General features: G+C 43.8%; 3 protein-coding genes across 7 annotated transcripts; 1 reads left to right on the forward strand and 2 right to left on the reverse strand.

The window, feature by feature from the left end:
* Positions 1-22,492: 22,492 nt before the first annotated feature.
* On the reverse strand, positions 22,493-286,562 carry VWA3B (von Willebrand factor A domain containing 3B; the record flags this gene model as incomplete). Its single annotated transcript, XM_082245271.1, has 34 exons — positions 286,382-286,562; positions 248,713-248,801; positions 248,165-248,415; positions 237,948-238,104; positions 230,510-230,679; positions 229,977-230,062; positions 224,415-224,525; positions 218,667-218,860; positions 217,617-217,771; positions 209,084-209,222; positions 207,660-207,791; positions 196,765-196,863; positions 191,922-192,104; positions 189,776-189,906; positions 183,174-183,310; positions 178,095-178,232; positions 168,328-168,385; positions 168,080-168,236; positions 148,751-148,869; positions 135,925-135,975; positions 133,910-134,099; positions 126,729-126,849; positions 122,162-122,286; positions 120,372-120,506; positions 120,121-120,218; positions 102,390-102,562; positions 84,472-84,566; positions 80,427-80,586; positions 47,959-48,045; positions 41,852-41,973; positions 32,712-32,804; positions 32,025-32,190; positions 26,100-26,334; positions 22,493-22,691 (listed from the first exon to the last, which is right to left on the reverse strand). Exons 1-34 carry the CDS (start codon positions 286,506-286,508, stop codon positions 22,493-22,495), a joined length of 4,683 nt encoding a protein of 1,560 aa, XP_082101397.1. The 5' UTR covers positions 286,509-286,562.
* Positions 286,563-357,841: 71,279 nt separating this feature from the next.
* On the forward strand, positions 357,842-841,231 carry TMEM131 (transmembrane protein 131). Of its 3 annotated transcripts, XM_082245264.1 has the most exons (41): positions 357,842-358,242; positions 432,006-432,067; positions 445,159-445,199; positions 522,356-522,424; positions 576,821-576,944; positions 579,113-579,229; positions 612,844-612,966; positions 617,009-617,089; positions 617,613-617,763; positions 617,842-617,898; positions 626,359-626,420; positions 658,657-658,765; positions 659,997-660,105; positions 661,800-661,953; positions 662,048-662,218; positions 663,144-663,254; positions 676,091-676,225; positions 678,280-678,384; positions 679,416-679,502; positions 680,471-680,623; positions 683,900-683,975; positions 714,402-714,516; positions 716,722-716,860; positions 733,634-733,743; positions 742,444-742,510; positions 755,541-755,692; positions 758,504-758,646; positions 761,008-761,194; positions 761,866-762,051; positions 773,995-774,153; positions 774,828-775,417; positions 790,577-790,752; positions 804,511-804,641; positions 805,113-805,237; positions 805,382-805,540; positions 826,926-827,088; positions 829,654-829,772; positions 829,875-829,974; positions 830,423-830,514; positions 833,090-833,250; positions 840,219-841,231. In XM_082245264.1, exons 1-41 carry the CDS (start codon positions 358,113-358,115, stop codon positions 840,510-840,512), a joined length of 5,595 nt encoding a protein of 1,864 aa, XP_082101390.1. In that variant the 5' UTR covers positions 357,842-358,112; the 3' UTR covers positions 840,513-841,231. The 3 variants fall into 3 exon arrangements, with proteins under 3 accessions (XP_082101390.1, XP_082101388.1, XP_082101389.1); XM_082245262.1 differs by lacking the exons at positions 830,423-830,514; positions 833,090-833,250; positions 840,219-841,231 and having other exon boundaries at positions 826,929-827,088; positions 829,875-830,087; XM_082245263.1 differs by lacking the exons at positions 805,382-805,540; positions 830,423-830,514; positions 833,090-833,250; positions 840,219-841,231 and having other exon boundaries at positions 829,875-830,088.
* Positions 841,232-868,343: 27,112 nt separating this feature from the next.
* LOC309545864 (inosine-uridine preferring nucleoside hydrolase-like) lies at positions 868,344-920,222 on the reverse strand. Of its 3 annotated transcripts, none has more exons than XM_082245268.1 (7): positions 920,122-920,222; positions 919,695-919,814; positions 904,929-905,122; positions 897,592-897,771; positions 891,497-891,608; positions 869,137-869,273; positions 868,344-868,666 (listed from the first exon to the last, which is right to left on the reverse strand). In XM_082245268.1, exons 3-7 carry the CDS (start codon positions 905,109-905,111, stop codon positions 868,358-868,360), a joined length of 921 nt encoding a protein of 306 aa, XP_082101394.1. In that variant the 5' UTR covers positions 905,112-905,122; positions 919,695-919,814; positions 920,122-920,222; the 3' UTR covers positions 868,344-868,357. The 3 variants fall into 3 exon arrangements, with proteins under 3 accessions (XP_082101394.1, XP_082101395.1, XP_082101396.1); XM_082245269.1 differs by having other exon boundaries at positions 920,118-920,145; XM_082245270.1 differs by lacking the exons at positions 904,929-905,122; positions 919,695-919,814; positions 920,122-920,222 and adding an exon at positions 899,550-899,679.
* Positions 920,223-1,153,433: the final 233,211 nt, after the last annotated feature.

Here is a 1,153,433-nt window from a genome sequence, read left to right on the forward strand (position 1 = left end):
TCAGCATTGCCCCCAATTGCAGAGCGCCAGCCTCAGCATTGCCCCCAATTGCAGAGCGCCAGCCACAACATTGCCCCCAATTGCAGAGCGCCAGCCACAACATTGCCCCCAATTGCAGAGCGCCAGCCACAGCATTGCCCCCAATTGCAGAGCGCCAGCCACAGCATTGCCCCCAATTGCAGAGTGCCAGCCACAGCATTGCCCAATGATTGCAGAGTGCCAGCCACAGCATTGCCCCCAATTGCAGAGCGCCAGCCACAACATTGCCCCCAACTGCAGAGTGCCAGCCACAACATTGCCCCCAATTGCAGAGTGCCAGCCACAGCATTGCCCAATAATTTCAGAGTGCCAGCCACAACATTGCCCCCAATTGCAGAGCGCCAGCCTCAGCATTGCCCCCAATTGCAGAGTGCCAGCCACAGCATTGCCCCCAATTGCAGAGTGCCAGCCACAGCATTGCCCCCAATTGCAGAGCGCCAGCCACAACATTGCCCCCAATTGCAGAGCGCCAGCCACAGCATTGCCCCCAATTGCAGAGCGCCAGCCACAACATTGCCCCCAACTGCAGAGTGCCAGCCACAGCATTGCCCCCAATTGCAGAGCGCCAGCGATCCCCCCCCCCCGCGAGACCCATGCACTTACCTCACGGACGGTCTCGCAGTCGGCTCCCCGCGTCTCCAAGTCCTCCCGCGGCGCCTCCTCCTCGTCCAATGGCACGGTGTTTGCCTTTCGGCCAATCAGGAAGCGGGAGGACCCGCTCCCTGATTGGCCAGGAGGAGGATCATGTGACAATAGCGAATTCTCATTCGCTATTGGCACAGAATGGGCGGGTCGGGCCGCACTGCTCCGCCCCCCGGCTGCCACATCTGCCCGAGCGCGGGACATTCAATTGTCCTGCGTAGACGCGCAGAGGGATTCAGCCGGTTCTGCGAACTTGCAGAAAGTTAGCAACCGATTCTATGGAACCGGTGCGAACCGGCTGAATCCCACCACTGCATCCGACCTTACTGAGTTTGAGAAGATTTGCAAAGAAGAATGGCAGAAAATCCCCCAATCCAGGTATGTAAAGCTTCTCACATCATACCCTAAAAGACTCAAAGCTGTAATTGGTTCCAAATGTGCTTTAACAAAGTACTGAGTACACGGTCTAAATACTTAAAGTGTTACTAAATCCACAACAGTTAAATCAGTCTGTGTATGCAGTAAAGCATGCTTGATATACTCACTGTAAAAACCTAAAGGGTTAATCATCTACATTATGTATAAAGGCTGTTTGATCCTGTATGCACAGATCCTTCTCATCTTCCATTGACCAGAATATGTCCGGATAGTACAGAGCCTTTGGAGTCCAGCTGCACATGCTCTGTTTGGTGTGTATAGCTGGAGATTTTTTTTTCTCTGGAGGATGCATGTGATCAGCACAGGACCAATCAGCACTGTCCAGAAAGAGGATCAGGGGTCCTGGATCCTGATAGAACAGCTCAGTGCAGTATGAAAACTCCTCCTACAAGCTTTACAAGAAACTGATAGAGGTAACAGGATTACTATATACTGTTGATGAAAAAAGGGTATTTAGCAGTTTATATTTACTAAAATAATTGCATTTCCATGTTCTGTGTACTGTGGGAGACCGGATTTAGTGAATGCAGGCTCCTGGGTTTAGTAACACTTTAAGTACATGTGATATTTCAGTTTTTTATTTTTAATACATTTACAGAAATTTAAACAACTGTAGTATCAGGCTGCAACATGACAACATTGAAAAAAGTGAAGGAGGTCTGAATACTTTATGAATGCACTATATATATATACATTGCTGTTAAAAAGTATTTTCCCCCTTTTTTTAATTTTCTATTTTTTTGCATTTTTGTCCCACTTACATGATTCAGATCATCCAACGTATTTTAATATTATACAAAGATAACCCAAGTAAATCCAAAATGTAGTTTTTAAATTATTCCAATTTGAATGATTTATTTTATTAAAGGAAAAAAGTTGTCCACTCCTGCCTGGCCCTATGTGACAAAGGAATTGCCCCCCTTGCTAAATCATGAATGAACTGTGATTAACCACATTTTTGGAGTTTCATTTTACTTAACACACCCAGGTCTGATTACTACCAGACCTGTTGAATGAAGAAATCACTTAAATAGAAGTTGTTTGACAAAGTGAGACACGCTAAGGCCTCTTTCACACTTTTTCCTGAGACTTGGGACTGCAAAATCACATGACAAGTCATACTCCATGATTTCCAAGGAGTACTGTTCATATCTGTGTGACTTCAAGTCGCAGTGACTTCAAAGTAGTCCCTGCACTACTTTGGTCCGACTTTGATGTGTTTTGAGGCCCATAGACTTACAAGATTACATAGGCATTGCTTCAAGTCCAGTCAAAATCGCGTCAAAAGTTGCGACAAAATCGCACGCCATTTAGGTCGTACAATTGTGCAGGGGGCCTAAAAGATCTCAAAAAGCAACACATCATGCCACAATCTAAAGTAATTGAAGAACAGATGAGAAACAAAGTAATTGACATGGACCAGTCTGGTAAGGGTTACAAAGCCATTTCTAAGGCTGTGAGACTCCATTTAACCACTGTGAGCCATTATCAACAAATGGCGAAGACTTGGGGTAGTGAACCTTCCCAGGAGTGGCCAGTCTACTAAAATTACTCCAAGAGCACAAGAGGTCATAAAAGAACCCAGGACAACATCTAAAGAAATTGTTTAACCAGTTAAGGTCAGCGTTCATAATTCAACAATAAGAAAGACCATGGGCAAAAATGGCATCCATGGGTGAGTTCCAAAGCAAAACCCACTGCTGACCAAAAAGAACACAAAGGCTCGTCTCACATTTGCCAAAAAAACATCTTGATTATTCCCAAATTTTTGGGCAAATATTCTGTGGACTGATGAAACAAAAGTTGAACTTTTTGGAAGGTGTGTGTCCCGTTACATCTGGCATAAAACAAACACATTTCATAAAAAGAACATTATACCAACAGTCAAACATGGTGGTGTAGTGGTCTGGGGCTGCTTTGCAGCTTCAGGACCTGGACGACTTGCCAATTGATGAAACCATGAATTCTGCACTCTACCAGAAATGACTAAAGGAGAATGTATGGCCATCAGTTCGTGACCTCAAGCTTAAGTGCACTTGGGTTATTCAGCAGGACAATTTTCAGAAACACAACAGTAAGTCCACCTCTGAATGGCTCAAAAAAAAAAAATGAAGGTTTCAGAGTGGCCCAGTCAAAGTTTGGACTTAAATCCAATCTAGATGCTGTGGCATGACCTTAAACAGGCTGCTCCTGCTCGAAACCCTCCAATATGGCTGAATTAAAACAATTTTATCGGACTGTGGAAACCTCACATTGGACCTCATGCAACTTGGATCCTGTGCCTCTCCACTCTTCCTCCAGACTCTGGGACCTTGATTTCCAAATGAAATGCAACATTTTCCACAGTCCGTGATGATTTGGGAAGCCATGTCATCTACTGGTGTTGGTCCACTGTGTTTTATCAAATCCAATGTCAGCGCAGCCCTTTACCAGGAAATTCTAGAGCACTTCATGTTTCCCTCTGCTGACCAGCTTTAGGAAGATGCTGATTTAATTTTTCAGCAGGTCTTGTCACCTGCCCACACTGCCAAAAGTACCAATACCTGGTTTAATGAACATGGTATCACTGTGCTTGATTGGCCAACAAACTTGCCCTAAGCCCCATAGAGAATCTGTGGGGTATTGTCAAGAGGAAGATGAGAGACACCAGACCCAACAATGCAGATGAGCTGAAAGCCACTATCAAAGAAACCTGGGCTTCCGTAACACCTCAGCGGTTTTACAGGCTGCTCACCTCCAGGGATAGGCACGGACCAAGGCTGTGGCGGACATTTTCCAGACTACAGACCTTAGTAAAGGACACCAAGGTACATTTCAAATTAAAACCATCAAAAAATATTCTGTCTACTCTCTGGCCTAGTTCTACAATTACAAATAAGTTTAAAATAACATTTATATACAAACTGCTTGTGGTATACTGTTATAAACGGTTTAAAATATTTTCAAAATTCTTACCTTATATTTTTCTGTTGTATTGAGTCGCAGCAGCAGCATCAAAGTCCTTTGTAGACATGGATGAAGTAGGAATACACAAACATGCATCAACACGACAGTCCCCAGGTCTCCCGTAGATCCCCCTTTAGTGCAGGCTAGGGCAGGTACCCAGTAGATCCCCCCTTTAGCCCAGGCAGGTCCCCCATAGATCCCCCTTTAGTGCAGGCCAGGGCAGGTCTCCCTTAGATCCCCTTTGGTGCAGGCAAGGGCAGGTCCCCCATAGATCCCCCTTTAGAGCAGGCAGGTCCCCATAGATCCCGCATTAATACAGGTAGGTCCCCCATAGATCCCCTTTAGAGCAGGCCTGACCAGGGTGAGGGTCCCTCATATTTATACATCCCTCTTTAGAGCAGGTAAGGGAGGCAGGTCCCCCATAGATCCCCCTTTAGAGCAGGCCAGGGTGAGGGTGCCCCATAATTATACATCCCCCTTTAGAGCAGGCAAGGGCAGGCAGGTCCCCCTTAGATCCCCCTTTATAGAAGACAAGGGCAGGCAGGTCCACCATCCCCCATAGATCCCCTTTAGTGCAGGCAATGGCAGGCAGGTCCCCCATAGATCCTCCTTTAGAGCAGGCCTAGGCCAGGATGAGGGTCCCCCATATTTATACATCCCCCTTTGGGGGACCCTCACCCTGGCCTGCTCTAAAGGGGATCTGTGGGGGACCTGGGTGGCTGACCTGCCTGCTCTAAAGGGGGATTTATAAATATGGAGGACCCTCACCCTCGCCTAGGCCTGCTCTAAAGGGGGATCTAGGGGGGCCTGGGATGGCTGACCTGCCTGCTCTAAGGGGGATTTATAAATATGGGGGACCCTCACCCTGGCCTAGGCCTGCTCTAAAGGGGAATCTAGGGGGACCCCCCTAGATCCCCCTTTAGAGCAGGCCTAGGCTAGGGTGAGGGTCCCCCCATATTTATAAATCCCCCTTTAGAGCAGGCAAGGGCAGGCAGGTCAGCCATCCCAGGTCCCCCATAGATCCCCCTTAGAGCAGGCCTAGCAGGGTTCCCTTCCCAGACCTCCAGTCCAGTGAGTCCACCACAACCTACCGTTACCGTCCTCCTTTTCTTCTCCCGGTTAGTCAGACAGTCCCTCCCCCAGCCAGCCAGGGCCCAGAGTCAGTCACAGAGAGAGAGATCACTGCGCAGCTGCGCACGCAGGTCTCTCTCCAGTCTCCACCACCACTCCACTTTGTGGGCGGTGCCAAGAGGTAGAGCCAAGCGAGAGGCGGGAGCGGACAATCCGAGGGAGACCTGAGGCTCCGCCCCGAGCGTTCGTATCGCATCGGGGATTGATCTCAGATTCTTCTTGGCAGATGGGCAGAGTGAGACTTGCGGCGCGGCGGACACTGCAAGGACCGCTCACGGACACTAGTGTCCGTGTGCAGACACCTTGCCGACCCCTGCTCACCTCCATGCCATGCCACATTGATGCAGTAATTCATGCAAAAGGAGCCCTGACCAAGTATTGAGTGCATACTATACTGTACATGGACATACTTTTCAGTAGGTCAACTTTTCTGTATTAAAAATCCTTTTTTTATTGGTCTTATGTAATATTCAAATTTTCTGAGATACTGAAGTTTGGGTTTTCACTAGCTGTAAGCCATAATCATCTAAATTAAAATAAAGAAATGCTTGAAATATATCTCTCTGTGTGTAACGCATCTATATAAAATATATGAGTTTAACTTTTTGAATTGAATTGCTGAAATAAATTAACTTTTTAATGATATTCTAATTTTATTAGTTGCACCTGTATGTCATTAGAGTGTGGAAAAAAAAGCCACATAAGCACAATGCAGGTAGCATTTGGCTGAGATTAGAACTGATGACGCTTCTACTGCCAGGCAGGAGTGCTAACCACTAAGCCACTGTGCTGTAAATGTATCAGAGCATAATAAAAAAAAAACATTTAAATAAATCAAGTCAAACTTAAAAAAAACAGCATTCAAATATATTTATTATTAAGAATGTATATTTTTAAATGAGGAAGGTCAAGCAGTAAATACACAGTAAAGTACCCACCCAGTAGGAAAAAAGGCCTAAACAATGTAAACTAATGCAGCCACTATGTTTTTCCTTTGGGTTTAGATACGGTTGAAGTAAAAACCATATGATATCTGATCAGTGGACCCACTAATGTAGACAGCTTAATATACATACAAATCCTTTTTCTTGTAAAAAAGCTGAGTTTGGCTCTGACTATTCTTATGCCTTGTACACACGCAACGATTATCGTCCGACTTTTGTCCAGAGTGTGGTTTTGTTGGTTGGAATGTGCCTAGACTGCACACGAATTTTCTCGGCCAACAAAAATCTACTTCAGAAGTGATGTCATGTGCTGGTTTACTTTCCGTGTGTTTTTTCTTCTCTGAGCATGCCCAGTCTTGCTCATCAGATTTTTGTCTGCCGAAATCTGTACTGACTGACGGAAAATTGGCCGTTGTGTTGACGGCCAAGAAAAATTTAATAGCCTGCACACCAGATTTTTTTCGGCCGAAAAGTCGGAGTCGGTTGTCGGAAGCATCATACTAACAAGCCGAAAATCGGCCGATCGGACGTTGGCCGAAAATTCCCGGCCAATAATCGATGCGTGTGTGCGAGGCATAAGTCCTTTAATGTGATTGATAGCCTGATAAACCATTAGTAGCACAATGGAGGTGACAAGAAGGGAACTAAGTTCACCTTTCGAAGAAGTGGAGATTTGCATATAACTTTAGTTGCCCATATCCCTGGACGTACTGATGATTGACAAGTAGTAGTTGATTGTATGCTCAGTTTGAATTGCCAAGGCTTAAAATAAACATATTTTAAGTTGAAACTGGTTATATGTGTTTCCATAATTTTTGTAGTCCATGCACAGTAAAAGATTTATTGTTGTTAGTTTTTTGGCTACTTCATGCACATAAACTTTGGACAGCATATAATAGGTGAACATTTCACAAACAGTAAGTTTGCTTATTTATGTAAGGATCCTGCAGTTTCAATGTTTTTGGGATATAATTAATAGTTCAAGGATTGTCTTTACTTGCTGGGAAATAATCTTTAAACTTTTAATTGTACGAATACTTCCTAAGTGCAAAGCCACTGTTATCTTTGTTAGCCAAATAAACTTCTATTGGATGTCAGTCTGAAATTGGTTTCAGTAGTACGGTCCAGTACAGTAGTTCAGTAGCAAACAGAAGATATACTTCTGGCTAACAAAGACACTTTGTGGTGCCTATGGTTGTGCAGACCATTTACTTTTAAAATGATTAAAATGATTGAAAAAACCTCACAAGAATACAGTATTTAGGAAGTATGGGAGTACTATTGTCAACTTCCCCTTCCAAAATACTAGTAACCATGTTATTATGCTAGTATAATGGCTTTAGGCTTTTGAATCACTGACCTAGAATAAGTATACAGACTAATATGACTTTGTGAATGATGGTTCAAGGTCAATGATTATTAGGTTTCATTCACAGGTACATATAGACCTGTATATCCATGTGGAAGTTTGAGTTTATGCGCTGGGCAATGACAAATGGCCCATGCAGCCAACCTGTCAAAGGCAATGATACACTGGGAGATGCAATAATTGTACGCATTTTAATTCATATTCCAGCATTGACATCTGTACAGGAACAGATGCACAGCCTTGGAAGCAGATTTTTTTACGTCCAGAGCTGTGCATTGTCCTTGCACAGATGTAAACACTGGCATGTGCATTAAAATCCATACAGCTGCTTGTCCTCCAGCATGTCATTTAAAAGAATGGATACTGAAAGTTTGACATAGATAAAAATATGTCACAATGAGCTTCTCATACAGACACAAGATTGCCATACAGATTTTATAGCAATTTGTTGTGTTACTGCCTAATTGAAGATAGGGACTGTCAGTATGTTAACTATAACACCATATGTAGTGATAGAAGAACTGAAATTTGTGAAAGATATGGCTCTATAGCAATAGGTTCAAATGTAATCTACAGTAGTTTTAGCCTTATTCTTCATAATCACTCTATCTGCCTACCAAGCAAAGTGATTGGTTCAGTGACTTCCTTGTGAAAGCTAGATAATGAAATAATTACTATGCAGTAAAAATATATAATCTATGGGACAGAATTACATTGGTACTGCTTCCACAGTATACAATAAACTCATGTTCAGATGCTATTGTAAACTTTCCTTTTTTTTTAAATCAATAACAAAGTGCAGGAATAAAAAATATATATTTGTAAATCTCCATTTTGGTAAAAAAAAAATGAAGTATCTCCACTTTGGTCTTTAAGAAAACTCTAGGAGTATAGCGAAACTGTTATCCTGGTTAGAATAAAATGCATTCTTGTATCTTGGTCATGGGGTTATCCTCCTTTTTTCAGACTTTTTATATACAGTACATCAGCCTACTAAAGTTAAGAAAAACATCAGCCAGTGTCATCTTGCAGGAGTGCAACGTGCACCTAATTTGTAGTCATCCTTAATTTCACTACTTTGAAATGAAGGTAGGTGAAATAGAGTATGCCCACTGTATCTCATGACTGTTTTGTTAATGCTGCTTCCAGCATAACGCGTTCATGACATTGTATCACTAAGACAATGAATATTAAATTAATTAATTATTGTATCATTCAAGGATTTTTTTTTGTGCTATATATTTTTTTTGCTTGACTAGATCTTCCAATGTGTCTGTAAACATAAAGGGGGTGACAGGTAGCATTATTTGAATGTCATGCTAGTGTCGCCATTTAGCACAGTTCTTCCTGGAGCCCCATCTAAATCCTGATTGAAAACCTGTGTTGTATCCCCTGTAAATCTATGCCATTTTTAGGTAATTCCATACTGTTTATACAAAACAGTATTTGTACATACGTTCCCTAAATTATATAATATCAATGTGTATTTGTATACCTCAATTCACTCTTGTAAATGTGGCTGGGGAAAATTATTTTTATTCTTTTGATTACTAGTCATAGATGTACTGGGAAAAGGTTTTGGACGCATTCATAATGAATGATGTATGTCATGAGCTGTGGAAAAAAAACATATTTAATGATCAGATTTTTTTAAACTCCATAAAATCCTTTTCTTGAAGTTAGTTGAAGGACACAGAAGAATAGCAATTCTTAGATATTTTGGGCAGGCAAAAGCAGTTTAACTTACCTTATAGTTGAATCCCAGAAAAATAAATGCTTAGGGGACCAGACAAAGCAGTTTTATTTACCTGATTCTTTGCTTCCGCAGGCTTCCCCATACTGCTAGACCAATCCCTGCAGTTTCTTTTCCCCTGCATGCTAGCTGTCTAAAGTCCTCTGACATCATCAAGAACAATGCAGATTGATTCTGCCTTACAAGCAGAGGATGGGGTAACTAAAACTGCTTGTCATGTCCCCTAGATTAATCGATCAGGGAAACCAATCGACCAGGGAAAGAAAGGTAGAACAGACAAGGCTTGTGTGAAACACCCTTAACCCTTGCCTTTAAGGAAAGAATAGTTGGAAAAACAAGGTATGCCTAAATGAAAAGATCAACCATTAAACAGCCAAAAGCCTAGTGGAACCCCCATAACCTTTGAATTCAGGGTGGGGGAGGATGGATAGGCATATTCAAAATAAAATTAACCTGTAAACATCCGCAGGCTTAAATGGAACACTCCTAGACTTCAGGCTTCTAATGAAACGATGAAGCTGAGAGATAGGGACTCTTTCAAAAGATAATGTATACAAGACTTTTAACAAAAATATAAATGGATAAAGATTAAGAATAATGATTGGGATTAAAAAAGGGTAGAGGCCCCAAATTCTTTTTTAAAATATAGGGTAAGGAGCACCGCAGCACCCATATAAAAGAGTTTTTTAACTGCAAACTTTTACCACATGCCCAAAGGTGTGTCAGGGATGTGATAACCACAGTTTAGACTGCTTGGCCATTTGGTAAACACAAGATTCTATGAATTGTATAAAGGAGCATTGTATTCTGCAAAATTATTTTTTATCAGTAGGAACTAGAAGGAAATTCCACGTGGGGGCACCTTGAATAAGTAGCCTCAATAAGAAGAGCTTTTGGATCTTCCCTGAAGATTTTCAGAGTTACATTATGCCACTGAGGGAAACTCTGTAGCTGGGTGACATGGAGTCCTGTCTGCTGTCCTTATAAGAAGTACACAACTAATAAAATAATATTTCCTTGTGAGAAAGGAGACACCCCTCTGTTTTAAGTGTAGGACAACAGATGCAAGGATCTGACAGTAATAAGGTGGGAAAACAGTGTGGACATATAATACTGTCTTAACACTACAGAAAGAGGGTTAGTCTTCCACTTAGTTGCAAGATGAGTACAAACATTTTTCTGAAGGAGAAAACTTTTGCAGCCTTCGGATTAGGATCTAGAAATTGACTGAAAAGGAAAATCTCAAACATGGGAAACTGACCAGTGACTATGACGATGAACTAGACTCCAAGAGTGGGTGAATAGATCTGTAAGGAAAATCTCCACAGGAAAAGAAAAAAGGAATTTAGGATAAATCCACCTAGATCAGATTTCAGCTAAAAGTTAGTGGAATTGATTAACTAAAAAGATCAGCTTTTTACATTGTCCAAATTTCTACAGTCTTCCACCAGGAGGAGAATGGAAAGTATTGTGAAAACAAATGTGAAGGTGGGAAGTCTGAGAAAAGAAGTAATTCTATAATTTCACCTTTACATAAGTGGGAAGAAATCGCCTATACACAAGAGAGGAGGTGAAATTATTTTTGGCTGAGCAGAGACAAAAACGGGAAACTGACACTTTGGTGAAGGTCTTTAGGGCATTCCACATATAGGAAGCTAAAAGAATAACTTGGTACTAAGGTGGACAATTCTATGAATGCCATTAATAGGGTGTAATCTAGAGTACTCAGAAGAGTCAGGCTCTCACAGGCTAAGAGAGCAGTGGGAACTCATCTCTATTAAACCACCAAATCACAAAATCCCTCCTTAGAGGATAGAACCTAAGAAAAGTAAAGCCCCTTACTTGAAAAGTTAGGTTTCATGCAGAGGACTGGATAGATGACTGAGAGGACTTTCGGCTCTGAGATTTGTGGTTTGAGTGGCAGACTGTGATTGCTACTGTAATAGTAGACAAAGAATAGGGCCCCTCCACACCATCCCTTAATCTTCTGTGTTGAGGCAGGTACACATTCCGAGCACTAGAGTAATCAGAAATAATTATGTCAAGGGTAGAACCAAAAAGGAACTACCCTTAAAAGGTAAGTAGATCAAATGTTGTGGGGTTTTTTTGTGCATCTTTGGCATGCCAGGCACAAACCAATCATTCACACTAGATATCAGTTTGGAGGCTTGCAAAAGACAATCACAGTTCAACCACAGGGCTCCAGACAATTGATCCGAAAGCTCCAGGTCATGAGGGTTTAACCCTGAGATTGAGCTGTCTCATTTAAGAGAGTTGATGAATACTGAAAGCGATTCACTTATGTGAATCACTACCAATGAAAGATGGAAACTGTTATACCAGATGACTCAAACTGAGGCCTAAGTAGGGAACCTAACTCATAGTCAGTGTAATCCCTAACGGTAAAACATAATCTGCCTGTTTGATAATATGTTTGTTAATGTGAGTTACTGGAACATCTACAGTGGATAAAGGCTCCTTAACATTGTCAGATGGAAGCCATGACTCCACAGATCCAGAGTGTTCTACAGCTAACACAATACATAAAGGTCTGGAAAGCATCACAAGCAGAGCACAGTGCCCGAGGGTCACTTGTGAAGTCAACCTTTAATCTTCAGTCTAGTAGGGTTTGTGTATGGACTTCAAAGCTTTGCTGAGTATACAGGCCCGATAGCTGCTAGGTAGAGACTAGATCAAGCAGTGTCTTTAAAGTTTTCACTGAAATCACTGAATAAAAAAAATCCATGGCACACGGAGTACCTTGTTTGAATAATAATATACAGGTGATGCGAACAGCACCCGGCTCTTTTGTAGGTGCAAGCAATCAGGCCCTCCCACAGGCCACATGAATAAAAAAGTCTGGGATTGCTGCACTCAAATTTATTGAAAAATAGAAAAAATATATACAAATATACAAAAATAGAAAGAATCCATATCATCATTGATATGGAACTTTTCTATTTTTGTATATTTGTATATATGTTTTCTATTTTTTAATAAATTTGAGTGCAGCAATCTCATACTTTTTTCTTGTTTGAATAATAATAAGAAATAAGAAGAAAAAGTAAAAATAAAAAAGTATCGAGTACAGTTATAGAATATAGTTTGAAAAAGCATCAAATCCTAGGACAACAACAAAAAACTGATGTGGGTTTATGGGGACTAGTACATAGTGTATTTTAGGACACAGGATCTTAGTTTTAGATGGCTGGGTTATGCAGTTACACTGATTTGATCTGCCATTGGCAAACTAAGCTGTAACAACAGCCCCAGCCTAAGCCTTGCCACTCCCAGCAAGCTTCCGTCTAGTATCAAGCAATAATTATATAAATAAGTAAAATATTCTATTTTTTTAAAACTTCTCAAAAAGTTGCTTCTACTCCAACAATGTAAACAGTTCCTTACCAGCACTAACATTTCTCCCTGGCTTCCTCCAGGTTCCAGGTCTTCGACCATCTTGCTTGGCTGGCCAGCGAAAGACATAACTCTTCCACACGCAAGTGGGACTGTATTCGTTCTGGTACCAAGAATATACACTAATCTGTGCACATACACTGAGTGACACATTCCAAAGAACATTTCGAACAGGCAGGTAAGAAATCTAGCATTTCTCTTCGGTGATAAAGAGCCTGCCTGTTCACAGTTTTTAATGTGTTCATTTAAATTCAGATTTAACTGCACATTACATTAAAGCACACAAAATCTTAGTCTTAGACAACTGAACACACAACTAATTATGTTCCATCTTCAGGCATGGTTCACACTACTGCAATGTGATTTTGACTTGATTTGAAGTGCAAATATGTAGTGCGACTTTGCTTAGCTAGTTGCATTTTGGATGTGGTTTGCATATTCTATGGGACCAAATCGAACTGTAAATCACACCAACGCAGCAAAGGACCCTTTCCAAAATTGCATCGTAGCTGAGCCGAACAGGCAAGTAAATGTTATTTTCATTGTCATTGACCCAAGCTGCATCAGTGTGAGGCCTTAAATAAATAACAAAAGGATCTTTTTTTTCTTGGTATGTAAAGCATTCTGAGGCCATTCTTTCTTATGTAGCTTAATAAACGAGACCAAGTTATTTTATAATTTGTTTATCAGAGGTGCTAATACAGATCATATTTTCATATAATACCACAACTCTCCTCTGGATTTGAGTGTCAAGACACAGAGGGCCTAAGAGGACCACTGGCCAGCAGGAGCAGTTGAGGTGTAAGACATGTTCAGGTCACCCTGATCTCATAGTGTTCCCTTTTCCTCTTGAAAGATATACTGAGCAAGTGAGTATGTGAAATAAGTGCCATGTGGTATACAGTAGCGAAAAAGTCATGAGCAGGCACTTAGGACTTCTGTTCAGCACGCACAAAAAAAGAATACGTAAACATAGAGCTGCAGGTTAATAGCCATTTTTTTTGCATCAGAGCTTCTACAAGGTCATATGTGACCTTGTACAAGCTAACCATGTGAAATAATGTGTGGCAGAAGTGACTCCAGCTTCCTTTTGTGTGATGGGCTTTTTATTGCTCTTACTGTAAAGTTGACTTGAAATCTCCATTGTACTCTTTGCTAATGCCTGTGCTGTAATCTTGTCTTGCCCATCCAAAAGTTTGAATATTTATACGTGCATATGGAGAATAGAGCAGCCCCGTTTACTAGATGTGTTTAAAGGCTCAAAGATCCACAAAGGTGGATTTAAAAAACTGATCTTAAAATTATGAATTTAATGTTCAAATCTGATACAGTTGACATAAAAAAGAGACAGGAAGAGAGCTATTTAAAACAGTGAAAACCACTATGTTTCCTCCACACTGTGATCATTCATTCATAGAATGCGTGAAGCCTGCAGTGTTCTCCAAAGTGTTCTTTGCATAATACTACAGAGAACACCTTATCATAGAAGGCACCTTTGACAGGTCATGTAACCAGGCTCTTCTTCTCCAGGCACTTTTTTCCCCCATCCATTAAAATGAAGGGCATACTGTAAAGCACACTGTTGTTCTTTTACCTGTGCCCGAGTATTTTATTTTTAAAGCAGCAGTATGGCTGCAGTAGCACATTTCATTTGCTTTATAAATCAACCCCTGAAATAATGTACGTTATTGAGAAACTTTATCATTAGTTCTTACATGAAAAAAATGTTTTTTCATTGCATCTCATAATAATAGTTGCCTGTCTGTGTTTAATTTTTATGCTTTTGTAGAAAATGGAAGTTATATCAAATGTCGGTATACCTTACAGTATCTCTATACTTATTCCAGGAAAACACTTCAGCCAAAGCATTAGCATAACAGCCAGGGAATAAACATTTTCAGAAAGAGAGGTCAGCAAAGTCAGCCCACATTTTTCTCTCGCAACAGCTGTACTTTAGTATTTTGTTCCCTATCTGTCTTTGCAGTTGTTGAATGACAGGCTGCTTAAAAAGGAAGAGAAACCTAGGACACATGACTAAGGTAGATCATTGGCACAGACAAGACATTTACAAGCCACACTTTACTGCACTTTAACCACTTCAGCTCTGGAAGATTTACCCCCCTCCATGACCAGGCCATTTTTTGCGATACGGTCTGCGTTTCTTTAACTGACTATTGTGCGGTCATGCTGTACACAAATAAAATGTATGTCCTTTTCTTCTCACAAAAAGAGCTTTCTTTTGGTGGTGTAAATAAATTTGCACCATGTGTGGCCAGTCTAAGGCACAGATCAATGACAAAAGATCATCTTTACTTCATCACTTTTTTCACTGTATAGCCCAATGTTTGCCCCAGGCACAGGACAGAGAATAACAGCTTTTAGCCTGGATCAGGGCCGCTGTTAGAAATCATGGGACCCGGTACAGCCTATCTGAAGGGCCCCCCCAGGCGCCGCAACCACCACCCCGTCCCTCCCCCCCCAGGAGCCATCACCACCACCCCACCCCCACCCTCAGGAGCTGCCAGCATCACCCTGCCTCTCCCCCAATGTGAAAACGTCAAAACTATATTTTCACAAAAAATGCATGAAAATCATTATTAGTGTACACAAACATTCCGTCATACATAAAAAAAACATAAATTCCATCTTCAAGCCAAAATGGTCCCCAAACAATAATGCACATATTCCACCAACTCCCAGTTCCAATATTCCCTCCCAGCACAAATCTTTGCCCCCACCCCCCAATCCCACCCTCAGCTCAAATCCAACCTTAATCCCCCCTCCTAGCACACATCTCCTTTCTTCTTAAACTTTTTATCCTAGAACAATTCTTCTCCCCCAAATCCCTCCAATCCCTACTATTAGCTCAAAATCACCCACCCCCTCCTTTCACAAAATCCCCCCATATCCCCCCCCAGCACAAATCTTCTTTCTTCAATCCCCCTCCTAGGACAAATTCCCACAAATATCTCCTCCATTCCCTCTAAATAGCCATTCCCAGCACATATTCTCCCACCTTACCCAAATCCCCCCCAGCACTAATCTCCCACCACCTCCTAGCTCAAGCATCCCCTCTCATGGTTCAACCCCCCCTCAAACCCTCCTCCTACCACATATTACCCCCCCCCCCCATTCTTCCTTCTACCACATATCCCCCCCAATCCCTCTTTCTAGAACATATTCCCCCCTCCCCAAATCTCCATTATATTTTCCAACACAGCTAGCCCCCCACCCCCCCTTCCCTCAACTTAAAGGGGGAAGCCACTAAAAGCCAGGAGGAGGTGCACTGTGTTGTGCTATCCCTCCTGTCAGAAGAGCATTCATCTATACAACACATGAGACAGGATTGCTCTTACTGTGGATCACACTGTACTTACACAAGGCCCCCTATCTCCTCCAAGAGCTGCTCACCTCCCGGTAGCAGGAATTGTGGATAGGGGACGGCAATCAAACTGTGTGTGTGCAGACTTGAATGCGATCTACAGTAAGAGCGATCCTGCCTCTTGTGTCATATAAATGAACGCTCTTCTCACAGGAGGGAGAGCAAAACACAGCACACCTCCTCCTGGTTCTTCCCTACAGGAGGACCGGTGGTCCCCCCCTATCAGTGGCCCTGGCCTGGATGCCCTGAGGCTAATGCTGGCCCTACAACTCTAGAATTTAGTTTGAACATTCAGGTAAAAATATATAAAAATCTCTTCCTCAACCATTCAGTGATGCCTTCATGGACTCAACTAATTTCAAATAACTTTTTGTTCAAATACCGTGTAAAAATCTTTATTTTCGTAGAAAGATGTTGGTGTGCATGGTTGCACCTGACCTTCAGACCCTTCTACCTCTTATATTATCTATTTAGGAACCATTCATTCGTGCAAACCTTGATTTGTACAGGAACAAACAGCTTTCTTACTAAAGAGAGTTCTACTTCCAGATTAACTATGACAAGAGCACTCGCATAAGACTAGTTATGATTTTTCTCAGCTAAATTCTAATTCAACAATTAGAAATTAATTTGTTTCCATTAAATTTTCAAAAAAATTTTGACCCTTGTTCTTTGATTTTTTTTTCACTTGCTGTGGTCGAAACTGCTGAATCTTCCCATTTGACATCAACTAAACATTCTAAAAAATAAAAATTCGAGCAAACTATAGGTGTAAGGCCAGTTTAAGAGTAGGATTGCCTATTTCTGGCTCTGGTTAGGCTGGGAATAAAGGATTGTTTTTTTTTTTGACTGTAGCAATGCTGCACCACCTTTGGAGTTGGGGATGGCATAGCAATTCTATTACAAATGCAGAACCTGGTAAAAGTGGAAATAATTTTTTTCTTAAACAAACAAATCCATTTCCTTGAACAAAAATATTAAATCCAAAATTAGGAAATCGATGCTGTGGGTCCAAATGCTAAAGGCTATGTTTTTAAATGTAAAACAAAATTAGATTTTATTAGAACAATTATACTTACTCTCATTACTTTCAAAGTAAGAACTACTCTTGGAAAAAAAAAAAGATTTATAAAAATATATGTATCATTTATTAGAGAGAATTCCAATGCATGTGTCTTAAAATATGGTTGAAAAATGGGCAACTACGTTTTAAAAATATGATCAAGTTCTCTTCAAGGCACTATATGGAAATATCTCTAGTCTATAGAGCTGAACTATCTTTGGTAAATGTTTAATGCAGCTATGTAGAATATGTTTTACATAAAGAACACTGCTCCATTTCTTGGGTGCTAGAGAGAGGGTTGCATTGCACATGTGTCTTTAGGAAGAACTGTAATATTTGCATGGGAGATGATTATAGCATATTAGAAACAAACGCATTTTTATATACATAATGTATTATTTTTTAAGAAAAACAATATTTTCAAAACAGGCAGACATTAGCATATAGATTATCATATACTAATATTGTAATATTTTGTAAAGCAGAAGTAGTTTTTCTTGTACAACACTGGCTTTAAAAACAGGTAACCCAAAGCTGAATACTGTCATTAAGGGGCCTTTCACACAGTGATCCATTGAAATAAACACTGTAAAAATGCATATGTGTTTTTGATGCATTTGTGCTGCGTTTTTGATGCATCTTTGGTGCATTTTGCCTGACTCCAATCATCACCTGCGAAACCTGGACATTTTATTCAAAAAGCGCACCAAAAACGCAACCACAGTGAGTTTTTGATATGTTTTCTATTCATTTCAATGGGAGGTCCATTTTTGGTGTGCTTTTTCAACATGCACAGAAAATGCAGCATGTGGGATTTTTTAAAACACATTGCACCCATTGGTGAAGCGTTCTAAAGGATTTAAAGGGAGACATTTTCATGCATTTTTGTTTACGCTTTTTTAAATACAAAAACGGATCAAAAACAAACTAGTGTGAAAGGGCCCTAATGTGTCCAGCACCTTGCTGAGGAGCTCTCTCCTCCAAAATTCATCCTTTGCCATGGCCGTGATATACTTTGCTCTGCCTTCTGTTAATCATGTCCAGTGGCGGCTGGTCAATGTGGGGCGCAGGGGCGCCGCTCCAAGGCAAAACACTGCTGCTATGGAGAGGGTGGGAATTTTGCTGTCATGTGCCTTGTTTTGTTTAGCTTGATTGGCGGCCCTTTAGATTGTGCTCGGGGCGCAGAGCTCTGCACCCCGAACGCTCCCACCTGCGATTCTGCGTCCTGTGATTGGTGGATGTCAGACGTCATAGGGGCGGTGCTTGGGCGTCACTCAGTAGAGCCATTCCACTCAGTGTCTCTGCTGAGGATGGACCAGAGAGGACAACAAGCAAGCCAGCCAGGAGGAGGAGGGTGGCAGCTTTCCTGGGCCGGACTCAAGTTCAACACTCTGCAAACACAAAAAGGTGAGTGCCTGACACTGGGCACTCTACATTGAAGGGGGCATGCTGTGGTCACTTTACATTGAAGGGGGCACGCTGTGGCCACTCTACATTGATGGGGGTATGCTGTGGTCACTCTACATTGATGGGGGCACGCTGTGGTCACTCTACATTGATGTGGGCACGCTGTGGTCACTCTACATTGAAGGGGGCACGCTGTGGTCACTCTACATTGAAGGGGGCATGCTGTGGTCTCTCTATATTGAAGGGGGTACGCTGTGGTCACTCTACATTGAAGGGGGCACGCTGTGGTCACTCTACATTGATGGGGGCACACTGTGGGTACTTTACATTGATGGGGGCATGCTGTGGTCACTCTACATTGATGGGGGCACTGGTCACTCTGCATTGATGAGGGCACACTGTACCTTGATTACTGAAGGCCCCTTTTCACACTTATATGACCTCAAAGTCACGCGTTTTTTTGCCTCGAAGCAATGCCTATTACATTTTTCTGTTTGTGCCCCCCCAAACATTTTGAGCACCAGCCACCACTGATCATGTCACTGCTTCTGCAATGGTGTTACAGTCCCGCTCCATAGGAATATAGGTGACATGATTCATCAAAGCTAGAAATATTTCATGTATTTTTTAAAGAGTTTTTTCTAGAAAATGTTTCCTGGGTTTTTTAAAGCTAAAGTTAAACCTGCTTATATTTTGCCTTCTCTGGTTTCTTCCTCCCTCCTCCATTTACATAGTAATTACATTTTTAAATAAAAACTTTCTGTTTTCATTACATATCTAATTTAGACCCAGTAACACCATCAGTGGGTCTCTGTGATGCAATGCAGAGGTTGGCAGGGTGATGTACATAGCTTCCTTAAAATATCACAACACCCTACCTCAGGACTCCTCTTGAGGAGCTCTTAGCCCTGGTGCAAGCAGTGAGCTGGCTGTTGGGAAGATTTACGCAAATATTAAAAGGCCTTGATGGGTGGGTGGAGGAACAAGTATTCCAAGTAATGCCCATAGTTGATGTTGCGCATCCATGATTGAAAGAACTGGAATCCAATGAATGGAAAGGTTGGGTCCTTCAGCCAGGAAATGAGGAAGGCTCTATCCAACTTGCTGCAGCATCTAATGCACAGTGTGAGAAGCTCACAGCGTGCATTGAAACCAGAGTAAGCAATGTCAGCACAGGAATGGAGCCAGTACAACTGTGCAAGACTAAAGGTAAGGCTGAAGTTCAGCTTTGAAGCATGACATTTTTCTCTTTTGGGTGTTAAGATGGTGCTTTAGTTTTTAGCCTACAAGTAACAAGTAAAAGGCTTGCAGTACATAGTCTGGTATGATAAAGTAGATGAATACAATAATGGGTCAAAAACAATCTGTTTAAGATAATTTTATAAATCGTAACATGTATTTGATTTATCCCTGCTAGGGATATATTGTGATATATCAGTATGCATTAAAAATGAAATATTTTATGCTTTATTTGTAATACAATTTTTTATTATTGCTGCTATTATATTTATTTTAAAAAGGTATTCCCATCAGTAACACGCCAGGAGCCTGCCTTACCTACTATAATGAATGCCATTATAATTACTGATGTCACAGGCAACCATGGGAAGATAGCTTCATACTGTTTTTTTTCTGTTTCCCTGCTTTAAAAATGCCTTTAAAAAATGATTTTAAAAGAATGAAGTAAAGTGGGTTAGGACACATTTTTTTGTGTTTATATACAGCAGCTTATATTTTTTTTCTAGGGTCCTAGTGTGGGTGCATTAAGATAATGTATTTTAAGGTATTTAACCTGCTATAACAAATATATAAATGGGAAGCCGAGGTGTGGCCCCAGATGTTCAAACCAAAGGAAATTATGTAATATAGGGGGAACCTAGGGCCATAGAAGGCAGATATTGTAACTCCACTCAGTTTCATAGGGTCCAATACTCCATTAAAAAAAAAAAAAAATCTTTATTTAGGCATTGTGCAAGTACAAAGGCTGTTCCAGAACAGTAGTACCAGGCATTGAAAGACATCAACAATATATATGACTGACATAGGCGAATGGGCTCACACATGAACAATGTTCTTCCCAATACTGTTTAGCAATTAACATGCCAAGTAACATTTAAACAGAAATACACTAAGACACCGTACCCCACAAGTAACAAGGGTATGGCATAGATACCTTATGAAAATAACAAATGAGACCCAGTACTTTAATTCTGGAACTGAAGCTAAGGATGATGTCATTAAGTTGTACAATTTATATGTTTTAACATTAGAAATGTCTTCATTCCCTCAATTGGCAGGAAAGCAAGGAGTAATACCAAAACAAGGCTCAGTAATTTGAGGTCTCGAAGCTAAATGGGAACACTGATTTTACATGTGTTTTTTCCCCCATGTTTCAGACAGTGATTAAATATATAATTTATAATTATGGTAATTTGTTTTTGTATTTTTATACCATTTACATTTTGTACTGCATTTTTTTAAGTGTTATGTTGTTTCTGTTGTAGAATGTACACAAGCATGACCATCATATTGATTTCTCAGTGCCTGCGGTCCTGAAGAAGCGTTGAATTCCTGTGAAACGCATTGACCTGAGTTTTTATACACTACTGGGCGTTGTAATAGTTCCATTTTCAATGATTTGTATTGAAAATTTTACAAAATGCACATAGAAATCAGTTCAGAATAACAACGAGCAGTGGTAAATCAGTATCAAACAACAGCCAACACGGCCCTAGGAGACCAACACGGTAACAAAGTAAAGGTCTATACATAAGGTACCATGAGAGGCCGGCGTTTCTTTATTTTTGTCATTAGTTTTAGGCTAATATTGTGTACATTTCTTTGTCACTTTTTTTTATTTAATTAATAATAAAAACGTATTGTTTTATATATATAGCGTTGAACTGGATATTTATAAGGGTTACCACTGGGTGTCCATAAAGTCCCTTCTATAGTACATTATTTCCTTTGGCTTGCCCTTTAAAAACCATTGCATGGTTGATTAAGTTTATGTTAGAATATATTTTTATTTGATAAATTAATAAAAATGACATTTAATTAAAAGTGAAAACATAATTACACACTAATACATTCCCACCATGATTGGACCCAGTGACCATAAAAGGTTATAAGAATACATATATATATAATTTTACATGTTTATGTTTTGAAACTGACCACAAATCATCAAGCAATACGGACAGCAGAGATAATTAGCATGTGCAATTTCTGCTTTGCACATGCAAATGATGAAATATGAACAAATTGTGATGCTAGAACATACATATGGCTACTGCAGATTTTATTAAAAATTAAATATCAATTTTAAAATGGTTCTTATCATAAGATCCTCTTTCTGAGTAAAAATAATTGTATTTAACATTTTTATTAAATCTAAAGTGACATCTTTCTTGCCTAAAGTGTCCTTGTCACTAAACTGTCATACCATTAAAAAGATAGCAGTAAAAAGAGGAGACATAATACTTACCTTTTTGGCAGCCCATGTCTTAAAATACTTTGGTGAAGCTGCGCCCTAGCCACAGCAAGTATTCGGCAGGTTGAATGGGTAAAATAAATGGTTCCCCCACTCCACGCAGTGGGTTCTCCTGTTGGCTCGTATGTCCTGTAGCGGTGTACAAGGTGGTAGAAGGAACCACCACATGTGGCAGGTATACACACAACCAAAAGTGTTGAATACCTGGGATGGCTAAGGAGCAGCATTGCAGGTGCATTTCAAGACCTGGGCAGCTGGAAAAGTAGGTAACGTACTTCCTTCTTTAAGCAGGTTTTTTTCTCGGTGTTTTCAGTGTTTAGTCACAGGGTCACTTTAGGCAAGTATTTTGTGACTTGTTCTAGTAAACTATGTAGTTTGTAGTGTTCTATACATAAAATATAGTAAGAGAGCTCTATAAAACCTAACCTATAAAAAAATGAAACGTCTTGTGTATCGCTGATTTGTAATCATTCATCTTACAGCTTTTCTGTTTGACCCAACTGATGATACTGTGAAAGAGGAGATATCTGATACTGAATCTTCATTATCTGAGGATATATAGTGTTTATCTAAATCTTGTTTTTGCTTGCACTGCTGGTAGAATTGCAAAGCACTGTTATATTTCTTCTCAGAAAGGCCAAAGCAGTGATAAGATTCTATATTGTGACACCTGGAAAATAAATATATATATATATCAGTAGGAGGAAGTTGTTTTGTTAAAAATAACATATAGAGGCTTTTGGTAAATTACATTTTTGGTTAATACATTTATAAACTATTTGATAAAAAATATTTTAATGATCTGTATACAATTCTTAATTTACAAACATACATTTAATACATGATGCTTTTATGCCATAGTGTATGCTGGGATTTTAAAAAGAAAGCCCAACACTAGCTCTGCTCCTGTAGACTGTAACCATACATGGGACACCACCCCTACTGCAAGAAGAAGGGGTTTGTACCAAACTCACACCAGCCACCCGCTTGCTGATATGTTTATATAGCAACTGGAAGATTCTTAGCTTGAAAGTAACAATCATAAGCTGGGTATACACGTGTCATTTTTTTTTTTTGAACCAGGCGGTTGAATGAAAAAAAACTGACAGATCCCCGCATCAACCCAAATGATGAGTTATGCGGGGATCTCCCTCATGTCAGGCTATTGTAATCGGACAAGGAGGAATCCCCCCCCCCCCCACCAGAATACACACAGATCTGTGCTTGAAGCTACTGGCTGCAGGCGATGAACGAATGCAGGTTTTCCAGCATGACCGTTTGACAGAAGCCAGAAGTTAGACCAGCTTCTATTGAAGCTGAACCAGCCAAGTACACCCTGCTTAAATAGGAAGTAAACCCTCCTCTGTAACTTTACCTATAGGTAAGCCTATGATAAGGCTTACCTATAGGTACTGTAAATATCTCCAAAACATGCACCGTTTAGGAGATATTTACCTTACATGCAGCTAGTGATGTCACTGGCACATGCGCTCTGAAGGAACGGCCGCTGGTGCCGTTCCTTCAGAGTCCCGGCTCACCGCAGCTCCGGCCAATCAGATGGCCGGATGCCACGATCCCGGAAGACGGGCGACTGAAAATGTCGCCTGTCATAGAAGTGAGCGGGCAGCACGGCAGGGGCTCGTTCTAAGGTAAGCATTGCATAATGAGCTAGTATGCGATGCATATTAGCTCATTATGTGTTTCTCTTTCAGCGTGAAAAAAAAAAAAAAATTGAGTTTACAACCTCTTTAAAGTGGTTGTAAACTCAAATACCCAAAACTGATTTATCCTCCATGCTTTTACTATTTTACCAGTGCGATGTGTACATGTTTTTTTGTAATCATAAATATCTGTGCTCTGATTGATGATCACCTGTCCTCCCTCCTCTCTGCATCTCATTCTAAGGGAGCCAAGTGGGAGGGGCTGAGATTCCCTGCTCTCCCACGATTGGTACACTGAAACATTGTACCTTCAGGGGGAGAAGCAGCTTCAGAGAAACAGTACAGCCAATGAAGGCTGGAGGAGAGGAGAGGGGCGGGGAGGCAGGGGTGGTGAGGATATCATAACCTCACTGCACACATTGCACACATTGAAGCTGACAGGGAGAGAGGGAGGGGCAGTGGGGGAGATGCAGACATGCATAGGGGAAAGCTGCAATGACGGAGGCATCCATGATAAATGTGGTCAGCTCACAGAGGGAAAGTCAGGACCAGGCAGGATCAACCAAGTACTGTAGAAGACACAATGGGACAAATGACAATGCAAAAAGAACTATGCTATAGCTTGTGCCTGAAAGGGACAGGAGCATGATTTTTTTTTTGGGGGGGGGGGGGTTACAACCACTCTAAGATCTCTTTTTCTCAATGTAAACATAATTTTACAATGTAAAAATGTAGGCACCGCGCTTCTTCAGATGACCATAGACATTAGAGAGCCATGGTTTTGCAAACACTATCTGGCTGGCCTTCGACAGCCCCTCTGTCACCAGGTTTTTACACAAAGTGGAACTAAACCCTTCTTTTCTTCAGTCAAGGAAGCTACCATCTTAGCCTCTGTTAGGAATTGCTGTGGTGCTGCACATGTAATCAGCTATGACTGAAGGCATTTGATGGCTTGATAGTTTGGCTGACAGCTATCATGACCACATTAGTAACTGTAACAGTTATCATTAACAAACTGCCTTGATTGTAACTGTTTTGGAAAAAAGTTAAATTGGTGGGTTTAGTTCTGCTTTAAATCTGGATGTTTAGCTGTACTGAAGGTTTGTATTTATTGTTATGGAGAGGATGAGCAACAAGATTTCCAAACTTGTCTAAAGTTGGCCATACATGGATCAAAATTCAGCCAGGTCTTCTATCAATCAACTTGTGTACACCCAGCCTGTCCAAAACAATCAGTCCCGCCAGCTATAGCTGCCAACACTGATCATTGGATTCTGACGGTGGGGAAGGCTCCACACTGTCAGAATACATTACCACAGAGGGAAGGATTCCCCATCCAGATTGAATGTGTGGAGGGGGGAATGGGATCATTTTTTTTTTGTTCAACCCGATAGTTCAATTAAAAAAAAAAAAAGATCAATGTATGAGCTATTTCACTGACATTTTCTAGAGAGCAGACAACCAATGAATGTCTGTCTTGCCTCAGAAATCCAGCCATCTTATTTGAATGGTCACCTTTTCTCCAGTGACACATAAAAATCAGCTAAAATAAAAATTGTAAAAAGCAAAGACCTAATGTCTAGGGGTACATTACAGTAGAACTATAACAAGAACTTACACTACATCACTGGGATTTATTAAACACTTATTTTCATGTATTGGGGAAAATAAGGCGTGGAGAACACATATCAAGCCTATAGTTTTAAGGGCCAGTTCTCACTTCAATTTCTGTGTTCTGGAAGTGTTTCTGATGTGTGTTTTTGATGCGTTCTGGTGTGTGTTCTAGTGTGTGTTTTTCCCCTCTTTTTTTCTTTATCTAAATTGAGGACATATGCGTTCCAGAGTGTTTTTGATGTGTTTTTGTAGATGCGTGCCAAACAGAAAAAATGCATGTTCTATTTTTGCTGACTGCACTGCACTGCACTTCACTAGTGTGAACTAGAGCCACTGGAATCCATGTTAGACACTGTCCATGCCCATGCAGAATAAAAATGTAGCATCTGGTATAAACCATCCCTATAAGTGTCTATTATTCAAGGGATTTTTCACTGTATACTTTTTTTTAACCTTAATGCAGATGACACTTATAGGAGATTGCAGATACTATTGAGGCACATTTATATAGAAACTGAACACTTTTATAATTACTAGGATGAGTACTCTGTGATCAGGATTGACCAATATGAGGCTACAGACATCCACCAACTATACCAGAATACCACATAATAAAAAGGTAAATTTCCATACTCCTCTTTTCTGTGTGCCATCCTGTTTATACAGAAAACTCACACAATTCTTTAAAGAAAATAAAACTACAGTACACTGAATATGTTTATATACTGTACTAAGTAATGCTTAGCAATTATAATATAAATAAAACTTATACAACCTATATAAACTAATATATAAAAACTTACATTTTTCCATCACAAAAGCAAATCTGCAGCTTTGCTCCATTAACGCCAGTAATGACACCGGGAAGGAATGTGAGCGTAGATGGATTGGCCAAAGTCAGCACATGGTCACCGACACTGAGAATGTGTGGCCGGCTGAACTTCCCAAAAATCCACTCTATGTCTTGAGTGGTTGTTTTGCCATCTGACCATGAAATAACATACTTATGCCCGTCATCGGTATGCTTCAGTACTTCAGCTGAAATCATATACAGTTGTTATTAATAAGTGTGTTCACCTCCATTGTCCATGATCCTCAAACAATTTTAGGATTTACAGCCACCAATGAATTAAGTAGGTTTACTTATTGAGATTTATATGTGTTTACCAAAATGCTGGTCTATATGGGGCACAGGTAATAATGAAAACAAATACTTGCATCAGATGATTAGATGCCTTTTTAGAAACATCACTTTTATTCAAAAAGAAGTTCACCATTATTGATGCATCATTAATGAAAACCAGACTAAGAATGGAACATTGCTTTTCCCACACTGGCACTCAATCAGGGGACCATCAAAGAATACAATTTGACTAATTATACCTTAATCCAAAGATAATAAATATTGTTCTTTTACATTATTATAGCAAATTAAACATTTCCATATATGTTAAATCATTGCTTAGTTGACGCTACAGTGTAAATCGGGATTAAAGATCTTCAGAGAAACCTATCTGGCATCCACCTAACAACTGTACTTTTAATTTCTCCATCAGCCCATCCCCCACAGTCATTACCTCTGGTATCTCTTGACCCTCCCTCTTAGACTGTAAGCTCTAATGAGCAGGGCCCTCTGATTCCTACTGTATTAAAGTGTATTGTATTTGTACTGTCTACCCTCAAGTTGTAAAGCGTTACGTAAACTGTCGGTGCTATAAATCCTATATAATAATAATAGAGCAGCAGGTGCATTGCTCAGTTAGAGTTTTCTGAAAGCCTATATTTATACACTTTTCAATGACAATTAATAAGTATGTCCTAAACAAATAGATCTAGTAAAGCATCTACCAATGTGGTCTTCCAATACAGACAGGGGTTAATAGTAGCACATGAAACCCTGTAAATGGACAGAAGATGTAATCAGGCGTCCGGATATTTAAGTACACACTAATCAGCTGTGGGAACAGCTTTTAAATGATTAAATGATACAGATGGTTCTTATTGGCGGACATCTACAGTAGTGTCATCTGCCCCAGTAATTATCCAATGAATTAGTAACATACAGAAAAACATAAATATATTAATTTTCCTACTAGATGTAGAATTTTGCAATGTCACGTAAAAGTAACTTGTACCAAGAAAGTATGAGAGCTGCCATTGTTGACCCCTCCTTCAGAAAATACTAGTTTCCTCTAACTTTAAGTAGGCTTCACAATTCAATTGTTATAACAATAGAACAATAGGAAGCTGTTATAAAAAAGGATTTTGAAAATACTGTATAACTATTCACATTTGTGAAATAAAACTGTTTATAACATTTTCACTTAGATTGTAAACCTCAGACATAAAATATGAAGAAAGCATATCTCTCTAAAGTGTGTACTTGTCTCAATTAAACATGAAACACTTCTGACAAGTTTTCCTGAGACCAAGAGAAAAATGGTGACAGAGGAGGGAGCTCCAGCTGATTGACAGCCTAAGATCTTTTCTTGTGTGTTGTGTGTAGGGGGGGTGCCCCTTTCCTCCAATCAGCTTTCAGAGCTCTCCTCACTGAGCTCGGCAGACTGTAACTTCAGCTCTCCGACCCTTTTTTATGAACTCTCAGAAAAGGCTTTAAAATTCAGCACTTTGAATGAATATAGAGAAGAAAAGGCTGTAGGTAGACAGCTTTAACTTATGTAGGAGGCAAACCACTTCACTGGGTAAATAACACAAAATAATGACATATGGTACTGTGAAAAAGTTTTAGGCAGGTGTGAAGAAATTCTGTAAAGTAAGAACCCTTTAAAAAATACTGTATATACTTTCATTATTTATTTTTATCAATTTACAAAATGCAAAGTGAGCAGACAGAAGAAACATCTGTCTCAAATCAATATTTGGTGTGACAACCCTTTGGCTTCAAACCAGCATCAATTCTTACACTTGCACACAGTCAGGGATTTTGTATGATTACAGTCAGGTATATGATTCACCAATCATACCAAGCAGTGGCTAATGACCATCAATATGTAGGCTGAAATACAGTCATTAACTGAAACAGAAACAGCTGTATAGGATAAGGAACAGCCAAACTCTGCTGCCAAAGTGGAAGACCTGTGGAAGACCGTTTCATGTCACAGGTCATACACCATGGATACTACATTAGCAAGGTCTCACCCAGGCAAGGATTTCAAAGAACACTATGGTTTCAAAATTTGCTGTTCAAACTCTTTTGAAGAAGCACAAAGAAACAGGCAACGCTGAGGACCGTAGACACAGTGGTTGGCCAAAGAAACTTAATTCAGCAGATGGAGGACACATCATGCTTACTTCCCTTCAACACTGGAAGATGTCCAACAGTGGTGGAAACCAGTGGTACCCAGGTACACCGATCTACTGTCTGGAGGAGTCTGGCCAGATGTCACCTTCATGGAAGAACTGGGGCTAGAAAGTCATACCTTTGATATGGAAATAGGGCTAAGCGACTCAACTAAACATGAAATCATAGGAACTGCAGAAAAATGGCAGTAGGTGCTCTGGACTGATGAGTCAAAATGTTAAATATTTGGCTGTATCAGGAGGCAGCTTGTTCACCAGTTATTCTGCAGCAGGACAACGACCCCAAACACACAGCCAATGTCATTAAGAACTATCTTCAGCGTAAAGAAGAACAAGGAGTCCTGGAAGTGATAGTTTGGCCCCCATAGGGCCCTGATCTCAACATCATCCAGTCTGTCTGTGATTACATGCAGAGGCATAAGGATCTGAGGCAGCCTACAGCCACAAAAGATCAGTGGTTAATTCTCCAAGATGTATGGTACAACCTACCTACCAAATTCCTTAAAAAACGATGCACCTAGAAGAATTGACTTGATTTAGATTTATGTTCTGTTCATCTACTTTCCATTTTGCTAATTTATAAAAATAAACTTACACCTCTATTTAAGAAAGTATTCTTAATTTACATTTTCCACGCCTACCTAAAACTTTTGCGAAGTACTGTATGTCAATATACAGTATATTGACTTCTGCACAGTAGTGTAGGTACAAACTATGAGGGTGACTATATTTTCAACAATATGAATAGCAGCATCTTATGGGTCTTTTTTTGTACTTACTGCTTTATGCTGCATTTCTTATGGGGTTTTTTATATACTTTGTGCTACTATATCTTATTGCTATATGATTATTTGTACTAAAATCAATAAAAACCTATTTTAGAAAAGAAAAAAAAAAATTAGTTCTCTGGTGTCATACTAATCCAATGCTTTTACTTTTACTTTCTTGAATTGCAGACTTCCTCCAGATCAGTTTATCAAAAGCCAGGCAACTGAATTTACATATGAGGTCAGCAGTGCCTGTCTCCATGCCTAAAGATTTCCTTTAAAAGTAAAATCGACATTAATGTGAAGTAATCAATCACTTTCCTGGATAATCATCTATATATCTCAAGTATCAGCAGGGACAAAATTAAACAATGAAGTAATGTTCCATCTATGTATTGTGGAAATGTTTAAAAGTGGGGGCTGCAGAAACCAGTATATAGGGGGGGGGGGGCAAAGTTTATATTAACCAGCCAGTGGCTAGGGCACATCTTATTTGTAACTACATTGAGATGAAATTCAATATTTTATTCATGACATGTCATAAGAAAAGGCCCTCCTTAAGGATCATGTAAGACTCAAAATAAATAGTACAGAAGTACAGCCAAAACTAGAGGAGTTTAGAAGCTGTGGAGTTTAGAGGCAGATAAAAAAAATAACTTAGGCATTCAGGAGAGGAGCTTTTCAGCATAAAAAAATGCCTGACGTATCTAAATGCAGGTAAATGCGTGCAAACGCATCTAAATGCACATTAATGCTAGGCGCTTTTAGCTCTTGAGCATTTTTTCATTTGAATAAATTAATATTCTGGCCAATTAAATGAATAAACGCCCAAGTGCTTGATGAAATCTAAACGTGGTTGGAAAATGTGGCTTCCCAGATAGCAAGAATAGCAAATTTGTGGTAGTGTTGAATTGTAAGTCTGTTAACTTGCTAAACATTTTCACTGGCAAGTTATACACTTGCAGAGCACTTGAAGCACAATTTATAGTTGACACTTTTCCAATTTGTAGCAAATTTGTGTGGCAAGTCTCTAGCAAGAGCAAAGTTGTAGTGGTGAGTCTACAGCAAGAGCTCCGCAAGTCACAGTGACCCCTGTGGTGGGATGACTATTGCACAACATAACTGAACCAGAACTTGCAGCAGACATGCAGAATGTTTGCACAGAGAGTTGATCTGAAGTCATGCAATGCTGACTTGCTGCAATTGTGCAACAAACTTGTGATGCCTTGCAAGTCTAGCAATAGCTTAGCAAGTCATTTTTAAACTTGCAGCACAATTGCTTGCTAACTGGGTTAGGAGTATTTTTGCAGCTGCTTTTCTCTTGCCAACAGAAAAAAATATTTAGAAGAGCCCCAGTGTGCATGCGGCCTTAACCACTTGCTGACTGCCCCACAACTATTTACGGCGGCAGTCAGCCCCTCACAGGCAAAGTGACGTAGGGCTACGTCGCTAGCCTTTGAGGCTCTAGGGGGCGAGCGCGCGCCGCCGGAGGCGCGCTCCCGCCCCCGCTCGCTCCCTAACAGGACCCGATGTCTGCCGGTCACTCGTGATCGTCCTGTACAGATGGAGAAAGGCAGGCGGCTAATGTAAACAAAGCCGCCTGTCATTCTCCCCTGTGTAAGTGCAGAGATCATACGGTCCTGCTATGTAGGATCGTATATCTCTGCAGTTACACAAACAGCCACATCCCATAACAGTTAGAAGCACGCCCCTAGGGACACACTTAACCCCTCCTTCTCCAATAAAGTTAACCCCTTCCTTGCCAGTGTCATTTTTACAGTAACAGTGCATATGTATAGCACTGATTACTGTAGTAATGTCACTGGTACCCCCAAAAGTGTCAAAAATGTCAGTCAGGGGTCCGATCTGTCCGCCGCAATGTCGCAGTCCCGCAAAAAAAATCGCAGTTTGCCGCCATTACTCGTTAAAAAAAAAACTATAAAAATGAATAAAAGCGATAACTTTTGCGCAAACCAATCAAAATACGCTTATTGCGATTTTTTTTACCAAACATATGTAGCAGAAAAAAAAAATTGGCCTAAAATGTTAAAAAATGTTGATTTTTAAATTTTTTTGGGGGGGAATTTCATATAAAAAAATGTGAAAAATATTGATATTTTTGCTTAATTAAAATTAAAAGTTATTGTTTAAAATTGTCGCTCTTTTTTTGTTTATAGCGCATGATCAAAAAATCGCACAGGCGAGCAAATACCACCAAAAGAAAGCTCTGTTTGTGGGAAAAAAAGGATGTCAATTTCATTTGGGTATAGCGTTGCACGACCGCGCAATTGTTTGTTAAAGTCACGCAGTGCCAAATCGCAAAATAGGGCCTGGTCAGGAAGAGGGTAAAATCTTCCGGGGCTTAAGTGGTTAATTAATGTGTGATGAAACATCTATTATCACATAAAACAGATACTACAGTACACCCACTTACCAATGAACTAACACACATTCTAATACCACAACTGGTTAAAGACACACACATAGGTAATTATAGAAAACAGAGGGAGTTTCTTCACCAAATAAAAATAACAGACAAATACTAATGTGGACCCTGTTCATTAAAGTCACCAACCTAAGCTTAGATATTCCTGTTTAGAACATGGCCTAATATTTATCAATCATAAATATTTGTCTTACCTAAATGAAACGTGCCAGTCTCGTCATTCCTGGCAACGACTGGCTGCCCAACCCATCGCCCTTGGCATTGCAAGATGTATGCAGTAGTACGCTCATACTTGTCAGGACTTATCAGGTAAACTTGTTCTCTTGGAGCGATTTCTTCACTATCATCATAGTATTGTATCTAATAATAACATAAGTATTAAACGACATTTAATTTTAAAATACAGTTTTATTGAGGACAAAAATAAACAAAAAAAAACTTTCACCCTTACTTAACCACATACATTATAAAAGCTTTAGTGAACATATTGGCAGAGTTTCATCCAGTAATTCTGTGTAGGTATATAAACATACTATTGTAGCACACTTCGTTGGTGATAAAAATAATTGAGAGGTTGTGTCTTTACTATATTTACATGCTTTAGTTCAAGTAATGTACTAGTGTAATTGGTAACATATGTATGCTTGCATTTGGACTCTTGCCCTGTTAGTTGTCACTTTTGTAGAAAGTTGGAATATTTGGTTTTGTCTCTACAAGCATATCATGCAGGCAGCTTTCTGCATTCTGTTTAAAAGGAGTAAGCTGCAAAATATTTGTATGTCATAGGAATAAAATTGTTGCACATTATGAGAACTTTTGAACCTGTTTGTAATAAAGCCCATTGTGGTGAAAAGAGTGCATGGTGTCACTTTTGGCCTTACCGCCACTTTAAGATCAGAAGTACATCTCACAATAACTCCCGGACAGTAGCTTTCAGGAAGCAAAGGGTGTGGTCCAATCACATGGTCACCTTCCTATAAGTACAATGAAATTTAGGTAGGTTACATTTTACAATGTATTAGTAATGCCATTATATGTGATAATAATTCAATGCCAATAGAAAAAAAAATGTGAAATGTAATACATGATTGTTTGGAGTAAGTTTATGTTTCCATTGATAGTAGGCAATGTTTACAAAATCCTGCCAGCTCAAGAATACCTATACAAACTTGAGGACATTTTCTGGGGAATTGCAAGTCTAGTTAATTTAATGTGAAGAGAAACATACACATATTGTCAAAGGTATTGGGATGCCTGTCTTTACATGCACATGAACTTTAATGGCATCCCAGTCTTAGTCTGTAGGGTTCAAAATTGAGTTGGCCCACACTGTGCAGATTCAACTCTTCTGGGAAGGCTGTCCACAAGGTTTAGGAATGTGTCTATTGAAATGTTTGACCATTCTTCTAGAAGCGCATTTGTGAGGCCAGGCACTTATGTTGGACAAGAAGGCCTGGCTCGCAGTCTCTGCTCTAATTCATCCCAAAGGTGTTCTATCAGGTTGAGGTCAGGACTCTGTGCAGACCAGTTAGGTTCCTCCACCCCAAACTCACTCATCTATGTCTTTATGGACCTTGCTTTGTGCACTGGTGCGCAGTCATGTTGGAACAGGAAGGGGCCATACCCAAACTGTTCCCACAAAGTTTGGAGCAAGAAACTGTCCAAAATGTCTTGGTATGCTGACCCCTTAAGAGTTCCCTTCACTGGAACTAAGGGCCAAGCCCAACCCCTGAAAAACAACCCCACAACATAGGCCCTACTCCACCAAGTGATTTGGTCTCTGGTTCTAAAAAAAATACCAGAGCATGACTTGGCCAACTAGATTTATAACTCAAGGAAATGATCCCTCAATAATTTACTACAGAGGTTCTTTTCACAAAATTGTTATGTGAACATGCTGAAAACAAATGTGATCAAAAAATTTGAATAAAGTGCAAAAATAATCTGCAAAAATTGTCAATTTGAAAAACAAAAGAATAATTTCATCATTTCTTTAGCAGATCTACTGGCGCATCAGTCAAAATGTTAACTTCCATTACTTAAAATGTTAACTCTCATAGTGTACTTTAGTTTGTGTCTTTTTTGTAATATGCTTGACTCTATGGCTGTGCAACTTTATGTTACTTTCACTGTATCACTATCAATATTTTGTAAAATTGACGGACATTCATTCATAAAATGAAAACGAATACAGGTAATTGCAACAGATACACTATATAATATTTTGCTGTTTTACTGTAAGATTACTAATGATTGCTTATTGAATTGTTGCACCCTTCCCTGTAAGCTTTATCATTTGAGCACATTGTTTCTTTTATTCCGTGATATATGTCCTGATGTACTGTATGCAGGCTTATACTGCCTTACAATTGTGCAAGGAAATCCACCTTTAGGTCCCAAGTTTGTGGGGCAAAAATAGAAATAAAACCAACGAGTGGGGGTCATGCTGCGATTGATAGCTCCCTAGGCTGCCAATTACACAGCCTGGCCTGCTCTCTGTGATCGCAGCCCACCCACTTATGTAATGAAAGGCCTACTTGGTGTCACTGCTTCCATTGCTGGGAGAAAGTGAAGTCTTTTGCCTACCCTCCTCTATACCGCTTGCTGCAGACTGCAACTTCTGTGAACCAAGATCTCGTACAAAATGTTTGTATGAAATTTGTCAAAAAGAGGAGATACTAATAGAGTGGAGCATTGCTGTCATTCAGCTTATATAAAGAACTGTAGGATGTATCAAACCAGGTATTTCTTGAATTACACAAACAAAGCTTTCTGTGAGTGAAGAAAAGATTGTGCTCATTTAACAGGGCAAATTATATTGAGGTGGCCCAGCCAAATGCAATGTGTTTGTAATAAAAGATCTGACCCCTGCATAAGGTGTAAGGTATGGCTTAGGTTACATATTCCTGACTGATGCATTCTGTAAACTGGGCTGTAAGAGACTTTCAGATGGACCCAAACAGGCGTTGGCGCGCATGCCCAGGCACATTAGTGTGTGCACAGGAAGAAATGTGCCTGTGCGCATGCGCGAATGTGCGCATTCGCACACACGCGCACGCATTGGCACCAAACGGCCTATTTAAACTGAGCAGTGACAGGAGCACATTGCTGAGTGGTCTTTCAGCTTGTTCCTGTTTACTTGTGCCCTGACCTGCTTCTGGTTTACCTGTGCTGACTCGGCTTGTCTGACTCTCCTTTGGATTCCTGCCTGCCTACCTGTGACCCCTGGCCTGTGATTGACCTTGCTCCTGCCATATGCCTTTGTAACTCGCTGCCAAATTGTGTACCAACTTCAGCTATCCTGACACTGCTTCCGTCTCATGTTCCTGTACCCGCGCTGCCTGGCTGTTGACGACTCCTTGGCTTGTGCTACGCTCCTGACTGCTCATCCAGCATCACAGAGTTCCAGTTCCAGGTGCTCATCCGGTGATCCACTGCTATTGGTCCCCTGCCAAAGCGCAGCCAGTGCCACCTGCTATACTGGCCCTTGTGCCACTCTGTGCCCCACACCGCCTATCATCTCAACCAGGGGTGTTGGACAGGAGGTGCAAGAGAAGAACCCTCTACAGCTCGATCTCCACCAGGTACGTGAGCTGTCCATTTCAAACTTCAAAAGTGTTTATTGTCTCGGTTGCTGGTTGATAAGTAGTCACCAAATGTTTTAAAGAAGGTAGCCTCACAAAAAAAAAAAAAGCATATGTAATAAAAGGATTTTTCAAAATATTAGGTCCTAATGCTTTTAAGTGTCTCTTGTAGGTATGTAATTACAGAGTATTTTGTGGGTACAAGGGCAGTGTCTAACATGTGCAGTAAGTACTGTGAGAAGGCTCAGACTCTCTTTAACTATGGCTCTCTAAACCATGCCTAGTATACAATCTTTTATAGCCAGGCCCAATGTTTACTGTGGCATGTATAGCACACCAGGCAGTTAGCGCTTATACTCTCCATATCTGACTCTTTGTACGCTATGCACAAAAGCATTCCTGACTCTTTTACATAATAAAATTTAAGTACAGATACTAATACTGCAATATACTTCACAGTCTCTTTTATCTGCATTACAATGGTGTATAGTTACCAGCCTGCAATTTATTGAAAAATACTAAAATATGCATTATACAACAGTTTAAATCTCTTCCATCAAGGATGCTTTTAGTCCATTATTCTAAACACTGACACAAGAGATGCAAGGTAACATTAAAAGTCCCTACAGAGTGGAAAATGGCTGAATCATTATCCCAAATGTTCCTGTTATCACAAAGAAAATTATTTAAAATTCCACTGATGGATTTTTTAGGTATTTTTCTTTTACTTTACAAGGATATTATATAGAGAGCATTGCAAGATGGATTGACATTATAACTTTACATAAAACAAATGGTAAAAAGGTGAAAAATAAGTCTAAAATATACACCGGAAGGTACACATAATTTTATATATACACATAACAAAGTAAGCTGATTCCAAGTCAATGAAGAATTTGGATGCTTCATGGATTCAGGTTATTGGCAACTCATAGATAGGAGTACAAATCAGCTAATAGGATCAGCTATGGAGTATATGGAGGTCGCAGTAAGGATTCTGGTCCTCTAGTGTACAAGCATGTGCAGGGGACTATTAGGTTGGGGGGGGGTGCCTGTTAGTGGAGGGCTGAAGATGGGTGACTGTCAGTGTGGGCACCTAGCTATTAGGAAGGGTGAAGGTGAGTGGTTGTGTGTGTGTGTGTGTGGGGGCGGGGGGGGGGGGGTCGCAGATATAATGGTAATACCCTTTATTTAAAAATAAAAGATTAGGAACACTTTTCAATAATTTAAAGCCATGTATGGTATAAAATCACTGACTGTTTTGCCAGTTTTATTGTTTACAGCCAAACATGTTTTTGAATTTTAGCAGTGATTTGCTTCCACCTCCACAATGTTTGATTCTTTGATTCTTCAATGAATATTTTTTTTAAAGCCTTTCACCATTATTCCTGTAAAAGGGTATGGCCAATGGGTCTTCAATCAGCCCAATGAGGAGCATCTGATGTCAGTGACATATAAGTGTAGAAAGGAAATAGCTGTAAAAGGGTCTAATTTACAAGAGCAGTGGGACATACATACAGTGGGTATAAAAAAATAAATAAATAAATTTGTTGCTTTGCAACCTGAAATTAGGACAGACACATTTCTTGTTTTATCCAGCTGTATTTACTAGTGCAGCTTATAACATCCAAGTGAAAAATATAACAGCAACATGTCAGACAAAATGGAAACAAAAAACAAAAAAAAAAAAACCGAACCACTGAGTTGGAAAAAGGATCACCCCCTTATGTCAGTATCTTGTTGGACCACGTTTTGCTTTAATTACAGCCTTTAGTCTGTTGGGATATGTTTCTACTACCTTTGCACATCTAGACTTTGCAATATTTGCCCACTCTTCTTTGAAAAACTGCTCAAGTTCAGTTAAATTTGATGGTGACCGTTTGTAGACTGCAGTCTTCAAGTCATTCCACAGATTTTCAATGGGGTTTAAAGTGATACTACAGTCTCAGTTTTAGTTTTTAGTTAAAAATAACAAATATGTCATACTTACCTGCCCTGTGAAGTGGATTGGCACAGAGCAGCCCAGATCCTCCTCTTCTCGGGTCCCTTACCAGTGCTCCTGGCTCCTCCCTCCTGTTAAGTGCCCCTATAGCAGGCAGCTTGCTATGGGGGCACCCGAGCTGGGCCACAGCTCCCTGTGCTCATCCAGACATGGAGCCATGGCTCGTCCCCGCCAGCTTTCTCTGCTCATTGGCTGACTGACTTTGATTGACAGCAGTGGGAGCAAATGGCACCACACTGCTGTCTCAGCCAATGAGGAGGAGAGGAGGAGTCCCAGGCAGCCGGACACATCTGCAACATCACTGGATCTAAATGGACTTAAAATATTAGAGGGGCTGAGGGGTGCTGCTGCACACAGAAGGATTTCTATCTTAATACACAGAATGTATTATGATAAAAATTCTTCTGCCTTTACAACCACTTTAAGTCTGGGCCGACTAGGCCATGCAAGGACATTCACCTTTTTCTCCTTCAAGCACAGTGTGGTTATTATTGCGTGCTTTGGGCTATTGTCATGTTGGAAGGTAAACCTTCTTCCCATTGACAACTTTCTGGCAGAGGGCAGCAGATTTTTCTCAAAAATTTGATGGAATTTTCTCCCATCCATTTTTCTTCTATTCTGACAAGTGCTCCAGTTAGTTGTCAAGCTGCTGCAGAGAAACACCCCCATAACAGGGTATTACCACCGCAATGCTTTACTGTAGGAATTATGTTATTCAGATTGTGAGCTGTGATGGATTTCCTCCAGACATATCATTTTGTGTGGAGGCCAAATAATTCAATTTTAGTCTCATCTGACCACCTTAAATGCACCGTGGAGATTCTGAGGCCACATGGAAAAAGGTGTTATGGTCAGATGAGACTAAAATTTAATTATTTGACCTGAACACCAAACGATATGTCTGGTGGAAATCCAATACAGCTCACTTGCCTGCACCAATTCCACTTCCAGATACACTGTGTAGTAGCCTGTAGACTCTGTTTCCCTACACCTTACTTCCTGACATGCACTATGTAGACTCTCCGAACATTTTGCCTTTCCCCTCCTAGCTTTCTAACAAGTTCCATGCAGATTGTCTGTGGACTCTGCTACTTTCTCATTTATTCTTCTCATTAAAGAAGAAGTTTCACCAGAACTTAAAATATGTGTTTGATGCCCCAGGGAACCAAGTGCCTGTAGCCCTTTGTACCATTCAGATATATGCTGTGGTTGAAATATCTGTTTGTGCTGACTATAGCTACACCCCAGGCTGAAGCCCAATATATGGGTGTTCCTATGAGGTAGGTGCAGCCAGCACTCTGAACACTGTCCCCATGCTCGTACATGTCTGGCGCAGGTGCAATGACAAGGGTCTGCTAAGAGAAAGGGAAAATGTATACTTCTGGTTTGCTTTTAGCTTTAGTGTAAAACAAAGCTATACTGAGGTCAGTAGTACAGATCAATGAAACCGTAACATGCACAACTACAGGGCAATGGGATTTTCCTAATCTGGTCACTAGCAGTGGTGACAGCTCAGTTTGCAGCAGGTGGTGAGAAGATAAAGGGATACAGTGGAAGCCGGTACTCTGAGGTAAAGCTTGCATCTGATTTTCAGCAAGTTCTCTAGGATCCAGGCTTGCAGTAATAAGAGTTCCCCTGCACTCATGACAGCAAAGGATCAGTCAGCACTGGAGGGGCTGTGTGATTAATCTACCGCCAGTGCTGACTGATCGCTGTGAGCTGCATTTACTATTCTCATTCATGTATTTCATGTTGATCCCTCCCCTTGCGGTGCATGAGTGGCATCATTCAGGACAGTAGTTGGAGGGGTCAACACAGAATACATGAAGAGCCTAAGTAAATGCTTATGCATTCCATGCTTACCCCCTCCCCTTACCCGCTGCCAGTGTATAGGTAATGAGCGCTATCAATCAGCGCTCATTACAGATTTGTATCCCTGTGAGCAGCGTGGTTGAACAGCAGTGCGGGTATGGAGGCCCGCTGTCTGACCATGCAGCTCAGCATCAACACCATGTAGAAACACAGGACAAAGTGCTACAGGCACTTTGTGCCCTGGGAAACATGATTATGAGACCATGCAGGAGTTCTGGAGTCAGGAAGTCATCTTCCCTACCTGTCTTTGCTGCATTTGCTATAGGAGTGTTATTCAGTATATATCACCTTACATATGATGTATAGCAAATATAGAATCGTTTATTGCATATATATTCAACTTTTGTTTTCATGTTAAAAATCAAAATATGATGTACAACATGTTCACTATTTTGCTTACTACAATAAACCTTTACTGTAGAAAGGGAATCCTTTCCACAGGAAGTTAAACTTCTGTGCTAACAGGAAGTCCTCTTTGTATAGCTATATTTTGTTTAGATTTTTTTCAGCACATACAGTATATATAAAATATGTTGTTTTTTTTTTTTTAGATTTGTAGCTTCTCTCACAAAGTCCTAGTTTTTATCGTACATTTTAATTGCTTTTCATGTTTTTGAATGTCTTTGAAAAATAAATACAACACACATGCCAACACAACACATATTAACCTTGACAGCACAAATAGGTAATCACAGAATTTCCTGAGATCTGGTATATTCTCTGTACAAAGAAAGATGAAAATATATATAAAGAGAGAAAGAGAGAGTGAGAGAGAGAACAGAGATATGTAGACAATTACTTTTCTCTCTCTCTACAAAAACTATGCCACACTTGCAGGCAATACTGTGACTCTATTTGTATATATGCTGCAAAAAGCTTAAATCCTTTTTCAAGGACATTCACAAGACTAAGCAATTATGACACAAGTAATCTTAAAAGGAGTATGGCCTTTCCGAGAACAAAAGTATCTCAGCAAGAAATGTGCTGAACACTCACAGCACTTGTGCTCACAATCTATAGATTTGTACTTCGTTCATCTTTTCATTAAAGACTGCATAAATCCAGTCAATTATATTAGGTTACTGCTTAAATTGTCACTTAATTTACCATTACATGTTTGTATAAAAGTGTAACTAAAGGCACTTTCAAAGAGGTATTTCGATCAGGTGGCCAATCAAGAGGCCAAAAACCTGGCACCCATGGAAAAACCAGGGAGAAGATGACGTCCTGACGAAGCGTGCGTCACGCACGCGAAACGCGTTGACGTCACACGCTGGCCCCGCACAACCCGGAAGAGCCACCAATGCGCTCCAACTCATACTCACGGCGCGGAAGTTCAGTCTCAAACCTGGAACACGCCGTCCCCACGAGGTTGGCTGGAGCCGCAGCTAGATGCCGGGCCCTTACCAAGACGCTACCCAGAAAAAACGAGCAGAAGGCTACCTGATTTAAACGCCTTAAATGAACGGTGAGCATAAAATCATACATTGATAGGGGGATAGAGAAAAGGCCATGACCACCAAGCTGTCTATGGACACTCAGGTGATACCTGCTAATTAACGGAAGGCCAGTATTTGGCCCATGGTTAAATTCATTTCCATGAGATACAGCCTAGTAATGGTGTGAGCCCGCGCAGAAAATCCTTTGTACTGCGTCTCTCCCCTGCTCCCGCACCTTGCAATTTCTGAAAATATAAGTGACTTTCTGCTCCAGAGGAACGTCTGTTGGCTCGACAATGTTGCCCCATTTACAAGAGGAACTGTATAACACCTCCTAAATAACAAATTTGCCCCCGATCATAACGGGATTGGCTCTATGTACTTCAATTCAGTTTACTTGGTCTGCAGATATTCCTTTAGACACCGCCTCCCTCATGGGAAAATTCTAAATTTATCAGCATCCGCAATTTTGATGTGAGAGTTTAGTCTGCTATTAAGTACACTGCTGAAATTTAATAGTGAATTGTATAGTCCATGACTGAACTTCTTGATTATATAATGATAGCCGTATAGTGCTGAGTTGCTAAAATGGTAATATGTAAGAAGGTCATGATCCCTTGCTATCTGGTGGTACATTTTCAGTTTATTATTACATCTTGATCAAGTTTATATTGTGGCATGATTAACCTATGGATCCCTGAGCTCACCGCATCAACAAACTCCGTAAGGAGTGCATGCGGCTTGCCAAGGTTCCCATTGGTTTGATCTTCCGGAGTATGTGTGAGGCCGGCCTTGTGTGAGTGTGTCGTTGTTTTTATGTGTCATATATGTCTTCTGTTGCTATCTTTGAGCCTGTTGACATTTGTAATGTACTCCCCATAATGGGGCTATTTTAGATCATGTCTCAATTTTGATCCTTAATAAAGTTTTTCACTTTTTCACTGAGTTGGTTTGAGCATCCCTTTCTTGCAGCCGTTCCAAGGGGTTGTCTATGGCCCCTTAAATTGTATTTTGTACAGAAGATGACAGTGACCAGTGAAGGACTTAAATTCTGCATTGATGGAAAGAGGAGGTGAGTATTTCTTTCAGTTTAATTCCACTTTGAGTGTTATTTTGATGTTTACCTTTATCTCCTTTGTGTAGTCATCAGAATCACTCAGTATTTCTTCCCTCTGTATCCTTGCCACCTCTCCAGAGGTTCTCTGGACAAAATAGGTGAGATCTCCACAGTCATGGATAACAAATCCTGAAATAAACCATGGGCAAAAAACAAAAGAATTTTTGGTTTGTCTATAAAATATTTTCCTAAAATACAATACAGGACACAGGAATAGTCATAGATGACTGGATTATATGCTGCTACCTCCAGGTGATTGGAAACTGGCAAACAGAACTGTCAGGACCCCATATAACCCCTCTCACCAACAACAATCCTCAGGCCCCGTTGACACCTGGGCCTCTTTTCACACAATGTGATTTGCCAACAATTGTGGCAAAACTGCACTGCATTTTAGGTGGCATTGAACATAATGGCACCCGAACCTACAGTTTGCGATTGTAGTGCGTTTAGAGATTGCGGGCAGAATCGCAACCATTCTGTTTTATTTCCAAAATGTTCAGGTGTGAACAGGGCCTCAGCTTTTTTTGCAATCAATAAAACAGTAACAGAGGCAGAGGGCAGTGTCCCGTGTCTATTACTGTACTCCAAGAAACAGATTTACAGTTAGTTAGAAATCTTTTATTCCTGATCGTACAGTACATAGTGCATAGTCTTAGATAACTTCAGACATCCAAAAGCAGTGACAGACAGTTGCTTGTAGCTCCTTATGTATGAAGCATAGGCAGAGACTCTATTGTTCACCTTACAACAAGAAAGGGTGGAACAGGATGTAAGTAATAGACCTGACAAATCCACCATTCTATGGTGGAATGAGGAGCAGGATGACCTCTGTGAGAGCCTTCTGGAAGGACAAAGAGAGAATCTATAAGTTTATATGAGATCATAGCTGATAGATTAACATGTACAGCAATAACCCCATTCAAGTAATGATGAAAGATCTCCCTGGGATGCTTAGGAGTTGACGGGGGAAGGCAGGATGATGTCCTGGTTAAGGTAAAAAGGAGTAGACCACCTTAAGAAGAAATTAAATCTTCGGTCCCATCTCGGGGGGAGCTATATAAGCTTGTACAAAAACCTTCACCAAGGAGTGAGAGTCTTGAGGGTACTCAGGGCCAGATACTGATCTAAACATGACTGGAGAAAAGCCAGGATCCCACAAAGTATTTTCTAGTATGAAAGTTTATCTGCCCTCAGAATTTACATTTTAACACATCCTCCTCCATTCCCTGTAGTAGGGCAGGAGTGAAGATAGAACAAGAAGGAGAAACTGTAGTGTGCCTCTTAAGACCCCTTTGGCCCAGCATTTCCCACAAGATGGTGAGCTTCCCCAAAAAATCCAACAAAGTGACAAATATTTTCACTGTGAAAAAGAAAGATCCACCAAATCGTTAACAAAATGTGTGCTCAGAGGCACCATTTCCCCAAGAGTTGTGCCACTTGTGTAAAATGGCAGTCCAGAGAGCAGAAAATATAGCTGTCTCAGTCTGAAAATCGCATATGATCTAGTCCCGTTACAGAGAGGGGCAGCACTGAGTTGAAGCTGTGAGTAAGCCTGACCCACAAGCAGGCACAGCCATAGGCACAGAGCTGCGTAACAGGAGAAAAACAGTTATAATGTCTGACAGGCTACAACAAAAAATGGCACCGCAGAGGCTTCCCTCCTTCTCTCATTTTGAATTTTGTTAAGTAACAAAGACTAGCTCCAACATAAAAAATGGAGTAAAAAAAAAAAAAAAAAACGAAAAGCAAGATAGGCATTGCTTGAAACACAAAGAAGTAGATTTAAAGGAACAGGTCCTTCCTCACCAACCGGAAGAATAATACGGCTGTAATATTTAGGGGAGGGAATGGGGCACCCCCATTCATTTGCTTTGAATACCCCAGAAAGGGATCTTCAGGGAATGCAACTGCCCTGGACCAGTATAGTATCCTGCAGCTAATTCAATGCACTGCACAATGTGCCAAGGAGGAGTGCCTAATGCAGGTTCCAGTGCTCTGAGCAGCTGTGCTGGTTTGTAGCCAGGTTGCACCATTAAAGGATAAGTTCACGTTTGAAAAATGTTACATGTTTCACCCGTATTTTATGGTGGAACATATATAACATGTTCCATATTCTGTCACCCTCTCTTCCCTAACCCACGTGTGACAGCAGGCAAGGGTCCTGCACCCACTGTCACTTTTTAAAAATAGTACAGTGCGGCTGTTTGGAGCTCCCCTCACATAGCCAAGCCATTCATTCAAAGATTCCTGTACATGAATAAACTACAAGTACCATCTTCCACCGCTGTAGACGGACTTGTAGTTTTAATGGACTGCAGGGGCGCTGATGTCCACTGATATGTCCTACAGAGGTACAGGCTGAAAGCTGGAGGAAATGTCTGCAGGAGCCCATATTGCACCCCTGATCTACTGATTGTGGGTGCAGTGCTTTCCTGACTCTTGCAGGAAAAAATTATAAATGCAAATTTTTTTCTAGCAAAACTTAAGAACACTAGCAAAAAACTGAGAATTAGCGTGAGTGGGAGGGGTTATGTAGGGGGCCTGACAGTTCTGTTTCCAGTGACCAATCACCTAGAGGTAGAAACATATAACCAAATCATCTGCAACTTTGCCTATGTCCTGTACCGTACAATAAAAAAAAATATTTTAGTTTTCTAAAGCTACCCATTGACATTAAAGCAGAATGTTTATGGGTCTTGTAGACACCTAAAGAAAAATATGGTATTACCCAAAAAGTACAACAGGCCAAAAGATGCACCCAAAGGTATCCAACAAAAAATTGGATTTTTGTCTTACCCTACAATACTTTTCTCTGAAGTTCATTGACGGACACAGTCTCTGTTCTTCACAACAGTAGGGTTATACTGCCCCCTAGAGGAGTAGGACACTAGGCAGAAAAAAAGTTCTGGCTACGCCTATGGGCAGTCCCAAGGGGTATACCCTCTCTCTCTGCTATAGAATGTCAGTTTTGTATCAAAGCAGTGTCAGAGAAAACAATACCAACACAACTCAAAATAGAGGGGCGGGTACTGCGTCCATCAATGAACTTCAGAGAAAAGGATTTTACGGTAAGACAAAAATCCAATTTATCTTTATTGTTCACTGACGGGCACAGTCTCTGTTCTTCATAACAGTAGGGACGTCCCAAAGCATTTTTTTAAAACATGACGGGTGGGAACAGCAGAAAATAATTCCCCAAGGCGGAACCACAGCCAACCAGGCAACATAGAGCTCATGAGAACAACAAGATGAGACCCACCTGACAAAAACATTAACCACCCTCAAGGGAGACTGAAAACACCCTTAAACAGCAGCCTGCAAAACTTTGCGGATATAGGAGGCATCTGCAGATGCCAGTACATCCACCTTATAAAACTTTGTAAAGGTATGAACAGACAACCAGGTAGCCACCTTGCAAACCTAAACCACAGATGCCTGATGGCAAAAAGCCCAGGAAGCACTAAGCACCTGAGTAGAATGAGCCTTAACAGGGAAAGGTGGAACCTGACCCTTAAATGAATAAGCCTGCACAACCGTCTGTCTGATCCATCTGGAAATAGTCACAGCAGATGCAGGTAGCCCCTTCTTTAGTCCATCTGTGAGTACAAAGAGCGAATCCGACTTCTGAAAAGATTCAGTGGTCGCCAAGTACACCCTGATTGCCCGAACCACATCCAAAGTATGTAGTGCAAATTCCTTGGGATGTTAAGGCTTAGGACACAAGGAGGGCAACACAATGTCCTAATTTAAGTGGAAACTGGAAACCACCTTCGGAAGGAAGGACGGATCTGGACGAAGCATCACTTTATCCCTGTAAACCACCAGATAGGGAGAACGACAGGACAAGGCCGCTAGGTTCCAACACCGTGCGCCCAGAAGTAATAGCCGCCAAGAAGGCCACCTTCTGGGATAAGGTAAGCAGGGAAATCTCCTGAATATTTTCAAAGGGAGGTTTCTGGAAAACTGACAGCACCAAAGTAAGATCCTAAAGTGGCAACGGAGGTCGCACCGGCGGTGCCAAGTGTCGCACCCCCCTGGATAAAGTTACGCACTAGGGAATGGGTGGCTAATGGCCTTTGGAAGAAAATTGCCAAGGCCGAAACCAGACCCTTGATAGTACTCAAGGCCAATTTTTGATCAACTCCCTGTTGAAGGAAAGCCAAGATCCAAGCCACCGAGTAAGAGTGAATGGGGAACCCCAAGAGACTCACACCATGCAATATACGACTTCCACGTACGATGATAGATCTTTCTAGAAGTTGCTTTTCCCACTTTAAGCAAAGTGGGAATCACTGAAGCAGACAATCCCCTGTCTTTCAGGACCTGATTTTCAACAGCCAAGCTATCAAAGCCAGAGACTGTAAAACAGGATGGAAGATTGACCCTTGAGACAGTAGATCCTCCCTGAGAGGAAGTCTCCAGGGAACGTCTGTGACTAGCCTGACCAGGTCGGCGTACCAAGCTCAGTGAGGCCAATCCGGAGCCACAAGGATGACCCGAATCCCTTCCGCCTCGATCCTGCGGAGAAGTTTTGGCAGTACTCGAGAGGGGGAAAGGCATACATCAGCTGTTACTAACCCCACTGAGCCACCAGTGCGTCTGTTGCATCTGCCAGAGGGTCCCGAGAGTGGGCCACAAAACTCTGCACTTTCCTGTTGATCCACGATGCCAACAGATCTACTTCTGGAGTGCTCCGACGAAAGCACAGCTGCTTTCGTCTTGATCCAAAGTCTGTCGACTGAGGTAATCCGCCTGCCAATTTTCCAATCCTGGAATGTGAACAGCGGAGAGATGCCTGCCACCTCCAAGGCCAAAAGGACACTTCTGGTGCCCCCTTGGTGATTGACATAAGCCACGGCCATGGCATTGTCCAATTAAATGCGCACTAGACAGCCCTGAAGGTACTCCGTCCAGTGGACTAGGCAAAGCCTGATCGTTCTCATCTCTAGAACATTGATCGGTAACCTGGATTCTTCCAGGGACAAGACCCCTTGAGCAGAAAGCTTGCCGAGAACACCTCACCCGGACAGACTGGCATCTGTGGTGATCACAGTCCAATATAGGGGGAGGAAACATTTTCCTTGTTTGAGCGTTGGGGAGCGAAGCCACCATATCAGGGACCCCCTGGTCACCTGGCTCAGCTGGATCTGGTTGTCCAGGGAATTTGGATCTTTGTTCCATTTGAGAAGAATTTCCTTCTAGAGGATTCTCGTGTGGAATTGAGCGAAAGGGACTTCCTCGAAGGACGACACCATTAGTCCCAGAACTCTCATACAAGTCCGAAGGGGCGACCATTTGCTGGATAGCAATAGCTGAATCGCAGTCTGGAGCTTTTGAAGTTTGTCCAGAGGAAGAAACACCCTGGCTGAGGATGAATGCAAAGTCAGGCCCAGATAGTCCAGTCTCATGGAAAGAACCAGGGATGACTTCTGAAGGTTCAGAATCCACCCAAACTCCTCCAGAGTTCTCATGGTGATCTCTAAGTTTGTCACCAGCACTGTGGGAGACTCTGCACGGAGAAGCAGATCGTCCAGGTAACCCAGGACCGATATCCCCCGCTGGCATAACAAAGCCAAGACTGGAGCCAACACCTTTGTGAAGACCCGAGGAGCAGAGGCGAGACCAAAGGGGTAATGCCACAAACTGATAATGATCCTCTCCCACGGAAAAACAGAGAAACCGTTGATGTCCTGCACATATCGGGATGTGAAGGTAGGCATCTTTGATGTCTATGGAAGCCAAGAAATCCCCCTGGTGTAGGGAAGCTACCACCGTGCAAACGGATTCCATCTTGAATTTTTAAACTCGCACGAAGCAATTCAATGCCTTTACTCCTGTAGAGGTTAGTATAACCCTACTGTTAGGAAGAACAGAGATTGAGTCCGTCAATGAACAATAGAGAAATCTGTGTATCTAATACTTTTGAAACCGGATGCTTTCAACCAGGATAAATGAATCAGGTTCTTACACAATTTTACATAGTTTAGTGTGGGAAATGTACATAATACCTTTAAAATACAACCTTTACATTCAATCTAAGCTAAGATGATAAACATGCATTGAAAAACATTCATTTTAAACTATATTCCAGACAAAGGTTTATGTTCCTACCTTCTTCATACCATCCGTTATGAGAGCAGACAGACAGCACCTTTTGTCCAGGAACAACTGGCTGCATAGCATTGACATCTGGGTTCACTGGGGAAATTGATATGAGTATAAGAGTTAAGAGGTATTACAAATAAAACAACTAAATATACATCAGTTTATTTTATGGTTGCAGAACTGTTCTATATAGTTTCTTTTCTCTGCATATTTAAAAAGCTATATGTGACTATATCAGCTTGGAAATTCTACAAATGATTTGGTTTCCTGTAAATCTTTTCATTTGGGAACCTGCACAAGGTATATTATGTGATATGCACTGTCTGATGTTGGTTGTTGAAATATGACCCTGGTATGTAATATACATTATAAATATATGCCATATGAGAAAAAGCGAGTTTTGAGGCGCTGTATCTAAAAGTGCTGAGTGCTGAATAAATGAATCCCTCAATAAGATAAATAAATTGATTCGATAGACACATATAAATATAAAAAGAAACCATCAATTCATAAAGTGCACAAATGCATACAAAGTGCATATGGAAGGCCTAAGTGCTGTAGCAAATATGAACTTGAATATTTAAAAATCAATAAATGAATAAAAAAGATATAGCAGAAAGTCCATCAATTCATTTAGTGCATAAATATATCCTAGTATACACTATATACTAGTGTGGTGAAATTTCCTTAATATTGGATATATTTATGCACTAAATGAATTGATGGACTTTCTGCTATATCTTTTTTATTAATTTATTGATTTTTAAATATTCAAGTTCATATTTGCTACAGCACTTAGCACTTCCATTTGCACTTTGTATGCATTTGTGCACTTCATGAATTGATGGTTTCTTTTTACATTTATATGTGTCTATCGAATCAATATATTTATTTTATTTAACCACTTTAAGACCGGAAGGATTTGCCCCCTAATGACCAGGCCCTATTTTGCGATTCGGCATTGCGTTATTTTAACAGACAATTGCGCGGTCGTGCGACGCTGTACCCAAATAAAATTGATGTCCTTTTTTTCCCACAAATAGAGCTTTCTTTTGGTGATCACCTGTATGATTTTTATTTTTTTGCGCTATAAACAAAAAAAGAGCGACAATTTTGAAAAAAAATATATATATTTTTCACATTCTGCTATATGACATTCTCAAAAAAAAATTTTAAAATCAAAAATGTTTAACATTTTAGGTCTATATGTTTTCTGCTACATATTTTTGGTAAAAAAATTGCAGTAAGTGTATTTTGATTGGTTTGCGCAAAAGTTATCGTGTCTACTAACTACGGGAAAGATTTATGTAATTTTTATTGTTTTTTTTTACTAGTAATGGCGGCGATCTGCAATTTTTTGCTGGACTGCGACATTGTGGCAGACAGATTGGACCCCTAACTGACATTTTGGACATTTTTGGGGGTACAAGTGACATTACTACAGTAATCAGTGATAAAAATATACACTGTTACTGTAATAATGACACTTGTAGGGAATGGGTTAACCCTATGGGTGATCAATGGGTTAAATGTGAGCCTAGGGGAGTGATTCTAGCTTTGGGGGGCGTGGCTTGTGAAATGACCATAGAGACATGTGATCCTATATAGAATTTTCAGGGAGAAGAACAGCCTGCTGTGTTTACAACAGCCGACCGTCCTTCTCTCTCAGGGAGAGCGATCACAGGTGTCAGGCGGCAATCGGAGCCGCCTGACCCGTGCATTGGCTTCCCCGCTGCCGAGTGGGGGGCGGGATTAATTTATTCAGCACTTTCTGGTACAGCGCCTCAAAACTCTCTTTTTCTCATATGGTTTTTGAAATTTTTTTTTTTTCAAAATTGATTGCAGCCGTACACACTTATTATATTTAAATCACAATTTATACATTTGGGAGGTGCCATTTCTTACTTTTCTATATATAAATATATGCCAACTGTATAATGTTTGCTGTATAATACTTGCATATCGCAACAAAAACCCTTAAAAGAATATATATGTATTCATCAGTTTCTAATCTGTTTGGGTTTCTGGGGACAGTACATTTTTCAGTCCTTAACTATCAATAACATATACTGATTAGTTAAACAGTATAATAACAGCAATATACCTAAAAGATCCATAAACAGAAAAAATGAAATTAAGTGAAACTCATCATTTATGGCCCCTTAAACACGGGCTTTCCAATCAGGTCGGCCTGTCAGTTTTTCAGGCGGACCTGATCATATACTCCATGCACCCCTAAGAGGCAGCAGATGTCAGCATGTCCGCTGACACCCGCTGATATCTGATCTGATCCTGTCCTAAAAATCCAGATGGATGGTCACCCTATTTTCCATCCGTCTGGAGGATCGGATCGGATGAAAATGGACAGGTGGTCTGTTTTCATCCGATCTCCCCATAGAGGAGAGCGGGGATCTGACAGGTCCATTTTAGGACAGTGAGCTGAGACAGACCTGTCATCCACCTGCTCAGTGGGGATCGGTTGATCGATCCCCCGCTGAGAAAACTGGAGTCCGTTGGGCAGAAAGCCCGTGTGAAAGGACCCTATGTCTGTTTTTAAATATGTTTAAAAGTTTTTACATTCATTTATTATATATAGTGTGTGCTCATTTTACTAGTTATATAAAACCTTTGTTTTACAAATAAACACTTAATACAAAGAGCCCCATGACACCAAGAATTATGAGAATTATGAGAACTTTTTAATTTCAGACTCTCTGGAGGGGAAGATTTATTAAAGAGGAAGTAAAGTCACTCAGAAAAAACGAGAAAAAAAAAACCCTGTAAAAGAAAGGCATAATGAGCTAGTATGCATCGCATACTAGCTCATTATGAAGTACTTACCTTAAAACGAAGCCCCTGCCGTGCCGCCCCCTCAGCGACAGGATGGCCGACATGTCTGGCCATCCTGCTTCCGGGTTCGCGTCCTCCGGCCATCCGATTGGCCGGAGGAGCGATTACGTTCACGGCATAGGACTCTGAAGGAACGGCACGGGTAGCCATTCCTTCAGAGCGCATGCGCTGATGACATCATCGGCAGTATGCACTGTAAATATCTCCTAAACGGTGCATGTTTAGGAGATATTTATAGCACCTATAGGTAAGCCTTAATATAGGCTTACCTATAGGTAAAAGTTTGTGAAGTGGGTTTACAACCTCTTTAAAATGGGAGCACTCAGAAATTGGTGCAGCTGTGCATGGTAGCCAATCAGCTTCTAATTTCAGCTTGTGAACAGGTAGACAGGGATTTGGTGGGGGATTATGAATCGCTGCTGTAACTTATTAATCAGGTGTGTAAAATTCAGCTTGAGCTTTTTCACAGAGCAGTTAACAATAGTATAAAAAGCATGTAAGAATAATCCCAGGCTGCAACTGGCTAACTAAAACTGAGAATACAAAAAATGGAGAAAAAGGAAAAAAAAGGCCTCTAAACCAATTTCAAGAACTTACACAGTTGGTAAAGTTGAATAAAGACACCAGTCCATCCAGTTTAACCAGTGTGTGTAAGAATTTACTGTATATCTTTACCACATCCCCTGCATATTGTGTTTATTAGAATGCCCTTAAAGTTTTTTAATCATTGACACTACCTGCTGACACCACCAATTGTGGAAAGGAGTTCCAAATCACTAATCTCTTTAACAGTAAAAAAAAAAAAAAAATCCCTACACAGTTTAAGGTTAAATTGTTTCCCGTCCATCTTCATTGAGTGGCCACATGTCTTCTTAGGAGACCTGAGACTGAATAATTTTTCTCCCTATGCTAGAATTACTATTCAGAGATTTGTATATTCCGATCATGTCTCCTCTTAAAAATATCTTCTCCAGGGAAAATAAGCTTAATATGTGTATCCATTCCTTATAACTGAGACCTCCAGCTCCCTTATTAGCTTTGTAGCCCTTCTCTGGTCTCTCTCCAGTTCCAGCACATCCTTCCTGAGGACTGGTGACCAAAAATGAATGGCATACTCAAGATGCAGTCAGACCAGAGTTTTGTAAAAAGGTAGAATTATAGTTTTATCTTTTGAGTAAATATCCTTTTTATTACATGCTAACAGTCTACTGACCTTACTTGCTGCAGCTTGGCATTGCATGCTATTGCTGAGTCTATCATCTACTAGGACCCCCAGGTCCTTTTCCATTCTCGATTCCCCCAGAAGTTCTCCCACTAGCATGTAACTGCATTCATATTTTTAGCCCCCAAGTGCATTACTTTTTCCTACATTGAACCTCATTTGCCATGTAAAAAGTGAGGAGAAGACTATATTTAACATAAATGTTTTCTCTTTGTCACTTGTAACCAACTTCCTCTGACAATCCTTTATGGGGACAATATGCTCTGACTTTGACTTTTTACTATTAATATATTTTTTAAAAAATGTGTTTCTTTTTACTCTCCTCAGCTTTGTGTCTCTTGTGGTCTATTTTCACTGCTCTGATCACGCTCTTACATTTCTTATTACATTCTTTGTAGTGTTGGAATGCTGACAGTGTGCCCTTGGCCTTATATTTTCTAAAAACAGTTTTTTCTCTAATATACCTTTTTATGCTCAAATTTATTCCACCCAGGTTTAACCTTAGTTCTTTTATAATTGTTGTCTATTGGAATGCACTGGCTAATGCCATTATTTACATAGTTATATAGTTAGTAAGGTTGAATAAATACAGTACACCAGCCCATTAAGTTCAATCTGTGTTTTAATATTTATTTATATATTTATTTCTAATATATTTATTTCTAATATTTTTTTTAAACTATTGACTTTACTGCTTGTGGAAGGGAGTTCCACATCCTTACTGCTCTGACAGTAAAGTACCCTCTAGTTCTTTAATATTTTCTTGAAGCACTCCCACTTTTACCCAGTGTTTTTCTTTTCAGAATATCTTCCCATTTAATGTCATGCAATATGGAGCTCAGTTTAGCAACTTTGGTTCTTTTGAAATTTAAGGTTCTTGTCCTACCCTCGAGTCTTTTTTACTATGATTTCACGGTGAATATGCGTGATTGCTGTTTCTCAAGTTATCCCTTACTTTAACATCCGCAACCAGAGCCCTCAGTAGAAATAGACTAACGACCAAAGCTTTATTGATTACTACTGTTACATACAAGTATATTATATAGAAAATGTTTTTAAACTCAAAGGCAACGAGCAGTTAGTTTTTTTTTTTCAAACCATTTATTGTACATATTAAAAGCACAGCACAAACACACACACACACATATCTTACCCCATAAAAGCCTTTATAACAAAGAACCTCTTTCCAATAATATAAAACCTCCTCTCCCTAGTTTTCAAAAATTACACAGAAAAATAGCATAGATACCATTTTTATAACCCACTAATTGTGGGTATTCCTAAACAAGAAAGGATGTTACAGTGAGAAACCAAAATATAATTGGACCTCTTTCTAGAATGCAGCTTCAAAAAGGTGCCAATTTCTTATGTTGCCATGAGCTTTCATTTTCAAATTTTATTAGATTTGAAAATAGGGATGCTGATCCTGGTGTGTGTGCACTGGGTATTAGGTTTTGAGTCAGCAATATGTAAAAGTTCGGTTTAGGATGAGTGATTGTGGGTTTTAACACTAACTAACTTCACTATGATACCTTATTGGTCATGTACCAATACCAAGTGCAGCTACCTTTGCAGTGCGATTTGAGCCTATTAGTTTTGTATGGGCTCAAATCACACTGCAAAGGTAGCTGCACTTGGTATTGGTACATGACCAAAAGTATCGGTACTCATACTCGACGGTAGAAAAACGGTATTGGTGCAACCTTACAACATACACACACAATTAGGTTTATGACTGATGTAGAGGAGACATACTTTGATTTCTCAGAGTCTTAATTAGTTATGTTCTGGATAGTGCTATGGGTAGGATAAAGCCTCCAGTTTCAGCTGTATACAGGCCTTTATATATGCAAGCTGACAGATGTAGGTCACTCTCTTGCCTGCTCTCTTTGCTGTGGGGGTCTGCTGTTGGGTGAAAGGACTGAATGCTGACAGAACAATAAAAATGTACAATTGCTGCCTGTTTTGTAGGGACACCTAGTTATTAAAGTGTTACTAAACCTGCAACCGTACAATCAGTGTGTATATGCAGTAAAGCAAGCTTGTTATACTCACTGTGGAACCTAAGGGGTTAATCCTCTGCACTGTGTATAAAGGCTGTGTCATCCTGTCTCTCTGATCCTCCTCTTCTTTTACTGACTTCAACCCATCTTGTGATAGAACAGAGCATTAGGAGTCAGGCTGCACATGCTCAGTTTGGTGTGTATTGCTAGAGAGTTTTTCTTTTTTCTTGGACGAGTGCATGTGATCAGCACAGAGCCAATAAGCACTGCACAGACAGAGGATCAGGGGAGAATGAAAACTCCTTCTACAAGCTTTACTAGGAACTGATAGAAGTCACAAGACTACTATATACAACTATATACTACTGATGAGGGAAGGTATTTAGCAGTGTATATTTACTAAAATAATCGCATTTCCATGTTCTGTGTACTGTAGGAGACTAGATATAGTAAATGCAGGTCCTGGGATTAGTAACACTTTAAGGAACTAAACTGAGCTTAGTTAATGGCTCAAAGAAGCAGACATTTTTGTTTGTTTTATGCTATGGACTTAAAGTAAAGAGCATTAAAACTGTTTCGTGTCTTACTGAATAAAAGTACAGGACAAACCTACTTGGATTGTCCCTGTGTGTCCATATTTTGTGAATGGTTTACCACTGCCAACACCATTTGAGCATGCCCCCCTTACAACGTATTGCTCAGATATGGTCAGCACCTTAGAAAGACACACACACACACATATATTGCGGAATAATATACAAGAGCCTGAAATACAGTTCATATTGGCAATGCTAACCAGCCAAGGGGGGACCACTTAACTGCCCAACAGGTGGAACAGCTGACTGTAAGCCACCAAGCCTCCTTAGAGTGATAAGAGCAAGTGAATCAATCTATAGCAGCAGATACAGGCTCTGTTAGAGAGGCAGATGAGGGCACCTAAGCACGCATTTGCTTTAAAGACAATTAACACAATGTTTAAATTTAGGTCTGCACTAATCATTTAGAATGATTTTTTATGGCCAAATGAGACGATTTTAAGATATATCGGAGATATAGGATTTTGCCCCTTTATTTCTTTTAACAGCTATAAACAAACTGCTGTAAGTACTGCTGCAAGAAATTTCCATTGAAAGGCTATATTTTCCCCTGGCACTCTGATGTTTTAACATCATTTAACTCTACATGACTGTACAAGCAATCTTGAGAACAGGGCCGGCCTTAGGTGTTCAGGCGCCCTGTGCGAGCTAATCCTGTGGCGCCCCCCCCCCCCCATCTTCACCCCTCGCCCCCTGGTCACCTAAATATATAAGTTTTATTACAGAGTATATCCAATATTCAGTTTGGCGACACACTCTAATTAATCCTCCTCAAAAAGCCAGGGACTTTATGAGGTGCATGTGAAACAGGCAAAAATAAATAAATAATGCAGCGCCAAAGTGCAAAAAATGACTACAGTGTACAAACGGTGATGGAATAAAAATATGAACTCACATAAAAAAAATTCCTCAATACCGTGACTGTATGCATCAAAATACAGTGCATTAGATGTGTACCACAAATATTAAAGAAATCTCAATACACAAATATATCATATAATGTGCTAAAAAAACTGGGTGCTCCAAACAAAAAGTCCACAATAAACTTTTTCTTCTTCCACATGTGAAACAGGCACCTCCATCCCTATTCTAGACAATGAAGGGGAGGATATAAGGGACTTAACATAAGACAAATAACAAAGGAGTAAAATACAATAAAATAATTAATAAAAATAATATGTTTATTACAATATAATTGCATTGGTAATGGCAATTATATACATGCATACATTACACTACATACATACATACATTACATGCAAGCATACATTACATACATGCATACATTACATTACATACATGTATACATTACATACATGTATACATTATATACATGTATACATTATATACATGTATGTAACTGCCATTACCAATGCAATTAGTAAACATATTATTTTAATGTATTTTTCTTCTTTTTTTTCCCCTTATATCCTCCCCTTCATTATCAACACAAAATAAAAAGTATTTAGCCTAATTCCTCTTAAAAACTGGACAGGGCTCAGTGACACTTACCTTTCTGTGACTTCTGTGGACGGTGGCTCTCTTTGCATTTAAAAATGGCGCCTCCCGGCGCTTAGACGCCACTGCGCATGCGCCGTCTGCCCGAGAATAGCCGAGCGTGTTCGGGTTTTCCCGAGCAGCGGCGCCTGCGCAGTGTGCCTTTCGGGAGCCGTCAGCAGCCATTTTTTTTTCAGTTGCCGATGCGGCGATGCCTTCACCCAGTCCCAGGGCAGGGGGACCTGGCAGCGCCTGCTGGTGTGATTCGTTTGGATCCGACTCCACTGATGTGATTCATGTAACTAATTGCGACTCACAGTCTGCGAGCTGTGATGGCCGCACGGCGCCCCTGTTGCCCATGGCGCCCCGTGCGGCCGCACAGCTCGCACACCCCAAAGGCCGGCCCTGCTTGAGAACACGGGCAAGGCAATTATCTCTCCCCAGTGGTGAAGATAAGTGTGATAGTACTGGCAATTTCTGTTGTTCTCTGGCACAAAATGTTCACTTAATGGTAAAAACAAATAGCCAATATATACAATTCGGAACATTGACACATTTCCTATCCACTCTAAACAGTTATCAAACTCTGTGCAATATTGTCTACAAGATGAACAATATACAATTATTGCAAAAACACATTTCTGCATTTAAATTTGGGAAAGAAAGAATTGACAAAAAAGTACCAGTCAACGACCACAGTATAAGATAAACAATACAACCTGGTAGTGTTGTATTACATTTTTAATGATATAGTTTACATTGTCTAAACTGATTAGCAAACTGCCAGTAAACTGGCGGGTTATTTTATGCTGCAATTTTATTTTTTTTGTGAGCTGCATACCTGCCCTTCAGATACCAAATCAGATTTTAGAAGGTGTGTGTGTGTATATAGATCGCCTGCAGGACCAGATTACATTGTAATCAATGACTGCTTTCATCTACCAAACAGAATACAAGAAACAGAAACACATAAAAATGTGCATATTTATTTTTGAAGCTATGTGTGTAAACCCCTTAGCATTCCCTTAGATACTGGATGAAACTTCATCATGAACAGCTATTTCATTTGGACACAACTGTTGTCCAAATAAGCCTTTTATCACCTAAAAGGAGGAATAAAATGTCAATTTTTTTTATTCTGCTTAACGACACACTATTATTTTAATATCATAAAATTCACACATTGCTCTGCAGTCCATGGCCCCTTTTCAAGGTTAGATTAGATCCTGGTTAGTAGTGTAGGTCTTTGCTATTACAAATTCAACATAGTGAAATTCAACCTAAATTAATTTTTCATTATGCCCCAATTATGCTGGGACATGGTCCCAAAAGACCCAGTACTCTATTGGGAAATAGACAAAACAGTATTAGGAGGCAGATGTTTTGGCATATTCTATAGCTCTAAGATGCAAGATTCAAACTGAATATATGCATGCATTTCAAAGCACATACTGCCTGCTTATTCCACAAAAACAACATGATCTACCAGAATTGAACCTCCTGGTTACACTTTAAATGTACAGTTAATGTGACATTTTACAAAATATGATAACCAAATTAAATCTTACCAAGATACTAAGTTTTCCAGATTCAGCAATAAACCTGGTAGTTCGATGTCTAATCTGGGGAAGGACCAATAACAGTCCCATGTAATGTCTATTAAAGACATACAGTAGATGGCAATATAAAACTTAAACCTTCAGCAGCAGCTGCTGTGTTCTCAGGCTAATGCCAAAGTTTATAGGCTGCCCAGTTAACTGATCATGAAAAGGAAAGAAGTTCTTGAAATGCATCTCACTCCTCTCTATCTTGGAGAAAGACATTTCCTTCCTAAGTCTAGTCTCTTCTACAAACTTCAAAATGCACTAACAAACACATAGGTGTGAAGGTAGGGTAAATGCTGATATCAGACCCAGATGGTATGTCCACTGAGTTTTATGGATGGTCTGACAGATCCACCTACACTCTTATACAACTTATCTTATACAACTATCTTTTGGCCATAGAACATTTAGCCATTTCTTCTCTATCCTCAAACCCTTTATCAATTCATAGCCATGACAATTGCCTATTCTGAAATAAAATCAGTTTTATTTGCAGATGATCTCCTGCTTTTCTTGTCTAATCCTAAATCCACATATATCAAATCTCAAAATTCACATCAAACACTTCAACTAATTCTCAAGGTAAATTACTTAAAGAATGAAATGATTTTTCTCAGCAAACACCAAAGGATGATGGATCATGGTTAAAGCAATTCAGTATAAAACAAACAACACACCACTTCATCTATTTTGAAATCCACATAACAAGAAATACTCTCAAAATCTATGGTTTACATTTCACCACAATTATAGCTATGATTGTGACAGAACTTTGTTCTTGAATGAATCTGCCTATCTTTTTTATGGGATGCTGTCATCTGATTAGAATGATGAGTTTTGCTAAACTTTTTTATTCACTACACAACCTAACTTTTCTCCTCCTCCATTCAGGTTTTAACAAAATAAAATAAGACTTTTTCTACGTTTATCTGGAAAACCAAATACCCACAATAGCCAGACACAAATCACATTGACCTAAACATCAATTAGGCGTTAATTTCCCTAATCTCTGTATATATAGCCTTGCTTGCTTTTGCAATATCATTTATCCTTTAGCCTGATACACATGGGCCGAATATCGGCTGGTATTGGTCGGTTCAACAGAAACCATCCAACATTTGGCCCGTGTGTGCATCAGCCTGTGCAAAAGGAGCCAGCCGAACGGCTGGCTTCTATTGAACGGGCATGCTAGAAAACCAGCATTCGATCGGCATCCGATCAGCACTGACAGCCAATGGCTGCGAGTGCTGACCGGGATGTTCTGGGGGTTGTCCCCCCGTGAGATTGCATAGTTAGTACAGCGAGCTGCTCCTGAGCTCCTTTACCAAGCTTAACACAACATTTTAGACTGAATCTGAGAAAAACAGTGTACCCTTGGACTAGGAGGTCTATTTCTCTCAATTTTCCACTTTCTACCATCTGTAATGGAACAAGACATTCTCTTGAAATACACTATGACTGCATAAAGAAAAAACAGCAAAATGCTGTACATACCTGGAACTCTTAATCCATGTTTCCGACTAGAACACCTCCATATTCCCTACATAGCAAAGACAGTTTATACCTCCTGGGTATACCTCCTGGGAATCTCAGCCCATCAAAAGTGTACAAGTAGACAATAAGCTAATTCCTTTCTCCCTGCTAACAATTAAATATGCTCTTCCTGCTAACCATATCCTATATTACACTCAAGTAAAACGCCTTCTAAACACATTGGTGAGCCAATAAGCAATTAGTAAAGCCCCTCACACACATCCCTCTATGAAAAATCAATTTCCTGGATATTCCCATTTATTAGAGAAATCTCAAATGAAAGACAACCTTTGGAGTTGGAGTAAGTTCTAATTCCTGGAATAGAATCTGTGGAATAACCAAAAAGTGGAAAGAAGAATTATTATGTAATCCTAGTCCACTTCATGATTCAGGGGTGCCTCTACTGCTGAACAAAAAAAAATATTTACCCCCACCTCTCTTAGCAATACACACTTTCCTCCATAATATTTAATCTAGATAATTTCTAGATGAGTTTTTTTGTTTAAAAACTTGTGGGACATGGAGGAAAATAGCATGGTCAATGTTTCACTGATTTTCCACAGAAAAACATTTAAATCCTACGAAAGCCTATAATTTAAAAAAAAATCACCAAGGAAATGGTTCAAAGTTCAAAAAAGATGAACAGTCATTTTCATAAGTTCATTTTTAACGAGATATAATCAACAAGTGCAGTTGTCTCTAATCCCTTAACTAACATGTACATTATTAAGTTGCATTCCAATCAGGATGTATGCAACACAATGTTCTGTCAGGACAAGCTTGATTCCACATGAATTACCTCTACGTGTACCTGGTTAAATGTTAAACAGTTTAAATGACAATGTTTAAATTAAATTTTCTTTCCTAATTTATGATGGTCAGGATTATTAAGTAAATGTGAAGCTTTAGGCTTCTTCCATATGGTGATCTTTATTTACTTCACATTGAAACAAAACTATTGTTTACAGAGCTCAGTAATCTCCATAGTGTAATTCAGTTTTATTGTGTGTGATTTGTATGTTTTAAATCTTTTTAACAATAAAACGGAATTACACTATGGAGATTTTTCTACCTCTTTATGTGAGCATTAACCTGTCATCCTATTAAGAGAAGTAGAGGAGCTGGAGAAACGGCATCTGGGCATCCCCCATTAATGGGTGTATATACATTCATAATCTGTGCAGGAGCTGGAGAAACAACATCTGAGCATTCATGTGTGATAGGCGCATTTACTCTCATAATTTAGTGAATGAGGGCACAAAAGGGGAGCACGGGACCTTATTACACATAAGAAGATTTGGAGCACTGATTGCACTTTGAAGAAAGCACTATTGCACTTTGTTGGGAGGACTTTGATGATTTTTTGCACAACTGAATTTTATGAACTAATATTTTTTTTTATGATTTATGGTGTATATGTATGAATTGTATAATTTAAGGCAACAGCGCTGGGAATCTGCATATATATCATTTAAGGGACCACACACCTTTATTTTTTACCAGCAGCAGCCTATGCACTAGTTTGTAGCACTTTATTGCTATTATTATTTAACTTCTTCCCATCCAGCCACTGTACATATACGGCCAGGTGGGCCTTTCGTCGTTCTGAGTGGACATTCAGAAACATTCCCCAGAACGAGCGCCCGTGCGTGGCACCGAGGCCGCGTTGCCGCACAATCCAGTGATCGCTGGGATCACAGGACACACCCAAGACGGGATCGAGATATGGGCGCTGTGATTGGCCCTCCCAATCACGTGACGGCTGTGTCCAATCACAGCCTTCACAGTGTGAACAGAGACATGTGTCTCTGTGACAGTTCTCCTTGCAGAGCTCAGTGAGAACTCAGTGCGGGGGGGGGGGGGGGGATCTGCACACAGAGCTATCATAGATCCCCCCACACACTGTACATCAAGCACCACTGTTCCTGTCCCCATACACATCTGTCACAGCCCCCCATAAAAATTTGTACCAGTGCACAAGACTCTGTCAGTGTCCCATCATGTCTGTACCAGTGCACAAAACATCTGTCATAGTCCCCCATCACATCTGTACCAGTGCACAAGGCATCTGTCAGTGTCCCATCACATCTGTACCAGTGCACAAAACATCTGTCAGTCCCCCATCACATCTGTACCAGTGCACAAAACATCTGTTAGTGTCCCATCACATCTGTACCAGTTCACAAAACATCTGTCAGTCCCCCATCACATCTGTAACAGTGCACAAAACATCTGTCAGTGTCCCATCACAGCTGTAACAGTGCACAAAACATCTGTCAGTGACCCATCACATCTGTACCAGTGCACAAAACATCTGTCAGTCCCACATCACATCTGTACCAGTGCACAAAACATCTGCAATAGTGTACCATTGTGACATCAACATCTGTCAGTGTCCACTGGTGGCCGATTAACATCTGTCATAGTGTACAAAAACATCTGTTAGTGTAGCAGTGTCCCTCCAATAAATAAAAAAAAACATTTAAAGCGCCCCCATCCCCGTGCTAAGGTGAACGCACACGTTGGTCCCGTACCCATAAGTAAATGGCGATTGCACTCCCCATGACTGTAAACTTCAGAGTGAGAGCAATAATTCTAGCACCAGACCTCCTGTGTAACTCTAAACTGGTAACCAAAAAAAATTTGAAGCCTCGCCTATGGAGATTTTCAAATACCGAAGTTTGGCGCCATTTCACGAGCATGCGCAATTTTAATGTGTGATATGTTTGGTATCTGATTACCCGGCGCAACACCATATTTTATATTTTACCAAAAATGTGTGTATTATATTGTCTCTATGTGCAATAAAATTCAATAAAATGTATTTATGCATTAGCGTGTAAAATTGCGTTACATAAAAACTGCTGCGCAACTACTGTGACATAAAAATTTGCAAAACCCACCATTTTATTCTCTAGGGCCTCTGCTACAAAAATATATATTGTTTGGGGGTCTAAGTCATTTTCTAGCAAAAAGAACAGATTTTTACTTGTAAACAAAAAGTGTCAGAAAAAAATCTGGTCTTAAAGTTGATAATGGCTGAAGATGTTCCTTGGATGCTGCACTTCTCTATGAGGCCAGGCTGTAAACAAAGTCTCACACGTGTGGTATTGCAATACTCAGGACAAGTAGCAGAATGTGTTTTGGGGTGTAGTTGCAAGTATGTCTATGCTGTGGGTGAGAAATAACTTGTTAATATGAAATTTTCCAAAACATTGTGAGAAAAAAACGACAATTTAAAAAAAAAACTTGTTATGCCTCTTACTAAATACGAAATAAAAAGGAGGTAGTTTGGGGAATATTTGTACTGTCTTGACATGTTAGGGCCTCAAGAAATGAGATATGCTGTCAGTACATTAGGTGTGATCAATTTTCAATGATTGGTACTATAGCTTGTGGACTTTCACACAGACCAAATAATACATTTGTAGCGCAAAAAAATAAAAATCCCAGTGGTGATTAAACACCACCAAAAGAAAGCTCTATTTTTGTGAAAAAATGATAAAAATTTCATATGGGTACAGTACTGCATGACTGAGTAATTTTCATTCAAACTGTGACAGCGCTGAAAGCTGAAAATTGGCCTGGGTAGGAAGGGGGTGAAAGTACCCAGTATTGAGGTGGTTAATAGACACTTTTTTCTACCTTAGCGCAGTCATACAAATATAGGTTTAATACATTTTTGCTAATGATATAGGTTTTTCCTTTTGGTCTGCTAAATGTATTATTAAAAGTGTTTTGTTATAAATACCTGTAATAATTTAAATAAATAAATCTCAGGTACATAAGTGCAAAATATATACGTGTTGATCCTGTAAAAAATTCTGAGCTGTCTTGTGCGTTGTGCTGGGTACACACGGGAAGTTTTTTCCGTTCAACCCAGCAGGCTGAACAAAAAAAAAACATATGACTACCAGGAAAATGGGACTTTATATATACTTCCCAGAGTGATTTTATAACACTTTATTTGATGTGTAACCAATATTGAAAAATTGTTAAAACTAGTTAGCCATCCAATGTTATTATTCATATGGCCTTGAGATCTGCTTAAGAGGGTCGACGTGTTTTGTGGGAAACCCTGCTTATTAGGACCTCTGATCTCAGTGCAAGGATACTCAGATTGTACTCATAAGGGAATATGGTACGCTATCTTGAACACATGCCGGGCTGTCTGGCGTGACATCTTTGAATTTTCAGAGCAGCATCCCAGACCCTAGACAGCACAGTTTAAACAATGCTTCTCCCTGGGTCCAAATGTGTTTTTGATAAATGAAACTAGTTGTTTTAGATATATACAAACCCCTTGTTGGATGTGAAGAATTAATGTTTTTTTTGTACGGCAGCTGTATAGCAATATTTCTCTTAGGAGTACAATCTGGGTATCCTTGTACTGAGATCCGGTTTCCTGAAGAAGCTGGGTTTCCCGCGAAAAGCATCAACCCTCTAAAGCGGCTCTCAAGGCCATATGAATAACAACTTTGGATGGCTAACTTATACATATGGTTGTAATTTTTTTGTAATATGTGTTACACATCAAATAAAGTGTTAAAATGTTTTATAAATTAGTATATCATCTATATATATATATATATATATACCTCCCAGAATGTAATATAAATAAAGTCCCATTTTCTGGTAGTTTGTTATATGTATTATAGAAGGGATGATACCTCCTAAGGTATAAGAAAGCTTTGAACACTCTGTCCCCACACACAATATAAAAAAAAAAACATACAGATCACCATACTAACACTTCCCTGCTGAGCTAATGTGTTCTAAAAGGGGGACTACCCCCCCCCGTACCAAAAGACAGTGAGCCGCGCACACAGCCATTGGCCCATTGGCTGCAAGCACTGATTGGATGCTGGTTTTCCAGCATTCTCATGAGGCTGGCTTCTATCAGACGAAAAGCTGTACACACGGGCTGAAGTCAGCTGGTAACTGCCGAACTGACCGTTTTCGACCTATTTTTAGCCCGTGGGTACCTCACATTATACATACTTGATGTGTTATCTCAAAGAATCTGATTAACCCTACCAGTTCTTATCTTGGGACTACTAGTCTTTATGTTATGTACAATAAACTAGCGGTATGTCTGCATAGTTTAGCAAAATACAACTGGGAGGACGGAGAACAGTTCACAAAAATGTTGTGTTGTCAACCCACTAGGAAACTTATGAGCTGAGTGCATTTCTGGCATATCAACCTTTTTGTACTTGCATGGTCAGACATGTGCTTGTATTGTACTCAATACATCTTTTTAAACTCTGATAACACTTTCAGGGCTCATTTACACTAGTAGTTAGAGAGAGGCTGTAAAATCCCATGGTTGAGACATGTTTTTACCAGGGGTGTACACATGCTACGGAAACAATGTTTTGCGGCTGTGGCAGGGATTATATTCTCTATCACACTTGGTGGGCACTACTGCCCTTCGAATGCAACCAATCCAAGTGATACAGTTAACAGTGAATGACTGCACACTGATGCAATAGAAAATCCGATCACTTTATTGATACCTCAGTCTTTCAAACATCACGATTATTTCGGAAAGAAAGGGTAGTTACCATGGTATGAGTAAGTGGTCTTTGCGCGAAAACCCTTAAATTACCATTTTTACTTTTAATCCTTCCTACTATATTAAAAACAAAATAGAAACATTTTAGCTTTACATACATTTTAATGGTAATTTCCTAAAAAGTAAGAGGTAAAATCTGGTAGCTAAGGACAACATACATTCCATTCCCTAAGACTTTATGCATTAGTCCAATTTAGGCAAAACCAAGACAATAACTTCACATGAGAAAGGCTTGACATTTCCTTTCCCTTGAATCTTATTCCTTATTGCCGGACAAATGCTAGTAGAGACTTAGACAGCCTGTTCTCTGACACGTGGACTTCGCACTGCAAAGAGTGTCAACAGAATGTCATCTCTGATCTTTCATCTCTTACAAGAGCCAATCACTTTCTGTAACCACTGGCAAATCCTGCAAAATCCACTGGACAATCTGTTAATCACAGGTTTAAGTCATACTTAGCATATGTCACTATGCCAGGACACACTTGTGAACACGTTAGCAAAGCAAGTCTGTGTACTAAATACAACTAGCAACTGTCCTACTTGTATAGTAAAAGAGACATGTAAAAGATTTAATGCTATAATCGTGGATTTCTGCACAAAATGCAGCCTGATAAATAATTTTTTTTCTTTTTTTTCTAAGAGAAGAAATACAACCAATGGCTTTGAAGATTCAAAAAATGTGCACTTCAATTGATTCTAAAATTCTTTTAATTTACAGTAACAAGTAAAATATCTAATAAATAATACCCTATCATGTGTAACAGATCTAGAGACTAAGAAAACTGGTATTGACTTTTCTGCAGCAACATTAGGGATTAGTTTTCGTAACAGGGCTACAACTAATCTCTGACGTCTTGAAAAAGCTCAACGAGAAGTGGTAAAGCAGCTGCCACAAGGAAAAGATGTTCTACAGACATGAAAAAATACAATTAAAAAGCATTGTTGATTCTTGTAGCGTCTAAATGTTTTCTCATGTTATTATTACGTAAAAACACTTTGACAAAAAATAATATTTAAAGGGAAATTCCTGTCGTGTTTTGGTTTGTCTTCTTTTATAAATGGTTTGATAATAATGGTTTATATAATTTTATAATTTTTTGTATTATATAAAAAATAAACATGTATTCGAATTTAAACATGTGACACTGGGCCTGCATTGTATTAAAAGACCAGTATTGACTTTATTCAGTTTGAGAGGCTATGTTCATCCAAACGCATACCTACTTTGACCTAAATACTGTTGATTAATTTTTTGTTTTAAGCAAAGATTTTTTTTTTCATCACAAAAAAAAAAAATCTTGTAGCAATGGATTCAGGTAAATTTTTGTAGCACAGACGCTACTAAGACTTCAGCAACTAAGACCTGCATATGGCTCCACCTGCTGTCTGCAAGTGGTAATCAGAAATTTGCATGCATTGTTTCATATGTATCTGATAAATAAAAAAAAATCTATAAGAGAACATAACATAAAAAAATTAATTATATATATATATATTAAGAGCTTAGGGACAAGGTTAACACTTTTCTAAATAATATTAATAAAGGGTGTGGGCGCTACCTCTATATGTTGATCTATGAGATATGATTTGTTAGTGTATGATGCTATATCTGTTATAGATATGTATTATTGGTGTGACATATGATAAATATATATAAACCACACTTATGCATACACAGCATACAATAATATAACCGTAAAGTGTAAAGTGCTCTCGTGCTCTGTGCCCCAATGGTATGATAAATAAATAAATAAATAAATATGTGATATCAAACCTATGGGATAGTGAATTACTCCTATAATTAATAACAATTCAAAAGAAATAAAGTGCTGCAGTGTTATCTGTAAAACATTGGTGATAAATAAATTAAATAAATAAATAGATAAATAGATAAGTTCTCCAGATCAAATATATATCCAAAGTCCCAATATTATGTGCTGAAATGTGCAGTCAGCCACGTTACTCTTTGAAGGTGCTATAGGTGCTATAGTGCCAAACAATTCAAAAAAGAATCCAAAAAAATATCACTAATAAATAAGTGCTATCAGTTTGTGGTCCTTTTGGTGCTTGTGGTATTCCCAAGTATATAAGAAGCCTAGAGAAAGGTAGGTGAGGCGGTGGTTCTATGCTCTTACTTGGCTGTGCTCAGTGCGGTGATGCAGTGGCCCTATTAGAATTGCACTCACTGCAATGCTTTCCCCTATTTTCCTATTTGCGCGGGATTACCACATCATTATAACTTTTTAAAATAAGGTTTTAATAATGAAAAGGTCAACGTTGGTGCAAATAAAATATTTACAGAAAAAAAGGTGTTTCAAAGAAATAGACACATAATACAGTAATTAGAAAAATAAGGTAGAATTGAGGAGAAAGAATACTTGCAGTCAATGTCCTGGGTGTTATCAGAGTTTAGTCGATGAGCCAGGTGTGATCGGTTCTCAAACTTGATAGATGTTCCTTCTTTGATTTTACCATGAGAACTCATCACTGGTTAGGGGTCTCCCTTTTTCTCTGGGATCAAAGGGGTGTTGACAGATGCCCCTGACCAATTTAAATGGAGTGGCAATGGGCTGTCCTGGGGGGTTATGATCATATCAAGTCCCTCCTCTTTGGACAGTTTTATACCACTATTCATATCTTAAAATATGTATTGGTTACGTTCTTTAAACTGATAGTTTATCATTCAGCATGTAATTTCGCATCCAGGGATACCGAACACAGAATATCTCAGATAAACTTGTCACCCAGGGAAAATCTGGCAGCTATCTTCCCTCCTATATGTGATAGGGTGGTCATGCATGGTCTTAATTCGTTCAGTATGACATTTCTCATCCAAATATATACTTATTGTTATTGTGTCATGTTCCTATCTGCGTTTATGGATCGTGTGTGTATTTGTTAAGTTTTGAATTGGCAGAGCTCTCTGATTGCTATTTATGATCCCCATTAGTTCTGAATATCCTTAATGGATTTGGTCACAGTTTTGTCTTTTGAAGTGTAAAACCTATGCATTCCATGAATTAAAGGAGGTGGGGAGGGGGAGAATATCGCTGCGTGTATAACTGTTTTGCAAGACTGTCATGGCTGACCTATAATGACTGAACAACATGGCCACTTGTTACCGCGTGTCCAGTTCGGGATATCATTAGAGGCGCCTGCACCCGAAGCCGATGCACAAATCACCTTGGGGTGCCGACATCGCTGGAATCCTGGACAGGTAAGTGTCCTTTTATTAAAATTTAGCAGCTACAGCAGCCCTCAAAATTTACACTCGCCTGCTCGCATTTGGCGAGTGTGAATATGAGGACTGCGAGTATGGACAGGGCTGCGATGTCCCGGGATGTATATCCAGCCGTGCACAGGCTGGCAGCACAGGCATTTCAGCCACCTGGGATCGCCCCTCCTCAACTCTCTCCTGTTAGACATCTAAAAAATGGAGAGGTGCAGGTCTTAAGGTAGACCAAAGTGAGCGGGCTCAACCCCTCTTGGTCCACCCTCAGTGAGCACAGATGCCTGATCTCTGTGGCTGCAGGAGAATGGTAACTATGATGACAGTGTGCTGTGACTGGACGCAGTATATGTTTGTGCTTAAGGGGGTTGGAGGCATTGAATGGGGGTTCTATACAAAATGTGTGCTGGGAGGAAAGGGGGGGCTAGAGCATAGATGTGCTGGATGGGGGGGGGGAGTTATTTTGAGGAATAGGTATAAGGATTTAAAAAAAAAATAAAGGATTGGGGTGGGGGGGTAGAATTGGAAGTATAGGTCTGAAACATTCTCATTTCAACCCCCCCCCCATCTATTATACCTATGCCTCCAATTCCACTGCATTGATGGGCACTGGGGAAGCTGCATTGATGGGCACTGGGGAAGCTGCATTGATGGGCACTGGTGAGGCGGCATTGGTGGGCACTGGGGAGGCTGCATTGGTGGGCACTGGTGAGGCTGCATTGATGGGCACTGGTGAGGCTGCATTGATGGGCACTGGTGAGGCTGCATTGGTGGGCACTGGTGAGGCGGCATTGGTGGGCACTGGTGAGGCTGCATTGGTGGGCACTGGTGAGGCTGCAATGGTGGGCACTGGTGAGGTTGCATTGATGGGCACTGTTGAGGCTGCATTGATGGGCACTGGTGAGGCTGCATTGATGGGCATTGGTGAGGCTGCATTGATGGGCACTGGCGAGGCTGCATTGATTGACACTGGTGAGACTGAATTAATGGGCACTGATCAGGCTGCATTGATGGGCACTGATGGAGTGGCACTAATGGGCACTGATAAGCTGCACTGAGATGCTGCCCTGATGGGCACCGATGATGCTGTACTGATGGACACTGATACATTTTTGTTAATATTTAGTTTTGTAACTTAATTCTGCATAAAACATTTAAGAGTGCAATTTCATGAGATAATTTATGAGGGTGTGTGTAGGGGTGGGGCAGGGTAGGGGTTGGGGTGGGAAGGGGTAGGGGTTGGGTGGGGCAAGTAGTGGCGAGTAACTCTTAAGGCCTGGCGAGTAGCTCAGGACTTGACATTTTGAGCCCTGAGCTACAGTATTTGTAGCTGCTGACTTTTAATCTTTTTTGTACAGGCTAGACTTTAATCACTCCACCCTTCCTCCCCTGCCACATTTGACAAATCATTTTTTTTTGGGGGGGCGGGAGTGGGTACCTAGTTTTGACAGGTACCCACTCCCACTTTCAACTAGACTATTTAAACAGGTCCCAGAAGACTGCCGAACTATTCAGGAGGGCAACGAGCAACCGGCTGTAAAGCAGCAAACAGTCCCACCCAGGTGCCCACAGTTGAGAGCAGAGAGCAGACGGAGTGAAGGGTCTGCTCGGGTGAGCACATCGCTGGGTTCTGGGACAGGTGAGTGTGTGTTTATTAAAAGTCAGCAAAAACTGTGGCTGCTAACTTTTAATAAAAACAAAAACGACTGAAGCTCCTCTTTAAGGCCTAATGCACACGTGGCGTTAGAAAAAACGTGCGTCAAAGTTAGTTCTGACGTCGGAAAAAGCAGCTGTAAAAACGTGCTTTCAGTAGCTTTTTCCATTGGCGTTATTGCACGTTTTGCCACGTTGCTTTTAGCAGTGCTTTTTTTCTGCCTCCATTCAAAATCAATGGTTCCCTATGGGAGCCTAATGATTTGAATGGAAGTCGCACCGCAAGTCGGATCCGACTTGTGGGGCGACTTGCGCTGTGAGAATCTTGAGGGGGAACTCCACGCAAAAATGGGAAAAAACAGCGTGGGGGTCCCCCCCAAAATCCATACCAGACCCTTATCCGAGCATGCAGCCCGGCAGGCCAGGAAAGGGGAGGGGACGAGCGAGCAGCCCCACCCCCCCTGGACCACACCAGGCCACATGCCCTCAACATAGGGGGGTGTTGGTGCTTTGGGGCAGGGGGGGCTCTGCACCCCCCACCTCAAAGCACCTTGCCTCCATGTTGATGAGGACAAGGGCCTCATCCCCATAACCCTGGCCGGTGGTTGTGGGGGTCTGCGGGCAGGGGGCTCATCGGAATCTGGAAGCCCCCTTTAACAAGGGGGGCCCCCCAGATCCCGGACCCCCTCCCTATGTGAATGGGTATGGGGTACACTGTACCCCTACCCATTCACCCCATAAAAGGCAGTGTATGTAAATAACGACAGGAGACATTTTGGAAAGTTTATTAAAAATCTTCATCTGTTCTTGTGCTCTGGTCTTCTCCCTCTCCTGGTCTTCTTGCTCTTTTGCTGTCCGCTCTTCTGCTCTTTTGCCCTCTGCTCTTCTTCTTCTTCCTCTCCGCTCTTCTGCTGTCCAATCTTCTGCTCTTTTGCTGTCCGCTCTTCTGCTCTTTTGCTCTTGGCTCTTCTCTTCTTCTTCCTTCGGTCCTCCTCCGACAATGTCTCCGGTGATTATGCCGGTCTCTGGTCTATGCAGCTTGTTATATAGCCATTAGGGGCGTGGCCGCTCGGTGACGTAATCGGGAGACCCCACCCCCTTATGGCACAGATGACGTCGTCTGTGACATGAGGGGGTGGGGCCTCCCAATGACGTCATCGGGGGCCACGCCCACAATGGCTATATAACAAGCTGCAGAGACCGGCATAATCACCGGAGACATCGTCGGAGGAGGACCGGAGGAAGAAGAAGAGAAGAGCCAAGAGCAAAAGAGCAGAAGAGCGGACAACAAAAGAGCAGAAGATTGGACAGCAGAAGACCGGAGAGGAAGAAGAAGAAGAAGAGCCGAGGGCAAAAGAGCAGAAGAGCGGACAGCAAAAGAGCAAGAAGACCAGGAGAGGGAGAAGACCAGAGCAGAGAAGAACAGATGAAGATTTTTAATAAACTTTCCAAAACAACTCCTGTCGTTATTTACATACACTGCCTTTTATGGGGTGGATGGGTAGGGGTACAGTGTACCCCATACCCATTCACATAGGGAGGGGGTCCGGGATCTGTGGGGCCCCCCTTGTTAAAGGGGGCTTCCAGATTCCGATGAGCCCCCTGCCCGCAGACCCCCACAACCACCGGCTAGGGTTGTGGGTATGAGGCCCTTGTCCTCATCAACATGGGGGCAAGGTGCTTTGAGGTGGGGGGTGCAGAGCCCCCCCTGCCCCAAAGCACCAACACCCCCCCCATGTTGAGGGCATGTGGCCTGGTGTGGTCCAGGGGGGGTGGGGCCGCTCGCTCGTCCCCTCCCCTTTCCTGGCCTGCCGGGCTGCATGCTTGGATAAGGGTCTGGTATGGATTTTGGGGGGGACCCCACACCATTTTCTCGGCGTGGGGCTACCCTCAAATTCCATACCAGACCCCAAGGGCCTGGTTTGGAACCTGGGGGGGGCCCCCACGCCGTTTTTTCCCATTTTGGAGTGGAGTTCGCCCTCAAGATTCTCACAGCGCAAGTCGCCCCGCAAGTCGGATCCGACTTGCGGTGCAACTTCCATTCAAATCAATAGGCTCCCATAGGGAACCATTGATTTTGAATGGAAGAAAAAAAAACATATAATGTGGCTTAACGCACGTTAAGCAACGTTATAGCAACGTTATTCAGCCTTTAGCAGCGTCAGGCGTTTTTAACGCTCTAACGCTGGTCCTCAGAACGCGCAGGTCGTGGGTTCTTGTTGCAGCTTAAAAACGCCTAGGCCACTTACAGCTCAAAAACGTCTGTGTGTGCATGAGGCCATAGAATAACATGGAGGTGCGTTTTTAGGCTGCAAATAGAAAACGCCTGACGCTACTTACAGCGGCGTTAAAAACGCCCCGTGTGCATGGGGCCTAAATGTCTTAAAGTGGCTGTAAACCTCAGACATGAAATATAAACAAAGTATATCCCTCTATAGTGTGTACTTGTCTCAATTAGAAGCACTAAGTGTAATTTCTGTCTGCTGCTTTGTTCCTCTGCTATCAGCATGAATCACTTTTGCCAATTTTTCCTGACACCAGGAGAAAAATGGTGACAGAGGAGGGAACTCCCGCTGATTGACAGCCTCAACTCTGTTCCTGTGTGCTGTGTGAAGGGGGGGGGGGGTGAGTCCCTTCCCTCTAATCAGCTCTCAGGGCTCTCACTGAATAATTTCAGCTCTCCGCCCCCCTTTTGTCTGAGCTCTCAGACAAGCTTATAAATTCAGCATTTTGAACGGCTGTAGGGGAGAGAAGACTGCAGATCGACAGATACAACTTATATAGGAGGATTTGTTTCATCTTCGTGTATCATCTGAGGATAATCCCTTCCCTGGGTATATGTGAGGGTTTACAACCACTTTAACCACTTAAGCCCCAGCCCTATTTCGGACACTTTTTGTTTACAAGTTAAAATCAGTATTTTTTCCTAGAAAACTACTTAGAACCCCCAAACATGATATATATTTTTTTAGCAAAGACTCTGGAGAATAAAATGTCGGTCATTGCAATATTTTTTGTCATGTGGTATTTGCGCAGCGGTCTTTAAAACGCCATTTCACTGCATTTAAAAAAAACTAAACAGAAAAGTTAGCACATTTTGTTGTATATTGTGAAAGATGATGTCAGGCCGAGTAAATAGATACCCAACATGTTATGGTTTAAAATTGCGCACACCCGTGGAAGGGTGACAAACTACGGTCAATAGAAATCTCAATAGGCGACGCTTTAAAAATTTTTAACGGTTACCAGTTTAGAGTTAGAGTGTAGCTCTTTTTTAATTATTGCTCACGCTCTGGCGATCGCGGCAATACCTCACATGTGTGGTTTGAACAGTGATTTCATTCGCGGCTCGACTTCCGTATACGTTTTCTTTCATGTGCGAGCTAACGTTTTTTTTTCCCTATTTATTTATTTTTTTAACTTTATTACAGGTTTTTTAAAAAAAAAAAATCTGATCACTTTTATTGCTGTCACAAGCAATGTAAACATCCCTTGTGACACCAATATGCAGTGACAGGTACTCTTTATGGAGGGATCGAGGGTCTAAAAGACCCTAGACCCCTTCACTACACTTTCATGTATGCAAAACACCGAAATTGGCATTTTTGCATACAGCCGTTTTTTAAATCTGCCGCCTTTGGCAGCAGAGTAAGCCAGAAGTGACGTCATGGACGCCGCCTCTGGGTTACGTCATCGGAGACCCGATCGAAGCCGCTTCCGGCTTAGATCGGGACTCCATCCAGCCGGCGGACGCGCCGGCTGGGTGCTCGGGTCTCCCGGTGGGACGGGAGGCCCGGGCAAAGTCACAGAAGGCAGCGGGAGGGGGGATGTCCCCTCCCGCTTACCCGGGTAACGATCGAGCGGTTCCCAAGCCGCATCGGCGGTTACCGACGGAAAGCCGACCATTGGCTCTAAACCACGGTACTGGGATGGTGCCTCTAGCTAGAGGCATCATCCCGGTATAACCCCGCAAAGTTTGCCGACGTATCCCTACGTCACTTTGCTGCAAGTGGTTAATGATGAACACTGTTCTGCACCTTGGTGTCTTGCAAGCATTTGATTTTAAAATCAATAAACATTTTTTATAACAAACATTACAAAATTTAGATTTTTGACAAAACCTGTCCTACTTTTTTTTTTTTTTTATCATTTTTGAATTTCTAGTTTAGTGAACACCAAATTCTGTATAATGACAAAATACAAGAAAACTCAAAAGCAGACTGGTCATTTGACTAAGCTCATACCAATCAAGATCTTGTGGAAAATAATTATTATGCCAGCAATAGATTAATCTTTACAGTAAAGATTTACTTGTAGCAAACAGAGTAAGTACATTCTCTTAAGAATTTTAAAAGTCTTTCACTGCTGCTAATGGTATTGGAATATGTAAATAAAGAGTTGCACTGATTACTCAGCTTGTTTAATTTCCATGAACACAAAAGTATATTCATAATCCTCTCTGTGCTATTATTTGATTTACTGCAATACAACATCTGGTGTTATAGGAATTATATGGGCACAGCATAAACGTTCATTCTATTAAACCAGCATTTTAATAAAAATACAAACAATAGTTATCTTTGACATTCCAATATAAGCTTATTTGTAAAATCGACTTTCATGTTCTGAGTTCTGCCTGTCTCCATGGTCTCTTTCCAAAACTTTCCACAACTTCCTTTACTTTTGGTTTCTAAAGACTACATATCACATGGCACCTTGCTGCCTGCAAGCAGTGATTCCTGTACTGACTCCGCCTCCTGAAACTCCTCCTCTCAGCACCTCTGTGGTTCAGAAGGCAGGCTATATAAAAATGTGTGAGGCAGCAGCCTACTCACAGGGTATATAGGCAGTGTGTATCACAGAGTTCCAAGAAGTAAATGTGTGGGGATCTTCATAAAGTAAGGTTACAAACTTCAAGATCATTCAGAATAATAGGAGAAGTCTAGAAATAATTGGAATAGGCTGTAGAAATAAATATATGATTTTACTTTTTGATCATAGACATCCCTTAATGGAAGACTTACTGACCAAACCTTTTCTGGAACTTTTTGTTTAGAAGTTTAAATTAGTATATTTTGCTAGAAAATAATTAGAACCCCCAAACATACAGTATCTCACAAAAAGTGAGTACACCCCTCATATTTTTGTAAATATTTTATTACTTTTTTTCATCTGACAACACTGAAGAATTGATACTTTGCTACAATGTAGTGAGTGTACAGCTTGTATAACAGTGTAAATTTGCTGTCTCCTCAAAATAACTCAACACGCAGCCATTATTGCCTAAACCGCTGGCAACAAAAGTGAGTACACCCCTAAGTGGAAATTTCCAAATTGGGCCCAAAGTGTCAATATTTTGTGTGGCCACCATTATTTTCCAGCACTGCCTTAACCCTCTTGGGAATGGAGTTTACCAGAGCTTCACAGGTTGCCATTGGAGTCCTCTTCCTCTCCTCCATGATGACATCACAGAGCTGGTGGATGTTAGAGACCTGGTTTGGTAGGTTTGGAGACATGCTTGGCCAGTCCATCACCTTTACTCTCAGCTTCTTTAGCATGGCAGTGGTAGTTTTGGAGGTGTGTTTGGGGTCGTTATCATGTTGGAATACTGCCCTGCAGCCCAGTCTCTGAAAGGAGGGGATCATGCTCTGCTTCAGTACGTCACAGTACATGTTGACATCCATGGTCCCATCAATGAACTGTAGCTTCCCAGTGCTGGCAGCACTCACGCAGCCCCAGACCATGACACTCCCACCACCATGCTTGATTCTAGGCAAGACACACTTGCTTTGTACCCCTCACCTGGTTGCCGCCACACACGCTCGACACCTTCTGAATCAAAATAAGTTTATCTTGATGATCTCATCAGACCGCAGGACATGGTTCCAGTAATCCATGTCCTTAGTCTGCTTGTCTTCAGAAAACTGTTTGCAGGCTTTCTTGTGCATCATCTTTAGAGGAGGCTTCCTTCTGGGACAACAGCCATGCAGACCAATTTGATGCAGTGTGCAGCGTATGGTCTGAGCACTGACAGGCTGACCCCCCCCCCCCCAAACCCTTCCACCTCTGCAGCAATACTGGCAGCACTCATACGTCTATTTCCCAAAGACAACCTCTGGATATGACGCTGAGTACATGCACACCACTTTTTTGGTCGACCATGGCGAGGCCTGTTCTGAGTGGAACCTGTCCTGTTAAACCACTGTATGGTCTTGGCCACCGTGCTGCAGCTCAGTTTCAGGGTCTTGGCAATCTTCTTATAGGCTGGGCCATCTTTATGAAGAGCAACAACTCTGCCATGAGGTGCCATGCTGAACTTCCAGTGACCAGTATGAGAGAGTGAGAGCGATAACACCAAATTTAACACACCTGCTCTCCATCCCCACCTGAGACCTTGTAACACTAACGAGTCGCATGACACGGGGGAGGATAAATGGCTAATTGTGCCCATTTGGACATTTTCACTTATGGGTATATTCACTTTTGTTGCCAGCGGTTTAGACTGAAAAGATATGTGCTGCCCTCTCATTCCTAACAAGATGCGTAATAAAGTGTAAAATCTGTGCAATATGATAAAGTGCTGGGTGCAAATCTGATTAACACCTATGTGAATCCTGAATTAATCAATAAATATACAATAGTAAAAAACAATATACAATATATATCTTTGACTGAATAAAGTGAATAAAGTGATTACATACAGTATAAGTAACCAGGTGCTTGCTGTGCTTTTCAATGAATAAATAACAAAATAAATAAATAAATAAATAAGTCCTTCAATAAATGATGCAGGGAATAAAATTGCGTTCTGTCTGGTCTGGTGGACGCTGCTCTAACTGTTTTATAACAGTGTAGCAAATTTACACTGTTATACAAGCTGTACACTCACTACTTTACATTGTAGCAAAGTGTAATTTCTTCAGTGTTGTCACATGAAAAGATATAATAAAATATTTACAAAAATGTGAGGGGTGTACAGTAATCCCCCGCTACATCGCGGTTCAGTTTTTGCGGTCCCGGTAATTCGCGGTTTTTTTTGTAATGTTATTTTACTATATAAATCATTAAAAATGAAATATTTTTGTGTTTTCCATAGCTCTTGCTATGTCTCTTAGTATCTTTTATGTGTTTAAATGAGTTTCTATTGTTTTAAAAGTGTGTTTAAAGACCTTAAAATGCTTCTACACGTACAGTGACAGTAAAAAAACATGCCTACAATGCATTTTAATAGGGTTTTTCTATTTCGCGGATTTTCACTTTTCGCGGCTGGGTCCGGAACGTAACCCCCGCAATGGAGGGGGGTTTACTGTACTCACTTTTGTGAGATACTGTATATATATATATGTATATATTTTTAGCAGAGACATTAGAGAATAAAATGGGGATCTTTGTAATATTTTATGTCAGACTGCACAGCAGTCTTTCAAATGCAATTGTTTTTGGAAAGTTTGAGTTTGTTTTGAGAGTTTGAAAAGAAAAAAACACTAAAGTTTGCCCAGTTTTTAATTGTAGAATGTGGAAGATGATGTTACGCCGAGTAAATAGATACCTAACATAATGGCAACAAACATTACGGTAGTAAAAAATCTCCATAGGCGACACTTTAAAAATGTTTACTGGTTACCGTTTTAAGACTCATGTACACTACAGCTTCTAAACTTGAGTTTAGGCGCTTTGGTGTTTTTTTTTTGCCAAAGTTCCTAAACTTAACTACATAAAAGCCAATGGGGTTGATTTACTAAAACTGGAGAGTGCAGAATCTGGTGCAGCTGTGTATGGTAGCCAATCAGCTTCTAACTTCAGCTTGTTCAATTAAGCTTTGATAATAAAACCTGGATTGGTTTCTTTGCAGAGCTGCAACAGATTTTTTACTCTCCAGTTTTAGTAAATTAACTCCTATGCGTCCATGTACACATAGGCTTTTACAAGAGTTTAGAAGCTGCTGTAGTTAGGGGAGTTTCAACCTCCCTCAACCACCCTCTCCTGAACGTGGAATAATCGCATTCAGGATAGGAATGTTGTGACCGCTGACCGCAAAACATAGCAAAATCGTGGTAAAATCACAGCACAATTTTGCCGAGTTTTGCATTTTCCCATGGCCGGGGGTCAACCTAGTCTGTGTGTATATGAGCTCTTAGAGTAACAGAAGAGGTCTTGTGCTAGAATTATTGCTCTCACTTAAATGAATTGTGGCAATACCGCATGTCTGTGATTGAACTTCGTTTACATATGCGGGCACATATGGTATGCATTCGCTTCTGTGCAAGAGCACAAAGGGGCAGGGTGCTTTACATTTTTTTTTCTTATTTATTTTAATTTTTATACTGTCCCTTAATTATTTTTTTTTATCTCTTTTATTCGTGTTACAAGTAATGTAAACATCCCTTGTAATATAAATAGGTATGACAGGTCTTCTTTATTGAGAGATCTGGGGTCAAAAAGATCCCAGATCTCTCATTTGCACTTAAAAACAATAATGTACTGTGGGCGGTTGGTAAGTGGTTAAGATAAAGAGGAAAAAGATAGATTCTGTTCCACAGCTTAATTACTTTGGGGTAACATGTTGTGTTTGGTGTTAAAACATTCAGTCTCTGTTAAAGAACAAGGTGATACATAAGCACATAATTTTAGAGTTTATGTATCACAAGGCAGGAAAATAGGTCACGTCTAGGTTTACATTTCCATCGCTGTGCTTGGCACTTCCTATCTACCAGCAGTAGTGTATGCCAGGAGAACCTAGTAGTGCAGATAAACCAATTATTCTCAGCGGTGGATCCTCTGTTGAGCTTAGCTCATCTGTGTAATTCCATTTATTGATAATCATGGAAAATACCATCTTTTCAAATCTATTCTTGCTCTTGTCCTCCAGCAGTTCTACATCCAATCACTAGCACAGTATAAAAAGAAGCTACATAAAACATACAGGGCAAACACAAATAAAATACATGAAAAAGCAACAATAAGCATTACCCCATAATAAATGACTGACGCTTTCATCATTCTGGGGGTAAACAGATGGACAAAAGAGGTTTTGCAATAGGTTGCTTACATGTTTTTTCTCTTGCATGTTGCCTTATTAGATATAGGGTACAAGAGCACAGCGGATATTACTATCTGATTTCTGTCATACTCTTAAGGGTCATGCGCCACACCCTCTGCATTCTATAGCCCATTTATAAAATGCTGGCACAATGTGGAGAATGGAGAATGCGGAGCCCTAGGGAGTTTTCTCTGATTAGCGCAGCAGAGAGAAGACTAAGACTGGAGGAGAGTGGGTCATGTGACTCACAGGTCACATGACAGGACTCTCCATTTGACCTTGTTTTTCCCCCTGATCCTAACATGGGGTATTTCTTTTAGTGCCAAGGTTTGAGCGTAGGCACTCATGATAATAAATCTAACCCAGCCTAGCACATCTCGCTGACTGCGCCCCAGATTTAGCTGCTCTCAAACCTACACTTTGTTAAAATAATTCCATTCTAGCCTGAATTTTCTAAGTCCCTGTGAAAGTAAGTGTAGCAACAGTTACTTCTTGTACTACTTCAGAGCATCTAACTGGCATAAGGGTTTTATTGATACATGTCCCCGAGGGCAGTACCCGGACCCCTATACCCCTTTTATGGCCAATTACTTGCATATACGCATTCAAAATCGGCCAAGCACCTTATCAACCAACTTACACTGCGCCCTGATTGAGCAAAGCTTTGCCCAATTAGGGCGCAGAATGCACTCTGCATTGCAGGGTGTTTATTGGGGCCAACACCCTGCAAATTCGGGTGTTCATCAAACAGCGAACAGGCAAATGTTCGGCCCAAACTCATACTCGGGCTGAACCGTTTGCACATCCCTAGACACTAAGATCAAGAACATGGGGACATGACCTTAAGCCAGCAGGAGGAAAGTTTAAAACCAATTTTAAAAAGTATTTTACCAAAAGAATGGTCAATGCTCAGAATAGACTTCCAGCAGAAGTAGTGAGTCAGTCAACGGTAAGTGAATGTAAATCTGCTTGGGGAAAACCGCTTTATAATTAGGGAAAAAGGTTAAAAAAGAGACAGACTTGATGGACCACTTGGTCTTTTTCTGCTACCACTTGTCTATGTTACTCCACAGCATAGGAGGGAGGTGTTGCTTGGTTTACAAAGAAGAACTGGGAAGGCTGGTAACACAGTTTGAGATTTAGGTTCCGTGCACAGGAAGTTACCAGCACCCTGGACTTCTGGCAACATCATAAATACTTTTCTGGACTTGAGGTAAATATACTTAGCCTGAAAAAAAGAAAACTAAAGCAGCTACCACATCTGAAGACTGGTGACTGCAAAATACTGCATTTTTGTTCTTAGGTTTTATTATACCTTATTCTTTTTAACTATACTGCAAGAAAAAAAACTATTACCTGCTGTGTGCTTGTGTCAGTAACCTGTATAGAATATTTACTAGAACAGCACTGGGTTTATTTCGGAAGGTAAACATGATATTGCATACATAGTCCATCTCTGGACTAACTAGAAAGCAGGTTACCCTCAGATCCCTGTACTTATCGGTAAATGCACTGCTTTATTGAGTAAGCATGTAAGATAACCTATCCAGGCCTACTGACTTCTTACATAAGATCTACTTTCTTACTTAACCCAAAAAAAAAAAAAAATCGATGGTGGCTTTCAGCGTTTTCAGAACAGGCAGCTCACATGAAAATGTACACTTACCATCCATTTCTTGTTTTGTGCTGCTAATGGGTATCAGAGTTTTCAGCTGCTCAAGAAGATCAATTTTCTGTTTTGTCAGGTCATTTTCTTCGTCTTTCAATGTATTTCTGCCTTGATGGGAATTTAGTTCTGTTAGCTCCTTAAGAAGCTGCTGTATTTCCTATTTAACACAAAGAAGTAAAAAAAGAAAATATTAAAACTCAGACTAGCTGAGTAGCTGTTTAACCCGTTACAGCATGGCCACTGCAGAACAGATTTCCGGTATCTGCTTTGTAGTAATAAAGATTAAAGAGTATTTTCAGAAAGCCAGGTATTGTACCATGTTTCTCAGAAAAGAATCATGCAAACATTAATCAAGCTTGCTACTATTATACATGACAGTGGGGCTGTAACTGGCTCTCCTATGTTATAAGGCAAAATGCATGTTCAACATAGGTGTGCACAGCCTACTGCAGGGGTGTCAAACTGGCAGCCCTCCAGCTGTTGCGTGCTGAACTACAAGTTGCATCATGCCTCTGCCTGTGGGAGTCATGCTTGTAACTGTCAGCCTTGCAATGCCTCATGGGACTTGTGGTTCTGCATCAGCTGGAGGGCTGCCAGTTTGACACCTTTGGCCTATTGTATTAGGGTGTGCACCCCAAAGCTCAAACATATATGTGTGTGTGCGTGTATATATATATAGTATACTGACAGTGTCAGCAGAGCAATGGACGATGGCATTATGGCAGAGATTGGTGTCAATAGTTTTTTATTATTGTATTACAATTTTTTTTAGGAGCCCCTTTAGGGTGCTTTGGTGAAATATCAGGGGGAATCTGCACCGCACAGGGTGATTCGGGAGTGCAAGCCTATGATGTTCAACAAAAAAACAATACAATCCCAAACCAAAGTCAGTTTACACATAAGGATACTGAACACATTGGATTTGATTTACTAAAACTGGAGAGTGCAAAATCTGGTGCAGCTGTTCATGGTGGCCAATCAGCTTCTAACTTCAGCTTGTTCAATTAACCACAAGTAAATAAAAAAAAAAAAAAGTTTTTTAGTTTATGTTATACAATTTTGTAAATAGATAAGTTTTTTCCTGCACTGATGAGCACTGATGAGGCCGCACTGACAGGCACTGATGAGGAGGCACTGATGGGGTGGCACTAATATGCGGCACTGATAGGCAGCACTGATTAGCAGCACTGATGCGCACTGATATGTGGCACTGATAGGTAGCACTGATATGCAGCATTGGTGGGCACTGATAGGCAGCACTGCTGGGCACTGATAGGCGGCATTGATGGGCACTGATAGGCGGCACTGATGGGCACTGATAGGTGGCACTGATGGGCACTGATAGGTGGCACTGATAGGCGGCACTGATGGACACTGGTGGGCGGCACTGATAGATAGCAATGATGGGGAGGGCACTGGCGGGTAGCACTGATGGGGAGAGCACTGGTGGGCTCCCTGAGACCTGATTGCATCCCTGGGGTCATGGGTGGGCATCCCTGGTGGTTCTAGTGTCACCCCCCCACAAGGGTCTGCACTGGTAATCAATGCTGTGATTACCAGTGCAGACCACCCCTGTCAGGAGAGCTGCAGATCGGCTCTCCTCTGCTCGTGCCTGTCAGGCACTAACTGAGGAAAGCCGATCAACGGCACTTTCTATTTACTATGTGATCAGCTGTGATTGGACACAGCTGGTCACATGGTAAAGAGCCTACGTCAGTAGGCTCTTTACCGAGAACGGAGATGCGGTGTGTCAGAGTGACACACCACAGCACCGATCGCTGCTCTGTGCGCCCCCTGCCGCCGTCACATGACATCCGGTCAGGATAATGTAACCACCTTCCTGCCGTCATTTGCCTATAAGGCGGGCGGGAAGTGGTTAAACTTTGACAAAAAAAAACAATAAAAAAAAAAACTGGAAGCTGATTGGTTTCTTTGCACAGCTTCACCAGATTTTGCACTCTCTCTATTTAGTAAATCAACCCCATTATTTTAGACATACAAGATGAAATATTAAAACCTCACTGGGTTGGGATGAAGGGATTTTCCTATATATGCTGATGGCAGTCACATCAGTGTGGAATAACATTACACAATATTTTTTCTGGTACATGGGGGGAATTTACTAAAACGTAAGCACACAGAATCTGGAGCAGCTGTGCATAGTAACCAATCAGCATTTACAGGTAGCTTCAGTTTATTCAGTTAAAGCTTAAGTTCAGTTCATTTTTTTAAATCACCATAAGGGATGGTATATGCATTGAATTTGAAGTTGCCATTGCGCTAGCGGCTGCTCTATTCAGCAAAATGTTCATTCCTTTGTCCACCCTACCCTCCACCCCCATACCCCTGCAGCACCGTGATCGTACGGTGCTGCTGGGTCAAATAAAAGCCACTGGACCTGTCACAAGCACTTGTCAAAAGTGATACCTATGCACCCCCTTTCTGCCCCCTCCTCCATTCACAGAAGCTGCACTACAGGAGCCCTCTATGGATGGAGGAGGCAGGCTTTTCATTCATCTGCCCATACTCCATTCATAGAGCACATTTTATTCTTTATCAATTTGATGAATGTCCACTTCATTAAACAGAGCCGCCACTAGCAAAAGGACACTTCTCATTCAATGTACTGTACCTTGTATGGATTTAAAAAGCAAAAAAAATAAAAAAAAACCTCTACTGTACCTAGGCTTTACGTTTTGAAAATGAGAGCTAAAAGCTGATTGGTTGCCACACACAGCTGCTCAAGCTTTAGTAAATTTCCCTTTAGTGTGTGTTTGGCCACAGACCCAAATCATTTTAACCCCTCTAGACCAGGGTCTAGAAAAGAAACCTTAAAGTGATTGTAAGGCTTTCATTTTTTTAAATTAAAATAATAAACATGTTATACTTACTGTACCTCTTCTATGCAGTGGTTTTGCAAAGAGCAGCCCCGATCCTCCTCTTTTTGGGTCCCACACTGGCGCTCCTGGCTCCTCCTATCTGTCAGGTGCCCCCACAGCAAGCAGCTTTGAGGGCACCCGAGCAGAGCCACTGCTCTGTGTATCCATTCACACATGGAGCAGTGGCTTGGCCCTGCCCCCTCTGTCTCTTGATTGGCTCCCGCTGCTGCCAATAGCCAATCAGGAGTGTGAGTCCCTGGAGAGGCAAGGCTCTTGTGGACATTGCTGGATAAAGAGGGGGCTCAGGTAAGTATTAGGGGGGCTGCTGCACACAGAAGGTTTTTTGCCTTCATGCATAGAATGCATAAAGGTAAAAAAGCTTGTGCCTTTACAACCACTTTAATGCCCACACCCAAGTTGGCAACTTGACATGTGTAAGTAAAATTTATCTGTAAATTTATTTTCGTCATTACCATGACCCACCACCAAGAAAACTGCAAAATAGATTTTTTTTGCTTGCACATGATTAAATGATGGATGTCAGCAGAGCTTAACCTTACTCACTAAGATAAAGAAAATTCAGTTACAAAGTGAAAATTCCCTTTGCACAGTGAACAGCCTACTTGCCTTTAGGCTGGGTTCACACTGGTGCGATGCGGGTACCACAGTGATTCACGTGCGGGTTACCCCATTGCATCGGACTCAAAGGTAGTTCACACTGCTCTCTGTGAATGGCTGCGGGTGTCAATATAAAGTTAATGACACCCCCAAATCGGTTCCCAGAACACAGTGCAAACTGTGGAATCGGATGGAATCAGAACGCATGAGTCTGAATACCCATGCGACCCGATTTCAGTGGGGACCAAAAAAAGGGTTCTGCACCATTTTGGCACGAATGTGATGCGATTTCAGCCATACAAACTGTATGGCTGAATTTGCATCGCACAGACATCGCATGTGATCTGCACAGCAATGCAGTGCGGATCACATCCGATGTCTGCAATCGCACCAGTGTGAACTTAGCCTTAGTAAATCAAGCCCTTTTCTCCACTAACATTTATACTGTGAAAGTATTGCTACATAAAACTGTCTTTAAAAAAAGATTTGTATCACACTTTTGTATATATCCATACAGTGCTAGGAAATTTTTTTATAGCTCTCACCTGTTGATTCTCTTTTTGCTCTTTTTGGTGCTGACTAATTTGCAATGCCAAATCTTCCAGTTTCTTGCTTGTGTTTTCACTTGGAAGAGTTCTGTCTGTAGGAAAAACTAGTGTTAGTGTGGATTATATTAGGGTAACTGGAAACATGAAGATACCTTCACAAATACAAACACAGTACATTCACCTCTTCCAGCCATATAAATGTAATCTCTTACCATATGATTTCAAATCTTGTCCAAACATTGGTAATCAATAGCTAATATTTTCCATCTCTGAGACACAAGTTTGGCTTTTTATTTATCTTTCTAGGAGACATATCAATGTACAATACAATATTGACTGAAGCAGTAAGTAGAAGTCTATTTTCTAGTAATTACAAATATTATCCAGAGAATGACTGATGTGAATAGCCTTTTATTATTTATTATTTTTATCAAATTATTATGAAATAGTGATTACTTTTATTACCTCATTTTAAAATAACAGAAAGTCTTTTGTCGGTCAAAGGCCAATGCCAGTTCAAACACTAGTCCCAGTAAATGGAAAATACTTATACTTCTTGTATTAGCTTCCGAATGCATGGATGGGCATCCCAAGTACAGTGCTATAATAAGGTGGGGACATTTCTTTTAGAGCATTTTCGCTTTCAAAGTGAATTTTTAATTAGTGAATGAGGAGAAAAAAATTGAAACTTCATTTTGCAAAGAATACCAATCATGTGCAAGAAAAATTTAATGAACGGAATTCTTGCTCGCAAATAATTGAATGGTCTACACAACTTCACCTTTTTAACAAAGGAAAGTGAAAGTTAAATTTGCAAAGACAAAAATATTTAGTGATATGAGCTGCACTGATGTCAGTCACCCAATTGTGTGCAGGCAGATAATTATTTTTTTTTAATTTTTCTTGCCTATAATTGGGTTTTCTTTTCAAAGTGAATTTTCATTTTTTTTTCACCGCATTGATTATGTAAATATTCCTTGGATTTTATCATCCAAGTTTTCAGGCCTCAAGGATGTGTTTTAAAAGCTGTTCCTACTCCATGATCCTCTTACTAGAATCAGGTACCATAGTTTAAGACTGGTAATGGCATCTCCAAACAGGTCAGATTATGCTGCACACAGACATGTTTTGAACTGAGGAACTATCCTCTGTGATCACAGTGTAACCCTGACATCTCATCTCATTTTCTGTTGTATCAAAGCCTTCTACTAATAATACAAGTCCCCGAAAAAAGAAAACTCAATTCAATGGATGTTCTTCAATAGTACAATGCAAGAGTGAAGACTATTTAAAACATTAATAAATGCTTTCCAAACTGGCAGCTTCTGATGAAGATAATGCCTCTAGAGAATCTGCTCAATCCAAATGAAATGAATTATGCAGCAGGCAGAAACAGCAATTGGAAGATAAAATAATGTTGAAACTGGAAGTGCCAGGCTGAATACTGGTTATCTGTTGTAAATATCGTTCATGCATATAATGTGGGTGCCTTTGCCACCACATTTTAACAAGGCAAAGTTCTGTGGCTGAAAAAAAAAACATTACTGTTGTGAACAGCAGCCAGTCAGAATTTACTTTCATTAGAAAAATGCAATTGGCTACTGTAGCAAAGTTCTCTTTAACCATACCTACTGCCTAAATGTAAACTATATGGGTGCAAAAAGATATCAATTGCAAACATGCAAATTTAATTATTCTTTTGAAGTGCTTAATATATATTCCATCAATTTTAACTATATACCAGCAATTTTTTCTGTTTACATCTAAGAATAATTCATGCATGTGTGACCCCTGTACCTACAGTCTTTTTTTTTTTTTTTTTTTTTAAGGGTAACTTTATTGAACATAAAAAAAAATTACAAAGTAACATATAGAGAGGAAAATAGAGCAGACAACGCTCAAATATCACTGTATGTAGTATACATTACTTCCTTCATTGTAAATTAATCAATAAGGAAGTAATAAATATACATCTTACATTTGATAACAGATGAAAAGAAAAAAAAGAGGTGGGATCAAGGTATTAAAACATTAGTATATTGAAATACTGTATCTTTAGTCAAAGGAGGGTGAAAGAGAAAGTTACAATTAGTCCTCATGGTTGTTTAATGACTTAAGTATTAGCCTGTATAGTGGGGTCCAAACTCAACCCTGGATTCCAAACTTTATGGAATTTACGGGGGCAACCTCTAGCCTTAAACGTTAATTTGTATAATGGGGAGCTTGATTAATAAGAGTAAGCCAAAAGGTTATAGTGTGGGGAGTTGTGGACTTCCATTGCATAATAATGGATTTTGTAGCATAAAACATAACTAAACGTATAAAGGAGTTGTGTATTTTTTAGAAAGAGATTCATCATCAATATATCCAAAGAGACACCTTAAAGGAATACAGATATTGGGTATTTGGGTAACAGAGCTAATAAAAGCAGTGACTTCCGACCAGAACGTTCTTATTGGTTCACATTCCCACATCATATGATAGAATGTGCCCTCTGCTAAAGAACATCTAGAGCACATGGGGGAGGGCATTCTGTGCAGAAAATAAAAGAAAACATGGAGTATAGTAAGCTCTATATAAAAATGTAGTCTGTATAACTTTATCTTTAGCTGAAGAAACCGCAGGGATCTGTATCGGAGAACTTCCTGCCAGATTTCTCTGTGAGATACGGTATATCTGAGAGCCATTTAAGTTCAATGTGATTAAGTCTGTCAGTTGTAGAATGTAACAGAGATGTATAATATGTAGATATTAGTTTGGAATGAGAAGGGTCAGTCAACAGTCGCTCTAAGGGGGAGACTTGTATAAAAATGTCACGGAGACCAAATTGCGTTGCAGCCGTATGTCGTAGTTTGAGATATCAAAAGCTGTGGTAGGGAGATTAAAGTCTTTACGAAATTCCACAAAGGAGCGGAAGGCATTTTTGACAAACAAGTGGTAGATTCGTTCCACTCCCTTTTTGAACCAAAATGCTCCATCCATCCTTTGATAGAACTCCTGCAGACACTGGTTATTCCACAATGGAGCATTAGGGGAGAATACAGCATCCGCACCTACAGGAGCAGTCTGGAGAGCTTAAAGTTCTGTAGTGTCATGGATAAGATACTTGTGCTATCCCTTCCCCTTGTGGATTGACGATGAAGCAAATTCTGTAAGGACTCACATGAAGTAAGGATGGCAGCTTCTAAGGCTGTGGCAGCATTATTGACTTCTGGGTAAAACCACCAGTGGGAGTGGGCCAGTTGGGAAGCAATATAATGGGGTTGCATATTAGGAAGTGCCAGGCCTCCTTCAAGAATAGGCAATTGCAGCATATCTTTGGCAATCCTAACAGCTTTGCCTCCCCAGATAAAAGAGGTAAGGGTGGAGTCAATCTCTTGGAATCCACGTTTAGGGATATATACCGGAGAATTACTCAGTGTAATGTAGAGTAAACGTGGCAGGAATATCATTTTAAAAATATTTATCTTGCCTAGTAGGGTCAGAGGTAGAGTGGACCAAGTCTTTAAGGTGCTTTTAAATCTATTAACGAGCGGGTCCAAGTTATTCTTTAGATATAAGGAGATAGGCTGTACTATAATACCTAAATAACAGAAGGTTATAACAACTTTTAATGGACACATTGGTGGTAGAGAGATTAAGGCATCTTAGTCTAACTGAAATAGGAGGGATTTTTCCCAGTTGACTCGGAATCCTGAGTAGTGACCAAAACCCCGGATGACACTTAGTAAATGAGCGAGGGAGGGTTGAGGGTCAGCTAAATATATGAGCATGTCATCCGCGTAGGGGGACACCTTTTCCTCCAGGTAACCAATCACTAGGCCAGTAACAAAGGAACATGATCTTATCAACTCGGCCAGAGGCTCTATCACCAGTGCAAAAAGCAGTGGCGACAGAGGACATCCCCTGCTTGATATACCAGAAATAGTTATTCACTCTGATTCTGGCCCTAGGTTTGTTGTATAGTAGATGAATCCCTTTGAGGAAAACAACACCAAAGCCAAACATTGCCACCTGTGCCTACAGTCTTAGTAAATGCTACGAATTACTTTACAATTAATCAGGAAAAAAATGTGACCATGTCGTATAAAATGAGTAATCATCATCTTCTCTCCATAAGCATTATATTGTTTATATTATAATTTTTATAAAAGACAAATCCAATTTTTTCAGTCTTTGTTAATGACATTTAATTATGTCATTACATTAGCATTTAAAAGAAACAAAATTCTTATGTATGTAGTACAGGTTGTGAAAGCTTTATCTTTTTACAAGAAAAATATCATATGCGTTATGATTATTGTAATTACACTCTATTTTCTTCACAGGATGTTATTTGTCTTCTCTTTTTCAAGAAGGACTACTTGGCAGAAAATGTATGTTTAGCCACACAAAGTCATTGAAACAGATAAGCTTGACAGCACTATTAAAAATGGTGGAGCCTGGGGAAAATGCAACTTGTCCAAGATAAATAGGACATATTATTTGTGGTAGGAAGTGATGAACAAAACACATTCATGAAAAATGTACTCTAGATTCAAAGCCTACATGTACACACATTTCAGGCAAAAATCGAAATGTTGAAATAAATACATAGGAGCTATTTACCTATATCTCCCAACTTTTTAAGATGGGAACAAGGAACATCTAGTAGCAAAAGTATGTAGGCATAGGACAACTCCCCCCCCATGACACGCCCCCTTAAAGGAGAGTTCTAGAAAAAAAATGATCAGTTAAACCCACAAGTGCTTTTTTTTACCACTACTATTCCTTTATTTTTGCTTTTAATATGTACAAATGCGGTAATTTACAAATTGGATAAAAGGTTTAGCCCTAGAAACACTTTTTGATAGATAGAAAGTGCATTTTATATACAACAATATAGATCAGACCAAAACGAGGGACAAAAAAGGAAGAAAGAGGGACAGAGGGACTTTGTTCCAAATCAGGGACAGTTGGGAGCTATGATTTACCTGCCATAGGATATAAGCATCTGTCCATTAAATCCAAAGATTTACACAGCCCTGCCACATAACATAGCCAGATGACCTGCTTTTTCTCTATTTAAGTTGAAGTTTAGGGGCATTGGTCCAGCTTGAATATGCTAACACTAAGATGACCTAATCAGTCTGCTGCTGCTTCTTCATTGTACAGTCACAGGTTAGTTGTGTTGCCGAAATAATCCATACGCATCCACAAATTATTCCCCTTGTAACCTACTTTTTAATAAATTGTTCCTTACTGTATTTTGTGCCTCCTTGTAACCAGGGGCGGATCCAGAGTCTAGTTTCGGGAGGGGCACTGCCAGAAAAAAAGGTGTTGCTTACAGAACTGTTTTTAACGTATCATACGGTCCTAACCTTGTTTAAAACAGTGACACATTTATTATTCCAGATTAGAATATTACATTACAAACAGCCAGGATATGTTTAACCACATATAACTTTATTATTACAAGGGTAATAATAACAGTGCGCTCCGAATTACATGCGATCTCTGTGATCGCAGAAATGTGAACCGGCTTAATGTGGGATGTGAGGTCTTTTTGACCCCAGATCTCACATCGAGGAGGACCTGTCCTGCTTATTTCTATTACAAGGGATGTTTACATTCCTTGTAATAAAGTGATCAAAAAAAATATTTTTAAAAGGGATAGTGTAAAAAAAAAAAGAAAATAAAATAAATAAGAAAAAAAAATGTAAGCATCCCGTCCCTCTAAGCTCGCGTGTAAAAGCGAACACATACGCTAGTCGCGTCCACATATGTAACCACACATGTGAGGTATCGCCGCGATCATTAGAGCGAGAGCAATAATTGAAGCCATAGACGTCCTCTGTAACTCTAAACTGGTAACCTGTAGACATTTTTAAACAACGCCTATGGGGATTTTTAAGTACAAAAGTTTGTTGCCATTCCGTGAGCGTGTGCAGTTTTGAAGCATGACATGTTGGGTATCTATTTACTCCGCGTTACATTATCTTTCACATTAGAGAAAAAAAAAATGGGCCAACTTTACAGTTTTCTTTTTTTTTTTTTATTCACATAAGTGTATTTTTTCCCAAAAAATTGCCTTTGTAAGACCGTTGCGCAAATACGATGTGACAAAAAAATTGCAACAATCTCCACTTTATTCTTTAGGGTGAGGGTCCTTTCACACGGCGCACCGTCCAAAGAGGTCCATTCTGCTCAGCAGGGGGATCAATCTGCCGATCCCCGCTGAGCAGGCGGATGGCAGGCAGAGTTGTCAGATCCCCGCTGTCCTCTATGGGGAGATCAGATGAGAACGGACCGCCTGTCCATTCTCATCTGATCCGCCAGACGGATGGAAAATAGGGTTTCCATCAGTTCGGATTTCAGGGACAGGATTGAATCGGATAGCAGCGGATGTCAGTGGAGATGTCTCTGCTGACATCCGCTGCCCAATAGGGATGCATGGAGCATCCGATCCGGTCTGCCTGAAAAACTGAAAGGAGGATCGGATCGCCCGTGTGAAAGGGGCCTTAGTCTCTGCAAAAAAAAAAAAAAAAAAGTTTTGGGGGTTCTAAGTAATTTTCTAGCAAAAAATACTGATTTTAACTTGTAAAGTGACAGAAATAGGCCTGTTCCTTAAGTGGTTAAAGCGGAGTTCCACCCATTTTAATTTGAGATGTACGTAATCCCCTTTAAAAATGCTTTTACCAATGCAAATTATTTTATGTTTCTTGTAAGGAAATACAGTTTTTTCTTCTTTATTCATCCGCACTGCCGGGTCCTGCTGCCTATAGGTGATTACGTCACTCGGCGATTCGCAAGGGCTCCTTGCATGTATCCCAGCAGCCCTTGTGAATCGCCTAGTGACGAAATCTTGCGTTATTTCCAGACCAGCACCAGTTATTCCCAGGGATATATTGCATTCAGTCCGCGCTCCGCCCCTGCATCCTGTAGAGCTCACTGAGAGGAGGCGGGGCGGAGCGCGGACTGAATGCAATACATCCCTGAGAACAGCTGGTGCCAGTCTGGAAATAACGCAAGATTTTGTCACTAGGCAATTCGCAAGGGCTGCTAAGATACATGATGCCGCTATCCCAGGAGCCCTTGCGAATCGCCGAATAACGTAATCACCTATAGGCAGCAGGACCCAGGAGTGCGGATTAATAAAGAAGAAAAACGGTATTTCCTTCCAAAAAAAAAATATGGTAAAAGCATTTTTAAAGGGGATTCAGTCAGTGCATCTCATTATAAATGGGTGGAAGTTGGAACTCTGCTTTAACATTAATGGCAAAGGGCAGGACACTTTTTTCTTTAATACATACATTAAATTGTACTCACTTTTGTACTAGTCGTCACTCTCTGTCACTGTGTCAGTCACTGTCACTGCTCAGGATCAGATTCTTCTCCTTGGTCGGTGCCTGGCTTGTAGAAGCTGCTGGAGCCTGGAGCCTCTGGAGGGAGGAAGTGGGTGGAGCCAGCACTCTAAAAGCGCGAGGAAGGAGGCTCCGCTGTGGATGCAGGGGCCTCGCTCTCCTCCTCCACTCCTCAGGACCGGTGACGTCACTGGTTGCTAGACGCCAATCGGCGCTAGCATAGCAACCAGTGCACTCACTGCTACCCCGGCTGCTGTATAGGTCAGCGGCGCTGCGGCGGGACTACAAGAGAAGCCTTTAGCTCCGCCGCGCCGCTGACCTGCTGGGGAGAAAGGTAGTTCGGAACTCGGCTGCGGGCGGCACTGTGTCTGGGACTCTGGGCTGGTGCGGACTGGAGACGGAGTAAGGTTGAAATATTATTTTCGGGGGGGGCAATTGGCCCGATGCCCCCCCCTGGATCCACCACTGCTTGTAACATCCTCTGCAGGCTCTTAAAACTCCACACCCCCCTTCCCGCCCCCACACCCCCATTTGTTTGAAATGAGCAGTGCGCATTTGTTTGCTGTCATACGCACTGCTCTATGTACACTACACATCCCATAGTCCATAGTTCCGAGTCCCTAGTCCATCTTGAGAGTGAAAAGGAGAGGATGGCTACAATCTTACCTACAGTGGGACCATGGAGAACGAATGTAACCACCCTCTAACAGAAAGATGAATCACAGAAAAAAAAAAAAGAGAATTAGGAGGCTGACAGCAATAGAAGTAACTTTTTTTAGTTAAGAATATACATTTGAATAAAATATATTTTTTAACCAAAGTTTAGTGTCACTTTAAAGCTGAAATTCAGGTATGGCTTTTTTGCATAGTTACATTGGTCCAGCTTGGACCATGTGCCATACCTAGCTGGTCCCTGTGTAAGCTGGAGATCATTGCAGTATACACTGCCAGTTGCTGGGTCCTTAGTGAACATAGGGGATCACTCATTCGACATAGGCACCATTCAGAGAACATTCTGCAATTATTCAATGAATGCAAAGCATCCTCTGATTGGATGAGGTGGAGAGGTAGGGCTGTGGCCTCACAATCTCCACCTTGTCCAGTCAGAGAATGCTTTTCATGGGATCCAGAAGCTAGCAGTGATTACTGAAAAAGCGTTGCATACTAGAATGATTTCCAGCTTTCACAGGGATCAACAATATAGCATATACTGACCATACTTATTCAAGTTCAGGCCAAGCTGAACCAATGTAACTATGAAAAAGCTATACCCAAACTTCAGCTTTAAGCAACAGAGCTAATCTGTGACTGAATAGTAAAGGAGCAACAGAAGACTGATGAGGTCATCTCACTGCTTGTTTTCCACCTGTTAGATTGTTCTTTGTCAGCAAATGCTCCAAGTCATAACTTAGAGGGCTAAGTATTCTTTCCCCACCATCCCTGTTACAGCCCTGGGTGCCTGAGCAGCCAATCAGCAAGTGGCAGCAATGTCACAAGGATAGAAAGAATGAGTCACACCCAGGATATATTATAATTTTTCTAAGCAGATGGGGAAAAAAGGGGAGGCGAGTATGTGCTACTTGTAGGGTCACAAAGTTTGCATTAGGATTAATTAGCTATACAATATTACATACCAGTTATAGTAATAATAGTAGTAGTGTGGGCACACAAATTTCAATTTCCATTAAATGTATTTTGTATATTTTATTCACTATTCATGACATCAGTCATACAAATGCCTATGCATTTATGCTTTTTTTCTTATACATATGCACTATAATACTGTGTACAGTCAGGTCCATAAATATTGAGACATCAACACAATTCTAATCTTTTTGGCTCCATACACCACCACAATGGATTTGAAATGAAACAAACAAGGTGTGCTTTAACTGAAGACTTTCGGCTTTAATGTGAGGGCATTTACATCCAAATCAGGTGAATGGTGTAGGAATTACAACAGTTTGTATATGTGCCTCCCACTTTTTAAGGGACCAAAAGTAATGGGACAATTGGCTGCTCAGCTGTTCCATGGCCAGGTGTGTGTTATTCCCTCACTATCCCATTTACAAGGAGCAGATAAAAGGTCCAGAGTTCATTTCAAGTGTGCTATTTGCATTTGGAATCTGTAGCTGTCAACTCTCAATATGAGATCAAAAGAGCTGTCACAATCAGTGAAGCAAGCCATCATTAGGCTGAACAAACAAAACAAACCCACCAGAGAGATAGCAAAAACATTAGGTGTGGCCAAATCAACTGTTTGGAACATCCTTAAAAAGAAAGAATGCACAGATGAGCTCAGCAACACCAAAAGACCCGGAAGACCACGGAAAAACACTGTGGTGGATGATCAAAGAAGTCTTTCCCTTCACAACAGTTGGCCAGATCAAGAACACTCTCCAGGAGGTAGGTGTATGTGTGTCAAAGTCAACAATCAAGAGAAGACTTCACCAGAGTGAATACAGAGGGTTCACCACAAGATGTAAACCATTGGTGAGCCTCAAAAACTGGAAGGCCAGATTAGAGTTTGCCAAATAACATCTAAAAAAGCCTTCACAGTTCTGGAACAACATCGTATGGACAGATGAGACCAAGATGAACTTGTACCAGAGTGATGGGAAGAGAAGAATATGGAGAAGGAAAGGAACTGATCATGATCCAAAGCATACCACCTCATCGGTGAAGCATGGTGGCGGTAGTGTCATGACGTGGGCATGTATGGCTGCCAATGGAACTGGTTCTCTTGTATTTATTAATGATGTGACTGCTGACAAAAGCAGCAGGATGAATTCTGAAGTGTTTCGGGCAATATTATCTGCTCATATTCAGCCAAATGCTTCAGAACTCATTGGACAGCGCTTCACAGTGCAGATGGACAATGATCTGAAGCATACTGCTAAAGCAACCAAAGAATTTTTTAAGGGGAAGAAGTGGAATGTTATGCAATGGCCAAGTCAATAACCTGACCTGAATCCGATTGAGCATCAAATGCCCCAAGAACAAGCAGGAACTGAAGACAGTTGCAGTAAAGGCCTTGCAGAGCATCACCAGGGATGAAACCCAGCGTCTGGTGATGTCTATGCATTGCAGACTTCAGGCTGTAATTGACTGCAAAGAATTTGCAACCAAGTATTAAAAAGAGAAAGTTTGATTTATGATTGTTAATCTGTCCCATTACTTTTGGTCCCTTAAAAAGTGGGAGGCACATATACAAACTGTTGTAATTCCTACACCGTTCATCTGATTTGGATGTAAATACCCTCAAATTAAAGCTGAAAGTCTGCAGCTAAAGCACATCTTGTTTGTTTCATGTCAAATCCATTGAGGTGGTGTATAGAGCCAAAAAGATTAAAAATTGTGTTGATGTCCCAATATTTATGGACCTGACTGTATGTTACCTTATATACAGGAAACAACATGCCAACCTGATTTTCTTGCAGGACTAATTGTGCCATGTATGGGGCTGAAGAACTAATGAAATATTACTGCATGTTCTATGTGCATAGGTTGTGAAAGCATTATGCAGAGACAGTAACATAGTACAGTGCATATTGCATCTATTCAATAGTGAGGGTCTATAACAAGAAACATCTATGACAATAGAACATGCTGTATGTATATAAATCCAAAGAGCCACATCTTTTTAGATTATATGTTCAAAAAGGATAGTGCCAGATCTACTTGGAACTGCGTTTAAAAAATTGTTGTATGCATGTTTAATATGAAAAGCACTGAGTAGAGCAATATAAAATACATTCCACAAGAACAAGTCCCTTTTAATTCCAAAGTAATTAGTATATTTAATGATGACAGCTGCTGCATTTCCAATTGAAACCTAGTAAGCCACAAAAACTGATCACTATGCATAAAATCCCTTACAACTGCAGCTTTGGTCCAGAGGTAGGAAATGTGCAAATTATACTAAGTTTGAACAGTAAAAATGGCAGCCCATATCAATTTATACCTTGCAAAAATAAGGTGCACATTGGCAGGATAGTCCACAGAGCAATACAATTATATTGTATTGTTCTGTTATCACTTTTACTGTATAAAAGTACAATTATTTCACTGTCAAAGTAACTTGACTTACAGCTGAATATATTTTGCATTCTTACATTGGGCCAGCTTGGCCCCATGTAAGTACCCATATGTGATACATTAATTGCCTCTATGGAATCTGTAAATCACTCTAGTAGCCGGGTGCTGTGTCGAATGGCTGCTCTTCAGCATGGTAACCACTTGGCATTGCCACAATTCTGCTAAACTGAACAAAGGGTGTGTTCCCTTACGCACATTAAACCATAGGTATTTAAAATATAACATTTATTCATTCCTATAAAACATTACCTGGACTGTGTATATTTATGTACAAAAAGGGAGGATAGGTTTATTAGTTGGCCAACAGTAAGCCAATGATTGAGTGCACAGTGATGAATAAAGAAGATAGATAAGAAAAGGGAGAAGTGAGAACGATTACTCTCTCCTATGGAGTATCAAATTTGACCTATCTAAACAAGATGGTCTATATAGATCTAGGTAGCCACATGCCACTAATCATATTAATCAAATCTATCAAAAAACCTGTGAAGCTCAACCTCTCTAGCTCATATCTCACTGTAGTTAATGTCTGTGTGTTCACTGTTCATAGAACTCTATATCTGTCTGACATTTGAAACCACAATTATTACCTGCCTGGTCTGAGTCTGAATTCTTGTGATTTCAAATGTCAGACAGATATAGAGTTCTATGAACAGTGAACACACAGACATTAACTACAGTGGATAGCTCTGCTTTAAGAGAAGATATATAAGATATGAGCTAGAGAGGTTGAGCCTCATAGGTTTTTTGATAGATTTGATTAGTATGATTAGTGGCATGTGGTTACCTAGATCTTTATAGACCATCTTGTTTAGATAGGTCAAATTTGATACTCCATAGGAGAGAGTAATCGTTCTCACTTCTCCCTTTTCTTATCTATCTTCTGTTTCGGTTGGATTATTCATCACTGTGCACTCAATCATTGGTATACTATTGGCCAACTAATAAACCCACCCTCTCTTTTTGTACATAAATATACACAGTCCAGATAATGTTTTATAGGAATGCATAAAAGTTATATTTTCAATGGTTTTAAGTGCATAAGGGAACGATCCCTTCGTTCAGCTTAGCTTCAGTGTATTGTCAGTTTGGTATTTTTTGTTAAATTTCAGGTATTATTCTGTGTTGATAGCCACAATTCAGAAACACCTTGCATTTGTCTCGATGCAAAGTGTTCTGTGATTGAATGAGGTGGAGATCATAACATTGCCGCCTTCCTCTCCACCTCATCCAATCAGAGAGTGCTTTGCATTCAGAAAAATTTGCTTACTATGCAGAAGGCCAACACTGTAGCAGTTTGGGCTTCAACAGTGATTTACAGCTCCCATCAGGGATCATTAATGCATACTTAAGCCTAGTACAAATGGACCGAATGTCTGGCAACATCGGCTAGTTCAATAAATACCGTGTGTATAGCAGCTGGTCCGACAGAAGCCGGCCGTTACATGCTGGAAAACCATCAGCCGAGAGTTCTAGTGGGGCGGAGGGTCCCCTTTTAGAACACAATAGCTCAGAAGGGGAGATCGTTGTACTAACATCAGATTGTTAGTACAGCGGCTCCAACCAGAGCGGACATGGTGTGTACTAGGCTTTACATTGTACCAAGCTGGCTCAGTGTAGGCATTCAAAAATATATCATCACTAAATTTAAAATTTAATTCCTAGTACCAGAATGTTGGTCTTTTAGCCTTTAGCAATTATATTCTGGTTAATATTAGCTTAGGAAAATTATCCAGTTCTATTTTAAATCTGATTATTGTTTTGCCATTACTACCGTATTTAGTAAAAACATTTACACAGATTAACCAATCTTGCTATAGTATAATAATAATCTCTAAACCACATGTGTCAAACACAAGGCCCATGGGCCGAATCTGGCCCTCCAGGCCATTTCATGTGGCCCTTGCACCTCTCCTGCAGCAGCCCTCCTCTGGTCCTCCTTCAGACCCTGTACTTTCTACTTTTTTCAGCAATGCCTCCAGCTTCTTCCCAGCAGCAGCACAAGGTAAGTGGGGTGCACTGTGATGTAAGGGAGGGTGGGGGGCTCAACTTCTGATGGTGGGGAGGCTCTTGACATCTCATGTAAGGGTAGGGGATGCTCTGGACATCCAGTCTTACTGATACAACTGGCCCTTTAAGGACCATCATAATGCTGATGCGGCCCGTAATTAAATTGAGTTTGACACCTCTGTTCTAAACTGATAAAAAAAATTCTTCTTTCTTCCATTTGCAATTTAAAATCCCCTTGCAAAGTGAACAGCCTATTTCCCTTTAGTAAATCAATCCTGATGTGTTTAGCACTGAACTGGTTTTGTCTTTGAGTTAAAATCTGTTAAAATGTTTGCGTTAAAAACGTAGCTTTTCCCCTTACTGATGCTGTAGTAGACACTAATCAAACAGCCTTAAACTAATGCCTGATACATGTAATTTTCCACGTGTATAGGGTCCCACTAGCTACCAACAGATATTATGTGATCACTGTCAAGTGCACAGTATGTGATTACTACATGATTTGGCTACACCTATGGTATTTATGAAGTGACAGCTAGTTCCAAAGACAACCTCAGAAAGGCTAGAAGGGCTCCTTTACACGCAATTTCTGCGTTCAGAGTGTGTGTGCATTTACATGCATTTGTAATACATTTGTGGCACGTTTGCAGTGCAGCTGTTGTGCTTTTTTAGGTATTATTTAGGATTTTTTTCCATTTCTATGCATTTTCGGAGAGTTCATGTAGGTTTACATACTTTCTGGTATGTGTGAATGCAAAAAAGTGCAGCGTGCTGTATGTTTTTTAAACACACATGAAAGCACTGCCATAGTGTAAACTAGGCTCATTGAAATACAGTTTTCTTGTTTAAGCACTGTACTTAAAAAAAAACTTGTTGGACTGCATCTGGCATAAATAAGCCCTAAGCTAGACTGTCTTTTCTTTTTAGCAGAACACCCACTGGACTAAGGGCAGCCGCAGTAGGCATAACAGTAAGCATAAGGTTTACTCTCAGTTTATAATGAAATGTATACACATAGTAGACCTGACTCAAGTATATACAGTATGATACATATGCTGTATATACATATTTTGTAAAGGTTTTTATTTTTAGAATTTTCCGTCATTAACAAAAGGTACAACACATTTAACCACGGGACACTGAATAGTACCAGTACCCTGTTAGGCTACGCAGAGCCCACATAATCATATTACTGTGAAGTGCTGCTTAGTTGCATAGACAAGTAGCATATGCATATAGTATTAATCGTGGTAGCATAAAAAGAAAACAAAAGACAAAAACACAGGTAGAGTATACATTCATACACACCACAAACACATTTATATATTTATTATAGTTCATTAAATTCTGGTAGAAGAAGTCTGTGTAAACCCTTAGGTCTTGACACAGGGAAAGAGATGCACACCGCTCAGGCAGTTGGAGCTTCACAGCCAGCTATGGGTGCAGGACCTCGGATCGCCACCGCAAATAGGATACAAGAGAAATGGCCGCACACCAAAACTATGGCTCACGATGAAAGGCTTTATTTAACAAGGATGCAAGATACAGCAAAATGGATGGTAGACAAGTTTCACACGACTCACAATGTGCTTGTTCACTACCAAGCGGCCATTTCTTTTGAACACTAAGGTCTTGATGTATTGGCAGTCATTCTAAAATATTTTTTATGTGTGGTACCACTCTAACTTCCCATATTCCTGAGTATTTTTTGACATTTTAAACAATAGTCTTTGTTTAGAAATTTCACAGCTTTCACATTTTCATATTAATACACCAAGAAAACTACAGCCATTACAAAGAAATCCAAGAACTTCCCTGTTTTTCGGTTGATGGCTTCATTTTATGTCTCCTCTGATGCATGCAATACATTAAGAATACACAAATATGTGACAGAAATAAGAGAGAAAACACATGTAAAATAAAATAATGTTAATAATATAACATCTCTTGTATTCGCCACTAAACGTCTATTCACAATGCTCATCACTCCACAGAACAAAGCCCTTTCTAAACTGTGCTAATGTTTGGATCATACACATAAAATACAGAAATATGAAGTGTGGCTTACTCAAAGAGATGGTTGCTATAACAATGTTATTTGAAAATCATAAATCCAAAGGTTTCTTTTTTTTAATTAAGTTATTTATCTAGAATATACACTGGGATAAATGGATCATGTTTCTTTTTAAAGTATCTAAATCAAAACCTTTTTTTTTAGATTGGATAGATAGGGTTAGCAGCCATATAAGTTCTTGAGTTCATGTGTTTCCAGTGATAGGTACTGTAAATGCTACAATATGTAAATTCATTTTAGATTCACCTCCTGTAGTAGTCCCGATGACCATTATCACTAGGACTAAAAGTTAAAGAAAATTTGAAAATTTGAGTTGCTACTGGAACAGGAGTCAAGGTGAAATCTTCCAATGGGAACACTGGTTGTGGTGACAGCTGTAAAGGAGGGATTTCCTTTAGTTTGGAGAGATTTTCTCTCACTTCCTTTTTTGTCTACAAAACAAGTGAGGGAAAATCTTCCTAATGGATCACAGACAGCAAAACAAAAAGTGACAGAAGTTTTAACCCTTCCCCACTCTATTTAAAACTAAAGAAAGTTTTGATTTTGAAGTGGTTTTAACGTCAGAACATTTTACCTTAATGTATTTCCCGCAATAAAGTAAAAAAAAGTCCCACTGATTTATTGTGTTTTTTTTTAAATGTATTAGTGTATTTTTTTTAAACAAGCGCTGCACAAATACCGTGTGACATAAAAAAATGCTGCCATTATATTCTCTAGGACAGTGGTTCTCAACTCCGGTCCTCGGGACCCACTAACAGGCCAGGTTTGCAAGATAACTAAATTACATCACAGGTGATCTCATTTGCTGCTCAGTGATTGCAGTATTCTAGTCTGCATCTCCCCAAGGTAATACTTAAAATCTGGCCTGTTATTGGGTCTTGAGGACCGGAGTTGAGAACCACTGCTCTAGGGCCTCTGCTAAAAAATATATTTATAATGTTTGGGGGTTCTAGGCAATTTTCTAGCAAAAAAATACAGATTTTTACTTGTAAACAAAAAGTCTCATGATAGGCCTAGTTATTAAAGTGGAGCTCCACCCAAAAGGGGAAGCTCTGCTTGTTTGCCTCCTTCCCCTCGGCTGCCACATTTGGCACCTTTCAGGGGGGAGGGGGAGTGGGTACCTGGTTTCCACCACGGCAAACTCAGCCAGGAGTTTGACTCCTCTCCTCCTTCCTCCGCCACTGGGCCATTTGCAAAGCGCAGCCCGCTTTGCGCATGCACAGTAGGGAATCGGCTGTAAAGCTGCAGGGCTTCACTGTTGGTTTCCCTTAGCTAAGATGGCAGTGGTAGCACCCAAGAGCCGACTGAAAAATGGGCTCGAGTGAAGGCATCGTTGGATTAATGGACAAATAAGAGTCCTAATATTAAAAGTCAGCAACTACAGCATGTGTAGCTGCTGACTTTTAATTTTATTTGAAGGAGCCTGGAGCTCCGCAGGACAGACTTAAGAAGGCTCACTCTGACATTGGTCAAAAAAACCTGCAGTGGCTTAAAGGTGCAGTGCCTTCTATTTTACATTGCAGGTTTTTTTTATTTGGGTTGTACACACTCTTCAATCTGAGTACAGGTGGTCCCCGGGTTACAAACATCTGACTTACAAATGATTCCTACTTACAAATGGAGGGAGACAACAGGAAGTGAGAAGAAATCTACCCCTAGGAAGGGAAATTCACTCCAGTTGTCATAGGGACAGAAAGTGAGGTGAAATCTTCTAAACAGGGATACTGACAGCAAAACAAATGGTACAGGGGTGTTAATTCTTCCCTATGCTATCCAAAAAACTTAAAAATGATTATTTTGCCTGGGGCTAAACCTAAAAAATGTACCTGTTCTGACTTACAAACAAATTCGACCTAAGAAAAAACCTACAGTCCCTATCTTGTTTGTAACCCGGGGACTGCCTGTACTGTGTAATCAACTGCAGCCTTTATTCAGATTTCTATATAAAAAAAAAATGCTGACAGATTTCACAGAGCTCCTTATATGTGGTTGGAATACTAGTTGTACTATGTAATCTTTGCTCTCTCCATCTGATGGAAAGTTATAACACCTTTTAAAATGAACCAGTGTGAATCTGACTGGTGGCTGTGAAAAAATACTTCACTGAAATGTTCATACTGTACACAAGAGATTCTGTATGACAGAAGCCTACAACTTTGAGTATAGAAACATATTTTACATATACATATATATTACAAATTACTAAAAAAACAAAGGTGGCCATATAACCAGGTCATGAATATAATGGAGTACATACACGGGTGCATTAAAGTAATAAATGGGTAAAAAAAAAGCCCTAATCAGATGGGTTGTGTTCTTAATTCGCACTTTTAGCCTTAATTTCCAGATCTGACTAAAATGCACTTTAAATATACGTATATTTTATGTACCTTTGATTGTGCTGTCAGCACTAGCAGAAGAGTCACTGTCATTGTCACCAGATGTTCTAGATTTCACATGCAAATTCAATGAACGCCGGCTTGCCCCTGACAAAGATCTGCTTTTCTTTTCTTCCTTTGGTGGCGCGGGTTTTTGGATGGGCGCAACAAGCTGGACACTTGGGCTGATATTCAAGGGTAGAAAACAAAGATAATCAATTTGTTAATCATTTTTTAACATCTGTTTAAAGTACATGTACACATCTGCCAAAGTAATTTGCTCTAGTCAATATTGTGTTCTTCATCTTGAAATTAGTTACACCATAGAAAATAAAAAAATAAAAAAAACATGAATATTTACACAGACAATAAAGCTGAGTTACAACTTATTCAGGAGTGAATACAATAAAAGCAATGATTTACGTCTAGTGTCTAATTGACTTAGGCTTTAGAGGGCTGCCAAACACTAACCACCTCCCACCCGCCGTATAGACATATGATGGCGGTAGGGGGCCTCTCTAGTTCTGGGACGACGTCATATGAATTTCACTGCGATCGCGTGCCCTTGGGGGCACACAGCGCGTCGATCAGCAGCACACTGTGTCCCTGGGTCACGCCACATCCACAATCTTGATAAAGAGCTGGTGATTTTGCACTCTCTAAAACTAGAGAGTGCAAAATCTGGTGCAGCTATGCAGAGAAACCAATCAACTTCCAGGTTTTGTTTTTTTCAAAGCTTAATTTGAACAAGCTGAAATGAGAAGCTGATTAGTTACCATGCACAATTGCACTGGATTTTGCTGTCTCCAATTTTATTAAATCAACACCTAATGTATTATACCCTAATTTGGATGACACAAGATGTTACAATCATTTGTTTACGGGGGTTACAGCTGTCCCCATTCATCGGGGCTGAAAAAAAAACGGACAAGATATGCAATGTGTGAGAAATTAAAAACATCATAGCTATTGATTGTTAATGGTACTATTAATCTACAGTCTAAATGGACAATGATAGTATAACATTTTTGTTAAACAATAAAACTGTAAAAACCTGTCCTGATGCACATACACAGATACAACCCAAAATAGAAATCAACAACAGGGAAAAGTCTAGTCAAATAAAATCATGGAGTTCATATGTATAAACTGTAAATGGTTTCACTGGCATTTTGAAATAGCAAAAATATACTATATATCAGAAGGATCTGTAAAATAAAAAAAACCACGCTGTAGATACTAGAAGTAACAATAACAATATATGGCAATCAAAATGTATAAGGGTATAAATTAAACACATCGAAGCTAAGAAAAAATGCAATCATATAAAAATGATAATAATAACATTAATACTAATATGTAAATATACCATGTTATAAAAAGAATATATCATATGTACAGGGAAGATCATTTGGATTTCAGTCATATTGCTAAAATTGCTAACGATGAACCTCAAAAAGGATCAATTGATTGCTTAACAAATGGGATAAATGGCTGCATTTGTAGTGAAATGTAAGCTATTGTCAGGACCTAGATGACCTGCAGGTGGCACTGTGGTTTCTGGAGCTGAACGTCGCAGTTTTGATCGCCACCAGGGGGTGTCTCAGCGGTTCCTACTAATTAGGCTCCACCTGATGCTGGCTGCTGGGAAGTTATATAACCCCTTCCCTTAATTTGCATCAGTGCTTCAGTGTTTTGCCTGTTAGCCATATACGTGCTTGCTGATCCCTGCCTTCTCCTGTACCTTGTATCCAGTACTGTGTAACCTGTATCCTCTTACCCTATCTCTTCTCCCATATTTCCCAGTCCTGGTCATGCCCTGTAGATTGTTGCTTTGGTTTTACTTCACTGTTATGTTTATTTTTCATTTTGTTTGCTTATGGTCTGTTGGTATTGGATTTGAGGACTGGTGTTGTGTACATTAATAAACTTTATTTTAATCTTAATCCGATTCCAGTTTTCCAAGTACAGCTACACAGAACTGGTCCTCCCTGCTGCCGCTGTATACCTACATTCAGTATCCCTTACAACTACACTATGCTAGTAATAGCTCTTCCATACGATGTATTTTTTTTCATTCTATTTTTTATATATTTTGTCAAGATATGTGGGAACAAAACAAGCCAAATAGGCATCAGGAAAAAACATGTTCTGGTTAACTAGCAAATGATATATATAATATAAGCTCAACTGTCATTTCTATACAAGGAAATATGTATTATCTAGGTCAAAATCACTATTTCAAAAAATTGTTGGTGTTAGGCACATTTTGTCAAAAACAATATAACTAGGGTTGAGCGAACACCTAGATGTCCGTGTTCGACGGGTTCGGCCGAACTTTAAAAAAAAGTCCGGGTCCGTGTCCCGGACTTTTACCGAACTTTTCCCGGACACCGAACCCCATTGAAGTCAATGGGGACCCGAACTTTAAGGCACTAAAATGGCTCTAAAACACCAAAGGAAAGGGCTAGAGTGCTGCAAATGGCAGCAAAACGTAATTAAGAGCATGGCAAGTGCTCTGCAAACAAATGTGGATAGGGAAATAACTTAAAACAACAAAAAAAAAACAGAAAAATAAAACAATGTTCTTCTTCATCTCTGAAGGACGAGGCCCATATGGAGTAGGAGGGAGGTTGAGGTGGTGGTGGATGTGGCGGTGACATAGGCGTGCGCACAGGGTGTGCTGGGTGTGCCTGGGCACACCCTAATCACCTAGGGCACATAGCATTGCCAGTGAGGAGATGGGAAAGATCTCCCTGGGACCTGCTCTGCTCTATTTCTCCTTGCCTACAGGTACATGGCCCCGATACATTACTCTCCCTGCTGGCAAACACATGCATGTGTATTTCAACTTTGGGGTGCACACCTTAATGCAATAGGCTGCGCACACCTATGGGCGGTGTAGGTGGAAGCGGCGGTGGAGGAGGACCAGGGCCGGATTAACAGCATCATGGGCTTGGTGCTGAGGATTTTGAAGGGCCTTAAGGGCCGTGCCTTGCCATGCACCCAGAGGAGGAAGGGTGCAGCCATGCATGCCTAATTCAACATGGGATGCTGTCTCTGAAGCCCATAAACACATCCATGCATCGCCAACTGTCCCTCCTTGTCCGGCCTTCACGCTGTGTGGGGAGGTTCTGAGGGTGCTGCCTGGGGAAGCGAGCATAGAAGCCAGACTTCTGTGTTTACAAGTGACAGAAGAGCGGTAACAGTGAATATGGCCAACCCGGGGCCTATATAAAAGGTAGGGGCCTGGAGCTGCAGCTCCAATAGCCCCTACATTAATCTGGCCCTGAGGAGGAGGACGAGGTAGCCAACACTGCTTCTTTTCAAAAATTTTAAATGAGGGTACACCCCAAAAGAGTGAGAAAGAGCAAAAATGGAACAATGGGTGGGTAAGGTCGGTATCCATTGCTATTCTGCATAAGGTACGGAAAAGTCCCGTGGGATCCATGCCTGGTTCATTTTAATGAACGTGAGCTTGTCCACATTGTCTCTGGACAGGCGGCTGCGCTTGTCTGTTATAACGCCCCCAGCCGTGCTAAATACCCGTTCAGATAATACACTGGCTGCAGGGCACGCCAGCACCTCCAAGGCGTAAAGGGCAAGCTCAAGCCATGTGCCCAATTTGGAGACCCAGAAGTTGAAGGGGGCAGACCCGTCATTCACTACATGTAGGCGTGTGCACACATACTGCTCCACCATGTTGGTAAAATGCTGCCTCCTGCTAAGACGTTCCATCTGAGCTGCTGGTGCTGCTGTTTGTTGTGGCGTGCTGACAAAGCTTTTCCACATTTCGGCCATGCTAACCCTGCCTTCTGAGGTGCTGGCGGTGCCCTGGTTGCGTTGGCGACCTCCTCCTCCTCCTCCTCTGCCTTGTGCTTCCACTGTGGCCCCGCTGTCAGATGGGAATGCCAGCAGCATGGCGTCTACCAGCGTGCGCTTGTACTCGCGCATCTTGCGATCGCGCTCCAGTGAGTGAATTAAGGACGGTACGTTGTCCTTGTAACGGGGATCCAGCAGCGTGGCCACCCAGTAATCAGCACAAGTTAGAATGTGGGCAACTCGGCGGTCGTTGTGGAGACACTGCAGCATGTAATCGCTCATGTGTGCCAGGCTGCCCAGAGGCAACGAAAGGCTGTCCTCTGTGGGAGGTGTATCGTCCGTGTCCTCTGTATCCCCCCAGCCACGCACCAGTGATGGCCATGAGCTGGCCTGGGTGCCACCCTGCTGTGAACATGGTTCCATCTCCTCCTCCAGCTCCTCCTCCTCCTCATCCTCCTCATCCTCCAGAACTGTGCCCCTGCTGGACAATTGCGTCCCTGGCGTTTGCGTGTGCAGGAACCCACCCTCGGAGCCCCTTGCGAATGACTGCCCTGAAAGCCTTGGAAATGTTACCTCTTCATCCTCCTCCTCCTCCTCATCCTGTGCCACATCCTCTTCCATCATCGCCCGAATTGTTTTTTCAAGGAGGCATAGAAGTGGGATAGTTAAGCTGAGAACGGCGTCATTGCCACTGGCCATGTTGGTGGAGTACTCAAAACAGCGCAACAAGGCACACAGGTCTCGCATGGAGGCCCAGTTAAATTAAATAGCGGAATAGAAAATATGATCCAAAAAAAGTGTATGTATATCACACGTACACAACCACACTGGGCCCCAATTACTATTGTTTGTACCCCTAAAAGGCTAGATGAGGAGTAGGGGGAGTATGGAACAGGCAGCACCCTCAAACCTTCAGAAGTATGAGATGAACCCCAACAACTTGGAAAGGTGGATCTCTCTCACACGTACCGACACAGACTATCCCGCAATTCAATTGATCCTCAAAGGTTTTTATTGAATAGCGGAATAGGAAATATGATCAAAAAAAGTGTATGTATCTCGCACGTACACAACCACACTAGGCCCCAATTACTATTGTTTGTACCCCTAAAAGGCTAGATGAGGAGTAGGGGGGGTATGGAACAGGCAGCACCCTCAAACCTTCAGAAGTATGAGATGAACCCCAACAACTTGGAAAGGTGGATCTCTCTCACACGTACCGACACAGACTATCCCCCAATTTAACTGATCCCCAAAGGTTTTTGATTAAATAGCGGAATAGAAAATATGATCCAAAAAAAGTGTATGTATATCACACGTACACAACCACACTAGGCCCCAATTACTATTGTTTGTACCCCTAAAAGGCTAGATGAGGAGTAGGGGGAGTATGGAACAGGCAGCACCCTCAAACCTTCAGAAGTATGAGATGAACCCCAACAACTTGGAAAGGTGGATCTCTCTCACCCGTACCGACACAGACTATCCCGCAATTCAATTGATCCTCAAAGGTTTTTATTGAATAGCGGAATAGGAAATATGATCAAAAAAAGTGTATGTATCTCGCACGTACACAACCACACTAGGCCCCAATTACTATTGTTTGTACCCCTAAAAGGCTAGATGAGGAGTAGGGGGGGTATGGAACAGGCAGCACCCTCAAACCTTCAGAAGTATGAGATGAACCCCAACAACTTGGAAAGGTGGATCTCTCTCACACGTACCGACACAGACTATCCCCCAATTTAACTGATCCCCAAAGGTTTTTGATTAAATAGCGGAATAGAAAATATGATCCCAAAAAAGTGTATGTATATCACACGTACACAACCACACTGGGCCCCAATTACTATTGTTTGTACCCCTAAAAGGCTAGATGAGGAGTAGGGGGAGTATGGAACAGGCAGCACCCTCAAACCTTCAGAAGTATGAGATGAACCCCAACAACTTGGAAAGGTGGATCTCTCTCACACGTACCAACACAGACTATCCCCCAATTTAACTGATCCCCAAAGGTTTTTGATTAAATAGCGGAATAGAAAATATGATCCCAAAAAAGTGTATGTATATCACACGTACACAACCACACTAGGCCCCAATTACTATTGTTTGTACCCCTAAAAGGCTAGGAGTAGGGGGAGTATGGAACAGGCAGCACCCTCAAACCTTCAGAAGTATGAGATGAACCCCAACAACTTGGAAAGGTGGATCTCTCTCACACGTACCAACACAGACTATCCCCCAATTTAACTGATCCCCAAAGGTTTTTGATTAAATAGCGGAATAGAAAATATGATCCCAAAAAAGTGTATGTATATCACACGTACACAACCACACTAGGCCCCAATTACTATTGTTTGTACCCCTAAAAGGCTAGGAGTAGGGGGAGTATGGAACAGGCAGCACCCTCAAACCTTCAGAAGTATGAGATGAACCCCAACAACTTGGAAAGGTGGATCTCTCTCACACGTACCAACACAGACTATCCCCCAATTTAACTGATCCCCAAAGGTTTTTGATTAAATAGCGGAATAGAAAATATGATCCCAAAAAAGTGTATGTATATCACACGTACACAACCACACTAGGCCCCAATTACTATTGTTTGTACCCCTAAAAGGCTAGGAGTAGGGGGAGTATGGAACAGGCAGCACCCTCAAACCTTCAGAAGTATGAGATGAACCCCAACAACTTGGAAAGGTGGATCTCTCTCACACGTACCAACACAGACTATCCCCCAATTTAACTGATCCCCAAAGGTTTTTGATTAAATAGCGGAATAGAAAATATGATCCCAAAAAAGTGTATGTATATCACACGTACACAACCACACTAGGCCCCAATTACTATTGTTTGTACCCCTAAAAGGCTAGGAGTAGGGGGAGTATGGAACAGGCAGCACCCTCAAACCTTCAGAAGTATGAGATGAACCCCAACAACTTGGAAAGGTGGATCTCTCTCACACGTACCAACACAGACTATCCCCCAATTTAACTGATCCCCAAAGGTTTTTGATTAAATAGCGGAATAGAAAATATGATCCCAAAAAAGTGTATGTATATCACACGTACACAACCACACTAGGCCCCAATTACTATTGTTTGTACCCCTAAAAGGCTAGGAGTAGGGGGAGTATGGAACAGGCAGCACCCTCAAACCTTCAGAAGTATGAGATGAACCCCAACAACTTGGAAAGGTGGATCTCTCTCACACGTACCAACACAGACTATCCCCCAATTTAACTGATCCCCAAAGGTTTTTGATTAAATAGCGGAATAGAAAATATGATCCCAAAAAAGTGTATGTATATCACACGTACACAACCACACTAGGCCCCAATTACTATTGTTTGTACCCCTAAAAGGCTAGGAGTAGGGGGGAGTATGGAACAGGCAGCACCCTCAAACCTTCAGAAGTATGAGATGAACCCCAACAACTTGGAAAGGTGGATCTCTCTCACACGTACCAACACAGACTATCCCCCAATTTAACTGATCCCCAAAGGTTTTTGATTAAATAGCGGAATAGAAAATATGATCCCAAAAAAGTGTATGTATATCACACGTACACAACCACACTAGGCCCCAATTACTATTGTTTGTACCCCTAAAAGGCTAGGAGTAGGGGGAGTATGGAACAGGCAGCACCCTCAAACCTTCAGAAGTATGAGATGAACCCCAACAACTTGGAAAGGTGGATCTCTCTCACACGTACCAACACAGACTATCCCCCAATTTAACTGATCCCCAAAGGTTTTTGATTAAATAGCGGAATAGAAAATATGATCCCAAAAAAGTGTATGTATATCACACGTACACAACCACACTAGGCCCCAATTACTATTGTTTGTACCCCTAAAAGGCTAGGAGTAGGGGGAGTATGGAACAGGCAGCACCCTCAAACCTTCAGAAGTATGAGATGAACCCCAACAACTTGGAAAGGTGGATCTCTCTCACACGTACCAACACAGACTATCCCCCAATTTAACTGATCCCCAAAGGTTTTTGATTAAATAGCGGAATAGAAAATATGATCCCAAAAAAGTGTATGTATATCACACGTACACAACCACACTAGGCCCCAATTACTATTGTTTGTACCCCTAAAAGGCTAGATGAGGAGTAGGGGGAGTATGGAACAGGCAGCACCCTCAAACCTTCAGAAGTATGAGATTGTGTTCACTGTACCCCACAAAGATTGAGTTCACTACACCCCACAATGATTGTGTTCACTGCACCCCACAAAGATTGTGTTCACTGCACCTCACAAAGATTGTGTTCACTGTACCCCCCAAAGATTGTGTTCACTGCACCCCACAAAGATTCTGTTCACTGTACCCCACAAAGATTGTGTTCACTGCACCCCAAAAAGATTGTGTTCACTGCACCCCAAAAAGGATGTTGTTCACTCCACCCCAAAAAGATTGTGTTCACTGCACCCCACAAAGATTGTGTTCACTGCACCCCAAAAAGATTGTGTTCACTGCACCCCAAAAATGATTTTGTTCACTGCACCCCAAAAAGGATTTTGTTCACTGCACCCCAAAAAGGATGTTGTTCACTCCACCCCAAAAAGATTGTGTTCACTGCACCCCAAAAAGATTGTGTTCACTGCACCCCACAAAGGATTTTGTTCACTGCACCCCAAAAAGATTGTGTTCACTGCACCCCAAAAAGGATGTTGTTCACTGCACCCCAAAAAGGATTTTGTTCACTGCACCCCAAAAAGATTGTGTTCACTGCACCCCACAAAGGATTTTGTTCACTGCACCCCACAAAGATTGTGTTCACTGCACACCAAAAAGGATTGTGTTCACTGCACCCCAAAAAGATTTTGTTCACTGCACCCCAAAAAGATTGTGTTCACTGCAGCCCAAAAAGATTGTGTTCACTGCAGCCCAAAAAGATTGTGTTCACTGCAGCCCAAAAAGATTGTGTTCACTGCAGCCCAAAAAGATTGTGTTCACTGCAGCTCACACACAGAAAAATGGATGTGGATCACTGACACCTGCCTATCTCCAATCCCACACCACACAGCAATATCGATTGTAGTTTGTAGAACACAGTTTCCCTAAAATTCAGCAGACTCTGTCCCTAACAGGATTGAGAAGAGATCGTAGATCAGGATTGAGTGCAGACCCCACCCCCCACACAGCAATATCGATTGTAGTTTGTAGAAGACACTGACCCTATAATTCAGCAGACTCTATCCCTAAAATGCCTACAACTCGCCCTGACTAAACACTCCGACCTGTCCCTCAATTCTATCCGGACACAAATGGTTTTTTCCTGCCTATCTTTCCCTAATCAGCAGCCAGCACGTTGATGTGTGCTCTGTCCCTGAATCTAAGCAGCATAATGACGCCGCTGCGGCTGCCTCGAACTTATAAAGACTTGGTCACATGCTTCAGACGGCCAATCACAGCTACTGAGACATTTGCAGGCATGGCTGGGATGGCTTAAGGCACACCAGTTAAACGATTGTTGATTGGCTGTTGAAAGCCCGCCATGAAAAGAGCGCCAAAGCATGCAAAACCCGGAAATAAAACGACCGAACACGGATTTTTACCCGAACATACAGTAAAGTGTCCGTGTCCGTGTTCGGGTACAAAAAATCCAATTATTCGGTACGAACACGAATAATACAGTCCGTGTTCGCTCAACACTAAATATAACTCAATGTGTTTCAATGTATGTAGAAGTTTGGCTTTTTTTTTTCCTTAATCATACTTACCTACATGGATGTAGCATCGGTGAGATGCTGCATCTGTCCCCGTCTGCTTCTATGATTGAGTACTGAGCGATCAAAGACCGCCAATCGCTCAGTTCTCAGTGCTCCTTGAGCAGAGAGCCGGTAACCATCAATAAGCGGCTCTCTGCCCCCCTTCCCCCCACTCACTGAAGCGCTGAGCTGTGGAAGGGGCAAGAGGGGCTGGCTCAGGCTTTTATGCTGAGAGGCTAAGCCTGGTGCTAGACAAGACTCCTAGGTCGACCCCGACCATATGGTCACGATCTTTCCCCAGCCTGGACCGGCTCTGTGATATTAGCTGACAGCGTGCTTCAGCCCACTGTCTGCTAAAAACGGGTCACAGGAGTGCATAACAAACTGTAGTCCTGTGATCAACAGGAGAAGTAGAGCCAAACAAACTTTGGCTGTACTTCTCCTTTAAGGCTAGTCCTGAATGATTTACAGTAACTAGCTTGATAAGAGTTTAAAAAAAATAAGGTTTAAAAAGATTAGGAATAAGGTATATAAAGAGGAGGAGAAGGGGGATAGGGAGAAAGAAAAAAGAGGAAAAAGTAGAAAAAAAGTGGAAGGGAAGGGATCTGGGTACTACCCTGTTTCCCCAAAAATAAGACAGTGTCTTATATTAAATGTTTGCTCCCAAAGATTTGCTAGGTCTTATTTTCAGGGGATGTCCTATTTTTCCCTGAAGAAGAATATGGTACACATTTATTGTTGAACAAAAAAAGTAAATGTATTAACTGTATACGGTACAGTAGTAGTTGTCATCACAAACCAGCAAATTACATCCTCCTGTGCAGTGGCAGCTGGTGCTCAAACTTTTTTTGGGGGGGGCGCAAACAGAAAAATGTAATAGGCATTGCTTTGCGGCAAAAAACGCTGTAAAAAATTGCGTGACTTTGAGGTCGCAAAATTGTGAGAGGGGCCTTCAGTAATTAAGGTATAGTGTGCCCCCTTTCAATGCAGAACAAGGGTCCCTAAGAAACTGCCGCACTGAGAACTTTACGGCCAAAGGAGGCATCAGCCGATGCCTGAACATCCACCTTATAGAATTTTGAGAAGGTGTGAACGGACGACCAAGTCGCCGCCTTACACACCTGGGCCACAGAAGCCTGATGACGGTAAGCCCAAGACGTACTCAAAGATCTGGTAGAGTGCGCCTTCACAGGGAAGGGGGGAACCTTCCCCTTCAAGACATAGGCTTGCTCAATGATCTGTCTGATCCATTTGGCGATGGTCGCAGCCGAAGCCGCCATGCCCTTCCGAGGTCCCTCAGGAAGGACAAAGAGGGAATCCGACTTGCGAAAAGATTTAGTGGACGACAGGTAAACCCTGATCGCCCGGACAACATCCAAGGAATGTAAGGCCACCTCCTTCGGATGCTTAGGCTTTGCGCAGAGCGAAGGCAAGACAATGTCTTCATTTAGGTGAAATTCCGAGATCCTTTTCGGAAGAAAAGATGGGTTAGGTCGCAGGACCACCTTATCCTTGTGGATCACCAGGTAGGGAGAGTTGCAGGACAAAGCCGCCAGCTCCGACACCCTGCGAGCCAAAGTGATCGCCACCAAAAAGGCAACCTTCTTGGACAACAGAGACAACGAGAGCTCCCTGATCTTTTCAAAGGGAGCCTGTTGTAACACGGACAGAACTAAGTTCAAGTCCCATGGAGGCAAAGGTTCCCTCCTAGGAGGGACCAAATGTCGCACCCCCTGAACAAAGGTGCTAACCAATGAATTAGACGCCACAGGGCGTTGAAAGAGAACGGCCAGTGCAGAAATCTGACCCTTAATCGTGGCCAACGCCAAACGCTGGTCCACTCCCGTTTGAAGGAAAGACAACACTCTCGGCACCAAGTATGAGCGAGGGGAATACCCCCTGGACTCACACCAAGCAAAATACGCTTTCCAAGTACGGTAGTAAATTTTCTCCGAAGAGGCTTTTCTAGCCTTGATCAAAGTGGGAATGACCTCAGGGGAGAGACCCCTATCCTTCAGGACCTGGCTTTCAACAGCCAGGCTGTTAAAGCCAGCGACTGTAAAGCAGGATGGAATATCGGCCCTTGAGACAGGAGGTCTTCTCGAAGCGGCAGACGCCACGGAGCGTCGACTGCCAGATTTACGAGGTCTGCATACCAAGACCAGCGAGGCCAGTCCGGTGCCACCAGAATCACTGTGTGCGGTTTCGAGGCTAACCTGCGAAGAAGCCTGGACAGTAGTTGAATCGGTGGAAAGGCATACATCAGACGATACTGATGCCAGGGCGCCACTAACGCGCGTCCTTGCCACGAACCTTTCCACCTTGTTGTTCAGACGAGACGCGAACAGGTCCACATCCGGGGGAACCCCACTTCGCGCACAACATCTGGAAGACATCCGGGTGAAGGGACCATTCTCCCTGGTCCAGGGTCTGGCGACTCAGATAATCCGCCTGCCAGTTCTCCACCCCCGGAATGTGAACTGCCGTTATCGCCGGGACGTGCGTCTTGGCCCAAGACAGAATGTCGGCTACTTCCCGAGCCGCTCGGGCACTCCTGGTGCCCCCTTGGAGGTTGATGTAGGCCACCGCGGTGGCATTGTCCGTCTGAACCCGAACTGGACGGCCCCGAAGCCGGTCCGTCCATCTCAGAAGGCAAAGCTTTATCGCCCTCAATTCCAGAATGTTTATTGGAAGTGAGGACTCCTGCCCCGACCAAGTTCCCTGGGCGGACAGAACGCCCAGAACACCACCCCAGCCCGACAGACTGGCATCCGTGGTGAGCACCGTCCACGATAATGGACGAAAAGACTTGCCCCCCGACACCGCCGGGGACTGGAGCCACCACAGAAGATACCTTCTGGTGTTGTGGCTCAACTAAATCCGCAGATCCAGGGATTGCGGCCGCCCGTCCCACTCGGCAAGAATCTCCGCTTGGAGACTCTGCGTGTGAAACTGGGCAAAGGGGATCGCCTCGAAGGCCGAGACCATCAAACCTAGACACCTCATGCACGTCCGGAGAGACGACTGTCGGTTGTCCCTGAGGGACCTGACCTCGTCCTGAAGAGTCCGAAGCTTGTCTTCCGGTAGGAAAACCTTCGCTTGGACAGAGTCCAGAATCATTCTCAGGTAGGGAAGACGAACCGAAGGACACAGAGTCGACTTCGGAATGTTTATGGTCCAACCGAACTCCTGCAGTGTCCGCATCGTGGTGGACAGGTCGGTCACCAGGCTCTGACTGGCGCTTGACCTTATCAGGATATCGTCCAGATACCCCAAGACAGCAATGCCCTGTGCTCGCAACAGGGCCAGAACCGGCGCCAGCACTTTGGTAAAAACCCGCGGAGCCGAAGCGAGACCGAAAGGTAACACCACGAATTGGTAGTGATCCTCCGCAATGGCGAATCGAAGGTACCTCTGGTGACCCTCGAAAATGGGGATGTGTAGGTACGCATCCTTCAGATCGATGGAGGCCATTAATTCCCCCGGACTCAGGGCAGCCACCACTGAGCGCAGGGATTCCATGCGGAACTTGCGAACCCGCACAAAGCGGTTCAGAGCTTTCAAGTCCAGAATCGGATGCACCTTGCCCTCCTTTCTGGGCACAGTGAACAGATTGGAGTAAAACCCCCGAAATCTGTCCCGATGAGGCACCGGGACCACCACCCCCTGGGCCCGCAGGTCCCGCACCGCCAGGTGCAGATCCCGCAAGCGCTCCGGAGACAGCTGAAGATTTGAGGGAAAAAATCTGCCCGCCGGCCGAGAGAGAAATTCGATCTTGTAACCAGATCGAACTATGTCCTGAACCCATCTGTCCCGAATGCGGGCCAGCCAAGGTTGTAGGAAACCGCGCAGACGTCCCCCCACCCCAGAAACGGGTGAGGGCGCACCTTCAGGCGGAAGTGGTATGGGAAGCTGAACCGGACTGGCCGGACTTCTGCTTCCCCGCCCACGGCTTCTTCTGGGAGCCTTGGCCTTTGAAGGGCTTGCCCTTGGACTGCGACTGAAAGGCACGAAAGGACCCCTGAGAGGGCCTAGACGAGGAATTCCGTTTACCACGGAAGGACTTATGCTTGTGGGACTGGGGCAGGAGAGTACTCTTGCCCCCCGTAACCCCTTTTATCAGGGTATCCAAAGCCTCGCCAAAAAGGCGAGATCCCGCGTAGGGAAAATCCGCCAGTGTCTTGCAAGAAGATTGGTCGACCGACCAATTCTTCAGCCAAATCAGACGACGGTTCAGTATCACCACGCTGGACAGGCGCGCAGCCAAGGGAGCTAAATTCAAGTCCGCATCACACAAGTACATGACACCCTGATGGATCTGGTCCACCATAGCCAACGTGGTAGGTGAAGCTGAATCAGCCACTAAGGTGCGCCTGAGCATCTTCGTCCAATCTGCAACAGCCTGTGCCGCCATAATGGAAGCAAAAATAGGCTTCAGCATAGAACCAGCCACCATATAGGCATGACGGGCAAGAGACTCCAATCTCCTGTCCGTGGGGTCCCGGAAAACCGGGGTATCCTCAGAAGGCACCGCAGTAGCCTTGTTCAAAATGGCCACCGCGTGATCCACCTGAGGCGCCACACACCAACGCTCGTCGGTGGAGGGCGCAAATGGATAAAGCAGTTTAAACTTATTTGGCACAGTAAAGGGCTTCTTTAAATTGCGCCACTGTTCATTAACCGTATGGTGAAATTCAGCAGGACAGGGAAAAACCTGCGCTGATTTGCGAGTCCTCTGCGTTCCAAAAGAGGACACCCTAGCAGGAGGAGTAGGCTCATCCTCCAGGTGCATGGTATCCTTTATGGAAGCAATCAGCTCATTCATGAGTGCAAGCTCTTCAGGCGAGCCAGGGGGAGAAACATCAACCCCCTCCACCTCTGCCTCCCCCTCGGACCCCAAAAGGTCCAAAGATGAGCGGGACCCCGAGAAGGGTACGCCAGCCACAGCAGCCACATCGCCCTCTGAATCAGAGGAAACGGACACCCTGGCCCTTTTTGCGGATCGTTCAGCCATCAGCACTTGCACCTGAGACACTAAGGAAGCCACTACAGCGGTCAGATCGGCCCCATCGGGGGGTGCAGCAGCCCCCTGGTCCCCCACCAGGGTGGGGGGAAACTTGCTATCCTGCGAATCCATGCCCCAGCACAGAAAAGTAATAAAGGTACTGGCCCTTTAATACCACGGCGAGCGCAGCCCACCGCACACTGCTGTATGCACCGACCCCGCAGGGATAGATAACACTGAGCAAGGAATGACAGGACAGAAAGGTAAAAACCTGGAGAGAGCACACCAGACTGCTGCCACCGATCGCTGTTCCCAGAGAAAGAGGAAGTGATGCAATGCTGGCTGACTGATATAGCCTATGAAGGCTCCGGCAAAATGGCCGCTCGGCTGGGGGAGAAGGCTACAGTAAAATGGCGCCGACATGTGCTCGGCCGAGCACCGCCCACTAAAATGGCGGCGAATGGCGCCAAAACACGGCGCTGCATAGGGACAGGGCCGGTCACAGTATTTAGGCAAAGAAAATGGCGGATCGCTGCAGCGACCGCCGCACACACACATGTCTGCACACAAAACTGCACCCAGAGCATAATTCACAGCAGAGCAGGATGGCCCCCCCTCGCAGCCCACAGGCAGTGCAGCCACACAGGGATCTGACAGGGAGCCCGCAGTTACACAGACATGGGGGGTACTACACAGCCACAGACTGACACCCACACAGAAGGTCCCCACACAGAAGGTGCTTACCGTACCAGATGGCGTGGGGAGCCGTCTCCAGCGGCAAACCGCTATCAAGGCAGACAGGGAGTGCCGCAGCCAGGACGCTTGTGGACCGCAGCCATGGCGTCCAGTGAGGTAGCCACCTCACAGGCAGCATCCCTGCAGCGAACAGGGATGGGTCGTTCAATGTGCCAGGGTAAAACCTAAGCTGAACGCTTGATGGCAGGCTGGGGATCCATCTGGCTCTCAGCCCTGGGATCCAGGGCGGCCAGTCCGAGACCCAGCTCCGCATGACGATTCTTCATTTGAAGATCCCTAAAATAAGGCTGACAAAATAACAGCTAGTAGAGAAAAAATACTTGAAATAAAATCAAATAAAGGGTAGAAGGCTGAGACTGAGCCCCAGCACAGGAAAGCCAGCTACTCCTAAGCTAGGCAAGATCAAACTGAGTTGGGAATGCTGGTGCAGGGAGGTATTGACTGAGGGGACAGCCCCTAGGGGTGTGTCTATGCTAAAAGCTTTTGTATTAACAATTCTTGTTGCCTAGCTACTCCTACGGAGCAAAGGTCAATACCCATTGGTGAGGACTTGGAAGGGGGCGGCGACTGTCGGAGGACGTAAGAGAAATTGGCAATTTATTCTGCTGCTCTGTTTGTCTCTTCGGTCTGGGTTGCAAACTCATTACTAAAGGTGGAAAATACTATCTTATCTTCCCCCATAATCTAACCCTTTTGAATAAAAGCTGAAGGAGTGGGAGGAGGTTGTGTATAAAGCAGAAGGCACAGAGGATGGGGCAGTAGCATGGTTCCATGAATGGTATAGGTGAGGTCATCATATTGTGTGCGAGATCTCTTCTTTGCTCTAGTCGTGTTACTACACCACTGCTTATTTTGCAAACATATATTGCTATTTTCAGTTCCACATAAAAGTCAGTTGGTAAATGAATACACTTAGAATGAACTTTCCTACTTTCAGCATGTGTTAGGGAATTTAAAAGAGTAATATTAAACCATTACGGTGCATCACTACAATGTCTTCCATGCCAACCAAAAGCCTCAAGCACTTTCCATTAATAAACACAGGGACTTGGTTGAAGTTAATTATAAGTCTTAATTAGACATTTACAAGAGTATTTTTTTAGTAGGTTATTTCACATTAAAATGTTCTAATGATGTTCCAAGCACAATTAAACAGCAAATATTATATTTATGTATCTTAACAAAACAGTATAAATCGATTTAATATTCCTAAATTGATGGCTTAGGAGCTGCTTTGATTTAACCTTATTTTGGTAACAACAGCTAAGTTCTATAACCTATAATGATCAATCAAAAATTAATACTTGCAGACATGATCTCATTTATTATTATTTTCTAGGGCTAGGGCTCTCCTGACACCACAATTTTAAAAACACTTTTTCAAATTTTACACTGAAGAAAGCAATGTTATTTTCATTGACCTGGGCTTATGATGATTTACTCTCAAAGTGCATTTATTCTTTAACAGGGTAGAATGTACACATGTATGTGAAATATTCCCTGGTGCTAGCACTTTTCATCTGCTTGGCAGGACATGTCAAAACATAGCTCTGATATGGAATATATGTATCAAAGAGCAATATACTGTACATGAAGGAGCTACAACTGAACCTCTCTGGATTTTCAGGGTTTTTTTATGGCAATCATCTCTCATAGATGACATTCTGGTTCTTCACAGTTCATCGCACTGTGGGTTAACCAGTCACAAAAAAACGGTCTTTGCATTACCGATGAGCACCCACAGTGGGACATCATATATATGTTCAGTGTGACTGAAGGAAACGGTAAGGAAAATAACAGAATAGAAAAAGGAAGAAGAAAATGGAAAAAAGTACCTGGTAGGGGAGATTATAAAAAGTAGCCAGGCCCAGGGAATTTAAAATGAGCAACTTCTATCAGGACTGGCAAATCCAATAATTTGCTTTTTTCCGTATGCTCTGAAATGTGTTTTTGCGTCTAGCCTAACTGAAATCTTGTAACTCCTGAATATATATTTTTTCTTCTGGTGAGTGATGTGTGCATTATACCGTTAAATGACTACATATCTGCAGTCAGCTCTTGTTTAACCACAGGAATAATTATTGGCTTTAAAAGGCCAAGCATCTAACAACCTTACCCTGCCTTCAGTTCCACATATTAGCACTCACAGGGAAACAAGCATTATCATATGTGCAGGTTATTATGGCAATTCTATTAAAATACTTTTTTGTACACAGTTGCATCAGTTTATGTTTGAAATCCCTGATTTTGTTTAAAATAACAGCTTTGTCACTACTTCAGACTTCTGCATATGCTGTGCAGAAGGTGAGAGTGGCTTTATTTGTTAACCTTTAAGCTGTCTATGTGTACTTTACTACTTCTGCTTTGTAACTAGCTCCATAAATTCTCAACGTTAATTTTTTTGGACTCTTTAAATTAATAGAAAAATAAAATACTTACATTGTATAATCAATCATTTGGGCTTTTCTGATATAGCTACAGGAAACAGCAAACTGAGACGGGCTTATTTTAAATAGCTCACTTCTTAAACAATGTCCCTAAAAAAAAAATTGGAAATATTAATAGTGTATCTCTCAGAAATGTATTTAAAATGAATTCATAAGCATGCACTTTATTAAAATCCATTAAAGTCCCAAATGTATGGTGTTATTAGTTAACAAAGTATGTATGACCTCTAAAAACGCACTTACTTTTCTGTTGTTGTAATAGAGAACTGTATACAGTTTATCCTCTGCTTCAGACCTTGGTGTTGCTATGACCACCGCAGGTAGATAGTAGCCACCTCCTCCTTTTGCCCCAGTTTTTGCAAAAACACAATCTCCAACCTATAATACACACACGCATTTCAAAAACTATATACATTATTACTGAGAAAAATATACATCTAGGGCACATTTATAAATCTTGTCACAAGGCAAAGCAATGCTAAACATGAGCAGTAAGATGCATCAAGAGACAGATTCATGACAAGGTTACAGTCTGATTCCTAAATTCCTCGTTTGGCTGCTCTAAAGTCCAAACTTGCAACTGCATTAATCCTGACCTGACTACTTTTGAATTAGTCTATTTAGACTGGAAATCTGTTGTACCTTCCGTAATAAATCTGTCTTTGGCTTTGCTACTGTCGCACTTGGCTGACCACGAATAAAGATGAACTGGTCTGTAAACCAGATAGATAAATAGATAGGTAGATAGATAGATATATAGAGGGATGGATAGAAGAGAGATAGGTAGATAGATATATAGAGGGATGGATAGAAGAGAGATAGATAGATAGATAGATAGATAGATAGATAGATAGATAGATAGATAGATAGATAGATAGATAGATAGATAGATAGATAGATAGATAGATAGATAGATAGATAGATAGATAGATAGATAGATAGATCTTGCAATATTATAGGAGCGGGTACCCGATTTTGACAGGTACCTGCTCCCACTTCCTCTTTCTCTTTCTAGGTGATTGGAGCGGAAGTTCTCCTCCCTCCCTCCTGCAGTCTTCTGGGACACATTACAGGTCCCAGAAGACTGCATCCACCATTTAGGATACACAGCAATACTTGTGTATGCACAGTGGGCACCTGGCTGTGAAGCCGCAAGCTGTCACCGCAGGGTGCCCATACTGAAGATGCTGGCCCCTAGGAAAGAAGTCAGCGGGTGAAACCGACTGGTGTGAGCACATCGCTGGATCATGGGACAGGTGAGTGGCTGTTTCTAAAAAAGTCAGCAGCTGCAGTTTTTGTAACTGCTGACTTTTATTTTTTTTAACAGGAGACTGAAACTCCTCTTTAAACTTCAAAAATGAAAGATAGAAGCTGATTGGTTGCTATGCACAGATGTCATAGGAGGCATGGTCCTGGTATCTGAAGATTGCATTGCTGACATTGTACCACGGAAAAGAGTGTCTGCTAAAGACTAACATTGTACCTAAAATATACAATCTACCTAATACTATCTGTGTACCTAAAGCATGCTAACCATACCTGGCAAGTATTACTCACCTGGGACTAACAGGTTACCCTGAACAGACTATCTATCTAGCACTGTATTTGCATATCGTCCATGCTCTACAGTTTGGACTTTTTATGTACATTGGTCTTACAGTCTTCCTAGCACTGACAATGTGACTGAAACCATGACACAGTAACCAAATCAAACCGTCTAAACATGATCATGAACCTGGAATATGCAGTGCGCTTGAAACATGATTTTTCTACCTGAAAGAAACAGTCTGCCTAACAATAATGGTACATCTGAAACATACTGCCCACCTAGGACTGATACTCTCCCTTAAAAACACTATCTATATAGTAGTAACACTGCACCTGACACATTTAACAAAGAAACCCACCCATGTCAAATAATTCAAAACTATATTGTTTGCATGGTAGCACCAAAATATCTAAACTTCTATTGCTTCAATACAAGGAAAAGCCTTTTTGTTTTCATAAAGATAAAAATGATAAAATAAGATAACCTTCAATGTTGGCCAAGGTAGGGCTCCACCTGTTTGTATTATAAATCTGATGGGAACAATCATATTTTCTCCTTGCACAAAATCCACAAGAGCACATTTGGAATTTATACTTCTCAACACTGTCCCTGTGAGGAAGAACATGCTTATTACACAAGAAGGAAAGTCAAAAGACACAAAAAAAAAGACATTCTTCTGTCAAGGATATATTGGTTGATGCAGCAACAATCCGGTTCATGGAAATACAATTTTTAGAAATACTGTACAGTATATGGAATATAGCGTGGCTGACTGATGGGATGAGTTGGTTTGCCAGTCTAGAGAAAATGTACTTGCTTGAAGCAGCCAATTATGTTTTTCTACTTCCAGTCAAACAAGAACATTTTACATTCAGTCTGACTTCAAGGACAAGGCCCGTCTGTCCATTGCCACTGGCCCTAATTGTAATACTGGCATCTTCTACACATGGCTGGCCCACTTCAAAAAGCAGTGTCTGACGGGTGCTTCATACAAGTCTTCCAATGCAGTTGGAAGAGTGCTGTTTTAAAATGTAACAAATACATTTAAATATGCATTGTACAGTTCCACTCTTTACAAGATCATAGAGAAATAAGCTGTTAGTTAATGTTTGGGTAACTGCATGACAGGTGGAAAATCTATTTGGCAGACTAATACTGTGACACCAAGGGGGTGATTTACTAAAGGCAAAAGTGCAGTTGCTCCAGATCTGAGAGGAACATGCAAGAAAAAAAAACAAAAAAAACAGCATTTTTGCTTGCATATGATTGGATGATAGAAATCAGTAGAGCTTCCCCTTATTTCAGAGCTTCCCCTCGGATGTAGCACAGTATATATGCCTTTAGCAAATCAACTTTCCTGTGTGTGAGAGTATAACAGATAATAGGGGAAATAATTTGGGGGATTGTTTGGGAAGCAGTGTGCTGAGACTGAAAAGTTGTTAGGCTGAAAATGTGGGGGTTGAATAGTTATGAGGCCTGAACACTTTCTGGGGGCTTAAAGTTGAAGTTTAGCTTAACCGCTTAAGGACCACCCCACGTACATATACTGCGCCAGGGCGGCCCTTTAGCGTAAAATCACGTACCTGTACATGATTTTTTTTCTTCCAAGTCTTGGGCTTGTGTGCGTATCATCGGCGACTGGACACAGCAGGAGCCAATCAGCAGGTTTGGCGGACCTGATGTCCACCAGGACCCACAGATCATTCCTGGGGCAGACAGAATGGCGGTCTGCCTATGTAAACAAGGAGAAGAAGACAGACATCTTGTGTTTCTGCTAAGCAGGAACACGGATCTCTGTCTTCTTACAGTACAAGCACCCCCACACACAGTTAGAAAGCACTCCCAGGGAACACATTTAAACCTTTGATTGCTCCTGATGTTAACCCCTTCCCTGCCAGTGTCATTAGTACAGTTACAGTGCATATTATTTAGCCAGATCACTGTATTAGTGTCACCGGTCCCCAAAAAAGTGTCAAAAGTGTCACTTAGTGTCTGATTTGTCCCTTGCAATTTCACAGTCCTGCTATAAGTCGCTGATCACCAGCATTACTAGTCAAAAAAAATCAATAAAAATTCCATAAAAATATCCCATAATTTGCAGACACTATAACTTTTGTGCAAACCAATCAATATACGTTTATTGGGATTTTATATTACCAAAAATATTAATATAATGCGAAAGTGCAGCGCTAAGGGTACCAATAATCACAAAAATTATGAAAAGAATAAATAGTGTCCAAATCAATGGGTACCAATATTCACAGAAAAAGAAAAATAGATAGTGTCCATATAGATAAAGTCCCACAAAAATGATATAGTGTAGGGTAAGGATCCACATGCAAGATATTCCAGGAAGGGAATTCTCGTGACACCAAAGATAAGTGAAGGAGGGGGACACCTCTGTGGTCAAATATAATAAGCAGCTTACCAAATTTCCGTGGCTGCTCAAATAAATGAGTCAGCCTCTCCCGGCTATTAATCAAACCAATATGGTCAGATGTATCGGTAAGTACTCCAAAGCTCCGTAATACTTTTCCAAAAAGGAGGAACCGCCTCTCAAGGTATGTGGTGAAATTAGTATAATTGAGGGATGTTAAACTTGGCACTCCTCAGTGAACTTTTAAGATGCTTTATTCTGGACCCTCAAGCAAAGAACTATATTCTTCTAAAATCAGAGGACCTGGAGCTGCTGGCGCCACTTTCACAAGATACCCTTCTACCGGGCTTGGAAACTTGACGAGGGACATTAATCAAACCATATTGGTTTGATTAATAGCCGGGAGAGGCTAACTCATTTATTTGAGCAGCCACGGAAATTTGGTAAGCTGCTTATTATATTTGACCACAGAGGTGTCCCCCTCCTTCACTTATCTTTGGTGTCACGAGAATTCCCTTTCTGGAATATCTTGCATGTGGATCCTTACCCTACACTATATCATTTTTGTGGGACTTCATCTATATGGACACTATCTATTTTTCTTTTTCTGTGAATATTGGTACCCATTGATTTGGACACTATTTATTCTTTTCATAATTTTTGTGATTATTGGTACCCTTAGCGCTGCACTTTCGCATTATATTGTTGGTTTGAGTCACTGTTAGTTGATTTTGTGCTGGCTGCTGTTATATTTGTTTTCTCTCACTCATCACATTAGCGCGGAAATCTCTACACATTTTTTTACATTACCAAAAATATGTAGCAGAATGGGTATGTTTTATAGCAGTAAGTAAAAAAGTGTAGTTTTTTTTTTCAAAATTGACTTTTTTGTATATAGCTTAAAAAATAAAAACTGCAGAGGTGATCAAATACCACCAAAGGAAAGCTCTATTTGTGGGAAAAAAAAGGACATCAATTTTATCAGGGTTAAGCGTCACACGACCATGGATTTGTCAGTTAAAATAACGCAGTGCCGTATCGCAAAAAATGGCCTGGTCATGAAGGGGTTAAAACCTTCCGGAGCTGAAGTGGTTAAAAAATGTCTCTTATATACCTGTGATGGTTAATGTCCCACGACGTGCAAGCAGCTTGATCCTTCAGAAATCTTCTGTGTATTAATGCTGGTCCTCTTCCTGGCACTGAACTCTGAAATCGGCTCTGTGATAGTTTATAGTTTTGGGTCTTCGAGCAGAACTGCAGTGAAAAAGCTCCAGATGAGGAGCCACCCACTTACTTCTCCCTTGTGCACTTAACGTTTTTTCATTGTAACACTGCAAATAACAGGATCTCTGAACTGGGGAGATAATCCTGTGATTCTTCAACTGTTCCCCATTCAGGGGTTATGTGAATGGTCTAAAATGAGAGGTTGAGTTGCTTTGTATGGCAATTGTAGGCCAGTGACAGTAAAAACATGCAATACTGCATAATAGTGCAATTTTCACTTTGCTATTACATATTATATACATGTTAAACACATGTTTTGCTTTCTTGCTTTTGCGTCCTTACAGACTATATTTAAAAAACATCCATGGCATATATATGTAGAAAAACAGGTTAAAAAGCCGCTTTGCAAGGCACCAGCTTGATGTTGACAGGACTGGGCTTTTTGGCCGAAACTGTGTGCATAGGTTCAGCAAGGGTTAAAAATATATATTAAGAAAACCCCCTATCTCCATCTCTCCTTTGACTTGGGGTGAATGTTCCAGTACAAAGACAGAAAGTTATTGCTCTCTCTACCTTTAACCCAAGGTGTTAAGAGTTGAGATAAGGGAGGGGTGCTTTGAGTTTTTTTTAGCAAAAGAACACCCACCCCAATGCTCACATCCACTCCTTAACTAGAAATGATTTGGAAATTGTAGTGCCTGCCACCACCAGGCTGGAGATTTGAGAAGTGTTGTACTAGTGGCAGCTCTGTTTCAAATGTAATTAATGTAAAGTGGAGTTCCACCCTCAAAATGAACTTTTCACCGTCCGCTTGTTTTAATTTACCTGAAAAACAATTGGATACTTAAATTATTTTTTTTTGATTCACTTACCTTGTTTTTAAAGAAAATATACTTACCTTCCTTCCTCTTCCTCCCTCTGCGGACACGGCCCGCACCGTCACTTCCCGCTTGCATTGACTAATGGGAGATGAGCGCCATCGATCCCAGGAGTCAATGCGCCTGCACCGGCGCTGCTTGCCACTTCCGGTGCAGGCGCATCATTCCCTGCTAAACAGCTTCTGGGCATGCCCAGAAGCTGTGAAGGGATGACGCGCCTGCATCGGAAGTGACGAGCAGGGCCAGTGCAGGGCATTCTGGGACTCCAACGTCACCAAAGAGGACATGGAAGAGGATGCTCTGGCTTCAGCTGCCCACACTTGAGATGGCAGCGCTGGACAAGACATTTTCAAGGTATTTCTTCTTACAGGTAAGTGAAACAGGGGATAGTACAGAAGCTATCATTGCTTAAATGCACTGGCCCTGACAGTCCCGGGAGTATTTTTATCTAAAAATGTTTTTTCAGGGTGGAACTCCGCTTTCACTACGAAGAATATACTACACATCTTGCATCTTGTAAAAATGTTGGGTTTTGTTTGGTAGGTAGACTGCTGTTGTATACACTCTAGTACCTGGATAATAAAACCCATCAACCTCAGACCTTGCAATGACTTTTTGACTTCTCAGTGCATCTATTCGTTGTCTTTTTGGTTTTTTCTCAGTCTTTCGCTTTTCAAGCTCTTCATTATTGGACTGCAGAGATAACAGAAGAATATTTTAACATGAATAGATTCATTTGTATAATATTCAAAACCATTTAATGCAAATCACATACAAAACTCCCTAGAGGAAAGTACACTACACCTTCATTTTAAAAGAAAGAACTCTAACATTAGACTTTGCATGGTAGAAATATGGCACTTGCCATTGCTGACGTGTTTTTAAAGGTAAATTTTCTAAGTAATATTATTCTCATCCTTTCTTCACAACTTAGTGGGTCACTGAACTAGACCAAACATGCCGAGGCATGCGCTTGAGTTCAGGGAGAGGGTGGCACGTAAGGAGCTGGAGCCTCTCCTGCACTATGCAGGACTAAGCTGCATACTACAAAGGAAGTGTGACAGCTGCCCACTCTGTACCAGGACCTCTGGGAGCTCCTAATAACAGAGCATAGCTGTAAAAGTGACACCAGAGCACCACTGATTACACTTTGTATGTAATCTGCTATACTGAGCTGTTAGCTTGACAGAAAATATTGTTAAAATAATAAGAAACCCACAACAGTAAAATCAGTCTGTATATGCAGTAAAGCATATATATGTATATGTATATGCAGTAATGCTTGTTATACTCACTGTGGAGGTTAATCCTGCCCATTGTATAAAAAGGCTGTTTGATCCTGTCTTCTCTGACCCTCCCCATCTTTTACTGTCCCCGATTCATCTCTTGATAGTACAGTGCCTTGAAAGCACTCTGCACATTCTCAGTTTGGTGTGTATTGCTAGAGAGTTTTATTTTTTTGTGGGGAGGGTGCATGTGATCAGCAAAGGGCCAATCAGAACTGTCCAGACAGAGGGCCAGGGGTCATGCAGCCTCATAGAACAGCCAGAGGAGAATAAAAACTCCTCCTACAAGCTTTAAGACTGCTATATAGTGCAGATGAGAAAAGGGATTTAGCAGTTTATATTTACTAAAATAGTTGCATTTCCATGTTCTGTGTACTGTGGGAGACCAGATATAGTGAATGCAGGCTCCTGGGTTTATATATATAGCATATATATAGATGAGTTTCACTTTTTGAATTGAATTACTTAAATAAATGTACTTTTTGATATTTATTTTTTTGAAATGCACCTGTATATGGATTTGGAATCCGCTTAGACTTTTTGTCAAAAAATGGTAACTGCACATGAAATATTTTCATTTTCCTTCATTTCATTCATTAGTTTATTGCAGCGTAAACATTAAAAAAAAATATATATACACAAAACAAAAAAAAAAGCCTTGTTCTTTTCTGTACCTAACTTTGTATTAGAAACATTATTCTGGTGTCAAAATGAAAGGGAAAATTGCATTAAATAAGCATTTGTTATCCACAGTAAGGGCCCTTTCACACAAACTTTCCGATCAGGTTCGTCTGTCAGTTTTTCAGGCGGACCGGATCGGATGCTCCATGTACCCCTATGGAGCAGCAGATGTCAGCGGTGACATATCCGTTGACACCCGATGCTATCTGATCTGATCCTGTCTGTGAAATCCAGATGAATAGAAACCCTATTTTCCATCCGTCTGGAGGACCGGATCGGATTAAAGCAGGCAAGCGGACCGTTTTCATCCGATCTCCCATAGATGAGAGCAGGGATTAGGCATGTCTGTCTCTGCAAAATAAGCACCCGCCTGCTCAGCGGGGATCAGCGGATCTATCCCCACTAAGCAGAATGGGGTCCGCCAGGCAGAAAGCCCGTGTGAGAGGACCCTAAGACTTGTTATTTGAAAGATATCATTAGTATTATTAAAGAAAGTGTATTTTTTTTGCCTCCCTCATATATATATACACATATACACTAGATTACCAAAAGTTTCAGGACCCCTGCCTTTACACACACACATAAACTTGAATTGCATCCCAATTTTAGTCTGTAGGGTTCAATATTGAATTGGCCCACCCTTTGCAGTTATTACAACTTCAACTCTTTTGGGAAGGCTGTCCACAAGGTTTAGGAGTGTGTCTATGGGAATGTTTGACCATTCTTCCAGAAGCGCATTTGTGAGGTCAGGCACTGATGTTGGAGAGAAGGCCTGGCTCGCATTCCCCGCACTAATTCATCCCCAAGGTGTTCTATCCGGTTGGGGTCAGGCCTTTGTGCAGGCCAGTCAAGTTCCTCCACCCCAAACTCGCTCATCCATGTCTTTATGGACCATGTTAATTTTCTCCTCGATGATGGCAAGAGGTCTACGCCCCGAGGCAGCAAAGCAAGCCCAAATCATGAACTTCACTCCACCATACTTCATCATTGGAATGATATTTTTGTTGGTAAGCTGTGCCTTTTTCGTGACATGCATAGTGCGGAGTATTCTTTCCGAACAATACAATGTTTGTTTCACAAAACATTTTTCCAGTAGTATTATGGTTTGCCAAGGTGCTCTTTGGCAATCTTCAGGAGTGCAGCAATTTTGTTTGGGAGCAGCAGCAGCTTCCACCATGGTGTTTTTCCATGGACACCCTGCCTGTTCAAAGACGTATGTATCGTTGACTCATGAACAGTGATGTCTTCAAGCCTTTCGCTGTTACTCTTGAGTTCTTCTTTACCTCGTTGAGGATTCTGTGTTGTGCCTTGAGAATCATCTTGGCTGTGCGCCCACTTCTTAGAAGAGTAGTCACAGTACTAAACTGTCTCCAATTATAGACAATTGGTCCAACTGTCAACTGATGGATGTCTAAACACGGATTGCTTAGTATTCCTTTCCAAACTTATGAAGATCATCTACTCTCAATCATATGTCTTTAGAGAACTCCTTTTTGCAAGGCATGGTTTATGTCAGCAGATGTTTCTTAAAGAAGCTCTAAACTAAACCTCAAACCAATTTCATTTATTGGACTCCAGGTGTGCAAGCTAATGTCTTCAATTAGCTTTCGCAGAAGTCATTAGTCTATGGGTTCCCTTACTTTTTCTTCCAGCGCTGTGAATGTTTAATGGGTGTGTTCAATGAAGACATGAGAAATTAAAATTGTTTGTGTGTTATCGGCTTAAAGAGAAGCTCCGGTCTGGGAAAAAAAAGTTAAAAGTCAGTAGCTACAAATATTGTAGCTGCTGACTTTTGATATAAGGACACTTACCTGTCCAGGGATCCCACGATGTCAGCACCCTAAACTGATTTGTCAATCATTTTCCGGTGCAGGCGCCGGCATTGTAAGTAAGGTTTCCTATTGCTCATGCGCGAGTCACGCTGCGCTTTCTAAATGGTACCGCTTTCTTCTGTGCGTGTCCCAGAAGGCAGTGGGGTGAAGGAGGAGATGCCAGAAATGCTTGGAGATCACTTCGGCAATCTTATATGGAAGTGGGAACAGGTACCTGTCAAAACCAAGCCCTTTTGGGTGGAGCTCAATTATTATTAACTCCAATTATTGTGAGTTAAGCCTGCTATACATGGATTAAAATGTAGCTGTTTTAGCAGGGACTGGACAAATTTCAATCCATGTATGGGCACACTGGTTGTACACATGTTATTCTATCAATAACTTGTAAACAGCCAGTCTGTTGGATTTTCTCATATGATTAGTGCCCCTGGCTATAGCAACACCAGCAATTTAACAACACTAATTATTGTGTTCTGCAGGCAGAGAAGGCTCTCCACCAGCAGAACACAATAGTGTTGCAGGAGGGATTCCCCCATCCACACTGGCTGTGTGGAATGGGGGAATCTAGCAATTTTCTTTTCTTCCACCTGTGATGGAAGGAAAGAAAATTGCATAATCTTTGGCCTTAGATAAGGATTAGATCACTTTATGGAAAATTACTGCAGAAAACCCGTTAATTTGGTCAGTTCAAATGGCCAGCTATATGTTAAATCTATGTATATACCGTATTTATAGGCATATAACACACACTTTTTCCTCCTGAAAATGGAGTGAAAAACATGCCTGCGTGTTATACGCTATTGAAAAAAAAACGCAATTGGGGGAGGGCGCTAGGCAGGGCCGATCCTGGGCAGGTGCACAGAGTGCGCCACGACCAGAGGCAGAGCGGTGCGGGCCGGGCCAAAGGGAGGGTGAGCGCCGCCAGATTACTCCTGCTTACCCGGCAGTTGATGTTATTCAAAGTCCCGCCTCCTATGATAGACAGCACAGTGGCCCAATGTGACGTCTATCACAGGCGCCGGTCCAGGAGGCGAATTTTCAGAGACCGCCGGGTAAGCGGGAGATTCCTGCTCTATGTAATCTCCCCTGTGTAATGGGTACTGGCGAGACTTCACTGATGGACACTGCACTGGTGAGGCTGCATTTATGGGCACTACACTGGTGAGGCTGCATTCGTGGGCACTGTTGGGGCTGCATTCATGGGCACTGTTGATGCTGCATTTATGGGCACTGGTGCAGCTGCATTTGATTAAAAAAAAAATTCTGAGTTCAAAGTTCTTTAATTCAAATTTAAGATTTCCTGAAACTTTCCTCTTAAAATTGAGGTGCATGTTATATGCCGATAAATATGGTAATACATTTTTATAGTAATTTCTGAATGTGCAATTGGAGCGCATTTTGTCAATATTAGTCTTCCACTAACACAGAAGGATTATTTTAAGTTTACTGGTTAATAATATTTCAGAACAAAGTTTTACTGAAAATGTTTATTTTCTTTTAATGACCTTAAACCTGATGTTCTTACTCTCTGTGATATTTTCAAGGTACATTTCACCAAACAAAGTACATTCATCAATACAAACAATGCAGCAGTTATTTAGAGCCACCAAGAACACTGAATGTGAATGGTAGTCATTTATCATATAGTTGGACAATGAGGAATGACCTTGAAATAAACCTGTAGGAATGACTGAAGTAACTGTCACCTGTACTTTGTAAGAAACAATAGAAAGAATTATTATCGTAATACACTGGAAGTACATATTTTTTTCCCTCTCAGAAGCGTAGGAAGCTTCTTAAAGTGCAAAAATATTTTTACAACTGCTAATAATATTTAAAAAATATCATAATAAATACGCATCAAAATAGAATGCACCAATTATTTATATAGTTCTCTAATGCCTCGTTTCCACTGAGCGGATCGGTTCGGGTCGGTTCGGTACGGTACGCTATTTTGAGTGTTTCCATTATGAAAGTGGCCCATACAACCGAACCAAACCGCACCATTCCTGGTCCTGCTTCAGATGTAGGGTCATAGGAAATGGTACGGTACGGTTAGGGCGGAGCTACTGGCATCACACGATAGAGTCCTCTGATTGGCGGACAGGAAACCATCAATGCTCATGTCAAATGAAAGAGCAAAACGAACACCTCATTTGGTGTAAACCCTGCATGGTCCCTGGTGGTCCGACTTGCAGTGGAAACGCTCACCTGAATAGACCGGACCATTCTAACCCTTCCAAACTGTACCGACCCGAACCGTTCCGCTCAGTGGAAACGAGGCATATGTTCCGGTGTTCCGTGAGAATTACCTACCCCGTGAGAAAAACCTACCCTCGTCACTTCCGGCCAGGAACAGCTGAGCAGCGCAGCAGTGCGCATGCTCACAGCCCCGGATACCTAATGGAACAGCTGAGGAGCTGACTAGTGCGCATGCGCACTAGTATGAAAAGATCACGGTGTACCGTGAAAAAAACCTACCCACGCGGCGGTTACATAAAACAGCTGTGCTGCAATACGAGTCATCTCCGTTCCTGTCCCTGTCACTTCCCTGATCTGGGCTAGTAAATATAAAAGCGGCTCTCGGCTCCGTCATTTATGTTTTCATACACCCGCCGCCGCTTTTATATTTACTTGCCGAGATCAGGGAAGTGACAGGGATAGGAGCGGAGATGACTCGTATTGCAGCACAGCTGTTTTAATGTAACCGCTGCATTACATACAGTGCCGTGCACCGGAAGTGACGAGGGGTAGGTTTTTCTCACGGGTAGGTAATTCTCACGGAACACCAGGTCATATTTCTGCGATGCGGAAACGCTGCGAATATACAGCGTGTTCCCGCATCGCATCCTCACCCCTGGCAGTTCACACTGCCATATGCGATACGCTGGGGGTGTCAATTAAAAGTTAATGACACCCCCAGATCAGATCGCATATCGCAGTGCAATCTGAAAGTTCACACAGAATCGGAACCCACTAGTGTGAACCACCATGAGATCCAATTCTGCTGCGGACCAAAAAAAGGGTCCTGTGCGAGTTGGGTGTGATTGCGGTGCGATTTCAGCCATACAAATTTTATGGCTGAATTTGCACCGCACAGAGATCGCATTTAATTTTAGGAGCAGAGCGCTCTGAATTACATGCGATCTCTGTGATCGCAGATATGTGAACCGGCACTAAACCAGGGGTCTCCAAACTATGGCCCTCCAGTTGTTAAGGAACTACAATCCCCAGCATGACTAGTCATGTCTGTGAATGTCAGAATTTTACAATGCCTCATGGGACGTGTAGTTCTGCCACACCTGGAGGGCGTAGTGTGGAGATCCTTGCTCTAAACATTAGTGAGCAGTTTTGAATCTGATTCAGTGAATTAAAATGTAATAACTGCGATCTGATCTGGCCAAAATGTCAGCAGCACATGACAATTTCCCCGTTTCTACATATTAGCAGGCTGCCTTAGCCAATCAGAGGAAACAGCAATTGGCCAAATTAGACTGTGTTCAGCTAGTCATTATTGTTGGATCTGAAAGCAAGTAAAGTCTACAGACTTGGAAAGATCAGTTTGTAAATGGATAGAAAACTGGCTAAAAGACAGAATTCAGAGAGTAGTGGTTAATGATTCTTACTCGGAATGGAACTTTAATAATTCATGAAATAGTGCTACTGCTTATGTTGGGGAGACTGATATTTATGAGACTGCAGCTGCAACACGGGCCAATCTGTCGTTGTCGCTACTGGACACATCCTTTACTTTTGAATCATATTTCTTCAGGATATTTTGCAAACATGTAGGGTAAGCTGAGAAAATATCCTGATCATTTTACCAATTTTACAATGATGTCTATTGTGATCTTTGATGACCTTAATGATGATTTTTTTATTTAGGTTTTAAAAAATATATATATATATTACTTAGTTTTTGCAGCACTACTTTTTGTAGACTTGTTATCTTACCTGTGCCTTTGAATTATTCCTGCTAGCCTCTTGCAGATCTGTGGCTTGCTGAAGATACGTTTTCCCAGCTAACATTTCATCTTCTAGCAGCATAACATCTTCAGCAGAAATAGGCCACCCAAGCCTATCTAGTGCCTGTAGCAGAGCCTCTTTATTTTCCAAGTATGATACTGGTACATCACTATCAAAACTAGCAGAAAGGTTAACTAGTAGTACACATTTTTTGCATTCATACAAATTAAGGTACAACATTCACTATACTTCATTAAAATAATTTATATTATCAGTTCTATGCTTGCTTTTGCTTTTTTTCTTCTACCACAGTCCAAAATTTCACATGTTGATTATTTAGCTTCTGAATTAAAAAAAAAGATATGTGTGTCTTTGACATTATAATAGGGATAAAATAAGTTTATAAAGTGTTATTATACTAATTAATGAAATAATTAATGAACTTGCACATCAATGTCAGTTGACTTTCCTGACCCTCCTGATCCCCTCTTATATCTGACCCTCAAAAGAACAACAGCTGCCATCACATCACACTGGATAGTCCAATATTTTGTTGCCCATAAGTAACATGGTGGGAACAGCTGCAGATGGCCTTCCAGAGAAATTCTGAATCTACAAGATTTTTTTAATTACTTCATAATATATATATATTTTTTTTAATTACTTCACGATATATATATATATATATATATATATATATATATATATGTATATATATATATATATATGTATATATATATATAGCATATACCGTATATACTCGAGTATAAGCCGAGTTTTTCAGCACATTTTTTTGTGCTGAAAATGTCCCCCTTGGCTTATACTCGAGTCAAGAAAAAAAAAAAAAATAAATAAAATGGCGCCGCCCGGCGCATACGTGCCACCGCGCATGCGCCGCCGCCGCTCGGGACAGGCCGGGAATAGCCGAAAGTATACGAGGGGTGGCGGCGCGTGCGCAATGACGTGTCGGCGCCAGGAGGCGCCATTTTTAAAATGAAGGCGCCTCTGGAACAGGTAAGTGAAACAGCTGCACTACCTGCCATTATGCAGGGCTGCGGGCATACTACAAGGGATGCAGTGCTGCTGGCATGGTCCACCTGTACCATGCCCACAGCACTGCATCTCCTGTAGTATGCCCAAAACCCCTGATCTTCTTGTTCCATGCCAGTCACCCTGCATTCTCCTGTACCATGCCAGTCACCCTGCATTCTCCTGTACCATGCCAGCCACCCTGCATTCTCCTGTACCATGCCAGTCACTCTGCATTCCCCTGTACCATGCCAGCCACCCTGCATTCTCCTGTACCATGCCAGTCACCCTGCATTCTCCTGTACCATGCCAGCCACCCTGCATTCTCCTGTACCATGCCAGTCACCCTGCATTCTCCTGTACCATGCCAGCCACCCTGCATTCTCCTGTACCATGCCAGTCACCCTGCATTCTCCTGTACCATGCCAGCCACCCTGCATTCTCCTGTACCATGCCAGTCACCCTGCATTCTCCTGTACCATGCCTGCCACCCTGCATTCTCCTGTACCATGCCAGTCACCCTGCATTCTCCTGTACCATGCCAGTCACCCTGCATTCTCCTGTACCATGCCCGCCGCCCTGCATTCTCACCCTAGGCTTATACTCGAGTCAATCATTTTTCCCATCTTTTTGTGGTAAAAGTAGGGGCCTCGGCTTATACTCGGGTCGGCTTATACTCGAGTATATACGGTATTATATATACTACTATAAGCTCTGTACTTAGGTAACTTGCAGTGGACGTTCTTTTTCACCTTCTGTTTGTTGAGACATAAGAAGACTCTATGACTAGCCATAGTGATTATTTTACAGAGTTTAGTTCCGTTTTGGTCATGCAGCAAAAAAAAAAAAAAAAGTACTAAGGGCAATGCTTCTAAATTTTCTTTTTTTCATCTTTATAAATAAATCTATGTGTTTAAGTGTAATCTTTATCTTGCTTCAGCCAAACAACCCCATGAAATAAAATTCATACTTACTTATCTCTCTCTTCCTGCGATAAAGCTCTCCACACAACTAAATTTAGGCGTCTGGTAACAGATACAAAAGATGGTTTAAGCAAACTTAAAGCAAACTTACATTGATTGGCATATTAAAATTAAACTAACAGATTTGGCAAACACTTAACTAAACACAGATGTCAGCACAGTATAGCTCTCCAAATTTATAAAAGCTTGGGAACATAAAGTTGAAATGTCTTTCTTAGAATAACAATGAGAACATTTTTTTCCTATGACAAAAAACTTTAACATAAATTCTGCCTATAAACTATAATCCCAATGGTAAAAAAAATTGTGGAGATATAGATTGTAATGAGAAACTATACACCACAAGGCCTCATACACACAAGGCATCTGAATACCAAAACTCCTGGCAGGAAGAAAGCTGCCTAAAAGCGCGTCTAAAGCCGCACATGCATTTAGACATGTTTAGGCGCATCAAACATCGATTCTATTAATTTATTCTGGCCACTGGAATGCATTAACACTCAAACATGCCTAAAAGTGTCTAGATTTTAGGAACATTTAGATGCCCAATTTTTCTGCTCTTTAGCTTTTCTCCTGAACATGCTTATGGTGGATTTTTTTCTTTCAGCCTGTAAATGCTTCTCTTCTAATACACCTGTAAATGCGGTGTTACTTTTACAGGCTGAAAAAAATGGAAAAGCCTTGTTTTTTTAAGCCCAGTGTGTATGAGGCATAAATGTTATCATTACTGCAAGATAAAACCTAGACTGGACTTTTAATAAGCCTTTTTTGTATTAAAAACGAAATCAGCACTCCTGTATGATCTGGCATGGATATTACATAATACCAAATACTAGTAATTACATAGGCAAGTGTATTGGGGATAACAAATTATTAACCACAAGATAGGAATATAATCACTAAATAAGAGTAGCTGAACATACACCAGTACAGGCTCACACATTCAGCCATATTAAAACTCAATAAACTAGTTAGAGACAAGCCAAAAACCCCAACTCCAAATGCACCAACATCACCTTCCGCCAACCACCACACCTTGAAATAGAAGCCCATGGAGTAAGGTAAGTTTTATTTGTGAAAAGCACCAGATCCTATAAAACCTCAAGGATACATACCCTAGGGGTAAGTGGAATAGGGTATCCCAACATTGTGTATGAATTTGTGGATCTGTACCCAGAAATTATACAGGACATACAGGAGAGCCCAAATCAAATCAAAAAAGGAGGCTCATGGCAGTTTACATTTAGGGTAATTAGTACAGGATGAGTCAGTAAACATTCTTTGTGGATTGAAGTACACTTGGTATATAATATAGGTTTCAATTTGATGCTCTATTGCACATAAAGACACCTTACTAGGGGCCTCTAGACAGTTTTCCCAGTCCTCCTCTTCCAAGTCAGTCAAATCTTGAGGCCAAGTTTCATAGGATTTCTGACTATCTGTAACTATCTAAATAGATTATATAAGCAATAGATCTCACACTCACCACTATTTAAAAAGTACTAAAAAGCTGCAGTAACAAAAGTCCTATTAAACTTTGCAGAAATAACATAAAATAACTGTATCGTGCTATATAAACCATTAATGTGTACCACAATTATTTCCTTGTGCTGAAGCTATGTGCCAAATATTCAGCAGTGAAAACAATTACCAACAAAAAATTCTAATTAAAAAAAAAAAAAAAAAAAGTCACGGTTAAAAACAAAATCTGTTAATTAGATCTTCCTTAGTGGTATACCAAGTCATTTGCTGTGATGACAAATAACATTAATAAACAAATATGTGCAACTTGTATTTCTGAAAATCGTGAAAAACTGTGATGGTAAAAATAAATAAAACCTATTAAATCAATCTTCCATGGTGATCAATCGTAAATCCATCCAAAAATGTGTATTCTCCACAGCCAGGAACCTCAGTGGACAAACATTCACCTCCTTCGATAAGATTATAAATTGCCTAATAGGCAGGATCCATTTAAATACCTGGAACAGGCTCTAAAAAGGGATTCACACTCTTTCTTTTCCAAACCTCCATCCTGAGGAAATGTTCAGCATTAACTCAAAAGAGAAAAAAAAAAGAAAGACTAGTGCTCTCTGTGTTTCTTAAAAACCCCAAATATTTATTAAAATCCTACTCATATTAAAACAATGCAACACACTCTTCGGTAAAGTGTAATGTAAGGAGCACAGACACTTGCACAACTCACCGCAATAGCTGAGTCCAATTGACAGCTCCTAATCTCATTAGCATAGCAGGGCTGCCACTAAACTGGGCTCTCTCCTCTACAATACTACCAAGGCTTGGTGCTCCGCCCTATGTGTTACAACATCAACTTAATCAGGGCCCTGATGAGGTCGCTGACATGGATTTGGACAGATTCACTGTTAGACCCGAATGGTATTTGGATTCGGCAAAGGTATCTACTGTGGCTTGCAAGAAGGCACTTGTATCTTCCCATTTTTAAACCATATCATCACCATAAAGACAAATGGCACTAAGACAAGCAATAAGGGAGAAAGAGGGCATCCCTGGTGGGTGCTTCAGGACAGGGAAAAGCTCTCAGACAACCAGCCATTAGTTGGTACACTTGAAGAACACCTGAAAAAAACTTAGTCAAAACCAAACCTACTATGTAGGGAGGCCCAAATGTAAGATCACTCAACCAAATTAAATGCTTTGTAAGCATCTGGAGCAGTGTTTCACAAGAGGTTCCCAGGGGTTCCACGGCGATCTATCTGTCAATCGCAAGCCGCTGACAGGTAGATTGCAACCCCACTGCTTACAATCACATCTGCTTGCAGAGCGGTCTGGTAAACAAAAAGTGTCTCTGCTCTTCCTGGCTGGCCCCTCCCGTCCCCTTCACGTCAATCCCAGGTGCTTGTATGTGATAGGATGGACAAGAGAGGAGGGGCTGGCCGGGAACAGTGCGCAAGAGTCAGGACTACCGCAGCTTCCCTGTGTACCTCTGCATAAAAAGGAAACCTCTGTGCTCCAATGTAAGAACGTGCCCTGTTCAAATGTAGGAATGTGCCCTGCCTCCATGTAATTGTGTGCTCTGTTCCCTTGTAAATATGTGCCCTGCTCCATGTAATCCTGTGCCTTGCTCCATGTAATCATGTGCCCTGCTCTCATGTAATCATGTGCCCTGCTCCCATGTAATTATGTGCCCTGCTCTCATGTAATCATGTGCCCTGCTTTCATGTAATCATTTGCCCAGCTCCCATGTAATCATGTGCCCTGCTCCCATGTAATTATGTGCCCTGCTCTCATGTAATCATGTGCCCTGCTCTCATGTAATTCTGTGCCCAGATCCCATGTAATCATGTGCCCAGCTCCCATGTAATCATGTGCCCTGCTCTCCTGTGCCCTGCTCTCATGTAATCCTGTGCCCTGCTCTTATGTAATCCTGTGCTCTGCTTTCATGTATTCCTGTGCCCTGCTCTCCTGTAATCATGTGCCCTGCTCTCATGTAACCATGTGTCCTGGTCTCATGTAGTACTGTGCCCTGCTCTCATGAAATCCTGTGCCCTGCTCTCATGTAATCCTGTGCCCTGCTCTCATGTAACCCTGTGCCCAGCTCCCATATAATCACGTGCCCTGCTCTCATGTAATCCTGTGCCCTGCTCTCATATAATTATGTGTCCAGCTCCCATGTAATCATGTGCCCTGCTCCCATGTAATCATGTGCCCTGCTCCCATGTAATCATGTGCCCTGCTCCCATGTAATCATGTGCCCTGGGTTTTATGGTCGCTGTGTATGATGGAAGTGATCACTAAAGCCACATTTATGGTAAAAACCTTAGCTAGGGATTTAAAATACATTGTCAAAAGTGATACGGGTCGAAAAGACTCGCAAAGTTGTGGGTCCTTGCCAGGCTTATGGATCAAAATAAACAGTTCCCTAAACATTGATCATGGCAATCTACCCAAAGCAGGTGAAGCAGTATGCAACTGTTATAGTTTAGAGGCTAAAAGTTCTATGTACACCTTATAAAATTCAAGTGGAAATTCTCCAGTCAAGTTTGCTTGAAAATGAACAAATTGTTGCCTTGATCTTGTCTATCACAACAGGGACATCTAATGAGTCATGGTGTGAAGGCGTGGGGTGGGGTGTCTAACAAATAGGCAACGGTGTCCGTCTTTGCAAAAGCAGTGGCACTAGTGTATATAGTATGATAGTAATCAGCAAAAGTAACATTTGTGTCAGAGTCGGTAGTAAAAAGTGAATCATCTGGCCTGCATATACAGTATCTCACAAAAGTGAGTACACCCCTCACATTTTTGTAAATATTTTATTACATCTTTTCATGTTGCCATTGGTTTAGACATTAATGACTGTGTGTTGAGTTATTTTGAGGGGACAGCAAATTTACACTGTTATACAAGCTGTACACTCACTACTTTACATTGTAGCAAAGTGTAATTTCTTCAGTGTTGTCAAATGAAAAGGTATAATAAAATATTTACAAAAATGTGAGGGGTGTACTCACTTTTGTGAGATACTGTAGATGAAATTGCAAAGGGAGAAAAACGTTTTTTAATAGGAAATGCCAGCATAAGGCTGGACATGTCTCCTTGCTCAAAAATGCAAATGTTTGTGCTGCCAAAGGGCCTCTTACCATGACTGTATGTTTCTATCAGAAGGGCCAAGTAAATAAACTGATTCTGCTTGTGCCCCAGGAGTCACTAGGGTGTGCATAGAGTTATGGGATTGATGTTTAATTTGAGAAAGTGTACTAAGTAGGATACCATCATATATTAAAGTAAAAAAAAAAGCAGACCATTGTGTGCATAAATCCAGTTATTTTTGGAGCTTTTGCCGGCAGAACACAATGATCAGTGTTGCTGGCTACAGCTGGTGGCATTATTCGTTCAGAAAAAAAACCCAGACAGGCTGGTTGTACTTAAGTCGTTTGATCAATACACGGATCAAACTTTGGGCAGTTCAGCAGGGGGAATCAAGCAAACTTCTTTCTTTCCACCCGTGGTGGAATGAAAGAAAACTGCATAGTTTATGACTTGTCTAAGGAGGTAGCAGGCTCCAATTAACTCCCACTAGTAAGAGACTTTTCTAATACAAGTCTGGGTGGGGAAAAAGGCAGTCGTAATTAGAGATAGTAAATTAGGTGTGGACAGGACCTGGTCAGTTCTTGAATGGCATTGATGTGAAGAAGCAAAACAAGAGTATTGCTTAGCCCCTAGGTGTAAACATTTCAAGAAGAACAAAAAATACATCCTGTTCTATATTTATCTCAAGAATATGGAAAATTAAAAATTTCATCCCTGAAAAGTTAAACAAGCCAACAGTTAACACAGTCAGGGGCTAACTCTGACTGTGAAAAAGGGGGGCGGGGGGGAGTTTGGTCCAACAGTCGTGGACCAGCCACAGGTAGAAAGCCATGCACACTGCTGAGCTATAATAACGTGGAACTGAACTTTCTTCAGGATTTGAGAGCTACAAACATAATATGATAGAAGTAGAAAGTTGTACAATGAGAGTCCACCTTCAGGAACGTTAAAATGGTAAAGACTGATGCATGATGGACAGTTCAATACAATGTGATGATTCAAGAAAGGTGATGTTCAGTAACTGAGGGGAATAGTATAAGCAACTAATTTGGTAGGGGACTGGGAAAAAGTTGATATCGGGAAGCAGAGTAAATCCGGGTAGCTGTTGTGGTAAAAGAATATAGCACAGGAGGTATGATACAGTTAATGGCAGCACCCAACTACCTCAAGGGACAGATTCATCGCAAGACTCAATTCATTGATGCATCTTTTCAGATGCCTGGAAGAAGATGGTTTTCTCTTATCTTTCTACACAAAGTTTAGCAGGGTAGACAATGACATAGGGGATAGTAAGGTCCTTAAGTTTCCACTTAACAGAGGTGAACTGGGTGCACTGTCCCGTGTGCACCCTTCGCAGCTTGCTGATGAACGTGCATAGCCAAGCTCCATGGCAAACGCATCCAAGAACTCGTAGCCTCCAACCAACGAGATTTTTAACTGTTCGAAAAAAGTCCACTGGTTGTGCTCGCTTTGTCTTCTAAGTGAGCCACAGACACAGTACACGGATATTGGCTGCTTCGCCTGTGCAATGTTGAAGAGCAATAATCATGTCTTGAAGCTGGTGGACATCTAATGTAAATGGTATCCTCCACGTGGCTAATGTGCGACTGAGTTTTCGATACCTGGGTTTGAAGGGTCTACATGTCATGCTGCAACAGGGAAACATCGATCTTCTCCTCCTCAATCATTACAGTTAGGCTGGTTTGACACGTTTCAATAGTGGTGGGTATTTTAGCTATGTCCTCGTGTTTAACCACCTGCAATGATTTAGGCTGCAGTTAGGCATCAGGTCCTGCAGTAGGCCCAAGGGCATCTGGGTCCTCTCACGGGAACCTGTACAGCAGGGACGGAATCCCTGGAGATTGTATCGGTGGTGCCATGTCATACAGGTGAAAGTCAGCAGTAGGTGAGTGGTCAGAAGTTGTAGAACTAGTGAGTAACAGTAATGCATAATTAACAACCTGGAGCTCTCAGAAGTGTGTCCCACTCCATTAGCACCCAGGTAAACCTCCCAACCACCCACCCACCCCCTTTTCCCCATAATTTTTGGCTAAATTTTAAAACTGTATAGTCTGACTGGTCTATTACAACTCCAGAAACATAACTTTCTGCTTACATCTATCTGAGGTTCACAATCAAGGACATTTTCAAATAGATATGTGTCATTGTAACATCCATGAGCTAAACTGTCTGGGTTTGGTCTCTCAATGCTTACACTAGCCACCATTCCAACATTCTTTACTTGCCCCATATTTTATATTTCCCTCTTTCTCTTCCATTCATCCTTATCTCCATAGGTGTGCGCAGCCTATTACATTAGGGTGTGCACCCCAAAGCACAAACACACATGCCTTTCTCTGCAGCCTCAGCTGCACTGGACAGTGAATGAGTGGGAAGTGCTCTGTGCTAAACGGCTTCCTGTTCATTCACAAACTGAGGCATAGTAAACTCAGTTTACTATGCTTCAGTTATGAATGAACACAGTGAGTGAATGTGTTCATTTAGAAAAGGATGGTGCTGATCAATTATATGTTTACTTAACCCTTCCACTGTTCGCCATTCTTAAACATCCCCAAAGCAGGGAGAGGAGGGAAGACAGCAGCACTGCAGGGGGAGGTGCAACATGTGGGGAATCCTGGCCAGGAGGGGAAATCAGCACCGCACGTAGTGATTAGGGTGTGCCCAGGCACACCCCCTGCGCACGCCTATGCTTATCTCCTTTCCTTCAAAACATCTTACTCTCTACTTTTTGGTTGCCTATGCCTTTCCATATGCCTTACTTCAGATAGCATTAGAATTAGTGCCACAGTCCAAAAGTGCACTGCACTTTCACCACATTCGTCCATGCAGGGACCTTATCTCTTTTTGCATTACTACAAAAATCCACTTTGTTTTTAAATCTACAAGGTCATTTTCTAATGTTTAAATTATCATGCACTGTTTTCACTCTAAATACTAAATTGTTCTGCATTATACATTTTTTAATAAAGAGTTAATAAAATAATACTGTTTCAAGGATATCCAATACAATTTGTATTCTATTTGCACCACTTCATCATCTCATCTTGTAGCCATGAAATTATCATCTACATAAAGAGATGAGAAAAGCACATCTCCCATCAGCCCTATTATTATTTCAGGGTCACATGGGAAAGGCTTTTGGAAATCACTAATATTTTACAGCAGTTTGCACAGTGCAATCTAAAGCTCTCTGGATGTGATATAAGCTCCACTTCTAATCCAATTTCATTAACATAATTAAACAAATGTCTGCTGCATGGAGCCTGCAAAACGTTACTGTCTTCTGCTAAAACAGTCTCTTAGGACAGGTGTTTAAAATACTTTATATGGTAACTTTACTTTCGTAGGGGAAAAAAATAACAATAAATAAATAAATAAATAAATAAATATATATATATATATATATATATATATATATATATATATATATATATATATCTCACAAAAGTGAGTACACCTCTCACATTTTTAAATATTTTATTATATCTTTTCATGTGACAACACCAAAGAAATTACACTTTGCTACAATGTAAATTAGTGAGTGTACAGATTGTATAACAGTGTACATTTGCTGTCCCCTCAAAATAGCTCAACGCACAGCCATTAATGTGTAAACGGTTGGCAACAAAAGTGATTGCACCCCTAAGTGGAAATGTCCAAATTGGGCCCGAAGTGTCAATATTTTGTGTGGCCACCATTATTTTCCAGCACTGCCTTAACCCTCTTGGGCATGGAGTTCACCAGAGCTTCAAAGGTTGCCACTGGAGTCCTCTTCCACTCCTCCAATGACGACATCACAGAGCTGGTGGATGTTAGAGACCTTGCGCTTCTCCACCTTCCATTTGAGGATGCCCCACAGATGCTCAATAGGGCTTAGTTCTGGAGACATGCTTGGTCAGTCCATCACCTTTACCCTCAGCTTCTTTAGCAAGGCAGTGGTCGTCTTGGAGGTGTGTTTGGGGTTGTTATGTTGAAATACTGCCCTGCGGCCCAATCTCCGAAGGGAGGGGATCATGCTCTGCCTTAGTATGTCACACTGCATGTTGGCATTCATGGTTCCCTCAATGAACTGTAGCTCCCCAGTGCCAGAAGCACTCATGCAGTCAGGGCTGCTGATAGAAATCGCGGGGCCCCATACAGTTTATCTGACAGGCCCCCCCCCCTTCAAGAAAATATTAAAGCTATAAAAAAAATACATTAAAATCATTATTAGCAGACACAAATACAACATAACTAACAGAATTCCTGTTAAATCTGAAAGATGAAACTGAGTTGATAAATAAATCTCTGTGTGTGGGGGAGGTGTTGGTGCTCATGCACATGGGTACTGTGGTCTGTACAGTGGGAATCAGTGGTTCATTTATGTGGATTGAGCCCCCTGGATCTGTATGAACACAGCTGCAGGTCCTAATTTGACAGGCGTGGGGGTGCAGGTGTACGGCCCAGACACAGACAGTGTGCATTTGGGGACCGCTCACCTCCACACCTGTCAAATAAGGGCCTGTGGCTGTGTTCGTACAGGCGCCGCATCCCCCTCGATTATGACTGGAGGCTCCAGCCCAACCCCCTCCTTCACACAGCCAGAGTACCTGTGTGAATGAGCCCCTAATTATATTTTTCTAACCTAAAAAAAAACAGATCTCTCCAGCGATGTGCTGTCACTACTAAGAGGGATTCCATATTCATCTGGTCTTCTCTCTGGTTTCTTGGGCTCCAGTCATTTGGCCAAACTGCGATAATGTAACTCACACGCATGCGCGCCAGTTTTATGGTCACAGCACGGCTCTCTCAATGGATGGTATGTCAGATGGTAAAAAACGTTGCATAGTTTAGGCAGTAGTCTGGGACCCCTTTCACACCTGTGCGACCTAAAAGTTGTGCGATTTTGCCCCGATTTTGACTGGACTTGAAGCAATGCCTATGTCTTTGGACCTCAAAATGCATTAAAATCATCCCAAAGTAGTGCAGGGACTACTTTGAAGTCGTTGCGACTTGAAGTCGTACAGATATGAACGTTGTTCATTGAAAATTAATGGAGTACGACTTGTCATGCAAAGTTGCACAAGTGTGAAAGGGGTCTGGGGGAGAGAAGTGGGAAGCCCAACTACATAAAGCACACTAAACTGCACTGGCACAAGATAACAGGCAGCTATGGAACCGGGGTAACAGTAAATTCTTCACCCCATGGGAATGCAGCTGAGTAGGGGGACAGAGCAATGGGGGAGAGAGATGAAAAAAATATACAGGCTGGGACAAGAAGTATAGGAAGAAGTGTAGTGAAAGAAACAAAGTTTTAGAAATAAACTCCTGAGCAGAGATAACAGAGCCAGGGCTGGGAGGGAGGGGCCCACACAGGGAGGGGGATTAGTGAGGGACAACTGTCTCTTTCTCAGGAGATAAAAGCTGGCAGCAGAGAGAAGGGGAGAAATCAGCTTTTAGTTGCTAGAGGAAGATTTTTGTAAATGCCGTTCATCATGAATCCCCCTCTCTGTGTGGGCCCCCCCTATGTGCTCGGGCCCCCTACAAGAGGACCTGTGGTCCCCCCCCTATCAGCGGCCCTGCATGCAGTCCCAGATAGCCTAGGCCATCTTTCTGTAGAACAACAATTCTTTTTTCAGATCCTCAGAGAGTTCTTTGCCATGAGGTGCCATGTTGAACTTCCAGTGACTAGTATGAGAGAGTGAGAGCGATAACACCAAATTTAACACACCTGCTCCCCATTCACACCTGAGTCCTTGTAACACTAACGAGTCACATGACAACGAGGAGGGAAAATGGCTAATTGGGCCCAATTTGGAAATTTTCACTTAGGGCTGTATTCACTTTTGTTGCCAGTGGTTTAGACATTAATGACTGTGTGTTATTTTGAGGGGACAGCAAACGTATACTGTTATACAAGCTGTACACTCACTACTTTACATTGTAGCAAAGTGTAATTTCTTCAGTTTTGTCACATGAAAAGATACAATAAAATATTTACAAAAATGTGAGGGGTGTACTCACTTCTGTGAGATACTGAATATTTAACATACAGTTAGGCATTTTTAAAACAAACATTTTACACAAATATAATACGAGCAAAAAACATTCATTCTTTCAGTATATCCAGGGACAACTAGCAGCTTTAAAATTATAATATCTTTCCTCTGCCTTTTCTTTATATGTAAAATGGGAACTTTGCTCAAAAACTCAGGTCAGTAGAAACATTTGTTTATATAGTATGTAGCCTGTCTGCAGTCTACACAAAGAACAAAGTCATCAGGGGTCCTACTATATGTGTATTCTGCTTTTCACAACTGGCTGTCTAGAATCTAATTAGGAATTAAGCCGCCCATACATGGATGGAAATTCAGCCAGTTATAGCTATCATTGTGTTCTGCTGGTCGGGAAGGTTCCCCGGTGGCAGAATACCATGGAGCTGCCGGAGGGATTCCCCCATCAACACTGACTTTGGTGATGGGGAAATCAAGCAATTTTCTTTCCTTCCACCACGGATGGAAGGAAAAAAAAAAATCAAACCATCTATTGGCTGCATTAACCTCCCTGGCGGTATGATTATGTCTGGAATTACATACCAAAAGCGGTACAATTCTTTTCATGGAAATTTGGCGTTATGCATTATAGGCCTACAATTCTTAGTAATTACTGACTTAAACCTGACCAAAACAAGACTCTAGTAGACATCCCAGATGTGATAAATTTGAAACACAAACGCATGAATTATAATCGAATCAATAATATTATTTTATTATTTAATATATAATATATATAATAAAATTATATTATTGATTAGATTATAATTCATGCATTATATATTATATATAGATATGTGTGTGTGTGTGTGTGTATATATATATATATATATATATATATATATATATATATATACACACACATATATATATATATATATATATAATATATAACGCATGAATTATAATTGAATCAATAATATAATTTTATATATATATATATATATATATATATATATATATGTGTGTGTGTGTGTGTGCATATTATATATATATATATATATATATATATATATATGCATATATATATATATATATATATATATATATATATATATATATATATATGCATATATATATATATGTATATATATATATATATATATATATATATGCATATATATATATATATATATATATATATATATATGCATATATATATATATATATATGCATATATATATATATATATATATATATATATATATATATATAATATAATATAAAGTGTGTTTTGTGTAATGTTTTTTTTTTTTTTTTTTTGAATTTCCCTCCCTAGTTCCGCTCCCATGCAGCATTGCTGCTGCAGGGAACGGAACTAGGAAGTGATCGTACCGACGGAGGGACGGAGGAGCGGTGGGACTCTCGGCTGGCGGTCACAGCAATGAGAGATCATCGCTGGATCGCCAGGATAAGGTAAGAGAACACCGCTGCGCTCTCTGCAATCCACCCCGAGCGTGACTCGGGGTTACCGCTCCTGCAATGAAAAATCAACCCCGAGTCATGCTCGGGATTACCGCTAAGGCGGTTAAGGATGGGCAGGTCTTACTGAAACCGGTGCAAAGTATGCCTTATTCTAGCAGTCTGTAGTCAGTTTATTTAGTAATCACATGAGGATAATACAAATAATAAATAAACATAAATGGTTGCTTAGGGGTTGATTTACTAAAAGCAAAACGGCTGTACACTTTACAAAGAAATTTGTTCTTAGTTAAGGGAATATGGTAAAAATTCCCTTTGCAAAGAATACCCAAATACATGCATACAAGAAAAGTAAAAAACAGTAATTTTACTTGCACATGATTGAACGAAGGAATTCAACGGAACTTCACCCAAGCTAAAGGTAAATTCCCTTGCCAAGCAAGCAGCCTTTTTGCCTTTGGCAAATCAGCCCCACAGAATTAAACAGGTATGTGGCACAGATGTGCTCCTTGTTCTCAGTCCTGGTCTGTAGACATGTTGCTGTCTACACCGTGCAGTGATGATGTGCAAAGTACAGTTATCCATAAAAAAATTAATTCAAATTAATCGTAATATATGAGTGCACTTTGCACACTCCTCTTAGCCTTATTAAACAAGTCAGCTAAACTGTGTTTGACTTCTGAGAAAGGGAGCCAGAAAGAAATTGTGTAAATGAATCCCAGTTGTTGTGCTGCGTTGTCTAGTAAAAAGAATACTTAAGATGCAAAATGTACCTTTCGTATGAGTTAATTGCCTGCTCAAGCTTCTCCTTGTACTCTGAGAGATTCACAGCTTGGGGATTAATTAATGTGATAAGTTTCCTGTTTCCACTTACATGAGCCAAGGGGAATACCTGAAACAATTAACATACATTACCATTAAAAGACATGTAATTGTATTCACGGTTTACCCAACATATCATACACTGCATGTATAGGTATTTTTTTCAGTGAAATAAGTCTGTTTAATTTCAATGAGACAGATCCACAGAGCCCACAATTAAAATGCTATGTAAAATATTCAGTAAGATTTTACAGTCAGACAGCACTAATATCCAACTGGCCTCATGGTAAGTTTGTATATCTATAAAAAAATATACAAAGTATATTCCTCGCGCCAAGGAAATAAATGGAATAAAGGTACTGATGCCTATGTGCCTAAAGTTGAATATAAATGGATAGATATGCAGCTGCTGTACAATAAAGAAATGCTGAAAGATGAATGGTTTTATGGGAAGACCAAATACAGCGCTTGCTAATAGATGACTAATAGATAGCGTTTTCCGTGGTTAGCGTTATCTATGGTAAGTATCAAGCATTGTGTATCAAAATTTTTTTATAAATAAATAAATATATATATAAATAATCAAAACCTCCTAGTAGGTAATTAAATTGGTGCCAAGTAGTGTATATGTGACTGGTGAATAAAACCATATATATATATATATATATATATATATATATATAAGGCAAGTACAATCAACAATAATAAAAAATAAATAATACATGAATATGAATAATAAATAGTCCAGAATAAAAGGTGACTTTAGTGCTCAAGAATTTTTATATAAAGTCCTTAGTGAAGTTGAGTCTTCAAATGTAGTAGTATTAGGTATGAGGACGTCACCGGAAGTGATGAAACGCGTCAGTTTGGACCGCATAGCGTCATCACGTCACATTTAGGTGGAACGCAAGCCGGAAGCCAGCCCGCCACTCTGTGAGGAGGACGAGCAGCCCGCACCGCTACACCACCAGTGATGTTTTAACCTTATCCTATGCAATATTTACCCGATTTATGGGAAATAAACTTTTTCATACCTAATACTACTACACTATTTGGAGCCTTCTTTCTCCTTTCATACCACACATTGGTCGATTACCCCGGAGCCTAAAGGAGCCATCAGCAGCCCATAGGACCATCAAAGGGTGAAATCTACTGAGCACAGGGGGCTTTCTAAGCGCGAATGGTTCTAATGCCATATGGCATATAGGGCCCACTAGATCTGGCAAGTGATCCAATCTACTTACGTACGTACGATGATACGGCCAATCACGCCTGAGCACTTTGCACCTTCGAATTTGAAGACTCACCTTCAATAAGGACTTTATTTAAAAATTCTTGAGCACTAAAGTCACCTTTTATTCTGGACTATTTATTATTCATATTCATTTATTATTTATTTTTTATTATTGTTGATTGTACTTGCCTTATATATATATGGTTTTATTCACCAGTCACATATGCACTACCTGGCACCTATTTAATTACCTACTAGGAGGTTTTGATTATTTATATATATATTTATTTATAATTTTTTTTGGATACACAATGCTTGATTGACACTATATACTTACCATAGAGATTGGTACGGATAACGCTATCCATTAGTCATCTATTAGCAAGTGCCGTATTTGGTCTTCCCATAAGACCATTCATCTTTCAAGTTTGTATATCTAACTGTGTGGTGCAATGCTGGAAGACACATAAGCACACAACACATAGTTGTTCACATGTCTATAGTAATAGAGTACACTCATTTTAAATCTTAAATTGTATAACATCAAATATTAGTGTATAAAAGAGGACCCAGTTACACAAGAGGCACTCCTGCCAGCAATCAGGCAAATACATATATATTTTTTAATCCATGGTGGTGCAAAAACCTAAAAACAGAAAAACAATGAAATGAACAAAAAACATGCATGTGAAACACACACTAAAATGTGCACTTTAAAGTTTACTTTAGTCCACCCCCTGAAGGGGTAGGACCTCTCCCTGATCCCCTAGGGTGCAAGGCTCATGACAAGGACATAAGGTACGACTAGTCTGCCGAGCCAGAAGTCCCGGCAAACCCCGTTCCTCTAAATCAGCCAAAGCCGACCATCGAATACTAGCTCTCCCGAAGACAGATTCCCCCAGGGACAGAGGAGGAAACAGCCTGAGGGCCATGCATCCTCCCCCTGGATGTCAGGGCAAGCCCGGGGACTCACACCCTCCATCCTAGTGAAAAAAACACACACACAAAAGTGAAAGGGTGACAAACAGTGGAGAAAAATAAATAAATAAGTGCAATGACCGGTGCTGGAGGCCTGGAAAAAATTGCCCTGGAGGCGCAGTGCAGAAAAAGTGTTTGGAGCTGTGACCATGGGCTGGTTCACATGTGTTACTAAGAGCATCCCTAGGGTGACCACTCCCATGGGGCACATACACCGTGGACTCTCTGCCATCCCAGCCTATGGCCAGACAAGGTGGGTCCACTAAAATCAGGAGGAACTGGGACCATCCAGTTTTACTGGGGTAATTACTCCTGTGCCCCGACAGCCTGCGGGCGCCCTGGTTTCTGTTCCAGCCAGTACTAGCCTTTAGAGCCCCCATGACACCAGCAGGGATACCATATAGCTAGCCATTCCAGCTCCATTAAAATCAGAATGACAGCATAGCACCTCTACTGGTCACTGATAAGAACAGATACTACACTTGATCTTAGCCAAAAGGCAATCAAGAAAATATAGTTATTCTGCTTGTAATTTATTTCAAAATGCAGTTCTTTACAGGTTTAAACTACATGTGTGACCACAGGTATGCACCACAGGTATGCAATGTCTGCATTATAGTGACTTCCTAGCAGTTTGTCACCTCTCCCTACAGCAGTTGTCAATACACTGACATGATGAATGCTCTGAGGTCCTCATTTATGGGATTGGATTGTTCAAAAGTCCACTTAGTGGTCCTTCTTAGCCATCTGGTTCGAAAGCAATACGGTGGATTATGATTTAAGAAAATAACCCCCAAATTCACACAAACCTTGTGAATTTTAAATCCACAGGATTTGCTGTGAATCCATGGTCATGACAAACTCAAACAATACGCCTAGTCATAAACCAAGATCTCTATAAGCCTTATATGTATTGTAGAAGATAATGAAATGAAACAATATAATATTTAAAGAAACTTCTGTGAGGAAGTTTGTAGCTGTCTCTAGTGTTTATGAAAGTCAGTACACAACTTTAAGCCTTCAAGGATTTTTTCCATTCAGTTAAATTCTATGGATCTGCTTAATTATTGCAATTAGTGGAGCTTAGCAGAACATCTGATACATTTTACTAAACAACCTTGTACTAATTGCCTAATATGGGGGAAGTGTCAACAAATATAAATACATAAAGTCATAAAACTTCTTTATAAAAAAAAAAGGTGCAAACTGAACTCTTACAGACAGCACCACTGAACTAATGTACAGTGCTTCAACTTTCATCTTGTGCCTTTGTTTCCAAAAATCCCACATGACAACTCCACCTTCTTTTATAACTTACCCAAATCATCCCAGTATACTAGCTCAATAGCTACAGCTGTATGAAAATCTTTAAAGAGGAAGTAAAGCCAGTGATTTTTCTTGTTCCCCTGAAAGGTAAAGGCATAATGTGCTAGTATGCATCACAAATTAGCACACTATGTGGCGCTAACCTCCAAACAAAGCCCTCGTCGTCCCCACTGGAGGCCATATCCATCTTCAACCTCCTTCCTTTGGGGTCTGCAGACTCCGGCTTTGCTACTGGCCAAAGCCGCGTGATGTCACGGCACAGGGCTCTAAAGAAACGGCACGGGCGCCCGTTCCTTCAGAGCACATGCGCTGATGAGGTCATCGGCACACTGCACAGTAAATATCTCCTAAACGGTGCAAGTTTAGGAGATATTTACAGTACCTATAGGTAAGCCTTATTATAGGCTTACCGAGAGGAACAACTGACAGAGGGGGTTTAACAACTACTTTAATCACTGACTTAAGCCCCGTACACACGCAACGATTATCGGCCGACCGATCATCCGTCTTTTGTCCAGAGTTGTGTTTTGTTGGTTGGAATGTGCCTAGACTGCACACGAATTTTCTCGGCCAACAAAATTCTACTTCAGAAGTGATGTCATGTGTTGGTTTGCTTTCTTTGTGTTCTTTGTTCACTGAGCATGCCCAGACTTGCTCATCAGATTTTTCCCTGTCGAAATCTGTACTGACTGCACAAAAATCGGCCGTTATGTTGACGTCCAACAAAAATTTTATAGTCTGCACACCAGATTTTTTTCGACCGAAAAGTCGGAGTTGCTTGTCGGAAGCATCATACTAACAAGCCGAAAATTGGCAGATCGGACGTTGGACGAAAATTCCCTGCCAATTTTCGACGCCTGTGTACGGGGCTTTAGTCAGGGAGCTTTAATTTGAAACCCAGGATATGATCACAGCCATATGAAATCTAGATTACTAGAACACAAACAAAAGAAAGGATGCACCAGCCGTGTGCATTGCTATAAAAGTGATTTATTCAAAAGCAAAATACCAAAATATTCACAAAAGTAAGTAAAATTAGGCACAACAATAATCCAATAAACCAGTAATAAATCACTTTTATGGTAATGCTAGAGGCTGGTGCACCCTTTCTTTTTGTTTTTGTTCTAGTAACTCTGCTTAACCACTTAAGCCCCGGAGGATTTGGCTGCTCAAAGACGAGGGCCTATTTTGTGATTCGGCACTGCGTGAATTTAACGGACAATTGCGCGGTCGCGCAAAGCTGTACCCAAATGAAATTGACGTCCTTTTCTTCCCACAAATAGAGCTTTCTTTTGGTGGTATTTGATCACCTCTGCGATTTCTACTTTTTGCGCTATAAACAAAAAAAGAGCGACTATGTTGAAAAAATAACAATATTTTTTACATTTTTTTTTTATATGAAATTCCCCCAAAAAATGTAAAAATCAAAATTTTTTAACATTTTAGGCCAATTTGTTTTCAGCTACATATTTTTGGTGAAAAAAATTGCAATAAGCGTATTTTGATTGGTTTGCGCAAAAGTTATTGTGTTAACTATCTACGGGAAAGCTTTATGTCATTTTTATTGTTGTTTTTTTAACTAGTAATGGCGGCGAACTGCGATTTTTTTTGCGGGACTGCGACATTGCGGCGGACAGATCCGACCCTTGACTGACATTTTTTACACTTTTGGGGGTACAAGTGACATTACTACAGTAATCAGTGCTATAAATATGCACTATTTCTGTAAAAATGACACTGGCAGGGAAGGGGTTAACTTTATTGGTAAACAGTGGGTTAAATGTATCCCTAGGGGCGTGATTCTAACTGTGGGGAGCGTGGCTAGTGATGTAACCACAGAGACATACGATCCTACATAGCAGGATCGTACAGTCTCTGCAGTTACATCAGGGAGAATGACAGACGGCTTTGTTTACATTAGCCGCCTGCCTTTCTCCCTCTCCAGCGGGAGATCGCGAGTGGCCGGCGGACATCGGAGCCGCCGGTCACTCGCGCGGGGATGTTAGTGAATGAGCGGGGGCAGGAGCGTGCCCCCGGCGGCGTGCGCTCGCCCCCTAGAGGCTCGTGGGCGAGCGACGTACCCCTACTTTGCTTTGCCCAGTAGGGGCTGACCGCCACAGTAAATAGTCATGCGCCGGTCGGCAAGTGGTTAAGGATCTTCCTTTTCACACATACGGTCCGTTTGTCCGTTTTTCATTCATCCGTTGACGGATGAAAAATGGACATCAATGCATCTCTATGTAAAAACGGATGACAACGGATGATCATCCGTTAACATCCGTTTTCATCCACTTCCATCAATGTCCATTTTTTGGAACGGATGAATGCCCTATTTTTCATCCGTCACAAAAACGGATCGGACGAAAAACAGATGTAAACGGACAAACGGTCCCTTTTTGCATTGGTAGTGGATGTAAAGAAAACGGATGAAAAACGAATGAAAAACGGATGAAAAAACGGATGAAAAACTGATACTTTTTGTCGTAACTGAACTGATGAACTGGACGGACCATATGTGTGAAAGGGGCCTAATACATTACTGGGCCTTGATGGAGGATCAGATTTTGGGACAACATTGTAAGAGTCATATCTTTTATGATTGACTGTATCACAAATGTGGGACTAGTTGTGCTTACTGTTCTTTAGCTCTGATGGTTTTGTATAGTTTTATATGCAATATATATGCTCAGAAAAGTGGAGTATCTAACTAAGAGGGAGATAGGGGTCAATCACTGCAATCCCTGCTACTACACCACTGTTTATAAAAGTGTATGCCACTGCATATATGAAATCCGGACCGGTAGCTGTTATCATGTTTAAAGGACTATGAATAAAATAATCCAGGCAACTAGAAATATTAGAAGGAGGTCAATCCCTGTACTTCTCCCAATACAGGTTTCCTTTAAAAATAAACAGTCATGACATTAGAATTTTAGTTTGTTTTAATTAAGATTTGTAAGCTTATAAAAATTGATGTTTTCTGCCTAAATACCTATGTACGATATATATATATATATATATATATATATATATATATATACAGTATCTCACAAAAGTGAGTACACCCCTCACATTTTTGTAAATATTTCATTATATCCTTTCATGTGCCAGCACTGAAGAAATTACACTTTGCTACAATGTAAAGTAGTGAGTGTACAGCTTGTATAACAGTGTAAATTTGCTGTCTCCTCAAAATAACTCAATACACAGCCATTGTCTAAACCGCTGGCAACAAAAGTGAGTACACCCCTAAGTGAAAATGTCCTAATGGGGCCCAAATAGCCATTTTCCCTCCCTGGTGTCATTTGACTCGTTAGTCTTACAAGGTCTAAGGTGTGAATGGGGAGCAGGTGTGTTAAATCTGGTGTTAGCACTCTCACTCTCTCATACTGGTCTCTGGAAGTTCAACGTGGCACCTCATGGCAAAGAACTCTCTGAGGATCTGAAAAAAAAAATTGTTGCTCTACAGAAAGATGACCTAGGCTATAAGAATATTGCCAAGACCCTGAAACTGAGCTGCAGCACAGTGGTTAAGACCATACAGAGGTTTAACAGGACAGGTTCCACTCAGAACAGGCCTCACCATGGTCGACCAAAGAAGTTGAGTGCATGTGCTACGCGTCATATCCAGAGGTTGTCTTTGGGTAATATACATATGAGTGCTGCCAGCATTGCTGCAGAAGTTGGAGGGGTGGGGGGGTCAGCCTGTCAGTGTTCAAACCATACGCCGGACACACAAACTTGTCTTTATAGCTGTCATCCCAGAAGGAAGCCTCTTCTAAAGATGATGCACAAGAAAGCCCACAAACAGTTTGCTGAAGACAAGCAGACTAAGGACATCGATTACAGGAACCGTGTCCTGTGGTCTGATGAGACCAAGATAAACTTATTTGGTTCAGATGGTGTCAAGCGTGTGGCGGCAACCAGGTGAGGAGTACAAAGACAAGTGTGTCTTGCCTACAGTCAAGCATGGTGGTGGGAGTGTCATGGTCTGGGGCTGCATGAGTGCTGTCGGCACTGGGGAACTACAGTTCACTGAGGGAACCATGAATGCCAACATGTACTGTAACATACTGAAGCAGAGCATGATCCCCTCCCTTCGGAGACTGGGCCGCAGGGCAGTATTCCAACATGATAACGACCCCAAACACACCTCCAAGACGACCACTGCCTTGCTAAAAAAGCTGAGGGTAAAGGTAATGGACTGGCCAAGCATGTCTCCAGACCTAAACCCTACTGAGCATTTGTGGGGCATCCTTAAACGGAAGGTGGAGAAGCGCAAGTTCTCTAACATCCACCAGCTCTGTGATGTCGTCATGGAGGAGTGGAAGAGGATTCCAGTGGCAACCTGTGAAGCTCTGGTGAACTCCATGCCCAAGAGGGTTAAGGCAGTGCTGGAAAATAATGGCGGCCACACAATATTGACACTTTTGGCCCAATTTAGACATTTTTACTTAGGGGTGTACTCATTTTTGTTGCCAGTAGTTTAGACATTAATGGCTGTGTGTTGAGTTATTTTGAGGGGACAGCAAACTGTTGTGACTAACCTAAACACGATACATTGCTTTTAAAAAAAATTCAAGAAGTGTAGTAACTAGAATCCATAGAATCCTAGTGCAAAACCTAACTAGAATCTCACATCTCACACACAGCCTTTGTTGGGTTTTGTTCAGCCGTTGACTTGTCTACTTTTTATTGGACAAGTACCATTTCTTTTCCAATGCCTTCTAAACAGTAGGCTTAACCAGTGGATGATGTAACAGATGTGAGAGAAAGTGAAGTGTTTTGATAATCTATAAAAAGGTTGAGCACAAGATTGATAAATACAGTAAAGTAAGGCGGGGGTATCATCACCTCAGGGGTGCAGGGGAAGTTGTGCCCTCAGCAGCTGTTTATAGCTCTATTAAAATAATATTTCAAGTTGCTGGGTGATGTTTTCTTATTTTGCTGTTCATATACTGTACATAATGTGGATTTTGGCAGTTTTACAAAAACTGATTGAAAAATACCATGTGCGACAGTGTGAGTGAATTAACCAAATGCCGTGTCCAGCACCCAGCACATGGCTTCTTGTAAGGCAATGAGTATTCTAATGAGGAGTATAATGAATTAATCTCCTGAAACAGATCAAGTAATGCACTCTTGTTATCAGGCTATTGAGAGCACACACTGGCTTAATGGTAATGAGGGGCTGCCATAGCAACTTAACATGGATAAAGGGATGTAATATGGAGGGAGGGAAGATTATAGCTGCTGTAATGTTGGCAGGAAACATTGCAGCTGTAATGTTGGCAGGAAAAATAACTTCAGCAGTTGCAGCATAACATGTCTTACCAAAAATAACAACCATAATGATAAAAATCATCTTTGCTTATGAATAACCATAATATTACATAATGCTACAACTCTAAATAGTCAATAGGAAGTTTTAACTTAAAGTAAAGTGGCAAACTACATTCTACAAAATACTTAAGTTTTCTTTCCTTAACCTCCCTGGCGGTATGATTGTTTCCGATTTTAGGTGCTGAAAGCGGTACAATTATTTTGCTAGTAATTCTTAAGGACGAGCAGCCCAAACCAACTATTTACATATGATTTTTTTTTACTGACTGTGCGTTCTTCTTTATAACATCTCGAGTATGATAAAGCTTGAAACACTAAATCATAAATGATAATATAATAAATAACTATAAATAAGTTAAAGTATATATATATATATATATATATATGTATGTGTGTGTATACATGTATATATCTATCTATATATATATATATATATATATATACAAATAAGCAAGTACAGTAAAACTGCAGGAAAGGGCACTGGGGGGCAAACTAATGTCAATTTATTTTGTAATGTAATCGGGCAGAAGATCCGGCCGCCGTATGCTGCAGGGACACATCGTGGGATCCTGGGGACAAGGTATGTAACCTCTACCAGGATCCAGCGATGCTCCCTGGCGGTACCCCTAGTGTGGCTCGGGGTTACCGCTAATGGCACTGGAATTTCACCCCGAGCCACACTCGGAATACCGCTAAGGAGGTTAACATAACATAAAAACATTTCTACACATCATGCAGTATGTAAATACAACAAGCTCCATCTTCACCCAGCATACATCAGTGCAGTGTATTGGTGTGAACTGGGCCTATTAGAAATAATGCATTTCAGCTTGTCATTGTGTTGTGTCTGCGTTGGGCAATGCAGCCCAACATATGTGGTGTGAATAGGCCTATGTTGTATTATGGCCTCATGTACACTGGACATTATCAAAACACCAGTAGAAAGCTATAGCTGTAGAATGCGTTTGTCAGATTTTTTTGCAGTAGCGTTTTTCAGCATTTTTTAGCTTTCTTCAGCTGTAGCGTTTTTTAGCAAAAATATATTCCCACAAAAGCTTATGGCTCAAAAACGCTGATAAACGCCGAAAAGCCATGTTTTTCAGCTTTTTTTGGAATTTTTCAACATTTTCAAGTTTTTATCAGAGTTAGAACATATTTACAGCTGAAAAACGCCTCTTAAAACTCACTAGTTCTGGGGGTTTTTTCCAGCCAGAAAATGCCCCTTGCAAAAAACTGCTGATAGTAGCCTATGTGTGCATGGACACATAGGATAACATGCTAGGGAGTTTACTGGCTGCAGAAAAAACGTCTGACACCAAAAACAGCAGCTGTAAAAATGTCCAGTGTGCATGAGACCTAAATGTAGAGAATTGTAGATTAGCCTTTGGCAACAAAGCAGATAAACTACTTCAATTACTCTTCCAAACAACTGTTAACATATCAGCCAAACAGAAAATGCAAGGTGCATGGATATAGCATGCATCTGGTCAAAATTACGAGGTTTGTATACCAATGCTAGAAGCCTTGCCAACAAGATGGGAGAGCTGAAGCTGCTGATGTATGAGGAGGACTTTGATTTTGTGGGGATTACAGAGACTTGGTTCAACAGCTCTCATGGTTGGCTGGCGACCATTCAGGGGTATTCCCTTTACCGAGATAGAGAAGGTAAAAAAGGGGGAGGGGTATGTCTGTAAATTAAGAACAGTGTACAGGTAAATATGAGGGATGCTATTAATAATGGAGCTATGGATGAGGTAGAATACCCATGGGTAGAACTTCAAAGGGAAGGCACTATGGGGAAAGTAATATTGGGCGTATGCTATAGGCCCCCCAACCAGAGGGAGGAGGGGGAGGCGGACCTCCTTTCACAGATTGGATTGGCAGCAAGGATGGGAAATGTCATTATAATGGGGGACTTTAACTATCCAGATATAGACTGGGCAGAAGGAACCGCGCATTCATCCAAGGCTCAGCAGTTCCTAAATGTTTTGCAGGACAATTTAATGGGTCAGATGGTAAACGCACCGACAAGAAACAATGCGGTACTAGACCTACTGATTACTAACAATACAGACCTGCTCACGGATATAGAAATACGGGGAAACTTAGGAAATAGTGACCATAGATCAATTAGTTTCGGTATTAATCATAGTAATAGGAAACACAAGGACACTGAATTTCAAAAGAGCCAATTTCCCAAAACTGCGCTCTTTGCTAGAAAATATCAAATGGGATAGAACCCTGGGAACAAAGAACATGGAGGAAAAATTAAAGTGCTTCAAGAGCATACTAAACAAAGGGATTGGTCAGTGCATTCCAAAGGGAAATACATTCAAAAGAGCAAAACTAAACCCTGGGTGGCTAAGCTCCAATATAAAAATGCATATTAATACTAAAGAAAAGGCCTTCAAAAAATACAAGGCTGAGGGGTCATTGGCAGCATTCAAGCATTACAAAGAGTGTAATAAGACATGTAAAGGCGAAATCAAGGCGGCTAAAACAGAACACGAGAGACATATAGCGGAAGACAGTAAAAAAAAACCCAAGAAATTCTTTAAGTATATAAATAGTAAGAAAGCAAGACCAGAACACACTGGCCCCATAAAATATGATGAAGGGAAGCTGGCCACAGAGGACAGAGAGAAGGCGAAAGTATTAAATATTGTGTCATATTTAACTAAATATGGTGTCAGCTGATTGCAATGAAGCCAACGTGGTCCCAATATTTAAAATAGGGCTGAGATATATCCCGGGTAACTATAGACCTGTCAGCCTAACATCTGTAGTCTGCAAGATTTTGGAGGGGATGTTAAGAGACTACATACAAGATTTTAGTAATGAAAACGGTATTATTAGTAGTAATCAGAAAGGATGCATGAAAAATCGTTCTTGCCAGACCAATCTATTAATCTTCTACGATGAAGTGAGTTGCCATCTAGATAAAGGAAGGCCTGTGGATGTGGTGTATCTGGACTTTGCAAAGGCATTTGACACAGTTCCCCACAAACGCTTACTGTACAAACTAAGGTACATAGGTATGGACCATAGGGTGAGTACCTGGATAGAGAACAGGCTCCAGGGGAGAGTCCAGAGGGTGGTGATAAATGGGGAGTACTCGGATTGGGCGGGTGTGGAAAGTGGGGTCCTGTCCTGGGACCAATCTTGTTTAATTTATTCATAAACGACCTAGAGGAGGGGATATCTAGCACAAGCTCGGTATTTGTGGATGATACTAAACTAAGCATGCCAATATCTTCTATGCAGAATGTGAAAACCTTAAAAGCAGACCTGAACAGAATAATGGGGTGGGCAACTACATGGCAGATGAGGTTTAATGTTGAAAAATGTAAAGTAATGCACTTGGGCGTCAGAAACACGAAAGCAACCTACTCACTAGAGGGGGAACCTCTGGGTGAATCTAAGATGGAAAAGGACCTGTGGGTACTAGTGGACAACAAGCTTGGCAGTGGCATGCAATGCCAAGCAGCTGCAAGCAAAGCCAACAAAATACTGGCATGTATAAAAAAAGGGGATTCACTCCAGAAATAAATAGATTATTCTCCCACTCTACAATACTCTGGTCCGGCCACATCTGGAGTATTCTGTCCAGTTCTGGGCACCGGTCCTCAGAAGGGATGTGCATGAGCTGGAGAGAGACCAGAGAAGGGCAAAAAAAATAATTAGGGGAATGGAGGACATCAGCTATGAGGAAAGACTACAAACACTGAACTTATTCTCTCTGGAGAAGAGACGCTTGAGGGGGGATATGATATCAATGTACAAATACTGTACTGGTGATGGCCCTTGCATAGGGAACAAACTATTCAGAAAAAAGGGAATACAATAAGACACATGGCCACTCACTAAAACTAGAAGAAAACAGTTTAACCTTAAAATACATAAAGGGTTCTTTACTGTCAGAACAGTAAGGAAGTGGAATTCTGTTCCACAAGCAGTGGTATAGCAGGGAGCATCGATTGTTTCAAAAACTATTAGATGGCCACCTTAAAGACCACAACATACAGGGGTATACAATGTACGGTTAACAGCAAACACACACACACATCATAGGTTGAACTGGATGGACTGATGTCTTTTTCAACCTCACAAACTATGTAACTATGTAAGGTTTTCAATCAGCTGGCAGACCTTTAGGACTCATGGTGCAGTAATCTGCGGCAATGTGCATTACACACGTTGGTGCAATATGATGCCATTCATTTTGAATAGCACCCAAATACACCTTGCAGGGGGGTGTACTTTGAAGCACAGCAGAACACACTAATGCTTATTGTGGTGGGGTTCACTGCAGAGAATGTTGCATGCTTGATTTTTGGTCCAATGTTGTGCTTTGGACAACCTATTGAAATAAATGGGCTTCCCAAACACAATGCATGTTAACATGCAACACAGTGCACACTAACACCCTTGCATTTACCACAACAAAACAGACCAGAATGGTGTGAATGGGCCTTTGGATTTGTATTGATCATGAAAGCACAATCAGTGTCTAGAACTGCAAAGCTAGCTACTGTATTGAGACAATATGGCTGTTCACATGTACATACTGTATATAATTACCAACTATATACAGAATTAAGATTTATTTTTCATGTTCAAAGGTTTTTATTGAGCGAAAACAGCAATTACAATATCAGTTAAGCTGTAAGGCTTTAATATGCAGGTAAAACAAAGCCTAAAAACATTGAAAATCCAATAGTGATAGAACACCGATTAGTATGGGAACTATGGTTTTTCAGTGCTTGATACACGAGGCAACAGGTATCATAGTATATAATCTCCAAATGTACAGAGCTAAAAAGTGAATCATAAAATGTACAGTAGAAATGACCTTAAGCAGTAATCAAACCATAAATTGAAAATGAAAATGACAAATTTACACTTGAATTCAGAATACAAGTGAATAAAATTATTTTATTCATGCTAATGTGCTTTACACAACAAACAGTATGTGACTGTGAATGCAAATGTGATGACTGACCACAATTGTGCAGGTCATACACAAAACAATCCGCTTTGGGTTGGCATTTTCAGTTAAAACTGGCAGTGAGGAGGTAACAAATCACCCTGTCACTGCCTGTCAAACAACTGCTATGATAGCCACACATCTTAAAGAACCCTTTCAGCCCCCTTCTTCCCTCAGAATCCCCTTAGGGCTGTTAAGTTCCATGCACCTTCAAATCCCAGCTCCCCTCCCCAACTTCATCCCACATAGATGATATAGATGCCAATCAGTTCTCAAAGTGACAGCAAAGCAGCAGCATTTTTTCCTTCCAGTGACACCACCAACGCAAAGACATTACCGTCGCAAGGACATTTTTTCCTTCCAGTGACACCACCAGCGCAAAGACATTACCGTCACAAGGACATTTTTTCCTTCCAGTGAAACCACCAACGCAAAGACATTACTGTCACAAGGACATGTTTTCCTTCCAGTGACACCACCAGCGCAAAGACATTACCATCACAAGGACATTTTTTCCTTCCAGTGACACCACCAACGCAAAGACATTACTGTCACAAGGACATTTTTTCCTTCCAGTGAAACCACCAACGCAAAGACATTACTGTCACAAGGACATGTTTTCCTTCAAGTGACACCACCAATGCAAAGACATTACCATCACAAGGACATTTTTTCCTTCCAGTGACACCACCAACGCAAAGACATTACCGTCACAAGGACATTTTTTCCTTCCAGTGACACCACCAATGCAAAGACATTACCATCACAAGGACATTTTTTTCCTTCCAGTGACACCCCCAATGCAGAGACACTTTTTCCTTTGTCATTGTTAGTCCCATATCTGTGCACAAATTTTAAATGCTTCAGTTTGCTGTGATGGTACTGCCACTGGTACTATTTAAGTTCATGTCACAAACATTATATACAGTACAAACATTATGCCATTATTAGCCCCGGAAGAGGGGTGGGGGTGGGGGGGAGGGACGCAGTATGCCATCCTCATCCTGGGCACTGGATGACCTTGTTCTGGCAATGCAGGTGGCTATAATTAATTACGTTTTTGGGGAAGAGTGGTAGTTGGTATTTAAAGGAGGAAGGCAAGATAGTCAGAATGCTAAGATGATATCGGTTGCAAGGGATTTCTTATATTACACTTACCTGTAGGTATATTACAAAGTGAAGAAAAGGAAGTTGAGAAGAGATTTTTTTTTTCTTTACTGCGCATAAATGTGAATTGGGAAAAAACATATTTACTTTTTATTTTATTTTATTTTTTCATTTTAATTTAATAACAAGAAAGTCACAATGCAGATGTTTCACATAGACAGTTTAGTATTGTGCAGGCAGTGCTAAATGTATTCAGTTTATTACTAAACAAATTCATATTTTTTTGCCCTTCTGATTCTGGAACTGGCATTTTCAGCATACAGCTATATTATTTTGAACAATTTAAAAGCTTTTTGTTGCTATTTGTTACCATTACATGCAATGATTATCACACAAAAATTGCTCTCATTACATAGTGACTGGGAGGTCTTTGTGTGTGCATCTAGCATTACTGATATGGGCCAGTAATACTAATATTCTATATAAATATTGTGCCGATATTACAAACAACAAGTGCACAGTAAATTCATTAAAAAAATATAATTATGGGAGATAAATAATCATCAAAGCTTGCAGCTGCTGTTTTTGATAAATTGTTTATAAAAAAAATGAACACCAGCATTGTGAACAGAACTATATTTGAGTTAAAGTGTCATTTTATAACGGTGGAAGAAAGAGATAAATGGAATTAGCTCTATGCTGCCCTGCAGTGGTGACAAATTAAGAGCACCCAACTCTGTATACTAGTACTCTGTAGCCAGAACAAATTTAACTTCTATCCATTTTTTTACGTACTCATTTTAAAATATAAATATTTTCCTACAATTGATGTACTGTTTTTTTTTTTTTTTTTTATTTTAACAATAAAATATCATATCTAGCAACACTGCAGGTTTTGGATTTCCCACAAAAGGACAATTAGGATTACGGACATAAAACAAATTATTCCGGATGGTTGCACTTCCAAAAATCCTCTTTATTGAAGATCATGTGACTGGTGGTTAACAGAAGGAGTCGGGGACAATGATGTAGATGCATATTGCGCAAATATTAGCGCTTAGTCATTACCTATTGGAACTAGCCACCACAATCACTTATATGAAAGTGGGGGGTGTCATGGCGCTCTTCCAATATCCCAAGGTGATACAAGGAATGTGGGTGGATGGGAGGGGGGGGGTTATGGGGCTGCGTGGGGGGTAACAAAGTTTGGTACTGTAGGGAAGCTATAGTCCGCGGCAGCCGGCTGAAGCGTGGAGAAGCCCTGAGAGATGCAAGAAAGGAGAGAGCGGCGCCAGCTTAGTATAGTACAAGTTTATTTAACACTGTTAAAATTGGTGACTCACTGTCCGAGGTTGGGTGAGACCGGTACACAAAGACTGTTAGGGTCATCCATCTTCCTCTTCCAGGATAGTGGTCATAGGAGAAGGTGGTGAGGTTCCAGAGGTATAGCCGAGCCGCTGTGGGGCTGCTAGTTGTCACTGGCCGCTGCGGAGCATGCACAACAGGGCTCCGGCTGCCGACTTCTGATCCCTGATGACATCACTTCCTGGCAGGAGAAAAATAGGGGTTGCACGCGTTCAGAGCATCCGTGCTCCTTCGCCTGACGAAGGAGCACGGATGCTCTGAACGCGTGCAACCCCTATTTTTCTCCTGCCAGGAAGTGATGTCATCAGGGATCAGAAGTCGGCAGCCGGAGCCCTGTTGTGCATGCTCCGCAGCGGCCAGTGACAACTAGCAGCCCCACAGCGGCTCGGCTATACCTCTGGAACCTCACCACCTTCTCCTATGACCACTATCCTGGAAGAGGAAGATGGATGACCCTAACAGTCTTTGTGTACCGGTCTCACCCAACCTCGGACAGTGAGTCACCAATTTTAACAGTGTTAAATAAACTTGTACTATACTAAGCTGGCGCCGCTCTCTCCTTTCTTACAATCACTTATATACAGCTCTAATGTGTCATTATTAGGTTACAGGTAAACAAACTAATTAAAAACAGTACTCAGCCATTATCAAAAAGAAAACCCGGTACATTCACTCACTAACACACTAGGACACACCTGTAAGAAGTCAGAATGAGTCTGAGTTTCTGTCCGAAATCAGCCATGTCTACATAATTCTTTCCCCAATAAAGAACATAGAGGAGCAGCTAAAATACTTAACCTAGGACACTAGTGAAGATAGTCACATGCTAATTATACTGTATGCTGTAGATACCAAGGTAATATTAATCCTCTTATGCCAAGGTAGAATCAATCCTCTTATCCCTCTATCCAACCTAATTTAGTGGGACAATCAAAATTTTCCTTTTGAAAAAGAATTGGTTTAATTTAAACATTGTCATTGCTGGCTGGATTAGGGTGGGGTTTGGGCAAATTTGGCTAGAGCACTTATTATTGTTTTTAGTTAAAGTCATATTTTATAGTACGTTTACATTTTTACAAGCTTGATTTACTTTAGTAAATGTATTGAATATTGCAGATTAGTTAATAAGGAGGGTGCTCAATGACACATTGGGGTTGATTTACTAAAACTGGACAGTACAAAATCTGGAGCAGCTCAGCAGGCCCGGACTGGGACAAAAAATAAGCCCGGGCATTTTAAACTGAGCAGCCCATTGTTTTTTTTTAAACCAACTTACAAATAATGACAATTACCGTTTTCTTGATGTCTTTTGTTATATTTAGCCTGCTTCAGTCACTGTAGATTATTAATCATTTGGAAATATGTAATTATATGATAATAAAATAATGAATGCAATATATATTTTTTATGATTTTTTTTTTACACTGTACCTTTAACTTTTTTTTTTCAACTTTATTGCTATTACAAGGGATGAACAACATCTCTTGTAATAGCATGACAAGTTCTCTTTATGGAGAGATCTGAGGTATATTAGACCCCAAATCTCTCCTCTGGTCTCCAATGCAGCAAATCAGACACAGATCAAACAAAGAACTGAAACAGGAAGTGACTAACTCCTCGTTGCTTTCTGTTTCTGACTCTCACTGTGTGCCTAGAACTGGATGCATCCTTACCGGGCTCTCCGATTGCATGGGAGAGCCCAGTAAAGGTGGCCAGAGGGGGGTGGGATCCCTTTCCGCTGCCTGTAGAAGTAATCCAATGGCTTGGTAGCCACCTGGATTACTTTTATCTTGTGCAGAATCACTGGTGCTAAAGAATGATATCTCGATCATTGCCATTTTTCTTTTTAATTTTGGTGTGGGGTTCCCCACCAGGATCCTCAGAGCACAAGCCACATATCATAAGTCGGATTAGTTAAGATGATGTTCCGACTTGGGTGCGACTTACATTCAAATCAATGGGCTGAAATCATGCCTAAGTTGGATCAAGATAGTGCAGGATCCTTTTCCAAAGTTGGACTGACACGAGTCGGACAAGTTAAGACGGCTCTCATAGGGAACCATGGATTTTGAAATGTCATGCTACTTGTGCTCTCCAAGTTGGAGTATATGTCGGACCAGTATGAACTGGCCCTTATTGCCAAAGCCTAATTGAACAAACTGAAGTTTGAAGATGATTGGCTACCATGCACAGCTGCATCAGATTTTGCACTCTTCAGTTTTTACTAAATCAACTCATGTGTCTTTCTTTTAAAGCCTGTCTCCAGGCAAATATCCCTTATTCCCCTTCCACCCTCCTCTTCTCTGCTAATTTGGCATGACATACAAATGCCCAAAATGCTCCAATCCCAAGTCTTCTGTTTTCATAAGGAGAGGTTGTTCATGTTACTGCCTGCGTGATATTCACACTTCCTATTGCTGTCCAGCGGTGGGGGTCCTCTCAGAATCCAGTAGAGGAGTGATGTCAATATGATGGGACTGTAGGGGTCCAGCCAGTGGCTGTACACCTGCAGCTCTGGATTAGATGCCCCCCACACTCTCAATTATTGCATCTTGCTTTACAAGGTAAGGAAAAAAAAAACATGCATAATCAGTTATACGGGAGAAGCATGGGGTTAATTTTTTGCCTGCAAATTGGCTTTATTAACTGAAAATCTATATCAGCCACGAAGTCTACTGTTTTTGTAAGATAGCCGACTCGCAAACTAATATTGTGAGAAGGAACAGAAAGCACAGTTATGTAGCACTGCAAAGCAGAACGCAAAGCCTGAATATTTATTCAGTATATAAATTATAAATAGAAACAAAAAAAAATTCATAACATAATTTTTGTCCAGCTGATTTATTTTATATCTAAAAAATTTAAAAGATTGTATATTTCCTTTAAATGTTGTAAAATTTTTCAAATGATGGTCATTATTTTGCACAAAAGTGCACTTACCTCATCAAACACTTTGGAAACGACATGCTTGTCAAGGACTGAAATATATTTAGAAGAGTGTGGAACAGTTGTTGGGGCCAAGGCGTCCATTATAGTGAGCCTTCTAGCAACCAGCCCATGTGTCCTCAGCCAGCGAGATGAAGAAATATCTAGGCCACTAAAATATAACATAATAATGTAACAATTCCTATCAATAATAATAATGACATAATGTAAAGTAATAAAAGTAAAGAAGTCTGAAGACTTACTTTTTAGGTTTTCTTTTAGGTTTTTTTTGCACGCTGTTGCTCTCTACAATGTTTAAATCTGTAAAGAAATAAAAACTATATTGTTTTATTTCAGCTACTGTCCGTGTCTAGCTGGTTAAAATCAGAGAAAAACAATTAAAAACATAGTGCATGTGACAGTTTTTCTTTATTATTTTAGATATTAATTGGTCATACATGTATGCCCCATTTAAAATAACTGCTTCTTTACAATTTATAATCAAATGTATTTCCACTTCTGAAGCCAAATTGGAAAAACACCTACTGTATGATTGTTGTATGTTCCTATTCACAAAGCATAACCTTAAAAATATTTACAAATCATTGCTTACCCCTTTTATTTTTTTGCTAAAATTGTTATTTAGCTCTTCTCTTTAATGTAATGTTTTTTTTTTTTTGTAGATTATTTATTTATTTATTTAGGTAGATAGTAAGGAAGTGCAAAATAACGATACAGTCATTATACCAGGACGATTGTTACAAATTGAAAACAGGCAAAAAAAAAAAAAACTGCCCCACGTTATATCTTCTCAGTAAACCCATATTAAATGTTACCAAAACTAAAGGTATGCACCATAGCCTCCCTGATGCCAACTAAATTTTTCATTGTGCATAATAGGAAAAGAGGGAGGAAAGGGGTGTAACAGTATAGAGAAAAATCTAGGAAGGGAAGAAAGAAAAAAGAGAGGTGTAAAGGATGGGGAATCAGGAAGGCAAGGGGAATGTAATAGGAGGACCAGAAACAGAAAGGGGGAATGGACAATATCTGGGCCCACAATGTTGACATGCAATGAAGGCATGGCACCAGTGGTGTATCATTCATGCGTGCAGGGTGTTCCCTGCACACGGGCCTGAGGGGGGGGGGGGGCGCTGTGACCCCCATACAGCACCCATGGTTTACAGTCGGGGTGATTTGTTCAGACCCCTGATATCTCACCAAAGCCCACCAGCAGGGCTGATAAAAAAAAAGAAATAAATCAATAAATATCAAAAAAATTAAATTGTAAAAAAAATGATAAAAATATATTATCATGTAAAAAACTACTGACACAATCCCCCTGCCCTAAAAAATATATAAATACATTGTAAAAAATATTTGAAAAATCAAATTGATAAAATTGTAAAAAATAGTGAAAATAAAAAATTCTGACAATCTCCACTGCTCTACTTACACCATCCACTGCCCTACTGACACCATCCACTGGCCCCCAAAAAGCATACTCCTCGTCTGCACATACTACCCACCTCCATACACTCCACACCCCTCTTCTGTACAAATTACCCACCGCCATACACTCCATACTCCTCTTCTGCACATACTACCCACCTCCATACACTCCATACTGAACTTCTGCACATACTACCCACCTCCATAAACTCCATACTCCTCGTCTGCACATACTACCCACCTCCATACACTCCACACCCCTCTTCTGTACATATTACCCACCTCCATACACTCCATACTCCTCTTCTGCACATACTACCCACCTCCATACACTCCATACTGATCTTCTGCACATACTACCCACCTCCATAAACTCCATACTCCTCGTCTGCACATACTACCCACCTCCATACACTCCACACCCCTCTTCTGTACATATTACCCACCTCCATACACTCCATACTCCTCTTCTGCACATACTACCCACCTCCATACACTCCATACTCCTCTTCTGCACATACTACCCACCTCTATAAACTCCATACTCCTCTTCTGTACATACTACCCACCTCCATACACTTCACACCCCTCTTCTGTCCATATTACCCACCTCCACACGCTCCATACTCCTCTTCTGCACATACTACCCACGTCCATACACTCCATACACCTTTTCTGCACATACTACCCACCTCCATACACTCCATACTCCTCTTTTGCATATAATACCCACCACCATACACTCCATATTCCTCTTCTGCACATACTACCCACCTCCATACACTCCATACTCCTCTTCTATACATATTACCCACCTCCATACACTCCATACTCCTCTTCTGCACATACTACCCACCTCCATACACTCCATACTCCTCTTCTGCATATACTACCCACCTCCATACACTCCACACCCCTCTTCTGTAAATATTACCCACCTCCATACACTCCATACTCTTCTTCTGCACATACTACCCACCTCCATACACTCTATATTCCTCTTCTGCACATACTATCCACCTCCATAAACTCCATGCTCCTCTTCTGCACATACTACCCACCTCCATACACTCCACACCCCTGTTCTGTACATATTACCCACCTCCATACACTCCATACTCCTCTTCTGCACATACTATTCACCTCCATACACTCCATACTCCTCTCTGCACATACTACCCACCTTCATACACTCCATACCCCTCTTCTGCACATACTACCCACCTCCATACACTCCATACTCCTCTTCTGCACATATTATCCACCTCCATACACGCCATACTCCTCTTCTGCACATACTACCCACCTCCATACACTCCATAATCCTCTCCTGCACATACTACCCACCACCATATACTCTATACTCCTCTTCTGCACATACTACCAACCTCCATACACTCCACACCCCTTTCCTGTACATACTACCCCCCTTCAAATTCCTCGCACTCCTCTCCTTCACATAATACCCACCACCATACAGTCTATATTCCTCTACTACATATACTACCCACAACCATACATTCCCATATTTCTCTTCTTCACATACTACCCACCTCCATACACTCCACACCACTCTCCTGTACATACTACCAACTTCCATACACTCCGCACTCCTCTCCTGCACATAATACCCACCTCCATACACTCCATACTCCTCTTCTGCACATAATACCCACCACCATACACTTCGCACCCCCTCTCTGCACATACTACCCACCACCATACACTCTTTACTCCTTTCCTGTACATACTACTCACCTCCATACGCTGCGCACTTCTCTCCTGCACATACTACCCACCACCGTACTTTCCGCACTGTACATTCCCTATTTAACATTACCACATTCTGCACTATGTAAGTCATCTCAGACTCTATTAAAACATACACCCTTTAGGCCACGTCCAATATTTAACGCAATTTAAGGCCCGGGACGCTTTTTTGTTTTTTTTTATCAATGCCTAGGACCCACTTTTTATCTTGCACACAGGCCCACTGATTTATTGATATGCCCCTGCATGGCACACCAACGTCACCAAATGACAAAATCTCCAAGTATTCTGAGGTAAAAATAAGGGTATTCCAGTAGAATATTAGAAGTAGAACTACTTCTTTTGGAAAGCATCTTCTTTCTCTTTAACAGTTGAATAAATATCCTCCATGTATGCATTGTTTTTGAGGGGGATAGAGAGTTTTGATTTCCCAAATTAACCCTGTCTGCACTGTGCTGGCAGTTCTTTAATATTTTGTGAGTACAGACAGTTCTGCACATCTAGTTTATGACTGATAAAGAAGATCTTCAGGCCTGGATAGTACATTGTATGCTAATAAACTTTAACCACTTGCCTACTGGGCACTTTCCCCCCCTTCCCATCCAGGCCAATTTTAAGTTCTCACGCTTTGAATGACAATTGCGCGGTCATGCTACACTGTACCCATATGAAATTTTTATCATTTTTTTCACACAAATAGAGCTTTCTTTTGGTGGTATTTAATCATCTCTGGGTTTTTTATTTTTTACAAAAAAAAAGAAAAAAGACAGAAAATTTTGAAAAAAAAAAGTGTTTTTCTTATTTTCTGCGAGTAAATTTTGAAAATAAATACATTTTTCTCCGTCACTGATGTGCGCTGATGAGGCGGCACTGATGGGCACTGATAGGCTGAACTGATGGGCACTGATGAGGTGGCACTTATGGGCACTGATGAGGTGGCACTTATGGGCACTGATGAGGTGGCACTTATGGGCACTGATGAGGTGGCACTGATGAGGAGGTACTAATATGCCGCACTGATGAGCACTGATAGGCGGCACTGATAGGCGGCACTGATGAGCACTGATAGGCGGCACTGATGAGCACTGATAGGTGGCACTGCTGGGCACTGAGAGGTGGTACTGCTGGGCACAGAGGTGGCACTGCTGGGCACTGAGAGGCAGCACTGACGGGCGGCACTGATGGGCACTGATAGGCGGCACTGATGGGCACTGGCGGGTGGCACTGATGGACACTGATGGGTGGCACTGATGGGTGGCACTGATGACCACTGATGGGCAGCACCATCAGTGCCCACACTCAGTGCCCATAGTGTTGCCAGTCAGTGCTCATCAGTGCCTAGATGATCAGGCACTGATGGGCACTGACTGGCAGCACTATGGGCACTGATTGTGGGCACTGATGGGGGGCACTGTGGGCACTGATGGTGGGCACATTGTTTTTTTTTTTACCTCTGTAGTAATCAGGGCACTGGTGATCGGTGCCCTGATTACATTCCACTGTGTCCCAGACGGCTGATCGGTTCTCCTCCTTCCTCACACTGCAGTCTCCGTGTGAGGGAGGAGCGCTGGCGATGAGAGATGATCTCATATGTTTACATATGAGATCATCTCTCATTGCATGGGCCGATCACGTGGTAAATGGCTGCTGTGATTGGCCATTTACCATGATCTGTGATTGGCTGTGTCCAAGGGACACGGCCAACACAGATTTTCCCCGATGCGCGCTCGCGGGAGCGCGTGGGGAGACTGTGTCTGGGAGGCCGTATAAAGAAAGCCTCCCGGAAATGTGAGTCCGCGCTGTAGCCGTCTATCGGCTATAGCGCGGATGGCAGGAGGTTAAAAAGTGTCCCTTACTTTGCCTATTATCTTTATATTCTAAAATATGCTGCCTATGGTGTCCTTTGTTTAAACATATCCAAAGAAACAACTAGAGAGGTATGAAATACATTTAAATGTTTTTAGGTATGCTGTGTGAATGGAAACATACAAACACATAACTCCCTACTTTTTGAAATGAGAATTAGGGACACCTATTAGCAAAAGTATGTAGGCATAGGACACACTTCCTGCAACACTCCACCTTAACTTCTCCATGCCTAAGCCTTTTTCTGACATTTGTTGGTTACAAGATAAAATTATTATTTCTTGCTAGAAAATTACTTAGAACCTCCAAATATTATTTTTATATATATATATATATATATATATATATATATATATATATATATATATATGTATTTTTTTTTTTTAGCAGAGACCCTAGAGAATAAAATGGTGATTGTTGCAATATTTTATGTCACACTGTATTTGCGCAGAATTAAAAAAAAACAGTAAAGTTAGCCCAATTTTTTTGTATAATGTGAAAGATGATGTTATATGGAGTAAATAGATGATACCTAACATGTCATGCTTTAAAATTGCACACACTCATGGAATGGTGACAAACTACGGTACTTTCCATAGGCCACGTTTTAAAAAAAAATTAACGGTTACCTGTTTAGAGATACAGAGGAGGTCTTGTGCTAGAATTATTGCTCTTGCTCTAACTACCATGGCGATACCTCACATGTGTGGTTTGAACACCGTGTACATATGTGGGCGCATCTTACATATGCCTTTGCTTCTGCGCGCGAGTACGGAGGGACTGGGCGCTTTCAATTTTAATTTTTTTTCTTTTCTTTATTTTATTTTTTTATTTTTAAGCCATCCCTTAACATTTTTTTTTTTTTTTTTAACTTTTATTGCTGTCACAAGGAATGTAACAATTTATGGAGGGATCTGGGGTCTAAAAGACAACAAATCCCTCCTCTGCACTTAAAAGCATTCAAAACGGCAAGTTTGGCTGTTTTGAATACTGAAATTTTTTAAAAAATCTGGTGCCTTTAGGGCTCTAGTAACAAGAAGTGGTGTCATGACATCGCTTCCGGGTTACTACACTGGAGACCTGATCAAAGCCAAATCCGGTCAGGTGGGAGACCCGGCCGAGCTGTGGAAGGCTTAGCCGCATCACTTGTTATTATAAGAAAGCCAACCATCAGCTCTAAACAAAGGTACTAGACCCACAGGTGCTTTTTTTACCACTACTATATGTTTATACTGGCTTTTTAAATTTACAAATGCAGCAATTCATAAATTGGATTAAACGTTTAGCACTGGTAAACACTTTTGAAAGCTAAAATTTTATATACAACTATCTAGATGAGACCAAAATGAGGGACAAAGGAGGAGGAAAGAGGGAGAGAGAAACCTTGTTCCAAGTCAGGGACAGTTTTTCGATATCAGGGACAGTTGGAAGTAGGGGGCGTTTATCAAATTTGACTGCTAATTTGGGTATTAGGAAAGTTCAGTTTTACAAGTAAATATTGCAGATGTCTGCATGTCACATGAGTGCAGAGGAGGGCAATCTCCTCTAGAAATCAATGCAGCAGTATTTCCAACTGAAGATTTGTCACGTGCTTATGTGATTACAAACTGATGATATGTTTATCAGCATGAAGAACGTATGCTGTAACTCACCACAGTACAAAACTCTGTACTGACATTGCAGTTTTTATTATGTCATGAAGCATGAATGGGCTTTTTTAATTAAACAGCAGTATAAGAGTAAATGGCAGTAATTGGTGTAACATCTTTACCTGGGGAAGTCAAATCATTTTAACGTTCAAGATTTTTATTGGTTTTCTTGACATAGTACATAGGACATAGTACATAGACATATAGTTAATAATATAAGGCACAATATACTTAAGGTAATACAGTTGTGCTCATACGTTTACATACCCTGGCAGAATTTATGATTCTTGGCCATTTTTCTGAGAATATGAATTATAACACAAAAACTTTTCTTTCACTCATGGTTAGTGTGTGGCTGAAGCCATTTATTATCAATCAACTGTGTTTACTCTTTTTAACTCATAATGACAACAGAAAATACCCAAATGGCCCTGATCAAAAGTTTACATACCCCAGTTCTTTATACCATGTATTGCCCACTTTAACATCAATGACAGCTGGAAGTCTTTTGAGGTATTTGTGGACGAGGCTGTTTATCTTTTCAGATGGTAAAGCAGCCCATTCTTCCTGGCAAAAAGCCTCCAGTTCCTGTAAATTATTGGGCTGTCTTGCATGAACTGCACGTTTGAGATCTCCCCAGAGGGGCTCAAGGATATTGAGGTCAGGAGACTGAGATGGCCACTCCAGAACCTTCAATTTATTCTGCTGTAGCCAATGACAGGTCGACTTGGCCTTGTGTTTAGGATCATTGTCATGCTGGAATGTCAAAGTATGTCCCATGTGCAGCTTCCGGGCTGATGAATGCAAAAAATGCCATCAATTCTGACCAAATTTCCTGTGCCTTTGTAGCTCCCACGTTCCCAAAACATCAGTGATCCACCTCCGTGTATCACAATGGGAATGGTGTACCTTTCATCATAGGCCTTGTTGACTCCTCTCCAAATGTAGCGTTTACGGTTGTGGCCAAAAAGCTCAATTTTGGTCTCATCACTCAAAATGACTTTGTGCCAGAAGGTTTGAGGCTGGTCTCTGTGCTGTTTGGCGTATTGTAAGCACGATACCTTGTGGCATTTGCTTAGTAGTGGCTTTCTTCTGGCGACTCAATCATGTAGCCCATCTTTCTTTAAGTGCCTCCTTATTGTGCATCTTGAAACAGCCACACCACATGTTTTCAGAGAGTCCTGTATTTCACCTTAAGATATTTGTGGGTTTTTCTTTGCATCCCGAACAATTTCCTGGCAGTTGTGGCTGAATTCCTATTTGGTCTACCTGACCGTGGTTTGGTTTCAATAGAACCCCTCATTTTCCACTTCTTGATTAGAGTTTGAACACTGCTGATTGGCATTCTCAATTCCTTGGATATCTTTTTAAATCCCTTTCCTGTTTTATACAGTTGAACTATCTTTTCCCGCAGATCCTTTGACAATTCTTTTGCTTTCCCCATGAGTCAGAATCCAGAAACGTCAGTGCAGCACTGGATGAAAGATGCAAGGGTCTGTCAGGAGTCCAGAAACTCATTGACCTTTTATACACACACACTAATTACAAGCAAACAGATCACAGGTGAGGATGGTTACCTTTAATAGCCATTCAAACCCCTTTGTGTCAACTTGTGTGCATGTTATCAGGCCAAAATCACCAAGGTATGTAACCTTTTGATCAGGGTAATTTAGGTAGTTTCTGTTGTCATGATTTAAAAAGAGTAAACGCAGTTGATTGATAATAAATGTCTTCAGCCAAAGACTAACCATGAGTGAAAGAAAAGTTTTTGTGTTATCATTCATATTCTCTGAAAAATTGCCATTAAATCATTCATTTTGCCAGGGTATGTAAACTTATGAGCACAACTGTAAATAAATAAAGGAGGAACATAAAAGTATAACTGACATTGAAATGTAACCCTAAAAAAAGAAAGTAGGGCTATAGCAGATTTGTTAACCAAATCAAAGAGTTAAACAAGATATTAAAAGGATCAGTACTGTATAGAGTATTAGTACTATAGTTTATCGTTTTTAACTTAGTATATTAAGTAACATTGGTATTAAATGCTAATCAACCGAATAACCGAATAGTGTTTTCAAAGATATTCAAAAATAAAGTAAATCAAAAAGATAAAGATAAGAAAGGAAGAAAGAAAGAAAGAACAAGAAAGAAAAAAGAAAAGAAAAAGCCAGCTAATTTTAAAAGGTTGATATAAGATGCTGCAAGTACAGACAAATACCTGTTCATCTTGCTAGTGCTGTGCTTCTAGGTCCTCTGCTCCTGGGCCACTTACATGGAAATCCCAAGCAGTTTTGCCAGTTATGCCCAATTCTCCTCCCAAACTACAAAGAACACCCCTCTTATGGTATGTTATGGAAATGAGAAGGGGGTGCTCTGTAATTATGGCAGGGCTGACAACACTGCTTGGGATCTTAGTGCAGTTAGCATTTAGGCTGATTTACCAAAGAAGTTAAATCTTCTCGCATTAAACTGGTTGTAAACGCCATTCATGAAAGTTGAACTAAGCACATATATCTGCAGTGTTTACTTATCTCTCTTCAAAGCTCTAAGTGTCGTTTCTCTCTGGAGCTTCATTCCTTTGTTATCAGCCTATCAGAGTCACTTTTGACAAGTTCTCCGACACATGAGATAACATAAGCTAACAATTTGTGTCGGGAGGGAGCTTACAGGGAGATTAGCAGGGAGGTTGTCTATTCAGAACACAACTCTGTGTGTTCCTTCGTTCCTCCGCCTGTGGAGGGGAGGGGGGGTCCCTTTCTTCCAAACAGCGCTCACACAGTGTAAGTGCAGTCTCCCCTCCGCCCTCTTCACTGTGCTGAGACAGATGAAGAAAGATTTTTAATATGATCTGCACTTCTGAAAGGGTATACAAAGGGGAAGACTGCACATATACAAGTAAAACTGATAGCAGGAGGATTTGTTTCATCTCTGTGTATTATCTGAGGCTGTTTACTTCACTACGTATATGTGAGGGTTTAAATTCTCTTTAAATTTTATGAATATGCACTTCCATTATCCAATTATGTAACAGAGTGTGCAGGTGTACTAATTTCATCTGCATATGCTGTGTAAAGATTCTGAATTTCTTGTTGTTTTGTCAGCTCAAATGGGAAGTTAGGTGCACACAGGATTTCTGGCAGATAAGCAGGTATTTTTCTTTACTTGTAGAGTATTAGAAAAGATGAAACAAGCATGTATTGAAGTGATGTACTGAGCTTTTTTATTTTACACAGACAAACACATTAAATAAAAGCTTTTCTGTTTTAGGGGTTGATTGGAACAATAGAATTTACCTTTTAGGACCGACATAGTTTTCTTGTCCTTAATGAGGAAAAGCTCTCTGGTTTCAGGAGGCCTATCCGGGTCTGCTGTACTCTCTGTCAGTGTCACACCGTGACTCAGAGCTCTCAGCACACTAGACTTCGTATGCTCTATAAGTGTTATCAAATGAGAAAAATACATTACATTAAAAATGATTTTTGACTGTATAGTAATTAAACCTCTGCTGTAATAAAACAAATCCATATCTGGTGAAAAAGTCATGTCACTTCGGAAAGTAAAAAAAAACACTATATGCACTCAGTGGCTAGAAAAATTTTAAGGGAGAGATTTACTCAGAATCTGGTTCAGCTTTGCATTGTAGCCAAAATATCTTCTAACTTCAGTTTGTTCAATTAAGCCTTGTCAATAAAAGCTGGAAGCTGATTGGTTTTTGTGCAGGGCTGCGCCAGATTTTGCATGCTCCAGTTTTAGTACATATCCTCCTGTTCAGGGCCTGTTCACAAATAAACGTGCATTGCCTTTCTATTGACACACATTTTTTGCACATTGATGTGTGTTTTAAGGCACACCTTTTTTTACGCAAATTTCAGAAAGCGGGGGAGAAAAATAGAGAGAGACATACATAAGAACATATTTGTTTTGTCTAGTGCAGTGTACTCCTGCAAATGCTCCAATACTAAAAGCAATACCTTCAGACTCGATTTACATATGCGCGGACCATTCCGATGCGATTTCGTTCAGCGGTTCAGGTGTGAATCCAATACAGACTATAATGTATAAGATTAGAAATTGCACCTGAACCGAACTGAAATCGCACTCTTTTTCAAATCGCTCTGTGCATATAAAGTGCATCCGGAAAGTATTCACAGCACTTCACTTTTTCTACATTTTGTTATGTTACAGCTTTATTCCAAAATTGAATAAATTATTTATTTTCTTCAACCTTTCCACAAACAATAACCCATGATAACAATGTGAAAGAAGTTAGTTTGAAATCTTTGCAAATTTATTAAAAATAAAAAATGAAGAAAATCACATGTACATAAGTATTCACAGCCTTTGCCATGACAGCTCATGTGTATCCTGTTTCCAGTGATCATCCTTGAGCTGTTTCTACAACTTGATTGGAGTCCACCTGTGGTAAATTCAGTTGATTGGACATGATTTGGAAAGGCACACACCTGTCTATATAAGGTCCCACAGTTAACAGTGCATTTCAGAGCGCAAACCAAGCCATAAAGTCTAAAAAATTGTGTGTAGACCTCCCAGACAGGAATGTATTGAGGCACAGATGGTACAGAAAATGTTATGCCGCATTGAAGGTCCCAAAGAGAACAGTGGTCTCCATCATCCGTAAATGGAAGAAGTTTGGAACCACCAGGATTCTTCCTAGAGCGAGCCGCCCTGCCAAACTGAGCAATCAGGGGAGAAGGGCCTTAGTCAGGTAGGTGACCAATAACCTAATGGTCACTCTGACAGAGCTCCAGCGTTTCCCTGTGGAGAGAGGAGAACCTTTTAGAAGGACAACCATCTCTGCAGCACTCCACCAATCAGGCCTGTATGGTAGAGTGGCCAGATGGCCACTCTTCAGTAAAAGGCACTTGATAGCCCGCCTGGAGTTTGCCAAAAGGCTTCTGAAGGACTCTCAGACCATGAGAAACAAAATTATCTGGTCTGATTAAACAAAGATTGAATTCTTTGGACTGAATGGCAAGCATTATGTCTGGAGGAAACCAGGCAACGCTCCTCTCCTGGCCAATACCATCCCTACAGTGAAGCATGGTGGTGGCAGCATCATGCAGTGGGGATGTTTTTCAGCAGAAGGACTGGGAGACAAGTCAGGATCATAGGAAAGATGAATGCAGCAATGTACAGAGACATTCTTGATGAAAACCTGCTCCAGAGCGCTCTGGAACTGAGAATGGGGCGAAGGTTCACCTTCCAACAGGACAATAAGCAAACAGCCAGGACCCTAAGCAAACAGCAAAGATAACAAAGGAGTGGCTACAGGACAACTCTGTGAATGTCCTTGGGTGCCCCAGCCAAAGCCCAGGTTTGAACCCAATGGAACATCTGTGAAGATATTGGAAAATGGCTGTGCACCGACGCTCCCCATCCAACCTGATGGAGATTTTGAGGTCCTGCAAAGAAGAATGGGAGAAACTGCCCAAAACAGGTGTGTAAAGCTTGTAGCATCATACTCAAAAAGAATTAAGGCTTTAATTGGTCCCAAAGGTGTTTCAACAAGGTATTAAGCAAAGGCTGTGAATACTTATGTACAGTACATGTAATTTTTTTCATTTTTTATTTTTAATAATAAATTGAATCCATTTTGGAATAAGGCTGTAACATAACAAAATGTGGAAAAAGTGAAGCACTGTGAATACTTCCCGGATACACTGTATGTGAACAGGCTGTAAAAATTCACTGAAATACACATGGAAACTGATGTGAAACTGATGTCTCTGCAAGTGAAATCTGTGCGGTTTTCCCATCAGTTTTTATGCATGTATGGTGTGAACGAGTCCTAAAAAAAACTGCCACGACACTAAAAATATCGATAATCGGTATCGGCAAGAAAAAAAATCGTTACTCTTACTCGGTCTTAAAAAAATTGGTATCAGTGCATCCCTATCTTCTACGCAATTGGAAGGGGTGGGCCCCTTCAGTGACGTCGGGAGGGGGGGCTGACTGTGGCTATAGCTGTGACCCCCCCCGGGTATTGTATTGTTTATATAAAATTATTAACCCCGAGTCCCAAGGCCTGGAGTGGGCTGGGAACTCGGGGACTACAAACCTCAGCAGTGTAACATCTATACAGCGCATCCAGTGATTGGGTGGGGCCCATATGCGAGGCTCCGTTCCTTCGTCCAGCGCATAGACAAACACCTGCTGGCCGGGGAGAAAGGTTGCAGGGGGCAAGACCCATTGTAACTACTGTATGTGCACCTACAGTGGTATATAATAAACCTGAATTATACACTGCTGTGGGTGCACATACAGTAGTTACAATTGGTCCCACCCCCCAGCCACCTTCCTCCCCAGCCAGCAATGTATACAGGGCGCCGACGCCGGCTATTTGTCTATGCATATCGGCTCCGCCCATCCCCGACATCAGTGCTTCAAATTGACAGCTCCAATCACTCTCATTGAGGCTTCCCCACAGCTTGCCCACCAATCCCTGGCTGTGCTGGATAGATGATACACTGCTGCATGTCCTGCTATAGGCTGCACTCATTTATGCTCCATCTGATGCCGCTATTTTTCCCTCGGCTCCTGTATGCTGCTAATCAAGATTTTAGGATAAGTGTGCTATATTTAACTAATTGGTGTCTTTGCAGTTTAACTAATTCATGAACCTTGCACTCTGTACAACGCATTCCTGAACTTCGCACTCTGTACAACACACTCCTGAACCTTGCACTCTGTACAATGCACTACTGAACCTTGTACCCTGTACAATGCACTCCTGAACCTTGCACCCTGGACAACGCACTCCTGAACCTTGCACCCTGTACAACGCACTATGGAGCCTTGCACTCTGTACAACGCATTCCTGAACCTTGCACTCTGTACAATGCATTCCTGAACCTTGCACTCTGTACAACGCATTCCTGAACCTTGTAGTCTGTACAACACACTCTTTATCCTTGCACTTTGTACGAAACGCACTTCTAAACTTTGCACCCTGTACAACTCATTCCTGAACCTTGCACTCTGTACAACGCATTCCTGAACATTTGCACACTTAGCGTAACGCACTCTTCCACAGTTAGTGCCAAACAATTTGTAATAGAAGCTTTTTATTCTGTGGGGGGGGGCTGTGTAATGTAAAGGGGTCCAGGGGTGTGGGAGGGGGGCTGTGTAATGTAAAGGGGTCCAGATAAGTGGTGGGGGCTATGTAATGGAAAAGGGGTCCTGAGGTGTGGGGGGGGTTGTGTAATGCAAAAGAAGTCCAGAGGTGCGGGGGGTGGCTGTGTAATGTAAAAGGGTCCAGGGGTGTGGGAGTGGGGCAGTGTAATGTAAAGGAGTCCAGAAGTGTGGAGGGGCCCTGTGTAATGTAAAGGGATCCAGAGGTGCGGGGGGGGGAGCTGTGTAATGTGAAGTGGTCCAGAGGTGTCGCCCCATCAAAATGCTCTAATTGGTGTTACAGTCATCTTTAATCCAGTGCCGAGCAAAGCTCCCTGGCGCTGATCTTTACGCCCCCTTCTGATTTCGGAAGGGGGCGTCGTGGGATCAAATTTACCTTTGGGCTGAAGCCCCTGGTCTTTTTCCTACCAAGCAACCCCCCTGGGCCCCTTCATTTCAAATAAATGAAGCAAAACAATTCCCATCTCTCCTTCCCTCTCTCGGTGAGTAGGGGCAAGTAGCTATTTATTTGGCTTAAACTTTGGCATGTTCATCCCAGACTAAGAGGCCAGTTTATGCAATGGATTGCTGTTGATATCATCCAAAAGTTTATTTTTTTCCCTTCATACTGCTATAAAGTTTATGTTCTTGCCATGATTCAGACCAGGAATGCACAGCTTTTTTATATTGTAGCCTCATGTATCAGTAAAAAATTTTTGGTTGATTTACTAAAAGCAAAAAGAATGTTCACTTTGCAATGGCAGTTGTACTCTGCAAGGTAATTATCATCAGAGCATAGTGAATGAGGTGAAGCTCTGCTGACTTCTATTGTCCAATTGAACAAGCAAAAATGCTTTTTTTAAATGTTCCTTGCATGTGATTACATATTCTGTGCAAAGGTAAGCTTCATCACATGCTCCATCACAAGCTCAGAGGAAAATGTCCTTGCGGAGTGACACTTCACTTTCAAAGTGAATTGTGTATTTGCCTTAAGTAAACCAACCCTTTTGAGTGAACGCCAATTCTCAGTTGTTTGGCACCCCTATTATGCATTTCTTAATAGACTCCAACTATTTGAGAACCATCCAAAAAAGTTGATTTTGACACTGAGGAAATAAACCAAGAAAGAGACTGTATACAAACCTAGAGGTTTGGTTCACAATATAATTTTACTCATTGAATATTTAGAAATCACGACACCATCTAATTTCTAAGATCATTTAGGAACGTAACAGCATTACCTGCATGTCTGATTTTCTTCCTGCAGCGTAGTCTAGGTGGACTTAAACTTCTTCTTTGTAATAATGGTGAGGACGTTTTGGATTCCCGAGCAGGTGGCAACATTGAAAAACTTTTCAGGCTTTGGGTTTCAAAAGGCCTACATAAAATAGGGAAAAAGGCAACGTAATAGATGACATTCTCATAATTCCCAACTGTCCCTGATTTCCAGGGACTGTCACAGATTTGGAGCAAAGTTCCTCTTTCATCCTCATTTGTCCCTCATTTTTGTCTTATCAATATAGTTGTATCTATAATGCACTTTTTATCCTTCAAATTGTGTTTCCCAGTGCTAAACCTTTGATCCAATTTCTAAATTGCAGCATTTGAAAATCTAAAAAACAGTATAAAGGAATAGTAGTGGTAAAAAAAAGCACTTGTAGGTTTCGCTAATCATTTATTTTTGTATAATTTTCCTTTAAGGGGTGTTTCAGGGGGTGTGTCCTATACCTACAAGCTTTTGCTAATACGTGTCCCTCATTCCCATCTCAAAAGCTTGGGAGGTATGCTTTCTGTTTGTGCACTACCTCAACAACAAGCAATTAGTTACATAGTTGGAAAAATATTATGGAGGACATGCACTAAAACTGGTGCACACAGAATCTGGTGCAGCTCTGCATAGCAACCAATCAGCTTCTAGGTTTTATTGTCAAAGATTTATCGAACAAGCTGAAGTTAGAAGTGGATTGGTAACTATGCACAGCTGCACCAGATTCGGTGTGCTCCAGTTTTAGTAAATCTCCCTCTCTGTGTCCTTAGTTCACCTTTCAAAAAAATAAAATAAAAATATCCTTACATGTTCAAAAACATAAGAAATGTTATAGCGCAACGTTTCTGAAATGCAATATAAAATTTGATATTTAGTCACCGCCAGACCAGCAGGAAATAGTGGATCTATTCCCAGATATATAAAATTGCAATTCTTTGCTGAAAGCGATCATAAGAAATTGATCTAACATCTGCCTGATACAAAGTGCAACCATTAGATACATAGCTGTTCTACATTCTAAAATCATCTACAGCTAATTTAGCTCAATGCCCCTTGTCTAAAACAGCTCTTCCTTTAATTAGATAATTACCAGTACCATACCGGCATCATTTTTTTTGCTTCTAATAAATGGCATAACAAATCACCATTGTACTGTAAGAGTCGGTTCACACTGAGGCGATCCGACTTCGGGGGGCGACCTGTGAAGTCGCATGCACCGCGACTTCGGCGCGACTTGCAGGGACTTCACATAATGGAAGTCTATGCAAGTCACTCCCAGGTCGCCCCAAAGTAGTACAGGACCCTTTTTCTAAGTCTGAGCGACTTGTGTCGCTCCTATTAGAACGGGTCCTGTACTACTCAATGGACCGCGACCGACCGCGACTTGTCAGGCTGACAAGTCGCCTGACAAGTCGCGCTAGTCTGAATGGGGTCTAAACCTTCTGCATGGTCAAGTTCAAAAACAGGCCTCTATTTTTAACTTCCTAGATTATATAGTATGCATATGCAAAAATGAATTACAACAAATAAATGGATTTAACATCTGATTTATTAGGAGTCTTTTTATGTGAGTTCATTCAATGTTTGCTGGCTTGTTTTACACACACAATAAGGCTTACATTTTAAAGCAATAAATAATACTAGAGTTTTAAAAAGCTACCAATTGTATTAGGGACTCTGCTGTTGAGCTAAACTTTTTAAAACATTTAAAAAACTGTTTTTAATACCTACCCTGGCTATTGGGTAATCCCACTATTCATGCATTTTATATTATAATATTATATTATGTGAGAACACCTCAAGGTTGGTAAGAACACCCAAAACTCAAAGTGGGAGTCAGAGTCAGAAATGATGGCAGAAAGGTCTCAATCTCTAAGAGATATTTAGGAAACCAGCAGGTGACATAGCCTACTAGACTTCACCTATTACTGAAAACAATTTTTTGGTGGACTACACCTTTAAAAAAACCATATTATTACATTCATTCTTCTTGATCCTGAGTCCATTTTTGTACACTAGGCCAGTGAAATTGTTAATCCTTTAAAGGGTTACCTTTCTAATCTAAGTTAGAATATTTATATTCTTTCTGTTATTTCACAATATTTTTCTCTTCAAAACATTAACCACTTGAGCTCCAGAAGGTTTTACCCCCTTCATGCGCTGCACTATTTTAACTGGCAATTGCGCAGCTATGAAACATTGTAAGCAAATTAAATTTGTATCATTTTTGTTCACACAAATAGAGATTAATTTTGATGCTATTTGTTAATCACTGGGTTTTATATTACTTGAGATATAAACGAAAAAAGGAGAAAATTTGAAAAAGAAAAATTCCGGTATTTTTTTATTTCTGTTATAAAATATATCTAATAAAAAAATCCAAGAATCTAACCTCTTCATAAATTTACACCAAAATGTAATCTGCTACATGTTTTTTGATAAACAAAATACCAATAGGTGTATAATAATTAATTTGTGTGAAAGTTATAGTATCTTTAAACTAGGGTTTATATACTTGAATTTATGCAGCTATGACACTATACTGGTATGGCGGTGTTTAGCAACATATAGTGGTGGGACTGTGATAGTGTGGTGGGCAATCTGATCAGTGCTAATACTGTACACTGTCACTGTACTAATGACCCTGGCTGGGAAGGGGTCAGGGGGGTACGTACAGGGGTCGCAATTGCGTCCCCGCCCCATTAACCAGGTGACCTGTGCGGCCCCCTGTACACCCGTATAGTAGGGGCGGCAGGGGTGGTATATAGAGGAATTATTATAAAGAAAAATTTTAAAGAAAAGCTGCGCTAAATTGAGGTGTTGAATATGAATCAAACTAACAATAAAAAACTGCAGGTGATATAATGATTGTTATCAACCAATGAACTTAAATAGTGAATGTACAAATTAATACATGATAAATGTCCCAATATGATAACGCTGAAGTGTTAAATGAATAGTATAAACAAATGTCCAAACAAACAGCAAAGATCCAGTGCAGGTTGCTGAGTGCAGGAAAAGGAATCCACCAACAATAATTGTGACTTCCTCCGCGGCGGTATGCGGTGGCGGAGCTTCCTTCCGATCATCTGCGAGCCCCGGCATCCGTCTCCGGCGACGTGACGCTCGCCGGGGGGTGGAACCAGCGGCAAATTCAAATGTAAAACACACCAAACACACTGATACCATTCAAAATAAAAAAAAATCACATTACATTGCCCCCCAGTGCCCTTTCCTGCAGTTTTACTGTACCTTTTATGAAAATATATATATATATATATACAGTATATATATATATATATATATATATATATATACACAGTATATATATATATATATATACATACATACATATATATATATATATATATATATATACACATGTATATATATATATATATATATATATACATAATTCTTGTTAATGAGCAGCCCAAACCAACTGTATACATTATATATATATATATATATATATATATATATATATATATATATATATATACGTATATGTATATATATATATAATATATGTATACATAATATATGTATACATATATATATATATATATATATATATAATAAATGTATACAGTTGGTTTGGGCTGCTCATTCACAAGCATTACATGCAAAATAATGGTACCGCTTTCAGCACCTAAAATCCAAAAGAATCATACCGCCAGGGAGGTTAAGGACACAGACCTCAAACTCCTTTCTCTGTCTTAAATGTGAAACATCAGAGGTCTGTTTAGACCCCTGATAGTTTACCAAAGCCCTCCAATAGGGCTCCTAAAAAAAAAAAAAATACTGACACCAGTGGTTCAGTGGTGGTAGAAGATCACACTTGCGATTGGGCCCTGGTGTTCTGCCACCATGGGGGAGCCTCGACTGGGGGTCAGGGGGGACGCTTCATAGTTTCTTTCACTGGAGCTCTGAAGGTACTTGTTATGCCTCTGGAAGGGGTTAACATCTAGGGGCAATCAAAGGGTTAACTGTGTGCCTAATAATGTATAATGTTTGTAATGTGTGCTGCTTTTACTTTACTATCTGTCTGTTTTTTTTCCTGCTTTGCGGGGGGGAAAAAACAGCTAGATCGCTGTTCACAATATATAGAGTTCTGTGTTTTTGTGTGTGATTGCCCACAGTCGATCAGCTGACTTTAGCCAAAATCATTTGTTGAAATCAGCTCCCAAATTTGCACATGCATGCGCATGTCCCAAACCTGGAAGAAAGGCCATGATGTACAGGTATGTCGCACGGCCTGAAGCTGCCATCAGCTCGCAGTAAAATTACTGTGGGCGGGCAACAAGCGGTTAAAGTAGATGTAAACCCTAACTGGATGACATTCAGTTTGCTAAAACACTGTGTATCAAAAACAATGGCTATATTTTTGCTGTATAAAATATTGCTTTTGTCTGTTTTTTTAACCTTTGTTGCATTTCCAACCTGTCTCCAACATGGCCTGCTTGTCAGTGCTCAGTACAGCTTTGCTGATGGTGACAACAATGCAGAATGCTGAGTTTAGTCACATTTGCATGCGTTTAGCGTGTCTAGCGAGATCCTGAATGCACAGAGTTCTGTTTATTCTAAATACAGCTAAGCTGCAAATACCTAAATCCAGGGAAATGCAGTGTGAATGGCACCTGTGAAAAATCATTACATTCAATTTATACAGTATGTGTTTAGAAATGTCCTCTACACACATATAAATGCAGGTTTGACAGTGTGAATTACGGTAGTCATACGGTTTCCATCTGAAGCGACGGTGTCAGTCTCCAACAGGAAAGCGATTGGTAGATAGCAACAAAGCGTTGTCATAATTGACTGAACAAAGAGTGACTATCATCATAGGTTCACTAAGTATTATTTTAATGAAGCTGTAGATGACTTTTCAGATTACACTAAAGTATATATGCGATTTCAGTGACATCTACTTTAAATTCACAAATATAAATATTGCATAAATATGAAGTTATGAATTTCTCTATCAAATAGTTATTCAGCTATACAGACTTTTTACCCTACTTAAAATATGTAAATGTCTCAGTTTTATTTATATTTTTTCACCTTTTTTTAACTTCCTGACATATATAAAGAAAGTTTTTCCGCCTTGATCTTATCTTTTCCTCTTACCTTTATCTCTACTCTGTCAGTTTTCATTTTTAGTTATACTTTTTCATAGACATCACATAGAACCTCAAAGTTAACAGCAGTAAGCAGCTAGAATTTTAAGGAGCAACAAGCAATAATTACTGTGAACTGACTTTTAGGGTCCATCCACTCCTGGTGCCCTGACATGCGTTTATCAATGCGTGTCAAAGCATATGCAATATACACAATATATAAATAGGGCTTTTTTTCAGCGGAAATACAGGGGAACACAGTTCCGGCAGCTCCAGAACTGAATGTATGTAATGGCAAGGGGTGCTGGGGTGTGCTACAGAGTCTTTGGATGCTGGCTGCTGGTCGACATCTGTGACGAAACGCGTCGGGCTCACGCCGTGCTGACATCACCGAATGTGCAGAGATCCCAGAAGGACGGGAGTAGAGTGTAGCCGGCCGGCATTTTATTCATGCTTGATGTTCTTATACTTCCTGACCAGGCCCTATTTTGCAATTTGACACTGCATTACTTTAACGGGCAATTGCGCGGTCGTACCCAAACTAAATTTACGTCCTTTTTTTTCCCACAAATAGAGCTTTCTTTTAGTGGTATATGATCACATGTGCAATTTTTATTTTTTGCGCTATAAACAAAAATGAGCGACAAGTTTGGAAAAAAAAAACAATATTTTTCACATTCTGCTATATGACATTCTTAAAAAAAAAAAAATGTTAAAATCAAATCTTTTTAGTATTTTAGTCCAATTTGTTTTCTGCTACATATTTTTGGTAAAAAAAATCGCAATAAACGTATTTTGATTGGTTTTGCGCAAAAGTTTTCGCGTCTACTAACTACAGGAAGGATTTATGTAATTTTTATTGTTTTTTTTTTTTTCACTAGCAATGGCAGTGATCTGCGATTTTTTGTGGGAATGCGACATTGCGGCGGACAGATCGGACCCCTAATTTACATTTTTGACACTTTTGGGGGGACCAGTGACATTACTACAGTAATCAGTGCTAAAAATATGCACTGTTACTGTAATAATGACACTGGCAGGGTAGAGGTTAATACTGGGGGTGCTCAAGGGGTTAAAGGTATGCCTAATGCTTACTGACTTGTGTATGTGTGTGTGGGGGGGGGGGGGGGTTAGAGATCTGTTCCTGCATGTCAGTGAGAATATCCGCCTGGAGACCTGGATAGGTGGATAAGTTTGCTCTGAATTTTAGAAATTAATTAAATAGCCTTTTTGGGGCTGTGGTGCTCATATACAGTGTAGTTTCACCTTAAAGCTCAACTACATCCAACACTTTTTATGTAGTTACAGCAGCCGTTTCTTTTTCTTTTGAAAAAGAATAAAGTCTTAAACCATATAAATATTGACCATAGAGTTGACCATTATAAACTCCTGCAGCAGTTTGGTGAGCATGTAAGTCACATTTCAATTATAGGAGCAAAAAGGGGGCACATATTACCTATGTGAATGATCCTTGGCTCCATTGTGGTACCAGTCTAACATCAAACATTCAACATGAAGTTTTTTGACCTTCTCCAGATTGGACCTCCCTTCATCAATCTCATTTATAAGGTGTTTTATGTCTTCACTCTGCATACCAAAATGGTTGTCAAGTAGAAGTAGGAATATTATGTTAGAACAAGCAATCAATCACAAAGCATGTATTAAAAGATATGTCTTTAACTATGGACAAAAAAAAAAGATATGTCTTTAAAGATGTATTAAGATGTATTTTCAATGTATTTTTAGAAATGCATTTTAAAAGAGATGTACATGTAATAATCTTCTGATATGGTTCGAAAGTCAATGTATGGTTCAAGAACCTTTCATATATCCTTTATAATTTGGTACATGGGGCAGCCATGATTACATATGCATGTGCAGCACCCTGATTTTTAGTACTACATCATTGTTTTGTTTTACTGTTCCTTTTCATAATGCAAGTCTATGATGTGCAGACAGAATGAAAACAAAATTGCCCCTTTTTTAATTCTGGATAATGCAGGGAAAGTTTAGAACTCCTGGCAGGTTTTTAATGTAGTCTGTCCCCTCTGTGGGGAGATTTACCCTCTCAATTTTTCCCGGTGACCGTTGTCACTGGACTAAAAGTGAGGGAAAGTTCAGAATTTTGGGTTGTCAAGGGGAATGGATAGAGACAAAATCCTCAATTGGGGGCACTTACTCCAGTGAGAGATGTCTAGAAAATTGGTTTTACCTTACTTTTCAGAGATTTCTTCTCCCCCTCCTGTTGTTTTCAAGACAGGAATTGAAGAAAAATCTCTTCAATGGGATTAAAAAAAAAAAAACTCAACAGGGGTTTTAACTATTTCCTATTCCTTAAAAAGCAAACACATCCTTTGGCTTTAGATACACAACGTACTGTAGGTTAGTTACAATAATAACCAAAATATGTACTATTGAAAGTACACTTTATTTCCCTTTTACAGCAATCAGTTGAGTTCATTTTCTCTTTACCTCAGCTAACATTTGGTGATCATATATAACCTGACACCATGCTTGGAATTACATTTGGGGAGTGGACATAGGAAAGGTAGAGTTCAGATCATTTGGCTGAAAGTTATTAGGTCGTCATATGCATAGACAGATTTTAAATTGTGTTCAGGTCCATTCCCCACCAACTGCTAATACCTGATATAAAGGAGTTAAATGAACACCCCTATGTGTACCTATTCAGCAAGGCAAAGTGCAGTGTGCAACCATGGTAACCAATTAACTCTGATTTCAGTATAATGAAAATCCATTTGGATGTATGGGTGACTGCACTTTGTACAATGCATTCGTCCTTCTCAATAAGCCCATATTACTCTTTACACTGCGTTAGTAAATAAGTCTAATATACTGCTGAGGTTCATTATAATTTTTGTTCATGTTTACAATGATGAAATCTCTGGTGCACAGTGACATTCTTGGGATAATTAATAATTTTCTTGTTTCTAACTTATTTCAGCCCATTGGTATTGACGTAGCTCTAGCTAAAAGACCAAATCTTTGCAAATTATACTGTTTGACCATTAGACTAGCCCCCAGGATGCTGAATCCTAGACAGTTTGCGGGTTATTTACTAAAACTGGAGAGTGCAAAATCTGGTGCAGCTCTGCAAAGAAACCAATCAGCTTCCAGGTTTTATTGTCAAAGCTCAATTGAGCAAGCTGAAGTTAGAGGCTGTTTAGCTACCATGCACAGCTGCATCAGATTCTGAGTGATTAAATTTTAGTAAATCTCCCCCGTTGTATAGGTAACCAACAGCAGTAAGTGGATGGGGACCACAGATATTCATATGTAATCAATATATGACCACTCATTCATTCAAAAGTAGTTACAGTCACCTAATACGCAATTACATTCAGCCATTATCAGCAATAATACTCAGACCTGCTCCTACAAATCAGGTCTCTGTCACATCATTTGGCCATGTTTCCTTAACATTCATTTCATGTTCATTACAGTCATATAGTGGTTGATGTATACATAAAAAAACTAACTCTGCACTCATTTTAATTCACATCTAATGCCCTGTCTGAAGTAGGAATCCATCAATGACATTGCTACAATTACCTATGTGCAATTTATATGCAGGAACCTACCACAAACGGTTGTGGAGCATCCGGATCTTTTAATTGACTCGTATAAGCGTGGAAACGGCCACTGGTCTTGCTGGAGAGCTCATGCAAGAAGCTATTAGCCTCGGTATCATCACAGTTAAATGAGATTGTATGGATAGGAATGAGTCTGAACAGGTTGATGTGTTCAAGAATTGTTTCTGTAGGCTAGAAATATAAAATGTAGACAATAAAGATATCAGAAGTTAGCATGTCTGTTATTTCATAATTCTTCATTAACCCCTGTTTAGTTAAAATTTTGAAACTTTAAACCTTTTTTTAACTACAGTGGATATAAAAAGTCTACACACCCCTGTTAAAATGTCAGGTTTCTGTAATGTAAAGAAATTAGACAAAGATAAATCGTTTCAGAACTTTTTCCATCTTTAATGTGGCCTATAAACTGTACAACTTAGTTAAACAACAAACTGTCTTTTAGGTGGAGGGAAGTAAAAATGGAAAAATGAAAACAATATGGTTGCATAAGTGCACACCCTTAAACCAACACTTTGATGAAGCTCCTTTTGATTTTTTTACAGCACTCAGTCTTTTTGGGTACGAGTCTATCAGCATGGCACAACTTGACTTGGCAAAATTTGACCACTCTTCTTTGCAAAAACACTCCAAATCTGTCAGATTGCGAAGGCATTTCCTGTGCACAGCCCTCTTCAGGTCAACCCACAGATTTTAAATCGGATTCAGGTCATGGCTCTGGCTGGGCCATTCAAAAATGTTATTCTTATTCTGGTGAAGCCATTCCTTGGTTGATTTGGATGTAGGCTTTGGTTCGTTGTGATGCTGAAAGATGAAGTTCCTCTTTGTGTTCAGCTTTTTAGCAGAAGCCTGAAAGTTTTGTGCCAATATTGAATGGTATTTGGAACTGTTCATAATTCCCTCTACCTTGACTAAGGCCCCTGTTCCAGGTGAAGAAAAACACCCCCAAAGTATGATGCTGCCACCACCATGCTTCACTGTGGTTATGTTGTTCTTTTGGTGATGTGCAGTGTTGTTTTTGTGCCAGACATATCTTTTGGAATTATGGCCAAAAAGTTCAACCTTGGTTTCATCACATCATAACACATTTTCCCACATGCTTTTAGGAGACTTCACATGTGTTTTTGCAAAATTTAGCCAGGCTTGAATGTTTTTCTTCATATGAAAAGGCTTCCATCTTGCCCAGTGTTGGGCATGTCCCTTAAAAAAAGTAATTAGTTATAGTCACTAGTTACTTCTCACAAAGTTACATCATTAAAAAAGTAACTAATTACCAGGGAAAGTAACTATTGCGTTAGGAATGCGTTGTACAGAGAGCAAGGTTTGGAATGCATTGTACGGGGTGCAAGGTTTAGGAATGCATTGTATGGGGTGCAAGGTTCAGGAATGCGTTGTACAGAGTGCAAGGTTCAGGAATGCGTTGTACGGGCAGCAAGGTTCAGGAATGCGTTGTATGGGGTGCAAGGTTCAGGAATGCGTTGCACGGAGTGCAAGGTTCAGGAATGTATTGTACGGGATACAGAACTTCTGTATTATTAATATTTTAGCCCGCTGGATGTGTATACAGTAAGCTTTGGCTACTTACAGAAGTAAAGCTGATCACACCCCTATGGAGGTAACCCAGGTATGTGATGATTTGTGATGACAGCTTGTCACCCATTCCTAGTAATGCAGACTCCCCTCTTCTATAGAAGTCCTATGGTAGATTGTCCTGTGTACTAGTCTAATCAATGTTCTCATGTGACCCCCCCCCCCATGACACACAGCCTCCAATGTGCACTGCTGACCATGGAATGATCGTTCACCACCCCCCACCCCCCTCTTACTGCGAAGAACCCCATAGACGGGGTGATGACCGCCATCCACAACAGGCTAGCTCTCTAGAAGTGGGCAGAGGCAGCGCTGCCAGCTTATGCCATGATGCCAGGACTGTGCACAGTTCCAACTGCTCTATGTAATACTCTATGTACCACGCTGAGTCAATCATGGCAAGCTGTGTATTCTATTAATGCATACAAAGCCTGCTCGGATTGGCAAAGGTTGTATAAGCCCACATCTCTGACTCAGCCAATCAGAGCAAGCTTTGTATGCATTAATAGAATACATCGCTTGCCGTGATTGGCTCAGCGCGGTACATAGAGTATTACAGCACAGGCATGTTCTGTAAGTACTGTATACACATCCAACGGGCTAAACTAGCTGAATAGTAATGACGCATTTTGCTGTTAGTAACAATAACGGCATTACTACCGGCGAAACAGTAATTTGTTTTATTACTAGTTACTGTAAAAAGTAACGCTGGTAGTAACACCATTTACTTATAACGCCATTATTCCCATCACTGGTCTTGCCACTCTACCCCATAGTCCAGACATATGAAGAATATGGGAGAATATGTCACATGTACCACACAGCCAGTACTTGTCAGATATTCCTGCAGCTCCTTTATTGTTGCTGCAGGCCTCTTGGCAGCCTCCCTGACCAGTTTTATTTTCATCTTTTCATCAATTTTGGAGGGACGTCCAGTTCTTGGTAATGTCACTGTTGTGCAATATTTTCTCCACTTGATGACTGTGTTCACTGTGTTCCATGGTATATCTAATGCCTTGAAAATTATTTTGTATCCTTCACCTGAATGATACCTTTTAACAATGAGATACCTCTGTTACTTTGGAAGCTCTCTGCGGACCATGGCTTTTGCTGTAGGATGCGACTAGAAAATGTCAGGAAAGACCTACTAGAACAGCTGAACTTTATTTGGGGTTAATCAGAGGCACTTTAAATGATGGCAGGTGTGACTCCTATTTAACAAGAGTTTGAATGTGATTGCTTAATTCTGAACACAGCTACATCCCCAGTTATAGGAGGGTGTGCACACTTATGCAACCACATTATTTTGATTTTCTATTTTTACCTCCCTTCTCTAAATGATTTTGGTTTGTTTATCAATTGAGTTGTACAGTTTATAGGTCACAATAAAGGTGGAAAAAGTTACATCACAGAAACCTGACATTTTAAAAGGGGTGTGTAGACTTTTTATATCTACTGTATATTGCACTATATTAACTACATGATTAGATATTTCCAAAACCTACTTTGTATCCTACAATTTTGGTAACTCATATTTATTAACTAAATGTTAGGAGAATAGCTCAAAGATTTTATTTACATAAGAGTGGTAGCAGCAGGTGGCAGTAATTGAGAAACTTTCTGTTAATATACACTACTCAAAAAGTTTACTTTGAAAACACATCAGATTTAAACGGGGAAAAATATCATGCTGAATATCTATACTGATATGGACTGGGTAATGTGTTAAGAACAAAAGGATGCCACATTGTTCTCTTCTACAGAAGGCTGAATTCAAAGTCACCCTGAAAATCAAAGTGAAAAAATGATGCAGCAGGCCAGTCCATTTTACTGAAATTTCATTGCAGCAACTCAAAATGGCAATTTGTATGGCCCCCACATGCTTGTATGCATGCCTGATATAACGTCAGGGAATGCTCCTACTGAGACAATGGATGGTGTCCTGGTGTATTTCCTGCCATATCTGGGCCAGGGCATCACCCGAGCTCCAGAAAAGACTGAGATGCAACCTGGCCTCTTCGGATGGACCAAAACATGTCCCAGAGGTGTTCTACTGGATTTAGGTCAGGCGAGCGTGGGGTCATTCAATGGTATCAATTCCTTCATCCTCCAAGAACTGGCTGCATACTCTCACCACATGAGGCTGGGCAATGTCATGCACCAGGAGGAACCTAGGACCCACTACACCAGCATAGGGTCTGATAATGGGTCCAAGGATTTCATCCCGATACCTAATGGCAGTCAGGGTGCCATTGTCTAGCTTGTAGAGTTCTTTGCGTCCCTCCATGGATGTTACAGGCAGCATACCATTCTCCATGGCTTCACCAGACCCTTTCACGTCTGTCACATGTGCTCAAGGTGAACCTGCTTTCATCTGCGAAAAGCACAGGGCGCCAGTGGCAGACCTGCCAATTCTGATGTTCAATGGCAAATGCCAATTGAGCTCCACAGTGCTGGGCAGTGAGCACAGGGCCCACTAGAGGACATCGGGCCCTTAGGCCACCTTTGTGAAGTCGGTTTTTGATTGTTTGGTGAGAGACATTCACACCGGTGGCCTGCTGGAGGTCATTTTGTAGGGCTCTGGCAGTGCTCATCTTGCTCCTCCTTGCACAAAGGAGCAGATACCGGTACTGATAATGGGTTAAGGACCTTCTACGGCCCTGTCCAGCTCTCCTAGAGTAACCGCTGTATCCTGGAATCTCCTCCATGCTCTTAAGACTGTGCTGGGAGACACAGCAAACCTTCTGGCAATGGCCCGTATTGATTTTCCATCCTGGAGGAATTGGACTGCCTGTGCAACCTCTAAAGGGTCCAGGCATTGCCTCAGGCTACCAGTAGTAGTGACACTGACACTAGCCAAATGCAAAACTAGTTCCTGTTTTGGAGGTTGTCTCATTGTTGCCCATTTAGTGCCCCAGTTGTTAATTTCATTAACACCAAAGCAAACTGATTAACAATCACCTTTGCTACTTAACTGAATAGATCAATATCCCAGGAGTTTACTTGACTTGATGTTATACTCTGAATAAAAAGTGTTCCTTTAATTTTTCTGAGCAGTGTATCTAGCTTCTGCACAGGTATACTTGATGTAGTTATAACCTTATAACCCTTATCATTCAATATTCAAAACAAAATGATTAGTCTTTGGCAGTGCTGCTTTAAGTTCACAGTATGTTGTGCCGTAAGACTTGGATGTTCAAGCTCTTGAATGGACGTATTATATTTCTCTTTATTCTCCCATTACCTGATCAGGACGTCCATCTGTAAGTAAATAAACTGCTTGGGTATTACTATCAGACAGAGCAAGCTTGAGAGCCTTCAGGGTATTTGTCGAGCTGCCAACCTTTTAAGACAAACAAAACTAAAATTAATATATACATTACTTTTGCAACAAAAATACAAAAAGTTTCGACTTTGCCAAAAGTTCAGTATGTAACACAAGATGTTGCACCACTCCAAGTGGAGTATGAGATCTTTTTCTGCTGTCACAGGAAGCCGGGTGCCAGCCTTAGGTCTGCGACCAGAAGTAAGCACATGACAAATAGACGACGACGGCACTTGCAGCTAAAAATCTTCACTTTATTCAGAATCTATTAAAAATCGAGGACACGACATACACACACATCTCCTAATGAACTCAGCAGATGCATTTCACACACCTGTGCTTAGTCATTGCTGAATGACTAAGCACAGGTGTGTGAAATACGTCTGCTGAGATCATTAGGAGATGTGTGTGTATGTCGTGTCCTCGATTTTTACTGGATTCTGAATAAAGTGAAGAGTTTTTAGCTGGAAGTGCCACCATCGTCTATTTGTCAAAAGTTCTGTATAGCACTCTTACTGACTATGCAGGGCCTATTGCTCTAAACCCCTATGTGGATCTCTGTTAGGTGAAATATTAGCTGAAAAGTGGTTTCAGAAGTTTTGAAACATCATTAACATGTATTAATTGTGTCTCTCACCAAGATAGGTCAACAATGTTTTTGCTTTTTGTTCTCCAAACCTTTTAAGGCCAATGCCTACTTTATATTGGAAATTTAAAAAAAAATTATAATAAGAATCTTAAAGCTGTTGAGCAGTAGTTTAATGTGGATACTCCCAGGTTTTGACAAATGGCTTACTATAAGGGGAACATTTTGGCATTAGGGTTTGATTTACTAGGTGAAGTGATATGAAGTGCATCTGTGTTGACTCCAAACAACCAACTGTGAAGAACAAGCTCTGTTGTCTTTCAGATTTACCTGCTTGGATGTTTAAAGTAAAGTCAGGTTTACTTCAAATATTTAAAAAAAACAGACTCAGCTCTCCTTTTATTCAGCACACTGTACACATTAATACTTGTGCTGCCACGTAGCTTTAACTGTCTAGCAGTTGTTTTTACATGTTATGTTATGCTATGTTATTGGTATCTTCCTTACACCCCTGCTGTTTCTGGCTAGTTGGTTGCTCCCACCTCCATTTTCCTGCTGTAACTCCCATTTTGTTTAGTGGTTATGAGGAGACTGCAGAGTGTGGAAGCTGTGTAACTTCATTGGAAATTTACCTATGGAAAAGCCTCTATGTTTATGCCTTTGCTAACTTGAAGCATAAAGAAGCATTGGAGAACACCTCTGGAGTCTTTATTCATTGAGTAAACTGTCTGTTAAAGCCATCATTCAACCTGCTGCACACACTTACAGACTGGGGGTCTACAAGAAGGTCACAGGTACAATCGATGCTGAGACAGAACAGTAAATTTCCATGAATCCATCACACAGTTATCTCTGCAGCTTCAGAAAGTAAATTTCCAAGAAGTACTTGAAGTAAATTTCCATGAAGAATCCATCACAGGTATCTCTGCAGCTTAAGAACAGTAAATTTCCATGGTAATATACAGCTTCAGAAAAGTAAATTTCCAAGAATCTGCAGCTTTAGAAACGTGAGTACCACACTTGCCTGTGTGTCACCAGAAGCATTACTCTGCATATGAAACCAGACACCTACCGAATGCTTCATTACTATTACAGCCTTCTGTACCAAGCTATCCAGTCTGAACTAGTTTTCAGCACTAGCCAACTATTGTAACAACAAATACCTCAGCCCAGCCTGCTTACTAACAGAAGTCACTACTTACAGAGCTGAGCTCTGGCAGATTTCTAACAAGACACCAAAACTACAGTACTTATTATGTCTGACAGAGATCTCACAGAATTACCTGCATTTAGTCAAGATAAAGCAGACTCCTTACTTCATTCTGCTCGTCCTGTCAGAGCCCCTCATCCATCCGTGAAGGCAAGGGAGGTTTATGAAGCAAGTAAGGAAGAAACATCTAGTAACCTGACTGCATTATGGGAAAAGACTTTAAGTTGTATAACAGCCACTAATGAAACTAGCAACAATTCTGAGCAATTGAACACTGCTCTCTCAAGGGTTAAGAAGGCATTTGAGAATTATAAAAGACTTTCTGAGAATATTATTCCCTATTGTCACATTCCAACATAGAGGAAGCTGCATTGGAATTAAAGGACTTTACTTCTAATGACCAGCAGAGGCATAGCATATATCTTGAAGCAAAGGCACAGATAGAAGGTAGATTGGCACAGCTACATGAAACTACATCCTGTAACTCTGCTTCTTCCAGACACTCAGGAAAATCTTCTAGGTCTGCCCGCTCATATCATAAATCTTCTTCTAAGTCATTGCGGTCCTGCTCTATAAGGTCAATACTGAGCGACCAAATACTCAAAGCTCGCCAAAAGGTTGCAGTAGCCCAGGTTCAAGCCGCCTGCTCTGAAAAAGAAGCAGCCATCAAGGCAGAAGCTAAATGCAAGGAAGCAGAAGCTAAATGCAAGGAAGCAGAAGCTAAATGCAAGGAAGCAGAAGCTAAACGCATTCAGGCAAGAATACAAGCAGAAACAGAGGCTCAGCTAGAAATTCTTCAGAAGAATAGAGAAAAGGAAGTAGCTTTAGCAGAGTTATCTGTCTTGGAACAAGCCCTATTGGAAGAAGAAGGAGCAGCTTGTACCAGCTTGGCTGCTTTTCAAGACCCTGTTGAAAGGACCCTACAGTTTGTCTTAACTCAGAACCACGACAATCCAGTCCCACCTACAGTTGGAGATTCTTCTCATAATCATCCAGCAAGTGGATCAGAAGGCAATGTGTCGCCAAAGCAAGCTGGTCAACTAGACACACCTACTAACAGACTACCGCACGTCACAAAATCAAGTGAATCAACCTACGCAGCTCATGTGCCACCACAACCCTATGTGCATAGAGATTACAAGGGCACAGCAGAAGACTACAGAATGAACTCTATACCCCCTTTGATACAGCTCTCTTTAACTTCAAATGCTCAGAGACCTTCAGACGACAGACCCTTACCTAGATTAAACCCATCTGCAACACCTTTCTCTCTACCTACCAGCCAACATCATATACCAACCATGGTCCAAGACGGCGCACCATCAGTACCCCCTGTGGCTATAAAAACTGAAAGCACTGACATTGCAGAGTTCAGCAAGTATATGATTCGACGAGAGTTGATTACAACTGGACTGTCTAGATTTGATGACCGCCCAGAGAACTACAGGAGTTGGAGATCTACATTTAAGGCGGTAACCAAGAACTTGGACATTGAACCTCAAGCAGAACTTGACTCACTTAGAAAGTGGTTGGGGCGTCAATCTTCAGAACAAGTCAAGAGACTTAAATCTGTCTACATTTATAACTTTAAAGCAGGCCTTGATGCTGCCTGGGAACGTCTAGAACAAGACTATGGGAGCCCCGAAGTCATTGAATCTGCCTTATTCCAGAGACTAAACGACTTTCCTAAAATCTCTGTTAAGGATCATAAGCTTAGAGAGTTAGGTGACCTCCTTCAAGAACTCGAAATTGCTAAGTTAGATCCTAGTTTACCAGGTCTTAGCTATTTAGACACTGCTCAGGGCGTAAATCCTATTGTAGCAAAGTTGCCTAGTTATCTTCAGGGAAAGTGCACTAGTGCAGTGGTTCTCAAATCCGGTCCTCGGGACCCACCAACAGGCCAGGTTTGCAAGATAACTAAATTACATCACAGGTGATCTCATTTGCTTCTCAGTGATTGCAGTATTCTAGTCTGCATCCCCCAAGGTAATACTTAAAATCTGGCCTGTTAGTGGGTCCCGAGGACCGGATTTGAGAACCACTGCACTAGTGTAGGATCAAAGTATAAGTATGAACATTATGTTTCCTTCCCTCCCTTTTCTTATTTCGCAGAGTTTGTGCGGAAGGTTGCAAGATCCAAGAATGACCCAAGCTTCTTCTATCCAGATACAACCACCATTCCTTTAAGTACTTCAAGGGGTATTGCCACCAACAGTAAATTCAAGGATTTAAGGCATCCTATTGCCGTGAGGAAGACCGCGATAGCATCCAACGTCTTAGCTACAGACATCAAAGCAAGCAATCTTAATCAACAGTGTCCTATTCAAAATGCGCCACACTTTCTCTCCAAATGTCGTGCATTTAAGGACAAGCCTATTGAAGAACGCAAGTCATTTCTCAAAGAGCATAATATCTGTTTTAAGTGTTGTGCATCCTCCGATCATTTAGCTAGAGACTGTAAGATCGCCATCAGATGTTCTCTCTGCAACAGTGCCAAACATGTGGACGCTCTTCATTCAGACCTGTTCATTACGAAACCTTCACCCGGCAGCAACCCCAAGACTACATCAGATGATGGCGGGGAGAGAACTGAGCAATATGCCGACCCCGTAACCACAAGATGTACAGAGGTATGTGGAGAAGGGCTTCATAGCAAGTCTTGTAGCAAGATATGTCTTGTTAAGGCCCGTACACACGTACCGATCGTCGGCATACAAACGTCGGTGGACGAAGGATCTGCCGATTGTACGCGTGTTAGTATGGTGCCTCCGACAGATGTCTGCGCACAATCCGCGGACAAAAGTCTTTCGTGCAAACATGAAAATATTTGTATGCCGACACCAGAACGGACGATTGTTCGCCTGTCAGTACACAATTCGGCCGACAGACCGCAGATTTGCAAGACTGGGCATGCTCAGAAAATAGAAAACACAGGGAAAGTTAACCATTACATGACATCACTTCTGCAGTCGGCGGACAAAATTCTTGTGCTGTCCTTGTGCTGTCTTTGCACTTTTCAGCAGACACCGACATCCCGGGGAGAAAAGAGGAACATTTGTAAGCCGACCATCGGTACGTGTGTACGGGGCTTAAGAGTTTTTCCTGAAGGATGTCCACAAAAATCCATAAAAATGTATGCCATACTCGATGATCAGAGCAATCGCTCATTGGACAGTACAGAATTCTTTGACCTATTCAACATTCAAGGAGAGACCTGGTCTTATACCTTGCAGACATGTGCAGGAAAGGTCAATACTTCTGGAAGAAGAGCCCATGGCTTCGTAGTTGCATCAGAATATGAGGACACAGAGTTTCCTCTTCCAACTCTAATCGAATGTGATCAGCTACCGAACAACAGAGAAGAAATCCCCACACCAGAGGTTGCACGTCATCACCCTCATTTGAGCCACATTGCTAACTACATTCCACCACTTAACAAGGATGTTAAGATTTTGATTCTACTAGGGAGAGACATTCCTAGAGTTCATAAAATAAGAGAGTTATGTAACGGTCCAGATGATGCTCCTCAGGCCCAGAAACTCGATCTTGGATGGGTGATAATAGGAGAAGTCTGCTTAGACCAATCTCACAAGCTCTTGGATGTAGCTTCCTACAAAACTAATGTTACCTGTCAATTGATGAAATGTCCATCGCACTATTATGTGAAGGAAAGACTTGATTTTAAGAACAAAGTTCCATATCAAGCACTCCAAAGCATTAACTGCAAGCTCACTTCTCAAAAGGACTTTGGTGATTCAGTGTACCAGACTACTTGTGATGACAACAAGATTGCCCCTTCAGTCGAAGACAAGGAGTTCATCAAGATTATGGATGAAGAGTTCTTCAAGGACAATTCCAACAGTTGGGTTGCTCCATTACCCTTCCGAGTACCAAGGCTTACTCTCCCTAACAATCGAGAACAAGCTTTAACCAGATTTGCTGCACTTAAGAAAACTCTCCGTAACAAACCTGAGAAGCAAGAGCACTTTCTAGCATTCATGCAGAAGATTTTAGTGCCAGCAGTTGTCCTCACACAAACCATTTGGTTCTCAGGACCCAAGTTTTTAATGGACCAGTCTTCTACAAACTCAGAAGAAGATATCGATTTCCACCTGGAGGATCCAGATACTGATCCGGAAATCCGGCCTGGAGTTCCAACATCTGCTCAAGAAGAAATTTGGAGGATGAAGATGACTCCACAGATATAGGGGATGGAGCTGATGAATGGATGCAGGCCAAGACTCTGGTTAAGCCTCCGGACCAGCTGGAACTCAGCGAGGCTGAACTTAAGGAGGAATTCACTCGTATCCTGACTGCAAACAACCCTCATGCCCCCCAGAACATTGTGAGGTACAGTTTTAAGGAACGGGCCTACAAACCCATTAGCATCGTGGACCAGCTGGCCGTACACTTCTCCCTGGATGGAAACATGTCACACAAAGACTCTGATGAAGCGCGGCGACAGGGGGCGAAGTTGGGATTCATTGAAGAGACTCAGACCAACGACTCCACAGAGCCGGGAGACAAAGTTACAGATGGGAAGTCTGACGCTCAGGCTAGTGAAGAATGGACAGAAGGTGAGGAAATACCACCCAGGAACAAGAAGGAGTGAAAACTGACCAACCAGTTCAATTATAGCGAGAGAGCGTCACAGAGCATTAACCAACCCCTGCGGGAGCGAGCTTCTCAGACAGAGCCACCTCCAAGGGCCACCTTCTCCGCCACTGCAAACCAGTGGAAATTCAACCCACCACACGCTTCACACATGGGCAGAGCATGGGAACGAATGATTGGGATGGCAAGGCGCATACTGGATTCTATGTTGCTTGATGTGAGTTCTTCACGTCTTACCCATGAAGTACTTACTACATTCCTTGCTGAGGTCGCAGCAATAATCAACTCAAGACCGCTGACAGCTGTATCCACAGACCCAGAATGTCCAACTGTTTTAACTCCAGCTGCATTATTGAGCCAGAAAATTGGACAGATCCCAGCGCCAAAGAGCATCTTTGATGAAAAGGACATATACAAACGTCAATGGAGATACGCTCAATACCTTGCAGATTGTTTCTGGGACAGATGGAGGAGGGAATACCTCACACTTCTCCAAGGATGTAAAAAGTGGCAAACCCAGAAGCCTAACTTAAAGGAAGGGGACCTGGTTCTTCTAAAAGATAAGCAAACCAATCGGATCCAGTGGCCAGTTGGAGTTATTACAAAGGCCATTGCTAGTGATGATGGAAAGGTCCGAAGTGTGGAAGTCAGGATTGTAAAGGACGGGAGCCCAAAAACCTTCCTGAGACCAGTCACTGAGACAGTCCTAACTATGCCTGCTTCCAAAAATTCTGATTCAGTGTTATGTGTAGGAGTCACTTAGACCTCTAGCATAGTTAGCTTAGAGGAGAGGGCTACATAGCATTCTACTGTATGCAATGTTAATTGTATGTTTATGGAAAATAATTGTGTAGTGGTATCTCACGATACCAGGCGGGGAGTGTGCTGCCACGCAGCTTTAACTGTCTAGCAGTTGTTTTTACATGTTATGTTATGCTATGTTATTGGTATCTTCCTTACACCCCTGCTGTTTCTGGCTAGTTGGTTGCTCCCACCTCCATTTTCCTGCTGTAACTCCCATTTTGTTTAGTGGTTATGAGGAGACTGCAGAGTGTGGAAGCTGTGTAACTTCAATGGAAATTTACCTATGGAAAAGCCTCTATGTTTATGCCTTTGCTAACTTGAAGCATAAAGAAGCATTGGAGAACACCTCTGGAGTCTTTATTCATTGAGTAAACTATCTGTTAAAGCCATCATTCAACCTGCTGCACACACTTACAGACTGGGGGTCTACAAGAAGGTCACAGGTACAATCGATGCTGAGACAGAACAATACTGAAGTACAATATAAGACCCAAGATGAAAAAAGCAGCACTATACAAAAATCATCTGCCATTAACTTATGACATTTTTTTCCTGAAAATGTCCTAACCATTTATTTTGTTCTGTAGATGTTAAACCTTGGCTTTATTACCAATAAGAAAAATTTGAAAAGAGTTCCTATGTTAGTATGTAAGATACTTGTAAAATTCTGATAATCTGCTGTCCTTCTGTAACTTTGAAAGCCTCAGAGAGAATACTAAGATATGATGGAGTACATTGGTTTAATATTCATAGCTTTTTGTTATTTTGCTTGTAGTATGCAGGTCAGGTAACTGGCGGCCTCTAAATATCAATGGATGAGCAAAGTGTTTTCTCTGTCATATTTTCAGAAAGATAATGTCCGCCTGACCAGTCTGCTTTCTATGTAGGGTTAAATGGACCACTGTTTCCAGCCTGCTAGAGAACACCTGTTTTGATGATTTTCTAAAACATTAAACATTGTTCCTTTGTATTTCAATATTAAATGCTTCTTTGGAGGATATACAAAAAAGATGAGGCCTGCACATCTAGGTATGTTGTTATGAAATTAAGTCTAAGGTTTATATACTCAACTCATGCAGAACTAGCACATAAAATACAGTAGTCTCTATATGTGCTACAAAAAACAAATCTCTAAAAAAAATTTTTAAAATTATGCATTAAAACATACAGAAAAAATTACTAGTAAAAGCCATGGTGTTGTATCAGTTCAACTGACCAGGCTTTGTATTGCTTGTTGCATGCATTTTGGGTATTTTATCATTCACATAATATTGTACATAGTATTATTAAATCAATGATTAAAGGGTCTTTTAGGATGTCTGGTGAATTGAGAGCCCATTTAGATGACAGAAAGAAATAGGGTTTTTACACTCACTGTAAAATCATTTCTTGGAATCTATTTCAGGATCCAGAAAGTCTTTCACAGTTGGGTTATACTGCCACTTACAGGAGGTTTGGACCCTGGTAAATGAAAAATATGGTAGGCCTACCCAGGATGACCCCTCCTCCTGCCAGCATGCATTGGTTAGCATGATTAGAAACACAGAGGGGTGGGACCAATGTCCCTCAATAGACTCCAAAAAAAAAAAAAGGATTTAATGATTAGTACTCTCATATATTGAGAGTCACAGGAAGTCTTTCACATTCGGGGCATCCAAAAGCAGCCAAAAAAAAAAACAAATGCCAGCAATGGTGAAACAGGATGGTAAATTGGTCCTTGAAACAGAAGAATGATCTGGTAGGGGCCATGGAGAGTCAGCCAGTATTTTTACCAGATCAGTGTACCATATACATATTTAGCAGTCAATAGCAATGAGGATTACTGGTACGCCCTCCAACTTGATCCTGAGTAGCAGATGAGAAAGACATTTCAGGGGAGGAAAGACATACAGTAGATGAGGATTTCCTGCCTTATGGAGTCACCATAGCATCTACCCACATTACAGAGGTTAGGACCAAAAGTAATACCCTATGGGTGCGAACAGAGAGAGGAATGTCTGTAATGTATTCAAATAGTTTCTGTATCACAGAGGGAACCAGATTCAGATCCTTCTGAGTCACAAGAGAATGAAGAGGAAGACTCACTATACCAAGTCTGAATCAAGAAGTGATACCACTGCCTGCACCAAAGCATCAGAGATGCAAGTTGTCCAAGTGTTAAGGTTAACAATGTTCATCTTCATGCAGAGGAAGGCTTTTCTAGGGATGGGAGATCTTGAGTGCCAGACCTTGCAGCCAGACTGGAAACCAGGCTTGGAAGGTATCGACAAGAAACTGGAGGTTTCTTACCATTCAGAGAGAGGGAGGACTTAGGCTTTTTCCACTGAGGAAGATGAATGCTCTTGCTGCCTGTAGCCTCCTAGATAAATGGTATCTAGAAACTAATTGAAGAGACATCCTTTGAAAAACATGCAGTACAAATGCTTCAAATACAAGAATGCCAAAGTCCAACACCTTAACCAAGGTGCCCACGCATGTGGGGAATCACACAACAGCAAAAAATGAGAGTTATTTGTCCAATCAATAGTGGATAGATCGCTTCACACAATCAACACAAGCTTTGCAGTTGACCAGAAGAGACTTTAAAACCAGATGCTCTGATTGTGGTAAGTTAAAATCAGTGTAGTTGGATACTCTATTCTCTAAGCCCAGAAAAATTTTATTGTAACATGCAACGGCTGTTCAACCATAATGTGTTGGACAAACAAAAGCTACCAAATAAATCAAAATTTTGGAAGCTGAGCAGACCAAAAACTGCTGTAAAACTATTGTGAGAGACTACAGCCATATCACTGAGCCACAAAGACCAGTTCTTGATTTATTAATGTATAGCATACAGTACACACAATTAAATGCATTCACTAGTGATCCTGCATGTTCATGTGCACATGCGATCTCCAGAATAAAGCTGCGTAGTCAATAGCTAGGAAGAAGGTGGATGGTGGAAAAATAAAAACTTCCGCTAGTAAGCCCAAGCAGTAATAAAAAGGAGGTTTTCCCCATTTGGCCAACTTGTAAAATACATAAAGTGTAAGCAAGGTTACAAACTAAAGGAGAAATTGTAACTTCTTTCCAAATGGCCATTCAGCTACAGTTGTTTCTGAAGCAAATATCCCCATTACCAAACAAAGTAAACCATAATACATCAAATGTCTTCTAGATACACATAGCAATGATTTAATATGCAAGGGACAAGAAAACTGCCCCAGCTCTGAACCAATAACAGCAAAAGGGCAACAGCAAAAAAACATGATGGTTGTGAGTAGGGTTTTCCTGTACTGGCCAACTTTTGTTTTGGTGCCAGTGTCCATTTTTTCTGTAGGTGACATTATATTCTGTCAATGTAAGAATTCCTGTGCCCTTCTGGTAAATTACTGAAAATGATAAAGCTTTATTTAAAAATGTCTTTAAGCATGTTAAAAAAAATATTTTTTGATATAATTACATTTTTACACAGTATCTGAAACAAAGTAGAGTTCATCTGTTTCCCTGTGTCTCTTTTCCTTACAGGGGAGGTCCAGAAGTTTCACCCCACTGTAGTACAAGTATTACAAGTTCTGAATGTGCAATTGAGACTATTCATAAAAAAATCTACATTACCTGCAATTCCTTAATCCAGTGAGAAGCTTCCTTCAGATGTTCTTCATTAACCTCTGCTAGCTTTGTTCTCCAAGCCTCTACTTTGGAATCAAACTTTACAAAGTTGAACATCTTTTTGTGTTTAAGTTGCTCCTGTTAGGAACAATTTACCAAGAATATAATTGTAAAATATGGAAGCGTTTTTAGCTATAGAGTAGGTAATTGATGTGAATTAAAAGGGTATATTTTTAAAGAAGAATTACAAATATGGATATTTTATCTATGGTTACATTGGTACACCTTGAACCAATGTAACTACTGTATGTATATACCGTATCTGGCCAATGCCCTCTGAACCTGGAAATCAATGAAGTAAACACTGCTACTCCAGTGAATCCTCAAATACTTCCAGGTCCTATGCAGAGTGGCTGGCCTGCTATATTATGAACACAGGAGGTTGGGCACTCTGTATGGGCACCAATAAGAGAATGCTTTGCATTTTCTGAATGAATGCAAAGCTTTCTCTGATTGAAGGTAGAGGCGGAGTGGTGATATTACAATCTCCACCTTGTCCAATCAGAGAATACTTTACATTATTTCATAAAAAGCAAAGCATTCTCTGAATGGCACCTGTGCTGAGCAGCCAACCTCCTGTGTTCAGACTACAACAGGCCAGTTGTATTCTCCAGCTATAGTATATACAAAGTTACATTGGTCCAAGCTGGACCAATGTAACTATGTAAAAATATACCATAGCTGGAATTCATCTTTAATACCTTGGCAGCAATTCAAAGCAAAAGTCTTAGACCACCAATTCCTACTGCCTGTCAATTACTAAATAAATTTTCCAGGTTTAATATACAAACTTTAAACACAGGCAAGTAAAGAAAAAAAAAGATTTTACATATAAAATGATCCTTTATTGTGCACAAAATCATATTTTAATATGCGAACCACTCCTGTGACATCAATCTGAACTATGGGTATAGGTCAATCAACTGTATCAGAAGGGTCTGCATCCTGAGTTTAGCTACAAGTATGGAGAGGTCAGGCCAAATTACTGACTTGAATATAGGCACATGAATGAGCCTACAAGTGTGGACATTTATACAAATGCCTCTATAAGTGTAGCCAATGTTACTGTTTATAAAGGGCATTCTTCGTTGAGTTTAGCCAATATACCGTTGTGAAGCTACCCAGCATTAGCAATGGGCTTGGGTGTGTTCGGATTGAGCCCACCAGGAAGCCGTCACCGCACACCACCAATCATAGGCAGTGAGGCATTTCCGACTGGCAGCTGCACATACACATGCTGCCTATGATTGGCGGTGTGCAGTGCCGACTTCCTGGCAGGCTCGATCTGAACACGCCCAAGCCCAACGCTACCCAGCATCTGTTTTTCTCCCATGTGCTTGTCTGTGATATTGATAGGCACTATGCTTTACCTGCATAAGCTGAAATATTTTTTCCTTCACCAAAAACAGCTTGTCCTTCATGGAATGGGAAGTGTCAATGAGAATATAGACTTGTTCCTCAAGTATAGTTCCAAACAGCTCTCTACTTCCTTTCTGAAGCCACTTTAGTCTAATAAAGAAAAATATGTAAAAACCCTTTGTGATAAAACAAAGTGGATTTACAGTGTACATCCTATAAGTATCTTTATATTGTTCCCTGACACCAAATGAGCCTACAGTCTAATGTCCCCTTCCTGATGAATCTCACACAAATACACACACAGATATGGCGCAGTCTTGATAGAAACTATTTCATTTACCAGTGCTGCTTTGCTTTCTTAGTGCAACTGCAGCACCCAGAGGAATTCCATGCAAAAATGGCATAACATATAAACCATGTCCCCGATGGGAAATTAATCTGAGGGAGTCACTGTCATGTAGGGCTGATATTCCGTTTTTTGATAGATGCTGAAGTGATAAACAACCTACGTTTTTTTTTTTTATTACTCATGAAAGGACAATGCACCTGCCACAGCCATTAAAAGTCTGATCCAACTTTTAGTGTGATATTTTTTCATTAAACAGAAGGAGTAGAATCATCCAAAGTTGGGCAGGAACACATAAACCTCCAAAGTGCAGACTTCTGGGAAAATCAGTAAGCCAATCACACAAAAAGGAAATGTCATATCTGGGAGTCGTGCTGTACATCATCTGTGTGCAGAACACCTCCAGGTAGCCATATTGCACTGAATTTTACAGAAAATGAGAACCCTGCATATTGAAAAGGAAAGGTAATTTTAATAATTACATTCTGACTTGTGTCACGATTGAATATGCTATATTATTTTTTTCCCATGAAAGTTGAGTTACCCTTTAAAGTGCTTGTAAACCCCAGGCATGACATATGAACAAAGCATATCCTTCTATAGTATGCTCTTGTCTCAATGTCTCAATCTGATTTCCGAAAGGCAAAAAGATGGTGCACTTTGAAGGTGCAGTTGCACTCTGCAAGTTGCAGTTGCCCCCGAGCTTAGTAAATGAGGTAAAGCTTCACTTTACAAAGAACAACCAATTGCATGCAAGGAAAAAAAAAACAGCATTTTTGCTTGCACATGATTGGACGATGGAAGCCAGCAGAGCTCTCTCTCAGTTACTAAGCTGTGAAGCAACTTCTCTTGCAGAGTGCAACTGCACTTTTAAAAGTGCATAGTAAATTTGACATCATTAGATCAACCCCTGAGTGTCATTTCTGTCTGCTGCTTCATTCATCTGCTATCAGCATGAATCGCTTCTGACAAGTTGTCCTGATGCCAAGAGAAAAAAGGTGACAGGGGAGGGACCTCCAGCTGATTCAGATATGTTCCTGTGTGCTGTGTGAAGGGGGTGTGTCTTTGTGTGAAGGGAATGTAACGTCAGCTCTCCACATCCTTTTTTATGAACTCTCAGACAAACTTTATAATTCAGCACTTTAAACAGATGTAGAGAAGAGAGGGCTACAGATAAACAGGTGCAACTTATGTAGTAGGATTTAATATCTGTGTATCACCTGAAGCCAGTCACTTCACTGGGTATATGTAAGGGTTTACAAGCACTCTAAAGTACTTTTTTCTGTTTGTTTTATAACAGTTTAGAAACAGCTTGTACTTGTTTAGATTGGAACGCTTTCAGTCAGCCAAGATCTGCTATCCATAAAACAGCTGAGAGTTAATTTAAACTGTTAGTAAATTAAGCCTGCGTTCACGCTAGTGTAGCACATATTTGTCACATATGCAGTGTCATTCATTGTTAATTGCTATCCAAATACATCAAACAACAAGCACCCTTTTGTGCAGGTGAGAACTGGTAACAAATGCAGAAAATGCACAGTTACAAAACACACAAAGCTAAAAAAGCTGCAAGCTGCAAAAAAGAAATGGGTTTTCCTACTTGCATAGCATGATGTGTAAAAAAGGTGTATATACGCAGCACCCGATGCTAAATGTGTGAATTGGGGATGTGTCAGGGCCTGCATTTGAACTTGGGACCTCTGCTGTGGCTGGAAATGCCTCTTCCCACTGATCTACCTGAGATGCTAGACAGTGCCATGTCTGATCCATTGGTCAACCCTGCCTTGTGCCTTGACTTCTGCTGAACCTTGAACTCTTTGCTCCTTCCAGGAACTTCTGGATTTAAGCCATGTCTCTGCACTTCCTGTTTGCCAGATTTTGCCTGATCCCAACCTGCAACTATCCGTTACTGACCTTTGGCTTGTTTACTGACTATGCTTCTGTTTGATCCTTACCTGCTATATCTGCTTTTGCACCCCGGCTTGCTCACTTTCTGGTGGGAAGATCCTGAGGACCATGACCTGGTAATAACACACAGCTAAGTCCATCTCCACCATCAGGAGCTCTGGTAAACACCTGTTAGTCAAATATTATGTGTACTTGCACGCTGTTATATTTAAATCAGTTCAAAAAATTGTATAAAATAGACAATAAAATGTTGAAATTTTTGTGGATCACTCACACCAAACACCCTCCTATAAATTGTGTGTACAGCATAAAAAACAAAACAAAATGGTGCCGCGCTCCTATGTGAAGATATAATGTGTTACTATCTCTTTAAGTAGTAATAATAAACACAAAAGAAAATAACACCATGTGAAAATGAATATATATACACATAACAAATTTATTCCTTTTTTTCTCCAGGAAAGCGGAACGTAGAGAGGGAAAACAGAGGAAAGGAAACAAGAACCTGGAGATATCTGTTAATTGGAACATCTTCATAGTGGTTACAGTCCCCAGTTTCAGTGGTGGATGGGTGGAAATGAGGAGGAAAAATGAAGGAGATGAGATAATAACTGGAGGTGTATATGCCATTAAAACATCCTTACAATCCCCCAAGAGGGGGAAAGGCGTATATATTGACTATTTGTTGGTCACAACCTTAAGGTGAGGCCATATCCGGTGGAGGAATTTCACAGATACGTGGTGTTGTTATTTTTGCACAAGTGGTGGCTTAAGGGTAAGGATCTCTACATACTGTTCACAAGTGGCTGGGAATCTGAATTTCATGCTACATATGAACTCCTCATGAAATGATTCATGTTTCTTATGAACTTGTTATGAGTTTTCTTTATCACATACAGTAAATATAATAATATAGTGCATTATAATAACAGGTTTTGTTACGTAAATATATTAATTTTAACATAGTGGTATTTTCTATTGTGTGTATTATTATAACTTAAAGAGAAAGTAACACATTATGACTTCATATAGGAGCACAGCGCCATTTTGTTTTTTTTTTTTTTATGCTGTACACCGGTTAGTGCTTAGACCCCACACCTCAGGTGAGCTTGCGTCATCCACCAGGATGACCTGCTTGTATACCTATCTCGCTGGTTGATGGAAGTTCCGCTACTGCTATAGCAACTGGTCTTTTTTTTTTTTTCACAATGTCTATACTGTAGCTACATAGGTGAAAAAAGGGATTGTTTTAAATAGCTTTAACTGCTTGTTCCAAATATGTTTATATAGAATTTATATATTATAATATTGTTTTCATAGTCTAGGCACAGGTTCATTTTAACCATAATAATAAACTACTGCGCTTGTAAGGGGTATTAATTCACATGTAAGCATAAAGCATTGTAATAAGCCTATATTGTATATATAGAAGTATTTTCAGTGGCATGAATTACAATTATGTTTTCCATTATCAAGAATGACAACATCTTACTGTTATTATTGCTATCTCTATATGCTGATTGTAGACAAAAAATGCAAACCGCCTGAATATGTTGGACAGTGTTGCCCTCCAGAGTATTTTCCTTGGTCCACCAAGCTCATAAGAGAAAGGGGTTGGCAAACTGTGCTTCTCAATAACCCCTGAGATATCAAACTGCAATCCAATGTCTATGGGAAATTTCAGCATACCAGTAGAACTAAGGAGTCAATTTCCTTCCTGCCCAAGTAATCTTTGCAGCATGACAGACACGTTTAAGCAGTACACTTTGGACCAACCGTTCTCAACCTTTCTGTTCCATTATAACCCTTAAAATAATTTTCTTGTCTCCAGGAACCACTTGTAAAATCAATTAATTGGGGGTCAGTGGTTAAAATGCCCCTTACCTTGGAGGCCAGTGGGAAGAATGCCCCCCTTTCTATGGTGGTTACAATTGCCAGCCTTACAGACAACTAAAAAGATCGTTAGTGTCATGCAATTAGTTTTGCCAAGACATGGTGGCTCTAGAACTATATATAAATCATAAAATGTGAGCAACTGTTCAAGTCCCCCTAGCCACCTCTGGTGATACCCTAAGGTCCCACGGGACCATAGTAAAGAATAACTGCTTTAGACTGTGCTCCATAAAATATAACAAAAGTCAAAACTTTTTTTTAATTTTGAAAATTAGGGATTAGAAAACCTGTCAAGTGTTTATTTTTTTTTTCCAACCTGTCAAGTGTTTATTGCTGTCTGTGCTATCCCCCATGATACGAAGATTCACCCTCCCTGTTTGTTCTGTTTCACCATGTAACCAGAACAGGAATAGAGGGGAAATCATCCAATGGGGACATTGTTTTATTGACCCTAGTGACAACTTTAGAGGGATTTCCTCACATTTTCTGTTGTGACTATGGCACAGGAATTGAAGGGAAATCCCCCAAATGGGACAAAAGATGGTAAAAAATAAATCTGACTGGGGTATAACCCTCTTTTACTCTATCCAAAATTAGAAAAAAACTTTTGCCTATAGTTCTACTTTATATTAAAAAAGAATAGCGCGCAAATGCAAAAGAAATAACTACCAAATCTGAAGACAATCCATAAATAAAAATGGGGGTTTGGTCCCACCATATGGCCATATCGTGCTCAAGCCCACTACTGCGTCAAAGTACCCCATTATCAGTGGGTCCTACACTATCCATGAAAAAGAGATGAATCCAGCCTTTCTAACCCTTGGAGATAATACTCCTTGCTGGGAAGGATGTGAAAATGCACTACAGGGGACTCCTCCTATATCCACTTGATGGTGGACACTGATTGAGTACAGGTGTGTGTGGGGGGGTGGGGAGGGTTGCTCAACCTCTATAGTCTGGTCAGACCGAATACATAATAAACAGGCAAAAAATTTGGGGGAGCATACCCATGTATTTCTAAAGCTGCTGCAGCTATGAACCAAAAGACATGTATATTAAAAAAGAATAGCGCGCAAATGCAAAAGAAATAACTACCAAATCTGAAGACTAGTTCTACTTTAAGAAAGGAGCAGATGTAAGAGCCCTGAAATGTTGCCTATTAGTGACTAACAATTGGCTCTATCTTACACATGTGATGTGTTGGAGATACCTAATCCCTGAGTAGGACATACTGGCCATACTATAAAGTCTGTGACCAGATTTATGGTGCCCTTACACTAGACGAAAAATCGTTCGAAAATCTGTAATTTGGACAGTTCGTTTGTTTTTCGGGCCAGTTAATGGGCATAAATCGATAATCGGTTGTAACAATATTTAGCCAAAAAAAACAAAGGAAAAGCTTGGAAAATGTCTGCCCAACGAACGATAAATTGAAAGCCTAATGTGTTTCTCGTCTGAACTATTTGCACTAGGCATATGTGACAAAACAAATGAAAAACTGATAATTCATGTCCTTTGAACGATTATCGATCAAAATTCGGTCGTTACATGATGGCAAAATAGTTTGCTCTCACGGATGATTGTTCCTTATTCGAAAATGAGTTTGAATGATTTTTCGTATAGTGTATGACCAGCATTAGTCAGGAGCAAGAATACATTGCACAAATTATAATCTAAGCTATTTAGAACTTCAAATTGATGGTTTTCTTACCCTTTTTTAATAGTTTTACATCAACACCGATGCAAGAAAAACTGGATTTTTGTCTTACCGTTAAATCCTTTTCTCTGAGGTTCACTGAGGGACAGACCATGGGCTTATGCTGCTCTCTATTCAGGAGTAGGACTAGGCGGATACCTTTTTGGTTATACCCCTGAGGCAGTCCCAGAGGGTATACCATCACTTCCTGCTATAGGACTTCAGTTTGTAACAAGCAGTGTCAGAACACATAATTCCACCCAACAGAGGGTCAGGTGCTGTGTCCGTCAGTGAACCTCATTGAAAAGGCTTTTACGGTAAGACAAAAATCCAGTTTTCTCTTTTGTTCACTGACGGACACAGCTCCATGTCTTCTAGACCATTGGGATGTCCCAAAGCAGTGTCAGCATGAGGGATGGGAAAAACACAGCAATACATAGAATTCCTAACAAGGCTAAACATAGCAAACCGGGTAAAAACAGGAGCTCAACCAGGAACAACTAGCACTCACCACCAGGAAAAAATTACACCATCAAGAAGCAGAAGCCCCTGCAACCGCAGCCTGCAAAACTTTGCGGCCAAACGCCACATCAGAACATGCAAGTATATCCACCTTATATAATTTTGTCAATGTGTGTACAGACGACCATGTAGCCGCCTTGCACACCTGAACGCCTGACACCTGATGACGGAAGGCTCAGGAGGCACTGAGCGCCGTCGTAGAATGTGCCTTAACAAGAAAAGGAGAAACCAGACCCTTAATAGAATAGGTCTGCACCACCATCTGCCTGATCAACTTGGAAATGGTTGAAGTAGAAGTGGCCTGCCCCTTACGAGGTCCATCAGTAAGAACAAACAAAGAATCAGATTTCTGAATCGGCTCAGTCACCGTCAGGTACACCCGAATCGCCCTGACCACATCCAAGGAATGTAAAGCAATTTCCTTAGCATGTTTCGGTTTAGGACATAAGGATGGTAACACAATATCTTTATTTAAATGAAACCCCAAGACAAACTTAGGAAGGAACGCCTGACAGGGTCGCAACACCACTTTGTCCCTATGAATCACCAGGTAAGGCGACCGACAGGACAACGCAGCCAACTCTGACACCCTACGTGCGGAAATAATAGCGACTAAAAAGGCCACTATGACAGAGTGAGCAGAGGAAGTTCTACAGTATTTTCAAAGGGAGGCTTTTAAAGCACGGACAGTACCAAATTGAGATTCCATCAGGGATAGCACTGGAGGAGCCAGATGGCGAACTCTCTGCTCAAAAGTGTGAACCAAGGACTTCGCCGCCAACGGCCTTTGGAAAAATATAGCCAAAGTGGAAATCTGGCCCTTGATGGTGCCCAGACCCAAACGTTGATATATACCCAGTTGTAGAAAATCCAACAGGCGAGACACAGCAAAGGAACGAAGAGAAACCCCCCCGAGACTCACACCAAGTAATGTACGCTTTCCAAACTCTATGATAAACCTTCCTAGAAGTAGATTTCCTAGCTTGTAACAGCGTAGGAATCACGGACTCCGACAACCCCCTGTCATTCAGCACCTGGCTTTCAATAGCCAAGCCATTAAAGCCAGCGACTGTAAAGCAAGATGAAAGATTGGTCCCTGAGATAGAAGATCTTCCCTGAGAGGATGTTTCCAAGGTACGTCTGCTACCAACCTTACCAGGCCTGCGTACCAAGACCGCCGAGGCCAGTCTAGAGCCACCAGAATGACTGGAATCCCTTCTACCTCGATTCTGTGTAGCAGTCTCGACAGAAGTTGTATAGGAGGAAAGGCATAAATCAGTTGATATTAACCCCAAGGAGCCACCAGGGCGTCTGTGTCGTCTGCCAGAGGATCCCGAGACCTTGACATGAACCTCTGCACCTTCCTGTTGAAACAAGAGGCCAACAGGTCCACATCGGGGGACCAGCACTGAAGGCATAATTAAAGAAACACCTCCGGGTGAAGAGACCATGTCGTGGCCAACCATGTGCGGAGCTAATAGTAGAGTCGCGCTAGCAGGCTAGACTGGGAAGACCGTAAGGATCTAGGATATCCAGTGCGTTGCCCAGTCCAGCTATTGATTGCAGTTCACACAGGAACAGTTTGATTGTAATTCACACAGGAACAGGTTGATTGTAGTACACACAGGAACAAAAATAATAAAGAAAAAAGTTAAAAAATGTATTTAAAAAGGAAAAAAATGCCAGGACCGCAGATCCCAGCAGAGAGCCAGGTCCTTACTCCTGACTAGGCAGAAAAAACTGAAGTCCTATAGTATGAAGTGATGGTATACCCCCTGGGACTGCCAAAACCAAAAAGGTTTCCGCCTAGTCCTACTCCTGAATAGAGAGCAGCATAAGCCCAATGGTCTAGAAGGCATGGAGCTGTGTCTGTCAGGGAACAAAAGAGAAAACTATTCTAAACAGCATATTATAAAAACCCATTCAGTTTCTAAAAAAAGCTTATACTTTCCCTTTGTTTTAATGTGTTGCATAGTGAAGTGTAATAACAATTTCCTAATCATTAAAAACACACACTTACACACCTGCTCTATCACATGTACACACACATGCTGTCAATAGATATAATTTAAGTCTATAAATACACACCTTCTCTATCACATGTACACACACATGCTGTCAATAGATATAATTTAAGTCTATAAATTAAAAAAATAGTAATAGAGATCTGTTATATCACCTTCTTTCCATCTTGTCTAGTGCAGTTTTAATTTTTTCTTCATACCATCTGTACTTCTCCTTACTGATATGCACATGCACCACAGAACCATCTTTCCAAAGTATATGGACAAACTGGTCACAGTACTTGGCATTTATCAGTTTCATGTTGTTTTCCTGTAGATTTGAATATAGAGGATTACTTACATAGACATACGTTATGTCCTATATTATATTGTCCACTATTATTTAATTTTTTACAGTATTATTTGCCTAAACTCACCTTTAAAGTACCCATTTCTAAGTGAACAAAGGGGTTGCTATTGCTAATTTATTTCTTAAAATTCAGAATTACTGATGCTGATTCCCTGGCTTTACAGAGTCTATAAAGAAAAATTGCAGCAGCTATACAGTTTAGGCACCTATAGGTACCTGCAAATGCATGCAGCAGCTTCAAATAGCCTGCAGAATCTCAAGCCATTCTTCTGAAGTGACTAGTGGTAAGCCCTGACACCCACCTTTTTAGTGTTTCCATAATGAAAATTCTGCAATGGTAGCTTCCATTTTCCTCTCAGAAAAGGTTTCCATTAATGGATGATGGTGGACCCTTTAGTGGGTAGTTCTAGCAACTGTACTATATTAACTGGTCCTGCTCTCCATATTGTGAAGGCCTATTCCTGCTGCAGCAAGGAAGTCTTTCCTTATGACATCCCGCCAGAATACACCAATCATCGCTTGCGGCCATTGGCTGCGAGTGCTGATCTGATGCCGGTCGGCTGCTAGTTTTCCAGCAAGCCCATTCAACAGAAGCCAAACGTTAGGCCGGCTTCTTTCAGACAGGCTGCTGTATACACTGGTGGAATGTCAGGCCTTTTTCTGTTGAACCGGCTGATACTGACCGATATTCGGCCCGTGTGTACAGGCCTTTAGAAAGAACCTCTTGCGAGGGCTAAATCAGGTGAACCTGAGAATCAAGGTACATAGATTCAACTATGGAGTCACCAGTGGATATAAGGGCCAGGTGTTAATGCAGCCTACTTGAATAAATTAAAGCTAAACTATTAACACTTACTGCATCTGTTTGCACAGACTCATCCTCTGGTTTGGTCTTAATATCCACAACACCATCACTATGGCGAAAGGCACAATCTGCTAGGGCATCATAAAAGAGGAGCTTCTGTGGCTTCAAGCCAAATTTTTTTAACCATTCTTCTGAGCTTACAATGTCCTCAGCAGCCTCTTCTGTTACAGGATAGTTGTTAGTATCTATATAAAACACAAAGAAATGATAGTCTGTGAAGAAAGGTTGCAATGCATCAAAACGAAAAAATACAATATGACAATACTATACTACTTGACTGGAATAATGTAATTGTTGCTGGAAACCCAATATTATATTACAAATTCATTTCCATAAAATTCTTCCTTTAGTTGCCTAATAACCATGTGATATTTGTCCAACTTTCTAAAATTAGGTTATTTAGACATAAAAATGTATACTGAAAAGGTAAATTAATTTTCTTTCTGAAATACCAAGTTACTAGATGCTTCCTTTTTTGTATTATGGTCACTATGGCAAAGCTATAGTTTTGGAATAATGATTGAAGAAATAACAAACCCAACCTGTGTGAATCTGTAAAATGTGTACAAAGCCCTTTGGAGACTGAGTGACCTCTACAGGTTGTCCAGTGTTAGATTACAACCTGTATCATGATGATAAAATTCTAGCCATACAATGGGTGAGGCTCAGTTCATACTAGCCTGACTCCAAAGTCGCGCGACTTTCTGTGCAACTTTGGAGTCCGACTTTGATACAACATTGATGTGACTTTCTACACTCTGTGGCATTGAAGTTGCATCAAAGTCCAAGCAAAGTAGTGTAGGAACCTTTTCCAAGATTAATCAGACTTGTGTAGTATCAGTTAAGACAGCTCTCATAGGGAAACATTGAATTTCACATGTCATCCGATCTGGGGTCTCACAAAGCGGATCCTATGTTGCATCAGTGTGAACCAAGCCTAAATGTGACTTTGTAACTCTAGCAGTGATTTTATTGTGTACTCTCATTGGGGGCATTGATAACGTGAATAATCTGTGTACCCAGTAAAGAAGATTTCTGTTGGACGTGCATGCTGGAAAATCAACAGCCGACTGGCTCTTGATCAGCGCTCTCACCCAATGGCTGAGAGTGCTGACTGGAGTGTTCGGATTTCTGTACTAACATCGCATTTTTAGTACAGCGGCCCTGACCAGAGTTAATGGTGTGTATCAGGCTTTAGGCCTTATTGACGCTGGCTTTTTTTTTTTCTTCCTCTAAATGTTAGCCTATGTGTCCATGCACATTATAGGCATTTACAGGCATTTAGAGGCAGGGGCATTTAGAGGCAGAAAAAAAACACTGACAGTGCATTCAGGAGCAGCAGCATTTTTTCAGAAAAGGTGCATTTAGTGCTTGAGCGTTAATTCATTTTAATGGCCAAATTAAATTATTTTTATGTCCAAATAAATTAATTAACTGCCAGGCGCTTGACAATGCCTGAATGCATTCACAAAAATCTGGCTTTAAGCACACTTTTTTGCTGCTTTTCTATTGCCATGGAAAAGGGGTTTAGGAGAACTGGGCAAACACTCAGTGTGCATGAGGCCTTACAGTGTTTAAACCGCTTAAAAAACAAAAAACCTGTTTAGAGTTTCACACTCTGAATCAAGCAAAATGTCATTCTTTTTTATAAATGGAAAACAATTGCTGGTGGGTTAAGTGCCTGGTCATATGACCTGTCAAAGTGATGTAACTGGCCTCTCTTCCTATTACTGAGTATTTTCTGTAGCATTATGTAGCGAACATTCTGATGTAAGCAATAGACTCCTATTTATAAATGAAATGCATAATGACGGCATGGTGTGGAGCAAAGTGGAGAGAGAAGAGTGTCAAGTGGAAAGAATACCGTGATTATATGGCCATCATCCCAAATTGTGCATACAAAACAAAAACATAGAGAAAAAAAGCGGGACTTTGAAAAAGGCCAAAAGGGGTTGTCTACGAATGAAGTACAATAGGTAGTAAAAACAACATTTTATTGGTCCACAAATTAAAATTGAACATGTACATTAAAAGATAAAGTGCTCCATATCAAGTGTGATACAGAAATACCACGTAGATGACCATGGTTACAAATGGAGTGCAGTCTAGCGGTCCCCGGTATGCCGACGCGTTTCGCACTTGGGGCTTCCTCAGGGCCAAAGAGACCGAAGGCAAGACCAGCATTCCATATTAGTTAGAGGCGGGTGAAGCAATATCCCTGGGCAGGTGCTGGTGTCACTATAGTAATGTATCTCAAAGCAGTTGTATCCAGAACAATAAGAGGGAAATAAGACAATACTTCTCCACTGAGCCGGAAGGTGTCAGGTATCCTAATCACCAGTCAACTTAAGTAATAGTAATAATTATCCAGCCCTCCAATTCAGCCTTATAGCATGCCACTCAAGTGGAGGGAGGGGTGGCAAATAATAGGAATCATTAGTGTTTACTGGAAGCAATAGCCTGAAATAGGTAAAGATCCAATCCTGGTTCCCAAACACTCACAGTCATATACTATGTGCCTTTCCCTTTACAAGTGTGTCCCCTTCATATCGCCTGCTCCAATGTCAAGTGGAGAGAGAAGATAGTAATATCCACACCAGTCATAAAGACTGTGGCTTAGAGCAGGATAGCCATCACAGACAACACACAGCCACTATTAGATCATGCTACTGACAGTCAGAAGCCCCCAAAATAAAAGATTTAACAGAACGGCCCTGTTTGTCAGTGCCATCCAGCTGAATCTATCTTGCTGCTACTCCTTCACAATCTGTGCATTTTTTAGTGGTGAAATAGTGTACTATAGGGTTGATTTTCTTAAACTGAAGATTGTGCAATCTGGTGCAGCTGTGCATGGTAGCCAATCATCTTTTAACTTCAGCTTGTCCAATTATGCTTTGACAAAAAAAAAAAAAAGGAAGATGATTGGTTTCTATGCAGAGCTGCACCAGATTTTGCACTCTCCAATTTTAGTAAATCAAGCCCTATGTATTTATCTATACATTTAGTTTGTGTTTCCTAAAGCTGACCATACACTAATAGATTAATTTAGTTCAACCTGAGGGCTGCACAGATTGCTCAATACGAAAAACTTTTTTTTTTTTTAAATTCGAGTAAGAAAGGGTTATAACCCCTGTCATTTTTTTTTTGCAACCTGTATCCCGTTGGGGAGATTTACTTTCACTTCCTGTCCCATAAGCAAAACAGGAAGTGAGAGGAAATCCCCACAAATTAAGGTAATCCCCTGGTCCCCATCAGGTCACCAGAAATAAGGTCCCCATTGGAAGATTTCTTCTCTATTACTTTTCTGGGAACAACCCACAATTTGGGATTTTCTTTTACTTTTACTTTTGATGATAATGGTAAACAGACAAATTGAGAGGGGGGATCTGCCCAACAGGGCACAGACACCAATAAAAAAAACCTGACAGGTGTTCTAATTCTGCTCCACTATTTCCAAAACTAAAAAAAAATAAAAAAGTTTTGCCTTTAGTTATACAGTAAAACCTTGGATTGCGAGCATAATTCGTTCTGGAAACATGCTTGTAATCCAAAGCAGTCTTATATCAAAGCGAATTTCCCCATAAAAAATAATAGAAACTCAGATGATTCGTTCCACAAGTCCTTCAGTTTATAGTCTATATACAAAGATTATAGCAATGTGATAAATTGTGTAACCATAAAATGTCCATCCACAATATGCAGCCTTCCCAAGGGGATTAGAAGCAAAATCTAGCAGAGCTACAGAATATAAGAGAGATGAGAGTGTAGCAATATGGTTACATTTAATAAAGGTTCAACATTTAGCAACTCACATGGTTGATGATTAAAATAGGCACACCTAGGTATGCAGGCATCCGGGGTAAAGCTGTCCACAGAGACCATCTTCTGAACCACCAGCTTTCACCACTGTCAGTCTGCAATCATAACTGGGAAGAATAGCCTGCAGTAGAGTGATCTGAAAGTGAGGCTTTGAATCACTCGTGGAGTGCAGCGGGGAAGGGATAATGAAGATGGCTGTGCAGAGGGTGGTCTATGTGGACAGCTTTACCCAAGATGCCTGCATACTTAGATGTGCCTATTTTAATCATCAACCATGTGAGTTGCTAAATATTGAACCTTCATTAAATGTAACCATATTGCTACACTTTAGAGGCTCCTCTCCTTTTTTTATACATGACGCTACTTGTATATCAAGACATCGCTTGTATATCAAGTCAAAATTTATTTAAAAAATGTGCTTGTCTTGCAAAGCGCTCTCAAACCAAGTTACTCTCAAACCAAGGTTTTACTGTACTTTAAAATTGTATGACCAGCTTACGTCTGTTTGGCTAAAATCAAACTGCTAGCAACAGAGTTGTATAAAGTACTCGAAACCCATACTTGAGTAAAAGTACAAGTGCTCGATCAAAAAGTGACTTGAGTAGAAGTACTAAACTATTCAACATTTTTTGTACTTAAGTATTGCAAGTAGTTTTTTTAAAAAATTTGCTACTCAACTACTGAAAGTAAAAGTACCAGTAGTTTTGAAAAAAAAATTGCTACTCGAGTACTAAAAGTAAAAGTACAAGTACTGTGTTATGTAGTTATTAAAGAAAGAAGTCAAAAGTTTGAACATCATATTGTTTTTTATTTCAAATGCAGCTTTTATTTATACATACAGTAGCTTTTATTTTTGTATGCGCTGATAATACACATGTTTTGAGCTTCATGAAACCTGCCATCTACTGTTCTGGCAGTTGTAATTTTTATAATAGTAACGAGTAACTATGCAGCACACAAAAAAAAATATCGGAGTAGAAGTATTGAAATCATTGAAAAAATGTAGTGAAGTAAAAGTGGAAGTAGGAGAAAAAAATTCTACTCTAGGAAAGTACAGATACCGCCTTTCGGTACTTAAGTACAGTAGTGAAGTAGTTCTACTTAGTTACTATACATCTCTGGCTAGCAATACAGTGAGAAAGTTTGCCCTGTTGCTCTTGGGTCAGGTATAGGTGTATCCACACAATGACAAACTGTCTTTTTTCATCCTCACAGCCTGCAGTCCTGGCATTGTTTGTAAAGTTATGACCTCTGATCTTGTTAGTGTTACACTAATGCCATATACCAATAGAATTTGGTTTGAAAATTTCTGGAATATTCCTTTTTCTAATAGGTAATGGGGTCAAATTGACATTCGTTTTTAACAGCAGTAAAAATATCAAAGGAGCAGGATAGTAAATTTTCTCTAACATAAGAAATTCTAACCGTAAATAAGGTTTTTGTTTGGGGAAAATTCCATTGATTTCAAAGTACTCTGGAACAAAGTTTGTAAAGTCTTTGATGGCATTATCGAATGTACTGATGTGATTTTTCGTATGAACATTTATACAAAAATCTATTAGTGTATAGCAGCTTTAAGCTATCCAAGCAAATGAGATAGGAGGTGGCAGGACAAAACAAATGGACTAGGGTGGTAAGCAGTAATAGGTGTTAATTTAAATTAAATTGTGTTTCCAAAGAAAAATGTAACCCTCATATTTGATTGGAGTTCCTACATTTGCATCAGGAGGGGGCAGACCTAATCTCAACTTTGGCAAAAGCCAAGATCCCATAAAAAGGCCCAGGCCTGGGATTAAGGCAGATCCATAGGATTGATCTGAATCTTAATACAAGTACTTGCACGCACCACATCAGCACTGCCGTTATTCTAAAAAGTTTTAGGTCATATTACTGTAACTTTAAAGAACAAGTCATACTTACCTTCTTCTGAATGATACAATTTTTGTAAAATATCCTGCAATTGCTTTACCGTGTCCTTTGCTTCCTCCATCTCCTTCACAATCAACTCTTCATCTTTCTTGAGATCAAACTCTACAGAGACATTAGTTAATCTTAAATTTCAATCAAGTTAAAAAAAATATTTAGGATGAACATAGCAAAAAAACTACTACACGACAAAATCTAAAAATACTGTATATGCCAACAGATAAACTGTGGACTTAAATATACAGGCGGTCCCCGGGTTACGAACACAATAGGGACTGTAGGTTTGTTCTTAAGTCGAATTTGTTTGTAAGTCAGAACATGTGCTTTTTTAAGTGTAACTCCAGCCCAAAAAAATCATAAGGATACAGACAGCAGTACAAACCTCATTGTGGCTCTAACCCCACACCATACAGTACTGTACTAGCCAAAACTAAAAGGCTAAAAGAGACCCAGAAGGATAGTTACATTCAACATAGCTAGAAGTACAAGTACAATACAGTGGTCCTGCTCCCAATACAGAGTAATGTAATCTCACTAGTTTCCAGACAGTTCCACCAGCGTCTGCCTGTGCAGTGGGATGCTTCTGGGCAGTGTGGGGCAATCAGTACATGTAGTACATGCAGCGTGCAATGTGGCCGGCACTAAGATGGATGCTATCCAGCACAGGAGCGAGAAGAAGCCGGAAGAAGCCAGCAGTGACGTCACGCGGGCGCCGCCACCGTTCGTAAGTAGGAGTCGTTCGTCACGCCCCCGTTCGTAAGTAGGAGTCGTTCGTCACGGGGCCCCATTCGTAAGTAGGAGTCGTTCGCAACTCGGATGTTCGTAAGTCGGGGACTGCCTGTATGCTGAAAAGTACATTTTTCAGTTTACAGATTTACTGATTACAAAATGGAGCTTGTAACCAGTTAGAGATAAAGCTTTCTTCATGTTGCTTACAGCATTACAGTCCACAAATAATTGGTTGCTACAATCTCTAACTTTTATACAGGATAAGGTTAGCCATTGCTGATGGTCATGCGTGGGGTTTGCCGTCATTTCTGAGGCTAAAGCCCCGTACACACGATCAGATTATCGAACGATCTGTCGTACGTTTTTTGTGGCATGCTAGTTTGATGTGGAAAGTGAAGAGGTTATTTTCATACGAATTTTCCTGTACGACAGAATTCTACTTCAGAAGTAAAGTCATGTGTTGGATTGCTTTGTATGTGTTCTTTCGTCTCTGAGCATGCCTAGTCTTGCTCTTAAGATTTTTTCCGTCGAAATCTGTACTAATGAGACTAAAATCGGACTTTGTATTACGGACAACAAAAATTTTATAGCCTGCACATCAGGATTTTGTCAGCCGAAAAGTCGGAGTTGCCTGTCGAAAGCACCATACTAACAATCCGAAAATCGGCAGATCGGTCGTCGGACGAAATTTCCCTTCAGATTTTCTTATCGTGTGTACGGGCCTTAAGCAATCAAAGAATGGGACAAGGTGATGACCCTAGATTTTTGTGAGCAATTAATATTATAGGGGTGTCATACAGCACATGAACTTCATACAAAGATGAGTTATTCTTGGGGACTGGCCATGCAGCACTAATGGGCACACAGGCAGTAAGTAAGCTCATTATAAATTGTTCTGACACCTTTAGTAATGCAATGAAATCATAGAGCAGCACTGTTAGTACAGTCCGGCAGTAACTCCCTTTGGCCTTGTACATAGGCAAAAGACAAAGAAAAAGGACTTCCCTTCTACTTGTTGAAGAAAATGACATGCACTATACAGTTTTTTTTTATACATGCAAATTTAGTCAGCCTAATGTAAATCATGTCAAAGAGTATTGTCACTTTATAAACTTATGTAAATATATATTGACTTGGGGAAGGTCATGCATACAGTACGTATTTTAGTTTCAATATTTCTTTATTATTAAGAAGTTTTTATCATTCACAAAACATTATGCCTGGAAAAGTCATTGACAAACAATATAGACAAAAGAGGTACAGTCAAATACATAAGAAGAAAACAGAAAAACAAAAAAAAAAAAGGCTGAAAACACAGTCAAAATTCTTACACTATACATGGAAAAGTCAGCGTAATTTAATTTATATTTGGCTATACTAACAAGTAGGTAAGGCTTTGTCATACCACTCTGACCATGGCTTCCGAAGTGCAGTGGCTATAGTATATTTACCCATAGAGGAAGTAAAGAGTATTTTATAGGTGACATGTGTTTGAATCACCTTGGCCATTGGCCGTAATCTGGTACAGTCCCTTAAAAAAGTATTCATACCCTTTGAAATGTTCCACATTTTGTCATGTTACAACCAAAAACGTAAATGTATTTTATTGGGATTTTATGTGATAGACCAACACAAAGTGGCACATAATTGTCAAGTGAAGGGAAAATGATAAATGGTTTTCACATTCTTTTACAAATAAATATCTGAAAAATGTTACGTTAACAACAAAGTTTTTGAGTGATATTTAGCGTGGCTCCGCAGCTTTATTTTACCTAAAAGTGTCTCATAAGCAGAGGGAAACTGAAGTTCTCTGTGCTTCTTAATACATTGCTAAATGTGTAGGTTCAGTGTTGTTAATGACCTAGTGTGCCAAGTGCTGAAGAAAAAAACCTTCATTTCTATGGATGATACATGTCGATACATGCACTAGTTATCAAGTATTGCTGTATAAAAGCATTAAAGCATCAGAGTGGGGTTTTGAAGTGTATATTGGAAAAATTTGGTGTTAATCACCAAAAATCCTGCGCTAAAGGATAATAAATTAAAATATGTATAATAGTGATTGGTATAAAATTAATTAATTATTAGTGTATGTGAACAATAATATATATGTGGAAAAAAGTGGTTTCCAACAGTGAGCAGCAACGTAAAACGTAAAAACGTGAATGATAACTTGTAAGGGGGGTACGGCGCTCAACCAAATCACATACATAAATTAGATAAATATGCAGTATAAGTGCTAATTTAAATTAACCATACAAAGTGAAATTCCGTGCAAAAGGTGAAATAGTGCATATATATTAAACAAATAAAGTCTCTAGTGCAGAAAAGGCCAGCGAGAGATATCTTAATCTCAAGGCAGCTGGTGAGTATCCTGAAGCTTGATAGTAGAGATACACTTCACCTTCACCTTCACTCCTTCACCCAGTGAGTGCAAAAATGACTGCTTACCTGCTTTCTCTCTACATATCTTCGGTCCCAATGTTTTAAAAAACGGGAAATATACCTCATATAGAAAGGGAGAGTGACCCATTTAATCCACTATGTATATCTAAATACGGAAGGATATTTATGGATTATCATCCCATTTTGATTGGTGGAGAGAGATCACCGCTTATGTGAGCCCCTATAATCAAGGGGTCCGATATATCTGGTAAGTAGTCATTTTTGCACTCACTGGGTGAAGGAGTGAGGGTATAGGTGAAGTGTATCTCTACTATCAAGCTTCAGGATACTCACCAGCTGCCTTGAGATTAAGATTTCTCTCGCTGGCCTTTCCGAGCCGAAGTCGGAGGGGGGCAGAGCTGAGAGGCAGACCGATGACCCCTCAGTGTCAGTGGATCAGGGCACCAGGCTGGATAGGAAGGGAATCGCTGCGGAGCGGCTTCTAGAAGAACCCATCCTGGCCATTATCCTCCTGGCTCCTAGAGCCACTGAAAGCCGGCTTCTCCTCCTCTCCCTCCCGCAGGCATTCAGAGGCTGCAGAAGCCAGGAGGATAATAGAGGGGATCAGTTCTTCTATAAGCCACTCCTCCATGCCGCCCATCCTATCATGAAGTAGACAAATCTGACAGGGGAGCCGCAGGGGCCCCCTGAAGCATGGAGCTGGATCGCAATTTACTCCTGCGATCCCTATAGTTACGCCTACTGTTGTCTGTAACAGAATGCATGGCAGGTTAGGCTAAGTGGAATATGTGGTCTTCTGATTGTAACAAGGTGCTTGATGTGAAATGCTGAAGTGTGGAGTGCTAAGTGTAATGTAGTGCATAGTGCAATCTGCTGACTAAAAATGTGCATAGTACGAAGTGTCGAGCATCCTGTGGTGCAAAACACAGTGAGGGGGATTTACTAAAACTGGTGCACACAGAATCTGGTGCAGTGAAGCATAATAACCAATCATCTTCTAGGTTTTATTGTCAACTCTTAACTAAACAAGCTAAAGTAAGAAGGTTATTATGCTTAGCTGCACCAGATTATGTGTGCACCAGTTTTAGAAAAACTCCCCCTGTGTGCTTAAGCTACTGGGGTACGTTCTTAGATTTTTGATGTGTCTTTGGGGTGCATTCTGCAGTGTGCTTGGTGCATATAGGGTGCATTCTGTGGTGTGCATTTAGGCTTTTTGCTACAGTGTGTATATAGGGGGTATGCTCTGTAGCAGAGCACATGGTAGAGGTAGTCTTTAAGATAATCATTGTAAATTGTACCATCTGCTGAGTGTATTGAAGCACATGCAGTGCTGAGTGTAAAGTGGTGCATGGTGTATGCTGCATGTGTATGTGTTGGAGGTATATAGCATGAGGTATGCAGAGTGTATTGGGGTGCAGTGTGAGTTGGTTATTGGTACACTTCACTATAACAAACTTATAAAGAAATGTGCATTCCCTTACTAATTCCCTATTTAAAAACTGGTACATATTTGCTAATTGATAGAGAAAATAAATATGAAATACAGTAAAACCTTGGATTGGGAGTAACTTGGTTTCAGAGCATTTGCAAGACAAGCAAATTTTTTTTTAATAAATTTTGATTTGATAAACAAGAGATGTCTTGATATACAAGTAGCGTCACGTCACAACTGAGTATAAAAAAGAAGAGATGTGCCCCTATTTAATGAAGATACATTTAGCAACTTACATGGCTTATGATTAAAAGCTGTCCACATAGACCATCCTCTGCACCACCATCGCCATCAACGTTATCCCTTCCACACTGCGCTCCACGGGTGCTTCAAGCCTCAATTTCATATGACTCTACTCCAGAGTAGTCTTCCTGGTCACGATTGCAGACTGACAGCGGTAAAAGCCGGTGGTGAGTAGGATGGTCTATGTGGACGGCTTTACCCCGGATGCCTGCATTCTTAGATGTGACTTTTTTAATCATCAACCATGTGAGTTGCTAAATGTTGAACCTTCATTAAATGTAACCATATTGCTACACTTAGAGGCGCCTCTCTTCTCTTTTATACTCTGTGGCTCATGCTGGATTTTGCTTCTAATCCCCTTGTGGAGGTTGCCATTTGTGGGTGGACATTTTATGGTTACACAACCTATTACATTCCTATATTCTTTTTAAATGGACTATAAACTGAAGGACTTATGAATAAATGGTTGTGGAACAAATCATCTGAGTTTCCATTATTTCTTATGGGGAAATTTGCTTTAAAATAAGAGTGCTTTGGATTACAAGCATGTTTCCGGAACAAATTATGCTCGCAATTAAAGGTTTTACTGTATATTATTTCTGAGAAACATTGTTTTTACATTACATCACATTCTGTTATAGGCACACAGATAAAAAGTTTTCAAGTAAAAAAATAAGTGGCTATACCTGGGCAATCTTTATCAGTTGTTGCGTTTGATATTTCTGGATTCTTGTTATCTTGTCTTAACATTTCCTCTGAGCAAACATGGAACCTAGGAAAGAATGTAGATTTTCTTCTGATGTGTATACTCTACGTATGCCAACTTTTTAGGATCACTTGAAAAAATGTTCATAGACTTTTTGCCTGGGGTAGATATTACTCAATAGAAAGACAACTACTGTATGCTGCCAAATTTTATCAACATGCATACTATTATAGAAATAATTTAAGTGGAGCTATAGCTATCACACTTACATGTACACAACATAAATATGTTCGCATAATAACGCCATTATTATTAAATTGATTGCTGGGAGAGCAATATAAGTAAGCACAGTTTGTCTCCATTCTTAGACACTCCTTAGTTGATCCTCCCCTGTATTTGTTAGTCTATGCTCTTTTTGGACTTGCTAAGCTGCTTTTGAATTATTTTATTAACATTTTAAAATCATTGCATATTTTATTTATGCAGGGTGACAAGTTAGGTTGCAGATTTTACCTTCCAGAAGTTCGAAGACTTAACTCTCTCATCATCATCATGTGTTCCATTTTGTGAGGGTTATAGCAGACAACGTGAAGGGGACATGGACTGTTCTCAATACCAACTAGCAAACGGTGTATCTTTCCCACAGGAGCATCTCCAACACAGAAATAATACACAGAATCCACCTGCAGTTTGCCAAAAGAAATATCATTAGAGCCATTTCACTTTGACAAGAAAAGTTTTTTTTTTTAAAATAGTGATAATGCTAAGAATAAGACATCATAGCCTGACCATACAAATAGGCAGAATACTCAAGGCAGGGTAACTCCACTTTCAGGGGGGAAAGAATAGCAAACAAAAAAAAAATAATATAGCATATGCAATTGCTACACAGTCATATTGTAATTTGGTGTTATTAAAAACGTACCTTTCCTTTTCAATCTGCAGCACTGTCATTTTCAGTAAAATGTAATGCAATATGGCTACCTGGAGGAGTTCTGTATACAGATGATGTACAGTAAGCCCTCCATAAATGTTATTTCCTGCTTGTGTGATTGGCTCACTGATTTTCCCAGAAGTCTAAGATACAATTCAGATTCTGGACATCACCTGGATCAAAAATGTCATTTTTGGTGAGATACTCCCAAAGGTAAATCAGGCCTAAAGGGATGCAGACACTGCAGCTTTCCCCATTAAAATCCTGCAAGCGCAGCAGCTGATCGATAATTATAAAATCAATCCCCTAACCATTCATTTTGCACAGGGACAAACAACGAGCTATTTCTTCAGAATAACAAAAGATAGAAATATGTAACAATCTCTGCAATGTTACATAGATCATCCAGAGAGGATTTTTTTTTTGTTTTCAACAAAAGTAGAGTTACTCTTTAGGATAAAAATGTTATCTGTATAGGGTCAGATACTTTTTAAGGCTTTTAGCAGGTCCAGACTAATCTATGCATCATTCCTAACCCTGCAGTTTTCATGTTACCAGTCTCCAAGAACATATCTAGCCTAAGGCAACACTAGATACACACAATTACAAAAAGTATTGGGACGCCTGCCTTTAAACGCACATGAACTTTAATGGCATCCCAGTCTTAGTCAGGAGAGTTAAATATTGAGTTTGCCCACTCTTTGCAGTTAAAACAGCTTCAACTGTTCTGGGAAGGCTGTCCACAAGGTTTAGGAGTGTGTCCATGGGAATGTTTGACCATTCTTCCAGAAGCGCATTTGTGAGGTCAGGCACTGATGTGGACGAGAAGACTTGGCTTGTAGTCTCCGCTCTAAGTCATCCCAAAGGTGTTCTATTGGGTTGAGGTCAGCACTCTTTGCAGGCCAGTCACGTTCCTCCACCCCAAACTCGCTCATCCATGTCTTTAATGTCTTCATGGACCTTGCTTTGTGCACTGGTGCGTAGTCAAGTTGGAACAGGAAGGGACCATCCCCAAACTGTTCCCAAAAAGTTGGGAACGTGAGATTGTCCAAAATGTCTTGGTATGCCACCTTAAGAGTTCCCTTCAAATGATTTGGACCAGTGCACAAAGCAAGGTCTATAAACATATGGATGAGCGAGTTTGGAGTGAAGGAACTTGACTGGCCTGCACAGAGTCCTGACCTCAACCTGATAGAACATCTTTTAGATTAATTAGAGCGGAGACTGCAAGCCAGGCCTTCTCATCCAACATCAGTGCCTGACCTCACAAATGCGCTTCTGGAAGAATGGTCAAACATTCCCATAGACACACGCCTAAACCTTGTGGACAGCCTTCCCAAAAGAGTTGAAGCTGTTATAGCTGCAAAGGGTGGGCCAACTCAATATTGAACCCTATGGACTAAGACTGGGATGCCATTAAAGTTCATGCGTGGGTAAAGGCAGGTGTCGCTTTTAGTAACATATGTATGTATATGAGGAGCAAATAGTCATTTCAGAAAGAGCAAATTATATATAGATATGTTTATTATATCCTTATTAAATGGCAATGAGGTAAAGACCAATACTACCCAATTATATATATCGGCCCTTGGAGTAATGTAAGTGATATATAAACCTGGAGTAATAATAACAATATGTTAAAATTACATAACTTGGGGAAGTCAAATCAGACCTTGATGCTCTATTACAGAAGGAACAATTGGATCTGTCCATTCACAAAGCTAATGCTGCCCATTTCTAGAGGAAATGGAATGCCTACGCGGAACTCTTCTATACGCATCTCCCCCGTAGCCCAAATGACTCAGACAACACTCCCTTATTTGGGAGACCCCCCCCCCCCCCCCATGTATTGCTTGACTGGTTATATACTCCATGCATATGCGATTGACACATGATATGTTGAAGTGTTTTATGTCCTTAGCTTGCATATAAGGTTACTCTCCCTTATTTCTCCACTTTTGCTCACTCGGATTTCTCTTTCCCTCTTCTCTACCCCTCCCCCCCTTCTCCCTCCCCCCTCCATTACTCCCCCCTTTATGGCTCCTCTAACTCTATCACTACTCCTCAAGTGCCTTAATTGACGTATGCCCTAGTCCCCTTGTTCTGGGGGCATGTTTAACCACTTGCCGACTGCCTAACGCCGATCTACGTCGGCAGTCAGCCCCTCACAGGCAAAGTGACGTAGGGCTACGTCACTAGCTTGTGAGGGTCTAGGGAGCGAGCGCGCGCCCCGGAGGCGCGCTCCCGCTCCCGCGTGGTCACGGACCCCCCCCGCGCGTGTGACCAGCGGACCCGATGTCCGCCGGTCACTCGGCGATCGGCAGGGGAGAGGGAGAATGTCAGGCAGCTTGTGTATACAAGCCACCTGTCATTCTCCTCGCTGTAAAAACACTGATCACACGGATCTACTATGTAGATCCGTTGATCAGTGTCCTTACAGCTCAAGCCACAGCCAATCACAGTAGAAAGCACGCCCCTAGGGACACACACAGCCCCTCCCTCCCAAATAAAGTTAACCCCTTGACTACCAGTGTATTTTGACATAAATCTTTCCCTTTGTTAGTAAACGCTATAACTTTTGCGCAAACCAATCAAAATACGCTTTTTGCGATTTTTTTTTACCAAACATAGGTAGCATAAAACAAATTGGCCTAAAATGTTAAAAAATTTTGATTTTTACATTTTTTTTGGGGGGAATTTCATATAAAAAATGTGAAAAATATTGCTATTTTTGCAAAATTGACGCTCTTTTTTTGTTAATAGCGCGTGATCAAAAAATCGCACAGGTGATCAAATACCACCAAAAGAAAGCTCTGTTTGTGGGAAAAAAAGGACGCCAAATTTGTTTAGGTACAGCGTCGCACGACCGCGCAATTGTCCGTTAAAGTCACGCAGTGCCGAATCGCAAAATACCCCCTGGTCGGAATGGGGGTAAAATCTTCCAGGGCTTAAGTGGTTAACCTGACGTCCCCTATCCATAAGATGCCTTCTGCATCAAGAAAATAGCCCTCCACCCACCCAACCTCCCCTCCCACCTCCCCCCCTATGGTTTGATTTGTTCTTATTTTCGTAAATAGTGCTCCTGCAGGTAATGCACACTGTGGAACGCTTGTTATATCTAATGTTCTGAGTTCCCTGCATCTGCACGATGCTCTGAACCTTGTTGTAAAATTTTGAAATGCAAATAAAAACTTCTTTAAAAAAAAAAAAAAAATTACATAACTGCAGCAGTTAGCAATATCAGTTAGGCAGCCCAGGTGCAGCATAAAGCCTCCCATTGACAGTAGAAAATGTTTTATTGTTTTGCATACTCCTCTACGCTGTACTCAGGTTTATAACAGCACTGCTATAAATACAAGCATAGCAGCACACAGCCATTTATGTCAATGGGAGGCTGTACACTGCACCTGATCTGCCTGCGCAGAGGAAATATGCCAGAAATTACGATGAAAGGGCTCAGTCACCTTTGTGCAACAGCCCATAATCAGATTCAGCCCTGGTTCACACTGATGCAGGAAACGCAGTGATATCTGTGCGTTTCCCGCACCGCATAGCAATTGCATTGTGTTCATGTGATCTGCTGCAGGTGTCAGATAAAGGTTAACAATACCATAAAAGCAGTTAGCAAAACGCAATGCATTTGCCTGAACTGGATCGCTTGGCTATGAACACCAGCGCCCGCATGTTTTTCATGCGAATGCGGTGGGAATTAAACCATTCAAATAAATGGGCTTAAATCACATCACATAGAGTAGCATGTGATTTGCAAAAGAAACTGGTGTGATTCCTGTGCAAATCACATGAGATGTGACAGTGTGAACCGGGGGTGAAGTAGGATTTGTTAACCTCCCTGGCGGTATGATTCTGTCAGGAATTCTGTACCAAAAGCGGTACAATTCTTTTCATGGAAATTTGGTGTTATGTATTATAGGCCTACAATTCTTAGTAATTACTGACTTAAACCTGACCAAAAGAAGAGTCTAGTAGACATCCCAGATGTGATAAATTTGAAACACAAACGCGTGAATTATAATCAAATCAATAATATAATTTTATTATATAATATATAATATATATAATAAAATTATATTATTGATTAGATTATAATTCATGCGTTATATATTATATATATATGTGTGTGTGTATATATATATATATATATATATATATATATATATATATGTGTGTGTGTGTGTGTGTATATATATATATATATAACGCATGAATTATAATCGAATCAATAATAGGTGTGTGTGTATATAGGTATATATATATATACACACATATATATATATATATATACATATATACATATATATATATATATATATATGCATATATATATATAATATAAAATGTGTTGTGTTTTGTGCAACGTTTTTTTTTTTTCTTTTTAATTTCCCTCCCTAGTTCCGCTCCCATGCAGCATTGCTGCTGCAGGGAACGGAACTAGGAAGTCCTCCTACCGATAGACGAGCGGCGGAGATCTCGGCTGGCGGTCACAGCAATGAGAGCTCATCGCTGGATCGCCAGGATAAGGTAAGAGACGCTCCGCTGCGCTGTCTGCATAGCTCTGCCATTCACCCCGAGCGTGACTCGGGGATACCGATAATAGCAGAAAATTCCTACCCCGAGTCACGCTCGGGTTTACCGCTAGCGGGGTTAAACTATAACTAAAGGCAAAACTTTATTTTTAGGTTTGGATGGTTTGAGAGAGGGATTAGAACATTTGTTAATTTTTATTGCTGTCTGTGCCCCCATTAAGGAGATTTACCCTCTCTATTTGTCCTGTTTACCATTATTATTAAAAGTGAAAGTAAAGGAAAATTACAAATGTTGGGTTGTCCCCAGAAAAGTTATAGAGGGAAATCTTCCAATGGGGGATTTCCTTTATTTGCTGGGTTTCCTTTTCACTCTCTGTTGGCTATGAAACAGAAAGTAAAGGAAAATCTCTGCAATGGGACACAGATGACATAAAGAAAAAACTGACAGTGGGGTTATAACCCTCCCTTACTTATATCTAATATGAAAAAAAAAAAAGGTTTTGCCTATAGTTCTACTTTAAGTCTTAAAACTAATTTGGACTTAAGTCTTAAGTCTCAGGACTACTTTAAAGTGGTTGTAAACCCCTTTTATGAAATATATCTCTAGTGTTTACTTATCTCTCTCTAAAACTCTAGGTGCCGTGTATTTCTGCTGCTCCGTTCCTCTGTTATCAGCATACTAACTTCGGAGAAACTCTCCAACACACAAAATAAAATCAGCTGGAAATTTGAGTCGGGGAACGAACTTAAAGGTAAGATTAGCAGAGAGCTTGTCTATTCAGACTGCAGCTCTGCAAAATTCTTTGTTTCTCTGCCTTTGTGGGGGGGGGGTGCCTTTCCTCCAATCAGCTCACACACAGTTCATGCCCAGACTCCACACCCACTGCTGAATAAGGAAGAAAGATTTGTAACAGAATGTGCACTTTCTAAAGAGTGTAGAAAGGGAAAGAACGCAGATATTAATGTAAAACGTATGAAGGGAGATTTGTTTCATCTCTATGTATCATCTGAGGCTGTTCACTTCACTGGGTATAGGAGAGGGATTACAACCACTTTAAGTCTAAGACCCAACAGTTTGTTAAAAAAAAAAAAAAAATGAAGGAAACTATTCCAGGTCCTCACTGAGGAATCATCTCTACCTCCCATTTCAAACCCCATCAACATTTCTTGGTCAGTGTTAGATATTCATTGAGCTTGATATGAACTAAAAATATGCCTCCCGGAAGAGCAAGTTGCGAATAGATTTGCAATAAGGCATATAATGATTGCAAATCCAACTATCTAACAAAAGGACTGGATGAATAACCCAACCCTCAGTTGGGTCACAGTGAATTGCATCCTTGACTTATCAATAAATAATTCCTGCACTAGAGTTCATTCCTGTTGGCATATTGACTAGTAGGACCACTGGAGGTATTTACTGTCCACAACTGTTAAGCATTGCATAATACTTTCTGAGGCAGAACCATTAGGGTCATCCTGTGTAATCATTTGGTCAAAACCTCCCTTAAATCTTTGCCTGGGACAGGAATTAGGAACTTTTCTCTCCTCCAGTGTAAGACTTCTTTAACGATGGATCAAGGATGTGATTTAATGGGACTGAAGGGTGTGTCCCAAGGTTGGACAATGAGTGTAAAGGATTTAGAGACAGAATGAATGTGTGTCTAGCCTAATGAAGACCCCCTGTCCCCTCTTCTGTAAAAGTAAACTAAGGCCAGCCATACACAGAGCAAATTTATTTCTTGCATCCACAGGTTGCAGACAGTGTTGATGCGAGAATCCCTCTTGCTGAGCCATCTGTCTTTTTGCGGTGAGGGAAGACAGTGATTATTGCTAGCGACTATAGTAGGTTGGTTATACCCAAGTTGATCGATCAATCAACCTGGTATATTAAGCCTGCCCATACATGGTTGGAATCTCAGTAAGTTCAGCAGGAACCGGACGAGATTTGAGCCATGTATTGCCTGCCTAACCATTTAAGGTGAACTTGCAAACACATGAAAAATCCAGCTCTAAACATTTGAATATTCATATTTTTGTCTTTCATGCAGGTATTATTGCAATTTGGTAGGCTCAACATTTTATTACCATTTATCAATAAATACAACTCTTGAATTGTTTGTATGTATTCCTTTCACAACATATATACAGTAATTGCAGTGTCACTGAACACTTTTGTGAAATATGGTCAAAAGCTTTGCTATCAGGTAACAATTTAATATTGTTATGTGTGAGATCATATTTCAAATTACAAGGTCAGGGACCAAAAGAGTCAAACTGGTATTCTGATAGCCTACAACAGCCTGAAAGAAGGCACAACTTGATTTGGGCAGGTATATTGTTAGACTGTTATTATGTCTAATTGCTATACCTAATAAATTTCACAACTATCAGAACAATCCAGTACAAAACATGCAATTTACTTTACTATATAATTAACTGCTAAAAAATTGTTCATCAGTACATTTACAACCTGGTCATCAAGGGCTTCTGATAGAGCTTCCGCTGCACTATCTGCATTGACCACTGGGGAGTGCTGAAGATTCCAAATCCACTCTACAGCTTGCTGTATGGAATGCTGGGTGACATGAATAACTTTCTGATGCCACTTCACTGGCTCCTGAGAGACCCTACAAAACACACCACAACTAATTGATAAGTGCTTACAGAGGGCAAAGGATGATGCAAAGTCCTTAGCTTGTTACAGACATATCTCACAATTTCAGATTCCACCTTCATAGGCTTGGCTATTTAGGAGTGAATAAAGAACTTCACTAAACTCTATTTGCATCTATACTGGTAGCATGGCATGACCTAAATGCAATTTCAGAAAAAGAACAATATTTTCTGTGAATACATAAATAGGGATCTATTAAAAAAAATGTGCTGTGTGAATGTCTCAGCATTTGTTCAAAAGTCATACATAATACCCGTAATATTTGTAATGTGTGTGAGAACTCCACTGTTCATCTTAGGTCAGGGGTAGACAACCTTTTGAGTGTAATGTGCCAAAAAATGTTTACGTGAAATTGAGAAAATGTCTACCTTACAATCTCAATCAAGAAAAAGAAAGGGTATAGTGGTTTGCCATATCGAAAAGTGCAGTTGCCTCCATCCCTATATGTAAATATTTGGACAGAAAAGGAAGGTATGGGACTTTAATTGAGGTACAGCTGCACATGAAAATTATTAATAATTTATTGAAGAAATAAATATAATGTAAAAACACTGCAACATATAAGTCTACAGAGATGAGACACACAGTAGATACAGTAATGCATGATACATCCATAATAAATACAATATTTCTAGGACCAAAAATGGATCACTCAAGAATACAATGGATATGTTAAAACATGAATATACTGTGTGCTTACAATCTTTACATACATCATAATTAAATAAAATAAAACATCAATATTGAGTATTTTGTAGGCTTGACGCTTTTCATGGACCTCCGTCCATTCATCAGGAGCTTAGATATATGTCTATAAAATGAGAATATGGGTTGTATTAATATACTAATTTAGATAGTAAAATAATTTGGAAAATATGTAAAAAATGGACACTACCTTAGGCAGTATCATAATTCATGAGCAATCCAGTCTGGGAATGAGGGACCAAAGGATATCCAGGAGAAGCCTGACCCGGGGCTGAGGCGCGGAATATATCCAGCAAAGGGACAATGGGGGGGGAGAGGACCACAACCAGAATATGAGCAATTCAAGGAACTCCAGGTGTATCGCTTCAGAATGTGATGGTAAAGGCACATTGTAAGCCAAAAAAAGGTCTGTAAGTATATATAAAAATCAATAAATATACTGTAAAAAATAGTAGATGTACTGAGAGAGACAATCTCAGAAGCAAAATTATCAAAATTATTATATGCGTATACTAAATTGAATAGACCCAAAAATAGTGCCAGTGAAGAAGCCACCAAGGAGATACAAATTAGTATAGAGATAACTGGGACTTACTGGTGAAGCCCGTAATGAGGCAAACGAAAATGTGAGGGAAGTGAAAAAGGGGAAGGTGAAGAGTGAAAGAAGACAAAAAAAAGGGACACCTCTGATAGCAGGGAAGGGTACCTGTGAGAAAAAATGTGAAGATAGGTGTACCAAGGGAAAACCATAGTGACAAAGTATACTACTGGATGAGCATCAAATCAAGGTGATAGATAATCCAACCGTGAGAAGAGACACTCCCAACAAGGAAGAGGGAGTGCCAAGAGAATAGTGATAAGCTGTGAAATGAGATACGGTGCACTAGAGAAACAAATGTGACAGAATATGCTTACATGAGGACATGTAACAGAGTGATAAGTAGGATTATGAAGCTATATAAAGAGAGATGTCTAATTACCCAATATTAACAGCAAATAAAGAGTGCCAAAGAGAATGAGAGCTGGTCCAATCCAAGCCGTATGTCCGCATATGCCGGAGTAATACCATGCCAGCGCCATGCTGGCATCAGTCTAAATAGGCGGCCATGGAACCTCCCACATCCGGTCAGTTAGACCGGACATCAGTAGGAACGGCCCGCCACTGACGCAAAGGGAGATGGAAGTAACCCTGGCAACGGGACGCCAGATGGCCGTCACGCACCAGGTATACTAGGCATGGCACCGATGGGGGGCATGACGCCCCGCCCCCAAACCCGGATGCTGTCGCAGAGACAGGCACAGGGGGGAGGCGGCCGGCCAACTATTGCAGCCCCGGACCAGGAAGTCCGGATCGACTCAATCCGCCGAGCCAGAACTGGATGGTGAAGGGCTCAGGAAACAAATAGTTAACATGTGTATGATGGAATATACTGAAATGTTAATAATGAATGATGTAAAAGGTTCTATAAAAAATTATATGATCAAGATTGGATAAAGTAGTTATGGCAAACCCTAAAAAGTGGGTGTCTTCCACCCCATAATTGTACAAAGAAAAAGAAAGGGTATAGTGGTTTGCCATATCGAAAAGTGCAGTTGCCTCCATCCCTATATGTAAATATTTGGACAGAAAAGGAAGGTATGGGACTTTAATTGAGGTACAGCTGCACATGAAAATTATTAATAATTTATTAAAGAAAAAAATATAATGTAAAAACACTGCAACATATAAGTCTACAGAGATGAGACACACAGTAGATACAGTAATGCATGATACATCCATAATAAATACAATATTTCTAGGACCAAAAATGGATCACTCAAGAATACAATGGATATGTTAAAACATGAATATACTGTGTGCTTACAATCTTTACATACATCATAATTAAATAAAATAAAACATCAATATTGAGTATTTTGTAGGCTTGACGCTTTTCATGGACCTCCGTCCATTCATCAGGAGCTTAGATATACGTCTATAAAATGAGAATATGGGTTGTATTAATATACTAATTTAGATAGTAAAATAATTTGGAAAATATGTAAAAAATGGACACTACCTTAGGCAGTATCATAATTCATGAGCAATCCAGTCTGGGAATGAGGGACCAAAGGATATCCAGGAGAAGCCTGACCCGGGGCTGAGGCGCGGAATATATCCAGCAAAGGGACAATGGGGGGGAGAGGACCACAACCAGAATATGAGCAATTCAAGGAACTCCAGGTGTATCGCTTCAGAATGTGATGGTAAAGGCACATTGTAAGCCAAAAAAAGGTCTGTAAGTATATATAAAAATCAATAAATATACTGTAAAAAATAGTAGATGTACTGAGAGAGACAATCTCAGAAGCAAAATTATCAAAATTATTATATGCGTATACTAAATTGAATAGACCCAAAAATAGTGCCAGTGAAGAAGCCACCAAGGAGATACAAATTAGTATAGAGATAACTGGGACTTACTGGTGAAGCCCGTAATGAGGCAAACGAAAATGTGAGGGAAGTGAAAAAGGGGAAGGTGAAGAGTGAAAGAAGACGAAAAAAAAAAAAAAGGGACACCTCTGATAGGAAGGAAGGGTACCTGTGAGAAAAAATGTGAAGATAGGTGTACCAATGGATCACTCAAGAATACAATGGATATGTTAAAACATGAATATACTGTGTGCTTACAATCTTTACATACATCATAATTAAATAAAATAAAACATCAATATTGAGTATTTTGTAGGCTCGACTCGTTTCATGGACCTCCGTCCATTCATCAGGAGCTTAGATATATGTCTATAAAATGAGAATATGGGTTGTATTAATATACTAATTTAGATAGTAAAATAATTTGGAAAATATGTAAAAAATGGACACTACCTTAGGCAGTATCATAATTCATGAGCAATCCAGTCTGGGAATGAGGGACCAAAGGAGATCCAGGAGAAGCCTGACCCGGGGCTGAGGCGCAGAATATTACTCCGGCATATGCGGCCATACGGCTTGGATTGGACCAGCTCTCATTCTCTTTGGCACTCTTTACTTGCTGTTAATATTGGGTAATTAGACATCTCTCTTTATATAGCTTCATAATCCTACTTATCACTCTGTTACATGTCCTCATGTAAGCATATTCTGTCACATTTGTTTCTCTAGTGCACCGTATCTCATTTCACAGCTTATCACTATATTAATACAACCCATATTCTCATTTTATAGACATATATCTAAGCTCCTGATGAATGGACGGAGGTCCATGAAACGCGTCGAGCCTACAAAATACTCAATATTGATGTTTTATTTTATTTAATTATGATGTATGTAAAGATTGTAAGCACACAGTATATTCATGTTTTAACATATCCATTGTATTCTTGAGTGATCCATTTTTGGTCCTAGAAATATTGTATTTATTATGGATGTATCATGCATTACTGTATGTCTCATCTCTGTAGACTTATATGTTGCAGTGTTTTTACATTATATTTATTTATTCAATAAATTATTAATAATTTTCATGTGCAGCTGTACCTCAATTAAAGTCCCATACCTTCCTTTTCTATCCAAATCTCAATCAAGAAATAGAAAATTTAGTAAGTAAATAGCGATGTTAAAAGAACTGAAAATTTCCTATCAAATCAATGGACTCCTCGGATTTAAATCCAGCATTGGAATTAAGACCACTCGGTCAGGAAAAAATGTCAGAAAAGGTTCCTGCACCCCAGAGATGCAATCTCCGACACTCTCTTTGCTGATGTAATGGCCACAAGGAATGCTGATTTAGCGGATAAGTCCTTAACAGAAGCCTCCTGGTGTTGGCTCAACTTAGGTGGAGTCCGAAAGAAAGTTAAGCATGAGAGGAAGGTCCCACTTGAGAAACCTGTGGCCTCAGTCTGACTGCCCTCTTGAGGAATCGGTCCACCAGTGGATGATTTGCTTATGAAATGCTGGTGAAGGCTGAGAGGGCTGAGGTTTGAACTAGGGCTGAACGATAGTCGATGTGAAATCGACTATCGTTCTGCAGGCATGGGCGACATTCATATCGCCGAAGCCACGATATTCAGGCATTAGGCAGAGCGGGGAGAAGTCGGGACTCGGGGGGAGGAGGAGGACTTACAGTGACTGCGTCCGTCCCACACTTCCCTCCCAGCTCTGCCTCTAGTATCCAGCCGACCATTACTCCGCCCTGCTCCGCCCATTGTCTCTCCTGGCTGCATCTGGGGCGGGATCAGGCTGTAATGTTTTTCAATGGAGAGACAATGGGCGGAGCAGGGCGGAGTAATGGTCGGCTGTTGACTAAGAGGGAGGGCTGGAGTACGGGGCGGATTGCATGGCGGCGGAACAGTGTTTGCAGCAGGAGAGGGGGGAGACGTCCGGAGCATGGCGGAGGAGCACTGTGGGACAAAGGCTGCTACCGACAGCCCGCTTCCTCTACACTCTGGCTCCGACAGAAGGCTCGGGCGGGAGAAGTTCTAGGAGTGTGGTGGATCCCCTGGCAGAAAGCTGAGCTCTGCTAACTGATCCCTCCTCCGGAGACTGTCTGGAGAAATATCGCGATATATATCGTTAAAAACAAAATATCGCAATATACTTTTTTCCCCAATATCGTGCAGCCCTAGTTTGAACCCTGAGGGAGCTGACGCTCAGACCAAGATCCAGACCGGACTGCAGAAAATCCAGGATAACATGAACCTCGGGCTCATCGTATGATCTGCCTGAAGCTGATGCAAATTCCACAAACCTCACCCAGATTCTACTGTAGACCCTATTAGTGGTGGCTCTTCTAGCGCTCATCAGGGTGGACACAACTTCGGAGAAGCAGCCTAGTACCAAGAGCCTTTCCCTCTCAAGAACCAGACCCTCAGGTGGAGGCATGCTGTACACAGGTATAAAGATGTACCCTGCAGGAGAAGATCTGGTCTAAGTGGGAAGGCACAGGATCCTGGTAACTGAGCTGCAACAGTAGGGGAAACCAGAAGGCCAGAAGGGTCTTACTGCTACTATTTCTGCCTTCTCTGAGCAGAGTCCTAGAAAAAATCTCAAAATGAGTGGTACGGAGGGTATACATATGCTCTGTGGAACCTCCACTGGTCTATTCTGAAGGCTTGGGGGCATTAACCCCTTGTGTAGAATTTCTCCAGTTTGTGATTGCATGGGGAGGCGAAGAGCTCCACCTCCGGGCTCATCCCCTGTGTGAGGATCCACTTGAAGGGACCACTAGTTATTGTTCAGTGGAAAGCAGGACAGAAAGTCCGCCTTGGAATTCTGAACCCCCAGAACGTATACTGCAGAAATGTTGGAAAGGTTCCTCTGGGCCCACGACATATTCAGCTCTACCTCTTGAAGAAGGCTCAGACTGTGAGCCCCCCTTGCCTCTTTATGTAAGAGAATGCCCAGGTGTTGTTCAGCCTCAGAAGCACTGATGCAACTCTCATTAGGTGACGGAAGGCAAGCAGGGCGCAGAAGGCAGCACGAAGCTCCAGGAGGTTCGACACTACTCCCTGAAAGGGAAAGCTCCACTGGTCCCTTCTGAGAGGCAATTCACACCCCAGCCCCTGCAGCTGGCATTGGCTGTAATCGTAATTCAGCTGATGGGAGCAATTGAATGACAGTTAATCAGGTTCTTCCTCACTAGCCACCATAGAAGACTCCTCTTTATGGATGGTGAGAAGTGGATAAATAGATTTTTGTCACTCAACCTTCACTGCTAAAGGAACTCTTTCTAAAAGGGGCACATTCTCCATAGGGCCCATTGGTGCAGTGGAGACCATGGTACAGACGATCATCAGGCACTGGGATGCCCGGAGATGGGAGGACCACAGAGCCAAGGAGATCCTTCTCCAGATCACCGGTGTTTTCTCTGTCGGCAGGGTAATAGTGCCTCGGGCCATGTCGAACTGGATAGATTAGAGACTGTGTGAGACTCAGGAGGCTCTTCTCTTGATTTACCAGCCAACTGAAATCCTGGAGAACCTTAAGTGCTCTACGAATAGTCCCCCTGTCCTGGGACAGCAGGAGGAGGTCATCCAGGTAGTGGTGTAGGCGTATGCTCCTTTTCCTTATCAAGGTTTTGGAGAAAACACGAGGCAACGTTGAGAGCTCAAATGGCAGGCATGTAAACTGAAAGTGTCGTTGATCCACGGAAAACCGGAGAAATCTCTGGAAGGTGTCTGCAGAAGGCATGTGGAATTAGGCATCTTTCAAATCTATAGAAATGAGCCAGTCGCCCAGGTGAACTCCATGCTGTATGGAGAACAGGGTTTCCATTTTGAAAATTTATTTTACGATAAATCTGTTCAGATGTGTGAGGTCAATCACTGGTCTTCAAGACCCAGACTTTTTCTTGACCAGGAATAGGAGCAAATACATGCCCTGGAATCTCTTGAGCACCAGAACTAGTACCACAGCACCTTCTTTTTCTAGGGACTCGCTTCTTTTCGTTGGACCGTGGATGTTCTGTAGGAACAAATTTCAGCTGAGGGGAATTCTTGAAGGTCCACACATGCCCCGAGGAGACGGTCAAGGAATCCGATATCAAGGCCCAAACATGCTGGAAGTGGAGTAAACGAGCCCCCACTGGACATGTCTGGGCAGGCCCAATCTCAAAAGGGTTTTAAAGCCTCCTGCAGATGCTTTCTTGGTTGACTTTTGAAAGGAGGACTGGCCTCTCCTCCAGTCCTTTTAAATTCTTTCCTGGGCCTGTAAAAACATGCTTCTCATGAGCAATCCCAGCTCTGCCTCCCATATTGATATTTCCTCTGGTTAAGCAAGCGGCGGTCGTGGGGCCAGAACCCCCGACTTCCCCCTGTGGCCCGATCTATAGCACTGTCAAGCTTTGTAACAGAGAGCGAAAATCCCTCAAAGGGAATCTTGCACCAGGCCTGCTTAGAGGCAGGATCCGCCAACCAAGGCCGCAACCACAAGGCATGTTTGGCTGTCACAGACCAGAGCATAGTCTGAGCCAAAAACCGGAGAATATCAATCAAGGCCTCACCCAGAAACCCCGTTGTCAACTTCAGCTCCAGAACTGGCAAGGATATGATTGCCCCATCTGAGACACTATTGAATGAATTATCCAGCTCATTAACCCAGACCTCCATGACCTTCGACATGGCCACAAGAGCCAAGATCGGTTTACAGGCCGACTCAGCTGTCATCTAAATCCTCTTCAGATCCATATCGATCCATCTGTCTAGGCCTCTGATCTCCTCTGCTTTAAATGGATAGAATGAATTTGATAGCCTGCTCTGCTGGGATGTTTTTCTCTCCGTTTTTCTCCATTCATATTTGATACGGTCTTTAGGCTCTGGTAACAGCAGGAAGTTCCAATATTCTTTTTTAAGATGTTTGAAGTACTTCCTTTGCTTTGAGGGGGACTCCACCGGGACCCATTTCAAAGAATCTTTCACTGCCTGCATCAGAGGAGCAGCTAACGAAAAATTAAAACCACTGTAAATGTCATCATTGTTAATGTCTTTGCTGTCTGATGACCCTAGTAAAGGGTGACTAAGCTGAGATGGTTCCAGATCCTTGTGGCTGACTCTACAGTAGGCGGGGAACTTGATGACCTGCCAGCCACATACCGAGTTTGACCGGCATTCCAGTCTTTTAAAGATTCTTGCACCACTCGCTTGACCAGTGATATCATATGCTCAGCGTCGCCTTTCCTTTCACCTATTGCCTGGGCAAAGCATGTCTCACACAGCGACTTGCCCGCTGGGGGGGGGCTAAGATTCGCAAGCCTAGAAGACTAGGCTGGCAGTGAGCGGGGTGCCTGGAAGTGAATCTTGAGTTTTCTCTGTGATGTCTGAACCGTGAAGAAGACCTATGGCGTCTTGATCTCTAGGGGGACCTATGGCTATGAGACCTAGGAAGGTCCCTCTCCTCCCATGAAGAGATTTGACAATTGGACCTAGAAGGGCTATGCACCAACAAAAAAAAAGCATATTAACCACCAGAAGACCATAGGAGGAAAGAAGGAGACAAGCCAAGATCCCTAACTGCTGCACACGGGCTGACCGCAGCGAGGTGGAGATGCATCCATAGCTCAGCGCAGGCAGCAGTGGCGGCAGTGCCAAACACAGTCTTCTCCAGGCATCGATCGTTCTTGCTCCACCTTACTACACCGGTTCAAGTGGCCATCAACACCCTTACATCTGGACCCACCCACCTGGTATTGTATTGGCCTTTATTGACTAAAGGTTTTAACGCAATTGTGTGCAATAAACTGTACTGAGACTTTTCATTGGCCTTCATCATTTACATTTCTGTTGCCTGCCTATTTTAGTACCTCCATATACTAACTGTGACAGATACACTGGGTGGGCCCTACCATAGGGACAGTGCGAATCACAATAAGGCTTAGCGCTTGGGAAACCTTGCTGTTGTTTCTTGCTCCTAAGCTAGCCTATGTGTGTCCATTGACACACACAGTGTGGTTAGGCCCTCCTGACAGCATTTGATTGACAGTAGCAGGAGCCAATAGCTCCCGCTGTTGCCTGAATGTTCAGTGAGGAGAGAGAGAGCAGCACTGCACAGCTCTGGATCGAGATCTAGCTTGGGTAAGTAATTGGGGGGAGGAGCTGGGGGAGATCAGCAGAGAATGAATTACAGTGTTACTAAACCCACAACAGTAAAATCAGTGTGTATATGCAGTATACTTGTTATACTCACTGAGGAACCTAAGGGTTTAATCCTCTGCATTGTGAAAAAAGGCTGTTTAATCTTGTCTTCTCTGATCCTCCCCTTCTCCCACAGTCCTTAACCCATCTCCTTATAGCACTGAGCCTTGGGGGCAAGCTCAGTATGTGTGTTTTGCTAGATAGTTTTTTTCTTTTTTTTTTTCTTGGGAGTGCATGTGATCAGCACAGAGCCAATCAGCGATGTCCAGACAGAGGTTCAGGGGTCCTGCAGCCTCATAGGACAATCAGAGGAGAATGAAGCTTTAACCAGACACTGAAAGAAGTCACAAGACTGCTATATACTACTGATGAGAAAAGGTATTTAGCAGTTTATATTTACTAAAACTATTGCATTTCCATGCTCTGTGTACTGTGGGAGACCATATATAGTGAATGCAGGGGCCTGGGTTTAGTAACACTTTAACGTAAAAAACATTTAGCGTTTACAAATTTAAACTAGGTAAGGAACCATCACTTTTATGACCCCCTAGTATGTCCTGTCCAACTAAGTGTGTGATAAATGAAAACATTTTTCCAATTTAAGTTATCTAGGAGATCTTTTACATCTTTTTTTTTTTTTTTTTAACAAAATACATTTAAAATTTGGAAAACAGTTAAGGTATATTTGTAATCTCACTTACCAAATGAGGTTAAACTTGGAAATCTGTGCCACTTGTTCTCTGATAACAAGGCATATGGCATCACGGCATAAATCATACTGTACTTTAGAGATTGTATTAAGGTCTAGAATAATAACTATAGATTGTTCTTGGATCACACCAAACACCAGGCGGCTTGAGCTCTTTATCCAATCCAATCTCTGATTATATAATCCAATAACCTCTGCGAGAGATTCAACCTTCTGCACAACTTCTTCCTTCTTCGCAGTCAACTTTGTTTAGAGAAAAAAGAGGTCAGTTACAACATATAAAGAACTTGTTACAATATGATATCTCTGAATGAATAACGTAAAAAGGTGCATCAATTTAGCCCCCCCAAGTTTATGGCAGGATACATAAAGCTAAACTGTAGTATGTTGGCATTGCGGATCCTTTCCTGAAAATACTCGCTCTCTGGCTATAAAACTTTCTTTGCAACTATCTTTTCTATGGATGTAAGCATTTATCAGAGACAAATCTATAGTAATATATATAGTGATATGTAGCATATAAATATTGTGAGCACTTACATTGTATATTTTTCCATTGCTATTATATTGTCGGAAGAGTCCATTAGAATATCGTGAAGACACGGGGCGTCCTAGCTTATTAACATAGTCTGCACAAAAAGAAAGTTACAATGCAGTTAAGCAAGACTACAAAAAATAAGTATACATGCAAAATAATTGTGTCATATATAAAACACACTATACACTGATTTTGTAAAGACTAAACAATAGTAAAATAAGCTAAATATGTCAGAGTCCCTGAAAGGCAATCAAAATATGTGTTGCCTCCTATTATTCTGATAGGTCTTTGCTAATACTTAAAGCAATGGATGCTGGGAAATGCAGTTTAACTTCAGATTGCTACAAGACACATAAAGAAGAATTCCATACCTCCCAACATTTTTAGATGGGAACGAGGGACACCTATTAGCAAAAGTATGTAGGTATAGGACACACCCCCTGTCACACAGCACACCCTCCCACCCCACTCAAATAAATATTGGTCTAACCCACAAGTGCTTTATTTTAACCACTACTATTCCTTTATACTGGTTTTTGAAATTTACAAATGCAGCAATTTAAAAATTTGATGAAAGGTTTAGCCCTGGGAAACACTTTTTGAAGGATAAAAAGTGCATTTAAAAAAAAACTATATAGATCAGACCAAAATATGGGACAAATGAGGAGGAAAGAGGGACAGTTACTTTGTTCCAAATCAGGGACAGTCCCTGCAATTCAGGGACAATTGGGAGCTATGGAATTCCAGGATAACTTTAACTAATCTTAAAAATACTGCTTCGCGTCTCCTAACACCTATGCTTACTAACCTATGTAAAAAAGATGTATACACTTACCCAGAGATGTATAGTAACTAAGTAGAACTACTTCACTACTGTACTTAAGTACCGAAAGGCGGTATCTGTACTTTCCTAGAGTGGAATTTTTTTCTCCTACTTCCACTTTTACTTCACTACATTTTTTCAATGATTTCAATACTTCTACTCTGATATTTTTCTTTTGTGCTGCATAGTTACTCATTACAATTACAAAAATTACCACTGCCAGAACAGAATCAGCGCATACGAAAATAAATGCTACTGTATGTATAAATAAAAGCTGCATTTGAAATAATAAAAAACAATATGATGTTCAAACTTTTGGCTTCTTTCTTTAACCACTTGCCGTCTGCTCACGTTGAGCCTACTGCGGCAAAGTGGTTCGTTATCGTCTGGCGACGTAGACCTAGACGTCACCAGACACTTGTATTCAGTCACAGCGGGAGTCGGGCCAGGGGAGGAGCAGCGGCGATCGTCGCTGCTCTTCCCCGATCGTCGGGGAATTGAGTGTGGAGATCCGCCTGCTTGTGTAAACACAAGCGGGCGGATCTCCTAAGTGACAGGCAGGGTCAGATTGCAGGGTTCAGCATAGTTGAACCCTCGATCTGTCCTTGTGTCACACAGTCACCCTCCCCCACACACGTCAGTAAGCACCAGGCATACATTAACCCCTCCCTCTCCAATAAAATTAACCCCTTCCCTGCCAGTGTCATTTTTACAGTAACAGTGCATATATATATATATATAGCACTGATTACTGTAGAAATGTCACTGGTACCCCTAAAAGTGTCAAAAATGTCAGTCAAGGGTCCGATCTGTCCGCCGCAATGTCGCAGTCCCGCAAAAAAAAAAAACGCAGATCGCCGCCATTACGCGTTAAAAAAAAAACACCAAAAATGACAGAAATCTTTTCCTTAGTTAGTAAACGCAATAACTTTTGCGCAAACCAATCAAAATACGCTTATTGTGATTTTTTTTTACCAAACATAGGTAGCATAAAACAAATTGGCCAAAAATTTAAAAAAAATTGGATTTTTACATTTTTTGGGGGGGGGGGGAATTTCATATAAAAAAATGTTAAAAATATTGTTATTTTTTCAAAATAAACGCTCTTTTTTTGTTTATAGCGCAAAAAGTAAAAATCGCACAGGTGATCAAATACCACCAAAAGAAAGCTCTGTTTGTGGGAAAAAAAGGACGTACATTTCGTTTGGGTATGACGTTGCACGACCGCGCAATTGTCAGTTAAAGTGGCACAGTGCCGAATCGCAAAAAGTGGCCCAGACGTAAGACAGCAAAATCCTCCGGTGGTAAAGTGGTTAATAACTACATAACACAGTACTTGTACTTTTACTTTCAGTACTTGAGTAGCAATTTTTTTTTCAAAACTACTGGTGCTTTTAGTTTCAGTACTTGAGTACCAAAATTTAAAAAAAAAACTACTTGCAATACTTAAGTACAAAAAATGTTGAACACTTTAGTACTTTTACCCAAGTCACTTTTTGATCGAGCACTTCCACTTCTACTCAAGTCACTTTTTGATCGAGCACTTGTACTTTTACTCAAGTATGGGTTTCAAGTACTTTATACAACTCTGCACTTACCTATTTTCATGCTGCTCTGGTCCAGTCTTGGTGATCTGGCTCCCCTGTGTTAGCCAGCGCTGCTGAAGGGGAGAGGTGAAAGTGCCAACAACAGATGGGCCGCAGTAAGCCTACGGTCACCGCTCAGGCATCACTAGCAGTTGTCAAGCACTCTCTCCTCTCCCCTGTAGCCAGACACTGGCTGACCCAGGGGAGATTATGTGACTGAACTGGAGCATCCTGAAAATAAGTAAGTATATGCATCTTAATTACACAGGTTGGCAAGTATAGGTGTTGAGGGGGGGGGGGGATTAATTAGGGTTACCCAGAATTCTACTCTAACCCTGTTTTTACACAGCTAAGGCTGAGTTCACACTTATGAAAATTGTATGCAGGTTTCCCCGCATCCATTTTGCATGACAGGAGACTGTGACTGGCCACGGAGCGCACTGGAAAAGGGTCCTGTGCATCTTTGGCTCAGTTTCAAGTCCGAATTCAGGCAAAAATGTGGACCTGATTCGCACCTGAAATGGATAACAGGGACCCACCAGACCCCTGCTGTGAGCCACGACCAAAGCTAATGTGAACCCAGTCTAATACTGCTATGTTTACAGTAGGGATTTCTCAAAATGAAACCAATCTAACTCACTACTGTCAGGCTGCAGTCATTCCAATGTTGTTGCATACTGTTGCTATCAACAGCCAATGTACACTGTGCCAGAATGACTAACTCCCGTGCTAATGGGGCTGTGCTGTGGGGCAGAGCTGTGTAAATCTCTGGACCAAGTGGACAGAAATAGAGTAAAAATTCCTTGACAGGTGAAAAAGCTCTCATATACAAAGGGTCTTCAAAAAATGTCCACACTTTTTATATTTAATAGAGTTAAAAAAGTGCAGAAACTTTTTCAAGAACCCTTGTGTATATATCTTGTATTTACTGTACATGTTTGCTTAATATTCAGCTTTCAAATGCAGATCTTAATTGATAGTTCTGGTGGTAGCTTTAAAAAAATTTGAGCAGGTTTCAGCAGGATTTTTACCTAGCATCAATGCTGCCCAAATCTGGCCAAAAACCTGATACAGGCACTCACTGTCAGCTGCTGCTGGGTGAGCTCTAGACACAAGAAACCCTGCTTGCTGTCATGCATAATTTAATCATTGGCTGCTTTTCAGAGCTTGAAAAGAAGCTTAAGTATTTACAGAAAGAAATGTTATCACATGCTAAGGTTGCAGTGTAATGGTCAGCAGTGCACTTTTAGTTAAGACGCACAAAAACTGAAAAATCCCATTTCTAACTGTCAATCAGTATTGCCATAGATTAGTCTTTTTTTACACATCCAGCACATGCTGATGGATATTTCATCCAGTGGTAAGGAGAGAAATCTCCACAATGGAGAACCATAGCATCTCATCACAAACAGAACTTGTCCAGAAATACAGAGAGGGATGGCAAAAAGCTGCATCTCATGTAGCAGCTACAATCTTGGAAGCAGCCTTGACTCTGCGGCTTGGTTCACACTGACGTGACTTTGGATTTAACTTGTGATTCTCCAAATTTTGTGACATGTAAAATGCCGTTTTAGTCAATATGAGCTGTCTTAATTAGCACTAATGAAGTTGCTCCAACTTTAGAAAATAGAATTTTTGTAAGAACTTACCGTAAAATTATTTTCTCTGAGTCCTCTGAGTCACCGCCCACTCATACAATCTGCACGTCTGGGTATTGGCCTTCTCCACAGGAGTAAGCTAGGCAGAAGATTTTGTTAAATATTCACAAAACCTTTATATAGACACACTTACAGGGGGCTGTCCCTCTGGTCAATACCCCCAGCTAGCTTCATTCCCAATTCAGTTTGGTAGCAAGCACTATAGAGATCCATGAACCCCAAAAGAGGGGTGGGGGGGCGGAGACTGTCAGAGGACTCAGAGAAAATAATTTTACGGTAAGTTCTTACAAAAATTCTATTTTCTCTTACGTCCTCTGACAGTTTCTGCCCACTCATACAATCTGCACGTCTGGGACGTCCTAAAGCAGTGTAGATGTGAGGGGTGGGAAAATGTAACCGTCAAAAAAGGCAACGCACACCCAGGTCAGAGAAAATAATCTTTTCTGAACCAGAAAAGGAAACACTGGGCAACAAGAAAGCTCAACAGGAGCGAAAACCCAGGAAACAAAAAGGGAAACCCCAACAGGAGGAGACAGGCAACAAAACTACCCTGTCCCCTCTAAGGCACTGCCACACTTAAAACTTTGCGGCCAAAAGAGGCATCTGCTGATGCCAAGACATCAAGTTTGTAAAACGTTGTAAAGGTATGCACGGACGACCAGGTCGCCGCTTTGCACACCTGAGTCACCGACGCCTGATGGCGGAAGGCCCAAGACGCACTAATCGCTCGGGTAGAGTGCGCCGTGACAGGGAAAGGTGGAACCTGATCCCTAATTGAATAGGCCTGCACAATCGTCTGTCTGATCCATTTAGAAATGGTTGCCGCAGACGCAGCCGTACCCTTCCGAGGTCCCTCAGGAAGGACAAAAAAACAATCCGACTTTCTGAAGGATTCAGTAGACGACAGGTGTAAACCCTGATCGCCCGGACCACATCCAAGGAATGCAAGGCAAACACTTCGGATGCTTAGGCTCCACACACAGCGAAGGCAAGACAATGTCCTCATTGAGATGGAAGTCTGAAACCACCTTCGGAAGGAAGAACTGATGAGATCGTAAGACCACTTTATCCCTATGAACAACCAGATAGGGGGAGCTGCAAGACAGGGCCGCCAACTCCGATGCTCTGCGAGCAGATGTGATAGCCACCAGAAAGGCAACTTTCCGTGTCAGCACAGGCAGAGGAATCTACCAGATGTTCTCAAAGGGAGGCCGTTGCAAAACGGACAGAACCAAATTTAGGTCCCAAGGGGGCAAGGGTGCCCTCCTAGGGGAGCCAGATGCCGCACCCCTTGAATAAAAGTGCGGATCAAAGAATTTGACGCCAAGGGGCGCTGAAAGAGAATGGCCAGCGCAGACAACTGGCCCTTAATAGTGGTCAGCGCAAGACGCTGCTCCAGTCCACACCAGTTTGCAGGAAAGCCAACACCCTCACCACCGAAAAGGAGCGTGGATGGAACCCCTGCGACTCACACCAGGCGAAATAAGCCTTCCAGGTACGATAATAAATCTTACCCAAAGGAGGCCTTCCTGGCCTTGAGCAAGGTAGGAATGACCGCTGAAGAGAGACCTCTGTCTCTCAAGACCTGGCATTTAACAGCCACGCCATCAAAGCCAGCGACTGTAAAGCAGGATGGAAGATCCGCCCTTAGCGGGAGCCGCCAGGGAGGCTCGACGACCAGTTGCACGATGTCCGTGTAGCAAGACCGACGCAGCAAGTCTGGGGCCACCAGAATCACCAACCTCGGTTCCGAGACCAACCTGCGAAGGAATCTGGACAACAACTGAATCGGGGGAAAGGCATAAATCAGTCGATACTGATGCCAAGGCACCACCAACACGTCCGAGGCGTCCGCCAGAGGGTCGCGCGTTCGTGCCACGAACCTTCCCACCTTGTTGTTGAGACGAGACGCGAACAGATCCACATCCGGAGATCCCCACCGCGAACACAGCATTCGAAACACCTCTGGGTGGAGGGACCATTGCCCTTGGTCCAGGGTCTGGCGACTCAGATAGTCCGCCTGCCAGTTCTCCACACCTGGCATGTGAACTGCCGAAATCGCCGGGACTTGAATCTCGGCCCAAGACAGAATCTCGGCCACTTCCTTGGCCGCCCGGGCACTCCTGGTGTCCCCTTGGTGATTGATGTAAGCCACCGCAGTGGCGTTGTCCGTCTGGACACACACTGGGCAGCCCTGAAGTTGATCCGACCAACGGAGCAAACAGAGCCTGATTGCCCACAGTTCCAAGACATTTATCGGCAGGGAGGATTTCCCCACCGACCAGGTGCCCTGGGCACATAACTTGCCCAGAACTCCACCCCAGCCCGACAGGCTGGCGTCTGTGGTGACCACAGTCCACAGCAACGGGTGAAAGGACTTGCCTACGATCAGGGCCGGAGACTGGAGCCACCACAGGAGATCCGATCTCACTTGGGGGCTCAAGGAAATCCTCCTTTCCAAAGACTGAGGACGTCAGTCCCACCTGACCAGAATCTCCGCTTGAAGAGATCTCGTGTGAAACTGTGCAAATGGGATCGCCTCGAAGGCTGACACCATCAAGCCCAGGGACTGCATGCAGGTCCGAAGCGAGGAGAACTCGTTGTCCCTGAGGGACCTGACCTCGTCCTGCAGGATTTGGAGCTTGTCCTCCGGAAGAAAGACCTTCGCTTGGACGGAGTCCAGAATCATCCCCAGGTAAGGGAGACGAACAGAAGGGGACAAAGTCCACTTCTGAAAATTGATGGTCCACCCGAACTCCTGGAGCGTCTGAACCATGATTGACAGATTGAGCAACAGAGTGACACTGGAGCTCGACCTTAATAGGAGATCGTCCAGGTAACCAAGGATAGCAATCCCCTGTACCGTAACAAGGCTAGAACAGGAGCCAACACTTTGGTAAAAACCCTTGGAGCCCAAGCGAGGCCGAAAGGCAACGCCACGAACTGATAGTGCTCCTCTGCTATTGCGAATCGGAGATACCTCTGATGACCCTCGTAAATAGGGATTTGTAGATACGCATCCTTGAGGTAGATGGAAGCCAGGCAATCCCCTGGACTCAGGGACGCCACCACCAACCGGAGGGACTCCATTCAGAACTTCTGAACCCGCACAAAGCGGTTTAGAAACTTTAAGTCCAGAATCGGACGCACCTTGCCCTCCTTTCTGGGCACTGTGAACAGATTCGAGTAAAAACCCCGAAACCTGTCCCGCTGCGGAACCGTGACAACCACTCCTTGGGGCGAGGAGATCCTGAACCGCCCGACGGAGATCTCGGAAACGATCGGGGGTTAAATGAAGATTTGAGGGAAAGAATCTGTCTGCGGGGCGAGATCGAAACTCAATCTTGTACCCTGAATGAACGAGTTCTTGAACCCACTTGTCCTGGATCCTGGACAGCCAAGGTTTGGGAAAACGACGCAGACGTCCCCCCACCCCTGAAACGGGTGAGGGCGCCCCTTCAGGCTTTTGACTTGCGCGCCCAAGGCTTCTTCTGGCCACCAGAGGCCTTGAAGGACTTACCTTTGTCTTATGCCTTGAAGGCACGAAAGGACCCCTGGTTAAGTTTAAAGGAGGGACCCTGCTTGCCGCGGGATGATTTACCCCTGTTCACCTGGGGCAAAAGAGTGCTCTTGTCCCCAGTGAGCCCCTTGACCAGTTCATCCAGAGAGTCCCCAAAAAGACGACTCCCCGCATAAGGGATGTCAGACACCGTCTTCTTGGAAGACTGGTCAGCCGACCAGCTTTTTAACCACACGATGTGACGGATCGCAACCGCGACTGCCGAAAGTCGTGCGACTAAAGGGGCCTCATCCAAGGCCGCGTCACACAGGTACAGAACGGCCTGGCCCATTTGATCCACCATCTCCAGAGCAGTAGGAGAGGCGGAGTCAGCAATTAGAGTGCGCTTAAGCGTCTTGGCCCACTCCACAACAGCCTGAGAGACCATTACCGAAGCAAACACGGGTTTCAGCAAGGAACCCGCTACCAGATAGAAGTGGCGGGAGAGTGTTTCCACCCGCCTATCCGCCGGGTCTTTAAACACCGGAGAATCCTCTACGGGCATTAAAGTGGCTTTATTTAACCTGGACACAGTGTGGTCCACCTTAGGAGCCGCAGTCCAGCGAGAATCCACCGGATCCGCAAAGGGATAACGGTACTGAAATCTCTTGGGCACCACAGAATTATGTTTTATACAGCGCCATTGTTCATTCACGGTTTCGTAAATCTCTTCGGGACAAGAAAAAACCTGACCCGATTTTTGGGCTTTGCGGGTCCCAAAGGAAGACTGCTTACCCGACAGGTGGGGCTCATCATCCAAATGTAAAGTGTCCTTAATAGAGCTAATAAGTGCAGACACCACAGCGCGGTACCGTGCAGATCCTGAGGAGGAATCCTCCTCCTCCACATCCGACTGAGAGGACTGAGACCCCTCAGGGGGTACGTTGTCCGTGGCAACCAAATCCGGCTCTGAATCAGAAGACCGAGAGGGCATAGGCCTTTTCTTAGAAGCCCGGTCAGACATCAACAAATCCACTTTTGACGCTAAAGTCGCAAGTGCAGCAGTTAGTGAGACTATAGCAGAGGATTCAGGGGTACCTGAACCCTCCACCAGATCTGGGGGGAATTTGTTATCCCGGGACTCCATAATAGCAATCTCAATTTAAATGACGCTGGCCCTTTAAATCGGCGATTCCCGCAGTCCCCACCGCAAATGCACCGCAAATGGAAAGCAATCCCTGTGCTACAGGAAACTGCAAAAAATGAATGCTAGCAGGAATGCAGGCCAGGGAATACAGTAAAAGCCACCCACAGTGTGCTATACTGTACTTGCCCCACGCTGCTGAACGATCTGAAGGAAAGAAAGAGGAAGTGACCTCACGTCCCTAGAGGCAAAGACAGCTCTGAGCCACAAGAAAATGGTTGCCAATAGAAGTCTATGGGGAAAAGCTCTGGGAAAATGGCCGCTGTCCACAGAAGGACATCATGCCCACACTAAAGATGGTGCCTGATCGGTGCCAACAGAATGGTAGAAAATGGCTGCTGCCCTTACTATGAGGCCAAACAACAATAAGGTGAAACCACCCTTCTCCTGCGCTTGGTATCCAAGCCCCTCAACCACACTCCTCACGGGACTGACAAATGGCTTCTCAGATGGCTACGGTCTTGCTGCCCTTAACGGACTGGGGTCGTCCACCGGTACTACAAGCAAAAAGAACAAAGAAAGGGCGCACCGACCTAGCGCATTATCCTCAATAAAAGGCTTTATTTATGTAACATTAAAAAATGGCTACTCACAGACGTAGATAAACATAAGGCGTGTCAAGCTGATTTGCTCAATTGTCCGTGTTTAGTCCATATGATCGTCCATGACCGATGAGATGACTGACGCGTTTCGAGGCCTAGCCTCTTCCTCAGAGCCACTGTGTCATGACTGTCTCTTTGATTTAAGTAGTGAGGTAGTGGGGGGGGGGGAAATAGGGGGAGGGATGGAAGGCCGGGGGGATCCCCACTGAATAGGAGAGACCAGAGAGGGGGAGTAGGAGGCCGATCGGCCACTCGCCAACTTCATGGGACGAGTGGGGCACTGATAATAATGTAACTTGGAGCCGATCGGTCATGCTGTACCGATCACCGGCTCCGTGGAACGCACGCCGCTACCCGACTTCCGGGTTGTTGCGTCATGCGTTCCACCTGTCGTCACTTCCGCCGACGTCATTTCCTGTATCTCGGGAGTCGAGGTACTGTGTGCAGCGGGGCGGTCTGTCTCTCGGGCCACTCCCTCTATCTCTGCATTGGCCCAACAGACGCCATCAGCGCCCCTAATACATGACATCACATCCCACTTTGTTAACCCTCTGGGCGCTTCTGTAAATTCCTGAATTCGGAACTCCATTGTGCCAATATCTCTATTTAGAAAGCCTCCACCCTTCTATATACTTAATTAAAAACTATATTTAGGCCACTATATATCTTTGATGGAATCAAGAAGATTGCATTTATCCATGTGTATATTTTTGCTAAATTCAACTACTAATAATGATGTAGTCCTATTGTATACCCGTGTGGGCACACATGCACAACCACGTACAAGACCCACAAGGGGCATGCAGGCGCATGTACATACGCAGCCACACATGCACGCAGCAACTCCTCTATATAAAATGCATATGGGTTTGATGGGACCCCCGTCTGATTCAATCAAGGGTCTAAAGCTTGTAGATACAAACAAGTATCTCACACGTATATGAATATACCACACTATCTAAATAGATACTTAATACAGTCACAGTATAGAGAAAACAGTTAGAATCAATGTGAATTTAATAACCAAGGAGAATGTATAGGTGAACGAGTGGACCTTCTTGGAAAGTGACCCAAGGATGGACTGTTTAAGGAAAACATGTCCTCTCAACTAGGTGAACTAATCTCTTTGTTCACTAACAGTCGCAGGTTCATGACTAACCCAAGACTGTATGACTCATTGCAAACTGAATGGGACCATAATTTTAGATGTAGTTCTAGAACTTAGGAGCCGCATCCTTGAACGCAGCTCCGGAAATAGAAACCAGACAGATAAATAAAACAATTAAAAGAATTTGTCTAAAAATTATTGTTAAAAAATTAACAAAATTAACAAAAATATATATATCAAAAATATATATATCAAAAAGCAGAGATGAGATAGACCGAATAAAGGGTGATCATGGCACAGGCGAGCCATATAACACCTGTATCAGGCCTGTAAAGTGAGGAGTGCAAGAGGACAGGTGGGGCTATCGATTTGGTATGCCCCATTGATCCTATAGAATCCCATGGATCTCTATATCCTCATTTATGCCCCCTGGTGCTAGGGACCCCAGAGTGATTATCCAGTAGGACTCTCTTTTACAGAGTTTCTGGAATCTCACCCCGTCATCCTGATCTTTGCTGATGACTTCAATCCCGAACACCCTTAACCCTGTAGGGTCTCCATCATGGAACTGGCAGAAATGGCGAGGTACTGAGTAGTTGTTCCGGTCTCTCGGTCCTTCCTTAGTCTTTTTGTTGAGTATACTGCACTTGTGCTCCCCGAATCTTACTCTCAGGGGTCGTATAGTGCGTCCGATATAAAATAAACCACATGGGCACAATAGGGCATATATAAGATAGCTAGTGCCACAATTAATGAACTGTTTGATCCCGTGGCTTCGCCCATCTGTGCCAACTATTTCCTTTTTCCGATGCCACATGAAGGAGCAGGCTCCACAATTCTTGACCCCACACCTGAAGTTACCCTTCTGGTCAAAGGCTGAGAACCAGGGGATGGATGTTGATACCCCTTGAGAAACTTTGGGTTTACGGACCTTACTGGGGGCAATTTGGCTTCTTAGATCTTTTGGCTTCCTAAACACTATTTCCGGTCTCGGTGGCAGTACACTTCCCAAAACCGAATCCTGTTTAAGAATTTTCCAATTGCGCTGGATCACGCGTTGGATATTAAAGGCTTTGTTACTGTACACAGTGCTGAACCTGACTGACCCTGCACTCCCAGCCTTAGGAGGCTTCCTCTTGAAGATGTTAGTGTATTGGGGGTTATACGTTGAGGAGGAATGTTCGACAGGGATGTCGTTTTCATACATCAACAAGTATTTAGCATATGCTTCCTCAATATGTTCAATTTTGTAACCCTTTTCCTTAAATCTTTCTTTAAGGATAGCACCTTGTTCTTCATAGTCAGACCTTTTGGTGCAGGTCCTGTGCAACCGACAGAACTGCCCAAAAGGGATATTTCTTATCCATCTAGGATGGTGATTACTGGTTGCATGGAGGTAGGCATTGCCCCCACTTGGCTTGAAATGGGTTTTAGAGACAATGCTTCCATCAGAATCAGCACATAATTCTAGATCTAAAAAGACCAGACGGGTTTCATCCGTTACCTGAGTAAAAGAGATCCCGAAAGGGTTGTTTGCACAATGTAGTATAAAGCCTGCCAGATCCTCCTGTGTGCCATCCCAAATGATTAGTATATCGTCGATATACCTGGCATACAAGGCAGGATTAGCCTTGAAGGGGTTATTCTTCCAAATAAATAGGTCCTCCCAGTACCCCATAAAAAGGTTGGCGTAGCTGGGAGCAAACCTTGCCCCCATAGCTGTTCCTCTAATCTGCCTGTAGTATTCCCCCACATAGGAGAAATAGTTGTGGTTCAAAATATAATTGATACAGTCAACCAGAAACGTGGTTTGGAGGGGATGCAAATTACTGAGGCTCAGATAGTGTTCGACCGCCTTTAGTCCATGGATGTGTTCAATGGACGTGTACAATGAGGACACATCCAAGGACAGCCATTTATATTGAGGAGACCATTTAACCGGGGTCAAAATATCCAGCATATGACTTGAGTCTCTCACATAAGATGGGAGAGTCACCACCAAGTCTTGCAGGAAATGATCTATGTAACAGCCTAAGTTGCTAGTTAGGCTGTCAATACCAGCTATTATCGGCCTGCCAGGGGGGTTCTCAAGGTCCTTATGGACCTTGGGGATGTGATAAAAGTGTGGGGTTTTTGGATGTTGCTTTAATAGAAAGTGATATTCATTCTTTGTAATTACTTTATTCCCCAATGCTTTATCCAACAATGACTTTAATGATGTTGTATACTCCACTAGAGGGTCATTTTTTAGCTTCTCATACGTCCCTTGATCGTTCAGAAGTCTGTAGGCCTCTGCCAGGTATGTGGATCGATCCTGTATGACCAAGCCCCCTCCCTTGTCGGCCTGCCTAATGATAATCTCCTCATTATTCTTTAGTCTCTTGATTGTGTCCGTCATATTTTCACCCATTTCTAATCCCTTCACTTGATGTTTGTACTTTTTGGGCATCCTATTCTTATTCTGACAGACCTGTTTGATTTCCTCCAACACTACCTCAAAAAAAGTGGGTATATAATTGCCCTTTGCCCAATGAGGGAAAAAGCATGACTTGGGTTTAAAGGAGGTGTGTATCAGGGCCTTGTCCATTCCAATTAGTTCTTGATCTACTAAAAGATCGTCACAACACCCCTCCTCGTAAAGACTCTCGAGGATGGTTAGTGCGTCTTCTTCCCTACCATTATTGTGGGTCGGTTCATCCGGAATAGCAGGTCCTGAATCAGGATTCTTTTTGAGGGCATAGAATCTTTTGACTGTAAGCCCTCTAATGTATTTATTCAGATCGATGAATACCTCAAAGAGATTCGGATAGCTGGGAGGGGCAAAGTTGAGCCCTTTTCTAAGCAGATTTAACTCAGTTTCCGTAAACACCGTTCCAGAGAGATTGTAAATTTTGATAGTGGAGTATGTCCCACCTATCTCCGCCCTCTTTTTGGTCTTTTTTCCTCCTCTTTTTCCTCTCTTTCTCCTCTTTTCCTTGTGGGATACCTCTGGGGGAGGGAGTTGAGATGTTTCGAGGCCTTGGGGGTGAATCCCCCCACAGCCCCCTGCCCTAAAAAAATGAGGGGTTGGGGCTGTGTTCCTTCACTTTGGGCAGCGCTCCCAACCATATCTATAGTGCTGGTTAGTGTGGGGGCGGAATCCAGGGTTCTATCTTCCACCGTTTCACTGGAGGTGGGGTTACCGGCAGGCTCAACCCTAACATTTAAACTCCTCCTTATGGGGTCCATGCATGTATTTTTTATTATATTGGGTTTGGTACCTGCATTTGTTCCAAAATGTGATCTATCTTTCCTGGTGTTGTTACTATGGCTATTGTTCCTTGGGTTTCTTTTATTTTTATTGTTTCGATTCGAGAAGGGCTTTTTAGTTTTTCCCGACCTAGCCTCCCCTTCACTGGTGTATCCAGTTCTTGGGGAGTTGTTATGTTCAACCCACCTGGACCCCCTATTGTTCCTGGATAGTGAACGCGGGCCTGGGCCCTTCTTCCAGTTAAATTCCCGTCCCTCCTGATAGTCCTGCCTATCCCTTTCAAATTTACCTGATTTTTTGCTGATGAGCTCAGTCTCAAAGCTTACCACCTGTTCATTTACATTCCCATCCCATGTGTTAAAAGAAGCTATATCTACAAATTCAGCAAGCTGTTCTTGTATGTCTTTTACATCTGTACGAATTGTTTCTAAATATCTCTGTCTCTGCTTTATGATTGATTCCAACAACAGTTTGTTACACTCTCTCATTTTAGCTAACCATTCGGTTTGCAAGTCCTCGTCTAGCCAGAGGCACATTTTAGTGAGTCTTAAACCTCTTGGAATCCGATCGACCTCCAGGTACTTCTCCAAAAGTAAAATGTCCCACCACTGGGTCATCTCTTTTTCCAGGGTTCGTCTCAATCTATAAAAGAGGGACACCATGGTGTCTTCCCTATCCACAGTGTCTGTCTCATCTGTGCGGATGCTGTCTGCAGTGGTCCGCTGCTCATAGTGAGGAGTGTGGTTGAGGGGCTTGGATACCAAGCGCAGGAGAAGGGTGGTTTCACCTTATTGTTTTTTGGAGCTTTTACGAGTGGGGACTCCAGCAGCAGTGGTAGAACCAGCTCCTTTAAGTGACTAACTGTGCGTCACGAACCACATCCAGCAAAGGCGAAAATATGGTTTTATCCATTGAAGAGCGGGAACTTAGGAGACTTTCTCTGGCCAAAGGCTTCAGTAACAGTATTAATACATATGAGCAGCGGACCACTGCAGACAGCATCCGCACAGATGAGACAGACACTGTGGATAGGGAAGACACCATGGTGTCCCTCTTTTATAGATTGAGACGAACCCTGGAAAAAGAGATGACCCAGTGGTGGGACATTTTACTTTTGGAGAAGTACCTGGAGGTCGATCGGATTCCAAGAGGTTTAAGACTCACTAAAATGTGCCTCTGGCTAGACGAGGACTTGCAAACCGAATGGTTAGCTAAAATGAGAGAGTGTAACAAACTGTTGTTGGAATCAATCATAAAGCAGAGACAGAGATATTTAGAAACAATTCGTACAGATGTAAAAGACATACAAGAACAGCTTGCTGAATTTGTAGATATAGCTTCTTTTAACACATGGGATGGGAATGTAAATGAACAGGTGGTAAGCTTTGAGACTGAGCTCATCAGGTAAATTTGAAAGGGATAGGCAGGACTATCAGGAGGGACGGGAATTTAACTGGAAGAAGGGCCCAGGCCCGCGTTCACTATCCAGGAACAATAGGGGGTCCAGGTGGGTTGAACATAACAACTCCCCAAGAACTGGATACACCAGTCAAGGGGAGGCTAGGTCGGGAAAAGCTAAAAAGCCTTTCTCGAATCGAAACAATAAAAATAAAAGAAACCCAAGGAACAATAGCCATAGTAACAACACCAGGAAAGATAGATCACATTTTGGAACAAATGCAGGTACCAAACCCAATATAATAAAAAATACATGCATGGACCCCATAAGGAGGAGTTTAAACGGTAGGGTTGAGCCTGCCGGTAACCCCACCTCCAGTGAAACGGTGGAAGATAGAACCCTGGATTCCGCCCCCACACTAACCAGCACTATAGATATGGTTGGGAGCGCTGCCCAAAGCGAAGGAACACAGCCCCATCCCCTCATTTTTTTAGGGCAGGGGGCTGTGGGGGGATTCACCCCCACGGCCTCGAAACATCTCAACTCCCTCCCCCAGAGGTATCCCACAAGGAAAAGAGGAGAAAGAGAGGAAAAAGAGGAGGAAAAAAGACCAAAAAGAGGGCGGAGATAGGTGGGACATACTCCACTATCAAAATTTACAATCTCTCTGGAACGGTGTTTACGGAAACTGAGTTAAATCTGCTTAGAAAGGGGCTCAACTTTGCCCCTCCCAGCTATCCGAATCTCTTTGAGGTATTCATCGATCTGAATAAATACATTAGAGGGCTTACAGTCAAAAGATTCTATGCCCTCAAAAAGAATCCTGATTCAGGACCTGCTATTCCGGATGAACCGACCCACAATAATGGTAGGGAAGAAGACGCACTAACCATCCTCGAGAGTCTTTACGAGGAGGGGTGTTGTGACGATCTTTTAGTAGATCAAGAACTAATTGGAATGGACAAGGCCCTGATACACACCTCCTTTAAACCCAAGTCATGCTTTTTCCCTCATTGGGCAAAGGGCAATTATATACCCACTTTTTTTGAGGTAGTGTTGGAGGAAATCAAACAGGTCTGTCAGAATAAGAATAGGATACCCAAAAAGTACAAACATCAAGTGAAGGGATTAGAAATGGGTGAAAATATGACGGACACAATCAAGAGACTAAAGAATAATGAGGAGATTATCATTAGGCAGGCCGACAAGGGAGGGGGCTTGGTCATACAGGATCGATCCACATACCTGGCAGAGGCCTACAGACTTCTGAACGATCAAGGGACATATGAGAAGCTAAAAAATGACCCTCTAGTGGAGTATACAACATCATTAAAGTCATTGTTGGATAAAGCATTGGGGAATAAAGTAATTACAAAGAATGAATATCACTTTCTATTAAAGCAACATCCAAAAACCCCACACTTTTATCACATCCCCAAGGTCCATAAGGACCTTGAGAAGCCCCCTGGCAGGCCGATAATAGCTGGTATTGACAGCCTAACTAGCAACTTAGGCTGTTACATAGATCATTTCCTGCAAGACTTGGTGGTGACTCTCCCATCTTATGTGAGAGACTCAAGTCATATGCTGGATATTTTGACCCCGGTTAAATGGTCTCCTCAATATAAATGGCTGTCCTTGGATGTGTCCTCATTGTACACGTCCATTGAACACATCCATGGACTAAAGGCGGTCGAACACTATCTGAGCCTCAGTAATTTGCATCCCCTCCAAACCACGTTTCTGGTTGACTGTATCAATTATATTTTGAACCACAATTATTTCTCCTATGTGGGGGAATACTACAGGCAGATTAGAGGAACAGCTATGGGGGCAAGGTTTGCTCCCAGCTACGCCAACCTTTTTATGGGGTACTGGGAGGACCTATTTATTTGGAAGAATAACCCCTTCAAGGCTAATCTTGCCTTGTATGCCAGGTATATCGACGATATACTAATCATTTGGGATGGCACACAGGAGGATCTGGCAGGCTTTATACTACATTGTGCAAACAACCCTTTCGGGATCTCTTTTACTCAGGTAACGGATGAAACCCGTCTGGTCTTTTTAGATCTAGAATTATGTGCTGATTCTGATGGAAGCATTGTCTCTAAAACCCATTTCAAGCCAAGTGGGGGCAATGCCTACCTCCATGCAACCAGTAATCACCATCCTAGATGGATAAGAAATATCCCTTTTGGGCAGTTCTGTCGGTTGCACAGGACCTGCACAAAAAGGTCTGACTATGAAGAACAAGGTGCTATCCTTAAAGAAAGATTTAAGGAAAAGGGTTACAAAATTGAACATATTGAGGAAGCATATGCTAAATACTTGTTGATGTTACATAGTTACATAGTTACATAGTTAGTGAGGCTGAAAAAAGACACAAGTCCATCCAGTTCAACCTATGATGTGTGTGTGTGTTTGCTTTTAACCGTACATTGTATACCCCTGTATGTTGTGGTCTTTAAGGTGTCCATCCAATAGTTTTTTGAAACTATCAAGGCTCCCCGCTGATACGACTGCTTGCGGAAGAGAATTCCACATCCTTACCGCTCTTACAGTGAAGAACCCCTTACGCACTTTAAGGTTAAACCGCCTTTCCTCAAGTTTTAGTGAGTGGCCACGTGTCTTATTGTATTCCCTTACTCTGAATAGTTTGTTCCTTATGCTAGGGTCGCCAGTACAGTATTTGTACATTGATATCATATCCCCCCTCAATCGTCTCTTCTCCAGAGAGAATAAGTTCAGTGCTTGTAGTCTTTCCTCATAGCTGATGTCCTCCATTCCCCTAATTATTTTTGTTGCCCTTCTCTGGACTTTCTCCAGTTCCAGCACATCCTTCCTGAGGACCGGTGCCCAGAACTGGACAGCATACTCCAGATGTGGCCGGACCAGAGTTTTGTAGAGTGGAAGAATAATCTCTTTATTTCTGGAGTGAATCCCCTTTTTTATACAACCCAGTATTCTGTTGGCTTTGCTTGCAGCGGCTTGGCATTGCATGCCACTTCCAAGCCTGTTGTCTACCAGTACCCCCAAGTCCTTTTCCATCCTAGACTCACCCAGAGGTTCCCCCCCTAGTGAGTAGCTTGCTTTCTGGTTACTGGCCCCCAAGTGCATTACTTTACATTTTTCTACATTAAATCTCATCTGCCATGTAGTTGCCCACCCCGTTATTTTGTTCAGGTCTGCTTGCAAGATTTCCACATCCTGCATAGAAGATATTGCTATGCCTAATTTAGTATCATCTGCAAATACTGAGATTGTACTAGATATCCCCTCCTCTAGATCATTTATGAATAAATTAAACAGGATTGGTCCCAGGACAGAACCCTGGGGGACCCCACTTTCCACACCCGCCCAATCAGAGTACTCCCCATTAATCACCACCCTCTGGACTCTCCCCTGGAGCCAGTTCTCTATCCAGGTACTCACCTTATGATCCAAACCTACCTTCCTTAGTTTGCACAGTAAGCGTTTGTGGGGAACGGTGTCAAAGGCCTTTGCAAAGTCCAGATACACCACATCCACAGGCTTACCTTTATCTAAGTGGCAGCTCACTTCATCGTAGAAGGTTAATAGATTGGTTTGGCATGAACGATTTTTCATGAATCCATGCTGATTACTACTTATAATACCGTTTTCATTACTAAAGTCTTGTATGTGGTCCCTTATCATCCCCTCCAAAATTTTGCAGACTACTGATGTTAGGCTGACCGGCCTATAGTTACCCGGGATATATTTCGGCCCCTTTTTAAATATTGGTACCACGTTGGCTTTTTTCCAATCAGCTGGCACCATACCTGTCTGTAAACTATCCTTAAAGATCAAGAATAATGGTCTGGCAATCACCTGGCTGAGCTCATTAAGAACCCTTGGGTGCAAGCCATCCGGTCCCGGGGATTTATTTATGTTAAGTTTCTCTAGTTTAGCTCTAAGTCTATCCTCTGTTAGCCATGGCGGCACTTCCTGAGGTGTATTATTTAGTTCGGCCTTACAAGCTGGGTTCGTGTAGCCCCCCGATTCCTTTGTGAAGACTGAAGAAATAAATTATTTAACACTTCCGCCTTTTCTCTGTCCTCAGTGGCCATTTTTCCTTTATTATCTTTTATGGGGCCAATGTGTTCTGGCCTCGCTTTCTTACTGTTTATATACTTAAAGAACTTCTTGGGGTTCTTTTTACTCTCCTCCGCTATATGTCTCTCGTGTTCTATTTTAGCCGCCCTGATTTCATCTTTACATTTCTTATTACACTCTTTGTAGTGCTTAAATGCTGCCAATGACCCCTCAGTCTTGTATTTTTTGAAGGCCTTTTCTTTAGCTCTAATATACATTTTTATGTTGGAGTTTAGCCACCCAGGGTTTAGTTTTGCTCTTTTAAATTTATTTCCCTGTGGAATGCACTGGCCCACCCCCTTGTTAAGTATGCTCTTGAAGCACTCCCATTTTTCCTCCGTGTTCTTTGTTCCCAGGGTTCTATCCCATTTGATATTTTCTAGCAGCGAGTGCAGTTTAGGGAAATTGGCTCTTTTGAAATTCAGTGTCCTTATATTACCCTTGTGTTTCCTATTACTGTAATTAATACTGAAACCAATTGACCTATGGTCACTGTTCCCTAAGTTGTCCCGTATTTCTATATCCGTGAGCAGGTCTGTATTGTTGGTAATCAGTAGGTCAAGTACCGCATTGTTTCTTGTCGGTGCATTCACCATCTGACCCATGAAATTGTCCTGCAAAACATTTAGGAACTGTCGAGCCTTGGCTGAATGCGCGGTTCCTTCTGCCCAGTCTATATCAGGATAATTAAAGTCCCCCATTATAATGACATTTCCCATCCTTGCTGCCAATCCTATCTGTAACATGAGGTCCACCTCACCCTCCTCCCTCTGGTTTGGGGGCCTATAGCATACGCCCAATATTACCTTCCCCACCGTGCCTTCCCTTTGAAGCTCTACCCATAGGGATTCTGCTTCGTCCATAGCTCCATTATTAATATCATCCCTCATATTTACCTGTATACTGTTCTTAATATACAAACATATGAAAACGACATCTCTGTCAAACATTCCTCCTCAACGTATAACCCCCAATACACTAACATCTTCAAGAGGAAGCCTCCTAAGGCTGGGAGTGCAGGGTCAGTCAGGTTCAGCACTGTGTACAGTAACAAAGCCTTTGATATCCAACGCGTGATCCAGCGCAATTGGAAAATTCTTAAACAGGATCCGGTTTTGGGAAGTGTACTGCCACCGAGACCGGAAATAGTGTTTAGGAAGCCAAAAGATCTAAGAAGCCAAATTGCCCCCAGTAGGGTCCGTAAACCCAAAGTTTCTCAAGGGGTATCAACATCCATCCCCTGGTTCTCAGCCTTTGACCAGAAGGGTAACTTCAGGTGTGGGGTCAAGAATTGTGGAGCCTGCTCCTTCATGTGGCATCGGAAAAAGGAAATAGTTGGCACAGATGGGCGAAGCCACGGGATCAAACAGTTCATTAATTGTGGCACTAGCTATCTTATATATGCCCTATTGTGCCCATGTGGTTTATTTTATATCGGACGCACTATACGACCCCTGAGAGTAAGATTCGGGGAGCACAAGTGCAGTATACTCAACAAAAAGACTAAGGAAGGACCGAGAGACCGGAACAACTACTCGGTACCTCGCCATTTCTGCCAGTTCCATGATGGAGACCCTACAGGGTTAAGGGTGTTCGGGATTGAAGTCATCAGCAAAGATCAGGATGACGGGGTGAGATTCCAGAAACTCTGTAAAAGAGAGTCCTACTGGATAATCACTCTGGGGTCCCTAGCACCAGGGGGCATAAATGAGGATATAGAGATCCATGGGATTCTATAGGATCAATGGGGCATACCAAATCGATAGCCCCACCTGTCCTCTTGCACTCCTCACTTTACAGGCCTGATACAGGTGTTATATGGCTCGCCTGTGCCATGATCACCCTTTATTCGGTCTATCTCATCTCTGCTTTTTGATATATATATTTTTGATATATATATTTTTGTTAATTTTGTTAATTTTTTAACAATAATTTTTAGACAAATTCTTTTAATTGTTTTATTTATCTGTCTGGTTTCTATTTCCGGAGCTGCGTTCAAGGATGCGGCTCCTAAGTTCTAGAACTACATCTAAAATTATGGTCCCATTCAGTTTGCAATGAGTCATACAGTCTTGGGTTAGTCATGAACCTGCGACTGTTAGTGAACAAAGAGATTAGTTCACCTAGTTGAGAGGACATGTTTTCCTTAAACAGTCCATCCTTGGGTCACTTTCCAAGAAGGTCCACTCGTTCACCTACACATTCTCCTTGGTTATTAAATTCACATTGATTCTAACTGTTTTCTCTATACTGTGACTGTATTAAGTATCTATTTAGATAGTGTGGTATATTCATATACGTGTGAGATACTTGTTTTGTATCTACAAGCTTTAGACCCTTGATTGAATCAGACGGGGGTCCCATCAAACCCATATGCATTTTATATAGAGGAGTTGCTGCGTGCATGTGTGGCTGCGTATGTACATGCGCCTGCATGCCCCTTGTGGGTCTTGTACGTGGTTGTGCATGTGTGCCCACACGGGTATACAATAGGACTACATCATTATTAGTAGTTGAATTTATCAAAAATATACACATGGATAAATGCAATCTTCTTGATTCCATCAAAGATATATAGTGGCCTAAATATAGTTTTTAATTAAGTATATAGAAGGGTGGAGGCTTTCTAAATAGAGATATTGGCACAATGGAGTTCCGAATTCAGGAATTTACAGAAGCGCCCAGAGGGTTAACAAAGTGGGATGTGATGTCATGTATTAGGGGCGCTGATGGCGTCTGTTGGGCCAATGCAGAGATAGAGGGAGTGGCCCGAGAGACAGACCGCCCCGCTGCACACAGTACCTCGACTCCCGAGATACAGGAAATGACGTCGGCGGAAGTGACGACAGGTGGAACGCATGACGCAACAACCCGGAAGTCGGGTAGCGGCGTGCGTTCCACGGAGCCGGTGATCGGTACAGCATGACCGATCGGCTCCAAGTTACATTATTATCAGTGCCCCACTCGTCCCATGAAGTTGGCGAGTGGCCGATCGGCCTCCTACTCCCCCTCTCTGGTCTCTCCTATTCAGTGGGGATCCCCCCGGCCTTCCATCCCTCCCCCTATTCCCCCCCCCCCCAATATGATGGAATCGCCTGGGAGAACAGAGAGCAGAACATCATCATGTATAAACAAAAATCTAGCCTGGACTAGACACAATAGACAGCGAAGGTAATGGAAAATATTGTGGGGGAACTATTGATTATTGATTGATTATATTAGCTAACCGTTGCTGTCATTCTATGGAATGTTTATAATGATTTTAAGTGCACCCAGCAAGCATTTTTATCCATTTTTATCCATTTTTAGTATTTGTTTATGGTAGTATTTGTTTATGGTGGTTTTTATCCAGATTATTTTATTGTTGCACCGTTTTCCCTGTTGCACTGTTTTTATGCATATATATTTTAATTTCACGTATATATTCCAGCATTTGTATTGCACTTGCATGATCAATGTATGCCACTGTATATTACTAATGATGCCACAGAAGTGGGTGGGGTGGTGCTCCAGTCACTCCCCCCGGGGGAGGGACACTCCCACTTGGGGGTAGGGGCTGGGTCACTACCTCACTACTTAAATCAAAGAGACAGTCATGACACAGTGGCTCTGAGGAAGAGGCTAGGCCTCGAAACGCGTCAGTCATCTCATCGGTCATGGACGATCATATGGACTAAACACGGACAATTGAGCAAATCAGCTTGACACGCCTTATGTTTATCTACGTCTGTGAGTAGCCATTTTTTAATGTTACATAAATAAAGCCTTTTATTGAGGATAATGCGCTAGGTCGGTGCGCCCTTTCTTTGTTCTTTTTGCTATGAGGCCAAACAGCCTGCCCACACCTAAAATGGCGGCCGCGCGGTTTTGCGCCGATTGCGGCCCCCACACACCATGTACTGGCCCCCACATAGTACCATAAGCACCTCAGGGACATAGGGGACCCCCGCAACCCCCCATACAGTGGTGAAACCATGACAGCGCCCCCGCAGGGATCGGGGAGGGACACACAGGGACCGCACCAACAGACATGAGGGGGACATCACAGAACCCATACCGAACTGTCATCCCAAAAACAGAGGGCCCACATACACACCCCAGCAGACATGTTCAGAGACAGAGGGGTAGCATGGTACTCACCGATCCAGCGAAATGTGGGCACCGCTCTGCGACAGGAAGCCTCCCACCCTGAGTGGGGGTGCTGTCAGCCAAAGGGAACGCTAGCAACACGCGGGCGTACCGCTGTTGAGACATCCCAGCGAAGATAGCAACTTCGCAGGCTCGTCCCCGAGGTCAGGGACATAGTCGTTTGCAAGGCCTGGGCGTACCAATAACCTGCTAATGCTCGATGGCAGGCTGGGAGTCCGTAAGGCTCTAGAATAACCAGTGCGAGTCCCAGCTCTGCAAACGCTGTAGTCTTCTGAAGTCCGACTAACTAAACGCAGGAACAAATAAAAAGCTATCTTTTAAAAGAAAAAAATACTTGGTAAAGAGAAAACAGAAAAAGAAGAAAAAAGCTGAGACCGAAGCCACAGCTAGGGAAAGCCAGCCTACTCCTAAGCTAGGCAGCAGAAAACTGAATTTGGAATGAAGCTAGCTGGGGGTATTGACCAGAGGGACAGCCCCCTGTAGGTGTGTCTATACAAAGGTTTTGTGAATATTCTAACAAAATCTTCTGCCTAGCTTACTCCTGTGGAGAAGGCCAATACCCAGACGTGCAGATTGTATGAGTGGGCGGCGACTGTCAGAGGACGTAAGAGAAAAGGTTCCTGTACTACTTCAAAGTGACTTATATCATACTTGTGCCTTAACCCCTTGCCGACCACCCGCCGCAGTTTTACTGCAGCAGACTGGCTCGGCTGCGTGAAACAACGTAGTAGTATTACGTCAGTTGTGCACGTAACTAGGCAGCAGGGATGCTGATGCACTCCCGGGCACCCGTGATCGCTCCCCGCTGAGAGAGAAGAAGGTCAGCTGTTGTAAACACAGCTGACCGTTCTTATCTCTGAAATAATCACAGAGCACCTGTGATCCTTCTACTGTATATAGGATCACAGGTCTCTATGGTCATTTCACAAGCCCATCCCCCCACAGTTAGTAAACACTCCCCTAGGATCACATTTAACCCTTTGATCACCCACTAGGTTAACCCCTTCCCTGCCAGTGTCATTATTACAGTAAGAGTGCCTATTTTTAGCACTGATGATTACTGTAGTAATGTCACTGGTCTCACCAAAAGTGTCAAAAAGGTCAGTTAGGGGTCCAATCTGTCCGCCACAATGTTGCAGTCCCGCTAAAAGTCGCATATCGCCATCATTACTAGTAAAAAAAATAAATAAATAAAAATGACATAAATCTTTCCTGTAGTTAGTAGACGCAATAACTTTTGCACAAACCAATCAAAATACGCTTATTGCGATTTTTTTTTTACCAAAAATATGTAGCAGAATACAAATTAGCCTAAAAGGATGAAAAATTAGATTTTTAATTTTAATTTTTTTTGGTAATGTTATATAGCAGAATGTGAAAAATACAAAGAATTGGGGTTCCCCTAGGAGCAGGACTTTAAAGGCAAGAAGTACTCAAGTTTATAAACAGTATAAACAGTATAAATTTATTTAAAACATAGTCATAACATGGGAAAAATGTACATGGTAGAAAATATGATTAAAAACAACAAATTGTATACATGCGGCTAGGGAATTGCAACACTAGAAGAGCAAATGAAGGGCGTGAATTGTCCCATACATTGAACTAACGCATTTCGGATATAGCCTTTCTCAAAGGTCAGTATCAGTGTATCTCATTCCCTATGCTTGAGGGGGTGAATGTAGCCGCTTCTAAAAAGTTGTCGCACGACCAAAGAAAAGGAGGTGCAAATATAATTATAAAAACAACTACCAGGATCAAGAGGGTAGGGGAGGACTCCTCAAAAAATTATGGTGATCTGTCGGTGTTACATGGGATTCATGTGTGAAATGACACAGATTCCTGATAGGGGGTGTTTCTCCCAAAGGTTCCCTCGAGGATCCCGGATGGTCCCCGGGGGAGGGAGGAAAGGCACCGTAATCTAAATTTTAGCAATATTCTTGATGAGAAGGAGTTATCTTCTATAGGTATTGGAGAGTATCTCTCAAGGATACCTGTTTTTGAAATATCTGTAGTCTTCCCCGGGGACGGCAGGCGTGAATGTGAAAAATATTGAAAATTCCAGCTCTTTTTTTGTTCATAGCGAAAAAGCATTGTGCTTTACAGGCCATGCCCCATATATAAAATCCCTATCTGTCTTTATACTGCATCCACCAAGGGGATGGAGGTGTAATGCTTCTCAGCTGGTCCCTTCCAGTTTGTACCATCGTTACAAATTAGTTATTTCAGTTTTGAGACAACAGACCAGTCATGGATGAGGGTGGGCTGGGGGAGGTTGGGCTGTCTCCCTCTAACCTATTCCCCCATCCATCCATTAGCAGCCATGTGCTTCCAGTGTGGAGACACTAAAATAGGAGTGTTAGGACTGCAGATTTAGCAGGGTGCCGTGAAGTGGCTCTGCAGCTTCCACATGCGTTTGCAAATGTGTGTCAACTAAACCCCTGTTCTTTGTATCAAGAGACAGGTCTACTTGGTTGGTGACAGACTGGAGGGTGAGTACATCAGACTGGGGGCTTGCTGACTTTCATTCTTCTCTTATAATCCTTCAACTTAATTTTTTTCTTGATATAGGGATGGAGACGCCGGTCACTACCTGCTGGGGTCTCACTTAAAGTCCCACCTAGCCTATTGTGTTTAAGCAACCAGGGATGGAGACACCTTGCCTACAGCTTGGTGCCTCATATAAAGTCCCACCGTGCGATTTTCGTGCGTTTTTGGTGGATGCAGTCTGATTTGACCTTATTTTTCCGTATACAGGGATGGAAACCAACAGCATGACCTGCTTGTCTCACACAAAGTCCCAAATAGGAAATTAGGGATTGAACGGCATTGTGCTTTACAGGCCATGCCCCATATATAAAATCCCTATCTGTCTTTATACTGCATCGACCAAGGGGATGGAGGTGTAATGCTTCTCAGCTGGTCCCTTCCAGTTTGTACCATCGTTACAACTTAGTTATTTGAGTTTTGAGACAACAGACCAGTCATGGATGAGGGTGGGTTGGGGGAGGTTGGGCTGTCTCCCTCTCACATGTTCCCCCATCCATCCATTAGCAGCCATGTGCTTCCAGTGTGGAGACACTAAATTAGTGTTAGGACTGCAGATTTAACAGGGTGCCATGAAGTGGCTCTGCAGCTTCCACATGCGTTTGCAAATGTGTGTCAACTAAACCCCTGTTCTTTGTATCAAGAGACAGGTCTACTTGGTTGGTGACAGGCTGGAGGGTGAGTACATCAGACTGGGGGCTGGCTGACTTTCATGCACCTCTTATAATCCTTCAACCTCATTTTTTTTCAGACTTATACCCCTTCCCAGGAGGGCACATGACAGCCTAGCTGAATAATTGCACCCTGCTGATTAGCAGACAAGGTCTCCCCTATAGGTTACCTAGCACCTACCTAGGAGGGTGCTACATAGTTATTTGTTTTTTTATTTTTTAATAATCCTGCCAGATATTTTCCAGGTTTATTGCCCCATTTGTAACTTTCCTTGGCAACCCTGTAAAAGCATCATGTCTCTTCCTCCAGCAATCCTCTCAATTTATCTCTTTTTAATATTAATTATTTTTGCATCTCCGCGTCTAAATTCTTTTTGTGTATTTGTTCCAGCTCGTGTATCACTGATATTAGTCTATTTATGTGATTAGTTCTTTCCCTTTTTGAGATAAGTATTCCTCTAATATATGCTTTATGAGCTTCCCAGGTTGTTGCCAAGGAAACATCCGGGGTCTCATTTACTAGGATATACTGGTCCAACTCTTCCTCTATTTTTTTCCCCACTTCCTCATCCTGCAATAGTTCCTTATTTATCCTCCAGGGATTCCCCTTTTCCTGGGGGCTTGAGAGTTTTATTTCCATAATAATTGGGGCATGATCGGTGATGGTTATTAACAATATTGATGTACTGACCACTGCTTCTATCATCCTAAGTTCTATCATTATATAGTCCAATCTAGAGTACATCGAGTGTGTGGGGGAATAGAAGGAGTAATCCCTCTCTCCCGGATGTTGAATTCTCCAAGTGTCAACTAACTGACATCGGAAAAGCTTATTCTTTACCTTCCTCAGTTGAGAGCCTCCCACTTCCTGCGCACTCGATGTACAATCCAGAGATTGATCCATGCAGAAAATTAAATCTCCTGCTAGTAAAAGGTTACACTTTTTAAAGAGGGACAATTTGTCTAGTGCTTTCCTTAGATACTCTTTTGAATTTTTATTTGGGCAACGTATATTTGCCAGAGTACAATCCCTTCCTTCAAGTTGTCCCTTTAGGAAGATGTAGCGACCCACTGGGTCAACTGATCTCTCCTCCAGGGAGAACCTTACCTCTTTAGCCATACTAATTGCCACCCCCTTTGCTCTCTTAATAGGTGAATCTCCATAATACCAGGTCGGGTAATATTTTGAATATTTTTTCACATTTGTATCCTGTGCAATATGAGTCTCCTGTAAAAGACAATTTGGCAAAGTTACATTCTACGATTTTATATCTTTTAGTTGGCATGTTTAATCCTCTAACATTATATGATATTATTTTCAAACAGTTCATTTGATCTCTATAACTCCTCTCAGTTCCCATTGCTTGTTACCCCCCGTGTCTCCACTCAGATTAGGACTAGTGGGGGGTTCACTCCTCTCCACCGAGATCTGCAACCATCTCCAATAAAGGTATCGACATCAACAGGTATGACCACAAATTCTACATGTCTATTTTTTCCCATTCCCCTACCACCCCCCTTTACCCCATCCCCTGCCTCTCCTTCCCATATCCCCTCCACACACCCTCCAGCCACCCCCCCCCCTCAACTCCCCTCCCTCCCCCATCCCCCCTTGATGTTGCTCTGACCATCTCATGGTCTTAGAAATCTAGATACAGTATATTTAGAAATATTTCTAGAAATATTTAGTTTTTCTTTTTTGAGGCTAGACTCCATTGTTCTTCTCTAGTCATCTCCTCTGAGTCGCTATCGTCATTCCAGACAGGTATTTTTGGGATGGTAATGTCTAATTTTCCACAAAAATCTCGGGGTTTCCTCAGGAAACTTTAATCTTGCTGATCTCCATCTCTTTTTCTTATCAAACATGCTGGAAATACCCAGTTATACTTTATTCCTTGGTTTTGAAGGGATTCCACTAAAGGCCTCAACAGCCTCCTTCTCCTTAATGTGGTTTGAGATAGATCCGAGAAGATCTGTAGATTCGCACTTTCATAACTAATAGATGGTTTTCCTTTCAAGTTTGTCCGAAATCTGTGCCTTGTCAGAATAGCTCTGAAATTTTATGATGATGTCTCTGGGGGTTTCTGTTGATATATTTCTTGGTCTCCTAAGCCAATGTACTCTCTTTATCTTTGCCCTGTCCATTTCTCTTCCTTCCATGAGCAGATTAAAGATTTTTCTCATTTTATCAAATAAGTCTTCACCATGTTGTTCTGATAGACCACATATTTTCAAATTCTTCCTCCTGCTCCTATTCTCCTGGTCCTCCATTTTATTGGCGAGATCTCTACATTCTCTCCTTAATTCTTTCACATTGCCTTTTAGGTATTTTATTATATTTATGTAGTTATCTTGTCTTTTTTTCAGTTCTTCAACTCGCTGTAGTAGATGAGCCAGATCTGCATGAATTGTTATGTCTGTTTTCAGAGACTTTTCTAATGCCGTGAGCATTATAGTAATTTCTTTCTTTGCGAGCATTTGATCGCTCGGTGTATCTTTGATCTAGTCCAGCATCTGCTTCTGGTGTCTTTATCGACCTATTCTGTTTCCCAGAATCAAAGCCGTATGACATCCTATTTGCATCAGTTCTTGGTTCCGTCTGTGTTGATTGCGCTCCTTGCGATTTCTCAGGTAAAAGTTTTTCCGAGCTCTCTCCCTGGATCATACATTTTTTAATCATGTTAGGGTTGGCACTCACTCAGTGATTTTGGTGTCGCACCGCCTCTTGCTGATCTACCCCTCATGTTAACCTTTTAACCTATTAACCTTTTATATGTTTTTATTTAGTTTTCTTTTTAAGTATTTTTAAAATGCTTTTAGATGTTTCCCCCTGTTTAAAGAGCACTAACGGTGTACCAAAAGTCAAGCAGAAGGTAGGTAAGAGAGTCGCAGGAAAAGTTGCAGTGTAAAAGGTTACCAAAACAGTCCAGGAGCAGTCTGAAAAAAAAAAAAAAAAGGGTATCAATAGAGAAATGATCTAACCGCTCAGTAGAGGACCAGTGAATGACCAGATATTCAGGATCCAGCAGTGAGAAATAGGAGACCAGTAGATCAGTAGCTAGGGATCAATGAGTAGGCAAGGAGAGAGAGACATATTGACTATCTGCTTTCCCTTATAGTCTTAGGAATATCAATGTACACATTAAATGTATTAATGGGTCTCCTTAAGGTGTACTTCAAACCTGCATTCAGAATATTAATCTCTTTATCTGATACCTGTACATTGGTGAAATTATTTATACTCATTCGGTCTCCCTTCTCCTTTTTCTTTTGGATTTGATGTCCTGTCCTACAGCCTCTTGCTCCCCTCTCCTTAATGGTTTTAGTAATGGCTGTGGCCTTTCCCATTTGGTGTCATTTCTGAGCTATTATTAGATAAAGAGATTAATGTTCTGAATGCAGGTTTTAGGTGCACCTTAAGGAGACCCATTAATAAATCGAATGTGTATATCGATATTTAAATATTTAATGTAGGCAATCGAGTAGAAACTAGATCTATGGGTGTGGACAGCGGTTTAAAATTTATTTAATCCACCTTTGACCTCTAATCATCATTTAGAGGTATTTAAACAACTGGTCCTGAGAGATCTGGAAGGTTTAACACCAAAAAAAATCTGCCCTAGGTATATACAGAATAGAATTGAATTACTTGAGCAAAGAAATGATATAATACGCCCAGCAGATAAGGGAGGGGGTGTGGTAATGCTTGATAAGCATTTTTTTATCACAACCAACTTTCTGAGATGCTAGCAGATAATGAAACATACCTATGTAACACTTGATGAAGTCCCTACTAGTAGCTATCGTAAGGAGCTTAATAATTTAATAGAATATGGGTATGATATGAGAGTGATTAATAAAAAGGAAAAAAGATACCTTGTACCTAGTTTTAGCCGCATACCAACTATATATACTTTACCGAAGATCCATAAAGATTGTAAAAATCCACCAGTGAGACCGATTGTTAACGATATAGGTTCAGTCTCAGCGCCAGTTGGACAATATCTGGATAGGTTCCTACAGACTAGTGTTGTTAACACATAGGCTTACCTATGAGATACCAAAAACCTTTTACAGATGTTGTGAGATGTCTCGTTACCCAGTCATGATGAGATCTAATAAGTAACAGCTGATGTTTCATCATTATACACGATGATCCAACATGAGGATGCCTTGTAGGCCTTGAATTGGGCCTTTAGCAAACAGGATGATCTCCCTCATATGCAAAGGAAATTTCTAATGATGGCACTTGAGTTTTGCCTATCCCATATTTGCTTCTGTTATGACGGTAGGTTTTACACTCAAAAGAGGGGCATGGCAATGGGGGCTAAGTTTGCCCTGAGCCTCGCCAACCTGTTTGTGAGTGAGTGGGAGGATACATTTTTATTTAGTCAGAATAGAAGTGAACTTTTATTGTACAAAAAATTTATAGATGATCTGTTCTTCATATGGGCTGGACCAGAGGTAAGTTTGAAGGAATTTATTCAACAACTGAACAATAATCCAAATAATATCAAGTTGGATCCCCAGTGGAGTGGAGAACAGATCGACTTATTAGGTATGACTACTAGGTGTGACTATTATGAGACAGAATAATTTACTTACCACCAAGGTATATTTCAAACCCACCAATTGAAACAGTTATCTCCCAATATATAGTGGACATCATCCAGTATGGCTGAGGAACATTCCGAAGGGCCAATTCATGCGGGTCAGACGGAATTGCACCTCCAACACCGACTTTTTCTAACAATCCCAAATTATTAAAGATAGATTTGTTTAGAAGGGCCACAGAGCTGACCGTCTTGATGAGATGATCGAATCTGTAGGGCAAGTTTCTCAGGATGTATGCTTGAGAGACAGGACATATCCAAATTGCCATACACATGAATGGGAATTCATTAGCAATTTCCATGCTCAGTATAGAGAAGTAGATGATATCTTTTGTAAGTATTGGCCAGTCTTAAGTATGGATACCACTATGAAGAGCTCACTTCCTGAGAAACCTAATTTTATTTATAGGAGGGCACCTTCCTTTGGTGATATGGTTGTCAAGAAGATACTTGACCCACCAGGTAGGTTGAAAATGTTTTGGGACAGAGCAGACTTTTTTGCCTGCAGAAAATGTAAGGCATTTCAACAAGTGAACATGCACTTTAGAGGTCTCACTAGCTTTATATCAACGAGTAATGGCAGGGAATTCGAAATAAAGGAATTTACAGTATTTCCTGCAATTTTACACACGTAGTTTACGTTTTAGAATGTCCATGTGGGCTTATGTACATAGGTCGCACTAAAAGAACATTAGGTAAATGAGTAGCAGAGCACGATTATAACATTTCCATAGGATATAAAAATCACAGTGTATCTTCACATTTCAGACGTAAGCACAATAGAGACCCTCAGGATAAAAGTTCTGGGGATCGATAAAATGCACTTGCATTGGAGAGGTTCCAATATAGTTAGAGAGTTGTCCAAAACTGAAACCAGATGAATTTATCTGATAGCTACATTAAAGTGATTTTTGAGTATAAGCCTATATACCTTAAAGTAATGTTGGGATATTATGAATTGGGTTTTAAGTCATTGGATGTGGGATTTGGATCTCCTTGTATTGCATTCTTGTTAATTTATGAAGTAATGAGTTTTATGGAGCCTATTATTATTATTACATTTATTTTGTAATTTTAAATTGCATACAAAGTTAATGAATGTGGTGTGTATTGAGATGAGATCGAGCTTGTATAGCTGGTGTCCGCTCAGTGGAGTGTGGTTTACATCAGCTGTACAAACTGGATTCTTCCTTTACAGTATGCTGTGCAAAAAGGTTTCAATATAGGTATTGATCACAGGGTGTGTGGACTTTTGATCGTTTGACTGATCCCCACTGGTATCCTTAGCGCACAGCATACGATTCTTTTAATGCCAGATGGAGGGGGTTAATGCTCCTGGTCGTCTGAGTATAAGTAGGAGAGGCCAGGTCGTGTGGCAAAGCCCGCTGACGAAGACGTAATGACCAAATGCGTTTGGGGTGTGACCATGTGGCCTCTGTGAATATCAGTCACTTTGTATCTACCTGGGAATCACCTAACCCGAGTGTCAGCAGGGAGCGGTGAGAGATATTGAAAGGGCTGAACCATCTGTGTGATTCTTTTATGCTGTGAATGCTTTTATCATTGTGAGTGTCTTCTATGGGGGAATTTTTAGGCAATAAATAGTCATAACAAGATTACGCTATGTGCCTCATATTTCCTTTATCTATGAACATCAAAACAATCATCAGGGAGCTAAACTCACTTCAATGAACTTCAGAACAGAACAATTTCCCCCATGGTATCGAAAGAAAGAGGGGGAGGTGTTCTGTAGTCTTGAATAAGAATTATCACTATTTGTAGCATTATTCAGTTCCTAATGAGACAAAATACATATACGTAGATTATGTAGTATTTTGTCCCGTATCCCTAATTGCCCTAAAATACTAGCTGTGATGTCACACTGGGTGCCCCTCATCACACAGCTGCCTGACACCACAGCTAGCAAGAGATGGTGTTGCTTTGTAGCACCTGTCTCCTGCTCCCAGCACTTGCCTGAGGCTAGAACAGGCATGAAGAATGCATAGGGAGGTTAGGCTGACACACACAGCCCCCCTATGCATTCCTTGTGCAAGTGCTTACCTTGGGCAAGTGCTGAGAGCCAGAGGTAGGCGCTCGCTATCAAAGCAGCCATCTCCTTGCTAGTTGCAGTGTCAGACAGTCATGTGCCAAGGGGTGGGGGGGGGGGGTGGGGGGGTTCCCTGTCCAATATTGCAGCCAGTGTTTCTCAACCAGGATGTTTTGGCACCCTGGGGTGCTTTCTGGGTTCTCTCAGGTTATTGCAAGCATTGGACCTTGTTTCCCTTGGATCAGCATTATGAGTTGTCATGGTGTGGGTGGGCTGACCACCAGCACTAAAACAACCAATGACACTCCAGGGCCAGGACTCACTCATTCAATTGGTGATGGCAACAGGTTCGCCTACAATATGGCAACTTTTGACTCTGATCCAGGGCAGGTGGTATACAGGACCACTCCCAGCATTCAGGAGAAGACGGAAGTCTGCCTCCTGCAGAACTCTTCTACCTCCCACCATCTGCCTTGCTGCTAAAACCAAAAGGTAGAGCTCTGATGTGAAGAGGGGACTGTATAATGAGGGGGCTCTGTAATGGGGTACCTGTAGGACTTGGGGGCCCTGTACTAAGGGTACTGTGTGATTGAAGAGTTTTGCAATTGATAAGAGATGGAGGTTCTGTGACGGGTGCCTCTGATGTGATGGGGTGTTCTGATGTGATGAGGGGTTCTAATGTATGGGGGGCCACTGATGTGTAGGGGGCCTCTGATGTGAAGGGGTGACTCTGACATGAAGGGGATACGCTGATGTAATGGCAAAACCTTTGATGTGATGGGGAAACCTTTAATGTGAAGAGGGGGCTTCCGATGTGAAGTTAAAAGCTTTGACCATACTTTGTTTTTAATCAACACACTTCCTGTCCTAGACTGACAATGCTGCTTCTTCATAAATACAGTATGGTGAGTGAGGTTTGTCACCCTAGTACAGGAATTGTGTTACTGGCAGGAATACCAGTTAACCACTTGCCGACCGCCGCCCGACTATATACGGTCAGCCCCTCCCAGGCAAAGTGACGTACCGGTAGCGAATAGGGGGCGAGCACGCCCCCGCTCATACCCAAAGAAGCCGGCGCGTGTGACCGGCGGACCTGATGTCCGCCGGTCACTCGCGATCGTCGGGTAGAGAGGGAGAAAGGCAGGCGGCTAATGTAAACAAAGCCGCCTGTCACTCTCCCCTCTGTAAAAGCACAGATCACTCGGTCCTGCTATGTAGGACTGTTGATCTGTGCTGTTACACACACAGACACATCCAATGACAGTAAGAAACACGCCCCTAGAGATACACTTAACCCCTCCCTCTCCAATAAAGTTAACCCCTTCCCTCCCAGTGTCATTTTTACAGTAACAGTGCATATGTATAGCACTGATTACTGTAGTAATGTCACTGGTACCCCCAAAAGTGTCAAAAATGTCAGTCAAGGGTCCGATCTGTCCGCCGCAATGTCGCAGTACCACAAAAAAAATCGCAGATCGCCGCCATTACTCGTTAAAAAAAAAAAACAACAAAAATTAAAAAAATCTTTCCCTTAGTTAGTAAACGCAATAACTTTTGCGCAAACCAATCAAAATACGCTTATTGTGATTTTTTTTTTTAACCAAACATAGGTAGCAGAAAACAAATTGGCCAAAAATTTTTAAAAATCTTGATTTTTACATTTTTTGGGGGGGAATTTCATATAAAAAAATGTGAAAAATATTGTTATTTTTGCAAAATTGTTGCTCTTTTTTTGTTTATAGCGCATGATCAAAAAATCACACAGGTGATCAAATACCACCAAAAGAAAGCTCTGTTTGTGGGGAAAAAAGGACGTCAAATTCATTTTGGTACAGTGTCGCACGACCGCGCAATTGTCAGTTAAAGTCACACAGTGCCGAATCGTAAAGTACCCCCTGGTCAGGAAGGGGGTAAAATCTTCCGGGGCTTAAGTGGTTAAAAGAAATCATAAAGCCACCTCATCTAAGAGCTGGTAAACTGCAATGTTTTATATATTTGTTCTTGGAAGAATTCCTGATGTTCCATCGCAAACTCATTTTCAGTCACAAGGAAATGTAGCCGGGAGCGGACTACCATTATCTGACACTGCAGACTTATTTTCTGCTCTCTCAGACTGTCTCTATACTCCCCAATGTTGGTCTCAGGTTTCATGCATCATACTCTTGAGACTGGAAGAAATGCATCATGGGAACTGTAGTCTTCTACAAGGATATTATTGCACTGCTGAACTGTTTAACCACTTGCCGACCGCCGCAAGTAGATTTACTGCAGCGGTCAGCCCCTCACAGGCAAAGTGACGTTAATTAACGTCACTAGCCTGGGAGGGTCTGGGGAGCGAGCGCGCGCCGCCGGAGGCGCGCTCCCGCTCCCGCGCGGTCACGGACCCCCGCCCGCGCTTGTGACCGGCGGACCTGATGTCCGCCGGTCACTCGGCGTTCGTTGGGGGAGAGGGAGAAAGTCAGGCGGCTTGTGTAAACAAGCCACCTGTCATTCTCCTCGGTGTAAAAACACTGATCACACGGTTCTACTATGTAGAACCGTTGATCAGTGTCCTTACGCCTTAAGTCACAGCCAATTACAGTAAGAATCACGCCCCTAGGGACACACACAGCCCCTCCCTCTCAAATAAAGTTAACCCCTTCACTGCCAGTGTATTTTTACAGTAACAGTGCATATTTATAGCACTGATTACTGTAGAAATGTCACTGGTAACCCCAAAAGTGTCAAAAATGTCAGTCAAGGGTCCGATCTGTCCGCCCCAATGTCACAGTACCGCAAAAAAAAAATCGCAGATCGCCGCCATTACGCGTTAAAAAAAAAAACAACAAAAATGACAAAAATCTTTCCCTTTGTTAGTAAACGCGATAGCTTTTGCGCAAACCAATAAAAATACGCTTTTTGCGATTTTTTTTACCAAACATATGTAGCATAAAACAAATTGGCCGAAAATGTTAAAAAATTTTGATTTTTACATTTTTTTTGGGGAATTTCATATAAAAAAATGTGAAAAATATTGTTATTTTTGCAAAATTTACGCTCTTTTTTTGTTTATAGCGCAAAAAGTAAAAAGCGCACAGGTGATCAAATACCACCAAAAGAAAGCTCTGTTTGTGGGAAAAAAAGGACGTCAAATTTGTTTAGGTACAGCGTCGCAGGACCGCGCAATTGTCCGTTAAAGTCACGCAGTGCCGAATCGCAAAATACCCCCTGGTCATTTAGCAGCCAAATCCTCCGGGGCTTAAGTGGTTAAGAACTGTACTTCCCAACAAGCCCTATATCATTGCTCTCAAAGGGGACATGCTACTGGATCCTAGATTACCTCATCTCTCATTAGGATACAGGTATTATAGGCCGGCCAATGGTTCTCATTTAGTAAAAGCATTTTTTATAGCAATTTAGAGCTTTCTGACAGATTCAGTCACTTACTGTAAGATACTGTGTATATTTGGCGTATTTACTTGTTATTATAATTGGTTATTCACTGTTCTTTAGTGTTATTTCAACTGAGCCCTGGCTGTTTATCCAGGGCCTAGTTGATTAATACTCTTTTCAAGCCTTTTTCCTTGGGTAAAGCTAAACTAAGAAGTTAAAATCTATTTGCACTGTGTCAGTGTGTCATTTAAATGTATACACAACATGTCTGAACCTAGAGTGTCAAGAGGGCTGGACGGTTCACAGGGTCAAAGCGGCACAGAAGAACATACAATTACAAGCAACCCTCAAGGTGGCAGTGCTATAGAAAGAAAAACTATGACTAGGAAACAGTTTGTACAAAGTAGGTAAAGTACTCATTAGAAGAACTGATGGCTACAAGCGGAAAACAACTGAGTGGTGCTATGGCTCAATGTCAAAGTGCGAGATTCACCATGCCAATGTGATTGGGAAGAAGATCAAACTATACAGGTAAAAAATCAGGCACTTGACAGTGATGAACCAGCTCGCAAAAACCTTGCAACAAGTTTGTGAATAAAAAAGGAGGCAGGCATAAGGGTGATTTGGAGTGCATATAAGGTTTTATAGGGTTGTCATTCAATTGCTATAAGGAACTGTACCTGTTCTTTCATTGAAAACTGCCAAAACATTGTAGATACAGTAGCTGCATTAGACTAATCAGCACAATCCAAGCCTTAATTCTCTAAAATTGGTTTTCTTATCAATAGATCGACTTGTGTACAACCAGCCTGCCCATACATGGATCAACAGGCCAAATTTTGATCCATGCTTAGCTCTATCACTTCTGAAGTTATATTACACTAGTTAATACATATATTAATAGGGTGAGGGACATCCCTCTACATTCATTAACACAACAATAAAAAGTTTATTTGGTCATGTCCATAGTGGTTTCACAGAAGCTACTGAATACACTAATTGTAATGTGAATAGACATGTTTACAACCTTCCCTTTGCTGGAAACTGAGCTGTGCCAGGATCTTAGGCAATGTGAGCTTCTTCTTTTTGAGACCGAGGGACTTCAACCATACTGGCGATGAAACTTGAGTCTTTATATCCATTATTGATGCCATTTTTTTGACAGTTATTTCCAGACACCAGAAATTCTTTAACTAAACATCTAGAAATGAGTAAAGAGAATGAAAATGATGAAAATCTTGGAATTTACATTGGTATGCGCTCATATACAATACCAGCGGTCTGTTTCCCGCTAACAAATTGTCACATGTTTGCATAAGTTACCAAGTGCATGGTTTTTAAACAGCACCAGGATACAAGAATCACACTTTTCTTGAGACCTAAAGCGTAACTCCATTTTTGTTCAGAAAAAAAACATTCCCCTCTGGGTGATCTCTGTACATTGCAAGGAATTTAACAAACTTTGTTGCAGATTCCTACCTTTTGTTATTCTGAAGAAATCCCTGTTTATTCTTCTGTGCCTCTGTGCTGAGTGGGTCTAATGGGAGTGGTTTCATAATTATCAACCAGCTGTGCAGCTGCAGAGCACTAATGAGGAAAGCTGCTGGGCCTGCATCCCTTTAGATGTGTTTCTATTGGGAGTATCTCACCAGAAATTACATTTTTGTTGCATTGGATGCCAGAAATCTGACTTGTATGTTAGTGCAGACTTCTGGGAAAATTGGGGAGCCAAACACACAAGCAGGAAACAATGTTTCTGGTGTATTTAGTACACATTCTGTTTACAGAACACCTTCAGGTAGCCATATTGCATTGCATTTTCAGAAAACGACAGAGCTGCAGATTGAAAAGGAAAGGTAATTTTTAATAACATTCAATTACAATATAACTTGTGTCACAATTGCATACACTATATTATTTTTTCTTTATTTGCTATTTTTTTCCCCGTGAAAGTGAAGTTACCCTTTAACCGGTTGCCGACCGCCGCACGACTATATACTGCGGCGGTCAGCCCCGGCCAGGCAGAGTGACGTATCGGTACGTCACTCGCCTGTCACTGACTTGCGAGCCTATAGCGAGCGGGCGCGCGCCCGCCGAGGCGCGCGCCCGCCGCGGCTCGTTCACAGGCAAGTCAGTGCGTGTGACCGGCGGACTCGATGTCCGCCGGCCACACTACGATCGCTCCTGTGAAGGGAGAAAGACAGAGCAGCTTGTGTAAACAAGCTGCCTGTCAGTTCTCCCTGTGTAAAAGTAAAGATCTGACCGTTCTACTATGTAGAACGGTTGATCTTTGCTTTTACACCAATAGCAATGTCCCTACACAGTAGAAAGCACGCCCCTAGGACACACTTAACCCCTCCCTTCCCAATAAAGTTAACCCCTTCCCTGCCAGTGTCATTTTTGCAGTAACAGTGCATATGTATAGCACTGATTACTGCAGTAATGTCACTGGTAACCCCAAAAGTGTCAAAAATGTCAGTCAAGGGTCCGATCTGTCCGCCGCAATGTCGCAGTACCGAAAAAAAAATCGCAGATCGCCGCCATTACGCGTTAAAAAAAAAACACCAAAAATGACAAAAATCTTTCTCTTTGTTAGTAAACGCGATAACTTTTGCGCAAACCAATCAAAATACGCTTTTTGCGATTTTTTTTACCAAACATAGGTAGCATAAAACAAATTGGCCGAAAAATGTTAAAAAATTTTGATTTTTACTTTTTTTTTTGGGGAATTTCATATAAAAAAATGTGAAAAATATTGTTATTTTTGCAAAATTTACGCTCTTTTTTTGTTTATAGCGCGTGATCAAAAAATCGCACAGGTGATCAAATACCACCAAAAGAAAGCTCTGTTTGTGGGAAAAAAAGGACGCCAAATTCGTTTAGGTACAGCGTCGCACGACCGCGCAATTGTCCGTTAAAGTCACGCAGTAAAAAATCGCAAAAAAACCCCTGGTCCTTTAGCAGCCAAATCCTCCGGGGCTTAAGTGGTTAAAGAGATCAGGCCATTAATTCCAATCAAAATCTTTCCATATGATCATATGTGCATTCAATATATTTTATTTTTACCTGTAAAGGCCTCCTTGTGTAGATATCCAAAAGCCAGGAGACTGCTTCTGGGAATCGATATTTAAGATGTGATGCCAGCAGACTTAAAGCTGTCACTTAACCACTTAGGGACCGGAAGGTTTATCCCCTTAATGACCAGGCCATTTTTTGCGATATGACAAAGCGCTACTACAATTGTGTGGTCGTGCGATGCTGTACCCAAATAAAATTGATGTCTTTTTTTCCCCACAAATAGAGCTTTCTTTTGGGGGTATTTGATCACCTCTGTGGTTTTTATTTTTTGCGCTATAAACAAAAAAAGAGCGACAATTCTAAAAAAAAACAATATTGTTTATTTTCTGCTACAAAACACAGCCATTTAAAACAATTAAAAAATCAAATGTTTTCATCAATTTAGTCCAATATGTATTTTTCCAAATATTTCTGATTAAAAAAATCTCAATGGGTGTATATTGATTGGTTTGCGCAAAGGTTTTAGCGTCTACAAACTAGGGGAAAGATTTATGTCATTTTTATTTATTTATTTTTTTTACTAGTAATGGCAAACAGCGATTTTTAACGGGACTTCGACACTGTAGCAGAGAGATCAGACACCTAACTGACACTTTTGAGGGGACCAGTGTCATTACTACAGTAAAAATATGCACTGTTACTGTACTAATGGCACTGGCAGGGAAGGGGTTAACACCAGGGGTGATCAAAGGGTTAAGTGTGACCCTACAGGATGCTTTCTAACTGTGTGGGGGATGGACTCATTAGATGAACATAGAAATCTGTGTTCCTGAATAGCATGAACACAGGATCCCTGTGTTCATCTGTGACGCCGTTCTGTCTCTATGGGGGATAATCAGCACGCGCGCCCTCGTTAGCTATCACACAAAACGACGTACAGGTATATCGTTTTGCGTAATAGAGCAGACATGCCGCAGTAAAAGTGCGGCGGCTGGTCGGCAAGAGGTTAAATGACCCCCTATAGGAGTCTTTCTCAACCTTTTGAACATGTGGGCACTTTCAGGTCCCTGAGAACCCCTGCTAATAATTACTAAATCTACAGCTCACAGTACATTAGCATGGTGTTCAATGGGAAGAATGCTTCTTACATTTAAAATAAGTGGGAAGCGTGCTAACTTACAGGTAGCTACATACATTTTCTGTGAGAACAGGTACATATCTGAGAGGTAGAAATCGGTCATTGCTCAAGTAACCCTTAGCAATAGAGATGTGCATGATGGAAACATTTGCTTTATTTATTTAACACTACTTCCATGGTAGCTGCTGAAAGCGGATTCCCCTACGTTACCCATAGCAACGACTTGTAAATCCTTATTACTTTATGTCCTTGGCTCAGTCAGTAAACAGTCCAGGGGATTTGTTTTTTGTTGTTTTTATTGTAGAACTTGGGATGGGAGAAGGGATGAGTGGGATACTCCAACTGAATGAACTATGCACAACTTAAGGACTTCTAACTATATTGAGTGCGGCAAGGCCGCTGCTTCAACTTGCCACAGTAGTGAAGTACTGGATAAATGAAGTATATAGAGGATTACTCTTCAGGGCCCTCTTCTCTTGCTTACTGTGTGAGCTGACCTTCTGTCCTCTGACCTACAGGAGTGGTTCCCCTTCCTGGGTGGACCCCTTGGCAAGCCCCCTGGTACACACGGACACTGTTTTTCCCAGTTGACTTCTGCCAGCAGCTCCACCGTCAGCTTTCCAGGACTCTCAAGGTTCAGCTCCACACTTGGCTCACCAGGCCCACTGCCCGTGACCACTTTTCTCAGGCTGCAGGAGGAGAGACAGTCATCACCCTCCTCCTGGGACTCTGCTTCTCGCCAAAGGTGCCCTGTCACATGTACCCCTGGCTTTTATGATCAATCCCAGGATGCACTGCAATGGTGCCCTCCCACTGGGACTGCCACAAAAGCCCGTTTGCCACAGGCCAGGTTTCCTCCACTGTCCAACAGGCTCCCCTATTTGATACAGTGGGGACACTCCCTCAGACCAAGTGACTCACACCTGGATACATGTAACAGGCATAACTAACAGATCAGGCTCCCCTGATAGGCAGATGGAGCAAAACGATGCTTTGAACCTAGCACCTATCTAGGAGAGTGCTACATCTAGTTTCGTATAAAAGGTAATTCCACTTTCGTGGGGAAAAAAAAAACAAATAAAGAAAAAACAATATAGCATATACAATTGCGACACAAATCATATTGTAATTGAATGTTATTAAAAATTACCTTTCCTTTTCAATCTGCAGCCACTGTAATTTTCTGAAAAAGCAACATGGCTACCTGGAGCTGTTCTGTACACAGAATGTGTACTGACCACACCCCAGAAACATCATTTCCTGCTTGTGTGATTGGCCCACCAATTTTCCCAGAAGTCTGCACTAAGATACATGTCAGATTTCTGGCATCCCCTGCAACAAACATGTCATTTTTGGTGAGATACTCTCAATAGGAACATGTCTAAAGGGATGCAGGCCCAGCAGATTTCCTCATTAGTGTTCTGCAGCTGCACAGCTGACTGATAACTATGAAACCACTCCCATTAGACCCACTCAGCACAGAGGAACAAACAGGGATTTCTTCAGAATAACAAAATGTAGGAATCTGCAACAAATGTTGTTATAATCCTTGTAATGTACAGAGATCACCCAGAGAGGAATGTTTTTTTTCTCAACAAAAGTGGAGTTACGCTTTAGGTAAATCATTTCATTTCATCATAATCGTTTTGTTGGAATTATTTGTTTGTTCCATGTTAAGAAAGTATCATGTATTTTTTCCTTTGTGTGAAATACACACTAGGCATGACAGCACATCAATTCTAGCATGGTCAGTTTTCTGTGCTGGGAGAACAGTCTTCCTGTCCTCCAACAGACTTCTGCTGACATTCCCCTGCACAGCTATACACTGGAAAAACCAGTATCCTGCTGTTTCCCCACCCCCACCTCTCTAAGCCCCTTATGCAGCTGAGAAAATAGATTATGTGATCAGTTATAACAACAACAACAACAAGCAAAAAGTATTTATCATTTATTTTCTATATATACACAAATATTTTGCTTTTCATTTCTATTTTAACCTGAATGTGTTGTTTAACAAGGTGAGGGTTTACATATACTTTAAGTGAGTTACCTCATGATACTGCATACGCCTCTGTGTGAATTGGCATAGAGTTTGCTGACACCCTAATGTGCTTAGGTTAACGTGTGTTTTTGCTCTCTTACACATGTTGCGTTACGGTCAATTTATTTTGAGTGGGACCTGAATGCGCCAACAGCTTTCTTTTTATATAAATTCTCTTTGTTTAGTATTTGCAACACAAAGTAAACAAAAAAAAAAAAAAGCAAAAATTACATTTAGGCCCCTTTCACACTGTAGAGTCTGTCGGCGGACTCCGTTTTTCTCAGCGGGGGATCGATCCACCGATCCCCAGCTGAGCAGGCGGATGGCAGCTCTGTCTCCACCCTGTGTGCGGAGACACAGCTGTCAGGTCCCCGATCCGCTGGACAGATGGAAAATAGGGTTTCCATCCATTCGGATTTGACCGATCGGATTGGATGTCAGCAGACATGTCTCCATTGAAATGCGATGCCCCATAGAGATGCATGGGGCATCCGTTCAGATCCGCCAAAAAAACGGATCTGAACGATCCGCCTGTGTGAAAGGGGCCTTAAAGAGAAGTATGAGATTTTTTTTTTTTTTTAAATCATACTTACCTAGCTGGATGCAGCATCGCTCCGATGCTGCATCTGTCCCCCACCGGCTCTAACACTGAGAACGGAGCGGTCAAACATCGCCAATCACTCAGTTCTCAGAGCTCCCTGAGCAAAGGGCTGTTGACTGTCAGTCACTGACTTTCTGCTCTGCCCCCCCACGATTACTGGAGTGCCAGGCTGTAGAGGGGGCAGGAGAAGCCGGCTCAGGCTCTCAGCAGCACGCTGAGAGGCTGAGCCGGGTGTCGGTCAAGGCATGTGGGCTGATCCTGGCCATATGTTCGCAATCTTTCCCTAGCCTGGACCAGCTCTGTGACATCAGCCAACAGCGGGCTTCAATCCGCTGTCTGCTGAAAACAGGAACAGCACTGCTGTGATCCACAGAAGTACAGCCAAACGAGCCTTGACTGTACTTCTGCTTTAAAATAATACAATTCTAACAATAAACTTTAAGTACACCGTTTGCCTTGTCCTTTATTTCAACGACAAGAACGTTGTCAATTGCCAGGAGGATGATATGTCCTATCTTCTCTCTACCTGCAATGCCTCCCTACCAAGCAGGGAAAGAAATAACCTTGGGGAACCACCCATGCCACATTTTATCAAACAACACATAATAATGCACACAGCTTTCACATCTGAGTACTGTGGCATTCTATATTGCAAATGCATTTGTTTATACTGCATATGTGCAGTGGGGAGCAGGTAAGAAAGAAGCAGGCATGATGTGTTTCCCAGTGATGCTTCCCTCCTACAAAAACTGTTGGCTCCTGCTAACTGTCAGCAATCCAGAGTAAGATTGAGCTGCAAATGTATGCAGTAGCCATTGCTGCTGCTGGTGGAGCTGCGTGATGCTGGGTGTCACCAGGAACTCAGTAGCAGCCAATTTAAGCAAGGGAGACTTGGGATTCCTAAGATGTGAACAGAAGGATCACTGAAGAAAGCAATAGGTTGAAGTAGTGAGAGGGCACCCTCCACTACTTAAAGTGGTTTTAAATCTCAGACATTAAATCTGAACCAAGCACCTAAATCTATAGTGTTTACTTGCACCTCCCCAAAGCACTATGTGTCATTTCTCTCTGCTGTTCCGTTTCTCTGCAATCAGCATGAATCCCTTCTGACAAGTTTTCCTGACACCAAGAGAAAAAAAGGTGACAGAGGAGGGAGCTCCAGCTGATTGACAGCCTCAGCTGTGTTCCTGTGTGCTGTGTGAAGGAGGGGGTGTCCCTTCCCTCAAATCAGCTCTCAGAGCTCTTGTACAGTGTGCAACTGCAGCTCCCCGCCCCCTGCTTAGCGATTTCATGAAAAATCCCTTTCATCTCTGAGTTTGACAAGGCTATACAGGACAATTTGCTGCAAATAAACAGGTACTACTTATGTAGGATGATTTCTTTCATCTCTGGGAATCATCTGAGGCTAGTCATTTTACTGGGCGTAGATATGGTACCGTAGCCAGAACAGCTATCCTAACTCAAATTAAATATCTTAAATAAAAAATGTAAAAAATAAAAGAGATCTGACAAGAGACCTGTGGGTATGATAGGCCGCTGCCATTTTATTAAATAATAAGTAATACATATAGATTAAACCATTTAAATATATAGAAACATGTAGTTTAGCCATGCAGCTCAAACTACGACCAATTAAAACACACCCCTTTCTACCGTGAGAAAGGAAAAAACAAAAAGAAAACAAAAAGACCGCAAAAAAATACAAATAGGGCGGGAGGGTGGGATGTGAACTCTTCCTCTGTTCTCCGCTGACCGACTGAATGTAACGGTTCTGTCTTCTTTTTATAGTCAGTGACTTGTGCCAACTGGCCAATTTTCATAGAATTGTCCAATTACAGGTAGGTATTTAATTAATTCATTTTTTTTTTCTATTTTACAGGTTTTAACTGCTGTCTTGCCACGGCCCCATATACGGAGGGCGGGTACATTTCATGACCTGCCCTCCATTTTCAAGGGTTTACAACCAGTTTAAGCTCAGTAAAAAAAAAAATGCTGGAGAACCTCTTTAACCACTTGCCGACCGGCTGCCGCATATATATTGCAGCAAAGTGGCGCTACTGCGTAAAACAACATACCTGTACTTCATTTCATTTAATAGCCACTAGATGGCACCATTGCACCGCCGGAGGCAAGATTGCGCCGTGACTGGCTAGCAGGGATGTCAATCAACGGGTACAGTGGTCCCAATGTCCGCCGGCCACCCGTGATCATCCCCGGGAGAGGCAGAACGGCAATCTGCCTATGAAAACAAGGCAAATCGCCATTCTGCAAGGGGACAGGATGTAGATCTTCTGTTCCTGCTAAGTAGGAACCAGGATCTCTGTCTTCCCCCTATCAGTGCAACCCCGCACAGATAGTAAGCACCCCCTGGGAACACAATTAACCCTTTAATCACCCCTGATGTTAACCCCTTCCTGAAGGGTTAATCAGAAATTCCATATCTTCTCTTTGTTTTTGTCAGTGTCATTAGTGCAGTGACCAAAGTGTCAGTTAGATGTCCAATTTGTCCGCCGCAATGTCGCAGTCCTGCTAAAAATCACTGATCGCCACCATTACTAGTAAAAAAATAAAAATTAAATAACATTCCATAAAAATATTGCATTGCTTGTAGACACAATAACGTTTGCGCAAACCAATTAATATACGCTTATTGGGATTTTTTTGACCAAACATATGTAGCAGAATCCATATTGACCTAAATGATTAAAAAAAAACTTGATCTTTTAAATTTTTTTAATTGGCTGTGTTTTATAGCAGAACGTAAAAAATATTGTTTTTTGTTTTTTTCAAAACTGTCGCTTATTTTTTGTTCCATAGTGCAAAAAATAAAAACCGCAGAGGTGATCAAATTCCACCAAAAGAAAGCTCTATTTGTGGGGAAAAAAAGGACATCAATTGTATTTGGGTACAGTGCTGCACGACCGCGCAATTGTCAGTTAAAGTAACGCAGTACTGTATCGCAAAATATAACCTGGTCATTAAGGGGGTAAAACCTTCCAGTCTATAAGTGGTTGAAGAAGTCACAGGGCAAGTAATCATTAAGGGCCCATTCACACGTGCTGGTTTTCCTGTATTCACTCTGTGACTGTACTCACCGTCACTGGGAGTGAAAGACAGATACTTAATGGACACTGAGAATATGGTTCAGACTGCTTCAAATGGATTCTGTGTTTACACTTCTGATAATGTGTATTGTACTTTAATGTCAGAAGCAGACAGTCTGTCACTGGTGGTCTTTTCCTATTGTCTGTGTATTGAGGTGTGATGTGTATTCTGTTAAGCCTGTCTGTCCCATTGTTAATTGGTAATGAACTCATATTATTTCTGTCCAGATAGCTAGATAATTAGTTCAGATTAATTCTATTTCTGTGTACAATTTCATCTGCATATGATAATGTAATCAGGCAACCTCTGACCTGTGTGTGGTAATCTGATCAGGAGGGGGATGTCCATGCTGTATATAAACTGTGTGACTGTTCAATAAAGGAGATGGTTCTAGAACAAGCTAAGTTGTCGGCCAGCTTTGTATGGGAGCCGTTGGAATATCTGATATCTATGTTCAAGACTGAAGGAAGCTGTATACTGACACACATTCCAGGTGTATTGGTATTTAGGAATCCTCCCTGCTGTGTCATGGTATTCCAACAACAGGACTCCTCTGCTTACAGAATCCACTGATCGGCGCTGTCGCTGGTCGAAGCAAAACTTTTTAACAAGAAAGTTTGAGAGCACTTATGCTGGCCATACACTATATACTATATGAAAATTCATTTGAACTCATTTTCAAAAAATGAACACTCAGCCATGAGAGTAAACGATAGTGCCATCATGTAATGACCGATAAATCATTCAATGGACATAAATTAATCAATTTTTTTGTTAGTTTTTTTTTACATACCTAGTGCAAACAGTTTGGATGAGAAACACATTAACCTTTCAATTTATTGTTGGTTCGGGAGAAAATTTTCAAACTTGTCCTTCGTTTTTTTGGCTCAAAAACGTCACAACCGATTATCGATTTGTGCCCATTAACTGGTCGAAAAATGAAAGAACTGTCTAAATGACCAAGTTTTTGTATAGTGTATGGCCAGCATTAGTCCTTAGATCGACAGCTCTCGAACAGCAATGGCCATAGATACAGTATCTCACAAAAGTGAGTACACCTCTCACATTTTTGTAAATATTTTATCATAACTTTTCATGTGACAACACTGAAGAGCAAATGACACTTTGCTACAATGTAAAGTAGTGAGTGTACAGCTTGTATAACAGTGAAAATTTGCTGTCCCCTCAAAATAACTCAACACACAGCCATTAATGTCTAAAGCGCTGGCAACAAAAGCAAGTACACCCCTAAATGACAATGTCCAAATCGGGCCCAAGGTGTCAATATTTTGTGTGGCCACCATTAGTTTCCAGCATTGCCTTAACCCTTTTGGACATGGAGTTCATCAGAGTGTCACAGGTTGCCACTGGAGTCCTCTTCTACTCCTCCATGACGACATCACGGAGCTGGTGGATGTTAGAGATCTTGCACTCCTCCGCCTTCCATTTGAGAATGCCCCACAGATGGCCAATAGGGTTTAGGTCTAGAGACATGCTTGGCCAGTCCATCACCGTTACCCTCAGCTTCTTTAGCAAGGCAGTGGTCGTCTTGGAGGTGTGTTTGGGGTTGTTATCATGTTGGAATACTGCCCTGCGGCAAAGTCCCCAAAGGGAGGGGGATCATGCTCTGCTTCAGTATGTCACAGTACATGTTAGCATTCATGGTTCTCTCAATGAACTGTAGCTCCCCAGTGCCGGCAGCACTCATGCAGCCCCAAACTATGACACTCCCACCACCATGCTTGACTGTAGGCAAGACACACTTGTCCTTGTACTCTCACCTGGTTGTTGCCACACACGCTTGACATCATCTGAACCAAATAAGTTCATCTTGGTCTCCTCAGACCACAGGACATGGTTCCAGTAATCCATGTCCTTAGTCTGCTTGTCTTCAGCAAACTGTTTGTGGGCTTTCTTGTGCATCATCTTTAGAAGAGGCTTCCTTCTGGGACCACACCCATGCAGATTAATTTGATGCAGTGTGTGGCATATCGTCTGAGCACTGATAGGCTGACCCCCCACCCCTTCAAACTCTGCAGAAATGCTGGCAGCACTCATACGTCTATTTCCCAAAGACAACCTCTGGATGTGACACTTAGCACGTGCACTCATTCTTTGGTCGGCCACGGCGAGGCCTGTTCTGAGTAGAACCTGTCCTGTTAAACCGCTGTATTGTCTTGGCGACCATGCTGCAGCTCAGTTTCAGGGTTTTGGCAATCTTCTTATAGAATAGGCCATCTTTATGTAAAGCAACAATTCTTTTTTTTTCCAGATCCTCAGAGGGTTTGCCATCAGGTACCATGTTGAACTTGCAGTAAACCAGTATGAGAGTGAGAGCGATAACACCAAATTTCACACACCTGCTCCCCATTCACACCTAAGACCTTGTAACACTAATAAGTCACATGACACCAGAGAGGGAAAATGGCTAATTGTGCCCAATTTGGACATTTTCACTTAGGGGTGTACTCACTTTTGTTGCCAGCGGTTTCGACATTTATGTCTGTGTGCTGAGTTATTTTGAGGGGACAGCAAATATTCACTGTTATACAAGCTGTACACTCACTACTTTACATTGTAGCAAACTGTCATTTGCTCAGTGTTGTCACATGAAAAGATATAAAAAAAAAATATTTATAAAAATGTGAGGGGTGTACTCACTTTTGTGACATACTGTATATTCAGCAAAGAGACAGCCCAATCCAGCAAAAAGACATCCCAATCCAGCAAAGAGACAACCTCATATACAGTATTCAGCAAAGAGACATCCCTTTGGCTGCATCAGCTTACTCTGCGGCCACCCTGCTTTAGCAATTGATAGTTACAACAACTTGATCTCGTTGGTTGGGCCAGGGCGGCTGGGCTCCTTGGAATGCCTGGGCACTCTACATGTGTTTGGGCTGTCCCCTCCTGATGGCAGCCTTGATTAGACACAGCAGGATTCAATCAACAGGTCGGGCGGACCCGATGTCCCCTGGAAATCCAGGGATTGTTTGGAGTAGGGATAGACCGATTATCGGCAAGGCCGATATGCACTTTCCCCGATATATATCGGTATCGGCCCCCGCAACTGGCTGATATTGCCGATAATTTTGTGACATCATTCTGCCTTCTTAGGCTGCCTTCCTCGCCTTGGACAGCCTTGTCCGGCGTTGGGACTAGTCTCGCGGGAGTGTATCACAGCCATACACCCACCCACAGCAGCCTGGTGCCAGCCAGCCACTCACATCCAATGGCCCTGTACCAGCCAGCCACAGACACTGTACCAGCGAGCCAGCCAGCCACCCACAGGCCCTGTACCAGCCAGCCACAGGCACTGTACCAGCCACCCACCCACAGGCCCTGTACCTGCCAGCCACATGCACTGTACCAGTCAGCCACCCACAGCCCCTGTGCCAGCCAGCCACCCACCACAGGGTGCCAGACAGCCAGCCACCCACAGACAGGGTGCCAGACAGCCAGCCACCCACAGGGCCTGTACCAGCCAGCCACAGGCACTGTACCAACCAGCTGCCTACAGGCCCTGTACCCGCCAGCCACCCACAGCCCCTGTGCCAGCCACTTACCCACCACAGGGTGCCAGACAGCCACCCACCACAGGGTGCCAGACAGCCAGCCATCCACCACAGGGTGCCAGTCAGCCACCCACCCACCCACCCACCCACCACAGGGTGCCAGACAGCCACCCACCCACCACAGGGTGCCAGACAGCCAGGCATTAGGCATTAAACAAAAATTAACATGTTCAGTACCAGATTTGTGTCAAAAATTTTCTTTATTTTTCAAAACTTTAAATGTACAAATATTGTGAAATATTGTGACCAAAATATCGGTATCGGCTCTGAAAAAAACACATCGGTCTATCCCTAGTATGGAGAGAGGCAGATCAGCGGTCTGCCTATGTAAACAAAGCAGATCGCCGTTCTGCTAGTAAGGAAGATGGAGATCTTTTGTTTCTGCTAGGCAGGAACACAGATATCTGTATTCCTAAAGTGCAACCATCCCCCACACAGTTAGAAAGCACTCCCAGGGAACACATTTATCCGTTGAAGTGAATGTGTATACTGCGCTAACCAACATACATAATAAAAAAGCTGTTAGCACAAAACAACTGACAAACAGGTTGATGTGAACAATAAATAGAAAAAAGTGCAGCGCTAAATCAGAGAGAACTGTGACAGCTCTCTATATACATATGAGTAATAAAATGCATATAAAACCAATACAATATTATCATATAGAAAACCAGAAAAAAAGTCCCAATAAAACGTATAAGGTGAAGACATCCAGGATGGTCAGGTGGATCATATAGGGGGTCATATAGGAATCGTAATACCATCACATGAGCCTTTTTGACCCTTATTCTATACAGTAATTTTGGGTCAACATCTTCTGGTGAGCGCATTATTCATTTGGGTGTTGGTGACGGGATATATTCACTATATGATCCACCTGACCATCCTGGATTTCTTCACCTTATACGTTTTATTGGGACTTTTTTTTCTGGTTTTCTATATGATTTACATACCATTGTATTGGTTTTATATGCACTTTATTACTCATATGTATATAGAGAGCTGTCACAGATCTCTGATTTAGCGCTGCACTTTTTTCTATTTATTGTTCACATTTATCCTTTGATTGCCCCTGATGTCAAACCCTTCCCTGCCAGTGTCATTTGTACCGTGACTGTGATTTTTTTTTTTTTAGCACTGATCACTGTATTAGTGTCACTGGTCCCCAAAAAGTTTCACTTAAGGCCCGTGCACACGTAGCGATTGTCGGCCGTAAATATTCGGCCGCCGAACGATCGGCCGATTGTCGGCTTGTTAGTATGATTCTTCCGACAAACGACAGCAAATTTTAGGCCGAACAGAATCTGGCGTGCAGACTTTAAAATTTTTGTTGGCCGTCACCAGAACGGCCGATTATTCGCCAGTCAGTACAGAATTCGGCCGACAAACAGCAGATTAGCAAGACTGGGCATGCTCAGAAAAGAAAAAACACGCGGAAAGTTAACCATCACATGACATCACTTCTGCAGTCGGCTGTTGTTGGCCGACAAAATTCGTGTGCAGTCTTTAGCACTTTTCAGCCGACAGGACAGCACCGGACAAAAGACGGCCGATCGTTCGGCCGACATTCGGTACGTGTCTACGGGGCTTTAAGGGCCATACACACTATAAGATTTTCTGAAGACTTTTTCCTTTGGATTTACCTTTTCTATGTAGTGCAATGGCCTGCCAGATTGCATACAAATTGAAAGTGTTTAGGTTTGACCTCATATTATATGGTTTTGATAAATCTAAAGGAAAAAGTCTTCAGAAAATCTTATAGTGTGTATGGCCCTTTAGTGTCAGATTTGTCTGCTGCAATGTCACAGTCCAGCTACAAATCGCTAATCGCCGCCATTACTAATAAAAAAAAAAAAAATCCATAAATCTATCCCCAAGTTTGTAACTTTTGCACAAGCCAATCAATACACACTTATTGGGATTTTTTTTTTTTTTTTTTACCAAAAACATGTAACAGAATACAAATTGGCCTAAATTGAAGAAGAAATTCGATTTTGTACACTTTTTAATTGGATAAAAATATTGTTTATTTTTATTTTTTTTCAAATTGTTGGTCTTTTTTTGTTTATAGCGCAAAAAAATAGAAACCGCAGAGGTGATCAAATACCACCGAAAGAAAGCTCTATTTGTGGGGGAAAAAAAGGGACATCAATTGTATTTGGGTACAGCGTTGCACGACCGCGCAATTGTCAGTTGAAGCAACGCAGTGCCGTATTGCAAAAAATGGCCTGGTTAGGAAGGGGGGTAAAGCTTCTGGAGCTGAAGTGGTTAATTGATCCCCATTATGAGACATGCTACTACAATTAAAGTATATACGTGTGTATCCATTCAGTCATATCCCACCCTATGGGCCTGATTCTCCAGCCACCATGTCTGATATGCTCCAAAGCCTTTAGAAATCAAAGTAATCAGAACTAATACATGATTACATGATAAATGAATAATAAATGATAAATACATATAAATAAATGATAAATAAATGATTGCAGCTAATCACAAATAAACACATACTGCTCCACATAACCCTGCATAAAACTGAGTGCAAACATAATGCAGCTCATATGTGAACTATTCCATGATCTCTATGACATTGCACTGACCTGTAGAGGGGTATGTAGTGATGAGCGGACCCCGGTGGTACACAATCTGATCATTACGTACACGGAGCGGACTCGTCCACTTGTTGACCGTGGAAACCATGGTTGCTAAGCTCTGACCAATCATAGAGCGGCTCACACTCCGGTATCGTGCAGGGAAGGTGAGGGGTGGAGCAAACAGGAGCTCCTGTTCTTCAGGACGACCTGATTGGCTCCCATTGAGGTGACGTCCACCGTACCTGCTGTGGCGCTGGGTGACGGGTGTCTCTATTGCAGAGGTCTGATCATAGTTGCGATCTTCGGATATAAGAGCTCAGCTCATCGCTTCCTCTTCTGATCCTTCCAGCAATCAGAGAAACTATTTTTTGGATTTAAAAAGTTTGATGTACTCTGAGCTCCTCAGCGCTCAGTGATTGGCTGGGTACGCCCACCGAAAACGCTTTTCCCACGTGGAAGTTTGTTCAAATATTTATTAAAAAAAAAAAAAAAAACAGCCAGCTTAGAATTATTCTAAAGATCTTAACCACTTAAGCCCCGGAAGATTTTACCCCCTTCCTGACCAGGGCCTATTTTGCGATTCGGCACTGCGTGACTTTAACGGACAATTGCGCGGCCGTGCGTCGCTGTTCCCAAATGAAATTGACATCCTTTTTTTCCCACAAACAGAGCTTTCTTTTGGTGGTATTTGATCACCTGTGCGATTTTTTGATCATGCGCTATAAACAAAAAAAGAGCGACAATTTTGCAAAAATAACAATATTTCTTTATATGAAATTCCCCCCCATAAAAAATGTAAAAATCTAAATTTTACATTTTAGGCTAATTTGTGTTCTGCTACATATGTTTGGTAAAAAAAAATCACAATAAGCGTATTTTGGTTATTGCGTTTACTAACTCAGGGAAAGATTTATGTCATTTTTCTTTTATTTTTTTCTTTTAACGAGTAATTTTTTTTTTGCGGGACTGCGACATTGCGGCGGACAGATCGGACCCCTGACTGATATTATTGACACTTTTGGGGGTACCAGTGACATTATTACAGTAATCAGTGCTATACATATGCACTGTTACTGTAAAAATGACACTGGCAGGGAAGGGGTTAACTTTATTGGAGAAGGAGGGGTTAAGTGTGTCCCTAGGGGCGTGCTTCTAACTGTTATGGGATGTGGCTGCTTGTGTAACTACAGAGATATACGATCCTAAATAGCAGGACCGTATGATCTCTGCACTTACACAGGGGAGAATGACAGGGGGCTTTGTTTACATTAGCCGCCTGCCTTTCTCCCTCTGTAACGGACGATCGCGAGTGACCGGCAGACATCGGGTCCGCTGGTCACACGCGCGGGGAAGTTAGGGAGTGAGCGGGGGCGGGAGCGCACCTCCGGCGGCGTGCGCTCACCCCCTAGAGCCTCGCAGGCTCGTGATGTACCCCTACATCACTTTGCCTGTGAGGGGCTGACCGCCGCCATAAATAGTCGTGCGGCAGTCGGCAAGTGGTTAAAGTGGTTGTAAACCCACTTTAAAGACTTTTACCTATAGATAAGCCTACATTAAGGCTTATCTATAGGCGCTATAAATATCTCCTAAACCTGTACTGTTTAGGAGATATTTACAGTGCATGCAACCGATTACGTCATCGGCGCATGCGCTCTGAAGGAACGGTCACCCGTGCCGTGGACGGCGGCTCCTTCGCGCATGCGCGGGAGTGATGTAATTGCGTCTCCAGCCAATCAGATGGCCAGAGGATGCGATTCAGGAAGCAGGACGGCCGACATGTCGGCACTGCGCGGGCTTTTTTTTAGGTAAGTACTTCATAATGAGCTAGTATGCGATGCATACTAGCTCATTATGCCTTTGTCTTTACAGGTTTTTTTTTCACATTTTTTTTCAGAGGGTTTACTTCCTCTTTAACCACTTAAAGCAGAGTTCTGGGCAAAAATTATTTTTTAGATAAAAATACCCCCGGCACACTCCGGGGATAAAAATACCCTGGAACACTCAGGGCTAGTGCATTAAAGCAACGATAGCCTCTTAACTGTCCCATTTCACTTACCTGTAAGAAGAAATACTTACCTTGAAAATGTCTTGTCCAGCGCCGCCATCTCAGGTGTGGGCAGCTGAAGCCGGAGCGTCTCTCTTCGTGTGCCTCTTCCTGGATGTCGGAGTCCCAGAATGCCCTGCCTCGTCACTTCCGGTGCAAGCGCGTCATCCCTGCACAGCTCATTGCGCATGCCCAGAAGCTGTTCAGCAGGGAATGACGCGCTTGCACCGGAAGTGACGAGTGACTCCGGTGCAGGCGCATTGACTCCTGGGATTGATGACGCTCATCTCCCAGGAGTCAATGCAAAGGAGGAAGGGACGTCGGGGGCCGTGTCCGCAGAGGGAGGAAGGTAAGTTTATTTTCATTAACCACTCTACAACCGCTCACAGTAATACTACTGCGGCAGAGTGGTTCGTTATCGTCCAGCCACGTAGTATTAACGTGACTGGACACTCCCCCTTCTGGGCGGCGCTTGCGCGCCGCCGGAGGCTCGCTCCCGCTGTTTTCATTCACAGCGGGAGTCGGGCCAGGGGAGGAGCAGCGGCGATCGCCGCTGCTCTTATCCGATCGTCGGGGATCGAGTCTGGAGATCAGCCCGCTGTGTGTAAACACAGCGGGCGGATCTCCATAGCGACAGGGAGTGACAGATCGGACTGTTCAGCATAGCTGGACATCCGATCTGTCCATGACTCACACAGTCACCTCCCCCCCTACACGTCAGTAAGCACCAGGCATACATTAACCCCTCCCTCTCCAATAAAATTAACCCCTTCCCTGCCAGTGTCATTTTTACAGTAACAGTGCATATTTATAGCACTGATTACTGCAGTAATGTCACTGGTACCCCCAAAAGTGTCAAAAATGTCAGTCAGGGGTCCGGTCTGTCCGCCGCAATGTCGCAGTCCCGCAAAAAAAATCGCAGATCGCCGCCATTACGCGTTAAAAAAAACCCACCAAAAATGACAGAAATCTTTCCCTTTGTTAGTAAACGCAATAACTTTTGCGCAAACCAATCAAAATACGCTTATTGCGATTTTTTTTTACCAAACATATGTAGCATAAAACAAATTGGCCAAAAATTTTTAAAAAAATTGGTTTTTACATCTTTTTTGGGGGGAATTTCATATAAAAAAATGTTAAAAATATTGTTATTTTTTCAAAATAAACGCTCTTTTTTTGTTTATAGCGCAAAAAGTAAAAATCGCACAGGTGATCAAATACCACCAAAAGAAAGCTCTGTTTGTGGGAAAAAAAGGACGTAAATTTCGTTTGGGTACGGCGTTGCACGACCGCGCAATTGTCAGTTGAAGTCGCACAGCGCCGAATCGCAAAAAGTGGCCTGGACGGAAGACAGCAAAATCCTCCGGTGGTAAAGTGGTTAAAAACAAGGTAAGTGAAACAAAAAAAAAATGTAATTATCCAATTCTTTTTCAGGTATTTTTGCTTTAACTGATGCAGTAAAGGTCATTTTTAGGGTGGAACTCCGCTTTAAGGACCAGGTCTAGTTCTGACACTTTTTTTTTAGCTTTTAGCAGAGACCTTAGATCAGGGTTTCTCAACCAGGGTTCCGTGTGTTCCTGAGGTTGCTATGGGTTCCTTGAGAAATGGGCAATTTCTGCCTCTCAGATACATTTCCAAGGACACCATTGTTCCTTTTAGCTATCTGTAAGGGGGTAATTCTTCCCAATGATGACAAGAGTAAGGAGCATTCTTCCCACCGACTGTCACACTAATGTGTCATGAGTTGTAGATTTTTAGCAGGGGTTCCCCGAGACCAGAAATTTATTTCAAGGGTTCCGCTGCGTTGAAAAGGTTTAGAAAGGCTGCTCTAGAGAATAAAATGGAGATCGTTGCAATACTTTATGTCACACCGTATTTGCGCAGCGTTCTTACAAACGCTGGGAAAAATTAATTTTTTAAATAAAAAAAAAAAACAATAAAGTTAGCCCAAATTTTTCCTACGATGTGAAAGATAATGTTACGCCAAGTAAATAGATACCCAACATGTTATGTTTCCAAATTATGCACGCTCATGGAATGGTGAAAAATGTTGGTACTTAAAAATCTCCATAGGCGACGCTTTAAACAGTTCTACGTGTTACCTGTTTAGAGTTACAGAGGAGGTGTGGTTTGAACACCGTTTACCTACGTGGGCATGACTTCTGTATGCGTTCGCTTCTGCATGCAAGCTCGGAGAGACGGAACGCTTCACATTTTCTTTTTCTTATTTATTTAACATTTTATTTTTACACTGTCCCTTTAAAAAAACATTCTTTGATCACCTTTATTCCTATTACAAGCAGGGGCATACCGAGAACATTTGGCACCCGGGGCGGATCCTATATCTGGTATCCCCCCCCCCAGGCGGGCCAGCCACGAACCGCACATCGACAAGTCATCAAGGGACGTCGCGTGTAGTGCCTCCGTGCACTGTGGCCCAGAAACCGAAAGAATCCTCCTCCCTCCGCTCCCCCCCCGATGGCCAGGCCCCTCCTCCTCCTCCTCCTCTGCAAAAACGGCCCGACTAACCTGAGGCGCCCGACACAAATACATGTAACCAGCAGTGGCACACTTACTATGTGCTACTACCAGTGGCGTCACTAGGGTTGGTGTCACCTGGTGCAGTAAACCATGGTGTCACCCCCCCCCCCCCCCCCAAAAAAATGATTTTCCTGTTTTCTGAAAGTGCGACAAAGATGCAGCATGTGGGACTTTTGGTGCGCTTTCAGAAAATGCAGAAAAAAAAAACATGCAACCTAATAGAAATCTATAGGACTGCAGCTATAACTGCAGGTAAAATGTAGGAAGACCCCCTTTACATTACACAGCCCCCATACCTCTGGACCCCTTCACATTACACAGCCCCTGTACCTTAGGACCCCTTTACATTACACAGCCCCCTTACCTCTGGACCCCTTTACATTACACAGCCCCCATACCTCTGGACCCCTTTACATTACACAGCCCCTGTACCTCTAGACTCCTTTACATTACACAGCCCCCATAACTCGGGACCTTTCACATTACACAGCCCCTATACCTCTGAACCCCTTCACATTACACAGCCCCCATACTTCTGGTCCCCTTCACATTGCACAGACCCCTACCTCTGGACCCCTTCACATTACACAGCCCCCATACTTCTGGATCCCTATACAATTTACAGCCGCTGCACCTCTGGACCCCTTTACATTATGCAGCCCCCCCCATCTCTGGACCCCTTTACATTACACAGTCCCCCACACCTATCGACCCCTTTACATTGCACAGCCCCCCCCCCCGACACCTCTGGACCCTTTTACATTACACAGTTCCCCCATAGGCCCCTTTACATTACACAGCCCCCCCCCCATGGAACCCTTTATATTACACAGCCCCCCCATGGGCCTCTTTACATTACACAGCCCCCATGGGCCCCTTTACATTACACAACCCCACCATGGGCCCCTTTACATTACAAAGCTAACCCCCCTCTCCCATGGACCCCTTTACATTTTACAGCCTCCCCCTGGAACCCTTTACATTACACAGCCCCTCCCAGCTTTCCCCTTCCTTCCTTATTAGGGCATGCAGGGTAGGAGACACAGGGGAGCGGAGCAGGAGACACTGAAGCAAAACGGGTGAGAACGGGAGCTAAATAAACAGCGGGAACTGCCGGAGTTAACTTTGCAAGTTAACAGCAGGTGATTGGTTGCTAGAGGGTCCTAGCAACCAATCACCTGCTCATTAACTTCGAAAGTTAACTCTGGCAGCGCCTGCTGTTTCTCTCTTTCCCGTTCTGCTTCAGTGCCTCCTGCTCCACTCTCCTGTGTTAGTGAGTGGCAGAGGCAGTCCGGCGGCCATCCCTGGGTGTCACTCCTCAGGCGGTGTCACCCTGGTGCTCCCTAAAACCCCCCAATGTGTGGCACCTGGGGCGGACGGCCCCCTGCCCCCCTGTTGGTACACCACTGATACCAGGAATATAAAATCCCTTGTAACAGAAATAAGCATGACAGGTCCTCTTTAATGTGAGCTCTGGGGTTAAAAAGACCTCAGATCTCACATGTATCCTTAATCACTTTACCACCGGAGGATTTTGCTGTCTTACGTCTGGGCCACTTTTTGCGATTCGGCACTGTGCGATTTTAACTAACAATTGCGCGGTCATGCAACGCCGTACCCAAACGAAACTTACGTCTTTTTTTTCCCACAAATAGAGCTTTCTTTTGGTGGTATTTGATTACCTGTCCGATTTTTACTTTTTGCGCTATAAACAAAAAAAGAGCGACAATTTTGAAAAAATAACAATATGTTTCACATTTGTTATATGAAATTCCCCCCCAAAAAAATGTAAAAATCAAAATTTTTTATCATTTTAGGCCAATTTGTTTTCTGCTACATATTTTTGGTAAAAAAAATCGCAATAAGCGTATTTTGATTGGTTTGCGCAAAAGTTATTGCGTTTTCTAACTAAGGGAAAGATTTCTGTCGTTTTTGGTGTTTTTTTTTTAACGAGTAATGGCGGCGATCTGCGTTTTTTTTGCAGGACTGCGACATTGCGGCGGACAGATCGGACCCTTGACTTACATTTTTGACACTTTTGGTGGTACCAGTGACATTACTACAGTTAACAGTGCTATAAATATGCACTGTTACTGTAAAAATGACACTGGCAGGGAAGGGGTTAATTTTTATTGGTGATCAAGGGGTTAATGTATGCCTGGTGCTTACTGACATGTGTGGGGGGAGGTGACTGTGTGACACAGGGACAGATCGCAGGTTCAGCTATGCTGAACCCTGCAATCTGACCCTGCCTGTCACTTAGGAGATCCGCCCGCTTTGTTTACACAAGCGAGCGGATCTCCACACTTGATTCCCCGACGATCGGGGAAGAGCGGCGGTGATTACCTCAAGATAGAATATCTCTCTGGAGGAGCTAATTTGTTGTGAATTAGGATCTGAATTCTCCCTCCTGTGGCCAACATCTGAATGCCTCTCCACATAACCCTCTGTTGGGTCTTCTCCTATGTTTGAATTGGTCTAAAATTGGATCCTATTTCTAATGTAAGCTTCTATTTGAATGATCTATAGTGCAAAGTGGTGTGAAAACAAATATCTCCTGAGGAAGCCTAAAACATGGCGAAACATGTTGGGACTGTCACCCCAGAAATATCATAAATTGACCAGTATGCTGGTCATTCTTGGGAATGCTATGATGGAGTAATTTTAATATGTATTGATGTCTTTATATGTCTATATATTTGTTTTCTTCATATTTTTTAATTAATTGATCATATTCTTCATATTTTTTAATTAATTGATCATTAAAAAACATTTGTAAGAATTGAGTTATTGGCACCCTAAAAATCCCAGCTCATGTTCGTAAGCTATTTTCTTGTGTTCCATGTTCAATTATTGGGATGCTGTTCCAATGAGCTTTCCTCTGAATCATTTTTTCTTGTTCAATTAATCTATTTATTAGTTTCCCAAAATGGTTGCTTTCAAAGCATACCGTGAACGATAACTGTAATTTGCTTGCCCTCTTAACCACTGCAGCCCCGGAAGATTTTACCCCCTTCCTGACCAGGCCCTTTTTTGCGATTCAGCACTGCGTTACTTTAACAGACAATTGCACAGTCTTGCGATGCTGCACCCAAACCCATCCTTTTTTTCCCCACAAATAGAGCTTTCTTTTGGTGGTATTTGATCACCTGTGCGATTTTTAATTTTTGCGCTATAAACAAAAAAAGAATGACAATTTTGAAAAAAAAAACAATATTTTTCACATTCTGCTATATAACATTCCCAAAAAATAAAAATAAAAAAATCATCATTTTAGGCCAATTTGTTTTCTGCTACATATTTTTGGTTAAAAAAAATCGCAATAAGCATATTTTGATTGGTTTGCGCAAAAGTTATTGCGTTTACTAACTACGGGAAAGATTTATGTCATTTTTATTGTTGTTTTTTTTTTTTTAAACTAGTAATGGCGGCGATCTGCAAATTTTTGCGGGACTGCGACATTGCGGCGGACAGATTGGACCCCTAACTGACATTTTTGACACTTTTGGGGGGACCAGTGACATTACTACAGTAATCAGTGCTAAAAATATTCACTGTTACTGTAATAATGACACTGGCAGGGAAGGGGTTAACCCTATGGGTGATCAATGGGTAAAATGTATGCCTCATGCTGACGTGTGTTGGTGTGGGGGGGTTCTGTGACAGAGGTCGCAGATTCAGCTATGCTGAATCCTGTGATCTCCTCCTGTCTGTCACTGAGAAGATCCGCCTGCTTTGTTTACATAAGCAGGCGGGTCTTCTCACAGTTTCCCCGACGATCGGGGAAGGGAGGTGGCAATCGCTGCCTCTCCTCCTCCAGCCCGACTCCCGCTGTGTCTAAACACAGCGGGAGCGAGCCTCCGGCGGCACATGTGCGCCACCGAAATCGCTAGGGGTCCAGCGATGTATGTCTACGTCGCTGGACCCAGGGGAGCCGTACTGCCGCAGTAGGATTACTGTGAGCAGTCCGCAAGTGGTTAATTAACCTCTTCAGCTCCAGAAAATTTACCCCCCTTCATGACCAGGCCATTTTTTTTAGATGCAGCACTGCGTTACTTACATTGATGAAGAAATTTGATTGTTTACATTTTTTTATTGTTTTTTTTTTCCCAAAATTGTCAGTCTTTTTTGTTTATAGCACAAAAATTACAAACCTTAGAGGTGATCAAATACCACCAAATGTCGCAGTCCTGCTTTAAGTCACTGATCGCTGCCATTACTAGCAAAAATAAATAAATAAAAATTCCTTAAAAATCTGTGCAAAATAATATGCATTGTCACTGTACTAATGACACTGGCAGGGGTTAACAGGGGCAGTCAGAGGGTTAAATGTGTTCCTTGGGAATGCTTTCCAAATGTGTGGGGGGTGCTTGTACTGTAAGAAGACAGAGATATGTGTTCCTGCTTATCAGAAACACAGAGATCTCTTTCTTCTCCTGTCACAGAATGGCGATCTGCCTTGTTTACCACCGTTTTGTCTGCCTCGGGAACAATCTTTCGGTCCTGGCGGACATTGGTTGCCCCGGACCGGCTGATTGGCACCCGCTGTGTCCAATCACAGTGGGAGCTGGTCGCCGGCAGTGTGCCCAGACCCAGGAAACAAAATCACATACAGGTACGTGATTTTACGCTGAAGGGCCGCCCAATGTCTATTGCTCTGTCAACCCATCAAATTGCAGGTGTCATAACTGATCACATGTGCAGCACCATAGCAAATGCCGATCAAACTTAGGCTAATGGCCCGTACACATGATCCAAAAACTTGACGAAAAATACCGCTTTCGAAGCGATGGTACAATAATCTGATAGTTAGTACACAGCTTTCGAGAGCCGATCACGACAGTTCATCCGATATTATCCGAACAGACAAGCAAGAAAATTTTTCTCGTATGATACCAGATCATACAATCTTTTTTTAAACAGTACAGTTGTCTTTCAAAAATACGATACAAATACACTTAAACACATTACACCACTTCTGAACTTTTATTCTGTCATACGTGAATTTTCAGATTGTGTGGATGGGCCATTAGGCAGCCCATACATTCATCATTTTTTAGCCTCATTTAGACTTCAAGTTGGAGACTTGCAATTGAGCCACAATTTTACCCCCCATTAACTGCTCCCACTCTTAAAGCAGAACTCCACCTAAAACTCCACCACTTTGCAGGTGCCCAATTCCTCAGGGGTCACTGGAGCCTTAATGGCCTTAGACACCCACAAGTGGTTTGCCCATGCTATTGAACCATTAGTGGAGTTCTCCAGGACTTCCCCTTTGATAGATGGTATTCGGCTGGGCATGTTGAAGGAAAGAGTGTTCTTTTACGCGGACGATATGTTGTTGTATCTTTCTGATCCACAGCCTAGGTCTTCTGCAATGTTAGACCTGGTCCAGCATTTCGGACAATAGTCAGGGTTCAAGGTCAATTGGACAAAATCCTGCATATTCCCCAAAGATTCAGACCTTTCCCTTCATTTACCTGATTCACCTGCGTGCCCACTGCAAATCTATTTTAAGTTGAAGTACCTGGGCATAGAGGTTCAACTGCCAATATCCAAGTTTTATTATAATAATGTATTATAATGTATCTCCTCCTTCAGCACTAAGACATCCCATTGAGTCACACTCCCTCTTATTTTGATGGGTCTTGTAAAATGATTTAAAATGTTTTTTTACCCACATTTTTATAAATCCTCGCTAAAGCTTCACTTTATATTTCAAAGCAAATATGTCAAGTCAAGACATTGACTCAATCCTCTCCCTTTTTTTGGTATCCTAATGCACCCAGAATCTCTTTGGAAACTTTACAGCTCCCTATCTCGAAAGGAGGTTTAGCACTCCCCAACCTCGGCTAATATTATTATGCAGCCCAGTTGGTCTACGTACACTAGTGGTTGTTTCCACAACTTAATAATACAGCTACTGCAGTGGAAGCCGCTATAGTCTCATTGTATGAAACCCTAGCAAATCTTATATACAGTATAGACTAGTGATCGGCCGATATCGGTTTTTCGTTGCCGATATCGATATTGATATTTTGGCCAATGCATATCGGTATCGGCCGATATTGGCCGATATTTTTGTACATTTAAAATTTTGCAAAATAAACACAAATTTCGACACAAATCTGTTACTGAACATGTAAAACTTTTATTATTAACATTTTTAATGTTAAGGGCTCGTTCTTCACATCTTAACTGCGTGACAACTGATAGGAAAACTTAAATTGCAGGGACATTTAGTTTCACATCATTCTGATTGTGCATTAATACATAATAAACTGCTGCAGTAGTGCACTCACTCACTGCAATAATTTTAAATCACTACTGCAGTGCAGTCAGTGCAAAACTGCTAGAAAAAAAAAAATAGAAAGCAGCTAGACAGTGGATTGGATTGGAGTCAGTGGACTACCTCTGCAGTAGGGCACTCACTGCAACTACTGCAGTCAGTGCAAAACTGCTAGAAAGAAAGCTAGACAACAGCAAGACATTGTATTGGAGTCAGTGGACTACCTCTGCAGTAGGGCAGTCACTGCAACTACTGCAATCAGTGCAAAACTGCTAGAAAAAAAACTAGGCAACAGCTAGACAGTGGATTGGATTTGAGTCAGTGGACTATCTCTGCAGTAGGGCACTCACTGCAACTACTGCAGTCAGTGCAAAACTGCTAGAAAAAAAGCTAGGCAACAGCTAGACAGTGGATTGGATTGGAGTCAGTGGACTACCTCTGCAGTAGGGCATTCACTGCAACTACTGCAGTCTGTGCAAAACTGCTAGAAAAAAAGCTAGGCAACAGCTAGACAGTGGATTGGAGTCAGTGGACTACCTCTGCAGTAGGGCGCTCACTGCAACTACTGCAGTCAGTGCAAAACTGCTAGAAAAAATGGTAGGCAACAGCTAGACAGTGGATTGGATTGGACAGTGGATTGGGCTTCTGTTTTGTCCAAATAATTCTGCCACTTCTTCATAAACATGCTCAGGAGGAGAGGAGGACAGAGGAGCAGAGAGAGAGAGAGGTATCTTCTAGCATGGGAAGCAAGTCTTTTGTAGCGTGCCTCATATTCTTTCCACCACTGAATAGGATCACTTCTTCTGTCAATTACTGGTTCCTTCAAATAGAAATTAAGTTCATCATCCAGGCTCAATATTGCAGCTTCAGAAGAAGTTGAATCCTCCGCATAAAGCCCCAATAAAACACTAAAAATTATTTGATTAATTCAACCACAATGAAGAAGATTCTCTTCTGTTCGTTGACGTATTATTGGACATTTTTCTGTTTTTGCAGCATGCTGCTCTTTCATATCATAAAAATACTGATCTGGACTTGTCTTTTCTGCAGGAACCTCCTGCACCTCCTGTTGAATATCTTCTGCCAGCCATATTTTTGCCTTTGCCAATACATCATCAGAAGAGAAAGCATGGTTCTTGTATCAAGGATTCAAAAGACTTGCAAGCACAACATTTTTAATCTGTTCATGATTCTCCAAACATATCAATCAAAGCTCTTTGACTTGTCAGACCATCATTTGAAAGTTGGAGAGTGTTGTGTGCCATGACACTGAGGTATGACATATCAGCAAGCCTCATTCCTTTCCGCAGGTTTGCTCCACTGTCTCAAAGTAGCACAAGCATCACTCAGTCTTTGTTGATTCCCCAGTCTTCAAGCATACCTAGAAACATTTCTCTACTTTACTCAGTGTGGGATCCTTGCATCACTTTTGTATTCCACACCAATTGCCTTTTTGTCCATCCGCTGTCAATGAAGAGGCATGTAAGAATCATTAGTGACTCGTCTGACTCTGTTTGTCCTGACCAGCAGTCAGTCGTGAATGAGAGTGAGTTGCCAGCATTCTCTGGTTGCAGCATAGCCTTTACTTTGTCAATGACCTTTTGGTGAATCTTTCCCAGCATTTCTGTTCGATAATACTTCTCACTCTTCAGTGTGTAGCTTGGCTCAAGTATGGACATCAACCACTTAAATCCTGAGTCAGACACTATTGTAAATGGCTGGTTATCAGTCACAATCATGTCTGTGATTATACTGTCCAGCAGTTGGGATCTTCCATCTGAATCTAGACAGTGACACCTGTTATTTTTCCTTAAACATATCTGTTAATGTTGCCTGGGATAGTGGAGGAGGTATTTCAAAATCACATTGATATTCATTTTGTTTTTTCTGTGCTGCATGATATAATTCAATATGAACTCTTAGATGGGCCAAAAGATTTGACATATTTTTTTTTTTTTTTTGCTGTTAATGATCCCATGCTTATATTGTTTGTGTATGTGTTGCACACTGCTGCGTTTCCTGGAGAAGGTTGAAACAAGAAATAGTCCCAGACCACACTTTTACTTTTTCTCTCCTCATCCATCTCCATTGCAATTTGAAAGGCACAAAAAAGTTAAAAAAATGGCTTGCTGGCACCCTGTTGTGGGTCAGTCGGTGGCTGACGCCTGGCAATGTGGGTGGCTTGCTTTCTGGCACCCTGTTGTGGGGTGGCTGGCTGCTGTCACCCTGTTGTGGGTCAGTGGCTGACGCCTGGCAGTGTGGGTGGCTGGCTGCTGGCACCTTGTTGTGGGTTGGTGGCTGACACCTGGCAGTGTGGGTGGCTTGCTTGCTGGCACCCTGTTGTGGGATGGCTGGCTGCTGTGTCACCCTGTTGTGGGTCGGTGGCTGACGCCTGGCAGTGTGGGTGGCTTGCTTGCTGGCATCCTGTTGTGGGGTGGCTGGCTGCTGTGTCACCCTGTTGGAGGTCGGTGACTGACACTAGGCAGTGTGGTTGGCTTGGGGTCACCCTGTTGTGGGTGGCTGGCTGGCTTGCTGGAACACTGTGGTGGGTGGCTGGCTTGGGGTCACCCTGTTGTGTGGGTGGCTGGCTTGGGGTCACCCTGTTGTTGGTGGCTGGCTTGCTTGAACACTGTGGTGGGTGGTTGGCTTGGTGTCACCCTGTTGTGGGTGGCTTGCTTGCTGGAACACTGTGGTGGGTGGCTGGCTTGCTGGAACACTGTGGTGGGTGGCTGGCTTGGTGTCACCCTGTTGTGGGTGGCTTGCTTGCTGGAACACTGTGGTGGGTGGCTGGCTTGCTGGAACACTGTGGTGGGTGGATGGCTGTCTTGGGGTCACCCTGTTGTGTGGGTGGCTGGCTTGGGGTCACCCTGTTGTGGGTGGCTGGCTTGGTGTCACTCACCCTGGCCTGTTGTGGGTGGCTGTCTTGCTGAAACACTGTGTGGTCTGTGGTGGCGGGCTTGGTTTCATCTGGGTGGCTGGTTTGCTTGCTGGAACCCTGTTGTGGGGTGGCTGGCTGGCTGCTGGCACCCTGTTGTGGGGTGGATGGCTGGTGGCTGAGGCCAGGGCCGGTGGGTGGATGACTGGCACAGTGAGCACCGTGACTGGACTGCAGCTGTGCACACGAGGCTGTCTGAGGCGTGGGAGGCATAAGTGTGCAGCTCGTGGTGAACTGGCATCACGTATGGGCCACGCAGGCGTGGGAGGCAGTCTTAGAAGGCAAAACATGTGCAGCGCAACATATGGAATGACGTAACAAAAATATTGTTAATATTCGTAACTCAGAGGCCGATTCCGATATATCGGGGAAAGTGCATATCGGCCCTTGATATATCGGCTTTGCCGATAATCGGTCGATCTCTAATATAGACCATACCTCAATATGACTAGGAGCACCACCACCCTAAAGACTTCCCTGCAGATCTATACTCACTGTCTAACCCTGATGGCTGAAGTAAATCACATCTCCTCCCCCAATCAGCCCCTTTGGTGTAATCCTAGTTAACCCAATTTCCTTGATCTGCCTGGTGGTCTGTTGTGGGCAAGACAGGGCTTGGTGTATTTACACCAACTATATCACTTTGCAACTGCAACTTCTTGCAGTTGCAACGGGAACTGAGAATTCCTGCTGGGTGTCATTTCAGGTATGTACAACTTAGACACATGGAAGAGGCACAGTTAGGGCTTTGGGATGTATGTCTCTGCAACTCCAAACTAGAACAGGCACTCCTCCAACCAAACCATACACGGCTGATTTTAATGTTCTACATGCTTCTTATAGATAGGCCATCGCTGCGGCTCCTTAGGGTACAGTCAAGGTGGTTGACAGATATTCCTGACCTCTCTCCAGAGAACTTTCAGGAGCTGTGTAACTCATACCCTGGCATGGTTATTTCGGTTAGGTACTTACATAGAACATACTATACGCCACCGCGTTTGTTTCATATGCACAAATGTGACACCCCTGCATGCCATAAATTCAGAGATGTATAGTAACGAAGTACAACTACTTAAGTACTGTACTTAAGTACCGAAATGCGGTATCTGTACTTTCCTAGAGTAGAATTTTTTTCTCCTACTTCTACTTTTACTTCACTACATTTTTTCGATGATTTCGATACTTCTACTCAAGTATTTTTTTTTTGTGCTGCATAGTTACTCGTTACTTTTAAAAAAATTACCACTGCCAGAACAGTAGATGGCAGGTTTCATGAAGTTCAAAAAAATGTGTATAATGTCATTTGTAAATCAGCGCATACGAAAATAAAGGCTGTGTATAATAAAAGCTGCTATACCAAATCTTTCCAATAAAAAGAAAATATGAAATAAACAAATAAATGGTGCTACAGCGCTTAAAGTGCATCAAGAAACTACTGACAAACACAGGTTAATCATTTGAATAAATCATTTGAAATAATAAAAAACAATATGATGTTCAAACTTTTGACTTCTTTCTTTAATAACTACATAACACAGTACTTGTACTTCTACTTTCAGTACTTGAGTAGAATTTTTTTTTCAAAACTACTGGTACTTTTTACTTTTAGTACTTAAGTAGCAAATTTTTTTAAAAAACTACTTGCAATACTTAAGTAAAAAAAATGTTGAATACTTTAGTACTTCTACTTAAGTAACTTTTTCTGCGAGCACTTCCACTTCTACTCAAGTCACTTTTTGATCGAGCACTTGTACTTTTACTCAAGTAGAAATTTCGAGTACTTTATACAAGTCTGCATAAATTTAATAAATAGACTGGGGATTTCCTGCACAGGTTTGGGCCTGTGGTAAGGTTAGACCATTTTGGTTGCCAGTTACTGCATTTGTTGCTGAGTGTTTTGATTTTCCTAACGTGTTTAGTCCTAAATGGTGTCTGCTGGGCATTTTTGAAGACTAACGACTCTTTCACACGCGCGGTCCGATCAGTTCCGCCTGTCAGTTTTTTAGGAGGATCTGATCGGATCCTCCATGCAGCTCTATGGGGCAGCGGATGTCAGCGGAGACACCTCCGCTGACACCCGCTGCCATCCGTATCCGATCCTGTCCGTGAAATCTGTACGGATGGAAACCCTATTTTTCCATCCGTTCAGGTATCGGATCGGATCGGATGAGAGCGGACAGGCGGTCCGCTCTCATCCGATCCCCCATAGAGAGCAGCGGGAGCTGTGACACCTCCCTCTCCGCACTGCAAGCGGAGACGGAGCTGTCATCCGCCGGCTCAGCGGGGATCGCGGATCAATGACTTCTAACACAGAAATGGCAATAGGAATAAAAATAACAGCTTTCACATAGTTCCCAGAATACGGGGTACATAAATTAAATAATACGTTGTACTCCAGTAAATGTATCCATAGATATTACCAGCATATCATAAGAAGAACCAGACCATGGAAAATAAGAGCAACAGCTCTAAAAATGTGTACAAAGAAAACAGTACAAATATGTTCATCTTAAACTTATATCAGGAAAAGGAATAACATAGCTGACTGGTTGTGTTAATTTTGTTGACTAAAATATTTTCATCGACTAAATTAACACTATTTTAGTCAATTAAAATATGACTAAAACTAAAACAATTCAGATGACTAATATATGACTAAAACTAAAATGCCATTTTAGTAATAAGGCTAAAATACGACTAAAACGACATTTTAGTCAATAGACTATGACTAAAACTAAATTGAAAATTGACATCAAAATTAACACTCCTCTGCTGGCCATTTCTAAATCGCAACACTATTCCATCCAGAGCCTGTAATAGTAGCACATTAAAGTTTAAACATGTATTGCACTAACGCATAAGCAAGGGGCACCTACTAAGCTGATGAAAGAGAAAAATTCAACAAAAAGGCATTTTTTTAAATTTTTTCTTAATATTTAATGATGGTAATATATTCAGGTAATATGTGCGAGGACAATACAGCTAATAGAGATTACAGTTTTTTGGGTTTTTTATATTTTAAAGTTGCACTTTGTCAAAAAGCAGTATTTGTGTTTGTATATGAAACTTGGTTTTATTTATAAAGACGTTATATATCACAATGGCTATATCTGTGTCTGTAGTGCATGTTCAAACCCTACCATAAATAATAACATATTATTTGATTTTTACTCCAGCAGTAAATAATTTGTTTGGAAATTCTAGAGAAATTTTTAAATAATGCATTAAAATTAACCTAAACCTATTTGATTTGTAGTTGACTAAAATGTATGAGATTTTAGGTGACTAAAATGTACCGTGTGAAAGAGCCCTTAGATATTCCTGCTAAGGCTAAACAAATACTTAGATCCTTATTATACTATACTAGGAAAACTATAGCCTTGCAGTGGATTCACTCTGAACCCTTACATATTGGCATGTGCAAAAAGCTGGTTAACCAGGACTTGCCTTTGTTCAAATCAACGTATGAGGCTAGAGGCCGGCCTGGGAAATTCTATAAATTCTGGGGATAGACCCACCTGCATAGTTTACTCCTACACTGAATTGTTTTTCTTTTAGTCATATTTTAGTCGACTAAAATCTCCAGTACATTTTAGTCACCTAAAATCTCATACATTTTAGTCAACTACAAATCAAATAGGTTTAGGTTAATTTTAATGCATTATTTAAAAATTTCTCTAGAATTTCCAAACAAATTATTTACTGCTGGAGTAAAAATCAAATAATATGTTATTATTTATGGTAGGGTTTGAACATGCACTACAGACACAGTTATAGCCATTGTGATATATAACGTCTTTATAAATAAAACCAAGTTTCATATACAAACACAAATACTGCTTTTTGACAAAGTGCAACTTTAAAATATAAAAAACCCAAAAAACTGTAATCTCTATTAGCTGTATTGTCCTCGCACATATTACCTGAATATATTACCATCATTAAATATTAAGAAAAAATTAAAAAAAATGCCTTTTTGTTGAATTTTTCTCTTTCATCAGCTTAGTAGGTGCCCCTTGCTTATGCGTTAGTGCAATACATGTTTAAACTTTAATGTGCTACTATTACAGGCTCTGGATGGAATAGTGTTGCGATTTAGAAATGGCCAGCAGAGGAGTGTTAATTTTGATGTCAATTTTCGATTTAGTTTTAGTCATAGTCTATTGACTAAAATGTCGTTTTAGTCGTATTTTAGCCTTATGACTAAAATGGCATTTTAGTTTTAGTCATATATTAGTCATCTGAATTGTTTTAGTTTTAGTCATATTTTAGTCGACTAAAATAGTGTTAATTTAGTCGATGAAAATATTTTAGTCAACAAAATTAACACTGGTGAAACACAACCAGTCAGCTATGTTATTCCTTTTCCTGATATAAGTTTTGGATGAACATATTTGTACTGTTTTCTTTGTACACATTTTTAGAGCTGTTGCTCTTATTTTCCATGGTCTGGTTCTTCTTATGATATGCTGGTAATATCTATGGATACATTTACTGGAGTACAACGTATTATTTAATTTATGTACCCCGTATTCTGGGAACTATGTGAAAGCTGTTATCTTTATTCATATTGCCATTTCTGTGTTAGAAGTCATATGTGAATATTCTTTTTCTTTTATGCAAATACTTCCAATAAAACCAAGTTTAAAAAAAAAACTGTTAGCTCCTAAAGTAAAAAATGATTGGAGTACTGTGGTGGACGTCAAGTGAAGCTGTACAAAGGATCAAGTCAAACTGTGCAGGAGGAACAAGTGAAGCTGTATATAGGGAGGACGTTGTCTCTGGTTTGTTTGTTACTGTCAAGTTGGGCATCCCATAATTCCTAACTCCTTAAAGTTATTATCTCCTCAATAAAACAACAAAACCAAAGCTCAAGGGCTGTTTTCTGCACCTGGATGCAAGTTGAAAAGGCTATGTGACTGGCTGTGCCGCAGTGGGGAACCTTGACATATTCAACTAATACAGGGGTAGTGCTACATAGGGTAACCCTCTGAAATGAATGGCCTGCTCTACATGGGACATGCGGAAAAAACACCCTCTGATGGTGCAAAGGATGCCTTAAGCCAGCCATAGACAGAGCGATTCCCCCATCAGCACAGTCAGTGTCTTATTTTCCCTCAAGACTTCAGTAGTGTGTTAGTTGAGGAAATTGGCCATTTTGCAGCCTTTACCAAGCTCTGGTCATGTCTCACTCCAATTCAGCGGGCAGCTTTATTACATGATGAAGGGTTGCTGATACTTTTCCAGTTGTTAATGTAGTTCCTTGAATATATTTGATCGTGATGGTCACTAGTTGTTCAGGAGAAAGGTCATTCAGCAAACTGGCACTGGTAAAGAAATATCTTAGAACCAAGATGACCCCTGAAAGAAGTGTTCTGTGCCTACTGATAGTGGAGAGCAAGGGTTCCTCAAGATGATACAGTTTGATGAGTTTAGTTAAAAATCTGCAGGATAATGCAGGAAGGAAGGACTTTTTGTAAATATTGTAGTGTGATGCATAACTGTGATGTATGACCTGCCAGTTTCAATTACTTCTGTAATGTGTACTCTTACAGCCAATAAAACTTAGAACTTTGGAACCTAAGTTATCTTTCCTTTTTTCTTTTTTTTTTTTTTAGAATAAATGTGGTTTATCTTTAATTTCGGTTCATTTTTTTATTTGCCATGTAATTTACTCTTTCTTACTGGACTGCCATGTAATTTACTCTTTCTTACTGGACACTCTTAACCACATACAGTATCTAGGATTTCCTCCAATTATAAGCAATTTCCCTATCTGGGTGAGAAAGGTAACAGCCCAGGATCCTAAAGTGGAACTAAACCTGACTTGAAGAAAACTGTTAGTAGGCAGCTCTTTATTGTAGAAGACAAATGCTAGGTCTCTTCTGCAAAAATACACACTTACTTGCCTTCTTGCAGTTTTCGATTGAATGTCAGCGTGCCTGACTGTGCCAGAGTGACTGACATGCGGGATGACGTCATCCTCCACCAGTCAATCAAGAGGCTGAAAACCCAGCACCCAAGTAGAAGATGACAGCAGCCAGCAAGGGATGAAATGTTGCATCGCTGGAATGTTGCGAAGTTTAGTGTCGTCTTAAAGCCACCCTAAACTGTGGTTATAAAAAATATATGCTATTGAAGTATATACTCTTAAAGTGGTTCTAAAGATACAAGGTTTTATTACCTTAATGCATTTTCTGCATTAGGGTAAAAAAAAAAAACCTTCTTCAAGCAACATCCCCAGCCCCCCTTATACTTACCTGAGCTTGATCTTGATCCAGTGCTGTGCACAAGGGCAGCAGCTCTCCTGCTGTTGTCAATCATAGCCAGTGAGGAGGGGGTGGGTCTAAGTCATGCTCTGTGTCAATGGACACACAGAGCTGGCTAAGGAGTGAGTGTGCACAAGTGCCCCCATAGCAAGCGGTTTGCCATGGGGGCAATCAGCAGGGGGGATGAGCCAGGAGTGCTGTCAGGGGACCCGAGAAGAGGAGGACCGGGGACATTTTTTTTCCATTTTTACCTTTAGACTCGCTTTAAGGCAAAGACATCCCTTCTATTACTATCAGCCTCCTCCAAATCTTCAAATTCTTTTATTTTTTTTCTTTATTGCTTTGATCTGACTTGTTAGAGGGGGGCTACATTTGTTCTTCATAGCCACCCTCTGGAGGTTCCAGAACTCACAAAGGACATTACAAGAGGGCAAAAAAAAAAAAAAAAAGTAAGAAAAGATTTAATGAAAAACAGATTACAGGGCCATTAAAGGGTAACCCCACTTTTGTGGGAAAAAAATTGAAATTAAATATAAATTGCATATACTGTATAATTGCTACAGGAGTCACATCGTAATTAAATGGTTTTAAAAATTATCTTTTCTTTTTCAACCTGCAGCCCTGTAATTTTTTGTAAAATGCAATATGGCTGCCTGTAGGAGATTGCCCCCAGAAATATCTGCAGTAAGATGCAAATCAGATTTTGAGCATCCCCTGCAATGAGAATGTAATTTTTGGTGGGATACTCCAGAAGGGAAATCACGTCTAAAGGGATGCAGACCCCGCCACTTTCCTCATTAAAGCCCTGCAGGTCCAGAGCTGTTTGATAATTATAAAACCACTCCCATACAGATTCACTCGGCATATGGACACAGACAAACACACAGTGGTTTCTTCAGAATGACAAAAGGTAGGAATTTACAACAAAGTTTGTTAACCACTTACCCACTGGGCACTCAAACCCCCTTATTAACCAGACCAACTTTCATCCTACTCAGTGCTTGAATGACAAATACTTAATCATGCAACACTGTACCCATATGAAATTTCATATTTTTGACACAAATAGAGATTTCTTTTGGTGGTATTTAATCATCATTGGGTTTTTTATTTTTTGTGCTATAAATGAAAAAAATCGAAAATATTGTAAAAAAAAAAAAAATGCATTTGTCTTCTTCGTTTTAAAAATTTTGCAAATTTAGTAATTTATCTTCATAAATTTTGGCCTAAAGTTATACTACATATCTTTGGTTAAAAAAAACAAAAACAAATAAGTATATATTATTTGGTCTTTGTGAAGGTTATAGAGTCTACAAGCTATGGTGCCAATGATTAAAAATTCATCACACCTGATGTACTGCCAGCTTATCTCATTTCTTGAAACACTAACAAGCCAGGAAAGTACAAATACCCCACAAATGACCCCTTTTTTTTTGGAAATTAGACATTCCAATGTATTTAGTAAGAGACACGGTGAGTTTTTTTTTTCACAAAATTGTCATATTACCAAGTTATTTCTCACACACTGTATAGGCATACTTGCAACTACACCCCAAAATACATTCTGCTATTCCTCGTGAGTATGGCAATACCACACATGTGAGACTTTTACACAGCCTGGCCACATACAGAACCTGTCAGGAAGCTAGTTCAGCTAATACTACTGTAGTTCTCTTACAGCAAAATGCTAATCCTTGTGCAGCTAATGCTCCTTCATGTGCACCAGCACACAGAGGAGCTCAGGCTAATGTCCAGCGTGCACTGACGCGTAAGTGCATCTCCGTGCGCCAAAATGCATCGGCGCGCACATATTCGTGCATTGGTTCCAAATGGCCTATTTAAAGGTGACCCTGATGAATGCTAGCTGCTGGATGTTCTTTCAGCTTCCCCTGATTCATGTTATTTGTGTTCTTCCATGTGCTGACTGATCTCCCGTTGCTCCTGTTGCTTACCTGGCCTGTCCTTGTCCTTAACCTCACTCTGTGGATCCTGACCTCAGCTTGCCTTTGACTATTCTCTGCCTGATCTCCTGGTTTCAACTTCAGCTTGCTACTGGACCTTGCTCTGCCTGCTTCCTTGATACCGACCCAGCCTGCCTCCTGTCTATCCTTCTTACCAACCCTGCCTGCCTTCTGTCTATCCTGCTGCCTTACCGTGTATGACCCCAGCTCACCTTGACTATGTCCCTGTCTGACTGTGACAGTCGCCTGCTATCAAGCTACCGGCACCCGTGCTTGGAAGTCACCTGCTATCAAGCTACCGGCACCCGTGCTTCTTTGAGCCTTGTTCCTCTGTTACCACCTCCAGAGGTGCTCAGACCAGAGCCGCAAGGGAGGCCCTCTTGTCAACTCTGCCTCAAACTAAGGTATGTGACAGAGGCCCAACATCCAAGTATTACCTCCAGACGTTCTAGGAGCATAAATTACACATATAATTTCCTGACAAGCTATCACACTTTTGAAGTCCTTGGAGCACCAGGACAACAGAAACACCCACAAAATTACCCCATTTTGGAAAGCAAACACCCCAACACATAATCAAGGAGGCATAATGAGTCTTTTAAACGTGTCATTTTTTCCACAAGTTTTTGGAAAATGTGGAAAGAAAATAAAAATGCATTTTTTTAACATAAAGTTGTCTATTTATAAGATATTTTTAACACATAACATGTACATAGCAAAAATGACACCCCAAAATACATTCTGCTGCTCCTCCTAAGTATGGCAATACCACATGCATGAGACTTTTACACAGTGTAGCCACATACAGAGGCCCAACCTTCAGGGAGCACCATCATTTCCTGACTACCCATTACACTTTTGTGAGGCACTGTAGGGCACTGATAAGCACTGTAGTGGAACCAATGTGGCATGGATAAGCACTGATGTTGTATGGATGTGGCACAGATGAGCACTGACGGGGTATTGATGTGGCACGGATGAGCACTGACGCGGCATGGATGTGGCACAGATGAGAGTTGATCTGGCATAAACGAGCACTGACGTGGCATGGATGTGGCATGGGTGAGCACTGATGTGGCATAGATGTGGCACAGATGAGCACTGATGTGGCACGGATGAGCACTGACGTGGCATGGATGTGGCACATTTGAGCACTGGCGTGGCATGGACGTGGCACAGAAGAGCACTGATGTGGTATGGATGAGCACTTATGTGGCATGGATGTGGCACAGATGAGCACTGACGTGGCATAGATGTGGCACAGATGAGCACTGATGTCGCATGGATAAGCACTGACGTGGCATGGATGAGCACAGATGAGCCAAGCATGGGCACTGAAGTGGCATGGATGAGCCAAGGATGAGCACTGAAGTGGCATAGGTGGGCACAGATGAGGCATGGGTGGACACAGATGAGGCATGGATGTGGCACAGAAGGGCCTGAATGAGGCATGATTGTGGCACGGATGGGTATGATTGAGGCACAGATGAGGCACAGATTGACATGATTGAGGCATGGATAGGCATGATTGAGGCATTGATGGGCATGATTGAGGCATGACTGAGGCACGTTTGAGGCATGAATGAGGCATGGAAGAGGCAGGTGTGATTAGTGCTGCGGTCTCTTTCCACTCCTTGCATGCTGTACTGATCGCTGTGTACAGTGTGCGAGGAGAGGAGAGAACCAGACATGCGCTGGTTTGTTGACAACTGATCGCTCCATCATTGGACGGAGCAATCACGTGGTAAAGGGCCGCTGTCATTGGCCCTTTACCACAATCCGTGAGCGCAGATACTTCCATATGCACACCCCAGGGAGTGCGTGGGAAGCGCGATTATGAGAGGACATTAATGAACGCAGAATAAGCCAACTGCGCTGTAGCTGTCATTTGGCTATGGCCTGGTCGGCAAGTGGTCAAAATCCCTGCAACGTACATAGATTACGAGGCCCGGACCGCCCATAGGGCACACCGGCGTCACTGGGCCACATGTCTGTGCGGGACCCAAAGCAGCTGCAGTAGCTGGGCTACTCCTTGAGCCTACGCTGCTCACCCGGCCTCTCCTCAGCCAGCCGGCCGCCTATTCGGTTCAGCTGTCAGGAAAACCACCCAGCTACCCCACGATCATGAATGGAAAGGAGCTGCAATGGATCCCATCGCTTGATGCCATCTGCTGCCTGCTAGACCAGAGAGAAAGTAAGTGCCTGTGCAGCCCCCCTGTGCTCCTGGATAGGAGGAGCGGCGAGGGCAGCTACATATAGAGGAATTGATCTTTCCATTTTCCGCACCCACTGAATGCCTGCAGGAGGGAGAGGAGGAGAAGTGGGCATTTGGCAGCTGCAGGAAAAATATGGAAAGATCAATTCCTCTATATGCAGCTGCCCCCGCCGCTCCTCCTATTCAACTTCTTTTGCGGACCCCCCCCACTCTTCAGCCCCCCAGCGCTCTCCAGCTCTAGTCCAGGCCTGATCTACAAGGATATGATACAAGGATATGTAGCAGGTTTTCCAGGCATGGGGCCTAAGGTGGGTCTGCCATTGTTACTGGAAACACTCCCAGCACATTTAAGCTGTAACTCCAGGTGTGAGAACTGAGACAATGACAATTCCGGCATCTTTGGTTTGTGTGTTTTATTATATTTTGGGTATGGGAGAAGGGGATGAGTGGGGTACTCCTCTGGCTCAACTAGGTACAATTTTGGCACTCTTCCAGCAAAAATGCTAGAAGTGCTGTCTTGATACCAGCCGGCGCTAGCCAACACTTCCTGGCGCTTGGATATACAATAACACTGAAAACTGTGCTGGAACCTCGACCTTGATCCAGAAGATCCAGGACTGTAGAACACTTGACTCCTGACACTGCTTTGCTCAAAAGTCACTGAATAGCTTCCTCCAGCCCTGCGCTGGCTTGAGGTAGCTCTTTGTAAATTCCTGTACTGCTGCAACTCTCAACTGGTACACTCCACAATGTACAATGACTCTTCAGGGCCCAAACTGCAGGTACCCCCTCCAATACTTCAGGGTCCTCAACCTAGGTACCCCCTCTAATACTTCAGGGTTCTCCGACCAGGCACCCCCTTTACAGCTAGCTGACTCTTGGATCCCAGAACCTTCCCCTCAGACAGTAGGTAGACCCCCAGGGGTAATCCTCAGTACTCACGACCTTTGTAGGCTTTCCTGGGACTGGACCCCTCTCTCTCTCCACTGGTTCTCGGCACACCAGATCCCCTTCAGCTCAACTCAGCACTCTCTGGATTCTCAGGCAACACCCAGAGACATCCGCTTCCTCTGACAGGAGGAGAGACAGCCGTACTCTCCCTTCTGGGACTCTGCTTCCCGCCAAAGACGCTGAGTTATGCACACCCTTCAAACTTATACCCACTCCCAGAATCCTCTGCAGAATTTGCTGTCTGGGGTAGTTACAAGCCTGAATGTGTCCCTGATTGGGTTTCCCCCACTGCCCTATGAGAAACCTCTCACTGAGCCAGTGGGGAGACTCCCCTCTCAGCAGACACACCTGGAAGCCCTGACAACCTGACCAAAAGAAATCATGGCCCTGCTGTTAAGCAGACAAGGTTTACTATATTTTACCTAGGCTCTTGTAACAGAAAGGCTGCCCAATATGTACTTAAAAAAGGAGTTAATAAACTGTCCAGCACAGAAGCATTAATATGTCCATACAATGTGCAACACAGCACCAAAGAGAATAAAATGTTTACAGCGCTCAGCATACATGACATTGTACTCCATGGGGGTGTCAGTAAACCTTGGTGGTCTATTCTCAACTGTATCTAATGATGTGGCAGCATCAGAAATATGGCTTTATGTTGTATATATTGAATATATACATATCTGTATGTGTGAATGAGCCATAATGCAAATTCAATGCATGTGAACATCACCAACTCAGAACATATTGAAGTTATGCATTTAGCAATACAGTTAGGAAACTAGCATTTGCAGAAGTTCAGTAATAGCAACCAACATATTTTATCAGTGTTAGTTTCCTTTCTCTTAGCTCCCCCCCCCCCCAACCCGTGTTCTTCACCCTCCCCCTGTGTTCTCCCCCCCCCCCCCCGTGTTCTCCACCCCATCAGTGCTTTTCTGCCCCCACGCTCTCCTCCCCCCATGCTCTCAGTGCTGTCCGCCCCACTTCCGTGCTCTCTGCCACCCCTGGGCTCTTTTTTGGCCTCCCTCATCCCCCACAGCTCCACTAGGTTGCCCCCTCCTTTCTCCTGCCAGCTGCTGCGGAGGATCTGTGAGGATTGATAGTGGGGAAGGGGACGGTATCATGGGCTGTTCAGTCTAAAATACCCCTGCCTATATTTTGTCCCAGTCCAGGTCTGGATCACACAGCGGGGAATGTTATTTTCTCAACAAAAGTGGAGCTACTCTTTACGTAGTGGATGTGTATGGATTATTTTTGGAAAATAAGGATATTGTTTAATGTCACTTTAACCACTTAAAGCGGAGTTCCGCCTCCCCCTCCAGAAATTAAAAGTCAGCAGCTACACATACTGTAGCTGCTGACTTTTAATATTAGGACACTTACCTGTCCTGGAGTCCAGCAATGTCGGCACCGCGGCCGATGTTTCCATCGGCTGTCTGGTGCTGCAGCCGCTATTTCTGGTAAGGGAACCCGGCAGTGAAGCCTTGTGGCTTCACGGGAGGGTTCCTACTGTACATGCGCGAAGCGCGCTGCGCATTCGGTTTGGCCTGGCGGCGGAGGAAGGAGGAGGGGGCCAAACTTCGAGGGACGGCGCAGAGGCGCCGTCTCCCGGAAGTGGGGAAGGGTACCTGTCAAGGACAGGAAGGTTTTACTCCCTTAATGACCAGGCCATTTTTGCAATACGTCACAGCATTGCTTTAACTGACAATTGTGCTGTCGTGCGAAGCTAAACCCAAATGAAATGAATGCCCCTATTCCCAAAAATAGAGCTTTCTTTTTTTGGTATTGATCACCTCTGCAATTTTTATTTTTTGCGCTATAAACAAAAAAAGAGCGACAATTCTGAAAAAAAAAACAATATTTTTTACTTTCTGTTATAAAAGATTCCCAATAAAAATTTTTTAAAAAATCAAATTTTTTCATCAATTTACGCCAATATGTATTCCGCCACATATTTTTGGTAAAAAAAATCCCAATAAATGCATTTTGATTGGTTTGCGCAAAAGTTTTCACATCAACAAACTAGGGGATAGATTTTTGTAATTTTTATTTCTTTTTTTATTAGTAATGGCTGCGATCAGTGATTTTTAGCAGGACTGATCCCTGTGTTCATTTGGGACAGAACGGTGGTCTGCCTTGTTTCCTCTAGCAAACCGCCATTCTGTCTCCATGGGGAGCGATCGCGGTTGGCTAGAGGATATCACGTCTGCCGGACCCGCTGATTGGTTCCCCCACTGTCTAATACACGAACGACAAACAGGTAAATTTTGCGTAATAGAGCCGACCTGCCGCTGTAAAACTACGGCAGCTGGTCGGCAAGTGGTTAAAGAGTGCAGATGCTGGAAATGTTAAATGTTCCACTCTAAAAACAGGTGTAACATGCATTATGTCCATAAAGGTCAACTGAGCCTTTAACCCTTATTACAAAAATACACCTACTGCTGTTAACTACAGCACTTAACTTGTTTATGTGTTCATTCTTTTTGGAACGCTGTGCCTGATTTCAAATTCCCTGGTGAAATTCCCCCCTCTCTGGACCTTGTTTCTGGGTAATTCCATCCTCTTACAGCAGGGGTCGGGAACTTTTTTGGCTGAGAGACCCATGAACACCACATATTTTCAAATGTAATTCCGTGAGAGCAATACACTATATTTCAGGGGTCAGGAACATTCATATTAATGGGCCGCAGCTATACAGTGAGTAGATGGAGCTGTGTGAAAGTGCCTGGAGTCCGGACGGGAAGAGAGCAGAGCAGGCAGGTATGCAATGAGGCCGGAGTGGTGAAGTGCCTGCAGACCTGCGAGTGATGGAGGTGAGTATAGGCCCTGAGAAAATGGCGGCCGGCTGCTGAAGGCCTCAGAAGTGGATGTGAGAGGCAGCTCCCGCGGGTCCCCGGGTGTCAGAGGGGAAGGAGATTGTGTCTGTCGGGGTACAGGGAGCGGATGGCAGGTCTCCTTACCGGGCGGTGATTGCCAAGGCCCTCAGATGCACAGCACACGAGCCGGCGGCGATACCGCGAGTAGGCCGCGGGGTCCGTAGAGCGGCAATCCAGTCACCCAGAGACGAACTGAGGGTAGCGGTGGGTAGCCCACAAAGGGTACAGTTGATGGGTGCAGAAATCTACTTGGCACAGCTACGCAGATGGCACTGGATTGAGTGGTAGACGCGGTGGAGCTCTGGGACTACGCGTCCAGCGCGGCTCACGTCGGGGCACACCCCCCTTTATTAAAGATTTGTCTGCAAGCCAGATGCAACCATCAAAAGAGCCACGTCTGGCTCGCGAGCCATAGGTTCCTGACCCCTGTCTTACAGGGACCCATTGAGTAAGGCTGGTCATATACGGTGCATATTACTTTCTTGCAACCACATTGATAAGTCTCGTTACATCCAATGAATCCCATGGCCCTGGTGCAAAGCCACTCCCTTGCTCCTCTCTCCAGCTGCTGATTGACAGTTTGTGCTGTCACTACTGTACTGTGTATTTAAATAGCACATGAAGTGCACTTCACTACCTGGAAGCACAGGTAAAACAGCGCTGAGGACCTAAAGCCAGCGGCAGTGAGCAGGGAGGGAAAGTACGTGTAAGAGCACACATATTAGGAAAAAATGTACTGGGGAACATTGCACTGCTTAAAATTACCCAGGGTTTGTTACCACTATAAAAGAGTGAATCTTGGGTGAAGTTCTGCTTTTCCACCTCCTCCCGTACTCCTCTCCCATATTTGGAATGTCTTGTTTTGGGGGGAGAGGGAGCAGATTTTAACAGGTACTTGCTCCCACTTCCAGTTGGATTGCTGTGGCGATCCGAGTGGAAGTTCACCACCCCCCCCTTCCCCCGCAGCCTCTTCGAACATGTCACAGGTCCCAGGAGATTTCAGCACCATTCACAAAGCGCAATGTGGCTTGTGCATGCCCAGTGGGCAGCCGGCTGTGAAGCCACAGGGAGTCATAGTCAGCTGCCCACAGTTAAGATGCCGACACCTGCACCCAAAGACCTGCAAAGAGCTGGGTTTGACATCACTGGATCCTGGGACAGGTAAGTGTGTTTTTTAAAAGTCAACAGCTACAGTATGCACGTCTTGTACCCAGTCCTTTGCTTCTTTTCAGATGCTGGTATATCTCATAAGAAATTGTTGGTCCGGTGCGACCTCATCACCAGATAAAATGATGAGGGGTTTTGTAGAGGCCTACAGAGTCAAATAGTTTGATGTTCATTTTATATTGATATGAATAGGGACATGGGTTTTTTTCTTAGGGTATTTTTCTTCAGAGGACCTGTTCTTTGAGGAACATGTCCCAGTGGTCCATACCCTGTCACAGATCCATGTAAATTATGGCTTGGCTATATGATCTCATAATGGATTACTTATGGGCTTTAGGCTACTGTCTAATAACATCCTGTATTATGTAACCCATATTGTATGCTGAGATGGTCTGAAAAAAATTATTGTACTGTTTCGTACTTATCTGTTCTTTTGAAAACTTCAATAAAAAATTATTGAAAAGAGAGGGAAAGTAAAAGAAAATCCAAAATAGAGGGGATATCTTCCAATGGGGATACATGTTCTGGTGATCTGGAGGACTCCAAGAAATTACCTTACAGCGATTGTAAAACTCAGGGAAAAAAAACCCCAAAAAACCCAAAAAAACCCAGTAAGACGAAGGCATACTGTAAGGAGCTAGTGTGCATCGCATACTAGCTCATTATGAAATACTTACCTTAGAACGAAGACCTCCAGTGGCGCCTACACGCCACTTAGCTGACATCTTCCCCGGTGTTTCTTCCGGGTTTGCGGGCTCCGATGACTTCACTCCTGCGCATGCATGCGGGAGCCGCTGTTTATGGCGCAGGCTCTGTAGGTAAGTCGGACCCTCAGAGCACATGCGCTGATGGCGTCATCGGCTGCATGCACTCTGAATGTCTCCTAAACTGTGGAAGTTTAGGAGATATTCACAGTACCTAGAGGTTAACCTTATTAAAGGCTTACCTGTAGGTACAAGTAAAAAATAAGACTTTCCTGGTGCCTCCATGGCAGCATACCAATGATAGAGCTCCGCCTCGACTCCTCCCTCAGTGCATAGCATAAAAGACAAGAAGGTCCCTTCCCCCAGCATTCTCCTTTTTTAACTCATACCTCTGGAACTGGTGAAGAGTTAGCAGTATGTCCCTACCTCTGCCTTACTTAGTTTGGCAACTTCCGCTGGGTTCAGCCTCTCCCAGACGCAGTCCCTGCTCTTGAGTCGCTCATAGCACTAATAAGGCAGGGAACCCCCTCTGTGGATCTTTTGGGGTCAAAAGCAGAGTTTCCTCATAGGAACGCAGTCTGCAGTTTCTGAAAAATTATGGATGAGTCTTGACTTCAACAGCCGGGTCAGTGTTCCCCTTTATTTTATCTGTTTCATTTATATATTTCACTGGTTTCTTTAAAGCCCCATACACACACGCAGATCGTCGTCATACAAATGTTCGTCTTTTCTCCCCGGGATGTCGGTGTCTGTTGAAAAGTGCAAAGACAGCACAAGGACAGCACAAGAATTTTGTCCGCAGACTTCAGCTGACTGCAGAAGTGATGTCATGTAATGGTTAACTTTCCCTGTGTTTTTTATTTTCTGAGCATGCCCAGTCTTGCAAATCTGCGGTCTGTCGGCTGATTTCTGTACTGACAGGCAAACAATTGTCCGTTCTGGTGTCTGCAGACAAAAATTTTCATGTTTGCAAGAAAGACTCTTGTCCGCAGATTGTGTGCAGACATCTGTCGGAGGCACCATACTAACACGCATACAATCGGCAGATCTTTCGTCCGCCGACGTTTGTATGACGACGATCTGCGTGTGTGTACGGGCCTTTAGGCTACTGTATGTGTTATCAATGTAATGTCTTATTTTCCATTTCTCCCCTTTTTTTCAGGTTACTGTCGCTAGATGATGTTATTAGTTAGGCATATTTTGTTTTTTTTTGTTTTTTCTTCCTTATATTCTGGTAGTAATGCGTTTTTTTAGGGGTTTGTCCTTTTTCCCAAAAAGTTACCTCTTAAGCTGGATACACACTGTGCAACTTTTGTTGTCAGATTTCCTTTAGATTTGCCTTTTCGGTGTGGTGCAGGGGCCTGCCTGATTGCATGCAGGTTGGGGGGTTTAGGTTTGGCCTCATGTTATATGGTTTTGGTAGGCCTGGAGGAAAAAATCTAAAGAAAATTGTATAGTGTGTTAGTCGCCGGCCATGTTTGTTGGGGGAAAGCAGTGCTCGCTTTCCCTAAAGCAATCAAAGTAAACTATGAGCAGCAGTTTTGTCCATTAGGCTCCCCCTTTCCCTAATTAAAGATATATATGAGGAGGCATCTTGCTCATATGAGTGGGATCTGCCTCTATGAGAAGACCTTCAAGTGCTCCTTTCCCTGCCCTTAGGTAAAGCAAATTTTTATTTAAAATCTGTACAAGTATATCTCTGGGTATAGTTGTGCAGCTATGTGTGTATGTGTGTGTATGTATGTATATATATATATATATATATATATATATATATATATATATATATATATATGTATGTATGCGTGTATGTATGGGTATCTGTCTCGTATAGGTCTGACAGTTTTATTCCCTCTCTCTTTTCTTTTTCTTCATCCCTATTGTCTTTTAAAAAAAAAAAAATGGGGATTTTTTCTCTTTCTCTCTCCCTCTCTCTCTTTTTCCCTTAGCTGACCCTGCTGCTTGTAAGTCATCATGAGTCGCTCATCTCGTGCACAAGATCCTCACAATTCTGATAGGTATGGGAACAACTTTACGTGAGTATTTAAAAAAAAAAAAAAAAGAAGAGAGCATATGTCTTTGAGTGATGGGAATTTCCCTCTCTCACCAGCCCTGCCCATTCCAAAAGGTCGGAGAGATCTTCGAGACATCGAGATGACGAGAGTCCATATAGATCCCGATCCTCACAACATAGATCTGGAAGATCAAGATCAAGGAGGCGGGACTATTCCCCATCTCCCCCTCATCATACTTCCAGAAAGATGTGTTGGGCTTGTGGCGCAAACCCCCTCCCGGATAAATTAGTCTGCAAGGACTGCTTGAGAGATTATGCGGCCAATCAGGAGCAAGAAAGCAAACAAGTAGTAGACTTGATCAAACAGACAGTTAAGGATTCGATTTCAGAACTAACATCGGCTCCGGCCCAATCTGTGTCCGAATCTTCTGCTCATGTTCCAGATACCGAAAGGCCAGGTCCCTCCGCAACTATTACTCCTGTGCATCCGGCAGAGCATCCAGCCAGGGAGTCAGACTCTGACGGATCTTCAGATGAGGGGGATCCATCTGGGTTCCAATATTCCTTGGTTCAGCCCTTCATTCAGGCGGTCAAAGAAGCTATTGCCTGGGAGGAAGTGGAAGATCCCACTCCTCAAAAATCCAAATCCTACTTTCTATTTCTTAAAAGGAAACAGATCTATTTCCCTTTAATGGGAGAAATTAAGGAGGTCATTGATAATGAATGGCGGAAAACGGATAAGAAATTTTCGGTGGGACGTATGAACAAGCTATACCCTTTGGCTGAACAGGATATGCATTCCTTAGCCTCGATGCCAGTTGTAGATGCAGCAGTGGTCCGCCTGGCAAAGAACGTTACATTACCTATTGGAGGACTCTACTTCCTTCAAGGATCCTTTAGACAGAAGGATTGACTCGGACCTACGAAAATCTTATCTGGCAGCAGGTGCAGCTTGCAGACCAGCAATTGCCCTCACCTCGGTTTCCACCACTATTAGGTCTTGGACAGGAAACATCGAGACTGCCTTACGTCAGGACGTCCCAAAGGAGGACATAATCAAAGCCCTGGAAGAGCTTAAGGTTTCGGCAGATTTTGTGGGAGAAGCGGCAATTGATACCATCCGCTGCTCAGCCAGAGCTATGCTCCATTCTGTGATGGCAAAAAGAGCTTTATGGCTTAAACCATGGATAGCCGATCTTGCATCCAAACAGAACTGGTGCAAGATTCCATTTGACGGGAAAAATTTGTTTGGGGAACAACTAAATACAGCCATCTCGAGAGTGTCGGACGGAAAATCGGGCATGCTTCCACAAGACAGAAGGGCTCGCAAGTCAAGGCCATTTACAGCAAGATTCCGTCCATCTAATATGCGGGATTACAGACAGCCAAAACAGGTCAGAGAGAGCAGGAGACCCTGGAGAGGCACTCAAGCTTCCTTCCGGAATTCCAGAAAAAATAAAGTCCTTACCGATCCCCAAGAGGCGCCAAAACCTTTTTGACGCCAACTTAGCCTTATCCCTCCCAGTGGAGGCCAGGCTAAAACAATTTTTTCCAATCTGGGCAAGCCGCTGCCAGGATCCTTGGGTTCTATCGACTATTCGTTGTTGCCATTTTTGGAGTTTTTTGGGTCATCCTCCTCAAGATTCGTTCCAACAGACAACGTGGCCGACCTCCCATCAAAAGGCACAAGCACTGTCTCATTTCCTGACATCTCTCCAGCTTCAGAAAGCGGCAGTTCCTGTTCCCTCGGAAGAGCGCTTCAAGGGATTCTATTCTACCCTTTTTCTGGTCCCAAAGAAAACAGGAGGTTGGAGACCTGTTATAGACCTAAAGAAGCTAAATCGACACATTCTTCTCAAAAAGTTCAAAATGGAGTCCCTGCAAACAATTATCCATGCCTTCCAGCTAGGGGACTGGATGATCTCTATAGATCTGCAGGATGCGTATTTGCATGTCCCAATTCTCCCCTCTTTCCAAAAATACCTGAGAGTCGCAGTGGGACAATTGCACCTCCAATTCCAAGCCCTTCCCTTCGGCTTGTCCACCTCTCCGCGAGTTTTCACAAAGATACTGATCTCATCCTTGGCTCCACTTCGAGAAAGAGGTCTAAGAGTCTACCACTATTTAGACGATATCTTGCTTCTGGCCTCCAACCCAAACCAGCTCATAGTCCACAAGGAAATGTTAATGCAGGAATTAACGGAAATGGGATGGTTGATAAACCCACAGAAGAGCCAGTTAATACCTACTCAAGAGATGATTTATCTGGGCGCCTTATTCAACACGAAACAAAGTTCAGTTTCGTTGCCTCCTCAGAAGAGGGAAGCCATTATTCAGAAAATGATCCGAGTTCGGCGGTGTTCTTTCCTGACAGCATCTCAATGCATGAGTCTAATAGGCACTATGTCGGCCTGCATCCCTTTAGTCCCCTTGGCATCTGAGGCATTTCCAAGTAGCCTTTCTGGCACAGTGGAAGAGACTACATCTTTCCCAAAAGATCAGTCTGTCAGCGTCAACAATCCGAAGCCTACACTGGTGGACAGACGCAACAAATCTTTCCAAATCGCATCACCTCGGCTCTCCCTCATGGATCATAATTAAGTCCGATGCCAGCGGACAGGGCTGGGGAGCCCATTGCGGGGAGACAAGGGTACAGGGAAGGTGGCCTTTCCTTACCAACGGGATTGTGTCCAATATCCTAGAAATCAGAGCGGCTTTCCAAGCACTGTTAGCCTTGACATCCATCATCAAAGGTCAGAGAGTGTTACTGCGTCTGGACAACAGAGCAGCAGTGTCTTATCTTCAGAGACAAGGGGGCACACACAGCAGATCCCTTCTCAGGGAAGTGGAGCCAATACTCTTATGGGCAGAGAAGAATCTCCTTGGCCTGAAAGCTGTGTATCTTCCAGGCACTTTGAATATGGAAGCAGATATGCTGTCCAGGAACTTCACGGACAGCAACGAGTGGTCTCTACACCCCCACATCTTCCAGCAGATAGTCAATTTCTGGGACTATCCTCAGGTAGATTTGTTTGCCTCTCCGAGCGACAACAAGTTGACCCGTTTCTTCTCCCGCTTTCCTCACCCATCGGCCGAAGCAGTGGATGCTCTGGTATGCCCATGGGTCTTCAAGACGGCTTATGCCTTTCCACCTCGCCCACTGATTGCGAGTTTTCTCTCAAGACTTCTGAAGGAAGAAGTCCAAGTCTTGGCAATACTACCCTATTGGCCGAAGAGACCAAGGTTCCCTCCTAGCCATGTATCTCAGCCTGGAACCGCCGACGAGGATCCCCTCCTTTCCTCACCTGTTATCCCAAGGCAGGATGTTTCACCCAAATCCCCACAACCTTCAGGTTTGGAAGCTGAAAGGCAGAGGTTTTAAACCTTAGGCTGCTCCGCAGAGGTAATCTCTACCCTTCTAGGAGCGAGAAAGCCTTCCACAAACGCAGTTTACAATAAAATCTGGAACAAGTTTCAAACCTTTGCTTTTGGAAAAGGATTCAACCCGATCTCTTCTTCTATGATTGACGTCCTTTTTACAGACGGGTCTAGATTTGGGTCTTGGTCTGAGCTCCTTAAAGGTTCAGGTAGCAGCAATATCGGCCGCATCCAATAGAAGATGGGCAGAAGACCCCTTAGTAGTGACCTTTCTGAGAGGAGTATTAAAAATCCGCCCTCCGGCCAGGCGCTCCTTTCCAAAATGGGATCTTTCATTCGTTTTGGAGGTCCTCTCAGATCAGCCGTTTGCCCCAGTAGAGCAAATTTCACTTTGGAATCTTACATTAAAAACGGTCTTCCTCTTAGCCATAACATCTGGAAAGAGAATTTCGGAACTCCACTAGGAATTGGTGAGGAACACATTTCCTTTTTCCCGGATAGGGTGGAACTCCGTCCAATTCATGGCTTTGTCCCCAAAGTGGCGTCATCAGCTTTTCTAAGAGAACCCTGGGCATTGCCAGTTTTTACTGACATGGATTCCGATACTTGCCACGAATTAGACATCGCCAGAGTGCTGAAAGCCTACTTGGCTGCCACCGAATCTTTTAGGATATCGGAAAGACTATTCATCATCCCTCATGGGGAAAAATAGAGGGAAAGATGCCACTAGCAGAACTCTAGTCTCCTGGGTAGTGAAACTAATCAAAAAAACGTACATATCCAAGAAGTTGGTGCCTCCAACACAGGTGAAGGCTCATTCCACGAGGGCTGTAGCAGCATCTTGGGCAGCTAGGGCCAATGTCTCCTTGGAGACGGTATGCAGGGCAGCATCCTGGTCTTCTCGCCATACTTTCATCAGGCATTACAGAATTGATCCAGGATCTCTTACAACTGTAAACTTTGGAAGGAGAGCACTAAGCTCGGCCATGTCCTCTGTTTGAATAAAATTTTTTTTTCTTTTTGTGTGCATTATCCCACCCATGTCAGCTATTTATTTATCATTGGTATGCTGCCATGGAGGCACCAGAAAAACGGAAAAATGTATCATACTTACCGTAATTTTCCTTTCCTGGTGCCTATCCATGGCAGCATACGCTCCCACCTTCGGTATTCTAAATTACAGGAGAATGCTGGGGGAGGGGGCCTTCTTGTCTTTTATGCTATGCACTAGTCCTGAGGGAGGAGTCGAGGCGGAGCTCTATCATTGGTATGCTGCCATGGATAGGCACCAGGAAAGGAAAATTACGGTAAGTATGATACAATTTTCCGTTTTACTTCCACTTTAATTTGCAGGGATTTCCTCTCACTTCCTGTTTGACTATTTGACTATGGGACAGAAAGTGAAAGGAAATCCCTGCAATGGGATACAGATGGCTAAAAAAAAATCTGACAGGGGTAACAACCCTCCCTTGCTCTATCCAAAACGTTTTTCCTACAGTTCTACTTTAAGTAGCAAAATGACACCCCAAGCGCAGCATGCGGTTTAACATGTTTTTCACGCACTTCCGTGCTGCTCAGGTGTACATGCAGCCTAGCGGCTTTGGGAAACAAAGTTAAATTGTTGGGTTTAGTTCTCCTTTAAGTTAACGATCCAGTAGCTTGATGAAATAATTATTTTGATGTTCTGATGGAGTCAAGCAATTATCAGTTGTTTTAACAACCATTTTGATGGCTTTCAACCAATTTTAGTGTGATTAAATCAGTGATAAAAGATAACAAATGGGTTGGAAAGTAGAATTATATCCAAGTTGGTCATTTGATTTAGGCAGCACTCTCAATTCTGAAATAGTCTTTTTGGTTTTGGTTTTCCTTAGGCTGCCCATGCACTATATAGTATAATTAGATCATAGAATCCTTTTAAATTTACCAAAACTATGTAACACAAGGACAAATTGAAACAATCCATGCAAACCGTATCCACTTAGATGGATCCTTGTAAGGCTGGCTATACATTATACAATTTTCTTATTCAATTTCCTTTAGATTTACCTTCCACTATGTAGTGAAAGGGCCTGCCTGATTACATATGAATTGAAAGTGTTTAGGTTGGATCTATTATTATTTGGTTTTGGTAAATCTAAAGGAAAACTATAGAAGAAAATTGTATAATGTATGGCCAGCCTAATGCCTCGTACACACGCATCGATTATTGCCCGGGAATTTTCGGCCAACGTCCGATCAGCCAATTTTCGGCTTGTTAGTATGATGCTTCCGACAACCGACTCCGACTTTTCGGCCGAAAAAAATCTGGTGTGCATGCTATAAAATTTTTGTTGGCCATCAACAGAACGGCCGATTTTCCATCAGTCAGTACAGATTTCGGCAGACAAAAATCTGATGAGCAAGACTGGGCATGCTCAGAGAAGAAAAAATACACGGAAAGTAAACCAGCACATGACATCACTTCTGAAGTAGATTTTTGTTGACCGGGAAAGTTCGTGTGCAGTCTAGGCACATTCCAACCAACAAAACAAGACTCTGGACAAAAGTCGGATGATCGGTTGGCCGATAATCGTTGCGTGTGTACGAGACATTAATCTAGGTTCACACTATTGCGGGTGCAGGAATGTGTGTAATTCGCTCGCATTCCTGCATCTGCAGGCACCCAGGGCCAAAACATGCTGTTCTTTAGCAGATGCGCAGGGGAGCCATTAATTCTTCTTGGCATCCCCATAATTTTGGAAATGCAGCACGTTTTCTGGTGTACAAAACCGCATAGTGGCCTGTGTGTGCGTTTTGGAAAAGGGATCGGGACCTTTTCCCTGCATTTCCTGCAGGTAGAGCAGCCTATTCAAATGAATAAGATGCTGTGCCTGTGCAAATGCGGCACACACCAATCACATCAGTGTGAACCTAGGCTTTCACATATCTTAAGCTGGATACACACGATACAACTTTTGTTATTTGATTTCCTTTAGATTTACCTTCAACTATGTAGTGCAAGGGCCTGCCTGGTTGCATACAAATTGAAAGTGTTTAGGTTTGACCTCATATTTTATGGTTTTGGTCAGAGGCGTAACTAGAACCTTCAGGGCCCCGATGCAAGAAACCATGAAGGGCCCCCCAGACCCCTGGCCGGGGCCCTTCCCTTCAAGCCCGGGGCTCTTCCCACTAATCCTGGGGCTCTTTAATCTCATTGCATGGCCTTTTATTATGGTCCCGCATCAGGATCCTTTCACAAGTTCTGCAGTGGGCCCCCTTCCTGCAATCTTGGGGCCTCCCCACAGTGGTGAAATGCCAGGGCCCGGTCGCAAGTGTGACCTTTGAGATCCTAGAAGTTCACCCACTGGTTTGCTACCGGGCCCCCTGGAGCATGGGGCCCGGTAGCGATTGCAACCCCTGCAACCCCTGTAGTTACGCCCCTGGTTTTGGTAAATCTAAAGGAAAAAATCTATTGAAAATTGTAGAGTGTGTATCCAGCTTTAGGGTAGATCTATGCTGCAATCATTTTAGACATTGGATCCAATATTCACATGAAAACTGATACATGTATGGCCATGCAATATCATATCTCTACCCATCTACATATAGCGCATTCCCGTAGGAGCCGCTGGTGAATAGGGATCCCCCACCCTGCACAGCCAGGCACACCAAATTTCCACAGGCTCACTTGAGACAGGAAAGAGTCCAGCAACTTTGTTTTATATTTTATTTAGAGGTATTGAACTTGGATGGGGATAGGGGTATTATGGGATGCCCACTTGACTTTAGCAAACTCTCTTCAGGGACACTTAACTCATACACTCTCTATATACACTCCTTCTCCTCCAGCACATCACTTGCTTGCAGAATAACTCAGACAGCGGGAACACTGTTTAAGGGATCAGGCAAGGCTCTCAGTCAAATCCAGCAAAAGCCCTTTACAGGCAGGGACTGCAAGCCCCTTTGGTGTGTAGAAAAGTCCAGTGTCTAGCTACATTACTGTGGCTACTAATCCCAGCACCACCTCTTCAGGCACTGCCAGCCCACTTGGCTGCAGCTGCCCCTTTCTCTAGCCCTCCTGGCTACTTTCCACAGTACTCCCAGATTGCCGGCTGTCTTCTCCCTGTAGATCTCCCAGACATGCTAGTGTAACGCTCCTGCGTTTCTTATATGGTGTGGATTTTCAGCTGCAGAAATAGTTCCACGTCAGTTGTCATGTAAGAGATATGCTGAGATACCATTCCCAACCTCAATGACTCATCATGTGTGGAAGGTCTTATTTCAGCCAGTAAATACACACAATTAGCAAGCTGGTTCCTAGAGTGACTTTATATATGTGGTAACACAATGATGAAGGTTTGAGGGATAGGTTGAGTGGAGGTGGTAGGTGATAGACACTTGAAGGTGAGACAGTAGCAGATGGATGCAGGAAGGTTTAACAATGTTGTATGATAGCAGATGATAGAATAGCAGGTGGACATACAAAAGAGATCAACCCAGTGCAGAAAAGTAGCAGTAGTCTCAAGAGCTAGCAATCTAGTTTATGCAGATGTGATAAACAGTCTCTACTATGCAGAGCTAGATAGTGTAAGCTTAGTATAAGTTTATAGAGAATTCCCCTGCGGGGTACTTAGCACTATTAGCGATACAGCCGAAGGGTGGTTTAGGAGAGGCGGATGATCCAGTAGCGGGATACAGGGATCAGCGCAGCGAGGTTCCGTCAGCGAAGTAAGCTTGCAAGCATGGAAGCTTCAAGCAAGGTTAGCATCCAGATAAGGGTGTTTGAACGAACACATGTGAGTGAGAGCCGACGCCTTAAATAGCCATCTAGTCCGGCGCTGAGTGATGACAGCTCCAGTCTTAAAGGTGTATGCGCACCTTTCCAAAAGTAAATGGTAGGGCGCATACACTTGTGGAAAGTGTAATTTAGGGTACCAAAGGTACCGGAACATTACAGCTAGCTGGCTCCAGCTGTCCTCACTCTTGCTCCCGTGTCTCTTGACAGGACTCCTCCATTTGTCGTGAGAGGATCCCTCCAGCACCCGAACGCCAGGCTCAGACCAGACCAGAGGGGCTACCTCATGGGCTTCCCACAGCTTCCTCAGCACTCCATCACCAGCTTCCACTGGAACTCCACACGGTCTGACTCTGAGTATTTTGGAGGGACCTACCTCCTTCCAGCCCATTTTGCTGGGTATTGGATGGGGTCCTTCTCAAGACTCCAGGCAGCTTCTCTTAACCTCCGTTCCATTCTTCTGGAAACTTCTCCAAGGATCCAGCAAGTAGGGGGAGGTACCAGAAGTGCTGCCTGATGAGTAATCCATCAGCCTTCCTGGATCACTCACCCAGATCCAGATAAACACAGACTTGGCTGCTAGCCAAGCCTAACAATTTACAATCTGATTATACAATCTACTAATTGAAGACAGAATTGTGGATTCCTAGCATTTGGTTGAGGTTGTTAAAGTTAGAAATAATGTCATCATTCCTGTGCAGAATGTACAGCTGGCAATACACACTATACAGGCTCTCCTTTGCTCACTTTTTCATGCATTGTAATTCTAATTGATTTTATGCTAACGACAGGCACTGCTTCTCCTCTAAAACGCAAGCCACTTGCATACCGCTTTTCAGAAGTATTTGACAGGCAATATCTTGCCCATTCACCATCCTTTTTAACCCCCTAAATGCCACTCCAATGCAATTCCATGCAGTTCAGCCCCATGAATGGGTCATGCCCCCCAACTGCTCCCCCATTAGCAGCAGAGGCAGTGTCTGTTAAAGTACACATTCCAGACCCATGGCAGGATTTATATCCCTTGTTACATTTGGTGGGCATTCCCCCCCCCCCTCCAACATGTGCAATTCAAATTAATAGAGCCGCTCTGCCACCGCCCACAACAACCCTGTGGCAGTAGTGAGGCATTTAGAGGGTTAAAATAGGAGGCACAATATCACCTCCTCACCACTTGTCAAACGCCTCTGAAAAGCAATCCAGGCTCAGCAGTCACTGACGCTAGTGTGATCAAGCCTGAAAGCGACATGAGGTATAATTCTTGCTGTGGCATGTGTACACCCCCATCTGCTGCCACTGCAGCTAAAAGGGGGAGCAGACGGTGGTGGTAAAACTGTGGCTTAGCTGCTGGGTTTTACCACCCCTCAACTGCCACTGTGAATAAACCCTGAAACATAAACTCACAAAGTTGAAAAATGAGATTGCATTATGTGGTCAACTTAGGAGGAGGTATATCTAAATCAGTTGTAACAGAGTGGCGAAAAAGAGTATTATTACTACTACTGATCACACACTAATCTGATTGCAAAAAATACTAGACCACTTCACATTTGCCCCCATTCGTTCCCACTTTAGCGTTTTTTTGCTTGTTTCCCTACGCCTGATTATGCCCAACGTGCAAATCCTATTCTTTCTAATGGTGCCTGTTCACACTTGTACATGCAGTTGCCCTGTACTCTATGCCCCATGCTCAGAAAAGTACATGAGCTTTTGTTTTAGAGCAGGGGTGTTGAACTCAATTTCATTGCGGGCCACATCAGCATTATGGTTGCCCTCAAAGGGCCAGTTATATCTGTAGGATTAGATGTCCAGAGCACCCCATGCCCCCTTACACCCTTTCATGAGATGTCAAGAACCCCCCCCCCCACCATCAGAAGTCAAGAGTCACCCACCCTTCCTTACATCACAATGCACCCCCTTACCTTGTGCTGCTTCCAGGAAAAAGATGCAGGTGGATCTGGGAAGAATTAAAATACAGGGTCTGGAGGAGAAACAGAGGAGGGTTGGAGTCAGCTTCCAGTCTGCTGAATGCTGAGATCGGGGGAGGGGCAGAGACAAGGTGGTGTTGCGGCTGTACAGAGAGGTGCAGGATCTGTAGGAGGAGCCCTGCCCTCCTCTCTGCTGCAGGCTGCTGAGAAAGGGAGTGGGTAAAGACAAGCCTTTCTGCAGCTGCACAGAGAAGTGCTGGCTCTGACAAAGGAGTTCTGTCCTCTCTGCTGCTACAGTAACTACAGAGACAAGGTGGGGGCAGAGACAAGGGGGGTGCTGCAGGAGAGGTGCAAGAGCCACATGAAATGGCCTGGGGGTCCGCATTTGGCCCGCGGGCCTTGTGTTTGACACCTGTGTTTTAGAGTATTCAGGCATTTTTGGCCACATAGACTTCTATAAAGTGCCTGTAAACATGTGATGCATGCATTTTTAGAACTGCTCTCCCCCGCCCAGCCGAGGAAACAAAAGCCTGAGGCTGGTTTTGCACAGCTCCGATGGCAGCCACAGAGTGCACTGGTAAAGGGGCCCCTTTGACTCAGTTTCGGGTGCGAATTCAGGCAAAAATTCAGACCTGATTTGCACCTGAAACGGTGAACAGGGACACACCAGACCCCAGGCACGAACCCGCGGCCACATTAGCGTGAATCCAGTCTGAAGCTTGATACATATGCAAAAATCCTTCTACAACTCCTGTAATATATCTGAAAAATGCCTCAAAATCACCAGGAATGTGCGCTGCTTGGGTGCAAATGCAAGCCTAAAACTGCATACAGAAATGCGCAAGAAAAAAAAAAAAAACCAGCCTCAAAATTGCATACCTATGGTATGCTATGCTCAAAGGTGATTCCAGAAAAACATCTTGTATGTATTTAGCCATTATTCTATTCAATTGTTTATTTTCTGAAGCACTAGTCTGAAGTATTTGATGATGTCGTAGATTGCCTGACAACACTAATAAAACATTGTTGCAAATGCATTGTGGCTGTGAGCAGCTGTAATTATGGATTACTCAGATAATATCAGTAAATAGATCATGTTTTCATACCGTTGTTTGGAAACTTCAGTGTGTTGACACGTGTACCTGCTATGCCTTGTGACTCATAGGAATGCAAAGATTATCAAGTTTTTTCAGTATGACAGTAGAAAGAGCTTTGGGTGTGCTGTCACTTGAAAAAAAAAGAGTTACATCTGCCACAGCCAAATGTCTGCCATTATGTACAGGCATAGCTCTGACATTTCCATTCCTTACTTTCCTTTTGGCCCACAAGGCTGCATTCACACCTCGACATTTTGAACGGCGGGAAGATTTGGCGCGATTCTGCCCACGATTTCAAAGCGCTGAGGTGTGAATGACAGATTGCAATATGCATATTTGAATGGCACCTAAAATCGCAGTGCGGTTTTGCCACAATTGTCGAACGATAAATCGCGCTGCAATCGCGGTAACCCGCATCATGTAAAGCTTGTCTCCCAAAAAAAAAGTTCAGGACCTACTTTTGGGCAACATGCTTAACGTGATGTGGGTTGCCGTGATTGCAGAGCGCTTTATTGCGCAACAATCGTGGCAGAACCACACCGCGATTTTTTGTGCCATTCAAATGAATGGCATCACAAATGTGCGTCCTGCGATTTGTCATTCACACCTCAACGGTTTGAAATCTGCCCGCAATTTAAAACACAGAGGTGTGAATGCAGCCTAACTGTCATTGAGGCCTTTTTGGCCAATAGGAATCTGTGAGAGTCAGGAGGAGCAGACAAGATCTGTCACTGCTTTGCCTGCTCAGAGTACTGACATTTGACCATAGCAGATTTTTTCTTTAGAAAACAGTCACAGCCTAAAGCTGGCCATACATTATACCATATTCCTTTTCAATTTGCATTAGAGTTACCTTCAACTGTGTAGTGCAAGGGCCTGCCTGATTGCATACAAATTGAAAGTGTTTATGTTTGACCTCATATTTTATTGTTTTGGTAAATCTAAGGTACATGTGTGAAGCAGAAGGCCCGCGGGCCAAACCTGGTCTGCCAGACCATCTCATGTGGCCCTCGCACCTCTCTTGCACCTGCGGCACCCTCCTCATCTCCGTCCCCCACCTTATCTCAGCAGTCAGCAGCAAAGAGGAGGCCAGATCCTACACTTCCCCATGCAGCTGTGGAGAGACTCTTCTCTGCCATCACCCTGTCTCAGCAGTCAGCAGCAAAGAGGAGGCCAGATCCTACACTTCCCCATGCAGCTGTGGAGAGACTCTTCTCTGCCATCACCCTGTCTCAGCAGTCAGCAGCAGGGAGGAGGACAGAACTCCTTAAGCAGATCCTGTGCCTCTCTGTGCAGCCATAGTACCCCCCCCCCCCATTTCCACCTTCTCATTATTCAGCAGACACAGGCAGCTGACTTAAAGTGGAGTTCCACCCTAAAATCATACTTACCTCCATCTTCTTGCTCCGGGTCACCTGAAAAACAAATGGATAATCGCAATTTTTTTTTTTTTTTTACTTACCTCGTTTAGAAGAAAATATACTTACCTAACTTCCTCTTCCTCCCCTCGGTGGCCACGGCGATTTGTCACTTCCTGGCTTGCGATGACTCCTGGGAGCTGAACATCATCGCTCCCAGGAATCAATGCGCCTGCACCGGCCCCGACGTCTGTTCCGGTGCAGGCGCTGTCATACCTTGCTAAACAGCTTCTGGGCATGCCCAGAAGCTGTGCAGGGATGACGCTGCGGCACCGGAAGTGACGGCGGGGCTGGTGCAGTGCATCGTGGGACCGAAGAAGACAGAAGAGGACGCAGAAGAGGATCGCGCTGGCTTCAAGCTGCCCACACCTGAGATGGCAGCGCTGGACAATACATTTTCAAGGTAAGTATTTCTTCTAAAAGGTAAGTGCAACCCAGGACAGATCAGAGGCTAGCGATTGTGGAATGCACTAGCCCTGACTGTCCCGGGGGTATTTTTATTAAAAAAAAACTTTCCCAGGGTGGAACTCCGCTTTAAGCCCTCCTCTGGTCCTCCTCCAGAGCATGCACTTTCTGCTTCCCAGCTCCGCCCTCAGCATCTTCTTGTCAGCAGCACATGTAAAATGAGGGACAGTGGGGGATTTTTGTCTTCTGATGGTGGGGTGGCCCTTAACATTTGATGTAAGTGGAGGTGGGGTACTCTGGACATCTAGTCTTACAGATACAACTTTGAGGGCAACCATAATGCTGATGAAATTGAGTTTGACACCCCTAATCTAAGGAAAATTTGTACAAGAAAATTGTACAATGTATGGCCAGCATAAGTAGAAAATACTTTTCCTCACCAGTATGATGCAGAGAGGAACACCAGCTCTCTTTATAGAAGCAGTAGTCTGTCCGCAGAGGTCCAACATGTTCCTTGCTTCACCAGAGCTAGAGCTCTCCAATCAGCTTGGACCATGAGCTTTGCTGAATGGAGAGCTATAGGCCTCACTCAGCAGAGGTGTGTGGAATCTCTGCAGAGAGACTGCTGCTTCCCCGCAGAGCAATGGTTCTTCTTTGCAGTTGACTGGGAACATGCTTTTTTACTCAGAGTGCTAAAAAAAAAAAAAAGATTTTGCTCACCACCTCTTGAAAAGTGATGGCAAATCCTCTTCCAGTCTGGGAGAGTGCAAGCATACATAATAGTTGATGATCTAATGCAGCCTTTTAAGACTAGAGTCAGTGTTGTAAATAAAAACAATGACAGAAAAACTCCACAGAAGTATAGCAGAGTTTATAGAGCAATAATATTAATGGTCAAAGCACTTATTTTCCCGTAAGTGATTGGAATAATACTGTTTTAAAGTGGTTTCAGTTCAAACTCTCTCAATCAACATTAACTATTTTTTATCCTTTTGCTGTTAGCATTAAAGTAGACTATAAAGCAGTGATGGCGAAGCGTGGCACCCCAGATGTTCTGGAACTACATTTCCCATGATGCTCAACTACACTGCAGAGTGCATGAGCATCATGGGAAATGTAGTTCCAAAACATCTGGGGTGCCAAGCTTTGCCATCACTGCTATAAAGTAAACTATAGGCAAAACATTTTTTTTTTCCATTTTTGGATAGAGCAAGGGAGGGTTATAACCCCTGTCAGATTTTCTTTCGCCATCTGTGTCCCATTGCAGAGATTTCCCCTTAGTTCCTATCACACAGCCAAACAGGAAGTGAGGGGAAATACCTGCAAATTAGGGGCAATTCCTTGGGAACCCCCAGGTTACCAGAACTAGTGTCCCCATTGGAAGATTTTCTTCTCTATTACTATTATTCTGGGGACAACCCAAAGTTTGGGATTTTCTTTTACTTTCACTTTCAAGGATAATGGTAAACAGGAAAAATAGAGAAGGTGAATCTCCATAATGGGGACACAGACAACAATAATATGTGTCAGGTGTTTTAATCACTCTGCACTATCCAAAACTCAAAAAAAAAAGTTTTTCCTTTAGTTATGCTTAAAGTGATTGTTAATGTTTGCTATTGGGGCACTTGTGTGTGCTCGCTCCTGAGCACCGCTCTGTCAGTCCATTGACACAGAGCTTCGCAAACTCCCTCCCACTGGCTGTGATTGACAGCAGCAGGAGCCAATGGCTCCTACTGATGTCTCTGAGCAAATTAGGAGAAAGAAAATTGCTGCTCTTCTGCACAGCACTGAATCGAGGTTGGGCTCAGGTAAGTGTACCAGGGGCTTGGGTGGGAGCTGCATACAGAGTTTTGTTTTTTTTGATTCTGTAAGGCTCCATGTACACGGGACGCTGAAAAAGGCCGTTTAGGAGCAGTTGGGCGTTTTTTTCACAAGCCCCTGAACGCAGCTTCATGTTATCTTATCTGTCCATGTACACAGGGTCGTTTACAGTCATTTGCAGGCAGTTGCGTTCAGGGATGTTTTTTAGAACGCAATTATTTGTGTTCGAACGTTTGTTTCCTGGCGTTTCAAACGCAAAAACGCGACCGAACGCGTCCGAACGCGACCGTACGCGATGACCCGCGTTTAGCGTTCGCATTTTTCCATTTTAAAGGGGAATACATCTTTTGACCTCTAGGAACGGTTGTAAACGCAAATGCCCGCAAACGCCTGCTAAACGCGGGTACAAAACGTGACCGAACGGACATTTCAAACGTCCTAAAAATTCCAGCATTCAAAGGGACTTTTAACAACGTCCCGTGTACATGGAGCCTTACACTTATGTAGAGACTGGATTAAGGTAAAAAAAACTTTGTACCTTTAGCAGGGATCCTCAAACTACGGCCCTCCAGCTGTTGCAGAACTACACATCCCATGAGACATTGTAAAACTCTGACATTCACAGACATGACTAGGCATGATGGGAATTGTAGTTCCTGAACAACTGGAGGGCCATAGTCTGAAGACCCCTGCTTTAGAGCCATTTTAAGACCAACCTTGCCAAAGTGAAATATACTGACATGACACCAAAAATGTACTAACAGAATCAATTTTTTGCTGACATGACACCAAAACTTTACTAGAGCCAATGTATTATTTACATGACACATACAATTTACTGACAAATTAAAGACACATTTTTTTACAGACAGTTTAAAAATGAGCCAAAATCACAGTTTTCAGTGCAAATATCAATATTTAGACTACAAACACGTAGCTAGTGCAATGTGTTTAGGCTATAACAAAAGGCAAAAAAAACATTATTCTCCATTTACTTGAAGGTCAGGTTAATATAACTTAGCAATGTTGTCACCTGTAATTCCACTTCAATTTAAGTTCCATAGCCACCACAGAAAGTGAGGGGAAGTCTGAGGCGCCAGGTTCACCAGAATAGAGCTTCTGGATTTGATCGTACTTTTGGTGATAATGGTAAACAGGCCAAATAGAGGATGAATCTTCCCACCTGGAGTACACAGACATCAATAAACAACTGACATTTCTGTTTTCAGCTGTCAAACAGACAGAAATGCATTCTGCCTTTAAAACCACTTTAGTAAAAAAAAAAAAAAATAGGAAGGTATAACATATTTACTTGTTTTAAAGCTTTTTTTATTTTTTATTTCTTCAGTTGCTTCCTGATTTCTGACCTAGGCCAAGATGATATCATACATCCCAAGAATCTTAATGGCCATTTTATTTTCTTTAATCTGGAGGAGGGGTTTTCTCAGCTATGCACACCCTCCAGTCTGCTTGCCGGAACTAAGGGCAGATGGATTCCAGGAAGTCAATGTTACATCCACCCTTACTCAAGAGACTAGAAACACTAGAAGGGTGTTTATCAAAGTGGTTTCTCAACAAAATAAAACATGGGGACATGAACGGGTGAGGGTCCATTCACACTAGCGGGACTTGTCAGGCGACTTGGTCGCCTGACAAGTCGCGGTGGGTCGCCTGCCATTGAATAGTACAGGACCCGTTCTAATAGGAGCGACACAAGTCGCTCCGACTTAGAAAAAGGGTCCTGTACTACTTTGGGGCGACCTGGAGGCGACTTGCATTGACTTCAATGATATGAAGTCCGTGCAAGTCGCGCCGATGTCGCGGTGACTTCACAGGTCGTCCCACCAAATGGTATTTTCGAATGGTAATAATGCAATTACTTTGATTATTTTCAATGATGAGGTGCTACTTCTGGCCTCCTTACGATCTTTTCTTCAGACTTCTGGTCACCGTGTTCTGAACATTCTCCCAAAGTTTGGCTGGTCCACCTTAATTTGACTGGTAGCCAATGGCAGTGGGTGGATTTGAGACCTGCTATTGGGCTGAATAGTGGCTATGGATTTGACCACTGCTCTGCACTGTCAATTAACAGTCAGGCTGGGTTTACAGGCAAACTTGGGTGTTTGTGTTCACTGGTTCAGGTCCAATTCAGGTGCAAATTTATCCAAATTTGGAAGCATAATATTGTGCAAAATGTCTTGGTATGCTGACACCTTAAGAGTTCCCTTCATTGGAACTAAGGGGCCAACCCCTGAAAATCAACCCCACAGCATAACCTCCCCTCCACCAAATGATTTGGACCATTGCACAAAGCAAGGTCCATAACGACATGGATTAGCGAGTTTGGATTGGAAGAACTTAACTGGCCTGCACAGAGTTCTTATCTGAACCTGATAGAACACCTTTGGGATGAATTAGAGCGCAGGCTGCGAGCCAGTCCTTCTCGTCCACATCATTACCTGACCTCTCAAATGCACTTCTGGAAGAACGGTCAAACATTCCCATAGACACACTCTTAAATCTTGCGGACAGCCTTCCCAGAAGAGTTTAAGCCGTTATTGCTGCAAAGGGAGGGCCAACTCAATAATGAACCCTATAGACTAAGACTGGGATGCTATTAAAGTTAATGCGGGTGTAAAGGCAGGCATCCCAATACTTTTGGTAATATAGTATATGTGAACCTAGCCTAAGGCGGACCTGATGGGGATGTAGTCTCTCAGTTCCCCAACGCTGTTGCATTTTGAATGACAATTGCGCGGTCATGCAACACTGTACCTAAACCAAATGTATGTAACTTTTTTCCCACAAATAGAGCTTTCTTTTGGTGGTATTTGATCACCACAAGTTTTTTTCTTTTTTGCTAAACAAATAAAAAAAGACCGAAAAGTTTGAAAAAAAAAAAACGTTTTTTGTTTATGTTATAAAATGTTGTAAATAGATACGTTTTTTCCTGCACTGATGAGGCCACACTGATGGGGTGGCACTAATATGCGGCACTGATGGGCACTGATATGTGGCACTGATAGGTAGCACTGATATGCAGCATTAGTGGGCACTAATAGGCGGCACTGCTGGGCAGCATTGATGGGCACTTATAGGCGGCACTGATGTGCACTGATAGGCCGCACTGATGGGCACTAATAGGCGGCACTGGTGGGCATTAATGGGCACTGGTGGGTGGCACTGATAGATGGCAATGATGGGCACTGGTGGGCAGCACTGATGGGAAGGGCAATGGCGGGCAGCACTGATGGGGAGGGCACTGGCAGGCTCCCTGATTTCCATCCCTGGTGGCCATGGTGGACATCCCTGGGGTCATGGGTGAACATCCCTGGGGTCATGGGTGGGCATCCCTGATGGTTCTAGTGGCACCCCCCCAAGGGTCTGCACTGGTAATCAATGATCTGATTACCAGTCCAGACCCCCCCTGTCAAGAGAGCCCCAGATCGTCTCCCCTCTACTCGTGCCTGTCAGGCACAAACTAAGCAAAGCTGATCAATGGCTCTTCCTGTGTACTATGTGACCAGCTGTGATTGGACACAGCTGGTCACATGGTAAAGAGCCTACGTCAGTAGGCTCTTTACCGAGATCGGAGATGTGGTCAGAGTGACACACCTCAGCACTGATCGCCGCTCTGTGCGCCCCCCCGGGGGGCGCGCAGAGTGCATTATCCTGCTGCAGTCATATGACGTCCGGTCAGGATAATGTAACCACCTTCCCGCCATCATTTGCCTATAGGGCGGGCGGGAAGTGGTTAAAGTTGCAGCGACTTCAAAGTAGTTCATGCACTACTTTGGTCCAAAGTTCATGCAACTTGAGGGCCATATACTTCAATGTTAACAGAAGTTGAATGAAAGTCGTACCTGAATGTTATACAATGCAACAGTTGTCTATTATAACTGGTGAAAGTTGTTTTCAAGTTGCACCAATCCAAAGTTGCATCAAAGTTGCACTCCAAAGTTGGTGCAACTTTCGAGTTGTACAAGTGTGAAGGGAGCCTTAATATATGATGTTAAAAACAGATTGTTATGCACTCACAAGCGTCCCAGAGTGGTAGGCATTGAAACAGCTGTCTAAAGCCGAAAGTCCAGTCCTGGCAGGAGCTGCTGTGATCTTATGAGTGCTACAGGAGCCAATACAGGAATCTAGAAAGCTGCCCAGAGAGTCGCTGCGGGAAACTCAAAGAAGCTGTCAAAGGAGCTGTGAAGTGCTAGGACGCAGTGACCAAGTGTACAGTCTGCCCTAAAAGTTAATGGCTGTACGTGGCCATACTGTTGTAAATGGCGATGGCTATCATTGTATAGTAAAATAAAATCCCCAGAAAAGTAATAAAGGGGAAATCTTCCAATGGGGACACTAGTTCTGGTGACCTGGGGGGGGGGGGGCCAAAGAATTCCCATAAAGTGGCCCTTCTTTCTATTTATTTTTCTGCTCTTGCTTAGTTAACTTTGAAAAGTAAATACTTAAATTGGTGCCAGTAAATACCTTATTTGCCTTACCTCCACTTTCTGTGCTTGTAATCTGCCTAGTGACATGGTGTAGTGCATTTGCATTTTGCGCTGACTCCCGGGACTGAATTGTCTGGTATCCCAGAAGTCTTTTTTTTTTTTCTTCTTGCTAGCAGTGTAGGAGTGGAGAAGGGCCATAGGAAAGGTGATAAGTTCTGAGGAGGGCTGGAGAGGGGCAGGTGAGGGCAGAGATGTGCAGGGATCCATTCATCTGTGCCTTTTCAAGCCCTTTATGTGAAGCTTTAAAGCGCTGCACTTACTGTGCATGTGCAACCGGGAGACCTTTTACTACACATCTGCAAGTTCTCACTGGGCCGGCGAGGTGAAGCGTCACGGACTATTGCCGAAATACTGCGGCCAGGACTTCATTTGCCCGGAGTAAACATGGCCCCTCACAAAAGTAGTGTGGGGTATGAAAACGATGCAGTTTTAAAATAACACTAAATCCTAATTAACCACTTGCTTACTGGGCACTTATACCCCCTTCGTGTCCAGGCCGATTTTCAGCTTTCAACGCTGTCGCACTTTGAATGACAATTGCACAGTCATACAACACTGTCCTCATATAACATTTTTATAATTGTTTCATATAAATAGAGCTTACTTTTGGTGGCATTTAATCACCAAATATAATCTAAAAAGTGCTGCGCAGTGTGCTAAAAGGTGTACATGAAATGTTGAACTAAGTGGGGGAAGGGCCAGGCGAGTGTCGGTGATCGGAGGCTTACCACAGCGGCTAAAACGCTGCATCGGATCGTACAGAAACAGGTGCATGCTCGGCCATCCGTCATCCCATGCCATTTGAACATACTCTGCATGAATAGAGTGGGGCACTCTAGTACCCATAGCATAGGAGTGGAATTAATTATTTTAATAAAGTCCTTTTCATCAGATGTTATTTGCACTATGGATGTCTGTTTTTTCGTCCAAAATGAGAGAACAGTTGCTGTTATACACCTAATATTGGGAGTCTGGTTCGAACAAGGAACAAAGGAGATTGTACATCACAACCCTGTGAGGATATATCTGCATATTTGGAACAAGCTTAATTGCAAGGTCACATTCAGTGAGGTGAGCGCCCACTCTTTGGGGGGTCACGAGAGTGGAGGTGATGCACCAGACAAGCCACTATTTTATTTTTTGTATCACAAACCATCACTGGTGATTGGGACTGTCTGATTATTCATTTTTGGAAAGGACTCTTCACATTTGATTCCATATATGCTTCAGTGATTTAGCACGTAATCGCATGAAGTTGCATTGTTTGATTTACTATTGTCCCATCTATGTTTTATTATTTACGTTTATTTATTCATTTATTTATCTATATTTCACTTAGTTCACAATTTTTGGAAGGAACCCTTCACAATTGTTTTCATATATGTTTTAGCGATTAAGCACTTATCGCACGAACTTGCATTGTTTGACATATTTTTGTCCCATCTAGGATTTATTAATTTTTAATTTATTTATATATCTCACTCAGTTCACTATTTCATGTACACCTTTTAGCACACAGCGCAGCACTTTTTAAATTAGATTTATTTCGTTTTTCACACTCAGTGATTAGTTAGTGATTAGTGCAAGCTGCATTTTGTTAGGCACAGCTGCTCACAGGATCCCCTATTGTATTGTAGTCTAATCACCTCATCACCTGATAGTAGTACTATGGACGCCTTTGCATTTTTGGAAAATAGAGATTTGTTTCCATATATGCTTCAGTGATTTAGCACCTAATCGCATGAAGTTTTATTGTTTGTTTCACTATTTAGTTGTATAATTGTATTTATATAATATTCATATATCTCACTTAGTTCAATATTTCATGTACACCTTTTAGCACACTGCGCAGCACTTTTTAGATTATATTTAGTTTTTCACACTCAGTGATTAGGGAGTGATTAGTGCAAGCTGCGGTCTTTTAGGCATAGTTGCTCACAGGCTCCTCTATGGCAGTGGTCCTCAATCCTTGCCTACAGGGCCCACTAACAGGCCAGGTTTGCAAGATAACTGAAATACATCCCAGGTGATATAATTTGATGCTCAGTGATTGCAGTACTCTAGTCTGCATCTCCCCAAGGTAATACTTAAAATCTGGCCTGTTAGTGGGCCCTGAGGACCACTGCTCTATGGTATTTAATCACCACTGGGGTTTTTATTTTTTTGCTAAATAAACAAAAAAAGACTGTTTTAAATTAAAATCGATTTAGAATTTAATAAAACATGTTTTTCATATGTTGTACAATTTTGAAAACAGGTCATTTTTCTTCTTCACTGATGAGGTGGCACTAACAGGCTGCACTGATGAACACTGATGAGGTGGCACAGGTGGGCACTGATCAGGAGGCACTAGTGAGGCTGCACTGATGGGTGGCACTGATAGGCAGCACTGACAGGTGACACTAATAAGGCAGTGAGGGGCACTGATAGGTGGCACTGATTAGCAGTACTGATGGGAACTGATAGATGGCATTGGTGGGCACTGATTAGCAGCACTGGAGGGCACTAAGGGGACCTATATCCCTCTAACAGAATCTGTTTAATGGCTTTCTTCTATTCTTCACCCTGACAGAGTGAAGAAGAAAAAAAAAAGCCAATAATTGGCTTCTGTTTACTTCCGTGATCAGCTGTCATTGGTTGACAGCTGATCACATAGTAAAGGGCCCATTGTAATTTGCCCTTTACCTCAATCAGTAATCAGCCAAGTCCCAATGACTCAGCGATCACAGAGCGCATCAGCAGCGTGAGAACGGGAGGACATACATGATCACCCTTCCGGCATTTTAGGCTGTAGCTATCTTTCGGCTATAGCACGAGCACCAAGTGGTTAAGCTTTAAAATGTTTAAATTACATTCTGTTGTCCCACCCTGTTGATAGATGCCCCCCACGGCCAGTTGGGGGCGGTTTGAGGTGCCTGGGGGGACGCCGGCTGGGGGCGGTTTGATGGAGGCTGATGCCCCCCTCCCCCTGCGGCGTGCTTCGGCTTGGGGCTCCCCTGGGATATGTATTGCACCCTCTGGGACCTGCAGACGTCTGAAGTTGACCGTGACACGTAACTCCCTGCAGGCCGCCCTCTTATTTCTTCCACTGAACGATGGTTTTTGCACTATGTTGTGTTGATACACTCTACCCCTTTCACACTATGTTATGTCCCACTTTGCACTTTTATGCCCCTTGGGATGTGGCCCTGTTCTGCTGCTACCCTTACTCTGTATTTTTGTTGTTGCTGTCTCATATTTTTGTTCGTACTCAGGTACACTAAATAAAGATTCATTAAAAAAAAAATTACATTCTGTTGTATTTTTTTTCATTCTGCGTGTTTAACCGCTTTACCACCGCCCACAGTAATATTACTGCGGCAGAGTGGCTCGTTATCGTCTGACGACGTAGTACTACGTCATCAGACACTCCCCCTTCTGGGCGGCGCATGCGCGCCGCCGGAGGCTCGCTCCCGCTGTTTTCATTCACAGCGGGAGTCGGGCCAGGGGAGGAGCAGCGGCGATCGCCGCTGCTCTGCCGGGGATCTAGTGTGGAGATCCGCCCGCCTGTGTAAACACAAGCGGACGGATCTCCTAAGTGACAGGGAGTGACAGATCGGACTGTTCAGCATAGCTGGACATCCGATCTGTCCATGACTCACTCAGTCACCTCCCCCCCCTACACGTCAGTAAGCACCAGGCATACATTAACCCCTCCCTCTCCAATAAAATTAACCCCTTCCCTGCCAGTGTCATTTTTACAGTAACAGTGCATATATATAGCACTGATTACTGCAGTAATGTCACTGGTACCCCCAAAAGTGTCAAAAATGTCAGTCAAGGGTCCGATCTGTCCGCCGCAATGTCGCAGTCCCGCAAAACAAATCGCAGATCGCCGCCATTACGCGTTAAAAAAAAAAAACACCAAAAATGACATAAATCTTTCCCTTTGTTAGTAAACGCAATAACTTTTGCGCAAACCAATCAAAATACGCTTATTGCGATTTTTTTACCAAACATAGGTAGCAGAAAACAAATTGGCCAAAAATTTTTTAAAAAATTGGTTTTTACATCTTTTTTGGGGGGAATTTCATATAAAAAAAATGTTAAAAATATTGTTATTTTTTCAAAATAAATGCTCTTTTTTTGTTTATAGCGTAAAAAGTAGAAATCGCACAGGTGATCAAATACCACCAAAAGAAAGCTCTGTTTGTGGGAAAAAAAGGACATAAATTTCGTTTGGGTACGGCGTTGCACGACCGCGCAATTGTCAGTTGAAGTCGCACAGCGCCGAATCGCAAAAAGTGGCCTGGACGGAAGACAGCAAAATCCTCAGGTGGTAAAGTGGTTAACTGCATGTCCTCTTTCATTTGCAGGGATTTTCTCTCACTTCCTGTTTGGCTATGGGACACAGATTGCGGAAAGAATTCTGACAGGGGTTATAACCCTCCCTTACTTTATCCAAAATGAAAACTAAAGTTTTGACCATAATTCTCCTTAAAAGTAGAATTATAGGCAACACTTTAATTTCATTTTGGATAGAGCAAGGAATGGTTATATATAACCCCTGTAAGATTTATTTTTGCCATCTGTGTCCCATTAGGGAGATTTCCCTTCATTTCCTGTCCCAAAGCCAAACAGGAAGTGAGAGGGAACCTCTGCAAATTAAGGGAAATCCTTGGGGACTCCCAGGTCGCCAGAACTAGTGTCCCCATTGGAAGATTTCCTCTTTTCTGGGGACAACCCAAAATTGGGGATTTCTTTTAATGGTAAGCAGGACAAATAAGGAGGGTGAATCTCTCTAAGTGGCACAAAAATCAATAAGAAACTGACATGTGCTCCAATAGCTCTCCACTCTATTCTACCGTAGTTATACTTTAACGTTTTTCATGCACCCTCCCCCACAAAACAAAAACAACTCTGGCTTGAGCTGCCATGGTATCCATTGCTCTTACTGTGTGCACCTGACAAGCCCTGTATGTGTCATCCGGCGCGTGCCCCGAACATGTGTGCAAGCCATGAATGTTCACATAGATATGCAGCAACTCACTCACTGACATGTGTGCAGCGTCCAGCGCTATCCGCCAGATGTCGCTGTGGACGACTCGCTGCACGCAGAGGCGGCGCTGCCTGTCACAGGAAGCGGATGTTTGCGGCTACAGCGTTACTGGTGTGAGGAAATGAAAACACAGGTAGACGCTCTGGCCCCTAAATATCTACTGCTCTGGTGGAGTCCGTCTGAGGTGAGAGCAGTTGGAAGAGAGTGAAGGGCTGCCGGAGTTGTGGACAGACGGTACTGAGAAGATAGCTACGCTGAGTTGAAGGAGTGCGGTAACAGAGGCGGGCTGGCGGAGTACATTCACATGCTGTGTTCCTGAGAGAGCAGTTCACCTGTCTGTACACTTTACCATGGCCAGGACAGCTAACCTGCTGCAGCACCAACCCTGCCAATGCTGTGCCCGCCGGAGCGCCTGTTCTGGAATTTACAGCCTCCTCCTGACCCTGGTCACCCTGCACAGCGCACGTAGCCACACCGAGGGTGAGTAAGAACTGAGCTCTGCTCCTAGGCTATGGGTGTACATGGGGACACTACACTCACTCTACAAGGAGTGGCATGGGGGTACTTGGGGCCAACCAGACAGTTCCTTAGGACCGAGGACAGGGGACCAGCCAGTTCCTTAGGACCGAGGACAGGGGACCAGACAGTTCCTTAGGACCGAGGACAGGGGACCAGCCAGTTCCTTAGGACAGGGGACCAGCCAGTTCCTGAGGACAGGGGACCAGCCAGTTCCTGAGGACAGGGGACCAGCCAGTTCCTGAGGACAGGGGACCAGCCAGTTCCTTAGGACAGGGGACCAGCCAGTTCCTGAGGACAGGGGACCAACGAGTTCCTTAGGACCGAGGACAGGGGACCAACGAGTTCCTTAGGACCGAGGACAGGGGACCAACGAGTTCCTTAGGACCGAGGACAGGGGACCAACGAGTTCCTTAGGACCGAGGACAGGGGACCAACGAGTTCCTTAGGACCGAGGACAGGGGACCAACGAGTTCCTTAGGACCGAGGACAGGGGACCAACGAGTTCCTTAGGACCGAGGACAGGGGACCAACGAGTTCCTTAGGACCGAGGACAGGGGACCAACGAGTTCCTTAGGACCGAGGACAGGGGACCAACGAGTTCCTTAGGACCGAGGACAGGGGACCAACGAGTTCCTTAGGACCGAGGACAGGGGACCAACGAGTTCCTTAGGACCGAGGACAGGGGACCAACGAGTTCCTTAGGACCGAGGACAGGGGACCAACGAGTTCCTTAGGACCGAGGACAGGGGACCAACGAGTTCCTTAGGACCGAGGACAGGGGACCAACGAGTTCCTTAGGACCGAGGACAGGGGACCAACGAGTTCCTTAGGACCGAGGACAGGGGACCAACGAGTTCCTTAGGACCGAGGACAGGGGACCAACGAGTTCCTTAGGACCGAGGACAGGGGACCAACGAGTTCCTTAGGACCGAGGACAGGGGACCAACGAGTTCCTTAGGACCGAGGACAGGGGACCAACGAGTTCCTTAGGACCGAGGACAGGGGACCAACGAGTTCCTTAGGACCGAGGACAGGGGACCAACGAGTTCCTTAGGACCGAGGACAGGGGACCAACGAGTTCCTTAGGACCGAGGACAGGGGACCAACGAGTTCCTTAGGACCGAGGACAGGGGACCAACGAGTTCCTTAGGACCGAGGACAGGGGACCAACGAGTTCCTTAGGACCGAGGACAGGGGACCAACGAGTTCCTTAGGACCGAGGACAGGGGACCAACGAGTTCCTTAGGACCGAGGACAGGGGACCAACGAGTTCCTTAGGACCGAGGACAGGGGACCAACGAGTTCCTTAGGACCGAGGACAGGGGACCAACGAGTTCCTTAGGACCGAGGACAGGGGACCAACGAGTTCCTTAGGACCGAGGACAGGGGACCAACGAGTTCCTTAGGACCGAGGACAGGGGACCAACGAGTTCCTTAGGACAGGGGATCGGCCAGCGGACCAACGAGTTCCTTAGGACAGGGGATCGGCCAGCCGGCTCCTTAGGACCCAGGTGAAATGGGGCGGGCCGGCTATCTCCTTAGGGCCCAGGGGAAAGGGGACGGGCCGGCTATCTCCTTAGGGCCCAGGGGAAAGGGGACGGGCCGGGTATCTCCTTAGGGCCCAGGGGAAAGGGGGAGGGCACGATAGAGGCAGTGTGTACTTCACTCATAATATGAAGCAAAGTCCTGTTAACTGACGTAAATATTGTGAATCTCCGCCCGCCCGCTTTTGGCTCCCAAGGAAGTGACAGGCAAGTGACGTACCGATGCGTCACTCTGCCTGGCCGGGGCTGACCGCCGCAGTATATAGTCGGTCGGCAACCGGTTAAGGTCAGGAGACTGTGGTGGCCACTCCAGAACCATCACCTTTTTCTGCTGTAACCACTGGAGGGTCAGCTTGGCCTATAGTGCTTATGGTCATTATCTTGATGGAAAGTCCAAGAGCATCCCCTGCGCAGCTTTCGTGCAGAAGAATTCAAACTGTCTGCCAATATTTTCTGATAGCATTCTGCTTCATCTTGCCATCAATATTTAAAAGATTTTCTGTGCCTTTTAGAGCTCACACATACACCAAAAACAATCAGTGAGCCACCACCATGCTTCACAGTGGGGCTGGTATTGTTGCTATAGGCCTTGTTGACCCCTCTCTAAACCTAGCACTTATGATTGTGGCCATAAAGCTCTATTTGATCTCATCACTCCAGATTAGTGTGCCAGAAGCTGTGAGGCATGCCAAGGTGTTGTAGGGCATATTGTAACATGGCTTTTTTGTGACATTGGTGCAGTAAATACAGATACAGATAAAGACTTCTTTCTGGCAACTCGACCATGTAGCTCATTTTTTTTTCCCAAGTATTGTAATATTGTGATTCTTGTAACAACCACACCATCTTTTCCCACAGCAGCCTGTATTTCTCCTGAGGTTACCTGTGGGTTTTTCTTTGTTTCCCGAACAGTTCTTATGGCAGTTGTGGCTGTCTTTCTTGGTCTACCTGACATTGATCTGGTATCGAGATCCTCAAATTTTCCACTTCTTAATAAGTGATTGAACAATACTGACTGGCATATTCAAGGCTTTGGATATCTTTTTTTTTTTTTTCTCATATCCTTTTCCATCTTTATAAAGTTTTATTACCTTGTTATACAGGTCTTTTGATAGTTCTTTTTTGCTCCCCATGGCTGTTTCTAGCCTGCTCAGTGAATTCACGCGAGAGCTAACCAACTTGTAGACTATTTATACACACACTAATTGCAAGTTAAAAAGCTGCAGATGTGGGAAATTTAACCTTCCAATTGCCATTTTAACCTGTGTGTCTGTACAAAGGCCAAACATTCCAGGGTATGTAAACTTTTGATCAGGGCCTTTTGGGTGATTTGTTTAATAATTTAAAAAGGAGCCAAACCTGGGATAATACATGGCTTCATATGATCCCTAACCTTTAAAGACAGGTGTGTTGTTTTTTTTTTTTTTTTTCATGATCAGTCATATTTTTAATATCAATGTCAGAATTTCACGCTTTCTGCCAGGGTATGCAAACATTTGAGCACAACAGTAACTATATCTTCCTATCTATTTACTATGCCAATGCTGACTGAGAAGAGTGAAGTTCCACTTTAAATTGTAGGCAAAACTTGTAACCCTACTTCAGAAAATGAAGAGCTCAAAATAAAATGTTATATGTGGTGTGTTTTTTTTTTTTATTTTTTTTATTCTTTTATTGTTATCACAAGGAATGTAAACATCCCTTGTGACAGTAATAGGCAGTGACAGGTACTGTTTATAGAGGGGTCTGTAAGACCCCAAACCCCTCCTCTGCACTTAAAAGCATTCAAAACGCCAAGCATTTGGCATTTGACTTGGTATTACTCTTGGCAAGCAGAGCTTAGAAGGGACGAATAAGTAGCACAGGGAATCAGTCAGGTTTTATGCATTGCAAGGAACATGCTGATAGCAGGAGAAAGCAGAGAAATGTCCTCGTTGGTGTTCTGTTTATCTCTAAGTGCAGTGTGAGGACCTGTAAGTCAAAAGTAAAACTGCAGCAGAGAAAGCTCAGGTCCTCTTTTGCTAGACAGGGCAGTGCTGTGTTTAGTAGAGTTGTGTAGATCTCAGAACTGAATGAACAGAAATACAAATCCTTTTTTTCACCAGGTAAAGCAGCTCTCGTATATGCATTTCATGTGTATATTTATTCTCTTGAAGTTCAGATTAAGGTGTCATGTGCACGGGAGTTTATAGGCATTAAAGTGATTGTAAAGTCTCTCTTTTGTTGCCCCCACAACAAGCCGCTTGCTATGGGGGCACCTGAGCTCAGTCACAGCTCCCTGTGTCCATTCAGACATGGTGCCCCTCTCTCTCTCTCTCCTCATTGGCTCAATGACTTTGACAGCAGCGGGAGCCAATGATGCTCAGCTGCTGTCTCAGCAAATGAGGAGGAGAGTCTCGGGCAGCCAAGACTATCCTACAAAACCACTGAGGAGAGATGAGGCTCAGGTAATTATGAGGGGGGCTGCTGCACCCAGAAGGTTTTTTTTTATTCTAATGCAGGGGTTCCCAAACTTTTCAGACCGCGACCCCCAATATTAGATTGCTGACGACCCGCGACCCCTCCCCCCTCCCCCTCGTATGTAAGATTTGCGATTTGGTTACATACTGACAGAGCTAAAACAAAAAGGAACACAATCTCTAAGCCAGGCTATTTTATTAACAAATTATGGACAAAAACAAATACATCCATAACTGTGAAATGCTTACAGACAGAATACGAACAAGCTGCCGACCAGAAATGAAGTATTTTAAGTTGTTTCCACTGTTGATAGGAAAATGCGAGTGATGGCAGCGGCGCCTCTATCCATGTCATATAGTGCGCGCTCCACTCCGCACAAACACTTGGATATGCGCTTCATAAAAGCTAACATTTATCTGGTTAACGTTAGAGTGAGCGGCCTCTTTCTTTAAACAAATTTGTTTAGGCTTTACAATAAATATTGTTTATGGACTAATTAATGCCACAATAATTTGTTTATTTTATTGGCTAATTGTATTTTTCATTTTTGTTTTGCACTGAATACCATTGAATATTTTCATTGAATGCATTAAATATTTGCCGTGCACCGCTATGCCAGAAAAACGTTAAGAGCCACCTATTTTTTTTATAATAAAGGGTTTCTATTTCCTATTTACGCGAAATCTACAGACGCAAACAGACAAAGTGTAATAAAATAAAGACCTAAATGTGTATTTCGGACTTTTTTTTTCACCACAGTCTGAAAGAAGGCATGTTATTGAAGACAAATATCCAAAAATCTCAAAATTGACCAGTAAAAAAAAAATACAATGTTTTTGCCTGCCGTGTCTCGCATTAACTCGCATTAAAAATAATAAAAAAAAAGTTTCTGTAAATCATCTCGCGACCCCCCGCTCCCCACTCCGCGACCCCCACTTTGGGAACCACTGTTCTAATGCATAGAATTCATTAAGATAAAAAAAACTTCTGCCTTTACAGTCACTTTAAACATGCCTAGTGTATAACCTGTTTTGATTGGCTGTATGCTCTAGTATTTGTGTAAACACTGATGCGTCTTTGCATCTGCATTTACCTGCACATGCTTGTGCATTTTTCCCATGTACATGTAACCCTAAGCTTGTTCTTTGGCCTATTGCAGCATATGGCTTCCAAACAGGCTGACTACCAAGATAATAACTTATGAAACCGAAACATGGTCTCCAGTTGCTGTTTATGTTGGTATCCGCTTTCAGGCTGCGAGACTTTATTTCTTTTTTTTTTTTTTTTTTGTTTACAAACTTTTATTCAGGGTGTAAAAAAGACAGTACAAAGAATCCATATGTATTATCAAAGGTGCATTACATACCATATTAGCATAATGACACTATAAAGACTATCAACAAGGAACTTAAACATACGTGGCTGAGTTATTGACATGGTACTTATCAATATCAAGGTTCACATTTGTATCACTCAAGGTGCCATTCTAAAAACATCTGATTACATATTGTTATATTAGACATCATAAAAATAATAAATATGTAAAAAAGGTAATATCAGTTTTAGCTTGATTTTTGTGGTGTTTTTTTTTTTTTTTTTTTTTTTTTTTTTTCTTGCATGTGTGAAACCCTAAGCTTGTACTTGTAATTTTTTTTGTATGTATTGTAGCATTGCTAAAAGTAAAATCTGTAGGTCCACTGCTGGTCCCTTTTGGTGTCTGATTGCAATAGGGCATGAATATTAGTAAAGAAGGTTCGGGCTATGTATAAGGAAAGTTTTAAAGATTACTGCAAGTAGGCAGGTGCCTTCAAAGCAATTCTGTGGTCAAAATATAAAATTTATATGCCTATTTCCACATTTTATTTCAGTTATTTTTTAGACTTTTTAATCTAAACAATCTTGAAGTTTGGAAACATACATTGTGAATAATTCCAGATACTGTATGTTTCTTGAATACAGTGCTACGTATTCGCTATATATACCCTGTGAGTAGACACTGCTGTGCACATTTCACAGCTCCTGCCTTCTGAACTACAGCAGTGCTCAAATGAGGTGTTTTAGGATGTCAGTTTTGTAATTCCTAGAAATTAAAAGTAAACTAAAGAAATGAGCAGAGGAGAAGCTGCAAAGCATGCAGGGAATTCAGGAAGTTGTGTAAAGATATGACTAGCAGACAGGCAGCACTCACAACATGAGAGATTATTGAAGTAAACTTACATTGCATTGTCAAATAACTATTTGTTCTACTATTGCTGTTCCCATGTTCTACAAAGAAAGTCTATGCTGTGACTATAGATCTTCTTGAACTAGTTGAGCTCTATGGACATATTACGCCCAGAGAGTGAAGGATTAAGCACAAGCTGATGGTTGCAGTAGCCGCCATCAGCTTGTCCCTGCTTTCTTCAGCTGTCTCCTGGCAAAGTAAAAGTGATTCAGGCAGCTGTATACAGTGCAGGTGGTGTGGACGCAGAGTGGGAGAAGATTGAGGATCTTCCGTTCCTCGATCTCCTCTGCAGTGCATGAAGAATTAATAATTTAATCACTTGCAGTTTTGGAACTGTCACTCCCTGGATAAAGGGCCATACACACTATAAGATTTTCTGAAGACTTTTTCCTTCAGATTTACCTTTTCTATGTAGTGCAAGGGCCTGCCTGATTGCATACAAATTGAAAGTGTTTAGGTTTGACCTCATATTATTATATGGTTTTGGTAAATCTAAAGGAAAAAGTCTTCAGAAAATCTTAGTGTGTATGGCCCATAATACAGGGAACTAAGCACGGTTAATTCTAACTGGTGAACAATAAAGTCTTTAACGCAAGATTTTCGGTTACCATCCTTTTTCTTAAGATCGTGGATGCACATAACTTTAGGATTTGATATGTTTGTTATCTTAAACAAATGAATTTGTCCATTTATTTAAAGCGGTTGTAAACCCTAAAAAAAAAAAAACCTGCAAGTATATAGGCATAATGAGCCTTTGAACGAAGCCCCGACACGGACCCCCGGACATCGCTGCGGGCGCTGCCATGATCCCTCACCGTCTCTTCTGGGTTCGGCGGCTCCGGCGCGGTGATTGCCCGGAAGAGACGGCTCCGACGCGGTGATTGGCCGGAGCCGCGATGACGTCACTCTCGCGCATGCGCGCGGGAGTGATTTTCCGGCAAGCTCCCGGCAAACTAATTGAAGGTTCCCCTGGACCTTCAGAGCGCATGCGCCGCTCACGCTGTAAATATCTCCTAAACCATGCCGGTTTAGGAGATATTATTTGTACCTACAGGTAAGCCTTATTATAGGCTTACCTGTAGGTAAAAGTGTCAAAAAGTGGGATACTACCGCTTTAATTGTCTTTTCTCTAAAAGCAAGCCAGCACTTCTCTTGTTTTTCCCACCTATATCATTTAAATAATCCAAAAAAGTGCAGTGCTATGATAAATCACTCCTAATAAATGTAATATATATACATTAATTTCATGTTGTGTGTGTTTGTGTATAGCATAAAAGTGCAAACAAACAGATGTGTGTCCAACAGTGTAAGACCCCATTCAGACTAGCGTGACTTGTCAGCCTGACAAGTCACGGTCGGTCGCTCGCCGTTGAGTAGTACAGGACCCGTTCTAATATGAGCGACAGAAGTCGCTCCGACTTAGAAAAAGGATCCTGTACTACTTTGGGGCGACTTGCATAGACTTCCAATATAAGTCCCTGCAAGTCGCAGTGCACAGCGTGCACTGCGACTTCACAGGTCGCCCCTCGAAGGCGGATTGCCTCAGTGTGAACCGGCTCTTAATCCAATCTACAACTGTGTATAAAAAATATTCTGCTCACCTCCTACAGATGGACTGGAGTTTTATAGGAGGTCTTCAGCCCACAAAGGGTTAAATTCCTCAGCTTACTCTGTCACACCATCATGGACCAGGCATAGGAGAAAAAACTGGCCTAGTGCTCACTGTACTCCTTATTAAAAATCGCCCCAGGCACGATTTAAATGCACTTAAAATATAAAAAAAAAAAAAAATCTCAATTGGGTCAGTAGTATTACAAGAATATACAACTACAAATGCAAAAAAGTTGGGATGCTGTTGTAAAATGTAAATAAAAACAGAATGCAATGATTGGCAAATCTCATAAATCCATATTTTATTTATAATCGAAAACCTATAAAATGTTTAAACTGAGGAAATGTACCATTTTTTTTTTAGGAGGCGGGGGGGTTAAGAGTGCAGCAACAGGTCTCAAAAATAAATGTTGGGACAGGGCCATGTTTAACTCAGAGTAGCGTCCCCTCTTCTGTTAACAATACTCTGTAGTACTGGGGACTGAGAAGACCAGTTGCTGGAGTTTTGGAGGAGGAATGTTGTCCCATTCATCCTCATATGGGCTTTCAGCTGCTCACAGTCCTGGGTCGTTTTTGTCAAATTCTTTTGTTTCAAGATGCAGCAAATATTTTCAAATGTTGAGAGGTCTGGACTGCAGGCAGGCCAGTTAAGCACCCGGACTCTATTTGGAAGCCATGCTGTTGTCATAGATGCAGTATGCTGTTTAGCATTGTCCTGTTGAAATATGCAAGGTTGTCCCTGAAAGATGTTTTTTTTGGATGGGAAAATGCTGCTCTAAAACCTGGATATCTTTCAGCATTGATCGTGCCTTTCCAGATGTGCAAGCTTCCATTCCATGCACACTAATGCACCCCCATACCCTCAGAGATGCAGGCTTTTAAACTTGAGCACTGAAGATTCCTCTCCGAGGGAGGACGCAATGCCCATGGTCGCCAAAAAATGTTCAATTTTGATTTGTCTGACCAAAGAACAGCTTTCCACTTTACAGCAGATGGTTTTAAATGAACTTTGGCCCAGGGAAGATGGCAGTGTGTTTCTTCATCATGTTCAGATATGTTGTCTTCTTCTTTGCACTATCGAGCTGTAGCTTGCATTTTTGGATGGCACGATGAACTGTGTTCTGACATTTGATTTTTGGAAGTAATCCTAAGCCCATGTGGTGATGTCCATCACATAATCATACCCGTTATTATTGCAGTGCCGTCTGAGTGACTGAAAATCAGACATCTAATATTGTGTTTTGCCCTTGCCCCTTGTGCACAGAGATTTCTACAGATTTTCAGAATCTTTTGATGAAATTATGTACTGTTGATGATATTTTATAATTTATTTTACGCATTGTCCTACTGGGACTTAGCTGGGGGATACACGTTTAATTTGTTTTTTTTGCATATTTATGCTATATACAACATAGGATTAAATTTTTTGGTATCGGTTTAATTGACGCAACCCCTTCTTTTATATTTGACCAAAAAAATTAGGTATTGTTTGTGTGTCTGAACTTAGTGTTACTAAACCCACAATAGTAAAATCTGTCTTTAGACTGTCTAATCTGTTTTTAAAAAAGAACACAGTGGGTGGGATGTCACATCTTGATGGATGATTTTTTTTTCTTTGGAGGGTACATGTGATCAGCACAGGGCCAATCAGCACTGTCCATACATGTTCAGACAGAGAATTAAGGGTCTTGAAGCCTCATATAACAATTGTGGGAGAAATGAAAACTCCTCCTACAATTTACCAGCACTCACTAATACAAGTCACAAGATTGCTCTAATTGCTAAATACACCTGATGAGAAAAGGTAATTATCAGTTTATATTTACTACAATGATTGCGTTTCTAGGTTCTGTGTACTGTAGGAGACCAGATATAGTGAATGCAGCATCTGGGTTTATTTTTAGTAACCCTTTAAATTTGTTTTATTTTTATTCCTATAAAAATGTCAGATAAATGCGCAAATATCGCGTTACATTGCAACTGCGCTTTTTTTTTTTTTTTTTTTCCTATAGGGCCTCCGCTTTCAGAAATTATATAATGTTATGGGGGTTTTGGATAACGTTTTAGCCAAAAATGAAGACTTTTACATGTGTGCAAAAATGAAAACAGTTGTTCTAGAGCAAAAGTGGTTAACCGCTTAAGCCCCGGAGGATTTGGCTGCTCAAAGACCAGGGCCTATTTTGCGATTTGGCACTGCGCGACTTTAACGGACAATTGCACGGTCTTGCAATGCTGTACCAAAATGAAATTGATGTCCTTTTTTCCCACAAACAGGGCTTTCTTTCGGTGGTATTTGATCACCTGTGCGATTTTTACTTTTTGCGCTATAAACAAAAAAAGAGCGACAATTTTGAAAAAATAACTATTTTTCACTTTTTTTTTTTTTTTATATTCCCCCCCAAAAAAATTTAAAAATCAAAATGTTTTTAACATTTTAGGCCAATTTGCTTTCCGCTACATATTTTTGGTGAAAAAAAATCGCAATAAGCATTTTTGATTGGTTTGCGCAAAAGTTATTGCGTTTACTAACTAAGGGATATATTTTGTCATTTTTATTATTTTTTTAACTAGTAATGGCGGTGATATGCGATTTTTTTTTTTTTTTTTTTTTTTTTTTTTTTTTTTTTTGCGCGGGACTGCAACTTTGCGGCAGACAGATCGGACCCTTGACTGACACTTTTGGGGGGACCAGTGACATCACTACAGTGATCAGTGCTATACATATGCACTGTTACTGTAAAATGACACTGGCAGGGAAGGGGTTAACTTAGAGAGCAAGGGGTTGTGTGTGTCCCTAGGGGCGTGCTTCTAACTGTAAAGGGGTGTGGCTTTTGATGTAACCACAGAGACATATGATCCTACATAGCACCTACATAGCAGGATAAGCTTTGTTTATATCAGCCGACTGCCTTTCTCCCTCTCCAGCGGGAGATCGCAAGTGACCGGCGGACATCGGAACCGCCGGTCACTCGCGCGGGGATGCCCTTGAGCGGGAGCGCTCCTCCGGCAGCGCGCTCGCACCCTATTGGCTCGCAGGTGAGTGACGTGCCCATACGTCATTTTGCCTGCACGGGACTGACCGCCGCAGTATATGTACTTGTGGCAGTCGGCAAATGGTTAAAGTGTCACTAAACCCACATCATAAAAAAACAAACAAATGTTGTATTACATGCTGTTCATACACGGTCACTGAGGTTTGTTATCTGTGTTCTGCAAAAAACTGAAAGAGCAGCAGGATCAACATCTCCACCTTCTGTCCATGTCCCAATTCAGCTAAAGGATTTTGCATTTGTGGTAGCAACTTTGCACATGCTCAGTTTTCAGTGAGTTTCTATGCTGAGCATTTGCTCCCCATCGCATCTGAGCAGCCCATGTCCCTATAGAGACACACGTGGACGTATACACAGTGGTAAATGACAGCCCACTCACTCCCCCCTCCATTCCCACTAACCAGCAAAACACAATGGGGTATGATATTACTTGTAGATTAGTGGAGGCTTCATCTCCCTCTTCTAAGACACAGGCTGGAGGGGTGTGACGCACACTGTGACTGGCAGAAATCCACCCACACCATATTATTTCCACAAAAATAATTAAAGATTTTATTTCAGATATTTTATTTCAATAACAAGATAAAACAGATTATTGATCATAATTATTTTTTACTCCTTATGTATTCCAAAGGCTTTTTTTTTCTTCTTCTTCTTTTTTTTTTACATGTGACCAGTAGAAGAGGACTAGAAGCTCATCCTGATTATGTTTCCCTGCAAACAGGCTGGGAGAGAGCTGGGCCATGTGAGAACTGTATATTGATTAGGAAAAACTTGTGTTTTTTTTTTTTTATTTATAATAAAATAATTGTCAGTGCCATCCTACACAAACAGAAAAAGAAGGAACCATGTAAATTAAACCGTGTGTGTGTGTTTAGTATCACTTTCAACACACCTAATAATCTGAACCTCTTAGGTGTGTAAACTTCTGGTGAGACCCTAGTCTCAGGCAATTGGTAACTCCTAACTGTAATGTCAGAGAAAGGTATGCATAACATGCATTTGGAGCTTAGTTTTTCTATAAACCTTACATGTTTTGCTAGCCAGATAATTGCAGTTTTCTAAGGGCTTGTATTGTCAGTCCAATACTTTTAACTTAAGGGCTCTTTCACACGGGCGGTCCGATCAGATCCGCCTGTCAGTTTTTTAGGCAGATCTGATCGGATGCCCCATTCAGCCCTATGAAGCAGCGAAATGTCAGCGGTGACATGTCCGCTGCCATCCGCATCCGATCCTGTCCGTGAAATCCGGAAGGATGGAAACCCTATTTTCCATCCGTCCTGGGGATCGGATCGGATGAGAGCGGACAGGCGGTCCGCTCTCATCCGATTCCCCATAGAGAGCAGCGGGGGCTCTGACCCCTCTCTCTCCGCACTGCAAGCGGTGACGGAGCGGTCATCCGCCGGCTCAGCGGGGATCGCGGATCGATCCCCGCTGAGCAGCACGGATCCGCCTACGGAGGCGGACCGTGTGAAAGAGCCCTTAGTGTCAGGAATTTTAATAGTAATTCACTTGTATTTCATCTAAAGTACACAAATGGTGTTTTCTTTAAAGCTGAAGTTTAATCTGCCTATATTGTGCATTCCCTGGTTCTTCCTTTCCTCCCTCATTAAAACTTTGAAATAAAACTTTTTTCTATTTTCAGTACATACTGTATTTTAAACTTGGTGACCTCATCGCTGGGTCTCTGTGCTTTACTCTGCAATGCAGGCAGATCATGGCTAGTGGGAGGGGTTGGCAGGGTGCTGTGCATCAGGCCTGACTACAGCAAAAATAAAATACTTTGGGTACAGGTCAGTTTGTATACTTAACATAGAGTTTGGCCTTTTAAACTGGACATTCTGATTACACAACGTCCCTTAAATGAACCTACCCCCCCTCCCCTTTTTTCCCCCAAACCTATGTAGTGGAAGCCTTACCTAAGACAATTGATTTTATTTGCATGCGATCAGGTGGGCTTTTGTACATATATGGTAGATGTTGTATATTGTAGAATGCACTACAAACAGAATGCAAGGTGTTTGACCAGCTTAAAGGTTTACCTGGGCAGAACTGAGATTTATATCGCAGAGGTATCCTGCCCTTCTCAGCTGTTCTATTTAGGATTTATGGACACCGTTTTAGATTTCTTGGCAAAGGCCTTAGGATGAGTTTTAGACCTTTCTTGTAATGGGGACATGGTGTAGTATACTGCATATATTTTCTTTAGTGTTAAAGAATGGGAGGAATACCGCTTCTATCATCCTTTTTGTTTCTAGGCGTATCACCCTCTGCTCACTACCTATCCCAGGGATTCCATAGATCAGTGTTCCCCAACCCCTGGGCCGCGGACCGGTACCGATCCGTGGATCAAACGGTACCGGGCCACCCGAGGAACTTTAAACTATTTTACTGTGGCGGCCGGGGCAGAATTCTGCGCCTGAGCCCGCCCATTGTGTGACAATAGCGAATGAAGGAGATATTAATTGTGCCTACAGGTAAGCCTTATTATAGGCTTACCTGTAGTTAAAAGTGAAAAAAAGCGGGATACTACCGCTTTAAAAAGAAGAAAAATTGCCTTTAGTTATACTTTATGGAATGATTTATGAAGAAAAGGTTAAAGACTCTTAAGGATAACTTTTTTATATATCTATTTAGAATGTACACATACTAAGCATTCAGTCACAAATGTACATTTACATTGCAAGCCTGAAACCTTTAATACAGTGCTAGGGTTTGATCATAAAATGTTTAGCAAGATAAGGCCTTCTAAATTGCTACTATGCTTGTCGAGTGTCTTGGTGTGATGTGGACTTTTCCCCTTCCAATGTGACTGTGAATGATATGCCCAGTCTTCATGTGAGCTATAAACACTGCTTTCCAAGAACTCGTGTAACTAGAGCTTGTGTTGCTGTATGTTAACTTCTATAACATCTTCAAAGCTCATTGGAAAACTACACGGACCGTGTATACTATTGTATGCTTATATGCTGTATCCTGCGAAAGATGAATGGTGTACCTGCGCATTAGTCCATAAGCATTGGGTTTACAGCTATATTTTTTGCCGTGACTTTGTTGCCGCAATTTTGATGCGAGTTTGACTGTACTTGAATGTCTTTGGCCTTAAAACGCTTCAAAATCGTGCCAAAGTAGTGCAGGAACTACTTTGAAGTCGGTGCGACTTCCAAGTTGCAGAGATATGAATGGTACTCATTGGAAATAATGGAGAATGACTTATCATGCGATTTTGCAGTCCCAAATCGCATGACAAGTCGCACAAGTGTGAAAAGGGCCTAAGTGGTTTTGTTTTTGCAATCCTTGAATATTTGAAAGCATGCAATTTGACAAATCTGAGAAGATTATATAAAATATACAGTACACTGCCGAAGTGCACTGCAATCTGGAAATGTGTCATGCTTGAGGTGCCATTCACTGTTAATGGCACTTCAAAAACCTCTAAAAAAAAAAAAAAAAGCCTCTTTGCCATGTTTTCTCACTGTAAAAATGAGCATATGTGTGATGGCTGGCCACGCACTACAGTATTGTTGTTGGGGGTTACAGTTTCAGACATAGGGACACCTGGACAGTTTGGTGCCGCGCCTTTGTCCACCAGCATGAAAGAAAGAAGTACAGTATATGTGTTACATGTATTTTCATGCCATTTATTTTGAAGCCTAAGAAAGATGGTTATCAGAGAATAAACAGTCTTGAATTCAGTAATCTGCAAGTCAGAATGGAGCAAAAGTGAAGCAGCCAGTGGGGTTTCATCATCATGGTATAAACCAAACCTGATGGTTTCGATTTTATCAGTGTATTATTAAATGGAACTACCCATTTTATTCCAAAGCAGCTAGTTTTATCAAACCATCATGACCTCGCCACTAACCTCTTCCTGTGTATAGGAATGATGGTAAAAATAACCTTCTTAGACGGAATACCTGCGTTTATTGCTTGCATTTCACTGGTATTAGTGAAGCGGTTTGGTGTACGTACTGTTTTGAATTTTTTGAACTGCATCTTGTGGGTCAACCTTTTAGCTGTGTTGCTATGCTTTTGAATTCAGTACAAGCTTCATATCCTATTCTGCTGTATGTGACCTAATTTTTCCCCCACACAAATCAGTGTAACCACAGAAAAAAAATTCAAACTCAAACTGCCTTTTTTTGGTTGGTTGTGTCAGATGAACATTTTTATTATTTTTTTGCATATCCAGTCTTGAAATTGAACAATCGTACAACATAAAAACCAAAGAAATTCCAAGCTTAATATACCGACCAGGCTGCTAATAATCCAAATTTTCCTGTCTAACAATATGCGTGTAAACTGGGTTTAGTTTGAACAGGCCCATGCTGGAACACATGGGACAAACCATGGGGGTTCTACCTCATGCCCTGAGTTAAATTTAAATTCTTTTCATGTTGGTAGCAGTTGCCACTTTCTGAAGTAAGCTCTTACACGGACTTATATTCCAGCCCCTAAATTGAGCTCCTTCACAGACCTGCAACATGGTATGTGTGACTAAGGGTCCATGTACACAGGACGCTGGAAATGGCCGTTTAGGAGCAGTTGGGCGTTTTTTTTCAGAAGCCCCTGAACGCAACTCCATGTTATCTTATCTGTCCATGTATACATAGTCATTTGCAGGCAGTTGCGTTCAGGGACTTTTTTTTAGAACGCAATTATTTGCGTTCGAACATGTGTTTCCTGGCGTTAGAAACGCGGCCGAACGTGACTAAACCTGACTGAACGTGATGAACCTACGTTCAGCCACGTTATACGTTTTTTTTCTTCCATTCAAAATCAATGGTTCCCTATTCGACTTGCGGCTCGACCTGCACTGTGAGAATCTTGAGGGGGAACTCCACGCCAAAAATGGGGAAAAAAACTGCGTGGGGGTCCCCCCCCCCAGGTTCCAAACCAGGCCCTTCGGGTCCGGTATGGAATTTGAGGGTAGCCCCACGCCGAAAAAAAACGGCGTGGGGTCCCCCCCCCCAAAATCCATACCAGACCCTTATCCGAGCATGCAGGCCAGGAAAGGGGAGGGGGACGAGGCACGAGGGGGCGGGGCCTCCCGATGACTTCATCGGGCCACGCCCCTAATGGCTATATAATAAGCTGCAGAGACCGGAGACCGGCATAATTACCGGAGACGTAGTCGGAGGAGGACCGGAGGAAGAAGAGCCGACAGCCAAAGAGCAGAAGACCCCGGAGAGGAGAAGACAAGAGCCGGATGAATATTTTTAATAAACTTTCCAAAACGTCTCCGGTCGTTATTTCCATACACTGCCTTTTATGTGGTGAATGAGTAGGGGTACAGTGTACCCCATACCCATTCACACAGGGAGGGGGTCCGGGATCTGGGGGGCCCCCTTGTTAAAGGGGGCTTCCAGATTCCGATGAGCCCCCTGCCCGCAGACCCCCACAACCACCGGCCAGGGTTGTGGGGATGAGGCCCTTGTCCTCATCAACATGGGGGCAAGGTTCTTTGAGGTGGGGGGTGCAGAGCTCCCCCTGCCCCAAAGCACCAACACCCCCCCCCATGTTGAGGGCATGTGGCCTGGTGTGGTCCAGGGGGGGTGGGGCCGCTCGCTCGTCCCCCTCCCCTTTCCTGGCCTGCCGGGCTGCATGCTCGGATAAGGGCCTGGTTTGGAACTTGGGGGGGACCCCGACGCAGTTTTTTTCCCATTTTTGGCATGGAGTTCCCCCTCAAGATTCTCACAATGCAGGTCGCACCGCAAGTCGGATCCGACTTGCGGTGTGACTTCCATTCAAATCAATAGGCTCCCATAGGGAACCATTGATTTTGAATGGAGGCAGAGAAACGCTGCTAAAAGCAACGTGGCCAAACGTGCAAAAACGCAAATGGAAAAAGCTACTGAAAGCACGTTTAAAAGCTGCTTTTTCCCGGCGTCAGAAATGGCTTTGCAGGACGTTTTTTCTAACGTCCTGTGTACATGGAGCCTAAATCAGAATTTTCTGCCACTATGCCTGGTTCATTCCAAAGGCTATTGCCACTTCTGGAATCAGAAGATACTAACTGTAAACACTCTTCTGTCTTTCCACGTCCTTCAGACACTACAACCAGAGCTGCCTGGTGTTTCTGCCATTTGCAGAAAGCAAGGGGATTGCTGACTTTGTACAGAAGGCTGTAGAAGATTTTTCACAGGCAGAATTTCATGAAGTTGCTTTTCACCTTTTTGCCACATCCTAGCTACTATGGACTCATTGGATAAAGCAGTGTGGTCTAGTCTCTGCATAGATACTCCTAGTGCTGCTCATCCCCCACATATTCTTCCAAACAAAAAAGATTGCTATTTCTTGAAAGTTTTTCCCTATTCTTGATCACTTCAATTGGCCCTTATATAATAATTAGCCAGAACCACAACTATTTAGAGATAAAGTAGGGGTTTCTAGGCTAGTTTGGGAGAAGGAAGACCAGAGAACCAATACGTTAAAATTTGAAACATTTATTAAATGTATTAAAATATTTAGACATACAGGGGGATGTATAATGGCACATATAACACATCCCTCATATGCAAGACATATATTATTAAAAACCACAGCACAGAAATATCTCCCTATTACGGGAGCAATACATGCTTCCAGCTGATGTTGGTGCAGGAAGTCTTTGGTGATATTCGGTTTGTGGGTCCCAATGAGCTGGCAGGGATACAGTGGATTGTTTTCTTCATGATTCAGCAATAGTCATCTTAGCCCCTAACAAGATAAAAAAAATCAGACATTTTAAGCATTTAGGTAGACCAGGTACATGGACATTAGGAGTGCTATATGTGGAGTCACAGGCACTGACTGTCCTGTTTTTCTATGGATCAGAGCAAAAATATCGTTCCAAAAGCTACGGATCCTAGGGTATTCCCACCAAAAATGGCATATAAGGGCAATATTCATTATGCCCTTATGACTTTAGGAAACAAGTGTGCCATGATTCAGTGTCTCTATCCTCGCCCGGATCAGTATCCCAGTCTATCATGTAAGAGAATTTAGGAAGGGAGCCCAGTAGAAGCCTGTAAATAAGGGAGATACCCCCCCTTCTCCCTGCTGATCTGCATCCTGCGTACACCCATTTTTCATTTGGGGTCACTTGATAGTGATCCAGCTTAAGTGGCCAAAGGGAAAATGTGAGATTAAAAAAAAAACGCCCTGACTGAGGCATTTCAAGGACTTCCTCACAATGATGGAGTGTAAAAGGTCCTTTATGGGTAATAAACTGTCCAATTCTGTAAAGTCTCTGTCTTGTCAAGCCACCACTTAAATGCCACAACATCTTGCCCTGGAGGGAAATCCGGGTTATTATACAAATGAGCGAACTGGTTGAAAGGGGATACTAAGGTACTGTTGGAGTGGAACTTATCCCACAGCTGCACCGAGTGGGAGAGAGTAGGTGCGAATATGGGAGGTCTACGTTTTTGTATGGCACCACAAAAGGTAGTCTAGCATAAAGCCTGGAGTCGCCATTCTCTCTATGTACACCCAGTCTGGTTTGGCATATCGAGAATATACTACTGACAGTTTGTGTGAGATGAGCCTGGTAGTATCTAAACAAGTCAGGCAACCCCCAGCCCACCCTGAGTCTTAGTGTCGGTTCACACTGATCCGACTTGGACCGCGACTTGTCAGCCTGACAAGTCGCGGTCCGTCACGCTCCCATTGTGTAGTATAGGAGCGACACAAGTCACTCTGACTTAGAAAAAGGGTCCTGTACTACTTCGGGGCGACCTGGAGGCGACTTGCATAGACATTCATTTTATGAAGTCTGTGCAAGTCGCGCCAAAGTCACGCTGCACTCAACTTCACAGGTCGCCCCCTAAGTCGGAGCTTAGTCTAAGTCCAGATTAGTTTGCATATTGCAGTGCGAACTGTCAATTCGGACAGGAATTGGATCGGATTGCATAGGTGTGAACAACCATGCGATCCGATTCTGGTGCAGACCAAAAAAAGGGTCCTGCACGACTTTGGTCTGAATGTCATGCGTATCAGCCATACAATCTGTATGGCTGAATTTGCATCGCACAGACATCGCATGTGATTTGCAGTGCGGTGTGAATCGCATGCGATGTCTGACCTCGCTATAGTGTGAACCGGCACTGAAAGTGAAAATGATCACTTTTAAATTATGATTGGTTTCTTTTCTCTTTCTAGTAGGTACTGCATAATTTTATTCACATTCTAGCTGCTGTGTCCAAATCTTATCACTAAATATGTGGAGCAGATTTCTAATGTTCCATGTACTTCTCCTGTAATCAATTGGTTAGAAACTGTGTATATGTATTGATTTTGCTGCTAAGAAAAACTTTTCCATTCAGGGCTGCATGAGCTAAAGCTGATCACTGAGCTCCACATTTTAGTATCTGTTTGCTGATAATCATGTGATCCTTCAAAAAATCTTTAACAAAACAACTGGGTAGAGTGATTTCATTGTGAAAGTGTGTGGTAGATGGTAGGAATATTTTGAGGTTCACTTCAGTCTTCTCTATAAAAAGCAGTGTGTGAGAATTGTTTGAAAACTAAAAGCTGAATCAAAATGTAAGCTTGACTGCTTGGTAAACTTTTTTTTGTCTGATTCTTGGTAGAATTTATGAAAGATTTATGTTGAAACAAGAGTGTGTGTGTTTGTATAACTGTCAGTTTTTTTTTTTTAATTTTTTTCTGTTAATGTGGTTTGTGTCCGTTAGGGATATTCACTCTAATTAATTGCTCTGGTCACCAATATCACTGGGAATAAAAATGACCCCCTATTCTATCCCAAATGGAGAAAAAATTTAAAAAGTGGTTGTAAACACCTGAAAAGAAAAATGAATACATAAGCACCTAGTGTGATTTTTATCTGTCTGCTCTGTCATTCCTCTATTATCTGCATAAGTCACTGCTGATAGTCTGATATCAAGCAATCCAAGGCGACATCTCAGCACCCACCCCAACCACACAGTAGGCAATTGACCGTCTCAGTTGTGCATGTTTCCCTATGAAACTGTGTAGAGGGATAGGTGTGTCCTTTTCTCTCCACTATGGTCTCCGATTCCACTCTGCTCCCTTTTCTATGTTGCATAGTGTGTGACAAAAATTCCCTGCCCCCTCTCTTCTGGAAGGAGATATGCTGTGTAAACTCTGAACTTTAAAGGACTGTAGAGAAGAGATTGTTGCAGATAAACATGTACAACTTGTTTTCTCTGTGTATCACCGGAGGCTAGTCACTTCAGTTGGTATATGTAAGGGTTGACACCTCTTTTAATTCAGTCTTCTACAGCATGAAAAAATCAATAATTATGTTGAGGTTTTAATTAAAACTATCATTTTAATATAACTAAAATCATCATATGTAGATTTATCTGAAAAAACAAACTAAACTAAACTGTAAATGCATGTGTAGCAGGTCAACCGAAAACGCTCCGCTACTGAAAAACTGAGAACAAAAAACATTGCTGCAAAATTAGATTTTTATGTGGCTAGCCTAAAAGTCCAACTCTGCTGTTAAATGCTTGTCAGGTCCAGGGGTTGCAGAAGAGGCTGTAGCAGACTGATTGCACTGAGCCTGCCACAGCTGTGTTTCCGGAGTGTAATACAGCCTCTTCTGCAACCTCCTAAACTTAGAGTCCTTTCACACGGGCGTTCCGCCTGGACCTGTCGGAAACCCCGTTCTCTTCTATGGGGAGATCGAATGAAAACGGACCGCCTGTCTCAGGGGCCATTGAAATTAATGTGATTTTGCTTGTTGGGCATTTTGAGAATGCAGAGATTAGCTTTTTACGAGCTGAAATACACTCAGGTGTGAACAGGGCCTAAGACAGAGGTTTTGACCTAAGGGCTCTTTCACACGGGCGATCTGATCCTCCTGTCAGGTTTTTTAGGCGGATCTGATCGGATCCTCCATGCAGCTCTATGGGGCAGCGGGTGTCAGCGGAGAAGCGGAGACGGAGCTGTCACCCGCCCGGCTCAGCGGGGATCGTGGATCGATCCCCGCTGAGCAACACGGATCCGCCTACGGAGCGGACCGTGTGAAAGAGCCCTAAAAGAAAACAAAATGATACATTGTAAAACATTGTGTTTATAATTATCTTGCAGCCTTAACAATGTTAATAAAAATTTTGCCGGAAGCTTTTTTTTTTTTTTAAACAGCTGTGAGTGAACAAAAACGGCTATGTAACAATCCAGGACATGCTGTTTTAACATTGTGAAGGGGGGGGGGGGGGGTCTGTGGACCAGACTTCTAAAAAGGCCCTGACTGATTTTTCCCTTTTTTAAGGAGATTATCTGTTAGGAGCTACCCTGGATGACCTAAAAGGTCTCGCATGGGAAGAGTATCTATCTTTCTTCTGCAGGCTACTAAGGGCAAGGAACCTTGTCATAGATGTGGGCCCTCCTCGGCTCATGAGAAGTTTTTTCGTCACTCTGGGTCGAATGACGAGGGCTCGAAGCCCTTCAGGGCCTCCTCTGGAGGATCCAAACGAGCCTGGTCTGGCAAGCTGAGAGTGGGCTTCTCCAGACAAGGCTCCTTCAGCATGAAGGTGTGCTCTCACCCGTATCGGGGGGTGGGGGGCTGTCTTTGCTGGTTTCTGGACCCGTGGCTTTCCCTGGTACAAGACAAGTGGATCAACAAAGTCATTCAGTCCGGCTAGAAGATCGAGTTTCGCTCTTGTCCCTCAGCAAGGTTCTTTCCTTCCAACATTTTAATGTGGATAAGTGTAATGTATTGCACTTGGGGGGGAAAAAAACATAAACACAAAATACGTGAAGGGGGTGAACCTTTCTTGGTAGAAAGGCTAAGCAATAGCATGCAATGTCAAGCTGCAGCTGCCAAAGCCGGCAGAACCGTAGAATGCATTAGGAAGGGGATATATTCCAGAGATAAAACTATAATCCTACCACTTTATAAAACTCTGGTCCGACCACATCTGGAGTATTATGTCCAGTTCTGGTCTCCAATCCTCGGAAAGGATGTGCTGGAACTGGAAAGAGTCCAAAGAAGGGCAACTAAGCTAATTAGGGGAATTGGAGGACCTAAATTATGAGGAGCGTTTACAACAACTGGATTTATTCTCCCTAGAGAGGAGACGCCTGAGAGGTGACATGATAGCGATTTACAAATACCTTAACAGTGATCTCTGCATAGAAAAAAATCTATTCAGTCGTAAGGAGTGTAAGAGGACACGAGGCCATACAATGCGATTAGAGGAGAAGCGATTCAACCTTAGGCTACGTAAGGGGTATTTTACAGTAAGGGTTATAAGAGTGTGGCACTCTCTTTCACAATTGGGGACTGTCAGTCAGCAGCTCTCTGCTCTGCCCCCCTCCTCCACTCACTGGAGCGCTGAGCTGTGGAGGGGCGGGGAGCGGCTGGCTCAGACTCAGCAGCTCGTTGAGAAGCTGAGCCGGGTGTCGGCACAGGGATCTGGCGGACCCGACTTCGGGGTCGTGATGACGCGGTGCCTTAGTCAACTTCTGTGACGTCAGCAGAGCGGACTTCAGCCTGCTCTCTACTGAAAAGGGGTCACAGGAGTGCAAAATGAACTGCACTCCTGTGACCCATAGGAGATGTACAACCAAACTATTTTTTTTTTTTGTTCCCCTCCTGTTTTCACCTGATGATCTGGCCAATAACACACCTGTATTTGAGTACCTACACTCTGGATGAAGGAGAACGGGGGGCACCTATGGACAGCAGCATTGTCAGTCTGGGAGGGAAGGAAGTGTTAAATGTATGAACACATTTAAATACATCAACATTGAAGCCAAACTCCAGCTCACAATTTATAGTGAACAGCACTTTTGGGTTGTAAGTTCCCCGGTCAGGGTTAAATGGTGTCTGAAAACCAATTCATCTGAAAAAGAGCATGTATTATAAAAAAACTACAGACTTACTGGCTGGGTTTAGGAAATAAAAAAATGAAACGAATACAGCCTTGGACAGTGTCACCCTTTAATTTCCTGTGACACTGTCCAATAGACAAGACGTTATGAGAAATCTACTAGGGATGCACCGAAATTTCGGCCACTGAAATTATCGGCCGAAAATGAGCCTATCTCATTTCGGCCGTTAATGGGTTAACAGTGCCGAAAATAATGGCCGCCGTGGGGAAGGAGGAGAGCGCAGGGCAGGTTTTAAAAGTCCCGCCTCTGGCCGGCCGTCCGCCTCTCAATGGCGTCCCTACTATGATCTCTGCATTAATGAATGGACATACCAGGTGGGGGGGTGGGGCGAGCGGCCGCTATAGATAGAACTATGTGATCCTTCCTGTCAGCTCAGCGCGACTATATGTGAATGAGAAGTGACCTGACACCGGGCGGGGGGAGCGGCCGCTATTAGCTGTAACTATGTGAGAGCTTCACTTCACTGTCAGGCATGTATCTCCGCTGACAGGGAGGTGAAGCGCTCACATAGTTACAGCTAATAGCGGCCGCTCGCCCCGCCCCCCGCCCGGGGTCAGGTCAGTTCTGCTCTCATTCACACATAGTCGCGCTGAGCTGACATGGATGGATCACATAGTTATATCTATAGCGGCCGCTCGCCCCGCCCTCCCGCCCGGTATGTCACTTCATTCAACACAGATCGTAGTAGTGACATCACCGGGAGGCGGTGCCGCCGGCCAGAGGCGGGACTTTTGAATGAAGGACACCCGAGGAGGGACGCTGAGCCAGAGGGGGGATGGGGGGGGGGGAGCTGAGGCAGCTTACCAATGATGTAGATCAAAGGAGCAAGAGTTCAAAACACTAATACGTGTAAAATCGCTTACTCACCCAGCGCTAAAATACACTATAAGAACAATTGAATAAAAACCGTGAAGGTGAAAGCTGCTGCTATACAAGGGGAAAACTGAAATAAGGTGCAACAAATGCAGCTTGCATAAACTAATTTGTGACACTAGCAGCGCTAAAAAATATTTTTTAGCGCTGCTAGTGTCACAAATTGGTTTATGCAAGCTGCATTTGTTGCACCTTATTTCAGCTTACCAATGATATTTGTATTATGAAGTATGAGGGGTTAATGTATTGTCACTGATGTATTAGTGACCGACCAGTGGCAGGTAATTAAACCCTTTGTGCTGCATTAGTGCGACCAGTATCAGTGTTAATTAACACTGGTTGCACTGACACTGGTTGCACTAATGCAGCACAAATGGGTTAATTGCCACTGGTCGCTCACTAATAGATGAGTGACCATCAGTGACAATACATTAACCCCCTCATGCTGCATAATACAAATACCATTGGTAATTAAATTAACCTCTTGCCAACCCATCACAGTACATATACTGTGACAGGGTGGCAGCGACAGGTGTACGTCGCTGCCTGTTTTTGGTGTATGCCCCTGTTCTATCTATTTTAAATTTTTTTTGGGGAAAAAGTCATTTTCGGTTTCGGTTTTCGGCCAAGGGCATCCTGCATTTTCGGTTTCGGCCCAAAATTTTCATTTCGGTGCATCCCTAAAATCTACCAAATAAAGATACACAACGTTAAAAGGCTCTAATCCTTCCCCGATACTATAAAAGTAAATGTTGGCTAGAGTTGTGATTTAAGTTTTCATAAACTTCTGCTTAATGGAGTAGAGAAGGTGTTTTTTTTTTTTTTGTCTCAGACGTTTTTATAACCAAGCATAAGACTTTATGCAAGCTAGTACTTTGGCCATTGTGCATCAAATTATAGCATTTTGAGGCACCTGGGAGGCACAGGTGCAGCATCCAGCCCCCCCGCTAGCAGCCTTGCAAAATCTGACAGGCTGAAATACCAGGCCGTTGGATGCTCCTCTGATTGGTTGGTAAACCACAAATTCTATTCTACTGTGCGATTAGGCTGGGTTCACACTGGGGCGGCTTCAAAGTCGCCCGACTCCGAAGCCGCCCCGTGCAGCGCAACTTCAGCGGGGCTTGCAAACTACTTCTCTAATAGAAGTCAATGCAAGTTGCCTCCAAAGTAGTGCAGGAACCTTTTTCTAAGTACGAGCGACTTGAGTTGCTCCAGTTACAACGGTTCCATTGCACTGAATGGATCGCGACTTGTCAGGCGGCTAAGTTGCCTGACAAGTTGCTCCAGTGTGAATCTGGATTTTTAACCAAAATGAACAGCTGCAGGTACCACAATTTACAACATTGTGTGATCTAAGAAGAAAGTGCTGCGCTATGATTTGTGGCATAAAGTGACTTTTATGCTAACTGGATAAACAAATGAATTGTAGTATATAAATCACACGTGTGTATACATATTTAAAATGTCAAACACATATAGTGCAAATATATAAAAACAGTGAAACCAAAAATCCATAAAGTGAGTTTGTCATTAAACAAAAAAGTCCATAAAGGTGATGGCCACAGGTGTTTTTAACTAGAATATTGATAGGACAAACCTTGAAGGTCCATTCAAGAGATCACCATGGTGTACATATCCACCACCTACACAGAGGGTTAAATGCGCTTACCAAAATTTGTGGACTCCAATGCTACCAGCACCGAGTCAAGCAGGCATCAGGAGAATAATCCAGCAATTCAGCCATCCTATAAGCAAAGAATATCTCCACATAGTGTAAAACCATTCATATAACATAACATTCATAAAAAAAGGAATGAAACACATCCAATAGGAAAAAACAGGCATTTCATCAAATATTCCAATAAGCTTAATTGTAGATGTAGTATGGAACTCAATGATATGGATGAGCCTCAACTGGACACGTTTCGTCTTAGAAGACCTCATCTGGGGTGTGAGCCCTCATCTTTCATTGCATTTTATATAGAGAAAATTTAAAACTAATTGGCATACCTGTGAATAAGTCCAGGATGGCGTTCGGCGTGCATCTCGCTCATCGGTTTGATTCAAACAACTGCGCAGGCGCTTCTCCAAACCTTGATCTCATAACGGATCTAGGAGCCACACATGCATTACTGCATCTACCGGAAACATAGAATTAAGAGCCTGACATGACGCTTCCGACCCATAAGTGGGCATCATGCGTTCCTAGCCTCTATTAAGGGTTGATGACATACCATAGGACAATAGGCGTTCCAGGGCTTGGAGCCCTAAATGGAAGTGTCACATGGTACGGCATCAAGCCACTGCATAGTTCTGCCTGTGATGGATTTTGACAGACTGTTGGCAGCAGGGCTTAATGCTGCAACTGTGCCTCCTGGGTGCCTGAAAATGCCACGATTTGATGCTCAAAGAGCTAGTGTGCATGCATCCTAAATATATGCTGGAATCTAGAGAACTTGAGCTCCATCTTTTTCACATCTTTTTTTTGTTTTGATTAGTTTTGGTCTAATGTCTGTTAATCAAGGAGCTTATGAATGTCAAGTACATTTTTATTGAGTCAAATAATTAAGTTTTATGTTATTTGTGTTTGAAAGCTCTGCTAATATTATTTTTTGTTTTTTTGTTGAGTAAAGAGAAAATTGCTCTTGCACGGATACCAATATCCAGTTCACACCAGAAAGCAGTGTAGAAAACCCATGTTCTGTGTGCATTTCTTGCCCTGCAGTTTCAATATGCACTTGGTGTCAATGTTAAGTTAATGACACCCTAAACCCAGGTCACAAACCCAATGCATGGTATAGAATTACCATGCAGTGCGGTTGCAGTGAGTTTACAAAAGTAGTGAATGCAATACTTTTGTATTGTGTAAATTAATTTTATTCAAAATGAATGGGCTGAAATTACACCGCACAAAACTGCATGTGAATTGCACAGGATCGCACAGCACGTTCTGTGCATTTCCTGATGTGAACTGGCCCTAATAGAACAGTAACTGCAGTTTTATTTATAAAGCTAAACATTTGACATGATCTGTAATAATCATACCTGTGTATTTTGTTTAGAATTCTGGACACTCATTTACACAGTATTTTCTGATCTGTTTGGTCTGTTAACTGATTTCTGAACAGTGTCACAGACACTGGACATGCACATTCAGCTTAACTGATGGCAGTGATTTCATACGTGGCAGGTGAGCCGCCTTCTAACAGGGAGCTGTGTTCAGGTTGCAGTTAAGATGTCATTACTCACTAGTAAGGGCATCCACCTCTGCCCTTTTAGTCAGTGCTTCTGGCAGGCATACAAAATAGTCACAGCTAAAGTGAGCATACATTTTCTTAATGCAGCAATTCATTCCTTGTATTTTCCCTTTCTAAGATTTACTCCAGTGTATTTCTGGCACATTTCCTTTAGAGTAGGTTAGTGGCTTAACCCTTCTGTCATAGTTCAGTAGGATAGAAAAAAATAAAAAGCACATGCTAAACAAATTGTTTTACTCAAAGGGTTACAACTTTGTTTTATTATGAGCTAGCACAATACCATTTGTTACTAGAACAAGTCATATTCTGGATGTATCACTATAGTTGATCACTTAAGCTGAAAATTAAAGAAATAAAAATGTGAAAAAAAACAACAAATGCAGCCATCACATCTATATGCTGGAAAGCTGCAATATTTTGTTTTGAGATTTAGATGCACTTTAAGCAATACACACTTAGACAACTCCCTGCCCCGCCCATCTATGACTGGATAATTATGGAACAGCAACAGGCTTCATTAGGCAATCTCTTTGCTCTCTACTCCTAGGGATGGAATGGATATTTTTAATAAACATGTTTTTGTAGATATTAGCAGAAAGTGATTGTTGGCCAGTACTGCATGCATCTGTGAACATATTACCAACACCGTGCCTAAACCCCTACTTTGGAATTAAAAGAAAATGACTTGCTTTTGGGCCCCTTCCACACTGCAAGGGTTAAATCTAGGGTAGAAGAATAAGCCCCAATACTTGCCTTACTCCTTGACCTGGCAGGATTTCAGCATGTTGTGCAACCGGTCCTCCAAAGCCACTTTGTTATGTAAAGTTTTGCATACAATGCAATATCAGCAGTCCTGTATTGTACAGTATTTAGGGATGGCGAAGGGAGGAGAGTACTAAATGTCTGCTGGAACAACGAGTAAGGAAAATATTGTAGCCAATTCCTACGAGGATTCTAATGGAGTTGCAGGTGCTGTGTACATGAGAAAGCGAAATGGGGAGAGGAAGGCGTCAAGCCGCCACTGGTGCAGTAGGATTTTAATAAGGCTCCAATCACACTTGTGTAACTTGTAATGTAACTTTGGACATCAAGTCGTTCCCCATGTTTTCCAATGATAGCCATTCATATATGCGTGACTTAGTGGTTGTAAAGTCAGAAGGTTTTTTATCTTTATGCATTCTATACATTAAGATAAAAAGCCTTCTGTACGCAGCTACTTTCCTGAGCCCCCCTCTCTATCCAGCGATGTGCACCACTGACTCGGCCGTAAGGTGGCTCTCCCTCCTGATTGACAGCAGCAGGAGCCAATGGTGCCACTGCTGTATTTCAGCCAATCAGGAGAGAGAAGAGGCGGGGCTGAACTTCAGCTCCATGTCTCAATAGACACATGGAGCTCTGGCTAGGGTGCCCTCGTAGCAAGCTCCTTGCTATGGGGGCACTCAACAGGAGGGGGGGGGGGGTTGGCAGGAGCACCAAAGAGGGACCTGAGAAGAGGAGGAGGATGTGGGCTGCTCTGTGCAAAACCAACTGCACAGAGCTGGTAAATATAACCTGTTTGTTAAAGAAAAAAAAAAAAAACAAGACAAGACTTTACGATCACTTTAACAAACGTTCAATCCTTGCAGTGCAGGGTAGAAGGGCACTGCAAGGGCATGCTTTCAAAATTCAGCTTTAAAATATAGAAGTATCTGATTTTCCCCTTTAACTTTATGCTGATGTGCAGGCAGTAGAGCCAGGACATGGCTGGCAAGCGAGTAAAATGTCAAAGGTACACTTGTAAGTGTATGTGTTATGATGAGCCCAAGCAGGAGAAGCATAACATTAAAAACATATGTTAATTGCTTGGTACTCAAATTTAACTTCCATAAAGTTTATTTTAGCAGCCGTTTCTTGTTCCTTTTTAGCCATGAATGGGAGCAATTATTTTTTAAAGTAATTGATTTGGTTTTAAAAAAAAAAAAAGCTATTTTTGTTAACACCGTACATGCTACTTGCACTCCTTGCATGCACTGATCAGCCCACAAATGAGCTGTGCGCTCCTGCACAGATTTGTTTGCTAATCTATGGGATTTCAGTCAAGTTTCCAAACATTGAGTTCTCAAGGTTAAAGATGAACGACTAGAGGTAGACATTTGAAATCTATATTCAACTAGGGCTTCAAGTATAAGCCCCGGTTCACACTATAGCGATGACAGACATCGCATGTGATTCGGTGCGCACTGCTCTGAAAATCACATGCGATGTCTGTAAGATGCAAATTCAGCCATACAGATTGTATGGCTGAATTTGCATCTGATTTGGGCAGAACACTTTTTTGGGTCCGCAGCAGAATCGAATTGCTTGGTGGTTCACACCAATGTGATCCGATTCATGTTCCAACTGACAGTTCACGCTGCGATATGCTTTGTATTGCCACTCCAAGTGATTTGAATATGGCGGTGGGAACTGCCTGCCATTTGAATGCGATGCGGGGATCCGCAGTGAATTCGCTGGGTTCCTGCATTGCATATATGTGAACCGAGCCTCAAACCACCTAGAATTTCAATAAGGCCTCATGCACTCTGGACGTTTTTTTTACAGCTGCTGTTTTTGGCATTAGGCATTTGTCTGCAGCCAGTAAACTCAGCATGTTATCCTAGGTTTCCATGCACACAGGTTTTTAGAAGCGTTTTTTAGCAGCACACATGTTTTTTTAGAAGCATTTTTTTTAGCAGCGACAGTTTGTTTTGTAAAAAAAAACCCAGAACTATTGGGTTTGAAGAGGAGTTTTTCAACTGTAAAAATGCTCAAACTCTGAAATATTCTGCAAAACGTGGCTATTTAGCGTTTTTATGAGCGTTTTTGAGCCATAAGCTTTTGTGGGGCTATAGTTTTGCTAAAAACGCAACGCTGAAAAACACTACTGCAAAAATGCCACAAAACTCATTTTGCAGCTTTCCCCAGCTAACACTACTGGTGTTCTATAATGTCCACTGTACATGAGGCCCAAAGCTCAGTTCTGGGCAAAATCTATACTCTCCCCATCTCAAACCTTCCATTCCCTCTAATCCATTTTTCCAGCTCTTAGCTTCCCTCACTTGGTTAGGCCAGTTATACTCACCTGAATCTCCCCATCTATGTCCTTAACTTATGCTGTTCCATCTGAGAAGGAAGGGAATGGGTTTTAATGTCCTCCTAGAATTTGGCTTTCACGTTTATGAAAGCAGATGATACTTTTATTCAACAAGGTAGCATTAGAGCCGGTTCACATTACCACGACCAGAAAGTCACCCCGTGACTTGTTTAGAGACTTGTTTAGAGACTTGTTTAGAGACTTGTTTAGAGACTTGTTTAGAGACTTGTTTAGAGACTTGTTTAGAGACTTGTTTAGAGACTTGTTTAGAGACTTGTTTAGAGACTTGTTTAGAGACTTGTTTAGAGACTTGTTTAGAGACTTGTTTAGAGACTTGTTTAGAGACTTGTTTAGAGACTTGTTTAGAGACTTGTTTAGAGACTTGTTTAGAGACTTGTTTAGAGACTTGTTTAGAGACTTGTTTAGAGACTTGTTTAGAGACTTGTTTAGTCCCCGTTCACACTAAGGCGACCTGGTCGCCTCACAGGTCGCCGTAGGTCGCCTTCCATAGGGAAGCTGCGGACCCGTTCTAATAGGAGCGACACAAGTCGCTCCGACTTAGAAAAAGGGTCCGGAGCTTCTTTGGGGCGACCCGGAGGCGACCGCCATAGACTTCAATGTTATGAAGACTTGTGTAGAGACTTGTGTAGAGACTTGTGTAGAGACTTGTGTAGAGACTTGTGTAGAGACTTGTGTAGAGACTTGTGTAGAGACTTGTGTACTACTTTGAAGAGACAGGCGACTTTGTCTGTGGGGAATGCCTGGCTAATCTTTCTTCTTCCTGGAAAGTCTGATTACAAGTCGCGTCAATTAAGATAAGGAGGCGACTCCCATTGAAGTATATGGGACAAGTCGGGTCACAGGTCGCCTCAAAGTAGTACAGGACCCTTTTCTGAAGTTGGAGCGACTTCAGTAGTGCCAATTAAGACGGCACTGATTGATTAACATTGCTTTTGTTATGTCAAGCGACCTGGGGCTACACAAGTCGCCTCACAAGTCGTGCTAGTGTGAATGGGCTCTTGGAAGGCAGTATTGTCAATATAGTCAATAGACTAACAATGTCATCCTGCCTAGATTTCCACTTTATCTGTGGTGCCCGTCCCTTGCCATGGGAAACATATTTTTTTAGTTTGTAGCTCTGCATTTTAGCTTGGCTACAGCAACACAGTATTCACAAAGGGGCTGGCCCCAGCTTTGGCTCTCTTGCAAGCACAGGTAATTCTCTTTCTGGGGTATCCAGATCTGCTTTTGTAGGGTAGGAGTAATCAAAAGACCTTTTCTGGAAAGTACTGATGACGTATGCTGGTCTGTCAGGCTTTGGAGGAAACCTGCACTGTGTCAGTTATGGGAAAATGGTCTTCAGAGAAGCCCAAATGCTGAGCATGACACTGGGCTCCACTGCTCCAGGGACTGCTAGTCAGGGTTGAATCCAACAACACCATGGCAGTGACCTAAATCAGCAAAGCAATTTTAGAAGTCAGGCCACTCAAAGTGGAGATTTTTCTGGCTTGGGCAGAAGTACATTTTCTTCTGTCCATGGTGCACATTCCCAGTGAAGAAATTTGGCAAGTGGACTTTTTAAGCCACCAGCGTAATCACTGAGTGGTGGTAGATGGCAGACATAGTCTAATGGTGTCCAGACTCCACTACAAACTGAACAAGTTCATCCTCTGGCCTTTAGGGTAGATGCCCTAGTTAATTCCAATTGTCGGTTCAACCTGAATAATGTGCACCCCCCCCCCCCCCCATCCTCAAGCTCTGCTTCTCAGGTTAGGGAGGGAAGGCATTCTGGTGATTCCTATTTCACTGAACTTGCCCGGGAGGGAATGGTACTTGGACAAAAGACTTCTGGCAGACTCTCTTTGTGGGCCCTACCAAACTGGACCTTCTTTCTAAGGGTCCTGTGTTCTGTCCTACTTCATGGTTGCTGGCTTTGATCGCTTGGTTGTTAAAGCCAAAGTCCTGAGGGAAAGGAATATTGCTGACTCTGTAATTCTCACTTTGCTGAAGGTCAGAAAGACCTCCTCTCGTAATATTTACCACCTTACATGAAAAGTATACTTTGGTTAAAGTTTAATCCCAGGAAATACTCCTTGGCAATGTTTTTTTTCCATCCTTCATTCAGGGCTGGAGAAGTTCTTGGGCCTGGGGACTATAGGTCAGGTTTTTGCTTTGGCAGTGCTCTTTCAGAGACTGCTAGCTTCCCATTACTTGGTCAGGCCTTTCTTCAAAAGGTGATTCATGATATTCCACCAGTATGCTCCCTGCTAATGGTGTGGAACCTCAGTTTACTGTTAGTCCTTCAGAGACCACTGTGTCTTTGGGATATTTCTACCCCTCTCCTGTTATGCAGTTGCCTATGACGTGGCTGTCATTTTGATTAGGGGGTTATCAGAGCTTGCAGGTTTTTCCTGTAAGGAACCTTTTCTTGTACTTTTGCAAGGACAAGGCTGTTTTGAGAGACAGAACTCCTTCTCAAGGCGATCTCCATGTTTCATTTAACACATTCCTTTTGTTTGGCTCCAAAACATACTAAGGGGATTAATCCCCCCTGGGTGGATATGGTTAGGGCTGATCAAGTCTACCTGAAAGCAGTGCCCTTGATTCAACAATTTTGACTCCTTGCTTGTGTTGTCTGAAGGGTATTTTGAAGGGATAGGCTGCCTCTTGATCCACATTTGCTAGGTGAATTTGACAAATCATCACTCAGGGGTACAACCTGAAAGGTTGGTTCCTCCCTTCATTTGAAGGCCTACGCAACCAGAAGTGTCAATGCTTTATAGGCATTTCAGCATCAGGCCTCAATTATCAGGTCTGTATGGTGGCCACCTGGTCTTTTGCTAATACATTTGCTAAGTTTTACCTGATCGGTGTTCAAACTTCAGTGGAAACATGCCTTGGTCAGACAGACATAGGAGACCCTACTCCTGTTCTGTTAGGAGGATTGTTTTTGTTTGGTTCGGTTAGCTGCTGCTTCCCGTCACCCATTTGATTGCTTTTGGATATCCCAGTAGTCTAAAAATTTACTTTCTTGTGTCCTGTGATATACCATTAGAAAAACATATATTTATTTATTTTTTTTCTGACCTGCAAAATCCCATTCTTAGAGTACACGACAGGACACTACAGTAAACTGTTTGTTAAAATTTTTACCCCATTTCTTGCAGTTTACAACTAACTACTCCTGAATTTCTTCACTGAACTTTTTGTCTTCACAAAAGTTAATAGTGGACAGTGCAGCCTGTTACCTTGGAGGGGAAAGGCGCAGGGGTAGTGCCTTGCCATCCTAGACGAAGAGGCTGTGTGTTTTCTCTTGTTGCACACAGTGTAGAGAATTCCATTATCACTGCTCCATAAGATGCTGAAAAAAAAAAAACATGAAACCTGGAGCAATGATCATGTCACCAGCCTAAACTGGAGCATAGGTAAGGATTAAAAGATAAAGACACTGCATACCCCAGTAAATTATTAAAGCAAAGTTCCACCTAAAAGCTTATATGCTTCCTCCCCCCTGTTTTTGACAGGTACCCTTCCCCACTTCAGGGAGACAGCGCTGTCCCTTTTGGAAGTTCGGCCCCCTCCTTTTTCCTCCACCGCCGGGCCAATTACAAGGTGCAGCACGCTTCGTGCATGCGCAGTAGGGAACCAGCTGTGAAACCGAAAAACGGCTTTGGGTGCCGACATCGCGGGAACCCAGGACAGGTAAGTTCAAATATATTTTAAAGTCGGCAGCTACCGTATTTTTCATTGGGGGCGGAACTCCTCTTTAAATCTGCTTCGGGAAGGGTTTATTAACACTTTAACTCTCCTTTTCCCTGTAACCTACCCAAAAAAAAAGCATTTTACAGGTAGGTTATCGTGGTTTATCATTCACTTCAACTGTTTGTCAGCGACACCTTTTCAGATCTTTACCATTCTTGATGATTGGCTTTAAACGTCTCGTTTATATCTTTAAAAACATTCTTCAGAGGTGTGACTGGCTTGTAGGGTATGTTTTATTTTTTTTCTGACTTCATGGTGAAGCTCTTCCTACAAATACTTGGTTGCGGGTTTGATTGTGCAAAGTAGTCCAGCAGAGACGGTGCTCCGGTTTCCTGTTTCCTCATCAGATGGGCTTTGCTTTACTTAAGTTGCAGATGACACTTGGAAGCAGCCAGCCAAGGATCTATAGGGCATTTGTTTCCCAACTAGCAGGTTCTGAAGTACTTCTCCTTTTGTGCAATAGTGCTTCTGCCTTATTTAGATCCAGTCCACCCTGTTCTCTCAAGACAGTGGTAAATGTCTTTCTATAAGATTATTCGTTTTTTAAAACCTTATGTATAAAATGACCTTAAACCCCCAAACACAATATATGCTTCTTAACCCCTTCATGATGGCAGGTAAAATAAATCCTAATGACTGAACAGTTTTGCAACTATGACATGGCTCAGTAAAAGTGTAAATATCGCAACTACAATGCATCTGGAAAGTATTCACATTCGCCACATTTTGTTATGTTACAGCCTTATTCCAAAATTGATTAAATTCATTTTTTTCCTCAAAATTCTACAAACCTAACCCCATAATGTATATATGGGGTATGGTTCCTGCGCTATCCTGGATACTGCTTATTACCTTAATGCTGCACCACGAATACTGATACTATAAAACAGTTTGAGTAATATTCGAATGGGGATTGCAGTGCGCTTCAAGGTGAAAAACGTATTTAAAGTGCTTGTGTGTGATGAAAAAAAATAAATGTTCAAAATGTGTGTTGTGTATCCTTATTATTTTTTTTTTTTTTTATAATTCAGTGCTGTTATCAAAGTGCTCCGTGCTTGTTGGTGTAGCTTCCAATAAAATTATAAATATTGTAGATCATAAACCATGTATCAAAAAACCGTGGATAAATGAATAATCATGTCCTAAGGGCTCTTTCCCAAGGTCCACCTCTGTAGGCGGATCCGTGCTGCTCAGTGGGGATCGATCTGCCGATCCCCGCTGAGCCGGCGGATGACAGCTCCGTCTCCGCTTGCAGTGCGGAGAGGGAGGTTTCACAGCTCTCGCTGCTCTCTATGGGGGATCAGATGAGAGCGGACCGCCTGTCCGCTCTCATCCGATCCGATCCTATCCCTGAACGGATGGAAAAATAGGGTTTCCATCAGTCCAGATTTCACGCACAGGATCGGATGCGGATGGCAGCGGAGGTGTCTCCGCTGACATCCGCTGCCCCATAGAGCTTCATGGAGGATCCGATCAGATCCGCCTAAAAAACTGGCACGCGGATCTGATTGGAACGCCCGTGTGAAAGAGCCCTAAGTCTACACAATTCTATAACATAAAGTGGTATTTCTATAAGGTGCTCAGTGCTTACAGTGATATTCCTCCATGAAAATATAAATATATAAATAAATATCACTAGACTATTCATAAAACAATATGTGTAAATACGCAAATCCACAATCTTAAAAAGTCCAGTCCAAACAGTGCTTGTGACCAATCTTCAATCAAAATAACTATTTCAAAAATCTTTATGGGTAACAGCTGTGTTGTAAGTAACCGTGAATAAATAGTGTGACTTTTTTCCTCCACCTTGTGCCACTTCTAGGTGTACTAAACTCTCACCTCCATTATGAGGATAATACGCCTGTATTATGTATCAGGGAGCGTGATGGATCCTTATTCTCCTTTATTCTAGCATGATGTCTTTATAGCATCAGATCCTTCCAAGGGGGTCTTATGCAAGTTTCCGGTCTCTTATAATCACTTGGGGCTCCTTTCGCTAGTATCCTTGGGGTACGATCTCCTTAATCTATCCCTCCTCCTCCAGGGCTCATTAAAAAGATAGGACCATCGTGGAGCAGTATTATAAACTTTTTATTTTGTGTAATAAAGTAGCAACACCGAGAAACTTGCCCTCCTGTTGGCAGCCATGGCTGAATAAAGGAGAATAAGGATCCATCACCCTTCCTGATACATAATACAGGCGTATTATCCTCATACAGGTCACAATGAACACACTAGCCTCCATCCTCCATAAATGGAAGACGTTTGGAACCACCAGGACTCTTCCTAGAGCGGGCCGCTCGGCCAAACTGAACAATTGTGGGAGAAGGGTCTTCGTTAATAAGGTGACCAAGAACCTGATGGTCACTCGGACAGAGCTCCAGCATTTCTCTGTGGAGAGAGGACAACCTTCCAGAAGAACAACCATCTCTGCAGCACTCCACCAATCAGGCCTGTATGGTAGAGTGGCCAGACAGAAGCCACTCCTCAGTAAAAGGCATGACAGCCCTTCTGGAGTTTGCCAAAAGGCACCTAAATGGACTCTCGGACCATGAGAGACAAATTTCTCTGGTCTGATAAAACAAAGATTGAACTCTTTGGCATGAATGGTAAGCATCATGTCTGGAGGAATCCAAGTACTGCTCATCACCTGGCCATTACCATCCCTACAGTGGAGCATGGTGAAGGCAGCATCATGCTGTGGTGATGTTTATCAGCGGCAGGAACTGGAAGACTAGTCCGTATCGAGAGAAATCCTACCAAAATGTGATGCGCCAGAAATATAATAAAAAAGTGATGACTTTAAATACAATAAATCATATCCAGTTCATAAGGCACATAGCAATGTGTGTGCTTCCAATAAAGTGATATGAAGAGTGTCCCCGTATCCAATTGAAGAAAATCCAGTGATGAAAACAAGTTGTAAACACCAATTAATGAATCCCTCCACCAGGTGAATTGGCCTCTCACCTTCCTAAAGGACCCAAACGGGCCAGCAATCACATGTATCATGGATCAGACTTCCAGGAAAGAGCCACACTGTATTGCACCTCGAGGGATCCCGGGACATATAAAAAACAGATGAAGAAATCTAGTGCTCTCTGCTTACAGATTTCTTCATCTGTTTTTTTATATGTCCCGGGATCCCTCGAGGTGCAATACAGTGTGGCTCTTTCCTGGAAGTCTGATCCATGATACATGTGATTGCTGGCCCGTTTGGGTCCTTTAGGAAGGTGAGAGGCCAATTCACCTGGTGGAGGGATTCATTAATTGGTGTTTACAACTTGTTTTCATCACTGGATTTTCTTCAATTGGATACGGGGACACTCTTCATATCACTTTATTGGAAGCACACACATTGCTATGTGCCTTATGAACTGGATATGATTTATTGTATTTAAAGTCATCACTTTATTATATTTCTGGCGCATCACATTTTGGTAGGATTTATAGTTTGTGATTTGTGAAACACGATTGGTGTATGCTGCCGGATACCACTTGTATACTTTCACACACCTGATTTATGCACAGTGAATTGAGGTTGAGTTATTTTATCACATATATTGGGTTTGCGCTGATAGTTTTTTTGTATTTCGTATCGAGAGAAAGATGAATGCAACGATGAACAGAGACATCCTTGATGAAAACCTTCTCCAGAGCGCTCTGGACCTCAGACTGGTGCGAAGGTTCATCTTCCAACAGGACAATGACCCTAAACACACAGCCAGGATAACAAAGGAGTGGCTGCGGGACAACTCTGTAAATGTCCTTGAGTAGCCCAGCCAGAGCCCAGACGTGAACCCAATTTGAACATTTATAGAAAGATCTGAAAATGGCTGTGCACCAACGCTTCCCATCCTACCTAATGAAGCTTGAGAGGTCCTGCAGAGAAGAATGGGAGAAACTGCCCAAAATAGGTGTGCCAAGCTTGTAGCTTCCTACTCAAAAAGACTTGAGGCTGTAATTGGTGCCAAAGGTGCTTCAACAAAGTATAATGGGCAAAGGCTGTGAATATTTATGTAAATGTGATTTTTTTTTTTTTTTATAAATTTGCAAAGATTTAAATTTCAAACACATTTCTTTCTCATTGGTGATATGGGGCATTGTTTGTAGAATTTTGAGGAAAATGTATTTTCTCTAGCGCTCATTGACAGACGTAGTCCTCGGTGATACACCACCTTCGGGTTATGTTGCCTCCACAGGAGCAGGACTAGACAGGAAATTAAAAAGCTCTGGCCACACCCTAGGGGCAGTCCCAGAGGGTATATCCTCTCTCTCTCTGCCTCAGCAACTCAGTTATTTTCTGTCTAGTTGGGAGTAAGGACCTAGATACCTTGCTGGGATCTTAAGGTCCTGGCAAGAATTTTTTTCTTAAAGGATTTTTAGACAGCTTTTTTTTTTTTTCTCCAGTGTTCCTGTGAGATCTTCAAGCAAGAAAGCTGAACTGGGCGACGGGCTGGATGTTGAGATCCGGTGGTCACCCCAGTTCAGCCTACGAGCGCGTGCAGGCCATAGCTCCGCGCTGGGTCGGCCGCGACAAAGTCCCATTAAAAGGACTGAACCCGCGAGTTAAACGTCTCGCTGAAACGCCAAAGACCATGAGTCACGGCGTTCGTATCGGTCGACAGCCCTCCCACCCCGGTGGAGAGGGGTACTGTCAGGAGTTGGTGCCCGCCTGGTTCCGGTATGGTGAGTAGTATGTTCCCCCTTTTTCCCTGACGGGTTTTGTGGTGAACGCGGGCCCCTCTCTGTATGGTAAGAAAGAGTCCTTTCTATCCTATAACATGTCACAAATCCTCCTACTTTGAGTGTGATTTTATGTGTGCAAAAGCCAGGAGGCTTGGTTTGGGAGCTAACAATCTATTGTATACATGTTTAAAAGATGTAATCTGTGGCATTCTGGGAATCTTATGGGTTAAGTATAAGCTACCTACCAGTCAGAAGCCACGGACATGTAGACTGCCTTCCAAATCAGATCTCCAGCTATTAGCAGGCCTCCCGAACGACCATGCGGTCCGCCAGGGCCGGTACCGCCAACCACGCCATATCCCCATGCAGAGAGAGTGTTGTGTGCCCTGCAGCACACCGCTATTCAGTATAGGCCGCCGCCATTTTTTTTTGCTGGATCGCACGAGCCGCCATTTTGGCGTAGCCTCGTGTCTCCAGCATGGGGGCGGCCATGTTTGAGGTGATCCTACACCTCGTGGAGCTTGGGGGAGGCGCCGGAAGGCGTGCAGAGGGGCGGAGCCGCCTCCTTTCTTCCTGGGCAGCCAGCCAAAAGACTTCCTGTTTGTCAAGACAGCGCTGTAAGCTGTTGCAGTTTAACTCTGAGCATCAAGTGGTGAGCCTGGGGGTCTATCTCTCTCTCTCTCGATCGATAGGGATCCCTAGCAGGTAACACTAAGGGGCTTTTTGTGGCGCTGGGGGTCAGAAAAAAAAAAAAAAAAAAAAAAAAAAAGTTTTTTTCTTTACTTTTGAATTATATTATCCAGGAAGTAACTGGAGTTATTATGGACCCTGCCACACATATTCCCCCACCTGTTTCCCTCGAGGGGGCCTCGGGACCCGCCGGTGCACAGAGTATAGAGTCATTTACAGCAATTTTGGAGTCTATAGTGGCTCGGGTGGAGGCGGCCTGTCAGGGACGGGGGTCAAGGAAGCGACCCCCGCCTACCCCTATACTATCTGACACCTCTGACTCAGATTCAGAGATGGTCACGGCAGTTGCAGGTTCCTCTGCAAGGGCTGTTATCCCAGGTAAAGCCCCCTCAGACAGTGAGGAGGACGCTTCTTCTCTTGCTATAATTCAGGAAGAAGCATTGGTGGACGCACTAGTTGTGGCAGTGCAAGAAACCTTAAAACTTGAGGCTTTACCGGCAGAGGCAACTGAAACAGAGAGGCCTTTTGGGACTAATAAGCCCATCAAGAGGGCATGCATCTAAGTTAGCAGTGATCCTCAGACGTGTGCTGTGGTTAAAATGCTGGTCAGCTGACCTAGGTTCCAAAAAGACCTTGACAAATCTCGCTTTTCAGGGGAATCGTCTATTTGGGGCCACCCTAGATGAAATCATTAAGGATGCCACTGGGGGCAAGAGCACTTTTTTGCCACAGGCTGCAAAAGCTAAGGGACCTCGCAACAAGCGAGGACCTTTCTTTACCACCATAAAGGGCGCCCGGCTGGTACTCCCGGGAAAGGCAAGACTCCTCCAGGAGGGTTCAAGAAGGGCTGGTCGGACAAGCAGAGGACCAACCCAGCCAAACCCGAAGTAAAGGAGTACACAGCCTGAAGGTGCGCCCCCACCCGGTTTCAGGGTGGGGGGACGTTTTCACCGGTATTCAGGACATTAGATCGAGCATCAACCACTACTACCGGTGCGATTCTTCCCTTCCAACATTTAAGTACCACAGGAAGCGGTAGTTACCGTTCCCTGAATAGATCTTTTCCTTTACCTTTTCCTAAGATTAGTCCCGATACCTCACAGGAATCGGATCTGATTGACCAGATAGGCCAAGTAGCTTCTAGTCGGGTGACTTCGGTCCCTGAGGTTCAACCAGAAAAGATCACCTTTCCTGATAACTATCAGGTATCTGATAAATGTGTGGAAACAGAAAACGACCAGACTTTCTCGGATGGTCGGGGCCAGATAGCTCTAGGGACGCCTGGTTCAGATCCAATCAGCGCCAGTGGTCCTAGAAATTCTAGGCTGGCCTCCTCAAGCCGGCCTGGCCGACTTGGACATGTTAGTCGCAGACGTTCCGTGGGAACTTCGTCTCAGGGAGTGTCTGTGGTCTCAAGGACCAATTTACCTTCGTGCTTTACAGTCGCTGGTTTTAATGGCCTGCCCATTGAGACCCAAGTACTGAAGGACAGAGGTTTGTCTATTTCAGTCATTCCTACCCTTATTAAAGCAAGGAAAGCGACTTCCAGCATAGTCTATTATCACACATGGAAGACTTATATTGCGTGGTGCGAATCTTTAGGATTTCCTCCACGTACCTATTCAGTGTCTCGAATATTGGCCTTTTTGCAACAAGGGGTTGAGCAGAAGCTAGCCTTGAGCACCATCAAGGGTCAAGTTTCAGCATTAGCAATCTTCTTTCAGAAACCTTTAGCTACCAAATCCTTGGTGCGGAATTTCATCCAGGGGGTGCGGCACCTGGCTCCTCCAGTCCGCGCGCCCTTACCGCCCTGGGATCTTACATAGTTACATAGTTACATAGTAGGTGAGGTTGAATAAAGACAATAGTCCATCCAGTTCAACCTGTGTAGGTGTGTGTGACTGTAATCTAATTTGGTTTTGTCGGTTCTACAGAAACCTCCCTTTGAAAACATCAGGGAGATTCCCTTGCTTACTTTATCCCAGAAGGTGGTCTTCTTGGTGGCTATTACTTCTGCTCGCAGGGTGTCAGAACTGGCTGCATTATCATGCCAGTCCCCATACTTAGTGATTCATAGGGATAAGGTAGTACTTCATCCTAAGCCATCTTTTCTTCCTAAGGTGGTTTCAGATTTTCATCTGAATGAAGATATTGTACTACCTTCCTTGTGTCCTCAGCCCAAGCATCATCGGGAACATGCGTTGCATTCCTTAGATGTGGTTCGGGCAATCGGGGTATACCTGAAAGCTACGGAATCATTCCGTAAGACGGATTCACTTTTTGTGATCACGGATGGCCCCAGAAAGGGTTTGCCTGCATCTGCCGCGACCATTGCCAAATGGATTAGACAAACGGTGGTACAGGCTTATTCTATTAAGGGTCAGAGTCCTTCGTTCCCTGTTAGGGCGCACTCCACTCGAGCGCTCAGTACTTCCTGGGCCTTTCGCCATCAGGCGTCAGTGGTCCAGGTATGTAAGGCGGCCACTTGGTCGTCGGTACATACCTTTACAAAATTCTATAAAATTGATGTGACGGCATCGGCGGATGCCTCATTTGGCCGCAAGGTTTTGCAGGCCGCAATTTGAGGAGACCGGTGGTCTACCTCGAGGGTTTTTTTCTGTTTGAAAAAAAAAAAAAAAAAAAAAGAAAAATTTTTTTCTCTCTTTTGTTGAGTCTCATCATTAAGGATGAGCATTGTAAACTTCTAGTTGGCACCGGTTGGGCCTTCTAGATTGGGATTTGATTTCATTTTCCCACCCCTCAGTTGTGATACTGCTCTGGGACGTCCCGAAGGTGGTGTATCACCGAGGACTACGTCTGTCAATGAGCGCTAGAGAAAAATGGATTTTTGTAAAATCTTACCGTAAAATCCTTTTCTCTTAGCTCATTGACAGACGTAGTCCCCGCCCCTCTGTTTTTTTGAGTTGGGTTGGGTTAAAATCTCTAAAGACTGCTTTTTCACATAACTGAGTTGCTGAGGCAGAGAGAGAGAGGATATACCCTCTGGGACTGCCCCTAGGGTGTGGCCAGAGCTTTTTAATTTCCTGTCTAGTCCTGCTCCTGTGGAGGCAACATAACCTGAAGGTGGTGTATCACCGAGGACTACGTCTGTCAATGAGCTAAGAGAAAAGGATTTTACGGTAAGATTTTACAAAAATCCATTTTTATCCATTTTGGTAAAAGGCTGCAACATAACAAAATGTGGAAAAAGTGAAACGCTGTGAATACTTTTCGGATGCACTGTACTTTGTGTACCTGAGGTTTTTTTTTTTTTTTTTTTTTTTTTTTTTTCTTTTTCAAAGGAAAACTGCCACAAAATCGTTAAATAAAATGTACCTGTTTATTTCTTGCGATTTCCAAAAACCTACTGCTAGGAACAACACAAAATAAATGATCTTGCTCCTGACAATTGCAGCAATACCACATGGGTATATTTGTACCTGTCGTACAAACAATAGTGTGCATTTTTTTTTAACTACTTCTAAAAATACACTGGCAATGACCTTGGACCCTGGCACTGACCTAGATCAAACACTGATCTGGCTCTTTTTTTTACTAATACTACAATTCTACAATTTTTTTTTTTTTGGTTTTATGTATTAACCACTTAAGCCCCGGAGGATTTGGCTGCTAAAGGACCAGGGGTTTTTTTGCGATTTTTTTACTGCGTGACTTTAACGGACAATTGCGCGGTCGTGCGACGCTGTACCTAAACGAATTTGACGTCCTTTTTTTCCCACAAACAGAGCTTTCTTTTGGTGGTATTTGATCACCTGTGCAAATTTTTGATCACGCGCTATAAACAAAAAAAGAGCGTAAATTTTGCAAAAATAACAATATTTTTCACATTTTTTTATATGAAATTCCCCCAAAAAAAAGTAAAAATCAAAATTTTTTAACATTTTTCGGCCAATTTGTTTTATGCTACCTATGTTTGGTAAAAAAAATCGCAAAACGCGTATTTTGATTGGTTTGCGCAAAAGTTATCGCGTTAACTAACAAAGGGAAAGATTTTTGTCATTTTTGGTGTTTTTTTTTTTTAACGCGTAATGGCGGCGATCTGCGATTTTTTTTTCGGTACTGCGACATTGCGGCGGACAGATCGGACCCTTGACTGACATTTTTGACACTTTTGGGGGTACCAGTGACATTACTGCAGTAATCAGTGCTATACATATGCACTGTTACTGCAAAAATGACACTGGCAGGGAAGGGGTTAACTTTATTGGACAGGGAGGGGTTAAGTGTGTCCTAGGGGCGTGCTTTCTACTGTGCAGGGACATTCCTATTGGTGTAAAAGCAAAGATCAACCGTTCTACATAGTAGAACGGTCAGATCTTCACTTTTACACAGGGAGAACTGACAGGCAGCTTGTTTGCACAAGCTGCTCTGTCTTTCTCCCTTCACAGGAGCGATCGCAGTGTGACTGGCGGACATCGAGTCCGCCGGTCACACGCACTGACTTGCCTGTGAACGAGCCGCGGCGGGCGCGCGCCTCGGCGGGCGCGCGCCCGCCCGCGATAGGCTCGCAAGTCAGTGACAGGCGAGTGACGTACCGATACGTCACTCTGCCTGGCCGGGGCTGACCGCCGCAGTATATAGTCGTGCGGCAGTCGGCAACCGGTTAAAGGAGTTGTAATGTCAGAAGTTTTTTTTATCTTCATGCATTCTTTGCATGAAGATAAAAAACCTTCTGTGTCTAGCAGCCCCCCTCAGCACACCTTTTACTTGCCTGAGCCCCATCTCTCTCCAGTGATGTTCACAAGTCCCTCGGCCGTCCAGAACTCTCCCTCCTGTTTGGCTGGGACACAGTCGTGGCGCCATTGGCTCCTGCAGCTTTCAATCAAAATCAGTTCACCAACCAGGATAGAGAGAGGTTGAGGGGCTGAACGGTAGCTCTGTGTCTTAATGGACACATGGAGCTGCAGTTTGACTTGGGTGCCCCCATAGCAAGCTGCTTGCTGTGGGGGCACTCAATAGGAGGAAGGGGCTAGGAAAACGAGGAACCCAAGAAGAGGATCATCCAGGCTGCCGTGTGTGAAATCAGTTACACAGAGATAAGTATAACATATTTGTTTTACAAAAAAAAAAAGACAAGCCTTACCACTACTTTAATGTATCTTGTATGTATGCAATGGGGTTGATTTACTAAAGGCAAATAGTCTGTGCACTGCAATTACAGTTGCTATAGATCTGAGGGGAAGGATGCAAGGAAAATAAATAAAAAAAAAAAAAAACAAAACAGATTTTTCTCACAGCTCCAGAATCTTCTTAACCATTGGGTTATGCTGCCCCCTACATGAGTAGGACACTAGTCAGGAAAAAGCTTTACAACGCCTATCGGGCAGTACCAGGGGATATACTCCCACACTCTGCTATATCCGTTTTTTTTTTTTCTGCCTATTCAGGAGTAAGGACCTAGTTCCTTGCTGGGATCTCTTGTTCTAGAATTTTTTCCTTTTTTAAATGGAATTTTTTTGTCGTCCCTTTTTTTTTTTTTTTAATTCTGTTCCTGTGAGAACTAGAATCCACTGCTGGCGACTGACTGTATATTCTAGATCTTTAAGGTCTGGCCAGCGGGCGCGAGCAGGCTTTGGCTCCACGCTAGGTCGGCTGCGACATAGCCCCACTGGACGGGGGCTGGCTTGCGAGTTAAACTTCTCGTGAGGGCGCATGCGACCTGGTCGCTCTTGGCCCGCACCACCCCTATTCCAATGGTCTGCCAGGAGCGGTGCCCATCCGTTTCCATGGTGTGGTAAGTAGTGTCCCGCCTTCTCCCCTCGTGGTCTTTTGGGGTGAATGTGGGCCCCTCCCTGGGACGGTCGGATCCCGGGGTTCCCCTCCCCTTTCCCCAGCCCCTCTAAATGGTCTTCCAGTCCACCCTCCCAAATCCCCCCCCCCCCCAGCTGCGGTTGTGAGAGCTAGCTTTGCCACATTCTCCTGTGGGGGGGGGGGGGTTGGCTTGTAGTTGCTGCTGGCTGAGCTGCTGATTCTGACTGGGCTGCTGACCGTGTTTTTCCTGGGGCGCAACGGGGAGTTGAGCAGGGTTCCCTCCTGTCCTGGGGGTTGGTAACTAGGGCAGGGATGTCTTTGGGGCTCCCTGCGGCGGTTGTTGGGCTGGGGGAGCAGAAGTTTTACCATCCGCGGGTTTGCGCCTCACACACCTGGATCCGGCCAAAAATTTAGGCCGCGGCCTTCTCGGCGGGAACTATGTGAGGCGGCCCCTGTGAAGATTGCTGAAGCCACTGCTTCCTGTGTGGGCATCCGCCTTCCCGTCCACTGCCCTGGGTGGTCGGATCCACTGCGGCTCTCGTCCTGGTGGCGGGGTGCTCTCAAAATTTAGGCTGAAGCCTACTAGGCCATGCGGCTGAGTTGAGGGGCGGCCTCAGTGGGTCTAGCTGAAGCCCCCAGTTCCCCCTTGGGCATCTGCTGGACTGAGGATCCGTGCTATTTGCAGCTGAAGTTTAGGCCGCGGCTTGCACCCTGCTGGGCCATATGGTTAGCTTGGCACCTCCCTTGAACCGGGTGGAGCTGTGGGGGGTGCTTCATTTTTAATGAGTCTTGCCGCCATTGTGTGAGTGAGGGTACCCTGCCTGCACGTCCGTGTCATGGTGGGTGGCCCACGTTTAAAGGGGGGCTATGTTCTATTATAAAAGATATAAAACTTCCGCGCTATGTTCTATTTGGAAATGAGGATACGTGGGTGAGCTCTCAGTGAATATAGGTAATTGTATAAATTATATGTGATATGTAGGCTGCAGCCTCCCTAAATGATAGTCCGGAGACTATGCTCTGAATGTATAAAAAAGGAGGGATGGTGGCGCTGCCTATAAGAAACTAAATGTGAAAGGTGATCCTAATATTAAATCAACGGCCAAAGGTATAAAGTGACGTAGTGCTAATCCACAATAATAAATATCTAAAGATCACCAGATTAAATACAATGCTAACATAAAATGGTGTAAAATCAAAGTGCTATGTTTTAAGGTGCTCTTATAAAGTGACTTAGTGCATAAGTAGGTGCTTTAGTGATAAATATCAAACCATATGCAATACACAACAAAGAGCATAAAAAATATATATATATTACATGCAATTATAAAAGTGCTTCAAAAAAGTGCTATAGTGTTTGAAAAACCCCAATCTACCATATAAAATGGTGTGGGGAAAATGTAAAGTGCCAGCAGCAAACGGTATTCAGTATGCACTTCAGAAAAGTCCAACAATCTGTATGTCACATGCAAATGTCCACAAGCAAGTGAATATTTTTAAGTTGATATAGGTGCCAACACTCTGGTGGATATTAATAAGGAGTGACCCCGTGGTGGGTGGTAAGGTGCTGGGTGATTTCTCTGGTAGAAAGGCACACTTACCAGAGACACCCACCCCACACAGGGGTATATAGCGGGTGTATAAAGTGGTCCAGCAGCCCAACGGTGTCCTCTTTGTGCCTGGATGGGAATGTCCTACCGGAAACCTGGATGGTCCTATTGGCGGGTGTTTCCCTGTGTTGGTTCCCAATATGTTCCTAATGGCAGATGTGTTCCAAGGTACCCCCCGGTATTCACTCCAGATTGTGTGCCAGAAAGTAATAGACAGGGGACATAGTGTAGTACCGTAAGGCAATTTATTTACATATAATATGAAGAGGTACTCACATTTAAACAAAGAAAAACCAGCATGTAGGTAGATCAGAGCGATGTGCGGTCCACGCCTCGATCTCGTACCAAAACCGGAAGTGACGTGAGCACGCTGTACGCGTTTCGTAGTCAATACGTCATCAGCAGCGTCAGATCACCTCCGGTGTCTTTCCTTTATATATGCATGCAGTAACCAGGCAACCGATCAACACTCTAATTGTAAGTAATGTACTATGTTCTATTATGTCTTCTATGGTGGGCTCTAAAGGGGACACCCTTGTCTTTTGCGGGGTCTCATAGGTGGTCCATTTGTGGAACATTGGCTGGCGTCCTCTTGCGAAAGGCAGTCAGCAGTCTCCCTTGATTATGTTTCAGGGTGAGCTTAGTATGTAGAAACTTTACTGGGTCTGCGTTGAGGCATTTAGAGTGCTCTGTTAGCGAGGATGATTCCTCTTCTACTGCAGCCGCACATGACACATCGCTGGTGGATGCACTGATTGTATTGGGCAACTTTTAAACATGTGGGATGCTGCTGCGTTGTAGGCGCCAGTCCACTTTACTCTACCCGCAGCCCCCCAAGAGCCGCAAAGGTATTCCTTATTTTGACAAAATTGTCACAAGTCAGTTACAAAAACGCAATAGGTCAGTGCCTAAGCGTTTCGCTAGACCCTATCCCTTTGAAGAGTCCCTGTTAAAACAGTGGATAGTCCCACCTGTGGGGGATTCTCAGGTTCCAGGCTGAATAAATCCACTCTAATCCGGTGGAGAAGTCTCTGGCTTTTAAGGACCCTTTTGACAGGAGAGCCGAGACTTTGGTCCACCACATGTTTACTGTGGCCGGTTCAGTCCTTAGGCCGGTGTTCACTGTAGCATTGGTGTCCCACACTTTTAATGGAGTGGGCAAGGTTTTGCGCCACAATCTGGAGGGGGAACAGCTTCCCCCTGCCCTTGCGGAGATGCCGGATCAGCTGGTCAAGGGGTTGCAGTTTGTCTGTGATGCCTCTCTGGATGCGGCTCCCTTAGTTTCTAAGCTGTACGTGACATCAGTGGTCCTTCGGCGCATGATATGGCTGATATCATTAGGATCTTACGGGGGGGGGGGAATAGTACTATTTTTCCACAGGCTGCAAGGGGCAAGGAGTCTCGTCGCAGACGTGGGCCCTTTTTTTTTTTTCCTTTCCTCGGCTCATACGCTGCTTTTTCATCTCTCAGGATCTCAAGACAAAGGATCTTAAGCCCCGTACACACGCGTCGATAATTGGCCGTGGATTTTCGGCCAACGTCCGATCGGCCGATTTTGGCTTGTTGGCATGATGCTTTCGACAACCGACTCCGAATTTTCGGCCGAAAAAATCAGGCTATAAAATTTTTGTTGGCCGTCAACACAACGGACGATTTTCCGTCAGTCAGTACAGATTTCGGCAGACAAAAATCTGATGAGCAAGACTGGGCATGCTCAGAGAAGAAAAAACACATGGAAAGTAAACCAGCACATGACATCACTTCTGAAGTAGATTTTTGTTGGCCAAGAAAATTTGTGTGCAGTCTAGGCACATTCCAACCAACAAAACACCACTCTGGACAAAAGTCGGACGATCGGTCAGCCGATAATCGTTGCATGTGTACGAGGCATTAGTCTGTCAGGACTTCCTCCGGAAGTTCCATAAGGACCTGGTCTGGTAAGCAGAGAGCGGGTACTTCCAGACCTGCAGACAAGCCCTCTTCTGCCTGAAGGGGCACCCTCACCCGTGTCTGAGGTGGGGCAACGTCTTCCCTTCTTTCTGGACCCATGGACCTCCCTGACTCAGACGGTCTGAACCGAGCTGGCTCGGTCTGGCTACAAGATCGAGTTTCGGTCTTATCCTCCAGTGACGTTCTTTCCTTCCAGCCCGTGTTTGTCCCTAGACCACCTGTGGTGCAAGACTTTCTTCTAGAAGGGGTGATTGTTCCAGTTCCAAAATCTGAACATTTTCCAGATTTCTAGTCAAACCTGTTTATAGTTCCCAGGAAGGAAGGCAAGATACGTCCAATCCTGGACCTCAGGGCTTTGAACCGCCTTCTGCGGGTACAGAAGTTCTGAATGGAGTCCATTCGCGCAGTATTGGCATCCCCACATCAAAGGACGCTTACCTTTTTTTATATTTGTCATCAGTGTTTCCTCTGCTGTGGGCGAGGATCATGATCAATGCATGGCATTACCCTTTAGATCTCGCCTCAGCTTCTCAAATATTCACAAAAGTGTTGGCTCCGGTGTTGGCATTGCGGTACTGGGTACCTGGATGCTCTTCTACTGCGAGCAGAGTCTCCGACTGCTCTAAAGGACAACCTGGAAATTACTGTACATACTGCAGAAGTTCGGTTGGAAATTGAACTTTCTAAAATCTGCTCTGGTTCCATCGACTAAATTGGACTATCTGGGTCTGACTGTGGACTCTGCTTCAGCCAGGGTGTTTCTTCCAGGGGAAAAAAACTCCAAAGCTGCAGGATGCAATTTGGCTCCTGTTGTCCAGTAGTCGGTCATTTTTCAGGACTTGCATGCAGGTGCTGTGCCTGGTGGTGTCTACCTTTTTTTGAGGTGGCTCCGCTTGCACAGCTCCACTTGAGACCTCTGCAAAGAGAGGTTCTTGCCAAGTGGGACAAGAATCCACAGTCTCTAGACAATCTGATCCTGTTGAGCCGGGGTACGAGAGGGTCACTGTTATGGTGGCTTTGCTCTTCGGCACTTCGACAGGGCAAATCTTTCCTTCCCCTGTACTGGACAGTGGTCTCCACGGTTGCTACCTGTCCGGGTGGGGAGGCATTTTTGGGCACGGATGTGCTCAAAGGGTCTGGACTCTGGAGGAGTCAAGACTACCAATCAATATACTGGAACCTTCGGGTGATTAAATTTTGTCTGGCTCATTGGACAAATCCCCTTTAGGTGCCTGGTAAAAGAATCAATGGGACAATGCCACCTCTGTGGCGTATGTCAATCCCCAAGGGGGCACAAAGTGTCCTGGAGGCTCGAGAGCCTGCATTTTAAGGTTCAGCTTTGTCTCCGGTGGTGAACTTCCGCGGTGGACCTGTTGGCCTCTCGTCTTAACAAGAGGGTACATATAATTGAGGCAAGGTCTTGAGATCCTTTGGCTGACACCACAGAGGCACTGGTTGCTCCTTGGGGCCAGTATCATACGATTTATTCCTTCTGCGAAGGATCGAGGCAGAAGGGATTCCGGTCATCCTATTAACTACAGACTGGCCTCGCCGGTCTTAATATGCCGATCTGGTACAGCCGGTCGCCGATGCCCCTTGGAGACTTACTCTCAGAGAAGATCTATTGGCCCAAGGGCCAATCTTCCATCCTACTTTTCAGTCGCTAGCTTTACTGGCTTGGCTGTTGAAAGCCAGGTGCTGAAGAATAGGAGGTTGTCTAAATGGGTGATACCCAGGCTGTTAAATGTTAGGAAAATGTACCTCTAGGAAGATATACCATCATGCCTGGAAGACGTACATTGCGTGGTACGAGTCTCTTGGTTTTCCCCATTCCCTTTCGGTGGCTCGGATTTTGGCATTGAGCAGCACCTGGTCTTGGGTACCGTCAAGGGCCAGGTTTTCCGCCTTGTCGGTCTTTTTACTGTCTTTTTGGCTACACTTTGTTTGATTCGCACCTTTATTCCGGGGTCCGCCACTTGACTTCCACATTTTGGTCTTTTGCCTCCATGGTATCTCAATTTGGTGCTGTTCTCCTCCAGTAACCGCCTTTCAAAAAATATTTGCTTACTCTGCTTACATTGTCCCAGAAGGTAGCCTTCTTGGTGGCTATTACTTCTGCAAGCAGGGTGTCAGAGCTGGCTGCGTTGTCTTGTCGTTCATCTTACCTGTTGGCTCACAGAGAGTGATGTGTAGTGGTGCTTCGCCCTCGTCAGTCTTTCCTTCCTAAGAATGTTTCTGGTTTCCTTCTGAATGAAGACATTGTGTTGCCTTCCCTGTGTCTTAAGTCTTAACATCCTAGGGGGGTTGCCTTGCACTCTCTGGATGTGGGTTGGGCGCTCAAGGTGTACCTTGCGGCAACCGAGTGGTTTAGGAAATCAGCATTACTGTTTGCCCTTACAAATAGGCCATCTCAAGGGGTTAGTTGCGTCTGCCGTGACAGTATCCAGATGGACAAGACAGACGGTGGTGCAGGCCTATTCAATCAAGGGTCAGGTTCTTCCGTTCCCTGTTAGTTGCTTTCTATGTGGGCGCTTAATGCCTCTTGGGCTTTCCGCCATCAGGCGTCAGTGATACAGGTTTGCAAGGTGGCCAACGTCTGTGCACTTTCACAAAATTTTATAAAGTGGATTTACTTGCATCTGTAAATGCTGCTTTTGGCCGCAAAGTTTTGCAGCCAGCAGTTTGAGAGGACCTGGTCCTCTTTGAGGGTGTAATGTTTTCAGGTGAGCTCCAGTTATTCCTGGTTGAGCTCCATGTTACTTGGTTGGCTTTTTTCTGCTGTGTTTTTTTTCCCACCCCTCATGTTTCACACTGCGTTGGGACGTCCCAACGGTTAAGAAGATTCTGGAGCTGTGTCCGTCACTGAACGAAAGAGAAAATCAGATTTTTGTCTTACCGTAAAAATCCTTTTCTCTGATGTTCATTGACAGACACAGCACTCACCCCTCTATTGAGTTAGATTATTTTTCTTCTGACACTGCTTGCAAAAAAACTGAATGCCTAAAACAGAGTGTGGGAGTATATCTCTTGGGACTGCCCCATAGACATGTTAAAGCTTTTTCCTGCCTAGTGTCCTACTCCTCAAAGAAAAGGATTTTACGGTAAGACAAAAATCCAGTTTTAACTTGTACATATGGATGATGGAAATCAGGAGAGCTTTCCCTCATTTTAGAGCATCCCCCTCAGATGTAACGCAACTGCACTTGCAGTGCACAGTATATTTGCGTGTATTAAACCAATCTCAATGCACCATTCTCCATTCAAGAGGATACAACACAGAGGCAGGCTGAACAGTGACTGATCACTGTGATAGCCAGTCAGAGGCTATCACAGCGATCAGGTGATTGGGAATCTAGCCTCCCAGTTCCAGATTGTTAGCATGAGACCCAGGGCTCTCGTGAGTTTAGTCTCTGTGCTGGGAGCGTGCTTTGCAATGTAATCCCAGCACAAGCACGGGTATGCATGCAAGTGGTCCCCATATATGTGTACATTCGGTGAGAAGGGGTTAAGAAAGCTGTGGGGCTTTGCTTTTATAAGTAATTATTACATCATAAATAAGCAATTTAAAGCAGAAATATTAAATTATAATATTGTCTTGAATGTATTTGTAAATGGAAGTAATAGCGCCTTGTTAAAAGAATTGTGCAAAATATAAATATAACAATTACTCTCTCTATTCAGAGCAATAAAAACAATTGAGCTGTATTTTTTTTTTCTCCAGCCCCTCCCCCCCCCTCAACTACAAACAGCTGAAGGTGGGGGGTGTACAAAGTTTATCCCTACTGTCATTTGGCAGGCAGTACGTGTCTGTGTGAGGGCGAAGGTTGAAGCATGCTAGGGTAAAAACAGGCGGTAAGGAGACGCTCTGTATCGCATCATCCTTGCCAAATGCCCTCTTAGGAGCCATCCAGCACGGATCGCTCTTCAAAGGGCAACACACTTTTAAATAAGGCCTTTAAATCGACTCTTTAAGTATGCCACATCAAAGACCACACTGAAAACGAAGTTGGTAAATACCTACTTTTTTTAGCAGGTGTTATCCTACATCTATACTGTATTGCAGATCTCCATCCGCCACTAATATCTGACACTTCTAGGTTTGATTACCCTATCTCCTGCTGCCCCCTACATCAATTTTGTGTGCTGTAGTGCTCAGCAGGAAGAATAGCAGCACACAGCATTTGAAAAACACAGTAGTGTTGGAAACTAACAGTGGCCAGGGATCTGCAATGCTGCAAAAAACTAGGTCACCATTCTGGTTATGTCTTCTTTTACAGGGTAGTCTTTGATTTGTGGCATTTGGCAATATGGTTACGGTACCTTCTTTATGTGAACAGAACTTTAATACATTTTTGCATACTCTAATATTTTACACATAAATATAACTATGGGCAGCCAAGATGCTTAGTAGAGCACTAGAGTCCATGGTTTGAATCCCATCCAGGACACTACCTGCCTGGAGTATGCATGTTCTGCCTGCGTAGGTTTCCTCTAGATTTTACGGTTTCCTCCTACATTCCAAAGACATGCTGTTAGGTTACCGTATATGCTCGAGTATAAGAGTCGGTTCACACTACTCCGACTTGGGACACGACTTGTGTGCCCTCAAGTCGCTCCAAGTCTCTTGTCATCACAAATTCAATGTAAATGAATGAGAGCCGTCTTAACCACTTAAGCCCCGGAGGATTTGGCTGCTAAAGGACCAGGGGTTTTTTTGCGCTTTTTTACTGCGTGACTTTAACGGACAATTGCGCGGTCGTGCGACGCTGCACCTAAACGAATTTGACGTCCTTTTTTTCCCACAAACAGAGCTTTCTTTTGGTGGTATTTGATCACCTGTGCGATTTTTTTTTTTTTTTGATCACGCGCTATAAACAAAAAAAGAGCGTAAATTTTGCAAAAATAATATTTTTCACATTTTTTTATATGAAATTCCCCCAAAAAAAAGTAAAAATCAAAATTTTTTAACATTTTTCGGCCAATTTGTTTTATGCTACCAATGTTTGGTAAAAAAAATCGCAAAAAGCGTATTTTGATTGGTTTGCGCAAAAGTTATCGCGTTTACTAACAAAGGGAAAGATTTTTGTCATTTTTGGTGTTTTTTTTTTTTAACGCGTAATGGCGGCGATCTGCGTTTTTTTTTTTTTCGGTACTGCGACATTGCGGCGGACAGATCGGACCCTTGACTGACATTTTTGACACTTTTGGGGTTACCAGTGACATTACTGCAGTAATCAGTGCTATACATATGCACTGTTACTGCAAAAATGACACTGGCAGGGAAGGGGTTAACTTTATTGGACAGGGAGGGGTTAAGTGTGTCCTAGGGGCGTGATTCTAACTGTGTAGGGACATTCCTATTGGTGTAAATGCAAAGATCAACCGTTCTACATAGTAGAACGGACAGATCTTCACTTTTACACAGGGAGAACTGACAGGCAGCTTGTTTACACAAGCTGCTCTGTCTTTCTCCCTTCACAGGAGCGATCGCAGTGTGACTGGCGGACATCGAGTCCGCCGGTCACACGCACTGACTTGCCTGTGAACGAGCCGCGGCGGGCGCGCGCCCGCCCGCGATAGGCTCGCAAGTCAGTGACAGGCGAGTGACGTACCGATACGTCACTCTGCCTGGCCGGGGCTGACCGCCGCAGTATATAGTCGTGCGGCGGTCGGCAACCGGTTAATATGCACTACTGAAGTCGCTCCGACTTTAGAAAAGGGTCCTGTACTACTTCAAGGCGACCTCTATCCGACTCGTGCACATAGACTTCAATGGGAGTCGCCTCTAAGTCGGACCCTTATCTTATTTCAAGCGACTTGTTATCAGACTTTCCAGGAAGAAGAAAAATATTAGACAGGCATTCCCCACAGACAAAGTCGCCTATCATTTAAGTCCCTTCACGAGTCCCTTCACGAGTCATGAGGAAATGCAGGGGCTGCGGAGGAATCTCACTTACCTGTCGGTGAGGCGCCTTTGATTTAAAAATTGCGGCAATACGTCACCGCGAATGTGCCGCCAATGCTTGGGAAAGGCCGTACACGTTCGGCTATTCCCGGGCATGCGGCGCATGCGCAGTGATACGGCGGCGCAGGGCGGCGCCATTTTTAAAAGGACAGTGATTAGAGTATAAGCCGAGGGGGGCCTTTTCAGCATGAAAAAACATGCTAAAAAACTCGGCTTATACTCGAGTATATACGGTAATTGATTTCTGCCCACATTGGCCTTGTTTGTGTATATGATATATGTGTGAAATATGGACCTTAGATTGTAAACTCCTTGAGCACAGGGACCGATGTACATGTACAATATGTAAAGCTCTATGTAAATTGTTGCCGCTAAATAAATAGCTCTACTAATTCGTATTCAAAGAAGCTAGCCTTTGACATTTTGAGGATGGTCGAATGAAGATGCTCTGACTAGCCAAAGGATTTTTTTTTTTTTTTTTCGAAGTATATACTGACATAAATCTCCATGCTTTGATTACCTTGTGGGTAACAGCAGATAACTGATCAGTTTTTCTGTGGGGAAAATTACATTAGCTGGGATGAGTTTTTTTTTTTGTCCGATCAAATTTGCTGCCCCAAAGATAAGGCTTACATCAGGGTGTATTCCTAATCATGGATAATAACATGTATGGTTAGGCCTAACGCTGACCATACATTGATTGAAATTCTATTGATTTGACTTGCATACAACCAGCCTGTCAGGTTTTTCCCTAAGTCTCGGTTCACACTTGTGCGAGGCGGGAAGGCTGCGAGTTCGCAGCGTGTTCCCGCATCGCACCCGCACATATGGCAGTTCACACTGCCATATGCGATACGCAGGGGGTGTCAATTACATGTTAACGACACCCCCAGTTTGATCGCATATCGCAGTGCGATCTGACAGTTCGCACAGGATCGGATCGCACAAGTGTGAACCATTGTGCGATCCGATCCTGATGCGGCTGAAAAAAAGGGTCATGTGCGGATACAATGCGAATTCAGCCATACAAAGTGTATAGCTGAATTTGCATCCGCACATCCGATCGCATGTAATGAAGGAGCAGTGCGCTCCGAATTACATGCGATCGCCGCACTTGCAATAATGTGAACCGGCCCTAACTGTCAGTGCCGCTCGCTATAGCAGTCACCACTGATCATAGTATTCTACTGGTTGGGAAAGTTCCCTGTCGGCAGAATACAATAGCACAGGAGGAAGATTTCTAATCCTCATCCTGCTAGTATTAGTAAATAGGATAGTATATCTTATTTACTGGTTTTACATTTTTTTTTTTTTTTTTACATTTCTTTTGTTACTTCCTGGTTTTCATGCCTAGGCAAATGATGTAATCTCAGAAGTCTATGGGCAGATGGATTCCAGGAAGTAAATGATACATGAATCATCTGACCTTACTCAAGATGGCAAAATTAAAGCATGGGGACATGGATGGATGGATGGGGAGATTGCTTTGAATAATACAAATTAATTAACCACTTTAGGAGCGCTCACTGCTACTGCAGCGCAGCGGCTCCCCTGGGTCCAGTGACGTAGATCTACGTCGCTGGACTCCTAGTGGTCTCGGCAGCCGAAGGCTCGGTCCCACTGTGTTTAGACACAGCGGCAGTCGGGCTGGAGGAGGAGAGGCTGCGATTGCCGCCTCTCTTTCCCCATTGTCGGGAAAAGTGTGAGAAGATCCGCCCGCTTGTGTAAACAAGGCAGGCGGATCTTCTCTGTGACAGACTGGGAGAGATCACAGGATTCAGCATAGCTGAACCTGCGATCTGTCTGTGTCGCAGAACCCCCTCCCCCCACACACATCAGTAAGCACAAGGCATACATTAACCCCTTGATCACCAACAGAATGTTATATCAGAATGTGAAAAATATTATTATTTTTTTTTTTTTTTTTTTCAAAATTGTCGCTCTTTTTTTCAAAAATTTAAAATCGCACAGGGGATCAAATACCAAAAGAAAGCTCTATTTGTGGGGAGAAAAAAGGACTTAAATTTAATTTGGGTACAGCGTTGCATGACAGCGCAATTGTCCGTTAAAGTAACGCAGTGCCGAATCTCAAAATACGGCCTGGTCAGGAATGGGGTACAATCTTCCGGTCTTACAGTGGATAAAAATACACTCATTGAGAATTTTTTTGTCAAAGACATGTAGCTAAATACATTTTGGCCTAAATATATGACAAAAATTGAATATATTGGATACTTTTTAACAGTCAAAGTAGAAAATGTCAATTTTTTTGCAACATTTTCACTTTTTTTATTAATATCGCAAAAAATAAAAAGCACAGAGGTGACCAAATACTACCAAACGATAGCTCTGTTTGGGTACAGCATTGCATGACTGCGCAATTGTCAGTTAAAGTCGCACAGTGCCAAGTTGAAAAAAGTGACCTGGTCATTGAGCAGCCAAATCTTCCGGGGCTAAAGAGGTTAAATAGAATTTTTGGTTTGTGGTGATCAGAAGCAGTGCAGTTCAACCCAGTTGAAGAAAAAGAATGTATGGGCTGCCTAAGAGTGCATTTACATGGAACCATTGTGTGCGTGTGTGTTTATTTTTTTATGTTTTGCATTTCTTACCTCTATCTAAGTACCGGTTCACACTATTGCGATGGCAGACATTGCATGTAATTCGGAGGGCACTGCTCCTAAAATCACATGCGATGTCTGTGCGGTGCAAATTCAGCCATACAGTTTGTATCGCAGAATTCGCACCACAATCGCAGTGAACTCGCAGAGGACCCTTTTTTTTGGTCTGCAGCAGAATCGGATCGCATGGTGGTTCACACCAGTGTGATCCGATTCCTGAGAGAACTGTCAGATCGCACTGCGATATGCGATCTGATCTGGGGGTGTCGTTAACTTTGAATTGACACCCCCAGCATATCGCATATGGCAGTGTGAACTGCTTGTGCTGTGGATGCGATGCGGGAACACGCAGTATATTCGCAGTGTTCCCGCGTCGCAGTAGTGTGAACTGGGACTAATGGTACTGTTGAAACTGCTTGAAGAGTGTTTCTGCATGGATCTATAAGATCTAGAGCTACTGGGGAAAAAGTCCCACATTTGAAATGGTGAGAACTAATATATCGGACGTCTTAAACAAGCCCATTTCCATTTGTGACTTATAAAAAACTCCCATGTGGTGCAAGTGTAAGAGCAGAAACCTCATTCTAGTGAACTCCACAAAACCACTTTGTTTCCTGTTGTACATTTATTTTTTTTTTTTGAGTATAGGCTGAAGCAGATCCTTTAATGCGTCCACCTTATCTCCTAGTAACATCTATAGTTCTACCTACCTATCACTTTCATCTTGTTTGCTAGTACTAGATGTAGCAATAACATGTTCTGTAAAGATGAGCCAAAGCGTTATTTGTATTTGGAAATGTGTAAAGAACTTTCTTACCTGCTGTTGCCTTTTGGTACAGGACACCACACTAAAGCATTACTGGTTTTGTTCTGCTGTGCCTTATCAGCTTAGGCACGGCTGTTCTGTATACATATTAAATGGGGAAAAAAATTCCCTTGTTCAAATGTATAACTTCTGCTAAAAGAAGTATGAATGGGTGACATAAGAATTTTTGCAGATAAAGAATATTTGTTGTTGCAGATAAAGAATATTTGTTGATGTAAACCTGCCATGAATCTGGACAAATTAAATATTTGATGGAAAAAAAATGCATTAATAGAGGTTACCTTCAGTGGAATTCACATGTTAAAAGGATCTAGATATATTAGAAATGTTTATAAAGAAATTTACCCCAAAGGATTTAGAGTCCATTCACACTGCCGCGACTTGTCAGGCGACTTGTCAGCCTGACAAGTCGCGGTCCGTCACGCTCCCACTGTGTAGTACAGGAGCCGTTCTAATAGGAGCGACACAAGTCGCTCCGACTTAGAAAAAGGGTCCTGTACTATTTCGGGGCGACCTGGAGGCGACTTGCATTGACTTCCATTATGTGAAGTCTGTGCAAGTCGCGCTGCATGTGATTTCACAGGTCGCCCCTGAAGTTGGAGCGACCTAATGTGAACGGGGGCTAAGGTATTTCGGTGGGACACAGGTTGGAGGTAAGTTTATACCTGGCATGCAAGCCATGGGCTCATTTCATCCTATGGAGAGAGCTGTATTCTGCAGGCCCCCATTCATATGATTCCCCGTGAATTGGGCTGTAACACGCATAGCAGGATGAATAGGACAGTGCAGGAATTGTTTTTGGTGCAAGACTGGGTGGCACTGGATGAGACTGCATAGTGGTGGTCACTGGTATGAGGGGAGAACCTACACTGACTGAAGGGTGCATTCCCTTATGCATAAACCATAGGTATTTAATATATACAGTCAGGGCCATAAATATTGGGACATCGACACAATTCTAATCTTTTTGGCTCTATACACCACCATAATGGATTTGAAATGAAACAAACAAGATGTGCTTTAACTGCAGACTTTCAGCTTAAATTTAAGGGCATTTACATCCAAATCAGGTGAAAGGTGTAGGAATTACAACAGTTTGTATATGTGCCTCACACTTTTTAAGGGACCATAAGTAATGGGACAATTTGCTGCTCAGCTGTTCCATGGCCAGGTGTGTGTTATTCCCTCATTATCCCATTTACAAGGAGCAAATAAAACGTCCAGAGTTCATTTCAAGTGTGCTATTTGCATTTGGAATCTGTTGCTGTCAACTCTCAATGTGAGATCCAAAGAGCTGTCAGTGAAGCAAGCCAACATTGGGCTGAAAAAAACATCAGAGAGATAGCAAAACAATTAGGTGTGGCCAAATCAACTTTTTGGAACATACTTAAAGAAAAGGCACCAGTGAGCTCAGCAACACCAAAAGATCCGAAGACCACAGAAAACTGTGGTGGACGACCGAAGAATTCTTGCCCTGGTGAAGAAAACACCCTTCACAACAGTTGGCCAGATCAAGAACACTCTCCAGAAGGTAGGTGTATGTGTGTCAAAGTCAACAATCAAGAGAAGATTTCACCAGAGTGAATACAGTGGGTTCACCACAAGATGTAAACCATTGGTGAGCCTCAAAAACAGGAAGGCCAGATTAGAGTTTGCCAAACATCTAAAAAAGCTTCCACAGTTCTGGAACAATATTCAATGGACAGATGAGACCAAGATCAACTTGCACCAGAGTGATGGGAAGATAAGAGTACGGAGAAGGAAAGAAACTGCTCATGATCCAAAGCATACCACCTCTTCAGTGAAGCATGGTGGTGGTGTCATGGCGTGGGCATGTATGGCTGCCAATGGAACTGGTTCTCTTGTATTTATTGATGATGTGACTGCTGACAAAAGCAGAAGGATGAATTATGAAGTGTTTCAGGCAATATTATCTGCTCATATTCAGCCAAATGCTTCAGAACTCATTGGACGGCGCTTCACAGTGCAGATGGACAATGACCTGAAGCATACTGCGAAAGCAACCAAAGAGTTTTTTAAGGAAAAGAAGTGGAATATTATGCAATGGCCAAGTCAATCACCTGACCTGAATCCGATTGAGCATGCATTTCACTTGCTGAAGACAAAACTGAAGGGAAAATGCAACAAGAACAAGCAGGAACTGAAGACAGTTGCAGTAGAGGCCTGGCAGAGCATCACCAGGGATGAAACCCAGCGTCTGGTGATGTCTATGCATTCCAGAATTCAGGCTGTAATTGACTGCAAAGGATTTGCAACCAAGTATTAAAAAGTGAAAGTTTGATTTATGATTGTTAATCTGTCCTATTACTTCTGGTCCCTTAAAAAGTGGGAGGCACATATACAAACTGTTGTAATTCCTACACCTTTCACCTGATTTGGATGTAAATACCCTCAAATTAAAGCTGAAAGTCTGCAGTTAAATCACATTTCATTTCAAATCCATTGTGATGGTGTATAGAGCCAAAAAGATTAGAATTGTATCGATGTCCCAATATTTATGGACCTGACTGTATATGTATGTACAAAAAGGGAGGGTGGGTTTATTGGTTGGCCAATGGTGTACTGATTAAGTGAAAAACAATGATGAATAGCCAAGCCAAAAGAGAAGATGCATAATGAGGAAAGAGAAGGCACTTAGGCTGGCCATACACATTCAATTTTCTTGTACAATTTTCTGTTCGATTTACCACAAACCACATATGAGGTCAAAGCTAAACACTTTCACTTGTGTTCTATTAGTCTGGTCTTTGTACTACATAAGTGAAATAATGTGCTGCTCCAGCACAGAGGAACCTCTGTCAAAGTTCAGCCTCAGAAGGATGATTCAGGTGCACGCCCTGGTTGCAACAGAAGCATGTAGAAAAAAATGGACAGGATGGCAGCACTCCAAAATAATACCATTTATTCAGAATTGCAAAAGTGAAAACAAATGCAAAAGATGAACATACCACAGCGAAGATGACGACAATGGCATTTAACGCGTTTTGCACCAAAGCTGGTGCCTAATCCTAGCTGAGATAAGACAAATGTGCAGGTTTATATACACCAGTAAATTACACTGAAAATCATTCTAATCAGGCACACCTTTACATGTCAAATCAAGGCATTTCTAGAACAGCACGAAAGGACTATCTGTTTCAGGGAATGGCCACAGACAATCGACAACAGATCAACTGAAAGGGCCATACTCCCAGGACAAAAAAAAAAAAAGATGTATGGGTTGGTGGGAGAGGTCTCGCATTTTTGGAGCAGGTTGTCCCTATCGTCTGATTTATAAAGTTTTTTCCGTCGCTACATTAACGATCTACTCTTTATCTACACTAAAGATATTGAAACATTAGACAATTGGCTCTCATATCTTAATGACAATGATTTGAATTTGCACTTTACATGGTATATAGACCAGAAATCCATTGCTTTTCTGGACGTTACCTTGATAGGGGATAATGATAGCCATATCCAAACTCTATAGGAACAGTCATCTGGTAATGCCTTGAGAGCGTATTCTGGACATCCTAGACACACTATCAAAAGCATACCAGTTGGACCGTTTCTTAGACTCAAACGTATATGCAGTGATGATTTGGATTTTCAGGCAGAAGTATTAAACATGAGGAGACGGTTTAAGGACAGGGGCTATTCAGACCCAGTATTGGATCGAGCCATTCATGTTGCCAATAACACAGCAAGGGGTAACTTGTTTAAGGATAAGAAGAATAAGAGAAAAGGTCACTTTAATGTTAGTGAGAGATCCTTTGGATCACATAAAATTACTGTATTTTCCACTCCCTTTTAGTGCTGAATTTAGCAAAACTGAGAACATTATTAGGAAATATCTTCCAGTTTTATACAATGATTATGATACTTATGCCCAGATTTTATCTAAAGGTATTAAGGCTCCTACCTTAGGCAAAACCCTGTCCCCTAGCTTATACACACGCAAGCAGCATCACTCTCACTGGTTACAATTTAAAGGATCTTTCTCTGTCGCTCATTGACAGACGTAGTCCTCGTTGATTAATAACAACTCGGGTTATGCTGCCCTCTACAGGAGTAGGACTAGACAGGAAAGAAAACGTTCTGGCCACACCCTAGGGGCAGTCCCAGAGGGTATATCCTCTCACTTCCTGCTACAGCAAATCAGTTTTTTTCTGTCTAGTTAGGAGTAAGGACCTAGATACCTTCTTCGGTCCTGGCAGGATTTTTTTCTTAGAAGATTTTTAGACGGCTTTTTTTCTCCAGTGTTCCTGTTAGATCTTCAAGCAAGAAAGCTGGAACTGGGCGACGGGCTGGATGTTGAGATCCAGTGGTCACCCCAGTTCAGCCTACGAGTGCGTGCAGGCCATAGCTCCGCGCTGGGTCGGCCGCGACATAGTCCCACTGGACGGGGACTGACCCTGCGAGTTAAATGTCTCGCTGAAACGCCAATGAGTCACGGCGTCCGTATTGGTTGACAGCCCTCCCACCTCGGTGGAGAGGGGTACTGTCAGGAGTTGGCGCCCGCCTGGTTCCGGTATGGTGAGTAGTATGTTCCCCGTTTTCCCCCTGACGGGTTTTGTGGTGAACGCGGGCCCCTCTCTGAAATGGTAAGGATGGGTCTCCCCTCTATCCTATAACATGTCACAGATCCCCCTATTTGAGTGTGATTTTTGTGAACAAGTAACCAGGAGGCTTGGTTTGGGAGCTGACAATCTAATGTCATTTCAAAACTGTAAAGATGACTGAAGTCAGTGGCAGAACTAGAATATTACTGTGGTAGCATAAGGTATCCTACCTGTCAGAGGTGTTCACAGGGCGATGTCTATGCATGTATAACTGCAGTCCAGATCGCATTCCTCCAGCAAGGGCAGGCACGGACCGCATGCGGCCCACCAGAGTCCGGTACCGCCGGCCAGGCTGATCACCATCCAGGGTGAAGTTTGGGGGGCCGATGCACTCCCACAGGCCGCTAGGCCGTATACAGCATCCCGCAGGCCGCTGCTAAGCTGCCGCTATCCTAACAGGCCGCCGCCATTTTCTTGCAGAGCACACGAGGCCGCCATATTGGCGTAGCCTCGTGTCTCCAACATGGGGGCGGCCATGTTTGAGGTGACCAAACACCTCATGGAGCCAGGGGGAGGCGCCGGTAGGCGTGTTAAGGGGCGGAGCCGCCTCCTTTACCCAGGAAATGGGGCCAAAGACTTCCTGTCTGTAACAGGACAGCACTGAGCAAGCTGATAAACTTCTGTGCATCAGGGATGAGCCTTGGGGTCTCTCTCTCTCTCTCTCTCGCTCTCTCTCTCTCTGTGGGGTCCAAACAGGTAACACTGAGGGGCGCTGTTGCGACTGGGGGACACAAAAAAAAAAAAAAAAAAGTTTTTTACTTTGTCATTTTTTGTCGCTGGCAAGTGTCTTGTATAATCATTGACCCTGCCGCATAGGTATCCCCACCTGATCCCCTCAAGGTGGCCGCAGGACCCTCCAGTACCCCACTTGTTTTTAATGCATTATCGGCAGTTTTGGAGTCTTTGGTATCCCGGGTGGAGGTGGCCTGTCAGGGACGGGGGTCAAGAAGTGACCCCCGCCTACCCCTATTGTTTATCTGATACTTCAGATACGGATTCGGAGCTGGTCAATGCAGCTGCAGGTCCCTCTTATGGGGCTGTTGTCTCAGGTAATGTCTCCTCAGCAGTGAGGAGAACGTTTCTGCCTCCGCCATAGCACAAGAGTGGTGGATGCACTAGTTGTGTCCATCCGGGAAACCTTTAGTCTTGAGGTTACACCGGCAGAGGTAGCTGAGACTGAGATTCCTTTTTGGTACTTGTTAGCCTACCAAAAGGGCGAAGGATTTTCCTTTACCCAAATGGGGTCGTTTTGAAACGAACCCCTGTTATTTCCTAACGCATGGCTAGGCGCTATCTGTTTGAGGAATCCCTCTTTAAAGGATAGACGGTACCACCTGCTGTCTTGCCACAGACTGTTAGGTTAAAGAGGACCTCGTAGCCAACGAGGACCTTCCCTTTCTGCTCATAAGGAGTTGTTCGTTCCGCGAGGGCGGGCGATAAGGCGAAACCCTCCAAAGCCCCTTTAGAGGGGTTTCAAAGGGCGCTGGTCGGCTAAACAAAAAGTCCGGCTCAGCCAAGCCTGAAAAATACAGCCTGATGCGCCCCTACCCATCCCTGAAGTGGGGGGACGTCTTCACCGGTTTCCGGATCCATGGCTTGCCGGAACCCCAGACTAAGGGGTTCGCGAAGTCATACGGTCAGGATACAGGATCGAGTTTCGATCACTTCCACCGGTGCGATTCTTCCCTGCTAACATTTAACGGTTTCAGGGGTTCTATTCGAACCTGTTCACAATGCCCAGGAAAGAGGGCAAGGTGCGTCCAATTTCTGGACTTGGGGAAAAATAGAGTCCATCCGAACAGTGGTGGCCTCCCTGCATCAGGGGGATTCCTGGCGTCCATAGACATTTAGGATGCCTATCTTTATATCCCCATCATCGCAGGACATTAGCGTTTTTCTTCTCTTTCCCACATCCCTGGTTCCCACCAGGAGACTGAACTATCTGGGCCTAAGGTTGGATACATCCTGGGCAAGAGGTTTTCTCCTTGCGGAGAAACTCCAGAAGGTTCAGTCAACGATTCGGATGTTGCTGTCCGTCAATTGGCTGGGACGGATGGTGGCCTTCTTAGAGGCAGTACCGTATACCCAGTCTCATACCCGAATTCTCCTGAAAGAGATTCTTTTCTTATGGAATCAGAATTCCAATTTCCTGGACAATCGGATCCGGTTGGGCGAGCGGACCAGGGAGCCTCCGATGCTCAACCAGGGGAAGTCATTCCTTTCCGATAGTATCCAGGTTACCAATAGGGTATCGGAACTGAGAGCGATCAGATTTTGTCTGATTTACTGGACCGAGCAGCTCTAGAGCAGCCCGATTCGGATCCAATCGCACTATGCCACGGTCGTGACTTATGTCAAGAAAGGGGCACTTAGAATGTCCTGGTGGCAATCGAAACGACTAGCATCTTTCGTTGGACGGAACGGTTTGTTCCGGATCTCCCCGCATTGTTCACTCCGGGGGTGGGAAATCGGCAGGCAGATTATTTCAGCCGTCAGATTCTGGATCAAGGGGTATGGTCTCTTTTTTTAATCCAGAGGTATTTAACTAGCTGTCCCTTCATTGGGGCACCCCGGATGTGGATCTGTTGGCACCTTGGCTCAACAGGAAGGTGCGGAGGTTTGTAGCTCGCACCCGCGATCTTCTAGCGGACGCAGCAGAAACGCTCATCGCCCCGTAGGGGCAGTATCAGCTACGGCATGCCTTCCATCCTCTCAAGTTACTGCGGGAACTTCTTCGCAGGATAGAGATGGAGGGGATTCCAGTTATTCTGGAAATTCCGGACTGACCTAGTCGAGCCTGGTACGCCGACTTGGTGAGGCTAGTCGCGGATGCTCCTTGGAGACTTCCTCTCAGGGAGGATTTGCGGTCTCAGGGACCGATCTTCCATCTTGCTTTACAATCGCTGGCTTTATGGCCTGGCCATTGAGACCCAGGTACTGAAGGACAAGGGAGTGTCAGCTTCAGTTATTCCTACCTCTAGTTAAAGCAAGGAGAGCGACTTCCAGCACATGGGAGTCTTATATTTGCGTGGTGTGAATCTCTTGGATTTTCCCCACATACCTATTCGGTGATCCGAATCTTGGTCTTTCTGCAACAAGGGGTTGAGCAGAAATTGTCCTTGAGCACTATCAAGGGTCAGGTTTCAGCGTTAGCAATCTTCTTTCAGAAACCTTTGGCTAATCATTCCTTGGTGCGGAATTTCATCCAAGGGGTGCGACATCTGGCTCCGCCAGTGCGTGCACCCTTACCGCCTGGGATCTTAATTTAGTGTTGTCAGTTCTTCAGAAACTTCTCTTTGAAGATATTAGGGAGATTCCCTTGCTTACATTATCCCAGAAGGTGGCCTTCTTGGTGGCCATTACTTCTGCACGCAGGGTGTCAGAACTGGCCGCATTATCTTGTCATTCCCCATTTCTGGTGGTTCATAGGGATAAGGTGGTTCTTCTTCCGAATCCATCCTTCCTTCCTAAAGTGGTTTTCAGAGTTTTCATCTGAATAAAAATATTGTGTTACCTTCCCCGTGTCCTAAGACTAGCCATCCTTGGGAGTTGCATTACACTCCTTGGATGGGGTTCAGAAGGATACACTTGACTACTACGAACTTATTTTCGTAAGACGGACTCACTTTTTGTGATCACGGATAGCCCTTGAAGGGGGTTGCCTGTGTCTGCCGCGACCATATCTAGATGGACCAGTCAGACGGTGGTACAGGCTTATTCTATTAAGGGTCGGAATCCTCCGTTCCCTGTTAAGGCGCACTCTACTAGGGCGCCTAGTGTCTCCTGGGTCTTCCGCCATCAGGCGTCAGCGATCCAGGTTTTCGAGGCGATGACTTGATCGTCGGTTCATACCTTTACAACATTTTATAAAGTTGATGTGATGGCATCGTCAGATGCCTCTTTTGGCCACAAGGTTCTGCAGGCCGCAATCTGAGGAGACTGTTGGTCTACCTCAAGGGTTTGTTGGGTGTTTCACTTAGGTCTCATCTTTTTGCTCGATGAGTCCTTGATGCTTCTGGTTGGGCCTTCTGGATTTTGATTTCTGTCATCCCACCCCTCATTTGTGGTACTGCTTTGGGACGTCCCGAGTTGTTATTAATCAACGAGGACTACGTCTGTCAATGAGCGACAGAGAAAATGGATTTTTGTAAAATCTTACCTTAAATCCTTTTCTCTTAAGCTCATTGACAGACGTAGTACCCGCCCCTCTGTTTTGAGTTGGGTTGGGTTAAATTCTCTAAACACTTCTTTGTGACATAACTGATTTGCTGTAGCAGGAAGTGAGAGGATATACCCTCTGGGACTGCCCCTAGGGTGTGGCCAGAACGTTTTCTTTCCTGTCTAGTCCTACTCCTGTAGAGGGCAGCATAACCCGAGTTGTTGTTAATCAACGAGGACTATGTCTGTCAATGAGCTTAAGAGAAAAGGATTTTATAGTAAGATTTTACAAAAATCCATTTTTTCAGTGTGGTGCAAACATCTGTCCTTGCTGTCCACACATTAAGAGAGGGGAGCTAGTTCAAGCCACTGCAACTAATAGGGAACATAAAATCCGAACATTCATCAATTGCAACACTAGATTTTTGATTTGTTTATTACATGTGAATTATGTTCTATACAGTACGTAGGTTAATCAATTGCCTTCCGATCACCTGTATGGCATACATAAAAATCACCCCACCGATGTTGCCAATCATTGGATTGAGTGTCATACCCAAAATGTTAGCAGTTTGCGTATACAGGGAGTTGACTAGAAAAACACTAGAAAACCTCTTGGACTTAACTTTGAATAGGATGTCACACATTTTTGTGTGTGACATTTCCCCCTTTCTTCCTTTTTCTCCCTCTTTTCCTTCCTCCTTTCCCTCTTTCTTTTCTTTTCCTTTCCTCCTTCTTTATTTTTATGTTATCAACATATTTTTCATCATATTTGATGCTTTTGGCATCCTGTAAGATTACTGTATTTGATTTTATACGTTTGCATGCCAAATGTCGTTGTTTGCCACATTTCAGTACCAGCTTGGTTTGAGATGTATACATTTATTGGTGGGACCGTCAATTGAGGGATATATTGTTTCCTTCACCTGTGGGTATCCCTTTATGTTGGGGATGCTTTATATACATCATTATTTATGAATGGGATTTTGGTGATGCAATGTTTTTCTTTTGGCGTTTTATATATCTTTTATTTTCTTTTTGTTCGTCCTGGGATATGGCCCTTTCAGTTGATCTGACGTTGATATGAGTATCATTATCCACTATCAAGGTAACGTCCAGAAAAGCAATGGATTTCTGGTCCATATACCCTGTAAAGTACAAATTCAAATCATTGTCATTAAGATATGAGAGTCAATTATCTAATTTTCCAATATCTTTAGCGCAGATAAAGAGTAAATCGTCGATATAGCGACGGAAAAACTTTATAATCAGACGATAGGGACAACCAGCTCCAAAAATGTGAGATCTCTCCCTCCTACCTATCGATTTTATTTTTGTTTGTCCTGGGAGTATGGCCCTTTCAGTTGATCTGTTGATTCTGTGGCCATTCCCTGTTCTAGTAATGCCTTGACTTGACATGTGCAGGTGTGCCTGGTTAGAATGATTTTCAGTGTTTACTAGTGTATATATACCTGCACATTTGTCTATTATCTCAGCTATGATTAGGCACCAGTTTTGGTGCGAAACGCGTTAGCTGTCCATGTCATCTCCGCTGTGGTATGTTCATCTTTTGTTGACTTTTGTACTACATAGTTGAAGGTAAATTTAAGAAAATTATAAAAAAATTGTATAACGTATTGCCAGCCTTATTATCGCCTATGGAGTCTCGAATTGTGCCTGTCTAGATAAGATGGTCAATAAAAATCTAGGTAGTCGCACACCACTAGTTATGCTTGCTCCTCTTACTCATCAAGTCAATCTAAAAGCTGTAAGGCTCTATCTCTCAGGCTCATATCTATCCTAAATATCTTCTATTGTAGCAAAGCTATCCACTGGAGCTAGTATCTGTATGTTTACTGCTCACAAAACTTAATGGCTGGTCTGAATCTGAAGGCTATAAAAGCTGTTCAAACTTGCTTCATAGGAAATCTCTCTCTCATAAGCTCTCTTATCAAGTTTGTCTCACAGAATAAAATCTGTCAGAATCTAGGTAGCTACACACTATTAAATTGGCTGGCCACTCTTGCTCGTCAAGCCTTCCTAATATCTACTGCTCTCAAGGTATAGGATGGCTGGCTAATAATTAAACTGACATATTGTCCTGCCTATTCTAATTCTGAAGGCTAGAAAAGCAGATCAAGCCTGCCTCATCAAAAAACGAAATGCTATTCGCACTGGTAAAGCCTACCAACCTGAAGGAAACACCCTCCCCACAAACTACGCTGTACCCAAAATCATAATAGTTCTCCCAAAAAAACGAAAACTCACATGTTTCACTTAGTAAATAAACGTAGGAGTTGAAAATAAATGCACCAAAGTAAAATGTCAAAAGATAAAAAGAAAATGGAGGGGACCAAACTATCCCCACATGGTTGAAGTCAAAATGGTGGCCTCCCCCTTCTACCCTCTTTAGGGTTTTCCCTTGTTGTTTCCGCATTTGCCTCCTCACACACGTATGGTCATAACGCATATTTGCGAGGAGGAGCTCTTACTTTCATCTTGTTTAAGGGCCAGAAAGAAACTTTTGTGGAGTTTGTGAATTGTCTGAATGACGATAGTGGCATGTACTTCAATTCAGCAGTATCAATTTTTTAGATCTGTCGATCAGAAGGGATGCCCAGGGCTCAATTCAGACAACAATATATCGGAAACCAACATCCACAAATGACCTAGTTCACTGGGACAGCAACCACCCAGCATTCCTTTAAAAAGGACATACCTACTGTCCAATTCATGTGAGCCAAATGAAATTGCTCAACGGAGCAGGCTTTCCAGACCGAGCTCCTTGCTAATAGAACACGGAGGGGTTATAAAATGCATGACCTTTTAAAAGATCATATCAAAAGCTAAAAGACATCCCAAGAGAAAGTTTATTGGTTGACAAACGGAAGAAAAGGGACACACAGGCAGGTCTTCGAATCACTGGCTCATATTTAAATCAGTCAGGTCAGATTTTCAATGTCCTAAGTGATATTGGAATATCTTACATGACGACAAGGACCTACATCGTGTCCTTCCCCAGAATCCATTAATCACATATAGTGGGGGGGAATCTAAGAGTTTTGCTAGTACATAGCCATCTCGACAGAACTCCAGCACAACCATCTACTTCCACTTGGCTACAGCTACGACCCATTGGCTGCTTTAAATGCGGTCATTGCAAGGCATGCACATACATCTCGACAACTAAGGAATTTGTGAATCCAAAGGATGATACAATGATCCATTTGAAATCATTTTACAGTTGCAGTTTGGAAGGAGTGATCTACGCAGCTAAGTGTCCGTGCCCCAAATTATATGTGGGCAAGACCATTCATCAGTTATGGCAACGGGTTTTGGAGCACAGTGGGGATATAACACTTAATAGATATAGAACCTTGGCTAGACACATGCGACAGGTGCATAGTAAGGAACCAAACCAACTAAGTTCTGGGTCATTGAACAACCAGAATTGGGTGTTGGAAAGAGAAATCTGGATAAATATATATTAAAAACAGAGGCAAGCTGGATTTTACGGTTAAACTCGCGTGCGCCTCAGGCTTTAATGAGGTGTTTACTTCTCTGCCCTCTATCAAGAAATGATCAGGATTTGCAGTGTACATTCTGAGTTCCTCTTGAAATTAAATATAAGCCTGTAATGTTCTGGACTGTTAAAAACGGGTAGAGAAGACTGGGAATAGAAAGAAGGGGTATTTAGAGATAGACCTAGGAATAATATGTCCCTACTCAATTGTTTCTATGTCTTCTTATATGGACTTTTAAAGAGGTCTCTTGGGGATTTGGGTGAATATTTGACATTTCCCCAGATTGGAAAACATTTTTCTGGTTACTCCCCACTGAAATTGGGGATGTATGTTTGCGTAATGATGGGACGTGCGTTATGACGCAAATGCGGAAATAACATGGGGGAAAAAGGGGGAGGCCACCATTTTGACTCCTACCATGTGGGGATAGTTTAGTCCCCTCCAATTTGGATATCTTTTGACCCTTTTACTTTTGGTGCATTTATTTTTTCACTCCTGATGAAGCTCATTTACTAAGCAAAACATATAGCTTTTTAGTTTTATGGGAGCACTATTATGATTTGGGGTACAGCATAGTTTGTGGGGAGGGTGTTCCTTTAGGGTTGGAAAGCTTTACCAGTGCTAATAGGATTTAGTTTTTTTGATGAGGCAGGCTTGATCAGCTTTTCTAGCTTTCAGAATTGGAGACTAGGCAGGTTTGAACAGCTTTTATTCAGACCAGGCAGGTAATATTTTCTGCTTCAAATGTCAGACAGCCATTGTGTTTTGTGAGCAGTGAACATACAGATACTATCTCCAGCGGATAGCTTTGCTACAAGAAAATATGTTTAGGATAGATGTGAGCCTGAGAGAGCCTTACAGCTTTTAGATTGACTTGATAAGTAAGAGGAGCTAGCATAACTAGTGGTGTGTGGCTTTCTAGATTTTTTTTTTTTTTTGACCATCTTGTCTAGACACGCACAATTCGAGACTCCATAGGATAGAGTAAGTGTCTTCTCTTTCCTCCTCCTATCTTCTCTTTTGGCTTGACTATTTATCATTGTGTGCACTCAATCATCAGTACACTATTGGCCAACCAATAAACCCCCCCCCCCCTTTTGGTACATACGCTGAACAAAATTATAAACGCAACACTTTTTTGCCCCCATTTTTCATGAGCTGAACTCAAAGATCTAAGACTTTCTATGTACACAAATGGCCTATTTCTCTCAAATATTGTTCACAAATCACGTCTAAATGTGTTAGTGAGCACTTCTCCTTTGCTGAGATAACCCATCCACCTCACAGGTGGGGCATAGCAGTTTTATCATGCAGCACAATGCACAGATGTCACAAGTTTTAGGGAGCGTGTATTTGGCATGCTGACTGCAGGAATGTCCACCAGAGCTTGAATTGAATGTTAATTTCTCTACCATAAGCCATCTCCAAAGGCGTTTCAGAGAATTTGGCAGTACATCCAACCGGCCTCACAACCGCAGACCATGTGTAACCACACCAGCCCAGGACCTCCACTTTCAGCATCTTCACCTCCAAGATCGTCTGAGACCAGCCACCCGGACAGTTGCTGCAACAATTGGTTTGCATAACCAAAGAATTTCTGCACAGACTGTCAGAAACCGTCTCAGGGAAGCTCATCTGCATGCTCGTCGTCCTCATCGGGGTCTCAACCTGACTGCAGTTCATCATCGTAAACCAACTTGAGTGGGTAAATGCTCACATTCGATGGCTTCTGTCACTTTATGTTCTCTTCACCGATGAATCACGGTTTTCACTGTACAGGGGAGGTGACAGACAGCATGTATGGCATCGTGTGGGTGAGTGGTTTGTTGATGTCAACATTGTGGATCGAGTGGGCCATGGTGGCGGTAGGGTTATGGTATGGGCAGGCGTATGTTATGGACAACGAACACAGGTGCATTTTATTGATGGCATTTTGAATGCACAGAACTACATGACGAGAGCCTGAGGCCCGTTGTTGTGCCATTCATCCACGACCATCTCCTCATGTTGAAGCAGGATAATGCACGGCCCCATGTTGCAAGGATCTGTACACAATATATGTATGTGTATGTATATGGTGTGTGTGTGTGTGTGTGTGTGTATAATATATATATATATATATATATATATATATATTAGAGCTGCACGATTAATCGTATGAAAATCGCGATCTCGATTCACCTCTCCTGACGATCTAACCCTGAAATATGCTCGATTCTTTGCATAGCAGAGAGAAAAAAAAACGTAACAGTAAAGTTATCCCAATTTTTTTTTTGTTACACAGAGAATCGTGAGAGAATCATGATCTTCCAAGCTAAAAAAATCGTGATTCTCATTTTGGCCAGAATCGTGCAGCTCTAATATATATATATATATATATATATATATATATATATATATATATATATATATATATATATAAATAAATAAATAATGTGTGTGTGTGTGTTCTAGACAATGTTTTATAGGAATGAGTAAAGCCTTTGTTTTTAAATACCTATGGTTTAGAGCCCATTCACATTAGCGCGACTTGTCAGCCTGACAAGTCGCGGTACATTGAGTAGTACAGGACCCGTTCTAATAGTAGCGACACAAGTCGCTCCGACTTAGAAAAAGGGTCCTGTACTACTTTGGGGCGACCTCGGAGCGACTTGCATAGACTTCCATTATGTGAAGTCTCTGCAAGTCGCGGTGCACGCGACTTCACAGGTCGCCCCCCGAAGTCGTGTCGCCTCAATGTGAATGGGCTCTTAAGGTTCAGTGTAGCTTCAGTTTGTTGCCAGTCTGGTATTTTTTTTTGCTAAACTTCAGGTATTTGTCTGTGTTGATTATGAGGGGAGAAGTAAATATTTTTCCAGGTAGGTTCCAGGAAATTTTAGCTGCCAGTATCTCTGGGTCCACTGGTCATTTTGACATGCATTTTTTTTTCTGTGAAGATAATCAATGGATGTTCATTATTTTTTTTTTTTTTTTCCCAATCCTATGTTTGTTTTGAGTTGCCTTGGTTTGCTACAAGTTTAATTCAAATACTGTATATTGTAAAAAATATTGAAAGTTGAAAAAATTCATATGGCGCCCCATGCATCTAGCTTCCTGAATAGAGCTTTGAGTTTGTGTATGCATAATTTAGAACCTTTCATATTCTTCAGAGGCCCATATGTTGTGTTTTTTTTGTAGAGTGTTTAACTTTGTAAGGTTATTTTTGAAAGCAATGTTACAAAGGTAGAACGACAGTTACATTGTTCTAGAGGGGAAAAAAATTAAATTAAAGTTGACATTGTAGTTAGGTATACCATGAAACACAATCACTATGCTGCAGTAGTAAGTAGAGAAAACAACTTTGTAATCTGTAAATATGTCCATTTACATATGAGTAAAATCTGTAATTAGAAATAATGGCCATAAATGTATTGATCTCACGTAAAATGACATTGAATATCTTTTAAAGTACTGTAATTTCCAATAAGGTTTTTTGTCTGCATTTATGCTTTAAACAATAAAATGTTCAAATGTTTGGTTTTTTCCAATTTCAGCTTTCATCCAGTCTGACAATGTTATTGAAGTTCTTCGCTTCGATGAAGGAGGCCTTTTAGAGGTAATTTCCAACAAGTTATTTGCTTTAAAAAAAAATAAATAGGTGGTTTTTAAATAGTTCATTACAGTATTGATATTCTATAACATGAGACCCTTTAGGTAAGAATACAGCACACCCCTTGAAATTGATATCCACCAAAACTACTGAGTTTGGAAGCAGGGCCTAACCTGCATCTATCTGCATCTATGAAAATTACATACACTTGCTTGGAGTGTCCGCAGACATTAATAAAACTATAGTATATTTGTACGTTATGCTGATCTAAGATAAGGTAGAAATCTGTATATTTCTTTTTTATAAAACCCGTACTGTGGGGCACATAACGTAATTAAACAGAGGATTTTATGAATGTATTACAATTATAACAGCAGGAAGGAAAGGAGCGGGGAACAGAGCGGTGCTGTCATGAGCGGGCAGGCAAGGGGGGGGGGGGAGAGAGAGGAGAGCTGCGAATGACAGAGGCACATAAACTGACCACGGTGTCAGGGCTTAGCAGCCATGATACACCGTTGTCAGTTTACATGTGGTAGGGCAGGATCAGCCCCCCCCCTTTATTTATTTATTTTTTATGGTAATTGCTTTAAGTGTTTAAATCCAGTGTTCTGACTTTGGTTATGGGAATTCTAAAATAAAGTCCAAAAATCTGAATATTGCCTAAGCAATATGAACCTTTTTAGTAAAGACGCACAGTTTAAAATATATTGTGATTCATCTCTAAAGTAGCGGTTGATTTTTTTTTATAGGCTGACAAACTGGTTTTCTATTGAATCTAATTGGATCTAAGCAAGCAGCAAAAAGTAACCAATACTACTTGCTAGTTTTACAACTTATGCCATAGGCACCCATTTTTTGTATTGGTTTTGTATTTGGCTTTTGTTCTTAGTAAATCAATTTCAATATCAAAAGCTTTAGGTAATATGTTGCTAAATCTTTTTAAACATTCCAGCGCTGTTTTCTGCAGGGTTTTCATTTGCATTCTGATTTCTCACATGCTTAGTGTATGCTTCATTCAGAGCATTCTTTTGGTAATAACTTGCCATTTTCAGTTTGCTTATGTCAGCTCTAAACCAAATTTTCATGCCCTCAAAGGACTGGTGTCATAGCTGGTCATTTTTACAACACCATGGCAACTGCGCATCTAAATAGAAGCTAAGATAGCCCTGCCCTCGGTGTATCAGAAGGTTTAGTAGTTCTACTTCAAATCAAGCTACTTTACAGTGGTTGTAAAGGTTGATTTTTTTTTTTTTTTTCATGCATTCTATGCATAGGGTAAAACAAATCATCTGTGTACAGCACTCCCTCCTGCTTACCTGGGCCCTCCCTTGATCCAGAGATGTGCATGAGAGCAGCGGCTCTCCTGGGTCTCTGCCTCCTTATTAGCTAAGCCGCGCTCTGTATTTTCTGGAGAGCAAGCATGCACAAGTGCTCCTATAGCAATTGGATTGCTTTGGGGGCATTCGGCAGAGAAAAGGAGCCAGGAGTATCCGAAGGGTACCCGAGAAAAGGAAGATCGGGGCTGACCTGTGCAAAACCATTGCACAGAGCTGGTAAGTATGACAGTATAATACGAGAGCGTTTAGTATCACTTTAAATCTTCCATTTACAGCCATAAGCACAAATTGCAGTCACCATTTGCTCAGATGCCAGGTTTAGCCCTCATGCATACTGGACATTTTTACAACTGCTCATAGGGGTGTCTGGCATATTTTCTTTCCTGCCTCTAAACTTCCCCGCGTGTTAACATATGTCTCCATGCACACACAGACTTTAAGTAGCGTTTAGAGGCAGGGAAAAACCCACTCCCAGTGCATCCCGGAGCAGCAGAGTTTGGGCAGAAAAAATGGTTGACTCTTGAAAAACGCATGTTAATGCTAGGCACATTTAGCGCTTGAGCGTTAATTCATTTCAGTGGCCAGAATGAATTATTCTGGTCAATGAAATTACCACCTCAGACTCTTGACTCCTATAAACATGCTTAAATGCGTTACACATTTTTATAAGCATTAGTGGTGTTTTTTTTATTAACACTCCTGCCAGGAGGAAGACTTCTTGGACAGTGTAGAAAATGTTCAGTGTGCATGAGACCTTAGGGCTAGCGTAAACAAGCTTTCAGATTAAATTGCCTTGTGTTAATCACCTTTTTTGAAGTTGCTGTTTGATAAGCCCCCTGAGTGCAGCTAATCAGGAATAATATTTGTCTTCCTCCCAAAATGGTCTTGCCCAGCTCATATTCATAGTGTGCATGAATTTCTATGGAAGAGAAACTGCTGGAGCTCACCATGAGTGCAGCTACCAATAGCATAGAATAGGGCTGCAGCATTCATGCAAAGTATGAAGAGGAGCAAATGGGGACCATAATGCAGGAAAGTTTACATGTTCATCAATACTTATTAAAATTGTCTTTTTAGCACCTTTCCTAACACACATTTGCATTATTTGTGGCAATTTTTAGTTCAAAAATATTGATCAACTGGTAGGACGAATTCTGTTTCATGTTGGCACCTATTACTAATTGGATGCAATGTCTGTCCTGCAGTATCCTGCTAGGCAATGTATTTTGTCATGAATAAAATCTTCGTATTGTGTGGTGTGTGTCCTTATAGCAGCACTTCTCCTTTTAGGGTGCCCTCTTCCGCTCATCCACTTCTATTTTCTATTTTTGGCAATGCACTGCACTGCAGTACACACAATGCTGTGCTTTTTGTGATAATGCAAAAATATGAATGAGCTGTAATAGTCATGCAAAATATTTTTTCCTTGAAAGAATGAAGGAAATGTGTGGTCTGTGGATTTATAGTTTTTTTGTGTTCCACCTATTATCTTAAATCTTTGTTTGCAAGGCAATAAACAAGGATGATATGTAGTAGATAGAAAATATGCATTCCTGGAAAAATCATTTTACGTCCTTAATTTTGGTACAGTGTTTGCACAAAATAGACCTTATGTTATCTAAATTATCTATTGAGTTGTAGTAGTATGACAAGCATTTTTAGACTTTGCTCCAGGTGGGGGTGTAGTGCTTATTGTTAAAGCCTGGAGATGGTACTTTTTAGTTTGCTGATACTTAATTTAAATGAACTGCCTTTTCTTTTCTAATATATCCACTTGTCAAAATGGCAATTAATTTACTGTTACTGTAATCAAAAAGTCAGATTTTTATTTACTTTTGTCATATACAGTCTTTACTAATAGCTATGTATGTGTGTGTGAGGGCCTACGTGTCAATCTGTTCAAATTATATCCAAAGGATTACTAACCCCCCTCTTTTCACTATTTGGGTGCAACTCTAAATTAAAATACTACAGCAATGTTGCATTATACATTCAGGTCCATAAATACTGGGACATCAACAAGATTCTAATCTTTTTGGCTCTATACACCACCACATTGGATTTGAAATGAAACAAACAAGATGCGCTTTAACTGCAGACTTTCAGCTTTAATTTGAGGGTATTTACATCCAAATCAGGTGAACGGTATAGGAATTACTACAGTTTGTATATGTGCCTCCCACTTTTTAAGGGACCAAAAGTAATGGGACAATTGGCTGCTCAGCTGTTCCATGGCCAGGTGTGTGCTATTCCCTCACTATCCCATTTACAAGGAGCAGATAAAAGGTCCAGAGTTAATTTCATGTGTGCTATTTGCATTTGGAATCTGTTGCTGTCAACTCTCAATTTGAGATCCAAAGAGCTGTCACTATGAGTGAAGTAAGCCATCATTAGGCTGAAAAAACAAAAACCCATCAGAGAGATGGCAAAAACATTAGGGGTGGCCAAATCAACTGTTTGGAACATCCGTTAAAAAGAAGGAATGCACCGGTGAGCTCAGCAACACCAAAAGACCCGGAAGACCACAGAAAAAACAACTGTGGTGAATGACCAAAGAATTCTTTACCTGGTGAAGAAAACACCCTTCACAACAGTTGGCCAGATCAAGAACACTCTCCAGGAGGTAGGTGTACGTGTTTCAAAGTCAAACAATCACCAGAGTAAATACAGAGGTTCACCACAGGATGTAAACCATTGGTGAGCCTCAAAAACAGGAAGGCTAGATAGAGTTTGCCAAACATCTAAAAAAGCCTATACAGTTCTGGAACAACATCCTATGGACAGATGAGACCAAGATCAACTTATACCAGAGTGATGGGAAGAGAAGAGTATGGCAAAGGAAAGGAAATGCTCATGATCCGAAGCATGGTGGTGGTAGTGTCATGGCGTGGGCATGTATGGCTGCCAGTGGAACTGGTTCTCTTGTATTTATTGATGATGTGACTGCTGACAAAAGCAGCAGGATGAATTCTGAAGTGTTTCGGGCAATATTATCTGCTCATATTCAGCCAAATGCTTCAGAACTCATTGGACGGCGCTTCACAGTGCAGATGGACAATGACCTGAAGCATACTGCGAAAGCAACCAAAGAGTTTTTTAAGGAAAAGAAGTGGAATATTATGCAATGGCCAAGTCAATCACCTGACCTGAATCCGATTGAGCATGCATTTCACTTGCTGAAGACAAAACTGAAGGGAAAATGCTCCAAGAACAAGCAGGAAGTGAGGACAGTTGCAGTACAGTCCTGGCAGAGCATCCCCAGGGATGAGATGAAACCCAGCGTCTGGTGATGTCTATGCGTTCCAGAATTCAGGCTGTAATTGACTGCAAAGGATTTGCAACGAAGTATTAAAAAGTGAAAGTTTGATTTATGATTGTTAATCTGGCCCATTACTTTTGGTCCCTTTTAAAAAGTGGGAGGCACATATACAAACTGTTGTAATTCCTACACCGTTCACCTGATTTGGATGTAAACACTCTCAAATTAAATCTGAAAGTCTGCAGTTAAAGCACATCTTGTTTGTTTCATTTCAAATCCATTGTGGTGGTGTATAGAGCCAAAACGATTAGAATTGTGTCGCTGTCCCAATATTTATGGACCTGACTGTATAAGCTTATATAGTTTGCCTTCTTATAGTATCATTATTATTATACAGGATTTATATAGCACCGACAGTTTGCGCAGCGCTTTACAATGTGAGAGAAGACAATACAGTTACGATACAATTCAAAACAGGAGGAACTAGAGGGCCCTGCTCGTTAGAGCTTACAATCTAGAAGGGAGGGTCAAGTGAAACAAAAGGCAATAACCGTGGGGGATGGGCTGATGGAGAAAATAGAGCTATAGTTGTTAGATGTGGGTAGGATAGGCTTCTATGAAGAGGAGGGTTTTCAGAGATCACCTAAAAGCTAATACAGTAGGAGAAAATCGGACAGATAAGGGTAAGGAGTTCCATAGGATTGGAGAGGCTATGGTAAAGTCTGGAGGCGAGCATGCGAGGAGGTGACGTGGGAGCTAGAGAGCAGAAGGTTTTGAGAGGAACGAAGAGAGCTATAAGGTTGGTATTTTGAGACTAGGCTAGTGATGTAGCTGGGAGCTAAGCTGCGGATGGCTTTGTAAGATGTTAGTATATTGAATTTAATTTGTTGGGTGAGCGGAAGCCAGTGGAGGACTTCACAGAGAGGAGCAGCGGACACTGAACGATTGGTAAGGTGGATGAGTCTGGAGGCGGCATTCATGATGGATTCAAGGGGGGATAGCCTATGTAGAGGTAAGCCAATGAGAAGGGCATTGCAGTAGTCCAGGTGCGAGATGTCCAGGGAGTGAACTAAGAGCTCTGTTGAGTCTTTGGTTAGAAAGGGGCATATTTTGGAGATGTTGCGGAGGGTGAGGTGGCAAGATTTGGACAGCGATTGGATGTGGGGCTTGAAGGAGAGTTCAGAGTCCAGGACAACACCTAGGACCTTGTGTGCATGCGGGGATGGGCTGATGGTAATTCCATCGATATTGACAGAGAGATCAGGGGAAGGGGCACGTGGTGGAGGAAAGATTATTAGCTCGGTTTTGGATGGATTGAGCTTGAGGAAGTAGTGTGACATCCAGACTGATATATCTGATTGCAAATTAGTGATACATTAGGAGACTGAGGGAGAGGGTTGAGGGGTGGATAAATAGATTTGGGTATCGTCAGCATAGATATGGTATTGGAAGCCGTATCGTCAGCATAGATATGGTATTGGAAGCCATGGGAGGCTATCAGTTGACCCAGAGAGGAGGTATAGATTGAAAATAGGAGGGGTCCAAGAACGGAGCCTTGGGGGACCCCAACAGAGAAGGGAAGAGGAGAGGAGGAATTAGAATTGTAAGTAATGCTAAAGGTGCGGTTGGATAAGTAGGAAGATGACCAGTGAAGAGTACAGTCACGGAGACCAAAGGCGCAGAGTTTTTTTAGGAGGGGGGGATGATCAACCGTATCAAAGGCAGCAGAAAGGTCCAGGATTAGGAGTACAGAATAGTGTCCATTGGTTTTGGCCATTAGTAGATCGTTTGTCGGTTTTAGGAGAGCAGTTTCAGTGGAGTGTTGAGGTCGAAATCCAGACTGAAAGGGATCAAGGAGGTTATTCTCGGCAAGGTGGTCGCATGGTCGATTGTAGACCAGACGTTCAAGGAGTTTGGATAAAAAGGGGGTGCAAGGAAATAGGGCGTAGGTTGGTAAGATTGGTTTGGTCCAGTGAGGGCTTTTTAACTATGGGGCTGACTAGTGCATGTTTTAGAGAGTTGGGGAAGATGCCAGAAGAGAGGGAGAGATTGAAGATGTGGGTTAGAGAGCGTAGAATAGGGCCAGAGGGTTAACGTAGCATTTGCGAGGGAACAGGATCCAGAGGGCAGGTGGTTAAGTGGACGTTGGCAAGTAGTTTAGCAACCTCATCTATAGTGGCGGGGTTGACTGAGGGAAGATGTGATTGCACCTGTGGGCATGAAGCGTAAAGCATGGAAGGCATCTGAACAGCAATGATCTCCTTACAAATTGTATCAATCTTCTGTTTGAAGTGGTTGGCAATCTCCTGGGCATTGAGTGAGTCAGTGGGAGGAGGTATTGGAGGATGAAGTAGAGAATTAAAGGTAGCGAAGAGTTGCCAGGGGCGGGATGACAAGCTGTTAATGAGAGTGCTAAAATAGGTCTGCTTGACAGTGTGGAGACTGGAATTGTATTTTTGGAGGGCAGATTGATATGGGCTGAAATCTTTCTGATACCTAGTCTTACGCCATAGGCGCTCAAGAGCACGGCTATGCTTTTTCAGACTTCTAGTGTTCTGTTTGTCAAGTTTGAAGGGGTCAGGGCCTGATTTGGTGTGAAGTGAGTGGGGCCAGTGTGTCCAGGGAGGCTGAGAGTGAAGCAATGTAGACAGAAGTGGCTTGGTTGGTGCAGGACAGGGTTGCGATTTTGTCAGAGGTGGTCGGTAGCAGAGTAGAGAAGAGAAGGGTTGAGATGGCGTAGGTTTCTGCGGGTAACTGTAAGGTAGCTAGAGGGAGAGGAGGTGGAGGAGAGGGAGAGAGTGAAATTAATAAGGTAGTGATCAGAGAGAGGGAAAGGATTGTTTGAAAGGTGGTGCGGAGTGCATTGGTGGGAGAAAACAAGGTCATGGATTTTGCCTTCAGAGTGAGTAGAAGCATGTATCCATTGCGTCAGGTCAAAGGAGGAGGTTAGACTGAGAAGTTTGGAAGTGGCAGGAGTGTTAGTATTAATAGGGATGTTAATGTCACCGAGAGTGATTGTGGGGATTTCAGAAGAGAGAAATAAGGTAGCCAAGGAGAGAAATCATCAAGAAAGGTTGATACTGGTCCAGGGGGGGTGGTAGATCACTGCTATCCTTAGAGAAATGGGGGAGAAAAGACGAATGCGGTGTACCTCAAATGAGAATGACAGAGAGGGAGGTGGATGAAGTACCTGATACTATGTGGGGCTAGAAGGATCCCAACACCCCCTCCCTTGTGTCCATTGGGTCTGGGGGAGTGAGTCCATAGAAGACCACCTTGGGATAGGGCAGCAGAAGACGTAGTGTCGGATTTGTGAAGCCAGGTTTCGGTGATGGCGAGTAGATTAAATGAGTTAGCGATAAAAAGGTCATGGAGAGAGGTGAGTTTATTACAGACAGAGCGGGCATTCCAAAGGGCGCAAGAGAAAGGGAGTCTGGTCTTGGGAAGAAGAGAGATGGGAACTAGATTGTGCTGATTGCGGCTGCAGCCAGAGGGTGCAGGGTAATGGATGTGTTGCGCACAGGTAAATAATGGAGGCCTGGGGTTTTGGGATATGTCTCCAGAGGTTAGGAGAAGCAGAAAGGTGAGGGTGGTAATATGAGAGTGTGATTTATATGAAGGGACATGCCCCAGTGTCCTGGAGGTTTTGTGTGCGTGTGGATTTAGAAGTAGCCGGAGATGGTGAGGAGACAAGTGAGGGTGATATATATAAGCTGTGGGGTGGAGGAGAGAGAGTTTAAGGATAGCAGACACGGCTGTCAGAAGAAGTGATAGAGAGTGTATTTTACAAGGAGAGAGAGCTGAAGGGGTCAATAAGGTCACCTGTAGTCTGTGTGGTGTTCATCTCAGCCCTTCCTTTGTTCATTCACCTTGTGCAATCGCTGAAGTGCAAGAGTCAGAAGTGCTCCCACTTATAGAAATCTCCCAACTTTAAGAAGAGTGCCCCAAAAGCAAACGTGCCTATGCAAGGAGATGCTTACTTAGTGATGTGGTGGGTGCTTAACAATTACGGTAACTAATCAAGAGGTAATAAGGTAAAGCTATTGTATAGCTGTATCTTTATTACAATTGTCTTTTATCAAAACCCACTAAGTGCAGCCAACCTTTGTCATATACTTGGCTTACTCCTGGACCAAGTCACTTTCTCTGTGCAGCAGTGCCTGGAGCTGCACAGTCTTTCCAGCAAAAATGACCTATTCTAGTGTAGTAGGCACTTTTGGTCTAATGTAAACACGTTGTTACCGGCCCGTAAAAGCATCTGGTCAAAACGATCTCGATTTTGAGCAATTTAACAAGGGGGGCCCCCCAGATCCCGGACCCCCTCCCTATGTGAATGGGTATTGGGTACATTGTACCCCTACCCATTCACCCCATAAAAGGCAGTGTATGTACATGACAGGAGACCTTTTGAAAAGTTTATTAAAAATCTTCATCCGGTCTTCTCCGCTCTGGTCTTCTCTCTGTTCTTTTGCTCTTCTGCTCTTCTGCTCTTTTGCCTCCTCTGCTCTTTTGCCTCCTCTGCTCTTTTGCCTCCTCTGCTCTTTTGCCTCCTCTGCTCTTTTGCCTCCTCCGGTCCTCCTCCGACGCTGTCCCCAGTGATTATACCGGTCTCCGGTCTCTGCAGCTTATTATATAGCCATTAGGGGCATGGCCTCCGGGTGACATCGGGAGGCCCACCCCCTTATGTCACCAACATCATCAGTGACATAAGGGGGCGGGGCCTCCCGATGACGTCAATGGGAGGACATGCCCCTAATGGCTATATAATAAGCTGCAGAGACCGGTATAATTAACGGGGACAGCATCGGAGGAGGCAAAAGACCAGAGGAGTAGAGAGGAGAAGACCGGATGAAGATATTTAATAAACTTTTCAAAATGTCTCCTGTCATTATTTACTTACACTGCCTTTTATGGGGTGAATGGGTAGGGGTACAATGTACCCCATAGCCATTCACATAGGGAGGGGGTCCGGGATCTGGGGGGCCCCCTTGTTAAAGGGGGGCTTCCAGATTCCGATGAGCCCCCTGCCCGCACACCCCCACAACCAGCGGCCAGGGTTGTAGGGAAGAGGCCCTTGTCCTCATCAACATGGGGGCAAGGTGCTTTTGGGGTGGGGGGGTTAGGTTCAGAGCTCGCTCGTCCCCTCCCCTTTCCTTGCCTGCCGGGCTGCATTCTCGGATAAAGGTTTGGTATGAATTTTGGGGGGGGACCCCACGCCGTTTTTTCGGCGTGGGGCTACCCTCAAATTCCATATCAGACACGAAGGGCCTGGTTTGGAACCTGGGGGGGAACCCCACGCCATTTTTTTCACCATTTTGGCGTGGAGTTCCCCCTCAAGATTCTCACAGCGCAAGTCGGATCACCCTGATCTGACTTGCGGTGCGCCTTCAAATCAATAGGCTCCCATAGGGAACCATTGATTTTTGAATGGAAGAAAAAAAACGTATAACGTGGCTTAACGCACGTTAAGCCACGTTATAGCAAGGTTATTCAGCCTTTAGCAGCGTCATACGTTTTTACAGCTTGACGCTGCAACTCCAGAACGCACTGGTCCTGGGTTTTTTTTTTTTTTTTTGCAGCTATTCAATGCCTATGCCACTTGGAGCTCCTAAAAGCTCTGTGTGCATGAGGCCATAGCATAACATGGATGGGCGTTCTGCAGCTGCAAAAAAAAAAACATCTGACGCTGCTAACAGCAGCTGCAAAAACGTCCTGTGTGCATGGGGCCAAATGCTTATTATTCTGTTGTCCAAAAGGAGAGCTTAGGAATGCCTACAGTTATAATATTAAACAGACCAATATGGAGCAAATAATGAATGTTAATTGTTAGGGTTTACATCACTTTAAAGTGGTTCTAAAGCCTCAAGGGTTTTTACCAAAATGCATTCTATGCATTAGGTAAAAAAAAACTCTGCTGCAGAATCCCCTCCAGCCCCCCCCCCCTTTTTTTTTTGTTTTCTTTCTTACCTGAGCCCGATCTGATCCAGAGATGTGCACAAAAGCAGCGGCTATCGCAGCTGTCTCCCTCCTCATTGGGCAGATTGATAGCAGTGGGGGCCATTGCCTGCTCCTGTCATTCAACTCCAGTGATGTGCGGGAGCCGAGTCACGCTGTCTGCTCTTATGAACGCAGCAGCGGGGCTCGGGACGGTGCTGGCACAAGTGCCCCCATGGGAATCCATTTCCTATTGTGGGCAGCAGCGAGAGAGGAGCCAGGAGCGCCAGTGGGGGACCTGAAATGAGCAGGTAAGTATAGACCTGTATGTTTAACCCCTTCACACCGACGGAACGCAAATATGCGGCCTCAGATTTAAGGGGTTTTACCGGGGTGCCTGCAGCTAGAGGCATTACCCTGGTACTGTTGTTTAACCACCTCCCACCCGGGCCATTGTAAATATACGGCCGGGTGGGAGTCTCGTCCTTCTGAATGGACGTTCCGGAACGTCCTTTAGAAGGAGAGAGATCGCGCCGCCGCGGGCATGCGCAGCGGCGCGATCTCGATGTGCCTGTGTCCCTCGGACACAGAGCAACATCATTCGGCAGGAGGGCCCTGTGATTGGCCCTCCTGATCACATGACGGCTGTGTCCAATCACAGCCGTCATGTAATGTAAATAGAGCCGTTGTAACGGCTTCGATCTCTTCTCCTCCTGACAGATCCTGTCAGTGAGGAGAAGAGAAGAGGATCGGTGCTGCTGCTGCTGGGGTGATCAGTGAGTATTTCTAATTACTCACTGATCACAGGGGGGGTCTGTGCTGGTAATCAGATGATTGATTACCAGTACAGCCTTGGGGGGGGGGGGAGGGGTGCCACTAAGCCACCAGGGATGCCCACCCATGACCACCAGGGATGCCCACCATGGCCACCAGGGATGGCAAGCAGGGCTCAGAGAGCCCCCCAGTGCCCTCCCTATCAGTGTTGCCCACCAATGCCATCTATCAGTGCTGCCCACCAGTGCCGTTATTGCCATCTATCAGTGCCGCCCAACAGTGCCACCTATCAGTGCCCATCAGTGCTGCCTATCAGTGCCCATCAGCGCTGCCTATCAGTGCCCACCAATGCTGCATATCAGTGCTATCTATCAGTGCCACATATCAGTGCTGCATATCAGTGCTACCTATCAGTGCCCATCAGTGCCACCCCATCAGTGTCTCCTCATCAGTGCCTGTCAGTGCGGCATCATCAGTGCTCATCAGTGCAGGAAAAAACATATCTATTTACAAAATTTTATAACCTAAACAAAAAAACTTTTTTTTTTTTTTTTTTTTTCAAACTTTTCAGTCTTTTTTTATTTGTGCACCAAAAAAGAAAAACCTGACGGTGATCAAATACCACCAAAAGAAAGCTCTATTTGTGGGGAAAAAGTGACACAAATTTGGTTTAGGTACAGTGTTGCATGACCGCGCAATTGTCATTCAAATTGCAACAGCGCTAAAAGCTGAAAATTGGTCTGGGAAGGAAGGGGGTTTAAGTGCCCAGTATTGAGGTAGTTAAAGCTGACGGTCGGCTTTCTTCTGATGACAACAGATGAGGCTGATCAGCCGCTAGGCTGTCAATACAAGGAGCAGGAAGGGGACGCCCCCTCCCGCCATCTTACGCGGCTTCGCCCACCAGCTGGCCGAAGACCGAACAAAGCCTGATTCGGCTCTGATCGGGTATCCAATGTAAAAACCTGGAAGCGATGTTATGTCATCAATTCGGGTACTAGAGCCTTAAAGGCGCCAGATTAAAAAAAAAAAAAAAGACTGCATTCAAAACAGCCAAACTTTTAGTTTTAAATTATTTTAAATGCAACGGAGGGATTTGGGGTATTTTAGACCCCAGATCCCTCCATAAAGCGTACCTGTCACTGCCTATTACTGTCACAAGGGATGGTTGTATTCCTTGTGGCCACAATAAATGTGATTTTAAAAAATATATCTAAATGGACAGTGTTAAAAAATAGAAGGGGAAAAAAACATTAAATAATAAATAGGCAACATTTTAGAAGCCTTTACAAGCTACTAGTTTGAGTCATGCAGAAGGTCTGGCACTAGAATTTTTGCTTTTTGACGTTCACGGCGATACCTCTCATGTTTGGTGTAATCACCGTGTTCATTTGCGTATGGGATCTACATGTGTGTGAGCATTTGCACGTGAACATGGGACAGGGGTGCTTTAAAATTTGTTTACTTTTATTATTTATTTTATTTACAACCAGTGAGGAGGGGATGGGGTAGTATTGTTTGTTTGGCTTTGCAACCGAATGTCCCTCATAGTGTCAATAGCATTTTGATGCAAAAAAACTGGCACAACTAATCAGAGCAGCAAGTACTTTTTTTTTTTTTTTTTTTTTCCCTGCTTGGTTTTGTGGGTTACTACAAGTCTTTTGTATCTGAACCATATTTCCATTATAAATCATATTCAGAAATTTGTGCAAGTCTGAGTTTATGATCCAGTTATTTTCGTTAAAGCATTATAAACTTTAATCTTGATTTTCTGACTGATATTGGTTTGTTTGCAGGCGGAGACGACAATTGGCCTCAGTTCATATCAGCAAAAAAGGTGAGTTGTGTGCTCTGCCCTGCTGTCACTCCCTAGTTGAATTCCTGGAATTGTTCTGTATAAAGCACAAATGCATACTAGGCAAGTTAGGGAAAAGAGGCTACATCATACTGTTGTCGACAGTATTGATTTTATAGCTGAAGGCGTCATTGCAGCTTCTTTTTGTGAAACCTAAGACCTAACCCTTTCAGAGCCAAAGATTAATATTTAGGCTTGCCAAAGTATCTTATTGTAGTGTTCAACATTTTAAAATATGCTTGCTAAGTAGTCTTAGTAGAAGGTGTTGGTACAGGTTTGCAGCACTGAGGTAGAGGAGTTCATTTTTACCAGGAGCTTTTTCATCACCTGCAGTCTTTAAACTTATTGTTAGGCCAGTTGGTTGTTCTTTTATTTGGCCCTAGAATGAGTGCTTGTGACTGCGCTAGAGAAATTAGATTGTAGGCTAAGGTGGGAATTAACCTAAAGCACTGTGTATAATGCCACACTATTTAAAGGATGAGAAATTATAAATATATCTGTAAATTGATTACTTTTTTTGTAAATCTTTCAGATTATATTGCAACTAAATTAAAGTACAGTATATGTTGTCTATTTTGCATAATGAACTAGCTGAACAGGAACTTTAGTGGTACTTTACCGGAAAGCAGACATGTACTGCCGTGTTAACCCTTAGATGTGTGTTGCACTGTGCCTTGTTTTTCCTGTCATACTCATAAGCGATAGTAGCTGTACATACAGTATATGTATTGAAGTCATGTGTTCATTAGTAGAACTGGCATAATTGAATTTCCTATTTTAAAGTCCTTGCTGTATTGAATGACTGTAGGTTAGTCTTTGAAAGCTATGTTTCACATTGTGTGACTCAACGTGCAGTAACATAAACTAGTCTCTCCCCTAAAAATAGAGAACTGTAGAGGTGTGTGAAGTGGCTGTGTTTGATTGGCTGTGCTCGAATAAGCAAGAAACGGAAGATGTGGCAGCGCCCTGGGTGGGAGTGTCTCTGTCTTGGTGACTTGTCAGTGTGTACATTCCTGCTGCAAACACAACTCTGAGTCATGAAGCAATTAGGTGGAAGAATTACAGCATATATTTGTGAACATAAAACACAGCAAAAGCTAAGCCTGCAGTTTCCTATGCTGTTCGAAGGACAGCAAAAGATTCAGTGTTTGACAAGGCAGCTTCCAATAAATGTGCAATAAATGTCTAGGCCTAATATTGAAAATGAGTTTGTTTTTTTTTTTTTCTACAAGGCTGGTGTGTGTTTTAGGGCTTGTTTAGGTTATGGGCTGTTGCAGTAATGTATGTTCTGCAACACGCTTTATCATGCATTACCGCAGCTTGTTTATTTTGAATGGAACCCAACACAAGAAAAATCTCTTCTGCTTAAAAGGGTCCTTTCACACGGCCGCTCCGTGTGTCCGCAAATCATCCTATTTTTTTGCGGATGATTTGCGGACATCAATGTAAGTGAATGGCACTGCGGATGTCAGCGGAATACCATCCGCTGACATCCGATTTTTCCTCCTTTCAGTTCTGTTCCGTTTTTACGAGTGGAACAGAACCCCATTTTTCCATCCGTGTAAAAAACGGAAAGGAAGGAAAATCGGATGTCAGCGGTGTCATCCGCTGACATCCGCAGTGCCATATACTTACATTATGTCCGCATATCATCCGCAAACGGATGGGATGATATGCGGGCATTTCTGTCATCCGCTCCGTGGAAAAAAAAAAAAAAAAAGTCCCGCAGCAGACTTAAGCAGCGGAGCGGCCGTCTGAAAGGAGCCTTATTTATTTATTTTTTTCCCATAGCATGCAAAGTGCATGTAGCGCAAGTTTGTTCTTTAGATGCGCTGGGATGCCACTGGAACAGATTGCACCATGCTTTTTTTTGTTTTGTGGCAATGTTTTGTGTTTTACCACACATTACTAAATTATGAAGAAGTGAACAGGCCTTTATGAAGATGTCTTCTCATAGAATGCTGAAATGTCTGGTCATTGTATATAGCTGGCTCGGAATAAGGTACATGCTGCTTAAAAGAAAACCTGTCCTAAAAGAAATATGCAAGCTGTGAGACTTGCTTGGCCTCAGTATGTTTTGACCAGAAAAACAAAGCGCAGCGCCTAAAAAACAACAAAGGTGTAATGTCCCCTCCAAATGACAATGTATCTCACACAAAAAATAACATAAATGAGTATAAGTTAAGTGAATAAATTCCTCTGAAATTCAATAGGTCTATAAACCTCTAGAATGTGAATGAAGTAAATTAATAAAGCCCTTTGGCTTTCAATATACCGGTATCTGTTTTTTTGACTTCTAAGCTGTTAATGCAGCAAACAGCACATTTGTATCAACAACTCTCTGCCCTTCTAATATGGTCATCGAGCTCGGTCCATGTACTAGGGATCGCATAGTTCTCTAACAGAGGGAACTATAGAACAAAAAAAAGTGGCTTTATAAACTCTTTAATTTTTTTTCTGACAACTTCAAGGCTATACTGCCTTCTAATGACACAGCAGAGGTGAATTAGGGTTGGTGCAACGGCCGTAATCCTTGGGAGACGCATCAGGACCTCGCGCTGTGGGGGCGGCTTGTAATATTTCTTAGGGCACATATATGTAGCCAGCTGCAAGGTGTTGTCCAGGGCCATGTTGCATCCTTATGGAACCCAGTCTGTAAAGACCCCATTCTTTGATATGCCCACAGTGAGGGGCGAAGCCTCCAATTTATGTATGGTCCTGTGTCAGGAAAGACATGGTCCCCTTGCATGCTTCTGACCGTTACTGTTAAAAGACTGGAGAAATAGTTTTAATGCATTCACTATGATGTAAACGTTTCAAATTTGGCTTTAAAACTTCAACCATTGAGAGCTTAGTCTTGGGTGGATGACCAGATGGGACATCACCACAGATTGCTAATTTTACCGCCACTTCTGCATAGAGCCCTTGGAGGATACTTAGTGCTTCCTCCCGCCCCTTTAAGGATTTATTACAGGAGGGTATGCACCTGAGTTTCTGCATTATCCTTCTGGACACGCTTGCTTTATTTTCAGCAACCTACTCAATGAGGGGAATCTCCCACAAAAGAATACCGTTGCATGCAGCTGGTGGAGACCAGGCGAAAGTCCCACACAAATCACTTACAATTGCAGTGTGCTTCTTGCACCTGAACAGGAGCTTACGCTAACACCAATCTCTGTATCCGATTCTATCGCAATAAGCGACCTGTTTAACAAAAGCAAAACCCAGTGGTTGATCCTGCCGTCTCAATCTTAAACATGGATTGCAGGAAAAAGCTTACCAGGAAAGGATAAACGACCTTAACATGTATAGCTTGGAAGAAAGAGACGACAGAGGGGATATGATAGAAACTTTTAAATACATAAAGGGAATCAACTCGGTAAAGGAGGAGAGCATATTTAAAAGAAGAAAAACTACCACAAGAGGACACAGTTTTAAATTGGAGGGGCAAAGGTTTAAAAGTAATATGAGGAAGTATTACTTTACTGAGAGAGTAGTGGATGCATGGAATAACCTTTCTGCAGAAGTGGTAGCTGCAAATACAGTGAAGGAGTTTAAGCATGCATGGGATAGGCATAAGGCTATCCTTAATATAAGATAGGGCCAGGGACTATTCATAGGATTCAGATATATTGGGCAGACTAGATGGGCCAAATGGTTCTTATCTGCCGACACATTCTATGTTTCTATGTTTCTAAACATCTTAATGTACCTTTTTTTAAAGATGTTTCCCATTTCAAACAATCTGTAGATATAAAGTCTCAGTTGTATACTGCAAAAAAAAAAAAAAACCCTGCAAGACAAAGGCATAATGAGCTATGCATCGCATACTAGCTCATTATGAAATACTTACCCTAAAACGAAGCACCCACACAGATCACATACTAGCTCATCATGAAATACTTGCCTTAAAACAAAGCACCCACACGGACCCTAGGACACCGCTGTGGGAGCTGTCATGCTCCCTCTGCATGCGCGCGGGATTCACTTTCCGGCAAGTGCCCGGCAAGGAACTCAGAAGGTCCGCCGGACCTTCAGGGCGCTGCGCCGCTAGCGTCAGCGGCTGCATGCAGGGCAAGTATCTTCTAAACCGTGCAGGTTTAGGAGATATTAATTGTACCTACAGGTAAGCCTTATTATAGGCTTACCTGTAGGTAAAAGTGAAAAAAATGAGTATACTACCGCTTTAAGGTTCTTTAGGCTTTGACAGATTTCTCATTTCTTCACATGTTCAGAATCTTGTGACTGGATGCCTGGACAGCTGAAGCGACCAGTAAAATGCACCTCACACACGCCTTTTTAAGGAAGATGTCTTGGAGAGACACTTGGCCAATTCATCAAAAATGTCGCATGGGGAAGGTTTTACTCCCACAGCACAAGATCTTAAAACCTACCTCCTCAAAACGCAGAGCACCTATCTGCACTGCCCAGGCTCCTACTTCCAAATCTTTTGGCTTAAGATATGGGCCACAAAGCTCATCAATTCTTTCCCAAAGTCTTCTTCCCAATTAAGCGGTGCTCTCACTCCTAAGAAGTGGGAGGACATTTGGTTACAGTTTGCCTCTCTCTGGGTCACACATTTTTCAGACCTATGGGTTCAATCAGTCTTTTCACAGGAGTTTGTTACCTCTTCCCTGATTTCTTCTCTCAGATCAGCCAAATATGCCCAAGGATTGTCAGATTTTCAGAATATGTTGAAACATCTGTTTTAAGGAGTAGTTGTGCTAGTACCTGCACAATACAGGTTCAAATAATTCTATTCAAACCTATTTGCAGTACCAAAGCCCAACAGGGGTATTTTCCTAATATGGACTTAAAATCCCTTAACAAATTCCTTCCAAGTTCCACAATATTGCATGAGTTCTGCATATTTGGGTATTGCCTCTTTTGAGATGATGGGGAATACATGGAATCCGTAGATCCAAGATGCATATCTATGTGTGAGCGCCTATGGCGTAAGACTAATGCCCTGTACACATGTGCAGATCGGCCGTCTTTTGTCCCCGAGCTGTCGTGTCTGTTGAAAAGTGCAAAAGACTGCACAAGAATTTTGTCCGCCGACTGCAGAAGTGATGTCATGTGATGGTTAACTTTGCCTGTGTTTTTTTCTTTTCTGAGCATGCCCAGTCTTGCAAATCTGCTGTCCTGCTTCGGCCGAATTCTGTATTGACTGGCGAACAATCGGCCGCTCTGGTGTCGGCATACAAAAATTTTAATGCTTGCACGACAGATTCTTTTCGGCCGAAAGTGCGCTGTCGGCTGTTGGAAGCATCATACTAACAAGCCGAAAATCGGTCGTCGGCCGAATCTTTTTGGCCGACAATCTGCACGTGTGTATGGGGCATTAGTCTCAGGAAGATTTCAACCAATATCAATCTGCCCTCCAAAAATACTATTCCAGTCTCCACACTGTCAAACAGACCTATTTTATCACTCTCATTAACAACTTGTCATCTCGCCCCCGGCAACTCTTCGCTACCTTTAATTCTCTACTCCGTCCTCCACTGCCTCCACCCACTGATGCACTCACTGCCCAGGAGATTGCCAACCACTTCAAACAAAAGATTTATACAATCCGTAAGGAGATCATTGCCGTTCAGATACCTTCCATGCTTTGCGCCTCATGCCCACAGGTGCGATCACTACTTCCCTCATTCAACCCCACCACTATAGACGCAGTTGCTAAACTAGCAACATCAAGGGGAAGGGGGAAGATTTGAAACACCAGGAAATCACTCTAACACCCTGAAACAGTCGTGGGACGTGAGGATATGACACTTGAGCTCAAAAATTGGAATACAGATACCTGACGGTGTATAACTGGTGAGCCAAGCAACTGGAAACATGTAGAAAAACAAGGAAAAGAAGTTGCATATGATGGCTCAAACACTGGTATAATGTAAATAAAAAATGGGTACTTTATTGAAACATAGTAGAACAGGTATATGCAAAATAGATTAAAACCATACAATTCCAGAGATGAAAGTGGCTCATGGACCCTGGATAAGAGCAGTATAAGATTGTCCCACCTCTTGTGTGACACTGGTTTCACATCAAGGGCTCCACCCACCACCCGACCAAGGCCACAACCACCTAAACAAACCCACCACCCCAATCCCTCTGCCCTGATCCAAGGACCAATATAGGCTATTGATTGAGAGTCCCAGTAGGAGATCTTGATTGAAGACTCATAGGGAAGTGGAGGCCATCAGGCATATAGAGGGTATGTCAGGGGGTTAGGAAGGAGCTGTGTACAAGTATTGAAAAAGCTTAATTAGGCTTGATATATAATCCTGAGGCTGATATCCCACCTGATGGGATCAATTGGTTAAAAGGCTCAATTTCTCCAAAGCAACCGGATCTGGTATTTAGAGGCACAGTTCCAAAAATGAAATCCTTTCTCAACACCTAATGAGTTGAAATGGACAAACCAATGGCAAAAGAGACAGTGCATGATAGTCCAGCAGCATATTAGATAGCAAGCAAGCATGAGACAAAGCGGTGTGTAAGCCTAAACTACTTGCTAATGTCCACTTAACCACCTGTCAAAATGAAGTTGGCCATCCAACCATTCCCCAAGGTCTTCATTCAGGGAACCGATACCGGAGACTATTGGTCTCCCAAGTACCGGGTTTGTACCCTTGTGTACCTTTTGGGAGGTGGTGGAAAATGAAAATTACTGGAAATTCCGGTATCATTTTCTCGGATTTCCTTGTTGAAAAAGCTCCCATTATTGCCCCCCTATCTACCAGGGCTTGCAGTTGTACTTTAAATCTATTTGTGGGATCACATTTCAAGATATTGTAGGTATTGGTGTCCTTTAATTGCCTGGATGCTTCATCCTTATATGTATCAACGTCCAATACTACAACTGCTCCTCCTTTGTCGGCATTTCTTATTATAATGGATGTATCGCCCTTTAGTGATTTTAAAGCTGCCCTTTCACTGATTGAGAGATTGTCCAACATCTCTGAATGTATGGAGGAGTGGTTGTAGCCAAATTGAAGATGTCCTTCTCCACTAGATTTTGAAAAGTATCCATGTCTGGGGATCGTGATTGAATAGGATAAAAGTCTGAAAAGACAGATGTATTTTCTTTGTCTTTTGATTATCATCTATATATATACATCGCTGTCAATAACCAAATCTTCCAATTCAGTGATAGCACAAATTTCACGAAAAGTAGAAAATGAAATGCGGGGGGTGGAGGAAGTGAGAGACTCCATTGATGATTTTGGTAAACAGACATCCGAACTGGCATTATTGCTGTTAAAATATATGAAAATTTTTCCTGTTATGGACATACTGTGTGTGTTTTCTTGTTTTTGTCTTTGGATATTAGTGGGTTTGAGGTGACTGATCCGCAGGTGCTAGATGTTTTAACATCAGATTCTGGGTGTGTTTGATTACTTCCTTGAATCTGTCGCAGCTGATATGTTGCCTGTCTATTTATGTGGCTCTCTCACCGTTTTCCCACTATTGGTTATGAGTAAGCGCTCTAAAGAATCGTGAAACGCGTCAACCTGTCCCATGTCTGTGTGATGCACTGTTTGTATTCAAGTGTATGAGGAATTAAACACTTCCATTTTCATCTTCTCCTGAGTGTGGTCAAACTTTCTCTTTGATTATTTGACTATTGGATAGCGGATCCGACCTGCACCGGAGTGCTTTGCCTCACCTGAGTGGCTTTTTTCTGTTACTACACTTAATAACCACCTGTCCTCTGGATCCTGTTCCCTTGCAAATGCTACGTTCACCCTCTGGCCCTATTCTACCCTCTCTAACCCACATCTTCAATCTCTCCCTCTCTTCTGGCATCTTCCCCAACTCTCTAAAACATGCACTAGTCAGCCCCATACTTAAAAAGCCCTCATTGGACCCAACCGTTCTTAACAACCTACACCCTATTTCCTTGCTCCCTTTTTTATCCAAACTCCTTGAACCTCTGGTCTACAACCGACCTGTGCGACCACCTTGCCAAGAATAGCCTCCTTGATCCCCTTCAGTCTGGATTTCGGCCTCAACACTCCACCGAAACTGCTCTCCTAAAACTGACAAACGATCTACTAACGGCCAAAACCAATGGACACTATTCTGTACTCCTCCTGGACCTCTCTGCTGCCTTTGATGTGGTTGACCATCCCCTCCTCCTCAATAAACTCCATGCCTTTGGTCTCCGTGACTGTACTCTTCACTGGTTATCTTCCTACCTATCCAACTGCACCTTTAGCCTTACTTACAATTCTACTTCCTCCTCTCCCCTTCTCTGTTGGGGTCCCCCAAGGCTCTGTTCTTGGACTCCTCCTATTTTCAATCTACACCTCCTCCCTGGGTCAGCTGATAGCCTCCCACGGCTTCCAATACCATCTCTACGCTGACGATACCCGAATCTATTTATCCACCCCTCAGCTCTCTCCCTCAGTCTCTGCTCTCCCTCAGTCTCTGCACGTATCACTAATTTACTATCTGATATATCGCTCTGGATGTCACACCACTTCCTCAAACTCAATCCCTCCGAAACCAAGCTAATAATCTTTCCTCCACCACGTGCCCCTTCCCCTGATCTCTCTGTCAATATCGATGGAATTACCATCAGCCCATCCCCGCATGCACACAAGGTCCTAGGTGTTGTCCTGGACTCTGAACTCTCCTTCAAGCCCCACATCCAATCGCTGTCCAAATCTTGCCACCTTAACCTCCGCAACATCTCCAAAATACGCCCCTTTCTAACCAAAGAAACAACAAAGCTCCTAGTTCACTCCCTGGTCATCTCGCGCCTCGACTACTGCAATTCCCTTCTCATTGGCTTACCTCTACACAGGCTATCCCCCCTTCAATCCATCATGAATGCTGCCGCCAGATTCATCCATCTTACCAATTGCTCAGTGTCCGCCACTCCTCTGTCAAGCCCTCCTCTGGCTTCCGCTCACCCAAGGAATCAAATTAAAAATACTAACAACATCTTTCAAAGCCATCCACAGCTTTGCCCCCAACTACATCACTAGCCTAGTCTCAAAATGCCAACCTAATCGCTCTCTTCGTTCCTCTCAAAACCTCCTGCTCTCCAGCTCCCTTGTCACCTCCTCCCATGCTCGCCTCCAGGACTTTACCAGAGCCTATCCAATCCTATGGAACTCCTTACCCTTATCTGTCCGATTAATCTCCTACTCTATTAGATTTTAGGCGATCTCTGAAAACCCTCCTCTTCAGTGAAGCCTATCCTACCCACACCTAACAACTCTACCTCCATTTTATCCATCTGCCCATCCCTCTCGGTTATTGCCTTTCGTTTCACCTGACCCTCCCTTCTAGATTTTAAGCTCTAACGAGCAGGGCCCTCTGATTCCTCCTGTATTGAATTGTACTGTAACTGTATTGTCTTCCCCCACACTGTAAAGGGCTGCGCAAACTGTTGGCGCTATATAAATCCTGTATAATATGTGTTCCCATTTATCCACCGAATCAGTGCTTTCTATGATTTGCCAGACTCCAGTGAATAAAGTTTTGGGAATCCCTAATGTATAAGTATATTACCTATTTGATCTATGCATACGTTTCATAACTAGTAATGTTTCCTAACTGTACATGTCTTTCAGAATAAAAATCTATCTTGCAATCCATGTATTGAGTGTGTTTGTATGCACACACACACTGTATTTACTTTCTGGAGACTAATTTAATACCCTGCTTTAATATTTTCTTGTAAAAGTTTTGGCAGATGGTTATCAAGCTGTAGAGAGGATGTTGCTTTGCAAGTTGACATAAATCCTATAGCCTATTTTCTAAACTCTTGCCACTCCCAGGAAAATATGTTCTAAGATTTACACGAAGATTATCAGAATAAATTTTACTATCTGACAGCCAGTTACATAGATTAGGATGTTTGGAAATGCCTAAGAGCTAACCGTTGTTTAATCCACTTTTGAGCACTCCTGTTATTAGTGTTGTGTTCCTAGATATCATTTGCCTTCTTGGTTCTTTTTTTTTTTTTTAATATTTAAACCCCCAAAAATGTTTTCCCACTTTCTGACGCTTCAGGAGGAGTTTGTGATGTCACAGGCCCTTATTGCTGCCTCCAGGAAAGCTAGGAACCTGAAATCTTACAAGCGTGTCCTTTCTAAGCAACACCTTAATAGGAGGTTAAAGCAGAGTGATGAGGCCTGTAAGGTTTTTTTTTTTTTTCTGCCTACTCAGGAGTAAGGACCTAGTTTCTTGGGTCTTACCAAAATTTTTTTAGATGGAAAATGTTTTCCTCCTGGATTTTTCCTGTGAGATCTACAATCAACTGCTGGACTGGGCGACGGGCTGCATAATCTAGATCCAGTGGTCACCCCAGTCTGGCCAGCGAGTGCATGCAGGCCTTAGCTCTGCGCTAGGTTGGCCACGACATAGCCACACTGAACGGGTGCTGGCCCTGCGAGTTAAACATCTTGCAAGGTCGCATGTGACCTGGCCTTGGCTTGCGTTCCTCCTGGCCGACAACCCTTTATTTAGATGGAGAGGACGATCTGTCTGGAGCGGTGCCCTCCTGATTTGGTGAGTAGCTGTCCCCCCCCCTCTTCCCTGGAGGGTTTTGGGGTGGACGCAGGCCCCTCCATGAGGTCCGACCCCCCAGTTTTCCTCCCTTCTGGCACCCCCCCATCCTACCAACCCCCACCCCCCCTCCACTAATGCGGGGTCTGTATTGGTGGTTTGGACACCCCCTGTGGGGGGCTGGGGCTGTGTGCATGCTGGGGGGGCGGGGGGGGGGGGGGGGTTGGGCCACCGGAGACCGGGCGATCAGCCGTGTGGGGGGGGGGGGGGGGGAGGGGTTGTACCTGGTAAGGGCTCCTGCCTGGGCCCCCTGTCCTTCCTTGTCTGTCCTGTAGTTAGGGATACTTCCCAGGTCCCCGAGAGCCTTTTGGTGCTGCCATTTTCTTGTAGTCCAAAAGTTGCAATACATGGCCTCTAATTTGCAGTGGTTTGCCATTGAAAACAGCGGCAGCCCTGACAGTGGCGCCCGAGGGTGGCACTTTCCCACTGACTTGTGGATATTTTTCACTTCCTGATCGAATACGTGCAGTGCAGATTCTCCTGGTGATTAGCAGTGCCTGGTTCTGTGGGTGGTGAGTCTGGTGGCGCCCTCTCCCCCTCTGCTGAGGATCGATTGGTGCTTGTAGCTGGCGACCGGGTGGTGCTGCCAGCGCGGTGGGGGGGGGGGTGTTCCTTAGCAGTGTTTTTGCACTTATTCTGTGGGTCCCCTTCATGGCTAATGGAGTCTTTGTAGCCCATCTCCCCACCTGATCCCCTCTCTGAGGCTGCGGGGCCCTCCAGTTCCCGATCATCCATCCATATACTGACGGCGGTCCTGGAGTCCCTTGTATCCCGGGTGTAGGCGGCTTTTGGGTTGCGGTCTAGCAAAAAGCGCCCCCTGCTTTCCCCTGTCTCATCAGATCCTGAATCTGATTTGGCCGCCACAGATGTGGGTCACCCTGTTGGGTCTGCAAACGCGCCCTGAATACTCAAGATTGTGAGGCTGATTCCTCCATGTCTGCAACCATGCACGGAAAGGCGCTGGTGGACACACTGATTGTATTTCTGCATGAGCCTCTAAAAATTGAGGGACGCAACTGCGACAGGGGCGCTGGTTTCCTTGGCACTCACAAACCACCCAGAGCTGCAAAAAGATGTTTCCCTTTCCCCGCCTATTTTGACAGAATTGACGACCGAAATGTCCCCTTGGGGTACCTAAGCGGTTTGCTAGGCAGTACTCCTATGAAGAATCCCTTTTCAAAAAGTGGTCTGTTCAACCGGTGGTGAACCCTCCGATTTCCAGGTTAAATAAAGCAACCATGATTCCAGGTGAACAGTCTCTCAGGCCTTTAAGGACCCTGCTGACAAAAAAGGCGGAGCCTGGGACCCACAATATGTTGACCCTGGCTGGCTCGGCATTGGGGCCGGTGTTCACCATTGCCATGGTATTACAAACTCTGACTGAGTGGGCTAAGCTTTTTCGCCGTGACCTGGTGGGAGAACAGCCTTTGCTGAGCTGGCGGACCAGCTGGTCAGGGGCTGCAGTTTCTGTGCTGCATCTTTTGGATGCGGCTCTCTGTTTCGGCAGTGATCCTTGGCTAACATGCCGGTCTGCGGACCAGACTTCTATAAAAAAAAAAAAAAAAAAATACTTTTCTTCCACAGGCTACTAAGGGCAAGGACCCTCGTCGAAGACGTGGGCCATTCTTTTCCTGATGGATCCAAGCGAACTTAATCTGGCAAGTCGAGAGCGGCTTCTCCAGACCTGCAGACAAGGCTCCTTCAGCATGAAGGTGTGCCCTCATCCGTATCTGGTGTGGGGGGGGGATGTCTTTGCTGGTTCCTGGACCCGTGGACTTCCCTGGTACATGACAAGTGGGTTCCTGAAATCATACGATCTGGATACAAGATCGAGTTTTGTGCTCGCCCTCCAGGAAAGGTTCTTTCCTTTCAACGTGCAACTGTCCCCAGTCCGCTTATAAGCTCGCTTTGGGGCGTCAAGGAGTGATTGTCCCGGTTCCGATTGCGATACGTTTTTCAGGTTTTTTTTTACTCAACCGTTGTACAGTTCCCACGAAGGAGAGCAAGATGAGTCCAATGCTGGACCTCAAGACGCTGAACTTCTTTGTGTGGGTGCAGAAATTCAGGATGGAGTAGCACAGTGGTGGCTTCCCTGCATCAAGGGGATTTTCTTGCCTCCATAGACATCAATGATGCCTACCTTCACATTCCAGTATGTGTCAGTGACCAACGCTTCCCCCGATTTGCAGTGGTAGAGGAACATTTATCCGTTTGGGACATTACCATTTGGTCTCGCCTCCACTCCCCGGGTCTTTACTACAGTGTTGACCCCAGTCTCAATCTTCTTCTGGGAGCAGAGTCTTCTGCTGCGCTGGCTGAAAACCTGGAGATCATCATACGAACTCTGAAGGAGTTCGGCTGCATTCTGAATCTTCAGAAGTCAGCCTTGGTTCCTTCTACAAAAGTAGACTATCTGGGGCTGACTGTGGACTCAGCCTTAGCCAGAGTATTTCTTCCTCCAGACAAACTTCATACGCTGCAGTTTGCAGTTCGCCTCCTGCTGACCAGCAGATGGTCATCCTTCCGGACTTGTACGTGGGGAATGGGCCTGATGGTGTCAACCTTCGAGGCGATCCGGTCTGCGCAGTTCTATGCGGGGTCCCTGCAATGGGAGATTCTTATCACATGGGTCGAGAAGCCGCAGTCTCTGGACAACCAAATCCAGCTAAGCCGGGGTACCAAAGAGTCCCTGAATGGTGGCTTCATTTCCTGGAGCTCCTGCAGGGCAAAATCCTTCCTACCCTTGTATTGGACAGTGGTCACCATGGATGCCAGCCTGTCATGGTGGGGAGGCATCCTCGGTAGAAGTTCTGCTCAGGGGGTCTGGACCCTGGGAGAATCCAGACTACCGCTCAATGTCCTGAGTTACCTGCGATCAGGCTGGGCCTGGAACTTTGGATGGATCATCTACAAGGCTGTCCTGTGCGCATTCAATCAGACAATGCCGTGGCTTATGTCAATCCCCAAGGGGGCACAAGTTGAGTCCTGGCGGCTCTAGAGGTAGCCGGCATTCTGAGGAGGCCCAGCCCTCCCTTCCGTTCACTTTCCCGGAGTGGAAAATTGGCAGGAGGATTACCGACAGGTGTTAGACCCGGGGGGGGGGGTGGGGGGTCTCTTCATTCGGAAGTGTTTCCTCAGTTGCGTCTCCGGTAAGGCATTCCCGAGTTGGATCTGTTAGCGTCAAACCTCAACACTAAGGTACATAGGTTCAGAGCTCGGTCACGGGATCCTCTGGCGGACGCCACAGACACGCTCGTGGTTCCGTGGGGCTAGTATCGTCTGATTTTTGCCTTCCCTCCTTATCAAGCTTCTGCCAAGACTTCCACAAGCTCGAGGCAGAAGGGATTCCTGTCATTTGAGTTGCCCAGCTGGGCCTGGTAGGCCGACCTGGGGCAGCTGGTCGCCGATGTTTCTTTGGAGGCTTCCTCTCAGGGAGGATCTGCTGTCCCAAGGGCCAATCTTTACAACCTGCTTTACAGTCGTTGGCTTTGACGGCTTGGTTGTTGAATGCCAGGAAATCTACTTCTTGGAAAATCTATCCTCCTACGTGGGAAACGTACATTGCGTAGTGTGAATCCTTTGAGGAGTGCAGAGGCCAGGGTGCATTATACTTTGGGGATGGGGAAGTAAATGGGAGTGAGGGAGTGCCCAGAGCAGGGTGCATTATACTTTGGGGATGGGAAAATAAATGGGAGTGGGGGAGTGCACAGGGCAGGGTGCATTATACTTTGGGGATGGGGAAGTAAATAGGAGTGAGGGAATGCACAGGGAAAGGTGCATTATACTCTGGTGATCCACAGGGATAAAGGTGGGGCTTCGCTCCTGTCCGTCATTCCTTCCTAAGGTGGTCTCTGATTTTAATTTGAATATAGACATTGTGTTGCCTTCCCTGTGTCCTAGGCCAAAACCTACAAAGGATATTGCCTTGCATCCCTTGGATGTGGTCCCAGCAATTAGGGTGTAACTGGCAGCTACGGAGTCTTTCAGGAAGTCAGACTCTTTATGCTCACGGATGGCCTTTTAAATGGTTATCCTCTTCCTCTGCAGCCATTTTTAGATGGATCAGAGAGGGTGGGTCAGGTTCTTCCTTTACCTGTTCAGGCGCACTTTACTAGGGCGCTTAGTGCCTTCTGGGCCTTCCGTCATCACGCATCAGTGATGCAGGTCTGCAAGGTGGCCACCTGGTCTGTGCACATTTTTTTACAAGGTTTTATAAAGTGAATGTGTTGGCATCTGCGGATGTTTCCTTTGGCCGCAAGGTTTTGCAGGCTGCTGTTTAAGAGGATCTGATCCTCATTGAGGGTGTATTATTTTCTCTTACGTCCTCTGACAGTCGCCGCCCCTTCATATTCATCACCAATGGGTTATGTCCTCTTATCCGTAGGAGTAGCTAGGCAATAGAATATGTTAGTACAAAAGACTTTTAACATATCCCCACCCCCAGGGGATGGTCCCCTCAGTACATAACCCTCCACTTCCTGTAACCAAACCAGTTTCATTTGTCTAGGAGTGGCTGGATGTTTCTGTGCTGGGACACCTTGTCCCAGCTCTCTTTCCTTTCTTTGGATTTTATTTGAGTTTTTTTTCTCTCTCTTTCTTGTTAGCTGTTATTTTATCAGCGTTAGTTAGTTCTTCGGAAGAAGAGGATCATGCGGGCTGCGTCTCGGGCTGACCTCCCTGGTCGCAGGTTGTGGGTCAGTGGTTTCTCAGCCCGCCATCGAGCGTTCAGTCAGGTATCGCTCCTGAGTTTTCTGAACGACCCATCCCTGTGTCGTGCAGGGATGCCAGGTGAGGTGGCTACCTCACCGGACGCTGTGCGGTTTCTCAACCCACCTCCTGATGCGTCCCGGATGCGACTCTCCCTGCCTTATGTTCAGCGGTTTGTTCGCCTGTGCGGGTTCCCCACGCCATGTTAGAGGTAAGTGTATGTATGTGGGGACCTGTCTGTCTGGGGGGTGTCAGTCTGGGACTGTGTTACCTTGCCCTGTGTTCACAATCTTACTGTCTCCCTATCCCTCATGTTGCATGCTGTGGGCTGCAGGAGGGGGGGTTGTGCTGCACTCTGTGTCAGTTTGTATGTGAACGGCTGTGTGCTGTGGGGCTTGAGTTTTCTCATGCTTGGGGCACATTACAGCGCCGCTGCGGCAGTTTAACATGTTTCCTTTTGCTGGGCAATTAGGATGTTTCTTTTACTTCACCCTCATGGGGTGTGGGAGCGGCAGTTTCGGCGCCAAACGGCGCCATTTTGGCTGCGATCGCTCCGGCCGCATGTTTTACATGCATGGCGGCCATTTTCTTGTAGCCTCCATAGGCTTTAATGGAGCGCCCTGTATACCAGCATTCAGGAGCACCGCAGGCAGCAGCAGCAGCGATATCCAGGTTCATTTCCCTCTATTCCCTGTATCCTGCCTTGGTTTAATTGTCCCTGTGGGGGTCCCTTGTGTGGGGTGTTTGTGTGCAGTGGGCTACGATCGCAGCGCTCTCTTAAAGGGGCGGTCACCCATTTATTTTACTGCTACAGGGGCATGGATTCTCAGGAAAACAAATTTCCTACAACTTTAGTGGGGAGCCAGGGGTCTGTACTCTCCCCCCATGGGGGGGATTTGGCTGCGATTGTGGCTAGCCTTGCGACTCAGGTGCAAATGCTGGTGGCTGCTCAATCCACAAAGGCCCATTGTTTCAATTTCCTCTGATTCAGAGGGTGATGGTGCTGGGGCTGCTGTGGCTGGGGTCTCCTTTTCGGGGTCCCGTTCCTCCCTGGACCTTGTCGGGTCAGATATGGAGGCTGAGGTGGAGGGGGTTGATAATTCTCCCCCTGGCTCGTCTGAAGAGCTTGCACTCATGGATGAATTGGTTGCTTCTATCAAGCAAACACTGCGGTTAGAGGAGGAATCAGGCCTCCAGCTGCCTTGGCGGCTGATGGGACGCAGAAAAGGCGCAAACCGTCGCAGGTGTACCCCTGCACTGCTGATTCAAAACGCTGTAAAAGAACAGTGGCGTAATATACGCAAGCCATTTGCTGTACCTAGTAGTTTTAAGCTACGCTATCCCTTTACGCCTGCTACTGATGAGCGCTGGTGTATTCCACCGCCGGTGGATCACGCGATAGCTGTTTTAAACAAATCCACTGCGATTCCGGCTGAAGACACCCCGGTGTTCCGGGATGCCACGGACAAGAGAATGGAATCTCTTGCCCGTCACACCTATTCTATTATGGGTCCTATGTTAAAAGCTTTATTCGCTTCTCTTATGGCGACCCAGGCGGTCGCGAGCTGGACGCAGGTGCTTAGGCGGGTCCTGGTGGCTGATTCTGCCCCCCAGGCGACTTTGGATATGGTGGATAAAATCCACCAGGGTGTCATGTACTTGTGTGATGCGGACCTGGATATGGTTCCGTTGGCTGCACGTGTACACAGTGTGGCGGTGTTAAATCGCCGCCTGGTTTGGTTGAAGTGTTGGTCTGTGGATCAATCTTCCCGTGAGACCTTGGCCAATCTGCCTTATGATGGTTCTCGCCTTTTTGGTGAATCCTTAGATGCACTAATTAAGTGAGTCACGGGTGGTAAGAGCACGCTCTTGCCTCAATCCCACAAGCCCAAGGCGGCTCCTGGTAAGAAGGAGCTGTGGGCAGGTAAGCAAAAGTCCGGCCATTCCGGTTCTGCGGCCCACAACAGTGCGGCCTGAAGGGGCGCCCTCACCCGAGTCTGGGATGGGGGGACGCTTGCTCGGTTTTCTCTCGGCCATGGCTGTCCCGGGTTCGGGACAGGTGGGTTCAGGAACTCGTTCGATCTGGCTACAAGATCGAGTTTCTCTCTCGGCCGATGAGCAGATTTTTTCCCTCAATTCTTCTGTTATCCCCGGAGCGTTTGCGGGTCCTGCGCCTAGCGGTGCAGGACCTGAGGGCTCAGGGTGTGGTGGTCCCGGTACCTCATCGGGACAGATTTCGGGGGTTCTATTCCAATCTGTTCACCGTGCCCAGGAAAGAGGGCAAGGTACGTCCGATTCTGGACTTGAAGGCGCTGAACCGCTTTGTGCGGGTGCGCAAGTTCCGCATGGAATCCCTGCGGTCGGTGGTGGCTGCCCTGGTTCCGGGGGAATTCATGGCTTCCATCGACTTGAAGGATGCGTATCTTCACATCCCCATTTTCGAGGGTCACCAGAGGTACCTTCGATTCGCCATAGCGGAGGATCATTTCCAATTTGTGGCTTTGCCTTTCGGTCTCGCCTCGGCTCCGAGGGTGTTCACCAAAGTGCTGGCACCGGTTCTGGCCTTGTTGAGAGCCCAGGGCATATCGGTCCTGGGATGTCTGGACGATATTTTGGTTCGGTCTGCGACCAACCAAGGTCTGGTGAAGGATCTGTCCGTCACGTTGCAGACTTTGCAAGAGTTTGGTTGGACGATCAATTTCCCAAAAATCAACATTGTGCCCGTCGGTCCGCCTCCCGTATCTGGGAATGATTCTGGACTCTGTCCAGGCGAAGGTCTTCCTACCGGACGACAAACTCAGGGCTCTTCGGGAGGGAGTCAGGTCCCTCAGGGACAATCAGTTCTCGTCCATTCGGACGTGCATGCGGTGTCTGGGATTGATGGTCTCGGTTTTCGAGGCGATTCCCTTCGCTCAGTTTCACACTCGGGGTCTCCAAGCGGAGATATTGTCCAAGTGGGACGGGCGACCGCACTCTCTGGATCTTCAGATATCCTTGCGTTCTCAGACCAGAAGGGATCTTCTGTGGTGACTTCGGTCCCCCTCAGTGTCGGGGGGCAAGTCTTTTCGTCCCCTTTCGTGGACGGTGATCACCACGGACGCCAGCCTGTCGGGCTGGGGTGGTGTTCTGGGCGTTCTGTCCGCCCAGGGTGTTTGGTCGCAGGAGGAATCCTCCCTTCCGATCAACGTTCTGGTGCTGCGAGCGGTACTCCTCTGTCTTCGTCGTGGGACGGACAGTCTTCACGGCTGTCCGGTCAGGGTGCAGGCGGACAATGCCACGGCGGTGGCTTACATCAATCACCAAGGGGGCACCAGGAGTGCCCAGGCGGCTCGAGAAGTGGCCGCGGTTCTGTCTTGGGCCGTGACGCATGTCCCGACAATATCAGCTGTTCACATTCCGGGAGTGGAATATTGGCAGGCGGATTATCTGAGCCGCCAGACCCTGGACCAGGGGGAATGGTCCCTTCACCCGGATGTCTTCCAGATGTTGTGCGCGAAGTGGGGTCTTCCGGAGGTAGACCTGTTCGCATCTCGTCTGCACAACAAAGTTCCACGGTTCGTGGCAAGGACGCGCGATCCTCGGGCAGACGCGTCGGACGCGTTGGTTGCCCCGTGGCATCAGTACCGACTGATGTATGCGTTTCCACCGGTTCAATTACTGTCCAGGTTCCTTCGCAGGTTGCACTCGGAACCAACTGCGGTGATTCTTGTGGCACCGGACTGGCCTTGCCGGTCCTTGTACGCAGACCTCGTAAATCTGGCAATCAACGTCCCGTGGCGTCTGCCTCTTCGAGAAGATCTTCTGTCGCAAGGACCGATCTTCCATCCTGTTTTACAGTCGCTGGCTTTGACGGCCTGGCTGTTGAAACCGAGGTCCTGAAGACCAGGGGTCTTTCCCCTGAGGTCATTCACACCTTGATCACTGCGAGGAGGTCTTCCTCGGGGAAGGTTTACTACCGTACTTGGAAGGCATGTTTTGCCTGGTGCGAATCCAGGGGTTTCTCTCTTACCACTTAATCAGTGTCTAGGGTGTTGCCCTTCCTTCAGACGGGTGTTGAACAGCGTTTGGCGCTGGCTACGATCAAGGGTCAGGTGTCCGCTTTGGCCGTTCTGTTTCAACGTCCTGTGGCATCTAACGCTTTGGTTAGCACTTTTGTGCAGGGGGTACGTCATCTGATCCCTCCTAGGAGGGACCCTCTGCCCCCTTGGGGCTTGAATCTAGTCCTGTCTGTATTGCAGCGTGCTCCTTTTGAAAGGATCAGGGTAATCTCGCTGTCTTTGTTATCCAAGAAGGTCGCCTTTTTGGTGGCTATCACCTCGGCTCGTCGAGTGTCGGAGCTGGCAGCCTTGTCCTGCAAGTCTCCGTATCTGGTTGTGCATTTGGACAAGGTGGTCTTGCGACCTACCCTTTCTTTTCTTCCAAAAAGGGTTTTGGACTTTCATCTCAATGAATTGTCCTACCTTCGCTCTGCGCGAAGCCTAAGCATCCGACGGAGGTGCTGCTTCACTCCTTGGATGTTGTCCGGGCGATTAGAGTCTACTTGAAATCGACTGAGTCTTTTCGCAAGTCGGATGCCTTGTTTGTTCTTCCGGCAGGTCCTCGGAAGGGCATGGCGGCGTCGGCTTCTACCATCGCCAAATGGATCAGACAGACCATTGATCAGGCCTGTGCTTTGAAGGGGAAAGTTCCCCCTGTACCTGTGGAGGCGCACTCTACCAGATCTCTGAGTACGTCTTGGGCCTGTCGTCATGGGGCCTCTGTGGCCCAGGTGTGTAAGGCGGCGACTTGGTCGACCGTTCACACTTTCACAATATTCTACAGAGTAGATGTTAAGGCATCGGCTGATGCTTCCTTTGGCCGCAAGGTTCTCGGTGCGGCAGTTCCCTAGAGCCCTTGTTACGGGTTCTTTGACTGTTTGGGACATTTGTTTTTTCCCTGGGTTTTCTTGCTCCTGTTGAGCGAGTGTTTTGTTCTTATGCCCAACTGGGTTCCTTCCTTTGGTAAGGTTCCTTTCTCTGATGGGGAGACGGCGTTGCCTTGGGCGCGGCTGCGTTCTTCCCACCCCTCATGTTTACACTGCTTGGGGACATCCCATTGGTGATGAATATGAAGGGGCGGCGACTGTCGGAGGACGTAAGAGAAAACGGAATTTTTGTAAAATCTTACCTGTAAAATTCCTTTCTCTGAGTCCTCCGACAGTCGCCGCCCCCGCCCCTCTTTTGGGGTTTTTCATGTACTCTCTACTGCTATTTCACTGAAACTGGTTTGGTTACAGGAAGTGGAGGGTTATGTACTGAGGGGACCACCCCCTGGGGGTGGGGATATGTTAAAAGTCTTTTGTACTAACATATTCTATTGCCTAGCTACTCCTACGGATAAGAGGACATAACCCATTGGTGATGAATATGAAGGGGCGGCGACTGTCGGAGGACTCAGAGAAAGGAATTTTACAGGTAAGATTTTACAAAAATTCAGTTTTTTCAATCGGACTATGCCACGGCCGTGGTTTGTGTCACTTGCTGAGGGGGTACGTTAATTACCCCTGCAGCCTTGGCAGTGGCCGACATCCTCCGATGGGCGGAACGCTTGTTCCAGCCTTCTCCGCTGTTCCCTTTTCAGGTGTGGGAAATGGGCTGGCGGATTTCCTCGGTCGACGTGCCTTGGATCTAGGAGAATGGTCTCTCCATCTGGAGGTGTTCCACCAGTTGTGCCAAAGTTGGGGCACTCCAGATAGGGGTCTATTGGCGTCCCGGATCAACAGTGATGTACAGTGGGTTGTGGCCCGCTCCCGGGATTCTCAGGTTGACGCGCTGGTGGCCCCATGGGGTCTGTATCAGCTGCTGTATGCCTTTACTCCTCTCAGGTTACTACTGTGACTGCTTGTGGGATAGAGGTGTAAGGGATTCCGATCATTCTTGTGGTTCCAGATCTCGTTGGGCTTGGTACGCCGACCTGGTTGGGCTGGTCGCGGATGCTCCCTGTGGAATTCCTCTCAGGGAGGACCTGCTGTTAGGGACCAATCTTCCATCCGGTTTTACGGTCGCTGGCTTTGCTTGCTTGGCTGTTTATAGCCGGGTGCTGCAGAAAAGTGGAGTTGCGTGGTGTGCGTCTGTTGGGGTTCCCCCAGGCTCTTCCTCTGTGGCTCGATTGTTTGCCTTTTTTCCACGGGGAGTTTCTCAAGGGTTGGCCTTGCGTATATCGAGGGTCATGTCTTGGCCTCGGCAATATTATTCCTCAGGCTATTGGCCAGGGGGTCCCCCGTTACCACCTTGGGACCTTACTTGGTGCTGTCAGTTCTTCAGAACCCTTCCTTTGCAAATTTTCAGGGGATTCCTCTGCTCACTTTGTCCCTGAAGGTGGCCTTTTTTCTTTGTGGCTATTACTGCTGCGCGCAGGGTGTCGGTACTGATGGCGTCATCCTGTTCTTCCTATCTGATGGTGCATAGGGATACAGGTTACTTCGTCCGGTACTGTTCTTCCTTCCAAAGGTGGTTTACGTTTTTTCCTTTGCATGAAGTCGTCTTGTTTGCCTCCTTGTGTCCTCAGCCTACACATCCGAAGACTTGCATGCAGGCTTTGGTTGTGGTTCGGGCATTTTGGGGGGCCCTGGGAAAGGGTTGCCTGCGTCTGCTGCTACTGTTTCCAGATGGGTCAGGCAGACGGTGGTACAGGATGGTTGAATAAGGGTCAGGTTCCTCCTTTCCCTGTGAAGGCGCTTTCTGCTTGGGCGCTTGGTTCTTTCTGGGGTTTTTTCGCCGTCCGGCTTCTGTGCTTCAGGTTGGCGAGGCGGCTACCTGGTCGTCTGATCCCACTTTTCCAAAGTTATATGAAGTTGATGTGCTGGCATCTGCGGATGCCTCTTTTTGCCGCAAGTTTACGGGCTGCTGTTTAACCACTTAAGCCCCGGAAGATTTTACCCCCTTCCTGACCAGGGGGTATTTTGCGATTCGGCACTGCGTGACTTTAACGGACAATTGCGCGGTCGTGCGACGCTGTACCTAAACGAATTTGACGTCCTTTTTTTCCCACAAACAGAGCTTTCTTTTGGTGGTATTTGATCACCTGTGCGTTTTTTTCTTTTTTTTTTTTTGATCACGCGCTATAAACAAAAAAAGAGCGTCAATTTTGCAAAAATAACAATATTTTTCACATTTTTTTTATATGAATTCCCCAAAAAAAAGTAAAAATCAAAATTTTTTTAAAATTTTCGGCCAATTTGTTTTATGCTACATATGTTTGGTAAAAAAAATCGCAAAAAGCGTATTTTGATTGGTTTGCGCAAAAGTTATCGCGTTTACTAACAAAGGGAAAGATTTTTGTCATTTTTGTTGTTTTTTTTTTTTTTTTTTTTTTTTTGCGGCACTGCGACATTGCGGCGGACAGATCGGACCCTTGACTGACATTTTTGACACTTTTGGGGTTACCAGTGACATTTCTACAGTAATCAGTGCTATATATATGCACTGTTACTGTAAAAATACACTGGCAGTGAAGAGGTTAACTTTATTTGAGAGGGAGGGGCTGTGTGTGTCCCTAGGGGCGTGATTCTAACTGCGATTGGCTGTGGCTTGAGGTGTAGTTACACTGATCAACGGTTCTACATAGTAGAACCGTATGATAAGTGTTTCTACACAGGGAGAACTGACAGGCAGCTTGTTTACACAAGCTGCCTGCCTTTCTCCCTCTCCCCCGCCGATCGCCGAGTGACCAGCGGACATCGGGTCCGCCGGTCACACGCGCGGGGGGGGTCCGTGACCGCGCCGCCGGCGGCGCGCTCGCTCCCCAGACCCTCCCAGGCTAGTGACGTACCGATACGTCACTCTGCCTGTGAGGGGCTGACCGCCGCAGTATATAGTCGTGCGGCAGGCGGCAAGTGGTTAAGGGGGCCCTTAGTCTCCCTTGAGTGTTTCTGTTTCTCAGGTGGGTCTCGATGAGTCCTGTTTTACCTGGTGGGCTATGTTTAGCCTTGGGGATTGTTTCTGCTGTCCCACCCCTCATTTATGGCACTGCTTTGGGACGTCCCTACTGATATTAATCAAGAAGTCTGCGTCTGTCAATGAGCGACAGAGAAAACTGGATTTTTGACTTACCGTAAAAACCTTTTCTCTGAAGCTCATTGACAGACGCAGTACCCGCCCCTCTGTTTTTTGAGTTGGGTTGGTATGATTTCTCCGAACACTGCTTTGTTACAGAACTGGCATCCTATAGCGGGAAGTGAAAGGGTATACCCCCTGGGACTGCCCATAGGCGTAGCCAGAACTTTTTTGCTGCCTAGTGTCCTACTCCTGTAGGGGGCAGTATAACTCTACTGATATTAATCAAGAAGTTTGCGTCTGTTAATGAGCTTCAGAGTAAAGGATTTTACGGTAAGTCAAAAATCCAGTTATTTCGGGTTGCCGTGCTTTTGGAAACAGGCAGATGCGAATGAACGATAACGCAAACGTGATTTTGTTTTCGAATCACACGGCAAAGCATGGGATTTTTTGCAGGTTGTCATGTGTTTGGAAATGTGCAGATGAAAATGCAGCCTAAATGGTAATTAAAGTGCAACGTGCATTGCCGCACATTTTAGAAACGCATATCAAAGCATGTATTTTCTATGCGGGTTGCCATGCATTTGGAAACACGCAGATGCAAACTCAGCCTAAATGACACTGTGAGAATAACATGTGTTTGGTTGGCGTAGCTATGCATTTTCTGTATGGGTTGCGTACATGAGTGCCCTCAGCAGTGGGCGAAGAGGAAGATCTGGGCTGCTCTTTGCAAAACCTTTACACAGAGCAGGGAAGTAGGACATGTTACTTATTTAAAAAAAAAATTAAAAATTACATTTAAAATCACTGTAACCTTCTGACCAAATTTCCACTTCCTGCTTGTTCCCTATTCACTGCACAGAGGAATGGAGTGTGGGCAGAGATAACACAATTCCAATCTTCCCCTAATCACCACCCACATGAAGACCCAGAAACACCCACAGTAATCCTTAGACACCCCCCCCACATCAACTCCCCACAGCTGCTACCAAGTTACTTCCATAGCCCGTGTTTTTTGTCAATCGGCGGTAGCAGGTTTGCACACCTGCAGTCAGAAGGTGGCAGCGGATATGTTACACCCAGCTACGTCTTTAATTTCACAGTCATTTTACCAGTAAACTGAGCCTATATAAATAAATATAGTATATTGACCTCTGAGATGCTGTTTTGAATGTTACATTTTCAAAGAAGCTGGACGCCAGCAGTAGGAAGGTGGCGGAGGCCATCTTGGTACACCCTGCACTGGTCAGCAGTGAACCTTTAGGCTACATGAGTTTCCTCTGGGTGCTCCAGTTTCCTCCCACACTTCAAAGCTATGCTGGTAGGTTAAATGAATCCTATCTAAATTGGCCCTACTATGTGTATGTATGAATCTGACTTAGGAACCTTTGATTGTAAGCTCCTTAAAGGGTAGGGACTGATGTGAATGTACAATGTATATGTAAAACGCTGCATAAATTTACAGCCCTATAAAAGTACCTAAAATAAATTTAAAATGTAACATGAAAACAGCATGACAGATCTCAATATACTATATTGATTCATATACGCTTGCTTTATTCGTTAAATGATTTTGAAACTCGAGACGTAGCTGGGTGTAGTAAGATGTCTGCTGGTGCCTTATGACTGCCGGTGTAACGTTAAAAAACCATACCCCGTGGAGAAACCATACCCTCGTCACTTCCGGGCTGAAACAGCTGAGCAGCGCAGCAGTGCGCATGCTCAGAGTCCCGGATACGTGATTGAACATTAAAGAATTAGACAAGTGCGCATGCTCGGTGGGCATGAAATTCTCACGGCACTGTGTCTAATGTAAAACTTGCGGCGCTTACATTAAAACAGCTCCTCTGAAACGTAAATCATCTCCGCTCTTCGCCCTGTCACTGCCCTGATCTCCGGTAATAAATATAAAAGCGGTGGCGGGTGTATGTGATGTAAATGTGACGGCGATCGTGGCTCCGTGATCCGCTTTTATATTTATTACCGGAGATGAGGGCAGTGACAGGGCGAAGAGCGGAGATGATTTACGTTTCAAATGAGCTGTTTTAATGTAAGCGCCGCAAGTGTAACTACCGTGAGAAATCCATACCCTGCGTAGCGGAACCGGAAGTGACGAGGGTATGGTTTTCTCACGGGTATGGATTTTTCACGGAACACCGGTGTTCTGTCAGATTAGCAAACCCGCACATGCGTAGTAAGTACTCAGGTGACAGAATGTCACTTCCGGTACCTAATCTGACTGGTCGCCGATTCTGACGGAACACCTGCCTTGAAACTAAAGAGGCTCAAAGGATAATGGGAGATATAGTATTATGACTGGCAAAGGAAGGAAACATGAAGTTGGAGAACTTTGATATTCAGGCAGGAGGAGGAGTGACATCCCAGGCACAGAAATCTGCCTTTTACAGCTAAATGAGGGAAGATACAGAGAAACTGACACTGGAGTGATTGTGATTCATTTACATGTACAATGTATCTGTTTTGGGGAAGAAAAGCTGGAGTTATATTTTAAATTCATAATATTATTTAAAAGGTGAATAGATTACAATTATATGTACAAATATATATATTTACTAAAACTGTTATTTTCGGTTTCGGCCAAATGCATTCTGAATTTTCGGTTTCGGCATCAAAATTTCCATTCGGTGCACCTCTAACCATGTCACATCCATACAGACAGGAATCCGAAGGAGAATTTCCATTTCTGTGTTTTGCAGATCAAGAACGCCCAGGCAGCAGGCAGACAGAGGGAGCCTGTGTCTCTAAGCCAATACAACTTGCCGATAGTCAGGGGGTAGGGGCTTTAACAGACAGCCAGAACTCCAAGGAAAGTGGAAGTTCAGGTGGGTACTGGAGATTTTAGTTAACCACATTAAGACCGCGCGCCACAGATTTACTGCGCCTCCTGCGCAAACCGACGTAGCGAGCGCACGCTGCCCCACACTAGGGAACAGGAATGCCGATGCACGGGGCCGGTGCCCGCAATTGCCGCCAGGCACCCGTGATCGCTGCACGCTGAGAGGACGGTCAGCTGTTGTAATCACAGCTGATGATGTTCTCTCTGAAATGATCAGAGCACCTGTGATCCTGCTATATAAGATCACAGGTCTGATTATTTCACAAGCCCATCCCCCATACAGTTAGTAAACACTCCCCTAGGCTCACACTGAGCCCTTTGATCACCCCTAGGTTAACCCCTTCCCTGCCAATGTCATTATTACAGTACCAGTGCATATTTCTAGTAATGAATACTGTAGTAATGTCACTGTCCCCCCCCCCCCCCCCACAGTGTAATCTGTCCGCCGCAATGTCGCAGTCCTGCTAAAAATCGCTGATCGCCGCCATTACTAGTTAAAAAAAATAATAATAAAAATGACATAAATCTTTCCCCTAGTTTGTAGACTTGATAACTTTTGCGCAAACCAATCAAAATCCGCTTATTGGGATTTTTTTTTTTTTACCAAAAATATTTAGCAGAATACAATGATTTTAAATATTATTATTTTTTTTGGGAATGTTATATAGTAAAATGTGAAAAAATGTATATATTTTTTTTTTTTTTTTTTTTCAGAAATGTCGCTCCTTTTTTTGTTTATAGCGCAAAAAATAAAAATTGCACCGGTGATCAAATGCCACCAAAAGAATGCTCTATTTGTGGGTGAAAAAAAAACATCAATTTTATTTCGATACAGCGTTGCACAACCGCGCAATTTCATGTTAAAATAACAGTGCCGAATCGCAATAAATGGCCTGGTCATTAAGGGGGGCAAATCCTTTCGGTCCAGAACTGGTTAACTAAAATGTACTAAAGCATTTAGTCGACTAAAATGTACTGGATATTTTTGTTGACTAAAACTAAAATGGCATTTTGGTCAAGACTGACTAAATCGAAATTTGACATCAAAGTTAACAGTACTCAGTTCCTTTAACCACTTTACAACCGGAGGATTTTGCTGTCTTCCGTCCAGGCCACTTTTTGCGATTCGGCGCTGTGCGACTTCAACTGACAATTGCGCGGTCGTGCGACGCCGTACCCAAACGAAATTTACGTCCTTTTTCTCCCACAAACAGAGCTTTCTTTTGGTGGTATTTGATCACCTGTGCGATTTTTACTTTTTGCGCTATAAACAAAAAAAGAGCGTTTATTTTGAAAAAATAACAATATTTTTCACATTTTTTTATATGAAATTCCCCCCAAAAAAGATGTAAAAACCAATTTTTTTAAAAGTTTTTTGCCAATTTGTTTTATGCTACATATGTTTGGTAAAAAAAATCGCAATAAGCGTATTTTGATTGGTTTGCGCAAAAGTTATTGCGTTTACTAACAAAGGGAAAGATTTCTGTCATTTTTGGTGTTTTTTTTTTAACGCGTAATGGCGGCGATCTGCGATTTTTTTTGCGGGACTGCGACATTGCGGCGGACAGACCGGACCCCTGACTGACATTTTTGACACTTTTGGGGGTACCAGTGACATTACTGCAGTAATCAGTGCTATATATATGCACTGTTACTGTAAAAATGACACTGGCAGGGAAGGGGTTAATTTTATTGGAGAGGGAGGGGTTAATGTATGCCTGGTGCTTACTGACGTGTAGGGGGGGAGGTGACTATGTGATTCATGGACAGATCGGATGTCCAGCTATGCTGAACAGTCCGATCTGTCACTCCCTGTCACTATGGAGATCCGCCCGCTGTGTTTACACACAGCGGGCGGATCTCCAGACTCGATCCCCGACGATCGGGTAAGAGCAGCGGCGATCGCCGCTGCTCCTCCCCTGGCCCGACTCCCGCTGTGAATGAAAACAGCGGGAGCGAGCCTCCGGCGGCGCGCAAGCGCCGCCCAGAAGGGGAGGAGTCCAGTCACGTTAATACTACGTGACTGGACGGGAACGAGCCACTCTGCCGCAGTAGTATTCCCGTAAGCGGTAGTAAAGTGGTTAAACACCTTTTTTAATGGCAGGAGAACAGCTTCTTAAACGTGCCTAAAGCTGTTTTGTGCACGCGTTTAGGCAGTGTAAAGAGTTTGAATGTTAATAGATTCCATTGGCCAGAATAGTAATTTATTCTGGCCATTACAATCAATGATCTAAAAGGTGCGCAAAACTATTATCTCTGTATTGATCAATACAAAAATGTGTGTGATCAAGTTAACTCCTATCAAACCATAATGAACAATTTGGATTAAAAGCCTCTTCTAAATCTCCAGCAACTGGTCTTCTCTGTTCCCAGACATTTACAGAGTGTTGTTTTAGTCTTTCTTTATCCCCTGAAAATGTCTGTTGCCCCAGACGAAACATACGTAGGGTGAGGCCAGTGGCATATGATGTTGTAAACCTGCTGTTTATCCCTCGTGTGGTGTTTGTCCTGTGTTACTCTGTACCTTTTGTGCTGGCTTTGGATAACCAGTGAAGGACTATGGAGGTGGTGAAGTCAGTGGTATCCAGAGTGGTGGCCACCTAATTGGATGATTTATTATCATTTGGAGATCATTACTGTTTGGCAAGGGAACTGGCACACTTGTGAGGTAGTTTGGGATTCTTAGATCTTTCACGCGGGAGCTTAGATTTTCTGCTTTTAGCTGCGGATAAAGGAACTTATTTACCGCAGCTAACTGCAGACAATGCATCCCTATTGTCAGTTTTGTGTGAACAGCTACATCATTTCAAACAGTACACATGGATCATATATTTGTGGAGAGATGGGCAATTCATGTATCTAGGAAACCCAGGTAATTATAAACTTTGACCCCAATTCTGCTTGGGAGGCTGTGTAAAATCTACATAAAAACAGAATGCAATTATTTGCAAATCTTGTAAACCCATATTTTATTCACAATGGAAAACATCAAATGTTTAACCACTTTGCGCAAATCGACTTGACGAAGTGGTAGTACCATGGTGATTCCTGCAGCTAGAGGCATCACCCCGGTACCATTTTTTTTGAGCCTGCGGTTAGTTTTCTGTAGATAACCAATGCAGCTCAGCAGTCACTCGCCCGTTATCCGAGCGGAAGTGGACGTCCCTCCTCCTGCCGCTCTACCCGGGTCTCCTGTCCCACCAGCTGGTTATTCGGCTTTGCTTGAGTCTCAGATCATGTAACCTGGAAGTGACGTCATGATGTTGCTTCTGGTTTACTCGGCTGCCAACTGCACCAATTTTTAAAAAAAGTGTCCGTATTCAAACATGCAGATTTTGGCATTTTGAATACTTTAAAGTATAATGGAGGGTTCTGGGGTCTTTTAGATCCCAAATCCCTCCATAAAGACTACCTGTCACTGCCTATTACTATCACAAGGGATGTTAAAAATTAAAAATAGGATTTTTTTTTTTTTTTTTAAAGCGTTGCTGTGAGCACCGAAGAAAACTCATACGTGTCACACTCCCGCAAATGTAAACGGTGTTCAAATCACACATGTCAGGTATTCCCACGATTACCATAGCAAGAGCAATAATTCTAGCCAAAAAAACCCTCGGCATCTCTAAACTGGCAACCGTTAAAAATGTTTAAAGCGTCGCCTATGGAGATTTTTTAGTACCGTAGTTTGTCGCCATTCAACAAATGTGCTCAATTTTAATCGGTAACATGTTGGTATGTATTTACTCGGTGTGACATAATCTTTCACAGTATACAAAAAAATTGGACTAACTTTACGGTTTAGTTTTATTTAAATTCAGTTAAAGGTTTTTTTTCCAAAAACATTGCGTTTGAAAGACCGCTGTGCAAATACCAATTTTCAATGACGAAAATAACCAATCTTAAATTTAAACAGTGCAGCATGGTTGGGGCGATGGGAGATCCAGTGACCAAGAGTAACATATGCCACCTTAGGCCCCTTTCACACGGGCGCCTACGCTAAGCAGAATCTGCATGCTCAGTGGGGATCTCTCTGCTGATCCCCGCTGAGCAGGCGGATGACAGGTCCTGTCTGCTCTGCTATGCAGACACAGCCCATTCTCCTCTTTGGGGCAATCAGATGGAAACGGACCGTCTGTTTCCATCCGATGCCATCCAATCTGATTCACTGGACGGATGGTAAATGGAACCACCATCCGTCTGTTTTTGGCGGACAGGATCGGATGGCGGCGGCTTGCCACTCCATAGAGACTGAAGGGTCCGATCAGGTCCGCCTGAAAAACTGACAGGTGGACCTGATCAAAAAGCCAGTGTGAAAGGGGCCATCGGCTGTGTGGCATGGCAGGGCAGGGAGATGATGAAAAATAATAATTTTTTGTTCCATAAAAGATTCTTATTGTGAATAAGGGATTATAATGCAAAACAAAAGATCAACACATTGCAAGGAGATTACAAAATGCAATTTTTAAAGTAAGGCCCCTTTCACACGGTCTGCATTCTGTTGCGGACCGTGCTCTGCTCAGCGGGGATCGATCCGCCTATCCCAGCTGAGCCGGCGGATGACAGCTCCGTCTCCACACTGTGCGGAGAGGGAGGTGTCAGAGCCCCGTTGCTCTCTATGGGGAATCGGATGAGAGCGGACCGCCTGTCCGCTCTCATCCGATCCCCAGGACGGATGAAAAAAAAGGGTTTCCATCCGTCCGGATTTCACGGACAGGATTGGATGCGGATGGCAGCGGGTGTCAGTGGACATGTCACTGCTGACATCCGCTGCTGCATAGGGCTGAATGGAGCATCCGATCAGATCCGCCTAAAAAACTGACAGACGGATCTGATCGGAACGCCCGTGTGAAAGAGCCCTTTTGCAGAAGTGCATAAATATGTAGAACACATTATCCTTGAACTTCCAGGAGAGAGCGGTGTAAAATGGGATTTAAAAATAAAAATAAAATCATAATAACCACACTCCCTGCACACTTACCTTTTTAAGCAAAGGGCGCCAGATGAAGTCTGCAAAAACTTCCGTCTCTCCACCTCTTGGGAAGGAGAAAGGTGGGCATTGAGAACAAGCAGTGGAAATTCCTTGCATTCCTAGTTACTGCTTGTTGTCCTACTCCCGGCCACCACAAGAGGCCGCCAGTTCCCCATTGGCAGCATCTCAGTGAAGAAGGCCCAAAAGCCGGGGCCTCAATTTTCGGATGATGCGGTAGTTCGAGCGGGGGTGGGCGCCCAAAGCGACAGGACATCTCCTGCAGTGCACCCCAAGCGCCAGGTCGCTAATTCTAGTGACCTGGCGCCCGGGGATTGTCGAACCCTGTGTGTGTATATGTATGTGTATGTATATGTATATGTATATGTATATATATATATATATATGTATATGTATGTTTGGGGGTTCTAAGTAATTTTCTAGCAAAAAATTTAACGTGTCAGAATAAGGCTTGGTCCTTAAGTGATTAAACTGAGAAAATGTATCATTTAAAAAAAAAGGTTGAAATTTGATGGCTGTAGCATGTGTGAAAAAGTTGGGACATGGCCATGGTGTAGAATCCCCTCCCCCCCCCCCCCTCTTTTTTAACGACATGCTGTAAACATCTGAGGAGACAAGTTGCTGGAGTCTTGGGAGTTGTCCTTTTTAGTTTCAAGATGCTTTAACCACTTGCCGACCGCCACACGACTATCTACGTCGGCGGTCAGCCCCTCACAGGCAAAGTGACGTAGGGCTACGTCACTAGCTTGTGAGGGTCTAGGGAGCGAGCGCGCGCCGCCGGAGGCGCGCTCCCGCGTGGTCACGGACCCCCCTGCGCGTGTGACCGGCGGACCCGATGTCCGCTGGCCACTCTGCGATCGGCGGGGAGAGGGAGAAAGTCAGGCAGCTTGTGTAAACAAGCTGCCTGTCATTCTCCCCTCTGTATGAGAGATGATCATATGGATCTACTATGTAGATCCGTTGATCACTCTGCATACAGCTGAAGCCACAGCCAATCACAGTTAGAATCACGCCCCTAGGGACACACACAGCCCCTCCCTCTCAAATAAAGTTAACCCCTTCACTACCAGTGTATTTTTACAGTAACAGTGCATATGTATAGCACTGATTACTGTAGAAATGTCACTGGTAACCCCAAAAGTGTCAAATGTCAGTCAAGGGTCCGATCTGTCCGCCGCAATGTCGCAGTACCGCAAAAAAAATCGCAGATCGCCGCCATTACGCGGTAAAAAAAAAAAACAACAAAAATGACAAAAATCTTTCCCTTAGTAAACGCAATAACTTTTGCGCAAACCAATCAAAATACGCTTTTTGCGATTTTTTTTTTTTTTTTTTTTTTTTTTTTTTTACCAAACATAGGTAGCATAAAACAAATTGGCCGAAAATGTTAAAAAATTTTGATTTTTACATTTTTTTTGGGGGGAATTTCATATAAAAAAAAGGGAAAAATATTGCTATTTTTGCAAAATTTACGCTCTTTTTTTTGTTTATAGCGCGTGATCAAAAAATCGCACAGGTGATCAAATACTGCCAAAAGAAAGCTCTGTTTGTGGGAAAAAAAGACGCCAAATTCGTTTAGGTACAGCGTCGCACGACCGCGCAATTGTCCGTTAAAGTCACGCAGTGCCGAATCGCAAAATACCCCCTGGTCGTTTAGCAGCCAAATCCTCCGGGGCTTAAGTGGTTAAATATTTTCAATTGGTGAAAGGTCTTGACTGTAGGCAGGCCAGTTAAAGTGGAATTTTGCTCTCCAAATCAATATTGATTATTTTCAATCCTCATGCTGCTAGCATTAGTAAATAGATAGGAAGGTATATAGTATTTACTTGTGTTAAATTTTTTTTCAGGTGGAGAGGAGGGTTTTTTTTACAGTTCAGCACACTCTCCTGCAAGCATACTTGAGTTAAGGGCAGGAAGTAAATGCTACATGAATCATTTGCCCTTACTCAAGATTTGATTCCGTTTTTCAAAGTGATTTCTCACCAAAATAAAGCATAGAGGCATGGAGGGATGGGGAAGTTTGCTTTGAATATTAAAAATGAATTAAATGGTGTTTTTGGTTTGTGGCGCTCAAATGCGGTGAAGATCAGCTTTATGCACCCAGACTCTTTTACTACAAGCCATGTTGTCATAGATGCATTATCCTGCTGAAATATGCAAGGCCTTCCTTGAAAAAGACAGTGTCTGGATGGGGAGCATATGCTGCTCTAAAACCTAGATAGATCTTTCAGCATTGATTGTACCTTTCGTGATGTGCAAGCTATCCATTCTATACACATGAATGTACCCCGATACCATTGGATGCAGGCTTTTGAACAGAGTGCTGATAACAAGCCAGGCGGACCCTCTCTTCTTTTAGTACTGAGGGCTAGAGGTTGCCTTAAAGAATGGCAAATTCGTCTGACCACAGAGCAGTTTTCCACTTTGCACTTAACCCCTCCCCCTTCCTATTCCCTCCTCTATTTTTGCTACAACTTTCTCTTCTTGCCTCCTTTTCAATTTAGATACAGTACTGCTTACATAGGGAGAAGGCTAACTTCTGGGTGATGATGCAGCTTCCCTCCCCTGTATAGGCCCTTTATAAAGAATGCATGCATACACATTGTATAAGGCGTATCTCCAAGCCATTGCGGCCTTCATATGGAACTTCGGGGCTGGAAGTGGACTATGTAGTTACATAGTTAGGTTAAAAAAAAGACACAAGTCCATCTGGCTCAACCAACTGTCTTTTCAGATTTTATTGGAATACGAGGAGAAGAAAAAAGAATGCCCATAGCGTGATACCGTCTCAATATACAAAATATTGCTATTTTTGCAAAATTGACGCTCTTTTTTTGTTTATAGCGCGTGATCAAAAAATCGCGCAGGTGATCAAATACCGCCAAAAGAAAGCTCTGTTTGTGGGAAAAAAAAGGACGCCAAATTCGTTTAGGTACAGCGTCGCACGACCGCGCAATCGTCCGTTAAAGTCACGCAGTGCCGAATCGCAAAATAACCCCTGGTCGTTTAGCAGCCAAATCCTCCGGGGCTTAAGTGGTTAAAAAGATAAAAACATTGCACTCACATGTAAAACTGTAAATACAAGTGTGTAATACACCAGCTCAGTTAGCCTTGCAGTCCGGCGGTAGCTCCACGCCGACCCCTCGGACAAAATCGGGCACTCTTTTCGCTGTGTGTGGTAACCCATTGGACGCCGTCTAGTCACCCCCGACGCGTTTTGTCACTTCCTGACTTCTTCACCGGGGGCGTCGCAGGTGAAGTCAGGAAGTGATGAAACGCGTGGGGGCGACAGGTTTTTGAAGGATTTTTACCTTAACCACTTCCCGACCTCCCGCTGCAGATTTACTGCGGCAGGGTGGCTCTCCCGCGCGAACCGACGTAGGTCTAGACGGGGGAAGCTGATGCACGTGTGAGGCGGCTCCGATTGCCGCCTGACAACCGTGGTCACTCCCCGCTGAGAGAGGACGGTTGGCTGTTGTAAACAACTCCCTGCAATGACCATAGAGCCCATGTGATCCTTCTATATAGGATCACATGTCTCTATGGTCATTTCACCAGCCATGCCCCCGACAGTTAGAATCACTCCCTTAGGCTTACATTTAACCCCTTGATCACCCACAGGGTTAACCCCTTCGCTGCCAGTGTCATTATTACAGTAACAGTGCATATTTCTCTATCGCTCATTGACAGACGTAGTCTTCTTGATTCTCAAGAGCTGGGTTATGTTGTCTCCGCAGGAGTAGGACTAGGCAGAAAGACAAAACGTTCTGGCTCCACCCTAGGGGCAGTCCCTGAGGGTATATCCTCCCTCTCTCTGCTACAGGGAATCAGTTTTTTTCTGTCTAGTCAGGAGTAAGGACCTAAGTTCCTTGCTGGGATCTTTGGGTCCTGGCAAGACTTTTTTTCTTTAAGAAAAAGACATTTTTTAGGTAGTTTTCTCCAGTGTTTTTTTCCTGTGAGATCTTCAAGCAAAAATGCCGGACTGGGCGACACTTGTGGTCACCCCAGCCGGCCTACGAGCGCGCGCAGACCATGGCATTGCGCTTGGTCGGCCGCGACATATTCAAGTAAGTATGCGGGGCCGGGCGACGGGCTGGATGTTGAGATCCAGTGGTCACCCCGGTTTCTGCCTACGAGCGCGTGCAGACCAGAGCTCCGCGCTGGGTCGGCCGCGACGGAGTCCCAGTGAAGGGACTGACTTTGCGAGTTAAAAGTCTCGCTTGGACGCCAGGTACCAGAGAGTCGAGGCGTCCACAAACCCCCACCCCGGTGGAGAGGGTATTGTGAAGAGAGGGTGCCTGTCGGTTCGGTATGGTGAGTAAACGTTCCCTTTTTTTCCTCGTTATGAGGCAGTATGTATTATGGGCCCCTCCATATATGGTCAGTATATATCTGATACTTACAAGTCCCCCTTGTAATACAGCATGTGTTTGTGGGAAGTGGACTTGGTTTAAGAGCTAACACTCTACCCAGCAGACTGTAACATTACAGCAGACATAGGAGGTATAATCCTACCTTATGTGTAGTGTATCTCTGTAGATCCATATATCACCTCTTAGCAGAGTGCAGGTGGATGTGCTGGGAAGACGATTTCGGCGGTCCGCCGCCATTTTGCCGTAGACCGAATGCATGTATGTCCTCAGGTCACGCCGGCCGCCATGTTTTTGGAGTCTTATGTCTCTTCTATGGGGGCGGCCATGTTTTGTGAGCCCAGCTACCTCGTGGAGGGCTGGGAACGCCGGAAGGCGTACACAGGGGGCGGAGCCACGCCTTCTACCCGGGAAAAAGCAAACAGCTCCTTCCAGTCTGTGTAAGACAGACGCTGACTGAAGTTGGTTGGAAACTGCACTGCATCGGTTGGTGAGCCTTGGGGGTCCCTCTCTCTCTCTCTGGGATCGAGAAGCAGGTACTCTGAGGGGCGCTATTGCGCTAGGGGGAGACACACAAAAAAAAAAAAAAAAAAAAAAAAGAGAAAAAGTTTTTTTATTTTGCTGGCAAAGGTGTCCTGTATTAACATGGACCCTGCCACTCATGTATCTCCTCCGGATCCCCTCGAGGGGTCTGCGGGATCCTCCAGCACCCCATTGACAATTGAATCATTGTCAGCTATTATGGAAACTTTTGTGTCCCGGGTGGAAGTGGCTTGTCAGGGACAGGGCGCAAGAAAGCGACCCCCGCCTAACCCCTTATTATCTGAAACCTCGGATTCAGACTCTGAGCCTATTTCTGCAGTTGCAGGTACTTCATCTGGGATTGGTGTCTCGGGTCCTGTCTCTTCAGACAGTGAGGAGGATGTTTCGGCATCCGCCATAGCCCGAGAGGAAGCGTTGGTAAACGCACTCATTGTATCTGTTCAAGAGACCTTAAGGTTACAGGGTATTCCATCGGAAATAGCTGAAACTGAAATCCCTTTTGGGACTAAAAAACGCATCAAAGTGGCGAAGGTTTTTCCATTGCCCAAATGTTTTGGCAATCCAATCGAAGAAGAATGGCGTCTGCCAAAACGCACTTTTACTATTTCTAAACGCATTGACAGGCGTTATCCGTTTGAGGAAACCCTTATTAAGAAATGGACAGAACCACCTGTGGTGGATTCACCAATTGCTAGATTGAATAAAGCCACGGTTATTCCTTTAGAAGACGCTCCGTCTTTTAAAGATCCAGTGGATCGCAAGATAGAAGCTATGTCTCGCTCCATGTTTTCCTTGATTGGATCAGCTTTCAGACCTATAATAGCTATTGGTCTGGTTTCGCAGGCTGTAACTGAATGGACCAAGTGGTTACGCCGGGACTTAGAAGAGGTCCCTCAGGCGGTATCAGATTTGTTGGAACAAATGATACAGGGGTTACAGTTTGTGTGTGATGCGGCGTTAGACGCCACTCCATTAATGGCGCGAGCATCAGTCTCAGCAGTGGTTCTCAGGCGTACACTGTGGCTAAAAGGTTGGTTAGCCGACCAAGGTTCCAAAAAAGCATTGGCTAATATCCCCTTTTCAGGAGAGCGTCTATTTGGAGCCAATTTAGATGAGATCATTAAGGATCTCACCGGTGGAAAGAGCACCTTTTTACCGCAAAATTTTAAAGGTAGAGGAACTCGTCAAAGACGAGGGCCTTCTTTTTCTGCTCACAAGAGGTTTTTTCGTCCAGCGGGTGAAAAAACTAAGTCCTCCAAAGCTCCTGCAGGAGGCGTCAGGGGTCGTTGGTCGGGCAAGCAAAAGCCCGCCCCCTCCAGACCTGAAGATAAACCATCCAAAGCCTGAAGGTGCGCCCCCACCCATAACTGGGGTGGGGGGACGTCTTCGCCGGTTCCCGGATCCATGGCTTTCCAGAATCCCGGACAAATGGGTTTGCGAAGTCATAAGGTCAGGGTACAAGATCGAGTTTCGATCTCTCCCACCGGCGCGATTCTTCCCTTCCAATATCCGACTATCCTCAGATCGTTTAGAAGATCTGCGGAGAGCAGTCACAGATTTACTACAACAAGGAGTGGTAGTCCACGTTCCTTGGACAGAACGGTTTCAAGGGTTTTATTCAAACCTGTTTACAATACCCAGGAAAGAGGGCAAAGTGCGTCCAATTCTGGACTTAAGAGCACTCAATTCTTTCGTCAACATAAGAAGATTCAGAATGGAGTCCATTCGCACGGTAGCAGCCTTCCTGCATCCAGGGGATGTCCTAGCGTCCATAGACATCAAGGACGCCTATCTTCACATTCCCATTTTCGCAGGACATCAGCGTTTTCTACGCTTTTCCGTAGAGGAGAACCACTATCAGTTTGTGGCGTTACCTTTCGGTCTCGCCACGGCTCCGCGGGTCTTCACAAAGGTGTTGGCACTTCTGCGCCAAAGAGGTATATCGATCCTTGGTTACCTAGACGATCTTCTGCTTCATGCAGAGTCTCCTCAGACCTTGCTACAAAACATAGAAATTACTATGATTTCTTTACAGGAATTCGGGTGGCTGGTGAACCAGCAAAAGTCATTTCTGGTTCCCACCCAGAGGCTCGAATATCTGGGTCTAATCCTAGACACAGTCAGGACAAGAGTTTTTCTTCCGGTAGGGAAACTCCGAAAGATTCAATCAGCAGTCCAGTTGTTACTGTCCAACAACTGGTCTTCCCTTCGGACTTGTATGAGGGTTCTGGGGTTGATGGTGGCTTCATTCGAAGCAGTCCCATTTGCCCAGTCCCATACCCGAATTCTTCAGCAAGAGATTCTTCTCAGATGGAATCGGAATCCGGAATCCCTGGACAATCAGATACGATTGAGCAAACAGACCAGAGAGTCTCTGGTTTGGTGGCTTCGGTCTCCGATGCTCAGCCAGGGAAAGTCATTTCTGCCAATATATTGGACGATAGTGACCACGGATGCCAGTCTATCCGGATGGGGAGGAATTCTCGGTCAGTTATCTGTCCAGGGACTTTGGTCCCCGGAAGAATCCAGGTTACCGATAAATGTATTGGAACTGAGAGCGATCAGACTTTGTCTGATTCACTGGACCGAGCAGCTCCAGGGCAGCCCGGTTCGGATCCAGTCGGACAATGCCACGGCCGTGGCTTATGTCAATCACCAGGGGGGCACCAAGAGTGTCCGAGCGGCCAAAGAAGTGGCTTGCATTCTTCGCTGGGCGGAACGATTTGTTCCAGCGATCTCTGCGGTGTTCATTCCGGGGGTGGAGAATTGGCAGGCAGATTATCTCAGCTGTCAGACCCTGGATCAGGGGGAATGGTCCCTCCATCCAGACGTTTTCCACCAGTTGTGCCTACGGTGGGGCACCCCGGATGTGGATCTGTTGGCATCACGATTCAACAGGAAAGTTCAGAGATTCGTGGCTCGCTCCCGCGATCCTCTAGCAGAAACCGCAGACGCACTGATCGCCCCGTGGGGGCAATACCAGCTAATATATGCCTTCCCTCCTCTCGCGTTACTGCCAAGACTTCTTCGCAGGATAGAGGAGGAAGGAATCCCAGTAATCCTGGTAGCTCCGGACTGGCCTCGTCGAGCTTGGTACGCCGACATGGTCAGACTGGTGGCGGACGTCCCATGGAGACTTCCTCTCAGGGAGGATCTACTGTCTCAGGGACCGATCTTCCATCCTGCTTTACGATCGCTGGCTTTAACGGCCTGGCTATTGAGACCCAGGTGCTGAAGGACAAAGGTTTGTCAGCTTCAGTTATTCCTACTCTAGTTGAAGCAAGGAAAGCGACTTCCAGAAAGATTTATCATCGCACATGGAAGTCCTACATTGCATGGTGTGAACCTTTGGGGTTCCGTCCTCGGTCTTATTCGATTAGTCGAATATTGGCTTTTCTGCAACAAGGGGTTGAGCAGAAACTGGCCTTGAGTACTATCAAGGGTCAGGTCTCAGCATTAGCCATCTTCTTTCAGAAGCCTTTGGCTACTCATTCCTTGGTGCGGAATTTCATCCAGGGGGTGCGACATCTGGCTCCGCCAGTGCACGCGCCGTTACCCCCCTGGGATCTTAATTTAGTGTTGTCGGTTCTTCAGAAACCTCCCTTTGAAGATATTAGGGAGATTCCTCTACCCACGTTGTCCCAGAAGGTGGCCTTCTTGGTGGCTATTACTTCTGCACGCAGGGTGTCAGAACTGGCCGCATTATCTTGTCGTTCACCATATCTGGTGGTTCATAGAGATAAGGTGGTTCTTCGTCCGAATCCATCCTTCCTACCAAAAGTGGTTTCAGAATTTCATCTGAATGAAGAAATTGTATTACCTTCCCTGTGTCCTAAGCCCAGTCATCCGCGAGAGTTTGCTTTACACTCCTTGGATGTGGTTCGGGCGATCAGGGTATACTTGAAAACGACAGACTCGTTTCGCAAGACGGATTCACTTTTTGTGATCCCAGATGGACCCAAAAAGGGGTTGCCTGCATCTGCCGCGACCATTTCCAGATGGATCAGACAGACGGTAGTGCAGGCTTATTCTATTAAGGGTCGGGAGCCCCCGTTCCCTGTTAAGGCGCACTCCACTCGGGCACTTAGTGCGTCATGGGCCTTTCGCCATCAGGCGTCAGTGGTCCAGGTGTGCAAGGCGGCTACCTGGTCGTCGGTGCATACCTTTTCTAAACATTATAAAGTTGATGTAATGGCATCGTCTGATGCCTCGTTTGGCCGCAAGGTTTTGCAGGCCGCAATTTGAGGAGACCAGTGGTCTACCTCGAGGGTTTTTTTCCGTTGGAAAATTTTTTCTTTAGTCTCATTCTTTGTTTATAATGAGCCTTTAAAACTTCTAGTTTGGCACCGGTTGGGCCTTCTAGATTGGATTTGATTTTGTCAATCCCACCCCTCATTTGTGGCACTGCTTCTGGATGTCCCAGCTCTTGAGAATCAAGAAGACTACGTCTGTCAATGAGCGATAGAGAAAAATGGATTTTTGTAAGATCTTACCGTAAAATCCTTTTCTCTTAAGCTCATTGACAGACGTAGTACCCGCCCCTCTATCATTGAGTTGGGTTGGGTTAAATTCTCTGTACTGCTTTAAACAGAACTGATTCCCTGTAGCAGAGAGAGGGAGGATATACCCTCAGGGACTGCCCCTAGGGTGGAGCCAGAACGTTTTGTCTTTCTGCCTAGTCCTACTCCTGCGGAGACAACATAACCCAGCTCTTGAGAATCAAGAAGACTACGTCTGTCAATGAGCTTAAGAGAAAAGGATTTTACGGTAAGATCTTACAAAAATCCATTGTTTTAGCACTGATTACTGTAGTAATGTCACTGGTACTCCCAAAAGTGTCAAAAATGTCAGGAGTCAGATTTGTCTGCCGCAATGTCGCAGTCCCGCAAAAAATCAGATCACCGCCATTGCTACTAAAAAAAAAAAAAAAAACAATAAAAATTACACAAATCTTTCCCGTACTTGGTAGATGCGATAACTTTTGCGCAAACCAATCAAATTACACTTATTGCGTTATTTTTAAAAACGAAAAAAAAAAAAAAAAAAAAAGATGTAGCAGAAAAAAAATTGGCCTAAAATGTTTAAAAAAATTAGATTTTTTTATTTTTTTTTCGAGAATGTCATATATCGGAATATGAAAAATATATTGTTTGTTTTTTTCAAAATCGTTGCTCTTTTTTTGTTTATAGCGCAAAAATAAAAATCGCACAGGTGATCAAATACCACCAAAAGGACATCAATTTTATTTGGGTACAGCGTCGCACGACCGCACAATTGTCTGTTAAAGTAACGCAGTGCCGAATCGCAAAATAGAGCCTGGTCATTAAGGGGGCAAATCCTTCCGGTCTTAAAGTGGTTTTTAATGCAGAAAATGCATGAAGGTAAAAAAAACCTTTTAAATTTAGAACCACTTTAAGATATTGGTATCAATCAGGAAAGAGAAACCCTTCAATAGTACAGATAATCCAGGGATTTTTTTAAATTATTAAAACTGCATTTAAAATGCTTCCATATATTCAATATATACCGCTGCCCTAAATTGTAAATATATAGCAAATTAAAAGTCTGGAAGATAGCTTTGTATATTGATTTAAAGAGTTTTAATGAGGTATTTCTATGGATAGTGTCAAAGTTTACTACATAAACAAGTCTCTAGTGTACTGAATGACATATAACATGCAGGCACAGGTGTGGATCTTTTGGGCCTCCTACCTGGCTTGGTTCACAACCATCATATGATCATTACCTAATGTTACTTGGAAATATAAAACTTCTCTATGCTCTAGTGCCTTTGTGCAAACATGCTGCACTTAGCTGCTGGTTGTATAAAACATAAGAAATTAAGTATATGAAGTCTGCCAAGTGATTTTGTTTGTTGGCTTTGAGTCATAAGACATTTACAGTCATTTTCTAATACAGTTTGTAACCTCTCTAGAGCTTACACTGTTCTATATTCAGAAAGAAATGACCGTATCTAACTTGTCAGTTTTTAAATTCAGTTCTTAAATGTATGACTGTATATGCTGATATTTTATTTTTCAAACTTTAAAATTTTGGGTCACATTGTTTGACTGCATTTTCCCATGCAGTTTGAAAGAAAAAAAAAAGGGCCAAGACAAGTGATTAGCTAAATATGAGATAGAATAGACCAGGGCTTCCCAAACTTTTTTGGGCCGAGACCCACTTATGAATACAGATTTTTTTGGGACCCACTTGCTTGTAATTGAATATTGTAAAGCGCTACAGAATTTATTGGCGCTATATAAATGCAAATAATAATAATAATTTTGCATATTTTAAAGGGAGGGGGATGTTGAATTAAAAATATAAATGTACTACTTTTCAATTTATTATTGAATACACTTAATTAATGGCACAGGTGATGGTAAGGGCATGGCACAGGTGATGGTAAGGGCATGGCACAGGTGATGGTAAGGGCATGGCACAGGTGATGGTAAGGGCATGGCACAGGTGATGGTAAGGGCATGGCACAGTTAGTAGGTACAGGCATGGCACAGTTAGTAGGTACAGGCATGGCACAGTTAGTAGGTACAGGCATGGCACAGTTAGTAGGTACAGGCATGGCACAGTTAGTAGGTAGAGGCATGGCACAGTTAGTAGGTAGAGGCATGGCACAGTTAGTAGGTAGAGGCATGGCACAGTAGGTAGAGGCATGGCACAGCACTTCTACTTACTGTGCCCGGATTGTTACCCACTGCAGCTCACTGTTTACTTACCTGCTCTCCTGGGCAGTGGGCTGGCTCGTTGGATGGACTCCTGTCACTCCACACTCCGAGACGTCCACGGCGCGCTGCTCCTCTCTTTGCTCTGACGGCGGCGGGAAGGTGACGGAGTCGGGCGGTGGCTGACGCACGCATCGGCACCGCCCACAAAGACGTCACAGCTGGGAACCCCACCCCCTCCCCCATAGCCAGCAATACGTCCGGCGACCCTAGTGGGCTTTTAAATTGTAATTTTCTTTTTCCACTGCTGATCTGACTGCTCTAACGCTGTCGGCGACCCACTCAGATGTGGCTGGCGACCCAAAGTTTGGGAAGTCCTGGAGTAGACCTTAAAGGCAGCCACCTATCTAATATTTGGATTAATGTATCATGCTGCGTGTCCATTTGCTGGTACCAACCCTGACATGCTTTTTATTTTTTCTTTTGCGCTAGAGTGTTTAGGTAATTTGTATCTTTTTTCAAAAGTTTTAGACCTACAGCTTTATTGATCTATCTTATCTGTAAAGTAAGTCCCACACCGTGTAGCTAGCTAGATTTTGTAGAAATTTTCACTGCAAGGATGCCCATCTTCTTCCTGGCTTTGAATTTCTTCCCATACTAAATCTGAAGGTTATCAGCCTTTGGGTACAAAAATTCCATATGGAATCTGGTCGGTCATTGCTTCCCTCATCTGAATGACCGTCTGGTCTCTGTGGACATCAGGGATGCTTGCATGTTTCCCATCTTTCCAGCACACCAACGTAACGTGTTTTGCTGTGGTCAAGTAACATTACCAATTTGTTGCCCTTCCGTCTGTCTATTGCATCTTGGGCCTTCAACAAGGTACTAGTCCCTGTTCTCATTCTGCTTTTCTTCCAGGGCATCTCTTCTCCTGTGGGAACAGTGAGCTTAGGTTCTGTCAGCCAGTGTCCATCAGACCATTCAGATCCTGCAAGGATTTGGGTGGTTCCTAAATCTCTAGAAATCAGGCCTAGGTACTCTAAGAGATAAGATGGTTCCAGTGCTGATGTTAGACTCTGCATTGTCCCAAGGTTTTTCTCTTCCAGGGCAAACTTTAGTCTCTCCGCTTCCACGATTGGACTCTGCAGTCCAGGAGCCAGACGTTTTTGCATCTTGGGATCTTGCATGTTTAGGATCTTAGGCCTACTTATGTGCTCCTTCTAGGCAGCTTCATGTGTCCAATTTCACTCCAAGCTATTGAACCTCAACATTCTGGCTGTGTGCGACAAAAGGGTGTAGTCTCCGGATCGATTCATATGCCTGACTAGCAGGACCAGACTTGCCCTGGTGTGACTGATCACAAGTTTGATGCGGCAATTGGAGATGATATTCCTCCCAATGGTTTGTAATGCCAGCAGCAAATGCCAGCCTGTCGGACAAGGGAGGAGTCCTTGGTACCAATGTTCTGGAATTCAGGGCGATTCAGTTATCCCTTCAATGCTTGACTATCATCTGTGAAGTCCTATGATCAGGGTTTAGTTGGTAATACTATGGCAGTGGCTTGTATCAAGCCTCAGAGAGGCACCAAAATCCTACAGCTCAAAGGAAAGCATATTATTCTGGCTTGGGAAATATTTCATGTCCCAGCCAATCCATGTTGCTATTCCCGAGACTCCCACCCCCCACCTCTACCCTTTTTCTAGCACACAGCAGGTTGACAGCCTCAGATGTGCAGGTTTCCCTTAAAACTGTGTAGAGGGGAGTGTGTCCATTCCTTGCACTCAGTTGTCAGATTACACCCAGCTCTCTGCACTGTGCTGTGCATGGTAAATCCCCACACACTGCCTTCTAGAACCTAAGAGATACCATCTGAACTTGGAAGGCTTTAGATAAATGCATACAGCTTATGGTGGAGTATTTGCTTCATCACTGTGTATCGCCTGAGGTTAATCACTTCAGTGGGTTTATGTATTGGTTTAATACTTTTTCACTTTTAATGAACCCTTTATTATGCTACAAATGGACAAAATTGTTTTGAGGCTTAGGGTCTCTTCGCAAGGTGACTTCTTCCTTTCATTTTTACCAGAACATTGTCCTACCCTCTCTGTGTTCTGCTCCTAAACCATCTAAAAAGTTTTGTTTAGCCAGTCTCCAATCTTCTGAAGGTAGAAGCATAACGCAGTATACCTGAATCTTCATCCTGTGTCCTGTATTATACTACAAGAAAGCCATTTTATGGTAAATCAAGAACCCTATTATCCTAATTGTATAGTACAGAGTATTGATACACAATGGGATTATAGCTGTGTACCTTCAGGTAATTGAACGCTGACAAAGCTGTAAAAAACATGCTACCTGGGTGCCTTTCTTATAACCCTAAACCACTCTTCTGTTTTGTACTAGTGTCTGAAGGTGGCCGACCTTTTCTCCATCATGTAAAAAAAAAAAATCACTCTTCGTTTAACTGGGTCATGATTTTTCTTTATTATTTTATCATTAGATTCTTCAGTTAAGCCTTAACTGTCTCCTAATGCTTATATAGAAACAGTGCATCTGGATTGGCACAACCTCGGTAAAACCTTGGTAGCTGTTCCCAGACCCCACGCTGTGGGGGATGGCCTGTAAATTTTGCTTGGGGCACTGGATCCTGCATGGGCACTCACCTTGGTATCTGGTCCAACGTCAGCCGCAGGCTGCTATACAGGTCTAGGGCTGTGGTCCATTGCTATGGCCCAAGCCTATTGTGACCGATGAAGCATGGGCTTTATGTACAGTCCAGCATCGAGGCCAGGTAAGACATGGTCACCCTGTATCCCTGACCATTACTGTAAATGCTGGGCTATGTTTGGAATGTACTCACCCCACAGTGTAAACTTTTTAAACTTGATGCTAAGATTCAACCATTTAGAGCAGTGGTTCTCAACCTCTGGGTCGTGACCCCTTCACAGGGGTCGCCTAAGACCACCTGAAAACACATATTTACGATGGTCTTGGGTAGGGAACGCACCGTGGCACCAGCACCCAGCAGTGGGAGAGATGCGGAGTCGCCTACGCTGCCAATAGGTACTAGAGCCAAGCAGATGAGATGAAAGGAAGCTTTTTGGGGGGTGGGGGCACTTTGTACTTTGCACACACCTGAACTATCTCTCACTCTGTATGTCATGAACTCCTCAACCCTACAGTCTGTACATAGCGCACCCCTAAACTCTGGAATCTGTATGTAGCACACTCGTGAACTATACACTCTACACCGCGTACTTCTAAGTAGATGCATAGTCTTACAGATATACATCCGGCCCTTTGAGGACAACCCTAATGCTGATGCGGCCCACAATGAAATTGAGTTTGACACCCCTGGCCTAGATCATCCAGATGTCTTCAATCTGATATTTCAAATATGGGGAATTCGGGAAGGGGACATGCTTGCCTCTGGTCTCAACTATAAACTACCTGTGTTTTTGCCGGTACCAGGGGTCCTTTAGCTCAAGATTAAAATGCCTTGATAATCCCTTGAGCTCAGTTTAGGTTAATTTATACCTTCCCTCCATTGCGAATCCTACCTGCTATCTCAAGGCTCTCTATTCCTCCCTGCTTCTCAGTCTCTAGTTTTAACAACTAGATCTTAAATGATAAAGGTGTTTTTTTTTTTTTTTTTATTTATTTCGTATTCTGATAAGTATGATAGAGAACAGAAAACAAAAGTACATAACGGCAACATATAGTAATGTCCAAGTAGGCAATTGGACAATAAGCCATGTACAGTACTACTAGCAATTAAAAACAGAAGACCTGGTGTCTTAGCCAGTGCAGAGACTTGGAGTGATGTCTGAGCTGTTGGCATTTAGGTCAAATTCTGAGATATGGTTTTGTTTTTTTTACTAATTTATTTTTCATTATGGATAGTGTTTTTTTTTGAGTCTGTCATTCTTATTTGCTTATTTTCCTCCAGAAATATTGATTGCACCTGGAAATCCTGCTTTGCCTGATGTGAGCAGTTCAATCCTAGAGATTACTCTGTGCCTCACATTCTGGTCTTCCTGCAAACAGGAATTTTAAATATATAGAGTAAGCATACCACATAAGGCTCCATGTACACGGGACGTTAGAAAAAACGTGCTGCAAAGCTAGTTCTGACGCCGGGAATAAGCAGCTGTTAAACATTATTTCAGTAGCTTTTTCGATTGGCGTTATTGCACGTTTGGCCACGTTGCTTTTAGCAGCGTTTTTTCTGCCTCCATTCAAAATCAATGGCTCCCTATGGGGACTTGCGCTGTGAGAATCTTGAGGGGGAACTCCACGCCAAAAATGGGGGGAAAAAAACTGTGTGGGGGTCCCCCCCAGGTTCCAAACAAGGCCCTTTGGGTCTGGTATGGAATTTGAGGGTAGACCCACTCCGAAAAAACGGCGTGGGGTCCCCCCCAAAATCCATACCAGACCCTTATCCGAGCATGCAGCCTGGTAGGGCAGGAAGGGGGGGGGGGGGCGAGCAGCCCCCCCTGGACCATACCAGGCCACATGCCCTCAACATGGGGGGGGTGTTGGTGCTTTGGGGCAGGGGGAGCTCTGCACCCCCCACCCCAAAGCACCTTGCCCCCATGTTGATGAGGACAAGGGCCTCATCCCCACAACCCTGGCCGGTGGGGGTCTGCGGGCAGGGGGCTCATCGGAATCTGATCCCGGACCCCCTCCCTATGTGAATGGGTATGGGGTACACTGTCCCCCTACCCATTCACCCCATAAAAGGCAGTGTATGTAAATAACGACAGGAGACGTTTTGGAAAGTTTTTATTAAAAATCTTCATCCGGTCTTCTCCGCTCTGGTCTTCTCCCTCTGCTCTGGTCTTCTCCTTCTCTGCTCTTCTGCTCTTTAGCTGTCTGCTCTTTAGCTGTCTGCTCTTTAGCTGTCTGCTCTTTAGCTGTCTGCTCTTTAGCTGTCTGCTCTTTAGCCCTCGGCTCGTCTTCTTCCTCCGGTCCTCCTCAGACGATGTCTCCAGTGATTATGCCGGTCTCAGGTCTCTGCAGCTTGTTATATAGCCATTGTGGGCGTCTGTGACATGAAGGGGCGGGGTCTTCTGATGACGTCACCTGGCGGCCACGTCACCTGGCGGCCACGCCCACGCCCACAATGGCTATATAACAAGCTCCGGAGACTGGCATAATCACCACAGACATCGTCTGAGGCGGACCGTAGGAAGAAGACGAGCCGAGGGCAAAAGAGCAGAAGAGCGGACAGCAAAAGAGCGGACAGCAAAAGAGCGGACAGCAAAAGAGCGGACAGCAAAAGAGCGGACAGCAAAAGAGCGGACAGCAAAAGAGCGGACAGCAAAAGAGCGGACAGCAGAAGAGCGGAGAAGGAGAAGACCGGATGAAGATTTTTAATAAACTTTCCAAAATGTCTCCTGTCGTTATTTACATACACTGCCTTTTATGCGGTGAATGGGTAGGGAGGGGGTCAGGGATCTGGGGGGCCCCCTTGTTAAAGGGGGCTTCCAGATTCCGATGAGCCCCCTGCCCGCAGACCCCCACAACCAACGGCCAGGGTTGTGGGGATGAGGCCCTTGTCCTCATCAACATGGGGGCAAGGTGCTTTGGGGTGGGGGGTGCAGAGCCGCTCGCTAGTCCCCTCCCCCTTCCTCCCCTACCGGGCTGCATGCTCAGATAAGGGTCTGGTATCGATTTTGGGGGGGACCCCACGCTGTTTTTTCGGAGTGGGTCTACCCTCAAATTCCATACTAGACTCGAAGGGCCTGGTCTGGAACCTGGGGGGGACCCCCATGCAGTTTTTTCCTCATTTTTGGTGTGGAGTTCCCCCTCAAGATTCTCACAGCGCAAGTCGCATCATCCTGATCCGACTTGCGGTGCGCCTTCCAATCAAATCAACACACTCCCATAGGGAACCATTGATTTTGAATGGAAGAAAAAAAACGTATAACGTGGCTGAACGTACTTCATCACGTTCGGTCCCGTTTTTGCGTTTGAAACGCCGGGAAACACACATTCGAACGCAAATAATTGCGTTCCAAAAAATGTCCCTGAACTCAACTGCCTGCAAATTACTGTAAACGACCCTGTGTACATGGACAGATAAGATAAAATGTAGATGGGTTGAGGGACTTCTGAAAAAAAACGCCCAACTGCTCCTAAACTGCCATTTACAATGTCCCATGTACATGGAGCCTAACAAAGAATATCTTGGCAATACATTTTGTATTCAGCATATACAGTACATACAATTATACAAAAAGTACAGATATCCAAGTATGTGATATCACATCAAGCATAATAAACCAAAAGTATTCACACAAAGTATTCACACTGTTGAAATGACACCAGCAAAAATACATGTGTGCATATAGGTACAGTGAACTACAATTAGAACACATAAAAGCGGATGTTTAGAAAAACATACAGCAGTTCAGTACCGAGAATAGAGTAATGAAATGGATAGCTGAGTCCGATCCTAGTGAAAAGAGAAATAAGGAGGAAAAAACAATAATTCAGGGATATAAGAACCCTCTTTCTCAAGAACCTTCTACCTAATTTACCATTGGAGCACATTTCCTTTATCTACAATGGCTGCTACTGACCACTACTTCCCCCAGCTAGCTGTATGTGGACATCACTTCCAGTTCCTATATCCGAGAGGGACATCCCTTCTGGTTCCTCCATGGTCCGAAGACTTGCCAGCCAGCTATTGATAGGGCAAGATTGCATGGGGGCATGAAACCTAATTTATCTAAGCACAACAAAAATACACACATGTAATGTGGTTACAAATAATGCTTTACAAGAGCTCTGATGGGGAAGTTTCAGAGAGCAGCTTTCAAAATATGTATTGGTAAAGAACAATATACAATCTAAACAAAATGACCATGATTAAGGCCTCTTTCACACGATCGATTGAACCGATCGGGCCCGCCTATCCATTTTTCAGGCAGACCTGATCGGGTCACCCATTCTACTCTATGGGGAGATGGATGTCCGATGACACTCGCCTGGCATGCGATCCGACAAGATCCACTAAAAACAGATGGACTACAATATGGGGCTCTTGACAGGTCCCTCCCTGCACAGTGAGTGGAAATGGGACCTGTAATCCGCCTGCTCAGCGGATATTAATGGAGCGATCCCACTGAGCAAGTGGAGTCCATGAAAACTGCTCTGCCCCGTGTGAAAGGGGCCTAAGAAGGAAACTTGTGTGAGACACACACACACACACACACACACACACACACACACACACACACACACACACACACACACACACACACACACACACACACACACACACACACACACACACACACACACACACACACACACACACACACACACACACACACACACACACACACACACACACACACACACACACACACACACACACACACACACACACACACACACACACGTCCATAAATATTGGGACATCAACACAATTCTAATCTTTTTGGCTCTATACACCATCACAATGGATTTGAAATGAAACAAACAAGATGTGCTTTAACTGCAGACTTTCAGCTTTAATTTGAGGGTATTTACATCCAAATCAGGTGAACGATGTAGGAATTACAACAGTTTGTATATGTGCCTCCCACTTTTTAAGGGACCAAAAGTAATGGGACAGATTAACAATCATAAATCAAACTTTCACTTTTTAATACTTGGTTGCAAATCCTTTGCAATCAATTACAGCCTGAAGTCTGGAATGCATAGACATCACCAGAAGCTGGGTTTAATCCCTGGTGATGCTCTGCCAGGCCTCTATTGCAACTGTCTTCAGTTCCTGCTTGTTCTTGGGGCATTTTCCCTTCAGTTTTGTCTTCAGCAAGTGAAATGCATGTTCAATCGGATTCAGGTCAGGTGATTTACTTGGCCATTGCATAACATTCCATTCTTTCCCTTAAAAAACTCTTTGGTTGCTTTCGTAGTATGCTTCGGGTCATTGTCCCATCTGCACTGTGAAGCGCCGTCCAATGAGTTCTGAAGCATTTGGCTGAATATGAGCAGATAATATTGCCCGAAACACTTCAGAATTCATCCTGCTGCTTTTGTCAGCAGTCACATAATCAATAAATACAAGAGAACCAGTTCTATTGGCAGCCATACATGCCCACACCATGATACTACCACCACCATGCTTCACTGATGAGGTGGTATGCTTTGGATCATGAGCAGTTCCTTTCCTTCTCCATACTCTTCTCTTCCCATCACTCTGGTACAAGTTGATCTTGGTCTCATCTGTCCATAGGATGTTGTTCCAGAACTGTGAAGGCTTTTTTAGATGTTGTTTGGCAAACTCTAATCTGGCCTTCCTGTTTTTGAGGCTCACCAATGGTTTACATCTTGTGGTGAACCCTCTGTATTCACTCTGGTGAAATCTTCTCTTGATTGTTGACTTTGACACACATGCACCTACCTCCTGGAGAGTGTTCTTGATCTGGCCAACTGTTGTTAAGGGTATTTTCTTCACCAGGGAAAGAATTCTTCGGTCATCCACCACAGTTGTTTTCCGTGGTCTTCCGGGTCTTTTGGTGTTGCTGAGCTCACTGGTGCGTTCTTTCTTTTTAAGGATGTTCCAAACAGTTGATTTGGCCACACCTAATGTTTTTGCTATCTGTCTGATGGGTTTGTTTTGTTTTTTCAGCCTAAAGATGGCTTGCTTCACTGATAGTGGCGGCTCTTTGGATCTCATATTGAGAGTTGACAGCAACAGATTCCAAATGCAAATAGCACACTTGAAATTAACTCTGGTCCTTTTATCTGCTCCTTGTAAATGGGATAATGAGAGAATAACACACACCTGGCCATGGAACAGCTGAGCAGCCAATTGTCCCATTACTTTTGGTCCCTTAAAAAGTGGGAGGCACATATACAAACTTCTGTAATTCCTACACCTTTCATCTGATTTGGATGTAAATATCCTCAAAGTAAAGCTGAAAGTCTACAGTTAAAGCACATCTTGTTTGTTTCATTTCAAATCCATTGTGGTGGTGTATAGAGCCAAAAAGATTAGAATTGTGTCGATGTCCCAATATTTATGGACCTGACTATATATATATATATATATATATATATATATATATATATATATATATATATATATATATATATATATATATATATAGCCTCCAAAATTAAAGGAACACTTTTTAATCAGCGTATTAAAAAGTCACTTAAACTCCTGGGATATTTATCTGGTCAGTTAAGTAGCAGAGGGGGTTGTTAGATCAGCTTCTGCTTCTTTGGTGTTAATGAATTGAGCAACAGGTGCTCTAGATGGGCAAAAATGAGACGACCTCCAAAACAGGAATGGATTTACAGGTGGAGGCCACTTCTTCTTCTTCCTCCCCCCCCCAGCTCATCTTCTCTGACTGTTTTTCACAAGTTTTGCATTGGGCTAGTGTCAGTGTCACTACTACTTGTAGCATGAGGCAATACCTGGACCCTATAGAGATTTCACAGGCAGTCCAACTCCTCCAGATGGCAAAACAATACGTGCCATTGCCAGGCGGTTTGCTGTGTCTCCCAGCACAGTTTCAAGAGCATGGAGGAGATTCTAGGAAAGCTGGACAGGGCCGTAGAAGGTCCTTAACTCATAAGCAGGACCGGTATCTGCTCCTTTGTGCAAGGAGGAACAAGATTAGCACTGCCAGAGCCCTACAAAACTACCTCCAACAGGCCACTGGTGTGAATATCTCAGACCAAACAATCAGAAACAGACTTCATTAGGGTGGCTTGAGGACCCAACATCCTCTAGTGGGCCCTGAGCTCACTGTCCAGCACCATGGAGCTCGATTGGCATTTGCCATTAAACACCAGAATTGGCAGGTCTGCCACTGGCACCCTGTGCTTTTCACAGATCAGAGCAAGTTTACCCTGAGCACATGTAGCGGATGTGAAAGGGTCAGAGTGACACGCCACAGCACCGATCGCCGCTCCGGGGGCGCGCAGGGCGCATTATCCTGCCACCGTCGTATGACGTCCGGTCAGGATAATGCAACCACATTCCCGCCGTCAATCGCCTATAGGGCGGGCAGGAAGTGGTTAAACTGTTCTGCGCAATCGCTTTGCACAGGGCAGCGTTGATCCTCCACGTCTTGGGTTCACTGCTGGCACACTTGGCCCCCCCTGCTGAGTGCTCCCGAGTCACCCCACACAGACACACCGAGAACAGATTGGCTCTGCCCCTGTTTCCTCCTCACTGGCTGTGATTGACAGCAGTGACAGCCAATGGCTTCCGCTGCGGTGTCTCAGCCGATGAGGAGACAGAGACCTTGAAGAGCTTCTGCTCTTGTGCACATTACTGGATCGGGTTCAGGTGAGTAGAAGGTGTGCTGAGGGGGAAGCTGACTCAATAAAATGCATGAAGGTAAAAAAACTTAAGCTCTTTGAACCAACTTCAAGCAGTCAGATGTTTGGTCTCTGCCTTTTATCCATTACTTTTTCAAAGATCTCGGACTTCACTTTACCTTGTACAAACACATTTTTTTTTTTTTTTAAAAAGACGTATCTCGTATTAGAACCCCCAAAGCACCCTCTTGTTTTTTTTAACCTGCAGAAACCACTCTTTGAACTTATGAGGGATTTTCCCCCCAGAGAATCTCTCCTGCCAAATATACTTTTTGGTTGCCATCATGCCTGTTAGATGTTTCTGACCTGGCAGCCTTTTCCTGTAAAGAGCCTTTTGTCATCCTTTACAAAGACAAGGTTGTCCTATGCCCTAGTCCATTATTTCTCCTGAAGGTGGTTTCAGTATTCCACCTCAATGAGGACATTGTTCTACCATCCTAATGCCCTGCTTCTAAGAATCCAAATGAAACCTATTTACTTTGCCTAGACCTCCAATCAAACAGACTGATTCCCTGTTTGTCTTGTCCTTCGCACCTCTCACACTCCGCTTCAAGGTCGCATGATGAATACATAATCTGAGAGCAAAAACGTACATTAAATAAATAAAAATATATGTTGGTGGTGTGCTCAATGTGTATGTTTAAATGTTTGTTAAATAACCTGTGAAAATGAGATGGCAGAAGTATGCAGCGATATAAGCTCTCAAAATTCAGGTTCTAAAACCTCACTAAATAAAATTGATTCACAAAAAATCTGTGCATAAGATGGTGGCCAATATTAATTGACAAAAAAGTCCTTGTGGAAAATGTGAAAAACATTCCAAAATCCTTTAGTGTATGTGCTCACGTCTCCGATTGGTCTTGAAATTAGGCCAAAATAAGCCAGATATGTTCCTAATCCCAATTGCTCTCTTTTGTGGAGCCAGAGCCATGTGAACCATATACCTCAGCTTCAAAAGCAAGCGCCAGGTACCCTGTGGATTCTCTTTTCTCCAGTATTTGCTCTTTCCTCAGTAACAATATGGTGGCCAAAGCTTACATTCTCAAAAAAGTCTTCTGTGCTTATTCATGTCCATTCCACCAGAACACTGGGAGTTTCCTGGGCAATTTAACACCAAGACACTGTTGCCCAGTCTCAGACCCTGTTCATACTTTTTGAAAGTTTTATCAGGTTAAACTTCAGTCGTCTTCTGATTTTACCTTTTGGCCTACAAGGTTCTCACAGTAGCACTCTGAGGCTAGGTCTTCTGATCCTTGTTTGCGCTTGTTGGCTCAGGTATGTTTGCCACATTGTTGCCCACCCTTCCTATTCACTGCTTGGAGGTGTCCTGTCATGTATAAATACTCTGCCTGTGTCCTGTATGTTGACGTACAGTACAGCACACTCTCCCTTTCTCTCCTTGGTTTACACTCTGTTGCTTGCTACTAAACTGAGAAATTGTGGAGTGGGTTAGGCTTATAGAAGACATTCTCAAGGGGGGTCCTATAAAGCTTTGCCAATGTCCAGTCACTTAAAGGTGCATGTCTTTTATCCTATGGCATGTGAATAATTTGCTTGTGCTCTGTAATGTACCCCAAGATAAAGAGTTTACTGGTAAATGGACATCCCCCCCCCTTTTTTTTTTTTTTTCCCTTCCAACTCCTGGAATTGTTTTTTTCTGCTACATCTATACACTATCAAGCAGCGGACTGGCAAACTGGTTGGGTTCTGATCCTTGCAGTTCCTTCAGTCTAGCTGATGACCATTAGAGTTTTCTGGACTTTAAATCAGGACTCAGTATGACAGTTCTGTGTGTTTGTTTTTCTTTTACCTCAGTGGTGGTCTGCTATGTGCTGTGGGTGCACTGGTCACGTATATACAACAGGCAAAATTGGGCTTCCTGTAAGCGTTTTCCTCACTTTCACCTCGGAGCAGCTGGATTCTTGGATCCAGAAGGTTTTTCTGACAGATTGTTTTTAATGTCCAGTCCTCTGGTCTGTCATGCATTGGCTCTGCCACCTCCCTCTGTCTTGCTTTGTATCCAGCTATGGGGTCAGCTAGTAACATCAGTTGCTGCACCTACATACCCTCTATGGCTGTCTGCAGTCTTTTTTTTTTTTTCTTTTAACATTTGTTTTGTTTTTTCTTCTACCCTCTGGTCACTGCCTGGAAATATCGAGGGCCCAAGGACAGGTACAGGTCATCAGTGGCTTTGTTGCTTGGCAACACAGCTGTGGCTGCCATTTTTCTTTGGGGGGCACTTGTCCTTTTCCTGCAAAAGTGTACACTGGTAAGCCTTGCAGGAGAAGGCTGGTCTGTTTTCTACTGTATGGACTGCTGAGGAATATTCTTATGAAGCCTGCCATTGGAGTTTCTTTTGCCCATTCTTTTTCTTGAATTTATTTCCTCAGGCCAGTTGTCTAAAGAGCATTAAAAGGGTAATTAGACAGCAGTCTGTTTCCTAGTATTGCTGCTTTTTATTAAGTGGCTATCTCAGTGCATACTCTACTATTGCTCATTTTAAAGTATTGCATTTATTTATTTTTTTAAATCATATTTTGGTCTAATGCTGCATCTGTCCCCCACTGGCTCTGAGGCTGAGAACCGAGAGATCAAGCACCACTGATCACTCGGTTCTCAGAGCTCCCTGAGCGCAAAGCTGGTGACTGTCACCGGCTCTCTGCTCTGCCCCCTGCGCTTATTTTAGTGCAGGGCTGTGGATGGGGCAGAAGTGGCTGGCTTAGGCTCTCAGCGGCTCACTAAGAGGCTGTGCCAGTCCAGGCATGTGGGCAGATCCCGACTGTACGTTGGCAATCTCTCTAGCCTTGACTGGCTCCGTGATGTCAGTGGGCTTCTGCCTGCAGTCTGTAGAAAACGGGTCACAGGAGTGCAGAATGATCTGCACTCCTGTAAACCAGCTTTGGCTGTACTTCTCCTCCTTTTTAAGGTTACCTTGGCTGCATAGCTGACACCAAGAAGCATCCTTCTTCACCTGTCTACTCCGACTGGTCTGGGCCCTGAGATACCTGAGAACTCTGAAAAAAGGAGCTGGTTTTATCTCTGATTTAGGCCTATGGACTATTCCTGTGATTTGTCCTCTAAGCCAGCTGTTGCATTTTGGTTCTCACAAAGGCAAAGGGCAAAAGTTTTTCCATACCACTTTTTTCTTTACTTTATCTGTAAGCAGTCAAATAATGCCTTTGCGTTACCTAGAAAAGTAGACTGTGAAGGTGGAATTCCAGCCAAAGGCCTGAAGAATTTGGATAATTGTTTTGGACGTTTGTAGTTATTTTTGATAGTGATGAATCCTTCGGAAGAACTTTGTCTAGGTACCCTGTGACCTGAATGCTCTAAGTTTTTGGGTGGTCGGGTAGGGGTGCAAGAATTTTCGGGAATCCTCTGGGGGGCCCTGGAATAGGTTGAAGGGAGGTGTGACAAATGGAAAGTGTTTTGTCTTCTACTGTGAAAGTCATTAAACGCTGAGTAAAATAGAATTTGCAGGTAGGCATTTTAAATATCTACTGGTTCAAGGTATTTCTCTTGTCTCAAAGAGGCAATTTCTGACCTACCTGATTCAATGCCAAAGTTTGGAACATGCAGATATTATTTTTTTTTTTTTTTTTTTTTTAATCCAGAGTAGGTCCATTGTAATTAGGTACTGTGAACTGGTTTGAATAGATCCTTTGAACCTGACCTCTAGGGGGAACCAGAATGATCACTCCCTAGAACAAGAGGTGACTCAGGGCAGTCTTCTATTCTTAAGTTTTTTTTTGGCTTGTTTGAGAGAAGAAAACTGTGAGGGGGTAGAGTTTGAAATGCTGTTTTGTACCCTTTGGAAACTGATTGAAACGATAGGTCTTGAACATCTGTGACCCAGAGGAATGCAAATTGCAAGAGACATCCCAAACCACCACACACACACACACACACACACACACACACGCCTGCAATCATCCAGAGAGCGAGCTGCTTCATTGTGGAAACAGCTTAGTTGTAGACTTGGTGAATTTGTATCTCTATACAGGTGTCTTTACCAGGTAGCTTTAATTGTCCAGGCTTTCAGCCAGAATATTCTGCAATAGACATTGGACAGCAATGAGAGCCCTTCTTGAAATTTGTGTCATTACTTGTTCTAGGGCATCAATACAGAAAAGTAAGGCCGAAGGCAATATTTTTAAGTGTTCTGCTAGAACCTGGTCCTGGAACAAAGGATCCAGTTGATTGTTAATTTCCCTAGTCCAGTTATCTGCAGTTGACAGATGGAGATTGTAACAATAGCCGGTTGCAGAGCTGGGTATGCAAAATCAAAGATAACCTTCAAGAGCATTTACAATTTTCTGTTTGCAGAATCCATAAATGAAGGAACATCTTCTATAGGCACAGTAAGATATTTAAGACTGGGGCAGCAGGGTGCACTACTAGAACAGTTTTATTTTTTTTTTTTTTTTGTTCTTTACACTGGATAATTCACTACAATCATTTTTGGAGGAGTGAATTTTTTTTTTTCAGGAGAGCTACAATTGTCATTATTTACCCATTCTATTTCTTCATGAATACGGAAATGTCTTTTTAGACTTTACTGGTCTCTTAGTACCCAAAGGAGCACGGTGAGACTGAAATGCATCTATGCCAAGGGTTTTGTGCACTGCAGAAGTAAGCATGCCTTTATTGGTAAATATTGTGCATGAAGCTAGGGTATCAGGTATATAGGAGCCTGGGGGGGGCGAGAAATCTTCCACAGCCATCTCCTAGCCATGACTATCGATCCTCTTCCATCTGTGTTTTCTAGCGCCTCTAGAGCAGGTAGATTCACTTCTATCTCATTTGGACAAGAAGCCTAGCGATTTTGAGCTTTGGACAGGGATGGCCATATTAAGGCCATTAGTTGTCAGAGAAATTCTGCCATGGTTACAAAGAAACCTACCTTGGTCAGATAAGCCACTTGTGCAATTTTTGCCTGGACTTTTGCTGCAGTTCCTTTATGCCTGGTTTCCACAATTGCTATTAGTGAGAGTATTCTACTGTGGGGTACTAATAAAGTAGGGTGCGGAAATGGGGTAAGAGATGGATACACAGCATCCCAGGTGTCAACCATCTGGTACCCAAGTCCACATGGAAAAAGGTTGGGAAGAAGTGACCAAGCACCTTTTTTTTTTTTTTTTTTTTTTTTAATATAAATAAAAGTCTTCGGTTCGAAGTAGTGGCAATAATGTGAGCTTTGGTGTGATGTAACATCTAGTCATCCACCTAGGCTCTGAATGGTGAAACTTTTACCGCCCAGTATAAACACTCGACTAGTGAAAAAACACCTATTACTTAAATTTTTTGAAAAAGTGCAAACACATTCCTGGTTTTAATTTTTTTTGCATAAAATTACAATTAAATGAGTGTACTTTAAGTAATGGAGATATGAATTCTTATTTGCAGCAAGGCTACAGTATTTGTCAAGTAATGAACCTGTCCATTTCAACTGTTCCTGATATGGGTCCAGGCTTTGTGGTCATGGTGGAAATAAGCCCAGTAGGGGCCTTCAGGGTCGGGGAACCATTGGATTTGGCAATGAGATCTGTACCTGTATAGTACCGTGCAGATAACTACAAATATTGGACTTATTGCCCGATCCAGTACCTGAAGCAAAATTACAGATGCCCTCCATAGTGTGGGTTCTGGGTACGGTTCTGAAGGTATTACCAAGGTTGCATTAACCCTGATGCACAGCATCTTTAGTTGTAGTTGAAGGCAGTGAAATATTGATTGAAAAATCCAAAATAAGGGCACTGGTTAAGCACTAAAAAACTTCTCCATAAGGGAGAAGAGGGCCGTCCCCTAAGGATACTGGCAAAAAAACATAGGTCTTGCAGAGTGAGGTAGGGTTATAGGGTTACACCCAGGGGACATGTCCAAAAGCTTTGCAAATGTTCAATCACCTGAAGATAGCAGCCTATAATCCACGAATGTCCTGTATACTATTAAGATAGCATTTTTGTACTCCGCGTAAATTTTTTTTATTTCTGTACTCACTCACCCCTCTACTCTGTGTAAGTTGACCTGTTGTGCCAACTCTAATTTTTAGTGAGATAATTCTGTTGTGAAGTCATATTTATCAAACCCATTTTCTAGCATGATTCTTTGCTTTGTGGCCACAAAGAATGAAAGCCCCTGTTACTTTTGGCAGGTACCATCTGCCAAATGCAACCCGCTCAGGTGAATGGGATCTTGCTTTAATTCGTTGGGCATGGCACATCTTCACAGTTGTGCAGGCTTTTAAGGGTTAAGAGGTGGTCACATAATGCCTCCTCACCGCTTGTCAAACACCCTATAAAGCATGATCCACTGTAACACTAATGTAAACTATCCCTAAAAGAGTAATGATGTGTAGCTGCTTTTCTGTACAAATTGCTGTGTTGTAACTCTTTGCAGTACCGTTGCAGCCATCCAGGATTACAGCGGGGGACCTTTTATGTCATAGTGGATATGGCTAGTACTGCTAAGTATGGATTCACTTTTATAGTTTTATAGGAACCTTTTTAGAGTTAGTTCCTTGATGGCTGAAATTTTCATTTTTTGACCTATTGTCCTCAGTAACTCATACTATTGAATTATTTTGTTTGAAAATTATTTGTAATCCTGTCAGCTTGCCTTTGTGGCATTGAGAAATCTAGTCAAGAGGTAATATTGTGGAGGCTGTCCGTACTGTAATCACACCCTGGACTCAGCATAGCAACAGTAGCCCAGTTCAAGCATCAAATGATATACACTAACCATAGATGGGTTGTACCTCATTCGAACATAATGATAGAACACAAGCAAAGTGTGATTATTTTAAAATAGATCTCATTAGGAATTCAGCAACTCTACTGATAGTTCCTAATTGGATATTAGCATCCTCACTGCTATAACATCAATTAAAGCAAAGAATTATGTAACCTATTTTGTTTAATTTATTGTGAATTAGAAACCTCTGGGTCTGACATTTAGTCCCCGTTCACACTGGGGCGACCTGTGAGGCGACCTGGTCGCCTCACAGGTCGCCGTAGGTCGCCTTCCATAGGGAAGCTGCGGACCCGTTCTAATAGGAGCGACACAAGTCACTCCGACTTAGAAAAAGGGTCCGGAGCTTCTTTGGGGCGACTCGGAGTGACCGTCATAGACTTAAATGTTATGAAGTCCGTGCCGGCCGCTCCGAGGTCGCGGGGCGCTGCTCGCACCGTGACCTCGGAGGTCGCCCCTGGAAGTCGGATCGCCTCAGTGTGAACGGGGCCTAAGGCTCCATTCACACCTGGGCATTTTTGAGCGTTTTTCAGCTCCAAAAACGCTCAAAAAAAACATTCCAAAACGCCCAACAAGTAAAACCCCATTAATTTAAATGGCCCCTGTTCACATCTGAGCGTTTTGCAAAACGCCTGTAGCTGGAAAAAGTACATGAGCTTCTTTTTGGGCTGATTACCAGCGTTTTTGATAGATGTCAATGCCTGCCTCCAAAAATGCCTGAAAAAAAGCCTGAAAATCGCGGTAAAATTGCGGTAAAATCGCTGTAAAAAAACACGGTAACACGCTACGCTCAAGTGTGAATGCAGACTTGGTGTTCAATTAAATTACATCAAATATACAAAATCAGCTCAAAAAGCCTTTCATCTGCAAAGATAGATATTGTATCAATCTCAAATGCTAAAAATAACATTGTATTTTGATGTATACATGCGCTGATTAATTAAATCGCTATTTACATTTTTTTTGAGCTGACGCGTGTGTGTGTGTGTGTGTGTGTGGGTAAAATAAGTATAGAACATGTCAACATTTTTCTATGTTAAAGCGGTAGTATACTCTGCTATATGACTTTTACCTACAGGTAAGCCTATAATAAGGCTTACCTGTAGGTACAATTAATATCTCCTAAACCTGCATGGTTTAGGAGATATTAAACCTGCATGCAGCCGCTGACGTCTGCTGCGCATGCGCTCTGAAGGTCCAATGGAACTTCAGAGCTTCTTGCTGGAAAGTGACGTCGTCGCGGCTATGGCCACTCACAGCGCCGGAGCCGCCGAACCAGGAAGAGACGCTGAGGGAGCTGACATGCCCAAGGTTGTCCAGACGACCGTGCCGGGGCTTCGTTCTAAGGTAAGTATTTCATAATGAGTTAGTATGCGATACAAGCTATATTGACATTAAACTTTTACCACATGTCTGTAACAACTCATGCAATCCATACATACAAAGAAACCAAAACAAATGGGTTCAGAAATTAAGTGTAACAAATGTAACAAATGTGTAATAAAATAGAATGACACAGGGAAAAGTATTGAACGCAAGAAGAAACTGAGGTGCAAAAAGCCATGGCAAGCCAAGACACCAGCTGAAATGTATCAGTATCAAGACAGCAATCCTGCCCCTTGTCAGTGCAAATTAGGATCAGCGGTTTCAGTCTCAACTGATGGGCCTATAAAAAGGTGTCTCATTACCAAGGTGTCACACAAGAAACATCTCATGATGGGTAAAGCAAAGAGCGCTCAAGACCTTCGCAACCCTATTGTTGCAAAAAAAAAAAAACTGATAGCATTGCTTACAGAAGGATTTCTAAACTTCTGAATGTTCAAGTGAGCACTGTTGGGGCCATAACCCGGAAGTGGAAAGAACATAAATTCACCATAAACTGGCCATGGACAGAAGCTCCTTGCAAGGTTTATAAGCGAGGAGTGAAAATAGTGATCTGAAGAGTTGTCCAAGAGCCAAGGACCACATTTGGAGAGCTTCAGAAAGAACAGGAATTAGCACGTACAATTGTTTCAAAGGGTACCTAATTTTGACAGGTTCCTGCTCCCACTCTTGCCTAGGCAATCCAAGTGGAAATTCCCCTCTTCCCTTCCCTTCTCACAGTCTTCTGGGACACGTCACAGGTCCCAGAAGACTGCTGGGCATTTCACAAAGCGCAGTGGGCAGCCGGCTCTGAAGCTTCAAGCAGCTCAGCTGGCCACCCAGTTACGATGCCGAACCCAAAGTCTAGCAAAGAACTAGCCTGGGTAAGGACGGTGCTGAATCCCAGGACAGGAAAATGTCCTGGTATTTGAGTCAGCAGCTACAGGATTTGCAGTTTCTCCAGAGTAAAAAAACACTTTAATGACTTTGGTTGTATGTTTGGGGTTGCTGTCCTGCGGCAGAATAAATTTGGGGCCAATCACACGCCTCCCTAATGGTGTGAACAGGGACAATTGGAATTGGATTCTGCATGTTGAGCAGTCAGCTGTAGGATAACGAGCTGAAAAACAAAGTGTGAATGAATGCTCAGGGCAGCGGTTACAGTCACAGCTAAGGCAGTTATCTAGTTCTGGAGCTAACCATTTGAAGGCACAAAAAATCTTGCACACTATTCGAGTCAGGCATACAGCTATAATACAGTCTTCAAACATGTTTCAGCTATGGCCCTTCACAGATGAAACATTGTAGTTGAAGCTGTATTGTAGCTGCAATTAATACATTGCTGTTTCTTTAGCTGTGTGCAGAAATTTTTGCTTTTACCTTTTGGAAGTCTGGGTGCATCCGACCAGAGCATCAGTGTTTCCTGAGATTGATTGGTAAGGTTGAGCAGTTTGTAGAATACTATTCATTCACTTGGAGTTTCCTATTGCCCAACGGCCTGAAATTGTTACATTAAACCGATTAACGACTGGCCCATGTAACTTTAATGCTGCAGGGCGGCCCTTCTGTCCAGAATCACGTGTGTATATCTACGTGATTCTGCATTTCTGGGTAGGGGGACTCTTGTTTTTTTTTTTTTTTTTTTTTTTATAAATGAAGGAATTGTCAAAAATTCTGTATTTTTTTTACCATCTTTTTTTTTTTGTTTTTGGATTGAGTAGGGGTCCAAGGTGCTTTTGGGGGGGGGGGGGGGGTTCGCTCGCTACCAGGCTGCATGCTTGGATAAGGGTCTGCTATGGTCTTTGTGGAAGACCCCGTGGCAGTTTTTTTTACGTTCTTTTATTTATTTTTTTTTTTCAATTTTGGCATGAAGTGTGTGGGGGGGGTGCTGTTTTTTTTTCCAGATCAAATTCCTGTTCAAAACTGATCAGATGTGCGATTCATATGCGTTCTTCCCATAGAAGGCAATGAGCCTGGAATCCGCATTTGTACAACACCTCAGTGCTCAGAAAATACACAGGGCTCTTTTTTAAATTTGCAGCGAACCCACACAGCCGATGCACCACATATATGTGAACTGGCTCCAAAGAAAGCCGGTTGGGTTCACTTCATGCAAATTGGATGTGGTTCAAAACGCATCTAATTCACATATATGTGAACAGAGCCTCAGTGTAAACAGCACAGAGCTGTTTTCAGTGACCAGGGATCTAGTTTGTTTTTCCTGGGAATTTAGAGATTCTCATTCCCTGCTTAGCAGGGAATGAAAAACTAACAAACAAACACACACACACGATTGCCCCAGATGTTAACCCCTTCCTGTCCAGTGTCAGTACAGTGACCTTGCATATTATTAGCACTGATCACTGTAATAATGGCACTGGTGATGTCAGTGGCAGGTGGTTCCCACAAACTGTCAGGTCGGCCATCACACTATTGCAGTCCCTTTTTATAAGCCTCTGATCGCTACCATTACTAGAATAAAAGATAAATAAAACTTCCAGTATATATTCCTTAGTTTGTAGACGCGTTAACTAATACACAAACCATTGTACACTTATTTTGGATTTTTTTTTAACCAAAGACATGTAGAAGAATACATTTTGGCCAAAATTTATTAGAATATATATATTTTTTTTTTCTCGATCGTTCATTGACAGACTCGTTTAGGAGTAGGACCTAGTTCCCTGCTGGGACTTCTGTCTTGGCAGTTTATTTTTGGGAACCTTTTTTGTAAGACTTTAATTTTTTAGTTAGTATTCCTGAGAGAACTACAAGCAACAGCCTCCGGGGTTTCGAACTGGATATCCTAGATCCCTAAGGTCTCCCAGCCTGGCCAGCGAGCATTAGCAGGTTATAGTCCAACACTAGGCCTCACCACATCAGAGCCCTGATGGACGGGGGCGGGCCCGCGAGTGGAAAACCTTGCCGGGACGCATACGACCTGGGATGCCCTGAGTCGCAGCGTACCCCCTGGCCATCAGCACCCCCACCCAGGGTGGAGAGGTAGTCCGTTTGGCACCCATCTGATGCCGTGGTATGGTGATTAAGTGTCCCCCCCAATAAGCTGGCGGTCTCGGGTGGACGTGGGCCCCCTCCCTGGGAGAGTCGGACCCTCGGGTATCCCTCGGTTTCCCTGACCTCTTGTGATACCAGGCCCCCCCCTTGGCTGTCCCCTCCCCCCACAACCAGGTTTCCTACCTCTGGGCTGCGGATGTATTGTGGCGGTTCTGCTGAGTCTGTCCTGGTGGGGTCTCCTCCTGGGGACCCCCTGATGCCTTATCAATGTAAAATGTTTTCTCATTGAAATGCGTGGGCGACCATGTTTTGGTTGTTCCTATAGGAATGCATGGGGGGGGCATTTTCTTGAAGTCCACGATCACTGGACAGCAAGGGAGAAGCTAGGGGCTCTAGGCATGACCCAGGGTGCTTTTCTGTTTCCTGTGCCAGATGGTTTCTGTTCTCTGCATAGATCGTTCCTGAATCCTCCAGACCGTTTGGTCTCGCTTCCGCCCCCAGGGTCTTCACCAAAGTGTTTGCTCTGGTGTTGGCATTACTGCGACTACGGGGGATTACGGTACTGGGGTACTTGGACGATCTATTGAGAGCAGACTCCCATTCAGCCCTGTTGGGCGACTTGACAATTAATGTACGGACTCTACTAGAGATCGGTTGGAACATCAATTTAAAAAAAAATCTGCCCTGATACCATCCCTAAGACTGGATTATCTGGGCCTGACTCTGGACTCCACTTCCGCGAGGGTTTTTCTTCCTCCGGGCAAGCTGCAAAAGTTGCAGGGTGCGATTAGTCCTCTCTGCAGACTTGCATGTGGTCCTTGGGTCTGATGGTGTCAACCTTCGAGGCGGTTCCATTTGCTCAGTTGCACCAAAGTCCTTGAATCATCGTTGATTCGGTCACAACAGAGGGGACTGCCCTATTATGGTAGCTTCACTTGTTAGCACTATGCCAGGGCAAGTCCTTCCTTCCACTGTATTGGACTGTGGTAACCACAGATGCCAGCTTGTCCGGCTGGGGAGGAGTGCTGGGAAAGCTCTGTGTCCAGGGGTCCTGGACAGTGGAAGAGTCCAGACTTCCGATCAATATTCTGGAACTCGGAACGATAAAGCTTTGCCTGAGTCATTGGACAACTGTATTACAGGGTTGTCCAGTCTGGATTCAATCAGACAATACTACGGCCCGGACTTGCATCAATCAAGGGGGCACCAAGATTGTCTTAGCAGCCTGGGAGGTGGCCGAGATCCTGGAATGGGCGGAAAAGTTTGTTCCAGCCCCTTCTGCAGTGCACATACCACGTGTGTAAAACTGGCAGGTGGATTACCTGAGTCGTCAGATGTTGGCTCAGGGGGAGTGGTCCCTGCACCCAGAGGTGTTTCACCTCCTGTGTGTCTGGTGGGGGACACCTGATGTCAACCTGTTTTGCTTCTCGACTCAACAAGAAGGTTTGTAGCCAGGTCGAGGGATCCTCTGGCCGATGCCGCAGATGCACTGGTGGCTCCTTGGGGTCAGTATGCGCTGATCTATGCGTTCCCTCCACTGAAAATCCTGCCGAGGCTTCTGCGCAGATTAGAGGTGGAAGGGATTCCAGTCATTCCATAGTGGCTCAAGAATGGCCTCACCGGTCTTGGTATGCAGATCTGGTAAGGCTGGCCGCCGATGCTCCTTGGAGACTTCCTCTCAGGGAAGATCTGCTGTCTCAAGGGCCGATCATCCATCCTGCTTTACAGTCGCTGGCTTTAATGGCGTGGCTGTTGAAAGCTAGGTTTTGAAGTTCTTTCTGGTTCTGTGATTCTTACACTGTTGAAGGCAAGGAAGGCTTTATTTCATTTTCTAGACCAGATGGCCCAGGCCCCAGTGGGATGCGGCCCATTTGGTGGGCATTGTCATATGCCGTATGGTGTGGCGGAAGAGCTTGTTGAGCGACCAAGCATCCAAGTAAGCCTTAGCGGATCTCCCTTTTCTGGGTGAACGCCTGTTTGGGGAGACCTTGGATGAAATAATCAAAGGCCTTAAGGTGTGGAAAGACTACTTTACTACCTCATTCCTCACGAGGTAAGGCTCCTCGCAGTAACTGAGGGCCCTCTGTTACGGCTCATACGCGGCTTTTTCGTGCCCCAGGGGAGCAAGAGCCAAGAACCCTTGACGTCTCTCATCCAGGACAAATGGGTTCACGGACTGATTTGCTCAGGGTACAAGATCAAACTTTGGTCATGTCCAGCAGACAGGTTCTTCTCCTCAAGTCTCCGGCTTTCTCCAGATTGCTTGCTGGATCTAAAGGAAGCGGTGCAGGATCTCCTTGTATAGGGGGTGATCGTGGCGGTTCCCCCCGGGGACAGGTTTCGAGGTTTTTACTCAAACCTGTTCACGGTGCCCAGAAAGGAAGGCAAGGTTCGTCCTATCTTAGACCTCAAGTCTCTGGACTGCTTTGTGCGGGTGCAGAAGTTCCGGATGGAATCAATTACGTCAGTGGTAGCCTTCTTAAATCAGAGTGACTTCTTGGCCTCCATCGACATCAAGGATGCGCATCTGCACATCCCTATATACGAGGGTCATCAGAGATATCTCCGTTTCGCGGTGGCGAAGGAGCATTCCATTTGTGGCACTAGCCTTCGGTCTAGTCTCCGCCCCCCCCCCCTCGGGTCTTCACCAAGGTTTTGGCCCCCGGTGTTGGCCCTGTTCTGAAAAAGGGGAATGCCATCCTCGGGTACCTGGTCGATCTCTTGTTGAGAGCAAAGTCTCACCCTACCCTGTTGGGCGACCTGTCAGTCACGATTCAGACCCTTCAAGAGTTTGGGTGGATCATAAATTTAAAGTAGTCGGCGCTGACGCCATCGGTGTGTTTGTCCTACCTGGGTATGTTTCTAGACTCCGCTCGGGCGAGAGTCTTTCTCCCAGAGGACAAACTTCAGATGCTGCAAAGCAAGATCGGGTTGCTTATGGACAACAATCTCTTCTCCCTGTGGACTTGCATGCAAGTTTTGCGTCTGATGGTGTCATCCTTCGAGGCGGTCCCCTTTGCTCAATTTCACATGCGAAATCTGCAACAGGAGATCCTTGTCAAGTGGAACAAGGATCCGCAGTCCCTAGACAGGATGATCTGTCTGAGCCGGTCCACGAGGTCAAACCTATAGTGGTGGCTTCTGTCGCCCACTCTGCGCCAGGACAGGTCTTTGCTTCCAGTGTTATGGAAGTGGATACCAGCTTGTCGGGCTGGGGTGGAGTGTTGAACAACCTCTGTGCTCAAGGAAGTTGGTCAACGGAGGAATCCTCCTTACTGATAAATATGTTGGAGCTCAGGGCGCTCAAGCTTTGTCTTTGCCATTGGACGACTCATTTGCACAGTTTCCCAGTTCGGTTTCAATCCGACAATGCCACGGCTGTGGTTTACAACAATCGTCAAGGGAGCACCAAGAGTGTCCAGGTGGCCCGGGAGGTGACCGACATCCTGACCTGGGCCGAGGATCATGTCCCAGCTCTTAATGCAGTTCATATTCCTGGTGTGGCGAACTGGCAGGCGGATTATCTGAGTCTGGTTCTGGTTCTGGATCATGGGGGAATGGTCCCTGCATCCAGAGATTTTCATCTCCTGGCTCGGCCAGAGGGTCTCGAACCCTGGCCACAAACCTTCTCGTTTGAACAAGACAGGTTTGTGGCCAGGGTTTGAGATCCTCTGGCCGACGCCTCAGACGCATTGGTGGTTCCCTGGGCTCGATATCGGCTGATGTATGTCTTTCCTCCGATTCAACTATTGCCGAGGTTCCTTCGCAGACTGGCGGAATCTGTGTCCGTGATTCTGGTGGCACCAGACTGGCCTCGCTGGTCTTGGTATGCAGACATGTTAAGGATGGTCGTGGAGCCGCCGTGGTGGCTGCCTCTGAGTGAAGATCTGCTGTCTTAAGGACCGATCTTCCATCCTGCTTTACGGTCGCTGGCTTTCACGGCATGGCTGTTGATGGCCAGATGTTAAAAGACAGGGGTTTTTCTGTCTCTGTGATTCTTACCCTATTGGGGGCTAGGAAAGCGACTTCCAGAAAAAATGTATCATCGTACTTGGAAGATGTATATTGCCTGGTGTGAATCGCACTAGTTATGCCATCGCTCGTTCTAGCGAGAGTCTAGGCCTTCCTGCAGAAGGGGGTTGAGCAAAGGTTGGCTTTGGCACCATAAAGGGCCAAGTGTCAGCTTTGGCCATTTGTTTTCAACGCCCGTTGGCAGCTACTCCTTTGATCTGCACCTTTATTCAAAGGGTGCGTCATTTGGCTCCTCCAAGAAGAGCCCCATTACCTCCGTGAGATCTGAACTTGGTTTTGTCTGTTCTTCAACAATCTCCTTTGGAGAATAATAGGGACTTTTCTCTGCCTCTGTTAACCCAGAAGGTGGCCTTTTTGGTGGCTATTACTTCTGCTTGCAGTGTCTGAATTGGCGGCGCTTTCCTGTCCCTCTCCTTCTCTGGTTATCCATAGAGATAAAGTGGTTCTTCGACCTAATCAGACTTTTCTTCCTAAGGTGGTGTCTGATTTCCACTTCAATGAAGACATTGTGTTGCCTTCACTTTGTCCTAAGCCAAAGCACCCTAAGGAGTTTGCTCTGCATTCTCTGGCTGTGGTTCGGGTGATCAGGGTTTACCTGTCGGCCTCAGAGTCTTTTAGGAATTCCGACTCGGGTTTGTCCTTACTGATGGATCTTGTAAGGGTTCGGCTGCGTCTGCTAAAACCATGTCTCGGTGGATCAGGCAGAGGATTGTTCAGGCCTATTTTTTGAAGGGTCAGGATCCTTCTTTCCCTGTGACCGCGCATTCTACTAGAACGCTGAGTGCCTCTTGGGCTTTTCGCCATCAGGCATCTGTTTTCTCAAGTGTGCAAAGCGGCGACTTGGTCGTCGGTTCATAAGTTTACAACGTTTTATAAGGTTGATCTAATAGCATCCTCAGATGCCTCCATTGGCCGCAAAGTTTTGCAGGCTGCTGTTTAAAAGAGACTTGGTTTCTTCTCTTTATAGGTTTTGACTTCTTTTTCTTATGGGTAAGCTCCTGTTGGTACTGGTGAGCTTTTACTGCCCAGTTGGCTACGTTTTTTTTTTTTTTGGCCCTGGACTTGCGTTGTTTGGTTGCTTTCTTCCCACCCCTCATGCTTATACTGCTTTAGGATGTCCCAATCATAATGAACCAAGGAGAGCTGCGTCTGTCAAAGGACAATGGAGAAAACTGGATTTCTCTTACGTCCTCCGACAGTCGCCGCCATCTTCATATTCGTCACGATGGGGTATTAGACTTTGCTCCGTAGGAGTAGCTAGGCAACAGAATGTTAATATTAAAGCTTTTAACATATCCCACCCCCAGGGGGTGGTCCCCTCAGTCAATACCCTCCTACTTCCTGTATCCATACCTCAGTTTCAATGTCTAGCTTGTCAGGAGTAGCTGGATGTCTCTATGCTGGGGCATTTTGTCTCAGCCTTTCTCTTCTTTTTTGATTTTATTTGAGTTTTTTTCTCTTTCTTTACTTAGCTGTTACTTTTGTCAGCATTAGTTAGTCCTTCTGATGAAGAGGATCATGCGGGCTGGGTCTCGGGGCTGATCCCCCTGGTCGCAGGTTGTGGGTCAGTGGCTTCCCAGCCTGCCATCGAGCGTTCAGTCAGGTACTTCTCCTGGCATTCTGAACAACCCATCCCTGTTCGGTGCAGGGATGCTATGGTGAGGTGGCTACCTCACTGGACGCTGTGCGGTTTCTCAACCCCAGTTCTTCTGCGTCCTGGATGCGACTCTCCCTGTCACATGTGCAGTGGCTTGTTCGCCTGTGCGGGTTCCCCACGCCATTTAGGAGGTAAGTGTATCTGTGTGGGGACCTGTCTGTTTGGGGGGTGTCAGTCTGGGACTGTGTAACCCTGCCTCTGGTCACACTGTTGGACTCCGTCTGCTGGCTGCATTCTGTGGGCTGCAAGGAGGGGGGCTGTGCTGCACTGTTCTGTGTCAGTTTTAGGTGCGGTGTCTCACTGTGTGACAGGCTGTGTGCTGAGGGACATGATTGTATCGTGTTATGCACATTGCGGCGACCGCTGCGGCGGTCCGCCATTTTTATTTGCTGCATGTGTTTTTGGCGTTTTCGCTGTGGTGGAGGAGCAGCGCTTCGGCGCCAAATGCCGCCATTTTGGCGGCGCTCGCTCCGGCCGCATGGTAGCACTGCAGGCGGCCATTTTCTTGTAGCCTTCCATAGGCTTTAATAGAGCGCCCTGCGTGACATCACTTCCTTTTCCCTGGGCGCACCGATCGAGGCAGCAGCAGCGGCGGTCTCTCCAGGTTTTTACCTCCCTATCCCTGTATCCTTGCCTGAGTTGTACTTTTTCCCTGTGGGGGTCGGCTTGTGCTGGTGTGTGTGTGCGGTGGGCTGCGCTTGCCGCGCTTTTTAAAGGGGCAGTTAACCCTTTATTCTTCCAAATACCTTGGGGCATGGATTCTCAGGAAAGCAAATTTCCTACCACATTGGTGGGAGGCCAGGGGACTGCTGTTTACCCCCCAGGGGGGGATTTGGCTACAGTTGTGGCTAACCTTGCTGCTCAGGTGCAAATGCTTGTGGCTGCTCAATCCACTAAACGGCCCAGAGTTTCAATTTCCTCTGATTCAGAGGGTGATGGTGATGGGGCTGCTATGGCTGGGGTCTCCTTATCAGGGTCCCGTTCCTCCCTGGATCTTGTGGGGTCCGAGGTGGAGGCTGAGGTTGAAGGGGTTGATAATTCTCCCCCTGGCTCGTCTGAAGAGCTTGCACTCATGGATGAATTGATTGCTTCTATCAAACAAACACTGCGATTACAGGATGAACCATGTCCTCCTGCTGCCCTGGCAGCTTATGGGACGCAGAAAAGACGCAAGACATCGCAGGTCTTTCCCTGCACTGATGATTTTCAGCGCGCTGTTAAGGAACAATGGCGCAATTTACGCAAGCCTTTTGCTGTGCCAAGTAGGTTCAAGCTGCGTTATCCTTTCACGCCCTCTACTGATGAGCGTTGGTGTGTACCGCCCCCGGTGGATCACGCGATAGCGGTTTTGAATAAGTCCACTGCGATTCCTGCAGAGGATGCCCCGGTGTTCCGGGATGCCACGGACAGGAGGCTGGAGTCTCTTGCCCGTCATACTTATTCTATTACGGGTTCTATGCTAAAAGCTCTGTTTGCTTCACTTATGGTAGCCCAGGCTGTCGCGAGTTGGACGCAGATGCTTAGACACTTCCTGGTGGCTGATTCTGCCTCATCAGCGACATTGGATATGGTGGATCAAATCCATCAGGGTGTCATGTATTTGTGTGATGCGGACTTGGATATAGTACCGTTGGCTGCACGTGTACACAGTGTGGCGGTATTGTCTAGCCGCCTGGTTTGGTTGAAGTGTTGGTCTGTGGACCAATCTTCGCGCAAGACCTTAGCCAATCTGCCCTATGATGGATCTCGCCTTTTTGGCGACTCCTTGGATACACTGATAAAGGGGATCACGGGTGGTAAGAGCACGCTCTTGCCCCAATCCCACAAGGCTAAGGCGGCTCCTGGTAAGAAGCATGCTTCTTTTCGGCCCTCTCAGGGGTCCTTTCGTGCCTTTCGGTCGCACTATAAGGGCAAGCCATTTAAGGGTCAAGGCTCCCAAAAGAAGCCGTGGTCAGGTAAGCAGAAGTCCGGCCAGTCCGGACCCGCTGCCCATAACAATGCGGCCTGAAGGAGCGCCCTCACCCAGTTCTGGGGTGGGGGGACGCTTGCTCGGTTTTCTTCAACCCTGGCTGGCCCGTGTTCGGGACAGGTGGGTTCAGGAAATCGTACGGTCTGGCTACAAGATCGAGTTTCTCTCTCAGCCGGAGAGCAGATTTTTTCCCTCAAATCTTCAACTGCCCCCGGAGCGTTTGCGGGATCTGCACCTAGCGGTGCCGGACCTGCGGGCTCAGGGAGTGGTGGTTCCGGTGCCTCATCGGGACAGATTTCGGGGGTTCTATTCCAATCTGTTCACCGTGCCCAGGAAGAAGGGCAAGGTACGTCCAATTCTGGACTTGAAGGCTCTGAACCGCTTTGTGCGGGTTCGCAAGTTCCGCATGGAATCTCTGCGGTCGGTGGTGGCTGCCCTGGTTCCAGGGGAATTCATGGCCTCCATCGACTTGAAGGATGCGTACCTTCACATCCCGATTTTCGAGGGTCACCAGAGGTACCTTCGATTCGCCATTGCGGAGGATCACTACCAATTCGTGGCGTTACCTTTTGGTCTCGCTTCGGCTCCACGGGTTTTCACCAAGGGGCTTGCACCGGTTCTGACTTTGTTGAGAGCCCAGGGCATCTCTGTCCTGGGGTATCTGGACGACATTCTGGTTCGGTCTGCGACCAGCCAGGGTCTGGTGGAGGCCCTGTCCGTCACGATGCAGACTCTGCAGGAGTTTGGTTGGATGATAAATTTTCCAAAGTCGACGCTGTGTCCGTCGATTCGTCTTCCCTACCTGGGAATGATCCTGGACTCGGTCCAGGCGAAGGTCTTCCTTCCGGACGACAAACTCAGGACTCTTCAGGAAGAAGTCAGGTCCCTCAGGGACGCTCCGTGTTCGTCCCTCCGGACGTGCATGCGGCGTCTGGGATTGATAGGAATCGCCTCGAAAGCCGAGACCTTCGCCCAGTTTCACACGCGGGGTCTCCAAGCGGAGATCCTGTCCAGCTGGGACGGGCGGCTGCAATCTCTGGATCTCCAGATTTCGTTGAGTCATCGCACCAGAAGGGATCTTCTGTGGTGGCTCCAGTCCCCGTCGGTGTCGGGGGGCAAGTCTTTTCGTCCTCTTTCATGGACGGTGATCACCACGGATGCCAGCCTGTCGGGCTGGGGTGGTGTTCTGGGCGTTCTGTCCGCCCAGGGTACTTGGTCGGAGGAGGAATCCTCCCTTCTGATCAACATTCTGGAATTGCGAGCGATAAATCTCTGCCTTCGACATTGGGCGGACAGGCTGCAGGGCTCTCCGGTTCGGGTGCAGACGGACAATGCCACGGCGGTGGCTTACATCAATCACCAAGGGGGCACCAGGAGTGCCCGAGCGGCTCGGGAAGTGGCCGAAATTCTGTCTTGGGCCGAGACACACATCCCGGCAATTTCGGCGGTTCACATTCCGGGGGTGGTGAACTGGCAGCCGGATTATCTGAGCCGCCAGACCCTGGACCAGGGGGAATGGTCCCTCCACCCGGATGTCTTCCAGATGTTGTGCGCGAAGTGGGGTCTTCCGGAGGTGGACCTGTTCGCGTCTCGTCTGAACAACAAGGTGAAACGGTTCGTGGCAAGGACGCGCGATCCTCGGGCAGACGCGTCAGACGCGTTGGTAGCTCCGTGGCATCAGTACCGACTGATGTATGTGTTCCCACTGATTCAATTGCTGTCCAGGTTCCTTCGCAGGTTGACCTCGGAACCAAACGCGGTGATTCTTGTGGCACTGGACTGGCCTCGCCGGTCCTGGTACGCAGACCTCGTGAATCTGGCGGTCGACGCCCCGTGGCGTCTACCCCTTCGAGAAGATCTCCTGTCTCAAGGGCCGATATTCCATCCTGCTTTACAGTCGCTGGCTTTAACGGCCTGGCTGTTGAAACCGAGGTCCTGAAGAACAGGGGTCTCTCCCCTGAGGTCATTCACACTTTGATCAACGCGAGGAAGTCTTCCTCGGGGAAGGTCTATTACCGTACTTGGAAGGCCTATTTTGCCTGGTGCGAGTCCAGGGGGTTTTCACCTCACACATACTCGGTGTCTAGGGTGTTGTCCTTCCTTCAAACGGGTGTTGACCAGCGTTTGGCGCTGGCTACGATCAAGGGTCAGGTGTCTGCGCTGGCCGTTCTTTTTCAACGTCCTGTGGCATCTAACTCCTTGGTTAGAACTTTTGTTCAAGGGGTGCGACATCTGGTCCCTCCTAGGAGGGAACCTCTGCCCCCTTGGGACTTGAATCTTGTTCTGTCCGTGTTACAACATGCTCCTTTTGAACAGATCAGGAAGATCTCGTTGTCTGTTGTCCAAGAAGGTCGCCTTTTTGGTGGCGATCACTTCAGCTCGCAGAGTGTCGGAGCTGGCAGCTTTGTCCAGCAAGTCTCCGTATCTGATCATTCACTTGGACAAGGTGGTCTTGCGACCTAACCCTTCTTTTCTTCCGAAGAGGGTTTCGGAATTTCACCTCAATGAGGACATTGTCTTGCCTTCGCTCTGCGCGAAGCCTAAACATCCGAAGGAGGTGGAGTTGCACTCCTTGGATGTTGTTCGGGCGATTAGGGTTTACCTGAAATCGACTGAATCCTTTCGCAAGTCGGATTCCTTGTTTGTCCTTCCGGAGGGTCCTCGGAAGGGCATGGCGGCGTCGGCTTCTACCATCTCCAAATGGATCAGACAGACCATTGAACAGGCCTATGCTTTGAAGGAGAAAGTTCCCCCTGTGCCTGTGAAGGCGCACTCTACCAGATCTCTGAGTACGTCTTGGGCCTGTCGTCATGGGGCTTCTGTGGCCCAGGTGTGTAAGGCGGCAACTTGGTCGACCGTGCACACCTTCACAAAATTCTACAGAGTGGATGTTCAGGCATCGGCAGATGCTTCCTTTGGCCGCAAGGTTCTTAGTGCGGCGGTTCCTTAGAGCCCTTTGTTTTGGGCTCCTTGGCTGTTTGGGATATGTTTTTGTCCCTAGGAATATTTGTTTTTTCCTGGGTTATTGCTCCTGTTGAGCAAGTTTTTTCTCATGTTGCCCAGCTGGTTTCCTTCCTTTGGTAAGGTTCCTTTCTTTGATGTGGAGACAGCGTTGCCTTAGGCGCGGCTGCGTTTCCCACCCCTCATGTTTGCACTGCTTTGGGACGTCCCCATTGTGACGAATATGAAGATGGCGGCGACTGTCGGAGGACGTAAGAGATAACGGAATTTTTGTAAAATCTTACCTGTAAAATTCCTTTCTCTGAGTCCTCCGACAGTTGCCGCCCCCGCCCCTCTTTGGGGTTTGGTTGTATACTCTACTGCTATTCCACTGAAACTGAGGTATGGATACAGGAAGTAGGAGGGTATTGACTGAGGGGACCACCCCCTGGGGGTGGGATATGTTAAAAGCTTTAATATTAACATATTCTGTTGCCTAGCTACTCCTACGGAGCAAAGTCTAATACCCCATTGTGACGAATATGAAGATGGCGGCGACTGTCGGAGGACTCGGAGAAAGGAATTTTACAGGTAAGATTTTACAAAAATTCAGTTTTTTAATCCTTTTCTCTGAAGTCCTTTGACAGACACAGCACCCGTTGGGATGGATGTGTTTTTTCACGGTTTGCTACGAAACTTTGTGAGCACTCTGTGCCCGGGGTTATGTTGTTAGGGAAAGCCCCTATGGGCGTGTCTGGTAAAAGCTTTTGAGCTTTTGCACTGCCTAGTCTACTCCTGAAGAGGGCACGTAACCCAATCGTAATGAAGCAAAGAGAGCAGCGTCTGTCAATGGACTTCAGAGAGAAGAATTTTACGGTAAGTTCTTACAAAAAATGTAATTTTTTGACTTACTGTAAAATCCTTTTAAGCACCCGCCCCTCTAGTTATGAGTGGGATGGGTTTTTTTTTCTTCTAAACACTGCAACAAAACTGAGGGCTATAGCAGAGTCTGTGGGTGTATGCCTGCAGGGACTGCCCCATAGGCGTGGTAAAGTTTTTTTCCTGCATAGTGTCCTACTCCTGTAGGGGGCAGCATAACCCTATGGTCAAAAAGATATGGAGCTGCATCTGTCAATGAACTTAAGAGAAAAGGGTTTTGCGGTAAGTCAAAAATCCAGTTTTTATGGGATATGTTTTATAGCAGAAAGTAAAAAATGTGTTTTTGTTTGTTTTTTCCCCAAAGTGTTGGCCTTTTTTCTTTTTACATAAAAAAAAAAGTCAAAATGATCAAATACCAACTGAAGTAAGCTCTATTTGTGTGGAAAAAAAATTATTTAAATTTAGTTTGGATACAGCATTGCATGACTGCACAATTGTAATTTGAAGCAGCGCCGCATAGCAAAAAATGGCCTGGTCACGAAGGAGGGTGGGGGTAAATCCTTTGGAGGGCAAGTGGGTAATTTGAGTGCTAAACTTTGTACCCCCTTGCTCAGTGACGTGCTTTTACAAAGTACAAACTGGCACCTCTCTTGGCAGGTATGCTCAGTTTCACTAGTGCGACTCCAAAGTCGCATGGCAAGTCTCAGCCCATTGATTTCAATGGCACCCGTTCCAATCTATGGGACTTTGAAAATCAGCGACTTTGAAAAGGTACCTGCACTACTTTGATGCAACTTTTGATGCAACTTTGATCCAGAGAGTGTAAAGATGGATCAAAGTCGCACTCTAAATCGTTTGACTTTGGGGTCGTAATAGTGGAAACGTAAACTTAGACAGCAGCAGCCTCTAGCGCTGGATGGGAGCTTTGGATCCCAAAGATAAATTGTCTTTACAGATTCTCTTTAGCCCATGCAGACAAAGGAAAATGTTGCTGCTTTGGTAGTCTTACAAACTTTCTTGTGTTTTACTCAGACTTCGTTTTTTCAGTTCATGTAATTCTAAACCGTTATATACATGATTGTTGTCTGTGTGTGTGTATACAGTATTTATATACACATTGTGTGTAGAAAGACAGATCGACACACTGAGTGGATACAAAAGTGACTTGAAGCCAGGATCACATGGTTTCTATAAACAGTGTTACCAAGTGGTTTAGTTCAATAGCTGTGGCATTTCTTCTCTAGCTAAACAAGTTTGTCAAGTTCCCCCTTCTTGAACACGGACTACTGTAGTCCTTTGGGCATTTCATTGTGAGAGACACTTGCGCTCACACCTGTTCATAATCTGCTAAGACGAAGATGGGTTTTCTATTGTCCCTGTTCTTACAGTCCTATCTCTTTCTCTACAGTGTATCCTTGCACAGGGGGAACTGCAGGCCAATACGGTTTGAACCACCAATGCTGGACTTCCATGAACAGTAAGCATTATTGTCTGCTCTATATATTCAATTCTATATTTACATATTTGCATCTCCTATCAGTCATAAAGGTGTTTTTAATTTTAGTATGTAATAAAATGTCTTCTGTATACCAGTAATGTTTTTGAACTTTCATTTTCTTATGTTTCTAAAAACCTATTTAAAAGGACAATTTTTATAAAAAATATATTTTGGTAGCGGTGTAAGAATAATTCATAAAATTATAGTATTCGTTATACGAATGCTTCCCCATAGGCTTACACACAGAACCTGGAGGCTCCAGCCACAAAAGCACGCAATGAGTATATGGACGTATGGACTGAATAGCCATTGTAAATGGGTTCTGCAAGATACTTACAAAAGTCAACTTAAATTATCACGTTTTTAAAATGTGTTTAAAAAATAAACAGTCATTGCACCTGCTGAAGCACCCTTAGCATCGTTCCAATTTGTGTCAGTCTCTCTTTCTCTCTCACTTTTCCTGCACAGCTTCATGTAAATGTAGTGAAAATGCGGGGACAATTGATATTGTCTTTACGCTTATTTATAAACTGCATAAAGAATCAGAATACTCTATTTACTAGTGATTTTAGCTCATTTAATGTGTGGCTTATTTGTCTTTATTCCCAGTTTATATTATTAAAGCTAAGCATGGTGAGTAAAGTCCGAATAAAGCAGAGTGGCTATGACAAAGCAAATCTTAGTGAAGTTCCCTTTCATAAACTTTCTTGACAAATTGGCTCTGTAATGCTCTGGTCCCCCACAGATCTCTCCCTCTGTTAGAAAAGTCACCTATTTCTGTGTACCAACTATTTTAAAATCAAAAATCTTTATTTTTAAATACTTCAGATTACCTATCATTGAGCTGGGGTGGCTGCATTAGTTTTGGGTTTTTCAAGAACCGTTTCCGCAAGTACAGAAAGTACATGTTAATCTTGCTAGAAATACACTATCTTTGTCATGCTTGGAGCCCAACTCCAATAAAAACAAATACCCTTGCAGTTTTGAATGCATATCCCTGTATAGGTGTTCATCACAAATTAGATTTTATGTCATTTAATTTTAAAAATTGAATGAAAAAATGAAAAACTTTGCACAGAATATTATACTGTCAAATAATTTCTTTTTTTTGTTGTTTTTTTAACTGCCTTCTGTTTTCTACTCTGGTTAAACTTTCATTCGCTGGTATAATATGTTTAATTACACACGCAGATTTCCTTCCAATGAAAAGGTTGTTTAGTTTACCAGAACTTGCTGCATAAAGAATGTCTGAATACATTATTATGAGAAATGTGATTTAATGCCCATAACACACATTTTCTTGTCCTGTGTTGATAACTGATTATAGAGATTCAAATTGTAGAGATTTTATTTTACGATCACTGAGTAATTTCCCACTTCTTTGTGGAAATCAAAAGCAGATGTCAGAGTTGGGTTATATTTTTATTGCATGTTACAACACCTTCCTCTTATCGTGTTAATGTTATTATGAAATAGAGTTTTAGCAGGTTGTGTGGTATCTCTATCTTTTTGGTTAGACTGACATTATTTCAAAGTTGGCAGTGGCTTGAAATGGATGAGTAGGTAAATACATACTCTGACCTACTGCAATAAATGGCTGTCAGAAATGCGTGTAAACAAGAAGTGCCCAGGCTTACTTGAGTCAAGTATTTTTATCTAGACAGGTAGAATGCGGGATTTGTTAGAACAACTACTGCCTATTCTGATAGTTGATTCTAATCAACGTTAGTGGGTCTTATTTAACATGTCAGAAAAAAAAAAACATTCTAATTCATTGATGGACACAGCTCCTCATCTTCATTACCTTTTGGTTATACTACCCTCTACAGGAGTAGGACACTAGGTAGAAAAAGAAACTGGCTACGCTAATGGGTAGTCCCAGGGGGGGTACTCCCTCTCTCTGCTATAGTTACTCAGTTTTTTTCTGCCTAGTCAGGAGTAAGGACCTAGTTCCTTGCTCGCATCTCTGGTCCTGGTATTTTTTCCTTTTTTAGATAGAAATTTTTCGCCTGTGTTTTTTTTTTTTTTTTTTTGAGACATCTGCAATCAACTGCCAGACTGGGCAACAGGCTGGATAATCTAGATCCAGTGGTCATCCTAGTCCCCAGCGAGCGCATGCAGACCTCAGCTACACGCTAGGTTGGCCACGGCATAGCCCCACCGGACTTGACTGGCCTGCAAGTTAAACGCCTCGCGAGGACGCATACGACCGGGTCTCGGCCCTAGTCACAGTGTTCCTCCTGGCCGACTGCCCGCGGATGACCTCTTTTTGCGAGTCGAGTCTCCTATTGCTCTGGTGGAAAACCTGGAGATCCCCATACGAACTCTGCAGGAGTTTGGCTGGATTCTGAATTTTTAAGCTAGACTGTCTGGGTCTGACTCTGGACTCGGCCTTAGCCAGAGTGTTCCTTCCTCTGAATAAACTCCAGAAATTGCAGGCTGCAATTTGTCTCCTGCTGCCCAGCAGATGGTCATCCCTCCGGACTTGCATGCGGCTGTTGGGCCTGATGGTGTCTACCTTCGAGGTGGTTTCGTTTGCACAGTTTTATACGAAAATTGATAAGACTTTTATGTCTGAGACTGTTCTTCCCTCAGACACTGTGGTAAATGGTGTTTGTTGTGTGTGTGTGTTTCTATTTAATTTTAATGCATACTCTGTAACCTTCGACTATCCACTGGATTGTTCAAGGAAATGGTCCTGTGAAAGTGGAAGAGTTACTGTTTGCTGTAAAATCCTTGCCATTCATTAGGTAACACTTTACTATGATGTGATTTCGTTCACACATCTGTCAATACCCTGTGTTTAAGTAGGATTTAGGCAGTGTTTTTAATGCCTCAAAACTGCCATTCATTGCCTGCCAGGAATATTATACTGAGCACCACACAGTGTAGTACACACAGGTGTCAGTAGTATTGTGTTAAAAATTAAGCAGAATGTAGCTTTCAGGAGGCATCGCCGCACATCAGCCTCCTGAATTGATTTTATTGGTAGGACACTGTAACTGCACCTTAACCACACTTTAAAGCATTTAAGGTGCAAAAATGAAAAATGTAATAAATGTTAGCTAGGTGCTGGGGAGAGGCAGTGGAGTTTCCTGTATCCCAGAATGCACTGGGAAATGATAGCGAACTACGACAGAGCAGCTTCAGCCACTTCCTGCTTGCACATAGTAGACGTGTGCTCCTATGTGCTTGCAAAAGCATCAAGCCAGCCAGCAATACTAGCATTGCTAGGAAGGAGCAGAGGCATTAAGCATTATTACCCATGGTAAAGCTTTTTGTGCCAGCAAGTGTCATGAAGGCGAATAATAATAATGTATCAGTACTCATGTGGTCATTGGGCTGATTCAATACCTGATATTAAGACTGATATCAGCTATGTAATCTGCTCCCTGCCAATCACAAGGCAGGGGGACTTGGTAGGGTAATTGTCTTCAGAAGTGGCAATAAAGAGAATACTTGGAAATTGATCTACTGTAAAGTTAGACGACGTTCTGGCGACACAGGATACCTCGTATCCATTGTGGCTCGCATCATTCTGGGTCTAACCATCTCAAGAAGGGCATCAAAGAAGGACACCTTCATGCAAGTATTATGAAAGAACTTTTGGGGGTGTGCATACAATTTGTGGTAGAGAGTATAGAAATGCCCCTGGAAATTCTCAGTGAGACACTGGGATGCATCAAATATCAGGCCAACTCCCTCATTTTCTGCAGGGCCATTCTTTCAATGATCTTCTTGAACTGGACCAGGCCAAATAAATCCACCTTGTAGAGGATTCACAAAAGTGCCTGCTATCACACCACACAACCTAACCAGTCCTTAACCTCCTCCCGAAGTTTTGCAAGGTTAAGGTAGAAGAACCGCACTCAGGTAGGTAGAAGCAAATCAAAGCAAAAATGGTTTATTCTTCAAATGAATAAATGAACAGACAGTGCGATGGGGAACAGATGTCCAGGTTGACGCGTTTCACGGCTCACATGGCCGCTTAGTCATAACCTTTTTGTCGTTCTGAGTGGACATCAAGGAACATCCCTCAGAACGAGTGCCTGCATCGCGGCCCGATCTTATGATGGCTGTGCTCACAGGACACAGCCAAGATGAAAACGAGATATGGGCGCTGTGATTGGCGCAGTCACGTGAGCGCCGGGAGGTGCTCTGATGTAAGGTAGAAATCCGCATAGGTTTTATGAAATGCATGCATTTGGACACATGTCCTTATTTAACTGAGGGGATTGTATGCCCGTATCATAGTGGCTTTACAACCACTTTAAAGCTGAACTCCACACATGGATTTTTTTGCATTGTTACATTGGCCCAGCTTTCAAGTGCCAGTTGAGAATCGCTGTACAAGTTGCCACTACTACAGTTATTGCTGGTCCTGTTCCTATGCTTTGCTACACAGTAACCACAGGGCTTGCTTCCTCACCCAGTACAGGTGCTGTTCACAGAATGCCTTGAAAAAGTCTTTCACCTCAACCAATCAGAGACCCCCTGTTGCTACTATGCAACAGGGCATTTACTTGGCATGGGTCCTGGAAGTCCCGGTGATTGCTGTAGTAGTAGTAGCAACTAACTACAGGGGTTTTCTGCTTCCACAGTGGTCCCACAGGTATGGCATATGCATGCTTACACTGGTGGAAGTTGGGCTATGCAATAAAATCCATACCTGGAGTTGAGCTTTAAAATACATTCGGTTAACGTAAGAATTAAATACATAGTGCAACCTTCTAGATCATAATTTACCTTTTTGATCTAAAATGTGCTGCCTCTTAATACAGGGAGAATTCGTATTCCTAATATTATTTGCCCAAGATCATTATTCAGTTGAGTACCATCCTGTATTAACCCTTCATTGTCAGGCAGTTTTTCAGTTTTCTGTGATAGTTTGAGAGTCCCTCATTCATGCAATACTGTTCCCAAATACATTGTATACCCTTTTTAATACTGTTTTTTAAAGGTATTTTTTTTTTTACTATAAAAAAAAAAAAAAAAAAAAAAACATTTTGGTCATCACAGTGATCACAAGGCACCAAGCTGCTCTGATTGGCCTAGTACACAGTCTCTGTATAATGAGGGCTCTGTACACTTTGATTGGCAGGCACAACAGCCACACGATGTCTGTTTATCTAGTGCCATTTATACATAGGACTGAGTAAATAACTGTCCACTAAAATTCCACACCGCACTCTTAAGCGGTTAAACCTTTATAATAGAGGCATGTTATGTTCTTGTGACTTCAGTCAAAAAAGCTATTGGGATTGTTTGCAGAACTAACATGGATTGGCTTGGCATGCAGCTTTTACCCCATGTCTTTTGATTTAAAAATTCAGAACCTTTTCCTGTATTTTTGTGGACTGTGTACAACACAATGAGCCCAATTGAAAACTATGAATTTTCTTGTTTCCAGAAAACCTATATTGTTCTAGGAGTTTAGAACTGTTGTGCAAGAATAAATCTTTTATTTTCAAATAGTAAATCAGTAGCATAATTCAAATATTACACGATGGCAAAGTTTTGAACACAACACTCTCTCAAGCCCTGCCTGCTTTATACATTTTCCTTGCTACGGTTTACACAAATCACAAGTCATTGAATGATCGTTCAAGTGTGTGTGTGTGTGTGTGTATGTGGAGTTCCAACCAGCTTACTATTATTTCAAGCCGTGTACTAGTTTACATTTAATATAAAGCAATACATTTAGCATGTATAGCGTTGGTGCAGGGATCATGGTATTAGCCTTGTCTGTGGGAATGCAGGTGGTAAGTATTTTATTATTTATACTTCTTGTTATAGCAGATTTTGCTGCCAGCTACCTATTTAAAGCTTGTTGGCGTACGGGTAATCTATGGCATGGGGCACAAGTAAGGCATTGTCTAAAGCTCCAGGACAAGTTTGTTCAGTAAACACACATATTTAATCATAGTTAAAAGCTTCCATGGGCAAAATCATTATCTTTAGATCTGTATAACGTAATCCTGTCATGAGATAAATGTGAATGCTGTCACTGCTAGCCCCAATCATTTATTTAATTTTCCCAAAAGATTTAGGAAACTATATCGCATTCCTGGGTTGATGACTAACAAATTATTAAACAAGCCTGGCAAACTAGCAATTTCAAAATTTCATTGCTTGTAATGGCTGTAACATAGATCTTTGGGGTCCATTCCCACCAGCCCAGTCTGCTGCAGTGCCTTAAAAACACATATATTTGTTTTCACATTGATGCACGTTGAGGTAGGGCAGTTTTTGGAATAGACTGCCCAACGCACCACAACTGATGAAAAGATGTGCATGGGTAAAGCAGTATAGCCTATCAAATGGATCTCAAAGCTGATTAGACAAATGAAACGTGGTTGGTTGCTGATGACGTGGTCATTATGGTCTTTAAATGCTGGCAGTTCAGCTAAAGTTTTTTTTTTTTTTTTTTTTTTTTTTGGTAAGACACACCAGAAACCTCTCTATCGTTTTTAACTTAGGTCACAGTGTGACTGGGGACCTCAGTTCTCCAGGAAATGGAACACTAGGAGGCTACCCCCCCCCCCCCCCCCCCCTTTGGATCTAATACTATGTAAATCGCACTTTAGCAGACACGGCAGGCATTGCAGTTCTGATACATGGGGATTGTCAGGAACTAGGCTGTCGCATTAGTTAGTGAGTGTCTCCCTTTCACAATATCAGCAGGACCGATTCTGGCTCAGCAGCAGTATTCTGTTTTTACTCGTTCAAGGCTACCTTCTTCTGGTACCTTTTTGGATTTAAAGTAGGATTTTTCAGTTTGCCTTATGCACGGTGCGAGGTTAACTGGCATATAGGATTTTATGATAGGATGACCATAAGCTGCCTAGGACTATATCACCACCAGAGCTGCCTTATGAGTTTCCCCTGCCATCCATTCTAGGGTTAGAAGAATTTCCAAATGAAATGCAAAATTTTCCATAGTTCGTGATAATTTGGGGAGCCATGTTATCTGCTGGTGTTGGTCCACTGTTATCAAGTCCAAAGTCCGCGTAGCCCTCTACCAGGAAATTCCAGGATACTTCATGCTTTAGGCTCCATGTACACGGGACGTTGTTAAAAGTCCCTTTTGAATGCTGGAATTTTTAGGACGTTTGAAACGTCCGTTCAGTCGCGTTTGTACCCGCGTTTAGCGGGCGTTTAGCAGCGTTTGCGGGCGTTTGCGTTTAGAAGCGTTCCTAGAGGTCAAAAAAATTATTCCCCTTTAAAATGGAAAAACGCGAACGCTAAACGCGGGTCATCGCGTTCTGATGCGTTTGAAACGCCGGGAAACACACGTTCGAACGCAAATAATTGCGTTCTAAAAACAGTCCCTGAACGCAACTGCCTGCAAATGACTGTAAACGACCTGGTGTACATGGACAGATAAGATAAAATGTAGATGGGTTCAGGGGCTTCTGAAAAAAACGCCCAACTGCTCCTAAACGGCCATTTCCAGCGTCCCGTGTACATGGAGCCTTACTCTGCTGATCAGCTTTATTGAGATGCTGATTTCATTTTCCCGTAGGAGTTGGCACCTGCCCAGCCTCATCTTTTATACTGTACCAAACAATTCTGTGATAAAAGGAGGGTTTTCACAGCAACAAATCACTCTGGTTAATGGTGCCACATCCCTATATTCAATATGAAAGAAAGCACTTCCCCTAAGGGTTTGGGACTTTTAAGGCACTGAAGATGTCCATGAAAGTATTTATGAAAAATCATACATTTTACTTACACATCGTGGAAAAACATAACCCATATAAAAACAGCAAACAATTGATCATGAAAATATCAATACACAGTGATCTATTGCAGCATTATTGTACCCAACGCGTTTCAAAGCTTTTGTGTGCTTCTTCAGGGGTTTATATTATTGTTACATGCAATTTCTAGAACAGAGTGATACAGTAATTAGTATACATGTTAGAGTATTACAGTGAATTACAAATCATCCATAATCGGAAAACGATTGTGTCGTTGATCAGATTATGTTTGCTCATCAGTAAAAACTATCTCAAATCTCGCTGTCAGGTCTGGGTAACATCAAAGGGCTTAGACTATTGATTTCTGGTAGTCCCCTAGAGATGACAACTAGGAGAGGCTTTTATCCCGTGGCCCAAGGCAGTATAGGTGACTGAAGCCCATGCAACAGCAAGAAGCCCTGTTAAGAGATGGTAGAAGGGAATTCCGAAAACTTTTTGCTAGTAATCTAGGAGAGACGACTTCCCAGAGCCGAAAGTAGTGCATATCAATTGTGTGATATTAAATAACTAAATATGAGTGCAAGGAGTATAGAGACTGAGATTATACTAGTTGGATCATAGGAACATGGCCTTAGGGGTAGCAGAGCAGATAGGTGAACTGCTATGCCTTGTGAGATAGTTCTCCCAGAGCAAATATCACACAAGTATATCTAGGAGAAAAAATTGGAAAGGGTCCATATTCCCAAAAGATTAGACACTCTAGAACAGAGTGTCCAAGAGCTTTCACAGAGGTACCGTTCATTAGACTAGATCTGGCTCATTACCTTCACAGATGTCAGGTTCCACGACGCAATGAGTGACCACACACCAGGAATGGCGAGGTAATAATACTCACTTATAGGTCTGTTTAAATACCCCAGGTACACTTAGTAGAATGGAAACAGCTGGTGCGAACAGTCACACATAATTAGCCTGCTTCTCTTCCGACAGCGCTCTGAACAGGCTTCCTGAGACGCCCGGGCTCGGCGCCATCCCCCGAGAAAACCCATCTAGTAGATCAGTACTATCATAAGTAATGCAATAATGCACACTAGCGTGTCAAAATGTGGATATTGTAGATCCAAAATAATTGTTACCAAACACTAAATTATGTGTCCCAAACCTGCAAACAAGTCAGACAGATGAAATATGAAATGCATAATACAGTACCACATATACAGCAAGGAATGTCGGCTAACGATTACTTGCATTACTAATGATAGTACTGTTCTTCTAGTTGGGTTTCCCATTAATTGCCCTGTGGTATGTATGGGGACCCGACACGGAAAGGGCCTCGCTTCCCCAGCGTGGGCCCTTAGACTGGGCTGCTTTTCTTGTTCCATCTGGACCCTGCTTGGGTCCCACTGCACGCCCAGTCCCCTTGTCTCCCGATGTGGAACGCACATCGGAAATTACTTCTGTGCCGGTGGGACGCAGAGGCTGGACATCATTCCAACGTGAGATTTTGCGATCCCGCACATGCGCGCGGGGTTTGGCACTGAGTCCCGGCATCTCAGGAAGCCCATTCGGTGCGCTGTTGTAAGAGAAGCTGTGGGGCAAGCTAATTGTGTGTGGCTGTTCGCATCAGTTGTTTCCATTCTACTAAGTGTACCTGGGGTATTTAAACAGACCTATAAGTGAGTATTATCACCTCGCCATTCCTGGTGTGTGGTCACCCGTTGCGACCAGGAACCTGACCTCTGTGAAGGTAATGAGCCAGATCTAGTCTAATGAACCTCTGTAAAAGCTCTTGGACACCCTGTTCTAGAGTTTCTAATCTTTTGGGAATATGGACCCTTTCCTATTTTTTCTCCTAGATATACTTTTGTGTGATATTTGCTCTGTGAGAACTATCTCACAAGGCATCGCAGTTCACCTATCTGCTCTGCTACCCCTAAGGCCATGTACCTATGATCCAACTAGTATAATCTCAGTCTCTATACTCCTTGCACTCATATTTAGTTATTTAATATCACACAATTGATATGCACTACTTTCGGCTCTGGGAAGTTGTCTTTCCTAGAATACTAGCAAAAAGTTTTGGGAATTCCCTTCTATCTCAACAGGGCTCCTTGCTGTTGCATGGGCTTCAGTCGCCTATACTGCCTTGGGCCACGGGATAAAAGCCTCTCCTAGTTGTCATATCTTGGGGACTACTGGCAATCAATAGTCTAAGCCCTTTGATGTTATCCAGACCTGACAGCGGGATTTGAGACGGTTGTTTTTTACTGATGAGCAAAACATAATCTGATCAATGACACAGATGATGTAAGTTTTCCGATTAGGGATGATTTGTAATTCACTGTAATACTCTAACATGTATACTAATTACTGTATCACTCTGTTCTAGAAATTGCATGTAGCAATAATATAAACCCCTGAAGAAGCACACACAAGCTTTAAAAATCGTTGGGTACGATAATGCTGCAATAGATTATTACTCTTGTGTATTGATATTTTCATTATCAATTGTTTGCTATTTTTAGAAGTGTTATGTTTTTCCACGGTGTGTCAGTAAAATGTATGATTTCTCTTACGTCCTCTGACAGTCGCCGCCCACTCATACAGTCTTCACCAATGGGTATTGACCTCTTATCCATAGGAGCAAACTAGGCTAAAGACTTGTTAGAAACAAAGCAATTTACATACACACCTGTAGGGGGCTGTCCTTCTGGTCCAATACCCCCCTGCTATCAGCATTCCCAACTCAGTTTGTCTTCTGCCTAGTTAGGAGTAAGATAGGCTATCCCTGTGCTGGAGCTACGGTCTCAGCCTTTCTTCTGTTTCATTACTTTTATTTTATGCAAAAGTGTTTTCTTTGCACTACTAGCTTTTTATTTGTTTCTGCGCTTAGTTAGTCGGATCTTCGGAAGACTACAGTGTTTGCGGAGCTGGGAATTGGACTGGTTGTCCTGGTGTCCTAGGAGAGAGAACCTTATGGAATCCCAGCCCGCCATCAAGCGTTTAGCAGGCTATGCGTATGCCCTGGCCTCGCAAACGACCTGTCTCTGTCCTCACGGACAAAAGCCCACGAGATGGCCACCTCGCTAGGACGCCTCAACCGCGGTTCCATGTGTTGCTAGAGTCCTGTTTGGCTGACTGCACCCCTGCCACCTGGGGTGGGAGGCTTCCCGTCGCAGAGAGGCGCCCACGCCATCATGGAACGGTGAGTACATTCTGTGTGGGGCCTCTGTCTGGGAATACAGTCTGCTGTGTCTGTGCTCTCCCCTCATGTCTGTGTGTCTGGAGCTCGCATTCCTCCTGGTCCCTGCGGGGGCACTACCGCATCCAGGACGCTCTGTGGGGGGTTGTGGGGGTCCCTAAACCATATGGCACTGTTACTGTGTTTTTACTGGGGTACAGGCATGTGTGGGCAGCCCGCAGCGGTGAAAAACCGCGGGGCCGCCATTTTGGGTATGGGCGGCTGCTCTGGCTTCACTATGGGCACTTCAGCAGCCATTTCCTATTGTAGTGTATCGCGCCCTTCGGGCGCCATCTTGTGTGTGGCGGCTTTATTTATACATGTGTTCGGCGGCCATTTTCCCAGAGCCTCCCATTGATTTTCTATGGGCAGCCATTTTTCCTTGGCCAGAGTCCTGTTTAGCCTCTAGCAGTGTGACATCACTTCCTTTCCTCATGCAGAGAGATCGTCCGCAAGCGTGGTAACACTCCTGGGGGTCTTTTATTGCTGTTTTTTGGGGGATATCTCCTGGCTATCAGTTTTATTCCTACCTGTGGGGTATTTTAGTTTTTTCCCTATTACAGTACATTGCGGTGGGATCGCCGCTATTGCGATTTAAAGGGCCAGCACCATAAAAGCTTTTATGGAGTCTCAGGACCGCAAATTCCCCCCAGCTTTGGTGGATGATTCAGGTACATCTGGATCCTCTGCGATTACTGCTGCACTTTCAACTTTAGCATCCAAAGTGGATCTATTGATGTCTGAACAGGATTCTAGAAAGAGGCCTAGGCTTTCTCTCTCCTCTGATTCAGAGTCTGATATGGTTGCCGTAGATAGTGTACCCACTGAGGGGTCTCAGTCCTCTCACTCGGAGGGGGAGGCGGAGGATGAGGAGGGGGATGATTCCCCCCCTGGGACGGCCAGAGAACGTGCTGCTATGTCTGCGCATATTACCGCTGTTAAGGATGCACTACATTTAGAGGATGAGCCCAACCCGCCGGGTAAGCGGTCTTCCTTTGGGACCTGTAGAACCCAGAAGGCGGCACAAGTGTTTCCTTGTCCCGCAGAGTTTCACGAAATGGTGAACGAACAATGGCGCAATTTGAAGCACCCTTTTGTGGTTCCAAAACGGTTTAAACTTCGTTATCCCTTTGCGTCTTCTAAGGATTCACGCTGGTCTGTGGCCCCTGAGGTGGTTCACACGGTGTCCAGATTGAACAAGGCCACTAATATGCCCACGGGGGATTCTCCGGTGTTCAGGGACCCTACGGATAGGCGGATGGAATCTCTAGCTTGCCACTCCTATATGGTGGCGGGTTCCATGATGAAACCTATTTTCGCCTCAGTGATGGTCTCTCAGGCTGTGGCCGATTGGGCCAAGGTGCTCAGACGCACCCTTGTGGCTGATTCCGCCCCTCCTACTACTCTGGAGATGGTGGACCAGATTATTCAGGCTGTTCTGTACCTGTGTGACGCGGCCTTGGATGAGGCCCCTTTAGCCATACAACTATCTGCTGTCACGGTGATAACCCGTCGTTTGGTATGGCTGAAGAGCTGGTTGGCTGACCAGACTTCCAGGAAGACTGTTTCTGACATCCCTTATGCGGGGACTCGCCTTTTTGGGGACTTTCTGGACAAATTGGTTAAAGAAGTCACTGGGGGCAAGAGCACTCTGCTGCCCCAGAATCCCAAGGGTAGGTTTTTCCCCGGTAAGCGGGGCCCTTCCTTTAAACCAAATCAGGGGTCCTTTCGTGCCTTCAAGGCACAAGACCAGGGCAAATCCTTTAAAGGCCAAGGTGGCAAAAGAAAGCCCTGGGCGGGCAAGCCAAAATCTGGCAATGCGGGCATGGCGGGCCCGTCCACCCCGACCTTAAGGGACGCCCTCGCCCGTACCAGGGGTGGGGGGACGTCTGCGTGGTTTTCTCGAACCTTGGCTGCTCCGGATTCCGGACAGGTGGGTTCAGTAAATCATTCGATCAGGTTACAAGATCGAATTCCTTTCATGTCCGGCGGATAGATTCTTTCCCTCAAATCTTCCTTTGACCCCAGATCGTTTACACGATCTTCAACGGGCAGTTAAGGATCTCCTCGCCCAGTGGGTAATCGTCCCGGTGCCACATCGGGACAGATTTTGGGGGTTTTACTCGAATCTGTTCACTGTGCCCAGAAAGGAGGGCAAGGTACGTCCGATTCTGGACTTGAAGGCTCTGAACCGCTTCGTGCGGGCTCAAAAATTCCACATTTAATCCCTCCGTTCGGTGGTAGCCTCCCTGAGCCTGGGAGATTTCCTGGCTTCCATCGACCTCAAAGATGCGTATCTACACATCCCCATATTCGAGGGTCATCAGAGATACCTCCGCTTTGCAATTGCGTTTTTGGCGGCGATCGCTCCAGCCTCATGATAAGCACTGCAGGATCTCTGCCTTTACTTCCTCCTCCGGCGGCCATTTTTTTGTAGCCTTTCATAGGCTTTATAGGAGCGGCCTTGATTGCATCACTTCCTTTTCCCTGGGCACACCGATCGATACAGCAGCAGCAGTGATCTCTCCAGGTTTTACCCTCTTTATTCCTGTATTCCTTGCCTGAATTTGTACTTTTCCCTGTGGGGGTCGGCTTGTGCTGGTGTGTGTGTGCGGTGGGCTGCGCTCGCCGCGCGTTTAAAGGGGCAGTTACCCTTTTTTATCCTGCAAACTTTTGGGGGCATGGATTCTCAGGAAAGCAAATTTCCTCACACTTTACTGGGAGGCCAAGGGGCTGCTGCTGTTTCCCCTGAGGGGGGCGATTTGGCCACCATTGTGGCTAACCTGGCTGCTCAGGTACAGATGCTTGTGGCTGCTCAATTCACAAAACGGCCCAGAGTTTCAATCTCCTCTGATTCAGAGGGCGATGGTGATGGGGCTGCTATGGCTGGGGTCCCCTTATCGGGGTCCCGTTCGTCCCTGGACTTTGCAGGGTCGGAAGGGGAGGCAGAGGTTGAAGGGGTTGATGATTCCCCCCCTGGCTCGTCTGAAGAGCTTGCAATCATGGATGAATTGGTTGCTTCTATCAAACGCTGCATTTACAGGATGAACCGTGTCCGCCTGCCGTTCTGGCTTCTTATGGGACATAGCGGAGACGCAAAACATCGCAGGTTTTTCCTTGCACTGAGGATTTTCAGCGTGCTGTTAGTGAACAATGGCGCAATCTAAAAAAGCCTTTTGCTGTGCCAAGTAGGTTCAAGCTGCGTTATCCTTTCACGCCTGCCACTGATGAACGCTGGTGTGTACCACCTCCGGTGGATCAAGCGGTGGCGGTTTTGAATAAATCCACTGCGATTTCGGCAGAGGATACCCCGGTGTTCCGGGACCCTACGGACAGGAGACTGGAGTCTCTTGCCCGCCATACTTACTCGGTTACCGGTTCCATGCTAAAAGCTATTTTTGCTTCCCTTATGGCAGCTCAGGCTGTTGCGGATTGGACGCAGGTACTCAGGCGCGTCCTGGTGGCTGATTCTGCCCCGCCGACAACATTGGCTATGGTGGATCAGATTCATCAGGGTGTCATGTATTTGTGTGATGCGGAATTAGATGTAATTCCTTTGGCTGCACGTGTGCACAGCGTGGCGGTGTTGACACGCCGTTTGATTTGGCTGAAATGTTGGTCTGTGGACCAATCTTCTCGCAAGACTTTGGCTAATTTGCCCTATACGGGATCTCGCCTTTTTGGCGACTCACTGGATACGCTGATTAAGGGGATCTCTGGGGGTAAGAGCACGCTCTTGCCCCAATCTCACAAGGCTAAGGGTGCTCAAGGTAAGAAGCATGCTTAGTTTAGGCCCTCTCAGGGGTCCTTTCGTGCCTTTCGGTCGCACTATAAGGGCAAGCCCTTCAAGGGTCAAGGCTCCCAAAAGAAACCGTGGGCAGGTAAGCAGAAGTCCGGCCAGTCCGGGTCCACTGCCCATAACAACGCGGCCTGAAGGGACGCCCTCACCCAGTTCTGGGGTGGGGGGACGTTTGCTCGGTTTTCTTCATCCCTAGCTGGCCCGCGTTCGGGACAGGTGGGTTCAGGAGATCGTTCGGTCCGGGTACAAGATCGAGTTCCTGTCTCGGCCGGCGAACAGGTTTTTTACCTCAAATCTTCAACTGTCTCCGGAGCGTTTGCGGGATCTGCACCTGGCGGTGCGGGACCTGCGGGCTCAGGGAGTGGTGGTTCCGGTGCCTCTTCGGGACAGATTTCGGGGGTTTTATTCAAATCTGTTCACTGTGCCCAGAAAGGAGGGCAAGGTACGTCCGATTCTGGACTTGAAAGCTCTGAACCGCTTTGTGCGGGTTCTCAAGTTCCGCATAGAATCCCTGCGCTCGGTGGTGGCTGCTCTAGTTCCGGGAGAATTCATGGCATCCATTGACTTGAAGGATGCGTATCTTCACATCCCCATTTTCGAGGGTCACCAGAGGTACCTTCGATTCGCCATTGCGGAGGATCATTACCAATTCGTGGCGTTACCCTTCGGTCTCGCTTTGGCTCCGCGGGTGTTCTCCAAGGTGCTTGCACCGGTTCTGGCCTTATTGAGAGCCCAGGGTATCTCAATCCTGGGGTATCTGGACGACATTTTGGTTCGGTCTGCGACCAGTCAGGGTCTGGTGAAGGACCTGTCCGTCACGATGCAGACTCTGCAGGAGTTTGGTTGGACGATAAACTTCCCAAAATCGACGCTGTGCCTGTCGATTCGTCTTCCCTATCTGGGAATGATCCTGGACTCTGTTCAGGCGAAGGTCTTCCTTCCGGAGGACAAGCTCAGGACACTTCAGGACGAAGTCAGGTCCCTTCGGGACGTTCCGTGCTCATCCCTCCAGACGGGCATGCGGTGTCTCGGCTTTCGAGGCGATGGTCTCGGCTTTAGAGGCGATTCCCTTTGCCCAGTTTCACACGATGGGTCTCCAGGTGGAGATCCTGTCCAGGTGGGACGGGCGACCACAATCTCTGGATCTTCAGATCTCGTTGAGTCCTCGCACCAGAAGGGATCTTCTGTGGTGGCTCCAGTCCCCGGCGGTGTCGGGGGGGCAAGTCTTTTCGTCTGCTTTCATGGACGGTGATCACCACGGATGCCAGCCTGTCGGGCTGGGGTGGTGTTCTGGGCGTTCTGTCCGCCCAGGGTACTTGGCCGGAGGGGGAATCCTCCCTTCCGATCAACATTCTGGAATTGCGGGCGATAAATCTCTGCCTTCGACGTTGGACGGACAGGCTTCAGGGCCGTCCGGTTCGGGTGCAGACGGACAATGCCACAGCGGTGGCCTACATCAACCACCAAGGGGACAACCACCGAGCGGCTCGGGAAGTGGCCGATATTCTGTCCTGGGCAGAGACGCACGTCCCGGCGATCACGGCGGTTCACATTCCGGGGGTGGAGAACTGGTAAGCGGATTATCTGAGTCGCCAGTCTCTGGACCAGGGGGAATGGTCGCTCCACCCGGATGTCTTCCAGATGTTGTGCGCGAAGTGGGGTCTCCCAGATGTGGACCTGTTCGCGTCTCGTTTGAACAACAAGGTGGAAAGGTTCGTGGCAAGGACGCGCGATCCTCGGGCAGATGCGTCAGACGCGTTAGTGGCTCCGTGGCATCAGTATCGACTGATGTATGCATTCCCACCGATTCAGTTGCTATCCAGGTTCCTTCGCAGGTTGTCCTCGGAACCGAAAACGGTGATTCTGGTGGCGCCAGACTGGCCCCGCCGGTCTTGGTACGCAGACCTCGTGAATTTGGCGGTCGACGCTCCATGGTGTCTGCCTCTTCGAGAAGATCTTCTGTCTCAAGGACCGATATTCCATCCTGCTTTAGTCGCTGGCTTTGACGGCCTGGCTGTTGAAACTGAGGTCCTGAAGGATAGGGGTCTCTCCCCGGAGGTCATTCATACTTTGATCAATGCTAGAAAGGCCTCTTCGGGGAAGATTTACTACCGTACTTGGAAGGCATATTTTGCCTGGTGTGAGTCCAGGGGGTTTTCCCCCCGCTCATACTCGTTGTCTCGGGTGTTGTCTTTCCTTCAAACGGGTGTGGACCAGCGTTTGGCGTTGGCCACGATTAAGGGTCAGATTTCTGCACTGGCCGTTCTCTTTCAACGCCCTGTGGCGTCTAATTCTCTGGTTGGCACTTTTGTCCAAGGGGTGCGACACCTGGTCCCTCCTCGGAGGGAGCCTTTGCCTCCGTGGGACTTGAACCTTGTTCTGTCCGTGTTACAACATGCTCCCTTTGAGAAGATCAGGGAGATCTCATTGCCTCTGTTGTCTAAGAAGGTCGCCTTTTTGGTGGCGATCACTTCGGCTCGCAGAGTGTCGGAGCTGGCAGCTTTGTCCTGCAGGTCTCCGTATCTGGTGCTTCACTTAGATAAGGTGGTCTTGCGACCTAATCCTTCTTTTCTTCCAAAAAGGATCTCGGAATTTCACCTCAATGAGGACATTGTCTTGCCTTCACTTTGCGCGAAGCCTAAGCATCCGAAGGAGGTGGCCTTACATTCCTTGGATGTTGTTCGGGCGATCAGGGTTTACCTGTCATCGACAAAATCCTTTCGCAAGACGGATTCTTTGTCCTTCCTGAGGGACCTCGGAAGGGCATGGCGGCGTCGGCTTCTACCATCGCCAAATGGATCAGACAGACCATTGAGCAGGCCTATGCTTTGAAGGGAAAAGTTCCCCCTATGCCTGTGAAGGCGCACTCTACCAGATCTCTAAGTACGTCTTGGGCCTGTCATCATCGGGCTTCTGTGGCCCAGGTGTGTAAGGCGGCGACTTGGTCGTCCGTTCACACCTTCTCAAAGTTCTACAAAGTGGATGTTCAGGCATCGGCAGATGCTTCCTTTGGCCGCAAGGTTCTTAGTGCGGCAGTACCTTAGGGTCCCTTGTTTTTGGGCCCTTGGCTGTTTGGGATGTTTTTATCCCTGGGTTATTTGTTCTTCCTGGGTTGTTGCTCCTGTTGAGCAAAGTTTTATTCATGCTGCCCAGCTGGTTTCCTTCCTTTGGTAAGGTTACTTTCTCTGATGTGGGTCCGGTGTTGCCTTAGGCGCGGCTGCGTTTCCCACCCCTCATGTATGCACTGCCTTGGGATGTCCCCATTGTGACGAATATGGAGAGGTGGCGACTGTCGGAGGATGTAAGAGAAAACGGAATTTTTGTAAAATCTTACCTGTAAAATTCCTTTCTCTGAGTCCTCCGACAGTCGCCGCCCCCGCCCCTCTTTTGGGGTTTATGTACTCTACTGCTATTCTACTGAAACTGAGGTATGGATACAGGAAGCAGGAGGGTATTGACTGAGGGGACCACCCCCTGGGGGTGGGATATGCTAAAAGCTTTAATATTGACATATTCTGTTGCCTAGCTACTCCTACGGAGCAACTGTCGCGACTTGCGACTGTCGGAGGACTCAGAGAAAGGAATTTTACAGGTAAGATTTTACAAAAATTCTGTTTTTTTGTAAAATCTTACCGTAAAATTCCTTTCTCTGAGTCCTCTGACAGTCGCCGCCCCCGCCCCTCTTGTGGGGTTCTTTTGGACTTTAACTGCTTGCTACCAAAATGAGTTGGGAATGCTGATAGCAGGGGGGTATTGGACCAGAGGGACAGCCCCCTACAGCTGTGTGTCTGTAAATTGCTTTGTTTATAACAAGTCTTATGCCTAGCTTGCTCCTATGGATAAGAGGTGGTGAGGACTGTCGGAGGATTTAGAGAAAGGAATTTTACAGTAAGATTTTACAAAAATTCTAATTTTTCATGAATACTTTCGTGGACATCTTCAGTGCCTTAAAAGTCCCAAACCCTTAGGGGAAGTTCTTTCTTTCATAACAATTGTGTTTTTGTGCACTAAAATTTACTTTATTTTAACTTTTTTTTTTTTTTTCCGAAAATATGGGTTTGCTAAACCTGTGCACTAATGTCATGTGACATAAAAATTGCAACCGGCCACTATTTTATTTTCCAGGATTTCTGGAAAATATCTAAAATTTGAGGGTTTTAGCTAATATACGGGTCTACAATGTACATATTGATATTAAATATAAATGGCACTGAGACTAAAGTGAGCAGACCGCTGAGGTCACGGAGCAGGTCCAGGCTCAGGAAATATTGCGACAATATGAACCACCCACATGCGTGGACCGGCACCCAGCTCAGCCTCTCAGGGAGCTGCTAAGAGGCTGAGCTGGCCACCCCCTACCCCCCTCCACAGCTCAGCGCTCCCTCCCAGTGAGCATTGGGGGGGGGAGTGACTGAGTGACTGACCCTCACCAGCTCTCTGCTCAGGATGCTCTGAGAACCAAGCGATCGGCAGTGTTTAATCGCACTGCTCTTAGCCTTAGAGCTGGCGGGGGACAGATGCTGTATCCACCTAGGTAAGTATGATTCTACAATAAAACATTTTAACCTTCTCCCCACCTGGCCACTGCATATAAATGGCTGGGTGGGAGCTTCCTTCCTGAACGTCCTTCAGAAGGAGCGAGAAAAGGGGAATGGTCTGACACTGGCAATTGTGTGCACCTCCATCCCTGATTCAAATACAAAAAAAACCTAGCCCTAATGGAACTTTAAATGAGGTGTACACAATAGTCACTAATATTGGATGATAATAATATCATCCAATATTAGTGACTATTGTGTTCACCTCATTTAAAGTCCCATTAGGGCTATGGTTTTTTGTTTCAGAAGGAAGGAGATCACGCAGTGCTCTTTGATTGGCCCTCCTGATCACATGACAGCTGTGTCCAATCACATCCGTCATTTAATGTCAGCACAGCTGTTGTCATGTCGATCAGCTCTGCTTCTCCTCACACAGAGCCTGTCAGTGAGGAGAGCAGATCTGTGCTGCAAGCTGGGGGATTAGTGAGTTTAGAGCTGTTTTACTGCTTTTTACTCACTGATCACCTAGCTAGTGTCAACACCTGTCGCACATCTGTCACCGTAAAATATTCTGTTAGTGATCATCTGGCGCACATAATCTGCCACATCTGTGCGTGATCTGCTACATCTGTCTCAGGGAACATCTGCCACATCCCAGTGATTAACATCTGTCACAGGGTCTTCAAAAAATGTGATCGGTACTCAGGAAATGAAATGTGTAATTTATGCCTTTAGAACGCCTGACGGTGCTACTTGGATCTTGGGCCTCTGTATGTGGCCAGGCTGTGGAAAGTCTCACATATGTGGCATTGTCATACTCAGGAGTAGCAGAATATATTTTGGGGTGTAATTGCAAGTTTATCTATGCCATGTGTAAGAAATAACTTGTTAATATGACAATTTTGTGGGGGATCCTGATTACCCAAACTATTGTGGGCAAAAAATTGTAACTCCAAAAAACTCCCTATGCTTCTTTCTAAATACCTTGGAGTGTCTTATTTACAAAAAGGGGTGATTTGGGGGTTATTTGTACTGTCCTGACATTTTAGTGCCTCAAGAAATGAGATGGGTAGTCGGTACATCAGGACTGATCAATTGTTTTAATGATATGTAGCCTAGCTTGTAGACTTTATAACTTTCACACAAACCTATTATACACTTATCAGGATTTTTTTTTACCAAAGACATGTAGCAGAATACATTCTGGCCTAAATGTATGACAAAACAAACATTTATTGTATTTCTTTTATAACAGAAAGTAGAAAATATATATATATTTTTTTTTTCAAAATGTTCGCTCTTTTTTTGCATGTATTGCAAAAAAAAACAAAAAACCCCAGTGGTAAATAAATATTACCAAAAGAAAGCTCTATTTGTATGAACAAAATGCTAAAAAATGTAATTTGGGTACAGTGTAGCAGGACTGAATAATTATCATTCAAAGTGCGAGAGCACTGAAAGCTGAAAATGGTCTAGGAAGGAAGGGGGTGAAAGTGCCCAGTATTGAGGTGGTTAAAAAGTAGGGGAAAAAATAACACTTATCCAGTGGTAATCAGGAATGGTTTACTCGTGTGTTTGTTTCTCAGTGATGAAATGGATGAAGTGAACAGTCCTAAAATACTCACTGGGGAGAATTGAATTCACTGTGTTCTTGGCAAATCCATTATAACTTAATAACTGTAAAGTATGAGGGTGAAAGTTAATATATACGTGAAAAGGAAATGAGCATCTGCAGTGAAAGTGTAATAACATTAACTCCTACTTTTATTAATATGGCAGAGAGCAAAGTCAGCTATCGCTCAGTTTCAGTGAGTAAATCTTGTTCTCATAAATAGCATAGCTCAAAGTTCAGTATTTGCTGAATCTAGACAGATGATTATTCTCCTGAGGGAAATGTGGTCAAATACCGTTATTAGTTTTACATAACTTGTTCTGTTCACACAAGCATATCTTTTTCAGGCTGCTGTTTGTCTACCTCCTTCCTTTTTTGATTGTTGAATTTAAAAGCTCAACTGGCTTACATATGTACTCCCTTGTATGTATCCATGTCATTTTAGGTTTACTCTTCCTAGCTTGTTGTCAACGGGAAAATGCTTATGAAAGGAAAATATTTATGAAGGAATTATATGCTAACCTGATATTGAAGTTTGTTTTCGGATAAACAAAATATGAGCTAGTGGAGTTGCAATTTTCTTTTGGCTACATCTCTCTCTGTCTCTGCACCAGCCCTCCTGCTCTTTTTGAGATGATTTTCTTGTGCATTCCCAGTAAATGCAATAAAAAGTCAAAACCGTGAGTCCATAGTAAAGACAACTGCTAGGAACACCTGGGAAATTCTTAAATCTCAGTACTGGAATCATTGGTTGTTTAAAAAAAAAAAAAATGGATAATTAAACATTTGCCAGTCTGGTTTCAGGCAAGGGCCCAATGGCAACTTTTATTATTTTTTTTTTTTTTTTTTGTTTATTTTACAGGTGTGATTTTTGTGTACATTTAACTAATCCTTGTGATCATTACTCCTATTTATTGTGACAAACCTGTGTATATTTCATGTATGTACAGGCACTGGTTTATGAAATTGGGATTACTATGATAGTTTTCCATAGACACCATGTGCTTAGAAACTTAGAAAAATGACTGCTGTAGTCAAATACAAATTTTGTTCGTTTGTGTGAATTTGGAAATTTGGGGATAAGGGGAAAAAGTGCTTCAGTTACATCCAGATTAGCTAGAATTGGACAGGCAGTTGAAGGGAGTCAGATGGTCAACAAACATGATTTTAAATGATTTAATCAAGGATGATTTAAGTAAAAAAAGCAGTCTAAATCAAAGTTTATAGATAACACTGCTCAGACAGGGTACAAAGTAAAGTATTGGTGCTTTAGTACCATTCATCTGCAGATCGAAGGGATGATTTTAGATCTGAAAATTGTGTCAGTTAACCACTTCAATACCGGCCCATAGTAAATTGACGTCCTGAGTTTAAAGCTAAATACCGGTGTTATGGCAGCAGATAGCTGCCATAACCCTGGTATTTTTTTAAACTGCAGGCGATGGGCTTTCCGATAAGGGTGGTCCCAGCGGCGGATTCGCCGCAAGATCACCCTCCGGGATGGCGGAAGGGGTGCCCCCCCCTCCCGCCGCGTCCCGGTCCTTTTCCCCGCTTACCGGACCCGCCGGCAGCGGGGAAAACGATCGGGTCCCGGATCCTCACAGACAGGATGTCGAGTGAGGGCAAGCTTGCCCTCACTCGACTCTATTGTCTTGGAGGACCGGAGCGACGGCAAACATCGTTGCCGAGCAACCGGCTTAAAGGTCCCTTTTTTTTTTTTTTTTTTGTCATTTTTTTTTTTTTTTTCCATCTTTATTAGTGTACTTGTGAGATCTGAGGACTTTTTGACCCCAGATCTCACAAAAAAGAGGTCCTGTCATGCCTATTTCTATTACAAGGAATGTTTACATTCCTTGTATTAGAAATAAAAATGATCAATTTTTTTTTTTTTTAAAAAACGGTGTAAAAATAAAAAATAATAAATAAAATAAATAGTAAAAAAAAATAAATAAAAAAAATAAAGCATCCTGTCCCCGTTAGCTCGCGTGCAGAAGTGAACGCACACGGAAACCCCGCCCACATATGTAAACGGTGTTCAAACCACACATGTGAGGTATCGCCGCGATCGTTAGAGCGAGAGCAATAATTTGAGCCATAGACCTCCTCTGTAACTCTAAGATGGCAACCTGTAGAAATTTTTAAAGTGTCGCCTATGTGTCTACCAAAGTTCGTCGCCATTCCGTGAGCGTGCGCAATTTTGAAGCATGACATGTTGGGTATCTATTTACTCGGCGTAACATTATCTTTCACATTATGGAAAAAAATTGGGCTAACTTTACTGGATTCTTAGTTTTTAATTCAAAAAAGTGATTTTTTTCCAAAAAAATTGCGTTTGGAAGACCGCTGCGCAAATACGGTGTGATAAAAAATATTACAATAATCTCCATTTTATTCTCTAGGGTCTCTGCTAAAAAAAATATATAATGTTTGGGGAATCTAAGTAGTTTTCTAGCAAAAACAACTGATTTTAACTTATAAACACCAAATGTCAAAAATAGCCCTAGTAGGCAAGTGGTTAAAGAATTAGTTTCCCTTTTGAAAAAAAAATGGAAATTTTTTTTGCATGTAAAAAAAAATGTGCAATTTTTTTATTTTTCTAATGAGTTGGCAGAGCATTACAACCATGATCAGCAGATTACGGGTGCAATCTCAGACTTCGTGCATACTCTCACGATAGCTGTTTGCCCTTACATCGTATGGGCAGGCAATTTTCCTGAGAGCAGAAAGAATCCATGAACTACCAGGGTGCTCACCAGCACCATCGTAGTTCATTAAGAACTATAAGCCATGAGATGACTGGCTGTACTTGGAGGCATTTATTCACAGGAAACTGATACTGGAGCATGTTAGGTGTTCCACCCCTAAAACGGGTAGAAGATGTAGCGGGTTCCAAATGTGAACTTAGGCCTTAAAGAAAGCTGACAAGTAAAAAAAAAAAAGTTTAGCCCTTAAATTACTCTAATCCGCCCCAATCAACTCCTTATTCTCATTCTCCAACTATTATTTTCCTGCTGAGTTGAATCTTTGTTTCTATTTACTATATATTCTTAATATTTAAACTTTGTTTTTGTTAATATATTTACACATTTCCCATTTAGGCTCCGTTCACATGTAGGCGTTTTGGGGCGTTTTTGGGGAGTTTTTCTACTCTAGGATCAGCTCTCAAAACGCCCAACAAGACAAATCCTATTCATTTCAAAGGCCCCTATTCACATCTGAGCGTTTTGACGCTGTGAGCAAAACGCCCAAAGCTCAAAAAAGTACATGAGCTTATTTTTGGGCAGATTACAGGCGTTTTCCATTGGTCTCTATTCAATCTAAAAACGCCTGCACAAAAAATGCCTGTAAAAACTCCTGTAAATCGCGGTAAAATCGCGGTAGAAAAACGTGCGAAAACGCTATGCTCAGGTGTGAATGTAGCCTTAAAAAAAGCGCAGAATTGAAAATAAACACCCTTATTTCATGTGTAAATAACTTTGTATTGCTTTGTACCAACATCATAATTTTAGAGTCCTTTTAAACAGGACAAATTACAGAATAAAATGTACACTAAAATGTGACATTGCCTAAGCCGGTTGCTTCTACCCTCTCCACAGGGAGTGGGGGCAGAGCAGAGAGCCGGTGACTAAGTCACCAGCTCTCTGCTCAGGTAGCGCTGAGAACCGAGTGGTCAGCGATGTTTCATCACTGGGTTCTCAGTCTTCGAGCTGGCAGGGGACAGATGAAGCATTGGACTGATGCTGCATCCAGCTAGGTAAGTATGATTCCTCAAAAAAATAAAAACATTCTATACTTCTCTTTTAAAGTGGTTCTAAAGGCTGAAGGTTTTTTTTATTTGTTTACCTTCCTGCATTCAATGCATGAAGGTATAAAACCTTTGGTGTGCAGCTTCCCTCTTAGCCCCTCCTTGCACTCACCTGAGCTTGATCCCAATCCAGTGATGTGCACAGGAGCAGAAGTTCTCCTGGGTCTCTCCCTCCACATTGGCTTAGACACAGCTGTGGTAGCCATTGGCTCCCACTGTTGTCAACCACAACCAGTGAGGAGGGCTCAAGGGCTGGGCAGAGGTGTGCTCTGTGTGTCTCATAGTCGGATAGAGGCGGCTTAGGATCAAGCATGCATGAGTGCCTCCAAACAAGCAACTTGCTCTGGGGAGTCAGTGGGGGAAGGGGCTAGGATTGCCAGTGGTGGACCCGAGAAAAAGAAGATCCAGGTTGTAAGTATGACATTTTTTTTATTTTGCAAAAAGTGAACCCTTACAAACACTTTTAGTAATGACATAGTTATTGCCAAACAGATCCATAGCAAAAATGTAAAATCCAGTTTTTCTTTAAAAGAAGTTTTCCCAGATTTGGAACAGAACAAGCACTTCACACAGTAAGGAGGCTATAAACTCAGTAAACCAAGTCAGCCAATATTTGATTGATCTGAGAGCACACAATTTTTACAATAACCCTTTATACACAAGCAGTGGAAAATGCAACTACTTTTTGTCTTCTAACGGCATTTGTAAAAAAACAAACATTACACGTTGTAGTTGTATGCTATATTTAGTTATCAGATTTCCTGTCCGCCTTGTCTCTGTGAAAGGGTAGATCTCTCATAGATACACACAACATTAAAAACCCTTCTCTTTATAGTTATTTGGGGGACACAGAATTTAGACAATTAGGTTAAACTGATGTCTACAGGAGGATTAGGGCAAAAAATGTGACCAGCCTGATATAATAGCTTGCACTCCCGGTATGCCTAAGATTTTTTTTGCCAGTGTTCTAAAAGGGTGAATGTTTTTTTTTTTTTTTTATTTCTCTCTATTGAGAGCAGTAAACATTTAGCTATTTTTACTAGCAATTTTTTTTCTTCTCAAGAATACATCTTCTTCAGGCAAGTTTCAATTTCTTCAGAGGCCGCATCCAGACCCAGCTGGACTTAAGTTGCAGGGTCTTCCTAGAATGTGATCTTTGGGCATTGGGCTCTGCTTGTTGCACTTTACTGACCCTTGTGTACTGTTAGCCTCAGAAAACATTCCAGTTCGAGAGCGGCGACACTGTTTCTGGTGTAAAAGGGTGTATACTATAAGTGTTAGAGCATATAGCCCCCACTATACCGACACACTAGCAGCGCTGAAAAAGTCCACAACATATATGAACTAAAGTTGATAAATAAGTGTAGGAGAAACCAAAAGTTCATGCATAAAGTCCCAGTGTTATCCAAAGGATGCGAATCCTCAAAAAACTCATCACCAACCGAGTATACAGGAGACCTCCACCTCGCCACCGTGTGCACCCTTAAGATTGGGAACTCACCGGATACAAACTGTAAATGCGCCAAATCAAATGGTACATTGGACCTCCCGACCACCTCCAAAAGCAGGATAATTCACCAGGGTGAGGACAAGGTAGGCAACTGCCAACCGATGGTCTCCTCAGCATAGTATTCGTAATGCATGTAAAGTAATGAGGTCACATAGCGTAATCCTGCATAACTAACTTTATTTCCCCACACATGAAAATCCCTCACACATTGCACTTACAAAAGCATGTACATATCAGCATAGAACAAAATAAGGAAAACCTGCTTCCTGCAGCCGTATACCGTCATGATGGCTCGCTGCTCGGCGCCCAGCCTCGAGCCTCCGGGTCTGGAGTCTGACGTCGGCTTCCTGTGTGACCACACCCTAACGCGTTTCATCAGCAAATGACTTCAACCGAGGGCGTGGTCGCGCGGCAAGGTCACTCATATTTAGCTGTATCCCGGTGGGCGGTGCCCATGACAGGCTAATGACGCGGGTCTGTTACAACTCACGTCCTTCCGGCCACTACACAGCCTTTCTACATACACATTTGCACTTCCGCACTTAAACCGCGTCACCGCCATCAGTGACCAGATCTATCGACACACTTCATTACCCGCACTCGCGGATACGGGGGACAATCTGAACCCAGATCTTCAGCGGATCATACAGCCATAACTCTATTCTATTTATATTGGCACCATAGTAATACGGTGTTCTGCCATGGCATAATAATACAATATAAAGTGCAAGTGTTATACATATACATTATTGCAACTAATGACATCAAATGATATAATCAATCACACAGAAACCAAGTTAAAATAACATTAAAATACTAGACAGTACTAAAACATTATTATTGTTAAAATACTAAAAAGTACTAAAAAAGCAGCCAATTATTAAAACTCTCTCAATAGTATAAAAAGGCATGGAAAAAGTAAAAGAATAAAAGAGGCACACACTGTTAATAATTGCTAATGAAGCAATTAATATTGAGATCTATATTAAGCCCATGCGGGTGTAAAGAATTGGTCAGGAAAATCCAATATGTTTCACGTTTTGAAAGATCCCTAACTCTATTAGATCCCTTCCAAACCTGATCCACACGTTCAATACCCCAAAATTTTAGATTGGTGGGATCCTGGATACGATGTTCTTTAAAATGGAGGGATACGTTATGGTCTTTAAAACCTTTTCTGATATTCGCTATATGTTCAGATATGCGAATAGCAAGGGTTCTTTTGGTCCTGCCAATATAGATCAACCATGTAAGTAGAAAAGAAAGTGGCACTTCCAGACCCAGGAACTTGGAAACTTGAGTTTTATTGTTCAAATCAAAGGTACAACACCCGACAGGAACACAAGACAAACTGGACAGCAGACGTGTTTCACACCTTTTGCTTATTCATTCAACAAGGAATAAGCACAAGGTGTGAAACGCATCTGCCGTCCAGTTTGTCTTGTGTTCCTGTCTGATGTTGTACCTTTTGATTTGAAGAATAAAACTCAAGTTTCCAAGTTCCTGGGTCTGGAAGTGCCACTTTCTTTTCTACTTACTTGGACTTCTCAGGTTGCGGACCTTGGTGAGCACCCATTCCTGCAGGACTGCCACAGTTGCTCGGGATCCATCCGGCTCAGCTGGCTGCTTTCAGAGCGGTGATTTGTTTCTTGAGTACATGAGTAGTATGGCATGTGATCAGATCCTCGATCTCAAAATTTTCCCCATTAGCTAAAGAGTGAAAAGAAGTAAAACCCCTCAGATGGGTGCGAACTTGTTTACAGGATTTACAACGTCGACACGCATAAAAACCTGTCTTGCTGTCCCAAAACATAGTGGGTTTGGTAGGTGGATCTAGAACTTTGCACACTGTTTGATCCCCAAAAGTTGGGCCTTTCCTATATATAAAAGCAGGCCTTGGTGGTAGATTGCTGCCCAGAATCTTGTCTCGCCCCAGTGTTTTCTGATAATTTCTTCTATCTCTCTGTGTTGTGAGTTGAACTGAGTTAAAAAGCTCCACTCCTGTTTATTATCGAGAGTTTATCCACGCTCAACCAAACAAGCTTGTTGTGAGCATGTAGCTACCTCAGATATATCCTTGTCCAATGCTAGGCCATCGTAACCTTTTTCAAGGAAACGCTGGCGAATAACCTGCGATTGGGCAAGGAAATCCGCATCTGTAGTGCAGTTCCTTCTCACACGTAAGAGCTGCCCTTTGGGGATATTGCGTAACCAATTACTGTGATGTCCACTATGGATAGGGAGGTAACCGTTGCGGTCCGTGGGCTTAAAGAAGACCTTAGTCTCCAAAGCTCCGTTCCGCAACATAACCTCAACGTCCAAATAGTGGATGGAAGTGCGGCTCCAGTTAAATTCCAATTTTATATTATTGTTTCTGGTGTGTTCCAGTCTAGATGCTGCCAAACTTGGTGAATCTGCATTATAGTTCTGGACTTAAAGATAAAAAGACAAGGTGCCTCTAAGTGCAGTAGGCTCTGAGTATTTATTAGGTTAAAAGTATAAAAGCTCTCACATTTGGTAAATGTGACATGGGCATAACCCATGTCACATTTACCAAATGTGTGTGCTTTTATACTTTTAACCTAAAAAATATTTAGAGCCTACTGCACTTAGGGGCGCCTTGTCTTTTTATCTTTATCACTTTCAGAGCAGCTTCTCCTCTCCAGTGCTGCTGAAGTGCAGTGTCTCACTTAAAGTCTGCTGTATTCCACTGAAGCGCCCATACAACAAATCCCTGTTCTATAGTTCTGAACTTGATGGTAGCCTCCTTTTTGAGGCAGTTCCATATACTAATTTCCACTTCAGATCCCTAAAGCGCAACATCGTAGGACAAAATGTTTGTGTCTCAGAACAAGAACCACTTCCCTGAGCAGGTTATGTCTGGCCTGGTAGCTTAGGAATTCGACTGTGAACGGGGGAAAAATCCTTGCTTCTGATGTCTTGGAAGATCCTCCCAATGGTGCCAGCCAGTTTCATCTCGTGATTAACCTTCTAAAGCTCTTAGCGTTCCGGTAAAGTGATTGTAAAAGACCACCTTGTTAAAAAAAACCATCAAATTTAAAATAGGCAAAGCCTTTTTGTATAGATCTAAAAAACATTATAAATAACTTTTTTTTCCCCTTTTTTTTAAAAAATGATCACATTCCCTCTGTTCTCAGCTGCATGCGGAGGGGAGGAGGAGCAGCCGCAGCAGTCTGAGCTCCCCAGTGAATAGCCGGGGGGGGGGGGTGTCAGGACTAGTTCAATCGTTGGAGAAGGGTACACCGAGTTCCCAGCATAGCTAGAGAACTGACCATGTTGTGCTGCCCTGCATAGTGTGGTCAGTTTTAATAGGGAAGTAAGGGGACTGACAGGAATATCAGGGATTTCACAAAAAGGAAGCAATACAAAGAGAACAGGATACTTTCTCAAACAAGTACATGGTACTGCAGGCACATATCTGGAATATGAAGTGTTGGGATAACAAATCTTTGTCAGGCAATGCAATGGCAATCAATCATCAGGCTGAAGCTAGAAGTAGAGAGATTTTGTCCTGGGCAAAACTTCAGTTCTCTTTTGTTCTATGACAAACGCAGCTCCTTATCTTGACCATCGGGTTATACCGCACCCTACAGGGGTAGGACACTAGGCAGGATAAGCTTGACTACACCTATGGGGCAGTCCCAGAGGGTATACACCCTCTCTCAGCTATAGGTATTCTTTCTGCCTAGTCAGGAGTAAGGACCTGGTTCCTTGCTGGGATCTCTGGTCCTGGCAATTTTTTTCCATTTTTTTTTTTCCTATCTTTATTTGGTTCCTGTGAGAATCTACAATTAACTCCTGGACTGGGTGAAAGACTGGATAATCTAGATCCAGAGGCTCCCCCTAGTCTGACCAGCGAGCGTGCACAGGCCTCAGCTCCACGCTAGGTCGGCCGCGAACTCCACTGGACACGGGCTAGCCTGCGAGGTAAACGTATCGCGAGGGTGCATACAACTTGGCCTTGGCCTAGGTTGCAGAGTACTTCCTGGCCGACAGCCCCCCCTATTCCGATGGACCGGTGGTCTGTCAGGAGTACTGCCACCCTGTTCCTGGTATGGTAAGTAGCTGTCCCCCCCCCCTCTTCCCCTGGGGGTTTTTTGGGGTGGACGTAGGCCTTTCCCTGGGATGGTGGGACCCTCGGGTTCCCACCTCCCCTCCTGGGTGCAGTTATGAGCTGGCTTTTGCCACATGCTCTTAAGGGGGGCTTGTTGGAGTTGCTGATGGCCGGGTTTTTCACGGGAGCTACGTGGGGTGGCCCCAGTGAGGTTGGCTGAAGCCAATACCCTCTGTTTGGGTCTCCGCTCTCCTCTCCACTGCCCCTGGGTGGTTGGCTCTGCTGGGGCTCGCACCCAAGTGGCTGGGCATCCACAAAAATTTAGGCCATGTGGCTAGGGGGGGGGGGCAGTGAGGTTAGCTGAAGCCCCCGCTCTTCTTTTGGCTATCTGCCTGGTTGGGATCCGTGCAACAATTTAGGTCGTGGCCTACTAGGCCATGCAGCCAGTTTGGCGCCTCCCTTGGAAGGGGTGGTGCTGTGGGGGCATGTCTTTTTTTTTTTTTTTTTTATGGCAGCCATGCCGCCATTGTTTAGGGCACCTGCCCCTTTTTAGTGAGGGTACCCTGCCTGCATGTCCGCATCACGGTGGATCGGGGGGCTATTTCCTAATATGCCAGCCTCTATGGAGGGGCTTGGAGGGCCACCCCCTTAGTTTTTTTGTGGAGTCCAGTAGGTGGTCCATTAATGGGCCCTTGGTTGGTGTCCCCTCTGCAGGATTGCAGTCGGCGGCTCTCCCCTGATTGTCATGTTTTCCAGGTCAGCTTAGTGTATAGCGCCCCCTGCCCTCCAATGCCTCATCTGTCTCCTCAGATATCTCTGCTCCTCTAGCTGCCCATGACAAGGCGCTGGTGGATGCGCTGATTGTGTCAGTGCGTGAAACTTTAAAGATGGAGGATGTGGCTGATGCTGCATCAGAGGCACCAGTCCCTTTTGGCACCCACAGGCCCTCCAAGGTGGCAAGGGTGTTCCCCTTTTCTGCTTACTTTGACAACATTGTCACAAAACAGTGGGGTTGTCCAAAACGCACTCTTGTGGTCCCTACGTGTTTTGCTATGTGGTATCCTTATGAGGATTCCCTGCTTAATAAGTGGGATTGCAGTACTGGGCTACCTGGACGACCTTCTACGAGCAGAGACATCTGCTGCTCTGGTGGACAACGTGGAGATCTTGATACGGACTCTGAGGGAGTTTAGCTGGCTTCTGAATTTTCAGAAATCTACTCTGGTTCCTTCCACAAAGCTGGACTATCTGGGTCTGACTCTGGATTCGGCTCTAGCCTGAGTGTACCTTCCTCTGGACAAACTCCAGAAACTGCATGCAGCAATTCATCTTCTGCTTTCCAGCAGATGGTCATCCCTCCGGACCTGCATGCAGGTGCTAGGCCTGATGGTTTCTACCTTCGAGGTGGTTCCCTTTGCACAGTTCCATACAAGGTCCCTAGAAATGGAGATCTTGGCCAAATGGGACAACGGTCCAAAGTCTCTGGACAATCTGCTTCGGCTGAGCCAGGAAGCAAAAGGTTCCCAGAGCTGGTAGCATCATTCTCCAGCACTTCATCATTGCCCCCCTTTTTTTTTTTTTTTTTCTCGCATGTATTGTAGCACCACGTCTGTCTGGGTGTGGAGGTGTTCTAGGCTGGAGCTTTGCTTGGGGTGTCTGGACACTGGAAGAGTCCAGACTAGTTATCAGACTGTGCCTGGTTCACTGGACGGATCATCTTCAGGGGTGTCCAGTGTGGATTCAATCGGACAATGCCACGGCCGTAGCTTATGTCAATCACCAGGGGGCACAAGAAGTGTCTTGGTGGCTCTGGAGGTACCCGGTGTTGTACGGTGGGCAGAACATTTTGTTCCAGCCCTCTCTGCCGTGCACATTCTGGGGGTGGAAAACTGTCAGGTGGATTTTCTCCATCAGCAAGTATTGGATCAAGGGGAGTGGTCCCTCCATCCGGAGGTGTTTCATCAGTTGTCTGGCGCAACCCCCGAAGTGGATCTGTTGGTGTCTCGGTTTATCAGAAAGGTGCAGAGGTTTGTGGCACGGTCACAGGATCCTCTGGCGGACGCCACAGATGCGCTGGTGGCCCGTGGGGCAAGTGTCGTATGATTTATGTCTTCCCTCCTCTCAAACTTCTACCAAGACTCCTGTGCAGTATCGAGGCAGAAGGGATTTCGGTCATTTTAGTTGCTTCGGACTGGCCTCGCCGGTCTTTGTACTCCGACCTGGTGTCGCTGGTCACTGACGTTCTTTGGAGACTACCTCTCAGGGAGGATCTGCTGTCCTAAGGGCAAATCTTCCATCCTGCTTTAGTCACTGGCTTTGAGTCAGTGATTTTAACGCTGTTGAAAGCTAGACAGTCTACTTCTAGGAAGATTTACCATCGTACGTGGAAAACGTGAGTCTCTTGGGGTTCATCCTTGCTCTTTTTTTGGTGGCTCGGGTCTTGACCTTCCTGCAGTGGGGGGTTGAACAGAAACTGGCTTTGAGTACCATCAAGGGCCTTGGCGGTCTTCGTTCAATAACCTTTGGCCACAGACTCCCTGGTGCGTCACCTTTTTTCAGGGGGTTCGACACTTGGCTCCTCTAGTGCGGTCCCCTTTACCACCTTGGGACCTCACCTTGGTGCGTTGTTCTACAGAAGCCTCCATTTTAAAATCTATGGGAGATTCTCCTTCTAATGCCCCGTACACACGTGCAGGTGCAGATTATCTGAAGACTTTTGTCTTCAGATTTACCTTTTCTATGTAGTGCAAGGGCCTGCCGGATTGCATACAAATTGAAAGTGTTTAGGTTTGACCTCATATTATATGGTTTTGGTAAGTCTGCAGACAAAAGTCTTCAGATAATCTGCACGTGTGTACGGGGCATTACGCTGTCCCAGAAGGTGACTATTTTAATGGCAGTCACCTCTGCACTCAGGGTGTCGGAATTAGTGGCGTTATCTTGTCGTTTATCTTACTTGGTGGTTCACAGAGATATAAGGTGGTTATTTGCCCCTGTCCGTCATTCCTTCCAAAGGTTGTCTCTAATTTCCATTTGAATGAAGATATTGTGTTACCTTCCCTGTGTTCCAGGCCAAAACATCTTAAGGAAATTGCGTTGCATTCCCTGGATGTGGTTTGGGCAAGTCGGGTGTACCTGGCAGCTACGGAGTCTTTTAGAAAGTCAGACTCACTATTTGTGCTCACAGATGGGCCTCGGAAAGGATTGTCCGCTTCCTCTGCGACCATTTCCAGATGGATCAGACAGATGGTGACTCAGGCCTTTTCAATAAAGGGTCAGGTTCCTCCTTTCCCTGTCAAGGCGCACTCTACTCAAGCGTTCAGTGCCTCCTGGGCCTTCCGTCAGGCGTCAGTGACGCAGGTTTGCAAGGCAGGCCACCTGGTCGTCAGTGCACACTTTCACAAAATTTTATAAAGTGGATGTGTTGGCATCGGTGAATGCTTCTTTTTTGCCGCAAGATTTTGCAGGCTGCTGTTTAGAGGACATGTTTCCTCTTTGGGAGTGTAATGTTTCCAGGTGGGCTCCAGTTGTTTTTTTTGGTTGAGCTCCTATTAGCTGGTTGGCTACAGTTTAGCCTTGGGAATCTTTTCTTACTGTTCCCACCCCTCATGTTTGACACTGCATTGGGACGTCCCAATGGTTAAGATGATCAGGTGCTGTCTCCGTCAATGAACAAAAGAGAAAATGGGATTTTTGACTTACCGTGAAATCCATTTCGCTGATGCTCATTGACGAACACAACACCCACTCTTCTGTGGAGTTTTAATTCTTCTGACACTGCTTGTAACAAAACTGAGTACTTATAGTGGAGAGGGGGAGTATACCCCCTGGGATTGCCCATAGGCATAGTCAAGATTTCTTTCTGCCTCAGTGTCCTACTCCTGTAGGGGGCAGCATAACCCAATGGTTAAGAACATCAGGAGCTGTGTCCGTCAATGAACATCAGAGAAATGGATTTTATGGTAAGTCAAAAATAACAATTTTTGTCTGTTTAGTTGCAGCCAGGGATGAGTTGCCGGTGAGTAAACTAGCAGCTGCCCCAGACCATTCTGCTACTATTGGATGGGAGGAGGGGGCCAAGACTCCTAGCCTGTAAGCATTCTAAAGACACTGCCTCCGTGGGCAGATCAGACCGCTAGTCTCAGCCTCACTGGTGCGCCCACTACAGCGAGTAGGGATTGTATCAATTCCTGCTCACTGTAGAAAGAACTACAATGAGGTTGTGACAAGATCGGTAAGCGGTGAAATAAAAGTCAAAACGGAAGAGAGAGGGAAGTAACCCTGTAATTGAAAAAATGTATCTGCTATATCTCAAACTACAGAGCCAACTAAAAAATGGACTACATATTTCAGGAAGGTGTCAAAACAGAATTAAAAGTAAGTAAAGAAGTTCTGCTTTAACATCCGATATTTTGCCCATATATGCTACCCTTTCCCCAACCACTGCATTATTTTAAAGTTATCCTATGCTCATCCAAGCTGTAGCAATGGTAGCGAGTGGAATGTGGTAGCTCCTTGATATCTTTTGCAGATGGCCAAGGATCTGCTTCATCAGAAACAATATGGAGGACATATGTATGATGCCATGTGTCATCTTACAAATGCCCCCTAGGAGATTGCAGGGAATACATAAAAGAATAGTGCCCAGTTATCTTTGCTCGTGTTTAGGGGCAATATACAGTGCATCTGGAAAGTATTCACAGCACTTTTTCCACATTTTGTTAGGTTACAGCCTTATTTCAAAATGGATTAAATTCATTATTTTCTCCAAAGATCTACAAACCATGCCCCATAATAACGTGAAAAAAGCTTGTTTTAAATCTTTGCAAATTTGTATGTAAGTATTCAGCCTTTCCTCAATACTTTGTTGAAGCACCTTTGGCACCAATTACAGCCTCAAGTCTTTTTGAGTATGATGCTACATGTTTGGCACACCTTTTTTTAGACCGTTTCTCCCATTCTTTGCAGGACCTCTCAAGCTCAATCAGGTTGTATGGGGAGCGTCAATGCACAGCCATTTTCATATCTCACCAGAGATGTTCAATTGGGTTTAAGTCTGGCCTCTGGCTAGGCCTCTCAAGGACAATCGGAGTTATCCGGTAGCAACTCATTTGGTATTTTGGCTGTGTGCTTAGGGTCGTTGTTCTGTTTGAAGATGAATTTTCGCCCCAGTCTGAGGTTCAGAGCGCTCTGGAGCAGGTTTTCATCAAGTATGTCTCTGTACATTGCTGCATTAATCTTTCCATCAATCCTGACTAATCTCCCAATTCCTGCCACTAAAACCATCCCCACTGCATGATTCTGCCGCCACCATGCTTCACTGTAGGGATTGTATAGGCCAGGTGATGATCGGTGTCTGGTTTCCTCCAGACATGACGCTTTGTTTCAACAGTCCAGAATTTTTTTTTCCTCCTTCAGGTGCCTTTTGGCAAACTCCAGGTGGGCGGTCATGTGCCTTTTCCTGAGGAATGACTTCTGTCTGGCCTCTCTACCATACAGGCCTGAATGGTGGAGTGCTGCAGAGATGGTTGTTCTTCTGGAAAGTTTTCCTCTCTCCACTGAGAAACTCTGGAGCCCTGTCAGAGTGACTATTGGGTTCTTTGTCACCGCTCTGACTAAGGCCCTTCTCTGATTGTTAAGAAGGCCGATCGGTGGTTCCAAACTTCCTCCATTTATGGATGATGGAGGCCACTGTGCTCATTGGGACCTTCAATGTTGCAAAACATTTTTTGTCCTTTTCACCAGATCAGTGCCTCAATCCAATCCCATCTTGTAGGTCTGCAGTCAATTCCTTGGACTTCATTGCTTAATTTGTACTCTGACTTGCACTGTTAACTGTGGGACCTTATATAGACAGGTGTGTACCCTTCCAAATCATGTCCAATCAACTGAATTTACCACATGTGGACTCCAATCGAGTTGTAGAAACATCTCAAGGATGAGCAGTGGAAACAGGATGCACCTGGGCTCAGTTTTGAGTGTCGTGACAAAGGCTGTAAATACTTATGTACACGATTTTTTATTTTTTTAATACATTTGCAAAAATTTCAAACCAATTTCTTTCGTGTTGTCATTATGGGGTATCGTTTGTAGAATTTAGAGGAAAATTCAATTATTCCATTTTGGAATAAGGCTGTAACAAAATGTAGAAAAAGTTAAGTGCTGTGAATACTTTCCAGGTGCACTGTATGTAGGAGCCTTTTAAAGGCCTGGCCAAAGTCGGGCTCAAAGATAATGGGCGTTTAAAGCACCACAACCACTTTTTTTTTTTTTTTTTTTTATTATAATGGTTTGTTCCTTCTCCAGTTTTATTTCCTCCCCACAGCTGTTTCGTTTATTCAGTATGTGTCAACCTATACGTTATTACATGGATTAGTGGCACCTGTCTGATGTATCTAAAAGTATATTCGAAGACCAAGAAATAAATATTATACATTGCATCTTACAAAACCTTTAGATGTGTGGATTTTTTTTTCTTTCATGTTTGACCACTTCAGCTTCGGAAGGTTTTACCCCCCTTAATGACCAGGCCATTTTTTGCGATTTGGCACTGCAGTGCTTTAACGAAAAATTGCACGGTCGTGCGACGCTGTACCCCAAAATTTATGTCCTTTTCCCCCCACAAATATAGCTTTCATTTGGTGGTATTTGATCACCTCTGCAGTTTTTAGATTTTGCGCTATAAACAAAAAAAGCGACAATTTTGAAAAAAACAATATTTTTTACTTTCTGCTATAAAACATTCCAAATAAAAAAAAGTAAAAAATCTAATTATTTTTTGTTATCAGTTTAGGCCACTTTGTATTCTTCTACATATTTTTGGTAAAAAAAAATCCCAAAAAGCGTATTTTAATTGGTTTGCGCAAAAGTTATAGCGTTTACAAACTATGGGATAGATTTTTGGACTTTTTATTTATTTGTATTTTATCAGTAATGGCGGCGATCTGCGATTTTTAGCGGGACTGCAACATTATGGCAGACAGACCAGACCCCTAACTGACATTTTTGATTTTTTGGGGGACCAGTTACATTACAACAGTAATCAGTGTTAAATATGCACTGTTACTGTATAAATGACACCGGCAGGGAAAGGGTTAATACTGGGGGTGATCAAAGGGGTTAATGTATGCCTAAATGGGATTACGGACTGTGTGGGGGGAAGGTTCTGTGACAGGCACAGAGAGATTGAGGTTTCAGTTTAGCTGAATCTCCTGATCTCTCCCTGCCTGTGTGACAGAAGACCCACCTGCTTTGTTTACAGGCGGGTCTTCTATTAGTTTCCCTGACCGTCGTTGAAGGCCAGTGGCAATCGCCGCCACTCCTCCCACTGCCTGACTCCTGCTGTGTCTAATCACAGCGGGAGCGTGGTCTCTACGGTGCGCGTGCGCAGCAGAAACCGTGTGCACATAATCACGTAGTACTACGTGAATATGCGCAGCAGATCCGCCCTGCCGCAGTAAATCTGCATGGGGCGGTCGGCAACTGGTTCGTTAGTGATCCTGTAACACTTCTTGTCCAATTGAGGATTAGTGTTGGCCTATGCTGCTTGCTCATAATGTAGTCAACAAAGAAAAACTGAGCAAGGCTGATAACACTGCTTGATATTTCAGTGCAGCAGAGGCTGTATGCACACAGTTATGCGCTTGCCTAATTTTTGACAGAATCAACAGGTAGTTCTCTGTACTTGAAACTTTTTAAAGAGTCAAATTATGGGGAAATTTGCATGTATTGGAGAGGGGTACTAAATGTTTTTTGTATCTTTTCTTAGTAGCATGTTTAATGTTTAAGATCTCTGATTGTTTTTAGTTTTTCTTGGTTTGCTGTATACTACTAGAGTTGGATGCGCTTACCCTGTATTCTACACTCCACAAGGGAATTCCCTCACCTGTAGCTATGGTGGAAACCAAGTAAAAGGGAGCCAGGGCAAAAATCCTGGGAAAATGTCTGCTTTGTTGAAGTCCCAAACACCTAACTTGAGTGACCATGCTTTCTTTGGAATAGAGCAGCTTCTGATTTTTGCCACCAGTCTCTGCATACCATTCTAGCTCCATATCATACATGCAACAAGCGGTCTACCTGCTTATTGGAAAATTTCTCTGCGATGCTGAGGAAGGAGCATGCATGCTCCGAAAGCGAGCACCCCCCTGCCACTATTGGATGTAAGCCTGGATACTGAACGCTGCCAGAAACACAGGAAGTGTCGGACTCCACCGGCACAGCCAGGACCACGGCCGCCACAGTGTACTTCCCTAACATCCCTGCAGTGTTGCAGATGAACCATCACCATTTGCTGATCAACTATTTCCTCTATGTGAGTTACTATGTTGTTTTTATGTAATAAAGAACCTTTTAATCTACACTGAGGTGGCGCTGCTTTTCTTCTCCTACCCCTTAGGGTACAATCAGTGCCATAGCTGTAGCCTAAATCAGCCAAGAGGGCACCAGGTGTTATGCAACCTTGAAGGAAGAAAGCCAGATAATGGATCCATTGTATGGAGATACTGTCTAGCAATCTCTGTTGGTCACTTCCCAGGAGTCGACACTGTAAGGGAGGTTGCCTCAGCTGTCATTGCCTGGACCAAGGGGTATGGGCCCTTCTCCCAGACATCCTAAATCTCATATTTCAGAAATGGGGACTGCAAAGGTGGATATACTGGCCTCTAGATTTAACAAGTTACCTCAGTTTGTGGCTAGGCTGTATAAGCGCCTTCCTGTACAAGATTTCAACTTGTAATGAATAATGGTTTAACTTTTGAAGACAATATCATGGTGCTGGTTTTCTACTCTCTACCTATCATATATTAGGAATCCCATTCTTGAGATTGACCCCACTGCAAGGATAGATTTTATTTTTGAATCCTGGAGTTGGACTTTTATTATCTAGTCAAGTTTATGGGGGGGGGGGGGGGGGGGACATTTTATTTCTGTGCACATGATTGGGTATTCATTGCAAAATTTTTAATTTGCTTCACCACATTTAGTAAATTAGTTATAAATTAACTTTGCAAAGTGAAAATGTTTACCTCCTTTTGTAAATTAACCTCATTAAGTAAGGTTAAGCAGGGAATGTTGGGACATTTTCATAAGCCCAAATGTACCTGGTTCTGCCTTAAGCGGAGTTTGCCTAGAAAATATATTTTTTTCAGTGTCTTATTTTAGATGTTACAAGGGTTTGTAAATCCTAGTCCTAAATTTATATAGTTCTACCTCGAAGTCTAAAAACGAACGTGCCAAGCAGTGTAGCTGGAACCGCTTGGAAAGTGCTCCTCCAATTTTCGGGTCTAAAAGCCATTTTGTTCAGTAGGCACTTTTGCATTCAAACTTTGCTAAGCAATTCATTCTGTCAGTAACATGCACCAAAACATTCTCATAGTTTCAATGCTACTTGTAATCTTTGTAGGAAAATGGAACTTGTTGCTGAATAAAGTTTTCTTGAAGGTTAGCATCGAAATGATCTTGAACAGCAGTAGAGCTTGGTACAAATTTAATCATCTAGGCATATTGTAGGTTACTTGCACTGGAGGTTTGTGTGTAGATATCAGTGTCTGATTGGCCTTCTATTATTTACAAGCAAGGTTTGTTTTTTTTCAGTGTATATTTTTAGCTTTAGTTTTTCCCTTTTTTTTGATACCTATTTTGCAATGCATATTTTGATCTTACATTTTATTTTGATACTGGAGTATATACCAACGTTGCTATTGCATAAGCAAATTAAATCCTATTTAGGCAAGTGTCTACTTCGGTTATTGTCCATAATGTTTATATTTATTCTGTTGTTTGAAACCTACTTGGTTGCCCATCACAGAAACACATTTGTGTAATTTTTCTTCCTTTGGCATTTCACTAGCAAAGATTGCCACAGTTTGTGAGATTAGGCCACTGAGCCTTTTTTTTTTTTCAGGCAAGGAGCATGTTTGATGATCAACTGATTTGTTAATACATAAATATAACCTGCAGATGTGGTTATAATGTGATCCTGAACCATATGCCAACTTAACATATGTGTGCTAAATTGGCAAGCAACAACAGTCTACAATGCCTGTCCCTGTGGGGCTCTGAAATAGTGCATACATTAACCATTTGCCAACCAGCCGCCATAGTTTTACTGCGACAGGTCGGCTCTGTTACCCGAAAAGACATACCTGTACGTTGCTTCGTGTAGCAGATAGTGGGGGCGTGTGCCGCCTGGCTAGAAGGGGAGCCAATCAGCGTGTCCAGCAGACACCATCGCTCCCCATGGAGACAGAACGGTGGTCTGCTGATGTAAACAAGGCAGACAGCTGTTCTGTCAGTGATGAACACAGGAATCCTGTGTTCCTCCTATTTAGGAACACGGGTCTCTGTGCTCATCTAGTGAGTAAACCCCCCTCAGTTAGAAAGCATCCCCTAGGCACACGTTTAACCCTTTGATCGCTCCTGGTGTTAACCCTTTCCCTGCCAGTGTCAGTACAATAACGGTGTATATTTTTGGCACTGATTACTGTAGTAATGTCACTGGTCCCCTCAAAGTGTCAGTCAATTAGCTGATCTGTCCACTGCAATGTAACAGTCCCACTAAAAATTGCTGATCGCCGCCATTATTGGTAAAAAATAAATATGACCTAAATCAATCCCCTAGTTTGTATATGCAATAACCTTTACGCAAACCAATCAATATACACTTATTGGGATTTTTTTTTACCAAAAGTATGTAGCAGAATACATGTTGGCCTAAACTGATTAAAGAATCAGATTTTTAAAATTTTTTTCTCTTACGTCCTCCGACAGTCGCCGCCTCTTCATATTCGTCACATATGGGGTATTAGACTTTGCTCTGAAGGAGTAGCTAGGCAACAGAATATGTTAACAATAAAGCTTTAACATATCCCACCCTCAAGGGGTGGTCCCCTCAGTCAATACCCTCCTACTTCCTGCAACCATATCTCAGTTTTAATGTCTAGCTTGTCAGGAGTGGCTGGCTCTCTCTGTGCTGGGACTTTTTGTCCCAGACTCTTTCTTCTTTTTGATATTTTGTTTGAGTTTTCTCTCTACCTTTACTTAGCTGTTATTTTTGTCAGCATTAGTTAGTTCTTCGGACGAAGAGGATCATGCGGACTGGGTCTCGGGCTGATCCCCCTGGTCGCAGGTCGTGGGTCAGTGGCTTCCCAGTCTGCCATCGAGCGTTCAGCCAGGTAACGCTCCTGGCACAGTGAACGACCCATCCCTGTTCGGTGCAGGGATGATTGGTGAGGTGGCTACCTCACCGGACGCTGTGCGGTTTCTGAACCGCCATTGTGTGCGTCTTGAATTGCGACTCTCCCTGCCTCATGTGCAGCGGCTTGTTCGCCTGTGCGGGTTCCCCACGCCATGTGAGGTAAGTGTATCTATGTGGGGACCTGTCTGTCTGGGGGGGGTCTCAGTCTGGGACTGTGTAACCTGCCTTTAATCACACTGCTTGTCTCCCTATCTCTCGGCTGCATGCTGTGGGCTGCAAGGGGGGGGGGGGGGAGCTGTATGACACTGAGTATGTCAGGCTGGGCAGTGTGAGGAGCTGTGTGCTGTGGGGCATGTTTTTAATGGCATGTTGGGGCATATACAGCGATCGCTGCGGCGATCTAACATGTATCCATATAATGGGATAATATTGTGTGTGATTTTATGCACTGTGGAGCGGCGATTTCGGCGCCAAACGACGCCATTTTACCGGCGCCCGCTCCGGCCGCATGGTTTACATGCACGGCGGCCATTTTCTTGTAGCCTCCATAGGCTTACATAGAGCGCCCTGGCAGCATCACTTCCTCTCTCCTGGAAGCACCGATCGAGGCAGCAGCAGCAGCGGAGTCTCCTCAGGTTTTATCCTTCTATTCCTGTGTTCCATTGCCTGTATTCAGTCTGTATATTCCCTGTGGGGGTCTCATTGTGCCTGAGTGTGGTGCGGTGGGCTGCGCTTGCCGCGCTTGCTGTAAGGGGGCAGTTAACCCTTGGTTGTCTGGCATACAGGGGCAATGGATTCTCAGGAGGGCAAGTTTCCCACAGTATTGGTGGAAAGCCAGGGGACCGCTGTTTCCCCCCCAGGGGGGGATTTAGCCACTATTGTGGCTGGCCTTGCTGCACAGGTGCAAATGCTGGTGGCTGCTCAATCTGCTAAACGGCCCAGAGTTGCTCTGTCCTCTGATTCTGAGGGTGAAGGTGATGGGGCTGTTCTGGCGGGGACCCCCCTATCGGGGTCCCGCTCCTCTCTTGATCTAGTGGGGTCTGAGGTAGAGGCTGAAGTTGAGGGGGTTGATAATTCTCCCCCTGGCTCGCCTGAAGAGCTTGCAATCATGGATGAGTTGATTGCTTCCATTAAGCAGACGCTACGTTTGCAGGACGAGGTGTGTCCCCCAGCTGCTTTGGCGGCTTATGGGACGCAGAGAAAACGCAGGACGCCGCAGGTTTTTCCCTGCAATGCTGATTTTCAGCGCGCTGTTAAGGACCAATGGCGCGATTTGCGCAAGCCTTTTGCGGTACCAAGTAAATTTAAGCTGCGTTATCCTTTCTCGCCTGCCACTGATGAACGGTGGTGTGTGCCTCCGCCAGTGGATCATGCTATTGCGGTTTTGAACAAAGCCACTGCGATCCCTGCAGAGGGATCCCCTGTTTTCCGTGATGCCACGGATAGGAGACTGGAGTCTCTTGCCCGTCATACTTATTCTGTTACGGGTTCTATGCTTAAGGCTCTGTTTGCTTCTTTCATGGCGGCCCAGGCGATCGCAAGTTGGACGCAGATGCTTAGGCGCGTCCTAGTGGCCGATTCGGCCTCGGCGGCGACCCTGGATATGGTGGATCAGATCCACCAGGGTGTCATGTATCTGTGTGATGCGGACCTGGACCTGATTCCGTTGGCCGCGCGTGTGCACAGCGTGGCGGTGTTGTCTCGCCGCCTGGTTTGGTTGAAATGTTGGTCGGTGGACCAATCTTCACGTAAAACCTTAGCCAATCTGCCTTATGATGGGTCTCGCCTTTTTGGGGAGTCCCTGGATGTGTTGATTAAGGGGATTACCGGGGGTAAGAGCACTCTCTTGCCCCATTTCCCCAAGGCTAAGGGGGCTTCTGGGAAGAAGCATGCTCATTTTCGGCCCCCTCAGGGGTCCTTTCGTGCCTTTCGGCCGCACTACAAGGGCAAACCGTTCAAGGGCCAAGGCTCTCAGAAGAAGCCCTGGTCTGGGAAACAGAAGTCCGGTCAATCCGGACCTGCGGCCCATAACAGTTCGGCCTGAAGGGGCGCCCTCACCCAGTTTTGGGGTGGGGGGACGCTTGCTCGGTTTTCTTCAGCCCTGGTTGGCCCGTGTGAGGGACAGATGGGTTCTGGAAATCGTTCGATCTGGTTACAAGATCGAGTTTCTCTCTCGGCCGGAGAGCAGATTTTTTCCCTCAAATCTTCAACTGTCTCCAGAGCGCCTGCGGGATCTGCACCTGGCGGTGCGGGACCTGAGGGCTCAGGGAGTGGTGGTTCCGGTGCCTCATCGGGACAGATTTCGGGGGTTTTATTCCAATCTGTTCACCGTGCCCAGGAAGGAGGGCAAGGTTCGTCCGATTCTGGACTTGAAAGCTCTGAACCGCTCTGTGCGAGTTCGCAAGTTCCACATGGAATCCCTGCGCTCGGTGGCGGCTGCCCTGGTTCCGGGGGAATTCATGGCCTCCATCGATTTGAAGGATGCGTACCTTCACATCCCCATATTCGAGGGTCATCAGAAGTACCTTCGATTTGCCATTGCGGAGGATCACTACCAGTTTGTGGCGTTGCCCTTTGGGCTCGCCTCGGCTCCGCGGGTCTTCACCAAGGTGCTTGCACCGGTTCTGGCATTATTGAGAGCCCAGGGCATTTCTGTCCTGGGGTATCTGGACGACATTCTGGTTCGGTCTGCAACCAGACAGGGTCTGGAGAAGGACCTGTCTGTCACAATGCAAACTCTGCAGGAGTTCGGTTGGACGATAAATGTTCCAAAGTCGACACTGAGTCCGTCGGTTCGTCTCCCCTATCTGGGAATGATACTGGACTCGGTGCAGGCGAAGGTCTTCCTGCCGGAAGACAAACTCAGGACTCTTCAGGAGGAAGTCAGGTCCCTCAGGGACGTTCCACACTCGTCTCTGCGGACGGGTATGAGATGTCTGGGATTGATGGTCTCGGCCTTCGAGGCGATTCCTTTCGCGCAGTTTCACACGCGGGGTCTCCAAGCGGAGATCCTGTCCAGGTGGGACGGGCGACCTCAATCTCTGGATCTTCAGATCTCGTTGAGTCATCGCACCAGGGAAAACCTTCTGTGGTGGCTCCAGTCCCCGTTGGTGTCCGGGGGCAAGTCGTTTCGTCCGATCTCGTGGACTATAATCACCACGGATGCCAGCCTGTCGGGCTGGGGTGGTGTTCTGGGCGTTCTGTCCGCCCAGGGGACCTGGTCGGAGGGGGAGTCTTCCCTTCCGATCAACATTCTGGAATTGCGTGCGATAAGGCTCTGTCTTCATCGCTGGACGGACCGGCTGCAGGGCTGCCCGGTTCGGGTGCAGACGGACAATGCCACGGCGGTGGCCTACATCAACCACCAAGGGGGCACCAGGAGTGCCCGAGCGGCTCGAGAAGTGGCCGACATTCTGTCTTGGGCCGAGACTCATGTCCCGGCGATAACGGCGGTTCACATTCCGGGAGTGGAGAACTGGCAGGCGGACTATCTGAGTCGCCAGACCCTGGATCAGGGGGAATGGTCTCTCCACCCGGCTGTCTTCCAGATGTTGTGCGCGAAGTGGGGTCTTCCAGATGTGGACCTGTTCGCGTCTCGCCTCAACTACAAGGTGAAGAGGTTCGTGGCAAGGACGCGCGACCCTCGGGCAGACGCGTCGGACGCGTTAGTGGCCCCGTGGCATCAGTACAGGCTGATGTACGCGTTTCCACCGATTCAGTTGCTGTCCAGGTTCCTTCGCAGGTTGCACTCGGAACGCAGTACGGTGATTCTTGTGGCACCGGACTGGCCTCGCCGGTCCTGGTACGCAGACCTCGTGAATCTGGCGGTCGACGCTCCTTGGCGTCTGCCTCTTCGAGACGATCTACTGTCTCAAGGACCGATTTACCATCCTGCTTTACAGTCGCTGGCTTTGACGGCCTGGCTGTTGAGACCGAGGTCCTGAAGGAGAAGGGTCTCTCTCCAGAGGTCGTTCATACTTTGATCAACGCGAGGAACTCTTCCTCGGGGAAGGTTTATTACCGTACTTGGAAGGCCTATTTTGCCTGGTGTGAGTCCAGGGGGTTTTCACCCCGCACGTACTCGGTTTCCCGTGTGCTGTCTTTCCTTCAGACGGGTGTCGATCAGCGTTTGGCGCTGGCTACGATTAAGGGTCAGGTGTCGGCGCTGGCCGTTCTGTTTCAACGTCCCGTGGCTTCCAACTCCTTGGTTGGCGCTTTTATTCAGGGTGTGCGGCATCTGGTTCCTCCTAGGAGGGATCCTTTGCCCCCTTGGGACTTGAATCTAGTTCTATCTGTGTTACAACGTGCTCCTTTTGAACAGATCAGGGAGATCTCGTTGTCTATGTTGTCCAAAAAGGTCGCCTTTTTGGTGGCGATCACTTCGGCTCGCAGAGTGTCGGAACTGGCGGCTTTGTCCTGCAAGTCTCCGTACCTGGTTGTTCATTTGGATAAGGTGGTCTTGCGACCTAATCCTTCTTTTCTACCGAAACGAGTTTCGGAATTCCATCTTAACGAGGATATTGTTTTGCCTTCGTTGTGCACGAAGCCTAAACATCCGAAGGAGGTGAGATTGCACTCTCTGGATGTTGTTCGGGCGATAAGGGTTTACCTTAAATCGACTGAGTCTTTTCGTAAGACTGACTCCTTGTTTGTTCTTCCAGAGGGTCCTCGGAAGGGCATGGCGGCTTCCGCCTCTACCATTGCCAAATGGATCAGGCAGACCATTGAACAGGCCTATGCCTTGCAGGGGAAGGTTCCCCCTGTGCCTGTGAAGTCGCACTCTACTAGATCACTGAGTACGTCTTGGGCCTGCCGTCATGGGGCTTCTGTAGCCCAGGTGTGTAAGGCGGCGACTTGGTCGACCGTACACACTTTCACAAAATTCTACAAAGTAGATGTTCAGGCATCGGCGGATGCTTCCTTTGGCCGCAAGGTTCTTAGTGCGGCTGTTCCATAGGGTCCCTTGTTGGGGACTCCTGGCTGTTGGGATAGTTTTTTGTATCCCCTGGTTTTTTTGTCTTTTCCTGGGTTGTTGCTCCTGTTGAGCACTTATTTTTGCTGTTGCCCAGCTGGTTTCCTTCCTTTGGTAAGGTTCCTTTCTTTGATGTGGAGACTGCGTTGCCTTTTCGGCGCGGATGCGTTTCCCACCCCTCATGTTTGCACTGCTTTGGGACGTCCCCATATGTGACGAATATGAAGAGGCGGCGACTGTCGGAGGACGTAAGAGAAAACGGAATTTTTGTAAAATCTTACCTGTAAAATTCCTTTCTCTGAGTCCTCCGACAGTCGCCGCCCCCGCCCCTCTTTTGGGGTTTGAATGTATACTCTACTGCTATTCCACTAAAACTGAGATATGGTTGCAGGAAGTAGGAGGGTATTGACTGAGGGGACCACCCCTTGAGGGTGGGATATGTTAAAGCTTTATTGTTAACATATTCTGTTGCCTAGCTACTCCTTCGGAGCAAAGTCTAATACCCCATATGTGACGAATATGAAGAGGCGGCGACTGTCGGAGGACTCAGAGAAAGGAATTTTACAGGTAAGATTTTACAAAAATTCCGTTTTTTTGGGAACGTTTTATAGCAGAAAGTAAAAAATTAGTTTTATTTCAGAATGGTCAATTTTTGTTTATAGTGCCAAAAAATAAAAACCACAGAGGTGATCAAATACCACCAAAAGAAAGCACTATTTGTGAAAAAAAAAGGACGTCCATTTTATTTGGGTACAGCATCGAACAACCGCGCAATTGTCAAAGTACTGCAGTGCCGTATCGCAAAAAATGGCCTGGTCATTAAGGGGGTAAAACCTTCAGGTCCTAAGGTGGTTCATTTCAGCTGTATGTAAATACTACTGGTTGGTTTTAAACTGATCAAAATATCAAAACATGTCGCTGGCCTCTCCTTTATGGCATAGCTTTCCCAAACAAGAAAAAGGTTCTTCCACTAAAAAATCAACAGGAGCTTTACTTACTTTGCATCATCGCTCATGAGTGGTGTGGTCGAGAGCGTCATAGACTTTCCCTGCTTCAGAAACTGAGAAAACATTGTTCATAGAAATCTAATTACCGCTACCACTAGAGACTATAGAAACGTTTTAGTTTCAACCTTTCTTTTTTGAAAGAAAACCTATAGTGAGAGAAAGCAATGCTGACTTCAGTCCCTAATTGCTAGCTGCCCAGCTATCATAGTGATGTAATACTTTGAGTCGCTTAGACAGTAGTTCAAGTATTCCGTTAAATATTTCACAGGCTGCATGCTTGTTCCAAGTTAGTTTCCCTTTGAAAAAAAAAAAACTATCAGTATCAAAATATGGTAACTGCCTATGTTGACCCATTAAAAATGTGTAGCTTCCAGGTTGTTCTCCTTGTCTTGACTCTACTATCTAATGGTTCATTGATTTAGGGTGTGTCTGTGGGTAATGAATCCAGGCCCAAGAACAGCACGTCTCCCTTTCAGCTATACTGTGGTCTGTTGCGGAAAGGCATATCCATGTTGTAATGTTGAGCAGACCAAGGAAGTACAATAATTTAATCTTTCTGCTTGAATTCAGTAACCTTCTGCAGTACAGTCCACATTCGGTTTATGGCTGTAAAAATCCTATAAGTGTTTTTGTATGTATATATTCTTACTACTTTCAATACAAGTTAAATTGTTTGTACAGGTAAATATGAAATCTATTTATTTTTTTTTTTTATTGTTTTGAGTTTAGCTTTAAGGAACAGGAGTTGCACCACCACCAGATTTTTAGGGTGTACTTCATTCTAGTAGGAGCTCCCACATTAATGAGACAGAGTTTGGATTTTAAGGCAAACCACTGTTGTCACAGACTTCATATAGAGAATCTATTAGGATTGGTATACAGCATATTGCTACAGCCTTCTTCCTAGAGTGCTGTGTTTTTGTTTAACTATTGGTCCGGAACTAAATTTGGTCATGGATATGTTTGATGGGTCACCAAATGTCATCCATATGACCGTGTAGTATTTAGCTGTATACTACTGAGATCTGATGCTATAAATGTGGTTAATGTATGACAGATTGCAATGCTTTCTGTGGGATTAAAACGTGATTCCTGCCCACTGCTACCCCCCCCCCCCCTTTTCAAAACCTGTTAAGTTAATATGATTGAGTGCATGTATGCCTATGAGGGACTAGAGCGCAGTCAGGGTAAGGGAATGGCACAGGCAAGGTAGTGAGGTGAAAATCCACATGCACCACTTAACAATGTCTAAAGAAAATATAACCAAGGGTTTATTTATACGTATCGTACAGTACAGGACATAGGCAATGTACTTATAGAAACTGGTTAACGGTCCATACCTTCAGGTAATTGAACCCTGGAAAAGCTTTTGTCGACCTGCCCCTGGGCATCTCCCCTAGAAGCCTAACCCAGTCTGTGAGTCCTCAGTTTTTTGCTAGTCTCCTAAGGTGATTTGACTTGCTCTCTCTCTGGGAGAAATTGCTCTTAGCTTAATGCACTTTAATTTCTTTCCCAATTATAACCAACATAACCCTGTTTTTCTAGAATATGCCTTAACAGAGCAATCACAACTACTTTCTGCTCTGCACTTTTTTGTGGATGCCCTTAAGATGATCTGTGCATGTGAATCTCCATTTACATATCTTGTGGACAGCTAAAGCTGGCTATAAAAAGTGCCTCACACGTTTGTCTTTTCAAGGACGACATTTGTTTGGAGAGTCACTTAACCAATTCTTGAAAGATGGCACAAGATGTCAAGGTTTTACTCCCACAGTGGACGATCCAAATATTCCCATCCTCAAGAGCTTTCACCTCCTCAAAATGCAGAGCACCTGAACGCTCCGCCCAGGCCTCAAAACCTATCGTCAGCCATCCTTCTTTGCACAAGACTTCGGTCCCAAAGCCCACCAAGTTTTCCTCAAAGCCCTCTTCCCAATAAGAGGCTCCCTCACAACTAATGGGGGAGGGGGGGTGTCACAGCTTGCTTTCTGGGTCAGAGATGTCCCAGAAATGTGGGTTCATTTGGTGGCTTCAAAGGGGTACAAAATGGAGTTCAAACTCTTTCCCCTCATCGCTTTCTTCTCTCAACACAAGCAAAAATTGTCAAAGGACAGTCAGATATGCCAAAATGGGCTGAACCATCTCTTGTCCCAGGGAGTAGTTATGCCAGTACCTCCACAAGACAGATTCAAAGGATTCTATTAAAGCCCATTTGAGTTAACAAAGCCTAATAAGGGGTATTCATCCTATTTTGGGCCCAAAATCCTTCAGCAAATACCTTCAGATTCCAAAGTTTTACATGGAATCCAGAAGAATGGCAATTGCCTCTTTAAGAAAATGGGAATACTTGGCATCCATAGATATCCAGGCATCCATAGATATCCAAGATGCATATCTAAATGTTCCCATTTAACCACCTTATCTGCTTTCTGTGCTTCACAGTGGCAGACAATTTATTACACTTTCCCTTTTCCTATCTTTTCCTCCAAAAGTAATCACAAGGTCCTAGCACTTCTTCTTGCCCTTCTCAGAACTCAGGGCAATCAGGTTACAAGTTATCTAGATGACCTTCTCCTGAAGGACTTCTTTTTTTTCTCCAGCAATCAGAAAATGTCCACAGGATGATTCAGGGGTTATCAATTTACACAAATCTGCTCAGCAGCCTTCTCCTTGCCTGGAATACTTGGGTCTGGTCCTGCACACAAGCAAGGGTTTTCTTTCCAGAAAAGACAATTCTTTCGCTGAGTCTAGAATTTGTCAGAGACATCCCACAGTGAGATGTTTAAATAACACGCCAATCCTTAGCCTGGGAAAGCGTTTTCCAGTCCCTCACAGTCCAGGGAACGTGGTCACATGTGGAAGCAAAGGTCCCTATCAACAATGTTGGAGCTCTGAGCAGTTTGGATGGCTCTGCAACATTAGACTTCTCCCTTCTACGAGGATACCCAATCAGGGTGCAGTCAGACATTTCCACTACTGTGGTCTGCATCACCATCATGGGGCATCATAAGCCAATGCAGCCCTTAATGAAACAAACCAAATAATCTTATGAATGGAAACTCACTTTCCAGCGATCTCTGCATCTCTACCCATGTGTGCTAAACTAAAAAGCAGACTACCTCGGCCTGCACTGCCTGAATTTTTCCTACCTTGCTAAAAGGTAAAAAACTTCCAGGAAAATCTACTGCCATAACTGGAAAGCCTTCTTTGCCTGGTTTGGTCACAGGCACTTCAATCCTAGAGATCATTCTGTGCCTCTCATTCTGGCCTTCTTACAATCTTGGCCATAAGCGTTCGCGGAGGAAAGCTTTTGGCTTTTTCCATTCTCTTTCAAAGACCTCTGACTTTGCTCTCCATTGTAAAAAAAAAAAAATTCTCAAAGTGTATCCCACATTAGGGCCCCATTGCAGCACCCCTTGCTTGCTTGAGGTCTCAGCTTGGTTCTCTGTGACCTGCAGAAACCCTCCTTTGAACCCTTCAGCGATATTCCCTTAGCTGTCCTTGCCTGCAAAGTAGCCTTTTTGGTTGCTATCGCATCTGCCAGACATGTCTCGGAGTTGGCGGCCCTCTTCTGTAAGGGTCTCTTCCTCCAACTTTACAAACACAAGAAATTGTCTACCCCCAAGACCATCCTTTCTTCCCAAAGTGTTATCAGTTTTCCTCCTCAGCAAGCATGATGGCATACTTATGCCCTGCTCCAAAGAAACTAAAAAATCTCCGTTCATTGTAAAGACGTAGTAAGAAGAATTAGAGTCTTCCTAAAAGACATAGCTTCCATCAGACTGATTTCCTATTTGTCCTGTTCTCAGAACCTTGCAAGGTTCCCCCTTTTTCCAAGTCCACCATTACGAGATATATTGGAAATCAAATCGCTCAAGCTTACATGTATTGGACCAGTCTCCTCCTGCACTTTTACGTGCCCATCCCTCCAAATTGGTGGGATTTTCCTGGGTATTTCAGCACCAGGTCTCCAGCTCAGCGGTGTATGGCTGCTACTTGTTCCTCTGTTCATACTTTTTCAAAGCTCAATAGGTGAATATCCAATCTTCTGCTGATGCAGCTTTTGGCAGCAAGGTTCTGACAGCAGCACTCTAAAGTTGGGTCTTTTTGATACTTCTTGTCTGTTGTAACAGTTCTGTTTGCCTGGCTGTTGCCCACCCTTCTCATTCATTGTTTGGGTGTGTCTGTGAATACTTTGCATGTGTCCTGTACTGTAAAATATGGAGTTTACAGGTAAATCAAAATTCTTTTCTCCCCACTTCACTGAAGCTTACCGAAATGTTAGAAGAGTGCCCGCAGTGTGTTGACATTATTTGTTTTCGGCATTGCTGATGTTTTGGTAATCTCTTCTTTGATCCCAGATAGGCAATAAATCCTATAAATCGTTTAAGAAACCCCACCTTAGTGGATTCTTCATAGATAGGTCATTTTCTGAAGCCAGTGGTTAGCTGCAGTTTAATCTGTGCCAGTCATGGTCAGAGGTGGACGAGGTTAAGCTCTGCCCCAACCCCCCTAAAACTTGGACCCATTTTTAAAGGTTCTCTGCTGCTTTCAGTTGGATGTAAAGTGAAAAAAAAAACTGCTCATGCTTATGGACAAATTTCTTTCTTCCTATGGCCATGTCAATGTTGCATGAATGAGCATAAATAGTGACACACAAGAGACTGGAGTATTTTGCAGCTGACAATCTCTTGCTATACATTCTTGCTCCCATCAGAAAGCAGCTCTGCGCTGAACTCATTTTTCATGTTGGTCCAGTATTACCTTTTCTTCATTCTATACATACATTTTTCTTTAATTTTATAGCCTAACAAATCACGGATAAAAAGAAAATTATTTTGCAACCTTTCAACATCCTTTGTGAGCTCTGTACCTGTTCTTTTTCCTCACTTCTTGTTTGGAATGAGCAGTTCACTTTAATTGTGGTCATGTGCACTGTCCTATGCATATTACAAATCCTTAGTCCCTCAGGAGTGTAAAGAAAACATCTAAATTTACAGTTTTTGTATATAAAACATTTTGATATTTTGTACTGTATCTGTCTTCATAGAAAATACCAGTGTTTAACCCTATGTGAGTGCTCTTTGTATTCCCCAATATATCTCCAACCACTTTGTGCCAATCTGTATATGCTAAAATACTTTGGTTATAGTAAGAAATCTGGCCAGTGTTTTCTAAATGAAATGTATATGTGAAAAATCGTTTTATAGCAGTTTGTTATACAGAACCATATATAAGCTGCAAATGTTTTTTCATTATTTGCATAAGCTTTTTTTTAGTGTAATGTTTGGCTTACAATAGACCTACCACACAACACCTGCTAATGGGGGGTTTTAGATCATCCGTTTATTTTCGGGTTTGTGGCTTCACTTCTGCTAAATTATCTACACTAACATATGTACTGAATTCAGGTAATTGCTGCTTTGCATGGAAAATTGTAGAGCAATGTGGTACTTGCTTCATTAGTATTAATGGCTTATATTTTTATATTGGCTTTGACAATTTGGTTTTCTTTTTGCTTGCTTTTTTTTTTTGCCAAGTGTACATGCTGATCGGAGTGTAGTAAATTTTCTGAGCTGGTTTGCAAACCCTATTAGAAGCTTGAAATCTCAGTATTCTCCTACAGATATATTGCCATAGAATTCCTATGTACATATTTATGTGATTTTTGGATCTCAAAATGTGTAGATCTGTAAAAGAGTACCATTGATCTTTAATAAAATGATCTTTAATAAAAATGCATACATGTGTATCTTCCCCTTAAATACACTATATTACCAAAAGTATTAGAATGCCCGCCTTTACACGCACATGAACTTTAATGGCATCCTATTCTTAGTCCATAGGGTTCTATATTGAGTTGGCCCGCCCTTTGCAGCAATAACGGCTTCAACTCTTCTGGGAAGGCTATTAACAAGGTTTAGGAGTGTGTCTATGGGAGTGTTTGGCTATTTTTCCAGAAACCCATTCGTGGGGTCAGACACTAATGTGGACGAGAAGGCCTGGCTCGCAGTCTCCGCTCTAATTCATCCCAAAGGTGTTCTATCAGGTTGAGCTCAGGACTCTGTGTAGGTCAGTTAAGTTCCTCCACCCCAAATTCACTCATCCGTGTCTTTATGGACCTTGTCTGTGCACTGATGGGCAGTCATGTTAGGAAAGGGAGGGCCGTCCCCAAACAGTTCCCACAAAGTTGGGAGCATGAAATTGTCCAAAATGTCTTTGCATGTCGACACCTTAAGAGTTATTTTCACTGGAACGAAGGGGCAAAGCCCAACCCCTGAGAAACAACCCCACACCATAATCCCCCCCCCCCTCCCCAGCAAATTATTTTGACCAGTGCACAAAGCAAGGTCCATAAAGACATGCTCAGCGAGTTTGGAGTGGAGGAACTTGACTGGCCTCCACAGAGTCCTGACCTCAACCCGATAGAACACCTTTGGAATGAATTAGAGCGGAGACTGCGAGCCAGGCCTTCTTGTCCAACAGTGCCAGACCTCACAAATGCACTTCTGGAAGAACGGTCAAACATTCCATTACACACACTCCTAAACCCTGTGGACAGCCTTCCCAGAAGACTTGAAGCTGTTATAGCTGCAAAGGGTGGGCCAACTCAATACTGAACCCTACAGACGAAGACTGGGATGCCATTAAAGTTCATGTGCATGTAAAAGCTAATATTTTGGTAACCTAGTGTATTTGACAAGGCAGTATTCATCATTTTGGAAGCACATTAAAATCCTGTGTGCAAATCAGTTAGCTATATACATGGGAATGTTCCCATGGTTGCAAACATTTTAATGTATTTTAAATAATCATGACATTAATAAAACTGTTAATATGAAGTCTTAACAGTTTTCAGGAAGTTTTTAATTTAAGATTTTCTAGGTTTATTAACATGTAATTCCCCATTTTCTTGCAGGCCTGTGGGAATGCCAAAAATGGAAAAAGTGTACTTGCACAATCCTAGTTCAGATGAAACTATTACTTTAGTATCAATATCAGCAACAACATCGCATTTTCATGCTTCTTTTTTTCAAAACAGGGTAAGGAATCTGCTGTTTTAAAATGTATATGTTGGTTTCCTCAATACTTAATTTTCTTTTCTTTTCCGTTAAACTTTAGGTTTGTAATATGATTCCTGTGGTGGGAATTTATCAATCCATGACATGTATTTGGCTTGGAAAATTAAAGTAGCAATACTTGGGCTTATTTACTAAAGGAGTTAAGAATCTTAAAGAAAAAAAAATCAATTCCTCTTTATATACCCAGCCGTATGTAGTGTGTATGTGAAATAGGTGATAAAGGTTGGATAGTTTAAAGCGGTAGTAAACTCTTAATGACAAAAAAAAAAAAAAAACCTGCAAGACAAAGGCATAATGAGCTAGTATGCATCGCATACTAGCTCATTATGAATTACTTACCGTACCTTAGAATGCAGCCCCGACACGGTCCCCCGGACACCGCTGTGGGAGCGGACATGATCCCACGGTGTCTCTTCCGGGATGACGTCACTCCTGCGCATGCGGCAATTCCCGGAAAGGAACTTAAAGGTCCGCCGGACCTTCAGAGCGCATGCGCCGCACTCGTCAGCGGCTGCATGCAGTGGTAATATCTCCTAAACCATGCAGGTTTAGGAGATATTAATTGTACCTACAGGTAAGCCTTATTATAGGCTTACCTGTAGTTAAAAGTCAACAAAAGCTGTACAATACCGCTTTAAGTGAATATTCACACAATTTAGAGTGTGAAGATTTACAGCTCCTATACTAAAGCAGCATGATTGGTGTTTCTAATGGGTAAAGACTATTTGCTTTTGATTTTCTTCAGACCTTTTCAATAACTGTTTTTATATAAAAAACAAAATACTTCATTGGTAACTATTTAATCACTGTAGTACAGTCTGAACCCCTTCTGTAATAACCAAATGCATTGGTTATTAGGATACCCAGAAAATATAAAGCACAAATGGAGTCTAAATATGTAAAAATGGGGTCTATGTCAACAGTCATTATGGCAATTGCAAGTCATTAGCAAGCCTTATTCTATTCATGAGTTCATTCTATTCTTCTAAGCCCTGATAAAGGGGAAACTTTGTTTCCCCTGAAACACTTTTTTTTTTTTTTTTTTATGTGATGGTTTAATGAACAACTAAGGCACTTTGGACCCTTTCATTTTGTGGCTTGTGCCCATTTGTATGTGTGTAACGCTGTCCCCATAAGGCTTGCTGTGTGTTGACTTCTTGATCACTGACTAGCAGTTGAAGTTCTGCTTGAATTTCCTAAGACTGGTGATGCAATGTGATAAATTGAAGATTAACGCTGAATTTCTACTGAACAGCATGCTCATTTTTATTTTGTATAGCACTCTATAATTAGAATGAGTTTAGGATAGTAAGTAGACACAGGGTTCCAGTTCATTTTCAAGAAAGGAAAAGGAATTGGTCAGAGTCAAGTAAAGGCTGCACCTAACCCTTAAAAACAAACAAAACTCTTTTGCACCAAAATCATGGTGCCATTGAAGTCTGGTTCTTCTAGTTGCCTGTGGTGTTTTTGCCATCCCATCTCCAGAAAACAATTTGTGTGACACACACTATACCCTCAACCATTCCTGCATTTATAATATGTGTAATAAAGCTGCTATTTTTACCTCCTGAAATTCAAAGCTTTTTGTTAATGCATTGCAAATGTTGTCAGGGTCGTATATTTAGAGTCGACATGCTCAGTTAGACTTTTTAACTCTACAATCAGCCCAGGAAAAAAGGCTGCACACATTGCGCTGTGACCTCCTATTAATAGATGTGTTTTGTAACGATTTGTGAAGTTCAGTAAGAGATGGTGATCAGCTGGTCTTTTTACTGCTTTATTATTTTTGGAGCAGTAGTAAAATCTTAGCTGATCGTGAACCCAACAGCAGCAGGCAGGCCAGGCAAGTGTTGTAAAGAGCATTTACACAGACCTGGATAGAGCAGTAGAGCAGAAGGTTACTGTCCGTTGTATATTCTTTCTCTGCGAGAAAATAGTCTTTCTTATAAAATAATATTCTAGTGCTAGTCATATCACTTATGCACATTTAATAATTATAACAGAGCATCACCAAGCAATTATTTTATTTCTATTAAACCACTGTCAGTATCACTAGCAATTCAGAATTTACTGTCAGCAATTTCTTATCAGATATTTAATTAGATTGACCTTCTGTCTTTGCTTCACAGAAAATTCTCCCAGGTGGGAACACATCATTTGATGTAGTGTTTCTTGCAAGAGTAGTGGGAAACGTAGAGAATACTTTATTTATTAACACCTCAAATCATGGGGTATTTACCTATCAGGTAAGAAACTGTTGTTTTTTTTTTTTTTTATGTTGTGTTTATGTTGTGTGCCTAGGATTATCCTTGTCTATCTGTTTAGTAAATTGTAAAAACCTTTTCAGATCCCTGTTTTTGCACATTAGCAGCTCATTTTACCTAGAGGCCAGTTTAAATCTAGTGAATTTTTGGGCCATTTGAGAGATTTTCCAATGGAATCTCTTTAAAAAAGGAGATCCTCTCTTTAGAGAGCTGTCACTTTTTTCCTCTGTTCCCATTCCAGTGATAACCAAAATGTTAATAAAAAAACTGACGGAGGTTATAATGCTTTCCTACTCTGCCTAAGAAAAAAGTGATGCACATCAATGGATATTCAGAATGGAATTTAGAAATGGAGTAGAATTTTTAGTCTTATTTAGCCAAGCATGTATCTCCATTAAAGTGATGACAAGCATGTGTACAACGAATTGTGGTGAGGATAGAGAAAGTAAAGGGTTCTAGTGTTACATGAAAGAGGGCTTTCAGGGTATCCTTTTCAATGTGTATATTCCCACATGTCCTTCTAGCTCAGAAACATGTACAAGTAAAGGGATACTGGGAATGTGAAGACCCTATAAAGAAATAGAAAGGAGGTTTGAACGCCAGACTTTTAATAGTTTGAGTGCAGCATAAAGGGAAATAAATTAAGGTACAAAGTTACACTTAAGTTATTTTTTAAATATTCTTTTTATTGCTCAGTACAGGACACCAAATAAAATTCATAGATCATGGGTTATATGCCGCTACCCTCAGGTGATTGGACACTGGCAAAGCTTTGCTGGGTCTGGGCCCTAGTGTCCCCACATAACCCTGGCCACTCCGCGAGGCTCCAGTTTTTTGCTAGTGTGTTATGGAGAAGAATTTTCTACTATTTTTTTTCACCAGATTTATTACCTCCTTTGGTGCCCCTCGAGCACACTTTGGGAACTATACCCTGTGTGGCTAGCATGTAATATTTGCTTCTGGATCCTGCATTTGGTGCTCACCTTGGCACGTGATGCAACAAGCATAGTAAGCTGCAGGGTGCTATGCAGGTTCAGGGTCATTGTCCATTCCAGTGCCACCCAGACCCTCTCAGATGCCCACTGTGACAGGCAAAGCCAGGACCCTGGAAGGGACCTGGGATGTGGACAAGGTATAACAGGGTTTCTCTTTTTACCTTTATATACAGGTGCATCTCATAAAATTAGAATATCATCAAAAAGTTAATTTATTTCAGTAATTCAATTCTAAAAGTGAAACTCATATATTTTATATAGATTTGCTACACACAGAATTATAGATTTCAAGCATTTCAGTATCTCAGAAAATTGTATTTCTCTTTCGTTCATTGATGGACACAGCTTCATATCTTCTTTGACCCTTGGGTTATGCTGTTCTCCATAGGAGTAGGACACTAGGTGGAAAAAAATTGACTACGTTAATAGGGCATTTATAGGGGTTATACTCCCACTTCCTGCTATAGGACTTCAGTTTTTTTTCTGCCTAGTCAATAGTAAGGACCTAGTTCCTTGCTGGGATCTCTGTTTCTAGCATATTTTCTTTATTAAACTGATTTTTTTTTCTTTTTTAAACAGAAATTTTTTCTTTTAGTATTTTCTGAACTACAATCAAGTCTGTTCCAGTGAGGACTACAATCAACTGCTGGACTGGGCGACGCACTGGATATCCTAGATCCTAACGGTCTTCCCAGTCCGGCCAGCGAGCGTGACCCAACCGCAGCTCTGCGCTAGGTCGGCCGCGACCGCAGCTCCGTGCTAGGTCGGCCGCCACCGCTGGTAGGCCCTCCATGTGTCCTTTCTTCCCAAATGGCGCTCCCTTCACTATTGCGATCCTCCTCTGCCCTATCTTTCACCAGCTCCCCCCTTAGTCCCCGCCCCCCCCTCCCCCCCGGGTAGGCCATACCATTTACATGTAATGGGGTGTTCAGCAGTAATGGGGCCGGGGGAGGAGGGGGCACGATGCTGGATGACCAGTTACAAAGATTCTGGAGTGATGGTCCAAGTGGGGGTCCCTGCCAGGGCCCCCTTTGCTTGCTGCATGTACCTGGTGGTCCTGTGGGGGTCGCGCAGCCATTTTCCCCCTGGATGGTACCTATTGGTGTCAGTGGCCATGTTTGTGTAGCTCTGCAGCCATGTTTTGGTAGTTTCCCATTGATTTCAATGCAGCAGCCATTTTCTTGTAGACTGTGGAGCAGTGATTCAGCGGTGGGCATCTAGTGGCAGTGCCTGCGCTTACTTGTCCTCTCTGATCGCCGCACAGCTTGCAGTTTGGCGCTCCTGTGTCCCTCCTGAGTTGGTGGTGGTGAGTCCCTGGTGATGTGTAACGCTCCCTCTTTCTGCTATAGCAGTGTTTTTGGTGTGCTTGGACCTGTGGTGCCACTGGTACAGCGATGGGGGGGATTTTCACAGTGAATTTTCCAGATTTTGCTGGTGGTCCCCAGATTAACTATTGAGTCCCTAGAACATGTGTAACCACCTGACCCACTCTCAGAAGCTGCAGGACCCTCTGAGTCTCAGTTCGCAATGACGGCCATGACGGCGGTCCTGCAGTGGCTTGCGTCCAAGGTTGACATGGCCCTTCAAAATAGGCCTGGCAAAAAGCCTTTTCTCTGTCGCTCATTGACAGACGTAGTCCTCGTTGATTAATAACAACTCGGGTTATACTGCCCTCTACAGGAGTAGGACTAGACAGGAAAGAAAACGTTCTGGCCACACCCTAGGGGCAGTCCCAGAGGGTATATCCTCTCACTTCCTGCTACAGCAAATCAGTTTTTTTCTGTCTAGTTAGGAGTAAGGACCTAGATGCCTTGCTAGGATCTTCGGTCCTGGCAGGATTTTTTTCTTAGAAAGATTTTTAGACAGCTCTTTTCTCCAGTTTCCTGTGAGATCTTCAAGCAAGTAAGCTGGAACTGGGCGACGGGCTGGATGTTGAGATCCAGTGGTCACCCCAGTTCAGCCTACGAGCGCGCGCAGGCCATAGCTCCGCGCTGGGTCGGCCGTGACATAGTCCCACTGGACAGGGACTGACCCTGCGAGTTAAACGTCTCGCCTGGACGCCAATGACCAACAGAGTCACGGCATCCATATTGGTCGACAGCCCCCCCACCCCGGTGGAGAGGGGTTCTGTCAGGAGTTGGCGCCCGCCTGGTTCCGGTATGGTGAGTAGTATGTTCCCCCTCTCCCCCCTGTCGGGTTTGTGGTGGACGCGGGCCCCTCTCTGGGATGGTAAAATGGATCTCCCCTCTATCCTATAATAAGTCACAGATCCCCCAATTTGAGTGTGATTTTTGTGAAAAATAACCAGGAGGCTTGGTTTGGGAGGTGTCCTACCTGTCAGAGGTACACAGGCTGATGCCTATGCCTGAGTACTGCAGTCCAGATCGCCATTCCTCCAGCTTCCACGGGCTGCACAGCACTGTTTTGTGGCATCTCCCGACGACCCACGGACTGCATGTTTGTGGGGCCGATGCACTCCCGCAGGCCGCTAGGCCGAATACAGCATCCCGCAGGCCGCTGCTAACCGCCGCTATCCTAACAGGCCGCCGCCATTGTCTTGCAGATCACACGAGGCTGCCATATTGGCGTAACCTCGTGTCTCCAGCATGGGGGCGGCCATGTTTGAGGTGACCAAACACCTCGTGGAGCCAGGGGGAGGCGCCGGAAGGCGTGTTAAGGGGCGGAGCCGCCTCCTTTACCCAGGAAAAAGGGCCAAAGACTTCTGTCTGTAACAGGACAGCACTGAGCAGGCTGATAGAAAATTTCTGTGCATCAGGGATGAGCCTTGGGGTCTCTCTCTGTGGGGTCCAAAAAGGCAGGTAACACTGAGGGGCGCTGTTGCGCTGGGGGATTACAAAAAAAAAAAAAGTTTTTTACTTTGTCATTTTTTTTTTTGTCGCTGGCAAATGTCTTGTATAATCATTGACCCTGCCGCATATGTATCCCCACCTGATCCCCTCAAGGTGGCCGCAGGACCCTCCAGTACCCCACTTGTTTTAATGCATTTTCGGCAGTTTTGGAGTCTTTGGTATCCCGGGTGGAGGTGGCCTGTCAGGGACGGGGGTCAAGAAGCGACCCCCGCCTACCCCTATTTTTTATCTGATACTTCAGATACGGATTCGGAGCTGGTCAATGCAGCTGCAGGTCCCTCTTATGGGGCTGTTGTCTCAGGTAATGTCTCCTCAGCAGGAGAGAGGAGGAGAACGTTTCTGCCTCCGCCATAGCACAAGAGTGGTTGGTGGATGCACTAGTTGTGTCCGTCCGGGAAACCTTTAGTCTTGAGGTTACACCGGCAGAGGTAGCTGAGACTGAGATTCCTTTTTGGTACTTGTTAGCCTACCAAAAGGGCGAAGGATTTTCCTTTACCCAAATGGGGTCGTTTTGAAACGAACCCCTGCTATTTCCAAACGCATGGCTAGGCGCTATCCGTTTGAGGAATCCCTCTTTAAAAGGATAGACGGTACCACCTGTAGTGGACTCACCAATTTCCAAATAAAGCCACCGTTATCCCGTTGGAGGACGCTGCGTCCTTTAGGGATCCGGTGGATCGAAAAATTGGAAGCGGAATCCCGCGTCATTTTTTCCCTGATAGGGTCAACCCTTAGGCCAGTGGTTACCATTTAGTTTGGTTGAGATTATAAAGGATCTCACTAGGGGCAAGAGCACGGTCTTGCCACAGACTGTTAGGATAAAAGGACCTCGTAACTAACGAAGACCTTCCTTTTCTGCTCATAAAGAGTTTGTTCGTTCCGCGAGGGCAGGCGATAAGGCGAAACCCTCCAAACCCCCTTCAGATGGTTTTCAAAGGGCGCTGGTCGGCTAAACAAAAAGTCCGGCTCAGCCAAGCCTGAAGAATACAGCCTGATGCACCCCTACCCATCTCTGGGGTGGGGGGATGGCTTCACCGGTTTCCGGATCCATGGCTTGCCAGAACCCCGGACTAAGGGGTTCGCGAGGTCATACGGTCAGGATACAGGATCGAGTTTTCGATCACTTCCACCGGTGCGATTCTTCCCTTCCAACATTGAACGGTTTCAGGGGGTTCTATTCGAACCTGTTCACAATGCCCAGGAAAGAGGGCAAGGTGCGTCCAATTTCTGGACTTGGGGAAAGATGGAGTCCATCCGAACAGTGGTGGCCTCCCTGCATCAGGGGGATTTCCTGGCGTCCATAGACATTTAGGATGCCTATCTTTATATCCCCATCATCGCAGGACATCAGCGTTTTCTTTGCTTTCCCAAAGATCATCCCTGGTTCAGGAGACTGAACTATCTGGGCCTAATGTTGGATACATCCTGGGCAAGAGAGTTTCTCCTTGTGGAGAAACTCCAGAAGGTTCAGTCAACGATTCGGATGTTGCTGTCCGTCAATTGGCTGGGACTGATGGTGGCCTTCTTAGAGGCAGTACCGTATACCCAGTCTCATACCCGAATTCTCCTGAAGGAGATTCTTTTCTAATGGAATCAGAATTCCGATTCCCTGGACAATCGGATCCGGTTGAGCGAGCGGATCCAATCGCACAATGCCACGGTCGTGACTTATGTCAAGAAAGGGGCACTTAGAATGTCCTGGTGGCCATCGAAACGACTAGCATCTTTCGTTGGACGGAACGGTTTGTTCCGGATCTCCCCGCAGTGTTCACTCCGGGGGTGGGAAATCGGCAGGCAGATTATTTCAGCCGTCAGATTCTGGATCAAGGGGTATGGCCTCTTCATCCAGAGGTTTTTCACTAGCTGTCCCTTCATTGGGGCACCCCGGATGTGGATCTGTTGGCACCTTGGCTCAAACAGGAAGGTGCGGAGGTTTGTAGCTCGCACCCGCGATCCTCTAGCGGACGCAGCAGAAATGCTGATCGCCCCGTGGGGGCAGTATCAGCTACGGCATGCCTTCCATCCTCTCAAGTTACTGCGGGAACTTCTTCGCAGGATAGAGATGGAGGGAATTCCAGTTATTCTGGAAATTCCGGACTGACCTCGTCGAGCCTGGTACGCCGACGTGGTGAGGCTAGTCGCGGACTCTCCTTGGAGACTTCTCTCAGGGAAGATTTGCGGTCTCAGGGACCGATCTTCCATCTTGCTTTACAATCGCTGGCTTAATGGCCTGGCCATTGAGACCCAGGTACTGAAGGACAAGGGAGTGTCAGCTTCAGTTATTCCTACCTCTAGTTAAAGTTAGGAAAGCGACTTCCAGCACATGGAAGTCTTATATTGCGTGGTGTGAATCTCTTGGATTTCCCCCACATACATATTCGGTGACCCGAATCTTGGTCTGTCTGCAACAAGGGGTTGAGCAGAAACTGTCCTTGAGCACTATCAAGGGTCAGGTTTCAGCGTTAGCAATCTTCTTTCAGAAACCTTTGGCTAATCATTCCTTGGTGCGGAATTTCATCCAGGGGGTGCGACATCTGGCTCCGCCAGTGCGTGCACCCTTACCTCCTAGAATCTTAATTTAGTGTGGTCGGTTCTTCAGAAACTTCTCTTTGAAGATATTAGGGAGATTCCCTTGCTTACATTATCCCAGAAGGTGGCCTTCTTGGTGGCCATTACTTCTGCACGCAGGGTGTCAGAACTGGCCGCATTATCTTGTCGTTCCCCATATCTGGTGGTTCATAGGGATAAGGTGGTTCTTCTTCCGAATCCATCCTTCCTTCCTAAAGTGGTTTTCAGAGTTTTCATCTGAATAAAAATATTGTTACCTTCCCCGTGTCCTAAGACTAGCCATCCTTGGGAGTTTGCATTTCACTCCTTGGATGGGGTTCAGACAATCAGGGTACACTTGACTACTACGAACTTGTGTCGTAAGACAGACTCCCTTTTTGTGATCACGGATAGCCCTAGAAGGGGGTTGCCTGTGTCTGCCGCGACCATATCTAGATGGACTAGTCAGACGGTGGTACAGGCTTATTCTATTAAGGGTCGGAATCCTCCGTTCCCTGTTAGGGCGCACTCTGCTCGGGCGCCTAGTGTTTCCTGGGTCTTCCGCCATCAGGCGTCAGCTATCCAGGTTTTCAAGGCGATGACTTGATCGTCGGTTCATACCTTTACATCATTTTATAAAGTTGATGTGATGGCATCTTCAGATGCCTCTTTTGGCCGCAAGGTTCTGCAGGCCGCAATCTGAGGAGACTGTTGGTCTACCTCAAGGGTTTGTTGGGTTTTTCACTTAGGTCTCATCTTTTTGCTCGATGAGTCCTTGATGCTTCTGGTTGGCTCCGGTTGGGCCTTCTGGATTTTGATTTCTGTTATCCCACCCCTCATTTGTGGTACTGCTTTGGGACGTCCCGAGTTGTTGTTAATCAACAAGGACTACGTCTGTCAATGAGCGACAGAGAAAAATGGATTTTTGTAAAATCTTACCGTAAAATCCTTTTCTCTTAAGCTCATTGACAGACGTAGTACCCGCCCCTCTGTTTTTGAGTTGGGTTGGGTTAAATTCTCTAAACACTGCTTTGTGACATAACTGATTTGCTGTAGCAGGAAGTGAGAGGGTATACCCTCTGGGACTGCCCCTAGGGTGTGGCCAGAACGTTTTCTTTCCTGTCTAGTCCTACTCCTGTAGAGGGCAGTATAACCCGAGTTGTTATTAATCAACGAGGACTACGTCTGTCAATGAGCTTAAGAGAAAAGGATTTTACGGTAAGATTTTACAAAAATCCATTTTTACCTACATCCTCTGTCTCCTCAGATTCTGAGGTTGATTTGGCCGCTGTGGACGCAAGTTAACCCACTGGGTCTGCGTCCACGCAGATCAGTTGGTACAGTGGTTACAGTAGATCTATGATGCCTCTCTGGATGCGACTCCTTTAGCCTGCAGAGTCTCTGTGACAGCTGTGACTCTTCGCAGTATGATTTGGCTGAAATGCTGGTCTGCGGACCAGGCTTCCAAAAAAGGTGCTGACCGATCTCCCCTTTGTAGAAGACCGCCTGTTTGGAGCTTCTATGGAAGAGATCATTAAAGGTTCTACGGGAGGTAAAAGTACCCTGCTTCCACAGGTCGCAAAGAGCCTCGTCGCAAGCATGATCCTTTCTTCTCAGCTCACAAATGGCCCTTTTGTCCCGCGGGATCACATGACAAGGGATCAAAATCTGCCCGTAACTTTGCAAGAGGTTCTAAAAGACCCTGGTCTGGTAATTCAAAAGTGGGTTCCGTTGGTCCCGCAGACAAGTCCACCTCTGCTTTAATATGCGCCCTCACCCGTACCTGGGGTTGGGGAACATCTTCGCTTCTTTTCAGACCCGTGGACCACTTTAATTCAAGACAAAGTTGATTCGGTCCGGTTACAAGATCGAGTTTCGGTCCTTGCCTCCGTTAAGGTTCTTCCCTTCCGACTTGCGTCTGTCCCCAGATCATCTGCAAGGCCTTCTCGAGGCGGTACAGGATCTGCTATCACAAGGAGTCATTGTACCAGTTCCAGAGTTGGAACGTTTTCAGGGGTTTTATTCAAACCTATTTACTGTCCCCAGGAAGGAAGGCAAGGTCTGTCCAATCTTGGATCTCAAGGCCCTGAACCGATTTGTTTGGGTCCAGAAATTTCAAATTGAGTCCATTCGCACAGTAGTGGTATCCCTTCATCAAGGGGATTTTCTGGCCTCTATTGATATCAAGGACGCTTACCTTCATATCTCAATATATGTCTGTCATCAGCGTTTTCTTTGCTTTGCCGTGGGCGAGGAGCACCATCAATTCGTGGCATTACCCTTTGGTCTCGCCTCAGCTCCCTCGGGTGTTTACAAAAGTTTTGACCTCAGTATTAGCTTTGCTCAGGCAGAGGGGGTTCGCAATACTGGGGTTCCTGGACGATCTCCTTTTGCGCGCAGAGTCTCCAACTGTTTTAAAAGACGATTTGGACATCACTGTGCGAACCTTGCAAGAGTTCGGCTGGACACTGAATTTTCAGAAATCAACTCTGACTCCGTTCAACAAACTGGACTATCTAGGCCTGACTCTGGATTCAGCCTCAGCCTGGGTTTTTCTTCCAGAGGCAAAAATTCTGAAGTTGCAGCATGCAATTCGACTCTTGTTATCCAACCAACGGTCATCTCTCAGGACTTGCTTGCAAGTGCTGGGCTTGATGGTCTCCGCCTTCAAGGCTGTTCTGTTTCCTCAGTTCCATACCAAACCTCTGCAAAAATAGATTCTTGCCAAATGGGACAAGAATCCACAGTCCCTAGACAATCTGATTCTGTTGAGCCAGGGTATGAGGGGGTCCTTAATATGGTGGCTCCGCTCTCCGGCGCTTCAGATGCCAGCCTGTCCGGGTGGGGAGGGGTCTTGGGCACAGATCCAGCTCAAGGGGCTTGAACTCGGAATGAGTCCAGTCTGCCAATCCATGTCCTGGAGATTTGAGCTTTGCCAGTCCCTGTGGATGGATCTTCTGCAGGCGCGCCTGGTAAGGATTCAATCGGACAACGCCACAGCTGTGGCATATGTCAATCACCAAGGGGGCACCAAAAGTGCCCTGGTGGCCAGAGAAGTGGCCGGCATTCTAAGGTGTGCAGAACGCTTTGTTCCAGCTCTCTCGGCTGTGCACATTTCAGGGCTGGAAAATTGGCAGGCGCTGGATTTGAGCGAATGGTCTCTTCACCTGGAGGTTTTTTATCAACTGTGTCCCTCGTGAGGGACTCCTGATGTGGACCTGTTGGCCTCTCATCTCAACCAGAAGGTTTAGAGGTTTTTGGCAAGGTCTTGGGATCCTCTGGCCGATGCCTCGGATGCTCTGCTGGCACCTTGGGGTCGGTATCGTCGTCTGTATGTCTTTCCTCCATTACAACTTCTGCCAAGAATTCTGCATAGAATCGAGGCAGAAGGGATTACAGTCATTCTGGTGGCTCCAGACTGGCCTCGCCAATCTTGGTAGGCAGGCATAGTAAGACTGGTAGCCGATGCCCTTTGGAGACTCCCTCTCAGAAAAGATCTTTTGTCTTAAGGACTGATCTTCCATCCTGCTTTGCGGTCTGTGGCTTTAATGGCCTGGCTTTTGAAAGCCAGGGACTGAGTTGTCGGATTCTGTAATGCCTACACTGTTGAAAGCTAGGAAATCTACTTCTAGGAAGATGGAAGATTTATCATCAAGTTTGGAGGGTGTAAATTATTTGGTGTAAGTCTTGGGGGGTCCCCTCCCCGGGGTCCCCCCCCTCTTTCCTTTTCAGTGTCCTGTCTGCTGGAGTTTTTACAAAGAGGTGTATATCAGCGTTTGACCCTGGGCACAATCAAGGACCAGATTTCTGCTTTGGCAATCTTCTTCCAACACCCATTGGCCACAAATTCCTTTGTTTACTTTTTCGTTCAGGGGGTACGCCACCTGGCTCCTCTGATAAGATCACCGGTGCCTCAGTGGGACCTCAATTTGGTACTGTGGGTTCTTCAAAACTTCCTCTGCTTTTTTGGTGGTTATTACTTCTGCACGCAGGATGTCGAAGTTGGCTGCATTGTCCTGTCGGTCACCTTACCTGGTAGTTTACAGGGACAAAGTGGTGTCACATCCCTGCCAGTCATTCCGTCCTAAGGTCGTTACTGGTTTCCACTTGAATGAGTACATTGTGTTGCCTTACTTGTGTCCTAGGCCTAAGCATCCTAATGAGGTTGCCTTACGTTCCTTGGAAATGGTTCGGACAATCAGGCTGTATCTGATGGCGACTGAGTCGTTTTGAAAATCTGATTCCTTGTTTGTCCTTACAGTTGGCTCTCGTAGGGGCAGGCCGCATCTGCTGCGGCCATTTCCAGGTGGATCAGGCAAACTGTGTTGCAGGCCTATTCCATCAAGAATCAGGTTCCTCCTTTCCCTGTCAAGACACATTCTACGAGGGCGCTTAGTGTCTCCTGGGCTTTCCCTCATCAGGTGTCAGTAGTCCAGGTTTGCAAGGCAGCCACCTGATCGACTTTGCACACATGTACAAAGTTTTACAAGGTGGATGTACTGGCATCTGCGGATGCTGCTTTTGGCGGCAAAGTTTTGCAGGCTGCTCTGGCCTCTTGAGTGTGGGTTTTTTTCTTTGGTAGGTGAGCTCCAGTTGTTCCTGGTTGAGCGACTGGTTTACCTTGTTGGCTATGTTTAGCCCTTTTGGGAAATGTTTATTGCTGTGTTTTTTCCCCACCACTCATGTTGACACTGCTTTGGGACATCCCAAGGGTCAAAGAAGATATGGAGCTGTGTCTGTCAATGAACAAAAGAAAACTAGATTTTTGTCTTACCGTAAAATCCTTTTCTCTGATGTTCATTGGCGGACACAGCACACACCCCTCTGTTGAGTTGGGTTATGTATTCTAATGATACTGCTTGTAACAAAACTGAAGTCCTAAAGCGGGAAGTAGAGTATACCCTGAAGATGGCCCTATGGGCGTAGTCAACTTTTTTCTGCCTAGTGTCCTACTCCTTTGGAGAGCAGCATAACCCAAGGGTCAAAGAAGATATGGAGCTGTGTCCGTCAATGAACATCAGAGAAAAGGATTTTACAATAAGACAAAAATCCAGTTATTGCATAAGACCAATAACAAAAAGGATTTTTTTAAACCGAAATGTTAGCCTACTGAAAAGTATGTCCATGTACAGTCTAGTGTGCTCTCAATACTTGGTCAGGGCTCCTTTTGCGTGAATTACTGCTTCAATGGGGCGTGGCATGGATGTGGTCAGCTTGTGGCACTGCTGAGGTGTTAATAAAGCCCAAGTTGCTTTGATAATGCCTTTCAGCTTGTCTGCATTGTTGGGTCTGGTGTCTCATTGTCCTCTTGACAATACCCCACATATTCTCTATGGGGTTTAGATCAGATGAGTTTTTTGGCCAATCAAGCACAGTGATACTATGATCATAAACCAGGTATTTGTACTTTTTGGCAGTGTGGGCAGGTGCCAAGTCCTGCTGGAAAATGAAAGTCAGCAGAGGGAAGCATTAAGTGCTCTAAAATTTCCTGGTAGAGGGCTGTGCTGACTTTGGACTCGATAAAACGCAGTGGACCATAGTCAGCGCAGCCCTCTTGCAGGAAATTCTACAGCACCCAATTTTTCCATCTGCTAACCAGCTTTATGGAGTTGCTGATTTAATTTTCCAGCAGGTATATGGTATATCTGCTGTAATGATCATGGCATCATTGTGCTTGATTGGCCAACAAACTTGCCTGACCTAAACCCCATAGAGAATCTGTAGGGTATTGTCAAGAGGAAGATGAGAGGCACCAGACCCAACAATGCAGAAAAATTGCAGGCTGCTATCAAAGCAACCTGGGCTTCCATAACACCTCAGCAGTGCCACAGGCTTATCTCCATGCCATGCCACATTGATGCAGTATTTCATGCAAAAGGAGACCCGAGCATGGACATACTTTTCAGAAAGCCAACATTTCTGTATTAAAAATCCTTTTTTTTAAAGGTCTTGCGTAATATTACTGTTTTCTGAGATACTGAATTTTGGGATTTCTCACCAGCTGTAAACCATAATCCTCAAAATTAAAAGAAGGAAATGATTGAAACATATCACTCTGTGTGTAGCGCATCTATATAAAAAATTTGAGTTTCACTTTTTGAATTGAATTACTAAAATTAACTTTTTGATATAATTTTGAGATGCACCTGAATGTCCTGATGGCTCTGTAGTATAAGCGACAGACTTATCCTACAAGACATACCACAGAGCTGTGTACACAAGCTGTTTATAAGGCACAGGTGTAGGGGGACTTGCGTTTTCATAGGTCGGCCCAATGGGTAAAGTTGTTTACCTACTCAAGTTAGTTTTTTTTTTTTTTTTTGTTCACCTCACAACTAGACTAGTGATTTAGTGATTATAAAGACCTGGCTGCACTCTTCCGGCCTCTATTTTTCTGCAGACCACACAAGCTGATCATTTGCCAACCCACCTGTTGCAGGTTTCCTCAGAGAGACAGCAATTGGTACTCTGTTAGTGCCTGGGTTGCTGTGACTCTCTCGTACCAGGCACACTGAACCCTCCTAATTCACAGCCATTCCGAGTGTACACTGCAGGGAAAGACCCTAAGGGGAGTGCACATTTCTCCAATAACAGTGGTTCCGATGTTCTGGAGCAGGGTTTAATACGGACACTGCTCCAGGTCCAGAACTCGAGCACAGGCATGCAACATGAGACCTGTCTAACAACGACTTTACTGCCACTATGTCTTATCTCTTACATCAGTTATAACCTATTCTGAAATTAGAGGAGGCTATCCGCCACTGAAGCCCCTCTATCTCGTCTCCCCCCTGACAATATTCATGAACAGAACTGTGTACCACACTTAGAAAAAATTTACAGTGTATCACTTTAACATGAAGCGCTGTGATAATGCAAACAAAATTCAAAAACAAGAATCAAAGTAAAAAATGAAAGTCTGTATGATGTAAAACACCCAGTGCTGTTCTTCGTGCTGATAATTCAATGTGCTAATGCTGTATAAACATATAATAGGCGAAATCCTCCTGTCTTTCGTTCACTGATGGACACAGCTCCATGTCTTCTAGACCATTGGGCTTATGCTGCTCTCCCTTCAGGAGTAGGACTAGGTAGAAACAATTTTGGCTACGCCCCTGAGGCAGTCCCAGGGGATATACCATCACTTCCTGCTATAGGTCTTCAGTTTGTTCTTCCTAGTCAGGATTAAGGACCTGGCTCTGTACTGGGATCTGCGGTCCTGGCATTTTTTTCTTTTTTCTTTTTTGTTCCTGTGTGAACTACAAATACCATCTTGACGGGGCAATGCACTGGAAATCCTAGATCCTTATGGACTCGGCGCTAGGTTGGCTGAGACATAGCCCAACTGGACGGGAGCTAGCCGGCGAGTGAAACGCCTTGCGAGGTCGCATCGCTCTGGTTACGATCAAAGTCGCATCATACCTTGGGCCGCAGCACCCCCATTCCATGATGGTGCGGTGGACTGCTGGGAGTGGTGTCCGCCTAATGCCATGGTGTGGTGAGTAGTGTCCCCCCTCTTTTCTTTGGCAATTGCTGGGGTGGTTTGCGGGGGCCCCCCTTTGGGATGGTAGGCCCCCTTCGGTGTCCTCCCTCCCCTCACTTTTTTCCTCTCTCTCTCTAGCATGGTTCCCCTGTGTTGGTCGCCCTCACCTTCCCCCGGTCTCCCCTCCTTAGTTCCCTTTTAGGGGGCACGGGTGTGTTTTCGGGTGGAGGGGCTTCACTGGTGCTGGGCCGGAGAGCAGTGGGTGGATGTTGCAGTCGGCCCCCCCTTGGGTGCTGCTGGGGGGGGGGTTATTCCTGGTGGATGCTTATATCCCTGGGGTCCTGGGTCCCGTGCGATGCCGCTATTTTCCCGTGGATGTGGTTTCCTGGCTTCGGCGGCCATGTTTGTTTAATCTAGCGACCATGTTTTTGGTTTCCCATTGAAAATAGCGGTGGCCATTTTCTTGTAGTCCGAGTGCGGTGATGTGCTGTGGGGGCCTCTAGTGTCAGTGTCGGCGCTTCCTCTTCGATTGAAGTGTGGCAGGCGGTTTGGCGCTCTCCAGCTCTGGGGTGGTGAGTTCTAGTGAGTATGCAATCCTTCCTCTGCTACATACAGCGCTGCGGGTGCGCTGATTCTTTTGGTGTTCCAGCAGTGTGCAGGGAGGGTTCTTTTTGAAAAAAAAAAAGATACGGTTTCTTTTTTTGCACGCTGCAGCTCGGATTAACCATGGAGCCTCTGGAACGTATATCGCCACATGACCCACTCCTTGAAGCTGCGGGACCCTCTGGGTCTCAGTCTGCCCTGGCGGCCATGAAGGCGGCCCTACAGTCACTTGTATCAAAGGTAGATATGGCCCTGCAAAGATGGCTTAGCAAGAAATATCCCCCGCCTTCACCTGCATCCTCTGCCTCCTCAGAGTCTGGGTGGATTTGGCCGCTGAGGACCCACTGGGTCTGCATCCACGCACGCTGAGTGCTCTAACAGTGAGGACGAATCCTCCTCCTTCACAGCCATGCATGAAAAGGGGCTGGTGGAGGCCTTAATTGTGTCAGTGCGGGAAACCTTAAAGTTGGAGGACTCGGGCAATGCTAAGCTGGCAACGCCAGTACAGTTTGGCACCTGCAAATCTTCCAAGGTGACAAAGGCTTTCTATTTCCTGCCTATTTTGACGAGATTGTCACTTGTCAGTGGGATTCCCCAAAACACATGGTTGGAATACCTAAGCGCTTCACTAGGAGATATCACTTTGAGGAGTCTCTTCTGAAGAAACTTACAGTTCCACTGTCGGTGGATTCTCTGGTTTCCAGGTTAAATAAGACCACACTTTTGCCGGTGGAGGATTCTACATCTTTTAAGGATCCTGTGGACAAGAGCGCTAAGGCTTTTCACCGTGGCAGGTTCAATGTTAAGGCCGGTGTTTGCTATCGCCTTGGTATCCCAGACTTTAACGGAATGGGCAAAAATTTTATGCTAGGATCTGGAGGGGGTCAACACCCTCCGCAGCTGGCTGATAAGTTGATTCAGAAGCTGCAGTACATTTGTGATGCACCTTTTGGATGCGGCCCCCTTGGCCGGCAGGGTATCTGTGACGGTGGTGATTCTTCGCCGCATGATTTGGTTGAGGCACTGGTCAGCCGACCAGGCTTCTAAAAAGGTTCTGACTGATCTACCTTTTGTAGGTGACCGTTTGTTTGGTGCCCCTATGGAAGAGATCATTAAGGGCCTTATGGGAGGTAAGAGTACATTACTTCCACAGGTTGCCAGGGGTAATGAACCTCACTGTAAACGTTGTCCTTTTTTCTTAGCTCACAAGCAGACCTTTTGTCCGTCTGAATCGCAGGAAAAGGGTTTGATGGAGGCTCCAAGAGACCCTTGAATGTTAAGTCGAAAGCGGGCACTACCGGTGCCACAGACAGCCTTCCCCGGCTGGAAGGGGCGCCCTCACCAGCATCTGGGGTGAGGGGGACGTCTTCACCTTTTTCTGAACCGTGGAGCTTACTCATTTATGACAAATGGGTCCACGAGTTGGTTCGGTTACAAGATCAAGTTTCGGTCCTTGCCTGCGGCAAGGTTATTTCCTTCCCACTTGCGCCTGTCTCACCATTGGCTGCAGGACCTGTTATCACAAGGATTCATTGTGCCAGTTCCAGAGTGGGAATGTTTTCAGGGTTTTTTTTTCAATTCTGTTTACAGTTCCCAGGAAGTAAGGCAAGGTTTGCCCGATCTTGGACCTTACGGCTCTGAGCCGTTTTGTGTGGGTTCAGAAATTTCGGATTGAGTCCACCTGCACGGTAGTAGTTTTCCTTCATCAAGGGAATCTTCTGGCTTCTATCGATCTCAAGGACGTTTACCTTCATATTCCAATATATGTCGGGCATCAGCGGTTTCTTCGTTTTGCCACGGGAGAGGCGCATTCTCAATTCATGGAATTACCCTTTGGTCTTGCCTCCGCTCCTTAGGTGTTCACAAAGGTTTTGGACCCAGTGCTGGCCTTGCGAAGGCAGAAGGGGATCGCAGTACTGGGGGACCTGGACAATCTGCTTCTGTGTGTAGAGTCTTCTTCCGGGCTCTAGAAGATGACTTGGACATTACTGTGTGAACTCTTCAGGAGTTCGGTTGGATGCTAAATTTTCAGAAATCGACTTTGACTCCATCCACCAAGCTGGACTACTTGGGTTTGACGCTGGATTCAGCATCGGCCCGGGTGTTTCTTCCTCAGACGAAACTGAAGCTACAGGATGCGATTCGACTCCTGTTGTCCGACAGTCGGTCGTCGGTCAGGACTTGCATGCAAATGCTGGGTCTGATGGTTTCCACCTTCAAGGTGGTTAAGTTTGCTCAGTTCCATACCAGACCTCTGCAAAAAGATTCTGGCCAAATGGAACAAGGATCCGCTGTCAACGGACGATCTGATCCTGCTGAGTGGTGGTACGAGGGGGTCTCTACTATTGTGGCTCTGCTTCCCGGCGCTTCACCTGGGAAAACCTTTTCTTCCCCTCTATTGGTCTCTGATCACCACGGATGCCAGTCTGACCGGGTGGGGAGGTGTCTTGGGAGTGTACTCGGCCCAAGGTGTTTGGACTCAAGAGGAGTCCAGTCTGCTCATCAACAACCTGGAGATTCGGGCGATCAAGCTTTGTCTGTCTCAATGGACAGATCGTCTGCAGGAGCGCCCTGTGAGGATACAATCGGACAATGCTATGGCTGTCACATATGTCCATCGTCAAGTGGGCACAAGGAGTACCCTGAAGGCCCAGGAAGTAGCCGGTATCTTGAGGTGGGCAGAACTATATGTTCCGGCACCCTCTGCTGTGCACATTCAGGGTGTAGAGAATTGGCAAGCGGACTATCTCAGTCGGCAGACGTTTGATCCAGGAGAATGGTCTCTTCACCTGGAGGGGTTTCATCAGCTGTGCCTTCAGTGAGGGACCCCTGATATGGACCTGTTGGCCTCTCGTCTCAACAGGAAGGTGCAGTGGTTCGTGCCAAGGTCTTGGGATCCTCTGGCAGACGCCCTGGTTGGCCCTTGGGGTCACTATCGTCTGATTTACGCCTTTCCTGCAATACAACTTCTGTCTAGACTTCTACGCAGAATTGAGGTGAAAGTGAATCCAGTCATTCTGGTGGCACCGGACTGGCCTCACCGGGCTTGGTACGCAGGCCTGGTAAGGCTGGTAGCAGACGTCCCTTGGAAACTTCCTCTCTTCTGTCTCAGGGACCAATCTTCCATCCTGCTTACAGTCGCTGGCTTTAACGGCATGGCTATTGAAAGCCAGGTATTGAAAGACAGAGGGCTGTCGAAGTCGGGTTTTCCTACTTTGTTAAAAGCTAGGAAATCTTTGCTCTCAACACGCTAATATTTGTTGGAGGTTTGATAGCCAGTTAGGCACGTTACTGCACATGATGTGGTCATGTCTTCACTTACGTAGTTTTTGGTCCGCAGTTTTTCGCTTGATAGCTAATGTTACTGGTAATCTTCTCCAAAAAAAAAACCAGCCCTAGCTATTCTAAGTAATTGGGGCAGAAACGATCCATGCCTCTATTAGACCAATTTCCATGCAGATCCATTTCGCAGCCAGAGCGACCATAATGAAAAAATGGAAGTTGAATGAGGTCCCTGAACTAGCCCAGGTAATCAGGCAGGTCAACGGGGTCTATACATACGAACAAATGATGGCATTTAAAGATGGCTCCGCCACAAAACTGAAACTAAGCTGGCAGCCATGGCGCACGTACTTTAAAATACAATGACAACTTGGACCCCTATGCAATGTCCCACAAGGTACACCTCTGCTTTCCTTTTTACACGATCAGATACTCTTTTATTAATCGTATTATCTGTTGTTTACTCCATAGGTTTATCTACTTTGATAAGTTTAAACCTATTCACTACACGGTTGTATGTATTTCGCCATGTAGGCGCTACTTATCACCCCCCAGAACTATAATGCATAGGTTTGTTGAATGTTCTTTGTACTTTTTGTTGAAAAATCCAATAAATATATAATTAAAAAAAAAAAAGGAAATCTACTTCTAGAGAAAATTTATCATAGAGTTTGGAAGGCGTACATTACTTGGTGTGAGTCCCAGGGGGTTTCTCCCCATTCCTTTTCTGTGTCTCGTCTGTAGGGGTTTCTTCAACTAGGTGTAGACCAATGTTTGGCTCTGGGCACCATCCAGGGCCAGATCTCTGCCTTGGCCAAATTTCTCCAAAGGCCATTGTCGGCGAAGTCCCTGGTTCACACTTTTGTGCAGCGTGTTCGCCATCTAGCTCCTCCGTTGCGATCCCTGGTACCTCTGTGGGATCTTAATTTGGTACTGTTGATGCTTCAAAAGCCTTCTTATGAAAACATTGGTAAACTGGCCCTGCTCACTGTCGCCGAATGTGGCCTTTTTAGTCTCTATTACTTCTGCACGTAGGGTGTTGGAGTTGGCTGCGTTATCCTGTCAGTCACCTTACCTGGTGATTCACAGGGACAAAGTCGTGTTGCGACTTTCAGGCGTTCCTTCCTAAGGTTGTCTCACAGTTTCATTTGAATGAAGATAGTGTTACCATCTTTATGTCCTAAGCCGAAACATCCTAAAGAAATTGCTTTACATTCCTTGGATGTGGTCAGGGCGATTAGGGTGTACCTGGCAGTGACTGAGCCGATTCTGAAATCCGATTCTTTGTACTTATGGATGGACCTCGTAAGGGGCAGGCTGCAACCATTTCCAGATTGATCAGGCAGACGATGGTACAGGCCTATTCTATTAAGGGTCAGATTCCTCCTTTCCCTGTCAAGGCGCATTCTACAAGGGCGCTTAGTGCCTCCAGGGCCTTCCGTCATCAGGCCTCAGTGGTTCAGGCGTGCAAAGCAGCTACGTGGTCGTCTGTACACACATTCACAAAGTTTTATAAGGTGGATGTACTTGCATCTTCGTATGCGCCGTTCGGCAGCAAAGTTTTGCAGGCTGCGGTTGCAGAGGCTCCTGCCTCTTAAGGGTGTAATTTTTTTCCTGGTGGTGAGCTCCAGATGTTCCTAGTTAAGCTCCTGTTTTTACCTGGTTAGCCTTCTTGGGAATTCTACGTATTGCTGTATTTTTCCCACCCCTTATGTTTATGCTGCTTTGGGACATCCCAATGGTCTAGAAGACATGGAGCTGTGTCTGTCAGTGAACGAAAGAGAAAACTGGATTTTTGTCTTACCGTAAAATCTTTTTCTCTGAGGTTCACTGATAAACACAGCACCCACTCTTCTGTTGGGTTGTTATTTATTCTTCTGCCACTGCTTGTTACAAACTGAAGTCCTATAGCAGGAAGTGATGGTATACCCCCTGGGACTGCCTCAGGGGCATAGCCAAAATTGTTTCCGCCTAGTCCTACACCTGAAGAGAGAACAGCATAAGTCCAATGGTCTAGAAGACATGGAGCTGTGTCAGTCAGTGAACCTCAGAGAAAAGGATTTTACAGGAAGACAAAAATACAGTTTTCATTGACAGACGCAGCTCCATATCTTCTTAGACCATTGGGTTATGCTTCTCCCATCAGGAATAGAACACTAGGCATGAAAAAGCTTTATCACACCTATGGGGCTGTCCCCGTAGGCATAACCCCACACACTCTGCTACAGCCTTAGTTTGTTTCTGCCTAGTTTAGCAGTAGGACCTAGTTCCCTGCTGGGACTTCGCTCTTCGCTATTTAAAAGGGAAATTTTTGTTATGTAATTTTTATTTACTTGTTTAGTGTTAATAGAGAACTACAAGCAACAGCTGGCTTGGTTTCGGACTGGATAATCTAGATCCTTAAGGTCTCCCAGCCTGGCCAGCAAGCGTGAGCAAGTTATCATCCAGCACTAGGCCTCACCACGACAGAGCCCTGATGGATGGGGACGAGCCTGCGAGTGGACCGTCTAACTGGGATGTGACGACCTGGAACTCCCTGAATAGCAGTGTACCCCCTGACTGGCAGCACCCCCACCCCGGATAGGAGGTGGTCTGTTCGGAGTGGCGCCCACCTGATGCCCTGGTATGGTGAGCAATGCTGTTCTCCCAATCCTCTGGCGGCCTCGGGGTGGACGTGGGCCCTCTCCTGGGAATGGCTGGACCTTTGGGAGATCCCTTTGGTTCCCCTGGCCTCTTGGACACACCAGCCCCCCCCCCCCCCTCTCTAGTAGGTTCTTACCCTGAGGGGCGGTAATATTACGGCTGCTTCAGCGTTCCTCCGGGGGGGGGGGGGGTGTTGTGACTGTCCTGGTAAAATCTTTTGTTAAGGACCTTCCGATGCCACTTGTCTGGGACCCTCTCTCCGGGGTACGGGAGACCGCATGGGGGTCGCCATTTTGCTGTCGATTCGTGCTCATTATTTTCCATTGACAATGTATGGGTAGCCATTTTCTGTTAGTTCCCCAAAGGAATGCATGGGGCAGCCATTTTCTTGTAGTCCAGATTGCTGGACGGGCAGCAGGCATGGCACATTTGATCTAGCAATGACCCAAGCATTTTTTTCTATTTCCTGTGTCAGATCATTTTTACTTTCAAGTATACAACAAATACGAACAAATCCTCACCACAACAGTGAGTTGAACCTGCAATGATTAGTCATACGTACAGTCAATCTTCCATCAGTATGTAACAGGAGTACATGTGACAAACAATAGTAGAGGCATAGGATATACCGGGCTAAGAGAAAATAAATTAGCACTGTGTAGTTCAGTGGGCGGCGTTACCAGTCCCGGCACCCCTTAAGGAACACACTGTGCCAGCACTGGGCCCCCCCCTCCTCTGTCCAGACCGTGAGCCACCATATCTAACATATCAACCAAGTCACATCACCGTTAACTCTGAAACATATAATAATGACTGCCGTAATTGGATTCTTAGTAGTGAGAATGGTTTAGATATAAACATTTGGACTATCAACAGGACAGTCCAAACATTACTTCCAACAAGGGTGTATTAGTCATCAGACATTAATTATTCATGGGCATTGGTCATTCAAAATGGAGTCAAGGTTCAATTACTCCGGGTACAATGTTGACCAGGCAGACCATAGGTCTTGGAACTTTGAAACCGAGTCCTGTGAGTAAGCAAAAAGATTTTCAAATGAGTAGTACAGTTTTACTTATGACTTCATACACCGTAGGCAGTCAGGTGGTCCGCCAGGCCCCTGTAATCATCATTCTAGCCGCTGTCAATATATGGGTGAGTATGCATCTGAACTGTGGAGGCACCCCATCTATACCCAAATTAAGCAGCGCCAGAGCAGGAGAGAGGGGCAGTGTTAACCCAGTCACTGCGGCTATCAATGCATATACAGCTACCCAGAAGCTTTGCAATCGTCTACACTGCCAGAAAACATGGAAAATGGTTCCTTTAGAGCCACACTGTCGCCAACACAGCTCAGAACTCTCTTTAAACATCCTCCCAAGTCTAGAGGGAGTGAGATAGCTCCGATGCAAAATTTTTAGAGCAGTTTCCCAGTGATTTGTGCAGTGTGTATATTGATAAAGCGATCTGATAGCTACATGCCAGTCTTTTAACGGTTATACCGAGTCAAATTCCCTCTCCCAATCTAGCATAGCTGTTGACTTGGAGGGGGAAGCCGACTGCAACAACGTCCTATAGAACCATGACAATCCTTTAGGTTTGGTATGAGCAGTGTTAAGATAATCCCACACCATAGTCTGCACAGAACTTTTAGGGTATTTAAGGTGATGGTGATGTAATTGGGCGTAGAGGAAGGAAACCGGAAATCATTTTTTAAGTAATGTTTTGCGGGTCCCCTGTAGGTTTTCATTACTCACTCTGCTATCAGATTGTACTGGATTGGGATTTGTGATACCGCTAGTACGGCAGTGGGATCGCGATTTTGCGATCTTTTTAAATTGACACACACTGCATTATTTTAAATAAATGTAAAATGGTATCCCAGGCCAATGTTTCACCTACAGACCCCCTCAGTGCGGCTGCGGGACCCTCTGGGTCGCAGTCTTGGAAAGCCTGGTGTCAAGGTAGATTTTGTGTTCAAACGTATTGATAGCCGCAAACGTCCGCTGCCTTCACCTCCATCGGTGGTATCCTCAGATTCTGAGGCAGATATGGCCGCCGCGGATGCTCCCCATCTGGATGGATCAGTGTCCACGTATTCTGATGGTGAATAGGACCTTTCTTCATCCGCCGCGCAGGAATGCGCATTGGTGGAAGCACTCAGTTTCCGTGTGTGAAACTTTAAAAATGGCAGATGAGTCTAGAGCGTCGGGTACGCAGGTGTCTTTTGGCTCCCACAAAGCCCAAAAGTCAGGCAAGGGGTTTCCTTGTCCGGAGCTTTTTGACAATATCATTAATGAACAATGGCGGCGCATCAAGCACATGCTAGTGGTGCCCAAGCGCTTTAAACGCCGTTATCCCTTTGCGGAGATGGTTTGCACTCGATGGACCATGCCACCAAAGGTGGATCACCCAGTTTCAAGATTGAATAAGTCTACTGTGGTTTTGGTGGAGGAATCCCCAGCCTTTACAGACCCCATGGATAGATGGGTGGAGACTCTGTCCCGCCATCTACACGTGTTGGCGGGTTCCATATTAAAACCAATCTTTGTGAACATTCTGGTGTCGCAGACGGTCACTGAATGGGTGAAGTCACTTAAGGGGAACTTAGAATCTGAACAGCTCCCCCCGGCGCTGATTGAACTCTTGGTCCAGATGGCTCAAGCTCTTTCCTTGGATGCAGCCCCCCTAGTGGCCAGGGTGTCTGCAGTGGGGATTGCCATTAGACGCATGGTGTAGTTTTAAAAGCTGGTCGGTGGACCAGGCTCCCAAGAAGGCCTTGACTGATCTTCCCTTTACGGGAAAGAGGTTGTTTGGATCCTCTCTGGATGAACTGATCAAAGGCCTTACGGGTGGGAAGAGCACTCTTCTCCCTCAATCCTCTAAGGGCAAGGTGCCATATCATAGACGGGGGCCTTCCTTCACTGCTCATGGGCGGTTTTTTCGTACCTTTGGGTTGCAAGAAAAAGGAAAGCCGTTCAGGTCTTCTGGAAGTTCCAAGAACCCATGGTCCGGGAAAAATCAAAGACCGGCCAGTCCGGTTCTTCAGACAAATCCTTGTCTGCATGAAGGGGTGCCCTCACCCGCTTCTGGGGTGGGGGGGATGTCTTTGCTTCTTTCCGGAACCATAGACTTCCCTGATTGAGTGCGAATGGGTTCACAAACTGATCCAATCAGGGTACAAAATCGAATTCCGGTCGCGTCCGTTGGACAGGTTCTTCCCGTACAATCTTCATCTATCTCCAGACTGGTTAAGGGATCGAAGAGAGAAGAGAAGCGGTACAAGATCTGCTTGCTTGTGTCGGTTCCCTCTCACGGATGCTTTCAAGGGTTTTATTCAAACCGGTTTACTGTGCCCAGAAAAGTGGGCAAGGTGCGTCCAATCCTGGATCTCAAGGCTATGAACCGCTTTGTGCGGGTACAGAAGTTTCAGATGGAATCCATCCACACGGTAGTGGCGTCCCTACACCAGGAAGACTTCTTGGCATCCATAGATATCAAGGGCATGCCTATCTACGCTGGTCATCAGCGGTTTCTTCGCTTTGCCGTAGCAGAGGAGCTTTATCAATTTGTGGCGCTACCCATTGGTCTCGCCCCTGCCCTCAGGGTTTTTACCAAGGTAATGGCCCCGGTGCTGGCATTGCTGTGCCAACAGGGGATTGTAGTTCTGGGGTAGCTGGACTATCTGCTATTGAGAGCAGACTCTCATTCAGCCCTTTTGGGCGATCTGTCGATCACTGTCAGAACCCTGCAAGAGTTGGGTGGAATATCAATTTCAAGAAATCCGCCCTGATACCTTCATTGAGATTGGATTATCTGGGCCTGACTCTGGATTCCGCTTTGGTGAGGGCCTGATTGAATTCCGCTTTGGTGAGGGTTTTTATTCCCCTGGACAAGCTGCAGAAGTTGCAGGGGGCGATTCGGTTGCTGTTGGCAAACAATCTTTCCTCTCTTCGGATTTGCATGCGGTCCTCGGGTCTGATGATATCAACCTTGGAGGCGGTTCCATTTGCTCAGTTCCACGTGAGACCTTTAAAAGGGAGATTCTTGTCAAATGTAACAAGGACCCAGAGTCCTTGGACAATTTGATTCGGTTGAGCCACAATACAAAGTCTGCTCTGTTGTGGATTCAGTCACCAGCACTATGCCAGGGCAAGTCTTTCCTGCCGTTGTTTTGGATGGTGGTGACCATGGACGCCAGCCTGTCAGGCTGAGGTGGGTCACTGGGAAAGCTCTGTGCCCAGGGAACCTAGACAATGGAAGTATCAAAACTACCGATCAATGTTTTGGAGCTCAGAGCAATAAAGCTTTGTCTGGGCCAGTGGACGACTTGTCTGCAAGATTGTCCGATTCGTATTCAATAGGACAATGCCACGGCTGTGGCTTACATCAATCAGGGGGGCGAGATTCTGGCTTTGGCGGAAAAGTTTGTTCCAGCCCTCTCTGCTGTACACATCCGAGGTGTGGAGAACTATCAAGCGGATTACCTGAGTCGTCAGGTGTTGGATCATGGGGAATGGTCTTCCGGAGGTGTTTCATCTCCTGTGTGTCCGGTGGGGGACTCCCGAGGTTGATCTGTTTGCTTCTCGTCTTTAACAGGAAGGATCAGAGGTTCGTAGCCAGGTCTCGAGATCCTCTGGCTGACACTACATATGCACTGGTGGCTCCTTGGGGTCGGTATCGGTTGATTTATGCCTTTCCTCCGCTGAAGCTCCTGCCGAGGCTTCTACGCAGCATAGAGGTGGAAGGGATTCTGGTCATTCTGGTGGCCCCAGACTGGCCTCGCCGATCTTGGTACACAGACCGGGTAAGGTTGGTCACCGATGCTCCTTGGTGACTTCCTCTCAGGGAGGATCTGCTGTCTCAATGTCCGATCTTCTATCCTGCTTTACAGTCGCTGGCTTTAACGGCATGGCTGTTGAAAGCCAGGTGTTGAAAGATAGAGGTCTTTCTGACAAGGGGATTTGCTACACTATCGACTTCCTGGCAGATCTATCATCGTACTTGAAAATCGTACATTTCATGGTGTGAATCATTGAAGGTGTGCACCCTTGCATGTTTTCAGTAGCTAGGGTTTTCGCCTTTCTGCAAAAGGGGTTGAACAGCAGTTGGCTTTGGGCACTATCAAAGGCCAAGTTTCGGCTTTGGCTATATATTTCCAATGCCCGTTATTCGCACTTTCATTCAGGGAGTGTGCCATATGTCTACCCCAAGACAATCCCCGCTACCTCCGTGGGATCTGAATTTGGTAATATTTGTTCTTCAAAAGCCTCCTTTTGAGAACATTCAGAAGGCTTCTCTGCTTTCCTTGTCTCAGAAGGTTGCCTTTTTGGTGGCTATCACTTCTGCACACAGTGTGTCAGAATTGGCGGTGTTCTGCCGCTCACCTTATTTGGTGATCCCCAAAGATAAGGTGGTACTCCGACCTAATCAGTCTTTCCTTCCTAAGATGGTTTCTGATATTCATTTGAATGAAGATATTGTGCTGCCTTCACTTTGTTCCAAGCCCAAGTATCCCAAGGAAATTGCCTTGCATCCTTTGGGTGTGGTTCGGGCGATCAGGGTTTACCTGGCGGCCACTGAGTCTTTCAGAAAATCAGATGCTCTTTATGTCCTTACCGAGGGACCTCGTAAAGGGTTAACTGCATCTGCTGCAACCATATCCAGATGGATCAGGCAGACGGTTATTCAGGCTTATTCACTGAAGGGTCAAGTTCCTCCTTTCCCTGTGAAGGCGCATTCTACTAGGGCGCTGAGTGTCTCTTGGGCTTTTAGTCGTCAGGCATCTGTGGTGCAAGTTTGCAAGGCGAGAACTTGGTCGTCTGTGCATACGTTCACAAAATTCTACAGATGCCTCTTTTGGCCGCAAGGTTTTGCAGGCTGTGGTTTGTTCTATTTGAGGGTGATTGTTTTCTAGGTGAGCTCCAGTAGTTTCAGGTTGAGCTCCATGTTACCTGGTTGGCTAATTTTAGCCTTTGGGGAATTGCGTTCTTCTTTTCGTTATTTTTTCCCTCCCCTCATGCATATACTGCTTTGGGATGTCCCAATGGTCTAAGAAGATATGGAGCTGTGTCTCTTAATGAAGACTAGAGAAAACTGAATTTTTGTACTTACCGTAAAATTCTTTTTTTCTGAAGTTCATTGACAGACACAGCATACACCCCTCTGCTTGTGAGTGAAATGGATTTTTTTTCGTCTTCTAAACACTGCTTTCAACGAAACTTGGGGCTGTAGCAGTGTGTGTGGGGTTATGCCTACAGGGACAGCCCCATAGGTGTGGTAAAGCTTTTTCATGCCTAGTGTCCTATTCCTGATGGGAGGAGCATAACCCAATGGTCTAAGAGGATATGGAGCTTCATCTGTCAATGGACTTCAGAGAAAAGGATTTTACGGTAAGTACAAAAATCCATTTTTTTTTCCTGAGTCTCCACTTCCAAACACCACCTGGCGTGCAATTTGTAAACCCTCTCCCTTTGGAAGAACCACTCACCAGCTCCACATGCCTTCTATTCTCATGGTTGGCAAAACCGCTTTTTTGTTGGAATCAACTCAAGGGCAGGTGTCAGAACACTCACTCCACACAGTGTAATATGTCAAATATGTGGAAACAAAATGGAAACTTCCAATGGCATAGTAACCAATACCACCAATCTATATTAATAAAACGCAAGTGTCCCTGCGTCCGCTTTCCCTGTGTCCGTGGAAATGCGCTACTACGCACGTGCCCCACGGATCCCCTCCAACTTCACTTCCTCCTCAGGATTGGCTGGCGTTCGGGGGGTGGCAGTCTCCACAGATCGGGAGTGCGGAGACTGCGGCCGGCCCTTGGCCTTTAGGAAAGCCCGGGGATCGGGCCTGCACAGGGCGCCCAAGTGTCTTTCCTGCTGCGGTAAGTGCAGGAGCTTCAGCACCTCGGACAGTTCAGTGAACGCCCATAGACAGGCAATGGAGAGCTCTAGCTGTACAGGGATCCATGAAGAGTTCTGGCCAGTGGCGTCGGGAGGTGGGGGGGCTGACCGGGGCTATAGCCCCGAGTGAGCCCCCAAAAAGCCCCGGGTCTTATATGATCTTTTTAAAATGATTAGCCCTTAGTCACTTTGAGGCCTGCCTGGGTTTGGGGTTGGTCGGGGCTAAATACCTCAGTATCCAGACAGTGATTAGTTGGGGCAGCTGCAAAGTAAGAGAGTGGAGCTGTCAAAATGGAGAACTGATGTCGGGGTGGGCGGGGCCGATATGCGGGGCTCCGCCCCCTTCTCCAATTACCTTATAGAGACCAAGGTAGGCTAAGTCCTGCCCAGTAGAATTACCTTTGTGATGTCAGCAGACCATGTGACTGTTTGGTCACATCGTACAGAGAAGTACAGGAAGTGGTCACATCCCATGTACCTGCTCTGCAAGACAGGTGTGTTCTTGGGCTTTTATCTGCTTAAACGTTTGAAATCTCTGAGTAGGACTGTCCCAAGGGGTGTCTGTCTGTATATATGGGGGGTCTCTGTATAGGGGGGGATATGCCTGTATATGGGGGTTGGCTCTGTCTGTATATGGGGGGGGATATGCCTGTATATGGGGGTTGGCTCTGTCTGTATATGGGGGGGATGTCTGTCTGTATATGGGGGGGGGGATGTCTGTCTGTATATGGGGGGGGGGATGTCTGTCTGTATATGGGGGGGGATGTCTGTCTGTATATGGGGGGGGATGTCTGTCTGTATATGGGGGGGATGTCTGTCTGTATATTGGGGGGGATGTCTGTCTGTATATTGAGGGGGATGTCTGTATATGGGGGGGATGTATGTCTGTATATGGGGGGGATGTCTGTATATGGGAGCATATGTCTGTATTTGGGGGGGGGGCTCTGTCTGTATATGGGGGGGGGTGTCTGTCTGTATATGGGGGGGGGTGTCTGTCTGTATATGGGGGGAATGTCTCTGTATATGGGGGCATATGTCTGTATAGGGGGGGTGTCTGTCTGTATTTGGGGGGGGGAATGTCTCTGTATATGGGAGCATATGTCTGTATATGGGGGATGTCTGCCTGTATATGGGGGGGGATGTCTCTGTATATGGGAGCATATGTCTGTATATGGGGGGGGGGTGTCTGTCTGTATATGGGGGGGATGTCTCTGTATATGGGAGCATATGTCTGTATATTGGGGGGGGATGTCTGTCTGTATATTGGGGGGGGATGTCTGTCTGTATATGGGGGGGGATGTCTGTCTGTATATGGGGGGGGAATGTCTCTGTATATGGGAGCATATGTCTGTATAGGGGGGATGTCTGTATATGGGGGGGAATGTCTCTGTATAGGGGGGATGTCTGTCTGTATATGGGGGGGGGGTGTCTGTCTGTATATGGGGGGGGGTGATGTCTCTGTATAGGGGGGATGTCTGTCTGTATATGGGGGGGTGATGTCTCTGTATATGGGAGCATATGTCTGTATATGGGGGGCTCTGTATAGGGGGGTGTCTGTATATGGGGGGGGGGATGTCTCTGTATATGGGAGCATATGTCTGTATGGGGGGGATGTCTGTCTGTATATGGGGGGGGATGTCTCTGTATATGGGAGCATATGTCTGTATATGGGGGGGGCTCTCTGTATGGGGGGATGTCTGTATATTCTGGGGGATGTCTGTCTGTATATTCTGGGGGATGTCTGTCTGTATATGGGGGGAGATGTCTGTCTGTATATGGGGGGAGATGTCTGTCTGTATATGGGGGGAGATGTCTGTCTGTATATTGGGGGGGGATGTCTGCCTGTATATGGGGGGAGGGATGTCTCTGCGTTCTAGCGCCCATTAATTTAACAGGCTTAATGTCTAGTATTTTATATAAGGATCAAAAAGAGCTGCTCACATTGTTTAAAAGCAGTTTAGGCGTTCACAGCATAAATCACATGAATTGCTGCTACCGTATCCTATCTCACTACCAATGGACGCTGGATATTTAAATGCAGTTCCCACGCCTTGCTGCCACCCCCTCTGATGAAGTCTGAAGTGACGAAACGTGTCTGTATGGCTACATGGCTTCCAAAGGAGACACCGGGATATACATTTACAGCGTTGATCGGTAGCGAGATTGAACAAAAGTGCAGCATTTCATGTGATTTAGGTTATGAATGCCTAAACTGTTTCTAAACTATGTGAGCAGCTCCTTTTTATCTTTTAATGTTAGTGGTTTTGATTACTATGCTGTTGGAAGTTCCCTTTTATTTCCCCATGATATTTGACGTATTACACTGTGTGGAGTGAGTGTTCTGACATCTGCCCTTGAGTTGATAATTCCAACTAAAAAGCTGTTTTGCCAACCATGGGAATAGAAGGCATGTGGAGCTGGTGAGCCTTTCATCTAAAGGGAGAGGGATCACTAATTGCATGCGAGGTGGTGTTTGGAAGTGGAGACTCAGAAAAAGGTGGATTTCACACATATGTTTATACAGCCATTAGCACATTGAATTATCTGCACGAAGAACAGCACTGGGTTGCTTACATCATATGGACTTTTCATATGATTCTTATGTTTTTGAATTTTGTTTACATTATCACAGAGCTACCTGTTAAAGTGATACTGTAACTTCTTTTCTCTTTGATTTCATTTATATATTTATGGTGGCAGCAGTGAAATTTACTAGCACAGATAGTGACACGTTACATTTTTGTTTGACGCAATCTTAATAGTTTCATAACGCTGAGTTATTTTGATTTTGTGTGTACCACATTAAGCCCCGGTTCACACTTATGCGATGCGGGAAGGCTGTGAATTCGCAGCGTGTTCCCGCATCGCAAGCGCACCCCTGGCAGTTCACACTGCCATATGCGATACGCTGGGGGTGTCAATGTAATCTTAACGACACCCCCAGTTTGATCGCACATCGCAGTGCGATCTTACAGTTCGCACAGGATCGGATCGCACAAGTGTGAACCACTGTGCGATCCGATCCTGATGCGGCTGCGGTGCAAATTTAGCCATACAAAGTGTATAGTTAAACTCGCACCGCACAGCTGATCGCATGTAATGAAGGAGCAGTGCGCTCCGACATTACATGCGATCGCCGCAGCCGCACTAGTGTGAACCGGCACTTTAAGAAATTTAAGAATTTAAGAAATCACTAACAGCCCTTTTCTGGCGCTATAGCCTTTCAAAATTGCCTGCATCAGATTAAAAAAAATCCTGCCAGTCATTTCTATTGCTGTACCAACAAAGTGGCGCTATTAATTACCTCTTGTACATAATTGTAAATAATTAGGACCAACAGGCTGTGTGTGAATCCCCAACAGACCTCACCCAACTTCAAAACTCCCCTGCCACAAAGCTGTCTGTGTAACCGCTACAGTGGCAGAAGGAAGCACAGCTGTAGAAAACGGATTAACCCTATGGACATTTCAACCTCAGAGGGCCGTGGTGTCTTTTTGGTGCCTACTTTGAGTTGCATGTCCAAGTTTCACAGGTGCAGGATTGTTGTCAGTAGTCTAGAAAATGTGGCAAAAACACATATGCATTTTTACCATATTTATTACAATAGAGCAGTGTGAATGCAGCCTTAATTCCTTACTCAAGGTCCCCCTTGGCTTTCCTTTCTACACTTCCACACAGCTGGGTGGTCATTTTGCCCCCCTTTTTTTTATGTGGCTTTTGCTCTCTAGCTTAGCACTTAACCGTCTATTCTCCTGTTTTGAGTATAGTGACCACCTGAACTTTTTTTCACATTTCTCCCAAACCATTAATTGCTATGCTGCTGTTGAGTCATTGCTTTCACTTGCTTCAACAGCAAGGTGCTTGTACTGTTAACAGTTTGTGTAGGTCTGTTGACCCTAACCGTTTTTTTTTTTTTTTTTGTTTTTTTTGTGGGCCTGTTGCTGGTGTTTAGCTGTATTGTTGCCTACCTCTGGGTTATTGCTTTGGTATTATAAATGGCCTATGAGTTGATTTCTGTGCCTGTACTTTACAATAAAGATAAGAGGAATTTGGACATACCTGTAAATTCTGTGTCTTTGAGTACAGTACATGGGTCCCTCTCCCCTATTATCTGTGATCTCTTTATTAAGTTCTAACAAAGCTAGAGCTTCACAGAGTAGGCATGAGCTATATGGGGACACTAGGAGATGGACCCAGCAAAGCTTTTGACAGTATCTAATCACATGAGGGTGGCAGGATATACAGCTGCAAGAAAAAGTATGTGAACCCTTTGGATTGATATGGATTTGTGCACAAATTGGTCATAAAATGTGATCTGATCATCATCTAAGTCACAATAGACAATCACAGTCTGCTTAAACTAATAACACACAAAGAATGAAATGTTGCCATGTTTTTATTGAACACCCCATGTAAACATTCACAGTGCAGGTGGAAAAAGTATGTGAACCCCTAGACTAATGACATCTCCAAGAGCTAATTGGAGTGAGATGTCCGCCAACTGGAGTCCAAGCAATGAGATGAGATTGGAGGTGTTGGTTACAGCTGCCCTGCCCTATAAAAACACACACCAGTTCTGGGTTTGCTTTTCACAAGAAGCATTGCCTGATGTGAATGATGCCTCTCACAAAAGAGCTCTCAGAACACCTACAATTAAGAATTGTTGACTTGCGTAAAGCTGGAAAGGGTTATAATAAAAGTATCTCCAAAAGCCTTGCTCTTCATCAGTCCACGGTAAGACAAATGGTCTATAAATGGAGAAAGTTCAGCACTGCTGCTACTCTCCCTAGGAGTGGCAGTCCTGTAAAGATGACTGCAAGAGCACAGCGCAGACTGCTCAATGAGGTGAAGAAGAATCCTAGAGTGTCAGCTAAAGACTTACAAAAGTCACTGGCAAATGCTAACATCCCTGTTAGCGAATCTACAATACGTAAAACACTAAACAAGAATGGATTTCATGGGAGGATACCACAGAGGAAGCCACTGCTGTCCAAACAAAACATTGCTGCACGTTTACAGTTTGCACAAGAGCACCTGGATGTTCCACAGCAGTACTGGCAAAATATTCTGTGGACAGATGAAACCAAAGTTGAGTTGTTTGGAAGAAACACACAACACTATGTGTGGCGAAAAAGAGGCACAGCACACCAACATCAAAACCTCATCCCAACTGTGAAGTATGGTGGTGGGGGCATCATGATTTGGGGCTGATTTGCTGCGTCAGGGCCTGGACGGATTGCTATCATTGAAGGAAAAATGAATTCCCAAGTGTATCAAGACATTTTGCAGGAGAACTTAAGGCCATCTGTCTACCAGCTGAAGCTCAACAGAAGATGGGTGTTGCAACAGGACAATGACCCAAAGCATCAAAGTAAATCAACAGAATGGCTTAAACAGAAGAAAATATGCCTTCTGAAGTGGCCCAGTCAGAGTCCTGACCTCAACCCGATTGAGATGCTGTGGCATGACCTCAAGAAAGCGATTCACACCAGACATCCCAAGAATATTGCTGAACTGAAACAGTTCTGTAAAGAGGAATGGTCAAGAATTACTCCTGACCTTTGTGCACGTCTGATCTGCAACTACAGTAAACGTTTAGTTGAAGTTATTGCTGCCAAAGGAGGTTCAACCAGTAATTAAATCCAAGGGTTCACATACTTTTTCCACCTGCACTGTGAATGTTTACATGGTGTGTTCAAGAAAACATGGCAACATTTCATTCTTTGTGTGTTTATTAGTTTAAGCAGACTGTGATTGTCTATTGTTGTGACTTAGAAGATGATCAGATCACATTTTATGACCAATTTGTGCAGAAATCCATATCATTCTAAAGGGTTCACATACTTTTTCTTGCAGCTGGAACCCATGGTCTATGAAATCTGTTCCTGTGTCCTATACTGTACTCCAAGGTGTGGAATTTTTAGTTTGTCGAAGGAAAATGCTATTTGTTATGGATAGTTTAAGACTACTTCTATACTTATCAAGTGTGACATGGGAATTTTTTGGACTCTAATAGTCTATTTGTATGATCACATTTGGGAACCATTTATGCTCGGAAAGAACATCATTTTCCAACTTTTGCAAATTTTTACAAATTGATTACATAGAATTTTCGTTCTGAAATATTAAGTTGTATAGTTTAGTTGCCTTTTCAGTGCTGGCTTTAGTGTCTTTATGAGTTAGTTAAGATTAGGTACATGGAGTCTGTAACGGCATGTGCTTTTTTTTTTTTATCCCATTTACATTTGTCTACATTTTGATTTTGTAGGTTTTTGGAGTTGGGATCCCCAACCCATATCGTTTGCGCCCATTTATTGGGGCAAGAGTTCCTGTAAATAGCAGTTTTTCACCTTTAATAAATATTCACAACCCCCACAGTGAACCTTTACAGGTAAGTGATGTTAGATAGTTGTGTAGTATTCAAAATTGCTTCATTGGACATTGTGTCCTCTACTGGTTTGTCTATCTATGCAGGTTCTTGTTCACAAAAGTCCATTATTTACATTAGTGATATGAAATGCTGCAATTATTTTTAACTGGATAGTTAAGTAGACTGAGCTTTGTAAGCATTTAACCATATGGTATATGTACAGTATTTTCCCTGGTTCACACCAGTGCGGCATTGAAATCGCGCTATTTCAGGGTGACTTCAAAGCCGCAGATCAGTGCATTTTGCACTTCCAATTTAATTGCAGCTTGCGCCTTCATTTAACAGTTTATGCAGGAACCGTTTTAGTCCCTGCGACTCATGAACGGTTTTATTTCCGGAAATAGGGTGCGACTTGTCATGCGATTTGGAACTGTCCAATCGTATCCTCACAAATCGCACCGGTGTGAACCAGGGCTTAAAGAGTAATTCCAGGAATGATATATATTTTATGTACTTACGTTGGTCCAGCTTGGAGCAATGTAACAAGTTATATACCTTACCCAGCCATTGTCCCTGGGAGCTGAAAACCACTGAAGTAAACACTGGTACTTCAAAGATCTCCACTTGCTTCCAGATCTTGTGCTGATCGACCAGCCTGATGCATTGTGAACACGGGAGGTCGGGCCCTCAGTACAGGTGCTGTTCAGGGAATTATTTGCATCTCTGCTTTGATATGGTGGAGAGTGTGATTTCAGTGCCCCAAACGCTCCACCTCATCCAATCAGGCAGTGCTTTGCATTGGACCAATGTCACTGTGTAAAAATATACTATGCCTGGAATTCATTTTTAAATCCAGTATTCTTTACACAGTTGTTTACATTATTTATAAATGCAAAATCTAGTATGCAAACTTTTTCATCAATCTCCTGTAATTCCTTTGCACAAAAACATGCATGCATGCTGACTGGAGGATAGAACAGAGTGAGCAAATAGATTCGACAATGTCCTTTTCTACTTTTTCTATAGACTAGCGCAATTAACTTTTATGTAATGCCACTCATTTGGCACTTATGTATTTAGTAATGCAATTATTTGGATTCTGGAATTGTATCGTGATTGGTTTCTATGGGTTGCAGCTTTTTGTACATTTACATTTCCTTTAGTGCTTCTCTGTATGTTAAGCTTGTAAAGCTTCTAAAATAATAGATATTAAGAGAGCATAGATTACAGGCCCTAAACTTTCACCCAAGCTGTGAATTTTCACCAGCAGCTGGGATGAAGGTTTTTAGTTAATGAACAAACACCACAAGTGGCTTCTTGGTTACAGCTGTGGACTACCTTAATGTACAGTATCTTACAAAAGTGAGTACACCCCTCACATTTTTGTAAATATTTTATTATATCTTAATGTGACAACACAAAAGAAATGACACTTTGCTACAATGTAAAGTAGTGAGTGTACAGCTTGTATAACAGTGTAAATTTGCTGTCACCTCAAATTAACTCCACACACAGCCATTAATGTCTAAACAAAGGAGAGTACACCCCTAAGTGGAATTGGGTCCAAAGTGTCATTATTTCCCAGCACTGCCTTAACCCTCTTGGGCATGGAGTTCACCAGAGCTTAACAGGTTGCCACTGGAGTCCTCTTCCAGTCTTCCATGAATACATCACGGAGCTGCTGGATGTTGGAGACCTTGCTCTCCTCCACCTTCCGTTTGAAGATGCCCCACAGATGCTCAATAGGGTTTATGTCTGGAGACATGCTTGGCCAGTCCATCACCTTTACCCTCAGCTTCTTTAGAAAGGCTGTGGTCATCTTGGAGGTGTGTTTGGGTTTATGTTGGAATACTGCCCTGCAGCCCAGTCTCCAAAGGGAGGGGGATCATGCTCTGCTTCAGTATGTCACAGTAAATGTTGGCATTCATGGTTTCCTCAATGAACTGTAGCTCTCCAGTGCTGGCAGCACTCATGCAGCCCCAGACCATGACACTTCCACCTCCATGACGAATAAATCCTTAACAAAGACAAAGCCGCTCAGGTGAGGCAATGTTTCCTGGTGCGAGTTGGATCCGTCATCCAGATAGTATCCAAAACCAAGAGATGACCACACTCGGGATCTTGATGAAAACATAGAAGTATTTATTCCTCACCACAGGTTACAAACTTGGCAGTACATCACTGGAACAGGTAATAGGTTGACACATTAGTAGTACTAGTGTGTGGTTATGAGTAAGCAATCTACAGTATCGTAAAACACGTCAATCTATTACCTGTTCCTGTGATGTACTGTCAAGTTTGTAACCTGTGGTGAGGATAAATACTTCTATGTTTTCATCAAGATCCTGAGTGCGGTCATCTTTTTTTTTTTTTTTTTTTTTGGACTCCCACCACCATGCTTGACTGTAGGCAAACACACCTGTCTTTGTATTCCTCATCTGGTTGCCGCAACACGCTTGACACCATCTGAACCAAATAAGTTTATCTTGGTCTCATCAGACCACAGGACATGGTTCCAGTAATCCAAAGTCCGCTTGTATTCAACAATCTGTTTGCTGGCTTTCTTGTGCATCATCTTTAGAAGAGGCTTTCTTCTGGGACGACAGCCATGCAGACCAATTTGATGCAGTGTGCGGCGTATGGTCTGAGCACTGACTGGCTGACCCTCCACCTCTTCAACCTCTGAAGCAATGCTGAGACCACTTATACTTCTATTTTCCAAAGACAACCTCTGGTTATGACGCTGAGTACAGGCACCCAACTGCTTTGGTCGACCACGGCGAGGCCTGTTCTGAGTGGAACCTGTCTTGTTAAACTGCTGTATGATCTTGGCCACCATGCCGCAGCTCCGTTTCGGGGCCTTGGCAATTCTTATAGCCTAGACCATCTTTATGTTGAGAAACAATCCTTTTTTTTTTTTTTTTTTTTTAAATTCTCAGAGTTCTTTGCCATGAGGTGCCATGTTGAGCTTCCAGTGACCAATATGAGAGAGTGAGAGCGAGAACACCAAATTTACCACACCTACTCCCCATTCACACCTGAGACCTTGGAACACGAACGAGTCACATAACACTGGGGAGGGAAAATGGCTAATTGGGCCCATTTTGGACATTTTCACTTAGGGGTGTACTCACTTTTGTTGCCAGTGATTTAGACATGGCTGTGTGTTGAGTTATTTTGAGGGGACAGCAAATTTACACTGTTATACAAGCTGTGCAGTCACAACTTTACATTGTAAAAAAGTATAATTTCTTCAGTGATGTCACATGAAAAGATATAATAAAATATTTACAAAAATGTGAGGGGTGTACTCACTTTTGTGAGATACTGTATGTGCGGGCAAAAATCTAAAATAAAACGTACTGGGTATAGCTATTGAATGCATTCAATGTTCCCATTTCCATCTTCAAAAACACTTTAATAGATGTAAATATCTGATAAAGTTGTCAGATAATCAGTCAGTTCCTGACTTCATGTAGTGGGCTGACAGCATTCCTACCACTATACTAAAATCCCAAAAAGGGTTGTCATCCATGCCCCATTATCATGTTATTTTCACACATGCAAGTATTTTTATTAAATCCATGGAGATTACTTGCTTGTGTAAAAAAGGTAAGGATTGGAAAATTAGCTTCTGTTCACTAACCTTATGTGATAGCAGGGAAGGTATAAAGCACAGCATATTTGGAAAAGAAGTGAGTATGTAAACAAGGCAGATCTATGGAGAGGAAGAGAGAAAGCTGTAATGTAATTCAGGAGAGAACTCGGGTAGGGCTGACAACAGTGCTTGGAATTCAAGTGAAGCAGTGATGTCAGCTGTGAGCTGACTGCATTTCTGACAGGTTCATTAGATATTTGTCTGTACTTGCAGTGTTTCTTAAAGAGAGAGATTTGATTTTTTTTTTCATTAACCATTTGGAGAGATGAATTCTATGATGAAATATTACTATATAGATAATTAGCTTAGTTGACACATTTTTCTGTGGAGAAGGAACAAATAGTGTTATTGTAGAAATGTGCAACATTTATCTGTGTTTAACTGCCTCTTTGCATGTCAATTCAGGTTGTAGAAATGTACTCTAGTGGGGGTGATCTGCACTTAGAGCTTCCAACAGGACAACAAGGAGGCACCAAGAAATTATGGGTAACAATCATATTTATTCAGAATACCTAGGATTGTTAAAATATTGTAATTTTTGAATGTTTTGTATTTGTCAACACTGCTTTTGAATGTGCCTCCCCCCCCAAAAAAAAAATTACAGTGCATCTCTTAAATAGTCTCAGTTTAACTCCCCATATGCTGGACCATCTTTGCTCATTGAGCTTGATCATTGCGTTTTTGGGTCACAGAAATAATTATCACGCAAAATGTAATCTATATATTCATATATTTGTGTGCATGTATAAGGTATACAATGGCAAAAAAAAGTATGTTACCCCTTGGAATTAGTTTTCCGCGGCATTCTTGGGCTCTCCCGTCCCATCGGGAGACCTGAGCAACAAGGCGCTTTTCGCTGGGAGTCGGACCGCTTTTTTTGCCACTGTGTATATAGGCTTGCATCTTTGTTTACTTCTGTGTTTTTACCATGGTGTAGTTTTCTGTTCAAGTCTTTGATGCTGGGTGTACTTATTAAACACTTATTTATGTATCTAATAATGCTTTATAGGAAATCCCACCATATGAAACAAAGGGTGTAATGCGTGCAAGCTTCTCATCGCGAGAGGCAGACAATCATACTGCCTTTATTAGGATTAAAACCAATGCCTCAGACAGCGCAGAATTCATTATCCTTCCCGTGGAGGTGGAAGTCACCACAGGTTTGCATTGTGCCTACTTCAAACATTGCCATTATTTCTGTGAGACAAAATGTAACAATTTTAATGGTTCATTTTCAGCTCCCGGTATTTATTCTTCAATAGAGATGCTAGATTTTGGTACGCTACGAACACAAGGTGAGCCAATATTTTTCTCATATCAGAGAAATGCTAACTGTGCACTTTTAAAAACGATCTCTTTAAGATGAAATGTGCTTCGAATTCTCGAAGAAATTTTAGCAAAAGAAATGCATACGTTTTGATAAATGCAACCACATCTACTATGGCGTGATTAGTAAAAGATGTAATGAGTGTGTATGTATTAAAATGAGTGCACAAATAGCTGTATAGTAAGAATTTAATCAGTTTGTGGAATGAATAAAATGTATAAAGCCTCCTATCCTTTTAATTGGGCTTTGGCACTGGGAATGTGTATATATATATATTATTTATATTCTATATTTTTATTTACATTCTATATTCTTTGTATTTCCGATAGCCTGGTGTCTTTTATACTTGGGTGCATTGGATCAAACCATATTAAAAGATGATTCCAATTTTGAATAATCCATGCTGAATGGAACACACTATAGCCCATTTCTGTAGTGCCCCTTAACGGTCATTATGCTTATGCCGTGTTTGACACATTTGAATAGTCCACTTCTATTTACTTTATTCCAATGGAGGATAGACTAACTATGTAAACTGCAGTTTTTTTGCATACAAGCAAATGTATTATTGGATGGCTGGAAAATAGCAGAATTTCTTATATACTGCTTCTACTAATGTAGTCCCAGAAGCAATTAAAAAAATATGTATCATAAATGTACCTAAACCTTTAGTTTAACCTTAACAAAAAAAAAAAAAAGAAACTGCCTGTAGAGGTAAGTGGCGTCTATAGATAAAATCAAACACTGCAGCTTTTCCCAAAGTAAAAAATTATCCTTGCTCTATAGGTGTAGTCCATTTACATACCTCATGAAGTCTGACTGATAAACCCCCAAAGATGACATAACTCCATCCTGCTTTGTTGGATGTCGCTAAGAGATTCACAGCTGTTACTGTTCACTTCCACCATCACAGGAGTGAGCTCTCAAATGCGGAGCTCGGAGCTACTCTGTCAGGGGGGAGCGAGAGAGCATGTGAGTGGGTTTCGTATCGGAGAAAGCTTGCTCCTGTGGTGGTGGAGGTGAACAGTAGCAGTTTTAGTGACGTCCTAAGACCAAGGTGTGGGTGAAGTACAATCTTTGGGAGTTGTTCAGTAGGGTTTCAGGAGATAAGTAAATGGCCTACACCTATAGTAAGGGCATTATTTGTTCAAAGCTGCACAGTTTTGTTTTTTCTGATCTAAAAGACAACACTTTACATGACTGTACCGCTTCAACACCGCTGTCATGGTGAGCTTTGAAAAAATATACCTCCAGCTTGCAGAGGCCACTGAAGGGGACACTGTAATTGTGAGATACAATTACAAAATAAAGAAAAAATCAATTTATAGATCTTTTTTGTTCTCATTTTTGTTAAATGATCAGCCTATAATAAAAAAAATAAACAGGACAAGGTTTTTAGTAAAATGGTGTACTGTGTAATACTTATTTCCTTAAATTTAAACATTTTAGGATGCAGATTAGTCAGTGTTTTTGTGAACGTAACCAACAAATGCTGATGCTTAATTTGATGTGAGCATCTAAACAATGATTACTTTAGATAATGAGATGGTTAAAGATCAGCACCAGTAAATAAATAAAATTGTCGAAAGTTAAAAATATTTATTTCTCTGTCGCTCATTGACAGACGTAGTCCTCCTTGATTAATATCAACTCGGGTTATACTGCCCTCTACAGGAGTAGGACTAGACAGGAAAGAAAACGTTCTGGCCACACCCTAGGGGCAGTCCCAGAGGGTATATCCTCTCACTTCCTGCTACAGCAAATCAGTTTTTTTTCTGTCTAGTTAGGAGTAAGGACCTAGATTCCTTGCTAGGATCTTCGGTCCTGGCAGGATTTTTTTTTTTTTTTAGAAATACTTTTTTAGACCGCTTTTTTTCTCCAGTGTTCCTGTGAGATCTTCAAGCAAGTACGCTGAAACTGGGCGATGGGCTGGATGTTGAGATCCAGTGGTCACCCCAGTTCAGCCTACGAGCGCGTGCAGGCCATAGCTCCGCGCTGGGTCGGCCGCGACATAGTCCCACTGGACGGGGACTGACCCTGCGAGTTAAACGTCTCGCCTGGACGCCAATGACCAACAGAGTCACGGCGTCCGTATTGGTCGACAGCCCCCCCACCCCGGTGGAGAGGGGTTCTGTCAGGAGTTGGCGCCCGCCTGGTTCCGGTATGGTGAGTAGAATGTTCCCCCTCTCCCCCTGTCGGGTTTGTTGGTGGACGCGGGCCCCTCTCTGGGATGGTCGGACACTCGGTTTTCTGGGTCTCCCCTCTATCCTATAACAGGTCACAGATCCCCCAATTTGAGTGTGATTTTTGTGAATAGAAACCAGGAGGCTTGGTTTGGGAGCTGACGATCTAAAGTCACTATAGGACTGTAAGGGTGACTGAAGTCAGTGGCAGACTACTAAAAGGCATTACTATTGAGGTATAGAGGTATCCTACCTGTCTAGTGTGTACACAGGCCGATGCCTTTGCCTGAGTTACTGCAGCCACAGATTGCCATCCCTCCAGAAAGCCGGTCACTTCCACAGGCCATACAGCCTCCCGCAGGCCGAGGACACCTCCCGCAGGCCGAGGCACTTCCGCAGACCACACAGGCCGAATGCACACATCCCGCAGGCCATTGCTAGCTTGCAAGCCGCCGCTATCCTACACAGGCTGCCGCCATTTTCCTGCAGATCGCACGAGGCCGCCATATTGGCGTAGCCTCGTGTCTCCAGCATGGGGGCGGCCATGTTTGAGGTGACCAAACACCTCGTGGAGTAATTGGGAGGCGCCGGAAGGCGTGTAAAGGGGCGGAGCCGCCTCCTTAGCCCAGGGAAAGCAAGTCAAAGACTTCCTGTCTGTAACAGACAGTGCTGGAAGCAGGTTGATAAGAAACTTCTGTGCATCAGGTGAGCCTTGGGGTCTCTCTCTCTCTCTTCTGGGGTTGTTGTCTCAGGTACGGTCTCCTCAGACAGTAAGGAGGACGCTTCTGCCTCCGCCATAGCACAAGAAGCGTTGGTGGAAGCACTAGTTGTGTCTGTCTGGGAAACCTTAAATCTTGAGGTTACACCGGCAGAGGTAGCTGAGACTCATATTCCTTTTTTGGTACTAGCAAGCCTACCAAAGATGGTGAAGGGTTTCCCTTGCCCAAATAGGGTCGTCCGTAAATGAGCCCTGCTATTTCCAAACGTATTGCTAGGCGCTATCATTTTGAGGAATCCCTCATTTCAAAGATGGATGGTACCACCAATAGTGGACTCACCGATTTCCAGACTAAATAAAACCACTGTTATCCCATTGGATTGACAGAATGGGCCCCACCCATCTCTGGGGTGGGGGGACGTCTTCACCGGTTTCCGGATCCAGGGCTTTCCAGAATCCCGGATAAAGGGGTTTGCAAGGTCATATGGTCGGGATACAAGATCGAGTTTCGATCCCTTCCACCGGTGCGATTCTTCCCTTCCAATATTCGACATCCCCGGGTCGCTTAAAAAGCTTTGCGGGGGACAGCTTGATACAACAAGCAGTGGTAGTTCCCATTCCTTGGAGGAGTTCTAGTCGAACTTGTTCACAATGCCCAGGAAAAAGGGCTAGGTGCGTCCAATTCTGGTCTTGGAAGAGATGGAGTCCATCCATACAGTGGTGGCCTCCCTGCATCAGGGGGATTTCCTGGCGTCCATAGACATTTAGGATGCCTATCCTCATATCCCCATCTTCAAAGGACATCAGCGTTTTCTTTGCTTTTCCCAAAGATCATCCCTGGTTCCCACCAGGAGACTGAACTATGTGGGCCTAATTTTGGATACATCCTTGGCAAGAGTGTTTCTCCATGCGGAGAAACTCCAGAAGATTCAGTCAATGATTCGGATGTTGCTGTCCGTCAACTGGCTGGGATTGATGGTCGCCTCCTTAGAGGCAGTACCGTTTGAGTGAGCGGACCAGGGAGGCTCTGGTCTGGTGGCTTCGGTCTCCGATGCTCAGCCAGGGGAAGTAATTTCTTCTGATAAATTCCAGGTTACCGATAAATGTGTTGGAACTGAGAGCGATCAGACTTTCTCTGATTTACTGGACCGAGCAGCTCCAGGGCAGCCCGGTTCGGATCCAATCGGACTATGCCACAGTCATGACTTATGTCGATCACCAAGGGGCACCAAGAGTGCCCTGGCGGGCATAGAAGTGGCCAACATTCTTATTGGGGGAACAGTTGTTCCAGTTCTCTCCGATATTTATCACGGAGGTGGACAGGCAGATTATTTCAGCCGTCAGATTCTGGATCGAGAGGAATAGTCTCTTCATCCAGAGGTATTTCACCAGCTGTCCCTTCATTGGGGCACCCCGGATATGGATCTGTTGGTAGGTTGGCTCAACAGGGCTCGCACCCGCGATCCTCTAGCGGACGCAGCAGACGCGCTGAACGGCCTGTAAAGGCAGTATCAGCTACTATATGTCTTCCCCCCTCTCAAATTGTTGCTGAGATTTCTCCGCAGGATAGAGGTGGAGGGAACTCCAGTTATCCTGGAAATTCCGAGCTGGCCTCGTCAAGCCGGGTACGCCGACTTGGACAGGCTAGTCGCGGACGCTCTTTGGAGACTTCCTCTCAGGGAGGATCTGCGGTCTCAAGGACCGATCTTCCATCGTGCGTTACAGTCGCTGGTTTTAATGGCCTGGCTATTGAGACCCAGGTACTGAAGGACAAAGGGTTGTCAGCTTCAGTTATTCCTACTCTAATTAAAGCAAGGAAAGCGACTTCCAGCAAAGTCTATTATCGCACATGGAAGACTTATATCGCGTGGTGTGAATCTTTGGAATTTACCCCACGTACCTATTCGGTGACCCGAATCTTGGCTTTTCTGCAAAAGGGGGTTGAGCAGAAACTATCCTTGAGCATTATCAAGGGTCAGGTTTCAGCATTAGCAATCTTCTTTCAGAAGCCTTGGGCTACTCATTCCTTGGTGTCCAGGCTCCGCCAGTGCGCGCGCCCTTACCGCCCTGGGATCTTAATTTGGCGTTTGTCGGTTCTTCAGAAACCTCCCTTAAAATATCAGGGAGATTCCCTTGCTTACATTATCCCAGAAGGTGGCCTTCTTGGTGGCTATCACTTCTGCAGGCAGGGTGTCAGAACTGGCTGCATTATCATGCCATTCCCCATATCTAGTGGTTCATAGGGATAAGGTAGTTCTTCATCCGAAGCCATCCTTTCTTCCTAAGGTGGTTTCAGATTTTCATCTGAATGAAGATATTGTGCTACCTTCCTTGTGTCCTAAGCCCAATCATCCTCAGGAATATGCGTTGCATTCCTTGGATGTGGTTCGGGCAATCAGGGTATACCTGAAGACTACGGAATCGTTCCGTAAGACGGATTCACTTTTTGTGATCACGGATGGCCCCAGAAAGGGGTTGCCTGCATCTGCCACGACTATCTCCAAATGGATTAGACAGACAGTGGTACAGGCTTATTCTATTAAGGGTCGGAATCCTCAGTTCCCTGTTAAGGCGCACTCTATTCGGGCGCTTAGTGTTTCCTGGGCCTTCCACCATCAGGCGTCAGGGGTCCAGGTTTTCAAGGCGATTACTTGATCGTCGGTTCATACCTTTACAAAATTTTATAAAGTTGATGTGATGGCATCGTCGGATGCCTCATTTGGCCGCAAGGTTTTGCAGGCCGCAATTTGAGGAGACCGTTAGTCTACCTCAAGGGTTTGTTGGGTTTTTTCACTTCGGTCTCATCTTTTTGCTCAATGAGTCCTTGATGCTTCTGGTTGGCTCTGGTTGGGCCTTCTGGATTTTGATTTCTGTTATCCCACCCCTCATTTGTGGCACTGCTTTGGGACTTCCCGAGTTGATATTAATCAAGGAGGACTACGTCTGTCAATGAGCGACAGAGAAAAATGGATTTTTGTAAAATCTTACCGTAAAATCCTTTTCTCTTAAGCTCATTGACAGACGTAGTACCCGCCCCTCTGTTTTTGAGTTGGGTTGGGTTAAATTCTCTAAACACTGCTTTGTGACATAACTGATTTTCTGTAGCAGGAAGTGAGAGGATATACCCTCTGGGACTGCCCCTAGGGTGTGGCCAGAACGTTTTCTTTCCTGTCTAGTCCTACTCCTGTAGAGGGCAGTATAACCCGAGTTGATATTAATCAAGGAGGACTACGTCTGTCAATGAGCTTAAGAGAAAAGGATTTTACGGTAAGATTTTACAAAAATCCATTTTTTCTTTGTGTACATTCTGAATAATCACATTGACTGGGGTTTAAAACAGTCTTTGAGCAGGACTCCTTTCTCTTTCTAATCAATATTTACTGTGTCCTCCAAAAAGCTTAACTCTAATTAGCACTCCTCACCTTACATAATTCTATAAGATAAATCCTTTTGTTATTGCTGTCTGTGTCTTCGTAAGTTAATTCAGTCTGTACCGCTGACCATTGTTGCTTAAATAGAAAGTTGGGGTGAATCCTAAATTGCAGAGCTCTCACCGGACCAGACGGTGAGCGCCTGTGTCAATGGGCTTTGCATTCCCATACACGTGTATGGAAATGCAAAATCTGCTGTGGGTCAAATGCACCTGTAAATAAATTCTGTTTGATCTCCAAAGTGTCCTAAGATGATACCATCACCACAAGCCCAAAGCCTGTCAACCCAATCTCTTAATCTTCCAGTGGGGACGCTTATTCTGGTGAACACTGTCTAAGAGGATATTTTTTTCACATACTACCCTATCCAAAACAATAGCAAAAAGCACGTTTTGGCAAAAATACACTTTAAAAAGGTACATGTTGTGACTTCTTACATCATTCTCACAGATGATAAAACCTTTGCAAGGTAATAATGTTATATACTAGAATGAAAACAATCAGCATTCCAAATATACATACTGACAGAGGCATATATGGTATGGGTGATTGAGAGTCTTGTATTTAAGATGTAATTGAAGAATCTTCAGGCATTCTTTGATCTCTTAAAAATGTAACTTCACATATTTACTATATATTCTCTAAGGAATGTGACAGTACGATTTTCATCATGGTTGGGGAGTGTCACTAATGTCCTGTTTGACGTTATTTTTTTAGATTTATTTATGAAAAATCACCTTGCACTTTTGTGAAACCAACCTCTTCATATTTCCTTTTCAAGCATGTCTGCAACCATCATACAGATATACAGAAGTGTACAAAATTGATAATTATAATAATGCTATTTCAGGGGCGTTGATGATAAAGCCATGACTAACACAGTATGGTTATTAGTTGTACTTATTTTAATATGAAATTGGTCCTGTTTAACAGACCAGAGATAACAAAGTTGTTACCTTAACCGCTTGCCGACCAGCCACTGTAGTTTTACCTTGGCAGGTCAGCTCTGTCCCGCGAAACGATGTACCTGTACGTTGCTTCGAGAGACCGCTAGCGGCGTGCGCACCCATTGGCCACAGGGGGAGCCAGTTTAACGAGTCCAGTGGCCACGATTGCCGCCAGGCACCCTCGATCGCTCCCTGTGGAGACAGAACGGCGGTCTGCCGTTGTAAATGCAGCAGACCGCTGTTCAGTTATGAACGCAGGGATCCTCTTATTTAGGAACACAGGTCTCTGTGTTCATGCAACAAGCCCACGCCACCCCCCCCCCCCCAAGAGTTATAAAGCACCCCCTAGGGATACATTTAACCCTTGGTGTTAACACCTTCCCTGCCAGTGTCATTAGTACAGTAACAGTGCATATTTTTAGCAATGATTACTGTAGTAGTTTCACTGGTCCCTCCAAAAGAGTAAAAAATGTCAGTTAGGTGTCCGATCTGTCCACCGCAATGTGGCAGTCCCTCTAAAAATTGCCGATCACCACCATTACTGGTACAAAAAAATAAAAATGACAAATCTTTCCCCTAGTTTGTAGACGCAATAACTTCTGTGCAAACCAATCAATATAAACTTATTAGGATTTTTTATTTTTTTTAACCAAAAATATGTAGCATAATACAAATTGACCTAAAATTATGAAAATTTTTTTTTTTTTTTCAGAATTGTCGCTCTTTTTTTTGTTTATAGCGCAAAAAATAAAAATCACAGAGGTGATCGAATACCACCAAAAGAAAGCTCCATTTGTGGGAAAAAAGGATATAAATTTTATTAGGGTACAGCGTTGCACTACCGCGCAATTTTCAGTTAAATTAACGCAGTGCCGTATCGCAAAAAATGGCCTGGTCATTAAGGGGTAAATTCTTCCAGTCCAGAAGTGACTGTAGGGACATCAAATTGCATCTGCTCTGAGAAGGAGTAATTTTGCCCACATTTTGGTTAGTAATCAGGTGTTTTCAGAATGAATTTCCCAAATGCAGTTGATACTAGGCATCTAGGCTTGATGGTATAGGTATAAATAAATAAAATATCTTTAAAGGTCTAATATAGAAAACAATTATTGCTCTGAAATTATCTCAGTGGTTCTCTTTGTCTTCCAGATCTTCCCAAAGTATTAAATCTTCATTTACTAAATTCAGGAGCAAAAGATGTTCCCATTACTGTGAGTATGGCATTTATTTCTTTGTTTTACATGTATTTTTTGAGATGTTCAATTTTTTCCCCACACAATGTGAAGGTTAACCCCTTCCCTGCCAGACTCTGCTCTCCAATTTTTGTCTCAGATGGCCAGAACATTTCCACATTTTTTTTTCACTTTATTTTTTTAATCATTTTACACTTACAGTTTTCAGAATTTGTAAAAAACCTCCCCAAACCATACATTTTCTAAAAACCCAAGGTACATAAAATAAAAGCTAGTGCTACTGATTTTTTAGGTTCTTTCATAGTTGCGCAAAAGTTTATCAAATGATATTTTCAATTTTAAATTGTGACTTTTTGAAGATCTCAATGTGATGGGTGGGGGTGAGCATGTTTTTTTCCCTAATACCATGTTTTATTTACTTCTCTATACTTATCTTTTTCCCCTGCTGCCTGATACTTGCTACTGAACACAAGAGTGCTCAGTGCTAAGCACGTCTGTGCTCATTCATAAACTGCATGAGATCAGTAAATATGCTTCTCATATTTACAAATCTTCAGTTTATGAATTAACATGAAAGTGCTTGGTACTATACGCTTTAGTGTTCATTCACAAAGTGTAGATGATCCGTAAACATCAGAGACATGTTTAACAACTGCATGAATCCCGGGCACTGCTCTTGTCAGCCATTGATTGGAGCCATTCATTAAAGCATTTCTGTGTAAAATCCTATTTATTTACACATTCTATTTCAATTATTTCTAGCCTACTTCAATTAATCTGTACGATCCTTGAAGTTTGTGAACAATCCCAACAATTTACTTCCTTGTTTTCTGTAACACATAATTACAATGCTCTGTGAGTAGGCACTGCTGTTTTGCAGAATTCACAGAGCATGCCTTCTGAACTACAGAGGTGCTAAGAGGAGGAGTTTCAGGAGGCGGAATCAGTACAGGAATCACTACTTGCAGGCAGCAAGGTATCATGCGGTATGTAGTCCTTACAATTTGAAAGTCAACCAAAGAAATGAGCAGGGGAGGGGGGCGCTGCAAATTAAGTTAAATTAAGGTGTATGCTGTGACCACAGAACTGCTTTAAGCAGCAGAGTCTAGGGAACCCTTCTTCTAGTTTATGGTCGCTTCAGCCAAACAGTGGCAGTGGAAGAGTTAATGTTGTCGTGAGACTTTCATTTCCGTACTTTAGCAGCTCTAAAATTAATTTTCTATTGTTGGCTTTTGACTTTACAGTTTTCACAGTAGCAATGCAGGGCCGAAATAGTTTATTTTGTTGCTGAATGAATCATGCTACTTCGTAATACTGTCTTGTGTAAAAGACCACCAACCCAGAATGTTTTTATATATGTTTGTTTGTGTGTATGTATGTATGTATGTATGTATGTATGTATGTATGTGTGTATATATATATATATATATATATATATATATATATATATATATATATATATATGTGTGTATATGTGTGTGTGTGTGTATGTATATATATATATATATATATATATATATATAAATAATACATATATACAGTGTCATCCCTCACTTTTTTGTAAATGTTTTATTATATCTTTTCATGTGACAACACTGAGGAAATGTGTTCAGCTTGTATAAGTGTAAATTTGCTGTCCCCTCAAAATAACTCAACACACAGCCATTAATGTCTAAACCACTGGCAACAACAGTGAGTGCACCCCTAAGTAAAAAAAGTCCAAATGGGCCGATTTAGTCCTTTTCCCTCTCCTGTGTCATGTGACTCGCAAGTGTTACACGGTCTCAGGTGTGAATGGGGAGCAGGTGTGTTAGATTTGGTGTTATCGCTCTCTCTTACTGGTCACTGGAAGTTCAACATGGCATCTCATGGCAAAGAACTCTCTGAGGATCTGAAAAAAGAAATGTTGCTCTACATAAAGATTGCCAAGACCCTGAAACTGAGCTGCAGCACGGTGGCCAAGACCATACAGGGGTTTAACAGGACTCGGAGCAGGCCTCATCGTGGTCGACCAAAGAAGTTGAGTGCACGTGCATAGCGTCATATCCAGAGGTTGTCTTTGGGAAATGGATGTATGAGTGCTGCAAGCGTTGCTGCAGAGGTTGAAGGGGTTGAGTGTCAGCCTGTCAGTGCTCAGACCATACACCGCACACTGCATCAAATTGGTTTCCATGGCTGTTGTCCCAGAAGGAAGCCTCTTCTAAAGATGATGCAAAAGAAAGCCCGCAAACAGGTTGCTGAAGACAAGAAGACTAATGACATGGATTACTGGAACCATGTTCTGTGGTCTGATGAGATCAAGATAAACTTATTTGGTTCAGATGGTGTCAAGCGTATGTGGCGGCAACCAGGTGAGGAGTACAAAGACAAGTGTGTCTTGCCTACAGTCAAGCATGGTGGTGGGAGTGTCCTGGTCTAGTGCTGCATGAGTGCTGCCGGCACTGGGAAGCTACAGTTCATTGATGGAACTATGAATGCCAACATGTACTGTGACATACTGAAGCAGAGCATAATCCCTTCTCTTCAGAGACTGGGCCACAGGGCAGTATTCCAACATAATGACCCCAAACACACCACAAAGATGACCACTGCCTTGCTAAAGAAGCTGAGGGTAAAGGTGATGGACTGGCCATGCATGTCTCCACACCTAAATCATATTGAGCATCTGTGGGCATCCTCAAACAGAAGGTGGAGGAGAGCAAGGTCTCCTAGACCAGGACACTCCCACCACCATGACTGAAGTCAGTGGCTGGCATTACTGTTAGGATGGCCATGTAAGAGGGTGATATGATCCTACCTTATACATAAGGTTGCAATTGCCTGGACTACCGCCACTTGCCGCCGCCATCCTCCCGCAGGCCGCCATCCTCCCGCAGGCCGCACAGGCCGATGCCTGCCTTCCGCAGGCCGCACGATGTAGCAGGCGCTGCCATCTTTCCACAGGCGCCGCCATCTTGGCGTAGCCTCGTGTCTCCGGCATGGGGGCGGCCATTTTGGAGATGACCAGCTACCTCGAGGAGTAGCATGGGAAGCGCCGGAAGGCGTGGAAAGGGGCAGAGCCGCCTCCTTTACCCGGGAAAACGATGCAAAAGACTTCCTGTCTGTAAGAGACAGCGCTGAGAGCAGGTTGATAGAAACTTCTGTGCATCAGGTGGTGAGCCTTGGGGTCTCTCTCTCTGTGGGGTCCAAAGCAGGTAACACTGAGGGGCGCTGTTGCGTTGGGGGATTACAAAAAAAAAAAGTTTTTTCTTTGCAATTATTTTTTTGTTTGTTGGCAAGTGTCTTGGATTAATCATGGACCCTGCCACACATGTATCCCCACCTGATCCCCTTGAGGTGGCCGCAGGACCCTCCAGTGCCCCACTTATGATTGATGCATTATCAGCAGTTTTGGAGTCTTTGGTATCCCGGGTGGAGGTGGCCTGTCAGGGACGGGGGGCAAGAAAGCGACCCCCGCCTACCCCTATTTCATCTGACACTTCAGATACGGATTCTGAGCTTGTCACTGCAGCTGCAGGTCCCTCTGCTGGGGCTTCTGTCTCGGGTACGGTCTCCTCAGACAGTGAGGAGGACATTTCTGCCTCCGCCATAGCGCAAGAAGAAGCGCTGGTGGACGCACTAGTCATGTCTGTCCGGGAAACCTTAAGTCTTGAGGTTACCCCGGCAGAGGTAGCTGACACTGAAATTCCCTTTGGTACCAGCAAGCCTACCAAAATGGCGAAGGTTTTTCCCTTGCCCAAGTGTTTTGGTAATCTAATTAAAGAAGAATGGGATCGTCCGAAACGAACCCCTGCTATTTCCAAACGCATTGCTAGGCGCTATCAGTTTGAGGAATCCCTCCTTAAAAGATGGACGGTACCACCAGTGATGGACTCACCGATTTCCAGACTAAATAAAGCCACTGTTATCCCATTGGAGGACGCTCCGTCCTTTAGGGATGCGGTGGATCGAAAAGTGGAAGCGGAATCCCGCTCCATTTTTTCCCTGATAGGGTCAACATTTAGGCCAGTGGTTGCCATTGGTTTAGTTTCACAAACATTGACAGAATGGACAAAATTGTTACGCCGTGACATAAAGGGGAGAAGTATCCCCCCGGCAGTATCAGATTTGCTGGAACAGATTATACAAGGGCTACAGTTCATCTGTGACGCCGCCCTGGACGCCACTCCCTTGCTAGGGCGTGCATCGGTTTCAGCAGCGGTCCTCAGACGCGTGTTGTGGTTAAAGTGCTGGTCGGCGGATCAAGGTTCCAAAAAAGCTTTGGCTTTTCAAGGGGATCGCCTGTTTGGGGCCACCTTGGATGAGATTATAAAGGATCTCACTGGGGGCAAGAGCACTTTTTTGCCACAGACTGCTAAGGGTAAAGGACCTCGTAACAGGCGAGGACCTTCCTTTTCCGCTCATAAAAAGTTTGTTCGTTCCGATGGGGGGGCGATAAGGGGAAGCCCTCCAAAGCCCCTTCAGGGGGTTTCAAAGGGCGCTGGTCGGGTAAACAAAAGTCCGGCTCAGCCAAACCTGAAGATAAGACCAATACAGCCTGAAGGTGCGCCCCCACCCATCTCTGGGGTGGGGGGACGTCTTCACCGGATCCAGGGCTTTCCAGAATCCCGGACAAAGGGGTTCGCGAGGTCATACGGTCGGGATACAAGATCGAGTTTCGATCACTTCTACCGGTGCGATTCTTCCCTTCCAACATTCGACTATCCCTGGATCGCTTAAAAGCTTTGCGGGGGGCAGTAATGGACTTGATGCAACAGGGAGCGGTAGTTCCCGTTCCTTGAGCAGAACGTTTTCAGGGGTTCTATTTGAACCTATTCACAATACCCAGAGAGGAGGGCAAGGTGCGTCCAATTCTGGACTTAAGAGCACTCAATCATTTTGTCCGGGTACAAGAATTCAAGATGGAGTCCATCTGAACATATCTGGGCCTAACTTTGGAGACATCCTTGGCAAGGGTGTGTCTCCTTACGGAGAAGCTCCGGAAGATTCAGTGAACGATTCGGATGTTACTGTCCATCAACTGGCCTTCCCTTCGGACTTGCATGAGGGTCCTGGGACTGATGGTGGCCTTCTTAGAGGCAGTACCGTATGCCCAGTCTCATACCCGAATTCTCCAAAAGGAGATTCTTTTCAAATGGAATCGGAATCCCGATTCTCTGGACAATCTGATCCGGTTGAGCGAGCGGACCAGGGAGTTTCTGGTTTGGTGGCTTCGGTCTCCGATGCTCAACCAGGAGAAGTCATTTCCTCCGATAGAATCCAGGTTACCGATAAATGTATTGGAACTGAGAGCAATCAGACTTTGTCTGATTTACTGGACCGAGCAGCTTCAGGGCAGCCCGGTTTGGGTCCAGTCGGACAAGGCCACGGCCGTGGCTTATGTCAATCACCAAGAAGTGGCCAGCATTCTTCATTGGGCGGAACGGTTTGTTCCGGCTCTCTCCGCGGTATTCACTCCGGGGGTGGAAGATCGGCAGGCAGATTAGCTCAGCCGTCCGATTCTGGATCAAGGGGTATGGCCTCTTCATCCAGAGGTATTTCACCAGCTGTGCCTTCATTAGGGCACCCCAGAGGTGGATCTGTTGCCAGCTTGGCTCAACAGGAAGGTGCGGAGGTTTGTAGCCCGCTCCCGAGATCCTCGAGCGGACGCAGCAGACGCGCTGGTCGCCCCGTGGGGACAGTATCAGCTACTGTATGTCTTCCCTCCTCTCAAGTTGCTGCCAAAACTTCTTTGCAGAATAGAGGTGGAGGGAATTCCAGTTATCCTGGTAGCTCCGGACTGGCCTCGTCGACCCGGGTACACCGACTTGGTCAGGCTGGTCGCGGACGCTCCTTGGAGACTTCCTCTCAGGGAGGATCTTCGGTCTCAGGGACCGATCTTCCATCCTGCTTTACAATCGCTGGCTTTAACGGCCTGGCTATTGAGACTCAGGTGCTGAAGGACAAGGGACTGTCAACTTCAGTTATTCCTACTTTAATTAAAGCAAGGAAAGCGACTTCCAGAAAAGTCTATCATCGCACATGGAAGTCTTGTATTGCGTGGTGTGAATCCCTGGGATTTCCTCCACGTGCCTATTCGGTGACCCGAATCTTGACTTTTCTGCAACAGGGGGTTGAGCAGAAGCTGGCCTTGAGTACTGTCAAGGGTCAGGTTTCAGCGTTAGCAATTTTCTTTCAGAAACCTTTGGCTACCCATTCCTTGGTGCGGAATTTCATCCAGGGGGTGCGGCACCTGGCTCCGCCAGTGCGCGCGCCCTTACCGCCCTGGGATCTCAATTTGGTATTGTCGGTTCTTCAGAAACCTCCCTTTGAAAATATCAGGGAGATTCCCTTGCTTACGTTATCCCAAAAGGTGGCCTTCTTGGTGGCCATTACTTGTGCACGCAGGGGGTCAGAACTGGCCGCATTATCTTGTCGTTCCCCATATCTGGTGGTTCATAGGGATAAGGTGGTTCTTCTTCCGAATCCATCCTTCCTTCCTAAAGTGGTTTCAGAGTTTCATCTGAATGAAGATATTGTGTTACCTTCCCTGTGTCCTAAGCCCAGTCATCCTCGGGAGTTTGCGTTACATTCCTTGGATGTGGTTCGGGCAATCAGGGTATACTTTAAAACTACGGACTCATTCGTAAGACGGATTCACTTTTTGTGATCACGGATGGCCCCAAACAGGGGGTTGCCTGCATCTGCCGCGACTATCTCCAGATGGATCAGACAGACGGTGGTACAGGCTTATTCTATTAAGGGTCGGAATCCTCCGTTCCCTGTTAAGGCGCACTCCACTCGGGCGCTTAGTGCTTCCTGGGCCTTCCGCCATCAAGCGTCAGTGGTCCAGGTTTGCAAGGTGGCTACCTGGTCGTCGGTTCATACCTTTACAAAATTTTATAAAGTTGATGTGATGGCATCGTCTGATGCCTCTTTTGGCCGCAAGGTTTTGCAGGCCGCAATTTGAGGAGACCGTTGGTCTACCTCGAGGGTTTTTTTCTGTTGGGTTTTCAGTTGTGTCTCATCCTTTTGTCTGATGAGCCTTTAAAACTTCTAGTTGGCACCGGTTGGGCCTTCTAGATTGGATTTTGATTTCTTTTATCCCACCCCTCATTTGTGGCACTGCTTTGGGACGTCCCAATTTGATATTAATCAAGAGGACTGCGTCTGTCAATGAGCGACAGAGAAAAATTGATTTTTGTAAAATCTTACCGTAAAATCCTTTTCTCTTAAGCTCATTGACAGACGCAGTACCCGCCCCTCTACTTTTGAGTTGGGTTGGGTTGGGTTAAATTCTCTGACACTGCTTTGTGACATAACTAACATCCTGTAGCAGAGAGAGAGAGGATATACCCTCTGGGACTGCCCCTAAGGTGTGGCCAGAACGTTTTCCTTCCGCCTAGTGTCCTACTCCTGTAGAGGGCAGTATAACCCAATTTGATATTAATCAAGAGGACTGCGTCTGTCAATGAGCTTAAGAGAAAAGGATTTTACGGTAAGATTTTACAAAAATCCATTTTTACCCCCTTGCAACTCATGCAGAGGATGCTATTGCAAACTTTGATCCTGTGCTTATAGTGATGTCAAATGTAATCAGTTGTGTTTGTGCTGCTGGGATAATGTCGGGGAAATTGGTCATTTCCGAAACTACAGTTCTCTTCACATAATACCAATAAACCCATCATTGCTGCAGCAGCTAGGAATACACTCCTACAACTGCAAATGTTTGATCCCTGCAGATCTGAGTTTGGATAGAGCACAAGTGTAAGTGCCTTTTTTATATTTAAAAGAATAATTTTTCCACCGCCTCTGTTTTAAGCATGTTTTATTTAGGCAGTCTGGCTGACATCATACTAATCCCCCCCCCCCCCCCCCCCCATACACATGCCTAGTTTTATGTCAATCCAAACTCCCCTTGAAAATGATTGCCCAGTGTTGGGGGGGGGGGGGGGGGGGGATGCCTTTTAAACCCCACTAGCTCAGCAGGCAGACGACTTAGAAAAAGGGGAGAAAGTGTTACATGCACATTGTACCTTAGGGGGCAGTTTTGCCCTTTCAAGTGATGTAATTGTAGATGCCTTAAAGGCATAGTTCACCTGTTACCAAAAACAAGCCTGTGCAGGAAAGGGCCTGTAGATAAAAATAAGCTATTTGACTTTAACCAAAGTTGAATATTGCCCTTGCTAAATGCCATTTACATATCTCCTGGAAATTACATCATCTCATCCTGCTCTATTGCTAGGACATCACTAAGAGAGTCCTAGCTCTATTGTTGACTTCCACCACCACAGGCGCAAGCTCTTTCTCTGAAAGCAGTGGCCCTGGAGAATAAAATGGGGGTTGTTGCAATTTTTCATGTCACGTGATATTTGCGCAGTCATTTATCAAATGTAAATTTTTTTGGAAAAATACACTTAAATTAATTTTATTGCACATAAAGACAATATTTAATACCCATTGTTTGGTAAAATATAAAAGATGATGAGTCAATTAAATACACGGCTCAAAAAATTAAAGAAACACTTTTTTTAATCCGAGTAGAACGTCAAGTCAATTAAACTCCTGGGATATTAATCTGGTCAGTTAAGTAGCAGAGGGGGTTGTTAATCAGTATCAGCTGCTTTGGTGTTAATAGGTGCATTAGATGGGCAACAATGAGACGGCCTCCAAAACAGGAATGGTTTTACAGGTGGAGGCTACTGACTTTTTTGTCCCTACTCATCTTTGACTGTTTTTCACTATTTTTGCATTTGGCTAGGGTCAGTGTCACTACTGGTAACATCAACCGATACCTGAACCCTATAGAGGTTGCACATGCAGTCCAACTCCTCCCAGGATGGCACATCAATACGTGCCATTGCCAGAAGGTTTACGGGGTCTCCCAACAAAGTCTTAAGAGTACAGGGGAGATTCCAGGAGACAGGCAGTTACTCTAGAATAGCCAAACAGGGCCGTAGAAGGAACTTAACCCATCAGCAGGACCAGTATCTGCTCGTTTGTCCAAGAAGGGACAGGATGAGCACTGCCAGAGCCCTACAAAATGACCTCCAGCAGGTCACTAGTGTGAATGTCTCTGATTAAACAATCAGAAACAGACTTCCATAAGGGTGGCCTGAGGGCTCAACCTCCTCTAGTGGGCCTTGTGGTCTCTGCCCAGCACAGTGGAGCTGGATTGGCATTTGCCATTGAACATCAGAATTGGCAGTTCTGCCATTGGCGCCCTGTGCTTTTCACAGATGAGAGCAGGTTCATCCTGAGCACATGTGACAGATGTGAAAGGGTCTGGAAAAGACGTAGAAAACGTTATGCTGCCTGTAACATCGTTCAGCATGACTAGTTTGGTGGTGGGTCAGTGATGGACCGGGGAGGCATATCCATGGAGGGACACACAGACCTCTACAGGCTAGACAATAGCACCCTGACTGCCATTAGGTGTAGGGATGAAATCCTTGGACCCATTGTCAGACCCTACACTGGTGTAGTTTGTCTGGGTTCCTCCTGGTGCAGGACAATGCCCAGCCTCATGTGGCGAAAGTATGCAGCCAGTTCCTGGAGGATAAAGGGATTGATACCGTTGAATGGCCCTCGCGCTCGCCTGACCTAAATCCAATATAACACCTCTGGGACATTATGTTTTGGTCCATCTGACGCCACCAGGTTGCACCTCAGTCTGTTCAGGAGCTCATTGGTGCCCTGGTCCAGATCTTAGGCAAAATACCCCAGGACACCCTCCGTCGTCTCATTAGGAGCATGCCCAGACGTTGTCAGCACAAGCACGTGGGAGCCAAACAAACTACGGAGAAATGGCACTTTGCTACAATGTAAAATAGTGAGTGTACAGCTTGTATAACAGTGTAAATTTGCTGTCCCCTGAAAATAAGTCAGCACACAGCCATTACTGTCTAAACCTCTGGCAACAAAAGTGAGTACATCCCTAAATGAAAATGTCCACATTGGGCCCAATTAGCCATTTTCCTTCCCCTAGTGTTACAAGGACTCAGGTGTGAATGGGGAGCAGGTGTGTTAGATTTGGTGTTATCGCTCTCACTGTCTTATACTGGTCACTGGAAGTTCAACATGGCACCTCATGGCAAAGAACTCTCTGAGGATCTGAAAAAAAGAAATGTTGCTCTACATAAAGATGGCCTAGCCTTTAGGAAAATTGCAAAGACCCTGAAACTGAGCTTCAGCATGGTGACCAAGACCATACAGCAGTTTAACAGGACAGGTTCTACTCTGAACAGGCCTCGCCATGGTTGACCAAAGAAGTTTAGTGCACAGGCTCATCGTCCTATCCAGAGGTTGTCTTTGGGAAATAGACGTATGAGTGCTGCCAGGATTGCTGCAGAGGTTGAGGGAGTCTGTCGGTGCTCAGACTATATGCTGCACACTGCATCAAACTGGTCTGCATGGCTGTTGTCCCAGAAGGAAGCCTCTTCTAAAGATGATGCACACGAAACCCTCAAAAAGGTTGCTGAAGACAAGCAGACTAAGAACATAAGATTACTGGAACTGTAATGAGACCAAGATAAACATATTTGGTTTAGATGGTATCAAGTGTGTGTGGCAGTAACCAGGTGAGGAGTACAAAGACAAGTGTGTTTGCCTACAGTCAAGCATGCTGGTGGGAGTGTCATGGTCTGAGGCTGCATGAGTGCTGCGGGCACTGGGGAGCTACTATTCATTAAGGGAACCATGAATGCCAACATGTACTGTGACATACTGAAGCAGAGCATGATCCCCTCCCTTTGGAGGCTGGGCCGCAGGGCAGTATTCAAACATAACAACCCCAAACGCATCTCCAAGACGACTACTGCCTTGCTAAAGAACCTGAGGGTAAAGGTGATAGACTGGCCAAGCTTGTCTCCAGACCTAAACCCTATTGAGCATCTGTGGGGCATCTTCAAACAGAAGGTGGAGGAGCGCAAGGTCTCGAACATCCACCTGCTCTGTGATGTCATGCTGGAGGAGTGGAAGAGGACTCCAGTGGCAACCTGTGAAGCTCTGCTGAACTCCATGCCCAAGAGGGTTAAGGCAGTGCTGGAAAATAATGGTGGCCCCACACAATATTGACACTTTGGGCCCAATTTAGACATTGACTTAGGGGTATACTCACTTTTGTTGCCAGCAGTTTAGACATTAATGGCTGTGTTGAGGACAGCAAATGTACACGGTTATACAAGCTGTACACTCTCACTACTTGACATTGTAGCAATAGTTACAAAAATGTGAGGGGTGTACTCACTTTTGTGAGATACTGTATATTCCCATTTTTATTCTCCAGGTTACATCTGAATATTGCTATTTAGCTAAATATATAGAATAATTAAAGATCAGTGGGAATGTGTCATTCATGATTATATTGGAGTTGAGAAATATATCCTCATATGAACAGACATGCGTATACTTTAGGGTCATTTTTAAGCTTAAACTTTTTTCAATGTGTCTGCAGTTGTTATGGCTTAAGTTCCAGTAATCTACCAATCTGCTTTCGTCTTGGTTCACACAGGTGGGATGCCACATCGCATCACATAAGCAATTGCACAGTGTCCATGCAATCTGCTGCAGGTGTCAATGTTATCTTAACACCTTGAAACAGATCACAGCATGCAGTGCAATTGCCAGAATTGCATTGCATGGGTGTTCACACCCATGTAATGTCATTCAGGTGCAGAGGGGAAAAAAAGTTATGCACCATGTTGGTGCAAATGCAATGCAATTCCAGCCATACAAACTGTATGGCTGAAATCGCTCTGCACAGGAATGCAGTGCGAATCGCATGCAATGTCTGCAATCGCACCATTATGAACCTATCCTTAGAGTGAATTAGAAATATGGCGAGATTTGAATGTAGAATTGTAAAGCGAGAGTGCTAACAATGATTTAAATGCTTACATTTAGTTACAAGGGGGTTAAGCAAACAAATTAAGGGCCAGTTAACACAACATGCAGTCCAGTGCATTTTTTTTTCCTGCATCAAAAACACATGGAGATTAGGTTATATGGTTTCCATTGGCATAGTTCACACCAGTGCTTGCAGTTTCAGTGCATTCCAGTTCCAGAAAAAAAAACATGCTGCATTTTTCCTGTAGTGGACTGTACTGGAACACTGTATATTGCATCAAAAACGCACTGGAACACACCTAAACACACTGGAACTCACGTTATTATTTAAGGTTAAGAAAAGAGGGGAAAATGCACTGGACTGCATCAAAAATACACTGGAATGCATCGAAAACGCATCAAGAACGCGCATGCAGAAAAACATCTGAAACGCATACGGACTGCGTTTCTATGGTGTTAACTGGCCCTAAGAAATATACTTTTCTAATTTCTAATCATGTTGAATGTTAGCCTTGTGGTCAGTTTAGAATAAATAGGTTGCCTTGGTTATGTGAGATGATGGACAACATGACTGCTATGACTAGAAAATATTAATTTAATTGATTAGAGGCCTCCTTTTGCAAACTTCAGGAAGTATAGGGATTGCCATGTTGCTTTGATGTTCAGTGAGATAGTCTTTTTACCCATAGCCCCCCCCCCCCAGTCTTTGCAGCAATTATTGGAGCGAATCTTGCCACTTTTCAGACTTCTAGGTCTACTAGTGAAGCTGAGCTGTGTAGATGAGATGTGTTGGAGAAATCACTGGTACATACTGGATGTAGCAGACATCCCAACCTGCAAAAACGAATTTCAGGGAGGTGGTACTCAACACCCTGGTGGGTACTACTGGCACGGTTACTGCTGGCGGGTACTGCGGATACTGGATACTGCTGGCGGATAATGCTGGCAGGTACTGATGATGCGGTTACTGCTGGCTGGTATTGCTGGTGCGGGTACTGCTGGCGGATAATGCTGGTGGGTACTGCTGGAGGATAATGCTGACAGGTACTGCTGGCTCCCCTGAGACAGAGTGTGTGACAGGAGCGGCGCTGGAGGAAGCATGCCGATGCAGTAGAGGGCAGAGCCAATGCTTCCTGTATTGCTCCTGTCACAGGTGGAGTGCATTTGATATCACTCCACCTGCTGTAGATAAAACGATAAAAGAAGACTTGAGAACTGAGCTATCCAAGACCAGAGATCAAAGTTCTCAGTGAGCAGAGAGCTGGTGACTGGAGCATTGTGCTGTAGAGGGGGCGAGAGCAGCTGACTCAGGCTCACAGAGAAGCTAAACCGAGTTTTGGTCCAGTCATCTGGGTTGATCCCGACCATATGGTTCAACCAGCTGCCTGCAAAAACAGGTCACAGGAGTGCAGAATGGGTTGCACTCCTGTGATTCATTGGAGGAGTACAGCCAAACAAGCTTTGGCTTTACTTCTCCTTTAAGTCCCATCACACTGTACTGACATTTCTCTTGTTTGTGGAACTAGGAGTCCCATCTAGTCCCATTGTTGGATATCCTGCTAGTATAGAACTTTAAAGTAGAACTATGGGCAAAATTTATTTATTTTTTTTCCATTTTGGATAGCGTAAAAAGGGTTATTATAACCCATCAGATTTTTTTTTTATTTTATCCCCACCATCTGTGTCTCATTGTGGAGATTTTCCTTCACTTCTTATTCCATAGCCAAAGAGGAAGTGACATAAAATTCCTGCAAATTAAGGGAAATCCATGGGGACCCCCAAATCACCAGAACATGAAGAGATCATATCCCCTCTATTACTTTTCTGGGAACCACTGACAATTTGTGGATTTTCTTTTAATTTCACTTTCAATGATACTGGTAAACAGGACAAATATCCCCACCATCTGTGTCTCATTGTGGAGATTTTCCTTCACTTCTTATTCCATAGCCAAAGAGGAAGTGACATAAAATTCCTGCAAATTAAGGGAAATCCATGGGGACCCCCAAATCACCAGAACATGAAGAGATCATATCCCCTCTATTACTTTTCTGGGAACCACTGACAATTTGTGGATTTTCTTTTAATTTCACTTTCAATGATACTGGTAAACAGGACAAATAGAGAGGGGGAATCTCCTTAATGGGGGCACAGAAAGCAAAAAAACCTGACAAGTGTTCTAATCCAGCTCTACTCCATTGAAAACTAGAAAAAGTTTTGCCGTATTGATATACAAATACCAGATATAGGCACCTGCAATGTTTTCGTTCTGTCTCTCTGTAGTTCCTACCAGCACACAATTTTAATTTGTCTTACATCTTGTCTCTATAGTCCCAGCAAACTACAAACATGCATTTGTTATGTCTTTGTAGAACCAAACTGAGCACCTTCTCAAATCGAACCCAGCACATCACAGTTATTAGTTAAAAATATAAAATCCATACAAGCATTTTATATATTTTTTTACACTTTATCTCACGCTCTCCTCTGACCAAATGGGCAATACGTTTGCTAGTTTTAAATAAAAAGTAACTTATTTGCACAAGGTTCAAAATCCAGTTCTATGCAGCAAAAATGTGCTGTTTTGTGCATTTCATGTAAATCACTTATTGCAGAGCTGATAGCAGCAGTGTACTAGAGTCTCTGGACACCACAAATGATTGATATGAACACTCCCAAAGTGAAATTTGCATTGTAACAATAATCTAAACTTAACATTAGTGATCGACCGATATTGTTTTTTAATGCCGATACCGATATTTTGGTCATCGGATATCTGTATTGGCCGATATCTGCCGATATTTTCGGACATGTAAAAAAAAATTTTTTTTTTTCTAAAGGTACTCCTTGTGGAGGGATCTGTGGGACCCAAACCCCTCCTTGGCACGAAAAGCATTCAAAACACCAAGTTTGGCAGTTTTGAATGCTGTGAGTTTTTTTAATTCGGTGCAGAGCACCCGGAAGTGATGTCATGACATCACTTCTGGTTTTTTACATGGAGACCCGGGTCTTCTCTTCGGCGGCGGTGGAGGTAGGATGCCCGGGTGAGCCGCGAAAGGCGGTGGGAGGGGGGGGGGACGTCCCCTCCCGCTCTTTGTAATGACAGCCGAGCGGCTTCTCAGACGCATCGGTTGTCATTCCAAGTCAGCCGACCGTCGGCTATGGACACCGGTACCTAGGTGATGCCTCTAGCTGCAGGCTAGGCTTGTGACGGTATCAGATTTTCATGCTGCGATTAATTGATTAAGGTTTTGCCACGGTATACGGTATTATCACGGTATTCTATTAAATTTAAATTATTAAATTTCCACCTCACTTCAATTTCATTGCTGAATTTAGGGGCTTTGGTTCACTTATGCACATTATTATATAGTCAGTCAGTACAGACTCTGTGAACCAGGCCTAAAATAGGTCATCAAGCAGTGTCTGGCCTAACTGGTGATAACTGGTCCTGGCGCTCGGCTCCGATCCGATGGCCTGGTCATTAAGAGGGCAAATCCTTGTGGTCAAGAAGTGGTTAAACCTGAAGGAGGTGTTGTTTATAAATGATTTTACTATTGCTTTAGGCCTGGTTCACATGTATGCGGGTTGGTGGTTCACATGTATGCGGGTTGGCGGCCCACATTTGCACAGGCATAGCAGCCCATTGATTTGAACGGGCTGCTATGCCCTCATTTTCCGCAGAAAAAAGGTGCATGCAGCATTTTTTTTAAAATTCAGTGGCCTTGAAATCCATCCTGCTTTTGCACCATGCGACTAACCTGCAGTTCCTGCTCTGGCAAGCTTTCTGCATTTTTTGTATACGTGGGCACGGCATTTAAAAACAGTTTGCGTGTGCAGCAACGGCAGGTAAGTCGCATGGTGCAAAAGAAGGATGGATTTCATGGCCACTGCATTTTTTTAAATTCTGCATGCACCTTTTTTCAGCTGAAAACGCAGGCATAGCAGCTCAAGCCCATTCACATCAATGGGCTGCTATGCCTGTGCAAATGTGGGCCCCCAACCCGCATACATGTGAACCAGGCCTAAAGCAATAGTAAAGTCATTAATTGGTTAAATCTGCAGGAGGACCGGTGTTTTTATCTATTAATGACTTTACTATTGCTTTAGGCCTGGTTCACATGTATGCGGGTTGGGGGCCCACATTTGCACAGGCATAGCAGCCCATTGATGTGAATGGGCTTGAGCTGCTATGCCTGCGTTTTCAGCAGAAAAAAGGTGCATGCAGAATTTAAAAAAATGCAGTGGCCATGAAATCCATCCTTCTTTTGCACCATGCGACTTACCTGCCGTTGCTGCACACTCAAACTGTTTTTAAATGCCGTGCCCACGTATACAAAAAATGCAGAAAGCTTGTCAGAGCAGGAACTGCAGGTTAGTCGCATGGTGCAAAAGCAGGATGGATTTCAAGGCCACTGAATTTTAAAAAAATGCTGCATGCACCTTTTTTCTGCAGAAAATGAGGGCATAGCAGCTCGTTCAAATCAATGGGCTGCTATGCCTGTGCAAATGTGGGCCGCCAACCCGCATACATGTGAACCGCCAACCCGCATACATGTGAACCGCCAACCCGCATACATGTGAACCACCAACCCGCATACATGTGAACCACCAACCCGCATACATGTGAACCACCAACCCGCATACATGTGAACCAGGCCTAAAGCAATAGTAAAGTCATTAATAGATAAAAACACCGGTCCTCCTGCAGGTTTAACCACTTCTGGATCGCAAGGATTTGCCCCTTTAAAAACCAGGCCATCGGATCAGAGCGCCAGGACCAGTCATCACCAGGTAGGCCAGACACTGCTTGATGGCTATATAATAATGTAATGTGGGCTGCTATGCGTGTGTGTGTGTATATTAGAGCTGCACGATTCTGGCCAAAATGAGAATCACGATTTTTTAGCTTGGAATAAAGATCACGATTCTCTGTGTAACAAAAAAAAAATTGGGATAACTTTACTGTTACGTTTTTTTTTTTTTTTTTATTCATTAAAGTCTAATCATTGCGTTTGAAAGACTGCTGCGCAAATACAGTGTGACATAAAATATTACAACAATCGCCATTTTATTCTGTAGGGTCTCTGCTAAAAAAATATATAAAATGTTTGGGGGTTCTAAGTACTTTTCTAGCAAAAAAAAAAACTGATTTTAACTTGCAAGCAACAAGTGTCAGAAAAAGATCCAGTCTTTAAGAGGTTAAACTTCCTTTCTCCCTGGCAGAGGGAAGGAAAAGATACAAATGTAATCATTTTTGTTTATAGTTAGGGGACTTAATGCTGATAGGCGTTAGCTGTGTGAGTGAATGAGTCATCCAGCTCACTGAAATGTATCAATTCACAAGTCAGGCAGACTTGACAGAGAAACTCGGTATTTTAAAAATGCCACAATAACAATACCGTGGCTATGCAATACCGCGATATATCGAATTACCGAAAACCGGCATATGTCTACTGCAGGCATCACCACGGTACAAGCACTTTCCCTAAATATCAGCAATATCGGTAACCTCACGGGCCGATTCCGATATATCGGGGGAAAGTGCATATCGATATATCAGTGTTGCCGATAATCAGTCGATCCCTACTTAACATCCTTTAAATATTTATTATTGAACTACTGCAGGTCCATTTGCTTTAACCAGATGACCCACCCATCTTTTTGTAAATTATCCTTGTAAACAGATGAGACATTGTCCCTAAAACGTAAAAAAAAAAAAACCAGTTTTTCCACTGCCTCCATCACTAACATATACTGACCAGGTCAGGAAAAAGGTGGATGTAGATCCAGACAGTACAGCTGAATGGCTGAAGAAAGGCGAGTATCTTACATCTGTCTTTCTTTGACGAGGCTAACTAGCCTACCAGAATAAGTTGTTGGAACATTGACATCCAACCTATTCAATTCTAGTCCATAAATGTAACCACAAATGTTTATTGGCTGCATTAAAGGAAGAAACCGCAGAGTGAATTGTGCATTTGTATATAAGGAAGGCCGGCATCTAGAACAATAGCGACTACTAATGTAATATACTGCAATAATGCTACAGATAGGTTACTATGTGTACTCCAACAACAAAATGATTATGGAATTAATACATAAAGCAACAATTGCTATGCAATGAAATTCGAGGATGCATGGCTGGCACCCTCTGATGCCTTTGTACTTCGGGGTTCATGGGGTGCTCGAGCAGACATTAGGAGAAAGGCAAAGTGGTGTTCAAATAGTAATCTGAAGTAGGCAAATCATTGGCTTACACATTCCCTTCCATCTATATTACCAAAAATATTGGGACGCCTGCCTTCACACACACAGACTATAATGACATCCCAGTCTTTGTCCATAGGGTTCAATATTGAGTTGGCCCACCCTTTGCAGCTATAACAGCTTCAACCCTTCTGAGAAGGCTGTCCACAAGCTTTAGGAGGGTGTCTATGGGAACATTTGACCATTCTTCCAGAAGCGCATTTGTGGGGTCAGATACTGATGTGGACGAGAAGGCCTGGCTCGCAGTCTCTCTCTGCTCTAATTCATCCCAAAGGTTCTATCAGGTTGTGCAGGCCATTCAAGTTTATCCACCCCAAACTCGCTCATCCATGTCTTTAATGGACCTTGCTTTATGCACTGGTGCCTAGTCATTTTGGAACAGGAAAGGGGCCATCCCCAAACTGGTCCCACAAAGTTGAGGGCATGAAATTGTCCAAAATGTCTTGGTATATCGACACCTTAAGAGTTTCCTTCACTGGAACCAAGGGCCAAGCCCAACCCCTGAAAAATAACCCCACGCCATAATCCCTGCTCCAACAAATTATTTGAACCAGTGCACAAAGCAAGGTCCTTAAAGACATGGATGAGTGAGTTTGGGGTGGAGGAATTTTACTAGCCTGTACAGAGTCCTGACCTCAACCTGATATAATACCTTTGGGATGGAGACTGCAAGCCAGGCCTTCTCGTCCACATTGGTGCCTGACCTCACAAATGCGCTTCTGGAAGAATGGTCAAACTTTCCCATAGACACACTCCTAAACCTTGTGGACAGCCTTCCCAGAAGAGTTGAAGCTGTTATTGCTGAAAAGGGTCAACGCTTTATTGAACGCTATTCTAGACTGGGATGCCATTAAAGTTCATTTGCGTGTAAAGACAGGCATCCCCATACTTTTGGTAATATAGTGTATCTTGGCGTTTTAATGGTTGCTGAACTTGCAATTTCACAAACAAGCCATTAAGAAAAACAGACACAAACCATCCCCTTTTTTTTTTTGGGAAGTATTATTTTTATGCTCAGCTAGTGTTCTCTGTACTGTTGTAGGTTCCACATGCCTCATAGCCGAAATTTGTTGTAGATTTTAGATATCTTCTGCTCAGACCAATCATACAAAGCATGTCCTTTGAATTATTTGGAATACCTAATTAGTGGTTGTTGTGCTTATTTCACATGGATCACCATGTGTGGTGGCACCCACATTATCATTCCTTGACTACTGCATCTATGTTATGTTATGTAAATCCCAGTAGTTTGTGAAGATTTTACTCTATAACAAATCTGCATAGAGGGGTTTGTTTTATATTGAAACACTCTTAACAATATATATTTTTAGAATCCAGCATCTCCTAATTTTGTTATGATCTGCTCATTTTTTTTTACATGCTTTTGAATTTCCTTTCTGTTTTGACATGCATGTAGCATGTAAAGATATATGAAAGTAATCTCTTTGGGAAGAATATTGTTACATGAGTTAATGCAAAATGTCTGATCTTTTGGCCTCTTCTACACTTAATATATCTGGTTTTCCAGATCATTATGATTTATGGCATTGTGTAGACTGTGCCAAGCTTAGGCATTTCAAATTAAAATATAGGTTTTATGTATTAAAGAGGTTGTACACCGAGAAAAACAGAATTTTTGTAAAATCTTACCTGTAAAATTCCTTTCTCTGAGTCCTCCGACAGTCGCCGCCTCTTCATATTCGTCTCAATGGGGTATTAGACTTTGCTCCGAAGGAGTAGCTAGGCAACAGAATATGTTAACATTAAAGCTTTTAACATATCCCACCCTCAAGGGGTGGTCCCCTCAGTCAATACCCTCCTACTTCCTGCAACCATATCTCAGTTTCAGTGGAATAGCAGTAGAGTATATAACCAAAACCCCAAAAGAGGGGCGGGGGCGGCGACTGTCGGAGGACTCAGAGAAAGGAATTTTACAGGTAAGATTTTACAAAAATTCCGTTTTCTCTTACGTCCTCCGACAGTCGCCGCCTCTTCATATTCGTCACAATGGGGACGTCCCAAAGCAGTGCAAACATGAGGGGTGGGAAACGCATCCGCGCCGTAAGGCAACGCAGTCTCCGCATCAAAGAAAGGAACCTTACCAAAGGAAGGAAACCAGCTGGGCAATAGGAAAAAAACTTGCTCAACAGGAGCAACAACCCAGGAAAAACAAATAACCAGGGGATAAAAGAAAAACTTATCCCAACAGCCAGGGATCCCAACAGGGGACCCTAGGGAACAGCCGCACTAAGAACCTTGCGGCCAAAGGAAGCATCCGCCGATGCCTGAACATCCACCTTGTAGAATTTTGTGAAAGTGTGTACGGTCGACCAGGTCGCCGCCTTACACACCTGGGCTACAGAAGCCCCATGACGACAGGCCCAAGACGTACTCCGAGATCTAGTAGAGTGCGCCTTCACAGGCATAGGGGGAACTTTCCCCTGCAAGACATAAGCCTGTTCAACGGTCTGCCTGATCCATTTGGCGATGATAGAAGCCGACGCCGCCATGCCCTTCCGAGGACCCTCTGGAAGAACAAAGAATCCGACTTTCGAAAAGACTCAGTCGATTTAAGGTAAACCTTAATCGCCCGAACAACATCCAAAGAATGTAGTCTCACCTCTTTCGGATGTTTAGGCTTCGCGCACAGCGAAGGCAAGACAATATCCTCATTGAGATGGAATTCCGAAACTCGCTTCGGAAGAAAGGAAGGATTAGGTCGCAAGACCACCTTATCCAAGTGAATAACCAGATACGGAGACTTGCAGGACAAAGCCGCCAGCTCCGACACTCTGCGAGCCGAAGTGATCGCAACCAAAAAGGCGACCTTTTTGGACAACATAGACAACGAGATCTCCCTGATCTGTTCAAAAGGAGCACGTTGTAACACAGAACGAGATTCAAGTCCCAAGGAGGCAGAGGTTCCCTCCTAGGAGGAACCAGATGCCGCACACCCTGAACAAAAGTGCCAACCAAGGAGTTGGAAGCCAGGGGACGTTGAAAAAGAACGGCCAGCGCAGACACCTGACCCTTTATCGTAGCCAGCGCCAAACGCTGATCGACACCTGTTTGAAGGAAGGACAATACTCGAGAAACCGAGTACGTGCGGGGTGAAAACCCCCTGGACTCACACCAGGCAAAATAGGCCTTCCAAGTACGGTAGTAAACCTTCCCCGAGGAAGACTTCCTCGCGTTGATCAAGGTATGAACGACCTCAGGGGAGAGACCCCTCTCCTTCAGGACCTCGGTCTCAACAGCCAGGCCGTCAAAGCCAGCGACTGTAAAGCAGGATGGTATATCGGCCCTTGAGACAGGAGATCGTCTCGAAGAGGCAGACGCCACGGGGGGCGTCGACCGCCAGATTCACGAGGTCTGCGTACCAGGACCGGCGAGACCAATCCGGCGCCACAAGAATCACCGTGCTGCGTTCCGAGTGTAACCTGCGAAGGAACCTGGACAGCAACTGAATCGGTGGAAACGCATACATCAGCTTGTACTGATGCCACGGGGCCACTAACGCGTCTGCCCGAGGGTCGCGCGTCCTTGCCACGAAACTTCTCACCTTGTTGTTGAGACGAGACGCGAACAGGTCCACATCTGGAAGACCCCACTTCGCGCACAACATCTGGAAGACAGCCGGGTGGAGAGACCATTCCCCCTGATCCAGGGTCTGGCGACTCAGATAGTCCGCCTGCCAGTTCTCCACCCCTGGAATGTGAACCGCCGTTATCGCCGGGACATGAGTCTCGGCCCAAGACAGAATGTCGGCCACTTCTCGAGCCGCTCGGGCACTCCTGGAGCCCCCTTGGTGGTTGATGTAGGCCACCGCCGTGGCATTGTCCGTCTGCACCCGAACCGGACAGCCCCGCAGCCGGTCCGTCCAATGATGAAGGCAGAGATTTATCGCACGCAATTCCAGAATGTTGATCGGAAGGGAGGACTCCCCCTCCGACCAAGTTCCCTGGGCGGACAGAACACCCAGAACACCACCCCAGCCCGACAGGCTGGCATCCGTGGTGATCACCGTCCACGAGATAGGACGAAAAGACTTGCCCCCCGACACCATCGGGGACTGGAGCCACCACAGAAGGTCCCCTCTGGTGCGATGGCCCAACAAGATTTGAAGATACGGAGATTGAGGTCGCCCGTCCCACCTGGACAGGATCTCCGATTGGAGACCCCGCGTGTGAAACTGGGCGAAGGGAATCGCCTTGAAGGCCGAGACCATCAATCCCAGACATCTCATGCACGTCCGCAGAGACGAGTGCGGAACGTCCCTGAGGGACCTGACTTCCTCCTGAAGAGTCCTGAGTTTGTCTTCCGGCAGGAAGACCTTTGCCTGAACCGAGTCCAGGATCATTCCCAGGTAGGGAAGACGAACCGACGGACTCAGCGTCGACTTTGGAAAATGTATCGTCCAACCAAACTCCTGCAGAGTTTGCATCGTGACAGACAGGTCCTTTTCCAGACCCTGGCTGGTCGCAGACCGAACCAGGATGTCGTCCAGATACCCCAGGACAGAGATGCCCTGGGCCCTCAGCAATGCCAGAACCGGTGCAAGCACCTTGGTGGAAACCCGTGGAGCCGAGGCGAGACCAAAAGGTAACGCCACGAACTGGTAATGATCCTCCGCAATGGCGAATCGAAGGTACCTCTGGTGACCCTCGAAAATCGGGATGTGAAGATGAGCATCCTTCAAATCGATGGAGGCCATGAATTCCCCCGGAACCAGGGCAGCCACCACCGACCGCAGGGATTCCATGCGGAACTTGCGAACCCGCACAGAGCGGTTTAGAGCCTTCAAGTCCAGAATTGGACGAACCTTGCCCTCCTCCTGACAAGCTAGACATTGAAACTGAGATATGGTTGCAGGAAGTAGGAGGGTATTGACTGAGGGGACCACCCCTTGAGCCCCGGTTCACACTACTGCGTGTGCGGGGTTCGCATGTCATGTCGGAGCGCACTGCTCCGACATGACATGCGATCAGCTGTGCGGTGCGAGTTTAGCCATACAGTTTGTATGGCTAAATTCGCATCGCACCCGCAGCAAACACGCACAGGAGGCATTTTTGCTGCCGCATCAGGATCGGATCGCACAGCGGTTCACACTTGTGCGATCCGATCCTGTGCGAACTGCACGATTGCACTGCGATATGCGATCAAACTGGGGGTGTCGTTAAGATTACATTGACACCCCCAGCGGATCGCATATGGCAGTGTGAACTGCCGGGGGTGCGTGTGCGATGCGGGAACAGGCTGCGAATTCGCAGCCTTCCCGCATCGCATCAGTGTGAACCGAGCCTGAGGGTGGGATATGTTAAAAGCTTTAATGTTAACATATTCTGTTGCCTAGCTACTCCTTCGGAGCAAAGTCTAATACCCCATTGTGACGAATATGAAGAGGCGGCGACTGTCGGAGGACGTAAGAGAAAAATTTTTTTCTCTTCTTTACATCCTGAAAGAGAAACCCATAATGAGCTAGTATGCATCGCATACTAGCTCATTATGAAATACTTACCTTAGAACGAGCCCCCGCCGTGCCGTCCGCTTACCTGTATGACGGGCGACATGTATAGTCGCCCGTCTTCCGGGATCGCGGCATCCGGCCATCTGATTGGCCGGAGCCGCGGTGACGTCACTCCCGCGCACGCGCGCGGGAGCCGACGGTCACGGCACGGGGCTCTGAAGGAACGGCACGATCTGCCGTTCCTTCAGAGCGCATGCGCCAGTGACGTCACTGGCTGCATTAACGGTAAATATCTCCTAAACGGTGCATGTTTAGGAGATATTTACAGTACCTATAGGTAAGCCTTAATATATGCTTACCTAAAGGTACAACTTCCTGAGGAGGGTTTACTTCCTCTTTAAATAGCATTGTAAAATGATTTATATTACTTCTTTTGGCTTCCTGAACATCTGTCACGTCATTATATTCTACTTTGCGTGGCCCTGAACAGTGTAATTATGTCTTCCTGTTAAATATTCTCTGGGAATGGAAAAGTTACAGAGCCAGCTTATTGGTGTTGAAAAATAAATTCAGGATAGTTGAGGGATCGGAATACAATCAACAATTTCTCTTGTTTGTACAGAACACAGGCATCTTCTTAGACTATTGGGTTATATGTTACTACCTACAGGTGATTGGACACTGGTAAACAGAACTTTAAGGACCTTTTATAACCATTCTCGCTGACAGTTTTCCCAATTTTCTTTTTTTTTGCTAGAGATGCTCTTATTTTCCTCCTATTGTTTATTTTGTTTTGTTTTTTTAACATATATTTTCTGCTCCTGCTTGACTATGTACCACCCCTTATATCTACTTACGCAGCTTCCAGATCGGTACTCTAGGCCAGCCTTTCTCAACTTTTTTAACACAGAGGAACCCTTGAAATAATTTTCAGGTCTCGGAGAACCCCTGTCTATATTTACAACTCATGATACATTAGTGTGATGGTCAGTGGGATGAATGCTCCTTACACTTGTGGATATTTGGAAGAATTAACTTCCAGATGGCTAAAAAGATCAATGGTGTCAGGGGAACTTAACTGAGAGGCAGAAATTGCTCAAGGAACCCCTAGCAACGACTTTGTATGAAAAGCATCTGCTGAACAGTGTGGATCCTTCGTGTGTCATGTTTTTTAACCTGTGACTCTACAATAAATAAACTTTTTTCTTCATTTCTGCATGTGACACTTTTTGTTTCTTTGTTGCATGGTCTTCTCAGGTTGCGGACCTCAGCAGGCACCCAGTCTTGTTGCCACAGCAGTATTAAGAGATCTACAATTTGCAGACAGCCTTGGAGAGGTGTATACTCCACTTCCCTTAACCTCTGAAGGAACCCTAGGATTCCACGGAACCCTGGTTGGGAACCACTGCTCTAGGCACTCCACTGGGATTGTACCCAGACAGCACCAGAATGATAGAAGACCCTGGCCGGTCTATAATGTAAAGTCACTTTGAGCACTGGACCCTGTTAGGTTTTCCTCCATGAAATGTGGTACAGTGCATGGAGTTAACTGCAGGGTGCTATACAGATCAAGGGCAGTGGCGATCCCCACAGGTGTGATCCAGTCCCTGAAGACCCTGAATATTCTAAAAAATGAGATATGCCTCAGATGATGCACAGGTCATGCCTGCGCTCAAGCAAGCAGTGGATGGGGATCTGATGTCACACACTGCAGAGAGCTGGCTGTAACCTGAGATCTGAGTGGAGGGAATGAGCACACCTCCCACACAAACTTATAGGGAAACCTGCACAGTGGAGGCTGTCAGTTATAGGTTGTGTGCTTGACCCCCCCCCCCCCATCCCTTGCAGTTGGCATTAGAAATGAGTTATGCCTATAGCAGAGCAGGCAGGCTGCAGACAGAAATCGCACTCATTGCTTTAAATTGAACCAATTACACCTATAGAAGGATGTGAATAGTTCATTTTAAGTGTCCCAGTTGTACAACCACTTTAAACGTTGCAGCCGAGTTCTTTTGAAGGTTAATGAGTAAGAAACTTGTCCCCTTTTAAAAATCCACCTTAGTTTCCCATTGCTAACCCCTACTGCCTATGGGGGGATACTGGTAATGTCTATATAATTATCTTTTATATTGGGGCAAAAACGATCACTGCCTTTTTTCATGCTGAGAGAAAAAGGAAAGTCTTGGGTAAGTTTTAAGACTTAAGTGAAGTTGCAGTCAGACACTAATTGTGCTTAAAAATGTTCCCCCCCTGTTATCTGTGCTGCCTAACCTTTTGAAAAAGATGTATATACTCACCTATTTTTGGTCTGCTCTGATCCGGTCATGTGATTTGCAGTTCTGACTCCCCTGTGTCAGTCATCGGCGGCTGTAGAGGAGGTAAAGGAGCACCAACAATGGCTGGGACATGGGAGCCTAGAAATGACATCACAGTTCCTGGAATTCCTAGCTGATGAGTGCTCCCTCCTCTCCCCTGCAGCCGCCACTCACTAAAACAGGGCATCATGTGACCGTACCAGAGCAGACCAATGATGGGTAAGTATTAGGGATAGACCGATTAATCGCAAATGCCGTTATACACTTTCCCCGATATATCTGTATCGTCTCTGAAACTAGCTGATATTGCCGATATTTTTGTGACGTCTTTCTTCCTTCTTGGGCCGCCTCCCCTCGCCTTGGGCAGCCTCGTCTGGAGTCGGGACTAGTCTCGCGGGAGTGTATCACAGCCATACACCCACCCACAGCAGCCCGGGTCCAGCCAGCCACCCACACCCACAGGCCCTGTACCTGCCAGGCACAGCCCCTGTGCCAGCCAGGCAGCCACCCACAGCCCCTGTGCCAGCCAGGCAGCCACCCACAGCCTCTGTGCCAGGCAGCCACCCACAGCCTCTGTGCCAGGCAGCCACCCACAGCCTCTGTGCCAGGCAGCCACCCACAGCCTCTGTGCCAGGCAGCCACCCACAGCCCCTGTGCCAGGCAGCCACCCACAGCCCCTGTGCCAGGCAGCCACCCACAGCCCCTGTGCCAGGCAGCCACCCACAGCCCCTGTGCCAGGCAGCCACCCACCACAGCCCCTGTGCCAGCCACCCACCACAGCCCCTGTGCCAGCCACTCACCACAGCCCCTGTGCCAGCCACCCACCCACCACAGCCCCTGTGCCAGCCACCCACCCACCACAGCCCCTGTGCCAGCCACCCGCCACAGCCCCTGTGCCAGCCACCCAGCCACAGACAGGGTGCCAGCCACCCAGCCACAGACAGGGTGCCAGCCACAGACAGGGTGCCAGCCAGCCAGCCACAAACAGGGTGCCAGCCAGCCACAGACAGGGTGCCAGCCAGCCAGCCACAGACAGGGTGCCAGCCAGCCAGCCACAGACAGGGTGCCAGCCAGCCAGCCACAGACAGGGTGCCAGCCAGCCAGCCACAGACAGGGTGCCAGCCAGCCAGCCACAGACAGGGTGCCAGCCAGCCACAGACAGGGTGCCAGCCAGCCAGCCACAGACAGGGTGCCAGCCAGCCAGCCACAGACAGGGTGCCAGCCAGCCAGCCACAGACAGGGTGCCAGCCAGCCAGCCACAGACAGGGTGCCAGCCAGCCAGCCACAGACAGGGTGCCAGCCAGCCAGCCACAGACAGGGTGCCAGCCAGCCAGCCACAGACAGGGTGCCAGCCAGCCAGCCACAGACAGGGTGCCAGCCAGCCAGCCACAGACAGGGTGCCAGCCAGCCAGCCACAGACAGGGTGCCAGCCAGCCAGCCACAGACAGGGTGCCAGCCAGCCAGCCACAGACAGGGTGCCAGCCAGCCAGCCACAGACAGGGTGCCAGCCAGCCAGCCACAGACAGGGTGCCAGCCAGCCAGCCACAGACAGGGTGCCAGCCAGCCAGCCACAGACAGGGTGCCAGCCAGCCAGCCACAGACAGGGTGCCAGCCAGCCAGCCACAGACAGGGTGCCAGCCAGCCAGCCACAGACAGGGTGCCAGACAGCCAGCCACAGACAGGGTGCCAGACAGCCAGCCACAGACAGGGTGCCAGACAGCCAGCCACAGACAGGGTGCCAGACAGCCAGCCACAGACAGGGTGCCAGACAGCCAGCCACCCACACCAGGGTGCCAGACAGCCAACCACCCACACCAGGGTGCCAGACAGCCAACCACCCACACCAGGGTGCCAGACAGCCAACCACCCACACCAGGGTGCCAGACAGCCAACCACCCACACCAGGGTGCCAGACAGCCAACCACCCACACCAGGGTGCCAGACAGCCAACCACCCACACCAGGGTGCCAGACAGCCAACCACCCACACCAGGGTGCCAGACAGCCAACCACCCACACCAGGGTGCCAGACAGCACACCATCCACCACAGGGTGCCAGACAGCCAGCCTTTAAGAATTAAACAAAAATTAACATGTTCAGTACCCGATTTGTGTCAAAAATTGTCTATTTTTCAAAACTTTAAATGTACAAAATATCGGCCGATACTGATGGGTTGTGACCAAAATATTGTTGTCTGCCCTGAAAAAAACATATCGGTCTATCCCTAGTAAGTATACACCTTTTTTTTTTTTTTTTTTTTTTTTTTTTTTTTTTTTTTTTTTTACACAGATTGAGCAGTGTAGGTAGCAAGAGGGGGGCTCTGGTGCAGCAGAGGGAGCTTACTAAATAGGACTTTCACTGTCTTCTATCATGAAACCGCTGTTTTTCCTGCCTGGTCTCAAAACAAAAAGGTGGATGAGTTTTTTATTACGTGAAGAAGGGGAAGAGGGAGCATTCTCTTCTAATTCAGAAGAATCTCTACAAGAAGAGGCCATTTCGGCCTTTCTCTCTGCAAGACTCAAGATTCTTTTCTGTGCTTATAGATGAGCTGAGCTCCTGTGTAAAATTTTAGCTCCTAGATTCTTTCTGACCAAAAGTTACCAGCAAGGCTTCCAAGAAGTCTCCTAAGCTGCTCAAAACCTTTTCCTGTACATGCTGTGGTAGAGGAAGCTTTATATATTGACAGGTCACATCCTGAAAAGGTTTTCATACCTCCAAAATGCTTGGATATCCAAGGAAAGATTTTAAAACTGTCCAGTTCCCTCTATGGATTCTGCTATTTCCTGTTTCAGTAGATCCCTTACGGGTTCATTTTGTTCTTCCCCGTTATCTTACTCCAAGCCCAGCACCTCCTTTCACCACTAAGCTTAGCTCCAAGCCCCTTTCAGTAATAGGTTGCCCCCACTTTTTCAAGTTTTTGGACGTCTGTATTCTTGAATGCCTGCCGGGCAGCATTCATCCTATCCTGGACCTGAAGGGGCTTGACGTTTTCCTTTATATCCAAAATATGTTTATGGAATCAGCCAAGTCAGGTCAATGAACATAGAGTATGCCTACAGTGCCTTGCAAAACTATTCACCCCTTTGGTATTTTTCGCCTTTTGTTGTCTCAACCTGGAATTAAAATGGATTGTTTCAGGATTTGCATCATTTAATTTACAGAACATGCCCACAACTTTGAAGATGTTTTTTTTTTTTTTTATTATTATTATTGGGAAGCAAACAACAAATAAGACAAAATAACAAAAAAAGTCAATGTGTATAACTATTCACCACCCTAAAGTCAATACTTTGTGGAGCCACCTTTTGCGGCAATCACAGCTCCAAGTCGCTTTGGATAAGTTTCTATGAGCTTGCCACATCTTACCACTGTGATTGTTGCCTATTCCTGCTTGCAAAACTGCTCCAACTCCAAGTTGGATTGTTTGCGCTAGTGAACAGCAATCTTTAAGTCTGACCACAGATTTTCTTTTGGATTGAGGTCTGGGCTTTGACTAGGTCATTCCAACACATGTACACCTTTCCCCTTAAGCCACTCAAGTGTTGCTTTATCAGTGTGTTTGGGGTCATTGTCCTGCTGGAAGGCAAACCTCCGTCCTAGCCTCAAATCACACACAGAGTGGTACAGGTTTTGCTAAAAAATATCCCTGTATTTAGAACCATCCATCTTTCCCTCAACTCTGACCAGTTTCCCAGTCCCGGCTGCTGAAAAACATCCTCACAGCATGATGCTGCCACCACCATGATTCACTGTGGGGATGGTGTTCTTTGGGTGATGTGATGTGTTGGATTTGCGCCAGACATAGCGTTTTCTTTGATGACCAAAAAGTTACATTTTAGTCTCATCAGACCAGAGCACCTTCCTCCATACATTTTGGGAGTCTCCCACATTCCTTTTCGCAAACTCAAAACTTGCCGTTTTGATTTTTGCTGAAAGTAATGGCTTTCTTCTGGCCACTCCAACATAAAGCCCAACTCTTAGGACGACAATAGGCCGTACGCTCCAATGTACAGATACTCCAGTCTCTGCTGTGGAACTCTGCAGCTCATCCATGGTTACCTTAGGTCTCTGTGCTTCCTCTCTGATTAATGCCCTCTTTGCCCGGTCCGTGAGTTTTGGTGGGCGGCCGTCTCTTGGCAAGTTTGCTGTTGTGCCATGTTCTTTCCATTTGGTTATGATAGAATTGATGGGGCTCCTGGGGATCATCAAATATTTGGATATTTTTTTATAACCTAAACCTGACTTGTACTTCTCAACAACATTCTCCCTTACTTGTGTAGAATTCCTTGGGCTTCATGGCCGTGTTTGGTTAGTGGTGCCTCTTGCTTAGGCGTTGCAGCTTCCGGCGCCTTTCAAAAAAGGTGTGTATATATAATGACAGATCATGTGACACTGAGATTGCACACAGGTGGACAGCATTTCACTAATTATGTGATTTCTGAAGGCAATTGGTTGCACCAGAGCTTTTTATGGGCTTCATAACAAAAGGGGGGGGGGTGAATACATACGCACATGCCAATTTTCTGTTTCTAAAAAATTGTTTTATGTATCTATTTTTCTCATTTCACTTCACCAACTTAGACTTTGGTGTTCTGATTCATCACATAAATTTCAGATTGACAAAACATTGAACTTAAGGCTTTAATGTAACAAAATAGGTAAAAAGTCAAGGGGGGTGAATACTTTGTGCACATACAATGCCTTGAAATTCTAATTTTTCTCCACACCAATGCTTTTTACGCTTGCGCGGTGGGAGACTGTCATCTTCAGTTCATGGCCTGGCTATTTGGCCTATCCACGAGTCGTCCTAAAAGTTTTGGCTCTTGTTCTGACTCTTTGTGTGCCTACATTGTAGGCTACATGGGTAGCCTGCTATTGAAGGATCCTGCCTCCAGGCTTTAAATGCCAACATGCAGTGAACTGTGCAACCTTCAGAATTTCACGTGGATCCTCAAACCTTAGAAGTCTGTGCTGGATTTATCTTAGTCTGGAATACTTGAAAGTGTTCGGAAAAGATCAGGACCCTACAATCTCAAACTTGATTAGTTCTCTTCAGATGGCATCCCTGTTTACTTTTAAACGAGGGAACTGGGTCTGGTGGTACCTTATGCCCAAATCCACTCCAGGTCTATGCAACTCCGCATCTTGATCTCTGAGCAATCCCATGTGTCTGTCTCCCTCAGCCCACCTCTCTCTGAGTTGGTGAATTTCTAATCCAGTGTTGGAGTCAGGAAAGTCCTTTCTCCCAGTGACATGGGAGATTCTCATGGCAGATGGCGTAGAGTTCTCTGGAATGTTCACTCTTCAGGGAAGCTGTTGGGCCGGATAATGCAAACTTCAGTAAACATTTCGAAGCTCTGAGCCATTTGGCTGTCCCTCCAACATTGGATGTCTCAGCTTCGAGGGCTTTCAACATTGGTTCAGCCAGACAATGTCACAGCTGTGGCCTACATCAGCCATCAAGGAGGCTGTTAGCATTTGTACCAAGGAGAGTGGTCCCTTCATCCGGATGTTTTTTTTTTTTTACAGAACCTTTGTCTCAGGTGGGATATAGTCAACAGACTGAACAGGTTTGTTGCCAGATACTGCTTTTGCAGTGGATGCCCTTGTAACCCATGGTATCCGTTTTGCCTGATGTATGATTTTTTCCACTGAAGCTCTTCCCATGGCTGCTCTGCTGGTTCGAGTCTGAGGACACTCCAGTGATTCTTGTGGTACCAAACTGACCCACCACTATTTTTTTATTGTACTGCTTTTGTCCCAGTCATCTTGCCTGTAAAATGTTAGAGTACAGTATAGGACAAAAGACCCTTGGCTCTGTTCCTGTTTGTTCTTGCTTAAGAAAAAAAAAAAAAGTACACCGATCAGTGAGAGGAGTTATATGGGGGTCCTTACAATTCTGTTTTCTAGTGTCCAATCACCTGAAGGTAACAACATATAACCCAGTTGTCTAAGAATATGCCTATGTCCCGTACTTTATTCCAAGAAATAGATTTTTCAAGTCAACAATTTTTTTTTTTTTTTTCAATATTAGTAAAATGAATATATATTGGTACAAGCAAAAATAAATCCATAAAATAATGTACTACTACTAAATTTGTTTCTGCTTTTTTGCAAATATAATATACCTAGTTTCCTAGCCCAAAATGTTTCTCTAATGTCAAGGTTTCCCAAAAACCATTAATGGAGGTTGTAGATAATATTGATTGTATTAACTGTAGTTTGATCGATGTTAATTGCACTTTATCCAGGTGATTTTCACAACGTAAGTTGCATCCATTTAGCAGTAATGCACGTTAGAATTATTATTATTTTTTTTTTTTTTTTTGTGGAAGTTAACGTTTACTTATGGTTACTCTACTCTGTCTTTATTTAGAGCATCCGAGCAACCCCACAGAACGATGCCATAACTGTTTATTTTAAGCCTATAACATTAAAAGCTTCTGAGAGCAGATACACCAAAGTTGCGAGCATCAGTTTTGATGGTAAGGAGGTTTTCGTTGTTTTCTTCCTTTTTGAGTGGAGTGGTATAAGTGACATGCAAGTTATGGTGTTTAATGTTTCCAAACATTTCTTTATACTTTTTTTTTTTTTTTTAATTTATAAAGTGAAGAAGGGTTAGAGCCTCATTGCAGTTTATATTGCAGTCTTTGTCCATATTGGGGAGAAAAGGCATTTTGTAGTAGAATGAGAAAGGGTTAGACATTTTAACAGCGGTTTTTTTATTTTTTTTATTTCTGCCTTCCTGTTGCAGTAAAACGTGCAACCCTATTTTTTGTTGGGGCTTTCTAGGGACATGGCATGTGGGAAGATCTCCCCAATAGTGTAACAGGCAGAAATAAAAACTTGACAGAAAATGTTACTCTTCCTCCTATTCAAAACCAAAGAAAGGTTTGCTTGGGTTAGGCTTTAAAGTCCTATTAAAGGTTCCATTTTTATTTTTCTAAAAAATAAACCTCTTATACTTGTCTGCTTTATGCAATGGTTTAGCACAGAGCAGCCCTAAACCTTTTCTTTTGGGGTCCCCTGTCGGTGCTCCTGGCTTCTTGAAGTATCTCCACAGTAAGCCTCTTCTTAGGGGCGGTTCTCATGCGGGCTCTATCTCGGGCCCCTGCTCCCCCATCATTGGATTTGATTGACAGCAGCGGGAGCCAATGACTCCTGCTTCCCTCACTGAGTCTGGTGAGAAGGGAGAGCGAGAGAGCAGTGCCACTGTGCACAGCGCTGGACCAGATTTGGGCTCATGTAAGTATTTGGGGGGCTCCACCTTACTGTTTTTTTATGTTAATCCAGAGATTGAAAAAACCTTTAGCCTTTATAACCACATTAAAGCAGATGTTCCAGAGGAGGGGGAATGTTCATCACCATCCCTTTTGCGTACTTCCAGGCTACATGCTCGGATAAGGGTCTGGTATAAATTTTTGGGAGGAACCTTACACTTTTTTTTTTTTTTTGAATTGTGCAGTTCCTCCTTAAATTTCATACCAGACCTGAAAGACCTAGTATGAATTGTGGGGGCCCCCATGCTGTTTTCATTTATTTATTATTTAAAAGACTAAGCTTTAGCTTTGTATACTAGTCATCTAAACATAATTCCTGAGTCTATCAGATTATGCCAGTGTGAAACTTAGTTGCATGTATTTTATAACACTGTTTGGCTCATTTAATTTTTAAATGTTCTACTGTAGTTACAAATGTTTTTTTTAATTTGTGCAGCATCAAAAGCAAAGAAACCATTACAGTTTTCTGGAAAAATAACAGTTAAAGCAAAAGAAAAAAGTTATTCAAAACTTGAAATTCCATATCAAGCAGAAGTGTTGGATGGGTAAGTAAAGGTTCTCCGATGTTGGTTATCGGTCAACTGCTGAATAATAGCCTAGCAATTAAAGTAGACCTATTGCTTAGCCAGTGCATGCATTTGTTATAACCCACAGCACGTCTGCTTTATTCAGACTTTAGGTTTCTTGCCTTTTTAGCTATAGTGAATATTTTGTAGACAGCCTAATTGTTTGTGACCTTTTAGAATGTTGCATGTCTGTTTAACATTGGCTATATTTTGTTGACCTTTGAACAGCTTCAGGAGCGCTTCTCGCTCCCGGACAGTATGAGATTTTATTATTTCCAATTGCAACACGCATGGAGGGCACAGGCAACTCTGGGACAGCTTTTTCTGTCCCCGACCCCTGTTTTTTTCCTTATGCAACAATATCAGGACACCAAGGGATTCATATCAGGCTGCTATACCTCTCTTCTGGGATCTTTCCTGGAAAGGTACCCGAGCCAGGCTTGTGACCGTTGGAGCATGGATGTGGGGGAGATCCCGGGGGAACAGTGGGAGGAGGCCTTGGAGGTAGTCCGTAGCTGCTCTCTCAATGCTTCACACCAGGTGTCGCAGCTTTACATCCTGCTAAGAGTGCATCACACTCCCCGGAAACTCTATGCCATGGGTCTTCGTGACGATGACCTCTGTGGACGATGCCGGAGAGAGGTGGGGAACTTGGTTCACTTGCTGTGGCGATGTCCAAAGCTGCACAGATACTGGTCCACGGTGCTGTCTGCCATTAATGGAACTCTGGGGGTGGCTATCCCTGGGGATCCCAGACATTGCATTTTGGGGATACTGGAAGCGGTAGTGGAAGATAAGTTTTTGCGAGAGGCCGCCAGCCGGGCACTTTTTCAGGCCCGTCTACTGATCCTGAGACACTGGATAGCGCAGGAGCCACCCACGTATGGGATGTGGCTGGCACAGATGGCTTCTACTTTACGTATGGAGAAGGTTATATATCAACATAGGGGGGTGCCTCAAATTCTCTAAGGTATGGGATGTGTGGCTGAACAGCCCAGGCATGGCCCCTGATGATCTTATCCTGGACCGTTTGTTACGGTAATTTTTTGAGAGATGTATATGCTCAATCTTGGCTCGGGTGGGAGGGGTAGAGGTGTTCCCTATACTTTCTTATATTTTACAATGCTGTGTGTTTGTCACAATGTGCTTGACTATGATAACCTTGGGGGGAATGTGGTGTGGCGTGGATTTTGTAATGTTTATAGTTTGATGTTACCATCCGAAAGTTTTTTTTTTCCTTTCTGACTGTAATGGTGTGAATTTTTCTCAATAAAGCTTTTCTTGATTTAAAAAAAAAACATTGGCTATATTTACTTTGCTATAATCCCAGCTATCTTGTTGCTGCGATTTTCTATATGCAAAGTCTACACATAGTGATAAAGGTCTGACACAGCACTTTATTCACACTAGTGCCTCTGAATTGCTTCACCATGACATGAAAGGTTGCAGGTGGAGCTATGCCTTAAATGTATTAACATTTCACGAATGTCAGTCTCACAATGCTGAGAAGACACCCTGCCTCCTTTTCCAGCATGAAGGTCCTTCACCTGATACAGTACTGTACTTATGGTGCAAGCAGCTTTACTGATTTTTTAATAATAGAGTTTAGAACTAAGTGTTTGTTTCTTTCTTATAAATCATCTTGAAAGACTGTGTGATTACTTAATTCACAGGTACTTGGGGTTTGACCATGTAGCCACTTTATTTCATATCCGGGACAGTCCCTCTGATCCAGTAGAGAGGCCTATCTACTTGACAAACACCTTTAACTTTGCGGTTCTAATTCATGATGTCTTGCTTCCAGAAGATGCAAAGGTCATGTTTAAAGTAAGGTTAACAACATTAAAATGCAGCAGGCAATTTGAGATATAACATTCTTGCAGTAAAAACCTATTTTGTATTTATTTCCCTCTAATCACAGGTCAAGAATTTTACTTCACATGTATTAATTCCTCCCGGTGAATCAAGATATATTTTCTCATTAATGTTCATACCATCCACCTCCTCTGTCCATATTGACAGCAATATATTACTTATTACAAATGCATCAAAGTTTCATCTTCCCATTCGAGCTTACACAGGCTTTCTAGATGTAAGTATGACTAGATTCTTTACAACCAAGTTCAGAACCCCTAGTATTACTAGAGTTCTTTTTTACCTCAGTCATATCAGACACTATTAAATGTCCTATATGTAAAGACTGGATAGATTGCATCAGCCAGGTTGTAATCTTTGTTTGATGGCACTGAAGGGATTTTCCCTGACGCCTAACCTATTCGGCAGGCTCTTAAATTATGATTTCCACCCTTGTCATATACCCTTTTACACAGTGTGTGGAATTTATGAAAACTGGAGCAGATGTGCATGGCAACCAAAGAACTTCTATATTCAGCTTGCTCAGTTAAGCTTTGACAATGAGCTGGAACCTGATGGGTTGCATGCAAAGCTTCTCCAGTGTTGATAAATTCCCCTTAATGTACTTGAAGTTATAAGTAGACAGTTATATTATTTGTATCTGAGAGCAATGAGATTTGAAAATTTCAGTCAAATGGCTAAAGTAAATGTCCATATCCTTGTAGTAAAGCTTTGGGAATTGTGCTCCATATCTATTTAATTGGCTAAATGAACAGCCCTTTCTTTGTGGGTGATTAGCTGGACTAGGATGCTTCTGTCTAGCATTCTTCTAACTTGTGGAAATTGTCAGAAAAATGTGTTCCCTATTACCTAGTATATACCTTCTGAACTTGTTCACCATCACCCAGTGTCAAGCCAAATTGTTGCATTGTCATCTCTGATATGTACAATGTCTATATTTAATTGTATTTGCAGTAGCCCAGCAGGTTTGCTTTTCTGTTCAGGAAACTGAAAAAATGCATTACATTATTTTTTATCATGTATATCGAGAAAAGGGGATTAAACAGACTATTGATAATGAAGGTTCATTTGGGGTCATCTGTGCTTTAGTTTATGTACTTCTATAAAATTGCTGAGTAACAAGTTACCCTTTTTCTTTTCAGTATTTCATTTTGCCACCTAAACCAGAAGAACGTTTCTTAGATTTCGGCATTCTAAGTGCTGCAGAATCTAGCAGTCTTCTTATTGCAATTATAAATAGCAACCCCATTGAGGTAAGAAACCTGTTTTTTCTGTAAATACATGGTTACTCTGCAGTAATGGCATTTTTTTCCCAGCATGTGTTTATCCTTTGCTGGATATATGTTTACAATTCTTATTTAAGGTATGCAAAATGTACAAAAAAGAATACAGTCACTGACCTCAACAGTCTGTATCTAAACATTACAGAAAATACCATAGGATAAGGCACATGCCAATACAATGGCATGGTGCATATACTGTACAAGGTCATGCCAAGCACACAGCGGAACATAAACCAGCTGCGAGGCGAAAAAACGAGGATGTAAAAGGAATAGAGAGGGAGTATCTTAGAAAGGCAAAGAAACGATGGCAAGAGGGGTAAGAAGAGGAGAGGAGGAGGAGGAAAGGAGGAAAAAGAGACAATGATAAGCAGATTTAAAAAAAAAAAAGCTTTACAGCTTGGGTCCGCCGAATGTACAACTTGAATTGGAATTTAAATAGTGATACCTTGTGCATCAACCCAGCAATTACATATTTTATAAAACTTATAAAGGCAATTCCTACTAGCATAGGTACGTTTGTACAAAGGTAGAAAATTAACCACATCCTGCCCGGCCTATTGCCAAATAACCTTTCTTTTTTTTTTTTTTAAAGGTATTGCCAAATAACCTTTCTGACTGGGTGTCATATGATGTTCTTCAGAATGAGCCGCCCGTGCAGTTCTGACACACCGCATCACACCTATGACGTAGGCTCTTTACCATGTGATCAGCTGTATTCTATCACAACTGATCACAGTGTAACTAGGAAGTGCCGGTTATCAGCATTCCTCTGTTCACTGCTGACAGGACATAAGTAGGGGAGAGTCGATAAGCGGCTCTTCAGACAGGGGAGATTTGCACTGATAATCAGTGCAGTAATTATCAGTATAGCCCCGTCATCGATGCCAATCAGTGTCCATCAGTGATGCCTTTCAGTGCTGTCTATAAGTGCCTATAAAGACTGCCTATCAGTGCTACATAATAGTGCTGCCTTATCAGTGCACATACTTAATTACAAACTTTTATAACCAAGATAAACTTTTTTTTTTCAAATATTTTCGGTCTTTTCTCATTTTGTTAAGCAAAAAAAAAGAAATAAAAAAAACAGTGGTGATTATATACCACCAAAAGAAAGCTCTATCTGTCTAAAAAAAAAAATTGACAGTGCTGAAAGCTGAAAATTGGCTTGGGCAGGTAGGGGATGAAAGTGTAGCAACACAAAAAATCGGGTATGATGGCGCTCCCGGACAAAATGACATGAAAAGAAAGAAAAAACTTGGATGCTGCTCGGGATCTGGATAATGAACTTATTTATTAAAATCAATAAAATAGGCTCCTGGTCAAGGAAAAACCAATGGTGTGCCAGGGAAGTAATGCTGAGCATGTAGACATAGTACCAAGGGGGATAACTCAAACAGCAAGGAGGACCCAGAGGCAGGGAAACAACGCCTTACCACCAGTAAGGTCTGGACAGTGTGTCACCTGTGGATGGGTTGACCGACAGCCTCGATCGGATCGGGAGCCTTCGCTGCGGGTGAGTCTCCAGATGGGGCGATGCCTGGGGTGAGGAGAGGTGGATGGAGGGGTGATATCCTCAAACCCCGACCTGCAGCTCCGGTGGTGGTGCGCGCCCGAGGTGGCAGCGGCCGCTGCTCGTCAGTCCGGCTACATCGTGGGTCCAGCCCCTGGTGCGCATATCGGCGCTAGGCACCTGGTGACGTCATCTCCCGGCGCCGCGTCAGCAGGGACTGACGAGCAGCATTACTTCCCTGACACACCATTGGTTTTTCCTTGACCAGGAGCCTATTTTATTGATTTTAATAAATAAGTTCATTATCCAGATCCCGAGCAGCATCCAAGTTTTTTTCTTTCTTTTCATGTCATTTTGTCCGGGAGCGCCATCATACCCGATTTTTTGTGTTGCTATTCTCTCCACCCAGTTGGAATCTGGGTTAGGGTAGGCAGCAGCCCAGACTTGGACGTGACATTTAAGGTGGACCCCCTTGGGACATTGTCCGACCCCATTATCCCAGCCCCGCCGTCTGATCACCGCAACCACAGCGCCAGGACTTTTTTGTTTATACTTAGGGGATGAAAGTGCCCTGTATTGAAGTGGTTAACAGCGCATTACCTGCTTCTGATTTTTAATGTGTATTGTATACCAGTGTATGTACAATGAAAATGCTAAGATTATTTTTTTCCAAACCTAAATATATTTTTTTTCCACTGCTTTGTGACTATTGGTTCTAAAGCAAAAATCATCATACGAGGTTGTTCCACAATTCCACATTTAACTTGCAGGTGAACTGTTAAACTTCAATTTCTATAGTTCCTTTCATTTTTTTCTCAGGAAAAGAGGGTTAATTGTAGCTAAACAAAATTTCTCTTTCGTTCATTGACGGACACAGCTCCTTATCTTCTTGACCATTGGGTTATACTGCCCCCTACAGGAGTAGGACATTAGGCAGGAAAAAGTTTGACTATGCCTATGGGGCAGTCCTAGGGGTTATACTCCCACTCCCAGCTATAGGCACTTTTTTCTTCTTAGTCAGGAGTAAGGACCTAGTACCTTGCTGGGATCTCTGGTCCTGACAATTTCTTCCTTTTAAATGGAATTTTTTTCCTATCTTTGTTATTTTGTTCCTTTGAGAATCTACTATCAACTGCTGGACTGGCCACAGGACTGAATAATCTAGATCCAGAGGGTCCCACCTAGTCTGGCCAGCGAACGCACGCAGGCCTCAGCCCTGCGCTAGGTCGGGCGCGTCATAGTACCACTGGACGGGGGCTGGCCTACGAGTTAAACGTCCCGTGAGGGCACATACGACCTTACCTCAGCCTGAGTCGCAGCGTTCCTCCTGGCCGACAGCCCCCCCCCATTTCATTGGAGCGGTGGTCTTTCAGGAGCTGTGCCCACCCTGTTCCTGGTATGGTAAGTAGCTGTCCCCCCTCTAACCCTGGAGGTTTTTGGGATGGACGTGGGCCCCTTTCCTGGAATGGTCGGACCCCCGGGTTCTCCTTCCCATGCATCGCCCCCCCTTCTCAGTGGTCCTCTGCGGACTTGTTACCCCCCATCTACCCACACCCTCTTTTCCCCCCTTCCCCCCCTAATAGGGTGGCTATACCTTTTAGGTCGGTCTGGGATGTCCTGCCAGGACTCCCCTTCCTGTTGGGATCATGTTCGGTGCTCCTGGGGTCCCCCCGGGAGCCACGTGGCACCACCATTTTCTTGTGGCCTTTTTCGCTGTAGATCTGCGGCCACTTTCTGGTGGCGGCCATATTTTTAAAGCTACAAGACAGTGTTTTCGGCGGTGGGGAGCCCCTCCTCATCCCCAAATGCGGACTCCTGGATCTTTCTCTTCCTGACCGCCACATGGTGTGCAGTTTGCCTGGTGCTGTAAGTGCCTGATCAGTGGTGGTGAGTCTTTGTGGGGTTTTCTCTCCCTCTCTCTGCTATAGCAGTGGTTTTGCTCTGTGCTGGACCCTGTGGTGCTGTCCCTAGCAGTGTTACACACTTTTTTGTGTGGGTTCCCCTCTTCAATTATGGAGTCTCTGGAGCACATTTCCCCACCTGATCCCCTCTCAGAGGCTGTTGGGCCCTCCAGGTCCCAACAATCCTTGACTGCACTGACGGCGGTCCTGGAGTCCTTCGTGTCCGAGGTGGATTTGGTCCTGGGAAGATGGGCTAGCAAAAAGGGTCCCTCGCCTTCACCTGTCTCATCAGATCCTTTAATCTGATTAGGCCGCCGCGGATGCGAGCTACACTTCTGGGTCTGCATCCAGGGTTGGCATCCAGGACCCTGTGTGCTCAGACAGTGAGGATGATTCCTCTGCTCATCTAGCCGCACATGAAAAGACGCTGGTGGATGCGTTGATTGTGTCAGTGCGTGAAACTTTGAAAATGGCGGCTGATGCTGCATCGGAGGCGCCGGTCCCTTTTGGCACCCACAGGCCCTCCAAGGTGGCGAGGGTGTTCCTCTTTCCCACTTTCATAATATTGTCACTAAACAGTGGGGTTGTCCAAAACGCACTTTTGCGGTCCCTAAGCATTTTGCGATACGGTATCCTTATGAGGATTCCCTGCTTAAAAAGTGGACGGTCCCACCTGTAGTGGACTCGCCAGTTTCCAGGTTAAATGAAGCCACCTTAATTCTGGTTGAGGAGTCCCCAGCCTTTAAAGATCCGACTGATAGGAAGTCGAAGTCTCTGACCCACATATGTTCACTTTGGCTGGTTTGGCACTTAGGCCGGTATTTACTATGCCCTGGTGTCGAAAAATCTCTGACCAAGTGGGCTAAAATTTTACGCCGAGACCTGGAGGGAGAACAGCTTCCCCCTGCCTTTGTGGAACTGGTGGATCAATTGGTCCAGGGAATGCCTCTTTGGATGCGGCTCCTTTGATTTCCAGACTGTCTGTCTTAGCAGGGGTCCTTCGGTGTATTATCTGGCTGAAATGCTGATCTGCGGATCAGACTTCTAAGAAGGCCTTATCTGTTCTCCTATTTGGTGGATCACCTGTTTGGAGCTTGTTTGGATGACATCATTAAGGGCCTCACAGAGGAGAAGAGTACATTTCTTCTGCAGGCTTCCAAGGGCAAGGAGCCCCGTCAGCCATTATTCTGGGCTCATAAGATCCCTCAGGGTCTCAAGACAAGGGATCTAAGCCCTTAAGAGCCTCCATTGGAGGTTCCAGGAGGACATGGTCTCGCAAGTCACGAGCATAGTTACATAGTTAGTGAGGTTGAAAAAAGACATCAGTCCATCCAGTTCAACCTATGATGTGTGTGTGTGTTTGCTATTAACCGTACATTGTATACCCCTGTATGTTGTGGTCTCTTCCAGGCCTGCGGACAAGGTTCCCGCTGCACGAAGGACGCCCTCACCTGTATCTGGGGTGGGGGATACATCTTCGCTGGTTAACGGATATGTGGAGCTCCCTGGTAAAGGACAAGTGGGTCCACAAAGTCAGATTGAGTGTCGGTCTTATCCTCCGGAAAGGTTCTTCACTTCCAACCTGCGCTTGTCCCCAGATCGCTTATGGGGTCTCTTTGGGGCGGTGCAAGACTTGTTACTTCAAGGGGTGATTGTCCCGGTTCTGACTTCAGAACATTTTCAGGGGTTTTACTCAAACCTGTTCACAGTTCCCAGGAAGGAAGGTGAGGTACGTCCAATTCTGGACCTCAAGGCACTAAACTGCTTGGTGCGGGTACAGAAATTTTGAATGGAGTCCATTCACACGGTAGTGGTGTCCCTACATCAGGGGGATTTTCTCGCTTCTATCGACATCAAGTTTTCCTACCTTCACATTCCAATATGTGCCTGTCACCAGCGCTTCCTCCGCTTTGCCATGGGCGAGGAGCATTATCAGTTTGCGGTGTTACCCTTTGGTCTCGCCTCCGCTCCTCGGGTCTTCACGAAAGTGTTGGCCCCGGTACTAGCATTGTTGTGTCTGCAGGGGATTGTGGTACTGGGGTACTTGGATGATCTTCTGCGAGCAGAGTCTCCAACTGCTCTGAAGGATAACTTGGCGATTACTCTGCAAACTCTGAGGGAGTTCGGTTGGATTCTGAACCCACCAGAAGTCTGCTCTGGTTCCGTCCAAGACTGGACTATCTGGGTCTAAATCTGAACTCTGCCTCAGTCAGAGTGTTGCTTCCTCTGGAAAAACTCCAGAAATTGCAGGAGGCAATCCAGCTTCTGTTGTCCAGCAGATGGTCATCCCTCTGGGCTTGCATGCGGGTGCTGGGCCTGATGGTGTCTTGACCCCCAACCATAAAATTATTTTCGTTGCTACTTCATAACTGTAATTTTGCTATTGTTAGAATCTTAATGTAAATATCTGATATGCACAATGTATTTTCATTGTTACAAATTGATGCATGGGCTGCAGCATGGTGCAGGAGATGCAGGGGCTGCCGGCATGGTGCAGGAGATGCAGGGGCTGCGGGCATGGGGCAGGGGCTGCAGGCATGGTGCAGGAGATGCAGGGGCCGAGGGCATGGTGCAGGAGATGCAGGGGCCGAGGGCATGGTGCAGGAGATGCAGGTGCCGCAGGCATGGTGAAGGAGATGCAGGTGCCGCAGGCATGGTGAAGGAGATGCAGGTGCCGCAGGCATGGTGAAGGAGATGCAGGTGCCGCAGGCATGGTGCAGGAGATGCAGGGGCCACGGGCATGGTGCAGGAAATGCAGGGGCTGGGGGCATGGTGCAGGAAATGCAGGGGCTTGGGGCATGGTGCAGGAAATGCAGGGGCGCTGGGGGCATGGTGCAGGAGATGCAGGGGCGCTGGGGGCATGGTGCAGGAGATGCAGGGGCCGTGGGCATGGTGCAGGAGATGCAAGGGCCGTGGGCATGGTGCAGGAGATGCTCGGGCCGCGGGCATAATACAGGAGAGGCAGTGCTTCGGGCATAGTACAGGAGATGTAGGGCTGCGGGCATGGTACAGGAGAATCTCCTGTACCATGCCCACAGCACTGCATCTCCTGAGGAGATACAGGGGCTGCGGAGGGGTCTCGCTTACCATTTGGTGAGGCGCCTTGGTGCCAACACGTCACCGCGCATGTGCCGTCTGCCCGAGTGTAGCCGAGCGTTAACGGGCTTTCCCGAGCAGTGGCGGCGCGTGTGCAGTGTAACTGTCAAGCCGGCCGCGGCCATTGTTTTTTTTTTTCAGGGGCCGGTGCCATGGTGTGTTCCCTGCCTAAGACCATTGGAAATATGCGTTTTCCGATGGTCTTAGGTGACCCCTGTGAAAGGGTCATTCGACCCCCAGGTTGAGAACTGCTGCTCTAGACAATCTGATCCTGTTGAGCCGGGGTACGAGAGGTTTTCTGATCTGGTGGCTTCATTCTCCGGCACTTCAACAGGGAAAATCCTTTCTTCGCCTGTACTCAACGGTTGTCACCACAGATGCCTGCTTATGTGAGTGGGGAGGTGTTCTCTGCGCAGATGGTGCTCAAAGGGTCTGGACTCTTCCAGAGTCCAGACTGCTGATCAATGTACTGAAACTCCAAGCGATCAGACTTTGTCTGGATCATTGAACCATTCGTCTTCAGGGGTGTCTGGTACGCATTCAATAGGACAATGCCACGGCCGTGGCCTATATCAACCACCAAGGGGGCACAAGAAGTACCCTGGCGGCTCGGGAGGTAGCGTCCTCTTCCTGTGCATGGGGACATATGAACAGGGATAGCGTCCATGATGGTGCTGGGTTTGAATTCCTGGTGCTCCTCTGGTCGGTAGGGTGAGTCTTTGGGGTTCCCTGTTCTCTCTCTCTCTCTCTCTCTCGATAGGTGCCTGGAGGGGATCCTTTAGTGGTGCCAAAAGATGTTTTTTTTGTACTGCAAGGTCTTCTTATGGAGCCTCAGGGTCACATCTCCCACACTGACCCCCCCCTCATGGAGGTGGCAGGTCCCTCAGAACCCCAGCTTCCCATGGTTGCACTGACGGCAGTCCTTAGTGTCCTGGGTGGAAGCATATGTGGGCAAAGTACCAGAAGGAAGCATCCCCTGCCTCCCCCTGCTCAGGCTGTCTCATCTGATTCTGAGCCTGATGCCGCCGCCATAACCCCTGATTCAATCCGATAGTGGGGATGATTCCTTCATAGTCACAGCGGCGAATGAAAAAGCGCTGGTAGATGCACTTATCACTGCAGTGCGTGAGACTTCAAAAATGGAGGATGCGGTTGATGTAGCCAAGGACATGGCCGTGTCGTTTGGTACCCACAAGTTGCATCGCACTCCAAAGGTGTTTCCTTGCGTGCCTTATTTTGACAGGTTTTCTTGTAAGGAATGGGAACAACCAAAATGACCCTTTGCGGTCCCCAAAGGTTTTGCTGTACGCTACTTTTGTAAGGATTCACTTTTAAAAAAGTGGATTAGTCCACCAGTGGTGGACCCTCCTGTTTCCAGATTGAATAAAGCAACCATGATCCCAGTAGAGGAATCCCCGTCCGTTAAGGACCCGGCTGACAAGAAAGCAGAGGCTGTGGCACGGCACGCATCATGTTTACTATGGCTGAGTCAGCATTGCAGCCAGTCTTTGCCTCAGCCCAGGTGTCTCAGACCCTAACTGAATGGGCCAAGTTTTTGCGCCAGGGCCTAGGGGTGAGCAGGTCCCCTCTGCTTATGTTGATTTAGCAGACCAGTTGGTCCATGGGCTGCAGTTTTTGTGATGCAGCTTTGGATACAGCTCCTGTGCTGTCCACACTTTGTTTCAGTGGTGGTGATAAGGCGCGTGCTGTAGCTTAAGAATTGGTCCGCAGACCAAGCCTCTAAGAAAGCTTGCCTTGATCTTCCCTTTCAAGGAGATCCCTTGTTTGGGGCTACCCTGGAAGACTTTAAGGGTATCACAGGTAGGGGGGGAAGAGTACCTTCCTGCCACAGTCAAGGAAAGGGAAGGAGCCTCGCCGCAGATTGGGGGCCCTCCTTCTCAGCCCATAGAATATTATTTTGTGCTTCTGGGACGGAGAATAAGGGAAATAGATCTTTTAAATCTTCCCTGAGAGGTTCCAAGCAACCTTGGTCGGGTAAGGCTAGAGCTGGCTTCCCCTGACCAGCAGACAAGACTCCTTCAGCATGAAGGTCTGCCCTCACCCATTATTGGGGTGGGGGGACATCTTCGCTGGTTTCCGGTCTCGTGGACGTCTTTGGTGAGCGCCAAGGAGACTTGCAAAATGTTTCTTTAGGGGGTACCCAGAAAGGGGGACAAAGCTTGTCCTTTTTCAGGTTTTTTTAGGCCCTGATTCTCCTTGTGCAGACTTAATTCATGCAAAGGTTCAGGTGATGTCTGAACTACCCAAGGTCCCCCCTATCCCCGTCCAGGGAATTGATTTACCTAGATCTGATCCTATTTCTGACCAGGGTGGTCCTTCCTCTGCACAAACTTCAGGGACCACAGGCCGTGATTCACCGGCTGCTGTCACACAGTTCTCTCTCCCATTTTGCATACAGGTTCTGAGTCTGGTGATATCCACCTTCAAGACAGTTCTGTTTGCACAGTCTTACATAGTTACATAGTTAGTGAGGTTGAAAAAAGACATCAGTCCATCCAGTTCAACCTATGATGTGTGTGTGTTTGCTTTTAACCGTACATTGTATACCCCTGTATGTTGTGGTGTCCAAGGTGCCCATCTAATAGTTTTTTGAAACTATCAATGCTCCCAGCTGATACGACTGCTTGTGGAAGAGAATTCCACATCCTTACCGCTCTTACAGTGAAGAACCCCTTAACGCATTTTAAGGTTAAACCGCCTTTCCTCTAGTTTTAGTGAATGGCCATGTGTCTTATTGTATCTCCTCTCTCTGAATAGTTTGTTCCTTATGCTAGGGTCGCCAGTACAGTATTTGTACAACCAGTCTTACAGGTTTGGCTCTACAGAAGGATACTGAAGTTCGTGACAAGGTCACGGGGTCCCCTGATAGACACCGCAGAGGTCCAAGGGCCACAGTAAGGCCAGTATCATCCTCAGCTAAGGCTTCTTCCACAGTTCCTGCGAGGAATCAAGAGAGTGGATCTTGCAATCATCCTGGTGGCTGTAAACGCCCCTTGGAGGCTTCCTCTAAGAGAAGACCAGTTGTCCCAAGGGCTGATCTACCATCCTGCTTTACAGTCGCTGGTTTTAATGGCTTGGCTATTGAAAGCTAGGTACTGAGGGATAAAGGTCTGTCTGGATCAGTGATTCCTACTATGTTGAAGGCAAGGAAGTCTTCTTCCAGCAAGATATACCATCGTACATGGAAAGCGTTCATTTCTTGGTCTGAGTGGATTGGCGCTCATCCTCCATCCTTTTCTGTGGCTCGGCTCTTAACCTTTCTTCAACAGGGCATTGATCAGAAGTTGGCCTTGAGTACCACCAACAGCCAGGTGTCTGCGCTGGCAATCTTCTATAAGCGACCCCTAGCCACGCACTCTTTAGTTCGTACCATCATTCAGGGGGTTTGACATGTGGCTCCAACTGTAAGGCCTCTTTTGCTCCATGGGATTTAATTTTAATGCTTTTGGTTCTCCTGAAGCCTCCATTTGAAAATATTCGGGAGATTCCCTTGCGTACGTTATCCCAGATGGGGACATTCTTGGCGGCATTTACCTCGGCCCGCAGGGTATCAGAATTGGTGGCATTATCATGTCGCAGTCCCTATTTAGCAGTCCATGGAGATAAAGTGGTTTTTCGTCCCTGTCCATCATTCCTGCCCAAAGTTGTCTCTGACTTCCATTTGAATGAGGACATTGTGTTGCCTTCCTTGTGTCCCAAGCCGGCTCATCCCAAGGAATTTGCTTTGCATACCCTGGATGTGGTTTGTGCAATTCGGGTGTATCTGGTAGCTACTGAGTCTTTTCGGAGGTCAGACTCGCTTTTTGTGGTTACGGACTGGCCAAGAAAAGGGCTGGCCGCTTCGGCTACCATCTCCAGATGGATCAGACAGACTCAGGCCTATTCCATTAAAGGTCAGCTTCCACCTTTCCCTGTAACGGCACATTCTACTCGGGCGCTGAGTGCTTTTTGGGCCTTCCGTCATCAGGCATCAATATTGCAGGTTTACAATGTTTTTTTTTTTTTTTTTCCTCTGCCGTGTCCTACTCCTGGAGGAGACAATATAACCCACTATAATTTATGGAGAGCTGTGTCCATCGAACTCAGAGAAATGGATTTTACGGTAAGTACAAAAATCCTATTTTTCACCTCCTTTTTATTTTTTTTTAAGGTACCTAAAATTACTTTTGCAGTTGCTCAAGCCTAAATTAACGTCACTGTATGTCTGTAAAAGATTGGTGTGGGTAGGAATTCTTTGCTTATGTGCGTGTTTTTTTTTTTTTTTTTTTCTCGCACAATCTAGCTTTCATAGACTCCAAATAAACAAACCTCATCACATTTATAGTTATGTAATAGTTCAGAGTATTATAAACTCTAATTAGTTTGATAAGAAAAAATGGTGATATACCAAAAATGAACTGCGCAAGTGGATATTGATTGCACAAAATGCAATGATTAGTGCTGTGCTATCTCTTTCTATAATTTGTGAAATATAGATTAAATAAATAATAAATAATTTTATGTGAATGTGATTTGTGGGAATCCCTTCCGCACTGCAAGCAGCAAACAAAACGTGTATAACGTAGTAAATGTGAAACAAAGATAAATATTGCGCTCAACGATGATATTCACAAAAAGTGCTTAAGTGCATAAACCTATAGTAAAATGAATAAAAACTGGTATAAAAATTCCACAATGCTTAAAACCATTAGTAGCTAAAACCACAGAAAATGGGTAAAAGCACAAAACCAGCTTATATGCATAAATAAAGTCCTTAAAGTGCTTAAAATCAAAGTGATTAAATAGTTAATCGCAGCAATGTTTAGAATCATAGACTTGATAGAAGTGATGTGAAACCTTCACCTCCACACCTTCACCCAGTGCTCTTGTTAAATACTCCTTACCAGAAGGATATGACCCCTTGATTATAGGGGGTCGCAATCCGCATTAGTATCCACAATAACTCCAGGCCATCCTTGTCACTATCTTCTCACCAACAAAGGGATGTAACGAGGTACTTATGGAACTCCGAATTGTAGGACATCCAAATGCAAATAAAAAGAAGAATCCGATCAACAATTTAATGATAAAATTGCACTTACTCCATATCGCTAAACAGTCCGCCTTCTATAGCAGTCACAATACCGACAAGTTTGGTGAATGGAATGCCGCTCCACGCCTGCGTTCCGCCAACCCGGAAGTCTACGGTCTCACGCTCCCGACGCACGTTTCGTCAGGCCGTGCTGACGTCATCAGGGGATCATGTGACCGTACATTTCCTTTCACTTTATATAGAGACTACAGACACTCCAGCATCCCATCCCGATCTTCCGGCTCATGAACCGCCCATTTCATCACAGATTGATAGGTTCATTCCTTTCACTAAGGATGCCTGCCAAGGTCATTTTTAGCAAAGAATATATATACATAAAACACATTTTTCGGCCAAGAGATTAGCTCATTTGTATTGACCGCAGTCTGCGATTATTTACTTTGGTCCCGATATTCTTGACTCGAGTAGTAATGCCAATACTTATATAAATAAATAGTTAATTATGACCGGATGCTGTTTACAATATGTTCAGTGGGTAAATCATAGCATTTTACAATTCTGGTAAGAATTTTATTAAGGACTTTATGCATATAAGCTGGTTTTGTGCTTTTACCCATTTTCTGTGGTTTTAGCTACTAATGGTTTTAAGCATTGTGGAATTTTTATACCAGCTTTTATTCATTTTACTATATGTTTATGCACTTAAACACTTTTTGTGAATATCATCATTGAGCGCAATATTTATCTTTGTTTCACATCTAATTACTTTGAGCCAAATATTGTGTAAGTAGTGGAAGACTTACTCTAAAACTGATCATTCATTTTATTAAAGCAATATCAAGTAGACAACGTTGGTTGTGAGAAGTGTGTATTGCAGCAGGTGTTCAAAAATACACACGATTTGCCCTAGCTGTTGGGCTGCTACTTTAAAGTTGGAAGCCATATAAGATTTTGGGCTATATCTGTAGAACTGTGGCTATGACTACTTTCCCAGTTTTTTTTTTTGTCATTCCGGTCTTTACAATATTTTAGATTATTTAAAAAATATTTTTTTGTTTAAACAGTCCCTTCTCCATTATCCACATCCCTAGGGCATGTTTAAACATTTGTATCATCAGACTCCAGACATTAAAACAAAGTATATTAGGTTTATCTTGGGGTAAATTTTGTAATGCTGTTATTTAAGTTGCCATGTCAAAATATTTTATTGCTACTATTATTTTATTGTGCATGTTTTCTGTTTTAGCTGGCGTTAAAAAGTTGGCACATAATTGGAGACAGTCTTGCTATAGACCTTTTAATTACAGACCGGGGAAACAGAACCTCCATAATAGCAAGCCTTCCTGAGATTGAAAACTCCACTGCATCAGATCGTACTTCAGTAAGTGCAGTGTGTTTGTATTCATTATTAACGCATATTACAGCACTTTATAGTATGCAAAGGTATTACTGTTGGTTTTATACCAGACAGCTTTAGCTATTATTTAAAGGGAGAGAGAGTAGCACAGTTTGTGTTTTAACCACTTAAGGACCTGGCCTATTTCTGACACTTGTTGTTTACAAGTTTAAATCAATATTTTTTGCTAGAAAATTACTTGGAGCCCCCAAACATTATATATTTTTTTAAGCAGAGACCATAGAGAATAGAATGGAGATCGTTGCAATACTTTGTCACACCGTATTTGCGCAGTGGTCCTATAAACGTGATTTTTTGAATAAAAAAAAAAAAGAAAACCGTAAAATTAGCCCAATTTTTTTCTATAATGTGAAAGCGAATGTTACGCCGAGTAAATTGATACCTAGCATGTCATGCTTCAAAATTGCGCACGCTCGTGGAATGGCGACAATTTTGGTAATTAAACATCTCCGTAGGCAACACTTTAAAAATTTGTAACGGTTACGCATTTAGAGTTACAGAGGAGGTCTTGGGCTAGAATTATTGCTTTCACTCGAACGATCCTGGCAATGCCTCACTTGTGATTTGAACACTGTTTACATATGTGGACGCGACTTGCGTATGTGTTTGCTTCTGCGCGCGAGCTTGGAGGGACCAGGCGCTTTAAATTTTTTTTTTTCCCTTTTTTTTTTTTTCTTTTTATGCTGTCCCATTAAAAAAAAATTATCACTTTTATTCCTCTTACAAGGAATGTAAACATCCCTTGTAATAGAAAAAAGCAGGACAGGTCCTCTGTAATGTGAGATCTGGGGTCAAAAATACCTCAGATCTCACATTTACACTTAAAAACAAAAAAAAGTAATTTTTTTTTTCTGCAGTCTCTCCGGTCCTCCAAGGCCATAAAGTCAAGTGGGGGCCATGTTACCCTCACTCAACTTCCTGCCTAGGACTACAATGAACCGGATTGTTAAGCGGGGTAAGCGCTGACTGGGAAGCGGGGGGGGGGGGGGGTGGTCACGCGGAACAAAAGCTGTAAAAATGTACAAATTTTTGACTTTATTATAGTTTAATAACATGTTAATATTAAAAATTGAATATTAAAAAGATAACTTCAGCTTTGGAAAATGTTATATGTTCCACCCATATTTACGGTGCAGCTTCTGCCACCTTTCTCCTTCTGCACCTGCTGTCACTTTTTGAAAAAAGCACAGCTGTGTGGGTCTCCACCCACACAGCTGCATCATTCATTCACAGTTTTCTGAACAAACTAATTAGAGGTACCATCTGATACCAGGGCAGACTGACTTGTTGTTTCAATGAGCTGCAAGGGCACTGATGAACCCTCTTGTCGTCTTATTGACATGTCCTCCAGCTCTCAAACAGATGGTACGGCTGAATGCCAGAGGTCATGTCTGCAGAGGAGCCCATGTTGCATCTGTGATCTACTGATCATGGGTGCAATTCTTTCCAGGCTCCTGCTGGAACAAAAAATAAATGCACTTTTTTTTTTTTTTTTTGCAAAAATATGTGCTTGTATTATTTTTTCCATGAAGGTGAATTATTCTTTAATGTAACTTGCACCATCTAATGTATCTTATCTTTAAACCAGCACTGATTAACCAACATTACATGCAGAAGGTATAAGTAAATATGGCTGCCCTATGTATTCAAGCGATGTAGACGTATGTGTAAAGAAACAAATCTTTTAAATGATGCATACGTCATGAAAGGATTATTTTCATAATTTAGATTTCTCTTGTTCGACGGACATAGCGCTCCATAAATCAATTTCTTTGAGTTCAGCAATAGACACAGCACCCACCACTCTATGGAGTTCTGATATTTCGAATACTGCTTGCTATTAAACTGATTACCTAGAGCAGAGGGGGGTTATATACCAAGCTGAGGATGGCCCATGGGCGTAGCCAGGTGGTTTTTGTTCTGCCTAGTCCTATAACCCAGTAGTTATGATTTTTAGAGGGCTGTGTCCATCGATGAAAAAATAAGAAATCTTAAATGCAACGTTTGTTTTGTTTCAGGTTATATTAACTTCAGGCTATTATGCAGTGTTTCGAGTAACATTAACAGCAAAGAATCTTGAAGGATCCTTTGATGGTGGTATCCAAATCACCACAGATTATGAGGTATTTTAGGGAATTTCTTTACTGTTTTGTAGTTTTGCCCTCTAGCAGTTTATATATCCTGAATTGCAGCTTATGTGCAAAAGTAGATAAATATTTTCTCTTCTGCCAGTAAATGTTAGTTGTTTGTCCCTAAATAGCCTAGGCTTTTTAGGCCTCATGCACACTGGACGTTTTTACAGCTGCTGTTTTTGGCGTTAAACTAATAATAAACTCCACAGCATGTTATCCTATGTGTCCATGCGTGTACATGCTGTTATCAGCAGTTTTTGGCAGGGGTGTTTTCTGGCTGGAAATAACCCAGAACTAGTGGGTTTTGAGAGGATTTTTTCCAGCTGTAAAAACGCTCTAACTCTGATAAAAGCTTAAGAATGCCAAAAAACGCCGAACAACGCTGCTATTCTGCGTTTATCAATGTTTTTAAGCCATAAGCTTTTGTGGGATTATATTTTTGCTAAAAAAAATGTACAGCTGAAAAGAGCTAAACGCTGAAAAACACTGCTGCAAAAAAGCTGAAAAACTCATTCTACAGCTTTTCTACTGATGATTTGATAACGTCCAGTGTGCATGAGGCCTTATAGATCGCCCCATTTCCTAAACTTTTTTTTTTTTCTGCTTGGAATTAACACGGTGTACCATTTTCTCTCAGTGGAAATGTGCGACTGGCCCTCTTAATCCAGTGTTCTTGGCCGGCATAAATAAATACTGGCAACATTCCTCAAGTGTTCTCACAGACTAAACGATTTTTGGAAAAAGAGGGGGGGGGGTGGCATGTCTGACTAGACCTGATATATTACCAAATTGACTAGGCCAAACCCTTTTGCCTATTTAACTGCACGTTTGTATTTAGCCACACTGTACAACTGCTGTAACAGAACTGTGGTGGTAGGACTATGACTATAGGACCAATTTATTATTACAATTTGTATCAAACCAATTCTTTATATCTATGACTTGAGTTTTGTTTTAAAATCAAGAAATTTTAAACGATTTTAGAACTGAGAGACCATAATCAACATTGTTTTCATCTCTAGATATTGACAATACCTGTGAAAGCAGTGATTGCTGTGGGTTCACTGACCTGTTCCCCAAAGATTATTACGCTTCCTCCTTCCTTTCCGGTAAGAGCCTTTGTACAAATAGCAAACGTGTGCTGCTTCTTTGGACGTTGAAAACAAGAAATAAATATTTTTTGATAACTGCTATATGATTTCTGTGAATTCTGCAGGTGTGCATTATGTTGGAGTATGTGGGGTGGGATATGGTAGTCTACAGGGAGTGGTAATGTCAGGTCTTAATATAGAAGTACATAGCAGCACCAATACCTTTCCAGAATAGTTTGTGATGTTGCTTGCAAAACATGGAGTTCAGCAGAAGCTGGTAGGGAGTTTACTATATATCCAACTTTATTAACTTTCACAGTTCTCTTCTCTTAACTACAAAACATTTCTTCTTTATTGGAAAAGAGGAGAGAGGGTGGGGGGGGGGTGTTTGTAGTAGAAATCAGAAGAGCAGCCTAGGTTGACAATGCTGCTCCTTCGTAGTTAGTGCAGTGAGAGTTGCCATTGTAGGACAGGATCACATGGTGAAAATAAGGGAAAGCGCCTGGAAAAAGTTAACTAATGCAGCCATCACATCCAATGACTAGTAAGCTGCAATACATTTGGTTTTTTGGGGGATTTAGATGTGCTTAATGTAAACCACCTACCAGTGAAGGAGAAAAAAGGTTTTCATTTTGGGCTTCTGTGAATATTAGTAGTAACTACAATTATTGTCCTTACTGTTCAGGCAATAAATGTTGTGTCGGTAATAATTTCACCTTCTCTGTCAGCCAAGTTGACCTCCAGCAGTCAGTGTTTTTCAGGGCTTATGTATTTGGAAAGACTTGTTTAGTCACTTTGAATTCATTAGGTCTGCCACGTTGGAGTAAACTGCAAGAAAACAACCAGTTCAGCCTGTTTACATGTGTATGGTTTTGCCTTTGAGACTTGCTGTCCTGCATTGTTACGTGTTATAGAAGAAAAGAACTGGCCTAGCTAGTTGTATGAATTGACTGTAAATTTTGTTTTCCTTTTCTCTCTTGCTGCAGGGAAAATTAGTTCATCAGAGTTTAAATATAATGAGTTCCTTCTCACAGAAGGTGAAAATACAGCAATTACGCTCCTTATCGGAGGATATGAGATTTTTTTATAAGAGACTAAGGAGCAATAAAGAAGAATTAGAACCTGGGAAGAAATCAAAGGTATCCCTGCAATCCTATTGTTTCCTAATGTTTAATTTAGGTTTGCTTGTTTAAATATTTTAAGTTTGACCATTTAGGACTCCCTGTGCAACAAAAACTGATCTTACATATTGAAACCTCTATCTTACACTTGGGGTTTCCGACTCTAACAAAAACAACGGAATACTGTTCATGATCGTTTTTTAAATTGCCACTAACATAAATTTTTTTAGGACAAGCTTTTAGGGTTTGGACCCAGTACTAAATTGCTTCTATCACAAGTCCACTGATACGGCTACAGTAACCTCTGGCTTTTTTGGAGAATTGACCATGTGACAGTCGCTTCTCTATTGTTGCACATTGTGACTATTGACTGTTTCTTAGAACCTCATTGTTAAGGGGGGGTGGGGATAGCAATTACCCTCATAAGCTTTATTTTATAGTAGCAAGGTGATGCAATATACAGTATATGTAAAGGGATTTAATTTAGAAGCTTTCATACAACCTCTGACATAACAAAAAGAACAACACTGGTGATTAGCAACCTTTTTCCTAAAGAAGCACCTGCATCTCTTAAATTTTTAAAGTGGGCTTTAATATTATGTGTAACACATTCTCGCCCAAGGTATCTTGGTTTTGCTTACCAGATTAAAATCTTTGTTTGTAAATTTCTCTAAAAATAATTGGCACATCACAGAATTGTAATATAAGACCTAGATTAAGTTCAGGATTGGGACCAGCTTGCAGGGGGATTTTCCTGCTTGTGCAGCAAGTTCTCTTCAGTGACTAGGGGGTCACTTGTTTGTTCTCTTAAAGCAGATGTACACAATTACTGAATGACATTTACTTTGAAACCAGATGCAGAGTCCGTCCAAATCTGGAAAGAACTACAGTGGATATAAAAAGTCTAAGATGTCAAGTTTCTGTGATGTAAAAAAATGAGATAAAGATAGATCATTTCAGAACTTTTTCCACTTTTAATGTGACCTATAAATGGTACAACTCAGTTCATCAGCAAACTGAACTCTCTTAGGTGGAGGGAAGTAAAAAAATATATATATATATGGTTGCAAAAGTGTGCACACTGTTAAACTCCTACTTTGTTGAAGCACCTTTTGATTTTATTACAGCACTCATTCTTTTTGAGCATGGCACATCTTGACTTGGCAATATTTGCCCACACTGCAAAAACACTCCAAATCTGTCAGATTGCGAGGGCATCTCCTGTGCACAGCTCTCTTCAGATCACCCCACAAATTTTTAATCAAATTCAGGTCTGGTCTCTAGCTGGGCCATTCCAAAACTTTAATCCTCTTCTGGTGAAGCCATTCCTTTGTGGATTTTAATGTATGCTTTGGTTCGTTGTCATGCTGAAAGATGAAGATCCTCTTCATGTTCATCTTTCTAGCAGAAGCGTGAAGGTTTTGTGCCAACAATGAGTGGTATTTGGAACTGTTCATAATTCCTTCTACCTTGACTAAGACCCCTGCTCCAGCTGAAGAAAAACAGCACCAAAGCAGGAAGCTGCCATTACCATGCTTCACTGTAGGAATGGTGTCCTTTTGGTGATGTGCAGTGTTTTTTTGCGCCAAACATATCTTTTGGAATTATGGCCAAAAAGCTCAACCTTGATTTCATCAGACCATAACACATTTTCCCACATGCTTTTTTTTTTTGCAAAATTTTACCTGGGTTTGGATGTTTTTCTTAGTAAGAAAAAGCTTTCATCTTGCCACTCTACCCAATAGCCTAGACATTAGAAGAATACGGAAGATTGTTTTAACATGTACCACACAGCCAGTACTTGCCAGATATTCCTGCAGCTCCTTTAATGTTGCTGTATGCCTCTTGGCAGCCTCCCTGATGATTTTTCTTCTCGTCTTTTCATCAATGTTGGACTGTTGTGCCATTATTTCACCACTTAATGATTACTGTCTTCACTGTGTTCCATGGTATATCTAATGCCTTGGAAAATCTTTTGTACTCTTCTCCTGACTGATACCTTTTAACAATGAGATCCCTCTGCTGGTTTTGGAAGCTCTCTGTGGACTATGGCTTTTGCTGTAGGATGTAACTAAGAAAATGTCAGGAAAGGCCAAATAGAACAGCTGAACTTTACTTGGGGTTCATCAGAGGCACTTTGAATGATGGCAGGTGTGTACTGACTCCTATTTAACATGAGTTTGATTGTAATTGCTTAATTCTGAACACAGCTACATCCCCAGTTATAAGAGGGTGTGCACACTTATGCAACCACATTTATTTAAATTTTTTATTTTTACCTCACATTTTAACAGGTGTGACTTTTTATAGTCACTGTACATAAATGTATCAGTGGGTCTTCTCAGCGCCGGACCCTCATATCGTTTTTCTCTGAGTTTAACTTATGGTCATAAAATTGTCAAGAGGGAAGTATCTAAGGGAGGTAGGGTGGATAAGAAAAGTAGGTGGGAGAGACGTATGTAAGTGGTAGTACTAGGAAAAAGGAGAAGGTGGGGGAAAGAGGGTAGAAAATTAGAATGGTAAACCCAGTTGCTCCAGTAGCTTTCTGTGTGGTACATTCAGTTAGTACGCATCAAGAGATGCTTATAGTAATTTCAGTTTTTTAAATACAATTCTTGTTTGCACCTTTTTAAAATTTTCTGTTGATTCTTTGCAGTCTTTTTGCAGCAACTTCCTGTCATATTTGAGGGTACTTCATTTATAGAACTACCTGTGCCTGTGTAATGTGTGTTGCAGTGGATACTCGTAGTCTTCGTTAGGGCTCATTCACACAGGCACATAGGCCCGTAATTCGTGAAGAGCAATCTGAGTTTGATAGGATTACAGGGCCATGCACTCATCCCTGCAAATGTCAAACTCAGATGTGCAGGTGAGTCCATACATCCATTACATCTCCATTGACTAATAAAGGCTGCCTACACACAGCTTCCTACTCTAGAAACCTAAACAAATGGCTCTTGGATGCTGTGAGGGTCTTATTGCCATGTAAATAAGTCCTTAGAAGCCTATGTAACAGGTTTAATCACAGGAACACAATCCGGAGTTTGGTACAGAGCATTGTTACACTGTTATAAGAAGTTCCTGAACAAAGCCATTCATGGCAGAATCACCAGGTGTTTAGAAAGCTGTGGATTTAATTTACTGAAAACTACATTAAAATATTAACATGGAGGGATTTGCAATTGGTCTAACAATATGCTTTGTATTGGAAAAACAGCTCAATCATTTTCAATTACTCTTGACTTCTGTAATGAGTCTAACATTTAACTGCTGGTCTATTTCATTTTTTTGTAGATTGCAAATATCTATTTTGATGCTGCTTTAAACTGTGGAGACCACTGTTATGCTGGACTTCCTTTTTTATCTAAACGTAAGTAAAGTTCATAATAATTCTTGCTTGACTTTTTTTTTCTGTTACACTTTATGTACCCAATATTACCATGTATTTGTTTAAAACCATTAAACGTGTACTCCTTTTTTCCACTAGCACCATAAAACAGCCTTGATCACAATCTAGACATGCAATAAACATCTGCTTTAAGCTGACAATTTATTTACACTAAAAAAAGTCTCCGTTACATGCAAGGCATTTGACACTTTTTACTTGAAAGAAGTTGAGAAGCTTTTTTTTTTTTGTTTTAAATCCTACCTACCTAGGTGGATGCTGCATCAGTCCCTTACCAGCTCTAAGACTGAGAACTGCACGATCAAAGGGCGTTGATGGCTCAGTTCTTAGTGCTACCCGAGCAGAGAGCTGGTGACTGTCACTGGAGAGATGGGGTTTGGATTGGACTGGAGCGACTGTTTCAGGCTCTCAGCGGCTCGCTAAGAGGCGGAGCCAAATGCAGATTCAGGCATCTGCATGGATCCCACCCTGAACTGGCTCTTTGCCGAGAGTGTGCTTTAGCCCGTTGTCTGCTGAAAACAGGTCACAGGAGTGCAGAATGGACTGCACTCCTGTGATCCACAGGTGAAGTACAGCCAAACAAGCTTTAGTAGTAACTTCCATTATAGCATTCCTCACACTATTTGATGGAAAAATTGCCTTCTTAAGGCATAAGTGCCTTAATATTAAAAGTCATCAGCTACAGTTTTGTAGCTGCTGACTTTTATTTTTTTCTGAAGGAGCCTGGAGTTCCTCTTTAAGTTGAAGTGCTGCGTCCGTTATCAGATATAAAGATAATACTGCAAGTTGCAGGGTGGTCTGCTAGTGGAAATTAAAACTAGCATAGACAAGGTAATTATGGATGCTTCAAAACAGAACATCATTGATCACAAACTCAAAAATTCTTGAATACGGAGTTATATATAAATAATATATTGCCTAAGTGGTGTAGATAATAATGGTGTGCAGACCTTTATTACTAATTACATGTGATTTTCTATGCTTGCTGATCTTTTTATTGTAGCATGTTTAGACCTCATGCTTGAAGCCCTGAATTACTGTTTAGATGGGGACTCTTTGGTAAAGTGCTGGGCTGTGAAATGGCATTCAAAAGGTGTCTGCTTCACATGCCCTTTAAGGTATAGTGTCTCTTCAAAGCTGCTCTGGACATCCTCATCAAGGTTTGTTATTAGGGCAAGAGTGTCCACCAGCCCCTGCAAAAGAATCCTAGGGTTACATACAGGGCTGGCGCTCCCGCTAGGCGAACTAGGCAGCTGCCTAGGACGCAGCCATACCGCCCAAGCGTCCCTGATTCCCCGGGATCGTCCCCAGCGAATCAGGACTAAATCCCAGGATGCTCGCGGCGGTGCGGGCGGCTTGGCTCCTGCACGGCGCGAGCGACACATGGCAGCCGGTCTCTCTCTCCAGCTGCCTGTGTCATTGCAGAGAGCGGAGAGCACTGAACCCGCCCCTCCCCCTTCCTTTGTTTTCCTGTACACAGAGGAGGCGGGGAGCAGCTCACCACTCTCTGCAACAGCGTCGCTCTGATCTGAGGTCTGTGATTAAAACTAATACTAACTTGCGGGGGATGTATGGAGCTTGGGGAGTTTATGGAGCTTGGCGGGGGGGGTTATGGAACTGGGGGGGGGTGTATGTCATCTTCCTACCATCCCACCCCCTGTCATCTTCATCCCCCCTGTCAGCTTCCTACCACCTCATCCCCTGTCATCTTCATCCCCCCTGTCATCTTCATCCCCCCTGTCATCTTCATCCCCCCTGTCAGCTTCCTAACATCCCCCTGTCATCTTCCCCCCCCCCGTCGGCTTCTCCCCTCCCCCTGTCATCTTCTTCCCTCCCCCTGTCATCTTCTTCCCCCCCTGTCATCTTCTTCCCCCCCTGTCATCTTCTTCCCCCCCGTCATCTTCTTCCCCCCCGTCATCTTCTTCCCCCCCCTGTCATCTTCTTCCCCCCCCTGTCATCTTCTTCTTCCCCCCCCTGTCATCTTCTTCTTCCCCCCCCTGTCATCTTCTTCTTCCCCCCCCCTGTCATCTTCTTCTTCCCCCCCCTGTCATCTTCTTCTTCCCCCCCCTGTCATCTTCTTCTTCCCCCCCCTGTCATCTTCTTCTTCCCCCCCCCTGTCATCTTCTTCCCCCCCCCTGTCATCTTCTTCCCCCCCCTGTCATCTTCTTCCCCCCCTGTCATCTTCTCCCCCCCCGTGTCGTCTTCTTTCCCCCCCCCCCCGTGTCGTCTTCTCCCCCCCCCCCGTGTCGTCTTCTTCTCCCCCCCGTCATCTTCTTCCCCCCCCCCCGTCATCTTCTTCCCCCCCCCCGTCATCTTCTTCCCCCCCCCCCGTCATCTTCTTCCCCCCCCCCGTCATCTTCTTCCCCCCCCCGTCATCTTCTTCCCCCCCCCGTCATCTTCTTCCCCCCCCCTGTCGTCTTCTTCCCCCCCCCTGTCGTCTTCTTCCCCCCCCCTGTCGTCTTCTTCCCCCCCCTGTCGTCTTCTTCCCCCCCCCCTGTCGTCTTCTTCCCCCCCCTGTCGTCTTCTTCCCCCCCCCCTGTCGTCTTCTTCCCCCCCCCCTGTCGTCTTCTTCCCCCCCCCTGTCGTCGTCTTCCCCCCCCCCCCCCTGTCGTCGTCTTCCCCCCCCCCTGTCGTCTTCTCCCCCCCCCCCTGACGTCTTCTTCCCCCCCCCCCTGTCGTCTTCTTCCCCCCCCCCCCTGTCGTCTTCTTCCCCCCCCCCTGTCGTCGTCTTCCCTTCCAACCTGTTTTTGTTCCTAGATCGCTTACGGGGGGTTTCTTTGGGGCAGTGCAAGACTTGTTACTTCAAGTGGTGATTGTCCCAGTTTTGACTTCGGAAAGTTTTCAGGGGTTTTACTCTAAACTGCTAAACTGCTTTCCGCGGGTACAGAAGTTCAGAATGTCCATTCGCACGGCAGTGGCGTCCCTACATCAGGGGGATTTTCTCGCTTCTATCGACATCAAGGACCTTCATATTCCAATATGTGGCGGTCACCAGCGCTTCCTCCGCTTTGCCGTGGGCGAGGAGCATTATCAGTTTGTGGCATTACCTTTTGGTCTCGCCTCTGCTCCCCAGGTCTTCACAAAAGTGTTGGCCCCGGTACTAGCATTGCTGCGTCAGCGGAGAATCGTGTTACTGGGGTACCTGAACGATCTTCTGTGAGCAGAGTCTCCGACTGGTCTGATGGACAACTTGGAGATCACTCTGCGAACTCTGAATGAGTTTGGTTGGATTCTGAAAGTTTTTTTTTTTTTCAAATGTCTGCTCTGGTTTCGTCCACGAGACTGAACTATCTGGGTCTCACTCTGGACTCCGCCTCAGCCAGAGTGTTTCTTCCTCTGGAAAAACTCCAGGAATTGCAGGAGGCAATTCAGCTTCTGTTGTTCAGTAGACAGCCTTCCCTCTGGGTTTGTTTGTGGGTGCTGGACCTGATGGTATCTACCCTTTTGAGGCGGTTTAGTTTGCACAGTTCCACACCAGATCTCTGAGGATTCTTGTCCCAGTTCACCAGGATCTCTCTTTGCAGTCTCTAGACAATCTGATCCTGTTGAGTCGGGGTGCAAGAGGTCCCTGATCTGGTGGCTTCATTCTCAGGCACTTCGACAGGGAAAATCCTTTCTTCCCCTCTACTGGAGAGTTGTCACCACAGATGCCAGCTTGTCTGGGTGGGGAGGTGTCCTTGGCACAGATTGTGCTCAAGGGGTCTGCACTCTTCCATAGTCCAGACTGCCAATCAGTGTACTGGAACTCTGAGCGATCAGACTTTGGCTCATTGAACAGTTCCCCTTCAGGGGTGTCTGGTACGCATTCAATCGGATAATGCCACGGCCGTTCCCTATGTCAATTACCAAGAGGGCGCAAGAAGTACCCTGGCGGCTCAGGAGATAGCCGGTATTTTAAAGTGGGCAGAATGATTCGTTCAAGCCCTCTCGGCTGTACTCATTCCAGGGGTGGAAAATTGGCACGCGGATTATCTCAGTTGATAGGCTTTGGACCAGGGGGAATGGTTGCTTCATCTGGAGGTGTTATATCAGTTGTGTTTCCGTTGGGGTACTCCCGAGGTGGACCTGTTGACCTCTTGTCTCAACAGGAAGGTACAGAGGTTTGTAGCTCCAGTCTGGCCTCACAGATCTTGGTACGCTGATTTTGTATGGCTGGTCACTGATGCTCCTTGGAGACTTGTCTCAGGAAAGATCTGCTGTCCCAAGGGCCAATCTTCCATCCTGCTTTACGGTCGCTGGCTTTAACGGCTTGGCTGTTAAAAGCCAGGTGCTGAAGGATAGAGGTTTGCCTGAATTGGGGATTCCTATGCTGTTAAAGGCTAGACAATCTACATCTAGGAAGATCTACCATCGTACTTGGAAGACGTACATTGCGTGGAGTGAGTCTCATGGGGTTCATCCTCGCTCCTTTTCAGTGGTTCGGAAATTGGCTTTTCTCCAACAAGGGGTTGAGCAGCGCCTGGCCTTGAGTACCATCAAGGGCCAGGTTTCGGCCCTTTCAACGTCCATTGGCCACACATTTCCTGGTGCACACCTGTAACCAGGGAGTTTGAAACTTGGCTTCTCCAGTGCGGCCTCCATTGTCACCGTGGGACCTCAATTTGGTGCTGTTCTTGAGAAGCCTCCCTTTGAAAGTCTTTGGGAGGTTCCCCTGCTTAAAGTGGCCTTTTTTTGGTGGCTATTACTTCTTCGTGCAGGGTGTCGGAGGTGGCGGCATTGTCTTGTCGTTCACCTTAATTGGTGGTTCAGAGATAAGGTGGTTCTTTGTCCCTGTCCGTCGTTCCTTCCAAAGCTCATATCTGATTTCCATTTGAATGAGGACATTGGGTTGCCTTCCATATGTGCCAGGCCTAAACATCCTAAGGAAATTGTCTTGCATTCCTTGGATGTGGTTCGGGCAATGGGGTGTCTCTGGCAGCTACGGAGTCTTTTTGGAAGTCAGACTCATTATTTTAGTCACGGATGGACCTCGAAAAGGGTTGGCTGCTTCTGCTGGAACCATTTGCAGATGGATCAGACAGACGGCGATTCAGGCCTGTTCAATTAATGGTCAGGTCCCACTTTTACCTGTTAGGGCGCACTCTACTCGGGTGATTAGTGCCTCCTGGCCTTGCATCATCAGGCGTCAATGCTGCAGGTTTGTAAGGCTGGTTCACCTGGTCGTCTGTACACACTTTCACAAAGTTTTATAAGGTGGATGTATTGGCATCTGCAGATACTTCCTTCGGCCACAAGGTTTTGCAGGCTGCTGTTTAGAGGACCTGGTTCTCTTTGAGGGTGTATTATTTTTAATGGTGAGCTCCAGTTGTTTATGGTTGAGCTCCATGTTACCTGGTTGTCTACGTTTTAGCCTTGGGGATTTTTCTTGCTGTTCCCACCCCCATATTTGACACTGCTTTGGGATGTCCCAGTCGAAAATCCCTTTAATAATACATTATAACCTTCATATGCAATTCAGAGACTTTTAGCATTTAAAATAAACTCTAAATCTCTAACAATTCCCCATCAATGCACTATAATCCACTAATAAAGTGCATTCATCTTAAATAAGAAATGTCTCTGATCATATTTTATCTTTCAATACAAATTATAACAGATGATATAATAAAAAAAATAAAATTGGATGTGTCAGATAATGTACATAAGCACTTCTCCAAAACCCAAAAATTTTTCTGTAAACAATTTAACTATTTAATTCCATCAAGAGACCATAAATCATTATAATATTTATTCATTTTATTTAGTTTTCCGTTCAAATGATGTAATATCAAAGATTTTCTTCCTTCAGTTTCATAAATTTGTTTAACTTTTTGTAAAACTCTTACATCTTTGACCATATCGTATAACTATTTTCCTATTTCAATGTAGGGAAAAAGTAAATAATATCTTTGATATGTCAAATTATATTACTTGTAATATAAATTATTAATAAATTAAATCTCTTCCATCCCAGGAAATTTCTAAAACTAAATGATTTGTACAATATAAGCCTTTATACAGTTATCTTTCACACCAAAAAATTATAAGTATAAGTAATCATAACTCTCCATTATTCAATTGCCATATTCATTTTTATCTATTCTATCTATGACCAGCAAGCAACTTTTTTCTATCCTTTTTCAACATTCTGTATTTATTTAGTGCAGCAATAACTCTGTTTGAGCACATTAAATCAGATTCTTCTCTTCCACACAAGCCTGTATGTACTTTTTTTCATCTAAATATAATTAGCATCGTCTTTAATAGAAGTATATGCATAAGTCATTTAAAATTCCTAAATCTATTATTTTTAAAATGAGATAAATAAATAAATGAGATAAATAAATCTATCCTCTAATTGATATTTATGCTTCAAATGTACAATTTTTGCACATCCTTGTTATAGCAACCCATCCATCTTACATTCCCAAGTTGTGTGTTTTCTAACAAAATTAGTAAAATAAAAATAAATTCTGTTTTACAAGTTTATTATATGTTTCTGTAAAATAATTAAGAAACCTAGATGTAACAACTATAATGTAAACTAGTATTATTATTGGCTGTTCCTCTGATCTTCCAAGGATCTACTAGACTAAGGCCCCTTTTACACATACGGTCCGTTCAGTTAATCCGTTCAGTCACGTCAAAATGTATACGTTTTTTCATCCGTTTTTTCATCTGTTTTTTTTTTACATCCACTACCAATGCAAAAACGTTTTTCGTCCGATCCGTTTTTTTTACGGATGAAAAATAGGGCATTCATCCGTTCCAAAAAACAGACGTTGACGGAAGCGGATGAAAATGGATGTTAACGGATGATCATCCGTTGTTATCCGTTTTTACATAGAGATGCATTGATGTCTTTTTTTCCTCCGTCAACGGTTGGATGAAAAACGGACAAACAGACCGTATGTGTGAAAGGGGCCTAACCGGTTGTGTAGAAGAAAATATCAAATTTCAATGTCAACACGGAGTCACTTATGTTTCCATCTATTCTGTCACTACCATCAAGATTAATACAGCAGATTTTACACACATTATTTCCATAACTGTATAATCCATTCTATTTGGATAAGCAATACAATGTGTTTTAAAATATTTTCAAGCTCTAAACACTCATATTCTCCTATATCAGACAATTCATCAAAAAAATGTATGTATGAGAATCTCTTCAGAATGTCTCTTATGAAACAAGTCCATATAAGGAAAACGTTGAAGTTCATCTAAAAAATGATCGTCCTTAATAACATAATTTCAAAGGAAGAAATGATGAAAAAAAAAAATAGCGACAAATAGAAGTTTAGTTGTGCTTGTCTCGTGGTCATAGTAGAATTCAAAAATCTAAAAAAAAATGTATAATTTTCTTGAAACTTAGAAATGAAAGACATATCTAGGAGAGAAAATGAAAACAAGTATCAAATTCTTATCAAAAAAAATTATATGTTTTTCTTAATAATGTTCATTGATCAATATGGACCACTCTAGGCTCATAAACCTTTCTGTGTTGTTTACCCATTCTTTGAACAAAAATTATTTGTAGTCAAAATTAACTTAATAACAAAGGAACCTTCTTAGTACCTTCAGAGCTATAATTCTTAACCATAACTTGAGTTCCTGGGATACATTTCTTGACATACTCAGAAGTAGAACTCTTATTCAAAACATCATTTCTATTTAAATCTAGCAAGGGTCTAGCCATATTTTGTGCAGCAAACTTCTGAAGTTCCTGTACCTGTTATTGCAGTGTTTGCAACCACACTTCTTTCAATACAGCAGATTGTAAATAACTAGGTATGCTAATCTCAAAAGATAGAAGAATAGACATTCTTTGTCCTCAAAAAGTGACAAACTTGTACTAGAAAATACTAAAACTCTTAAGCTAAAAAATAGCAGGTGAATAAGTCACCCAATCTTTAGTTTAGGTTTACCTTTCCCTTTTTGGATTGTTCTATAAACAAATAAGACGAGTCAGACTTTTGATGACAAAGTGCTCTAAAAATAAGTATTTCAAAAACTTGCAAAGACTTCCATTAACTCATACAAAAAATCAGGTACTGGATGTGCAATAATATAATTCAATTTCTATTACTTTCTAGGCATTGTTTTTGAAATATAAGTATCCAATTGACCTTCAATATTTTTACATTAAATTTTATCTCCGCTATCAGTCTGCACTGATTCTAACAAAGGTAAAAGTTCAGTGTCCACCTCTTTATCCTGTGACCAAATTAAATCTTGCAAAGGAGTAGCCTTATCCGATTTTTATTCTGCCTACTACACTCACAATTGCTTTAATTCTGCAAAAGGACCACTGATTTATTTTGATCCTTCCTATATGTTCGGTTTCTGAAAGAAACTTGATCATGTTGAAGTGGATTATTTTTGAGAACCAACCATGCCTGTCATGGACCATGTGGAAAAATGGTGTGAGTGAATAAACCATATTTGCACTGTCACTCTGACTGCAAAACAAACACAAGTCAGCCTCAGGTTCAGCTCTGTGTGCAGACATATATCCAGGAAGCTTATATTGTAACAAATGCAAGAAAGGAGAGAGCGGCGCCAGCTTAGTATAGTACAAGTTTATTTAACACTGTTAAAATTGGTGACTCACTGTCCGAGGTTGGGTGAGACCGGTACACAAAGACTGTTAGGGTCATCCATCTTCCTCTTCCAGGATAGTGGTCATAGGAGAAGGTGGTGAGGTTCCAGAGGTATAGCCGAGCCGCTGTGGGGCTGCTAGTTGTCACTGGCCGCTGCGGAGCATGCACAACAGGGCTCCGGCTGCCGACTTCTGATCCCTGATGACATCACTTCCTGGCAGGAGAAAAATAGGGGTTGCACGCGTTCAGAGCATCCGTGCTCCTTCGTCAGGCGAAGGAGCACGGATGCTCTGAACGCGTGCAACCCCTATTTTTCTCCTGCCAGGAAGTGATGTCATCAGGGATCAGAAGTCGGCAGCCGGAGCCCTGTTGTGCATGCTCCGCAGCGGCCAGTGACAACTAGCAGCCCCACAGTGGCTCGGCTATACCTCTGGAACCTCACCACCTTCTCCTATGACCACTATCCTGGAAGAGGAAGATGGATGACCCTAACAGTCTTTGTGTACCGGTCTCACCCAACCTCGGACAGTGAGTCACCAATTTTAACAGTGTTAAATAAACTTGTACTATACTAAGCTGGCGCCGCTCTCTCCTTTCTTGCATCTCTCAGGGCTTCTCCACGCTTCAGCCGGCTGCCGCGGACTATAGCTTCCCTACAGTACCAAACTTTGTTACCCCCCACGCAGCCCCATAACCCCCCCCCCCTCCCATCCACCCACATTCCTTGTATCACCTTGGGATATTAGAAGAGCGCCATGACACCCCCCACTTTCATATATTGTAACAAAGTTGCTGATCTGTAATCCAAACAGCAAATCCCGTCACATACACTACATTGTGCCAATATCTAGATCCATCTATATAAGGACAGGAAATGTATTCACTAAAAGGTGAAGAGGTGGCTTTTTCATGTTCAATTACACAACTGTGTCTCTGTATCTCACATTGCATCTTTTGAGTCAAGAAATATTTATCTCCCACTTCAACTGACAAGCCTTTCTCCTCAAAATCGACTTGTCACTAGGCAAATCTTTGTGAATTTAAAACCTTTTGTTTTTCTTTGTAATAACACCTTTTAGTGTAACCTGAGGTGTTAGCAAAACAAGTGATGAAAAACCCACAATGTTTCTGACTTGTATCATTATCCAATGCTCTTACACATTCTTACTGATAAAATGGTCTAATCATCCACATACACTTGAATGTAAAATGGCCGAGAGAGATATACATTAATCAGAAAAACTGAATTTATACGGGCTTTCTTTAGTGATTGTATACAAGGCCTCTCCTATTTTTTAAAAATATTACCCTATATCCTCAGTGAGCACCAATAATTCATTAAGAATTACACACACAGATGCTTTGTCTACAAAGGCCTAAAAAAAATCTTCTTATGACAGTTACTTTATTGGGTAATAGTACCGTTTAAATATATTTTTTCCTCCATGGACTCTCTTCCATGTATCTGGTAGGGTTTACACAAAAAATCTGTCATTCTCTGAGCCACAGAAGAAATGAAAACTGTCATGGGATAGCAATGTCACTTTCTTTTCAGAGAGTGCAAAAGATAATCTATTACGGTCAGTCGTAGCTGTGTCGCTTTGTATCCCAATATAATGTTGGTAACAATCTCGTTGTTTATCAAGTTTATAGTTTTTATTGTTTTTGACAAATTTTGATTGTACATCTGCAAAAAAACGTGTACACTGCTTTTTAATGTGACTTTCCTGAATAAAGCAAAAACAAGGAAACTTTTTGGAGACTGATTTTCTCGTGACTCAGACATGAACTGCGATTGGCCAGTTCCCTGAGAAACTCCTCCCACAACCATAGTCTTTTCTCTTACCAGAAATGCCCTATTGCAAAAACTTTTAACAGTTGACTTTTAGAAACTTCAGGTTGCGCAAAACATTTATGTTTCAAAATTTGCTGGGTAGCCTCAAGTAAATTAGGACAGTCTACTACCTTTAATTTCAAAATGAAATGCAAGTTTGGAATCTTTTGTAAAAATTGCTAAATCATTAACATTTTGTTTCCTGCAACCTCATCTGTAGGATTGTTGTTGGACACTAAACACCAAGTTCTTTTCCATTAACCTTATTTGCATACAGTTCTTTCCACAATCTCAATTAATGTATTCTCCTGTAAGCTTTGTTCTGCCTCTTGTATGTGTTTGGAATGACCACATGTAATGACACACATTTCAGGGCTTAAATATTCATAAAAAGATAACCATAATTTACATGCAGCATTAAACTTGTTCACTAAAGAACTTCTCTACACTCTGACATTGTTCCATAAACCACTGCATGTCTGTATTCCATTTATGGAATGTATCAATTCCCGATAGTAAAGGGACATGTTTATACTTATATGAACAAACACACTTACCCCTGTTAAGAATGGCAGTCCTGTGCGCAATTAAAGAAAATCAAGTGATGAGTAGTGTCTTTTTTTCTGTTGCCTTTGTTCTTTCTTTTGTCCTTGGACTTCTGTCTTCAATCCTTAGAATCTGACCTCCATACTTGCCTTATCCAAAGGGAACATCTGCCGGGTTTCCTGTAATGGTGGGCTTTAAAAAATAACTAGAAGTCTTAGTCCCTTTTACAGCACTAACTTCGGGCCTCCAACCCGATATCCTGTAAGAACGTCACTCGTGGCCTGGCTACCAGCTTCCTCTGGCAGGAACTATAACCTTGGCAGAAATCTTCGTTACACTTTCCTAGCCTGGAAGTCCTCCCGGGTCTAAAAATACTTGAGACCACTGTCCAAATGGTAATGTCGATCAGCCTTGTACAAGCTGGGTCTTTTGTTTTCGTTTTTATCGTCTCCTTGCTGAACTACATGCCTGACGAAGGGGTCCTGCATGGCTCCGAAACTATGCACTTCTGATGTAATGTGATCCTTTGCAATATACATTTCTCTAGCGCTCATCGACAGACGTAGTCCTCGGTGATACACCACCTTCGGGTTATGTTACCTCCGCAGGAGCAGGACTAGACAGGAAATTAAAAAGCTCTGGCCACACCCTAGGGGCAGTCCCAGAGGGTATATCTTCTCTCTCTCTGCCTCAGCAAATCAGTTATTTTCTGTCTAGTTAGGAGTAAGGACCTAGACACCTTGCTGGGATCTTAGGTCCTGGCAAGAATTTTTTCTTAAAGGATTTTTTTTTAGACAGCTTTTTTCTCCAGTGTTCCTGTGAGATCTTCAAGCAAGAAAGCTGAACTGGGCGACGGGCTGGATGTTGAGATCCGGTGGTCACCCCAGTTCAGCCTACGAGCGCGTGCAGGCCATAGCTCCGCGCTGGGTCGGCCGCGACAAAGTCCCATTAAAGGACTGTCCACGCGAGTTAAACGTCTCGCCGAAACGCCAAAGACCATGAGTCACGGCGTCCGTATCGGTCGACAGCCCTCCCGCCCCGGTGGAGAGGGGTACTGTCAGGAGTTGGTGCCCGCCTGGTTCCGGTATGGTGAGTAGTATGTTCCCCCTTTTTCCCTGACGGGTTTTGTGGTGAACGCGGGCCCCTCTCTGTATGGTAAGAAAGAGTCCTTTCTATCCTATAACATGTCACAAATCCTCCTACTTTGAGTGTGATTTATGTGTGCAAAAGCCAGGAGGCTTGGCTTGGGAGCTAACAATCTATTGTATACATGTTTTAAAGATGTAATCTGTGGCATTCTGGGAATCTTATGGGTTAAGTATAAGCTACCTACCAGTCAGAAGCCACGGACATGTAGACTGCCTTCCAAATCAGATCTCCAGCTATTAGCAGGCCTCCCGAACGGCCACGCGGTCCGCCAGGGCCGGTACCGCCAACCACGCCATATCCCCATGCAGAGAGAGTGTTGTGTGCCCTGCAGCACACCGCTATTCAGTTTAGGCCGCCGCCATTTTTTTTTTTTTTGCTGGATCGCACGAGCCGCCATTTTGGCGTAGCCTCGTGTCTCCAGCATGGGGGCGGCCATGTTTGAGGTGATCCTACACCTCGTGGAGCTTGGGGGAGGCGCCGGAAGGCGTGCAGAGGGGCGGAGCCGCCTCCTTTCTTCCTGGGCAGCCAGCCAAAAGACTTCCTGTTTGTCAAGACAGCGCTGTAACCTGTTGCAGTTAAACTCTGAGCATCAAGTGGTAAGCCTGGGGGTCTATCTCTCTCTCTCTCGATCGATAGGGATCCCTAAGCAGGTAACACTAAGGGGCTTTTTTGTGGCGCTGGGGGTCAGAAAAAAAAAAAAAAAAAAGTTTTTTTCTTTACTTTTGAATTATATTATCCAGGAAGTAACTGGAGTTATTATGGACCCTGCCACACATATTCCCCCACCTGTTTCCCTCGAGGGGGCCTCGGGACCCGCCGGTGCACAGAGTATAGAGTCATTTACAGCAATTTTGGAGTCTATGGTGGCTCGGGTGGAGGCGGCCTGTCAGGGACGGGGGTCAAGGAAGCGACCCCCGCCTACCCCTATACCATCTGACACCTCTGACTCAGATTCAGAGATGGTCACGGCAGTTGCAGGTTCCTCTGCAAGGGCTGATATCCCAGGTAAAGCCCCCTCAGACAGTGAGGAGGACGCTTCTTCTCTTGCTATAATTCAGGAAGAAGCATTGGTGGACGCACTAGTTGTGGCAGTGCAAGAAACCTTAAAACTTGAGGCTTTACCGGCAGAGGCAACTGAAACAGAGAGGCCTTTTGGGACTAATAAGCCCATCAAGACGGCGAAGGCTTTTCCTGTACCTAAATGTTTTGGTAATCAGATTAAAGGAGAATGGGAGCATTCTAAACGTACCTTTACTATTTCCAAGCGTATTGCTAGACGCTATCCGTTTGAGGAATCCATCATTAAGAAATGGACGGTACCACCAGTCGTGGATCCGCCTATTTCCAGGCTGAATAAAGCCACGGTTATTCCAGTGGAGGACACTTCGTCCTTTAAGGATCCGGTGGATCGAAAGATAGAAGCAGAGTCCCGCACTATCTTTTCTCTGATAGGGTCAGCATTTAGACCAGTAATCGTTATTGGTCTAGTTTCCCAGACACTTACGGAATGGGCGAAAATGGTACGCCAAGATCTTAGGGGAAAAGATATTCCCCAGGAGACATCTGATTTGATGGAACAGATCATACAAGGGCTACGGTTTATCTGTGACGCAGCCTTGGACACTACTCCCCTATTAGGGCATGCATCTAAGTTAGCAGTGATCCTCAGACGTGTGCTGTGGTTAAAATGCTGGTCAGCTGACCTAGGTTCCAAAAAGACCTTGACCAATCTCCCCTTTCAGGGGAATCGTCTATTTGGAGCCAACCTAGATGAAATCATTAAGGATGCCACTGGGGGCAAGAGCACTTTTTTGCCACAGGCTGCAAAAGCTAAGGGACCTCGCAACAAGCGAGGACCTTTCTTTACCGCCCATAAAGGGCGCCCGGCTGGTACTAGCGGGAAAGGCAAGACTCCTCCAGGAGGGTTCAAGAAGGGGACCAACCCAGCCAAACCCGAAGCAAAGGAGTACACAGCCTGAAGGTGCGCCCCCACCCGGTTTCAGGGTGGGAGGACGTTTTCACCGGTATTCAGGACATTAGATCGAGCATCAACCACTACTACCGGTGCGATTCTTCCCTTCCAACATTTAAGTACCACAGGAAGCGGTAGTTACCGTTCCCTGAAAAGATCTTTTCCTTTACCTTTTCCTAAGATTAGTCCCGATACCTCACAGGAATCGGATCTGGTTGACCAGATAGGCCAAGTAGCCTCTAGTCGGGTGACTTCGGTCCCTGAGGTTCAACCAGAAAAGATCACCTTTCCTGATAACTATCAGGTATCTGATAAATGTGTGGGAACAGAAAACGACCAGACTTTCTCGGATGGTCGGGGCCAGATAGCTCTAGGGACGCCTGGTTCAGATCCAATCAGCGCCAGTGGTCCTAGAAATTCTAGGCTGGCCTCCTCAAGCCGGCCTGGCCGACTTGGACATGTTAGTCGCAGACGTTCCGTGGGAACTTCGTCTCGGAGTGTCTGTGGTCTCAAGGACCAATTTACCTTCGTGCTTTACAGTCGCTGGTTTTAATGGCCTGGCCATTGAGACCCAAGTACTGAAGGACAGAGGTTTGTCTACTTCAGTCATTCCTACCCTTATTAAAGCAAGGAAAGCGACTTCCAGCAAAGTCTATTATCACACATGGAAGACTTATATTGCATGGTGCGAATCTTTAGGATTTCCTCCACGTACCTATTCGGTGACTCGAATATTGGCCTTTTTGCAACAAGGGGTTGAGCAGAAGCTAGCCTTGAGCACCATCAAGGGTCAAGTTTCAGCATTAGCAATCTTCTTTCAGAAGCCTTTTGCTACCAAATCCTTGGTGCGGAATTTCATCCAGGGGGTGCGGCACCTGGCTCCTCCAGTCCGTGCGCCCTTACCGCCCTGGGATCTTAATTTGGTTTTGTCGGTTCTACAGAAACCTCCCTTTGAAAACATCAGGGAGATTCCCTTGCTTACTCTATCCCAGAAGGTGGCCTTCTTGGTGGCTATTACTTCTGCTCGCAGGGTGTCAGAACTGGCTGCATTATCATGCCAGTCACCATACCTAGTGATTCATAGGGATAAGGTAGTACTTCATCCTAAGCCATCTTTTCTTCCCAAGGTGGTTTCAGATTTTCATCTGAATGAAGATATTGTACTACCTTCCTTGTGTCCTCAGCCCAAGCATCATCGGGAACATGCGTTGCATTCCTTAGATGTGGTTCGGGCAATCAGGGTATACCTGAAAGCTACGGAATCATTCCGTAAGACGGATTCACTTTTTGTGATCACGGATGGCCCCAGAAAGGGTTTGCCTGCATCTGCCGCGACCATTGCCAAATGGATTAGACAAACGGTGGTACAGGCTTATTCTATTAAGGGTCAGAGTCCTCCGTTCCCTGTTAGGGCGCACTCCACTCGAGCGCTCAGTACTTCCTGGGCCTTTCGCCATCAGGCGTCAGTGGTCCAGGTATGTAAGGCGGCCACCTGGTCGTCGGTACATACCTTTACAAAATTTTATAAAATTGATGTGACGGCATCGGCGGATGCCTCATTTGGCCGCAAGGTTTTGCAGGCCGCAATTTGAGGAGACCGGTGGTCTACCTCGAGGGTTTTTTTCTGTTTGAAAAAAAAAAAAAAAAAAATTGTTTTCTCTTTTTTTGGTTGAGTCTCATCATTAAGGATGAGCATTGTAAACTTCTAGTTGGCACCGGTTGGGCCTTCTAGATTGGGATTTGATTTCCATTTTCCCACCCCTCAGTTGTGATACTGCTCTGGGACGTCCCGAAGGTGGTGTATCACCGAGGACTACGTCTGTCGATGAGCGCTAGAGAAAAATGGATTTTTGTAAAATCTTACCGTAAAATCCTTTTCTCTTAGCTCATCGACAGACGTAGTCCCCGCCCCTCTGTTTTGGAGTTGGGTTGGGTTAAATTCTCTAAGCACTGCTTTTTCACATAACTGATTTGCTGAGGCAGAGAGAGAGAGGATATACCCTCTGGGACTGCCCCTAGGGTGTGGCCAGAGCTTTTTAATTTCCTGTCTAGTCCTGCTCCTGCGGAGGTAACATAACCCGAAGGTGGTGTATCACCGAGGACTACGTCTGTCGATGAGCTAAGAGAAAAGGATTTTACGGTAAGATTTTACAAAAATCCATTTTTTTTTGGACTGCTTAGCAAGATCCATGGTGTGCTGGTGAACATGCATGTTTTTCAAGGATAAATATACTTCATCCAGGTCCGCATTCTTCACCAAAATGTTCGAAATAGACTTCTTAGCTGTCACAATATTTCAGGAAAGTTGTTTTCTCTTACGTCCTCCGACAGTCGCCGCCTCTTCATATTCGTCACATATGGGGTATTAGACTTTGCGCTCCGAAGGAGTAGCTAGGCAACAGAATATGTTAACAATAAAGCTTTTAACATATCCCACCCTCAAGGGGTGGTCCCCTCAGTCAATACCCTCCTACTTCCTGCAACCATATCTCAGTTTTAATGTCTAGCTTGTCAGGAGTGGCTGGCTCTCTCTGTGCTGGGACTTTCTGTCCCAGACTCTTTCTTCTTTTTAAAATTTTGTTTGAGTTCTTCTCTCTACCTTTACTTAGCTGTTATTTTGTCAGCGTTAGTTAGTTCTTCGGATGAAGAGGATCATGCGGACTGGGTCTCGGGCTGATCCCCCTGGTCGCAGGTCGTGGGTCAGTGGCTTCCCAGTCTGCCATCGAGCGTTCAGCCAGGTAACGCTCCTGGCACAGTGAACGACCCATCCCTGTTCGGTGCAGGGATGATTGGTGAGGTGGCTACCTCACTGGACGCTGTGCGGTTTCTTAACCCCCCTTGTGTGCGTCTTGAATGCGACTCTCCCTGCCTCATGTGCAGCGGCTTGTTCGCCTGTGCGGGTCCCCCACGCCATGTGAGGTAAGTGTATTTATGTGGGGACCTGTCTGTCTGGGGGGGTGTCAGTCTGGGACTGTGTAACCTGCCTCTATTCACACTGCTTGTCTCCCTATCTCTCGGCTGCATGCTGTGGGCTGCACGGGGGGGGGGGGGGAGCTGTATGACACTGTGTGTGTCAGACTGGTCAGTGTGAGAAGCTGTGTGCTGTGGGGCATGTTTTTTTGGCATGTTTGGGCATATACAGCGATCGCTGCGGCGATCTGACATGTATTCTGATATTGGAATGTAATGTGTGTTTTAATGCACTGTGGAGCGGCGGTTTCGGCGCCAAACGACGCCATTTTGCCTACACTCGCTCCGGCCGCATGGTTTACATGCATGGCGGCCATTTTCTTGTAGCCTCCATAGGCTTACATAGAGCGCCCTGGCAGCATCACTTCCTCTTTCCAGGAACACCGATCGAGGCAGCGGCGAGGGTCTCCTCAGGTTTTATCCTTCTGTTCTTGCTATCCATTGCCTGTGTTCAGTTTGCATATTCCCTGTGGGGGTCTCATTGTGCTTGAGTGTGGTGCGGTGGGCTGCGCTTGCCGCGCTTGCTTAAAAGGGGCAGTTAACCCTTGGTTGTCTGGCATTACAGGGGCAATGGATTCTCAGGAGGGCAAATTTCCTACAGTATTGGTGGAAAGCCAGGGGACCGCTGTTTCCCCCCCAGGGGGGGATTTAGCCACTATTGTGGCTGGCCTTGCTGCTCAGGTGCAAATGCTGGTGGCTGCTCAATCTACTAAAAGGCCCAGAGTTGCTCTTTCCTCTGATTCTGAGGGTGAAGGTGATGGGGCTGTTATGGCGGGGGCCTCCTTATCGGGGTCCCGCTCCTCTCTTGATCTAGTGGGGTCTGAGGTGGAGGCTGAAGTTGAGGGGGTTGATAATTCTCCCCCTGGCTCGCCTGAAGAGCTTGCAATCATGGATGAGTTGATTGCTTCCATTAAGCAAACGCTGCGTTTGCAGGACGAAGTGTGTCCCCCCGCTGCCTTGGCGGCTTATGGGACGCAGAGGAAACGCAGGACGCCGCAGGTTTTTCCCTGCAATGATGATTTTCAGTGCGCTGTTAAGGATCAATGGCGCAATCTGCGCAAACCTTTTGCGGTACCAAGTAGATTCAAGCTGCGTTATCCTTTTTCGCCTTCCACTGATGAAAGGTGGTGTGTGCCTCCACCAGTGGATCACGCAATTGCGGTTTTGAACAAAGCCACTGCGATTCCTGCAGAGGATTCCCCTGTTTTCCGTGATGCCACGGATAGGAGACTGGAGTCTCTTGCCCGTCATACTTATTCTGTTACGGGTTCTATGCTTAAGGCTCTGTTTGCTTCTCTCATGGCGGCCCAGGCGATCGCAAGTTGGACGCAGATGCTTAGGCGCGTCCTAGTGGCCGACTCGGCCTCGCCGGCGACCCTGGATATGGTGGATCAAATCCACCAGGGTGTCATGTATCTGTGTGATGCGGACCTGGACCTGGTTCCGTTGGCTGCACGTGTGCACAGCGTGGCGGTGTTGTCTCGCCGCCTGGTTTGGTTAAAATGTTGGTCGGTGGACCAATCTTCACGTAAGACCTTAGCCAATCTGCCTTATGATGGGTCTTGGGGAGTCCCTGGATGTGTTGATTAAGGGGATCACCGGGGGTAAGAGCACTCTCTTGCCCCATTTCCCCAAGGCTAAGGGGGCTTCTGGGAAGAAGCATGCTAATTTTCGGCCCCCTCAGGGGTCCTTTCGTGCCTTTCGGCCGCACTACAAGGGCAAACCGTTCAAAGGTCAAGGCTCTCAGAAGAAGCCCTGGTCTGGTAAACAGAAGTCCGGCCAATCCGGATCTGCAGCCCATAACAGTTCGGCCTGAAGGGGCGCCCTCACCCAGTTTTGGGGTGGGGGGACGCTTGCTCGGTTTTCTTCAGCCCTGGTTGGCCCGTGTGCGGGACAGATGGGTTCAGGAAATCGTTCGATCTGGTTACAAGATCGAGTTTCTCTCTCGGCCGGAGAGCAGATTTTTTCCCTCAAATCTTCAACTGTCTCCAGAGCGCTTGCGGGACCTGCACCTGGCGGTGCGGGACCTGAGGGCTCAGGGAGTGGTGGTTCCGGTGCCTCATCGGGACAGGTTTCGGGGGTTTTATTCCAATCTGTTCACCGTGCCCAGAAAGGAGGGCAAGGTTCGTCCGATTCTGGACTTGAAGGCTCTGAACCGCTCTGTGCGGGTTCGCAAGTTCCGCATGGAATCCCTGCGGTCGGTGGTGGCTGCCCTGGTTCCGGGGGAATTCATGGCCTCCATCGATTTGAAGGATGCGTACCTTCACATCCCCATATTCGAGGGTCATCAGAGATACCTTCGATTTGCCATTGCGGAGGATCACTACCAGTTCGTGGCGTTGCCCTTTGGTCTCGCCTCGGCTCCGCGGGTCTTCACCAAGGTGCTTGCACCGGTTCTGGCATTATTGAGGGCCCAGGGCGTTTCTGTCCTGGGGTATCTGGACGACATTCTGGTTCGGTCTGCGACCAGCCAGGGTCTGGAGAAGGACCTGTCTGTCACGATGCAAACTCTGCAGGAGTTTGGTTGGACGATAAATTTTCCAAAGTCGACACTGAGTCCGTCGGTTCGTCTCCCCTATCTGGGAATGATTCTGGACTCTGTGCAGGCGAAGGTCTTCCTGCCGGAAGACAAACTCAGGACTCTCCGGGAGGAAGTCAGGTCCCTCAGGGACGTTCCGAACTCGTCTCTGCGGACGTGTATGAGATGTCTGGGATTGATGGTCACGGCCTTCGAGGCGATTCCTTTCGCCCAGTTTCACACGCGGGGTCTCCAAGCGGAGATCCTGTCCAGGTGGGACGGGCGACCTCAATCTCTGGATCTTCAAATCTCGTTGAGTCATCGCACCAGAGGAAACCTTCTGTGGTGGCTCCAGTCCCCGTTGGTGTCCGGGGGCAAGTCGTTTCGTCCGATCTCGTGGACGGTAATCACCACGGATGCCAGCCTGTCGGGCTGGGGTGGAGTTCTGGGCGTTCTGTCTGCCCAGGGGACTTGGTCGGAGGGGGAGTCTTCCCTTCCGATCAACATTCTGGAATTGCGTGCGATAAGTCTCTGTCTTCATCGCTGGACGGACCGGCTGCAGGGTTGCCCGGTTCGGGTGCAGACGGACAATGCCACGGCGGTGGCCTACATCAACCACCAAGGGGGCACCAGGAGTGCCCGAGCGGCTCGAGAAGTGGCCGACATTCTGTCTTGGGCCGAGACTCATGTCCCGGCGATAACGGCGGTTCACATTCCGGGAGTGGAGAACTGGCAGGCGGACTATCTGAGTCGCCAGACCCTGGATCAGGGGGAATGGTCTCTCCACCCGGCTGTCTTCCAGATGTTGTGCGCGAAGTGGGGTCTTCCAGATGTGGACCTGTTCGCGTCTCGTCTCAACAACAAGGTGAGAAGGTTCGTGGCAAGGACGCGCGACCCTCGGGCAGACGCGTCGGACGCGTTAGTGGCCCCGTGGCATCAGTACAGGCTGATGTACGCGTTTCCACCGATTCAGTTGCTGTCCAGGTTCCTTCGCAGGTTACACTCGGAACGCAACACGGTGATTCTTGTGGCACCGGACTGGCCTCGCCGGTCCTGGTACGCAGACCTCGTGAATCTGGCGGTCGACGCCCCGTGGCGTCTACCTCTTCGAGACGATCTACTGTCTCAAGGACCGATATACCATCCTGCTTTACAGTCGCTGGCTTTGACGGCCTGGCTGTTGAGACCGAGGTCCTGAAGGAGAGGGGTCTCTCTCCGGAGGTCGTTCATACTTTAATCAACGCGAGGAAGTCTTCCTCAGGGAAGGTTTATTACCGTACTTGGAAGGCCTATTTTGCCTGGTGTGAGTCCAGGGGGTTTTCACCCCGCACGTACTCGGTGTCCCGTGTGCTGTCTTTCCTTCAAACGGGTGTTGATCAGCGTTTGGCGCTGGCTACGATAAAGGGTCAGGTGTCTGCTCTGGCCGTTCTGTTTCAACGTCCCGTGGCTTCCAACCCATTGGTTGGCACCTTTTGTTCAGGGTGTGCGGCATCTGGTTCCCCCTAGGCGGGATCCTCTGCCCCCTTGGGACTTGAATCTCGTTCTATCTGTGTTACAACGTGCTCCTTTTGAACAGATCAGGGAGATCTCGTTGTATATGTTGTCCAAAAAGGTCGCCTTTTTGGTGGCGATCACTTCGGCTCGCAGAGTGTCGGAGCTGGCGGCTTTGTCCTGCAAGTCTCCGTACCTGGTTATTCATTTGGATAAGGTGGTCTTGCGACCTAATCCTTCTTTTCTTCCGAAACGAGTTTCGGAATTCCATCTTAATGAGGATATTGTCTTGCCTTCGTTGTGCACGAAGCCTAAACATCCAAAGGAGGTGAGATTGCACTCTCTGGATGTTGTTCGGGCGATAAGGGTTTACCTTAAATCGACTGAGTCTTTTCGAAAGACGGACTCCTTGTTTGTTCTTCCAGAGGGTCCTCGGAAGGGCATGGCGGCTTCGGCCTCTACCATCGCCAAATGGATCAGGCAGACCATTGAACAGGCCTATGCTTTGCAGGGGAAGGTTCCCCCTGTGCCTGTGAAGGCGCACTCTACTAGATCTCTGAGTACGTCTTGGGCCTGTCGTCATGGGGCTTCTGTAGCCCAGGTGTGTAAGGCGGCGACCTGGTCGACCGTGCACACTTTCACAAAATTCTACAAAGTAGATGTTCAGGCATCGGCGGATGCTTCCTTTGGCCGCAAGGTTCTTAGTGCGGCTGTTCCCTAGGGTCCCTTGTTGGGGACTCCTGGCTGTTGGGATAAGTTTTATATCCCCTGGTTTTTTTGTCTTTTCCTGGGTTGTTGCTCCTGTTGAGCACTTGTTTTTTGCTGTTGCCCAGCTGGTTTCCTTCCTTTGGTAAGGTTCCTTTCCTTGATGCGGAGACTGCGTTGCCTTTCGGCGCGGATGCGTTTCCCACCCCTCATGTTTGCACTGCTATGGGACGTCCCCATATGTGACGAATATGAAGAGGCGGCGACTGTCGGAGGACGTAAGAGAAAACGGAATTTTTGTAAAATCTTACCTGTAAAATTCCTTTCTCTGAGTCCTCCGACAGTCGCCGCCCCCGCCCCTCTTTTGGGGTTTGGTTGTATACTCTACTGCTATTCCACTAAAACTGAGATATGGTTGCAGGAAGTAGGAGGGTATTGACTGAGGGGACCACCCCTTGAGGGTGGGATATGTTAAAAGCTTTATTGTTAACATATTCTGTTGCCTAGCTACTCCTTCGGAGCGCAAAGTCTAATACTCCATATGTGACGAATATGAAGAGGCGGCGACTGTCGGAGGACTCAGAGAAAGGAATTTTACAGGTAAGATTTTACAAAAATTCCGTTTTTTCTTTTACATCCTCTGACAGGCACAGCCTCTTCCAAGTTTTATCACTGTTGGGTAATGGCGCCCTCTGCAGGAGCAGGCAATATTGATAAAACTTGGAAGAGGCTGCGTCTGTCAGAGGACTCAGAGAAAATAATTTTACGGTAGGTTCTTACAAAAATTCTATTTTTTCTTAAAGTAAAGCAAATTATATGAAACGGAGCAAAACTGAAATGGACAAAAGGAGAGAGAGAGATATGACCGATGTTACATGTCTTCAGAGTGTAAGGATGTCCTTTTCTCATCTCTCTCTTGAACGTTCAACATAGTGTATTCTTATAATGTATGCAAAGACGATGTCAGAAAAAAGTGTTCCCAAGAAGGTAGTAATTCTAAATATAAAAATAACACCCACTCTTGCATATATGGTTTGAGTTTGGAGTAAGACACAACTCCACCCAACAAACTAACATAGAAACTCAAAATAGAAATACATAGCAAAATGGCTTCTCTGTCCTTCAAAAAGACATAATGAGGTAACCTTCAAAACCTAATATATTACATTCTAACATTCATATGTATTTCAGAGACTTTTATCATTTGAAATATTAAACTCTAAATCTCTGACAGATTACGGGTAGCCTCTGTTAGATCTTGTCATTGTGGGACAAACTGATTCAGTCCTTGGACATATTGATTCGTCTGACATTGAAGACCAGGTTGTCCCTGGCATGCTTTGGAGTTGAAGAAGTCCTTGCTCCTGATCGCATGGAAGATCCTCATGACAGATGCCAGTTGGTTAAGCTGTGGAGGAGTCCTGGTAACCTTGATAATGCTAGAGACTTGGAAGTTGAAACAGTTGTGTCTCCTGATCAACATTCTGGAGATTTGGGTGATAGATCTGTCCCTGCAAGCTGGACTATTGGCTCAGCTGATCAGAAAGAAAGATTCCTGTCCTGGGTAGGACATCAGCAATATTCCCCTTTTCACTCCCAATCGCAAGGTTGTGTTTCTTCTTATCACCTCTGCGGGATGAGCGTCCCAGCTTGCAGGCTAAAGAACACTTTTTGGACTTACACAGGGACAAGTTAAAGGTGAGGTCTAGAACTTCTTTCCTTCTTAAAGTAGTTTGAGCCTTCCACCTTAAATAGTACATCCTCCCATTTCTCTGTCTGGCTCTAGTTCATCAGAAGGAGATTCCCCTCCATTGCCAGGATGTATGTTTGTGCTCTACATGTTGATCTCACAGCCTCTGCCCCCGTTAGAAATGCAGACTCTTTAATTTTCAATTTCAATCATTGTGATGGTCCTCAGAGGCTCAGACAGATCATTATTCAAGCTTGTGGTCCTAAAGGATCAGGATCGACCCTTTCCTGTCAAGATGTGCTCTACTAGATCTTTGTGTGCTTCTTGGGATTTTTAGCATCAAGCTGCAGTTTCCTAAAAGTATGCTGTTCTTCTGGAGGCTTTGAGTTTTAAGCAGCCCAGTCAAGTTGTGTTGCTTTTTGTGGACCGTTTAGTGTTTTTTTTGCTGTTGCCCACCCTTCATTCAGACTGCTTTTGGATATTCTGTCTGTCTCAGAATTCCTGTGTCTTTCAATAAATAAGAAAGAAAATTATTTTTACCGTATTCATTTCTTGCCATATTTTGAGGGAAATAGGTCCCACCACTGTGATCATGCTCTTAGTACTGCTGTCATATGACATCCACGCAGATCAATGAATGAGACTTTTGACTATAGGCTTAACAGGAAGTGATTAAATGTTATTTCGGGGGCGTGGCTTGGTATGCGACGAGGGTGGCAGCACACTGAGGAGCTCCTCGGCTCTCCTGCCTGTTCCCTCGGCCTTGTAGGCAGCGCATGATGGGCAGACTGACCTGGCACACTCCACAGAATCACCAGCAACGTTCCTTCACCTTAGCAGCGGTGAGAAACATCTCGGACAAATTTAAGTCCCAAACCTCCTCACGAGGCAGCATGTCTGGGGACAAGATGGCGCCGACTCAGAGACGAAGAGAACAGTGAGGGATCTCTCTCAGCGTCGGAGGATGTGGTAAGCAGAGATTCTCCTGCAGACATGCCCCTTACCATTGCAGCAATGACGATTGCTGCAGATATAAAATCAACGTTCTCAGCAGCAACCACAGACTTGAAAGCTAATATTCTGGTCCTGATTCCACAGGCGCCTCAGAAAATCTTTAACATCATCCTAGAGCTCCATGTGGATGCAACGATTGATTTTGTACACGCACATAGATCTCTTAGAGCTAAAGGCCCTGACTCTAGACCCCCAAGGGACATTGTTGTTTCCAGAACTTTGCACTGAAAGAAGAAATAATGTTCAAGGCTAGACAAAATGGATCTATCATTTTCAACGACCGCTCAATTTTTGATGTTTCGGGACTTATCACAGATAACCCTAAAAAAACAGGAGAGCATTACGCCCACTACTGACCGCCCTCCGGGAGAAGGATCTGAAATATCAATGGCGCTTTCCCTTTGTGCTCCCTGTCTCACATAATGGGAAACTTGCTGAGGTCTCCAAACAACCTGGCCGATTTTTGTGACGGATTACAGATACCTCTAGTCGAGCTGCCGGATTGGTATCGGGAATATAAATTGCTGCCCTTCGCTAGGAGCCCGCCACAAACTCCACTCAACTCGCCAGATAAATGTGCCCACAAGAAGAGCAAAATCACCTGCCATGGAGGTCCAGGCATGCATGCACCTGCTGTGCGACGAAAGACAAGACTGTAAGCTGTCTCCTAAACTTGAATCTTGAGTTTATCCTCCTAAAGGGACATAAGGATACATTGTCCCCGAGCTAGCTAGCCATCTGTGGATGGTAGGTCTCATGGTTTGCCCGCCTTTACTATCCAACAGGGCCCTGGACTTGCTTTGAGTTCCCGAATTGGGAGATACCACCGTAGGCCACGATTACTAGGATGGCTAGCGCATAATTACTCAATGCTTTATGATTATGCAGCCTATAGATACCCATGTACTTTAGTCCCATACCAAGATATGATATGTCTGCGACATTGTTCATGGATGATTTGCACTTTGCTTATACAACATTGTGTGGACCCAGATTTATGTGCTTGACGATCTGTTTTTTTTTTTTTTTTTTTTTTTTAATCCAAGGTGACTGTTAAGCTGGTATCTGTTGCACAGTTCATCATTGTTCTGGTTCTCCCAACCTGATATCTCCCATCCCATAGATTTCATTGATATTACTCAATGGTTAATTTCTCCTTACAGCTAGTTGCCTTTGCTCAACTGGTAACCACCCCCCCCCCCCTTTCCCTAACTTTTCAGTTGCCTCTGGTTGGGAGATGTTATTCCCAGTTCATTGTTTTATGTTATGACCTCCTTTTGTTCTCAAAGTGTTACTCTTGGGGATACGGAGGTTCGAGGTACTCCATTATGGACTCCGGATGATATACTGATTAGGGATGATCGAACTTTTGAAAAGTTCGGTTCGACCAGAACACCCGAATTTCCCAAAAGTTCGGTTCGGATTCCAGAACCCCATTGAAATCAATGGGACCGAACTTCTGGAATCAAACACCATTTTGAAACCCTAAAACCCAATAAATGCCCCTAAAAAGTGCCCAGGGTTCTGGGTCATGCCCCAGGGACTATGAATCAGGAAAAAAAAAGTTCTTAAAAATTGTTGTTTTTGAGATATATATATATATACCCCTAACCCAGAATCTGCATAGTGGGGGCACCCTGACATGGCAGAGTTCGGTCATCCTGACATGGCAGCGTCAGTTCACCCTTCACTACACTACGGTCACCCTGACATGGCAGAGTCAGTTCACCCTAAACTACACTACGGTCACCCTGACATGGCAGAGTCAGTTCACCCTAAACTACACTACGGTCACCCTGACATGGCAGCGTCAGTTCACCCTTAACTACACTACGGTCACCCTGACATGGCGGCGTCAGTTCACCCTTAACTACTCTATGGTCACCCTGACATAGCAGAGTTCGGTCACCCTGCCATGGCAGAGTCAGTTCACCCTAAACTATACTACGGTCACCCTGACATGGCAGCGTCCGTTCACCCTTAACTACACTACGGTCACCCTGACATGGCAGAGTCAGGTCACCCTAAACTACACTACGGTCACCCTGACACTTAAAGCTATCCCTACAAAAACTAGATTTTTGAATCTAACTATAGTGGTATATAGTACCCTAACTACACTGCATATCCCTTTCCTCACACTAATAATTGCAAAATGACACTGGAGCAACACAAATGCTTCCACTCTCTTCCACAGCCCCTGTATTACAGTGCTAGAGTTTTTTGGCGGGCTATGTTCTATACTGGGGGCGCATGGGGGTGCGTATTCACTCCTCATTGGGCTCTGGACCCCTTAGTCACTCCAATCACATTTTACTGAGGTTTCTGGGCCAATCATGGGCTTTTAAAGCCCAGTTCCTGTCCCATTGCATTTTGGGCGGTTCTGGTGGCCGAATTCCGAACTTTTACCGCAAAAAGTTTGGCATTTGGCCGAATTTCGAACACCCAATGTTCAGGTCCAACCGATGGTCGACCCGAACCGTTCGATCATCCCTAATACTGATCTCCCTTAGAGGGAGGCTTCCACTTCAGTCAGACCGTGGGTTCTAACGATTGAAAGTGCTTACTTCATTGCAAAAGTACCTCGAGCCTCGGTTTACCTCAAGATTTGAGTTTAACTATTTGCCTTGTCATTAACCTCCATGTATTTTCCCCCGACACACCTACATGTATACACGTACAACTTTGAATGACTCCGTACGGGAGGGGGTTCACGTTGTTCTTTTACATTATGATCTGTTTTACCCATTGACTGCCTACCTCTAAGGACGAAGGTAACTTAACTTATAGACAGGTTACTTAATCCTTAAGGAGAGCTGAGTGCCTTTTTACTCTGTTTTGTTATCTGATATTCTAAAGATAATTCAGTGTTTATCGCACATTATTTTGCCTCCTCCGATACAGTCCTCCCACTACCCCCGACAGGTAGACTCTGCCGCGTTCCTTTTGTGAGCGTGGTATAGTCTACATTCATTTTTAATATAAATGTGAAAAAAATGTCCATGCTATCCCTGTGCATTAACCACCTATTACTCAACTCTATATACTATAGAAAGCAGATGAGCACCACAATGCATAGCACCACTATGCATCCAACCACCTGTACAAAATGCAATAAATGTATAGTCACAAAAAAAAGTGCAGTGCTCTCCTTCAGTAAAGTGCATTCAAATTATAGTGCATAAATATCTGAAAACTGTAAAAATCATATATGTATAATAATTTAATAACGTGAGTCCATCTTTTCTTTTAAATATATATACAATCCATCAATAAATGATTCAATGTCTGTGAAAAAAAGGGGTGCAGTCCCATACACCAGAAACTCTTCAGTAATTGTCTATGATCACCAAAGTGCCCTTCACCCCACCTATTGGCGTCCTCTCACCTGCTTGAATGAACCTCACTAATTAAAGGAGGTCTATATGCACATTGCAGTGTTATAAGTGGCACCACTCCCACTGGCCGTACACTCCAAATCTGTGGCTCTGTGTGGGGTCAATCATATAGGAGGCAAGAGGAAAAAACCATAGTGCAAATTGCTAATAAAAAACATTTATTTCCATATAAACATCCACTCACATTTCAGAAGTAAAAAAACTAGCATTTCACAATACAATCCTCTGCACACACAGCTCCACCTAGTCACAGCCTTATTAAGTCACCGCCCACCTCAGGCGTAGCGCCCAATGGGCTTTCTCAAAGGTTTAGGCTCTGAACCTTTTGGTTCTGGGTCATTTGGGTCGTTTCTGTTGTCATTATAATTTAAAAAGAGTAAACCGAGTTGATTGATAATAAATGGCTTCAGCCAAACACTAACCATGAGTGAAAGAAAAGTTTTTGTGTATCATTCATATTCTCTGAAAAATGGCCAAGAAATCCTAAATTCTTCCAGGGTATGTAAACTTATGAACACAACTGTATCTGCCTTCTGGGACCAGATATGTGACTTGACACTTAAAATCACTAACACTTCCATAGAGCTGACCCCTGAATGCTGCCTTTTACACATTACAAACCTTTCACTTCATAACTACAAACGTTCGGTGCTGAGACACCTTTATGCAGCCAGTTCCCTGATCCCTAGTCCCTAGAGGTCATCTTACACACCAAAAATTGGAGATTGGCTTCACAATATCAATATTCTATACAATATGGGGGAATCTATTGCCATAGCAACTGACAGAACCGATCGATTCCACATAACATTGACAGCCTGGCATCTCTTCTGCCACTCACAATGCCAAATGTGCCAGCACTGAACCCCCTCCCTGGCTCTAAATTCTAGATTCTCTCTGCTTACTTATCTTCTCTTTTCTTGATCTGGGAACAGACTATTAGGGCTCTTTCACACGGGCGATCAGTTTTTTGCCTCCGCTCTGGTCCTTTTTTTTTTTCCACGGAGCGAATGACACTTGTGTCATCCGCTCCGTATGTCCGCATATCATCCCATCCGTTTGCGGATGATATACGGACATAATGTAAGTCTATGGACATTGCGGATGTCAGCGGATGACACAGCTGACATCCGATTTTGCTTCCTTTCCGTTTTTTGAATGGAGGAAAAATGGGGTTCTGTTCCGTTCCAAAAAACGGAACAGAACTGAAAGGAAGAAAATCGGATTTCAGCGGATGGTATTCCGCTGACATCCGCAATGCCATTGACTTGCATTATGTCCGTAAATCATCCGCAAAAAAATAGGATGATTTGCGGACATACGGAGCGCCCGTGTGAAAGGGCCCTTAACCTATTATTCCTTATCCCCTACATCTCTATTACATATCCTATTCTTACACTTTCTGTCGTTCACAAATCTATATTCTACCTACCTATAAACTGAGATTTAGCGGTATGGTCAGGATGTCAAAACACCATATTGATGCTCTAAGAGGGGTAAGGTCACCATTGTCAGATCTGAAGTTTTATTCCAACTGGCATAACCTGAAATTTTCTCCTCAACGATCTGAGCCTATAATTTCCTCCTTCCTCTTTCTCTACCCTCTGAGCAATCTTTCTTTGTCTCCTCCTTTCTCCACAAATAAGATCGGTATATGCTTAACAGTTTTGGAAATGGGAGCATCATACTAGCTATACAGTTGATTGCTTGGTTTTGTATTACTCTTTGTATATGTTCATCTGTATAATTTATCTTTGTTTCTTATGCACGTCAATAAACTTGATTGTAACATAAATGTTATTTTCTCTTCGTTTTTTTTATTTAGAAGTACTTTCTCATTCTGTGTGTTGGACAGATTGAGATTATGAGAAAATTTAGGAGTGCAGGTCTTTAATACCACAGTTGCATATAAAGCAGCACTATAAACGGCAGCAGCATTTCTGTGGCATTTCTCTCTGCACTTCCCAATCATACGAATGTAAAAAGTACATCAGATAGTAGCTTCAGTAACACTTCTTTATAATAAGTTTATCACTGGTGTTTATTTTCTCTCCAATTAGTAGTGTTTTGACAAAAATGGATTTAACTATAGTTGCTGACGTACAGGTAGTTATAGTAGTACAGGTGGTTAAGATAGTACTTTAAGGCTCGGTTTCCACTAGTGCGACTTGCGGTGCGACTTGACACATGTCAAGTCGCACAGCAAGTCAAAACCCATTGTTTTCAATGGGGCACGTTTCCACTGCCGCGGCTTCAGTTGCCGCGACCTCAAAAGTAAATCGTGTACTACTTTTGAGCGCGACTTCCCTCTATATATGAGGGACAAGTCTAACTGAAGCCGCGGTTTACTTTTGCTACGAAGTCGTGCTAGAAGTAGCACGACTTCGTAGCCGCACTAGTGGAAACCTAGCCTTACAAAGGCAGTTAATGCTACAAGGGATATTGTATGGAAACTGAATAACTAAATGTTTGGGGAAAGCATGTTGTACATAAAACGAATAAATCATTATTTAATCCTCAGATGACCTGAAGACTCAGCACAATTTTGCAATGCAGGAGGACATCTGGGACTGTGATTGGGACAATTTTGAGACGCTATATAAGAAATGGTCTGAAATCCGTGATAATTTTAACATGTAAGAAAAATGTATTGATTTCTCTTCTTTCTAGAATTTTGATCTGATAGAAGAAAAAATGCTTTTAGCTCAGTTTGACTGATAAGTGTGTGTTCCTTTCTCCTCCACCTCAGCCGATCAAGCACTGTCACAGTACCGTAAGACCCAGTCCACACTAGCGCGACTTGTCAGGCGACTTGTCAGCCTGACAAGTCGCACTTCCTCGCGGTCCATTGACCGCTACAGGACCCGTTCTAATAGGAGCGACACAAGTCGCTCCGACTTAGAAAAAGGGTCCTGTACTACTTCGGGGCGACCTCGGAGCGACTTGCATAGACCTCTATTATGTGAAGTCCATGCAAGTCGCTCCGAAGTCGTGGTGCTTGGCAATGCACAAGTCGCCCCCGAAGTAGTACAGAGTCGTGTCGCTTAGTGTGAACTGACTCTAAAAGTGATTGAGTGGCTCTATAAATGCCTGTATCCCTTTTAGTCAATAGCAGGGAGGCAGCTGAAAGAAAAACATACCAAGCTCATGGCTGCTCCTGCAGTTGTGAGCTTGTTTTTTACCACTTGAAGTCTAAGCGGTCAGCTTTCATTATGTAATCCTTTCTATCTTAACTGTAATTTGCTTTTTTCTCCTTTTAACTCAAATTGCAATTTTGTGTCTGCTCTAATAACTTTCCTACCAGACTGTTTGCACCATGCCTCTTGAGTAAGGGGGAGGGGGGTTCGCTCTTTGCTGCAAAACTGCTCCAGTTTTGATTAATTCCATCCACTGTTTACATTTTATCCTCCTGAGCGCTGCACTCTAAGTACATTACTCCTAAAATTATTATTTCTTTTAGGTAGGCTGTGTGTAGAAGAGGCAATGTAATAAAACAATTACCGTTTATTAAAATTAGTGTGCTGAGGTTTGTACATGTCTTACACTTCACAATTTATGGACTTTCTAGTGAAACAAGGCACATTTAATGATGGGGTTTTTATGAAACTCTTTACATCCTGCTTTTTATGCATTTTCATTTTTATCAATAATCTTGTAAGGACCTTCCCCTTCTGTAAAATAAATCTTCTAAAACCTAATTTAAAGTGAAACTGTTATGGTTTTGGTCAATTTAATTTTTTTAAGTTTGTTGCCCCCTTTCACACTACAGACCAACTTAGTCTGCCTGTCAGTTTTTGAACCATCCATTGCTGTGCAGCAGCAGCCGCTGACACTCTCCAACATGTGTCCGTGGACAAACGTTGACATCCGATCCTGTCCACTAAAAACAGATGGATGGGAATTGGTTCCCTATCTGTCTATCTGATTGGATGACAGTCCATAGAGGACACTGGGCAGCAGAGAGATCCGCTGGCAGACTTCACCAGTGTGAAAGGTGCCTAAATACAAATTAGTATTTACATTGTTTTATTTATCTTAAATATTTATATTAACAAACACACACTTAATGTAGAGTACATCTTAATGCTCAGATTTTAGTGCAGAAGTGCTGTCTGACAAAGTAAACCATTCATAAAAGAAATTTGGGTGGAAATTGTTTGAGAAGATGGTTGTCATGCAAATAAAAAGCCACCAGTAAGGGATGCACAATCATAAACTCATATAGTCATACACTGGGGGTCAATTTGTTACTAGATTTGTTCGTCCAATGCTATCTCTTCATGTAAACCTTGCTTAAGCCTCTTTCATACTCCTTATTACTGATTTTATTACTTGTTTGGGAGTGTAACAACCATAGGAGACCTACTCTGCTTTAGCACTTGCTCACTCGTAGAGATTTTTAAAAGGGATTCAAAAGGTAAATGAATAAATCTACGGGTAAACCAGAAAGCCCTTAAAAAGCAACTCTGTACTGAGAAAAGAATTAGTAAAGTAATATTAGAGTTGTACAGGTGACACCACCTATTTTCCCCAATATTCACAGCACCACCGCCTCTGTGATCTGCCATTGAAGTCCCATAAATACAGGTGGAGAGCTTTTCCTAGGTGTTCTCTTCCACAGTTATCAGTCACTGGGGTGGTTGTCTGGATCTTTTTGACTCCAAACAACGCTCAAACAAAGAAGGCACTAGCTTTATGGGGAGAACAGGAGATCAGAGCTTTGCCAGAGGGAGTTCTGAGATGTCTCTGAAAATGTATACATTGTGTAAGTGTTCATGGAAGGCAATACTTGCCATCATTATCTGTGCATGTACCTTAATAGATTTGTTCTGTCTCCATAGGCCCAACGCAGTATTTGAGGTAGATACAGACTTACAGAAAAATGTCCTTTCAGAAGTAAAAGCTGAGCTTATTTGGCCTTCCATAATCAGTTCATCCCGTCATATACACTTTCCCCTGACAAACACCAACAGCTCATCAGTAAGTACAGCAATGCATCTTTTGTTTTCTTGAATAATGTTAAGTAGCACTATTTGTATCATAGTTGTGTATATTCATTAAAATAGACTTAAAACCTTTTTTATCTTTCGTTCATTGACGGAATGTCTTCAGACCATCGGGCTTTATGCTGCTCTCTCTTCAGGAGAAGGACTAGACGGAAACCTTTTTGGTTACACCCCTGGGGCAGTCCCAGAGAGTATACCATTACTTTCTGCTATAGGACTAGTTTTTTTTTCTGCCTAGGCAAGAGTAAGGACCTAGCTCTCTGCTGGGATCTGCAGTACTGGCATGTTTTCCATTTTAAATGGAATTTTTTACTTTTCTTTAATATTTTTGTTCCTGTGAGAACTACAATCAACAGCCGGACTGGGCCACGCACTGGATATTCTAGATCCTTATGACCTTCCCAGTCTGGCCTGCGAGCACGATCCAACTATTAGCTCTGCGGCTGGCCGGGGAGTGAAATACCTTGCGAGGTCACATAACCCTGGTCACGACAGCAGTCAGGATCAGAGTTGCAGCATACCTCTAGCCACAGCACCCCCATTCCAAGATGTGTATTGTCCCCCCTCCTTTCTTACGGAATTGCTGGGGCGGATGGTAGGCCCCTCCTGTGCCCTTCCTCCATCTCATGCTTTTACCCGCTTCTCCTTAGTGGGGTTCCCCTGCGTAGGTGCCCTCCTCTGCCCCCTGTCCACCCCCTGGCCCTATTGGGGGGGCATGGGTTTATTTGGGTAGGGGGGCTGGTCTGGTGCTGGGCCAGAGAAGTAGTGGGTGTATGCCGCTGCCGCCCCCTTTTTGGGGGTGTTTGTACCTGGGTGCTGCGGGGGGGGGGGTCTTTGGGGGTCCACTCCTGGGGTCTGTGTTTTTCTGTGGGGTCCAGGGTCCTATGCAGCGCCGCGTGGTGCCGCCATTTTTCCGTGGATTTTGTATTCCCAGCTTCAGCGGCCATGTTTGTGTCGTCCAGCGGCCATGTTTTTGGTTTCCCCATAGAGTTTAACGGCGGACATTTTCTTGTAGTCTGATGCGTTGATGGGAGCATCTAGTGTCGGGTCGGCGCTTCCTCTTTCCATCGCAGTTTGGCGCTCTCCAGTTCGGGTGGTGAGTCTCTTGGGGTACACTATCCTCCCTCTGCTGTATTCTGCTCTGCGGGCGTTCTGATTCTTGAGGTCCCTCCGTTTTTTGCACGGCGTGGCTCCGATTAACCCTTTATTGTCTTGGAGCCTCTGGAGCGCGTATCACCACCTGATCCACTCCTGGAAGCTGCGGGACCCTCTGGGTCTTTCTGCCCTGGCGGCCATGACGGCATCCCTGCAGTCACTAGAATCCAAAGTAGATGTGGCCCTGCAAAGGAGGCCTAGCAAGAAGCGCCCCTCGCCTTCACCTGTATCCTCTGCTTCCTCAGATTCTGAGGTGGATCGATCTGGCCGCCACGGACGAGAGTCAGCCCACTGGGTCTGCATCCACATTGGAGGACACAGCTGAAGCGGAGTCGGCGACTCCAGTGCAGTTTGGCACCCACAAATCTTCCAAGAGGACTATGGTGTTTCCCTTTCCTGCCTATTTTTATGAGATTGTCACTAGTCAGTGGGGTTCTCTGAAGCGCATGGTTGGAATACCTAAGCGTTTCACAAGAAGATATCCCTTTGAGGAGTCTCTTTTGAAGAAAATAAAGCCCGTACACACGCAACGATTATCGGCCGAACGATCGGCCGTCTTTTGTCCAGTGTTGTGTTGGTTGAAATGTGCTCTAGACTGCACACAAATTTTGTCGGCCAACAACAACCAACTGCAGAAGTGATGTCATGTTCTGGTCTACTTCTCGTGTGTTTTTTCTTCTCTGAGCATGCCCAGTCTTGCTCATCTGATGTTTGTCGGCCGAAATCTGTACTGACTGACGAACAATCGGCCGTTCTGTTGTTGGCTAACAAAAATTTTATAGCATGCAGACCAGATTTTGTTCGGCCGAAAAGTCGCAGTCGGTTGTCGGAAGCATCAGACTAACAAGCCGACAATCGGCCGATCGGACGCTGGCCGAACATTTACGGCCGACAATCGGTACGTGTGTACGGGCCTTTACTGTCCCGCCGTCGGACTCCCAGGTTTCCAGGTTAAATAAGGCCACACTGTTACTAGTTGAGGATTCCCTGTCCTTTAAGAACCCCGTGGATAAGAGAGCTGAGGCTCTGGTCCAGTACCTATTCACTGTGGCTGGTTCAATTTTGAGACCGGTGTTCGCCATCATCTTGGTATCCCAGACTTTAACGGAATGGGCTAAAATTTTACGCCAGGATGTGGAAGGGAGTCAACACCCTCCTGAGCTAAAGGATCAGTTGATCCAGGGGTTACAATAGATTTGTGATGCGGCCCACTTAGCCGACAGGGTTTCTGTGACGGCGGTGATCCTTTGCCGCATGATATGGTTGAAGTACTGGTCGGCCGGCCAGGCTTCAGTGCTGACTGATCTTCCTTTTGTAGGTGACCGTTTGTTCGGTGCGTCTATGGAAGCGATCATTAAGGGTTTTACGGGAGGTAAGAGTACATTACTTCCAGAGGTTGCTAAGGGCAAGGAACCTCGTCGTAAACGTGGCCCTTTCTTCCTGACTCACAAGCGGCACTTTCATCCTGCCTGAAGGGGTGCCCTCACCTGCATCTGGGGTGGGGGGACATCTTCATCTTTTTCTGGATCTATGGACCTTGCTCTTTCCGGACAAATTGGTGCACGAGCTGACTCGGTTTGGTTACAAGATCGAGTTTCGGCCCTTGCCTCTGGCAAGGTTCTTTTCTTTCAACTTACGACTGTCTCACGAGTGGCTACAGGGCCTCTATGGAGCAGTGCAGGACCTGTTAGCACAAAGAGTTATTGTGCCGGTTCCAGAGTCCATCCGCACGGTAGTAGCTTTCCTTCATTAAGCAGATCTTATGGCTTCTATCGATCTCAAAGACGCTTACCTTCATATCCCAATATATTTCAGGCATCAGCGTTTTCTTCGTTTTGCCATGGGCAAGTAGCACTATCAATTTGTGGCGTTACCTTTTGGTCTCTCCTCAGGTGTTGACAAAGGTTTTGGCCCTCAGTTCTGGCCTTGCTTCGGCAGAAAGGGATCGCAGTACTGGGTTACCTGGACGATCTGCTTCCATGTGCCGAGTCTTCCTCGGCTCTATAGAAGCCGACTTGGACATTACTGTGCAAACTCTACAGGAGTTCGGGTGGACTCTGAATTTTCAGAAATTGGCACTGACTCCATCCACCAACCTGGACTACGTGAAGCTGATGCTGGACTCCGCGTCAGCCCGGGTGTTTCTTTCTCAGACGAAACTTATACATAGTTACATACATACATACATGGTAGTTGAGGTTGAATAAAGACAATAGTCCATCCATTTCAACCTGTGTAGGTGTGTGTGGCCGTAATCATCTCTCATACCCCTGAATGTTCTGATCATTGAGATGTACGTCCAAGAGTCTTTTGAAAGCAACCATACTTCCCGCAGAAATCACCTCTTGTGGTAGAGAATTCTACAATCCTTTAGCCCTAACAGTAAAGAACCCCCTGCGTTAAAACGCTTCTCCTCTAATCGCATTGTATGCCCTCGAGTCCTCATGCAATCCTTTCGACTGAATAGCTTTTTTTCTATGCTGAGATCACCATTGAGGTATTTATAAATTGCTATCATGTCCCCTCTCAGGCGTCTCTTCTCCAGGGAGAATAAATCAAGCGATTGCAGACGCTCCTCATAATTAAGGTCCTCCAATCCCTTAATTAGTTTAGTTGCCCTTCTCTGGACTCTCTCCAGCTCCAACACATCCCTACTGAGGACTGGCAACCAGAACTGGACAGAATACTCCAGATGCGGGCAAACCAGAGTTTTATAAAGTGGTAGGATTATAGTTTTATCTCTGGCATACATCCCTTTCTTTATGCATGCCAATATTCTGCCGGCTTTGGCAGCTGCCTTTTGACATTGCATGCTACTGCTTAGTCTATCCTCTACTAAGACTCCCAGATCTTTCTCCATTTTTGATTCCCCCAAAGTCCCCCCCCCCCCCCAAAATTGTGATTTTATGTTTTTAGTCCCCAAGTGCAAAACCTTACACTTCTCCACATTAATCCTCATTTGCCATGTCGTTGCCCACTCTGTTATTTTGTCCAGGTCATTGTGTAGGATATCCGCTTCATGCCGTGCAGTTATTGCCCTGCCCAATTTTGTGTCATCTGCAAAAACTGATATAGAACTACTTATCCCGTCCTCAATGCTGTTTATGAATAATTTGAACAGGGTTGGTCCCAGGACTGAGCCTTGGGGGACCCCACTTAGCACCTCAGACCAGTCTGAGTATGCGCTATTTATTACCACCCTTTGGACACGCCCTTTTAGCCAGTTCCGTATCCAAGAGCAAACCATGCGGTCGATGTCTGCAGGCCTTGTTTTTTAAATTAAGCGCTTGTGGGGAACTGTATCAAACGCCTTAGCGAAATCCAGGTACACCACATCCACTGGTCTCCCCCTATCTAGCTCACAGCTCACCTCCTCGTAGAATGTTAAGAGATTGGTTTGACAAGAATGCCCATTTGTTAACCCATGCTGATTACAGCTGATGATGTTGTTGTCTTTAGCAAACTCTACGATATAGTCCCTTAACATCCCCTCCAGAAGTTTTCATACTATCTATGTCAGACTGACAGGCCTATAATTTCCCGGGACATGCCTCTGCCCTTTTTTGAATATCGGTATCACGTTAGCTTTCCTCCAATCCCCTGGTACATTTCCTGTCATAATACTGTCAGCAAAGATCAGGAACAGTGGTCTAGATATAGTCTTACTAAGTTCTTTGAGTACTCTCGGATGTACGCCATCCGGGCCTGGTGATTTATTTGTGTTAATTTTATCCAGCCTTTCCCTAATTTCACCCTCTGTTAGACATAGCGACAAGTCCTGTGAATTACTGCTATTCATACAGTCATGGTCAGTGTACCCCTCCTTTTCCTGTGTAAAGACTGAAGAGAAAAAAACGTTCATCACGGTTGCTTTTTCAGTTTTCTCTGTAACCATCCTCCCATCATTGTTAATTATGTGTGCAATATGCCCTGCCCTAGTTTTTTTGCTGTTGATATATTTAAAGAATTTCTTTGGGTTCTTTTTGCTATCCTCCGCTATTTGTCTCTCAAAGTTGATTTTAGCCATTTTGATTTCGTATTTACTTATTTGCCTCCTTGTATTGCTCGAAAGCCGATACTGTGCCCTCTGATTTTATATTTCTTGAAGGCCATTTTTTTTCCCCCAATACCTTTTTTAACATTACGGTTTAGCCAGCCAGGTTTGGCTTTGTCTCTTCTAAATTTATTTCCCATAGGAATGCACTGCGAGATGCATTTGTTTAATATGTTCCTAAAGCATTCCCGTTTTTCCTCTGTGGTCAGTGTTCCTAGGGTTTGGTCCCAGTTTACCCTTTCCTTCATTGAGCACAATTTGGGAAAGTTTGCCCTTCTGAAGTTTAGGGTTCTTATGTTCCCCACTTGCCTTTTTATATTGTTATTTATGCTAAATGTGATCATCCTGTGATCGCTAGAGCCCAGGTTGTCCTGGACTCCTACCTCCGAGATTAGGTCTGGGTCATTAGTGATCAATAGATCCAGCACTGCATTTTCTTTAGTAGGAGAATCCACCAACTGAGACATGTAGTTGTCCTGTAAGGTTTCCATAAATAGACTGTCCTTCTGTGAGTGTGTAGTCCCCTCTTCCCAGTCCATGTCGGGATAATTGAAGTCCCCCAATATGATGACTGATCCTAGTTTTGCCACTTTACCCAACAGTGATATAAATTCCAGCTCTACCTCCTCCCTTTGGTTGGGTGGCCTATAGCAAACCCCCACAATTACTTTTCCCTTTACTTCTTCCCTATGGAGTTCTACCCACACGGATTCTAACTCCATACTCATCCCTTCCATAATATAACTCCTCTCTATCACCCTTACATTATTCTTGACATAGAGACATACCCCTCCCCCTCTTTTTCCTACCCTGTCCTTCTGTTACACCGAATACCCTTGGATATTGGCCAGCCAGTCATGTGAGGGGTCGAACCAAGTTTCCGTTATTCCCACAAGGTCTATGTCCTCCTCATGTACTAACATTTCCAACTCATCAATTTTATTAGCTAGGCTCCTGGCATTTGCATATACCCCTCTTAGTTTTGTGGAAGTTGATAGTGAATGGTGATTATTTTTATTCCTGTTTGTTTGTTTGGTATGAGGCTTTCCCGCACAGACCCCCCAATTGACGTTATGGAGCTTCTGTCGCTGCGGACTCTAATACTGCCTTCTGTCCTTTGCTCCCTCCCTCATGACTCTACTTCTGAGCCCTCCCCCCCGTCTCCTAGTTTAAAAGCCCCTCCAACTTTTTCTGGCCATCTTTCTCCCCAAAAGAGCTGTACCATCCCCATTAAGGTGCAGCCCATACTTACTAAAGAGCCGGTAGCCGACTGAGAAGTCAGCCCAGTTCTCCAGGAACCCAAACTCCTCCTTCCTACAACAGTTCCTCAGCCACTTGTTAAGTTCCCTAATCTCCTTCTGCCTCTCTGGTGTGGCTGGAGGTACCAGCAGTATTTCAGAGAAAACCACCTTGGAGGTCCTATGCCTCAATCTATTCCCTAAATCCCTGATATCGTTCTTTAGGATCCTCCACCTTCCTCTTACTGTGTCATTAGTGCCCACATGCACCATGACCGCTGGGTCGTCCCCAGCCCGCCCAATAATCTGTCTACCCGTTCCGCTGAACTCGAGCACCTGGTGAACAACATACTGTCCGGCTACCGCGATCTTTTCAACAGATTGCCCTCTCTGTCCTCTTAAAAATTGAGTCCCCCACTATCACAACCTGTCTAACCTTTCCTGAGTCTCGGCCCCCCTTCTTCCTGGAGCTGCCACTCCCCTGGCAGCTGGGGGAGGGCGCCTGCTCCAGCACTGCCACCCCTGAGCTGATATCCCCATCAACATGCAACTTGGCAAATTTGTTAGGGTGTACCAACTCGGGACTGGCCTCCCTTGCACTCTTCCCTCTACCCTTCCTAACAGTCACCCAACTGCCTACCTCTGATGCCTGCGTCTCCTCTACTCCTCCCTCCTCTATGCAGGCCCCTGCAAGCGCCTGATGGGTAATGTCCAAGCTCCTATCCAGGTTGTTGATGCTACACAGTGTTGCCACTATGTTTTCTAGATCCAGGATCTGGGCTTCCAGAGAAACAAGTCGCATACATTTTGCACAGCAGTATTCGCTCTCGATTGGTTCATCAAGGAACGCATACATGCAGCAAGAAATGCACTGAGTGGCATGCCCAATCCTGTTGGACATTATTACCCTCTACTATATGGGGATAATTAGTAACGACCTGCTATTCCTTACCGACTCTACCTCTATCTCCCCTGGTACTAACCCTAAGGTACTCACCAGTCACTAAGATACTTGCCAGTCCTCCCAGGTGCTCAGAGCGCGGTCAGCCGCAGAGCGCAGTCAGCCACAGAGCGCGGTCAGCCGCAGAGCACAGTCATTCACTACAGGATGCGATTCGGCTCTGGTTGTCCATACATCTGTCATCACTCAGGATTTGCATGCAAGTTCTGGGTCTGATGGTGTCCACCTTCGAGGCGGTTCCATTTGCGCAGTTCCACACCAGACCTCTGCAAAGAGAGATTCTGACCAAATGGAACAAGGATCCGCTGTCATTGGACAATCTGATCCTGTTAAGTCGGGATTCAAGGGAGTCTCTTCTATGGTGGCTCTGCTCCCTGGCCCTGCGTCTGTGAAAAACCTTTCCTCCCCTGTCCGGATGCCAGTCTGTCCGGATGGGGAGGTGTCTTGGGAGTGTGTTCGGCCCAAGGTGTCTGGACTCGGGAGGAGTCCAGGCTGCCGATCAACATCCTGGAAATTCGGGCGATCAGACTTTCTCAATGGATGGATCGTCTGCAGAGACGCCCTGTGCAAATACAATCGAACAATGCTATGACTGTGGCATATGTCAATCATCAAAGGGGCACAGAGTGCCCTGACGGCCCGGGAAGTGGCTGGTATCTTGAGGTGGACAGAACTATATGTTCTGGCCCTCTCTGCTGTTCCAGGGGTAGAGAATTGACAAGCTGACTATCTCAGTCGACAGACGATGGATCCGGGAGAATGGTTTCTTCACCCGGAGGTAATTCATCAACTGTGTCTTCGGTGGGGGAACCCCGATGTGGACCTGCTGGCCTCCCATCTCAACAGAAAGGTGCAGGGGTTCGTGTCAAGGTCTTGGGATCCTCTGGCCGACGCTGCAGATGCCCTGGTAGCCTCATTGGGTTAGTATCTTCTGATTTACGGCCTTCCTCCAATACAACTTCTGACGAGACTGCTATGCAGAATCGAGGTAGAAGAGATTTCAGTCATTCTGTTGGCACCCGACTGGCCTCGCCGATCCTGGTATGCAGGCCTGGTAAGGCTGGTAGCAGACATCCCTTGGAAACTTCCTTTCAGGGACCAATCTTCCATCCTGCTTTACGGTCGCGGGCTTTAACGGCCTGGCTATTAAAAGCCAGGTGCTGAAGGACAGAGGGCTGTCAGTGTCGGTGGTTCCTACATTGTTAAAAGCTAGATAATCCACTTCCAGGAAGGTTTATCATAGAGTTTGGAAGGCGTACATTACTTGGTATGAGTCTCGTGGGGGTTTCTTCCCGCTCCTTTTTGGTGTCTCGTCTCTTGGAGTTTCTACAATTAGGTGTAGACCAACATTTGGCTCTGGGCCCCATCAAGGGCCAGATCTCCGCCTTGGCTATATTTTTCTAAAGGCAGTTGGCGGCAAAGTCCTTGGTTCACATTTTTGTGCTGGGAGTTCGCCATCTGGCTCCTCCGGTGCTCTCCTCTGGTGCCTTCATAGGATCTCAATTTGGTACGGTCGGTGCTTCAAAAGCCTCCCTTTAAAAATATTCGAGAACTTCCTCTGCTCACTCTGTCGCAGAAGGTGGCTTTCTTAGCTATTCCGCACGTCGGGTGTCGGAGTTGGCTGCGTTGTCCTGTTGGACGCCTTACCTGGTGATTCATTAGGACAAAGTGGTGTTGCGACCCTGTAAGGCTTTCCTTCCTAAGATTGTCTCGGGGTTTCATTTGAATGAGGATATTGTGTTACCGTCCCTATGTCCTAAGCCAAAACATCCTAAGGAAATTGCCTTACATTCCTTGGATGTGGTAAAGGGTTATTCGGATGTACCTGGCGATGACTGAACCGATTTGAAAATCAGATTTTGTTCTTACGGATGGCCCTCGTAAGAGACAGGCCGCGCCTGCTGCATCCATTTCCAAGTGGCTCAGGCAGACGGTGGTGTAGGCCTATTCTATTAAAGGTCAGGTTCCTCCTTTTCCTGTTAAAGCACATTCTACAAGGGCGCTTAGTGCCTCCTGGGTCTTCTGTCATCAGGCGTCAGTGGTTCAGGTGTGCAAGGTTGCTACGTGGTCGTTTGTACATGCATTCACAAAGTTTTATAAGGTGGATGTACTTGCATCTTCGGATGTAGCATTTGGCCCAAAGTTTTGCAGGCTGCGGTTGCAGAGGCTTCCGCTTCTTGAGGGTGTAATTTTTTTCCTGGTGGTGAGCTCCTGTTTTTACCTGGTTGGCTATGTTTAGCCTTGTTGGGAATTCTGCTTATTGCTATATTTTGCTTTGGGACATCCCAATGGTCTGAAGACATAGAGCTGTGTCCATCAGTGAACGAAAGAACTGGATTTTTGTCTTACCGTAAAATCCTTTTCTCTGAGGTTCACTGACGGACAAAGCACCCGCCCCTCTGTTGGGTTGTGTTATATGTTCTTCTGACACTGCTTGTTACAATCTGGAGTCCTGTAGCAGTAAGTGATGGTATACCCTCTTGGACTGCCCCAGAGGCGTACCCAAAAAGGTTTCCGCCTAGTCCTACTCCTGAAGAGAGAGCAGCATAAAGCTTAATGGTCCGAAGACATGGAGCTGTGTCCATCAGTGAACCTCAGAGAAAAGGATTTTATGGTAAGACAAAAATCCAGTGTGTGTGTTTTTTTTTTTTTTTTGTTGCATATATATATATATATGTGTGTAAAAGAAAAAGTGCGCTGATCAGTGATATGCTGCTTCCAGATAAAAGTAATGATATATGTGTGATAAGGTGGTGCGCTATATCTGAATGAACTGTGCAATAAATTGCAAGCAATGAAAATTTGCAACTTCAGAATCAAGCAAAGAATATTGGTGCAAAGTGTGTTTACAATTATATAAAAATTATATAAAATTATTTATATATGGAAAGGAAAAAGTCCCAAGACACCAACGTGTCAATAATGAAACAATCTTCAGTAGTGTGATAGGTGACAGATGGTGTTCAAAACAACTAGTGACTTGAATTCCCTCCACCTGTTGGAATTCCTCCTTACCGGACGGAATAAAGTAAGTGCTCTCCTTAACGAAATTAAACAATCCCAGTGCTCTAAATCAAATATGGTGCTCCCCACCGTGCGTTCAAAGTGGCCCGCTGGGCTTCTTACCAGATGGATATAGATAACATGCGTTGTTATACTCCTCTCAGACGAGTATGTCTCTGTATCCAGTTGGTATTGACAGCCTCTGATGGATATGGATACCAAATACTGCTACGCTGCTCTCAGGCGAATGAGACCTTGTATTCAGATGGCACTGACAGCCGCTTGTTCAAAGTGTTTGGAAAGATCGTTGCGTTCCAGCATAACTTTGTATTGAATCATTGTCAATGGCAATGCTTTTAACTATGCAGGATGGATGAGCTTCATCAAACAGGTCAGTTACACTTCCAGGTAAGTCAGACTGGAACAACACTGATGGCTCATTGGGTTCATTAACACTCTGCACAGGAATCACGCTGGCTCCCGCATCACATCAGTGCGAACCAAGCCTTGGGGCTCATTCACACCATTATTTATTGCAGAACTCTGGGGAAAAGCTGCAATACCCTCCACTTCACAAACATGCAGGGACTTGTACCGGAGTGTTAATGAACCCAATAAGCCATCAGTGTTGTTCCAGTCTGACTTACCTGGAAGTGTAACTGACCTGTTTGATGAAGCTCATCCATCCTGCATAGTTAAAAGCATTGCCATTGACAATGATTCAATACAAAGTTATGCTGGAACGCAACGATCTTTCCAAACGCTTTGAACAAGCGGCTGTCAGTGCCATCTGAATACAAGGTCTCATTCGCCTGAGAGCAGCGTAGCAGTATTTGGTATCCATATCCATCAGAGGCTGTCAATACCAACTGGATACAGAGACATACTCGTCTGAGAGGAGTATAACAACGCATGTTATCTATATCCATCTGGTAAGAAGCCCAGCGGGCCACTTTGAACGCACGGTGGGGAGCACCATATTTGATTTAGAGCACTGGGATTGTTTAATTTCTTTAAGGAGAGGACTTACGGTACTTTATTCCGTTCGGTAAGGAGGAATTCCAACAGGTGGAGGGAATTCAAGTCACTAGTTGTTTTGAACACCATCTGTCACCTATCACACTACTGAAGATTGTTTCATTATTGACACGTTGGTGTCTTGGGACTTTTTCCTTTCCATATATAATTTTTTTATATATTTATATAATTTTATATAATTTTTATATAATTGTAAACACACTTTGCACCAATATTCTTTGCTTGATTCTGAAGTTGCAAATTTTCATTGCTTGCAATTTATTGCACAGTTCATTCAGATATAGCGCACCACCTTATCACATATATATATATATATATATATATATATATATATATATATATATATATATATATATATATATATATATAATACTTGTTTCTCTTTCGTTCATTGATGCTGTAGGTCTTCAGTTTTTTTCTGCCTAGTTAGGAGTAAGGACCTAGTTCCTTGCTGGGATCTCTGGTCCTTGCATTTTTTCATTTTTAAACGGATTTTTTTATTCTTTTTATTATTTTCTGTTCCTGTGAGAGTTACAATCAACTGCTAGACTGGGTGACAGACAGGATATCCTAGATCCTTACGGTCTTCACAATCTGGCCTGCGAGCGCGACCCCACCTTAGCTCCGCGCTATATTGGCCGCGACATAGCCCCACTGGACGGATATTGTGGTACTGGGGTACTTGGATGATCTCCTTCTGCAAGCAGGGTCTGTGAATGCCTTAACAGACAGTCTGGACATTTCGGTGCAAACTCTGCAAGAGTTTGGATGGAAACTGAATTTCCAAAAATCTGTTCTTGTCCCGTCCACCAAGCTGGACTATCTGGGCCTGACCCAGGACACGGCTTCAGTTGCAGGATGCGATGCGGCCCCTGTTGTCCAGTCGGCGGTCATCTCTCAGGACTTGTATGCAAATTCTGGGCTTGATGGTCTCCACCTTTGAGGCTGTTCCGTTTGCTCAGTTCCATACCAGATCTCTACAAAAGGAGATTCTTGCCAAATAGAACAAGAACCTATCAGTCTCTAGACAATCTGATCCTGTTGAGCCGGGGTAGGAGGGGATCCCTGATCTGGTGGTTCCCCTCTTTGGCATTTCGACAGGGAAACCCCTTTCTACCCCTGTCACCACAGATGCGAGCCTATCTGGGTGGAGATGTGTCTTGGGCATGGATTGTGCTCAGGGGGTTTTGACTCTGAAGGAGTCTAGCCTACCGATCAATATCCTAGAAATTCGGGCGATCAGGCTTTGCCTGACCCAATGAACGGATCATCTGCAGGGGCGCCTGTTAAGTATTCTATTGGAAAATGTCGTGGCATATGTCAATCATCAAGTGGGCACCAAAAGTGCTCTAGCAGCCCGGGAAGTAGCCGGCATTCTAATATGGGCAGAACACTTTGTTCCAGCCATCTCTGCTGTTCATATTCCAGGGGTGGAAAATTGGCAGGCGGACTAACTCAGTTGGCAGACGTTAGATCTGGGAGAATGGTCTCTCCACCCGGAGGTGTTTTATCAACTGTGTCTATGGTGAGGGACTCCCGATGTGGACCTGTTGGCCTCTCATCTCAAGAGGAAGGTGCAGGGGTTCGTAGCAAGTTCTTGGGATCCTCTGGCCGACACCCCTTGGGGCTAGTATAGTCTGATATATACGCATTTCCTCCGATAACTTTTCTGCCCAGACTCCTGCGAAGAATCGAGGCAGAAGGGATTCCCATCATGCAGGACTTGGTACGCAGACCTGGTACGGCTGGTCGCCGATGTTCCTTTGAAACTTCCTCCCAGGGAAGATCTTTTAGCTCAAGGGCCGATTTTCTATCCTGCTTTACAGTCGCTGGCTTTAGCGGCTTCACTATTGAAAGCCAGGTGCTGAAGGATACAGGGGTGTCTGCATCTGTGATTCCTATGCTGTTAAAAGCGAGAAAATTTACTTCCAGGAAGATTTATCATAGAGTCTGGAAGGCATAAAATACATAAACGTGATGCGCTAGAAGTGCACTCAATAATACTGTAGTGATGATATAAATAAAAAGTCCATATAAATAGTCCACTGTGATCGTGTTCAACTTCAACAGATGGTGCATAAGTGATCAAATCAACAATTCCAATCTTGTGGGAAACATACACCCATAGTGAAATCCCTCCACCAGACAGATTGGCCTCTCACCTCAGTAGGGACCCAAACGGGCCAGCATACGCCTATATGAGGGTATAAGACTCCTAGGGTTGACTCTCCAGCTGCTCACCTCCGGAGGTCCCGGGACATGTAGTAAAATAATAATAAAGGCAGATCTAATGCTCTCAGTATATACACTGTGGTAGGCTTTATTAAGAAAAATTAGGCAACTCACATGTTCATGGCACTCAGCCGTGCCTGCTAGTAAAGCGAAAGCGTTAACCACTGGGAGAGAGAATCTGCGTCGGCCACGCAAGCTCCGCCCACCCTATACGCGTTACGTCAGAGCGTAGGGCTCCGTTGACTTCCTCGGTAGGGGTCAACGGAGCCCTACGCTCTGACGTAACGCGTATAGGGTGGGCGGAGCTTGCGTGGCCGACGCAGATTCTCTCTCCCAGTGGTTAACGCTTTCGCTTTACTAGCAGGCACGGCTGAGTGCCATGAACATGTGAGTTGCCTAATTTTTCTTAATAAAGCCTACCACAGTGTATATACTGAGAGCATTAGATCTGCCTTTATTATTATTTTACTACATGTCCCGGGACCTCCGGAGGTGAGCAGCTGGAGAGTCAACCCTAGGAGTCTTATACCCTCATATAGGCGTATGCTGGCCCGTTTGGGTCCCTACTGAGGTGAGAGGCCAATCTGTCTGGTGGAGGGATTTCACTATGGGTGTATGTTTCCCACAAGATTGGAATTGTTGATTTGATCACTTATGCACCATCTGTTGAAGTTGAACACGATCACAGTGGACTATTTATATGGACTTTTTATTTATATCATCACTACAGTATTATTGAGTGCACTTCTAGCGCATCACGTTTATGTATTTTATGATTTATTGTGAGGAGTGAACACGATTGGTGTATGCTGCTGGATTTATTTATGCACAATTTATGATTTTGCTTGCGTGTACTTTACGTTTTTTAGCACATATTTCATGCACAGTGATTTATTTGTGTTTTAGTGTTTGTACCGCACAGATTTGGATTTGCGCTGATAGTTTTTTTGTTTTTAGTCTGGAAGGCATACATTGCGTGGTGTTCTCCCCATTCCTTTTCGGTGTCTCGTGTCTTTGGAGTTTCTCCAAAGAGGTGTAGATCAGCTTTTGGCCTTGGGTACCATCAAAGGCTAGATTTTGGCCCTGGCGATTGTCTTTTAGCGCCCGTTAGCCATGAATGCCTTAGTTCACACCTTTGTTCAGGGGGTCTGCCACCTGGCTCCCCTGGGGAGGTCTCCGTTACCTCGATGGGACCTCAATTTGGTGCTGTCGGTTCTTCAGAAGCCACCTTTTGAAAATATTCAGGAGCTTCCTCTGCTTACTTTGTCGCAGAAGGTAGCCTTCTTGGTGGCTATTACTTCTGCATGCAGGTTGTTGGAGTTGGCTGCGTTATCTTGTCGTTCACCCTATCTGGTGGTTCACAGAGACAAAGTGGTGCTTCGTCCCTGCCAGTCGTTCCTTCCTAAAGTTGTCTCTGGTTTCCATTTAAATGAAGACTTTGTGTTGCCTTCCTTGTTTCCTAAGCCTAAGCATCCTAAAGAGATTGCCTTACATTCTTTGGATGTGGTTCGGACAATCAGGGTGTACCTGGCAGGGACTGAGTCATTTCGAAAATCAGATTCTTTATTTGTCCCTACGAGTGGACCCCGTAAGTGGTTGGCTTTGTCTGCTGCGACAGATGGTGGTGCAGGCCTATTCCATTAAGGGTCAGGATCCTCCTTTCCTTGTTAGGGCGCATTCTTCGAGGGCCCTTAGTGCCTCTTGGGCCTTCCGTCATCAGGCGTCAGTAGTGAAGGTTTGCAAGGCAGCCACCTGGTCGTACTTGCACACTTTCACAAAATTTTATAAGGTGGATGTGTTGGCATCTTCAGATCCTTCTTTTGGCTGCAAGGTTTTGCAGGCTGCTGTTGGAGAGGATTAGTCCTCTTTGAGGGTATTTTTTTTTTGTTTGTCAGGGGAGCTCCAGTTGTTCCTGGTTGAGCCTTTTGGGAAGTGTATTTCTTGCTTTGTTCTTCCCACCCCTCATGTTGACACTACTTTAGGACGTCCCAAGGGTCAAGAAGATCTGGAGCTGTCTGTCAATGAACAAAAGAGAAAACTGGATTTTTGTCTTACCGCAAAATCCTTTTCTCTGTTGTTCATTCACAGACACAGCACCCGCCCCTCTATTGAGTTGAGTTTTATGTTCTTCTGATACTGATTGTTACAAAACTGAAGACTTATAGCAGGAAGTGGGAGTTTACCCCCAGGAACTGCCCTATAGGCATAGTCAAACTTTTTTCCTCCTAATGTCCTACTACTGTAAGGGGCAGCATAAACCCAAGGGTCAAGAAGATCTGGAGCTGTGTCCGTCAATGAACATCAGAGAAAAGGATTTTACAGTAAGACAAAAATCCAGTTTTTTTATGTTGCATCTCAATGCTGCTGATTTCCTGCAGCCACTGTTTGCGTGTATGTCTTCTAGTGATGGATCTGTGGCATTTTTCAGGGTGGGTTTCCTGGTATTGACAGTAGTGGACCATGTCTGCGTAATTTGTGTTGAAATGGCCACTTGTAGTCTCCATTGGGAGCCTGTGTGACCAAATATAATGCAGTTAGACGCTTGTATTAGATTTTAGAGCTACAGTGTACATCTACTTTTTAAAGTGCATCTGTGCCCAGACACGGAAGAATTTACATATTCCGAATAAGAGGAAAAAACACTTTAGAACAAACTATACCTCTCATTGCAGCTGCTTGGACTGTGAAGGTAGTTCATCATCAAAAATCTGAGATTTTCTCTGAAGTCAGTTTTTAACAGCTTGAAAATAATAATAGGAATAGAGGTAATAGGTTTTAGTGCTTGTAAAGTGAACTTGGAGGATGCATTTCTCCACAAAGCCTTATAGCTACACAAGCAAATTGGTGTTTCTTTTAAAGTGCATGTACTACTTATTTAAAATTTGTAAATACCTTAGTGTGCATAGCCTAGGCACAGGTTCACTTTAAAAGGAAAGAGATGAATTATCCAGCCCCTGTTATATTTAGGTTGACACGTTTGCACATAATTATAAAGAATTGTTTATACTACACAGTCAGTGCAGTAATTGTCTGGTCTGTTAACCAATGAATATGGTTTTGCAACAGGAAGAAGAATTTGCATTAGAAAACCCTGCAGATGTCCCTGTGTATCTCCAAATTCTTCCTCTGGCTTTCTATTCCAACAGTTCTTTGGTACTAGACAGATTGATAGAAAGGTAAGTTTGTACATGTAGCCTTCCCTTATTTTTGGATGGACTGACTCGCAAGGCTTTCCTTTTTTCCCCCAAATCATCTGCATGATTCAGTTTTTGACTGAACAAAAATGTCACCTCAATTTTTATACTATGTAAAAAGGTGCGTATAGGAGCCACAGCCCGCATAAGCACTAGCAGCGCTAGAAAACAACCTCTGACCAGGTTGAGGGTAAATAGCAAAATGATAATGAAAAAAATAAAAATAAAGCCAGAGTTCATAGGTCCATGGTGTTCACAGGGTAAAGTTATACGAGAGATAGGGTGCATAGGAAACTTGTTACATAGTGTTGAACAAGACTTCTTTGCTGGTCACTCTGCGACTACCGTATCCTTCACCTCACCACTGTGCTCCCCCCCTTGAGAGTGAACACGTACCCTTAACGCTAGGGTCTAGCGCTTTGTTCCACAAATGATCCTCCACTCCCAGATGGCGATCCCCTCAGGACTCCACTCCAACCAGTAGAGATATGAACAGCACCTCCTCCTCTCCTCTCACATAAAGGGGGACAAATAGGGACCCATAGTGTAATATGTACAAACAAGGCTTTATTAAAAAGTTAAAATCGCACTCACATGAAATCGGATGTAGTTAAGCGAAACAAATATCCAAGGCACAAAACCCGGTCCTCCCACTGCAAACGATGTCCCCACTGAGCCACACGGTACGGGTGATCCAGCCACCTGATCGCGATGTTGCCCGGACTCAATGGGCGTTATGATTGGGGATCCTCTGGGATGTCCTTAGTGTACAACTGAATGGCCGCGTGCTCACGTCCTGACGCGTTTCGTCAGCATTGGACTTCTACTGAGGGCGTGAGCACGCAGCCTCATCTCATATTTATACCCTTTTGGGGAGGGGTGTGTATGCTAGATTCTGGGCGGAGATCTCCCCCACGTGGGCGGCCGGAAACTAATCCGCCGCCACTACGTGTACCGCTCACGTTAGCGGCCGGAAGCTACCCTGCCGCTGGTCTCCAAGTCCGCTCATCCGGACATTGGAGACACCAGAAGTGACGCTACAAAACCCGCCCCTCCCTGCGTCTACCAATCCGGACGTCAGGGAAAGCGGAAATGACATCGCGCCTCTCGGCAAGCCCTCAAGGTGAGAGACCGGAAGTGGAGCTCACAGCCTCCCTGCTGCCGAGACCGGAAACCGGAAGTGGAGCTCACGGCCACCACATCCGGCCCTGCACACCCACAAGAACACAGAACGATTATCCAATTGAATTGGACTACATTATGGTCCCACCTCCGCCGCAACCTAATCCCTCAATAAGGATGGATACATAACCTTACCTGCGGACAGTGGGGACATCGCCTGTGTACAATTAACTCATTCAATCCCCAACATTTTATATAATTAGCATATGCTCAAATTACATACATCTGTTATTCCGTAACAGAAACCAGTATAAAACACAGAGGATGTAAGTATATTAAACACATGCTTATGTTACACATATCAGATATCCCATATCAAATATAAGAACATAAAAAAGAACAAAAGGGGTACATTCACTATTTCTACCAAAAGCCTGATAATGCCTATCAGACTTTACCACATGGGTATTGTATATATCTCTATATAGGAATAGTGTATATATGGAACAAGTCCTAAATTATCTCAATGGTTCCTATGAGATAATCACTACATGGGACGATATTAGATACTGCACCCCATATACTGGGGATATCGCCACCACTAATACACTAAATTGGTGCTCCCCTGGGGAGCATCAATCTAAACGCATGTGCTAATATCCAAGACAGGGCCAAAGCTACGAACTAAAATGATTGTATGATTAGACCCAATAGGGCCTGCTGTCACCCGTCATTCTCAATATACCGGACTCCACAGCAAGGTGGAGCACTATACATCAAGAAAATATTACGGCCATCCTCGTGGCCGAACTACCAAAAAAATATATATTAATAACTGGATAAAATAGATAGATAACCACATAGAGCCACTAAACAAGGCATATATCCTCCAATTGAGTTAAAGGAGCTCAAATGGGACCTACCCACAGGGTGCCCATGAGCTATAGGACATACAGTACTGGTAGATCAGAAGAAAAAATTGAATTGAATAGAATGGTAGGGGGGGAAGTTAGGTAGTTTAATAGAAACCTTAAAAACATATATTACTAGCTGTAGGGAAAAGGTTCCAATTGCATAAGGTCTAGTATTGATACCTCTGGGCTAGTAGTCGCTAATGAAACAATTTATATCCAGCTCCATGTTCATGCCATTAGGGGCTAATGCGTTAGTTTGGTAGATCCAGAAAGTTTCTCTTTTGGAGAATTTTTATACTGTTGTAAATAGGCCCTATGAACTAAATATAGCTTTATGTGATAGGCTCCATGAAGCACATTGAACCTTTACAGGCCTTTACACGTTTTATTTTATTTTATTTTTCTCTGTCGCTCATTGACAGACGTAGTCTTCTTGATTTACAAGAACTGGGTTATGTTGTCTCCGCAGGAGTAGGACTAGGCAGAAAAGAAAAAACGTTCTGGCTCCACTCTAGGGGCAGTCCCAGAGGGTATATCCTCCCTCTCTCTGCTACAAGGCATCAGTTTTTTTCTGTCTAGTCAGGAGTAAGGACCTAAGTTCCTTGCTGGGATCTCTGGTCCTGGCAAGATTTTTTTTTTTTTTTTAGAAAAAATATTTTTTAGGTAGTTTTTCTCCAGTGTTTTTTCCTGTGAGATCTTCAAGCAAATACGCCGGACTGGGCGACACTAGTGGTCACCCCAGCCGGCCTACGAGCGCGCGCAGACCATTGCATTGCGCTTGGTCGGCCGCGACACATTCAAGTAAGTATGCGGGGCCGGGCGACGGGCTGGATGTTGAGATCCAGTGGTCACCCCGGTTTCTGCCTACGAGCGCGTGCAGACCAGAGCTCCGCGCTGGGTCGGCCGCGACGGAGTCCCATTGGAGGGACTGACCTTGCGAGATAAAAGTCTCGCTTGGACGCCAGGAACCAGAGAGTCGAGGCGTCCGGAGTGGTCCACAACCCCCCACCCCGGTGGAGAGGGTATTGTGAGGAGAGGGTGCCTGTCGGTTCGGTATGGTGAGTAAACGTTCCCTTTTTTCCTCGTTATGAGGCAGTATGAATTATGGGCCCCTCCATACATGGTCAGTATCTGTCTGACACTAAAAGTCCCCCTTGTAAATACAGCATGTGTTTGGTGGGAAGTGGACTTGGTTTGAGAGCTAACACTCTACCCAGCAGACTGTAGTATTACAGCAGACATAGGAGGTATAATCCTACCTTAATTGTAGTGTACCTCCTGCAGATCGATAAACCGCCATTTAGCAGAGATGCAGGTGGATGTGCTGGGAAAAACGATTTCGGCAGTCCGCCGCCATTTTGCCGTAGATCGGGTGCATGAATGTCCTCAGGTCACGCCGGCCGCCATGTTTTTGGAGTCTATTGTCTCCCGTATGGGGGCGGCCATGTTTGATGAGCCCAGCTACCTCGTGAAGAGCTGGGAACCCAGGAAGGCGTACACAGGGGGCGGAGCCACGTCCTTCTACCCGGGAAAACTAACACAGCTCTTTCCAGTCTGTAAAAGACAGACGCTGACTGCAGTTGGTTGGAAACTTCTCTGCATCGGGTGGTGAGCCTTGAGGGTCCCTCTCTCTCTCTGTGGGGATCGAGAAGCAGGTACTCTGAGGGGCGCTATTGCGCTAGGGGGATACACATAAAAAAAAAAAAAAAAAAAAGAGGTATTTTTTATTTAAAAAAAAAAAAAAAAGTTTTTGTTTTTTCTGGCAGAGGTGTCCTGAATTAACATGGACCCTGCCACTCATGTATCTCCACCGGATCCCCTCGAGGTGTCTGCAGGATCCTCCAGCACCCCACTGATGGTTGAATCATTGTCAGCTATTATGGAAACTTTTGTGTCCCGGGTGGAAGTGGCTTGTCAGGGACAGGGCGCAAGAAAGCGACCCCCGCCTAACCCCTTATTATCTGAAACTTCGGATTCAGAATCTGAGCCTATTTCTGCAGTTGCAGGTACTTCATCTGGGATTGGTGTCTCGGGTGCTGTCTCTTCAGACAGTGAGGAGGATGTTTCGGCATCAGCCATAGCCCGAGAGGAAGCGTTGGTAAACGCACTCATTGTATCTGTTCAAGAAACCTTAAGATTACAGGGTATTCCGTCGGAAATAGCTGAAACTGAAATCCCCTTTGGGACTAAAAAACGCATCAAAGTAGCGATTTAGTTGGCCAAATGTTTTGGCAATCCAATCAAAGAAGAATGGAGTCTGCCAAAACGCACTTCTGCTATTTCTAAACGCATTAACAGGCGTTATCCGTTTGAGGAAACCCTCATTAAGAAATGGACAGAACCACCTGTGGTGGATTCACCAATTGCTAGATTGAATAAAGCCACGGTTATTCCTTTAGAAGACGCTCCGTCTTTTAAAGATCCAGTGGATCGCAAGATAGAAGCTATGTCTCGCACCATGTTTTCCTTGATTGGATCAGCTTTCAGACCAATAATTGCTATTGGACTGGTTTCGCAGACTGTAACTGAATGGACCAAGTGGTTACGCCGGGACTTAGAAGAGGTCCCTCAGGCGGTATCAGATTTGTTGGAACAAATGATACAGGGGTTACAGTTTGTGTGTGATGCGGCGTTAGACGCCACTCCATTATTGGCGCGAGCATCAGTTTCAGCAGTGGTTCTCAGGCGTACACTGTGGCTAAAAGGTTGGTTAGCCGACCAAGGTTCCAAAAAAGCATTGGCTAATATCCCCTTTTTAGGAGAGCGTCTATTTGGAGCCAACTTAGATGAGATCATTAAGGATCTCACGGGAGGAAAGAGCACCTTTTTACCGCAAAATGTTAAAGGTAAAGGACCTCGTCAAAGACGAGGGCCTTCTTTCTCTGCTCACAAAAAGTTTTTTCGTCCCGCGGGTGAAAAAATTAAGTCCTCCAAAGCTCCTTCAGGAGGCTTCAGGGGATGTTGGTCGGGCAAGCAAAAGCCCGCCCCCTCCAGACCTGAAGATAAATCGTCCAAAGCCTGAAGGTGCACCCCCACCCATAACTGGGGTGGGGGGACGTCTTCGCCGGTTCCCGGATCCATGGCTTTCCAGAATCCCGGACAAGTGGGTTTGCGAAGTCATAAGGTCAGGGTACAAGATCGAGTTTCGATCTCTCCCACCGGCGCGATTCTTCCCTTCCAATATCCGACTATCCCCGGATCGTCTAGAAGATCTGCGGAGAGCAGTCACGGATTTACTACAACAAGGAGTGGTAGTCCACGTTCCTTGGACAGAACGTTTTCAGGGGTTTTATTCAAACCTATTTACAATACCCAGGAAAGAGGGCAAAGTGCGTCCAATTCTGGACTTAAGGGCACTCAATTCCTTTCTCAACATAAGAAAATTCAAGATGGAATCCATTCGCACAGTAGCAGCCTTCCTGCATCCAGGGGATGTCCTAGCGTCCATAGACATCAAGGACGCCTATCTTCACATTCCCATTTTCGCAGGACATCAGCGGTTTCTACGCTTTTCCGTAGAAGAGAACCCCTATCAGTTTGTGGCGTTACCTTTCGGTCTCGCCACGGCTCCTCGGGTCTTCACGAAGGTGTTGGCCCCAATGTTGGCACTACTGCGCCAAAGAGGCATATCGATTCTAGGTTACCTAGACGATCTCCTGCTTCATGCAGAGTCTCCTCAGACCCTGCTACAAAACATAGAAATTACTATAATTTCTTTACAGGAATTCGGGTGGCTGGTGAACCAGCAAAAGTCATTTCTGGTTCCCACCCAGAGGCTCGAATATCTGGGTCTAATTCTAGACACAGTCAGGACAAGAGTTTTCCTTCCGGTAGGGAAACTCCGGAAGATTCAATCAGCAGTCCAGTTGTTACTATCCAACAGCTGGTCTTCTCTTCGAACTTGCATGAGGGTTCTGGGGTTGATGGTGGCTTCCTTCGAAGCAGTCCCATTTGCCCAGTCCCATACCCGAATTCTTCAGCAAGAGATTCTTCTCAGATGGAATCGGAATCCGGAATCCCTGGACAATCGGATCCGATTGAGCAAACAGACCAGAGAGTCTCTGGTCTGGTGGCTTCGGTCTCCGATGCTCAGCCAGGGAAAGTCATTTCTGCCAATATATTGGATGACAGTGACCACGGATGCCAGTCTATCCGGATGGGGAGGAATTCTCGGTCAGTTATCTGTCCAGGGACTTTGGTCCCTGGAAGAATCCAGGTTGCCGATAAATGTATTGGAACTGAGAGCGATCAGACTTTGTCTGATTCACTGGACCGAGCAGCTCCAGGGCAGCTCGGTTCGGATCCAGTCGGACAACGCCACGGCAGTGGCTTATGTCAATCACCAGGGGGGCACCAAGAGTGTCCGCGCGGCCAAGGAAGTGGCTTGCATTCTTCGCTGGGCGGAACGATTTGTTCCAGCGATCTCTGCGGTGTTCATTCCGGGGGTGGAAAATTGGCAGGCAGATTATCTCAGCCGTCAGACTCTGGATCAGGGGGAATGGTCCCTCCATCCAGAAGTTTTCCACCAGTTGTGCCTACGTTGGGGCACCCCGGATGTGGATCTGTTGGCATCACGATTCAACAGGAAAGTACAGAGATTCGTGGCTCGCTCCCGTGATCCTCTAGCAGAGACCGCAGACGCACTGATCGCCCCGTGGGGGCAATACCAGCTAATGTATGCCTTCCCTCCTCTCGGGTTACTGCCAAGACTTCTTCGCAGGATAGAGGAGGAAGGAATTCCAGTAATCCTGGTAGCTCCGGACTGGCCTCGCCGAGCTTGGTACGCCGACTTGGTCAGACTGGTGGCGGACGTCCCGTGGAGACTTCCTCTCAGGGAGGACCTACTGTCTCAGGGACCGATCTTCCATCCTGCTTTACGATCGCTGGCTTTAACGGCCTGGCTATTGAGACCCAGGTGCTGAAGGACAAGGGATTGTCAGCTTCAGTTATTCCTACTCTAGTTAAAGCAAGGAAAGCGACTTCCAGGAAGATTTATCATCGCACATGGAAGTCCTACATTGCATGGTGTGAACCTCTGGGGTTCCGTCCACGGTCTTATTCGGTTAGTCGAATATTAGCTTTTCTGCAACAAGGGGTTGAGCAGAAACTGGCCTTGAGTACTATCAAGGGTCAGGTCTCAGCATTAGCTATCTTCTTTCAGAAGCCTTTGGCTACTCATTCCTTGGTGCGGAATTTCATCCAGGGGGTGCGACATCTGGCTCCGCCAGTGCGCGCGCCGTTACCACCCTGGGATCTTAATTTAGTATTGTCGGTTCTTCAGAAACCTCCCTTTGAAGATATTAGGGAGATTCCTCTACCTACGTTGTCCCAGAAGGTGGCCTTCTTGGTGGCTATTACTTCTGCACGCAGGGTGTCAGAACTGGCCGCTTTATCTTGTAGTTCCCCATATCTGGTGGTTCATAGAGATAAGGTGGTTCTTCGTCCGAACCCATCCTTCCTACCAAAAGTGGTTTCAGAATTTCATCTGAATGAAGAAATTGTATTACCTTCCCTGTGTCCTAAGCCCAGTCATCCTCGGGAGTTTGCTTTACACTCCTTGGATCTGGTCCGGGCGATCAGGGTATACTTGAAAACGACAGACTCGTTTCGCAAGACGGATTCACTTTTTGTGATCCCGGATGGACCCAAAAAGGGGTTGCCTGCATCTGCCGCGACTATTTCCAAATGGATCAGACAGACGGTGGTACAGGCTTATTCTATTAAGGGTCGGGAGCCCCCGTTCCCTGTTAAGGCGCACTCCACTCGGGCACTTAGTGCGTCATGGGCCTTTCGCCATCAGGCGTCAGTGGTCCAGGTGTGCAAGGCGGCTACCTGGTCGTCGGTGCATACCTTTACAAAACATTATAAAGTTGATGTAATGGCATCGTCTGATGCCTCGTTTGGCCGCAAGGTTTTGCAGGCCGCCATTTGAGGAGACCAGTGGTCTACCTCAAGGGTTTTTTTCCGTTGGAATTTTTATTTGAGTCTCATTCTTTGTTTATAATGAGCCTTTAAAACTTCTAGTTTGGCACCGGTTGGGCCTTCTAGATTGGATTTTGATTTCTGTCAATCCCACCCCTCATTTGTGGCACTGCTTCTGGATGTCCCAGTTCTTGTGAATCAAGAAGACTACGTCTGTCAATGAGCGACAGAGAAAATCGGATTTTTGTAAGATCTTACCGTAAAATCCTTTTCTCTTAGCTCATTGACAGACGTAGTACCCGCCCCTCTATCATTGGGTTGGGTTAAATTCTCTGTTGCTGCTTTGTGACAGAACTGATGCCTTGTAGCAGAGAGAGGGAGGATATACCCTCTGGGACTGCCCCTAGGGTGGAGCCAGAACGTTTTTTCTTTTCTGCCTAGTCCTACTCCTGCGGAGACAACATAACCCAGTTCTTGTGAATCAAGAAGACTACGTCTGTCAATGAGCTAAGAGAAAAGGATTTTACGGTAAGATCTTACAAAAATCCGATTTTTTTAATGATATATAGAACTGTTCATGTAGGAATTACATTTTCATTGTGAAAATAATACTGTGGGTGAAACATGAGGAAAGTGTAACATGGGGAAAGTTTCTCAATGATTAAATGCTTTAGATAAATTGTCTGTAGCTACTTCCTCGATTTTGTTTTTTTTTGTCTTTCAGGTTCAATATTAGTAAGTCAGTAAATATAGACTTAAAGACACTTGAATTTAAAGTGTTCCGAAATAACGTAAGTATGCAATGATATGCTGCTAGGGGTGTGAAGTATTTCTTAAGTAATGTAAAAAATATTCCTTATATGTATTCCTGTACCTATGAGTTTTGTAACCAGACTTGCTGCATTCTGAAAAGGAATGCTTGTACATCATTTATGTGATTTTTTTTATTTGATCCCATCCCCACCAGCACTCCTGCATCCTTCCCCCCCGTCGAGTGCCCAAATACCAAGCTGCTTGCTATGGGGGTATTCATGCGGGCTTGAGCCTGAGTCATGGTGTGTGTATCCGAAGACACACACAGCGTGGCTTGGCCCCACTCTCATTCTCTCCCCACAGACTGTGATTAACAGCGGCAGGAGCCAATGGCAGAGAGAGGGCAGAAAGAGCCACAGCTCTTGGGCACAGTGCTGGATTGTGATCGGACTCAGGTAAGTATTTAGGGGATGCAGAGAGGGGGGGGGGGGGGTAGTTTTTTTTTTTTTTTTTAACCTTGCATTAACCTCCCTGGCAGTATTCCCGAGTGTGGCTCGGGGGTTAACTTTCAGTACCAAAAGCGGTAACCCCGAGTCACACTCGAGATTACCCCAGAATGTTACTCACCTTCCCTGCGATCCCCCACCGTCCTCCCGGGCGTCCTCCCACTCTCTCCCCACTCTGTGCACGGCCGATTGCCGGCCCTTGCCTTCCGGTTCCCTTCCCTGCGAGCGTTGTGACGCAGGGGGGTGGAACCAGCGGCAAATTCAAAAGTGTAAATACACTAAATTACATGATACAAAGCTGTGATCCTAACGGATTACACTGTATCATGCCATTTCAGCACAGGATTCCACCTGGTAACTTTTCCAGTGCCCTGCCTGGCTTTTCCAGTGCTTTGTGCCTGGAAATTTTTGAACGACCATGGCATCCAAAAAGCGTTTTTTCTGCAAAAGCGATTTTAGACTAACCGGAAAACGGAGTTACTTGAAGAACTGAGCGATAGCGATTTGTGGGAAAATTCGCCATCCGGTACAGAAAGTGACAATTCTGATGTCTCTTTCTGGCACATAGCTCAGTTGGAAATTCGGAAGAATTGTTTGATATACTTCCCAAATTCCACAAGCTATGTGACAGAAAGAGACATCCGAATCATCGCTGTCATCACTTTCCGTGCCTGATGACTAATTTTCCCACAAATCGTTATGGCTCAGTTCTTCAAATAACTCATTTTCGCTGTCGCTGTTTTCCAGTTCGTCTAAAAGCGCTTTTGCGCAAAAAATAATTTTTGGACGCCATGGTCGCTCTCAATTTTCCAGGCATAAAAAACTGGAAAAGCGCAGGCAGGGTACTGGAAAAGTCACCAGGTGCAATCCTGTGATGAAACGGCATGATGCATTGTAATCCGTTAGGATCACAATTTTGTTTCATGTCATTTAGTGTGTTTACATTTTTTTAATTGCTGCCGGTTCCACCCCCTGTGTTGCAACGCTCGCAGGGAAGGAAACCGGAAGACAGGTGCCGGCATCGACCGAGCACACAGCAGGAGGACTGCGGGGGATCTCAGTGGAAGGTGAGTTTTAAAATGCAAAACCGATTTCCATGCAAAAGAATGTACCGCTTTTAGCACAGCAATCTGGACATAATCAGACCGCCAGGGAGGTTAAAATATCCTTCTGTCTTTATAACCTCTAGCATTGTAATTAGTGTTAATATGTTCATAAAGAGTGCCTGGACAGAAATATGAAAGCTGCCACTGCTTACAGTACTTGTTTTTAAAGTTGCATGCTCCAAGGCTTACATCCTCATCCTTCAGTATCGTCAGTATAGTCAGATGTTCTGACTATAGTTGCTGCGAGTTTGCGATTCTGGTAGTGAAGCAAGAATAAGAATCACAGCTCCAGAATTTGCATCTTCAAAAACTAGTTTGCGCGCATTTTTGACCCTACTCTGTTTTAAAGCATGATTGTTCACAGGGCTCATATACCCTGTATCGGTAGCATGTAGATTAGCCAGACTACAACTTACACACACATCCACTCTGGGTCTACAGATGTCTGACACACCTTACCCAAACCCTGCTCAAATCTCTGTTTCACTTTGAGCAAAGCTGTTGATTTGAGCAGTGTTTTCTGGAATATTTTGCACTGCTGTAGAGCTGGGCCAATGCTTTGCATGAGCTGCGGTCGATCTCCTCTATGTACTGCCAACACAGAGTTCTCCGGTCCCATCCCGGAGGCCAGGAGCAATGCAGCCGGCGGCGATGGCTGTCTGGGACAGAGAGAGAGGAACTGACATCATTCCCCTCTCTGTATCCCTGGAAACCGGGAGCGATGAGTATTCGTCACTTCTGGCTCAGCCCCTTTGTTCTCCTGGCCACCAGAGGCCAGAGAAGCAGCCGTCAGACCGATCTTGGTCCGATCGGCTGCATGGGGGACCAGAGGGGGAATTTGGGGTCTAATAGAGCCCAAATCTCACCATAAAGAGGACCTGTCTTGGCCCATGCTATCATAAGGGATATAAGAAAAAACAACTGCGCTAATTCAAAACAGAAGCAGCAACTTCAAGTGCGACCAACACCCCAAAAGTAAAAATATAAAAAACAAGCTGCGCTAGAAATTGAAACAGTCCATATGAATGTCCATAAATGTAAATGTAAAGTGATGACACTTGTGCAGGTACCGCTTACCAGATTCCAAACAATAAAGAGCCAAATGGGTGAAGGCAGGTATCTTCAAAAGTAAGACGCGGTAAATTTCAAAGGACTCCAATATGGTTCAGAAGTGACAGATTTTGTAGCCAAAATGTAGTATGATGACTCCACCAGGTCTCAAAGAATGAACAGCAAGCCTGCACTCTTGTGATGCAAATCTCCAGAAATGGGTATTATATAAAAAAGAAAAAAAGGGCAAACGCCATAGCGTAAAACCAAAAACAATAGGTAATGACACCCGAAATGTGTGAAACTGGAATTCCAGTGCTGAATGTGGTAATTAAATAGTGAAAGAGTGACAACCACCACCAAACTGAGTAGATACCCCTTACCAGATATAGCAAGAGGAAATTCAGATAGTCTCCCCAGTGTGATTGTCCGCTTACCAGATGGACTAATACAGTGTTCGACAAACCCCGGTCGCCATGGCGACCAGAAACCGCGTCCTGGCTCCTGATTTGCCGCCAGCCCACTCTCTGACTGATCAGCTCAGAGTGTCAGGCAGCTGATGCTTCGCTCTCCCCCTCTGTGTTTTCCCTGGAGCCGTGCAGTAATCTGAAGTCCGGCTGTGAGTAACATGAGAGGGGAGGGGCCGGGCTCCTCTCCTCTGCCAGAGTAAGGGCCGTTCCTGAATGGCTGCTCTCTGAGCTCTCCTATGCTGCCCGTAGTGTCCTTATCAGGCTGGCCTTCCTCCCCCAGAGCGCACAGTTGTTCAGACCTTGGAGAAGAGTGAGGAGGAGGAGGAGGGGGACCCGGTAGCCTGTGTGGCCTTTACCTGACCCTGCAGGCAGACTGTCACTACTGTGAGGGAGGGGGGGGGAGAGTTCTGGTGGAAGATAGAGCACGGGGGCTGCCTGTGTGTGTTCTGTGTCCATGCTGTGACACACTGAGCCGCTGTTCTCATAGTGCAAAGTTGTTTAAGGTGTGCTGTTAGGTGGAGGAGGGGAGATGAGGCTGGCATGCTTTAAAATGATCTTTTTATGTCCTGATAAAGCCCTGTGTATTAACAATCACCACAGGGGGACACACAGGCAGGAAGTAGCTGCAAAGAGGCAACAGAAGATCAGCAGCGCTGGGATACTTCTTTCATCCTTTTCTGTGTTTTAGTTAAATGTCACAAAGGCTTTATTTAGATGTGCAGTTGGGTGGTAAGCATGTGCTGTAAAGACATGTTTTTGCCACCCACCAACAGCCACCCTTAATCTACAATAGGCAGCAGATTAGGGTATTTTATATGCCGCAGTCATGATGCATTTGCATTAAAGGAGTTTCCCCTATAACAGGTTTTTAATGTCATTCTTTCTGGCCAGCCCATAACCTTGATGTAATGCGTTACATTGGAGTTATTGACTGACCGCTCTGCTGTAAGTTATGCCCCATACACACGTGCAGATTATCTGCAGACTTTTGTCTGCAGATTTACCTTTTCTATTTAGTGCAAGGGCCTGCCGGATTGCATACAAATTGAAAGTGTTTAGGTTTGACCTCATATTATATTGTTTTGGTAAGTCTGCAGACAAAAGTCTGCAGATAATCTGCACGTGTGTATGGGGCATTAGAGTTAGGGGGCGCAAATTACTTGCCCTGACAACCCACGCTACCCAAAAAAACTGGCTCCTAACTTTTTTAGCTGGCTCCTAGATTCATAGCAAATTTGTCAAGCCCTGGACTAATATATAAGCATGTAGAGATAAGGGGTCCCGATCATGCAACCAAGAGGGCACCAGTAAGGATGGGTACTCTTACCGACTCCAGGTGGTATATGAGTGGGGGTTCAGAGTAACATCGGGCTAAAACTCCAATAGGACTCCTCCAACCAAGGCTCAGGAAGTAGTGCAGGTTAACCGAGGAATAAGGAGGGGAGAGCCATAGCATAAAATCCAACGATAATTTATTCAAAACATAAAAGTTGCACTTACAAACATCAGATGACAATACGTGGGTAGAAGGGAGGTAACTGTAAATTAATCCACAGACACGACGTGGCTCTGCACTCCGTCCTTTATTTCACCTCCACACAAACTAAACAGGAAGGGGAAATTCAACCAAACTAGACAGGAAGGGGAAATGCATCATAGAATAGGAGGGAATACTGAAAAAGATGCAGTAACCGAAATGACCACAAGATGGCAGTATATTAAACAACTATATCCCTTGTACATGAAGTTAACAATCTCACTCTCTTCTTAAGATAAAAAGAACGGGTGAGTTTGACATAAAACATTGTCACACAAAAATGATTTTCAGAACACAGTAGCATTCAAGTAAGTGTGTGTATTTAAACAAACAAAAAAAATGCCAAGATATATGCTCAATGGACCAGATTTTACAGTTTCCATACACCCTCATACAGCGCTTTAAGAAGCATAAGAGAGGAAGCACCTTTTTTCGTCAAACAGTCAGCAAGTTGTGACTTGGCTGTTGACCAACGCACTTCTTTGATTTTATTAGCATGTATGAGCTCTTTGACACCGCTTATTTCTAATCTTAGTCTCTTCTCTGTGACCTGTTTTGTAGACTTAAGAGCGTCAAACAGGGAATGGTTATCAGTAACACAGATAAGAGGAAGAGCATTAAGATCAGCTTTACCAGTAGTGAGTTCAGAGTAGAGCATAGCCAAGAACATAGCATTGTCAATACCATCTGACATGGCAAGGGTTTCTCCTGCCAGTGTGCTTCTTACCACACGTCTAATTTTTTTAGATTGCCAAAACAGTGGGGAGAACTTTCCTCATTTTTCCATGAGAGCAATTAGAGCCCCACCCTGTGTACCTCCATCTGGAAGATTACCCAGTGAAGCATCACTGAATACTACCAAACTCAAATCCTCACTGTTACCCAAGTATTGAAACTTAAGTGTTACCTTCTCTGATTTAAGTTTACGGATCACTTTGTTCACTTCATGTATGGACTGAACAGTAGCATTCTTAATGTTGGATGCTAGGCTACATGTGTCAAACATAACATCTGGTCTTGTTTGTTTAGCAACCCACAGAACCTGTCCTATTTTGGATCTGAGTTGTTCTCTTTCTTTCTCATTCAGTGGGGCCTCTCTCTGTACAGCACGTGTTGCCTGCAAATGAATTGGTTGTAGGTTTTCAATATAACTGTGCTGATGCACCTGCACTACACCACCCACAGTAGCAATGTTCATCCCCACATATGGAAAACTCTCACACTCTTCACGACCCACGTGAAATGCAGATTTAAGCACAGGGATGACATTAGTTACAAAATGCTCTGAACCTGCCCAAAAAAAATCATCCACATGGCATGCCAGTACTCCTGTTACCTCAGACTGCTCATTCTGCCAATAAAACACTGCAGGATCAACCCGTGACATTTTACCCCCACTGTTCAGCATGAGTTCTTTGACCTTGTTGTACCAGAAGAGGGAAGCATCGGCAAGTCCATACACACATTTCTTTAGTTTCCACAACACATTGTCCACGCTCGCTTCTGGTGGGGGACGAATGTAAATGTCTCTTGAGAGTTCCATTCCCTGCAAAAAAGCAGACTTAATATCCATAGAGTTCACTTGCCATTTATTTTGACAAATAACAGCTAACAGCAGCCTGAGTGACTCTGATGCACATGTGGGAGAATCTTTCTGTAGTTCATGCATATTGGCCTCTTCAAAACCTCTCGCCACAAGACGGGCTTTGGGAACAACACCACTAGAAGTTTCCTTTAACGTACAGACCCATCTAGTAGAGATACATTTTTGACCTTTGTCTGTGACTACTTCGTAAACATTATTAATTTGCCAGTTTTCAATCTCTTGTTGTTTAGCAGCATCAAAAGAAATGTCTTTGGTGATAAGTACATCATCATCGTTGTTTTCACACCCAGTGAGAAGATCGTCAACTTGTGACATGTCTAAAGCTTCCTTTTGACCCTCGCTGCCATTTGGTTCTAGATACTGCACATTGCACCAGTTTCTATATTGCCCTCTTGCTTTCCCTGCTCTGCCTAAGACTCTGGCAGTGTGTTCAGCACCATCATCTCTGTTTGTAAATGTCACTGTCTGACCTTTTCTCAGTTGGACACCCGTGGAACCCCCTGTATTAGTAGTATTAGTTTGTCTCACATCTTCTCTATCGTCAGTTTCTGTGTTTTCAGGGATTTGCACTTCGCTATTGACACTCATTTCATCATCTGAATTCTCTGACCCATCAGTGTGGATTACATTTTCTTTTTCTTTACTATTTTCAGTGATATCAGGTAGTACAGGTGTATCCTCATCCTGTGCATTAACTTTATTCAGTCTGGACTGGTGTGCTCTAACAAGGATACCACCATGTCTTGACAAACACTACAGAGCCATCTTGACCGATAACTACAGCTGGACCTTTCCACTCTGTACTGTCTGCTCGTTTGTAGTACACTCTGTCTCCTGTCTCATACTTTTCATCTGTAGGCCTGAGCTGCTTTCGTAAAGCTCTTTTTATTCTTTCTGAGCATTCCACCTCTGTGAATGCTCTTCTGGAAGCATGCAATGCTGCTAGGTGCTGTCCTACTCTAGTACTCATAGAAGTGCCTTCTAGAGCAGGCAGTTCATTAACCAAAACGGAGGGAAGATTAGGATTGTGACCAAACACCAGCTGGTGTGAACTATAACCATGCATATTGATCATACTGTTTTTGGCCATTAGAGCCCAATCTAGAGCAATCTGACAGCCACACCCATTTTCCCTTTTCACCTTCAGGAGGATCTCAGTCAGAGTCATGTTGTGTCTCTCCAGCAGCCCGTTGCTCCAAGGACTGTATGCCGCTGTGGTCTTCATCTCGATGTTGAATTTTTCTGCCATCTCTCTTATCTCCTCATTGTTGAACTCACCACCGTTGTCAGTGTATATCCGTTTTGGGGCACCATGAACACTTATCCACGAGTGAATGAAAGAGTTGACGATCTCAGATGCTTTCTTTGTTCTCACAATGTTTCCAGCGCTGAAGCGTGTGAAATGGTCGATGATGTGGAGGTACCATATGCCAGGTTCCAGCTCATGTAAGTCCATTGTCACTGTCTCATTATACTCTGAGGCTAAAGGCAAACCGACAGCAGGCCTGGGCTTGGTCCTGCTGTATCTTTGACATACCTCACAGTCACGGATAATCTCTTGCAGAATAACTGGACAGTCTTTGTCAGTATTTCCAGAGCTGAGGATAAGCCTTTGCAGCCGGTCTGCAGAGGCATGGCCAAACTGCTTGTGAAGCTTCAAAAGGACTTTACGCTTCTCTTTTGTAGACATCGCTGCTGTGATGACAAGGACTTCACTTACATTGGTGTCCACTTCAGTATTACCATCTCTAATGTCAACACAGTAGTGTCCCGAACTAGTGAGCTCAAGAGGCACTGGTTGCTTGAACATGACAACTTTGTCATTCTCCATGTCTAAGACAGTTCCCGCTCTCTTTAGAGCCATTTTGCTCAGCAATAAAGGAATATCTACAGGAACAACTTCCGTTTTCAATGTGACATTTTGTTGGTCCGATCTTAGCGGGAAGCTTTACCTTTCTGTTGGAGTGTACCACCTGACCATCACCAAATCTGAAAGGTCTGGAGCTTGAAGATTCTGTTTGCATCAGTTTGTTTATTTGGCTTTGGCTCAGGTCTTTCATGTAACTATCCAGCCACTTTTCACCACAGACAGTACGTGTGCATGCTGTGTCAATGATAGCTGATCCCAGTGATTCAGTTAGGAAAATCTCAGAGTCCGTCATAACTTTTGTAAACAGTGTAATGTTACATTCCTCAACATTTTCATCTTCTGCTAGCTTTACTTCATTTCTCCGATGAGGACAGTCTTTGGCCCAATGGTATGTGCTCTGACAAATTGCGCATTTTGATCGCTTACCATATTTGTCGAGTGGGTTAGTACCTTGCTGTGGTTGCCACTGTCTGCTCTGTGACTGGCTGTTGTTCCGTTTGAATTTACCCGGTGGCCTCTGCTCCGTGAAAAACGCTGCATCTTGAGTCTCACTGCCTCCGCTCACTCCACTTGTTTTTCCTCCGAAAATCCGTTTTAACGCTGACTTCATGGATGCAAATGTTAAATCCGTGCACGCTGTAAGTGCTAGTTGCCTACTCTTTTCTTCAAGACAAGCCGTGTCTAGTAGTTTAAATGCTAACACAGCATCAGGCAAGGTCATGGTGTACCTCTTCATGCGGTTGTATCTCTGCTCAAAGTCTATGATGTAGTCTGTCATGGACACCTCGCTGTCTTTAGAAATCGAGTCGAAATGAGAGTAAGCCCGGTCTTTTTCTTCTCTCAAAAATACAGAGTCCAGCTTAGCTATCAAAGTTTCCATACCATTGTCCTCGTTTAGATCGCTCTCGGGTATCTCCAAAGCGGTCTCTCTGGCTCGCCCCTCAAGCCCCAACACAACCGCGAGTGCCTGCTTCTTCTTGTCCAGATCCGTAACAAGTTTCCAAATACTAATTTCATTCTTCCAGCACTCGTATGGCCTGGCTTCGTCAAACTTAGGCGGTACTCTATAGTTGGCAACCATCCTCTGCTACCATGTAAATTAATCCACAGACATGACGTGGTTCTGCACTCCGTCCTTTATTTCACCTCCACACAAACTAAACAGGAAGGGGAAATTCAACCAAACTAGACAGGAAGGGGAAATACATCATAGAATAGGAGGGAATACTGAAAAAGATGCAGTAACCGAAATGACCACAAGATGGCAGTATATTAAACAACTATATCCCTTGTACATGAAGTTAACAGTAACAGCCACCGGCCGGACGGCTCCGCTGGCCCGTCCTTCGTAGACAAATGCGTAGGTGTGACGTCAGCGTGCTGACGTCACACCTACGCATTTGTCTACGAAGGACGGGCGAGCGGAGCCGTCCGGCCGGCGGCTGTTACCTCCCTTCTACCCACGTATTGTCATCTGATGTTTGTAAGTGCAACTTTTATGTTTTGAATAAATTATCGTTGGATTTTATGCTATGGCTCTCCCCTCCTTATTCCTCGGTTAACCTGCACTACTTCCTGAGCCTTGGTTGGAGGAGTCCTATTGGAGTTTTAGCCCGATGTTACTCTGAACCCCTGCTCATATACCACCTGGAGTCGGTAAGAGTACCCATCCTTACTGGTGCCCTCTTGGTTGCATGATTGGGACCCCTTATCTCTACATGCTTGTATATTAGTCCATCTGGTAAGCGGACAATCACACTGGGGAGACTATCTGAATTTCCTCTTGCTATATCTGGTAAGGGGTATCTACTCAGTTTGGTGGTGGTTGTCACTCTTTCACTATTTAATTACCACATTCAGCACTGGAATTCCAGTTTCACACATTTCGGGTGTCATTACCTATTGTTTTTGGTTTTACGCTATGGCGTTTGCCCTTTTTTTCTTTTTTATATAATACCCATTTCTGGAGATTTGCATCACAAGAGTGCAGTTGCTGTTCATTCTTTGAGACCTGGTGGAGTCATCATACTACATTTTGGCTACAAAATCTGTCCCTTCTTAACCATATTGGAGTCCTTTGAAGTTTACCGCATCTCACTTTTGAAGATACCTGCCTTCACCCATTTGGCTCTTTATTGTTTGGAATCTGGTAAGCGGTACCTGCACAAGTGTCATCACTTTACATTTACATTTATGGACATTCATATGGACTGTTTCAATTTCTAGCGCAGCTTGTTTTTTCTATCATAAGGGATGTTCATCCCTTGTGATAGCAATAAAGTTTATACAAAAAAAAAAATTTGTATAAAATAAAAATATCATTTAAAGCGTCACCGTCCCACCGTGCTTTCGCGCAGAGGGCGAACGCATACGTTACTCCCGCATGCATATGTGAACGTCAGAGCGAGAGCAATAATTCTAGAACCAGACCTCCTGTGCCACTCTAAACTGGTAACCTGTAAAGGGGTTCAAAGCGTCACCTATGGAGAATTTTAAGGCACCGTAGTTTGCTGCCATTCCACAGGCAAACGCAATTTTAAAGCGTGACATTTCAAGTATCTATTTACTCGACGTAACATCATCTTTTACATTATACAAAATAATTGGGCTAACTTTACTGTTTTTTGTTTTTTTTATTCATGAATGTGGTTTTTTTTTGCAAAAAAATTGTGTTTAAAAAACCGCTGTGCAAATACTGTGTGACATAAAAAAAATTGCAACAAACACCATTTTATTCTTTGCAGGGATCTCCAAACTATGGCCCTACAGCTGTTATGGCACTACACGTCCCATGAGGCATTGTAAAACTCTGATATTCACAGACATGACTAGGCATAATGGGAATTGTAGTTCCTAAACTACTGGAGTGCCATAGTTTGGAGACATCAATATAAAAAAATAATAAAAGGAGAGGCTAGCTTAACAAATAAGATTGCAGCACTTGGGACTCCCTGAACACTGGGAGTAACGTATAATGAAAGAAAAAAGAAACCAATGCACTATCTAGAACTCAATAAGTGTGACATAAATGTAACGTGACACACCTAGTGATCAATTAACTGTGATAAGGTCCAAAAAGAACCCTTATCACTTCTCAAAACACTTGTGTAAAAACACATAAAATTGTGACATATACAAAAATAATACTATTATGAATTTCTGTGACAAAGAATTAAAGTACTTAGGCATCATTTCAAAGTTGCATTGAAAAAAATGGCAAACCAAACAGTCTCTGCGTGAAAATCAACTGTGCAAGATGTCAGTGGTGATCTCCTCTGAGTGTTGCATGCAACCCAAGGTGCTGAAAAAAGGAAAAGAATGGCCGCTTACCAAAAACAGGCAATCACATAGCCTTTAGAGAGCTCCACAGAGGGGACTCTCCAGACCAGACAAACAAGGGGTCCCTCTGTGCCTCGGCAATCAACCGACCTTTGGAAATGCTCCACAGAGAGGGTTAGGTGGATATCGCTTTTCTCAAACTTTCAGGGGATCCCGGCTCGGTGTTAGAAAGAAAAGGAATGATTGTGCATTATCTTCCACATAAAACAAAATATATTAAAATATTGCACTTGCATTGAGCTCTTGAAAAAAACAGACATCCGAAGCACAGCCGCCTGCCAAGCGCGGTCCATGTATGGTTTCCCCTCTGAACGCGTCAACTGGGATTGGAGTTGTCTACTGAGGGGAAACGTGTCGGGCAGAGCCAGCCGAGCCATCACCACGCACGGACTGCACTGCAGGCGGCCGTGCTTCAGATGTCTGTTTTTTTCAAGAGCCAAGAGCTTTTATTCCCATAAAAGCCTATATTGTGCTAGTCTTGTTTTTTTGTTTTTTTCTATTACTGGGGCCTGGGTTCCTATAACTGCGCACTGCCAGCTGCCATTCCACTGGCCGTGGATGCTTCCTTTCCTTGTACAGGGGGATATACAGTTAGTGGAGCTCAGAATAAAAGTGAAACTAAATCAGACAAGGACAGATTGGCATTTCTGACTAGTAAAAGTGAAATTGAGTATGGCTTACTGTATGCTATTATTCATTGTTCTATGGGACTATGTGATTTCACTGCTTATACCCAGTTTGTCAGTTTGGTTTGTAAAATTTAAAAAAGTCCGAATGATCAGTAATGTTGTAGCATTCATTATAACTACTGTAAAATCTGCCTAATTCAGCTATGTATGGATCATCTAAACCAAATTATATTGTACAATTCTGCACATTTTTATGAGGGATGGTCAGAAATGATGGGGCCTATTCATAAACATATATATTTTTTGATTATTGCAAATATAATTTTTTTTTAACTGTGCCACTCATGTTTACTGTATTTTTGAGTAAAACCCAGCAAAATCTATTTACAGATACCAATTTTAAAGCATTTTTCTTAAACCCAAGAACAGAACTGTAATTTAATGCAGCTTACCAGTCCTTGGATATGGTGGCTGCCTTTGTTTTCTATTTGTTTTTTTCAGGCTTTTTTCCCCTTTTCTTTCACCTGCCAGTCTTAAGCTGCCTGTACACTGATCGAAATTCAGCTGCTTCTGCAACTTGTGGCCGTCCCCACTCAAAAGAAGTCAATCATTTGACCTTTTTTAGAAGGGATGTGCTGGAACATTTTTGTTGATCAGCCCCTGCAGCTGCTAATCGGCGTATCCTTCCATCCACAAAATCGTTTTTTTTTTGTTTTTTTTTTCCCATTCAGCCCTCTGACAACAAATAATAAAAAGACGACTATGGCCACTATGGCTCTAGGATGACAGTACTCAATTATCCTTATGTATCGGGACCACACAACCACCCTGCCATTATTCATAAATGAGAGGCATGGTTCTGTAGTATTTATTAACTCTAATGATATAACTAATAATAGTCAGCTTTTGCTTAAATAAGGTACTTTTAGAGTGACATACTTGTGTTAATGTGCAGGTGCAGACTGTGCAGAGCAGCCAAGCTTTTGTGGAGGGACTATCCCGCCAGTCAGTTCTTAACCTCATTTTAAAGCCTGGGGAGAAAAAAGGTGTTCAAGTCAGATTCACTCCAGTGATCAACAAAACTGTATCCTCCTTGCTTATAGTAAGGTAAGTGTACACAATGCTTTTAGCATTTAGCTTTTTTAGCAGAAAAGAGCACAGTTACAATTGAATTCAAAAGTCAGTTACAATTGACTTCAAAATATTTAACATTCAGATGACTACTGTAATATACAATCTGGCTGATTCTTGTGCTTTGTGCTTCAGCTTTGCTTATATTAAACAAGCCGGTGGTATTGTTTTTACTGTATTGTCTGGTTTAACTGTGTGCTTATGTTAAAGTGGAAGTCCCCTGTCCAATGCTAACTATACCTAAACCTGCTCCCACCCCAATTCTAAGCCTATTCTAACTACCCTGTCAGGTAGGCTTTGCAGGGCCCAGTAATTTTTACCAGGAGCCCTGCTCCATGTACCCAGGCCCAGCTACTATTCTCTTGCCGCTTGGTAAGAGCAGATGATAGAGGAGCTCTAATGGGAAATTAGGGAGGCTGTGATGAGGAGAGACTGTTGATGGTGCCCTAATGAGGGGGACACTGATTAGTGGAAAGCAATGAGGGGGATACTGGTGACAGGGCTCTGATGAATAGGAGACTCTGATGAGGGAACTCTGTGGTTGACTCTAATAGGGGGACTCTGATAGAGGAGGGGACTCTGTTGAGGGAGCTCTGATAAGGAGACTCTGATGGGAACTAGGATGTAAAGGTAGACTCCGATGGGGACTATATGGGGGGCACTATGATGTAAAGCGAGGCTCTTCAATATTGCCAGCTATAAACTGTCCATACTGTCCAGTTCTCTCTCCACAAACAGGAAAAGGAAGTAATGTCACAGGATATGGTGTGAAACTGCATAATAAAAAGTGCATAAAAAACTCACTGAAACACGCATGAAAACTGATGGAAACTTGTGTCTCTGCAAGTGAAATCTGCCTTTTTCCATTTGTTTTTCTGCACGTATAGTGTGAACGAGGTCTAAAGGAAAGATGTCTATACCTGCCTGTTCTGAAGGCGTTTCGGTCCGGTCACATTCACAGCTCCCAGTGTCCGATTCAGTGTGAAGGAGGGACACCTGTCGACAGATGCCCCATAGCAAGCCTATGGGTGATGTCACCACATAGGCACACTGGCCATTGTCAGCAATCACTCCTCTACTGAATCCGGCCGCTGGAGAGATCATGTAACCCTCAGAATAGGGAAGTATGGATATCTTTCCTTTACAGAGAAGTTAGAATAGAGCTCAGAATGGGGGTAGTGGCAAGTTACAGTATACTTAGAAACAGATTGAACTCTACTTTTATTACCTTCCTACCTTTATTACCTTCCACCAAGAATGAATTAAAGGCGTTCTATGGTCAAGGCATACACTCTTATTTTATAACATCAGCTTTGTGGTAGCAATACAAAATAAATATTTTTGACAATCCAATATAAGCTTTTTTGAAAACCATCTCCCATCAGATTGTATGAGCTGCCTGCCTGCTGACCATATTTTAAAAGACCAGTCACCATTCAGAAGGAGAATTAGAGCACAGTGAACAGTCCTTATAACTGGACATTCCTGCCCAGAGGCAAAGTACAGGAAACATTTCATGATGGATTACTGCACCAATCTGGAAGAAATACAAAAAGCACCCCAAGTTTTAAAGAGAATGCACTCATCGACAATATTCTACAGGCCAGATTTTAGTTTTAGGTAGACCGATGATCTGTGCATTTTAGCATCCAGTTTTCAAACAAACTACCTTTGGTTCAGAAATGAGACATCTCTGCATGCAGAAATAGCATCAACATAGTTGTAAAATATACCTCATACATACACTATATTTTTAAAAGTATTGGGACGCCTGCCTTTACACGCACATGAACTTTAATGGCATCCCAGTCTTAGTCCGTAGGTTTAGTATTAAGTTGGCCCACCCTTTGCAGCTATAACCACTTCATCTCTTTTGGGAAGGCTGTCCACAAGGTTTAGGAGTGTGTCTTTGGGGATGTTTGTCCATTCTTCTAGAAGCGCATTTGTGAGGTCAGGCAGTGATGTGGACGAGAAGGCCTGGCTCAGTCTCTGCTCTAATTCATCCCAAAGGTGTTTTATTTGGTTGAGATCAGGACTCTGTGCAAGCCAGTCAAGTTCCTCTACCCCAAGCCCACTTATCCATGTCTTTATGGACCTTGCTTTGTGCACTGGTGCGCAGTCATGTTTGAATAGGAAGGGGCCATCCCCAAACTGTTCCCACAAAGTTGGGATCATGAAATTGTCCAAAATGTCTTAGTATGCGGACGCCTTAAGATTTCCCTTCACTGGAACTAAGGGGCCAAGCCCAACCTCTGAAAAACAACTCCACATCATAATGCCCCCTCCACCAAATGATTTGGACCAGTGCACAAAGCAAGGCCCATAAAGACATGGATGAGCAAGTTTGAGGTGGAGGAACTTGACTGGCCTGCACAGAGTTGTGACCTCAACCTGATAACACCTTTGGATGAATTGGAGCAGAGACTGCGAGCCAGGTCGTCTTGTCCAACATCAGTGCCTGACCTCACAAATGCGCTTCTGGAAGAATCAAACATTCCCATACACACACTAATAAACCTTGCGGACAGCCTTCCCAGAATAGTTGAAGCGGTTTATAGCTGCAAAGGGTGGGCCAACTCAATATTTAACCCTACTGACGAAGACTGGGATGCCATTAACGTTAATGTGTATGCAAAGGCAGGCATCCCAATACTTTCGACAACATAGTGTACAGTATGTATATTTTGCCTTTGTATATATTTGATTTCTTACCTAAGCTTTTGTGTCTGCTGTATTCTTCACATATCTAGTATTGTGTTTATGATCTGCTTTTATTTTTGTTTACAGAAATAACTTGACAGTAATTGATGTAGTCACAGTGAAAGGACAAGGAGCAAATGAAAATATTAAAATTGGTGGAAAAGCCCCAGGTCCTGGGAGCCCCTTGAGGTTTAAAATTACAGAAGGCTTCCTGAAAGACTGCTCTGACAGTAAGATTGACTAATTTGGTTTCTTTATTAAAAATACACTATTTTCTAAACGCACACTCTAGATTATTTACATTAGTAGGTCATAAAGGTTTGTGAACGTTTGTGCACGGTGAGCCCCCGTTCACATTAGGTCGCTCCGACTTAGGGGGCGACCTGTGAAGTTGCATGCAGCGCGACTTCGGCGCGACTTGCACGGACTTCATAACATGAATGTCTATGCAAGTCGCCTCCAGGTCGCCCCGGAGTAGTACAGGACCCTTTTTCTGAGTCTTGTGTCGCTCCTATTAGAACGGCTCCTGTACTTCACAGTGGGAGCGTGAGGACCGCGACTTGTCAGGCTGACAAGTCGCCTGACAAGTCAGATCAATGTGAATGGACACTGAAATTCTCTTTTCCAAATAGATGTAAATTATGGAAACCCATTTCTCGTGCGAAGTTACCTACATTCAAAATGTGCTAGTGACTAGTTAAAGTCTGTAAAAACCTTCACCTTGTAAAACAACCCATTCAGTTTAAAATCAAAATGAACGGCAAAACTTTTGTGTATACATCTAAAAAACCTTATAAATAACTTTTTCCCCTAAATATTCTCAACTGATTTAATTTAGGGGTAGCTCTACCAACACACATATTTTCCCTTACAGTTGATGTCTGTTGGGTTGAGGCTACCAATGCCTTGGAATCTCTGCTTTGATGCCTTTATTCCTTCCCACCTTGGAGTTTTGGGTATCCAGCCTAGCCTCTCCCTGTTGCAGGAATTGGTGATTACAATTTTCAGTGTCTACCAAAAAGTAAATAGATTTTTTTTCCTTAAGGGATTATTTAACCACTTGCCTATTGCACTATAGCTGAATGATGGCTACAGCATGGCTGGCTAGTTCTGGGAGACTGTCTGCTTCCCATGCTCGCGCTTCTCGCGCACCCCCTGGGGTGTGTATCCGGAAGTGTCTGTGATCGCTGGGTTTGTGGGACCCAGCGCATCACGGATCGGGGTAAAGGGCCAATCACAGTGGCCCTTCACCACGTGATTGCTAATCGTCCAATGACGGAACGATCACTGATCGTTCAATGACGAAGCAATCACTTTGTCAACAAACCAGGATTATGCCAAGTTTAGCTCAGACTGCTGCAGTGTTTCTCTCTCCTCTCCTCACACGCTGCATCGGTGTGAGGAGAGGAGAGAGAAACACCACAGCAGCATGAATTGGCTTGATCCTGTGTTCCATCGGTGCCACTACAGTGCCCTACAGTACCATCAGTTAGTGCTCATCAGTTCCCTACACTGCCATATTAGTGCTCATCAGTGCCCAATAGTGCACATCAGTGCCACCCTATCAGTGGATGCTCACCAGTGCCTTTCAGTGCCGTAAAAATGCTTTAAAAATGGGGTTTCATTTTCTTTCCGCATTTTCCAAAAACTTGTGCAAAAAATTACCTGTTCAAGAGACTCCTTATACCTCATAGAATATACATTGGGGTGTTTGCTTTTCAAAATGGGGTCATTTTGTGGGCAATTCCATTGCCCTGGTGATCCAGGGCCTTCAAAAGTGTATTAGGTAGTCAAGAAATTGGATTTGTAATTTATGTAACAAATAATGTACACTGATTTGGGTTATTTTTACCAAAGATATGTAGCAGTATACCTTTTGACCAAAATTTATGAAGAAATATTACTAATTTGCAAAATTTTACAACAAACGAAGAAAATGCATTTTTTTTGCAAACTTTCTGTCTCCTTTTATTTATAGCACAAAAATACCACTGAAAGAAAGTTCTATTTGTGTGGGAAAAAAAAGAACAAAAATTTCATTTCATATGGGTGCAGTGTTGCATGACTGAGTACTTGTCATTCAAAGTGTGGGAGCACTGGAAGCTTAAAATTGGCCTGTTTAGGAAGGGGTAAAAGTGCCCAGTAGGCAAGTGGTAATAACAGATGAACTAGCTTTTTCCAAATTGTTAGGCTCCTTTCATGTGGGCATTACTGACTTGCAATCTTCAGTGGATCGCTTTGTCATTAGTGACTGGCCCACATTTAGCAGGCGATTGGGATGCTATATGCTGCCTCCTACATGCCTGTTTGAATAGAGATTTTATAAAAGTTGCAGTGTGGTCCCACTTCTTTGGGACATGCTCTACTTTTTTCCATCAGTATGGTGGCTGAGGCTAATTAAAATCATGCCAAAGCACTCAACCCCCCTGATTTTGCTGCACCTACAATGTTCATGTCAAAGGAGCCTTATGGTTGATTTTTAACTATTTTCATAACGTATAAATCTTTTTTCCTGGTTACTTATTTTTTACAGCTCATTTTATAGCCATTTTTTAAAAAGGGTATTGACTTACTACTTTTCTTTTTTCCAGAAATAAAACACAAGGAACCAAATTTCACTATGAAAAGAACATTTAAGGTTGAAAACACAGGGCAGCTTCAGGTCATAATCAAAAGCATGGAAATCAGTGGATATGCATGCGAAGGATATGGATTCAAGATTGTAAATTGTCAGGAGTTTGCACTAGGCCCCAATGCCTCTAAAGAAATTGTCATATTGTAAGTGTGATGCTTTTTCAAATAAGAAAGGTTTTCACTTTCCAGGGCTTTCATATGTGAAAGGATAAAAGTTGGCATAGACACTAGAGGTCTGTTGGAGATGCAGGCACAATTTTACCACGGCTGTGTCAGCCAGCACTTTTCTAGACGTGAACAGTCAAATCAGCCACCATTATACAGTATTTATAACTTAACATTTTATTTATAGTCAGCTAGTTTTTTTCTTTTTTTTTTGTTGAGTAGGACATAAGCCTAATATTTTGATTCAAGACGTTAGTTGCATATTATAAACATTGCCGTCTACACTGAAAGTTTTTGTAAATAAACACTGCATCCATAAGCACTGCACTGCCGGCATTTGTGAAAGTTGAGTTTAATGGACCAACAATGATACCACCTTTTTTTTTTTTTTCACCTGATCACTTTGTAGTTCTACAGTAGTTAGCCAGATTTCGAGGTATCTGCAAATTTTAGAAGTTGTACTGCTTCCATTGTTTTGCTTATTGAAATATCAGTGGATATGATGTTACGTAGGGAAAGTAAAACCAACTGACCTGTAAAACACCACCCAAAAATGAAAGTGGCTGTTCTGATGGACTTAAGACTCTTATAGGAAGGCAGATCTCATTTTAAAGTTTCTGACTTGCATCCGCTGTTATCTGATTTTGCAGGTTTACACCAGATTTCACCTCCTCAAGAGTCATTCGTGAACTAAAGATTGTTACTACAGGAGGATCTGAATTTGTATTTATATTAAATGCATCCCTTCCATATCATATGCTAGCAACCTGTGCAGAAGCACTTCCACGACCTAATTGGGAATTGGCTCTTTATGTTGTCATCTCAGGAATAATGAGGTACTTGTATTCCTCTGTTCTATTCTAAGAGATACTAAAAACGATAGATTGTAGTTTTGTTGGCTGTTTAACCATTTTTATTTATTCTAAATAACTGCTGCATACAAAGTTCTTAAAGTGTTACTAAACCCCAGGACCCGGCATTCCTTATACCTAGTCTCCCACAGTACACAGAACATGGAAGTTCAATTATTTTAGTAAATATAAACAGCTAAATACCTTTCTCTTTCGGTCAACTGACACAACGCTGCATAAATCATTGCTACTGGGTTATATTGCCTCCTCCCAGGAGTAGGACTAGGCAGAACAAAAAACACCTGGCTATGCCCATGGGCCATCCTCAGCTGGTATATAACCCCCCTCTCTGCTCTAGGTAATCAGTTTTAATCTGTCTAGTCAGGAGTAAGGACCTAGGCTCCCAGCTGGGATCTCTGGTCCTAGCAATTTTTTTCTCCTTCCCTACATCTTTTTTGTTTTTTTCTCTCGGGAGATCTACAATCAACTCCCGGGCTCGGCAACTGGCTGGATAATCTAGATCGTGGTCCCCCCCCCCAGCCCAGCCAGCGAGCGCATGCAGACCACAGCTACGCGCTAGGTCGGCCGCATCATAGCCTCATGGACAGAGGCTTGGCCACGAGTTAAACGTCTCGCAGGGTCGCATACGACCGGGCTTGGGTCTGAGTCCCAGCAGTCCCTTGGCCGACTGCTCCCTTACTTCGGTTGCAAAAATTCTGTCTGGAATGTTACCCGCACCATAGAAGGGTAAGTGCAGAGTTCACAGTGGAGTCTCCCCTAACGTGTCTCCCACCTTCAGGGTGGGGGGGGGTCCCTTTGCAGAATGTGCAGCATTGCAGAGGGCACAGGGAAGATCCAGGCAGCATGCTTCCGCATCTTTAGCTGATGGCGGACATTTTTCCTTAGTCTGGCTGGTCTCCAGCTGGCAGCCATTTTTGTGTAGCCCGATGATGTCACGGGGGCCATTTTCCCTTAGGCTGGCCATACACTATACAATTTTCTTATTCAATTTCCTTTAGATTTACCTTAAACTATGTAGTGCAAGGGCCTGCCTGACTGCATACAAATTGAAAGTGTTTAGGTTTGACCCTATATTACATGGTTTTGGTAAATCTAAAGGAAAGTTGAACAAGAAAATTGTATAGTGTATGGCCAGCCTTAGTCCAGGAGACACTGGAGACAATTGAAGCCTCGTGGGGATGCCGAAGCTCCTCCTCTTCTTCCTCCTCAGTTTCCTCTTCCTTTGCCCGGGACATATGAACAGGGATGGCATCCATGGTGATTCTGGGTCCGAATTCTCGGCTCTCCTCCGATCGGTAGGGTGAGTCCTTGGGGGGTTCCTGTCATCTCTCTCTCTCTCTGCTGATAGGTACCCTGAACCTTGGGGGGATCCTTTAGTGGTGCCAAAAGATCTTTTTTGTACTGCAAGGTCTTTCCTTATGGAACCTCAGGGTCACATCTCCCCCACTGGCCCCCTCATGGAGGTGGCAGGTCCCTCGGAACTCCAGCTTCCCATTGTTGCAGTGACGGTGGTCCTGCAGTCCTTTGTGTCCCGGGTGGAAGGGGAATGTGGGCAAAGACCCAGGAGGAAGCGTCCCCCCGCCTTTCCCTGCTCAGCTTGTCTCATCTGATTGTGAACCTGATGCCGCCATGGACGCGGCCTGTCCAGGGGGGCTTAATATCACACCCCAAGATCCATTCGATAGTGAGGCTAATTCCTCCATGGTCGAATGAAAAAACACTAGTAGACGCACTTATCACTGCAGTGCGTGAGACTTTAAAAGTGGAGGATGCGACTGATGTAGCCACGGACGTGGCTGTGTCGTTTGGTACACATAAGTCACCTCGCACTCCAAAGGGGTTTCCTTCTATGCCTTATTTTGACAGGTTTTCCTGTAAGGAATGGGAACAACCAAAATTATCCTTTGTGGTCCCCAAACATTTTGCTGTATGTTACTTTTGAGCAGTCCCTTTTAAAAAAGTGCACTAGTCCACCAGTGGTGGACCCTCCTTTTTCCTGGTTAAACAAAGCTACCATGATCCCAGTAGAGGAATCCCTGTCCTTTTAAGGTCCCGGCTGACAGGAAAGCGGAGCCTGTGGCACGCAGCATATTTACTGTGGTTGGTTCGGCATTGTGGCCAGTCTTTGCCTCAGCCCTGGTGTCTCAGACCCTAACTGAATAGGCCAAGCTTTTGCGCCAGGGCCTGGGGGGTGAGCAGGTCCCCGCTGCTTATGTTGATTTAGCGGACCAGTTGGTTCATGGGCTGCAGTTTGTGATGCAGCTTTTGATGCAGCTCTTGTGCCATCCAAAATTTCTGCTTCAGCGGTGGTGATTAGGCGCGTGCTGTGGCTTCAGAATTGGTCAGTAGACCAAGTCTCTAAGAAAGCGCTCATTGATCTGCCCTTTCAAGGTGATTGCCTGTTTGGGGCTACCCTGGATGACATCATTAAGGGTATCGGGGGGGGGGGGGGGGGGGAAGAGTACCTTCTTGCCATAGTCCAGGGAAGGGAGGGAGCCTCGTTTCTGACGGGGGTCCTCCTTCTCAGCACATAGAAAATTCTTTCCTGCTTCTGGGATAGAGAATAAGGATAATAGATCTTTCAAATCTTCCAAGGTTCCAAGCATCCTTGGTCTGGTAAGCCTAGAGCTATGAGGGTCTACCCTTATTGGGGTGGGGGGACATTGTCGCTGACTTCCTGGTTTTGTGGACGACCTTCATGAGCGTCAAGGGGATCCACTAAATGATTCTTTGGGGGTACCCAGAAAGGGGGGACAAAGCTTGTCCTTTTTAGGTCCTGAGTCTCCTTGTGCGGATTTAATTCCTGCATAGGTTCAGGTGAGGTCCGAACTACCTAAGGCCCCCCCTATCCCTGTCCAGGGAATTGATTTACCTAGATCTGATTCTAATTCTGACCATGGTGGTCCTTCCTCTGGACAAACTTCAGGAACCACAGGCCGTAATTCACTGGCTGCTGTCACACAGATAGTTCTCTCTCCCATTTTGCATACAGGTTCTGAGTCTGGTGGTATCCACCTTCAAAGAGAACTGTCTTGAACAGTCCTACATGCAGCTCCTTTAGCAGGTTCGGCTCCACAGGAGGATACCGAGGTTTGTGGTTCATGGGTTCCTCTTGCAGATGACACAGGCGTCCAAGGGCCACTGTAGGGCCAGTATCATCCTCGGCTCAAGCTTCTTCCGCATTTCCTGCGAGGAATCAAGGGAGAGGATCTTCCAATCAGTCTAATGGCCATAAACGTCCCTTGGGCTCCAGAGAAGACCAGTTGTCCCAAGAGCTCATCTACCATCCTGCTTTACAGTCACTGGTTTTAATGGCTTTGCAATTGAAAGCCAGGTACTGAGGGATAGAGGTCGGTCTGTAACAGTGGTCCCTACTATGGTGAAGGCGAGGAAGTAGTCTTCCAGCAAGATATACCATAGTACATGAAAAGCGTACATTTCTTGGTGTGAGTCGATTGGTGCTCATTCTCGATCCTTTTCTGTGGCTCGGATCTTAACCTTTCTTCAACAGGGCGTTGATCAGAAGTTGGCCTTGAGTACCATCATGGGCCAGGTGTCTGCCCTGGCAATCTTCTTTCAGCGACCCCTAGCCATGCACTCTTTAGTTTGTACCTTCATTCAGGGGGTTTGACATGTGGCTCCTCCTGTACGGTCTCTTTTGCCACTATGGGATTTAAATTTAGTACTTTCGGTTCTCCAGAAACCTCCATTCAGGAGATTCCCTTGCCTACATTATCCCAGAAGGTGACATTCTTGGTGGCTATTGCCTCAGCCCGCAGGGTATCGGAATTGGCGGCAGGGATAAAGTGGTTCTTCCTCCCTGTTCATCATTCCTGCCCAAAGTTGTCTCTGACTTCCATTCGAATGAGGACATTGTGTTGCCTTCCTTGTGTCGCAAGCTGGCTCATCCCAGGGAACTTGCTTTGCATAGTTCGGGCGCTGAGTACTTCTTGGGCCTTCCTTCATCAGGCACAAATATCGCAAGTTTGCAAGGCGGCCATTTGGTCGTCAGTGCATACCCTCACAAAATTCTATAAGGTAGACACTTTGGCATCTGCGGATGCTTCTTTTGGCTGCAAAGTTTTGCAGGCTGCTGTTTGAGGGGTTGTTCCCTCTCGAGGGGTGTTTTTCTTTAAACTTTTACTTTTCAGATGGGGCTCCTATAACCTGGTTAAGGCTCCTGTGTCCTGGTTAAGGGCTCATATGTTTAGCCTTGGATTATTTCCCCCACCCCTCATTTTTCTTTTAGCACTGCTTTTGGGCTTCCCAGTAGTTCTGATTTATGGAGCGCTGTGTCCATCAATGAACGAAAGAGAAAATGGGATTATTGCAAATACTGTAAAATCCATTTCTCTGAGTTTGACGGACACAGCACCCACCCCTCTATGGAGTTATGATACTTTGAATACTGTTTGCTACTAAACTGATTACCTAGAGCAGAGAGGGGGGGTTTATACCAGCTGAGGACTGGGGCGCAGGTTACGTTTGGCACTTACAAGCCATCCAGCGTGGCAAAGGTTTTTTCCTTTCCCGTGTATTTTGAAAACATGCTCAAAAAAGAATGGGTCCACCCAAAGAGTTCCCCTGGGGTTCCTAAGCGGATTGATAGACGCTATCCTTTTGAGGAGTCCCTTATAAAGAAGTGGACTGTGCTACCTATAGTGGACCCTCCGGTCTCAAGTCTGAATAAGGCTAAAATTATCCCAGTGAAGGATTCCCCGTCCTTTAAGGATCCGGTGGATAGGAAGGCGAAGGCTGTGGCCCGCAATATGTACTCCTTGGTGGGGTCTCACTGAGACCGGTGTTTATGGTTGCCCTTGTCACGCACATATTGACTGTGACCTGGAGGGGAAACAGGTTCCCTCTGACTTCGAGGAGCTGTTGGACCAGCTGGTGCAGGGGCTGCAATTTGTTTGCAATGCCGCACTGGACAATACTCCCATATGGGCCGATTGTCGGTTTCGGCAGTGGTCCTTCGGCATATACTTTGGCTGAAGTGCTGGTCTGCGGATCAGACTTTAAAAAAGGCCTTGACTGATCTACCTTTTCAAGATCGCCTGTTTGGAACTACCCTGGATGACGTCATTAAGGGTCTCACGGGGGGGGGGGGGGAGCTAACAAGGGTAAAGCCTCGTACACACGATCAGATTATCGAACGATCTGTCGTCCGTTTTTTGTTGCATGCTAGTCTCATGTCGAAATTGAAGAGGTTACTTTCATACGAAAATTCCCGTACGACTGAATTCCACTTCAGAAGTGATGTCATGTGTGGAATTGTTTTGTATGTGTTCTTTCGTTTCTGAGCATGCCTAGTCTTGCTCTTACGATTTTTTTCAGACTAAAACTGTACTAGTTAAACGAAAATCGGACGTTGTGTTGACGTACGATAAAAATTGTATTGCCTGCACTTCAGTTTTTGTCGTCCGAAAATTTGTAATCGGCTGTCGAAAGCACTATACTAACAATCCGAAAATCTGCAGACTAAATTTTCCTTCCGATTTTCGGATCGTGTACAGGCCTTTAGGATTCTCGTCGCAGACCGGGTCCCTCCTTCTTTTTTTCGTTCCTCAGGGTCAGTCGATAAGGCAAAGCCCTTCAAGACTCCCTCGGGCAGTTCCAAGCGACCCTGGTCTGACTAACAAAAGTCCGGTTTCTCCAGACCTGCGGACAAGGCCTCCTCGGCCTGAGGTTGTGCCCTCACCCGTATCTAGGGTGGGGGGACGTCTTTGCCAGTTCCTGCCCCTGTGGCTATCCCGGATACCAGAAAAATGGGCTCAAGAAGTCATACGGTCCGGTTACAAGATCGAATTACCTCCGGTAAGGTTTTTCCTTCCAATGTGCGACTGTCCCCAGATCGCTTGCTGGCGCTCTCTGGGGCAGTGCAGGACCTGGTGCAACAGGGGGTAATGGTTCCGGTTCGGTGTGTGGAATATTTTCAGTGCTTGTAATCAAACCTGTTCACGGTTCCCATGAAGGAAGACAAGGTTCGTCCAATCCTGGACCTGAAATCACGTAATTGCTTTATGCGGGTTCAAAAGTTCAAGATGGACTCTGTTCGCTCGGTGGTGGCCTACCTACATCAGAGGGATTTCCTGGCCTCCATAGACATCAAAGACGTCATATCCCAATCTGTGCAGGACACCAACGGTTTCTCCATTTTGCCATGGGAGAGAATCACTATCAGTTTGTGGACCTTGCCTTTTGGTCTCGCCGCTGCTTCTCGGGTCTTCATAAGGTGTTGGCCCCGATCCTGGCGCTGTTGAGGAAGCAAGGGATATCGGTCCTGGGCTACCTGGAGGATCTGCTTCTCGGTGCGGAGTCTCCTATGGTGCTAAAAACAAAAGTTGGCAATCACCATGATAACTCTGGAGGAGTTTGGCTAGATTCTGAACCTTTAGAAGTCGTCTCTGGTCGCTTCCATGAGACTGGATTACCTGGGCCTGACTTTGGACACATCCTCCGCCATGGTGCTTCTTCCTCAGGCAAAACTCCAAACTGAGGTTCAGTTGTTGCTGACCAGCAAATGGTCGACCCTTCGGACCTGCATGAGAGTTCTGGGACTGATGGTGTCGTCCTTCCAGGCGGTCCCCTTCGTTTAATTTCACACGAGGATCCTCCAGAAGGAAATCCTTCTCAATTGGAACAAGAATCCAAATTCCCTGGACGTTCAGATCCAGCTGAGCCAGGCGGCCAAGGAGTCCCTGATCTGGTGGCTCAAGCAAGGGAAATCCTTCCTCCCTATATATTGGACAATTGTCACCACGAATGCAAGTCTGCCTGGATGGGGGGGGGGGGGGGGGGTGTGGAGTTCTTGGCAGGTTGGTCAAGGAGTCTGGTCCCTGGAAGAATCCAGGTTACCGATTAATGTTCTGGAGCTGAGAGCGATCCGGCCTTGCCTAGTCCACTGGACCGAGTACCTGAAGGGTTGTCCAGTGTGCATTCAATCGGACAATGCCATGGCCGTGGCTTATGTGCCCTTGCGGCCTTGGCAGTGGCGGGCATCCTTCATTGGGCGTAACCTTTGTTCCAGCTCCCTCCGCTGTTCACATTCCAGAAGTGGAAAATAGGCAGGTGGATTACCTTAGTCAACAAGCCTTGGATGCGGGGGGGAATAGTCCCTCCATCCGAGCAGTTGTGCCTTCGTTGGGGCACTCCAGATGTAGATCAGTTGGCGTCTCGGGTCAACAGAAAAGTACAAAGGTTTGTGGCCAGCTCCCGGGACCCTCTGGCAGACGCCGCAGACGTGCTGGTGTCCCATGGGGTCAGTATCAGCTGATGTATGCCTATCCTCCTCTCAAGCTGCTGCCAAGACTGCTCCGCAGGATCAAGGCAGAAGGGATTCCGGTCATTCTTGTGGCTCTGGACTGGCCTCGCCAAGCTTGGTACGCCAACCTGGTCAGACTAGTCGCGGACACTCCTTGGAGACTTCCTCTCAGGGAGGATCTACTGTCTCCAGGGCCAATCTTCCATCCTGTTTCACGGTTGCTGGCTTTGACAGCTTGGATGTTGAAATCCAGGTGCTGAAGGACAAGGGTTTGTCTGCTTCAGTGATTCCCACTCTGCTTCAAGTGAGGAAAGCAACTTCTAGCAAGATTTATCATGTGTATATTGCGTGGTGTGAGTCTCTTGGGGCTCCACCTCGCTCTTACTCAGTGGCTTAGATCTTGGCTTTCCTTCCATGGGGAGTTGATCAAAAGCTGGCCTTGAGTACTATCAAGGGTCAGGTCTCGGCCTTGGCAGTTTTCTTCCAAATGCCATTGGCCACCCATTCCCTGGTACGTAACTTCATCCAGGGGGTGCGATACTTGGTACCTCTGGTGCGACTTCTTTTGTCACCTTGGGACAGCTCAGCTCTGCGCTTGGTTGGCCGCGACATAGCCACACTGGAAGGAGGCTGGCTTGCGAATTAAACTTCTCGCAAGGACGCATACGACCTGGTTGCTGCCTGAGTCGCAGCATTCCTCATTGCCGACCGCACCTCCATTCCAGTGGAGAGGTGATCTGTCCAGAGCAGTGCCCACCCGGTTCCACAGTATGGTAAGTAGTTGTCCCCTCTCTCCCCCTTAAGGGCTTTGGGGTGGACGTGGGCCCCTCCCTGGGACAGTGGGACCCCCATGTTCCCCTCCTTCTTACCAGCCCCTCTAGGGTCATTGTGGGTTTTCCGTACCCCTCGCACCTTAGTTTCTAGGCTGTCCATGACAGCAGTGGTCCTTCGGAGCATGATATGGCTTCAATGCTGGTCTGCGAACCAGTCTTCCAAGATGGCCTTATCTGTTCTCCCCTTTTTGGGGGATCGCCTATTTGGATTTTCCTGGATGCTATCATTAAGGGGCTTACAGGGCGGAAGAGTAATGTTCTTCCACAGGCTGCCAGGGGCGCAGAGTCTTGTCACAGAGAGCGGGTTCTTCCAGACCTGCAAACAAGCCCTCTTCTGCCTGAAGGGGCATCCTCACCCGTGTCTGAGGTGGGGGCAGGTCTTCACTTCTTTGCGGACCCATGGACCTCTCTGATTCAAGACAGGTGGGTCCGCGAGCTGATCCGGTCTGGCTACAAGATCGAGTTTCGTTCTTATCCTCCAGTGGGGTTCTTTCCTTCCAATCTGCTTCTGTCCCCAGACCGCCTGCAAGGTCTTTTCGGGATGATGCAAGTCTTTCTACTATTGTGATTGTTTTCAAGGTTTCTAGTCAAACCTGTTTACAGTTCCCAGGAAGGAAGGCAAGGTATGGCCAATCCTGGACCTCAAGGCTTTGAACCGCTTGTGTTGCTACAGAAGTTCGAATGGAGTCCCCACATCAAAGGACGCTTACCTTCATATTCCAATATATGTCGGTCATCAGCGTTTCCCCTGCTTGCCGTGGGTGAGGAGCATGATCAATGCATGCCATTACCCTTTGGTCTCACCTCAGCTCCTCAGGTTTTCACAAAAGTGTTGGCCCCGGTATTGGCATTGTAGCGGCAGGGGGGATTGCGGTACTGGGTACCTGAACTATCTTCTTCTGCGAACAGAGTAACCTGGAAATTACTGTGCGGACTCTGTAGGGGTTCGGTTGGAAATTGAACTTCCAAAAATCTGCTCTGGTTCCGTCCACCAAGTTGGACTATCTGTGTCTGACTCTGGACTCGGCTTCAGCCAGGGTTTTTTTTCCAGGGCAACAAAAACTTGCATGCAGGCGCTGTGCCTGGTGGAGTCTACCTTTGAGGCAGTTTGCACAGTTCCACTTGAGCTTCTGCAAAGGGAGATAATCTGATCCTGTTGAGCTGGGGTTCGAGAGTATCCCTGATATGGTGGCTTTGCTCTCCGGCGCTTTGACAGGGCAAATCCTTCCTTCCACTATACTGGACGGTGGTCTCCGCAGTTGCCAACCTGTCTGGGTGGGAGGCGTTTTGGGCACGCGCTCAAGGGGTCTGGACTCTGGAGGAGTCAAGACTACCGATCAATATACTGGAACTTCGGGTGATAAGATTTGTGTGGCTCATTGGACAAATCAGGCAATAGCTCACAATGAAAGTCTTTATTGAACAAGGATGCAAGGTACAGCAAGATGGATGGTAGACATGTCTCACACGACTCACAGCGTGCTTGTTCACTAACTGGTAGTGAACAAGCACACTGTGAGCCGTGTGAAACATGTCTACCATCCATCTTGCTGTACCTTGCATCCTTGTTCAATAAAGCCTTTCATCGTGAGCTATTGCCTGGTGTGCGGCCATTTCTCTTGTATCCTGTCTATGGTGGCGATCCGAGGTCCTGCACCCAAGGCTGGCTGTGAAGTTCCAAACTGCCTGAGCGGTGTACATCTCTTTCTCTGTGTCATTGGACAAATCGCCTTCAGGAGTGCTAGGTAAGGATTGAATCGGACAATGCCACGGCCGTGGCGATTGTCAATCACCAACAGGGCACAAGAAGTGTCCTGGCAGCTCAGGAGGTAGCCGGCATTCTAAGGTTCAGCTGTGTCTCTGGTGGAGAACTCCCGAGGTGGACCTGTTGGCCTGTATCCTCAACAGGAAGGTACAGAGAATTGTGGCAAGGTCTCGGGATCCTCTGGCCAACATCACAGACGCACTGGTGTCTCCTTGGGGCCAGTATCTTCTGATATACGCCTTTTCCCCGCTGAAACTTCTGCCTAGTCTCCTGCGAAGGATTGAGGCAGAAGGGATCTGTTCATCCTAGTGGCTCCAGACTGACCTCGCCGGTCTTGGTACGCCGATCTGGAACGGCTAGTCGCCGATGCCCCTTTGAGACTTTGAGGCGTTTGAAAGCCAGGTGTTGAAGGATAGGGGGTTGTCTGGCGTTTGTAAAAGGCTAGAAAATCTACCTCTAGGAAAATTTTACCATCGCGCTTGGAAGGCGTACATTGCGCAGAGAGTCTTAGGGTTCATCCCAGTTCCATTTCGGTGGCTCGGATTTTGGCATTCCCCCAATGAGGTGTTGAGCAGCGCCTGTCCTTGGGTGCCGTCAAGGGCCAGGTTTTCAGCCTTGGCAGTCATCTTTTACCGTCCTTTGGCTACGTGTTCTTTGGTTCACGCCTTTATTCAGGGGGTTCGCCACTTGGCTCCCCCAGTACGTACGGTCTCCGTTGCCTCCATGGGATCTCAATTTGGTAGGGTCGGTTCTCCAGTACCTGCCTTTCAAAAGTATTTGCAAGCTTCCTCTGCTTACATTGTCCCAGAAGGTAGCCTTCTTTGTGGCTATTACTTTTGCACGCAGGGTGTCAGAGCTGGCGGCGTCTTGTCGTTCACCTTCCCTGGTGGTAGTTCACAGAGATAAAGTGGTGCTTCACCCTTGTCAGTCGTTCCTTCCTAAGGTTGTTTCTGGTTTCCATCTGAATGAAGACATTGTGTTGCCTTCCCTGTGTCCTAAGCCTGAACATCCTAAGGGTATTGCCTTGCACTCTCTGGATGTGGGTCGGGCGATCAGGGTGTACCTTGTGGCAACCCAGTCGTTTAGGAAGTTAGCCTTACTATTTGTCCTTACGGATGGACCTCGCAAAGGGTTGATCACGTCTGCCGTGACCATTTCCAGATGGACAAGACAGGGGGTGGTGCAGGCCTATTCCATTAAGGGTCAGGTTCCTCCGTTCCCTGTTAAGGCGCATTCTACACGGGCGCTTAGTGCCTCCTGGGCCTTCAGCCATCAGGCTTCTGTGATGCAGGTTAGCAAGGCAGCCACTTGGTCGTCTGTGCACACTTTCACAAAATGTATGCAATAGATGTGCTGGCATCTGTGAATGCTGCTTTTTGCCCCAAATGTTTTGGAGGCCGGTGTTTGAGAGGATTAGTCCTCTTTGAGGGTGTATGTTTGTTTTTTTCAAGTGAGCTTCAGTTGTTCCTGGTTAAGCTCGGTTACCTGGTTGGCTAGGTTTAGCCTTTTGGGAATTTCTTCTGCTGTATTTTTCCCACCCCTCATGTTTGACACTGCTTTGGGATGTCCCAATGGTCAAGAAGATTCTGGAGCTGTGTCTGTCAATGAGGGAAAGAGAAAATTGGACTTTTGTCTTACCAAAAAAATCCTTTACTCTGATGTTCATTGACGGACACAGAACCCCCCCCCCCCCCTCTATTGAGTTGGGTTATTTTTCTTCTGGTGCTGCTTGCAACTAAACTGAATGCCTATATCAGGAAGTGGGAGTATACCCCTTGAGACTGCCCCATAGGCGGGGTAAAGCTTTTTCCATCCTAGTGTCCTACTCCTGTAGAGGGGGCAGCATAACCCAATGGTCAAGAAGATTCTGCAGCTGTGTCCGTCAATGAACATGAGAGAAAAGGATTTTACGATAAGACAAAAATCCATTTTTTTCGGCCGATATGTTTTGGCTGTCAAAATTTTGGCGCAACTCTACTTTTAATCTCTTTATGTTCACGTGCCCTACTTTTTTTCCTCTTATTTTCCATTCTTGTCTCTCCCAGCTTGCTTTTTCTACTGGTAATAGGAACAGCTTACTTAGAAGCTCAAGGGATATGGGAACCATTCAGAAGGCGGCTCTCTTTTGAAGCTTCAAATCCTCCTTTTCATTTGGGTCGGCCCTTTGACCTCAGAAGGATAGTCGGCATTTCATCTGAAAACAAGTAAGTCATTTTAAAGCTCCAATCTATTAAATATTGTTTCCTTGCAAATATTTAACCTGATGCAGGTCAGCAACAAACCATAAGAAAAGAGAATTATATATACCTTTCAAAATTTCCAGCTTACTATATAAACTATGTATTCAGACTGCAAAAATGTAAGGAGTAAACGTCAGTTGTGACATGTACCTGTGCACTCACTATGGATAAATGTAGTAACATGTCTTTTAATATTTGACTTGCAAATACTAGTTTTTATCTTGTTAAGCATAATTTATGGGTGGGCGTGTTTTATTAGCTACATATTTGCAATTGAAATACAAGTAAAACTGTGGTCTCAAAAAAAAAAAATTTGCAGCATAAAACAATCCTTATGAACTGTTTTTTTTTGTGTTTTTTTTACACACAAAAAGATAGACTTTGCTTCAAGAAATTTTTATTTTTTATTTTTTTTTATTTTTTTTTTACTCCCTGTGTAGCAGTGACGGTGCTGAGACAGAGGCAGCACTGATGAGAAGTGTAAGAATCCTATATATCAAGCAAGGAAATTATGCATCTTGTTAAACTGCAGATTGTTTTGTTGATGCATGCTTTATATGAAATGAAGACCTTAGTTGTACTTTAAGTAGGTGTATCCTTTGCAACATCTTTTTCTTTTTTTTTTTTTCCTTTTCTAGCTTTAACTCAGTAGGACCAGATTCAAATCCTACTTCCAACAGGGGGTTGTATAGTGGGAGTGCCACTACAAGACCTACCACGGTTAATCACAAGCAAAGCAATGCCACAATCTTGCAAAGGAGTGCTCATGATGTGGAAACATCGAGGACAAAAAACAGCTCTAATGTAGCAAACAGAATGCCTGGACAAATTCCTGCTACATTGCCACCTAGCAGAACTTCCTCCATGACCACTGACTTCAGTAGTGTTGCTCATAGTTCATCTTTAACCAAACGTTCTCGAGGAACAAAAATAAATCAGAGCATTGTACAACCACAAGGATCTGTCCTACAGGAGCAGCCAACGCAAATACCAGCAGTGCCTCATACACAGACAGAGCAGCCAGCAGAGGTTTCCCGATCAGGGACCTCTAACCCCTCTCACCCTGAATACTTTGGAACTGGCAGCAGTAATGCTAGGCACAGTTCAGATGACTCTGATATAACCAGCCTTATGGAGGTAATGGATAAAGACTTTGACAATGTTGAACCAGCTTCCTCTGATGTGTTTACAGAACAACCTCCATCTCCAGCAACAAAAAATGCAAAAGGTAAGGGCGCTTTCTTCTGGTATGTGAGCAAGCATGTTTGAATATTTTGCTAGAGATTGATGTATAGTACCACAAGCTATCCAAGTAGGCCTTGATACATCCTCCCGAAAATGGAACCTAGACTATTCTGAGAGCAGTGTTAAGCTGGTCACACCCTAGCAGATTTTTTAAATAATTCATATGAACATTCAAAAGAAAGTTCTTAGTACATTTGATGACTTGACAAATTTCATTCACGATTTTCGTTTGTTTTAAGCTTTGGACCTTAGAACAATTTATCAAGTAAATACCAAACATGTCAAGCCTCCAAATTGCATGCACCTGTGAAATTGCACAAAACTGCAGTACCTAAAATGTATCATAAGTCACGCTTTAAAAGCCTTTACAGGTTGTCAGTCTAGAATTGTTTCTCTCATTCTGGTGACTGCGGGGAAACCTTACATATGTGGTGAAATCTGTGTTTGCATGCACATGTGAGACCTATGTGTCCCATATTTTCATTTGATACAATGCGTTGGGGGACAGGGGTTCTTTTTTTTTTTTATTTAAAATTCTGAACCATTGGGCTTATATTCGGGTGTATCTGTCAGCTACGGAGTCTTTTCGGAGGTCAGACTCGGGGTTTGTGATCATGGACAGGCCAAGAAAAGGGCTGTTTGTTCCTCCTTTCCCTGTCAAGGCGCACTCTACTAGGGAGCGTAGTGCTTCTTGGGTCTTCCGTCATCAGGGGACAGTGACGCAGGTTTGCAAGGTGGCCTACTTTGTCGGTGCACAATTTCACTAGATTCTATAAAGTGGATGTGTTGGCATCTGCCGATGCTTCATTTGGCCACAAGGTTTTCCAGGCTGCTGTTTAGAGGGTCTGTTCCCTCTTTGGGGTGTATTGTTCAGGTTGGGCTCCAGTTTATTGTTGAGCTCTTGTTTACCTGGTTTATTGTGTTAGCCTTGGGATTTTTCTGTTGTCCCACCCCTCATGTTTGGCACTGCTTGGGGACATCCCAATAGTTCGGAATCCTGGAGAGCTGTGTCCGTCAATGAATGAAAGAGAAAATGGAATTTTTGACTTACCATAAAATCGATTTCTTTGAGTTCATTGACTGACACTGCATCGGACATTGCACCCACCACTCTATCGAGTTGTATTACTTCTGACACTGCTTGGTACAAAACTGAAGACCTATGGCAGAGAGGGGGGAGTATACCATCTAAGACTGCCCTGCCCATAGGAGTAGTCAAGTTTTTTTCTGCCTAGTGTCCTTCTCTTGTAGGGACAATATAACCCCAATGGTTCAGAATCCTGGAGAGGTGTCTGTCAATGAACTCCGAGCAATGAATTTTACGGTAAGTGAAAAATCCCATTTATGTACACTTTTTTTCATTTAACTTTATTGAATTCACAAACAGGCTAACAAGCCTTCTTTGTGATAGCAGGTGACAGGTTTATGGAGACATCAGGGGTCTATTGGACTCAAAGTGTCTCCCCTGCCTCCACTGAAACTAATCAAGCACAATAACCAAGGAATGAAAACAATGAAACCACCGTTACTACTTTTTGTATTGCTTGACCCTCCCTTTTAGATCTAACAAGCATAGGCCCTGTGATTCCTACTGTATTGATTTGTATTTTAACTGTACTATCTGCCCTCATGTTGTAAACCGTTATGCAAATTGTTGGCGCTATATAAATCTATGTATAGTAAGAATAATAATCCTTGTCGCTTCAGGGTTCATTAGTCACTGCTCTGATAGATCCAGAGGTGATTGAGGAACATTCATTCCCTGTTCATTCGTTAAAACTATGACAGCCACAGGCTCCCCAGGGTAATGACAGCCCAGGAATTATTGCAGGTGGGGTGGCGGCCCTTCTTGCTACCATAAGTGATCTTCAACTGAAAAAAGTAACACCAAGCCCAGGGCTTCAGCTACTCAAATGATTTTCTTTTAATCACTTTAAGTCCAGGATGTTTTAAAATGGCTTAAGGATGTGAAGTGGTTTAAAGTGTGCATCTGAACTGTGGAAGTTTTTCCCCAAAAAAACATAAAACATGCAGAGGACAAATCACCATTATTGCATGTTGGTCCTTGCAGCTAATCTTTTCCTCATTACCAACTTGCTCTGCACTGTGTACAGGTGGGCCCATCTTGGTAGAGTCAGGGCTTCGCTTCTTCATGTTAGATATTCCCATAAGATGACTGTTGACAAGGCTTGACAAATTTACTTTGTCTAGGAGCCAGCTAAAAGAGTTAGGAGCCAGTTTTTTTGACTAGCAGGGTTTTATTTTTGACAACAGAGATGGCAGATCTTGAAATTGCACATGGAGGGGACTAGACCCAGGCATTCTGCTGGGTGAGACAACTTTCTCACTGAGTGAGTTCAGGGGTGGTGTGTCTTTTTGGGGCTCTCGAAATGTGAGGATTTGACACTTGAGGTTGTTGGGGCTGAAATTTTTGATGTGTATGTTGTGGTGTTGCATGTTGTGTCGGCTGTGCTCTGCTCAACTTCCTTCTGGTCTCCAGGGCCACACATTGGGATTGGCAGGGAGGAGAATGGGTGGGCCACAGTGCACATGGATTGGCCTGGTGCTGAGAGAGGATCCTTTCCACATGGTGGGTTTGCTGGTGGAGGGGACAGAGGATGCAGGAGGTTGCCAGTGTGGAGAGGGAGAGAAAAACTTTTGCTCTGCTGCGGCTTGAGTCTTTTTTTGGATGTTGAAGATGGATCAGCTACCTGGCGACCAGAACTGCATGTCTGGCTGGCGACAAACAAAATGGCCCCTGCCCCCACCTATAACTGGGCTTCACAGAAAGGAGCACATGGAAGGGCAACGCATGCAAGACAAAACCAGAAAAATTCCCAGCTGTGTGCTAAAATTCTCATGTGTGCTAACTAAACCCCTGTTTTTAACGCATAGGTTCATTTAACGTTTAGGTTAATTCAGTTGGTAAGCAAACTGGTTGGTGAGTTGGGCTGGGAATTTTTCTGGTTTTGTCTTGCATGCATTGCCCTTCCATGTGCTCCACCTGAGATTTGTTGCACCTTGACCCCCCCCCCCCCCCCCACATACATCCCATATTCTTCCTCCTTTGCATACACACTGGGTCTGCTACCCACTCCTCCCCCCTGTATACACACTGGTCCTATCATTCCCTGCTCCCCCATATACACTGTGGGTCTGGTCCCCCCTCTACACCCTGGCCCCAAGTCCCCCCGTGTACACCCTGGATCTAAATGTATGTGTGTGTGTGTGTGTGTGTGTATATATATATATATATATATATATATATATATATATATATATATATATATATATATATATATATATATATATATATATATATATATGATATAATAATTTATAAAAATGTGAGGGCTGTACTCACTTTTGTGAGATACTGTGTGTGTATGTATATATATTTGTGTGTGTGGTAGTCATAGAAGAAGATGAATTTAATGCAGGAGCCCAGGCTAATGTAGAAGTCCCAGATCCACCACATTCCCTTGGGAAAAGAGCTGACTATAGCGCCTCCCAGGGCACAGGACAAAAATACAGCCCAGGCAACTCTCCCGTTCCATCTTCCACAAGTCCTCCCAATTTGTCGGGGGGTGGCACAGACTGCTGGGTCCCTCACTACCTTAACCTCCATGGAGGCATAACCTCCCCCCGCCAATCTCTTCCTCACTATGTTGGTGGGCTCCAAGGGGAGGAAGACCAGCTTGGCAATGATGCGGTTTGGGCACAGCATGCAGCAGAAGCGCGAGCACAGCTCCCTCCTCGGGCATTGGGGAGGAGGAGGGGACAGCGGCCGCCTGAGAAGAGGAGCCTAGCCCTGGGCCCCGACTATGTCACTCACACGGGGCCAGACATCGGAATCCCACATGGCCTGCGGCCTGCTTTCCGGCAAACCATGAAGACCAGCTGGTGGGGTGGGGGGTTCGGCCGGCCGGCGCCCAGAGCTGCATGTCTGACACGTCGGGCGATAATAGTTGCAGTGAGTGGGCTGGCGGAAGCCTAGGCGCCAGGACGCGGTTCATGGTCGTCATGGCGACCTGGCACCTGGGATTTGTTGAGCTCTGACTGGTGAACTAATAATGGGTGGAGTAGTGACCAAGAGGCAAGCAGTAGTGATGCAAAAGCACACATGCACAGAGTAAACGAAGCAGAACCTTGTACTGCAGGTCCTCAAGAACCGCTTTCCCTCCAGGAACAGCAAACCGTATAATAGTGACATAACCAAATTCCTCCCCCAGTTCCTGGGCGACTAGCAGTTAGAGGCAGTAGTGCTTTAGATGATCATATGCTGCAGATGTATGGCTATGGAGTATGTAAACATAGGAGCTGTGCACAGAAAGTGCACAGCTATTTCCCATGAGGTAATTCAAAACAAAAGGTACATCCTTCAGATACTACTAAAGCAGTCCATAGATTTTGTGATTTTCTTTCCTGCAGCCACGGGTTGCAGGAAAGAAAAAATCACTTAATTCCCCCATCAACACAGTCAAAGTAGTGATAGTGGGAATGGGCATAAAGGGAAGAAAGAGAAAGCAGCATCTTATGTGAGGGTGAACATTCACTGCTGAAATTTGAAAAAAGTGTTTTTAATATATTCTATAAATACTTGTGAGAGGTTTCAAAGAATCGGCCAGCAATAACTGTTCTAGTATATTTTCTAGCAAGAAACACACTGTAAACTGCGACCTAAACTCTGGTCATTTTGATTTTGAAAGTAAACAGACCTAAGTACAGTAAAATAATTGCTGACCCTCTTAAAAGATGACTGGCTGTAAAATTTAACCTCTTCAGTTCCGGAAGGTTTTACCCCCTTAATGACCAGCCCATTTTTTTGGCGATTCGGCACTGCATTACTTTAACAATTGCGTGGTCGTGCGACGCTGTACCCAAACACAATTGATGTCCTTTTTTCCGACAAACAGAGCTTTCTTTTGGAGGTATTTGATCACCACTGCAGTTTTTAGATTTTGCGCTTTAAACAAAAAAAGAGCGACAATTTTGAAAAAAACTTTTTTTACTTCTGCTATAAAACATTCCCAATAAAATAGTTTAAAAAATATTTTTTTTTTATCACTTTATGCCAATTTGTATTCTGCTACATATTTTTTGGTTAAAGAAAATCCCAAAAAGCGTATTTTAATTGGTTTGCGCAAAAGTTATAGCGTTTACAAACTACGGGATAGATTTATGGACTTTTTTTTTTCTTTGTTTTTATTAGTAATGGCGGCAATCAGCAATTTTTAGCGGGACTGCGACATTGCGGCAGACAGATCTGACTCTAAGTGACACTTTTTGGGGACCAGTGACTTTAATACAGTAATCTAAATAATATGCACTGTTACTGTATAAATGACACTGGTAGGGAAGGGGTTAATACTTGTATTGATCAAGGGGTTAACTGTAAGCCTAAATGTGCTTGCTAACTGTGGGGGGGGGGGGTGTGGAGGGATCTGTGAAAGGCACACAGAGATCGGTGTTTGCTTAGCTGAGAGACACAATCTTACTGTGCCTGTCTGACAGGAGAGCCGTCTGCTTTGTTTACATTGGCAGGCAGCTCTCCTGTCAGGTTCCACGAAGATCGCCTGAGGCCGGCGGCTCCGAGACCGCATGCACGTAATCACGTACATGTAAATCTGCGTGGGGCGGTCGGCAAGTGGTTAATATGCTTATTTTGTAAAAAAAAAAAAAAAATCAACTCTTATAGGAGTAACAGAAGAGTATACCCGTTAGTCCTGTTTCATACGGCTTCAGTTTACATAAGAACAGTGTGAACCGCAAGCATTTGCAGAGCTTTCAGCAAGCTTTGATGCGGCTCTCTAAAGTACCATTCAACTCCAGTTCATAAATGTTGAACACAGATCCTAATGGGAGTGCTGATTGTAATTTTAAACAAGCTGCTAGCAGGCTTCAGCACTACTTGACGCTTGTTTAACCACTTGCCGCCGGTCACGTTGACCGTACTGCTTTAACCACTTGCCGACCGCCGCACGACTATCTACGTCGGCGGTCAGCCCCTCACAGGCAAACTAACGTAGGGCTACGTTGCTTGCTTGTGAGGGTCTAGGGAGCGAGCGCGCGCCCCCCGGGGCGCGCTCCCGCGTGGTCACGGACCCCCCCGCGCGTGTGACCAGCGGACCCGATGTCCGCCGGTCACTCGGCGATCGGCGGGGGAGAGGGAGAATGTCAGGCAGCTTGTGTAAACAAACTGCCTGTCATTCTCTTCGCTGCAAAGACACTGATAAAACGGATCTGGTATGTAGATCCGTTGATCAGTGTCTTTACAGCTAGAGCCACAGCCAATCACAGTAGAAACCACGCCCCTAGGGACACACACAGCCCCTCCCTTCCAAATAAAGTTAACCCCTTCACTACCAGTGTATTTTTACAGTAACAGTGCATATATATAGCACTGATTACTGTAGAAATGTCACTGGTAACCCCAAAAGTGTCAAAAATGTCAGTCAAGGGTCCGATCTGTCCGCCGCAATGTCGCAGTACCGCAAAAAAAATCGCAGATCGCCGCTATTACGCGTTAAAAAAAAAAACAACAAAAATTACAAAAATCTTTCCCTTTGTTAGTAAACGCGATAACTTTTGCGCAAACCAATCAAAATACGCTTTTTGCGATTTTTTTTTTACCAAACATAGGTAGCATAAAATAAATTGGCCGAAAATTTTTAAAAATTTTGATTTTTACATTTTTTTTTGGGGGAATTTCATATAAAAAAATGTGAAAAATATTGCTATTTTTGCAAAATTGACGCTCTTTTTTTGTTTATAGCGCGTGATCAAAAAATCGCACAGGTGATCAAATACCACCAAAAGAAAGCTCTGTTTATGGGAAAAAAAGGACGTCAAATTCGTTTAGGTACAGCGTCGCACGACCGCGCAATTGTGCGTTAAATTCACGCAGTGCCGAATCGCAAAATACCCCCTGGTCGGAATGGGGGTAAAATCTTCCGGGGCTTAAGTGGTTAAAGTGGCTCGATATCGTCCAGCGACGTAGACCTACGTCGCTGGACTCCTCCCCTTGTGGGCGGTGTGCGCGCCGCCGGAGGCTCGCTCCTGCTGTATTCAGTCACAGCGGGAGTCGGGCCAGGGGAAGAGAGGAGGTGATCACCGCTGCTCTTCCCCGATCGTCGGGGATCAAGTGTGGAGATACACCCGCTTTGTTTACACTCCTAAGTGACAAACAGTGACAGATTGCAGGATTCAGCATAGCTGAACCTGCGATCTGTGCCTGTGTCACACAATCCCCTCCCCCCACACACGTTAGTAAGCACCAGGCATTCATTAACCCCTTGATCACCAATAAAAGTTAACCCCTTACCTGCCAGTGTCATTTTTACAGTAACAGTGCATATTTATAGCACTGATTACTGTAGTAATGTCACTGGTACCCCCAAAAGTGTCAAAAATGTCAGTTAAGGGTCCGAACTGTCCGCCGCAATGTCGCAGTCCCACAAAAATAAATCGCAGATCGCCGCCATTACTAGTTAAAAAAAAAGAACAATAAAAATGACCTAAATTTCCCGTAGTTAGTAGCTGCGATAACTTTTGCGCAAACCAATCAAAATACGCTTATTGCGATTTTTTTTTTTTTTTTTTTACCAAAAATATGTAGAAGAAAACAAATTGGCCTAAAATGTTAAAAAAATTTAGATTTCTCTTACGTCCTCCGACAGTCGCCGCCTCTTCATATTCGTCACATATGGGGTATTAGACTTTGCTCCGAAGGAGTAGCTAGGCAACAGAATATGTTAACATTAAAGCTTTTAACATATCCCACCCTCAAGGGGTGGTCCCCTCAGTCAATACCCTCCTACTTCCTGCAACCATATCTCAGTTTTAATGTCTAGCTTGTCAGGAGTGGCTGGCTCTCTCTGTGCTGGGGCTTTGTGCCCCAGACTCTTTCTTCTTTTTTGATTTTTTGTTTGAGTTTTCTCTCTACCTTTACTTAGCTGTTCTTTTTGTCAGCATTAGTTAGTTCTTCGGATGAAGAGGATCATGCGGGCTGGGTCTCGGGCTGATCCCCCTGGTCGCAGGTCGTGGGTCAGTGGCTTCCCAGCCTGCCATCGAGCGTTCAGCCAGGTAACGCTCCTGGCACAGTGAACGACCCATCCCTGTTCGGTGCAGGGATGATTGGTGAGGTGGCTACCTCACTGGACGCTGTGCGGTTTCTTAACCCCCATTCTGTGCGTCTTGTATGCGACTCTCCCTGCCTCATGTGCAGCGGCTTGTTCGCCTGTGCGGGTCCCCCACGCCACTGTGAGGTAAGTGTATTTATGTGGGGACCTGTCTGTCTGGGGGGGTGTCAGTCTGGGACTGTGTAACCTGCCTCTATTCACACTGTTTGTCTCCCTATCTCTCGGCTGCATGCTGTGGGCTGCAAGGGGGGGGGGGGGGGGGAGCTGTGTGACACTGTGTGTGTCAGCCTTGTCAGTGTGAGAAGCTGTGTGCTGTGGGGCATGTTTTGTGGCATGTTTGGGCATTATACAGCGATCGCTGCGGCGATCTGACATGTTTTTTTATATACAGACATTACTGTACTGTGGAGCGGCGGTTTCTGCGCCAAACGGCGCCATTTTGCCTACACTCGCTCCGGCCGCATGTTCTACATGCATGGCGGCCATTTTCTTGTAGCCTCCCATAGGCTTTCATAGAGCGCCCTGGCAGCATCACTTCCTCTTCTCCAGGAACACCGATCGAGGCAGCGGCGAGGGTCTCCTCAGGTTATATCCTTCCTATCCATTGCCTGTGTCAGTTTTATTGTCCCTGTGGGGGTCTCATTGTGCTTGTGTGTGGTGCGGTGGGCTGCGCTCGCCGCGCGTGTTAAAGGGGCAGTTAACCCTTTATTATCCGGCATTTGTTATAGGGGCAATGGTTTCTCAGGAGGGCAAATTTCCTACCGCCTTGGTGGAAAGCCAGGGGACCGCTGTTTCCCCCCCAGGGGGGGATTTAGCCACTATTGTGGCTGGCCTTGCTGCTCAGGTGCAGATGCTGGTGGCTGCTCAATCTACTAAAAGACCCAGAGTTGCTCTTTCCTCTGATTCTGAGGGTGAAGGTGATGGGGTTGTTATGGCGGGGGCCTCCTTATCGGGGTCCCGCTCCTCCCTGGATCTAGTGGGGTCCGAGGTGGAGGCTGAAGTTGAAGGGGTTGATAATTCTCCCCCTGGCTCGCCTGAAGAGCTTGCGATTATGGATGAATTGATTGCTTCCATAAAACAAACGCTGCGTTTGCAGGATGAAGTGTGTCCCCCCGCTGCCTTGGCGGCTTATGGGACGCAGAGAAAACGCAGGACGCCGCAGGTTTTTCCCTGCAATGATGATTTTCAGCGCGCTGTTAAGGAACAATGGCGCAATCTACGCAAACCTTTTGCTGTACCAAGTAGGTTCAAGCTGCGTTATCCTTTCTCGCCTTCCACTGATGAAAGGTGGTGTGTGCCACCCCCAGTGGATCACGCAATTGCGGTTTTAAACAAATCCACTGCGATTCCTGCAGAGGATTCCCCTGTGTTCCGTAATGCCACGGATAGGAGATTGGAGTCTCTTGCCCGTCATACTTATTCTGTTACGGGTTCTATGCTTAAGGCTCTGTTTGCCTCTCTCATGGCGGCCCAGGCGGTCGCAAGTTGGACGCAGATGCTTAGGCGCGTCCTAGTGGCCGATTCGGCCTCGCCGGCGACCCTGGATATGGTGGATCAAATCCACCAGGGTGTCATGTATCTGTGTGATGCGGACTTGGACCTAGTCCCGTTGGCTGCACGTGTGCACAGCGTGGCGGTGTTGTCTCGCCGCCTGGTTTGGTTGAAATGTTGGTCGGTGGACCAGTCTTCACGTAAGACCTTAGCCAATCTGCCTTATGATGGGTCTCGCCTTTTTGGGGAGTCCTTGGATGTGTTGATTAAGGGGATCACCGGAGGTAAGAGCACTCTCTTGCCCCATTTCCCCAAGGCTAAGGGGGCTTCTGGGAAGAAGCATGCTAATTTTCGGCCCCCTCAGGGGTCCTTTCGTGCCTTTCGGTCGCACTACAAGGGCAAACCGTTCAAAGGTCAAGGCTCTCAGAAGAAGCCCTGGTCTGGAAAACAGAAGTCCGGTCAATCCGGATCCGCTGCCCATAACAGTGCGGCCTGAAGGGGCGCCCTCACCCAGTTTTTGGGTGGGGGGACGCTTGCTCGGTTTTCTTTCAGCCCTGGTTGGCCCGCGTGCGGGACAGATGGGTTCAGGAGATCGTTCGATCTGGTTACAAGATCGAATTTCTCTCTCGGCCGGAGAGCAGATTTTTTCCCTCAAATCTTCAACTGTCTCCAGAGCGTTGGCCGGTGCTGGACCTGAGGGCTCAGGGAGTGGTAGTTCCGGTGCCTCATCGGGACAGATTTCGGGGGTTTTATTCCAATCTGTTCACCGTGCCCAGAAAGGAGGGCAAGGTTCGTCCAATTCTGGACTTGAAGGCTCTGAACCGCTCTGTGCGTGTTCGCAAGTTCCGCAAGGAATCCCTGCGGTCGGTGGTGGCTGCCCTTGTTCCGGGGGAATTCATGGCCTCCATCGATTTGAAGGATGCGTATCTTCACACCCCCATTTTCGAGGGTCACCAGAGGTACCTTCGATTTGCCATTGCGGAGGATCACTACCAGTTCGTGGCGTTGCCTTTTGGTCTCGCCTCGGCTCCGCGGGTCTTCACCAAGGTGCTTGCACCGGTTCTGGCATTGAGGGCCCAGGGCATTTCTGTCCTGGGGTATCTGGACGACATTCTGGTTCGGTCTGCGACCAGCCAGGGTCTGGAGAAGGACCTGTCTGTCACGATGCAAACTCTGCAGGAGTTTGGTTGGACGATAAATTTTCCAAAGTCGACACTGAGTCCGTCGGTTCGTCTTCCCTACCTGGGAATGATTCTGGACTCGGTGCAGGCGAAGGTCTTCCTGCCGGAAGACAAACTCAGAACTCTTCAGGAGGAAGTCAGGTCCCTCAGGGACGTTCCGCACTCGTCTCTGCGGACGTGCATGAGATGTCTGGGATTGATGGTCTCGGCCTTCGAGGCGATTCCCTTCGCCCAGTTTCACACGCGGGGTCTCCAAGCGGAGATCCTGTCCATGTGGGACGGGCGACCTCAATCTCTGGATCTTCAAATCTCGTTGAGTCATCGCACCAGAAGAGACCTTCTGTGGTGGCTCCAGTCCCCGATGGTGTCCGGGGGCAAGTCGTTTCGTCCTATCTCGTGGACGGTGATCACCACGGATGCCAGCCTGTCGGGCTGGGGTGGTGTTCTGGGCGTTCTGTCCGCCCAGGGAACTTGGTCGGAGGGGGAGTCTTCCCTTCCGATCAACATTCTGGAATTGCGTGCGATAAGTCTCTGTCTTCATCGCTGGACGGACCGGCTGCAGGGCTGCCCGGTTCGGGTGCAGACGGACAATGCCACGGCGGTGGCCTACATCAACCACCAAGGGGGCACCAGGAGTGCCCGAGCGGCTCGAGAAGTGGCCGACATTCTGTCTTGGGCCGAGACTCATGTCCCGGCGATAACGGCGGTTCACATTCCGGGGGTGGAGAACTGGCAGGCGGACTATCTGAGTCGCCAGACCCTGGATCAGGGAGAATGGTCTCTCCACCCGGCTGTCTTCCAGATGTTGTGCGCGAAGTGGGGTCTTCCAGATGTGGACCTGTTCGCGTCTCGTCTCAACAACAAGGTGAGAAGGTTCGTGGCAAGGACGCGCGACCCTCGGGCAGACGCGTCGGACGCGTTAGTGGCCCCGTGGCATCAGTACAGGCTGATGTACGCGTTTCCACCGATTCAGTTGCTGTCCAGGTTCCTTCGCAGGTTACACTCGGAACGCAGCACAGTGATTCTTGTGGCACCGGACTGGCCTCGCCGGTCCTGGTACGCAGACCTCGTGAATCTGGCGGTCGACGCCCCGTGGCGTCTGCCTCTTCGAGACGATCTCCTGTCTCAAGGACCGATATACCATCCTGCTTTACAGTCGCTGGCTTTGACGGCCTGGCTGTTGAGACCGAGGTCCTGAAGGAGAAGGGTCTCTCCCCAGAGGTCGTTCATACTTTGATTAACGCGAGGAAGTCTTCCTCGGGGAAGGTTTATTACCGTACTTGGAAGGCCTATTTTGCCTGGTGTGAGTCCAGGGGGTTTTCACCCCGCACGTACTCGGTTTCCCGAGTGCTGTCCTTCCTTCAAACGGGTGTCGATCAGCGTTTGGCGCTGGCTACGATAAAGGGTCAGGTGTCTGCGCTGGCCGTTCTGTTTCAACGTCCCGTGGCTTCCAACTCCTTGGTTGGCACTTTTGTTCAGGGTGTGCGGCATCTGGTTCCTCCTAGGAGGGATCCTTTGCCCCCTTGGGACTTGAATCTCGTTCTGTCTGTGTTGCAACGTGCTCCTTTTGAACAGATCAGGGAGATCTAGTTGTCTATGTTGTCCAAAAAGGTCGCCTTTTTGGTGGCGATCACTTCGGCTCGCAGAGTGTCGGAGCTGGCAGCTTTGTCCTGCAAGTCTCCGTATCTGGTTGTTCATTTGGATAAGGTGGTCTTGCGACCTAATCCTTCTTTTCTTCCGAAACGAGTTTCGGAATTCCATCTTAATGAGGATATTGTCTTGCCTTCGCTGTGCGCAAAGCCTAAACATCCAAAGGAGGTGAGATTACATTCTCTGGATGTTGTTCGGGCGGTAAGGGTTTACCTTAAATCGACTGAGTCTTTTCGAAAGACGGATTCCTTGTTTGTTCTTCCAGAGGGCCCTCGAAAGGGCATGGCGGCGTCGGCCTCTACCATCGCAAAATGGATCAGGCAGACCATTGAACAGGCCTATGCTTTGCAGGGGAAGGTTCCCCCTGTGCCTGTGAAGGCGCACTCTACTAGATCTCTGAGTACGTCTTGGGCCTGTCGTCATGGGGCTTCTGTAGCCCAGGTGTGTAAGGCGGCGACTTGGTCGACCGTGCACACTTTCACAAAATTCTACAAAGTAGATGTTCAGGCATCTGCGGATGCTTCCTTTGGCCGCAAGGTTCTTAGTGCGGCGTTGCCCTAGGGTCCCTTGTGGGGACCACTGGCTGTTGGGATAAGTTTTTTATTCCCTGGTTATTTGTCTTTTCCTGGGTTGTTGCTCCTGTTGAGCACCTGTTTTTTCCTGTTGCCCAGCTGGGTTCCTTCCTTTGGTAAGGTTCCTTTCTTTGATGCAGAGACTGCGTTGCCTTTTCGGCGCGGATGCGTTTCCCACCCCTCATGTTTGCACTGCTTTGGGACGTCCCCATATGTGACGAATATGAAGAGGCGGCGACTGTCGGAGGACGTAAGAGAAAACGGAATTTTTGTAAAATCTTACCTGTAAAATTCCTTTCTCTGAGTCCCCCGACAGTCGCCGCCCCCGCCCCTCTTTTGGGGTTTGGTTGTATACTCTACTGCTATTCCACTAAAACTGAGATATGGTTGCAGGAAGTAGGAGGGTATTGACTGAGGGGACCACCCCTTGAGGGTGGGATATGTTAAAAGCTTTAATGTTAACATATTCTGTTGCCTAGCTACTCCTTCGGAGCAAAGTCTAATACCCCATATGTGACGAATATGAAGAGGTGGCGACTGTCGGAGGACTCAGAGAAAGGAATTTTACAGGTAAGATTTTACAAAAATTCAGTTTTTTACATTTTTGGGGGGGGGGGGTTCATATAAAAACATGTGAAAAATATTGTTATTTTTTCAAAATTGACGCTCTTTTTTTGTTTATAGCGCAAAAAGTAAAAATCGCACAGGTGATCAAATACCACCAAAAGAAAGCCTATTTGTGGGGGAAAAAGGGACATAAATTTAATTTGGGTACAGCATCGCACGACAATTGTCTGTTTAAAGTAACGCAGTGCTGAATCGCAAAATATGGCCTTGTCAGGAATTGGGTAAAATCTTCAGGTCTTAAAGCTGTTAAAAATACGCTCATTGAGAATTTTTTTGTCAAAGACATGTAGCTAAATAGATTTTGGCCTAAATATATGACAAAAATTTAATATATTGGATATTTTTTAACTGTCAAAGTAGGAAAATATTGTTATTTTTTTCAAAATTGTCCCTTTTTTTTTTTTATTAATTTCGCAAAAAATGAAAATCGCACAGGTGATCAAATACCACCAAAAGAAAGCTCTTTTGTTTGGGTACGGCGTTGCATTACTGGGCAATTGTCTGTTAAAGTCGCACAGTGCCGAATCGCAAAAAGTGGCCTGGACATAGGACAGCAAAATCCTCCGGTGGTAAAGTGGTTAAAGTTTTCTGAAACCTGCTAGCAGCTTGTTTACAGTGACAATTAGCACTCCCATTAGGATCTGTGTAAAAGGCTTCATGTACACTACAGCTCCTGAGCTTGAGTTTAGAAACTTTTGACATTTTTTTGCCAAAGCTCGTAAACTCAACTCCATTAAAGCCTTATGTGTCCATGTAAACATTGGCTTTTAGGATCGCTTAGGAGCTGCTGTGGTTAGGGGAGGTTTAACCTCTCTTCTAAATGCAGTAGAATTGCGGTGTGATTTTGCCACGTTTTGTGTTTTCCATCGGCCGACCGTCAAAGTAGGCTATGTGTACATGAAGCCTAACATTTTAAAATAGAAGTTGAAGGGTGTTTTAAAGGCATTGAAAAATCTGCTCGAAGCTTGTCAAAAGCTTGCTGAAAGCTTCATAATAGCTTGCTGTTAACACTGCTCTTATACAAGGTGAAGCCTGTTTGAAACAGGTCATACTTGGATAGAAAAGGCAGCCATTTTGAGGGCAGGAACCATCTTTTGCAGTGTATTTTGAGCATTTATTAGGAACTAGTGAGATAATGTTAGACCTCGGTTACTACGTTACCTTTCATACAAAATTGCGTTCAGACATTCTATAAATGCATTCCCATTGCAGATTTGATTGTTCTTGCTGTGTGGTGTGATAGACCCTTGTACCCCTGTTCATCCTTGCCAGAGTATATGGCTGCATTATTTGTGTATAGGCATGAACAATTTAGTAAAGTCACACAAGAATTTATTTAGTAGTAATCATTTTATTTTATATATTTTTTTTTTCATGCTTGCATAGCCTGTGGTATTCACAGGATGTTTCAGATTTGAAAAGTATTTTTTTTTTTTTTTTTAAAGTCTGCTTTTTTTTATTATTTATTTTTACTGAATAGGGAAAGGGAAATCTCTTCAGCACAAAGTTAAATTTCTGAAAAAACAAGACGAGAAAGAGAGGAGAGTAAAAGGAAAAACACAAGAAGATGAACTGAAAGACTCTCTTGCAGATGATGACAGCTCCTCCACCACCACAGAAACTTCCAATCCTGACACTGAGCCACTTATTAAAGAGGTACATGTCCTGATCTGTGCATAGTAACCACTTAAACTTTCACCTCGTCTAGCTCGAAAGATTCCTACCAAGGAGTATACCTGTCATCATAATGGTAGATTAGCCTTGGGAGTACAGTACGCCAACCTGTTTAATCTTTTAGCTGATGATCCATGTTCTCTACCAGATCATTCAGGTGCGCTCTCTAAAGGACTTTTTTCCACCCTGCTTCTCAGTCACTGACTTGACAGCCTAACAGTTGAAGCTTAGGTTCTAAGAGATTGGCATTTTGGATTCTGGAATTACGACCTTGCTTGTAAACGTCTTGCCACAAAATGTATCTAGTTAGATAGTTTATAAGGTTGAAAAAGAGACCGGTCCATCCAGTCCCCAACCTATGTGTGTGATTTTTATTCTCGAACAGTTCCTTTAGCCATGTATATTCTTTCTGCAATCTAAAGTTAAACCTCCTTGCTTCTAGCCTGAAATCCTGGTTGCGTGTCCTTTTCAGAGACCTTAGAGTAAACATATTATAACAGTTACTGAATTCACCTTTGATATATTTGTATATTGTAATTGTATCCCCTCTTGAGTAAATAACAGTAATCTATGTAATTGTTTCTCATAGCTGAGGACCTCCATCCCCCTTAATACATTTCTTATTCAACAAAATCTTTCCTGAGGATTGGTGACCTAAACAGAACTGCATATTCAAGATGAGGCGGAACCAGTGTTTTTTTTTTTTTTTTTGAGGGGTAGAATTATTGATTTATCTCTTGAATGTATGCCTTCTTCAGTGCATGACAGTATTTTCGTAACTTTGTTAGCTGCAGCTTGGCATTGCATGATATTGCTAGGCCTTTAGTCTTCAATCACCCCCAGATTCTTTTTCATTATAGATTCTGCTAGGACAGCCCCTCCCAATGTGTATTGTGCATGTATATTTACATTTCTCAATATAGAACCTCATCTGCCATGTAGCTGCCAAACCCCCTATTTTGTCAAGGTCTTCCTGTATCCCATGATGCAGTACCCTGTGCCAAAGTTCCTCCCCTGCATAATTTGGTATTATCAACACTGAAATTGAGATGTTCAATCCAACCTCTATATCATTATTAAAGTTAACAGCATTGGCCCAACGAAAGAACCAGTCATGTATCGCTACTCTCTGGACATGTTCATATAACCAGTTCCCTATGTTCATACGATTTCATCAACTCCAGCAGACCTCCTGTTATAGATTACAATTCTGAGATACAGTATCAAATGCCTTAGCAGAATCTAGATAAACTACATCCACAAATATTCCACCACACTACATCTCACTTCTTTCCTCCTGAAATGATAACCGGTTGGTCTGACTAGAAAAGTTTTTCATCATTTCATCAGTCCAGGCTGATTTTCACTTATGTTGCATTTACCATTCCCTCATATACCTGACTGGCCTGTAGTTGCCTGGTATAAATCTCAACCTTGTTTTGGAAATCGGGCTCCACACTTACTCTACACCAATCAGTTGGTACCATTCCAGTCAGTAGGTGGTCTTTAAAAATTGGAAATAGCAGCTTGGCTATAACTGGGCTAAATTCCCTTAAGACTTGTTGGTGTAATCCCTCTGGACCTGGTGATTGTGTTCTCATTCATTTTCTTCAGTCTTTTTCGTACCTGGTTTTCAGTCAACCACAGAGGTACCTTCAGTGAAAAAACATTATTCATCTGTAAAAACTGAAGAGAAAAAATTATTTCGTACATCTGCACTTTCACTGTCATTTGTGACCAGTTCGTCATGCTCATCTGTTATGGGGCCTATTTGTTTTTTCCATAACCTTTTTTACTATTGATATACTGGTATTTGAAAAATTTTGCGACCGGACAATTGACATTTAGGAGGGGGCTGTAGATGGTGAGGTCTCTACCCCCCCACCCCCCAGGAGCCGGGTGGCGCCGCAATTTTCTTGGGGCCTTTTGTGCTGTTGATCGGCAGCCATGTTTATGTAGCCTCAACGGCCATTTTATTGTGGTTTTTCATTGAAATTGCAGACATGTTTTTGAAGCTATAGGGGCGGTGATTTTGGCGGTGGGAGCCCCTCCTCATCCCCTAGTGATGACTCCTGGATCTTTCTCTTCCTGATTGCTGTATGGTGTGCAGTTTTCCTGGTGCTGCAAGTGCCTGATCAGTGGTGGTGAGTCTTTTTGTGGGGTGTTCTCTCCCTCTCTTTGCTATAGCAGCGGTGGTGCTCTGTGCTGGACCCTGCGGTACCGCCAGCACGGTGGGGGTGCCTCTAGCAGTATTGCACACTTTTTTGTGTGGGTTCCCCTCTTCACTAATGGAGTCATTGTAGCACATTTCCTTACCTGATCCCCTCTCCGAGACTGCCGGGCCCTCAGAGGACTGCACTGACTATGGTCCTGGAGTCCAAGGTGGATTTGGTCCTGGGAAAACAGGCTAGCAAAAAGCGTCCTCTGCCGTCCCCTGCTTCATCTGTCTCATCAGATCCTGACTCTGATTCAGCTGCCGCAGATGTGAGTTACCCTTCTGGGTCTGTATTCATGCACCCTGCGTGCTCAGATAGGGAGGATGATTCCTCTGCTCCTCTAGCTGTGCATGAAAAGGCACTGGTGGATACGCTTATTGTCAGTGCGTGAAACTTTAAAGATGGAGGATGCGTCTGATGCTTTCCAGGTTAAATAAAGCAGTCTTAATTCCGGTTGAGGAGTCCCCCGGCTTTTAAAGATCTGGCTGATAGGAGGTCGGAGGCTCTGACCCGCCATATGTTCACTGTGGCTGGTTCAGCACTTAGGCCGGTATTTACTATTTTCCTGGTGTCGCGAACTCTGACCGAGTGAGCTGAACTTTTTCGCCAGCACCTGTAGGGGCTACAGTTTGTCTGTGATGCCTCTTTGGATGTGGCTCCTTTGATTTTCCAGACTGTCTCGCCAGTGGTCCTTCGGTGTATTATCTGGCTGAAATGCTGGTCTGTGGATCAGACTTCTAAGAAGACCTTAGCTCATCTCCCATTTGTGGGGAATCGCCTGTTTAGAGCTTCCTTGGATGACATCATTAAGGGCCCCACAGGGGGGGGAAGGGTATTCTTCTTCCGCAGGCTTCCAAGGGCAAGGAGCCCCGTCGTAGATGGGGCCATTCTTCTCGGCTCACAAGAGGCCTTTTTGTCCCTCAGGGTCTCAAGACAAGGTATCCAAGCCCTTCAGAGCCTCCACCAGAGGTTCCAGGAGGCCCTGGTCTAGCAAGTCACGAGCGGGTTCTTCTAGACCTGCGGACAAGGCTTCCTCTGCATGAAGGGGTGCCCTCGCCCATATCTGGGGTGTGTGGATGTCACCGCTGGTTTCCAGATCTGTGGACCTCCCTGGTAAAAGACAAGTGGGTCCACAAAGTAATTCAGTCCGGCTACAAGATCAAGTTTGGGTCTTATCCTCCAGAAAGGTTCTTCCCTTCCAACCTGCGCTTGTCCCCAGATCTCTTATGGAGTCTCTTTGGGGCGGTGCAAGAATTGATACTTCAAGGGGTGATTGTCCCAGTTTTGACTTCGGAACGTTTTCAGGGGTTTTACGCAAACCTGTTCACAGGAAGGAAGGCAAGGTACTTCTAATTCTGGACCTCAAGGCGCTTAACTGCTTTGTGCATCTCTACATAAGGGGTATTTTTTCGCTTCTATCGACATCAAGGATGCCTACCTTCACATTCCAATATGTGCCAGTCACCTGCTTTGCCGTGGGCGAGGAGCATTATCAGTTTGTGGTGTTACCCTTTGGTCTTGCCTCTGCTCCTCGGGTCCGCACAAAAGTGTTGGCCCCAGTACTAGCATGTTGCGTCTGCAGGGGATCGCGGTACTGGGCTACCTGGACGATCTTCTGCGAGCAGAGTCTGCAACTGCTCTGATAGACAACTTGCTGATTACTCTGCAAACTCTGAGGGAGTTCGGTGGAATTCTGAACCTCCAGAAGTCTCCTCTGGTTTCTGTCCACAAGACTAGACTATCTGGGTCTGACTCTGGACTCGGCCTCAGCCAGAGTGTTTCTTCCTCTGGAAAAACTCCAGAAATTGTAGGAGGCAATCCAGCTTCTGTTGTCCAACAGACCGGGCTTGCGTGCGGGTGCTCGGCCTGATGGTGTCTACCATTTGCACAGTTCAACATGAGATCTCTGCAAAGAGAGATCCTGGTGAAATGGGACCAGAATCCTCAGTCTCTAGACAATCTGATCCTTTTGAGCTGGGGTACAAGAGGGTCCCTGATCTGGTGGCTTCATACTTGGACAGAGAAAATCCTTTCTCCCCTAGTACTTGTCTCTGCGGATGCCAGCTCATCCAGGTAGGGAGGTGTCGTCAGCACAAACTATGCTCAAGGGGGTCTGGACTCTTCTGGAGTCCAGACTGCCGTTCAATGTACTGGAACTCAGAGCGATCAGACTTTGTCTGGATCTTCGGATAGTTTGCATTCAGGGGTGTCCAGTACGCAGGTATTCGGACAATGCCACGGCTATGATCTATGTCAATAACCAAGGGGGCACAAGAAATACCCTGGCGGCTCGGGAGGTAACCGGTATTCTAAGGTGGGCAGAATGATTCATTCCAGCCTTCTCTGCTGTACACATTCCAGGGGTGGAAAATTGGCAAGCAAATTATCTCAGTCGACAGGCGATGGACCAGGGGGATTTGTCACTTCATCTGGAGGTGTTTTATCAGTTATGTCTCCGGTGGGGTACTCCCGAGGTGGACCTGTTGGCCTCTCGCCTAAACAGGAAGGTACAAAGGTTTATGGCACAGGCTGTGGACCCTCTAGCGGACGTCTCAGATGCCTTAGTGGCTCTTTGGAGTCAGTATCGTCTGATTTACACCTTCCCCCCTCTCAAACTTCTGCCAAGATTCCTGTGCAGGATCAAGACAGAAGGGATTCCGGTCATTCTAGTGGCTCCAGACTGGCCTCTCTGGACTTGGTACGCCGATCTGGTACGGCTGGTCGCGCATGCTTCTTGGAGACTTCCTCTCAGGGAAGATCTGCTGTGCCAATGGCCGATCTTCCATCCTGCTTTAGGGTAGCTGGCTTTAATGGCTCGGCTGTTGAAAGCCAGGTGCTGAAGGATAGAGGTTTGCCTGAATCAGTGAATCCACGGCTTTTCTGTCCCAGATTTTTTTTTTTAAGTGTTCTTACCCCTCAGTTTGAGAAGATTTTGGATGTCCCTGGGTTGCTTAAAGCAGAAGTGTTAGGATGCATATTTTTGCATAGTTACATTGGTCCAGCTTGGACTATTGTAGGTATGCAAGTGTCCTACCTTGTCGATCTCCATGGAAATCACTGTAGCAGGTTCCGCTGCTACAGTGATTGCCACTAGCTTCCAGTTTCCATGCCAAGCGGCTGCCTGGTGAACAGAGGCAGTCACTCGCTCAGCATAGGCACCATAAAGGGAATATTTTACATTTTTTAAATGAATGCAAACCTAGACCCTGATGACCCCTCCTGGGGTATGCTAACCATGATGGGTAAAGTTTGGACCCTGTTTAGAGACCAACAAAGTAAATAGTAAGGCAAGTTTACCCTGTACTGGACCAATACAGTAGCCTCACTGTCTACAGGTTTCCAAAATGGAATTATGCAAAAAAATCTATATGGAAAGCGGTAATTGTGTTTTGAAATTGAATCACTTATGTAGTGCTATCTTTTCAAACTCTACGGAAAAATTCCACAATTCAGAGCTTAGTCTTAGGTAAATGACTACATCGTCCATCTTTAACATTGGGGGGGGGGGTTAGGGGTAGTCTTTTGTTCAGTATCACTGGATAGTCCTAACAGATACTAGTGTTTCATGATGGGCAGGAGACTGCCAATCCCTCACAAACTTGGGTGGATGGCTAAGATGTTGCATCACACCACATGTAGCACTATTACCACCAACTTGGCCTAGAGCTCTTAGTTACTACTACACTGTGTTCACAACTATTAGTGAAGTTGTATTTTTGAGGATTCATTTAATTATTGTATCACAGTACTCCCGGTCAATCCAAAATGTTAATAAACCTCAAACCTGAATATTTAAGAAAGTAAAAGTGAGCTTTTGGCTTTCTTAGGAGAATATCTATATGTCCATAATTATGCACAAATATATTATCATTATTCTTTCTTCTTTAAGGCCTTTACTGGCTGACCACGCAGTGGAGTACTTCGATACATGCGATGGCGCATTGTGCTGCATAAATATCATGGTCATCTTAAAAGCTGCAGACTTTTTTTTCTGTAACACTGCTTGAAGTAAGTGCCTTCTAAAAACTGACAGTAGCTTTGGGAGTTAATTTTGAGTCCATTTGCCACCCGAAAAGGTCCAACTAGCTCATTTTATAATACCAGCCCATACTAGTACCCCACCTCCACCTTCCTTGCGTCTGAATCGAAGTGGAGCTCTGTGCCTGTTACTGATGCAGGCACAGGCCCATTCATCTGGTCCGTCATGAGTCACTCTTATCTCATCAGTCTATAAAACTTTTGAAAACTCGGTCTTCAGATATTTCTTGGCCCAGTCATGGGGTTTCAACTTGTGTCTATTTCAGTGGTGGTCGGGTTTTAGCCTACCTCATCTTGGCGATATCTCTGAACACCTTGTACTTCTGTGCACTTTAGGTAGGTTGCGGTTCTGGAATATGACAGCCCTGGAGGATAATGGGTTCCTGGTAGCTTCACGCTTGATTATTCTCAAATCTTTGTCAGTTCATTTTCTTTCTTTTTTTTCTCAACCTGTTTCATATGACCCTATTGACTATTTGCAACAAAACCTTTTATGGTTCTGTGATCACGCCCCAATATCTTAGCAATTTCAAGAGTGCTGCATCCCTCTGAAAGAACCTTTACAATTTTTTACTTTTCAGAGTCAGTTAAATATCTTTTTTTGGCCCAGAGGAAAAGAAGCCCAACATAATAATAATTATGCACACCTTGATATAGGGTGTTGATATTTGTAGGTCACATCCTCCCTCGTTACACAAAAAAACATCACCTCATATGCTTATATCCAATATGGACAATATGCATAAAAATGATTTGGTCAAAATACTTACCTGCCAATAATTGTGCACACAGTGTATATAAGACTGTTTATAAGGCACTCTAACCTACCACCCTCTTGCCACAAGGACTTTTACAGGATAGACGATACTTGATTTTCTATGTACTTCACGGACTTGCTTACTCTGTGATTACCTTATAGGGAATACCCTTAATAAGCATTGGCAGAAGCCCAGTGCAAATTATTCTGGGCGCAAGTTTGGGCGGATATTCGCTTTGGCTTTATTTTCTGCTGTAAAAACCCTTATTCAAGGTGTTTCTTGATTTAGACCACCCTTACAGCACCCTGTGCTCTCTTTGGAGTATGAATTTGGTGCTCTCTGGCATGCAGAAACTATACTTTTAACCATCAGGGAACTCTTTGGATGATCTTGCCTGCACATTTGCATTCTTAGTGGCTATCATGACTGTCAGAAGTATTTTTGAAATAGAGTATTTTTGTAAAGAGCCATTCCTTCACAAAGACTAAAGTCTTGTGCCCAACACCTGCCTACCAAAAATGGCATCTAACTTCCACTTTTTACTAACTCATTGTCCTTCCCATTTTATGCCATGTTCTTCACCCCAGATAGATTGCTCTTCATTGTTTGGACATTGTCCAAGCTATGAGAGTTTATCTGAAAGCTTCTATAACAAAGATGGCTTCTCTCTTTTTTTTTTTTCGTCAGAGCCCCACAAAGAACATTCAAAATCCACTCTTGCCAGGTAAAGAGAATCACTCATCTCAAGAGCTTACACTGTAAAGTGAAGACACCTCCCCACTTTTATGTGCTCACTCCTTCAGTGACAGTTTTCTGGGCAATCCCACATGAAGCCTTTGTTGCCAAGCTTTACAAGGCTGCCATTTGATCTTCTGTTCAGAAATTCTCCAAGTTCTACCAGGTCAATGTCTAAGCCCTATGGGATGCAACCAGGCCAGCTCCACCATAAGGCTGCTTAGGCAGCCGCCTTTAGGGTGCTGGGATGGGGGGGGGGGCAGTAAAATGCACCTTCCCCTGTGCAGAGAATACACCCTTGCACCAACCCTTACAGCCAGCGATGACAGGAGAACTGAGCAGTGTAAGCCCAACCTCTGTCTACAGGTCCTCTGAGGACTCTGCTGAAATAAGCTCACACGCTGAATGTGGAAGATGCTCTGCCTCAGGGTGCCAGTGGTTAGTGGTCTGGGAATCGGGTAAGTCCAAAGATGGGGGAGGATCCATCTGTCTGTTCACATACACTTACACTTACAATCTACACACTGACATATTACCGCTCTGTCCAACCCCCTGCCGCTATATGCACACAACTTGTCTTCCATGTGTCCGAATCGGCTCCTGGAGCCCCACACACCCATCACGTTATCCCAGAACACACACATGAGTGCTCCAGACAGAGCAGCATATGGTGTATCCAGCTGTACAAGCATTGCACACACTGCATGGCAGAACAAGCCCAGCAGAGATCTGGACCGGAACTGGCTGTGTGTACATGTGGAGGGGGGAGGGGGGTTGCAGCTGAGGACCATCCTCTATCCAATCTTCCCTCTCCTGTCATCACATGTGTGCAGTCATAGCACCCCTCTCCATGGCATTGTGTAATGGTGGCCATACACACCTCCATCAATGTCCTCTCTGATCCATCTCCAACCATCCATAATCCATCTATAGTCAGTGACCCATTCCATCTGTATGGGTGGTGGACAGGCAAGGGGATTCTCATCCATAGTCAGAAAATACAAATGGAAGTTATCAATCTCATCTCTCAATCTCATTTCTGTATCCCTTCCCTGTGATGGGCGGCCGCTTTCTCTTCTAGTTTGCATTGTTCACTGTGGCGAGCCGGGCCCAGGCACCCAGGTCGGATTGCTGGTGCAGACTCGCCTGAGCGGTGTACACATCCTCTCGATATTCATCTCAGTATCAGCCATACAATGCCGTAATCTGATTGATCGAAACTCAATTGGATTAACAAACGAATATCGGTGCTGCTGATCAGTACAACACGTTTCATAATTTTTCGCTCTGGCTGGTCAACTAAGTTTGATCCACATTCGATCAGAAGGGAAGTCCTGTCTATTCAATTGTATGCCTATTCCATTATTCTAAATGAATCACACATCAATCTAATAATAAAATGGAATGCTCTATGATCACCATTACAGTAGCATAGCACAGCTATGCTTTGTGTGTACAATCTTTTTTTATGAGATATACGCGCACATGCTCATACTATGTCTCACAAAAGTGAGTACATCCCTCACATTTTTGTAATTATTTTAATATATCTTGTGATCACATTTTTGTAATTATTTTAATATATCTTCTTATAACACTGAAGAAATTACACTTTTCTACAATGTAAAGTAGTGAGTGTACAGCTTGTATAACAGTGTAAATTTGCCGTCCCATCAAAACAACTCAACACACAGCCATTAATGTCTAATTCGCTGGCAACAAAAGTGAGTACAGCCCTAAATGAAAATGTCCAAATTGGGCCCAAAGTGTCAATATTTTCTTTGGCCACCTTTATTTTCCAGCACTGCCTTAACCCTCTTGGGCATGGAGTTCACCAGAGCTTCAAAGGTTGCCACTGGAGTCCTCTTCTACTCCTTCATGATGACATCACAGAGCTGATGGATGTTAGAGACCCTGTGCTCCTCCACCTTCTGTTTGAAGATGCTTAATAGGGTTTAGGTATGGAGACATGCTTGGCCAGTCCATCACATTTACCTTCAGCTTCTTTAGCAAGGCAGTGGTCATCTTGGAGGTGTGTTTGGGGTTATGTTGGAATACTGCCCTGCGGCCCAGTCTCTGAAAGGAGGGGATCATGCTCTGCTTCAGTATGTCACAGTACATGTTGGCATTCATGGTTCCTTCAATAAACTGTAGCTCCCCAGTGCCGACAGCACTCATGCAGTCCTGTTAAACTGCTGTATTATCTTGGCCACCATGCTGAAACTCAGTTTCAGGGTCTTGGCAATCTTATAGCCTAGACCATCTTTATGTAGAGCAACAATTCTTTTTTTCAGATCCTGAGAGTTCTTTGCCATGAGGACCACAGGACATGGTTCCAGTAATCCATGTCCTCGGTCTGCTTGTCTTCCGCAAACTGTTTGCGGGTTTTCTTGTGCATCATCTTCAAAAGAGGTTTTCTTCTAGGACGACAGCCATGCAGACCAATTTGATGTGGTGTACGGCGTATGGTCTGAGCACTGACATCACACCTTCGACCTCTGTAGCGATGCTGGCAGCACTCCTATGTCTATTTCCCAAACACCACGTCTGGATATGCCGCTGGGCACGTGCACTCAGCTTATTTGGTTGACCATGGCGAGGCCTGTTCTAAGTGGAACCTGTGCTGTTAAACCGCTCTGTGGTCTTGGCCGCCGTGCTGCAGCTCAGTTTAGGGTCTTGGCAATCTTCTTATAGCCCATGTCATCTTTATGTAGAGCAACAATTTTTTTTTTTTTTTATTTTTTTTTTTTTTTTCACATCCTCAGAGACTTCTTTGCCATGAGGTGCCATGTTGAATTCCAGTGACCAATATGAAAGTGTGAGAGTGATTACACCAAATTTAACATATCTGCTCCCTTTTCACACCTGAGACCTTGTAACATGAACAAGTCACATGACACCGGGGAGGGAAAATGGCTAATTGGGCCCAAACATTTTCACTTAGGGGTGTACTCACTTTTGTTACCAGCGATTTAGACATCAATGGCTGTGTTGTGTTATTTTGAGGGGACAGCAAATTTACACTGTTTATACAAGCTGTACACTCATTATTTTACATTGTAGTAAAGTGTCAGTTCTTCAGTGTTGTCACATGAAATAATATATCAAAATATTTACAAAAATGTGGGGGTTTACTTACTTTTGTGAGTTACTGTACAAACATGCAAACTTATACACACACATGCTATACACACACTGATTCATACACACATATATATTCACACAAACATGCACATACACATATTCGTACAGGGCCAGTGCCAGCATAAGGCTACTTAGACAGCAGCCGTAGGGTGCCAATTTGGGGGGGGGGGGGGGGGAGTAGTTGTGTTAAAATTCACTTTCACCTGGATGCCTCTTTCAAACACAAGGTTCTTGCTTTTTTAAGTCTGTTGACACTTGTTATTGTTGGGCCTTGTGTTGTGTTTTCCTTGCTACCCACCATTCCTATTCATTGCTTGGGAACAACCCAGGGGCTATGAATATCTAGCCTTTCTCTTGATGAAGATATCATACAATACTGGTTAACCATTTGCTTCCCAGCATACAAACATATACATCCTGGACAAGTAGTTATACCAGGATCATGTCTGCAGCTGTAGTCAAGATCTTGATATTGTTTTTTTCGGCCAGTGGTCGGTTTTCATGTAAAAGTGATCCAAGCGGATCTACAGTCGCCCAATCGCGTTTGCAGTACTGCAGCCCCCTAATAGACCCCTGATCTTTCCGGCAAGAGTACCTGTCACTGTCCAAAGCTAACTCAAAGGGTCCTGTGGTAGCCATAGAATTGAATGAATATAAAACGTTAAAAATGCAAAAGCACATGTAGGTCTGGCACGCATATGTAAACAGTGATTGCAGGACACGTGTGTGGTATTCTCATGAACATCAGAGCAAAAATAATTCAAGCACCAGAGTATCGTTTAACTCTAAACTGATACCCTGTAAAGGCTTTTAAAGCATCGCCCATGGACAATTTTAGGTACCGTAGGTTATGGCCCCAAAAAAAATCCCTATGAGTGAAGTTCACATCAGTTGACTTGCATTGCAATGTATTTGCCCGGCGCTGAAAAAGTACAACATGCACTACGTTTTTCACCACAACACGTTCAAATGCATTGCAAGTTAAAAAAAAAATCAAGGCATATAAAATGCATTACAATGTGTTAACAAAAACACAATGCCGCTTGTGTTAACTCCTGCATTGTGGTGTGAATGAGCCCTTACCCAACGCAACATAATTTTTTATATTTTACAGAAAATGATACTGTGTTTGTGTGCACTAAAAGTCAATTGTATTTTTTCCTGAAAATGTACATTTGATAAACGGCTGCACAAATATACGACAGAAAACTGCAAAAGTCACAATTTTATTCTCCAGGGACTCTGCTTTCAGAAATATATAGTGTTTGGGGGTTCGAATGAAATTTTCTAGCAATAAAATGCTGATTTTAATATGTATATGAAAAATCTTGACTTTGTCCTGGGCGGCAAGCGATTAAGATACAAATAAGATGTGAGAAATTTTGCCTGTAAATTCTGCATCTTGAAATACAGTACAGGAGACCCTCCCCTCTATTCTTTTATTACCCTGCATTGCTTGCTAAACAACTGAGCACTCAAGGAGTCCAGCCTATGTCCCAAAGTGTACTTCCAGATATCGAATTTACCTATCTTCTGCTCAGAGTATTTATAAAAGGTCCTAGTACCCGATCTTTACCTGCTTGGAACGCATCAAGGGCAAAGGTTCTCTCCATGACCTGAAAGGCTCATCTCCCTTCCAGTTATCTACAAACGTCCACAGGATAATTTGGATGCTCCAGGCTTTTGGGTGGGTGATCACTTTCCAAATATCTGCTCCTCAGTCTAATGTCCGTGGCCTACATCAGTCACCAAGGGGGTAGAGGTGTCATGCAGCTTTGAAAGAAGCAATCCAGATAATGTCCCGGATTGAGACTCGCTGCCTAATGATCACCGTGGTCCACATTCCAGGAGTTTACACCTGGAAAGCAGGTTACCTCAGCTTCCACTGCTTGGGTCAGTGGGAGTGGGCCCTTCACCTTGGCATATTTGCCTGATATGTCAGAGGTGGGGGGACCCAAGATGTAGATATCTTAGCCTCGAGATTCAACAACTAACTAGCTATTCATGGCCAGGACCAAGGACTCTTTAGCAATGGCATCAAATGCCTTGATAATCCCTTGGATCAGTTCAGACTATAATATATGCCTTGTCTGCTCCACAAATGGAGCAAGAGTAGAAGCTGGTGTTTCTTGTTGCATCAAACTGACCCAGAAGAACCTGGTACATAGATATACTCCAACTTCTAGTAACTAACCCCTGGCCTCTTCCCGACAGGCCAGCCCTGTCACTGTTCCTTCCAGCTTCTAAGTAGATGGCTTTTAATGGCATAGATGTTAAAACCCAGGTCTTTAGGGATAAGCTTGTATAAGTTGAATCTTGAGGAGTTAAGAATGAATGAACTAAAAGTTGAGTTTGCCACTGCAGCAAGATAGCTTGTTGTTCTTAAACTATGAAAGCACTGATGAGTTTATTGACTTTTCTTGCACAGTAAGTATATACCCATACGGGAGGCATGGGCAAACAGCTGTACTGTCTACAGGAGCTTGACCCTGCACCTGTGATCCACTGATCGCGGATGCAATGTTTTGCAGGATGTAGTATAAAAAAAATAATAAATGCAATTATTTTAACCTGCAAAACCATGTGTAATTATCATTATTTTTTTTTTTTTTTTGTACAAAAGGTAACAGTAGACACAGAGGGATGTCTGAGGCTTTATGTGAGAATCTCTCATATGTTAGCCATCTCTACTAAATGTTTACATGTTTAGCCCCTTTAAATGGGATAAGTATATATGCAGTCTTTACATTTTGTGTTGGAATGATTTTGAACATTTTCACATTTATGAATTTAGGAAATGTTTGCTTTTGTCCTACTAAACTGAGTAAATATTTTTTGTGTTTTTACAGGAATCTGAGAAATTAAAGGGAAAACAAGTCATATCTGAAAAGACAGAAAATGAAACAAGTAAACAAAAGCAAAAGAGCAAGAAAGTATCAGGTCCAAACAAAAAGGAGAATGTAACAGAGGTTAAACCAAGGTAAGGGAGCTACAGTGCCTTTTAATGGTTTTACCATTGCTAAGAAAAGTGGTTTTGCTTGGATTTGTTGGATTAAGCAGTTCATGTCTGCTGTAGTTTTGTTGAAATAGACTCCATTCACATAATACACATCTCCAAAGTTGATTTCCAGTGCGACTTTGAAACGACTTTGATTTAATTTTACATTCTCTGGACCAAAGTCACACCAAAGTAGTGCAAGCCCCTTTTCAAAGCTGCTGCGACTTGAACAGGTGGCATTGAAAAGAATGGCTGCGACTTGTCATGCGATGATTTTCAAAATCCCATGACAAGTCACACAAGTGTGAATGGAGCCTAAAGTTTTCCAACGAAATTATGCACACCTGTTTGCCTGCTTTTTTGACAGTAGAGGAGCAGCTCAAAGTATATGCAATTACCAGCATTTGAGATATCCAGTACAAATGTAAAATAATGATTATTCTTCTCTTTCAGCTCTTTGGAGTTGCCATATACCACACCCTTAGAAAACAAACAGCTTAAAAACTTCTCCAAAATTGCAGCAGTACAGCATTCCTTAGGGAGTAACTCAAAACCAAGAAATTTGCAGAAACCACGGGGTAAGTATTAGTGTCAAAATTATTTTTTCTTTTTAAACAAAGTGCTTGCAGTTTGTCACTAACAACCATGTGATTCTTCTGGATCTGCACTGACAACCTAGTGGCAGTTTTTCATTGAGCATGGCATGTTAATGTTTTGTGCAGGTACAAACAGTAAGTTAGGAGAAAACAGGCAATCAGTGCTGGCGAAGCTTCATCCTAGTCGTACTGGTCAGGAACTAGGCAGCACCAGCAGTTCTGAAGGAGAGAAAGACTCTCCACCTCCAGAGTGGGACTCTGTGCCAATTCACAAATCAGGAAGCTGTGAGTATGCTCCTTCATTGCGCAGACTTCTTAGATATCCAATGACCTTACAGTTGTAGTTCAGTCACTGTCTTGTGTCCATAAAGTTACTTATGTGTTCGCATCTGACAGTTCTTTTCATTAGTATAATTTGTATTGCTTCTGTCACCAGTGCCCATTGATTTCCGTTGAATAAAACTATTGCCACCAGTGAATGTATGCTATGTTTCAGTGGCAAAATGTAAACCATATGATGTTTTAACACCTGAAGGTAATTGAAGAGTTCTATAGATTTAAAGTCGTTAAAGGTGACCACTATAATGTTCAACATAAAATGTAGTGAGTGCTACTTTGATGGTGTGTTTGCTTACCATTGCTTGCATTTGTCATGTAAGACATGTGAAACTTGTAGTTTTTACCAACGAGTTGCTTTACTTTCATCTCCTGCAGGAGAGTTTAGAATTTATATTGCATGTGTCTGAATGCTTTCTTTTTTTTACCTAATATGGCTAGATTTCAGAAATACTCCTATATGCATCTATCTTTTGTTAATAAAACATTGATTGTAGACTACATGAGGAACAGCTACATTCTATAAACGTAATGGAGGAGTTCAGTTAGAGTTTAACTATGGCCAAAATAAAAAAACTACATATATGATGAAGCCTGTCACCAGCATTAACACAGCAGTTTTTTGTTTTTTGGAGTCCCCTTGTAATATAGTTTTATCACCGGCTGAGCTTGCCAGTGGATGTTATTTTCCACTTCCTGTAAAAGGGTAACAATGCTGTTACTTCTTAAGTGAAATCATACAGCAGTGTTCTCACTGGCAGCAGGGCTGCTGATTTAAATTGCGGGGCCCCATACAGACTATCAGGCTTTGGTTAAATATCATTGTGATCTGATCTCTTTAAGGGCATGCTGTCACTACTGAAAGGGATTCCATCTTCTTCTGGTCTTCTCTCTTGAGTTCTTGGGCTCCAGCCGTTTGGCCAGACCGTGATGATATGACACATGCACGCGGGAGTCATGGTCACATCACAGCTTTCTCAGTAGATGGTATGCTGTCCATTGAGAACGCAAGGCACATCTGCCGGTGCTATCACCAGCTGCTACGTTTAGGAGATATTCACAATACCTACAGGTAAGCCCTATTATAGGCTTACCTGTAGATACAAGATAAAAAAATGGAGTTTACTACTATCAGATGAGTTAGTAGATGGTAAAATAGAATGAGCTGATACATGGATTTGCAGAGGGAGCTGACAGTGTAGGGGAGCAGACTCAGTTTTATAGGTCAGGAAGCAGTCTGCTTCCAGCTACACATTAACCACTTGCCTACAGTGCACTTTCACCCCCTTCCTGCCCAGACCGATTTTCAGCTTTCAGCGCTCTCACACTTTGACTGAGAATTACTCAGTCATGCAACACTGTACCCATACAAAAATTGTCCTTTTTTCACACAAATAGAGCTTTCTTTTGATGGTATTTGATCAATACTGGGTTTTTTATTTTTTGTGCTATAAATAAAAAAAGACTGAAAATATCGTGAAAAAACGCATTTTTCTTTGTTTCTGTCATAAAATTTTGCAAATTAGTAATTTTTCTTAACAAATTTTGGCCAAAATTTATACTGCTACTTATCTTTGGTAAAAATAACCCAAGTAAGTGTATATTATTTGGTCTTTGTGAAAGTTAGAGTCCACAAGCTATGGTGCGAATCATTGAAAATTGATCACACTTGATCACACCTGATGTACTGAAGGCCTATCTCATTTCTTGAGACACTAAAAAGTCAGGAAAGTACAAATACCCCCCAAATGACCCCTTTTTGGAAAGTAGACATTCCAATGTATTTAATAAGGGGCATGGTGAGTTTTTTGAAGTTGTAATTTTTTCCCACAATGCTTTGCAACATGAAGATTTTTTTTTTTTTTTTTTTTTTTACAAATTGCCGTATTAACAGCTTATTTCTCTCACACAGCACATGTATACTTGCAACTACACCCCAAAACACATTCTACTACTCCTCCTGAGTATGGGATACCACATGTGTGAGACTTTTTCACAGCCTGGCCACATACAGAGGCCTAACATCCAAGTAGCAGCGTCCGGCATTCTAGGAGCACAAATTACACATATAATTTCCTGACAACTTATCGCACTTTTGAAGGCCCTGGAGCACCAGGACAATGGAAACCCCCATAAAATGACCCCATTTTGGAAAGCAAACAGCCCAACGTATAATTTTTGAGGCATAATGAGTCTTTTGAATATGTCATTTTTTTCCACAAGTTTTTGGAAAATGTGGAAAGAAAATGAAAACACATTTTTTTTTTTACACAAAGCTGTCCATTTATGCAATATTTCTAACACATAGCATGTACATAGCAAAAATTGCACCCCAAAATACATTCTGCTATTCCTCCTGAGTATGGCGATACCACATGTGTAACACTTTTTCACAGCCTGGCCACATACATAGGCCTAACATCCAAGTAGCGCTTTACACAAAGTTGTCCATTTATCCACTTTAAGACTGGGCCTATTTTTGACACTTGGTGTTTACAAGCTAAAATCATTTTTCTCTTACGTCCTCCGACAGTCGCCGCCTCTTCATATTCGTCACTAATGGGGTTATTGACCTTTGCTCCGTAGGAGTGCTAGGCAACAGAATATATTAATATCAAAGCTTTTAGCATATCCCACCCCCAGGGGGTGGTCCCCTCAGTCAATACCTCCTTGCTTCCTGCATACCAACTCAGTTTCATATGCCTAGCTCAGGAGTGCAGGCTGTTCCTGTGCTGGGGCTCTTAGTCTCAGCCACTTTTCTCTTTTTTTGATTTTATTTGAAGTTTTTTCTCTTTCTTTTACTTAGCTGTTTATTTCCAGCGTTAGTTAGTTCTTCTGATGAAGATGATCGTGCGGAGCTGGGTCTCAGTCTGGCCACCCTGGATCCCAGGGCTCAGGGCCAGGGGCTTCCCAGCCTGCCATCGAGCGTTCAGCTTAGGTTTTGCCCTGGCACATTGAACGACCCATCCCTGTTCGCTGCAGGGATGCTATCTGTGAGGTGGCTACCTCACTGGACGCCATTGCGGTTTCGCACCGCAACTCCACTGCGTCATGCTTGCAACACTCCCTGTCCTCAGCAGGCTCCCCACGCCATCTGGACTGGTAAGTGTATCTCTATGTGGGGACCTGTCTTGGTTGGGTGTCAGTCTGGGACTGTGTGACCCTGCATGTCTATGTGACTTCTGTGCTCCGTCAGCTCCTGTGTGCACTTGCTGCCTGTGTGTGAGCTGTGAGGGGGGGGGGGGCTCTCCCGCTCTGCTGGGTGTCATATGAAGCAGTAAGATTTTAGACATGCTGTGCGGCGATCCGCCATTTTTCTGGGGCAAAAATTATGGTGGCAGGTCCTGTGAGGTACTGCACACATTTTTGGCGCCAAACGCCGCCATTTTGAGCGGCGATCGATCCCACATGTCAGCGCCATGTTCTCTTTGCCCAGGGTTTTGTCCTCAGCCGAGCGGCCATGTTTGTGTAGCCTTGCAGAGGCTTCATAGGGGCGGTCAGTCTTGCATCACTTCCTTTTCCTCTGGGACAGCGATCGGTGCAGCAGCCTGTGTGAGCTCTCCAGGTTTTATATCTCTTTTTTTCCTGTATTCCTTGCCCAGTTTCTTATCCCTGTGGGGGTCAGTGTGTTCAGTGGGTGCGGTGGGCAGCGCTCGCCGCGATCTTAAAGGGGCAGTACCTTTTTTATAAATTTTTTGCTGGGGCATGGATTCTCAGGATTGCAAGTTTCCTTCCACCCTGGTGGGGGGCCAAGGGGCTGCTGCTTCCCCCTTGGGGGCTGATCTGGCCACTATTGTGGCTAACTTGGCTGCTCAGGTGCAGATGCTGGTGGCTGATCGATCCTCAAAACGGCCCAGGGTATCTATTTCCTCTGATTCAGAGGGCGATGGGGCTGCTATGGCTGGAGTGCCCTTCTCAGGGTCTCACTCATCCCTGGACCTTGTGGGGTCCGACGGGGAGGCTGAGGTGGAAGGGGTTGATAATTCTCCCCCTGGCTCGTCTGAAGAGCTTGCACTCATGGATGAGTTGGTTGCTTCTATCAAGCAAACACTGCATTTGCAGGATGAACCATGTCCTCCTGCTTTGATGTCCTCTTATGGGACGCAGAGGAAACGCAAAACATCTCAGGTTTTTCCTTGCTCTACGGAATTTCAGCGCACGGTTGATGAGCAATGGCGCAATTTAAAAAAGCCTTTTGCTGTGTCGAGTAGATTCAAGCTGCGTTATCCCTTTACACCGGCTACTGATGAGCGTTGGTGTGTACCGCCTCAGGTGGATCACGCAGTGGCGATTTTGAATAAATCAACTGCGATCCCTGCTGAGGATACCCCGGTGTTCCGGGACCCGACGGACAGGAGATTGGAATCTCTGGCCCGTCATGCTTATACGGTTACTGGCTCTATGCTGAAGCCTATTTTTGCTTCCATTATGGCAGCCCAGGCTATTGCGGATAGGACGCAGGTGCTCAGGCGCACTCTGGTGGCTGACTCTGCCCCGCCAAAAACTTTGGCTATGGTGGATCAGATTTATCAGGGTGTCATGTATTTGTGTGATGCGGAATTGGATATGGTCCCTTTGGCGGTGCGCCTTTCTAGTGTGGCGGTCTTGAACCGTCGCCTGATATGGTTGAAATGTTGGTCGGTTGACCAATCTTCTCGCAAGACTCTGGCAAATTTGCCCTACGCGGGATCCCGCCTTTTTGGCGAATCTTTGGATACCCTGATAAAGGGTATTTCTGGGGGTAAGAGCACTCTCTTGCCCCAATCTAACAAGAATAAGTTTGTTCGCGGTAAGAAGAATGCTTCGTTTAGGCCCTCTCAGGGGTCCTTTCGTGCCTTTCGGTCGCACTATAAGGGCGAGCCCTTCAAAGGCCAAGGCTCCCAGAAGAAGCCGTGGGCGGGTAAGCAGAAGTCCGGCCAGTCCGGATCCGCTGCCCATAACAATGCGGCCTGAAGGGGCGCCCTCACCCGTTTCTGGGGTGGGGGGACATTTGCTTGGTTTTCTTCAACCCTGGCTGGACCGCATTCGGGACAGGTGGGTTCAGGAAATCGTTCGATCTGGATACAAGATCGAGTTTCTCTCTCGGCCGGCGGGCAGATTTTTCCCCTCAAACCTTCAGCTGACTCCGGAGCGCTTGCAGGATCTGCACCTTCGCGGTGCGGGACCTGCGAGCCCAGGGAGTGGTGGTTCCGGTGCCTCATCGGGACAGATTTCGGGGGTTCTATTCCAATCTGTTCACTGTGCCCAGAAAGGAGGGCAAAGTGCGTCCGATTCTGGACTTGAAAGCTCTGAACCGCTTTGTGCGGGTTCGCAAGTTTCGCATGGAATCGACTTGAAGGATGCGTACCTACACATCCCCATTTTCGAGGGTCACCAGAGGTACCTTCGATTTGCCGTTGCGGAGGATCATTATCAATTGTGGCGTTGCCCTTCGGTCTCGCTTCGGCTCCGCGGGTTTTCACCAAGGTGCTTGCGCCGGTTCTGGCTTTACTGAGGGCCCAGGGCATTTCTGTCCTGGGGTATCTGGACGATATCCTGATTCGGTCCACGACTCTGCAGGAATTCGGCTGGACGATAAATTTTCCAAAATCGACGTTGTGTCCGTCGGTTCGTCTTCCCTACCTGGGGATGATTCTGGACTCTGTTCAAGCGAAGGTCTTCCTGCCGGAAGACAAGCTTCGGACACTTCAGTGCGAAGTCAGGTCCCTCAGGGACAATCAGTGCTCGTCCCTCCGGACGTGTATGAGGTGTCTGGGATTGATGGTTTCAGCCTTCAAGGCGATTCCCTTCGCCCAGTTTCACACACGGGAGCTTCAGGCGGAGGTCCTGGCCAAGTGGGACGGGCGTCCGCAATCTCTGGATCTGCGGCTGTCGTTAAGCCATCTCACCCGAAGGGGTCTTTTGTGGTGGCTCCAGTCCCCGGTGGTGTCGGGGGGCAAGTCCTTTCGTCCTTTGTCGTGGACGGTGATTACCACGGATGCCAGCCTGTCGGGCTGGGGTGGTGTTCTGGGCGTTTTGTCCGCCCAGGGAACTTGGTCGGAGGAGGAATCTTCCCTTCCGATCAACATTCTGGAATTGCGAGCGATATCTCTCTGTCTTCTGCGTTGGACGGACAGGCTTCAGGGCCGTCCAGTTCGGGTGCAGACGGACAATGCCACAGCGGTGGCCTACATCAACCACCAAGGGGGCACCAGGAGTGCCCGGGCGGCTCGGGAAGTAGCCAACATTCTGTCTTGGGCCGAGACGCACGTCCCGGCGATCTCTGCAGTTTACATTCCGAGGGTGGAAAACTGACAGGCGGATTATCTGAGCCGCCAGACCCTGGATCAGGGGGAATGGTCCCTTCACCCGGATGTCTTCCAGATGTTATGCGCGAAGTGGGGGTCCCCAGATGTGGACTTGTTCGCATCTCGTCTAAATCACAAGGTGGAAAGGTTCGTGGCAAGGACGCGCGATCCTCGGAACCGAAAACGGTGATTCTGGTAGCACCGGACTGGCCTCGCCGGTCTTGGTACGCAGACCTTGTGAATCTGGCGGTCGACGCTCCGTGGCGTCTGCCTCTTCGAGCAGACCTTCTGTCTCAAGGGCCGATATTCCATCCTGCTTTACAGTCGCTGGCTTTAACGGCCTGGGTGTTGAAAGCCAGGTCCTGAAGGATAGGGGTCTCTCCCCTGAGGTCATTCCCACTTTGATCAAGGCCAGGAAGGCCTCTTCGGGGAAGATTTACTACCGTACTTGGAAGGCGTATTTTGCCTGGTGTGAGTCCAGGGGGTATTCCCTCCCCTCATACTCGGTATCGAGAGTGTTGGCTTTCCTTCAAACGGGCGTGGACCAGCGTTTGGCGCTGGCCACGATTAAGGGTCAGATTTCTGCGCTGGCCGTTCTTTTTCAACGTCCTGTGGCATCTAACTCTTTGGTTAGCGCCTTTGTTCAAGGGGTGCGATATTTGGTCCCTCCTAGGAGGGAGCCTTTGCCTCCGTGGGATTTGAACCTTGTTCTGTCCGTGTTACAACATGCTCCTTTTGAGAATATCAGGGAGGTCTCGTTGTCTTTGTTGTCCAAGAAGGTTGCCTTCTTAGTAGTGATTACTTCGGCTCGCAGGGTGTCGGAGCTGGCGGCCTTGTCCTGCAAGTCTCCGTATTTGGTGATTCACTTGGATAAGGTGGTCTTGCGACCTAACCCATCTTTTCTTCCGAAGAGAATTTCTGTATTTCACCTCAATGAGGACATTGTCTTGCCTTCGCTTTGCGCGACGCCTAAGCATCCGAAGGAGGTGGCTTTGCATTCCTTGGATGTTGTTCGGGCGATCAGGGTTTACCTGTCATCGACTAAATCCTTTCGCAAGTCGGATTCTCTTTGTCCTTCCTGAGGGACCTCGGAAGGGTATGGCGGCATCGGCTTCTACCATCGCCAAATGGATCAGACAGACCATTGAGCAGGCCTATGCTTTGAGGGGGAAGGTTCCTCCCGTGCCTGTGAAGGCGCACTCTACCAGATCTCTGAGTACGTCTTGGGCCTGTCATCATCGGGCTTCTGTGGCCCAGGTGTGTAAGGCGGCGACTTGGTCGTCCGTTCACACTTTCTCCAAATTTTACAAAGTGGATGTTCAGGCATCGGCGGATGCTTCTTTTGGCCGTAAAGTCCTTAGTGCGGCAGTGCCTTAGGGTCCCTTATTTGGGCCCTTGGCTGTTGGGGTGTTTTTACCCCTGAGTTACTTGTTTTTTCCTGGGTTGTTGCTCCTGTTGAGCATGTTTTCCTGTTGCCCAGTTGGTTCTCTTACTTTGTTAAGGTTCCTTTCTCTGATGTGGGTATTGCGTTGCTTTAGGCGCGGCTGCTGTTTTTCCCACCCCTCATGTCTACACTGCTTTGGGACGTCCCCATTAGTGACGAATATGAAGAGGCGGCGACTGTCGGAGGACGTAAGAGAAAACTGAATTTTTGTAAAATCTTACCTGTAAAATTCCTTTCTCTGAGTCCTCCGACAGTTGCCGCCCCCGCCCCTCTTTTGGGGTTTGTTTGTATACTCTACTGCTATTCTACTGAAACTGAGTTGGTATGCAGGAAGCAAGGAGATATAGACTGAGGGGACCACCCCCTGGGGGTGGGATATGCTAAAAGCTTTGATATTAATATATTCTGTTGCCTAGCACTCCTACGGAACAAAGGTCAATAACCCCATTAGTGACGAATATGAAGAGGCGGCGACTGTCGGAGGACTCAGAGAAAGGAATTTTACAGGTAAGATTTTACAAAAATTCAGTTTTTTTGCTAGAAAACTACTTGGAACCCCCAAACATTATATATTTTTTTTTAGCAGAGACCCTAGAGAATAAAATGGAGATCGTTGCAATATTTTTTATCACACCATATTTGCGCAGCAGTCTTCCAAATGCGATTTTTTTGAAAAAAAATTAACTTTTTTGAACTAAAAAATAAGAAAACAGTAAATTTAGCCCAATTTTTTTCCATAATGTGAAAGATAATGTTACGCCGAGTAATTAGATACCCAACATGTCATGCTTCAAAATTGCGCATGCTCACAGAATGGCGCCAAACATTGGTACTTAAAAATCCCCATAGGCAACATTTAAAAAATTTCTGCAGGTTACTAGCTTAGAGTGACAGATGAGGTCTAGGGCTCAAATTATTGCTCTCGCTCTAACGATCGCGGCGATACCTCACATGTATGGTTTGAACACCGTTTACATATGTGGGCGGGACTTGCGTTTGCTTCTGCGCGCGAGCTAACGGGGACAGGGCGCTTTAATTTATTTTTTTTTTTTCCTATTTATTTTATTTATTATTTTTTTATTTTTACACAGTTTTAAAAAAAAAAAAAATGTTTTGATCATTTTTATTCCTATTACAAGGAATGTAAACATCCCTTGTAATAGAAATAGGCATGACAGGTCCTCTTTATTGTGAGATCTGGGGTCAAAAAGACCTCACACCTCACAACTACACTAAAAAAGAAAAAAAAAAAAAATTGTTGAAAGAGGAAAAAAAAAAAAAAGGAAAAAAAAAAAAGCGGCCCTTTAAACCGGTTGCTAGGCAACGTCTTTTGACGTAGCTCCGGTCCTCCAAGACCATAGAGTCGAGTTCGACTCCCTGTCTCTGAGGATCCGGGACCGGATAGTTTTCCCCGCTGCCGGTGGGTCCGGTAAGCTGGGAAAACGTCTGGGACGCGGCAGGAGGGGGGGGGCACCTCTTCCCCTGCACCGTAAGGGTGATTCCGCGGCGAATCCGCCACTGGGACCACCCTTATCTGAAAGCCGACTGCCCGCCGTTTCAAAAAATACCGGGGTTATGGGGGCTATCTGCTGCCATAACCCCAGTATTTAGCTTTTAATGGTCGACGCATATAGTCGTTAGGCGGTCAGTAAGTGATTGCATGCATATGGCAAACAGGTGACGATGACTGATGGGGTGACAGGTGACGATGACTGATGGGGTGACAGGTGGCGATGACTGATGGGGTGACAGGTGACGATGACTGATGGGGTGACAGTTGACGATGACTGATGGGGTGACAGGTGACGATGACTGATGGGGTGACAGGTGACGATGATTGATGAGGTGACAGGTGATGATGATTGATGAGGTGACAGGTGATGATGATTGATGAGGTGACAGATGACAATCACTGACGGGGTGACATGTGACGATGATTGATGGGGTGACAAATGACGATCACTGATGGGGTGTCAAGTGACGATGATTGATAGGGTGACAAATGACGATGACTGATGGGGTGACAGGTGACGGTGATTGATGGGGTGACAGGTGACTGGCGATGGTCACTGATGGGTGACAGGTGACGTGCGATGGTGCACGGCGGTACTGATGGCAGTCTCTGGTGACCGGTGAACTTTAGGCTACGTTCACATGTGAGCGTAGCGATCGCGGGCAGAATCACTGCGATTCTGCCCGCGATCCAGAAATCATTGCAAATTGCGGGGTGCCTGTGCGTTGCCCGTGATTTGCAATAGCACCCCAAACACTGTGCGATGTTGCCGCCATTTCCGCCTGCCGAATCGCGGTAACATCGCGCAAACAACGCATGACGCCCCAAAGAAACTCTTGTACCTTTTTTGGGCATCATGCGATGTTTGCGCGATGTTACCGCGATTCGGCAGGCGGAAATGGCGGCAACATCGCACAGCGTTTGGGGTGCTATTGCAAAAAACGGGCAACGCACAGGCGTCCCGCAATTTGCAATGATTTCCGGATCGCGGGCAGAATCGATGTGATTCTGCCCGCGATCGCTGCGCTCACATGTGAACGTTATGGGTGTCAATTTCTGGGCACTGATGAGGTGACTGTTGGGTGACAGGTGACATTGGTAGGGGGGGCTGAGGACTGTGTGGGGACCTTTATTTCTGTGCTTTTACTTTTTACAGGTACACAGAGCAGTAACTCACTATTTCTAGCTCTGCTCTCCTCACACTGGAAACTGTATGAGGGGAGAAGAGCTAGTAACAGTCAGTTACTGCTCTTTGTTTACATTTTGTGATCGGCTGTGAATGGATTCACAGCCGATCACATAGTAAACAGTCACTGTCAGTGACTGTTTACTAGTGCCGGTGACAGCTGTGTTACAGTGCCACCGACATGACCGCGCTCCCGATCGCGCATGCGCGGTCATCTTGTGGGCGCCTGCATTGTGATCGGCTGTGTCATTGGAACACAGCCGATCACGTGGGAAACAGCCACGCCCATTGGCTGTTTCCCCCCTGCCGGTGACGGGGGGTTGTCCCGGGGACACCCCGACACCGGCAGTACAGGGCGGCGCGCACGCTATCGCGCGCCTGCCCTGCTTAAAGTGCCGCCGTCATATGACGGCGGCCCAGGATAATGGTCTCACCGCTCCGCCGTCATATGACGGCGGGCGGGCGGCAAGCAGTTAAACTGCACTGGGACAAGATAAAAGGCCGCTATGAAACTGGTGTATCAGTAAATTCTTCACCCCATGGGAATGCAGCTGATCGACTGTGTCAGGGAGAGAGCTGGAAAAAAAAAATATACAGGTTGGGTAGTTGGAGCTCAGAGATGCAGGAAAGATGAATTGGGACAAAGTACAGGAAAAACTGCAGGGAGAGAAACAAAGTTACAGAGGTAACAAACTCATGGAGCAGAACTAACATTAGAGCCAGCACTACAAGGGGGTGGGGATTAGTGAGGGACGACAATTACAGAACTGTGTCTTCTTCAGCAGCTAAAAGCTGGGAGAGGGGCAGAGACCAGCTTTAAGCTGCTGGAGGAAGAGACACAATTCTGTAATTGTCCCTCACTACTCCCCCCTCCCTTTTTTGGGCCCCCCTGTGTGCGCGGGCCCCCTACAGGTGGACTGGTGTTCCCCCACCATCAGCGGCCCTGACTGGCAGGATCATCAGGTAAGTCAACTTAAAGCGGAGTTCCACCCAAAAGTGGAACTTCCGCTTTAGGGAGTCCTGACCCCCTGACATGCCACATTTGGCATGTCATTTTTTTGGGGGGGGGGAGCGGGTACCTAGTTTTGACAGGTACCCGCTCCCACTTCCGCTCGGAGCGCCGCGGCGCCCTGAACGGAAGTTCTCCTCTCCCCCTCCCTCCCTGCAATCTTCTGGGACACGTCAGAGGTCCCAGAAGATTGCCGGCCAATCACGGCGCGACTCGCGCATGCGCAGTGGGTACCCGGCTGTGAAGCCGCAAACTGTCACAGCCGGGTGCCCACAGCAGTGATGCCGGTGCCGAGGGAGAGGATCGAGGCTTCGGGCGGCCGCTTTGCTGGACCGTTGGACAGGTGAGTGAATGGCTGGAACTCCGCTTTAAGTATGGGGGGGGGGGGGGGAGGAAAAAGTAAGAAGAGCTAAAGAGTAGACCGAAGATAAGGGCCCAACACAAGAAAAGGAGAAAAATAATAATTAAAATATGGGCAGGGGGGGGAGAGAAAGTGAGTAGCTTGGAATACTTAGGTGGTTTAAAAAAGAAGGCCGGTCAGCAAACAATTACTCAGGGAGAAGCGAGACTATCTGTTAGGCTGCCACTCAACAGGGAAAGTAGAACAAATTTTAACTTTAGGCAGAAGAGGCTAGCCAAGTAGTTGCACTTAGGGATATAATGGTGGAATAGTCAGCTGTGGTGTTGACATGAAGCCAGCAAGACCACATTTTGTTGAAGTCTGTAAGCCTGCATGGGTTATGTGTATGAATTCCTCCATCTCCTTCACATTATTGGGTCTTAGGAACCATTCCTTAAGGGATGGGTACGTGTTTGTTTTCCAGTACTGGGAATGCACATATGTGCCATGTTGATCATATGCATGGCTAACTTTTGCATATGTGCGGGCCACTACAGTAGAGTGGTGAATCAAGTATTGCAAGGGTGAGTAGTCGAACGTGTATGTAGTGTACGTGATAATGTCACAGACCCCTTGCCAGTACAGTTGTAATGGGTAAAAAGGAGCTGGTGTCCCTGGATGTTATTATTATTGGTAAAACGCAATTCTATTATGCAATTGTGATATATATATTGAAATGTATAAAAAACTAGCTCTTTTATCTGGTGTGAATAAATAATGTATAAAATAGGTACAACAAAACCAATTTTCATATACAGAATCACATAAAAATAGTAAAGTTCTAGTGGCACATAAGTGTGCTGTGTAATACAAAAATATATATAATGTATATATATTGTGATAAAATTATATAGGTTCAACTTGCATGACCAATATTAATGTTCAAATTCACTAAAAATGTATAAGGTGCTAGTGACACACATGTGCTGTGCAAAACGAATTTGTAAATAAAGTGCTGGAAAGTGCAATTAATGCCACTAAAATGCTTGATAATAACTTATTATAAAAATTAGGTATACAACACAAGGTAAAAAGTTAATTTATGGCAAAAAATTATAATTTTATTTAGATAAGTGCTTATAAAGTGCTCCAATTGTGGACTGTGATCCAAACAGTTCATGCAGGATAGTGGGTAATATTGTTTAGATATCAGGTGCTCCAGTGAATAAGGATGGTAATCGCTGCTTCTTACCAGATGCAAGTAGGTCACACAGACCCCAAAAGCCTGTGATCCTTTTTCCAAGGTGGATCAGACCATAGGCACACCTCCTCTCCACTTGGATATTAGTATGGTTTCCAACAAAATATTATGCTGCTCCTCCTCACTCCTCCATCAATTTACCTCACATAGGTGTATATTAAGCCCATATACAGGGAGACAGATAAGAAGCCAACATAGTGTGATACTGTAACTTTATTTGTAAATTGTATCAATCATAAAAAATGGCTGCTTACTATTCGTTGTGCCCACCTGGCACAGGGCAATCCGCATTGGTTGCTATGGGTAGCAGGATCAGCGGAATAGGATCTTCAGTCTCTCGATACTCTCCTTCCTGGTTTACCCCTGTAGCGTGCAGCGGTCTGTATTTGAAAATTGGTTTTGTTGTACCTATTTTATACATTATTTATTCACACCAGATAAAAGAGCTAGTTTTTTGTACATTTCAATATATATATATATATATATCACAATTGCATAATAGAATTGCGTTTTACCAATAATAATAACATCCAGGGACACCAGCGCCTTTTTACCCATTTTTTCTACCCAGTTATTGTACCTTACAATTAAAAGGGCAGCAGGTTTTAGCATTTTTAAACCCTTAAGAACCAGGCGCCTTCACACTAATTTTACTGATAGTACAGTTGTAATGCTGTGCCCTCCCACCACAAATGGAGCATTGTGGCCTCCTCCTGGTTACAGCTCCAGCATTGCTTTCAGATAAGAGGGGAGATTTTGTGAAGAAGAGAGGAAATCCTGTACCAAGAGAAAACCTTATAATTCCGTTCCCGTGTCGTTACGCTCAAGGAGCCCATGTGTATGATAGCACAGATTGATTTCCAGTCCTGATCCATTTCCCACTTACCCGTGTAGTGATGGAGGAGGGGGTGATTTAAAAATTGCCATATTTGGAGTCGTGGGGGGGGGGGGGATGTAGCAGATCCGATCTCGCACATAAAGAACTACCTCGGAAAAAATTATTGCCTCATCCCAGAACTACGAGATTAAAAATCGGTTTGGAGGCCTGACTGAATTTCTGGATTTACCATAATGCGAGAAGGGATCATAGGCCCTGGTATAAAGGCAAGAGCAGAGCAAGTACAGATATTGTGGAAACACTAACATTAGTCCAATCAAAGTATGTATTCGCAATTGACAAGCAGTGTCATTTAATTCAATCCAAGGAATAATTGTTATATCATCAGCCAGGTTTTGTTCAAGAGAAATCTAATCGTCCTATCTGCTCTGTTCCACCGTTCTGGTTTGAAGACATGCTTTGTGACAGTAGGATTGCACATCTGGAGGCCCGATCCCACCACTCATTTTCAAAAAGGGATAGGGGGCAAAGACTTATTCATGGAGTTCTCCAAAGTCTTCCAAACCTAGTAGGAAAAAAGACTTATGGCAGTAAAAAGAGGGGACAAGCTTGATCAGGATGGCTTGCATTAGATAGACATCTGGGAATCGTTCATTTTAAAGGGCAGCAGCCCTCCCAAACCTTGACGGCCTTGTTTTTTTACAGTGCATCAGGAAAGTATTCACAGCGCTTCCATTTCTCCACATTTTGCCATGTTACAGCCTTATTCTAAAATGGATTAGCCAGTTCCGGACCGCATATATACATATAAAACCTTCCGGAGCTGAAGTGGTTAAATTCATTATTTCTTTCGTTCATTGACAGACACAGCTTCTGGTATTCTTAACCATTGGGTTATACTGCCCCCTACAGGAGTAACACTAGGCAGAAAAAAATTCTGGCTACACCAATGGAAAGTCCTAGGGGATATACTCCCTCTCTCTGCTATAGACACTCAGTTTTTTTTCTGCCTAGTCAGGAGTAAGGACCTAGTTCCTTGCTGGGATCTTTGGTCCTGGCAAAAAAAATTTTAGATGGAAATATTTTTTTCCTCCTGGATTTTTTTCTGAGAGATCTAAAATCAACTGCTGGACTGGGCGACCGGCTGGATAATCTAGATCCAGTGTTCACCCCAGTCTGGCCAGCGAGCACGCACAGTCCACAGCTCCGCGCTAGGTTGGTAGTGACATAGCGCCACTGGACAGGGGCTAGCCCTGCAAGTTAAACGTCTCACAAGGTCACATACAACTTGGCCTCGGCCTGAGTCGCAGCGTTCCTCCTGGCCAACAGCCCCCCCCCATTTTGATGGAGAGGAGGATCTGCCCGCCTGGTTCATGGAATGGTGAGTATCGGTCCCCCTTCTTCCCCTGGAGGGTTTTGGGGTGGACACAGGCCCCTCCATGGGAAGGTCAGATCCTCTGGTTCTCCTCCTTCCTGCCACCCCCTCAACTATTGTGGGGTCTGTATGGGTGGTCTGGACACCCCTTGGAGTGGGGGGGTTGTACCCCGTGGGGGGTCCTGCCTGGGCCCCCTGTCCTGCCTTGTCCCTGTCCTGTGGTTAGGGATTCCTGCTGGCTCCCCGAGAGCCTTTTTGGTGCCGCCATTTTCTTGTACCCTATAGGCTACAATGCACGGCTGCCATTTTGCAGTGTTTTGCTATTGAAAACAGTGGTGGCCATGACAGTGGAGCCCGAGGGCGGAGTTTTCGACAGTGGTTACCTTTCCTTATCCCCTAGTGCTGACTCCTGGATATTTTTTAACTTCCTGATCACAAACTTGCAGTGCAGATTCTGCTGGTGACTAGCCATGCCTGGTTCTGCAAGTGGTGAGGTCCTCTCCCTCTCTGCTGAGGGTCGATTGGTGCTTGTAGCTGCCGACCAGGTGGTGCTGCCAGCGCAGTGGGGGTTTCCCTTACCAGTGTTTTTACACTAATTCTGTAGGTTAATGGAGTCTTTGGAGTACATCTCCCCAACTGATACCCTCTCTAAATCTTCGGGGCCCTCCGGGTCCTGACCATCCATCCATGCATGCACTGACGGCAGTCCTGGAGTCCCTTGTGTCCTGGGTGGATGTGGCTTTCGGGCGACGGGCTATCAAAAAGCGCCCCCACCTTCCCTTGTCTCATCTGTCTCATCAGATCCTAAATCTGTTTCGGCCACTACGGATGTGGGTCACCCTGATGGGTCTGCAACCACGCACCCTGAATACTCAGATAGTGAGGATGATTCCTCCACATCTGCAACCACACATGAAAAGGAGCTGGGGGACGCATTGATTGTATTTGTGCGTGAGCCTCTAAAAATGAGGGACGCAGCTGTGACAGGGGCACAGGTTCCCTTGGCAGTCACAAACCACCCAGAGCGGCAAAAGGTGTTTCCCTTTACCCACCTATTTTGACAGAATTATAGCAAAAAAGTGAGGACGACCGAAGCGCCCTCTTGGGGTTCCTAAGCAGTTTGCTAGGCAATAACGCTATGAAGAGTCCTTTTCAAAAAGTGGTCTGATCCACTGGTGGTGAACCCTCCGGTTTCCAGGTTAAACAAAGCAACCATGATTCCGGTTGAAGAGTCTCTGGCCTTTCAGGGCCTGGCTGACAATAAAAGGCAGAGGCTGTGGCCCACAGTATGTTCACCCTGGCTGGCTCTGCATTGAGGCAGGTGTTCACCATTGTGCTGATGTTGCAAACTCTGAGTGGTCTAAGCTTTTGCGCCGTTCCCTGGAGGGAGAACAGCTCCCCACCTGCCTTTGCTGTGCTGGCGGACCAGCTGGTCCAGGGGCTGCAGTTTGTCTGTGCTGCATCTTTGGATGCAGTTTCCCTAGTGGCTCGGCTCTCTGTTTCGGCAGTGATCCTTGGCTAACATGCTGTTCTGCAGACCAGACTTCTAAAAAAAAAAAAAAAGTCCTGGCTGTTCTTCCTTTTCAAGGAGATCGCCTGTTTGGAGTTACCCTGGATTACATCATTAAGGATCTCACAGGGGGGGAAGAATACCTTTCTTTCACAGGCTACTAAGGGCAAAGACCTTCATCGCAGATGTGTGCCCTCCTTTCTCTGGATTCAAGAGAACTTGGTCTGGCAAGTCGAGAGCGGGCATCTCCAGACCCACAGACAAGGCTCCTTCTGTATGAAGGTGCACCCTCACCTGTATTTGGGGGGGCGTCTTTGCTGGTTCCTGGACTCGTCGTACATGGCAAGTGGGTCCTTGAAGTCAGCTGATCTGGATACAAGATAGTTTCGTGCTCGCCCTCCGGGAAGGTTCTTTCCTTTCAATGTTCGACTGTCCCCAGTCTTTGGGGCAGTGCAAGATCTTTGCTTCAATGGGTGATTGTCCCGGTTCCGGTTGCAGAACATTTTTTCTCAACTTCTTTACAGTTCCCAGGAAGGAGAGCAAGGTGCGTCCAATCCTGGACTTAAAGGCGCTGAACTGCTTGTGTGGGTGCAGAAGTTCAGGATGGAGTCCATTCGCACAGTGGTGGCTTCCCTGCATCAGGGGGATTTTCTTGCCTCCATAGACATCAAAGATGCCTACCTTCACATTCCAATATGTCCGTCACCAATGCTTCCCCCGCTTTGCAGTGGGAGAGGAACATTATCAGTTTGGGGCATTACCATTTGATCTTGCCTCCGCTCCCCCGGGTCTTCACTACAGTATTGACCCCGGTACTGGCATTGTTACTCCAGCGGGGGATCACAGTCTTGGGTTATTTATACGACAGTAAGGTACATAGGTTCGTGGCTCGGTCACAGGATCCTCTAGCGGATGCCACAGACGCACTGGTGGCCCCGTGGGGTCAGTATCATCAGATTTACGCCTTCCCTCTCAAGTTTCTGCCAAGACTTCTACAGGTTCGAGGCAGAAGTGATTCCGTCATTTTAGTGGCACCAGACTGGCCCCGCCGGGTCTGAGGTGCTGACCTGGTGCGGCTGGTTGCCGACGTTTCCTTGGAGGCTTCCTCTCAGGGAGGATCTGCTGTCCCAAGGGCCAATCTTCCAGCCTGCTTTACAGTCGATGGCTTTGACGGCTTGGCTATTGTAAGCCAGGTGCTGAAGGATAGGGGATTCCTAGGCTGCTAAAAGCTACAAAATCTACTTTTTGGAAGATCTACCATCATACGTGGAAAGACGTACATTGCGTGGTGTGAAATTCCTTGGGGTTCCTCCTCGCTCTTTTTCTGTGGCTCGGATCTTGACCTTGATCTTGGGGGGGGGGGGGGGTGGTTTGAACAGAAGTTGGCCTTGAGTACTATCAAGGGCCAGGTGTTGGCCTTGGCATTGTTTCTTCCAACGACCCTTGGCTAAATCTCTGGTGCATACCTCTCTTCATGGTGTTCAGCACTTGGTCCCTCCGGTGTGGTCTCCTTTGCGGCCTTGGGACCTCAATTTGGTACTTTCGGTTCTCCAGAAGTCTCCTTTTGAGAATCTTCGGGAGTTTCCCCTGCTTACACTGTCCCAGCCGGTGGCCTTTTTGGTGGCTATCATTTCTGAGAACAGGGTGCTGGACTTGGCAGCGTTATCCTGTCCACCTTTATCTGGTAATTCACAGGGATAAGGTGGGGCTTCGCTCCTGTCAGTCATTCCTTCCTAAGGTGGTCTATAATTTTCATTTAAATATAGACGTGTTGCCTTCCTTGTGTCCTAGGCCTAAACATCTGAAAGAAATTGCCTTGCATGCCTTGGATAGGGCCAGGGCAATTAGGGTGTACCTGGCAGCTACGGAGTCTTTCAGGATGACCTCGTAAAGGGTTGTCCGCCTCCTCTGTGACCATTTTTAGATGGCTCAGAGATACGGTGGTTCAGGCCTATTCCATCAGGGGTCAGGTTCCTCCTTTCCCTATCTAGGCGCACTCTGCTAGGGCGGTTAGTGTCTCCTGGGCCTTCCGTCATCAGGCGTCAGTGACGCAGGTTTGCAAGGTGGCCACCTGGTCGTCGGTGCACATTTTTACAAAGTTTTTTTTAAAAGTGGATATGTTTGCATCTGCGGATGCTTCCCTTGGCCGCAAGGTTTTGCAAGCTGCTGTTTAAGAGGACCTGATCCTCTTGGAGGTTGTGTTTTTGTTTTTTTTACGTGGGTTCCAGTTGTTAGGTTGAGCCCCTGTTGCCTGGTTGGCTAATGTTTAGCCTTGGGAACTTTTTGCTGTTTCCCACCCCTCATGTTTAACACTGCTTTGGGACATCCCATTGGTTAAGAATACTAGAAGCTGTTTCTGTCAATGACCGAAAGAGATAATGTGATTTTTGACAAATTCATTTGATTTTGTAAAATCCATTACTCTGATGTTTGATGGACACAGCACCCACTCCTCTGTGGAGTTATAGTTCTCCTGACACTGCTTGTACCAAAACTAAGTGGTTATAGCAGAGAGAGGGAGTATACCCCTTTGGACTGCCCATGGGTGTAGTTAGCTGTGTCTGTCAATGAACACCAGAGAAATAGATTTTACAGTAAGTAAAAAAAAAAAAAAAACATTTTTCCTCAATGTTTTACAAACAATACCCCATAATGACAAAGTGAAAGAAATTTGTTTGAAATCTTTGCATATTTATTAAAAATAAAAACGAAAAAATGACATTTACGCACAACCTTTGCCATGACACTCAAAACTAAGCTATCCCTTTTCCACTGATCATCCTTGAGATGTTTCTACAACTTGATTGGAGTCCACCTTTGGTAAATTCAGTTGATTGGACATGATTTGGAAAGGGATACACCTGTCTATAGAAGGTCTCACAGTTAACCGTGCATGTCAGAGCACAAACCGACTAATGAATTCCATGGAATTGTCTGTAGACCTCTGAGACAGAATTGTATTGAGGCACAAATCTGGGGAAGGGTAGAGGAAAATTTCTGCTGCATTAAAGGTCCCAATAAGCACAGTGGCCTCCATTATCTGTAAATGGAAGAAGTTTGGAACCCCCAGGACTCTTCCTAGAGCGTGCCGCCCAGCCAAACTGCTCAATCGAGGGGAGAAGGGCCTTAGGAAGGTGATCTAGAACCTGATGGTCATTCTGACAGAGCTTCAGTGATTCTCTGTGAAGCGAGGGGAAACTTCCAGAAGAACAACCATCTCTGCAGCTCTCCACCAGTCAGGCCTGTATGGTAGAGTGGCCACTCCTCAGTAAAGGGCACATGACAGCCGGCCTGGAGTTTTCCAAAAGGCACCTGAAGCTCTTTCAGACCATGAGAAACAAAATTCACTGGTCTGATGAAACAAAGATTGAACTCTTTGGCCTTAATAGCAAGGGTCATGTCTGGAGGAAACCAGTCACCACTCACCACCTGGCCAATACGATCTCTACACCATGCTGTGGGGATGTTTTTCAGCAGCAGGAATTGGGAGACTAGTCAGGATAGAGGGAAAGATGAATGCAGCAATGTACTGAGACATCTTTGATAAAAAACCTCCTCCAAAGCACCCTGGACCCCAGACTGGGGCCAAGGTTTATCTTCCAACAGGACAGTGACCCTAAACACACAGCCAAGATAACAAAGGAGTGGCTATGGGACAACTCTGTGAGTGGCCTAGCCAGAGACCAGACTTGAATCAAATTGAACATCTCTGGAGGGATCTGAAAATGGCTGCTTGAGAGGCCATGCAAAGAAGAATAGGGGAAACTCCCAAAAAATAGGTGTGCCAAGCTTGTTTAGGCTGTAATTGGTGCCAAAAGTTATTGCGCAAAGGCTGTGAATACTTTATGTAGAAGTGATTTTTCTCATTTTTTATTTAAATAAATTTAATAAGATTTCACACAAACATTTTATGTTGTCTTTATGGGGTATTGTTTGTTGAATTTTAAGTAAATAATGAATTTATTTAATTTTGGAATAAGACTGTAACCTAGCAAAACAGAATGTGGAAATAGTGAAGAGTTGTGAATACTTTCCAGATGCACAGTAAGTGCATCATATATTACTGGTATATACTAATTTGTGTACAGTCAGTGCTATCTATAAAACAGTGTACTTATTATGTGTATATAAACAAAGAATAAAACAATCCCTCCATGAAAATAAATCATTTAATAGCTGCTGTACACTTGGTGATTCACTACACTAAAAATACCAATAGTAAATATAAATACAGTGCAGCCAAGACTTATGAACACTCATTCCTTTCAATTCAGCCCAGTGTTTCATTTGAGATCGATCTGCCTGACCCAGGTAAAATGTAAAAATTGGCCCTGCCCATGAAGAATAAATAGCTATTCCTGAAGTACTTGTTTCCTTTTGCTATTGCAAAACAAAAACTATAAATAGCTGACATACATTATACACACATTTTGTTAAGCTAAGTAGATTTATTATTCTTTTTTTCTTTATCTTTTTATAGCTTGTATTGATATTGTTTACTTGTGTTTGGCAGTGTGGAGCATGTACGTTTATGGTGTACTGTAACATTACTTTCTGTGTTGTGATTACAGCAGTAGATAGCCTTTACAAATTGTCTGTGCAAACCCACAACGCAGATGACTTCTTAAAACAACGTCAGACCTCACCAGCCCCTACTCCCCCTTCACCTCCTCCCGCTGTGGGCTTTGGATTAAGAAGCAGCTACAGCAGCATTGTAAACAGCACAAGCAGTCAGTAAGTGTGAAGACCGGTCATGGGTGAAAACACCAGCCTTCCATTTTATAGTAAATCTGTTACATATTTGTTTTGCTCACACTTTCACAATACTGTAAAAAAGGCAAACTTGGACAGCCTTAACATACTGCTTGTACCCGATTGTATTTATATAGCAATTGCAATATCTTATTTATGGGTGCAATCTCACATCCTGTGCTGCCAGCTGCCATAAGAGTCCCCTGACTCTGGAGCTATTGCAAACCCAGGTATTTATGGGGTGGCCAACTTAAAGCACAGAGCGCTCACACAACATAAAGTACGGTTTTCTCTTTTTGATAATATATACTCTTCTGTGTAGACCAGAGATCTAAAATCTAAATTAAATCAGTTTAGGTTTCAGGCTGTAACACTACAAAATGTGGGATAGTCCTGAGGGATAGTTACCTATGAAAAAAGCTGTACAGAGCATGCACCACACTGGCAGCATACATTGTACAGAGTGCATGTAGCGTGTCACTATACATACTGAAGCATAGACATTAGAATGTTTGCAGTGCAAAATGTTGACCGTATACAGGGCTTTGACAGGTGAACAATATGAAGCTATTGCAGTGAACAGATCTATATGCATAATCCAGGGAGCATGCGATTATGAGGTGTCTGGTAACAGTGTTATAGTAACATTACAGTGTTAATTTCACACACAGGTCATGTTAGGCCCTGTTTATACATACTGTGATAAGCTGCGTTTTACCGCACTGGATAAATGCAGGTCACTGCTAGGGTACACAGAAATCACTTGTTTTCTGTGTGTCCTGTTCACACTGCAATGCAGCCTGGGGGTGCTGTGCAGTGAGCTGCATGCATTTTATTGCAGCGCACAGAAACTAATCGCTTGCCTGTGACGTGATCTGATTTAAGTGTCACTTTGTGACATCCACTGCCCACAAACGGAACTTTGTAATGCCCATTACATCGCCTCCTACGGCCAGAGGACTGCAGCCATAACAGAGAGATGCCTGCAATTTAGTGTTTGGGCAGTGTGAGCAGGCCCTAAATAATTGTTTAACAGCGTGCCAAAATCCAGTCTCCATAAATTTGGTGACTGTTGGCAAAGGATACACCGTTGTTTATTACACAATACACCACTCCAAGGCTACGAAGGTAAATAATGCATATGTGGGGCTTTACAAACATGGAGAGTGACAGTGTAGCACTGTGGCTCTTATAATGATGCAGCTATCGCTTATGAGCCTTAAGCTGTCATTGCCATTCTGTTATTGAAGATAGACTGTTGCTTTCACTGAGGTTTTGTTAAGCCCCTTTTCACACAGGTGGACCGATGAGGTCTGTTTTTTTTTTTTTATTTATTTATTTTTTTTTTAAGGTGGACCTGATCAGACCATCCATTGCTCTCTATGGGTGGTCAGATGTCTGTTGACACCCATCGACATTCAATCCTTTCTGCCAAAAATGGATTGGGGGGTACGTTCCCCATTCATCGATCGGATGGGATCAAATGGCAGGTGTAAACTGACATGTGGTCCACTTACATCTGACCGCTCATAGAGGACAGCGGGCTGTGACTGTGTTGGCTCTGCACAAGCAGAGCCAACATGGACAAGCCATCTGCCTGCTCAGTGGGTATCAGCGGACAGATTTCTAGTTGAGCTGGCGGAGTCACCTCCCCATGTAAAAGTGGCCTTATAAGTTTTAATATAGGCATGTCCAAGCATTCTCCTTAGCAGATGGCACGTCAAAAATACCTTTTGTAAAACTCAAACCTTACACAAATTCTTGCTTAAACTGAAGTATTTTAATGCTACGCAAGCCAATGAGCTAATAATAGAATAACCACATTAGTCTAATTATCGGTTTAGGGACAGATGCACTTTGCTAGTAATATTAACAAGAAAATGGTTTTATTTTTCCATTGGCACAAGTGACTCTTGTTTAACCCCTTCACACCTCCTCCTGGCAGCTCTTTAAATGGGCTTTAATGCAGGGAGGCAGCATAGCTTCCCAATCACATAAATGCTGTCATTGGCTCTCACAGCAGTCGTGTGATCGGGAGCCCATCTGCTTGCTCCCAATCAGAAGCTGTAGGTGACTGTAGTGATGCACACCCCCAGACCACCATAGACCCATATTTGCCATGGCTGGTTGTAAAATCCCGCTCAACATATAAAACCACTTGTGTTACGCGGTCAGGAAGATGTTAATCAGGTAGGACTGATGTTTTTTTTAAAAAATCATAAATCATGATAGTCTATATATGTAATATAAGTATTATTCAGACATGCCTGTAAATCCCATGTTTTCTGAAATTAGAACCAAAATAATCAAAAAATGCTTTGTTTTGTGTAATGTAATACTTGACATTTTTTTCACTCCCCGGGTACTTGTGTGCTTTTTTCCATGTATGCTTATGTACTTTACAAAAATGAGGTGGAAGTTTTATAGTAGATGCATAAAGGGGAGATGGATTTTAAATTCTATAAAAAATAATTTTAACGTGTTTAAAAACACACAAGCAGAACATTGCAGGGTGTGCCAACAATAACAAAGGATCTTTCCTTTCAGTGATTTAAGAAACCCCTCTACTGTCACCAAACACAAGCTGACTAAAGCAGCTTCTTTACCTGGGAGGAATGGCAATCCAACATTTGCTGCTGTTGCTGCTGGATATGACAAGAACCCAGGTAATAAGTCACATTTTAGCTGTACAGCCATGAATACTTTGCCTTCATCATCTTCCATCAAGTCGATCTGTTTACACTGTTTATTTTTCTTTGCCAAAACAGGTGGCAGTGGATTGGCCAAATCATCTGTTGCTAGAAGTGACATCTCTAACAGCATCAGCATGTCCCAAAATGCATCCATTGATAGTGATAACTCTGACAGGTAGGATAAGTTATGTACTGTGTTAGCCCATAAATGGCTGTCCTAACCTAGTCTAAGGTTTGCTTGAATTGAAAATCAATGTGTAATTCGATTTTGAGCTAACAGCATCAAATAAGGGAATCTATTGTATGGCTATTCTTAAATGTGACCAGGTTTGTGTAACAATTGACAAACGATTAATAAGCTTTTATGGTTGTGGAAGAGTACACCTAATATCTCTAAATTTTATTTGTTTACCATAATGCCAGCCACAAAAAAAAAAAAAAAATTGTGTCTAAAAGTTTGTGGTCCCCTGTGCTGTTGACTATAGTGGTTCTTTTTTACTTCAGTGCTGCACTGAAAGAATTAAATGCAGAATCTGGATCATTGCTATGGACAACACCATATCTGAAATATTTTATCTAAATGTGCTTAACCTAATTTAATCATATGCCTGTTTTACTTCCAGCTCTGGCTTGTGGAGCCCAATCAGCAGTCCCAACAGTCCCGACTATTCATTTTCTGCCTTTGGATCTAGCAATACCTTCAATTTAACAGGAGGTCAGTAATCATCCACGTTTAAAGCAGTAGTAAAGTCTTAAGAAAAAAAAAAAGAAAAACTTCCCCATGCAAGTTAGGGGGATAATGTGCTAGTATGCATAGCATATTAGCACATTAAGAAAGAATTGCCTTAAAACGTAGCCCTTCAGCTGTGCACTGTCACTGCTGACAGGGCTTCCATCTTCACCTGGTCTTCCTTCCGAGTTTGTGGGCTCTGGCCATTTGAATGGCAGAGCTGCGATGATGGCACTCTCTTGTATGCACACAGGAGCCACAGTCATGTCACAGCACTCTGGAAGGACGACATACTCGGTATGCCATCCCTTCAAAGCACATGTACTGTTGACGTCACCCACTCAGTAATAGTCAATATCTCCTAAACGGTGCTTTATTATAAGCCTACCTGTAAGTACAAGTCACTAAGCGGTGTTTACTACTACTTTAAGAGTTACAGTTCCTTGCAAAAGTATTCACCCCACTTGACTTTTTACCTATTTTGTTACATTACAGCCTTAAGTTCAGTATTTTGTTAATCTGAATTTTATGTGATGGATCAGAACACAATAGTCTAAGTTGGTGAAGTGAAATGAGAAAAATATATACATAAAACTATTTTTTAGAAATAGAAAACTAGATAAAAGAAAATTGGCATGTGCGTATGTATTCACCCCCTTTGTTATGAAGCCCAAAAAAAGCTCTGGTGCAACCAATTACCTTCAGAAGTCACATAATTAGTGAAATGTTGTCCACCAGTGTGCAATCTAAGTGTCATGATCTGTCATTACATATACACACCTTTTTTGAAAGGCCCCAGATGCTGCAACACCTAAGCAAGAGGCACCACTAACCAAACACTGCCATTAAGACCAAGGAACTCGACAAGCAAGTAAGGGACAATGTTGTTAAGTACAAGTCGGGGTTAGGTTATAAAAAAAAAAAAAAATCCAAATCTTTGATGATCCCCAGGCGCACCATCAATTCTATCATAACCAAATGGAAAGAACATGGCACAACAGCAAACCTGCCAAGAGACGGCCGCCCACCAAAACTCACGGACTGGGTAAGGAGGGCATTAATCAGAGAGGGCAGCACAGAGACCGAAGGTAACCCTGGAGGAGCTGTAGAGTTCCACAGCAGAGACTGGAATATCTGTACATAGGACGACAATAAGCCGTACGCTCCATAGAGTTGGGCTTTTTGGCAGAGTGGCCAGAAGAAAGCCATTACTTTCAGGAAAAAACAAAATGGCATGTTTTGAGTTTGTGAAAAGGCATGTAGGAGACTCCAAAAATGTATGGAGGAAAGTGCTCTGGTCTGATGAGACTAAAATTGAACTTTTCGGCCATCAAAGAAAATGCTATATCTAGCGCAAACCCGACACATCACTCCACCCAAAGAACACCATCCCCTCAGTGAATCATGGTGGTGACAGCATCATGCTGTGGGAATGTTTTTCAGCAGCTGGGACTGGAAAATTGGTCAGAGTTGAGGGAAAGATGGATGGTGGTAAATACAGGGATATTCTTGAGCAAAACCTGTACCACTCTATGTGTGATTTGAGGCTTGGACGGAGGTTCACCTTCCAGCAAGACAATGACCCCAAACACACTGCTAAAGCAACACTTGAGTGTTTTAAGGGGAAACATGTAAATGTAAATGTGTTGGCATTGCCTAGTCAAAGCCCAGACCTCAATCCAATAGAAAATCTGTGGTCAGACTTAAATATTGCTGTTCACAAGTACAAACCATCCAACTTGAAGGATCTGGAACAGTTTTGCAAGGAGGAATGGGCACAAATCCCAGTGGTAAGATGTGGCAAGCTCATAGAGACTTATCCAAAGCGACTTGAAGCTGTGATTGCTGCAAAAGGTGGCTCTACAAAGTAATGACTTTAGTGGGGTGAATAGTTATGCACATTGACTTTTTCTGTTATTTTGTCCTATTTGTTGTTTGCTTCACAATAAAAAAAAAAATCAAAGTTGTGGGCATGTTCTGTAAAATGATGCAAATCCTCAAACAATCTGTTAATTCCAGATTGTGAGGCAACAAAACATGAAGAATGCCAAGGGGGTAAATACTTTTGCAAGGCACTGTATATACAAAGACCCGAGTTGCTGTTTTTAATATACAGTGTATATAGCATTTGACAAGGATGTCTCACCCCCTGGTGTTGAAAGATACAATAAGCGAGCATGTGACATTCATGTTGCCACACCAAACTAAATTTAGTTTTGCGTGAAATGCCCTTTAGGCTTGGCCAACTAGCTGTCTTTGACCCTGGTGGTGGTTTTGCTGAATCTGCTGTATCTATCCTGTACAATTAGGCTTTTGTAGAAGATTTCAGAACTGCTCTGAATATAGTCTTGTGCATGTGTATTTTTCATTATTGTTAACAAATGTAAATGCGGATTTAAAAATAGTTGTGATATATTTAAATCTGCAGAAGGGTGTTGCAGTTTAAAAATGGAATATACATCCCTGTATATGTGCCCTAATGTCTTGAGTGTCTTCTAATGTGTATTGCTCAGCTGCTTTTGTAAATGTAATGCATGTTCTTTTATTGTATCCTTCTCAGAGGTTTTCGGTTCAATCTCATTGCCCCGAAGTACTTACACTCATGATCCCCAAAAGAAGTGGACAGATTTTGAGACAACATCTTCCTTCTGGGATCATCCTGCCACAGATTCTGTGCCGACATGGCCAACAAGCACTGGATCCCCAACCCATGTGACCTCTGTGAGTATGGGTTGGGGGTGTATTTTTAGTTATATCTTGATATAATCTGTTTGGTGGCCAAATCATTAGCAATTTTAGCTATTTTTTCTAGTGACTAAATCTTAACCCTAACTTTCAAGTTTCATGGCAAAATCAGAAGCCTTTGTACAGTCATCTCCTGCACTGCTTGATATAATCACTGATTGGCAGTTGTCTCATGGCCAAGGTTTTCCATATTTCCCTCTTTATATGTTAATCTTGCCAATCGCACAATTTATAATTCACTGTTTTCAGACTAATCAAATTGTTATGGGTATAGTCATTTTTACACTAAAGTGTTTAGAGTGGAGACTATAGTAAATGTCTGCTGAACACCTCTGGTTTTCTAATGAGCACTGCTGACATTACAGGGACACTGTAGCTGGCCACAAAACTATAAATGAGCAATAAGTCTAGCATCCCTAATTCAAGTTGATGAATTCATTGCAATTGCTCATTCTACTCTTGAAGTAGTAAGGGACTTCCACTAAAAGGCAACCTTTCTGTTCGCACAGGATTGGAAGAAATAGTTTTCTTTTGTTGTTTCATTAAATACTTTTTGGCAGACAGGTCATCTCGTAGTTCATCAGTGGATCATATTGCTCCTGACTTGCCACTCAGTAGGCATGCTGGGTAAGGCTCGAGTGCTGAAACTCTTCTACAGTTTCAATCACAAGGTTGCTCAGTGCCACAAATTACAGCTTATGTACACTTTACAAATCATTGTAAATCCTGTATAACATCTAGAGCAGCCTTTCTCAACCTTTTCAAAACATAGGAACCATTAAAATAAATTCTCATGTCTCGGAGAACCCCTGCTAAAAATAAAAAATCTACAACTCCTGACACATTAGTGTGACAGTGGGAAGAATGCTCCTTATTCTTGTCATCATTGGGAAGAATTACCCCCTTACATATAGCTAAAAGGAACAATGGTGTCATTGGGAACTTGATCTGAGAGGCAGAAATTGCCCATTTCTCAAGGAACCCCTAGCAACCTCAGGAGGAACCCTGGTTGAGAAACCCTGATCTAGAGTAATGTAGGCAGCTGGTGTCACATTTTCTTTACAGTACTCTAAATGCTTTAAGAACTAAATGGAAATGCCATTTAGACCTCCATTGTAGGTGGTCTCCTGACAAGACTTAAGTTTCTTTTGGCTTTTTTTCAGTTAGAAAAGACTCCCCTGCAATCACTCTGTTTATAGAATGGCAGATTTAAAAAAAAAATCCTTTGATACCATAATAACTTTTACATATCTGCCTATATTGTTGGACACAGCATGCAAATATTGGAAGATGACATATTTAAACCAAAGAATAAAATTTAAACAAAAATACCATTGCCAGTATTAAATTCTTTACACTACATTCTCCCCTCCCATCTCAAGAGTCATCCTCTCCTTTTTCCATTTTTTCCTGCTTTTTCTTTCCCCCTTTTCAATTTTATTTATTTACTGTTTTTTAAGTAATATTAAAAAAAATAGCTTTTTTAGGGGTGGTTTATATACCTTTAGAGAATTTGTATATATTTTGTTAAATAATTTTCTCTAGCGCTCATTGACAGACGTAGTCCTCGGTGATACACCACCTTCGGGTTATGTTGCCTCCACAGGAGCAGGACTAGACAGGAAATTAAAAAGCTCTGGCCACACCCCAGGGGCAGTCCCAGAGGGTATATCCTCTCTCTCTCTGCCTCAGCAAATCAGTTATTTTCTGTCTAGTTAGGAGTAAGGACCTAGATACCTTGCTGGGATCTTAGGTCCTGGCAAGAATTTTTTCTTAAAGGATTTTTTAGACAGCTTTTTTTCTCCAGTGTTCCTGTGAGATCTTCAAGCAAGAAAGCTGAACTGGGCGACGGGCTGGATGTTGAGATCCGGTGGTCACCCCAGTTCAGCCTACGAGCTCGTGCAGGCCATAGCTCCGCGCTGGGTCGGCCGCGACAAAGTCCCATTAAAGGACTGTCCACGCGAGTTAAACGTCTCGCTGAAACGCCAAAGACCATGAGTCACGGCGTCCGTATCGGTCGACAGCCCTCCCGCCCCGGTGGAGAGGGGTACTGTCAGGAGTTGGTGCCCGCCTGGTTCCGATATGGTGAGTAGTATGTTCCCCCTTTCCCCCTGACGGGTTTTGTGGTGAACGCGGGCCCCTCTCTGTATGGTAAGATAGAGTCCCTTTCTATCCTACAACATGACACAGATCCTCCTACTTTGAGTGTGATTTTATGTGTGCAAAAAGCCAGGAGGCTTGGTTTGGGAGCTAACAATTTAATTGTATACATGTTTTAAAGATGTAATCTGTGGCATTCTGGGAATCTTATGGGTTAAGAATAAGCTACCTACCAGTCAGAAGCCACGGACATGTAGACTGCCTTCCTAATCAGATCTCCAGCTAATTAGCAGGCCTCCCGAACGGCCATGCGGTCCGCCAGGGCCGGTACCGCCAACCACGCCATATCCCCATGCAGAGAGAGTGTTGTGTGCCCTGCAGCACACCGCTATTCAGTACGGGCCGCCGCCATTTTTTTTTGGATCGCACGAGCCGCCATTTTGGCGTAGCCTCGTGTCTCCAGCATGGGGGCGGCCATGTTTGAGGTGATCCAAACACCTCGTGGAGCTTGGGGGAGGCGCCGGAAGGCGTACAGAGGGGCGGAGCCTCCTCCTTTTTTCCTGGGCAGCCAGCCAAAAGACTTCCTGTTTGTCAAGACAGCGCTGTAACCTGTTGCAGTTAAACTCTGAGCATCAAGTGGTGAGCCTGGGGGTCTATCTCTCTCTCTCTCTCGATCGATAGGGATCCCTAGCAGGTAACACTAAGGGGCTTTTGTGGCGCTGGGGGTCGAAAAAAAAAAAAAAAAGTTTTATTTTTGAATTATATTATCCAGGAAGTAACTGGAATTATCATGGACCCTGCCACACATATTCCCCCACCTGTTTCCCTCGAGGGGGCCACGGGACCCGCCGGTGCACAGAGTATAGAGTCATTTACAGCAATTTTGGAGTCTATGGTGGCTCGGGTGGAGGCGGCCTGTCAGGGACGGGGGTCAAGGAAGCGACCCCCGCCTACCCCTATACCATCTGACACCTCTGACTCAGATTCAGAGGTGGTCACGGCAATTGCAGGTTCCTCTGCAAGGGCTGTTATCCCAGGTAAAGCCCCCTCAGACAGTGAGGAGGACGCTTCTTCTCCTGCTATTATTCAGGAAGAAGCATTGGTGGACGCACTAGTTGTGGCAGTGCAGGAAACCTTAAAACTTGAGGCTTTACCGGCAGAGGCAACTGAAACAGAGATTCCTTTTGGTACTAATAAGCCCATCAAGACGATGAAGGCTTTTCCTGTACCTAAATGTTTCGGTAATCAGATTAAAGGAGAATGGGAGCATTCTAAACGTACCTTTACTATTTCCAAGCGTATTGCTAGACGCTATCCGTTTGAGGAATCCATCATTAAGAAATGGACGGTACCACCAGTCGTGGATCCGCCTATTTCCAGGCTGAATAAAGCCACGGTTATTCCAGTGGAGGACACTTCGTCCTTTAAGGATCCGGTGGATCGAAAGATGGAAGCAGAGTCCCACACCATCTTCTCTCTGATAGGGTCAGCTTTTAGACCAGTAATTGTTATTGGTCTAGTTTCCCAGACACTTACGGAATGGGCGAAAATGGTACGCCAAGAACTTAGGGGAAAAGATATTCCCCAGGAGACATCTGATTTGATGGAACATTATACAAGGGCTACAGTTTATCTGTGACGCAGCCTTGGACACTACTCCCTTATTAGGGCATGCATCTAAGACAGCGGTGATCCTCAGACGTGTGCTGTTGTTAAAATGCTGGTCAGCTGACCTAGGTTCCAAAAAGACCTTGACAAATCTCCCCTTTCAGGGGAATCGTCTATTTGGGGCCAACCTAGATGAAATCATTAAGGATGCCACTGGGGGCAAGAGCACTTTTTTGCCACAGGCTGCTAAAGCTAAGGGACCTCGCAACAAGCGAGGACCTTTCTTTACCGCCCATAAAGGGCGCCCGGCTGGTACTAGCGGGAAAGGCAAGACTCCTCCAGGAGGGTTCAAGAAGGGGACCAACCCAGCCAAACCCGAAGCAAAGGAGTACACAGCCTGAAGGTGCGCCCCCACCCTGTTTCAGGGTGGGGGGACGTTTTCACCGGTATTCAGGACATTAGATCGAGCATCAACCACTACTACCGGTGCGATTCTTCCCTTCCAACATTTAAGTACCACAGGAAGCGGTAGTTACCGTTCCCTGAATAGATCTTTTCCTTTACCTTTTCCCAAGATTAGTCCCGATACCTCACAGGAATCGGATCTGGTTGACCAGATAGGCCAAGTAGCCTCTAGTCGGGTGACTTCGGTCCCTGAGGTTCAACCAGAAAAGATCACCTTTCCTGATAACTATCAGGTATCTGATAAATGTGTGGGAACAGAAAACGACCAGACTTTCTCGGATGGTCGGGGCCAGATACCTCTAGGGACGCCTGGTTCAGATTCAATCAGCGCCAGTGGTCCTAGAAATTCTAGGCTGGCCTCCTCAAGCCGGCCTGGCCGACTTGGACATGTTAGTCGTACACGTTCCGTGGGAACTTCGTCTCAGGGAGTGTCTGTGGTCTCAAGGACCAATTTACCATCATGCTTTACAGTCGCTGGGTTTAATGGCCGGGCCATTGAGACCCAAGTACTGAAGGACAGAGGTTTGTCAGCTTCAGTCATTCCTACCCTTATTAAAGCAAGGAAAGCGACTTCCAGCAAAGTCTATTATCACACATGGAAAACTTATATTGCGTGGTGCGAATCTTTAGGATTTCCTCCACGTACCTATTCGGTGTCTCGAATATTGGCCTTTTTGCAACAAGGGGTTGAGCAGAAGCTAGCCTTGAGCACCATCAAGGGTCAAGTTTCAGCATTAGCAATCTTCTTTCAGAAGCCTTTAGCTACCAAATCCTTGGTGCGGAATTTCATCCAGGGGGTGCGGCACCTGGCTCCTCCAGTCCGCGCGCCCTTACCGCCTTGGGATCTTAATTTGGTTTTGTCGGTTCTACAGAAACCTCCCTTTGAAAACATCAGGGAGATTCCCTTGCTTACTTTATCCCAGAAGGTGGCCTTCTTGGTGGCTATTACTTCTGCTCGCAGGGTGTCAGAACTGGCTGCATTATCATGCCAGTCACCATACCTAGTGATTCATAGGGATAAGGTAGTACTTCATCCTAAGCCATCTTTTCTTCCCAAGGTGGTTTCAGATTTTCATCTGAATGAAGATATTGTACTACCTTCCTTGTGTCCTCAGCCCAAGCATCATCGGGAACATGCGTTGCATTCCTTAGATGTGGTTCGGGCAATCAGGGTATACCTGAAAGCTACGGAATCATTCCGTAAGACGGATTCACTTTTTGTGATCACGGATGGCCCCAGAAGGGGTTTGCCTGCATCTGCCGCGACCATTGCCAAATGGATTAGACAAACGGTGGTACAGGCTTATTCTATTAAGGGTCAGAGTCCTCCGTTCCCTGTTAGGGCGCACTCCACTCGAGCGCTCAGTACTTCCTGGGCCTTTCGCCATCAGGCGTCAGTGGTCCATGTATGTAAGGTGGCCACCTGGTCGTCGGTACATACCTTTACAAAGTTCTATAAAATTTATGTGACGGCATCGGCGGATGCCTCATTTGGCCGCAAGGTTTTGCAGGCCGCAATTTGAGGAGACCGGTGGTCTACCTCGAGGGTTTTTTCTGTTTGAAAAAAAAAAAAAAAAAAATTTTTTTCTCTTTTTTTGTTGAGTCTCATCATTAAGGATGAGCATTGTAAACTTCTAGTTGGCACCGGTTGGGCCTTCTAGATTGGGATTTGATTTCCATTTTCCCACCCCTCAGTTGTGATACTGCTCTGGGACGTCCCGAAGGTGGTGTATCACCGAGGACTACGTCTGTCAATGAGCGCTAGAGAAAAATGGATTTTTGTAAAATCTTACCGTAAAATCCTTTTCTCTTAGCTCATTGACAGACGTAGTCCCCGCCCCTCTGTTTTTTGAGTTGGGTTAAAATCTCTAAAGACTGCTTTTTCACATAACTGATTTGCTGAGGCAGAGAGAGAGAGGATATACCCTCTGGGACTGCCCCTGGGGTGTGGCCAGAGCTTTTTAATTTCCTGTCTAGTCCTGCTCCTGTGGAGGCAACATAACCCGAAGGTGGTGTATCACCGAGGACTACGTCTGTCAATGAGCTAAGAGAAAAGGATTTTACGGTAAGATTTTACAAAAATCCATTTTTATATAGTAGTGTGGTGAAGATTGTGGAAACACTGGGGTTGATTTACTAAAACTGGGGAGTGCAAAATCTGGTGCAGCTGTGCATGGTAGCCAGTCCGCTTCTAACATCAGCTTATTCAATCAAGCTTTGCCAAGAAAAAAAAACTGGAAGCTGATTGGTTTTTATGCAAAGCTACACCAGATTTTGTAATCTCCAGTTTTAGTAAATCAACCACTGTGTGACTAAAAGTCTGGCAGCGGATGTCATCTTCTATAAACAATAAAGCCTAAAAAAGGACACAGCTATTCTATTTGCTTAAGCATGTATATCATTATTGAGTAAAGCAAAGACATTAAAAATACCACACAGTTTTGTAGTGTTCATTAGTTTACACAATAAGGTAATCATCCTACTAGTGATGATGAAAATACTTACTTGCATACATGTGATATCTTTGCTAATACATTTTAAAAATAATTACGTAACAAAGCGCTGTACTTTTCATTCTAGTCATTTGCATTTTTTTTCATACTTTTCTTTCATGGGTATCCTGGATATTTAAAATATATATACCTTTCATGGATTTGGGTGGTTAGACAAGCCTCTAATACCTTTTAAGATATTTTAAAAGCAGGTATATTGTAATACTTGTGGTAAAGCCTATTATCTGATGCAGTGTTTTTTGTTTTTTTTTCCTGCAGTCTATCCTTGGCACTGGTAGCCTGTGGTCCACGCCATTCAGCAGTTCCATTTGGTCCAGTAATCCAAACACGTCTCTCCCGTATACTACCGCACCTCCTAACCCATTGCCAGGCATTGATCTGATTGGAGCTGAAAGCACCTGCCCAGCCCCCAACTCTCCTTCAGCTGCTCCCTCTCATAGCCCTGACAGCATGACCGCACAGACATATGATCCATGGAGTATATGGAGCCCAACTATCGGGAGGAGAAGTTCTGATCCTTGGTCCAATTCACATTTTCCACCTGATAAATAAGGATTGAGCTGAAGACCTACAGTCATAATAGGAGTGTTACTGCTGCAATATCTGCCAATCATTTTATGAGGGTACCTTCTGTACCCTTTTCTACCAGTCAATGTCAGTCCTTGGCTTTTTATTTATATATTTTTTATTGCAGGCCCCAAAATTTCGAGCTCCTATATTATTTTTACACCCATGACCTCTCTCACTTTATTCAGATTTGAGTTCTTCTTTAAGACCAAAAAATTGGGCATGGACAAACCTATTCTGTAGAAGAATGTCTACTAAACCTAATATTCAGGATAAGCACGGGTACAAATTACTATCTCATTGTAAATTATTTATTTTTCAAATGACCCATAAAACCATCCCTTATACATATCATACCATGGCCCTTTAAAAGATGTTGTTTTTTCCCATATTTCTCAAGTATTATATTTCTAAGGAAAAAAATTAAAGGCATAAATAGCAGTTGAGGCTATGAACGCAATTTCCTTTTAAATGTAACTGTTTTGTATTCATGAACAAAATGCTAATTGCAGCCAAGAGCTCTGTGAATGCTCATATTGGGTTGCTCAGCGCTTTTTCCCATTCCCTCAATTCTCTAGCACAGTGCATTTTTTTAAATATTAATTTTACATGCTCTTTGTAATATCTTGTGAAAAAAAAAACAGGATTTGATGAGCAAGTCGTACAACTTTGCGTTGTAATTTAAATAAATGAGGCACTTTTTTCACTTTTGGCTCTATTGTGTTTAATGTTTATGTTGAAGTAGTTAGTGTTATTTAATAGCTTAAAGCTGAACTAAAGCCATTGATGGGTTAAAAAAAAAATTACATTCCCGACGCCAGGATTACGAACTGTTACATTTGCCTGTGCTTTCAACCAAACTGCCAAACCATCAAATGGCTTGGGTCATAACTGATCACATGTGCAGCACCATGGCAGTTACGGATCAAACCGAGGCTAAGGCAGCAGCTTCTTGGCTGAAAAGGATAGGAGGGTTTTGTTGTAAGTGAGGTACTAATGGTGCAGGATGTCCACACTCCAACCTTTGCTCATACCAACACTGTTTGTGTCAGAAATACCACAAACTGAGCATGCAACCTAGTTAGGGTTTTCTCTTTGAGCACCTACATCCACAGTGTAACTACATGTTTATTAGTACTTTAGAATTAGAAACATTATTTTCCATTTTAAAAGAAAAATCTCTGGAAAAGCAGCTAAAAATATGATTGAAAACTACACAGACAGGTGACGCACACTTCCAATTAAGCAATTTATCTTGGTGGCTCAGCAATCCAGCTTACCAAGTTGCCTAAATAGACGGTGAATCAGCATTATTACGTCTGTGAATAGGGAGTTGGCTTAGGAAAAGGAATGCTAGACAATGGAATGGCAAATTTAATATACTGTTTAACCAAGGTAGGATGTGTGATAGCTAGTTCACTTTACGAACAGTTTTGCAAGTAAAACAGTAAATGTATGTGTATTTTATGTTTTATATGTCATTATTTGCTTGGACTTCCACCTTGATCATACACAAGTCACAGGGGACCAGTGACACTAATTCATTGGATAGTGCTGAAAATATGCACCGTCACTGTACTAACGACACGGGCAGGGAAGGGGTTAACGTTTGGGGCGATCAAAAGGGTAAATGTAAACCTGGGGAGTGCTTATTAACAGTGGGGGAGGTGCTTTTACTTGGATGAGTGTTCCTGCTTCACAGGATCCATGTCTTCTGTACTCACAGAACGACAGTCTGCCTGGTTTACATAGGCAGACTGTCTTTCTGTCAGAGTAACAAATAATTGTCAGGTTCCGGCAGACTTCAGGTCTGCGGGAACCGCTGATCAGCTCCTACTGTGTAAAATCACAGCTGGAGCGAGCCCCCGGCAGCGTGCGTTCACACCCAATACCTGGAAGTGCAGAATCATGTGTGTATATACAAGATTCTGCACAGAGCGGCCACCCTGTAGCAGTAAATCTGCTATTGGGCGGTTGTAAAGCGGTTAATATACGGTATTTGTGCAGCGGTTGTTTTTTTGTTTTTTTTTAATTGTAATTAGATACTTAACATGTCACACTTTAAAATTGCTTACACTTGTGGAATGGCGACAAACTACGATAAATAAAAATCTCCACAAGCGTCGCTTTAAACATTTTTACAGATTATCGGTTTAGAGTTAGAGGTCGTCTAGTGCTAGAATTTGCTCTCCCGCTAACGTTCGCGGCAATATCTCAATATGTGGTGCAAACACCATTTGCATATGCGTTTACTTATGCGCGCAAGAAGCATTCCTTTTAATATTAGAGATGGCAGGTCCTCTTTATGGAGAGATCTACGTTTAAACCAGATTCACACTGAGGCTGTTTTGAATTGATGTGAGTTCAGCTAAACTCGCACGATTTCAAGCCGGCATTTCAATCTGACTTCAGGGGCGATTTCACAGACATCTTGTGTGGGTTCTTGCACAGATGTCTATGAAAATCGGCCCCGAAGTTGCCAAAAGTAGTACAAAAACTACTTTTGGGAACAAGCCTACTCCCTCGGTACAGATAGACTCCTCCACAGCACAGAATGGCCCCCTAACATGCCTGCCCCCACAGCATAGTCCAGGAATGAGTTCAGGCATGTTTGCTTTCTAGTCCAAACCCTGAGCTATCCCACCAGGAAACTGGCACTGCAGACCACAAATCATTAGTGGCTGATGCATTCCCTACCCTGCCACTTTATATACATGCCCCTTTAAACGTGCAGCTGCCAGACAGGGAAAGCCTTGACTGCCTATGATTGGCGGTCTGCAGTGACAGCTTTCTGGTGGGATACATCATGCGGGTTCGGACTAGTATTCAAACATGCCTAAGCTTGTCTAGTACAGACATCCCCCCTACCCCCAGTACTGAACACTCAATAGAAACGACTCAGTAAAGAGCTCCCGCTTCCCTAAACTCACCACAGCAGAAGACCAGACCTGTCATATGACAAGAGAAGGGAAGGGAACTTCCCCTCACTCTGAACTTCTGCTGTTGCAGAAGTACTGGGTGCAGACTCTCTGGACTGCACCTACCCCCTTACCCCCTGCTGTCCCCTTACTTCATGACTTATTGGATGTCTTCAAATTACAAGCAGGCCTTAATACCCTGTTGGCCACAACTGTGTGTCACATGAGGTGTAATGAGAACTGTAACGCTATGGGGCCAAAAAATATGAATGTATTCTAGGGGCAGTACCACTTGGAGATTCAATGTTCTAGGTATTCTGGTAGATCTTAGACTTAACATGTAAACTCAGTAAAAAAAACACAGTACATTTTAATGTATCAAATTACATGTGTAAACCATAATCCAATTTAGCTATGTGAAAGATAAATGTTTTGTACCTTTTAGGCCCCTTTCACACTTGTGCGACTTGTCCTCCGACTTGGGACTGCAAAGTCGCATGACAAGTCGTACTCCATGATTTCCAATGAGTACCGTTCATATCTGTGCGACTTCAAGTCGCAACTACTTCAAAGTAGTCCCTGAACTACTTTGGACCGAGTTGAATGCGTTTTGAGGTCCATAGACATAGGCATTGCTTCAAGTCCAGGCAAAATCGCTGCAAATTTGCGGTAAAATCACGTGACTTCAGTATTCTCTCCCTCTAGAGGGGGGTGTGTCCCACTAGTAAGTAAGCAGGCAGCTTCTGATGTGTCACACAGTAGGAATGTACATTCCCTGTCTGTCTGCAAAGCAGTCTTGTATCTGTATTGCACACAGCCTGGAGCTCTCTTCCCCCCTCTGTAATCACTTGCTGGCCAGCCCCTCTCTCCTGCCCTGCAGCCAATCTCCACCTCATACTGTGCCCCAATATAACACATACAGGATTCTTATCATTTTTTGCAGTCTCCCCCCCCCCCCCCCCCCATCTCCAATCCAGCTCTTTCTTCAAGTCCTACACCCGTTCTCCATTTCACACAGTTCCCCAAAGCCTGGGTTCACGCTATTGTGAACACACATTGCATGTGATTTGCACCGCATTGCTGTGCAGAACACATGCAATGTCTGTGCGATGCAAACTTGCATTGCATTCGCATTAAATTTCTGCAGGAACCTTTTTTTTTTTCTCCGCACTGGAATGTTCACACCTATGCGATCTGATTCCTGTCCGAACTCCTAGTTCCCACTGTGATTTTCAAACCGATCTGGGGTAGTAAATTTTGTATGGACACTCTCAGCGGCTCTCATAGGGCAGTGTGACATGCCAGCGAGTCCTATGCGATGCAGGAACCGGTGCTGGTTCCCACATCGCAATAGTGTGAACCAGGGCTCCAGCTGAGAGTCTAGCCAGTCTGCAGTCCTCCCTAACCTCTTGTAACAGTGGCTTCAATCTCCTCCTGCAGCTGTTCTTACACACAGTATAAAACTTTTCAACTGTTTCTTTACTGATCCTTATCCATCTGCGATGGGGAAACTGACAGAGGAGAAGAACATTCCCTGTGTATGCACTTTAGTTTAGGCAGTGAGTCTCCGCTGTCTATGAGCAGAGCAGGGCTTGGAGGGGGGCATCTGAAACAGACTTCAGTAGATAGAGGATCCCAAGCATAGGTTCAGCCCCTCTGTCTCTTAGCAGATACGCAAGGAACTCAAACTGCCCACGCTAGGAGGGATCTGCCATCATGGCTAACGTGGTTAGTTTGAAACAGGAACTTAGGGAACTGGCAGAATGAGCAGGTATTTTTCAGTAACCTGCTCAATAAAAAGAAAGTTAGACAACACTCGTTAAGCAGTAGACATAATTGAAAGTGATGGGGTAAATGGAATAGTCATTTTATTTACCAAACATTTATTTCTGATTAAGCAGATATATTGGATGCATAATTTGTTAAGTCATATTGTGTAACAGCTGTATTGGTTCTATTCAAATGCTATTTACACCTCCTGGGAAGATAGTTATCGCAGCCTTTTCTCAAACAGCCACTGGAAGTAACAAGCCTATGTAAACACCTTTTTGCATATCAATGAATGTCACCAGAAACTCAGATGGACTTCAAAGAAAGTCCCACCTACAGTATCTTAGGCCGTATAAACTGTATTTTTAGTCCTTAGCCAGTTAGAGCAATTATTTTGAAACCAACAGGATGTGTTGTGATGCTCTCCAAGAGTATATTTCTACCTACATGCTTGTATAATACATTTATTTTTCAATTTGCATTCAGCAGTCAAAATGTTACTGGACGCCCATGAGTTTTAGGGTTTGCCCTATAAAAGCATGCATGGGTTTTTAATTTTAGAGGTGACAAACGCTTTAATAATATGCAGTTCAAAGCTGCCAAGTCTAAAGCAAGCAAAATATGGTCTTGTATTAAAAGAGGTATAGACTCCAGACACACAGACACAATTTTGCCTGGTGTTACTCATTAATAAGACCTCATCTGGAATATGCAGCTCAGTTTTGGGCTCCAAGCCACACAAAAAGGATATTGGGGAACTGGAGAAAGCACGGAGAAGGGCAACCAAACTGATAAGGGGCATAGAGGAGCTCAGCTATGAGGATAGTTTAGCTAAACTGAATTTCTCTCTTGAGAAGCAGTTATTAAGAGGGATAAAATCGCCATGTAAAAAAATACGTAGGTGGTCTAATTCGTGATCCTGGTGCAGTGTTACTCACTTTAAAGGTCCGTACAAAGGACAAGGGGGCACTTTGTATGTGGAGGTTAAACCTCTTTTCCTTCAGACATAGAGACTTCTTCACAATAGAAGAGCTGTGGAATAGACTCTCTCAGGAACTAGCTCTAGCCAGCTCATTTAATTAAGAAAAAAACAAGCTGGATGCATTCCTAAATGCTGGGAACATAACTGGATATTCCTATTTATAGATCGATGGGTTAAAAAAAAAACGGATTATTGTTCCAAGGAATATCTGACTTTGGGGATCAGAAAGTATTTGTTTTTTTTTTCATTCATTGACGGACACAGCTCTTCATCTTCATGACTGTAGGGTTATACTGCCCACTACAGGAGTAGGACACTAGGCAGAGAAAAAAAGCTTGAGCACGCCTATGGGACAGTCCCTGGGGTTATACTTCCACTTCCTGCTTCAGTTTTTTTTCTGCCTAGTCAGAAGTAAGATCCTAGTTCCTTGCTGTGATCTCTGGTCCTGGCAATTCTTTTTCTTTTTATTATTTTGTTCCTGTGAAAATCTACAATCAAGTGCCGGACTGGGCGACGAACTAGATAATCTATATAATTCGGGTCCCCAGTCTGGCCAGCGAGGGCGTGCAGACTGCAGCTATGTGCTAGGTCGGCTGCGACATAGCCCCACTAGACGGGGGCTGACCTGCGAGTTCAATGTCTCGCGAGGGCACATACGAACTGGCTTAGGCCTGAGTCGCAGCGTTTCCTCCTGGCCGACAGCACCCACATTACAATGGAGCGGTGCCCACCCTGTGCCTAGTATGGTAAGTAGCTGTCCCTCCTCCACCCCTGGAGGGTTTCGGGGTGGATGTGGGCCCCTCCTTGGGATGGTTGGGCCCCCAGGCTCCCCTCCCTTCCAGTTTGTGCCCCCCAGTCTTGGTGGTCTACTGTGGCCTGTGCCTCCCCCCCCATCTATCTACACACCCTCCCCCCCATGGGGCTAACATACCTTTTTGGGTTGAATAGGGTGTTGCAATTGCGATGGGGGTGGGGGGAGCACACCGCCGGCAACCAAACAATCACTCCTTGGGCGGCGGATAGGTCTGGTGGGAGCACCTGCCAGGGCCACCCTCTATGTTAATTTTTGCCAGCCCTGGGACCAGTGGTGCCACCATTTTCTTGTAGCCTTGTGTGCTACAGATCAGGAGCCATGTTTGTTGCCTTGGCGGCCATTTTCCAATCGTTTTACATTGCAAATAGCGGCAGCCATGTTTTTGTAGTCAGATGGGTGGTGATTCAGTGGTGGGAAGCCCTTCCTTGGCCTCTAGTGTAGATACAGAGATTTCTCTGTCGCTCATTGACAGACGCAGGACTGATAACTTAATATCCGTAGGGTTATACTGCCCCCTACAGAAGTAGGACACTAGGCAGGAAAAAAGTTCTGGCCACACCCATGGGCAGTCCCAGGGGGTATATCCTCTCTCTCCCTGCCACAGGATGTCAGTTTTTTTCTGCCTAGTCAGGAGTAAGGCCCTAGGTTTCTTGCTGGGATCTCTGGTCCTGGCAAGCTTTTTTAGATAAATCTTTTTTTTTAGTTAGCTTTTTTCTCCAGTTCCTGTGAGATCTTCAAGCAATTATGCCGGATCTGGGCGACGGGCTGGATGTTAAGATCCAGTGGTCACCCCAGCCGGCCTACGAGCGCATGCAGACCCAGCTCCGCGCTTCCCAGGGCCTACCTGACGATCGATCGTCTGTTAGTAGATGGGGGGTCCCCCCTTCCCACCGCAGCGCCCAGGGCTGCCATTTGTTTGGAGTCTCTCATGTGGCTCATGGGGGCGGCCATTTTGGTACACCCAGCTCGTTTTGTTTGCAGAGCTGGGCAGCTGTGGGAGTTACTGAGGGCGTGTGAGGGGGCGGAGCCCCTACCTAGACCCAGGAAGATCGCTCCACAGGACTTCCTTGTCATGTAGACAATGCTGAGAGCAGTCCTTTTGAACTCTGGTGCATCGTGTGGTGAGCCTTTTGGGGGTCTCTCTCTGCGGGGGTCTCGAGGCATGCTGTCTCATTGAGGGGCGCTGTAGCACTGGGTGACATTTAAAAAAATAATAATGAATTTTTTTTCAATTTTGTCATACTTTGCTGACGTGTTCCCCTGGTGTTGCCATGTCCCCACCTGATCCCCTCGAGGTGGCCGCAGGGCCCTCCGATTCTCCGCTCACCATTGATGCGCTTTCGGCGGTCCTGGAGTCATTTGTGCCCCGGGTGGAGGGGGCCTGTCAGGGACGGGGTGCTAAAAAGCGACCCCCGCCTACCCCTGTCTTGTCTGATGCCTCAGATTCTGATCCTGAGCCAGTCGCTACTGCGGGTTCCTCCTCTGGGGCTGCTGTCTCGCGCCCCGTCTCCTCTGATAGTGAGGATGACCTTTCTGCCTCTGCCATAGTGCAAGACAAGGCACTGGTGGACGCACTGATTGTGTCTGTCCGGGAGAGGCTAAAACTGGAGGTTGCACCTGCGGATGCAGCTCATACGGAAATTGCCTTTGGCACTCGCATGTCCTCCAGGGTGATGAAGGTGTTTCCCTTTCCCAAATGCTTTGACGATATCATTAAGAAGGAGTGGGTCCATCCAAAACGACCCCCAGGGATGCCCAAAGGGATTGCTAGGCGCTACCCGTTTGAAGAGTCCCTCCTTAAAAAATGGACGGTGCCACCTTCGGTGGATCCGGTGGTTTCCTACCATTGCTCTGGTTTCACAGACGTTGACGGAATGGGCCAAGCTGTTACGCCATGATCTGGAGGGGAGAAGTCTCCCCCCTGCCGTGGCAGAGTTGCTGAAGCAAATGGTGCAGGGGCTGCAGTTTGTGACGCCGCACTGGACGCTGCTCCATTGCTTGGGCGTGTCGATCTCGGCGGTGGTCCTCCGGCGCATGCTATGGTTGAAGTACTGGTCGGCAGATCAGGCTTCCAAAAAAGCCTTGACTGATCTCCCTTTTCAGGGGGATCGCCTGTTTGGTGCTACCTTGGATGAGATTATCAAGGATCTCACTGGGGGCAAGAGCACCTTTCTACCACAGGCTAATAAGGGTAAGGAACCTCATTGCAGACAGGGACCTTCCTTTTCAGCTCACAAGTTTTTTCGCTCTTCCGGGGCGGGCGACAAGGTGAAGCCCTCCAAAGCCCCCCCGGGGGGTTTCAAGAGACCCTGGTCTGGTAAGCAAAAATACGGTCCTTCCAGACCTGAGGATAAGACCGCTTCAGCTTGAAGGTGCGCCCCCACCCATATCAGGGGTGGGGGGGGTGTCTTCGCCGGTTCCCAGACCCGTGGCTCTCCAGGATTCAAGACAAATAGGTTCACGAGGTCATACAGTCAGGATACAAGATCGAGTTTTGATCGCTTCCACCGGTGCGGTTCTTCCCTTCCAATATGCGACTGTCCCTGAATCGCCTAACTGCTCTTTTGGGGGTAGTGCAGGACTTGATGCAACAAGGAGTGGAGTCCATTCGCACAGTGGTGGCCTCCCTGCATCAGGGGGATTTTCTGGCGTCCATAGACATCAAGGATGCCTATCTTCATGCTCCCATTTACGCAGGACATCAGCGGTTTCTGCGCTTTGCTGTGGGAGAGGACCAATATCAGATTGTGGAGTTACCCTTTGGTCTCGCTTCTGCTCCCCGGGTTTTCACAAAGGTTTTGGCCCCAGTTCTGGTGCTGTTGCGGCAGCGGGGCATATCGGTCCTGGGCTACCTGGACAACCTCCTCCTCGATACGGAGTCTCCGCAGGCTCAGTTTCATACGCGGACTCTCCAAAAGGAGATTCTTCTCAAATGGAACCGGAATCCCGATTCCCTGGACAATCGGATCCGGCTGAGCGGACCAAGGAGTCTCTGGCTGCTCAGGGGGTCTGGTCCCTGGAAGAATGCAGGTGGCCGATAAATGTGTTGGAACTGAGAGCGATCAGGTTTTGCCTGGTTCACTGGATCGAGCATCTTCGGGGCTACCCGGTTCGGATTCAGTCGGACAATGCCACAGCAGTGGCTTATGTCCATCACCAGGGGGGCACCAAAAGTGTTCTGGCAGCCGTAGAAGTGGCCGGCATTCTTCATTGGGCGGAACGGTTTGTTCCGGCTCTTTCCGCAGTTCACATTCCGGGCATGGAAAATTGGCAGGCGGACTTTGTCAGCCGTCAGACCTTGGATCAAGGGGAGTGGTCTCTTCATCCAGAGGTGTTTCACCAGTTGTGCCTTCATTGGGGCACCCCGGACGTGGATTTGTTGGCATCTCGGCTCAACAGGAAGGTGCAGAGGTTTGCAGCCCGCTCCCGCGATCCTCGGGCGGACGCCGCAGACGCACTGGTTGCTCCGTGGGGGCAGTATCAGCTGCTGTATGCCTTTCCTCCTCTCAAGTTATTGCCAAAACCTCTTCGCAGGATAGAGGCGGAGGGAATTGCAGTCATCCTTGTGGCTCCGGACTAGCCTCGTCGGGTCTGGTACGCCGACTTGGTCAGGCTGGTCGCGGACGCTCCTTGGCGACTTCCTCTCAGGGAGGATCTGCTGTCTCAGGGACCGATCTTCCATCCTGCTTTATGATCGCTGGCTTTGACGGCTTGGCTGTTGAGAGCCAGGTGCTGAAGGACAGGGGTTTGTCTGTTTCAGTTATTCCTACTCTGATTAAAGCGAGGAAAGCGACTTCCAGAAAGATCTATCATCGCACATGGAAGTCTTATATCGCGTGGTGTGAGTCCCTCGGGGTTCCTCCACGTTCTTACTCGGTGGCTCGGATATTGGCCTTCCTGCAATGGGGGGTTGAGTAGAAGCTGGCCTTGAGCACTATCAAGGGTCAGGTTTCAGCATTGGCAATCTTCTTCCAGAGGCCACTGGCTACTCATTCTTTGGTGCGGAACTTCATCCAGGGGGTGCGGCACCTGGCTCCTCCGGTGCGCGCGCCCTTGCCGCCCTGGGATCTTAATTTGGTGTTGTCGGTTCTACAGAAACCTCCCTTTGAAAATATTAGGGAGATTCCCTTGCTTACCTTATCCCAGAAGGTGGCCTTTTTGGTGGCTATCACTTCTGCACACAGGGTGTCGGAACTGGTTGCGTTGTCCTGTCATTCCCCCTATCTGGTGGTTCATAGGGATAAGGTGGTTCTTCGTCCGAATCCATCCTTCCTTCCTAAGGTGGTTTCCGACTTTCACTTGAATGAGGATATTGTGTTACCTTCCCTGTGTCCTAAGCCCAGTCATCCTCGGGAGTTTGCGTTACACTGCTTGGTTGTGGTTCGGGCGATCAGGGTGTACTTGGCTACTGCTAATTCTTTTCGTAAGGCTGATCACTTTTTGTGATCACGGATGGCCCTAGAAAGGGGTTGCCTGCGTCTGCCGAGACTATCTCCAGATGGATCAGACAGACGGTTGTGCAGGCTTATTCTATTAAGGGTCGGGTTCCTCCGTTCCCTGTTAAGGTGCACTCTACTCGGGCTCTTAGTGCTTCCTGGGCCTTCCGCCATCAGGTGTCAGTGCTTCTGGTTTGCAAGGCGGCTGGCTACCTGGTCGTCGGTTCATACCTTTACAAATTTTATAAGGTTCATGTGCTGGCATCGGCGGATGCCTCTGTTGGCCGCAAGGTTTTGCAGGCTGCTGTTTGAGGGGACCTTTGGTTTACCTCAGGGGTTTTGTTTTTTTCAGGTGGGTCTCATCTGCTTGTTTCGATGAGTCCTCTGGTCTTCTGGTTGGCTCTGTTTTGGCCTTCTGGATTGGATTTTATTTCTGTTATCCCACCCTCATTTATGGCACTGCTTTGGGACGTCCCTATGGATATCAAGATATCAGTCCTGCGTCTGTCAATGAGCGACAGAGAAAACTGGATTTTTGACTTACCGTAAAATCCTTTTCTCTTAAGCTCATTGACAGACCCAGTACCCGCCCCTCTATTTTGAGTTGGGTTGGTATAAGTCTCTGACACTGCTTTGTTACATAACTGACATCCTGTGGCAGGGAGAGCGAGGATATACCCCCTGGGACTGCCCATGGGTGTGGCCAGAACTTTTTTCCAGCCTAGTGTCCTACTCCTGTAGGGGGCAGTATAACCCTACGGATATCAAGATATCAGTCCTGCGTCTGTCAATGAGCTTAAGAGAAAAGGATTTTACGGTAAGTCAAAAATCCAGTTATTCCTCTTCCTGATCACCACATGGTGTGCAGATAGTTCCGGCTGTGAGTACTTGGAACGGTGGTTTGTGGGGTTTTTTTTACCCCTCTTTTTGCTATTGCAGCGGTAGTGCTGTGCTGGGCCTTGTTGTGCCGACAGCGTGGTGGGGTGTTCCTTGAAGTGTTTTTACACTTTTTTTGGGGGGGTAGGTTCCCCTCTCCGTTCATGGAGTCCCTGAAGCATGTTTCACCATCTGATCCCCTCTCAGAGGCTGTCGGACCCTCTGGGGCCCCACAACTGACTGCACTGATGGCGGTCCTGGAGTCCCTGGTGTCCAAAGTGTATTTGGTCCTGGGCAAATGGGCCAGCAAAAAGGGTCTCCCGCCTTCACCTGTCTCCTCTGTCGCATCAGATCCAGAGTCTGATTCGGCTGCCGCGGATGCGAGCTTCCCATCAGGGTCTGTGTCCACGCACCCTGCATGCTCAGATAGTGAGGATGATTCCTCTGTTCCTCTAGCCGCACATGAAAAGGGGCTAGTGGATGTACTGATTGTATCAGTGCCGGAAACCTTACATATGGAAGATGCGGCTAACGGAGCATCGGAGGCGCGGGTCACCTTTGGCACCCATAAGTCCTCCAAAGGCGAAGGTGTCCCCCTTTCTCGCCTTCTTTGACAATCATGTCTCAAAACAGTGGGGGTGCCCAAAACAAACCTTTGTAATCCCTAAGCGTTTTGCATTGGATGAGTCCCTCCTTAAATGGATGTTACCTCCTGTAGTGGACTCCCCGGTTTCCAGGTTGAATAAAGCCACTGTAATACCGGTTAAAGAGTCCCCTGTCTTCTCTGATCCGGCTGATAGGAGGTCGGAGGCCTGCCATATGTTCACTGTGGCGGGGTCAGCACCTAGGCCTGTGTTTACCATCACCCTGGTGTCACAAGCTATGACTGAATGGGCCAAAATTCTATGCCGGGACCTGGAGGAAAAGCAACTTCCCTCTGCTTTTGTGGAGCTGGCAGATCAGTTGGTCCAAGGGTTACTATTCATCTGTGATGCCTCTTTGGATGCCGCTCCCCTGTTTTCTAGTCTCAGCAGTGGTCCTGCGGCACATTATCTGGCTGAAATGCTGGTCTGCGGACCAGGCTTCTAAGAAGGCTTTGACTGATCTTCCATTCGTGGGGGATCGTCTGTTTGGAGCTTCCTTGGATGACATCATCAAAGGCCTCACGGAGGGGGGGGGGGGAGTACTCTTCTTCCTCAAGGAAGAAAAGAGCCTCTAAGTGCAGCTGACAATACTTTTTATTTTGCACACAAAGATAAAACACTTACAGGATGAAAGAACATAAGTCATAGCTCAGGTCCCTTCCTGACCCTGCTGCTCAATCCTCCTCAGCCGTCCAGCAGCAGAATGATGATGGAATGGAGAAGCTCAACCAGGGGCAGTGACTCAGTCCGAGGCTGCTATGGAACGCACGTCTCGCCCATGGGATTCCCAGGACGAAGTCGTGATGATGAAACGCATCAGTCGTGGCTGCAGGGCAACTAGATTTTACTGACATTTAACGTCTAACCGGAAGTGACATTGCAGACCCCAGAGACACAGAAGCCATCTCCAAGTTGTTCTTCGCTACCTCTATCTGTCATCAGATATTGGGGAATTCTTTCTGCCCATTATTCCCTTTAGATTATGTAAGTTTAATTTATATTTGATTTATTCAATAAAGCACTTTTGATTACGGTATCACGCTATGGTCTTTCCCATTCTCTTTTTGTTTATGGAACATTAATGAGCTGCTGATCACTCTGGAGGATTGGATTAGACCTATATACAGCTCCTGATCTGGTGTGCTGGATATGTGCTGTATTGCCAGGTATCTGGTAAGTTTATTTCCTAGAGGCAGTGGTAGCACTATTTCACTTGGTGTGGTGGATGGTATCAAATCAAGTTGGTCATCGCTTGCTATTTCAGTGATTCCAACTATATGTTACACTCTGTTATCATGAGGCTTATTCTGTGCGCCACTGGTCATTCTCATTTTTTGGGATATGGACTTTGTTTTTATGTTGATTATTTTAAATGTGCTAGCATTATTTCATTAGTATGTTTAATTCAATTTTATTAATGTATGTGTTGTTGAGTGGAGTTTCATTACTTCTGCTCTTTTTGTGTCTGCTGAGGTGCAGTGGTAGGTTTCATCTATAGGGTGCTTGTGGTGGATGTACCTATTTTCTTTAATAAAAAAAAACAATCATCAAAAAATATGTAAAAAATGTTTGAAAAAAAAAGTGAAAAAAATATAAAAACATTTCAAAAGAAAAAAAAAAAGGGGGGGGGGAGGAAACAGTTTGACTTCTGTGTAGGATCTCCATAAGTCAACTGTTTCCTAAAAGATATTTGAATATTACAAGGAATAGTAATATGTTCACCAAGAAATGCACATATATATATATATTACCATTCAAAAGTTTGGGGTCACTTACAAATGTCCTTATTTTTGAATGAAAAGCACTGTTTTTTCCAATGAAGATAACATTAAATTAATCAGAAATACAGTCTAGACATTGTTAATGTGGTAAATGACTATTCTAGCTGGAAACGGCTGATTTTTAATGGGATATCTACATAGGTGTACAGAGGCCCATTTCCAGCAACCATCACTCCTGTGTTCTAATGGTACATTGTGTTCGCTAATCGTGTTATAAGGCTGATGATTACAAAACCCTTGTGAAATTGTTAGCACAGCTGAAAACTGTTGTGCTGATTAAAGAAGCTATAAAACTGGCCTTTCTTTGAGCTAGTTAGTATCTGGAGCATCAGCATTTGTGGGTTTGATTATACTCTCAAAACTGCAAGAAAAAGAGAACTTTCTTCTGAAACTCAACAGTCTATTTTTGTTCTCAGAAATGAAGGCTATTCCATGTGAGAAATTGCCAAGACACTGAATATTTCCTACAACGGTGTGTACTATTCCCTTCAGAGAACAGCACAAACAGGCTCTAACCAGGATAGAAAGAGAAGTGGGAGGCCCCGATGCACAACTAAGCAAGAGGACAAGTACATTGGAGTCTCTAGTTTGAGAAATAGACGCATCACAGGGCCTCAACTGGCAGCTTCATTAAATGGTACCCGCAAAACGCCAGTCTCAACATCCACAGTGAAGAGGCAACTCCGAGATGCTGGTCTTCTAGGCAGAGTGGCAAAGAAAAAGCCATATTTAGGACTGGCCAATAAAAGCAAAAAATGGGAAAAAGAACACACACATTGGACAGAGGAAGATTGGAAAATGTGTTATGGACAGACAAATCTAAGTCTGAGGTATTTGGATCACACAGAAGAACATTTGTGAGACGCAGAACAAGTGAACAGATGCTGGAGGAGTGCCTGACGCCATCTCTCAAGCATGGTGGAGGTAATGTGATGGTCTTGGGCTGCTTTGGTGCTGGTAAAGTGGGAGATTTGTACAAGGTAAAAGGGATTTTGAATAAGGAAAGCTATCACTCCATTTTGCAATGCCATGCCATACCCTGTGGACAGAGCTTGATTGGAGCCAATTTCCTCTTACAACAGTACAATGACCCAAAGCACACCTTCAAAGTATGCAAGAACTATTTAGGGAAGAAGCAGTCAGCTGGTATTCTGTCTGTAATGGAGTGGCCAGCGCAGTCACCAGATCTCAACCCTATTGAGCTGTTGTGGGAGCAGCTTGACCATATGGTACATAAGGAGTGCTCATCAACCAATCCAACTTGTAGGAGGTGCTTCAGGAAGCGTGGGGGGAAATTTATTCAGATTACCTCAATAAATTGACAGCTAGAATGCCAAAGGTTTGCAAGGCTGTATTTGCTGCAAACGGAGAATTATTTGATGAAAGCAAAGTTTGGAAGACAATTATTATTTCAGATAAAAATCATTGTTTCTAACCTTGTCAATGTCTTGACTATATTTTCTATTCATTTTGAAACTCATTTGATTAATAGAAGTGTGGGTTTTCATGGAAAACATGAAATTGTCTGGGTGACCCCAAACTTTTGAACGGTAGTATGTGTGTGTATATGTATATATATATATATATAATCTCACAAAAGTGAGTACACCCCTCACATTTTTTAAATATTTTATATCTTTTCATGTGATAACACTGAAGAAATTACACTTTGCTACAATGTAAAGTAGTGAGTGTACAGCTTGTATAACAGTGTAAATTTGCTGTCCTCTCAAAATAACGCAACACATAGCCATTAATGTCTAAACCGCTGGCAACAAAAGTGAGTACACCCCTAAGTTAAAATGTCCAAATTGGGCCCAAAGTGTCAATATTTTGTGTGCCCGACATTATTTTCCAGCACTGCTTTAACCCTCTTGGGCATGGAGTTCACCAGAGCTTCACAGGTTGCCACTGGAGTCCTCTTCCACTCCTCCATGACGACATAACGGAGCTGATGGATGTTAGAGACCTTGCGCTCCTCCACCTTCTGTTTGAGAATGCCCCACAGACACTAAATAGGTTTTAGGTCTGGAGACATGCTTGGCAAGTCCATCACCTTTACCCTCAGCTTCTTTAGCAAGACAGTGGTCATCTTGGAGGTGTGTTTGGGGTCATTATGTTGGAATACTGTCCTGAGGTCCAGTCACCAAAGGGAGGGGGATCATGCTCTGCTTTAGTATGTCACAGTACATGTTGGCATTCATTGTTCCCTCATTGAACTGTAGCTCTCCAGTGCTGGCAGCACTTATGCAGCCCCAGACCATGACACTCCCACCACCAAGCTTGACTGTAGGCAAGACACACTTGTCTTTGTACTCCTCACCTGGTTGTCGCCAAACACGCTTGACATTATCTGAACCAAATAAGTTTATCTTGGTCTCATCAGACCACAGGGCATGGTTCCAATAATCCACATCCTTAGTCTGCTTGTCTTCAGCAAACTGCAGGCTTTCTTGTGCATCATCTTTAGGTGAGGCTTTCTTCTGGGACAACAGCCATGCAGACCAATTTGATGCAGTGTGCGGCGTATGGTCTGAGCACTGACAGGCTGACCTCCCACCCCTTCAACCTCTGCAGCAACACTGGCAGCACTCATAAGTCTATTTCCCAAAGGCAACCTCTGGATATGACGCTGAGCACGTGCACTCAACTTCTTGGGTCGACCATGGCGAGGCCTATTCTGAGAGGAACCTGTTCTGTTAAACCGCTGTGTGGTCTTGGCCACTGTGCTGCAGCTCAGTTTCAGGGCCTTGGCAATTTTCTTATATCCTAGGCCATCTTTTTTTCCAGATTCTCAGTTATTTGCCATAATTTGCCATGTCGATTGTTCAGTGACCAGTATGAGAGAGTGTGAGTGATTAACACCAGATTTAACACACCTGCTCTCCATTCAAACCTAAGACCTTGTAACACGACATCGGTGTGGGAAAATGGCCCAATTTGGACATTTTCACTTAGGGGTGTACTCACTTTTGTTGCCAGTGGTTTAGACATTAATGGCTGTTCTAGTGTAAATGTGCTGTCCCCTCAAAATAACTCATTTTCCATGCTGTGCACTCACTAATTTACATTGTAGTAAAGTGTAATTTCTTCAGTGTTTTCACGTGAAAAGATGTAAAAAAATATTTACAAAAATGTGAGGGGTGTACTCCCTTTTGTAAGATACTGTATGTATTTGCCTAGATTACATTAATGTATACTGAATAGTAAGAAATTATTAATGACTGAAAAAATGACACACTTACTATGGAGGTCTATAGGCTTGGAAGCTATCAACAAGGCTAGTTTTGACTATATGGTCTGTCATGGATTTTTTGAGTGAAGTTGAGACCTCCAAGTACAGCTTCTTGGATGACCTATATACTGTGTTCCCAGATTCCTTGTTTTTTCCCATTGATAACTTCATACATCCCCAATATCATCTACTATGCACCTCTTTTTGCAAATTGGAGAGGATTATTGATTCTGCCAACACTAATTGGTGGGATTGTTTCTTTTTACAGAAATATCATTCCTGCCATATCACTCCTAGGAGACTCCGGATACTGAAGGACTACTCACCCCTGGATACTGCACATAACAAGTGGCATTTTGTGTCAAAGTTCTGTACTAGAAAATTGATACAGATTATCATCGCACAAAGGCAGTCCCAATATGAACAGTTGGTTCACCCTATTCAGATATTAACCCATGATATCATCGAATTAACATCTTGATTACCCATCAGATGGTTACACACTCCTAAAAAGAACACCAAAAGGAAGGAAGATTTCCTGATTCGCAGAAAATTGGCAAAATGCCATAGAGATTTGGATGATTATAACCATAATACAGTATTCTCATAGAAATGTAAATCCTTTGGTTCCCCACTCTCATCACAGCCCCCCCCCCCCCATACTTTTCCACCTTAATCTCCGTATACCTTACCTAAAACATCCCATGGTAATCGTGACACCTTTGGAGCAAAATTTTACACCCATTTGTGAGACTAAGATACCGTTCAATGTCACTCACAACTCTATACGCAAGCATAATATTAAAAATATATCTGACCCCCAAAAACATAAAAACAAAAATATATTACAAAGTGGTAAAAAATCTCCATCCACGTCTGCTACTAGGGTTAAACAAAATATAGTACCCGTATCTGAATCGCTGCAAAAAAACCCTCTGCAACAAGGCCTAAGACCTCCTTACCCCACACTACGGCTAAATCACCCCAGGCACAGCTGATACAGACTGTACACCCCATCAATTCCTCATTCTCTGTCCCTTCTCTCAGTGATAAGATAAATAATCATTGCTGTCTCTTTTTTAGGACCCAGCCTCGTACCCAACAGGCCACTAAAAAGAAAACACAATGTCGAGGCTGTAGGGGAAGAGGAGGTGTATCTAAATCCTCATTTAAGGAAACCACGCCTTCTACTGTAAAAATATATAATTTATCCTCACTCTCACATCTGAAGATTTGTCCATACTTAGCCGTGGCCTCACGTTTGCACCATCTATTAAACCTAATACCTTCCAATTATTTAAAGATCTCAATAGATTTGCACGTAATCTTACTCTTAAAAGACATTATAACATACGAATATATATATACAAACATAACATCTATGAAAAACAGCCATAGCACACTAGATAGTAGTGTATGTGATCCACAGCCCCCCATCAGCAACATTGACAGCGAGATAGCTCTTGCTATGTTAGACGAGCTATATATAGAAAGTTCCCCCTGTGGTGACATGTCTGGGGATAAGGCCTTTGTTTACCCAACATCTTATTAGCTCTCCCCCCATAAAACATACCAATTTAAAACCTAGATGTACATTTTATCCCACACATTCAAAGGGCCTCTGTATAAAAACCTTTTATCGCATTGTATATTCTGAGTGCCAGAATGCACACAGAAAAAGGAAACATGATTACAACCTTTACTATAGCTGAAACTAATGCCCTCAAGCGGCTTATGTCGAACCCTCATATTGTCATTAAATCTGCTGATAAATGTGAAAGCATCATTGTACAGAATAAGGAAGATTACTCATTGAGGCAATTAGGTTGCTTTCTGATAATAAAACCTATGTTAAGTTAGGAGGAGATCCCCTACCTGAGTTTACCAAGGAAGCCACGGCTATTGCTAATATGGCTCATAAAAACATTATTTCCAAACCAGAAACCTCTTTTATCATTAAAGAATTTTTCCATACGCCATACTTTTACCATCTCCCAAAAGTACATAAGTGCATCTCCAACCACCTGGCAGGCCCATAGTATTGACTATGGAGAGTGTATCAAGTGGTTTTTCGCAGTATGTTGACATGTTTTTACAGCCATTAGCACAAAATTTGCCATCATACATCAGGGATAGTATCCATATTTTAGAATTGCTTACCCCATATTCTTGGGAGGCCTCATACCTATGGGTGTCATTGGATGTACAGTCTCTCTACACATCCATACCCCATGAAGTAGGTATGAGAGCCCTGGAATTTTTCCTTGGCAAAGACCCTACAATTAATCCCTGACAATCCCAGTTCATCCTAGAGGCCACTTGGTTCTGTTTAACACACAATTATTTTGTGTTCAATGAGGATTATTATTTACAGGTACATGGTACAGCTATGGGTGCCAATTTTGCCCCCTCTTACGCCAATCTGACGATGGGTCACTGGGAAACCCGGTATGTTTGGAACAACAATCCCTGTACTCAGCATATTGTGTTTTTTGGTCGATACATTGACGATATTATTATAACACGGGATGGGTAGGTTTCCAGTGTTGATCATTTTCTTGCACACTGTAACAATAATTATATGGGCTTGAGCTTTACTTCAGTTATTGATAAGGATCGTTTAGCTTTTTTAGATTTGGTCTTATACCATGACAACCATTGCCTGTTCTGCAGGTTAGGACATACAGTGGGTACGGAAAGTATTCAGACCCCCTTAAATTTTTCACTCTTTGTTATATTGCAGCCATTTGCTAAAATCATTTAAGTTCATTCTTCTTCCTCATGAATGTACACATAGCACCCCATACTGACAGAAAAACACAGAATTGTTGACATTGTTGCAGATTTATTAAAAAAGAAAAACTGAAATATCTCATGGTCCCAAGTATTCAGACCCTTTGCTGTGACACACACATATTTAACTCAGGTGCTTTCCATTTCTTCTGATCATCTTTGAGATGGTTCTACACCTTCATTTGAGTCCAGCTGTGTTTGATTATACTGATTGGACTTGATTAGGAAAGCCACACACCTGTCTATATAAGACCTTCCAGATCACAATGCATGTCAGAGCAAATGAGAATCATGAGGTCAAAGGAACTGCCTGAAGAGCTCAGAGACAGAATTGTGGCAAGGCACAGATCTGGCCAAGGTTACAAAAAGATTTCTGCTGCACTTAAGGTTCCTAAGAGCACAGTGGCCTCCATAATCCTCAAATGGAAGACGTTTGGGACGACCAGAACCCTTCCTAGAGCTGGCCGTCAGGCCAAACTGAGCTATCGGGGGAGAAGAGCCTTGGTGAGAGAGGTAAAGAAGAACCCAAAGATCACTGTGGCTGAGCTCCAGAGATGCAGTCAGGAGATGGGAGAAAGTTGTAGAAAGTCAACCATCACTGCAGCCCTCCACCAGTCGGGGCTTTATGGCAGAGTGGCCCGACGGAAGCCTCTCCTCAGTGTAAGACACATGAAAGCCCGCATGGAGTTTGCTAAAAAAAAAACACCTGAAGGACTCCAAGATGGTGAGAAATAGGATTCTCTGGTCTGATGAGACCAAATTCAACTGGATTCATACATTGGATTGTTTAACACCAAATGGGTTAAATATTGAATTTGATGTGAACTGTTTTATAAGTAATTTTTAGAAAATTATTTTAGAATTGGATTTTAATCTTTTAAATTTTAGGATTTTAAATAGTGGATGTTGAATGTAGTAAAACATACCCCAAAAAGTCCTAATATATACAAAAAAATAAGTAAGAGTATACAAAAGTCTGATAAGAAATAAGGAAAAAGTTGGAAATATAAAAATAGAATATAATAAAAATGAAGCATAGTAGAAGTAGGTCCAGAGAAAATAATATAATAACAACAAGTCATTATAAGGTTAAGTGTAGATTCAGGATAAAGAAGAATAAGAAAAGACTAAATTCAATGTATAATGATTCATATAATTGCATAGTGATTGTATATAATACTATATCATTTGTAATATAGTTTCGCCGATACATCACTTCCGGGTTTTTATTCAGATCGATTTTGGTTTTAAACATAGATTTTACGTTGATTATAATGAATAAAAGGATTTTAATGGTAAAGGGGTGTTATGTAATATTAGTTTATTTATAAACTCATATTGTGAGAAAGGCAGTAAGGGGAACGATGGTGTATAAGACTCCAAGAAAATGGCCATAGCACTACTTCCGGTCCCAATTAAATCTTATATAAACAACAAATATGGCGGAAAGCTAATTTCCGGCTTCAGTGATATAAATAAAACGTCACAACGGTAGGCAAGGTATCCCTGGAAGAAGCTGTGTGGGCACGCAGCGTAACGCGTAGGACGCCAAACCAGAAGTGACGTAGCGGCAATACGAGTGTTATGCATTTGAAAAGACGAAGGAAAATGTGAGTCTGTTATTTTAAGTCTGCTTTAATAAAATCACCAAACGGTACTTCACTATTGTGGCCCCATTTATTTTGGAGATACAAAGACTCCACGCATACCCCTTGGAATATCGTTTGAAAGAGGAAAGAGTGTGGGGATTAGTGGCCGGATCCATTAACCATAAGAAAAGGAGGAAATACCACATATGATACAATATAAAGCTGGTTATAAAGGCAATTGAGGTGAGCGCTTAGGACACCTAGTGGCCACTGCATGGAAGAGCACCTGCATGAATTTTGGGAAAGAAAAGGCGTTTGAACATACACAACCTTATTTATATATTTATTTCAGTGTAATATAAGGACACTTTTGGCACTTTATCACTTTTGAATTATATATTTATTGTAAGCTTAAAAGCACATACTTTATCACTGGCACTTTATTTAACAATGTATAATTAATTTTAAGGATTGTTTATAGCACATATTTTACATCACCTATAAGAAATATTTTTGAGAGATATTAATGTAATTTTTTTAATTGTTATTATTTATGCACTGGAGAATATTTATACAATTTTAGCACAAGGGATTTATATTATTAACATTTGAAAGCACTGAAAGTAAATGTATTTATATGAATAGCATGCACTAAGCACCTTTAAAGCGCGGTACTCCCCCCCTGCTACAAAATAGAACTTTTTGGCCTTAATTCTAAGCGGTATGTGTGGAGAAAACCAAGCACTGCTCATCACCTGTCCAATACAGTCCCAACAGTGAAGCATGGTGGTGGCAGCATCATGCTGTGGGGGTGTTTTTCAGCTGCAGGGACAGGACAACTGGTTGCAATCGAGGGAAAGATGAATGCGGCCAAGTACAGGGATATCCTGGACAAAAAAATTCTCCAGAGTGCTCTGAACCTCAGACTGGGCCGAAGGTTTACCTTCCAAGACAATGACCCTAAGCACACAGCTAAAATTACAAAGGAGTGGCTTCACAACAACTCCGTGACTGTTCTTGAATGGCCCAGCCAGAGCCCTGACTTAAACCCAATTGAGCATCTCTGGAGAGACCTAAAAATGGCTGTCCACCAACGTTTACCATCCAACCTGACAGAACTGGAGAGGATCTGCAAAGAGGAATGGCAGAGCATCCCCAAATCCAGGTGTGAAAGACTTGTTGCATCTTTCCCAAAAAGACTCCTGGCTGTATTAGATCAAAAGGGGGCTTCTACTAAATACTGAGCAAAGGGTCTGAATACTTAGGACCATGTGATATTTCAGTTTTTCTTTTTTAATAAATCTGCAACAATGTCAACAATTCTGTGTTTTTCTGTCAGTATGGGGTGCTATGTGTACATTCATGAGGAAGAAGAATGAACTTAAATGATTTTAGCAAATGGCTGCAATATAACAAAGAGTGAAAAATGTAAGGGGGTCTGAATACTTTCCGTACCCACTGTAATTGTACAAAAATTACGGATTTCCAAATACGAGGGGAAATTTTAAAGAGAGAATTTCAGGATAAGGGTTATCCGCTTGATCTTGTCAACCAAGCATACTCTTATTACATTACTCTACCCAATTCTACTCACACATCCATCAGAGAGGGCAAATAAGAATTTAGATTTACTACGCAGTTCCTTAATCGCCATCTGCAGATAGAACAAGTTGTAGGCAAGCATTGGCCCTTACTACTCCAGAACCCGCATCTCAAACAACACTTACCCAGTAAACCTAGTTTCACTTATTGGAAAGCACCTAACATTAAGACAAAAGTAGCACCCAGTAAGTTGAGAGCCAAAAAACTTCAGTCCCCTTCCCTTCAATTTTTTCCTCTATCAGTGCCAAAAACCATTATGCTTAACCTGCCAATTTGTAAAACTTGACCAAAAAGGCATTTACGAATAAAGGAACCACATATAGGAATAATAAATTCTACACCTGTTCCTCAGATTTTGTAGTGTACTGCCTCATTTGCCCGTGTGACCTGCACTATGTGGGCAGAACTATATGTGCGTTACAAGCACGGTTTGGCCAGCACAGGGGCGATACATTGAGGAGGGAAAAGATATTCCCAGACATTTTTTAAAACATAATGCTAAATTCACCAAAGGTCTTCGTGTCTATGTCATTGAGGGATCTCCCTGTGGCAGAGAGATTCAAGTGGCTGTGCCAAAGCTAGACCTACTGGATATATGCCCTGAACATCCTTTCTGAGGGCTAAATGAGGATCTTGAGATAAGTACCATTTTATAAAAATATATACATCATTGTGGTAGAAAGTATATCCTTTTCATTATATGCTTTGTTTCTTTTTCATGTTTCTCACATTGTTCATTCATTTTTAATATTTATTATTTTTTAGGTATCAACCAAAACAGACAATATAGTGACAACTAGGCTTGTAGATGGCTTCCAAGCCTATAGACATCCATAGTAAGTGCATCATTTTTTCAGTCATTAATAATTTCTTACTATTCAGTATACATAAATTTAATCTAGGCAACTATGTATATATGTGTTTCTTGGTGAACATATTACTATTCCATGTAATATTCAAATATCTTTTAGGTAGTTGACTTATGGAGATCCTGCACAGAAGTCAAACTATTTCCTTCCCCTTTCCTCCCCCCGCTTTTTTTTTATGTTTATTTATTTTATATTTATTTTTTATATAGTTTTTTGACATCTATTTTATTTTCAAACATTTTTTATATCTTTTTTGATATTTTTTTTTTTTTACGATTGTTTTTTATTAGCATTTATGATTCAGTTTATTGATTATACATGTAATTATGATAGATTTTTCATGAGGACGTATGTTTTTTTATAATGCTTTTACAATGTTTTCATATAATTGGTCAGCTGTTATATGTTCTTAGTTCTAGATTTGGTGTCTCTCCTTCTCCTGTATCTTGTCCTCCATTGGCCGTTCCGTTCCTTGCCATTTCTCATTTTGGAGCATTCGCACTATTGCGAATGCTCCAAAATGCGTTACCACCCCCCAACGTCATTACACTTGGTGCGGGCCACAGGCGAGGCACGCGTTCCATCGCAGCCTCGGACTGAGTCACTGCCCCTGGTTGGGCTCCTCCATTCCATCATCATTCTGCTGCTGGACGGCTTAGGAGGATCGAGCAGCAGGGTCAGGAAGGAACCCCCGAGCCATGACGTTTATGTTCTTTCATCCTGTAAGTGTTTTATCTTCTTGTGCAAAATAAAAAATATTATCAGCTGCATTTAGAAGCACCTTCTTTTTTTACGTGCATTAATAGTTGGAGTTGCTTCTACAAAACCAGAAGAGCTGCCCCCTGTGTCCGCGTGGTATTTCTGCACGTTTATAAAAGTCCATTTACCTATTTTTCCCCCCTGTTGAAGATTGATTTTCCAAACAGAAGCGCCCTTTGTTCCATGTACTCTTCTTCCCCAGGCTTCCAAGGGTAAGGAGTCCTGTCGCAGACGGGGACCCTCCTTTTCTGCTCACAAGTGGCCTTTTTGTCCCTCATAATCTCAAGACAAGGGATCTAAACCCTTTAGGGCCTCCACTGGGGGTTCCAAGAAGTCTTAGTCGGGCAAACCACGAGCCAAACCACGAGGTTCAGCCAGACCTGCGGACATGAATTCCTCTGCATAAAGGGGGGACCTCACCCATATCAGGGATGGGGGTACATTTTCCCTGTTTTCCAGATCGGTGGACCTCCCTAAGCCAGGACAAGTGGGTCTACGAAGTAATTTGCTTTGGCTACAAGATCGAGTTTCGATCTTATCCTCCGGAATGGTTTTTCCTTTCCAACCTGCACTTATCCCCAGATTGCCTAAACAATCTCTTTGGGGTAGTGCAAGACTTGTTACTTCAAGGGGTGATTGTTCTGGTCCCGACGTCAGAACGTTTTCCAGGTTTTTTCCCCAAACCTAATAATTACCAAAAATTAATCCACGCAAATCAATGTGAAAAATAATGGAAAAATACTATGACTAGCTGATGTCACTGAGAACGTGTTTTCACCACAAATAAACATATAAAAAAAAAAAAACAGTGCTGTGCCAGAAATCCTAATCATAAATACTTGTGTACATATTTAAAAGTGAATATTATAAAAACAATATAAATAAAAAGTCCATAAACCATAAATGTGTTATAATAAAGTGAATCAACAAAGTAATCTGCCATCAGTGCATTTAGACCAAGGATCCTCAAACTACGGCCCTCCAGCTGTTGCGGAACTACACATCCCATGAGGCATTATAAAGCTCTGACATTCACAGACAAGACTAGGCATGATGGGAATTGTAGTTCCTGAACAATTGGAGGGCCATAGTTTGAAGACCACTGATTTAAACTGTAAAAGTGCTCAGTGCTTCTCCTTCACTTGTGCAATCAAGCCGCTTACCTTACATTCTGACCCCTGTTTCACCAGTGGGTCAGAATCAGCAGTTCCCCTCTGGGGATAAACAAGGTCTGGTGAGGTCTATGGCTGTGCTTCCTTTGGCCAGCTTCTAAAACCTCTATCCCAATCAGCAATATGTCAGGGGATATAAAAAAGGCAACATCTAGTGCTTTCTATTTGAGTGGATATTTATTATGAAAATGTATTTATAATAAATATATGTTTTTTTTTTTTCCAGAGGGAGTTCAGTTGGATTCTGAATCTTTAGAAGTCTGTTCTGGTTCCATCCATGAGCCTGGACTATCTGGGTCTGACTCTGGACTTGGCCAGAGTGTTTCTTCCTCTGGAAAAATTTCAAAAGTTGCAGGAGGCAATTCGGCTTCTGCTGTCTAGCAGACAGTCATCTCTGCAGGCTTGCATGCGAGTGTTGGGCCTGATGGTGTCTACCTTCGAGGTGGTTCCGTTTGCACAGTTTCACACAAGATCTCTGCAAAAGGAGATTCTGGTGAAATGGAACAAGGATCCTCCGTCTCTAGACAATTTGATCCTATTGAGCCAGAGCACAAGGGGGTCCCTGGTTTGATGGCTTTGTTCTCCAGCACTTCAAGGAAAGTTTTGCAGGCTGCTGTTTAGAGGAGGGTGTTTTTTTCAGGTGAGCTTCAATTTTAACAGTTGAGCTCCAAGTTACCAGGTTGGCTATGTTTAGCCTTGGGGAATCTTGTTTTCTGCAGTTCCCAACCCTCATGTTTGACACTGCTTTGGGACGTCCCTACAGTCATGAAGATGAAGAGCCGTGTCCATCAATGTATGAAAGAGAAAATTGTATTTTTGACTTGCTGTAAAATCCATTTCTCTGATGTTCATTGGAGGACCCTCTTTGGAGTTGTTGTATTTTTTTCTTTTTTCCTGACACTGCTTGTTACAAAACTGAATACCTATAGCAGGAAGTGGGAGTATACCCCCAGGGGCTGCCCCATAGGCATGCTCAAGCTTTTTTCTCTGCCTAGTGTCCTACTCCTGTAGGGGGCAGTATAACCCTACTGTCATGAAGATGAAGAGCTGTGTCCGTCAATGAGCATCAGAGAAATTGATTTTACGGTATGTCAAAAATCCAATTTTTTCCCCTGCTGAAGCAAATATCAGACATATATATATATATATTTTTTTTTTTTTTAAATTGACTGGTTGCACCTCCTTAAATTGACACAGATCAGGGGTATCTGATGTTCTACAGAGATAAATTAGTTTAAAAAAAGAATGCTTTAGGGGCATGCATTTCTAGTCTATCCATTGAAAACATGTAGTCTATAGATTGCATGTGCGTCCAGTAGCTTGTTACACTGGTTCTAAAATTTTCTGTCATGCTCAACAAAGTGATAATTACGGTAACCAAATCCATATTAGTCAAATCAAGAGATGACTGATTTGTGACTTTAAATATTCATTGTATTACAAAATCTACATGACAAACTTGTTTATGGGTAATTCAAGAGGAGCAGGTCTTACTATCAGAAATGCTAAGACTGGATGAAAGCTATGTTTATTTGCCAAGTAGTAGTTAAGGTTAAAAAAAAAACGAAATCAAATGCAGTTCTATTTATTTTATTGAAGAGCAGCCCATAATCGTTCTTTAAATTTTTCTAGGTTGCATTTTTTCATCAGAACAACTCTATTTTGTTTCTTCCACTTATCCTCAGTGTCCAGCACCAACATGCCCCTGGCATATTTACCATGAAGCTCCACACTCACTGCACACTCTAGGTACTCTGTTATAATGCTTTCATCAATTGCTGCAGCCATGGCATAAGAGTCATAGGAAACAAAACCATATTTCTGTTGCAACTTAGCAGTAATCTTCTTCATAAATCTGGCTTTGTCAGTTTCTTGCTCCACCCAGTTTCTGAAATACTCCTGAGGGGAGTAGAAAGGTTTGTGTTAAGTTATTAGGGTAATAAGTATCAATAATCACCAGGTTTCAACTTTTATTTAATCAAGTTGCTAAAACATTTTCGTAGTTGCTAAAACATTTTTGTGGGGTGCAGTTTCCAGTCTTACCCAGACAGACAAATATACAATGTATGCCTTTATTTACAAGCAGTCACAGCACCACATCATGGTAACTGCATCATTTGTGCAAACATACTTCTACTGCTTATCCATTGAGAAGCCTCTGTTTGGTCTATTAACATGACTGCCCCTCAGGCACCCCACTTCATTTGTTTAAAGACTTTTGCTTCATATATGCTAAAATTGCATACACTTTCCCAAGCTACTGCCCAATTATCCAGCAAAGTATATGTAATTAAAGAAAAACAATCTTGAGAAAATGACATGGGTTGTAGAGTTATGACCACAGAGAATCCAAAAAGAAAATTTCTTACCATTGTTAGGCTATTTTCCCGTGTAAATTCTAAAGCGGCAAGAACAATGGGACATGTAAATTCGTTTGTTACTATATAAGCAGCTTCTGGATCCAGGTAGAAGTTAAATTCAGCGCATACTGTCCTGTTTCCTCTACCTAAAGCACAGACAATCATACATTTCATTTTCACCCAACATTTCTCAGAGTTTACTTTATCGTGAATTCTTAACAGGAAGGGTCTAGAAAATGGATATTTAATACATACATACTTGTAAAATCAATTTCTTGAAGTACATCACAGGACTCAGAGCCATAAATCATAACATATGGGTTATATAGCCACCTACAGATGAAGTACACTAGCAACCAATCAAAGGATGTCCCCCTATATAACCTCTCCCACACAGTAAGTACCTTAGTTTTTTAGCAATAAATAAATGCCCCATAAAAGAGGGGGGCCTCTGTGTCCCTTGATGTACTTCAAGAAATGGATTTTACAGGTAAGTGTAAATTAAAAATCAATTTTTCTTTTTGTACATCACAGGACACAGAGCCATAAATCATAACATATTGGATGTTCCAAAGCAATGCATCTGAGGGGAGGGGGACACCAAAGATACCAACATCAGACCACAAAAAGGACTACACCGCTGCCTACAGAACACTGCGGCCAAATGCAGATTCCTCCTGGGTCCCAACATCCACTCCGTAAAAACGAGTAAACGTATGCACCGACGACCTGGTTGCGGCCTTGCAAATTTGAGCCATAGAGGCTTGATGGCGAAGTGCCCAAGATGCACCTACTCCTCTGGTAGAATGTGCCTTTACAGGAAAAGGTGGAGCCTTCCCTTCTAAATCATATGCCTGGGTAATAACCTGGCGAATTCAATGATAAATCGTAGACTTAGATGCTGCCAACCCTTTTCTGAGCCCTTCTGGCAGCACAAGTGAGATCGGTCTTACGAGTCTGAGCTGATCTTTCCAAGTAAAACTTAAAGTGGAGTTCCACCCATTTTAGTAATTTTACATGTATGTAATCCCCTTTAAAACGACTTTTACCAATGGAAACTTTTTTTTTTGCTAGGAAATACCTTTTTTTCTTCTTTATTCATCCTCTCCTCACTTCCGGGTCCGGCCGCCGATTGGCGATTTGCAAGGGCTGCTGGGATGTATCTCATGGAATGAAATCTCGCATTATTACACAGGTGTCCTGAGCTGTACTGAATGTGTTGGATTGAGTCCGTCCTCTGCCCCGCCTCCGCCCCGCCTCCTCTCAGTGAGCTCTACGCTCACTGAGAGAAGGCGGGGCAGAGGCAGAGCGGAGGCGAGGCGGAGCACGGACTCAATCCAATACATCCGAGAACAGCTTACTGAGAGGAGGCGGGGCGGAGCACGGACTCAATCCAATACATACAAGTACAGCTCAGGACTCCTGTGTAATAATGCAAGATTTCATCCCATGAGATACATCCCAGCAGCCCTTGCGAATTGCCGAATGACGTAATTGCAGATCAGCGGCCGGACCCGGAAGTGAGGAGAGGATGAATAAAGAAGAAAAAAGGTATTTCCTAGCAAAAAAAAAAAAAAAGTTTTCATTGGTAAAAGTAGTTTTAAAGGGGATTACATACATCTATGTAAACAAAGGAGTCAAAATATGGGTGACCAAAAACAGGTCTCATAAAGTGGCTCACCCCGCGCACAAAAGAACAAAGTAGATAACAACACGGAACTATGAAGACGCAAAGTCTCAAAGCAGCTACTATACAAAAAGAACTGTTAACAAAGGTGTTGTAGAGTATTTGATCAGGAAAAATAAACTATAACACTAGCAGCGCTAATAAAAGGTCCATTGAATAAACCAGTGTCCTTAATGACTCATAAAACATATGTAGTACAGTCCATGCAGTAGGCACAATTCACCAGGGTAGGGGAGTGAAGGGTCTTGACTGTTCCTCCAAAAATGACACCACACTCTAGTGCTCACCCCCTTTAGATGAAACACTCACCAGAAACTGGTGAATGTAGAGCCTTAAATCCACCAATCAACGGGTGTGCTGATCACTGCTGGGCTGCACCAAAATCCTCCTTCCTCCAGAATTCCTCCGCTCAAAGTTCATGCAATTGAACAAAGTGGGGGCAACAATAGTGTAATTCTGCAAACTTTTATTAAAACTACACACAGTAAAAGCCCCTCTCCCCTCAAGATGTCTACTCACAAGAGGGTAATGGAGTGAAGGCATAAAGGATCAAAATATGCACACTGGATGACCGATTCGAAACTTTCCTGCAATCCCATAGGAATCACGAATGGTGTCCTGTGCGAAATATTCTGCGACCGCGCACATCAGCTCTGACGTTTCGTCCTCACGACTTCCTCTGAGAGCCCATGTGCGCGGCGCGGTCGAAATGCTTAAATAATGACGCCAGCGCATGCGCACCTGCGTCCGCCTAAAGCGTCACCCGGAAGTACACCTCTTATTAGCTGCACAGCTTACATCGGTGCTCCGATGTACAGACGTGTAATTCCGGCCATGCGTGATGACGCACATCCGCCGGCGACCTCCAGCCCAATAGCTGATGACAACATCCGGTTATGTCACCGGATGTGCGTCACCATCGGGATGTTCCGATACCTTCTCTGCGGACACCCTATTGAATCGAGCCCAGGAACCTAATACAATCCGAAGAGCGCCATATACCCTCAGGATGCATAAGTCCTCCCACTCGACTGTGAAATTATCATCAGCCTATATCTATGGGGCAATTTAAAATGTATTTCTGATATGCAGCATCCATATTTCATACTATATGCCTTACACTTTACACCGGTAAGTATCATAAGTACAACTGCAATAAAAACAAGATAAACGCATCAGGCATCAAATATGCGGTCTGGTATATATGAGTAAATAAACCAAATACTTCCAATCATAATATATGGATAGCAGATAATATACATAAAAAATAAATATCTGAAACTATTAAAAAACCTTAATTTAAGAAGGATATACTATGTAAAACCTATAATTAAAATATTTTTACACAAACATGAAATCAGTCTGAATATCAACATTGTATATAAAAATGAAACCTTAAAACAGACATTAGAAAAAAGACATAAAAGGGAGAGAAAAATGAAGAAGGGATGGGCCTCAGAGACCTCAATAGTAGATGTTACCACATATATATTTTGGGAATATGCTGCCAACAACAATCTGGATAGGAACTACCTCTAAATATTAATAATTGCTAATAAAGCAGTTGATATCCAGATCAACATTTAGACCCTTGGGGTATAAACTATCCGTCAGATAAATCCAGTGTGTTTCGCGTTTCGATATTTCGCGAACTCTATTTGAGCCCCTCCAAACCGGTTCCACTTTTTCTATACCCCAAAATTTGAGGTGAGTAGGATCACTATTGTGGAAATCTCGGAAATGGAGTGACACACTGTGATCCTTGAACCCATTACGAATGTTAGTAATGTGTTCCGACACTCTCGTGGTTATTGTCCGTTTGGTCCTCCCAATATAAAGAAAATTACAGGGACACTGCAAGCAATAGACCACGTGAGTGGTATTGCACGTAATAAGGTCTTTTATTTCAAAGGAAAGGCCATTAGATGGAGAGGTAAAATTGGTGAAATTCCTCAAATGTGTGTTCACCTGTTTACATGTCTTACACCTCCTACATGCAAAGAAACCAGCTCTTTCATCCCAGAACATAACTGGTTTCTTTGGAGGGTCTAGTACTTTTTTTACTACCCGGTCTCCAAAGGTTGGTCCCCTTCTATAAATGAAATTTGGAGACTCCGGCAGAACACCACACAGAAGCTTGTCCATGCGAAGCACAGGCCAATGTTTTTTAAAAACCTGTTCTACTTCGCGATGTTGTGCACTGAACTGTGTTATAAAGCTCCACTCGTGTTCCTGTGTCCTTTGTTTGACCGAATCCCTCAGGCACTCTTCCTGCGTTAGTAAACCTATTTCAGTAATTGTCTTATCCAATTTGGCAGTTTCATACCCTTTTTCCAAAAATCTCTTCTTTAAAATTTGGGATTGTTCAAAATAGTCCGCCTCCAGGGTGCAATTCCTTCTAACACGAAGGAACTGTCCCCTGGGAATGTTCGACAACCATAATTGATGGTGTCCACTCTGGACGGGGAGATATCCGTTCCGGTCGGTCGGCTTGAAGTACACTTGAGTCTTCAGCCCACCGTCCAGAAGGAATATCTCCACGTCCAGATAGTGAATCTTTTCGCGGCTCCAACTGAAGTCCAACTTAATGTTATTGGTGTTAACATTAAGTTTGTCACAGAACTCCACTAGAGAGGACTCGGTCCCTGCCCACATAAAGAATAGATCGTCGATGTAGCGACGATACATAATCAACTCTTCACGTTGGGCAGCAAAGATTGACCGGTCCTCCCATTCTCCCATAAATATGTTAGCTAGGCTGGGAGCGAATTTCGCCCCCATAGCCACACCTTTCTGTTGCTGGTAGAACATGCTATCAAACCAAAAATAATTATGTGCTAGGCAAAAATCAAGGGCATCCTTCAAAAAACGTTTTTGGATATCAGGGATATCGTCCCTTTTACTAAAGGCCCAATTGAAAGCGAGCAGTGCATCATCATGTTGAATAATAGTATAGAGAGACGAGACATCTGCTGTAACTAGAAAGATGTCCCTGTTGCTCGGTAGCTTCACCTCTCTCAAAGCTATCAAAAAGGCCTTAGTATCCCTCAGATAGGACCTCAGCTGTACTACACTTTTTTGTAAGAAAAAGTCTAGGTACTCTCCTAGCCTAGATGTTACAGATTGAATACCATTAACTATTGGTCTGGCCGGAGGGTTGACCATGTCCTTGTGGACTTTAGGTAACGTGTAAATTGTTGGTATTCTACTATAGCTGGGTACCAGATAGTGTTTCTCCTTCTTACACAAAATCCGATTTTGGTACCCCCTTTCCACAAGTGCTCCTAATTCCCGTCTATATTGTAAGGTGGGATCAGTTCTTAAAACCCTATATGTCTCACTGTCCGCAAGCATAGTAGAGAGCTGGGTGTGGTAAAACTCTTTTTTGAGAAGTACCACCCCACCTCCCTTATCAGCGGGCCTTATAATTACGTCCTTTCTCTTTTCGAGTGCTTCCAGCCCTTCTTGGATGTGTCTTGGATTAACACATTTCTTATTTGGGATTTCTTTCAAATCCCTAATCACAAGATTTTTCACTTCAATGTGCTGGTTGGACGATTGTTGTGGGTTAAAAAGTGAACAATTCTTAAGCCCACTATCTACTCCTACTGTATAATTGGTTAGTCCCGCTTTGGGAGCTCCCAAAGTGCGGGCAGGGTTCAAATAATATTTTTTCAAATTAATTTTCCTTACATACTTATGAAGATCTATATAAACGTTAAATTTGTTTACGGGTTGGTGTCTAGCACATTTCAAACCAGCATGTAGGATATTCAGCTCTTTATCGGTTAGAGATACCTCTGCGAGATTATATATTCCATTTAATCTCCGTCCCGCCTTCTTTTTTTGTTTTTTACGTCCGGCTCTGCACCCCCTGAAGCTCGATCCCCCAAAACATGTTGGGGACCCGGCTGCTGTCTCCACTGGGGATTGTACGGCCCCTGCAATTGGGGTGGGCCCCACCATTGAGGTCTCCCCCTCCATGGTCTGCCTCCCCTCCTCCCACCCCTGCCTCTGCCCCCTCTCCACTGAAAAGGGCGAACGGGATTCGGAATGGGAGGCTGTGAGCCCTCATAGTGGTTGAGAGCCTCATACCTGTTATGCACCGGGACTCTATACGGAGAATCAAACCGGGGGGCAGACTGGTAACCATACCCCATATACTGACTTTGTTGGTCATCTCTATGGGATGGCGCGCCCTCCGGTTTTTGTACAGTTTTGGCTCGTGCCCCAGGTGGTCCTGCTGATGGCCTAGTCGGACCTCTAGGCGTACTCGGGCCTGGGGTAGCCAGTTAATTAGTTGAATAATTGGCCGCTAATTCAGTTTCATTCTGTACCCTCTGATTAGGGACAACCCCTGGATTTTGCCAGAGGTAAATTGAATTGTTTTTGAAATCTCCCAAATCCCTATAATATTTTTTAACCTTTTTCTTATGGGTGTCTTTATCTATTTTTTGTAATTTTTTCTTAATGTCTGAATTGAATTTTAAAACTATTGGAGAATCTTTATCCTCGTCTAAAATAATCTTTAAATCTGCTATTTTCTTTTCAAGAATTTTCATTTTTAATTTTTTCCTCTTTAATATCAGTTCCTGCAGCTTGATGCCTACGTTGTTAAAAAAGTCCAACCACTCCTGGGTGGAAGTCTCATCATCGAGGGCATCTTGGGGGATTACCTCCCAACTAAGGCTCCTCATGATAATTTTCTCTTTAATGTACTTCTCGAAGGTACAGATGTCCCACCACGTTCTCACTTGTTTCTCCAGGGCGAAACCCAAGATGTTTAAATTTGAAGTGAGATCGTGCGAGACATCAGTGACAAGTTCCTCCGAGAAAATCGAGTCTACTTCCAGTTGCCTATCTCTCAAAAAGGATATTGCATCCATGGCAGCGGAGTTAAAACAAAGAATATGCAAACAAAGGAGTCAAAATATGGGTGACCAAAAACAGGTCTCATAAAGTGGCTCACCCCGCGCACAAAAGAACAAAGTAGATAACAACACGGAACTATGAAGACGCAAAGTCTCAAAGCAGCTACTATACAAAAAGAACTGTTAACAAAGGTGTTGTAGAGTATTTGATCAGGAAAAATAAACTATAACACTAGCAGCGCTAATAAAAGGTCCATTGAATAAACCAGTGTCCTTAATGACTCATAAAACATATGTAGTACAGTCCATGCAGTCATGCGTCTTCATAGTTCCGTGTTGTTATCTACTTTGTTCTTTTGTGCGCGGGGTGAGCCACTTTATGAGACCTGTTTTTGGTCACCCATATTTTGACTCCTTTGTTTGCATATTCTTTGTTTTAACTCCGCTGCCATGGATGCAATATCCTTTTTGAGAGATAGGCAACTGGAAGTAGACTCGATTTTCTCGGAGGAACTTGTCACTGATGTCTCGCACGATCTCACTTCAAATTTAAACATCTTGGGTTTCGCCCTGGAGAAACAAGTGAGAACGTGGTGGGACATCTGTACCTTCGAGAAGTACATTAAAGAGAAAATTATCATGAGGAGCCTTAGGTGGGAGGTAATCCCCCAAGATGCCCTCGATGATGAGACTTCCACCCAGGAGTGGTTGGACTTTTTTAACAACGTAGGCATCAAGCTGCAGGAACTGATAATAAAGAGGAAAAAATTAAAAATGAAAATTCTTGAAAAGAAAATAGCAGATTTAAAGATTATTTTAGACGAGGATAAAGATTCTCCAATAGTTTTAAAATTCAATTCAGACATTAAGAAAAAATTACAAAAAATAGATAAAGACACCCATAAGAAAAAGGTTAAAAAATATTATAGGGATTTGGGAGATTTCAAAAACAATTCAATTTACCTCTGGCAAAATCCAGGGGTTGTCCCTAATCAGAGGGTACAGAATGAAACTGAATTAGCGGCCAATTATTCAACTAATCAACTGGCTACCCCAGGCCCGAGTACGCCTAGAGGTCCGACTAGGCCATCAGCAGGACCACCTGGGGCACGAGCCAAAACTGTACAAAAACCGGAGGGCGCGCCATCCCATAGAGATGACCAACAAAGTCAGTATATGGGGTATGGTTACCAGTCTGCCCCCCGGTTTGATTCTCCGTATAGAGTCCCGTAGAGGTATCTCTAACCGATAAAGAGCTGAATATCCTACATGCTGGTTTGAAATGTGCTAGACACCAACCCGTAAACAAATTTAACGTTTATATAGATCTTCATAAGTATGTAAGGAAAATTAATTTGAAAAAATATTATTTGAACCCTGCCCGCACTTTGGGAGCTCCCAAAGCGGGACTAACCAATTATACAGTAGGAGTAGATAGTGGGCTTAAGAATTGTTCACTTTTTAACCCACAACAATCGTCCAACTAGCACATTGAAGTGTTTAAAAATCTTGTGATTAGGGATTTGAAAGAAATCCCAAATAAGAAATGTGTTAATCCAAGACACATCCAAGAAGGGCTGGAAGCACTCGAAAAGAGAAAGGACGTAATTATAAGGCCCACTGATAAGGGACGTGGGGTGGTACTTCTCAAAAAAGAGTTTTACCACACCCAGCTCTCTACTATGCTTGCGGACAGTGAGACATATAGGGTTTTAAGAACTGATCCCACCTTACAATATAGACGGGAATTAGGAGCACTTGTGGAAAGGGGGTACCAAAATCGGATTTTGTGTAAGAAGGAGAAACACTATCTGGTACCCAGCTATAGTAGAATACCAACAATTTACACGTTACCTAAAGTCCACAAGGACATGGTCAACCCTCCGGCCAGACCAATAGTTAATGGTATTCAATCTGTAACATCTAGGCTAGGAGAGTACCTAGACTTTTTCTTACAAAAAAGTGTAGTACAGCTGAGGTCCTATCTGAGGGATACTAAGGCCTTTTTGATAGCTTTGAGAGAGGTGAAGCTACCGAGCAACAGGGACATCTTTCTAGTTACAGCAGATGTCTCGTCTCTCTATACTATTATTCAACATGATGATGCACTGCTCGCTTTCAATTGGGCCTTTAGTAAAAGGGACGATATCCCTGATATCCAAAAACGGTTTTTGAAGGATGCCCTTGATTTTTGCCTAGCACATAATTATTTTTGGTTTGATAGCATGTTCTACCAGCAACAGAAAGGTGTGGCTATGGGGGCGAAATTCGCTCCCAGCCTAGCTAACATATTTATGGGAGAATGGGAGGACCGGTCAATCTTTGCTGCCCAACGTGAAGAGTTGATTATGTATCGTCGCTACATCGACGATCTATTCTTTATGTGGGCAGGGACCGAGTCCTCTCTAGTGGAGTTCTGTGACAAACTTAATGTTAACACCAATAACATTAAGTTGGACTTCAGTTGGAGCCGCGAAAAGATTCACTATCTGGACGTGGAGATATTCCTTCTGGACGGTGGGCTGAAGACTCAAGTGTACTTCAAGCCGACCGACCGGAACGGATATCTCCCCGTCCAGAGTGGACACCATCAATTATGGTTGTCGAACATTCCCAGGGGACAGTTCCTTCGTGTTAGAAGGAATTGCACCCTGGAGGCGGACTATTTTGAACAATCCCAAATTTTAAAGGAGAGATTTTTGGAAAAAGGGTATGAAACTGCCAAATTGGATAAGACAATTACTGAAATAGGTTTACTAACGCAGGAAGAGTGCCTGAGGGATTCGGTCAAACAAAGGACACAGGAACACGAGTGGAGCTTTATAACACAGTTCAGTGCACAACATCGCGAAGTAGAACAGGTTTTTAAAAAACATTGGCCTGTGCTTCGCATGGACAAGCTTCTGTGTGGTGTTCTGCCGGAGTCTCCAAATTTCATTTATAGAAGGGGACCAACCTTTGGAGACCAGGTAGTAAAAAAAGTACTAGACCCTCCAAAGAAACCAGTTATGTTCTGGGATGAAAGAGCTGGTTTCTTTGCATGTAGGAGGTGTAAGACATGTAAACAGGTGAACACACATTTGAGGAATTTCACCAATTTTACCTCTCCATCTAATGGCCTTTCCTTTGAAATAAAAGACCTTATTACGTGCAATACCACTCACGTGGTCTATTGCTTGCAGTGTCCCTGTAATTTTCTTTATATTGGGAGGACCAAACGGACAATAACCACGAGAGTGTCGGAACACATTACTAACATTCGTAATGGGTTCAAGGATCACAGTGTGTCACTCCATTTCCGAGATTTCCACAATAGTGATCCTACTCACCTCAAATTTTGGGGTATAGAAAAAGTGGAACCGGTTTGGAGGGGCTCAAATAGAGTTCGCGAAATATCGAAACGCGAAACACACTGGATTTATCTGACGGATAGTTTATACCCCAAGGGTCTAAATGTTGATCTGGATATCAACTGCTTTATTAGCAATTATTAATATTTAGAGGTAGTTCCTATCCAGATTGTTGTTGGCAGCATATTCCCAAAATATATATGTGGTAACATCTACTATTGAGGTCTCTGAGGCCCATCCCTTCTTCATTTTTCTCTCCCTTTTATGTCTTTTTTCTAATGTCTGTTTTAAGGTTTCATTTTTATATACAATGTTGATATTCAGACTGATTTCATGTTTGTGTAAAAATATTTTAATTATAGGTTTTACATAGTATATCCTTCTTAAATTAAGGTTTTTTAATAGTTTCAGATATTTATTTTTTATGTATATTATCTGCTATCCATATATTATGATTGGAAGTATTTGGTTTATTTACTCATATATACCAGACCGCATATTTGATGCCTGATGCGTTTATCTTGTTTTTATTGCAGTTGTACTTATGATACTTACCGGTGTAAAGTGTAAGGCATATAGTATGAAATATGGATGCTGCATATCAGAAATACATTTTAAATTGCCCCATAGATATAGGCTGATGATAATTTCACAGTCGAGTGGGAGGACTTATGCATCCTGAGGGTATATGGCGCTCTTCGGATTGTATTAGGTTCCTGGGCTCGATTCAATAGGGTGTCCGCAGAGAAGGTATCGGAACATCCCGATGGTGCGCACATCCGGTGACATAACCGGATGTTGTCATCAGCTATTGGGCTGGAGGTCGCCGGCGGATGTGCGTCATCACGCATGGCCGGAATTACACGTCTGTACATCGGAGCACCGATGTAAGCTGTGCAGCTAATAAGAGGTGTACTTCCGGGTGACGCTTTAGGCGGACGCAGGTGCGCATGCGCTGGCGTCATTATTTAAGCATTTCGACCGCGCCGCACACATGGGCTCTCAGAGGAAGTCGTGAGGACGAAACGTCAGAGCTGATGTGCGCGGTCGCAGAATATTTCGCACAGGACACCATTCGTGATTCCTATGGGATTGCAGGAAAGTTTCGAATCGGTCATCCAGTGTGCATATTTTGATCCTTTATGCCTTCACTCCATTACCCTCTTGTGAGTAGACATCTTGAGGGGAGAGGGGCTTTTACTGTGTGTAGTTTTAATAAAAGTTTGCAGAATTACACTATTGTTGCCCCCACTTTGTTCAATTGCATGAACTTTGAGCGGAGGAATTCTGGAGGAAGGAGGATTTTGGTGCAGCCCAGCAGTGATCAGCACACCCGTTGATTGGTGGATTTAAGGCTCTACATTCACCAGTTTCTGGTGAGTGTTTCATCTAAAGGGGGGGAGCACTAGAGTGTGGTGTCATTTTTGGAGGAACAGTCAAGACCCTTCACTCCCCTACCCTGGTGAATTGTGCCTACTGCATGGACTGTACTACATATGTTTTATGAGTCATTAAGGACACTGGTTTATTCAATGGACCTTTTATTAGCGCTGCTAGTGTTATAGTTTATTTTTCCTGATCAAATACTCTACAACACCTTTGTTAACATACATCTATGTAATCCAAGTTATTAAAATTGGTGGAACTCCACTTTAAGTGCTCTCGTTACATCAAGAAAATGCAAGAACTTTTCCTCCTCTGAGTGAGGATCTGGAAAAAAGGAAGGTAGTATAATGTCCTGATTCAAATGAAAGGCGGACACCACCTTGGGCAAAAAACCTAGACGTAGAATCGCCCAATCTTGATGAAAAATCAAGAATGGCTCTATACAGGAAAGAGTTCTAGTTCTGATACCCTTCTAGCCGAAGTTATCGCAATCCAAAAGACCTGTTTACTTGTCAGAATAACCAGGGTAACCTGCCCTATGGGCTATAAAAGGCTGTTTTTGTAAAACTGCCAGCACCAAATTTAAATCCCAAGGACATAATGGTGGCTTCACAGGTGTAAGCAAATGTAACATTTCCCGGACGTAGGTCTGAACCAACAAATGGGAAGCGATTGGTTCTTGTAAAAAAAACGATAAGGCTGAAATTTGCCCCTTAATAGTGCTTAAGGCTAATTTCATATCTACCTCTGCTTGAAGGAAAGCTAGAATTCTCCCTATGATATATTTGCAGGGATGCCATTTCCTTGCTTCACACCAGGTAATGTAGGATTTCCAGGCCCTGTAATAAATGCTTCTAGTTTCCTAGCATTTATCAGGGTATAAACTGCAGGGCCAAATACACCCTGCTCCTTCATGATTAAGATTTCAATAGCCAAGCCGTCAAATTCAGAGACTGTGATGCAGGGTTGATTATCGGACTTTGAGGGTGGAATATCGGACTTTGAGAGAGTAGGTCCAGACGCAGTGGAAGGGCCCAAGGCCTTGTCCCTGCCAACCTTTGGATTTGTGCATACCAAACCCTCCTCGACCATGCCGAAGCTACCAGGAATACTGGTTTCCCCTCTAGCTGGATCTTGCGCAAATGACGTGGTATCAGCTGCACCGGAGGAAAGGCATAAATCAGGCAATACTCCTACCAAGGAGTCACTAAAGCATCTACTCTGTTAGTGGATCCCTGGTTCTGGACTCAAATCTCCAACATGTTGTTGAACCTGGATGCCAACAGATCTACGCCTGGGACCCCCCAGCGTAGGCAGATTGATTGAAAAATCTCGGGATGTAAGGACCATTACCCCCGGAAACATCTGTTGACGGCTCAGAAAGTCTGCTTGACAGTTCTCTATTCCCTGATTAAAAACTGCTGCCAGGCATGGCACAAACTTCTCTTCCCATATCAGGATGATATCCACCTCTTTCTGGGTTAACTGACTCTTTGTGCCTCCTTGATGGTTGATATAAGCCACAGCCGTGGCATTGTCGGATTGCACCCTGACAGGGTGACCCCAAAGTCTGGGCGTCCAGTATTTCAAAGCCTGACAGACTCCTCGGATTTCCAGAATGTTGATGGGAAGACCTATCTCTACCCAAGACCATTTCCCCTGAACAGTGGCTTCCTCCAGAACCCCTCCCCAGCTGGAGAGGCTGGCACCTGTAGTCACCACCTTCAAGGTTACTGGAAGAAAGTATTTCCCCTTCTCCAGATTTCTGGTCACCAACCACCAATTCAGACTCTGACATACTCTTGGTACCAGAGACCTGGACCAGTGCAGAGACTAAACCTTTCCGGTCCATGTAGACAGAATATTGTTCTGCAAGGGTCTGGCATGGAATTGAGCATAGGGAATTGCCTCAAATGCAGACACCATGTTTCCCAATAACGAGGATATCTCAGCCTTTACTACAGACCGAACCAGATCCTTCAGGTCTGTGACCTTTCTTGTTGGCAAGAATACCTTTGCCTGTGCTGTGTCCACAAGGAAACCCAGATATTCCAGACGCTGGACCAGCTGTAATGCTGACTTTGCCAAGTTCAGAATCCAACCCAGACATTCAAGGAACTGTACTGTCTGGAGGACATTTCAGCTTAGAGCCGAAGCTGATCGATCTATTACTAATATAATACATATAAAGCAGGTGCTGTTAAGTGATGGCTAATGTAGATATAATGTAAAATAACATACAAATGTGCAAATAATGTGAACACAGCAATACACTATTGCTATATAACCAGCAGAAATGAATAAAGGTGAAGCATTCACAGTCCACATACAAAGAAGTCTTCTTAAGTGGAATAAATTAGTGCTCAATAAATGCCATCACCTACACCCTGCCTTTTTATTTTGATAGAAGTGCTCCACTTCGTGATAAGACTCATAAATTTGCTCAACAGAAGCCCCAGGGGCCATACAGCCTTATTAGCAATCAGGACACCTGGATGGGTCTGCACCTCTCTAATCCCTCTCAGATGGCTGATGTTGATTATATGGAGGTAAAACAGAGACCCCCATAATAGTGCAACACTGTTTTATTGAATATTTAAATACCACTACACACACATCAATAGTTAGGCTTACATAGAATGTGCCCTGACAGGCACCAGCTCAGATCGCATATCAATTGCATCCCCTTTCCTCAACCATGTAATGGGCTCACCCCTCTCTAAACGCTCCGAGAAGCCGGCCAGCGTGCGTTCCACGAAGTCGCTGGAAGTGACGTCACTGGTTAGTAAGGAAGTGTAGGCAGGCGGACATCAATATATTTCGCCGTATGGCATCTTTAGGAAATCCCTAATAGATCATCCAGATATCCTACTACAGATATCCTCCGGGACCGTAGAACAGCCAATACTGGAGCTAGGATCTTTGTGAACACTCTTGGAGCCGTAGCTAACCCGAAGGTTAGGGCCACAAACTGAAAATGACCGTTTTCCCCTGCAAAGCGTAGAAACCCTTGATGAGCCTGGAATATAGGCACGTGAAGATATGCATCCTTGATGTCTATGGATGCTAGAATTTCCTCTCCGTGCAGGGAGGATTTGACTGAACAAATTGGCTCCATACAGAAAGTACGAACGTTCTGAAACTGGTTTAGAGCTTTGAGATCCAGAATACAGTTCGGTCCATAAATATTGGGACATCGACACAATTCTTATCTTTATGGCTCTATACACCACCACAATGGATTTAAATTGAAACAAACAAGATGTGCTTTATCTGCAGACTTTCAGGTTTAATTTGAGGTTATTTAACCACTTAAGCCCCGGGAGATTTTACCCCCTTCCTGACCAGGCCCTATTTTGTGATTCGGCACTGTGTAAGTTTAACGGACAATTGCGCGGTCGTGCGACACTGTACCCAAATAAAATTGACGTCCTTTTTTTCCCACAAACAGAGCTTTCTTTTGGTGGTATTTGATCACCTGTGCGATTTTTACTTTTTGCGCTATAAACAAAAAATAGCGACAATTTTGAAAAAATAACAATATTTTTCAAATTTTTTTTATATGAAATTCCCCCCAAAAAATGTAAAAATCAAAATTTTTTTAACATTTTTGGCCAATTTGTTTTCTGCTTCATATGTTTGGTAAAAAAAATTGCAATAAGCGTATTTTGATTGGTTTACGCAAAAGTTATTGCGTTTACTAAGGGAAAGATTTCTGTCATGTTTGGTGTTTTTTTTTTTAACGAGTAATGGCGGCAATCTGCGTTTTTTTTTGCGGGACTGCGACATTGCGGCGGACAGATCGGACCCATGACTGACATTTTTGACACTTTTGGGGGTACCAGTGACATTACTACAGTAATCAGTGCTATACATATGCACTGTTACTGTAAAAATGACACTGGCAGGGAAGGGGTTAACTTTATTGGAGAGGCAGGGGTTAAAGAGGTTGTAAACTCAGTTACATTTATTTTTTTTTTTTTAAAAGCTGAAAGAGAAACGCATAATGAGCTAGTATGCATCGCATACTAGCTCATTATGAAATACTTACCTTAGAACGAGCCCCCGCCCTGCCATCCGCTCACCTCTGACGGGCGACATGTCCAGTCGCCCGTCTTCCGGGATCGCGGCATCCGGCCATCTGATTGGCCGGAGCCGCGGTGACGTCACTCCCGCGCACGCTGACAATCAAGGCACGAGTCTCTGAAGAAATGGCACCAGCGGCCGTTCCTTCAGAGCGCATGCGCCAGTGACGTCACTGGCTGCATGTAAGGTAAATATCTCCTAAACGGTACATGTTTAGGAGATATTTACAGTACCTATCGGTAAGCCTTATCATAGGTCATAAGTGTCAGAGGAGGGTTTACTTCCTCTTTAAATGTGTCCCTAGGGGCGTGTTTATAACTGGTTTCATCCTTGGGGATGCTCTGCCAGGACTCTACTGCAGCTGTCTTCAGTTCCTGCTTGTTCTTGGGGCATTTTCCCTTCAGTTTTGTCTTCAGCAAGTGAAATGCATGCTCAATTGGATTCAGATCAGGTGATTGACTTGGCCATTGCATAACATTCCACTTCTTTCCCTTAAAAAAAACTCTTTGGTTGCTTTCACAGTATGCTTCGGGTCATTGTCCATCTGCACTGTGAAGCGTCGTCCAATGAGTTCTGAAGCATTTGGCTGAATATGAGCAGATAATATTGCCCGAAACACTTCAGAATTCATCCTGCTGCTTTTGTCAGTAGTCACATCATCAAATACAAGAGAACCAGTTCCATTGGCCGCCATACATGCCCACGCCATGACACTACCACCACCAGGCTTCACTGATGAGGTGGTATGCTTTGGATCATGAGCAGTTCCTTTCCTTCTCCATACTCTTCTCTTCCCATCACTCTGGTACAAGTTGATCTTGGTCTCATCTGTCCATAGGATGTTGTTCCAGAACTGTGAAGGCTTTTTTAGATGTTGTTTTGCAAACTCTAATCTGGCCTTCCTGTTTTTGAGGCTCACCAATGGTTTACATCTTGTGGTGAACCCTCTGTATTCACTCTGGTGAAATCTTCTCTTGATTGTTGACTTTGACACACATACACCTACCTCCTGGAGAGTGTTCTTGATCTTGCCAACTGTTGTGAAGGGTGTTTTCTTCACCAGGGAAAGAATTCTTCGGTCATCCACCACAGTTGTTTTCTGTGGTTTTCCGGGTCTTTTAGTGTTGCTGAGCTCACGGGTGCGTTTTTTCTTTTTAAGGATGTTCCAAACAGTTGATTTGGCCACACCTAATGTTTTTGCTATCTCTCTGATGGGTTTGTTTTGTTTTTTCAGCCTAATGATGGCTTGTTTCACTGATAGTGACAGCTCTTTGGATCTCATATTGAGAGTTGACAGCAACAGATTTCAAATGCAAATAGCACACTTGAAATTAACTCTGGACCTTTTATCTGCTCCTTGTAAATGGGATAATGAGGGAATAAGACACACCTGGCCATGGAACAGCTGAGCAGCCAATTGTCCCATTACTTTTGGCCCCTAAAAAGTGGGAGGCATATATACAAACTGTTGTAATTCCTACACATTTCACCTGATTTGGATGTAAATACCCTCAAATTAAAGCTGAAAGTCTGCAGTTAAAGCACATCTTGTTTGTTTCATTTCAAATCCATTATAGAGCCAAAAATATTAGAATTGTGTCGATATCCCAATATTTATGGACCTGACTGTAGGTCTCACATGCCCGTTTGGTTTGGGGATTATGAACAGGTTTGAATAATAAACCCCTGAACTTTTTGTTCTCCACAAACTCCGTTATCACTCTTTGGACCCTCAACTGGTCCAACACCAGAAAGACAGATCTTCTTTTTAGGGGATTCTTCGGTATACTTGACCTTACAGACCGAAGGATGTGGAACACCCAAAATTCCAGTTTGTACCCCTGTGAGATGGTGGAGATAACCCAGTTGTCTTGTTCCACCCAAACCTTTGAGAATCGAAGCAGACTCCCCCCCACCCAAGGGAGTGGAGCAGCCCCTTCACAGAGCAGGCTTAGAGGAAGACTTGGCTGATCTCTGGGCCCAGGGCTTTTTCTGTCCCTGCCCTGAAGGCTTGGTTCTGGAATTAGAAGCACTGGTAGAATTAGTGCTGGGGATCTTAAAAAAGGGACGCTTGCTCTTCCTTTTTTCAGGTAGCAACTTACTCTACCTCCCTTCCCGAGATCCTTTGGATATACTTATCCTTCTCCCTGAATAGGGAAGCCAGCCAATTGTTACATGGTAATTCCGCAGACCAGCTCTTTAAACAAACGATTCTGCACATATGCACTGTCAGCAGAGCAAACTGTGACATTTGCCGTATGGAGTCCGTAAGAGCATCAACTCCAAAACAAAGTGCAAGGCAAATCTGACAGATCTTCCACAGACTCTACTTGAGAAGGAACTGTCTTGGACACTCGCTTCATATGGTCTTTTAAAGATTGACAAACTCCTATGGTTGCTCCTGCTGGTTGTATCGAAGATCCTGCAACAGCAAAGGAGGCTTTCAATAAAGATTCCAAATTTTATCTGCTGGAATATTAATTATAAAACCTGGGCATTATCCACAGGGCAGGTTAAACTCTTGTTACTGAAGAAATGGCAGCATCCACAATGCGTATATTTCACTTCTTAGTAAACTTTTGCTCCAAAGGATACAATAGAGAAAACCTTTTAGGAGGAACAAAAATCCTATCAGGATGATCCCAATCATTATACATTACTTGCTACAAGAACGGATGTATGGGAAATGTCTGAGGACTATGAGGAGGGCACAATGAGTCTAGAGAGGAAAAAGAGACTTCAGCCGTCTCTAAAGGAGGAAATTTGTATCCAGACTGGACCATTTCAGTAAGAGACGAACTAACAATCTCTGAGTTTAAGAGGCTTATAAAGACTCCTCTGACCCTGACTCCCCAGAAGTGGAAACCTCAGCTTGACCTTCTATAGGGTCATCATGCGTTACTTCTTCCACATCCTCTGCCCAATCCTGAACTGATTCAGGGGGTGGCTCAGGTGAAGGGGATCTATCACGTTTCCTCCCTCCTTGTGAAGCTGCAATCATGCCAGCAATCTTACCCTCAAGGCTGGGTAATGCTGATGCCAAATCATCCTTAGTGACATAAATTGCGGCAGAAGCACCTGGAGTAGCTATTATGCCTGACAACCGTAATGGCTCATATTGGCTAGTCACCTCTGGCTCTTCAGGGTGAGTAGACACAGAGGAAGCATGGCTAGGACCTTCAAGGCCTGACGGTGGCATCACAGTGCCCCTTCCAACTGTGCCCCCCCTAGCCATCTTTTGGGCAAACATTGCTTCATAGCAAGACAAACTTGAGGTACTAACTTCAGTGTGCTCAAGGCTTATGCCAAGCTTATACAGCTTATCACACACAGCACTGATTATCCCAAAGGTACAGGACCTGTTTGTGCCAGTAACGTACACCCACAGTGACCCACGCAACCCAGCTGCTGCTGCTGCCCTGTGTCCCCTTCAGCCTCTGACAGAGGCTAGCACGTTGGAAACAGTTCCTTATAAATCGCGCCTATTTATGCTGTATTGCGCATATGCGGCGTGCTACGTGGCGTCCACGTGCACACCAATCGCTTTCAAACCCCTCCATGCGGCATACGCCCGTTTGAAAAGGTGAAGATTTGCACGCGCAAATGGGCCTTCGCCACAGACACACTATCGAGGGAAGAGATGAACACGCAGGTGCTTTCGCACCAAGGCGAAAACAACAACATGGGGTGAGAGCAGCTTAAGCAGAATTTGGTTTGTCACAGCTGATACCTTTCAGGTGATCAGCCCAGGGTAAAAACAATGTGTCAAACAAGCAAAGAAATCATGTTTAAACAATCTTTGCATCAATCCCACAACTGTACAAACTCATATTATCACAATTGGCACATTTAATCCCTGAGGAAAAGCCAGAGCTTTTAACAAGATGTATTTTGCCTAGGCTTAACATCCATAGTCTCATGCAGAGACCCACATGGCACTCGGTCTCTGTTATCTTTTAAAGAGAACAGTGCATAAAATATTTACATTTGCTGTATGTGTAAATATTTTAAATTGGATTTACCAGATTTGCGGCAGGATTATGTTTGAAACAGGAATCCAATCTTCACCCATCACGGTGAGCTTTGTCTTGCTGACCTTCAAGGACTGGGTCCCCTTGTTTTAGAGGGGCCATGGCCTTGGACCTGTAGAGCACCCTGCATGGAGCACGTTTGGGGTTTGGTATTACCAAGGGTCCAGCGCCTAAAAGGGACACCATTACAGGCAAAACCTCTTAACTGCTTCCCGAGGCTCGGGTACCATCTTTTTAGTCTACTGACTTTTTTAAATCGATCTGATAGCTAACCCCTTAGATTCAGTGGGCTTTGATCGGGGTATATTGCATAATCTTATTTCTTCTTCTTTGAAAAATATGTGAAGAGACTCTCCATCACCTTTAGGCTCCATGTACACGGGACGTTGTTAAAAGTCCCTTTGAATGCTGAAATTTTTAGGACGTTTGAAACGTCCGTTCGGTCGCGTTTGTACCCGCGTTTAGCGGGCGTTTGCGTTTAGAACCGTTCCTAGAGGTCAAAAAAATGATTCCCCTTTAAAATGGAAAAACGCGAATGCCAAACGCGGGTCATCGCGTTCGGGCGCGTCCGGACGCGTTCGGACGTGTTCGGTCGCGTTTTTGCGTTTGAAACGCCGGGAAACGCACGTTCGAACGCAAATAATTGCGTTCTAAAAAAAGTCCCTGAACGCAACTGCCCGCAAACGACCGCAAACGACCTGGTGTACATGGACAGATAAGATAAAATGTAGATGGGTTCAGGAGCTTCTAAAAAAAAAAACGCCCAACTGCTCCTAAACGGCCATTTCCAGCGTCCCGTGTACATGGAGCCTAAGACACTGGCAAAAAAAAACGGAGGTACTTCCTGTGTGGGATGGTTTATATAGTAGGACATCCTTGGCTATATAACCCAAATGTTGTGATTTATGGCTCTGTGTCCCATGATGTAGGAAAAGAAAGGTGTTTTTAAGCCTAGCATCCCAAATAACACAATTGCTCATGGCTTTTAGAACATGCAATAAAGATGGCAATTACCGGTAATCTGCCTCATCTAATCTCCAAATACAATGGGTTGAAGTGTTTAAATATTTGGAGATGACTGTTTCTTGAAATGTAACTATTGGACCTCAATCTCTCATGTATTAACCACTTTACGACCAGCCACGTAGACCTACGTCGGCTGATTTGCGTGGTTGTACTGGGATGATTCCTCTAGCTAGGGGCATCATCCCAGTACCGTTTTTTAGAGCAGGCGGTCAGCTTTCCGGCGGTAACGACCAATGTGGCTTAGGAGCCGCTCAATCGTTACCCCGGGGAGCAGGAGGGGACGTCCCCCCCCTCCTGCCGCCTTCCACGGCTCTGCCCCACCGGGAGACCCAAGCACCCAGCTGGCGCATACGCCGGCTGGATGGAGTCCCGATCTAAGCCGGATGTGGCTTCGATGGGGTCTCCGATGACGTAACCCGAAGGCGGCGTCCATGACGTCACATCTGGGTTCCTCGGCTGCTAAAGGCGGCAGTTTTAAAAAGTGAGTGTATTCAAAAATGCAGTTTTCGGCGTTTTGAATACATGGAAGTGTAGTGGAGGAGTCTAGGGTCTTTTAGACCCTCCATCACTCCATAAAGAGTACCTGTCACAATATTGCTGTCACAAGGGATGTTTACATTGCTTGTGACAGCAATAAAAGTGATCAGATTTTTTTTTTTTGTTAAAACCTGTGTTAAAATTAAAAAAAAAAAAAAAAAAACAGTAAATAGGAAAAAAAATAAAATTTAGCCACCCCCGTCGCCGTTAGCCCGCGCACGAAAGAAAACTTATACTGAAGTTGCGCCGCAAATTAAATCGCTAGGATACCACAAGTGAGGTATCGCCGCGATCGCCAGAGTGTGAGCAATCATTTAAAAAAAAGAGCTACACTCTAACTCTAAACTGGTAACCATTAAAAAAATTTAAAAACGTAGCCTTACGTTTTCCGCGGGTGTGCGCAATTTTTAACCGTTGGGTATCTATTTACTCATCGTGACATCTTTCACAATATACAAAACAAATGGGCTAACTTTACTGTTTAGTTTTTTTTAAATGCAGTGAAATAGGATTTTTCGTAATGTTTCCAAAAAATGGCGTGACAAAAAATATTGCAATGACCACCATTTTATTCTCCAGAGTCTTTGCTAAAAAAAATATATATAATGTTTGGGGGTTTTAAGCAGTTTTCTAGCAAAAAATACTAATTTTAACTTGTAAACAAAAAGTGTCAAAAATAGGCTCTGTCTTAAAGTGGTTAAGATGTCAAGGCACAACTAAAAGCATGGGGGAACTTGCCTTTGTCCCTTTTAGACTGCATCAGCCTACTAAAGATGAAGATTCTTCTGAGGTTTAACGACCTTTAACAATCCCCACAATGAATTCTGTAATCTTTCTTTAAATGGGTGGAATCAACTATTTTCCTCCTTTCTGTTGGGACTCCACCCCCTAGATATAAACCGACCACCTTGATGCAACCCATCTCTAGGGGTGGCCTAGCCCTTCCTGATTGCCATAAATTTTACATAGCTTCCCAATTGGTTATGGCCCAGTGGTGGCTATGTCCAAATCCGCTACTGCCTTGGAAGCTGCAATCTTACATTCTTTAGAGGCTCCCCAAAACCCAAGGTCCCTCATCATTTACCCTCTATATGCTTACTGCCCTATTCAAGTGCACTTTGAGTTTGTGTTCATGTTATTTTCTGTTTGTGTGATGTCAGTTTTTGTACCTTACATAAAAGCCAACAGATTTATTAAAAAAAATAATAATAATAATAAATAGCTCAATAAAAGCAAATGATGATCCTAATTTATGCACCAAATAAGGTTTGGATCAGGTACCAGCTATTATGTGAGGTAGCTGTTTCCCTGCCTGATCGTCTCAGATATTTGCTTGTCTATGGCTGGTCATACACATGAAGCTTCAATAATAATAAGATTCATAAGGATGATTACCTTCCATATTCCCTCCCATGATATACAATTTGTTAATCTTCTTTGGGAGAGTAGGATCAATTTTTGCTGCCAAAGCCAGATTGGTCAAGGGCCCCACTGCTACTACGCTGATCTTATTACACAAAACACACAGAAAAAGAAAATATCACAGATAAATACAGAAAACGGTAGTTACCTGCTCTGTCTCACATTTCTCCATTACATAATTTATTTAAGCAATAAATTATTAAATACAATAATAATAATACAGTGGTTAGAACATCCGCCTGGCAGCACAAGAGTTGTCGGTTTGAATCCCAATCACGTCACTATTTGCATGGAGTTTGCATGTTCTCCCTGTGCCCACATAGGTTTCCTCCAGGTTCTCTAGTTTCCTCCCACACCCCAAAGGCATGCTGGTAGGATAACTGGCTCCTGTCTAAAACTGGCCCTAGTATGTGTATGTATTGGTATGATTTAGGGACCCTAGATTGTAAGGGGCTGGAACTGATGTGCATGTACAATGTACAGTATATTTAAAGTGCTTTGTAAATTGTCAGCACTATATAAGTAGCTGTAATATATAAATATAAACAAAACTCAAGCATGGGACAATGCAAAGCAGGTCAGCATAGTGACAGATGAACTGCAGACACACTAAACTACAGAGAGAAGCCAGGGAAAAGAACAGCCTGGTGAGCCTCACTCCAATGGTCTATGGGGTGCATTTGGTGCTAGGCCCAATATTCTACAAGTTTTGATGTGCTGCTCTCTTTCCTAAGGAAGTAAGAAGCAAAGCACTGCTAAGTAAACAACCCCATAGATCAGTTATTCTCAACTCCTGTCCTCAGGACCCACTAACAGGCCAGATTTTAAGTATTACCTTGGGGAGATGCAGACTAGAGTACTGCAATCACTGAGCAGCAAATTATATCACCTGTGATGTATTTCAGTGATCTTGCAAACCTGGCCTGTTAGTAGGTCCTGAGGACGGGAGTTGAGAAGCACTGCCATAATTGGAGACCCCATAATGCTCGTGCTCTCCAGCATCTGAACAGATAAGCCACAGTGTGTGTAAAATAGAAATTTGATTTCCAATGCCCTTACCACGTTATAAAAGAAAAAAAAAAGTGAACTAAACTAATTTTTTTTATTGTTGCTTGTATCGGTAGAACCGCAGACCAAACAGGAATCAACATAACCACCAATCACGTTTATCTTCCGTAAAACTAAGAGGGGTATATGCTAATGCCAGGAGCCTAGCTAATAAAATGGTTGAGTTGGAAATGTTAGTACATGAGGAGGACATAGACCTTGTGGGAATAACAGAGACTTGGTTCGACCCCTCACATGACTGGCTGGCAAATATCCAAGGGTATTCAGTGTACCGGAAGGACAGGATAGGAAAAAGAGGGGGAGGGGTATGTCTCTACGTCAAGAATAATGTAAAGGTGATAGAGAGGAGTGACATTACGGAAGGGATGAGTATGGAGTTAGAATCCGTATGGGTAGAACTCCATAGGGAAGGAGAAAAGGGGAAAGTAATTGTGGGGGTTTGCTATAGGCCACCTAAACAAGGGGAGGAGGTAGAGCAGGAATTTTTAGCACTTTTGGGTAAAGTGGCAAAGCTAGGATCAGTCATCATATTGGGGGACTTCAATTATCCCGACATTGACTGGGAAGAGGGGACTACACACTCACAGAAGGCCCGGCTATTCACGGAAACCTTACAGGATAATTACATGTCACAGTTGGTGGACTCTCCTACTAGAGAAAACGCAATCCTGGATCTATTGATCACTAATGACCCAGACCTAATCTCCGAGGTAGGGGTCCAGGACAACCTGGGCTCTAGCGATCACAGGATGATCACATTTAGCGTAAATAACAATATAGCAAGGCAAGTGGGGAACATAAGAACACTAAACTTCAGAAGGGCAGACTTTCCAAAATTGTACTCGTTGATGGAAAGGGTAAACTGGGACCGAACCCTGGGATCCCTGACCACAGAGGAAAAATGGGAATGCTTTAGGAATATATTAAGCAAAGGCATCTTGCAGTGCATTCCTATGGGAAATAAATTTAGAAGAGACAAAGCCAAACCTGGCTGGCTAAACCATAGCGTTAAAAATCTTATTAGGGGAAAAAAATTGGCCTTCAGGAAATATAAATCAGAAGGCACAGTATTGGCTTTCGACCAATACAAGGAGGCAAATAAGAAGTGTAAACACGAAATCAAGATGGTTAAAATAGACTTTGAGAGACAAATAGCGGAGGATAGTAAAAAAAACCCAAAGAAATTCTTTAAGTATATCAACAGCAAAAAAACTAGGGCAGAGCATATTGCACACATAATTAACGATGATGGGAGGATGGTTACAGAGGACACTGAAAAAGCAACCATGCTGAATGCTTTTTTCTCGTCAGTCTTTACACAGGAAAAGGAGGGGTACACTGACCATGACTGTATGGTTAGTAGTAATACACAGGACTTGCCACTATGGCTAACAGAGGGTGAAATCAGGGAAAGGCTGGATAAACTTAACACAAACAAATCACCAGGCCCGGATGGCGTACATCCGAGAGTACTCAAGGAACTCAGTAAGGTTATATCCAGACCACTGTTCCTGATCTTTGCGGACAGTATTAGGACAGGAGATGTACCAGGGGAGTGGAGGAAAGCTAACGTAATTCCGATATTCAAAAAGGGCCAGAGGCATATCCCGGGAAATTATAGGCCTGTCAGTCTGACATCAGTAGTATGTAAACTTCTGGAGGGGATGATAAGGGACTATATCATAGAGTTTGCTAAGGACAACAACATCATTAGTAGTAACCAGCACGGGTTTACAAATGGGCGTTCTTGTCAAACCAAACTTAACATTCTACGAGGAGGTGAGCTGTGAGCTAGATAGGGGCAGACCAGTGGATGTGGTGTACTTGGATTTCGCTAAGGCGTTCGATACAGTTCCCCATAAGCGCTTAATTTATAAAATAAGGTCTGCAGGTATCGACAGCAGGGTTTGCTCTTGGATACGGAACTGGCTAAAAGGGCATGTCCAAAGGGTGGTAATAAACAGCGCATACTCAGACTGGTCTGAGGTAGTAAGCGGGGTCCCCCAAGGCTCAGTCCTAGGACCAACCTTGTTCAGTTTATTCATAAACATCATTGAGGACGGGATCTGTAGTTCAATATCAGTTTTTGCAGATGACACAAAATTAGGCAGGGCAATAACAGCACAGCATGAAGCAGATATCCTACAGAATGACCTGGACAAAATAACGGAGTGGGCAACGACTTGGCAAATGAGGTTTAACGTGGAGAAGTGTAAGGTTTTGCACTTGGGGACTAGCAACATAAAAGCACAATACACGTTAGGAGGGGAACCCCTGGGAGAATCAAAAATGGAGAAGGATCTGGGAGTATTGGTGGATGATAGACTAGGCAACAGCATGCAATGTCAAGCGGCAGCTGCCAAAGCCAGCAGAATATTAGCATGCATAAAGAAAGGGATGTATTCCAGAGATAAGACTATAATCCTTCCACTTTATAAAACTCTGGTCCGACCGCATCTGGAGTATGCTGTCCAGTTCTGGTCACCAGTCCTCAGAAGGGATGTGTTGGAGCTGGAGAGGGTCCAGAGAAGGGCAACTAAACTAATTAGGGGATTGGAGGACCTTGAGTATGAGGAGCGTCTGCAATCGCTTGATTTATTCTCCCTGGAGAAGAGACGCCTGAGGGGGGACATGATAGCAATTTTTAAATATCTCAATGGGGATCTAGGCTTAGAAGAAAAGCTGTTCAGTCGCAGGGATTGCATGAGGACTCGGGTGCATACAATGCGATTAGAGGAGAAGCGTTTTAACCTTAGGCAACGTGGGGGGTTCTTTACTGTTAGGGCTACAAGATTGTGGAATTCTCTACCACGAGAGGTGGTTTCTGCAGGTAATATGGTGGCTTTCAAAAGACTTCTAGACGTACATCTCAAGGATCAGAACATTCAGGGGTATGTGAGATGATTGCAGCCACACACACCTACACAGGTTGAACTGGATGGACTATTGTCTTTATTCAACCTCACCTACTATGTAACTATGTATCAAATTCATTAAAAGGACAGTGGGGTTGAATTTAAAGTAAACTAAGTATTCACTCATGGCATAAAAGTAAATAACAAAATGATGGTTTGGTAGGGTTTGTTCATATTTCCTGCTCAGACGCCTGAACTGAAGGGGAGCACTAGAGAAAATCAGGACTGAAGTTTTTACTGAACGGTTGTGATTCCTATAGTCTTTTAGACTCTGGTATCAAGGAGTGCTAATCCAGCAGTAGGAAGGAGTAATAAGTGCCGCCTCCACCTTCTAACCTTCTCGTGCCTTGGGCCTAACAGATTAAATTGTTGGACAGATATATACAGTGGGAAAATTGTTATTTGATCCCATGCAGATTTTGTAAGTTTGCCCACTTATGCCCCGTACACACGTGCAGATTATCTGAAGACTTTTGTCTTCAGATTTACCTTTTCTATGTAGTGCAAGGGCCTGCCGGATTGCATACAAATTGAAAGTGTTTAGGTTTGACCTCATATTATATGGTTTTGGTAAGTCTGCAGACAAAAGTCTTCAGATAATCTGCACGTGTGTACGGGGCATTACAAAGAAATTAAGGGTCTATAATTTTTAATTGTAGATATATTTTAAATGATAGAGACAGAATATCAACCAAAAATCCAGAAAAAAAACAATACAAATGCTATAAATTGAGTTGCAGTTCAGTAAAAGAGGTATTTGATTCCTAAACAAAACATGACTTAGTACTTGGTGGAGGAACCCTTTTTGGTAAGCACAGAAGTAAGTCGTTTCTTGTAATTAGTGACCAGGTTTGCACACATCTCAGGAGGGATTTTGGTTCACTCTCCTTTACAGATCTCCTCTGAATCCTTAAGGTTTCTTTGCTGTCGCTTGGCAACTCGAAGTTTCAACTCCCTCCATAAATCTTCTATTGGATTAAGGTCTGGGGACTGGCTAGGCCATTTCTTTGTTGCCTTGGCGGTATGTTTTGGGTCATTGTCATGCCAGAAGACCCATCCAAGACCCATCTTCAGTGTTCTGGCTGACTTTGCCACATTAAGGAGCCAATGGATGGAGCCATGTATTGTATAATCTTGGATGAGAACCTTCTTCCCTCAGCCAGAACACTGAAGATGCATCGAAGATGGGTCATGGATGGGTCTTCCAGCATGACAATGACCCAAAACATACTGCCATGGCAACAAAGCAGTGGCATGGAATGGCCTAGTCAGTCTCCAGACCCTAATCTTATAGAAAATATATGAAGGGAGCTAAAACTTTGGTTTGCCAAGGGACAGCCAATAAACCTTAAGGCTTCCTTCACACAGTCTGCCTCCGTAGGTGGATCCGTGCTGCTCAGCAGAGAATCGATACACTGATTCCCGCTGAGCAAGCAGGTGACAGCTCCCTCTCCGCTCTGTGTGCGGAGAGGGAGGAGTCAGAGCCGCATCTGGGGGAATCGGATCAGAGCAGGCCGCCTGTCCTCTCTCATCCGATCCGATCCCCTGGACGGATGGAAAATAGGGTTTCCATCCGTCCGGATTTCACGGACAGGATCGAATGCGGATGGCAGCAGGTGTCAGTGGACATGTCTCAGCTGACATCCGCTGCTTCATAGGGATGTATGGAGGATCCTATCAGATCCGCCAAAAAAAACTGACAGGCGGATCTGATCAGATCGCTTGTGTGAAAGGACCCTAAGAATTTAGAAAAGATCAGTAAAGAGTGGACCAAAATCCCTCCTGAGATGTGTGCAAACCTGGTCACCAACTACAAGAAACGTTCTACCTCTGTGCTTGCCAACAAGGGTTTCTCCACCAAGTAAGTCATGTTTTGCTTGGGAATTTAATTTATAGCATTTGTTTTGTGCATTTTTTCTGGATTTGTGGTTAATATTAGGTCTCTATCATTTAAAATACATCCATGATAAGAATTATAGACCCTTCATCTGCAGGGGATCAAATAATTATTTTCCCCACTGTATGTACAATATCAGCTGAGCTTCTTTCTCACATTGTAAGAGAACAGTAATTAAAACATCTTACTTGGCCCTCATACTGACTGATTATCCTTATTAAAGCATGGACAGCATCCTCTTCTTGTATGTGCTCCAGTCCTGGACTGTTTGGTTCTCCCGCATCTCCTAACCCATCATCTCCAAAATGTTCATATTCTTGATTAGGATTTCCTAATAATGATTGAGATGCTCCACAAAAAACTGGAATCTAAAAAAAAAAATGTTAACAGTAGCAATGCACCAAGTCAGTTTATTGTTAATCTTTGTGCTGTTCTTTATACAGACAGTCATGTGAAAAAGTAAGAACGCCTAATGGAAATTATTGACTTTTTCAACCTTTTTGAACAAGCAAACATTAGATCTTCATTCAAATAGCACCTACAGATAAAAAAGTGATACTTGAACAAATGACACATACAATTGACATAGTGTATTCATTATCAAAACATAAAAATGGTCAAAAATGCATATCTGTCAAGTGGAAATACTTAAATATGCTACTACCTAAATACAGTTAGGATGAGGTGCTGCAGATTAGTTTTCCTTAGATTAGAATCCTTTCACATGGGCATTGCGTTTGGGGTTTTTCCATCTGTCCATTTTTGGATGGAAAATGGACAGCACTTCATTCCTACAGACATGCAGATGTAAACAGGTGAACATTCGCCTACACTGGTTCAGGTCTGTTTTTTTTTAAAACAGAATAAGTCTGCATTCTTTTCCTACACTCTAAAAACATGCTCAGGCGGTATGGAAAAAACAGGGCGTAGGGCGTCCAACTTCACTGTTCAGTCTATTGATAGGCAAATACACATAGAACTTCCCACACTCATTGAATGAGGTTACACAGCATTTCTCTCATCTGAAATCCTTAAAAGACAAGATCCCAGAACTTGACCCTAATGCCCAAATTCTGAATGTATGTAAAATGGATGTCATCTGTTTACGTCCATTCTGTTTATATCCGCTTTTGGGAAGGAAACATTTTTTTTGTTTATACTTTTGTCACCCATGATTAGTTTCTTCAACAACTAAAATTAATGTAAACTGAACTGAAAATGTATGTGCAAACTAATGTAACCTGAACCAGTATTCAGGTTTTTTTTTTCTAAATGCGTCTGAACTGAAGACACCCCTGTGAAAGGGCACTATGGCAACATCCACACAAGAATTCATGTGCGGTCACTGGCAATAATTAGTAGATTCTTGCTGGCGGTTGTAAACGCTCCTGCACACACTGTGTGTGAACAGATGCATATGTCAGTGGCAGGTTGTCAGATTTGTAATGTGTACAAATCAATGGCAGGCACTGCTGCTGTTCGTATATAACCATTTATCCTAGCGGTTACATGCAAATACCAACCCTGGACACGGCCAGTGTGCGCCCAGAATCAGCATTTCTGTGGTGGTTTGGCTGCAGGTAAATCAGCTACTATATTTCCGACCATTACAGAGACTTTTGCTGCATCCAGAGGCCCCCTCTAAATTCCGTAAAGTATCCACACACAAACGCCCGTGTGAATGTAGCTTTATGCTGGCCATACACTATACAATCTGATTGTACAATGTCCTTTATATCTTCCATCAGTAAGCAGGAGGAACCTGTCATATCTAAATATCAGATATCTAGGGTCAGTGTGCAGTGTCATGTTAAGTTTAAAATAGCTTTTCAGGGTCCTCAGAAAGAAGGTTATGAAGGTTATCTATAAGTCTGGCAAGGGATTTAAAAAGATCAAATGATTTAAAGCCAATTATTCCACTGTAAGGAAAATAATTTACAAGTGGCAAAGATTTCAAACAACTGTTAATTTGTCCAGGACTGACTGACGCAGCAAATTCGGTCAGTCAATGGTCAAAGCTTACCATTTGATGCTAAAAAAAGTCTACAAAACCCCAGAATTTGCAGGTTACTCTTGCAACAGTTGCTGTCAAAGTACAGTATATGCATTGCATTTACAATCCGTAAAATAAATGACACCAATTTACCTGAATGGGAGGTGTGCCAGGAAAAAGGCTTTTGCTGTCTAAAAAGTACATTAAAGCAAGATTACAATTTGCCTTGGACATCAGGCAAAAACCAGGCCTTCTTGAAATGTTCTGTGTACTGATGATTGCAGGATAGCCACAGTAACAGTAGGCATGTTTGGTGTAAACTGAAGACAGCATTTTTAAACTTTTTATTGACAGAGAAGTAAGATATCAGTGCATTCAATAAATTGCTCAACATATACATGAAAAGGTACATTACATGTAGGACTGACATGAAGCATATAAAATAAAGTCTTGTATAACATTATGCAAGACTATAACATTATGTTTGGAATCACAATAAAAGGCTCAACATCCAAAAGATGTCCCCGAAATTGTCTGATAGACTTACCCAGACATTTATTATACATCATACCTCACACCCCTTCGGATGTCCAGATACCAACCTGATTGGGATCCTGTCTGTCCAATGTGCCAGGCGGCTGGAGGCACCTTTTTCCACTTGCTCTATAGTTGTTCACAGCTCCGGGGTTACTGGCAACAGGTGGTAGCCTTTCTACATGACAAGATGGGGTCTCTGCTGCAACTGGACCCCAAGCAGTGTCTCCTGGGTATATACCCTGATGGGGATATGAATAAGTTTATGTCCATATTCTTGCAGGAGACGCTGTTTGTGGCTAGGAAACTGATAGCTAGGACTTGGATGCGCAGCGATCCCCCAACCTTGGCTAGGTGGATACGTGAGGTGAATACCAATATTCCCTTTCACAAATTGCTCTATAAACACAGGGGGTGTCCCGCCAAGTTCGATAAAATTTGGGACAGGTGGATGAGTTGTCCAGACACTAATGTATAAGTTTGTTCTGAACACTGCCCGCCTTACATGGTTTCTGTCTTTGTTTATCTTCATGCACCACTACCGAACTATATTGGCTAGCACTAACCGGTTGTACTCTGTATACCTGCATTTTGGCTGTTGCCCTTCCCAATCTTTATTTACTGTACACTGTGTGTATTGTTGTACTTGTTCAGTTTCTCTTTTACTGAGCTATTTTAATTGTACTGCACTAAAGTTTTCAATAAACTCACTGTTTGGAAAAAAAAAAGGCTCAACATCGAATAAACACCTGGGTGCGTCAATAAAAATTCAAAACAGCCAGTGAGTTCCTGGGTCACAATATGCAGAAATACAAGAAGATTCCCTGGGTCACAGATCACACACAACGCTGAACAGTTTTTAATCATTAATAATGGTAAGAGAGGATGAACACTATTTATCCCAGATCATATTATACTTCAACAGGGCAACCTCTAAGATCAAAATGTTTTTTTTCGTATGGCAATATATAATTCACCATCTGCATCCACTTAATCGCTATAGCTTTTCAGGCTAAGAATAAGGTCTCTCTTAGCATAGTTCCATCGAATCTCTGCCATTGTTCCTCACCTAGGATGCTAAGAAGACATACTCTTGGGGTGTCTGGTACAGGTACTGAGAGAATAGAGGAAAGAATATCATTCACTTTTTTTCAATACCTAGCAATGACAGGGCATAGCCAAATAACATGGGCAAAGTCAGCATTTGTACAATCACACCTAGTACAGTTTGGTGCATAGCATATAACCGGGTTGGTGTGAGATACAATTGATGTAACGTGGAGTTGTATTAATCTATTAATAGTGGGAGAGACACACAAGTGAGAGGAGCAAGCCTCCTCCCATTCCTCATTTGAAAAATCTGGGATAAGTTGTTGCCATTTAGAATAGATTGTTAGTGGAGTTTTGTTAATTGTGGTAGCTAACTCCAAACTGCATTTGCAAAGTGTGCCGAAGTTGAAAATACCTATAAAAAAGGCACTACGAGGGCGTTCATATTTTCTTTGTATCCCTGCAAAGGGAGACAGGACATTACCATTATATGTCTTCAATGTTATCGAGACCTTTTTGTTGACAGAAAGAGCAGTCCGAGAAGCGAAGTAGATTGGGTACTATAGGATTTTGCCAGATAGAAAGCTCAGCAGCAATATCTATACTCAGCTATATGTTTAGCTTCTCGCCAAACAGCGCAAGCTAAATTAAAAATAGGCAAACTTACTTTTTCCAACACTGCTATTGGCGCTTCTAATGCTATTAATAGATGGTGCAGTTTGAGAATAAAGGCTAAGTGTGACTCAACCACTGCTGAAGTGATCGGTGTCAACCAGTGAGACAGATGTCTCAGTTGCCCAGCTAAGTAGTAGTAGTACAAGTTAGGAAGTGCCATACCCGCTTCCACTTTGGGGCGTTGCAAAGTGGCAAGTTTAAGTTTTTGTCTGTTGTTTGCCTAAATTAATGAACTAAACATTGCATCCAGAGTTTTGAGAAAAGCTTTAGGGACCGAAACCGGCATATGAGAAGTCACGTACAGGCATTTAGGCAAAAGACTCCTTTTGATTAAATGTATTCTACCCGCTACTGAAGACAGCATTTTAAGAAAAGAACCTCATACTAACTGAAGCATGGTAGTGGAAATAAAGGTTGGGGGTTGCTTTTATGCTTTAGGGCCTGGGCAGCTTGCAGTCAGTCAATCAACTATGAATTCTGCATTGTATCAAGTGTTCCTCATGAGGCCATGTGAGGCCCTCTGTTCAAAAGTTGAAGTTGAGCTGAGAATACTTTTTTAACTTAATGATCCAAAGCACGCTAGAAAAGAATAACTTGTGCACAGTTACCCAAAACACATACAAAATAGTCATTTCTGCTAAAGAGAGAAGTTTCTGAGACCAAGGGTACACTTTCTTTTTCTGCAGTCAACATTTACATCTCCTGATATTTTTGATAAACAAATTGTAAAAAGGCAAATGTTCTGTTTTTTTGTTTTTTTTTATTATTTAAGTATATCACTTCTCTTTTGGCACTACTTGCACACAGTTTCGATGTTTGCCTGTTCAAATAAAAAAAGTCATCAATTTCATGGGATAAGCTTACTTTTTCACACAACTTTATACGTCCTTTCTAAATTCTTTACCAATAATCATTTGGTATAACCCAAAGGATAGCTGTGATGCTATCAATGGGACTTATTTACTAAAAGGCAAATAGGTTTGCTGTGCCGGGAGAATTCCTGCAGAGATTAGTGAACAAGGTGAAGCTCAGCTTACGTCCATCATCCAATCATATTCAAGAAAAAAAATGCTGTTTTTTTCCCCTATGCATATGATTGGGTATTATTTGCAAAACTAAATTCCACCACACTCACTAAGCTCTGGGGAAATATTTATGCAAAGTTAGCAGCATTTTCACCTTTGGTAAATTAACCCCAATGTGCTTTAGGCAACATTAATGGCCTGCAGTACTTTGACAACAGTAAAAGAACCTTGTGTTGGTCCCTTTGAACTGAATCTAAGTACCTAAATCATGTAAACTAATAACATAGTACTTATAACAGTTCTCTTTGTATAGATGCACCTTTGACAAAAAAAGATTACTAGAGTCTTTTTATTATCTATTCCATTTAGTGCGTCCAGTCACCTTAGAATTTGCCTGAAGTGTTAAATGCAAATCAAAAACAGTACCTTCAATCACAAAACTTGCATATTAGAAAGTCCAGCAGTAATCACTGGTGAACACAATGGTCATTTCCAGAACTGATTTTTGTCTATCAAACATTTTCAAAAGCTCTGGCTTTTGTTTAACAGAAGTTGTTGAGAAAAGAAATGTATTTTAAATTGCCAAGGCAGAAGAAGAAAACTCAAGGTGTAGACAAGGTGGGCTATCTATTAACATGACTGCTTTAGGAGTAGGGATGGACTTGATGTTTAAGTCGAACGTAAGTTCGACTCGAACATCAGCTGTTCGTGTGTTCGCAAAAAAAACACAAACAAATGGGGCACTCGGCGGGAAGTTCGCCCACCGATGAGCACCCCATAATGCACTGCGCTGGTGCAGTGAATAAATTACTGATGATTGGCCAAAGCATGCACATGGCCTGTATGCTTTGGCCAATCACAGCCCAGTGTCTTGTCAGGGCTATGATTGGCCAAAGGCAGGCTGCCTTTAGCCAATCATGACTCAGGGGTTAAGTCCACGCCCCACATTATATAAGGCTTCTGCTTACATGGCAGCCGTGTATAGTGTATGATAATAGAGGTTAGGCAGGTAGTTAGTGGATAGTAAGTTGACTGAGTTTAGTGCAGTCAGTGTAGTGAACAGTGATAGAACAGGAGGCTTGAATCCCAAGGATGAAGCAGGAACACACCCGTGATAAACGTATTAAGTGGCTGCTTACCAGAAGCTTAGGCCTCCAATTTAATGGAACGGCCACACACGTTTAGCTGTAGATCCTAATGCAATTCATCCTTCAGAAGTCAGGGAGAGAGATGTAATCTACTGCAACCTCTAAGACTAAGAACTCCAGGGGTATTGCCATATGCATGTAGAGGAAAATAAAGGGCACATAGTGTAATCCCGTATGAAACACATAAAAGGTTTATTGGAAATCCACTTACAATGAGCAGACTTGTATAAAGCACATCAGAAGAGTATAAAACCGTGGTGTCCCGCGTGTATGACAAAACCGTATGACGAAACCGGTCAGGCGGTACCGGATGCACAGCTGTCACGCCCCCTAGACGCCGGCTCTTCCATACACGCGGTTCACTTTAAGCATTATTAAAGTCATTGCTCCTGTAAAAACGATTGTTTTAAAAAACATGTTTGCATTGATACATGTCCCCCGAGGGCAGTACCCGGATCCTCATATACTTTTTATGGCAATAACTTGCAAATAAGCCTTTAAAATGAGGACTTGATTTTTCATGTTCATGTCCCATAAACTTTCATGGAGTTTGCATGTTAGCTAGAACTTTTTCCCTGTTCGAGATGTTCTGGTGCGAACCGAACAGGGGGGTGTTTGGCCCATCACTATTTAGGAGTAATCTGCATGTCTGATAATGTAGTTTAGCAGTCTTGCATACTGACTGATCTCAGCATGCAAGTCTGCTGCAAGATTGTGCACAGATAATACCTTTCTTAATGGTATCACATATTGACAAAGTAATTTATACTAAAATTATTAATCTAAACAAAATTTATTAGGGTATTCAGAAAGCAAACTAGAGTTTTTTTTTTATAAATTGGGCAACGATCTAAAGTCTAGTGGAGGCCCCCACCAGTGAGCCACTGTGAAGGTGCTGTTGATTGGGCAGGTTATTTTTCTCATTTGAGTTAAGCAGCTCTCTACCGTTCATCTACTCTCCCTCTCTCTCCATAGCATCAAATGTTACACTTTGGCTAGCCAAGCTGGAAGATCCTGGTAGTTTTTTTTAGAAGTGGTTCCCCCCCGTAAGGAAAATGTTGCATACCTCTTGCCATAAATAAAATTAATTTAGGAATTACCTCCATCCTTTTACACACTTGGAGAACGCGCAGTACATTCCTGCAGACATTTTCAACGGTGGTGTTCCCAAAACAACAAGTTATCCCAAGAATCTCAACCTCAGGCGCTGCCAGAGCCATCATCAAAGCTTGAGCATCATCCAACCCACAGTCCACATCCACCAGCAACAACTTTTTAGACATTTTTCTGTTTTCTTTAAAAAAAAAAAAAAACGTAATGTTACTTAGCCATTTAAATTTCAAAGTAAAGCACTTAAAAGTATTCCAAGAAGAAAAATAATCACTCTGTTAGCTGTGTAAGAGCCTAAGTCAACAGATGCTGTATATTCATTCACAAGAGATTAACAAATATTAACCATAGTTGCAAAAATTGCTGTCTAAGCAGAGTCCCATAACAGCCTGTTAATGTGCCAGTGATCAAGAATGGTCATTGAAATCTATGGTTTGCACCATGTTTCCGCAATATATAACCCTCATCTGCTAACTTGTCCCCAGCACCAGCTACTAAGATTTTCTAAAGTTTATATATAAAAAAAAAAAAAGAAACTGTAAATGGTTCTTGTTTATGTTTTACCCATAGACTTTCAGATCATAGCCACCTATGCTCACTTCATGTAACACCTCTTTTAAAAGTGTACATATTTTCACATAATACCCTGCTTAGATAAAGTGCCTTTAAAAAGTATTCATACGCCTTAAAATTTTCCACATTTTGTTATGTTACAACTATACAATCACAAATAGACCAACACAAAGTGGCACACCATATTGTGAAGTGGAAGGAAAATGATAAATGTTTTTCAAATTTTTTTACAAATAAATATCTGAAAAGTGTGATGTGCCTCCCTGAGTCAATACTTTGTACAAGTATTGTCGACTCCCAGCAATACATATAAAAAAATGAAAAAAACATTTTGTATTCCTTATGCTTGAAACAAGGTTTCTAATTGTAAGTGCCTCTGATATTAAATAAATTTCCTTCCTACTACATACTTCACTATGAGAGTCCTTCTTTTCCTGGTCACGGTATTTGAGAGAATCATCACCGGCGATAAGGAGACATATAGGTGGATATCTGGAGGTGTATGGGAGATGCCAATTGGAATATCTGATATCTATTGTTTGTGATTCCCTGCCTGAATCGACCCCCTATAACCAAGGGGTCTGCTCTATCTGGTAAGCCTCTAGTGCACATCGGATGATCCTGTTTTTTCTGGTGGAGGTGTTGGAGACTAATAACAAGTGCTGATTTATTTCCTTACAACAATCTATATTGGACTTTATCCGATGGACTGTCACCTATTTAAACACTAATATATATTGTGGACTTTGACACAAATGTATTATTTGCAATCAATGTGAATTGTTTGTATAGTCACATTTATTTATTTGCATATTTATTTGAGATTGCATTTTTGCACATATATTTTTGCATTTGTATCTGAAGAATATATTCACACACGCACTTTATATTTATCACTATATTTATCTGATTCATTTGAGTGTTTTTTGGTTGAGCACAACTTTATATTTAGAAATATTTATTTCATATTACTCTACGTTTTTACACGGTCTGTTGCGACCCCAAATAGGAGCAAGTTCCTACACTGCAATATTTAATACACTATTATTTATTTATATTTCTTTGTGCAGTTTTGTTGGTGCTTTTAACACCATATTTTCCCTCATATTCTGCAAATATATTTGCGTTTACCTGCAGCAATGGATATTTTCAATTTCTTGAATAATAGACACTAATGATCTTTTTTCAGCACAGAATTTGGCTTCCAAAGATATGGAACATAATGTAAAAACCCTCAAAAACACATTAAAGAAAAAAATTAGAGTCTGGTGGGATCTAGCAACCCTGGAACATTACTATAAAATGAAAATGACCCCCAGAAGGCTCAGGTGGGATCTAGGTCCGAATGACGGGCTTGCTGATCCAGACTTGAATAAAGACTGGTATAACTTTTTTAACATATGTGAGTCTCGGTTACTTAGCCTAATCATTTCCAGGAGAAAGGCCAAAATGACTAAATTAGAAACTAAAATCAGTGAACTTAAAACTGCCCTGGTGCCTTTTAAAGATACACCGGAATTTTTAGAAAAAACAGCACAGACACAAAAGCTTCTAGAGAAACTTGACAGGGATACCGGAAATAAATAAATTAGGAAATATCAGAGAGACCTTAATGACTTTAAAGAATCTAAGGTATACAAGTGGCAAGACATCCCTGAAGAGCAAGCTATTAAAACACGACCCTGATGACGTCAGTTACGAGCTGACGAAACGCGTCGGAATGTTTTGGACTGTAATCACGCTACCTCGTCACTTCCAGGTCCCGGTGGAACGCAGGTGCAATGTGGAAGCGGCGTTCTCACCCGGAGACCGCGGTTTTTGTATTCCTTATGCTTGAAACAAGGTTTCTAAATGTAAGTGCATCTGATTTTAAATACGTTTCCTTCCTTCTACATACTTCACTATGAGAGTCCTTCTTTTTCCTGGTCACGGTATTTGAGAGAATCATCACCGGCGATAAGGAGACATATAGGTGGATATCTGGAGGCTTATGGGAAATGCCAATTGGAATACCTGATATCTATTGTTTGTGATTCCCTGCCTGAATCGACCCCTTATAACCAAGGGGTCTACTCCATCTGGTCAGCCTCTAGTGCACACCGGGTGATCCTGTTTTTTCTGGTGGAGGTGTTGGAGACTAATAACAAGTGCTAATTTATTTCCTTGCTGATTTATTTCCTTTCAACAATCTATATTGGACTTTATCCGATGGACTGTCACCTATTTAAACACTAATATATATTGTGGACTTTCACACTAATTTATTATTTGCATTTAATGTCACATTTGACATGTGACAATAGTCACATTTATTTATTTGCATATTTATATGAGATTGTATTTTTACATATATTTTTGCATTTGTATTTGAAGAATATATTCACACGCACTTTATATTTATCACTATATTTATCTGATTCATTTGAGTGTTTTTTGGTTGAGCGAACTTTATATTTAGAAATATTTATTTCATATCACTTTGTACAACCACCTTTCTCTGCAATTACAGCTGCAAGTCTTTTTGGGTATGTCTCTACCAACTTTTCACATCTAAAGAGTGACATTTTTGCCCATTTTTTGTCATGAATATGCTTTGATCTTACCCATTCTATTGTAGCTCTGGTTGTTCAGGGTGATGTGTGGTGTTTGTTTTCTTACACACATAGCATTTTGCTTTTAGGCCAAAAAGTTCAATTTTGATCTCATCTGGCCAGACCACCTTCTTCCACACGTTTGCTGTGTCCCCCACATGGCTTCTCACAAACTGAAAATGGGAATTCTTACGGATTTCTTTCAACAATGGCTTTCTTCTTGCCACTCTTCCATAAGGGCAGATTTGGGGAGTGCACGACTAATAGTTGTCCTGTGGACAGATTCTCCCACCTGAGCTGTGGATCTCTGCAGCTCCTCCAGAGTTACCATGGGCCTCTTGGCTGCTTCTCTGATGAATGCTTTCCTTTTCCAGGCTGTCAGTCTAGGCGGACTGCCATGTCTTGGTAGGTTTGAAGTTGTGCCATATTCTTTACATTTTCGGATGATAGATTGAACAGTGCTCTGGTGTGTTCCTTGGCCTTCATGGTGCTGTTTGTTCACTAAGGTTCTGTAACAAACCTCTGCGGCTTCACAGAATAGCTGTATTTATACTGAGATTAAGTTACACACAGGTGGACTCTATTTTCTAATTAGGTGACTTCTGAAGGCAATTGGTTCCACTAGATTTTAGTTGGAGGTATCAGAGTAAAGGGGGCTGAATACAAATGCACACCACACTTTTCACAAATTTGTATAAATGTTGAAAACCATTTATCATTTTCCTTCCTCTTAACAAATTTGTGCCACTTTGTGTTGGTTTATCACATAAAATCCTAATAGAATAAGTTTACATTTTTGGTTGTAACATGACAAAATGTGGAAAATGTCAAGGGGTATGAACACTTTTTCAACACACTAATGCCCTGTACACACTATCAGATTATCTGAAGACTTTTGTCTTCAGATTTACCTTTTCTATGTAGTGCAAGGGCCTGCCGGATTGCATACAAATTGAAAGTGTTTAGGTTTGACCTCATATTATATGGTTTTGGTAAGTCTGCAGACAAAAGTCTTCAGATAATCTGATAGTGTGTACAGGGCATAAGTATTGTCATTGCAGATCAAGAACACCCGATAATGTGTCTTTGAACCTGATAGTTCTAACTCTATACTGAAAAGAAAATCTACCTGCTGAACCGTATTAAAACCAAACTCCAGACAATTTTTTTCTTTGTATTGGATAGAGCATGGAAGAAATTGAACTTCTGTTGGATTTTTAAATATGGTGTCCTTATAGTGGAGATTTATTTATTTTTTATGTCAACTAGACAGGAAATATGGCGAAAACTCCTTCATGGGTGCACAGAAAACGAAAAAAAAAAAAAATTCTTACAGATTCAAAACCTCTCACACTTCTAGAAAATGTGATTTACTGCAGCCTTCCCTGTTTGAGAAACATGTTTTTCCTCATTTTGTTTTACCTGATGACTATACAATGGACAAGTTGTCAGAGGTACAGTGCATCTGGAAAGTATTTACAGCTCTTCACTTTTTTTCCATATTTTGTTATGTTACAGCCTTATTCCAAAATGGATTAAATTCAATATTTTCTCCAAAGATCTACAAACAATACCCCATAATGAAAACATGAAAAAAGTTTGTTTAAAATCTTTGCAAATTTGTTAAAAAAAATAAAAATCACATGCACATGCACATTAGTATGCACAGCCTTTACCATGACACTCAAAATTGAGCTCAGGTGCATCCTGTTACCACTGATCATCCTTGAGATGTTTCTACAACTTGATTGTAGTCCACCTGTGGTAAATTCAGTTGATTGGACATTATTTGGAAAGGCACATACTGGTCTATATAAGGTCCCACAGTTAACAGTGCATGTCAGAGAAATAACCAAGGCATGAAGTTCAATGAATTGTCTGTAGACCTCAGAGACAGGATTGTATAGACACAGATCTGGGGAAGGGTACAGAAAAATGTCTGCAGCATTGAAGGTCCCAATAAGCACAATGGCCTCCATCATCCATAAATAGAAGAAGTTTGGAACCACTAGGACTCTTCCAAGAGCGGGCTGCCTGGCCAAACTGAGTGATTAGGGGGAGAAGGGTCTTAGTCAGGGAGGTAATCAAGAACCCAATGGTCACTCTGACAGAGCTCCACTTGTGTTTAATCTAGTTAATTGGACATGATTTGGAAAGGCACACACCTGTCTATATAAGGTCCAAGAGTTAACAGTGCATGTCAGAACACAAACCAAGCCATGAAGTCCAAGGAATTGTCTGTAGGCCTCAGAGAAAGGATTGTATTGAGGTACAGATTTGGGGAAGGGTACAGAAAAATGTCTGCAGCATTGAAGGTCCCAATGAGCACAGTGGCCTCCATCATCCTCAAATGGAAGACGTTTGGAACCACCAGGACTCTTCCTAGAGTGGGCCACCCAGCCAAACTGAGCAATCGGGGTAGAAGGGCCTTAGTCAGGTAGGTGACCAAGAACCCGACGGTCACTCTGACAGAGCTCTAGCATTTTTCTGTGGAGAGAGGAGAACCTTCCAGAAGAACTACCTTCTCTGCAGCACTCCACCAATCAGGCCTGTATAGTGGAGTGGCCGGACGGAAGCCATTCCTTAGTAAAAGACACATGACAGCTCGCCTGAATTTTGCTAAAAGGCACCTGAAGGACCCAGACCAGGAGAAACAAAATTCTTCGGTCTGATGAAACAAAGGTTGAACTCTTTGGCCTGAATGGCACGAGTCTTGTCTGGAGAAAACCAGGCACTGGTCATCACCTGGCCAATACCATCCCTACAGTGAAGCATGGTGGTGGCAGCATGATGCTGTGGGGATGTTTTTCAGCGGCAGGAACTGGGAGACTAGTCAGGATTGCGAGTATGATAAATGCAGCAATATACAGAGACATCCTTGATGAAAACCTGCTCCAAAGTGCTCTGGACCTCAGACTAGGGTGAAGGTTTATCTTCCAACAGGACAACAATCCTAAGCAAACAGCCAAGATAACAAAGGAGTGGTAACTCTGTGAATGTCCTTGAGTGGCACAGTCAAAGCCCAGACTAGAGCCCAATTGAACATCTCTGGAGAGATCTGAAAATGGTTGTGCACCGACGCTCCCCATCCAACCTGATGGAGATTGAGAAGTCCTGCAAAGAAGAATGGAAGAAACTGCACAAAAAAGGTGTGCCACGATTGTAGCATCATATTCAAAAAGACTTGAGGCTGTAATTGGTGCCAAAGGTGCTTCAACAAAGTATTGAGCAAAGGCTGTAAACACTTGCGTACATGTGATTTTTTTTTTAATAAATTTGCAAAGATTTCAAACAAACTTCTTTCAGGCTGCCATTATGTTGTATTGTTTGTAAAATTTTGAGGGAAATAATGAATTATATACATTTTGGAATAAGGCTGTAACGTAACAAAATGCGGAAAATGTGAAGTGCTGTGAATATGTTCCAGATGCAATGTAATTTTGTAAATAAGTATTCAGTGGTAAAAAGGTAACATAGATGCTAATCCTTCCACACTTTGTCCAAAACCTAAAGCTGACCTCCAGCTGATTGTGAAGTTTAAGCAGTTCCTCTTGGCCAAGCTGGTCCAAATGTAATCTTTACTTCCCTAAGAGATGGAGCAGCTCTCAGCATTTTAGGAACTGTAGCCCCAACTACATACCTTATACAGAGCTGTGTTCTGGCAGTAAAAAGAGAAATTCCCACCCCAAACCCGAAAGATGAGCTGAGCGCTGCTCAGCTATTCACAGGGAACTTTGTAATTTCTGAATGAATACAAATCTTACTCGGATTGGCTGGGGTGGAGAGACAGGTGGATGATGTCATGTCTTCACGTCAGCCAATCAGGGGAATCTTCGCATTTATTAGGAAAATACAAAGCTCTCTGTGAATGGCTATGCAGCATTCAGCCGGACTCAATTTTTTTCCGAGTGTGGGGTGGGAAGTTCCCACCCCACTGCCGAAACACAGCACTGTATACGGTATGTACCGTTCATACATCGCTGAGAGCCGCTGCATCCTTCAGTGAGGCCAAGACAAACTTTTTAAACTTCACTATAAGCTACCAGAGGTCAGCTTTAACCATCTCCCACCCGGGCCATTGTACATATACGGCCGGGTGGGAGTCTCGTCCTTCTGATCGGACGTTCCGGTCCTTCAGAAGGAGCGAGATCGCGCCGCCGTGGGCACGCGCAGCGACGCGATCTCGATGTGCCTGTGTCCCTCGGATGTGCCTGTGTCCCCCTGTGATTGGCCCTCCTGATCACATGATGGCTGTGTCCAATCACAGCCGTCATGCAATGTAAATACAGCCGTTGTAACGGCTTCGATCTCTTCTCCTCCTGACAGATCCTGTCAGTGAGGAGAAGAAGAGGATCGATACTGGAGCCGGGGGGGATCAGTGAGTATTTCTAAGTACTCACTGATCACAGGGGGGGGGGTCTGTGCTGGTAATCAGAACATTGATTACCAGTGCAGCCCTGGGGGGGTGGGGTGCTACTAGAGCCACCAGGGATGCCCACCCATGACCACCAGGGATGCCCACCATGGCCACCAGGGATGGCAAACAGCCTGCCAGTGGTGCCCTCCTATCAGTGCTGCCCACCAATGCCATATATCAGTGCTGCCCACCAGTGCCCATTATTGCCATCTATCAGTGCCGCCCACCAGTGCCCATTATTGCCCACCAGTGCTGCCTATCAGTGCCCCCCATCAGTGTCAATCAGTGCCGCCCATCAGTGCCAATCAGTGCCACCTATCAGTGCCCATCAGTGCCGCCGATCAGTGCCCATCAGTGCTGCCTATCAGTGCCCCCCAATGCTGCATATCAGTGCCACATATCAGTGCCCATCAGTGCTGCATATCAGTGCTGCATATCAGTGCCACCCCATCAGTGCTGCATATCAGTGCCACCCCATCAGTGCCACCCCATCAGTGTCTCCTCATCAATGCCTGTCAGTGCGGCGTCATCAGTGCTCATCAGTGCAGGAAAAAACGTATCTATTCACAAAATTTTATAACCTAAACAAAAAAACTTTTTTTTTTTTTCAAAGTTTTCGGTCTTTTTTTATTTGTGCACCAAAAAAGAAAAAACCTGGCGGTGATCAAATACCACCAAAGGAAAGCTCTATTTGTGGGGAAAAAATGACACAAATTTGGTTTAGGTACAGTGTTGCATGACTGCGCAATTGTCATTCAAAATGCAACAGCGCTAAAAGCTGAAAATTGGTCTGGGAAGGAAGGGGGTTTAAGTGCCGAGTATTGAGGTAGTTAAAGCCTAAATTAACAATAGGGGGTGTATACTGGCGCAAGAGGAAGTTGGAGGCACACCATCAATTACCAACAGATTACAGTATTGTGGGAAAAAATAGCATAATGTCAAAGTCCAGCTGAGTCCATAGACAACCAAAAGTCTTTTATAAACACTTGAAGGCTGCTCTGTCCAAGTAAGAAGAGAACCTTGCAGCAAACTGAAAGACAAGACAGGCGCCACTCTAAGTGTAATATGACTTCAAGTTTAATAGGAACTCAGCACACTATATACTCACAAAAACAATGAATTTGACCAGCAGTATATGATAGCCTTGGGGTTGATCCGAAAGATGAGTAGTCCGGGTGCCTGTATGGATAGGATCCGACCGATCCGCCGTGTGGTCCGCTCACGCCGATGGAGGAGCAGCTTTCTCCGAACCCTGGGGACACTGCGGGCGATGTCGGGACTTCCTGCGGCGTACTTCCGGCTTCCGGATAGTGGCGTGGGGCGTGATGACGCAATAGGCGACGCGTTGTCGGAGCATGCGCTCCTTCCTCAGGCCTCTAGGGGCACCATCTTCAAGAAGGGAATTATATAGGAGAACCATAATAGGCTTCCACCTGATCCTAAACTAGAAGATGATTGCTATTCGCTCCTCTACGATGCTACGGGGTCCTCACACATGTACACTAGTGCGTGTGCATATATATTAATACATATAAATTTGTTAATATCTGTTTTTACAATTATATCCATTTATGTTTATGTTATATGTGTTTGTGTTTACATATTGTGGTGTGCCCAGAGCTCGGTTTTTTAGAGATTTACATGTACTTACTGATCCACTAGCAGTATATGTAGTGTTTATAGCACATTGTTTTAACAATGTAGCACAAGTCCCGTAGTGTTTTTTAATCTAGAATTGCACCTTCTACTCCATAGTATGGTATCTGTATAGATCTAAGATTGTAGAGGAGCGAATAGCAATCATCTTCTAGTTTAGGATCAGGTGGAAGCCTATTATGGTTCTCCTATATAATTCCCTTCTTGAAGATGGCGCCCCTAGAGGCTTGAGGAAGGAGCGCATGCTCCGACAACGCGTCGCCTATTGTGTCATCATGCCCCACGCCGCTATCCGGAAGCCGGAAGTACGCCGCAGGAAGTCCCGACATCGCCCGCAGTGACCCAGGGTTCGGAGAAAGCCGCTCTTCCATCGGCTTGAGCGGACCACACGGTGGATCGGTCGGATCCTATCCATACAGGCACCCGGACTACTCATCTTTCGGATCAACCCCAAGGCTATCATTTATTGCTGGTCATATTGATTGTTTTTGTGAGTGAATAGTGTGCTGTGTTCCTATTAAAGCCTAAATTAACTAATTCGAGTAACATTTCCATTTTTTTGGTCCTCCTCCCTCTTATGAAAATGTAATTTGAAACCTTTTTTGTGTATTTTCACTGTGTACTTTTGTGCTTTTCGGCTTATAAGAATGCCCATATACTGGACACTTTTGTGTGTGCACAGAAAGCTCCCGTGCATGCAAATGTCCCAAATACCTGGCAGAAACTGGCGGCTCATCTGTGCACATACCAGACCTTGGAAGATGATGGTGTGGGAGAAGGACAGGGGGAGGGGGATTGAAGTGGTAAAGTTCTACTTTCTTTTCATATTAAGAACAATTTTATTATTTACCAATTTTTTGCTTTGCTAAATATAATACAGCATTTTGAGAGTTATCTATCCAAAAAGTAAAAAAAAAACAACCTATTCAGAGCTTTCCTGTAAATGCTTCTGGTGTTATCTCAAAAAGCCTAATTAGCTCTCCAAATTTATATCCTGGAGCTACAGAATCATTAATCCCCATATTGTGTGTGTGTGTGTGTGTGGGGGGGGTGTTGAGTAGTTTAGCAAAAAACAACTGGGAAGGGGCGATAGCATTCAGTCCACAAAAATGCTACGTGATGTCAACTTACAATAGGGCTTGAGATATAAATACATTTTAGCAGATCAGTTATTTTGTTACTGCAGGGTCTAGGGTTAAAACATAGAGAAATGTGCATGTATTGCAGAGATACTTAGCATATTTCTATCATTATTTTGCCCTAACATACGCTTTAAAACCCAGCTAGGGAATTACATACTACCCTTGAGGTAAGGAATAAGGTGAAATACTTGCCTAACTCCTCATATCAAAAGGCTCTGGTGCTTTCATCCACTCCAGGTTGTGGGTGGTCCCTCGTCATCCTCCCATACAATGCAGGGCTATCGGTCCTGCATTGTACTTGATTACTTAATTTTGTGACCGCCAGCCAGATCTTTGAAACTGGTACCACCAAACCTCCTTTCTGAGTCGGAGGTCGTCTGCCAGAGTGAGGTAAGTTTTACACCAAATTCTTCTACCCTAGACTAAATGAACACTGAACCCTTGCACTGTGAGAAAAAAGGGTGGGGGGAGATGGGGCAACTGCAAGGGTAGTTTTTTGTGGTTCCCAGATCTGGAGTTGGACTTTAAGCAAATTCATAAACTTTTTTTGACACCATTTCCAGTTACACTGTTTTGCACTGAACTCTATTGTTGTAGCACAATGCTGCTGTTGTCCATTATAAACTGTGAATGATTAAAGTGTCATCCTAAATTATAATCTGTCAATGCATTCTATATATACACACACATTGTGTTCATACTCACTTTGCCACTAGAGCATTTGCTTTCTGTACATTGCAAAAAAAAAACTGGTTAATTCTGCTGCTTACTGTTTACTGTCCCTCCCTCCTTGTCCTGTGTCCCCGCTGCAGCCTAAGATTGTGTAGACCAGCTGTTGCCACATCTACTGAGCATACTCTAGTTTCAGTTCACTTTAACCGGTTGCCGACCGCCGCACGACTATATACTGCGGCGGTCAGCCCCGGCCAGGCAGAGTGACGTATCGATACGTCACTCGCCTGTCACTGACTTGCGAGCCTATTGCGGGCGGGCGCGCGCCCGCCGCGGCTCGTTCACAGACAAGTCAGTGCGTGTGACCGGCGGACTCGATGTCCGCCAGTCACACTACGATCGCTCCTGTGAAGGGAGAAAGACAGAGCGGCTTGTGTAAACAAGCTACCTGTCAGTTCTCCCTGTGTAAAAGTGAAGATCTGACCGTTCTACTTTGTAGAACTGTTGATCTTTGCTTTTACACCAATAGCAATGTCCCTGCACAGTTAGAATCACGCCCCTAGGACACACTTAACCCCTCCCTGTCCAATAAAGTTAACCCCTTCCCTGCCAGTGTCATTTTTGCAGTAACAGTGCATATGTATAGCACTGATTACTGCAGTAATGTCACTGGTACCCCCAAAAGTGTCAAAAATGTCAGTCAAGAGTCCGATCTGTCCGCCGCAATGTCGCAGTACCAAAAAAAATCGCAGATCGCCGCCATTACGCGTTAAAAAAAAACACCAAAAATGACAAAAATCTTTCCCTTTGTTAGTAAACGCGATAACTTTTGCGCAAACCAATCAAAATACGCTTTTTGCGATTTTTTTTACCAAACATAGGTAGCATAAAACAAATTGGCCGAAAAATGTTAAAAAATTTTGATTTTTACATTTTTTTGGGGGAATTTCATATAAAAAAATGTGAAAAATATTGTTATTTTTGCAAAATTTACGCTTTTTTTTTTGTTTATAGCGCGTGATCAAAAAATCGCACAGGTGATCAAATACCACCAAAAGAAAGCTCTGTTTATGGGAAAAAAAGGACGTCAAATTCGTTTAGGTACAGCGTCGCACGACCGCGCAATTGTCCGTTAAAGTCACGCAGTAAAAAATCGCAAAAAAAACCCTGGTCCTTTAGCAGCCAAATCCTCCGGGGCTTAAGTGGTTAAGCTGTTTATTTCCTCATTTCTTTTAACTGTGCAGCCCCTGTGTCTATATAGTCACAGATGTGGATGTATACACAGTGGTAAATGACACTCCCCTAACTCCTCCTCCATGTCCTCATATTGCTAAACACTATAAGGGTGGGATAAAAGATGTTGATTGATAGAGATTTCACCTCCCTGCTAGTCCCAGTACATTCACACCACAGACACAGGCTGAAGGGATGTGGCAGAGCTTGTGATTGGCAGATGCTACCCCAAATATATTTACAGGGTGAACAAAGTAAAAGTTATTGTCAGTCAACCTAAACTCCACCTACAGAAAAAAAAACATTTGCTTTGAAATACAGATTTTTAATAAGCTTTGTTGCCATCAATTATTTATTTTGATTCTCTATTCTGAAATTTTTTTATGTCATGTGACTGGCACAGCACTATGCCCACATCAATTCATAATCCAGACATCCTCTGCTGCTATAGAGCATACTGTACATCAGTAGTACTGTACATCCTCCCTCAGATCTTTCCTTGAGGATGGGAAACGTCATGCAATTGCTGAACAGCGATGAATAAATAAGGTACATGGATGATTTTGTATAATTAATTGCAGTGTCATGATCTTTATACATAAAGAGAAGGGATAATGGCAATTAAATATTGTATGTTTAGTATCACTAACTGTGGATGGTCACAGAACACTTGTGACAACATGTAATCATCTAGCAATCCCAACAGAGAGGAACAAGCTTAGATAAACTATCAGCAACTGATAAGTTCAGAAAAATTACTTTTACATCTTGGGCTTTAGAGTCTAGATATGTGCATGACTAAAAAATGTGTTTAGTTTAGATTTGTTAAACTAGTTATTTTGTTTAGTTAACTACTTGCAGACCGCCCGTCAAAGACATACTGCGGCAGGCTGGCTGGGCCATACAGGTATGGTGGTTCGCGGGAGCGCTCTTGGGGGCATGCTCGTACCCCCCATTAGCCAGGGGGGAAGCTGACTCACGGGGCCGGCGGCCGCGATTGCCGCCAGGCACCTGCAATCATCCCCCGTGGAGAGAGAACAACGGTCTGCTGTTGTAAACACATCTCTTGCCCCCGCTCATTCCCTTGGGAGCCAGCGCGTATGACCGGCGGCTCCGATGGCCACCGGCCACTCGCGATCTCCCGCAGCAGAGGGAGAAAGACAGCTGATGTAAACAAAGCCGTCTGTCATTCTCCCTTAGATTATCACAGGGGCTATGCGATCCTGCTATATAGGATCACATGTCTCTGTGATGATCTCACAAGCCACGCCCCCTGACAGAATCACGCCCCTAGGGACACACTTAACCCCTTGATCACCAGTAAAGTTAACCGCTTCCCTGCCAGTGTCATTTTTACAGTAACAGTGCATATTTATAGCACTGATTACTGTAGTAATGTCACTGGTACCCCCAAAAGTGTCAAAAATGTCAGTTAGGGGTCCGATCTGTCCGCCGCAATGTCGCAGTCCCGCAAAAAAAAATGCAGATCGCCGCCTTTACTAGTAAAAAAACAAACAATAAAAATTACATAAATCTTTCCCGTACTTAGTAAACGCAATAACGTTTGCACAAACCAATCAAAATACGCTTATTGCGATTTTTTTTTTATACCAAAAATATGTAGCAGAAAACAAATTGGCCTAAACTGTTACATTTTTACATTTTTTTTTAAGAATTTCATATAAAAAAATTTGAAAAATGGTTATTTTTTCAAAATTGCGCTTTTTTTGTTTATAGCACAAAAAATAAAATTTGCACAGGTGATCAAATACCACCAAAAGAAAGCTTTGTTTATGGGAAAAAAAGGACGTTAATTTCTTTTGGGTACAGTGTCGCACGGCCGCGCAATTGTTGGTAAAATTCACGCAGAGCCGAATCGCAAAATAGGGCCTTGTCATTGAGCAGCCAAATCCTCCGGGGCTAAAGTGGTTAAAAGGAGAAGTATAGCCAAAGTTCTTTTCCGGTGAGCAGTTTTCCGCCGACAGCAGGCTAAGGCCTGCTGTCAGTTGACCTTACTCAGCTGATCCAGGCTCAAGAAAGATCCCAACTTTACAGTCGGGACCCACCCAGATGCCTGGACCGGCAGCTGGATCAGCCACTTTGTGATCCCCTGGAAGACTGAGCCAGCCCCTCCTGCCCCCTCCACAGCTCAGAGCTCCAGTGAGCACTGAAGGAGCAGAGAGCCAGAGACTGACAGTCACCAGCTCTCTGCTAACAGAACACTGAGAACTTCTCAGTCTAGAGATGGCAGGGGACTGATGCAGGATCCACTTGGTGAGCAACTATTTTTTTTTTTAATCCAAACTTTGCTTTTAAAGGTTTGTAATTAAAAAAAAAAAACTAGGACAATTGCTTCAATATGTCAGATGTCATCTATGTTAGCTTCAGTGTAGCATTTGCAGAGCTAATATTGATGCCCAACCCAAAGCCCTCCCTCACACTAACCCTCCTTTAGGTGACTCGTTGTCACACACTTACCTCTCCTTTGATAGGACCCTCGTGGTAAACTTCAGTAATCTTATGACAATTTCAGAGCAGGGGTCCCACTGTTGGAAAGTACTGATCTGTAACTACTTGCCGATAAATGCTATCCTAAAAAAAAAAAAAAAAAGGTAAGATTTTAAAAACGGACAACAGGCATATCATTCTGCACGTAACTCCACAGCATACTCTGTTAAAGACAAAATGATTTATTTTAAAACAAAAAGGCAAGCTTAGCACTTTAGTAAATACAAAATACACACAAGTGCCTCTATATACACAAAGTTATTTTGTTATCTTGGCATATAAACGTTTGTCTAAAGCGAATCGCAGTTAACAGACATTTAGCCATTAACTTAAACAGACATTAAATAAGCATAACTTCGCCCCGTAGTCAAGCAGCTTAAATAGTACCTACTGTTGTGGAATTCAGACTCACCACCTTCCAGTGACACGGAGTTTCAAATGTAAAGACTTACAGACAAGAGACAATTACATATCTTTTGTAAAACAAGCCTAAAATAGCTTGTCACAGACAATATATTTTTTCACTTGTTAGGCATTCTTCTTATCTGCACAATTACAAGTAACCTTTGTTACCCGGACAAGAAGTAGTCAGCACATTCACGCCTATTACAAGCGTATTCTTCCTGGTTAACCATTTCATTTCTGCAAGCTAACGCATTCAAATACAGAACAAAAAAACTGGAAGCATATTTTATATTACTACTATATGTGTGCTAAAGCTACAGTAAATATTCCTTAATACCTGCACATATTCCCAGGCAAGAACTTTAGGATGGGATAAATCTTATCTCTAGGTATGTCCCCATTAGAGAAATTTCCTCTCCCTCTATTATGATAACCTCATAGAAAGTGAGAACCTCCCTCCCCCAAGGGAAAACAAACTGATAGTTTTACAGTTCTTCCAAACCCTCTCCAATATACTAAAATGCTCCTTTATTGCTGTATGTGTTTTCAGAGATCCAATTGACTTCCTGTCCTTGTTACCATATAGGAAGTAGGAGAAAATGTCCCCAACGGGGACACAGACAGCAAAAGTAAACGACAGAGTTTCTAACCTGCTTTACACAAGTCTAAAGAAACAGTTTTGTCCAGAACTGAGCTATAAGGCTTAACCACTTCAGCTCCGGAAAGTTTTACCCCCTTCCTGACAAGGCCATTTTTTGCGATACAGCACTGCGTTGCTTTAACTGACAAATGCACGGTCATGCCACTCTGTACCCAAATAAAATGTATGTCTTTTTTTCCCCCACAAATAGAGCTTTCTTTTCGTGGTAATTGTTCACCTCTGCGGTTTATATTTTTTCGCGCTATAAACAAAACAAGAAGCACAATTTTGAAAAAATAAAACACAATATTTTTTACTTTCTGCAACACACTAAAACACAGCCAATACATTTTTTTTTTTTTAAATCACATTTTTTCATCAATTTAGGCCAATATGTATTCTGCTACATATTTTTGGTAAAAAAAAAAGTCCTAATAAGTGTATATTGATTAGTTTGCGCAAAAGTTATGTCTACAAACTATGGAATACATTTTTGGCCTTTTTTTTGCTTTTACTAGTAATGGCGGTAATCAGCAATATATTTTTTATTTTTTTTTTGGCGACCAGTGACACATACAGTGATCAGTGCTGAAAAAAAAAAGCGCTGTTACTGTATAAATGACACGGAAATGGCAAGGAAAGGGGTTAACACCAGGGGTGATTAAAGATTTATGTGTGCTCCTAGGGAGTCATTTCTAACTGTGGGGGGAGTGGATGCACTAGAGCAGGAGTTCCCAAACTGTGGGTCGCGAGCTGCATCTCAGTGGGTCGCCGGCGGATTTTGAGCCAGAGCTGCCCAGGCATCCCAAGTCTCTCCCGCATTATGCCTGCGGCTCACTGACACCCGCAAGCACAGCCCGATATCCTGGCTGCACTTGTCAGCCGTCAGTGAACCTGTCAGTGAGCTCTGTCAGCCAAGAACTGAGCGGCGCCGCTGCTTCCATCCTGTGAAGTTCGGCTCCTCTTGTCACAGGCGGAGTCAGTAATATTGCACTCCACCTATGACAGGAGGAGCCATGACGCGATTGGCTGAACACTCTGCGGTTATCCTGTCAGTCGGAGTCTCCTGCCTGGAATCAATCCTTCCACGGGCTTAAGTTATGAGAGATGGGGATGGATGGGACCAGCATGTGATTGTGCACACATGAAGAACACACAGGTAACCTAAGAGGGGTCTTCCTCAATGGCGGCCCATCCATTGGGGGCGCAGGGGCACCGCCCCCCCTATCCATGCATCCAGCCCTCTAATCTACATGCAGGGCGCTGGACGCATGGATTTTTTTTTTTAAGCACGTGATTAGAGCCAGAGGCTCTAATAGGCTTCAAAAAAGGGTGGGCTTGGGGCGCAGAGCACTGCGCCCTGAGCCCACCCAGTTGTGTGACAATAGCGAATGAATATTCGCTATTGTCACACGGACCCTCCTCCTGGCCAATCAGGAAGTGGGTCCTGAGACCCATTTCCCGATTGGCCAAAAGGAGAAACCATGCCATTGGCCAAGGAGGAAACGCAGGAGACTGAGGGGAAGCCGCCACTGCTGCCTGCCTGCCTGCCCTCCACATGGTGAGTGATTCGGCGACCCGGGGGAGGGGGTATGGTGTGCGGGCTGGTGTGGTCCGTCTGCCGCCCCCCCGGCCCATGGAGCACCAGCCGCCACTGGTCACCCTGTACCCCTCAACACCTCTACCTAGGTAGCCAAGCCACCTCCTGTTCATGACATGCCTCCTTCTTCATCATGCCTTGTCTCCTTCTTCATGTCATATGGCATGGCATAAAGAAGGAGACAAGGCATGAAGAAGGAGGCATGACATGAAAAAGGAGACCAGGCATGAAGAAGGAGACAAGGCATGAAGAAGGAGGCATGATATGAAGAAGGAGGCATGACATGAAGAAGGAGACAAGGCATGAAGAAGGAGGCATGGTGGCATGATGTCTGAGCCTCCTTCTTCATGCCTTGCTTGACTTCCTTCATCATACTATGCCTGCTTTTCTTCATGCCTTGTTTCCTTTTTATTCATGCCATTCCTCCTTCTTTCTCATACCTGTAGCACCCGGTGCCATTTGCCAACCTCCTTATAATGACTATAAAGTGTGACCTACTCACCTTGTATTAATTATCACCATGGCATCACCTCTCCTTTTCCTGCCTGTAACTATTATATATAATTCAGACAGTGCTACAGGTACCAGGGCTACACAGTGCCAGTCTGAGGAATGCAGCAGGTACAAAACTAGTTTGGCAGGCAAGGTCATCCCAGGTCTTCTTCTTTCTCCCAGAATGCAGTAATAGCCCAGCCAAGTCTGTACACACATGAATGGGTCCAAGTTAAAGTATAATTCAATTCTGTTTGCTTTGCAGCAGGTGTAGGTGCTCTATACCAGCATTCACTTCCAGCAAAAGGAACTTTGGCAGGGTTAAGTTCGGTCAATTGAACTGATTTGTTACTAATATATAGGGAAATAATTATTTCAGCAGGTGTACTGCTGCTCACTTTCAGGGCTGATGATGGAGAAATGAGGACGTAGCAGTTTACTAAATTGAAAAGTAGTAAATTAATATTTTTAATTTAACATCCCCCTCCCTTTAAAATATGCGTTGTTATTATTGTTATTTGCATTTATATAGGGCCAACAAATTTTGTAGTGGTTTACAATATTCAATTACAAGCAAGTGGGTCCCGAAAAATAACTGTATTCAGAAGTGGGTCTTGGCACAAAAAAGTTTGGGAAGCCCTGCACTAGAGGAAAGGAGATCTGTGTTTCAGCTTAGCTGAAACACAAGATTCTCTTTTCCTCCCTGACAGAACAGTGGTCTGCCTTGTTAACTTAGGCATAACGATCGGCAGGTCCCAGTGGCCACCCGCTGATTGGCTTCCGCTGTGTCCAATCACAGCAGGAGCGGCGCTCCAACGGCACAAAATCGCGTCTCCTGCACAAAGTCACATACATGTATACTTACGTGTTTTTTGGTGCTTTTTGCAGAAACCCACTACAATCCATTTAACATGGTTTCTTATGGGACACGTTCACATCTATGTTTTTTCTCAGCTGCTGAATTTTTGAAAAGGGTCAGGGATTTTTTTTAACACAAAATAGTGCTTTTTTTGTTTTTTTTTTTGTTTCATAGATTTCAATGGAGAAGCTGCAGAAAAGCATGTAGTGTGTTTATCCTGTGATTTGCATTTTGTAATTTTTAATATGCTCAACAACATATTGGCCCACAAAAAATGAAAACCGCGAATCACAGTAAAATGCAAAAGTGCAAAAACCCAAACCACACAGAAAAAAGTCACTGTACAAATGGATCAAAAGTAAACTGCATAGGTGTGAACTGAGCCTTGGTCTCAGTACGCATACCTCCCAATTTCCTTGGATTTCAACAAAATCCCAATATTCCATGGATCCTGGAGCCCAGTGCCAGAACAAGTTCTAGCACTTGGCTCTAGTAATGTACCTTGTAGGCATGCGCTAGTACCAGGCATCAAGAGCACTTGCCCCACATCTTTTGTGGGGTACCCCAAGTCCACAAAACCATGATCACCCTTTTCTATAGCTGCCAGCATCTCTCCTGGCCGACTGCCTGTTATAAAATGACACAGTCAGAGCCAAGGGAAGCATCCCCTAGGCTTTTCCTCTGCTCTTATATGTCTCATGACACAACAGTAGAAGCAGCCATGAAACAAGAACTGGTATTGAGCCGCACTGTAAATGAGGTTCACAATGATAGGTGTAACAAAGAATTGTGTGCTGGGAGTCTGGGGCTTATGTTGACAGGAAGGATGTGATTTGTGACCAATCACAGCAGATCACATAACAATTGTACACAATGGATGGCTTCCATTCATGCCATCCATTGTGTTGATCTCTGTGATTGGTCACAGTGATCAGATGGCACAGACAGAGCCAATCACAGCTCATCTGTACTATGTGAATAGCTGTGGCCAATCACAGCTAAATCACAATAATATACCCTGACTTAATACATTTAATTCAGAGAAAATTGCTTATTCCAGTGATTTTCACGGTTATAAGTGATCATACTGCAAAAAAAAAATATATATATGTAGCACTGCCCCCCCCTAGAGGGCTGCTGAATATTACCCTTTAGGGATTCCCCTGGGTTACCCACAGCAACTGTTTGCAGAAACGTAGCACTTTCAGTTTTTGGCTCAGTCAAAGATCAGTCCAGGGGATGTTGTTTTTGTGGTTTTATTGAGATTGGGATGGGAGAAGGGATGAGTGGGATACTCCAACTGTTAACTATTCACAAAGCTGAAGACTTCTAACTTGAGAATGCGGCAAGGACGCTACTTCATCCTGCCACTTGAATGAAGATGAGATATGTGTTGCTATAGTATTTTTCTTCAGGGTACTCCCCTAGTACGCCCTTTCTCACTGGGCTAGCTGACACCTGTCAAATGACTGCACTACCCAGAGTGGTCCCCTTCCTGGGCAGACCCCTGGGCAAGATCCTCTGTACTCACTATACTGTTTTTCCAGAGTCTCGCAGTGCCCCAACTCCTCAGTCAGCTTTCCTGGACCTCTGGGTTCAGCCTCACACCCCTGGTACACCAGGCCGACTGCTTGTGACCATCATCAACTGCTGAAGAAGTGGAGGCAGCCTCCACCCTCCTTCTGGGACTCTGCTTTCCGCCAAAGACCTCTACCTCATGTGCCCGTTGCTTTTTATACCCTGTCCCATAATGCACCACTCTCTGTGCCAACCCCTGGGACAGTACCAAAAGCCTGTGTCATTGGTCTGGTTTCCTCCAGCATCCAACATGCCTCCCCATTGAATCAGCTGGGTGCACTCTCTGAGACCAGATGAATCACACACTGGGCACACTGAGTGACTACAAATCCTGCTCCCTGATAAGCAGAGTGCATAAATATGCTCTTCGGGTAAGCAGAGAGCCAAAACTACACTCTCTTACTTAGCACCTGACTAGGAGGGTGCTACATATACACACACATATATATATATATATATATAGTGCCTTACGAAAGTATTCGGCCCCCTTGAACTTTGCGACATTTTGCCACATTTCAGGCTTCAAACATAAAGATATAAAACTGCAATTTTTTGTGAAGAATCAACAAGTGGGACACAATCATGAAGTGGAACGAAAAGTATTGGATATTTCAAACTTTAACAAATAAAAAACTGAAAAATTGGGCATGCAAAATTATTCAGCCCCTTTACTTTCAGAGCAGCAAACTCTCTCCAGAAGTTCAGTGAGGATCTCTGAATGATCCAATACTTTCGCAAGGCACTGTATATATATATATATATATATATATATATATATATATACACACACATATAGTGCCTTGCGAAAGTATTCTGCCCCCCTTGAACTTTTCGACCTTTTGCCACATTTCAGGCTTCAAACATAAAGATATAAAACTGTAATTTTTTGTGAAGAATCAACAACAAGTGGGACACAATCATGAAGTGGAACGAAATTAATTGGATGTAGGACTATGTAACCTCGCGCTTGTGGTATTTAGAAATCTGTGTGATTAAAGTGCTTTGGTTTTGTGTGCAAACACAGGAATTAATTTGAAATAAATAAATATCAACTTGTGCAAGCTGCTTGCTGCAAAGAAAAGTGCTAGTGCTCTTTTAAAAGTATATCGGTCAATGGTTGCAGCGCTGCTTTTAAATAACTGTGCAAATGTGCTTAAATATAAATAAACATAGTGGAAATGTGCCAAATATAAACATATATTTATGATATGCACTATTGTTTATGCACTTTATATGAACGTTTTTTATATTTTTTATGAACGTTTCCACTATGTTTATTTATATTTCAGGTACATTTGCACAGTTATTTAAAAGCAGCACTGCGACCATTGACCGATATGAAATTAATTGGATATTTCAAACTTTTTTAACAAATAAAAAACTGAAAAATTGGGCGTGCAAAATTATTCAGCCCCCTTAGGTTAATACTTTGTAGCGCCACCTTTTGCTGCGATTACAGCTGTAAGTCACTTGGGGTATGTCTCTATCAGTTTTGCACATCGAGAGACTGAAATTTTTGCCCATTCCTCCTTGCAAAACAGCTCGAGATCAGTGAGGTTGGATGGAGAGCATTTGTGAACAGCAGTTTTCAGTTCTTTCCACAGATTCTCGATTGGATTCAGGTCTGGACTTTGACTTGGCCATTCTAACATCTGGATATGTTTATTTGTGAACCATTCCTTAGTAGATTTTGCTTTATGTTTTGCATCATTGTCTTGTTGGAAGACAAATCTCCGTCCCAGTCTCAGGTCTTTTGCAGACTCCATCAGGTTTTCTTCCAGAGTGGTGCTGTATTTGGCTCCATCCATCTTCCCATCAATTTTAACCATCTTTCCTGTCCCTGCTGAAGAAAAGCAGGCCCAAACCATGATGCTGCCACCACCATGTTTGACAGTGGGGATGGTGTGTTCAGGGTGATGAGCTGTGTTACTTTTACGCCAAACATAACGTTTTGCATCGTTGCCAAAAAGTTGATTTTGGTTTCATCTGACCAGAGCACCTTCTTCCACATGTTTGGTGTGTCTCCCAGGTGGCTTGTGGCAAACGTTAAACACTTTTTATGGATATCTTTAAGAAATGTGGGGATGTGTGGCGCACTTCAGAAGTGGAGCTAATTTAAATAAATATATAATTAATTAAATAAATAGTGAGTGTGCTATAATTTTCAATTCCTTATCCTCGTGATTTGTACATACAAATGAAACTTCAATCAAAATGACATATAATTAATTCAATAAATAAGTCAGGTGTTGATCCCAATATTCCAAACTATAAAGTGCTGAGTGCTTACAAACTTCAAAATTATTTCAATAATTCTCTATAAAATTCATAAATAAATAAAGTGCAAATTTCAGTGAATGTCCGTTTTTTTCTTTCCACCACTAACAATTAAATCCAACTGTGTATCTTCAACTTGTCACAAAGTGCTTCTGTGCAAAGTAAAGTGCAGTGACTTGTTCCTCCACCAGGTGTCACCTCTAGGTGTTCTAAACTCTCACCTTAATGAAGTGTATAAATCGCCTGAATGTGTAGATTTATCCCCCGAGTGGATAGTAGTTGGCCTGTGTTGACTGTCTGCAGAGTCCTACTCGTGGTCCCCGGGTCCCTCTCAGGATTCGTATCAGGGTGCTTTTTGTCCTCGGGTCTCCTAGTCTCCTAGCGCGATCTCAGGGCGTATTAAGCATAGAGGGCCATCATGGTGTATTTAATGGGTATACACGTATAATCGTATAATGGGTATAATCATGGGTATTTAAAAACTTCTTTATTCATACATAAAATCATTAAACTTACAATTTTCCAGCTTGTTATGGGCGTATTATAAGTCCTAGGGAGTCCTGAGGAAGTCACGTGATGTGACGTAACGCGTAGGAGGAGCTGCCAGAATAACCGGAAGTGACGTTACGGACCGGAGGCCAAGTACTCCCAACGCTACCTAGGACTTCATTAAGGTGAGAGTTTAGAACACCTAGAGGTGACACCTGGTGGAGGAACAAGTCACTGCACTTTACTTTGCACAGAAGCACTTTGTGACAAGTTGAAGATACACAGTTGGATTTAATTGTTAGTGGTGGAAAGAAAAAAACGGACATTCACTGGAATTTGCACTTTATTTATTTATGAATTTTATAGAGAATTATTGAAATAATTTTGAAGTTTGCAAGCACTCAGCACTTTATAGTTTGGAATATTGGGATCAACACCTGACTTATTTATTGAATTAATTATATGTCGTTTTGATTGAAGTTTCATTTGTATGTACAAATCACGAGGATAAGGAATTGAAAATTATAGCACACTCACTATTTATTTAATTAATTATATATTTATTTAAATTAGCTCCACTTCTGAAGCGCGCCACACACCCCCACATTTTAATTTCTACTAACTGGTTTCTGATACCAGTATAGTGGTTCAGCAGTAAGAAGGGACCCAAAATACCTCCGATAGCGCAAGGACCACCTACCCACATACATTTATCTTTAAGAAATGTCTTTCTTCTTGCCACTCTTCCATAAAAGCCAGATTTGTGCAGTATACGACTGATTGTTGTCCTATGGACAGAGTCTCCCACCTCAGCTGTAGATCTCTGCAGTTCATCCAGAGTGATCATGGGCCTCTTGGCTGCATCTCTGATCAGTCTTCTCCTTGTATGAGCTGAAAGTTTAGAGGGACGGCCAGGTCTTCGTAGATTTGCAGTGGTCTGATACTCCTTCCATTTCAATATTATCGCTTGCACAGTGCTTTAAACTTCTCCACAACAGTATCTCGGACCTGCCTGGTGTGTTCCTTGTTCTTCATGATGCTCTCTGCGCTTTAAACGGACCTCTGTGACTATCACAGTGCAGGTGCATTTATACAGAGACTTGATTACACACAGGTGGATTCTATTTATCATCATTAGTCATTTAGGTCAACATTGGATCATTCAGAGATCCTCACTGAACTTCTGGAGAGAGTTTGCTGCACTGAAAGTAAAGGGGCTGAATAATTTTGCACGCCCAATTTTTCAGTTTTCTATTTGTTAACAAAGTTTGAAATATCCAATAAATTTCATTCCACTTCATGATTGTGTCCCACTTGTTGTTGATTCTTCACAAAAAATTACAGTTTTATATCTTTATGTTTGAAGCCTGAAATGTGGAAAAAAGGTCGAAAAGTTCAAGGCGGCCGAATACTTTTGCAAGGCACTGTATACATATATATATATATATATATATATATACATATACACACACACACACAGGTGTATCTCATTTAATTATATCCATGTAGTGTATAGTATGAACTCAATACTTGGTCAGGATTCCTTTTGCATGAATTACTGCATCAGTGCTCTATGTCATGGAGGTGATCAGCCTGTGGCACTGCTGAGGTGTTATGGAAGCCCAGGTTTCTTTGATAACGGCCTTCAGCTCGTCTGCATTGTTGGGTCTGGTGTCTCATCTTCCTCTTGACAATACCCCACAGATTCTCTATGGGGTTTAGGTCAGGCGCGTTTGCGGGCCAATCAAGCAGAGTGATACCATGATTATTAAACCAGGTATTGGTACTTTTGGCAGTTTGGGCAGGTGCCAAGTCCTGATGGAAAATTAAATCAGCATTCCCATAAAGCTGGTTGCATTGATGCAGTAATTCATGCAAAAGGAGCCTTGACCAAGTACTGAGTGCATACTACAGCAACATTTCTGAATTAAAAATCATTTTTTTTTTTATTGGTCTTATGTAATATTCTAATTTTCTGAGATACTGAATTTTGGGTTTTCAATAGCTGTAAGTCATAATCATCAAAATTAAAAGAACGAAATGCTTGAAATATATCACTCTGTGTGTAATGCATCTATATAAAATATATGTTTTACTTTTTGAATTGAATTACTGAATTAAATTAACTTTTTGTTACATAACTATTCTAATTTTATGAGATGCAAATGCATATACACTTTTTTTTTTTTTCCATACTCAGTGTCCCTGATCACTGCCACACCAGTTATATGGTGATGCTGTACTGCCCTGGTGACAGTATGTTAAAAAATCTTCATTTTCTCAAACATTGTGACAAAAAAAAATATTACAACTCAGATAACTTGCTATGCCACTTACTAAGTGCCTGGACTGTCTAATTTCCAAAAAGTGTCATTCGGGGGATATTTGTACTGTCGTGATGTTTTTGGGCCTCAAGAAATGAGATCAGTACTAGTGTTGAGCGAACACGGACTGTATTATTCGTGTTCGTACCGAATAATTGGATTTTTGTTACCCGAACACGGACCCGAAAACTTTACTGTATGTTCGGGTTTAAAATCCGTGTTCGGTCATTTTACTTCCTGTTTTGTATGTAATGGCACGCTTTTAATGGCGGGCTTTCAACAGCCAATCAACAAGCGTTTAACTGGTGTGCCTTAAGCCATCCCAGCCATGCCTACTAATGTATTAGTAGCTGTGATTGGCCATCTGAAGCATGTGACCATGTCTTTATAAGTTCGAGACCCAGCGCGCTGCGTCATTCTGCTGTAGTATTAGGGAGAGCACACATCATACGTGCTGGCTGCTGATTAGGGACAGACAGTGAAAAATTGTATTGTGTCCGAAAAGAATGCAGGGACAGGTCGGAGTGCAGGCAGGGCGAGTTATTAGGGCATTTTAGGGCAAGGCTGGAGAATAGGCAGGGTCAGTGTTCTACATCGATTTTGCTGTGTGGGGGGTTGGTTGTGCAGTGCCAGTGAATGATCTTATCGAGAATATTAGGGCGAGGCTGGAGAATAGGCAGGGTCAGTGTTCTACATCGATTTTGCTGTGTGGGGGTTGGTGCAGTGAACACAATCGTTTTGCCCTCAGTTAAGCCCGCTGAGGAGGAGGAGGAGGAGGAGGAGGGAGAAAAAAATCTATTTTTATCAGTCAGTTGTGTGCAGCGTTTTTGCTTCAGTGCTGACTGTGATAAGACACTGCTGTGTTCACATGTGCTATTAAGTGATTTTAAATTTTATACACTTTTTTCTATTCCACTATTCAATATACACCCTTTTGGGTTAAAAAAATTAAATTGTGGCATAGTCTGTACTAATCTATTTAAAAATTACAAACTTAAAGGGGAATTTTCTTTTTTTTTCCCCTTCATAGCCTGCAGCAGAGCTGACTGACATAAGACACTTCTGTGTTCACATGTGCTATTGAGTGATTTTCAATTTTATACACTTTTTTCTATTCCACTATTCAATATACACCCTTTTGGGTTAAAAAAAATTAAATTGTGGCATAGTCTGTACTAATCTATTTAAAAATTACAAACTTAAAGGGGAATTTTCTTTTTTTTTTTCCTTCATAGCCTGCAGCAGAGCTGACTGACATAAGACACTGCTGTGTTCACATGTGCTATTGAAAAATCACCAATTTTATATCATATTTTCTATTCCGCTATTCAATCTACACCCTTTGGGGTAAAAATAATTAAATTGCAGCATAGTCAGTATCGGTACGTGTGAGATACACCTTTCCAATTTTTGGGGCTCATCTTACACCGCCGAGGATTGCAGGGTGTTTCAGTTTGCCTCCTGCCTGTTCCAAACTCCTCCTACTCCTCATCCTGCCTTTGGGGTACAAAAAATAGTAATCGGGGCCTAGTCTGGGTCTGTACGTGTGAGATAGATACACCTTTTGATATCATGTTTTCTATTCCGCTATTCAATCTACACCCTTGGGGTAAAAATAATTAAATTGCGGCATAGTCAGTATCGGTACGTGTGAGATACACCATTCCAATTTTTGGGGCTCATCTTACACTGCCGAGGATTGCAGGGTGTTTCAGTTTGCCTCCTGCCTGTTCCAAACTCCTCCTACTCCTCATCCTGCCTTTGGGGTACAAAAAATAGTAATCGGGGCCTAGTCTGGGTCTGTACGTGTGAGATAGATACACCTTTTGATATCATATTTTCTATTCCGCTATTCAATCTACACACTTGGGGTAAAAGAATTAAATTGCGGCATAGTCAGTATCGGTACGTGTGAGATACACCTTTCCAATTTTTGGGGCTCATCTTACACCGCCGAGGATTGCAGGGTGTTTCAGTTTGCCTCCTGCCTGTTCCGAACTCCTCCTACTCCTCATCCTGCCTTTGGGGTACAAAAAATAGTAATCGGGGCATAGTCTGGGTCTATACGTGTGAGATAGATACACCTTTTGATATCATATTTTCTATTCCGCTATTCAATCTACACCCTTGGGGTAAAAAGAATTAAATTGCGGCATAGTCAGTATCGGTACGTGTGAGATACACCTTTCCAATTTTTGGGGCTCATCTTACACCGCCGAGGATTGCAGGGTGTTTCAGTTTGCCTCCTGCCTGTTCCGAACTCCTCCTACTCCTCATCCTGCCTTTGGGGTACAAAAAATAGTAATCGGGGCCTAGTCTGGGTCTGTACGTGTGAGATAGATACACCTTTTGATATCATATTTTCTATTCCGCTATTCAATCTACACCCTTTGGGGTAAAAATAATTAAATTGCAGCATAGTCTGTATCGGTACGTGTGAGATACGCCTTCCAATCTTTTGGGGCGCATCTTCCACCGCCGAGGATTGCAGGGTGCTTCAGTTTGCCTCCTGTTCCAAACTCCTCCTACTCCTCATCCTCATCCTGCCTTTAGGGTACAAAAAATTGTAATCGGGGCCTAGTCTGTGTTTGTATGTGTGAGATACACCGTTTTATAAAATTTTTTCTATTCCGCTATTCAATCTACACACTTGGGGTAAAAGAATTAAATTGCAGCATAGTCAGTATCGGTACGTGTGAGATACACCTTTCCAATTTTTGGGGCTCATCTTACACCGCCGAGGATTGCAGGGTGTTTCAGTTTGCCTCCTGCCTGTTCCGAACTCCTCCTACTCCTCATCCTGCCTTTGGGGTACAAAAAATAGTAATCGGGGCCTAGTCTGGGTCTGTACGTGTGAGATAGATACACCTTTTGATATCATATTTTCTATTCCGCTATTCAATCTACACCCTTTGGGGTAAAAATAATTAAATTGCGGCATAGTCTGTATCGGTACGTGTGAGATACACCTTCCAATCTTTTGGGGCGCATCTTCCACCGCCGAGGATTGCAGGGTGCTTCAGTTTGCCTCCTGTTCCAAACTCCTCCTACTCCTCATCCTCATCCTGCCTTTAGGGTACAAAAAATTGTAATCGGGGCCTAGTCTGTGTTTGTATGTGTGAGATACACCGTTTTATAAAATTTTTTCTATTCCGCTATTCAATCTACACCCTTTGGGGTAAAAAGAATTAAATTGCGGCATAGTCTGTATCGGTACGTGTGAGATACACCTTCCAATCTTTTGGGGCGCATCTTCCACCGCCGAGGATTGCAGGGTGCTTCAGTTTGCCTCCTGTTCCGAACTCCTCCTACTCCTCATCCTCATCCTGCCTTTAGGGTACAAAAAATTGTAATCGGGGCCTAGTCTGTGTTTGTACGTGTGAGATGCACCGTTTTATAAAATTTTTCCTATTCCGCTATTCAATATACACCCTTTTGGAGTGTAAAAAATTAAATTACGGCATAGTCTGTATCGTTACGTGTGAGATGCACCTTTTAAATTTGTTTGGCGCATCTCCTTCCACCGCCAAGGATTGCAGGGCGCTTCAGTTTGCCTCCTGTTCTGAAATCCTCCTACTCCTCTTCCTCATCCTCCCTTTAGGGTACAAAAAATTGTAATTGGGGCCTAGTCTGTGTTTGTACGTGTGAGATACACCGTTTTATATCCTTTTTTCTATTCCGCTATTCAATATACACCCTTTTGGGGTGAAAATAATTAAATTTGCATCATACTTTGCATATTTGACTGTGAGATACACCCGTTGTATTTGTATACTGTTTTTCTATTCCGCTATTTAATAAACACCCTTTTGGGGTAAAAAAAATTAAATTGCGGCATAGTTTGCATATTTGACTGTGAGATACACCCGTGCGATACTGTTGTTGTTTTGTTCTGCTATTCAATAAACACCTTTCTAGGGCAAGATCATAAATTACAGAAATATGAGGAGACCGTCAAATAGGGGCCGTGGCCTGGGTCGTGTTGCTGCTGGTAGAGCTCCTGTTGCAAGGAGAGGACGTGGTCGATCTGTGCCAGCTACATGCACAAGTGAAACACCTTCCTCAAGTGTGAGTAGGCGACAGAACCTACAGCAGTATTTGGTAGGGCATCATGCGCCTCTAGAAGTGATGAGGCCAGAAGAAGTACAGGCGATAGTAGATTGGGTTGCTGACAGTGCCTCCAGTTCCTTCACATTGTCTCCCACCCAGTCTACTGCAGAAAGGTCAGAATTGGCACCTGCAGCCAATGTCCAACCGTCTTTCACCTCACCCCCTTGCAAATCAGGCAAGCAGTCTGAGCCCCAAGTCATGCAGCAGTCTCTTCTTCTTTTTGATGACTCTGTCAGCAGGGTTTCCCAGGGCCATCCACCTAGCCCTGCCCCAGAAGCGGAAGAGATTGAGTGCAGCGATGCCCATCCACTTATTTCTCAACATGAGTACATGGAAGGACCATCGCCGATGATAACCGTCTCTGATGATGACGAAACGCAGGTGCCAACTGCTGCGGCACTCAGAATTGTGGAGACCGACAAGGGGGGCAGGGGTGAAGACTGGGTGGAAGATGATGTGGAGGACGATGAGGTCCTCGACCCCACATGGAATGAAGGTCATGCAGGTGACCTGAGTAGTTTGGAGGAAGAGGCGGTGGTTGCACAGAGCCACCAGCACAGCAGAAGAGGGAGCAGGGTGCAGAAGCGGAGCGGCCGTGCCCTAGACACTACGCCTGCTACTGCCCAACGCAGCAAGGGACCGAGCGCACCAAAGCCAGCTCAAAGGAGTTCTCTAGCGTGGAAGTTCTTCAGAAAATGTGCTGATGACAGGACACGAGTGGTTTGCACCCTGTGCAATCAGAGCCTGAAGCGAGGCATAAACCTTCTCAACCTGAGCACAACCTGCATGATCAGGCATCTAAGTGCAAAGCACGAGCTGCAGTGGAGTAGACACCTTCAAAACCAAGAAAGGTCTCTGGCTCCTCCTGCTTCCTCTTCTGCTGCAGTCTTGGCCTCTCCATCCACCTCTGTAGTGATACCGGCACCTGCCACCCCGCAAACAGACGATCTGTCAGCAACACCACCACCTGGGTCACCAACCATCTCCACAATGTCCCGTGGAAGCGTTCAGCTTTCCATCTCCCAAACACTTCAGAGGAAGAGGAAGTACCCCCCTACCCACCCGCGATCCCTGGCCCTGAATGCCAGCATTTCAAAATTCTTGGCCTTTGAAATGCTGTCATTCCGTCTGGTGGAGACGCACAGTTTTAAAAGCCTTATGTCGGTGGCTGTCCCACAGTACGTCGTGCCCAGCCACCACTACTTTTCCAGGCAAGCCATCCCTTCCCTGCACAACCAAGTGGGGGAAAAAAATCAGGTGTTCACTGCGCAACGCCATCTGTGGCAAGGTCCACCTAACTACCGATACGTGGACCAGTAAGCACGGTCAGGGGCATTATATCTCCCTAACGGCACACTGGGTAAATGCAGTGGCGGATGAGCCTGAGGCGGATAGCAATTTGGCGCATGTCCTTCCACCACTGAGGATTGCAGGGCGCTTCAGTTTGCCTCCTGTTCCTAACTCCTCCTACTCTGCTTCCTCATCCTCTACCGCCTCCTCATCCGGTCAGCGTAACACCTTCACCACCAACTTCAGCACAGCCAGGGGTAAACGACAGCAGGCAGTTTTAAAACTTGCCTGTTTGGGGGAAAAACCACACACCGCGCAGGAGTTTTGGAGGAGCATGGAACAGCAGACAAATGAGTGGTTGCTGCCAGCGAGCCTCAAGCCGGCCTGGTGGTGTGCGATAGCGGGCGAAATCTCATAGCAGCTCTGGGCCTAGCCGGTTTGACGCACATCCCTTGCCTGGCGCATGTGCTGAATTTGGTGGTGCAGAGGTTCCTTAAAAATTACCCCGACATGTCAGAGCTGCTGCAGAAAGTGCGGGCCGTCTGTGCGCACTTTCAGCGTTCTCACCCTGCTGCTGCTCGCCTGTCAGCGCTGCAGCGTAACTTCGGCCTTCCCGCTCACCGCCTCATATGTGACATGCCCACAAGGTGGAACTCCACCTTGCACATGCTGGAAAGACTGTGCGAGCAGCAGCAGGCCATAGTGGAGTTTCAGCTGCAGCTCTGCGTCGCTCTGCGGAACAGCACCACTTCACCACCAATAACTGGGCCTTCATGCGAGACCTGTGTGCCTTGTTGCGCTGTTTTGAGTACTCCACCAACATGGCCAGTGCCGATGACGCCGTTGTCAGCTTAACTATCCCACTTCTATGCCTCCTTCAAAAAACGATTCGGGCGAAGATGGAAGAGGATGTGGCACAGGATGAGGAGGAGGAGGATGAAGAGGTAACATTTCCAAGGCTTTCAGGGCAGTCATTCGCAAGTGGCTCCGAGGTTGGGTTCCTGCACCCACAAACGCCAGGGACACAATTGTCCAGCAGGGGCACAGTTCTGGAGGATGAGGAGGAGGAGATGGAGGAGGAGATGGAACCATGTTCACAGAAGGGTGGCACCCAGGCCAGCTCATGGCCATCACTGGTGCGTGGCTGGGGGGACACAGACGATACACCTCCCACAGAGGACAGCCTTTCGTTGCCTCTGGGCAGCCTGGCACACATGAGCGATTACATGCTGCAGTGTCTCCACACACGACCCCCGAGTTGCCCACATTCTAACTTTTGCTGATTACTGGGTGGCCACGCTGCTTGAACCCCCCGTTACAAGGACAACGTACCGTCCTTAATTCACTCACTGGAGCGCGATCGCAAGATGCGCGAGTACAAGCGCACGCTGGTAGACGCGATGCTGCTGGCATTCCCACCTGACAGCGGGGCCACAGTGGAAGCACAAGGCCAAGGCAGAGGAGGAGGAGGAAGAGGTCGCCAATGCAACCAGGGCACCGCCAGCACCTCAGAAGGCAGGGTTAGCATGGCCGAAATGTGGAAAAGCTTTGTCAGCACGCCACAACAAACAGCAGCACCAGCAGCTCATATGGAACGTCTTAGCAGGAGGCAGCATTTCACCAACATGGTGGAGCAGTATGTGTGCACACGCCTACATGTAGTGAATGACGGGTCTGCCCCCTTCAACTTCTGGGTCTCCAAATTGGGCACATGGCCTGAGCTTGCCCTTTACGCCTTGGAAGTGCTGGTGTGCCCTGCAGCCAGTGTATTATCTGAACATGTATTTAGCACGGCTGGGGGCGTTATCACAGACAAGCGCAGCCGCCTGTCCAGAGACAATGTGGACAAGCTCACGTTCATTAAAATGAACCAGGCATGGATCCCACAGGACTTTTCCGTACCTTGTGCAGAATAGAGATGGATACCGACCTTACCCAGCCATTGTTCTACTTTTGATCTTTCTCACTCTTTTGGGGTGTACCCTCATTTAAAATGACTGAAAAAAAGCAGTGTTGGCTACCTCGTCCTCCTCCACCGCCGCTTCCACCTACACCGCCACATCCACCACCACCTCAACCTCCCTTCTACTCCATATGGGCCTCGTCCTTCACAGATGAAGAAAATTGTTTTGTTTTTCTGTTTTTTTTTGTTGTTTTAAGTTATTTCCCTATCCACATTTGTTTGCAGAGCACTTGCCATGCTCTTAACTACGTTTTGCTGCCATTTGCAGCACTCTAGCCCTTTCCATTGGTGTTTTAGAGCCATTTTAGTGCCTGAAAGTTCGGGTCCCCATTGACTTCAATGGGGTTCGGTGTCCGGGTAAAGTTCGGAAAAAGTCCAGGACACGGACCCGGACTTTTTTTTCAAGTTCGGCCGAACACGGACATCCAGGTGTCCGCCCAACTCTAATCAGTACATCAGCATTGATCAATTTCCAGATATACAGTATATACCATAGTTTATAGACTCTAACTTTATACTAAATAATATATTATTTTCACCAAAGAAATGTAGCACTAGCAGAATACCTTCTGGCCCAATGAAGGAAGATCATTGATTTGCAATTTTTTTTTTTTTAACAGAAACGAAAAAAAATTGTCAATCTTTTTTTCGTTTATTTAGCAAAAATAACCACTTACCGACCGGTTGTAGCATATATACTGCAGCAAAGTGGCGCTATTGCGCGAAACAACGTACCTGTATGCCATTTCATTCAATAGCCACTAGATGGCATGATCGCACGGTGGTTGGCTAGCAAGGATGTTAACCACTTAAGCCCCGGAGGATTTTGCAGCTTAAAGACCAGACCCCTTTTTCAACTTGGCACTTTGTGACTTTAACTAATAATTGCGCGGTCATGCAATGCTGTACCTAAACGAAATTTACGTCCTTTCCCACAAACAGAGCTTTCTTTTGGTGGTATTTGATCACCTCTGCGCTTTTTATTTTTTGCGATATTAATAAAAAAAGAGCGAAAATTTTGCAAAAAAATGACATTTTCAACTTTGTCTTTTAAAAAATTTCCAATATACTCAATTTATGTCATTTTTTTTGGCCAAAATATATTTAGCTACATGTCTTTGACAAAAAAAAATCAATGAGCGTATTTTTATTGGTTTGCGCAAAAGTTATAGCGTCTACAAACTATGGTGTAAATACTGAAATTTACGCAGCTTTAATTTCTGACTGCCTATCTCATTTCATGAAGTGCTAAAATGGCAGGGCAGTACAAACCCCCCCCCCCCCCCCCCCCAAACTACCACTTTTTGGAAAGTAGAGATCCTAAGGAATGTTCTGAGAGGCACGTTGAGCTCATTGAATATTTCATTTTTTTGTCACAGGTGTTTGAAAAATGACTAAAAAAAATATATATTTTTTTTTTTTTTACACAAAGTTGTCATTGAAATGATATATTGCTCACACATGCCATGGGTATATGTGTAATTACACCCCAAAATATATTCTGCTGCTTCTCCTGAGTACAGGGATACCACATATGTGAGACTTTTTGGGAGCCTAGCTGTGTACAGGACCGCAAAAGCCAATCAACACTCTCAGGTTTTCTAATGGCGTAAATTGTTCATGTCACCTCTGCACTACCTGTCACAGTTTCGGAGGCCCTAAAATTCCAAGATAGTACAAAACCCCCCAAATAACCCCATTTTGGAAAGTAGACACCCCAAGCTATTTGCTGAGAGGCATGGTGAGTCCATGGAATATTTTATATTTTGCCACAAGTTCCGGGAAATATATATATATATTTTTTTTTTACACAAAGTTGTCAGTAAATGATATATTGCTCACACATGCCATGGGTATATGTAAAATGACACCCCAAAATACATTCTGCTGCTTCTCCTGAGTACAGGGATACCACATGTGTGAGACTTTTTTGCAATCTAGCCGAGTACAGGACCCCGAAAACCAACCTCCACTTTCAGGCTTTCCAAGGGCGTAAATTGTTGATTTCACTCCTGACTACCTATCACAGTTTTGGAGGCCATGAAATGCCAAGACAGCACAACCCCCCCCCCCCCCCAAATGACCCCTTTTCGGAAAGTAGACACCCTAAGCTATTTGCAGAGAGGCATGTTGAGTGTTTTGCAGATCTCACTTTTTGTCACAAAGTTTTGGAAATTGAAAAAAGAGGAAAAAAAATGCATTTTCCTGTTTTTTCTTCATTTTTAAAAAAAAATGAGAGCTGCAAAATACTCACCATGCCTCTCAGCAAATAGATTGGAGTGTCTACTTTGCAAAATGGGGTCATTTGGGGGGGTTTTGTGCCATCTTGGCTTTTTATGGACTTCAAAAGTGTGATAGGTAGTAAGGAGTGAGATCAACAATTTACGCCCTTAGAAAGCCAGAAGGTGCAGATTGGTTTTCCGGGTCCTGTACGCGGCTAGACTGGCAAAAAGTCTCACACATGGGGTATCCCTGTACTCAGGAGAAGCAGCAGAATGTATTTTGGGGTGTCATTTCACATATACCCATGGCATGTGTGAGCATTATATCATTTATTGACAACTTTGTGTAAAAACAATAAAAAAAAATAATTTTCCCGAAAAATATAAACTATTCCATGGACTCACCATGCTTCTCAACCCTCCCACTGCATGTAAAAGCAGTCTAGCGGACAATTACCTGCTAGGATTGCTTTTACATGTAAGCCGACCACTGGCTGTAAAAAACGATACCAAGATGATGCCTAAATCTGCAGGCATCATCCTGGTATAGCCACTCAAAGTCCAGCAACGTACCAGTACATTGCTGGTCCTTGTTTGGCATATAGGTTTTTTTTTTTTTTCATGCAGCCTGTGGGCTGAACGGAAAAAAAGAGAACCTATCAGAAATCAGCACAGGAATAATGCATAGTATTACTAATCATTAACCGCCCAAACAACCACCCACTGAATTTAATGATGGGTATACACGACACTATCCACGTATACCAAAATAGGATTTTAACTGCAGTGCTGAAATCAGAAAATCACCACAGCTGCTATCAGCAAAGGTATCCATATATGCTGAGCGCAAACACTGTTTGTGTCAGAATATATAAAATCAATGCGTGGTAGCCGACGAGTACCTGCAAGAGAAACAGGTCACAAAAGAATGAAAAAACAAAGTACATTACAAAAAGTACAGTAGGAAGAGTAGAAGAACATATAAAATGACTGACACAACAACAGTTTTTGGATCCTTTTATTTTTCTTTCTAACTGTTTCTTGATGTCTTGATTTGGGACTGCGATCTTCCAGCTTGGGTCTCTCAAAATGTCGATGGACATCCAACATCCTTCGAGACCCTGTGTTTGTGTGCCCTACACTAATACTCCACTAGTGTATGGTAGTGCTCAAAACATTCCCCGATGCAGAGAGCAGGTTGGTCAGGACATTTGGGACAATAATAACGGGTGTCACTCCTACATCCGCGCCTGCTACAGACACGACATCTTCTTTGGGGGTGTCTTTGGGTAGGGGTACTCGGGAGGACATAAGGAAAATGTCTCTCATGCAGCCGGCTCACTGCATCTGGAAGGGGAAGTTGGGCAGGCATGCCTCCTGGGTACAGGTAGGCAAGGATGATCGCTTCCTGGAATTCCCGGAAGGATCCAGTTCATCCTGACGCCCTGTATAGGACAAAGGCGTTCAGCATAGCCAATTGGTAAAGGTAAACAGACACTTTTTTGTACCAGCGTCTGGCTTTACGGGCAACTAAATACGGCGCCAAAAGCTGGTCGTTAAGGTCCACCCCTCCCATGTTAAGGTTATATTCGTGGACACAGAGGGGTTTCTCCACAACGTCAGTTGCCGTAGGGATTTGGACTGTCGTGTCTGCGTGAAGGGAGGACAGAACATAAACATCCCGTGTATCCTTCCACTTCACCGCAAGCAATTTGTCCGTTTTGAAGCAGGCTCTCTCCCCCCGACTAAGACGGGAATTTACAAGCCGTTGGGGGAAGCCCCGGCGATTAGGTCGCACGGTGCCACATGCGCCAATTTGTAATTCGAGCAGGTGACTAAATAGTGGCACGCTTGTATAAAAGTTGTCCACGTACAAATGGTACCCCTTTCCGGATAAGGGTGACACCAAGTCCCAAACAATCTTACCGCTGCTCCCTATGTAGTCTGGGCAGTTCGGGGGCTCACTTTAATCTTTATTGGGCGGGTGGCGGGGACCCTAAACCTCCTTGGGACAGAAACTTAGTCACCTGCGCTAATTCTGATCACAATCGCACTAATACAAAAATACAAAAACACTGTATATTACGTTTGTATTAGTGCTGATGTGACAGAGGGTGTAGGGGTTAACTGGCGGTGATCAGGGGGGGATCAGGGGGTTAAATCTTTATTTGGGGGTTGTGTGGGTAATTTAAGTGGAAAAGGGGGGGCCGCAAGCGCTACACCTGACCACAAATTACACTTATACGGGTATATAGCAAAATGCTATATACTGTATACGGTGTGTGTTATGGCAGGGGGTGTAGGGGTGATCAGGGGGGGGTCAGGGGGTTAAATCTTTATTGGAGGGGTGGCGGGGACCCTAAACCTTCTTGGGACAGAAACTTAGTCGCCTGCGCTAATTCTGATCACAATCACACTAATACAAAAATACAAATGTAATATACGGTGCTTTTGTATTAGTGCTGATGTGACAGAGGGTGTAGGGGTTAACTGGCGGTGATCAGGGGGGGGGGGTCAGGGGGGATCAAGTGGTTAAATCTTTATTGGGGGGGTGGGGGGTAATTTAAGTGGAAAAGGGGGGTCGCAAGCGCTACACCTGACCACAAATCACACATATACAGGTATATAGGAAAATGCTATATGCTGTATACAGTGTGTGTTGTGTCAGGGACTGTAGGGGTTAATTGGGGGGGGCGATCGGGGGTGAAATGTGCCTATCTAGCTGTGTGTGGGTGTGCTTGGTGCAATTACTCACAGTTAGATGTGCTCTCCTCTCACGCTGGATCCAAAAAGACCGTTGGGAGGGGAGGGCACATCTTCTCTAAGCCTGTGTTTACATTTCACAGGCTTAGAGTGTCACTTGATTGGGCAGGACCGATCAACAGGTCCAGGCCAAAAATAATTGGCCTGGACCTGATGACTGATCGGTTCTGAACCCAATCGAGTCATCGGCGGGACCGCGGGATCGCGCGCGCGCGCACCAGAGCGGCTCTGGCTAGTGACGTAAATATCAGTGTTAATTTTGGCAGCAAATTTCAATTTAGTTTTAGTCTTAGTCTTAGGACTAAAATGGCATTTTAGTTTTAGTCCCATTTTAGTCTTCTGCAAGTGTTTTAGTTTTAGTCGTATTTAGTCGACTAAAACTCCAGTATATTTTAGTCGACTAAAACGCCCTACATTTTAGTCGACTAAAACTCATTTTAGTCACCTATAATCAAATGGGTGTAATTCAATTGTAATTTGTAATGCATTATTTAAGCATTTCTCTACAATTTCCAAACTCATTATATACTACTGCTGGTCCTGGAGTGAAAAATCTAACATGTTATTATTTATGCTTTGAGCATGCACCAGTGTTAATTTTTGGCAGCAAATTTCGATTTAGTTTTAGTTATAGTCTTTTGACTAAAATGCCATTTTAGTTTTAGTCGTATTTTAGTCTTAAGACTAAAATGCCATTTTAGTTTTAGTCGTATTTTAGTCATCTGAATTGTGTTAGTCGACTAAAACGTTTTAGTCGGTTTTAGTCGACGAAATTAACACTGGTAAATATACGTCACTTTGCCTGGCCGGGCTGACTGCCGCAGTATATTTACTTGCGGCGGTCGGCAAGTGGTTAATCAAGGGGTCCGGCAGACCCAATGTCTGCTGGCCACCCGCGATCATCCCTAGGAGAGGCAAAACAGGGATCTGCCTATGTAAACAAGGCAGATCACCATTCTGAAAGGGGACAAGATGGAGATCTTGTGTTCCTGCAAAGTAGAAACCAGGATTTTTGTCTTCCCCCAATCAGTGTAATCCCCCACAGTTAGTAAGCACCCCCTAGGGACACACATAACCCTTTGATCACCCCTGATGTTACCCCTTCCCTGCAATAGTCATTAGTGGAGTTTAGTACTAATCACTGTATTGGTGTCACTGGTTCCCAAAAAGTGTAAAAAAAGATGTCCGATTTGTTTGCCACAATGTTGCAGTCCCGCTAAAAATCGCTGATTGCCACCATTACTAGTAAAATAAATTGATAAATAAAAATTTCATAAAAATATCCCATCGTTTGTAGAAGCTATAATGTTTGTGCAAACCAATCAATATATGCTTATTGGGGTTTTTTTTAACCAAAAATATGTAGCAGAATACATATTGGCCTAAATTGATCAAAAACTTTGATTTATTTAAAAAAAATGTATTGGCTGTGCAGAAAGTAAAAAATTACGTTTTTTTTTTTTAAATGGTCCCTCTTTTTTTGCTTACAGCGCAAAAAATAAAAACCGCAGGGGTGATCAAATACCACCATAAGAAAGCTCTATGTGAAAAACATCAATTTTATTTGGGTACAGCATCGCACGACCAGGCAATTGTCAGTTAAAGTAACTCAGTGCCATATTGCAAAAAATGGCCTGGTCATTAAGGGGGTAAAACCTTCTGGTCCAGAAGTGGCTAAATATCACCGTAAGAAAGCCTATTTGTGTGAAAAAAAAAATGATAAAAACATATGAGTACAGTGTTCCATGAAATGTCATTCAAAGTGCGACAGTGCCGAAAGCTGAAAATTGGCCTGGACAGGAAGGTGGTTAAAGTGCCCGGTATGGAAGTGGTTAAGTTAGGGTCAGACAAAATGTTACAAAAAAACTAGGACTAGGCGCCAAGGAGGATTGGTGACGGGTTCTCACAAGGGGCTTAGGGCTTTAATCAATGAGTCCACTGGAGTTAGTATGAACTTCAAATAAAAACAAATGTATTTGTCACAAAGTGCAAGATGGTAAGAATCACTGAAGAATGACGTTAAACATAGGTACATTATCACAAAAGCCCGCCTGGCTGACCCCAAGATGGGAGCCACATGCCCAGGTCGATAGATGGAGCCAATATGGAGACCAATCCTGCAGCTGATGGACAGCCCGTCAGACAAACTGTTAGCTCACTTGCTATTTTTTACTTGCACAAAAGCATTTTTTTTTTTTTTTGGTACAAGGGGGATTTTGTTTGTAACCATGTCCATTAAAGTTATATTAAAACTTCAGAGCAGCCCCGATCCTCTTCATCTGGCGCTCTTGGCTCCTCCTCATCGGCGAGTGCCCCCCATGGAAAATGGGATAGTTCTTGGATTGTGCTCTTTGCAAACGTCCATCAGGGAAAGTTTTTATTTTTCATGGTGCACAAAATCCTTTAAATACTTAGGGGTCCAGGTTACCCTCATTATGATTCCCTATATTTGTCCAATTTTCCTCCCATTTTCAAAAAACTGGTCGCACTCCTTAAGACGTGGTCTTCATACTATATATCATTCCTGGGCAGAATTATGGCGGTAAAAATGGTCATTCTCCCTAAGATACTATTCCTTTTCAGAGCCCTTCCCATTAATGTGCCTAAATCTCACATTGTTACTTTTCAGAGTGAATTATCTAAATTTATATGGAGTGGGAAGAGCCCCCGATGTAATAAACATGTTCTTTATGCTCCTCAATCATCGGGAGGTCTTGGCCTCCCTGACCTATGGTCTTATTACCTGGCTGCAAAATTTGCGCAGTTGGCTCAATGGTACTCCGAAGAGAACGATATACCATGGCTGATATTTGAGAGGGCTTCAGTCGCTCCCTATTTTCTGCAAGCTACTTTATGGAACAAATTAGTCACCCCGAGACACATCACCCAATCCAACAAGATTATTACCCATTTATATCAGCTATGGTTGAAGTATGGAGATACATGTTGGTTGATATCTCAGGTTCCCCCCTTGGCCTCATTCCTGGCCTATATAGACACTCACATCTTCCCATTAAACAGGGAGGAATTGCAACCCTGGCTTTCCAGAGGCCTTGTTTCCCTTAAAGCCCTTTCTGTTTGCAATACCTTTTGTACATTTGATAAACTTAAGAGTATACATAAACTCCCTATATCAGAAGTCAATCACTATACCGTTATAAAAGAATTCTTCCAATCTCAATATTCTTTGACGCTACACCCTCCTTATACTCCATTCAAAACCATTTGTTGCTCCTTCCCCAGGGGTAAGGGCTTACTTTCAATGTTATATAACCACTTCAACAGCTCCCCCTTACCGGATAAACATAAATATATGATTAAGTGAGAGGAGGACTTGGGGAGTACATTTTCTGTCCCGGAGTGGAAGGGTATGATAAGCAATTTGCGCAAATGTACGCGCTCTAATGCTAGCAGAGAATCTCCCCTCAAACTGTTCACCAGGTGGTATTTGACTCCTCCAATGATACATTCCTTCTACGACTAGTATCTCCCCTATGCTTCAGAGGTTGCTCAGAGGAGGGCACCCTCCTACATCTTTTCTGGAATTGCAGTCACTTAGTCTATTTGGGATAGGGTTAGACAGAGGCTTCCATTCATAGCTGACCCAGGCGTTGCCCTCTCCCCAAAAATTTGCCTTCTTTACTCACGTGTTCCCGGGGTTCCCATCCAGAAGTCTAGGCTATTTCACACATTAATGTACTCCATTCAGTGGAAGATCGCCCTAAATTGGAGATCTGATACTCTTTCCTGGTCTCAAGTCTTATCCAGAATGGATAGTATCAGGCTCTCAGAGAAAGCATTCCATTCCCTGCACTGTTCTATGCCAATTTACCATGCTAAATGGGATCCATGGGATCCAGCCAGTTAATAGATATGTCTGGGAAATCTTATGTTATGATGATTATGTATATTGTCACTGCTCTCCTATCATGCTTAGCTTGTATAACATGTTCAAAGTTATGATTTGCTCTTTTGTAATATCAAGTTACACTTGCGAAAAACATGCACCATTTTGGTTTTTCTTTCTTCAGCATCTGCATATGGCATTGTATTTGTTATGATCTGTTTTTTCTTTTTGTATGACTTTCTAATAAAAATCTTTTGTAAACAAAAAAGATTGTGCTCACTTGTAGTTTCTAATCAACTATTAAGCCACGCCCAATATCATCATGCATGCTGAAAAAATGTATACCTGAATGACTATGGGCTATGTACTGTATATACACACTTTGCTTCCGGCTAGAAGACCTGATTTTTGTCAGCAATCCTAAAAATTTGAACAATTCCTGTCCTGTGACATATCTCAGAGTCAGATACCTGTATAGTGACTCTCGTACACTAATGCGTATTTATATGTGTCCTAAATAGCAACTCCCCCGATGATCCTCTACTCATACCATGTGTGTGAAATGTACAGTAGAAGTTGTTTTCCTGCATACCCCAGCTTGGGAATGCACTGTCAGGCTACAGTTCACCCAATAGCACATATTGTATCACCAAAAGTAATAAACACAAGGCTTTAAAGTGTATGCATCAAGCCCGGTACACATAGGCCAAAGATCAGCCGGCTCAGCAGGAGAGATACTGCATCAAAGCTTACCTCTTCAATTGATTGTAAAGTCTTGTTTAAAAAAAAAAAAAAATGTTATACTTACCTGCTCTGTGCAGTTGGTTTTGCACAGAGCAGCCCGGATCCTTCTCTTCTCGGGTCCCTCTTTGGTTTTCCTGGCCCTTCTCTGTTGTCGAGTGCCCCCACAGCAAGCAGCTTGCTATGGGGGCACCTGAGCCAAGCTGCAGCTCTGTGTATCCATTCAGACACAGAGCTGCAATTCAGCCCCACCCCTTCTCTCTTCTGATCGGCTAACTGACTTTGACAGTCGTGGGAGCCAATGGCTGTGTCTCAGCCAATCAGGAGGGAGAGCCATCGACGGCCAAGGCACTCGTAGACATCACTGGATAGAGATGGGGCTCAGGTAAGTATTAGGGAGTGCTCGGGAGGCTGCTGCACACAGAAGGTTTTTTTTTTTATCTTAATGCATAGAATGCATTAGGATAAAAAAACCTTATGAATTTACAACTCCTTTAGACATTACAAAGAGAGCCATCCTCATGTGTGTTACGTGTAGCACACTCCCACAAGAAATGGACATTATTACAATGTGCGACATATTGTTTGCTTAGGGGTTGATCTACTAAAACTGAAGAGTGTAAAATCTGGTGCAGCTCTGCAAATAAACCAATCAGCTTCCAGGTTTTGTTTTTTTTTTTTTTAATCAAAGCTTAATTGAGGAAGCTGATTTTTTTTTAATTGAAAATGTTCTATTCATATGCTTTTCTCAAATAAAAAGTACAAATCAAACACCTGTGTGCTGCTAAAATAGAGAAAATGTTCAGTAATTCAGTAAAAGCTGCTAAAACTCAAAAGCCTGTTTCCACACTCACAGAAAAAGATTAAATCAAATGTGACTGTACAGATAAATCTACCAACACTGACACTGAGACTATCCTGTGTGTGTGATGTCATAAAAACTTCAACAAAAGTAAAGGTAATTGTAACCAAAATCCCAGTGCCACAAATTATATCCCAGTTAATAACTCTCCACATATACAATGAATAGACTAACAAATTAACAAATAAATTAATCTCGAAAAAATTGCAAACGTGTCACCAAAATCCTGGTGCTGCAAGTCCGGTTTATAGCAATTAAGGGTACTTCAAATGTAGTATGATTAAAAATAAAGTGACACACAGTTCATCATAGTTCATATAACACACACAAAAAATAAATATACACTATATTACCTAAAGTATTGGGACGCCTGCCTTTACACGCACATGAGGTTTAATGGCATCCCAGTCTTAGTCCGTAGGGTTCAATATTGAGTTGGCCCACACTTTGCAGCTATAATAGCTTCAACTCTTCTGGGAATGTTGCCCACAAGGTTTAATGTACTTGCGGCGGTCAGCCCCGTACAGGCAAAGTGACGCAGTACTACGTAGCTAGCCTGAGAGCCTCTTGGGGGCGAGCGCGCGCCGCCGGAGGTGCGCTCCTGCCCCCGCTCGTTCACTAAAAAGTCAGCGCGTGTCACTCGCTATTTCCCCGTGGAGAGGGAGAAAGGCAGGCGGCTGATGTAAACAAAGCCGCCTGTCATTCTCCCTGATCTAACTGCAGAGATCATACGATCCTGCTATGTAGGATCGTATGTCTCTGTGGTTACATCACTAGCCACACCCCTTTACAGTTATAAGCACGCCCCTAGGGACACACTTAATCCCTGCATCACCAATAAAGTTAACCTCTTCCCTGCCAGTGTCATTTATACAGTAACAGTGCATATGTATAGCACGGATTACTGTAGTAATGTCACTGGTACCCCCAAAAGTGTCAAAAATGTTAATCAGGGGTCCGATCTTTCCGCTGCAATGTCGAAGTCCCACAAAAGAAAAAAAAAATCGCAGATCGCCGCCATTACTCGTTAAAAAAAAAAAAAACACCAAAAATTACAGAAATGTTTCCCTTAGTAGACGCAATAACTTTTGCGTAAACCAATCAAAATACGCTTATTGCGATTTTTTTTTTACCAAACATGTAGCAGAAAACAAATTGGCTTAAAATGTTAAAAAATTTTGATTTTTAAATTCTTTTGGGGGGGAATTTCATATAAAAAAAATTTGAAAAATATTGTTATTTTTTCAAAATTGTCGCTCTTTTTTTGGTTTATAGCGCAAAAAGTAAAAATCGCACAGGTGATCAAATACCACCATAAGAAAGCTCTGTTTGTAGGAAAAAAAGAGGATGTCAATTTAATTTGGGTACAGCGTCGCACGACCGCGCAATTGTCCGTTAAAATCATGTAGTGCCTAATCGCAAAATAGGGCCTGGTCAGGAAGGGGGTAAAATCTTCCAGGGCTTAAGTGGTTAAGAGTGTGTCTATGGGAATGTTTAACCATTCTTCCTGAAGCGTATTTCTGAGGCCAGGCACTGGTGTTGGAGAGAAGGCCTGGCTTGCAGTCTCTGCTCTAATTCATCCCAAAGGTGTTCTATCAGGTGAAGGTCAGGGTTGGAGGCCAGTCAAGTTCCTCCACCCCAAACTTGCTCATCCATTTCTTTATGGACCTTGCTTTGTGCACTGGTGCGCAGTCATGTTGGAACAGGAACCATCCCCAAACTGTTCCCACAAAGTTGGGAGCATGAAATTTTCCAAAATGCTTGGTATGCTGACGCCTTAAGAGTTCCCTTCACTGGAACTAAGGTCAAAGCCCAACCCCTTAAAACAACCCCACGCCATAATCCCTCCTCTACTAAATGATTTGGACCAGTGCACAAAGCAAGGTCCATAAGGACATGGATGAGCGAGTTTGCGGTGGAGGAACTTGACTGGCTTACTCAAAGTGCTGACCTTATCCCGATAGAACACCTTTGGGATGAATTAGATCGGAGACTGCAATCCAGGCCTTCTCGTCCAACATCAGTGCACTTCTGGAAGAATGGTCAAACATTCCCATAGACACACTCCTAAACCTTGTGGACAGCCTTCCCAGAAGAGTTAAAGCTGTTATAGCTGCAAAAGGTGGACCAACTTAATATTGAACCCTACGGACAACGACTGAGATGCAATTAACCACTTTCAGACCGGAGGATTTGGCTGCTCAAAGACCAGGCCCTATTTTGCAATTCGGCACTGCGTGACTTTAACAGACAATTGCGCGGTCGTGCGACGCTGTACCCAATTAAATTGACGTCCTTTTTTTCCCCACAAATAGAGCTTTCTTTTGGTGGTATTTGATCACCTGTGCGATTTTTTTTTTCTGCGCTATAAACAAAAAAAGAGCGACAATTTTGAAAAAATAACAATATTTTTCACATTTTTTATATGAAATTCTCAAAAAAAATTGTAAAAATCAAAATATTTTAACATTTTAGGCCAATCTGTTTTCTGCTACATATTTTAGTAAAAACAAATTGCAATAAGCGTATTTTGATTGGTTTGCACAAAAGCTAATGTGTTTACTAACTACGGGAAAGATTTATGTCATTTTTATTGTTTTTTCTTTTTACTAGTAATGGCGGCGATCTGGGATTTTTTTTGCGGGACTGCGACATTGCGGCGGACAGATCGGACCCTTGACTGACATTTTTGACACTTTTGGGGGTACCAGTGACATTACCACAGTAATCAGTGCTATACATATGCACTGTTACTGTAAAAATGACACTGGCAGGGAAGGGGTTAACTATATTGGTGATCAAGGGGTTAAGTGCGTCCCTAGGGGTGTGATTCTAACTGTCAAGGGGCGTGGCTAGTGATGTAACCACAGAGACATGTGATCCTATATAGCAGGATCACATAGCCTCTTTGATCACTTCAGAATGTGTGTGTGTGTGTTTACATCAGCCGTCTGTCTTTCTCCCTCTCCTGCGAGAGATCGCGAGTGGCCGGCGGCCATCGAAGCCGCCGGTCACACGTGCTGGTTCTCCAGGGAAACGAGCGGGGGCGGGAGCGCGCAGCCGGCGGCACGCACTCGCCCCCTACAGGCTCGTAGGCCTACGTCGCTTTGCCTGTAAGCGGCCGCCTGCCGCAGTAAATAGACGTTAGGCGGTCGGCAAGTGGTTAAAGTTCATGTGCGTGTAAAGGCAGGTGTCCCAATACTTTTGGCTATATAGTGTATATCTTCCAAGTAAATGTGACCACAATCTCGATGCTGCAAGCCACCTCCTGTGCTCTCACCTTGTAACAGATCAGACTACACCTTCCCCCAAACTCTGGGGGCTCATTTGGGTCTTTCAGGTAGGGTTGCCACCTCATCCCTATAATCCAGGACACATTAATTACACAGGTTCTGAGGCTAATATAATGCACATAAGGCACCAAGTGTGTTTAATGACCACCTTAACTCCCTTAGCGGTAACCCCGAGCGTGACTTGGGGTGGTTTTTTCATGCTAGGATCGGTATCCCCAAATCACGCTCGGGATAGATGTGCAGAGCCTGCAGCATATAGTCAGAGCCTGCAGCGGGGTTCCTTACCTTCTCCTGGCGATCCAGCGATGATCTCCCATTGCTGTGATCGGCGCCGAGATCCCCGCCGTGCCGTCCGTCGCTCTGATGACTTCCTGGTTCCGTTCCCTGCAGCAGCAATGGTGCATGGTAGCGGAACTGGGAGGGAAAATCAAATGTTGCACCAACACAAACACATAAAAAGGAGGTGATATAATGTAATCTGAGAGGATTACACTGTATCACCTTAGTATCAGAAAAATATCAAATATTATAAGTTATATTATTAATATATATATATATATATATATATATATTATAAATGTCAAAAAATTGTACCGCTTTTGGTACATAATTCCTGACATAATCATACCGCCAGGGAGGTTAATCAGCCTCAGAACCTGTGTATTTACTGTGTGTCTTGGTTTAAAGCAGTGGTCCTCAACTCCGGTCCTCAGGGCCCACTAACAGTCCAGATTTTAAGTATTACCTTGGGGAGATGCAGACTAGAGTACTGCAATCACTGAGCAGCAAATGATATCACCTGGGATGTATTTTAGTTATCTTGAAAACCTGGCCTGTTAGTGGGCCCTGTAGGCCAGGGTTGAGGACCACAGGTTTAAAGGGATGAGGTTTAAAGGGATGAGGTGTCACCTCTACACTTCTTTTCCTCGGTCAGGTACTGTTCCTTTAAGACAGTGGTCCTCAACCCTGGCCTACAGGGCCCACTAACAGGCCAGATTTTAGGTATTACCTTGGGGAGATGCAGACTAGAGTACTGCAATCACTGAGCAGCAAATGATATCACCTGGGATGTATTTCAGTTATCTTGAAAATCTGGCCTGTTAGTGGGCCCTGTAGGCCAGGGTTGAGGACCACTGCTTTTAGACTTACTACAGGTGACTATATGCTGCAGCTGCTCAAATCAGAGAAGGCTCAAGATAGTGTAGTAATTATAAGATCAACCATTTATCAAAACAACATTGTACTAACATTTGCTTAAATGTATTAGGTGTGTCACCACAATCCCAGTGCTGCAAGCCACTTAACATTAAACCAGCTGCAGCATTTATCCACCCGTGGCAAGTGTTAAAGGAACAGTACCTAACTGAGGATGAGAAGTGTAAGGGTGACCCTCAAAGACCCATATGAGCCCTCAGAGTGTGGGGAAGGCACAGCTTGATCTGTTATTAAAAATAAAAAAGCCTTTGCTTGTGTACTGCTGAAGAGATCCCCTCACTTTTTGTCTGGCAAAATGTGGTCAACTGGACAGGAAGTGAAAGTAAATCTGACTTGGGTTCCTAACCCTTCTCCAATTTATCCAAAACTAAGAAATACAATTTTGGTTGGGCATACATTTTAGGTGTCTCAGTCAGTCAGGAAAGATGTATTGGCTGGTACTGGAAAAAAAATTAACAGTAAAGCAAAGTTAGTATAAAACAATACCGAGTAGGTAAAATGGAAAATTGTATACTTACCTGATTGGTAATTTTCCTTTCCTGACTCTAAAGAGTGACAGCATATAAGCATCGGTAGGCCATACTATATAAATGAGTCACTCCTACCAGGCAACATTCTGGTAACTATCATCAATGTGAAGCCCTAGGAAGGGACCTATATGCGGTCATGCTTTAGTGTCAGGAGAGGAAAATACCGCCAGGTAAGTATACAATTTTCCCTTTATCTGACACAAGCATGGCAGCATATACGCATGGGATGTAGCACGCACCAAAAGAAACAAGGGTGTATAATGCTAAAGTGTTTAAATCAGGGATTAGATCTACCCAACACAACCAAAATGTATTGTAGTTAAGGCCACTGGGTGTTTAAAAATGGGTCCGAAACGTGTTGAATGTAGACCAGGTCGCAGCTCTACATTATAATTCTGGAGATACTTCCTTGAATTCTGCCAATGGACACACAATCTGTCAGGTTAAGTGGTCTCTGCGCTAAATTGATGGATTTGTCTTAGCCATCTAAGCCCCTAAAACTACCTTGACCAGCAACAATGCAATTGTATTAATGGACATGGAACATCCTCTTCTGATGCTGCTAGGCTTGAAGAACCCATTTTTTTAACTTTTGAAGAAGGGCCACTTCCATATACTGTATTTCTCAAAAATTGTGTCCCTTTCCAATGCTTGTGGTAATTCTGACATTTTATTTGGACATGACGGAAAGATGATGTCCTAGCCCAGATGCAAAGATGCAGACCTTTGTATAGAGCTAAGAAAGGGACTAGAGCTATTCTACTTAATAATTGTAGTAACAAGGTAGTTTACAGCTTGACTATTGGATATCTGAGATCCTTCTAGACATGCTAGCCATACGACATACTGCTTCAGTGTTACTGGCTGTATTGAGGAACTCTTAAGCCCCGTACACACGCACAGATCGTCGTCATACAAATGTTCGTCTTTTCTCCCCGGGATGTCGGTGTCTGTTGAAAAGTGCAAAGACAGCACAAGGACAGCACAAGAATTTTGTCCGCAGACTTCAGCTGACTGCAGAAGTGATGTCATGTAATGGTTAACTTTCCCTGTGTTTTTTATTTTCTGAGCATGCCCAGTCTTGCAAATCTGCGGTCTGTCGGCTGATTTCTGTACTGACAGGCGAACAATCGTCCGTTCTGGTGTCCGCAGACAAAAATTTTCATGTTTGCAAGAAAGACTCTTGTCCGCGGATTGTGCGCAGACAGCTGTCGGAGGCACCATACTAACACGCGTACAATCGGCAGATCTTTCGTCCGCCGACGTTTGTATGACGACGATCTGTGCGTGTGTACGGGGCTTTAGGGTCCTTTCACATGAACGATGCCGATCAGATCCGCCTGTCAGTTTTTTAGGTGGATCTGATCAGATCCTCCATGCATCCCTATGGGGCAGCGGATGTCAGTGGAGACATGTCAGCTGATATCTGCTGCCATCCGATGGGATCGGATGAGAGCAGACAGGCGGTCCGCTCTCATCCGATTCCCCCATAGAGAGCAGCGGGGCTCTGACACCTCCCTCTCCGCCATACAGAGCAGAGCAGAGCAGAGAGGGAGGTGTATCGATCCCCCGCTGAGCATCACGGAGTCCGCCAACGGAGCCATATCCAGGAGAATGGAGAGTGAGACAATGTGTCCAGCCCTAAATGCACTACTTGGAAGTCCCAAGGAGAAAGAACAATTTGCACAGGCCTTTTGTAATTGGTTTACCAACATATGCAACAGTTACTGTATCCCAGAGAGTGAGGACACAACTGAGCATCTTCTACCCCTAATCCCACATCTAGGCTTACTTGCATAGAACTCAATCCTTACAGCAGGGAACAGAGGGTTCAATCCTTTACCTTCTGCAAGATTTCCCATGATCTAGTATACATAAAGATTTTAGTAGGTGCCCTGGCTTCAACAAAGTTCAAACACTAAATGTGAGACCTCCAGATGAGTGTTCCCCTCTTTGTCTCCCCCGCAGCTAGATCGGACATAGGCACTTGGACTTCAACAAGGCGGCCTCCAGATCCTGAGCCCCCCCATGTGAATGAGTAGGGGGTACACTGTACCCCGACCCATTCGTCCCCCCAAAAAAGCAGTGTAGTGTAAATAAAATCAAGAGATGATTTTTGACAAGTCTTTTATTAAAAGTGAAGAATGTCCCCCGTCGTAGCTCCAACATGTCCTCTTCCTCCTGTCTTCTCCCTCTGGTGCTGTGTTCTTCCACCAGTACTGTCTTCTCCGCTGGCGACCTTGTCCTCATCTGATGCTGGCTGCCTCCATTGTGTCGGCTCACACTGTCTGCCATTTCTTATACAACCAAGGGCGGGGCCATCCAGGGATGTCACAGTGAAACTCCACCCTTGTGACTTCACAAGGGGCAAAGTCTCATAGCAATACCATCGGATGGCCACGCCCCATAGCTATATAAGAAATGGCAGGCAGCAGAGGAGGACCAGGTCAGCAGCAGAGAAGATAGCAAAAGCAGAGAAGATAGCAGCGGAAGAGAAGACAGCACCAGAGGGAGAAGAGTGGAGGAAGAAGACACATTGTAGTTACGATGGGGGGGGGACATTCTTCACTTTTAATAAAGGACATGTCAAAAACAATCTCTTGATTTTATTTACACTGCTTTTTTGAGGGGGAATGGGTAGGGGTACAATGTACCCCATAATCATAAATATAAGGGGGGGCCTGGGATCTGGAGGGGGCTTCCAGATTCTGATAAGCCCCCTGCCTGAAGACCCCCACAACCACTGCCCACGCTTTTTGGGAAGAGGCCCCCTCTGCCCCAAAGCACCCACCTCCTGATGTTGAGGGCATGTGTCTGGTATGGCCCAGGGGGGGGGGTGTCCCCTCACTTCCCCCCCTTTTGTGACCTGATGGACTGAATGCTTGGATAAAGATCTGGTATAGATTTTAGGGCCACCCCACAACGGTTTCTTTTTTTATAATTTTTGTGGCGTGGGGTTTCCCCTAAAAATCCATACCAAGCCAAAGAGTCTGGTATAGTCTTGGGGGGAGGGAAGGAGGAAGCCCACGCTTTTTTTTTCCAATTTTGACATGGGGTTTCTTCAGATCCTCAGAGCAAGTCGCATGCCACAAGTTAGATCAGTTACGATGTTGATCCCGACTTCTATTCAAATCAATAGGTTGAAATTGTGCCCAATTCGGACCAAAGTATTGCAGGAAGCATTTTCAAAGCCAGACCGACACCAATTGGACTAGTTAAGACGGCACGACATGTCATGCGAATTGTGCTCGGGAAGTCGGAGCACATGTCCGATCAGTGTGAACTGGCCCTGAATAGGAAAGGCTCTATTCTGCAGTACTGCTGATGGTTAGGCTGATAGCAGGTGTTGTTGCTTGCAGACACCAGCCACAACCTGTGAGGCATTATTAAAACAGACAGAACTATGGACAATAAGCCACATAACAGTAGCTGAATGCTATTGACTTGTGCACCATGTGGTGCCTTACCATCATGGCCAACAGGAAGTCCAACTAATGTCCATTCATGGAATCATGACGAAGGAGACACTTGAGCAATCCTCACAGACCAGTAACCTGCACCCCAATACCTGGAATATGGGGGAGGTCTCCCTCATATAGCAGCTTTACAACCTCTGTAGAAGGGAGTGTCGTCACAGAAAAGGCTGAACCTGTGAGGCTTGGCCAGGTGAATCCGGCAAGGTGAGAGTAGAACTTCTGCTTTAAACAGTAGCATAACCGGCTGAGCAGTGAGGAGAAAAAAAAGGAGAATGCTGCCTGGTGGGATGTGATTCATTTATATAGTATAACCCAGTCCTGGAATTGGGCAGGGGGGGCAGGGCCATGTGTATATGGTGTCATGCCTGTGTCAGGAAAATCTGAATGCCTGAAAATGCATGTGTATAACTAAAAACCGGGAGATAAAAGTTTTAAAAAAAGGTAAAAATGGATTTTTGTAAAATCTTACCGTAAAATCCTTTTCTCTTAGCTCATTGACAGACGTAGTCCTCGGTGATACAGCACCTTCGGGTTATGTTGCCTCCACAGGAGCAGGACTAGACAGGAAATTAAACAGCTCTGGCCACACCCTAGGGGCAGTCCCAGAGGGTATATCCTCTCTCTCTCTGCCTCAGCAAATCAGTTATGTGAAAAAGCAGTCTTTAGAGATTTTAACCCAACCCAACTCAAAAAAACAGAGGGGCGGGGACTACGTCTGTCAATGAGCTAAGAGAAAAGGATTTTACGGTAAGATTTTACAAAAATCCATTTTTCTCTAGCGCTCATTGACAGACGTAGTCCTCGGTGATACAGCACCTTCGGGACGTCCCAGAGCAGTATCACAAATGAGGGGTGGGAAAATGAAAATCAAATCCCAATCTAGAAGGCCCAACCGGTGCCAACTAGAAGTTTACAATGCTCATCCTTAATGATGAGACTCAACAAAAAAGAGAAAATTTTTTTTTTTTTTCAAACAGAAAAAAACCCTCGAGGTAGACCACCGATCTCCTCAAATTGCGGCCTGCAAAACCTTGCGGCCAAATGAGGCATCCGCCGATGCCGTCACATCAATTTTATAGAATTTTGTAAAGGTATGTACCGACGACCAGGTGGCCGCCTTACATACCTGGACCACTGACGCCTGATGGCGAAAGGCCCAGGAAGTACTGAGCGCTCGAGTGGAGTGCGCCCTAACAGGGAACGGAGGACTCTGACCCTTAATAGAATAAGCCTGTACCACCGTTTGTCTAATCCATTTGGCAATGGTCGCGGCAGATGCAGGCAAACCCTTTCTGGGGCCATCCGTGATCACAAAAAGTGAATCCGTCTTACGGAATGATTCCGTAGCTTTCAGGTATACCCTGATTGCCCGAACCACATCTAAGGAATGCAACGCATGTTCCCGATGATGCTTGGGCTGAGGACACAAGGAAGGTAGTACAATATCTTCATTCAGATGAAAATCTGAAACCACCTTAGGAAGAAAGGATGGCTTAGGATGAAGTACTACCTTATCCCTATGAATCACTAGGTATGGGGACTGGCATGATAATGCAGCCAGTTCTGACACCCTGCGAGCAGAAGTGATAGCCACCAAGAAGGCCACCTTCTGGGATAAAGTAAGCAAGGGAATCTCCCTGATGTTTTCAAAGGGAGGTTTCTGTAGAACCGACAAAACCAAATTAAGATCCCAGGGCGGTAAGGGCGCGCGGACTGGTGGAGCCAGGTGCCGCACCCCCTGGATGAAATTCCGCACCAAGGACTTGGTAGCTAAAGGCTTTTGAAAGAAGATTGCTAATGCTGAAACTTGACCCTTGATGGTGCTCAAGGCTAGCTTCTGCTCAACCCCTTGTTGCAAAAAGGCCAATATTCGAGTAGGTACGTGGAGGAAATCCTAAAGATTCGCACCATGCAATATAAGTCTTCCATGTGTGATAATAGACCTTGCTGGAAGTCGCTTTCCTTGCTTTAATAAGGGTAGGAATGACTGAAGTAGACAAACCTCTGTCCTTCAGTACTTGGGTCTCAATGGCCAGGCCATTAAAACCAGCGACTGTAAAGCACGATGGTAAATTGGTCCTTGAGACCACAGACACTCCCTGAGACGAAGTTCCCACGGAACGTCTGCGACTAGCATGTCCAAGTCGGCCAGGCCGGCTTGACGAGGCCAGCCTAGAATTTCTAGGACCACTGGCGCTGATTGGATCTGAACCAGGCGTCCCTAGAGGTATCTGGCCCCGACCATCCGAGAAAGTCTGGTCGTTTTCTGTTCCCACACATTTATCAGATACCTGATTGTTATCAGGAAGGGTGATCTTTTCTGGTTGAACCTCAGGGACCGAAGTCACCCGACTAGAGGCTTCTTGGCCTATCTGGTCAACCAGATCCGATTCCTGTGAGGTATAGGGACTAATCTTAGGAAAAGGTAAAGGAAAAGATCTATTCAGGGAACGGTAACTACCGCTTCCTGTAATACTTAAATGTTGGAAGGGAAGAATCGCACCGGTAGTAGTGGTTGATGCTCGATCTAATGTCCTGAATACCGGTGAAAACGTCCCCCCACCCTGAAACCGGGTGGGGGCGCACCTTCAGGCTGTGTACTCCTTTGCTTCGGGTTTGGCTGGGTTGGTCCTCTGTTTGTCCGACCAGCCCTTCTTGAACCCTCCTGGAGGAGTCTTGCCTTTCCCGCTTGTTCCAGCCGGGCGCCCTTTATGGGCGGTAAAGAAAGGTCCTCGCTTGTTGCGAGGTCCCTTAGCTTTAGCAGCCTGTGGCAAAAAAGTGCTCTTGCCCCCAGTGGCATCCTTAATGATTTCATCTAGGTTGGCCCCAAATAGACGATTCCCCTGAAAGGGGAGATTTGTCAAGGTCTTTTTGGAACCTAGGTCAGCTGACCAGCATTTTAACCACAGCACACGTCTGAGGATGACCGCTGACATAGATGCATGCCCTAATAGGGGAGTAGTGTCCAAGGCTGCGTCACAGATAAACTGTAGCCCTTGTATAATCTGTTCCATCAAATCAGATGTCTCCTGGGGAATATCTTTTCCCCTAAGGTCTTGGCGTACCATTCTCGCCCATTCCGTAAGTGTCTGGGAAACTAGACCAATAACAATTACTGGTCTAAATGCTGACCCTATCAGAGAGAAGATGGTGCGGGACTCTGCTTCCATCTTTCGATCCACCGGATCCTTAAAGGACGAAGTGTCCTCCACTGAGATAACCGTGGCTTTATTCAGCCTGGAAATAGGTGGATCCACCACTGGTGGTACCGTCCATTTCTTAATGATGGATTCCTCAAACGGATAGCGTCTAGCAATACGCTTGGAAATAGTAAAGGTACGTTTAGAATGCTCCCATTCTCCTTTAATCTTATTACCGAAACACTTGGGTACAGGAAAAACCTTCACCGTTTTGATGGGCTTATTAGTACCAAAAGGAATCTCTGCTTCAGTTGCCTCTGCCGGTAAAACCTCAAGTTTTAAGGTTTCCTGCACTGCCACAACTAGTGCGTCCACCAATGCTTCTTCCTGAATTATAGCGGGAGAAGAAACGTCCTCCTCACTGTCTGAGGGAGCTTTACCTGAGGTAACAGCCCTTGCAGAGGAACCTGCAACTGCAGTGACCATCTCTGAATCTGAGTCAGAGGTGTCAGATAGTATAGGGGTAGGCGGGGGTCGCTTCCTTGACCCCCGTCCCTGACAGGCCGCCTCCACCCGAGCCACCATAGACTCCAAAATTGCTGTAAATGACTCTACACTCTGTGCACCGGCGGGTCCCGTGGCCCCCTCGAGGGAAACAGGTGGGGGAATATGTGTGGCAGGGTCCATGATAATTCCAGTCACTTCCTGGATAATATAATTCAAAAATAAAAAACTTTTTTTTTTTTTTTTTTTTTCAGACCCCCAGCGCCACAAAAAGCCCCTTAGTGTTACCTGCTAGGGATCCCTATCGATCGAGAGAGATAGACCCCCAGGCTCACCACTTGATGCTCAGAGTTTAACTGCAACAGGTTACAGCGCTGTCTTGACAAACAGGAAGTCTTTTGGCTGGCTGCCCAGGAAGAAAGGAGGCGGCTCCGCCCCTCTGCACGCCTTCCGGCGCCTCCCCTAGCTCCACGAGGTGTTTGGATCACCTCAAACATGGCCGCCCCCATGCTGGAGACACGAGGCTACGCCAAAATGGCGGCTCGTGCGATCCAGCAAAAAAAAATGGCGGCGGCCTGTACTGAATAGCGGTGTGCTGCAGGGCACACAACACTCTCTCTGCATGGGGATTTGGCGTGGTTGGCGGTACCGGCCCTGGCGGACCGCATGGCCGTTCGGGAGGCCTGCTTATAGCTGGAGATCTGATTTAGGAAGGCAGTCTACATGTCCGTGGCTTCTGACTGGTAGGTAGCTTATTCTTATCACAGTAAGATTCCCAGAATGCCACTGATTACAATCTTTTAAACATGTATACAATTAGATTGTTAGCTCCCAAACCAAGCCTCCTGGCTTTTTGCACATAAAATCACACTCAAAGTAGGAGGATCTGTGTCATGTTATAGGATAGAGAGGGACTCTATCTTACCATACAGAGAGGGGCCCGCGTTCACCACAAGACCCGTCAGGGGAAAAGGGGGAACATACTACTCACCATACCGGAACCAGGCGGGCACCAACTCCTGACAGTACCCCTCTCCACCGGGGCGGGAGGGCTGTCGACCGATATGGACGCCGTGACTCATGGTCTTTGGCGTTTCAGCGAGACGTTTAACTCGCGGGGTCAGTCCCTTAATGGGACTTTGTCGCGGCCGACCCAGCGCGGAGCTATGGCCTGCACGCGCTCGTAGGCTGAACTGGGGTGACCACCGGATCTCAACATCCAGCCCGTCGCCCAGTTCAGCTTTCTTGCTTGAAGATCTCACAGGAACACTGGAGAAAAAAGCTGTCTAAAAAATCTTTTAAGAAAAAAATCTTGCCAGGACCGAAGATCCCAGCAAGGTATCTAGGTCCTTACTCTTAACTAGACAGAAAATAACTGATTTGCTGAGGCAGAGAGAGAGAGGATATACCCTCTGGGACTGCCCCTAGGGTGTGGCCAGAGCTTTTTAATTTCCTGTCTAGTCCTGCTCCTGTGGAGGCAACATAACCCGAAGGTGCTGTATCACCGAGGACTACGTCTGTCAATGAGCGCTAGAGAAAAACACATTAGAAATACTATATATATATATATATATATATATATATATATATATATATATATATATAATGTATGTGTATATATATATATATATATATATATATATATATATATATATATATATATAGTTTTTGTTTTTCACGCACTCTCCTTTTCTTTAGCTTCCATGGCGGAGGGGTTGATGTCATTCTCCTGCTGATGAGATCCCAGGGAATCGCGAGCACCCCAAATCTTGTGAAAAACTATTGCAGCACTGCAAGGCTGGGCTGAGGCTGAGGCTGGGGTCACACTGGTGCCATGTTTGTTTTGGATTGAATACTGCTTTAAGGACAATACCTATGTCTATTAATGAATATATGTATGTTCCAACACTGCCACCTACTGACCATTTTTTGAATTGCTCCTTTCCTTTTACTATTGCTATTTCACCATTTTATCAGCGCATCAGCTCTGTTTGGCATATAATTGTTTTAATTTATTGTGACTGAAAAAAGTTTGACATTGCATTTTAGGGTACAGAGTATGCAGCAACAGAAGAGAGAGTTTGTGAAGAAAGAGAAAGAGCCAGGAAATCCACAAAAATCATATATTGGCATCCTTGGGCAACACGGGAAACCAGTGTATGATTCAACATGATGGATTCCACCCATAAATGAAATATCATTTTTTCTAAAGCGGAAGTGAACCCATCGATTTAACAGTTTCAAAAAACAGTTACATTTCCGGCACGTGCAGGGAACGCAACTTTCAAATTGGTTGTACTCTCAGTCAAACTGTCAAACCATCCAATGGCTGGTGTCATTGATCACATGTGCAGCATCATGGTAGTTAAAGATTAAATAGAGGTCAAGGTGGCAGCTTTCCTTATTGAAAATGATAGGAGGGTTTACATCTACTTATAGGAACTTATTTCTAAATCCTGCTTTATTCTGATCTGTAAACATAATCCTCCTTTAACCACATATACTGTGGCAGGGCTGCCTGGCTGCGCAAAATCACATACATGTACGTGATTTTGTGCATGAGATTTCAGGGGCACGCATGCGCCGCCGGAGCTCCACTTCCACTGTGATTGGACACAGTGGGAGCCAATCAGCAGGTCCGGCAGCCGCAATGGGCGCCGAGACCCGCCGATCGTTTGGCGGAATGACAGAACAGCAGTCTGCCTATGTAAACAAGGCAAAGGGAGGGAAAGAGAGATCTTGTGTTTTAGCTAAGCTGAAACACAGATCTCTATTTTCCTCTAATGCACCCATTCCCCCCCACAGTTAGAAAACACTCCATAGGAGCACACTTAACCCCTTGATTGCCCCTGGTGTTAACCACTTCCCTGCCAGTGTCATTTATACAGTAACAGTGCTTTTTTTTTTTTTAGCACTGATCACTGTATTGGTGTCACTGGTCCCCAAAAAGTGTCACTTAGTATCAGATATGTCCACCACAATGTCACAGTCCCCCTAAAAACTGCTGATCACCACCATTACTAGTAAAAACAATTTAAAAAATAACAAGTCCAAAAATGTATCTCATAGTTTGTAGACGCTATAACTTTTGCGCCAACCAATCAATATACACTTATTGGGATTTTTTTTTATCAAAAATATGTAGAAAAATACATATTGGCCTAAACTGATGAAAAAAAATGATTTTTTACATTTTTTTTTAATTGGGTATGTTTTATAGCAGAAAGTAAAAAATATTGTTTTTTACTTTTCAAAATACATCACTTTTATTTGGGTACAGTTTTGCACAACCACGCAATTGACAGTTAAAGCAATGCAGTGCCGTATCGCAAAAAATGGCCTGGTCATTAAGGGGGTAAAACCTTTCGGAGCTGAAGTGGTTCAATTAAACTTCCATCATTCCTTGCACACAAAAAACTGACATTATACAGTATTTTAGATTAACATTGGCAGCACCAAAAGAAGTCCAAAAAAAACTCAAAAAACGTTATTTCTGTTAAACCACTTACTACCCGCCCGCTGTCAAATGACGTCGGAGCGGTCTAGCTATTATCCTGGGACGCCTGGCGCACCAGAACTCCCCAGGGTGAGCGGCGATCGTGACCGCGCCAAGTTGCTAGGACACGGCGCGATCCTAATCTCGGTAAAGAGTCAATGACATGACTCTTTACCCATGTGATCGGCTGTGTCCAATCACAGCCGGTCACATGTAAATGAGGAAATGCCGTGAGGCGAGGAGAGCCGATCAGCGGCTCCTCCTCATAGGGGATACAGGGAAATTTAATCAGGGCACTGATCACCAGTGCCCTGATTACACAAGAGTGAAATAAAGTGCCATAACTGCCCACCATCAGTGCCCACAGTGCCCACCATCAGTGCCCGCAATCAGTGCCCATAGTCCTGCCAGTCAGTCCCCATCAGTGCCTGATCATCTAGGCACTGATGGGCACTGACTGGCAGCACTATGGGCACTGAGGGTGCTGCCCATCATTGCTCATCAGTGCCACCCGTCAGTGCGGCCTCTCAGTGCCTATCAGTGCTCATCAGTACCGCCTATCAGTGCCACCTATCAGTGCAGCATATCAGTACCTCCTCATCATTGCCACCTCATCAGTGCCCATAAGTGCCACCTCATCAGTGCCCATCAGCGCACATCAGTGAAGGAGAAAAATGTATTTATTTTCAAAATTTATTCACAGAAAATAAGGAAAACTTTTTTTTTTCAAAATTGTTTGTATTTTTTCTTTTTTTTTGTAAGAAAAAAAAATCCAGAGGTGATTAAATACCACCAAAAGAAAGCTCAATTTGTGTGAAAAAAATGATAAAAATTTCATATGGGTATAGCGTAGCATGATCACACAATTGTCATTCAAATTGTGAAAGCGCTGAAAGCTGAAAATTGGCCTGGGCAGTAAGGGGGTGAAATTGCCCTGTAGGCAAGTGGTTAAACATTGGCTGGCCTTTATTTAGGACCATTCATACCTTGGCAAGCTGGTTCATTGCATTTATTAATACATTATTGTGCATTGCGATAAGCAGCCTTCTAAAACGAATGGGCTGGCAAAGCAACAGAGTAAAAAAAAGACTACATACAGTACTTTTTTTGCACCCCTGTAGACTTTGGTAATAAAATCTATGATACCCACAGTATAAAGGTAGCAACAGGAATGCACATTCACATTGGCATGGAAAAGCATCATTGTAAACTTCACAGAACTGGGTTTTCACATTGGCGTAACTATGACCCAATTAAATAGGAGGTTAAAAAAAAGGCTTCTTAGATACTCATAACAGCAAACACAGTTCAGCTCGTTAAATGATTAACTCAGTTCACCAAGATGAGTTATGGGATTACTACAAGTCATTTATTGGTCAAATCAGGTCACCAAACTTTAGAGTTTATCATAGAACTATAAAGCAGTATACCAGCAGCTCTTTTATACATGAAGATCCATGTTCTCGATAACCACCTGAGAAATAAGTCAGCAGTGTACACATGAGTGTCATAAACAGGGACAATACATGCAAACAAGAAGTGGAAAAAACTTGATTTAGATTTAAAATCAAAAGCCCTAAAATATCCTCCTTTCCCCTGTTTAAATCTGAAAAGCAGAAAATAAATACATGTTGCAGTTACCCCCCACCCCTTTCCCCTCTGCATTGCTCAAAAAGTTTAGGGGTAGAGGGCTCATTAGGTTTAGGGTCAGAGGGCTCATTAGGTTTAGGGGTAGATGGCTCATTACGCTTACGGATAGAGGGCTAATTAGGTTTAGGAGTAGAGGGCTCATAATTTTTAGAGGTAGAGGGCTCATTAAGTTTAGGGATAGAGGGCTCATTAATGAGAAGTATGAGGTTTCCTTTTTTTCCCCATTTATACCTATGATGCTGCATCTTTTCCCCAATGCATCTACACTGAGAACCGAGCGATCGAACACCGCTGGTTGCTCGGTTCTCACAGCTCCCCAAGCAGAAAGCTGCTGACTGTCAGTCAGCAGCTCTCTACTCTGCCCCCTTCTCACTCTTTGGACTGCTAAGCTGTGGAGGGGTGGGGAGAGGCCGGCTCAGGCTCTTAGCAGCTCGCTGAGATGCTAAACTGGGTGTCGGCCCAGGCACCTGCCGGATCCCGACTCCATGGTCGCGATGACGCTGTGCCTGGACCGACATCTATGATGTCAACCCGCTCTCTGATGAAAATAGGTCACAGAAGTACAGAGCGAACTGCACTCCTGTGATCCAAAGGAGATGTACAGCCAAACGAGCATTGGCTGTACATCTCCTTTAAGTTTAGGGGTAGAGGGCTCAATAAGTTTAGGGGCAGGGAGCTCATTATGTTTAGGGATAGAGGGCCTAATAAGTTTAGGGGAAGGGGGTTTATTAAGTTTAGGAATAGAGAGCTCATTAAGTTTTGGGGTAGAGGGCTCATTATCTTTAGGGATAGAAGGCTCGATAAGTTTAGGGCTGGAGGGTTCAATAAGTTTAGGGATAGAGGGCTCATTAAGTTTAGGGATAGAAGGCTCATTAGGTTTAGGGGTAGAGGGCTCAATAAGTTTAGGGGTAGAGGACTCAATAAGTTTAGGAATAGAGGGCTCATTAAGTTTAGGGGTAAAGGGCTCATTAAGTTTAGGAGTAGAGCGCTCATTACGTTTAGGGGTAGAGGGCTTATTATGTTTAGGGATAGAGGGCTCATTAGGTTTATGGGTAGAGGGCTCATTAGGTTTAGGGGTAGAGGGCTTATAAGGTTTAGGGATAGAGGGCTCATTAGGTTTATGGGTAGAGGGCTTATAAGGTTTAGGGATAGAGGGCTCATTAGGTTTAGGGATAGAGGGCTTAATAGGTTCAGGGGTAGAGGGTTCATTACGTTTAGGGATAAAGGGCTCATTAAATTTAGGGGTGGAGGGCTCATTAGGTTTATGAATAGAGGGCACATTAGGTTTAGGGGTAGAGGGCTTAATACATTTAGTGGTGGAGGGCTGATTAGGTTTAGGAGTAGAGGGCTCATTAAGTTTAGGGGTAGAGGGCTCAATACGTTTAGGGGTAGAGGGCTTAATAAATTTAGGGGTGGAGGGCTCATTAGGTTTAGGGGTAGAGGACTCATCAAGTTTAGGGGTGAAGAGCTCATTAAGTTTAGGGATAGAGGGCTCATTAAATGTAGGGGTAGAGGGCTCATTAAGTTTAGGGTAGAGGAAAAAGCTGCTGTTATATAGCTTATTCCTTGCGTCCCTTGAGTGCTCATTTCTTCTATCAAACTCTTAGGGTTTTGGGTGGGCCTTCGCTGGGCTTTTATGTGAAATGCAGGACTATTGGTCCTGCTTGTATGCCATGACATCAGAATGTGACTGTGGGCTGGCATGATGAAGAGGCTTTGGCAGACCAGTCACACAGCGTGGATGGCCCCTGACATACACCATATTACCAAAAGTATTGGGATGCGTGCCTTTACACACACATGAATTTAACTGGAATCCCAGTCTTAGTCCATAGGGTTTAATATTGAGTTGGCCCACCCTTTGCAGCTATAAAAGCTTCAACTCTTCTGGGAAGGCTGTCCACAAGGTTTAGGAGTGTGTCTATGGGAATGTTTGACCAGAAGCGAATTTGTGAGTTCAGGCACTGGTGTTGGTCGAGAAGGCTTGGCTCTCAGTCTCCGCTCTAATTCATCCCAAAGATGTTCCACTGAGTTGAAGTCAGGACTCTGTGCAGGCCAGTCAAGTTCCTACACCCCAAACTCACTCATCTATGTCTTTATAGACCTTGCTTTGTGCACTGGTCCAAATCATTTGGTGGAGGTGGGGATATGGTGTGGGGTTATTTTTAAAGGTTTGGGCTGTGCCTCTTAGTTCCAGCGAAGGGGACTCTAAGCCCCCGTTCACATTAGGTCGCTCCGACTTTGGGGGCGACCTGTGAAGTCGTGTGCGGCGCGACTTGCACGGACTTCACATAATGGAAGTCAATGCAAGTCGCCTCCAGGTCGCCCCGAAGCAGTACAGGACCCTTTTTCTAAGTCGGATCGACTTGTGTCGCTCCTATTAGAACGGCTCCTATACTGTACTACACAGTGGGAGCGGGAGGGCCGCGACTTGTCAGGCTGACAAGTCGCCTGACAAGTCGCGGCAGTGTGAATGGACTCTTAAAGTGATTGTAAAGTCTATTTTTCCTATAACAATAATAAACTTGTTGTACTTACCTGCTCTCTTTCAGTGAATTTGCAAAGAGCAGCCCGGATCCTCCTCTTCTCCGCTCCCTCTTCTGGGATTCTAGCCCCTCACAGCTTGCTATGGGGGCACCCGGGTTGAGTCACAGCTCCCTGTGTCCATTTGGCCCCCACTTTCTCCTCTGATTGGCTATATGACTTTGATTGAGAGCAGCTGAAGCCATTGGCGCAGCTGCTGTGTCTCAGTTAATCAGGAAGGAGAATCTTGGTCGGCTGAGACACTCGTGGACATCGTTGGACAGAGAGGGATCTCAGGTAAGTGTTAGGGGGACTGAGGAGGGCTGCTGCACACAGAAGGCTTTTTTATCTTAACACATAGAATGCATTAGGGAAAAAAACCCTGCTGACTTTACAGTTTCTTTAACCACTTGCCGCCCGCCCACCGTCAAATGATGGCGGAGCAGTGCGGTGCAGCCATTGTTCTGGGCTGACGTCATATGACGTCGGCCCATTCAGGCACGGCAGGCTGCGTGTCCCCGAGACACAGCGCGTCACCGGCAGGGGGGGAAACAGCCAATGGACATGGCTGTTTCCCACGTGATCGGCTGTGATCTAATCCCACAGCCGATCACAATAGAAACGCACAGTAAAAGACCGTGCATGCGTGATCGGGAGCGTGCTGCGTGGTCATGTCGGTGGCACTGTGTTCCGTAGGAACACAGCTAGTCACCGGCGGTAGTAAACAGCCACTGACAGTGGCTGTTTACTATGTGATCGGCTGTGAATCCATTCACAGCCGATCACAAAATGTAAATACAGAGCAGTAACTCACTGTTACTAGCTCTTCTCCCCTCACACAGTTTCCAGAGTGAGGAGAGCAGAGCCAGAAACAGTGAGTTACTGCTCTGTATACCTGTCAAAGAAAAAACAAACAAATAAACGTCCTCACACAGTCCTCAGCCCCCCCCCCCATTGCACCTGTCACCCAACAGTCACCTCATCAGTGCCCAAAAATTGCCACCCATAAGGCTGCGTTCACATGTGAGCGTAGCGATCGCAGGCAGAATCACAGCGATTCTGCCCGCGATCCAAAAATCATTGCAAATCGCGGGGCGCCTTTGCGTTGCCCGTGATTTGCAATAGCACCCCAAACGCTGTGCAATGTTGCCGCGATTTCCGCCTGCCGAATCGCGGTAACATCGCGCAAACAACGCATGACGCCCAAAAAAAGTACAAGAGCTTCGGGCGTCATGCGTTGTTTGCGCAATGTTAATGCGATTTGGCAGGCGGAAATCGCGGCAACATCGCACAGCGTTTGGGGTGCTATTGCAAATCACGGGCAACGCACAGGCGTCCCGCGATTTGCAATGATTTCCGGATCGCGGGCAGAATCGATGTGATTCTGCCTGCGATCGCTACGCTCACATGTGAACGTAGCCTAAAGTGCACCTGTCACCAGAGACTGCCATCAGTACCGCCGTGCACCATCGCCCGTCACCTGTCACCCATCGGTGACCATCGCCCGTCACCTGTCACCCATCGGTGACCATCGCCCGTCACCTGTCACCCCATCAGTCATCGTCACCTGTCATCCCATCAATCGTCACTTGTCACCCCATCAGTGATCGTCACTTGTCACCCCATCAATCATCGTCACTTGTCACCCCATCAGTGATCGTCACCTGTCACCCCATCAGTGATCTTCATCTGTCACCCCATCAATCATCGTCACCTATCACCCCATCAGTCATCGTCACCTGTTAACCTATCAGTCATCGTCACCTGTCACCCTATCGGTCATCGTCACCTGTCACCCCATCAGTGATTGTCACCTGTCAACCCATCAGTGATCGTCACCTCTCACCCCATCAGTCATCGTCATCTGTCACCCCATCAGTCATCGTCACCTGTCACCCCATCAGTCATCGTCACCTATTAACCCATCAGTCATCGTCACCTGTCAACCCATCAGTCATCGTCATCTGTCAACCCATCAGTCATCGTCATCTGTCACCCCATCAGTGACCGTCACCTGCCACCTATCAGTCACCTGCCACCCATCAGTGATCATCCACAGGCAACCGTCACCCGTCGCATAGCCCATCACAGCCAGCATGTCAAAAAGGATGTACAGCAGCGAGGAGGCCCTTCAGGTCCTCTCCATAACTGATGAGAGCACCAAGGAGCTCTCATCAGTATCCGAATCCAATTCCGAATGCGATTTGGAATTTGAAATCGCTAATAGTAGCGGATGGGAGATGGACTTGGACTATTCTTGTACACTTCCCTTTATAGAATGTATTTTGTGGTGCAATTTTTGCTATATACATGCAACCACTTACCGACCGCCTAACGACTATATACGTCGGCCATTAAAAGCTAAATACTGGGGTTATGGCAGCAGATAGCTGCCATAACCCCAGTATTTTTTTAAACGGAGGGCAGTCGGCTTTCAGATAAGGGTGATCCCAGTGGTGGATTCGCCGCGGAATTACCCTTACGGTGAAGGGGAAAAGGTGTCCCCCCCCCCTCCCTCCGCGTCCCAGACGTTTTCCCAGCTTACCGGACCCGCCGGCAGCGGGGAAAACTATCCGGTCCCGGATCCTCAGAGACAGGAAGTCGAGTGAGGGCAAGATGGCAGATCTCGGAGGTCGCCCCTGAAAGTAGCGTCGCGCCAGTGTGAACCGGCGCTAAGTGATCAAAAGATACCTTATAACAACAAATATACATCCAACGGTAATATCATAAGACTGTAAAAAAAAAAAGAAAAAAAATACACACACACACATATATATATATATATATATATATATATATATATACATATATATATACAGTGCCTTGCGAAAGTATTCGGCCTCCTTGAACTTTTTTCGACCTTTTGCCACATTTCAGGCTTCAAACTTTTTTATACAAATAAAAAACTGAAAAATTGGGCGTGCAAAATTATTCAGCCCCCTTAAGTTAATACTTTGTAGCGCCACCTTTTGCTGGGATTACAGCTGTAAGTCACTTGGGGTATGTCTCTATCAGTTTTGCACATCGAGAGACTGAAATTTTTGCCCATTCCTCCTTGCAAAACAGCTCGAGCTCAGTAAAGTTGGATGGAGAGCGTTTGTGAAGAGCAGTTTTCAGTTCTTTCCACAGATTCTCAATTGGATTCAGGTCTGGACTTTGACTTGGCCATTCTAACACCTGGATATGTTTATTTGTGAACCATTCCATTGTAGATTTTGCTTTATGTTTTGGATCATTGTCTTGTTGGAAGACAAATCTCCGTCCCAGTCTCAGGTCTTTTGCAGACTCCATCAGGTTTTCTTCCAGAATGGTCCTGTGTTTGGCTCCATCCATCTTTCCATCAATTTTAACCATCTTCCCTGTCCCTGCTGAAGAAAAGCAGGCCCAAACCATGATGCTGCCACCACCATGTTTGACAGTGGGGATGGTGTGTTCAGGGTGATGAGCTGTGTTGCTTTTACGCCAAACATAACGTTTTGCATTGTTGCCAAAAAGTTCGATTTTGGTTTCATCTGACCAGAGCACCTTCTTCCACATGTTTGGTGTGTCTCCCAGGTGGCTTGTGGCAAAATGTAAACGACACTTTTTATGGATATCTTTAAGAAATGGCTTTCTTCTTGCCACTCTTACATAAAGGCCAGATTTGTGCAGTATACGACTGATTGTTGTCCTATGGACAGAGTCTCCCACCTCAGCTGTAGATCTCTGCAGTTCATCCAGAGTGATCATGGGCCTCTTGGCTGCATCTCTGATCAGTCTTCTCCTTGTATGAGCTGAAAGTTTAGAGGGACGGCCAGGTCTTAGTAGATTTGTAGTGGTCTGATACTCCTTCCATTTCAATATTATCGCTTGCACAGTGCTCCTTGGGATGTTTAAAGCTTGGAAAATCTTTTTGTATCCAAATCCAGCTTTAAATTTCTGCACAACAGTATCTCTGACCTGCCTGGTGTGTTCCTTGTTCTTCATGATGCCCTCTGCGCTTTAAACGGACCTCTGAGACTATCACAGTGCAGGTGCATTATTACGGAAACTTGATTACGCACAGACTTGATTACAACAGGTGGATTCTATTTATCATCATTAGTCATTTAGGTCAACATTGGATCATTCAGAGATCCTCACTGAACTTCTGGAGAGAGTTTGCTGCACTGAAAGTAAAGGGGCTGAATAATTTTGCACGCCCAATTTTTCAGTTTTTTATTTGTTTAAAAAAGTTTGAAATATCCAATAAATTTCGTTCCACTTCATGATTGTGTCCCACTTGTTGTTGATTCTTCACAAAAAAATACAGTTTTATATCTTTATGTTTGAAGCCTGAAATGTGGCAAAAGGTCAGCACTGCCTTAACCCTCTTGGGCATGGAGTTCACCAGAGCTTCACAGGTTGCCACTAGAGTCCTCTTCCACTCCTCCATGTTGACATCACGGTGCTGGTGGATGTTAGAGACCTTGCGCTCCTCCACCTCCCATTTGAGGATGCCCCTCAGATGCTCAATAGGGTCTAGGTTTGGAGACATGCTTGGCCAGTCCATCACCTTTACCTTCAGATTCTTTAGCAAGGCAGTGGTCATCTTGGAGGTGTGTTTGGGGTTGTTATCATGTTGGGAATACTGCCCTGCGGCCCAGTCTCTGAAGGGAGGGGATCATGCTCTGCTTCAGTATGTCACAGTACATGTTGGCATTCATGGTTCCCTCAATAGACTGTAGCTCCCCATTTCTGGCAGCACTCATGCAGCCCCAGACCATGAAACTCCCATCACCATACTTGACTGTAGGCAAGACGCACTTGTCTTTGTACTCCTCACCTGGTTGCTGCCACACACACTTGACATCATCTGAACCAAATAAGTATATCTTGGTCTCATCAGACCACAGGACATGGTTCCAGTTATCCATGTCCTTAGTCTGCGTGTCTTCACCAAACTGTTTACGGGCTTTCTTGTGCATCATCTTTAGAAGAAGCTTCCTTCTGTGATGACAGCCATGCAGACCAATTTGATGCAGTGTGCGGGCGTATGGTCTGAGCACTGACAGGCTGACCCCCCCCCCCCCCCCCTTCAACCTCTGCAGCAATGCTGGCAGCACTCATACGTCTATTTCACAAAGACAACCTCTGGATATGACACTCAGCAAGTGCACTCAACTTCTTTGGTCGACCATGGCGAGGCCTGTTCTGAGTGGAACCTGCCTTGATAAACCGCTGTATGGTCTTGGCCACCATGCTGTAGCTCAATTTCAGGGTCTTGGCAATCTTCTTCTAGCCTAGGCCATCTTTAATTAGAGTAACAATTCTTTTTTTAAGATCCTCAGAGAGAGTTCTTTGCCATGAAGTGCCATGTTGAACTTCCAGTGACCAGTATGGGATAGTGAGAGCTATAACACCAAATTTAACACACCTGTTCCCCATTCACACCTGAGACCTTGTAACACAACATTTTGACTTAGGGGTGTACTCACTTTTGTTGCCAGTGGTTTAGACATTATTGGCTGTGCATGGAGTTGTTTTGAGGGGACAGCAAATGTACACTGTTATACAAGCTATATACTCATTACTTTACATTGTAGCAAAGTGTAATTTCTTCAGTGTTGTCACATGAAAAGATATAATAAAATATTTACAAAAATGTGAGGGGTGTACTCACTTTTGGGAGATACTGTATAAAGTGCAATGTCATCCAATTATTCATATACAAGTCCTTCATGTTGGTTCATATATATAAATCCACTACTGACAGTACATTTGGATAGTGAGTATCCCCGTGATTAATAGGTGTATAGATTTGACAGTGTGAAAAGGTGCTCATATGAAGGCCGTCCCCACATAAACTCACGCCTCTTACCAGAGATTTTTTTATCTGAAATTATAGAGATCTTTTTCGCTTTTTAAATTTCCACAAGACCCCGCGGTTATGAAGGGGGAGGGAGTTTCATCCATATCCAGCCAGCAATATTACCATCCAAGGGTCTCAGCCAGTATTCAATAAAACATGTATTAGTTGGCCTGCGGTGGTTCTCAAACATGTGTAAGAAGAGGAAGACACTTCATATTGTAGTATGCTAATATCCAGTTTTATTAAAAGCATATATTGCACTTACAATTAGATGATCATAAACCAGCGAAACACAAAACAAGCAAACACAGCCGCAGTCCTTGTCAGCTGATGACGTCAAAGATATGGCTCCACCCGATGCATTTCCCCATAATAGGCATCAACTGGTTAAGGAGGCTCAAACAAATGCTTCCTTCATCCCTGTGAGCTCAAGGGGGAAAAAGAGGAGAGAGGATAGAAGAAAGTAGGCCGAGTAGTAGATTGAACAGGCATCAAAGGGGACGTGTCTTGCCTCCCAAACCCCATGAGTATTGTTGAGGAAAGTGTTGTCCTCAGTAACAGCAAGGACTCAGGGTCTTCAATTGCAAGCATTTTGTGATAAATGGGGGTTTTTATGATTAAATGCCTGTGCAAAATCCCCAGGATTTGGGCCATCAAGAAAAGTTAACACTCTTGTTTGGCCACCTTATTAGATCCCCGATACAAGGATAAAATGGCGTATCTACTGTCTCCATCTCAGAAAAAGCACAACATGCAACACATTTAGGAGGTGCTGGGTAAGAAAGTACACTGAAAAAAATTATAAACGCAGCACTTTTGTTTTTGCCCCCATTATTCATGAGCTGAACTCAAAGATCTAAGACTTTTTTATGCACACAAAAGGCATATTTCTCTCAAATTTTGTTCACAAATCCGTGTTAGTGAGCACTTCTCCTTTGCCGAGATAATCATCCACCTCACAGGTGTGGCATATCAAGATGCTGTTTAGACAGCATGATTATTGCACAGGTGTGCCTTAGGCTGGCCACAATAAAAGGCCACTCTAAAATGTGCAGTTTTACTGTATTGGGTGGGGGGGGGTCCAAAAACCAGTCAGTATCCGGTGTGACCACCATTTGCCTCAGGCAGTGCAATACATCTCCTTCGCATAGAGTTGATCAGGTTGTTGATTGTGGCATGTGGAATGTTGGTCCACTCCTCTTCAATGGCTGTGCAAAGTTGCTGGATATTGGCAGGACCTGGAACACGCTGTCATATACACCGATCCAGAGCATCCCAAACATGCTCAATGGGTGACCTTTTTGGTGAGTATGCTGGCCATGTAAGAACTGGGATGTTTTCAGCTTCCAGGGATTGTGTACAAATCCTTGCAACATGGGGCCGTGCATTATCATGTTGCAACATGAGGTGATGGTCGTAGATAAATGGCACAACAAGGGGCCTCAGGATCTCATTACGGTATCTCTGTGTATTCAAAATGCCATCAATAAAATGCACCTGTGTTTGTTGTCCATAACATACACATGCCTATACCATAACCCCACCACCACCACGGGCCACTCGATCCACAACGTTGACATCAACAAACTGCTCACCCACACGACGCCATACACACCGTCTGTCATCTGCCCTGTACAGTGAAAACAGGGGATTCATCCGTGAAGAGAACAACTCTCCAAAGTGCCAGACGCATTTGTCCACTCAAGTCAGTTACGATGACGAACTGCAGTCAGGTCGAGACCCCAGTGAGGGTGTCGAGCATGCAGATGAGCTTCCCTGAGACAGTTTTAACAGTTTGTGCAGAACTTCTTTGGGTATGCAAACGGATTGTTGCAGCAGCTGTCCGGGTGGCTGGTCTTAGACGATCTTGGAGGTGAAGATGCTGGATGTGGAGGTCCTTGGCTTGTGGGGTTACATGTGGTCTGCGGTTGTGAGGCCGGTTGGATGTACTGCCAAATTCTCTGAAACGCCTTTGAAGACAGCTTATGGTAGAGAAATGAACATTCAATTCATGAGGAACAGCTCTGGTGGACATTCCTGCAGTCAGCATGCCAATTGAACGCTCCCTCAAAACTTGCAACATCTGCGGCATTGTGCTGTGTGATAAAACTGCACATTTTGGAGTGGCCTTTTATTGTGGCCAGCCTAAGACACACCTGTGCAATAATCATGCTGTCTAATCAGCATCTTGATATGCCATACCTGTGAGGTGGATGGATTATCTCGTCAAGGAGAAGTGCTCACTAACACAGATTTAGACAGATTTGTGAACAATATTTGAGAGAAATAGGCCTATTGTGTGCATAAAAAAGTCTTAGATCTTTGAGTTCAGCTCATTCAAAATGGGGGCAAAAACAAAAGTGCTGCGTTTATAATTTTGTGCAGTGTATTTGCTGCATTTCCTGACGGTCAACTCTGATGACCACCATGCCTCCAGTCCTCTGATACCTAAAAGGAGGTGCAGTGGTGGCAGTGACTGCCTTGGCATCACTTTTCAGAATGTTTTTAGTACTTGCATGCAGTGCCCGAGCCACATGATTAGTAAACTACATAGGGTCTAGGACTGAAGTAAACACCACTGGCCGGAGCTTGCACAGTATGCACTGGATCTTATGGTTTGCCCTGCAGTAGGCAAATTTGTCTATGCCCTGATGGCGTGGTTAGGCTCACTTTTATTAAATGAACCGGTCTTGGATTAGCAATGACTACAAAACCCTGCTGCCCAAGCTACAGGCTAAACTTTTAATTGCCGCCCACTCCACCTTCCCCTCTGCCCCTTTAAAAAAAGTGATATCTGCCACCCTTACGAGCTCCTGTCACCATTTCTTGACCAATTCAGATGAACTGGCACTGGTAAGGTGCCATGAAAGTTTTTTATAGCTGGACCTCCGCTGCTAAATTTCTGATGTTAGCTGCATGGTAAATCCTGCGTTGTGCCTTGAGGATTGTGGCCCATTCCAGTACTGTAAAGTATTACACAATGTTTAGACAGCATGGTAAATCCTGTGCTTTGCCTCAAATCTTGCAGCCAGTTGCAATTCCTCACCACTTGTGGAAATTGACCCTCTCATAAAACACTCTAATGTTTATTTCAAGATAAAACCAGCCTCATCTTTTCCTCACATAGTTTGGCCTAACTAAACTGTGTACATACTGTCTGGCTGCTAAACAATATTTGTGGCCATTGTCTCTTAAATAATTCACTCAATATACAATTTGTATTGCAAGCTAAAGCCTGCTTTAGTTTGCCCTCTTATTTTTCCAGACTAACCAATCTACCTACATACTATCCAGCCAGTGTACAATATGTTTGGCTATTGTGTCTCAAATTAAGCACTGTAATGTTTATTTCAACATAAAAGTTATCTCGTCTCTCAAGTAATGCATGCTGATGTTTATTTCAAGATAAAGCCTGCCCAGAGTCTCAAAAGTCACACCTGTATCCAGGCCTTGGCATTCCACTAGTTTCGGGGGGCCCCAGCGGGATTGCTGGCTGCAGGGCTCTGAGCTGAGAGTGTCTCTCTCATACAGCCCAGAGCCTGCACTGACAGTTCCCTCTCCCTCCTCCCTCACACAGATGGGAGAGGAGAGAGCCGATCTGCTCCTTCTCCCCCCCCCCCCTCTTATGTATGCACTGCAGGAAGTGTGAAGCTAAGCAGCTGAATTCTGCTGTTTGGGTTCACATATCCCATGGTGCACACAGGAGGGGAAGGACAGATTGGCTCTATCCTCTCCCATCGGCGTGAGGGAGGAAGGAGAGGGAGCGGTCAGTGCAGGCTCTGGACTGTATGAGAGAGATGCTCTCAGCTCAGAGTCCTGCTGAGAAAGCACTGATGAAGAGGCACTGATGGGCAGCACTGATGGGCGGGACTGATAAGTGGCATTGATGGGCACTGATAGGTGGCACTAATAGGTGGCACTAATAGGTGATGTTGATTGGCACTGAGAGGCGGCATTGATATTCGGCATTGATTGGCACTGATAGGCAGCACTGAAAGGCGGCATTAGTAAGCGGCATTGATAAACACTGAAAGGTGGCACTGATAGGCGGCATTAACCACTTGCCGACCGCCGCACGACTATGTACTGCGGCGGTCAGCCCCTCCTGGGCAAAGTGACGTAGCCTCTAGGGGGCGAGCGCGTGCCACCAGAGGCGCGCTCCCACCCCCGCTCGTTCCCTGACATCCCCGCGCGAGTGACCAGCGGCTCCGATGTCCGCCGGCCACTCACGATCTCCCGCTGGAGAGGGAGAAAGGCAGGCGGCTAATGTAAACAAAGCTGCCTGTCATTCTCCCTGGTGTAACTGTAGAGACTATACGATCCTGCTATGTAGGATCGTATGTCTCTGTGGTTACATCACAAGCCACGCCCCTTGACAGTTAGAATCATGCCCCTAGGGACACACTTAACCCCTTGATCACTAATAAAGTTAACCCCTTCCCTGCCAGTGTCATTTTTACAGTAACAGTGCATATTTATAGCACTGATTACTGTAGTAATGTCACTGGTACTCCCAAAAGTGTCAAAAATGTCAATCAGGGGTCCGATCTGTGCGCCGCAATGTCGCAGTCCCGCAAAAAAAAAAATCGCAGATCGCCGCTATTACTAGTTAAAAAAAAAAACAATAAAAATGACATAAATCTTTCCCGTAGTTAGTAAACGCAATAACTTTTGCGCAAACCAATCAAAATACGCTTATTGCGATTTTTTTTTACCAAAAATATGTAGCAGAAAACAAATTGGCCTAAAATGTTAAAAAATATTGATTTTTAAAAATTTTTTTTAGAATTTCATATAAAAAATGTGAAAAATATTGTTATTTTTTCAAAATTGTCGCTCTTTTTTTGTTTATAGCGCAAAAAGTAAAAATCGCACAGATGATCAAATACCACCAAAAGAAAGCTCTATTTGTGGGAAAAATAAGGACATCAATTTGGGTACAGCAGCGCACGACCGCGCAATTGTCCGTTAAAGTCACGCAGTGTCGAATCTCAAAATAGGCCCTGGTCTTTAAGCAGCCAAATCCTCTGGGGCTTAAGTGGTTAATGAGCACTGATAGGCGGCACTGATGGACTCTGATGGGGCTGCACTGATCATCAGGGCACTGATGATCAGTGCCCTGATTATCTGTGTAGACAATGTACTGACAGTCTTGCTGGTTAATGGCTCTCCTTGCCTCACAGACACAGCGTGGGAGGAAGACTGCAGATAGCCAGCAGGTCTGTTTACATGTGATCAGCTGATCACATGGTAAAGGGCCACTGTGATTGGTCTTTTACCGTGATCAGCTATGTCCGAAGCTGATGCCCAGGGGGCACATGGAAGGCAGGGTTCTGGGAGGATGTCCATGGATGCTCTCTCAGAACTGAAAGCCCAGTGCTCTGATAGAAGGGGGGTGGGGGGGGGGCAGATGGATCATTTACAGTCGTGGGATGGGAGGGGGAAGAGGGGTAGTGGGTAGAAACAAAACAGGTGATTGAGCTGCATTTTTACTGGGCCCCCAACCCCAACTGCTCCCCAAAGCTGCAAAGGCAGCTGAATGGGGTTGTACACATTACCATGGTAAAAATGATACCTCTTCTCAAGTAATGGGGCAGTGCTGCAACCACATGTAATGCATGCTGTTGTAGTGCAGTGGTGTGGCATTTACACAGTTAAAATAAGTGGTGAAGAGGCGACATATCACTTCCTCACTGCCGTTCAAAGGCCTCTGAAAATCTACACACTTTGCATCTCTTTTCAGAGGGGTGGCAAAGTCTTAACCTTAGTCCATTATTGTGGGAATAAAAGTGATGCTTTTATTAGCAGTGCAATGCAATAGATACATGCCAAGGAATTCCTATCGACTAGAACAGTACATAGATGTCTTCCCTCTTATAAAATCATAATTGTGTTATTTAGTAATGCTAGGTGGACACACACTACCCTGCTATCCTTGTTAGTAATGTACTGTAAATATAAAATATTTGCAAACAACTCATGAGAAAAATACATGTTTTACTGAAACTGGGCTCTAAAAAAAACCTAGGTATTTTAGATCATAGAAAAAAATTAAGATAATAGAAAAAAATTAACAAATCAAAATTAAGCTAAAAGGGCTAGAGGAAAGGGCAATTTTTAAAATTTGCTTTGCCTTTTTATTTGCATACTTTTGGTACATTTTACCGTTATACGTTAAGAAACCTCAAATAACAGTAAAATACGCCAAAGAAATCTACAATGTAATGCCCTGTAAAAAGAGTGTTGGCAGAGCAGAGAGCAGGGCTCTGGAGTGCTGCTTTGCCTGGCCTGAGCTGACTTGTCTGGGTTGAGCTGGCGTTGGGGAAGGAAGGTGACGGTAGAGGAGAAAAAAGGCGCTGGCTGCCTCTGGACACCCAACAGCAAGCTGAGGGAGGACAAACCATGTAGGCAAAGATATGTGATGTTTTATGTTACTACAATTTAACATTTTTTCACATTTTCTAATTTTGGTGATTGCACCCCTATAGGGTGTTTACTGACTTTTTTTGGGTTCTTTTCACAGTATTATATATTTATGCGCATTTGGATTATTCATTGATATGCTGTATTTCCTTCATCATTTATTTTTTTTGGTGGGGTTACACCTCTGGAGGGCTCCTACCTTTTTGTGTGTTATCTTTTACAGTATTTTGTGTACTGAATAGTGTTGTTGGTGAATTCAGTTGTCACTGATACACCTATTCATCACTACTTGTTGATCATGGATTGTTGACTCTCTTAGGGGTTATCACCTCTGCAGGGAGTTCACTGTCATTATTTGATTACAATACAGCAAACAGTGCAGCATCAATCATTTTTTATTCATGTTATAAACTTTATTTAAGTCTCACTTTTCCTGTATGACTTCTCTATTCCCGGCTGGTCCTTCTGCTGCAGATGGCATGACTAGTCATTTATTCCTGGCAGCCCATCCTCAGGGATGCTGCTCACATTGGACTCTGTTTGTACCTGCACTCAGTTAACCTTCATAGCTGTGCGTGCTCTGCTCTGCTCGTTGCTAATAATATATTTTAGAAGTTTTCTGACTATTAGTGGGACCCGTCGACTCCGCAGTCCATGGTGTGCACATAGTGAGGTGATGATGTGCTGTAACCTTCAGCAACCAATAAGTAAGTGGTAATGATGCATGGTAACCTATAGCAACTTATCAGTGAGTAGTAATTATGTGCAGTAACCTCTAAAAAACAATTAGTGAAGAGTAAGGATCTGCTGTAAATGTAAGCACCCAATCAGTGAGCAATTATGATATGCTATAACCTCTAGCAATTAATCAGTGAGCAATAATGATGTGCAGTAACGTCTAGCAACCAATGGGTGAGTTGTAATGGTGTGCTGTAACATCTAGAAACCAATAAGTAAGTGGTAATGATGCATAGTAACCTATAGCAACCAATCAGTGAGCCGTAATAATGTGCAGTAACCTCTAGCAATCAATCAGTGAGTTGAAATGATGTGCAGTAACCTCTAACAAACAATCTGTGAACAGTAACAATATTGATGTGTTGTAACATCTAGAAACCAATAAGTAAGTGGTAATGATGCATGGTAACCTATAGCAACCAATCAGTGAGCCGTAATAATGTGCAGTAACCTCTAGCAATCAATCAGTGAGTTGAAATGATGTGCAGTAACCTCTAACAATCAATCAGTGAACAGCAACAATCTACTGTAATCCCTAGCAACCAATCAGTGAGCAATAATGATATGCTATTGTCTTTGGCAATTAATCACTGAGTTGTGATGATGTGCAGAAACCTCTAACAACCAATCATTAAGCTGTAATGATGTGCAGTAACTTCTAGAAAGCAATCAATGAGCAGTAATAATGCACAGTAACCTCTAGCCATCAATCAGTAAACTGTAATGGTGTGCAGTAGCCTCTAGCAACCAATGGGGGGAGCAGTAATGATGAGTAGTCACCTCTAGCAACCAATCAATGAGCAGTTATAATAAGCTGTAGCCTCTAGCAACCAATCAGTGAGTGGCAAGAATGTGCAATAACCTCTAGCAACCAATCAATGAGCAGTAATAATGTGCAGTAACCCTTTAGCGACCATTCAGCAGTCAGAAATTATGTGCTGCAACCAATTGATTAGTGAGGCATAATGTGTGCTATAACCTCTTGCAACCAATCAGTGACCTGTAATGAAGCGCTGTAACCTCTTGCAAACAATCTCAATCACTGCCTGATCTGCTGCAGTAAACTGATTTTGACTCTAGCTGCTATTTATTGCATGTCTTAAAGTGGGGGGGCTAGGAGGCCCAAGAAAATGTTTGCCCAGAGTTCAATCAATAGTAAAGAGGGCCCTGCATATAACCTATTGGTAAATATAGTTCCCACACAGTGGGAGTAACAACATTAGCTCCTCTCGCTGTGTCTCATGAACCACATGCCACTGGTCGCATCCTTATCAGGCTCCCCGATCGCAAGGGAGAGCTCTGTAAAAGTGTTAGTGTTATTTTTACATTGAAGGGGATCGCTGGCCCTAAGAAATTATATCTCGATCATTGCTGCAGCGATGATCGAGATGTCACCCTTCCAATCCAGCAATGCACGTACAGTAAGTTGTTAAAACATCTAAAGCATCCCTCCTTTCTTTGTCTAGTTTCTATTGCTGTGAGATGGAAAATTGAAAATTCATGTCCAATACTTACCATAATTTTCCTTTTCTGACCTATCTCTGTCACCATATAGTGATTGCTCCCACCCTCAAATTAAGGAGGATCTAGTTATGAAACTTTACAAAAACTGAACATTTATTATCAAATACTTACCGTAATTTTCCTTTCCTGATGGACTCCTTTGCAGCAAATATTTGAGCAGCCCTGCCCTCGCTCCTACCCCATAGGACCCCACTCTCATAAATATTCAGGCTCAGCCAGAGGCCGTGTTCCATAACTAGCCTACTCATGACTCTGGGAGGGATCTCCTGCTGCCATGGAGTCCATCAGGAAAGGAGAATTACGGTAAGTATTTGATAGTAAATTTTCAGTTTTCCTGACAGACTTCAATGGCAGCATACGTTTGGGAATTAACAAGCCCAAAAAACAAGGATGGGATGTCGGAAAAGTAGGGTTTCAATCATAGCCAACAAACCCTATGGATAGATATTAACAGCATAAGGAAGTTAGCTACACCCCACAATGAGCCAGAACAGCTTTAATGGAAGACATGTCATCCCCCTACAACTATTCCTGGCTATAGCTTGAGAGCATGCTTGAAAATTCCCAATCATCCATGTCATAGAACCAGTTACTCTTTGTGGTCCTGCGTATAGGAGGAACAAATCCTTTGTTCTCATAGAATGCCGAAGCCACCTCAGATTGCCACTCAGTATGGATATAAACACTAACCGTACTGGGCAGAAAGCCATAAGGATCCCTCTCTGCACAAAGCCCAGATCCCAGCAAACCTCCTGAATCAGCCCTGATTCTGGCCAAGCTTCCTGCTGAGGATGTATCCCTAGAGAGGTTGACATCATGGCTCAATCCTTACTCCAACTGGACTGGAGCGGATCCTACCTGGTGTTGTAAGTCACCAAAGGATTCTTCCCAGCCTAAAGCTGTGATTTTTTTTTGCAAACTTCCTGGCTGAAGAGATAGCCATTAGAGTTCATGTCTTCATAGCTCAGTTTTTACCGAAGCTGGACTGGAAAAAGATCTCATCTGGAGCTGGCAAGGAAGTCGAGAGCAAGTAGTAAACCCTGCCTAGAGAGTCTTGGTTCTCTTTCGAGTCTCAGATGCAGCCCCCCATCAAAGTATTGGATGAGTAAGGGATAGTCTACCCATGAGACATTGGCTTTGACAAGGACTGCAGAGATCTGCCCTCTAAGAGAGCTTCAGGATCAGTTGAAGTGCGGAATGCACCTGAGCAGAAGACTGAAGCAAAGAAAACACACCAGTCCAAACTGAACAAACTCTATTCAAGTAGCATTTATAGATATTAGCTTAGATAAACAACAGTCAAGCCTGATTAGTCTCTTCCTACCAGGATGAGAAAGTGGAAGAGATGAACAAAGGTGGAATATTGCTCTTTACGATAGAAGATCTCATCCCAGAGGAAGGACTTCAATCCAATACCCCAGTATCAAAGGCAGGAACCAAGGACTGTTTGGCCAAAAGGGAATTACTGCAAACATTGCCATGGTCTTTAGCAACAAGCCCCCAATAATAAAACTGTATATGGATCAAAATAGAAAGCAAATGGCCTGTGAGACATTTCCTGATCTGACACCGCATGCGCTCACAGGGCTTGGCCCAGGCCCCTAGGGAAAAGTTTTCCAGCTTGTAGCAGTAAGGAGATGCTACCAAATCTAACTCTGAAATAATGTCCAGAGATGAAATCCACTTGGAGGAACCTGGATGTAGGAACCACTTGCCCAATTGGGCCACAGAATATGGATTCTTCTCAGAAATTCTATGTAGACTCAAAAGAGATAAGGAAGATTCTACTCCACCCAGATCACAGTCATTTCTACCTCTTCTCAGTGGGCTGACCCTTCAGGTTCTGACCTGCCCCCTGGTGTCCTACATCAGGGGGCAGGTCAGAACCCGCAGGGTCAGTCCACTGAAAAGAGGTAGAGAAGGCAATGCACTCCTTTGGAAGTGCTAAAATACTTGCATTACAGGTACCTCTGCAATTTTAGGCACCCTAACAGCCTTACAAAAGAAGGTACAAAAACCTGCTCAAAGATCTTCCTCAGCTACATATTCCTTTTAGGAATTGTGTGAAGAGGGTTAAATTGGCCAGTTGACTGGCCTTGCAAGGAAAAGCTTGACATTGTCAGAGGAGAGAATCCTTGCACAGGGAGAGTTGTAACAGACTTCTTTAGAGTGTCTTAACTACCCTTGGAAACCTGTTGGTCGCTGTCATCTTTCCCCCTGGATGCCTGCACAAGGCAGGAAATTCATACAGGGTTTTACCAGCCAAGGCATGAGCAGCAAAGGCGGTGTGCTATATACATGTAGATCTGGAGATGCTTAATAGCAAGTGCTCATTGGTCAGCTTTCCATATACTAGCTTTAAGAGGACTGCAGAAGGGCTGACAATCCAGTTGCAGTATCAGTAAGGAAGACACTGCCCCCTCCAGCTATACCCTGCATATAGCAGACAAGGCATAGCGGTAAAAGGCTGCAGAGGCACAATGACTTGTTGCAGAAATAAGCAAATCTTAGAAGTTTAAGGGAGAACTCTACATTGTTAATAAAATATTATAACATGTAAAATTGCTTTTCAAGCCATGCAGTAGTTTCTTAAAGCGGTAGTATCCCGCTTTTTGACACTTTTACCTACAGGTAAGCCTATAATAAGGCTTACCTGTAGGTACAAATAATATCTCCTAAACCGGCATGGTTTAGGAGATATTTACAGTGCATGCAGCCGCTCTCGCGAGCGGCGCATGCACTCTGAAGGTCCGGGGGGACCTTCAATTAATTTGCCGGGAGCTTCCCGGAAAATCACTCTGAGTGAGTGACGTCATCGCAGCTCCGGCCAATCATCGCGCCGGAGCCGTCTCTTCCGGCCAATCACCGCGCCGGAGCCGCCGAACCCGGAAGAGACGGCGAGGGATCATGGCAGCGCCCGCAGCGATGTCCGGGGGTCCGTGTCGGGGCTTCGTTCTAAGGTAAGTTACACATAATGGGCTAGTATGCGATGCATACTAGCCCATTATGCCTTTGTTTTGCAGGGTTTTTTTTTTTTTTTTTTTTCTAGGGTTTACAACCGCTTTAAATAACCTTCCCAATTCAAACTGCAGCTGGTGAAGTTTCCTAATCTGTTCAGAGAAACAAAGTAACAGTTGTTTGTTTGCTGGGAGAGAGAAAACCCCTAACCACTGCTGAAGGAATACTACCACTGCAGACTTTTCACAACAGCGCACCACTACACAGGTGATTTCATTAGACAGAGCCTCAAACACAGAAAGAAAATCCTTGCTAAACAGATAGATATCTATTCAGGGCAGAAATCAACTGCACCAGACTTTGAGAAAAAAAAATGCTACAATACACATCAGAGCATAGACATCTCCATATGTTTCATTTTGGTTATTATTTATTTTTCTTTTCTAACACAAGTGGAGTTACTCCCTAGCAGCCCGCATGGCATCTGGTCCCTTCTGCTGACCTAAAGCCAAACATACTCACATATCCTGGACCTCTTTTACAGAGCAATCAATGCATTCGCAGGGCGACCTGGATCCCAGGAACAGCAGAACACACCATCATGCTGGGCACACTTTAGCGGTCATCCGTTTTTAGCAGTGCATCTGACCTGGCACAACTACTCGCCATTGGCAGAGCTTCCATTATTACAGGTGTCAATCTTATGCGAATGTGTGCCATTCACCACCCCGCTGTTTGCTGAGGACTCTGTGACTGCTGGAGCCATCCTGGAAACTTCTGGACACCACAGGATGCTCCCAATATCCGCACGGTTGTCCCGTGTAAGACCCCAGTTGCCACGTCTTCCAAAAGGTAGGAAACTTCATACAAAATGGTCCTTATGAATAAAGAAGACAAAAAAGGAATGTGGACTCTGGCTCAGCCTGAAAATGTATTGGTATATGGTCCTAAAAATATTCAGAAACATGTAAGTTTTAACCTATTAGTGTGATGACATGGACCTAGCGTTAGGAAAAGAAAAATTAATGGAAATGTATTTTCCTTTTTTTCCATTATGGGTATTTCCTTCTTGGCTGAATCACTCTTTTTTTTTTGGGCCTTCAGAAACAAGACTTAAACTTAAGCCTCTTTCCCCTCCACCAAAAGCTAAAAGGGAATTTAGTCCATTTCCACATTGACCCTTTAACATCTAAAGACTCACATTTATGAACAGTGTATGACATCTAAACAAACACCTTCATACATGAGTATTTATCTTTTCTCTTTTGCTGTAGATATAAAGGGAATCTGTGAAGATAGAAATATGACAGCTGGTATTGTTAATCTTTTCTTACACAAATGTATTTACTCTATGGTCACGCTGATTTATTGATTTTTATTGTTTTCTGAGTCACCGACCTGATACAAGAGACACTTCACCTTGCCAATACAGGGAAATGTGACAGTTTCTTTGCAAAGGGCATCTGCCAACTAGGGTTGCCACCTTTTCTTCAAGCCAAACTCTTCAATGAAGCATCAGGGATCTGTATAGACCTCTTTTTCGAGACATAGAACCCTCATTCCTTTTCTCTGCAGCACTGCATATAATTGAAAACAAGTCTCTGTAAAGAGGCTCCTATTAATTTACAAGCTGAAGCATAGCTACCCATCCTAAACACAGCACCAATCTTCTGCCCTGGTAGCAGCATGCAGGAGGGGAATCTGTCCAGCAGGGAGGGGGAGTAGTGATGGATGGGTGGAGTACAAGGTGGGAGGTTGGAGCGGGGGGGGGGGGCTACTTTTTAGAGGTAAATCCTCCTGTGGCTCCCTTGCAGCACTTGAAGCCGGAGGAAGGGGAGAGGAGAAGAAACCAGTAGCTGCAGAGGAGCCTGAGAGGATCAGTGCTGCAGGGCTGTCACTGATGTGTATGGGTTTTAGGCAGGACTGGAACCCGGACACATGATGTGAATCCTGGACAGGTGGCAACCCTACTGCCGACCCCCATATACTCACCTTAACTGCCCTATCTCAACGCTTCTTCTTCCACTGTATATGGTGCTGAAATTGTCTGTGTAAGGGACCCAGTAGAGTGAAGACATCACCTCCACATGACAGTGCTTGGGCCTTGAGATTGGCTGCTAGACCCTGGCACTGTCACAGAGGAGCTGCTCAGATGTTCTCCTATACCCAGATGTGGCAGGCACTCTTGCTGGCTGTGGGGGAACAAGGAACTGTGTTGGAGTACAGGTGAATTTATGTATACAGGGGTAAGCAGATGCCCTTTGTAGATATATTGACATGCTGCCCTGCATGGGCAAAGCTACAGCATCTCTTTAACCTCTTGGCGCCGACAGCTCGCATATATGCGGCCTCTCAGCGGGTGGGCCTAATGCTGACAAATATGCGACCCTGTGTAAACAACTTACTGTGCTTAGAGAACGCTCCCTGCACACTCCTAGCACGGTAGCCGGTGGAGATGCATATTTGCGATCAGGAGCTTTCCCATCTTGTGACCACTGTGACAGCCAATCACAACAGTCTAATGACCTGAATGCCCACCTCCTGCCTCCCGGCCTTTTAGATCTCTGAAAGGGCCAGGAGGCAGTCAGTGCCAAGGAGTTAAACACTAAACCGATTAAGCATAGGTTAAACTGATTTCTGTATTATAGTTTCTACCTGATCATTTTACTGGAAAAAAACAAGTTGTTGCCTGTTATTCTTGAGTAAAAAAAATATATATATATATCACAGGGTGAACTCAAATGTCTGTTTGTTGGATACATTTCTATAAAAAGTGATGGTTTCTTCAGGCTGCTATTTTTATCTAAGTACTTTCTCCTTGAGCAAGAAAAGGTGACCTGTTCTGGAAAGTTTGTGCTGTCATTATACATTATAACCAGGAGATGTCACTGTTACCAAACACACTCTCTATTCATTTGCTGTGTAATCTATATATGAGCATTTATTTATATCACCGGTACAGCTGTAAATGGCCATTAAATTATGCTAGTACCTTCTATAAAATTAACACTTCCTGACATATTTATAAAATAATTTACAATATAATTTGCAACAGTTTATGACACTCCCACTGTTTAAAATATTGATTATAGTCATTTTGCCCAGGAAAGAAAAACTTGGCTTTTCAATTATTTGTTTCGATCAAAATCAGTTATGTAGTATTGATTTAATATTTTTGTGGACCCATTTAGCATGTATAATATCAAAGTACAAAAGATAAAGCATACTAATAATGGTAATAAATATCATCATCACCATTAGTAAAAATACCTATATTTAGTATACTAGGTCCTTCTTCTGATTTTATTTCAAGTAATGACCAAAAAAAAAAAAAAAAATGGATCATTCAGTGCAATGCAGTTAATTGCTACATTGTATTTGCAGTGGTGTACCTAGCATATTTGACAACTGGGGCAATTTTTTTTTTCACGCATTTCTCTCTCTCTCTCTCTTCTCCCTATTCAGCACGCCTTGATGGTGGAGGTTTACTGGGTGCTTTTAAGAATCCTTCACACCTTTCCTCATATAAGTTTGACATCCAATCTGGACTGTGATAACTAACTCTCAGCTGGGACTTTTTCACATGCATGCGGTCATTTACATATCAATACATGTTTTCTTTTAATTGATATTTTATGCATATAGATGTGCTGTGCATAGTATAGCGCTGCTAGTGTTTAAGATTTTATTTTATATTGTAGAGTGAATCTATTGCACCTTGCTTGTATACAATTTTTTTTGTCAGGGCCCATCCCCACTGCCATTCCTGTCTAGGTGTGAATGATGTGTCCCTGCAGCTGAGTCCTGCAGCCAGCCACGATGACATGCATTGACTGCTGTGCGCTCCTGCTCCAGCTTTTATGGCATTTGATATAAAGTGGACCTTCACTGTCTTGGCTTTAGCATATTGCATTCCCTCTCTCAATATAAAATGCAATTTTTTTTGTCAGGCCCCACCCCCACTACCATTCTTGTCTAGGTGAGAATGACTTGTCCTTGCACCCGCAGCCTCCTGGGATTTGTGACAGGGATATTCCAGGAAGCTGTGGGTATGCGGACATGACAAGAATGACAGTGGGGGTAGGGCCTGACAAAAAAATTGCATTTTTTTACTGAGTGGGGTGGGGGGGACTGGAAGCTAAAATTAATCTGGGCAGAGAGGATCCCCCTTAAGCTAGGTTCACACTAGTGCGATGCGGGAGCCACAGCTATTCCTGCATCGCATCAGAATCGCAGGCAGTTCACACTACACTCTGCGAACCAATGCTGGTGTCAATATAAAGTTAATGAAACCCTCAAATTGGTTTGCAGAACGTATTGTGAATTATGGAATCGGGTGGCATAGGTTTGAACACCCATGCGATCCAATTCCAGTGTGGACAAAACAAAAGGTTCTTGCACAATTTTGGTGTGAATGCGATGAGATTTCAGCCATACAAACTGTATGGCTGAATTCGCACCACACAAACATCGCATGTGATGTGTGATGTCTGAATAGCATTGGTGTGAACCCAGCCTAAATATCAATACCATGAACATGTTGCAAATAAGAACTGGTTATCTGCAATTCATAACTAACAATGCTGACAGTGGACAGGTAGACCAGAATAGGATTAGGAGTGTGTTGAAATAGAGAGTTCCTATCTCCTCCACTGTGATAAAGAAAAGCTGGCAGTGAGTAAACATAACATAAAGAGATGAAAATACCATACACCAGTATAAAGAGAAAAAGAGAGCTACCATTTACCACCATATATTTACTGATGGCACCCAGAATTAATTGTTTTCCACTATCATGTTTCTTACACCATGTTTGTGAGGGCTGAAAGAAGACTTTATTAAGTGAAATGAGTCAAGGAGCAGGAGATGGATGAATCACTCTGTGAAGGTGCCAAGGAGATTAGAGATGGATAAATAAACTGTAATTATGCTGTGCTGAACAAACATAGCATACACAGAATTAATCTACTGTGTGAGGTGAGTAAAATAGATGCTATATGGCAAATGAGGTTCAATGTAGGAGCTACAATATTCATGCAAGTTGTGTGTGTGTGTGTGTGTGTGTGTGTGTGTGTGTGTGTGTGTGTGGGGGGGGGGGGGGGTAACTTCTGGAGTAATTGAAGAAGGACAAGGGTCTGGGGGTCCTGGTAGATCACAGATTAGGAAATAGGATGCAAATGCCAAATCTGCAAGGCCAGCAGACTATTAGCATACATCAAAATGGGTATTTACTCAAAAGATAAAACTATCATTCTACCTCTTTATAAAACTCTGGTTCAGCCACATCTTGAGCATGCGGTCCATTTCTGATCATCAATTCTCAGGGAGGATGCCCTTGAACTTAACACAGTCCAGAGAATGGAAACAAAGCTAACAATGGGGCCGGAGGACCTCCGTTACGAGGAATGGTTACAAATATTAAACATATTCTCACTGGAGAAGAGACGTTTAATAGGGGATATGATAGTGATATAAAAATACTTGAATGGTGACTAGCATTGAGAGGAAGCATTTTAATCTTAGGTCTCTAAAAAAGACACATGGCCACACAATGAAGTTCAATGAGAAGTGGTTCAAACTTAAACTGTGTAGGGGTTTCTTTACTGTTGGGGCAGTAAGGATGTGGAACTCCTTCCACAGTTGGTGGTGTCAGCAGAGAGTATGGATAAGTTCAAAAACTTTTAGATGTGTTTTTTTTTTTGGCAAACACATTGTACAGGCATATGGAAAACAGTAGATACAAACACTTTAAGGATAGACTGCATTAACCAGTGTCTTTATTGAATCTCACCAACTATGTAAGGATGCCACATCGATAACCTAATGTAGTACTCCAGGCATATAATTGCCTTGATATCAGCTTTATGCTCTGCACAGCAGCAAAAGATTGGAAGAGAGTGGCCCAGACTGGGGGTCAGTCAGGCTCTGTTGCAAGCATATGTGTTGATAGAGCTCATACTGCCAGGAAGAGAAAGTGGAGGGATAACCTGATCAGTGTACTGCTTCCTCATTGTCCAACTGGAAGATTGGGGGAGGAGGGGGGGGTTCTGTGCTGTTGCAGGGAGGGTTGAAGGTCTGGTTGTATTGTATTACGGGAATGCCTGGCATAGAGCCAGATTGGCTCTGTATCTTGAAATGGCTGTGATGGACATGGACACAGACACTGAGCACCAATGTAGGGCAACACATATGCAGACACTGGATACTGATCAACAATGTAATGGGCCACAGACACCGACCGCCAATGTTAAGGGGGAACAGATACTGACCATCAATGAAGAGAGGGCACTGACACTGACCACAAATTTATCGGGGGGGGTTCGGGGGTGCTAAACTAACCACCAATGTAAGGGGGTACTACATGGACCACCAATGGAAGAAAGCACAGACACCGACTTCCAATGTAAGAGGGGCACAATCACTGACCACCAATTTAGGGTATTATTTCCACCTGTTAACCACCAATGCCAGGCATTTTGTCCTTCCACTGCAGTCAGCTTTTTTTTTCCATCCAGCTGACCGCTGAAATGTATATTTTGTCTCCCATTGACCAACAACATGGAGCATTTTTTTTCCTCTCCATGACTGTTGATTGCAGACAATTTTCCTCCACCTGACTATCAATACTAGCCATTTTTTTTCTCCCACTGACCACTAACGCTGGTCATTTTTTTCTTTGATCATAGACACTGGCCTTCTTTTCTTCCTGCTGACCAGTAATATAAGGTTCACTATGATACATACTGCTGATTGCTGTACTTTATACATTGTGTTGTACATAACAAAGTGATTACCACTGCACATTACATGTTTCAGATCAAAGGCTTTCTTGCCTTAACGGGTTTTTGTTGTAAAGTAATTTCAGGCTATTTTATTAAAGTCTTATTATTTACAGCTGATCCTCTAGATGTATGTGCATCTGTGAATCTCTCACTTGCAGTAGTAGATTAAGGAACATTTTGTGGGTACAAAGACTGTGGCATATGTGTGAATTGTGAGTAGGCTTAGACTATATTTAACCTTGTTCCTTTAGCCCCACCCACCCTTTGCCATGGCACACGTTGCATGTTTTATCCTTTCTAGGCACTGGAGTAAGGATTAAGTCTGAAAGGCTTTTGTTTGTGGCAGAGTTCTGAAAGACTGTGTCTTATGTATACAGAATGAAAGTTCAGGGTTTTTTTTAACCATACCCCCTTTAAGCTCAGTGCCCAAGGTGCCGTAAGTCTTTCACAATACACTATGATTTGAAATAACTTTACTCCACTGAAAATTATATTTAGTTTTTATTTGGAGAGCTATGGGTAGGACAGCCTGCAGGTAAAATTCTTACCTTTGTACAGGGGCGTAACTACAGTGGTTGCAGGGGTTGCAATTGCAACCGGGCCCCATGCTCTGGGGGGCCTGTACAGCTCCCATGTACACCTGGATAGGAGGGGTGGTGGGGGCAGCATGTAGAGAAATCACTGTCCTCCTTTTTCCTCCTGTAGCTGCAGGAGGAAAATGGAGGAGATTGGTTCCTCTGTATGCTGCCCCGCCACTTCTCCTATCCAGTTCACTTGTGCTCTGCTGTCTCTGGGCCTCTGTGTGCTCCCCTGGTCCCCCCCCCCCCCCACCACTGTGCTTCCTTCCCTCTCCTGCCAGCTGCTGCAGGGGATGTGTCACAATAGAGAACCAGGAAGGGGTCGGTAAATATGTAATTTACCAACTCCTTCCTTTTCTGAATGGACAGAGTCATAGTCAGTGACATTGTAAAAAAATAAATTACAATGATAAAAAATAATACAATTAAAATAACAAAAAATAAAAACTACTGACACCAGTGGGTGAACTTCCAGGATCGCAAAGGTCACACTTGCGACAGGGCCCTGGAGAGGCCCCAAGATGGCAGGAAGGGGGCCCACTGAAGAACTTGTGAAAGGGTTCCACTGCGGCACCATGATAAAGGGCCCTGCAGCGAGAGTAAAGGGCCCCAGGATCAGTGGGAAGAGCCCCAGACTTGAAGGGAAGGGCCCCGGCCAGGGGTTCCGGGGGGCCCTTCATGGTTTCTTGCACCGGGGGCCCTGAAGGTTCTAGTTACTTCTCTGCCTTTGCAGCAGCAAAAGACCCAGTTATGTGAAACTCTTCTGGTAATTTCTTTCACAACTACAAATGTAGTTGCTGCCTGCAAACATCTGGAGCAGAAATGGCAACCCACAACACTGACTTAGCAAAATCTTTCTCTTGCATATCCTAAGAATCCTTGAGGTAGGGTATGCCATAAACATATCTTGTCTGGAGCTGCAAGTCAGAGATCAGCCATGCCCTCTAAATCCCAATGTAATGCAGACACCTCAATGACCCATCATGAAGATGGACAACAAATTCTGACAGGTAGCAGCACAAGCAGTGAGAGAGGGGAGATCCACACATATGCTGTCTCTATCATGTTCCACTATATATCCAAAGCCAAAACATTGTGGAGATTTCCATTCCCCTCCTTCCCTAGCGACAACAGGAAGTAGGAGAAAGTCTCCTAAAAATGAGGTGAAATCTCTAATAGACAGCTGATAAAGAAACAGATGTGCCTATTGGAAGATTTCCCCCCCCACCTCCTGTACCACTGACAAGTCTAAAATGTTGAATTTCCAATCACTTTCTGTCTCAGAGACAATGGTCTCCAGAACAAAACGAATGTAAAAAAAAAAGTTTTGGCTATACAGCCATAGCCAAAAGTTTTGAGAATGACACAAATATTACTTTTCACAAAGTCTGCTGCCTCATTTTTGATGATGGCAATGTGCATATACTCCAGAATGTTATGAAGAGGGATCAGATAAAGTCCCTCTTTGCCATGAAACTTAACTTAATCCCATAAAAAAACAAATTGCATTTTTGAAGAAGGCTTCAGGGCACCTAAGAAAGTTCAGCAAGCACCAGGACCGTCTCCTACAGTTGATTCGGCTGGGGGATCAGGGTGTCACCAATGGAGAGCTTTCTCAGGAATGGCAGCAGGCAGATGTGAGTGCATTTGCACGCACAGTGAGGCAAAGACTTTTAGAGAATAACCTGGTGTCAAAAAGGGCAGCAAAGAAGCAACTTCTCCCTGAATAGAATGGAGCACCTTTTCTGACATTTTGATGTTTTCCATTCTGGAGACTACCTGCTTCCAGGAAATCAGATCAGACCTCCAGTTGAAAGCCACCATCCATTGAACAGAGGAAATTAAGGTGTAGAATAATTTGGCTTTATGGGAGGGATCCCCCATGATGTTGGCATACAGAATGCACATGCTTGGCGTGAGGGAAATAACAGAGTCAGTTATGAGTGATAACAACCGAATCACATTTCTCCAGATGGGCTGAAGATGATTGCACCCCCAAAATATGTGCATAAGCGTGCCCTCCTCAGAGCAACCTCTGAAACACATAGGAGAAACCGAATCATAATATGTATGAAGCAAAGAGGGAGTAAGGTACCACCTAGTGATCAAGGGTAGTATGTCAGTTTTCCATACTAAATGGGATGTGTGGGATAAATTTAATTGTTAGCTTCTTCCGTATTATATCCTCCACCACCTCGGTGGTTAATACTGTGAACAGGGATGATCTGATATGCTTGACATGTCTTCATACATACACATGACTACTTAACCACTTAAGCCCCAGCCCTATTTCGGACACTTTTTGTTTACAAGTTAAAACCAGTATTTTTTCCTAGAAAACTACTTAGAACCCCCAAACCTTATATATATATATATATATTTTTAGCAAAGACTGTGGAGAATAAAATGTCGGTCATTGCAAAATTTTTTGTCACGCGGTATTTGCGCAGCGGTCTTTAAAACGCAATTTTTTGGAAAAAAATTGAAAAATCACATTTCACTGCATTTAAAAAATACTAAACAGTAAAGTTAGCCCTTTTTTTTTTTTTTTTGTATATTGTGAAAGATGATGTCACGCCGAGTAAATAGATACCCAACATGTTACGGTTTAAAATTGCGCCCCCCCCGTGGGATGGCGACAAACTACGGTCAATAGAGATCTCAATCTGCGACGCTTTAAATTTATTTAACGGTTACCAGTTTAGAGGTAGAGTGTAGCTCTTTTTTTTAATTATTGCCCACGTTCTGGCAATCGCGGCGATACCTCACATGTGGGGTTTGAACAGCGATTTCATTCACGGCTCGACTTGCGTATACGTTTTTTTTTGTGCGCGAGCTAACGGTGACGGGGGCGGCTAAATTTTTTTTTTTTCCTATTTATTTTTTATTTTTTTTAAACTTTATTACAGTTTTTAAAAAAAAAAAAAATCTGATCACTTTTCTTGCTGTCACAAGTAGGCTTGTGACGGTATCAGATTTTCATGCTGCGATTAATTGATTAAGGTTTTGCCACGGTATACGGTATTATCACGGTATTCTATTATTAAATTTAAATTATTAAATTTCCACCTCACTTCAATTTCATTGCTGAATTTAGGGGCTTTGGTTCACTTATGCACATTATTATATAGTCAGTCAGTACAGACTCTGTGAACCAGGCCTAAAATAGGTCATCAAGCAGTGTCTGGCCTAACTGGTGATAACTGGTTCTGGTGCTCGGCTCCGATCCGATGGCCTGGTCATTAAGAGGGCAAATCCTTGTGGTCAAGAAGTGGTTAAACCTGAAGGAGGTGTTGTTTATAAATTACTTTACTATTGCTTTAGGCCTGGTTCACATGTATGCGGGTTGGTGGTTCACATGTATGCGGGTTGGTGGTTCACATGTATGCGGGTTGGTGGTTCACATGTATGCGGGTTGGTGGTTCACATGTATGCGGGTTGGTGGTTCACATTTGCACAGGCATAGCAGCCCATTGATTTGAATGGGCTGCTATGCCCTCATTTTCCGCAGAAAAAAGGTGCATGCAGCATTTTTTTAAAATTCAGTGGCCTTGAAATCCATCCTGCTTTTGCACCATGCGACTAACCTGCAGTTCCTGCTCTGGCAAGCTTTCTGCATTTTTTGTATACGTGGGCACGGCATTTAAAAACAGTTTGCGTGTGCAGCAACGGCAGGTAAGTCGCATGGTGCAAAAGAAGGATGGATTTCATGGCCACTGCATTTTTTTTAAATTCTGCATGCACCTTTTTTCAGCTGAAAACGCAGGCATAGCAGCTCAAGCCCATTCACATCAATGGGCTGCTATGCCTGTGCAAATGTGGGCCCCCAACCCGCATACATGTGAACCAGGCCTAAAGCAATAGTAAAGTCATTAATTGGTTAAACCTGCAGGAGGACCGGTGTTTTTATCTATTAATGACTTTACTATTGCTTTAGGCCTGGTTCACATGTATGCGGGTTGGTGGTTCACATGTATGCGGGTTGGGGGCCCACATTTGCACAGGCATAGCAGCCCATTGATGTGAATGGGCTTGAGCTGCTATGCCTGCATTTTCAGCTGAAAAAAGGTGCATGCAGAATTTAAAAAAATGCAGTGGCCATGAAATCCATCCTTCTTTTGCACCATGCGACTTACCTGCCGTTGCTGCACACGCAAACTGTTTATTTTTAAATGCCGTGCCCACGTATACAAAAAATGCAGAAAGCTTGCCAGAGCAGGAACTGCAGGTTAGTCGCATGGTGCAAAAGCAGGATGGATTTCAAGGCCACTGAATTTTAAAAAAATGCTGCATGCACCTTTTTTCTGCGGAAAATGAGGGCATAGCAGCCCGTTCAAATCAATGGGCTGCTATGCCTGTGCAAATGTGGGCCGCCAACCCGCATACATGTGAACCGCCAACCCGCATACATGTGAACCAGGCCTAAAGCAATAGTAAAGTCATTAATAGATAAAAACACCGGTCCTCCTGCAGGTTTAACCACTTCTTCGCAAGGATTTGCCCCTTTAAAGACCAGGCCATCGGATCAGAGCGCCAGGACCAGTCATCACCAGGTAGGCCAGACACTGCTTGATGGCTATATAATAATGTAATGTGGGCTGCTATGCGTGTGTGTGTGTGTGTGTGTGTGTGTGTGTGTGTGTGTGTGTATATATATATATATATATATATATATATATATTAGAGCTGCACGATTCTGGCCAAAATGAGAATCACGATTTTTTAGCTTGGAATAAAGATCCCGATTCTCTGTGTAACAAAAAAAAAAAAAATTGGGATAACTTTACTGTTACGTTTTTTTTTTTTTTTTTATTCATTAAAGTCTAATCATTGCGTTTGAAAGACTGCTGCGCAAATACAGTGTGACATAAAATATTACAACAATCGCCATTTTATTCTGTAGGGTCTCTGCTAAAAAAATATATAAAATGTTTGGGGGTTCTAAGTACTTTTCTAGCAAAAAAAAAACTGATTTTAACTTGCAAGCAGCAAGTGTCAGAAAAAGATCCAGTCTTTAAGAGGTTAAACTTCCTTTCTCCCTGGCAGAGGGAAGGAAAAGATACAAATGTAATCATTTTTGTTTATAGTTAGGAGACTTAATGCTGAAAGGGGTTAGCTGAGTGAGTGAATGAGTCATCCAGCTCACTGAAATGTATCAATTCACAAGTCAGGCAGACTTGACAGAGAAACTCGGTATTTTAAAAATGCCACAATAACAATACCGTGGCTATGCAATACCGCGATATATCGAATTACCGAAAACCGGCATATGTCTAGTCACAAGCAATGTAAACATCCCTTGTGACTCCAATATGTAGTGACAGGTACACTTTATGGAGGGATCGAGGGTCTAAAAGACCCTAGACCCCTCCACTACACTTCCCTGTATGCAAAATGCCGAAAACGGCATTTTTGCATACAGCCGTTTTTCAAAACTGCCGCCTTTTGCAGCACAGTAACCCGGAAGTGACGTCATGGACGCCGCCTCCGGGTTACGTCATCGGAGACCCGATCAATGCCGTTTCCGGCATTCATCGGGACTCCATCCAGCCGGTGGACGTGCTGGCTGGGTGCTCGGGGCTCCCGGTGGGACGGGAGCCCCGAGCAAAGCCACGGAAGGCGGCGGGAGGGGGGGGGACGTCCTCTCCCGCCCCCCCAGGGTACGATCAAGCGGCTCCCGAGCCGCATCGGTCGTTACCGACGGAAAGCCGACCGTCGGCTTCAAACCACGGTACCAGGATGATGCCTCTAACTAGAGGCATCATCCCGGTATAACCCTGCAAAGTGTACCGACGTATCGGTACGTTACTATGCGGTAAGTGGTTAATAGCCTTTGTTTTTTATATAATCTATGCAAATATTCTTTTGTATATTGTACTGTAACTACATTGATCTCTATATTGTTGTATTGACCTTTTTGTTATTTTAGTATGACTTTCCAATAAAAATATTTGGTAAACAAAAAAAGATTTAATGCCCTAAAAAATTACATCATTCTCCTAAATGAGGCAGTTAATAAAACTATTTGTTATAATAGACTAGTAGTATGTAACAGAAAATAAATTATGTAAAATATAAGAAGCAACTTCTCTCCAGGAAAACATCAGGGACAGACTAATATTCTGCAGTAGGTACAGGGATTGGACTGCTGAGGACTGGGTAAAGTCAATTTCTCTGATGAATCCCCTTTCCGATTGTTTGGGGCATCTGGAAAAAAAACTTGTCCGGAGAAGAAAAGGTGAGGGCTACCATCAGTCTTGTGTCATGCCAACAGTAAAGCATCCTGAGACCATTCATATGCTGGGTTGCTTCTCAGCCAAGGGAGTAGGCGCGCTCACAATTTTGAACACAGCCATGAATAAGGAATGGTAAAAACATCCTCCTCCCATCCAAGAACAGTTTGGGGAGAAACAATGCCTTTTCCAGCATGATGGAGCACATTGTCATAAGGCAAAAGTGATAACTAAGTGGCTTGGGGAACAAAACATCGACATTTTGGATCCATTGTCAGGAAACTCTCCAGACCTTAATCCCATTGAGGACTTGTGGTCAATCCTCAAGAGGTGGGTGAACAAAAAAAACCCCACAAATTCATTGAATATGCAAGAATCTGCTGCTATCAGTCAGGATGTAGCCCAGAAGTTGATTGACAGCATGCCAGGGCGCATAGCAGAGGTCTTGAAAAAGAAGGGTCAACACTGCAAATATTGACTCTTTACATAAATCTAATGTAATTGTCAAAAAAAGCCTTTGGCACTCATGAAATGCTTGTAATTATACTTCAGTATACCATAGTAACATCTGACAAAAAGATCTAAAACACTGAAGCACCAGAATGTGTGAAAATTAATATTTTTGTCATTCTCAAAAATGTTGGCCACGGCTATACATAGACTTTAGGGCTCATTTAAACTTGTGGTTTGGGGGAGATAAAAACAAACGGCAGAGCCATGTCCTTACTACCACCCAATTACTCCTCCTTAAGCTGCAGAGACACCATTCATTCATTTATACATGTTTTCCAGTAGGCAGAAAGACCCATTGGTTTCTTTCATTAGTGATATCCACCCATTAGGCTCTGCTCCCTCCTGTTGGACCATCTCACTCCTGTGCTTTGCCCATATAGGTTTAGTTTTAAGCAGACATCCACAAATACATATACTTACTGGTTTACATCTGTGCAGTGCATTTTAAATGCATTTAGGGGTGTTAACATTGAACTATAGATATCCATGATGTTTTAATGAAAGTAATGGAAAGATGCAGCAAGCAAGATTTTTTTAAATGTTCCACACCTAAAATGCGTAGGTGTGAACCTTGTCTAAGCTTCAAGTCACCAAAGTCGTAACTAAAGCCCCGTACACATGCAACGATTATCGGCTGACCGATCGTCCGTCTTTTGTCCAGAGTGGTGTTTTGTTGGTTGGAATGTGCCTAGACTGCACACGAATTTTCTCGCCCAACAAAATTCTACTTCAGAAGTGATGTCATGTGTTGGTTTGCTTTCTTTGTGTTCTTTGGTTGAAGCCCGGAAGACTTGTTTAGGGAGGAAGAATCTCCGTGAAGCGGTGTGAGGTTTGGAGAGTGTGTGCCCAGTGAGGAGGAGGCACTGAGTTTCTAGTCAACACCATTGATGCTGTTGGTCCCGGAGCTTCATACATGATGGGCAAGCGCTACTAAATCTACTGCTTGGATTATTTGTCATCTGGTAAGAGGCTAATAGGGCTTTGAGTGACGTTTCTGGTTTCTTGGCGATCTGGATTTATCTATTTGCTCATTTGACCTATTTTTTCGGTAAGAGGCTTCACAATTGGTGGTGGTTTGTTCCACATTCCTCTTCTCACTCTGGATTATTCACGTTTTACTCATTATTCATTTGGTGAGCTGCTGCACGATTGATAGGGATTCCTTATTGGTGGTGGAAATTTATTTAAATTACGGTATCACACTATGTAAGTTTTTTTTCCTTTGCATATTATACACGTTATTCGCTGAGGACTCTGACAACTCCCATCTCCCGGATCTGTGACCATATCTCAGCATATGAATTTGCACATCTTTAGTGGTTATCCGGTAAGCACATTTCCTACAGAGACCGTGGAGTGTGACCTATGTTCTCAGCGTCAATCAAGTTGTTATATGGGACATTGATTTTTGTTTGGACATTCATTTTTTGTTTACCCACTTCACGCAGCGCGGCTTATTTTTCTATACATTATCTGAGGGTGTGGTCGCACTTGAAGTCGCTGCTCTTTTTATATTATTCACTTTAGCGCGGTTATTTTTCTCTTTTTTAAGCATGTGGTGTAGTTTGTTACAGGATGCGCTTTGACTACATGCTCATTTTATGTAAAGAATTCGTTTTATTTCAAATGTTGACCTTCAAATCACATGAAAAGTGTTTTATAGTGTATCTATAGTCAAAAATGTGTTTTTTTTTTTTCTATTTTTGGATGAAGAGGGTAAATATGGATACACGCTGTCATGTGTTATTGCTGTAGAGAACTCTTCTATAGAGATTTACACTCACTTCCCGTTCTGGTGACACACTTTTACCAGACATAGTGAGAGTGAGACTCTAGAATGGCAACACAGCACAAATATCAATGTTTTTTAACCACTTTAAATCTGTGGCGACAATCTGTGATTTTTTTTTTTTTTTTTTGCGGGACGGCGACATTGCGGCGGACAGATCGGATCCCTAACTGACATTTTTGACACTTTTGGGAGTACCAGTGACATTACTACAGTAATCAGTGTTAAAAATATGCACTGTTACTCTAAAAATGACAATGGCAGGGAAGGGGTTAACAGTATGCATGATCAAGGGGTTAAATGTGTCCCTAGGGGTGTGATTCTAACTGTCAGGGGACGTAGCTTGTGAAGTAATCACAGAGACATGCGATCCTATATAGCAGGATCACATAGCCTCTGTGATCACTTCAGGGAGAATGACCGACGGCTGTGTTTACATCAGCCATCTGTCTTTCTCCCTCAGCTGCGGGAGATCGCGAGTAGCCGGCGGCCATCGGAGCCGCCGGTCACACGCGCTGGCTCCCCAGCTAACGAGCGATGCGCGCTCGCCCCCTAGGGTCTCCGAGCATCGCTTTGCCCAGGAGCGGCTGCCTGCCGCAGTAAAACTGCGGTGGTCGGTCGTTATGTGGTTAAGTTGGAGAATGTGAGAACCTCTGTCAGTATTTATTGTTGTCTGTTTCCATGTTTCAGATTTTTATTTACTTCCTTTCTGGTAAAACTGTGTCAAGAGAACAGGAAGTGAGGGGGAAGCTAATATCCCCGAAAAGCAGCAAAACCTCACAGGTGCTGTAATTTTTCCAAACTCCATCCCAAACTAGAAAACAAAGTTTTGGCTTTTTATTATTTTTGTGTTATGCGCATGTGCCCCATAGCTCTGGTCAGCTTACTAGCCCCTTTTTGACAATAGTTTGCCTGTTTTCCATAGTTCGGCCCAAAGAAACCTGCACCATTGCACACCTTTATATAAGCTGGTGGTAGGCAGAATGACTCTAATATGTGATATGACTTCTCCAAAATAATGGTGGAAAAATAAAAATCTATTTAAATAATATGTAATATAACATTTTGAAAACCACAGAATTATGAATGCAGACTTTACTTGTTTCCTGAGTTGTTTTTTGATATGTTTTACACATCACTAATCATACAACATTGCTGGTAGTCTAAATAAATGCTAAATCAAAGCTTTTAAAATAAAAGTGTAAAAATAACAGTCCCTAGTTAGGGTCCTTTCACAATGATGCATTTTTGCCTTGCTGAAAAAACACAAGAAAGTTGTTTCCTTTTAAATCCTATGGGACTCTTCCCATTACTATGGTGCGGGTGTGGTGCGTTTTGAAAAGTCCTACTTGCAGCATTTTTGGTGCGGTATTCAAAAGCACACCAAAAAAGCGGATCCTCACTGAAATGAATAGAAAACCCCCCAAAAATGTGTCAAAAATACATTAAAAAAACGCTCCTGCGTTACGCTTTTGCTGCACTTTTTGAGTCACATATCCACATTCAAAACACAGCAAAAATGCATATGCGTTTTGATGCATTTTTTCAGTGGAGCAGTGTTAAAATAGCCTTATTGCTATAGTCGGTGCGCACCTCCGACAGTCAACTCAAGCAAATGCCTATGCTCCAGAATGTCAAGCTTTTCGTATAGGTGTGAATCCACCACTAGTTTGGCAACTAGCTAATATACATATGTGTGGACACCATCCCATCTTTCTTGTAGCGATCGCTATCTTTCCTTTTAGGTATGTTAAAGTCAACGTTTTTTTCCATAGTTAATATTCATCCAGCTCAGACCAATGTAAGTATGCTATCTCATACTTGAGCAATTAGTAGGTAAAGCTGGCCATGGACTGCTATTTTTTTTCCTCTATCCACACAAGCAAACTGCAGACACTTAACAAAGGTTTTCCAGCATGTCCTTTGCATAGAAGTCATCAAACGATTCCCTGCTTTCGAGCAAGGACGGCTATACACAGGTTGAAATTCAATGGAATTTTGATCTGTCTATAGCCAGCTTAAGCTACAAATCACTGTAGTAGTGACCACTACTACAGTGATAACATCAGTCTTCCATAGGTGTGCACAGCCTATTGCATTAGGGTGTGCACCCCAAAGCTCAAACACACATGTCTTTCTCTGCAGCCTCAGCTGCACTGGACAGTGAATGAATGGGAAGTGCTCTGTGCTAAGTGGCTTCCTGTTTATTCACAAACTGAAGCATAGTAAACCTAGTTGTGTTCACAATGTTCATTTGGAAAAGGAAGGCACCAGTAAATTACATATTTACTAGCCCCTTTCCCCACTCTCCATCCTGCAGCGTAGTGATTAGGGTGTGCCCAGGCACACCTGGCACACCCCCTGCGCACGCCTATGCAGTCTTCTGGGTGTAGTATTACGCAGCTGAAATTCTGCATTATAACCACAGGGGGTTGCTTGCTCACCACTGCCACTGTTAGGAGAAAGCCTTATTTAGGCAGGAGTAGAAAGAGTTAACATGTTCTGTGTTTTATTGGTATTTCCTCAGTGTTGCCCTTCTGAGTTGGTTCAGCCCTTTCCATTCCCCATGCTGGTGTAATATATTGTGGGTGGAGCTGGCTGGACAGATAGGAAGGAGATAATACAGGACAGGCTAGATAAAGTTATGTTCTAGACTATACATGTTTTCCCACCTGGGTGGCTGAAGAAATTGGCTTTGGACACAAATGCTTTTCAGTCAAGCGGTTATTTCAAACAGTTCAAGTGGAATTAAACTTACCTCTGCATCCACAGCCCATGAAGTCACTCATCGGCATCTTCTCCCCTGCTTCTTCCAATTGGCCAGTGCAGGATGACGTCACTCCTGTGCATCCTTAGGAGTGCAGTCATCCCACCACACAGGCAGGAATGTAAACTGAGCTGCACATGCATGCACATTTTACAGAAGACTGTGAGCAGACAGGTAGGTTTTATTTTTTTTAATTGCAGAAGACAAAATGTGTGTCTGTTCTGCAATAAGGAGCCTGACTGCTCACTTTTTTTAATATCAGACTTTAGCTCCACTTTAAAGTTCATACCACAGCCTCCCCTTCTGAGGTACTATAATTTCAAATTATACTGTATGCCTTTATTTGTAAAGTAAAGGGTAACCAGGCCATAGACGGTTGTAAATTTCTTTCCAGCAACCATGGGTTGCAGGAAAGAAATTTGCACAATTCCCCCATCAACACAGAGTGTTGACAGAGGAATACCGCCTATCAAGACATTGGATTCTCCCGATGGGGGTTGGTAGGGGTTTGGGAGAAGACAGTGATTATTGCTAGCAGCTATAGCAGCTGCTAATTATAATCGCAAGTTAAATCTGGCAGGCTGGTTCTACCCAAGTTAGTTGATGGATCGATCAACTTGTTACATTCAGCCCATACACAGATTGAATCTTGGCCTGTCCTGCTAAACTGGCTAAGATTTTAAACGTCTGTGGACAGCCTTATGTTCACTCAACATTACCACTTTAATGTGTGGTGTGAAGCTGGATGAGTGTTGACCCTATTTGACTGGGCACAGCTGATGAAGAAGGGTAGAAGGAAGGGGAAGGGAGCGGTGGTGGCTGGGTGACAGAAGGTCCTAATAGTAGGGTGGCCCAGGATGCCCCCCCCCTGGGTGGGCTGCCATAATATGATCCTCAGCTAGTCCCAGGGACCTGGTCTTTAACCACGAAGGAGAAAGGCCTTGCGGATACAGTTTTGTGGACTGCTATCCTGACCTTAGGGTTGAGTGTGTTAGGATCTCTTTGTGTCTGGTAGGAGAGCTTGTATTCTACTCTCACTCTGTTTGTGTTCTACTCTCATTGTCTCTATGTTGGTTCCAGGACATTGTTGTCAGACAGCATAAAGAGTCAGAGTAACGATTTCTTCCGTTGTGGAGTCCCAATTGAGTCATGATTGCCTCCATTCGTAAGAGGGCACTTCCACATGCTTACACTCATATTTTTTAATCAATACAAGACATTCTTTAATTGGACAAGGTAGAGAGGTAGGGCAGTAACGTCACAATCTCTACCTCATCCAATCACAGAATGCCTTGTTTTCGTCGGGGGAAACATTGCGGCGGACAGATCGGACCCCTGACTAACATTTTTGACACTTTTGGGGGTACCAGTGACATTACTACAGTAATCAGTGCTATACATATGCACTGTTACTGTAAAAATGACACTGGCAGGGAAGGGGTTAACTTTATTAGAGATCCAGGGGTTAAGTATGTCCCTAGGGGTGTGCTTCTAGCTGTCAAGGGACGTGGCTTTTGATGTAACCACAGAGACATACGATCCGACATAGCAGGATCGTATGATCTCTGCAGTTACACCAGGGAGAATGACAGGTGGCTTTGTTTACATTAGCCGCCTGCCTTTCTCCTTCTCCAGCGGGAAATCGCGAGTGACCGGCGGACATCGGAGCCATCAGTCACTCGCGCGGGGATGCCCGTGAACGAGCGGGGGCACGCCTCCAGCGGAGTGCGCTTGCCCCCTACAGGCTCCTGGGCCAGCGACGTAGTACTACATCACTTTGCCCTGGAGGGGCTGAATGCCGCAGTAAATGTACTTGCGGCGGTTGGCAAGCGGTTAAAGTATAACTAAAGGCAATTTTTTTTAGCTTTGGATAGAGTGGGGAGGACTTAGAATGCTTGTCAATTTTTATTGCTGTCTGCGCCCCTATTAAGGAGTTTCATCCTCTCTATTTGTCCTGTTTAACATGATCATTAAAAGTGCAGGTAAAAGAAAATACCAAATTTTGGGTTGTCCCCAGAAAAGTAATTGAGGGGAAGTCTTCCAATGAGGACACTAGTTCTGGTGACCTGGGGGTCCCCCAAGAATTCAGTTAATTTGCAGGGATTTCCTCTCAATTTCTGTTTGGCTATGGGACAGGAAGTGAAGGGAGATCTCCACAATGGGACAAGATCGTAAAAAAAAATTGTTAAGGGTTATAACCCTCTCTTGCTCCATCCAAAATGAAAATAAAAAGTTTTGCTTATGGTTCTACCTTTAAATTTTTTCTGATCTTCAGCTAGTCTCATGTGCACTATTATATGTATATATATATATATATATATATATATATATATATATATATATATATACACTTATACAACCTTATACATTGCACAATTGCATGTAAAATCTATTTTGTAACCTGGGTCACCAATACATAGTTGCTTGCAAGCCTTGGACAACACCATCCTAAAATAGGTGTTTCCATGCCAAACCACTCTGCCGAATTAGTGTAACGTTCATGCGTTTTTGTTAGTGGATGGATTTACAGCTGCAGAATTATTACACTCAGTAGCCTTGTAGAGATACTGTTGAACAAACATATCCAACTCTCAGGACTTCATCACAGTGCACAGCCTGTTATATACTATATATATATATATACCTTAATTAGATGTTTAATGGAGGGATAGAATATATGAGGATGTATAGATGAGAGACAGGCTATTGTATGGTGAGCACTAGAAGTAGTATTAGGAGAGTTGCAGGTGATGGTAAAGCAGATAGGTTCTGATGTCAAGTATAGTACAGATGGTAAGAGGACACAGATGGAGTATACTTAGACAGAGTAACCTAGTGCAAGGATAGTTGAAGGTAGTCCCAAGAGCTAACAGTCTATGCAGATGATAGTGAATAGATAGATACAGATAGTCTTGGTAATTGCAGTAGATGACAGTAGGAGATTGGTTAGTAAGGAATCCCCTGTGGGGTACTTATCACTTAGATAGGTTAGTAGTAACAGTGTCCATTAGAGAGAGGTGATCCCGTAGCGAGATACGGATCACCATCGAGGTTCCGGCTTCAGTTCAGCAAAGGGAAAATGTCAGCAGCTCCGACTTCACAGGAGTAGGTGCGGTGAACATGTGGTTTGAACGAGCGGTGAGTGAGAGAAAGCCGGCGATTGAAATAGCCGCTCATAGCGGCGCTCGGCAATGATGTCATCCGGTCTTAAAGGTATATGCGTCTCTTTGTTACACAAGATGGGACGCAATTAGCAAAGGAGAAATATGGAACAAGGGTACCAGAGGTACCAGAACATTACAATTAGCTGCCTTCAACAGCTTCTTACATGTTGGTTAATTATGATTTCAATAAATGTGGGTTTGTGCTGCACTTTACAACTCTTTGAAAATACGACGTAAAATTTGTGCTTTGCAAATTTATTTATGGGATAATTTAACAAACAAATAGTACTGTAGACCTTTACTGACCTTCATTCTGAGCAGCAGTAAACATGTAATTACAGATCACAAGTCCTGTGCAGCTAGCGCTTAACGCATTAACGTAGACTTTTGTATATTGCATTTTCTGCCTGTAGTAACGGTGATCGATGCACCTATTAAATATCCAGCAGATAATAAATATCACACAAGCTACATATATTGTTTGCAGGACTAGCTGATTGTTTTTCTGTTGTCATGGCAAAAAAAACATAAATCCTTGAATTTCTGCTGCTTAAAAAGTAATAATACACCAATGTATCCCTATGGTGACATATAGCATATTTCTGTAGTAATGATGAAGAAATGGTGACATCTAAGTGTTGTCAAGCAGGTTCAAGGAAAGGTCTTCTTGGTTTAGAGGCTGTGTTATTGTGCAAAGAAACATGTTTTTCTATCTTTTTTTCCTGCAGACGTCTTTTATATGAGAAATGGTGCAATTGCTAGCAAAGACTATAGATATACATGTACAGCTATCAAGGCAACAAGCTTTGTGCAATTTATGTTTATTATAACTTTCTCTACAAAGCGCCTGGCCTATTTTAAGAAGGATATATTAGTCTACTTGCACAGAACACCGAATACCTGTGTTCTGGGCATATATCCTGGAACATAGAGGACTCTAAATCTGAGTACTACTTGGGACAACATCAGCCCTGTCTAGCCGCAGCATATTTCAGCTTGCCATAGACCTTGACAGGCCCAGGCAGTTGGGCTGGATTCCACACCTGTGCCTTCCAGACACACTAAAATGCCAGGATTGGATGCCCAAGGCTAGGCATCCCATGCACAAGCAGACTTAGGCTGGCAATGCATGGGTTGCATTTCAAAATAAATTTAATTATTTTCTGTAGCAATATGATGTGAAATTTAAAGCTTGGTTGGTTGAATTTCCAAATCAATGGTGGCACCATCGGTTCACAAAACACACAAAATTTCTGATTTTCAAAAGAAAATTATTTCGAAAATTCGACCCATGTATGGCCAGCCATAGGATACAGTTTAATATACAAGTAGAATTTCAGCAGTCACTAAATGTCGTCATCCCATTATTGTGTAGTGTGTCTTTTGGTGAGCAGGATTATTTGGTCCAGGATGGGAGATGAATGGAGAGGACGTAATGAATATGAGGATGAAATCTGTTCTTATACTGTACATCCTGTTACCCCCAAAAATATATTTCCACATGTGTGTTGTGTTATTCATATAGTTCCTAAATAAGTGCCGGCTGTATGTTTTTTTTTTTTTTTTTCATATGATTTTGCTATACACATGGTAACCCTGCACTTGATTACTGTTTCAAACTGACTACACTAAGCATGAAAGCAAATCTGTCCTAGCATAGTCAATTTAGATCCCTTCTCCTGACTTGGGGGCTACAGGATGATGTGCCAATGCAAGGCATGTCTGTAGTCCTGTAGTCAGATTCAGATGCCACACCACCATCCAGCCCCAATCACTAAACTGCGGCAGAGTAGTTTAGTACCACAATGAAGTCCTCTTGTATGACGTCAGCTGAAGCCCCTGAGTGTCTTTCAATGGTTTTTATGGTAATAGTTCCTAGCATCACTGTGTGATTAGTAAATAGTTTGTATTCTTACGCTTTTATGCTTTGAATATCTATGTTCAGAGGTTACTTGGGTGTTTTCCACTACAGAGATCAACAAGTGAGTACGCAGTTGCAGTTTGCCCTCCATCCAGTACGTGAAACTATACAACCTCCTGGACTTTATCCCCAGCCCAGGTCCCACCTACAAATGTACAACATATTGCAACATTTGATAAGATAGATTTGAAGGAAAAAAGGCAAATCTATTTTCTGACGTTAAACTTTAAACTATATGTCTAGTGTAGGGATCTGCTGCTTTCAACTGTCTGTATTGTGAATAGCTTTTGCTTATTCATTACCACAGAGTTAGTTGGGTATAGACAGGTGCTTCCTGTCCTTCCAAACTGTAGCAGAAACCCTGTTTGGAGGACTGTGATGTTAAATAAAGGGGAGTTTCCATGAGGTAGATACTGAGAACTGAACCACATGACCATATACACACAGGTGCTGCTGTATTTGCACCCAGACAAGAAGCAGAGACTACTAGACAAGTATTCTTATGTTCTAATTGTTTGACTGCAGCTGCCTATAGCTTCTTGAGTGTCTATCTAAATCCCTGTGATAGACCTAATATTATTATTTTATGTGCGCAGTGCCAGATAGCTAGGCCTATGCTACTGTATGTGAATTGTGGTCACCTTTCAGTATATTAGCAGTTGAATCTGTTTATTGCAATAGATAGATTGCAATATGCAGCTCCTGTTATTTTATTTATCCCTGTCCCTTCTGGTCCTGGATTTTATAGATAGTTTTAACTCAGGGCTCAATAACCAACATAGGCTAGAGCCAGGTTAATATGGAGTGGCACAATATCTGTTAAAATACAGTAAAATAAAAGAAAACATATTTTTATTGTATGTGGTGACACTACAGGGATTAGCTACTTAAGCTGATTCTATCATTTTATTAAGTTTTTTTTTATACTTTTTTATACTTACACTTGGTAGCGCATTGGTATCTTTTTTGCACTAGAGCCAGGTTAGGGTATCTGGCGGTCACTTCTGGTAGTTAGAGGTCCAGTTGCATTACAGATTAGAAACTACTAGGGACTTAGACGCAGAGTAGATAGGCCGACTCTAAGTTCTTGTGCCACACGGTTTCTGCATGTGAAAATCTGTGTTCCAGGCTGGATAGACTGGTTAGAGGATCTCCCCTCACCACTGATTTACCTTCAAATCTCTGACCCCAGGACAGACGCGGCATTCCCGATCATCCTCAGGGGCCCTATAATTGAACTTTTCTGCAACATTCATCAAGGTATCTTTATTAATAACTTTAAAGGGTAACTCCACTTTCGTGGGGGAAAAAAATAGAAAATAAAGAAAAAACAATATAGCGTATACAATTGCGACACAAATCATATTGTAATTGAATGTTATTAAAAATGACCTTTCCTTTTCAATCTGCAGCTGTTGTAATTTTCTGGAAATGCAATGCAATATGGCTACCTGGAGCTGTTCTGTACACAGAATGTGTACTGACCACACCCCAGAAACATAATTACCTGCTTTTGTGATTGGCTCACCAATTTTCCCAGAAGTCTGCCTAGGATACAAGTCAAATTTCTGGCATCCCCCTGCAAAAAAATGTCATTTTTGGTGAGATACTTCCCATAGGAACAAGTCTAAAGGGATGCAGGCCCAGCAGATTTCCTCATTAGTGCTCTGCAGCTGCCACAGCTGACAAATAATTAGGAAGCCACTCCCATTTGATCCACTCAGAACAGAGGCACAGAGGAACAAACAGTGAGTTCTTCACAATAACCAAAGGTAGGCATTTGCAACAAAGTTTGTTAAAATCCTTGTAATGTACAGAGATCACCCAAAGGGGAATGTTTTTTTTTCTCTATAAAAGTGGAGTTACACTTTAACCACTTGCCGACCGCCGCACGACTATATACTGCGGCGGTCAGCCCCTCACAGGCAGAGTGACGTATCGGTACGTCACCAGCCTGGGAGGGTCTGGGGAGTGAGCGCGCGCCACCGGCGGCGCGCTCCCGCGTGGTCACGCACCCCCCCGCGCGTGTGACCAGCAGACCCGATGTCCGCCGGTCACTCTGCGATCGTCGGGGGAGAGGGAGAAAGGCAGGCAGCTTGTGTAAACAAGCTGCCTGTCAGTTCTCCCTGTGTAGAGACACTGATCATACGGTTCTACTATGTAGAACCGTAGATCAGTGTAACTACACCTCAAGCCACAGCCAATCACAGTTAGAATCACGCCCCTAGGGACACACACAGCCCCTCCCTCTCAAATAAAGTTAACCCCTTCACTGCCAGTGTATTTTTACAGTAACAGTGCATATATATAGCACTGATTACTGTAGAAATGTCACTGGTAACCCCAAAAGTGTCAAAAATGTCAGTCAAGGGTCCGATCTGTCCGCTGCAATGTCGCAGTACCACAAAAAAATCGCAGATCGCCGCCATTACGCGTTAAAAAAATGACAAAAATCTTTCCCTTTGTTAGTAAACGCAATAACTTTTGCGCAAACCAATCAAAATACGCTTTTTGCGATTTTTTTTACCAAACATATGTAGCATAAAACAAATTGGCCGAAAATGTTAAAAAATTTTGATTTTTACTTTTTTTTTTTGGGAATTTCATATAAAAAAATGTGAAAAATATTGTTATTTTTGCAAAATTGACGCTCTTTTTTTGTTTATAGAGCGTGATCAAAAAATCGCACAGGTGATCAAATACCACCAAAAGAAAGCTCTGTTTGTGGGAAAAAAAGGACGTCAAATTCGTTTAGGTACAGCGTCGCACGACCGCGCAATTGTCCGTTAAAGTCACACAGTGCCGAATCACAAAATACCCCCTGGTCAGGAAGGGGGTAAAATCTTCCGGGGCTTAAGTGGTTAAATACACGGGTATATATGCACAAATCCACCAAGACTCTTGTACAGTGTACCTGGAAATGATTCACAGTGCTTCACTTTTTCCACATTTTTTTTATGTTACAGCCGTATTCCAAAATAGATTACAATCATTATTTTCCTGGAAATTCTACAAACATTATCCCATAATGGCAATGTATACAATGTATACAAACAATACCACATAATGGCATCAATTATAGCCTCAAGTCTTTTTGAGTGTGAGGCCACAAGCTTGGCACACCTATTTTTAGGCAGTTTCTCCCATTCTTCTTTGCAGGACCTCTCAAGCTCCATCAGGTTGGATTGGGAGCTTCTGTGCACAGCCATCTCTAGAGTTGTTCAATCAGGTTCAAGTCTGGACTCTGGCTGGGCTATTCAAGGACAATCACAGAGTTGTCCCATTGCCACTCCTTTGTTATCTTGGCTGTGAGCTTAGGGTCATTGTTCTGGAAGATGCACTTTTGCCCCAGTCTGAGGTCCAGAGCGCTCTGGAGCAGGTTTTCAGTGAATATGTCATTTTACATTGCTGCATTTATCTTTCCCTTGATCCTAACTAGTCTCCCAGTTCTCATGGTCTGAGAATCCTTCAGGTACCTTTTTGGAAAACTCCAGGTTGACTCTCATGTGCCTTTTACTGAGGAGTGGCTTCCATCTGGCCATTGTACCAAACAGACCTGATTGGTGGAGTGCTGCAGAGATGGTTGTTCTTCTGGAAGGTTTTTCACTCTCCACAGAGAAACACTGGAGCTCTGTCAGAGTGACCATTGCGTTCTTGATTACCTCCCTGACTAAGACCCTTCTCCCCCTAATCACACAGTTTGGCCGGGCAGCCCGCTCTTGGAAGAGTCCTAGTGGTTCCAAACTTCTTCCATTTATGGATGATGGAGGCCACTGTGCTTATTGGGACCTTCAATGCTGCAGACATTTTTCTGTACCCTTCCCCAGATCTGTGTCTATACAATCCTTTCTCTGAGGTCTACAGACGATTCATTGAACTTCATGGCTTGGTTATTTCTCTGACATGCACTGTTAACTGTGGGACCTTATATAGACCAGTATGTGCCTTTCCAAATAATGTCCAATCAACTGAATTTACCACAGGTGGACTACAATCAAGTTGTAGAAACATCTCAAGGATGATCAGTGGAAACAGGATACGCCTGAGCTAAATTTTGAATGTTGTGGCAAAGGCTGTGAATACATGTGATTTTTTTCATTTTTTATTTTTAATAAATTTGCAAAGATTTCAAACAAACTTCTTTCACGTTGTCTTAATGCGGTATTGTTCATAGAATTTTGAGGAAAATAATGAATTTAATCCATTTTGTAATAAGGCTGTACCATAACAAAATGTGGAAAAAGTCAAGCGCTGTGAATACTTTCCGGATGCACTGTATGTGCTATTATTTATCTTTTTTTTTTTTTACATAAAGCTTGTATTATTTCCACACTGTTGCTCATTTGTATACTTATGATTGATGTTATATTCTAGTTGCAGTAGTTTCTCTGCTCCCAATTACTTTGATTCAATTACTGGTTAACTTCACAGGAAGGGAATCCCCTCGGTTTACCATCCTGGGTGGAGGCACTGTCAACCTTTTTCTTTAAACCCACTCTTTCACTTAGCGAAGGCTCAGGTTGAGGAGGGTCAGTTCTCTTTACCCTCTCCCAAAAGAAGGCTAGACTAGTTTTGTATAGAGTTAGATAAAAGTAGAACCTCTGTTAACTTTTTATCTAAATATGTGTCCCCCCCCCCTTGGGAAAATATCCTCTCACTCCCTGTGATGGAGAAGCAACATAAAGTGAGATGAAATGTCTCCAAAGAAAGGGGACATATGTCATCATAACAAGTGTTCCCTTTGTGAGATTTCTCCTCTATACCTGTTCCAGTAACAGTTGTAAATTTCCCTTCCTTTTCTGTGCAGTTGTCAACATCAATCAGAAAAGAGAGTGCCTATATCACACAGGAGGTGGAGTTAAACAGGCTGTGGTTTGGCAACCACCCAACCACCCACCTAAAGTCCACAATACAGCTGGAGGGAGCTGTTCACATACTGCCGCCACAATGCTTTGTGCCACAGAAAATGTATTGCCGCATGCAGAGTAGACAGATTGCATCCCCTGTAAAACTCCACCAATCAAGAAAATGCCATTGTGTCACAACTGGGAGGCAAATTCCTGGCTCATCGTTGCGGTGCATTAGCCCCAACGTAAATTGCTCATTAGAAAAAAAGAAACAAATTCAGGTGCAGGATCAGCTCCTGAATACCTGACAGTGGCTGCTTTTTGGCACTCTAAAAATCAATACACAGAAAATGGGCTAATGTAAATCTAGCAGGTTCCAATCCTTCCCCACTCTACCAAGACATAGAAAAAAGGTTTTGTTTGGAGTTCCACTTTAAATTAGCTACAATTTGACATAGACCCCAGTATTCATGTGTTTAAAAAAATCTAGTCTTTAGTAAATAATTACTGGGCTGCTTACTACCACTGTCCATCTTGTGCAAAGGGTGCAAAGAATGACCGGACATAAGGAGCCTTTAAATGTGCTTATACATTTTTATCGGTAAATAAAATTGTACACACTTGCCTGTTCCAGCTATTGTCCCTGTTAAAACCTGAATAACCTGACCTCACAGTACATTCAAGAAGAATCACAAAGGTTGCCAGGACAACTCAGAACATGAAAAGATTTTCACAATATACAGCACAATTTTCCTGGGCATTGTACCTCCTCTTAAACAATGTATGTCATTTCACATAATTAATGCTAAATTGCAGTAATGTCTTTAATAATTGCGGATCAGAGTGTATGAATAGAAGAGCATGGCTTGTTAACACCTTAATCTGTTCTATTTGGAGCATTTGATTGAAATATAACATATAGCATTGCATCTGATGCCTCAAGTGTAGCTGTACTTATGCACTGATCAGAGCCTAAAATATATAGAAAACTGGGCTCCAACAAGAAAGAGTGATCAGCAGCCTAAAATTAAAAAAGACCCTTTTTTTGTTGTATCCAGCTGTACCACACTGTGCAACTTATAACATCTAAGTGAAAGATATACCACCACATATCACCAACCAAACTAAACAAATTCAAAAACCGAATCACTGAGTTTGAAAAAGGAACACCCCCTTGTGTCAGTATTTTGTTCAACCACCTTTTTCTTTAATTACAGCCTTTAGTCTGTTGGGATATGTCTCTACTAACTTTGCACATCTAAATTTTGTAATGCTCGCCCTCTGTTCTTTGCAGAACTGCTTATGTTAGGTTAAATTTGATCTTGACCATTTGTGGACTGCAGTCTTCAAGTAATTCCACAGATTTTTAATGGGGTTTAAGTCTGTCTTCTGACTAGGGCATGCAAGGACATTCACCTTTTTCTTTTCAACCACTTTGTGGTCATTTTTGCTGTGTGCTTTGGGTCATTGTCATGTTGGAAAGTAAACCTTCTTCCCATTAAAAACTTTCTGGAAGAGGGCAGCAGTTTTCCTCAATAGTTTTACAGTATTTTGCCCCATCTATTTTTCTTTCTATCCTGACAACTGCTCCAGACCCCCCCCATAACAGAATATTACCACCTGTACGATTTACTGTAGGAATGGTGTTATTTGGATGGTGAGCTGTATTGGATTTCTGCCAGACATATCATTTGGTGTTAAGGCCAAATAATTCATATTTAGTCTCATCTGACCATAACACTTTTTTCAATTTGGCCTCAGAATCTTCAAGGAGCATTTTGGCAAAGCTCAGTTGTTGACTACATGTTACCTTTCTTGAGAAGAGGCTTTTTTCTGGCAAACCTCCCATAGAAGCCACATTTTGTGGAGAATTTGCGATATTGTTTTCACATGCACACAATGACCACTCTTTGCCATAAATTCTTGCAACTGCTTCAGAGTTTTTGTAGGCCTCTTGGTAGCCTCTCTAACCAGTTTCCTCCTGGCTCTTTCATCCAGTTTGGAGCGACGTCCAGATCCAGGGAGGGTCTGTGTTGTACCAAATATCTTCCACTTCTTAATATTATACTTCACTGTGCTTCTAGGCATTGATAAAGCCTTTGAATTTTTTTTTGTATTAATTTCCTGTTTTGTGCTTGTCCACAACTTTATCCCGGATATCCCAGTGCCAGTGCCTTGTAACTCATAGTTGATTGTTTGCTTCAGTTGCACTACTAGGCACTAAAATGCTCAAGGAAAGCTCTTTTCATGCTGAGCTAATCAAAATGACACATCTGATCAAAGTTGATAGTAAAATAGCTTTGTGTACCATTTGAGAAGGCGATTAGCTACACCAGATTGAGTTTACAATTCCTTTTTTAGGAGGGGGGTGATCAATTTTCCAACTCAGTGATTCTGTTTTTGAATTTTTTTTTTTTTCTGACTTGCTGGGGTTATATCTTTCACTTGGATGTTATAAGTTGCAGTCAGTAAAAACAGCTGGATAAAGCAAAAAAGTGTATGTAAAGGATCCAGTTTTAATTTCAGGCGGCAAAACAACAAAATGTGATTGTTTTAAGGGGTGGGGGGGGGGGGGTGATTATTTTCTATACCCACTGTATGTTGAATGCTGTAGTGCTCCACACTCCATATGATGCACTATGCATTGAATCCTCAGGCACAATACTTATTTTAAGTACAAACCCAATTCCAAAAAAGTTGGGACACTGTACAAATTGTGAGTAAAAAATGGAATGGACTAAAGCCCCGTACACACGTACCGAATGTCGGCCGAACGATTAATCATTGTTATGTATTTTGCCAAAACTTAATACAAATTTATTGAAACTGAAACATTGCTTTGGCCATGCTAAAATATATTTGGTTCCTCTAATAAAGCTTTTTGAATTTGAGAAAGTGAGAGAGGTATAAAACCAAATACAATATCTCTGCGCTATGGATACACACAACCTAAAGAGCCGCTGCTCAAAAAATCTTGTGATTTAAAATAGCAAAAAAGGTAATACACAGCGCAAAATAGGTGTACTAATTAAAGTATAAAAATATTATTTTTTATATATAGTGCAAACTGTGCAAAGGTGCAAAACTTATATCCACTTTGCTATGCAACAACACCCTTAGATCTCTCTAAAGTGCCGCAACAGTGCAAATCAAAATTCAATAATTCCATGTACATAAAACAATCCTAGAATAAATCAATATGAAGGTATAAATAAAAAATATAATGTATATAAAAAGTCCCAGAAAAGTCCAATTTAAGCAAGTGGCCAGTGAAAGTGCAATGTGCTTAGGTGCTCCTTATTATGCAAATCAGTGCCATTCTGTGCCAAAATAAAGTGCGATGTCGTGAGGGTCCACTCCCTATGGATACTTCCACTTACCAGACTGCCAAGACCCCCTAGCCATACTGCATGTGGGTCAAACACACTTAGTCTGGTGTGGAAATGGAATTCTTTCTTTTTCCTTGGGACTGGCTAGTTTCCAAAATTCAGTCTCCCCCAGATGGACCAATAGTGTAGGAATGTAAGGAAGGAAGACTCGTATAGTGTAATTCAGTTTAAAATGTATACTATTTATTAAAACAAAGAAAAACACTCACATTTCATCCATAAGAAAAAGCCTTTGAATAGTCACAATCACGTGTGGCTGAAAGGGCTTCCTGGTTGTCGGTGCTCGCTCAGGCAGCGCTGGTCCCGGCTTGCGTTCCACCGCGACCGGAAGGGACGTATACTTTATCGTAAACAGGAAATTGCGTCAACATTTTTTTGTTAAAGTGAGAGAGGTGTCACAGCAAATGTGAGAAAGTGAGATGTCACGGTACTTGATAATGTGACCAATGTAATAGAATGTGAGACAGAGAGAGGCCACAGCAGGTGACAGAGACAGATATCACAGCAGGTAAGAAAGGGAGATCGCAATTCATGTCACAGTGCATGAGAGCTATCACAGCAGGTGAGAGAGAGAAAGACAGACTGACAGATGCCACAGATGGTAGAGAGAAAGCTCTTAATGGCAGGATCTTAAGGTATTATTTTATTAAAATATTGAAAAAAAGATCACAATCAATAAAAAAAAGCTGCAAGCCTAAAGTGAATAAAAACCTTAAATAATATATACAAGCGCGGCACGAGAACTCGGGACATAGGGTGGTGGTGACACTGGACATGGCCAAAGCTTTTGACTCTGTAGAGTGGAGCTTTCTCTGGGCATGCCTGGAGAGGTTTGGGTTTGGCCCGCGGTTTATTAAGTGGGTTCGCTTGATGTACAGTGCCCCGGTTGCCAAAATTCTGGTGAATGGCAGGACCTCTGAACCGTTCCCGCTGTTCAGGGGGACGAGGCAGGGCTGTCCGCTCTCTCCTTTATTATACGCCTTGGCGGCCGAGCCGCTGGCCATCGCCATTCGGAACCACCCTGGTATAGAAGGGCTACAGGTGGGACCCCTGACCGAAAAACTTAGCATGTATGCGGACGACACGCTACAATACCTGGCGGACTCGGGCGCGTCCCTTACCGCTGTCCTGTCCCTGATAGAACGCTTCGGCAAGTATTCTGGTTTGCAAATGAACTGGGACAAATCACAAATACTGCCTCTGGATCGCGCCCCCCCGCCCCGGCGGCCTTCGCCCTTACCCCTACAGCGGGTGTCGAGGATTAAATATCTAGGGGTCTTGGTCACGCCAAATCCCCGGGATTATATCCAGGACAATATCCAACCTCTGTACGCCCTAATTAAGGCCAAAACCCAGGTTTGGGCGAAGCTACCCTTGGGCGTCATGGGTAGAGTGAATGTCATAAAAATGGTTCTGTTCCCAAAGATACTCTACTTTTTGTGGCACTCCCCGATCTACCTGCCCTTAAAGTTTTTCAAGCAAATGGAATCCCTCCTTAAAGCCTTTGTGTGGGGTCAGAATAGGCACAAGCTTTCTTGGCGCAAACTTAAAAACCCCTCTAACCTAGGCGGTGTGGCTTTACCTGACTTTAATCTCTATTATCTGGCCGCTCAACTGTCCCATCTGTTTCATATAGACAAATCCGACAAGACCCGCTTCCTCCACCTTCTCTGCCCCAGTTGGTCCCAACTGACTGAAGATCCCCTGACTGCGGTATTCCGAGGGGTGCGGGGCTCCGGGAGCATGGGCGGGACCGACTCTATGCTGTACCATTACAGTAGGATTTGGGAGGTTGTTATGACTAAACTAAAGTACCCAGCTTTACACACCCATACCCCCCTGTGGCATAACGGGACCTTGGCGGAGTTCAGGTCCATGTCGGACTCTGAACTCTGGTGTGGAAAGGGAATATATTTTCTTTCGCATTTACTCCAAGGGGAAACCATACGTTCATTCGACGATTTGAGCTCCACCAACTCTCTCCCGGCCTCCATGCTTTTCCGCTACTATCAGATCAGGCACGCATTCAGGGCCCAGTTCCCGACCCCTCCTCCTCCCCTGGAGACCCCCTCCATGATTGATTTCATCAAGAGTACTAATCCCCAACACCTGATTTCCATTCTCTACGCTGAGCTCCACACCCCCAGCTCCACAGCCATTGCCTACGCTGCTAAGACCCCCTGGGAGGCGGACGTGGGCACTATAGAGGATGACGAATGGGATGATGCCTTGGGGACGTGCAAGGCGGTGTCCCCTAGATTGTCTGATAGGCTCACCCAGCTGTTCCTCCTCCACCGAACATATCTGACTCCCTCTGGCCTTTAGAGATACAGACCTGAACTGTCACCTAACTGTCCAATGTGCCGGACGGTTGTGGGAACTTTCTTCCACCTCCTCTGGAGCTGTCCCCAGCTCCAGGGGTACTGGAAGCAGATTGTCACATTCCTTCACGACAAAATGGGCTCCCCGGTGCAGCTGGTCCCCAGACAGTGCCTACTGGGTATATACCCGGATGAAGAAATGGACAAAAGCCTACTTGCCTTCCTACAGACCACTCTGTTTATAGCTCGGAAACTTATTGCCAGAAAGTGGATGCGGGACTCCCCACCCACGTTTGGGGCGTGGAAAGCCGAAGTCAATAATGTCATACCGTACCATAAAATTATGTATAAAAAATAGGGGGAATCTGACCAAATTTACCAAGATCTGGGATAGATGGGTTCAGAGTCCAGACACTGGGTGTTAAGGCACTCCATGTCTATGGTTGGAGCTCTCTTGGGTGGCAGCACTTCCTCTTTGAGTTGTGTGTACTTGAAATGTAAATTACTATACACATAATCAGCTTTAATTCTATCTGCATGCACGGACCTAGTTGATACTTGTTGTTTTGATGTGTTCATTCATGTCAACCAATGTCTATCCTGCTCTTTTTTGTTCAATAAACTCACTGGTTTAAAAAAAAAAAACCTTAAATAATAAAGTAAGATGCGCTAATATAATCAGCTCTGTGCTAAATGTGCCACAGATCACAAGTGCTATTTATTTTTCATATTTACTACTATCTTGTAATAATCAATGTCACATGTGCCATAAACAAGTGAAGACATGGAAATATATATGTGTTGAGCAATTATAAGTGTTAAGAAACAAAAGTGTTCATAAATATAAGTCATTTAAAAACTTCCACAAGTGAAAAACTCTTCTGTTTTGTGTTCAGGTGTAACACCACCACCACCTCTTATGGGTAGGCTCTCACCTTATCCTATTGACCTCTAAAGTAAAAGGTCCTATATCACTTTTAGAACCTGGACAGGGCAGTCACTCCATTGATATTTCCAGATCTTATCAAGCATCAAGAATCAAACTATATAACTGGCTCAGAGAGATACAAAAATAAATACTATAGTGCTCTCTGCAAATCAAATTTTTTTTTAATAAATAAAAATACACAAATCACACACTCTAGGGCAGCCTTTCTCAACCATTTCAACACAAAGGAACCCTTGAAATAATTTTCAGGTCTCAGGGAACCCCTGCTAAAAATGACTATATTTACAACTCATGATACATTAACCACTTGCCGACCGCCGCACGACTATCTACGTCGGCGGTCAGCCCCTCACAGGCAAACTAACGTAGGGCTACGTTGCTTGCTTGTGAGGGTCTAGGGAGCGAGCGCGCGCCCCCCGGGGCGCGCTCCCGCTCCCGCGTGGTCACGGACCCCCCCGCGCGTGTGACCAGCGGACCCGATGTCCGCCGGTCACTCGGCGATCGGCGGGGGAGAGGGAGAATGTCAGGCAGCTTGTGTAAACAAACTGCCTGTCATTCTCTTCGCTGCAAAGACACTGATAAAACGGATCTGGTATGTAGATCCGTTGATCAGTGTCTTTACAGCTAGAGCCACAGCCAATCACAGTAGAAACCACGCCCCTAGGGACACACACAGCCCCTCCCTTCCAAATAAAGTTAACCCCTTCACTACCAGTGTATTTTTACAGTAACAGTGCATATATATAGCACTGATTACTGTAGAAATGTCACTGGTAACCCCAAAAGTGTCAAAAATGTCAGTCAAGGGTCCGATCTGTCCGCCGCAATGTCGCAGTACCGCAAAAAAAATCGCAGATCGCCGCCATTACGCGTTAAAAAAAAAAACAACAAAAATGACAAAAATCTTTCCCTTTGTTAGTAAACGCGATAACTTTTGCGCAAACCAATCAAAATACGCTTTTTGCGATTTTTTTTACCAAACATAGGTAGCATAAAATAAATTGGCCGAAAATTTTTAAAAATTTTGATTTTTACATTTTTTTTTGGGGGAATTTCATATAAAAAAATGTGAAAAATATTGCTATTTTTGCAAAATTGACGCTCTTTTTTTGTTTATAGCGCGTGATCAAAAAATCGCACAGGTGATCAAATACCACCAAAAGAAAGCTCTGTTTGTGGGAAAAAAAGGACGTCAAATTCGTTTAGGTACAGCGTCGCACGACCGCGCAATTGTGCGTTAAATTCACGCAGTGCCGAATCGCAAAATACCCCCTGGTCGGAATGGGGGTAAAATCTTCCGGGGCTTAAGTGGTTAATGTGATGGTCAGTGGGATCAATGCTCCTTACACTTGTGGACACTGGGAAGAATCACCTTCTTCCAGATAGCTAAAAAGATCAATGGTGTCAGAACTTGTCTGAGAGGCAGAAACTGCCTATTGCTCAAAGAACCCCTAGCAACCTCTGGAGGAACCCTAGGGTTCCATGGAACCCTGGTTGAGAAACACCGCTCTAGGGAGTCTCACTCTGGGGCAAAACAATGAGCATGCCACTGTTATACAATATTTGCTCTGCTCATTTCTCCCGAAGCCCAGGGCAGCACCTACTCTCACCAGTGACCTCTCTTTGCTTCGTCCAACATGTGTATCTCTCTGAGCCGGTTATATGGATTGATCCTTAATGCTTGATCGCGGTCCAGGCTCTAAAAAGGATGTGTACAAAACATTTTATTTTAGCGGTCAACAAGGTAAGGTGAGAGCCTACAAATACATAAGAGGTGGTTGTGGTGTTACACCTGAACTCAAAACTGAAGAGTTTTTCACCTGTGGAAGTTCTTTATTATTCGTGGGAGGTTTTTAAAGGACTTACTGTATATTTATTGACACTTTTGTTTCACGGCACTTATAGTTGTTCAACACACATGTATTTTATGTCTTCATTTGTTTATGGGACATGTGCTATTGCTTATCACAAGAAGGTGGTGAATAAGTATGACAAACAGCATTTGTTATTTATAGTACATTTAGCACAGAGTTGATTTTATTAGCGCAGCATACTTTATTTAATAATTTAATGAAAGCAGCAGATTTATAAATACTAAAAATTACCATGTTAAAAATTACAGGATATGAGATTGTAGTAATTGAGTTTACATCTACTTTAATCTTCCATGAGCAAAATATTACTAGTAGCAAATAATTAGCAGACATTTAATTTATACATTTTCATCTTGTTAGCTCTGCAGTTCTCTTTTGTTTATAATGAAAGTTATAGCTGAAAATATCTATAACTAGATCACATGAACTCTTAATAAGATTTGAATAAGTTGCTGATATTGGTTTGAGAAATAGAACCACTGTCTGCAGTTTTTGTTTATTGGAAGCCTGGTTCAATTTCTTACTGACGGCTACATTTGCTGAGTTCACAGCACAGTATTAAGCTGTTTATTTGTCTGCATGCTGGGATATCAGGCCAAGAATCTGAGTGAGCAAAATAATTTGCTTATAACAACTTGCAGCTTTTACCCAAGTGGGAAAAGATGTACAAGAATGCTCAGCTCCGATCTATAGAGTATGCTCAATACAGTGTCTTGAAAAAGTATTCATACCCCCTGAACTTTTCCACATTTTGTCATGTTATAATTAAAAACGTAAATGTATTTTATTTGGGTTTTTTTGGACAGGGAAGCTAGTCACAGTTGATAGGAAGATGGATGGAGCCAAATACAGGGCAATCTTAAAAGAAAAGCTGTTTAGAGTCTGCAAAAGACTTGAGAGGGGGGCAGAGGTTCACCTTCCAGCCAGACAACAACCCTAATCATACAGCCAGAGCTACAATGGAATGGTTTAGATCAAAGCATATTCATGTGTTAGAAAAGCCCAGTTAAAGTCCAGATCTAAATCTAATTGAGAATCTTTAGCCAGACTTGAAAATTGCTGTTCACAGACACTCTCTATCCAATCTGACAGAGCTTGAGCTATTTTGCAAAGAAGAATAGGCAAAAATTTCACTTTCTAGATGTACAAAGCTGGTAGAGACGTCCCCAAAAAGACTTGCAGCTGTGATTGCAGCAAAAGGTGGTTCTACAAAGTATTGACTCAGGGGTGCTGAATACAAATGCACGCCACACTTTTCACATATTTATTTGTAAAAAATCTTGAAAACCATTTATTATTTTCCTTTCACTTCACATTTACGTGCCACTATGTGTTGGTCTATCACATAAAATTCCAATAAAATACATTTACGTTTTTGATTGTAACATGACAAAATGTGGAAAATTTCAAGGGGTGGGAATACTTTTACAAGGCACTGTAAGTCGTAAGCAAAAATCAGATTTTTCTCACTTTTTAACACTGAATTATTCATCATTTCTTAAAGCCTGTTCATCACTAGTGATATTTTGCCAATAATGAATATTAGTAGGTGCTTGGCCGGTGTCATACTTCAGATTAAAACTTAAAGAATAACAGTATCAGTAGAACAATTGCTAAAGGTATTGGTTTTATTAACTGTTATTCTATAAAGTATTGAATTTTGTTGTATATTAAATGTATAACTGTATAACGTATAATGTATAATGTATAACTGCCTGTGTACTTTATCAGAGGCAACTTAAACCTCATTTGGTTTTATCCTGTTGCCACTGTCTGCTACACAGTAAGGATGCTTTACTCCACAAAGTAGTCTGTTCACTTTGCTGGGGAAGTTTCAACTGACAGGAGAATTTTCCCTTAGATTAGTAATGTGGTGAAAAATCACTTTTTAATTTCAATATCTCTTTATTGTAATTTTTTCCACAAAACAATAACAAACATTTACAAGGAAAAAAAAAGAAAAATCTGACCAAAAAAAAAAATATGTTGCAATAATATTATCAATCATAACATCATGCCCCATAAAAAAGGGGGGGGGGGGAAGGGGAAAAAAGGTGGAAGGAAAAGCAAGGGAAAGAATAGAAAACAGGGAAATTCTCTTCCAAGTCAGTTTAGTCACTAAATAAGGGGTTTCCATATATATATATTTATATATATATATATATATATATATATGCCCATTATCTTCACTCTATTGTCACTTGACGTCAAACTAATAATAAACAAGAGATTTTCCCCCCATAGTCCATTCTTACTTTACTACGTGATCAATACGTTTAATTGACACTGAACAACCTATACATCGATACACGTACTATATCCAATCCATTGTCACTGTACATCTTAAGTTATTTAACCATGGGTTCCATTTAATTCCGAATATTTTCTTCATCAAACTTATAATCAACATCCTTTTTTCCATCTCACACTGCTGATTAAGTAATACAAGGGTATCAGATAGAGATGGTACCTCCTGAGATTTCCATCTTCTTGTGAGAGTTTTGCCTCTAATAAGAGATGTAATGTCACTACTTGATATTTTAAAGGAATCTCATAAATATTTAAATGCAAGATAGCCATCTCAGGACTTGGAATCATGTTGTCTTCAAGAATTTCTGAAATCATAGAGAACATTTTGTTCCAAAATACTCTAATCGATTTGCACTCCCAAATTATATGGAGTAGCATCCCCTGTTCACCACAATCTCTCAACATAATGCTGAAGTTGAAGGGAAAAATTTGGACAATTTAATGGGGGTTAAATACCAAAAATTTAGAGTTTTCTGATATAATTCCCAATGATTAATACATTTTGATGAAGCATATGTGGCGGCAAAAGCCTTTAACCAATTAACTTCGGGAAAGGATTTCCCCAATAATTTTTCCCATTTTAAGACAGTAGGTGCTTTAGAATAGATGTTATGATTATTCAATATGTCATAAATAATTGAAATACCATTTGCAGTCCCCAAAGGCTCCTGATACAACTTATATATAGATGTTGGTAACTTAATATATAGGGGAAGGATATTTTTTTTTTTGTCCACCAGTACAAAATACCATTGTCAGCTTACCTGGGATATCTTCAAATCTGTTTGTTCTTACGAAAAGTCACTTTTTAAAGAATACCTGTAGCGCTACCTCTGCAGGAGACGCTTGGTAGATTAGGTTCTCTGTTCTTCTGCCTCAAATCTGAGAACATCCTCAGTCCCACTGACACACCAGGTAAAACAAATGGATACTGCACTGCTACTGGAAGCACAAATATAGATACCCTGCACACAACTAAGGTTCACTGTCAAAGTGCAAACATAATAGTTAGTGGTAAATGAACTCAATATATTGTCATGGGTTGCAGTAAATAGCAGTACGCTCATAAATGTGTAAGCGGTATGTACGTGACTAAGTAAAGGATTGGGTTAATCACAGTTCACTAGACTATAGCAGCACAGAATGGAGTTCTAAACAGGTAAATTAGAGTAAACCTGGTAATTCACAAAATCAGCAATAAATAATGGCACTAGAAAACAATAACAGCAATGATAATCAATACTGCAATAACTGCTCTAAACAATAGGCTATATCCACTTTAGAATGCACTCTATATAAATGGCAACAATTGCATTTAAGACTCCCTAAAGAGATACCTCTTACTATGAACAAAATGTGACGTTCTTGTGATGCAGCTATCTGAGTGTGCAGTCTTTAGCCCTAGTTCTTCAGACGGCCACTGTTGGGGCCCAGGTTTTATGATTGTTTACATGCGTACAGTCCCAGTAAAATCTGCATGCAGTAAATAATGCTGCTAGTTCAATGGCCAGTCTCTGTGGGCTCAGTCTCGGCTTGCAGTAACAGGTTATTGCAATCAGTGTCCTCCTGTAAAGTATCCAGTCACCTGTAAAGTAAACTGGATTCCTAGCACCAGAAAGCTAGTACAAACTTGTACTTATGTGTATGCACATTGCACACTGCACACATGCTCATTTTTGCGAGCGAAGGGGCAAGATATAATGTATCAGTTTGTTGTGTGCATATTTGGGCACGTGCACATACCAAATAGCACTTGGCACCCTGTGGCCTATTTAAACTGGTCTAACACTATGAGCAGTTGCTGTATGGTCTTCAGCATGTACCTGTGTTCTCGAGACCTAATCCGCTGTAATTGCTTACCTGTGTATGACCTGGCTTGCCTTTGGACTTTGCATATGTTCTTGATTTAATTTTGTTTACCTTTGTTTACCTAACTAAACTTGTCCTGCCTGCTGATTCTGTACTGCTTTCCCCGGCTTTTACTGACCTTGGCCTGCCTTCTGGATTTGCTTTGCCTGCTGATTCAATTACTAGCTGCCCTGTTGTTGCTGACTGCTGCTCGCCTCCTGGCCCTGCTTTTATCTCCTGCTCTGGTGCCAAGCTGTTCCTGCAACCTGTTCTGAGGACTGCAACTACCAGCTCTGCCCACCTACAGAGTGGGAATCATTAAGCAGCCAGCTACTATGGCACCTGTGCCACTCCTTGACCTTACACTCTCTCCACCTTCAATAGTGTTTTTCTGTATCATGTATCATGTCCGCATCCTCTAACCACCTCCTGTATCATGTTCGCAGCCTCTCACCTCTCCTGTATCATGTCCGCAGCCTCTAACCCCCTCTTGCATCATGTCTGCAGCCTCTAACCACCTCCTGTATCATGTTGGAAGCCTCTAGCCACTTCCTTTATTATGTCCACAGTCTCTAACCACCTCCTGTGTCATGTCTGCACCTCCTGTGTCATGTCAGCAGCCTCTAATCATCTCCTGTATTATGTCCACTGCCTTGAACCATTTCTTGTATCATGTCTGCAATCTCTAATTATCTCCTTGTATCATGTCTGCAGCCTCTAACCATCTTTTTGATTATGTCCGCAATCTCTGACCATCTTTTGTCTTGTATCATGTCTGCAGTCTCTGAGGAAGAGCCTGGAGAGGAGTCAAGAGTGAGAGCGCCGCTGGGATGGGGAGTCAGACGTGGGTGGTCTGTGGAGAGGAGACTATAGGATAAAACCAGATCCGCCAAGCTGGATCCTGGGGAGGACTGTCTGACTAAGCCCTGCACGGTGCACCAGAGAGGAGGTCAGTGACAGCGCCACCAGGCCAGTCTAAGGGGGTTCTCTGATGTAAGGGGGAGTGAATACATTAATGTAAGGAGGCACTGATATAAAGGTTCCTTCTTATATTAGTAAACCCCCCCCCCTTACCTAAGTGTATTCATTCCATGGTAGGTGGTCTCTGGTCACCAGAGCACCCCCCCACATCAAAGTTCCTGGCATTCCCCTTTACATCAGAGTCTGCAGGTTCCCCCTTACAGTATAAGGGGGAACTCTGTTGACCCTGATTTAAAGGGAAAATCTGTTGTAAAGGGAAATGCTGTAGACCCTGATGTAAGTGGGGACTCTGATGTAAAGGGGAAAGCAGTGGACTCTGATATAAGGTGATCTCTGGTCACCAGAGCCCCCACACTCACATCAGAGATTGCCCTTAGATCATGATTTGCAGCGTTTCTCTTCATGTCAGAGTTCCCTTGCACTGTAAGGGGGAATCCTCCAGACCCTGATATATGGGGGAACTCTGTGCTGACCTTCACCTTGACCTTCATGTATATGGAGAATTTATATTTTTACATTTTGTTTAACTTAAACACATTGCTAATAGCACTAGCTGCATGTTTATAGTTTAAATATTGATATTTGCACTGTTTAGCACTGAAAACGACAATTTTAGGTACTTTTTTTGCAGTGTCATTAAAAATGTGGCTCTGTCAGTAAGTTTATTGATTTTTGCCAGTAAAAAATTGGTGTTGTTTGTACATTTTGGTGTCCTGTAAATAATTTTCACTTTTGGGGGGTTGGCAACTCTGGTACAGAGGAACACAGGGCCTAATTGTACCTGAACCCATGAGGTCCCTGGCATAATAATTTTTTTTTTTAATTGAGAGTTTTGATTAAAACAAAGTTTGACTTTGAGTTGAGAAATTTACCCAAGGAAATACAGAACCTATATGTGGGGGAGGGTTGATAGTCTCGCACAGTACAAGGGGAGAACATCAACATATGATTTGGATGACTCTGTACTGGTCAATAACACATTTTACATTTGTTTATCATGTAAAGAAGAGGATCTTTCATAAGTTTGATTATTGCTTATATTTCTATGCGAGCGTGTTTATATTGGGTGGTAATTTGGGTGGTCAGTCCCAAGGGGCCATAGGTCAAACCTAACTAGTAGGGGTATGCATTACCTAGATGCGTAGGTAAGAAATAGCCGATGAGGTGCCCTCAGATCTTCAACTTGCCCAATGAGTGTCAATGATGCCTTGAGATACCATTCCGAATACTGAAAGGAGGTCATTAATGCCCTAATTTCTGATAGTGAGAAGGTATATTCTATAAACGCCATCTGGTAAATAATTTTTTGGTGGGGGTATAGTTCTGGATCTCTGTGTTTAATTTTTCTCTATAAAGAAGGTTCGTAAGAAGATCCTTTTTAACCGTTCAGATTTTTGGAGGAGAAAAAAATGTCCATGTTTTTAGGATGGCTTTTATGCAGCTAATAGACACAAATGGACCCATTGGGGGGTGGTGTCTTTTTGCTGAATGTGGAGTGATTGTTCATTTATATTTTACTTCATTAGGTGAGGTGATTTTGAGAAGTTTAGGCCAGTTACACCATTGGTTAAATCTGTTACTTGATCCCAGAACAAAGAAATTCAGGGGCATTGTCAAAATCTGTTGGCTAGTGTCGGTTTATGGTGGCTGCAATGTGAGCAAAGAGCAGTGTGAATTTTTGAATTTGTGAAGAGAGACAGGATATATGCCCTGTGGATCAGTTTGATTGCGTTTCTCTCCATGACTCATTTATGGTGCATTTTTGAATCTAGATTTAACCATTTAAGATGTTGTTACCCATGTCTGCTGCAGGAAAGTCCTTATTCCGATTTCCAAATAGAGTGTCCGGGGTGGACTTGCTTGTAGTGGTCTGTAATAGGTTGAAATGGAATATGACCTCTGATTTACAGTCAATTATTGAAGACCTGAAGTTCCTGGTAAAGCTTTGGAGCAAGAAGAGATGTTGGAAACCAATTGGTGGTAATACAACATGTGCGATTGGGGGAGATGATATTCCGCAGCTAGGTCACCGAAAGATTTAACTGACAGTCTCTGGAAGAGGGGCGCTGTTTTGGTAATGCCCAAGTTATGCCAGACAGTATATGCTCCATGATCCATAGCTTGTGGGAACATTGGGTTGCCATGTATCGGGAGATAATTTGAGATATTTGATAGTAGGTCATGTTTTTTTTCCGTATTTCTCTCCATGCGATTACGGTGTCCCGAATCAAGATGTGGTGCTGTAGGTTTTTCAGGAGGGCCAACATCACTGTGTATTATTCCCGCAAGTTGTAAAGTATAGACTGTGCTTGATTCCAGGGTGAAATCGGCAAAGTAGAGATCCAATCTGGACCATACCAAAGTAGACCTGCTAGGTTGTACAATCTAATATCTGGTAGGCCAGCCCCCCCCCCCGTTCCTCAGAAGGTGCAGTTTTGTTAGCGAGATAAGGGGTCTCTTTGTACACTATCGTGTTTTAGGAGAATAGGTATTGTCTGAAGAGGGTAAAGGAGACGTGGGAAGCTCACCATTTTGATCAGCGAAAAATGACAAGGGCAAGGTCATCCAAACTTTCAATTCTTTCTTAATTTCAGAAGTGGTGGGAAATTAAGGTGGTATAGCGATGATGGATCTTTCTCAATCTTATTGCCTAAATAAATCATATAGTGTTGTCTGAAGCTCCTGCCCGCCTATGCGCACACTGTGTATTCGGACTGATTTCAGTAGGTATCTCGATAAGGGTTCTAGAGCTAGGTTGAAGAGTATAGGTGATAGTGGACATCCCTGTCTGGTGCCTTTATGCAGGGGTATTGAGTTAGATATGCCCGCTGAGGTGACAATACATGCAGTTGGACTGGTATACATGGCTTGTATGAATTCCACCACCCAGCCAGAAAATCCAAAGCTCGTTAGGGTCAGAAAAAGCCAATCTAAATTAATATTGTCAAAGGCCTTTTCCGCATCCAACGTTATGATAGCTAGATGTTCTGATGGATGTACTACAGTGCAGCTAAAACTTTATGTATATTGAATGTTGCAGATCAGCCCTTAACAAAACCTTAACAAAACATGTGGGATGTATAAGCATTGGTAGATTACCTGACAGCCTTGATGCTATAATCCTAGATAGAATTTTGGCGTCTATATTTAGCAGTGAGATCAGTCGGTAAGAACCAGGTGTAGCACCCTACAAGGTAGGTGCTAGGCAAAGTATAGTGGGCCTTAGCTGCCTAACAGCAGGGCCATGATTTTTAGCTGGGCAGTGGAGGAAACCCAGCCAATGGCACACTCAGGCCTGTATCTACCCCAGAAAGGCAGATTCTGCCACACAGGATTCTGGGAGTGGGTATAAGTTTGAGGGGAGTGCATGATGCAGCATCTTTGGGTGGAAGCAGAGTCCCAGGAGGGAGAGTATGGCTGTCGCTCCTCCTGTCAGGAGGATCAGATGTCCCGGGTGGCTTGCCTGAGGGGACGGAGTGAGCTGAGCTGCAGAGAGGATCCGGTGTGCCGAGGACCAGTGGAGCAGAGGGGTCCAGTTACAGGAAAGCATTCCCAGTTCATGAGTACTGTAAACTGTCCCTGGGGGTCTGCCTAGCAGAGGGGACCACTCCGGTGAAGGTCCAAGGGATCCAGGAGCCGGCTAGCGGTAAAAGGGGTGCCAGTGTTGACCCTGAAGTGTAGAGGGGGTGCCTAGTGAGAGGACCCTGAATTTCAGAGGGGGTGCCTAGTGAGAGGACCCTGAAGTGTAGAGGGAGTCTAATTGTGAGGTTGATAGTGTGGGTAGCAATATATTTCCTAAGAAGGCAAGGGCATCTTCTTGATTTAGGGTATTTTTTGAGTATAATTGCATATAGTAAGCTTCCATTATGTTGATCTCCTTTGGGGACTGCGTGTGGTTGCCTTCTCTATCTTTTAGTGACAATATGTGTGTCGTGTTTGTGGGCTTCTTTTTACTCTAGAAAGTAGTTTACCTGGTTTGTTTCTGAATCGGTATAGCCGTGCATCTAGATGTGAACGTTTCATCTGCTCCATTTGTTCTGCTCATAGATCAAACTGGCGTTTGGTCGAATGCCAAGCTTTTATGTGGTCTGGGAAGTTCGAGTTGGCCAGATTATTTTGTGCTTTGCGTAACTCTTCACTTGTTTATATTTCTGGAGTAAAGCTTTCTTGAATGATGTGGTGTATGCAATTATTTTGCCATGACAAAGTGATTTACCTGCCTCCCAGAACAGAATTGGGTTAGTTGTATGTTCTTGATTTTGAGAGATGTAGTAGGCCCAGGTAGTGTGTATGTGATTTAGGAAATCTTCATTGTTATTCAAATATGCTGGGAACTTCCATAATTTGGGAGTTGAATGTGATTGTAGCATTTATTTTGTTAAGTGATATGGGAGAGTGGTCTGATAGTTATCATGTTCATGTATTTTGGAACCCTGGATATTATGCATTATTGATGGGGAGCAAAAGAGGTAATCTAGTCTGGCTACTGAATCTTGTGAAAAATAATAGAATCTGAATTCTCTATCGGTAGGATGACCGTGGTGCCATACATCTGTCAGGTCAAGAGCAGATGAAAGTGGGGATTCACGTGTGGATGATGTTTTCTTCATGTATATATGTCTCTGTTTACAGGATCTACGATCCTCCTCTGGGTACGTGACTGTGTTGAGATTGCCTCCAATTATATGTAGTAGCACTGGGTTTTGGAGGAGCCATTTAGCAGTGTCTTCAAAGAAACCTGTAGGTGGGGAGTTTGGGGCATCGATGTTTGATATTTGAATATCTCGGGAGCGGAAATTTAGACATATAGACATTATGCGGCCTGAATCGTCTCTTGTGATCGTGTGGGTGGTGCATGGTTAAATTCTTGTGTAGTAATATTATAGTCCTTGCCTTACGGCCTATTGCCGGGAAACCTATCCAAAAGGTGGAAGTCAAGTTCTAAAAGATGAGTTTTCTGTAAGAGTGTGACATCAGTCTTTAGCCGTTTGAGATGACGTAACACCATCATGCGTTTATTGGGGGATCTTAGGCCCTTGACATTCCATGAGACTATCTTTAAGGTGGCCATAGAAACAATTGATTGAGGTTTTGTAGGATCTCTTTCTCAGCTATGATTGACCTAAGTAATGTGCTGAATGAAGGTAGGATGCGGCCTGTGACTAAGGGTAGGATGACGCATAGAAAAGAAACATTACAGTACCAGTACCAGTACATGAATACCAAATGGAGCCAGTGGAAAAGAGATAATCCCTTTTCCCAAAAAAGCACGCCCATTTACGACTTTGCTTTTTTCTGCATGCAAAGGTGTGTGAGAAGCTGTTCCTTCAAGACCTTGATAGCCACTTGCATGGAGGTATATCGTGCCCTGGGGCAGCATATAGCAAGATCTAAACATTGACCTGTGGGGTGGGTAGCCTTGTCTAACATGAGTCGGAGCTAAGGTATACAGTAACTGCGGTAACGACATGGGGTATAAGTAAACAGGAATAATCAACAAAAAAATCAAGCTGCAGTGTGCATTAAAGTTGTGGGTAACAACAAAAGGAGAATATCAAGTAAGCATGCACTTAGTACAACTACAGAATTTTGATCACAGATGTGAATTAAGGAGTAGCCCTAGCCTTGATGTGTGGCTAGGTCCCAATTTACAGATCAGGTTATTAGTCTGCGAGTAGGTGTACATACTGTATTTAACCTTCTTTGAGGTTTCTTTAGTGGGACTGAGTTGTGCTTTTTGGGACAAGGTCGCCTTTCTCGCAGGAAAGGTATTCATTCTCAAGAGGTGCAGTATTAGAAGACAGGAAGTGCTCCGCATCTGAGGGAGAGTTAAAAGTTAGCCGTTCACGTTCTGGGGTTGTGATGTGTAGGACCACTGCATAAGCCAGCGTGAACTTAATGCGTTGAAGAAATAGAGCCGTGCAGACTTGGGAAAAGCTATTCTCTTCCAGATGCCCCTGCATTGGCATCTAAACAGTAGTAGAATATGATGTTTGTCAGCATAGTTCAGCTAGCGGACTATGACTGGCCTTAGGTTTTTCCTAGATTCATTAAGCGGGCCATTTCTATGTGCTCTTTCAACTGTACAGTGTGCATTCATCCCCAGCGCATTGGGAATAGATGAGGAGTACAGTGATATCAGGGAATTTGGCTTTACAGATTTGGGAACACCAATAAAGCGGAGATTGTTCTACCTGTACCTATTTTCTAAGTCCTTGATTTTGTCCTGCAGTAGTTGGAGAGCCTCTTCATGTGAGTGGATATCTATATTATTTTGAGTGACCTCTTCCTCGAGGAAGGAGATCCTCTGCTCTGCCTCATGTATTTGGCGCCTTTGTGAGCCCAGCTCCTTGTAAATTTGGGCCATGCCTTGTGCTATAGCAGTTTCCAATGCAGATTTAATGTTGGGGTGAGAATGGATGCCACTGCCTCAGCTATCCGAGTATAAGCTGGATCTGTTGTTTCTGTCGGTATTACAGCCGAATATTATGTAATCATGCCTGGGGGAGGGAAGGTTCTCACCTCACTGTTCCCTCTGCCGGAACTACGTCGGCCATATTCGTGTCCTCTGGTTGTTCTGAAGTGCCTGTACGGTCGGGGATCGCGAGCGCTCCACAAAACAATCCTACCCCGTTCCCACTGTCAACTGTATGGCAGCCATGTCAGGAGCCCCTGGGCTGTATTTTTATATTGTTTTGTGGCGGGCTCAGCGGGAGCAGAGTGCGCTCACTCCTTCTTCATGAAGCTCCGGAATCGGAAGTCATAATAGCAATTTTGTGTTGCTTTACATGCAAAACCCATTTATATACAGGTCACCATGAAAACGTTACACAACCCAAAAGCCTTTTTTCCCTTTGGAGTGCATGCAATATAAAGCAGGAGCTCTCTAAGTTCACATTCATTTTGTGTTGTGAACAGCAGTTTGAGCTTTCAGACAAATGAGAACCTACTTTTTTTGTTTTGTTTTGTTAAAAATTAAGTTAGTCTGAACAAAATCATTATAATCATTTTTTTAATACAGCTTCTATTTTGATTTGACCTATCTGACCAATGTGCTTCTGTTCGTAGATAGAATTCTGGCTAATGTCTAGACATCTCTTGTTTGCCCTATTGGAAGACGTAAAGAATGCAGACCTTTGTAACAGTCACTAGATGTCAGCACAGTTAATATGTTGAGTTTTTTGTTTAATGTGTAAATGACAAGTCTCTTCTAAAGGACGTGTAGTTCAGTGACAGCTAGTGTGTTCAAGGTTGCCTATCTTTGATTTATGTTTGTTAGCAATTCCTTATCGTTATCACTGAGTGGTAGCACTGGACACACTGGCAAAGTCTATATCAGGAAACAATTTATTTTATTCCGTTTTTCCAAGGTCGGTTCAATAGAAAACTGCATTCATTATTCCCAGCAAGCAGACCTAAGGGGGATGTTAAAGTAACTACGCATGTGAATAATTTGCATATTTTTATACAGTCTTTAGGTAATTGCATCAGAAAGACCATTGGAGATAACATTCATCTTGTAGAATAACCAATATTAGAATAAAGACAAAATACTGTACCTATGCCTTAAATTAATAAAAATGTGGGGGTGTTTGCTTTTAGAAACAAATAATTGTTAGGTGTTTTTTGCATTTTTAGGTACTGTTTATATTGTTAGGTACTGTTTGTGTTTTTAATGCTTTAGTTTAGGGGGAACTACTTATTTTTTAAAACTCTGTGATATGTATGTAATTGCTTCATTATGTTAGTTTGCCCTTAAAAAGGACCTAAACTAAAAAAAATCAAACACATGTAATCTAATAAGGAACAGGTAGAAATGTTAACTGTGCCTAAGCATACCCTGAAAATGTACATTGAATTCCTCCTGAAAAATAGCAATGTGCTTTCTGGTATATCAATGTGCCCAGGCCCGCTTGCCAATATAGGGCTTATAACTGTACATCTGCAGTTTAAGATCTCAAGCACTGCTGCCTCCAACTGCTAGTTTTAAGAGATTGGAAGTGAGGTTTGGTTATGTTTTATGAGGTTTGGGTATGTTTATGTTGAGTTATGTTATATGAGGTTTGGTTTAGTTTATGTTGGGTTATGTTTTATGAGGTTCGGTTATGTTAATGTTGATGTTGGGTTATGTTTTATGAGGTTTGGTTATGTTTGTGTTGGGTTATGTTATATGAGGTTTGGTTTAGTTTATGCTGGGTTATGTTTTTTGAGGTTCGGTTATGTTAATGTTGATGTTGGGTTATGTTATATGAGGTTTGGTTATGTTTATGTTGGGTTATGTTATATGAGGTTTGGTTTAGTTTATGATGGGTTATGTTTTTTGAGGTTCGGTTATGTTAATGTTGATGTTGGGTTATGTTATATGAGGTTTGGTTATGTTTATGTTGGGTTATGTTTTATAAGGTTTGGTTATGTTATGGATGTACTGCTAATTGTTCTCCTAGCTATAAGCTCTGACATGAGGAAGCAAACCCCTTCCTCTATTAAGATGGCCACCTCCACAAAGCGACACAGTGCAGAACAAAACATGGTAAGCCAGCAACAGGGAAAGATCAGCTGCAGAGAGACCACAGGCAATACCGTGCACTGGTCCTTTGCCCTTTGCCTGCCTTTTTAGGTAACAGTTTTCAGAGTTCAGTTCCACTTTACTTGACGTGGTATTAAACCCAAAAGCAAACATTTATTATATTGAAGTTTACCAATTCTTAGATGTGATGGCTGCATTCGTTTTCTTTTCTAGGCTTTCTTTCTTCTATTTTCATCTGGTGATCCAGCCAGTGAGTCAGCTGTTTTTCAAAGGAATAAGCTCTCTTCCAGATGAATCAGTTTACAGGGATGGGACAAATAATTTAACACTAACGGTGCTTACAATGATCAACATTTATTTATTTATGTAAAATCTTTATCCCTAAAGGGAATTTTTTTTTGCTGTAACTGATTATAAAGCGTGATCTGGAGTTTGACTTCAGTTTGTTAAGATATTTAAATATGCTAGTCTATCAAACAACCCTCTCTCCCAAGACTGACAATGCTGCATGTCTGCTGTGCCCCTGTGCTCCTTCATTCAGAGTTGAGGCACTATATTACAAGAGGTATGTTTTTGGCCAGATTACCAGGTAAAAAAAAGCCTAAAAAAAAAAAGACGTTATGTGACGTCCGAAGGGGGGGAGGTGCCACCGGAGGAAGTAACCGGGTAGTCCCACCCATTGCCTATTGAAAAGCTGTCAAAGCCAAAGATTGGGCTTACGGTGGGCAACCTATTAAGCGATGAAGCGTTTTTTAATTTTTTCTATTTTTCGGGTCCGGCGGGCGTCGCGATTGACAATGGATTTACATCGAGGGACACTATTTTTTTTTCTTTTTAATAAAGGACTTGTCAAAACCTGTGTTCTATGGTTTTTACTTTTTTGGTGAATGGGTACTATGTACCCAATACCCATTCACATGGGGTGGGGCAGGGATCTGGGGGCCCCTTGTTAAAGGGGGCTTCCAGATTTCAATTAGCCCCCCACCAGCAGACCCCTACATCCACAGCCCAGGGTTGTCGGGAAGAGTCCCTTGTCCCCATCATAAAGGGAACAAGGTGCTTTGGGCTGGGGGGGCAGAGCCTCCCCTGCCCCAAAGCACCACCCCTCCATGTTGAGGGCATGTGGCCTAGTATGGTTCAGGAGGGGGGCACTCACTCGTCCCCCCCTTTCATGACCTGCCAGGCTTCATGCTCGGATAAGGGTCTGGTATGGATTTTGGGGGGGACCCTACGCTGTTTTTCATTTTTTCCATCTGTATTGCCTGGAGCTGACAACACATTACAGCTGCAAGCAAGTTTAAATGACATTTATTTTCTTTAGAAGTGTCAATATTGCTGCAGCAGGCTCCATACATCATACAGATGTGCCACTTTACAGACACATTAAGGCCCCCCCCCCCCCCGGCATGATATTTAAAGGAATTTTTCATTTTTTTTGTTTCACTTTAAAGTGGTTGTAAACCCACTTTGATTACTTTTGCCTATGGGTAAGCCTATAATAAGGCTTACCTATAGGTACTGTAAATATCTCCTAAACTTGCACTGTTTAGGAGATACAGTATTTACATTGCATGCAGCCGATGATGTCATCGGCGCATGCGCTCTGAAGAAACGGCCACCCGCACCGTTTCTTCAGAGCCCTGTGCTGTGACTGGTGGCTCCTGCATGCATGCGCTGGATTGACGTCACACGGCTCCGGACAGTAATACACCTGGAGTCTGCAGACCCGGAAAGAAGGAGGGGGAAGATGGATGCTGCCGGCAGTGGGGACATTGCAGGCTTCGTTGCAGGTAAGTGTCACATAATGTGCGAGTATGCGATGCATACTAGCACATTATGCATTTACTTTGCAGGGGGAAAAGAAAAAAAAAAGGAATAGCTTACTTCCTCTTTAAGCATCAATAAAATCACTACTCCTTTAAAAACTATAGTTTTAAAAAAATATTTTTGCATTGATACATGTCCCCGGGACAGTACCCAGGTCCCCCTACACTTTTTATGGCAATAACTTGCATATAAGCCTTTAAAATTAGGACTTTTGATTTTTCATGTTTACTATGCTCTTGTGTGAGTGTGTTGCTTCCAGGGTCCTGAAGTCTGGTCGTGTGGAATGGAAAGATATTTTGGCAAAGGTTAGTAGAGTTTACATAGATAATATAGAAAGGGATAAATCCCTTAGGTAGGTAGATACAGTTAACTTGTTGCAGTTCTGGGATAATCTTTTAGTTGGAAAAAAGTAATATACTGTATAAGGGAATATGGATATGTACCATTAACTTGTTATATATCAGGTATAGTTTTCCTTCAATTGGTGTCAGAAGTGTTGGGTTGGGGGTGTTGCCATCGGGTGACAGATTGCTTAGGTGCATACCGTTGGGTGCGGCTGGCTGCTTAGGTGCATACTGTCATCCCAGATTGCATTTCGGACTGGAGCCTCCAGCACTGAGGTAATGCCAGAAGCAGCACTTGAGCTGTGAGAGCTCGTTCAGGTATTGTTGAGCCTAGGCAGTAAAGGTAGGGATTAGGTAGGGACCAGTGGCGGCCGGTGCATAGGGGGCGCCAGGGCGCCGCCCCCCCTAAAAAAAGAAAAAAAAATGACAAAACGAGCGAAAAATTTTGAAAAAAAAAAAAAAATTGCGTTCGCCGCCGCCGGCCGATGTGGAGGGGGGGGGGGGGGTTACCACCCAGAAGAGGCGCCGATTGGCTGCCTTCTGGGGGGCGTGGGGGCGTAACCTGGGCGCAAGGCACATTGCTTGGAAACCCCCACTTCGTGGATTCCTGGCTGTGATTGGTCCAGCCTCCAGCCTGGACCAATCACAGCATCCAGGACATCCGACGCTGACCCCGCTGAGCGCCGCTGACGTCGATTGCGTGCGTCATTCTCAGCAGTGGACCGGACCCGGACGGACGATGGAATCGGGTGGACACCGGACGGGAGTGACAGCGGCACCGGAGAGGAGACCACCAGCATCTGATCCAGACGACCGGACCGGTCACCTCACCAGGCCGCAGCTCGAGGAGTGGAGGTCATCTGCTGGAAGAAGAGAAGACATCACCACCGGTAAGTGAGTCCTCGTGGTCCTCCTGTCCTGTCAGTCCTCCATGACCATGATCCCCCTCTGCTCTGCCTCATCCCATGACGATCCATCCAGCCTTTCCACCGCCATCCCCCTCTGCTCTGCCTCATCCCATGACCATTCATCCATCCAGCCTTTCCACCGCCATCCCCCTCTGCTCTGCCTCATCCCATGACCATCCATCCATCCAGCCTTTCCACCGCCATCCCCCTCTGCTTTGCCTCATCCCATGACCATCCATCCATCCAGTCTTTCCACCGCCATCCCCCTCTGCTCTGCCTCATCCCATGACCATCCATCCATCCAGCCTTTCCACCGCCATCCCCCTCTGCTCTGCCTCATCCCATGACCATCCATCCATCCAGCCTTTCCACCGCCATCCCCCTCTGCTCTGCCTCATCCCATGACCATCCATCCAGCCTTTCCACCGCCATCCCCCTCTGCTCTGCCTCATCCCATGACCATCCATCCATCCAGCCTTTCCACCGCCGTCCCCCTCTGCTCTGCCTCATCCCATGACCATCCATCCAGCCTTTCCACCACCATCCCCCTCTGCTCTGCCTCATCCCATGACCATCCATCCATCCAGCCTTTCCACCGCCATCCCCCTCTGCTCTGCCTCATCCCATGACCATCCATCCATCCAGCCTTTCCACCGCCATCCCCCTCTGCTCTGCCTCATCCCATGACCATCCATCCATCCAGCCTGTCCACCGCCATCCCCCTCTGCTCTGCCTCATCCCATGACCATCCATCCAGCCTTTCCACCGCCGTCCCCCTCTGCTCTGCCTCATCCCATGACCATCCATCCATCCAGCCTTTCCACCGCCATCCCCCTCTGCTCTGCCTCATCCCATGACCATCCATCCATCCAGCCTTTCCACCGCCATCCCTCTGCTCTGCCTCATCCCATGACCATCCATCCAGCCTTTCCACCGCCATCCCCCACTGCTCTGCCTCATCCCATGATCATCCAACCATCCAGCCTTTCCACTGCCATCCCCCTCTGCTCTGCCTCATCCCATGACCATCCCTCCCACTGCCATCCCTCTCTGCCTCATGCCCTCATCCCTCCCACCGCCATCCCTTTGCCTGATCCCATCTCTCCCACCACCATCCCTCTGCCTGATCCCATCTCTCCCACTGCCATCCCTCTGCCTGATCCCATCTCTCCCACCGCCATCCCTCTGCCTGATCCCATCTCTCTCACCTCCATCCCTCTGCCTGATCTCATCCCTCCCACCGCCTGATCCCATCCCGCCCACCTCCATCCTACCGCCTGATCCAATCTCTCCCACCTCCATCCCTCTGCCTGATCCCATCTCTCCCACCACCATCCCTCTGCCTGATCCCATCTCTCCCACTGCCATACCTCTGCAGGGGGCCTGTACGCTTGTCACTGCATTGAAAGGGGGCATGTATGCTGGTCACTACATTGAAAGGGGGCATGTACGCTGGTCACTACATTGAAAGGGGGCATGTACGCTGGTCACTACATTGAAAGGGGGCCTGTATGCTGGTCACTACATTGAAAGGGGGCATGTACGCTGGTCACTACATTTAAAGGGGGCCTGTATACTGGTCACTACATTGAAAGGGGGCCTGTATACTGGTCACTACATTGAAAGGGGGCATGTACGCTGGTCACTACATTGAAAGGGGGCCTGTATGCTGGTCACTACATTGAAAGGGGGCATGTACGCTGGTCACTACATTGAAAGGGGGCATGTACGCTGGTCACTACATTGAAAGGGGGCCTGTATACTGGTCACTACATTGAAAGGGGGCATGTACGCTGGTCACTACATTGAAAGGGGGCCTGTATACTGGTCACTACATTGAAAGGGGGCATGTACGCTTGTCACTACATTGAAAGGGGGCATGTACGCTGGTCACTACATTGAAAGGGGGCATGTACGCTGGTCACTACATTGAAAGGGGGCATGCACGCTGGTCACTACATTGAAAGGGGGCATGTACGCTGGTCACTACATTGAAAGGGGGCATGTACGCTGGTCACTACATTGAAAGGGGGCATGTACTGTGTGGTCTGTGCTAGGGGGTCTGTACTGTGGGGTTTGTGCTAGGGGGGTCTGTACTGTGGGGTTTGTGCTAGGGGGGTCTGTACTGTGGGGTTTGTGCTAGGGGGTCTGTACTGTGGGGTTTGTGCTAGGGGGTCTGCACTGTGGGGTTTGTGCTAGGGAGCCTGTACTGTGGGGTTTGTGCTAGGGGGTCTGTACTGTGGGGTCTGTGCTAGGGGGTCTGTACTGTGGGGTTTGTGCTAGGGGGGTCTGTACTGTGGGGTTTGTGCTAGGGGGTCTGTACTGTGGGGTTTGTGCTAGGGGGTCTGTACTGTGGGGTTTGTGCTAGGGGGTCTGCACTGTGGGGTTTGTGCTAGGGAGCCTGTACTGTGGGGTTTGTGCTAGGGGGTCTGTACTGTGGGGTTTGTACAAGGGGCCTGTACTGTGGGGTTTGTGCCACTCTCAGTCAGTGTATCCCATAATAGGGTGTCTCTCACAGTATATCCCATAATAGGGCCCCTGCTCCCTTTTATGGGATATACTAGTACTGATGGAGCCCTTAATATGTGATATATTGGGAGAATTGGTTCACGCAAGCAAAATACAGGGGACAAAATGGGTGGGGTCTATAAGGGGTGTGGCTTCTGAGGAATGGGATGGGCCAAAATAGAAGGGCGGGGTCTTGCGCCCCCCCATCTTAAAACTTCACCAGCCGCCACTGGTAGGGACTATAAATTCTTCCTTTCAGTTGAGAGATTTCCTCTTTCCACACGCCCAGACATCTTTAAGGTAATGACTTTTACTTGATAATTGCTTATTTGCGCTTGCATATAGAACATTGCTAAGTGATTGTATCACTCAGTCTCTTGAAAGATTATAATACTCCCTGCCCTTTGGGTTCACGCAAGTGCTAATCTGAGAGAGTCAGAATAGGGGTATTTTTGGATTGTGCAACTTTTCCGCCTTGACGCCCATGCACAGCAGTTGAACAGTTTAGCGGGCACCATTTCAGTGCCAGCAGGTTTTCCTGCTCCTAGAATAGTTGCACATTCAAAGATACATAGGTCTGCTTGCATAATTTGCTCTTTTTGTTTATAGGATGGGTAAGGGAAAAATCCCGCAATTACCATCGCTCAAAGTGTTAGGATTTCCTAAGATACGGCATAAAATATTAAGAAAACATAGATTGCTTCAGACTTTACAGACAAATAGGTTTTTGCAATGAAAACTAGCCATAAAGCATATGCTAGAATGAAACAGCAAAAGAAAACAGCCTAAGGAGGATAACTAGGAGAGTTCCTATACAGAGCACAAAGACACATAAGCCTCAGCTCTCAGCACTCTCGTCTGCCCTAATATTAATTAACTCTCTCCTTGCTGATTTGGAAGAATCACAAGAGATACAATAAACTTTCAGAGAGTTTCAGGGCTAGTTCAGCAGGTGTTGGGGGTACACATATATTTAACGGCAAGACTAAAAGTTGTCATAATGAATGCCATCAGAGACTCCCTTGCCCGGTGTGCAGAATACTTTGACATATTAGAAGCCCTTACACCTTACACCTACCGCTTTTGTACATGTACCCGAGGCTGATCCACTCTTTACCCCAAGTATAGGTGATTTTGTTGCTTCCTCCCTAAATTTAGATGGTTTTACGTTTGGGAATACTTCGTATGTCCCTCCATAGCTCACCATGCTGGAGCCTGTGCAGCATAATTGATGGTCTTATTATACTTCTAGTAGGATGTTGTCCCCAAATGTCAGTGCTCCAGAGCATCATGGACCAATTAGTGCCCCGTCTCAAGAATCGATGGCTCTTGACAGAGTGACCCCTCTTGACGAAAGGGGACTTCTACGAGTACCCCTAGTGGATCAGGATTACTTCCATATACAGGAGGATGTTGATATCCGTCCAGTCCTAGAGCCTTTAATAAGCAACAAAGGGATGGTAATGCACCCTTTTCCGGGCCTCCCTTATGGATTGAGGATTTTTTTTCTGATTTCTTCTCCCAATCCGAGAGTGGAGTTAGTAAGTTTGACTACACCGTCTATAGCAGATGATAGTAAAGGAATGGTCTGGTCCCTCAACATGGATGAAAGCTCCTAAAGCCCCTATGTTGAACCCTTTAGTAGATAAGTCCTGCTATTGCCTTTCGGAGGGACACTTGGTTTAGAATATACTGTTGTTATTAACAATAATTTTTGAACTCCAGGCAACTGGCCTTGAAACAATCAGCATAGCTAGCAGTGCTGATGCCTCTAATGCTGATCTCATGCAGGTTTGTATAATAGGAAAATGAATGATAATCAATGTCTACACCGATTTATAGTTTGTTTTTGCCAGTTAAGATTTGTCTAATTTTGTTTCAAATACAGCTGCAAGAAAAAGTATGTGAACCTTTTGGAATTATATGGATTTCTGCACAAATTGGTCATAAAATGTGATCTGATCATCATCGAAGTCACAACTATAGACAATCACAGTCTGCTTAAACTAATAACACACAAAGAATGAAATGTTGCCATGTTTTTATTGAACACACCATGTAAACATTCACAGTGCAGGTGGAAAAAGTATGTGAACCCCTAAACTGACATCTCCAAGAGCTAATTGGAGTGAGATATCAGCCAACTGGAGTCCAATCAACGAGATGAGATTGGAGGTATTGGTTACAGCTGCCCTGCCCTATAAAAAACACACACCAGTTCTGGGTTTGCTTTTCACAAGAAGCATTGCCTGATGTGAATGATGCCTCCCACAAAAGTGCTCTCAGAAGACCTACGATTAAGAATTGTTGACTTGCATAAAGCTGGAAAGGGTTATAAAAGTATTTCCAAAAGCCTTGCTGTTCATCAGTCCACGGTAAGACAAATTGTCCATAAATGGAGAAAGTTCAGCACTGCTGCTACTCTCCCTAGGAGTGGCAGTCCTGTAAAGATGACTGCAACAGCACAGCGCAGACTGCTCAATGAGGTGAAGAAGAATCCTAGAGTGTCAGCTAAAGACTTACAAAAGTCACTGGCAAATGCTAACATCCCTGTTAGCGAATCTACAATACTTAGAACACTAAACAAGAATGGATTTCATGGGAGGATAACACAGAGGAAGCCTCTGCTGTCCAAACAAAACATTGCTGCACGTTTACAGTTTGCACAAGAGCACCTGGATGTTCCACAGCAGTACTGACAAAATATTCTGTGGACAGATGAAACCAAAGTTGAGTTGTTTAGAAGAAACACACAACACTATGTGTGGCGAAAAAGAGGCACAGCACACCAACATCAAAACCTCATCCCAACTGTGAAGTGTTGTGGGGGTATCATGGTTTGGGGCTGCTTTGCTGCGTCAGGGCCTGGACGGATTGCTATCATCGAAGGAAAAATGAATTCCCAAGTTTATCAAGACATTTTACAGGGGAACTTAAGGCCATCTGTCTACCAGCTGAAGCTCAACAGAAGATGGGTGTTGCAACAGGACAATGACCCAAAGCATAGAAGTAAATCAACAACAGAATGGCTTAAGCAGAAGAAAATACGCCTTCTGAAGTGGCCCAGTCAGAGTCCTGACCTCAACCCGATTGAGATGCTGTGGCTTTACACAGTTCCGGAAAGAGGAATGGTCAAGAATTACTCCTGACCGTTGTGCACGTCTGATCTGCAACTACAGGAAACATTTGGTTGAAGTTATTGCTGCCAAAGGAGGTTCAACCAGTTATTAAATCCAAGGGTTCACATACTTTTTCCACCTGCACTGTGAATGTTTACATGGTGTGTTCAATAAAAACATGGCAACATTTCATTTTTTGTGTGTTATTAGTTTAAGCAGACTGTGATTGTCTATTATTGTGACTTAGATGATGATCAGATCACATTTTATGACGAATTTGTGCTAGAGATCCATATCATTCCAAAGGGTTCACATACTTTTTCTTGCAGCTGTATAGTAGCTAATACGGGCACTGTTTAATTTGCATGGGAACTGGAAATTGTGACGTCATTTATAAATTTACTGTATTTAAAGGTACCTAAACTTTTGTAGCTACTTCCTCTCCTGAGGAACCTGATGAGGGGAACTTCAGAATCTTATGAAACTTGCACTTGCAGATTAATAAACACTGAAACAATGTCAAAATCATAGGTTTAAGTCTTATATGTTGAAAGTCACTGTTGAGTTATACCTTACTTTTATATGTCGGCATGTCTCTTTATCTCTTTGAAATGCTTATGCTAGTCTTAGCTGTTTCTAAACCATCTGTTTTATTATGAGAGGTTTGGGTTATTTTCACTGGTTTTTTTCTCAAGTATATGAGGTGTTATTTGGAGAGTTATTTTTTTCTGCTAACGTTTTGCATGCTAACATAAAGTACAGTAAAACCTTGGATTCCTTTTTGGAAAACCTTATATCAAAGCAAATTTCCCCATAAGAAAAAACACACTTTTTATTATTATTATTATTATTATTATTATTATATATGATTATAAAATGTCCATCCACAAATGGTAGCCTCCTACAAGGGGATTAGAAGCACAATCCAGCAGGAGCTACTGAGTTTAAAGTCCCGGTTCACACTGCCACAACTTGTCAGGCGACTTGGTTAGCGTGACAAGTAGCGCTCCATTCTGTGCAATGGAACCGTTCTAATCAGAGCGACTCAAGTCACTCTGACTTAGAAAAAGGTTCCTGCACTACTTGGGGGGTGACTTCGGAGCGGCTTGCATTGACTTCTATTAGAGAAGTCATTTGCAAGCTGCGATGAAGTCGTGCTGCACGGGGCAGCTTCAAAGTCGGGGCGACTTTGAGTCGTCCCAGTGTGAACCGGCTCTAAAAGAAAAAAAGGTGTTTCTAAGTGTAGCAATAAGGATACAATAATGAAGGTTCAAAATTTAGCAACTCACATGGTTGAATAAAAGAGGCACATCTAAGAATGCAGGCATCCAGAGTAAAGCTGTCCACATAGACCACCCTCCTCACTGCCAGCCAACGGGAAGACTACCCTGCAGTAGAGCGATCTGAAAGCGAGGCTTGAAACGCTTGTGGAGCGCAGTGTGGAAGGAATGACGTAGATGGCGGCGTGGAGGATGGTCTATGTGGACAGCTTTACCCTAGATGCCTGCATAATTAGATGTGCCTGTTTTAATCATCAACCATGTGAGTTGCTAAATGTTGTACCTTCATTAAATGTAACAATATTGCTACACTTAGAGGCAACTCTCTTCTCTTTTATACCCAGTTGTGACATGACGCTACATGTATATCAAGACATTGCTTGTTTATTAACACTCTTAATCCAAAGTTTTACTGTACTAATCACTCATGTTCAAAGGTTATAAATATACTGTAGTGCCTTAATATGATTTGTGTATGCTTTTACAGACTGTTATGGCCTATTACCCTTCATGATGTTTTTGACTCCTGTTGGGTAAAAGGAATTTGCTATTATTTTATTGTTGGGTTTAACAGCCATACCTCTATTATCTGGTAAAATTCCATCTGATCTGCATTTATGTCCCTGATTTTTTTTTGTTTTTTTTGGGATTGCCATTGCTCACATTATTGCCAGTCTTGAGAGCATTTTCATGGTGTTGCTTTACACTGGCTCCTGTGTAGGTATACGAAATAGTATTGTGGTGCCCATAATTTAATAGGCAATGAGGTTGCGCATACTTAGGATTTAAGCAAAACGTTCTGCTTATTTCCCATGTAACTCCCCCTTCCTTATAGTACAGACAGTATTGCCTACTTGATCTGCCTCTAATGTTGGCTGTTACATAGAATTTTGATTAGTCCAAGTTATCATATATATCTTTCTGAGCTAATATGTTGTGTGTGCTATGCCACATACAGTTTTGTAGTTTTGAAAGATGTTTTCGTGTTTGCTCGCTCTAGCCCTGATAAAAAAAAAAAAAAGAGGGGGAGGGGATAACTCAGCTGGTGTCATGTTATGCTTAATGAACAAAAGTATGAAGTGTTAACGACATGGGTTTGTCATATATATATATATATATACCCTGTTTCCCTGAAAATAAGCCCTACCCCGAAAATAAGACCTAGCATGATTTTCAGGGATGGCTGCAATATAAGTCCTACCCGAAAATAAGCCCTAGTAAAATCCTTGTAAAAACATGTAATTGGTTTTGTAAAAAGATTATATAATGAGCAGTGTGTCTCCTTTTATAACTTACTGTGGAAAATACATTATTTACAGCGCCGCTGGATGCTCACGTGACCCGCTGGAGATCTTCCCCTCCCGGCTGTCATCAGTGGCCCCTCCCTCTGCAGTGCTTGGAGCAGGGCTGACATCAGCAGGAATCTCAATCCCTTCCTCTGCAGTATTCAGAGAGGGAAAGTAGAGCTCAGGAGGGTCACGTGAGTGTCCAGCGGCGCTGTAAATAAGGTATTTTCCACAATAAAGTTACAAAAGGAGACACACTGCACATTACATAATCTTTTTACAAAATCGATTACATCATTTTACAATGACTTTATTCAAGGTTTATTTTTGGGATTACAGAATGTCATAATGCTGACTCCTGAGCTGACAGGGGGGAGAGAAGACAAGGGATGCAAGAACTTTTTTTTTTATATTTTATGGTTTTATTCCAGGTTTCTTAGAACATAGAGAGGGCTAAATTACACAGCACAAGCACTGTGCTGTCTATCATTCTTTAAAGGATCTGGATATTTATTTATTTATTTATTTATTTATTTATTTTAGGGTTACAATCACTTTAGGATCGTCATTGTACATACCGTAAATAAAAAAGACATCCCCTGAAAATAAGCCCTAGTGTGTTTTTTTGTAGCCAAAATGAATATAAGACCCGGTCTTATTTTCAGGGAAACACGGTATATATAGTGGAGACTATATGAAATTTATGAAGAATGCTTTTTGAATGAGTGAGTGAATGCATGGTCAATGAATGAAGGAATAAGAGGTGTGCTTGTAACTACAGACTGGGGGGATCCTTGATTTGAGACTTTAGCCAGTCTAGGTACAATCCTGTCAGATAATGTTGTATTGCATCCAAGATAAATCTTGGTCATGTTTAATAGATGCACAAGATTTACTGTTTAATCATTAGAACTATCTAAGGCAAGGATATTGGTGTTGGTATCAGGTAACTAATAACTGCATTTTTTGTGTATACCTGAAAATGTGTACAAATAAGGGTTTACCTCATGAAATGTATTGTCTTTACTCCTACCTTGGGAGTCGATGTTGCTGAGTTGAAAGGACTATCTGTGGTATTCATGGAGAAACATTGGATATTGAGCTTCTTACCCCTATACATTTACAAACAATTCCCCTAGGTTTAGAGCTGAACTAGAAAGTTGGTAATGGGATTTTGGTAAAGAAAAAGGTACAATTATTAATACTTTAAGAGTTTGAGAGATTAAGCAACTGTGACCAAAATAAAGTTTTGCAAGTGTTATATATGTAGCACCCTCCTAGGTAGATGCAAGAAGACATTATAGTTTTTGGGTCTTTCTGCTTACCAGGAAGATTGCCAGGTAAATGTAGAGTGCTTTCTGCCTACCAGGGAGCAGGGTCTATTAGTGAGGTCTGCTCATGGTGCTCCGGTGCAGCTCAGCTTGTCTGAATGTTTCACACTGGTCCAATAGGGGGGCATATTGGACAGTGGGAGGAAACCTGACAAGTGAGGGCACAGGCATTGTTACAGCCCTGGTGATTGGCAAAGAAAGGTGCCTCAATGCATGCTGGGTGATTGTATAAATGCCAAGGGCACATGTGCATAGTGCAAAGTCTTTGTGTTTCCCTACTTACCAAGAGGACTTTCAGGCAAATGTAAATACTTTCTGCCTAACAGGGAGAAGTAATCCATTGATAGGGTCTGCTCAGTGTGATCAGATGCTGCTCATGTTGTCTGCCTGTTTCCCACTGGTCCAATAGAAAGGAGCATATTGGACAGTGGGAGGAAGCATGAGTGTAGATGCAGCTCTGGCCATTGGCAGAGGAATGTGCCTGAAAACATGCTGGGTGACTGTATTTATACCCAGAACACGTGTGCATGGGGTCTTTGGCTGGAGAGCGGGTCCTTGAGGAAGGGGGTTGCTGACCCTCTTCTGTACAGGCTGCCATGCAGCCTCAGGTAGTCGACCTGAGGGCCAGAGTCCCAGAAACTGCAACCCAGATGTCCTGAGGAGCTGACTGGGGAGGGAGACACAACTAGAAGAATCTGTTCCTGGCTATTGTGAGTACAGGCCTAAGTCTGGGGCCTGTTATGTGAGGGCCATCCCTTCAACCTAATAAAGTCAGTGGACGGGTGCCAGCTAAAGAGGATACTGGTTAGTGTCCTGAAGAATCAGAGTTCATTGAGTCTGCTGCCGGAGCAAGCAAAGGACTTCGCTGAATCATACAGTATTTGTGTGGAAGAATGAGGGTCTGCTATTCAGTTCAATCAAGTGAGGCCAAGTGAGGGTTGTTCTCATCTGTACATAGTTAAAGTTGGAGTATCCCACTAATCCCTTCTCCTATCCAAGTTCTACCAATAAATAAGAAAAAAAAATCCCCCAGACTGGTCAATGGATAACGAGCAGACGAGTGTTCACCTGGTCGAGGGGAAATACCAAAGCAACTGGTTGCAGGATAATCAGAGAGAGACACAGGGAAATCTATATTCAGTGACCCCTAGGGGGGCAGTGCTACACCAGAACAGGTATCAACACTGAACGCTGAACGATATACCCTCACTTCTTGTTCTGGTGACAAATGAACATTTCTTATTTCTGCTTTCTTTCTCTACAAAAAGGTAGTCGATTATTTATGTGCGACTGCAGTGAAAAAAATCACACTGAGGCTGATGTATGAAATGTTTATTAACAAGATTTTGTAAAGTTCATGTAATGTAAAATACTTAACCTGATGAATGTCAGTGACTGTTGAAAGTACTGCAGAATCATTTTAGGAATGAGCAGAGAATCTTTGTAATTAATGCATGATGTAGAAAGGCCTGATTTAGCACAGAGTCTATCTGTCCTTGGAAGTAGTCTTTTATCATTTTATTTTATGATGATAAATTAACACACATTTCTCTTTAGTGCATTTAAACTAAGCTCAGTTATTTTGTGGTCTAACTCAATACAGCATATGGCTTTTTTTTGTCCCTGTATTTTCTTTTATCTCAAATCTTTGCATGCAATATTTTCAGGTTTTATATGATATTCATTTTTACCTTATAATGATTGTTATATGAATGTGTATATTTAATTTTCATTGAGATAAGAACTTTTTATTGTATAAATGGGAATTGTGGTTTAAATCAAATTAGTTTGTCAGCAGCTTATATTTTTATTTACCTAGGTATCTCATTATTATTATTATTATTATTATTTTTATTATTATTTTTATTATTATTATTAGTGACAAATGGTAAATTTTTCAGGAACGCCCCTCCACACCTTCAAAACACTCTTTAAAAGAGAGATGCACCATTTCTTTATGCATGAATAAATGTGCTAAATAAGGTTTTTTAAGCAAATATGTTGTGAATTCTTCATTCGTCAGACTCCAGTATGAATATGATGAATATTAGAGTAGGATAAGGTGAAGGTGAAAATATGCTTTGGAAATATGTTGAATGATTCACCAGTAAATGTGTAGTGAATGTCATATTTATTGCTTTTTAAATATATTTATCAGTATGGCAACTAAATTACACAATGGTCATGACAGGGAGTAGCAGTAAGGACAGTAAGAGAAAAAAAAAATTATTATTACAGAAAAGCTCAATCTGAAAGATGAAAGTATAATATAGCTTGGATTGAAGAAGGCTCAAATATCCTGCCATATTGTTTGTAATAATATACTTACTGACTGTTTAGGCCTTGATGGTTTCCATTGTAGATTTCATGGCCTAGACTTGGTATCAGACTCTTGTAATTCCCTGCACAGCAGCATTTAGACTAGGGAGGATAAGTAGCAATAGGAGCCAATCAGCTGATCTACAGTGCACATGAGATTGCAAGGAACATTCCAACAAGAGAGAAAAACAGAGTCAGCAAATAGATAACTGTTTTGTTTAACCACAGTAGAAAAAAGTCAGGTCATCATCCTGGTTGTGCAGAAATACAAATCCTTTGTAAAACAGTCTTAAAGAGGTTGTAAACCCCCAAAACATTTTTTTTTTTTTGAAACCTGCAAGAGAAACACATAATGAGCTAGTATGCATCGCATACTAGCTCATTATGAAATACTTACCTTAGAACGAGCCCCCGCCGTGCCATCCGCTTACCTGCATGACGGGCGACATGTCCAGTCGCCCGTCTTCCGGAATCGCGGCATCCGGCCATCTGATTGGCCGGAGCCGCGGTGACGTCACTCCCGCGCACGTGCGCGGGAGCCAACGGTCACGGCACGGAGCTCTGAAGGAACGGCACGAGCGGCCGTTCCTTCAGAGCGCATGCGCCAGTGACGTCACTGGCTGCATGTAAGGTAAATATCTCCTAAACGGTACAGGTTTAGGAGATATTTACAGTACCTATAGGTAAGCCTTATCATAGGCTTACCTATAGGTAAAAGTTACAGAGGAGGGTTTACTTCCTCTTTAATTCAATTATTATTGATTTGAGTTAAGACGTTATTTTTTGAGAATTTATTTTGTAATGCTCTGAGTAGGCATGTGAGTGGCTTGCCAGTTAGATCAGAGCTTCCAAGACTCATTGAGGTCTCATTGAAACTGACAGGTTCTGATGTACACATAAGGCCTCTTTCACACATACGGTCCGTTTGTCCGTTTTTTATCCATCCGTTGATGGATGAAAAACGGACATGAATGTATCTCTATGTAAAAACGGATGACAACGGATGATCATCAGTTAACATCCGCTTTTATCCGCTTCCGTCAATGTCCGTTTTTTTGAACGGATGATTGCCCTATTTTTCATCCGTCAAAAAAAACCGATCGGACGAAAAACGGATGACAACGGATGAAAAACGGATGACAACGGATGAAAAACGGATGACAACGGATGAAAAACGGATGACAACGGATGACAACGGATGAAAAACGGATGAAAAATGGATAACAACTGAGGAAAAATGGATAACAACTGACGAAAAACGGATGAAAACTGATACATTTTGACGTGACTGAACTGATGAACTGAACGGACGTATGTGTGAAAGGGGCCTAAGGAGGAGATTAAGGCCCCTTTCACACAGGCGGACCGTTCAGATCCGCCTGTCCGTTTTTTTGGCGGACCCCCCATGCATCTCTATGGGGGATCGGATGTCAGCGGAGACATGTCCGCTGACATCCGATCCGATCCGTCAAATCTGGACGGATGGAAACTCTATTTTCCATCCGTCCAGCGGATCGGATGGGATCGGATGAGAAGGGTCCGTTCCCATCCAATTTCCCCCATAGAGATGCATGGGGAACTGACAGCTGTGTCTCCGCACACAGCTGTCATTCTCCTGCTCAGCGGGGGATCGGCGGCTCGATCCCCCGCTGAGAAAAAACGGAATCCGTCCGACGGACGGATAATGTGAAAGGCGCCTTACTGAAATACAGAATCTGGTGCAGCTGTGCATATTACCCAATCAGCTTCAAACTTCAGCTTGTTCAATTAACCTTTCACAATAAGAACCGGTTCACACTACACCTGACAAGTAGCTCCCAATGCTGTGCAATGGAACCGTTCTAATCGGAGTGACTCAAGTCGCTCTGACTTAGAAAAAGCAGGTAAGTATAACATGTTTATTATTTTAATGAAAAAAAATTAAAGCTTTACAATCACTTAACAACCTTATTAGGATTTTTATTGCTGCCGAATTTCCTGCTGAGGATATTTACTCCCTCTATTTGTCCTGGGGACCATTGTCACGGGATAAAAATCAAAAGGTTTTGAGCTGTCATTAGAACAAGAATAGAATAAATCTTCAAGTGGGGGTATTTGTTGAACTGTGTGTTTTTAAAGAGAGGATATCTCTTACCTCTTACTGCGTCTCTGGGAAAGGAAGTGCAATCTCCCTAATCAGTTGCAGAAAGCAAAAAAAAAAAAAAATACAGTAAAAGGGGTTTTACCCTTCCTCTAAATAAAAACAGTTTTGGCTTTACATATACTTAAGGCCCCTTTCACACTAGCGAACCGTTCAGAACCGCCTGTCAGTTTTTTTGGCAGATCTGAACGGACGCCCCAACGCATCTCTATGGGGCATCGGATGTCAGCGGAGACATGTCCGCTGACATCCGATCCATCAAATCTGAACGGATGGAAACCCTATTTTCCATCCATCCAGCAGATCGGATGAGAACAGACAGACGGTCCGTTCCCATCCGATTCCCCCATAGAGAACAGCGGGACCTCGCCTGCTCAGCGAGGGATCAGCGTATTGATTCCCCGCTGAGATAAACGGAGTCTGCCAAAGGACCGAATTGTGTGAAAGGGGCCTTAGTCTCTCTCTTAAAGGGGTTGTAAAGGCAGGAAGGTTTTTTATCTTAATGCATTCTATGCATTAAGATATAAAACCTTCTGGGTGTAGCAGCCTTGCCAGCACCCCCTAATACTTACCTGACTCTCCCTCTTGATTGGCTGAGCCACGGCACCATTGGCTCCCGCAGCTGTCAAAGTCAGTTAGCCAATCAGAAGAGAGAGGGGGTGGGGTCAAACAGCAACTCCGTGTCTGAATGGACACACGGAGCTGCAGCTTGGCCCACGTGCCCCCATAGCAATTTGCTTGCTGTGGGGGCACTCAACAGGAGGTAGGGGCGAGGAGCAGCAGGGATTCGAGAAGAGGAGGATCCAGGCTGCTCTGTGCAAAACCAACTGCACCGAGTAGGTAAGTATAACATGTTTATTATTTTTATTTTTTAAAAACAAGACTTTACAATCACTTTAATTTTTCCAAAATGGAAAAACAAAATATTTTGGATTAGGATATAATCTTAACATCTTTGGGAATATTTCAAGCAGTTAATTCAACATCCAATGAGTATTCACTGCAAGTGGATCTTCCTGATGTACATGTTTTAAATTACAGGGAAAAATTAAGCACTTGTGAAAGTTAGGTGAATGTCTCATTCACTGCTTTAGAAATATGCCCCTTTCTTTTGCATACACAATCTTTGAAAGTGTGTAGTGTGAGTGTATATTGTATGCACAATTAAGGAAATTCAATAAAGTCCTAACAACACTTTTACAGTCATTTGGCCCTTTAACCACTTTAGCCCCGGAGGATTTGGCTGCTCAATGACCAGACCCTATTTTGCGATTCGGCACTGCGTCACTTTAACGGACAATTGCGCGGTCGTGCGACGCTGTACCCAAACAAAATCGATGTCCTTTTTTTCCCACAAATAGAGCTTTCTTGTGGTGATATTCGATTACCTGTGCGTTTTTTTTTTTGTGCTATAAACAAAAAAATAGCGACAATTTTGAAAAAAAATTACAATATTTTTCCACATTCTTTTATATGAAATTATCAAAAAAAAAAAAAAATGTATGGGGCTAGTTTTGATCTCTGTAGGGCTATAAGAATACGTGGAAGAAGTTGTGGGATTTGGCGCTGCCTAATGGTGATGATATAAATGAGAATAAAAATATATATGCAATGATATGTATGCTAAATATGAGGAGTAAGGGCTCTTTCAGACGGGCGTTCCGTATGTCCGTTTTTCATCCCATCCGTTTGCGGATGAAAAACGGACATAATGTATCTCTATGTAAATACGGATGTCATCGGATGATCATCCGCTGACATCCGTTTTTTGTCAGTTCAGTTCAGTTTTTTTGAACGGAAGAGAACCCTATTTTTTCTTCCTTTCAAAAAACGGAACTGAAGCAAAAACGGATGTCAGTGGTGTCATCCGCTGACATCCGTATTTACATAGACATGCATTATGTCAGTTTTTCATCCGCAAACGGATGGGATGAAAAACGGACATACGGACCGGATGACACAAGTGTCATCCGTGTCCGTTACAAAAAAAAATAAAAGGACCTGATCGGGCAAAAAAAAAGGACCGCCCGTGTGAAAGAGCCCTAACAGATGAAATTAACTTATGTACTCTATAAGTCAATAAATAACTAGTATATAGATGCCTGTAAGTGATGTGTGCACTTGTAAAATATAAAAAGTGTATATAAAACACTGCTATAAACACAAATAAGTATAAAATAATGTAAAGTTGCAAAATATATATAAGATAAATCACTATTATATCAAATATTCAATATGGTGGCAACTTAGTGCATGAATACTAGTGCAAAATAAATAAATAAATAATAAATAATATATAAAGTGACCAAGTGATAATAAATATACAAGAAACTGCAAATAGTTTTGTCAGATGCTCAATCAAGTGGCAAGTGCATAAGTGCCCATACCATGTGAACATAAAATGACCAAGTGCTGGTAAATGATCAGGTAAAATATGCTGTAAACAAGGATAAGTGATGCTGTAATAATCAACAACAGTGACTTCAGTGAGTATAAATATCAATGGTGAATAAAGTAACGGGATATAGATTTAAAGGTGACTAAGTGACTATAAATGTTAAATGATAGTATCACGTACCTGGTGTGGAGGCCAATGGAGAGAGGGCTTCCCTTGTGGCTAAGTTCCAAACTCCCCTGTAAGTGAGAACAGGAGGAGTCAAGCTCAAAGTAGCACAGGTCGCCGTGATGTTGATTGCAGAAGAACTCAGAAAGGTTTCTGATATGCGAAGTAGTGGCTGCAGCCAGGTGGCGCCTGTGAGAGGTGGCAGGTCTGTGTTTGCACTAAGGCAATGGGAAGTCAGTTCAAGCCAGAGTTCAGAGCCGGGAGGATACCAGAGCAGGCAAGGTCAGATAGGGAAGCCGAGATCAGACACAGGTAACAGGAGAGAATATCCAAAGACAAGCCGAGTTCGGGTCAGGAGACAAGCAGAATAGTAAGGACAAGCCGGGTTGGTAACAGAGAACTTTCAGGAACAAGGATCACAGGAACACGGAACAAACTGAAGATCAATCAGCATTTTCAATCACTGGCACACTGGGTGCTAGAGACCCTCTTCTACCACTGGAGCCCTGACAGATAGGAAGATGGCTTGGTGGTTATAAATTTCCAAAAATTAATATATTCAATAAAGTGGCAAACTTCTTCATGTAACTATACACAATACCGGTGACCCCGTAGTGGGTGATAAGGTGAGGTGATTGGTGACCCCTATGATAGGTAGCCCACTCACCATAAATACCCACCCCACACAGGGGTATAGAGCGGGTATACAAATGAGATGGTGGTCCCTCAGGAGGATCCTAGCTCCCTCTATACGTCCTAGGATAAACGTGCTGGAGGGTCCCTGTAAAGTATCAGGGTGTGTCTGGAATCCTACAAGAGGATGGCCGGGGGTATGATAAGGTCCTGGTGGGGTCCTGTCTGTATGGAGTGGAAGCTCCAATGCTCCTGAGTGAGATCAACCAATCAGCGGGACAGCTCATATACACATGGGTCGTGGAAGATAAGGAAAAGGCACATAGTGTGATACCGTATGGCAATAGTTTATTTAAAAAAATTGCAGGTATAGGTACTCACATTTCAGTAGATCACAATAAGCAGATGAAAGTAAGCGGTAAGCGGTCGGTCTGGAACGCACTGCGTGCCACGCCAGTGCCGGAACCGGAAGTGATGCGACGGCGCTGTACGCGTTTCGTAAGCATATGTCTTCAGCAGCCAGGCTTGCCTCTAAAGTCCCACCCCTTTTGGCCTGAGGTACCAACCAAATATTTATAAAAAAATTAACATTTTAGGCCAATTTGTTTTTCTGCTACATATTTTTGGTAATTTTTTTTTTTTGCGGGACTGCAACATTGCAGCGGACAGATCGGACCCCTAACTGACATTTTTGACACTTTTGGGGCTACCAGTGACATTACTACAGTAATCAGTGCTAAAAATATGCACTGTTACTGTAAAAACGACACTGGCAGGGTAGGGGTTAACATTACTGGTGATCAGTGGGTTAAATGTGTCCCTTGGGGCGTGATTATAACTGTCAGGGGGTGTGGCTTGCGAAGTAATCACAGAGACACGCGATCCTATATAGCAGGATCACATAGCCTCTGTGATCACTTCAGAGAGAATGACAGACGGCTGTGTTTACATCAGCCGTCTGTCCTTCTCTCTCAGCTGCGGGAGATTGCGAGTGGCTGGCGGCCATCGGAGCCGCCGGTCACATGCACTGGCTCCCTAGCTAACGAGTGGGGTCGCCCCTAGAGTCTCCTGAGCGACTGCGGCGGGCGGAGCTCAAGTGGTTAAAATGGTCTGTGCCAAGTTTAAAAATCCCTGCCACCAGTTTTGGTAGCTTTACTGATAGGTGAGGTAGATTCAGGTAACATTAGATAGATTATACCAGTTCCAGGGATGGGTCTGTCTGGAAACATAAACAATATATTGTGGAAAGTTTTGGTGAGCGCGATTTTACCCTTTTGTTATGTATAGTATATGGCATGTGCACATATTAAATAAATAAGTAGCTATGATGTATAATATGTTGTTTTCTATCTTTGAAATTTACAATATTGTAGATACATAACAAAGTTCCCTGAAGCAGAGAGTGTTCTGCAAATTGCGTTGGACCTTTATGTACCCACGGATATCACTGTCAATGTACTACAGTTTGAGTTGCGCTGCCTTCTAGCTGCATATATGTTTTATGTCTATTTGAAGATTACTTTTACTATGTTTATATAAATAAAATTTCTCTTTTTTAAAAACATTTGTGTACGTGCTCATCTCAGCGACAACGACACTTCCTTTAAAGTCCCCAACTTGCTAGAAGTCTGTCTCATACCTTCTATATGTTTTGGTAGATTCAGGTAGCTCTTAATAGCACTGTTTTTACAAAGTGCAGGTGAATCAGGGAGCAATCTATGCTCAAACGCCATAACAAACAAAACTAAACTCTCCAAATTTTGATTACATCTCATGGATTCTGATTTATTTAAACCAACAACCACAATGAAGACTTCATGGTAATTCTTTGCTTCAATAAGTCAGGATCCAAAAAAATCTGAGTCTCCTTTTGTATGTTCATGTACAGGTGATTAAAACCAACTCTAACATGGTGTACAGAGACAGGTAGAGTACAGGTGTAGCAGGTGACATATTTGCTGTTGCTTCCTCCTCCCGTCCCAACCAGTCTTTGGTAGTAAATGACATTGTTGGCCTCATAGCCAACTGCCTCCTAGCTACTAGTCATGCTGACAGTAGGAAAAGGCTCATGGGGAAGCTGAAACACTAGTCAGTTTCTCTCTCTCTCCTTGATTGACAGAAGGCCTGATGAGGAACTAGAGTCTGTAATCCGCATCAGGCTCTGCCCTCCCAGGTTCAAAAATCATTTGTAGCTGCACTGACTGTGTGGTAGCGGCAGGAGGGAGCTCAGCTGCACCGAGGACAGAGTGTCTGTATAAGTTGCATGCTCCAGCCTCATTGATGGAGAAATTCATTTTTTTGCCTGGTTTAATCATCGTGCCAAGGCGTAAGGGGGACTTCTTGGCGAAACGCATCTGTAGTTAAGTATTCATGTTACATTCTTCAATATTATTACATTTGTTATCTTTATCTGCTATTATTTAATTAAATATTATATACAGTTTGATTTTACCTACAAGTGTTTGTGTGATCTTTCTTTCGACAACTCGAAAAAAAAAAAAAAAAACGTAAACTATCACTTAATCACATCTACCTGTTTAACCACTTGCCGACCGCTCACTCGAGCTCTACTGCGGCAAAGTGGTTAGTTATCGTCCAGCGACGTAGACCTACGTCGCTGGACTCCTCCCCTTGTGGGCGGCGCTCGCGCGCTGCCGGAGGCTCGCTCCCGCTGTATTCATTCACAGCGGGAGTCGGGCCAGGGGAGGAGCGGCGGCGATCGCCGCTGCTCTTCCCCGATCGCCGGGAAATCGAGTTTGGAGATCCGCCCGCTTGTGTAAACAAAGCGGGCGGATCTCCTAAGTGACAAACAGTGACAGATTGCAGGGTTCAGCATAGCTGAACATGCGATCTGTCCTTGTGTCACTCAATCACCTCCCCCCACACATGTTAGTAAGCACCAGGCATACATTAACCCCTCCCTCTCCAATAAAATTAACCCCTTCCCTGCCAGTGTCATTTTTACAGTAACAGTGCATATTTATAGCACTGATTACTGTAGTAATGTCACTGGTACCCCCAAAAGTGTCAAAAATGTCAGTCAAGGGTCCGATCTGTCCGCCGCAATGTCGCAGTCCTGCAAAAAAAATTGCAGATCGCCGCCATTACTCGTTAAAAAAAAAATACCAAAAATGACAGAAATCTTTCCCTTAGTTAGTAAACGCAATAACTTTTGCGCAAACCAATCAAAATACGCTTATTGTGATTTTTTTTTACCAAACATAGAAAACAAATTGGCCAAAAATTTAAAAAAATTTTGATTTTTAAATTTTTTTTGGGGAGGAATTTCATATAAAAAAATTTGAAAAATATTGTTATTTTTTCAAAATTTACGCTATTTTTTTGTTTATAGTGCAAAAAGTAAAAATCGCACAGGTGATCAAATACCACCAAAAGAAAGCTCTGTTTGTGGGAAAAAAAGGACGTAAATTTAGTTTGGGTATGACATCGCACGACCGCGCAATTGTCCCTTAAAGTCGCATAGTGCCGAATCGCAAAAAGTGGCCTGGACGTAAAACAGCAAAATCCTCCGGTGGTAAAGTGGTTAAAACAGGTACATGAATCTGTCGCCCGCACCAACATTAGTTGAGCAGACACACTTTCTGAATTTCCCTTGAATGTTTTTCTTTCTCTTTCTCTTGGAATGAGTCACCCTGCTACAATATTTGCACTGAATGCTCTGCATTCATTCCTTTGACTTATCAAACTCACAAAAGAGAAAGAGAAATGTAACACTAGTATGTGCACATATATATTTGCGTAACTAAATGTAAATCTATTTATAGTTTTTATGTGTCCAAATGAAGAAAACCTACTGTAAATTGCAGTTTCACATTTAAAATGAATGAACAATACCTTGGTAAACAATGAGCAGATTAATTAGGAAAAGTAGACTGTGCCCATGTAGAATGACTCTATTTTAAGCACATTGTCCTGTGCCATAGCTAAGTGGAATCCTGTTCTTTTCCTGGGTCCCATCTGTTACAAGAATCATTGTGCACATTTGCTGACAGAGTTGAAGCTAAGTTTCCTTCATATATAACCTCAATAGAGTTGAACCATCCAGATGGGCAAAGCTTATTACGGCCTGTTATATCATAGAAAATAGACTGTGATTTATATGCAACAAATCTGGAACCAAGGAGATTGTGTGCAGGGTACAGGATCTATAAATCTTCATTTCTCTCTCGTTTTTCTTCCTTCCCAAACAGTGCCCCACCTGAGTTAGGATTTAGTGTATGTTGGCACGCAGCCCAGCGTATTGTCACTACATTTTCTTTCCTCTATCTCTCGAAATAATTGTTCATTGAGAAGAGAACATTGTGTGCTTAGTTTCTACAGGTTCACAAATGCAATATTGGTCTGTTTGAAAAGAGGATTTACGCTGATTTGGGTGACCTGCAAATAACTGTTCTCAGGTTGTCTTTTCTCAGGAGTGACAGTATCATTTGATGTCTAGATATACCATAATATTATATGGCTGTTTGTACGTTTGCCACTTGCAACATCTACTACACAAAGAGGTTTGTGAGCTTTGTGCGTAAATGGGACAATTGTAAACAGAAGGACTTAATCACTTTGTAAATGAAATTTATTGCACTGACCACTCTGTACACATGCTGCTGGCCACTTTCATATTTTTATTTTTATATATATCACACTTGCTGCCTGTTTTACTGCTGGCCACTTTCATTTTTTATCACACTTTTATCTCAGTTTTGCAGGACACATTTTCTAGAAAAAAAATAAAAAAAAATGTAGTCTTTTTGTTTCACCACCATTGGGAAATATAATGTTGGACAATAAATATATCCTACTTGAGACTATTTTAAGCTAAGGTCAAGAGTTCTATTTAGATGTTTCTTCTAAATAGAATATTCAGACCTTCATACAGCTCCGGCTTACCCTACATTTACATCTTCCATTCAGTACAATCAGAAGATGCCAAAAACTACTGACAATGAGGAAGATTTCATTTATCTTTATCCATTTCTGCTGCTGAAAGTGATCCTGGTGCCAAACCATTCATCTCAACAATGTTTGTGATGATAGCAAGGTATAACAATGGAGTAGTACTGAACAACATTAATTTTCCTTCAGTATTCCCACAATTTGCAAGTTGGTAATAAAAATAGTTAATAAAAGGAGAAGCGTGGCTAAAACCTTTTTTTGGCTGTACTTCTCCTTTATTACCATTTCCAGTGCATTTTGTGTTGGCAACTTGTGAGCTATGCATCCTATAGTTACCAATACACATAAAGTACCGGTATAGATGTGAAAAACTCTCTCTAGTGGAACTAAACTATTGGGGCCCCAACAAAATATTTGTCCCTAGGGTCCCAGCTTATGGATTGCACACATGATGTACTGAAGACCACAGTGCTAATGCAAAGCTGGCCATATGGGAAGCTCCATGTAGGTCTGTGAGAGCAGAAGAATGTGACCAAACTTGCATTCATTTACATCTGCTTACTTTTGAGTCTGTCCAGGTTAGGGAAAAAATGGAAAAGGCCTGCTTCCTTTTTAATTTTTTCTGACCTAAACGAGATGGAGCATAAGTAGTCCGATGTAAAAAGATGCAAGTCCATTTACTACCACATAGATCTAATATGGGTCCAGAAAGCTCTGTTGTTTAAATGTAGCCAAACAGTGAACATTGTGACATCCTTCCTGTTCTGCTCCGATTTAGCAGGAGATCTGTTCAAGGATCCCCTGCTGAATGGATCAGATGGCATTTATGGGAAAGGGGCCTTAGTATTAATCACTAGATTAAATAGATTTCTAAAAAAAAAATAAAACTATTATCTTTAGGGCTAAAGTACAACAGCGTTAGAGTTAACCATTTGCTGGTTGTTATGTCATTAGGTTACTGTTACACTGGAGATTTTTTTTTTTAGTAGTTATTCACCAGGAGTTTTTAAAAGACACCACAAATGGCTTTGTATGGAGTAAGCTACACAAGTACTATGCACTAGCATCTTGTAATAGGTAAAAGAATATTAAAGCATCATTGTTTTAAGCACTTTTAGGAACTGAATTATTCACTTACAGAGTACATAGCTTCTTTATCTTTCAATCCTTGCCCTTGTTCCAGTTTAAATTAGTGCCGTGATCACTGCCAAAGGTTTCCTGTTTCAGAGTGGCTCCTTATAGCATCCTTTGGAGCCACCTTTGAATCCAGGGACTATAGTTGTGTTGCACTACGCTGTGTGCATCAAAAGAAATACACAGCGCTGTATCCTAGGATGTCATGGCACTCTAACCAACAGGATGGAGACTGCACTGTCCATAGTTAAATCTTTATGTAAAGATCGGAACTTCAGGGAAGCAGCACTGAGAGCAAAAGCCAGCAGAGCTGAAATTGTAAACTACGAATAAAAATATTAACAAGAATATTATATTATAAATATATTAATAAATAGCTTACTTGGGAATGTTTTTTTCTATTGTGGTCAAATGTGTTTAGCTCAAAAAACACTGAAGGTTAAAAACTACTTTAGTCTCAAGTAACTGGAACATTGTACAATTCTGTTATGTTACGGTGAGGCGCCGACGTCACGCGTATAGGAGGCGGAGCCTGCGTGCTGGAAGCCGTCTCTTCCTGTATATGCTATATGCTGACTGCTATGCTCTGTGGAAGCACCACTCTTGTGAGTAACACTCCTCTTATTTGAATAAAGTAGCTTGCTGAACATTACAGAGAGCACTAGATTTTTTAATTTGTTCCCTATATGTGGTAATCGCTGGTAATCGCTCTGGCGGTGACAGGCTTTCTATAGCCTATGTGAACCGAAGATCTCTGTGCTTTACTAACGCTGGTACTGACCCATCATTGGGTCTGTATTGGAGGTGAGAGACTGATTCACCTGGTGGTGGGATTGCACTGCTCACAGAAGCACTAATTTAAGTTTGCACAAGATTATTGCTTTGGACACATGGGAGTGGATTTACCCTTTGATTTATTATATGGACACTTGGGATGAATGCATTATTTATAGACACAGACTTTTGAGTTTGTGAATCACCATTTGTGCACTTTTTGACTGGCGCATCACTATTTTTTATGTCACTAGTACCCCCAAAAGTGCAAAAAATGTCAGTTAGGGGTCTGATCTGTCCACCGCAATGTCGCAGTCCCGCAAAAAATTGCAGATCGCCGCCATTACTAGTAAAAAAAACAATAAAATTACATAAATCTTTCCCGTAGTTAGTAAACGCAATAACTTTTGCGCAAACCAATCAAAATACGCTTATTGCGATTTTTTTTACCAAAAATATGTAGCAGAAAACAAATTGGCCTAAAATGTTAAAAAATTTTGATTTTTAAATTTTTTTTGAGAATTTCATATAAAAGAATGTGAAAAATATTGTTTTTTTTTTCAAAATTGTCGTCTTTTTCTTTTTAGCGCAAAAAATAAAAATTTTGGTGATCAAATACCACCAAAAGAAAGCTCTTTTTGTGGGAAAAAAAGAACGTAAATTTTGTTTGGGTACAGCATCGCATGACCGCGGAATTGTCCGTTAAATTCACGCAGTGCCGAATCGCAAAATAGGGCCTGGTCATTAAGCAGCAAAATCCTCTGGTCTGAAAGTGGTTAAGTCCAACAAGTTGCATGCCGCCTCGTGGACTTACTGTATCTTCATTATTTAGTATTTACATTTTTACAGAATGTTGCGAGTATAGCCGTTGCTATACTTCTGGTGCTCCAACATTGGACCTCTGGGTCTCAGATTCAGAAGATGTAAAGTCATGTGAAGCTGCTCTGCTTGCCTCTCCTCCTGCCCAGTTACAGGCTTGGTATTATGTGAATCCATTTACAAAATACAAAGTATTCTATAAAAGGTTTGTAAATGAGTGCGCTAACCTAAAAAAAGAGGTGGGGAGGCAGCACCTAAACTCTAGAAACAAAAGAGTACAAACATGGAAAGAAAGTATAAGTGCGCTTCCCCAAAAAAATGTATATACATGTGTAAACTAACGACAAATACAATGTGAAAAATATATTGGTGATAATAAAAATCTATAAAAAAACTGTATATTGGTGATTTCCCAACTAAATCCTGTGAAAACGTGTAACACAATTCCAATAATTTCTTCTCAAAACGTAACAAGTGAAAGGAAATTCCAAAACACCAAATTCTTCACCCAGGGATAGAGATAGGTACTGTGGATGGCTTCTTACCAGAAAGAAACTGCTAGCAAGCAACATTAAAGGTGACTCTAGGGTTAATTCCTCACAGTATATCTTCCCATCCTCACCACACACACCTCATGCTCGTGGGGAAAATAATAAAGTATGGCTCCTTACCAGAGATAACATATGTTGAGCTCAAAAACGTGTTGGTTTCTCGCCTATAAAGTAGTTCCCATCCAGCCTCCAGAAAAACAATTGGGAGGATCACTCTTCTCCTTAGTTTCACACCCAAAGCCACTAAAAAGGGGGTTAAATGCTCACAAGGAGGGTTTGAAAAAGTGGAGGCAAACTAATAATGCATTATCTTCAAAACACATAAATTTTTTTTTTAAATTTTGAAATTGCACTTGCATACAGAAGAAAAAAACAAGCATGATTCGTTGTTTAGCAGTCATTTGCCAGTGATTTTAGTGGATGAATGTCTCAGTAGCAAAAGATTAAAATTGCCTTTGTAAATCGCCTTAATGGACAGGTAGTACTGTAAAATCATGCCCAAATAGCAACATTTTACCAATAATAACTGCTTCCCACCCAGGCCTATAGTAAAATGAGGGTTGAGCATAAGCTCTACCATCCTGGGTGGATGTCAAATGATATTAGGCACAAAAACAAACAGAAAATTGCAGTGCATACAATCAAAGAAAAACTGTATCTTAGATAAATAATAAAGTGACAACACATTACATAGTGCTAAATAGTGAAAAAATAGACATAATGCCTATAAATAAAAGAGTATGTATAATACACCTCTGAAGTCAATAGAGATTAATAAAAAAAAAAAAAAGTCTCAATTGAATGTCCGGGATAAATTAGAAAGGGATCGCCGATTTGACAACAATAACTTATGCACACTAGAGGCTTACCAGAGTGCCAGCGACCCCCTTATTCAGGGTGGTCAGAAAATGTTCAGCTAAACAATAGGCATGGATTCCATAGTAGCAGCAAGGACATCAGCAATGATAAATCTCCACAATGGTAAGGATACATCAGACACCTAGATAAATCCTGACCCGCTTAGGTGTTCTTTGAATACGTAAAGTAAGGGCTCAACATAGTGTTGTATGTTAAAAAACCAAAGATGTATTAAAAAGAATTGCACGTATATTATTGTAGATAACAAACAATATAAAAATTCCAGTGATAAAATCAGTCTTTCCTCCAGTAACCAAAATGACCGAAAAAAAATTGTAACAAAAAATTACGACTTCAAAAAACTCACAATGCCTCTTACTAAATACCTCTGGATTGTCTACTTTGCAAAAAGGGGTTATTTAGTGGGTACCGTATTTTTCGCCGTATAAGACGCACTTTTTCTTCCCCAAAACTGGGGGGGAAAAGTTGGTGCGTCTTATACGGCAAATGAACATTTTTCCTGCTGCCTGTGCTGAGTCCTGTGGGGGCGGTGCCAATGGGGGCGGTGCCGGTGCGTGCGTCAGTCACGCACCGTCACCGCCCGATCTCCTTCCCGCCGGACAGAGAGAGCCGCCGACAGAGCCGCCGAGAGAGGACGCCGAAAGAGCCGCCGAGACAGAAGAGGACGAGAGGAGCAGCGCCGTGGACGGTTCCAGGAATCCCGCCGCCGTCAGAAGAAGAGGACGAGAGGAGCAGCGCAGGCAGCCCAGGAGAGCAGGTAAGTGAGCCGACCTGTGCCATGCCTGTACCACCACCTGTGCCATGCTTAAACCACCACCTGTGCCATGCCTAAACCACCACCTGTGCCATGCTTAAACCACCACCTGTGCCATGCCTAAACCACCACCTGTGCCATGCTTAAACCATAACCTGTGCCATGCCTAAAACCACCACCTGTGCCATGCCTAAACCACCACCTGTGCCATGCCTAAACCACCACCTGTGCCAAGCCTAAACCACCACCTGTGCCATGCCTAAACCACCACCTGTGCCATGCCTATACCCTCACCTGTGCCATGCCTGTAGCCTCACCTGTGCCATGCCTGTACCCTCACCTGTGCCATGCATGTACCCACACCTGTGCCATGCCTGTACCATGCCTATGCCATGCCTATACATTCACCTGTTGATATAAAATATTTTACTGCAGTATTTGGTTCAGAATCTTTTTTTTCTAGATTTTCCTCCTTTAAAATTGGGTGCGTCTTATATGACGGTGCGTCTTATACGGCAAAAAATACGGTATTTATACTGTTCCCACATTTCAGAGCCTCAAGAAATTAGGCCATCAGTACAGATCAATTTTCAATTGGTTTCAAAAAACCCGCCTCTGGCCGGCGGCCCGCCTCCCGGTGATGTCACTACTACTGCGATCTGTGCATGAATGAATTAACACACCGTGCGGGCGGGCGAGCGGCCGCTAATAGCTATAACTATGTGAGCCCTTCACTTCCCTGTCAGGCATGTATCTCCACTGACAGGGAAGTGAAGCGCTCACATAGTTATAGCTATTAGCAGCCGCTCGCCCGCCCGCCCGCCCGGTGTGTTAATTCATTCATGCACAGATCTCAGTAGTAGTGACATCACCGGGAGGCGGGCCGCCGGCCAGAGGCAGGTCTTTTGAAACTGGAAGGACACAGGAGGAGCCGAGTGAAAGTAAGGAGATTGCATTGGGATGGTGAGGGACGCTGAGGCGGGTGGGGAGGGATGCTGAGGCAGGGGGGAAGGATGCTGAGGCAGGGGGGAGATGCTGAGGCGAGCTTACCAATGGTATTTGTATTATGCAGCATGAGGGGGTTAATGTATTGCCACTGCTGGTCACTGATGAATTAGTGACTGACCAGTGGCAGTTAATTAACCCCTTTGTGCTGCATTAGTGCAACCAGTAGCAGTGCAACCAGTGTTAATTAACACTGATACTGGTTGCACTAATGCAGCACAAAGGGGTTAATTAACTGCCACTGGTCGGTCACTAATTCATCAGTGACCAGCAGTGGCAATACATTAACCCCCTCATGCTGCATAATACAAATACCATTGGTAATTAAATTAACCACTATACTGCGACAGGGTGGCAGCTACAAGTGTACGCCTGCCTGTTTTTGGTGTTTGCCCCTATTCTATCTATTTTAAAATTATTTGGGGGGAAAAAGTAATTTTCGGTTTCAGTTTTCGGCCAAGGGCATCCTGCATTTTCGGTTTCGGCCCAGAAATTCATTTCGGTGCATCCCTTATATATATATATATATATATATATATATATACAGTGCCTTGCGAAAGTATTCGGCACCCTTGAACTTTGCGACCTTTTGCCACATTTCAGGCTTCAAACATAAAGATATAAAACTGTAATTGTTTTTGAAGAATCAACAACAAGTGGGACACAATCATGAAGTGGATCGAAATTTATTGGATATTTCAAACTTTGTTAACAAATAAAAAACTGAAAAATTGGGCGTGCAAAATTATTCAGCCCCTTTACTTTCAGCAAACTCTCTCCAGAAGTTCAGTGAGGATCTCTGAATGATCCAATGTTGACCTAAATGACTAATGATGATAAATAGAATCCACCTGTGTGTAATCAAGTCTCCGCATAAATGCACCTGCACTGTGATAGTCTCAGAGGTCCGTTTAAAGCGCAGAGAGCATCATGAAGAACAAGGAACACACCAGGCAGGTCCGAGATCCTGTTGTGGAGAAGTTTAAAGCTGGATTTGTATACAAAAATATTTCCCAAGCTTTAAACATTTAAACAGGTGCACCGTGCAAGCGATAATATTGAAATGGAAGGAGTATTAGACCACTACAAATCTATGCAGACCTGGCCGTCCCTCTAAACTTTCAGCTCATACAAGGAGAAGACCGATCAGAGATGCAGCCAAGAGGACCATGATCACTCTGGATGAACTGCAGAGATCTACAGCTGAGGTGGGAGACTCTGTCCATAGGACAACAATCAGTCGTATACTGCACAAATCTGGCCTTTATGGAAGATTTAAAGATATCCATAAAAAGTGTCAATAAAGTTTGCCACAAGCCACCTGGGAGACACACCAAACATGTGGAAGAAGGTGCTCTGGTCAGATGAAACCAAAATCAAACTTTTTGGCAACAATGCAAAACGTTATGTTTGGCGTAAAAGCAACACAGCTCATCACCCTGAACACACCATCCCCACTGTCAAACATGGGGGTGACAGCATCATGGTTTGGGCCTGCTTTTCTTCAGCAGGGACAGGGAAGATGGTTAAAATTGATGGGAAGATGGATGGAACCAAATACAGGACCATTCTGGAAGAAAACCCGATGGAGTCTGCAAAAGACCTGAGATTGGGACGGAGATTTGTCTTCCAACAAGACAATGATCCAAAACTAAAAGCAAAATCTACAATGGAATGGTTCACAAATAAACATATCCAGGTGTTAGAATGGCCAAGTCAAAGTCCAGACCTGAATCCAGTCAAGAAGCTGTGGAAAGAACTGAAAACGACTGTTCACAAATGCTCTCCATCCAACCTCACTGAGCTTGAGCTGTTTTGCAAGGAGGAATGGGCAAAAATTTCAGTCTCTTGATGTGCAAAACTGATAGAGACATACCCCAAGCGACTTACAGCTGTAATCGCAGCAAAAGGTGGCGCTACAAAGTATTAACTTAAGGGGGCTGAATAATTTTGCACGCCCAATTTTTCAGTTTTTTATTTGTTAACAAAGTTTGAAATATCCAATAAATTTAGTTCCACTTTATGATTGTGTCCCACTTGTTATTGATTCTTTACAAAAAATTACAGTTTTATATCTTTATGTTTCAAGCCTGAAATGTTGCAAAAGGTCGCAAAGTTCAAGGGTGCCGAATACTTTCGCAAGGCACTGTATATATATATATATATATATATATATATAAGGGATGCACCGAAATGAATTTCTGGGCCGAAACCGAAAATGCAGGATGCCCTTGGCCGAAAACTGAAAGTTCAAGGGGGCTGAATACTTTCGCAAGGCACTCTGTATATATATATATATATATATATATATATATATATATATATATATATATATACACCATAGTTCGTAGACTCTTTAGCTTTCCAACAGACTAAATAATATAGATTGATTTTGGTTATTTTAAACAAAGAAATGTAGCAGAATACATTTGGCCTAAATTTATGAAAAATAATTATTTATTTGCAAAATTTGCAAAAGAAAGAAAGAAAGAAAAAATTTTTTTTCCAATTTTTAGTTTATTTAGCAAAAAAATAAAAAAAAATGGTAATTAAAAAGTACCAAAAGAAAGTTCTATCTGTCTTTAAAAAAATTACAAAAAACTAATTTAAGTACAGTGTTGCATAACTGAGTAATTGTCATTCAAACAAGAATGAAAACTAAAACAAAATGGCTTGGGCAGGAAGGGGGTGAACTTGTCCATTATTGAAGTGGTTAGAATTCATAAAATGTATTGAATAAGGAAAGTATAAGCAGTTTTTTGTTGTCTGACAAATACCCTTTAAATCTTTTGAGCTGTTACCTTGTAAAGTTTGAGTGGCATGTTATCCTATTACTTTAATAATGTACTGTGCTATGTTATTGCTTACCAAAGTACTGTATTTGATTGCTACACTGACACAGCAGTCCTTGTCCTATTTTTCTAACAGAACTTTGTCTATGTATTCCATAGTGGCAAAACAGCTTAGAAGAGAAAATCTTACAAGGAACCCCCAGAGAGTTCCAGAAAAAAAAAAAAAACACACAAGATGTGTTCATGCAGGTTGGATATTAATTGATGTTTCCTTTTATTATTTTGAAGCTGCATCCTATCTTTCAGCAAAATCTCAGTATCTTTTGAAGGCTTGTATTTACAGTCTTCAGAAAGTCAAATACTGCTTCTAAAACATGTCAATATTACGACATCTAAGCTTGATGAACCCTGACATTCTTGAATATTTTATTTCTTTTTTTAACATATTCATAATAGAACTTTGTAAGTTTGTTGGTACTTTTTTTTTTTTTTGCAAAGTCAACAAAATGGAAATCATTCCATATTGTGTTTTGTATAATACTGAAGTAATAAAAACTATTTAAAAGGAGCCGATCTAAAAGCAAGAGCTGAACTATTATAAGCTCTAATTGCAGATCTCCCAGGCAATGGAATAGAGTTTATTCTAGGTAATAAAATGAATGCAAATGTATTTTTGGTTGCTAAAGGCAAAGCATCAATATGAAACTAAATGTTAAATAATTTCTCTTGCTGACTTCTATATTTGCATCTGTGTGTATCACAGAAAGGAATGAACATGCACTATGGTATTATTGTTTCATCCATTGGCATCTGAGAAAACTCTGTAACTACCTGGTAGTCTGCACTTGGAAGATGTATTTACTATACGGAAATAAGGAATAATATTTAGTATGTGGTTATGTATCAATATACTGACAAGTGCTCCAGTCCCTGCTAGAGAGAAACACCACCATAACAGGATATTACCACCTCCATGTTTTATTATAGGAATGATGGTATTTGGATGGTGAGCTGTATTGGATTTCCGCCAGACATACCGTTTGGTGTTGAGGCCAAATAATTCAATTTTGGTCTCCTCTAACCATAACCCCTTTTTTCATGTGGCCTTGGAATCTTTAACCACTTCCATACCGTGTCATTGTAAAATGACGACGGCAGGAAGCTTTTGTCGATCCGGGCCGACGTCATATGACGGCGCCCTGGTCTCACTGCTACTGCGCGCCCCCGGGGGCACGCATCGCGGCGACCAGGGATGAGCCTCATCCCTCGGACATAGCCCATCCCCAATCAAGGTAAACAGCCAATGAAAATTGGCTGTTTACCACGTGAGTGGCTGTGTCAATCACAGCCAATCACATGAGCGGCTCCAGTACGAGCCACTTGTTCTCTCTGCAATGCACGCCCCCCGGGGGCGCGCAGCAGGGCAATCAGGGACGAGGCTCGTTCCTCGGACAGAGCCCATCCCCGATCTAGGTAAAGAGCCAATGAAATTGCCTTTTTACCACGTGACCGGCTGTCAATCACAGACGGTCACAGAATGTCAACAGAGAACCTCCTCCTCACGTACTGATCCTGTGTGAGGAGGAGATTGTGGTAACAGCTAGTTACCAATTACAGTGCACCCCAAAACACACTGATTCCCCCCCCCAATAAAGAGGACCTGTCACTAGCCCATCAAAGTACCTGTCACCAGCTCATCAGAGTACCCGAGTACCTGTCACCAGCTCATCAGGTACTCTGATGACAGGTACTCGGTTACTCTGATGGCCTGGTGACAAGTATTCGGGTACTCTGATGACAGGTACTTGGGTACTCTGAGGACAGGTACTTGGGTACTCTGATGACAGGTACTTGGGTACTTTGAGAACCTGTCATCGGAGTACCCGAGTACCTGTCATCGGAGTACCCAAGTCCCTGTCATCGGAGTACCCGAGTACCTGTCATCAGAGTACCCGAGTACCGGTCATCGGAGTACCCAAGTACCTGTCATCGGAGTACCCAAGTACCTGTCATCGGAGTACCCGAGTACCTGTCATCGGAGTACCTAAGTACCTGTCATCGGAGTGCCCAAGTCCCTGTCACCAGCCCATCAAGTACTCTGATGACAGGTACTCGGGTACTCTGATGGGCTAATGACAGGTACTCGGGTACTCTGATGGGCTGGTGACAGGCACTCGGGTACTCTGATGGGCTGGTGACAGGTACTCGGGTACTCTGATGACAGGTACTCGGGTACTCTGATGGGCTGGTGACAGGTACTCGGGTACTTTGAGTACCTGTTATCGGATTACCCGAGTACCTGTCATCGGAGTACCAGAGTACCTGTCATCATAGTACCCGAGTACCTGTCTCCAGCCCAGAGTGCCCGAGTACCTATCTGCACCCCATCAGATTACCCAAGTGCCTGTCACCAGCCCATCAGGTACTCTGATGACAGGTACTCGGGTACTCTGATGGGCTGGTGACAGGCACTCGGGTACTCTGATGACAGGTACTTGGGTACTCTGATGACAGGTACTCGGGTACTCTAATGGGCTGGTGACAGGTACTCCGGTACTCTGATGGGCTGTTGACAGGTACTCGGGTACTCCGGTGACAGGTACTCCTGTACTTTGAGTACCTGTCATCGGAGTACTCGAGTACCTGTCATCAGAGTACCAGAGTACCTGTCTCCAGCCCAGAGTGCCCGAGTACCTATCTGCACCCCATCAGATTACCCAAGTACCTGTCTCTAGCCCATCAGAATTCCCAAGTACCTCTCTGAAGCTCATCAGAGTACCCGAGTACCTTTCTGAAGCCGATCAGTGTACCTGAGTACCCGTCTGCAGCCCATCAGAGTACCTGAGTACCTATCTGCAGCCCATGCCTCCTATATTATGTGTTGGGGTGCTTACTTTCCAAAATGGGGTCATTTTGTGGGGGTTTCCATTGTCCTGGGGTTCCAGGGCCTTCAAAAGTGTGATAGGTTGTAATGAAATTATATGTGTAATTTATGCTCCTAGAACACCTGACGGTGCTCCTTGGATGTTGGGCCTCTGTATGTGGCCAGGCTGTGACAAAGTCCCACATTTGTGGTATCGCCATACTCAGGAGGAGTAGTAGTAGAATGTATTTTGGGGTGTCATTTTTGCTATGTACATGCTATGTGTTAGAAATATCTTATAAATTGACAACTTTGTGTAAAAAAAAATGCGTTTTCATTTTCTTTCCACATTTTCCAAAAACTTGTGGAAAAAATGACATGTTCAAAAGACTCATTATGCCTCATAGAATATATGTTGGGGTGTTTGCTTTCCAAAATGGGGTCATTTTGTGGGTAATTCCATTGTCCTGGTGCTCCAGGGCCTTCAAAAGTGTTATAGGTCGTTAGGAAATTCTATGTGTAATTTATGCTCCTAGAACACCTGACGGTGCTCCTTGAATGTTGGGCCTCTGTATGTGGCCAGGCTGTGTAAAAGTCTCACACATGTGGTATTTCCATACTCAGGAGGAGTAGCAGAATGTATTTTGAGGTGTAATTGCAAGTATGCATATACTGTGTGTGAGAAATAACTTGTTATTATGACAATTTTGTGTTAAAAAAATAAAATAGTTCTTAATTTTCCCAAGAATTGTGGGAAAAAATAACAACTTCAAAAAACTCACCATGCCTCTTACTAAATACCCTGGAATGTCTACTTTCCAAAAAGGGGGCATTGGGGGGCATTTGTACTGTCCTGACATTTCAGGGCCTCAAGAAATGAGATAGGCCGTCGGTACATCAGGTGTGATCAATTTTCAATGATGGGCACCATAGCTTGTAGACTCTATAACTTTCACACAGACTAAATAATAACCACTAATTTGGGTTATTTTTACCAAAGATATGTAGAAGTATAAATTTTGGCCCAAATTTATGAAAAAAAATTACTTATTTGCAAAATTTTATAATAGAAACTAAAACAAAATGTGTTTTTTCAAAATTTTCGCTCTTTTTTCACTTATATCGCAAACAATAAAAAACCCAGTGGTGATTAAATACCACTAAAAGAAAGCTCCATGTGTATGAAAAAAAATGATAAAAAATTTGATTGGGTACAACATTGTATGACTGAGTAATTATCATTCAAAGTGTGAGAGCACCGAAAGCTGAAAATTGGTCTGGGCAGGAAGGAGGTGTAACTGCTCTGTATGGAAGTGGTTAAGGTGCGTTTTGGCAAAGCCCAGTCATGACTGCATGTGGCCTTTCTCGAGGAGTGTTTTTTTTCTTGCGACCCTCCCATACAAGCCACGTGGAGAGTTTGTGATATTGTTGTCACATGCAAACAATTCCACTTTACCATCAAATGAGTATCACTTAAAGTAAAAATAATAAATCAGTGTCTCCTTTTGCTCTGTCTGAGTCTACAGTTAACAAGATCAGATATGCTTTCCCCTCATGACTTATACCCTACAACAAAGCAAGCGATTAATTACTACAAATTGTCTGTTTTTTACTTTATAAAGTAACATTAAATCCTTGTAGTACAGCAATTTTTCCTTGTTTATAGCATGATATGGATGTGAAGGTCAGGAGTCCTGTACTAGATTACTACCTGTCAAAATGAACAGCTACTGGCGGCACACCAAAAGTACTAAAACTCTTTTTTTTTTTTAAACACTGAAGATTTATTAAATTATTTACTAAGTGGAATAACACTGACTTTTCAAGAATTACATTGGGTTAAAAGTACAGAATAGATAAAATCCATGTTAATGGAATTGGAGGTGACACAAGAGAGCAGCTGCTCTTAAGCATTTCTTCTGTACAAGCTGTTCCAGTTCTTATGGAAAAGTGATAGTGTACGGGTTTGCATTTTACTTGGCACAAAGCTGTGTATTAGAAATGGGTAAATATCCTAAAATAGGATCCATGCTTGCTCTTTTATCTGATTTGTTTAAAAAAAATTGGAAGCAAATAGGGAAATTTCCCATTAAAAACTTTTATGTGCTTGAAAGTTTATAATGGAAAAGCAGGGAAAAATATTTCCCACACAAATTCAGCAAGTATTTTTTTTAGTTAAACACATTAATAAGTGTATGGATATGAGGGACTAATCAGTGGCCATTTACAGCATCCACATCCATCAGCAACAAAGTTATAGTCTAAGGTAATGCAGGAAAAAATGCATTATTCCGTGGGGCCTAAATAACTGGATTTTTGACTTACCGTAAAATCCTTTTCAATGAAGTTCATTGACAGACACAGCTCCATATTCTTCTTAACCACTGGGTTATGCTGCCCCCTACAGGATTAGGACACTAGGCAGGAAAAAACTTTACCACGCCTATGGGGCAGTCCCTGAGGGCATACACCCACTCACTCCGCTATAGGATTCAGTTTTGTTGCAAGCAGTGTCAGAAGAAAAAAAACACAACCCATTCAGAAATAGAGGGCCAGGTGCTGCGTCTGTCAATAAACTTCAGAGAAAAGGATTTTTTACGGTAAGTCAAAAATCCAGTTTTCTCTATTGTTCATTGACAGACGCAGCTCCATGTTCTTCTTAACCATTGGGACGTCCCAAAGCAGTATTTGCATGCGGGAGTGGGAAAAACAACGCAGAAAAGAATGTAATTTCCAAAGGATAAACTTAGCCAACCAGGTAACATGAAGCTCAACCAGGAACAACTGGAGCTCACCTACCAAACAACATACCCCTTCAAAGAAAGAAAAAAATAATGTCTTTAAAACAGCAGCCTGCAAAGCCTTGCAGCCAAAAGAAGCATCCGAGGGTGCCAACACATCTACATTGTAGAACTTTATGAACGTGTGCACAGATGACCAAGTTCCCGCCTTGCAAACTTGTATTACTGACACCTGAGATTGAAAAGCCCAAGAGACACTTAGCGCCTTAGCGCTAAGTGCCTGATTCATCTGGATATGGTCACAGCAGACGCAGCCAATCCCTTCCAAGGTCCTTCCGTGAGGAAAAAAAAGAGTCTGGCTTCCTGAAAGACACAGTAACTGCCAGGTAAACCCTAATTGCCCGAACCACATCCAAAGATAGATTGCAAGGCAATTGCCTTGGGATGCTTGGGCTTAAGACAGAGTGAAGGCAGCACAATGTCTTCATTCAAATGGAAATCAGAAACTACCTTAGGAAGAAATGACTGATTAGGTTGAAGTACCTCTGTGGACCACCAGATAAGGTGAACGGCAGGATAGCGCCACCAATTCAGACACTCTGCGAGCAGAGATAATACCCACCAAAAAGGCTATCTTCTGTTACAGTGTAAGCAGAGGAATATCCCTAATGTTTTCAAAGGGAGGTTTTTGAAGAACAGACCGTACCAAGTTAAGGTCCCACGGAGGTAACGGGAACCATATTGCGGAGCCATATGGAGCCACCAGTGCGTCTGTGGTGTTGGCCAGAGGATCCTGAGACCTAGCTACAAACCTCCTGTTAGTTTCTTGGCTCGATGAGAAGGTACAGTCTACATTGGGTATCCCCCGCCGGACACACAGCAGGTGAAACACCTCCGGGTACAGGGACCATTCCCACTGATCCAACACTTGATTATTCAAGTAATCTGCCTGCCAGTTCTCCACTCTGGGTATATGCATGGCGGAGAGGGCTGGAAACTGCCCATTTTAGGATCTCAGCCAGCTACCAGACCGCCAGGACACTCTTGGTGCCCCCTTGATGATTGACTTAAACCATGACTGTGGTATTGTCTGATTGAATCAGAACTAGACAACCCTGCAGACGATTTGTCCAGTGACTCAAGCAAAGCTTTATCACTCTGAGTTCCATAATATTGATCAGAAGTCTGCACTCTTTCAGAGTCCAGGTACCCTGGACACACAGCTTTCCAAGTACCCCCCCCCCCCCCACAGCCACCGGCTGGCATCCGTGGATACCACGGTCCAATATACTGGAAGGAAGGACTTGACCTGAAGCAGGGCCAAGGAATTAAACCACCACTGAAGACCACTTCTTGCGTTTTGACTCAACCAAACTAAACTCTTGCAGAGTCCATAGAGTGATTGACAGTTCGCACACCAGAACTGAGTGGGAGTCTGCTCTTAAGAGGGGATTGTCCAGGTACCCTAGTACCGCAATCCCCCTCCACAGTAATGCCAATACCGGAGCCAACATGTTGGTGAAGTCCCTGGGGGCGGAGGCGAGACCAAAGGGCAACACTACAGATTTATAATGTTACTCTCCTACAGCGAAGCGAAGAAAGCGCTGGTGTCCAGCGTAAATGGAGTTGTGCAGATACGCGTCCACGATATAGATGGAGGCCAAAAAGTCCCCTTGGTGTAGGAACACCACTACCGTGCGAATGGACTCCATTCCAAACCTCTGTACCCGCACAAAGCGGTTCAGAGCCTTGAGGTCCAAAATTGTACGCACTTTACCTTCTTTCCTGGGAACAGTAAACCGGTTTAAAAACCCTTGAAAGTGTTCCCGAAAGGGAACCGGCACAATCACCCTTTGCTACAGCAAATCTTGTACCGCCTCTCGTAGATCCCTCATCTGATCTGAAGGTAGGCGTAGATTGGACGGGAAGAATCTGTCCGACAGTTGGGACCGGAATTCGATCTAGTAACCTGATTGGAGCACCTCGTGGGCCGATTTGTCCTAAATAAAGGAGGTCTCTGGTTCCGGACAGAAAACAAAGATGTCCCCCCACCGCAGAGATGGGTGGGGGCATCCCTTCATGCAGACGGAGATTTGTCTGCAGATCTGGAGGGGCCTGTTCTCAGCTTACCCGACCACATCTTCTTGGAACCCCCTGATGACCTAAATGGCTTAGGTCCTTTCTCCTACTTGCCCTAGCGGATAGAGGAAGAAGAGTACTCTTCCCACCTGTGAGTCCTTTGATCAGTTCATTCAACAAAGACCCAAAAAGGCAGTCCCCCCCCCCCCCCCGTAAAGGGAAGACCTAATAGAGCCTTTTTAGAAGCCTGCTCCACAGACCAGCTTTTTAGCCACACCATGTGTGGTTACCATTATTGCGATTAGGACAACTCCACTGACTCGTGACAATTTTGTCACAGTAGGCAGGAAAAGGGAGTACCTTTGCCGCTTTTAGGGTATCTGCGGGCCCCGAGTGGATCGGGGCCCCCCCATGTTAAAATTTTCTGCACTGATGTAATCAGTGCACCCACCAGTGCCCTTGCATGCGCTTGTGCAGTAAAAAAGGAATCATCCTCACCGCAGCGCACCCAAAGTGCATGGACGCAGAACCAGTAGAGTTGCTATATGCTAAGCTTGCCCTGAGAACATAACAAGCAGGGGAGGTCGCCGACCACAGTCCCACAAGGAGACACCAGTTAAAGGTCCACAAAAGAACCACTTATACCTAAGGGTCGCCCACCATAAAGGACCTAAAAGGACATAGCCCCTTAGAAAAGGGAGAGGGGGCCCTCCGTGATGCCGACATGCTGACAGAGTACCCCCACACAACAATGCCCCCACAGCGCCCCCCGGTTCAAGGGAAGCACCAGGCAGTCCATTTATCCACCCCCCTGAGGGGGGGGAGGCAGACGCCCATCCGCTGCTCTATCACCCCGGTCAGCAGCTCAAGCAGCCTGGTCAACAGCTCGGTCAGCTTGGCCAGCAGCTCGGTCAGCCAGCTGCAAGTAGGCTGCAAAACTGCAGCCTAAATTTGAGGCCCGATCCAGTCCCAAGTCCGCCGTCAGCTCTTGATCAGCAGTTTCGGACAGCTCAGTTAGGAGCTCGGACAGCCTGGTCAGTCACTCGGACAGCCAGCTCCGTCAGCTGCGAGTAGGCCGCAAGCTGCAGCATCAATTTTTGGCCCGATCCGGCTGCGTGAGGTTAGTCAGTCCCTCAGACAGCTTGGTCAGGTACCCGGACCGCCGCGACCTCAATTTTCGGCCCGATCTGGCAGTGTGCATTAGTGATCGACCAATATCGATTTTTTCATTGCCGATACAGATACCAATATTTTGGTCATCGCGTATTTTCGTACATTTAAAAACATTTATTTTTTTTTTACTCTTGTGAATGGATCTGGGGGGTCTAAAAGACCCCAAACCCCTCCTCTGCACTTAAAAGCATTCAAAATGCCAAGTTTGGCTGTTTTGAATGCAGTCATTTTTTTTTTAATCTGGTGCCAGTACCCAGAAGTCATGACATCACTTCCGGGTTTTTGCATGGAGACCAAATGCGGCTTTGATAGGGTCTTTGGCGGCCATGCAGGCTGGTTGCCTGGGTCTCCTGGTGGGATGGGAGACCCGGGAGAGCCACAGGAGGGGGGACGTCCCCTCCCGCTCCTTGTAATGACAGCCGTGTTGCTTCTCAGCCGCATCGGTTGTCATTACAAGACAGCTGGTACCGGGGTGATGCCTCTAGCTGCAGGCATCTCTCCAGTACAAGTGATATTGGTAATATCGGCCACCTTGGTGGCAGATTCTGATATATCGGGGAAAGTGCATATCGGCCTTCGATATATCGGCTTTGCCGATAATCGGTCGATGCCTAATGTGTATCCTTTGGCAGTACCATCCACTCAGCTCGGTCAAGCATTCGGTCAGTTTGGTCAGGTACCCAGACAGCCCGCGAGTAGGCCGCAAAGCCACAGACTAAATTTTTGGCCCGATCCAGCCACGTGGGGCGCAGACCCGTAGCTGAAGAGACATCTGCTCCCCCCAGCCTATAACCACTGCAGGGAGCCAAAAGGACATTCCTACTCCAGTCACTAACCCCCAGGGGGCCAGGAACTTGCTCAAAGACCACCGTGTGCGAGCTGGACAGCCCGGTCAGCAACAACCACATCCACCCCCCTTACTGGAGCAAGTGACAAAGCCAGCTCCTACCTCACCCTGGGAGGGGGGGGGGCGTGGGGATAGGTTGGGCCCAAAAGACAACCGTGACTGTTACAGGGGCTGGGGGAATGGAAAGGAACCCGGGGGTCCGACCATCCCAAGTAGGGGGCCCACGTCCCCCCCAAGGGACCACAAAGGGGTAGGGGGGACACTATTTTACCACACCATGGACCAGATGGGCACCAGTCCGGGCAGACCACCTCCCCATCTTTGAATAGGGGGTGCTGATGGCCAAGGGGTACGTCGCGACTCAGGTCCGAACTAGGTCGTGTGCATCCCAGTAATGTGTTTCACTAGCGGGCCAGCCCCTGTCCATTGGGGCTCTGTCGTGGCGAGACCTAGCGCGGAGCTGTGACCTGCACACGCTAGCTTGCCAGACTGGGAGACCTTAAGGATCTAGAATATCCAGTGCGTTGCGCAGTCCGGCTGTTGATTGTAGGTCTCTCAGGAACATAACTAGATAAAAAAAAAAAAAATTTTACCAAAAGGTTCCCTTTTAAATAAAAAAAACATACTAAGACTGAAGTCCCAGCAGGGAACTAGGTCCTACTCCTAATCTAGGCAGAAACAAACGTAATCATATAGCAAAATGAGTGGCTGTATTCCCTCAGGGACTCCCCCCATAGGCGTGGTAAAGTTGTTTTCTGTCTAGTGTCCTACTCCTCCTGTAGGGGGCAGCATTACCCAATGGTTAAGAAGAATATGGAGCTGCCTCTGTCAATGAACGATAGAGAGAGATGTTTTTTGTTTATTTTTTAAATAGAGAGCTTTAATTTGCATGAGAGTAAAATAATAATGCAAAAATACAGCCTGTCTAACAGCAGGACAGTTTTCTCTTAAACTCATAGTGGAGAAGTATGCTTGCATTAGGCTAAACCCCTGCAAGGAAGCATGTGACTGTGGCCTGCATGCTGATCATAATATGCAAGGTATCTATTAGTGAAAGAGGAACAGTAATTCACAAAACATGACAAGTTTATTTAGCAATAAGGTAAAGTGCAGTGCTTAACCACTTCTGGACCGAAAGGATTTGCCCGCTTAATGACCAGGCCATTTTTTGCGATTCGGCACTGCTTTATTTTAACGGACAAATGCACGTCGTGCAACACTGTACCCAAATAAAATTGATGTCTCTGTCCAATAGAATGCATTAAGATAAAAAAAACTTCCGCCTTTACAATCCCTTTAATTAGGTTGTGCCTTTCTCAATGTCACCAGTAGGTGTCACTGGTACCACAGGCCATAGAATGAGATAGTGCAACTTGGTTGAGTTATGAATATTTATTTCTCTTTCAGTCAGCCCAGTAGGAGGTTTTTGGTCACTGGTGCATTCTGGAAGAGGATATAAATATTTAGGCTGGGCCATCTGCTCGCTCTCTTACCTCAGGCCCCTCTGGCCAGGGAAAGTGCTGCTGAAATGAACTCTGCAATTAGACCCAGAAGCCTGTCTGGGGCCTACTGATTCTGAGATGGTCCTTAGACTGTCTTGCCTGGCATGGGAGAAGCCAAGCCAAATTGAGAAGACCCAGGGAGGACCTTTCTGGGGAGGGATAGGATGAAGGCTGATCTCTCAGAAGGGCCTGGTGACTCGTTTGGAGGACGAACCTAAATGTAATAAAATTCTTAGAGTGTTGTCGGGTCAGCTTAAAGGTTCTGGCACTGTGAAGCTGGATTTTGTTCTACATCTAAAGACGTGTTTGCAGTATCGACGGTTTGGCTTAAAGGTCCTGGTACTGTGAAGCTGTACTTTTTGTGGATTCAAGAAGTCTGTACGTGATCTGCTGCTGGTATCTGAGACCCCTAATCTTCTCTCCTACTACCTTCTTCCAAGTTCTACATTAAAGCTTTGAAAAGGTCAAAAGTGACTGGCACCAAATTTTTGTTCAAAACTGGACATTATAGCCATGAACTCAGCCCTGGGGTAAATACTAGCTGACTCCCTGCCTCTGGAAATTACACCCTGCCTTTAGAAGACCCAGGGGTGCTACAGTAGTACAGATATCTTTTACAAAATCGAGCTGTGCTAAGTTGCATTGATTTGAATGGCACTATTTAAATGATTTAGGACACCATTTAAATGATTTCCATTGTCATTCAATTCTGTGTGACTCAAGACACATCTGAAATCTCACTAGAATGATTGGAGCTTAAGTGGACCTGAAAGTTGCTTTCTCATTTTGGGCAAAGTTAGCACAAGTTACCTTCATAAAATGCACCCATCATGAGCACAACAAATATTATTTCCAAAGTGACCTATGGGGAATAGGAAACAGTCTCCCCCAATACAAACACAGACTACTGCATGGTAGAAGCATGGTAATGTGCATCCCAAAAAATTATGTTACTAGTTCACTGGCAACATTTTTTTTAATTACTCACAAAGTAGTTTTTTTTAAAAAAAAAAAAAGGGGGGGGAAGCAATATAGCCCTATATGAAACAGAAACATGGCCCATCAGCAGGCTTTTTGATAAGAGCGCATGATTATTGTCATGTGTAAGCTATCAAGAGACTAATTGCCATGTGACCTTATAGGATGAGTAAACACAACGGCTAGGTGCACAGTGCAACATCATCTTTCTAACCAGCAGTGCGCCATTGATAGGAGCTGATCTCTCAGAATTAACATTTCTCCAATGCTGGAAGATTCCATTTCTAAATAGTCTAAAATCAATTGCATTTCTAAGCACTTCTGTTCATCAAACCATTCAGCTAAATACATCCTTTCCGAGCCAGTGTCTGGGAAGCACTTTAGGGTTCTTAGGATAGAAGTGCTTGCTTTTGATTAAATGTGGACTCCGCTTTAGCCTTTTAGGAGTATATTAGTAATCTTAAAGTGGAATTAAAACCTCCTATCCCTTTCAGCCAAGGAAGCTGCCATGTTAGCCTCTGTTTGATTTGCAACTGCCATGATGCTGCACATGTGATCAGTTATGGCACCAGCCACTTGATGGTTTGGCAGTTTGGCATAGCACAAAAAAATGTGGTATTTAGTATTCCCAGCATGCCAGGAATGTAACTGCTTTTTTGAAACTGTTAAATCGATGTATGTATTTCTGCTTTAAACAGATAGATTTCCAAACTTTCCTTAAGGGCCAATTCACACTATGGTGTCCTTTTATGAAACGGAGATGAGCAGTGATCCTGCTGATCACAGCTCATTTCCGATCATTCTCAGTTTATGAAACAGAAATGATCGCAGGAGAACATGTTCTCCGCTGATCATCTCTTCACACGGGAATCTGTCATTGACTGACACAGAAATGGCCAGACTATGAAGCTGCGATCCCCGCACTTCACTGGCGATCTGTGCCAGAATTCACACTCCCGGGTTCACCAGCCTGGAGCTTGTGAAGCGGGGAGTGAAGACAGAATCGGGGGAGAACTGAGGGGGAAAAAGGAAGATTATGGACTTCCTTCTTCCTCGTTCAGACCCCCCAACACAGTAATCATGTCCCCCTGCCATATTTATGTATATATATACATGTATATATATACACACATACATGTAGCTATCTATTTAATGTGTATATATATATACAATGTATGTGTGTGTGTATTCAGTGTATATATATATATATATATATATGTAAGGGGACTATTATTTATTAACCTGGTGTACTCAGCAGTGATAATTTATCTCTGCTTGTTAAAGCGCGCCAGGGATTTTCATACTACGGTAATCTCGCTTTGTCTCACGAGATTACAGACGCCCCATTGACTTCTACACAGATCTTCGAGAAAACCGCTCTCCTCTGATCACCCTGGGCGAACTGAAGTTCTCCCATTCATAAAAGGGGTGCCAGATGTGATCATTTTCCCCGGAGAACTGTAGAGAAGCCAACGGAGAAAAAAATTCACCCGTTCATAAAAGGACACCTATATGCGTTGACAGGCAATTTACCACATGCTAAAATGTCTGTCATGGCAGGGATACACAGGAAGAAATTGTTTTCCATGTGTCCCCTTTACATTGCAATGCAACCTAGCGCTGCCTGACATTGCAGTGAATGAAGTGTTTGCTTTGTTCACTTCAAATAAAGCTTGTACAAAACAAAAAAAAAAGGGAGCCATGTGATGCGCTTGATCGCGCACCACACTGCCTGCTATCACAGCCAGCAATGCGGCCGGTGCGGTGAATCACTTCTGCCACTAGCACTTGCATTGTGACTTGGCCCTTTATCAACCATGAATATGCTGATGTATGCACAGACCAAAACCCATAGGAAACATTGGTCTACAATTGGATATTCCTTATTGATGGTTATAAGACATGTGTGCCCTACAGGATTGAATCTGGAAAATATATATGTACAAGTTATAATGTTGGTATATAATGAGCCTATTCTTTTATTGTTATGTTATTATTGTTTTTTTTTTTTAACGTATTGATATATTTCATGCTGCATGTTTTTTTTTACATTCACATGGGGAGGGACTCCAGGGTTTAGATCTGATATGGAGAATTACCTCTTATTTACTCCAGATCTCTACTGGGTCCTGGAGACTTTGTAAAGTTTTGTATGTAATAGAAACTTTCATTCCTAGGTCTTTCTTGGTAGCCAGACCTCATGATTAGAGCCGCTGATAGGGGGGACTACTGGTCCTCCTGTAGGGGGCATGGACAGCAGGAGGATCAGTGGAGCAGAGATTGAATGAAGGTAGACAGAACAATGCCCTCTGTGTCTCTCATCCAGCAGCTGAAAGCCAGTTTCTCCCCCTCTCCATCCTGCCGGCTTTCAGCTGCTAGGTGAGAGACACACATGGCCAGATTTAGGAGTAGCTAGGATGGGTTGTGCCCACCCAGATGTCAGTTCTGCCCTCCAGGCCGGCCCTCCCTTGGATGTTGCTGAGCTCCTTCCCCGACCGCACTCAGGGCTGGGACTAAGAGACGGCAGGCTGGAGCAGTGAAAGTAAAGAGTCAGGAGTAGAGTTGATCGAATACCTGGATGTCCGGGTTCGGCGGATCCGGCTGAACTTGGAAAAAAAAGTCCGGGTTCATGACCCGGACCTAACCCAAACTTTACCCCGATCCTGAACCCCATTGAAGTCAATGGTGACCTGAACTTTTGAGCATTAAAATGGCTCTAAAAAACACATGGAAAGGGCTAGAGGGCTGCAAATGGCAGCAAACTCTTCTTAAGAGCATGGCAAGTGCCCTGCAAACAAATGTGGGTAGGGAAATTGTGACAGGAGTCACTTTGGGCATGGGGGTTGTGGACCCAAATTCCTTTAAAGAGGTTGGGAGGCAATATGTCCAGCCTTGTGTGGCTTTCTTATGTTTAAGTCACCCTGCATCTTTTATGGATGCAGAGTGCCAGGGAGGGTAGTGTACACTGAGAATATGGTTTGGACTATTTCAAATGGGACACTATATGCGTTACCCATATCTCTCAGGAAATATGGAGATCTACCTTACTCCTGTAAACTGTAAGGCACAGGAAGTGCACTCCTAATATGGTCATTCCAGGAAGTCCTATGAGGAGACGGACTGTCTGAGGTGGCTCTCCATTCACCTATTGTCGGGTGTGCTAATGAACTTGCCTGCTGTCTGCTAAGAGATGTATTGACACTCAGAGTAATGTGTATTGAGGGCTCGTTAGGGAACCATTGTTCTGTGTCTGGCTATTGTGTACATTGATTACCCCCTGGGGGCTTCTGTCTCCTTGCACATGGCAGTCCTTCTGGTCAAGCTATCTGATCAATCACTGCTGACTCATTTTCAAGCCCTCATTTGCATGGCTGGAGAGGACCTTATGGGGAACTGCAGGTACTGTGCAATTGACCAATGGGAAAGCGGTTGTTGGGGGAAGGATGTTCCAAATTCTGTATAAAAGTGTGCTGTGTTCTTCCAATAAATGTTGTTCCTGTTTTAACCTCAACGCGGAGCCTTGTCTCGTTATTGGGGGGATTTATTGTATGTTGTTCCAGTTTGACTGCTAGGAGTGTAAACCCCTCATATGGTTTTTCCTATTCAGCTGTATGCAGCATTCATAAGGTTCCAGCTACACTGTTTGCATCATTCCTTGGTTTTCAGTTCGGGAGTTTGGTGTCCTGCAAGTAGCTGTGCCTGTAGCTCTGGAAGGGGAAGATCGGTTTTAACCCTTTTGTGTCCGGGGTGCCGTTACAGAAATAACATAAAAAACATAAAAATAAAAAATTAATAATCTTGAATGATGTAGGAGGAGGACAAGGCCCATATGGAGTAGAAGGTTGAGGTGGCGGTGTAGGTGGAAGCGGTGGAGGAGGAGGAGGCCCATATGGAGCAGGAGGTTGAGGTGGATGTGGCGGTGTAGGTGGAAGCAGCGGTGGAGGACGAGGTAGCCAACCCTGGTTTTTGTTTTTAATTTTATATTTTTAAATTAGGGTACACCCCAAAAGAGTTAGAAAGATCAAATACAACAATGGCTGGGTAAGGCCGGTATACATGTCTATTCTGCACAAGGTACGGACAAGTCCTGTGGGATCCATGCCTGGTTCATTTTAATGAATGTGAGCTTGTCCAAATTGGCTCTGGACAGGCGGCTGCGCTTGTCTGTGATAACGCCCCCAGCCGTGCTAAATACACGTTCAGATAATACACTGGCTGCAGGGCAGGCCAGCAGCTCCAAGGCGTAAAGGACAAGCTCAGGCCATGTGCCCAATTTGGAGACCCAGAAGTTGAAGGGGGCAGACCCGTCATTCAGTACGTCTAGGCATGTGCACACATACTGCTCCACCAAGTTAGTGCTGGGTCGTGGTGCTGCTGGTGGAGCTCCTGTTGCAAGGAGAGGATGTGGTCGATCTGTGCCAGCTACACGCACAAGTGAAACACCTTTCTCCGTGAGTAGGCGACAGAACCTTACAGCAGTATTTGGCAGGATCTAATGTGCCTCTACAAATGTTGAGGCCAGAACAAGTACAGGTGATAGTAGATTGGGTTGCTGACAGTGCCTCCAGTTCCTTCACATTGTCTCCCACCCAGTCTTCTGCTGAAAGGTCAGAGTTGGCACCTACAGCCAATGTCCATCAATCTTTCACCTCACCCCCCTCGCAAATCATCCAAGCAGTCTGAGCCCCAAGTCATGCAGCAGTCTCTTCTTTTTGATGACTCTGTTAGCATGGTTTCCCAGGGCCATCCACCTAGCCCTGCCCCAGAAGTGGAAGAGATTTAGTGCACCGATGCCCAACCACTTATGTCTCAAGATGAGTACATGGGAGGACCATCGCAGCACGTCTCGGATGATGACGAAACACAGGTGCCAACTGCTGCGGAATTCCGAATTGTGGAGACCGACAAGGAGGGCAGGGGTGAAGACTGGGTGGAAGATGATGTGGAGGACGATGAGGTCCTCGACCCCACATGGAATGAACGTCATGCAGGTGACCTGAGTGGTTTGGAGGAAGAGGCGGTGTTTGCAAAGAGCCACCAGCACAGCAGAAGAGGGAGCAGGGTGCATAAGCGGAGCGGACGTGCCCTAGACACTACGCCTGCTACTGCCCAACGCAGCAAGGGACCGAGCACACCAAAGCCAGCTCTAAGGAGTTCCCTAGCGTGGCAGTTCTTCAGACAATGTGCTGATGACAGGACACGAGTGGTTTGCACGCTGTGCCTGAAGCGAGGCATAAACCTTCTCAACCTGAGCACAACCTGCATGACCAGGCATCTAAGTGCAAAGCACGAGCTGCAGTGGAGTGCACACCTCAAAAACCAAGAAAGGTCTCTGGCTCCTCCTGCTTCCTCTTCTGCTGCATTCTCGGCCTCTTCATCCACCTCTGTAGTGAGACTGGCACCAGCAACCCCGCAAACAGAGGATCTGCCAGCAACACCACCACCTGGGTCACCAACAACCATCTCCACAATGTCCCATGGAAGTGTTAAGCTTTCTATCTCCCAAACACTGGAACGGAAGAGGAAGTACCCCCCCCTACCCACCCGCAATCCCTGGCCGTGAATGCCAGCATCTCAAAATTCCTGGCTTTTGAAATGCTGCCATTCTGCCTGGTGGAGACACAGAGTTTTAAAAGCCTTATGGTGGTGTCTGTCCCACAGTACGTCGTGCCCAGCCGCCACTACTTTTCCAGGCAAGCCATCCCTTCCCTCCACAACCAAGTGGGTGACAAAATCAGGTGTGCACTGCGCAACGCCATCTGTGGCAAGGTCCACCTAACTACAGGTATGTGGACCAGTAAGCACGGTCAGGGACATTATATCTCCCTAACAGCACACTGGGTAAATGCAGTGGCGGCTGGGCTTGAGGCGGATAGCAGTTTGGCGCATGTCCTTCCACCACCGAGGATTGCAGTGCGCTTCAGTTTGCCTCCTGTTCCTAACTCCTCCTACTCCGCTTCCTCATCCTCTACTGCCTCCTCATCCAGTCAGCGTAACACCTTCACCACCAACTTCAGCACAGCCAGGGGTAAACAACAGCAGGCAGTTTTAAAACTTGCCTGTTTGAGGGAAAAAACCACACCGCGCAGGAGTTGTGGAGGGGCATTCAACAGCAGATGGATGAGTGGTTGCTGCCAGTGAGCCTCAAGCCCGGCCTGGTGGTTTGCGATAATGGGCGAAATCTCGTAGCAGTTCTGGGCCTAGCCGGTTTGACACACAACCCTTGCCTGGCGCATGTGCTGAATTTGGTGGTGCAGAGGTTCCTTAGAATTTACCCCGATATGTCAGAGCTGCTGCAGAAAGTGCGGGCCGTCTGTGCGCACTTTCGGCGTTTTCACCTTGCTGCTGCTCGCCTGTCAGCGCTGCAGCGTAACTTCGGCCTTCCCGCTCACCGCCTCATATGTGACGTGCCCACAAGGTGGAACTCCACCTTGCACATGCTGGCCAGACTGTGCGAGCAGCAGCAGGCCATAGTGGAGTTTCAGCTGCAGCGCGCACACATGAGTCGCTCTGCGAAAAAGCACCACTTCACCACCAATAACTGGGCCTCCATGCGAGACCTGTGTGCCTTGTTGCACTGTAACATATGCAGACTAGACCGCAATTTTTTTTTCCCTAAATGGGTGTTTATTGAATAGCAGAACAGAACAACAGTACCTAAAGGGTGTATCTCACACGTACAGATACAGACTACGCCGCAATTTAATATTTTTTCCCAAAATGGGTGTTTATTGAATAGCGGAATAGAACAACAGTATACAAAGGGTGTATCTCACAGTAAAATATGCAGACTAGGCCGCAATTTATTTTTTTTCCCCTAAATGGGTTTTTATTGATAAGCGGAATACAAAAACAGTATCCAATGGGTGTGGCTCACTGTAACATATGCAGACTAGGCCGCAATTACATTTTTTTTCCCTAAATAGGTTTTTATTGATAAGCGGAATACAACAACAGTATCCAAGGGGTGTATCTCACTGCAACATATGCAGACTAGGCCGCAATTACATTTTTTTCCCCTAAATGGGTTTTTATTGATAAGCGGAATACAAAAACAGTATCCAATGGGTGTAGCTCACTGTAACATATGCAGACTAGGCCGCAATTACATTTTTTTCCCCTAAATGGGTTTTTATTGATAAGCGGAATACAACAACAGTATCCAATGGGTGTAGCTCACTGTAACATATGCAGACTAGGCCGCAATTACATTTTTTTCCCCTAAATGGGTTTTTATTGATAAGTGGAATACAACAACAGTATCTAATGGGTGTATCTCACTGTAAAGTATGAATGAAAAATTTCTATTTTTCCCTTTAATTGGTGATTTTTGAAGAGCAAATTTGAACAGCAGTGTATAAACGCTGTATGACAGTGTCACAGTAAAGTATGATATGCACTGAGCTTGCATTACATGGCCGCTACACACCGCACGCCTAACAGGTTGGATACTGTTGTTGTTCTATTCCGCTATTGAATTAAAAAAAAACCCATTTGAATGAAAAACTGAAAAAAAAAATTTTTTCCCTTACATTGGTGCTTTTTGAAGAGCAGATTAGAAACAGCAGTGTTTAAACAATGTATGGCAAAGTGAAATATGAAGGAAAAAAGTTTTTTTCTATTTCTTAAATGCAGATTAAGCAGACACATATGCACTGAGCTTGCATTACATGGCCGCTACACACCACACGTCGTCCACCGAAAAGACTGATTTTCACGTTTCTCCCTCCTCCTCACTGGGCTCAGGTCAGGGCATAAAGATCGTGCACTGCACCCCCACACAATACAATCAATGTAGATCGCTGTCCGATTAAAGAAGATTCTTCCTATTCTTTCCCTGAAAGCAATCTCCAGCCTGCCCCTACAATAATCTCCTATCTCTCCCTCAGGGCAAAAAGATTGTGCACTGCACCCCCACACAATAAAATCAATGTAGATCGCTGTCTGATTGAAGAAGATTCTTCCTATTCTTTCCCTAAATGCAATCTACAGCCTTAGCCTACAATAATCTCCTATATCTCCCTCAGCAGCAGCATCAGGAACCTCTCCCTTGTATAGTTATAGCAGAGTGACACGCGGCGCTATGTGACTCCAGCTTATATAGAGTCTGGGTCACATGCTGCACTGGCCAATCACAGCCATGCCATTAGTAGGCATGGCTGTGATGGCTTCTAAGGGCACACTAGTTAAACGCTTGCTGATTGGCTGCCTTGCACGTGTTGAAACCGCGCCATTAAAACCGCGCCAAAACATTAAACCCGCACCAAAACATCAAAAAAACATTATCGAACAACGGACAGTATCCCGAACATACAGTGAAATGTTCGGGTCCGTGTCCGGGTACCGAATACCCAAAAGTCCGGTATAATCCCGAACAATACAGTCCGGGTTCGCTCAACCCTAGTCAGGAGGAGGTGCGGTGTTGTGCTCTTGCCTCCTGTCAGAAGAGTGCTCGTCCGTACAGCATAAGACAGGATCACGGTTACTGTAGATAGCATTTGCATACAAACATGTTTATTCCATGAAAATATTTATATAATTACAGGTATACAGCAGAAAATATTTGCATCTTGCAGTTGTTCACTTTATCCTAAAACTATGTGCGCAAGAGGAATTGATGCTAAAGACTATATTAAGAGATTATCCTAAAAATAGTTCAAGAATATGGGTGCATTCACACTTGCGAATGCACCCACACTCCCATTATATGCTAGAACCTCAGTGGGGGTTCCTGCAATTAGCTGTGTGAAGCAGCCCCATTGAAAGCAATAACAGACTGGTGGCTCCAGCAGCTAATCATGCCCACTTGCATGTAATCACTCTAGCATGGATCACATACAAGTAATCGGCCCTGGACACAAATTGCCCACATGGGGTATGCATGTAATCAGACTACGGATGAATTCGCAAGTGTGAATTTACCCCAAAACAAGTAATTGAGCCCTCATTTCCCCTATCAAAAGACAGTATCCCAATTTATAATAAATCATATTTACAATAATAACAGTTGTTGAACATATCCCAATGTGAATTTGTCCGGTGAAAAAGGTAAACATGGGGGTGGATTTACTAAAGACAAATATATTGTGTACTATGCAAGTGCAGTTGCACTAATTTTCCCCAGAGCTTAGTAAATGCGGCAATGCTCTGCTGATTTCTATCATCCAATTACTTGCAATCGAAATTGCATTTTTTTTAAAATTTTCCTTGCACCTGATTGGATATTCTTTACAAAGTGAAGCTTTACTACATTTACATTTACTACACAAAATGAGTGCAACTACATTTGCTGGGTGCAACCGCAGTTGCAAAGTGCATAGTCTTTTTGCCTTTAACCAATCAACCCCACAATGTCCATATACAATATATAATGCTCAATATCCTTCTGTATCCACTTAACATCCAAATGCAATTCCAAAACAGTGTCCTTTTTAGGATTCTAATAAAAATACAATTTCACTTGATCTTAGTCTGTAGGGTTCTATATTGATTTGGCCCACTGTTTGCAGCTATAACAGCTTAAACTCTTTTGGGAAGGCTGTCCACAAGGTTTAGGAGCGTGTCTATGGAAATGTTTGACCATTCTTCCAGAAGAGCATTTGTGAGGTCAGGCACTGATGTGGACAAGAAGGCCTGTCTTGCAGTCTGTGCTCTAATTCAGCCCAAAGGTGTTCTATCGGGTTGAAGTCAGGACTCTGTACCGGCCAGTCAAGTTCCTCCACCCCAAACACGCTCATCCATGTCTTTATGGACCTTGCTTTGTGCACTGGTACAAATCATTTGGTGGAGGGGGAATATGGTGTGGGGTTGTTTTTCAGGGGTTGGGCTTGGCCCCTTAGTTCCAGTGAAGGGAACTCTTAAGGCGTCCCCATACCAAGACATTTTGGACAATTTCATGCTCCCAACTTTGTGGGAACAGTTTGGGGATGGTTCCTGTTCCAACATGACTGTGCACCAGTGCACAAAGTAAGATCCATAAAGACATGGATGAGTGAGTTCGGGGTGGAGAAACTTGACTGGCTTGCACAGAGTCCTGACCTCAACCCGATGGAACACCTTTGAGATGAATTAGAGCGGAGACTGCGAGCCAGGCCTTCTCTCCAACATCAGTGCCTGACCTCAAAAATGCGCTTCTGGAAGAATGCTCAAACATTTCCATAGACACACTCCTAAACCTTATAAATAGCCTTACCAGTAGAGTTGAAGCTGTTATAGCTGTAAAGGGTGGGGTAACTCAATATTGAACAAGCAAAAACAGGAATTGGCGCAAGTTCAGATATGCAGTATAGTCTCGAATAGTCTGTAATCAATTGTTGAATGATAATGGATAAATAGGCATTAATCCAGGAGCATCAGAGAATGTCCAATGATGGACACATGTTCTTGAAAAAGGGGGGGGGGGCAGTTCTTGGTCCGGTACCTGTACACTGGTGATGACAACAGAAGCAGCTCTGTAGAGAATGCAAGAGAGGAGAAAACCACAGGCCTACTAAGCGTAGAAGTAAAAACAAATTGAATACAAGATTAAAACTACTCACAACGGTGGGTAAAAACAGGCATGTAATGGCAAGAGGTGGTCCTTAACTAACACAAACGAGGACCCCCCTCCCTCGTTTGCGGCAGTGAAGGACTACCTCTTGCCATTACATGCCTGTCTTTACCCACATTTTAATCTTCTTGTATTAAATTTGTTTTTACTTCTACACTTAGTAGGCGTTTGTGGTTTTCTCCTCTCTTGCAAGTCAATATTGAACCCTACGGGCTAAGGCTGGGATGCCTTTAAAATTCATGTGTATTCTTGCACTGCTCACTGATCTACAGGGACCTTTTCGACTCCCTTTTTGGAACGCTGTGCAACTGCACCATTTCTTACATTCTTTGCCAGCCCCGGAGGCTCTAAGTAGAGACCTCACGCTCTTTGAAGAGTATTGCTCGGGTAGTGATGCTTTGCCGAGACCGCTGTCCAAAGTTTACTACTTACTGACTGTGCCGCCAGATGACGAACATTTGCCCTGTTTGGAAAAATGGGAGAGGGACCTGTATTGCACATTCACAACGAAGCAGGAATTCTGTATATTTACGCTGGCGTTGAAGACTCCCGTCTGTACTTAGATTCAGGAGACTAATTATAAACTTCTCACGAGATTGTACTGGGTTCCCTCTTTGCTTCACAAGTTCTTTCCGAATACTTCAGACTGCTGCTGGAGGTGCCGGGGGGGGGGGGGGGGGAGACGTTTTTTTACACGTGTTCTGGTCATGCCCACGGTTATCTTGCTTTTGGGGAGACGTGCGTGCCCTAGTCCAAGGATTCACCGATTGGGTGATTCCAAATGATCCTGCTTTTTTCCTTCTACACGTTTCCACCATCCCCCCTCAAGAAATGCGAGAAATCGATACTGTTTCATATTCTGAATGCGGCCAAGTCCTGTATTCCATTGCATTGGAAGACACACTCTCCTCCGACGATTAGTGACTGCATTCGCAAAATTGAAGAAGTTAATAAAATGGAAGACCTACGTTTATCTGCACAACTCAAACGGGAACTCTATAATAAAACGTGGGGCTATGGAATCTTTTTGTGCTCTCGGATCGGGGGCGAACCCTATTGTGCCCCGTCAGGGCCACTGCCTCTACTGACCCTTGATGGTAGGGAATTGTGCCCGAAGTGCACGCATCGTGACCGCATGTGCCCATTTTTCCCTCCTCCCCCACCCCCCTTCTTTTTTTTTTTTTCTCCTCTCTCCCCCCTTCTTTCACCTGCCCTCTGCTCCTTTCACCTTCGCTGGTCTCATATCTTTTCGCTCTATTCTCTCTCTCTCTTCTGTGCTTACTGTCCTTCTTTAGAACTAACCTTAGTAAATCAAGAAGAGGACAAAATGGATTCTGCTGCCTTGGCGGCAACTAAACCTTATTGACCGTTGTCTTTAAGTGCCTTGTGGGCTCATGCCCCCGTTCTGGTTGTTGCCTTACGATTACCTGTATGCCTTGTTATTTTTTATATTTTGCTACACTGCTACCAATGTACCTCTGTTGGTACTTGTTACCACTATATGCTCACTACTGACAAGTGTTGTATTTACTTGATCCGGTTTGTCCGGTCTTTGCATAAATTAAATATTTGAAAAAAATAAAATAAAATTAATGTGCATGTAAAGGCAGGTGTCCCAACACTTTTGACAATATAGTTTATAACAGCAACCGAAGATCAGAAAATTACTGTTGGAAAAACTTCAGGCTGGACACCAGTGGATGTAGGAAAACAAGTAAATTTGCTTTATTTCATGCGCATGGAGGAGACACACGATACAAACAACAATCATTCGGTCTGTGTGCGTGCAAATCCTGCTGAAAAACAAAGGGCTCAAGCTTTTTATAGTAATGAATATGCAGAAGGCATAGGTGTGTTCTGGGTTGTAACCTAGGTGTGACCGTATAATCAATTCAATCAGCGTCCATATCTTCCTATGGTAAGTTAATAGTTAAATGGGCGTTCACATCATGGGACTGACACAAAAAGGGAACTTGCAGCAGTTTTGTTGGTTCAAACTGGTTCTGACCACAAATGTCTATTCTTTGATCAAACCGGAAGGTAGGTGGTTGGTTTTCATCAGGCTGCAACTGTCATATCTTCCGTTTGAGATCATCAGACCATCTTTTCTCATTCTCAGATGTTTTCTCGAATGAACACATTTCATTAGTCTTATGCAAGTTTAAAGCATCACTCTAGATATATTTTAGGTTCACACAAAACGTGGTTTATTCAATTTACCTAACAATTACATACCCAGTAATTGGTAAAACAAGTGTCCTGATGCATGATGAGGATGACGACCTGGTGCAGAGCTGAAATCAAAGGATTACCCAGCCCTCAAAATGTTCACATTCGTTATGTAGACTTTAGTAATGTTTTAAGAGTTACTGTGAGCGAAGAAGAATGAGTTTATTTTTCAAGGATGTCATTATAGACTAAACTTTGCTGATATCAGTACAGAAACTAAGGACAGTGGAGCGCAAACAAGAGTAAAAGAATACTAAATGTACAGCAAAAAGGTTTTGTAAATGCAGTAAAGTGAAAGTTATGGCTATACAAAATGATATAGTCACGAGACAGTTCTCACATGCTATGTTTCACAGTGCAGTCTTCATTCTCTGCAAAATCATCATTTATATACTTTGAAGAAGGCATGCTTTTTAAAAAAAAAAAAAAATCTTCATGGGCATGCTTTTTTAAGAACTAGGCAATTGTATTCAAAATTAAAACATTCAGCTGTAAGGCAAGAACTGTTAACATGAGCCAACTGTGCTACAGTTTGAAAAGTTTCTGTCAGAATATCACTTTTCTCAATTTAGCTAAACCATTCGGGGTCTAAATATGGATAGAAAAAATAGTGCAGCGCTAATCTTCAAACATGAACAAATGACACAAACAAAATGAGATAAAAATGAGAAGAAGATAAGTCCATGCAATGCCCGTGGAGTAAGGGTGAGGAAAGGGGTCCTGAATATAACAGTTGGTGCTCTTAGTGCACTGGTATCCACCACCTTCTAAGTTGGCCTCTCACCTTAATAACACTTGGATTAAGCATGTAATTCCTCTCTCAGAATGGCTCCTCGATAATACATCCTCTTAAAATGGCATAACAGGGAAGCCCCAATCAGAGAACGCTGTAAGCCTGTGACCACTTCCTGGATCAGCTCAACTCATTCACATGTAATGGGGAAACATAAAGGGCAGACCCATAGTGTAATACTATTAACTTCTTTATTGAAATAGCATAAAAGACAGCCTCTTACTTTTGTGTGGATAAAAGCCAGCGATAAAGTGACAGATAATCTTGTCTTGGAGAGTCCTGCTCGGACCTCACCAGACTCCAGATGGCAGCGGGTGACGTCGGTAGCTCCACCTTCCCCCCGTACGCGTGGCGTCTCCCAATGGGCGGAGACTTCTTCAGCGCTGGCTTTTATCCACACAAAAGTAAGAGGCTGTCTTTTATGCTATTTCAATAAAGAAGTTAATAGTATTACACTATGGGTCTGCCCTTTATGTTTCCCCATTACATGTGAATGAGTTGAGCTGATCCAGGAAGTGGTCACAGGCTTACAGCGTTCTCTGATTGGGGCTTCCCTGTTATGCCATTTTAAGAGGATGTATTATCGAGGAGCCATTCTGAGAGAGGAATTACATGCTTAATCCAAGTGTTATTAAGGTGAGAGGCCAACTTAGAAGGTGGTGGATACCAGTGCACTAAGAGCACCAACTGTTATATTCAGGACCCCTTTCCTCACCCTTACTCCACGGGCATTGCATGGACTTATTTTCTTCTCATTTTTATCTCATTTTGTTGGGGTCTAAATATGACATATCATGGATCAAAGTTTAATTTTTTGAGTGTTTTTGCTCCAGGCTTGCTTGTCCAATGACTACACAAAAAACCTAATATTAAAACCATTCAAGGGGGTTAGACCGGAGATCATCCTCTGACAACTCTTTAGGCATTTTTTTCCCATGTGAGCCTTTTCTAAAGGTAAATGGCTTTCAATTGCAGCATTACCAAAATACTCCGAATACTGCTGAATTTGTGACAAATGATTCCAACAGTGTAGCTTGGTTTGAAAACAAACCACTAAGCTTCTGTTGAAAATGAAAAATGAAATGGCGCCTCCTATAAAATTTACTTAACTTATCAAGCAGCTGTCATACATTTTTTGGTGTGTGCCAAAAAAATTCATATAAAATCTAGTGTTGAGGCGCTAGCTGTTAAACACAATGCATGTCCACATAAAAAACCAACATAAACACCAAATGCATAAAAATAAAACAATCCAGTGCTGCTAATTTAGCAATAAGTGAATGTCTTGTATTCAATTTTAACAGCGACAGTTCTTTGTGCAACTTCTAAAAAAACACCACGTGTTGAATAGTGCTCCACGCTCTTCTTGAAGTGCTCCTCTTTATAAATGTGCTTCTCAACCTATGGTAAGGGTGCCACTCACTAGATGTTAGAACCCTCACAGCTGATATGGAACTCCTTGATATCAGAATAGGCTCAGAATACATCCAGTGTCACCAGCATGAGGAAAAAACAATACCGGATGATCATGCATACTGAACAGGTGATCTAAAGTGGGTGCCACTGTATGGCACAAGGAAATGTGAGTTTACTGGCTTATGTTTTTATGAGAAAACCTTTTAACTAAAACGTATTGCACGATTATCCAGTATTGCTTTTTCATTTTGGGATAACCATGCTGGTGACACTGGATGTATGTTGAGCCTATTCTAAATTTGAAGGAGTTCAATATCAGCTGTGAGGGTCCTGGTGGCCCAAAGTCATCTGGCGAGTGGTCTCCCTTACCATAGGTGGAAGAGCACATTTATAAAGAGGAGAAATTTTTAAAGAGTGTGGAGCTCTAATCCACATGTGGTGTTTTTATAGAAATTGCACAAAGGACTGCAACTGCTGTAATTGATAACAGGACATTCACTTATTGCTAAATTAGCAGCACTGAATTTTTTTTTTTTTATGCAATTGGTGTTTATGTTTTTTTTTTTATGTGGGCACGCATTGTTTTTAACAGCTAGCACCTCAACACTAGATTTTTTACACTAAAGCCCCGTACACACGTAGCGATCGTCGGGCGAACGATCGGCCGTCTTTTGTCCAGGGCTGTCCTGTCCGCTGAAAAGTGCAAAAGACTGCACACAAATTTTGTCGGCCAACAACAGCCGACTGCAGAAGTGATGTCATGTGATGGTTAACTTTCCGTGTCTTTTTTCTTCTCTGAGCATGCCCAGTCTTGCAAATCTGCTGTCTGTCGGCCGAAATCTGTACTGACTGGTGAACAATCGGCCGTTCTGGTGTTGGCCAACAAAAATTTTAATGCCTGCACGACAGATTCTGTTCGGCCGAAAATGCGCTGTCGGAAGCATCATACTAACAAGCCTAAAATCGGCCGATCGGTCGTCGGCCGAATATTTACGGCCGACAATTGGTACGTGTGTACGGGGCTTAAGTTTCTGTAACTACCCTGGAAACAAAAAGAGGCTACCTATGTAACTACCTTGTTTTTGCAGAAAGAGATACATTTTCCAATGCCTGAAGTTACAGATTCCTTATGTTCCCTGACATGTTCATACACAGTATTCACGTGGCTGCAAGCACAAGTCACTGGGGAAATGTAGACTTTATGCCCTTGAGAAACTAACACAAGGCCTAATGCACACTGGTTTCCTATAATCGCTGTTTATCCTGGTAGGTATAATAACATATAAACTCTCCTAAACTGCAATATTTTAAACCAGTTTAGCTTTTAGCAGTGTTTAGAGTTTGAGTGTTTAATTCATTGACCAGAATTTATTCTTGTCATTGTGATAAAAGTTAAGAATAAGCATTGAAATGCCAAAGCCGCCTAGCGCATAGTTTAGAAGCAGCAGCGTGCACTAGGCCTAAGTAGCATCTGTTGATGCCTGAAGAGGACGTACTTTTATTAAGAGCAATTTAGTAGCTATATTAGACAAAAGACCTTTTGCCACAAATGTCTTAGCTGTAGACGGTGTATCACAAGACGTGGAAATGATTCTGCAGATGTAAAAAGGGTATCTGAAGGTGGAGCAATAGATTCTGCTCTTATAGAAGGCAAAGGCATATCTCTCCACAAAATTACACATTATTCAGTTGTGGAAAACACACCTTGGCATGAAATGTCAGGATCTGTAGGTGTGGAAGGCATAACAAAACAGGACATTACAGATTTCAAAGATGCAGAGCTTGAACAAGGCAGGTCTGCAGTAAGATATTAATTTATACAGTTGAGACATATCTGAATACGAAATAGGTTTTTTTTACATTCAGAATCAGTCACACTCATGTCTACCTAGTAGACAAACTTCACATTGCATATTAGAATAGAAACAGAAGAACATTTTTTCAGACATATTTTTGCTGACCAGGAACTGACCCTGATTTAACCAGTCCTTGTTTTGCAGCCTGTTATCTGATTTGTAAACCAGTTCTACGTTGTTCTTTTGGTAAACCTTTTCACTTTCTTACTTGTGGATGACCTGTTAGAATATTTTGTGTTAACAATAGGTCTTCTAATAATTCAAATACCTATGCAAAATGTATCTATACAAGTGTAGTATCAAGTTTTTGGAAATATTGGTACTTACCTCATACTGGGCCTCAACATTGTTAGTTGGCAAAGCACTTTCCTCAGTGTTGGGTTTGCTTGCTGCCTGTTGACCTGGTTATAGCATTTGGGCTCAGGGATCAGCATTTAGGACTACCTGTTGCCCTGGTTATAGCATTTGGGCTCATCATTTAGGGGAAAAAAGAAAAAAAATATACCATAACTATGCTTAAGGCTGGCCTAATCTTTAGGCTCAGTTTAGGCAAAAACTAAGCTTCCCTAACAAAAAAAGGAGAAATAAAAGGCTCCATATTGTTAACTTTTAGAGGACCGCTTAGTGTTGCCTCTTGGTAACTATTTAGGCTCCGTTCACATCTAGGCGTTTTGGGGCGTTTTTGGGGCGTTTTTCTGCTCTAGGATCAGCTCTCAAAACGCCCAACAAGACAAATCCTATTCATTTCAATGGCCCCTGTTCACATCTGAGCGTTTTGACGCTGTATACAAAACGCCCAACGCTCAAAAAAGTACATGAGCTTCTTTTTGGGCAGATTACAGGCGTTTTCCATTGATCTCTATTCAATCTAAAAACGCCTGCACAAAAATCGTGGTAAAAATCGCGGTAAAATCGCGGTAAAAAACGCCGCAAAAATCGCGGTAAAATTGCGGTAAAAAACGCGCGAAAAACGCTACGCTCAGGTGTGAATGTAGCCTTAGTGACCGTTGACCTGGGGAAGGCACCAGGAATGGTATATTGCCTGCATACCATAGCTCTTCAAGACAGAATTCCAAAAAAAATATATTAAAGTGATTACATCACAGCAGTAAATTGTGGTGTTTCAAAGCCACTCAGGACCCTTTCATTTCTGATGAAATGGTCCTGCATGGCTCAGAAGTGTCACACATTACTTCTGATGATCTTCTTCTTCTTCTGATGATCTTCTTCTTCATGATCTTTTTAAAACATTTTTGTAGGCTATCTTGAAGATCCATGGTGTGCTGGAAATAAATCTTTCTGACTTGTGTTGAGACTGGTTTCCAGGTGAGAATTGCAACTACATCCACTTGCTTCAAGCCATCTCCATGAACATGTGTGATGGGAATATTCTATTTGGCATCTGGAATGGGGCACTGCTGCTGGAGGACATCATTGTGTTACATCTTATTTGGTGCCAGTTAACTTGGGGATGGCATCAGGAATGGAGCAATGATGCTGGAGAATGTCACAGGGTTACATTTTGCTTGGTACTGGTTGACTTGGGAATAGCATTAGGAATGAGGTAAGTAACAGCCCTCAATCTGGTAAAACTTGCTCAAGTTTCTGTGCTCACTGACAGTAGAGATTTAAGTGGGGGCCCTGGGAGTTGGATAATTGTTGCCAATAGCCAGACAAGCAAATTGAATGACATTGACTGGCTGGCAATGGCTGCCCCTCTAATTAGTTTTTATGTCATTTTTAGCAACATACTCAGGGTCATTAGAGGATCCGCTGCTGCGCCAGTCCAAACCTACTTGACAGTATCTATATCATGGGACCCATAAGTGACCTACCGACTAAAGTGAGAGGAACAGCTTGTTCTTTCCACTTTTAAATCACAAGCTTAATGGGGTGAAGAAAAATAGAACCAGAAGGTGATATTCTAAAAATTATTAAATAAATTGGTTTGGATAAATTAAACTTTATATTAAATGAATATACTTTTGGTAATTTTCTATTTAAGGTTTTGTAAATAATAACTTGTCCTACTGATTTTATGATTCCCTGGGAATCCTTTTCTGATGAACTGACAGTGATAGTCATTGAACAATTCATAACCTTGATTAATATTCTGTTTGACTTCATTTCACATAAACAATTCCAGCAAAAGCTAAAAGAACTCTAATGAAAGCATAAGGATTCATGTAGTGTAATGTGAAAGCTTGGTAATATTCATAAGAACATAATTCACCTTAGTTGGAATGTTAAACTATAAATTGTCTACTTTACATTAGAAGAACTGAGTTCTATTTCTCTCTTCATCTTGTCATAAAAATAAAAGAATATACAACAATAATGTAGTTTTAAAATCAAACTTTTTTAACTTTATGCTAAGTTGCTGCAATTTAATCTATATGGTATTCTGGGAAAGATCTACAAGTCTTTTTTCTCCGTAAGAATTTAAAACTGTTTTATTATTCATTTGCTCTATATGTTAAAAGATGAATACTTAATAATAAGCAATTTTATAACTTACTGTTGAAGTGAACATTTCATTAACACAGACACCACCAATTGACAGTACATAGCTGTTTTTCAAGCAGGCAGTTACTCCTGAAAATCTGCCACACTTTTTATGCAATTATAAATTCCTCAAAGTGGGAACATGAGCCTGCTCCCTCCAACCTACATTGCAATGCCATTTTACTTTTTTCCTTTCTTTTGCTGTCATTTAAAAGCTGTAGGAGATCAGCAAATGTCCTGCCAAGTATCTGCAATCTCACAACGCTCACTCGCTGTACTCTACATACTGGGAATCAGCTTTGTCACCATAGCATGTAGTATTACTACAGACACCTCGCCCTCTTCTCTTCTACATAACATAGAATATACAGTGCCTTGCGAAAGTATTCGGCCCCCTTGAACTTTTCAACCTTTTGCCACATTTCAGGTTTCAAACATAAAGATATAAAACTGTAATTTTTTGTGAAGAATCAACAAGTGGGACACAATCATGAAGTGGAACGAAATTTATTGGATATTTCAAACTTTAACAAATTAAAAACTGAAAAATCGGGCGTGCAAAATTATTCAGCTCCCTTAAGTTAATACTTTGTAGCGCCACGTTTTGCTGCGATTACAGCTGTAAGTCGCTTGGAGTATGTCTCTATCAGTTTTGCACATCGAGAGACTGAAATTTTTGCCCATTCCTCCTTGCAAAACAGCTCGAGCTCAATGAGGTTGGATGGAGAGCGTTTGTGAACAGCAGTTTTCAGTTCTTTCCACAGATTCTCGATTGGATTCAGGTCTGGACTTTGACTTGGCCATTCTAACACCTGGATATGTTTATTTGTGAACCATTCCATTGTAGATTTTGCTTTATGTTTTGGATCATTATCTTGTTGGAAGACAAATCTCTGTCCCAGTCTCAGGTCTTTTGCAGACTCCATCAGGTTTTCTTCCAGAATAGTCCTGTATTTGGCTCCATCCATCTTCCCATCAATTTTAACCATCTTCCCTGTCCCGGCTGAAGAAAAGCAGGCCCAAACCATGATGCTGCCACCACCATGTTTGACAATGGGGATGGTGTATTCAGGGTGATGAGCTGTGTTGCTTTTACGCCAAACATAACGTTTTGCATTGTTGCCAAAAAGTTCGATTTTGGTTGGCGGCCCTCCAGGTGTTGCAGAACTACAAGTCCCATCATGCCTCTGCCTATTGGAGTCATACTTGTAACCGCAAAGCCTCATGAGACTTGTAGTTCCACAACAGCTGGAGGGCCGAATACCCCTCTTCACTATTGGCACAGGGACACAGACAGCAGATAGAAAGCTGATAGAGGTTCTAGCCTTTGTCTACTCTACTGAAACTGTGCAGCTTTTGTAGATTCTTCCCCACTTTCTGTTTGGGAAAACCATTGCCCCCATGACAGCAATTAAGGGGAAATCTAATCCTTTCCCTAACTACAGTGCCTTGTAAAAGTATTCATACCCCCGGACATATTCCAAATTTTGTTTAAAATATTAATATATAATAGATAGAGCTTCATTTAAAGTCCCAACACACTTTCAATTGATTTTCCTTTCATCAATCAATTTTTATAACAATGAATAGGGATGGAGGTGTGTACTTTTTGGTTGTTTATTTATTTATATAACGTTATTTATTATTTGTTCATATGCAGGCGGTGTCACAACATTACCTCACTGGTGGAAGTGTTTGTCACTAATGGTTACTCAGTTTATTTTATTCTATTCTATTATATTGATTGAGACTTTCTCCACAATGTTGTCAACTGGACTCCTTGGGCCACCATTGGGTTTGGGGACTGCGATGCGGTGCCTGGTCCTCCCCTCTCCCTGCCTCTACCAGGCATGCGGGGGGGTGGGAAAGGTTCCTTCCGCCCTGCATCGGCGCCATGCTATCGTGCTGTACGTGTGACGCCATAATCTGACGCCATCATGTCGCCACGTGATAATCCACCAGCGCTCATATATAGGAGGGTATGGACGCCGCTTTCTTGGAGAACTTGCGGTCATCAGTGACGCGGCTTTCTCTCTCTCCCCTTTTGTGAGCAGCACATGGCGTTTGAGGCCGATCCTGGGCTTTCACCAGGCGCTTAAACATCTATTAAGGTCAGCTTAGCTCTACTTTACTACTTTATTATTCTATTTTATAATACTCACCTTCACGTTTTCTTTTCCAGAGACATCACCTTCACTTTCAAGTATATTTATTTATTTCACCTGGGGGCTCCTTGGACCTTCTGTGCCAACATTTGCACCTTCATGTTTACTTCACGTGGTTTATTTTCTATTATCACTTTTTTCACGGCACACCATAGGTGCATCTCTATCCTTTTATCCTCTCGCTATGGACCTTCCTGATCAGTCACTTTACCTATACTTCACCCCAGTACCATTGAATTCACCATAAATATTTATCAACTTTTTTACACGGTATATTTTGCTTACAGAATTCCTTGGTGGCATCTCTTCCGAGATCTTCACTAATTTGTTTAGTTTTTGTGCCCTGGTGACCACAGATTCGGTTTCTTCAGTTCCCGACCCAGGCGTTCCCCAGGGATCTCTGGTTCCTTCAACATATATGTGTTGACAGCAGGTTTGACTGTGAGTACACTGGTCGGAGACACCCTAGACTAGGGATGACCACATCCCTTCCCTATGACCATACAATTATTACCATTATATGTTTATATGCTACTTGTAAAGATTTCTTCTTTCCTACAGCAATATGATACACCTGCTCCTGAGGAAGTGGAACGTATTCCACGTAACGTGTAGAGCTTACACGGTGCATCTTTCATGGTCATATTCTTGGATCCTTTATGCTCATGGACTACAGTGCTCCATTTCAGTTTACAAGCAGTCAGCCTCTATGTATTAACATATTCGGTCTGTCACCATACCACTCATCTGCTGTACCATTTATAAACATGCCATGATGTCATTTTATGTATGTTGGTCATTATAATAATTATTAAATTGCTTTATACTATCATTTGAGACCCGCCTTAAGCTATTTTATCAATTTACCTGTTCATGTACCAATCACCTCTACACACCTCAATTAAAGTCCCAAATGTCCCCCCATATCCTGTTATATTCTTATGCAACAACTGGCCTAATAACAATAATAATATATTTTGTTTTATATGGTTGTACCTAGGTTATATACAGGTCCATCTCAAAAAATTAGCATATTGTGATAAAGTTCATTATTTTTTGTAATGTACTGATAAACATTAGACTTTCATATATTTTAGATTCATTACACATAACTGAAGTAGTGCAAGCCTTTTATTGTTTTAATATTTGATGATTTTGGCATACAGCTCATGAAAAACCAAAATTCCTATCTCAAAAAATTAGCATATTTCATCCGACCAATAAAAAAAAAAGTGTTTTTAATACAAAGAAAGTCAACCTTCAAATAATTATGTTCAGTTATGCACTCAATACTTGGTCGGGAATCCTTTTGCAGAAATGACTGCTTCAATGTGGCGTGGCATGGAGGCAATCAGCCTGTGGCACTGCTGAGGTGTTATGGAGGCCCAGGATGCTTCGATAGCAGCCTTGAGCTCATCCAGAGTGTTGGGTCTTGCGTCTCTCAACTTTCTCTTCACAACATCCCACAGGCTCTCTATGGGGTTCAGGTCAGGAGAGTTGGCAGGCCAATTGAGCACAGTAATACCATGGTCAGTAAACCATTTACCAGCGGTTTTGGCACTGTGAGCAGGTGCCAGGTTGTGCTGAAAAATGAAATCTTCATCTCCACAAAGCTTTTCAGCAGATGGAAGCATGAAATGCTCCAAATTCTCCTGATAGCTAGCTGCATTGACCCTGCCCTTGATAAAACACAGTGGACCAACACCAGCAGATGACATGGCACCCCAGACCATCACTGACTGTGGGTACTTGACACTGGACTTCAGGCATTTTGGCATTTCCCTCTCCCCAGTCTTCCTCCAGACTCTGGCACCTTGATTTCCGAATGACATGCAAAATTTGCTTTCATCCGAAAAAAGTACTTTGGACCACTGAGCAACAGTCCAGTGCTGCTTCTCTGTAGCCCAGGTCAGGCGCTTCTGCCGCTGTTTCTGGTTCAAAAGTGGCTTGACCTGGGGAATGCGGCACCTGTAGCCCATTTCCTGCACATGCCTGTACACGGTGGCTCTAGATGTTTCTACTCCAGACTCATTCCACTGCTTCCGCAGGTCCCCCAAGGTCTGGAATCGGTCCTTCTCCACAATCTTCCTCAGGGTCCGGTCACCTCTTCTCGTTGTGCAGCGTTTTCTGCCACACTTTTTCCTTCCCACAGACTTCCCACTGAGGTGCCTTGATACAGCACTCTGGGAACAGCCTATTCGTTCAGAAATGTCTTTCTGTGTCTTACCCTCTTGCTTGAGAGTGTCAATGATGGCTTTCTGGACAGCAGTCAGGTCGGCAGTCTTACTCATGATTACGGTTTTGAGTAATGAACCAGGCTGGGAGTTTTTAAAAGCCTCAGGAATCTTTTGCAGGTGTTTAGAGTTAATTAGTTGATTCAGATGATTAGGTTAATAACTCGTTTAGAGAACCTTTTCATGATATGCTAATTTTTTGAGATAGGAATTTTGGTTTTTCATGTGCTGTATGCCAAAATCATCAAATATTAAAACAATAAAAGGCTTGCACTACTTCAGTTGTGTGTAATGAATACAAAATATATGAAAGTCTAATGTTTATCAGTACATTACACAAAATAATGAACTTTATCACAATATGCAAATTTTTTGAGAAGGACCTGTACATGCCAGTTGTCATTATTATATACATTATATACACCTCCCTTACCCCCTTACTTTTATTCAATAATAGGGATGGAAACACTCCCCTCTATTTGGATAGAGCTTCATTTAAAGTCCCAACACACTTTCAATTGATTTTCCTTTCAATTTTTCAAATCAATTTTTTTATAACATTTACGTGAATACTTTTTCAAGGCACTATATTTCGAATAAGAAAATATTTTGGCTGGAGGTTGAATATTTGCTTTAAATAATATTTCTATATTGTAGGCTTGTAGGAGAATGTCTCAATAACTCTGATTTGAAGTCAACCTGTCAACCATTTTAGACTTTTAAAACTGAAAGTTCTACCTTAGCCATACCACAAAATGCCTACTCTTTTTATTGATGCATTACTGTGATTTGTCTTCCGATTCATCTTCCTATATATAAGTGCAATACAGCAGTTTTAAAATAAATGATTTAAAATACTACACTATGAGAGCGCTCTTTCCTCTTTACCTTTATATGGCATCATTGGAGTTTTAAATACAGTATTTATGTACACATTGAATGGATGGCAGCAGGGACTTGGTTTCAATTTCTGTGACCTCATGTCTGATACCTTGGGATTTTTCCCCTTATGCGCAATTTGACTGCCTGTAATTGGGGTCAATTAAGGGAGTGTGTAGCATGCCCCATGCTGGTGGAGAGGAGACGTTCCTATATATACAAAGGATGTTATTTGCAGCTGGGATATATTATAGACTTCACAATTTTTATTCACCTTTTTATAAATTTGGAGTCACAGATATGTACTTGTATATTCACTGTGGTGAGGTTTAATTTAGGATTCATATACCTATAGGAGTGCGGTTATCTTGGTTCTATTCATATTGCAGGTGTAATACACTTTATTTACATGCAGCTCCTTACTGTAATTTATCTGATTTTGAGATTTGTTTTTAGTGATCTCTCATTTATTTCCATTTGTGTGGGTCTGGAATCCCTATTGGTTCCTTTACCTTTCTTCACGCCGGAAGCTTGACCATTACACCGGTTCTCTATTTCCGGCGAAGTTTGCGCTTCAGTTGTGAAGCGCTAACGTCACTTCCGGGGCGTGTCATTACGCCGGAAGTCCGACGTATACTTCGGTCCCCGTTTTTTGGCAATATTGTTTGCGTTCCAGCTATGTGGCGTCAGCATCACTTCCTGGACAGGTGGTCACGACAGGAAGTGTCAGCTATAGCCCATTACACATCATTGATCGGTCCAATAAATAATAAGCGTGATGAGACATTGGCCACGCCCCCTTGAAAACGTCTATGGACGAAAAGCTTCGGGAGGTGCCGTGTCCACGTCTCTCATCACGCCCGAATATCGGAAGTGCCTGCCCTGGTGTCATCTATATGCTATTGGCTTGTAATGTCCACCTATGGGTGAGTGCATCTCTGTTTTTATTTCAAATAAATTGAGTAAGCAGTATTATGCTATGGACTTGTCTCATTTTCTATCCCATGCATATACTTGGCGAGAGTGAATTCAGCCTGTCCAGCTGATTTGGAGTTCCTCCTGGTGGTCTCTTACCTTTGGCGGATAACATTTGAAGTCTACTGGAGCTGTCTTGCTGGATATAGTTGGTGGTAGTCCTATAACTACTCACTGCTCATTCCTTTTCATCCTCTGGTAAGAGGCTTCATGTGGTGGAGGTTTTCACAGAGTGATTTTGTGTCATCTTTAACACACACCAAGGTGTATATCCGTTTAAAGCATCACCTTTATGAACCATCATTGTCCGTTTGAACTTTTAGAGGACTTTTGCATCTCTTTTCACCATTTATTGTTGATGCTTTTCAGTGTCCATTGTGTTAGTCTTTTAGAGACTTGAGAGGTCCGCCCATAAGATAACACCTCATCTAGACTATTTAGCGTGACTCTTGTTGTATATATTGCTTTTACATTCCAGGTGTTTCGAGTTCGCTGCTCCTTAAAGGCGCAGGTTTATTTGTACTTCCTTTACCTTTCTAAAATTGCCAAATTTTGGCAGTGAGCTGTGCTTGTGCAGCTTACCGTACAGGGGCAAACAGGCAAGTGAGTAGCTTTAATGCAGAAAAAGCCAAAACATGTCTCTTCTGCTTTCATTTTGGAACAAAGTTCCACTATAAGCTGATAAACAAAATTCTAATTTCTTGTGTTTTTATTGAACATTGACAGTGCTGGAGGAAAAAGGTAGTGAATTCAGAGACTAATTACTTAGCTAAAGTCAGTAGAGTGCATACCTAGAGACAAATTAATGAAATGAGTTTGGAGGTCTGGTTTGTAGCTACTTTGATAAAAGACACTCAAATATTGTAACATTACTGTTCATAAGAAGAATCAGCTGATGTGAACCATGCCTCACAAAAAGAAGCTCTCTGAAGACACGTGATCAAGAGTAGCTGATTTGCATAAGGCTGGAAAGGGATACAAAGCCATCTCAAAGTGTTCAGGTATTTAACAGTCGACAGTTAGACAAATTGTCTATAAATGGAAACCGCTTAGTACTGTGGCTACTCTTCCTAGAAGTGGACACGCAGCCAAGATGACTCCCAAGGCACTGAGAATCCTCAGTGAGGTACAGATAAACCCACAAGTAACCGCTAAAGTCTTAGACATCAGTAGAACTGGCAAACATCCCTGTTCATGAGTTTACCATAGGTAAGTCTTTGAACAGGCAGGGTGTCCATGGCAGAACACCATGGAGAAAGCCGTTTGGCATCAAAAGAAAAAAAATAAATTGCTGCGTGCCTGAGGTTTGCCAAAAAGCACCTTGGCAAACTACAATGCTACTGGAAAAATATTTTTTGGACTAACTAAACCAAAGTTGTATTGTCCTGGAAGAATACTCAGCACCATATATGGTGAGAAAAGGGGACAGCTTACCAACATCATACCATCATCCCAACAGTGAAATACAGTAGAGGGACGTCATGATTTTGCTTGCTATGCTGCCTCAGGGCCTGGACCACTTTCCATCATCAACGGGAAAACAAATTTCTAAGTTGAACAAAATATCCCACAAGATAGACTATGGACTATATAACTTTCCAACAGACTAATATATACTGTTTTGGATTATTTTTACCAAAGAAATGTAATAGAATACATTTTGGCCTAAATTTATAAAGAATGGCAATGTATTTGCAAAATTTTATAACAGAAATGAAAACACTATTTTTTTAAATTTTTTACATTTGGCAAAAAAAATAAATAAATAAAACACCCAGTGGCGATTAAATACCACAAAAAGAAAGCTCTATCTGTCTCAAAAATTATAAAACTGTAATTTGAGCACGGTGTTGCAGGATTTAGTAATTGTCATTCAAAGTGTGACAGCACTAAAATCTGAAAATTGGCCTCGGTAGGAAAGGGAGTGAAAGTGTCCGGTACTGAAATGGCCACTTGCCGACCGCAATACAGTATTTTACAAAAGTAAACCCCTCACATTTTTGTAAATATTTTATTGTATCTTTTCATGTGACAACACTGAAGAAATTACACTTTGCTACAATGTAAAGTAGTGAGTTTACAGCTTGTACAGATATACACAAACCAAATTTTGCCTGCTCCTGATGAAATGGGCGCTGCTCCATGAAATGCATTAAAGACTGCAGTCTAGATATGCATTAAATCAAGTGCCTCTGCAATTATATATATATATATATATATATATATATATATATATATATATATATGTAACTTAACAGATATATACCGTTTGTATATTTATATACACAAAGTCTAATATGTCTGATTTTAACTTAACCTTTAAACTTAAATATGAAATAAAATTTAGTATCTTTTTTTAGAGTATCTCACAAAAGTGAGTACACCCCTCACATTTTTGTAAATATTTTATTATATATCTTTTCATGTGACAACACTGAAGACATGAGACTTTGCTACAATGTAAAGTAGTGAGCGTAAATTTGCCAGCCCCTCAAAATAACAACACACAGCTATTAATGTCTAAACCACTGGCACCAAAAGTGAGTACACATCCAAGTGAAAATGTCCAAATTGGGCCCAAAGTGTCAATATTTTGTGTGGCCACCATTATTTTCCAGCACTGCCTTAACATTCTTGGGCATGGAGTTCACAAGAGCTTCACAGGTTGCCACGGGAGTCCTGTTCCACTCCTCCATGACGGAGCTGGTGGATGTCACAGACCTTGCGCTCCTCCACCTTCGGTTTGAGAATGCCCCACAAATGCTTGATAGGGTTTAAGTCCGGAGACATGCTTGGCCAGTCCATCACCTTTACCCTCAGTTTCTTTAGCAAGGCAGTGGTCATCTTGGAGGTTTGTTTGGGGTCCTTATGTTGCAATACTGCCCTGCGGCCCGGTCTCCGAAGTGATAGGAATCATGCTCTGCTTCGGTATGTCACAGTACATGTTGGCATTCATGGTTCCCTCAATGAACTGTAGCTCCCCAGTGCTAGCAGCACTCATGCAGCTCCAAACCATGACACTCCCATCGCCATGCTTGACAGTAGGCAAGACACACTTGTCTTTGTACTCCTCACCTGGTTGCCACCACATACACTTGACACCATCTGAACCAAATACATGTATCTTGGTCTCATCAGACCACAGGACATGGTTCTAGTAATCCATATCCTTAGTCTGCTTGTCTTTAGTAAACTGAGAAAGTTTACTGAAAGCCCTGGGACACCATTTTCTTCTCTTTCAGCCGATGTTACACTATTGACAAAATGAATCAGTGATGGATTACATGCAATTGGTCCCTGAAGAAGCCGCTACATGAGGAGTCATACCTCGGCGAAACATGTAGGACCTGTGATCTATACTACCGCTCTCTTTTTGCCAATGTTTGACCTGTAATTTTTGCCACTATTTTTAACTTGCATGTTTTTTGTACTAAATTGTTATACTTTTTATATATGGAGTCTTCCATGAGTTTGTAATTTTACAGAGCATATTACAGCCCTAGAAAATCCCTTTTCTTTTGGGTAAGGTTGCAGTCCAATGTCCTCTCAGACTTTGGTCTGACCCGGACTGCCCCAATCCAATCTATTCATGTCTTCAGTAAACTGTTTGCAGGCTTTCTTGTGCATCATCTTTAGAAGAAGCTTCCCTCTGGGATGACAGCCATGCAGACCAATTAAATTCAGTGTGCGGTGTAGGTCTGAGGACTCACAAGCTGACCCCCCACCCCTTCAACCTCTGCAGCAATGCTGGCAGCTCTCATACATCTATTTCCCAAAGACAACTTCTGGATGCGACGCTGAGCATGTGCTCTCAACTTCTTTGGTCGACCATGGTGAGGCCTTTTCCGAGTGGAACCTGTCCTGTTAAACTGCTGTATGGTCTTGGCCACTGTGCTGCAGGTCAGTTTCAGGGTCTTGGCAATCTTCTCATAGCCTAGGCCAGTGATGGCAAACCTTGGCACTCCAGATGTTTTGGAACTATATTTCCCATGATGCTCATGCACTCTGCAGTGTAGTTGAGCATCATGGGAAATGTAGTTCCGAAACATTTGGAGTGCCAAGGTTCGTCATCACTAGCCTTGGCCATCTTTATGTAGAGCAACAATTCTTTTTTTCAGATCCTCAGAGAGTTCTTTGCCATGAGGTGCCATGTTGAACTTCCAATGACCAGTATAAGAGAGTGAAATCGATACCAAATTTAACACACCTGCTCCCCATTTACACCTGAGACCTTGTAACACTACAAGTTACATGACACCGGGGAGAGAAAATGGCTAATTGGGCCCATATTGGACATTTATACTTAAGGGTGCACTCACTTTTAGTGCACGTTTAGACATTAATGGCTGTGTATTGAGTTATTTTGAGGGGACAGAAATTTTGCACTGTTATACAAGCTGTACACTCACTGCTTTACATTGTAGCAAAGTGTCATTTCTTCAGTGTTGTCACATGAAAAGATATAATAAAATATTTACATAATTGTGAGGGGTGTACTCACTTTTGTGAGATACTGTATGTATACATTGCGGTTTACAAGTGGTTTACCAGGATTATGGCTGAAGCCATCACCCAGATATTTTTTCTTTTTTCAGCTGGCGGCTGTCTCTCATTAGCCAATAGAAAGCTTTACGAAGTGGTGGGAGGGGGCGCCCTCGACAGTGTTTCTCAGGCCTACCCTTTTCTCCGGCGCACCCGAGAAACAATCCAACGGTGTAACCGGCTGGCTTTTAAAAGGTAAAGAAGAGATTTGCGGTCTTTTTGACCCCAGATCTCTCCATTAAGAGGACCTGTCATCCTTTTTACTGTTACAAGGGATTTTTACATGTTTACAAGGGATGCATTAAAAAAAAAAAAATGAAAAGGGACAGTGTTAAAACCTAAAATAAATAGAAAAAAAAAATTTAAAGCGCCCCCATCCCTCCGTGCAGAAGCAAATACATACGTAGGTTGCCCACGAATATGTAAACTGTGTTCGCACCACACATGTGAGGTATCATCGCAAACATTAGAGTGAGATAAATAATTCCAGCACTAGACATCCTCTAACTCTAAATAGGTAACCTGTGAACATTTTTAAAGCGTCACCTATGGAGAATTTTAAAGTACTGTAGTTTGTTGCCATTCCACGTGCATATGCAATTTTAAAGTATGACATGTTAGGTATGTATTTACTCGGCGTAACATCAGCTTTTATATTTTACAAAAAAATGGGGTATGTTTTTTTTTTGTACTTTTTCCCCAAAAAAATGTTTTAAAAATTGCTACGGAAATTTTACGCGATGTAAAAAAATTTGAAATTAATTCTATTTTATTCCCTAGCGTCTCAGTTAAAAAAAAAAAAAAAAGTTTGACGGTTATAAGTCATTTTCTAGCAAAAAATACTGATTGCAACTTGTAAACAAAAAGTGCCAGAAAAGTCTTGGTCTTCATGTGGATAGTAAAAAGCAAAAAACAAAACAAATCAACAGCAAAGGGGAGTAGGGAGAAAATAATTCATTGGGACTGATTTGGGTTAATAGGAGGTTAAATGAGAACACAGTTTTGCAAAATTGCTTTATCTGACATCTTGCGCAGATCAAAGGTCGTCCGTTGATCTACTATGAGTGATCCTGAGTATTTACAATGTAGCAAAAACAAAATTGCTACATTGTAAAATCTTCTTGGCTCTGTAGATGCTATCGAAACAGCAAGATCTGCTTCTTTAATAGTAAACAAGTTCCAGCAGTTAAAATGACTGCCAGGATTTGCTGGAAAACACAGAGCTGCTCGAGGAGGTTGCTCAGGGCACATATGCCCAAAGTACAACATATGCAGGTAAATTTTGGGCATATGCGACAAGCAACTGTCTTTTTCCTCAAAGTGTAGGCTATAGGTTTGTCTCCCCAGTGAATCAGTGACCTGGACAATGAAGTCTGTAAACTGTGATAACTCATTCTGTCTGTTTGTTCTAGCTCAGAGGTTTATTCAGAAGAGAAGCAATGATCAATATTATGGCCAAAGACCCTGTCTACTATGAGGTTTCTGTCCTCATAGGCTTATTTGAACAGTTCAGCTCTTGGATTTGTACACCTCCTATGGATCAGAGCTATTTTTACAATTCTGCTCTGGGCCTATTTACCAACAATGTTGCCATTACTTAAAACAATATACAGTATGTACTGTATTATATTTCTTTTGGTGATATTGTCTTGTGAACAATTTTTTATGCAATCCATACAGAAGTAAAAAACAAACAAAAAATGAAATTTTATCAATTGTAATTAAAAAAACAAAAACAATAGTTACTGCGGATAAAAAAAATACATTTTCTTCAGTAAGTTTACCGGTTTAAAATTACACTAAAATAATAATTTTGGTACTAAGCATTGTAGAGTGAATAAAAATGAAAAAAGCATGAATATTAAAGTTGGTAATTTAAACAAAAAATATATATTTAAGTATATATTTATAATTTAAAAGAGTTACCATTTATCATTCTCTGCTTTCTCCAAATTCCTTTTTTCTGCTTTGATCAGACTTACTAATGGAGGGTGGCTAGGTTTGTTCTCCATTGTCCCAATGTATGTAGGGATGTAGTTACAATAGGAACTATGCACTACGGGATTTGTAGTGTGCATACAGTAGAGCAATGCACATGACCACAGCTAATTCACTGTTCATTTAAAAAAAAAAAAAAAAAAAAATAGAAGTGAGGGAGCAAAGTGGGGGTCCTGGAGCTCATGGAGGGCATCACAAGGTAGCAAAAAAACAAAAAACAAAACAGTAAAATCATAAGGATTATGGGGCCATTAGGTAGTGGATGTGTATAGATGATTTTTAAATAATATTAATTTTTAACTGACAACATGTTTCAGTTATGGCTATCTCACAATGACTTCCATATATAGAACATCATCTTAAATAATAAGATATTAGCTCTTAGAAAGAAATAGATTTTAGCTTTTTTTTCAAGCCTGCTCATTAACCACTTTACCACTAGAGCATTTTGCTGTCTTACGTCTGGGCCACTTTTTGCGATTCGGCGCTGTGCGAATTTAACTGACAATTGCGCGGTCATGCAATGCCATACCCAAACGAAATTTATGTCCTTTTTTCCCCACAAACAGAGCTTTCTTTTGGTGGTATTTTATCACCTGTGCGATTTTTACTTTTTGCGCTATAAACAAAAAAAGAGCGTTTATTTTGAAAAAATAATATTTTTAACATTTTTTTATATGAAATTCCCCCCAAAAAAGATGTAAAAACCAATTTTTTTTTAAATTTCTGGCCAATTTGTTTTCTGCTACCCATGTTTGGTAAAAAAAATCGCAATAAGCGTATTTTGATTGGTTTGCGCAAAAGTTATTGCGTTTACTAACTATGGGAAAGATTTCTGTCATTTTTGGTGTTTTTTTTAACGCGTAATGGCGGCGATCTGCGATTTTTTTTGTGGGACTGCGACATTGCGGCGGACAGATCGGACCCTTGACTGACATTTTTGACACTTTTGGGGGTACCAGTGACATTACTGCAGTAATCAGTGCTATAAATATGCACTGTTACTGTAAAAATGACACTGGCAGGGAAGGGGTTAATTTTATTGGAGAGGGAGGGGTTAATGTATGCCTGGTGCTTACTAACGTGTGGGGGGGGAGGTGACTGAGTGAGCCAGGGACAGATCGGATGTTCAGCTATGCTGAACACTCCGATCTGTCACTCCCTGTCACTTAGGAGATCCGCCCGCTCTGTTCACACAGGCAGGCGGATCTCCAAACTGGATTCCCCGACGATCGGATCGCCGCTGCTCCTCCCCTGGCCCGACTCCCGCTGTGAATGAAAACAGCGGGAGCGCCGCCTACAGGGAGAGGAGTCTGGCGACGTAGGTCTACGTCGTCAGACGATAACGAGCCACTTTGCCGCAGTAGAACTACGGTACTCAGTGGTAAAGTGGTTAATATTTACCCTTCAAATGTGCCAAAATCTTCCCTGCCTTTGAACCAACAGTAAAGAAAGCAACAAATACAGCCACCAAAGCCATCCATCTCATTGCAAAATGAGAATATAGTATGTATGTATGGGTCATGTTCTAGGTACTTTCTATGTGTTGTGTTCCTTATAGGAGTTTGTAGATGTAAAGTTGCTAAAGAAAGACTAGTATTGGTAATCTTAGCAATGCTTAATTAAGAGGTAGTTTCTAATAAACACTTCAAGATCAACTGTATTAGGTAGATCATTGAGGAACGGTTTTAAGTCCCAGTGTAATGCTGCAAGGTGATCCCTGTCTGCAGTATTTGGGGACATAGAGTGCCATCTATGGCGATGGAGGTGTGATCAGTTTGGCAAGCAGTGGGGTGAGGGAGAGACAACTGTGCTCTGGTGGCAATAATATGCCACTGTTGTCTCGGTTTTGTTTTCTGGAGTCTTCTGCTTCCCTCATCTTGGGATCCATTTCTGCCCACAGAGCACTACACTCTGAACAAACAATTTCAATGGCCCCTTTTTTATTTTTAGGAGGCTTTTGGGGAGCAATGAGATTTACCTCCTTAGCATATCTCAGGATAAGCTCCAGTGTAATGTGCTAGGGGAAATCTGGTGGTTAAAGTTTAGATCGATCACCGAGACCTTCATTTTTATTAACTTAAAATGCATCTCCAAACTTGCTGGGAATTTTAAAAACTCCAGGAAAATTCCGTAACACAGCCATCTCCTTCTATGCAGGTCATAGCCCTTTCCTTTTCTGGAAGTGTTTAATTACTCTCTGTGCCAGCCCAGCATTTCTGCCCTTCCTGCACCTCCCAAATAGTTGCCAGCGGAGGAGCCAAAGAAAATAATACAGACCTTGAGTGATAGCTCAGAGTCTGCTGAAATCACAGCCAAGATGGTAGCGCTCAGCAGCAGTTTCAGGGCTTTTGGCTGTCTACAGAAGGGAGGCTTTTACAGATAACGTAATGTAATGCACATATCGCCTTATGGAAAGGTTTTTGTTTAAAATGCATGATCTGGTGACAGATCATGTATGAAATTGCTCCCTCCCTGAATTTTACTAAACTCCTCGCAGTACAAATAGTAGACATAGGGAAATGGTTAAACAACGCTGCATTTTCCTTTACAGCTGTTAATGCCTTGATTTGTTCAGGTGAACGATATGGGTTAATGAGCTGCTTCTTTTGTAAACCGGACCTATTATTTTTACACTTAAACATTACCCTGGCTGATCACACAGCACAATTTTCTTCAAAGCAATATAAATAACATTCACCGATGCCTTGGCCCACACATTCTTTCCTTCATATAAATACCTTATTTTGTACTATTATTTTGACAAGGTCATGTTGATGGACCATGAAACTTTTCATAAGAGTGAAAATATCAGTCAAGACTTTAGCATGAGATATAGTTTTCAGACAGGGAAAAAACCTAAACCAGGAGAAGCCAATGCAATTTCAAAGGATTCTTTCAAATATTGATGTCAAACTCCCTATGTATTTCATATCCTTTCTTCAAGCATATTTAAAATTCTATTTGTTGTGTAATGCAAACTTAAATATGTTACAGATTTTTTTTAATTGGAGCCCAGAATTAGGAAATCTCTTTTTTATAACCATAAGACCAAAAATGAAAATGTCAGAAAATTATATTTGTGTCTATTCCAGTGCAAGGGAGCATAAAGAAAATCATGAAGGTGTGAGGCTTCATGTACTATTGATTCTACTCATGTTCTCATGTATTTTACATTTTGATGAAGAAGATAGAGAACATTTATATTGTAATTAACAGAAGGGATATATTCCTGAAAACAGAAGCTTTACTGGCCTGATAGTCAAATAATTGTACAATTTACTATATTCAAAGTGAATCAATAAAGGTTTGGGGTCACTTTCATTTTTAATCTGCTGCTTTTCTAAAAAATGTGTATTGCAAATAAATATTTAAGACTGAGGTCCATCCATTAACCTGAACACACAGAGCAATATGAGTTTTCCATGAAGAGTGCAAAGCAGAAGCTGTTCACTTTCAGACTTAACAAGCAGCTAGGGAGGGAGATGAATAGCTTACTGCTCTGATTCTTTCATTTATGTAAAGGAATCTTAATTTAATCTACTGAGCTCTGTAAACATGCATTTCCAGCTATTCTGTTTCAAATGCTGCTTTATGCAATGACATAGCTTCTTAGACCTCCTTATTGTCCCGGACAGTATGGGTCACCTGCTGACTTGACACCATCCATGGGCAGCTAATATCTTCAATAATACACAGAAGTTGAATACAACACAATGTTAATTTCAAAGGGGTTCAGTCTTTTAAAGTGTAAAGAGGATAATGACTTTCCTAAGCCCTGTCTTTTCAAAAAACTAAACGAACGCTTACTGAAGGAACATGGAAAAAGGAGGGTCTAGCTGGGACTAAGCTAACTAGCACTAAACAGGAGAGGAGGAGAGAAGGAGAGACCATAAGCACGTGGTAAACAATCTGTAGTGGCATTAACCACTTACACACTGGGCACTTAAACCCCCCTTTCTAACCAGACCAATTTTAAGCTTTCAGTGCTCTCACATTTTGAATAATAATTACTCAGTCATGCAACACTGTACCCATATGAAATTTTCATTCTTTTTTTTCCCCACACAAACAGAGCTTTCTTTTGGTGGTATTTAATCATAATTGGGTTTTTTATTTTTTATGCTATAAATGAAAAAAGACGGAAAATTTTGTAAAAAAAAAAATGCATTTTTCTTTGTTTCGGTTTTAAAATTTTGCAAACTTAAATTTTTTGACATAAATTTATACTGCTAGGTATCTTTAGTAAAAATAACCCAAATAAGTATACATTTTTTTGGTCTTCATGAAGGTTATAGAGTCTACAAGCTATGGTGCCAATCATTAAAAATTGATCACACCTGATGCACTGATGGCCCATCTCATTTCTTGAGACCCCAACAAGCCAGTAAAGTACAAAAAAACCCCAAATGACCCCTTTTTGGATAGAAGACATTCCAAGGTATTTATTAGTAAGAAGCATGGTGAGTTTTTTGAAGTTGTAATTTTTTTTCCACAATTCTTTGCAAAATGAAGATTTATTTTTTATTTTTCACAAAATGGTCATATTACCAAGTTATTTCTCACACAGTTTATTGGCATACTTGCAACTACACCCCAAAATACATTCTGCTACTCCTCCTGAGTATGGCGATACCACATGTGTGTGTGTGGGACTTTTCCACAGCCTGACCACATACAGAGTTCAAACATGCAAGTGGCACCATCAGGCGTTCTAGAAGCAAAAATTATACATATAATTTCCTGACAACCTATCACACTTTTGAAGGCCCTGGAGCACCAGGACAATGGAAACGCCCACAAAATGACCCCATTTTGGAAAGCATACACCCCAACACATAATCTAGGAGGCATAATGCGTCTTTTGAACATGTCATTTTTTTTCCACAATTTTTGGAAAATGTGGAAAGAAAATGAAAACGCGTTTTTTTTACACAAAGTTGTCCATTTATAAGATATTTCTAACACATAGCATGTACATAGCAAAAATTACACCCCAAAATACATTCTGCTACTGCTCCTGAGTATAGCGATACCACATGTGAGACTTTTCCACAGCCTAGCCACATACAGAGGCCCAACATGCAGGGAGCACTGTCATTTCCTGACTTCCCATTACAATTTTGTGAGGCACTGTAAGGCACCTATAGCACTGTAGTGGCACTGATGTGGTATGGATGAGCACTGACATGGCATGGATGTGGCACAAATGAGCACTGACATGGCATGGATGTGACATGGATAAGCACTGACATGGCATGGATGTGGCTCTGACGTGGCATAGATGTGGCATGAACGAGCACTGATGTGGCACGGATGGGGCACTGACGTGGCATGGATGAGCACTGACGTGGCGCGGATGGGGCATTGATGTGGCACAGATGAGCACTGACATGGCATGGATGTGGCACAGATGAGCACTGACGTGGCATGGATGTGGCACGGACGTGGCATGGATGATAACTGACGTGGCATGGATGATAACTGACGTGGCATGGATGAGCACTGACGTGGCATGGATGTGGCATTGATGATCACTGACATGGCATGGATGAGCACTGACGTGGCACAGATGAGCACTGACGTGGCACAGATGAGCACTGACGTGGCACAGATGAGCACTGACGTGGCACGGATGTAGCACAGACGTGGCATGGATGTGGCACAGATGAGCACTGACATGGCATGGATGAGCACTGACGTGGCAAGGATGTGGCACGGATGATTACTGACATGGCATGAATGAGTACTGACGCGGCATGGATGAGCACTGACGTAGCATGGATGTGGCACGGATGAGCGCTGACGTGGCATGGATGTGGCACGGATGAGCACTGACGTGGCATGGATGAGCACTATTGTGGCATGGATGAGCACTGATGTGGCATGGATGTGGCACGGATGAGCACTGACGTGGCATGGATGAGCACTGACGTGGCATGGATGTGGCACGGATGAGCACTGACGTGGCATGGAGGAGCACTGACGTGGCATGGATGTGGCACGGCTGAGTACTGACGTGGCATGGATGTGGCACAGATGAACACTGATGTGGAATTGATGTGGCACGGATGAGCACTGACGTGGCATGGATGAGCACTAATGTGGCATGGATGTGGCACGGATGAGCACTGACGTGGCATGGATGTGGCACGGCTGAGTACTGACGTGGCATGGATGTGGCACAGATGAACACTGATGTGGAATTGATGTGGCACGGATGAGCACTGACGTGGCATGGATGAGCACTAATGTGGCATGGATGTGGCACGGATGAGCACTGACGTGGCATGGATGAGCACTGACGTGGCATGGATGTGGCACGGACGAGCACTGACGTGGCATGGATGAGCACTGACATGGCATGGATGTGGCACGGCTGAGTACTGACGTGGCATGGATGTGGCACAGATGAACACTGATGTGGAATTGATGTGGCATGGATGAGCACTAATGTGGCATGGATGTGGCACGGATGAGCACTGACGTGGCATGGATGTGGCACGGATGAGCACTGACGTGGCATGGATGAGCACTGACGTGGCATGGATGTGGCACGGCTGAGTACTGACGTGGCATGGATGTGGCACAGATGAACACTGATGTGGAATTGATGTGGCATGGATGAGCACTAATGTGGCATGGATGTGGCACGGATGAGCACTGACGTGGCATGGATGAGCACTAATGTGGCATGGATGAGCACTGATGTGGCACGGATGAGCACTGACGTGGCATGGATGAGCACTGACATGGCATGGATGTGGCACGGATGAGCACTGATGTGGCATGGATGAGCACTGACGTGGCATGGATGTGGCACAGATGAACACTGATGTGGAATTGATGTGGCACAGATGAGCACTGACGTGGCATGGATGTAGCACAGATGAGCACCGATGTTGCATGGATGTGGCACAGATGAGCACTGATGTGGCATGGATAAGCACCGATGTGGCACGTGAGCACCGACGTGGCACGGATGTGGCACAGATGAGCACTGACCTGGCATGGATGTGGCACAGATGAGCACTTGCGTGGCATGGACGTGCACAGATGAGCACTGACGTGGCATGGATGTGGGATGGAGGAGCACTGACGTGGCATGGATGAACACTGATGTGGCATGGATGTAGCACGGATGAACACTGATGTGGCATGGATGTAGCATGGATGAGTACTGACGTGGCATGGGATATGGCACGGATGTGGCATTGATGTCGCACAGATAAGCACTGATGTGGCATGGATGTAGCACAGATGAGCACTGACGTGGCATGGATGTAGCACGGATGAGCATTGACGTGGCATGGATGTAGCACGGATGAGTACTGACGTGGCATGGATGAGTACTGACGTGGCATGGACGTGCACAGATGAGCACCGACGTGGCATGGATGAGCACTGACGTGGCATGGATGAGCACTGACGTGGCATGGATGTAGCACGGATGAGTACTGACGTGGCATGGGATATGGCACGGATGTCGCACAGATAAGCACTGATGTGGCATGGATGTAGCACGGATGAGCACTGACGTGGCATGGATGTAGCACGGATGAGCATTGACGTGGCATGGATGTGGCAAGGATGAGCACTGACGTGGCATGGATGTGGCACGGATGAGCACTGACGTGGCACGGATGAGCACTGACGTGGCATGGATGTGGCACGGATGAGCACTGACGTGGCATGGATGGAGGCAGAGGAGACATGCAGCTGTAGTTTCTCTCCTCTCCTCGCACACTGTACTGATCGTTGTGTACAGTGTGTGAGGAGAGGAGAGAAATGAACCTGATATGCGCCAGTTTGTTGACAAGTGATCGCTCAGTCATTGGACAGAGCGATCACATGATAAAGGGCTGCTGTCATTGGCCCTTTACCACAATCCGTGATGCGCCAGGTCCCGGGTTTCCGGGGAGCATGGACAGCTCCGTGTGCACGAAACCAGGGGGAGCGTGGGAGCGCAATTCAGTGAGGAGGTCATTGTACGCGCTCCCAGAATAAGCCGACCGCGCTTTAGCCATCATTCGGCTATGGCCCGGTCGGCAAGTGGTTAAACTGCCATTAGATGTCAGCATGCTACACAACATGGAAAACATGAAAATAAGAAAATTAAAGACATTTTAATTCAAGGACATAATAATGTTTGTACATATATACATACAGTGGGGAAAATATATAATCCCCTGCAGATTTTGTAAGTTTGCCCACTTACAAAGAAATGAAGGGTCTCTAATTGTTATCATAAGTGTATTTTATAGAGTCAGAATATCAAATTTAAATCCAGAAAAAAAAAAAAACTGAAAAAAATTATACAAATGCTATAAACTGAGCTGCAGTTAATTAACCACTTAAGCCCCTGAGGATTTGGCTGCTCAAAGACCAGGGGGTATTTTGTGATTCGGCACTGTGTGACTTTAACAGACAATTGCGCAGTCATGCGAAGCTGTACCCAAATGAAATTGACGTCCTTTTTTTCCCCACAAACAGGGCTTTCTTTGGTGGTATTTGATCACCTGTGTGATTTTTACTTTTTGCGCTATAAACAAAAAAAGAGACAATTTTGAAACAATTACAATATTTTTCACATTTTTTTATGTGAAATTCCCCGTCCAAAAAATGTAAAAATCTAAATTTTTTAACATTTTTAGGCCAATTTGTTTTCTGCTACATATGTTTGGTAAAAAAAAAAAAAAAAAAAATCGCAATAACCGTATTTTGATTGGTTTGCGCAAAAGTTATTGCGTTTACTAAAGGGAAAGATTGTAATTTTTATTGTTTTTTTTTTAACGAGTAATGGCGGCGATCTGCGATTTTTTTTGCGGGACTGCGACATTGCGGCGGACAGATCGGACCCTTGACTGACATTTTTGGGGGTACCAGTGGCATTACTAGAGTAATCAGTGCTATACATATGCACTGTTACTGTAAAAAATGACACTGGCAGGGAAGGGGTTAACTTTTTTGGAGATGCAGGGGTTAAATGTGTCCCTAGGGGCGTGCTTCTAACTGTAAAGGGGTGTGGCTTTTCATGTAACCACAGAGACATACGATCCTACATAGCAGGATTGTATAGTCTCTGCAGTTACACCAGGGAGAATGACAGGCGGCTTTGTTTACATCAGCCGCCTGCCTTTCTCCCTCTGCAGCGGACGATCGCGAGTCCGCTGGTCACACGTGCAGGGATGTGCAGGAACGAGCGGGGGCGGGAGCGCGCCTCCGGCGGCTCGCGGGCGAGTGAAGTATATATACGTCACTTTGCCCAGGAGGGGCTGACTGCCGCAGTAAATGTACTTGCGGCGGTCAGCAAGTGGTTCATCGTCCGATTGAATCCTCACCAGGTGCTCCTGCAGACGATCCGTGCAATGAATTAGGAAAAGCCTGATCGCCCGAATATACAGGATATTGATTGACTGGACTCCTCCTGAGTTGGATCCGTACCCAAGACCCCTCCCCATCCGGAGAGGCTGGCATCCATCGTGACCACTGTCCAGTACAGGGGGAAAAAAAGCACCGGAGAGCTGAGCCACCAGATCAGGGATCCCCTCGTAGTCCAGCTCAACAGGATCAGATTGTCTAGACAGCCTGTGGATTCTTGTTCCATTTGACAAGGGTCTCCTTCTGTAGAGATCAAAATGATTCCCCCTCCCCATCCTGTCTTATGCCAATTGATGCTTTCAAGTATCACCATAATATATCAAGATTCCAAGTTAATCATATGAGATTTAACTTATGAATATACCCAAGCATTAGGCGGTCATCACATGTAAGGATGGGCATTATTAGTATTCAATAACACCAAGGGAATTCTGGTAGGTGGGTGGAGTTTCAGTGAGGTACTTTGTTGTCATCAAGGCGGACCTCTTACATACATGTATGTGTTTTATCTCATGTCACATGTCCTTTTGAAAGTGTTTTTGTATTGTGTTGAATTTTATCTTTATCTTCTTCAATAAAGTAATTCCTTTTAACCATTTACCAGTGTTTGAGCCATACATGCAACTCCTTTTTTTCTATTTTTCTTCACTCCTTCTGTAGAGACCTGGTATGGACCTGAGCAAATGGAACTGCCTTGAAGGTGGCGATCATCAGGCCCAGCACTTGCATGCAAGTCCTGAGAGATGATCGCTGGTTGGGCAACAGGAGCCGCGTCGCATCTTGCAACTTCTTGCGCTTCACCTCCAGAAGAAACACCCGGGTTTAGGTCGTGTCCAGGGTCAGGCCCAGATAGTCAAGTTTTGTGGACAGAACCAGAACATTTTTTTGGAAATTCAGTTTCCATCCAAACTCTTGCAAAGTTTGCACCGAAATGTCCAGATTGCCTTTCAGGGCATTCGGAGACTCTGCTTACAGAAGGAGATCGTCCAGGTACCCCAGCATCACAATTCCCTTCTGCCTCAGTAAAGCCAACACTTTTGTAAACCGGTACAATAACCCCCTGTGAGAGCAGATCCTGTACTGCCCCAAGAAGACCTTGTAGATGATCTGGGGACAAACGCAGATTTGAAGGTAAGAACCTTGCAAGAGGCAAGGACCGAAACTCAATCTTGTATCCGGACCAAATAAACTCGTGGACCCATTTGTCTTGAATCCAAGAGGTCCACAGATCCAGAAAGAAGCGAAGACTTCCCCCCACCCCAAGTGAGGGCGCCCCTTCAGGCAGAAGCGAGCTTGCCTGTGGTCCCGGAAGGGCCGCTCTTGATTTACCCGGTCAAGGCCTCTTGGAACCCCCTGCGGGGTTACAAGTGGATTTTGATCCCTGGTCCTTAGATCCCGAAGGACAAAAGGACCACTTATGAGCCATGAAGAAAGGACTACGCTTGCGATGAGTCTCTTTACTCCTGGCAGACTGCGGAAGCAGAGTACTCTTACCTCCTGTAAGACCCTTAATGATCTTCTCCACAGAAGCACCGAATAAGCGGTCTCCTACAAAGGAGAGATCACTCAATACCTTCTTGGAAGCCTGGTCGGCAGACCAGTATTTCAGCCAAATTGTGCGGCGCAGAGTCACTGCCGTCTTGGACTCCCTGCAAGCTAAGGGAACTGCATCCAGAGAAGCATCACAGATATACTGCAACCCCTGGACCAGCTGGTCCGCAAGCTCCACCAGGTCAGGAGGAGGTTGTCCACCTTCCAAATCCTGGCGCAAGAGCTGCCTTAGCCCATTTCGTTAATGTCTGTGAAACCAAGGTTATGGTAAACACTGGCCGCAGAATGGAACCGGCCATGGTGAAAAGCTATCGTACCAGATATTCAGCTCTCTTCTCAAAGGGGTCCTTAAAGGACGGAGAGTCCTCCACCGGAAAGGAGGGTGACTTTATTCAACCTGGAAACCTGAGAGTCCAGTACAGGTGGTACTGTCAGTTTACTAAGCAGGGACTCTTCAAACGGATACCTTCTAGCAAAGCGCTTAGGGACCCCGGCAGTGTGTTTGGGGGAACCTCACTGACTTGCGACAATGTTGTCAAAATAGGCGGGAAAGGGGAAAACCTTTGCTGCATTGGAGGTTTTGCGGATACCAAACTGCACCGTCGCAGCTGACACAGTAGTAGCTGCGTTCTCCAATTTTAAAGTTTCCTGCACTAATAAAATCAATGCATCCACCAGCGCCTTCTCATGTGTGACTGTAGTGGAAGAGGAATCATCCTCACTATCAAAACACTCAGGATGCGTGAACGCAGACCCAGTAGGGTGTTTGCGTCCCCTGGGGCCAAATCCACCTCAGGATTTGAGGAGGCAGAGGATGCAGGTGAAGGCAGAGGACGCTTTTTACTTATCCTATTTTGGGGGGCCAAATCTACTTTAGACACCAGTGACTGAAAGACCGCCATCATAGCAGACAAGGCGGACTGGGACCCCGCAGAACCTGCAGCCACGGGGGGGGGGGGGTGAGTTGGTGACACGTGCTCCAGGGATTCCATGTGTTAACCTGGAACCGCCATCAAAATGTGTAAAATTACTGTGAATAAAATACCAACCCACCGCTGCACCAGCGGTACTACAAGTCCCAGTGCACCACCCCCGCAGGGACTCCCCACCCCTTTCAGAGATGCGGATGCAGAGTGTCAGGCTGCACGCTGTGCGGTGAACAGGGAGGAAGTTCATAGAACTGCCCCTAGAGGCCCACCGCCGAATCACCTCCCCATAGTCTCCAAAAACATGGCCGCCGATTGATAGTAATGGGAAACTACAAGAAACTACAAGAAAATGGCCGCTGGACTACGCAAACATGGCCACCAATAGATACAGCAGCAATACACAACAAAATGGTGGCTGCACGCGGCTCCCGGGACCTTCCAAGGACCACCAGGTACAGTTAGACAGAAAGGGGGGGCCCTCGCTAGGGATCCCCACCAGGACCACCCCCCCTCAAAAAAAGCATTTCTGCCACCGGCCCCCAGCATCCGTTTGACACCCCCACCATAAAAATCAGGCATGGCCGCCCCGGGGGGGGGGGGGGGGGGGAGCTAGGTATGGGTGAATGTGGGGTGGTCCGCAGAGGGACCCTGATATTGAGGGGGAGCGTAAAGTGGGAAGGAAGGGCACTTGGGGGGTCTGACCAACCCAGAGAGGGGCCACCAGAGGGGCGGGGGTCACTACTTACCGCACCATGGGACCAGGAGTGCACCACTCCAGACAGACCACCCCCCATCTTGGCATGGGGGTGCTGCAGGCCAAAGGTATGCTGCGACTTAGGTCATGACTAGGATCGTGACCAGGGCTATGCATCCTTGCGAGACGTTTAACTTGCCGGCAGCCCCCATCCAGTGGGGTTATGTTGCTACCAACTCCGCTTGGGTCGGGTCGCTGGCCAGACTAGGAAGACCGTAAGGATCTAGGATATCCAGTTCGTCGCCCATCGCGGCAGTTGATTGTAGTTCTCACAGGAACAGAAAATATTAAAAAGAAAACATTTTTGTTTAAAACTGAAAAAATGCTAGGACCAGAGATCCCAGCAAGGAACTAGGTCCTTACTCCTGACTAGGCAGAAAAAAACTGAAGTCCTATAGCAGGAAGTGGGAGTATACCCCCTGGGACTGCCCTATGGAGAGCAGCATCAGTCAAGAAGATATGGAGCGGTGTCCGTCAATGAACGAAAGAGAAAATTATTTTCCCCACTGTGTATATTACTGTATATATATATATATATATATATATATATATATATATATATCCCATAAATTGACAAGTAGCTCAGGCAGTGCACTGTTTCTCTCCTCCCACTGTTACGGATATAATCAACAGCGTCCTGGTCTACTTAGCTCTGATGTTTAGTTATGGACTGCAGCCTGACATACGCAAACACACCCAACTGCCATTGGTCTGCGTATGAGTGGCCTTATATCACCACACCAAGATGATTCTATTCAGAACGTTGTGTTGATCATCTGTTAAACTAGGGGTGGCCATATGTGGATCAAAATTTGGACGGTTCAGCAGGGAACAGCCACATTTTGATCCATGTAAGGGCAGGGTGGTTGTACATAAGTTGATTTCCTGATAGGTTTCTGTACAACCAGTATGTCGGGTTTTTCCTAAATGATCCATGTGGCCAGCTATAGCTGGCAGCACTGATCAGGGTATTCGGACAGTCGGGGAAATTAGAATACAATAGCGCAGCAGGAGTGATTCCCCCATCCACATCGAGTGTGTGGATGGGGGAATCAGGTAAATTTTTTTCCCGTTTACCCCGCTGGTTGAAAGAAAAAAAAATTATTAATACATGGCCAGCTTAAGAAAACAAGATTGTTCAGTAAGACACTGATGCATCTCTTTTACTTTTCCCAACTACATAGGTCTCTTTACAGGTGAGAAGAATTTTCAAAGTATATGTTCATCTTTAAAAAAAAAAAAAAAATATGCACATTTGTAAAAAAAAAAAAATTCTTTTTTTTTTGTTAGGGCCTGTAAAACATTGCCCCCACGATATGGGCAGGCAGTGGCACCCTGACAGGAAGGCTGTTCATTGAGAACTACAAGCCAACAGCTGCAAAAGATGATGAATGAATGACCCACACGGCAACTTTTTTTTCTTTTTATTGTGACAGAGCGGGGAGGAACTTGCTGTCAAGTTGGTGGATGGGGGGTGAGGAGGGTGGTGCATTTGTAACATGTTACACGCTGAATATAGGTGTAACATGTTGCACCGCTTTTCTGGCGTTAATCCCGCTTGTTAATGTATTGTGCCAAATTCATTAGGCATTTGCGACAATTTTGGTTCTGACAGTGAGTCATGCAGCAAATTCAGGTAGTTTTAAAATGCGCCACTTTTATATTGACAGATTTAAGGAAAGGGTCTCATGCATTCTAATAGTGGCGCACCATGAGCCAACTTCAAGTACAAGTTCTAGACAGGTATTTCAATTTAGAAATTGTGGATAACCCTCTGAACACATTGCTGTATAAACTTTCTAGAAAACTTTGCAATGAAAAACCGGGATTTTTAGTTCACGCTTATTGGAATACATGTTTAAGCTGGCCAACAGTCAAAGTAATCTCTCTTATGGCCAGTCCTACTCTGCCAATGCGGAAGCTGCGGTGGACACAATGCCAACATTGGGCAAGACAGACACAAAATGGGGGAAAGCTACTTGGTTCAGGTCTGGTTACCGACCTGCATTGCAACAGAAAAAAAATATACCTGTGCTCAAATCCCAATTCCTTGTACACGCATATAATCTTGTTTCAGGTATTTGAATTTGGCGCATTCTTTGCCACTGTTAGAATGCATGAGACAATTTTGCAATATGTGCCTGCACCAGTCTTTATTGCTTTGTTGGTTAAAGCAGCATAGAGTTAGAGAAGAAGCATACCCTGGAATTCATAAACAACTATGATTATACGCCTTTGTTTAGAATGATATTTATTATTTATTACACATCTTACAGAGAACAATCTTATTGAAAAAAAGTAGCTTACAAATGTATTTCTTTACAAAAAAATCACACAAACACACTCAACCTCATTTATCAAACAGTGCCAAATAAGTATTGTCTGCATTGCCCCAAAGCAAGCAATTAGATTTAAACCTCTACTGGAAAATGACAGTTGGAGAGTGTGAGTGTAAATCTAATTGTTGGCTGTGAGTTACAAACACAGATGTCATTTAGCACACGTTGATGAATGAGATCGACTTTAGGGGCAATTAGTCCACCAGTGAGGTTTCTTTCCGAAACAAACACAAACAGTAATAGGAAGGACCAAATGGAATTGTTTCCAGCAGATGTCTTGGCTGACATGAAATCTAGGATCCTGGTCTTATAAAGCAATACTGGTTTCTGTGCCATTGTGCTTCTCAGTCCCAGCTGTTCTTATTACTTTAGATCCCTGGTGGTTTTGGGACCACCAAACCACAGTACCAAGTTAAACCGTAAACCCTAAGAATGAACACTTATTTGTTCCCTTTGGTCTGTTAACCCCTTGGCGCCAGCTCCCGCTGCCCCTTTTAGGGCTTTAGAATGCTGGGAGGCGGGGCCTTTATTCATGTGACCGTCGTGATTGGCTGTCACTTGGTCAGTTTGTTAGCCGCCGGTCACTGTGCCATGGGGCGCGCCCTTGGCACAGCTCTATATGCACTCAAATGAGGCTGCTCGGCGCCAAGGCCCAGCCGCATATTTGCATGCGCTCAGGGCGTACAGATTAAGTATACAGTTGGAAATGTTTTTTCATATCTGTTTGATAAGCACCCATTGTGTAATTTTAAAAAGCCTAATTAGCCCTACTTGTTTTTATCTTGGAATATAGAACAATTAAGCAGGGTATACATGTTAAGTTTTTTTTGTGTTGAAAGAAAAAACAATTGAGAGATCCCTGCATTAACACAATAGACATGTGAGGCAGGGATCTCCCTTGCTGTGCTAGTATATTCTGACAGTGGGCACTGTCCCCCCACCAGAATGCATAGATCAGCACCATTACTTGCAGGCACTGTTTAAATGCTGGTTTACTAACATAACCATTTGATAGAAGCTGATAGCAAGACTGACGTCTGTCGAACAGACTGCAGCACACACGGACTGAAAGTTGGCCAGTTTTCCTGCTAAACCATTTTTCGGTCCGTGTAAAGCCTGCTTTAGTTCTTATGTTGTGGGGATGAGAAGGGTGGGTGTTATTCAGCAATCAAGTAAAAGACAACTGAGCAGGGCTGAAACTATTCGGTGCATAAAAATGCTGTTTGTTGTCAGCTCACAATGGAAGCTGATTGTATTTCTTTCTAGTCTATTGAGGGACACAAAAAGGCTTTACTCTTCAGGATATCCCAAAGCAGTCCAACTGTGGGATGGATAACACTTTATATAATTTTTTTTACATTTTTTTTTTTTTTTTTTTTTACACTGTCCCTTTTTTTTTTTTTTTTAAGCACCTTTATTGCTATGACAAGTGAGGAACTACATCTCTTGTGATAGCATTGGCAGTGACAGGTACTCTATTAAGAAATCTGGGGTCTATTAGATCAAATGCTTTATAAGCTAGTAATGGCTTTTAAACAAACCAAAACCGAAGTGATGAAATCCTCGTTGCTGCCAGTTTCTTACATCACTGGGGTGGGTACAGGTGGAGGACAGCCAGCAGCAGCCACCAGCCATATTTGCCTGGGGGACAGCAGCAGCTAGCGATACCTGCAGGAATCCTGAGGAAGAAGTGAAGATTGAGGTGCAGGTAAACTGCAGTGCATCCGTGTAAAAGCAGCCTTAGGCCCCTTTCACACGATCGGTCCAATTGGGTCCGCCTGCCTGTTTTTCAGGTGGACCCAATCAGACCCTCCATTCACCTCTATAGAACCGTGGTTACATTTTGAACATGCCCCTATTATACCAGTCCGCAAAAAAAAAAAAAAAAAAGGCAAACATATTAAAAACAACTTTCTTTCTAGTAGTTTTTATTTGTATTGTCACGTAAAATGTCATTTAGCATATTCTCTTTCATTATTATATTATCTTTAAAACATAAAACAGGTAAGTAATTTTTTGGAAAGTCTTTACTTTTTCACAAAGCTATCCTTTGGTTTACTTTTATAGAATAAATTTCACCTTGATTTGATATTTTGTAAAGTTGTTTTGCAAACTAAAATGTGCATAAAAAATATGAGAAAGATTCTGGATTTATTTAGATATACAGTACTTTAAAATATTTCTGCAGTATTTACCAAATACATCCTTTTTTTTTTTTTTAAGGCATGTGACCATTAAGTGATCCTGGACTTGTAGATTAGTGTTGATGTTCTGTTATGTAAGCATGACTACTACCCTTATTGCAGATCACCACACCATTCACAATGGGTCATCTGATCAAACACCAGTCTTCCTCTGAAGCTTAATGAATGATGTCAATGTTTCCCGTTGACAGTCCACAAGTACTGCTACCAGTTTAATGATTATGTGAAAAGATCACTAACCAACAGCAACTAACCTTTGTGTTGCTCTACTGGTACCTGATCTTCAAAGGAACCTGTATGAATATACCTAAGGGGGCAATCACTCTTGACTTGTTTTTGATGGTATGGGCACTGAGCAGTCATCCTTACTTCACCAATTCTTCTTTCACAACCTGGCTAATTAAAGACCTGAAATATGAGAATTCCAAGTGCGCCAAAACTTCCTGACATACTGTTTAACTGAAAATAGCAGTAAATATTTGACATAGGAATACAGGTGCATTAAAACGGGTTTAGGTGTATTAGTCTGGTCTAAACAGGTCTCCTATAAAACCGTGAATATGTAAAGTGCTGTGCAAAAGTTTTAGGCAGGTGTGAAGAAATGCTGCAAAGTAAGAATGCTTTCAAAAAAGTATATTTTAATTGTTTATCAATCTACAAAATGCAAAGTGAGCCAACAAGAAAAATCTATATCAAATCAATATTTGGTGTGACTACCCTTTGGCTTCAAACTAGCATTAACTCTTACACATGCACTCTTTGTACTGTATTGTGGAATTCGAGTCATGTGTGCGATTAATCATACGGAGAAGATGCTAATGATCATCAATTTAATAAGCTGAAACAGAGTCATTAATTGAAACAAACAACTTTGTTGGACTGGGTGAGTAACAGCCAAACTTGGCTACTAGGATGAGGTTGTGGAAGGCAGTTTCAAGTCACAGGACATACATCATGCCAAGGCTGAGCACAGCAACAAGACACATCAGCAAGGTCTCTCCCAGCCAAAGATTTCAAAGCAGACTGGGGTTTTAAGATGTGCTGTTCAAGCTCTTTTGAAGAAGCGCAAACAGGCAACGTTGAAGACCGTAGGAGCACTGGTTGGCCAAGGAAACTCATTGCAGCAGATGGAAGACGCATCATGCTTACTTTCCTTTGACGTCAGAAGATTTCCAGCAGTGCCATCAGCACAGTACTGGTGAAAACCTGTGGGACCCACGTAAACCCATCTACTGTCTGGGGGAAGTCTGGCCAGAAGTGATCTTGCCAGTGGCCAAAAAGCCATACCTTCGACATGAAAACAAGGCTAAGCGACTCAACTATGCACAAAAACATAGGAACTGGAGTGCAGAAAAATGTCAGCAAGTGCCCTGGACTGATGAGTCAAAATCTGAAATATTTGGCTGTAGCAGGAGGCAGTTTGTTTGCCGAAGAGCTGGAGTGCGGTGCAATAATGAGTGTCTACAGCCAACAGTAGTGCATAGTGGAGGTTTCCTGAAAGTCTAGGACTGCATTACTGCAAAGGAAGTCAGAGATTTGGTCAGGATCAGTGGTGTACTCAATCTTGAGAAATACAGGCAGATATTTTTCCATCATGTTATACCATTAGGGAGGCGTGAGATTGGACCCAAAATTATTCTGCAGCAGGACAATGACCCCAAACAGGCACCCTAGGTTATGAAGAATGATTTTCAGCATAAAGAGGAACAAGGAGTCCTGGAAGTGATGGTTTGGCCCCCCCACAGAGCCTTAATCTCAACATCAAGTCTCTGGGATTACATGAAGAGACAGAAGGATTTGAGGCAGCCTACAGAAGATCTGTGGTTAGTTCTCCAGGATCCTCATGATTAAGCTCCAAGGGCAGAGTGAAACGCATTCGGGACATTGGCTTGGCTGGAGCCCGGGCTGAGGCTGTCATTTCACATATTCACAGGGTCTTGTAGTGATGTGCGACACATAGGACTTTTTTGTCTCCTAGTTCTCCAAGATGTTTGGAAGAAGCTACCTCCTGCATCCCTTCAAAAACTGTGTGCAAGTGTACCTAGAAGAGTAAGAATTGATGCCGTTTTGAAGGAAAAGGGTGGTCACACCAAATATTGATTTGGATTTATTTTCTCTTCATTTACTTTCCATTTTGTTAATTGACAAAAATAAACTATTAAGGTTTCTTTTTCTGAAAGCGTTTCTAACTTACATTTTTTCAAAGCTGCCTAAAACTATTGCACACAGTGTAATTAAAGAAAGTTAGTTTAGGCTGAATTTGCCATTTCATAATATTTTACAATAATTCTGCACTGGTCACTTTTTTGCTGTATTATTTCCAAGAGGAAAGGACAGCACAGAGAATAGGTGTTTGGGTAACATTTTGACTGGTAGTCTTGGGAGTTTTCAACCATGAACCAAGAAACACAAAACTTACCTGCCACAGTACCCTAGATTTAAAAATGCTGTCTTTTTTTTTTTAGCTAAACCCATCAGCAATTTTTAATAAACAAACCTGCCCAAGGGCAGACATTTCATGGTGACTGCTTTTCCATTTTTTAGCCACAAAACCCTCCCCAATAATATAGTTTAACTATTTTACAGAAGCCTGACATCTGGGTTCATCTCCACTCCTCTATCTGTATCAAAATTGCTTTGCATTGAACAGGAGAATATCAGTAGGCTATGGCTTGTTAATGAAATAAACTTAAGGCCCGTACACACGTGCAGATTGTCGGCCGACGACCGATCGGCCGATTTTCGGCTTGTTCGTATGATGCTTCCAACAGCGCACTTTCGGCCGAACAGAATCTGTCGTGCAAGCATTCAAATTTTTGTATGCCGACACCAGAACGGCCGATTGTTCGCCAGTCAGTACAGAATTCGGCCGACAGACAGCAGATTTGCAAGACTGGGCATGCTCAGAAAAGAAAAAACACAGGGAAAGTTAACCATCACATGACATCACTTCTGCAGTTGGCGGACAAAATTCGTGTGCAGTCTTTTGCACTTTTCAGCGGACACGACAGCCCGGGGACAAAAGACGGCCGATCGGTCGGCCGACGATCGGTACGTGTGTACGGGGCTTAAGTGGAAGTAAATGAAACCGGTGAATAGGAGGTGGCTTAAACAATGCTCTCAGCAGGGCTTTTAATTTCAAGTGTTAAAAAGGCTAAAAGGTTTGATTAATGTTTAGAACGACCACAATAGAAGATGTGAATATATTATGTGAGTAAACATTTACTCTATTTTGCAATTTATTTTAAAAAAGCTAGTTTGGAAGACAAAGACCAAGGCCTTTAAAAGCAAAAATACTAGCTATCTTTAGAAATCAATTTGATCCATCATTGCATCTTTGTGTGCAGGACTTCTGGGAAAATCCATGAGCCAATCACACAAGCAGGAAATTACCTTTCTGGGAGTGTTACTCAAGGTAGACATATCGCATTGAATTTCACAGGAAATTACAGCGCCAAAGAATGCAATGGAAAAGTAATCACATTCAATTACCATATGGCTTGTGTAGCAATTGTATAGGTTAATTTTTACTTGCCATTTTCTTTTCGCCAGGAGAGTGGAGCTACCTTTTAAATTGTTTGTTTCAACCCTCTAACTTCCACTTTTGATGCACAGCTTGGTCTGTTAAAGGAAGTTAAAAAAAAATAAAAACAGGATCCACAAATGAAAAAAAAAAATAAAAAATAGGGCTAGTTCACACATGCAGTGCAATCTGAAGAATGATCTTTGTTGTTACCACCTCCTAGTCACACACATGAACACAACCTTATAGGGAGAACTCCGAAAAAGAAAGGCTACTTGATTAATGCTAGCGACAGACTGTATCACACTGTTATGTTTGTTGGCATTACATATCTCTTTTCTAATTCCATGTTCCCCTAGCTGGAAGGGTACAATGGAGAACCTTTACATCCGTGACCTGAAGGAGGAGGGGTCACATAAAAACACTACAAAATACTTAAAACAGAATAATCGTGCCTCACTTTTACTCATTATTGAATTTAGCTTCACGTTTTACAGTATGTCATTATATGGGAATGTTGGTAAAAACTAGTTCAACAGTTTAAACATTCTGTGGTAGATAAGTGGGGAAAAAAGGGAAAAATTGCTTTTTTGGTTATGCTGTAAATGAGATCATTTTCAATATGTGTTCTGATATTGAACACACCAATGTAGTAGAATGGTTTCAGATTAAAGATCCAACAAATCAAAAATACACAACCTCAAAACTAGAGAACTACGGTTCATAACAATGTCGGGGATGTATAAATAAAAAAAATAAAAAACTGTGGAAATCTGACATGTAGGGTGAAACATGGGGTACCACAACAGCCAATAAGATTCCAGATCAAATTGGCTGACTTACGCTTGGGAAATGTAAATAAAAACCTTGTAAAATACACTTTGCTTTCTTCCAGTTTTATAAAACCAATTCTACCATATTTAAATTGAATGCCTTTTTTTTTTTATATAGTACCAACATCATCTGCAGCACATCGTATTACATAAAATAATCATATCGCCCCTTTCACTTATAGTGTAGTCTAACGTCCCTATCAGAGACTCGCTCTCTCATACATAATAGGCCTGACTTGTGTCAAGGGCCCATTAATCGATCGGTATCACTTTTGGTACAAATTACAGCACGTGTAGGCATAAAGAGAACATACAGGTATGAACTAAACCCTGCAATAGCTTTGCAAGGCATAGCAGTCAAAGGATTTACTCTTTATCACACACTGGCCCTGATTTATCAAGCTGCAACAGAATAGGCACCTTAAAGCATTCCTAAGGCATGCTGAAGTAGATTCTTAATGTCACTGCATGCCTTAAAGTATATGTAAACCCCAACAATAACTTTTTCTTATGTGCATCCTTTGTTAAAGCCCCTCTCTGGGATAAAAATACACCCCCTCTCCCACTCATCATAAACTGATTGCAGTAGTAAAGATCTATCTAAATGTTCTTTTTAACTTAAGGCCCGTACACACGTACCGATCGTCGGCATACAAACGTCGGTGGACGAAGGATCTGCCGATTGTACGCGTGTTAGTATGGTGCCTCCTACAGATGTCTGCGCACAATCCGCGGACAAAAGTCTTTCGTGCAAACATGAAAATATTTGTATGCCGACACCAGAACGGACGATTGTTCGCCTGTCAGTACACAATTCGGCCGACAGACCGCAGATTTGCAAGACTGGGCATGCTCAGAAAATAGAAAACACAGGGAAAGTTAACCATTACATGACATCACTTCTGCAGTCGGCGGACAAAATTCTTGTGCTGTCCTTGTGCTGTCTTTGCACTTTTCAGCAGACACCGACATCCCGGGGAGAAAAGAGGAACATTTGTAAGCCGACCATCGGTACGTGTGTACGGGGCTTTACCTGCAGCAGTGATCAAGTGACACTGCTGGCCCGAGTCCTAGAGTCTTCAGTTTACTTTCTGGAAGGTCCATTCTTCAGGTCCCCTGCAATGGAACTGGCAGCAATGCGGGACCTGGACTGGGGACTTAGGTGAGTACAGTATATCTGCCTTTCACCAGGTAAGGGGGTAAAAAGACTAGGAGAATGTGATAGAGGTGGGAGGGAAGAAGGTATAGTTAAAAGTATATCTGTTCAATAAGTGCAAAAACCTGTGGATCCTGACAGAAATCCAGTAGAAAATAAACGAAAAAAAGTTTTTTCACCATAGATGCGCAGATCATACACGTCCAAGGGATGCTGATAAAACGTCCTTCTTTGATAGCAGTTTTGAATGTAGTGGCTAAGTCGCTGCAGCTCCAATCCAATCCAATGGGTAGCGGATAATTAAACTGAACAAGGCAAAAAAGGAGACGGCGCACATCCGACCTAGTGTAATTCAGTTTTATTAAAATCATTAAATATAAGAAAAAGTTGCACTCACATGTTGACCATAGGTACTGAGCATGTCAAACACCTCCTCTCCATTTTATGGCCTCTTTAGGTGGAAACCGGGTGCCCGATCCGTGTCCCTGTGTCCAGGTAAACTGATGCTTCCCCCTGGTCTAGTGAAGACGCAGCACGCTCCGGCGTCTCCTGTCACCGCACCTGCTTCGACCGGCACGGCCCCTATCGCATATCGGCCCGGCCGGAAGATCGGTGGCGGCGAGGAGCTCTCAGCGGATAGGAAGGAGAAGATGCCAGATCTGGTCTGTTGCTATGACGACGCGTTACAGAGGCATGACCTCCCTCTTCAGGTTACAACCCCACCCATGCTCCATAGCATTATATGTGTACTGGCCCCTCCCCTCCACTTAAAGAGGTCATAACTGGAGAGGCCCCATAACACAGGAACACGGGCAGGCATATACAGGTAGCTATAATGGCAATAACAGAACATTATGAATTTAAAAAATCTAAAAAGATTCTCAAAAACACTAAAAAAGTTTTTCTTTTTCCAGGCATATCAGTCTGGATTTATAAAAATATATATCTATTTTACGACATACACACATTATATATATATATATATATATACATACACAAAAATAATAATAAAATATGCATTTATACAAAAACACAAAAAAAACACAAAAAAATAAAAAAAAGTTATATATATATATATATATATATATATATATATATATATATATACACACATACATACATATATATATATATATATATATATATATTAAAAAAAACAGGCTCAAAGGCTATTTCTCACCGCACACTAAGACATTGACGACGCTATACAAGAGTATTTACTTCCAATTCTTCATTCAATCCCCCAGGTGACATAGAATTCAAGGTGAAAATCCAAAAACTTTCTCGCATACACAAGCTTGAAAACCTTTCACCTTCGGGAGAGACAATGGTGTGGCTTCAATGCCAAACACCTCTAATCATGCTGTGCTACCCCCATGTGCCTCAGTAACGAATTGAGTGCTACAACAGATGAACTGCTGGATGTTGAAAACCCGACCATCTCCCAAGCAGAAACTCTTCTTCCCATGGTCCATAATCGCACAGGCCTTACATCGTATTGTTTTACATTTGTAGGACCCTGACATGTTCAGGAACATCGGGAAGTAAATACTCTTATATAGCGTCGTCAATGTCTAAGTGTGCGGTGAGAAATAGCCTTTGAGCCTGTGTTATATATATATACAGTAAAACCTTGGTTTGAGAGCGCTTTGCAAGACAAGCAAAATTTTCAAATAAATTTTGACTTGATATACAAGCAATGTCTTGATATACAAGTAGGGTCATGTCACAACTGGGTATAAAAGAGAAGAGAGGCGCCTCTAAGTGTAGCAATATTGTTACATTTAATGAAGGTACAATATTTAGCAGCTCACATGGTTGATGATTAAAACAGGCACCTCTAAGTATGCAGGCATCCGGGGTAAAGCTGTCCACATAGACCATCCCCCGCACTGCCATCTTCATCACACCCTTCCACGCTGCGCTCCACGAGGGATTCAAAGTCTCGCTTTCAGATCACTCTACTGCAGGGTAGTCTTCCCAATCACAATTGCAGACTGACATCGGTGAGAGCCAGTGGTTCAGAAGATGGTCTATGTGGACAGCTTTACCCCGCATGCCTGCATACTTAGATGTGCCTCTTAATCATCAACCATGTGAGTAGCTAAATGTTGAACCTTCACTAAATGTCCCTATACTGCTACACTTAGAGGCGCCTCTCTTCTCTTTTATACTCTGTAGCCCCCTCGTGGAGGCTGCCATTTGTGGATGGACATTTTATGGTTACACAACCTATCACATTGCTATAATCTTTGTATATAGACTATAAACTGAAAGACTTATGAATAAATGGTTGTGGAACGAATCCTCTGAGTTTCCATTATTTCTTATGGGAAATTTCGATTTGATATAAGAGTGCTTTGGATTACAAGCATGTTTCCGGAACGAATTATGCTCGCAAACCAAGGTTTTACTGTATATATATATATATATATATATATATATATATTTTTTATTACATTAATTTTTATTTATTTTTTGTGTTTTGAGGCAATTGTATAAATAAATGCATATTTTATGATTATTTTTGTGCATATATATATATATATATATATATATATATATTATATATGTTGTAAAATAGATATATATTTTACAACATACACATATGCGTGGTAGGGGCAGTGCAGGTCGAGGCAGGTGCAGTGACAAGAGACACCGAAGCGTGCTGCGTCTTCACTAGATCGGGAGGAAGCATCAGTTTACCTGGACACAGGAACACGGATCGGGCGCCCGGTTTACACCTAAAGAGGCCATAAATGGGGTAGGTGGTGTCTGACATGCTCAGTACCTATGGTCAACATGCGAGTGCAACTTTTTCTTATATTTGATGATTTTAATAAAACGGAACTACACTAGGTCGGATGTGCTCTGTCTCCTTTTTTGCCTTGCTCAGTTTACTTATCCGCCACCCAGTGGATTGGATTGGCGCTGCAGCGACTTAGCCACTACATTCAAAACTGCTATCAAAAAAGGACGTTTTATCAGCATAAATAAATGACTATTTTATGATTATTTTTGTGCATATATATATGTATGTCGTAAAATATATATATTTTTATAAATCCAGACTGCTGATATGCCTGGAAATAGAAAAAAAAATGGATTTTTGTAAAATCTTACCGTAAAACTTTTTTCTCTTAAGCTCATTGACAGACGTAGTCCTCGTTGATTAATAACAACTCGGGTTATACTGCCCTCTACAGGAGTAGGACTAGACAGGAAAGAAAACGTTCTGGCCACACCTTAGGGGCAGTCCCAGAGGGTATATCCTCTCTCTCTCTGCTACAGCAAATCAGTTATGTCACAAAGCAGTGTTTAGAGAATTTAACCCAACCCAACTCCAAAACAGAGGGGCGGGTACTACGTCTGTCAATGAGCTTAAGAGAAAAGGATTTTACGGTAAGATTTTACAAAAATCCATTTTTCTCTGTCGCTCATTGACAGACGTAGTCCTCGTTGATTAATAACAACTCGGGACGTCCCAAAGCAGTACCACAAATGAGGGGTGGGAAAATGGAAATCAAAATCCAATCTAGAAGGCCTAACCAGTGCCAACTAGAAGTTTTAAAGGCTCATCAATCACACGATGAGACTCAACTGAAATTCCAACGGAAAAAAACCCTGGAGGTAGACCACCGGTCTCCTCAAATTGCGGCCTGCAAAACCTTGCGGCCAAATGAGGCATCCGCCGATGCCATCACATCAACTTTATAAAATTTCGTAAAGGTATGTACCGACGACCAGGTGGCCGCCTTGCACACCTGGACCACTGACGCCTGATGGCGGTAGGCCCAGGAAGTACTGAGCGCTCGAGTGGAGTGCGCCTTAACAGGGAACGGAGGATTCCGACCCTTAATAGAATAAGCCTGTACCACCATCTGTCTGATCCATTTGGAGATAGTTGCGGCAGATGCAGGCAACCCCTTTATGGGGCCATCCGTGATCACAAAAAGTGAATCCGTCTTACGGAACGTTTCCGTAGCCTTCAGGTATACCCTGATTGCCCGAACCGCATCCAAGGAATGCAACGCATATTCCCGAGGATGATTGGGCTGAGGACACAAGGAAGGTAGCACAATATCTTCATTCAGATGAAATTCTGAAACCACCTTAGGAAGAAAGGATGGCTTCGGATGAAGAACTACCTTATCCCTATGAACCACTAGATATGGGGAATGGCATGATAATGCAGCCAGTTCTGACACCCTGCGTGCAGAAGTGATAGCCACCAAGAAGGCCACCTTCTGGGATAATGTAAGCAAGGGAATCTCCCTGATATTTTCAAAGGGAGGTTTCTGCAGAACCGACAAAACCAAATTAAGATCCCAGGGTGGTAAGGGCGTGCGGACTGGCGGAGCCAAGTGCCGCACCCCCTGGATGAAATTCCGCACCAAGGAATGAGTAGCCAAAGGCTTCTGAAAGAAGATTGCTAATGCTGAAACCTGACCCTTGATGGTGCTCAAGGATAGTTTCTGCTCAACCCCCTTTTGCAGAAAAGCCAAGATTCGGGTCACCGAATAGGTACGTGGGGGAAATCCCAAAGATTCACACCACGCAATATAAGTCTTGTGCGATGATAGACTTTGCTGGAAGTCGCTTTCCTTGCTTTAATTAGAGTAGGAATAACTGAAGCTGACAGCCCTCTGTCCTTCAGTACCTGGGTCTCAATGGCCAGGCCATTAAAACCAGCGACTGTAAAGCACGATGGAAGATCGGTCCTTGAGACCGCAGATCCTCCCTGAGAGGAGGTCTCCAAGAAGCGTTTGCGACTATTATGTCCAAGTCGGCCTGACCGGCTTGACGAGGCTAGCCTAGAATTTCCAGGATAACTGGAGTTCCCTCCATCTCTATCCTGCGGAGAAATCTCAGCAGCAATCTGAGAGGAGGGAAGACATATAGTAGCTGACACTGCCTTTACAGGCCGTTCAGCGCGCCTGCTGCGTCCGCTAGAAGATCGCGGGCGCGCGTTGCCCACCTCCGTGCCTTCCTGTTGAGCCGATATGCCAACAGATCCCCCTCCGGGATGCTCTGATGAAGACACAGATGGTGAAATCCTTGGTGATCGTCATCACCCAGATATTGTCTGACTGGATCCGAACCAGGCTGCCCTAGAGCTGCCTGGTCCAGGTAATCCGACAAAGTCTGATCGCTCTCTGTTCCCACACATTTATCAGAAACTTGATTCCTATCAGGAATGGTGATTTCTCCTGGTTGAGCATAAGAGACCGAAGTCACCCGACTAGAGGCTCCTTGGTCCGCTTGCTCAACCGGATCCGATTCCTGGAGGGAACTGAGAATGATCCTTGGAAAAGGTAAGGAAAATGATCTGTTCAGGGAACGGGAACTATCGATCCCTGTAGCACCTAAATGTTGGAAGGGAAGAATCGCACCGGTAGCAGTGATCGACACTCGATCTTGTATCCTGATCGTATGATCTCCTGAACCCCTTAGTCCGGGATTCAGGAAAGTCCTAGATCTGAACACCGGTGAAGACGTCCCCCCACCCCTAAGCCGGGTGGGGGCGCACCTTCAAGCTGTGTTAGCCTTGACTTCAGGTTTGGCTGAGTCGGCCTTTTGTTTGCCCGACCAGCGCCTCTTGAACCCTCCTAGAGGGGCTTTGCCTTTCCCGCTCGCCCCAGGGGAGCGAACGAACCCTTTATGAGCGGCAAAGAAAGGTCCACGCTTGTTACGAGGTCCTTTAGCTTTAGCAGCCTGCGGCAAAAAAGTGCTCTTGCCCCCAGTGACATCCTTAATGATCTCATCTAGGGTGGCCCCAAATAGGCGATTCCCCTGAAAAGGGAGATTCGCCAAGGTTTTTTTGGAACCTAGATCCGCCGACCAGCACTTTAACCACAGCACACGTCTGAGGACTACCGCTGACATCGATGCATGCCCTAACAAGGGGGTGGCATCCAGGGCTGCGTCACAGATGAACTGCAGTCCTTGTATGATTTGCTCCATCAAATCAGACGCTGCCTGGGGGATACCTTCCCCCTTTAGGTCATGGCGTAACAATCTTGCCCATTCCGTTAATGTTTGTGAAACTAAACCAATGACAATCACTGGTCTAAAGGCTGACCCTATCAGGGAAAAAATGGTGCGGGACTCCGCTTCCATTTTCCGATCCACCGTATCCTTAAAGGACGGAGCGTCCTCTAACGGAATAACCGTGGCTTTATTCAGTCTGGAAATAGGTGGATCCACCACTGGTGGTACCGTCCATTTCTTAATGAGGGATTCCTCAAACGGATAGCGTCTAGCAATGCGCTTGGAAACAGTAAGGGTACGTTTAGGATGATCCCATTCCCCTTTGATTTTATTACCAAAACATTTGGGTAAGGGAAAAACCTTCGCCGTCTTGGTAGGCTTACTAGTACCAAAGGGAATTTCTATCTCGGTTATCTCTGCCGGTAAAACCTCAAGTCTTAAGGTTTCCCGGACCGCCACAACTAGTGCGTCCACCAATGCTGCTTCTTGTGCTATGGCGGAGGCAGGAATGTCCTCCTCACTGTCTGAGGGAACTTTACCTGAGACAACAGCCCCTGCAGAGGGACCTGCAGCTGCAATGACCATCTCAGAATCTGAAGTATCAGATGAAATAGGGGTAGGCGGGGGTCGCTTTCTCCCCTGTCCCTGACAGGCCATCTCCACCCGGGATACCAAAGACTCCAAAACTGCTGTAAATGCATCAATATTCTGTGAACTGGAGGGTCCTGCGGCCACCTCGAGGGGATCAAGTGGGGGCACCTGTGTGGCAGGGTCCATGATTATTCCAGCACTTCCAGGGAAAAAAAAAATTATTTGCAAAAATAAAACTTTTTTTTTTTTTTAGACCCCCAGCGCCACAGTGCCCCTTAGTGTTACCTGCTTTAGGACCCCTACAGAGAGAGAGAGAGAGACCCCAAGGCTCACCACTTGATGCTCAGAAGTTTCAATACAACCTGTTCCAGCACTGTCTATTACAGACAGGAAGTCTTTGGCTTGCTTTCCCGGGTAAAAGGAGGCGGCTCCGCCCCTTTACACGCCTTCCGGCGCCTCCCCATAGCTCCCAGAGGTGTTTGGTCACCTCAAACATGGCCGCCCCCATGCTGGAGACACGAGGCTACACCAATATGGCGGCCTCGTGTGATCTACCAAACAATGGCGGCGGCCTGTGTGGGATAGCGGCGGCTAGCAGCGGCCTGTGGGAAGTATGTATTCGGCCTGGCGGCCTGCGGGAGCTTGGCTCCACAAACTTCACCCTGAATGATGAAAAAGCCTGGCTGGCGGTATAGGACCCTGGTGGGCCGCATGCGGTCCCTGGGCTGCTGGAGGAATGGCGATCTGGACTGCAGTAACTCAGGCTGTGTACACACTCTGGCAGGTGGGATACTTTTTACTTCAATAGTAATGCCCTTTTGTACTGCCACTGACTTCAGTCACCTTTACAGTCTTACAATGACTCTAGATGGTCAGCTCCCAAACCAAACCTCCTGGTTTCTATTCACAAACAATCACACTCAAATAGGGGGATCTGTGACATGTAATAGGATAGAGGGGAGACCCACCTACCATCCCAGAGAGGGCCCGCGTCCACCAACAAACCCGACAGGGGAGAGGGGGAACATTCTACTCACCATACCGGAACCAGGCAGGCGCCAACTCCTGACAGAACCCCTCTCCACCGGGGTGGGGGGGCTGTCGACCAATAAGGACGCCGTGACTCTGTTGGTCATTGGCGTCCAGGCGAGACGTTTAACTCGCAGGGTCAGTCCCCGTCCAGTGGGACTATGTCGCGGCCGACCCAGCGCGGAGCTATGGCCTGCACGCGCTCGTAGGCTGAACTGGGGTGACCACTGGATCTCAACATCCAGCCCGTCGCCCAGTTCCAGCTTTCTTGCTTGAAGATCTCACAGGAACACTGGAGAAATAAGCTGTCTAAAAAAATCTTTCTAAGAAAAAAATCCTGCCAGGACCGAAGATCCCAGCAAGGCATCTAGGTCCTTACTCCTAACTAGACAGAAAAAAAATGATTTGCTGTAGCAGAGAGAGAGAGGATATACCCTCTGGGACTGCCCCTAAGGTGTGGCCAGAACGTTTTCTTTCCTGTCTAGTCCTACTCCTGTAGAGGGCAGTATAACCCGAGTTGTTATTAATCAACGAGGACTACGTCTGTCAATGAGCGACAGAGAAACTTTTTTTTAGAGTTTTAGAGTCTTTTTAGATTTTTTACATTTTATAATGTTTGGTTATTGCCATTATAGCTACCTATATATGCCTGCCCGTGTTCCTGTATTATGGGGCCTCTCCAGTTATGGCCTGGTTGAGGGGAGGGGTAGGGCCAGTACACATATAATGCCATGGAGCATGGGTTGGGTTGTGACCTGAAGAGGGAGGCCACGCCTCCAAAACACGTCATCATAGCAACAGACCAGGTCTGGCATCTTCACCGGCCGGGCCGATGTGCGCATGCGCGGTAGGGGCCATGCAGGTCGAGTCAAGCGCAGGCGCGGTGACCGGAGACGCTGGAGCGTGCTGCGTCTTCACTAGACCGGGGGAGGCTTCAGTTTACCTGGACACAGGGACACGGATCGGGCACCCGGTTTCCACCTAAAGAGGCCATAAAATGGAGAGGAGGTGTTTGACATGCTCAGTACCTATGGTCAAAATGTGAGTGCAACTTTTTCTTATATTTGACAATTTTAATAAAATGGAATTACACTAGGTAGGATGTGCGCCCGGTCTCCATTTTTGCCTTGTGACAGAAATCCAGTGCTGCCCTATGCAGTGTTATCTTAATTATTATCAGTCCTGCATTATTCACTTCTGTGAATTATAAAACACCTCTCCCCTATGTTATGGAGATGACAAGGGGTGTTCTGTAGTCAATGCACATTTTGTATTCTAGTGTGAGAAAGTTTCTAGTCTAAATATAGTATGAGGGTGAATATTGCTACCCTAAGGCAGAAGTGTGTTACTGGCTAGATCACCAGGGTTAAACATATCTGAAAATGTTACACTAAGGCTACGTTCACATCTAGGCGTTGCTATTGTGCAGGCGTTTTTAGGTTGACAAGTGACCAATGGAAAAAAATAAAAACGCCTGTAATCTGCACAAAAAGAAGCTCGTGTACTTTGAGCGTCTGGCGTTTTGCTTAAAATGTCAGAATGCTCACATGTGAACAAGGGCCATTGAAAAAAACGGAATTTTTGTAAAATCTTACCTGTAAAATTCCTTTCTCTGAGTCCTCCGACAGTCGCCGCCATCTTCATATTCGTCACAATGGGGTATTAGACTTTGCTCCGTAGGAGTAGCTAGGCAACAGAATATGTCAGTATTAAAGCTTTTAACATATCCCCACCCCAGGGGGTGGTCCCCTCAGTCTATACCCTCCTGCTTCCTGCTTCAGTTTCAGTGGAATAGCAGTAGAGTACCTAAACCCCAAAAGAGGGGCGTGGGTGGCGACTGTCGGAGGACTCAGAGAAAGGAATTTTACAGGTAAGATTTTACAAAAATTCAGTTTTCTCTTACGTCCTCCGACAGTCGCCGCCATCTTCATATTCGTCACAATGGGGACGTCCCAAAGCAGTGCAAACATGAGGGGTGGGAAACGCAGCCGCGCCTAAAGGCAACGCAGTCTCCACATCAAGAAAGTAACCTTACCAAAGGAAGGAAACCAGCTGGGCAACACGAGAAAAAATTTTGCTCAACGGGAGCAATAACCCAGGAAAAAAACAAATAACCCAGGGATACAAAGAAATCCCAAACAGCCCAAAGGACCAAAACCAGGGACCCTAAGGGACCGCCGCACTAAGAACCTTGCGACCAAAGGAAGCATCTGCCGATGCTTGAACATCCACTCTGTGGAACAGAGTAAAGTTGTGCACGGTCGACCAAGTCGCCGCCCTACACACCTGGGCCACAGAAGCCCCATGACGACAGGCCCAAGACGTACTCAGAGATCTGGTAGAGTGCGCCCTCACAGGCACAAGGGAAACTTTTGCCCGCAAAGCATAGGCCTGTTCAACGGCCTGTCTGAACCAATTGGCGACGGCAGAAGCCGACGCCGCCACTCCCTTCCGAGGACCCCCGGAAGGACAAACAAAGAATCCGACTTGTGAAAAGATTCAGACGATTTTAGGTAAACCCTAATCGCCATGAACAGCATCCAAGGAGTGCAACACCACCTCCTCCGAATGTTTAGACTTCGCGCAAGGCGAAGGCAAGACAATGTCCTCATTGAGGTGAAATTCCGAAACCCTCTTCGGAAAAAAAGAAGGGTTAGGTCGCAAGACCACCTTAACCAAGTGATTGACCAGATACGGACAATGGCAGGACAGGCTGCCAGCTCCGACACCCTGCGAGCCGAATTGATCGCCACCAAAAAAGGTGACCTTCTAGGACAACATAGACAACAAGATCTACCCAATCCGTTCAAAAAAGAACCATGTTGTAACACGGACAGAACAAGATTCCAGTCCCAAGGAGGCAGAGGCACCCTCCTAGGAGGGACCAGATGCCCCCGAACAAAAGTGTCAATCAAGGAGATAGATGCCATAGGACGTTGAAAAAAGAACGGCCATCGCAGACACCTGACCCTTGATCATAGCCAGCGCCAAACGCTGTCAACACCCTTTCGAAGGAAGGACAACACCCCAGACACCGACCACGGGCGAGGTGAAGACCCCCTGAACTCACACCAGGCAAAATAGGCCTCCGAAATACGGTAAAAGACCTACCCCGAGGAAAAATTCCTTGCGTCGATCAAAGTGTGAATGACCTCAGGGGAGAGACCCCTATCCCTCAGGGCCTCGGTTTCAACAGCCAGGCCGGCAAGGCCAGCGACTGCAAGGCAGGATGAAATATCAGCCCTTGAGACCGGAGATCTTCCCGAAGAGGCAGACGCCACGGGGCGTCGACCGCCAAATGCGCGAGGTCTGCGTACCAGGACCGGTGAGGCCAGTCCGGTGTCACAAGAATCACCGTGTTTTGGTTCCGAGACCAACCTGCGAAGGAACCTGGGCAGCAATTGAAACGGTGAAAACGCATACATCAGTCGGTACTGATGCCACGGAGCTACCAACGCGTCAGATGCGTCTGCCCGAGGATCGCGTGGCCTTGCCACGAACCTGTACACCTTGCTGTACAGACGAGACGCGAACAGGTCCACCTCCGGAAGACCCCACGTCGCGCACAACATCTGGAGAACACCCGGACGGAGGGGCCATTCCCCCTGGTCCAGGGACTGGCGGCATCAGATAATCCGCCCGCCAGTTCTCCAACCCCTGGAATGTGAACCGCCGATATCGCCGGGACATGCGTCTCGGCCCAAGACAGAATGTCGGCCACTTCCCGAGCCACCCGGGCCCTCTTGGTGTCCCCTTGGCGAATGACGTAAGCCACCGCCGTGGCAATGTCCGTCTGCACCCGAACCGGACAGCCCTGCAGCCTGTCCGGCCAACGTTGAAGGCAGAGAATCATCGCACGCAATTCCAGAATGCTGACCGGAAGGGAGGATTCCCCCTCCAACCAAGTTCCCTGGGCGGACAGAACGCCCAGAACACCACCCCAGCCCGACAGGCTGGCATCCGTGGTGACCACCGTCCATGAGAGAGGACGAAAAGACTTGCCCCCTGACACCGGCGGGGACAGGAGCCACCACAGAAGAACCCTTCTGGTGCGATGGCCCAACGAAATCCGGATCCAGAGATCGCGGTCGCCCGTCCTACCTGGACAGGATCTCCGCTTGGAGACCCCGCGTGTGAAACTGGGCGAAGGGAATCGCCTCGAAAGCCGAGACCATCAATCCCAGACATCTCATGCACGTCCGAGTGGACGAGGACGGAGCGTCCCTGAGGGAACTGACTTCCTTCCTGAAGAGTCCTGAGTTTGTCGTCCGGTAGGAAGACCTTCGCCTGGACAGGGTCCAGAACCATTCCCAGGTAAGGGAGACGAACCGATGGGCACAGTGCTGACTTTGGAAAAGTTATCGTCCAACCAAACTCCTGCAGAGACTGCATCGTAACGGACAGAGCCTTCTCCAGACCCTGGCTGGTCGCAGACCGAACCAGAATATCGTCCAGATACCCTAGGACAGAGACGCCCTGGGCTCTCAACAAAGCCAAAACCGGTGCCCGCACCTTGGTGAACACCCGTGGAGCCGAGGCGAGACCAAAGGGCAACGCCACAAATTGGTAGTGATCCTCCGCTATGGCGAATCGAAGGTACCTCTGGTGACCCTCGAAATTCGGGATGTGAAGATACGCATCCTTCAAGTCGATGGAAGCCATGAACTCCCCCGGAACCAGGGCAGCCACCACCGACCGCAGAGATTCCATGCGGAACTTGCGCACCCGCACAAAGCGGTTCAGCGCCTTTAAGTCCAGAATCGGACGTACCTTGCCCGCCTTCCCGGGCACGGTGAACAGATTGGAATAGAACCCCCGAAACCTGTCCCGATGAGGCACCGGGACCACCACTCCCTGAGCCCTCAGGTCCTGCACCGCTAGATGCAGATCCCGCAAACGCTCCGGGGACAGTAGAAGATTTGAGGGAAAAAATCTGCGCTCCAGCCTATAGAGAAACTCGATCTCGTAGCCAGATCGAACGATTTCCTGAACCCACCTGTCCCAAACCCGGGACAGCCATGGCTGAAGGAAACCGAGCAAGCGTCCCCCCACCCCAGAGTCGGGTGAGGGCGCCCCTTCAGGCCGCACTGTTGTGGGCCGCTGAACCGGACTGGCCGGACTTTTGCTTACCAGTCCACGGCTTCTTACCAGGAGCCGTCTTAGCCTTGTGGGATTAGGGTAAGAGCGTGCTCTTACCACCCGCGATCCCCCTAATTAACGTATCTAGGGACTCACCAAAAAAGGCGAGAACCATCATAGGGCAGATTAGCCAAGGTCTTACGCGAAGATTGGTCCACCGACCAACACTTCAACCAAACCAAAACGGCGAGACAATACCGCCACACCATGTACACGTGCAGCCAACGGAACCATATCCAGGTCCGCATCACACAAATACATGACACCCTGGTGGATTTTGAACCACCATATCCAAAGTCGCCTGGAGGGTAGAATCAGCCACCAGGACGCGATTAAGCACCTGCGTCCAGCTCGCGACAGCCTGGGCCGCCATAAGTGAAGCAAATAAAGCTTTCAGCATAGAACCCATAATAGAATAGGCATGACGGGCAAGGGACTCCGTCCGTTTGTCCGTGGCATCCCGGAACACCGGGATATCCTCAGCAGGAATCGCAGTGGGCTTATACAGAACCGCTATCGCGTGATCCACCGGAGGTGGGACACACCAACGCTCATCAGTAGCGGGCGTAAAAGGATAGCGCAGCTTAAACCTACTTGGTATAGCAAAAGGCTTGCGTATATTACGCCATGTTCCTTTACAGCGCATTGAAAATCATCAGTGCAGGGAAATACCTGCAATGTTTTGCGTCTTTTCTGCGTCCCATAAGCCGCCAAGGCAGCAGGAGGACAAGGTTCATCCTGTAAACGCAGTGTTTGCTTGATAGAAGCAACCAATTCATCCACGAGTGCAAGCTCTTCAGAAGAGCCAGGGGGAGAAATATCAACCCCCTCAACCTCAGCCTCCATTTCTGACCCTACAAGGTCCAGGGAGGAACGGGACCCCGACAAGGAGACCCCAGCAACAGCAGCCCCATCACCAACACCCTCTGAATCAGAGGAAATTGAAAACTCTGGGCCTTTTTGAGGATTGAGCAGCCATCAGCAATTGCACCTGAGTCGCAAGGCTAGCCACAATCGCAGCCAAATCCCCCCCCCCCCCCGAGGGGGAAAACCGCAGTCCCCTGGCTTCCCACCAATGTGACAGGAAATTTGCTTTCCTGAGAATCCATGCCCCAAAATGAGTAAAATAAAATGGGTGACCGCCCCTTTAAATAAGGCGCTGCGAACGTAGCCCACCGCCACACAAGCACACCCACACCAGGGACCCCCACAGGGAGAAGTTATACTCAGGCAAGGATACAGAGAATAGAGGGAAAAAACCTGGAGAGACCGCTGCTGCTGCTGGCCAGATCGGTGCTCCTGTAGAAAAGGAATTGCTGATATTCAGGGCGCTCCATTAAAGCCTATGGGAGGCTACAAGAAAATGGCCGCCATGCATGTGTACCATGCGGCCGGAGCGAGTACAGCCAAAATGGCGCCGAAACCGCCGCTCCCCCACCTCATGAAGGTGGAATAAAAATACACCACATAGTTATAAAGAACATGGTGGACCGCCGCAGCGGCGCTGTAATGTGCCCCAAACATGATAGCACCAAGTTCCACAGCACACAGCCGTTCACACACTCAGACTGACACAGAAGTGCAGCACAGCCCCCCCCTCCTTGCAGCCCACAGCATGCAGTGTGAGAGATAGGGAAACATCAATAGTGTGAACACAGGGCAAGGTAACACAGTCCCAGACTGACACCCCCCAGACAGACAGGTCCCCACATGAATACACTTACCTCTTACATGGCGTGGGGGACCCGCACAGGCGAACAAGCCGCTGTACATGAGACAGGGAGAGTCGCATCCAGGACGCAGCAGAAGGTGGGTTGAGAAACCGCACAGCGTCCAGTGAGGTAGCCACCTCACCCTAGCATCCCTGCACGGAACAGGGATGGGTCGTTCAGAAAACTCAGGAGCGGTACCTGACTGAACGCTCGATGGCGGGCTGAGAAGCCACTGACCCACAACCTGCGACCAGGGGAGTCAGCCCGAGACGCAGCCCGCATTATCCTCTTCATCCGAAGATCTAACTATTGCTGGTAAAAATAACAGCTAAATAAAGAAAGAGAGAAAAAACTCAAATAAAATAAAAAAAGAGAGAAGGCGGAGACAAAATGCCCCAGCATAGAGACATCCAGCTACTCCTGACAAGCTAGACATTGAAACTGAAGCAGGAAACAGGAAGCAGGAGGGTATAGACTGAGGGGACCACCCCCTGGGGTGGGGATATGTTAAAAGCTTTAATACTGACATATTCTGTTGCCTAGCTACTCCTACGGAGCAAAGTCGAATACCCCATTGTGACGAATATGAAGATGACGGCGACTGTCGGAGGACGTAAGAGAAAAATGGATTTGTCTTGTTGGGTGTCTTTGGAGCTGATCCTTAGAGCTGAAAAACGCCCAAAAACGCCAAGATGTGAACGTAGCCTAAAGCAGCCACCACATCTAAATGTTGGGTAAACTGCAATACCCTGATTTTTTGTTTTAGATACACTTTAGGCTCTATTTGGCACATATTGCATCCTAATGAATTATGCCCACTATTTTTTGGGTAAAAAAGCTCCATTCTGTCCCAGAACAGGAATGTTATAATAGCTTATTTCAATGTCCTGCATGTAAAAAGGCAAACAAAACAAATTCTTTAATTACTACAACTGTACTTAAAATTATCAAACAAATCGGACAGAGGAAAGGTCATACACCAGCTCCAAAATACGATCTTTATTGTGCTCAGAGCTGTATATTCAATCAAATGGTAACATTTTAGAATACAACCACCAACGTGGGTACCCATATAAATGTATTTAATTACAGAATATCCAAAATATATTCAAATCTTAATAGTCTTCTAAAGGTCTCCATAAATTGAGAAATTGTAACCCGTTGGAAGGGACCAGGATAATTATAAATTCCATAGGAGACATAATAAAATGCCACAATCTTAAATCATCTGTAAAAATTAGTTAAAAAATAATATGTATCACTTTGTCTGCACATTTATTTCTACATATGGTAATCCCAAACTTGAGGGAAAAAAAAAATCAAAAAGAGACTCAAAGGTATACGTTGCATGTATAGCGGTGTAATGATAGGCAGTAATGAGCTGAAGGGATTGATTCACTAAAAGACAAATAAACAGGCTGCTCGGTATGTAAAAGATGGCACTTGTCCTTGAGCTGTACCAATATACGTTACTAAATAGCAGGGTAGAAACCACAGACACAACAGCACCAACACGCGTTTCAGCCAGAAAAGGCCTTAGTCATAGAACACACAAAATCAGACTACTGCCTTTATAACCCCCCCCCCCCCCCCTTTGAACTGGTTCAATAGGGGGAGTTTTTAAATACAGGCAGCAGTCTGATGTTCAGTTTGCAATGGCCTTTTCCGGCTGGTACGTGTTAGCGCTGTTGTGTCTGTGGTTTTTAACTTGCTATTTAACAAAGTAGGGTATATAGCTCAAAGACAAGTCCGGGATTTTATATACAGTTACTGGAAGCCATAGAAGAGCTTCAGCCACAGCAATGCCACTTACAT

The sequence above is a fragment of the Pelophylax lessonae genome (genome assembly GCF_965119305.1).
Source record: "Pelophylax lessonae genome assembly, chromosome: 2".
In the NCBI taxonomy this organism is placed as follows: Eukaryota; Metazoa; Chordata; class Amphibia; order Anura; family Ranidae; genus Pelophylax; species Pelophylax lessonae.

Coding starts and splice junctions, on each gene's coding strand:
- TMEM131 (XM_082245264.1), top strand. CDS start 358,113: ATGGCCAGGACAGCTAACCTGCTGCAGCACCAACCCTGCCAATGCTGT. Junction 755,693..758,503: donor TCCTCCTTGCTTATAGTAAG/GTAAGTGTACAC, acceptor TTTTGTTTACAG/AAATAACTTGACAGTAATTG. Junction 761,195..761,865: donor TCTAAAGAAATTGTCATATT/GTAAGTGTGATG, acceptor CTGATTTTGCAG/GTTTACACCAGATTTCACCT.
- LOC309545864 (XM_082245268.1), bottom strand. CDS start 905,111: ATGTCTAAAAAGTTGTTGCTGGTGGATGTGGACTGTGGGTTGGATGAT. Junction 869,274..891,496: donor CATGGGAGGGAATATGGAAG/GTAATCATCCTT, acceptor TCTGTGCTTTAG/GTAGAGGAAACAGGACAGTA. Junction 868,667..869,136: donor GGGAAAATAGCCTAACAATG/GTAAGAAATTTT, acceptor TACTCCCCTCAG/GAGTATTTCAGAAACTGGGT.